Genomic DNA, 1,067,006 nt, shown 5'->3' on the forward strand with positions numbered 1-1,067,006 from the left:
GTCACTATAGGGGCAGAAAGTTTTGAACATTTGATTGTGAAGAAACAAAAATGTACCTGAAAGATGCAATAAGGTCACTAACCAAAAGAGAAGGAAGGAAGATGTTGCAGGAAATTTGGTAAGAAAAGAGAGTAAAAGTGAACCCACTATGAAAGAGGCTAGGATTTCAGACTAGCACCCAAGTACTTATTTTAAATCTGTGATCACAAATTTAATTGAGAATGTATTTTTATGTTTAATGTTCTGCTGCTCTTGTGTAAGCAGATAATTGAGTTTAGCCAGGCTTGGAGTAGACAAACAAGGGGAAAGAAGGGAGATAAGGAAGGGTGTTGAAAATTTTTGCAACCTAGAAAAAAACAAATCCTGGTGGACCTATGGGACATAACAAAGATCTAACATTCACATCATTGGTCGTACTGGAAGGAAAGAAGGAAGAGGGGAGGGTTGATAAAGTCCTCAAAGAAAGTATGACTGGAAACTTCTGAACTTTGGCAGAAGACAGAAAATTACAGATATAAGAAGATATCCTGAACAGTACAAACCCAAATAAATCCATGTCAAGTCGCATCATAATTCAAACTCTGAAAACTAAAAACAAAATTGAAATATTGAAAGCAGCCAGAAAAAAAAAAAAAACACCTTACCTATAGGGGAAAATAATTCAAATAGCAATAGACTGCTCATCAGAAATCATGGAAACCACAAGAAAGTGGCAGAATACTTTTAAGTGTTAAAAAAAGAAACATCAACCTAGAATTTTACACTCAGCAAAACTATCTTTCAGGAATGAAGGGAAAATCAAGATATTCTCAGATTAAGGAAAGCTAAACAAAATTCTCCTAAGAAAAATGATAAATGTGGAAAGTTTGGAAAATCATGAAAGAAAAAAGGACATGATGGGTAAAAATGTGGGCAAGTAAAATGGATTTATTCTCCTCTGGAGTTTTCTAAATTATGATTGATGGTTGAAGGAAAAATTATAGAACTGTATGGTTCTAAATGTACACAGAGGAAATGTTTAAGATAATATATTGTAATGGTAAATGGTAAAAGGAAAAAATATAGGTGTTTTCTGTACTCCACTTAAGTTGGTAAAATAACAATACCAATTGACTGATAAGTTATGTATATATAATGTGATACCTAGAGCACCCACTAAAAAGAAAGCTATAAAAATTTACTCTCAAAAACACTATACAAAAAATCAAAATGGAATTTTAGAGAATCTTCAAGCAACCCAAAGTAAAAAGAAAACAGAGGGAACAAAGAGAAAACACAAAATAAAATGGCAGACATAAGCACAAATACATCAATGATTAGACTAATGAAGTAAGTCAGAAAGACAAATACTGTATATTACCATATACATATGGAATTTAGAAAGACGGTACCAATGATCCTACATTCAGGGCAGCAAATGAGACACAGCTGTAAAGAAGAGACTTTTGGACTCAGTGGGAGAAGGCGAGGGTGGGATGATTTGAGAGAATGTAATTGAAACGCGCCTATTACCATATGTAAAATAGATGACCAGTGCAAGTTCGATGCATGAAGCAGGGCACCCAAAGCCAGTGTTCTGGGGCAACCCAGAGGGATAGGCTAGAGAGGGAGGTGGTTGGGGGGTTCAGGATGGGGGAAACATATATATACCTGTGGCTGAATCAAGTTGATATATGGCAAAAAACCATCACAATATTGTAAATTAATTATCCCCTAATTAAAATAATTAATTTAAAAGAAAAAATATATATCAAATATTAGATTAGATGTAAATTATTTAAATACACCAATTAAAAGACCAAAATTGGTAGAATGGGCTTAAAAATCTGACCCAATTATATGCCTTCTATAAAAAATTGCTTTAAAGGTAATGATAAAGGCATGTTGAAAGTAAAAGAATACAAACCTATACATCATGCAAACATAATCAAGGAAAACAGGAGTAGGCCTCAGAGAAAGAAAACTACCAGAGATGGGGAAGGATATTCTGTAATGATAAAAGGGTCAATCCACCAAGAAGACATAGCAATCTTAAATCTGTATGTAATAAACAACAGAACTGAATGATTTGTGAAGCAAAAACTGAAAGGAGAAATAGACAAATCCACAGTTATTGCTGGAGACTTTGAATACCCTTCACTCAACAATTTATAGCACTAGACATAAAAAAACTATACAGAGAACTCAGCAACACATTCAACCAACGGGATCTAACCAATTTATAGAACTGCTACTACTGCTGTTTAGTCATTAAGTCATGTCTGACTCTGTGACTCCATGGACTGTAGCCCACCAGGTTCCTCTATTCACGGGATTTCCCAGGTAAGAATACTGGAGTGGGTTGCCATTTCCTTCTCCAGGGAATTTTCCCAGTCTAGGGTTCGAACCCACATCTCCTGCACTGGCAGACAGATTCTTTATTGAGCCACCAAAGAAGCCCTTTATAGAACACTCCACCCAATAACAGCAAAATACACAGGCTTTTTAAGTGCTCATGGAACATATAACAAGATAGATTATGTCTTGGGCTATAAAACAAATCTCAACAAACTTAAAAGAACTGATATTTTAAGAGTGTATTCTGCAACCACAATGGAATCAAACTAAAGTTCAGTGACAGAAAGATAAAGGGGAGAACTTTCCTGGTGGTCCAGTGGTTAAGAATCCACCTGCCAATGCAAGGAACACAGGTTCAATTCCTGGTCTGAAAAGATCCCACGTGCCACGGGGCAACTAAGCTCCAGCACCACAACTACTGGGCCTGCTCTCTAGAGCCCACATGCCGCACCTACTGAGCCCATAAACTGCAACTGCTGAAGCTGGCGTGTTCTAGAGCCCAAGCTCGGCAATAAGAGAAGCCGCTGCAGTAAGAAGCCCATGCACCACAACTAGAGAGTAGCCCTTGCTCACCCCAATTAGAGAAAGCCTGTGTGCGGCAACAACGACGCAGAGCAACCAAAAATAAAATAAATAAGATAAATTTTTAAAACTTTTAAAGTAACCACATGAAATCATTTTTAAAAAGAAAGAAAAAGGAAGATAATGGGGAAATCTCCAAACACTTGGAAACTAAACACACTTACAAATATAGTAAAGTGAAAGTCGCTCTGTCATGTCCAACTCTTTGCGACCCCATGGACTGCAGCCCACCAGGCTCCTCTGTGTATGGGATTCTTCAGGAAAGAATACTGAAGGAGTTGCCATTCCCTTCTCCAGGAGATTTTCCTGACACAGGGACCGAACCCAGGTCTCCCACATTGCAGACAGACTCTTTAATATCTGAGCTACCAGGGCATACATACAAATGAGTTCTGTTCTAAGAGTGTGTTTGTAAGTCCAATTTGTTCATAAGACCAACAAAGTCAGCCTAGGTACCCAACTAACACAGTCAGCTATATAACACTGTATTTTAATAGATTTATAATATTTTTCATATAAATAATACATATAAAACAAAAAATAAAGAAAATATTTTTAATCTTCCAATACATTACCTTGAAAAGTACAGTACAATGCTGGCATACAGGGGCTGGCATCGAGTGAACAGATAAGAAGCATTTCTATCTGGAGGAGGCAGAGGAGGTAGAGGATAATAGAGATGAAAGATCATCAGCTATAGGAAGTGGAGGGCAAGCTGCAATTTAATTCACAGTCTGACACTGGTGACACAGGTTCTGGTTCCTTGCTGGGTTCAATTCCATCTACCTTTTTGCAAGAACAATCCAGTGGTGTCTGGTAGTAGTTCCTGTTTTCTCATCATAGATGACACGGTAGCACTGGATTGCATTCTGAGTGGCTGCAGCACCATTCATGTGCCATTCTACATTCGGGTCCTCTGCCCTAAAAACTAACAGTGCCTCCGCAGATCCAGACAATCCCCTATTTCCTGCATCATGAATCTCTTTGGTTTCTTCTTCCTCTTGTCTGTCTTCATCCTTCCTCTGGACCTCCAACTCCATCAGGTCTTCATTAGTAAGCTCCTCATGTTGCACAGCAAGGAGCTCAGGGAAGTTGTCCTCTTGCAGAGCTAGCTTGAAATGAAGACACTGTACTGTTGTACTCCATACAGCACAATACAGGACAGTGCACAAACACGACCACGTGTAGAGGAGGCGTGGGACAATGTGTGCGAGGCATGTGAGCTGACTTAGGTGATTGCACACGCACATGCAAGTTAGCACCTTTGACAGTTTGCAACTTGAAGGTTCTTATGTAGGAGACTTGCTGTAATCCATGGATCAAATTAGGAGTCTCAAGGGAAATCAAAATGAGCACAACCTATCAAAATGTGTGGGACACAGCTAGGGAGGGCTTAGAGGAAATTTTATAGCACTAAATGTACACACTGGAAAAGAACTGTCTAAAATCACTTATCTAAGCTCTCCACTCAAGAACAAAAAAAGAAACCCAAAGCAAGCAGAAGGAAAGACTTAATAAAGAGCAGGAAACAATGACACTGAAAACAGAAGAACAATAGAGAAGTCAATGAAACAAACAACTGGTTCTTGAAAAAATCAATAAAATTGACAAATCTCTAGCAAGACTGAGAAGGAAAAAAGGAGAATACACAAGTTACCAGTATCAGAAGTTAAACAGAGAATATCACCAAAAATCCTTATACATCAAAAGAAAAATAAAGGAATACCATTAACAACTTTATACATGTATAGATAAAATGACCCACTTTCTCAAGAGACAAAAACTAACACAACTCACTCAATCTGAAAAAAGTAATTTAAATGGCCTTGTAGCTATTAAGACAACTTAATTCACAATTCTGAAAGTGAAAGTGTGAAAGTGAAAGTCGCTCAGTCGTGTCCGACTCTGCAACCCCACAGACTATACTGTCCATGGAATTCTCCAGGCCAGAATACTGGAGTGGGCAGCCTTTCCCTTCTCCAGGGGATCATCCCAACCCAGGGATCGAACCCAGGTTCCCCTCATTGCAGGCGGATTGTTTACCAGCTCAACCACAAGGGAAGTCCAAGAGGACTGGAGTGGGTAAACTATCCCTTCTCCAGCGATCTTCCCAACCCAGGAATTGAACCGAGATCTCCTGCACTGCAAGAGGATTCTTTATCAACTGAGCTATCAGGGAACTACCAAAAAGAAACCTCTAGGCCCAAGTATTTTTGTGAGGCTGTCATGGCTAACGCCATGGCAGGCAGTCTAGAGTAGGAGCAGGCCTGGTTTCCCGGGGTAACATAATTATCAGGCCTCCTGGAGCCAGCCAATCAACATATGCCTAGCCAGAAGAAAGGGAACCTATCAGGGGAAAGCTAAAAGCCCCACGTAGGGCCAACAAAAATTACCTTGCAACTGTGTAACCAATCTGCTTACGCCAACTACCCACTGGGTAACCAATCCGCTCGCGCCAACTACCTGCTGCTTGTTTTGACCTAATAAATACCCGAGAGAACTGGGGCTCGGGGCCTTTCATCCTCACACACCTGGTGAGGGCGGGAGGCCCTGGCTCGAGTCAGTAATAAATTCCCCTATTGCGAGTTGCATTGTTTCGAGGAGTCTTCTTTCCCGACCGGGGACTCGGACTACGGGCAGAACAGTTTCACTGGAGATTTTTACCAAATGTTTAAGGAAGAATTAATACCAACTGTACACAATCTCTTCTAGAAAAAAGAAGAGAGGGGAACAGATACCAATTCATTTTATGAAGTTAATATTACCTTGATGCTAAATCCAGACAAAAATAATACAAAAAAGAAAATTATCAACCTATATCCCTCATGAGTACATAAAAGTCCTTAACATAATTTTAGCAAATAGAACTCAGCAGTATATAAAACAGAATTATAAATGAGTTAATTTTGAGTAACTAAGCTTTTTCCCTAGTGATGCAAGGCTAGTCCAATATTCAAAAATCAATCAATGCTATCCACCACATTAGCAGGCTAAAGGATCAGTCAAGGCAGAAAAAGCATTAGATAAAATCCAATATTCATTCATTTTTTTTCATTTTTTTTAACTGTCAGAAAAATAGGAATAGAGAAGAACTTCCTCAACTCAATAAAGATGATATACCAAAATATTTACAGCTAATATCATCATACTAATGGTGAGAAGCTGAATGCTTTTCCTCTGAGATCAGTAACAAGTAAAGGATGTCCACCTTCACCACTTTTATTCAGCATAATGCTATACATTCTATCCAGTACAATAAGGCAAGAAAGGCATACAGATCAAAAAGAAAGAAATAAAACTCCCTATTTGCAGATGACATGATCATCTACATAGAAAGTCCCAAGGATTCTAAAAAATATTAAAAAACCCTCCAAGTACTAATAAGTAAATTCCAAAATGTCATAGGATTCAACATAAACATGAAAATTTCCCTTGTATTTTATATACTAGCAATAAACACATGGGCATCTAATTTAAAAATACAATACCATTCACAATCTCTCAAAAAAATTAAATGCTTAGATATAAATCTTATAAACATGTACAGGACTTGCTTACTGAAAAATACACAATGCTGATGAAAGTAATCAGAGATCTAAATAAATGGAGAGACATACCATATTCATTAATTGAAAGACTCGACGTGGTAAAGATGTCATGGTAAATATTGTCAGTCTCCCCAAACTGATTTTATCATAATTCTTACCAGAATCTCAGCAAAAATTTTTGCAGATATAGACAAGAGTACTCTAAAACTTATATAGAAAGGCAAAGGCACTAAAATAATTAAAACTACTTTGAAATAAGAATAAATATGAAAGAATTAGTCTACCCAACTTCAAGACATTATATAGCTATGACAAAGCTGTGCTTTTATACAGAGGTGGTGTAGTGGCACTGCCTTAGACAGGGTAGACCAAAAACGACAGACACATACGATATTCTACTTGACCCAGACCAAAAGTTTGAAATGCTCTAAATGAAGAATAGTCAAAAATGTTTCAGCTGTGGGTTGTATATTGGGCAAGTCTATATAAATGATACACCTGAATAGAAATCAAGTCTCTCAACTGTCTTCAAAACTGAAAGACAATTATTTGGATTTATCATGTTATTGTTACTAAACTTATTCATTAAGTTTACTTTAAGAAAAAAAAGAAAGCATGAAATTCCCCAGAAAGAGAAAAACTAGTTGTTCTGCAAAACCCAGATGAATGAGTGTACTGATAGAGAAGATAAATATAAGTATATATTATGGGAAATTAGAAATTTTATTAGATTTAGTGGATGTAAATTAAATTTCTACCTCAAATAAGATAGTAAGGCACATATTAAGGAAGAAACTGAGAAGAAATTATCTAGTTATATTTTTTAGGGGCTTTTTCCCTGGCAATACTAACAAAGATTTGAAGTTGAAGGAAATGCAAAGGTGCACTCATGCTAGAACACTGCAAGTCAGCAAATGAAAAAAAACCGATAGAATGTGTCTCTCAAATACAGCCATCGACTTCCTAAAAACAAGTGAAGGTTGAATAGAGCTGTTGACAGCTCTCGTCTCTCTATTCCAGTGTTATACAAAAATCATAGGCATGAGGAGGGGCAAGAAATAGTCTGTATTTGCAAATTGCTGAGGGCAAGAAGACAATGGCAAGCCACTCCAGTACTCTTACCTGGAGAATCCCATGGACGGAGGAGCCTGGTGGGCTGCAGTCCATGGGGTCGCGAAGAGTTGGACACAACTGAGCGACTTCACTTTCACTTTTCACTTTCAAGCATTGGAGAAGGAAATGGCAACCCACTCCAGTGTTCTTGCCTGGAGAATCCCAGGGACCGGGGAGCCTGGTGGGCTGCCATCTATGGGGTCATACAGAGTCGAACGCTACTGAAGCGACTTAGCAGCAGCAGCAGCAGCAGAGGACAAGCTAAACAAGGCAGGCAGGTATCAACGTAGTCAGGAGCCCCTGGCCCCTCTTTTAAACACGCCATTTAAAACAGTGGTTCTTAAATTTTTCTGCATCCATCAGAAACACTTCACGGGCTTGTTAAACCTCAGACTGCTGGGCCTCATCCCTGAGAGTATCTGACTTGTAGGGATGGTATGGAGCCTGAGAATCTACTTACCAAGTTCCATATGATGGCCCAGGATCTGTTGCCAAAATCTTTGATTCTCTGTGCACTAATGCTGAATAAAAATACCGAGACAGAGTTTTGGAGGAGAGAGAAAAAATAGGTTTATTATTTTGCCAGGCAAAGAGGGAACAGAGTAGGCTACCACCTCAAGAACTGTGCCCCCTACTGGAGAGGGTAGTGAGGAGTTTTATAATGCTCAAGGAGCACGGCATCATCAGCTCATGGACAACTTTCAGATTGGCTGGCATCAAGGCGAAGTTTCAAACACCATCAACTCTCTGGTTTCAACCAATCTAGGGTCTATGTTTTTGTGGTCAACAGATCTCATCTGATGGGAGTCTGCTTCCTGAAGAAACAATTTTGGAATGTGTGTCATGTCAGCCTTTATATCTCTCAGGGAACTGGGAGTTCTGTGATTCTGCTGTGTGGCAGATTTATAGTCTAAATTGTTACCAGTTCTCCAGTCCAATAGCTATTCTTTGTTTCTACATCTTCACATTTTCCAACTGTTAATTCATGAGTCAGCATTTTACTTCAAAAGACACAGGGCTTTGTATATTATTTCAGGACCACACTGAGACAGCCACAAATTTAGAGGAACTTACACGCTTGTTTGGTGCTTACCTAGGGAAATTATCACAAGAAAAAATTTTTCTCCAGATGTGCTTATATGCCTCCCTTTACCAGATGCAGTGTGTTTCCCTTTCTTCTAGAAAGCTCAAAACTCTTATTTTTATCATCAATTATATTAAAATATCAACTGAAGTTGGAGGTGCTTCTATAGACCTGTTCCTCGGTGGCTTCTCCTTTAATTGAAAAATGCTTCTGTTTAAGAAGAAGATAGGGTGAAATGAACTAATGAATGAATGAACAACTAAACTCTCACTGCACTTTATTTCTAGCCTAGAAATGTCGGACTTGGAAGCTAGCAGCCCTAACTATAAGCCCTATACTTTAATATTTTAACCTTTATAAAACTCTAGCTGCCTCACCATTCCCCTCTAATAAACCGAAGAAAGGGTCAGTGAAAGATGATGTCCATGTGGGCTTTGACTTAGAACTGGTTCACTGTGTCAATACTTGGAGCTGTTCACTGTGTCAATACCACACCTGGCTTGCAAGGACGAGGCAGGAGGTGCCTGGCTGCTTAGATGGCACAGTACTTAGCTCATGAGCCACAGAGTCAGCTTCCCTCTGTCTCTTATGATGCTGGCTGCTGCAAGGTTCTATTCAAAACCAGCTTTTGGATTCTCCCTTTAGATGTTTTCTCTGGGTCTTCTCTCTACAGCCTCAAGTGGGACCCAAGCACCTCAGCCACTTCCAGGTTCTAGTCACAGGTTTGGCAAGGGTCCTATCACTTGCCAGGAGCCTCATTGGCCTCTATTCCCAAACCGATGGCCCCTTCAGCAATGCCACTATTCCTCTTACTCACACAAAACACACGTGCTCACAAATATATACACACAACTTGCATGAACACCCTTTGGGGGACTGCTTTACCAACTCCTGGGTATAAGGTTTTAGGATACCATTTATAATAGGAATCTTTCCCAAACAAACTAGTTCAGGAAATAAAAAGATTGAATTCTTTTTCACATACGTTTTCTCTACTCATTATCAGGCTATTCTGGAACCAGCTAGTTATTAACTTGCTATCAGCTGCATTCCACCTATAATTTTCAAAATGCTCATTGCCAGTTGATTTCTACCAGAGTTTTACTTTACAGGGGATCAACTGAGTCCTGACCCTAGTGGCTCAGACAATAAAGAATCTGCCTGCAATGTGGGAGACCCAGGTTCAATCCCTGGGTCAGGAAGATCCCCTGGATAAGGGAATGGCAATCCACTCCAGTTATTCTTGCCTAGAGAGTTCCATGAACAGAGCGGCCTGGTGGGCTACAGTTTGTGCGGTTGCAAAGAGTCAGACACGACTGAGCCACTAACACACACACATACACACAGCTGAATGTCGGCTCAGGTAGAGCAGCCCGACAGGAAGTCTAAAATGATGTTTGTTGTGTGTGTTGCCTGAAGATGGAAGGAGCTTGCAGGCTTATCTATGTAGCCATGAAACAAGCTCCCGATAACAACAGCTACCATTGGTCAGCACCCCCTATGTGCCAGACATCTTATCTTGCATTTAACCCTCAACAACAACATAAGATGTCTATCACCATCTCCAATTACAAATTCTGATGCCTAAAGGGTTGAATAACTCAAGCCAGTAGGTGACAGAATCAGATTCCACCCTTTCAACTCCAGGACCTACCTTCCTGCTCCACGTCCTCATTTGCTTCTAGGGTCACAGAGAACCTCATTTTCTGATGATCCTATGACCCTCTAATCATGGTTTGCCACCATCTATATGAAATTCCAAAGTTATTTGGGAATATGAAAAAACAGCAGTAAAAACAGACTAAATGTGTATTGGCTTTTGAATTAATTTTTATTTAAATAATTATGCATTTGTGTCCAGATAATGGCTATACCTTGTTTTTTCCTTCTTGTCTAAGCTCCTCATTTCCTGGAGGCTGGAACTAATGAATACATTTAAAGATACATACACACACACATGAGCACACCCTGGTACATGGCCAATGTATTTGTCTAGCATTTGCCATTAATTTAGTTAATGAAGTTGAGCAGGACTGGTCCCACCAATCCACCAAGTTCTGACAGCCACAGAGATTTGCTCAGGCACAGGTATCTAATTCAAGTTGGTCCAGTCCTCATTCCCAGGATTTTTGCCAGCTCAACCAGGAAGAAGACCCTCCATGTCCATAGGATGTACACCTAGAGAGAGCCTGCCTGAAGAAAAGAATGGAGTAAAAACATATGGAGAGAGTCTTGAGGACAATGTCTGAAGCCCCCAACCTTGCATACTTGAGCTAACTACTGGGCTTTTCAGTTATGTGAGACAATGCAATGCTATTTGGTCTTAAACCATAGCGGGTTGGGTTTTCTATCACATACAGTAGAATAAGCTCTGATGGAGCATCTATAAACTGACACCTGGGTCTATAAGATAGACACCTGGTCTAGTCCCTGCTTCCCTCAACTTCTTTCAGTTGCAAAAAACTCAAATAAGTTGCGGGAGGGAGTGAAGATTTTTAAGGACGTATTTGACGCAACGAGGGAGAGGAAAGAACCTAAATTCCAGGAAAAGGGGACTTCCTGGTCACATTACCCCTACCAGCAGAAAAAGGAGGCCCTTGAGATAAGCAGATTCCCACGCCCTGGCACTGATAGGATTCAGCTGTCCTCAGGTAGATTGTCTCCCTGGGGCTTGTCTGCTTCAGTCCCCTCACTGCTCATCCTTTCGAACTGCAGTTTCTCTGCCTTCCTCATAATTTGGACTCCCCAGCATCCTCTCAGGCCCCACTCTTCCTCAAAACGCCTCTTCACACAACCCTTAAGCTTCAACTCTGGCTCCCCACGGCCTCTTTCTCCTGGCATCTTCTAGTTCATGGCCTTGAAAGAGAGAAAATCTGATTGGCCCACCTCTTCTTCATGTGCACGGCAACTTCTTAGGTTGCAACCCAGCCTGCAGAATGGCCGCCCCTTGGGTCCACTTCTGATCCCATCAGCTGTAGGCAGGGGTGGAATCTCTTGCTTTTATTTAGAAGGGACTCTGAGCAAAGCAAGCACTGTGACTGACTTCTCTTAAGTGCACATCCTCTCTCCCCCAGCTCAGCCAATGAGTGCTTTTCCTTCTGCCTACAGTTCTCTTTTCTCCCCTCTCCCTGTTTTGGTGAAAAAGACATCTCAAAGGTCACTTCTTCCAGGAAGAGGCCATGTTAGGTTTCCCCCTTCAGGGGGCTCCCTCTGTCTTATAATGCCATTGTGCAGATAATGAAATGATGTTTTAACATTGTAATTGATGTCGTTTTCTCCAAGATTTCCTGATGTCTGAAAGTTCTCCTTTCTTTGAGAAGCTAGACTTTGGGAACCTAGGAAAATATAAGTGATATATTCTTGGCTTATAGTGCTTCAAAAACTATTTAGGGAACATAAACCTTGAGTTTATTCTGAGAAAGAATAGAGTCAGTCTGGCCTTGGTTTTGCTAGGAACTGGTCTGGCACATTAAGATAGGCCAGGGCTAAGGCAAAGAGAGGAGAAGACACCCACAGACACTCACACACACACTGGCATTTGCTACTGAAAAATAAGTACATTTTGGGAATAATGGGACATCAAAAAACAGTATTGCAATCACTACATGGGAAGGAAGAAACCTGGATCCAGATGAGTTCCTGAGAGGGGTACCCAAGTCATTTACTCTCCCACCTCTTCCCACCTACCCCCACCCACCCACACTCACCAAGTCAAGCCCTTTGGAGGCAGTGTACTTAACAGAATTCCCAGACAGATTTTGGAATCCAAGAATAAGGAGGACCTGTGCTTCCCAGGTGGAGCTCAGAACTTGCTAAAAGTCATGGAACTTCCCAAAACCCAGCATCAGGACTCTCTGAATCCAGCCATTTAGGAATTTTTATGAAGATTTACCCACATAGGTAAGATTTTTTGAATCATTAGCCTTGGTGATTGAAATCAATCTCCAGCCTGGAGATTGGGATAAAAGGTGGGCCTAAAAATTCTAAGAAAAATCAAGATTTGGTCTTTCTGGTGACCAGTCCCATTCTAAATCTATCCATGAGCCCACCAAGAGTCACTTCATTAGCTTAAACTCAAGGATGGTTGAGATGGTTTGCTATTATTAACAAAAGATGTTCCTATCATCTTTATCACTCAGGAAATTCCAAAGATCTTTGGAGTTCTGTGCCCGGAACCACTTGTTTTCTTATGCCGGCATAGTGCATGAAACAGCCAACTCTCTGGGAACAAGCAGAGGGTTGTGGGAGCAGCTAAGACCCAGACCTGAAAAAGCCTTGTGGTTGGGATAGAGAGACAGCTGTAATCTACATGGACCAGCCCTTATGGACCAGATGGAAATAAGATGTTCGGGAGATGCCAGTGTGGAAGGTGATACTAGCATCCCCCAGGCCCCAATGTCTTGGCATTCTGATTACACTCAGAACTCCTTTCAACCCCATGAAGAGGCAGAAAATCCTGAACTGACCAAGATACTTACATCAATGGAAATTAAGTGTCCTTTTGTTGGAATTCCCCATTGGTCCAGTGGTTAGGACTTTGTGCTTCCGCTGCAGGGGGTCTGGGTTCTATCCCTGGTCAGGAACTTAATTCCCACAAGCATCAAGGTGTGGCCAAAAATAAGTGTCCATTCATTGTCAGAATAAAAGCTTAAAGTGGAAATTAAGTTCTGTTCTGGAAAAAAAAACAGTTTTATATTGGGGGCACTCGAGTTTGTTTAATGAGATCAAGCCACTACTTTTGTTGTCCTGACCCAGGATGCAGGCGTTCTGACTGTGGAAATCATGTTCACAAGGCTTGTTCGTCCATCTCACTAATCTCTAAATTCCTAAAACACTGGGAACTCGTATTATTTGTCACTAACCCACCAGTGCCTAACTTATTGCAGGTTTTGTATTGTCCTAGATTAGCTATTAACCAGCTATATATCCTTAGGGAAATTGCTTAATTGCTTTGAGATTTCATTTTCTCATATTAAAATTAGGTAATCTACCAGCAAAAATAAACCATGTGGTTTCACCGATTGTAGTAAAGACTAGTATTACATTGGTAATAAGTATGAATTGCAAAATATATTAAGAAAATGTGTTCTCCTATTTTATAGCTATATACTAATCAGAACTAGGTTAACTAGATTAAACCACTCCTTTAATCCAGGGCCGGGGGGGGGGGGGGGGGGCCCGCGATTCAGAGTAGTCCTTAGGGAACCTAATTTAATGACTAGATAAGGCAAGTTTGTAATTAGCGTATCAACAGCTTGTATGGAATTAAGTCTTTCCAAAGTGCTTGAAGGTACTTGAAACAGTTTATCTTAAGTAGACCAACTGTTCCCAAACCTGACTCATCATCAGAATCATATAAGGAACTTTTTAATCACAGAGATCCCTGGGCCTGCCATGGAGATTCCAATTCCATGGGTCCTAGTGGGCTCTGAAATCTACATGTTTAAAAAGTTCCCCAGAAAATTTCAGTGATCAGCCAGGTATGAGAATCACTGCTCTAGAAAACTAGACAATGGAAACTCCAACCTTGTATAAATAATTATGGACACCAAAATAATTTCTCGTTTATATTTTATATTAGAACATGCTTTTTAAAGTCAATACATTATAGTAAAAGCTATGCTGTCTGGGATTTGCTTCAAAATAAACTGGGGAGTTAAGGAATGGGCTGTGGGAATGGGATAAAATGAAACAAGATTGGCCATGAGTTGATCATTGTTGAACCTGGGCAGAGTAAAGTATTCTATTTTGTTTTACTATTTTATTCTCTCTACTTTCATATATGTTTGAAACTTCCCATGACAAACAGCTTTTAAAAATAAAACTGAGGTATGTGAATACTGAGTAAAGCCTCCTGCTTCTCCCTTCTCATAATCTCATTCCCCAGAAGTGCTGTTACCTGAAGTTGATTCTATATTCTCTCAGATATTTTCTGTGTATTTTAAATGAATGTCCATTTTTTTTATCCCACTTACGTGCCAACCTTGTGCCAAATCCTGTAATGAAACTGATTTTTCCATAGAGAAAATCTTTGTAATCCCCTCATCAACCTTCTTCCTGCTTCCTCACTCCCAGCATCTCCCATGTCACTCCCATGGCCAACAGGAGGGGGGCACCTTAATTCCTAATTGACCTGCTGTGAGACGTAACTACATTTTCCTCACAGCCCAATATTCCCTTCCTTGGGCGCATCAAAGGCTTTTAAAGCAAACTTGAAAGTTAAGTCTGAGTTCAGATCACAGCTCCATCACTTTATGGCTGGATACTTAATCTCCCTGTGCCTCAATGTTGCCATCGATTCATGATACTAACAGTAAAACTAACTGTTCAGGGTTATTATTAAACTTTACACCTGTAAAGCTCAATTTCTGCTCCCCCCACCCTCAATCCTCTACTTAACATATGTTCTTGCCTCACTGTGAGTTCTTGCCAAACTCATGGCCAATCCTCAACTCAAACCTTACACACACACACATACATTCACCACAAATATGTTAATGTTTCAGGTTTCATTGCATTAAAATATAAGACAGTCAAACAAATCAAAGCATTAGTTGTTTTCTTCAGCCCCTCTCAACAAAAAGATATCTTTCCATTAGAGGAATAACATGGGATGACACGTGTTCATACAGATATATATGTGTCCCAAACATTATATCTAAAATCCCAAGTACCTAGCTGGTCACCTTTCGGGTTTTGTCTTGGTTTGGTTTTAAATCTCATTTCATCTCTTTCCTTTCCAGCTCTTTCATGTATGATGATCCAGTCTCCAACCGTAGATTTCCAAGATGGTATTAACCCATCAAAACTCTTGCAAATAAAGCCTGTTTGGTTTGATGTTTCCTGACACTAAATTCCATTTTATCTGCAGATCTATCTGCACAGAAAGAGAGAGAAGGAGGGAGAGAGAGAGAGAACGCTTCCAAATACCTGGGTCATCTCCTGAATTTCATATTTATAATGTAAGTATATTTAGGTCCATGTATTCACAGGCAGAACATACACTTCTTGTGCACATTCTAGCATGAGTGCACACACGCACAAACACACATATAAATCTCTTTTGACCCTATCATGTACATACTTTGAAAAGTTTGTTAGAAGAACCAGACTGGTAATAATTCACTGCACCTCATGTATAATAAGCAGCAATGCACCGGCCTTATGATGAATTGCCAGGGTAACACAGGGACATCTTGTTTGCATTTCAATGCACCAAGTGTCAGATTCTTATTTCATTACTCGCCGGCACATTAGTGGACGGTTTTTAATTTCTTTTTTTTTCCCTTTAGCAAAGCTCCACGGAGACCTCTCGCTTTTGCCACTTGCATCAAGAGCAAGGTTGCATTATTTTTAAATGCTATAGTGTCTGGGTCTCTCTCTAAATGTTGCTGAATTCACAAAATAAATGATAGCCTACTACCAGCAGTTCTACCGGGCTTTAAAAAATTTCCCTTGCTTTTATTGAACTCATTCTCTAAGAAGTGGTTTGGAGGATTTGTGCTATCTTCTTTATATTTTATATGGTAAGGTATTCTTTGTTTTTGGTTATGTTAGGGGCTTTTTAAAATCCAGATTCATATTTTTCCTTATGCACAATGACATGAGAAGCTACAAGAAGCTGTTCTCAAGGAAAATGTAGTTCTGAATTACCTTGTAATCTGCTGGAAGCTGCGGGATGCTTGGACATACCATGAAGCCCCCTGGCCTGCCCCACACATGAGGGTGGTGGACTAAATGTGTATGCCATGTGGACTGAGGGCAGGTTTTTTTCCCCAAAGTTATCCAGAAATTTGAGATGAACTTGCTCCCTAATGTTTTCCCAGGAATATAATTAGATATAATGGAACATTCTTTAGAGCAGTCATTCTCAAACTTAGCAGATATCAGATCAACTGGGGGGCTTGTTAAAATATGATGTCTAGGTCCCACTCACCCCCAGAGTTTCTGATTTAATAGATCTTGGATAAGGCCTGAAAATTTGCATTTCTAACAAGATCCCAGGTGATGCTGATGCCACTGATTGGGATGCACTTTGAGAACCATTCCAGAGTGGATTATAAGCCTGGCTCTGTCATTTACCTTCCGAGTGACCTTGGGAAAGTTATCTCACCTCTATGAGTTTTAGAGCCCTTATCAAAAAAATGGAGATAATAATAGCACTTTCCCACTAAAGTGATTGTTAGGAAATATGAGCTAATAATATAAAGCATCAACCACAACACAAGATACATAATCAGTGCTCAACAAATATTAGGTTTTTTCCCCTTTCTCATATCCTTCTCACGGAATGGAGATAAGAGGTCCAATACTCCACACAGTGCAGGAGTCACTCCTCCATATCCCTGCTTTGGTCACTCAGCTCCTGTCTGGTCACTTCCAGATGTGGGAAGCTCACGTCCTCTGGGAATCCATTGCTTTGTGGCCAACTCTCACTGGTAGACAGTCATGCTGGGCTGAAACCCATCTCCCTGAAATTACGTGCTACTGCCCTCCTGAGACACAGAGACTAAACTTTGCCCCTAACTTTGAACTTTTGATTCAGGACATCCTATAGGCTTAACAGCATGATAAGTGGGCTTCCTCAGGGGCAGATCTTGAACTGTTTGGTACACCTTGTTTATTAGTGACTTCAATGATGGATTCATTCACTTATTCATCCTTTTACAAAGCAATGAGGTGAGCAGGCACAAGAAAGGCAGACTGACAGGTCTAGGCTTTATTCCTGGATGGTGGGAAGACTTTGATTAGTTTTAAGCCAGAGAGTGAAACGGTTAAACTTGTATTTCATAAAGATCACACTGACAAGAATTTGAAGAATACTTTTTGTATGGTGAGACTGCAGCCAAGGAGACTAATTATAAGATTAGGGAATGAGGAGGAAGTGAACAAGGGAGATGTCAACAGCGTAGAAAGAACAAGACTTGAGCATTAGTTTCATGCCAAGGATGAAGGTGGAGGCATGTCTAGGATGATACCCAAGGCCCTGACTTCTGAATAAAAGGTTACATTTACTGATAAAAGTAATAGGTGAACAATATCAGGTTTTCTAGAAAATAATCAGTCCAATTTGGGGCATGTTAAGTTTGAAATATTTCTAGAATAATCCTGGGGGCAGTTGAATACATAGACCTGAGATCTCAAGAGTAAGAGGGGGGGGCGGTCAATGACCTACATAGTTTAGTTGTTATAGAAGTAAATATAAGAATTACAATTATGGAATAATAATTGCATAGTTATAGGAAGGAAAAAATACACAGTGAGAGAGGAAAGAGAGAGAACAGGACACAACTCTGAAGAACAGCAACCTCTGAGGAGCAAATGAACCAGAAGGAATGAGCCAGGGATAGCCAGAGAGATGGGAGAAGACAATGAAATAATAACAAAGAAATAATAACACAGAAGCCCAAGAAGAACGCCAGTGCTCATAGCAGCACTCTTTACAATAACCAAGATGTGGAAGCAACCTAAGTTCTCATCAACAGATGAATGGATAAAGAAAATGTGGTTTGTAGATAGATAGGTAGAGAATAGAAAACTATTCAGCCATAAACAGAACAAAATTTTCCCATTTGCAAACACATGGATGGACTTGGAGGACATTATGCTAAGGGAAATAAAGAAACAAAGAAAGGCAAATACAGTATGATATGGAATCTAAAAAATGCAACAAACCAGTGAGTATAACAAAAAAGAAGCAGATTCACAGATATAGAGAACAAACTTAGTGGTTACCAGGGGGGATGAGGAAGAGGGGTAGTAAAAGGGTGGATGAGTGGAAGGTGTAAATTAACGGGTGTAAAATAGGCTAAAGGATGTACAACATGAGGAATATAGCCAACATTTTGTAATAATTGTCAATGGAAAGTAACCTTTAAAAATTGTAGAAAAAAATGAGGGGACTTCCCTAGTGGTCCAATGGTTAAGAATCCACCTTGCAACGCAGGGGACGCAAGTTTGATCCCTGGTCAGAGAACTAAGATCCCATATGCTGCCAAGTAACTAAGCCTGGGCACCACACTAGAGAGTCCACGAAAGATCCCACGTGACAGGACAAAGATCCCAAGTGCCAACACTAAGACCCAATGCAGCCAAATAATTAACATAATTAACAATATATTTTAATTTATACAATTAAAAATAAATAAAATTTTAATTGCATAAAAATTTTAAATAAAAGAGACTTAAGAAAAAGAAGCTCATGAAGAAAATCAAGAAGACGGATGTGGTCCAAAGTAGCTGCCACAGAGTGAGGACTTCAGGTAAACACTACAAGAGACCCATTGGCTGTGGCAATCCAGGGGGATCTTAGTAAGAAAGTATCTATGGGGTGAATGTGGTGAAAACTAGGTGATTGGGCTCATGTGAAGAAAAGCAGGACATGAGAAAGTAGAGGTGAAGTGTACTAGCTTCATGGGAATGAAGATATGTGGACAGAATAGGTCAAAGAAGAGTATTTTTAATATCCAGGAAAAATAGACACAACTTATTGTAGGGTGGGGAGCTTTCCTGGTGGCTCAGCAATAAAGAATCCACCTGCAATGCAAGAGACACGGGTTCTATCCCTGGGTTGAGAAGGTCCCTTGGAGAAGGGCATAGCAACCCACTCCAGTATTCTTGCCTGGAGAATCCCGTGGACAGAGGAGCCTGGTGGGCTACAGTCCATGGGGTTGCAGAGAGTCGGACACGACGAGTGACCAAGCATGGATGCACGCATTGTGGGGTGGGGACCAGCAGCCCCGGCCAACATTTCTCCTAAGTGACCTCATATATGTGTTTATTGCTGACACTTTGTGACTGACAGAGCTCAGTGACAGCAAAGTCAAGAATAATAAGATGATTTGTGGCAATGGGGACAGAGACCTAAAGCTCAGATTTAGGGTGACCTGTAAAAAAAATGAAAATACTTTAATTGTCAGGGTACTGTCTCTAAACTCAGGGTTTCTCTCTCTCTCCAGAAAATGTAGTTCTGCCTCATCAAGAACACTCAAGCCTGGAGAAGAAGCAGGAAGATGACTCCCACGTTGGGTGAGAGGCATCTGCCACACTGCTTTGTCAGGAGCCATGCCATGAAGCTAAAACTAGCTCCTGATAACAGCTTCTTTCCCGAGTATCCAACCACAACTCTATCTATTCTCTTCATCCATCTCCAACCCTCATCTACCACAATCTCTCTCCCTGTCTCCAGTATCCACCTCTCACCTTCCTCACTTTCGTTGACCCATTCAGATCCCATTCTTAAGTTCACCTCTCCACTCCTACCTCCACTGAACCTCCAGTTTTGAAAATATCCATAAGTTCAGCAGCCAAACTATCTCCAGGTAAGTGACAAACTCCTTGGCCTGCCACGTGCACAGAACACGCCACCAGCCAGACCAGCCCAGTCCCTATCAGGAGAGGCGGTGAGGGAGAGCTTGTTCCTATTTAGTTGCTACGTCATGCCAGACTCTTTGCCACCCTATGAACTGTAGCCTGCTAGGCTCCTCTGTCCATGGACTTTTCCAGGCAAGAATACTGGATTGGATTGCCATGCCCTCCTCCAGGGGATCTTCCCAAATCAGGGATCAAACCCGTGTCTCCTGTATGACAGGCAGATTCTTTACCACTGAGCCACCAAGTAAGAAAAAATTTGTCTTAAGGTCAGCTGATTAAGAGTGGTAAGTTCTATCCACAACTTAATTCCTTCTTGCCATGTAAAAACATACCCCCAGATTCCTGGGATTCAGGACACAGACATCTTTGGAAGGGCTTCCCAGGTGGCACTAGTGGTAAAGAACCCTGCCAACGCAGGAAACATAAGAGATGCGGGTTCGATCCCTGGGTCGGGAAGATCCCCTGGAGGAGGAAATGGCAACCCACTCCAGTATCCTTGCCTGGAGAATCCCCATGAACAGAGGAACCTGGGGGGCTACAATTCATGGAGTCGCAAAGAGCTGGACACGACTGAAGAGACTTAGCATGCACACACGCTGTATAATTCTGTAATTTCCTCTTGTGAACTACAAGGCCTGCAGGGAAATGTTCCTCTATTTATTCCATTCCCATATAGGTGGAATCAAGGTGGTAAATTCCTTAGAGAAAGCAATATCAAAGATAGACATTTGCTTCATGGCATCACAGAAGCCATGAGGCCAGACGAAAACAAAACTAAATTAATGGAGAGAAACTCTGGGTTCTGGGTTGGGCTCAGAGACAAACTGCTGCCTTGGATAAGCTGTGAAACCTTCTTAGGAAAAGCGTCCTTGCTCAGAGAGTGGGCAGAGCAGGTCAGGCATGTCCTAGATCAGTGTTTTAGGATGGGTGAAACAAATTCTGTAGCCCAAGGCTTCCTGAATTTCTGCAGCCACATTCTAATCAGCAAAACGAGATGAATGATGAATTGTACTGTTTGGAACAGAACCACAACGGGACACACCACAGTAAGAAATTGTTTTGAAGCCCATCTTTATGTTTTCACATTTTAGACTGATTTTTAATTTTTCTCCATAGTAATTCTGTTTCTTTAATGTAATAGTTATATTTTTATCATGTTTTATGTTGTTTGTGCTTTGTTGCAGAATTTCAAGGTGGGAAGAAATATGGAGTTATTACTCTATATAGAAATGGGGAAAGCAAAGTTGAAAGCAGCTAGCACAATCACACAGGCAACCAAACAGAAACTTACATCCATGTCGTTATCTTAAACCTACGCAGTTTCTGAATGATTCTCATCACACTGATACAGTCAGACTAAAGTTTGAGTCGTACCACCTTTCACACATACCCAAGGCCACACATTCCAAGGTCTGAAGTCACTATAAAAACACTTACTAAGCCCTCTTCACCCAGTATCGCACCACCTCACAGAATCCCATTCCCCACCCAAACACAGGCAGGTGTATCCACCCACCTGCCTCTCTCCACCCACAGCCACTGGAACCATCACCAGCCCAACCTTCCCAAGTCACACAGACCCACAGCCTCACCTCTGTCACACACAGGCTGCCCCACACCTCATGTCTGGAGAGCTTAAGGGTGTAAATTACCCTAACTGCACCTCCATCCTGATGTCCCCACCAGCTCAGCACAGTGTCTTATACATACAGGTCCTTGATTATTATGTTAAATTGAAATTCACTTGGTGGTCCTCTCCTTTGCTATATCTTCCTCCAGTTTCCCAAGACAGAAGTGATTCTCACTTTCTTAGGATTCCCAGGGCACCTACCTTCTGAGTAAGGTCCATAAATAGACTTCAGTGAAGCAGATTCCTCTCCCAACAAATTGGCATGCTTTGCCCACCACTCTCCAACAGATGGATTCTCATGTAGGTGTCCAAGCCCATCTGATCCCAAAGCCTGTCCTATTTAAGACTTAGGGACTATCAGAAAGAGTAAGACAACTACCCTATGATATCACTTTTATGTAGAGTCTAAAATATGACACAAATGAACATACCTACAAAACAGAAACAGACTCACACCAAAAGAGAACAGGCTCATTGTTGCCAAAGGGGAGCCAGTGAAGGAGGAAGGGGCTGGGAGTTTGGGGTTAATGGGTACAAACTATTATATATTGAATGGATAAACAAAGCCCTGCCATGTAGCACAGAGAACTACATTCAATATCCTATGAAACCATAAAGGAAAGAATTTTTTTTTAAGTATATATGTGTGTGTGTGTGTGTGTGTGTGTGTATGGGGCTTCTCTGGCAGCTCAGCTGGTAAAGCATCTGCCTGCAATGCAGGAGACCCCGTTTTGATCCCTGGGTCAGGAGCCTAGCAGCCTACAGTCCATGGGGTCACAAAGAATCCAACACGACTGAGCGGCTTTCATTTTCAATTTGTGTGTGTGTGTGTGTGTGTGTGTGTATAACTGAATTGCTTTGCTGTACAACAGAAATTAACACAACATTGTAAATCAACTGTACATCAAATTTTAAAATAAATAAATAAAAAGACTTAAAGACTGTGCTGTCTTCACGTATCCAAAGGTGGTACAAAGAGGGGAATATTCTGCCCCTAAAGGCTTTCCCTATTCAGTAGCCATTATGCCCTGTCCCTAGACAAGCTTTCAGACTTTAGTCATCAAGAGACTCTACTGATTTTCCTAGGCCTGGGACTAGGATAAGGTAAGAGGCTGACCTTGCATGCGCATGACCCTAAGAATGAAGGTCTCCTTAAATTTTGCTCCATAGGAGTCTCAGTCATCTCACCCTAGTCCTAGGCATAGATTCTCTTAGGGATCTTCTTTGATATCCTAAAAATATATATACTATTTGAAGATATATAAAATTATCTCATTTTGGGAGTGATGTCACCAACATGAACAAGACACTCCTCATTCATCCTTACACATGCTTCAGTGACAATTTGGCATCCATCCACATATAAAGGGTCTGTGGGGTCTAGCACTATTCACCAAGTGACCCTGAGGGTCATGGCCACCCATGTGACAGATAATAGGCTAGAGACGTCTGTCCCAGCTCTGTCCCGGCAATGGTGGCCCATGAACCTTCTCCAGCCCATTTCAACCATGGTCTGGGAGTCCCTGGAAAATGCTGTCTTAGACAATTGCCCCTGGACAAAGAGCTTTTTTGGAAGTTCAGGTTTCCAGTGGAGAAGTCCCAGCATGCCACTGAAGGAAAAAAATGCAAATCTGAATGCATTGGAGGGAGGGATAAGAGGAACAATTTGATTTTACCTGCATCACCCCTTCCCAAAGCAGCACACCTCAGGGTCAAGAGACACTGTCTCTTCATGGCCTGTGATTTGTCCCACAGGGGAAAGAGAGTGTTTGGGTGGGCACCTGACTTCCCTACATGCAGGATGCTGCCAAGAAGGCCCATTTCTCTCGTACTCCATCCAGAGTCATTGATTCAAGAACTATGTGACTGGAAGGCAGGAAGAGAGTGGAAGAGCAGCATACAAGAATCTTGGAGAACATTAAAAAGATGCAGACCAATTGCTGTATCAAGAACTCCATCCAGCCCACCCACACCTGCTAGGGACACCTGGCCCACAGATCCCCCTAACTGGTTCACAGGCAGCCGCAATGTTCCGTGCACCTCACCCACACATAACACCACCCTGCAGTCAGCTCTCAAGGTGAACTACCAATAACAGGTCAAGAAGCAACAGTTAGAATCGGATATAGAACAATGGACTGGTTCAAAATTGGGAAAGGAGTACGTTGAGGCTGTATATTGTCACCCTGCTTATTTAACTTGTATGCAGAGTGCATCATGCGAAATGCCAGGCTAGATGAAGCACAAGGTGGAATCAAGACTGCCAGGAGAAATATCAATAACCTCAGATATGCAGATGACACTACCCTTATGGCAGAAAGTGAAGAGGAACTAAAGAACCTCTTGATGAAAGTGAAAGAGGAAAGTGAAAAGCTTGGCTTAAAACTCAATATTCAAAAAGCTAAGATCATAGCATCCAGTCCCGTTCACTTCATGGCAAATAGATGGGGAAACAGTGGAAACACTGAGAGACTATTTTCCTTGGCTCCAAAATCACTGCAGATGGTGACTGCAGCCATGAAATTAAAAGACGCATGCTCCTTGGAAGAAAAGCTATGACAAACCTAAACAGCATATTAAAAAACGGAGATATTACTTTGCTGACAAAGATCCATCTAGTCAAAGCTATGGTTTTTCCAGTAGTCATGTGAGAGTTGGACTATAAAGAAAACTGAGTGCCAAAGAATTGATGCTTTTGAACTGAGGTGTTGGTGAAGACTCTTGAGAGTCCCTTGGATTGCAAGGAGATCCAACCAGTCCATCCTAAAGGAGATCAGTCCTGGGTGTTCATTGGTAGGACTGATGCTGAAGCTGAAACTCCAACACTTTGGCCATCTGATGCAAAGAGCTGACTTATTAGAAAAGACCCTGATGCTAGGAAAGATAAAAGGCAGGAGGCGAGAGAGACAACAGAGGACGAGATGGTTGGATGGTATCAGCAACTTGATGGACATGAGTTTGAGCAACCTCCAGGAGATGGTGAAGGACAGGGAAGCCTGGTGTGCTGCAGTCCATGGAATCACAAAGAGTCAAACACAACTGAGCAACTGAACAACAACAACAACAAATGTATTAATACATTTGTAATACATGAATATTATTTGACCATGAGAAAGTAGGATATCCTGCCATTTATTACAACATGGATGGACCTTGAGGACATTATGCTAAGTGAAATAAGTCAGAGAGACAATGACAAATACCACATGACATCACTTGTATGTAGAATCTGAAAAAGGCAAACTCACGGTGTTATGCCCGATGTCTGAATCCCCGAGCGGGAAGAGAGAAGGCTTCCAAGACAATGCAACTCGCAGGAAGGGAAGTTTATTACTGACTCGAGCCAGGACTCCCTGCCGCAACCAACGCAGTGGTGCGGGTCAGAGAGTCCCGAGCCCAAGCTGTTACACAAATTTATAGGGTGAGAAGCGGATTGGTTACACGTTTGCAAAGCAATTTCATTGGTCAAAACTTTCACGCGGGCGGGACTTTCCTGGGGGTTTCTGCCCCGTTCCTAATTTCCTAATTGGCAAACAGCGGTCAGTATTAAGTGAAAGCTAATTGGTCCTAATTGGCAAACAGCGGTCAGTGTTCTTTCCAAGTAGGAAGGCCTACTCCTAATCTAAGCTGCATTACTTCTGCTCACCTCACAACAGGAACAGAATAGAATGGTGGTTACCAGTGGCTGGAGGATGGGGGAAATAGTGAGGTTAGTCAAAGGGCACAAATTTCCAATAATAAAATAAGTAAGTTCTGAGGATTTAGTGTGCAGGATGGTAACCATGGCCTGTTAATACAGTTAACAGTATTGTACTATATACTTGAAATCTGCTAATAGAGTAAATATTCTCTATTCTCATCACACACACACACACAAAAAAGGTAATTTTGTGAGGCGGTGGAGGTGTTAAATAACCCTACTGTGGTCATCACTTCACAATACACAAGTTCATCAAATCATCGTGTTATACACCTTAAACTTACACAATGTTATATGTCAGCTATACCTCAGTAAAGCTGGAAACCATTATCTTATTTCTATAAACTTGTTTCTAATTTCTTATGTACACAGAGATATTCTAGAATGGACTTGCACTGAGAATGACTAGGCCAGGGTTGAGTGTTTGGAGGTATATCTTAGCCTAAATTCCCAGAGAAAAGAGTGATGAGCAGATGGTTTATTTGGGAAGTGATTTCTAGCGACCAAGGACAGTGAAGCAGGCAAGGAGGAATTGCTAATATAAGGATGCTGTCAAGTTGAGCATCACCATGGGCAATTGATGATCCATCTGGCCAGGTTTTCTTGAGGAAATATACAAAAGGTATCTCAGAATTGTGCCCCTCAAAGATCAACATGGAGAAGTATTTATCCACTGGTTTCCATCCCTGTCAATTGAGGGTTGTCACACTTCAAGGCTCTGCATGGCTGAATGTCCAGCACTGACATCCCCTGCCATGGTGTCAGAGAAACCCCAGAGTAAGTGCAAGAGACACTCATGTGGGAGCCAAGGTGCTATCAAAGGAAGGAAGTTAAGCCCACACAAAACCATTGCCATAGCCGATCCTGCAATAGAGGACTGAGACTAGGAGAAGATGAAGCACAACAACAACAAAAGATGAGGCGATGTTTTCTCATTTTCCTTCATCATAGCTTTTAATGGTAGTTATACCTGTTATCTCCTTGGAAGGAAAGTTATGACCAACCTAGATAGCATATTAAAAAGCAAAGACATTACTTTGCCAACAAAGGTCCATCTGGTCAAGGCTATGGTTTTTCCAGTGGTCATGTATGGATGTGAGAGTTGGACTGTGAAGAAAGCTGAGTGCTGAAAAATTGATGCTTTTGAACTGTGCTGTTGGAGAAGACTGTTGAGAGTCCCTTGGACTGCAAGGAGATCCAGCCAGTCCATCCTAAAGGAGATCAGTCCTGGGTGTTCCTGGGAAGGACTGATGCTGAAGCTGAAACTCCAGTACTTTGACCACCTCCTGCGAAGAGTTGACTCATTGGAAAAGACCCTGATGCTGGGAAAGATTGAGGGCAGGAGGAGAAGAGGATGACAGAGGATGAGATGGCTGGATGGCATCACCAACTTGATGGGCATGAGTTTGAGTAAACTTCGGGAGTTTGTGATGGACAGGGAGGCCTGGCATGCTGCGATTCATGGGGTCTCAAAGAGTCGGACACGACTGAGCGACTGAACTGAACTGACTGAACTGAACTGGTACCTGTTATCTCCATTTTATAAATGAGGAGGATAGGACTTCCCTGTTGGTCCAGTGGCTAAGATTTTGGGCTCCGAATGGAGCACGGGAGGTGGGTTTTATACCTGGTCAGGGAAATAGATCCCACATGCCACAGCTAAAGATCCTGTGTACTGCAACTAAGACCCAATGCAGTCAACATAAATAAATAAATAATTATTTTTTAAAATAGATAAACATGTGTTATGTTTATAGTGATGGTATAATTAGGATTCTTTTTTAAAATTAGTCTCTATTTGCAATGGAAAAGTCCCAGGTACTCCAAAGTACTCCATATTTCTTTCAAGCTAATTTCTACATTGAACTTGGCCTGATGATGGCTGGTAAAGAATCTGTACTCCACATTTCTTTCAAGCTAATTTCTACATTGAACTTAGCCGGATGATGGCTGGTAAAGAATCCATACTCCACATTTCTTTCAAGCTAATTTCTACATTGAACTTGGCCTGATGATGGCTGGTAAAGAATCCGCCTGCAATGTGGGAGACCTGGGTTTGATCCCTGGTTTGGAAAGATCCCCTTGAGAAGGAAATGGCTACCCACTCCAGTATTCTGGCCTGGAGAATTCTATGGACTGTATAGTCCATGGGGTCACAAGAGTCGGACACAACTGAGAGTTTCACTTTCACTCTTCACTTTCTACATTAAACTTGGCCTTGAGAACTGACTTGTGGCAGGCCTGAAGTCATGGGTCATAGCCTTGTAGGAGGGAAGAACTTCTGTGAATCCATGGGATTCAACTCGGACTCTTTGTTCCTTGTATGTCAGAGAACATACAAGTGCCCTTGCTCCCTACACACAGAGCCACTTCCCATTGCTTTCAATAAAATTTAGATTTGCCAACAATTCCTAAATTTGTATCCTCAGCTCAGACCTCACCTCAGAGCCCCAGATCCTATATATACAACTGCTTTCCTGATATTTTCACTTGTATTTATGATAGACCTCTCAAAATTAAAACATTCAATAGTAAATTATTTAAATTCTTCAGAAAAGTATTTCTCCCAATTGTTGGACTGAACTATATCCCCCTCAAAATTCTAAGCCCCTGAACTATGCCCCCCCCAAAAAATCCTAACTCCTTGTACTTCCACAAATGACTATATTTGGAAGTAAGTGGTCTTTAAAGAGATAACTAAGTTAAAGTGAGGTTATTGGAGTGGGCACTAATCCAATGGCACTGGTATCATTTAGACACCAACACATAATAGGAAAAACAACGTAAAGATATAGGAAGAATACCACCATCCATCAATACAAAGCAAAGAAAGGCTTAGAGCAAATTCATCCCTCAGTAGAAAGCAACTAGGCCAACACCTTGATCTTGGACATGCAGACTCTAGACCTGTGAGAAAATAAATTTCTATTGTGTAAGCCATCCAGTCTGTGGTATTTGGTCACAGCAGCCCTAGCAACTGAACGCACCACATAAACAGTTGTTACCACCAACCTCTAGTGGCTAAAAGCCAGAAATCTGGGAGTCGGTCCTGAAAAGCCTTCTTCCTCACTCCTAAATCCAATCTATAAACAAGTCTTGCTGCATCACCCTACAAAATACATCTCAATCAGCCCATTTCTCTCTACCTCCAGGGCCACCACCTGGCCCAAGCCACCACAGCTATTGACAGGCACCATATCAGCAGTCTGATGACTAGGTCTGGTTCTGATCTGTCACCTCCAGCACTGAAATTAACTCTTGGGTGGAAATTTGTGATCACCTAAAGCCAATTCAGCAGGGTAGGGGTGGAGAAGAGGTAGGGATCACAACTCTGACCCGTCCTATGTCAGCAGCTGGGTGGGCCTCCATCTTCTGCAGGAGGCCTAGTGTGATCTGTTCAGGCTTATTCTGACCCTCAGTATTGACCTCACAGTGCAGACTTCAGATCCCGGCCTTCAAGGCCAGTGGACCCATCAATTTTCCCTTGCCTTTCTATGCATCCGGCTGTCTCCAACTGTCTTGGTCCCACTCAGACCCTCAGCACTTGAAGGTGTCCAGCACTGCTGTTGCCAGCCCTTCAGTTCTCCCTCTACCACCAGATTTTCCTCAGAGCTTCTGGGCCTGACCCTTGCCCCTGGGCTGCTCCTCAGACTCAGCCCCCCATCCGTGCAAGACACACCCTTCTTTTGATGGCTCCCCAAGTCCTACAGGAGAAGGCCAGTCCCCTCCCATGCAACAAGGTATACAGGCCCTGCTTACCTTTCCAGCCCTGTTTTATATATTCCCTCTCTTCTCTTGAATACTCTAGCAATCTATTTATCTCCCAAGTGGGCCTCTCGGTTTCATGCTTCCATATTTTGTTCATGCTGTTCCCTCTGCCTCAAATGCTTTTCCCTCACATATACTCCTGACTGCTCCTGTTGGTTCTTTGAGTCCAGATCAGAGGAACACCTCCGTCCACACTCCACCCCTCACCCTTCCACATCTACCAGTTCTCAGTGCCTGCTCCTGAATTTCCTTCCCGTTCTGCCCTCTACCTTCTCTGTGTTAACTGTTTGTTTTCCCACCACCACCACCACTGAACTGCGAGTCCTTCGAAGGCATGTGCTTTCAGCCACTCAGCTGTGCCCAGCGCTCTGCAACCCCATGGACGGACGAGGCTCCTCTGTCCATGGGATTCTTAGGCAAGAATACTGGAGCAGGTTGCCATTTCCTCCTCCAGCAGATCTTTCCGACCCAGGGATTCAACCTGCATCTCTTGAGTCTCCTGCAATGGTAAGCAGACGCTTTACCACTGCACCGCCTCGGAAGCGCCTTCAAAGGCAGAGGCCACCCCTGTCCCCCAGACTTAGCACAGTGCTTACACACAGTAGCTGTCGAATAAGTGCTTGTTGAGCCAACTGGCCTGACTCCGAGACCCCCTGTGCCCTGCGTCCCGGGCGCCAGCCCCCCGCGGGCTGACACGCTTCGCTCTCACCCCAGCGGGGACTCTGCTGCTGCCTTTGCTGAACCAAGTCACGTGACAGCTGCTCTAAATGAAGTGCACAGGTAGTGAGGCCTAGATGGCTTTTTAAAGTTTCTCAAGGAAAAGGAAATTGTGAAATGCCCCACTGGGGCCGCAAAGCAATCTCTCCTAGTCCAGACTTGTGCCCAAAGCCAGCTGCTTGGGCCGGGAGATAAGGGGGCCCCATGCTGAGCCGCCACCAGCGGACTCAGAAAAGTAACAAATTGACAACATTCAGGAAGAAGATTCCTCATTTCCAATAGTATCATCTATACCCTGTGGCATAAAGCACCTCCTGCCTTATTAACGTCTTTTACATTTTTTAGAGCTGAATCCAAGGTGAAAGGGAGGAGGGGGAGAGAATACTTCTGTACCACAGTCCTTTAGGAACCAGGAAAATGCCATGGCAGAGATGAATTGTAGACCCAGAAATAGCATTTTGGGGATGAAATTTATAATGTTCACTCTTTTTCAAAAAAAAAAAAAAAAGTTTAATACAGCCCAAATGACATCATATCAAGTCAGACAGAGCAGAAGAAAGGAAGAAAAACACTGAACATGAGAAGAAATTAATCCAGACAGGCACTTTCTAAACTGAATTCCACACTGCACACACTGAAGACCAGGGAGAAACATCTTCATCAGAAAGGGTGTCTCCCTTTACTCACCACAACTGGATTCATTTAGGTTTGAAACTATCCACTGCACTTCAAAGACTAACACCAAAACTTGAAGGAAAATAATATTTGGCTAGTCTAGTCGGATGCTCTCTGAGGTATGCCTGCGAAGCAGGGAGTTTCTTATCCTATTCACTAAGCCCAGTAAAGTTCACTCACACAGAACCCCTCCTAGTCCCCATCCCTCAATTCCCCACTGCCCAGGATTCACATTCCAGTTCTCCCCGTCCTCAAAAACATAAGCAGTTCTGTATATCAATGAATTACAGAGTTCTTGAAGTTAACATGTCACCACTAGTATTATGGTGGCAGATCACTGAATCTCATACAATCTAATTTCAACAAAGAAAGGGGGGAGAATTTTGTTTAAGACCATTAAGCTGTCTTACAGAATCTGAGAAGAATGCAGGCTTTCTCAGGAAAGAACTAGAGCTAGGAGTCATCCTGATTTCTATTCCACATCTCATTTCTGATTCTCTCTGTGCGTGTGCTTCACTGCCCTGTGTCTGCAGCCTGGCATTTCCTGATCCTCAGCTCATGGGACAAACTGCATAATCCATGGCTCCTGAGAGACCCACAGCTCCTGCCACTCCACAAAGAAACAAAATATCTGGCCGTCTGTACAGTTCAAGGCCAAATTCTTGGAGAAGGGAATCTGATCAGGTAAAGTATCATCTCTGTCCCATTCAGCTCTAAGGGGATATCCTACAGTGCATATGTGACTGATCAGGGTTTTATATCTCCTTCATCCCATCACTTCATGGCAGATAGATGGGGAAACAGTGGAAACAGTGGCTGACTTTATTTTTCTGGGCTCCAAAATCACAGCAGATGGTGATTGCAGCAATGAAATTAAAAGACGCTTACTCCTTGGAAAGAAAGTTATGACCAATCTAGATAGCATATTAAAAAGCAGAGACATTACTTTGCCAACAAAGGTCCATCTAGTCAAGGCTATGGTTTTTCCAGTAGTCATGGATGGATGTGAGAGTTGGACTGTGAAGAAAGCTGAGCGTCGAAGAATTGATGCTTTTGAACTATGGTGTTGGAGAAGACTCTTGAGAGTCCCTTGGACTGCAAGGAGATCCAACCAGTCCATCCTAGAGGAGATCGGTCCTGGGTGTTCATTGGAAGGACTGATGTTGAAGCTGAAATTCCAATACTTCGGCAACCTTATGCGAAGAACTGATTCATTTGAAAAGACCCTGATGCCAGGAAAGATTGAGGGCAGGAGGAGAAGGGGACGACAGAGGATGAGATGATTGGATGGCATCATCGACTGGATGGACATGGGTTTGGGTGGACTCTGGGAGTTGGTGATGGACAGGGAGGCCTGGCGTGCTGCGGTTCTTGGGGTCGCAAAGAGTCGGACATGACAGGGTGACTGAACTGAACTGAACATCAATAGAAATTGATCAGAGACCAGACAAGAAACTCAGGCAAGGACTTACTAGGGCCCCTGCTGCCACAAGAGGGAGCAAAAACAAGTAACAGGTTCCCTTGCTTACTCCCTGAGGAGGTTGGTTCTTTACCTGGGGTGAGGGTAGGGCCTGAGGGATGGCCTAGGTAATCCACCACCTCCAGGTGGTACTGTGTGCAGAAGGCGTACACATTACCCTGCTTTTGGTTCAACCTCTTCAGAACTGGCACTTGGGTTTTTTGGTCTCTTTTGTCCAGAATTTGCCCTAACTGCCCATGTATGTTGTTACTTTTAGCCCCAAATAGTTTCTTTGTATTTTGTAGCTTGAGGAGAGCTGTGTTCAGGTGCAAGCTCTGCAGCAAAGAGTCCCAGGTCCCAGGCCTGTCTCACATACAGAGCTCCTGGGAGCAGTTCCCAGGTAGAGGTGTTGTGTTCTCTCCAGGGTCCAGAACCAGCACTGGACAGTGGGCCACTGTGTCTCTCCTGACCCTAGACAGACTGAGGTCTGTCCAGTCTCTGCCAGGAAATCTGAACCAAGTCAGGAAAGAGAAAGCTTTCGGAGAAAGGGATTAAAGAGAGAGTTACAGATACAGGAAAAGAGATTGGTACTTAGTATAGGCATCAAGAGATGAACAAGAAATGCAAATGTTTTGCCATGGCCTTCAAATAATCATTTATCAAGAAAGAAACCAGGGAGATGTAACATTGTCATGAAAACATAATTCACACACAGACATGAAGAACACTGGAAGGGCAGAGATGATATAACCGAAGTGTTATCTCATCCACTGAGTTATGCCAAAGTGCTCATAATTTGTTTTCCTTTTTCTATCTTGATGAAAAATTATTTTTATAATACTATAGAACTAATACATCTTGATGTGTATAGCACTGTTTTAATGATTCTTTCACACTTATGCCATAATTTAATTTTTATTAAGTAGGACCATGTGAAACTACCATTTTTATAGGTCAAAAATGACAAATATCACCAATTTCAAAATAATATATATGCATCCTTTTAAACAGAACTACAGACTTAAATGAAAGCATTAGTCCTCAGGATAACTCCCACTACCTCCCTGATTCCTGCTACCCAGAGGCAACCATTTTTAGCTTTTTAAACTATTATTCTTGATTGCTTATTTTTAAATAATATTAATATATCTTTATCTCATGATCTTTTTATTTTATATTGTATATGTCACTTCATCTTGTGGAAGATATGGACAATCTCAATGCCATCAAACCCATCAGGTAACCTACCAATTCCAGGGGATTTTTTTTTAATATTTATTTATTTGTCAGATCTTAGTTACATGCGGGCTCTTCATTGCAGTCCATGGGCTTCTTTCCAGTTGTGCATGGGCTCTAGATTGTGGGTTCAGTAGTTGTGGGAGTGTAGGCTTAGTTCCCCACATTGTGTGGGTTCCAGTTACCCAACCAGGGATTAAACCTGTGTTCCCTGCATTGGAAGGCAGATTCCTAATCACTGGACCAGGGAAGTCCCCCAGGGAATTTCTTGAGACCATTCTTTCTGGAGATTTCCATCCTTCTCAAATCTCACTGGGTGCTCTCTGGACCTGGACTAGCTGCAATACTGGAAATTATCCTCCCATCATCCTGAGGATTCCCTTTGCTGCTATCCTGTGTTGGCTCTTCCCGCATTAAGTTGACATTCTCCTCTTTTTTGGTTTGCTATTTCGTTCTGTGGAACACACACCCAGTAGCTTTCTGAACATCTGAACAAAGGAGATGCATTTGTAAAAACTTGTATATCTGCAAATATTCTGCCTTCAATCTTGATTGATGGTTTGGCAGAATATGGAATTCTAGACTGAAATATATCTTTCCTAGAATTTTGAAAGCATGACTCATTGTCTTCCATCTTCCAGAATTTCCATGATAAATCCCATACCATTCCAATTCTTGATATGTAAGGCATAGATTGCTTTTTCTCCTTAGAAGACTTTGGTTTTTTTTTAAGAAGATTTTAGACTTGTCTCTGTATCCCAGGTGTTCTGAAATTACATGAAGTTGTACCTTGTAGTCAAACTCTGGTCATTAATTTTGCTGAGACTTTAAATCCAGAAGTTCTTGTCTTAGAAATTATTTCATTCCTATAAATTTATCTTGCATTATTTCTTGGATAGTTTCTTCTCATCCACTTCCCTCATTCTTTAGGGCTCTTTTTCATCAAATATTGACATCTTAACCTGATTCTCGAGCTTTATCTTTTCTTTTCTAGTTTCTATCTCTTTTATTTTGTCATTCTATTTCTGAGGATTACCTTCCACACTATCTTATTCAATTTATCTTCCAACTCAGTATATATATCACTTTTGTCATTTTAAATTCCCATGAATTCTTCCACATTACCTCACCTCATCTCTCTAAGGATACCTAATATTATATTACCTCTTATCACTCTGAGGATATTCAATTATAGGGAGCTTTTTTAAAGATTTTTCTTTCTTTCTCATCTGGGTTTCTTCAGTTACATTTTCCTGTCTGCCTTTTTGGTCACATACAAGGCTTGTTACAAATGTCTGATGGTCAATGGTTGCCCATCTAAAAGTGAAGTCCTGATAGGTTGACCAGAAGCTCTGTGTACTTTGGCAGAGCTTGTTGACTTCTAGACTTTGCAACAGGAGATCACGTGGTAACCCAGCCATTTGTGTGGGGGTTTCCAAATATCAGTGTCTGGAGATTCATTCTCGGTTGTATTCTTTGTTCTTGTGGGTTTATTCCTTTTTTTTAATTCCTCTGCCTTTTCAGTGAGATCTGAGCAGGGGAAAGAAATCATTAAGCTGAGAGTACTCTATTACATTTGTGACAGTCAATGTTTCTTTCTGGGGAGTTCACATACATCCTATGTGTCTTGAATCCTGTGTTCCTACCAGCAGGTGAACCAGCTCTCAGAAATCAAGTGCATCCCCCTATCTTTTCCTCCTTTGTTTCTTCAGTCATCTCACTGGATAGAACCCACTTGGGGGTTCTCACTGGTTTCTCTGACCTCTTGAATACAGAGAACAGTCTTCATACGTGAGAATTTACTCACCCTCTCATCCTTTTTCCTGCTTTAGCTGAAGCAACAGGGACCTGTTTGCTAGCATCTGTCTATTGTCTGTGCCCTTTGCATGGTTCTTACAACCCCACCTAGCATTGCCATGAGGACTTTAGAACTTAAGGCCAACAACTCCTGCTTTGAAAGGGTTTTCTTTGTACCCACTCAGAAACTGGCAAAGAGCATAGGCTTCCTCTGGAAAGTAGCATGATTGGTGCAAGAGGTGGGTAGGGGGAACATCTTTTTTAAGACAACTCTGGGTTTTGCACCAGCCTGGTCAGATACTCAACCTCTTTGGGACAATTTCCTCATTGTGAAATGGAGACAACATTAGTTATCTAATGCTAAGTCGCTTCAGTCGTGTCCAACTCTTTGCAACACCGTGAACTAGAGCCTACCAGGCTCCTCTGTCCATGGGATCCTCCAGGCAAGAATACTGGAATAAGTTTCCATTTCCTACTCCAGGGGATCTTCTGGACCCAGGGATCAAACCTGTGTCTCTTATGTCTCCTACATTGGCAGGCGGGTTCTTTACCACTAGCACCACCTGGGAAGCCCTTCACTAATATAGTGAAATTGTGTCTCAAAGCATTAGTTATGCTAGTGTATAGTCACTGTCCTACACATACTCTGCAATTAAAGGGAAGGAAGGACATCCATCGAGCTGGCAACAGTCACCGTTGGGAACAAATGGCTGCATGCTTTATCTTTTGAGATCAAAAGAGGTCACTTTTTGGATGAGAAACATGCAGATTTTTAAATGGGGATGCCAAAAGAGAAAGTACATTTGTCTTGTACTCTACAGCAAACGAAAGAGCTCCAAGGTACAAGAGAAGGAAGGAAGTTTTGAGAGAAAGAGAAGGAGACACCTTGTAAGAATCCAGATCCCTGCCTCTCGTCCCGGGGCAGGCTCAGGCTGGGCAGAGGGCATCTGAGAGTGGACGGGGCTGTACTCTGCCCCTCTGAGAGCTCTAAGAGTCAGCCAGCAGCCTTGCAGGGCTGACAGTGAGAGGTGATGGGCTGGCTGCAGGAGCCCGAGGGGTGTCCATGAGCACGAATGGAAAACAGAAACTAATTGAGCATGAACACCAAGAGTCAGTCTAGAAGTAAGCACAGCTCAAGGCAAGTGGACCCCATCGCTGAGGCTGGGGAGGAGGGCCCAGACGGATCAGAGGAAGCTCTTTGCCGCTGAGCTCAGGGTGACGGCAACAGCACAAGGGTAGAAGTGGGGCCAAGGAAACAGAGGAGGACACCCCTGTTCCTGATCTAAGCACAAACTGAGATGGAAAGAGGCAAGGAGGGGCATCTGCAGCAGATACCTTATCAATGAGGCAACACAGACCTGAAGTCCACCAAGAAAATGCCACTGGGCCCCGAAAGCTCCCCTAAACAGGACATATGAAATGTGAGTGGAGTTGGGGGAGGTTGGGCCGCAGACCTTGAAATGGATATCTTTTCAACCAGAAGGGACAAAGAAATTAATATTCTGTGTTGAAAAGGCTTGAAATATTGCTAGGTTACATATCCTCTATCAGTAGGATTTGCCTCTGAGTTCAATGTTAGAGAAATTTTTAAAATTTCATTTCTTCTCATCTGAGTCTTTGAGGCTATTGTGACTCTAACAGCCCTGGTCATTGTACTTGCTTCACAGACTTTTTATTGTGATTAAATAAGGTCCTATCCATAAAGGCCGTAACACTGGGCTCAGCTCATAAGACACAGAACTGTCAGGAACATCCGTCTGCCTTCACCACTCCAGAGTTAACACCACTGGGCCCAAAGAAATAACACAAGGAGTGAACACTCTCCTCCCGGGAGCAGTATCTAACCCTGCTCGCTATATCCTGCAGGCAGGAACTGCCTCCAAGACACTGACTGGTTCCCTGTCCCTGTGTCTTTTTTCTGCAGAGCAGGCTAAGCTAGGCTTCTGGCTCTGACCCCTATGGATTAATGCTTTCCCTTTGCCAACTTCTGAGTTCTCCGCCCAAAACACCACCATTAGGATGATTAACTCACCCTCTCTTTTCTCCATGCCAATGTGAAGCCAGGTATACCAACAGTCACCCTGATAAGAATGTTAGGTAAATAATGCATTTTGCCTATTATGTACTGCATGTTCGATTCAACTGGCTTTATTTTTTTCTCATATTTATTTATTTGTTTACTTTTGACTGCTCTGGGTCTTCGTTGCTGCACTCAGGCTTTCTCTAGTTGTGGCAAGCAGGGGCTACTCTTCATTGTGATGTGCGGGCTTCTTATTGCCGTGGCTTCTCTTGCTACAGAGCATGGGCTGTAGGCACTTAGACTTCAGCAGCTGCAGTACACAGGCTTGGTAGTTGTGATGCACAGGGCTAGTCGCTCCGTGGCATGTAGGATCTTCCCAGACCAGGGATCGAACCTGTGTCCCCTGTGTTGGCAGGCAGATTCTTAACCACTGGAACAGCAAGGAGGTCCCTTTAAAGAGAAATGTTGTCGAAAGCCCCAACCAGAGTAGAGATCTTCAGATCAACTACAGAAAGACAAATGCAAAACATCTGTGGACAGAATGAGACAGTCCCGTGAAGTTCCTTCTGCCATCAGGAGGGCCCTCATTTCATACCCAGGTAACAGGTTGCTTTTCTCATTTTATAGACCTCCAGCTGGGTCTGCAATTTGATGTATCAATTTCTTTCTTCTAGTAAAAGATGAGCTATGAGGCAGCAGAAGATGAGATTTTCGCAAGAAAGTTAAAGGAATTTTATGGCCTGTTTGTGTCGTCCATACCATCCGATGGCAGCCAGCCTCCATAAATACTTATTAAAATTAATATTGTTTGAGCAAGTCCAAAAAAGGAGAAAGCACTTCTGCAAGTCTTTGCATAACATAACTCTGCCCTCACACAGCCTGGGACCATAGCAACCTCGTAACACAAAGGGTCGTAACACCCTGTGATGGAAAGAACGTTGTGCAAGGAATGAATAAACTCTGTCTGAATGGCATTTTAGTTTTTTATTTGTGTGTGTGTGTGTGTTGCATTTGCTTGTTTGGTTGTTTTTTAAAGATTTTTTGATAGGAACCATTTTTTAAGTCTTTATTAAATTTGCTACAATATTGCTTCTGCTTTTTTTTTTTTTAATATAATTTTATTAGTTGGAGGCCAATCACTTCACAACATTTCAGTGGGTTTTGTCATACATTGACACGAATCAGCCATAGAGTTACACGTATTCCCCATCCCGATCCCCCCTCCCACCTCCCTCTCCACCCGACTCCTCAGGGTCCTCCCAGTGCACCAGGCCCGAGCACTTGACTCATGCATCCCACCTGGGCTGGTGGTCTGTTTCACCATAGATAATATACATGCTGTTCTTTCAAAACATCCCACCCTCACGTTCTCCCCCAGAGTTCAAAAGTCTGTTCTGTACTTCTGTGTCTCTTTTTCTGTTTTGCATATAGGGTTATCGCTACCATCTATCTAAATTCCGTATATATGTGTTAGTATACTTCTGCTTTATGTTTTGGTTTTTTGGCCACAAGGCATGTGGGATCTTAGCTCCCCAGCCAAGGATCAAATCCACACCCTCTGCAGTGAAAGGTGAAGTCTTAAGCACTGGACCACCAGGGCAGTCGGTCAAGTGGCATTTCAGAATCACACTTCCAGCTTAGGAATCTGACTGTTGATTCATTCCACATCTGTCATTTACCAGGAACATCCACACACCTAATATTACGCTCTGGTTATTGGACACTGATATGGTAAAACCTCAAGACAAAGCAGACCTTTCCCAAGACACAGCTACAAGCTTGCAGCCAGCATCTGCTCTTACACATCTAATCAAAGGCTGCGATTCTCTCTCCAGAACAACAAAGAAACCATATCACAATTGGGTGTTGCCTACAATCAGAGGAGCCTCTTGTGCACTTGTGTGACTATAATGAGAATGCACACATATATGGTACTTTATAGTTTGCAAAGGAGTTTTTGCCAACTTTATTCCAATTAATCCTAGGGACTAATCCTATGATCTCATAGGGGAGGAAGCTGAGGCTCACAGAAAATAAGTGACTTGCCTAAGGTCACAAATCTATTAGGTGGCAGAGCCAGAGTTTGCAATCAGGGCCCTGACATTGTGTGGTTTTCACTTCTGTAGCTCCCACATGTGGGAGCAGGACAAAGGGACAGGACTCCCTACCATTCACTCTTGTCCATCATTTTTCTGTACTTTTGAGGCAGCAGTTTGGGTAGTTTGGGTTTGTTACATTGAAAAGGAAGGGTATAAAAACCAAAAAAAAAAAAAAGACATGTTTTCAGCTTTTGAGGGGGGTTGGGGGAGTTTTTTTTAATTGTGGTAAAAGTCACATATAAAATGTACTATTTTAACCATATTTAACTGTACAGTTCAGTGGCACTAAATACATTCACATTGTTGTGCAAATCTCACCATCACCCATCTCCTGAATTTTTCACCTTCCTAAATGGAAACTCTGTCCCCATGAAACACTAACTCCTCACTCTACCATGCCCCATCCTCAGCCCCTGGCACCTACCAATGTACTTTCTGACTCTATGAATTCAACTACTTTAGGTATCTCATATAAGTGGAATCAAGCAGTATCTGGCTACACCTAATGTATAAATTAAATTTGGCTTTTTAGTTTAAAAGAGAATTTTGGAATTTCTGACTGCAAACTGCTTGAAATATCAAAATCCAGGCTTCTGAGCACACAAAGGCAGCATGCTGTAAAAGTAGAATTAAGAAGACATGCTTGAGTTGGGTCAGTTCCCCACCCAAGACTCCACAGGCCAGGAGGGGACAGAGAGGTAGAGGAGGAATCAGAGATCCAGGCAGGAGTAGGGGCCCTGCACCCCGAGTTGGATTTCGAGACCCAGGAGCCAGACCCTGCAGGCAGCAGACTCTGAGCTGGCCCTCAGTGATGGATCTCCCTCTACCTCTGGGTACTCACGCTCCCGCTAATCGCCTCCCCTGCCCACGGTGTGGGCAGAACCTGTGACTTGCTTCCAACCAGCAGACGTGGCAAAGGCTAGAGCATGTCCATGACTATAGGTACGTGATCACACTACACAGTGTCTGTGTCTGCCGTATAAGGAGACACCCTCCTTTGCTGACTCTAAGAAGCCAGCTGCCATGCTGGGAGCTTCCCTGCGAGGACCACGTCACAAGGAACTGGGAGCGCCCTCCAACCGACACCAGTGAGAAACCGAGGCCCGAGGCCCACAGCTGAGAAACAGGATGCTGCTGACCGCCATGCAAACCTGGAGCAGATCTTTCCCCAGTTGAGCCTCAGGGAAGAACTCGGCCCTGGCAGCCCCTTGACTGCAAAGTGACCGCTAAGCCAAGGCCAGACTCCCAACCCACAGAAACCATGAGACGACATATGTGTCTTGTTTTAAATCTCAACATTATCAGATCTGGTTTCCTCACTGTGTATGCCAAGGAGTGGGGTTGCTGGGTCATATGGCAGTTCTATTTCCAGCTTTTTAAGGAATCTCCACACTGTTCTCCATAGCGGCTGTACTAGTTTGCATTCCCACCAACAGTGTAAGAGGGCTCCCTTTTCTCCACACTCTCTCCAGCATTTATTGCTTGTAGACTTTTGGATAGCAGCCATCCTGACTGGCGTGTAATGGTACCTCATTGTGGTTTTGGTTTGCATTTCTCTGATAATGAGTGATGTTGAGCATCTTTTCATGTGTTTATTAGCCATCTGTATGTTTTCTTTGGAGAAATGTCTGTTTAGTTCTTTGGCCCATTTTTTGATTGGGTCATTTATTTTTCTAGAAACCAGATCTGAAAGAGACACGTGCACCCCAATGTTCATCGCAGCACTGTTTATAATAGCCAGGACATGGAAGCAACCTAGATGCCCATCAGCAGACAAATGGATAAGGAAGCTATGGTACATATACACCATGGAATATTACTCAGCCATTAAAAAGGATTCATTTGAATCAGTTCTAATGAATGATGAAACTGGAGCCCATTATACAGAGTGAAGTAAGTCAGAAAGATAAAGACCAATACAGTATACTAACGCATATATATGGAATTTTAAAAGATGCTAATGATAACCCTATATGCAAAACAGAAAAAGAGACACAGATGTATAGAACAGACTTTGGGACTCGTGGGAGAAGGCGAGGGTGGGATGTTCTGAGAGAATAGCATTAAAACAAGTATGCTATCAAGGGTGAAACAGATCACCAGCCCAGGTTGGATGCATGAGACAAGTGCTCAGGGCTGGTGCACTGGGAAGACCCAGAGAGATGGGATGGGGAGGGAGGTGGGAGGGGGGATCGGGATGGGGAACACATGTAAATCCATGTCTGATTCATGTCGATGTATAGCAAAGACCACTACAATATTGTAAAGTAATTAGCCTCCAACTAATAAAAATAAATGAAAAAAAAATTAAAAGTTCTAGGTTAAAATAAATAAAAAAATAAATCTCAACATTAGTGGTAATATTGTTTTGCAACAACAGAAAACTAGTCTAAGTTAGTTCAGGGATCTCTGGGAGAAGGGATGCATGTCACTCCCAGGAAAGAGCCAGCCGGGTAAGTGAGGTCCTGCCAGGACCCATGAGAGTTTCACAGCCCCATCTCAGTAAAAATTTGGTGGGGTAATTCGGTGGGGTAAAACGGTGGCAGGCGGGTCACGTCTGAGCAAACAGGACGTGCCTTCCCTGAGGCTCCATTATACTGTAGAAGCTCCAGAGTTTCATTCAAGGGACTCAAGGATATGATTGAGGAGGGACAGCAGACAAGAAGGGGCGCTGTGGGCAAGACCAGGAAGACACAGACCCATGACATAGATACCTCATGAGGTGTCCATGGTTCGGGATGCCACAAACCAAGCCAGAGGGGTAAGTGACACACCCCAGGTGCCAGCATGGAATTTTGCCACAACCAGAGACTGGGAGCCCTCCACGAAGCCGAGGCCTTTCCAGCTCCCTGCACTGGATGTCCCTCCAGAGAGAGGATGGGAGCTGGGGTGGGAATCCTGAGCAATTGCATTCAAAGTAGAATGACCGAGTTTACTTGGAAATGATTAAGGGTTCATGCTCGGCCATCAGTGAAGGAGGGAGGGAGGTAAGCAGCATGATGCTACAGGCTGATGAGTACTGGGGTATCAGGACAAGGCAGGGATCTTGGGGGTATGGGAAAAGGATCAATCTGTAAAGCTTTCCTGGAGGAGATGACAGCTGAGTTGCATTTTAGAGAATGAATTAAAAAGGGATTCTATGAATATAAGATTCCAAACTTTAGGACTTCCCTAGTGGTCCAGTAGCTAAGACTCCACACTCCCAATGCAGGGGCCTGGGTTCAATCCCTAATCAGGGAACTAAGATCCCTCAGGCCACAACTAAGAGTTCTCGTGCCGTAACCATAAGAGCCCACATGCCCTAACGAAGACTGAAGATCCTGCATGCCCCAACTAAGGCCCAGTGCACCCAATAAATAAATAAATAAAATATTAATTTTGAAAAAAGATTACACACTTTCATGGTTCCATGCATTTAAGTTTTCAAGGTTCTAAGATGCGTTTTTTCCCTCAAGTCTACAAATCAAAGGCTCCCCACTAGCACTGCTATACACTGGGCCCCTACTCAGGGGTGGGGAAAACACAAACAATCTGAAATGTATCTGGATCAGAATCCTATTCCTCATCATTTCCCACATCTCTGTCATCTCTGCCTGGAGGCACTTCCTCCTTTTTTAATGTATTCTTTTACTTCTAATAAAAGTTTCTTGTGCACACAGTTTCAAGAGTCAAATTGTTTCATAAGCCTTGTACGAAAAATGGCAATTGCACACACTGCTCCATTCCACCACCACTCAGAGGAAACCACTCTCAGTTTTTAGATGATTATTCTAAATGTTTCCTCCCTATCTCTAAGAAATATGCTGATACTGATACTTCTTGATTTTTCAGTTGCACTATTCACGGGCTTCCCAGTACAGAAGATGAGATTTTTTGTCACTGTCGCCAACCCCACCACATACCTTCTTCTTATCCTCATTCTCCCAATGGAATTTCTTTATAATTTTAGTTAAATTCAATACACTCACTGTTTACATTATTCTGATCATGTAAATGCTATTCACAACTGAGTCATGAAGCTTACGAACTAGTGTTAATTTCTACTACATTTTGTTTTCCCTGGAGTTTATGATTGTAGATGTTAACCATCAAACTATCAATTAAGGTGGTGTGATGGTTAACTTTATCCAGCAACTTGGCTAGGCCATAGTACCCAATTACCTAAACATTAATCTAGATGTTGCTGTGAGAGGATTTTATAGATGTGGTTAACAGCTACAATCAGTTGATTTTAAGTAAAAGGAGTTACCCTCAACAATGTGAGTGGCTCTCAACCAGTCAGTTGAAAGAAATTAAGAGCAAAAACGGAGGCTTCCAGAAAAAGAAAATCAGCCTCAAGACAGCAACATTAATTCCTGCCTGCATCTCCAGCCTGCTCTACAGATTTCAGACTCACTAGTTTCCCCAGTTACAAGAGCCAATTCCTTGAAAAATTCTTTATATATATATATATACACACACACATATATATATATATATTTATATAAATATATTCCATTAAACATTTATATAACCAACAGTATATATGCGACGTATTGTTTCTGTTCCTCTGGGGAATTCTACTGAGCGTCAGAGTTACTCCATCTGATATTTTGATGGTGTTACTTTATCGCCCTAAGCTAGTTCCCAATGTTTAGAAGTCCAAAACTATTTGATTCCTAGTCATCACTATATAGCCTGACTTTTCTTTCTGAAGGATTTCAAAATCTACATCAGCCCCAGTGTTCTGCAATTCTTGATATAACTTAGAGTCAGTTGATTTTTTTCTCATTGTGTTTGACACTCAGGGACACCTGTCAATTTGAATACTCACATTTTTAATTTTTCAAAGTCCTTTTGAGCTGCTTCTTTGATGATGTATTCTTTTTTGTTATCTCTATTCTCTCTTTCAGGGATTTCCATTATTTGGATGTTGGTGAACATCATGGTCCTCTAACTTTCTCACATTGTCCCTCCTATTTTCTTTTTTTAATTAATTTATTTTAATTGTGTCCCTCCTATTTTCTATCACTAGACTTTTTCTTCTACCTTTTGAGAGATGTCATACAATTTTTTTAGCTCTTCTATTGAGTTTATCATTTTGCCCTTTCATAATTTTAATTTCTAATAGTTCTTGGCCCAATAGTAATTTTTCTTACTTTTGTAGTGAAATATCTTCTTTAAGCTGTCTGAGGATATTAACTATAGTTGTTTTTCATTTTTTCCTACGGCAGACTATTTACTTGAAAATGCTTATAACTATTTGTTTTTGTCTGTCTCTTACATGTAAGATTCTTCGTAGTATCCTAACTATTTCTTCCTCATGGCTAGCCTATCTGCTCCTAAGAATATGACTTTTTAAAGGTGACTACAGACTTTCCTGGCAGTCCAGTGGTTAAGACTTCACCTTCCAGTGCAGGATGTATGGGTTCAATCCCTAGTTGGGAAGCTAAGATCCCACATGACTCTCAGCCAAAAATCCAGATCATAAAACAGAAACAATATTGCAACAAATTCAATAAAGACTTTAAAAAATGAAAAGTGACCAGAAGTCCTTAGTGTGTTGTAGAGTTCATGAACCATCATCTTCACAATCAGGTGATCTGACTGAACTGTTTGTCAGGGACTCCCATGTCAGTGTCTTTAAGTCTTTGCTAAGAGAAAGGACCTTACATTGTGAGGTTTGTGTATCCCTAACATGCACTGTACTATAGATCCCCTCTTCCAGACAGCCCTAATTGAAGGAGAGGGCTGGAAATAATGACCTGTGATACTCTCTCCTTCCTATGTCTCTGCATGTGTCATCCAATCAATGAAAAGTGAAAGTGTTAGTCATTCAGTCGTGTCCAACTCTTTGCGACTCAATGGACTGTAGCCCTCCAGGCTCCTCTGTCCATGGAATTCTCCAGGCAAGAATACTGGAGTGGGTTGCCTTTTCCTACTCCAGGGGATCTTCCTGACCTGGGATCAAACCCACATCTCCTGGGTCTCCTGTCTTGCAGGTGACTTCTTTACCGGTAGGCGAGCCTGCTTGACAAAGGTGAAAAGATTGCTAGACCATGGACAGAGTCAGACCTCACCTACCCCTGCTGCTCTCACTCTGGTTAGATCCCTGGGACATAGCATTACTTAGTTCCTCCTCAAGGTTCAGAGGGTGTACTTTTTTCTAATCTATGATTTAATTTATAGAAATATAGAGAAAAGGCAAAGTTTATAAAGACAGAGAGCAGATTAGTGGTTGCCAGGATGAAGAGGAACATGGGTAGGGAAGAAGAACTGGGAGACTTCCCTGGAGGTCCAGTGGCCAAGACTCAGAGGATGTATTAACTTCAGGGACAAGTAAGAAGATGGTATCTGAAACGAGGAGGGAAGAGGGACTCCACCTCCTCCAAGCCACCCCCAGCGTCCTTGTGATGGCTTTCGGCAGGCAGAAGGCTCAGGTGATCACCTAACTACAGTAGGAGTAATAGTACAGAAATAGTGAGGTCAGTCCTCCAAAGGAAACTTAGAAATACCCTACACATTAGAAAATAATTGTCTGCATGGATTACACATCTAATGAAGTTTTAACTACTATCTCATTGTTTTGTCAGATAGTAAATCTTTGACAAATATTTAAATAAATACTTTTATAGGGAAAATACAGAGAAATTGAACACTCCCAGCTATTTACATCTATCTACAGTTTTTTCCCAGACTCATCAGAGCACAAACACCATTTATGTGAAGTTGTAAGAGTGGCTATTCTATTCTGCATTCTGCTTTGCTTGCACTTAGCTTTGTGATGCGTGCACATTTTCACAGTTCACATACTTCTCAGTTTTCATGGTCACGGGGAATTCTGAATCACCATAGTTCTCTTAGTCATTCCCACTCACTGAGCATTTAGGTCACTTTCTATTTTCCCCTATTATGAACATGTTGCCATAAATGTCTTTGTATAAATGACTTTTTTCCATTTGGATTACTACCTTAGGGTATTTTTCCAAAAGTGGGATTACCAAGTCAAAGGATATGAATGCTCCATTGTTCTTATTATAAATTTCCAGCTTGCACTTGAAAAAAATAGGAACAAATTACAGAGTGGCCAACAACAGTGTGGGTTTTCCGTGCAGAACCTAATTTTAACTATTTTCTCAATTTGATTTTTTATTAATTTCATGTTGGCATTCCTTAGTTGTTCAAACTTGTATTTCTTTAATTATTACTCAGGTTGAACATCTTTTCATGTTAGTTTACTATCTGTAAGAAACAAAAACAAGACATTTTTGTTAGAGAAAATCTATTCCCTGCAATGATGTGGCAACATTATAAATGGTAAAGGTGATATGAATGAAAGATGTTACCTGTCATTCTTTACATGTAAAGAATATCTTCAAACCTTTTGATAAATCCTCAAGTAGAATACAGGTCTTCACCATAAATTTGCATAATTCTGTATCTATTTTGGACCTTAAGTCTTATTTGTAATCATTTAAATAATCTTCTAAGTTTTCATTTAGTGTTTTTTTTCTAGACCAAAAGTTGAAATTATTTTGTAATTGATTCGATTAATCTTGTTTCTGATGATATCTTCTATTGCTTTAAATATCACAAATATATTTCTCTTTCATTGTAGAAATAAATATGCTATTTCATTCCATTTTGATTTTTCTATGGCTTGTTTCATGGTTATTTGCAAGGTGCAAACGTGAGGTACATTTCATTATTGCCTGGACTTCTGACATATGTAGCTAAATTCTTCCCTTATAACATTAACAGAGGATAAGAATACACAGTTTTTTAGTTCTGTGTGTGGTAGGTTGGTACAGATCAACTCAGAGCTCAGGCTACCATATGCCTCACTCTCCTGCAGGATTCCTTTGTCACCAGACAGAGCAAGTAGCAGGATGTCCATAAGCATCATGAGATGAAGAAAACGCATGCACATGCACACACACACACACCTTTTAATTTTTTATTGGCGTACAGTTGCTTTCAGTGTTGTGTTAGTTTCTGCTATACAGCAAAGTGAAACAGCTATATGTTTACATACATCCCCTCCTTTTTGGATTTCCTTCCCATTTAGGTCACCACAGAGCGTTGAGTAGCGTTCCCTGTGCTGTATGGTGGGTTCTCATTAGTTACCTATTTTATTCATGCTGCTACTGTTGCTTCTGTGTGCCACCAGGCTCCCCCCATCCCTGGGATTCTCCAGGCAAGAACACTGGAGTGGGTTGCCATTGCCTTCTCTGATTTTATTCATAGTAGTGTGTATATATACATCAATACCAATTTCCCAAATCATCCCACCCCTCTTTTTCCCTTGGTGTCCATACATATGTTCTCTACATCTGTGTCTCTATTTCTGTTTTGCTATTTGCAAAACACATATTTTAATGCCTGCTTCTCTGTACTATTACTTACAACAGCATGCACATCTATAACTATCTCAAAACAAAAAAAATCTATTAATAATTGGAAAAAATACTTTCAAAATGCATGGAAATTTAGTAAGATATTTTCTTTGAAGTATACAAATATCCATATTTACACCCTGACTCTCAATGGAAGTCCAGAAGCTCAGAACGTGGCTATTCTTCAGAATCAGCAGTCTGCTAAGAGATGACATCTTCATCCTCAACCTCCCATTATTTGAAGAATCAGTTTTCAAACACTGCTATATTAAGGCCAAAGGCAGGTTTAGAAATAATGGTTTTACACCAAATTACCAAATATTTATTAAGAGCCATAAGCAATCTTGCTTGAAAGTGGGGTACCAGCTGCCAAGTAAACAACCTGTAGCAGAGAAAATTAATATTTTTAAAATACCAGCATCTTCTTCCCATTGCTACAGGTGAGGCTTAATTTTTGAAGGTGGGAAATTCATTTTGGTACTCGACTAAATTTTACATCCTAGAAATTAAGCTGAAACTTGTCCTCAGAATGGCCTTCCTTCTCCTTTGGAAGGGCCTCTATGGTGACCTTTTTAGTCATGCAGACAAAAATAAAGCAATTTCTTACCCCCTTTTTTTTCATACAGCCCTGAACCAGCCAGGGCTTTGGATGTTAAGTATTCTGTTCACTAATGAAAATTTGGTTTATATTTTAGCAGGACGTGCCTTGCAAATAAATTATTTTAAAATATGAATTTAAACTGTTCAGTCCCTGAAAATCATTGCTTGTTTAGCAGAGATATTTCTATTTTCTCTACCTTTTAGTGCTTATTCCCAGCAAATTGCCAGACCAGCCCATGCCAGAAGCAACATCAGGCCTGGTGGTCTTCTCACACTGAGGAAAGAGGGCTTGCACTGGGCTTGGCAGTTGCTCCCTGGCCTGGCCATTTGGGACCCTGCACTTGGGCTTCTGTCCCTGCTGCCATCACTGCCTCTAGCCCAGTGGCTCAAGTCTAGTTGCTAGGAGCATAGTGTCAGTTTGAACCCAAATTTGACCACTCTATCTCTGTATGACCTTAAGCAACTGACTTTACCTCTTCTGATTCATTTACCTCTTCTGATTCATTTACCTCATTTGTAAAATGGGGAGAGATTTACTTACCAGAGGGATGCCAAGAAAATGTTAGTTTTGTCCCCAGCCCCCACTCTAGGTTGGGGGGGGGGGAACTTTGCCACCCTGTATATAGAAATTGACATCCAGTCGGCCAAAGGAGCTAATAAGCAAGAAAAACAACCCCTTTCCCCCCTCCTTCAGCCCACTGTATAGACCAGCAGAACCAGATCTCTGCAGCAACCCCCTGAGAGCCGCTAAGTATGTGGAGGGAGTAGGAACACCCCCAGGATCTCAGGTTATCTATCTTCTCACAGACAATGTGGGAGATTTTCCCTACGATCTGCCTCTGCCCCACATACACAGAATTGCAACTGGCACCAAGGCTGACCTTGATCTTTTTCACATCCTGGCCAAGAACACACAAAGACCCCTAGAGGGACAAATAGCCTCTGCCCATGGACCGCCTTGCTGAGCTACCTCATCCAGCCTCTGCTCAGGGGGCCTCCCTGGGTCAGGACCAATATCCACAGGCCTCACCCCTCCGCAGGCCCCCGGATCATCCTTCTGTTTCTTGAAAGAGCACCCAGAGCCCCTGGAACTCCCCTCAATATACACAGACACACACACATGCACACACTGTACCCTGCCCAGAGACACTGAGACCCCGTGTACCAGTGCCAGGCGCCCCCAGCTTCCTTGCTCCTGTGCTTTGCTTCCAAGAGCTCTCACTCTGCACTCGTCAGGAGGTGACCCCTGAGTGGCTGGAAACTTTACCCAGACACAGCGACAGACACAAGTGCCTGGGAGTTTACTGCCACTCGGCCCCACTAAGCTGCCTGAAGCCAGTGCATGGCTGACGGGTGCAAGAGGACAGCCAGATTCCGTGCCTTCTGAGAGACACGAGGGATGATTGGTCCTCCAGAGCACCACCGAGGATCAGGGCAACGTCTAAGTTCACAGACAATCGCTCCATCCACCCTATCCTGCCTGCCTGACCCCCTTGTTGAACTCCCCAGAGCACTTCCCTAATCAGTCTCTGGCACACTCCCTCTGATCTCAGGATCTGCTTCTAGGTAACTTGACCTAAGATAAACACTAGCTTGTCACACACTCTGATGATTCGCAGGGCTACTGGTCTGAGTCTGCTTCACCATCTATGTCCTCAGGTGTGTGTGTGTGTGTGTGTGTGTGTGTGTGTGTGTGTGTGTGTGTGTGTGTGTGTGTGTGTGTGTGTGTGCGCGTGCACACACACATGCATGTGGAAGGGAGCATGAGGACAGGCATGTTGGTGCACAGCAGTGTGAGCATACAGGAGAATGAGCACATGTGTATTCTGGGGGACAGGTGTGTTTGCTTGTACATGTGTCCAGATATGTGTCTGTGTGTTTCTATTTGTAAACGTGGATATAAGTGAAACATGTGTGCAAGCTAATATGTGTGTATACAAGAAGTGATGGGTGTGTGTACATGGGCACACATGCCCGTGTCCAGCTCCCCTACTGGGGGGGTCAAGGGCAGAAGTAACTCAAAGCACTTGAGCATCTCTACAGCCAGCAGAGCCCACCTCCTTCTGAAGTCCAGCAAACAGCTATATCCCCGGCTCTTGTGAAGTGTTTGTGAACATAGCCTTATTTCTCTGTTAAGCAAACATCAGATCCACTTTCACACAAAGTCCACTGACTATAAATGAGACTTGGGGAAGAGCAAAGTCCTGTTCAAAATGATGCCCGGGCCACCAAGACCAAAGACACCCACCGCATTTGACCACTGTCAACACATCTAGGTTCCTGCGAAGCTAGAACCACCCCTACTTCCTCTTAAAGCGCTTGGCCTACAACCTTCCACATAATTTTATAACATTTCCCAACATTTCTCTGCCTCAGCTTCCTCTTCTGAAGATGAAGATAAGAGACGATAATGAATGATATTAGAGAACAATAGACAATGAAGATATAAGACAATAATAGAATACTTATTAGAGTGGACTCGCCACATCCACTGGTTCCACATCCAAAATCACTACCCCAGTTTACAAAGGGACATGAGAATCCAGCAGATTTTGGTGTTTTCTGGGGGGGCAGTGCAGATCCTGGACTCAGGACAATGCACCTCAAATTAGGTGGCTTACACAACAGAAACTTATTATCTCAGAGTTCTGAAGACTGAAGTCTGAAATCAAGGTGCTGGGGATTCTAGTTCCCTTTGAGGCTTCTCTCCTTGGCTTGTAGATGGCCATCTTCTCCCTGCGTCTCACATAGTCTTCTCTATGTGATGTATGTCTGTGTGTCCAAATCTTCCTGCTTTATCAGGACACTAGTCAGAGTGGAATAGTGCCCACCCTAATGACCTCAATTGGGCTTCCCAAACAGTGCAGTGGTATAGAATCCGTCTGCAGGAAATGCAAGATGGGTTCAATTCCTGGATTGGGAAGAGCCCCTGGAGAAGGAAATGGCAACCCACTCTACTACCCTCGCCTAGACAGAGGAGGCTGGCAGGCTACAGTCCATGGAGTCACAAAGAGTTGGAAACTACCGAGCCCACACACACAATGACCTCAATTAATTTGATTATCTTCTGTGAAGACACTGTGTCCAAATAAGGGCACATTCTAGGCACTGGGATTGAATTGAGGACACAATATGATCCTGAACGTACCTTATAGAGTTGTGATGAGGATTAAAATGAGTTAGGTTTTGTAAAATGCTTAGATCACTGCCTGACATAAAGGAAGCCCTATGTATTGATACATTATGCTATAACGATGCGTGCATGCTTGCTTAGTCGCTTCAGTCATGTCTAACTCTCTGCTGACCATGGCCAGCCAGGCTTCTCTGTCTACAGGATTCTCCAGGCAAGAATGATGATGATGAATTAAATCAACTTCAGAATTTCTGTACCGTGTAATAGTAAGACATAAAAGTGGTTGCAGAATGGTTGTAACACAAAATAGGAAAGGCTTTATAACTCCCAAAAGATGGAAGGAAAGGCAAATCCGTCCAAACATGTTTACTCTCTGGTTGTTCAGAGATCAATTTCTACCAACGTGTGGAGTAGTTGAGCCTGGCTTGTGTGCCACAAAACTGAGCACACCAGTTGGGCAAAATGAACCCACTGGGAGAGAACTCTTATGACGAATGTTTGCGCTCTCTCAGCTTCAAGGTACACTTTACCACTGCTGCTCCCAATAAACAAGCAAAACTGACCTCAGACTGAAAATCTACAGTAAAGGAACAGAAAAGGAAGCCTTGCCTCAAGGAATTTTTTGTTTTTTTCATTAACTCACTGCCCTGAGATCAGAGTACCCAGGAGAAAGAAGAGGAGATCTTTGCATGCGTTGTTGAGTACCAGGCTCAGGGGAGTTTCCAGGATAAATACTATAGTTGTGTGTTTATATTATGTGGGCCAATCAGGAAGCCCTGAGTCTTTGCTGGCCAGGAGGATAGCAAGCACACAGGTTGCTGGGCGTGTTGAATGAATCCCACAATGGTGGTGTCCGGTGGGAGGCCCTGGAACTGAATCCCAGCATCCTTTCCCCCAGGCTCTGCTTCCATCACTGATCGGCACCCACAATTTGCACTGCAGGGCGTAGAGGGGCACTGCACCCACAGGCCTGGGGTTCACTGTGGCCTCAACCAGCCAACTGTTGCTTCAAAGGCTGATAAAATGTAACACACTTGTTAACATAAGTAGACTATTTCACATTGGAGACTATTACATCAGACATGTTTAGCTATAAGTAACAGAAAATCTAACAGATTCAAACAAATATAGGCCTTTATTATTTGCTGCTGATGAGGAAAATTTAAAAACTTGTACCCAGCTAGGAATAACCTCATGCTCCTTCTGCTTCTGCAACTCAGCTAGCTCCTTGCAAAGTCACATATGTTACATAGTTTTGGGAAAACAGAAACTTGCAACAACTCTAGGAGCTGAAATTTACTTCACTCACCCTTGTCAATTACCAGCCCCTGTAATCCTGCTTAACCTGTGTTAGTTTGTGTAAAGGTCAGGCAGCCCCCTGCTGCATCCTAACCACTGTTCCAGAGTGTGTGAGACCCCTAGTTTGAACTAGCCTATTCAGTCCCCACTGCCCACTAAAGTCTGGTGTCATGCACTGTCTATAAAAACCCTGTAATTCCTTTGTTCGGGGCTCAGAGCTGGAAGTGTTCATTCCTCTGGGCCTGCCGGTGTAATAAACATGAGTTCTCCAACTCTCCCAGTCCGGAGTGCAGTGCTTGGTTTCTCGACAGATTGACTTCTGCAACACTAACAAGAAAATGGAAAAGGGTGATCCTAGGGATGGTTTGGCAGCCTAGTGATGCCACTGAGGAACCAAGAGTGAATGTCCGTGCTCCCGTCTTTAACTTGTGGGCTTTTGAGCCTTATGCTTGCAGCCTCACTTGTAAACTGGCTGCCCCAGTAACACCACCACCTTGCTTTCCTCCTAGGGTGGGAGCAACTCCCTGCTACTGCTAATTTCTCGGTTGTTTTATCCATCCACCGTTTGCCTTCTCAACAACTCTACCACCTGCTTAAACAATTTCCTGCATTAAAATCCTTCTGTTGTAATAACTAAAGTGCCTTTGCTTTCTCAATTACAACCTGAATGGCCACATGGCTTACTGTGTGTTAGCCATGTGAGCAATGCTTCACAATTGGATACTTGCTTAAGGAGAATAGGAAGATAATTTTTGGTAGAAATCAACAAAATTCACAGCTGGCAATAATAAACTGATACTGAATATGAAGAGTGTGGTCACACGACAATGATAGCACCCTTGACAAGTGGAAAGGTAGGAGAGGCCAGACCCCTTGTAGCTTGTTCTATTCAGGGCGCCTGGACAAGGAGGTGAGTAGGGGCTCAAACTCAGCCTGTGATTCAGTCACCACACTCTGCACCCTGCATGAGGCTAGTCTCCCGAGGAAAGGACACTTTTTTTTTATAACGTGCAAAGTTTACGCAAAGGTTTCTCTAATTCTCATTGGCTGGCCTTGGCCCTGTCCAGAGTTGCCGAAACCCGTGGCAGGCGAGAGAATGGGCAAGCAGGAAGAAATATCAACAGAGCATAAAATGAGGCCCACCTGAGTGCTCAAGAGTTTTGTGTAAGGTTTTTGACATTCCGAGAACACAAGGGGAAGGGACTTTTAAGAAGGAGGCTCCCTGTAGAGGCAAGGCTGGGGTGTCAGTACCCCTGCTGGAAGACCTTGTTAGAAGGGGACCCATAATTTGATAAGTGACCTGCTCCCCATAGCATCAGCCTTTTCTTTTCTCATCATTTGGGAAGGTGGCCCAAATTATAAAGTTAGGACTTAGAAAGTCAACTATGACCTCAGATGGGCTTAATAACTTCCCGTACAGAACAATAGGACTTCAGAGCCCCCAGAGAGACCTAGAGCACATGCAGCTATTCTGGAAGTCCTCAAAGGGGAGCCTGCCATGGACTTAGCACTGGCCTATGAGCTGCCGCCAAGCATCAGCCTCCCTTCCCCTGAGCCCCACATTTTTTTTTTCATTTATTTTTATTAGTTGAAGGCTAATTACTTTACAATATTGTAGTAATTTTTGCCATACATTGGCATGAATCAGCCATGGATTTACATGTATTCCCCATCCTGATCCCCCCTCCCACCTCCCTCCCCATCCCTTCCCTCTGGGTCGTCCCAGTGCACCAGCCCTGAGCACTTGTCTCATGCATCCAGCCTGGGCTGGTGATCTGTTTCACTCTTGATAGTCTACTTGTTTCAATGCTGTTCTCTCAGAACATCCCACCCTCGCCTTCTCCCATAGAGTCCAAAAGTCTGTTCTGTACATCTGTGTCTCTTTTTCTGTTTTGCATATAGGGTTATCATTACCATCTTTCTAAATTCCATATATATGCATTAGTATACTGTATTGGTCTTTATCTTTCTGGCTTACTTCACTCTGTATAATGGGCTCCAGTTTCATCCATCTCATTAGAACTGAGTCAAATGAATCCTTTTTAATGGTTGAGTAATATTCCATGGTGTATATGCACCACAGCTTCCTTATCCATTCGTCTGCTGATGGGCATCTAGGTTGCTTCCATGTCCTGGCTATTATAAACAGTGCTGCAGTGAACAATGGGGTGCACGTGTCTCTTTCAGATCTGGATTCCTCAGTGTGTATGCCCAGGAGTGGGATTGCTGGGTCATATGGCAGTTCTATTTCCAGTTTTTTAAGAAATCTCCACACTGTTCTCCATAGTGGCTGTACTAGTTTGCATTCCCACCAACACTGTAAGAGGTGAACCCCACATTTTATTTGTCTGTATCCCCTGGGTCTCAGGTCCACCAGCCCACGGGGAAATGCCTCCAGTTGTGCAGTGGGTGCTGTGACAGACACTCGCAAAGCCACCGTCCTCAGGTGCCCTCACACCGCTGGTCCCCATGCAGAAGGGGGAGATGGTCTCCCCAGTTCTATGCCTCTCCTCATCACCTGGGTCCCAAATTAGCACTGACAGCACCCAAAGTCTCATCAAAGGGCCCTGTCAACTCCTAGAACACCCCAAGCTCACCCCTGGGCCTGGGCAACCTGGTGAAACCTGGGAGGCAGCAGGGACCCCCGTATCCTCCAGGGATTCAGCCCACAGGTCTGGTGCCCCGTCCACCGAGCTGAACCAGGAGCAGTCACCATACCACGCACCTGACTCCCTCCTCTTCTTTTTTACCCTCTCCGGCCACCAAAAAAATCCTCTGTGAAGCAAAAACTCAGAGATACCGATGTGTTTGAGAGAAATAGAGAGTACCACCTACATCAGTAGCCAATAATAGACCCTCTGGCACACTTGGCAAAAGGGAAGGAGGTCTTTCCGCCACAGTAGAGGGCATTAAGTAGGGGCTGCACAGAGTTCAAAGGAACGTTGGCAGAGACCTTGCCTGCCTCTGTCCAACCTCCAGGCCTATAGGTGGCGCAGCAGCACCCTCCCGGAACCATGGAAGCTCCCTGGCAGGACCAAGAGAGGAGGCAGGCAGCCTCTATCCTCAGACTGGCGTTCAGGAGGTGGCCCTCCAACTCACCCTCTGTTTTCACCTCTGGTCTCCCTCTTCTGTCCCTTTCTCCTCATTCTCCTTCTCACTTCCCTCCCTCCTTCTCCTTAGCCGCTTGTCATTGTTCTTCCTCTGTCTCCTTCCTCATTCCACTTTCCCTCCAGCACCACTTTTCTACAGGCCCTTGGCCCCACTCCTAGAGGTTAGTGAGATAAAAAGGTCAAATCATAGTCCTACCCAAAAGTGTAGGACTACAATTGGACCCTTTAAATGTTCTGCATTCACCTGTTAAGGCAGCCTTGGGGAAAGACATGGCCAGAAAAAAATAACCCAGTTATTATTCTGGGTCAGTTCAGAAGACAAAGGGCTTCAGAACCCTTGCTGACATCTGCTCAGTGACACAACTGAATTTCTCTAACGGAAAATAAGAAAGCAAAGAATTTTCTATGAGGGATTCATCTATTTCTTTTTAAAAATATTATAATGTTTTGTTTTAGCATATAGCACAGGAAACTCTACTTAATACACCGTGATGGACTGAATGGGAAGGAAGTCCAAAGGGAGGTGATAAATGTATATGGATGGCTGCTTCATTTTGCCGTACAATTGCAGCTAATGCAACATTGTACAGCACCTATACTCTAGAGGTAACAGGAGATAGTATAACTCCTACCTAACCGAGGCATGGGTGAGGATTCAGGAAACAGCTATCTAATGGCACCAGTGACTTAGACAAAACAAAAGGGAAGTGGACAAGAGTACACACATTCCTGTTGATGCCCAACAGCCCCTTCCACCCACACATTTGGATTAAGCATGATGGACGGGAGAACTACCTTCTGCCAATTAATTCCAGAGTATAATTTGTAGCCTGGGCCCATCCTGGAAGATCCTGGGCTGCTAACAAACCATGACACTGCTTTAATTTCTCCTTTGCCCCCACACTTTATTAAAACCTGGACTGGGTTCTATCAAATATCCCTTCAAGGGAAAAACAGAGAGAGGGAGAGAAATGCAGCAACATTTGTCTCAATGCAATATGAAAGATTAGAGTCTGCTGGATCAAGAAGGAGATGGGGGGTGGAATTCTTGTGAAACACACACACGCATAGAGACACACACACACACACAATTTCTCTTTTGCAATGACCTCCTTATGCCCCATCCATCAGCCTGGGGTTGGCTTATTCTAACTAGCAGATTCCTTTATTCTGTATAACAGGCCCATCAGACACAATCTGCATGCCAATTACTGGCACAGACCCCTTGATACCAAAAAATGGAAATTAGCTGTCAAGGAAAGGCTTCAACCGGCCAGGTCTCTTTCTTGCTCTCCATTTCCAGCTCATATACACACTTACTCTGCTCAGCGTCTGGCTCTCACCAGGGAGTCCCCAGTGGAAAAAGTCATCTAAAAAATACAAACATATTTTATTGTTACTAGTATTAGTTGCTGACTTTCTCAGTACAATGCGAAATTCACCAGTGGGCAAAAGCTGCTTAGGGCAGAAATGGGTGAGAGAGGTTGATTTCTGATAATTGCATTTCTTTGGGAGCAGATCAAGGCGTCCCATGAAAGGACATTCAAAGAAGTGTGAGGATAAGGGCAAAAGAAAACAGACAAGGAATGGGATTCTGTAACCAAGATAACAATCGGAACTTTCACACTTAGGAATGGGCCGAGGCAGAGTTGAGGGGACAGAGGTGAGACACGCTCCAGGAACAACACTGCAAGATTGCTTTGCATCCTAATCAGTTCTCACAAAGCCAGGCTGCATCCAACCTAGAGCGCTTCCTACGGACACAGAAACCCTCCAGTTGTTTTCAACCCAACCTAAGCATGCTACCCACAAGGTTTCTGTCCTGCTGCTCTCAGAATCTTCAAAAGAGCACATTTGATTATACAATTCCCCTTTTCTTTTTTCCAAAATGAGCCACAGAGGTAGGGAGTTTATTTTCTACTGTCAAAGGTCCAGGGTCCACACTGAATTTCCGTTGATGGGGCAAAGGACTCCATATGGATCATTATGACTTCAGAGTAGTAACCTGGCATATTCAGGGTATCCCCTTCATTCGGGGCAAGTCCAATCCAATGTTGGGGAGGCCGTTGTCCTTAAACTTTTTCAGTGAAGATTATCTCTGTATGAACAGTTTTAGTTGCAAGGATCCATCCATGCAAACAACAAATTTCTTTTCATTAAATATTTTCTTTAGCACACAATTCAATACTTGCTCAAAATCTGGATTCCTTCCTTGACAAGTGGAAAATATCTTTAGTTCTAAACAAATTGTCTCTTCTTCCCATGCATTCTGGCAGCTAAAATTGTCGGCCAGGAAAGTCTGGAGTTTTTCAGATGCACAGTGTTCAGAACATAATGTAAAAAGAGCTTAATTTGTCCAACTGAATGCCTACTATGTGCTTGATACCTAAAAATGTGACAGAGATTGTGGCAAGAATGAATGAATGCCAGGAGCTAAGGCAGGTATTGCAAATAGGTGTGTGAATAAGACACAAGCCTTGACCTTGAGGAGCTCAAGGTCAGATCTAGTTGCAATTCTTATCACTCATTTCTCATCCCTGTATGTATTTTTCAGTTGGCATTAATATACAACTTGCCTTGGCTTCCACTGGAGAATGGCTTATGTATTCCCTCACCCAAATGCTCTTCCCCCAGCTCCCAGTTTTAAGATACTGGGTTTCCAAAAAGCTGTTTCCTTTTTCATAACCCATCAAAACAAAAATCAGTTGATTTAGGGTCTGATGACATTCAGTGCTTCTAAGCACTCGCTTCCGTCACTTCAGGGATGCTTCAGGAAGCATTCGTAGTTTTCCTCCCATTTCTCCTTCTCTCCCCCTTTTGAGGATTCTTCTGCTCCTCAAATGTTGGTTCTTCTCAGGGTCTGACCCAGGTTCTCCTCCTTCTCATGTATTCAGGCTCCGGGACAACAGAGAAGACAAGAAGAGTCAAAGGTGACATCCCAGGTTTCTGACGTGAGCAACTGGACAAACACAGATCATTCTAGTCTGAGAATCTTTGATCTTAGGGAACAGAAATCCATCTAAGTCAAAGAGGAGTGTCTCAGAGAAACATGGAAAACTCGCAGGCCTTGGCAAAGGTGAAATCAAAGTTGCTGCAAGACACAGATGCTGTCGCCTCCTCCCCGTTAGCGGTTCCCCAGTATCTCTACAGCTTCACCCCCTTCTCACCCTCCAATTAGACACTTCTGAGTTTCTCCATTCTCTGAATTTCATCTAGTCCTTTATTGCCATACCAGACATAAATCTACCAGTCTTTCCGCTCCAGTACCTATCATGAACCAAAACTTGGTATCAGACAGATTTCCCAGAGTGGGCATCTGATTGGTCCAACTCCCCTTTTCTGCACCAGGCCAACTGACCAATGAGGTCCCCTTAGGTGAGGTGCACACGCCTGAGTCAATCAGCTATGATTGGGGTGGGTCAGGGATCTGAGGTCTACCCATCAAGGGCTGTGGGTGGAGGAAGATTCTCTAAGAAGGGAGGTATCCCCACATGTTCTAAACACAGTGGTATCATTTTAAACAGACTACTTCTGCAAATATTCATTGTGAAAATGCTAAATGTATTTTTTCATTTTGGAAACAGGTTGAAAAAGACCAGAAGGAGAAGTTTCCATCACTTTAGATGGGACAATCTAGAGTAAAGAGAGTTTTGAGAAGTGTATTCGTTTTTTATTGCTGCTGTAACAACTTACCGCAAACTCAGTGTCTTAAAGCAATGCAAATTTATTCTCTTACAGTCGAGAGGGAAGAAATAAGAAATGGGTCTTATGGAGCTAAAATTAAGTATTGGCAGAGCTGTGTTACTTTTGAAGGCTCTATGGGATAATCCATTCCTTGCTTTTTCTAGCTACTAGAGGCTGCCAGCATTCCTTGGCTCCTGGCCCAGTATCAATCTGCTCTCTGCTTGGGTCATCACAGCTCCTCCCCAAAGTAGACTCTCCTATCTCCCTCTTTTCCTTATAAGGACTCCCGTGATTATGTTGGGCCCACCCAGATAATCTAGGATAATCTCCCCAACTCAAGATCCTTAATTTAATCACATCTGCCAAGTCTTTTTTGCCTTATAAGGTAACATAATCACAGATTCCAGGGATTAGAATGTGAATATCCTTGAAGAGTCATTATTTTGTCTACCAAAAGAGGGATATGGCGGTCACACAAGACAAGCCCTGACACTAGCCTAAGGAACAGCCACTGACTCTCACACAGCCTCATCTGTGTCCTTCAAAAATATCATTTTCACAAAATGGAAGGAATGGAAATTAAATATCAAAAGATTTCAAGGGACTTCCCTAGTGGGAAGCGATTAGAGCCATGCAGGTGGTAAAAACAGGAAGCAGAAATGCTGACCACTCCTAGGAAAAGTCCAGCAAAGGATGATGAGGAGAGAACTACAGTCAGAGAGAGAATCAGACAGACTAAAGGAGCAAAGGAGCGACAGAGTCATTGAGGTATGAAAGTCAGAGGGGAAGACCCCACTGCCCTGAGATGGGACGAGGCAGAAGTGGCCCATGCCTTGAGGTCCCAGGCTTGAAGCCCCCTCTGGGGAAATGCCAATGAGGAGTCCCAAGAGGAAGAGAAGTTCAACAGGACTCAGAGTCTCCAGCTGATGTTAGATGTTGACTCCACCTTCATGACTTTCCCAAGAGCCCCGAGGCCTGGGTAAAGAGCAAAAGGCAAAGGATGGAGACGGTTGGGTTGGACGGTTTCATGGAGGCTCTGGGAAATAAGCAATACTGAGCTACTAGAGAGACCAACAGTAGAATAACTGAGAAGGCAGAGAAGCCAGGGAAGGCTGGGAGTGGAGAACTGAAGTTGGAGGGAGACAGACAGCAGTCTGGGGAAAGGCTCCATCCGCACCAGGGAGTGATGGCACGCAGGCCAGAATGAGCAGCCAATCTGCAGCCACATGGGTGTGAGTTAGGACCTGGGGCTGAGGGGTAGAGGTTGCGATTGGATGGGGGAGGGGCTACAGATGAATAGCATCACATCCCTAACCAGGCCACGCCCAAGGCTCACAGAGCTGCACAGATGAGGGTGCCAGCTTTCTTGGATGATCCATTTGGTCGCCACAGTCTAAGGAGCCCCTGGCCACCCAGAAGCAAAGAATCAATGTTATTCCATCAGCTTCCACCAAGAAGTTATTTAGCCCTATATCTCTTGCGGAGCTGCTGCTGCTAAGTCACTTCAGTCGTGTCTGACTCTGTGCGGCCCCATAGAAGGCAGCCCACCAGGCTCCCCCGTCCCTGGGATTCTCCAGGCAAGAACACTGGAGTGGGTGGGGGACAGTTTTATACACAGCCTCCACCTGCCACGCAAATGTTTACCCAGGTTTGTCAGATGGACCCTGGCTGAAAGCACATTTCTCCCCCAGAGAAAAGAAAGATGTCACTGAAATTATCTTGGGTTCCATAGATGACATTAGCACAGCCAGACTGAAAAGCATCAAGTGCCAATTTACATGGCAGCTTCTGTTGCACTAAATAGAAATCTTACCCTTGTTGTGTCAATTCTGTGGCTGAGAAAGCTCCCCAGTCACAGCCCTGGCACTGGGCTGCATGTGGGCCCAGGGGCCACTTATCTGCCATGTAGGTGGATTCTACGCTGCTTGGCTCTAGAGGAAAATGCATCTTACATAAGGTGCCGCTCCACAGATAAGTCTGTTGTTAATATGCCTCAGACTGCCTTGGCCGCGGCTATTATCACGGATACATGCAACGTACATCTTTTTTATCGGTATGCATTGTACTTAAGGTAAAAAATAAAATAAAAATAAAAAAGGAAGAGAGACCACAGGATGTCATTTGTTATTTTTTAAAAAAAGGAAAAAAATGTTTCTTACAGATTCCACCCATACCACATAGTACCCCCAATGAATAAACTGGAACACAATGCTGGCTTTGTACACCCAAATTAGAACAATACAGAGACCATTAGCCTGGCCCCCATGCAAGGATGACATACAAACTCAATACATGTGCCATATTTTTTTAATAAAAATAAAAAAATTAAACTTTTAAAAAAGAGAGGGACCTCCCTGGCAGTCCAGTGGTTAAGATTCTATGTTTCCAATGCAAGGCATGCAGGTTTGATCCCTGGTTGGGGAACTAAGATCTCACATGCAACATGGTGTGGCCGAGAAAACACATAAACAAAATTTTTTTTTTTTAATGGAGCATCAAACATACATTAGTCAAATGTGTGGGTTTTTCAGAATGGACTTTTCCACAGTTCACTGTGATTCAGTGGTCAGTGAGTGAGTGAGAGTCGCACAGTCCTGTCCGACTCTGCAGCCCCATGGACTGAAAGGCTCCTCTGTCCATGGACTTCTCCAGGCAAGAATACCGGAGTGTCCATTTCCTTCTCCAGTGATTCAGTGGTACGTGTAGGCAGCATGCCTGAGCTCAGTGCTCCTGCCATGACTCTGTCCCATCTTTCAGATGTATGGAGTACTTTCTCCAAAAAATGAAAGAAGAGGATTGGTGATGAATTCTTTTAGCTGAAGGAATGGAGGAGAAGTGGAAGTCCAGGATAAATCTGAGCCATGTGTACTTTAATACCTGGAACTGACCAACCCAGGGAATCTGAGGCAGCTCAACCTAACACTTGTTCCAACAGAAGCCGGCGTGCAGCAGACGGAGTCCCAGCTGCACTTCTGGGGGAGCCCCTGTCCCTCCTTGGAAGACCCTCACCTGCATGGGGTCTTCAAACAGGGCAGTTTGGGGGTATTCAGGTGATGACAGGACAATAATCTACTTCCCCATTTCCCGGACTCAGGAAGGCAGAAACTTGAATGATGACCAGTGATGAAACCACCAGCAGAGCCAGGTCCAGGAGCTCAGGGACCAAATAAACCCCAGTGAGCTGATTGTATCCACATCTCTGGCCTACTGTCCCCATGTGTGAGACACCTGGAGGGGACTGAATGACCAGTGACATCCCCCGTGCCGACCATGTGTGTACAGTCCTCTAGTCTGTCCTCTCCACAGATTTCTGGGCTTGCCGTTCGTCAGGGGGCAGCTGGGGGTCTGGCTGGGGGTCCCACCTGAGCTCTGACAGAGCTCCATTCCCAAGTCCAGACCCCAGACTAGAACTGGTACTGAAAGGAAGGGATGCCAACAAAAGTGGATCTGAGCACATGGATGGAGACTGGAGGGTCGGCGCCAACAGGGATCCTCTGACCAGGCTGTCCACGAGCTTTGCGCATCACCCGTCCCAAGAGAGCGTGCTGATGGCTCCAACTCCAATGCGCACAAAGGGCTGGAGGGGACTCCACGCTCCACCCAGACTCCCTGGGGTCCCTTTCACCATTTCTGCACATCTCCCTCTTGGCTCCATTATGCTTTTCCCTAATGGCCAGTGTCCCACTTCAAGGATTCAGACTGTTTGTACACAGAGGTCTGTTCACCAGCCCTGGACAGAACTGAAATCTAGAAAAGAGTCTTAGATGTCTTCCAGAGCTTGATCCAGACCACCAGAATTCTCTTCAGCCCACAACTCACCTATTCGTAGCACTCTCCAGCCCCCCTCACCTCTTGGCTGATCCCATGTCCCAACTGCCTGCCTGCCAACCACTGAACCATTTTTATGGTTGTCAGCTATGTGACACTGGGCACAAAATAGCCAAATTAGGGACCCCAGTACTCTTCTTCCTCACCCTCAGCTGCAAGAGCCTGGAAGCATATTTAACAGTGTCACACAGAAAGCCCCACAGTGCTTGCCTGCCCTTGGTCCCAGATCCAGTGTGTTTAAAATGTCCCTCCCACTCTAGATCGAAGCACTGAAGAGGACAGAAACCCAACATCCAGACCCCAGAAATAGGCTGAGTGCCCAGGTTTAGGGAGGAGAGGCCAAGGAATGAAGGACAGCAAGAGAGTAAGAGGAAAATAACAGTCACGCAGCACACACGGCCCCCACCTCCACTCCATCCAATCAGGCCGGCAAACAGTCACTCCTCACAGGTTTGAAGCCAGAGCCCAGTGTTCACTCATTTGAAAACAGACAGTAATTGCCTGTGTGCCCGTCCACAGATCAGCGAATAGTCAAAATGACAGATTTACCTTGCATATCATATCATATAGTACAAAACTGAGGAGCTTTCTGTCAACAGTAAAAGTAACTCTGTCCAGAGTGAGTCCAGAATTGAACAAATTACACTATCTGCCTATTTGTCCGTTGGGTAAAGATGGTAAGTCACCTTGGGGCCATTGGGGGACCCTTCTTAGTTACGCACATTAAGGCCTTACATATATTTGGGGAGAGGATGCTAAGGCCAAGTGGGGATGCAGGTATATAAGTCCCTACTGCTGATGCCCTGTAGGAGTGTAGCAGGATTATGGGGTGCTGTGAAGCCCCTACCTGACAACCCATCATTTGCAGAGCTCGGGGGAAAGGCAGACAGTCTGCAGCAGGAGCCAGGATCTTCTGAGAAACAAAGAGCCTAAGATCCAGACTTGCAGCTAAGAAAGCTGTTGGGGGACTTCCCTGGGGGTCCAGTGGCTAAGACCCTGAGCTCCCAATGCAGGGAGCCCGGTTCAATCCCTGGTCAGGGAACTAGATCCCACATGCTGCAAATAAAAAGAAGAAAAAAATAAAATACAAAATCCCACATGCCCCAACTAAAGATTCCGTGTGCAGCAATGAAGTCTAAGATTCCACATACCACAACTAGACTCAGTGTAGCCACATAAATAGTAAACAAGAGAGGAGAAAACTAAAAAGAGAAAGAGAGAGAGAAAGACAGCTGTCAGGGTGGACAGGTCCATGGGAAATCTGAGGTGGGGACTCAGGTTCTAACCTGAGCCTGAGGCCTGGGGTCAGGGTTTGTGGGAGAGATGAGACCTGGCTGGGGCCTGCGTTGCACCCTGGGGGTAAGAGCCGAGCAGATGAGCAAAAACTGAGTAAAAACTTGGGTGACAGGGTGAGAATTCACTCTGCAGAGGACTAGCATCCATTCATCTATGGCCAGATGCCCAGTGGCAGTGATCACAGTTTGGGTCCCAAGGGGTAAAACGTCAGTGGTCCTGGAACAGCAGGGGTAGGATATGGAGGCCTTAAGAGGAGGTTCTCATCACCCTTAGTCAGAGCCTGCAGGGACTCCTCCCCAGGGTAGGTAGAAACATCAAAGTAAGAGGATAGGATTCTTGTTTCAAGTTGGTGGTGTAGCTCAAACATAAGACTCTCAAAACAAAACAGAAAACAAGACTCCAGTCTAAATGGGTGGGCCACGGAAAAGGTTTGCACAAGCTGAAAGAAGAGAAGAAAGACTATTTTATTGGCAATCCTATCTAGGGGTCTACCGGCCCAGACACCACTGTCCCTGGAGGTCAGCTGGGGATGAACCTCTACTGAGACCTCATTCCAGAGTGCCAGCCCACTCCTCTTTTACTCCCATCACCTTCATAAAGGCCTGAATTGAAGAACTCCCTGCATTAATTTAATACTGATTCAGTCAACATTTTAGAGTCCAGAGTAGCAACCTCTTGGCAGCCCCTCTGGCCATCTCCCCAAGGAAATACGCCCTGTTCTCCACCACAGTCCCTGGGAGAGACACTCACCAGGTCTGGCCGCCCTCACATCCCACGGAAGAGATCTTGTCCTTTGCTGCTGAGAACAGAGAGTGCGCCAGCCCTCCACGTGGTCCCTGTCGCACCCCTCTCCCTCCGCCCTGTGAAGGGACCATCTTGGCAGCGCCAGGATTCCGTATTCACACAGGAACCCACCTGCACAGCCCACCATATAGCATTGGTCGGCCTGCATTACCTCTCCATAATAATCTCATACATCAAACCTGGGAGAGACCCCGGTTCTGCCTGTAAGCGACTCCGTTAGACATTGAATATCATTATCAGAAGCCCCTCGCTTCCTCAGCTTCGTATGCAAACTCCTGAACTCCCTGGAGTCCCTCCCGAAGAAAGTGCCCTGCGCCACGTACATTTGTTATTTTGCAGGAGAGGACGCAGAGGCTCCAAATCGAATTAACAGCAGCCGGGAGTAGGCGCCAACCAAGACCTACACTGACACCTAGTGGCCTCTCTCGGAACTGAGCTGGCTCTGGAGGGTTCCTTTGAAAGTGAAGTGAAACAAAGCCCCTGAGCCAGGTATTTACAAATACCCGGGAGGAAGACAGAGTGGGAAACAAACAATTCACTTTCCAGAACCTCTTTGGTAATAGACAAACCCACACTTCATGTTAAATATCTTAAATTGGCAGGAGAGGAAGAATTGAAACCATTACTTTTTCATCTCATAGGATAAAGTCTATTGAGAAAGAAATGGAGGAATAGAGTTGAAAGCGTAAGTGGAATTCAACTTCACACTGCACAGTCTTCTGATCTAAGAATCCGACCTACATATAGTCACAAAAGTGTGCAGAGACAGTCACTGCAGCTGTGTTGGGAATTTTTTTTTTAAATGGAAACGGGACTTCCAGTGGTTAAGATTCCACACTCCCAAAGCAGAAGGAGCTTTGAGATCCCTGGTCAGGAAAATAGATCCCACTACTGTAACTCAGACCCCAGTAAAGTCAAATAATTTTTTTAAATGGAAACAATTTAAAAAGGCCAAATATTATATATAGAGAGACTATATATATTTTATATAAATATGGATATATTATATCTATATACTATATATTAAAAATATATAGATACATAATAAAAGCCATATATAGTGACATATATCACCTGGGTGCACGTGTCATGACTTGTGTCGTTACATAATTCAATTTTACCTTTATTTGGAGTCTCCATCCCTCCTGACTAACCATGGTCAGTCCTGGGTAAAGTCAGGTGTTTTATATTTAGACTTAGTCAGTGCAGAAGTTTTCTTTCCTTACCTTAGCCCTTAGGTTTAGGGGCCTACTTAGTACCACATTTTAAGAGGAGAGGTATCTGCTCCCCAAAGCTCCAAATGGAAGCTTTATCACTGACCCCTCAGCCCCTGAGTCTGCACACTCTACCCCTAGTGTTCAATAACACCCTCACTGTTATACCTAACCCCAGTGGGAAGGCACAGGAGACCCTGTTTTTCTGTTACGTCCTCCTCATCTTCCTCATCCTCAGTTCTGAGTTTGGGAAGAGGGAAGAACTGGCAGGGCATCACCGGCTCAGTCTTTCCTATTTCATATCCGGGAACAGAACTTCTCAGAGGAAAACTTAAGAACTGGCATATTTCACCTCTGACTCCACTGTGGCAGCTTCCCCGAGGGGATGCGGATTTACCTTCCCAAAGCAGGAGTGGAGGAGGAATCATCTAGAGAAGAAGCTGAGAAGGGTGGGAGAACCAGAACTGGTGATATTATCCCACCACATATTATCCCACCTCTCAGGGAGAAGGATCTGGAAGGACACACACCCAGAAGTCCTCCTGTGCATATTTGGTGACTCGGTGGTAAAGAATCTGCCTGCCAGTGCAAGAGACTCAGGAATTTCGGGTTCGATCCCTGGATTGGGGAAGCTCCCACAAGCAGCGAAGCAGCTAAGCCCATGCTGAGCCACTGCTCGAGAGCCGGGAACCAGACTGCTGAGCCCACGCGCTGCAAGGACTGGAGCCCCGGCACCCCAGAGCCCGCGCTCTGCACCACGGAAAGTCACTGCAGTGAGAAGCCGGAACACCCTAACTAGAGGGTAGCCCCTGCTTGCCACGACTAGAGAAAGCCCACAGGCTGCAGTGAAGACCCAGTGAAGCCAAAAGTAAATAAATAAAAATTATATATGTATAAAATAATCATAGGGCTTACATCCTGGGTGAAGGAGGAAGGGGAGGAAGGGAGAAGGTTTTTGATTTATGCCCTTCCTTATCACTCAAACTTTCCTTTTGGAGATCGATTTAATTGGCCTAAAGTTTAAAAATCAAAAGACTAGACAAATCTTGTTAGTTCCCTTCCTCTTCTCTTCAGCCTGTGAAACCATTGCTTGCAACAGCCCTGCAATAGGAGAGCAATCAGAATATGTCATAAGAGATGGGTACTGCTGCCTCCTCGCTTACCAACCCAGGCCGCACCACTGAATCAGCCAGGCCCTATTCACGAGCTGAGTGTTAACAACGAGAAAAAGGAGCTTCCTTGGTAGTCCAGTGACTAAGGCTCCGAGTTCCCATTGCAGGGGGTGTGGGTTTGACTCCTGGTAGGAAAACTAAGATTCCAAGTGCCACAACTGGCACAGCCAAATAAATATGTCTCAAACAGTAAAGAATCTGCCTGCAGTGCAGGAGACCTGGGTTCAATCCCTGGGTCGGGAAGATGCCCTGGAGAAGGGTATGGCTACCCACTCCAGTATTCTTGCCTGGAGAATTCCATGGACAGCAGAGCCTGGCAGCAAGTCCATGGGGTCACAAAGAGTTGCGCATGATTGGTCAACTAACACTTTTACTTTTTATCCCCTTAAAAAAAAAAATAAACACTGAGAAAAAAGCACTGGAATAAGCTCCTACTGTGTTCCATGTGTCTGAGCCCTAAATAACAAGCGCCTTGAGCTCATCACAAGAAGCAGAAGAAAAGTCTTTTTATCTTTAACAGATTAAAAAAAAAAAAAAAAAAAAAAAAACCCTGTTTGATCAATTTGTGGAGAGAGAAGGAAGTAGTAGAAAGTTGTGGAAATGCCAGTCACATGCTCCCTATTCTCCCATCCTGGACCAGGAGGCAGGATACACTCCTGACCCAGATGTTTCCTGTGATGGGAAGGTGGTCAGTGTGACGGTGGCTCCCTGTCTGTCCCCAGTGAGGCATGGTGGCCATGATGCTTAGGAGGAAATATTTTTGTTTTTTATTACTTTACTCTCACTACAACCAGTACATTACCTAAGCTGGAATTTTTTCAGTTGTGGAAGTTTTTCATCCATTCCCTCTCCTATGATCTCACCAGTTTTTTCATTCAGAACTCCTCTTGGATTAGAATTTCTGTCTTCCATGACTCCCAGCTTCACATTTTCATTTCTCTATCTGTCGGTGCTTTTTATATGTAATTTCTTCTCTTCTTGGATCAACTCATCTATCAGCTATTCTAGCCTCTTGTTTAGCCTACATATTGGAGTCTTTTTATTACCAAGAGCAATATTTTTCGTAACTGCCTGTTCACATTTAATCATCTCCTGATTTCCTTGCAGAGGTCCTCTTCTATCTTTACCTCTTCAGTACATAACATGACGTTAAACTCGAAAATAATATCCAGGGACTTCCCTGATGGTCCAGTGGTTAAGAATCTGCCTTCCCTTGCAGGGGACGCAGATTCGATCCCTGGTTAGGGAACATCTGGCTGTGCTGGTCTTCATGCAGTGTGTGGGCTTCTAGCTGTGATGTGTGGGCTCAGTAGTTCCAGTGTGGGGGCTCCTCTCATGCTGCACAGGCTTAGTTTCCCTGTGGCATGCAGATCTTATGCAGACAGCTTGGCATGCATGCGTGCTAAGTTGCTTCAGTTGTGTCTGACTCTGTGACCCCATGGACCAAAACCCGCCAGGCTCCTCTGTCCATGGGAATCTCCAGGCAGGAATAACAGAGTGGGTTGCCATGCCCTCCTCTAGGGGATCTTCCCAACCCAGGGATCGAACCCGAATCTCCTGCATTGGCAGGCGGGCTCTTTACCACTAGCACCACCTGGGAAGCCCCAGATCAACATGGCTCACTGATGGGCAGCTTCCAGCCTTCCTGCATGCCACAGGGAAGCAGCCTGTGCACCACCAGAGAAGCCCCCACGCTGGAACGGCTGAGCCTACACATCACAGCTAGAAGCTCACGTGCTGCAAAGAAGACCCAGCACAGCCAAAAGAAAGCAATATCCAAATATCGTACCCAACGCCTACTGAAAGGATATAAAAAGGATTGAGTTGTTGGACATTTCAAGGATGTGTGAAGAGGGTACCTTTGGAGAGAGGGTTGGAGTGCTCTGAGTGTCACTGAACCCCGGCAAAGGGTGGATTGAAGGGCAGTTTATCTTTTAACCCCAACCTTGGGGGTCCCATGCACAGAGCCCAGTATGTATTCCTTGCTGTTGGAGGCAAAAAGAGGCTGGGTGCCTGGCTCACTGGGACGAGGCCAAGGGCCTGTGAACACAGAGGAGGCAGCAGTGTCTGGGGAAACCAGAGGCTAAGGAGGAAAGCTGAGTGGTGGACTAGTCTGGGTTCTCCAGAGAAACCCCAACTCCTGCTTCACCTACATGGGCCACCAAAGGTTTTAAGCAGCATCCTTGTCTGCCAGGACAGTCTAAGCCCCCTTGGACCTCCGGGGTCCTGTGGCCCAAATGGCAGAGCAGCTTGCATGGCAGCCTGGACCAAAGCAGAGCCCTCTCTTGTTCTGAAAGTCACTCTGTTGGGTCAGACTCTTTGCGACCCCATGGACTGTAGCCTGCCAGGCTCCTTCATCCATGGAATTTTCCAGGCAAGGATACTGGAGTGGGTTGCCATTTCCTTCTCCAGGGGATCTTCCCGACCCAGGGATAGAACCCGGGTCTCCTTCACTGCAGACAGACTCTTTACTGTCTGAGCCACCAGTGAAGTCCTCTCTTGTTCTGAGCCACACTCAAAACTAGCACCTTTTCAGATCACTCAGTAAATGGGCAGGAGAAACACATCACATGAGGAATATGTGATCCCCAAAATGCAGATAGACCCACTGGGTGTTGTGCCACAATTTTGGTTGTTAGAGGGGCCCAAGGAACAACTTATCCTTTACTTTACACACGATATTTTGACATGCCCACACCACTTGAGCCCTAGAAGTTTCACTAAGGTAGAAGGTCCCTGCATTTTTGTTATGATTTATTTCCCATCCTTTAACATTCAAATACCAACAATTTGCTACTTCTTGCTCGGTAGGTTTAATCAGCATAATGTCATCAATGTAATGGGGCAGTATGATATCTTATAGAAGGGAAAAGTGATCAAGATCCCTGTAAACTAAATTATAACATAGGGGCTGGAGAGCTGATATACCCCTGAGGCAGGACAGGGAGGGTGTGTTGCTGACTTTGTTAACTGAAAGAAAACTATTTCTGGCGACCTTTACCAATAGATAATGAGCAAAAAGCAATTTCCAGGTCAATAACTGCATACCAGGGGATGTGTTGCGTTGCTTAAGCAATGGAATCATGTCTGGTACCGCAGCTGCAATTAGAAACACCACCTGGGCCCTTCCCTAGTGGCCCAGTGGTTGAGTCCACCTGCCGATGCAGGGGACGCTGGGGACGCAGGTTCGATCCTAGTCCACGAGGATCCCACATGCCACTGGGCAGCTGAGCCCATGCACCACAACTACTAAGCTGACATGCTCTAGAGCCTGTGTTTAGCAACAAGAGAAGCCAACGCAATGAGAAGCCTGTGCACCCCAGCTAGACTGTAGCCCCTACTCGCCACAACTAGAGAAACCCCGGGCACAGCAATGAAGACCCAGTGCAGCCAAAACTCAATCATTTTTTTAATCTTAAAAAGAACACCACCTGGTTAAGCTTATAATGTTCCATGATGCACTGTCATTCTCCAGGATCCACCCTTCTTCAACAGAGGCCAAATAGGTGAGGTTAAGTGGGTGGGGTAGGAATCTACTCCTGTATCTTTCAAGTCCTTGGTAGTGGCGCTAATTTCTGCAGTGCCCCGGGGAATGTAGTACTGCCTTTGAGTTACCAGCTTCCTAGGCAGCGGCAGCTTTAGCAGCTTCCGCTCAGCCTTTCCCACCATGATAGCTCTCACTCCACAGGTCAGACAGCCAGTGTGGGGATTCTGCCACCCAGCGGGTGTACCTCTTCCATTTATGCTCTCCAGAACCAGAGAAATAGCCACAGAATCTGCTCAGGGACCCACTGGTCCTCTCTGACACAGACCTGAATTAAGCCCATTGATCATCTGACCTCCAAAACTCCCTGACTCCACCAAAGTCACTTTTGGAGGACCACAGTGACATGCTAGGTCTACCAACATCACTGTTAGTTCAGAGTCAGTGTCCAGTCATCCCCAGAACGCCTGATTATTTCCTTTCCCCAATGCAGTTACCCTGATAAAAGGCTGTAAGTCAGTCCCTTCAGGAAATATGAAAGAAAGAGCAACAGTACCATGTTTGGTAGTGTTCCAGCATCCTTCCTAAGGGCACCAGCCACCACCCTCCTTCATTCCCGGTCTATAAACTGGCTCAGGTCTGGGGATTGACTGGGAGGCCATAGTCTTCTGGTATTTTCTCCTTCTTCCTCTTCTTCTTTTTAATTTTATTGGGGTATAGTTGATTTACAATGTTGTATGAGTTTCAGGTTTATAACAAAATGATTCAGGTATACATATATTCATTCTTTTTAAGATTCTTTTCCCTTATAGGATATTACAAAATACGGAGTAGAGTCCCCTATGCTATACAGTCGGTCCTTTTTGGTTATCTGTTTTATATATGTGTATATGTTAGTCCCAAGCTCCTAATTTATCCCTCTCACCCACGTTTCCCCTTTGGTAACCATAAGTTCGTTTTCGAAATCTGTGAGTCTGTTTCTGTTTTGTAAATAAGTTCATTTATATCATTTTCAACTAGATTACACACTAGTGATGTATTTGTCTTTCTCTGACTTACTTCACTTGTGTGATAATTTCTAGTTCCATCCATATTGCTGCAAATGGCATATCTCATTCTTTTTTACGGCTAACACTCCACTTATATATAAGTGCCCCATCTTTATCCATTCATCTGCTGAAGGACATTTAGGTTGCTTCCATGTCTTGCCTCAATGGTGCTGCAACACATAGTTCTCTGTTTTCAGTGATTTAGGTTAGACTTTTTTTTTCCCCTTGATCTAGAATGTTTCTGTTTCTACAGATTGAGTAAGGAGGCTTCCTATCTATTTCACTAGGAGCATTGTGATCAGCTGGCCAATGCCCTAGGTCTCTGTAAGTCAGACTATCCTGATCGCTGCCCTGACTCTGCTGACCATTACACTAACCACATCCACCTTGCTTTGCAGGTTGATTGCCCCCATTTGGCTCCTGCCACCCCTGGATGCCATTATTCCCACTGCATTTAGGTCTCAGTTAGTGCAGCTCCCACTGTGAGGTCTGACCTGCAGAGAAGGGTGAGCACATTGCTCTTCAAGGATGCCAGGGCTCCCCTCTCACACTTATTTCTCATAGTGGTGGTGAAAGATCTTTGCAGAGAAAAATACTGTATGTTTTCACGTAAGTGTGAAATCCAAAAACTAAAAAAAAGAATATAACAAAGCAGCAACAGACTCACAGATACAGAGAACAAACTAGCGGTTCCAGTGGAGAGAGGGGGAGGGGGAGGGGCAAGATAGGCGAGGGAGGTTAAGAGATGCAAACTAGTAGGTATAAAATAAATCACACGCAATTTAAAATGGATAACCAACAAGGACCTACTGTGTAGCACACGGAACTCTGCTCAGTGTTATGTGGCAGCCAGGATGGGAGAGGAGTGGGGGAGAATGGATACGTGTATACGTATGGTTGAGCCCCTTTGCTGTCCACCGGAAATGATTATAACATTGTTAACTGGCTATACCCCAATACAAAATTAACAGTTTAAATAATAAATAAGTGATTTACATGAAAACAAACATAAATACATAACATACAAGGATACAATGTGCAGTACAGGGAACATAGCCAATATTTTATAACTTTAAATGGAGAATAATCTATAAAAATACTGAATTGCAAAATATTGTATTGTACACCTGAAACTAATATAGTCAACTATAATTCAATTTTAAAAATAAAATAGAATAAAATAAAATAAAAATTAAGGTATGTCTTCTGGACCCGCCCAGTGGGTGATAGAGATTTATTATGTTGGCTCATGTGATTTGACTGACAAGTCCCAAAATCTGCAGTTGGCCCAGTAGAGACCCAGGGGCGTCAATGGTATAGTTTCTGTCGAGCCTGGAGGCCTGAGAACCACAAAAGCCAATGGTATAAATTCCAGTCCAAGTTTGGGTCTGAAGGACAGAAATCTGACGTCCCCACTTGAAAACAGTTGGACAGAGAAGAGAGAGTTCTTTTTAAGTGGTTTTTATTTATTTATTTGGGGTATAGTTGCTTTACACTGCTGGGTCACTTTCTGCCTTCGGTAAAGGCATGTGCATGCATGCGCAGTTGCTCAGTCGTCTACGACTCTTTGTGAATCCATGGACTGTAGCCTGCCAGACTCCTCTGTCAATGGAATTTTCCAAGTGATAATACTGGAGTGAGTTGCCATTTCCTACCCCAGGGAATCTTCCCAATCCAGGAGTTAAGCCCACATCTCCTGCATTGCAGGAAGAGTCTTTACCACTGAGCCACCTACATACACAAATGTCCCTTCTTTCTGGATTCCCTTCCCATTTAGGTCACCACAGAGCGCCGAGTTGAGTTTTCGTGCTGTATAGTCAGTTCTCACTAGTTGTCTATACATAGTATCAATAGTGTATATGTTAATCTCAGTCTCCCAATTCATCCCACCACCTCCCTTTCCCCCTTGGTATCTATACATTTCTTCTCTGTATCTGTGTCTCTATTTCTGCTATGCAAATAAGATCATCTATAACATTTTTCTAAATTCCACATACATGCATTAATGTACAATATTTGTTTCTCTTTCTGACTTACTTCGCTCACTGTCAGTGTCTAGGTCCTTCCATGTCTCTGCAAATGACACAGTTTTGTTCCTTTCTCACTCTGCCTTTTCATTCTACTCAGGCTGTCACTGGATTGGAGGAGACCCACCCACCATGGGAAGGGCAATGTGCTTTACCCAGTCTATCAACTCAAACATTAATCCCATCCAGAAACACCCCCACAGACACACCCAGAATCATGTTCATCCAAATATCTGGGCACTCCATGGCCCAGCCAAGTTGACACATAAAGTTAACCATCACAAGTTGGAAAAACAAAATTCATTGTCTGTCTGGGGCTCAAGTTTGAGAGTTTCAGCAGAAAAACCTTACAAAGAGCTGACAGAACTACTCACAGGAGAATCAGCTTTAAATCTCAGCCGATCTCAGGGATCCCAAATCCAGATTTTCACTGTTATGATGAAGTAAGACCCTTCCTGATCCCCCTTTTCCATCCCCCCTTCTTGAACTCCAATCTCAGACAGGCACAATGGCAGCAGGTGAAGAAGGAGGTTTAAGAGAGAGAAACTGACCGCACCCTTCCCTGAAGTAAGGAAGCCAGCTGCCAAAGACAAAAGAAGCTTTATATCTCCCGAGAGGGTTCAAAGTTTTTATTACCATCTGGGAAGAGGCAATTTTAATGATGAATGCAAACTCCTAGTTAAAATGACTGTAGAGCTTTCGGTTGTCCAGAATTAAGCAAAATAGTCTCGATTGGCAGGGGGGAGTATGCCACCACTAAATTTAAGGAAGGGTGGGAGAGAGTCCATGAGTTTTAGACTTTCAAGTCATCTATTATTCCATCCCTTCTGTTATGAATTCTTATTTGTTGAGCCTGTAAAGTGTGCCTCCCGATGTTCTTTGTCACTTTTGTTCCTCGGCTCGTTCTGCCAGGTTTCTTCCATGAACAAGTCCTTGCTTGGTACGCACCTTTGCAGCTGACTTAGACCATTCTTCCTGGTTTGCACACTCAGGACTGGGTCTTAAGTTATGGACTTTCAGACGTTTGCTCTCAGCCAACACGATTCCAGGCGCTGCATCCCTTGCTCGACCAGCCCAGTTGCTCAATTTAACAAAGATCCCTCTTTTTCTTCCTGCAGCATGGGCAAGCAGCACATTGCTGAAGTTTTTACAGCCCCCATCCACTGGATAGGCAAGACAACTAGCCCTTCCTCAGCTTCATGCAGTGAGCACAGGTCCACTCTCCTGCCAAGCGTGGGGTGCACTCACATGAGTCTTGAGGCCCACCCTATGGACCCGGTACCTTCTACCCTTGGGCCACATTTCACCAGCCTACGCAGTAGGCTTATTCTTCATTATTAGTCCACAAAGATTGATTGATTCACTGATTCATTGTGTGTGTGTATGCATGTGTGTGTGTGTGAATTTCATCAATCACTCCTCTGTGGAGGTTACAGAGAGGATTTGATGTGTGCTGACTCCACCATTTTGATCAAGGTCTTCCAGGCATGTCTCAGACACTACTGAGCTAGACAAGCAAGAAGCATGCCCCAGGGACTCCCCTGGTGGTCCAGTGGTAAAGAGTCTGCCTTCCACTGCAGAGGACTTGGGTTTAATCCCTGGTCAGGGAACTGGGATCCCACTTGCAATAGGGCAACTGGGCCAGTGGGCAGCAACTGCTGAGCCCGGGCTCTAGAGCCCGTGTGCCACAACTAGAGAACCTGCATACTGCAACTAAGACCTGACACATTCACATAAATAAATAATTTTTAAAAAAAAAAAGAAGACACGCATCCCAGACCCAATCACTGATGCCAAGCAGGGCCTTGTGGGACTCCTGGGCATGGAGGCTTTTTTGTTCCCCATTCCTTGTAGCCAAGACTCCAGACTCCATGCCATTCTGAGTTCCAAAGGGCAGAACAGTTGCTAACCAAAGGAGAAGCAGCAATGAAACCACCTGAGGCAGAAACTCATCAATATTAGGAAAGGACTACCTAGGACCCTGCTGCTGTTGCTGCTGCTGCTAAGTCGCTTCAGTCGTGTCCGACTCTGTTCGACCCCATAGACGGCAGCCCACCAGGCTGCCCCATCCCTGGGATTCTCCAGGCAAGAACAGTGGAGTGGGTTGCCATTTCCTTCTCCCATGCGTGAAAGTGAAAAGTGAAAGTGAAGTCGCTCAGTCATGTCTGACTCTTAGCGACCCCATGGACTGCAGCGTACCAGGCTCCTCCGTCCATGGGATTTTCCAGGCAAGAGGACTGGAGTGAGATGCCGTTGTCTTCTCCTAGGACCCTGCACATATCCAAATCTTGTCAGCAACCCACCCGTTTGAAACTGCCAAAGAAAAAAGATATATGTGCTAAGTCACTTCAGTCGTGCCCAACCCTTGGTGACCCCATGGACTATAGCCTGCTAGGCTCCTCTGTCCATGGGATTTTCCAGGCAAGAATACTGGAGTGGGTTGCCATGCCCTCTCCAGAGGATCTTCCCAACCCGGGGATCAAACCCACATCTCTTAGGTCTCCTGCGTTGGCAGGCGGATTCTTTACCACTAGTGCTGCCTGGTACTATCTTGATCCTTATCACAATCTCCCACCTGACTACATAACCTTCCCTACTCACCAGGACGGGGCGCACAGTTCTTGAAGCACTAGCTTCCTGTTTTTCCCCTTTACCTGGCCAAGAAATAAAGCCACTCTTTCTTGCTCTTCCATAACTCTGTCTCCGTATTCTGTTTGGCATTGGTGTGCAGAGAGCCAAGGTTTTGGCAACAATCTCAGTTTTCACAGAGTGGTCAGGCCCATTTCCAAAGTGGGAACACTTTCCCTCAGTGATAGGAGTTTTCTTATTAGTGACTAAAGCAGAACTTATCCTCTCCTGTCCTGTCCTACCGAGGAGAGTGGTCACTTCCTCTGGGAGCTGACTCAGGGCAGGCCAGAGCAACATCCTGGAGAGCCACAGTTCCAGAGGCCTCCCCAGGCCCTCCTCCTCATGTAAGAAACTTGAGGGGGGCCTCAGGACGTTCAGATAAAATCTCAGGTGCAAACGCCGATAGCACGGAGGTCAGACTCAATGAGCTCTCAGCCTCCAACGTGCTGCTCACTTGGCTCCTGTTCCCTCCAGGGGCTGCACCTTCAGCCCAGCTCGGCCTTGGCTGATCCCACAGGTCTTGAAGCTCTAACAACCAAGTAGGGTAACAGCGGAATGGAGAGGGGTGTGAGCGCTTCCCCCTGGAGCAGGTGGGAAGTCCAGACCCACGCCCTGCATACACGCGGCCCCCTCAACGCCATACCCATCTCGGGGACCTGGGCTTTTGGCTTTTAGGCAACACATTTAGAACCACACCTCAGACCCAAACTTCTTATCAATTCTTCAACCTGAAGGTTGTCTTTGCCAACCCCAAGTTAAAATTCTCCTTCAGAGTTTAAAACTTTGTTAGAAAAGGAAATAAGGAGAAAAAGGAAGGAAAGGGGGAGGGGGAAGGAAAGGAGGGAGAGAGGAAGTAGGTATAAAGGAAGGAAAGGCAGGAGGGGAAAAGAGGAAAGGAGGAGGCAGAAAGGACACAAATCCTTTTCTCAGACAAAGATATTATCTCATAAATTAAAACTGAGCTGCTTACAGTTACCCATATTAAAATTTTGGCATCTTCTTGCTGCCATCTGCTAAATTAAAACTCCTCATTTAAAATACAGTAATTCTTCCACCCCACTGGCCCTCCGTAAACTAGGCTTAATGTGTTAGTCACTCAGTCATGATTGACTCTTTGCAACCTCATGGACTGGAGCCCGCCTGACTCCTCTGTCCATGGAATTTTCCAGGTAAGAATACTGGAATAGGTAGCCATTCCCTTCTCCAGGGATCTTCCCAACCCAGAGAGTGTACGTGGGTCTCCCACATTGGAGACAGATTCTTTACCACCTGAGCTACCAGAGAAGCCCAACCTAGGCTTCACCTGAGGGCTATTTCATTTTGACCTGTTTGTAAGTGCAAGATCCCAAAGTCTTCAATGAAACAGGCATCGCCTGGGAAAGCCCTTCAGTGTGGGTAATGTTGGTGGGATGGCATCAGGGGGTCCTAACTCTGGGGTGTGATCTCCTGAGGCTAGAAACCCGTAGTAACATTAGTAGACAGTTTTGCAGAAGACTTACCGGCACCTCCAGGAAATTTGGAAATATGTGGCCACTTTGTAGATGGGTGATTTGAAAGCACAGGAGCAAATGTAGAAGCTGCTTCGGTTTACGCAGGCACTTATTTTTTTCAACAGTCAGATTTCTTAAGGTTGTTTTTTAAAATTTCCCCAGTGGGGTCCAACGGAGGGACCGGGGACATGAACCTCCTCCCATAGGAGAATTTGTCCTTTTGCTTTGGGGGCTTTTTGCAGGCACATGACAAGGCTTCTCAGTTTTTCCTCCAAGGTCCTTCATGGGCTTTTACAGCTGCTCCTGCGCTGGAGGCCCCCCAGTGAAGGAGGCGGAAGGGGCTGTGTCTTCCCTCCTGCGCCCACCTGTGTGTGCTCCCACCTCCAGGGAAGATAGATTTTCCTGGCTTTTTTGTTTGATCCTTGAGGACCTGACAGCCAGCAAGAGAAAACCGTAATTTGGGGTCACCTCTTGTGTGCCGGTTCCAAATGGCACACAGTCTGGGTGCCAAAATGGTTTCACATGACTCACGTGTCATGGGAACAAACCCTCCCACCACCAAAAAAAGCCAGTTAAACTCTGGGATAGGCTATGGAACACAGGAGAAAATAATAAAAACTGTTTTTTAAAGAGGTAGGGAAGGGCAGCATAGAGGAAAGACTGGTAGACAGAGGCCTGAGGCAGAGGCCAAGGTGCAGCACGGAGGGAGGGCCACAGGGGCAGCGAACAGAGCCCTTCACGGTGGGCTAGGGACAGAGGGAGCACGAGCGAGGACACGGTGTCTGCTAAATTCTAAACCCACTGATGATGGTGGAGGTTCGCCCGGGACCAGGCCCATGCAAATTCTGCAGTCCTCATTCTAGGGAATTTGCCTGAGTTTTCCTTTTCTCTCTCCAGGAAGCCCGGGGCACTTCCAGGCAAATGGGAACAAAAGAAGGAATTTCCAGCACTCAACACAAGGTGGCGCCAGACACCCGTGGACGTGATGAGGTCGCCACTCCAGGTGGGCTCAGAAGCTGGTCCCTAAAGGGACCCAGATTCCAAGGAAACTGAGAACTCTGAGCACCCACAGGATGTTAGCCAAAGGGAAAAACAGGGCACACAGAAAAATAAGAAAAATTATCTAAGAGATGGGGAAGGGTAGCACAGAAGCTAGACGGAGTCTACAGTTTGTAAAAGGAACTTATAAAGAGTTTTGCCGGGGAATCCCTGGAAAGACAGGAGATAGGCAAGTGCAGAGAGACAGGAAGGGGAAGCTGTTGCAGGCATTCAGCAGGTCATGGCCTGGGCCAGGGAGGGGTGGCGGAGAAGAACGCCTTCTGACTGATGTAGCTACATTTACCAGTTTACATTTACAGGTATGCTTCTTAGATACAGTGAGTCAACAAGCCCAACAGGATTCAATAACAAGACTCGGTAGAAATACATTTTATTCATCTTCTTTGAGAATTCATTGTATTAACATTTGCTCTTTTCATGTACAGTTGTGGACCCATGACTTTGCAAATGTGGTGTGCCCATTGATATCACCCAGTAGTCTCCTTTTGATGTTCACATTGTCCCAACTCTGGCTGAGGCAAATTTACCTCTTTTAGATTGATTTCTTGCATAATTTTCAATGAGCCAATTATTTAAAGCTTTTTGCTTCTGGCCCAACAAGGTGTAAGTGTCCTGGCATTATTACCTTGCTCACTTCTACCCCAAACCAGGTATGGAATCAGACATTGCTCCCAGAAACCCTGGCTCCTTTTGAGAGAAAAATAGCAAAAAAAAAAAAAAAAAAAGCAAAATATGGGGTACATTGCAACTAGGCCACTTCGGTGGCAAAAAGCCCAAAAGGAAATCTACTTCTAATGTAATGTTTTATAAAGGCATGACTTCATATTGATATATTCAATTCAGTTCCAGTAGTACACTGCTCGTACTCAAATAATTGAATGTACCATTGACCTTCCCTTTCACTAATCCTGAAATCTAGTTTCCTATCCAAATAAACATAATCATTTACTTGCTGTGACAACTTAAGAGAACAGCTAAAAACAAACAAACAAAAACAAAAAAAACACTGTCAGTACAAACAGTAGAAATATTGAGTGAAGTTTCTGTTTTAGGCTACACACTCCTAAGGACTTGTTGCCAAACCATTTGCTCTAGAGTCACCTGAGCTTCCCCAGTGGCTCAGCAGTAAAGATTCCACCCACAGTGTGGGAAATATGGGATCTAATTCGTGGGTTAGAAAGATCCCTTGGAGGAAGACGTGGCAACCCACTCCAGTATTCTTGCCTGGAGAATCCCATGGACAAAGGAGCCTGGGGGGCTACAGTCCATAGGGTCCTGCACTTCAGGACATGACTGACGTGAATTAGCACACACACACGCTTAGTCCCCCACACTGCGGAAGGACTTAACTAGCATTGTGGTTCTGCTGTTTCCATTTATTTTCATTCAGAAAAAGCTGCAATCTGCCCTCATCCCATCCCTCCATTTTCTGCTCCATCTTGTCATTTTTCCCATAGGACTTACACACTCCCAATATTCTAGATAATTCACTTAATAATGACAAATACTGTTATTATTTTATTATTATTCCTCCCCCTAGCCCCACCATCCAAAGGTAAGCCTCATGGAACCAGGATTTTATTCCTTGGCAGCTTTTGAAGCAGGATTAAGAAAAATGTGCTTGATTTTGGGGTCAGGGGTGTCTGCTCCCTGAGCATCATCAAGGACTGTGAGAGACAGTCAGTATTCCTGTTGTAGTTACTAATCACACCCCTTTCACTCATTGAAGAGTCCAGGTAATAGGGGTAAATCAATCAGAGGAGAGGCCAGGGAGTCAGAATACCAGGACTCAGGACAGATGGAATGGCCAGCTATGGGGGAGGGCACCCCTCTACTCTCAAGGACCAGCTCAATGTCTGGTGCATGGTCAGACTTCCATAAATGATTCTGGGGACATGGAAGAACAACAGGATAATTGAGGGAAATGTCTGGATACCTGTATAAGCCTGTGAGGTGGATGGGCAAGGGAACTAGCTGTGAGAGGGATGCAAGCAGAGGGAAGTCAGGGATCATTTCTGAGTTCTGGGTCTGGACAGGCGATAGGGCAACTGTAGCCTGAGGGTGGAGGGCAGGGGAGAAGAAAGAGCAGGTCATGACTGGTGGAGTAGTAGAGTCTTTATTCCTGCAAACTAAAAATATGATTCCAGTTTGGCCAAAGGTAAAATGAACATATGCTCTTCATAAAAGACTCGAACAATGCAGAAACATACAAAATGGTACAAAAGAGATCTCCAGTGATCTCATCTTAGAAAGAGCCCCTCCTCTGGTCCCTTGAAACCCCTGCCCAGGTGGAGAGAGGGCTGGGGGCCTCTGGCTTATAGGGGAAACACCTGGCTGAAGCAGTTAGACTGTCTCCACCTCAAGGCTGGCTGGAAGGGGCCCAGGAAGTGGGGGTGGAAACAAACCAGCTTAGAGGCTCCAGAGCTGGGAAAGGTGGGGTCTATGAAGGGAGGAGACCCAGGGTTTGCCAAACAATCACTTCAGCCCTCAAGAGACTCCCCTTCCATCCCTTCTCGACCCTGACTCTTCCTCACCTGATGGGCGAGAGGGTCAGGAAGAGACTTCAGTCATGGGTCCAGGATGAACATGCCGGGAGAATTAAGGATGCTCTGAGGGGCTATCTTAAAGAAAAGAGTTCCCCAAGGGATTTCCTGTAGTGTGAGGCCCCCAGGAATACCCAGGAGCAACTTGCCTCAGTCAGAGCCCCCATGCAGCCAGATGCTGTCCCCCACTCTATCCCTGCTCCATCCCCTGCCTGGGTCACCCGCAACATCCTAACCAAAGGTGGCCTTAATGCAGCCTGGACTCAAGGTTGATGATATAACTCGAACCCTAAAGACTACTGTTTTGGAAGAAACCAAAATGATTACCCAAGGTGACCTCTTTTTATTTTTCATGCCGTACTGTAACAACTCCACAGGAAAAAGGAATACAGAAAACACTACACTTGTGATCGACAGCCTTCTGCGGTCTCATCGCATCATGCGCTCATTTCAGCTGCTGTCCTCAGTGTGCACACCCTCTCCACCCCACACAGCATTTCACGGGTGAGCAGCATCCATGCGCAGCCCGTTTTCAGTGGGGCTGTAGTCTCCCTCTAGGCCACAGATCTTATTGCTGGCTGAGCTATTCAGTCACCTCTGCACAGGCGGGCTACAGTCCATAGAGTCTCAGAGTCAGACACAACTGAAGTGACTTAGCCCACATGCATGCACAGGCATTTGGCTTGAAGTGAAATCAACCTCGTGTACCAGCCTTCCTTTCGTCTTCAAAGTTTCCTCCAGGAAAGTGGCCGTTGCTTGTGTAGTCTCTGGTCATCCCTGTTACACATGAACCTGATGCTCTTCAGAAAAGCAAAGCCAATCACAATGTACGATGTTGCCAATTTCCCAACAGCTCTGCAAGTGGCAGAGAGATAATATGGATATATACACACATATGGTTTAATGGTCAAGTAGTTAACCATTGTACAGATGAGAAAACTGAGGGACAGAGAGAGTAAGTCATTTTCCCCCAGGGTCATCCTGCTAGTAGATGGCAGAGATCCAGTGTTGGAGGTCACATCCCCTGACCCCCTCTTAGCACTCCGTCAGCCATACCACCCTGCCTCTGACAGTTGCTTCTAGACGTGGACATAGCAGGCTCTTCTCTTGTCTTTTGTCCTTGAAGGAAAACAAGCGTGGCCTTTCCCCTTATGGCTTTCCCGTCCTGCAGCCCAGATTTCTCGGCTCCATCTGCTAGATCCAGGCCTTGAGGAGCCCCTCAGAAGACAGCCCTGAAGTCACACAGGCTTCTACTTCTTCTTTTCTGCAGCTGATTAACTTCTGGGGTGAATTTGTTATTTTCTGAAAGACAATTTTCATTCATATTCATTAGGTTAACAGTCATAGTCAGAGTTGAAGAGAATATCACCAAAAATCCCAACTATTTCACTCATTAACTTTCTAGCAACAAAAAAGCCCGAAGAGACGTCCCTAGTGGTCCAATAGTTAAGAATCTGCCTTCCAATGCAGGGGACACCGGTTCAGTCCCTGATCAGGAAAGTAAGATTTCATGTGCCTCGGAGCCACTAAACCCATGCTTCACAACTACTGAACCCACACATTCTGGAGTGAGCCACAGTTAGTGGGTCTCTGAGGCACAACAGATTTCCCACGTACTGCAACCAAGACCCAGTGCAGCCATATAAATAAACTTAAAAAAGCCCCAAAGGCAATTCTAACCCCTCGATCATGGGCTTGCCACTTTACTGAGATCACCTCCCACATCACTGACCAGTGGATCTCTTGGGTTCTGCCTCCTCGGGGACCCTGCCCCACAAAAGCCCAGCATGTAGTACTGGTTCCAAAAATCTAGCCGTCTTCCACCAGAGAGCTCTGAGAATAGTGACCTGGTCCAAGGCACTCTACAAAGAGTACTAGCAGGGTGTCCGCTCCAAAAACAGAAGTCCCTTCCTACTCATATTTCACTTTCTTGCCATCTTCTCCCAGTGACCCCGATACATCGTCATAACTGATGATAAAAATGCGGGTATCTTCCTTTCAGGGTAACTCTCTCCACTGCTGCTAACTCAGTCGCTTCCACCAGACTCACTTGACTCCTAAACAGCTTCTCCTGAAGCCCTGCCCATCATTACCATCATTCCTCTGAAGAGTGGCACATGGGCAAAGACAGGTGGGCACCATGGTTTCCTCCACCCCAGCCCCCAGGAGACAGTAGATTTAAGTCAGTTGCTCTGGATCTTGTTTGTAAAGAAGTGGCTTCAGGGCTTACTCCTGCGTCCACAGGCAAATAATGGGCAAGGACAGTGTACAAGCAGGGCTCACCAAACAGGATGTCAGTGTGGAGGCTGCCCTCAATTCACACTGATGGTCCACTCATTCTCAGGACGCGGGCTGCCTACATGTGCGGTGCTTATACCTGATTGTTTCTTAAACTCTAGAGCAGTGCTGTCCAACGGAAATGTGCAATTAAAAATCCTCTAGTAGCACATTTTATAAACTAAAAAGAAATAGGTAAAATTAATTTTAATAATATACTTTTTAAATATTATTTCAATATATAACCAGTATAAAATATTGATATAAATTAAATGAATATTGATATAGAATAAACTATTTTACACTTTCCTTGTATTGCCTTAAAAATCTATTGTATATTTTATAGTTACAGAATATCTCAATTTGGACCAGTCACATTTCAAGTGCTTAATAAATCACATATGCTAGCAGCTACTGTTTTGGATGGTGTAGTTCTAGAATGTTAAAGTGAAACAGCATAATCTCAGAATTTCAGAAGGTACAAAACTGTCATCCCATAGGCTAGAACAAACTTTCAAGCAAGGTTTAGCTAATATATATATATATACTTGAATTAGCCCTTAACATTCAAAAATCAGGAGATTTATTATAAAGTCTGGATTTCTGGTTTCTCATTTCAAACATGGAGCCCAGCGACCACCAGCTCACATCCCCTCTTGGCAGCAACCTGCTCGAGCCGAGAAGCAGCCGCTTTCTTTAGCTGGGGCATGTGAGCCTTGGTCCCCATACCCATCTCCCCCTCTTAAGTCACATTTATTGAACTATACACTCTTCTTTCGTCTGGGCCCTTTTATTCTTCTGTACCTGTCTGGGCCCCCGAGGCATCTGAGTTCACAAACGTCACTTTCTTTTTTTGTTTTTAACTTTTTATTTTGTACTGGGGTATAGTCGATTATTATTCATGCATGGAGAATCCCATGGACACAGGAGCCTGGTGGGCTACAGGGTCACAAAGAGTCAGATGGGACTGAAGTGGATAACACAGCACATAGCCAGTTAACAATGTTGTGACAGCTTCTGGTGGACCGCAAAGGAACTCAGCCATACATATACATTTATCCATTCTCCCCCAGACTCCCCTCCTATTCAGGCTGCTACATAACATTGAGTGGAGCTCCATGTGCTGCACAGTAGGTCCTTGTCAGTTATCAATTTTAAATACAGCAGTGTGTACCTGTCCATCCCAGACTCCCTAAGCATCACGTCCCCCTGGCCACCGCAAGTTCGTTCTCTAAGTCTCTGAGTCTGTTTCTGTTCACAAACTCCACTTTCTATGAAGCACACAAAGTCAGACTTGGGATAGTCCATAGAAGCATATCTCAATTTGGAGATGACTAACTTGGGGCCATCTTGATGTTTGCTACCCACATTACAGTGGAATGTGACAGCAAGAAGAGAAAGAATAAAGTGAGTCACAGAAGGAAAGTAAGACCTTTAGCACCAAAGCTTCCATCTCCTTGAAGCAATTATGGATAAAAGACAAAGAAAACACATTATATTTTAAAATAGGGAACACACACAGAGCAGTCTTAATATAATTCTCCTTGCATATATATATTTTTGCTTTAGACTGTTCCTTAGTGATATAAACTTGAATGGAAAGACATTCTTAATGGTATATTTCAGAGTGCAACCATCACCAACTGTAAAATTACAGATGTAGACATGAAAAATTTAATCCAAACAGATAAAACACTTACAAGCTCAATAGGACTTTTTGAAGCTTGTCAAGGATTTCCACTTGGTAATTTTCCATGGTTTAATTGGAAAGATGCATGGATTTTGCAAGGTTGGCTAAAAGCTGCTTTTTAATAGTTTGGAGGATTATCCATGACTAAGGCCAATGCTGAAGTGCAGCTAGGCTGTGCTAAACGCAAGGCTGAGGATGGGGGTGATGGCAGTGGAGGTGTGCAGCTCCAGAACTTGTTTGGGGTTTGATGGACACTATTTCAATCTATTTCTCACACAGCACTGTAGGAAATGCATATACTCAGAGAAATTGTCCACGTTAAAATCTGGGGGAAAACAGAATAGAAACTAAAATTCTTATGGAAAGGAATGCATGTAGGAAGACATTGGAACAATATAGGAAGGGGAACAGAGAAGCAAAGAGGGTTCAAGGATCATGGCATTTATCTTCCATGGACCAAAGTGGACATTCTCTCACAGAATCTCTTGTCTCTGGTCTCATTCCAGTTGCTTGGATTTTCCCAGAAGCTTGAGAGTCCCTTGGACTGAAAGGAGATCAAATCAGTCAATCCTAAAGGAACTCAACCCTGAATATTCACTGGAAGGACTGATGCTGAAGCTAAAGCTCTAATACTTTGGCCACCTGATGTGAAGAGCTGACTCATTGGAAAAGACCCTGATGCTGGGAAAGGTTAAGGGCAGAAGGCCAAGGGGGTGGCAGAGGATGAGACAGTTAGATAGTATTACTGACTCAATGGACAGGAATTTGAGCAAACTCCGGGAGATAGTGGAAGACAGAGGAGCCTGGTGTGCTGCAGTCCATGGGGTGGCAAAGAGTCAGAAACGACTTAGTGACTGAACAACAAGAAGAACAGAATGCATTAGGATTCCTAGGAGCTCTTGTCATTTGAGGGCTTTCCTTGTGCTCCTGAAGTTCTGTACAGATACAACACGGAGGCCTGCTTTTGCATTTCCCCCCACCCCTGCAAAGTCCACAGGGCCTGCCCTCACTCGGAGACTCAGATTGATGGCCCAGGGTTCTCCTGGCTTGCAAGCTGTGTTGACCCCTCACCTTGGGTAGTCACTGGGCAGGTCCAGATATTTGCCCCAGTCAAAGGAAAAGCTCTGTCCACATGCCCCACACTCACACATGTGTGCCTCACCCCAAGAACCCAGGATGCTCTTGGTGTATGATTGTATGAATTGATTCTGTTGTGTTGGAACATGTTTCTGGATGTAGCTGCTGTTATAATGATTGGAGGAGGCCAAGAAGGCCTGGCAGGCCGGTCCTTAGGGTAAGACTTTGCATTATTCCTGGAACGCCGAGCTCCTGGGCTGGGCTACACACCTGCTGCCTTGGCTGTGCCAGGCCCTAGGGGCAAGCAGCAGAGGCCTGATGGGAGCCTGGGGGAGGCCACCCCCCCCCCCCAGAAGGGCGGTCTCCCAGCCCCTCTGATGAGAAGGGAGGTCCTTCTCCCTTCTTGGTGCAAATGCTTGTAAACCCACGAAGCGGAGGTCCATGCCCCGCTCAGGCCCAGACAACACCTGGACAGCGCATCACACTGAAAGGAAGAACAGCAGTTACCAAGGTGTCGGGGAGCATCACCACGGGGCAGCAGGAGTGCCGGAGCAGCCGGCCCATCTTCCAGACGGAGAGCAGCGCCACCACCAGGATCAGCACGAAGCCCACGAAGGCGAACAGGGCCAGCGCCAGAGGCAGGGCCTCTCCTGGAAACAGAAAGACAGGAACTGGCTGAGGAGACAGCCTTGAAGACCTGCTTGCTCGCCAGTTCTGGGCCTCCCTGGCCTTCTTGGGGTTGGCTCTGCAGATGGATCAAGAGAGCAGACTCCGGCACCCTGAGATCTGACATACGCCCCAGGGAAAGAGTGAGCACCATTCAACTGTGTTTCTAGAGTCCAGATCGGTTTCCAGAAAGCCAAGGATGATGACAGCCTTTTTCTTGGGAAGGAAAAGGGGCGAGCCTCGTGCATTAAGCACTAGCTGTGTTTGAATGCACCTCGGCACCACTGCCAGAAGGCAGGCAGAGAGCCAGGCCCCCAGGCAGGATGAGGGGGTGGTGCCCAAGAGCACAGCCCAGAAGGAAGCTGGGCGGTAACTGAAAACAAAGTGTGTTTCACAATTTTCTTTTGGCATTGATCCGTATTATGGAGGAAAATACTGAATTCAGTACACAGTCACATAACAACTCTGATGTATCAGGTTCTGGCGCTGGTTAAGTGACTTACCCCAGGTCACGCAGGGAGGGCTGTGCTCCAAATGATACTAAGAAAGTGCCAAGTCTGAGCAACTGGAGATGTGGAAGTGGGGGATGGGTTATTTTCCCATCTTTCTGTCCTATTCGCATAGCCCCTCTGAGCTGGGCTGCTCACCCACAGTGTGAAGGGTGGCACAGCTGATGCAGCTGCAGAAAAGCTGGGAGGGTCTCCTCAATGCTTTTGGAAACTATTTTGGCAGTGTACATCAAGCGATGGGCCTTCCCAGGAGGCTCAGTGGTAAAGATTCTGCCTGCCAGTGCGGGAGACCTGGGTTCAATCCCTGGGTCAGGAAGATCCCCTGGAGAAGGACATGGCAGCCCACTCCAGCATTCTTGCCTAGAAAACCCCATGAAAAGAGGAGCCTGGTGGGGTACAATCCACAGGGTTGCAAGAGAGTCAAACACGACTGAGTGAGCACAGAGCATGCATCAGGAGATACACAAATGTTCAGACTCTTTCATCTGCTCCTGTGAGTAGATTCCAAAGAAGACAAAACATACACAATAAAGCAATTCACAGCAACGTCTAGATTAGAGCCACAGCCTCGTAACCAGCTGTCTGCTGAGCCCAAAGCAGCACACCTGCACCTCCCTCCACCCCAGCATGCTCTGGTGTGTTCCCTCATAGCACGAACCACCAAGGGAAACCATCTCATTTGCTGACTTGTCTGTCTACTCAACTAGAAGGTAAGCTCAGTGAGGGCAGGGACTTGTCTGCTATATCCCAGTGACAGTGCTCAGTAATTATTCACTGAATGAATGAATGAATCAGTGAAAATGAACATCATCTTCAAAAGCAGATGGAAATGGGTACTTCCGGGAGTAGTCCAGTGGTTAGGAATCCACCTCCCAATGCAGGGGACACGGGTTTGATCCCTGGTCTGGGAAGATCCTATGACACTGAACCATTAAGCCCATGTGTGACAACCACCGAGCCTGTGCTCTAGAGCCCACAAGCTCCAACTACTGAAGCCCCCGTGCTCTGCAACAAGGGAAGCCCCTGCAGCGTGAAGCCTGAGCACTGCACGTGGAACACAGCCCCCGCTTGGCGGAACTAGAGAAATCCCACACGCAGCAAGGAAGACCCAGCAGACAAAACTAAATAATTTTTTTAAAAAAGCAGATGGAAATGACCTAAATAAATATCCCCAAGTAGAGGATGATTTACTACATCATCAAATCTCAGCATGGCAGGTCAGGAGGTCAGCTATTAAAATGAGAATTAGGATACATAATATACACAAGCTTGCTCACTGCAGCATGGTTGGTAGTCACAAAACACTGGAAAGCACAGAATATACCTGGTTACGGGGTGCTATGACATGTATTTTGACACATCCATACACTGGCTTGTTATGCATCTTTAAAAATGAGGTAGATCCATATGTACTGACATGAACAGGTGTTCACAATAGCAGTACCAAGTGAAGGTGAGTTGGTACAGAGCAGTAAGCATGGTACAGTCCCAACTGTGCTTGTGAGTTCTGGCCTCACACGATGATCGCAAAATTAAACACCACACTTGCCAAAGGAAACCTCCTCAGTGGTGTGGGGAGAATGGAAAACTTGGATCAGGAGGATCCCCTGGAGGAGGAAACGGCAACCCACTCCAGGATTCTTGCCTGGAAAATTCCATGGACAGAGGAGCCTGGCGGGCTATAGCCCATGGGCTCACAAAAGCGTCAGACACAACTGAGCAACTGAGCTCACACACATATGCACACTCCTTCCTCTACATACCTCTCTGTTGTTTGAATTTTTTTTTTAACAAACTTGACCTACATGGTTTTAAAAAATAGTATAAAATGGTAATCAGAAAGTCTTCATGAAAAATGTTTTTGATATGATATTTGTGAAAAAGCAGACACAAAACATATGTATAATACAACTGGAACATATGTCTACATGAAGGATAACACTCTTTTAGAGGATAATTTGGAAACAGCAGTCAAAATTCAAATGTGTATGCCTTCGACCCAGCAACTCTGCTGCCAGGAATTTATCCTTCACATCCACCAGCAAATGATCTATGTACAAGGTAACTAATGAGAGCGTTGGGTGTAATAGCAAAATATCAGGAAAAACCTAAATACCTCTCAATACCGTGCGCCTGTGCTCAGCTGCTTGTCATCTCCAGCTCTTTGTGACTCTATGGACTGTAGTCTGGAAGGCTCCTCTGTTCATGGGATTCTCCAGGCAAGAATACTGGATTGGGTTGCCATGCCCTCCTCCCGAGGATCTTCCCAACCCAGGGATCAAATCCTTGTCTCCTGTGTCTTCTGCCTTGCAGGCAGATTCTTTGCTGCTAAGCCGCCAGGGAAGCCCACCCCTCAATAGAGGGGTAGTTAAATTAGTTATAGGTACACAAGACACAATGGAATACTAGGTAGCTAGTAAAAGAAGGATAAAGAAATTCTTTTTTAGATATGGAAAAATCTAGAATATGTATAAAGTGAAAAAGACTTTATAGATCTGGAAGACATAAAAAGATCCAGAACAGTGCATGGAATATGCTACCATTTGTGCTAAAAAGAAGAAAAATATATAATAATTTATTCCCATTTACTTGTAAATGCATTGGGAAGTTTTCAGAAAGATATACAAAGAGCTAACTCCTATGGGGGAGTGGGTAGGAATGACATGGATGAGGAAGAGGAGGAGGAAGCCAATTCCAAATTCTTATCATATTTTTTGAAATATATATGTACCAAATATCCAAAATTATATTTTGAAAACTAAAAAGCTATACACAAATGTCACTGGTGCTGTCTGTATGACAGAATCATGGGATGTGGGGTTTCATTGTGTTTCTTTTCATTGTAGGTTTTTAGACCATAAAAAATTTAAGGGAAAAAATTAAAGAAGAAGATTCTACAGAGTTTCCATCAGGCCCCTCCCAGCTGCACCGAGGGCACCCCCTCACAAGGTCTGGCCTTCAGAGCCTCCAGCTGCCTCACCTGCACTGGCCCCTGACTCGCAGGCAGCGGCCACCTGGTCAGTCAGCTTTGCAAAATCTCTCCTCAGGCCTCGGAAGCTTTCAGGGGAAAGTGTGCCAGACAGCTGCCAAGGGGCCCCCACCCAGCCTGAGGGGGGACTTTCACCTCTGGGCTGGAGTGGGGATTAGAACACAGCACACTTTCACCACCAGAACCCGTGCAGCCTGGGGGAGCAGGTCAGGGACACCAAGGGGACTCAGCCAGAGAAGCAGCAGGCGCCGTGCACACGCAGGGGGGCAGACAGGCTGCCTTACCTTGCACCTTGACACATTCTGGCGGGCTGAAGGCGCTGTGCCGCCCAATGGCCTTCACGAACGTCCGGGCCTTCACACAGTAGGCCGCCCCGGGCTCCACCGTCTCCAGGTACAGGGGGAGGACCCCGGGCCTCACCACTTTGACGTGTTCCTTTAGGAAACCAAAACACAGTCACACCTTGAACGAAGCGGGACAGGAAAAGGAGAGGAGGAGGGAAGGAACGCTGTCAATATTTCCTTTCTGCATACAGAATGTTCCTCTCATTCTTTCATTTGTTCATTCATTCATTTTTTAAAAATTACTCATTTATGTAGCACCTACTGTGTGCCAGGCACAGTTGCAGGCACTGAACAAAACAAAAAGTTCCTGCCCTCGTGGAGCTTATGTCATACGTGAGGAAGCCGCACCACTGATAACACACATCAGGTGGTGATGAGGGTTACGAGGAATCATGGAGTAGGACAAGCAGGTAGACAGTGATGAGGAGGCACCAGCAGAGCGGCTCAGGGAGGCCTCTCTGATACGCTCATGCTTGGACAGAAAGCTGACTGGGTGCTTGGCCCGGCCACAACTTGCAGAGGGTCAGTGAAGAGGAGCACTGCAGCCAGTGGGCAGAGCCTCCTCATGCATCCACCCATCCACTGTCTGTCCCTCCATCTGCACAGCCCTCCGCCTCTGCCACCCCCTGAGGCCTGCGGAGGCTTGTCTGGGCCAAGCCCAGGTGACTCAGGGCAGGCACTCCCCTCCCAAAACACCTGAGGGACCTGCCTATTCCCTGCAGCTCAGGCCCTGATCTGCTCCCACACGACTGCATCCGCCGGACTCGCAGGGCCAGGCCCTACCACCGGGCCCTGACCCAGCAGGAGTAAATGCTAGAAACCACGGCCACTCCCTTTCCAGGGAAGTATGGTGGGGCACATGTCCTGGCATTAGGTCGGGGTACCCTTGGACGGAGAAGGGTCTATCGAAGGCCAGCCAGCATCTGGCAACCCCTACACTTGGCCTGATAAAATCAGCAGGACCAGTCAGATTTCTTGTCCTGGGAACTGGTATTGAGGAACTGAATACTTGCAGCCAGAAGCAGGGACCAAGGGGAGAGGACATGGTGAGGGGAGTCGGTCACAACCACAGGTACTCACAGGAAGGAGTGATGAGGGGTCAGGGCAAGCTGGGGCGAGGGCCATGGGCAGAGCGCGTAGAGAGGACCCCCCAGGGGGAAGCTAGGGCCCCCAGGCAGACAGGGGCCTCTGGGCGAGTGAGGCTGCTGCCCCAGTCATGGATTCTGTGAGAGCCCCAGACAGCTCCGTGTTAATCCTTGTGACAGGGCTTCTCTGGTGACTCAGTGGTAAAGAATCCAATGCAGGAAACGCAAGTTCGATCCCTGGGTCAGAAAGATCCCTGGGAGAAGGAAATGACAACCCACTCCAGTATTCTTGCCTGGAAAATCCCAGGGACAGAGGAGCCTGACCTGATGGGCTATATTCCATGGGGTCTCAAAGAGTCAGACACAACTGAGTGACTAAACAATAACAATCCTTGTGACAGAGCCTACTGTTCCTTGCACTGATTTGAGTGGGTTTTATCACCATTTCAGCTTGGACAGGGCTCCACAGGTGCACCCACGCTTCATGCCTTCTGCTGCTGCAGCTCAGCCACTCCCTCCAAGAGAGCTGACCTCCCACCCAGCCTGGCCCGCAGCACCCACCCCACAGGGAGGGGCCGCGCCCCAGCTAGGCATTCCGGGTGGCCCATTGGCTCATAATTAGGGTTGTTTATAAGCTAGCTCCTGGCTCTCTGCCCCTAATTCTGCACCCAGCCCAGATGCACACTCTCAAGAAGCTGGGACCGGCCTCATATACTTATGAAATCATCCAATTGATTTGGAACAGCCCCGTCTGCTGCCCCCTAAACAGCGGGAAGAATGGCTGAGAAGACATGCGGATGGGGGAGAAATGCATTGCACAGGTATTGTGGATCCAACTATGACAGAGTTTAAGGCAAGGAGGTGGCCCCCCGACTTCACCAAATGTGTCCTGAGATGGCTCCCAGCCAAAGTCTGGGTTGAACCAAGGCAGTCCTTTGCGTTTGACGCTGCCAGCATTGTCAGCCTACACCCATCTCTGTGTTCCCTCATTTCACCCAGGCCTGCTCATCCTCTGGCCACCCCAGACAGTGGGCACTGCAGGGGCCGGCCTTCCTCATCCAGTTCTCAGAGCTTCTCCAAAGTCTAACTCAAAGGCCCAGGCTGCAAGTCTCACCTTGGCACCGGGCTCCCTTCTCCAGTAGGACACAAAGAACTCAAAATGGGGCCCCAGGTCTTCCAGCTTAATAAGCAGGTGGAAGCCGTCCATGGTGATCTCCATCCTAGGTGGGGTGAGGATAGCTGTTGGCAAGACAAGGGGAGAGTCAAAACCAGTCCCAGACAGGACTGACTTCTGTCCAGGGAGACCATGACCAAACCATCAGTAGAAACACACCAGGCTCACGGCAGGGGAAGGGTTTTGATGTGGCTTCATAGCATGCAGAAGCAAGCACTGTACTCAGCAGGTGCTCAGCAAACTCTTTGTGAATGATGAGCAAATGAAAACAACAAACAACCATTTAGTACAATTCACATAGATATATACCGTCTGCTGCTAACTTTCAAACATCAGCAGATTAGCAGCCTGTATGGATGGGGTTGGCCTTTCTATTCCCAGTCCAAGGAGTCTTCATCTCATAGCTTTATGGGAGATGTTGGAAAGTCAGAGGGTTTTACAAATTCCAAGAATCAGCTCTAGTAATTACAGCCTAAGCACAAACATCATCTTTCATGCTATTGGATCCAAAACAGAGAGACCCACAGACCCCATGGATACTTTCCACTTAGCAGACCAGGAACCAAAGGGCCCACACAGGCAGTCTTCAGTCCCTGCCTACTGATGATGGATCCAGACCTTCCTCTCAGATTCAGACACTGCCAGACCAGAAGGGCACCCCAACTGTGGGCTTGGGAGTGTGTTCTGGCTAAATCTTCCTGCACTGGGGTCAGTGGACACTCAACAGAAAGGCAGTTCCTGCAGGGAGTTTTCAGAGAACAAAGTATTTCCTGACATCTAAAGAGCTGCCTGGAAAGGGGACAGGAGGACTTGGGAAGTCAGGGGCCAACTGTGCAAAACATACCCGCATCAGAGGATTCATATGAGCACACAGCACTGCTAGAACTGCCTCTGAAACACCTCCAGTAAGAAAGGAGATGGTTGACTCCTCCACTTTTAAGTTAAGCATGATTAGAATTGGATCCCCTGATCTCCATCTACGTGGAGAATAGAATTAGACAAAATGACCGCGTGTCATTTCAGTTCAGGTGATTTTTTGACAATGTTGGGGCAGGAACCTCTTTCCTATGTACTCTACATACTCATTTCATTTAATCCAACCAGCAAGTTTCAGAAAGTAAATACTCCTCTTATTTACAGATGACATAGTAGACCCTCAGAGAGGTTAAGTGACATTCCCAGAGTCATCCAGTGAATGACCAGACCTTGAGCTCATGTCTTTCCACGTTTTTAGACTCTGCTGTGTGGGGTGTTTTTTAACTCCCAAGGAACAGGATGCACTTAGATCACTTAAATCAGACTCTAGGGATGGGTCCCAGAGATCAGGGGTTCTAAAGCTCTTCTGTGACTTGAATTTGCATTGAGGTTAAGAACCGCTGCTCTCAACAGGGTTCCCTTTAAGAACTGGGGATCCTTTCCAAGACAGCCTTAAAATCAGATTTTTCATGTCTGAGGAGAAGTCGGGGTGGGGTTTTTCAAAGGCCAAAAAGCAGACGTCATGCCCTGAGGAGTGTCAATTTCCTCCCAGCTCTGCAGCTGGGTCCACCTGCGTGAGGACCCTCATCCTCTGCTTCTGGGGCAGGTACAGAGACACCTTTCCTCAGCTCCTCGGCAGCGAGCCCTTTTCCTGTTTATACTGGCCTTCTCAAGAACAAGTTGCTACCACACACATCCACCCCCAGAGCTGTGTAGACACTTCCTTATCTCTAAACGCCCCGTGCCTGCATTTCCAACAACAGCTGCCAGCCTCCAGCAATGATCTTGGCTGGAGCCCTGTGCTTCCAGGAGCCAGAGGGAGGTGCTGGTGCTGCCTAGGCACTGTGGGTGGGGGTAGAGCTGCAACAACCTCCGGTGCCCCTTCGGCTCCCCCAGGGCCTGGCACTGCTTCCACTGCTTCCACCATGTCCTGCCAGTACTGTGGGAGAGAGGGCAGGCAGAGGAGCCCACATCCTGCACCAAAATTCCTACTGGTATCCATTCCAGAAGGACTTTCCTGCAACTCAAACGGTAAAGAATCTGCCTGTGATGCAGGAGACCAGGGTTTGATCCCTGGGTCGGGAAGATCCTCTGGAGAAGGGAATGGCAATCCTCTCCAGTATTCTTGCCTGGAGAATTCCATGGACAGAGAAGACTGGTGGGCTACAGTTCGTGGGGTCGCAAAGAGTCGGACATGAGTGAGCAACTAACACACACACACACATCCATCCCAATGGTCCCACTCCCGCCCCCTAGCTCTTCCTTTCTTCTTCTGCTCCCTGGCTCTCAACTCTGGGCATATCCCTAGGGTAATAATAATAATACAAAAGCTGAGTGCTATTACAAGGCAACAGCGCTGCCCCCAACATTTGCATTTTTCATCTCACCCCCAACCACCCACTGAAAAAAGCCATTGCCTCTCTCACTCAAGCGGCTGGATTTGAACCCCGTCTGTCTGATTCTGGAGGACCAAGTTCTCTCTCAGATCTACCTTTACTTTCCTCAACCTCCTCTAGCAGGGGCTCCCTCACCTTCTAACCCTCCTGGTTTCTCCCAACCCCCACTCTCCTCAGGAAGCTCTGACTCACTCCATTAATTTAGAGGCTGCCCCGACCTCCCTGTATCCTCACTCCCAGCAGAGAGTCACCTGTCACACAGAGAATACAGGTCCCCGAAGACCTTTCATTTGCCTTTCCTGTGTGTCCCAGGGGGTCACATCATCACCCACAGCTGTCTTTCCACCTCTGCTCAATCCCCCAGTGGGCAGCCTGCCCAACATCCCGCCTCCTCCTGCTCCATGAAACCACTTTCAAGAGGACCAATTTGGGGCCCTCCCTCAGGCCCCGCAGCGGCTCGTCTGTTCTCCCCTCTGACTCTCTCCCTGCCCAGCACCACTGGTGCCCTCCCCTCCATTCTCTTTAAACCCTAGGTTTCCCAGAATCCTGGCCTGGTTCTATTTGTCCTCATACCTTGTCCCTGGACACCCTCACCTGCTCTCAAGCCGTTAGCTATTAATTTCATTTTGTGTGTCTGTGACCTGTCTGAGTTCCAGGGCCTGATTCCCAACTGCCAATCAGACATCCATGGGATGATGTCTGATAGGAATCTCAACCTCAAAGAGCCCAAAGCCAGCAGCATCTCTTATTCCTCAGACCAGCCACTCCTGCTGGGTTCTCTTCCTTGGATGGCATTCCTACTAACCCCATCTGGAAGCTGGGTGCCATCACCATCTCCCCCAACTCTGTCTCACGGGAACTGGCCACCAAGCTCTGCCCTTTCTAACTCAACCATGTCTCTAGAATCTGTTCTCTTCATCCCATCTCTCCCCTTCCTCTAGGATCACGATCCACCTTGGTTCAGCTGGAATGTTACAGCCCTCTCTTCACTCTTCCCATGGCCTGCAGGTCTGTCCTACTCCAGTTCACTTTCCACACCACAGTCAGAGCGATTGTTCTGTAGACAGACCTGGCCCAGATCCCCTCCTCTTCCACGACTCACCTCTACTGATCTGATGAGACTTCATGTTGAAGCCGTTCACCATGTGACCAGCTGCTTCCTCACCCCCAGCCATCCTGAGGGCTGCTCCTGCTCTTTCCCCTCACACCCTTCTACACACTGGGCATTGTTTGCACTCTACCATTTTGGTCACCAATCCAGATTCTTCCCTTACGTCTTTCTCAATACATTTGCCAGGTTCCACTGCTATAGAAAAGTTATTTATTTCCAAAGGGCTGTGTTTGGTCCCTCTGACCATATAGAGACCCTATTGCCAAAGAAAATGCTCACACAGGCAACAAAGATGGGGACAGTGAGGCCTCAGGTGGGAGGCAGTGTTAAGAGTTAATGATGTATGATCACGCTAGGGAGAGGCCGTCCTAGCGCCTCTACCCACTTCCAGAGCACTTTTCCTTCCAGAGACAGTCAGGAATGACTTCCAAAGTCTCATTTCATAATGAGAGAGAGGAAGCAGCTGGCAGTGTTTTCACAGACCAGTTAGGGTTGTTTATGTTTGCAGCATTCTGACTTTGTAAGACTCATTTGATGCTGAAAAGAATCCCAACAGTCTCAGTGAGCACTGCTGCTGAAGCGGAGGCTGCTGGGGGCGGGGGAGTAAGGAGAGAAGAGTCTTACTTGAGTTCTGGTTAAAGCGGTGCTTCAGGGTGCTCCAGGCCGAGGTCAGTGAGCCCAGGGTGGCCCTGACGCGGAGGCTGTAAGACACAGTGGCGGTGATGTCCTCCGTGATGTCACACTCGGGCCTTTGGGTGGGTGAGCACCGGCTGCTGGGGATCCAGATGTGACTCGTGTACAAGCTCTCATACTCCCTGGCCAAGGAGAGGAGGGGGCAGCGTCACACCAGGCCCTTCCACCCAGGCTCAATGACGGTTTCAAGTAAACGTCTCCTCCGCTAACTTTTTATGGGCCAGGAAAACCAGCATTCGCTCCACGTTCCGTTCCTCCCCTCTCCTCCAGCACCAACCAGCCTTTCTTCCTGACTCCTTCTCCAAAGACAAGGGAGAACCAGGCATCAACCCCTCTCTGTCCTGGTCTCTCCATCTGCACGGCCACCACCCTAGTCTCAGCTGCTGTCACCCCTTGCCTTGCTGTGTCTCCGGGCAGATTTTCTTACTTCCCTTCCTGCCAGTCTTCAAAGCATTCATCACTCAGCAGAGCATTTCTCTCCTTAGTGACTTCCAAATAGCCTAGAATGGAATGCACACTCTCCCCCAGCCGACAAGACTCTCTGGCCTTCTGCCTCCGCCCATAAAGGCGATGCTCCCTCCACACAGTCCTCCTCACCATTCCTCCAACTTAGCAAGTGTTTGCTGTGTCTCAGTGCCCTGCCCCCGCTTTCACACTGGTTGCCTGCTCCTGTCCTTCAGATGTGGGCTTAAATATCACATCCTCAGACGGACCTTCCCTAAGCATCAGATAAAAAGCTGCCACAGCGCCAACTCGCTGTTGCATTGGATTTTAGCTCCCTCCTAGAACTGATTTCTATCTGAACTTACCTACAGCAGTGCTGCTTGATAGATAGTGTTCCCTGTGATGGTGAAAACCTTCTGTATTCGTGTTGTTTTATACGGTAGCCCGTAGCCACAGATGGCTATTAAGAACTTGAAAAGTGGCTCATATGACTAGGAAACAGACTTTTGAATTTAATTTTGATTAATTTAAGTATAAATAACTGTCCATGGCTAGTGGCTACCACGTTGGACACTGCAGACCTAGTGTACTTATTTCTTTAAGTTTTTACTGTCTCCTCCTCCAAATGTGATCTTCTGCCTGGAAACTTTGTGGTCTGTACCCCTGAGCCTAGGAGAATGTCTACACATGTAGCTGCTTGGTTTGTATGAATTGTTAATGAGCTTTACTGAGTACCTTCTGTGTCCCTGTCAATCCTTGACAGCTCTGAGGGCCTGGACACCTAGAGAAGGACACGCTGACCCATAGGGTCACAATGTGTTTTGGCTCCTGGAGGCAAGCATACAGTCAGGAAAACTGAGGTCTTCCCGCCCCCTAAGAGATCTGAGTCTCCAAATAATTTCTGTTCCTCAAGTCAGAGGCAAACTCATTTCATCTTAAGATTTTCTTCAGTTTTAGACAACTGACTCACTGTTGAAAAGAAGCCTCATGAAAATGTGGTTATATACGCTTGTGTTCCCAGAGAATTCACTGTCAAATCCATGGGACAACTTCCCTTGTTGCTCCAATTCTCTCAGGGCCCATGAAGACAGAGGAGGCAGATGATAGGAAATCATCCTCCTCTGGGCTCACAAAGCCTTCTTGAGCTCTGGAATGAGGGCTGTGCCTCCAGGAATCAACTACTGTCTAAAGGAGAGAAACTAAAAAACAAAACAATAGCAAGAACAACAATAAAAACTCACCCCTGGTACTCGACAGAGTAGTGTATTATTCCTTCAGGCACAATGACTGGGCTCCAAGTCAAGACATGCTTCATATTGACTGACTGTACAGAGAGGTTCTGAGGGGCAGGTAGAACAGCCACTCCATCTGGGACCAAGGGAGACAGACAAGCTGACAAGGTGAATTCACCTCGGGGAATGCCGCAGCTTCAGGTTAGTTTCTAATGAAAAGTCAAACATGCTTAGGAACTAGTCAATCAGTCAGTTCAGTCGCTCAGTCGTGTCTGACTCTTTGCGGCCCCATGAATGGCAGCACGCCAGGCCTCCCTGTCCATCACCAACTCCCGGAATTTACCCAAACTCATGTCCATTGAGTCGGTGATGCCATCCAACCATCTCATCCTCTGTCGTCCCCTTCTCCTGCCCTCAATCTTTCCTACCATCAGGGTCTTTTCAAATGAGTCAGCTCTTTGCATCAGGTGGCCAAAGTATTGGAGCTTCAGCTTCAACATCAGTCCTTCCGATGAACACCCAGGACTGATCTCCTTTAGAATGGGCTGGTTGGAACTAGAAGCAACTCTAATTTTACCATATTTGTGTTCATGCTAAATATTGCTATCATCATTGTAATTCTCCCTTTGGTGATAGAGTAGCATATTAACATTAAACAATAATATGCATGTGTATGGGTGCTTAGTTGTGACCAACTCTTTGTGACCCTTTGGAATATAACCTGCCAGTCTCCTCTGTCCATGAGATTGTCCAGGCAAGAATACTGGAGTGGGTTACCATGTCCTCCTCCATGGGGATCTTCCTGACCCAAGGATCAAACCCACATCTCCTGCATCTCCTGCATTGCACTTTACAGATGGCTTTACCACTGAGCCATCTGCAAAACCCAGTTTATATTAATAATAATAGCTAATATTATTGACATTAATAATGGTTAGTATTTTTGGTCACCTGATGCAAACAGCCAACTCATTGGAAAAGTCCCTGATGCTGGGAAAGATTGAAGGCAGAAGGAGAAGAGGGCATCAGAAGATGAGATGGCTGGATGGCATCACCGATGCAATGGACATGAACTTGGGCAAACTTTGGGAGATGGTGAGGGACAGGGAGACCTGGCATGCTGCAGTCCATGGGGTCACAAAGAGTCAGACATGACTGGGCAACTGAACAACAATATTTCTGAGCACTTACCAAGCTCTATCTATGCCATGTGCTCGGCTATCACATGATTATCTCATTTAATTCTCATGACCATACTGGGATGTTAGGACCATCAGTTTCTCTGTTGTACAAGTGAGAAAACTGAAGCACATTGTACCAACCCTTGGGTCACACTGGCCGCAATGCAGGCCTGGACTTTGTTTGGACTTTGCCACTGACTCTGTGGCCGTAAACACATTGCGTAAACCTGAGCTCTCCACTTCTACATGGCAAACCCATGTCAGCTCCTGCCAGCTTCTCATCACCACCCTTTCTTGATACTGCCATCCTCAGGTATCAAAGCAATTCCTTTGTGTCCCCAATACGGCCAAATGGGGCACAGCTGCTATTTGGGAAGTGCAGGCTCAGGCTGCCATGGAAGGAGTCCAGTACAGAAGGGCACCAAGCCCTTCAGAGTTCAGAGACTCTGCCCCAGACAGCCTTCAGGCCTCTGAGCCAGACGAGACTCAAGCATCTGTTCACACAGCTGTGTACCCAGAGTGTGCACACAGTGGGTCTACAGCTTGCACACAGAATCAAAGAGGCCTATGAAGCTGATCCCTTATAAGAATTTCGCAGCCCCAGTCCAGATCTTCTACTGTGGTCTTCCTCTCTGACTTTTACACACTCCTCTTTTAATGCCCAACACCTGCCTCCTTTTGCTGTTACAGTTGCAGTGATAACATCAACAGCACAGTGTGTATGAGGCTGGGACCCTCGCCTGGGACTTTTCATCTCTGTGTCTGTCTCCAAATTGGCACCTGCTGTTCGTTATCAATTCCTGTAACCATGAGGGGATGGGGGCTGCCGGGAACATCCCACTTAGTGCCCTTGTGGGCACTAATGTAGGACCCTGGTGATGCAGCCCAGTCTCACACTTGGCATCCAGGGCCTGGCCTGTGAGGAAACACCTGGGGTGCCCTCAAGGGAGGCTTCCTGCCCTCCCCACCCTTATACTTGTCGTCACCCAAGGGAAGCAAGGGAAAAGAGCCAGCTGCAGTAAGACAGCCCAGGAGGGCAGGGCGGAGTCCCCTCTGACATGCTTCCTCTGGTGAAGTAGACAAAACATTTCTCTAGGCAGATATGTGGGGACTTTAAAACTATAAACATAAAGCTTCAATTCATAATTCTAAAACTCTCAAAAATGAAATCTCCTGGCCCAGATAATTATACTGGAGAATATGAATGTGAGATGTGAGAGTTGGACCGTAAAGAAAACTGAGCACTGAAGAATTGATGGTTTCGAACTGTGGTGCTGGAGAAGACTCTTGAGAATCACTTGGACTGCAAGGAGATCCAACCAGTCCATCCTAAAGGAGATCAGTTCTGAATATTCATTGGAAGGACTGAGGCTGAAGTTCTTTGGTCACCTGATGTGAGGAGCTGACTCACTGGAAAAGTGTCTGATGCTGGGAAAGATTGAGGGCATGAGGAGAAAGGGGGAACAGAAGGTAAGATGGTTGGATGGCATCATCAGCTCAATGGACATGAGTTTGAGCAAACTCTGGGAGATAGTGAAGGACAGGGAAGCCTGGCATGCTGCAATCCATGTGGCCACAGAGTCAGATACTACTTATCAACTGAACAACAACAAAAACTATGAAATAGTTAAAGAGAAAGTAGTACCAATTTTATACAATATCTTCCAGAAATGAAAGAGGAAAAAACTTACTTTATGGGGTCAGTATTACCCTGATTCCAAAATCAGACAAAGATTATGTATATTTTTTAAAAAGCAAAAGACTACAGATCAATATATCTCAGGCACTTAGATGCAAAAATCTTCAACAAATACAATCAAAATTGGTGTTGTATAAGACTATACACCCTGATCAAGTGGGATTTATTCCAGGTATGCAAGGCTGCTTCAGTATTTGAAAACCAATTAATGTAATCCACCACATCAATAAGATAAAGAAGAAAAATCATATAATGGCTTCAACTGACACCAAGAAGGCATTTACAAAATTCAACACCCGTTCATAATTTTAAAACAAAACAAGAAGAAAAAAAGAAACTGTTTTTTTGAATTATGAACAACAGGAATTATCTCAATTTGATAATGGATTTTCCTGGTGGTGCAGTGGATAGAAATCTGCCTGCCAATGCAGGAGACACAGGTTTGATCCCTGATCCGGGAAGATCCCACGTGCCGTGGAGCTAAGCCCGTACAGTACAACTACTAAGCCCAAGTTCTAGAGCCTGCCAGCCGCAACTACTGAAATCTGTGCACCTAGAACCTGTGCTCCACAGTAAGAGAAGCCAGGGCAGGGAGAAGCACGGCAATGAAGAGAGCAGCCCCTGCTCACTGCACCTAAAGAAAGCCCATGCAAATCAATGAACACCCAGCATAGCCAAAAATAAAAACGAAAAAAAACAACCTACAGCTAACATCTTGTTCAATGGTGAAAGACTGGCTGCCTTTTCCCTACATCAAGAATGAGGCAAGGATGCCCACACTTATCACTTTTATTCAACCTTATACTAAAAGTTCTAGCAACTGTAATAAGGCAAACAAAGAAAGTAAAAGACATTACAGCTTGAAAAAGAAGTGATAAATCTCCCTCTATTTCCAGGTGGCATGTTAGGGTATGTAGGAAATCCCACAGAATCTACCAAAAAAGCCTCCGAAAACTAATAGTGAGTTTGACAAGTTCATAGGATACAAGATAAACATAAAAAAAATTAGTTGTATCTCTAAATACTAGCAATGAACACTTATATGCAGAAACTTAAAATATTATTTGCAATCATTGCCCCTCTCCAAAAGAAAAACCCAGGTGTAAATCTAACGAAACTTACCTAAGATTTCTATGGGGAAAACACCATAATGCCAGTGAAAAAATTTCAAAGAAAATCTAAATAGATGGAGAGGCATACTGTGCTCATGGATTGGACAGCTCAACAAAGTTAAAATGTCAATTCTCCCCAAATTGATATGTACGTTTAACAGGATTCCTATCAAAAACCCAGCAAGGTTTTTTGGGGGAGATAGGCAAGCTTGTTCTAAAATTTATGAGAAAAGGCAAAGGAACAAGAATAAAACAATTTTGAAAAAGCAAAAGGTAAGAGAACTTAATCTACCCAATTTTAAAACTTACAATAATTAAGACTGTATGGTATTGACAAAGAAATAGACACATAGATTGATGAAACAATATAGACATCCCAGAAATAGACCCACACAAATATGCTCAGCTGATTTTTAGCAAAGGTACAAAAGCAATTCACTGAAGGAAGGAAAGCCTTTTCTACAAACAATATTAGAGCAACTGGATATTTGCAGGCAAACAAAAAACCTCAACCCACATCTCACATGTTTGCAAAAATTAACTCAAAGTAGACCGTGGACTTGATGTAAAATGTGAAAGCATAAAACTTTTAGGAAATACACAGGAGAAAATCTTCAGGGCCAAAGATTCCTTACACTTGACACTCAAAGCATGATTCATAAAAGAAAAAATTTTATAAACAGGCATCATCAAAATTAAAATCTCTTGTACTACAAAGACCCTGTTAAGAGGATGAAAAGACGGGATACAGACTAGGAGAAACCATTTGCAAACAATATATCTCACAAAGGATTTATATCTAGAACATATATATAAAGTATACTCAAAACCCAACAGTAAAAAGCGAGCAATTCAATTAGAAAATGAGCAAAAGACATGAAGAGTCATTTCACCAAAAAAGCACACACAGATGGCAAATAGGCACATGAAAATATGTTCAATGTCATTAGCTATTAGGGAAATGCAAGTTAAAACTTCCATGAGAGAGTGCCACACAGCTATCAGAATAACTAGAAATTCTTGAAGTGACAAAACCAAACCCTGGTGAGGATGCAGAGAAAGTGGATCCCTCATACATCACTGGGTGGGAACACAGAGTGGTACCACCACAATGGAAGATAGTTCAGCAGTTTCTTGCAGAACTAAACTTGTAAATTACTCCAACAACCCAGCAGGTGCACTCTTGGGCATTTACCCCAAGGTAATGAAAATTTATATCACACAAAGTCTGCACAACAAATGTCCATAAACAAAATGAAATCAGCCCAGATGCCCACAGGTGAATGGTTAAACAAATATGGTATATCCAATAAAAAGGAACAAACTACACAAAACAATCTGGATGAATCTCCAGGGAATTACACCAACTGAAAGAAGACAAACCCCCAGTTACATACCGTATAATTCTATTTTTATAACATTTTCAAATGACAAAATTTTACATTTTGACAGATTAATGGTTCTCAGGAGTTAGGAAGAGTGGGGAAAGGCACAGTAGTGAGAGATGGGTGAGGTTATAAAAAGGTAACAAGACATACCATTGTGATATTGGAAATGTTCAGTATCTTGACTGTGGTGATAAATATACAAACCTTCACACACACACACACACACACACACACATTCTCAAACAAATGCAAGTAAAGCTGGGAAAATCTGAATAAGATGTGTGGATTTTGTCAATACCTAGGATTTCAATATCCTAGTTGTAGTATTATACTATTGTTTTGCAATATAACATTGGGGAAACTGGGTTTTCTGTATTATTTCCTTTTTTTTAATTTATTTGGCTACGCCAAGTCTTAGTTGGGCATGAGGGATCTTTTTTAATTGCAGCATGCAGGATTTTTTTTTTTTTAGTTGTGGCATGTGAGATCTAGTGGCATGTGAGATCTAGTTCCCTGACCAGGGATCAAACCCAGGGCCCCCTGCATTGTGGGGGTGGAGTCTTAGCCACTGGACCACCGAGGAAGTCCTTTTGTGTTATATTACGAAAAGTGTGAAAGTGTTAATTGCTCAGTCATGTCCAATTCTTTGCGACCCCATGGCCTGTAGCCCGCAGGCTCCTCTGTCCACGGGATTCTCCAGGCAAGAATACTGGATTGGGTTGTCATTTCCTACTCCAGGGGATCTTCCTGACCCAAGGATTGAACCAGGGTCCCCTGCATTGCAGGCAGATTCTTCACCATCTGAGCCACCAGGAAAACCCAGTTATTTCTTATAACTGCATAAAAATCTAGAATTACAATGAAATTTCAGGTAAAAAATACAGTGTCATCGCACCTAAAAAATTAACATTAATTCTGATTATCTGAATAACAGGAAACATTTTAAAAGACCATGATAGGATAAACTCAAACAGGATGAAGTGCATCTAGGAAAAAAGTTGTAGAATTAAGTGCAGTCAATTAAATCAGCAAGGGAGACCTGTTTAGGAAGGGAGATCTAATGATTAGCTGTCTCAATGATTAGGGCACTCACCAAGGCTTTAAGGAAGACACTCTGAGGTTGAATTTCTGGGTATGTCTTTCTTCATGAAGGACACACAGGCAGGACAACAGCAAGAGACGTCCCAACTTTTAGGTCACTCCATTATGCTATGCAACAGTTTGCACTTGTGTAACTATCTTCACCTAGCTGTGAAGTTCCAAATTTAACTCCACTATGGGCAAAATACTGTCTCATTCCTATATTAAAATGAAAATTTCTGCTTCTTTCTGAGCCCTATAAGCAACGTCTTCAATATCTTTATGCCACTTGTATAGTATATTCCAAATTCTATCTTTGTTTCACTGTAGTTTATGGAGCACACACACACATTGGGAATGAGATGGAAAATCAGTAATGCCAGTGAACTACTGATGCCAGGGTATGTTTAATTGGGTTACATAGAAAGTATGGCAGAGGACTTCCCTGATGGTCCAGTGGTTAAGAATCTGCCTTCCAAGGCATGGGGCATGGGTTCAGTCCCTGGTCTGGGCACTAAGACCCCACATGCTATGCAGCCAAAATTCAAAAAAAAAAAAAAAAAAAAAACTAAGATGGCACTACATGAGGAAGGGTCTGTTTTATGCTAGGACACTAAATAGGGGACTCTAGTTTCAGCTCGACTCCTTTCACCTATGAAAGGTTTTTAAATCACCTCCAATTGTTTGAGAAGGCACACGGTGGTCCTTAGAATGCAATTCAGTGGAGAAAAAGAAAACTCTGTCATCCACCCAGCAATCTCACTAACAAGAAATGTCATCTAACAGCCAGGAGTAATGTGCATTGAAGTCAAGTCTCTGAAGAAACCAGTTAATAGACACTCTCCCTGATGTAAATAAGCAAATACAAAAACAAAGAATACAGTCAAGGGATTTCCCTGGTGGTCCACTGTCCAAGGCAAGGGGTGCAGGTTCCATCCCTGGTCGGGGAGCTAACATCCCACAGCTCTCACAGACAAAAAACACAAAATGTAAGACAAAAGTAATGTTGCAACAAATTCAATAAAGACTTTTTAAAAAGACTTAAAAAAAATACAGTGAAGGGGGAAGGGGAGAGTAAGCCTGTAGTGTGAATGGGAAAGACACATTAGCCACAGGAAGGAGGGTGCAAAATGGGGAAGAGTTTTTTCCTCAGCCACACTGGGTGAGAATTCTCATCAGAGCTGGAGTGAGATGTTGGAATATCTTCTGAATGATCATTTGGTTCCTCTGAATAGTTATGCCCTTATCACTATAGAAAATCACTCTCTTCTAGCCATCTGACTCAGTATCTCAAGAAGGCCCATGGGGTGGAGCCTCTTGGATGGTGTTTCCAACAAAGACTGGAGCTGGGTGACTGTGACCTGACTATTAAGATCTTGGTGCTCAGTGTGACAAAACTAGCTAAGCAGCATTTTTTGCACACAGATGCATTCACAAAGCTGATCCCTTTTTCTTGTGGCCTGTTCATTTTCTATTGCACTGTAATAAATTCCCGCAAAGGCAGTATCTTAAAACAACAGAGATTTATTATTTTCCAGTTCCATAGGTCAGGAATCTGAATCAGGTCGAACTGAGCTAATATCAAGGCATTGGCAGAAGAGCAGGCTCCAGGGAAGACTGTTTTCTTGCTATTTCCAGCTGCTGGGACAAGGCCTCACCTTCTTGCACACGGCCCCTCTTTCCTTCATCTTCAAAGCCAACAATGGCTGGTTAAGTCCCTTTCATGTTTCAAATTTTTCCTGCCTCTTTTTCTGTCCTCCCATCCCTCTCTCCCTGGATCCAGGAAAGCTTCTCAGCTTTGAAGGACTCATTTGATGAGATTAGGCCCATCCAATAATCCAAGATAATCTCCTAATCTCAAAATCCCATAACATCAATCACGTCTTTAACATCCATTTTTCCACAGGAGATAACATATCCACAGTTTCCAGGAATTAGAGTGCTGACATCTTGAATTCCCCTAGTGGTCCAATGGTTAAGACTCTGTGCTCCCAATGCAAGGGGTAGGGGGGTTCAATCCCTGGTCAGGGAACCAAGAACCCACAAGTCACACAGTCAAATAAGTGTTTTTTGAAAAAGAATGTGGACATCATTGGGGGACCATCATTTTGACTACCACCACAAGGGGCTTGCACTTTAGGGGATACTGGTACTACAAACTGACATGACATGTCTCTCAATTACAGTAGATTATTTCAAGAGAATCCCCTTGTATGTGACCTGAACAAAAGAGCAAGGCTGAGCTAGGACATGGCTGCTAAACAAGTTGCTGGCATCACTTGTTGCCTAGTAACTAGTGCCCACATCCCAGTTTCAAAAGGTACGCAAACCAGTTCATGCCTCAGGAAAGTGGTCTTTTGTTTCAGGATCTTGAAGTATGGTCTGGATCAGCAGCAGCACAAAACCCTGCAATCTATGCCCTACTGAACGAGAATCTGCATTTTAACAAGACCGCCCAGGTAATTCATAAACATTAAAGTTTGAGAAGCACTGGTATATAGAGGTTAAACTAACCGTTCTCAATCTTGGCTGCCCATTAGAATCACTGGGGAAGAAGCTTTTTTTTTAAGTTTTATTTTGAAATAATTTCAGACTTACAGAAGAGTTGCAAGATAGTACAGAGAGCTCCCATATACCCTTCAGTCAGCCTCCCACATGTACATAACCAGAGAACAAATATGGAAGGGAAGATCCTAACATTGGCCCAATATCCATAATGAAGCGTCAGTCTTTATCTGAATTTCACCGAATTTCCCCCTAAATCTCTTTCTTTCTCTCTTCCTCCCTTCCTTCCTCTCTCCCCTCCTTTCTTCCATCCTTTTTTCAGGAACCAATCCAGGATCCTACATTTAGTTGTCATATCTACTTAAGTCTTCTTCAGTCTGTCCTCAGTCTTTCCTTGACATTTTTGACAGGTACAGGTCAGTAGTTTTGTACGATATTCCTCAGTTTGGGTTTGTCTGACATTTTTTCATGATTTGATTAAGGTTGTTCATTTTTGCCATGTACTCACAGGGAGTGTATGATGTTAATATATCTTATGACTAGCGGAGTTACCCTTGACCACTTGGTTAAGGCAGTGTCTTCACTATAAAATTACCATTTTCCCCTTTATAATTTAATAAATGATTTAGGGGAAATACTGTGATACTGTACAAATATTCTTTCTCCTCAAACTTTCATCCATTAATTTTTGTATTTATTGGTGTATGTTACTTGCAACAATCATTGCTATGATGTTCTAGTAGTGGTTTTGTATGTGTTAATTGGAATCTTGTAAGGAAGAGTTCTTCCTGCTCTACCATTTGTGGAGATTTGTAATATATCAGTGTGGACTCATAGAAATTTATTTTATTCTATCAATGTTGATTATGTTACTCAAATTGTTCCATCTTCGGATATTGGGAGCTATTTTGGATTTTGTGTGCTTTTGACTTACTTTCATCTCTCATTCTCTTTTTTCATGTTATTTTCATTAATAGACTTTTAATTTTTAGAATAATTTTAGATTTATAGGAAAAAGTACAGACAGTAAGTACAGGGTTCTTGTAAACCCTTCACTCAGCTTCCCCTGATGCTAACATCTAATATAGTCATGATATACTTGTCAAAACTAACAAACTAACATTGATACATTATTTTTTAATTAAACTCCAAACTTTACTTGGATTTTGCCAAATTTTCCACTGATACTCTTTTTCCATCCCAGGTTCCAATCCAGGATACTTGTGGCATCTTGGTCCCCATCCTTTTTTGAGCACTTCCTTCATTACTACAAGATGCTCCAAACTTGTATTTTCTCTTCTCAGTTATGAGATAAACCCCTTCTCTAAGAAGTCTAACCCAGGAAGTTTTTAAAAATCCCAGAGCCAAGGCGGCACCCTAGATTAATTAAGTCAGATTTCTGACTGTGAAATCCTGGTATTTGTATTTTTAAAAGTGCTTCAGGTGATTCTAACGTGCACTTGAGATTGAGAACCACTGACCTAGACCTTACTTCTGGGGCCTGAAAGATAGTTAAAACTATGAATGATATATGATATCACTTTTACATGGAACCTAAAATACAACACAGAGAACCTGTCTATGAAACAGAAACAGAATCACGGACGTAGAACAGAATGGTGGTTGCCAAGGGGGAGGGGATGGAGGAAGGGGTGGAGTAGGAGTCTGGGGTTAGCAGATGTAAGGTTTTATGGATAGAATGGATAAGCAACAAGGCGCTACTGTATAGCACAGTGAACTGTATTTAATATACTGTGATAAACCATAATAGAAAAGAATATTTAAAAAGAATGTACATATATATATGTATAACTGAATCACTGTGCTGCACAGGAGTAATTAACACAAAATTATAAATCAACTATATTTTAATTTAAAAAAAGCTATGAATGATAAATCCCTAAGGACTTGAGTGCATTTCCCAGTAGGCGCCTGTGTTCCCTGAAGACAGGAGACTCTGTTTTGTTCATCTTTAATCAGCACCTAATCCAGAAGCCGGCACATAGTGGGTGTTCAGAAATTTAGAATGAAGGAAAACAAAATATGTGAACCAAATCCTGGCTCAGTGAAACTGGCCTCAGCCTGAATTTTTTCCTCCGACTCCTATCTAATTGAGATAACCATTATATCTACTACTGTGAGCAAGAATCCCTTAGAAGAAATGGAGTAGCCATCATAGTCAACAAAAGAGTCCAAAATGCAGTGCAATCTCAAAAACGACAGAATGATCTCGGTTCATTTCCAAGGCAAACCATTCAATATCACAGTAATCTAAGTCTATGTCCCAACCACTAATGCCGAAGAAGCTGAAGTTGAACGGTACCATGATGACCTACAAGACCTTCTAGAACTAACACCAAAAAAAGATGTCCTTTTCATCATAGGGGACTGGAATGCAAAAGTAGGAAGTCAAGAGATATCTGGAGTAACAGGCAAATTTGGCCTTGGAGTACAAAATGAAGCGGGGCAAGGGCTAACAGTTTTGCTAAGAGGATGCACTGGTCATGGCAAATACCCTCCTCTAAACAACACAAGAGACGACACTACACAGGAACATCACCAGATGGTCAATACTGAAATCAGATTGATTATATTCTTTGCAGCCAAAGATAGAGAAGCTCTGTACAGTCAGTGGAAACAAGACTGGGCAGTAATTGCGGTTCAGATCATGAACTCCTTATTGCAAAATTTAGACTTCAATTGAAGAAAGTAGGGAAAACCACTAGACTATTCAGGTAGGACCTAAATCAAATCCCTTATGATTATACAGTGGCAGTGACAAGTAGATTCAAGGGATTAGATCTGATAGGCAGACTGCCTGAAGAACTATGTACAGAGGTTCGTAACACTGTATAGGAGGCAGTGATCAAAATCATCCCCAAGAAAAAGAAATGCAAAAAGGCAAAATGGTTGTCTGAGGAGGCCTTACAAATAGCTGAGAAAAGAAAAGAAGCGAAAAGCATAGGAGAAAAGGAAAGATATACCCATCTGAATTCAGAGTTCCAAAGAATAGCAAGGAGAGATAAGACTTTTTAAAGCGAACAATGAAAAGAGACAGAGGAAAACAATAGAATGGGAAAGACTAGAGACCTCGTCAAGAAACTTAGAGATAACAAGGGAACATTTCATGCATAGATGGGCACAATAAAAGACAGAAATTGTATGGACATAACAGAAGCAAAAGATATTAAGAAGAGGAGGCAAGAATACTCAGAAGAACTAACCAAAAAGTTCTTAATGACCCAGATAACCACAATGGTGTAATCACTCACTTGGAGCCAGACATCCTGGAGTGTGAAGTCAAGGGGGTCTGGGGAAGCATCACTACGAACAGATCTAGTGGAGGTGATGGAATTCCAGTTGAGCTATTTCAAATCCTAAAAGATGATGCTGTGAAAGTGCTGCACTCAATATGCCAGCAAATTTGTAAAACTCAGCAATGGCCGCAGGACTGGAAAAGGTCAGTTTTCATTGCAATCCCAAAGAAAGGCAATGCCAAACAATGTTCAAACTACCACACAACTGTACTCATTTCACACGCTAGCAAGGTAATGCTTAAATCATTCTAGCTAGACTTCAACAGTATGTGAACCGAGAACTTCCAGATGTACGAGCTGGATTTAGAAAAGGCAGAGGTACCAGAGATCAAGTTGCCAACATCTGTTGGATCATAGAAAAAGCAAGAGAATTCCACAAAAACATCTACTTCTGCTTCATTGACTACGCCAAAGCCTTTGACTGTGTGAATCACAACAAACTGTGGAAAATCCTGAAAGAGAGAGGAATACCAGACCACCTATCTGCCTCCTATGCAACCTGTATGCAGGTCAAGAAGCAGCAGTTAGAACTGGACATGGAACAATGGACTGGTTCCAAATTGGGAAAGGAGTATGTCAAGGTTGTATATTGTCACCCTGCTTATTATTTATTTAACTTATAATTTAACTTATTTGCAGAGTACATCATGCAAAGTACTGGACTGGATGAAGCAGAAGCTGGAATCAAAATTGCTGGGAGAAATATCAATAACCTCAAATATGTAGATGATACCTCCCTAATGGCAGAAAGCAGAGAGGAACCAAAGAGCCTCTTGATGAAGGTGAAAGAGGAGAGTAAAAAAGTTGGCTTAAAACTCAACATTTAAAAAACTAAGATCATGGCATCTGGTTCAATCACTTCATGGCAGATAGATGGGAAACAATGGAAACAGTGACAGACTTTATTTTTGTGGGCTCCAAAATCACTGCAGATGGTGACTGCAGCCATGAAACTAAAAGATGCTTGCTCCTTGGAAGAAAAGCTATGACAAACCTAGAGAGCATATTAAAAAGCAGAGACATTACCTTGTGGATAAAAGTCCATATAGTCAAAGCTATGGTTTTTCCAGTGGTCATGAATGGATGTGAGAGTTGGACCATAAAGAAGGCTGAGTGCTGAAGCATTGATGCTGTTGAATTGTGGTGCTAGAGAAGACTCTTGAGGGTCCCTTGGACAGCAAGGAGATCAAACCAGTCAAATCTAAAGGATTTCAAGTCTGATTTGAATTCAACACTGAATATTCACTGGAAGGACTGATGCTGAAGCAGAAGCTCCAATACTATGGCCATGTGATGCAAAAGGCCAACTCACTGGAAAAGACCCTGATGCTAGGAAAGATTGAAGGCAGGAGGAGAAGGGTACAACAGAGGATGAGATGGTTGAATGGCATCACCAACTCAATGGACATGGGCTTGAGAAAACTCTGGGAAGTAGTGAAGGACACGGAAGCCTGATGTTCTGCAGTCCATGGGGTCATGAAGAGTCAGACATGACTGATCAACTGAATAACAACAGCTTCTATATGACATTAGACCTCTGTGCCCTTCTGAGGTTTATGCCCACCACAAAGTCCTCAGGCAAATTTCCCCAGCAGAAAACCTTGCATCTTCTTCCTTGCATGACTCCATACTGGCTTTCTCCTCATGGGGTCCGCTGTCAATTCCCCTCATTTGGATCCTCTTCTGTCACTTTTACCTCAATAGCCCTTCTGGCAAATGTGTCAGAAAAGGTAGAAACATTTTCTTTATTACTTTCACTTTGTCCTTCCAACCTTTTCCTGTCCTGCTTATGTGCCAGCTTCTTCTGCAGAGAACTAAAAGGGCACAGGCTCTGTAGGCATCCAAACCAGGATCAAATCCCAGTTCTCCAACTTACTAGATGTAGACACTTCTGTGACTAACTGAACCTCTCTGTTACCTAGTGTATAAGTGGGGATTGTATCACTTCCTTTGCAGGACTGATGTGAGATGTCAAGAGAATGTTCTCACTAATCTAGCACACAGTGTGTGCTCATAAATGGCAGTCGTGATGGTCATTCTTGTTGCTATTTTTATTACTATTATTATTGGTAGTGGGAATCAGTTTCTTGAATCACACAAATTACTTGAAAGGGACAGGGCAAGGAAAAATAATTCTATAAAAGCAAGCAAGAACTCTACCCATCTGTTCCAAGGATCTAGAGTAAGTAATAGTTCATTTAGATGTTGCTGAAATCATTTCAGGCTTCTACACAATTCAGAGGAAATGATCAAAATCACATAAAGGTAACCTCAGCTAAAGCAAATATTTGCTGACACCGCCACCAGTTTGCATAACCAACAGATGGTAAGTAACACAGGGTGGGCACCCTGACATCTTCAGAGTGCCTTTGTCTGCATAATCTCGTTTGACACCTCCCAACCACAAGGTAGTTATTTTGACCATTTTACAGACAAGGAAATTGAAGTGATGTGATACATTCACTGAACTAGCAAGTGATAAAAATCAAGACTCACCCATAGGTCCTTCTCACTCTGACATCCTTGTGGCTTCTACCACTGTTTTTGGGGGGGCAGGGCAGGGAGAGACAAGGATAGTGGTGGCTGTTTTTGTTTCTTTGTTTTTCTGTGCAAGTTTACAGGTACCAGAAGAGTACTCACCTCCAGGTCTGTTTAAAATAGGAGTTTTCCTTAAAAGGCTGGACTGCCTCATTGAAGAAAATGTCAAATTAATAAATGGGCCATGGGGATCAAAAAACATAAATTTCCTGTTTAAAAAAAAATTAGGAAAAATATGCTGGCTTTTCCCCTTCTCATTCAGCCTCCCCATCTTCTCCCTTTAGCTTAGTGGAGGAGTATTTTCCTGGCAACTTGTTTGTCCCACCAACTAATCAATCGATCAACTAACTAACCAATCAACCAACACGCTTAGCCTATGCTAGGGGCCATGGGGACACCAGAAAAGATGCCTAGGCCCTGCCTTCAGGCAAGTGTAAGAAAAGAAATAACCCACTGAAATAGAGTACAGGGGGTCAAGGGTCAAAGGAGAGAGGTCTGGTAAGGATCTGCAGGAGCAGGGTCCCACCTGGAATGGGACGACGGGTTTGGGGTGGGGTAAGGAGCTAGAGATCGAGCTTCTGGTGGAGAAGAACAATAATAAAGTCCAGGAGGAGGAAATGAGGGCGTTACATGCCAACTGTGAAGACAACAGCTGCCTGTGGCCTACACTTGTTCACAAGGAGCTGTGAGAAAGAGGATTGGGGACTGAATACAGTGGGTCCCGAAACAAAGAGCAAATTGACATATTACATGCTGAGACAGAGCTGTGAAGGGCTGCGAGCTACACAGGCATAAATCTGATGTTTCAGTCAGCTCCAAACATCTGCTAATCACCTTGGCACTGATGTGTTACCTGATTTAAACTAACTGGATGATTAGTTCTCAATGTTACCCAAAAATAGAAAAGAAAGTATGAAGAAGAAAGTATTCAATACAACCATCAACACTGCAAACTGTCTAGTGCCTTGATGTATTCAAATTAGAAATTTCTCTTAAATGCTGACAGGAAGAAACATCAAAAGCAAAAGAGCTGCAATTTCATAACAATAAAACATGTAGGTGCAAGCAGCCAGAAACGGAGCAGAGAAAATTATGTAATCTTAACCAGCAGGCAAAATGCTCCAAACCAAATACTTAAAAAAATGTTACAGAGTACCTGACCAGGAGAGGGATCCAATTTTCATAAGTCTTGGACCCCAATATTAAGGTTGCAAAGTATGTCTTCTTATTCACCTGTATTTTGTTAGAATCTTCATTTTACTTAAACCTCTCCTTACAGAGAACATCTCTGAGGCACTCAGAGAAAGACTGAGATAATACTGTGTTCTGGCTTTTAAAACTCGATAATGAAATGAATAATAAAATGCATATGGATCTCTGTTCACCTTTAAACTATTTGTTCTGATGCTTTATCTTTCTAGATTGCTCTGTGGAATTTAAGAGAGGTTTCTTAATAGAATGCAGGCCTTTTCTTTGTGGGGATGGAGGAGTGAAAAACCTTTTTAAAAACAGACATAAGGTGACCTATGCATATACTACAACCCCAAACCCTGGGAAAGTATTTTTCAGCTTCTTAACCTATAGTTGAATCCCAGACTATTGGCCATATTCTAATTAATACTTACCCACAAACAAACAAGGAATCAAGGCGTAGGAAAACCACATGATAAGACTTGTCTTGATTTCTTCTAGAGCCATTTTGAGGGTCGGTGTTTGGCAGACTCAGCTTGACCTGGAATGTTGTTTCCTTCCAGAATGAAGCATGCTTTCCATCTCAGACATCCTTGCTTCGGGACACAGATGTTGGAGCTCAGTCTGAGTCGCTGTAAAGCCTGAATTGTTCTGGAAAGAGGAGCCAGCTCACAAGAGGCGGGCTGTGCAGCACCTTCCTTTCTGCCCAAACCTAGATATTGCGTCAAGAGGGAGTGGCCTAGGAGAGTTCCAGAGAAAACTTACCTGGGAAGCTTAAGAATCAGTGTGGTGAGGGGAATGCCCTGGTGTCCAGTGGTTAGGACTCTGTGCTTCCACTGCAGGGGGCACAGATTCAATCCCTAGTCAGGGAACTAAGATCTTGCATGTAAATAAAGTTATTATTATTGTTTTTTCAAAAAATAAAAAATCTGCCTGGATCACAGGTTCTAACCTGGGGGACCCTGAATAGACCTCTAGAGGTCTCCTTGGCAGTAGCAGGCAAGATTATCTGACCCTCTCAGCAAATAACTGTTCTCTTTCACAAGGCTCCCTCTTGTGAGTTCATTGGAGGTGGGTACTTTTGCTACATCTCCAATTCAGAAGAAGTAGAGATGTTTAAAAAAATTTTTTTAATATCTTTTTAAAAGTCAGGAGATGAAGAATATATAGCTTCATATTTGTTTGCAAGCAAAAAGAAAACCTGGAAGGAGATAAGAGAAACTACCAAGGTTGTTTATCTTGGGGCAAAGGGAGTGGGAATTGGGAAGATGGAGAAGAAAAATGGGAACCAGACTCTTTCCAGTAACTTTTGTTTGTTTGGGGAATTTTAAAAACTGTTTTTATTGTGGTAAAATACACATAAAATTTACCATCTTAGCCATTTTTCCATATACAGTCAGTGGTACTAAATACATCCAAATTGTTATACAACCATTACCACCATCCGTCCCCATAATTCATCTTGTAAAACTGAAACTCTATACTCAATTAAACAGTAACTCCCCCTTCCCCCCTCCCCCTGGAAATCACCATTGTATTTCCTGTCTTCAGGATTTTGACTACTCCAAGTACCTCGTGTAAGTGGAATCCTGCAATACTTGTCTTTCTGTGACTTGTTTATTTCAAATAAAGTATAACGTCCTCAAGATTCGCCCATTTTGTAGATTATAGAATCCCTTCCTTTTTAAGGCTGAATAATGTTCCATATACCACATTATGTTTATCCACTCACTGACACTCGAGTTGCTTCCACATCTTAGTTACTGTGAATATAATGCCGCTCTGAACACAGATGTACAAACATCCTGAGATTCTGCTTTCGATTCTTGTGGGTGCTATGTATCTTTTTATATTGTTTGATTACTGAACCATGTGAATGTATTATTGAACATTTTAATTTTTTTTTAATTGGAAGGAAATTTTATGATAAGGTTTGGCCCCCTAAAATGTTAGCTTTTTAAAGTCTCTAAACACTCTACATGTGCAAATGCATTAGTAAAAAGAACATGAATTTTAGAGAGCAACATTTTAGTTAGTGTCAGAAATTATTTGCAATATAACCTTAGGAAAGTTATTTATTTATTCATTCAACTGCCATTCACTAAGGGCTTACTATATGCTAGATACTGGAAATTAATAGTTCCTGCCCTCAACCACAAACTTCCCAACTACTGGAGAAAATGGACATGAGAATAATCACAAATCAATATTGGAAATGAAATGACAGAAATGTTATCAAAGACATATAGGAGCATTAAACAGAAACACCTAACTCAGCCTAGGGGATCAGAGAAGACTTCTTGGAGTAGGTGACTTTAGGGCTGAGTATTAAATGCTAAAAAAAATCAGTCAGCTATAGCGTGTTTAGGAAACCACAAGACGCTTGGTGCAACTAGAGAACAAGGTTGAAGTAGCAAGAAATGGGGCTCAAAGACAGACAAAAACAGAATTCAAGAGAGCTTTGAATGCCTTATTGATGAGCACTGAGTTTATCCGGAGGCAATGAGGGTTAAAGGAGTTCGTCTGATCACAGCACCCTCTGTATTTGAGTTTGAGAAAGTTTATGACTAGGGTGGAGAAAATAGTGGAAGCAGCCAAACTGGAGGCTAGTAGGTGAGGAGGGAGGTATTTTAGTCAGTCAGGTGAGAGATGTTGGCTTCCACAAGGTTTTCCCATGTCTCAAGAGAGAGAAGCGAATAAATTCAAAACAGGGAGGTAGAATTGACAGCTCCTAGACATTGAGTGGATTGGAGGAGGAGGAGGCGGCAAACATGATTTTCAGGTTCTAGGTCTGAGTAACTAGGTGGTGACAGCAGCTTAACCTAAATAATGTTAAGGAGGGTGGGGTGGCAGCAAGGTAGTCAGAGATGGGGATGGTATAGAAAAAGTGTGCATGTGTTCAGTTTGACACACTTGAACTTGAGGTGCTCGTAAGGACTGGGGGGAGTCTTCAAAATGTAAATGATCTTTGTCTCAGTTTATGAGTGTCAGAGTATGGCACTATTTCCCCTATCTTCAGCATTTCAGTGGTAGCTGAGACTAGGAAGTGGTGAGAACATTCAGGGAGGGTATGTAGATTAAGGAGGTGGGTGGATATGCTCTTGGAGAAGACCAGCATTTAAGAATGAACTGACAAAAGAAAAATGGCATAAAAAGATATGGGGGAATAAATAGGTCAGAGAGGTGGTTCTGGAACAAACTATGGGCATGGAAACAATGAGGGAAGGGGTGGTCACCAAGGGGGAGTGCAGAAGAAAGTCACTTGATCATCAAAAAATGTCTCCAAGATTTATGTCACCTAGGTCATTTGTAATCTCAGTAAGAGGAGTCCCAGTGGACAACTTCAATCAGAAGTTAGATCATTGTAGGCTGAGGAGTGGATTGGAAAAAGCAGTGCTCTCTTGATGTGAAGGGGAAGATAGCAACTCCATGAGCCTCATTTTTATAAAACAATGATGTCTTGCATAATAGTTGTGGGAATTAAAGAATGCAGACAAAGCACATTAGCACAGTGCCAGGAACACAATAGGTCTTCACAAATGGCTTATTAACCATTTGTTGTATTAATAATATTAACAATAAATACATTAGGGATTATTTGCTCTTACTGGCTGGACCTTTGTAGGCTGCCCATCTTTCAGTTTGGACCCTGGATCAGCAAAGAAAAGCTTCCAGTTGGTGACACCAATTAAGAGGGTCCTCGAAAGCATGGGTTCTGGAGCCAGACTGTCTGGGTTGGCGTTTGGGCTTTGCCATTTACTAGTTGTGTTTTTTTAGCCAGCTCTTTTAAGAAATCTGTTTTAATGTCCTCCTCTGCAAATTGCAAAAAACTGTAATAGTACCTAACTCACAGGGCTGTTGTGAGGATTATGTGAGACAGTACATTCAGGACAGGATCTGGCAAAGTAAGTACACAATAAGCATTAGCTGTATCTTTTAACTACATAATAGTCAAGAACACTTGCTGCACCGTCTCCTTGATCCTCACATTATACATATAGTATATATAGGACTTAAGTCTTTCAAGGTAAGATTTGATTCCCAACTTTTCAGATGAGGACACACCTGAAAATATACAGTAGACCCCCAAAGCTAGACAGACAGAAATTTTGACAGAGATCTGCCTAACTACAAGTTCTTTTCACTCACCTTACTGCCTCCCAGTTAGCACCAAGAGGGCTCACAATGTGTATGAGGGACATAAAACTGAACGATCTAGATTAGCAAGGGCTTTAGAGAACAGGTAGCCCTTAAAATGGCATTTCAAGGATGTACCTACTTAGTTTGGATAGGAGATACACATTTGCAGTTAAGCATTCCAACTGAGAGGATGGCATGGGCAAGGCTCAGGGATGGAAAAGTTGAAGGAAAACAGACTGAGGATGAGAAGGTAAGTAAACAGAAAATGGGAGAAAGAACAAGACTTAGTTATGCTGTAGAGGAAGGAGAGTTGTTCCCCAGACTTTGAGGTCTTACGATATTTAGCTCAATCTGGACATGAGTCCTTGTCAAGGTCCCCTGCCCACCACTGCTATGTTGACAAGGCAGTACTTATTGCCTGCAACTCCATCACAATCCACTGCAAGGACTCTGATCTCTGCTCAGCAGACTTCTGGGACACTGAAACGTAATGCTACCTGGCTGTCACAAGCTTTTGAATGACAGTTCATCTCAGGACTGGCCCATGAACCAACAAGGAGCTTAGACCATCAACCTCTGCATGGGCCAAGCCACTGGTTGAAAATTTCTGGAGGGCTGTGCCTCACCTGCAAGCCGCTACCCTTGCCTGGACATGCCTCTGACCATACCTTTTTCTTCTGACTTTGAGGAATTTCCCTCTCTATACCTTCTCATCAGTTGGTTGTGATCTATTAGTTGGTTGGTCAGTCTATGCAACCTGCCAAGACTGAACTATCCTCTAAACTGCTGCCAGGACTTCTCAGGTTAATTCCCAACGCATTCCAGTCATCTATATCTGAAGACGAACCATTGGAAGTACAAAGCTATTCCCTTTCATAAGCACAGTCTACAAGTAGGAATTAGTTTTCCTATTACACTATTTGCCATTTGAATGATTATGGAAGGAAAAGCAAGGAGATAGTTTTTTTATGGAAAGGCAAAAGAGTTGGGAGGGAAAAGGATATTGATGCTCAAGAAACTCCTAAGCCCTCTGAGCCCCATAAGGGTTGGGATTAAACTGAAGCAAGGGAGGCGCCAGGGCACAAAATTTGAGGCACTAACTCTTAGGGTTGTGCAAACCCAGGGTAGGTCCTGGTGCTCTGGCACAGACCATGAGGTCAATTAACTGCAATAATGCTCCCTGCTCTACTTAGTACAAAACAGTTCTCTTCCCTTTAATCAAAGGAATATGTCTATGTCCTGAGTTCCATCTGACATTTCACTGTAACTCCGTCTCAATTCTTTTTTCTTCTGCAAGTAACACAGGGTATTTAAACAGTAGAATTTGCCTTGTCTTGGATTTTGTTTACTGCTTCCACTGAGTCTCTTCCAGATATAACTTTGACACACTTTCCAGCTCTCGTTTTCAGGATTCTTGCAGCCCCTTTTCAACCTCCTCTGAACACATTTTACTTTTTCAATTTCCTGCCTAGTTTATTGTTTGGCCACAGTGCAGAACATCAGGAATGTTAACCTCAATTCTTTCCTTCAGGTGTGAATTAAAAGTCTGTTAACAAACTGTCCTCCTTCCTGTAGTTATAACTGATTCTTTTCTATATGATATTCCCCAACAACTCCTCTTAAGATGGAGAATCAGGCCTTATTCAAAATAGAACTTTGCAGTTAAAAGTTCCACGTCTAAATAAAACAAACATCATTTTATTCAATTTTACAATTTGAAAACCAGAAAAAATGCTCCGTAACAGTGAATATCTTAATATAATTTTTCAAATGATTTTGACTGCTCTATTTTCACTCATGCACTGGTCAGAGATTAAGTGAAGCACACAGTACACTCAAGGTCAATTTTATGAGACCTCCTTTGACCATCCTACATAAATTAACACCCACTCTCTCTTCTTGCTCTGTTTTTTCTTCATAGAACTTTTCCATTAGGCTTTACATCATGAGAAATGTACAGCTTTTGGACAAACATATCCCTTTTCTTCACTCTCATATTGCTAGGTTAGAATGGTCTGGCACCTACACAATCAAATTATTTGAGGTGAGGTGGCTGGATGGTTGGTTGATGGATAAATATCTCCAAAACCTAAGCAGACACAAAACTATACACATAGATATAACTGTCCAAAAAGTAATTTTCTCATCTTGACACCAAGTGATTAGCATATGCCCTGATGAAATTGTCTTCTACACGATCCCTCTTATCTATAGTCTAAAACATATCAAAACAAGTAAAAGTGTGTTTGCATTACTTGTTCCGAGAAAAGACATTTATTGAGGGATTACTAATTTCTTCTACAAATGCTCAAAAATCACTTTTGAAACCATTCCAGTATTTAACAGACTCTGTAGTCTCATTCTGGAATACACCTGTCTCCGCAATTTCCCAAAAGCTATCTTCAAATGTTCTACAGAGTTTAATATATTTTCTGAGTCCAGAGATCTATTTAAAGCAATACCTAAACTACTTCAGATGTCTATTCTTGTCTACTTGTAAGTTTGTTTTCCTGTTCAAAAGTCACAGTAATACAGGAAGAGAGGAAATTGAGTACTTTTTGTCTTCTGTAACTACAAATAAATTTTGCAACATTATTTCAAAATACTGAGACCAGCTTTCCCTGGAGCCTTAGGAGCAGCTTAAAAAGTAATTTGAGAGGAAACATTTAAAAAATCTGCTAGGTAAACTAAATGTTTGTGTGAATCCTTTGTAGGCATCAGGCCAATTCCGAAGTATCCAAGATAATGTAAGTGCTCAGACCAACATACATACTCTCAAAAGACATGGTGGTTTATCTCTGTGAACATAGCCAGTGATAATGAAAACTCATGCTCTTCAAAACCTAAGCCCAATTTATGTTCTCATTAAAAAGTCTCAGCAAACTATATTAGTACTTCCAAATCAAAGGAACCCCTCACAATAAACAAGAAAAATTGTATTTCAGTTCTTTGGTCATTGGTTTTAGGTCATTTAACAGCAAGAAACTATGGTGTGGAGTATGCATAGTGTGCTAGTCTGTTAAAGAGTTTAGAAGATGACAGTTAAGTCATATAAACTTGTTAAAAAGTCAACAGAACCAGTTTTTCAGAAGAAAGCTTTCCTACCATGCCTTGCAATAGAATAAAACAGTGCTTTTCCCCAGAAGCAGTAATATGGCATTTTCAAAAAGTCCCTTGGATGCTATTCAAAACATAAAATGAGGATGTCATTTGTGCTATATCAAATTTGCTTTATGTTAGAAGACTTCAGTTGTGAAACCGTTCAAAAACATTTAAAGAATCTAGATAAATAAGACTGCAAAGGATCTTCTTTTCTTCTGGCAAAATACTGAAAAGTTAAAGCATGCTATAATATTATATTCCTTATTAATTTGGACATTGCAACTCAATGCTTCTGCAAAATATAAGTTTCCAGATTCCAAACCAAAAACTCCCGTTACAGGAAAAACAGGGAGTAACACTAACTGCACTTTGAGATTTGAACTAGGAGCATAAAGGTTGGGAACACTGTCTTACTGTTAATCTTTAATGTATTGGTAAAAATAAGGGGAGCATCCATACTATCCAATGCTTTGTGAGAATTCAAATCCAGTGTTACCAGCTTCTCATTTTTCAGGGGAAACCAAAACTCTGTTTATGTAAACCCCTCCAACCCCCATTTAAAAATGCTAACAATTATTTTTTTAAGCATTGTAGCTTGAACTATATTCCTGTTTGATTGTATCCTGAACTGGGTTATCTTGCAAGCTGGGGGAAGGGTGGCGATGGTGAGTTTTGGACTTATCAACAGCAACAAAAGTGGCTGTCTTGCCAGGGGAAGATGTGCCTTTTTGCAATTCTCACAAATGTACCTACACAAACAATAGTGGCCCTGCTTCTTGCAATCTCTAGATTAGATGACAAAATTAAAGCACTAAAGCTGGAGACAACTTATGGGTCATTACTGTATCCACATAGCCATGAAGACATCATTCTACCAACCAAAGCTAGGCGTTTTATTCTTACAGCAATTACAACGGATTGCACTAAAGCCTTCTGATTTTATTAAGTGATGTATCTGTGACACACCATCTTTAAAAGTGCCAGGTGTTACTGTGTATAGTCAAAGGTGTGTAATAGGTGTGAATAAGTATTCAGCTGAACTTAAGGACTTCTGACTAAATAACAGATACAGCAGCAATAGCTTTCAGTCACTGAGCTTACAAGAAGTTCTGAAAATCCTTCTTCCAAGAATTTGAAGTTATTTGTAGAAGTGGGTTGTGGGGCAGTTATGTGTGTTATATTTAAAATGAAAGCTAAGCATCTCCTCACAGATGAAAGAAAATTTCTGTAATATTTCTCTATCCAGGACTTTCCTCCTAGTCTAAAAACAGGCACAATGAAGCCAATGTGTCACAAGACAAGCGTACAGGCTAGGAATGAGGAAACGTGGTTTCTAACGCATGTCCTGCTACTAGCTAGCTATGTAGATGTTTTTGAAAATGGTTCCAGTTCTTAAGAAAATTCATGCTTTAAAAAAAAGTCATTGATGTAAACACTGGTTTTAAGACTTTAAAAAAATTGATAAAACGTTGAAGTACAAAATTAAGTAGTTTCCAGTGAGGTCTCCATCATATAGTAAGAGCACACAATAGCTATTATTGGCACACGTGGATCTCATAGGAATTCTCTAGTTAGTATAAATCTAATTACAGCACAGAAATATGCAGTTTCCAGGGCTACTCCACTCCTAGCTACTTTCTCAAAATGCTTGACATCAGCTCAGCAGGGTTTGCTATAAATAGCTCATGTCTGTGATACAAATTAGTAATTGAACCCATCCCCTCCTTTCTTTTTTTAAACATTCATTTTTTAAGTAAGGAAGACTGGATTGGGGTGGGGGGACCACAAAGAGGTAGAGAATAAAAAGAAAGCATCATCAAATATTTAAAAGTCATTTTACAACTTTAAAACTATTTTCCTCAATTTATATTCATGATTTTACAGCCAAAAAAACAAACATGTGACTTTTGTTTCCATTAAACTTGCCTACTCATAATTATCTTAAATAAATAAAGTAGAGCTGAGAAAAATAATGAAATACAAACTAAAAGGCTTTAAAAGCAGATGAAGATAAAAGAATTGTAAAAAGTTTATATTTGCTAACTCCTGTTGCTTAGAGGGAGAAGTCAGGGCTGCCACCCAGTGGCAATCTAAGTCTTTAAATGATTTGAAGATTTAGAGAATTAAAATACAAAATAAATCTAAAACCACCAAAATCAAGAAATTCATGAATTAGACTTCAATTTTAGAATCAGTAATTTTGTGTCTTAAATGTCTGTTTATAATAAAGAATAGAAACATTCATTTGCCTAAGCAGCACTGGTGAAATGTTTAAAAAAATCTCATGACTTTCTCCTAATTACTAAATTGTTTTAGCAAGTATTTTCTATTAAAATATTGAAGGTACTTTCCTTAAATCTCCAGAATTTATAATGCGGGGGGGGTGGGGGGGGGTAGGGGGGGGGCCGCGGGGAGTTGTGGCCAAAAATGTAACTAACTGGTTTTCTTCTGTGATGTACAGAAATAGATTAAATTCTCTACAGTAGCCTCAGCCTCTTACCCATACACCCAAACTTCTGCAGGATAAAAATATAATAGAAGAATCTGCAAAAATAAGATTCTAAAAATTTTCTCAAAGCATTAGCACATCACATCTTTTCATCAAGTATTTATCAATTTTAGTGTCCTGGTCAATAAAATTCAAAGCTGAATGAAGAAAATAAAACTACTACAACTACTATGCTTGATTATTACTGATTTTTCTGGGGGGAAGGGTGGTAGGCAGAGAACCAAGTATCTATCTCATTGTCACCTACTTCTTCAAAATTTGGCCATAGCTTTTTTTCACAGTGACAGTATATAACTAGGGTAAAAAAATAACACTAGAGCATCCATTTACAGTTAAAAGCGAAATATCTTGAGAATGCTTTTTTCTCTTGAATAACCAGATGAGAGAGAAGTAGGGGGAAAAAATTCATAGGAATTTGGAGATTTTTGCTTCCAACAGATGTAAATTTAAATTGTACAAGATATGTTTTCTAACCTATGTCCCATATGGTTTGCTTTAAACTGAAAACAAATGAATTCTGAAAAATGACAGACACAACATATTTGGTATTTACAATGGTTTGTGACAAATATAATAGGTGAAAATAATTTCTAATTTTCCATTTATTATTGCTATTTAGTCACAGAAAAGATTAACTCTCCAAGAAATTTCTTTTAGCATATGGTATATGTTGATATAATAGATATAATAATTTTATATGAATAAAAACCATTGCAGAAGTAACTAAGGTGGTGCCCTTAAAAGAAAATAAAGGAAAGGCAATAAATTCTTTCATATAAAGACTTTTGATTTGCATCATTTTTTCAAAATATAAAACCTTAATATTAGAAGCAAGAGAAGAGCAAGAAAACAATAAAACAGAAGACCAAGGATAAGGAACTGCTCTATGCAGATGCTTGGTGTATGTAGTATATATATATATATATGGGCTGAGTTATAATAAAAATATTTTATGTATTATAGTCAATTCTCATATAGAGTTAGAAACAGCAATTTCCAATCAAACATGACTGGACTGACATTTTCTCAGTCTTCAATTACATGACGAATTACAACTGTACAGCAGTTCACTTCGGTCAGCAGTATCATGATAAATGCTTGATAAGATATAATTTTTCTCCTTGTTCACTTGTAAAAATTGGTGCCTTTTTGTAATGTTCTACAAGTTCTTCCATGGTGCTGAATTTACGCTGCCCAATGCAGTAGACAGTCTCTTTTAGTTGTACTTTAAAATGCTTGTTTTTCCCTTGTGCTTTTAGTGATACTGAGAAATCATTTGGCTAGAAGAGAGAAAAAACATTTTGAAAGACATCTATTAGCATTTTTATATAAACTAATAACAGCTAAAATGTGAGCACTTTAAACACCAGGCACAATGCTAAATTATTTACATGAATTGCCTCCTTTATGCCTCAAAACAAACCCATTTTACAGATGAAAAAATAAAGGCTGAAGAAAAGCTGAGTTGCCCAAGATCATCTATCTAGTTAAAAAAGCCAGGATTCAATGTTGAACCAGTTAGACACCAAAATCTCCCTAACGCCAAGGCAAATCCTTTAGTTTAATATTTGATGTGTAAGATCTTCTCTTCATTCAAACTACTGGAGAAACACAGCAGAAAATCCAAAACATCCACCCCTTTTCAATTAGTAGCAAACAGTAGGTATCTTACAGAATAGCTTATACATGCTGTGAATTCTCAAAGATGAAGGACACAAAAATGAGAACTAACATAAACTCTAAGAGGTCACAAAATCAAAACGCCTGTAAGGGGAAAGAAAGAAATATAAACAAGGGCCAGGGTGGTTACACAGGGGGAACAACAGTGTATAGCCACTCAGCTGCGACTGTTGCCCTGTAGGAATACAGCTCAACACTGACAGGCCTTCCAATTTTAAAAGGGAAGTCTGATGTCTAAATTTTTATTCGAAACCTCCCAATATTTAAATACTGACAATGAATTCAAATGATTAAAAACACTGTGCAAGTCAAACAAAATATGCTCATTTGCACAGTGTTTTTAATCATTTGAATTCATTGTCAGTTGCAGCTAAGTGGTCATGTACTACTAAAAATAATGGTATATTTTGGCTAATATCTATACTCAATTACCTACAAGGAAATACAAGGTATTCTGCAATCAAGCTACTTTCTTGGGTTTTTTTCTTTTTTTACATCTAACACTCTTTTGAATAGTCTAGATCATCCTCTTATGCAGTTACTGTCAAAGTTTCAAACAGTGGGTTTCTTGGAAACATCTTATGGTTATTTACCACCCACTCCAGGGTCACTCCCTTCCTAGCCCTTCTGCCCACTGCTTGTCCTGGGAACCAGGGCCAGGCCAGGCATCTAACAGAAAACAAAGCCCACTACTCTTCCCTATCATCAACCACCTGCTCTTCCTGCGGGGTTACATACAGACCCCCATTTCCTGAACTTCACAGCAGGCAGTTCAATTAATTTCAGTCTTGCTCTCTCTTCCCCTACTCCTTACACATATGCACATACACACACACACAAACACACCAGACAGGTTTTCTTCTTTCAACCTTTTGTACAATCACATGTAAACTTTTTGTACAAATATATACACACAAAGCCAATACTAATCATGGAAAAGTAGTGATATCCTTTATCAAGGAAAAATAAAGGTCATTTTTAAGGGAAATGAGTATTGTCAAATTCTAAAATCCTATACAGTATGCAAAAGAGTCCACATAACTATTTTCTTATTCAATTTTTATGGTTTTACAATTTTATTGTTTTACTACCATGGGAACAGAATTTATGGTTATTGTAAATGCCCTCCAAATACGGTGCATGTTCAAATACCTAAAAGTGTATTCCAACTTCCAAACAGAAACAAATACAGATTTTTTTCTAAATTCAGGGATTTCCTTTATTGTAAGGGTGACAGTGTACCCATTATGCAATTTAAGAAACGCTTTTCCAGTTTAATCTACTGTATTGTTCTCAGTGAAAAAGTCAACGTTTAATTCTCTCCATTTTTCAGTTTAATGCAAAAGAAATATTTCAGGGAGGCAAAACCAACAGAAATAGACAAGGCCAAATAATCCTGTTTAAGGCTATATTTTACTAAAAATAAATATACTTGGAAAGAATATTGACTTCACTCAGAACCTTCACATGTTAACAAACATTCTACCTGGTTAATTTTACAGAGCCACTGAACCTCTCTGGTCTTCCATCTATTTTTTTAACATCCAGGGCTCTATTTCCATTTACCTTTGAAAACCACTTACCGAAGATTCACTATCGCGAATGAGGAAATCACCTTCATGCCCTCTTTCATTTAATGCCATTTCTGCTTGGTGCCGGGTGACTTTCCCATAATACCACGGATTGCCAGCAAACTTTCCAGTGAGCGAAGGCCTAATGAAATCACACTGTGGAGGCGATGGTTCCAAACCTGATGTTAATGGATTATTCTGCATAACGGTAACATAGTTTTTTGGCACCAGACCAACCATTCCATTGATCTTCCTGCATTTCCACCACTCAGGGTCATTTTCAGGTTTTTCAATAACATCCATTATATCTCCTTTCTCAAAATTAAGTTCTTCATCATTGGACGAGCTGAATGGGTAAAGAGCCTGAACCACATGTAATACTTGCCCCGTATTCAGGTTATTGACGACTGCTGCTAACTTCTCTGACAAAGAACCCACATGGTCACCCAAAGGACTGTCACCTTCCTCAGTCACATAGTTTGAAGGGAACCATCCAACTTGTCCATTGTAGCTACCCCGCCACCACCCGTCACTGCATTTCTCCATAACGATCACCTTTGTCCCTTTTATCAATGATAATTCATCCTCTCTCTCTGCCATATAGTTAAATTTTACATAAGCAGGCATGTTGAGGTCATAGAGACGTTCCCCTGGGTCAACAAAGCTATCATCAGCAGGAGATGCAGAATCTGGCACACTAGGTTTTCTTTTCACTTTTCCAATGCCTGTTTAAATAAAAAAGGGTAATGAGAATATAAAGCAATGAAAAACAAAAAAACACCAATTCATTCATTACAAAAGGATCTCAACTCAGTAACTAAGTTTTTTACCCTCCCTCCTCCTCTCCATGTCACTCTTCTTCTTTCTTTACATCCTCATGAGTTATTTATTTTATATAACTGGAAGTTTGTTACTTTTGACCCCCCCCTCATAAATTCTCTATTCTCATGTTAAAGGCCCTGAAGTAACTGCATTGCATCATTCTAAAGTTGCCCTAAAATTAATAAACTGTCTCTTAAATGTAAATATTAAATTATTTCCCACATATCTACAATCTAAATACATAAAGGCTCCAGCAAACCCAACTTCTTCTTTATTAACTGAGAGTCTATAACTAGCTGTATAGAAATTAAATATTAACTTAAATTACAACTTGATATGTAATATAAAATTCTAATTATGTCTGGGTAATCCTCCCATTTGCTTAGTTTCCAAGACTCGGGTTGCTCTATTTATTTCAGGCTTATTTTACAATAATATACTATTTACTTGCTTATCTGTCTTCACCCAATTCACATATAAATAAGCTCCAAAAGAGCAGAGATTTTTGCTGACTTTGTTCACGAACATAATCCCAAGGATCTCACACAGTGCCTTAGTACACAGGAGATGCTTAATATATATTTGTTAAAGGAATGAAAAAAATAACCAAATGGTACTATCATCGTAAATATATGCTACAGCAACTTTAATCAGGCATTTTCACTACTGCTCACTTCTTAGCATATGAGTTTGTGCTCTCCTTTTACTGAAAAAATTAAGGCATCCTTAGGTAAAATTTCTCAAATACTTTCTATCTCAAAATTCTTTCTCATTACCCTTACTCTTTTTCTTCTGCCAAGTTCCCAACCTCTAATCCTTCTGGACGCTTAATAACATCTTTCCTGCCTCTTTTTGAGACTCTTGACCATCCAGATCTGTTTTCTTCCCACTCACTCCCAAAGTATAGAAAAACACTTAGGTCACTTCTATTCCGAAATAAAGTTACACAACTTTGCTATTGTTTTTTAACTACATCATTCTTAAAAGGTCGTCTTCCCTTTTTCCTTCAACTCTTTCGCCACTCACTCACTCCTAACTCCTTATAATCTGGTCCTCCATCTCCACCAAAACTACTCAATTACAACTGTCATCTTTTCACTGCAAATCAGACCATTTTAGAGTCCTCAGCCTTTTCAAACTCTCTATACAGAACCAAGATCACAGATTACTCTCTACAACATTTTCGCCTTCTTTAATTTCCCCGAGAGTATGTTGTTTTCCCCACTGACCTGCTTAAATATTCTTGTGTTCCTCTGTCTGGGCTCCTGTAAACCTTGTTATAAAAACTGCATTTTTACTTGCTTACTTGTCCATTTTAATAAAACAGTGAGTTTCCTGGGGCAGTAAACTGGATTTTACTACCTTGTCTCTCTAGCGCTTAGCAGTAACTATACTAGTAGCAGCAGCAAAGGGAATGTCTGCTGAAAGAGTAAGTGAATGATTCCTTAGTTCAAAGTATTTCCCAAGATGCCATGCTTGGACTTAGCCTCTACTTCAAGAAAATCACTTTCATTTTCTGTAGCTTCCAAAGAGAAAATTCTAAGGTCTCTTTGTAGCTCCAAGCTGGAATTTACACATTACAATTCTAATTGCCACTAGTCATCCACAGAAGGCACCATGAGCACCTCAAATACAACTGCCATGTCCAAATGAAAATAACCTCTCTTATATCCATAAATCAACTAATTCCCTCCCCTCCTAATTTCCTTCCTTCTGGCTAATGATATATCATGATTATGAAAAATTTGTACATCAGGGATTTCTGGCACTGTAGGGAACTCTAGGGCTCCATCCTTCCAAAAGAGTAATTAATGAGCTCGTGAATACTGTCAAAATCAACTTTTGTGGAACTCTAGAATCTAGTAAGGAATTTACAATAACTAGGGCAAGGCTTAATGAAGAAAGAAGCTGCTGCTGTGTAGTGAGAGAGCATGCTAGCATTTTAAGTTGTCTGCCTAAGTATCTCTTAATTCCAAACCAGCAGTGACTGTGAGGACAGCAACCTAAACTAATAATGTCAGAGAGAGTAATACAGATCTTTCTCACAAAGAATTGTAATTATGGGTTTCAACCTCTCGGGCAGCTACCTGAAGGACTGACACAGTGGCTTGCCTTGCTTTCACCTGACTTGGAGCATTTTCAGGGTTAGAGTGTTTTCTGCTGAAATTATTTAATTGATATAGCAGCCTGAGGAAAAAAATAAAAATCTTAAAAAAAAAGAGAGGAAAAAAATTTTAGAAAGTTCCAAAAAGGAAAACTTGCATGTACTATCAGCAGCAGCTATTTACATAGAATCTACACTGTATTAGGTATTGCAAGTAACCTAGAGATGATTTAACATATGTGGGAGTATATGTAGAGTATATGCAAATACTATGCTGTTTTGTGCAAGGATAATCCTTAAGTTTTTTGCAGGGGATACTGGAACCAAAACCCAGCAGATACCAAGGGAAGACTATACTATCCAAAGTGATGTACAGATTCAAAGCAATCCTTATCAAAGTAGCCCCCCCTTTTTTCAGAAATGGAAAAAGCTGACCCTAAAATTCATATGAAATTGTAAAAGATCCCAAAGAGTCAAAAGAAAATCTTAAAAATGGAAAACAGAGTTGGAAGACTCTTATTTCCCAATTTCAAAATTTACTACAAAGCCACAGTAATCAAAACAGTGTAGTACTGGCACAAAAGGAATGAAAAATAGACCAATAGAACAGAATTGAGAGTAGTGAAATAAAACCATACATCTATGGTCAATTGATTTCTGACTGACCACGAGAAGGGTGCCAAGACTATTTAATACAGGAAAGAATAGTCTCTTTAACAAATGATGCTGGGACAACTAGATATCCACATGCAGAAGAATGACACTGGATTCCTACTTCGTATCACATACAAGTATCAGCTCAAAATAGATAGATGATGCAAATATAAGAGTTAAAACTTAAAAATTCTCAGACGAAAACTTAGGAAAAAGTCTTTCTTACCTTGGATTTAGCAAGAGAGTCTCAAATTTGACACCAAATAATAATAATAGACTTTACTTCATTAAAAAAAAAACCCACTTGTGCAAAGGACACTATCAAGAAAGTGAAAAGACAACCTATAAAATTAGAAAAGAATACTTGCAAAAATAATTCTGATAAGACTCTATATCCAGAACATATAAGGCACCTGCAGAACCCAAAAAGAAAAATTTATCTCAAAAATGGACAACGGACTTGAATAAGTAATTCTCCAAAGAAGGTATACAAATACCTCAAAAGCACTTGAAAAGATGCTCAGTATCATTAGTCATTACAGAAATGCCAATCAAAATAACAATGAAATACCATTTCACATCTTACTAGGATGGTTATAATAAAACCAAATTAAACCAAACCAAAAAAAAGGAAAATAAGTGTTGATGAGGATATGTAGAAACTGGAACCCCTTTTACACCACTGGTCAAAATGTAAAATAAAATGGTACAACTGCCAAGGGAAACAGGTGATGGTTTCTCAAATGTTGAACATAGAACTACCATAATTCCATTCCTAGGTATAAACTCAAAAGAACTGAAAATAGGAATTAAAACAAATACTTGTGTACAAATGTTCACAGCTTCCTAGTCACAATAATCAAAAGATAGAAACAACCCACTGTACATCAACAGATGAATGGATAAACAAAAATGTGGTATACAGCCATATAAGACAATATTATTCAGCCATAAAAGGGATGAAGTAGTGATATATGCTACAACATGGATGAACCTCAGAAACAGTGTGCTAAGTGAAAAACTAGACACAAAAGATTAATATTGTATGGTTCCATATTACCTACTCTGGTTATGTCATAAAATGATTACATATTATACAACATAGCCAGAGCAGGGAACTCTGTATAGACAGAAAGCCAATTAGTGGTTGCCAGGGGCTGAAGGGAAGGAGTAATGGGAGCAACTGTTGAATGGGAATAGGGTTTCCTTTTGGAGTGATGAAAACAGTTTGGAATTAGACAGATGTGATGGTTGCACAACACTGTTAATGGACTAAATAATGCTGAATTATACACTTTAAAATGGTTAATTAACTTCATGAACTTTACATCATAAAAATTACTTTCTTAAAAGATTCCCACGTCAACTTCTTAAAGTCATCATATGTCCTTTCTGCCAAAACTTTCCATTTCTACTATTCATGTTCTAGTTCAGGCCCATGTTGTGCTTGAGCCATCACTACCCTCTAGTTTTCTTTTTCTTTTACTAATCCAGTCTATCTCACTTCAACCCATCACCCATATCATCCAGTCTAACTTTATATTACAGCTACAATTACATGACCTATTGTAGCACAAGCTGGAATCAAGAATGCAGGGAGAAATATCAATAACCTCAGATACGCAGATGACAACATCTTTATGGCAGAAAGTGAAGAGGAACTGAAGAGCCTCTTCAAAGTGAAAGATAAAAGTGAAAAAGCTGGCTTAAAACTCAACATTCAAAAAACAAAGATCATGGCATCCAGTCCCATCACTTCATGGCAAATAGATGGGGAAACAATGGAAACAGTGACAGACTTTATTTTCCTGGCTCCAAAATCACTATGAACGATTACTGCAGCCATGAAATTAAAATATGCTGGCTCCCTGGAAGAAAAGCTATGACAAACCTAGAGAGTAAATTAAAAAGAGACATTACTTTACCAACAAAGGTCCATCTCGTCAAAGCTATGGTTTTTCCAGTAGTCATGTATGGATGTTAGAGTTGGACTATTAAGAAGGCTGAGCATTGAAGAATTGATGCCTTCAAACTGTGGTGCTGGAGAAGACTCTTGAGAGTCCCTTGGACTGCTAGGAGATCAAACCAGTCAATCCTAAAGGAAATCAGTCCTGAATATTCATTGGAAGGACTGATGCTGAAGTTGAAGCTCCAATACTTTGGCCACGTGATGTGAAAAACTGACTCACTGGAAAAGATCCTGATGCTGGGAAAGACTGAAGGCAGGAGAGGAGGGAACAACAGAGGATTAGACGCATGGAGGCTGGATGGCATCGCCGAAATGATGGACACGAGTTTAAACAAGCTCCAGGAGTAGCTGGTGGATAGGGAAGCCTGGCGTGCTACAGTCCATGGAGTTGCAAAGAGCTGGACACAACTGAACGACTGAACTGATTGCTCATAAGCCAATAGTGACTCTTCTGCCTAACAAATTAAAAGAAATACTGTGCCTAGAGTCTACAGTCCTCTACAGAATGTCCTCAAACCTTTTTTTCCAGGCTTATGTTATAGACTATAGAAAACAGTAGAGGCCTTGAAACATTACAGGCCTTTGGGTTCAAATCCCCGGTGTGCATCTTACCATGCCATCTTGAGCAAGCTATTCTCACTTTTCTGAGCTCAGAAATGGAGTAGACAGCACTTACCATGAGTGTTACGAGAACTAAATAAAATAATGTAAAGTAATAGCACAGTACACAGGAGTAAATGTTAAATAAAAGCATCTTTCTGTAACGCCCTGCATTGAAACTACTCTAAATTTTAATAAAAATGTGGAAATATCTAATTCATGACTTAGTTTACCTCGTTTGCTAGTTTTTTCCCAAAACCTTATTAAAAATTCTGTCTTTTAAAGAATCTACCCATTCAAGAAGTGTCATTTCAAATAACAACTATAAAGTTGTTATTTTTATCTTCCTGCTTTGTGTTTTTCAACATCCTTCATTCTCCATCCTCACCGCCCATGATATATAAGCTCTCCTTTTTTTTTTTAGTATTTTTATTTTAGTATTCTGTATTTCTGAGGTACTTGTATGCTAGCATTTCCTGTGTTTATCTTTTAATCCTATCTACTAGAATATAAGCTTTCAGAGAGGATCATTTTCCTATCTCACTGATCTTTTGCATTTTCTATATACTATTTATAAATGTACAGATGGAAGATGATCAATGGGTTTATTAAATTGATTAAATCGAATACTGATATAAGCAAATGCAAAATTTCAACCTGAAAATGAAGACTAGTTCTAAAATATTTTTTTTATTCTGAAAAAGATAATGGTCTAAGACTAATTATACCTTGTCCAAAAAAAGAAATGAAGAATTTCTAGACAGACCCAACAACTAAATCCCAAGTGGGAAATAATCAAAACAACTTATTTTAATCTTAGAGGCCAGAAATAGTTCACAGAAAATATAAACTTAGAATATCTGTTTTCTGTGCAACACAAAGTCCTGTTTATGATGTGGATGATAGACAAATGCATGCAAAATCGATGGTTTGCTTTTTCCCCTGCTTACAAATCTTTAGGAAGGGCTTGTTTATTTCTTTTGTTTCCACTGCTTAAAAACAGTCCTTCTAATCTCATGTTTCATCAATGAGTAGATGCAAATGCACTTTGCAAAATTATACAAATGTAAAGTATTAATATCTCAATTTCTCAAGTATGTTATAATCAACAACAATTACATCATTCCAACAACACAGGGCTTTCTGGATAGCTCAGTTGGTAAACAATCTGCCTGCAATGCAGGAGACCGTGGTTCAATTCCTGGGTCAAGAAGATCCACTGGAGAAGGGATAGGCTACCCACTCCAGTATTCTTGGGCTTCCCTTCTGGCTCAGCTGGTAAATAATCCGCCTGCAATGCGGGAGACCTGGGTTGGGAAGATCCCCTGGAGAAGTGAAAGGCTACCCACTCCAGTATTTTGGCCTGGAGAATTCCATGGACTGTATAGTCCATGGGGTAGCAAAGAGTCAGACACGACTGAGTGCCTTTCACATCACATCACATCACATCAACAAGTAGGCTACCTCAGATTAATGTATAATCTTTTCTAAATTTTTCTCAACTTCAGCTGGTTCACCACAATCCTAATTTTAATCAGACCCTTTTGCAGCAAATCCTGACAATCCATTACTTATCTGACTCTAACACTATAGTCATAAACGTAATGTGTGCACTAGGAAAACTCTTTAACAAGAGACCCTAAGTTTAAATTTCAATGGTGCTGCTGCTGCCGCTAAGTCACTTCAGTCGTGTCCAACTCTGTGCAACCCCACAGACGTCAGCCCACCAGACTCCCCTGTCCCTGGGATTCTCCAGGCAAGAACACTGGAGTGGGTTGCCATTTCCTTCTCCAATGCAGGAAAGTGAAAAGTGAAAGTGAAGTCGCTCAGTCGTGTCCGACTCTTAGCGACCCCATGGACTGCACCCTACCAGGCTCCTCCGTCCATGGGATTTTCCAGGCAAGAGTACTAGAGTGGGGTGCCATTGCCTTCTCCATTCAATGGTGCTACTTACAGATTAATCGAGCTTGGTCAAGTTATTTAACCTTCTTTAAACTCCAGTTTCCTTGTTTCTGAAACGTGTGGTGTATAGTAACTACCTATCTCAGAAAAATTTTGTAACGAATTTTTAAAAGTTTATATGGAAAGCACTCAGCACAGTACATAGCACACAGCAGGCACTCAATCGATGGTGATGATTATCAATATTTTCCTACCTCCTAACCAACCTAGACAGCATATTAAAAAGCAGAGACACTACTTTGCCAACAAAGGTCCATCTAGTCAAGACTGTGGTTTTACCAGTGGTCATGTATGGGTGTGAGAGTTGGACTATAAAGAAAGATGAGCGCCAAAAAATTGATGCTTTTGATCTGTGGGAGAAGACTCTTGAGAGTCCCTTGGACTGCAAGGAGATCCAACCAGTTCATCCTAAAGGAGATCAGTCCTGGGTGTTCATTGCAAGGACTGATGCTGAAGTTGAAACTCTAATACTTTGGCCACCTCATGCAAAGAGTTGACTCATTGGAACAGACCCTGATGCTGGGAGGGATTGGCGGCAAGAGAAGGGGACAATAGAGGATGAGATGGCTAGATGGCATCACCGACTTGATGGACATGAGTCTGAGTAAACTCCGGGAGTTGGTAATGGACAGGGAGGACTGGCGTGCTGTGATTCATGGGGTCGCAAAGAGTCGGACACGACTGAGCGACTGAACTAAACTGAATGCTTCTGGAATTTATTTTTTCAAAAACGAGCATTTTTTTAACTATACTTTTTACTTTTTTTTTTTTTTTTTACTATTTTTACTATTTTGTTACTATACTTTTACTATAGCATGAAATAGTTGGACGTGCCCAGGGTTCGGAGGGAAATACTCAGTCCTATGCACTCAGGATGTGCATAACTCTGAGGTAGTCATTTTTATCATTAGCTTTGTTTAAAAAAACCAAAAGCTTTAGTATAGCTTTCAATCTTCCCCTCACTCACACTCTTCCCCTTCCACTCCAATCCACTAGTCTTACTTCTTTCTTCCTATAGCATGATTTCTTGACCAAAACAATGTACTATTAACTCCTCAAAAGTTTTTAAGAATCTAGTCAAGCACTGTGAATACTCCATCTTTATAAAATAGTTGTCCTCTCCTATAGGATAGTTAAGGCAAATCTTTGTACCCATTAACTATTCATTATGTAACCTGGTTTCCAAATCCTTTGATAAACCTGATGCCAGTATTTGGAAGCACGTGAGTTTCTCAAAACCACTGTTAAAGTGTAGCTCTTCAAAATGAATAGACTATGTCATGTTTTATTTGGCCAGCACACACTGCAGCCCTTTACCTGAGCGCCTCATAAATTTGAATCAATACCATCATATAAAAAGCTGAGATTTTTTTTCAGCACATACATTATCACAGCAGCTCCTGCTAAGTCTTTTACTCATGTAAACTGCTGCCAGGACAGTTTCTCATCGATTTTTCAATCCCTTTTAAAAACTTAATGTAGACTTTTACATTAATGTCTGTCTCTATTAATCTGTTTCTCAGTTTTTAGCTTTCAAATGTGTTTCTGAACTCAGTGTACTAGTTACACTTTCATCATTAGGTCTTTACTTTAAGAATGTCATTTTCCCTCCATCTAAATCACACAGTAAACAAATGTTCAACAGAAATGAGTCTGACGGGGCACTTCTATGGTGGTCCAGTGGTTAAGAATCCCCATTCCAATGCAGGGGAGGCAGGTCAGTGAGCGAAAATCCCATATCCTGTGTGCAGTTAAGCCCACATGCCTCAACTACTGAGCCCTGCGTGCTCTAGAGCCCGTGCTCTGCAACAAGCGAGGCCTGTGTGCCACAATGAAGACCCAGCGCAGCAAAAATAAAAGAATAAAATTATTACTGATCCTTGCTATTTCTTTAGGGAACTATAATTCTGTTCTTATGTTCCTATTTCTTCAAAACCAGTTTCCCCCTTATGGATTTTCCCCTGATTTCTATAACACATGTAAGGCTGATCAGCTGTGTGCCAGGACTATAAGACTTAAGACTTTCAGAGTCAGTAGGGAATTTCCAAGATCATCTGGTCTTGCCCAACTCTCTCCTTTACAAATAAGAAACAGGAAATCAGCAAAGTCATACACCCTTAGCCACATGGCTAATAAGTGGTATATCTGGGAAGAGAATGAAGGAATTCTAAATATTATAAATGATGTTCTTTCCAATAGAGGCTTTTATTTAATTTTTTTTATATTTCTATCAGTTCACCTGATTTACATGAAATAAGATAAATTACTGCTTTTTATTATTCTCTGCTTTATCTGAAACAATGCCCTTTCTGTTCTCAAGGGTTCTAGTTGCCTACCACACAAGGAGCACAAATATTTTTTCCTCTATGTTTCAAGTCCGTTCAGGGAAACAGTGGGTGAACAACCTATTTCTATTCTAACAAGCTATAAAACTAAATTAGTAAAAATCTCGGCTTATTGTAAGCAATGAGGAAACGAATATTTTGGTTATAAATCTCAAATCCTGACTCTAAGTCTGCAAATGTATTTAAGTATAACTATCAACTTTCTAAGAGTCAATAGAATGATAATTTTATATGAGCCTGGATAGCTCAGGCTATTCTTCAGGCTATGACTTTTAATCTGAGGGTTCAGGGTTCAAGTCCCTGTTCAGACGTGCAATTATATTGATGGTATATATTAAATCACTGTATCAGTTATACAGTCTCTTTAAGATCTTACAGATATAAAAAGATATCCTTTTCATATCACTTCTGTTGGTTTACGATCAGTATCACTTAAAATCAAATTTAAGAAATATTAACAATAAATAACAACCATCACCTACCTCTCCATCAGAATCTTAAGTTTTGTGACAATTAGTTTTTATCTGGCTTGCAGTAGGTAGGTTCTCAATAAAAATGTTGATGAATGAATGAATGAATGAATGAATAAACTCTTTAAAAGGAAAACTAACTCCCAAAAATGGATCTAAAATTTTAACAACTCCCTAAAAAGTAAATAAGAGAGACATATTCCAGAAGGATTCATTTGGCCACCAAAGTTACCGAAAAAAATGAATCACAGCTTTTTTGCCAATGAAGTACCTGATGCCTTTCCATTTTGCTCTTTGCCCCAAAATCTCCTGACAGGTTACTCTGTTTCCTTAGACTCCTTACATAAGAGAGTTCTATGACAATTTCTCTGTTCATTTTTCTAGAACCACTGAGCAACTGTTCAAAGAGACCAAATCAAGTTCACTATCATAGGAGTATAAAGAGGCTATCAGCAGATCCACAGGTTAGGTTCTTTATTAGTATCAGAATCACTTTAAAACCTCGACTCAAAACAATCCAAGAGTTCACTATTTTCTGTCAATGTTTTCAAATTCTTTGTATGCAGCTGCTCTCACAACTCATTTCAAACTGTCAAATCTCACATTAACCAAAACAGCAATTTCTAGCAATCTGACACTGATTAAATTAAAATACTCTCTATACCGGTGCTTTCATTAAGCATTATCTTCTACAACAGTCCTCTAAAGTCTAAGTAAAAAGTAATAACAGTATCATGTTACTTCAAATGCTGAGGATGAAGGAACTTGCTGACTTAAATCCTTTTTCTCCTCTTGATTTTAATATGTTTACAATTTATTTAGTTCATTTCAAAAGTCTATGCTAAGTTCAGAGAACTAACTACATCAAAGTCAAATCATTTATACTTTTTCTATTTGTTATTTAAATATTGATATTAAAAATTTTGAAGTTATTTTACTTATCAAGTCAAAGCTATTAATATCAGATATATTGCCAGTTAGCTTATGATTCACAAACATAAAGCACCAGCCTATATAAACCCGCCATGTTCTCTCCTTATAGTTTTCCTTTAAATTCACAAACTGAAAACTCTAATTCAAACACAAGAAAGCTATAGATATAATAAACAGATTAACTTACTGAAAAAATCTTTAAACACCTTTAGCCAATCCATTTTGAAAAAAAATCCCGTGTTCTCTTTCGTCAGTTTGTTAACACAGCTCAGGATAATTTTCAGTGAACTTCCTGGTTCTGCAACACTGAAACTCCCCACACCCCATCCATGTGACCTGGCCCACATCCAGGCAATAGAAAGTTTTCCTAAGGCTTTTCTCTTGCCAAAACATTTTTTCCCTGAATGCTAACAGAACTTATAAAACAAGAATATCATGATGGCCACAAATATGACCTTACTATTCAGATTTACTTTGAAAGAAGTTTTATAGCACATATTTAAAGCATGTATTTTTTCAGTAGTTGAAAATATATTCATGTATTCATTCTTTTTTAATTGGAGTAGAATTACTTGACAATGCTGTGCTAGTTTCTGCTGTACAACGAAGTGAATCATCAATATGTGTATCTACATCCCCTCCCTCTTGGGTCTCCCTTGCATCCTACACCCCAGCCCACCCATCGAGGTCAGCAGAGCACTAAGCTGAGCTCCCCGTGCTGCAGAGCAGGCTCCCAGAGCTATCTGTTTCACACGTGTTAGTGTGCTTCTGTCAAACCTAATCTCCCAGTTCATCCCACCCTCCCCTTTCTAACCCCTTCTTCCAGGTTCTGTATGTCTGAGGACTACATTCATCTGTACTATTTTTCTATTTTTCATCATGTATTCATTCTTTCCTTTGTTTTCTCCTTTTCTTTCTTAACCTTCAAACAGTATCTCCATCAGCACAATCATTGTGAAAGAAATCCATTAGTTATATGGAACATTTAAGTTACCAAAACGGGATTCAGAAACCTTGAGAAAGAGGAGAAGCCTGTCTATCCAAGGCAAAAGCTGGATTTACATCATTATACAGGCTAACTATAGGTCACTACTTTAAAACAGAACATTTCCAAGTACTTTGGAATAGACAGCAATAATTTTAATAATACAATGATAGCCTAGAACCTCACTAGATAACAGTCTCAATAATGCAGTCTCAAGGCAGTTAAAAAGATACAGTCTCAAGACACCTAAAACTGTCTCAATAATATCAGAAAATAGTATGGAAGGTTTCCCAGGAGTATTAATAACAAAAACTATATCTAATAAAGCTTTCAAAATTTATATGAAGTTTTAACTAAAACTGGGATTTTTTTTCTCCTTGCTCTATATTAGTGTTTTCATTGTCTTTTGTCAATTACTGTCACATCTGCTACAGTCTCAGGATACCACTACCCTTTTTAAAGGACATGAAAGTTTATCTCGGTGTGTCCCTAGTCCTGTCTGTGCCTTCATCACTACAAAGCATACTTTGACAGAAGTCACCTTAATTTTCCCAAAGACCCTTAATCAATATACTTTAAATAAATACTCAATTATTTAAAAAATTGTAAGTATTCCTGGTTCTAACTTTGATCTTTTCAACCATTCAAGGACAATCTCTTTCTGACTGTCTTCCATTTAAAAACTAATATTAAATAATTAAATAATATTAACTTATAACTATGACCTCAAAAATCTCACATACACAAAAAAAGGTAAGCCTAATTAAATTAAAGCATTTAAATGTATGGTTAATAACGCCATTTATTAAATTACCTTTAGAATAGAAGAACAATAATGCTGAGTAAGAAATAAAAATATAAAGCAGTCAATAATACTCCATGTTCAATCATGTCACATTATTCTCAAAAGTCACATTATTCTCAAACTACCTTTTTCAAGGAGAAATTATACTTTTTCTTCTACATATACACCAAGAACTATTAAGTAACAGCATGCTTGCCTGAATACCTGAGGGAAACTCTTCCTTCCCAATTCCTTCCTGTCAGCTAAGGAGAATTTTTTAAAAAGAGAGAGACAGACTGGTTCTCATCTGTGCATATTTCCTTCCTATCACAGCGTGGTCAAGCCCAACATGAAGTAGGTTCCCCTATTTATGGTCCTAAGGGAAGGTCAGTAGAAACAAAACTTACAGTTACAGGAAGAGAGAAGAGAAAAAAAGAGAAAATAAGAAAGATAAGCTTTGTAGATGCTAATATATGGTAATGATCCAAAACTTAAAACTCTTTTATCAAATATAAGAACAAAATGAGTTTGTTTTTAAAAGCAAATATCAAAATGTAAGCCATCAGATATAAAATCCATCAATGTATCCTGTAAAATAAGTGACCTTAATGACAAGGAGGATATTCTGCATCTCATTCATTTATCCCCATCTCAATTATATGGAGAAACTGTCTAAACTCCAATAGGTACCTACCGTTCAAGAAGCCCCTGAGAGAAAATCAGAGTCAGTTCCACTAGCTAGATTTACAGAAAATGACCTTCACTGGTCTCTTTGAACACACCTGATTTGAATACACTTGCTAGGAGCCAAACTTACCTTGCCTAGCTGAAATCCCAGCTTGGGATGTTCTAGTCAGTTCTGCCCACTGATGCCAAAATTCTGTACAAAGAACGAATTTCTAGCATTCATTAAAAAAAGTATTGCTGTTTTTGTTTTAAAACAAAAATAACTTACCTAAGGTATCTTTTAGGTTTTTTACAATAGATGCTTTCCGGGCACTGTTTTTCCTTTCCACATAGTTAGAAGGCACAAAACCCGTTTTATTCATGGAATTTCGAACTCGCCACCAGGACTTAGAATCATCCAGAAGCCACAATCTCTCATTCTTCTTGATGTCCAGCTCTTGTTCTTGTTGGGCCACATAATCAAACTTGGCTACTACTACCACTTCCTCTGCCATTTTTCAGCACCTTCTGCACTGTAACCACACAGAAAATATTTCATATAAGATTGAGAAGTCGTCTACATGCTTGTCAAGAGAAACACACCTAAGAATCCAGGAGTAGTGAATGGTTAAAAAATAAAAAAAGGGGAAAAAATTAAAATACCAGGCAAATACTAATCAATACAAAACTGGTATAGATACATTAAACACACAAAAGGACTTTAAGGCAAAGCTATCACTAGTGATAAGGAAAGTCACTATATCCTTATAAAAGGTTTTATTCAATATATATAACAGCTAAGCTTATGTGTACCTATTAATATAGGTCCAAACTAGATTGACAAAACAAGAAAAAACTGACAAATCCATTGTCATAGAGGTTTAACTTTTAACATATTTATCTCAGTAGTAAATTAAGACAAAAAATTAGAAAGGTTAAAGAAGAACTGACATCATAACTATTAATAAGTTTGATGCAATAAACATATACAAATATAACTTCCAAACAGAAGAAAACAAACAAGAGTATATACAAAATTCAAACAAATGCAATAAAAATCTCTACACATTCTTCGTGTACTTGGTATCCTAAATCATATTCTCTGACAATCATAACAAAAAGACAGCTTTTAAAAAATCTTATAGGTTTAGAAACTTCTAAAAACTGATGTGGAGAAGGAAATGGCAACCCACTCCAGTATTCTTGCCTGGAGAATCCCACGGACAGAGGATCCTGGTGGGCTATAGTCCACGGGGTCGCAGAGTCAGACACGACTGAGCAAAACAATAACAACAAACACTGATGAGCCAGAGAAGAAATCTTAACAGAATTTTGAAAATACTTATAAGTAAAATTAAAGACTTTACAAATAACTTTGTGTGATGCAGCAAAAGGAGTATATAAAAGAGATCTGTAGTTATAATTACATCAGAAAAATAAAAAAAGTTAAAAATAAATTAATGAACGGATCATCTGTCTTCAGTTAGAAAAGAACATAAAGAAAAGCAGATAAAAGGAAATAATACAAATAAAAGCATAATTTAATGAAATAGAAAGCGAAGACATAGTTCTGACAAGACTAAAAAATGAAAAAAGGAATAGAGAGTCCAGAGATAAACCCACACCTATGGTTAATCTTCAGCAAAGGAGGGAAGAATATACAATGGAGAAAAGACAGTCTCATCAGCAAGTGGTGCTGGGAAAGCTGGACAGCTACCTGTAAATCAATGAAGTTAGAACACACTCTCATAATATCATACATAAAAATAAACTCAAAATGGCTTAAAGACTTAAATATAAGATATGACACCATAAAACTCTTAAGAGTATAAGCAAGATATTCTCTGACATAAACCGTAACAATATTTTAAGTCAGTCTCCTAAGGCAACGGAAATAAAAGCAAATAGGACCTAATCAAACCTTTTTACAAGATTACAAACCTAATCAAGCTTTTATACAGCAAAGGATACCACAAGCACAACAAAAAGATAACCTATGGACTGGGAGAAAACATCTGCAAACAATGTGACTGACAAGGGCTTAATTTCCAAAATATACAAACAGCTCATACAACTCAGTAAAAAAAAAAAAAAAAAAAAAAAAAAAAAAAAAAAAAAACAATCAAAAAATGGGCAGAAGACACCTACATGATGCATTTCTCCAAAGACAACATATAGATGGCCAACACGCACATGAAAAGATGCTCAACATGCTAAACATCACTAATTATTAGAAAAATGCAAATCAAAACCATAATGAAGCAACATCTCACCTTGGTCAGAATGGCAATCATTGAAAGGCCAATAAATAACAAATGCCAGAGAAGATGTGGAGAAAAGGGAACCATCCTATACTGTTGGTGGGAATGTAAATTGGTGGAGTCACCATGAAAAACAGGGTCAAGTTTCCTCAAAAAAAATAATAATAATAATTTTAAAAAACAGAAAAAACTAAAAACAGAACTGTTATATGAGGCTGCAATCCCACTCCTAAGCATATATCCAGACAAAACTATAAATAAAAAAGATACACACACATTAATGTTCACTGCAGCACTACTTACAATAGCCAAGACATGGAAATAGCCTAAATGTCCCGGAAACAGGAATGGATAAAGAACATGTGGTATATATACACAGTGGAATACTACTCAGCCATAAAAAAATGAAATAATGTCATGTCCAGCCACATGATTAGACCTATAGACTATTATACTAAGTGAAGTAAGTCAGAAAGAGAAAGACAAATACCATATGACATCATTGGTATGACACATTGAGACTTATTAAAATATGACACATTGAGACTTCCCTGGTGATCCAGTGGTTGGGAGTCCACTTGCCAGCACAGGAAACAAGGGTTTGAACCCTGGACTGGAAAATAAGATCCAACACGCTGCAGGGCAACTGAGCCCGTGTGCCAAAACTACTGAAGCCTGTGTACCCATGACACAACAAGAGAAACCACAGTATTGAGAAACCCGCACACCACTAGAGAACAGCCCCCACTCACTGCAACTAGAGAAAGCCCAAGTGCCACAACAAAGAGCTTCATGGAGTGCAATGAAGATCCAGCACAGCCAAAATAAAATTATTTAAAAATACAATGACATAAATGAAATTATCTATAAAAAAGACTGATAGACACAGAGGAAAAACTGTCGAGGCTGTCGAGGGCAGGAGCACATGCGTGAGGGAGTTTGGGATTAGCAAACTATTATGTATTAAAAAGATAAACAAGGACCTACTGTATAACAAAGGGATCTATATTCAATATCCTGCGATAAACCATAATGGAAAAGAATATGAAAAAGAATATATATAAAACTGAACCACTTTGCTGTACAGCAGAAATTAATACAACCTTATAAATCAACTATACTGCAACACATTTTTTAAAAATGAAAAAAAGGGAAAAGTACACCCAAATATAAATTAAAAGGGAGTCATAATTATAGATGTTAGACATTCAAAAGCCACAGCAATATTAAAATCTTTATCAATATATATGAGAAAAAGTAAATGTATAAATTTATAGAAAAATTAAAGTAATAAAAATAGTAAAATTGAATTAGTTATTAAGAAATCTTCCCATAAACGAAAACCCCAGGGTCAGATAGTTTCACAGGCATATTCTATTAAAATTCAAAGAATAACAACAAAAAAAAAAAAAAGAAAGGAAAAAATAATTCCAACTTACACAAACTCTTTTAGAATAAAAAGAGGAAATGTTGCAAACTTAAGTTACTCCTGAACCCTTAGCTCTCTACTTTCTTCACAGAGATTATCATACATAAATAGCTACCCCTGGTTTAGCAAGCAAATAAATTCAGCTTCTGCTTATTGAATAGCATTGTTTTCTCAACAAGGAAGTTAAGTTCTTCAGCATATTCAGAGAAATGCATTTTAATTTAGAATTCAACAACCCCTAGCATTCAACTGTATCTACAAGGAAGATACCTTTGGGGAGTTATTGCAAAGGCCTCAAAACCTACCAGTCTTCTAAAATAATGACTCAAGTATGGTCAATTCAGTTCAGTTCAGTTGCTCAGTTGTGTCTGATTCTTTGCAACAACATGGACTGCAGCATGCCAGGCCTCCCTGTCCATCACCAACTCCCAGAGTTTACTCAAACTCACAGCCACTGAATCGATGATGTCATTCAACCATCTCATCCTCTGTCATCCCCTCATCCTCCTGCTTTCATTCTTTACCAGCATCAGGGTCTTTTCCAATGAGTCATCTCTTCGCATCGGGGGCCAAAGTATTGGAGTTTCAGCTTCAGCATCAGTCCTTCCAATGAACACCCAGAACTGATCTCCTTTAGGATGGACTGGTTGGATCTCCGTGCAGTCCAAGGGACTCTCAAGAGTGCTCTCCAACACCACATTTCAAAAGCATCAATTCTTCGGCGCTCAGCTTCGTTTATAGTCCAACTCTCACATCCATACATGACTACTGGAAAAACCATAGCTTTGACTAGATGGATCTTTGTTGACAAAGTAATGTCTCTGTTTTATAATATGCTGTCTAGGTTGGTCATAGCTTTTCTTCCAAGGAGTAAGCATCTTTTAATTTCATGGCTGCAATCACCATCTGCAGAGGTTTTGGAGCCCAAAAAAATAAAGTCTCTCACCGTTTCCACTGTTTCCCCATCTATTTGCCAGGAAGTGATAGAACCAGATACCATGATCTTAGTTTTCTGAATATTGAGTTTTAAGCCAACTTTTTCTCTCCTCTTTCACTTTCTTCAAGAGGCTCTTCAATTCTTCTTCACTTTCTACCATAATGGTGGTATCATCTGCATATCAGAGGTTATTGATATTTCTCCCGGCAATCTTGATTCCAGCTTGTGCTTCATCCAGCCCCGCATTTCTCATGATGTACTCTGCATATAAGTTAAATAAGCAGGGTGACAATATACAGCGTTGACGTACTCCGTTTCCTATTTGGAACCAGTCGGTTGTTCCACTGGAGAAGGCAATGGCAACCCACTCCAGTACTCTTGCCTGGAAAATCCCATGGACGGAGGAGCCTGGTAGGCTGCAGTCCATGGGGTCACTTAGAGTCAGACATGACTGAGCAACTTCACTTTCACTTTTCACTTTCATGCATTGGAGAAGGAAATGGCAACCCACTCCAGTGTTCTTGCCTGGAGAACCCCAGGGAGAGGGGAGCCTGGTGGGCTGCCATCGATGGGGTCGCACAGAGTGGGACATGACTGAAGCGACTTAGCAGCAGCAGCTGTTGTTCCATGTCCATTTCTAACTGTTGCTTCCTGACCTGCATACAGGTTTCTCAAGAGCCAGGTCAGGCGGTCTGGTATTCCCATCTCTTTCAGAATTTTCCACAGTTTATTGTGATCCACACAGTCAAAGGCTTTGGCATAGTTAATAAAGCAGAAATAGATGTTTTTCTGGAACTCTTGCTTTTTTGATGATCCAGCAGATGTTGGCAATTTGATCTCTGGTTCCTCTTCCTTTTCAAATCCAGCTTGAACATCTGGAAGTTCACAGTTCACATACTGTTGAAGCCTGACTTGGAGAATTTTGAGCAGTACTTTACTTGCATGTGCAATGAGTGCAATTGTGCGGTAGTTTGAACATTCTTTGGCATTGCCTTTCTTTGGGATTAGAATGAAAACTGACGTTTTTCAGTACTGTGGCCACTGCTGAGTTTTCCAAATTTGCTGGCATACTGAGTGCAGCCCTTTCACAACATCATCTTTTAGGATTTGAAACAGTTCAACTGAATTCCATCTCCTCCACTAGCTTTGTTTGTAGTGATGCTTCCTAGGGCCCACTTGACTTCACATTCCAGGATGTCTGGCTCTAGGTGAGTGATCACACCATCAAATTCAAAGCAATATGACTATGATATTTCGAAAAAAATCCTACTGCATTAAAAGTTCAAGGGGGATACACATCAAACCGTACAGTGGTAGCCTCTGTGAGTGGTAAGACTTTCATTTCGCTCTCTACACTCCATATATATGTGTGGTTTGACTATTTTTCATTCATATTACTTGATTTTTTTAATGTACCAAAAAAAGAGAAAACCAACTGAAAGCTTGCTAATCAGAACAGGCATCCAAAACACAAAATATGGATGAGGAACATGGGGCAAGTAAGATAAAAAAAAGAAATATAAGAGTAGTTAAGTTGATATAAAATGCAATCTGCTTTACAAGCAGAATTACATTCAAAATTTAAACAACTACATTCTAAAACAAAAACAAAACCCACTTACAATTTAGCTTTCCTCTGATGACCATCTCTCAGTTAAGAACCAGATAAAACAGCTAACTTTATAGAGTTCAGACAGTGGGGAAAACTCTGCATCTTTGAAAACACGTCACAAAGTGAAATGACATGACACTAAGAGAGGCACAGCAACTGAGGCAAACTGAGAAAACAAAAGTAAATGCTTCCCATCTCATGCTTGCCCTGGAACAGACGCTCAGAGGAGAGTTACAAGTAGCAACATTTGCACTATTTTAACAGCCATTTCTCTCTTGCTCTCTTTTATCCAAGCTTAGTTTAAAAGACCTAAATTAAAAATGTAGTGACTCCACCGCACTCTCTTTGATCCAACCCAGAGCGCTGGTTGTAAAGACTGTCAATTAATATTCCACACTCTCCCACAAAAGCTTCAGCTCCATATTTCCAACTACACTAATAATATTTGCATTGGGATGTTCTCTGCCCCCATTCTTGCTTTCAGGAATGAGATTCCTATCCTTTTGTCTCTGTCCTTGAACCTAGCACCTAAACCAAAGAGCCTCACCAGTGTCCAATTCCTCCCTGACATTGAGTGTTGGATTTCCATTATAAAGCTGTCCACTGATCTTCACTGACTGCCTGCCCTGCTCTCATCATATAAACATCATGGACCTCGCACTTGACATCATTCTCACTTTATAGTACCCACATCCTGCTTGTCTTTTTTTCCTGGACTTATTGCCTCATGTTAGTTTGTTTTTCAAACTCACTTCCAATCTCATTCCCAAACTGGATCTTCACACACTCACTAATCTGGTTACTACAAGAACAGAACCAAGTTGGAATTAAAGAACTTGATCATTTCAATATGGCACTAAAAACAATATGAAATTTACTGTTCTAGGAATCTTCATAAATTATACCATTCACTCTAACTGGAAAGCGATCAACGGACTGAGTTAGAGAACACCTACTGGCTTAAAATGAAAGGTTTTTACACTCACAAAAAGGCTGAGAGTTGTTAAAAATATGTAACTCTACACCAAGGAATATTTACTGAAGGTCTATGATTCAGGCATAACCTAGCATTTCCCTCACAACAATCATTTAAAGTATTATCCTCACTTTATAATACAGATATTAAGAAATTAAATGGTTTTTCAACCTGTGAAAATAAGCAATGGAAACTGGGAGTCAAATACATGTTCTTTTCACTCCCCCCAGAGTACATGTGCTTTTGATTACTGCTGACTCTTAAGGAACAGAAGAGGAATATACAAGTTATAAACACATGGAAACCAATTACCTACTAAATCAACAATTCTCAAACTATTTGGTTTCAAAACCCCTTCACATACTTAAAACCTGAAGACTCAAAGAGCTTTTTTATGTTGGTTCTATCAATATTTACCGTGGAAATTAAAGGTAAGAAAATGTTAGGACATTTTTAGTTCAATTAAATATAATCACATTTAAGCAAATATGTTTTAACATATTTTAAGTGAAAATTATATTTGCTAAAACAAAACATTAACAAAAAGAGTAGGATTATTTTAATTTTTGCATACCTTTTTAAAATGTCTGACTATTTAATAGAAGGTCGGTTCTCATATCTGTTTCTGCATTTACTGTATTACAACATTGTTTTGGGCTTCCCTCATAGCTCAGTCAGTAAAGAATCTGCCTGCAATGAAGGAGACCCGGGTTCGATTCCTGGGTTGGGAAGATCCCCTGGAGAAGGAAATGGCAATCCACTCCAGTATTCTTGCCTGGGAAATCCCATGGACAGAGGAGCCTAGCGGGCTACATACAGTCCATGGGGTCGCAAGAGTCGGGCACGACTTAGCAACTAAACCACCACCAACATTTTGGCTGAAAAGAAAACCTGGTTTCACATAAACGCATAGCTGGAAAAGGGAAAGAGTATTTTTAAAGTGTTTTCAGATAACTGTGGATCCTTTTTTGGTACTACACCAAAACATGACAAGCTGTAGTTTCTTAAAGACTAGTTTCTAATGTGAAATCTAAAACTAGTTTCTAATGTGGAATGAACTTTTCCATACTGTTTTAAATATTAAAAATCATTGGCCCAATATTTTTAATTTCAGGAATGATGAGTGTAAATAAGCCTGCTGCAAATCCTCTCTCCAACCGATCACAACTAAAATACATGAAAAAAATGCAAAGAATCAGCTACCTAAGGACTCTGGGAAGTATACAATAGGTAGTTTGGAGAGGAAAATAAACTTGGAAAAAAGATCAATACATAAATTTCTCTTTGAATACATAAATTTCCTTTGAAATTTGACTGAACAATAAATTTCCTTTTGGTCATCACCCCACCACACACACACTTTATTTCTTAGCTTTGACCTAAAACTAAGCAGAACAGGAAATTGTGTAGCAGGTACAATAAGGAAAAACTTCAGATGGAAGAGAAGCTACCCGGACAAACCACTGGGGGAAAAGGCTCTTGAAAGCCAGAGAGGTTGTTTTCTTCTTTTCCTTCTCTCCCAGCCCTGTCCCAAGGCCAGCAACAGTGGATCTGCATTACTGCCACAATGGTGGAGATAGCGTATACATTAAGACCCTGAGAGGGGACTTTCCTGGCAGCCCAGAGGTTAAGATTCTGCACTCCCAATGCAGGGAATGTGGGTTTGAGTCCAGGTCATTTAACTAGCAACCCACATGCTGTGCGGCACAATCAAAAGAAAAATAATTTTTCTTAAAAAAGAACCCAAAGGGACACCTATGCTTTCTCTAACCACTTCACCCTGAAGGCAGGCATAGTTGTGCCCAAAACTGAGCAACAACACGGGAGACTGAAACTGTACATGTTGTTGCTTCAGTCGCTAAGTCATGTCCAGCTCTTTGAGACCCCATGGACTGCAGCACACCAGGCTCCCCTGTCCCCATCTCTTTCTCCCCCAGTTTGTTCAAACTCATGCCCACTGAGTCAGTGACGTCAACCAACCAACTTATCCTCTGTCATTCCTGTTTCTTCCTGCCTTCAAATCTTTCACAGCATCAGGGTGTTTTCCAATGAGTCAGCTCCTCACATCTGGTGGTCAAAGTATTAGAGCTTCAGCATAAGTCCTTTCAATGAATATTCAGGGTTGATTTCCTTTAGGATTGAATGATTTGATCTCCTTGCAGTCCAAAGGACTCTCAACAGTCTTCTCCAGCACCACAATTCAAAAGCATCAATTCTTCAGTGCTCAGACGTCTAGTAAGAGAACCCAACTTCTCTGGCTACAGGAACTGGAGAATATGGTGGAAACTTCCATGAAAGAAGAGCAGAAGAATGTAATCTATAACAAAGACTTCTTCTTGACCAAATTCTAGTCAGGCTCCTCTGAACTCTCTTCTTGACTAGGCCTCAAACTTGATCTATAAAAACTGCAGACTCTCAGCATAAATGCTTTGTCATAAATGACTTCTCACACTAACAGACTTGAACAAACACTAGGATAGTTTCCAACAACTTATGGCTCCATCCCTAAGATGACTCTTCCAGCCCCCTTAATTTCCTGCCTGAGAAAGTTCAATGTTGCCAGAAGAATTTATTGTTTGTTCCAGCTAAAACTTGATGACAGGCTCCTGAAATCCCTCTTAAAGCAGTTACTTTAGAAAGCTTGCAATTATAAATATTTCCTCTGCCCCCTTGAGATATAAATTGTCTACCACCTAAAACTGCCTTTTAAGGACCGCAGAGCAATCTGCTTAAAATGCAAACATTCAAGAAGATAATTCGAATTTTTGTTCCCAGACCCTGTAGGAAGATAGGGACTTAACTTTGGTGGGTGCCTTGCTCTGACTTGGGCTTCCCTGGTGGCCCACTCCAGTATTCTGGCCTGGAGAATTCCATGCACAGAGGAGCTGGTGGGCTACAGTCCAAAGGGTCGCAAAGAGTCGAACATGACTGAGACTTTTACTTAGCTCTAAAACCTGCACCACTGCCTCTGTTATAAAGAGAAATTTATTTCTCCTCCGGATAAGTAACAATTACAAACTCAGGTTCCCCTAGGCATATGGACCAACTGCACTTCAACACCACTTGATGCCTTTCCCTTAGCACACTCCAGTTTTTAAAAAGTCTCCTGCCTTTTGTTTTGACAAAGTTGAATTCTCTCTTCCCTATTGTAATATTTATTGAATAAAAGCTATCCTTAACACTTCAACTAGTATTGTTGTGAATCTTTAATATCTATAATTCTAGTTATGAACCAACTTAAGTACTAAACCTCCACCAAGTTGGACATTCATGGAATTTCCAAAGAAGTATTACAAAAGCAATGAGAAATGAAATACAAAATAAATGCCGCCCAAGCCCAGTCCATCCCTGACCGGTGCATACAGCAAACAGATGCAATCAGTACAGCAAAGGTTTAGAAACAAACTGATATTGGAACTACTGTCCATAAAAACCCAAGCAAAAACTGCTCTGAACCTAACCAGATTGATGCCTGCTTAAACAACAGCAAATTCTCCAAAGAATTTTAACAGGATCCATATTCTCACAACAGAACACTCAGAATGTCCAGTATATAACCTCAAATTAGCCAACATACCAAAAAGCAGGAAAATTTGGCTGAAAATTGGAAGAAAAGGACAACCAATAGATGCCAACCAATAAATAACCCAGATGTTGGACTTATCAAAAATCTTAAAGTAGCCAATATAACCGTGTTCCATTAGTAAAGGTAAAAACTCAAATGGAAAGATAAATCTGAGAAGCTGCTATTAAACAGAATCAAATGTAAATTTTAGAATTAACAAACCACAATATTTGAAATAAAAACTTCACTGGATAGAACGCAGAATCAAGATGGCAGGTGTACTCATTTTCTATGACTGCTGTAACAAACTGGGTGGTTTAAAAATAACAGAAATTTATTCTGTCACAGATCTGAAGGTCTCAACCAAGGATACAATCAAGAAGTCTGAAATCAAGGTGCTGACAGAGCTGTACTATCTCTGAAGGCTCTAGGGAACAACCTGTACTTTGCCTCTTTCAGCTTTTGGTGGCTGCAAACATTCCTTGTGACTGCATCATTCTGCCCCTGCGGTTATACTGTCTCCTCCTCTTCTGTCTAGCAAACCTCCCTCTGCCTCGCTCTTAAAAGCATACTTGTCATGGGATTTACAGCTTAACAGATAATCCAGGAATTTATCCTCATCTCAAATTCTCAAATTAATTAATCACACCATTTATCACATAAGGTAATATTCACAAATTCCAGAGATTAGGAAATGAACATATCTTTTAAAAGGGTCCCATTCAGTAAAATACCACAAAGGGAAAACTATGTAAACCTGAGACAGATCAATAAAAATTATCCAATCTGAAGAACAGAGAGGGGAAAATATTTTTGAAAAAGAAAAAAAACAGGGCTTCAGGGACCAATGGGACAATATCAAAAAAGCTATTCATGTCTTTGGAAACCCTAAAGAAAAGCTACTGGTGCAGAAAAAAATACTTGGAAGAAACAGTAGTTGAAACTTTCCAAAAGTTAGCAAAAGTCATGAACTTATAGATTCAAGAAAATAAGCAAACCCAAACAGGATAAATTCAAATCATGTCCAAGCCCATTATAATCTAACTGCTAAATACAATAAATAAAAGAAAAATCTTGAAAGCAGCCAGAGAAAAACAACATATTACATACAAGTCAGTGGTTCTCAATTGGGGGTTATTTCACATCCCTGGGGATATGTTACAAAGTCCAGAGTCATTTTTTTATTATCATGCTCGGGGCGGGGGTGGGGGGTGGAGGGGTGGGAGGGGCAGGGGTGCTAAATGGGTATAAGCTAGGGTTACTGCTAAACATCCTATGAAGAACGGGATAGGACTCCACAACAAGAAATTATCCTGTCCAAAGTACTAAAGTTGAAAAATCCTGATATAGGGAACAATTTGAATGAAATGACTTTCATCAGAAACCATGAGCCATATCTAAAAATGCTGGAAGAAAACAAGTGAAAATCCAAAATTCTATATTCAGTGAAAATATCCTTCAGGAATGAAATGAAATAAGATATTCCCAGATGGAGCAAAATCATGTCATTTTGTTGCCAACATTCCAGCTCTAAAAGAAACTTAAAGGAAGTTTCTAGGCTAAATCTGGTTAAAAAAAAACAAAAAGGTATCAGAGGGAAATGAAACTTCAGGACTGATGGAGGAGCAATAAAAATGGGAAATATCTGGGTGAATATAAGAAGATTAATTTTCATCTCTTAAGATCTTCAAAATACACACAGCTCTTGAAAGGGAATATTAATAACATTTACATGGGGGGTGTTTTTAACCTATATATGTACAATTCATATGACAATTATCATGTAAGTGGATTGGGCAATGGAGCTTAAACTGTTGTTAAGGCTTTATGTTCTAGCTTAAGTTGTAAAATATAAACTTAAAAGATATACGGGGAGGTGGGGGAAGAAGGAGTAAAAGTGTTAGCCACTCAGTCGCATTCAACTCTGCAACTCCATGAACTGCATAGCCCACCAGGCTCCTCTGTCCATGGAATTCTCCAGTTAAGAATACTGAAGTGAGCTGCCATTTCCTTCTCCAGAAGGTCTTCCTGACCCACGTGGGTCTCTCACACTGCAGATAGATTCCTTATCAACTGAGTCGCCAGGGAAGTATAAAGTCTAATTTAATATACTATATTTAATAATATGGGGGAAATTAAATATTAAATATATGGTATATTAAATTAGATATAATCTTTAGAGCAACTACTAAAAAGAGGGACAAAGAGATATAGCCAAAAACCAATACATTAAAACAGATATTAAAAAAAAAATACTCAATCGGGAAAATGGGAACAAAAAACACAAGAAACAAACAGTAACAAACATTAAAACTGAAACATATCAACAATTATATAAATGACCTACATGATTAAATTAACAAATAAGACCCAACTGTTACCAAAAATCCATTTTAAATATGATGCTGTATAGATTAAAAGTAAAAGGATCAAGCATATATTATTTCAAAAGAAAGCCGTAGTGGCTATATTAATATCTAACCACATAGATTTCAGAATAAAAATTACCAGGGGCTTCCCAGGTAGCTCAGAGGCAAAGAACCCACCTGCCAATGCAGGAGATGTGGGTTCGATCCCTGGGTCTGGAAGACACCCTGGAGAAAGAAATGGGAACTCACTCTAATATTCTGTAGATCTGGTAGACAGAGTGCCTGAAAAACTATAGACAGAGATTCCTAACACTGTACAGGACTCAGTGACCAAAACCATTCCACAGAAAAAGAAATGTATGAAGGCAAAAAATGGTTGTCTGAGGAGGCTTTACACACAGCTGGGGAAAGAAGAGAAACAAAAAGCAAGGGAGACAGGGAAAGATATACCCAACTGAATGCAGCCTTTCAGGGAATAGCAAAGACAGATAAGAAAGCCTTCTTAAATGAACAGTACAAAGTAGAGGAAACAATAGAATGGGAAAAACAGAGATCTCTTCAAGAAAATTGGAAATATCAAGGGAAGGGAACATTTCATGCAAGGATGGGCATGATAAAGGACAGAAACAGTAAGGACCTAACAGAAGTAGAAGTGATTTAAAAGATGTGGCAAGAATACACAGAAGAACTGTATTAAAAAGTTCTTAATGACCCAGATAACCACAATGATAAGGTCACTCACCTAAAGCCTGACATCCTGGTGTCTGAAGTCAAGTGGGCCTAGGAAGCTGTATGACAAACCAGGCTAGTGGAGGTGATGGAATTCCAGCTGAGCCATTTCAAACCCTAAAAGATGATGATGTTAAAGTGCTACACTCAACACGTCAGCAAATTTGGAAAACCCAACAGTAGCCACAGGACTGGAAAAGGTCAGTTTTCATTCCAATCCCAAAGAAGGGCAGTACCAAAGAATGTACAAACTACCATACAACTTATTTCACATAGCTTATTTCACATGCTAGTAAGATTTTGCTCAAAATCCTTCAAGCTAGGCTTCAACAGTACATGAACTGAGAAATTCCAGATGTACAAGCTAGATTTCAAAGAGACAGAGGAACCAGATATCAAACTGCCAACATTCACTGGCTCAGAGAAAGCAGGAGAATTCCAGAAAAACATCTACTTCTGCTTCACTGACTACTCTAAAGCCTTTGACTGTGTGGATCTCAACAAACTGCAGAAAATTCTTAAAGAGATGGGAATACCAGACTATCTTACCTTTCTCCTGAGAAACCTGTATGCAGGTCAAGAAGCAACAGTTACAACCAGACACGGAACAACAGACTGGTTCAAAATTGGGATAGGAGTTAAGACATGGCTGTATATCGACACCCCACTTATTTCACTTACATGCAGAGTACATCACGTAAAATGCTGGGCTGGATGAATCACAAGCTGGAATCAAGACTGCCAGGAGAAGTATCAATAACCTCAGATATGCAGATAATACCACTCCAATGGCAGACAGCAAAAAGGAACTAAAGAGCCTCTTGATGACAGTGAAAGAAAAGAGTGAAAAAGCTGGCTTAAAACTCAACATTCAAAAAACGAAGATCATGGCATCCAGTCCCATCATGCATGACAAATAGATGGTGAAACAATGGAAACAGTGACAGAGTTTATTTTCTTGGGCTCCAAACAAAATCACTATAAACAGTGACTGCAGCCATGAAATTAAGACGCTTGCTCCTTGGAAAAAAAGCTATGACAAACCTACACAGCATACTAAAAAGCAAAGACATCACTTTGCCAACAAAGGTCTGTAGAGTCAAAGCTATGGTTTTTCCAGTAGTCATGTATGGATGTGAGAGTTGGACCATAAAGAAGGCTGAGTGCCGAAGAACTGATTCGTTCCAACTGCGGTGATGGGGAAGACTCATCTTGAGAGTCCCTTGGACTGACTGCAATTCTACAGGATATCAACTCTGGATATTCATTGGAAGGACTGATGATGAATCTGAAGCTACAATAGTTTAGCCACTTGATGTGAAGAACTGACTCACTGAAAAAGACCCTGATGCTGGGAAAAGATTGAAGGCAAAAGGAGAAGAGGGTGGCAGAGGATGAGTTGGTTAAATAGCATCACTGACTCAATGGACATAAATCTGAGCAAACTTCAGGAGATGGTGAAGGACAGGGAAGCTGGGCGTGCTACAGTCCATGGGGTCGTAAAGAGTTGGACACCACTTAGCAACTGAACAACAACGAAACAAGAGTTCCAAAATACATGAAGCTAAAACTACTAAAACTGAAAGAAGTAAAGAAATTCACCATTTTTCTTGGGGACTGTAACACTATTTTTGATAAAACAGACAACAAGAAGACAGAAAAGCAGCAAAGATACAGAAGATCTAAACATCAGCCCTCTGAATCTAATTGAAAATTATACTCAACAACAGCAACATATGTACACTTCAAGTACACCAAGACAGACCATATTCTGGACCATAAAACAAACTTAATAAATGTAAAATAATTGAAATCACACAGCATATGTTCTCTGACCATGAAGGAATTAAACTGGAAATCAGGAATAGAAAGGTAACTGGAAAACCTCTAAATATTTGGAAATTAAACAACACAATTCTAAATAATTCATGCACCAAAGGGTCTTATCAAAAGAAACTAGAAAATATTTTGAACTGAATGAATATGAAAACACAACAAATGAAAATTTGCTGGATGAAGCTAAAGCACTGCTTGGAAGGAAATTTATAGCATTAAAATGCTATTACAAGATGTATGAAAAGAAGATCTCAAATCAATAATGTAAGCTTCTACCCTAAGAAACTAGAAAAAGAACACACTAAACCCAAAGGAAACAGAACAACTTAATAATGATCAGAAATCAATGAAACTGAAACAAAACAAAAATGAATGTGGGAGACTTGGGTTCAATCCCTGTGTCGGGAAGATCCCCCTGGAGGAGGAAATAGAAACCCACTCTAGTATTCTTACCTGGAGAATCCCATGGACAGAGGAGTCTGGCCGGCTACAGTCCATGAGGTTGCAAAGAGTCAGACACAACTGAGAGACTAACACTTACTTACTTACTCTGAAACCAAAAGGGTGTTCTTTGAAATGATCAAGAAAATTGCTAACTTTCTCGCAAGAATGACCAAGATGACAACTGGTTTGTGTATTATTGTTCAGTGGAAGGTAGAACTTTTGAGGATGAAATTGAACTATTTGGCTGATGCTATTTTTTCCAAACAATGTGCAGAACCAGCAGTATGGCTTCTCTTGAATGCTAATATTAAAATGCCAAGTAGAGAAATAAAGATGGAATTGTTATTCAAGTGGTAAACAGAAATGTAAATGTTAAGTTGAAAAACTCTCTGCCTATATATATTGGAAAAAATGAGAAAGCACTATGTTCAGAACAGAACACTAAGGTTGTGGCCAAGGACCCCTTGAGAAGGAGATTAGTACGGGTGTGAAATCAGACTTAATTAGGCACCCAAGCAGGAAACAGCCAATTTGAACTGAAAGAAGAAGACTGTCAGTTTTCTTAGAAGACTTTTTACAGGATGGGACCATAACCTATTCAGCTGGGAACTTGGGACATTCTTCAAGACATGAGAACAAGGACACCAAAGGCGACTCTGAAATCATGAAGGCTCCCCCCCAGTTTCCAAAGAGGAGGCTATTACCTGGGTTTCAACAGGCCTGACAAAGACTCCCAGTCCAAAGCCATGGGGGCCAGGCCAGTATCTCACTAGTATGTGAGATTTCATACACTAAATGATTATTTAATAATAAATGCTTTGCCACTGATTATCAAATTAATATATTTAATTAAATGCTAAATATTTAATATGTAAATGGGCAATTTTTAAAAATATTCTTTTTTCTTTCTGGCCACATTGTACAGTATGTGGGATCTTAGTTCCCAACCAGGGATTGAATCCGTGCCCCCAGCACTGGAACCATGAAATCTTAACCACTGGACCACCAGGAAGTTCCAGAATAGACAAAATATTTGAACAGATACTTCACCAAAGAAAACATAGACAGCATATAAGCATATGAAAAGATCTTCAATATCATTAGTTATTACAGAAATGCAAATTAAACCCACAAAACGCTATCACCACACAGCTATTAAATGGCTTAAAAAGAGAAGAGAGGTAAAGAAGGAAGGAAGGAAGGAAAGAAAGGGAAAGAGGGAGCAAGGAAAGCAAGTGAAACACAGAAAGAAGGGAACACAAAAACTGTCAAGAATAGGTGTGAATGAGGCTGCAGAGCAGCTGCAGTCCATACACTGCTTGTTGGAATGCAAAACAGCACAGCCACTATGGAAAACAGTCTGGCAGCTTCTTGCAGAATTAAACATAACTTACCATAGGACACAGCTATCTCACTGAGTCAGACTCAAAAGGCTACATGTGACATTCTGGAAAAGGCAAAAAATGTCAACAAAGACTAGATCAGTGGCTGTCACAAGTTAATGGTGAGAAAAGAGTATGACTACAAAGCAAGAAGGAAATTTTTTTTTCTTGAGCAGGTGAAGGAACTGTTCTGTACTAACACTGTGGTGTTACATCACTGTGATTACATCACTCCAAGTATATGCCAAATCTCATTTATACCCCAAAGTGTGAATCCTACTGTATGTAAACTAAAATAAATATACAGCAGAAAACATTAATTGGTTGGTCTTAAATGTAACTATTTTTACTCACATATGGTATTGTATCATCACTCAATATACAGTCACCAAGTTTTGCAGATCTTCCAAATGCTGACATCTTTGTAACATTGCATTTCAAGCAGTCTCTAGTAATTTCAGTGTGGAAATAGAAACTGAACATCTCAGTCTAATGAAAACAGTTTGGGCCTTACGAACTCCCTAAGGTCCACTCTAGGAACGCTGTTGCTGTTGTTACTGTTGTTCAGCCGCTAAGTCATGTCTGACTCTTTGCGACCCCATGACTATAGCCCACCAGGCTCCTCTGGGTTCCTTGCCACTGAACCACCAGGGAAGCCCCTAAAGAGAACTGCTTATCTAAATGTGGGAAAAACATCAAGCCAAACACCTAAAAATAAGCTCTTCCCAATCTACTTTTATAAATTCATTAGGTTTATCTATATATTAATGACACTAAGTCATGCTAACAATCTTCATATTGTACAGGATATGTACACATTGAGAAGGGGTAATGTTTGTTACATATGTTTGAGTGCTCAGTCACTTCAGTCGTATCCAATCTTTGCAACCCCATGGACTGTGGCCCGCCAGGCTCCTCTGTCCATGAGATTCTACAGGCAAGAATACTGGAGTGGGTTGCCGTGCCCTCCTCCAGGGGGTCTTCTGGACCCAGGAACTGAACCTGTATCTCCAGCACGGGCAGGCGGATTCTTTACCACTAGCGCCACCTGGGAAGCTCTTGCTATGTGTATGTGAAGTGTGAAGTGAAGTTGCTAAGTCATGTCCAACTCTTTGCGACCCCATGGACTGCAGCCTACCAGGCTCCTCTGTCCATGGGATTCTCCAGGCAACAGTACTGGAGTGGGTTGCCATTTCCTTCTCCACTATGCTACTGCTAAGTCACTTCAGTCGTGTCCGACTCTGTGCGACCCCATCCTTGGGATTCTCCAGGCAAGAACACTGGAGTGGGTTGCCATTTCCTTCTCCAATGCATAAAAGTGAAAAGTGAAAGTGAAGTCGCTCAGTCATGTCTGACTCTTCGCGATCCCATGAACTGCAGCCTGCCAGGCTCCTCCGTCCATGGGATTTTCCAGGCAAGAGCACTGGAGTGGGGTGCCATTGCCTTCTCCTGCTATGTATATAGATCATGATAAATACAGATCATGATAAATATAGATCATGATAAATATGACCATTTGGGGGAAGCCAGGTATAATTTCCAAGGAAAAAGTAAAGAACCAGCTAGTGATTCTAAAGGGAAATCTGCCATGCTAATACAAATGCAACTTTAGAAATCTACTGTACTTTAGCACATAACTTGACAACTTCCTGTTTCTGATAAAAATCAGCAGAGTGACAATACCCAAGTGACTAGCTCCGGAAGTCAGGCTGGGCTACAGATCTCTCAGTAAACAATGAAGAAGGGGAAATCCCCAAATAACTAACTTCAATATGTTCATCCTGAAAGACTCCCAGTATGTCTAGGGGGGTTACTGGGATGATACCCTTTTCCCTACAGACTAAAACCTGAGAACATGTATACTCAGAGTAACCATCACCACGTGGAACCTGGCAATGAAGCTGAGAGGCAAATAAAGATTAGGTTTCATTTTTTGAGTCTCTAAACCTAATCATTCTTCTATCTAGAATCTCTCTCTGAATTTTTCATTTCACAAGCAAAAAAGTACCTTTCTGTTAAAGACAAACTAAAAGGATCAACATATAAGAATGATAGGCATCTGAACTGACAGGAAAAAAAAGTATTAAATTTAAAGGAGAAAAGAATAGTGTAAGAAAGAAGACTTCAGATGGAAGAAAAATGAACAAAAACAAGAAGATAAAAAGCCAGACGAGGATTAACGCTAACACTAGCAAGCACAGACACTTTCAGATTTACCGACTGTGTGTGTGGGCACTGCCGCAGGCTAGTGACGGCCAGCACCGAGTGCTATGAGGTGCGGACCAAACCGCTGACTCGTGTCGGTGTGCGACAAAACCCACCACAACACGGGAAAGTAGTCAGCCTCCAGCTAATAAAAATAAACGAAAAAATAAAAAATTAAAAAATAAACAACCAGATCACTGATTTTACCAAGCTTTCACTTGTAAACATTTGCCAGGTTTTTGTTTTATTTTGAGGTCCTACTGTGAGACAAGCACAGTGTCAGTGAACCAGCTTATAAAACTAAAGCTGTCCCGGAAGAGCTTACAGACTAGTGGGAAAAGTTTTACTTCTTGTTACTATTATTTTACCTATAACGCTGACTTATCTTAAACACATTTCACTTCCAGTCAGCATCACAAACTATGCCAACTGCATGCATAAATTAGGTCCAGTATGTTGCTACTGTTTATACATTTATCTGGGCTTCCATGGTGACTTAGCCTCTCTTTTCACTTTATAAACTCTTAGCTGCCAGAACATACCTATTTTAAAATGCAATATAAAAACATATGGCCTGTCTTGAATTCCAAAGGCCTAAAAAACAAAAAATATAATGGTCCTAAGAAGGCAAGCTTGGTATCAGGTTAAAACAGGACAGATCCAGAGGAGCAGCGTAACAAGTTAATACTTACTAGTTCTAAGACAGAGGCTGTACATTCTGGCTTCATTCTCCTCACACAGGGTAATGCGAAAAAGGAAACTACTAATAGCTGGAGGAGAGCTTTTCTACTCCATGAGTCATCCATCCTGGAGGTGCTGGTAAATACAAACTATCTTCCTGAGACATGGAAGGAGGCATTTTACTCAGCCTTGTCTGCTCTAACCCCTAACTGCTGGGGGAAAAGACTCTCAAAAAGAAACATGTTCTTTTTCCAAGAAGAATGGAGTTGAACTAGCTGACTCCGCCCTCAAAAACAAAAAAGGAGTCAGAAAGAGACCAGTTTTACTTGACTATGACAGTAAAACACCTGATTTATCTCATGTCTTTTTTACACTTATCTCTCAACTTCCTCCACATTGGTATGTGCGCTGTAACACAGAAGAAATGAGGATTGTCTATAGATTCTCTAACTCTTCAGCCAAGCTTGAGAGAATCCCAGGTGGTTGTGTAGGTGAACACAATTTTAGAAGCACAAAGGAAAATCTACACTCTCTGATTCAAGGGAAAAGAATTGGAAACAGTCCAAGCCTGACAACAGTACACCCTACACTGTTCTCAGAAAGTGAAGCCATGCTCCACAAGTGCTCACAAACTGTGAGATAACTGTATACAGACGGCTAGGTCTTAAGGGACAATTCTCTTCTACCATCCCCCCACCTAGCTTCCTCAGGCTATCCCTCATTGTTGGGCTGGGAGGTACCTCTTAGTCTTATTTCACATTTTAAATCATGTTCATATATTACGCTGATAAATGAGGATCTTGCAAGTGCAAGGTCTGCACCTAAGAATGAGTACTTCCTTCAATTCTGTGTCCTAGGCAACTTAGTTGCTTGTCTCACCATAGTTCCAGTCCTGCTTGACTGCCCTGTGAATAAAACGTGCTTATAATACATTCAATTTCCTTTTTAACCACACACTTGGGTTCTAAACATTGCTCAGTCATTAGCTATGACTCAGGGAATGTCACATCAACCTCCAGGAAACTCCATTTCCTTATCTGTAAAATAAGGGAACTGAATAAGATAAAATCAAAGTCTTTTTCTAAGCATCAAAATTATGACCTAAGTTTCCCCTTAAATTTTATGGCCTAAACAAGACCATATTTATCTTGGGTTTTTAACTTTTTTTCACTGTATTAACCACCTCAGTATTCCACTCCTTACTCTTTAGTATACTCTAATTATTGTACGTCTTAAAGTGTCACTTGAAGTTGTACATATTTCCAAGAGTATGGAACACACAGCACATAGGAATGTACAGTATAAATAAGGTTTAGATTACATCATCACTTTTACCATATTTATGGTAAAATTTACCAACCATATTCTCCTGACATACACCAAACTCGTGGTCACCTGAAATTCCAGCCTATTTAACATGCAATTAATCATAACATTTAGGCATCTTTCACATTAAACTGCTGCACTTAATTCTACTTTCCCCTCAAGGCCTCCATGTGTAATTTTCATTCCAAAATAGATTTAGGACTTCACTCAGAGGTCACCTCACATTTGCCAGAATGGCTATTATCAAAAGGACAAATAATTACTGGTGAAGATGTACAGAAAATGGAAACCTTATGCACTTGTTGGTAGAAATGTAAATTGGTACAGCCTCTACAGAAAACAGTATCAAGGTTCCTCAAAAACCTACAAATAGAACTACTATATGACCCAGCATTTTGACTACTGGGTATTTACCTGAAGTAAATCAAAACACTAACTTAGAAAGATATATACATCTCTGTGTTGACTGCAGCATTATTACTATTATTTTTTGCAGCATTATTTATAAGAGCCAAGATATGGAAACAAACTAAGTGACCAACAGGTGAGTGGATAAAGAAAATGTGGTATATATGTATGTGTACACACACACACACACACAAGAATATTACTCAGCCATATAAAAGATGAAATCTTGCATTTGCAACAACATGGATGGACCTAAGAGGGTACGATGCTAAGGGAAGTCAGTCAGACAGAGAAAGACAAATACTGAATGGTTTCACTTATGTGCAGACTCTAGAAAACAAACAAACCAACAGAACAACAGAAAAATACAGAAAGCAAACAGGTGGTTGCCAAAGGGGAGGGGTGGGGGGAACAGGAGAAGTGAGGGAGATTAAGAGGTATAAACTCTCAGTTACAAAATAAATGAGTCACAGATACGAAATATACAGTGTGGGAAATATGTCAAGAATTAATGTAATACCTTGGTATGGTGGCAGATGACAACGACTTATCACGATCATTTTGAAATATACAGAAATATGAATCACTATGCTGTATATCAGAAACATATAGTGTTGTAGGTCAATTATACTTCAAAACAAACTCATAGAAAAAGAGACCAGTTTTGTGGCTACCAGAGGGGTTGGGGGAGAGGGAATTGGATGAAGGCAGTCAAAAGGTACAAACTTCCAGTTAAAAGATAAATAAATACTAGGACATAATGTAAAACGTGATAAAGATAATTAACACTGCTGCAAGTTAAAGATGAACATTGTTAAGAGAGTAAATCTAAGAGCTCTCATCACAAGGAAAATTTTTTTTCTATTTTTTAATGTTGCATCTATATGAGATGATGGATATTCACTAAATCTACTCTGCTAATCATCTCATGATATATGTATGTCAAATCACTATGTTGTACACCTTAAATTTACATAGCATTCAATTTCAATTATATCTCAATAAAACAGGGAGGAAAGTTTAGGATGGTAAATCTTGTATTATATGCATTTTACTACAATATTAAAAATTTGGGGGCAAAGTTATATATTGGGTTGGCCAGAAAGTTCATTCATGTTTTTCTTGGTCAACACAATAGATTTAAACTTCCTAGGTCTAAATGTTTCCCTTTTTTTTTTTTTTATCATTTTCTGTTTAATTATTAAATTGTAAATGACCTGGTCTCCATGCTACAGCCACAGTAATCCGAGCTTTAAAGTTCCCTACTCAAAATCCTTCAATGCTTCCTCCTAGCCCTCAAAATAATAAAACCACCTTCATACAGACCTATCTTTCCATATTCTCACCTATGCTCCATCATAAAGGTCCATGTTCTGCTCTCCCAATTTGGCATCCTTTAAAGATGTTTGTCTCTGCATTGCTCCTTCTTTGGAACCTAAATTCAAGAGTCATTTCTCTTATCATCAGATAAGGCTGATTTAGGTGCCTCTCCACTGTGGTCCCAGGTGGCACAGTGGGAATCTGCCTGTCAATCAATGCAGGACACAGGTTCAATCCTTGGGTCGGGAAGATTCCCTGGAGCAGGAAATGGCAACCGGCTCCAGTATTCTTTTTTTTTTTTTTTTAATTTTTTATTTTTCAGTGGGTTTTGTCATACATTGATATGAATCAGCCATAGAGTTACATGTATTCCCCATCCCGGTCCCCCATCCCACCTCCCTCTCCACCCGATTCCTCTGGGTCTTCCCAGCCCACCAGGCCCGAGCACTTGACTCATGCATCCCACCTGGGCTGATGGTCTGTTTCACCACAGATAATATACATGCTGTTCTTTCGAAACATCCCACCCTCACCTTCTCCCAGGCTCCAGTATTCTTGTCTGGAAAATTCCTTGGACAGAGAAGCTTAGTGGGCTACAGTCTGATAGCTTATGGTGAACAGTGTCAGATTTGTGATCTCCGAAGATTTAACTTCAGGACCAGGGACCAGGCTTGATCACTCTGCTTTTGAATAGCAGAGTTTTATTAAAGTATAAAAAGGGACAGAGAAAGCTTCTGACGTAAGACATCAGAAGGGGGATGGAAAGTGCCGCCTCTTGCTAGTTTCAGCAAGCTGTTGCATGTCTGTTAGAAAGTCATTAATCAGATATGAGAGACACCTCAAGGCTGACAGAGTTTCAGCAGGCCCCTCTCCCACAATATGCATTTTTGAGATAGGATGGCATGAGGTGTGTCATCCCCCAGCCATAAAACAATTGATATGGGTACTGGTTTGTTGACCTATTATTAGACCAAGGTTTGAGAAAAGAAAAACTTAGTCTTAGGTGGAACCATTTTGAAGAAAGGCAAATTCCAAAGCAAATACACAGTTTCATTAACATAGCTTAAGAAAAACATTTCCATAGAGAAACCTCCTTTTAATTTTGTATGGAGAAGGAAAAAAAAAATCTGACACTTGTAGTTTGTTTCCTCCTGCCGCTTAAGAGAGAGGTAAAAAATGTCTGACACTTGCAGCCTATTTCCTCCGTTTGGAGACCCCTGGGCCTTCCTGCCTGTTACCCTCTCAAGTCCACGGGGGTCGCAAAACGTTGGACACGACTGAGCATGCACACAAGGCAGGCCACTGTGCCCTTACACATTTTTTATTTATTAAGGCACTGAGTGTCCTGTGACTGAAACAGGCTGCTTAAATAGTATCTCCCCACCCAGCAAGTTCTTAGATGAACTTGCCAAAGTCTCATTTCACTTTATATTCTTGGCACCTTAACAGAATACCATGTATGTGATAATTAAATTTACAGAACCAACATCATAAATTTAAGCTTCCTTCATATGGTATTCCATTCCTCAATACAAGTGCCCTTCCTCACTCAGCAAACTCCTGAATATCCTTTATGATCTCATTTATGGTTGTTTTTTTTTTTTCATTATTTCCCCATACATCTCTGAGCAGAGTTAGTCAATCCCTTCACTATGCATCTAACTTCTTCTCTTTATATACTTACGCTACGGAATCTGAAATCCTCTTGTACACAGTTCTTACAATTTCCTCCATATGGCAGGAACCATTAGTTGTCTGCCTTTTTGTTTTCTTCTTCCTAAATAATAGAACTCCCCAACTGAGCTCAGCACATGGCAATCACAATAAAAAATATAATGTCAATTTGGACTTAGCTTTGACCATTTAAGTTTTACTCTCAAGTAGCAGGCAGTTGGAGAAGGCAATGGCAACCCACTCCAGTTCTCTTGTCTGGAAAATCCCAGGGACGGCGGAGCCTGGTGGGCTGCCGTCTAAGGGTCACACACAGTCGGACACGACTGAAGCGACTTAGCAGCAGCAGCAGCAGGCAGTTGTAGTGCACCTCCCCATGACAAGTAAGGCAACCCACCCCTATGTCTGGTTTTACTCAGTATCCTTAGCTCTGGTCTACAGTATCAAGTGTGACTCTCAGTCTCTATGATCTTACAGGACACGAATTCAGGACCACCTCAACTATTTCCGTATCTAAACCCTGGTACAGCCAAGGCTTCGACCCCACTTTGCAAGTCTTACTTCTAATCTACTACTTACTCCCACATATAAATTCATCTCATTTTTTCAAACAAGGTTTTACTTTTTAAAATTCTTTTTATTTTATCTATCATTGGTTTTATAGACCAGGCATATATTACCCATTCTAAAAACTTAATCCAACCAATTATTAAAACTATATGGGTCCCTGCAGATACTGGTGAAGAAATGTTAGTATGGTAAAGCCAAAAGGCTATATAGGATATGCATGTACTTATTTTGTTATTAAAAAGAAACACATGCTAAATACAAAAATCTTACTAACTGTTTTTCGTTCCTCCCTTCCCCATCCCTTCCCTTCTTTTGCAGTTTTGAAGGGCAAAAGCTTCCAAATCTACTTTCAGAAATACCATCACTACTGAGATAAAAACAGTATTTATCACTGTTATCACCCAGTTCCCTAGCATATTAGGTACACAAGGATCTAGTGACTGAGGCTGATGCCACATGAGGATTTGGTATCTGAGGCAATGAGGTCAATACGTAATTCCATATTCCCACTTTGTTATAAACTGAGTTATAAGTAGTATTCAATTATCAACTCATCAAAAGACAGAAAAAGAGAAGTAAAAGTGGTAAACAAATCAATGAAAAATTCAGTCTACTAGATGTAAATGTGTTTAGCTCATTTCTAAGAAGTTATCAAATTTGATATAAAAATAAAATACAAAATTTAACTAAAAGCTGTTTATAGGAGAAACAGGCTGAAAATAAATTTTAGAATATTTTGGCAAACACTAACACAGAAAAAAGATGATGCAGAAATCTTAGTATCAGACAAAACAGTATTATGACAACATTAATAGGTATGGAGAGGTATGGTATGCAGTAAAAGAAGTATAAATAAACAGGAATTCCCTGGCTGTCCAGTGGTTAGGATTCAGCACTTTGAGCACTATCAGGGCCTGGGTTCAATCCCTGGTCAGGGAACTAAGATTCACAAGCTGCATGGGGTGGCAAAAAATAAAAAAGCATAAATAAACTAATAAAATGCATCAAAACTTTATTCATACCTCACTCTTAAGTAAGGCAAAACTAATATAATTATAAGAAAAAATCAATCTTCATCCACTGCATGAACTGCTAATTTACTTGTATTAAAAACTGATAAATCAGAATAAGTATATAGAATAGATCCACAAAACTATCAAGTTTAATCTAACGGTTATATAGAAAACTTTCCATTAAACAAAAATACAATGATATAATTATTTTCAAGTACACATGGAACTAAAAAATTGATTACAGAGTCACAAAAAACACAAAATTTCAAAGAACTTATGTCTAAGACTACCTTCTCCGACCACAATATTGAAATCATCAATAAAACATCTTTTAAATCTTTTAAAACTTAAAAATGGGACTCCAAAGGACTTCCCTGGTGGTCCAGTGGCTAAGACTCTGTGCTCCCAATGCAGGGGGCCCAGGTTCAATACCTGGTCAGGGAACTAGATCCCACATGCCACAACTAAGAGTTCACATGCATAACTGAAGACTCCATATGACACAACAAAGATCGAACATCCTTTGTGTCCCAACTAAGACCAGGTGCAAACAAATAAATAATTATTTTTTAAGAATGGATTCCTACACAAAAAATTTAAAAGAAAATCATAATAGAAATGATACAATAAGACCAGGCAACAATAGAAGTATTATGCTATCCAAAGGTAGATCTCAGCTTATAGTTTTAATGCATTTATTACCCTAGTAAGACAAAATACGCTTAATTAATACATTTTCAATTAAAAACTATAAAACAGAGCATAAATCTAAAGAAAGCAGAAATGCATTAATCATGTTTTAAAATTTTCTGTATCTTTTAATGGGCTTCCCTGGTGGCTCAGTGGTAAAGAATCCCCTTCCAAAGTAGGAGATGCAAGTTTGATCCCTGGGCTGGTAAGATCCCCTGGAGAAGGAAATGGCAACCCAATCCAGTATTCCTGCCTGGGAAAACCCATGGACAAAGGAGTCTGGCAGGCTACAGTCCGTGGGGTCAGGGTCGCAGAAGTCACTGGATACAACTCAGTGACTAAACAACAACATATCTTTTAATGCTCGGGTATGGCAGAGCCTTTAGGACCCAGGGAAGGACTGGCTCTCCAAGGATTACCTACCTAATCCCTAGAGATAGCAAATAAACACAGAAGCACATCTTTGATGTACAACACTGAACCCAGGACCCATATCGCCAACCATTTCCATCAAAAAAACACTCTCATATACCAAGCCAGTATTCTCCCTGCCCTAAACCACTCCAGGGCCACTACGAGAAACAACTGAAGACCACCCCTCTCACCTGGAGTTATAAACTATTCAAACTATCCAGTTCCAAACTTGCTCAAGTTTGCCTACCCTGCTTCAACCATGCTTTCTCTCAGAAATCACAATAAAGGCTCCATACAGCACTACCATCCAATGGCTTAACAATGTTTGCTTTACCAAAATGCGATCCCTCTTAACATCACCTCAAACCAAAAGACCTGCTTAACAGTTAAGGAAAAATAGTATTAATAATAAGCATCCACTGCTCTTAGCACATATCACATCATCAGGAAATCACCAGATTAACAAAACAATGGAATGGCATGTTACTCAGCTGAACAGTCACCCTGCTAGTCTTCCAGGATGCAGTATATGCACTGAACCAGTGACTAAGGTGTTGTATCTCTTATTATCCAGAATATGGATGTGTGCTCAGTCACTCATTCGTGTCCGACTCTTCACAATTCCATAGACTGTAGCCCACCAGGTTCCTTTGCCCATGGAATTTCCTAGGCAGGAATACTGGAGCAGGTTGCCGTTTCCTACCCCAGGGGATCTTCCCAAGCCAGGGATCGAACCCACATCTCTTGCATCTATTGCACTGGCAGGCAGATTTTTAAAGAATGCACAAGTCCAGAAACCAAAAAGTAAAAGCTGGACTCTTTTTCACCATCAATCCCAGTAACTCACTTGTGGAATCTGGATTTCCCATACCCATAATTCAAAAGCTCTCTTGTACTAGAGGTTCTGAGGGTAATACTTGCACCAGAAGATACAATAAGGGTTCCACTGAGCCTAAAAGCTACAACCATGGAAATCAAAGAAAGAGAAGCTTCAAAAGGAGGAAGGCAAGAAGCACCTTCTTGATGCAGGGCCTTTGTATGCGTATTATCGGTTGGAATGTTCTTCTCCACTTTACTTAATTTCAACTTATCCATCCAATTTCCAAGAAAGTGGAATTCCCTTAGAAAGACCATCCCCAACTCCTGAATGTTAGGCCTAGTCGCTCTCTCCTTTTATATGTGCTCATGGTCCTGAAAATTTTCTACATAACTGTTATCACAATTGTGTTGGTTGAAATGTGACTAATGTAAATATAACTCTACTAACTGAAATGTAATTAGATGAACTGGCATTTTAAAAAAGCTACAGCCACTACTTGGGCACTGTGGGCTCCTCATGTTGAAAGAACAGCAGACAAAGAAAGGAATAAAATATACTAGCTGTGACAACGGACTCTGAATATCATTAGGAGTTGCACACAATGGAGGTAGGAAGCAGTCTGTCTGAAACCTTTTTCCATGCTTGAGACTAACAAAGGAAACAGGAAATCGAAGCACCCATGGCCCAAAAAGAGTAAGACCATTAAGGACTCAAGTCCCTCAGGTTTGGAAGGGTAGGGACTTGAGGTCACAAGCCACCTATAGCAGCTGAACTGCTGGCCAGCATAAGGAAAATCTAGAATGGGTGGTGGAAGAGGAAAACGACTGAATAGTAATCCTTGCTTCAAGACCAGCTGCAGCAGCCAGTACCAAGGGCATGCATCAACAACCCTTTGTAAATTTCTGTTGAGAGTTCAGTGACTTGGTGAAGGATTAGAATCAATGCTTGGTCCAAATAGATCTGCAGCCCTTCTTGGTAGCTCAGTGGTGTGAAGAATTCATCTGCCAGGAGACATGGTTTCGATACCTGGGATCAGGAAGATCCCGAAGAAGAAAATGGCAACCCACTCCAGTACTCCTGGCCTGGGAATCCCATGAACAGAGGAGCCTGGCAGGCTGCAGTCTATCAGGTGGCAAAGAGATGGACACGACTTAGCAACTGAACAACAACAATCAGATCTGAGCAGAGTAAGAGGGACATTTATGGTAATTTGTTACACAGTGAGAGCCTAAAACAGCTAGAATTGAAGGCGAGGCTGGAAGCAAGGTGTAGAGTCTATCAGAAAAATTTTCATCTTCATGCGGTCCAATTCTCCTTTGATTCTACCTGTATTAATTTTCCTAATGCCATGTTAACAAACTGCCATATATTTAGTGGCTTAAAACAATACCAATTTATCTTAAAAGTTCTAGAGATAAGTTCAAAATAAGTTTTACAAAGCTGAAATAAAAGTCTGCATTTCTTCAAAAAGTTCAAGGGGAAAATCCATTCCTGTCCATTCCAACTTCTAGAAGCTTCCCATATTCCTTGGCTCCTAGCCAGATCATTGTGATGACCTCTGTCTCCACTGTCATATTTATTTTTTGAAATGAAACAGTCAAGTTTATTGAAATTCTTCAAAATGTATACTTAATATGTTGTTTCTAAAATGTTTCACCTTCATATAATTTTTATTTCACCTTTCTTTTTATTTTACAGTTTTTTCCATTTTTTTCCTCTGTCTAAAACTGACACTCCTACTTCCTCTTATAAGGTTCCTTGTGATTACACTGGGTTCACCCAGATAATCCAGAAAAAAATCAACCTATATCCAGAGTTCCTTCTGCCATGCAACGTAACATACTCATAGGTTTAGAAGATTAGGATCTTTGGGAGACCATTATTCTGCCTACCACACTAGGCATAAGCCAAGGCCAATAGTTACGGGTAGGTTCTGACTTACTTCCCCCACAATATTCACTGTGATTCATTTTGTGACCCGAGGCTTCTTTAAAGCCATGGAGACACCACTAAAATAGGGAGGCAGCCCTAAAATAGGGGAGGGAAGGAGAAAGAATCTACTCCCCACTGAAGCAACTGTCTATTGGTGGAGAACAAAGACAGATGGTGTGATACAGTTCACTCCTGACCATCCCTGAATCGACAAACTGAGAAGCATTAAGATCCTCAGAAGCTCCCGCTGGGATTGAGTCCTAATTGTCACATCGCTTAGCAATTCAATAACACACACTTATATCACCTTTTCTTTTATTTCATTCACCTTAGTCCTTTGCTCTTGTTCCCTAAGATCATCTGCCAAATACATTACCTACATGCAACTCTGCTTTTAGATTGTTCTAGCGGAGAGGATGAGGAAGAGACCTGGTTAAGGCAGTCAGTCATGTACAGAGTTTTAGACACAGAAAAGGGAAACAAAAACTATGCATAAAGGAGGGTGTCAAGTGTTGAGATTACCACTGTATAACGTGGACTCAAATTTCTTAATTTCTCTGTTTTATCACCTGTAAATGAATGATTTGACTTCCCAGATTCTCTATAATTCCTTTCAGTTTGAAACTTTTATGATACAACAAACAACATTATGGATTGGTGAAAGGGGGGCAGTAGATAGGCAGAACTGAGAAATTACACCAAAGAGGCCAAACTAGAAAATATTGAAACAAGCCAGTCAGAAGGAAATACAGTGTGAATTCAAGAAGCCATGGAGAAATTAGAACACTTATACATTGCCACTTTGGAAAATAGTTTTGACAGTTCCTTGAAAAGCTAAATATAGTTAGCATATAACCCAAGAATTCCATTCCTAGTTACAAACACCAATCTATATTCACATAAAATTTATACAATGAAGCTGAAGCCTTACCTTACACCATATACACAAAACAAAAGAACCCAAAATGAATCAAAGACCTAAATGGAAGAACTAAAACCATAAAGCCCTTAGAAGAAAACAGGATGAAAGCTTCACAACATGGCAGCAATTTCTTGAATCTAACACCTAAATCACAGGCAACACAAGAAAAAGTCTACAAACTGGACTTTAACAAAATTAAATTCTTTGAGCATCAAAGGAATCCATCCTGGCATAGGAGATAATATCTGCAAGTCACATATCTGATAAGGAATTGACACCCAGAATATACAAAGAACTCTTACAAGTGAATAACAAAAAAAAACCAAGCCAATTTAAAAACGTGCAAAGAATCTGAATAGACACTTCTCTAAAGAATATATACAAATGCCAACAAGCACAAGAAAAGAAGTTCAACATCACTAATCATTAGGAAAATGCAAATCAAATAAAATCTGCCACTGGTTTAAAACTCAACATTCAAAAAACTAAGATCATAGCATCAGGTCCCATCACTTGATGGCAAATAAATGGGGGAAAAAATATAAACAGTGGCAGATACTATTTTCTTCAGTTCTAAAACCACTGCAGACAGTGACTGCAGCCATGAAATTAAAAGACACTTGCTCCTTGAAAGAAAAGCTATGACAAACCTAGACAGCATATTAAAAAGCAGAGACATCACCTTGCCAACAAAGGTCCATGTAGTCAAAGCTATAGTTTTCCAGCAGTCATGTACAGATGTGAGAATTGTACCATAAAGGTGGCTGAGTGCCGAAGAATTGATGCTTTTGAACTGTGGTGCTGGAGAAGACTCTTGAGAATCACGTGGACAGCAAGGAGATCAAACCAATCAATCCTAAAGGAAATCAACCCTGAATATTCATTGGAAGGTCTGATGCTGAAGCTGAAGCTCCAGTACTTTGGCCACCTGATGCAAAGAGCTGACTCTTTGGAAAAGCCCTTCATGCTGGGAAAGACCAAGGGCAGGAGGAGAAGGGGCAACAGGCTCTGGGACATAGTGAAGGACAGGGAAGCCCAGTGTGCTGCAGTCCACTGGGTCACAAAGAGTCATGTGTAACTTAGTGACCGAACGAGATACCACGACCTCACACTCATTAGGATGCTAATCCTATCAAAAAACTGAAAATAACAAGTACTGGTGAAGACATGGAGAATTCAGAACCCTTGTGCATTACTGGTAAGAAAGTGAAATGGTACAGCCACTGCAGAAAAGTTTGGGGTCCCTTAAAAATTGAAAATATAATCAAACAACTCTACTTCTTGGGATACACTCAAAAGAAATAATAGCACAATCCTGAATAGATATTTGTACACACATATTCACATAGAACTATTCACAATAACCAAAAAGTGGAAGCTACCAGAGTCCATCAACAGATGAATGGGTAAATAAAATACGATATATACAATCAATGGAATATTACCAGCCTTAAAAAATGATGTGCTACAATGTGAAGACATTATGCTAAGTGAAATAAGCCAACCACAAAAGGAAACTGTAAATGAGGTTCCTAGGTCAAATACGTAGAGACACAGTACGGTGGTCACCAGGGCAGGGGGAATGCGAGACTGAGAAGTTAGGTGTGTGATGGGCACCGAGTTCCAACTGAGGAAGATGGAACGCTCTGGAACTAACTGGTAGTGATGGTTGCACAACACTGTGAATATACTTAAAGCCAAAGAACAATACTTAAAAATGGTTAAAATGGTAAATTCTATGTTATGTATATTTTAACCATAATAAAAAAATTCATACATGAATGTTCCTAACAGTATTACCTAATAGACAAAAGGGAGAAACAACCCAAATGTCCATCAACTGATGAAAAAGGCTAAATCTGGTATATCCATACAATGGAATACTATTCAGTAATAAAAATAATAAAGTACTAATGAATTAACAAAGTACTAAATACATGTTATAACATGGATGAACCTTAAAAACATTATGAGAAGAAGCCAGCCACAAAAGACCACATAGTGTATGATTCCATTTATATGAAATGCCCAGAATGAACAAATCTAGAGACAGGAAGTAGATTACTGGAGAACTGGGGGTACGGTTGGTCAGACGGTGACAGCAGGAATGGGGTTTCTTTTCAGGGGTGGTATAAATGTTCTATGTGGTACTGGCGACAAAACTGTGACAGTACTAAAAGCTACTGAATTGGACATTTTATCTCAAGGTATTTTTTTTATTTCATTGGTGATCCACTGGTTTTTTAGTAGCATATTGTTAAGTCTCTATGTAATCATCTTTTTCTCATTTCTCTTTCTGTGACTGATTTCAGACTGGTACACTTTAAATAGGTGAACTGTATGTATAGGAACTGTATCTCAGTAAGCTTTTCTTTAAAATGTCAACAGGGCCCAGGGACTGACTGAGACTGTAAAATGAAGCAAAGGGATGAATAAAAGATGAACTACAAGAAAACAGAGACATCGCAGCTTGAATTCTAGCTCTGACACTTATTAAGTGTGTGACCATGTGCAAGTTACTTAAACTCTCTGTGCTTTGATAACATCTACTTACAGAGCCGTTGTGAAGATTAAACAAACTAATATGTAAAACAGTACAGTGCCTGCTACATAATCATCCTTTCCTGCCCTATCCCACCTAACTTAATGATAGTTATATCTGAATTTTATAAGGAAATTATGTCCATTCCAGGTAGCAAATGACCTAAAAGTCATCAATTACATGCTACTGGCAACACAATTTTCAACTGCTAATTCACTGCAAGTTGAAACTTGAGGCAAAGCAAAAGATAAACCTTTAGAAGCTCCATTCACCAATTATCTCTCAGCTTCCTTTTCTCTTCCCCTCCTTCACTTTATACACATCTTTCCTTGCCTCTCAGACTTTTTTCCTTACCCTTTATTCCAAACTACTACTCTTACTTACAGATTGCTATTGATCATGAAAAGGCAACAATAATTTACTTTTTTTCATAATAACACATGCAAAGATAAGAAAAGAAAAAAAAAGAGAAACTCGTCAGGCAAGCTATGGAACAATCAAACTGTTTGTTGGCAGCTAACCTGCCAAAAAAACCCCTAAACAAAAAGACAATTAAAAAAATGAATGCAGGAAAGCTCCCACACCTTTCCTCGTGGGGTCTCTTACTTGATATCTGGAGACAGAATCTTGTGGCAACTACATAAAAGGAATTGGAATTTCGTCACACTACCTCTAACTAAGTTCCACTACCAAAAGTCAAGTGCTCTTTGAAGTTAATACAATTTGACATATTAAACTACGCTTCCATTTTAAATATACCTTCATTTAATTTCAATGTTAAATAAGAATTTAATCTCAACCCAGTTTAAAGGACAATGCCTTTCAAAGAAGCACCTGCATTATAAATGCATCTGGAGTAAGAGTCAGTAAAAGGATGTGGTTAAGAAGCATGAACAGATGAACTGTCATTGTACTGCTATGATTCTGCATACTTTCAGGTCAGAAAATTCCTACTAAAAACACTTCAAAATAAATTCATAAATGTTATCTACAACATTTAAAAAGAAAGTACATCTAAAGAAAAGATGCTACAGTAAACGGAAAAGTCTTTTCTTCCTCTACAAACTACTTAATGTCTCCTTGATGCTTAACTGTATTGTTATTGAATTTCACTTCAAAACATTTATTGGGCACTTAAGGAAAAGAGCAAGTACACTAAGTGCTTTTAATATAATATGTTAATAATCCCCACCATGAGCTTATGAAGCAGACATTAATATTGCCATCACAAGGAATAGCCACACTAGCTGCAGTCAAGTTAAACTTCCTTCTTTCCTGAAATGCCTTGGCTTCCTTAACCCTGTATTAAGTTGGTTCTCCTCCTCCCTCTCTACCTACTCCTGATTTCCATATCTGGCGTCTCTTTTTTTTTCTTTTTCCCTTGCTCTTATCAGTATATACACTCTCAGTAGATCATCCATTTTCATGGCTTCATCTTACCACCTTAGTCAACTGATTCCCAGATCTAAAATTTCACCGGTGTGCTCTAATCCAAGTTCCTCAATATTTCTACATGAAAGTCTTGCTACCACGTCAAACTCAACACGTACCAATCCCAACCCATCATTAACTCCAAATGCCAGCCCTTCTATCCTCTCTGTGCTGAGTCATGTCCAGCTTTTCGCCACCTCATGGACTGCAGCCCCCCAGGCTCCTCTGTCCTCCTTACTCATCTGTAAATTACAAACCATTATCATTCCCTCTACCGAGACTCCCCACTTTAGACACACAGCAAGTTGCATTCATTTTTCCTTTCTTGTCCATCCTTTTCTGTTCCATTGGCACTGCCACCACTAAAATCCAAGCCCTCAGCAATTCACCTAAACTACCATTAGAAGTGTTTGTTATAATTAATTCACTCCAACCTCTCCATTTCAGTCTGACGGAATGACGAGAGTGCGCTAAGCACTGGCTGGATATTGGAGGGGTACAAAAGTGAAAAAGACATCTCTTGCTTTACTTAAAGCAAACATTTTTTTTTTCCAAATAAAATTAAGGATTGTGGTAAATGCTGTACAGATATAAACATAGTGCTGTCCTAAAAGATAGAGAATAGGAGAGCTATTTTTCTTTGGGATTTTAGTTAGAAATGGATTTTAAGCTGATAACAAAGATGAAAATGAGGAAGTTATCTAAATATTTAGAGTGCTTCAAGCAAAGGAAACTGCAAAACACACAGGTTCCAGCAAGAAAAATGTTTGGCATGTTATGGAGAATGACCTATTCTAATATAACGTGAGAATAATAAGGGGGAAGTGGTACAAAATAAGGTTGGAACAGAAATAGGCTAATTTTATTCTGTGGGTAATAAGTTATTAAAGGGTTTTAATCAGGGGCTGTGCTGTGCTGTACTCAGTTATGTCTGACTCTGCAACCCCATGGACTGCAGCCTGCCAGGCTCCTCTGTCCATGGGATTTTCCAGGCAAGAATACTGGAGTGCATTGCCATTTTCTACTCTAGGGGATCTTCCAGACTCAGGGATTGAACCTGCATTTCCTATACTGGCAGGCGTATCCTTTACCACTGAGCCACCCGGGAAGCCCTTAATCAGGGGAGTTCTAATCTGATACATACTGTGACAGAGACTGAAGAGCTACTGCTCATGAATATCTATGTTTTCTCATTAGTACAACAACTATTCAACATTTCTCAGCGGCCTCTGTAGTTAGGCGGAGTCATGGGACTCAGTTCTGACCAATGAAATGTGGGTGAAAGTGATATATGCCACTTTCTGAGCAGATCCCAGAATCTTCCTCCATACTTGCTCCCCTTTTCAAGACCATCTCAAAAGCTACATTGTGATGTGATGGTGATAACTTAAAAAGATACAGGAGCCTACACCTCTGAATTAACTGCATAGAGGTAGCCCCACTCCTCCTCTATTCACACAGGGGCTGCCCTAGCGGCTCAGTGGTAGAGAATTCACCTGCCAATGCAGGAAATATGGGTTTGCGTCTTTGGTTGGGAAGATCCCTTGGAGAAGGAAATGGCATCCCATTCCAGTATTCTTGCATGGGAAATCCCATGGACAGAGGAGCCTGGCAGGCTACAGTCCGTGGGGTCACAAAAGAGTCAGGCATGATTTAGTAACAGCTCCTCCAAAGTACATATACAGTAGACTGACGTGAGAAAGTAATATAAACTTCCATCATGTTAAGCCACTTAAGATTTGTTGCTTAATAGAGCTGTTAGCATATCACAATTAATACAGAAATCTTAAAAACCATTCTTTGACCACTGGTAAAAAATTAGTTAAAGGAAAAAATAAAACAGTAGAAATATAAACTGGTCCATTAGACTACTTAAGACTCACCAACAAAAATTTTAAATACAATACTTATACAGACATTTCTCTAAAGATAAAAGAAGGGAGAGACAGAGGATGAGATGATTAAACAGCATCACTGACTCAATGGACATGAATTTGAACAAACTCAGGGAGATAGGGAAGGACAGAGGAGCCTAGCGTTCTGCAGAGAATGAGGTAGGGTCGCAAAGAGTCAGACAGGACTTAGTGACTTAACAACAACAACTAAATATATACAAATGACCAACATGCACATGAAAAGGTGCTCAACATCATGAATCATTAGGAAAACAACTATCAAAACCACAATGAGGTGTCACCTCATATCCATTAGGATAGCTACTATCAAGAAAGGAGTGAAGGGAGGGAGGAAAGATAGTTCCTCAAAAGAAAGTGCTGCAGTTCCTCAAAAAACCAGAGAATTATCATGTGGTCCAGCAATTTCTGAAGAGACTTGAACAGGCATTTGTACATTCATGTTCACAGCATTATTTATAATAGCCGAAAGTGGAAGCAAACTAAGTGTCCATCAACAGATGGATAAACAATATGTAGTATATATAGTCAATGGAATATTATCAGCCTTAAAAAGGAAGAAAATTTTGCACATGAAGACCATGCTAAGTGAAATAATGCAGCCATTAAAAAAAAAAAAAGCCAGTGATTCCACTTACATGAGAGCAAACAAACAGAAAAAGAACCAGAAAGGAGAAAGGTGGGTGCCAGACATTGGGGGAATGGGAGAATGGCAAGCTGTTTAGTGAGTGCAGTGTTTTGTTTTTGCAAGGCAGAAAAGTTCTGGAGATTGGTTGCACAACGTGAATTTACTTAACAATACTCAACTATATACACTTAAAACTGGTTAGAAAGGTAAATTTTGTTATGTGCATTTTACCACAATTTTTTTTAAAGATATGAATCATTACATGGCATACCTGAAACTAATAAAATGTTAATCATATCTCAAATAAATACTGACAAGAGTCCAAGTGAAATGATGATGGTGGCTTGGTAGCCTGGACTTTAATGTTATGGTGACTGTGTAGATAAAGAATAGAAGAATTCAAGATGTATCTGGAGTTCGAAGAGACAGGAAGGATTAGAAGTATGGGAGGTAAAGAAAGCAAGCTACTGGGTGAATGGCAATACCATTTAATGAAATGAAAAAGGAATGAACTAATGGAGGAAAGAAGGGAAAGGGTGCAATTTAAGAGTAAGAAATCAAGAATTCATTTTGACTGTTTTAAGTTCAAAATCTCTAAGATATACAAGTGGCAATAGCAAGGAAACAGTTTGATATATGTGGCATACTGTATTTTCCAAAGATGGTTGAAACAGTATTTTTCAATACTGCATGATTCTCTATGATTTAGACACCACCTCTTAATGGGGGGGAGGGAGGAGGAGACAGTCAATTTCCCTAGCCTTGAACACTGGTACACTTATTACTATGCAGAAGTGAAGCTACGTGACTTCCAAGGCTGTCATAATAAAAACTGTCAGAGCTTCTGCTGGACACTCTAAAAATGCCTGTTCTTGGAGTCCAGCCATCATGCTATGATGAAGCCCAAACAGCCCTAGGTAATAGGAGAGGAAACAAGGTCCCCAACCCATAGCCAGCCACAGAACTCCCAATCAACTATTATCAACTTGTCAGCAACATGAATAAGCCACCTTTAGATGATATCTCATGGAACAGAGACAAGTCATCTCTACCCAAATCCTGCCTAAACATGGACCTATGAACAAAATAAAATAATCATTGTTTTAAACCACTCAGTTTTGGAGTGGCATTTACAAAGTAATAGATAATGGATATAATATATGACTCTGGACCTTGGAGCAGAGGTCTTGCATAGACATAAATTTATGAGTCAACCACATACCAATACTATGTATAATCACACGACATGATTAAACTAAGGGTCAGTACAAGAAAAGTAATTTCAGAATGGAGCTCTAAACTCCAGTTCTTAAAATGAAGCTCTTAGGCTTCAACTAAGTAAGCAAAAGACATCACTAAATCAACTTCAAATTCTTTGCCGACTGCCTAAATTAAGAGATACAGACACAAGGTATTCTAACAGTTTCATTGTCATAAAACTACAAGGGCCTTCTCAGCCATTCAAATCCAGACTCACTGCTCTTTCACTTAGCAATCAGTTAGCATTAAGGGAATTCTCTTTATCACCTTAAGGATCCCACGTGTCCCTTTAGAATTTTATTTCCTGCTTCTATATTGCTCACCTTCTTCTCTCATTGACGTTTACTCCTTCCTTTTGGTGGGTGGAGCAAATCACACAATAGCATTAGTGAGGAAGAGAAATGTTTGGAAACCTTGCATGACTCAAAATGTCTACATTCTATACTTGTGCGCAATAATTTGGCTGGATAAAGGATTCTAGCTTGGAAATAATTTTCCTCCAGAATTTGAGGGCATTGCTCACTGTCTTCTGACTTGAGAGGTTGCAGTTGAGAATACTCAATCTCTGAAGTTGATAGACCCATTTCTCCCCCTCTGGAAGTTTACAGATATTCTTTGGCCCATGTATTCCAAACTTTCACAATAACATACTTCAGTGTCTGTTGGTTAGTAAGCTATTGTCCCAGAGTTCAAACCTACTCTTCACCAGTCTGCTCCGTAGGGGCTGGAACCCTGAAAATCACATTTCTTTGCTAGCTGGCTTCCTGTTAAGACTCTGCCCAAGGGGACACTAGCAGGACACTGGAAGACTGAAGGAGGAAATAGGGAGATACTCCTTCAGCTCAGTATCAACTGTCAACCTTAACTCTGGCAATAGCAATTACTCTACTATCAGCAACTGGTTTCGGTTAACAAGTTTTATGTTTCTCCTGCCATTTCCAGATCAACCTCATCAAGTCTCCTAAAATATTTTTACTTCCTGAGCACACAGCGATTTCTTAGAAGTTTGAGTTCCAGTGCCTCAGGGTCACTCTTCAATATTTCTTATAATTCCAATCTCTTTGTTCTCCCAAACCTAAGGGCAGGCTAGAAATTACTTCCTACAGTTAATTATCTTTGTGATATCTGAAAGTTCCCTTTTTGCCTTTTCAGCCCTCTAATTACCTAGTCTATTAGTTTCTGAGGGCGGCTGTAACAAAATAACACAAACTAGGCTGGCTTCCAACAGAAATCCTTCTCACAGCTGTGGAGGCCACAAGTCTAAACTCAAAGTATTGGCCTGCTCTGTCTGAATGTACTAAGAAGCATCTGTTTCAGGACTCTCTCCTAGCTTCTACAAGGCAGGCATTCCTTGGCTTGTAAGCCATCTTCCCTCTATGCATACCTGTGTTCGGATTTATGTCTAAATTTCCCAACTGTTTTTAAAGAACACAAGTTGGGACTTCCTTGGTAGTCCAGCGGTTAAGACTTTGCCTTTCTGTGTAGGGGCGCTGCTTCAATCCATGGTCGGGAACTAAGATTTCACATGCTTTGCAGCCAAAAATCCAAAACATAAAACAGAAGCAATATTGTAATAAATTCAGTAAAAACTTTAAAAATAGTCCACATCCAAGGAAAAAAAAAATCTTAACACCAGTCATACTGGCTTAAAAAACACTCTATGACCTTACCTTCTTACTTGATTACCTCTGAAGCCTCTTTTCAAGGACACATTCTGAGGTACTGTAGGTTGGACTTCAATATCATTTTGCAGGGATACAACTCAACCCATTACGTATGGCTAAACAATTCTTTGTATTATAAAATTCTGTTATAAGTAGTACGGTCTTCATTTTCCTGACTAGACACTGATTCCAAGTACGTTTATCTTTTTTCATTCATTTTCCTTGAGTACTCAGAGGATCTCTCACAATGCAAAATGATGTTCCTGAACTCTCTGGGTGTTTTTTTTTTAAATATTTCATGAATATTTCTTCTCTACACTGTTCTCTTGCCAGCATTTTTGTTACTTGGAAGTTGATCTCCTGGACCGATTTTTGAATTGTATTGCTGTTTTCTTTTAATCTGTTTTCCATCTTTTCCTCTACTTTATCCAAGGTCTACTCTAGGGCTTCCCTGGTGACTCAGACAGTAAAGAATCCGCCTGCAATGCAGGAAAGTTGGCTTCAATCCCTACGTCGGGAAGATCCTCTGGAAGAGGGCACACAACCCACTCCAGTATTCTTGCTGGAGAATCCCCATGGACAGAGGAGGTGGACAGTCCATGGGGTCACAAAGAGTCAGACAGGACTGACTGACTTGCACTTGCTTCTACTTTAACTTCTATTCTTCTAGAGTGTTTTCTTCTTGCTACTACCCTCTAATTTTCAAGAGCTTTTTTTTTTTTTCTTTTTGCTCTCATTGCTCCAAATTCTTTTTTTCTATTTGTTTTGGTCTCCTGTATTAAAAAAGTTTTTCTCATTAACCTGGTAATCCTTGATTTGTTCATATTTAAAAATTGGGCCCTAAAAACTGACTGTGTATAATTTAAAGAGTTTTTCTTCTTGGTTCTAACCAAGAATCATCCTCTAAGTCAGCAGTCCCCAACCTTTTTAGCACCAGGGACTGATTGCATGGAAGACTATTTTTCCATGGATCAGGTATAGTTTCAGGATTATTTAAGTGCATTACATTTATTGTGCACTTTATTCCTATTATTATTACATCAGCTTCACCTCAAATCATCAAGCATTAGATCCTGGAGGCTTGGGACCCCTGCTCTAAGTTCCTACTTGACTGTCAAGATTCTGGGCCCCCAAGAGAAGAGACTTCAATAAGGTTCTAACATTGAGCACATTTACATAATCCAAGTGTGTTCTCTGTAGGATACCTGGTCTTCAATTATATCTAGTATCTATTCCTCTCTGAGACACTGCATTTTATCCACTGTAGAGGATAAACCTTCAGTCTTCTGCTGAGGTAGTAAAGAGGGCAGTCACTTAGCTGTACAAATATATCTAGGCTCATGCTGCCTTTTTTTGTAATTAATAGCTTACTGAGATATAATTCAAATACTATAAAAGTGACCAATTTAAAGAATACAATTCAAAGATTTTAGTATATTCAGCTGTATAACCATCACAGTTTTAGAACATTTTCATTACACCAAAAAGAAATCTGTACCCTTGAGCAGTCATTTCTCATCTCCCTCTTATCTCCCCAATTCCCAGTCTTAGGCTACCACTAATTTACTCTGTATCTCTATAGATTTGTATTTTCAAGACATTTCATACAAAATAGAATCACAAAATATGCGGTCTTTTGTGACTGGCTTCTCTCACATAAGCATATTGTTAAGGTTCATTCATGTTACAACATATATGAGTCTCACTACTTTTATTATAATATGCATTTTATTTACCATTTATCAAGTGATGGACATTTGGGCTATTTCTACTTTTTTGGCTATTAGAATTGACTGAGCTGGCTCCTTAAACAGGTTTTCAAATAATCCTATTTTTAGTACTACTCTTGCCTCCTCTTTCCACAAGAATACCTGATGATACAAATTCCTGAGCCTGAGGATTCTTTTCCATTTTCCCACTTCCAGTTTAGGACTGAACATTTTTAAGTCTACTAAGATGTTTCTTAGCCCAACCTAGACAGTATACTAAAAAGCAGGGACTACTTTGTCAACAAAGGTCTGTCTAGTCAAGGCTATGGTTTTTCCAGTAGTCATGTATGGATGTGAGAGTTGGACTATAAAGAAAGCTGAGCACAGAAGAATTGATGCTTTTGAACTGTGGTGTTGGAGAAGACTCTTGAGAGTCCCTTGGACTGCAAGGAGATCCAACCAGTCCATCCTAAAGGAGATCAGTCCTGGGTGTTCATTGGAAGGATTGATGTTGAAGCTGAAACTCCAATATTTTGGCCACCTGATGCAAAGAGCTGACTCATTGGAAAAACCCTGATGCTGGGAAAGATTGAGGGCAGGAAGAGAAGGGGACGACAGAGGATGAGATGATTGGATGGCATCACCGACTCGATGGGACATAGTTTGGGTGGACTCCAGGAGGTGGTGATGGACAGGGAGGCCTGGCATGCTGTGGTTCATGGAGTCACAAAGAGTTAGATACAACTGAGCGACTGAACTGAAGATGTTTCTATCAGTCTGTTGCTTTCCAGCTTCCAAATTTCATTGCTTCTTCCATTTTCTTTACCCGTACAGTTCAAATCTATAAAAAATAATTCTATATGGTAATCTTGGTAGGCTTTGGAGGGGAGTAAAAGTCAATGCATCTTTCACTCATCCATCTTTACACAGAAATCTTTTGTATAATGATCTAAGAGTATGTAGTTGTTCTACTATTAATAATAATTATTAATAGTATTCTATTAATTAATTACTCAGTTATGCTAAAATATCCCAAATTATATTTGTAGATTTGTCTCCTTTCCAGTTCTGCCAGTTTTTAATCTACCAGGTTGACAAAAATTAGAATAACAATGCAAACACAAGGAACACTTTGTTGGTAAATAGATAAATCGGTATTTTTTTTCTGAATAATAGTTTGGCAACCGTTATCAACACTTAAAACCTCTTTATCTTTGAACCTTGTTATTTTACACCTAGAAACTGACTGTAAAGCTCTTAATGTGCACCAAACATTGCTTAGCAGTTAAGAGGATTCATGAATTATCGTGTAATTTCAGTTCAGTACAGTTGCTCAGTCATGTCCAACTCTTTGCAACCCTAGGAACTGAAGCACGCCAGGGTTCCCTGATCATCACCAACTCCCAGAGTTTACTCAAACTCATGTCCGTTGAGTTGGTGATGCCATGCAACCATCTCATCCCTCTGTCATCCCCTTCTCCTCCTGCCCTCAATCCTTCCCAGCATCAGGGTCTTTTCAGATGAGTCAGCTCTTTGTATCAGGTGGCCAAAGTACTGGAGTTTCAGCTTCAACATCAATCCTTCCAATGAACACCCAAGACTAATCTCCTTTAGGATGGACTGGTTGGATCTCCTTGCAGTCCAAGGGACTCTCAAGAGTCTTCTCCAACACCACAGTTCAAAAGCATCAATTCTTTGGTGCTCGGCTTTCTTTATAGTCCAACTCTCACATCCATACATAACTACCGGAAAACCATAGCTTTGACTAGAAAGACCTTTGTTGGCAAAGTAATGCTTCTGCTTTTTAACATGCTGTCTAGGTTGGTCATAACTGTTCTACCAAGAAGTAAACGTCTTTTAACTTTACAGCTGCAGTCACGATCTGCAGTGATTTTGGAGCCCAAAAAAATGAAGTCTGTCACTGTTTCCAGTTTCCTCATCTATCTGCCATGAAGTGATGGGACTAGATGCCATGATCTTAGTTTTCTGAATGTTGAATTTTAAGCTAACTTTATCATGTAAACTTATAATACTCTTCTGAAGAATAAGTTTAAAAAAGGCTTAAGCCCAAACAGTGATGAAGTCTACCTAGTGATGAAGTATACCCATACTGGAATTTAAGTTGCCTGACTCTAGAATCTTTATAAACTTAGATATACTGACTCAGGGCTTCCCTGATAGCTCAGTTGGTAAAGAATTCGCCTGCAAGGCAGGAGACCCCGGTTCAAATCCTGGGTCGGGAAGATCTGCTAGAGAAGGGATGGGCTACCCACTCCAGTATTCTTCGGCTTCCCTTGTGGCTCAGTTGGTAAAGAATCTGCCTGCGATGCAGGAGACCTGGGTTTGATCCATGGGTTGGGAAGATCCCCTGGAGAAGGGAAAGGCTACCCACTCCAGTAACCTGGTCTGGAGAATTCCATGGACTATATATAGTCCATGGGGTCGCAAAGAGTCAGACACCAATGACCAAGTGACTTTCACTCTCACTTTCCACTTTCATACTGACTTAAAAGGATGTTTATAAAACACAAGTTAGAAAACAAGATGTAGCATGTGATCCTATTTTTAAGTTAGCATGAGTTTATATATTTACAGAAACAACTCTGGAATATACACATCAAAAAGTAACAGAGATAAGGACTTCCCTAGCAGTCCGGTGGTTAAGATTCCATGCTCCCAGAGCCGGGGACATGGGTTTGATCCCTGATCAGGGAACTAATACCCCACATGCCACATGGTGCAGCCAAAAAAAGAAAAACACATCAACACTAAAGACAATTATCATTTAGAAGAAAGAAAAAGATCAATATACAGAAATCTGTGATGAGACTGCTCACACAATTAAGACTAAACTTAGTTTTTCAGCAGCTAGGACTTAAAGGATAAGACATTTATTTCCTATAACAGTAATTCCTGTTTCCCCCATTCTGCCACATGGCTTACATTAATTCTATCATTTCTGAGTGATATCAGGTGGAAAAATACAAGTGCACAGACACACACACACACATATATACATATACTACTGCCTGAAACAGCTTCCTGTCTAGAGTCGATTTATTCTGCCAGTTATGATTTACCAACTACAGAGAGAGCAGTTGAAAATGGCTCATTTAAAATATGACTTGGGCCTGTTCTTAATACAACTGTCCCTCTGCCATTTTTCAAAGTATATGCACTCATGTTCTGCACTTAGGTGACAAGATAAAGAACAATGCACGCGTATACTCATTATGTGTTGTGATTTATTTCTTCAATATTTTGTGTCTACTTTTTGAGATTTTAAATTAAAAATATCTCATATCTCTGAATAGAGTATATCCTACCAATTCTTAGTCATAACTTCCACGTTATGCATTAGACCAAATTAAAACAAAGAGCTTCAGGAAGTTCCAAGATTGTAAACTTAAGCCTGAGTAGGACTAAAAGTAGTTATAGTCTAGCAGTTTTATTAAAGGAAATCAGAACCATTATAGCAAGAACAAGGTACACACTTTTTCTGTAAAGGGCCAGATAGCAAACGTTTCAGTCTTTATGGGCCACATATAGTCTCTATTACATGCTATTCTCTTTTTTACAACCCTTTAAAAATGTAATACCATTCAGACTACTCTCACCAGAAATAATTAAAGACTGGCATACCCTACCAAAAGTAGGGGACTGAGAAATCCAGCCCCTCACACAAAAAGAAACTGGCAGCCAAACTTTCAGCCCTCAAGCAGATTTGCATTTTCCTTCACAAACCTGACCCAAGAGGAAAACATCTCCTGGACATCAATCAGGGTTTTCTTTAAAAATGGCTCACTTAGGCCACCATGAAGTCTTTAAGTCCCCATCAATTCACTCTCTAGATAACATCCAAGGATTACTGACACTTAAGTAAGCCTCCAAGATAAAGAACATTACAGCATACTAACACATATAAATGGAATTTAGAAAGATGGTAACGATAACCCTATATGCAAAACAGAAAAAGAGACACAGAAGTACAGAACAGACTTTTGGACTCTGTGGGAGAAGGGGAGGGTGGGATGTTTCGAAAGAACAGCATGTATATTATCTATGGTGAAACAGATCACCAGCCCAGGTGGGATGCATGAGACGAGTGCTCGGGCCTGGTGCACTGGGAGGACCCTGAGGAGTCGGGTGGAGAGGGAGGTGGGAGGGGGGATCGGGATGGGGAATACGTGTAACTATATGGCTGATTCATGTCAGTGTATGACAAAACCCACTGAAAAATAAAAAATAAATAAATAAAGTAAGCCTCCAACAGAAAAGCTGGAGACCAGTTTAGAAGGAAAGAGGCTGTAAAAAGAAAAAAAAAGGTTTTTGTCTTTTTTTAAAATTATACTCAGAAATTAAAGACAAAGCATCCATGACACAAGCACAAGATGTGCTCTATAAAAGAGAAGTTTTAAGAAAAAAAGAACTCTTGAAAAAGCAAAATCTTCACAACAAAAAAAGGAAAATTCAACACCAGGATGAGGAAATAAAGTTAACAAAGACTCCCAGATAAAAAAGAGTAAAAAGACTAGGAGGTGAAAAGCAAAAGAAAAAGGAAGTATTAGAGGACTAGTCTAAGAGATCCAAACAAATAACAGAAGTTTCATAGCGAGAGGAGATACAAACAGAAGAGGAAACCACTGTTATGAACTGAATTGTGTCCTGTCAAAATTCGTATCTTTAAGCCCTAGCCCCCAACGTGAATGTATTTGGAAATATGACCTTTAGGAGGTAGCTATGGTTAAAAGAGGTCATAAGGGTGGGGCCCTAATCCAACAGGATTGGTATCCTCCTAAGAGGAGGAAAGACACAGTTCTTTCCACAAAAGGCCCTGTAAGGACACAGTGAAAAGGCAGCAGTCTACAAACCAAGAAGCAAACTCATCAGAAACCAATCCCAATGGCACCTTGATCTCCCAGTCTCCAGAACTGTGAGAAAATTAGTACCTGTTATTTAAAACACACAGTCTGTGGTATTTTGTTATGGCAGTCTTAGGTGATTAACCTAACCATCAATTAAGAAATAAAAGAAAAAAAAAGAAATTAAAGAAAAATTACCAGAACTGATGAACATAATTTGGTAGATTTGGAGGGCATAATAAATAACATCTAGGGAAACGCACAAAACAAGATGTATTTCATGAGAGTATGCAGTCACAGTCTCCTGAAATTAAAAAAATTCCAAAATGGCCAAAAGCATTAGGATCAGGAATCAGAATGTCTTCAGAATTCCTAAAACAGTTACAAACTAGAAAGCAATGGAGAGATGCCTTCAGAATTTCTAAGGGAAATTATTTCCAACCTACAATGCATTACTCAACCAACCAAATCAGTGGGAAGACCTACATAAATAAATAAAGGAGGGGTTACTAATGCAGATCTCAAGCTTTCACAGGAATCTACTGTGGGATATAACCTGTCAAAAAAGGGGGGGGGGGGGGTCAAACCAATGGGAAAAAAAATTATGATTCACAGCAAATAAGAAATTTAAGACAAAGGGAATAGTTTTATGGTAATGGGGGAAATCCCAGGAAACTACTGTAGACCAGCTAAAGAACTAGTTTGATCAAGTGCAAAAACGAGTAAACAAAAACAGAGCAATTCTACTCCCACATATATATACTCAAAAGAAATAAGGGTGTATGTCCACTAAAAAGAGTTGTAAGTAAATGTTCACAGCTGTTTTATTCACAACTGCTTTAAAAAAAAAGGAAATAAATATTCATTAATAGTGATTTTTTTCCCCATATCTATTCATCCAACAAAATACAGTCATCAGTGAATAAGACCAACTACTTCTGCACCCAACATCATGGGTGAATCCACAAACATAAAGTTAAGTAAAAGCAGCCACAAAAGAGTATATATAGTATGGTTCCACTTACATTAAGTTCAAGAACAGGTAAAAATAATCTATGGTAATACAGGTGAAAACGGTGATTACTTTGGGAGGCAAGAGGCACAGACTGGGAGGAAGCAGGAGAGAGCCTTCTGGAGCACTGGGAATGTTCTATACTTTGACCTGGGTGATGGGTAAAACGATGCCTACAAATGGAAAAATTTGGCACCGAAATTTGGGCACCTTAAAATTAAAAAATATATAACAATACTGTCTCTAAACAAGTTTTTAAAGAAATTAATGGACTTTTCAATTGGATCCCACAACAGGAACTAAGCAAAAGGAAAATTTCTAAGGCCTTATACACAAAGATCTTTATTTCAAAGTTATTATAATAGGAAAAACAAACTAGGAATACCACTTAAAAAACGAGTGCCATGCAAACTCTGAATTTCTCTGGCATAGGAGAGAAATTATTATTTGATGTGTTTTTATTATTAGCAGCCAAACTTAATACTTATTACCCTAAGGAAGCCATCTGCCAGACGGGTTTACAGGCTACAAGGCAAAAAAGAGCTTGGTTATTCAAGGCCCAAAGAGCAGCCTAAAGGAAAAAAGATAATGACAAGAGATGCAGCTAGAAGCTGGCAAAAGCTAAATCATGGAAAATTTCACAGGGCTTTCTAAGAACAAGTTAAAAAAAAAAAGAAAAAAAAAAAAAATTAACTGACTTCCCAGGCAGCAAATTGAGAGGTGGTATAGGAGTTATTCTAAATGTACCTAAAAATAATGTTACTTAAAAACATACAGTATCTTGAAGTGATCAAGCATTTCCAAAAACTTTTCCAATGCATTGTTTAATTAATAAAATGTTTTCATAATATACCTGGAATAGGCATAAAGTACAAGAAATATTAAATTCTTTGTTCTATTTATTATCTCAACTGATCTAAGTGCAACATGATTTTTGAAGCATGTACTGAGACTTCTGGAAGGCTAGTTCACACACACACACAAAAAAACCTTTTTAGATGCATTCATTTTTTAAAAAGATTTCCCCAAGCCATACTCTCACTGCTTTATTCAACTGGTCTGTTTGAACAGAAATTACTCATAGCACACTTATCCAATTTAGCACTCCTTAAGTACAATTTCAGGAATAAAGAACAAGAGAATCAGTGTTTCAACAGTTTATTTTAGCAGATAATTTATTTAAACAAATAAAAATAAGCCATTTACAAGCAACCAAGAAATAAAACAAAAATAGCTTCTAATTTGTTTCAGGCCAAAAATGCCAAGCATACCCTCGAGATATTTCACCTAATTTTTCTGTGCTACTTGTCTTGTTACATAAATATTAAGAAAAATACCAAGGAAACTCTATGCTGCTGGTTTTAACAGAAACTTTAGAGTTGGGGGGGGGGGGCGGGCAGAGTGTGAAGAATAAACATACAAAAGCTCTCCAACTTTCCAAGTGGAACAAATGATTTTCAGAATGTTCTGCTCAATAAACAGATTGCTCAATAATCTGGTTCTTGACAGAACAAAATGAAAAAATAGCAAAAGTGTTCCTGTTCTATCAAAAAGAGCATTTAGTTAGATCAATAAACTCAAGATGCCTTACAAGTAATACATTCGTTTACATTTACTTTCAAAGCTCCCAAAGAGTTTCTCTTTTTCAAGAGATTCAAATTAAAATCCAACAGTAAAACTTGTAAGAGATTCATTTTTAATGGGTCATAGGACTCAACAGTGGACACGCCAATATTATTTTAGTTAATGCTGTTAATATACCCAACAAGCTAGAGAAAGACTTCGTATAGACTTTAAATCACTGTTTCAATGATTCAAACAATTCAGGTCATAAAGATTCCCCTCCCCTCATACAGAAGTTCTGAATCTAATTAATACACAAAATGCAAAGTAATGTGATGCAAACAATACAAAAGGATACTGCAAGAGATGAAAATAAGTATAGTTTCATAAGAACACACACATAGATTTTTTTTTAATATACGGAACTTGAGTTAGGAAATAGTAGGAAATTAAGGTTTAAGTGAGCTCTGCCAGGGTCACTAGGTGAATTTCAGTGAACTCAGTCTGTATGGATTACATTTTCCCTATGTATAAAATGGAAAGATGGATTCCAACATTCCCACAATACTGTTCCATAGTATTATAATACAAGTACACATATTAAAAACCAAAGAAATTATAAAACAGTAAGGACTGTGGGTTCAAAGGAAAGTAACAACACAGAGAACAGAAGGATTTAGAAGGCTGTGAGGAAGGACCAAATATGAAATGTCAACAAAATCTTACTTTACTTGCCACCTAATTTAAGGAGGAAAATTTCTTTTAAAGAATACTAGCAATAAACAGGCAGTCAAAGTGTCAACAGACATGAAGGCAGAAAAATACACAATCTAGATGAGAACAAGAGATTGGTCTGTGTTAGGGTGGACAGCTCCTATAGAGAATTACTGCTATCATTTAAAAAAAAAACAAAAAAAAACAGGTTTTGAGCAGACTGTTAGAAGGCTGGGAATTCTGAACTGTACTTTAAATAACAGGGAACGAATGCTGGCTTAACAGTGAGGGCAGTGGAAGCATTATTTTAGAACAAGACAGAAGCCAGGACATACTAAGCAGGGAGAAAAGAGGCAGAAAATCAGGTTAAAAGCTACTGGGGGGAAAAAAGAAAACTAGTGGGAAGAAAAGATATCTGAAAGAAATTTCAGAAAATGGCTGACAAAAATTGGGCAATGTTATGTGGTGAGAGGAAGTCTAAGATAAAACCAAGGCTTATGCTTGGGTAGTTGTAGGCCTGATAAATATCACCAAAACAAAGTCAGTATATGGAATCAGTTTTGAAGGAAGACTATAAATTATATCTTTCAAAGAAAGTGAGGAACATCCAGACAGAATTGTTGCCTTATTAAATAATCTTTAAATGTCATTTTTGGTCCTGTCAGTTGTCTTCCTAAAACAGCACAGCAAAGTATTGACAGAGAATTTGTTAAATGCTTAGTGATTTCAAGAGTTTCCTCCAATTCTACTTATTGACTAAATAAGTAAATCATTTAGTCTTCTGGTGTAGGCAGAAAAATATCTGGTATTCTTCCATATTACAAAGGTAAGTAAATTGTAAAAATTGTTAAACTATAAAAGAATAAAATAAACAGGATATGTATTTATTAAGTCTTCTTGACAAGTGATTTATAACATTTTCATCAAATCTACCTTGAGTTTTGACAGGGAAGTTCTCAAAGGTGCAAAAATCCAGTGGCCTAAAACATATTTCAATATCTAAAAAAAGTACCATGTATGTTTCAAGTTTTATTTTCAAGGACCTGAAAGCACTAGAAAACTCTAGACTAAATATTTAGAAAAACAGAGAAAACAAGTTTAAAATTTAATATATGAACAAGCACAGCTGAGAAATCTTGAACATTCTGCAAACTGTTCACAATTTTCGAAAGAAAATGGTAAAGTTTGCAATGAAAATGAAATAAAACTACTATTAATCAACCAATGCATAGTTCTCGAGTTTCTATCAAACTATGAATGGGATACCTATTTAAGAACTGAACATTACTGACAATTACCAGACAAACAGAACCTTCTTCTTGGATAATTTCCCCATTTACTCTGTAAACTCCCTGAAGGTTGAGACACAGCGCTTTCCAGTTGCTTAATAAACTGTATGGCTGGTCTTTCTTACAGCTACCAAAATAAGATTTTAAAAAATGAATACGTCTTGCAACACTTACTCGTCCTGACTGGACAGTGAGCTTTTTTTGCTCACCACCCAAGATGCGGATAGAAATTTCTCCTTCAACTCATCCTTTCCTAATTCCCATGGTTTCTTGCCAAAGTCAACGGGCAGAATTATTTTAAGTGACTAGTTCATTAGTGTGACACTAAACTGGGCGTCTATAAAGGGTTCTCAGTCCCACACAAAATCCAGCTTCCCGAGCTTCTAACGGCAAACTTTTATGGACACACATTAGAAAGGTTACAAAACCAACTATCAAGATACATTTTTTTCCCGGGATATATTACAACTCAAGTCAAAAGCTTACAGCCCAAGTAACTCACGTACGAATCCATAAGGTTAAAATAACCCAGGTTTCCCGACGAGGGAAACGGCTGGGGGCTGAGTGGGGGGAGGGGCGGGAGGCGCATCCCGAGGATGTCCACCCTCCGCACCCGGAGCGGTTCCCTCCCACTCCTAGAGGTGAGCGCCCCCCCCACCACCTCCACCACCACGTCCCTACCTCCGCGGCCCCGGAATGCGCCACAACAGCCGCCAGGACTTTTAGAGAGGACAAGAAAAGGAGAAGGGTGCACGCCACACACTCGACCTCCCAGCCTCCGGGGGCGGCCGGCCGCAACGCTCACCCGGACCCAACGCTCCAGGGATAGACAGGAAGGTCGTAGAGCTGCGCCGCCCAGGGCAGTGGCCGGAGGGTCGCGCGGAGCCGCGAGGCAAAAAGCCCAGGCCCGACCAAGCGGCCTCCCCGCCCCCTCCGGCTTAGCTCCGGGCCGGCAGACGGCGCCCCGGGAGCTAACTTCAGCAGAGAAGAGGAAGCACCGCGGCAAGTAACGGGCTATGTGGGTTCCCCGGACGAGAAAAGACTGTCTGTGCGTCTGCCTGCCGGCAGGACTGTCTCACCTCCCCTCTGCCGAGCCCGGGCGGCGCCAGCTCACTTGAGGAGGACAGGGACGCCGCCACGGCCGCCGCGATGGCCGTTACGGCACGAGGCCTCCGCTCTGCCGCCGCGTAGCTCTGGGGAGAGGGGCGGGGCGCGCGCGGCGGGAGGGCGGGGCTGCAGCGCCGACTGGTCGCGAGGCCCGGGGCGGACCCGCGCGGACAGGAAACCCCCCTCCCTGCCCAATCTGATAGGTTCAGTCTTCCCCTTCCCTCCTATCACTGACGCGAGGGCGGTCTTCGCCACGCTGGGATTGGGCGAGCCTGCCTGTCAATCAATTGCTGTGCTGGGTGCCTCGCTGAGGCTGCTTCGCGGAGAGGGAGTGAGAGAGACCGAAGCGCCCTGCCTGTCTCTGGGTTTTAATGCTTTTGTGTCTCTGGCTGATTATTCTGGGGCCTTCCTCCTCAGCGCCACAGGAGAGTCCAAGCAAAACTGACTGCTTTCCGAGTTAAGCCCCGACTGCTCTGGGAGCTTCCTTCTGGTTTCTGCACCTGAAGAAGGTCTTACCAGGGAAAGTTGTTAGGGACGGGGAGCGAAAATGAAAAGCAAACAAAAAGGCCTGAACGTGGAGTCCTGAGAGAAAAATGTAAGACGTGTCCTTAATTTGAACCACAAATCAAAATAAGCTGAGTCTGAGGGCCTTCGAAGCGCCCTTGTGCGTGGATAGCTTCCATTCTTGGCTGCGGTAGCCTTGCTGTGAAGACAGTGACTTTCGGTGCCAGGTCTGTCCTTAGCGGCCCAGCCCCAGACACCTGCCATCAGTAAGTTGGTTCTCCCCACGCCGGCGCTTCAGACTCCATCACCTGCCTCTTCCTCCCCAGGCTTCTCTGCGGCTCTGCTTAGGCGTTTCCCGCCCAGGAGAGCCTGGTGAGTGCACAGGTGTTTTCCCCATCCAGTTGCTGAAAGAGCTAGACTTTTTGCGACTCCATGAATCTGAAGCCCACCAGGCTCCTCTCTCCATGGAATTTGCCAGGCAAGAATACTGGAGCCGGTTGCCATTTCCTAGGGATCCAACCAGCGTCTCCTGCACTGGCTAGGGGATTCTTTACCACCTGGGAAGACCTCCCTACCCCTACCTGGATTGTAAACTCAAATCAGGAGTCATGTCAGTACTCAGTTTTTCCCCAGTACCTAGCACATGGTAGTGTTAGGCACTTAGTCCTGTCTGACGCTTTGCCACCCCATGGACTGTAACACATGGAATTGTCCAGGCAAGAAAACTGGAGTGGGTTGCCATTTCCTTCTCCAGGGGATCTTCCCAACATAGGGATCGAACCCAGGTCTCCCACTTTTCAGGCAGATTCTAGCACATGGTCGATCATCAGTATTGTTTAAGGCATTAGTACAGCTTCGATTCCCAATTTCATTCGTTTACGCTTTTCTGTATTTAACTTCAGAATTATTCATTTGGATCCTAATAGAGGAATATGGTTCACTTGCCATATATAGATTCAAACGGTCAAGCATAAATCACTTGTGGCCCCTTCCTGGCCTCAAGTTGAGAGGGCAAGTGGACCAAGAAAATCTGGGCAGCAACTCCATCTATATCCTATAATTAGGATCTGAAGTCAATAATGTAAGTGGATTTTGGATTTATTCTAAGGATCTAAGTACCTTTGTATATTTTATCATGGCTGCTATGGACTGAATTGTGTCCCCCTCTCAAAATTCATATGCTGAAGTTCTAACCCCCCAATGTGAGTATATTTGAAGACAAGACCTTTCAGAGGTAATTTAGGTTAACTGAGGTGATAAGAGTGGGGCCCTAATCCTATAGAATTAGTGTCCTTTATAAGAAGTGACTGCAGAGACATAGACACTGTCTTGCTGTCTGTCCTCACAACTAGAAGACACTGAGAAGGCAGCCATGTGCAAACCAGGAAGAGAGCATTCACCAGAAACTAACCATGCTGGCATCCAGATGTGGGACTTCCAATCTCCAAAACTGTGACAAGTTAAATTTTTGTTGTTTAAGCCACCCAGTCTATGGCATTTTGTTATAGCAGCCCACACTATTGTTATAGCTCTGTCTAACACAATAGTTTTATTTGTTGATACATCTTATAAAGTTTATGGATCGAGATATTTCATTCATTTTTTGAAGCTGTATAAACCCATTGTCCAGAGGTTGAAACTATTTCTCCAAAATAGTTTCACACAGCAAACTGTTAGGTACACCTGGCTCATAACAAACTTAGCTATACCTGGCTTGTTTCAACTTTAGTTTTTTAACATGTGATGGGATTAGGGGAATGTTAATACAAATATAACAGGTAAAATAGTCCTTGCTATCAGGTAGCTTAGACCATTTCCATAAATGGGGAAAATAAACCCAGAAAAAAAAAATATGCTGAAGTTGTAACTTTAGATTTTATTCTGTAAGGGATTATGTATTTTGAATGGGTCAATGATCTGAACAGACTGTGAGATTTTGATTCAGATCTCTTAACTACTGTGGGCCATCTGTTTAAGTAATAGAAGAAGTAAGGGAGAGAACTTTTTCACAAAAGGATTTTAGTTTCCTGTAAATACGTGTTTTCCTTTTAACTTTTCTTTAAATGTTCCCCAATCACCCTATTCTTACCAGGAACTCTTAAGAAAGAAAGAAAGAAAAACTCAAAAAATATAAGAGAAAGAGAAGGAATTGAAGAATAAAAATAAGGAAACAGCAATGAGAGGAAAGCATTGGGGTAGATAGGAAGTCATGTATGAAATTGCTCTATAGTGTACTTAGAATTATGGACCCCATGTTTGTAAGGGGTGGGTGTTGTCCCAGAGACCTTTCACACTGTCTCCCCAACTTCCGAATAGAAACATGTGCTTGACTTCTTCTTCCTCTCTTTTAGCGGAACTCAAACCAAAAATGGGAATCAACCCTGCTAATTAGTTCTGAGTGGACTAGCCAGAATCAGGCAACAATATTTAGGTCAAAACTTATGATCTATTGACTAGAAATGGGGTTTCAGATACAGGTAGCTAATCAATCTAGGATAAGAACACATAGGTAGTTCACTTCATTCATCCCAGAGGAAAGAATTTGGGAAGACAAGGAAAGGAAAAATGAGCCTCCGTGTGTCAAGACCTTTCCCAGGAAACTATTGAGGACTTATAGTTAGAAATGATTAGAGAGAATGATCTGGTTTAATATCACTGTAAGGACTATGTAGGACAAAACAAACAGAAGCAAAATCCTACCTACTAAATCAGTAAGAAGTCACTAATCACAGGCTTGACTGTGAAGTGTAGAAATTAGTGAACTCTAATAACTAAATTGGAGAAGGCAATGGCACCCCACTCCATTACTCTTGCCTGGAAAATCCCATGGACGTGGAGAAGGAAATGGCAACCCACTCCAGTATTCTTGCCTGGAGAACCCCAGGGACAGGGGAGCCTGGTGGGCTGCCGTCTATGGGGTCGCAGCAGCAGCAGTTAAAAATCACCAGCCTTGATTCATGTCAATGTATGACAAAACCCACTGCAATGTTGTGAAGTAATTGGCCTCTAATTAGCAACTAATTAAAAAAAAAGCACAAAGAAAAAAAAATCTCATTTTTAGTGGCCAAAGAAATTTTAATTTCTCTGCATAAATTTATTCAAATTAGGAAAGCAATAATTAAAGCAATTCAATATTGGAATACCCACTTTGAATTGGTTTAGTAGTTAATTTTTTAATGGTCAATCATAATTCAAATAAATGCACTTTTAACTTGCCATATATATGTCATATTAAAGGTATGTTATTAATAAAAAAAAAAAAAAAAAAAAGAAAATCCCATGGACGGAGGAGCCTGGTAGGCTGCTGTCCATGGGGTCACGAAGAATCTGACACGACTGAGTGACTTCACTCTCACTTTTCACTTTCCTGCATTGGAGAAGGAAATGGCAACCCACTCCAGTGTTCTTGCCTGGAGAATCCCAGGGATAGGGGAGCCTGGTGGGCTGCTGTCTATGGGGTCACACAGAGTCAGACACGACTGAAGCGACTTGGCAGCAGCAGCAGCAGTAACTAAATTCACTTTCTGGGTTGAGTAGTATTACTCTTTCATGGGAATTAATTAAACAAAAATTTATTGAGTTCACTCTGTGTTAAGCACTACAATACATACCAGAGATCTAAAAATCAGTCTTAAAGGAGCTCCATCCAATGTCAGAGAATGAAATTTCAACTGATGCTTATTATTTGTATAGTAAATACAGCAATAGATGTCTACAGGGGGACATTAGGCCACAATGCGAGGGGAGGTGTGTGTGTGGTCAAGACAGTCAAGGTAAACAAGTAGGCAACGAAGAGAAGGGCTTTTCATATAGAGGGGCCTCCATAAATTTTTTTTTTAATTTTTTAAAAAAGGAAGTACACAACAGTAGAATATTGCTAGAGCAAAAGATGACAAAGTATGAGCAAGAGTGGGTTAAACAAGTTAAGGGCCTTTGTTTTTATACTATAGGCAGTGAGAAGTCATCAAAGAGTTTTCTTAACAGCACTTTAAACTGTCATTCTGTTGCTTTCTGGCCTCCACTGTTTCTGATGAGAAGCTGGCTGTAATTCTTACTGTTTTTCTGTAGGTCAGGCTGCTTTTAAGGTTTGTTTCTTTATCTTAGTTTATCAGCAGTTACAGTATGTTTCTAGGTGTGGTTTTCTTTGTATTTATGCTGCTGGGGTGTTCACTTATTTCCCTGGATGTGTGGCTTGCTGGTTATTGTATCTTTTTATTGAATTTGGAAGACTCTTGGCCAGCATTTCTTCAAGTATTTTTACCTGCCCATTCTGTCTTTCTCTGTGACTATATTTACATTTATGCTAAATTTCTTACTCCTTAGTACAGGTCATTCTAAGACCTATTCATTTTTTTACAAATCTTTTTGTTTCTTTGCTTCAATTTGCATAATTTCTATTGAGAACCAGTAGTTCCTGAAAAATCTGAATGTTAAAATTTTCCCAAGAACACAAACACCCTACAAATGGCTGTGGGTTCCTTTGGGTATATCCAAAGGAATGTTAGGGGTATATCCTTTGGGGTATATCCAAAGGCATGTTAGTCAAGAGAACAGAAATCAAAAGATATTACAACAGAGAACAGAACTTATTACTGAGTGTTGATGGACTGGAAAAGCAAAAACAGAACACTGAAGTAGCCCAGATGTGGTAACTACAGAGAGCAGCTATTACCTCTAACCTAGCGAGACAACCAGCTGGCATAGGAAAAATGTTGTTTGCAGGGTCTGAGCCATAGCATCACATAGGAGAGTTACAGATGAGTGTATCTGAAGTTAAGATAGCTCAATAACAATAACTTAATAACCAGTAGCATATAAATATTTGTTTGTGCTAAATTAGTAAAAACTTCCCAAATTGGATCCAAATTAATGCTACCTTATGCAGTTTTACAGACTTGTAGCTCTTTTGAAAAGAATCCAGTACACAAAGTTTTCAGTTTTCTGCTGTGCTATGATTACTGTTAGTGTCTTTTCCAGGAGTAAGGAGTGCCTTTGCTGCAGCTCACACACATACTTGCTACAATATCAAAAACAAAGGCAGATTTGGAAGAGATCGGCATAACTGAGGATGAGTAAACCCTCCTGCAGCATTCAGTCTCACACCATACAGCCCAAAATGGCATAGACTAGGTAGAGCTGGCAGGAATCCATATTCTCCCTACCTCCATTTCCTATGCGTTGCCTAATATGGCCAGAGCAAGGGGAAGACAGTTTCCTCTCCTAAGGCAGGACGACCACCATTGCCAGTGAAAAACCAACTCCTTTCCTTTGTTTTCCTCTTTCTCGCCTCAACTCCAGCTGCTTTACCCAGCCCAATCATCTGTAGGTCCCTAACACAAACAGATGACAAAAAGAGGGCTTGGTATTCAGCATTTCATCTTATAGAGTTCTGAATATTGAAGGATTTTTGTTGAACACTTATAGAACATTGGACATGAACATTTTTTCTAACTTCTTAATCTCTAGGACTGCTGAATTTCCACTGGAAAGGAGTCATTTCTTCAAGTCTTATGTTCTTTAGTGCTAAAAGTTGACATTCTCTACCACCTTTTATTATTTATAATAAATAATAACTTTATAATAAAAATTACCTTTTATTATTAACAGCAAAGAGACCAGATTCATGATATTCCACATAATTTAATATTTAGAAGACTAGAATAAATTTTTCTACATCTGCATATATTAATTATATATAGCACTCTGTCAGTTATACAACACAAAAAAACATGTATAGGTGAACATTAAAATGGCAGTGTACCTATTAGTAACTGAACATTAACAAGATAATAATTAAGTATTCATTTAATGGGAGAGTCTAGTATTTCCTGATAATCCTGCCTTCTTAAATCCCTCCAGTAAAGTTTATAGCCAGCAAGGACAAAAACACTAATCATAATGATTACCCCTCCAAACACATCATAGACACTAGGAAATATATGTAGCACTAGAAGTTGCAACACCATTGCTACCACAATCTCCAGATGTTGTACTGTGCTGACCAAAGCTGGATGGAATTTGTCTAAGGCATAATAAACTCCCAAGAAGGCTGCAGTAGAACAAATGCATATAGCAATTAGATAACTCCAGGTTTCTCCATCTAATGGGATGATGGGTTCTTGAAGAACAAACATAGTAGATATTCCCCAGACTGTCCCAGTCCAACCAAATGTAAACAGTGCAGTCCACATGCTGATCTTCTCCTTAATGGATCTGTATACTATCATGGAAAGAGCAGTGGTCAGTCCAGCCATCACAGTCATAGTGTACCCAAAGGCTTCTTTCCAGGCATTTAACAAAGAATTATCTTCATCAGCAATGTTGGGGATCATGACAAGACAAACACCTAAGATGCTGCAAACAACTGTAAGCATGTCAACATAAGCCATTTTCTCATCTACAAGTAAAAAAGCCAAAATGGCACTGAAGACAGTGGTTGTGGCTCTCCACATAGTGGTCCCATTGCTGGGAGGAACTATTGAAAATGATGTATAAGCACAGGTGATAGAAATGACATTGCATACACCGTAAAAGAAAAGTCGCAGTCTGTATCCACTTGGTCCAAAGGGGGCTTCCTGGTAGTAACACACAACTAACACAGATAAGACCTGCAAAACAGAACGGATAAAGATCAGTTCTAGAGATGGGACTTTGGAACGATCAGAAACAAGCCTAGTGATGAGAGCTACACATCCGTGAGCCAAAGCAGATCCAAACAGCACTATCCACATTTTTCTGGATTGAAAAATATTTTTTTCTGCAAAGCTTTGGAACTGTCCAATCTCATTGGTCACTGGGTCTTCTGCTGGAGGGCGGTTATCCGTGGTTCCAAAGAAGGTTCTTCCTTTTCTTTTCATTTCACTCAGCAGGCCTTTCTTTGGATTTTCTTCCATAAAACTTCCATAGTCTTCATTGATTTCTTCATATCCACCATCCCCAGGCTGAGGATAATGAGACGTATATTTCACCATGACTGTGTTTGGATGTATTTTCACCCGTTTTTTAACTGGATATTTTTTGGAGGGAGAAGTATCCATTTCTCCAGGCAATCAATTCTATTTAAGAAGGAAAAAAAGACAAATGTACATGTTCATCAGTTGAATTATAGTTTTAAATTCCATTATAATCTCATGCATCAATGCAATAATAGAAAGCAGAGGTTGTAACAAGAGGTTTTTTCCCCTAAAGTAATAGGAAGAGATGATCTAACAATATGCCTTATCAGTATACAAGCCCCAGTGAAATTGTCTACCCTTTTTTCACTCTCATCCTAAGTCAACCCCAATTTCTCATCATGATTATTCTTTGTCTCATTAAACTATATTTCTTTAAATAATAAATAACTGATTTTTTCCATTTTTTTCATTCCTACCTCTCTATCAACCCAATAAGATAAACACAGAAAAATAAACAACAAGGTAGATCAAACCTTTCCATCTGATTGTGTCCCTTTGTCTATAAGTTATTAAGTCCAAATTCTTTTGTATAACCACTTCTGTATGATACCAAAACTAGTAGTATGAATTATCGTGATTTTTTAAACATTCATTCTGGACTCCCATATATCTTCAGATATATGGAATACTGAAATTAGAAAATAAAATGGACTTTGTGATATTGATGCACTGTTGCTATATACAATTTTTCTGATGAGCAACTGGGCAATAGGTTTAAGATTCTAACTGAAACTACCCTTCAGTTCAGCAATATCACATCTAAGATTTTACCCTAAAGAGATGAACACAAGATGCTTTTTACCTTATGTGTTTTTTAAGAAAGGAAAAAATAAGAGTATATATTTATTTATATAATATAAAAAGTATAACATAAAGGAATTATGGAAACATACAAAGGAAACTAATAATCATTGAGGTGGGACAGGAAATAAGAATAGAAAGAAAACATTTTGTATACTTTTTAATACATTATTTGAATCATGATAATTGTTTAATTTTTTTTTTAAGTTCATCTGGTATTGAGAAAAGAGAGCACATAAAAAGGTTGGGAAAATGTATGAACAGGAGACTTCACTGTAGCGCACCAGAATGACCCTCCTACACTATGCATCCGTTTAAAATAATAATGCCGATCTTTACTGATATAGAAAGATGTCCATGTTGTATGAAGGATTTGCCATGGTGCTGGCATATAGTAAAATCTCAAAGAATATTAATAAATCCAGCTTCCTTTCACCTATAATTAACTCTTTTGAAACACTGGGTGTCTTCTACAATGTTATTCTTTCTTTGAGACCAGTATTTGTTCATTCAGTTCTCTTTAGTTCTTTCCCCTCTCCCCAAGAACAATTTGCTATTTCCTTCCCAGTGATTTCTTCCCCCCAAAACAAAAAAAATTTAAAAAGGAAACCTTTTTATTTTTTGTCTTCACAACATATTTCCCTTGTTCATTGCCAAAAACTCATCAGTTCCAGGATCTTAAACCATGGTCCAGAAATCAAATCCCATTTTGTTCTTTAACACCATCTGGGTAAACCAACTGTTCCTATTTATTCGTTTCTCTTTTAAATAACACTACCTTCAGTTGGAAGAGTCATTTTAAAAAATACCACCTATGCCTCCAAGCCCTTCAGTTCCTGGCCTGGATCTCCAACTTGCATGCATAATGGATGCATAATTGGATCTTCCAACTTCATGCATAATGCTGTCAAACTAATCTGGATGTTCTCTTTTTTTCAACTTTTATCAGGATATTTCCACTTTGAATCATTACTTTAGCTTTAGTCACAAACTGAATTAACAGTCTTGGTCTCCCAAATGGACTTTCTGTCCCTAAATTCCTCATTTATGTTTGAAATACCACCATCTTTCTAGTTCCCCAAGCTAGAAACCAAGGAACACTCAATTATTCTTTGTGTCATCACACTTCATTTGGTCATCAATTTTATTGTTTTTGTCTCTGAAATATTTGTCAGACTTTTCCTTTCTCCTCCAATTTTTTTTACCTTTTGAATCTGGATCAGATTTTTGTGAATTCCCATACTAGTCCCCTTGAATCCTAGTCCTTCTCTTCTAAAATCCAACTATATTATACTACTGTCACGTTAATGCGTTTGAAAGACTCAAACAAAAAAAACTTCCCTCAAGCTTTCCCCATTCAAGAACATACAACATTTCCTACCAACTACATCACCGAGTCTCAACTCCACTGCCTAGCTCTCAAGACCCTGCCTAGCCTTGCCCCTATCAATACTTAGCTCCTTGACAGAGACTTCACTCCAGTGTTCTCCCTGTCCTGATGCCCCACGTTATATGTTCCTCTTAAGTCTTTATTCCTACTAGTTTCCCCTCTGCTCCCGCTTTGTAAACACTGCTCATCTTTTAAGAAGGCCCAGTCCAAATCCTGCCTTTTAGAAACAAGCCTTCCCTGACCACTCTAGTCACTTTTTTTTCTTCCTTATTTAACATCTGCAATAGTTCTTCTAATTTTTGTAATCTCATCACTTTGTTATTTACTTGTCTCAACTCAGTGGAATTTTATCTGTAGTCATTGTACCCAAATTTGCTGTTAAATCGCCTTTCCTTGCTAGTCAGCAAGTATCTTTTTTTTTTTTTCAGCAAGTATCTTAATGACATCTCATAACTTCCTATTTGCTTAAAATTGTGGCTTATATCCTTCAAAGCTTTTCCCTTCCCACTGCAGCCAGATTTCTAGCCCCAGGAGCACGAATAGGGGAAGGACACATCTGCTGTTTCACTCCTCCTGAGAGAAAGGAGCTAGGCTCCAGCTTCCCTGGTGCACTGGCACAGGGAGGAAGGGGAGGGACACATATCTCAGACACTGGTTGCTGCGGTGTGATGGCTTCTGGATGTATAAACTTGGCTTGGCTGCACTACATTCCCGAGTTATTTAATCTAACACTAATCTATGTGCTGCCATGAAGGTTTTTGCAGGTGTGACAGACGTTCCTAATCAGCTGACTTTAAGTTAATAAAAGAAAGACCGTCCTCGGTGAAGTGAAGTGAAAGTCACTCAGTTGTGTCTGACTCTTTTCAACCCCATGGACTGTAGCCCATCAGACCTCTCTGTCCATAGCATTTCCCAGGCAAGAATACTGGAGTGGGTTAACCTCTGACCTAAACAAGTAAGCTCTTTCAAAAAGAGATTAGGTTTTCCATGAGCTCAGAAATTCCAAATAGTTCATGCCATTAGGGTTCCAGCCTTCTCATGACCTTCCTTCCTTACTACCTGTGGACAAGAAGCTTTGGCCTGTTATGGTTTCCAACATGCTCCTGATCTTTTCTTTCTGATTGCCTGCCCAACAGACCACAGACTTCGTTATCCAGCCCTGACAATTACATTAGCCAATTCCTTATAATAAATATCCTCCTGGTTCTGTGTCTCAGGTTGAACCCAGACTCTAATACACAGTGAAATTCTGTCTTTGATTGTTGTCTTTGTTTCTGTACTAACCCTAAAAGGTCACTGATAGTCTCTAGGTTGTAGACATTCAAATGCATGCTATCTTGCATCAATTATTTAGTCTCCCCAGTGCACAAATCCTTGATGTAGGCTACTATGAGCCACAGATTTTTGCTGTTTGGGTTCTCTTGCCTGTTGGGAAGTTCTGTTAGTGAGGCACCAACAGTATTCACTTGACCCCAGGAAAGTCATATATCCTTACTACTCCAGTGAGTATTATATCAGCTACTCACCACTGCCCGCTTCTCTCCAATCTTACTTCTCTTTGCTCGAGCAAGTAAAGAGCAAATTAAAATGTGCTGTCTAAGCAGACTTTCAGTTGGAGGAAGAAAGCGCACCCAATCGTTGTAAATAATGATTTGGTTACCTTCACCCTCAGTCGATTTTAAAGGGGAATATCCCGCTCCCCTCCCCATTAGAAAAAGCACAATACTGTTCTTGGACCAAGGACCCATAACAGATATGATCCCTTTGACAGATTGTGTTTTCCAAAGAGAGTCACCAATCTAGTATCTCCCATACTACATGTCTAGTTTTTTTTAAATGTGAATTTGACATTATTAAATAGAGAAGTAGGGTCTATGCTCCTTCCCTTTAAAAGTAGCCCCACTTTTGTGACTTTCACCAGTAGAGTATGGCAAAAGTGACCTGTTGCAACTTCTGAGATTAAGTCATAAATATAACTGTGCCTTCCTAGCTGCAACACTGGTGCTTGGAGCTCTGAGCCAGCAGGTCAGTAGTCTGACTGCTCAGAAGCCACCATGCTGTGAATAAGCTCAAACGAGCCATGGAAGGAAACCACATGGAGAGGTCCTGAGACTGAACAGAGAGAAATTCCTGGTCAGCCCCCAGGTGCTCCAGCCCCCTGCTGTTCCGAGTCCAGCCACTCATCTGACTTTAAGTATATATGAGACCCTGAGTCAGAATTGCCCTTCCAAGGTATTTCCAAATTCCTGATCTTAGAAACCATGACAGATAGTAAAATGAGTGTTGTCATTTTAAGCTACTAAAGCTTTGGAGTGACTTGTTATCTGCAATAGATAACTGGAACACCCTATTTCCTTTCCCAGGATTTTAAGGAATGGGAAGGAGGAATGGTCTTAATGATAGTTTAAAGGCCTCTTATATTTGGACCAAATTGATTGGCTTTTGAAAGTTGGACATTTTGTCCCTTATTGTGAGATCCTGGATTCTAATTCTGCGGTAAGAAGAAAGTTTTTTGTTTTGTTTTGTTTTCATTGAAGTATAGTTGATTTACAATGTGTTAGTTTCTGGTGTACAGCAAAATAATTTTATTATGTATGTGTATATACATATATATGCACATGTGTATAACTGAATCACTTTGAGATATATGTATGTGTACATACATATATATGAATGAAGAAGAAAATTTTATTCAGCATCCTGTTAGGCACAGATTAGTATATTTAATCCTAGTCCAACTGCATATTTTAAAGTATTATTTGAACTGTGTCATCTTTTTCATTTCAACATCTTTAATATTATATTGTATCCCACTAATGCAGAAGTCAGTCTTATACTAAAGGGATACATAAAGATTTTGGGCTTTTTTTTTTTTTTGGCTGCACCATTCAACATGTGAGATCTTCCCTTACCAGGGATCAAACCTGTGTCCCCTGCATTTGGAGCATGGAGCCTTAACAACTGGACCACCAGGGAGGTCTCAAGATCTTATTCATTCTCTCTAGTTTTCATTTAATTTCAGGCTTTGTGAGTATAATTCTTGAAGAGAATCTGGAATGCTGACTAATACTTATATTTGTGCACATTTAAGTCATTCAACCTGTGAACATTTCAGTAAATAATGAGGTACCATGTCCCCAGCACCAGTCCAGGCTCGATAAATGGAAAGATAAATAAAACTAGTGGAAGAGACAGCAAGCAATTCAAATTTAATAATTTTAAAAGTCAATAGTGCAAGTAACTGCTTGAATACAGGAAAGGACACATATAAAAGGCATCTAAACCCAAACACGGAGGATCTTTGCAGATTTCCAGGTAGAAAGGATGCCTGAACTGGGGCTTTAAGTATATGTAACCTATAAACAAAAAAAGAGGAGAAAGAGAAAAACCAAAATTTTTTTCTAGAGATAAAAGATTTAGGAATCAGAAATGTTGATTTTGAGTTCTAGTTCTGCCACCAAATATAGCAATAATTATGTCTATTTTAAAATAAAGAGTTTTAGATGATAATTGTTGGGATCTTTCGACTCAACTCTCTTCAAAATCAGTTTGTCAGTTTAATGATTTAACATATCTAGTGTTTTGATATCCCTCCCATGAGGGATCACCATACAATTCAATGATCACAACTTTCTACTACTTGCTGTAAGTTATTCTGACCAATGTGCCAACTCAACTTCTCCTTCTTTACAGAGATTTCATGGCTCCAGGGCCCCTTGACTTTATATGGGGATGTCCCCCTCCCAGGCAGAAATGTACTTTTCAGCTGTGTAAAGCAACTCCTCTGAGCAGAAGGAATGTGAAACAATAGGACCAGAAGACTAGCCTCCCCAGCTACAAATGTATCAAATTGAAATGCTGGGCATAAATGGATTAAAAGGATACATAGTTGGTGTCTACTTGAACAATGGGCACAATTCAAGCCTGAAAGCAATATTTGTATCCAAAAGAGGTCCTTTCCTAAGCTACATCCCACAGTATAAGGCCCAAGATCACCTCTGTCCTAAAGTTGAAAATATTAACACTGAATCCCTATCATTTTAGTGGGAATCCTTAGACATAACCCTTATGGTGCCTAAGGCAAATGGCACTTGGTAATAAGAACTTCTATCTTTCGTTAACAGACTAACCCCTAAAATAGTAAAAAGTCTTAGATATAAAGCTAGCTAGTGCAACTTGATTATAATATAGTGATTTAAATGTAGGCATTGATGTGATATTTGACACTCATGAGTCAGACTGGCTTTGAACTAAATATTTATCAGAAACTAATAGGTTACTACCTTATACCTGAGAAGCCAAGTCCTGAGAAACCTTATTACCCTGGTATCCTTGGACAGTCTTGCCCCTGAATGAAAATAAAAAGACCATACCTAACTGGTCACCTTTGTTGGCAAAGTAGTGTCTCTGCTTTTTAATATGCTATCCAGGTTGGTTATAACTTTCCTTCCAAGGAGTAAGCGTCTTTTAATTTCATGGCTGCAATCACCATCCGAGCTGTGGTGTTGAAGACTCTTGAGAGTCCCTTGGACTGCAAGGAGATCCAACCAGTCCATCCTAAAGGAGATCAGTCCTGGGTGTTCATTGGAAGGACTGATGCTGAAGCTGAAACTCCAATACTTTGGCCACCTCATGTGAAGAGTTGACTCACTGGAAAAGACCCTGATGCTGGGAGGGATTGGGGGCAGGAGGAGAAGGGGACGACAGAGGATGAGATGTCTGGATGGCATCACCAACTCGATGGACATGAGTTTGAGTAAACTCCGGGAGTTGGTAATGGACATGGAGGCCTGGCGTGCTGTGATTCATGGGGTCGCAAAGAGTCGGACACGACTGAGCGACTGAACTGAACTGGTCACCTGAAAGGAAAGACCTAACAAACCATCTTTCCAGGATACTGTGAGACATCACGCTATGCATAGCATCTGTGCTATTAAACATACCTTCTGAGACCTACTGAGAGAAGCCATTCTCCCTCCAAACTGATGAAAAAGGGGACCATATTCTGATGCTCCAAAGACTGTGAGCATGAGTCTACCCATCCTTGTGCTGAACTCTGCCTAGCATAACGTTTAACACCCCTTTTTGAATTCTCTCTCTTCTCCACTGCAACCCATGAGGATCAGAAGAATTAGAGGCATCATTTAAGTCCACTTGTATTTTATTAATACTCTTTGAGTCTATCTTTTTGTAAAGGCCTACTGTTTTAGTGGGAAAAGAACCTCCTTTTAAGCTCCAACTTCTGGAACTAGAAAATTAGTTCTTAAATAAACTAACAAAGTAGAATTTGAAAGACAAGAATGATAAGTAAGAAATAACAGAGTAGAAAGTAAACAACATGCCCTTTCTTAAATCAGTCACACTTAGGAAGCGAGGGATTCACCATGAAGAAGTAAAGGTCTACCCTTCTTAGAAGGTATAATAATATTCACATTACGTATAAGTAGCAAATGATAAAAATGAAATATCTATAAACAAATCATGAAACTGAACATTTTTATGAAGATGTAAATGGGGGGCTGCAAGAAACATTAATTGTATAAGATTTCAAATACTCAGATTATAAAAGAACCAACATAAGCAAATTCAACTAAAAGAGGGGAAAGAAAGAGACATACAACCTAGGAGTCTCCTATGGCAAACCAACTGAATCTCTTGTTGTTGTGTCTAGTCACTAAGTCCCATTCAACTCTTTCAAACCCCACAGACTGCAGCAGACCAGGCTTTCCTGTCCTTCAGTATCTCCTAGAGTTTGCTCAAACTCAAGTCCCTTGAGTCTGTGATGCCACCCAACCATCTTATCCTCTGTTGCCCCCTTCTCCTCCTTCCCTCAATCTTTCCCAGCATCAGGGTCTTTTCCATTGAGTTGACTCTTCACGTCAAGTGGCCAAAGTATTGGAGTTTCAGCTTCAGCATCAGTATTTCCAATGAATATTCAGGACTGATTTCCTTTAGGATTGACTGGTTAGTTCTCCTTGCTGTCCAAGGGACTCTCAAGAGCCTTCTGTAGCACCACAATTTGAAGGCATCAAATCTTTGGCACTCAGCTTTCTTTCTGGTCCAATTCTCACATCCACATGTGACTACTGGAAAAACCATAACTTTGACTATACAGACCTTTGTTAGCAAAGTAATGTCTCTGCTTTTGAATATGCTCTCTAGGTTTGCATAATTTTTCTTCCAGGGATCAAGATATTTTAATTTCATGGCTTGTAGTCATGTAGAAATTTTCTTGGAGCCCAAGAAAAAAAAAATTCTGCCACTGTTTACACTTTTTCCCCATCTATTTGCCATGAAGCAATAGGTCTGGATGCCATGATCTTTGTTTTTTGAATGTTGAATTTTAAGCCAGCATTTTCACTTTCCTTTTTCAGTTTCATCAAGAGGATCTTTAGTTCCTTTTCACTTTCTGCCATTAGGGAGGTATCATCTGCATATCTGAGGCTATTGATATTTCTCCCAGCAATCTTGATTCGAGCTTGTGATTCATCCAGCCTGGCATTTAGCATGATGTACTCTGCCTATAAGTTAAATAAGCAGAGTGACAATATATGGCCTTGATGTACTCCTTTCCCAATTTTGAACCGGTTCATTATTCCATGTCCGGTTCTAACTGTTGCTACCTGCATATGGGTTTCTCCTCTCAGGAGGCAGGTAAGGTAGTCTGATATTTCCTTCTCTTTAAGAATTTTCCACAGTTTGTTGTGAGCCACATAGTCAAAGGCTTTAGTGTTGTCACTGAAGCAGAAGTAGATGTTTTTCTGGAATTCCCTTGTTCTTTCTATGATCCAACAGATGTTGACAATTTGATCTCTAGTTCCTCTGCCTTCTCTAAATCCAGCTTGTATATCTAGAATTTCTCAGTTCATGTACTGTTAAAGCCTGTCTTGAAGGATTTGAACATTACTTTTCTAGCATGCGAAATGGGCCCACTGAATTTCTATAAAAATATAGAAAGAAATTTCAAAGAACCTGGACAGAATAATTCTAACTCAAATGTATTACTTAGGACAGATCCCTGGGCCAGGAAGATCTCCTGGAAGAGGAAATAACATCCCATTCCAGTGTTCTTTGTTTTTTCTTTCAAACTTTAAACTTTTAACTTTTTATTTTGTATCGGGGTATAGCTGATTGACAGTTGTGGCAGTTTCAGGTGAACAGTGAAGGAACTCAGCCATACATATACATGTATCCATTCTCTCCCAAACCCCCATCCCATCCGAGCTGACACATAACACTGGGTAGAGTTCCATGTGCTGTAAAATATATCCTTGTTGGTTATCCATTTTGAATATAGCAGTGTGTACGTGACCTTCCCAAACTCCCTAACTATCCCTTCCCCACTGGCAACCATAAGTTTGTTTTATAAGTCTGTGAGTCTTTCTGTTTTTAAGTAAGTTCATTTGTATCATTTCTTTTTAGATTCCACATATAAGGGATGTCATACAATATTTCTCCTTCTTTATCTAACTTATTTCACTCAATATGACACTCTCTAGGTCCGTCCATGTTACTGCAAATGACATTATTTCATTCTTTTTAATGGCTGAGGAATATTCCATTGTACATATTACCACATTTTCTTTATCCATTCCTCTGTCGATGGACATTTAGTTTGCTTCCATGTCTTGGCTATTGTAAACAGTGCTGTCATGAATATTGGGGTGCTTGTATCTGTTCAGATCATGCTTTTTTCTGGATATATGCTCAGGATTAGGTTTGCAAGGTCATATGGTAGCTCTATTTTTAGTTTTTTTAAGGAACCTCCATCCTATCCTCCATAATGGCTGTATTAATTTACATTCTCAACAACAGTGTAGGAGGGTTCCCTTCTCTCCACACCCTCTCCAGCATTTTTTTGTGGATTTTTTTATGATAGGCATTCTGACTGATGTGAGGTGTCTCGTTGTAGTTTTGATTTACATTTATCTAATAACTAGCAGTGTTGAACATCTTTTCATATGACTGTTGGTCATCTATATATTCTCTTTGGAGAAATGTCTGTCTGGATCTTCTGCCCATTTTTTGAGTGGATTGCTTGTTTTGATGACGTTAAGCATCATTTAAGTGTTTGTAAATTTTGGAGACTAACCCCTTATCGGTCATATTATTTGCAAATATTTTCTCCCAATCTGTGGGTTGTCTTCTCATCTTGTCTATTGTTTCCTTTGCTGTGCAAAAGTTGCTGAGCTTAAGTAGGTCTCACTTGTTTATTTTTGTTCTTACCTCCATTATTCTGGGAGATGAATCAAAAAAGATGTTGCTGTGATTTGTCAGAGAGAGTTCTGCCTATGTTTTCCTCTAGAAGTTTTATAGTGCTGGTCTCACATTTAGCTATTTAATCCGTTTTAAGCTTATTTTTGTGTCACCCCAATATTCTTGCCTGAAAAGTCCCATAGACAGAGGAGCCTGGCATGCTACAGTCCGTAGGGTCACAAAGAATCAGACACAGCTAAGCAACTGAGCATTGAGTACTGACTACATATAATGGCTGAAACTGCAATTAGAATATTAATAGCACTCATATTGCATCAGATTATTGCCTGACAAACAACAGTGTGTCTATATCAACCTGAGAAAAGCAAAAAATAAGGCGTGTTATCAATTTCTCCTTTGTAGCACTTAGATTAAAGCATACTTGCAATAGCCGTCAGAAAGAGACTAAGAAGACAAGATCTTGATTTAGCCAGAGAACATGACAACTTTTTCGGCTCTAAAGGAAACAATCAGAATCAGCATAAAAGCAAGAATGGGAAAACAGAGAAAAAAGAAAGGCACAACTGATGACTCTAAAATCCAATGAAAAGGAAATATGGAAGAAGTCAATAATAATACTATCAGTAGACAGACATATTGATATTTACACTTGTACAGACAATGTGCTAAACACTAAACACGGGTCAACTTAGCTTTGAGAGAAAGTGAAATCTTAGGAGATTGTGGAGTGGGACAGCATTTGGGAAGGGTGGAAAACAAACTCCCCCCAAAAATGGAGAAAACTAATGGCCTACCTCACTTTGAACAGAAAGAACTTAAAAGAAAGGTACTCACTTTAGGAAACTAAATTGGCACATGCTGTTGAACACCCTCTATGTGAAGTGCACCAGGTGGTCCATGTGGAGCAGGTCAGTAGCTTCTATTGTGGAAGAGAATTTGTCCCAGGATTTTGTCTGGAACTTTGTGACATGTCACCCCAAATTACTCTCTCCTCCCTGCTCTCCTGTCACCCTTTCTTCTTCCCAATCTACTCACTCTCTCCCCATCTTGCCTTCTCAGCTTTACTCCTGTCACCCACAGATACAACCTGGTCTGACGTTCTAGCCCAGAAGTAACTACCACTTGTTCGTGCAAATGGTTTCAGGAAAAAAAATTATATTTATTTTATTGCCTAAAAGGACAAGCTATTATCACTCTCAGAGTCACATTCCGCTTTCATAACAGAATAAACTATTTTCATTTTCCTGAAATCATAAGTCCTCTGACAGGATACAGGAGTGATGATGACAAAATATCTATGCAGAAAGTAGGATAAAAGCCTCAGCCTCAGTGTGAGCACCCCTGACACTAGAGCCCCACCCTAGAATCTAGCCTCTTACCATCCAAACCAAAATGTATACATCACTACTCTGGGTCTTTTTCCTGTTCTATCTGGTACTTAGACCCTGCCTCCTTTTGTCATTTTATTCTCTTTGTGTATGACATTGTTAAATTTTAAAAAGCAGTGGGTCCTCAGTATGTCTTTGCAGAAAGAGGGACAACCTAAGTGCCCCAACAGATGAATGGATAAAGAAAATATGGTACATGCATACAATTGAATACTACTCATCCATAAAAAGGAATGAAGTTCCAATACATGTTACATCATGGATGAACCTTGAAGACAGTAGGCTAACTGAAATAAGCCATACCCAAAAGGACAAATACTGCATAATTCCACTTATATGTGGTATTTAGAATAGGCACATTCATAAAAAGAGAAAATCTATTTGAGATTCCTGGGGGCTGGGAGAAGAGGGAATGGGAGTTATGGCTACAGGGTTTCTGTTTTGGGTAATCAAAAAATTTTGGAAATAGATAGTGGTGGTGATTGTACAATATTGCAAATATAATTAATGTAATTGAATTGAATATTTTAAAAGTGTTAAAATGGTAGATTTTGCTTTATTTCTATTTTAACCCAATTTTTTAAATAGGAGAAAAAAGAAAGGTGTGTGTGTGTGTAGGGGGGGTGTTGTGATTCCTCCAGTTGGGAGATAGAGGAAGGCAATGATAGGCATTGGTATTTTTAAAAACCTCCTCAGTGATCCTAATGTATAATTTTCTTGTGCAGGAACCACTCAACTAAATTATCAAGGGACCCTTCTGGCTTTAAGATTTAATGAATCTATGGCTACTGCATGATTGAGGAAGACAGGGATGGAGACTTTTTTTTAAGTGGTCATTGAAGCCAGACTGTCTAGACTTGAGCTTAAGTTATAGACTAAGTTATAGACATATTAAATATGCGACCTTGGGTACTTACTTAACCTCTTCTGAAGATTTCAATAAGATTCTACTCATAGGGTAGAATAAAAATATTAAATCACTTAATACATACAAAATACCTAGTATATGGCACCTAGCAATTGCTCAATAAATTTTAGTTCTTTTTTTACATGATTCCATCTCCCTGGAATGACATGGTCCTCCCCCTTTCTGCTCTTGTCTACCTGCAGGGCTCACATTTGTGCATCAGTGGTTTGCTCAAGTGTTACTTCTTCCTTTGCAGAGTCTTAACTGGTCTCTCCAATCTTTGTGCTCCATTATCTCTGGCACATACTGGTATGAAGTAAATATCTGATGGATGGAATGGAATGGATTTGAAAACCGAGAAGTGGAAGAAATGGAAAAGAATGAGGAATGATGTTAACTACTGACATCTCTATAGGATCTCATAGACCCACATATCCACTTCTGCTCTCTTACATCACTGTTGAATCAATGGTAGGTAACTGAAAATCTGAAGTTTCCCATGATCATTCAAACTAAAGACTGTTCAGAAGAATTCTCCCTGTCCTCTGCCTTTACCCTCTTTATTAGTCAGAGTTCTTCAGAGAAACAAAATTAATATGATGTGTATATATACAGTTATAAGAAAAGAATAATTTTAAGAAATTGGCTAATCCAGTTATGCAGCCTGGCAAATCTAAAATCTTCAGAATACCCCAGCAGGCTGCAGATCCAAGAAACAGTTGCAGTTTAAGTCCAAAAGAGTCTGCTGGCAGAATTCCCTTCTCCTCAGGAGCTGTCAGGTTTTTTCTATTAAGGCCTTCAGCTGATTGGCTAAGGCCCACCCTTATTATGGAGAGCAATCTGCTTTACTCAAATCCACCGATTTAAATGTAACTCTTATCGAAAAACACCCTCACAGAAACATCAGCATCATCTTTTTTTTTAAATTAATTTATTTCAATTGGAGGCTAATTACTTTACAATATTGTAGTGGTTTTTGCCATACATTGACACGAATCAGCCATGGGTGTACATGTGTTCCCCATCCTGAACCTCCCACCTGCCTCCTTCCCCATCCCATCCCTCAGGGTCATCGCAGTGCACCGGCCCTGAGTGCCCTGTCTCATGCATCAAACCTGGACTGGCAATCTATTTCACATATGGTAATATGTATGTTTCAATGCTATTCTCTCAAATCATCCCACCCTCGTCTTCTCCCACAGAGTCCAAAAGTCCAAATGCATTCTTTTTAATAGCTGAGTACTATTTCATTGTGTATATGTACCACAGCCTTCTTATCCATTCATCTGCCAATGGACATCTAGGTTGCTTCCATGTCCTAGTTATTGTAAACAGTATCAACATCAGCTTTGACAAGCCAAGTTGACACATAAAATTAACTATCACAGTCTCAACCATTGCTTGTCCTTTATATGCACAAAAGTTCTGGCTATTGCAAACTGCAGGAAATTCTCTGAATATGTCATGCTCTCTCATGATTCTGGATTTTTATATATGCTGTTCCTTCTTTATGGATTACTCTTTTCCTGCTTTTTCACCTGGTAAATTCCTGCTTATTTTTTAAGGCCCATCTCTGGAAATCTTCACTAGGCCCACTTCCCACCCCCAGTCTGAGTTAGATGCCCACCAAAGTGCTTCAATCATTGAATATATTGAATACATTGAATTATAACTGTATTTTTGTCTTTCTCTTCTTCTAGACCTGTGAGGGTTTTAACCCTACAGATATTAAAATTAGATATTACTGATTTTTATGCTTGCAGCACCTAGCTCAGTGCTTGGCATGAGATGAGTGTTGATTAAGTGTTTGTTGAATGAATGAATGAGTGAATGAATGGACTATTTTTAATGAAGCAAATTTTGTTAAATAGAAAATATAAGTAACATGCGTGCATGCATGCTAAGTCAATTCAGTTGTATCCATCTCTTTGTGACCCTATGGACTATAACCCACCAGGCTACTCTGTCCATGGGATTCTCCAGGCAAGAATACTGGAGTGGGTTGCCATGCCCTCCTCCAGGAGATCTTCTCAACCCAGGGTCAAACCCATATATCCTATGACTCCTGACTTGCAGGTAGATTATTTACCACTGAGCCACCAAGGAAGCCCACAAGTAACATAAACAAATGGATTTAAATGGCAAGTAACTCAGATAGGGGGCCTTATCATTAAAGTACTTTAAAGTCCCTAATAACATTTTGAGAAGGATGAAACATTAAGGTGAGAAGTTTGGCTATTAAGAGAATGTGTGTATTTAGCTTCTTTGCCTCTGGTTCTATTTCTGCTGCTAGGTCTCCCATATTTTCTTTAGTATTAAATTCTCCAGGCATAACTAGAGCTGTCCCTTAAATAATGTGTATCTACTTTTCTTAATTGAACCATTATTAACCAGTTAGGAAGGGTGTAGAGATATACATCTTTTAGCACTACCAGATTGAACTTCAGTTGCTATTTCCCTGCTTTCCAGAGCATGTCTCACAGTTTGGCCCAGTCAGGTGACTCCTACCAATGAGACCACAGCAGTTCCTTAACAGAGTTCCCTGGACTTGCTCAGGACAAGCTTCACTCAGAAGCTGTTCACCACCATCAAATCTTTAAGGAAAAAAAAACCAAAAAACACATTTTGTTTATTCCTGTTTCAAAAGCAACATATTTATTGTAGAAAATTGAGAAATGTGAGGAAGCAAAGAAAATGAAAACAACTCATAATCCTACCGCCCAGATATAACTACTGACCCTCCCAGGCTTTTTTCTATTTGTGAACATTTTTTCCCCAACATAATGCAATATAAATACTCACTCATACACATCCGACTCTGTGGCCCAATGGACTGTAGCCCGCCAGGCTCCTCTGTCCATGGGCTTTCCCAGGTAAGAATACTGGAGCAAGCTGCCATTTCCTACTCCAGGGGATCTTCCCAACCCAGGGATCAAACTCCAGTCTCCTGCATCTCCTATGTCTCCTACATTCATAGGTGGGTTCTTTACCACTGGGCTTCCCTCATGGCTTAGCTGGTAAAGAATCCGCCTGCAATGTGGGAGACCTGGGTTCGATCCCTGGGTTGGGAAGATCCCCTGGAGAAGGAATTGGCTACCCACTCCAGTATTCTGGCCTGGAGAATTCCATGGACAGTCCATGGGGTCACAAAGAGTTGGACACGACTGAGCAGCTTTCACTCACTTCACTTTCACTTTACCGCTAGTGCCACCTGGGAACAAAAGTGATCAAACACTATATCCTATTTTATAACTTCCTCCTTACTTATCAATACATTGTAAACATTTTTCCATATCATTAAATATCATTTTTAATGGCTAGTTACTATGTACCCAATATTGGGCTCTCAACACAACACGTCAGTCATTAACTTCAGCTTTATTAAAGCTGAAAGGCAAATGAGATGACCAACTGCTGCTGATCTTTTATGCAGGGATAGATCTATAACCATCCCAGGAAAAGGCACAGATAACAATGTTGAAGTTTTCTCACTGAATATAAATGAGGAAACAGTTTTTGATGGCCAGGGGAAGATTGTGAAAGAATAAATACGAGATAAGTCAAGAGGATTCATGTTTCTCTCTTTGTTCCCTGTTCAAATGTCATCTATGAGAGAAACTGGCTGAGACGACTAGTGAAAGTCTTCATTCATTTTTTGTGTTTATTTAGGATCAATACACTGGTTTTGAAAAACTTTGAGGTAACCATCCAATTAGAGTTAAAGGAAAAATGAAACCACAGGAAATATCAAGCACAGATGCTTCCAAGCATCTGGGAAGTACTCTTTTGGATTGCTTGGTCCTGAATATAGTTCTAGATGCTCTAATTATAAGGATATGTTTATTTAGCCTTTGTTCTGTGGCAGGCATATACTAAGAACTTTACCATTTAAAGGTCAAATGAATTCTGTGAAGTAGGTTATAATCTCTATTCTGTACATAAGGAAATAGGTTCTGAGAGATTGGATAATTTGCCAGTTAGTAGGTGACATAACTAGTTAATGCTAGAGACAAGATTCAGATCCAGGTCTGCCTTCCCAAACTCTTTCTTCTATGTTACTCTATTAAGTAACCATTCATGGTAGGCAGAGTAATGCCCTCCACTTCATCCTAACTGCCAGAACCTTATGTGACAAAGGGGAATTAAGGTTGCAGATAGAGTTAAAGTTGTTAATCAATTGACCTTAATATAGGGAGACCATCCTAGTTTATCTAGTTGGGCCCATTGTAATCACGAGTGTCCTTAAAAGTGGAAGACAGAGACAGAGAAGATGTGTGAACAGAGACAAAGTCAGAGTGATGCAATGTGAGGACTCATCCTGCTGTTGCTAACATTGGAGATAGAAGTCCATCATGAACCAAGAGATGTGGGCAGCCTCTAGAAGCTACAAAAGGCAAGGAAGTGAATCCTTCCCTAGAACATCCAGAAAGGGATATACCCTGCCAATACCTGGGTTAAGCCCAGTGATACCTGAACTAGACCTCTGACTCACAGAACTGCCAGATAATAAATTCATGTTGTTTTAAGCCACCAAGTTTGTGGTACTTTGTTACAGCAGCAAACAGAAAACTCATACACCATCATTTTGTGAATATCTAAAGATCAGATTTGTATTCCTAGAGAGAAGACCCACACACTTAGTTGTTATTTGGTTGCTACTTCCTGCATGTAAATCCATGATTTTCCCCAGAAGAGAATTCTTAAGATCTAGAAAACTGTTGGATGAAACTACAAAGTTCTGGGTCAAGTGACATGGACAATATTTTAACCTGAGATAGAAAAATATCTATCTGTTTACTACTACGGCTTGCTTACTCCTGTGATACTGTTTGAGACATCTGCTTTTAAGAACCACATCCTCATGGATCATCTAGAAAAAAAAGTGAATTATAAAACACCTCTAAAGGGCTAAGTAAACTGCCTTGTTGGCTGTAGTCATTAAATACTGGGTCAGAACTTTGGTTGGCTACCAAGCTAGGACTTTGGAGTAATAAACAATGCTGGACAACAGGTCTACCAATTCTCAAGGCAGCATATCTGAACCTGAATTCTACCTCTATCCTTTTCTACCTGTGCATGTATAGTGTCATCTTTCTAAACATCCATTTTTTCAAGAGGGGCTGATATTACCTGCTTGGAAAGGTTTTTAATAAGTACTTAATAAAAAGATACATCTAAAGCATCTAGAAAAAAGAATTACCTGGTGGTGCAGTGGATAGGAATCTGCCTACCAGTGCAGGGACATGAGTTCAATCCCTGGTCCAGGAAGATTCCACATGCCACAGAGCAATTGAGCCTGTGCGCCACAATTACTGAGCCTGTGCGCTAGAGCCAGTAAGCCACAAATACTGAGCCTGCATGCTGCAACTAGTGAAGCCCATTTGCTTAGAGCCTATGCTCTGGTGACAAGAGAAGCCACCACAGTGAGAAGCCCATGCACTGCAACTAAAGAAAGCTGGCACACAGCAACAAAGACCTGTCACAACCAAAAACAAACAAATAATAATAAAAAAATTTTAGAGCATCTAGAACAATACCTGGCACATAGCAGCCAATAATTACTAACTTACTTCCTTCATGTTACTGAAATGCTGTGAAGGTTTCTTTTTTTACCAGCAGAGAGGAAATGCTTATTTTCCTCTATCATCTATTTTTATTGCAAGAAGGCTTACATATAGTTTATAAATTGCTAGATTAGGAACTTTTTTTTTAAAGGATATAAACATTCATTCTAGGAAATACGCCTGAAGGCCCAGATTGAAATCTGCTCCTCCAGCCCTTCCAATGATTTTAGAGGCTTCTGATCCCTTGTGTTATATCTCTTACTGATTCAAAGAGCTAGAGTGATTTTTGTTATCTGTAACTACACCCTGCCAGATACACAGATGCACTGTGTATTACACCATGTGCTATGTAAAATTGAATCACAAGGAACCTCTTCTGCTTATTCTGCTTTTAACAACATAGATGCTAGTAAAGCATTAATATTTTAGAATTTATGGAAGAGTATTTACTCATACATAATGCCAATCTAATGAATGAAAGACTGAAGATAATGCTGGTGATCCCTTCCAATAATCTTAAATTGCCATTAACTCTTTACTTGATGAGATAGGGTGGTGAACAACAACAATTCATGGTAGACAATTGCCTAACATTTTGTTCCTCCTGTAGTTATTTTTTGGGGAAAATGGCCTACAATTTATCAAGAAAGCCAGGACAGAGTTTTAAAGCATCAACTAGGATTGGTGTGGAGTAATAATAACATAAGATTTTCATAAAGATGGGTAGATAGCACTTTGAGCTCCTACTGCAGAAATACATGTTAATTGTGGTAAATAAGAACTTAGGACTACTAATTAGGACAGAATCCAAAAAATTCCTTCAATCCATCTTCTGCTGTTGTTAGAAAACTTTGAAGTTTAGTGTGGACTAGTTAATAATTCTCTGTAAATGCAATTATCAAAGTGAGTTTCTTACAACTTCCTTACACATTCTATCTCCTCTGTCAACCACTTCTCAAATCTTGTAGCCCCAGCTAGCAAATTTCAGGCAAGTATTAAACGTTACTCAATCCTCTGATTTTTTAAAAAGAGCTATTTCTGAGAAGACTCAGAGCCACAGAGAAGTCAGAAGTCATCACAGTATGACTCCATCTCCTCCCACATCCATGCTAGGCAGGACTTGTCAGTACATCTCAAGTTTTCTGGGTTGTTCACAGCCCAGTGTAGCTCCTTTAATCTGCCATGTCCACTTTCTCAACAGATCCAGGCACCATTTAAAGGGAGCTTGCCAAGTCACAATCTCCCTTGTGGCCTGTAAGTTCCATGAAAGCAAGAGAGTTCTCATCCATATTTGTATTCCTAGCATACAAAACACATTGAACAAATGCAGGTTGAACAAAAATACTCAGTTATGAACTACAGTCTATATCTGCTTCTTGAACTCTCTCCCAGTCTGCTCTCAGTTTTCATAGGCTCTGCTGTTTAGTCTCTCATTTCTCTCCTGGTTTCACCTTTGAGATTGTCCTCGTACTGTTATCTTTGCCACTTGGCTACAGTTCTGACTTTCTGTGTTAGAGATATTGGTTCCAGATCCCTGAGGAACCCTTCTCCTGGTGCCCAAAAGGTTGGGGACCACTGGTCTCGGTGATCTAAGAAGTACTGCGCTCTGCTGGGCTATGAGAAAACTCGAGCAAGGCCTGAGGATGTTGCTGGGCTGTGTCAGTCTGGGTTATAGAGAGGAGACAATTATAGCTAAAGGGCTTGGAGATGAGGTGAGGTGGGGAGAGAGATCTAGCAGGGTGGATATGGGGTCAGGAGAGGTAGGAAGGAGAAGTGGAGAAATGCACTAAACAGAGAGTTTAGCACTAGTTTGAGCTGGAGATTTAGCTGACAGTTCTAGGGCAGAAAGTTAGGGAAGAGATAGCCAAGGGTTGTCAGCTGTGCAGGAGCTGCCAGGAGTCAACTCTGGGAGGGGAAAATACTGAGAAAAAAGAAATAATTAAATGTAGAGGTGCAAAATATGGAAAAGGTAAAGGGGTGAAAGAGGGAAGGTAAGAATGAGAGCTATCAGTCTGGTTATGTGTGTGCTAAGTCGCTTCAGTCGTGTCTGACTCTTCGTGACCCCCATGGACTATAGCCCGCCAGGCTCATCTGTGAATGGGATTTCCCAAGTAAGAATACTGGAGTGGGTTGCCATTTCCTCCTCCAGATCAGTCTGGTTAGAGCTGGGCTAAACATTCTATTTTGCCATCAGCTTGGAACTTCTGGGCATTCAGTTGCCATGTAGGCAAAATTGAAGTGAGAAGCCTGTCTCCTCTGTACTCAAATGACTTGGGTAGATTCTAATGAACTGTGTATATCAGGAAAGGAAAAGGTTAACTGAGATTAACCTGAAAAACAGCCTTATGTGGCAGTTTTCAAACAAGCAGGTTGACTTGGCTTGTGTGAAGGTGATGATGCCTGATCTAGAAAAGAGCAATATATGTTGTACCGTTTTCAAATCCATTCTGGCATACTGTGATGAATGTGTCGGCTGGCAGCTAAGAACTTGCTGAAATGCAGTCTCTCACCATTTATAATCGACACTCCCCTTCTAGGGAAGAGCCTGTCTCATCTCTGAAGCAGTGGACTTATCAATTTGCATAAACCCTGCCATTCTCAATGAACACATATTTATCACCTACCACTTACTTTCCTACTGCCTTTAAAAAAAAAAATAACAAAAAACAAAACAGAATTAGTTTGCAGTGAATCAGCACCTTTAAATTCAGCCATGCTGTGTGAATCTGTCAAGAGTGGCAGAAAGCCATTGCTGGAAGGGGGAGGGAAAGGAATAACATGATCCTTTTCTGTTTCCATCATCTTTTTTTGTATGTATCTAAGTGGTTAAATCACCAAGTAGGTTAGATATTAATTAAGTGTAAAATAGATTACTGTGCTGTTCTGATATCTTGTTAAAGTTGTACTTGTTGGTTGTTTATTCTTTACCTAACTGTTATGAAAGATGATCAAATAGCCCAACTGAGTACAAAGAAAACTGCCAACCCCCCAGGTCTTAATACCAGTCCCTGAACAAAAAAGGAACACCCAGGATCAGCAGTCTACTTTCAAATCCCACAAACACTACATACACTACTTGCTCACATTTGCCCTGTTCTTGCTGCTGTTTACCCAGGAGAAAGTCAAGCCCAAATTTTCTCCTGAAGCCAAGACTTATGGAAATGCCAAATGAATCAGTTCAAAATTTTACAGATTTGGTTTCATTTAACTGATTCTTCATGCCATAGGCTCCACTTGATGACATTACAACTCAGTCACATCTCTCCATACATCTTATTAAACTGAAATAACATAAAGCAATAGAAAAAATGGTGACCAGATGCCATCTTGTTTCAGACCAAACTATATCAGATTTTGAATGAAACTTGAAAACATCTGGTTGCTTAAATGGCATACATAGATTTATTAAAGTTATTTCAGGGGATTTCTCCGGTGGTCCAGTGGTTAGGGAATATGCCCTGCAATGCAGGGGACTTGGGTTCTACCTCTAATACAGGAAATGAGATCCTACATGCAGCTAAACCTGCACACTGCAACTACTGGAGCCCACACGCCACAACTGAAGGGTCTGTGTGCCACAATGAAAGATCCCACATGGTGCAATGAAGATCCTGCATGCTACAACTAAGACCCAACACAGCTAAATAATAAATATTTTCATAAATAAAGTTGTTCCACTCCTTTAATGTCATTTAGAGCATGCACACAAAAATATGATGCCACTGCAAAGCTGAAAAGAGACTTTATAAAGTCCCATCATTGGCAGGGACACTGTATATGAAAGAAAAGCATAGTACAATCCATCTCATCAAGAGTTAATTTTAACAGCAGCATGTACGAAAATTTAGAATATGTGAAGTCTTTGACCCAGTGGTCCTATTTCCAGGAATATATCCAAAGGAGATCACTAGTAAAGTACATAAAGATGGCAAGCAAGGACACTCATCATGGCTTTCTTTACACAATGAAAAATAGAAAATAACTTTATTGTCCTTTAATGAGGGACCTGTTAAGCAAAAACATCAATGCAATATTATGCAGTCATCAAAAAAGATAATGTATCTGTACACATATATTAACATAGAAAATCATGTCACCTGCATGCGTGCTAAATTGCTTCAGTCGTGTCCAACTCTTTGCTACCCCATGGACTGTAGCCCTCCAGACTCCTCGGTCCATGGGATTCTCCAGGCAAGAATACTGGAGTGGGTTGCCATGCCCTCCTCCAGGAAATCTTTCCAACCCAGGGATCAAACCTCGAACCCACATCTCCTGTGTTTCCTGCATTGGCAGGCAGGTTCTTTATCACCAGCACCACTTGGGAAGCCCTAGTGCCACCTGGAAAGCCCCTTCATGTCACAATGCTAAGTAAAAAGAAAGGTATAAAAGATAAAAAAGCATTCATCCTATGAATCTATATAAAACAATTTGTATCTAGACTTTGGATGGTGAAATTTCAATTATTCAACACTTTCTTCTATATACTTTTTAGTTTTATTTTCCATATAAGCCGTGCATCTAGTTTAAAACCAGGGGAAAAAAAAAAAAAGCTACTTTCATCAGAGGGAAAATAATCATTATTCCGTGTTTCAGTCAGACCGGAAGTCACCCAGGAAACCAAATGTAGCTCTTACATTTCTGTGCCTTCTGTTACAAGGAAAACTGCATATAAACAGACCATATTACAAAGGGAAACTTGATAAGTGGTGTCTAGAACCCAAACCAAAACAAAGGTGAACTACTACCTAAACTAAAGTGGATGCCTTTATTATACATAGTGTTCAAAAGAATTAATTCATTGTGTGTGTGTACATGTATTACTATATTTTCATGACTAACAAAAAAAAAATAATGTGGGTTCCAAATAGCAGCAAAGAATATAATCATCATTGGTTTTTCTTACATAAGTTACCACTCTATAAATCTCCATGTTAATGTGGAAAAATCTGACCTGAACAGATGGATCGCATGCTGTTTTCTAAAACATGAACAGATTTCTGATCTTCTGAACCAGGAAATGAAGTCAGCACTGCAACAGCAGACACCATAATCCAGCTCCTAGCATTTTAATTGAAGGAACTGCTAATAAAAGCAATATTCCCTCTTTAGAAATAACAGCACAGAGATATGTTTTTCTTAATGGAATGTGCTCTTGATACAGAAACAAAACATAGTGGAGACCTGTTGCAGTGGAGGTGCTGGCTGACTGATCACCGAACTGCACTAGTTTTGGAGAATCCCCTCACTGTGGTTCTTGGCAGGTAGCACCATTCAGCTGCCTCCATCCTTCATTCTCCAAGTTTCCCGTGGAAGGCACAGTCCTGAAAGCTGCCACTCTGTCTGCTTAAATCTTCATCTCATTAGCCCTAGGGCCCCTTTTCCTTGAGTATATCTTCACAGCAGCAGCTTCACAATAGACACTCTTGGGTTGGAGAACTTGGAGTCAAGCAATTAAGCAACTTTGCACATTTTTTCCTGCTTCACCACTTTCTAGCTGTGTAACTTAAGGCTGTGAAGAGGCTGGTAGAGGCAGCAAGACTGAGCATGAGAAAGAATTGTGGCCAAGGAGATCACCCATGAGGTCAGGATATTGGTTATATAAAGGGAGAATAAACATATTATAGTTAAATATATTGAGGATAATGGGAACCAGATTTCTCACCATCAGAGAAGGAAGATATAAATAGAAAAAAGGTGAAGACTAGAATTAACACTGTGGTATTGGAGTGCAGTTTAAAATATTAAACTAATTTTAATATAAATAGATTAATAAATATAGATGTGTATATGTACTTATGAGTTCCCCAGTTCTGTCAGCTAAGATGGCCCTTGTTCTTGTTGTTGTTGTTTAGTCGATAAATCATGTCCAGCTCTGTGACCCCATGGACTGTAGCCCACCAGGCTCCTCTGTCCATGGGATTTCCCAGGCAAGAATTCTGGAGTGCGTAGCCATTCCTTTCATCAGGGGATCTTTCCAACCTAGGGATTGAACCCTCATCTGCTTCATTGGCAGGTGGGATTCTTTACCACTGAGCCACCAGGGAAGCCCAGGATGACCCTAAAGTAACCTAAAGTAATGATACTCCAGTAGCAATGACCACACCTAGCACCCAGAGCTTGCATTCTCTACTAAAAGAAAGCAGGGCTCTTTGGAAAAATATCTTTTGAAATGACTGAAATGACAGGGGCAGGAAAAGTACAAGATGAATCTGAAACATCTTACACTAGAGAAGTACTCTGATAATAACAGAGATTTCAAAGCAACACAAGAAACCACTTGAATGGGATTCAAATGACCAAATCTGTAACAATTTCAGCATCAAAGTCAACAATGAGAGTAATCCACTGAACACAACAGAAATCCACAAGCCGAACTGATGTAAATAAATGAATACATAAATAAAGAGAAAACTCTCTTACAATAGAATACCAACTAGTAAAAGTAAAATAAATGGGGGATTCCCTGGTGATCATGTGGTTAGGACTCCACCTGGGGTTCAATCTCTGGTCTCAAGGAGTTAAGATCCCACAAGCCACATGGCATGGCCAAAGAAAACAAAAAAGGTAAAATGAATATTGTAATTGGAAAAATTGCCATTTGGCAATCATCATAGTAATTATTTAAGCAAGAATCATCATAAGTGACTGAAAGTTTGTTGAAGAATAGGATGACATAGTCTCAAAGTATCTCCCCAGAAAATTCTTATTAATTACAAAGGGAGGGCTTCCTTCATGGTTCAGTGGCAAAGAATTCGCCTGCCAGTATAGAAGACACCGATTTGATCCCTGGTCTGGGAAGATTCCACATGCCGTAGAGCAACTAAGCCTGTGTGCTAACTATTGAGCCTGTGCTCTGGAACCGAGGAGCCACAACTACTGAGCCCATTTGCCACAACTTCTGAAGCCTGTGCATCCTTGAGTCCATGGGTGCCATTGCAATGAGAAACCCAAGCACCACAAATGAAGAGTAGCGCCCACTGTCCACAACTAGGGGAAAGCGCTTGCAGCAATGAAGACCCAGCATAACCAAAAATAAATATATAAAATTATCTTTTAAAAATTGCAAAAGGAAAAATTGACAGTAGAGAAGTCATCACCTTTACCAAGTCATCAAATTTCACATCAGCAGCAAAAAGACCAGTCACTGGGGGAAGAGGCGGCAGGCACCATATTGGGCAGCAAAGGTACAAGAAGAAGCCCCTGAAGCAGTCCAAGAAGCAAGACAAAAAGGTGGATGAGGAAGATAAGGCATTCAAGCAGAAAAAGAAGGAGGAGCAGAGAGGAACTAAAAGTGAAGGCCATGGGGAAAGGCCCTGTGGACACAGATGGAATTAAGAAATCTGGCAAAAAGGAAGCTGTACCTTGTGCCTGAGGCAATGATGATCCTTAATTCCATTCATGTTTAAACATCTGGATTTCCTACTGTAACATCTGTTGCCATCTACAGCTAGAATGAGGTGTTGTCTTAGAACCTAGTACATTTAAGAACAAACGTTTGTATGAATTAACAAGTAATCATAGAGTAGCTCCTCTTTAGTTCTTCTTAGCCATTTCTACCTTAGCTATGAGATCTGCATAAACCCAACTCAGAATCCTGCCGAAATGTGTTCTTAAGTCTTTGTTCTATACTGAATTCTGTACTACTTGGAATTAAATTAATTCATTTGAAACGGCAAAAAAAAAAAAAAAAAAGACAAATCAATATTGTGTCTCTTAATAAGATCCACTGAAACTTTCGCCGCTGCGGCCGCGGCCATGAGTATGCTCAGGCTTCAGAAGAGGCTTGCCTCCACCGTCCTTCGCTGTGACAAAAAGAAGGTCTGGTTGGACCCCAATGAGACTAATGAAATCGCCAATGCCAACTCCCGTCAGCAGATCCGGAACCTGATCAAAGATGGGCTGATCATCCGGAAGCCTGTGACTGTCCATTCCGGGCTCGATGCCGGAAGAACACCTTGGCTCGCCGGAAGGGCAGGCATATGGGTATAGGTAAGCGAAAGGGTACTGCCAATGCTCCAATGCCCGAGAAGGTAACCTGGATGAGGAGGATGAGAATTCTGCGCCGGCTGCTCAGACGATACCGTGAATCTAGGAAGATTGACCGCCACATGTATCACAGCCTGTACCTGAAGGTGAAGGGTAACGTGTTCAAAAACAAGTGGATTCTCATGGAACATATCCACAAGCTGAAGGCAGACAAGGCTCGCAAGAAGCTTCTAGCGGACCAGGCTGAGGCCTGCAGGTCTAAGACCAAGGAAGCCCGAAAGCGCCGGGAAGAGCGGCTCCAGGCCAAGAAGGAGGAAATCATCAAGATTCTGTCCAAGGAGGAAGAGACCAAGAAATAAAGTTCTCCCCCTCTTCTCTGTACATAGTGGCCTCGGCAATTGCATAGATCACTCATTCAATAAAAGACAAGCCTTTATCTGCCTAAAAAAAAAAAAAAGATCCACTGAAAACACACAATATCACGTCTTACCATTTTCCTGCCAAAAATGCATAACTTGTATCAGACAAACCTGCATAAACCTAAATGAGGAACATTCTACCAAATGAATGGTCTTAACTTCCAAAAACATCAAAGTCACTAACAACAAGGAAGAAATGAAGAACTATCACAAAGTAAAGATTAAAGGGACATAACTAAATACAATTACAACCCTGGATTTGATTCTAGACAAGAAATAAAAAATATTTTTCCAAAAAGGAAATTACTTGTACAAATACTGAATGAGATCTGTGGATTCAATGCAGAATTACCTGTTAAGTTCCTCATTTTGGTGATAATTCTGTGGTTATACAGGAGAGTGTCTTATCTTTAAGGAAGACACTTAAATAGGCGTAATTAGGCATCACATTTGCAACTTACTTTCAGTTGATTCAGAAAAAAAAGAAAGTATCTGAGTGAATGACAAAGCAAACTTTGAAAAGTGTTTATCACTGAAGAACCTGGGGTGAAGTATAAATGAGAATTATCTTTCACCCCAAGAGTTCGTTGGACTATGCATAAAACTACTATAAATTTGAAATTATTTCTAAATAAAATATGAAAAAAATATATTGAGGATAATGTAAGAGTTTTTGGAAGAAGTACATGAGTTAACACATATGAGGTGCTTATGACATAGGTAGGTATACAGTACCTGTAAAGAAGACTGAGTGTTGAAGAATTGATGCTTTCCAACTGTGGTGCTGGAGAAGACTCCTGAGAGTCCCATGGACAGCAAGGAAATTAAATCAGTTGACCCTAAAGGAAATCAACTCTGAATATTCATTGCAGAGACTGATGCTGAAGCTGAAGTTCCAATATTTGGCTACCTGATGCAAAGAGCCAACTCTTTGGAAAAGACCCTGATGCTGGGAAAGATTGAGGGCAAGAGAAGAAGGGAAAAACAGAGGAGATTTTTGGATGGCATCGATGACTCAATGGACATGAGTTTGAGCAAACTCCGAGAGATAAAGAAGGACAAGGAAGCCTGGTGTGCTGCAGTTCATGGGTTGCAAAGAGTCAGACACGATTTAGCAACTAAACAACAACAACAAGGTACACAGTAGATGTTAAATAAATGTTAGCGATAAAGGTGGTAGTAGTAAGGAATACCTGAACTTTACACCACAACTCATCTGAATCAGAACAAGTTGACTCTGGCTCACTTATTTGTTTTCTCTTTTCAGAGTTAATTTTGAGATTGAGAGAACATTTATTTGCATTTGAGATGCTAACACCATCATTAAACTTTTTATTTGTTTAAGCACATAGTGTACATGTAGGACAATATTTTATAAACTGTTGTCCTCAAGTAAAAAAAGATGTTAGTAAAATATTTTAAATAATCAAGATCAAACTTTTGAAAAGTCATTTTCATCTTTCACTAATTTAGTGATTATATGATCTGTACATACAGAGATATATATGTCTTTATCCATATATAATATTTACATTAACATGTATATATTTACTATAGGGTAGTCATATACAACATTATAATAATACACATAGAATTAATGACCATGAGAGTTGAAAAAGTCTTTGGGGGTCATCTACTCCAATTCCTTTAATAGTAACTATGACCTCTATAGCATCTGCAACAAATAGTACAGTTTCTGTTTGAACCTACTTATTCCTTTTGAAGGCAGTCACCTGGGAATCATTCTGGTTGTTAGAAAATTGTTTTTTAATATTCAGTCAAAATCTATCTATAATTCCCAGAGTCTGTTCCTACATATTAGCTCTGGGGTCACTAATTATTTCTTTTCCACAGGAAATTTCAATACCAGGAACTTTTCTACCCTCCCCATCTCAGGTCTCCCATCATGAGTTTTCTCTTCTCCAGACTGAAAATCTTCTCTTTTTTCAATTACTCCACATATAATCATGGTTTTCATCTCACCATATTAACCACTCCAGTTTTTATGATCTCTCCTATTCAGGAGATTCTGTTTCTATGAGGGGAGCCTGAGATCACACTAGCTATTCTGGCATCCTCACACACTTATGGTTTTTCCTTCATTCAGTCAATATTTACTAAATGCCTATGGTGTGGAAGGCACTGTGCTAAGATACTGTAAGAGACAAAATTAAGAAAACATATGCTTTCTCTTAAAGAACTTACACATCCATTTGGGAGAAAAGAAATATGCTAATAAGTACCAAAAATAAACAAAAGTGCTGTGTATGTTAAAAGAAGGAAATTATACAATTAAATATGTATTTGTTGTAACACTGAGTACTAGAGAACAAAGAAAAAGTAATGACGGTTTCAGACTAGACCTGTTTTGGTTTGGGATACCATGAGAATTGGTAAAAAGCAGTAAGCATGGGATTTAAAAACATTAAGAGAGGCAACATTAAGAGAAGAATTTCTAGATTGGGAGAATTATGCATTGATTCAGAAGACACAAAAGGTTTATATTTTTATCCTTTTGACCTGTGACAATGTGATCAATAAACACTTGTCCAGATTGATTTACATGCAACTTTATAGACAAGAAATAAATTGACTAGACTACTATGCACCTAGTGCTTTACATGTATTATTTTACTAAATCCCACAACAACCCCAACAAGGTAGGCACTAATATTAGTCCCTCTTTAAAAACAAATCAAGTGAAGATCAAGAAGCTTCAGTGACTTGCCCAAGGTTACAGAGCTGCTATGGGAGCCAGTCTTCAAATTCAGACTGTCATCTTCCAGTTTGACTTGAAGTCATCAACTAGTTACTACCCAATGAAACAATATCTGGCAAACTCCCACCCACATTCCCATAACCTTCCTGGAGAACTACTTGGGAGAAATCTGTCACTGAACAACCTGTTCCTCCTCTGGGTTCAAGAACACTTTCTACAGAACTCTGTTACAATCCTTGGCATAAGGTATCACTGTGAATTGTGTATGTAACACTCACTCCTGATAAAGTGTGACTGCTCCAAGAACAGAGATTATGTCCTTCTCTTCTTCATGGTATCCCCATACCTTAAGGCATTGCCAGACTCAACAAATGCTGGGAGCATGGTATAGCTTGCCTGCTTTGAAGAAAGCCACCAGTTTAACCAGAGACCTCTAATTCTGGGTCTCATTTGTTTTGCAGAGCTTTGGTTGCCACAATTCTGCAATCTAACACTATCTTCTATCTCAGCTCTAAATTAAGGGAATCATCCAAGAAGTAATTGTGAGTATCTGGCTTCAGTTCATCCCACCCTCAGCAGGCTCATTCATCTTTGGGATCCTCACTCACTCCCATTTATTATTTTTTAAATTTTATTTATTTTTGGCTCCACTGGGTCTTTGTTGCAGCCTGTGGGCTTTCTGTAGTTGCAGCAGGCAGGGGCTACTATCCAGTTGTGGTGCGCTGCTTCTCATTGTGGTGGCTTCTCTTGTTGCAGAGCAACAGGGACACAAGGCCTCAATAGTTGTGGCACATGGGATTAATTGCCCCTAGGCATGTGGGACCTTCATGGACCAGGGATGGAACCTGTGTTCCCTGCATTGGCAGGTGAATTCTGAACCACTGGACCACCAGGGAAGTCCCTCACGCCTATTTAGAACAATGGCTCAGCCAGAGTTACACAGAGCCCAGAGGCAAAATAAATGGGAAATCAGATTACCTAATAGCTTTACTTTACTTCAAGTTTTTAAAGTAAAAGTCAGGGCTCAATAAAGTTGCTGATACTCGGGGGGAGGGGGGGGGCTTAAGAAAAGGAAAGAGAAAAGTGATTTTGAGAAGTCAGGAGATGACTAAATGAACCTAAGTAATGATGACACACATGTGGATTGAATTAATATAAAATTCAATACATGAAATAGTGTTAAGTGCACACAAATTATTACATATGCCCACTGATCATATATAATTCAACTACAGCAGTGACTATAAGAGAAATCAGAGTAGTAAGTATTTAACATGTATAATGTTATATAGTGAAAGTGAAAGTCACTCAGTTGTTTCTGACTCTTTGTGTCCCCATGGACTGTAGTCCATGGAATTCTGTAGACCAGAATACTGGAGTGGGTAGCCTTTCCCTTCTCCAGGGGATCTTCCCAACCCAGGGATCGAACCCAGGTCTCCCACATTGCAGGTGGATTCTTTACTAGCTGAGCCACCAGGGAAGCCCAAGAATACTGGAGTGGGTAGCCAATCCTTTCTCCAGCGGATCTTCCCAACCCCGGAATCAAACTGGGGTCTCCTGTATTACAGGTGGAGTCTTTACCAACTGAGCTATCAGGGAAGCTCATAAAGGGCCAAAATGTTTAGGCATATATATATATATATATATATATATATATATATATAAACATTTATAGGGCAAAGTACAATTTTGGCCCACAGAAGGAAAAAACTCAATGATCTCAGCTCAGCTCTGACATTTCCCTAAGTAGACGGGGATTTCCTGTGTCTAGACTAGAAGGTAGATGGATGAAAAGTGAGAAGGGAGAGGCACTGGAGTGGGTGTCATTCTCCTTCCAATACCCAAGCCAGTGATCAGCACACATTGACTTTTAAACAATATTTTGGTTACATAGAGAATCAACTGTTAAGGACAGAAAGGCAAAAGGAAAACAAGTGTGGTGATAAAAAGGTTACTGTGCTTGTTTTTATAATAAAAATAATGCCAGAGAAACATGGAATGAGAAAGAGCAGCGGCACATAACATCCTGGAACTGTGACCTACCAGAGTGTTTAAGAATATCATCCATATTTCCTTGCAGAGGCAAAGTGGCCTCCACAAGGAAAATGAGACAAGTCACTCATCACCAATGAAACATTCGAAAGTGCTCAAAAAAGAGAGTTTGGTTAGAATACGATTAATACCATCATCATTTTCCCTATCAACAAATTCCAACCTCAAACTGGAAAATTATATTGCTACTCAGTTCACCAGGAGGTGAAAGACTCCTCAAGCACCCACTAATTGGGAATGATCTAGTCCTCATGAAGACTAGCACAGACTGTCAGATTGCTATAGCTGCTGCTGCTGCTGCTAAGTCGCTTCAGTCAGATAGGCCAACGATTGCTATGATCACTAAAAGAACTGAAGTGGGGATAGCAGTACTGTCCAACTTAAAAGTCACTAGGGATAAACAAAAAAGTCCTAATGTATATCATGGGGATATACAATATTCAATATCCTGTGATAAACCATGAAGGAAAAGACTATTTTTAAACAGAATGTATGCATGTGTATAACTGAGTCACTTTGCTATACAGCAGAGACTGGCACAACTTGTAAATCAACTATACTTCAGTTTTAAAAAGTTACTGGGGAATTCAGCCATCCATTTGAATTAAAACATTGTGAAAATTAATTTTATAAGCTCCAATTAAGCTTTTATTTGATTATGGCATATTCAGTTCAGTTCAGTCCCTCAGTCATTTCTAACTCTTTGCGACCCCATGGACTGCAGCACTCTAGGCTTCCCTGTCCATCACCAACTCCCAGAGCTTGCTCAAACTCATGTCCATTGAGTCAGTGATACCATCCAATCATCTCATCCTCTGTCACCCCTCCTCTTCCTGCCTTCAATCTTTCCCAGCATCAGGGGCTTTTCCAGTGAGTCAGTTCTTTGCATCAGGTAGCCAAATATTGGAGCTTCAGCTTCAGCATCAGTCCTTCCAATGAATATTCAGGACTGATTTCCTTTAGGATTGACTGGTTTGATCTTCTTGCAGTCCAAGGGACTCCCAAGAGTCTTCTCCATACCACAGTACAATTCTTCAGTGCTCAGCTTTCTTTATAGTCCAACTCTTACATCCATACATGACTACTGGAAAAACCATAGCTTTGACTAGATGGATCTTTGTCAGCAAAGTAATGTCTCTGCTTTTTAATGTGCCATCTACATTGGTCATAACTTTTCTTCCAAGGAGTAAGCATCTTTTAATTTCATGGCTGCAGTCACCATCTGCAGTGATTTGGAGCCCAAAAAAACAATATGTCACTGTTTCCATTGTTTCCCCATCTATTTGCCATGAAGTGATGGAACCAGATGCCATGATTTTAGTTTTCTGAATGTTGAGTTTTAAGCCAGCTTTTTCAGTCTTCTCTTTCACTTTCATCAAGAGGCTGTTTAGTTCCTCTTCACTTTCTGCCATAAGGGTGGTATATAATCTGCATATCTGAGGTTATTGATATTTCTCCTAGCAATCTTGATTCCAGCTTGTGCTTCATCCATATTAATGCATATTAATTAATATGCATATTAATCCATATTAATGCATATTAATTCAGTAAGCAAGGTGACAATATACAGCCTTGATGTACTCCTTTCTCAATATTCCAGGTATATTTGTATTTATACATATTTTCTTCATTATCATATTTTCTTTCATCTACAAAAAATAAAGAATAGCTCCTTTTTTAAAAGATTGGATAGTAACAGTTTAAAAATATGACAGACTAAATGGCATTTAAATAAAAACACTTTCATTAAGTATTTTTTAATTAATTTTTATTGGAGTATAGTTGCTTTACAATGTTGTTAGTTTCTGCTGTTCAGCAAAGTGAATCAGTTATACATATACACATATTTCCTCTCTTTTGGATTTTCTTTCTATTTAGGCCACCACAGAGCACTGAGTATACAGTTCCTTTTGCTATACAGTAGGTTCTCATTAGTTATCTGTTTTACACATAATTGTGTAGATATGTCAATCCCAATCTTCCAATTCATTCCACCTCCTCACCTCCTTGATATCCATACATTTATTCTCTACATTGGTGCCTCTATTTCTGCTTTACAGATAAGTTCATCTGTACCATTATTCTAGATTCCACATATAAGTGACACTATATGATATTTGTTTTTCTCTTTCTAACTTACTTCACTCTGTATGACAGTCTCTAGGTCCATCCTCATCTCTGCAAATGGCACAATTTCGTTCCTTTTTATGGCTGAGTAATATTCCATTGTGTACATATGCCATAACTTTTTTATCCATTCATCTGTTGATGGACATCTAGGTTACTTCCTTGTCCTGGCTATTGTAAATATTGTTGCAAAGAATATGGGGGTGCATGTATCTTTTTGAACATTAAGTATTTAGAAACTGAATAAGTATTAAAAGGTTCAAACTGAGTAATGTGTTACTCCTCATAGAAGACAAGCCTATTTACATGTGGGTTAAAATAAGCAATTACTTCTCACAAAGCCATCTTCAATAGAAGTTTACATCTAGTAATGAAATGAAATTAAAAAGGAAAATGGGAGTATAAACCTAGAATTTAAAATGTAATCTTTTTATAATATCATGAAACATAGTAGATTATCTTTATTATAGAAGGATGAACAACCAAATGTAAATGTCAGATATTATAAAGGGTAAAAAGATAGATTTGACTATATAAAATGTGAAATTTTCTATACAGTAGAAAATATCTTAAAGTTTAAAAATTAAAAAAAAGTCAGGAAAAAAGTTGCGACATATGCAACCAAATCTTTATCATCTGAAGAATTTTCACAAATAAGAAAAAGCCTATAAGCATACCAACCGAAAAATAGAGCTATGAGCTGGAAACTCACGAAACAAAAATAAGTATAACCAGTAAGTATATAAAAAAATGCTCTCTACTGCCTACCCAATTGACAAAAAACCTTATTTTGGTAATAGTGTGGGGATTCTGACATTCTAATTCAGTTTTTATACTGGTATATATTGCTACATCTTTTCTGTAGCACAATCTAGAAATATCATTTTTGCAACAAATATTTCTTGAATACACATAATATATCTGACATTGTGTAGATGCTAAGAACATAGTAAAGAATAAAACAGACAAGGGACGAGATAAGAAATAATTAAAGAAATACATAAATAAATGTAGCAAAAATAAAATGTACATATCCATTGAACCATCCATTTCACTTCTAGGAATTTTTTCCAAGGATATAATCAAGTGCACAAATATTTACTCAAAGATACTATTTGCTGAATGGTATAACAACAGCAAAAATCAGAAATAAGTAAATGTTCTTTATTATGAGATTATTTAAAGAAATTGCTCTGCTTACATAGTACAATATTACACAACACTTAATAATGATGACCTAGTTTTATATGTATTGATTTGAAAGACATTACTGATAAATTATACAGTGAAAATGCAACCAACAGAATACTGGTTCATTTAAAATACATGTGGATTTATTTAAAAGAAAATCTGAGTATAAAGGTGTCATAAAAAACTAAAAATAGAATTACCATAAAGATCCAGGAATCTAACTCCTGGACATGCATCCAAAAAAGATGAAAGCTCTAATTCAAAAAGATACATGTACCCCAATGTTCATAGAGGCACCGTTTACAATACCCAACACACTGAAGCAACCTAAGTGTCTATCAACAGATGAATGCATAAAGAAGATGTGGTACATATATACAATGGAATATTACTCAGTCATAAAAATAATGAAATAATGTCATTTGCAGCAATATGAATGGACTGACAGATTAACATACTAAGTGAAGTCAGAGAAAGACAAATATTACATCACTTATATGTGGAATCTGAAAAATAATACAAATGAACTTATTTACAAAACAGAAACAGATTCACAGACATAGGAAACAAACATCGTTACCAAAGGGAAAGGGTGGCCTAAGTCGGAATATGTGATTAACAGATGCACACTACCAAATATAAAATAGGTAAGTAACAAAGATTTACTGTATAGTACAGGGAACTGCACTCAATATCATATAATAAACTATAATGGAAAAGAATCAGAAAAAAATAATTTAATGCATATATGTATAACTGAATCACTTGCTGCACTCACACAATATTGTAAGTCAACTATAATTCAATTATTTAAAAATCTATTTACAATGTTTTTCTCTGGTTTTATGTATTGTCCTATTATCCAAATTTCTTAACAATGAGCCTACATTTTATTATAGAAAAAACACAGCTATTCAACATTTTGAAGAGCATATATGTAGTCTTTACAGAGTTCACAAAGCGTATCCCACCAGTATAATTGAGATTATCAGCATTATGATACATCTTAGTCATTATTTTCTTCAGGTTATAACTTTCCATAAGATTGTTGGCTAGCTATTGTTTCCTATTAAATTTATCATTAATTCTTTTTGTTTAAACTTCATTTAGGAACATCTTTTTTGTATTAATATCAATTTTACCTATATAGGCTATATTTGTTCTGTAATTAAAATATGTGTATTTTCTTTTTTTTCTTTTTTTTAAATTTTTTTTTAATTTTTCAGTGGGTTTTGTCATACATTGATATGAATCATCCAAAAATATGTGTATTTTCTTATACTTTAAACTTTTTATCTTGTTTTGGGGGTATAATTGATTAACAATGTTGTGATAGTTTCAGGAGAACAGCAAAGGGAGGAAGCCATACATACACATGTATCCATTCTCCCCTAAATTCCTGTCCCATCCAGGCTGCCACATAACATTGAGCAGATTTCCATACGTGCTCAATGTGCTCAATCACTAAGTCATGTCCGACCCTTTGTGACCCCATGGACTGTAGCCTGCCAGGCTCCTCTGTCCATGGGATTCTCCAGGCAAGAATACTGGAGTGGGTTTCCATTTCCATCTCTAGGGCATCTTCCTGACCCAGGGACCAAACCTGCGTCTCCTGCATTGGAAGGTGGATTCTTTACCACTGAGCCACCAGGGAAGCACCATACTATACAGTAGGTCCTTGTAAGAATAAATAAATAACTAATTTTAAAATATGTGTAAATACTTTCTTGCTCAGCCAAATATCAAACACTTTAATTCACAGGTTCTGTGACTTGGGAACAGATAATTATGAAAATTAATGGTTCTGCAGAGTTCAGAAATACTAAAGGTGTCAAAAATAAAGATGGATTATAAAAAAGTTATGGAAAACATGTGTAATTTGTAGTGTGTAATGGCGCTGAAAACCAGTGAGTGTATTTACATGTGTGTAATGTTTGTGTGTATATATTCACACATGCATCCTACATATGCTATGTATTTGCATATGTGAGAGTTCTTGTTTATGCTCACGCTGTGCCCTCCCATGTAGGTAAATCAAGCCTGTTAGGCTTATGCTTTATCTGCACCCCCAGGACGAGCCACATTTGCCTTCAGGTTATCGTCAGGAAAGAAGCATCAACTCATCTGAAAAGGGTTTCACTGTCGAGCGGGCGCCACTCTGGCCACCTGCCTTGGAGGCCGGCTATTTCTGGCAAAGGTTCAGGGTAGAGCCGCGAGGCAGGCCGCCTCCAGGGAACTAAGCCGACGAGGAAGGCGCGGGAGGTACTTCAGCACCACGGACACGGGCAACCCCAATCCGGTCCTTTAGAGCCTCAAGCCAGCCGACACCTCCCCTTCCCCAAGCGCTCCCAGGCTTCTCCCAGTGCGTCACTGTCTCTGGGCCCTCGATTGTCACTCAGTCGCCAGCTTTTCATCCCGCTCCCGCGGCCAAGCCCGGCAAAAGCCTGGACAGAGATGCGAGTCTGCGCAGTCCCCCTACTCGTCCTTCCTGCTGGCCCGCGCGACCCCTGCATCCTCCTCTCTCCGAAGAGGCCACACGGGCGCACGTGGCGCACAAACCCTACGGCCCAAAGGCGGGTCAGGAGCGGGTGGTACTTTCCTCCTCGGAGGTGGGGGAGGCTGCACGGACTTGCCCTGCGCCTCTAGCCACCACACTCGGCCGCGGCCTGGCCCTTCCTCCACTACTCCTTGCCCTTGCCTTTCACTGGGGAAAGATCGCGCTATACCGTTTATTCTCCGCGAAAAATCTCAAACCATGCAGACAGGCGTCCAAGAGTCGGCAACAGAGTAAAGGAAAATACTCATTCTTGGCCTTATTTCTGAAACCACCCAGCATTCTTAAAAAGTTTGAAACTGATGCCACGGCGCCGCAGGGACTCACCCTGGTTTGGGTGGGCTCCTGGGCGTGAGGAAAGCTAGAGCCCCTGGCCTTTATCAGAGAAGCACACATACACGCCACGGTGGCAGGAAGCGGGGGCGCAGAGGCCACAGCTGAGGCTGACCCTACCGAGCCCGTGTCCAGGTTTTCCAAGGGAGCAGTGCTGGGAAGTGGGGCCCCGCGGACCCTCAGGCGTCGAGCAGAGCCCCGCAGAAAGGGTGTGAAGGGGGCGGGGCGCTTCACCCGCGTCCGGCCCAAGCCCCAAGGAGGGAGTCGGCCTCTTTGGTGCCTCGGCTGAAAGTGAGTGTGTGGGCTTCGGGGTGCGCCCTCACTCCTTATGGGTGGGGGCGGCCCGGCAGGCAGGGTCAAGACCCCAGTCTGCTGTGCTGACCGGCGGCCGGGGCCGGGTTACCTGCGTGTCGCGGCGAGGAAGGCGCGAACAGGTGCTCCGGCCGGGGCTGCCCGCTGCCGCGCGCCTAGTCCAGGCTCTGAGCCCGCGGAGGCCGCGAAAACCGCGACCCGGGCGGCGGAGGCCGCGGGACTGGGCGGGGAGAGGGGCGTCGCCCGCGCGGACACTGCGCCTGCGCTCTCTGCGGCTCCCCCTGTCCCCCACCCGCAGGTGCCCCGGTGGAAGACGACTCGGGGCGCCGGGCATTCGTGCCAGCGCTGAGGGACTTCCCCTGCCCGCGCGGTGGGCGGGCCCAGGAGCCGGGAGGCTGCCTTCCCGGGCCGCCAGAGCCTACGCCCTCAGAAACACGCCCTTGGAGAGACCAGATTTGAAGCAATCGCCAGCCAGCCCGAGTGACTTGGTTTTCTGCAAGGGGGCAGGGAGGCAGCCTCAATCCATTTCGACCCTTTTGTTTGTGTTTAAAGCCGCAAGTCGATTCCTTGATATTTAAAATATGTTCTAGTATCAGTAAATCATGGTCCGAAAAGGTCTTCGGGCATCCCGGACTCCACGGGAAGTTTTACCCATAAGGTTTCTGGGGGGAGGGTCTTGACGCTCCAGGGCTGGCTCCTGAACTGAGGTCTATACACCCCAATACTGTGCTGAATGAATACAGCTTCTTGGAAACAGGCCTGATCATCAAAGCAATGGACTAGATGGGTCAAGACGACGGGCAAGAAGGCCAGCATCACAGGCCAGACAAGAAAGGGTGATGCCTGAACCAAGGTGCCAGCTGCGGGAAAAGATAGGAAGTGACTGTAAGTTTTCCCCGTGTCCTTCCAGACCCACTCAGCACCCAGCTCTGTGACTCAGGGCTGACTTTTACGGATGACATCAATTGTCCTCTGGCTTTTTGCCTGGTGTTGACCAATGGAAGGCACCTGCAGGAGATGGATCACAGTGCTTGCACGCTAAGTGGCTTCAGTCGTGTCCCACTCTTTGTGACCCTATGGACTGCAGCCTGCCAGGCTCCTCTGACCATGCGGATTCTCCAGGAGAGAATACTTGAATGGGTTGCCATTTCCTTCTCCAGGGGATCTTCCTGACCCAGGGATTGAACTCGGGTCTCCTATGGCTCCTGTTCTGCAGACAGAGTCTTTACTGCTGAGCCACCAATGGATCACAAGGCAGAATATTATTCAGGACCTCCCCCTTGCAGCATCAGAGGGCCAGTCTGTTAGCTGTGGCTGCATTCTTTATCTGACCACCATTTCTCCAATGCTATGGCATTCTCCTACAGTTCTCTTAGTTCTGTTTACCACCTGCTGCCTCTCCCCCTACAGACCTGGGGCTAGTTATGGTTCCCAGTACGTGCATGCTCAGTGGATCTGTGGTGTCTGACTCTTTGTGACACTATGGACTATACCCACCAGGCTTCTCTATCCATGAGATTCTCCAGGCAAGAATGTTAGAATGGATTGCAGTGCCCTCCTCCAGGGGATCTTCTCAACCCAGGGATGGAACCCAGGTCTTCTGCATTGGCAAGTGGATTCTTTACCATTGAGCCACCTGGGAAGCCTATGGCTCCCGGAGGTTTCCTTTAACCCTGCCCACATCTTTTTAAATAGTCCCTTCGTTAAATTCTCAACTATCCCCTGATGTGCCATGCCATCGTTATCCTCCCACCTTTTTTTTTAACCATTCCAAGATACTATAACAGACTTTGACTTTACTGTGGCTGGGAAGATTCATTTAAAAAAAAAAGGTGTCCATGGAATATTACTCAGCCGTTAAAAAGAATTCATTTGAATCAGTTCTAATGAGATGGATGAAACTGGAGCCCATTATACAGAGTGAAGTAAGCCAGAAAGATAAAGAACATTACAGTATACTAACACATATATACGGAATTTAGATAGATGGTGGCGATAACCCTATATGCAAAACAGAAAAAGTGACACAGAAGTACAGAACAGACTTTTGAACTCTGGGGGAGAACGTGAGGGTGGGATGTTTTGAAAGAACAGCATGTATATTATCTATGGTGAAACGGACCACCAGCCCAGGTGGGATACATGAGTCAGGTGCTCGGGCCTGGTGCACTGGGAGGACCCTGAGGAGTCGGGTGGAGAGGGAGGTGGGAGGGGGGATCGGGATGGGGAATACGTGTAACTGTATGGCTGATTCATGTCAATGTATGACAAAACCCACTGAAATGTTGTAAAGTGATTGGCCTCCAACTAATAAAATAATATTTAAAAAAAAAAAAAATAAAGTCCTAAAGGCCTGAAAAAAAAAAAAAAAAAAAAAAGGTGTCAAAGAAAGATGGGACTTTTACAAGGTGAGATCTCTCCCAGACTCATCCTGACAGTTCTCAGGCTCTGGGCAGCCATCATGGTGGTCTCCCCACTGGGTTCCCCAGCCTGAGGTCATCAAAGACAGTTTGAGTAGACCCAAGAATGTGGTTCAGACTACTCACAATCAGTGTGTTCACAAAAGGGCCGGGGGTCATCTGAGTGTACAGCATAGTGGAACTTTTGGATGCCTCTTAATGTAGAGACAATCTAGACCTTTATGGAGCAAGAGCTCCCTTGCAACTGCAGCTGGGCTGCCTTTGAATGAGTCAAACTCCTTGGAACACTTAAAGAGTCTTGGGCACAGTGTCTGAAAAAATGTGTTTATGAAGGAGCTGCTGAGTGAGGCAATTGTCAATGAGAGTCTCCAGCTGTTTCTGTAGAAACCCCAAAGAATGTTCCCAAAGAGGGAGAAATGAAAGGCAATAGTGAGAAGCAATTGCCCACAGCACTCATGTTAGCTGGGTTTCCTGACCATTTCTCTGACTTGTAAGGACTATCAAACTGGTTTAACTAGCTTAATTTTTCCTCACCCCACCCCACCCTCTTAAACAAATCATACAGACAACACAATGCTGAGGCACTATCTTGACAAAATTTACTGAAAGGTAACCCCAGGAGTAGCTATTGGCAAACAGAATTAATGTACACTATTTGTACTGAATACAAATGAGGCCAGAACAGAAAATTTAACATGTATTTTTGGCCTTTCATCAATTTGAAAAGAAAGGATCCTTCGTTGTTCAGAAAGCAGCCTGGGCAATAACTGTGCTGATCTAGGTAAGGAGTAGAGGTATAGAAGCTAAAGGAGCCTCAGAAGGCTAGACTGATGCACAAAACTCAGCTACAGTTTATGTTTCTCTTGAAGGAAGTGGGGGAAGAAGAGAACCTGAAAATTTTTGAGAATCAGAGTGAGAAAGAGGAAGATAGAGAGTAATCTGAGTTTAAGAGAGGTTTCTGGGAGGTTTGAGACAGTAAAACTAGGAACTTAGTGCAGCTGCCATTCTGAATGATACTGAGAGATACAGAGAAACAGGGGAAAGGATTTTTAGATATTTTGTTATGTGTATTAAGTAGAGTTCTTCTTTTGTGCTATAATATTGAGAACTTTTTCTGGCAAGTGTCAAAAATGCAAACTGATTTAACAGAAAAAAGTTTATAAATAGATAGCTGCAGGTATGGCTGGATCCAGGGTGCAAACAATGTTATCAAATATGGTCCTTCCCTCTCTGTTGCCTTCAAACTGTTTATTCCCACACAGTGATTTTTCCCCACCTCCTCACCTTTCCCCAGTGTGAACCTATATCATCCTTCTAGCTAATCATTCCAGTAGAAACAAAGTACATATTTCCTAGTGGTTCCAATAAAATCTTATTCTCTTTAGTAAACTCTGGATTATATACGCAACCATATGCTTTAGTCCAGGGGACAAAGAATGGGGGATGAATCATTCTCCAAAGGAAAATCAAGGTTATATTATCAGGAAAAAAACTGTAAAGTGATAGGCAGGTGGAACATAGAACATGTCCACTACAAGTTCTTCTCAAAGAAACTTCAGTTAAGATTTACATTTACTTTTCAATTTTTTAATATTAGAATTGTGTTTCTTTTGAAAATGACATAATGTTGACATGAGAAGCATGGCAGCTGAAATATTCTTTCAACTAAAAAAATACAGTGAAATGTCTTGTTGTTCCTACAGAAAGAGGTGCCAGAAAAGATTTTTTAAATATACTTTTGTTCTGAGTTCCCATATACATACAGTCTTTATTTAAAGGCCTCTTTTCTGATCCCAGGAAATTATTCAAATTCCTGAAAGCCTGAAAAAGTTGCTAGAGTTCCTGATTACCATTGTGAAAATACATGTTCCCCCCATCAGTGCCACCACAACTTCACTCTTAGGATTAGACACAAAGCCCAATACTTGTAGCACTCTGGGCTAAACAGCTAAGAATTGGTTTGCATGTCCACACAGGGCGGCACACAGTAACAACCCGTTTCAGGAGCACTCAGATTTTCGTTAACTCAAATGCTCCTCTGTACGGGAATTCTCCAGGTAAGAATACTGGAATGGGTTGCCATTTCCTTCTCCAGGGGATCTTCCTGACCCAGGGATCCAACCCGGGCCTCCTGCATTGCAGGCAGATTCTTTACCAACTGAGCCACCAGGAAAGCCCCAAATACCTGGCACACCACCACAAACCTTGAAATACGTGAGACAACTTGCTATCTCAAAGATCAAGCACTTGCTTTAGCCTTCAAGTTGTGTACAAAACAAAGGGCACCAACAGTATGCAGAGCTGTCTGTTTTTCCCTCAATCAATTCTGTCTTCATTATCATTTAGTGCCCTATTACCACATTTGCTTGTGGCTCACTCTCCATAAGTAAAACATGTGAAGAAAAAAAAAATCTGTGGAGATCATGTCTAAAGAGAATGCTGTATAGGGAGAGTAGATGTTCATTCAGCTTCAGAGACCTTAAGGAAATTCAAATCCAGTGCTGAAAGATCCTCTATTTTTAAAAATATGAGGTAGAAATCTTGATTTATTTTCAGTTTTGCCACAAGGCTTGGTGGATCTTAGTTTCCCCACCAGGGATGGAACCCTGGTCCGTAGCAGTGAAAGCATCAAATCCTAACCACTGGACCACCAGACAATTTCCATAAATCTTGATATTTTAAAAAATTTATTGCTCTTCTTCTCTGCTCATGGATGGTGCAGAATAATCATCGTTGAAGTGTACCCCCTTCCACTGATGTCATGTCTAAATCTGAGTCTCCCAAAGAGCTGTGGACGCTCTTCATCAGAGGACTGAGCTTTGAAACAACCGATGAGAGTCTGAGGAGCCATTTTCAACAACAGGGGATGCTCACAGACTGTGTAGGAATGAGGGATCCAAACCCCAAGTGCTCCAGAAGCTTCCAGTTTGTCAGGTAGGCCGCTGTGAAGGAGGTGGATGCAGCCATGAATGCAAGGCCACACAAGTTGGATGCAAGAGTTTTTGGAACCAAAGTAGGCCATGTCAAGAGAAGATTGTCAAAGATCTGGTGCCCACTTAACTGGGAAAAAGATTTTTGTTGGTGGCATTAAAGAAGGCACTGAAGAACATCACGTAAAAGATTATTTTAAATAGTATGGGAAAATTGAGACTATTGAAATCACAGCTGACCAAGGCAGTGGCAAAAAGAGAGGCTTGGTAACCTTTGATGACCCTGACTCCGTAGACAAGATTGTCATTCAGAAATACCACACTGTGAATGGCCACAACTGTGAAGTAAAAGAAGCCCTATCTTAGCAAGAGATGGCTAGTGTTTCATTCAGCCAGAGGTCAATGTGGTTCTGGAAACTTTGGTGGCGGTCATGGAGGTGGTTTTGTTGGAAATGACGACCTTGGTTGTGGAGGAAGCTTCAGTGGTCGAGGCGGCTTTGGTGGGAGCTGTGGTGGTGGTTGTGGATATGGTGACAATGGGGATGGCTATAATGGGCTTGGTAATGATTTAAGCAATTTTGGAGGTGGTGGAAGCTACAGTGATCTTGGCAATTATGACAATTGATCTTCAGATTTTGGACCCATGAAAGGAGAAAACTTTGGAGACAAAAGTCCTGGCCCCAATGGTGGTGGGAGGCCAATATTTTGTCAAACCACAAGTAACTATGGCAGTGACAGAAAGTTTTAATTACTCCCAGGAAACAAAGCTTAGCAGGAGAGGAAAGCCAGAGAAGTGACAGGGAGGCTACAGGTTACAACTGATTTATGAACTTTTAGGCAAGTACAGTGGTGACAAGACCTAGCTGCTATAAGGAAAACATGTTTTAGACAATACTCATGTGTATGGGCAAAAAACTCAAGGATTGTATTTGTAACTAATTGTATAACAGTTTGTTTTAGTTTCTGTTCTGTGCAAAGTGTAAAGCATTCCAACAAAGGATTTTAAGGTAGATTTCTTTTCTTTTGCACCCATGTTGTCAATTGCTAAATGTAGTAGTCTGGTCATAATGCTGAATAAATGTGTCTTTTTAAAAATGTGCTGTGTAAGGTTAGTCTAATCTGAAGTCATTTTGGTGAACTACCCCAACAGTGTGGAGTTAGAATCCCTTCAGGGTGATACTAGGTTCCATTCAAAATTTATTTACGACCTGCTTTGGTGGAGAAGCTGTTGTCTTCAGAAACCCTGGTGTAGTTTGAACTGAGAGTTACTGTGTTGCGACCTGGAGTTCACTGTTAAGAGGGTCACCCATGCAAAATATTCCATTGTATATATCTACCATATTTTCTTCATCCATCTGTCAATGGACATTTAGGTCTTTTCCATAACTTGGTTATTGTAAATAGTGCTGCTATGAACACAGGCATACCTGTATGTTTAAAAAGAAATTATCGGAGTATAGTTGTTTTACAACGTTGTATTAGTTTCTACCATACAGCAATATGAATCAGCTATACATATGTATTTATGTACATATATACATACATACATATATCTCCTCTTGCTTGGTTTTCCTTCCCATTTAGTCACTGTGGAGCTTTCCCTGTGCTATACAGTAGTTTCTCATTAGTTATCTATTTTATACATAGTATCAATAAATTGTATTTATCAATCCCAATCTCCCAATTCATTTCACCACCACCCCTTTCCCCCTTGGTTCAGTTCAGTAGCTGAGTCGTGTCCAACTCTTTGCAACACCATGAACTGCAGCACGCCAGGCCTCCCTGTCCATCACCAACTCCCAGAGTTTACTCAAACCCCTGTCCACTGAGTTGGTGATGCCATCCAACCATTTCATCCTCTGTTAAAGTCCCCTTCTCCTGCCAGCATCAGGAGCTTTTCAAATGAGTCAGCTCTTCACATCAGGTGGTCAAGGTATTGGAGTTTCAGCTTAAACATCAGTCCCTCCAATGAATATTCAGGACTGATTTCCTTTAGGATGGACTAGTTGGATCTCCTTGCAGTCCAAGGGACTCAAGAGTCTTCTCCAACACCACAGTTCAAAAGCATCAATTTTTCAGTGCTCAGCTTTCTTTATAGTCCAACTCTTACATCTGTACACGACTATTGGAAAAACCATAGCCTTGACTAGTGGACCTTTGTTGACACAGTAATGTCTCTGCTTTTTAATATACTGTCTAGGTTGGTCATAACTTTTCTTCCAAGGAGCAAGCATCTTTTAACTTCATGGCTGCAGTCACCATTGCAGTGATTTTGGAGCCCCCCTAAAATAAAGTCTGTCAGTGTTTCCCTTGTTTCTCCATCTATTTGCCATGAAGCGATGGGACCAGATGCCATGATCTTTGTTTTCTGAATGTTGAACTTTAAGCCAACTTTTTCCACTCTCCTCTTTCACTTTCATCAAGAGGCTCTTTACTTCTTTGCTTTCTGCCATATGGGTGGTGTCATCTGCATATCTGAGGTTATTGATATTTCTCCTAGAAATCTTGATTCCAGCTTGTGCTTCTTCCAGCCCAGCGTTTCTCATGATGTACTCTGCAGATAAGTTAAATAAGCATGGTGACAATATACAGCCTTGACATACTCCTTTTCCTATTTGGAAGCAGTCTGTTGTTCCATGTCCAGTTCTAACTGCTGCTTCCTGACCTGCATACAGATTTCTCAAGAAGCAGGTCAAGTGGTCTGGTATTCCCATCTCCTGAAGAATTTTCCACAGCATCCACACAGTCAAAGGCTTTGGCATAGTCAATAAAGCAGAAATAGATGTTTTTCTGGAACTCTCTTGCTTTTTTGATGATCCAGCGAATGTTGGCAATTTGATCTGTGGTTCCTCTGCCTTTTCTAAAACCAGCTTGAACATCTGGAAGTTCATGGTTCACGTATTGTTGAAGCCTAGCTTAGAGAATTACCCCTTGGTATCCATACATTTATTCTCTATGTCTGTGTCTCTATTTTTGCTTTGTGAATAAGATTGTCTATACCAATTTTTTTCAGATTCCACATGTATACATTAATATACGATATCTGCTTTTCTCTTTCTGACTTACTTCAGTCTGTATGATTGTCTTTAGGTCCATCCGTGAAAGTGAAAGTGAAAGTCACTCAGCCGTGTCCGACTCTTTGCGACCCTGTAAGACTATACAGTCCATGGAATTGTCCAGGCCAGAATACTGGAGTGGCAGCCTTTGCCTTTTCCAGGGGATCTTCCCAACCCAGGGATGGAACCCAGGTCTCCCACATTGCAGGCGGATTCTTTAACAGCTGAGCCACAAGGGAAGCCCTAGGTTCATCCATGTCTCTACAAATGACCCAATTTCACTCTTTTCTATGGCTGAGTAATCGTCCGTGGTATATATGTACCACATTTTCATTATTCATTCATCTGTCTGTGGACATTCAGGTTGTTTTCGTGTCTTGGCCATTGTGACTAGTGCTGCTATGAACATAGGGGTGCATGTATCTTTTGGAATTACAGCTTACCTGGATATATGCCCAAAAGTGGGATTACTGGATCATATGGTAATTCTATTTATAGTTTTCTGAGGAACCTGCATACTGTTTTCCACCGTGGCTGCATCAACTTACATTCCCACCAACAGTGTAGGAGGGTTCCCTTTTCTCCACACCATCTCCAGCATTTGTTATTTGTAGGCTTTTTGGTGACCATTCTGACCGGCATGAGGTGATACTTTCAGGGAAACCACTGACTGGCCCACCTTGGCCAGGCAGGATTGTAAGTTCTTACAGAAGTTATCTTACAACAGGAGGTCCTGGTAAGGAACTCATAACTAGCAAGCTACCACCAACAGGAAGAATTCTGGAAAGGTCAAAAGAAGAGAGGGGCACCAGTTCCTATGTCCTACAAACCTCCCAGAGTTCTCCTTGCTGGAATCCATCTTTGCCGAATGATGCATGTGCCACGAGGAAGAACTCTGAGTCAGAGAGATTGGCCAGAGACAACCTGGAAACTAACCCCATCACCATAAAACCTGAGCCTGCAAGCTTTGTGACAGAGCAGTTTTCTCGGGTTCTCTTAACCTGCTGCTCTCTGCCCAGGCACCCCTTCCCAATAAAGCCTCTTGCTTTGTCAGTGTGTTTCTCCTCACACAAGTCATTTCTGAGCGTTAGAAAAGAGCCTACCCTTGGGCCCTGGAAGGGGTCTCCCTTCCTGTGACAGTACTTCACTGTAGTTTTGATTTGCAATTCTTTAATAATTAACAATGAGTACATTTTCATGTGCCTATTGGCTATCTGCATTCCTTCTTTGGAGAAATTTCTCTTTAGGTCTTCTGCCCATGTTTTGATTGGGTTGTTTCTTTGTTGTTGAGTTGTATGATTGTTTGTATATTTTGGAAATTAAGCCCTTGTCAGTCACATCATTTGCAAATATTTTCTCCCATTCTGTATGCTGTCTTTTTTCATTTTTCTTTCTTATGGCTTCCTTTGCTGTGTAGAAGCTTGTACCTTTGGTTAGGTCCCATTTGTTTATTTTCATTTTTATTTCTAATGCTTTGGGAGACTGACCTAAGAAAACAATGGTGCAATTTATATCAGAGAATGTTTGCCAACGTAGAATCATATAGTTTATTTTTTTAATTTTTAACATTTTATTTTGCTGCAATGAGTCTTAATTGCAGCACGTGGGATCTTTCATTGTGGCACTCAGGCTTTTCACTAGTTGTGGTGTGGGCTCCAAAGGGCATGGGCTCAGGAGTTGTGGTGCACAGACTTAGTTGCTCTGTGGCATGTAGCATCTTAGTTCCCTGACCAGGAATAGATACGTACACTTTAAAATAGTTAAAATGAACATTGGGGTGCACGTGTCTCTTTCAGATCTGGATTCCTCAGTGTTTATAATAGCCAGGACATGGAAGCAACCTAGATGCCCATCAGCAGACAAATGGATAAGGAAGCTGTGGTACATATACACCATGGAATATTACTCAGCTGTTAAAAAGAATTCATCTGAATCAGTTCTAATGAGATGGATGAAACTGGAGCCCATTATACAGAGTGAAGTAAGCCAGAAAGATAAAGAACATTACAGCATACTAACACATATATATGGAATTTAGAAAGATGGTAACGATGGCCCTATATGCAGGGCAGAAGAAGAGACGCAGAAGTACAGAACAGACTTTTGAACTCTGTGGGAGAAGGTGAGGGTGGGATGTTTCGAAAGAACAGCATGTATATTATCTGTGGTGAAACAGACCACCAGCCCAGGTGGGATGCATGAGTCAAGTGCTCGGGCCTGGTGGGCTGGGAAGACCCAGAGGAATCAGGTGGAGAGGGAGGTGGGATGGGGGACCGGGATGGGGAATACGTGTAACTCTATGGCTGATTCATATCAATGTATGACAAAACCCACTGAAAAATAAAAAAAATTAAAAAATAAATAAATAAAAGATGCCTAGGGATTAAAATAAAATAAAATAGTTAAAATGGTAAATGCATGTTATGCATATTTGCCATAATTTTTTAAAAGTTAAGTTACAAAATGCAAATACATAAGTACTCTGTCAAACACATCCAAAATCACAAGTCATAGAACTTGCAGAGGAAAAGATGTTAACAAACAAAAAGTTTAAAATCAAATGAGGAATCATCAATAGGGAGAGTCAAGGAGATGCAGCAGGGAAGTCATCTCTGGTCTTGATTGCTTCCTACTAGCACTACGGATCCCCTTGATGTCTGTCTATGACTTCCAGAGGATTTCTAGCCCGAGAAATCTGCAAACATCTTTTGGCTACAAGGTCACTTTGCTGCCACCATGGTGACCTTCTGGTCAGACGAACTTGCATGATCAGTTATTTTCCATATCCCTCACAGTGCAGACAGGAGCGTCTGGATGCCTTCCACACTCTACAAGAGTAAGAGAAGAGTCAGGAGTGTCACCCCAGCCCGACTTTTCTGCCTTGACTATTCCACATTCACTTTCCCTCTGTTTTGCCATCCTGTGTTGGTGCAAAGCCATCTGTGAGGCTTCCTCCTCCCTCATTCACATCAGGAGTGGAACTGAAGCTCTTTCTACTCTTGACTTCCCCATAGCTTTGGAATTTCTGCTTGGAAGACTAAGGCCACAATATAAGAGTCTATCTGTTTACTTTTACTCTCACTTTCTTCTCCTTTCTGCACTCAAGTAGCGATATGAACTTTGACTATTTTTTTCTCAATAAATTCCTTTTTCAGGAGTCCTAATCATCCCCACCCTCATGGTTAGTAGGTAACTTTGACAGACTAGAGAGAAGGTCATATACATGGAAATGCAAAAGAGAAGAACACATCGTATATTATTTTACTCCTGTCCCTTCAGGCTATGTTTTCACAGCCAACAGCTGTCCCCTCCCTGAGTCTGAGCTCCAGACCCCCACTTTCCAGCACCCAGCCCACCCCTGCAATGAAACACACTGCTCAGGCTGGGGCAGGCAGGGCTGGGGCATGGACCATGAGCACAGCTCTTACCCTGTCCTGCCTTCCACAGACCACCCACTATGTTCTCCTTCAATCCCCCAAATATCCCTTTTTCTCTCAGCTTATTTCCCCACCTTGAGGGGGTTTTTCTGATTGAGAAAATCTCTTCTCACCTTCAGCTTCCTGCCAGAGTAGCTGGTCCATTTTTTGATTTCTGTTTTCCTTTTTTCCTTTTCCTATCTAGTTGTGAAGAGATTTTTCTTGTCCTTTTAGGTGCCTGAAGTCTTCCACTAATGTTCAGCAGGCACTCTGGGAGAACTGTTCCATTTGTAGATGTACTCTTGATATGCGGTGGTCGGAACATTCTCTGACATTGCCTTTCTTTGGGAATGGAATGAAAACTGACCTTTTCCAGCCCTATGGCCACTGCTGGGTTTTCCAAATTTGCTGGCATATTGAGTGCAGCACATTCACAGCGTCATCTTTTCGGATTTGAAATAGCTCAACTGGAAATTCCATCACCTCTATTAGCTTTGTAGTGATGCTTCCTAAGGCCCACTTGACTTTGCATTCCAGGATATCTGGCTCTAGGTGAGTGATCACACCATCGTGTTATCTGGGTCACGAAGAAAGATTTCTTTTTTTAATAGTTCTGTGTATTCTTGCCACCTCTTCTTAATATCTTCTGCTTCTGTTAGGTCCATACCATTTCTGTCCTTTATTGTGCCCAACTTCACATGAAATGTTCCCTTGGTATCTCTAATTTTCTTGAAGAGATCTCTAGTCTTTCCCATTCTATTGTTTTCCTCTATTTCTTTGCATTGATCACTGAGCAAGGCTTTCTTATCTCTCCTTGCTATTTTTTGGAACTCTGCATTCAGATGGGAATAGCTTTCCTTTTCTCCTTTACCTTTAGCTTCTCTTCTTTTCTCATCTATTTGAAAGGCCTCCTCAGACAATCATTTAGCCTTTTTGCATTTCTTTTTCTTGGGGATGGTCTTGATCACTGCCTCCTGTACAATGTCATGAACCTCCACCCGTAGTTCTTCAGGCACTCTGTCTGTCAGATCTAATCCCTTGAATCTATTTGTCACTTCCACTGTATAATCGTAAGGGATTTGATTCAGGTCATACCTGAATGGCCTAGCGGATTTCCCTACTTTCTTCAATTTAGGTCTGAATTTGGCAATAAGGAGTTCATGATCTGAGCCACAGTCCACTCTCATTCTTGTTTTTGCTGACTGTTTAGAGCTTCTCCATCTTTGGCTGCAAATAATATAATCAATCTGATTTCGGTGTTGACCATCTGGTGATGTAATGTGTGGAGTCCTTGGAAGAAAAGCTATGACAAACCTAGACAGCATATTAAAAAGCAGAGACATTATTTTGCTGAAAGCTATGGTTTTTCCAGTAGACAAACATGGATGTGAGAATTGAACCATAAAGAATGGACCACTGAAGAATTGGTGCTTTTAAACAGTGGTGTTGGAGAAGACTCTTGAGATTCCCTTGGACTGCAAGGAGATCAAGCAAGTTAATCCTAAAGGAAATCAATTCAGAATATTCATTGGAGGACTGATGCTGAAGCTGAAGCTCCAATACTTCGGCCACCTGATGTGAAAAACTGACTCACTAGAAAAGACCATGATGCTGGGATAGAATGAAGGCAGGAGGAGAAGGGGACGACAGAGGATGACGTGGTTGGATGGCATCACCGACTTGATGCGCCTGAGTTAAAGCAAGCTCCGGGAGTTGGTGATGACAGGGAAGGCTGACACGCTGCAGCCCATGGGGTCACACAAAGAGTTGGACATGACTGAGTGACTGAACTGAACTCTTGATGTAGTTGTGAGGAGAAAGGAATTCTGGGTCTTCCTATCCCACCATCTTGACTCCTCCTCTGTGTGTTATTTTAAATTAAATGGACTGATTTAGGCAATAAAGAGATATAATTGCTCATATAACTGAACAGTCCAGAGTTTCAGGCCAGGCTTTAACCAAATGCTGAAATGATGGAATTAGTACTCAGTTTCTCTCTGTTTCTCAAATCTACATGTTCATTGTTGGCTCCATTTTTGTCAGTTTCCCCCCCCCTCATGGTTTCAAGAGGCTCCAGGAGACTGTCTGAGTCTCCGGGACCCACATGCTTTCTTGTTCACTTGCAGGAAAGAAGAGCACATTCCATCGTCCACTTTTGAACCAAAATCTTGAGCTTAGCCAGGGTTGGATTTGTCCTTCCCTGATCCAGTCATTGTGGTGATTGAGATGATACCTTTTAGCTTAAGTTAAACACCACATCCCACGTTAAATATTCCATCCCTAAAGCAAAAGATGAGTATCAAGTCCCCTGAAGTCCATGGATCATGGGAATAAGCATTAGATATCATTAACCAGGAAAAAGGGAAACATGTGTTGGGTGACATAGTGATGTAGGCTACCTCCAATGTCTACCAGATTTGATTTGACTTACTGCTCAATGAGCATTTATTAAACTAAACACTAAAAAAAAAAAAAAATTGTGAAACAGAAACAACCTAATCTTAACAACTCTTCCTCATAGTACAGATCCTTTTTGACTCCTGCTTCTTGCTCAGGGAAATTTCTTTTAAAATAATACCCTAGTGTCTGCACTTGATACACCAAAATTCACCTATTTCCTAGGTGTCCTAGACCACTTCTGTCTTCAGTCTCTGTCCTTGCCCTAGGACTTTGTTTGAACCGTTGGGGCTTTATGAGGAACAGGAGTCTGTGCCCAATACCCCGGGCTATGTGGGAGAGCTGCCAGTCTACACGTCCACATCTCCTTAAAGATCATTAAAATGGTTCATAAATCACCTCACGACTGAACAGAGTTTGCTCTAATTTTTATCACATTGCTTATTCTTATGTATAATATTAATAATATCTGTAATACATGGGTCTTTCTGTTTCAATTTGACTGTGAAAATAAAAAGAAAAAGAAGCGGTCTGTTGGGAGGGGGTCACTAGGACCTGAGCCCAACGGCAGTACTGGGGGTGGAGGGACTCACCCTGGGCTTCCTGCCTTTGCCCCCCTGCCATTTCACTTTTTCTCCCCTCTGAGCCCTCTCTAAACACGAGTGAAAAACAATAACCAGCCTGTCACCAAATTTTCTATATGCAAAATAACCTCTCTCTTCTCGCTCCATTAATCCTCAGAGACTTTTTCACCTTAAAACTGGAGATATAACTGCTCACACAGGGTATTTTATATCATGTAATAACAACCAATGTGATAAAAATTAGAGCAAACTTAGCTTCAGTTGTGAGGTAGTTTATGAAACACTTTAATGATCTTTAAGGAGATGTGGACACGCAGGCTGGCGGTCTGCCCACATGGCAGGTGGCATTGGGCATGAGCTCCTGACTGGTGGGGGGAGGATGGCCTGAGCTCTATTGTTAGCTCTGCTGCCCTGCGACTGTGTGACCTTGAGCAAATCAATTAACCCCTCCGGACCTACCAGTTCCTTAGCTCTAAAGAGCACGATTAAACTTGATGTTCTCTAAGCTCTCTTCACCTGCAGCATTCTAAAATGTTCAAAGAAATTGATTTTGTTTTTAACAGGTCACAAATGAGAAGTTACCAATAAAGAGTTCTTATTTTTTCTACAACAGCAAAGATCACGAAGAAACACTCATTCAGGCTGAAGGGATTAAGGAAGAGGTGGGGTGATGAAGACGGTGGAGGAAAAGCTCCCGTGCAGGTCCTGACCCTCCTGAGTCTCTAGTGAGCCTCAGAGAACACGCTCATAGCCTCTGTGTGCATTTAACTCCCCATGCCCTTTGGCCTGGGGAGAGGTTGAGTATTCTAGATTCATAGGATTCCCTTCTTCTGAAGCTCCTCCAGAGACCCAGGGCTCTCTCCCGCCACCTCTATTTCCTAGAGGAGGGCCCTAACTAGGGGGGAACATCCAAGGTATTGTCCAATGACACCTAAATTAGGATGACAATTGGAAAGCTTGAAGTAACCTCCACTCCCTCTCAAAAATCTCCCTAAAACAAGTAGGAAAGAGTTTTTCTGTTTTGTTTGTTTTGTTTTTATTTATTTTTGGCTGTGCAGGGTCGTCATTGCTGCTTACAGGCTTTGTCTAGCTGTAGTGAGTGGGCTACGCTCCAATTGCGGTGTTCAGGCTTCTCATTGTTGTTACTTTTTCTGTTGCTCAGTATGGCCTCTAGGTGCATGGCTCAGCAGCTGTGGGGCTCAAACATGTGTCCCGCAGCATGTGGAATCCTCTTGGACTAGGGCTCGAACCAGGTATTGAACCTGTGTCCTCTGCTTTGGCTGGCAAATCCTTAACCACTGTACCACCAGGGAAGTTCAGGAAAGGTTTTTTGATTTTTTTTTTTTTTAAGATCTGTATCTACAAGGACCAAGATAAAAGATGAGAAGATAACAACTGAATTTTGCCTGAATTCAGGGAGTTAGAAAATGCCTGAACGCGCAATAACTGGCTCCAAAGACTCTAGTAAACTGAATCCTAAGTTAGTCATGGTGGAAAATAAGAAGCAGCCCAATTTACACTGCAAAACCCCAAAGGTCATGAACTGGCAGCACTAGGTGTCAGTAAAGTGGAGCTAAAGTAAGGGAAGGAGATAAAATGGATTGATTGAAGGTTCTTTTAAGATGTTGTCAGTTCCCCAAATTCCCCTCCAAATTCACACAGCAAGGAAACTACCTCTGCCCCACCATAGCAGGAGACTAGAGGCCTTCCCTCTGAGAGCAAAGAGGAATGCTCTCTGGAGAAAGGAAATCTGAGGGTCCTTGAACTGGAGGACAACAAGCCTAACTGAGGGTAGGGGGAGCCACATGGAAAGCAGGAAAGTGTGAATGTTCACATACTGAATGTTAAAACCACTGGCCCTATTCTACATTTTAACTCCAAGAATAATGGCAGCCAGCCCTGTACCATCCAAGAGCCCAGAGGAGCCTTCTCTGAGTATTCTGATGCTCAAGAGAGACTTCAAAATGCTGACATAGGGATTTGCTAGCCATTGTCCATGCTAGACCTCTGTACAGTGAAATAAACAACTGACAGGCCACAGTCTATGCTCTGAGAGCTTCCAGTCAGCTTTTTATGCCCTATCCTTAAATATGAGCAGAGGTCAAAGATCACCACACATCTGAGGAAAGCCTCAGAGAGACCAGAACAAACAAAGATAATTTTGAGGAAACAGAGTCTATCCAGGGAGAAAAAAAATTTTTTTTTACTAACCCAAATTCTCAGAGAGCAGGATATTATATCAATGAAAGAAAGAAAGTATATTTATAAAAAGGAATACTCAGAGAACACAAAGGGAGCCTTTGAAAACTTAAAACATAGTAGTAGAAAGTTTTTAAAAATTATTATTCATTTATTTTTGGTTGTTCTGGGTCTTTATTGCTGTTCTAGGGTTTTCTCTAGTTGTGGTGCTTGGGGGCTACTCTCTAGGTGTGTGGGCTTGTCATTGAGGTGGTTTCTCCTGTTGCAGAGCACAGGATCTAGAACTCAGGATCAGTAATTATGGCACACAGGTTTAGTTACTCCGAGGCTTGTGGGATCTTTTTGGACCAGGGATCAAACCCATGTACCATGCATTGGCAGGTGGATTTTTATCCACTGTGCCACCACAGAAATCCCAAAACCTTTTTTTTTTTCTTAAGTTAGTAAAAAGATGGAAAAGAATAGTGCCCCATGATATGAAACAAAAGGACAAGAGGATGGAATATTGGATAAAAAAAAGTAAGACAATGAAAAGACCTATCCTGAAAGTACAACATCCAAATAAAGAGTCGAGAAAGATAGAACAGAGAAAACAGAGGTGAGTAAATAATCCTTGAAATGATTCAGGATAATATCCTAGAGTTTGCAAGTTGAAAGAGCCTATATAGTACCCAACATGGTTCTCTAAAATAGGCCCATGTGAAGGCATATATTAGTGAAATTTCATAACCCTTGGGGGTTCCCATGTGGCACAGTTAGTAAAGAATCCGCCTGCCAAAGCAGGAGACACAGGAGATGCTGGTTTGATACCTTGGTCAGGAAGATGCCCTGGAGAAGGAAGTGGCAACCCACTCTAGTATTCTTGCCTGGAAGTTCCATGGACAGAAGAGGCAGGCTATAGTCCATGGGGTCACAAACAGTCAGACATGACTGAACACGCACACACACAGGGACAAGCAGAACATCTTCAATCTTCTAGAAAGAAAATAAAAATGAAAAACATTTTGATAGAACATATAAAAACTTGAAAATGACACAAACAGAAAGATACCCCATGTTCTTGGATTGGAAGGATTAATATTGTTAAAATGACCACGGTCCCTAAGGCAATCTACAGATTCAATGTAATCCCTATCAAAATACCAATGACATTTTTTACAAAAGTAGAACAAATAATTTAAAAATGTACATGGAAACACAAAAGACCTCATATAGCCAAAACAATCTTGAAAAAGAAAAGCAGAGCTAGAGGCATCATGCTCCTTGTCTTCAAACTATGCTACAAAGATACAGTTATCAAAATAGTATGATACTGGCACAAAAGCAGAGACAGATCAATAGAACAGAATAGAGATCCCAGAAGCCAATAAATCTCTATGACAAAGGAGGCAAGAATATACAATAGAGAAAAGACAACCTTTTCATAAGTGGTGATGGGAAAACTGGACAGCCACATGTTTAAAAATTCAATTAGAACACTCTCTAACACCACATACAAAAACTCAAAATGGGTTAAAGACCTAAATGTAAGACCAGAAACCATAGAAATCCTGGAGAAAAACATAGGCAGAACACTCTTTGACGTAAATCATAGCAATGTTTTTTTGATTCATCTCCTAAAGCAAAGAAATAAAAGCAAAAATAGACAAATAGGACCTAATTAAACTTAAAAGCTTTTGCACATCAAAGGAAACCACTGACAAATGAAATGATAGCCTACTGAATGGGAGAAAATATTTGTAAATGATACGACCAGTAAAGAGTTAATATCTAACATGTACAAACAGTTCATACACCTCAACATCAAAAAAACAAACAACCTAATTTTAAAAGTGGGTAGAAGAACTAAAAAGACATTTTTTTCAAAGAGGAAATGCAGATGGCCAGCGAGCACATGAAAAGATGTTCAATATCACTAAATGTCAGGAAAATGCAAATCAAAACCACAACTAGATGTCACTTCACACCTGTCACAATGGCTATCATCAAAAAGAACACAAATAACAAATGTTGGCCAGGATATTGAGAAAAGGGAACGCTATTGTACGCTGTTGGTGGGAATGTAAATGGGTGCAGCCACTGTGAAAAACCTCCATGCTGTTTTTCACAGTGACTGCATGAATTTACATTCCCACCAACAGAATTACCATATGAGCCAGCAATTCTACTCCTGGGTGTACATCCAAAAAACAAAAGCACTAATTAAAAAAGACACATGCACCCCAATGTTCAGAGTGACATTATTTTCAATAGTCAAGATATGGAAATGACCTAAATATCCATCAACAGATGAATGGGTAAAGAAGATATGGAATATTACTCAACCATAAAAAAGAATGGGATTTTTCCATTTGCAGCAATATGAATGAACTTGGAGGGAATTATGCTAAGTGAAATAAGTCACGTAGAGAAATATCATATGATATCATTTGTGTGTGGAATCTAAATAATACAGCAAACTAATGAATATAACAGAAAGAAGCAGACTGACAAGTATATAGAACAAACTAACAGTTACCACTGGGGAGAGGGAAGGGGGGAGAGGAAATACAGGGGTAAGGGAATAAGAGATTCAAACTATTTTTTATAAAATAAGCTACAAGGATATATTGTACAACATGGGAAACATAAGCCAATATTTTATAATAACCATAAATGGAGTATAACCTTTAAAAACTGTGAATCACTATTCTGTAACATATAATATTGCACATCAAATATACTTTAATAATTGATTAGTCAATCAAGAATTAGAATTCCCGGAGCTTCTTGAACAAAGCCCCTGCCGTGTGCTCAGCGGTTCCAGCCAAATTTCCAGTGCTTGACTCTTTTCCTTTTTTGGTGATGCCACAGGGCTTGCAGGATCTCAGCTCCCCAACTAGGGATTGAACCCAGGCCACAGCAGTGAAAGTGCAGGGTCTTAAGTATTGGACCACCAGGGGATTCCCTTCAGTGCTCCACTCTTAAAAATAAATCAAAGACTGAGGACAAAAGAAAATTATAAATGATGATAGTAGAAGACTAAGTCCTGTTTAAAAGTCTAGAACTCATCCCCCTCTCCACTACATCCTGAGCAACCAGTGGGATAGATGGAGCCAGAGCTAAGGACCTGCCTGCCAGCCATCCCTTCACTTTCCCTCAGACTTCACCTCTGCCACTCAACTTTTCATTATTCACTGCTACCACCCTTTCTCCCCCTCTCTCTCAACCACACACAGACATACATACACTAGCTTAATTTGAGGACATGTATCATGCTGCTTTTCTTGATAGCAAAAATTGTTAATTGTGGCTCTGCCCAGGAAATAAGCAAAGATCCCAGGAGCACAGGCCTTGACAGTAGGGAGTGTACTTCTCTTTGGACAAAGAGTCAGACTAGATTTAGTGACAAATTCTAAATTGGTATGAGACTTTCCGATTTCCTTGAAGCATAATGCTCCATTGATTGCAAGCTGAGTCATATATTGAATCTGCTTCTCACACTGTCAGTGGGAAGTGTAATTCCTGAATGACTCCCAGCAGACATTTATAGATTTTTCAGTCTGTTAAGTTATAAAAGAAATTCAAAGTCTTTTTTTTTCCTGAAGACCTTTAAATAAATCTTGATCTCAACAGCAAAGCCATTGAAACATAATTACATTCAACACACTGGGAGTAATCTGCATAGAAGCAAGAGTTAAATTAACGAGGATAGAAAAACAATTCAGTAAGTGTGTAAAGGAAGAATAGAGGACTGAAGACTGGAGTTCCACCTTGCAGTGTGCTCTTATTTAAGAGGTAAAAGAAAGAAAACCAGCTATTTAAGGAAGCAGGACAAAGATGGGAATTAGAACTTGCTTAGGGTTCCAGGACAGAAATACAAGGGAAAAAAAATACTTCAACACCACTAGAGAATTACAAACAAAAACTACAATGAGGTATCACCTCACACCGGTCAGAATGGCCATCATCAAAAAAATTTACAAACAAGAGATGCTGGCGAGGGTGTGGAGGAAAGGGAACCCTCTTGCACTGTTGGTGGGACTGTAAACTGATACAACCATTATGGAGAACAGTATGGAGATTCCTTAAAAATCTAGGAATAAAGCTAACACATGACCCAACAATCCTACCACTGTGCATATTCCCTGAGAAAATCATAACTGAAAATGACACATGTATTCCAGTGTTCACTGCAGCACTCTTTACAATAGCTAAGACATGGAAGCAACCTAGATGCCCATTGACAGATAAAGAAGTTGTGGTACATGTATATGATGGAATATTGCTGCTGCTGCTGCTGCTGCTGCTGCTACTAAGTCGCTTCAGTCGCGTCTGACTCTGTGAAACCCCATAGATGGCGGCCTACCAGCCTCCTCCGTCCTTGGGATTCTCCAGGCAAGAACACTGGAGTGGGTTGCCATTTCCTTCTTCAATGCATGAAAGTGAAACGTGAAATTGAAGTTGCTCAGTCGTGTCCGATTCTTCGAGACCCCATGGACTGCAGCCTACCAGGCTCCTCCATCCTTGTGATTTTCCAGGCAAGAGTACTGGAGTGGGTTGTCATTGCCTTCTCCGATGAATAGGAGTATTCAGTTCAGTTCAGTTCAGTCACTCAGTCGTGTCCGACTCTTTGCGATTCCGTGAATTGCAGCAGCCAGGCCTCCCTGTCCATCACCAACTCCCGGAGTTTACTCAAACTCATGCCCATTGAGTTGGTGATGCCATCCAGCCATCTCATCCTCTGTCGTCCCCTTCTCCTCCTGCCCCCAATCCCTCCCAACATCAGGGTCTTTTCCAATGAGTCAACTCTTTGCATGAGGTGGCCAAAGTATTGGAGTTTCAGCTTCAGCATCACTCCTTCCAATGAACACCCAGGACTGATCTCCTTTAGGATGGAATATTACTCGGTCATAAAAAGAATGTATTTGAGTCAGTTCTAATGAAGTGGATGAACCTAGAGCCTGTTATACAGAGTGAAGTAAGTCAGAAGGAGAAAAAAAATAGCATACTAACGCACATATATGGAATCTAGGAAGATGGTACTGATTAACCTGTTTGCAGGGCAGCAATGGAGAAACAGACATAAAGACTTGTGGACCAGCAATCAGAGCAGAAAAAGACATAAAAGGAATCCATATAGGAAAAGAAGAAGTGAAACTCTCGCTGTTTGCAGATGACATGATCCTCTACATAGAAAACCCTAAAGACTCTTCCAGAAAATTATTAGAGCTAATCAATGAATATAGTAAAGTTGCAGGATATAAAATTAACACACAGAAATCCCTTGCATTCCTATACACTAACAATGAAAAAACAGAAAGAGGAATTAAGGAAACAATACCATTCACCATTGCAACAAAAAGAATAAAATACTTAGGAGTATATCTACCTAAAGAAAACTATAAAAGACCTATACATAGAAAACTATAAAACACTGATGAAAGAAATCAAAGAGGACACAAATAGATGGAGAAACATACCGTGCTCATGGATTGGAAGAATCAATATTATCAAAATGGCTATTCTACCCAAAGCAATCTATAGATTCAATGCAATCCCTATCAAGTTACCAACGGTATTTTTCACAGAACTAGAACAAATAATTTCACAATTTGTATGGAAATACAAAAAACCTCGAATAGCCAAAATAATCTTGAGAAAGAAGAATGGAACTGGAGGAATCAACCTGCCTGACTTCAGACTCTACTACAAAGCCACAGTCATCAAGACAGTATGGTACTGGCACAAAGACAGAAATATAGATCAATGGAATAGAATAGAAAGCCCAGAGATAAATCCACAAACCTATGGACACCTCATCTTTGACAAAGGAGGCAAGGATATACAATGGAAAAAAGACAATCTCTTTAACAAGTGGTGCTGGGAAAACTGGTCAACCACTTGTAAAAGAATGAAACTAGAACACTTTCTAACACCATACACAAAAATAAACTCAAAATGGATTAAAGATCTAAATGTAAGACCAGAAACTATAAAACTCCTAGAGGAGAACATAGGCAAAACACTCTCTGACATAAATCACAGCAAGATCTTCTATGACCCACCTCCCAGAATATTGGAAATAAAAGCAAAAATAAACAAATGGGACCTAATGAAAATTAAAAGCTTTTGCACAACAAAGGAAACTGTAAGTAAGGTGAAAAGACAGCCCTCAGATTGGGAGAAAATAATAACAAATGAGGAAACAGACAAAGGATTAATCTCAAAAATATACAAGCAACTCCTGAAGCTCAATTCCAGAAAAATAAACGACCCAATCAAAAAATGGGCCAAAGAACTAAACAGACATTTCTCCAAAGAAGACATACAGATGGCTAACAAACACATGAAAAGATGCTCAACATCACTCATCATCAGAGAAATGCAAATCAAAACCACAATGAGGTACCATTACACGCCAGTCAGGATGGCTGCTATCCAAAAGTCTACAAGCAATAAATGCTGGAGAGGGTGTGGAGAAAAGGGAACCCTCTTACACTGTTGGTGGGAATGCAAACTAGTACAGCCACTATGGAAAACAGTGTGGAGATTTCTTAAAAAACTGGAAATAGAACTGCCATATGACCCAGCAATACCACTTCTAGGCATACACACTGAGGAATCCAGATCTGAAAGAGACACGTGCACCCCAATGTTCATTGCAGCACTGTTTATAATAGCCAGGACATGGAAGCAACCCAGATGCCCATCAGCAGATGAATGGATAAGGAAGCTGTGGTACATATACACCATGGAATATTACTCAGCCGTTAAAAAGAATTCATTTGAATCAGTTCTAATGAGATGGATGAAACTGGAGCCCATTATACAGAGTGAAGTAAGCCAGAAAGATAAAGAACATTACAGTATACTAACACATATATACGGAATTTAGATAGATGGTGGCGATAACCCTATATGCAAAACAGAAAAAGAGACACAGAAGTACAGAACAGACTTTTGAACTCTGGGGGAGAACGTGAGGGTGGGATGTTTTGAAAGAACAGCATGTATATTATCTATGGTGAAACGGACCACCAGCCCAGGTGGGATACATGAGTCAGGTGCTCGGGCCTGGTGCGCTGGGAGGACCCTGAGGAGTCGGGTGGGGAGGGAGGTGGGAAGGGGGATCGGGATGGGGAATACGTGTAACTATATGGCTGATTCATGTCAATGTATGACAAAACCCACTGAAATGTTGTAAAGTGATTGGCCTCCAACTAATAAAATAATATTTAAAAAAAAAAAAAAAAAGACTTGTGGACACAGTGGGGGAAGGAGAGGGTGGGACCAGTTGAGAGAGTAGCATGGAAACATACATTACCATAGGTAAAATAGACAGCCAGTGGGAATTTGCTGTATGATGCAGGGAGCTCAAACCCAGAGCTCTGTGACAACCTAGAGGAGTTGGATGGGGAAGGAGATGAGAGGGAGGTTCAAGAAGGAGAGGACATATGTTTACCTATGGCTGATTCATGTTGATGTACGGCAGAAACCAACACTGTATTGCAAAGCAATTACCCTCCAATTAAAAATAAGTATTTTTTTTTTTAAAGAAAAGAAAGTGCTAGGAAATTAGTGCTTTCCTATCCTTGCTCCAGCGCAATAGCCCTTAATCAGTGACTAACTGGAGGTGGTGTATAAATACCCCAGATTCCACACCCCTTAGGATAATTCTGAGCCCATGTTCTGCACTGACTCCCAGAGTTTCTGTGCAGCATTAAGTTATAGTCACAGTGGTACCTGACTTGATAGGATACCGTTTACTGCCTTTGTTCTTTTTCTTTCTCACTTTCCCTACTGTTGTTTCCTGGCATCATCTACAAAAGACTACGACGAGAAAAGGCCACTGATGGTACTGCATTGCTTTGGTATTTAAATTCTACTGGATTCATTTAAAAGAGTGATATAACAATTTATTTTAAAATGCCAATATTTATAAAGCACCAGAAATCATATCCTTTGCTGTGATTAACCTTATGATAAACACTTTAAAGTTCAACTTAAAAATATGCAAAAAATGCCTAGGATATATATTTTTCAAACTATTTTAGGAAACATAAGAGCAAAAATGTTTGAAGCCCACTGAGTTAAGACTGCTTTATTTTGTTTTAAGTTAACCATCACCATAAAAGGGCTCCCAGTCCTAATAATGCTCCTTATCACTGAGGATAAACTTAGCATTGAGCCAGGCTCATAAAGTTCTATCCATCTACTTCAGATTCCACCAACTTCCTATTTGTCCAACCCCCTCCTTTTGCCTCATTTTCCACTTGGCCCCCCTCTCTTGTCGGATCCTTACAACTCCTCTCCAAACCACCATCTCATTCTATACCTCAGGCCTTTGCTCAAACTTCTCCTTCTGCCTGGGATGCTCCTCAACTCTCCCCTCAGTTCCCCTTCTCCATCCAACAGGGAATTTCTCCCTCAAACTGTCATTCATAACTGGTCGTTCATTAGCATGACGAACCATCCCAGTTTTCCCAGGACTGAAAGATTTCCTCAGAATGAGGGACTTTCAGCAATAAAACCAGAACAGTCCCAGGTCAACCAGGATAGTTGGTCACTTCACTATTCTGTGTTCAAGGAAATCACCATGTGGTTTGGGAAAAGCAACCCCAACTATAGAGTGTCAGGGTCTTTCTTCCTACTGACCACCTCTCACCTGTGGGAGATAATCACTTTTCTGTTTTCTTAGAGCCCTTTCTTAGGATAATACAATTCAAATGGTGTAACCCTTTAAGCTACTATATTCCCAATTATCAACTCAAACTTCAAAGAGCAGTTCCTTTGTGATCTTAAAAGAAATACTTTCTTCTAATTAATTAAACTCATTAAGCTTGCATATTCAACTCCTGCCAGTGCATGCCTTAGATCACTTCAAAATAATTGATCTGCAAAGATTAAAATTTGTAATCTCCTAAATATAATTTTGAGAAGGGCATTATAAATTTCCTGTGACTGTATGAATGTGTGTGGGAGGAGGTGGAAGATGGAAAGTTGAGTCCAAGTCATTGAAGTGTTTCCAGAATTTCTCAAGGTCAGAATGTGATCAGGAATGAAGAAACCATAGAGACATGTTACCTGACTGAGCTTCAGTATCCAAACCAGTAAGCATGATAGCATCTGTTTTATTGAATTATTGAAAGTATTGAAAGAGGCAACATAGCAACTTGGTTAGGAACACAGATCCTGGAGTTAGGCTGTTCTTGGCTTGAAATTTGTCTCTCTAGCTTACGGCAACCCGCACCAGTATTCTTCCCTGGAGAATCCTGTAGACGGAGGAGCCTGGTAACCTACAGTCCACGGGGTTGCAAAGAGTCGGACACGACTGAGCGACTTCACTTCACTAGCTTCACTTCACTATGTGACCTTGGGCAAGTCACTAGAACATCTCTGTGTCTCAACTTCTTCATCTGTAGAATGGGGGTAACAACAGAAGATGCCTCATAGGTTTCCCATGAGGATTAAATGAATTAATATGTGCAAAGTGCTTAGAGCAGTTCCTGGCACACAGTAAGTGATATAAAAGTGTTTACAAAGAAATGCATGGAAAGTGCCAGAAGCATTAACAGAAGCCTGGGATATATACATATATATAGCTATTATTGTTTTTATAGGCATTCTTTCTTAGCTAGAATCTGTAAACTTTCAGAGAATAACTGGATTCAACAGAAGTTCAACAAATTACTGAACCATGAGAATATATTTTCTAACTCTCTACTGAGAGTTCTTTGTTCAAATTATTTAGGGCCCACTGAGAAAAGATTTTGAGAGATTTTTTTTTTTTTTTTGCATTGATAAGAAAATCTGACAATTGACAATAGAATTATTTTAAACAAACTGTTTTATATTAGCAAGGGCATCCCTGAGGTTTTCATTCAAATGTTTCATTTCCATCATTGTTCTGCTTGCAGGGGAAGGGAGGCCAGCATTTGCAGCATGGTTCACAGTTCAGGTCAGCAGGCAGCCTTCCTCAGCAGGGCTCCCCTTGGTACACAGGACTGTGAAACCAATTTTGGGTTACCATGGTAACTAAGGGAGGTTCTGGAAATTTTTCCAAATGAAACATTCATTCATGGCATCAACAGGCATGGCCTGGGGAGAGGAGTCGTTGGGGAGAGGGACAAAAATGCACTGTCCCTGACCCCACCAAGTTCACAAGTCTATTGGATAGAAAGAGTATTTTAAAAAATCATTGTGTTAAAAAGATGTTTTTAAAAAACATTTTAAAGCTTCTGAAATCAGATGTGTCAATGGATGAGTTCATTTAACATATGGGTTCTCCCTATTAGTAATAAATAAAGACCCAGATATCTATTACTAAGTTAATAGATTAAGAGATGTCTTACAGTCTGTAACTTCTTGGAAATGAAGAAATTTGGTATACTACTGTGTCCTGTGCTATTACTGAGGCCTGTACAAAGGACAGAAGGGACAAAGCATTAGAGGGAGGGAGAAGCAGCAGAAATGTAGTTGAGCTCCCCAGGAAGCTTTCTGCAAATTTTTGCTTTGGTTCTGAATTATCTGGATAAAGAAAAAGATACAGGACCATACCAGCAGGATGCAAATCAAATTCCCCCTACTGTCTCTCTCTCTCAACATGCCACACCAGCCTTACCTTATTACACAGAGATGACAGAAAGATGAAAGGAATAGAACTGGGGTGGCAAGGCTTGTGACCAGATGGCCATCTGTGAGCACTGATCCCTGGCTCTTGCAGCCCAGGCAGCAAGAAGCAGACCTGCTGAGGAGGCTCTGTCTGTTGCATCCGCTTTTAGCATGGCTACTCTCAGGGGCACCTTCGGTCAGACTAATAAGAAACCCTACATACACTATTAAGTGCCAGTTCCACACTCTTCCTTGTGAACTGGAGGGAGAGTACTGTCCAAAAACCAAGAATAGCAAACCCTTACATAAACCTTTCTGTGTAAAAACTCTGACACTGTTCTAAGAGGCTTACACAGTGAATTCATATAATACACACAACAACTTTATAGATATGACTACCCCCATTGTGGATTTCCCAGGTAGCTCTGTGGGTAAAAAATCTGCCTGCAATGCAGGAGACTCGGATTCAGTCCCTGGGTTGGGAAGATCCCCTGGAGGAGGGCATGGCAACCCACTCCAGTATTCTGGCCTGGAGAATCTCCATGGACAGAGAAGCCTGGCGGGGTAGAGTCCATAGGGGGCTGCACAGAGTTGGACGTGAAGCAACTAAGCAACAGTATCTCCATTGTACGGATAAGACAACAAAGGCATAGAGGTGAAATAATCTGCTCTCAGCACCACATTCTACAAAGCACTGAGATGTGAACTCAGTCTGAATTTAAAGTCCAAGTTCTCTACCTTCTGCTGCCTCTCAGGCTTGCTGTGAATTAGACAAGCGCACGTGGGGATCCAGGACCATACAGATAGCTCTTAACTTTGCCTTTCATGGTATATTCCCATCCTTAGAGAGTGGGAAGAAGGGAGAAGAAATAAAGGTGAGCAAGGCTTCTATTGAACTTGAATGTCTAGGCACTGCTGCTGGTGTGGGATCGGGTGGGGTGTGGGTTCCTGACACTCAGGCCACCTCATGTGGCCAGCTCCTCATAGATAAAAAAGAAACCTCTTCCTTTTGCATCCTTTTCAGCTCTTCATCCACAGGCCTTTCATTCATTTACCCAGAGGTCTTCAGGGACCAATAATGTAACACAGAGAACTAAAGAGCAAATGCTCACATTCAAAAACATGAAAGCCTATGACTGACAAAGAAGACACTTCTGGAGACAGACTATAGACTGGGAAGTTGCCAGCTTGCGATCACTGGTCTATTTCTTATTTATTTATTTTTTTGACTCTGCTGGGTCTTTGTTGCTTTGTGAGCTTTTCTCCAGTTGCAGTGAGCAGGCTACTCTCTAGCTGGGATTCGCAGGCTTCTTGTTGAAGTGGCTTCTCTTGTTGCAGAGCAGGAACTCTAGGCGTGGGGGCTGTTGTTGTTGCAGCTCCCGGGGCTCTAGAGTACAGGCTAAGTTGTGGCTCAAAGGCTTCGCTGCTCCATGGCGCATGGGATCTTCTCGGACCAGGGATCAAACTGGTGTCTCCTGCATTGGCAATCCGATTCTTTACAAGCGGTCTATTTCTTTGTTCCCCGCTCATAGCCAGAGCCTCACTTGCAATGCAAGAGACCCAGATTTAATTCCTGGGTCGGGAAGATACCCTGGCAAAAGAAATGGCAACCCACTCCAGTATTCATGCCTGGAGAATTCCATGGACAGAGGAGCCTGGTGGGCTACAGTCCATGGAGTCACAAAGAGCTGGCCATGACTGAGCACAAGAGAGCACCCCTTTCGGTGCTCAGCCTCTAAGGAACTGTCACCTTGGCATCCTGTCCCATCTTAATCCCTTGAGGGATAGTCCAGGGGAGGCTTTGTTGATCTGGGTCTTAAAGGGTGGGTATGAGTTTGCCAGGGAGGAGTCTGACAATGAATAAAAATGTAGAAAGAAATAGCAAGAGCAGGGACCTCCCTGGTGGTTCAGTGGTTAGGAATCTGCTTTGCAATGCAGGGTACATGGGTTCCACCCCTGGTCAGGGAACTAAGATCCCACATGCCTCAGAGCAACTAAGCCCACACACCACAACTAGAGAGCCCTTGCCCCACAATGAAGAACAAGAACAGCCAAAATAATAATAATAATAATAGCAAGAGCAAAGACTGAGAGGTAGAATACTTATGAGGCTGCTTGAGGATTTGTGGGTGATTTTATGTGACTGGAGAGTATGGGCTTTGGAGGAGGCTGGAGAGGGAAGCAGGGCCAGGTGTCAGTAGGATTCCAGCATCTACTGAAGAAACTTAGCTTTTACCCTGGAGTTGTGAGAGAAGTCCTCTGAGATTTTAAGCTAGAAAGTAGGATACTTTGATTTCTGTTTAGAATCCTCACCCTGACAGCTGCAAGGAGATGATCAGAGTTAGTAGGGAGCTGCCAGGAGGCCAGGCTGCTTGAACCAAAGCAGAGACTCTCAGGAGAGAGTGCAGAGGTCCCAGGGATAACTAACTTATAGGAACGATGGTGTTCAGTGATGTGGGAGGGAAAGCAAAAGAAAACTGCAGTATGGATAATGTGAGCGCTGGTTCAGGAAAACAGTCTAGAACATGCCACTGAATGTCTTTGTAGAATCTGCATCATTTTGACTTGAATTTATCCTTGAATTGTCTCAAACTAATATGAGTAAATCCCTGTAGAACTGCTTTAAAAGTTCATTCTGTTCTAGTCCAGTTGTAACTGAGATTAAGTTTCCTCTGTAATTGTAGCAGAGGGAAAGAAAAAAGCACAGAACCCATTTGTGAGGAAATGCGGAGGGAACACAGGCGGTAACATGGCAGTGGTAGGTGGGCACGTAGCTGGTGTTAGCCCCGTAACTCTTGGTAGCTCCCATGTTCTCTTGCTTCCTGTCTCTCTAACTCTCTCAAAGCTTCCAGCCAACACTGTCCATCTTCAGCCCTCCAGCCTTTAATTGACTGACTCCTCAGAAGCAGGCACCTCTGGTCTATTTAGTCAATGCCCTGAAAAGGCAAAGCGACACTTAGTCAGATGGATCCCAATATCTCCAGATTCAGGACAATTATCAGGGAGAGAAGGGGTGGGTAGGTAACAGGGAAAACTGCTCTTTGAATCAAGGTCCCCTTGGGGAGATGAGCTGTGGGTGGCTCAGTGCTCAGAGGATTTGTTCAGAATGAACCACAAGGATTGGGAGGCATGAGAGTCAGCTTTGAGCTGACTCACAAGGGATAGTGCCAAGGCACAGGAGACATGAAATTCAGCAAATAAGGCCATGACCTTTACCTTCAGGGGTAAGAAATCCAACTGCCTACAGGGACCATGCAAGAGTGAAGTGGGTTGGGGGAGCCTGTACCCTGGAGCAGGTGTGTCTCATCTCGAAGGGGCAGCTCCTACGCAACTCCAGCCAAGACCATGTGGGCCCAAGAAAGGCAGAGCTGCCAGCTTCTCCAGAGGAGGCATAAGTTCAGAGTTTTTAAGCCATCTCCTGGTCTGGGATGTTGGCAATTAATTCAAAGTTTAAAGACAGTGAGCAGACCAAACAAAGCTCACCTTGTGCAGTGGATTTGACCCAGCAGCTATCAAGTTGCAATCTCTGCTCAGAAACTAGACATTAAGCTCTTAATTTCAACAGTCCAGAGCTAGAACAGGAAAGATGGTAGAGATATCAGGAGGCGGGAAAGAGGCAAATGGTTCATCGGACCTGAGGAGTCATTAGTCCAATTCCTAATGGCATAGATGGGGAAACTGAGGCTTGAGAAGACAAGTACTGAAGGGCGCAGACTTTCAGGGAACCCGTGGCATTTGTATCAAGAATAAGGAGCTCAGAGCAAGCTTGAGGAAAGCAGCTCTGAGCCGGCCTGACTGGCATTTGCTCCTCTCCCCTCAGTCTCCTGTTTGCTTATTTATTTAGTTCCCTAGTTTGCAGCTGTGACTGATACGAATGTCCTTTTCTGAACTCTGAGTTCTCCCCATTGGACTCCTGGAGGCTGTCTTGGGCTTCATCTGGAGCCCAGCCCAGACCTCTCATCCTGAAGCTGGTGCTATATCTGAGTCTGCTGGCACTTTTCCCCACCCCCGGGCTCCTCTCGGGGCCTGTCTGAGCCCCACCTGTGCTGGTGTGACAGGGCAAAAATAGCCCTTGGTCTCAGCCTGCCTGAGCCCTGTGTGCTGTCCACTCAGACACACTGCTTCCCAGGATTAATATCTCCTGCAGAGTGGAAATGCAGGTTTGAATATTGGTTTTGAATGTGAACTGTAAAGTGAGTTTGAGTACATTTCAGTTTTGGTCTTTCTCGCCCTTTTGCCCTCTCATAGCCAGAGCCAACTTATCTGTTAGACAGCAAGACAGCAAGCACAGCATCAAGGATCTGTGACATTTGAAAGAGACACCAAATTATTTTTTTGAAAATCTGAATGTGAATTTCCCTAGTGGTCCAGTGGTTAAGATTTCATCTTCCAATGCAGGGATCGCAGGTTCGATCCCTGGTTGGGGAGCTAAGATCCCATATAACTCAGGGCCAAAAAATTGAAACATTATTGTAACAAGTTCAATAAAGACTTTAAAAATGGCCCACATTAAAACAAATATTTTTAAAAATCAGAATAAAAATAAATACAATGACTATGTAAATATGAATCCAGTATACTTAATGCCAGTGAACTGTACACTTAAAATGGTAAATTTTCTGTGATTCATGCTGCTGCTGCTGCTGCTGCTGCTAAGTCACTTCAGTCGTGTCTGACTCTGTGCGACCCCATAGACAGCAGCGCACCAGGCTCCCCTATCCCTGGGATTCTCCAGGCAAGAGCACTGGAGTGGGTTGCCATTTCCTTCTCCAATGTGTATAACAACACACTAAAAAAAAAGTGAATGCAGCCTGGATTGTATTCATCTTTATACCAACAATCATAAAATACATTTTTTTGAAAAAATGAATGGAAAAAGAGGCCTACAAATTCAAAATGCCAAGGCTCATGAAAGTCATAATTCAGCCCTACTAATAATGAATAGTTGGTTAATTCATATCAATGATAAGGTTTGTACTTATGGGTCAAATCATATGGACTGCCATGTGTCCATGGCTAATCATGTCTATGGCCTAATCATGAAGGCTACACATCAAGATCTGGGCTCCCAGCGCCTGTCACCTGGTGACAGCTGCAAAGATTGTAGATGATTCAGATGAGATTCTGAAGACAGTGGCTGTGAGAACCTTGTTAGTTCCAGTTTCCACAGTACAGGTTCCCCCTTCACACAGTAAGCCCAGACACTTGGAGGTGATCAATTTTATTCCAAAGTGCATTTCTGATATTTTTTTTAAAAATTAACAAGTCTTTCTCTTGGCCTACCAAAACAGCTTTTTGGTGGCTCTCCCTGGCTGGACTTTTGCTCCCGTCCAACCCAGTATGATCTTTGTAAACTTCTATTTCCCTGAAATAAGATTCTTCAGTGACTCCCAATATTTTCATTATTACAAAAACTCGATGGAGATCCCACTTTTACTCAAGCAAGTAAAACAAATTTACTCAAAAATATTTGAGTTTGGGCTAGAATTATACCAGCATGCTTGGTTTAATTAATAAATTTTGGGAAAACAAATGTATTTTTCTTCCAGGCCCATGCTGTGTTTTGCAAAGAGGTCTCACACACAAGGGCCCTTGGGGAAAAGATCATGAATGGGTCCCTGGAAGTGCCTTGGTAGACTGTTACTGTTACTCAGCTGTTACTCCAGCCACAGAGAAATTACTGACTAGCTGACTCTGGGACTCCAGGAGAGGGGGAGGGGACGATGAGGAATCATCACATTAAAATTCAATGCAAAGTGAAAGCTTGTCTTGAGCAAGGGTGAATGACTCAGCAAGAAACCTGTTTCCAGGATTTAGTTGGTGCTCTTCACAATTTCTATATTAAACAAAAAGCACATACTTATTATCTACTTGAAATAATTCCATAACTCACCAGATGGCAAGTAAGCAACAAACTCATTTCCTGGAATGTGTTTTAAGTCCTAAAGTGAAAGGACTGCTTAGGGTCATGGCTACATGGTGTATTTGGTCTCTGTGAGAAAATTGGCCTTTGGCAGCATGAAAGAAGTTTTGGTTTTTTAAGTCTAGTTCTGCTTGTTCGTCTTTATAGTACGTAGTTATCATCTCCCCCTCCCAATTTGGGGGGAAATCAATAAATACATACTCAGTTCACTCTTTTCTTTATTTTATTATTTTTAAATTTATCTTTTTTTTTTTTTAATTTGGCTGCACTGGGTCTTAGTTGCAGCATGCAGGATCTTAGTTATAGCATGAGAACTCTTAGCTGAGGCATATTTGTTCTAGTTTTCTGACCAAGGATGGAACCCCGGAGTCTTAGCCACTGGACCACTAGGGAAGTCCCTTCTTAATTTATTTAAGTAGTACTTATTAGATGCTTTCACTGTGCTATTCTGGACCTAGGAGCCACAGCAGTGAATAATTCAAAGTCCTTAATGAAAGCTATTTGGGAATTCAGGTTTATGTGGTATACGTGGGCATGTGACCTTGGTTATTTCTTAGCATAATCTCTCCCCTTAACTACCTACAATTCAGTAACTGACTCAGAAATGTGCATGTGTCTTAGATGAGGTTCCCTAGATGAGGCAGGGATTCAGAGGCATGAAGACAGGGTGTGCTCTTAGGAGAAACCTGTAACGGGGTGAGGGAAGAAAGATAAAGAAGAGGAAGGAAACACGCAGAGAGCTGGTTTAGAGGAATGTGGGGAAACAGAGTCCTGATGACAGTGACTCACAACCAGCTGTATAAACAGGCAGGTAGCCTTGGACATAGGTGGGCACAGTATAAAAGCTGAGTCCTGGGGGCACAAATATTTAAAGAGGGAACCAAAGAAGAAACACTCATGGAGGATCTAGGAGGTCAGAGAAACAAGAATCTAAACTGAAGAAGAGGTTTTGAGCCTGTGTCCGCAAGGCTTTGCATAAATTCCTTTAGGGAATTAATGTAGTGGAATATCTCTGGGTGGCACCTTCCCCCTTTTATAGATCTCCTGCAACTGTGAAATGGATATGTTCATTTTTGCCTCTAAATCACACCCCCCCCGCCCCCATCCACCCACCCACGGACATGATTCCTTGCATAGTTCCTGCTCACTCTGGAGTCCTGTCTCCTCTGGTCAGTTTATTAGAACCTATGGAAGTCAATCCAAAGGCAACCAAATTCTCTGCTTAAGCTGAAAGGCCAAGTGATTGATGCTGATGGATATTTTAATAAAAAACCATAGAGTGTGAACCTAAATCAGCACAGGAACAAGTCAGCACCACAGTTAGCAGGGAACAAAAATAAAGAAAGGTCACCTTGAGAAGAAAGAATAAACTGGTCCTCACAGAGAAACAGGTTAACAAAGCTAATGCAAAAGAAGCAGAAACCAAGAGCCATACCACTTTGTGAGAACTGCAGGGGTAGCTTTGCTACCGAGTCCAAGCCCACTCTGTTCACTGCACGACAGACCAATGAATCCCAGAGACAAAGTTGAGGCAAGGAAAATGACTTTATTCCAAAAGCTGGCCGACTAAGAAGAAGGCAGACTAGTGTCTCAAAGTAACCATCTTGTCAGGGCCTGGATGCCAGTTTCTTTTGTAGGGTCAGAGAAGGAAGCAATGAGGAACTAAAGTCAAAAGGCAGAATAGAGAGGGAGAACAGGATTGAGAGGGGAAATAAAGTGAAAGGGTCTTCAGTGTTGCATAACGTCTCCAAGGGACTGACCAGCCTTCGGAAGTGGTATGTTCATCTCTTCCTTTCGTTATTGCTTTTCACAGGTGGGCAGGGTCAGATTATCTCTCTATGAGTTAAACAAAGGCATTGTAGTTTACTGTCAGGCAGAGGGACAGGGTCCTCTGAGGCAGGCCATTATATATGATTGTAATAACAAAAGCAATGAAAAGCAAGTCAAAGAAACAGTTTCAACGTGCAGTCAGGTTTGGCTTCCAGTTCCAACTTGCAGTCAGGTTTGGCTTCTTCTTTGCAACAGCTTCTCATCCTGACTTTCTAGTTTGAGTCCCATGTCAACAGTGCAGCCTCATTTCCTGCCCTCAGATGCTTAAGACATTGTTCATTGACCTCTTACAATAATATACCCTTCACATAAGCTAACTCAAATGACCTCCTGTTATATGACCAGTCCTCTCTGAATTGTGAGACAATATGCCTATTACATCTCTGTGGCCCATTAAACAGATGTGTATTACTTATAGACAGTATGGTAGATGGATTTATTGGCACCAGTTCTTCACCTTTGCCTGCAAACACACCTTCTGCCATGTGACTTCATTGTTCCTTTCATTAGAGGCAGAATATATTTCTCCTTATTGTGTAAAGCTTTGTGATTCTCTTTGGCCAAGAGGATATTATTGGACACTATGCATGGGAAAGCTTGAAATCTGTTTGTGCAATTCAGCTTGCCCTCTTGCATCTCGGCTGACACCATGAGAACTGTCCTAAGGAACAATTGCCCTCGCAGCCTGAGCCTTAGAGTGAACACATATGGAGCATATCTGAGCCCTACTTTCAATGAAGAGCCAAACACAGGTGAACCCATAACTTGAAGCAGAGCCAGCCAACCAAATCCAGTGTAGATCAGTCAACTCTCTGATACACAAGCAAAAATAAATGAGTTTGGGATCATTTGCTACACAGAATTATTGTGACTATAGCTCACTAACATGTCCACTAACAATTCCTGGAATATTCCCGTCAAGTAATGCTATTACCACTTTTCTACAGCATTGAAATTTCCTTGGCCTTCCCCTCAGTTCATAGGGGGACCTGTGTGGTGGGCTCAGCTTTGTGCATCAGGCCTCAGAGTATTCCAGCTGTCACCAGGCTCTGCTGGAAACATGAACTTCCATTCTCTTCAGGTCCATGCTAAAATCATCATTCTTCAAGTTCATGGCTCAAGCCTAGCAAGGCTGATGGATCCTACCTAGAGCAGGTGCTGAGTTTTGGAGCCTAACGGCAAAGCAGTGCCAATTACCCTCTTGCTGCCACAACCAGACCATGAGATAGTTAAGTAAGAAGGCCCCCAGACACTGGTAGGTAATTCATTTACATAAATTCTTTTGTTTAGTCCTCATAGTAAGTCTTGACATATTATTATAAAGTGATATATTATCTCCACTTTTCTTTGAAGATTGAGAGAATTTTAGTGTTATGGCCAAGGTCACCAGCTGGTTAATACAATAATGAAGCAGAACTCCAGTCTACTAAATCCTAGCTGGTGTTTTTAACTCTGTATACCAATGTGTCCTCCACCCTGATGTGTCCAGTTCCCTTCAGCACGCATCAGCTTAATCCAGCTGTGAGGGGACTCAGTAGTCATGGAGTCCAATTCTCTTACTTCAGAGGAGAGATTAAGTGAGTTTAAGGTGGTAGAAAATTGGGGATTGGAATCCAAACCTCTTGACTGAAATTGAGGGCATGTTCAGGGCACCAGGCTGTCCTAGCCCTTGGAAGGGACTAAAATTCTTTTGCCAAGGGAAGAGTATTTATTTTACAAGGTTGCACTGTTAAGAGAAACACAAAAAGAAACCCTGCCTGGTGATTGTTCAGTGTATTCCAATTTATGGAACATTTTCACATCTAAGATAATCCTGTGAGCCTTCCACCAGCCCTGGAAGTCACAAAGTTCTGCGCCCTGTGTCATATCTCCCTGGAGACTCAGAGTGATTGAGTGTTCCTCTCAAAAAAGAACTGGGACAGGAGGAGGGCTGGCTTCTGTGCTGACCTATCAGTTCTGCCTCCTAGTTACATGCAAGCTGAGAGAGGCTCTTCCTGGAGACTCCACTGCACACTGCGAAGGCAGGCTGGGCTGAATCACCCTTGGCCTCTGCTGGCTCTGTGTTTCTTGCATTTCAAGGAGCCAGCAGGCTGAGGGCCAGAAGAAGATCTCATTAAGGAATATGAAACATATCCTTCACTGCTCCTTTGTTGCTGTCAGACAAGAAGACTGAAGAATTAAGCATTGACGAATTTCTGGAAGTGAACAAAGATAGTGTCAGAGTCAAGAAGGCAAGAGAAAACACCAACTTTTTAAAAACGACAAAATCCAAACTTAAAAAGACTGTAAGGTTTCAAGCAACTGACTAGTTATTCAACCTCGGAGTGATTCCTCTACCCTTCTCCATGCTCGAAAGCTTGAAAACGTTATTTTGAAAATATATCCCCCAAGGATTAGCAATGCTTTTGTGGGACTGGTCAGTGATGAATCAGAAATTTAAAATGAACTTTTAAAATTTGAAGTTAGGATTCTCCAACTGTATTTTTACTTTTCTGAAATACAATGTCGAGGACTACCCCCTTCCATCTGGGCAGCCGGGCCACTCGGCTGCCCTGAGTGTCGCCTTGGTGAATGTTTTAGATATGGTAACCTGCCATTCAGATCCCCTTCATTGCTGGATTGCTGTCCCAGCTACTGGGAGTCTGTTAGCAGACAGCCATCCTTCAGAGGTTGTCTCGTCTGTAGAGATTTGCTTCATCTAAGGTCGGTCTTTCAAGGAAGGCCATATTCAATGAAGAAAGATGCAGGAAATAAAGACCTAGGCACCTCAATCCAACTTGGGAAAACTTTGAAGGGCCATTCTCACTCTTCTACTCCGTTTGAGGGAGCCAAGGCTACTGTTGGCTTTGCACTGGAGTTTGCTTTCTCACTCTGGCAACTCCTGCTTCTTTCCCCTTTGTTCAGCAAGGGTTGATTCTGAGGGCGCTTCCCCATAAATAGCCAGCACACTAAACTCCATTTTCAATCTGCTTACTGGAGAATATAATTTTAGATAAATTGTTTCAATATGTTTTCAATCTTTAGATGATTTTTAGAGCAGGCTTAGGGTCACAGCAAAACTGAGCAGAAGGTAAAAAGATTTCTCACAGAACTCCCTGTCCATCACACACACAACCTCCCCCAATATCAAAATCCCACATCAGAGTTCTATGTGCTGTGCTGTCCTTAGTCCTTATAACCCAAAGGATTGTAGCCCACCAGTCTCCTCTGTCCAAGGAATTTTCCAGACAAGAATACTGAAGCAAGTTGCTGTTTCCTACTCCAAGGGATCTTCTCCACCTGGCGACCAAACCTGTGTCTCTTTTGTCTGCTACATTGGTTGGAGGATTCTTTACCACTGAGCCACCAGGGAAGCCCCATTGGAGTTCTGTGTGTGTGTGTGTGTGTGTGTGTGTGTTAGTCGCTCAGTTGTGTCTGACTCTTTGCGACCCTATAGACTGTAGCTCACTAGGCTCCTCTGTCCAGGGGATTCTCCAGGCAAGAATACTGGAGTGGACAGCCATTCCCTTCTCCATGGGATCTTCCCAACCCAGGGATCGAACCTGGGTCTCCTGCCTTACAGGCAGATTCTTTACCATCTGGGCCACCAGGGAAACCCATAGGGTTCTATAGGTTTTGACAAGTTCATCGTGGTATATATCAACAATTACGGTGTCATACAGAGTAGTTCCATTGCCCTAAAAACTCTGTGCTCTGCCTATTCATCCCTCCTTTCTTCCTTTTTAAAAAAACATTTTGTTTATTCATTTGGCTTCATCAGGTCTTAGTTATGCAAAACAACTCTTAAAATGCAGGCAGGCAGGATCTTCATCATGTAGGATCTTTGGTTGCCAGGTACAGACTTTCTAGTTGTGGGGCACAGGGGCTCCAGAGCACACAGGCTCAGAATTTGCCACAAAGCAGGCTTAGTTGCTCTGTGGCATGTGGGATCTTAGCTCCCGCAATACCCATGTCTCCTGCATCACAAGGGTTAGGGTTAACATTGCATTACCCTGCATTGCAAGGGACACGTGTATTGGGTCCTTTATGAATCACTCTGATATGGGATTCTGATACCAGAGGAGGCTGTGTGTGTGATGGGCAGGGAGTTATGTGAGAAATCTTTGTAACTTCTGCTCAATTTTGCTGTATTGCAAGGCGAATTCTTAAGCAATGGACCCCCATTGCTTAAGGGAGTCCCCCTCCCACCTTCCTTTATTCCTGGAAACCAGTGATTTTTTTTTTTTTTAATATTATTTTATTAGTTGGAGGCCAATCACTTCACAACATTTCAGTGGGTTTTGTCATACATTGACATGAATCAGCCATATAGTTACACGTATTCCCCATCCCGATCCCCCCTCCCACCTCCCTCTCCACCCGACTCCTCAGGGTCCTCCCAGTGCACCAGGCTCGAGCACTTGACTCATGCATCCCACCTGGGCTGGTGGTCTGTTTTACCATAGATAATATACATGCTGTTCTTTCAAAACATCCCACCCTCACGTTCTCCCCCAGAGTTCAAAAGTCTGTTCTGTACTTCTGTGTCTCTTTTTCTGTTTTGCATATAGGGTTATCGCTACCATCTATCTAATTTTTTTAATGCTTCCTTAGTTTTGCCTTTTCCAAACTGTCATGTAGTTGAAGCCATACAGCAGGTAGCCTTTTCAGATTGGTTTCTCTCACTTAGTAATATACAAGTAAGTTTCTTCCATGTCTTTTCATGGCTTGGTGGCTCATTTCTTTTTAGGGCTGAATAATAATTCACTGTCCAGATGGACCACAGTTTATTTATCCATTCACCTACAGAGGGACATGTTGTTTGCTTCCAAGTTTTGGCAATCGTGAATAAAGCTGCTGTAAACATTCCCGTGCAGATCTTCGTGTGGACATACGTTTTCAACTCCTTTGAGTAAATACCAAGGAGTGTGATTGCTGGATCATATGGTAAGAGTATTTTTAGTTTTGTAAGACACTGCCAAACTGTCTTCCAAACTGGCAGAACTACTTTGCATTCCAACCAGCAATGTAAGAGAGTTCCTGTTGCTCCATATCCTCATCGGCATTTGGTATTGAAAGTGTTCCAGATTCTGGCCATTCTAATCCTTATGTTGTGATATCTCATTGTTGCTTTAATTTGCACTTCTCTGATGGCATGTGCGGTAGAGCGTCTTTTCATATGCATATATTTGCCATTGTGTATCTTCTTTGGTGACAAGTCTGTTAAGGTCTTTGGCCCATTTTTTATTTGTGTTGTTTTCTTAATGGTTGAGTTTTAAGAGTTCTTTTGGATAACGGTCCTTTATCAGATGAGTCTTTTGCGAATATTTTTTCCCAGTCTGTGGCTTGTCTTCTGATTCTCTTCGTATTGTCTTTTGCAGAGAAGAAGTTTTTAATTTTACTGGAGTTCACTTTATCAATTATTTCTTTCATGGATTGTATGTATCTTCGTTGCTGTTTCTAGAAAGGTATCATCTTACCCAAAGTTATCTAGCTTTTCTCTTATATTATCACCTAGGAGTTTCATAATAAGCTTTGTATTTTATGCTTAGGTCTATGCTCCATTTTGAGTTAAATTTTTTTTGAAGAAAATAAGATTTGTGTCTAAATTTTTTTTCTGTGTGTGGATTTCCAATTGTTCCAGCACCATTTGTTGAAGATACTGTATTTTTTCCATTGTATCATCTTTGCTCCTTTGTCAAAGATGAACTGATTAGGACATGGGGAAAGAGGAGGAGAGGGTGAAGTGTATGAAGAGAGTAACATGGAAACTTACATTACCATATGTAAAATAGATTGCCAACAGGAATTTGGGGTATGTCTCAGCTCAAACAGGGGCTCTGTATCAGCCTAGAGGGGTGGGGAGGGGAGGGAGATGGGGAGGAAGGTTCAATGGGAGGGGATATATGTATACCTATGGCTGATTCATGCTGAGGTTTGACAGAAAACAACAAAATTCTGTAAAGCAATTATCTTCCAATTAAAAAATAAATAAATTTTAAATAAATAAATAAATTTTAAAAAATAGAAAAAAAAGATGAGTCGATTATATTTATGGGGGTTTATTTCTGAACTCTCAATTCTATTCCATTGATCTATTTGTCTATTCTTTTGCCACTATTGCACCATCTTGATTACTGTGGCTTTATAGTTAAGTCTTGAATCTGAATAATGTCAATCCTCTACTTTGTTCTCCTTCTTCAATATTATATTGGTCACTCTGGATTTTTTGCCTTTCAGTGTAAACTTTATTTATTATTTAAAATTCTTAATTTTATTTTCCTCTGCTTATTGTGATGTAATTGATATAAAACATCATGTAACTGTAAGGTGTACAAGTAATGATTTGATATATGTATATATTCTGAAATGTTTGTCACAATAAGGTCATCTCACATAATTACCGTTTTTGTTGTTCATCTTATGGTGAGAGCACTTAAGATTTACTCTCATAGCAACTTTCAAGCATACAGTATTGTTAACTGTAGCCACCATGCTGTATATTAGATCCCTGGATCTTATTCACCTTATAACTGAAACTTTGCACCCTTTGGCAGACATTTTCCCTACCCCTTATTCCCTGAAAACCATCAATCTGCTCTTTATTTCTATCAATACTTTTAGATTCCATGTATAAGTGAGATCATACAATATTTGTCTTTCTCTGTCTTGTTTACTTCACTTAGCATAATGCCTTCTCAGAGAAGGCAAGGCAACCTACTCCAGTACTCTTGCCTGGAAAATCCCATGGGTAGAGGAGCCTAGTAGGCTGCAGTCCGTGGAGTCGTGAAGAGTTGGACACGACTGAGCGAGTTCACTGTGACTTTTCATTTTCACTTTTCACTTTCATGCATTGGAGAAGGAAATGGCAGCCCACTCCAGTGTTCTTGCCTGGAGAACCCCAGGGACAGGGGAGCCTGGTGGGCTGCCATCTATGGGGTCACACAGAGTCGGACACGACTGAAGTGATTTAGCAGCAGCAGCAGCAACAATGCCTTCTAGATTCATTCATGTTGTTACAAATGGAAAGATTTTTTTCTGACTGATTAATATTTCATGCAGTTATATATATATGCAACACATGTACATATATGTATGTGTGTGTATATATATATATATATATATATATATACATATATACAGTAACACACATTTTTTTTATCCCTTCATCCATTGATGGACACTTAGTTTGCTTTCTTATCATGGTTACTGTGAATAATGCTGCAATGAACATGAGTATGCAGATATCTCTTCAAGATAATGTTATCAGTTCCTTTGGCTATATACCCAGAAGTGGGAATGCCAGATCATATGCAGTTCTATTTTCAGTTTTTGAGAAACTTCCATACTGTTTTACATAGTGGCTGCACCAATTTACATTCTCACCAACAAATCTCCAAGGTTCCCTTTTCTCTACATTCTCACCAGTCTCTGTTATCTTTTTTTTTTTTATGATAACCATTCTAACAGGTGTGAGGTGGTATCACATTGTGATTTTGATTTTCATTTCACTGATGATTAGTGATGTTGAGCCCCTTTTCATGTATTTGTTGACCATATGTATGGTCATATGGGAAAATGTGTATTCAGACCCTTTACCCATTTTCTAATTGGATTATTTGTTTTTTTCCTATTAAGTAGTATAAGTTCCTTATGTATTTTGGATGTTAACCCCTTAACAGATATATGGTTTATAAATATTTTCTCCCCTTCCTAGGTCACTTTTTCATTTTGTTGATTGATTCTTTTGATGTGCTTTTTAGCTAGTCGTAGTCCTACTAATTTATTTTTGCTTTTGTTGCTTATACTCTTAGAGTCACATTCAAAAAACCATAGCCACGACTGATGCCCGTGTGCTTTTCCTTGTTTTCTTCTAGAAATTTTATATTTTCAAGTCTTATGTTTAAGTCTTTAGTACATTGTAGGTTAGTTTTTGTGAATGGTGTAAGACAGGAATCCAGTTTCATTCTTTTTTGTATGAATATCTTATTTTCCCAATATTATTTATTGAAGAGAATATATTTTCCCCATTGCATATTAGTTGACTACATATGTGTGGGTTTATTTCTGTGATCTAAATTCTCTTCCATTTGTCTATGTGTATGTTTCTATGCCAGTACCATGTTGTTTTGATTACCATAGCTTCATAATATAATGCAGAATCAGGAAGCATGATATCTCAAACTCTGTTACTTCTCAAAATGGCTTTGCCTATTTGGGGTCTTTGTGATTACAAATGAATTCTTGGATCGTTTTTCCTATTTCTGAAAAAAATGATATTGTAAATTTAATAGGGACTGCTTTGAATCTATAGATGGCTTAGAATAGTGTGGACACTAACAGTGTTAACTCTTCTAATCCATGAACATTAGACATCTTTCCATTTACTTATATCTTCAGATTTTCCCCTCAATCAGCTCAGTTCAGTCACTCAGTCATGTCTGACTCTTTGCAACCCCATGGACTACAGCTTGCCAGGCTTCCCTGTCCATCACCAACTCCCGGAGCAAGCAAACTCAAGCTTGCTCCCATTGAGTCGGTGATGCCATCCAACCATGTCATCCTCTGTCATCCCCTTCTCCTCCTGCCTTCAATCTTTTCCAGCATCAGGGTCTTTTCCAATGAGTCAGTTCTTCACATCAGGTGGCCAAAGTATTGGAGCTTCAGATTCAGCATCAGTCCTTCCAATTAATATTTAGGACTGATTTCCTTTAAGATGGACTAATTGGATCTCCTTGCAATCCAAAAAGTCTCAAGAGTTTTCTCCAACACCGCAGTTCAAAAACATCAGTTCTTCAGCACTCAGCTTTCTTTATACTCCAACTCTCACACTACTGGAAAAACCATAGCTTTGACTAGACGGAACTTTGTCAGCAAAGTAATGTCTCTGCTTTTTAACATGCTGTCTAGGTAGGTCATAGCTTTTCTTCCACGGAGCAAGTGTCTTTTAATTTCATGGATGCAGTAACCATCTGCAGTAATTTTGGAGCCCAAGAATATCTAATATATAATAATTTTTGGTGTATAGACCTTTTACTTCCTTGGTTAAATTTATTCCTATGTAGTTTATTGTTTTTGATGCTATTGTAAATAGAATTGTTTTCTTTATTTCTTTTTCATATAGTTCATTTGTCATTTAGTTCATCTATATTCATCCAGGATATTGTCTTGTAGTTTTCTTTTCTTATAGTATCCTTATCTAGCTGTGGTAAAAAGGTAATGCTGGCCTTGTAAAATGCATTTAAGAGTGTTCCTTCCTCTTCAGTTTTTTGTAAGAGTTTAAGAAGGAATGGCATTCATTCTTTTAATATACTGTTGTATTCAGCCATGAAGCCACCTGGATTTTTCTTGGTTGGTAGGATTTGATTACTGATCAAACTCCTTACTTGTTTGTGGTCTTATTTTCTATTTTTTCATAATTCAGTTTTGGTAGGTTGAACATTTCTAGGGATTTATCCTTTTGTTCTAGGATGCCCAGTTTGTTGACATACAATTGTTCTTAATAGTCTTTTATGATCCTTTTTATTTCTGTGATATCAATTGCAGTGCCTCCTCTTTCACTGCACAGAGCAGTGAAAGTGCTAAGTTCTAACCACTGAACTTCCACAGAATTGCCTTGAGTATTGTTTTCTGATGTACTGTATTTTCGTGTTACGAATTAGTATCCTTTTGTTTTAGTTTGATGGATTATTTTCATCATTTCTTTTAAGGGAGGACTAGTGATGATGAATTCTGAACTTTTGTTTGTTTGAAAAAGTCTCTATCTTACTTTCATTTCTGTCAGGTAAAATATTCTTGATGACAGTTTTTGGTTTTTTTTTTCTCTTTTCTTTCAGCACTTTAAATGTATCATGCCCCTCTCTCCTGGCCTGCATGGTTTCTGTTGAGAAATTCATGGATAACCTTATGGAGATTCTTTTGTGCCAACAAGCAGCCATGGGGCCTCTGGCTATTGACCTGGACTTGTGCAACTGCAAAATCTTGCAACAAGTGCATGGCAGTGAAGGCTGGCGACAGTATGCAGGTCAACAGGGTACAGGTGCACAGCTGAAGGGGCTAGCTGCAGCTCACCAGTGCAGGCCAGTGATAGGAGACAGGGCTGGATTGGGATCCAGAAGCAACTCTGGGGGCTCTGGCTGTTGGTGTGCGTTCTTGTGGCTACAGGATCTCACCACAGGGACACGCAATACTATGGAGGTTAACCCTTGGGGCTAAGTTGGCATTTTCACTTATGCAGGTGTAGAGGCAGGGGCTGGCTGCTTTTATGGATCTTGGACTGGAGTGGAAGGAGGGAAAAAGACTAAAGAAGGAGCTGTGAGGGACGTAGACAGCTGGTGTCTTCCAATATGAAAATTGGTGGGGTGAAAACCATTGAAATCTGTAGGGGGTCTTTGGTGGCTGTGTTGGCCTTCGGTTTCATCAGTGGTAAAATCTGCTGGGGTCCCCTACATAGCTGACCACTGGAAAAGTGCAGTGCCTCCTACTGCATGGCTGGTAATGGGAGAACTTCTTCCTGGCTTTCTCTGTGTGTCTATATATCTCTGTATATCTACGTACTTCTGTATATCTCAGCTTTGCTTGTCTCTGGGTGGGGTGAAACTGAACTGGGTCCCTTGAGTATTGCCCCTAAAGTCTGGTTATTCATTCTGCTCTCCCATTACTGATGAGGGGAATTCTTTCTAGCTGGAAAATTTTCTCTTGGAGCTGAGCAGTGGTGGTCTAGGGGATAGGATGATGCAGGCAAAATGGAACTGCTCGTTATTCCTTTTTGTGAGTTATTCTCAGGGTTTTTTTTTTCTACTATGTGGCTGAAATTTCTTAAGTGGAATCCTGAGCTCTCCCAGAGCTGTTTTTATTTTGGATGCCCTTCTAATTGTCAACTGTTGTGGGAGGACAGAGACTGGAGCCTTCTACACTGTCATCTTGGTGACATCACCCCATACACAATTGGGAATCAGCTTATAAATATCCACAAAATAACTTTCTGGAATGTGATTAGGATTGTATTGAAGCTATAGATGAAGGTGGGAAGAACTGGCATCTTGACAATATTCAGTGTTCCTATCCATGAACATAGAGTAGCTCTCCATTATTTAGTTCTCTCTGTATTTCTTTCATCAGAGTGTTATAGTTTTTCTCATATAAATATTGTCCATATTTTATTAGATTTATACTTAATTTGTTGAAAGTTAGTGTAAATAGTATTGTGTTTTTAATTTCAAATTTGGCTTGTTCATCATTAATATGTAGGAAAGTGATTGATTTTTTTATTTAGAAGATACTAATCTAGTACCCTGCAAACTTTCTAAAATTGCTTATTAGTTGATTATTTCAGATTTTCTACATAGAAGACCATTTCCTCTGTGAACAAAGATGAATGTCTCTGTTAAAATGTATGTAGCTTCCTTTCCAAGTTATATACATTCTATTTTCTTTTCTTATTGCACTAACCAGGAATTCCAGTATGATAAAAGACATATCCTTGCTTTGTTTCCAATCATAATAGGAATGTTTTGATTTTCTTACCATTAAGTATGATATCATGTGTAAGTTTTTTTATAGACATTCTTTGTCAGATTAACAACGTTTTCCTCTATTCTTAATTTGCTGAGAGTTTTTGTCATGACTGGCATTGGATTTTGTCAAATGCTCTTCCTCCATGTATGGCCATCTACAAACCAAGTTGAGAGACTTCAGAAGAAAAACTTTGCTGACACCTTGGTCTTGGACTGTTAGCCACCAGAACTGTTAGAAAATAAATTTCTGTCAAACACAAGGACTAATCTTAAACATTTTTTGAACTGATGATGCTCACTCATTGGTACATTGTCAATGTTCCAACTGTAGTGCTACATTTTGAATTTTATATTGTCTTTGTCCACATCAAGGCTGCTGTGCTATATTTTATTGCTCAGTAGTGTCCAACTCTTTGTGACCCCATGGACTGTAGCCCACCAGGCACCTCTGTCCTTGGGGCTTCTCCAGGCGAGAATACTGGGGTGGGTAGCCATTCCCTTCTCCAGAGGAACTTCCCAACCCAGGAATTGAACTGGGGTCTCCTGCATTGCAGGCAGATTCTTTACCGGCTGAGCTACCAGAGAAGTCCATCCATATCAATATGTGGTATCAAATTAGCCATAAAGTTAAACACAGAAATCTTGACAAATTCTAGTTCATAGAAATTCCATCAAAAAATATTTAGGAATGTATTAAGTATTTATAGTTATAAATGTAGTGTTACTAAGTATATTCTCAAAGGCATGAATGAGAATAGAATTACAAGCTTATAATTGTTATGTATAGTGATTGCTAAAATATTCCACAGAGTAACATCTGGATCTATATATTTCAAACTATATTTCCACTCCCCATATACTTCAATTGTCAGGTTCTGTGGACAGCTTCATAAGGCAGTTCATCCTCTAACTCATACTTTAATGTCATGATCCCAGGTAAATCAGTATAACGGGCAATAGGAGTTCTCCAGGAAGAAATTTCTAACCCAGGATAGTAAGCAATGAATTACTACATATAGAAATAACTGATAGCTGTAGCTATCAGTATATCAGCTGATATACTGTAGCTCACCAGGCTCCTCTGTCCATGGAATTCTACATGCAAGAATACTGGAGTGGGTAACCATTCCCTTCTCCAGAGGATCTTCCCAACCCAGGGATCAAACCCAGGTTTCCTGCACTGCAGGTGGATTCTTTACCACTGAGCCACCTGGGAATCTCTGCCCACTTCTAGTGCCTACCTAATTTGCTGGTCTCATACCCTGAAATCAATGTAAAATTCTGCCATAACAGTGTCAAAAACAATAACTACTTCAAGAATTTCTGCCCCATGTTCCTATCCACGGTCCCATCACATTCAGTTTTATCATGGTCTTTTCCTTGAGTCTCTCTGGCTTGCATTCTAATCATCACTCAGTATTGTCACAATATAAAGTGACATCTGTACCTATCACCTCAGACACTTGAGTAGACCCTGAAAGAGATAGGATCAAGGAGCAGGCAGAGTCTGGATGACCAGGAATGGGGAACCATGACCAGACACATAACAGCTTAAGTCAGGAGGAAGAGCTGACTGGGCTTAAAATATAATCTCCTTTTTGTTTATTTTATTTTTATATCAAACGTGCTCCTTCTGAAAAATAAATGTATTATTAACGTGAAAAGTAAGAACCTCCCCACTCTGAAGTCATCATCCCTTACCCCACAGTTAATCAGTTACTGTGGTTAATGATTTCCTCTGTGTGAATCTGAAGGATTAATTTCGAGAGAGAGATTATGACTCTGGCTTGAGACACATTAAATGGAGGATTATGATGTTATATCTTGGTGGCAATGTTCCAAGAACAGCTGGTCGTTTTAAATAGGCAGTTGGAGAAGTGAGAACTAATGAGGTAGATCTGGATTTTTTTTCTGCATTGTTAATGGTGTGAGAGTGAAGGAGTTGTGAGGGAGAGAAATGAGAGGTAACCACAAAAAAAAAAAAAAAGAGAGAGAGAGAGCACAGTTTTTAATCCTAGATAATGTCCACATTTCAGAGGTGGCCAAGGAAAGTGAGCCCTTGAAGCTCAATGGTCAATGAGAAAAACCAAGAAATCATTCTGTATTTTAATGACACATAAACTCGGCTTCCCTGTGAAAAATGCGTTATAAATATGCCTGGCAGCCAATATTTATACTGACAAAAAAACGTATAGCAAATGTAACTACATTTTTAAAGATTTTTTATGTGGGCCCTTTATTGAATTTGTTACAGTATTGTTTTTGTTTTATGTTTTGGTTTTTCTTTGGCTGTGAGGCATATGGGCTCTTAGCTTCCTGACCAGGGATTGAACCCATAGCCCCTGCATTGACAGCTGATGTCTTAACCACTGAACTACCAGAAAAGTCCCAAACATAACTTCATCTTGTGCTGTATTTTACTGTAGAACTTCTGTTGCTCGTTGTTGTTCACCGGTGTTCTACTCTGAGTTTCTATTAATATATGCTGGAGTTGGGCCTCAAGCCCAACATAGACATGTGGGGACCACAGAGTCTCCCCATGCCTCAGCTTTCATTTCAGTTTTGCTCTCTGGCCATTGTAAAATCCTCCCTCCTGTCTCACTGCGGTAGGTAGACTTCTAAGGTGGTTTCTTATGATTCTCCAACTCCTACTATTCACACCCTTGCATAATTCTCTCCCCTTGAGTATGGGCTAGATCTATTGAGTTGATTCTATGGAATAAGTTATGGGATGTCATTTCCATGATTAAGTTATAAAATATTATAACTTCTGCCTTGCTAGCAGATGCTCTCTGTTGTCTCTGGACTTGAACATTTTGAGGAAGTCAGCAATTCATGTAGTAGGGGACTGTGAGGTGAAGAACTGAGGGCAGCTTCTAGCTCAGTGGTCGCCAGGCTTTTTGGCACCAAAGACTGGTTTTGTGGAAGACAATTTTTCCAAGGACCAGGGTAGGGAGGAATGGTTTCAGGGTGATTCCAGTGCACTATGTTTATTGTGCACTTTATTTTTATTATTATTACATTGTGATATATAATGAAATTACTATACAACTCACCATAATTCAGATTAGATCATTAGGCATTAGACTCTCAAGGAGCATGCAAACTAGATCCTTCACACGTGCAGTTCACAATAGGGTTCTCGCTCCTATGAGAATCTAATGCTGCTGCTGATCTGACAAGAGGTGGAGCCCAGGTGGTAATGCAAGTGATGGGGAGCAGCTGTAAACACAGATGAAGCTTTTTTCACTCGCCTACCACTCACCTCCTGCTGTGCCGCCCAGTCCCTGACAGGCCATGGAGCAGTACCTTTCTATGTCCCAGGGTTTGGGGACCTCTGTTTTAGCTAATAGGCAGCAAGGAACTGAAGTTCTCTGTGCAACAGCCAGTGAGTTGTTAGCTTGAAAGTTGATTCTTTCCCAGTTGAACTTTCAGATGAGATCACAGACTCTGGGCTAAAACCATGATCCCAGCCTTGAGAAAGACTGTAAAGCAGAGAATCCGGCTCAGCTCCGCCCAGATTTGTGACCTACAGGAACTGTAATATGATATACGTGTATGGTTTGAAGCCACTAAATTTTGGGGTAATTTGTACATAGCAATAGATAAATAATAAGCACACTAAACTCCTAATGCTGGTTGTCTAAGAAGTGTCCCAAATCTCAAGTGTCAGGCTCCAGAAATGCAAAAGCCTGGACCAGGACCATGACAAGGGAACAGAGAGGAGTAGTATGCAGGAGGCAGGACCAGCTAGACTATCAACTGGACAGTGAAAGATTAAGAGGAGGAGCCGAGCTGCGTTTCTAGCGGGGAGGGTGGGGCTATTCACTAAGGAGTCATATACAAAGAGTGAGGCAATGAGGAGATGGTTTTGCATAGGATGGCCTGTTCTCAAACTAGAAAAAAGCTAGTTCAGCCTCAGACTTCTTTGATCTGCTTAAAAGCAGATCTGTTGGGAAACTATATAGGTGTATATATACTATATTTTTGAAGCTGGGGTCACGGATATACAAAAGTGTACTCTTCATTAAACAATTCTTTAAAAATTTGTACATGTTTGAAATTTTCCATAGTAAAAAAAAAAAACCCTCAGGGGTAAAGAATCCACCTGCAAAGCAGGAGACCCTAGTTCAATTTCAGGGGAAGATCCCCTGGAGAAGGGATAGGCTACCCACTCCAGTATTCCTGGGCTTCCCTGCTGTTTCAGACAGTAAAGAATCCACCCACAATGTAAGAGACCTGGGTTCAATCACTGCGTTGGGAAGATCCCCTGGAGGAGGTCATGACAATCCACTCCAGTATTCTTGCCTGGAGAATCCCCATGGAAAGAGGGGCCTGGAGGGCTATAGTCCATGGGGTCACAAAGAGTTGGACATAACTGAGTGAATAAGCATAGTGCAAAAAAAAAAAAAGGAAAAGATTAATAGCTAGAATAACCTAGGTTGTGCTAAAGGAAAAATGAAGAGAGAGAATGTATATTAAAGGTAACAGGCAGAAGAAGAATTAAATAAAAACAGGACAGTTTAAAGCTGCCTTGTGGGAATTCCCTGGCAATCCAGTCGTTAGGACTCTGCACTTTCACTGCCAAGGACATGGGTTTGTTCCCTGGTCAAGGAACTAAGATTCCTTAGGGCACATGGCATGGGGAAATTTTAAAAATAAAAAACAAAGCAGCCTGAGAAGTTCCCTCAGCTGAAGAAGACAGTGGCTGAAACTTCTAAGGGGATGCTATGACCTTGACCACTGAAGGCCCTGAACCAGCCGGAACCCTGAGCTACAAAAACAATCTCATCCTCTCCTCTGGTAAGATGCTTAGGACATTTCATAGGCGGAGACAGCAGTAGTATCATTCCGAGCAGTGTCATTGTGGAAAGCCATCTAAAAACCAGTCAGGTAAGAAAAGGCCAACAGAGAGCCCCCAGAAAATGGACCTGACTGGGGAAAGTATCCAAGTTGGTACTGGTAGACTGCAGAGATACAGGAGTATCCTTCACGTTTGCATCACTGGTTGAGGAAAGGGGACTGGGAAGAAAGTGGTCAAGTGTACCTAAGTGACCTTCCAGAAGGAGATCTGGGAGGCAGCAGGCTTTCCTTCTGGTGAAAATTACAAGATACCTACAGAAGCTAAGAAGGAGCAGCCCAAGGCTGTTACCAATGCCATTGACTCCTGGGATAAGAGCCATCCAACTGCCTTCCACTGTTAGCCTTTTATAATTCCAAAGAATGGGTAAACAATTTGCAGGGAGCTGAAAGGTTGATCTGAACAACTGGGATGAAAGGGTAAAACAAAGGTTGACAATTACCTACAGACTTGGAGCCATGGTAGAAATGCTACAGGATCAAATCAAATGCAGTAGCAACCAATGTGTACCACGTGGGACAGATTATAGTTCTGAAGATCACTCTGTGAATGTATCCATCATGCATTATCCTGGGACAAAGTCAGTGCTTTCTTCTCAAAAAGCTGATGGACCTTACAAAGGTAAAATGAAAATCTGTTACTAAACTCAAAGTCATCCTCAGTTCCACCACTGCTAAGAAGCAGGTAACATCTGCTGCCATGAAACTGAGTCCTTACCTTGGCAGAATAAATTAGTAGCAGTGACATACTGCTATCTTTTTTTTCATTCAGAGTTTTAAAAAATATTTATTTATTTGGCTGCATCAGGTCTTAATTGTGGCATGTGGGATCTTTAGTTGTGGTATGTTCCCTGCATTGGAAGGTTGGAGTCTTAGCCACTGGGCCACCAGGGAAGTTCAGTAAATATTTAACAACTGGTTCTTAAGGGTTGAAGTCACTGGTTTTAGCATTTGTCAATATCCATGGTATAAATCCCAATTTCAACTTGACATCACAGAACACAGTTGGGAAGACATGTGCACAAATAGCTCTTACAAGCAACCCATCCATGCTCTACAGGTCTCAGCTAAAGCAACATTTCTTTGAAGTTGTCTTTTCAAGAATCCTCACATCAGACAGATGCCCCTGTATGTGGCATCTTAGAATCCTGTACTTTTTCATAGCACTATGACAATTAGAATAGCTACTATTGGGCTTCCAGGGTAGCTCAGCTGATAAAGAATCTGCCTGCAATGCGAGAGACCTGGATTCAACCCCTAGGTTGGGAAGATACCCTGGAGAAGGGAATGGCTACCCACTCCAGCATTCTGGCCAGGGGAATTCCATGGACTATATAGTCCATGGGATCTCAAAGAGTCGGACATAACTGAGCAACTTTCACTTTCGCTATTATAGAAAACACTTGAGAGCTCCTTGGATTGCAAGAAGATCCAAGATTGAAGCCAGGAGGAGAAAGGAACAGAGGGTGAGATGGTTGGATGACATCACCGACTTGATGGACATGAGTTTGAGAAGGCTCTGAGAGTTGGACAGGGAAGCCTAGTGTGCAGCAGTTCATGGGATTGCAGAGTCGGGCATGACTTAGTGACTGAACAATAATAACAACTATATACCTACTTGTTATATAGTAAGTTTCTTAATGCTTTTATCCTCCCCTAGAATGTTAATCTCTAAGAGGGTGAGGACTGTGTCTGTCTTGTTCATCATTGTCTCCCCAACACCTAACATGGGGCTTTACATACTATAATAGGTACTCAAATATATTTTTAAATGAATGAGAACTGCTTCATTCTCAGATTCTCCCAGCCCTCTGTTAGAAGGGAAATCTCTTTACTTTAAGACTCACAATACGTCTTGGTTTCAGCCTCTGAGAGGCACATGCAGATACCTAGGCCTCTCTCTTTCTAATGGAAGGTCACCTGGACTTGGATTTCATGTTTCTTTCCAGTTCTAGATGCTTATGATGCATGTACTCAGAAACCATTCGTCCGGGAGTTATTCAGGGCTTTAGCCCTAAGTTAAAAGAATCTTTTCAGTGGTGAAAATTAGATACAATTATTTTAACGGTTCTTTCATTATTTAAATACTAATATGAGTGTTTAATAAGTCATTTTCCTTTGTGCTATGTTGCATACCGTGTTATTTCATAGCTTCAGAAGTAGCGAACAAAATGTTTGTAACCCCACTTAGTTTCTAGAAATGAATACATAAAAATGTATAATACACTTAACACTGTTTAACTTTAAAGACATCATTTCCCCCTGATTATTACAGTCTATGTTTACTATAGAAAATTTGGAACGTTCACAAAAACAGAGAAGAAAATAAATATCACCTTTAATTCTAATACCTTAGAAATATACCGTCAACATTTTTGTGTAGTTTCTGATAGTGTTTTTGTTATTGATATCATATAGTTCAATTTTTTAGAAAAATGAAATTATATGCATTTTTAGTTTTATGTCCTGCCTGTGTCTTTTGGTAGATTGTGGGTACAAATTGGTACTCTCTCTATGAAGGGAAATTAAAATTAATGATACAAATTTAAAATCCATATACCTTGATTAGTAATTCTATTTATTTTCTAGGTACACTCCATGAGCATGAAAAGATAAAAATGTATAAAAATGTTTCAACAGTAAATAATTCAAAGTAACCTAAATGTCCATATGGTACATTTACACAGTGAAATACTGTTCAGTCATTAGAAAGAAAGTAGATGTTTTGCTTCTCATTCAGTTGTTAGAGAAAATAGATGATATAGGACAATGTTAATAGTATGCACTCATCTGTGTAAAAAATTTAAAAATGTAAAAAGGGCAATATTGGCACAAAAATATTTCTTTTGATTTGTAAAACTGGTTCCTCTAGGGAGGAATATTGCTCTGAAGTGTTAGGAAGGTTTATTCTCCCTTGCATATACTTTTTTGCAAAATATAATTTTCTATTTTAATAGTCATGAGCATATATATTTTATTTTTTAATAAGAAAAATTAAAGATTTTTAAAAGGACTTGAAATTCCAATTTTCAGAAATATTTGTTAACATTTTGATATATTTTCTCTCAGTCTTTTCCTTTGTGAGAGTATATGTATGTGTGTGGATACATATATATCCATGTGTATATGCTGGTAAGAAACAATCCCTAATCCCCAAGATAATGGGGATTATTCATTATTAATCTGTATCTATAACTCTATATATTAATTTCTGCCATTTACTAGTAATATTACTATATTGTAATATTTTTATGTTAATGAATATTCTTTGAAAACAAACAATATTTTGAGAAGCTATAAAATTTATAAACACACACATATATCATGTATGGGCCTCCCTTGTGGTTCAGCTGGTAAAGAATCCACCTGCAATGTGGGAGACCTGGGTTCGATCCCTGGGTTGGGAAGATCCCCTGGAGGAGGGAAAGGCTACCCACTCCAGTACTCTGGTCTAGAGAACATGGACTGTATAGTCCATTGGGTCGCAAAGAGTTGGACACAACTGAGTGACTTTCACTTTCACTTTTCATATATCATGCATATATGTGAATCATTTATGTTGTTTATTTTTTTCTGACTAATTGAAGTAAGGCTGTGATAAATATCTTTGTGTATATTCAATTCCCCATTAATTTATTTAATCCAGTTTAAAATTATACTCAAAGAATAAATTCCTCAAAATAGAATTACTGGGAATTAAGGGTCTTTATATGTACATTTAAGTTAATTTCCAGATTGTTTACACCAGTTTACTGCCTTAGGTATGGAAGAGATTGTCTATTTATGACAAAGTTAATTTTCCAAATTAAAATAACTTTGTTGCACATTTTGATTAAAAATAAACATACAAATTCAGAAAATTCAGGAAAAAAGTAAAAAGGAAAAGAAAAATTACTATCTAGATATTGTCACCATTAACACCAAGGTATACATCCAGATTTTTTTCTTACTATATATTAACCTGATTTTATTTAACTTAGTGTTTCTTCCCAAGCCAACACATCTTATGGAGGTACAGTATCTTTTTAATAAGTACACAGTAATCTATTAAGAGGTAATACTATAAATGGCTGTCTCAGGCTGGGTCCCCTGGGAAGCAGACTCTGGATTGAATTTTAATAGGCAGGATATTTATTCAGGAGTGACTTTGATATCAAAATGTATGAGAGGAAGGAGAAGGAAGCAGAATCAGAGAGAAGTTAAACTGGAATGCAACCCCAATGAGAGCCTCAGTTGACCTCACAAAGAATTCTGGTGCTGAAATGCCACCCCTTGCCCCCAAGAATTATCCCAAATTAGACTGAGATGCCAGGTCTTTTATACCCTGGCAATGCCTGGTCATTGGATATGGGCCATTCTGGGAAGGGACACACCTCTTTGCAGAGAAGACCATCTCTAAAGGAGCTAATAGCATTCCTAGAAGTCAGGGTAACAAATCCTTCACTGAATAGGAATCTGGGCAGCATATCACAGTGTCCACTGCAGCTGAAACCGAGCAGGACCCTGCAGGGCCTTTCTAGAGACAGCTTCCCCAATCCCCCACCTCTCATTCATAGAAATGCTTTAACCTCCTAGGCCTTCCCCAGGTTCCAAAGAGCAAGTTTAATGAGAGAAGTAAGAAAATGGAGGAACAAAGGAAGAGTCAAGCAAGACAAAAATAACAATAGTGTAGCCATAAAGCAAAGTTACGACCTCCCTCATGGCTCAGATGGTAAAGAATCCATCAACAACACAGGAGACCTGGGTTTGATCCCTGGGTTGGGAAGATCCACTGGAGAAGGGAATGATGACCCGCTGCAGTATTCTTGCCTGGAGAATTCCATGGACAGAGGAACCTGGTGGGCTACAGTTTATGGGGTTGCAAAGAGTTGGACACAACTGAGTGACTAACACTTTCAAAGCAAAGTTAAGGACTTTTAGTTCCTCCTCAAGGGCTATAGAAAATGTTCTGAGTCAGATCCTTTGAACCGTTTTTCAGAAAGTGATACTTGCTGGTCCCTGGAGTCAAAGAACCCAAAGAGGTTGGGTTAGCAGCCTAGCTTGTAGCTCAGTGGGAGTCTTGCTGTGTTCGCTGGTAAATTTGGGTTGCCTTTGAAGACCTGTACCTCCAACTCTGCAGAGCTGGGAGACAATTTTCCATGGATCTGTTTCTGCTCATCTTCCCTGAGGACACCAACAGCTTTTGTTCTGAGCTATCTTTTCAAGGATGTTTGTACCTTAGAAGATAGAGATGGTGTCTCTCTTCAGAACAAAAGACAAAGTTTTTTAGAAAGCTGAAATATAGTTGATTTACAATGATGTGTTAATTTCTGGTGTACAGCAAAGTGATTCAGTTATATATATGCTCTGCAGGCTATATGTATGCTATGTATGTGCTAAGTCGCTTCCGTTGTGTCCGACTCTGAGACCCCATGACTGTAGCCCACCAGGCTTCTCTGTCCATTGGATTCTCCAGGCAAGAATACTGGAGTGGGTTGCCATGCCCTCTTCCTCGGGATCATCTCGACCCAGGGATCAAACTTGCATCCTTTATGTCTCCTGCATTGGCAGGCTGGTTCTTTACCACTAGTGCCACCTGGGAAGCCCATATATGTTATATACATATATATAATAGATATTATTTTCAGATTCTTTTCCATTATAGGTTATTACAAGATATTAAACATAGTTCCCTGTGCTATACAGTAGATCCTTATTGTTTATCTATTTTATGCACAGTAGTGTGTATCCACTAATCCCAAACTCCTAACTTATCCCTCCCTCAACTTTCCCTTTTGGTAACCATAAGTATGTTTCCTATGTTTGTGAGTCTATTTCTGTTTTGTAAATAAGTTCATTTGTGTCATTTTTTTTATTCCATGTATAAGTGATATCTTATGACATTTGCAGAAGACAGCTTTGTTTACTGTTCAACATAATAAAGATAATTCATCTATGGAAAAGTTTGAGCAAGTTGTTTGATAAAAGCTTCTCTAAACTCAGAGTATGTCAGTCATGATACTGCAGTATCTGTCTATGTACAGCTCTATCTAGACCACTCCACTTCTTCCTCATGGTTCTTGGGGAACAAGGGAAACCAGCACGAACGTAAGTCTCATGTTGCTTGCTGTGCTGTGAACAATGAAGTCTACGACTCTGACACAGGAGTCTCATGTCTTCTACCAGCATCTACAGTAGTGGGCAGGCCAACTTGTCAGATTGCAAATTGGGTAAAATCTCAAAACCTTCACACTTCTTGACAACTGTGTTATTACTAAGGGTGGGAGAATTACAGCCCTGGGGCAGAAATGTTAATGTATATTGTTTTCTAGTACAGGTAAATGAGAACTGCTTCTGATGCTTGTTTCCGAGAGAGATGGAAAAGAACCTGTGTCTATGTTATTCTACTCTAGCAAAGAATCATATTTTGTATCTTTTTCCATAATCAGTCTGGGGTTTGCAGGGACCAAACTGGTGAATAAAATGGAGGAATGATGGGGATCATCATCCTTACATCCTGCAGCTCTTTAGGTGTGGCACTAATTTTCATTATTTTCCTCAGCAATACTTTTCAAAATGTATGTCTTAGCTAAGGGAGAGGGCAGTTTCAGAGGTTTCCAGTTGGCCTGACCCATTATGATACCTGTTACTTCATAGATCAAGGACTCAATGTGGGAGTTGTGCCCACTGTGAAATATACCTCTTCTGATGACATATGTGAGTACTGAAGACATGACCAACACGTGAATCTATAGGCCATTGGGGCCACTGTGACCTGACCTGGGACTTGGATAGGACTTCACTCATTATATGGCCCCCATATGCACCTACTCTGAAAAGAAGGCCATGATGATTCTCCGGGTCTCCAAGTATCAATGTCAATTCAAACTCTAAAATAAATAGTCCTTGAAAAATTTATATATTCTCATTTTCCCAGTTGCACAGTTATCTGAGTAAATGGCCTTAGGCCCAAGGGCTCTGGACCAAACTTTGGTGAAAAATTGAGGGAATCATTACTGAATACATCTGCAATGAGTTACAGGTTCCTTCCTCCTGGGGACCTGATCCCTTCATAAGTTTTAGGACTCCAGGTCTAAACACAGACTCATGTTTCAAAACTTGGCAAGGAATCATGCTTTCAATTGGGACAATTGCCTTAGTCTCCTGACTATCAATTTTGAACTCAACTGATGATACAAACTGAGTGGCACCTTTATTGACTGCCCATCTATTTTTTCCGTAGGGACATCATATTCTAATAATGTCTCCATAATTCTGTGTAGGTCACTTCCCCCAATTGCTACTCTAAATTTATATGGCAACAATTGTCCAACTTGGGTTCTTACCATTAAACACCACAACCTGACCTCTATCATTTGGGGGTCTTGTTGTCTCTGTCGCTATCAGTAAAATTAGCTCCTTAATGTCTTCTTTTACTATCAGTTCTGGCTGACAAAAAGTCACCGTGGAGCCTCTTAATCATACTGGTGTCCTTACAGTGCTACATTTCTTGTGTCTTTACATATGATGTAGCTTCCTAGCCTTCTGTAATCTGATCATCTGGTGGGCTTTTCATCTGTGCATAGTATATAGTCTGCAGTATAATCAATTGATTCTTTAAATTCTTTCTTCTGCTGTCTGTCATGGCAGTTACGGATTTTAAACCAACTTTGTATGGATCATTGCTTTTTCCATGCTTCTAGAAATCATTCTAGTAGCAAATTCACACTTGTCTCCTGGAGGTTTAATTATGATGTTAAATCCTGACTACTAGGAGAATGCTCTCAAATCTAATTTCATCCTTATCCATCCTTATATTCCCTTGCTGTTCATCAAGCAGCCTCAAAATTCAATTCTACACATACTCTCTGTTTATGCTGACTAGATATTGAAGCCCCTTTGGAATATAATTCTTTTCCTACATTATTAGATCCTGCACATTGAGTCATACCTTCAGTTAAGGCCTCTTGGACAAACTGAGAACAAATGTCGAGAGGAAGGGCGTTTGTCCTGATGGGAAGAAGTCTTCGTACCATCTCTGAATAGTGGGAAAGGAATAGGTCTTAGCAGAGGACAGTGGCCCACTACTGGGAATATCTTCATCTACTCTGTTAAGTCCCATTCTTTTCCAACCAGAGCCCTGACCTTGGCTTAATATATCTGTCTCGACTGAAAATTTAATTTTTGGAGCTTAGCCACTTTGAGTTTATTTTGATCTCCCACTGTAGGAGAGGACAGCTACTTTGTGCACTACCAAAGTACTATAGTCTTCATTTTAGCTTTTGGTTGGTGACTAATCACTTAGCTTATCATTGTCTTTTTATAGTGCATCAATCTGGCTAAGGAATAGCCACCTGTTTTAGTCAGCTCAGACTACTATAACAAAATACCATAGGCTAGGTGACTTAAACACCTGAAATTTACTTCTCAGTGTTTTAGGAAGAGATCAAGGTGCCTACCAGCTGATTCAGTTCTCAATAAAACTTTTCTTCTTGGTATGCAGACAGCAGCCTTATGGCTATATCTTCATATGACCTTTCCTTCCCTGTACGTGGTGGGAAGAGTGGGAAGAGGAGGTAGAAGGGAGGGGAATGTGAAGGAGAGAGGGAGGAAGGAGGGAGAGGAAGAGAAGTCTCTTCCTCTTAATTATAAGACCACCAATTCTATCAGATCAGGATTCTATTCATAAGACTTTGTGAGTGTGTACTCAGCCACTTCAGTCATGTCCAGCTGTTTGTGACCCTACGGACTGTAGCCCACCAGGCTCCTCAGTCCATGGGATCCTCCAGGCAAGAATAATGGAGTGGGTTACCATGTCCTCCTCCAAGGGATCTTCCCTACCCAGAGATCGAACCTGCATCTCTGTCTCCCACATTGCAGGTGGATTCTTTACCACGGAGCCATCAGGGGAGCCCTATAAGATTTCATTTAACCTTAATTACTACCTTCTAAAAGCCCCATTTTCAAAGACAATCACATGGGGGTTAGGACTTCAACCGATGAGTTTGAGAGAGCAGGACACAATTCAGTCCATGTTGTTGTTGTTCAGTCACTAAGTCATCTGACTCCTTGCAACCCTGTGGACTGTAACACACCAGGCTCCTCTGTTCTCTGCTATCTTCCAGAGTTTGTTAAATTAATGTCCATGGAGTGAAAATGCTTTCTAACTATCTCATCCTCTGCTGCCCCCTCCTTCTTTTGCCTTCAATCTTTCTCAGCTTCAGGGTCTTTTCCAATGAGTAGGCTCTTCACATCAAGTGACCAAAGCACTAGCTTCAGCTTCAGCATCAGTCCTTCCAATGAATATTCAGGATTGACTTCCTTTAGGATTGACTGGTTTGATTTCCTTGCAGTCCAAGAGACTCTGAAGAGTCTTCTCCAGCACCACAATTTGAAAGCATCAATTCTTCAGCACTCAGCCTTCTTTATGGTTCAACTCTCACATTCATACATGACTACTGGAAAAATTATAGCTTTGACTATGTGGACATTTGTCAGCAAAGTGATGTCTCTGTTTTTTAATACACTGTCTAGGTTTGGCATAGCTTTTCTTTCAAGGAGCAAGCGTCTTTTAATTTCATGGCTTGCAGTCACTGTCTGAAGTGATTTTGGAACCCAAGAATATAAAATCTGTCACTGCTTCCACTTTTCCCCTTTCTATTTGTCATGAAATGATGGGACTGGATGCCATAATCTTAGTTTTTTGAATGATGAGTTTCAAGCCAGCTTTTTCACCCTCCTGTTTGACCCTCATAAAGAGGCTCTTTAGTTCCTCTTCACTTTCTGCCATTAGAGTGGTATCATCTGCATATCTGAGGTTGTTGATATTTCTCCTGGAAATCTTGATTCCAGCTTGTGCTTCATTCAGCCTGGCATTTGGCATGATATAATCTGCATATAAGTTAAACAAACAGGGTTACAATATACAGCCTTATTGTATTCCTTTTCCAATTTGGAACCAGTCAGTTGTTTCATGTCCAGTTCTAACTGTTGCTTCTTGACCCGCATACAGGCTTCTGAGGGGACAGGTAAGGCAGTCTGGTACACCTATCTCTTAAAGAATCTTCTGCAGTTTGTCGTGATACACACAGTCAAAGGCTTTAGTGTAGTCAATGAAGCAGAAGTAGATAGTTTTCTGGAACTCCCTTGCCTGCTCCATGATCCAACAAATGTTAGCAATTTGATCTCCGGTTCCTTTGCCTTTTCTAAACTCAGCTTGTACATCTGGAAGTTGTCAGTTCACATACTGCTGAAGTGTAACTTGAAGGATTTTGAGCATAACCTTACTTGCATGGGAGGAAGTGGGTGACAGAGGATGATGGTTGGATGGCATCATGAACTCAATGGACATGAGTTTGAGCAAACTCCAGGAGATAGTAAAGGACAGGGAAGCCTGGCATGCTGCAGTCCATGTGGTTGCAAAGAGTCAGACATAACTGAGTGACTGAAAACAAAATGAGCACAATTGTACAGTAGTTTTAATATTCATTGGCATTGCCTTTCTTTGGGATTGGAATGAAAACTGACCATTTCCAATTGTGGCCACCACTCAGTTTAGTTCAGGTGTCCAACTCTTTGCGACCCCATGGACTGCAGCATGCCAGGCTTCCCTGTCCATCATCAACTCAGCTTGCTCAAATTCATGTCCATCGAGTCAGTGATGTCATCCAACCATCTCATCCTCTGTCATCCCCTTCTCCTCCTGTCCTCAATCTTTCTCAGCATTAGGGTCTTTTCCAATGAGTCAGTTCTTTGCATCAGGTGGCCAAAGTCTGGAGTTTCAGTTTCAGCATCAGTCTTTCCAATGAATATTCAGGACTGATTTCCTTTAGGATGGACTGGTTGGATCTCTTTGCAGACTAAAGAACTCCCAAGAGTCTTCTCCAACACCATAGTTCAAAAGCATCAATTCTTTGGTGCCCAGCTTTCTTTATAGTCCAACTCTCACATCCATACATGACTACTGGAAAAACCAAAGCTTTGACTAGATGGACCTTTGTCGGCAAAGAATGTTTCTGCTTTTTAATATGCTGTCTGGGTTTGTCCTAGCTTTTCTTCCAAGGAGCAAGTGTCTTTTAATTTCATGGCTACAGTCACCATCTGCAGAGATTTTGGAGCCCAAGAAAATAAGGTTTGTCACTGTTTCCATTGTTTCCCCATCTGTCTGCCATGAAGCGATGGGCCTGGATGCCACGATCTTAGTTTTTTGAATGTTGAGTTTTAAGCTAACTTTTTCACTCTCCTCTTTCACTTCCATCAAGAGGCTCTTTAGTTCTTCTTCACTTTCTGCCGTAAGGGTGGTGTCATCTGCATATCTGAGATTATTGATATTTGTTCTGATATTCTTGATTCCAGCTTGTGCTTCATCCAGCCTGGTATTTCATATGATGTACTCTGCATTTAAGTTAAATAAGCTGGTGACAATATACAGCCTTGATGTATTCCTTTCCCAATTTGGAACCAGGCTGTTGTTCCATGTCCATTTTAGAACTGTTGCTTCTTGATCAGCACAGAGATTTCTCAGGAGGCAGGTCAGGTGGTCTGGTATTCCCATCCTTTGAAGAATTTCCCACAGTTTGTTGTGATCCACACAAAGGCTTTGGCATAGTCAAAAAAGCAGAAATAGATGTTTTTCTGGAACTCTCTTGAGTTTTTGATGATACAGCAGATGTTGGCAATTTGATCTCTGGTTCCTCTGCCTTTTCTAAATCCAGCTTGAACATCTGGAAGTTCATAGTTCATGTACTGTTGAAGCCTTGCTTTGAGAATTTTGAGCATTACTTTGCTAGTGTGTGAGATGAGCACAATTGTGTAGTAGTCTGAACACTCTTTGGCATTGCCTTTCTTTGATATTGGAATGAAAACTGACCTTTTCCAGTCCTGTAGTCACTGCTGGGCTTTTCAAATTTGCTGGCATACTTTCACAGCATCATCTTTTTGTAGCACTTTCACAGCATCATCTTTTAGGATTTGGAATAGTTCAAATAGTCCATCACCTGTACTAGCTTTGTTCATAGTGATGCTTCCTAAGGCCCACCTGACTTCGCATTCCAGGATGTCTGGCTCTAGGTGAATGATCACACCATCATGGTTATTTGGGTGATGAAGAAAGATCTTTTTTGTATAGCTCTTCTGTGTATTTTTGCCACCTCTTAATATCTTCTGTTTCAGTTAGAGCCATACCATTTCTGTCCTTTATTGTGCCCATTTTTCCATGACATGTTCCCTTGGTATCTCTAATATTCTTGAAGAGATCACTAGTCTTTCTCATTCTATTATTTTCTTCTATTCTTTGCATTGATCACTGAGGAAGGCTCTCTTGTCTCTCCTTGCTATTCTTTGGAACTCTGCATTCAGATTGGTATATCTTTCCTTTTCTCCTTTGCCTTTAGCTTCTCTTCTTTTCTCAGCTATTGGTAAGGTCTCCTCAGACAACCATTTTGCCTTTTTACAATTGTAAAAAGGATGGTTTTGATCACTGCCTCCTCTACAATGTCACAAACCTCCATCCATAGTTCTTCAGTCACTCTGTCTATCAGATCTAATCCCTTGAATCTATTTGTCACTTCCGCTGTATAATCTTAAAGGATTTGATTTAGGTCACACCTGAATGGTCTGGTGGTTTTCCCTACTTTCTGAGTTTTCAGCTCAGGCTACTACTGAGTTCTCCAAATTTGCTGACATATTTAGTGCAGTACTCTAACAGCATCATTTTCTAGGATTTGATATAGCACAGCTAGAGATTTGTCACCTACACTAGTTTTGTTAATCAAAATGCTTCCTAAGGCCCCTTTGACTCCACACTCCAGGATGTCTGGCAACTAAACCACCACAGTTATCCAGGTCATTACAACTTTTCATGTATAGTTCTGTGTATTCCTGCTACCTCTTCTTAATCTCTTCTGCTTCTGTCAGGTTCTCTCCACTTCTGACCTTTATTGTGCTTTTCCTTGCATGAAATATTCCCTTGATATCTCCAATTTTCTTGAAGAGATCTATCTTTCTCATTCTGTTGTTTTACTGTTTATTCTGTTGTTTTCCTCTATTTCTTTGCATTGTCCATTTAAGAAGGCCTTATCTCTCCTTGTCATCCTCTAGAACTATGCATTCACTTGGCTGTATCTTTCCCTTTCTCCCTCGCCTTTTGCTTCTCTTCTTTGCTCAGCTGTGATTCATGATTTGGTCTACCTACTAAATACCAAATCCAGTGAAACATAATCAGTGTCTCAGTGTTCATAACAGCTTTAGTATAAGAAAAAAATTAAGTACAAAATGTATATTGGCAGTTAAATGGACATACTGTAGTCTAATCATATAATGGAACACTACAGCAGTGCTAAAGATGAGTGAATAATTTCTATACACAACAATGTGGATGAATCTCAAAATAATTGTACCAAGTAAAGAAATTTTTTAAAAGTACATATTATTCAGGGCTTCCCTGGTGGCTCAGATGGTAAAGAATCTGCTTGCAATGCAGGAGACTGGGTACAATCCCTGGGTCAGGAAGATCACCCAGAGAAGGGAATGACTACCCACTCCAGCATTCTTGCCTGGAAAAACCCATCGACAGGGTAGCCTGGCAGGCTACAAATCCATAGGCTCGAAAAGAATCACACAAGACTGAGCAACTAACATCTTCCCTTTCAATGTATTATTCAGTTTATATAAAATTTTGGAAAATGCAATTAAATCTATGGTGACAGAAAGTAGACCAGTATTTGCCTGAATGGATGAATAAAGGCAGAGAGAGGAGAGAGGTGAAATCACTCAGTCATGGCCAACTTTTTGTGACCCCATGGACTGTAGCCTGCAAGGCTCCTCTGTCCATGGGATTTACCAGGCAAGAATACTGGAGTGGGTTGCCATTTCCTTCTCCAGAGGATCTTCCCAACCCAGGGATCAAACCTGGGTGTCCTGCATTTCAGGCAGACTTCTTATCGGCTGAGTCAGGAAGGAAGTCCAAAAAAGTGAAAGTGACTCAGTCCTGTTTGACTCTCTGCGACTCCTGGACAGTCCAGGGAGTTCTCCAGGCCAGAATATTTGAGTAGTTAGCTTTTTCCCTTCTCCAGCGGATCTTCCCAACTCAAGAATCAAACTGGGGTGTCCTGCATTGAAGGCGGATTCTTTACCAACTGAGCTATCAGGGAAACCCCAATAAAGCCAGAGAGGGATGGATTACAAAGGGATAGGAGGCAACTTTTAGAGATGATAGATATATTATCTTGATTATGGTGATGGTTTCATGGGTTTATATAGGTTACAGATTAGTAAATCATACACTTTAAATATGTGCAGCTTATTATATATCAATCACGCCTCAATATAACTGTAAAAAATAAAACTAAACCCACAAAACAAACAAAAAATACCAAGTATCTGCCATATACACTAGTAAGTGCTCAATGCACATCTACCCAAACATCATTGAAAGAAGACACTTATATTCATTGATTGTTTCCGTGGTTTCAGAAAAAACTGCAAGGTCCTGGGAACTTTTTATTAAAATTTGATCCCTAGATATGTCATAACACTAAGATTAAAGAAAAAGTTCAAAAGCTTCTGGTACTGGGTAATAGTGGCTGCTTCTTGAAAGAACTAAGAGGCTAGGGGGAAAAGATAGATAACTTTTAAAATTGGTCACATGCATGTAGTATTTTTATTAAGAGGTCCTTCTTCTCAATGTAATAAAGGAGGGCAAATTATAGAGGAGAGAAGAGTGATCTAAGGAAGCAGCCATGAGCCAAGGAATGTGGGCAACCTCTACAAGCTAGAGGCAAGGAAGTAGATTCTCACCTAGAGCCTCCAAAAGAACTCAGTCAAGTGGACACTATTTAGAGCTTCTAACTCTAGAACTGTAAGATAATAAACTTGTATTGCTGTAAAGTCACATGTTTTCAGCAAAGTGTTACAGCAGCAATAGAAAACTAATATTATATCCCAGTTCATCTCACAGTTGAGAAATCACTTATGTAAGTTTGATAAAATTAGTAGGAAACCAGCAAAAAAAGTTATTTTTAAGAAAAAATTTGATATTTAAAAAATGCAGTAAAAAAAAATCAGGATCTTTTCCAATGAGTCAACTCTGCATGAGGTGGCCAAAGTATTGGAGTTTCAGCTTCAGCATCAGTCCTTCCAATGAACACCCAGGACTGATCTCCTTTAGAATGGACTGGTTGGAGCGTGTCCTTAGATACTGTCTAAAACTGATATGAGCATATTTAGAAATACTGAAGTAATCACAAACAAAAACATGTAAAATAGGTTGTCCCTGGTGAATAGGCCTAGAGGTAGAAAGGATTAGCATGAGATTTGTTGCTTTTCTTCATAAATTCTTTTGTGCAGTTTGATTTGTTACAGTATAATTTGTTTCATTTGCTGCCATTTGTACACTTCTTTGATTGAAAAAAATATTAGAGATTGGTTGCTTTGTTCATATGGAAATAATTTTAGACATCTACCTTTATCAAAGTTGACTCCCTGAAATATGTCAGGCCTCCTTCCAGAACTTTAAAAATGAAATTCCAAGGACACCAAGATACTTGGACTAAGCAAATGGCTGTTCTACTGATACTTTACTCCTTACCCTAAATGATGTTTACTTAGCTTCTCAGTCGTGTCTGACTCTTTGTGACCCCATGGATTTGTAGCCTGCCAGGCTACTCTGTCCATGGGATTCTCCAGGCAAGAATACTGGAGTGGATAGCCATTCCCTTCTCCAGGGGGTTGTCTCAATCCAGGGATCAAACCCAGGTCTCCTGCATTACAGGCAGATTCTTTACCATCTGTGATACCACGGAAGCCCAAGTGACATTTAAGAGTCCTTAATTCCACCGTTACTAGCTCCAGCACTCTGCTTACGAGATTTCTTTTTTAAAGTGTCTGAGTAGTTCTTTTCCTCAGTTTTTTTGGGGACAGAGTTTTTCCTGAACCCAGTTTTACTGATTCTGAAATGGGAGGACTTCTGGTCTTGGGACAGAATTGATTTTTCATGTTTAGAAGGAGTTGGGAAAAAAGAGGGGTGGGATGAGGTGGGAGGTGGGAGGGAGGTTCCAGAGGGAAGGGACATAGGTATACCTGAGGCTGATTCAAGCTGATGTATGGCAGAAACCAACACAATACTGTAAGGCAATTGTCCTGCAATTAAAAATAAATAAATTAAAATGTTTTTAAAAATGAAATGGAAAAAGTCACAGTTTAATCTGATAGGTAGGCCACTATGGCACATTACTGCCACCAGTTGGCAGCATACCTTAATTGTAAGAGGAGAAAAGAAGGGAAAACCATTTATGATTTTTGTAAAAGTCTAGCTGATAAGCAATAGGAAATATCCTGTAGCCAAGTGAAAAATGCAAAGGAAGAATACTTGATTTGGGAAGAGTAAATTGAGATAGTGGTCATAATTCCTAAAATACTATGTTATAGATATCCATGTGGTTTGTGGAGGTAGTCAAAGTGAAGTATGATAAAGTATAATCAGAAGACTTTTCTTTAGTCTAAATATCAAGAAGTGTGTCTGGAACTCTGTTATAAGGTATGGGAAAGGGGAGAATCATGAATCAAATGTTACAGTTTTTCTTACAAGATCTATATGAGGAAAACTATAAAATTCTGATGAATGCAATCAGGAAAGAATGAAATAAATGAAGAGATGGCTAGGAAGACTCAGTATCATCAAGACGTCAGTTCTTGCCAAATTGATCTTAGATTCAATGCAATACAAATAAAAATCCCAGCAAGTTATTTTATGGATATCAACAACTTGATTCTGAAGTTTATATAGAGAGGCAAAAGACCCAGAATAGCCAGCATAATATTGAAGGAGAGGAACAAAGGTGGAGGACTAATGTTACCTGACTTACAGGCTTAATATTAAGCTACAGTAATGAAGACAGCTGTGATACTCATGAAAGAATAGACAAATAGATCAATGGAAGAGAACAGAGAGCCCAGAAGTAGACTCCTATAAATATAATCAACTGATCTTTGACACAGGAGCAAAGGTAATAGAGTGGAGTAAAGATAGTTTTTTCAATAAATGTTGCTGGAAGAACTGCATACCTACATCCCCCAAAAAGAAGAATCTAGACACAGGTCTTAGATCCTTCATAAAAATTAACTCAAAATGGATCATAGACCTAAACGTAAAATGCAAGACTATGAAACTCCTAGATGATAACTTAGGAGAAAATCTAAATGACCATAGGTGGGGTGATACCTTTTTATGTATTACCCAATTCTAAAGACACAATCCATGAAAGAAATAATTGATAAGCTGGAGTTTCATAAAATTAAAAACTTCTGCCCTGGAAAAGACAATGACAAGAGAATCAGAAGGCAAGCCACATACTGGGAAAAAATATTTGCAAAAGACATATCTGATAAAAGACTGTTATACAAAAAGCTTTAAAAACTCAGCTATAAAAAATCAAACAACCCAACTTAAAAATGAGCCAAAGACCTTAACAGGTATGTCACCAAAGAAGATACACAATAGCAAATATGCATACAAAAAGGTGTTCTACAGAATGTGTCATCAGAGAAGTGCAAATTAAAGCAACAATGAGATATCACAATATACTGATTAGAATGGCCAGAATTTGGAACACTTTCAACACCAAATGCTGATGAGGATATGGAGCAACAGGAACTCTCTTACATTGCTGGTGGGAATGCAAAATAGTACTGCCATTTTGGAAGACAGTTTGGCAGTGTCTTGCAAAACTAAAGATACTCTTACCATGTGATCCAGCAATCACACTCCTTGGTATTTACTCAAAGGAGCTGAAAACTTATGTCTGCAGAAAGACCTATATAGAATGTTTGTTGTTGTTGTTTAGTGACTCAGTTGTGCCTGATTCTTTGTGACCCATGGACTGTAGCCCACCAGGCTCCTCTGTCCATGGGATTTCTCAGGCAAGAATACTGTAATGAGTTGTCATTTTCTTCTCCAAGGGATCTTTCTGACCCAGGTATTGAACCTGCATCTCCTGCATTGGCAGGTAGATTCTTTACCACTTAGCCACTGGAAGTGACTTCCAGTGACTTCCTGAGGAAGTCCACAGGAACTTTATTCATAATTGCCAAAACATGGGAGCAAACAACAGGTCCCTCAGTACGTGTGTGTGAATGAATGAATAAATAAGACTGTGGTATATCTAGACAATGAATTATTCTCTAAAAAGAAATGGGCCATTAAACCATCCAAAGACATGGAAGAGGCATGGAAGTGGCTAAAATGCATATTACAAAATGAGAGAAGCCACTGAAAAGGCAACCTATCCATTTGACAATAAAAATTAGTGACTGCCAGGGATGAGGGAAGAGGAGGGATGAATACACAGGGCGTGGAGGATTTTTAGGGCAATGAAAAAAAACTATTATAATCATGGACGTATGTCACTACACATTTGTCCAAACTGACAGAAAGTACAATACTAACAGTGAACCCTAGGGAATTGCCTGTGGACTTTGAGTGATTATAATGTGCCAATATAGGTTTATCCTCAGTAACAACTGTATCATTCTGGTGAATGATGTTGATTACAGGGGAGGCTATACATGTGTGCATGCTCAATTTTGTTGTGAACCTAACAGTGCTCTTAAAAAAAAGTCATTAAAAAAAAAAAGGCTTCTGTGAAAGGAATGCAATCATTACTGTCATGAAGCAAGTTGGCTGAATGTCTTTTACTTTAAGCAGGACTCTAAGGTCAATGGAATAACTTTGAAATATTCTTCATACTAAAATTATCCAGAAAGGAAAAAGATGTAAGTTCAGCCAAAATTTAAAAGGAGTTCTGCCATCTGAATAGCCACAAGTTAGCTTTTTATAAGGCAAAGTTCTTCACATTGTTGGTTAATAAATGTTAATGATTTATTCTGTAAAGCATTTATATTACATCTACATGTAATTCTGTAATGCAATTAAAAATTTATAATAATAACTTTCAAATTTAGTATTTTATGTATTATATACTTTTGGACCAGACTGGCTAAGAGATTGAGTTGAAACAAAAGTCTAATAGGCATGAGCTGCTTCTTTAGACAACTAACCTATCAACCTGAATCTTCAAAGTGGGTCAGGTCTCATTTCAGGTCATTTGAAATTAACGATGAGATAGAAATTCCAAAGGGCACCAAGAAACTTGGACTAAGCAAATGTTTGTTCTATTGATACTTTACTGTCTACCCCAAATAATACTGAAGAATCCTTAGCTCTATCCACACTAGTTCCAGGTATTCTTTTTGACATTTTTGTTCATACTTCTAACTTGAAGCTGTTAATGAAAATTGTGGTATTTGAAAACTGTTGCCGAGATCTTTGGACTCTTGGTTAAGAATTTAATGAAAGCAGGGGCTCCTGGGAAACATATGGCTCTGCAACAAAGTCAACTTGTTATAGGACCTATAGACTTCTCTGGTGGCTCAGAGGTAAAACATCTGCCTAAATGTGGGAGACCTGGGTTTGATCCCTGGGTTGGGAAGATCCTCTGGAGAAGGAAATGGCAACCCACTCCAGTACTCTTGCCTGGAAAATCCCATGGACGGAGGAGCCTAGTAGGCTACAGTTCATGGGGTCGCAAAGAGTCGGACATGACTAAGCGACTAAACTTAAACTTTCTACTTTATCTTGGGCTTCTCTGATAGCTCAGTTGGTGAAGAATCCGCCTGCAATGGAGACCCCGGTTCGATTCCTGGGTTGGGAAGATTTGCTGGAGAAGGGATAAGCTACCCACTCCAGTATTCTTGGGCTTCCCTTGTGGCTCAGCTGGTAAACAATCCACCTGCAATGTGGGAGACCTGGGTTCCATCCTTGGGTTGGGAAGATCCCCTGGAAAAGGGAAAGACTACCCACTCCAGTATTCTGGGTTCCATCCTTGGGTAGGGAAGATCCCCTGGAAAAGGGAAAGGTTACCCACTCCAGTATTCTGGCCTGGAGAATTCCATGGACTACAGTCAATAGGGTTAGATGACTGAATGACTTTTACTTTATCTTATCAAATAGATAAAAGTTGAATGTATCTGATATTACAAAGCTACTAAGAGGAATAAAAAACTTGAATAAGAAAGATGCATTATTTTAAATGGTGAATTTTGCACTGGAGCTTCCTGGCAAGAAGGCTGAATATGAGGAATGCTAAGGAAAAATCAGGAACAGATAGTAATTTAAAGAGACTTTTGAAGGGCAATAATGTAGTAGAGAACAGAGAGCTAAGAGCTGACCTATGGGCTGGAAGAAAGAGGAGGCACTAGCAAAGGAATACAAAGACCAGAAAACTAGGTAGGTTGTAGATTCCAGGAATTGTCTTAAAAAGGGGGGCACAGGGTTTCAAGAAGGGGATAAGGATTGGGTGTGCCAAGAAAAAGAGGATGAGAAAATGGTTGGAAGTTAGAACTTGTGTGACTTTAAAGTGTAAATTCAGTTTGCCATTATGGGTTAGATTGATAAAAGGTCAGGAATAAGGTGGAAGTGAAAGCAGGAGACTACTTCTAAGAAATGTGACAGTGAAAAGAAGGTTGATATTATAGTAACTGGAGGTAGTAGTACAAATTTTTAAAAAGCCCTTGGAAACTGTTGAAAAACAGAAAGAAGCCAATGGCTAAGATACTGAAGACATATAAGATCCTAGGAAAGTTGGTGTAAGGAGGAAATAGGAATGGACGACATAGGTCCTGGAAGAAGCACTAATTTTGGAGAGTAGGCGAGGGGCAGAATGGGTTAATTTGGTGAGAATTTGAAAGGTCATGAACATGGCATATCAACAAGTATTTTAAGATGGAAAGACTATCAAACTGGAATTCCATGGCTCTGATCCTTGTTATCCAGATGATTTTATCTATTAGTATGGATTGGGACTGGCACCTTAACAAGGAAAATGAGAAACAGTCTGTAGAGAATACAATAGGAATTCACTCAAAGATGAGTTTATAAGTGGGAGACATATATATATATATATACATATATATATATAAAGTGGGAGTGCAGTCACGACTTCATAGCCAACCAGGTAGAACTGGGGCTTCCTCCAGTGAAAAAACCACACAGTGTGACCTTTGAGAGAGAAATCAGAAATAGGGATAATTTATTGGAGACTGGCCCCTAAGACTATAAAGGAGTAGAGCGATTCTAAAGCAATACAGAAATAGAGCTGGCTGGCTACAGTAACAAGAGAATTCAGTCATAAATGGGGCTGATGACCTGGGAGATTAAGGATTCACTTTTGTAATCAAAGTTTTGAGTGGGTGAAAGGTAGGAGCCACGATCAGGCAGAGGCAGGGAGGTGGGGGTGGGGGGTAGGGGGGGTAAAGAATAGGGAAAAGGCGACATTCAAAGGCATATTTTGGTCATGATCTCACGTTAGTCAATTGTTTCCCTTTTGGCAGCTAAACGGCTAGGATTCTCCTGTCCATTTCAGAGCTACTGAGAGTAGTCCTAGGCTGTGGAAGGAGAAATCTGATTCCAAAGCGGAGGCTACATTTTCTCAATCTACTTACATTCTTTTCTCACTAACTAGCCAATGCTGCCGCCTTATGCAAAGCCGGCACCACGGAAAGGATCTGCTTTTAGAGGCAGTGACGACGCCAATCGGCCTGGGGCGCGGAGTGTTGCGTCTAGATGCTCGGCGAGGGAGGTCCCAAACAGCTCTCAAAACCTTTTCACTCTCGCCCGCGAAAGCACCTCGTCAACATCACACAATAAATCGTTCGTACAATGCTAAGCTCCGAGGCCTTGGTTAACACCAGGAGTGGCGGGAGCGTGGTTTTGCGCTGCCACCCCTCCGCTTTTCTGCAGAGGCGGCAGATGAGGGCAGCAGGGCCGGGCGGGGCTGCGGGGGTGCGCTAGTCCCGCGACCTGGGGAGGGGCCGCGGTGAAGGGGCCAGGGGCGGGTTTCCCTCCCAAGTCTCGGAAAAGCTCCAAAAATGGCGGGCGGCAACTCAGCTAGCGGGGCGCGCACGCGCCACCGCAGCCATCCTTCCGCCCGCCTCAGGCGGCCCACGAACCGTCCACAGCCCCCTCACGGAGAGGGATCCGCCGCTTGCGATTGGCTGAGCTGGGCCAGCGCTCCGTGCGGGGGCCGGGCCGCCACGCAGCGGCCACGTTTCCCGCCCCGCTGGTGCGCGTGCGCGCAATCCCCACAGGGAAGCGTTCGCGCGCGTCCCCGCCGCGGCCCCCAGCTCGCGCCTCTGCTCCCTCCCCTTTCCGGGCAGGCCCGTCCCGTCAGCGAGGCAGTAAGCACCGCGGCCAGCAGAGGGCGGTCCGGACCCAAGTCTGCAGCGGCGCCATTGGCGTGTGGAAAATGCCACCAGATGGCGGGTTAGGATTGCAGCTCCGTTGAAGGCGCGGCCCCCGCTCCCGAACCCCCGGCGACCACCCCGTAACAACCCCCCCACATCGGGAATAACACACCGGAGACTTTTGGGGGGAAACTAGGTCGACGGCCGGCGGTGCCCGGATGGGCAGCTGAGGTGAGCGCGGGCGGCGGCGACGGCGGCGGGGGGCGGGAAAGAGGGGGAATGCGGCGGCAGCGGCGCGGGGGCTGGAAGCGCCGATCCAAGATGGAGGCCGGGCGAGAGCGAGAGAGCGCGAGCGGAGAGCGGGCGGGCCGGGCGCGGGCCCCGCGCGGGGGAGGGAGGCCGCGCAGGCCTGTGCGGGGCGCGGCGGTCGCCGACCGTCCGGGCGCCACCGGGGACGGCTGTGGGCGCGGCGGGCACCCCGGAACCCTAGTCGCTCCGCACCCCTCCCGCGGGCCCCGAAAATTGTGCCCCCGCCCGCTCGGGCACTACGGCGACGGGCGCGGAAGCCTTTGTGGCGCGCTGGGGCCCGCCGCCAAGCCCGCCCTCCGCCCCCCCGCCCGGACTCTCGGGACTCGCCCGCGCCCGGCGGGACCGGGCCGAGGCGGGCTGGTGCGAATGCCATCCGCCGCCCTGCGTTTCTCCGGTCTTTTAGCGGCGGCGGCGGCGTCACATGACAACGAGCTCGCCTCGGCTGAGGGGCCTGGGGGTCGCTCGGCGAGGCGACCGGCCCAGGCCTCTTCTCAGTGGGGAGGAGCGGGGGGCTGGCGCCAGGGGCAGCGGGGACGTCAAAGCCGGGCTTTCCCGCTATCTGCCCTCCCCGCCCCCGACGGAGGCCTCCTTGTGAAACGTGTCCAGGCCGGAGCACTGCCCCGCTAGTTTTCCAGCCCCCCGGGAGACGAGGCCAATAAAAGTTGTTTTCCCTCCTTTCTCGGGGTGGGGGCGGGGTGAAGAGCTGGGAAACGGGAGTGCTTGGAGTTGAACCTGGGCCTCGATTGGAGAGTCTAGACTGGGTGCTTCTTGTGTGTTGTGGGGACTAAGAAATTTTCAGGTTTTAGGACTGTCACGTCACCTCGTCTACCTACATTTGAAATGTTACCGATTCTCTTCATATTGCAGAGAATCGTGCCCCGGGAGTGTAAAGCGGGGGATGGTTTTGGACACTTATAGATTCAAAACAACTCTGTTTGTATGCGACGATAGCGAATTATTTGCTGTTAGTCGATGTTAAGATGATGTGTATAGTTTATTCTCGTGGTTGTGACTAGAAAGGAGTTTTTTTTTTTCCATCTCCGCGAACGTGGTGTTTATGAAAGTATTTGACATGGCATAAAGAAACTTGTGTGATTTGTGACTTACGTGGTATTTGATTCCATCTTTTAGATTTTCATGTGCCTTTTTAAGAAAATTGCAAATTCTGATGGTGAAGCACTTAGGAAAATAAAGATTCAGAACAGTGAAAATAAAAACAACTTGTGTATTGTATTGAGTAGTGTACCTTGTACTCATACTGTACGAAAAATTCAGGCTAAAAAAATTTGCACCAGGGAGGAAATAGCGAAAAGTTCGGGAAGGTTGTGTACTTGCTTTCAGTCTTTGAGAATAGTTGTAACACAAGTAGTTTGCTATCTAAATAAAGTACTGGAAAAACCGACAAAGAGTTTTGCTACAATTTTTTCTTTATATTTCAAAACGTACATTAAATTTACTCCGGTGGTCTATCAATGGTCATTTTAGCAACCAAGCTACTTTGATTGGAAATTCCTCAGTATCCACTTTAGTTTTGATATTCTGGCAAAACTTAGGGGTATTTAAATAGATGTGAAATATGGAAAATTGTTATTTTATTCCATATGGAAAATGTTGCTGGAATTGCTTCCTTTGAACACAGTATACAAGTACTGTTGATTTGAATGACTCTCTTAAAGCCTTAAGGGGGCTGTGGTAGGAAAAGAACCCGGGACTGAAGTTATTTTAAACTTTTCCTATGTTTTTGATCTTTGGGGTGTCGCTCTTGCAGCCTTCCTTTCCTCATCACTAAAATGAAAATTTTTGGGTTGTATTGCTGCTGCTAAGTCGCTTCTGTTGTGTCCGACTCTTGTGCGACCCCATAGACAGCAGCCCACGAGGCTCCCCCATCCCTGGGATTCTCCAGGCAAGAATGTTGGAGTGTTGCCGTTTCCTTCTCCAATGCACGAAAGTGAAACGTGAAGTCGCTCAGTAGTGTCCGACTTATAGCAACCCATGGACCACAGCCTCCCAGGCTCCTCCGTCCATGGGATTTTCCAGGCAAGTGTACTGGAGTGGGTTGCCATTGCCTTCTCCGTTGGATTGTATTACTTTTCTTTTTATGTATAGCGAGGTACCTCAAATTTAGTAGCTTCAGTTCAGTTGCTCAGTCGTGTCCGACTCTTTGCCACCCCATGAGCCGCAGCACACCAGGCCTCCCTGTTCATCACCAACTCCCGGAGTTGACCCAAACCCATGTCCATCCAGTCGGTGATGCCATCCAACCATTTCATCCTCTGTCGTCCCCTTCTCCTCCTGCCCTCAATCTTTCCCAGCATCAAGGTCTTTTCCAATGAGTCAGCTCTTCGCATCAGGTGGCCCAAGTATTGGAGTTTCAGCTTCAACATCAGTCCTTCCAATGAACACCCAGGACTGATCTCCTTTAGGATGGACTGGTTGGATCTCCTTGCAGTCCAAGGGACTCTCAAGAGTCTTCTCCAACACAATTAATGTCAACAAACTTCTTTAAAAATGCACCAAAACTGACATAAGATGAAACAAAATCTATGTCCAATTAAAAACAAAAAAGAATTTGAACTTACTAAAAATCTCCCTACAAAAAAAGAAAAAAATTTTAGTCCAAACAGTGTCACTGATGATTTCTACCAGTCAAGGAACACTGGACAAGTTCTTTCAGTAAGTAGAGGGAACACCTCCCATACTTTTGAGAACATCATAATCCAAATACTGAAACCTGACAAAGACATTACAACAAAAGAAAACTACAAAATAATATTGCTGATGAAAAAATATCCCCAAATTCTAGCAGAACATTAAATATAAAAGAGATAATACACTGTGACCAGGTGAGGTTATCCTACAAATCAAGATTATTTTATCATCTGAAAATCACCACTGTTATTTGAAAAGCAGTGGTAGAATGATGAACACTTTGTTGCTAAATTCTGGCTATTGCAAACATTTTTGTTCACATATCCCAGCATACAAGAATTTCTCTCATTAGGAATAAAAAGACAAAAACATAATTACTAGGTTAAGGTACATGTATACTACAAAAGTCACTTTCTTTTACAAAATGACTGTGTTCCTCCAAAAGTGGTAGGCTAATTTCCCCACGTTCTCACAACACTCACTATTTTCAGAATTTCTAGTATTTACCAATCTGATGGAAGTGAAATGATTTCTTATGGTTTGGTTTTAGTTTGCACTCTTCCAATTACCAATGAGATTATAATTCAGCCAAGTGAAAGGGTTGCTGTAAATCACATAGGTGAGCTGCAACCAGCATTCTTAGTTTCAAATATATATATAATATATCAGCATGTACTATATAAAGGTTAGGTGTTATTTCCAGTGTGTGTGTTTGTACTGGATCACAACATAAAATGTTTTTGTAACTTTGGGCTTCTAGTAACTTAAAAGCCATCTATAGAGCTGTTTAATTGCAGCAAAACTCTATAGAGAAATTTGGAGGACTAACTAGTACATCATTTAGGCTCATAGCACAAAGGAATGTATATTTATAAAGAAGGTAGGACTGACCTTTAGGCCCTAACTGGCAAGAACACAGAAAAGGAAGGGGAAGAAACTTGAAAGAAGCAATAAGGTGTGAATTAGTATACAGAGAAAAGATTCTATAAATCCAACTGGCCTATAACCTACTTAAAGCTCAATTAAAAAGAATCACATTTGTCAACAACAAGGTTTCTCTCAGCACTAAAACTCAGAAAGTTTGGATCCTGTCCTCTTGACTACCAAAATGACAGAAAACTGATCCTTTCTTCTCTATAGACACATCCTTATTCCCACCTCAAGAATCAATCATCTCTTTCCTAGGCTTATGCAAGAGCACCCTCTTAGTTCTCTGCTTCCTTCTTTTCCCTACAATGTCACAGTAGCAAGGATCATATAAATTCTAGAGGCTTATATTTTTTAATTCAGCTAACAAAGATCTACCAAGCCCTGACTTTATCACCTATTAAGAAATTTAGCTATATCTCCTGAACAATTTTAACTCCTGATTATAGTCTCTAAATCTTGTTCTTAACTAAAACTGTCCTAAATGCCTTGTTCTGAAGATATTTTGCTTCTTAGACTGTGAAACCTCCAATATACCATGACCAATTTTTTTCTCCCCTCTTTGTCCACCAGTTGACCTAGGTTCGATCCCTGGGTAGGGAAGATCCCCTGGAGAAGGAAATGGCAACCCACTCCAGTATTCAAGCCTGAAGAATTCCATGGACAGAGGAGCCTGGTGGGCTACAGTCCATGGAGTTGCAAAGAGTAGGTTTGCAACTAACCTACTCAACATGGTTGAGCAACTAACAGTTTTCAATATCTATACTCCATTTAAAATAATTATTCTTTTTCATAATTCTCTCTTCATAAGCAGCTGTACCAATCATACCACAGCAACTGTCTGATGTAATAAGTTTATGAATCTACCTGCCACTTAATAGGAGGGTGATCTTAGTCATTTAAATTTCTTAACTTCCATGAGATTCAATCTCATCTCTAAAATGAGTAAAACAATAGGTATTGAGCAATAATGAGAATTACATAATCTCCACTGCCCTTTTTTTTTGCCTTTCTATTTAACTTTTTTATTTTTAATTTCCTCTATATGCAATAAAATCTTTTTGTAGAGGGAGGCACTTCAACTGAGGTACCAGGAAATATAAAGAGGAAAAAGCATGAAGACAAAACAAGTGTGAGTAAACTTATCAAGTGGGGTTATTGCTTTGCCTCTAAGTGGTCTTCTTGTACATAAAGATTCTAAATTGTAAAGATACTTCTGTCCCCATGGCAAGCAAAATTCTAACACACCACAGTGACTCACCCTCATAAGCAACCCTCCAGTGTGGAAGAGACCTGTGATTATAATGGGATATCACTCCTGTGATTGTTATATGGCAAATAGATTTTTGCATATGTACTTAAGGTCCCTAATCAGTTGAGTTCATCAAAAAGAAGATCATCCTGAGTAGGTCTGATCTAATTAGATCAGCTTTTAAAAGGAGTCTCCTGAGGGAGTCCAGAGGACAAAGACAGAGGAATCCAGAGCAACTTACACTTGCTTGCCTGGATGAAAGCAAAAAACCATGATGTGAAAATGCCTATATGAACATGTGGTAAGGAACTGAGAAAGTCTTGCCAACAGCTAGAAAGAAGATGGTGACTCCAGTCATATAGCCACAAGGAAATTCTGCCGACAAGTAGTGAGCATGGAAGAAGGTCCTAAGTCTCAGATAAGAACTGAGCGAACACAGCCAACATCTTGATTTTTGCCAGGTGAGATGTTGAACAGAAAGCCCCACTACAAAGTACCCAGATTTCTTACCTATATAAAGTGTGAGATAATAAATAAGTGTTGTTGAAGGTACTAAATGAACTCTGCATTTAACTTATATGCAGAGTACATCATGAGAAACACTGGGCTGGATGAAGCACAAACTGGAATCAAGACTGCCAGAAGAAATATCAATAACCTCAGATATGCAGATGACACCACCCTTATGGCAGAAAGTGAAGAACTAAAGAGCCTCTTGATGAAAGTGAAAGAAGAGAGTGAAAAAGTTGGCTTAAAGCTCAACATTCAGAAAACTAAGATCATGGCATTTGGCCCCATCACTTCATGACAAAAAGATGGAGAGACAGTGGAAACAGTGGCTGATTTTATTTTTCTGGGCTTCAAAATCACTGCAAATGGTGACTGTAGCCATGTAATTAAAAGACGAGTACTCCTTGGAAGGAAAGTTATGACCAACCTAGACAGCATATTAAAAAGCAGAGACATTACTTTGCCAACAAAGGTCCGTCTAGTCAAGGCTATGGTTTTTCCAGTGGTTGTGTATGGATGTAAGAGTTGGACTATAAAGAAAACTGAGCGCCAAAGAAGTGATGCTTTTGAACTGTGGTGTTGGAGAAGACTCTTGAGAGTCCCTTGGACTGCAAGGAGATCCAACCAGTCCATCCTAAAGGAGATCAGTCCTGTGTGTTCATTGGAAGGACTGATGTTGAAGCTGAAACTCCAATACTTGGGCCACCTGATGCGAAGAGCTGACTCATTGGAAAAGACCCTGATGCTGGGAAAGATTGAGGGCAGGAGGAGAAGGGGATGACAGAGGATGAAATGGTTGGATGGCATCACTGACTCGATGGTCATGGGTTTGGGTCAACTCCGGGAGTTGGTGATGAACAGGGAGGCCTGGTGTGCTGCGGCTCATGGGGTGGCAAAGAGTCGGACACGACTGAGTGACTGAACTGAACTTGTCATCTTTAGGATGTTTGTAGGATTTGTGTCGCTATCTCTTTAATTTCTGATGTTATTAATGTGTTCTTTTTTTCCTTGACCAGTCTAATTCTTGGTTTATCTGTATATCTTTTCAAAAATAACAGTGCTGGTTTTCTCCATTTATCTTTTCTCTCTCATTTTTTTTCCTGTTTATAATTTTTTTCCCCATGTATTTTGCTTTTTCTTTTCTAGCTTCTTAAAGTGGTCAGAGATTTCAGACATTTCTTGTTTTCTAATTTAAATATGCAAAGCTCTAGATTTTCTTCCAAGCACTGCAGTTGCCTACAAATTTTGATATTCTTATTATCATTTACTTTGGAATAGTTTCTAGCTTGCTTTGTGATTTCTTTGTTGACCCAGGGATTATTTAAAAAGGGTTTTGTTTAATTTTCAAATATTTGGTGTTATTTTAGATATCTTTCTATTGATTCCTAAGAGTTTCATTTTGAGGCTTGAGATATACATTGCATAATTTTAATCTTTTCAAATGTATAGAACCTTGAGTTATGGTTCATTATGTGGTTTATCTTGATAAATATACCTTTCACACTTGAAAAAAAATAGGTGTTCTGCAGTTGTATGGTGTACTATTCTGTAAATATCATTTAGATTCAGGTGTTTTGATAGCATTTTTCAAATCATTTGTGTCTACTGTTTTTTTTTTTTCTTGTTTTTCTTTTTTTTTTGGTCTAGTTATATCATTTGCTGAGAGGGATGTAAATCTAACTGCGACTGTGGAATTACCTATTTCTCCCTTAATTTTGTTGCTTTTTGCTTCTGTATTTTGAAGCTCTGTTACTAGGCACATTCAGTTAACAGCCACTCTAATTTTCTTGAGCTTACTCTTTCTGTAGTGTATTTTCTTCTATCCAGTTACTTTAAATTTTTCTTTGTGTTTAAAATGTCCCTCTTGAAGGCAGCTTATAGTTGAGTTTTGCTTTCTTTAAAATCCATTCTGACAGTATGGAAATGGCATCTCTCAGTTTGATTGAACATTGATTGTGTACTAATGTGTGTCAAAAAATGTGGAAGTTCTAAGATTTTACTGAGATTTTACTTGCTAACAAGTTAACCTACTACAGTTTAATGGAGTCACGAGACTCCTTGGTCAGAGATGAACAGTGCACTGCAGCAGTAACAGTAGCCGCAGCATTAGCATTAGTTTCAGGTCTTGGAGCCCCACTTTGTACACGGTAGAGTGAAGATGTGACACCCACGTGTGTATTGGGTTGTGTCTGAGAAGAGGAATCCCAAGTTTAGAGAAACTTGTATCTTTATAATGGATTATAAGCATACCTTTCCTTTTCTCTCAGGGAGATGGTATTTCTCTTTTCCCAGATAATTCACTCCACAAATATACTTGAAAACATGGGATCAAAGACAGTTGGTGTCTCTGTTTTCAAGATAGGCAGAAAAACAAGAGACCCATGGAAAATTCTTTCAAAACTGCCCAGTGAATTTTCTCAATTTCCCCTGTGTAGCTTATATTTTTCTTTTCTTTTTTAGATGGCCCCAGCCTAGCTTTCCAGTTCTGTCTCTGCATTGTACTTCCTTCTGGGTTTTATGCTCTCACTAGATTGATTTCATACTTTATTCCACGTCCCTCCTGTCTTTGTTCTGGCGTATAATGTATGTGTAAGGAAAGCTCATTGAGTATTTACTGTGTACCAATAAATATTTTGCAATAACCCTGTGAAGAAGTTATATTGCTATTGTCTGTTTTAAAGGTTAGGTTAAATTTATTTAATCTTAAATTAACTAGTTAAGTTTATTGGGTTTGATTAAGTCTCTCATGTTTGTGATGAGGGAGGGACACATTATAGAGAATCCTTTGATTCTTGATGTTAGTGGTAGTTACATGGAGTGCTCACTTTATAATTCTCTAAACTATTATTTAGATTTTATGTGTTATGCTATATAATTGATACATCTCACAAAGAAAGGAAAAACAGAAAAAGGAAATAAACACTGAACTGTAGAATCTTTCAGGTCTTCCTAATATCTTCACCCTCTTTGTATTTTCATTTATTGCAGATATATTATTGGCACAATAATGTTAGGTAAGTGGTGGGGTTCATAAGCCATGGTATTTTGTAGACTACTTGTTGCAAGGCCACACAACTAATAAATGAGAGAGTCAGGATTTAACCCCAGGCTTACTTTCAGAACCCACAATTTAAATCTCTCAAAAGGGCATTTTTATTTCAACCTTATTTATGCTGTTTGAAATCTTTTGCATTTTGAAGTTTATCTTACAGAGATTTGGTTTTCTTTCCTTTTTCATCACATAACAGTCAGTTAGTCTTGAGTAGAACATTTGATTTTTTGATTTCTAGAGGCCTCAGTTGTCTTATCTCTGTGTTGGGAATCCAGTTAAGATTCTTTCAATAAATATTTATGAGTGCCTACTCCATGACTAGTAGTGAGTATACGAAGTTGTTTAATACATAGATTTTGCTTTTAAACAGCTTCTGTTCTATTGAGAGAGATTTAAAAACCAAACCCCCAAAGCAACAAACCAAGCTAATAAGGATAATACGTGGAAGTTGTGAGAGTATTAGGTTCATACTTTGGAAGCATAAAGTACAGAGGTAAGAGGACATGCCCCTCTCCTTGTCACTTCCCCCCCAAAGTACATTTTTAATATATCAGGAAGAGTTAGAAGAGTTTTTCAGGGTAGTTCCTTGACTTTGATAGTTAAGTATTACCTGTACTGTTTTTAGCCTCTGGCAAGATTTCTTTTCATAATTGTTGAGTTGGTCTGAAGGTTCAGGTAGAGGTTTGAGATGCCACTGCTTGTTTCCTCAGTTTTAGAGAAGCAAAAAAAAGTGTTTTATACATAGTCAAGCATGAATATGACCTGATTGCCTCTTTTGAGGTAACTGATTCCTTGAAGCTATCCTGAAGTTATCTTCCCTGAAGTTATCCTGAAGCTCTGTCAGTTCTATTATATTAGGTTATTATTTTTTTCCTATCTCATTTAGAGTACTGAGAGGTAGGGTTTCTCTGTTCTCTAGCAGAGACAGTACAAAGTAGTATATGTGCAGAAATTCTTATGACAAAATGCAAGATATAGAAGCTAAAGAATGTCTTAAGCTATCTTCTGCTTAATTGTTAAAGCCTAAATTAATTTTCAGGAAGAAAATGCCCTAGTGTATGCTTTGTACTGTGGGAATAGTTAAAAAGTTTGTGCGTTCTCAGTTGAAGGAAGCACTGTCACATAATGAAGGGGTAAGAAAGCCATTGTCTGTCGTCCAAGAGATTTCCTGGCCTGAGTTACACTCCTGGTGTCAAATTCTAATTCATCTCTTTCCTGGATATGTACACATGGGCAGATTCTTTAACCTCTCTAAACCTCAATTTTCTCACCTGTGTAGTGTTACTAATGCCTCATGGATTAATGTATCAGTTAAAAAGTTAACTTTTAACTGTTAGACTATGCTGTTTTGTATGTGAATACATTAGTGTTAAATTTAAAAGGTGAATAAAGTTAAAATCCAGATAAATCATGAGATTATTTTCCAGAAGCAAGGACTATTAATTAATTGGTTCTTACCAGCACATACAGCTAACTGATTCTTCTTAGTACGTAAAGCTAGTTCAACAATAAGCTCTGTCAATGAGAGTGGTCAGAGGGTGAGGTTCTCAGGTTAATAGAGAGATGAGGATTATAGCCAGAGTTTTGTGCTTATTGATAAATATGTTTTAAAAAATCAGACTCTTTTTTCTCTAGAAAGTAATACATCTTGGAAATCCATTGTAATGCCTCCTTGGTAATTGAGAAGATTCGATGGCTGTATCAAGATTTTTATTTATAAAAAATAAAAATAGCTTTGCATGTATAATATTTTTTATTTATAAAAAATAAAAATAGTTTTGCATGTATAATTTCACGAACAAAGAGACTAGGAATGAATCTTTACCAAGAGTAAAACATAATTTCGAAAGTTACTTCTTTGTATAAGTACTTAAAGTAAGATGGTCAGATGGCTGCTTTTCCTGTTATAAAAATGGGGTACAGGAAGCAAAACCTGGGTTAATCTGAGCTTTAAAAAAAGTTTTGGATATTTAATAATTTATAAATGTGAAGAGAATGAGATATAAGAGAAAAACGAGTGTAGGGCTAGAGACTTGAGTTTTAATCGCAGCTTTACCACTAAATAGCTGTGTGTCTTTGACTCACTACTTTCTGAACCTCAGTTTCTTCATTGTAAAATTTGTGACTTGGACTTAGTTTCCAAGATTTCTGTAAATTTTTTAGTCTCTATTGAGGAAATCAACTCTGGAAATCAACTCTGAATCAGGTAATGCAAAACTTTTGATTTTAAAGACTTTAGTTAAGTCTGAGTGTGTTATCAGCAGGTTTCTTAGTCTCATCTTCTAACAGGTTATTAGAATAATTCATGCTTTCCTCTAGCTGATTAGTGTACAGACCAAATACGTTAATATTTAGGTAGTACTTAACAGTTTTTGGTTTTAGCTATGGGTGTTTACTTTATTTGGTGTAAAAAAGATTAGCAAGTGTCTTCATATAATTTTAGTCATTTTGAGTTATTCAGACATTTATTGAACATCTGTAGTGTGCCTTACACTCTGGTTATAAAGACATAAAAGCACAGTTCTTGTCTCCCTGATATGCAGAGAATTCAAGACTTAGAATTTAAGTGTGATAACCTCCAAAAATCCTTTTCCAATAGCCTTACTGCTCCTTCCTCCCACTATTTCTCCCTTTCTCAAATCGAGGATTGGTCAAAGTGCTATTCCTTTGTCTTCTAGTGGTGTGCTGTGCCGAGGTGCCGTGATTGGTTATGGAATTGGTGGTGCTCTGCCTAAAGGTGCTCCAGCCAAGGGGCTTGGTCGTGGCTGAAATCCAGATTTCACGCTTCTTGACCAACTATCCATTTGCTTTTTTCATGATTTTCTTATCACCTGCCCAGAGGCCCTTTTCCCCAATTCTTAGAAAAGAACTTGCATATGGTAGCAGATATCTACCCTGTGCATAAGTGTACCATTAAGAACTTTCTGTAGTGTGTTTTTTTGGCAGATAAGTTTTATAATAGGTAATAAATGCCTTGAAGTGGTTTGTTGAAGGAGCACATGCTTCCTGAACACACATTCATATGTAAGTTTTGAAAGAAGAGGAGAAGTTAACCTGGCAAGAGTGGGTGATGGAGATGGAATGGCTTTCCAGGTAAAATAGAGGGATAATGTAGTGATCTGGTCTAGAACTCAGTGGTTCTTAAATTGTGCTCCTTGCACCGGTAGTATTAACATTACCTGAGAACTTGTTCGAGATACAGGTTCTTGGCTCTCACCCCAGTCCAACTCTGTAGAGGTAGAGGCCAGCAGTTTGTGTTTTAACAGGTCTTTCTGGTGATTCTGATGTAGTCTGAAGTTTGAGGGCCACTGCTATAGCCCACTTATTGAGGAAGCATTAGTTTGAGTGTGTGTGAAGAGGCTTGGCGTTATCTACAGAGAGAGATTAAAATATAGAGCTGTAAGCAGTGACCAGAGTGCCTAGTGTGCCAAAGTAGAGGTTGAACTTTGTCCTTTGGCCAGTGACTGCACATTAGAATCACCTGGGAGCTTTAAACTTAAGCTCTCAAGAATGGGACTTCCTAGTGGCTTAGTGGATGGGAGTCTGCCTGCCAATGCAGGGGACACTGATTCAATCCCTGGTCTGGGAAAATTCCACACGCTGTGGGGCAACTATGCCTGTGAACCACAACTTCTGAGCCTGTGCTCAAGAGCTCTCAAGCCGAAACTACTGAGCCCATGTGCTGCAGCTACTGAAGCCTGTGCACCTAGAGCCTGTGCCCGCCGACAAGAGAAGGCCCTGCAATGACAGCCTGTGCACTGCAATGAAGAGTAGCCCTCGGTAGCTGCAGCCAGAGAAAGATTGCCCGCAGTGATGAAGATCCAGTACAACAGAAAAATTAAAAATAAATAAATAGAAGAAGTTTAAAAAAATAGAAAATAAAGTAAAGAATGGTTGGGATCTACCCCAGACCAACTGACATCCAGTCTCTGACTTTCTGATGCACAGAGGGTTCTGAAGTACATACCTGACAGAGCTTGGTTACTGATTATAATAGAATATGTGTTTATTGAGAATGTGTCAAATAGTTTGTCCAGTAGCATGATGATAAGTAACACCACAATATTACATAGGTATTACATTTCACAGATGAGGTAGAGAGCTTAAGTACTTTTCCCTAGCTAGGAAGTGGTAGGTTTGAGTCCCAAGTTTTTATAACTCTATAATAAAGTCTTAAACAATAAACTCTATGATGTCTCAAGCAATTTTTTAACCTGGGATTCATAAACTTAGAGGGGAAAATAATCATATTTTCATTTTCCCTAATCTCTAAGAGAGATTTCGCATTTTCTTTAATTTTGAATGTAGCTAACAAATCATAGTTGTATGAGCAATACCGTAGCTTTCTTACCAGTAGAAATCAAAATATTTTCATATTACAGATGTTGCAGATATCACAAAATATCCTTTATCCTAAGCATTGCTTTAAAATTGGGCTAACTGTTAGATCCACCTCTAGATCTATTTATTGTGTTAAAGAAACATCACAAATTTGTTTTCTTAATATGTTGATAATTATATTTGAATATAATTAATAATTCCTTTTCTAGATAATAGTCTTTGCTGAGAGAGTTTAGTAGGGTAAGGGGGACAGAAAATAAAAGAATCATTTTTTTATCTTATAGAATGGAGATCCTTATAAAAGACAGCCTCTCTTTCCTTCACTACTTCTCTTTTCTTTGACTGTTAAATAGGACCAAAACCCAAATTCTTCTTACTTGTCAAGGTTACTAAAGACTACTTGGGTTTGGAGTGCCTTTTTTAAAGCACTTTCTGAAAAATTAGAAGAGATACGTGCATTATCTCATCAGGCATTCTAACTATCTGGTAATCTGATACAATACTATTTAATAGAACTTTCTGCAGTGATGGAAATGTTTTGTTTATGTGCTATCCAGTATGGCATCTGCTAACCATAATAATGCAAAGAATCAATAACGATAACAGCAGTATAATAACATTAGTAGTTAGCAGTACTACCTAAGCATTTTACATATATTAACTTATGGGATCCATACAACAACCCCACGAGGTGGACACTATTTTTAAGTTTCAGTTTACAGATAAACTGAAACATGGAGAAGTTAAGTGATTTTCCAGAGTTCACACAGCTATTAATTAGCAGAACTGGGGATTCAGACCCTGGCAGTCTGGCTTCCTTTATGTTCCCTTTTTAATATATTCCTTTAATCACTTTCCTCAGATTCCACCCCCCTATCCTCCCCCCGCCCCCCCCCCGGCCGCCCCCCCCCCATACATATACAGGATGCTGTCAGAAGCAATATTTTAAAAAGGAATTTAAGATCACTCATTTTGCTCTAACTATTAGCTCAAAGTTGTGCAGAGCTTACTGGTTTATTTCCTGTAAGTAAATTTGTCTTAGATGTATTAGATATTTTTAGTAACCAACACTGATATTGTTAAACAGTAATTTATACCTTTCCTGAGTTTAACTTAAAGCTGGGTTCAGAAACTGAATATTCATGTGGTTATTTTGTTTATTGAAACTAACTGAAATATAATTATGAAGCCATTTTGTGATGAGTTGGCTTTGGTTAATAGATACTTGGCTTTCCTTAGTCAGTATACACATGTGACTAACTAACCTATGTTACACCTAGTATGGTATGTTGGGTTCCTGGAGGCCCAGAAGGGGAGAGGTCTATCTCTGAGGTACAAAATTCCATTCCTGCTCTATTCCAGGTGAGCTGGTGGTAGAGTGATATTAAAAGGGGCAAGAGAACTGTCATTTTTCAGTTATCTGTATAGGCATTATGCTTGAGGCTTTACATATAAAGCCATCATTTATTAAATATAGGCTGTTTTTCACACCCTTCCAGTGCTTTAGATTCATTACATATGTCATTTAATCTGCACCCAGTGCCTTAGAGAACATGATGATGACAAGGATACTTTATGGATGAGGGCTTTATTAGTCTCTTCCTCTTCTCTTAGCTTTCTCCTCTCCACTTCAAGGGAATGATCATAAATATAGGTAGGGATTGAGAGGGGAATGGTGCTGAGGTTATTGATACCAGCTTATCTAGTACTTAAGGTTCTCAAGCTGTTAAGTTCATTCATTTCATTTTGCCTAGATGTTGGAAATAAGGCAGACAAGGTATTTGTCTTCATGTGAGAGACAGTCAATAATCAGGTAAACAGAATAACCATACACTGTGTTAAAAGCAATGAAGGGAATGATTGGGGTACCGTGATTGGTAATAATGAGATACATACAGTCAGGAAAGGCATCTTTGAGGATGTTAAATTAAAGCTGAGCTTACACAAAACCTGAGGAGAATGGTCCAGGCCCAAGGAAGAGCCGGTGCAAAATCTCTGTAGCAGAAATGGCTGTTGTATTTTAGGAACTGAGAGTTGATAATGGAGGGAGCAAGCATAATACCGGAAGAGTATGGTGGCTTCACCTGAGGCCAGAGGGTTAGGCCAGATTCCGGCTTATGTATGATATGTTTGGGTTAGCAGGGACTATAAGAAGTGTAGATTTTATTATATGTAAAATGAGAAACCATTGAGTTTTAAGCAGGGAAGCATTTAAACAACATCCTTCCCTCTAGTTCAGTGACTCTCAACTATGGGTTATATCTTGCTTTACAGGGGACATTTGGCAATCTGCAGACATTTTTTATTGGCATGACTGGGGAGTGATGATGTATGCTACTGGCATTAGTGGGTAGAGACCAGGGATGCTGCTAAACATTCTTCAGTAAGCCCCCTCTAGCAAAAGATTGTTGGCCCAGAATGTCAGTAGTGCCAAAGTTGAGAACTTCTGCTCTACCTGCTCTGTGAATATTGGATTGTGCTGAGGGTTGGAATGGAAGAAGGAAAAGTTAGGTTGATGCAATGTCCAGGTGATGGTACCTGCACCATGGTTGCAATAGAGGTAATAATGAGAAATGTAATTGTTTTTATGTTTTGGGAATGATGAGTCAAGAATGATCTCCAGGTTTCAGACTTTAGCAACTGAGTGAATAGTGGTGCCGTCCTCTCACCACCTTGGGAAAGACTGAGAATGATGAGTTCTAATTTTTTAAATCTTACTTCATGGAACCTGAGTTGCCTTTAAAAGATGACACAGCACTATTTTATGGGCAGTAAGAAAGAAAATGCTGTATGCTTGTGCAGTCTATATTTGGTCATACCAGCCACTCATTGCTTGGAAACCTTTTATCTATTTCTAGAGATTTGACAACTTCTTCTGCCTTCATTTCTGTTGCTTGGCACATGATAGGCTGTCCTTTAGCATGTATCTCAGTAGCAAAACATAATACAGTTTCCTCTACTTGTGGCTGTTATCATATCCCATAAGTCGCTTTGTTGCTTTGCAAGAAAACATGAAATTGGGATTGTTATTAGCAGTAATGAAATTTTATTTACTAATCTCAATTTTTGTAACTTTGTGCATGGTAAGTTTTCATTTCAGTATTAAATTGCAAAGTAATATTTTAAGACATCTAGCAGGTAGTTAAACTCAACATGCATGAAACTGACAGTGCAGACAATTCAATTGATGACAAGGTCAGTCAACAATTATGCTTGAGCTCATGGATGAACAGTGGCAGCTGTGTTTAATTACTGTCTGTTCAGCACATTTATAAAGTGCCTTTAATTGTGAGATACATCTTTATCTCAGAAATGTTAAAATAGGGGGAAAAGGTGAAATACAGTAGGTGGTCAGGAACATCCCGTACCAGTTCATTTAACATATGATATGTTGAAATGGATTAAGAGCACTACTGATAGTACTTACATTAATAATATAAATGGTTTCTATGTATGGAAACTCACTTTTTAAAGTTCACTGGCAGGTGAAAACTTGGATTTGCAACGAGCTGTTCAGACAGTGGTAGAATTTGTTGAAAGAATGGATACAGAGGGTGACAACTAAGAAATCACTCTAAGACAGTATTGTAGAAGCTAAATTATGAAATTAAAGCAATGAAACTCCTTGTGTATGTGATTTTTTGACGCTGTGTGCCTATACTCGCAGCACAGTTTTACAGAGTGGATGTATAGGCAAATACATCTTAATTTTGGTCAGTTAGAAAACCTAGCTGGTTCCGCCCACACACATTGCATTATAATGTAATAGTTTAACTTACATAGCTTTGGAAAGCAGTTTGCTAATAGTTTTGGTACATTATATTAAAAGGTAAAACAGATACTGAATGTTTATTAACCAAAACAAAGTTCCTTTGTATATAAATGGTGTGTGCATAAGTGTGTATGTTAGTAATGTTTCTTTGACGTACAAAACCCAAATCTCTTACTGCTACCATTCTTCAGTGTGAACGCAGCTGTGGTTCTTTAGTCCAAACCATACCATAGCCAGGCCAGTCAGAAACATCAGATACTCCTGTGAGGTCTGATAGTGATCTTATTCCACCGCCCCTGTAATAACTATATTGGTCAAGTCGCAAATACCCTGCTATGACTTTATCTTACTTGTTTGGCACTTAAAATATGGTTTGTATTGTGATAGACTGTAATAATTTACATATGGTTTTCTTTTCTATACTATAAAGTGTCTTTCAGGGTAGGGACATGTTTTTTGCGTGTGTGGCTTACAGCAGTGGAGCAAGCACATTGCTGGGCAAAATAATAGACAATAAATACTGCTTAATTCAACCATATTCAGTAATTTACATTCATGCTATATAGTAAGCTTAATTGTTATACTTTTAATCTTTTCATTAGAGATTATTGCATTTAGCTTTAGATATGCTGATAACATTATTCTTTGCTGAGATTAATTCCTTTATTATGCTATTTGTTCCTAAATCTTTTCAGCCACATTTTTCCTGTCTACTTATACTTCATTCATTCATTGCATATTGTTACTGACCAGTTTCACTTTTAAGGTCAAGCTGAACAGAGCTTGGAAATGGGAAATAATTCTTTTGTCATATGACTACCTTAGACAGATACCCACACAATTAAAGAATGGTATATTGATGTATGTATGCATTGACCTGTTTGCTTACATTAGATTTTTTGATAAAGATGGTAAAGGTTCATTGATTCACCAAGAAATCTGGATGCTTCTTTAGTTAATTCAAAATATTATTGGAAAAAATTTATCTTTGGATTTACATAGAATGTTGAGAAAAATATAAATTTGTAATTATAATACGTAAGACATTTAACCTTTTCCATTTGTAACCTTTCTTAACTCTCTTAAAAAAGGAAATTTTTTTAATTGTTAGGAGCATTTCACTTTCTAAAATAATGAGAAAAAAATGGCACTTTGTGTAAAAGACCTATTCATGAATTTCTGTATATGTTGAATTTTTGGATTTTTTTTTTTTTTTTTTGAACACAGTCATTGACAGTTTCTTTTCAGTCCAGAGCCTTGGTCCTTTGGCACCTATCTTGTCTCCCTCCTGCTTTAATTTTCTTATGTAGCTTGGAACCTTATTTAACTTTTGAAATATGTTGTGCTGCTTTCCTTTTTTGTCTCTTCATTGTATCTTTTCAATCAGTACTCAGCCACAGATCAGTTACTGATTTCTATGGACCTGGCTCTGACCTGCTGAGCACATCTGGAAAAAACCATAACTGCTGACTGGAGCTACTAAATTATTCGTACTTACCAATCTTAATTGGACCATCACCGTTACCCAGTAATTCTTTTTTGCCTAGTTGGTTCTTTTTCACTTCTCATAGCAGTTATTAAAAAATTTTTGCTCTCTTGTAACCCCCTTACTTAACACTTACCCTCTTTCTCAGTAGATGATCATATCCATTGATAAACTTGGATTTAATTACTATTTTATTTCCGGAATATGTTGAAATGAGGCTAGATAGAGATTACCCTGACATTTGCTATGCCCAACCCTTAGAGGCATACACCAAACTAAGATAGAAATTTTAGAACAAAATTTAAAATATTTATCTTTGTAATAGTTTTGGCTGAATCTACTGTGGGCTGATTTTAGTATAAAATCACTTCTTCAATTATAATTACACTCTTGGAGTAGTTTTATGTTTTGAAATTTAAGATTAAAACCATTCTTCTTCACTGTGTTAAAGGTTCCAAATAAATATCTTGTGTCATCTTTTATAACTGCAGTATAACATGTTAATATATAAAGAACACTTCCCATAAGTTTGATGAATTTTTACCATGTAACCACTTTCCAGATCAAAGATCTAAAACAATTCTAGCACCCCCAAAGCTTCTCTTAGTTATTTCTCCCTCTCTTCCCCCAAATTATTCCAACTTTTGTAGCTATCATTTAACTGTACTTTGACTGAGTTCTTTTGCTTTACATGATGTTTGTGAGATTCATCCATATTGTGGCATGTACCACAGTTCTTTTTTTTATTGCCGTGTAGAATTCTACTGTATGAATATACCAAAATGTATACCGTTTTTTTGTGTGTGTATATGTGGGCATTTGGGTTGTTTTCAGTTTTTGTCTATCACAAGTTGCTGTGAACAGTCTTTTACAAGTTTCTTGGTGAACATATGCTCTTATGTTTTTTTGGATACATATACCTTGAGTGGAGTTGCTGGATTAATATACTTTTCAATGCCTCTTGGGCTTCCCGGGTAGCTCAGTCAATGCCTCTTTTGTAATGGAACCAAATCATTAACTTTCAGTTCAGTTCAGTTGCTCAGTTGTGTCTGACTCTTTGCAACCCCATGGACTGCAGCGCACCAGGCTTCCCTGTAGATCACCAGCTCCCAGAGCTTACTCAGACTCATGTCCATCTAGTCTGTGATGCCATCCAACCATCTCATCCTCTGTCGTCCCCTTCTCCTCCCGCCTTTAATCTTTCCCAGCATCAGGGGCTTTTCACATGAGTCAGTTCTTCTCATCAGGTGATGAAAGTACTGGAGTTTCAGCTTCAGCATCAGTCCTTCCAGTGAATATTCGGGACTGATTTCCTTTAGGATGGACTGGTTGGCTCTCCTTGCAGTCCAAGGGACTCTCAAGAGTCTTCTTCAACACCACAGTTCAAAAGCATCAATTCTTTGGCAGTCAGCTTTCTTTGTAGTCCAACTCTCACATCCATACATGACTACTAGAAAAACCGTAGCTTTCACTAGATGGACCTTTGTTGGCAAAGTAATGTTTCTGCTTTCTAATGTGCTGTCTAGGTTGGTCATAGCTTTTCTTTTAATTCATGGCTGTAGTCACCATCTGCAGTGATTTTGGAGCCCAAGAAAATAAAGTCTGTCAGTGTTTCCCTTGTTTTTCCATCTGTTTGCCATGAAGTGATGGGACCGGATGCCATGATCTTAGTTTTCTGAGGGTTTTTAGCCAACTTTTTCACTCTTGTCTTTCACTTTTAACAAGAGGCTCTTTAGTTTTTCTTCACTTTCTGCCATAAGTGTGGTGTGTCATCTGCATATCTGAGGTTATTGATATTTCTCCCAGCAATCTTGATTCCAGCTTGTGCTTCATCCAGTCCAGCATTTTGCATGATGTACTCTCCATATAAGTTAAATAAGCAGGGTGACAATATACCTGACGTTCTTGACATACTCCTTTCCTGATTTGGAACCAGTGTGTTGTTCCATGTCCAGTTTAACTGTTGCTTCCTGACCTGCATACAAATTTCTCAGCAGACAGGTCAGATGGTCTGGTCTTCTCATCTCTTTAAGAATTTTCCACAGTTGTGATCAAAGGCTTTGGTGTAGTCAGTAAAGCAAAAGTAGATGTTTCTCTGGAACTCTCTTGCTTTTTCGATGATGCTTAGATGTTGGCTATTTGACCTCTAGTTCTTCTGCCTTTTCTAAGTCCAGTTTGAACATCTGGAAGTTCACAGTTCACATCCTGTTGAAGCCTGGCTTGGAGAAATTTGAACATTACTTTGGTAGCATGTGAGATGAGTGCAGTTGTGCGGTAGTTTGAACCTTCTTTGGCATTGCCTTTCTTTGGGGTTGGGATGAAAACTTACCTTTTCAGTCCTGTGGCCACTGCTGAGTTTTCCAGATTTGCTGGTGTATTGAGTGCAGCACTTTCACAGCATCATCTTTAAGGATTTGAAATAACTCAAATGGAATTCCATCTCCTCCACTAACTTTGTTCGTAGTGATGCTTCCTAAGGCCACCTTGACTTCGCATTCCAGGATGTCTGGCTCTAGATGAGTGATTACACTATTGTGGTTATCTGGGTTGTGAAGATCTTTTTTGTATAGTTCCTCTGTGTATTCTTGCCATCTCTTCTGAATATCTTCTGCTTCTGTTAGGTCCATACCATTTCTGTCCTCTGTTGTGCCCATCTTTGTATGAAATGTTCCCTTGGTGTCTCTAATTTTGAAGAGATCTAGTCTTTCCCGTTCTGTTGTTTTCCTCTATTTCTTTGCATTGATTGCTGAGGAAGGCTTTCTTATCTCTCCTTGCTGTTCTTTGGAACTCTGCATTCAGATGGGAATAGCTTTCCTTTTCTCCTTTACCTTCTCTTCTTTTCTCAGCTATTTGTAAGGCCTCCTCAGACAACCATTTTGCCTTTTTGCATTTTTTTGCCTTGGGGGTGGTTTTGATCACTGCCTCCTATAGGATGTCACGAACCCCCACCCATAGTTCTTCAGGCACTCTGTCTATCAGATCTAATCCCTTGAATTTATTTGTCACTTCCACTGTATAATCGTGATTTGATTCAGGTCATACCTGAATTATCTAGTGGTTTTCCCTACTTTCTTCAATTTAAGTCTGAATTTGGCAATAAGGAGTTCATGATCTGAGCCACAGTCAGCTCCTGGTCTTGTTTTTGCTGACTGTATAGAGCTTCTCCATCTGTGGCTGCAAAGAATATAATCAGTCTGAGTTCGGTATTGACCATTTGATGATGTCCATGTGTACCCCTATCTATAATCAATGTCATTCCTTTTGGTAAAGAATAAAAAAAGAGCATTAGACTTTCTAATAAGACTTTAGGAAGGTTCACTTTTTTTTGTTTTTCATTTGCATATAAAATTAAAATTCTTCATTTGGCTCCAAATGGAATTATCTTTGTTTCTGCTAGTACTTCCTTCAATGTTGTTTATAAGTTTTATTTATAGATTTCCTACCTTTATTCAAATTTTATCATTTCTATTATAGTTCATCTTGATCCCTGTAAGATGATCTTATTATTAAAAGATTTCTCTGACTGCTGTTAAGACTGCAGAAAATAATCATTGGTTTTTCTGGTAGAAGCATAGGCTTTCTTGGTCTTACTGGGTTCGATTTTAGACACTTGCATTGTCTAAAGTGGAAGGAACAACTGAATTTGGAGACCAGAGATCTGGGTTCTAATCCAAGCTAGTTTGTTTATTAGTAGCATGTCTTTTTGTGAATAACTTTTAGGGATAAGCCTCACTGACGTTAGGGATAAGAATGTATGTCCTTGGTACCTCAGAGGATGTTAGTAAATGGACTACTGTAATACTGCTTTATAAAATATGAAAAATGAATATGTACAGTTCTTTTGAGGGGACATTTTGTACATTTGGAAATTTCTGAGCAGCATTCATCTAGTTTATAAAACAAAGTACAAGTTGCAGTTGTCAAAGGCATGCAGCAAGGCAGTAGAGTGTCTCCAGGGAAGGCTGTCTGATGAGTCAGTTCTTAAGTGTGGCAGGAGCTGATGAACTATGTACCAGACTCTGGTTCTCAGAATTGATAATGAAACTTAATGATTTAGGTTTCAGGTGAAGTCTGAGGTGTAAGTCAGGGTGTCAGGCTATTGATGTACATTGAGAAATGTAACTTTCAAATGAAATGGACTATCTCTGCTCATTAGTCATTTTATTCTGCTCCTGTCAGAAGACCTTTGTCAGACACAGATTATAATCTGAAGATTGACTAGTAAACCTAGAATGAACCCAAAGTAAGTTCGGTCATCTTAGTTGTCAGTATTATTGAACTGTGATAGCCTGATATATATGTGTGCATTGCAGCAGATCTGGGTCAGAGCACTATCCAGAGACAGTGTTGGAGACAAACTGCCAGATTTAATTTGTTTCAGCACTCTTCAGTATTCAGTTAATTTGGCGTTTGCTTTCATATAGTCATGGACAAGAGCTGGATCCTGCTTCCCATGATGCCTTATTTGTATTTGATGTATTTACTTTTTTTCATTCTACAGATGATTTATCTCTTATGTTTGATTCTCTAATTTAATTCTCATTCTGACTTTACCTCAGTTTTTAAAGGAACACTTTTTCTTTGTGTCCCATATACTTCTTCATTAGTCGATTGAATTTGTCCTTGCAAAGTTGAGTAATACTGGTTTGAGTGTACCCTTACTTCTGGATGTAGGAAGAATAAGGCTTTTGTAGTCAAGTTAGGATCTCAGTATTGGCTCTGACATGTGTTTAGTTGAGATTTTTGGTCAGGTTACTTAGATCAATCTTGTCCACTCATTCATCATCTCAGAGGCACTTTAGTCCCTCTGCTCCGTCTTCCCCTCCTTTCCCTTCTCCTTTACGATTATACTGAGGTATAATTCATGTAACATAAATTCTCTTAAAGAATATGATTCAGTGATTTTTAGTTAACTTACAAAGCTGTACAACAATCACCACAGTCTAATTTTAGAATATTTCTGTCATCCCCAAAGAAATTCCATAACCATTTGCAGTCACTTCACATTTTCACCCCTGAATCTAGGCAACTACTAATTTATTTTCTGTATTTACTCATTTGCCCTTTTTGGATAATTCGTATAAATGAAATTATAAAATATGTGGTCTTCTGTGTTTCCTTCTTTCATTTAAGTGGTTCTGAAAGATGACCTATATTATAGCATGTTTCAGTACTTACTTTTTTATTGTTGAGGAATATTGATTATGTTGATAGTGTGACCAGTTAACGATCATTTGGATTTCCATTTGTTGGCTGTCGTGAACAGTGCTGTTAAAAGTTTGTGTACAAGTCTTGGTGAAGACATGTTTTTATTTCTTTTCCATTGATACCTTGGAGTAGAATTGTTGTTAAATTTATATTTAACATTTTAAAAATTGCCAAACTGTTTTCCAAAATGGCTATACCACTTTAGGTTTCTGCTTCTCAGTGTGTGAGAGGTTTCTGAATGTTTTAGATGTCTCTTTGATTAGATTTTAATATCACATATGATATTAGTTGCTATCAGCAAACAAGAATCATAGCATTACAGGATTTTACTTCTAAAGCTAGAAAAAAATTTTTAATTACAAAATGTAACAATATAGTTCTGCATGTTTAAAAACCTAAATTTCAGTTAGGTGAATAATTATTCAAAAAATTTCAATACAGCAAGACAAAGCATTCTGTAGAACTGTGGGAAAAATTTGTTACTTTAATTAAAATTAGCTCTTAATTACAGAAAAACCTAAAATATGTAGGTGATAACAGGTTAGTTCAGTGAATCCTCACATACTCATCACCCAGTTTCAAAATTGTTACCATGTCCAGTATTGTTTCATCTATAGCCATGTCTGTTCCCTTCTCCCCGATATTATTTTGAAGCAAACTCTAGACATCTTAAAGATAAAGCCGTTATCATACCTGATGCTATTAGTAATAATCTTTTACTAAGAATTTATTGCTTTAGAAGAGTGAGATGCAGAAAGAAAATTTTAAATATGTCTACTATTAAAAATGAAAATATTAATACTTAAAAATAGAGTTCTAACTCAGGAAGTGGCATGTGTGTCTGTGATTTAAGGAAATGTCTCTGTATGCATTTTTTAGTTCTATATTTTCCTCTTCTCCCCACCTAGAAAAATATGACAAAGTTTTGAGGGTGTAGAGAATGGGATTATGCTTTCTGTGGTCTATTTACATGAGGATAAGTATTTACTTCTACTTCATTGACTACGCTAAAGCCTTTGACTATGTGGATCACAACAAACTGTGGAAAATTCTTAAAGAGAGGGGAATACCAGACCACCTTACCTGCCTCCAGAGAAAACTATATGCAGGTCAAGAAGCAACAGTTAGAACCAGACATGAAACGATGAACTGGTTCAAAATTGGGAAAGGAATTTGTCAAGGCTGTCTGTTGTCACTCTGTTTATTTAGCTTCTATGCAGAGACATTACTGACAAAGTTCCATCTAGTCAGAGGTATGGTTTTTCCAGTAGTCTTGTATGGATGTGAGAGTTGGACTATAAAGAAAGCTGAGCGCCGAAGAACTGATGCTTTTGAACTGTGGTGTTGGAGACGACTCTCGAGAGTCCCTTGGATAGTGAGGAGATCAAACCAGTCAATCATAAAGGAAATCAGTCCTGAATATTCATTGGAAGGACTGATGCTGAAGCTCCAGTACTTTGGCCACCTGATGCAAAGAACTGACTTATTAGAAAAGACCCTAATGCTGGGAAAGATTGAAGGCAGGAGGAGAAGGGGATGACAGAGGATGAGATGGTTGGATGGCATCACAGACTCAACGATATGAGTTTGAGCAGGCTCTGAAAGTTGGTGTTGAACAGGGAAGCCTGCCTGGTGTGCTGCAATCCATGGGTCACAAAGAATCGGACACAACTGAGTGACTGAAGTATCTTTGAGACATGAGGTGAGGTTAGAAGGAATTTGCCATTTCTCATTGGAATTTACTTTATTGCAGCATTAGGGAAATTTTTTAAATTTACATTCAAAGTTGGCTTTCTGAGTTTTGGTCTTCCTTGGTAGCTCAGACGGTAAAGAATCCACCTGCAATGCGGAGACCTGGGTTCGATCCCTGGGTTGGGAAGATCCCCTGGAGGAGAGCATGGCAACCCATTCCAATATTTTTGCCTGGAGAATCCCCATGGACAGAGGAAGCTGGTGGGCCACAGTCCACGGGGTTCCAAAGAGTCGGACATGACTGAGCAATTAAGCATAGCAGATAACTTTCTATAACATGATTTCTGATCAGCATTATAGATCCTCTGGATACTCCCAGATTCATGGTCTATTTTTTGTTTTGTTTTCTGAAAAGTGTACAGTTTTTCTTTTCCTGGTACACAGAATTGATTTCTTATTAATACCAAAATGCCTGTAATATTAAAGTCAGTGGTAACTTTATGGTACGTCTGGGCTTTCAGATTTACTAAAGAATAAAATGAGAAGGTTTAGTAGATGCAAGTGGAGTGGAGTTTTTGGGAGTGTGAATGTTGGACAGGGTTAACAATACCGTATGGTGTTATACTTCATGTATTTACAGAGGAGAGCAAGGAGAAATGGAAAAACAGAGGGCAGTTATTAAGTGCCTGTTAGATACAACTCATTGTGGTAATTTATTTACATAAATTCCTGCTTGCTTGTTACAACGATGCTGGAAAGATTATATGTATTGTTATCTTCATTCTAAACCAAAGCTCAGAAATGTTTGTGTTATCCTCACTTTATGAGTGAGGAATCTAAGGCTTGCAAAAGTGTGGTAATTTGCAAAAATGCTTACAACTAGTTAGTGTCAGAATTTCAGTCTAGGGCAGCTTTAATTTGAAAGTTTATGCTTCTTTCTATTGTGGGCAGTTGTACACCAGGGAGATAATGCACATTTTTACTCTTTTTTTTTTTTTTTTGTCTTAAGCATCATAATGCTAAAAATTATTTTGGCCAGTTAATTAAAATAATTGTAATATGACCATACTTGTTAGTAATATATTTAGGCGACTTTACAGAGAAGTAAAACTTGAGTTATTTTCTGTTATCCGCATGGCTGAATTGGGTTTATAGAATAAGCACCCAGAAAGCACATGGTCACAGCAATGGGTTATCAAAAATGTTTTCAGAACTTCAGTTTTTCAGGTACAAATGTCAGCGGTTTTGCCGTTTTCCAGTTTTAGATTAAAAACTTGTTTTTGTTTAGTGCTGCACCGGGAACTCTTCCTTAGCCACTGGTGGTTTGCATAGCACTCATTGGAGAAAACTCAAGATTTGGAAGATTTAACCCTAGGAGTTTTATTTATCTTTTTTCAAGGTAAAATAAGCTGATAGAGAAAAATTGAGCTAAGGAAGGTGCAGGCATTCATACTAAGCAAGAGCAAGACCAGAGCAGAAACCGTTTGTGACCAGTCCCAAAGTGACTTCTTTTTCTCTGATGTGAGCCATTAGAAATGATTTATGTCAGTTTATGTGTACCTTTTATATATTCCTTTTTTAGCTATAGTAATTGACCAAGATGTTTAGCAGACTTTCTCTATTTATCTGCCTTTCAGAAAGAACTTTCAACTGTGAAATAAAGCACATTAAGTGCATCAAACATAAATGTACTGCTTAATTATTATAAAGTAAACATTGTGAAACTGATTTGGTCAAGAACCAGGACATTGTCTGCAATGGAGAATCTTCTCCATTGCATGCCCATTTGCTTTACAGCTCCATCCCTTTACCCTAAATGAAGCATTATCCTGATTTTTTTTTGGTTAGAATTTTTCTTGTTTTTATTTTATTTTTTTTTTAAATGTTCACAACATTCAGACCTTTTATTTTATTTTTTCCAAAATATTTTATTTTTTAATTTTTTTTCCATTTGTGTTTATTAGTTGGAGGCTAATTACTTTACAATATTGTAGTGGTTTTTGCCACATGAATCAGCCATGGATTTACATGTGTTCCCCATCCTGATCCCCCCTCCTGCCTCCCTTTTCTTGTTTTTAAAAAATATTTCTACCTCCTAAGTCTTTATTCCTAAATGCTATAGCTTGGCTTTGTGTATTTTATAGTTTCACAAGGACAGAATCATGCTGTTTTTTTATGTCTTGCTTCTTTCAGTCAGTAGTGTATTTGTGAAATTCATCCAGGTTGTGAAGACATAGTTCCTTTTTAGTAAGTACTCAGTTGTGTGATTATGCCACAGTTTATCCATTCTACTGTTGATGTCCATTAGATTATTTTCATGTCAGGGCCATTATGAATAATGCTTCTATGAACAATCCTGTATATGTTTTTAATGCCATTTCTCTTGAATCTATATCTTGGAGTCAGATCTTCTGGTCCTAATGTATGTCATCCAAAAATGCCAAGTTGTTTCCCGAAGTAGTTTTTGTTGTTCCATATTTTATTTCTACTAGCAGTATATGATAATTCCCTTTCCTTTCTTTATATTTCTCCTCAGCACTTACTCCTAGTCTTTTAAAGTTTTAGCCATTTTTGCTGGTTTAAGTTTGTATTTTCACTGGATACTAATGCTGTTAAGAATCTCACTTTTGGCTCTTTTTATAAGCTGTTTTGTGAAGTGATTGTTATTATCACTTGTCCATTTTTCTGTTGGATTGTCTGTTTTGATTCATGAAGGTTCTTAATATTGAGTCCTTTGTCAGTTTAAATAGATCCCTACTATTTTCCATTCTGTAGTTGCCTAAGGTGCCATTTAAAGTGGTATCTTTTGGTGCAGAGTTGTTTTTATATAGTTATATTTAACAGTTTTTTCCTTTCTGCTTAATGCTTTTTGTGTCCTGTTTAAAAAAAATTCCTTACTTGGGTGTTATGAAGTTGCTATTTTAAATCATTTAGAAGCTTTATTTACTTTTCTTATTTAGGCATGTACTTTACCTGGAGATGACTTTTGTGTATGTATTAATTCATATTTTAATATTTTTTGATGTAGATATCCAGTTGTCCTGGCACCATTTAGAAACAATCAAACAAGACATCAGAAACCTTTCCTATTGCTCTGCAGTGTCATCTTTTTATAATTCGTGTTCATATATGCATGCTTTGTCTCTGTGCCTCCATCTTGTTACATCAATCTGTTTATCTTTGCACTAATATCACTGCCTTATTTATTGCGTTTAATGTTGACTCAGACTATTCTACAAAGCAAGTCTTCTCACCTAATTTTTTCCATCAAGACTTTTTAGTCTAATTTTTGCATTTCATGTCTAATTTAAAACTATCCTGTCAGATCTTCCCTCAACTACACCCCCATTTTTAAAAAAATGTTAGATTTATTATTAGATATTTGGTTTTTCAAAATGCTATTATAAGTACTCTTTAATTTTTTTTTTTTTGGTGGGGGGAAGCTCACAGAAATTGGGATACTTTAATCAGGAGGTTTTTTTTTTTTTTTTTTTTTTTTTAAATCAGGAGTTTTATAGCAAAATTTTTTGTGAACAGAATTTTATTCTAGTTCTAAGCCAGATTGTCCAAAGCATCTTTAGCATTTCTAAAGCCTGACAGGTTCTGGATACTACACGAAATAATTGCTTCTAATAATGGTATTTTCCTTTTGCTTTCAAAGAGGGTAGACAAAGTGATTTTTGTGTGTTGTGATAAAAATACATACACATGACCATTTCACTTTAACCCAGTATGGTTGAATAGACCTTTTTTTTTTTTTTTTTTTTTTGCATTTTATCTTTATTTGCATTTACGTTTTAAGCTAGTTACAGAAAGAGTTGCTTAAATGGTCTATTTACTGTTTTTTTTAGTTTTAGATTTTTCTTCTTGCCAAACTCTACTTTGCCTTAAATAATTTCTTCTGGTCCCTGGTTGTAATGGGGTAGGACTATGACCTAAATAAACATTAAAGTGAAGTACATTATGCAAATTCCAACCTTGTTCCAATGAATATGAAGTATAAAAAGATATTTTGAAATTCTATGAATGTGGAAAGGAAACAAAATACAGTGTAGGCTTAATTCTGCATAGTGGTGTATGTGTGATAGAAAAAATTAGACAGGAACTCTGGAACTTGAGCACTGGAATAGAGTGTAAGAGAGAAAAGTATCAGAGAATAATGGTAAAATAAAATACCCTGGAGAATGGAATGATAAAATAATACTTGAACTGCTTATTTATTTTTGGGAAATTATTATGAATTCAGATTTTAATACTGTGGGAAGACTGATCTTCATTTAATGAAAACTTATGCATTGGAATTTTGTGTGGGTGAACTTTGCTAGACCTTAAGAACAATATCCAGAAAGGAAGGAAAAAGAACAAAACCCACATATTTTTGGGGGTAGATAGGCCAGTTCAGTTCAGTTTAGAAGATGAAGCTCCTGATTCATATCAATGTATGACAAAACCCACTGGAAAAAAAAAAAAAATAGAAGATGAGGCTCCAATACATTGGCCACCTGATGCAAAGAACCAATTCATTGGAAAAGACCCTGGTGCTGGGAAAGACCGAAGGCAGGAGGAGTCATGGACGACAGAGGTTGAGTTGGTTGGATGATATCACCGACTCGATGGACATGAGTTTGAGCAAGCTCTGGGAGTTGGTTGGACAGGGAAGCCTTGCGTGCTGCAGTCCATGGGGTCGCAAAGAGTCAGACATGATTGAGCAACTGAAATGAACCGAACTGAACCTTCCTAGCCCTAAAAGACAATATCCAGAAAGGAAGGAAAAAGAAAAAAATCCCACCTATATCTGGGGGTAAGTAGACTAGAAAATGTATTCTGTTTTATGAGTAAATTCTGTGGAACTTATCTGGTGTTCTCAAATTCTTCCTTAATTAGGGTAAAGTTATTTAAACTGACAAATAACCATAGACCATCTATGTAAATCATACTGTAATCTGACTTTCCTACATCATAAATTCTACATCAGGGTTGGTTATAAAGTAGGTACTAGTAAATGTACACATGCTTAAAATAATTGTAAGAATTTACCACACATTTCAAAGATTCTGTGACTTTTACTACACATTGTATTTGGGGGCTTTGGAGGATTGAACTAGGCACCTAAATGGTATAAATACCACTATTAGTAAGCAATGAAACTGTTTATTTCAAGTTAGTATTTCATAATTCATATTGGTTTTCCATTAACCTTTTTTTCATAAATTGAAAAATTTGTATAGCATCCGGTTAACTATTTTAAAGTGACATTTAGTGCAGTCATAAGTTTTGTGCAACCACACCACTCCAGTTTCAAAACATTTTCGTAACACCAGAACAACACACAGCATATCCATTTAGGAATCACTCCCCACTGCCCCCTACACTTGTTAGAAATCAACCCTCAGCAAATCTTTATGGATTTATTTATTTATGGTATTTCATATAAATGGAATCATTTAATATATGGCTTTCACTTAGCACAATGGTTTCAAAGTTTATCCAAGTTGTAGCTTAATCCTTTTTATGACTGAATGATAATTTCATTGTATGTATGCCTTTTTATATAAGGGACTAAAGCATCTCTGGATTTTGGTATCTATGATGGCGTCTTGAAACCAATCCCTTGGGAATTCCAAGGGACAACTGTACCACAGCTTGTTCATTCATTGAATGCACATTTTGGCTAATTGTCAATAATGCTGCTATTAATATTTGTGTACAAATTTCTGTGTGAACCTGGGTTTTCATTTCTTTTGGGTATATACCTGGGAATGAAATTGCCAGATCACATGGTTATCATATCATGTGCCAGATCTGTGTTTAGCTTTTTGAGGGGCTGCCGAACTTTTTTTCACTGTGGCTGCACTATTGTACATTTTCACCAGCATTGTGGACATCCTGTTCGTCTACATTCTTGTTCAGTTCCGTCACTCAGTCGTGTCCAACTCTGTGACCCCATGGACTGTAGCCTACCAGACTCCTCCATCCATGGAATTTTCCAGGAAAGAGTACTGAAGTGGGGTGCCATTTCGTTCTCCAGGGGATCTTCCTGGCCCAGGGATTGAACCCTGGTCTCCCGCATTGCAGGCAGACACTTCACCGTCTGAGCCACCAAGGCTTTCCTATCAGATGTATGATTCACACATATTTTCTTTAAGTCTGTGAACTGTCTTAGTGAACAGTCACTAAGTTGTATCCGACTTTTTGCAACCCCATGGACTGCAGCACGCCAGGCTTCCCTGTCCTTCACCATCTTCCGAAGTTTGGTCAAACTCATGTCGATTGTCGGTGATACCATCCAACCGTCTCATCCTCTGTCGTCCCCTTCTCCTGCCGTCAATTTTCCCCAGCATTAGGGTCTTTTCTGGTGAGTTGGCTCTTTGGATCAGGTGGTCAAAATATTGGAGCTTCAGCTTCAGCTTCAGCATTATGGATGCCCTTTAATTTTTTCTTGCCTGAATCTTGCCTAATTTAACTTGCCAGTACAATGTTAAATAGCAGTGGGCTTCCTTGTCTTATTTTTGATCTTAGGGGAAAAACTTCAGTGTTAACTATTGATTTTTCATAAAGTTATTTTATCATGTTAGGGAAGCTTCCTTCTATTCCTAGTTTTCTGAGTATTGTTTTTAGCACGAAAGGCTGTTGAACTTTGTCAGATGCTTTTTGTATGTATATCTATTAATACTATCATATGGTCTCCCTCCCGAAGTTCTATTAATATGATTTATTACACTGATGAAATTGTGTGAGCCATTCCAAGGTAATTCTTATATGGTCATGGTATATAATCCTTTTAATGTGCTGTTGTATGTAGTTTGCTGATATTCTGTGTGGGCTTTTGCATGTATATTCATAAAGAATATTGTTGTGTAATGTAGTGTTGTTGTTTTTTTTTCCCTTGTACTTTTGTCTAGCTTTGGTGTCAGGGTAATACTGCCCTCATAGAATGTGTTAGGAAGTATTTCTTGTAATTTTTGGAGGAGTTTGATAGTATTGGCGTTATTTCTTTTAAAATGTTTGGTAGAATTCACCAGTGAAGCTGGCTTTTCTTTGGAGGCTTTTGATGATTGATTCTCTTGTTAGAAATATATTGATTTTCTTCTTGAGTTAGTTTTGGTCTGTTTCATTTACATTATCTAATTTGTTGGTATACAGTTGTTCATAGTGTTCTCTTATAGTCCTTTTATTTTCTGTGTGATTGGTAGTAATAGCCTTACTTTCATTTCTGATTTTAATTATTTGTGTTTTGAGTTTTTGTTCTTAATCTAGGTAAAGATTTGTTAAGTTTGTTGATTTTTGTAAGTTGTTTTTCTGTTCCATTCATCTCTGCTCTAGTCTTTCTTACTTCCTTTTTGCTGGCTTTGGGTTTTGTTTGCTCTTCTTTTCCTATTTCCTTAAGGTATAAAGTTAGGTTATTGATTTGAAATACTGTTTTTTTTTTAATGTAGATGTTTATAGGTGCTATAAATTACTTTCTGAGCACTGCCTTTGCTATATACAGGTTTTGGTAACTTGTAATTTCATGTTCATTCGTCTCAGGTTATTTTCTGATTTTTTTTGTGCTCTATTCTTTGACTTGTTTCTTGTTTAAAAGTGGGTTTATATTGCTAATTTTCCAGTTTTCCTTCTCATATTGATTTCTAGTTTCATTCTATTGTGGTCCAAGAAGATATGTTGTATATTTCAGTCTGTTTAAATTAATCAAGGATTGTTTTGAAACCTCAGCGTGTGGCATATCCCAGAGAATAGTCCATGTGTACTTGAGGAGTATATGTTCTGGTAGGTGGAATGCTCTTTGTATGTCTGTTACATCTAGTTGACTTATAGTATTGTTTGTGTACTTAATTTTCTTATTGATCTTCTGTCTAGCTGTTCTAGCTGTTGTTTAAAGCAGAATTTTAGAGTCTTCACAACTATTATCATCTGTTTCTCCATTCAGTTCTCACTATTTGCATGTGCTTTTCTGGGCTTTTTTGCTTGCTTGTAATCATTATCAATTTTTTTGACCTAAAATCAGTAAATGAACCTGGATAGTTGAAGTGAATTATAAGTTTAATTATAGGTGAATTTATAAAGTTACATTTGTTAATTTAATTTAATAATTTAAATTAATTTAATGTTGGCCATTATTGGTTGGAAATAATTTTAATAAGTTGTGATTTTCATTTAAAAAATGTAAAAGAATAGTCAAATTAGGTTTGAATCAATAATTAAAATCTAATTTGTGTAGTAAAACTGTGGGGGCAAAGAAATAGCTCTTCATATTTTATGATGTTAATTAGCTGACTTCATTTGAAGTTTTCAGTGGATAGAAAGAATTGATTTGTTAAATGAGTTCCACAGAAGTAATAGTCACCTTTTATTGAGTGATTGCTATATTCCTAGGACACTGAAAGTTGCAGTATATGATCCATTTTAATCCTCAGAGCATCTTCACAAGACAGGTATTTATCTTTTCAGTTGGAGACAGTTGATGCTCAGAGAGGTTAGGTATATGTACACAGTGGGGTGGCCGATACCAGCTATTAAGTAGCAGAGGTTGGAGGCACGTTCAGGTCCTTCTGACTCTTTTACTGAGCTGCTTAAAATGGGGATACGGTGACTTCTAGGACTTACCTGAAAAAGTAGAAAGAATACGACTTACTCTGGAGAGATTTCCTATAACGAGGCATGGGGTACTGATGTTTTCATTGAAGAAGAGGGTCTTTTTTTTAGACCTTTTGCTTTGTATGGAGTGTAACCCGTCAACAGTGTTGTGATAGTTTCAGGTGAACAGGAAGGGGACGCAGCCACGCGTGTACTTGCACCCTTTCTCCCCCAACTCCCCTCCTGTCCAGCCTGCCACATAACATTGAGTAGAGTTCCATGTGCTGTACCGTAGGTCCTTGTTAATTATGCATTTTAAATATAGCAGTGTGTACATGTCCATTCCAGACTCCCTAACTCTCTTCCCACATCCTTCTGCCCTGGCAACCATAAATTCATTAAGAGATTCTTTCTTAATAAGGGTTTTATAGCTGTGTACATGTGTAGACATTTCCGGATAGACTAGTGGTGGTGGTGTGTAATCTAGGGGTTAAAATTTAATCAGGAACCAAAATATTCAAGGATAGAGGTCAGGTTTTTATTTTAAAAAAAGCTTTTAATATATTTCAGACAAATTGGATATTTAGAAAATAAATACATTTAAGGGTTTTTGAAGATGCAATAACTCAAGATAGGGAATGTTACATTTACTTAAAATACCTGAGAAAGCATATTTATGTCTTTTTAAATTGTTTTTGTGAGACTTTGTGTTGATTTCTTGCTAGCAATGCCATTATAAGTAACAGAATCATTAAATCATATATCCTGTAACTGGAAGGGATTTTTGAAGTAATCTACTTCTGTATGTCCATTTATCAGGTGAGAAAACTGAGTTTGACAGTTACTAAAGTGAGAAACTCTGTTTGTCTGTATGTGCTTGCTGCTACTGCTAAGTCGCGTCAGTCATGTCTGACTCTCTGCGACCCCATAGACGGCAGCCCAGCAGGCTCTACTCTGTCCCTGGGATTCTCCAGGCAAGAGCACTGGATTGGGTTTCATGCGTTAGGTTCTCCAATGCTTGAAAGTGAAAAGTGAAAGTGAAGTCGCTCAGTCGTGTCCGACTCTTGGCGACCCCATGGACTGCAGCCCACCAGTCTCCTCCGTCCATGGGATTCTCCAGGCAAGAGGACTGGAGTGGGGTGCCATTGCCTTCTCCGTGTATGTGCTTAGTTGTGTCCAACTCTTTCCAACTCTTTGTGATCCCATGGACTGTAGCCCACTAGGCTCCTCTGTCCATGGAATTTTCCAGGCAAGAACGCTGGTATGGGTTGCCATTTCCTACTCCAGAGAGAGACCCAGTTTTGTGATACATTTGCCTTAAGTTCCCTTGGTGCTTAGTTGCTCAAGATTAGGAATGGACGATAGCATGAGCATCTAGAAATCATTTTCTATAATTGCCAATTCTAGGCAAAGCTTTCTAGACAGGGAGGAAGAAAAAGTTTGGGAGGTTGCCAGTAAGGAGAGAAGATGGAAGGACATTGTCACATTTTAATCATGTAGAAGAATATCAAAGAAAGGAAAGAATAAACTATTCTTTTTCAACAGTTAGGCCGTTTTGAATCTTCTAAAGTAAATTTATAGATATTAGCAGACAAGAGGAAGAATTGGAGGCCTGTTGCATGGTAACAAGCATAGAATTTTGAAGGTGGTCATACATAGACAAGATGTGGCTACTTAGTAGGTCCCTCCTTATTTCTTAGTATTGATCAAACCTATTGATTAATCTATTAATTTAACTATTCTTGTTCCTCTGAAAATACTTTTCTTTAAGAGAATCATGGATGTGAATACTTAAAGATTATGAATCACAGCCTTGTCTATTTTAATTCAGTGCTTATCAGTGTAGTGTTTGGGGTTATATAACATTAGAAGTGTCTAGGGAAGATTTTTGGAAAGTATATATCTATTTATAATTCTCCTTGGTAAATCAGAATGTACAAATGTAGGGTCAGAGTAAAGAGGAAGATACTATTTATATTCTGGGAGAAGCTACCCGTGTGATTTTTCTGCATCAGCCTCCTACCTTCTCTCTGAAAAAAGGGTTGAAAAAGTTAAAATCTTCTGTCAAAGACAGGAATTTGGAGAAGTCTGAATTTGGAGTTGATGGAGCTTTAAAATAAGGATGAGTTTTAAAATACGTCTATTTAACTGAATATGTTAATGCTGAAACTGGATTGATGTTTTGACTAGGAGATATGACACCAAATGATGTGTCACAGAGGAAGACTTCTTCAGTTACCTTTAGAAATACAATTAGAAGAGTTCAGTGGCAAATCACAGACAAATGAAATTTGGGTACCAAGTGAACTACATATATTAGCGGAATGAAGAATAGCTTTTTAATTTACATTTTTAAAAGCTTACTTATTGTTAATTGAAGGATAATTGCTCTACAATATTGGTTTGATTTCAGCCATGCATCAACATGAATCAGCCACACATGTATGAATGTCACTTTCTACCTCCCAACTTTCCCCACCCCTGTAGGTTGTTACTGAGCCCCAGTTCAAATTCCCTGAGTCATATAGCAAAGTTTTGATGCTTGTCCAGTATACATATGGTAGCGTATATGCTTCCATATTACTCTCTCATTTATGTTTTTTTTTAGTTAAAAAAATCAGTTTAGCAAATAAATACGTTTATCATGTGACAGGCTCTGTTCTAGATAAATCAGAGAACAAAGATGACAAAGATCCCTATCATAAAGAAAGTTACATTTCAATTTGAGGAGGAGGGCACAGTGTAAACAATAACTGAACATAAATAAATAGATTAAGTGGTAAGTACTCTTCTAAAAGAAAAAAGTAGAGCGGAGTAAGGAGATTGAGAGTGTTAAGAGGTGGAATGTTGAAATTTGTATTAGGATGGTAAGAGTAAAACTATTGAGAACCAGAGACCAGAAGACCTAAATTATCTGGTATAGATACTTAATGGTAGGGAAAGTTAACTTAGCAGATACTTGGTGGTGATGTCAGTGTTCAGTTCAGTTGCTCAGTTGTGTCCAACTCTTTGCCACCCCATGGACTGCAGCAAACAAGGTTTCCTTGTCCGTAACCAACTCCCAGAGCTTGCTCAAACTCAAGTCCATCGAGTTGGTGATGCCATGCAACCATCTCATCTTCTGTCATCCCCTTCTCCTCCTGCCCTCAATCTTTGCCAGCATCAGGGTCCTTTCCAGTGAATCAATTCTTTCCATCAGGGGGACAAAGGATTGGAGTTTCAGCTTCAGCCTTTCAGTGAATATTCAGGGATGATTTCCTTTAGAATGGACTGGTTAGATCTCCTTGCAGTCCAAAGGACTCTCAAGAGTCTTCTCCAGCACCACAGTTCAAAAGCATCCATTCTTTGGCTCTCAGCTTTCTTTATGGTCCAACTCTCACATCCATACATGACTACTGGAAAAATCGTAGCTTTGATTAGATGGACCTTTGTTGGGAAAGTAATGTTTCTGCTTTTTAATATGCTGTCTAAGTTGGTCATAGCTTTTCTTCCAAGGATGACTGTAGTCACCATCTGCAGTGATTTTGAAGCCTGAGAAAATGAAGTCTGTCAGTGTTTTCCATGGTTCCCCATCTCTTTGCCATGAAGTGATGACTGGATGCCATGGTCTTTGGTTTTTGAATGTTGAGTTTTAAGCCAGCTTTTTCACTCTCCTCTTACTTTCATCAAGAGGCTCTTCGTTTCCTCTTGGCTTTCTGCCATAAGAATGTTATCGTCTGCATATCTGAGGTTATTTGTATTTCTCCTGTCAATCTTGATTCCAGCTTGTGCTTCATCGAGTCTGACATTTCCCATGCTGTACTCTGCATAGACGTTAAATAAACTGGATAACAAAATATAACCTTGATGTACTCCTTTCCCAATTTGCAACCAGCCCCTTGTCCCATGTCTGGTTCTAACTGTTGCTTCTTGACCTGCATACAGATTTCTCAGGAGGCAGGTAAGGTGGTCTGGTATTCCCATCTCTTTAAGAATTTTCCACAGTTTGTGGTGATCCACACAGTCAAAGTCTTTGGCATAGTCAGTGAAGCTGAAGTAAATGTTTTTCTGGAACTCTCTTGCTTTTTTCTATGATCCCACAAATGTTGGCAATTTGATCTCTGGTTAGTCTGTCTTTTCTAAATCCAGCTTGAACATCTGGGAGTTCTTGGTTCACATACTGTTGCAAGCCTCACTTGGAGAAATTTGAGCATTACTTTGCTAGTATGTGAGATGAGTGCAGTTGTGCGATCGTTTGAACTTTCCTTGGCATTGCTTTTCTTTGGAATTGGGATGAAAACTGACCTTTTCCAGTCCTATGGCCACTGCTGAGTTTTCCAAGGTTGTTGGCATATTGAGTGCAACACTTTCACAGCATCATCTTTTAGAATTTGAAATAGCTCGACTGGAATTCCATTACCTCCACTAACTTTGTTCTTAGTGATGCTTCTTAAGGCCCACTTGACTTTGCATTCCAGGATGTCTGGCTATAGGTAGTGATCCCACTCTTGTGGTTATCTGGGTCATGAAGATCCTTTTTGTATAGTTCTTCTGTTATTCTTGTCACCTCTTAATATCTTCTGCTTCTGTTAGGTCCATACCATTTCTGTTCTCTGTTGTGCCTATCTTTGCGTGAGATGTTCCCTTGGTATCTCTGATTTTCTTGGAGAGCTCTCTAGTCTTTCCCATTTTATTGTCTTCCTCTATTTCTTTGGATTGACCACTGAGGAAGGCTTTCTTATCTCTCCTTGCTATTTGAACTCTGCATTTATGAACAGTATGAGAAGGCAAAAAGATATGACACTGAAAGATGAACTCCCTAGGTCGATAACCAAAGCGAAAAAAATGCCCCATTTTGGATGTGACTGGTGATGAAAGTAAAGTCTGATGCTGTAAAGAACAATATTGTATAGGAACTTGGAATGTTAGGTCCATGAAACAAGGTAAATTGTAAGTGGTTAAACAAGAGATGGCAAGAGTGAGCATCAACATTTTAGGAAATCAGTGAAATAAAATGGACTGGAATGGGCAACATACAATTCAGATGATCATTATATCTATTACTGTGGGCAAGAAATGGAGTAGCACTCAGAGTCAGCAAGAGCTCAAAATGCAGAACTTAGGTGCAATCTCAAAAATGACAGAATAGCCTCTGTTCGTTTCCAAGGCAAACCATTTGATACCACGGTAATCCCAAGTCTGTGCCCCAACCACTAATGCTGAAGAAGTTGAAGTTGAATAGTTCTGTGATGACCAACAAGACCTTGTAGAACTAACACCAAAAAAGTATTGCACTGGAATGCAAAAGTAGGAAGTCAAGAGATACCTGGAGCAACAGGCAAGTTTGGTCTTGGAGTACAAAATGAAACAGGGCAGAGGCTAACAGAGTTTTGCCAAGAGAATGCACTGGTCATAACAGACACCCTCTTCCAACAACAAAAGAGGAGACTCTGCATCTGGACATCACCGGATTGTCGATACCGAAATTAGATTGATTATATTCTTTGCAGCCGAAGATGAAGAATTTTTATACAGTCAGCAAAAACAAGACCTGGCGCTGACTGTGGCTCAGATCATGAACTCCTTATTGTAAAATTCAGACTTAAATTGAAGAAAGTAGGGAAAACCACTAGACCATTCAGGTATGACCTAAATCAAATCCCTTATGGTTAGAGTGGAAGGGACAAATCGATTCAAGGGATTAGATCTGATAGAGTGCCGGAAGAACTATGGACGGAGGTTTGTGACATTGTACAGGAGGCAGTGATCAAAACCATCCCCAAGAAAAAAAATGCAAAAAGGATGTCTGAGGAGGCCTTACAAATAGCTGAGAAAAGGGAAGCTAAAGGCAAAGGAGAAAAGGAAAGATGTCAGTGTAGGAAGTTGCATAATACAAACCAGGAGTTTGGGAAAGATTTCTATACTAGAAATATAAAATTGAGATAGTTTAGGTCTTGAAATCTGTAAAATTACCTCTGCAGAGATTGGTCACAGGTAGGGAACAGCCTTAGGCTGGTTTTGCGCTGCGGTGTGTACTCAACGGTTGGGGGGAGAGGTGTGTGCCTGCCCAGCAGTGTTTGATTCTTCGCGATTCTGTGGGCTAGCCCTCCAGGTTTCTCTGCCCATGGAATTTCCCAGGCAAAGATACTGAAGTTGGTTGCCCTTTCCTCTTCAAGAGGAGCTTCCAGACCCAGGGATTGAACTGTGTCCTGTGTCTCCTGCATTGTCAGGCAGATTCTTTCACCATTGAGTCACTTGGGAACCTGGGGAAGGAGAGGAGGATCCAGTAAAGTTGTTACCAGCAAAGGAGAACAGCTAGAAAAGTAAGGTAATCCCGAAGTCAACAAACATTTTAAATTAAATTTTTGTGCTGCTGATAGGTCAAGTTAAGATGAAGACTGAATATTGACTGTTAGGTTTAGCAAAAAGGAGTTACTGGTGACTTCGGCTGACTCTTGATGGTGTAGTGGAGGAAAAGTCTTACAGAAAAGTGAGTTTAAAATACAAAAACCACTACAATATTGTAAAGTAATTAGCCTCCAACTAATTAAAAAAAAAAAAAGAATGCACACTTAAAAAAAAAAACTGAATGAGCAATGTTGGAAATAGCAAGTACAGATAATTAAAATGGGCTCCAGAGATTTTTATTATTTAATTAAATTTTTTTTTATGTGGACTCTTTTTAAGTCTTTCTTGAATTTGTTACAAAATTGTTTTTGTTTTATTTGATGTTATTTTTGACCCTGAGGTGTGTAGGATCTTAGCTCCATGACCAGGGAACCAACCCACATTCCCTGGCATTAGAAGGAAAAATCTTAACCACTGGACCACCTGGGAGATCCCTGGTGAAGGTGTTTAAAAGAAAATGCAAATTTGTTTCTGTGCTGAGGTGAATGATCAATTAGTTTGTGAAAAATTGATGTTGGAAAAATTTTGAGAAATTGTGGGAATATATCCTTGACAAGTTCACTGGAGGGAGGCAAGTCTGTGGGCGTAGGTGCCAGTGAGTGGGTAAATGAAGGGTTTTTGGTTTGTGGAAGTTTTCTGATAATTTCAGTTTTTTTCTGTGAAAGGGGAAGCTGAGCAAAGATGGGAAACGGCATATTGTAGGATTGAAGAGAGATTTAGTGTGGATGTGTGTAAAATGGTTGTCTAGGACAGTGGGAAATAAAGTGCTCATTATTTAATTTTTTTCAGAAGTATATAAAGTAGAATATGAAAATTACCATTCACTTTTTTATCTGCCTCCCTTCCTCAGAGGTAACTGCTGTTAATAGTTTTCTCTGTATCCTTTCTTACATTTTTTCTAGCTATTTAAAAATATGTTCACACTCTCTCTCTCTCTCTCTCTCTCTCAACAAAATGTAGCTGAGCTGAGTAATGTTGACTAGTACCAGTTATGTATCCATGTCCTAACCTCTGGAACCTGTTGTGAATGTGACTTTGAAAGAAAGGGTCTTTGCAGATACAATTAAGGATCCTGAGGCAAGATCATCTTGTATCAGGGTGGAACTTAAATCCCAATAGCAAATATCCTTAGACGAGAAGAGAAGACACAGAAGCAGACATGTGACGTCACCAAGTATGGGGAGAAGGTGACAAGAAGATGGAAGCAAAGGGTTAGTCCACAAGCCAAGGAACACTAGGAGCCAGCAGAAACTGGAAGAGGCAGGGAAGAATTTTCCTCTAGAGCCTTTGTGTGAGCATAGTAGATTGAGCATATGAAAATATAATGCAATTGTTATAAAAGAACAAAATCTATCCTTCTTCAGTAGCTGTATGTTTCTGTCAAATTTCTAGAAGATCTGCCAAATAAGCCCTCCTGAAAGATTGTTTTAATATATATTTCCATCTTCAGTTTGAGCATTGCTTACACTAACACTGTATATTAAGAATCTAGTTTCTCTTATCTAATGGGTAAAAATTAGTATATTGTTTTGTTTTGCTTTCCTCTAATTGCTAGTGAATTAAATATTTTGTTATGCTCAGCCATTTGTAAGGCTGCCTAAAAATGATACTTTTCTTTTGTTTAAAAGAAAATAGCTAAGTATAGTAAACTTCAAGTATATTTTTAAGAGACAAATGTATAATATTCTTGTTTGAAGTTGACAATTATCTTCCTTTATTAGTTTAATAAAAGGTAACAATAAGCCTAACATGACATAAAATGCTGAAAAAGAAGGGAGGGCAGAGTTGGGGGAGGCAGCTTTGTAACCTTTGAAGACAAAAGTAGAATCTTGTAGTTTGGTATGTTGAACTTGTATAAAATAAAGGTAAGCCTGCATATAATGAAATTGTTTAACTCACAGAAATCTGGTAGTTTGTAAGTATTAGAAAACCACTTTTGTTATGAACTGTATGTAATTCTCACCACTTAAAATCATGAGTTCTTGGTACAACTTCTCACACCACTCTTCTTTGAGCCCTATTCCTAGATTTCATTTTTCTTTGTTTTTATTTCACGTAAAGCATGACATTGGTCTCTCATAATAAGAATCCTGTATGTTATGAAAATCAAATCATCATGATGATTTTAATTATTGAAATTAAATATATTCATAGCATCTTAGGTTATTTAAATGAAGATAATTAAAGGAGAAAGACTTATTGCTCCTGTTGTCATAAACAGAAAATATGACTAGTGAATTAGATTGCAGTTTGATTCCCATTCTGAAATTAAGAAATGAGTTACTTAATCAAGAAACTCCTATATTAATTACCTCTTCCAGCACTGAAGATTTGATTGATCCCTTTGGTTTTTCTCTTAACTAAGTCTTCTACTGTTAGATAGATTGATGTCTGTTGATTCATAGGTCTGTGAAAGGTGGCCCAGATGTCTTAAGTTACTGTTCTAATATAATTATTTAGTTCAGAATATAAATTTTGTGAATTTTGTTCAATTTTTGAAAAAATTTTAATCGTCAGTTTACCTTTTCTTACACTTGGTCAGAGGAAATAGGATGAAAAATGACAAATTGTCATAAAGTTAAGAAAAGCTCAACAAAACTTTGGAAATGGTGCATGATGAGGCAAGTCAACAACATTTAGGAATGAAAGAGTTTCTGGTGTTTTTTTTTTTTTTTTTTTTTTTTTCTGTGATCATAGTTATGAAGGACCCTGGAAAACTTTGAAGGCAGTGAAGAGCACCAAGCCAGTATAATCAAGTGATGATGAGAAAATGCAGTTGACTGATTTTCTAATTTGGAACAAATTTTGGTTATGTGGATGAAAAGAAAAACACTCTTGTATTTCTTCTCTTCTCTGCTACAATATTGAAGACTCACTGCCCAGATGTGTTGGTTATCCAAACATCAAGCAATTCCCTGTCACCAGCTGGGTATCCCAAAATTTTAGTCAATTCTGAAATTTTACCTGGGGTTAGCATCAGATCACACAAGTAAAAGACTTAATCCCACAGGACCAAAGCCCACCACCTCTCCTCCCACAGACATATGGATACACATGCACATATCTTCAGATACCAGTAACTAACCCAAGTTGTTACTCATGCTTCTGACCAACTGGCTGTCTGGAGGTTCCTACAGCGTCCTCCTCGGGTGTGATTAGTTTGCTCTAATGGCTCATGGAACTCAGGATAGTGGTCTGTTTACTAGAGTATGGGTTTATTATAAAAGAATACAACTCAGGAACACCTGGTGGAAGAGGAGGTATAGAGCCAGGTGTGGAAGAAGAGGCATGGCACCCCCACCTCCATGGGTTCCCAACCCAGAAGCTCTCTGAGCTTCCTTTTGGCTTTCTATGGAGATTTCATTGCACAGGCATAATTGATAACTCATTGATCATTGGTGATTAGTTAATCTCTATCCTTTCTTTTCTCACTTCCTTGGAGGCCAGGGGATAGGGTTTAAAAGTCTGACCTCCTTCTTACAAAGTACAGTAGAACAGTGGATAAACAATCAAACACAGAGTGCCTTAAGTATATGAATAAACAGTTATCTCAGCAGATACATTATCTCCCTATAAAATTAAGTAGGCTAGTGAGACATTAAAAGGAGACATTTTTAATAGGAGCAACGAAGATGGTTTGATCTTGCCAGTAAGACAGCTGGTTAGCAAATAACACTAGTATCAAAGTGTTTTTAGTGTGAGCAAAATAGGAAACTATTTTGATTCTTGACTATGAAGCAAGTATGGTTGAATTGTTAGATACAGAATCCCAGGAATGGAAGATTTTTGCTTAAGAGTCTCCATGGGAACAACATTCTGCCAGCATTTATTCTCATACCTTCTAAAATGAATTTAGGTTATAGAAGGTAAATCACAGAAGATTTTTACAAAGAATAACCCCAGTTTTATAGGAAACTCTACATTCCTTAAGCAATGATTGCTTGTCTTTTTATATAGATTAAAATAACATCAAAACAAAAAAAGTGTGTTCTCCACAAACTTGTTTACTGCTTTATGATATGAAACAGAATTCCAGGAAGACAAAATGACATGTTCAGGAAGTAAGGGATCATCTTAAGGAGAATTACTTTGCAACTATTTGTTTCAGGAATCAGTGGGTCTTAAAAGTGGGGTTCAATCACTGATCTTTAGCAATGAATAAAATAGCATTGAAAAGCAGGAGAATATAGATTTATGTCTTGACTTACTTGATTTTAAATACCTCCTTTAGTCACAGTTTACTGTTCTATAAATTGATAATGCTTCTTATTAATGGGACTGAGAGAATGTATCTGAAAGTGATTAGTAAACTGTTAGATATATCTATCTATATATGTGTGTGTATATATAGTTTTGTTAAAGATTGTAAATGGAAAGCCAGGGGAAAGTGGGGGAAAAAGGAAAAGAAATGTCAAAAAGTTGAGTCTTATGATATTAAAACCCAATAAAATTTTATCTTTGTTTTTAAGTTTTACAAAGAGTATTTAGTGCTAAAATGAGTTTTTAATAGCCAAAAGTTAACAGTTGACTCACCTATCATTTGTGTTTCTTCATTATTTTTCTTCAAGTGTGTAAAATTAATCTGAAACAGACAGAGCCTGTATTAGTGCTAAAGTTTGATAATCATTGGATCTTCTGTAGTTATAATGTGTATTTCATTGAAAAATGTGATTGTGAATATCTCACTTGTGCCAAATGTACCTCACAGTTATTTGCTTAAATATTTTTTGTGTAGTGTAGCTTCTCTAAATATATACTTTAACTCCTCTATTAAACAAGATACAGATCTTGGGGATGCAGTCAGGATGAGGAAATTTTGGTCTCTTCATTTTCTATTTCTCTTTGCTGCATAACTCTAGATTTTAAAATGTCTGGGTTGTGTCTGATTTCAGAATGTTCAAGTAGGTGAGTTTTAGCGGTAATAGAAAAGTACAGTACATTGTGGTAGTGGGTTGTAGTCATTATTTGTGATGAATGATTTTTTTTTAAATTGTGGATCCTTAGGCTACTGACATTAGAAATGACTAGAGTGCTTGTTAAAAATCTGACCTCTGATTCTAACCCAAGACTTACTGAATCAAAATAAACCTTAGTTACACATTGGAATTACCTGGGAAGATTAAAAAAATTACAGATGACTGGACCCCACCCCCAGAAAATCTGATTTAATGCATCTGGAGTCGTGGTTAGGGGTTCTTAATACAGTGTTAGAATTACCTGTAGGGCTCTTCTGAGTTTGTTAGATCCCAAACTGAGAATTTGTGATTCAGCTGGTTATGTTTGAGGTCTGATAATTTGCAGTTCTAAGAAGTTCTCAGGTGGTACTGATGCTAGTCCAGGGACTACACTTTGAGAACTGTACTCTGAGGTTATGAACTACTTGTTTTGGAGGATATGCAATATTAAATGAGGAAGCTTAGTCCATAAGGAGCATAGGAATTATAATAATTTCAAAGTAAAAAGTGTTATGTGGTAAACTCTGTATTTTAATTTGTAAAGGAGAAAGGTTATTTCTGTATTCATTATATTCCTAAATCTAAAACCTTTAAAGTTTTTAGATGAAATGAAAAAATCCCAAATATCATTAATAATCTGTGTCTGCTCAGTTGTTCAGTCATGTCTGACTCTTTGCAACCCCAGACTGTGGCCCACCAGGCTCCTCTGTTCATGAGATTTTCCTGGCAGGAATACTGGAGTGGGTTGCCATTTCCTCCTCAAAAAGAATATCCTCTGATGTTGAAGAAAGCAAATTTTTCTCTCTCATGTCAGGTTTATTGAGGTGGAATTTACATAAAGTAGAAGTTACTCATTCCTGAGTTTTGACAAATGCATTAACTGTGAAACTATCAGAATCAAAATATAGAAGAGTTGTAACTATTTTCTCATGCCACTGTGTAGTTGCCTGTTTTTCCAACCCCATACCTTGGCAACCACTGGTCTCCTTTCTCATCTTATAGTTCTGCTTCTTTAAGAATGTCATGTAAATGAAATCACTTATTCTGGTTTCTTTCATTAAGCAGAATACATTTGAGATTCATCTTTGTTGTTCCATTTATCAGTACTTCCATTTCTTTCTTTCTTTTTGTAAGAGCACTTTAGGTTTACAGCAAAATTAAGCTGAAAGCGTAGAGAATTCTTGTATAGCCACGACCCCCCTATTCTCAGCTGATCTGACTAACAACAGAGTGGTTCACTAGGTACAATCAATGAACCTACATCGACATGTCATTATTACCCAAAGTCCATAGTTTACATTAGGGTTCATTTTACTGTTAATTTTTTGAGTTTGACAAAAATGTAATGACATGTATCGACCATTATAGTATTAAACAAAATAGTTTCATTGCCCTAAAAAAATGTGTTTTGCCTGTTTATCCCTTCTATCCCCTTAATCCCTGGAAGCTACTTTTTACTGTCCTCTATGGTTTAGCCTTTTCCAGAATGCCATTTAGTTGAAATCATAGAGTATGTAGTGTCTTCAGATTGGCTACATCACTTAAAAATATGTATTTAAACTTTCTCCATGTCATTTCATGACCTGATAGCTCATTTTCTTTTTATCATTGAATAACACCACAGTTTATTCATTTACATGCTGAAGGACATCTTGGTTGCTTCTAAGTTTTAGCAGTTAGGAATAAAACTGCTCTAAACATCTGTGTGTATATTTTTATGCGAGCACAAGTTGCTAATTCATTTAGATAACCTTCAAGGAGTGGAGTTGCTGTATCGTATGGTAAAGGTATGTTAGTTTTGTAAGAAACTCCCCTACTGTCTTCCACGTTGTTATACCTGTCAGCAATATAAGAGAGTTCCTGATGCTCTACATCCTCAACAGCATCTGATATTGTCAGTGTTCCAAACTGACTATTTTGATAGATATGTGTTGTTGAGTATATTTTTATATGCCATCTGAGTATCTTCTTTGGTGAGATATTTAGGTGTTTGCCCATTTATAAATTGAATTGTCTATCTTACTGTTAAGTGCTGAGTCCTTTGTATATTTTAGATAATGGTCATTATTAGATATATTGTTTATATATGTTTTTTTCTCAGTCTGTGAATTTGCTGCTTCTCTTGGCAGTGTCTTTGGCAGTGGAAAAGTTTTTAATTTATTAAAGTCCAACCTAATTTTTTCCTTTTATGAATCGTGCCTTTGATGTGGTATCTAAAAAGTTCTCTCCAGATCCAAGATCATCTGAATTTTTCTTCTGTGTTATCTTCTAAGATTTTTATGCATTTTAGATACAGGCCTGTCATCTATTTTGTATTCATTTTTGTGAAGAACGTAAAATCTTTGTCTAGCTTTTTTTTTTTTTGGGGGGGGCATGTGTGTGTCTCTTTGTTCCAGCACCCTTTGTTGAAAATGTTTATTTTCTTCTCCGTTGTATCACCCCTTGCTCCTTTGTCAAAGATAAGTCGACTAAATTGGTGTGGGTCTATTTCTGGGCTCTCTGTAATGTTTTCTTAATCTAGTTGTCTGTTCTTTTGTCACCATCACACTGCTTTGATTACTGTAGATTCAAAGAAAGTTTTAAAGTTGAGTGGTTTCAGTCCCCCTGAATTTTTTTTAATATTGTGTTGGTTCATAATTGGAAAAGACATGTATACCCCAGTGTTCATTGCAGCACTGTTTAACAATAGCTAGGACATGGAAGCAGCCCAAATGTCCATCAGCAGATGAATGGATAAAGAAGTTGTGATGTATAAATACACAATGGAATATTACTCAGCCATAAAAAGCAACAAGTTTGAGTCAGTTCTAGTGAGGTGGATGGACCTAGAGCCTGTTACATAAAGTTAGTCAAAAAGGGAAAAGCTAATATTGTACATTAATGTGTACATGTGGAATCCAGAAAAGTGGTACTGATGAATGTATTTGCAGGGCAGGAATAGAGGCACCGACATAAAAAACACTCTTGTGGACACAGCAGGGGAAGGAGAGGGTGGTTCGAGTTGAGAGAGTAGTGTGGAAGTATATACATGACCATATTTAAACTGGATAGCAAGTGGGAGGTCGCTGTACAGCACAGGGAGCTCACTCCAGTGCTGTGACAGCTCAGTGGGCTGGGGTCAGGGGTGGAGAGAGGTTTAAGAGGGGGTCATAGTATGCTCATGGCTGATTCACGTTATTGTACGGCAGAAACCAACACAACATTGTAAAGCCGTTATCCTCCAATTAAAAGCTAAAAAATACTGTGTTGGTTTTTCTGTCTTTTGCCTACCTGTATAAGCTTTAGAACCAGTTTGTGATGTACATAATGTATCTTGTTAATTTTGATTGGGATTGTGTTGAATCTATAACTCCACTTTGGAGGAACTGACATTTTGACAATGTTTTCTATTCATGAACATGGAATAGCTCTCCATTTACTTAATTCTTGGGTTTCTTTCACTAGTTTCATCATTATTAGTTTTCTTCGTATAGATCTTATATATAACTTTTTAGATTTAGTTGAAGTATTTCATTTTTTGGTGTTGATACAAATGGTGTTATGTTTGCATTTTTTGGTGTTGATACAAATTGCACTTGCTCATTGCTGACATATAGGAAAGCAATTGACTCTTGTATGTTAACCTTATATCCTGCAACTTTGTTATAATTGCTTATTATATAGGAATTTTTTGTCTATTCATTTAGATTTTCTGCATAGACAATCATGTCATCTATGAATAAAGGCAGTTTTATTTCATCTTTTCCAATCCATATATCTTTTATTTATTTATCTATTTTTATTTTTATTTTATTTTATTTTTTTACAGCCAATCCATGTATCTTTTATTTCCTTTCCATGTTTAATTGCATTAGCCACAGTGATGATGGGACATCTTTGACTTGTTCCTGATCTTAGTGGGAAAGCTTCTGTTTTCTCAACATTAAAGAATGAAATTAGCTGTAGGCTTTTTTTTTTCTTTTATTGTGTTCAAGTACACATAAAATGTACGATCTTGATTTTTAAGTGCACATTTCAGTAGTGTTTAGTACTTCATATTGTTCAATCAATTATCAGAATTCTTTCCATCTTGCAAAACGGAAACTCCGTACTGGTTAAACAACTGTATTTCTCACTCTTCTTAGCCCTTGGCAGCCACCATTTTACTTTCTGTGTCTATGAATTTGACCACTCCAGGCACTTCATATAAGTGGAATCACATACTGTTTGTCTTTTTGTGACTAGTCTATTTCACTTGGCACGGTGACCTCAGGGTTCATTCATGTCATGACGTGTGTCAGAATTTTCATCTTTTTTAAGGCTGAATTATGTGTATAATGTATAATTACATGTATATATAGTTTTTTTAATCCATTCATCCATCAGTGTACGCTTGGATTGCTTCCAGGTACTGTTCTGAATAATTCTGTTCTGAATGTGGATATACATGTATCTCTTTGAAGTCCTGTTTTTAATTGTTTTTGGTATACACTCAGAAGTGGAATTACTGGATCATACATTTCTTCTTTAATTTCTTCAAACAACTTTTTGTAGTTTTTAGTATATAAGGCTTTTGCTTTCTTTGTTGTATTTGTTAAGTATTTTATTTTCAGTTTTTCAATTGTATTTTTTATTTTATTGACTTGTGGTTGATTTACAGCATTGTGTTAGTTTCTGGTGTATAGCAAAGTGATTCAGTTAAAATATACACACACACACAAACACACACATAAATATATATATTTATTTTTTACATTCTCTTCCACTATAGGTTATTACAAGATACTGAGTATAGTTCTCTATGTTTAAACAGTAGGTCCTTGTTGATCATCTGTTTTATATATAGAAGTGTGTATATTTTAATCCAAAACTCCTAATTTATCCCTCACTTTGGTAACCATAAGTTTGTTTTCTTTGTGAGTCTAATTCTGTTTTGTAAATTCATTTGTATCATTTTTTTAGATTACACATATAAGCAGTGTTACATGATATTTGTCTGGCTTACTTATAATAACCTCTGTGTTCATCTATGTTGCTGCAGATGGCGTTTCATTCTTTCTTATGGCTGGGTAGTATTCCATTGTGTTTGTATGGGGGGTGGGGACGTACGCACATCCATTCATTTGTCGATGGACACGGAGGTTGTTTCCATGTCTCAATTATTATAAATGGTGCTCTAGTAGATATTGCAGTGTGTGTTTCTTTTCAAATTATGTTTTCCTTTGGATATATGCCCAGAAGTGGGGTTGCAGGATCATATGTTATCTCTGTTTGTAATTTTTTAAGGATTAAGTATTTCATTTTTGATGACATTATAAATGGAATTGTTCATTTTCAGATTGTTCTTGTTTATTATATGGAAGCACAGCGTATATTTGTTTATTTTTTTAATCATACAACTTTGCTAAATTTTTAAAATTAGTGCTAAACTTTTTCTGTGTGTGTGTAATCTTTAGGATTTTCTGCATGTAATATTATATGATCTACACATAGTTTTATTTCTTTTCCTATTTGAATGCTGTTTCTTTCTTTTTCTTGCCTGATTGTTGCGGTTTCTAATACTGTGTTGAAAAGAAGTGGTGAAAGTAGGCATCCTTATTAGCTCCTTCCAGATTTTAGAGAAAAGCTTTCAGCCTTTCACTATTACTTAACTGTGAATTTTTCATATATTGCCTTTATCATTAAAAAGATGATTTCCTTCTATTTCTAGTTTGTTGTTTTTAATCTGAAATGGTGTCACATTTTGTAAAGTGCTTTTTCTGTATTGCTTGAGATGATTATGTAATTTTTTCCCCTTTGTTCATTAACATGCTGTGTAGTACATTGATGGATTTCAATATGTTGATCCATCCTTGCTTTCTAGGAATAAATCCCATTTGATTAAGGGGTATAATTCTTTCAGTATGCTATTGTTTAGCTCAATCTTGAAATATTTTAAAAAATAAAGTTATTTTTGTTTATATAATGATAGTCTTAGTAAATGACAATAGACTATGTTTATTTTATACAGAGTTTGTATAGTGTGGTATATCAGTTCTTATTTTTGACCTTATGTTATATACTGCCTTGCTTGGATTATACCTGATTTAAGGGAGTATATTGTTTTCCCTGAGACTGCAGACAGAATTTCACATATGAAAGCTGCTCATTTAAGTCATACAGTTAAATATTGGTGAGTTTGATAGAGTTTTCAGTTCTAGTATAAAAGAGGCATATTTTGCAATTAGGGTATAGATATGTTGCTATTTTGTAATGTCCTGAACTGTAATTCTCAGATTAATGTATTTTAAGTCAAAGAGATACTATAGTTTTTGTTCTTCAGTCACCAAGTCGTGTCCGACTCTGCAACCCCATAGACTGCAGCATGCCAGGCTTCCCTGTCCTTTGTTATCTTCAGGAGTTTGAATGATTTTATTTTCCTCTGTTATAATTCAGTTGATAGTTAGGCATATTTATATATTTTTACCATGCAAAATATCAAATTTTTTTGTGTGTTACAACAGGCAATGCTTAGTTTAGTTTTCTTTATTATATATAATTCTTTAATCCTTATATTGGACAAAATTTGCATCTTGATTATCTACTTAAAATTAAAAATATTCAATACATATAGATTTTACATAAAGACATGAAAATTTATCCCCCTGTTGGCTATTCTTTTTGGCTTAGCTCTCAACTTTTCCTTCATTCTGTGTAAATACCATAGTATCTATTGCTTCATATTTATCTCTCTTCATATTATCTTATACAGATATTTGTATTCCCAGTTACATATATAGACTTGCTGTGATGTCAGGTTTAAAAAGGTGGGATCATTATATATACTTTCTGCATCCTTTCTGTTTTCATTAATAGTGCCTTAGAGAAATCCCCCATCCAGAGGGTAACTTTGCTATCCATTTGAAGTGTAACTAATTCATTGCTTTTGTGACTTCAAAAGAATGCTTAATTGTGTGTTGTATAAAATTTATTTAATCATTCCCACATTTATGGAAATATTGTCTTTCTAGTTCATTGTCATTTTAAACAGTATTGCATCTTTGAATGTGTCCTTTCTTCCAGATGGTTTTATTTCTTTGGGATAGATTTTCAGAAGTAGAATTGCTGGGTTGAAGGGTTTTTATATTTTTTATTTAAGTAGATGTTGCCAAATTGCTTTTTACCAAAATTTTCTATTAGCATTGTGTGATAATACTCTTTCTCCTACACCTCTGCCAGGAATTGGGGCTATAACTTTTTAAACCTTTGCCAGTCAAGTAGGTGTAATGTTCATTTCATTGTTATTTCTAATTTGAATTTCCCTGAGTACTAATGAGTTTGGACATCTTTTTTTTTAATCTGTGAGCATTTGATTTTCCTCTTTTGTGAATTGTTCTTTTGATATCCTTTTTGCCCAAATTCTGTTTGGGTTGTTTGTCTTTTTCATTTGGTAAGAGCTCACTGTGTCTTAATACATTAATACATTACCTCTGTTGCAGATGTTTTTATTTCTCCCCAGGTACAAAAAGCTTTTTATGCAAATCCCTTTATACTTTTTTAGTTTTGAATTGTGAATAAGATGTTTCCCAGATTTTTTTTGTGGAAGATTTTTACTTTTTTTACATTTCACCTGTCTTGAGTTTATTTTTGTATATCTTAACAACGTTAGAGTACCCACTTTTTCTTGAAGATTACCAACACTTAAGAAAAATTAATTAAACCATTGTGACATTGTACCAGAGGGATGAAGACCATCCCCAAGAAAAAGAAATGCAAAAAGGCAAAATGGTTGTCTGAGGAGACCTTTACAAGTAGCTGTGAAAAGAAGAGAAGCGAAAAGCAAAGGAGAAAGGAAAGATATATTCATTTGAATGCAGAGTTCCAGACAGTAGCAAGGAGAGATAAGAAAGCCTCCCTCAGTGATCATTGCAAAGAAATAGAGGAAAACAATACAGTGGGAAAGATTAGAGATCTCTTAAAGAAAATTAGAGATACCAAGGGAATATTTCATGCAAAGATGGGCTCAATAAAGGACAGAAATGGTATGGACCTAACAGAAGCAGAAGATATTAAAAAGGGGTGGCAAGAATACAGAGAACCATACCAAAAAGATCTTCATGACCCAGATCATGATGATGTGATCTGTCATTCACCTAGAGCCACACATCCTGGAGTGCGAAGTCGAGTGAGCCTAAGGAAGCATCACTACGAACAAAGCTAGTGGAGGTGATGGAATTCCAGTTGACCTATTTCCAATCCTAAAAGATGATGCTGTGAAAGTGCTGCACTCAATGTGCCAGCAACTCTGGAAAACTCAGCAGTGGCCACAGGACTGGAAAAGGTCAGTTTTCCTCCCAATCCCAAAGAAAGGCAATGCCAAAGAATTTTCAAACTACCACACAATTGCACTCGTCTTACATGCTAGTAAAGTAATGCTCAAAATTCTCCAAGCCAGGTTCAACAGTATGTGAATTAAGAACTTTCAGATCTTCAAGGTGGATTTAGAAAAAAACAGAGGAACCAGAGATCAAATTGCCAGCATCTGTTGGATCATCAAAAAAGCAAGAGAGTTCCAGAAAAACATCTACTTCTGTGTTATTGACTATGCCAAAGCCTTTGACTGTGTGAATCACAATAAACTGTGGAAAATTCTGAAAGAGGTGGGAATACCAGACCACCTGACCTGCCTCTTGAGAAACCTATATGCAGGTCAGGAAGCAACAGTTAGAACTGGACATGGAGCAACAGACTGGTTTCAAATTGGGAAAGGAGTACATCAAGGCTGTATATTGTCACCCCGCTTATTTAACTTCTATGCAGAGTACAGCATGGGAAATGTCGGACTGGATGAAGCACAAGCTAGAATCAAGAATACTGGAAGAAATATCAATAACCTCAGATATGCAAATGACACCACCCTTATGGCAGAAAGTAAAGAGGAACTAAAAAGCCTCTCGAAGACAGTGAAAGAAGAGAGTGAAAAAGTTGGCTTAAAGCTTAACATTCAGAAAACTAAGATCATGGCATCCAGTCTATCACTTCATGGCAAATAGATGGGGAAACAGTGGAAACAGTGGCTGATTTTATTTTTTTGGGCTCCAAAATCACTGCAGATTGTGACAGCAGCCGTGAAATTAGAAGATTCTTGGTCCTTGGAAGGAAAGTTATGACCAACCTAGACAGCATATTAAAAAACAGAGACATTATTTTGCCAACAAAGGTCCGTCAAGTCAAGGTTATGGTTTTTCCAGTAGTCATATATGGATGTGAAAACTGGGCTATAAAGATAGCTGAGCACCTAAGAATCGATGCTTTTGAACTGTGGTGTTGGAGGAGACTCTTGAGAGTCCCTTGGACTGCAAGGAAATCCAACCAGTCCATCCTAAAGGAAATCAGTCCCGAATATTCAGTGTAAGGACTGATGCTGAAGCTGAAACTCCAGTACTTTGGCCACCTGATGCGAAGAACTGACTCATTTGAAAAGCCCCTGATGCTGGGAAAGATTGAAGGCAGGAAGAGAAGAGGACGACAGAGGATGAGATGGTTGGATGGCATCATCAACTCAATGGACATGAATTTGGGTAAACTCTGGGAGTTGGTGATTGTCAGGGAGGCCTAGCGTGCTGCAGTCCATGGGGTTGCAAAGAGTCAGACATGATTGAGCGACTGGACTGAACTGAACTGAACTGAAACCATCCATTTTCCTCTAACTTGAGGGAATGCCCTTATTTATTAAAAATTTTCAGTTTTATGGCACTCTTTCTCTCAGTTTGTTATTTTATTGATACTATTCTGCTTCTGTATAAATACTGAGTAGTTTTCTCTAACTGTAATGTGTTTTCATATTAGATGCAGGTTCCAGCTTAACCTTTCTCATCTTTGGTTTGCAGCATTAGTTCTTATATATAAATATGATCGTGTTTTTCCTTAGAAATAGTTTGTAAAAGCCATTTGGATTCTAATTTGAATTACCTGAAATTCATTAGCATAGGGGATAACTGACATGTCTATGCTAGGGCTTCCTGAATATATGATAATTATATTTTTTATTAATAATATATACTTTATATATTTTGCCAAATTATTTATTTAAAAATATTTTATAGATCTTGATGCTTTTGCAATGAGAACATTTTGTTCTTCTGTCTGTAAGGTTATTCTTCCTCCGGCACAAAAACTATTGATTTTTGTACATTGCTCTTTTCTCCAGCCATCAGCTGGTAAATGGATTAAAAACAATGTGGTATACAACAAAGCGTTATTTAGCCATAAAGAGGAACCAAGTGTTAATTTGTGCTTTAGATAAGATAGATGAACCTTGAAAGCATTATGCTAAGTAAAGAGTCAAACAGAAGTTCATATAGTTTATGATTCCATTTATATGAAAATGTTCAAAATAGGGAAATGCAGTGATACAGAAAGTAAATTAGTATTTGTCAGGGGCTATGGGTAGGAGAAATTACTGCCAATGGGTGTAGGGTATCTTTTGGGGATGATGAAAATGTTCTGGAAGTAGATAGTGGTGATGGCCTACAACCTTGTGAATAAACTGAAAACTACTAAATTGTGTGCTTAAAGTATATAAGGTTGAATTTTATGATGTGTGAATTATATCTCAGTGTTTAAAAAGAAACTGTGACTTTTTATTTGCATTACTTAGCTTTGAATTTGGTGTTAGGAAACAGAAAACCAGACAACCTTGGCTTGATAAAATAGAACTTAATTTTTCTTACACAACTGTCTTGTATTGCTTCATTGATAGAGTGATAGCAGAACAAATAATTAATTCTTTCTTGATAATTTATTCTTGACTTCTTTTTCATGTTTGCATGTGGTTGATATGGCTCCAAGCACAGGAAGATAGGGAAGCAACAGTGATTATATCAGTAACTCCAAAGTAGTCTTCAAATCTCAAGGCTGGACCTTGTTAAATGGTCACTCTTGGCTGGAAGTTGGTGGGGGAAAAGATGGTGGGGAGTGAGATTTGTGTTAGAAAGTTGTGGCACATCAGCTTTCCCATCTAGATCCTTATTTAAACTAATGTCATTTAGCGTTTCACAGTTAAAAAAGACACTCATTAATTTTGTAGTCTCAGTTATATTCAAGTTTTTTTCCTAGTTCACTTAGTTTTTTTCTTTTAAAGTTCTCTACATTTTCAGGGGTTGTTCATAGCATTTGTTTATTTACAGAATGGGGAGTAGGGAACTAATTATTCAGGGCTCCCTTTTGCTTTGTTTTTAATAGCTTTATTGAATTAGGATTGACATACAATAAAGTGTACATATTTAAATTGTACACTTTAAATTGTACTATTAAGTTTTGACATAAGTATATACTTGTGAAAACATCCATCACTGCAGTTAAGAAACTTTTTTTTTGTTAATGTCTCTCTTTTTTATTGAGATGTAATTGATGTGTAATATTATAAGTTTCAGGTATACAACATAATGATTTGATATTTGTATGTATTGCACAGTAGTCACCACAATAAGTCTAGTAAATGTCCATCAATACACAGTTACAAATTTTTTTTTCTTGTGATAAGAACTTTTAATACTGTCAGTAACTTTAAAATATATAATACAACATTATTAATTGTAGTCACCATGCTGTACATTACATCCCTTGGCCTTATTTTATAAATGGAAGTTTGTACCTTTTGGTTACTTTCATCCATTTTGCCCATCCTGACCTCCTGCCTCTGAGAACTACCAATGCCCTGTGTATTTATGAGTTGGTGTTCTGTTTTGTTTTAAATTTTTTAGATTCCACATTTAAGAGATCATGTAGTATTTCTCTTTCTCTGTCTCACTTATCATAATGCCCTCATGGTCCATCCATTTTTCACAAATAAGATTTTCTTTTTTATAGGTGAATAATATTTAATTGCATATTTATATATAGTTACATATATAGGTGTGTGTGCATGTGTGTGCAGACACATGCACATGTATATATATGAAATGTTTTCTTTATGTAACATGCAGTCTAAATTGCTTCCTGCCATGTTTTGGCTATTGTGAACAATGCTGCAGTGAACATGAGAATGCGGATCTCTTAGAGATAGGGTTTTCATTTCCTTTGGACAAATGCTGAGAAGTGGAAGTGCTGGATCATGTAGTAGTTCTATTTTTAATATTTGGGGAACTTTCATACTGTTTTTCATGGTAGTTACACCAATTTATACTTTCATTGACTGTATACAAGGGTCCCTTTTCTCCATATTCTCACCAAGACTTATTTTTTTCTCTTTTTGATTATAGCCAAAGAGTTTGGCATGACTTAGCAACTGAACAATAAAATTCTAATACATGTGAAGTGGTAACTCATTTTGGTTTGATTTGCCTTTTCCTGATGGTTAGTTATATTGAGTGTCTTTTCATGTACCTATTGGCCATATATATGCCTTTGAAAACAGTATCTGTTCAGGTTTTCTACTCGTTTTTAAAATGGATTTTTTTTTTTTTTTTTGCTATTGAGTTGTATGAGTTCTTTATGTATTTTTGATATTAACCCCTTATCAGGTATATGGCTTAGAAATATTTTCTCCCATACAGTAGGTTGCTTTTTAACTTTGTTAATGGTTTCCTTTGCTGTATAGAAAATTTTTAGTTTGATATTGTCCCCCTTATTTGTTTTTTCTTTTTTTGCTTTTGCTTGTGGTATCAAATTCAAAAAATCATTAACAAGACTAATGTTAAGGGTCTTAGCACCTATAGTTTATTTTAGGAGTTTTATGGCTTGAGGTCTTACATTCAAATTTTCAATCATTTTGAGTAAATTTTTGTGCATGATGTAAGATGGTGGTCCAATTTATTTCTTTTTCATGTGGCTGTCCAGTTTTCCCAACACTTTATTGAGATTGTTCTTTCCTTGTGTATTTTTGGCTCATTTGTCATAAATTAATTGATTGTATAGTCTTGATTTTATTTCTGGGCTCTGTATTCTGTTTCATTGATCTATGTGCCTGTTTCGTTGCCAATATAATACTGTTTTGAAATTAGGAAGTGTGACGCCTCCAGGTTTGTTATACTTTCTCAAGACTGATTTGGCTATTCATGGTCTCCTATGGCTCCATAAACATTTTTGGATTGTTCTGTTCCTGTGAAAAATGTTTTTGCAATTTTGATAGGGATTTCATTGAATCTGTTGATTGTTTTAAGTAGTATGGGCATATTAGCAGCATTGAATTTTTAAATTCATGAGCATGGTATATCCATTTATTTCTGTCCCTTTCAGTTTTTTCTTCATAGGTGTCTTCTAATTTAAAATGTACTTCTTTCTTCTCCATTAACTTTATTCCTAGGCATTTTATTCTTTTTGATACAATTGTGAATAGGATTTTTTTTGTTCTTAAAATCAACTTTTTTGGGAATAGTGTTTATGTTTGAATTTTAAGTATATGGTTTTAGTTTTGACAGATGTATGGATTTTTGTAACCACTGCTACCATAAACAAGAGGAAATCATTTTCAGCAGTCCAAGAGAGTTTCCTCATGTTTCCTTCAGTCATTATCTCAGGCAACTATAGTTACACTGTATGTGACAGAATTTTTCAGTAGAACAGATAGAATCAATAAATGTATATAGTTTTGCTTTTGGCTTCTTTTGGTGAGGCAGTGTCTTTTAAAACTCATGCATGATGTTGTGTAGGGCTTCCCTCATAGCTCAGTTGGTAAAGAATCCACCTGCAATGCCAGAGAAGGCAATGGCACCCCACTCCGGTACTCTTGCCTGGAAAATCCCATGGACGGAGGAGCCTGGTAGGCTGCAGTCCGTGGGGTCGCTAAGAGTCGGACACGACTGAGCAACTTCACTTTCACTTTTCACTTTCATGCACTGGAGAAGGAAATGGCAACCCACTCCAGTATTCTTGCCTGGAGAATCTGAGGGATAGGGGAGCCTGGTGGGCTGATGTCTGTGGGGTCGCACAGAGTCGAACACGACTGAAGCAACTTAGCAGCAACAGCAGCAGCAGCCACCTGCAATGCAGGAGACCCCGGTTCGATTCCTGAGTCGGGAAGATCCGCTGGAGAAGGGATAGGCTACCCACTGCAGTGCTCTTGGGCTTTCCTTGTGGCTCAGCTGGTAAAGAATCTGCCAGTAATGTGGGAGACCTTGGTTCGATCCCTAGGTTGGGAAGATCTCCTGGAGAAGGGAAAGGTGACCCACTCTAGTATTCTGGCCTGGAGAATTCTAGGGCTGTATAGTCCATGGGGTTGCAAAGAGTCAGATACAACTCAGTGACTTTCACTTTCATGTTGTTGTATATATCAGCATTTTAATCTTTTTTATTGATGCAAAGCATTCTATTGTTTTGATGTATTCAATTTGTCTAGTCCCTTGTTGACGTTTTTGGCTGTTACTGGTGTGGCCAAAAAGTTTGTTCAGTTTTTTCCAATGATGGCTCTATAGCACTTAATTATCTTTAACTTAATTCGAAAGAATTTTGTTAGATTGTTTTGTGACAACTGTGATTAAAAAAAAAGACATCAGAATTGGCAAATTTTTGTGTAGACATTATAATATTGAAGATGGAAGAAAAAAAGCAACATTTTTGACATATTACACTTTAGTATTTCAGAAAGGCAGAAACCCAACTGAAATGCAAAAAAGTGTTTGTACAGTGTATGGAGAAGGTGTGTGCTGTGGCTGATAGAAGGTGTCAGAAGTGATTCGCAGAGTTGCATGCTGGATATTTCTCCCAGGATGATGCTGCACGGTTGGGTAGACCAGTTGAAATTGATAGCAATCAGATTGAGACCTTAATTGAAAACAATCAATGTTATACCACTTGAGAGATTGCCAACATACTCAAAATATCTAAATTGGCCCTTGAGAATCATTGGCACCAGCTTGATTTTGTTAATTACTTTGTTGTTTGGAATCCACCTAAGTTAAGTGGGGAAAAAAACCTTCTTATCCCTATTTCTGCATGTGATTGTCTACTTAAATTTAACAAAAATGTTCTATTTTTAAAACATTGTGAGGAGTGATGAGAACTGGATAGTGTAAGTAATGTGGGACAGAAGAGATCATGGGACAAGTGAAATGAACCACCACCAACCACACCAAAGACCAGTCTTTATCCAAAGAAGGTGATGTTGTGTACATGTTGGGATTGGAAGGGGGTCCTCTCTTATGAGCTCATTCTGGAAAACCACATGATTAATTCCAACAAGTGCAGCTCCCGGTTAGACCAACTGAAAGCAGCGCTTGATAAAAAGTATCTGAATTGATCAACAGAAAATGCATGATCTTATATCAGGATACTCCAAGACTGCCTGTTTCTTTGTTGACCAGTCAAAAACTGTTACAGCTTGGCTGGGAAGTTCTGATTCATCTGCTGTATTCACCAGAGATTATACCTTCAGATTTCCATTTATTTTGATCTTTACAAATTTCTTTTAATGAAAGAAAGTTTTAATTCCCTGGAAGATTGTAAAAGGAACTTGGTACAGTTCTTTGCTCAAAAAGATGAAAAGTTTTGGGAAGATGGAATTATGAAGTTGCCTGAAAAATTGAGAAGATAGTGAAACAAAATGCATGGTGAATACATTGTTCAATAGAGTTCTTGGTGAAAATGACAAGTGTGTCTTTTGTTTTTATTTTAAAACCAAAGGAACATTTTTGGCTAATCCAGTAGAAATAAATTCTCCTCAAACATTTGTGTAGAAATCTTTGTGTGGATGTAAGTTTTCATTTCCATAGACAATGTCAGTCCACATTGTCTAAAAATGTCATTTCTCTTATATGACTACTTTATCATTATCATGTCTAAGAAAAATACCAGTGATTTGTTCTTTATTATAATGTAATGCTTTGTTCAAATTTACCTAGTTGATTTCAAAGGTCTTTCACAGTGTCTTTTCCTTCCCTTGTGTGTATGGGTAACCCACTGCATTAAGGCCTATGGTTATGTCTTTGTTCTCTTGTAATCTAGAGTAACTCATGCCCTTTTCCTTGTAAGATACTGACTTTTTACTAGACAAGACTGCTTATTTTTAAAACGTCTCAACCGTCTTTTTTTCTTTGTTTCAGAAGTATTCTTTAACTTATTCCTTTATCTTCTGTATTCCTTGTGAACTGAAAACACTGAATAACTGTGTTTGCTGAAAGCTTTTTAGTTATAACTAATTTTTACCATAAAGTCTCTTCACTCTCTGATAACGTTAAGTATGTTCTGAGCCCAGGATGAATATACATTTCATTTATTATTTCAGTTTTGGGAGGAAAAATTGTACTAGTTATAATATATTATAATTATATCATTATTCAGAGAAGTCAATGGCACCCCACTCCAGTACTCTTGCCTGGAAAATTCCCTGGATGAAAGAGCCTGGTAGGCTGCAGTCCATGGGATCGCTTAGAGTGGGACACGACTGAGCGACTTCACTTTCACTTTTCACTTTCACTCATTGGAGAAGGAAATGGCAACCCACTCCAGTATTCTTGCCTGGAGAATCCCAGGCATGGGGGAGCCTGGTAGGCTGCCTTCTATGGGGTCGCACAGAGTCAGACACGACTGAATTGACTTAGCAGCAGCAGCATATAATTATTAGATAATATATTATGTAATATATTAGAACACATGAGTTGTTAAATCTAAAAGGAGTAGCAAGTTTAACAAAGATGAATTTAATTAGCCTCCAACTAATAAAAATAAGTGAAAAAAAAAAGAGAAATGACCACTTGATGTAGGGATTGGAAAACTGTAATCTAACAATTCAACAACCCCTACTTCAAATTGTATATAAATGCTACAGTGTTACTACCTCAATATTTTAACCTCTTTTTCATAACTAGTATCTAAAGAGAAAGGGGAAGTTTTTCATTTCAGCGCCTGCCCATTAGATGACATAGTCCTTGGTCTACAATTTTGTTTTCCCTGTGCATGGAAAAAACCTCACTGGCTAAATTTTGAACAATTTTAACATCAAAAAGAATAACTATAATTGATTATAGAAAATGTAACAACTGTGAGTACACAAGCCTACTCAATAAGACACAGTGAGAAACTGACTTGCTACCAGAGAAATGTACATTGGATAAACTTCTTATTCTGAAAATATGGTTAAGTAAAGGTAGAGAATTAAACATTTCTGCTGCATTTTTAGGTAAGCTCTAGTTTACCCTCACTTGTAAGGAGAGGTGGTTTTTTGTTTTTTTTTTTAATAGAAAAAAATGCCAGTGGATAAATGTGAAAGAAAAGAATTAGAAAATTACCATTTTGCAATCACCAGTGAAATAACTGATTCAGATAAAGATCATCAGTGAATTCTAATGCCATTACGTGAAAGATATTCTGGGCAACAATATCACTCCATTAATTGCAAAGGGAAAGATCTGGTAAATCTTACCATTTCATTAACTAAATGATCAGATTCATCATCACTCGCAGTGGGAAAAAATTGAATTTATGTTCCCACTTCAGCAGGAACACAGAAGGTTCACAGTGTTACCTTTAAACTATCTATGCAGAAAAAAGTTTAACCATGAATTAATGAAGGATTTTAGACAATTTTCAGTTCACAGAACCTGAATATCTGTGTTGGTATGCTCTCTGCAGTCTCTTTTCCCTTATATCTGATTTCCTAGTTTAGTCAGCCTCTTAATTGTGCCCTTTGTCTAACAGTATTCTTACATTCAAAATCTTGTATTCAGAGTCTGAAGCTGTACCAATTCTCTTTGTTTCTTCTTTTGACTTAGGTGTGTGTGTGTGTGTGTGTGTGTGTGTTTGGCATGGAGTGGAGTGGTTGGTACATTTACTCAATGATAACTTTATTCCAAGATCTCTGGTTGATTTTTACATCTCGATAAAAATCACTTTGTTAATTTCTGTGTTTTGTGGTAAAATTTTAATGAAAATATGTGGATGTCAAAAATACAAAAGAGCAAAACTTTGTCATAGTTTTTTTCTTTCTCTAAATTGGATTACTTAAAAAATGTACACATATATGCATATATGTTTGTTTAGACATATAATACATCTGAAAAGATACGGACACAATTGTTTACAATGGTGGGTCTAGTTGTCTCTCGGATAAGGAGTTGTAGGAGTCTTACTTTTTCATTATGTATCCTTATTTACTCCCTGTCCCCAGATTTAAGATCTTCTGTTCTAATGAAGCTCACGTATCACTGTGTGTACATACATCCATTAAAAATGCTGTTTCCATATTAACTGACACATTTAGCAGAAGCAGTAATTTTCAGTTTGTGGACTTCATTTTTGTGGGCTAATGTGAATTCTGATGACCGTTCTATATTCTAGTTAGGCTCATATATGTTGGCTAGAATGCTAGCTCCATGTCAAGGAAATCTTTGCTTTGTTAAACAATAACAACAGCAACAAAATAGAGAAGTGTTTCTGCATATTTGTTTGAGTGAAATTGTTGAAATATGCTTTATTGTTGAATGGGTTATTTGACTTAGCTCATGTTTCAGCTGCTCAGCTTCCTACTACCTCATAAATCACTAAAGATAAGAATATTAATTTATTCCTTGTTGGTTCTGCACTTACATTATTTGTATCTGGTCATCATTTCAGTATATTGCATTTTTATTAAAATTCTTCTGCGAGTCATATTTTTCACGTGTTTCTTAAGTTTATATGAGGGTGAAAAACCTGGCTTAAAACTCAGCGTTGAAAAACTAAGATCATGGCAACCCATCTCATCACTTATGGCAAATAGATGGGGAAAAAGTAGAAACAGTGGCAGATTTTATTTTCTTGGGCTTCAAAATCACTGCAGACAGTGACTGCAGCCACAAAATTAAAAGACCCTTGCTCCTTGGAAGGCAAGCTATGACCAACTTAGTGTATTAAAAAGCAGAGACATCACTTTGCCAACAAGGGTCCATCTAGCGAAAGCTGTGGTTTTTCCAGTAGTCATATAAGGATGTGAGAATTGGACCATAAAGAAGGCTGAGTGCCAAAGAATTGATGCTTTCGAACTGTGGTGCTGGAGAAGACTCCTAAGAGTCCCTTGGGCAGCAAGGAGATCAAATCAGTCTATCCTAAAGGAAATCAGCCCTGAATATTCATTGGAAAGACTGATCCCCAAGCTTCAATACTTTGGCCACCTGATACGAAGAGCCAGCTTATTGGCAAAGACTTTGGTGCTGGGAAAGATTGAGGACAGGAAGAGAAGGGGATGACAGAGGATGAGTTGGTTGGATAACATCACTGACTGAATAGACACGAGTTTGAGCAGACTCTAGGAGGTAGTGAAGGACAGGGAAGCCCAGCATGCTGCACTCATGCGGTCACAGAGTTGGACATGACTTAGTGACTGAACACCTACAACAACAGTTTTCTTTGTGCTGTCAAAGGAGTTATCTAGAGATACGTTGAATCCAGACGTTAGCTTTCTCCTTTGCTTCCTGTCAGTCTGTGTTTGTGAAGATAATAGTAAGGCTGTATTGAGAACCAAATAGAGTGTGAGATAGTATCTGTTACAGGTTTATAAAGGATTTGGAAGAGAAAAAACATGAGGTGTAAGGTATATTCACATTTTGGTCAATTTATTTTAAAGAGAATAAAAGCTCATTAAAAAATTGAGCCTCTTTGTTTTTGTGCTGTTTCTGGCATAGTCTTTATAGATGCAAAACAAAAACAGTTCACCATAAGCTGGAAAATTCATCCATTATTGAAACTCTTAGTGGTGTCAGTTAATATTTATCCCAACATGTACTGGGATACATTATTTTTCTTCAGAGTACAAGTTGATTTAAAAAAAATCTAGAGTTCTAGCTCTTTTCTTTAAAGTGAATGTATTTTTATTCTGGTAAATAAGAGTTCTAAAAGAATGGGTGAGTTTTGCAAGAGCCTTACTAGTGTAGTCTAAAAATCAGTTATGGATCAGTGTTTTTCCCTGGCTTTGCCACTTACTTGCTTGGCGACTTTGGCCTCATACATCAAATTCTGTATATAAATGGGAATACTGGAAGCTTTTTTGGCCACAGGGTCGGAAAAATCAAAAGAGTAATGTGAAATTATTTGCTTTTTACTACATACATTGCTGGTAATTTGTTGAAGGAGCCTGTGAAATTGAAATGGTAACTGAGTAATTTGACTGTAAGTTATTCCTGACACACATATTCAAATCATTGAAAATTTCCTGAAAATTATGTAATATGTGTTAGTTCTTTGTCTGCTGCTATAAATAGTAAGTACCATGATTTCATTAGTAGAATGTAAGTATGTTATTTAGAATAATTAAATCCACATCTTGTTCCTTAATGGGTAGAGTGCTCTTTGAAGTGAATGTTATAATTTGTAATGTGACTTTTTTGGGGATGGGGGGTGGATTAGTATGTTGGTTTTTTTCTTTTTTTTTTTTAATAAAAATATAGTTGATTTACAATGTGTGAGTTTTAGATATATAGCAGAGTGATTCAGTTATGTATATATGTATATATCTGTTTTTTTCAGATTCTTTTTCCTTATAGGTTATTACAAAATACTGAATATAGTTCCCTGTGCCATATAGTTAGGTCCTTGTTGGTTATCTGTTTTAAATATGGTAGTGTGTTTATGTTAATTCCAAACTCCTAATTTATCTTCCTTATCTTCCCCTTTGGTAACCATAAGTTTGTTTTCTAAGTCTGTGGGTCTGTGTTTTTTCTGTATGTAAGTTTATTTGTACTTATTTTTTTTTTTCTTTAGATTCCACATATAAAGGATTTTGTCTTTGGCTTTGTAAATGTGATTTTTTTTTTTCTGTTACTAATAAGATGCCAAGTAATGTTTTGAAGTAATACATAGATCTGAAGTTGTGGAAAAAGACAATTTGTCAGTTCGGGGCTTTAAATTTTAATAGAGTTTACTTTCCATGATTGGCAAGATCTTGTTAACGGGAATTGTAAAAAGTACAGAAAATACAAGTAAGCAAAAAAATAAAAAAGTTATAACCTCACCACTGAGTAGGTTACATCATTCTGATGTTTAAAAGACTATAACATTTATCCTTATAGTCTTTTATGTTTCTGTTACAGGCTTACATACAAGCACAAGAATAATTCTAAACACAATTTGTTAATTTTTTCAATTAGAAGTTATTTTTTGTGGCAGAGATGTTTCTGAGTTCTTTTTAGCATTGCAGCCATTGGTTCAAACTAATTTTAGGGAGGAATGTAGTAAAGAGATAACAGTGGACTGCTTTTGTTGAAAATAGGATGGAAATACACAACTTCAGTATTTGGCTTTTTTTCCCTAGCCTGAATAATCTGCCTTGGAGATACCTCTGAAGAACTCTAGGAAGTGTAATTGAAGATTAGGACTAACATACATTTTTAATGGCTGCAGAATGTAATCCTTAATATGGCATCTGTAATAACCCTATAGCTATTCTGCTTAGCTTTCCCTTGGAAGAAACCTATCTTAAGAAGTGTTAGATGACAGCCTCTAGGCAACAGAGCCTTTGGGATTTGCTGCAGCATTGAGGCATGGCCTTGTTCTTCCTGGGCAGCTGTCTGCCAGTAACTGAGTACAGCAGGATGTTAGCGTCTCTCCATTTCTTCCCAACATGCGTTCTTTTTAAGGCAGTTCTTTGGGGATCTGGAATTTCCCCTGGAGAAGGAAATGGCAACCCACTGTAGTATTCTTGCCTGGAGGATCCCATGGACAGAGAAGCCTGGCAGGCTACAGTTCATGGGGTCACAAGAGTCGGACACGACCTAGCACTATCTTTATCTTTTGTACCTAAACTCCCTGTTGTGCTGGCAGACCAGAGCTGCACTGGTCTGAGGCATGTACAGTACTCAGACCTGTGTTGCAGCCTGAACAGTTTCTCTGCCTATCAGCTTCTGCTCCTCCTCCTCTCCTTCATTCTTTTTTTTTTTCTTCTTCTTCTTCATTTTGGCTGCATGGCATGTGTTATCTTATCTTAGTTCTTGGACCAGGGATAGAACCTGTGCCCCCTGCTTTGGAAGCCTGGAGTCTTAACCACTCAACTGTGAGGGAAGTCCCTCCCCTTCATTCTTCATAGACATTTCTCATAATGAATTTCTTTAACTTCTGACTGCATGTTGGGTCTGATTCTCACAGGAACTGACTTGACTTACATCCAGGTGTGTAGTATTTACTAAATCTTTTCAGTGTTATAGAGGTAATACATGCGCTTGGTTCTAAAAAAGCAGAGAAATGCACAAAATGGAAAGTAAAATATCTATCCCTTCCCCAAAACCCTCAGAAAACAATCTTTACAAGTTAATTTTTATGCCAATGTCATACTGTAACTTATTATTTTTGGATTTGTCAACTTTATGTAGTATGTTATCTTACTGTTTTGAAAGACCAGGGAATTAGTGTATCTAACATTCCTTTTATAATTCCTCCTTCTCTTAATTTTTATTAACTTGTGATGTTATTATTTTTACCTCATCAAAGTTTTGTTTATACATAGTTATAAAATCTATAATTTATACTGTGTTTTGACTATCAGTTGACTTTGAAATTTAAACAATATCATCTGCTATTTTATAATTGTATAATTTAGTTGTGAACCAGGTGATTTGTTGAAACTATAAATGAGGAGTGTAATTCTATGTATTTTAGCTTCTGCCAGAGAAAGTCTTCAAGTTTAATTCTAGATGCCCAGCTATCTCTGTTCCTTCTTGCTCATGTTGTCTTCTTCAGTGGTTAAGAACACATTCCACACTACTTATGGTTGAATATGAATATCAGTAGTTACGGTAATGTGATATTGAGCAAGTTACTTCAGCTCTCAGCTTAAAAATTCTGATCTGCAAAGTTCATGTGTTGTTGTTCAGTTGCTAGTCAAATCTGAATCCTTGCAACCCCATGGAAGCAGCACGCCAGGCTTCGCTGTCCTTCACTGTTTCCTGGAGTCTGCATAAACTCATGACCATTGAGTCAATGATGCTATCCAACCATCTCATCCTCTCTTGCTCCCTTCTTTTCCTGCTCTCAATCTTTCCCAGTTTTTTCCAGTGAGTCGGCTCTTCACATTCAGGTGGCCCAAGTATTGTAACATCTCCTTCAGCATCAGTCCTTCCAGTGAATATTCAGGTCTGATTTCCTTTAGGATGGGCTGGTTTGATCTCCTTGCAGCCCAAAGGACTCTCAAGAGTCTTCTCCTGTACCACAGTTCGAAAGCATCAATTCTGTGACACTCAGACTTCTTTATGGTACAACTCTCATATCCGTATATGACTGCTGGAAAACCATAGCTTTGACTAGATGGACCTTGTTGGCAAAGTGATGTCTCTACTTCTTAATACACTTTCTAGGTTTGTCATAGCTTTTCTTCCACGGAGCAAGTGTTTTTTAATTTCATAGCTCCTGTCACCATCTACAGATTTCAGAGCCCAAGAAAATAAAGTCTGTGACTGTTTATATTGTGTCCCCATTTATTTGCCATGAGGTGATGGGACTGGATGTCATAATCTTAGTTTTTTGAATGTTTAGTTTTAAACCAGCTTTTTCACTCTCCTCCTTCACCTTCATCAAGGGGCTCTGTAGTTCCTCTTCGCTTTCTGCCATTAGGCTGGTATCATCTGCATTTCTGAGGTTGTTGATATTTCTCCCGGTAAACTTGATTCCAGCTTGTGGATTCATCCAGCCTGGCATTTTGCATGATGAACTCTGCATATAAGTTAAATAAGCAGGGTGACAATATACAGCCTTGATGTACTCCTTTCCCAGTTTTAAACCAGTTGATTGTTTCATGTCTGTTCTAACTATTGCTCCTTAATGTACATACAGGTTTCTCAGGAGGCAGGTAAGGTAGACTGGTATTCCTTTCTCTTTAAGAAGTTACCACAGTTTGTTGTGATCCACACAATCAAAGGCTTTAAACCTAGGCCAAGAAGCAGAAATAGATGATTTTCTGGAATTCGTTTGCTTTCTATGATCCAGTGTATGTCTGCAATTTGATATCTGGTTCCTCTGCCTTTCTCAATCCAGCTTGTGCATCTGGAAGTTCTCAGGTTATGTACTGTTGAAGCCTAGCTTGAAGGATTTTGAGTATTACCTTGCTAGCATGTGAAATGAGAACATTTGTGTGGTAGTTTGAACATTCTTTGGCATTGCCCTTCTTTGGGATTGGAATGAAAACTGACCTTTTCCAGTCCTGTGGCCATTGCTGAGTTTTCCAAAGTTACTGGCATATAGAGTGCAGTACTTTAATAGCATCATCTTTTAGGATTATAGCTCATCTCAAATTCTGTCACCTCCACTAGTTTTTTTCGTAGTAATGGTTCCTAAGGCCCACTTGACTTCACACTCCCGGATGTCTGGCCTTAAGTCAGTAACCACACCATCATGGTTATCTGAGTCATTAAGACTTTTTTTGTACAGTTCTGTGTAGTCTTGAGACATCTTTTTAATATCTTCTGTTTTTGTTAGGTCTTTGCCTTTTTTGTGCCCATCTTTGCATGAAATGTCTTCGTATCTTTGATTTTCTTGAAGAGATCTCCGGTCTTTCCCATTCTATTGTTTTCCTCTGTTTCTTTGCATTGTTCACTTTAGAAGGCTTTATTATCTCTTTTTGCTGTCATTTGGAACTCTGCATTCAGATGGGGATATCTTTCCCTTTCTCCTTTGCTTTTCACTTCGGTTCTCAGCTGTTTATAAGACCTCAGGCAACCACTTTGCCTTCTTGCATTTCTTTTTCTTCGGCTTGGTTCTGACCACTGTCTCCTGTACAGTGTTATGAACTTGAACTTTGTTCAGAGTTCTAAAGGCACCCTATCACATCTAATCCCTTGAAACTATTTGTCACTTCCACTGTATAATCATAAGGGGTTTGATTTAGGTCATACCTGAATGGCCTAGTGTTTTCTCTCCTTTCTTCAATTTCAGTCTGAATTTTGCAGTAAGGAGCTCATGATCTGAGTCACAGTCAGCTCCAGGTCTTGTGTTTGCTGACTGGATAGAGCTTTCCCATCTTTGACTGCAAAGGATAGAATCCATCTGATATCAGTTATATTGACTTTCGATTAACAATTGAGAACTTACCACGGGCTTCGCATCTTAACAGTTTCCATAGGTTAGATTCAGTGGGCTAGGCTGAACCTCTGTAGTTTCCCAAGGCCAAAATCTATTGGCAGGACTGGTTCCTTTCTGGAAGCTTTAGGAGAGAAACTCTTTCCTTGATCATGCAGATTGTTGGCAGGATTTACAGAAGTTGTTTTAGGACTGAGGTCTCTTTTCCTCCTCGCTGGCTTTGGGGAGAACAGTCATTCTCAGCATTTATAGGCCTGTTGCAGTCTTTTTGTTATGGTCCCCTTCATATCAGACACAGCAATGGAGGGTTGAGTTCCTCTCAAGCTTTAAAACTCTCCTGCCTCTTCTGCTGATCCTTGATCTTCTCCCTTCCTCTTTGCTTGTGATTACATTTGAACCTACCTGTATCAGTTCAGTTTAGTTGCTTAGTTGTGTCCTACTCTCTGTGACCCCATGGACTGCAGCACGCCAGGCCTCCCTGTCCATCACCAACTCCCGGAGCTAACTCAAACTCATGTCCATCGAGTCAGTGATGCCATCCAGCCATCTCATCCCCTTCTCCCACCTTCAACTTTCCCAGCTTCGGGGACTTTTCAGATGAGTCAGCTCTTTGCATCAGGTGGCCAGCGTATTGGAGTTTCAGCTTCAGCATCAATCCTTCCAATGAATATTCAGGACTGATTTCCTTTAGGATGGACTGGTTTGAACTCCTTGGAGTCCAAGGGACTCTCAAGAGTCTTCTCCAATACCACAGTTCGAAGGCATCGATTCTTAGGTGCTCAACTTTCTTTACAGTCAAACTGTCACATCCATATATGACCACTGGAAAAACCATAACCTTGACTTGATGGACCTTTGTTGGCAAAGTAACGTCTCTGCTTTTTAATGTGCTGTCTAGGTTGGTCATAGCTTTTCTTCCACTGAGCAAGTGCCTTTTAATATCATGGCTGCAGTCACCATCTGCAGTGATTTTGGAGCCCAGGAAAATAAAGTCTGCCACTGTTTCCACATCTGTTGCCATGAAGTGGTGAGACCAGATGCCATGATCTTAGTTTTTTGAATGTTGAGTTTTAAGCCAACTTTTTCACTCTCCTCTTTCACTTTCATCAATAGACTCTTTAGTTCCTCTTTGTTTTCTGCCATAAGGGTGGTGTCATCTGCATATCTTAGGTTATTGATATTTCTCCTGGAAATCTTGATTCCAGCTTGCACTTCATCCAGCCTGGTATTTTGCATGTTGTACTCTGCATATAAGTTAAATGAGCAGGGTGACAATATACAGCCTTTATATACCTGTTTCCTAATTTGGAACCAGTCTGTTGTTCAATGTCCAGTTCTAACTGTTGTTTCCTGACCTAATACAGATTTCTCAGGAGACAGGTATGGTAGTCTGGTATTCCCATCTCTTTAAGAATTTTCCACAGTTTGTTGTGATCTACATAGTTAAAGACTTTGGTGTAGTCAGTAAAGCAGGAGTAGAATAGTTTTCTGGAACTCTCTTGCTTTTTTGATGATCCAAAAGATGTTGGCAATTTGCTCTCTGGTTCCTCTGCCTTTTGTAAATCCTGTATGGTCTACCTATATGATGGTGGTAGTGGTAGTGTAGTCCCTAAGTCATGTCTGACTCTTACTCTGTGATAATTTCCTTGTTTAAAAGGTCATAACTAATTTCTCATGTAGTGAGATGTATAAAGGAGTAACTACAGGGAATAGACATCATAGTGGCCAAAATCTTGGCCTAAAACAGTCCTCCCTTTGGCCTCTGTGATCCGTGTCTGTCTCACATGTAAAAATGCGTTAACCCTGTCTCAAGATCCCCAAAGGCCTCATCCTTCTTAGAGTATCAATTCAGATTTCTAAGTATCATCAGCTTAGAAGTCTTAAATTTTGTGTCTAAATTATTTAATTCAAGTATGGGTGAAGCTCTGTGTCTGTGGACCTATGAAACTAACGAGGTAGTTGTCTATCCCCAAAATACAGTGGTGGGACAGCATTAAGATGATAGTTATTAGATTTTTCAGTTCAAAAGGGAGAAAATGGAAAGAAAAATTAGTCACAAGTACCAAGTAACTTTTAAAAACCAGTTGGAATGGGGGGACCCATGTACACCCATGGCTGATTCATGTCAATGTGTGGCAAAATCCACAATACTTTACCATGTTGTAAAGTACTTAGCCTCCAATTAAAATAAATTAATTAATTTTTTAAAAACAAGTTGGGGAATTATCAGTAGATTTTTAAGGCCTGAGAGTGAGTAATCCTTTGCAGTTGGGGCCTTTGCCCTCTGGGCTTGCATCTCTGCCCTCTTTGGGAATTTTTGGTATTTGGTTTTTCATCTTTTATCTTTCCTTACATTTGGTAATTCTTGGTTTTCTTTCTTACTCATGGAAAGACTTAAGTTGGTAAGTGAGTTTCTCTGTTACAGGTTTGTTTTATTAATAGATTCCTGCCTATACTATGGTAGGCTTCTTTATTTACTCTAAAGTATTAATTCTTAGAGGGGTAAAAATTGGTTATGGGGTTAAAAAAAAGTGGCTCTTTTTAAGTATAAACCACAGATACACATATATCAGTAGTACCCAAACAAATTCACAGTATGTCTGTCGTACTACAGTTTCATGGAAATGGTGATTAGGGTGAAGATGTTAAAAAAGCTCCTTAGGTGGTAAATATTGGAAAGAAATGTGGGAAAAGTGATTTAAGGTATTTAATTGAGGAGGAGGCAGACTATTGGGTATCCACAATTGCCAACCTTTCATAGCTTATGTGGAGAGTGTCTCAGCTGCTGCTTTCCTTTTTTTTTTCGTGCTTCACCACCCACCCTAGGAGCCCTCCACAGACCTGCACACTTTATTTCGAGTAAGAGTCTTCTGGTATTTTCATTGCAACTTAATACGTACACACATACATAAATTTATAGATCCATAACTGAACAAAAGTTCCATGAAATAGTGTATACTCTCACTTTGTATTTTCTGTACTATTCATTTTTGACTGTTAAAAATTGCTAGCTGTAACCCATCCAAACTCTTTCAGACCTGTGGTTTGAGTAGGGTCTTCCCATATGGTGCAGTGGTAAAGAGTCTGCATGCCAGTGCAGGAGATGCAGGCGATGTGGGTTCAGTCCCTGGCTCAGGAAGATCCTCTTAAGTACGAAATGGCAACTTGCTCCAGCATTCTTGCCTGGAGAATCCCAGGGACAGAGGAGCCTGGCTGGCTACAGTCTGTGGGGTTGCACGGAGCTGGGCCGAGCACAGAAGCATAGTGTGAAGAGGACTTTAGTGCCTGGGCTTAACTGTAAGACTAAGAACCACTGTTCTCAGCTTTTTATTTAAGCAGAGAGAGTTGACTAATTATTTGGAATGCAGTTCTTTTATTACCGATACACTGATTTATATTCTTGATGACATCCCACCCTCACCTCCTGCTCTTTTTATTGGGATCTTATGGAAAATCCTGAGTGAGCTTTTTGGCCTACCCAGTACTTTAAGCTTGGCACCTCTCTGACTTTGTTGGGAAGACTCAAAGTGCTTATCTTGGTTTCAGTTCCCTTTGTTCACTTCTTCTTAATCTGAATTTTCTTTTTCCAGGTATTATCCAAAATTTCTGATCTGATTATGGAATGCTTTTTCTTCCATATGTTTATGATGTATTTTCTTGAAGGCATCTTTGTGTGTTTAGTCTGCCATATTGAACTGGAAGTTCTTTAGTTTATTTAACATTGGGCTTCCCTGTTGGCTCAGACAGTAAAGAATCTGCCTCTAATACAGGAGACTCAGGTTCAGTCCCTCGGTTGGTAAGATTCCCCTGGAGAAGGAAATGGTAACCCACTCTAGTACTCTTGCCTGGAGAATTCCATGGACAGAGAAGCCTGGTGGGCTACAGTCCGTGTGGTTCCAAGAGTCAGACACACTGTGCAACTAACACATTAACACTCAAATGTTATATTTTGGTGTTTTCCAATTTTTCTGCAAATTTATGATGGTTAAATCTGCATGCATAGCCACGATTATTTTTAGGAATGTTTATGTTGACTGACTGTGTGACATATCTACCTGTAAAATCTTTTGATTCCCCATTTCATCAGAGCTAAGTAGTTGGTTGGGTCATAATTAAGAGTTAAGCTGTCCATGGTGAAGCTGCCAGCGGTTTTTGAATTCCAGTTTTGCCACTTACTAGCTCTGTACCTTTGGGCAGATCACCTCATTTCTCTCTACTCATTTGCTTATTCTAAAGTAAGGGTAGTAATGTGTACTTCTTAAGGTTGTTGTGATAATTAGAATTTAGAACATATTAAAAAAAATAACTTTTAGGACAGTACTAGTGATATATTCAGCTGGTAAAGAATCTACCTGCAGTGCAGGAGACCTGGGTTCGATCCCTGGGTTGGAAAGATTCCCTGAAGAAGGGAAAGGCTACCCACTCCAGTATTCTGGCCTGGAGAATTCCTTGGACTGTATAATCCATGGGGTTGTAAGGAGTTGGCGTGACTTAACTTTGACTTTTAGGGCTTCCCTGATAGCGCAGATGGTAAAGAATCTGCCTGCAATCCAGGAGACCCTGGTTCGATTCCTGAGTCAGGAAGATCTGCTGGAGAAGGGATAGGCTACCCACTCCAGTATTCTTGGGATTCCCTGGTGGCTCAGCTGGTAAAGAATCTGCCTACAATGTGGGAGACCTGGGTTTGATCCCTGCATTGAGAAGATCCCCTGGAGAAGGGAAAGGCTTACCCACTCCAGTATTCTGGCCTGGAGAATTCCATGGACTATATATAGTCCATGGGGTCACAAAGAGATATAACTGAGCGACTTTCACTTCACTTTTGTGACATGTAGTAAGCATTTGATTGTTACTTGTCTATGTCACTATCATAACCATATTCATCTATACATATGTGGTTTTTTTGCGTAAGAGGAAGGAAATGGTATTTTGTTTTATCCTCTTGAACATTGTTTTTATCTAGGCTTCATATTTGAGCAAATTCCTCCTTTTGTGGGGGTTTTCGGCCTACTTGATTTTTATTTTAAAAAATCAAATTCATTTTTGCTTTGATGGAATTATTTAAGCTGGGAGATTGACATAGCTAAGGGTGAGTTAACTAAATTAAGGATATCAAGGGTAAGAGGTAACTGGAGAAACATCAGTTAGGCTGATGGGTTGAAGGTTGTAAACCACATTCACTTCGGCACTGTGGATATAGATAAAGGTAAGGGATATCAAGTCGGATTGTCTAGCTTAGAACATTGATTCCTTGACTTATTTACTGGCTTTGTGACTTGGTGTAAGTTACTTATTTGTACCTCAGTTTCATCATCTGTAAAGTGGAGATAATAAGGATTATTGTGAAGAGTCCATGAATTAACACAAAGAAGTTGCTTGGAAGAGCTTAATTATTGGTAGTTTTGATACGTTGCTAGAGTTTTAAATTGTGTTCGGTGGTGTTCAGAGTTAAAGTGTAAGGAGTTCAGTTCAGTTCAGTCGCTCAGTCATGTCCAACTCTTTGTGACCCCATGAATCGCAGCATACCAGATCTCCCTGTCCATCACCAACTCCTGGAGTTTACCCAAACTCAAGTCTATCGAGTTGGTGATACCATCCAGCCATCTCATCCTCTGTTGTCCCCTTCCCCTCCTGCCCCCAGTCCTTCCCAGCCTCAGGGTCTTTTCCAGTGAGTTGACTCTTCGCATGAGGTGGCCGAAGTATTGTGGAGTTTCAGCTTCAGCATCAGTCCTTCCAATGAACAAACACTCAGGACTGATCTCCTTCAGGATGGACTGGTTGGATCTCCTTGCAGTCCAAAGGACTCTAAAGAGTCTTCTCCAACACCACAGTTCAAAAGAATCAATTCTTCGGCGCTCAGCTTTCTTCACAGTCCAACTCTCATATCCATACATGACCACTGGAAAACCATAGCCTTGACTAGACGAACCTTTGTTGACAAAGTAATGTCTCTGCTTTTTAATATGTTTTCTAGGTTGTATAGAGTTGTAAAAAGGATGAGATTTTTGTAGTGAAAGGAGAAATGTACTGTTTTGTACTCTTTAGAGATGAGATAGCATTTGAAACAAAGAAATTAATCAAATTAATGAATATTTTATTAATACAAATAATACTTCAGTCATTGGGCCTTCTAGGGTTGTTGCTATGTGTTTGGAGCCACACCTAGTCATTGTTGCTAATTGTCTCATTTAATAGCCATTAACACATTTCTATTTCATCTTTGTTATGTCTTATTAAAAAAGTTTCTCCTTTAGTAGTTAATAGTAGTTAGCCCCTATTTATTTATTTATGTTTTTTTGAGGTATAGTTGATTTATGATGTTTTGTTAATTTCTTCTGTGGAGCAGAGTCACTCAGATATATATATGTATTATATATATATTTCTGATCCCCATATTCTTTTCAATTATGGTTGTCATGAGATTTTGGAATATAGTTCCTTGTGAACTATATACAGTAAGACCTTTCTTTATTCATTCTATATGTAATAGTTTGCCTCTCCTAATCTCAAAACTCCTATTCCTCCCTCCCCTAGCTCCTATTAGAAATTTATTTTCCTTTCAAGTTGTACAAAATTTAAAGTTAAAATATGTATGACATACAGTCTTACATGAACTTATTGTTTCCTTTTAGAGGAGTTACTCAAAATATTTTTCTTTAGAGTTTTTGAGTATCACATGCTCAAAAGTATTGGATTTTTAGTAATTTCAGTGTAGTTTACCTAGTTATCCTATTTGTAGCAACTTTTTCCTGTTTAAAAACACTTTGGGTAATAATTGTTATATGTTCTGTTTATATATATGAATTATATGTTTGAGTATAGCTTTAGAAATAGATTTTTTAAGACTTCTAAGTTTTGTTTACTATTTTTTCCTTTAGTCATGTAAATGCATTAAATAGACATTTGAAGTTATTTGCAGATACAGATTTGTTTTTGAAAGTTTTTAATTGCAGAATTGGATACTGTTCAAATGACTTCATTGGTTAACCTTGTCTAGCTGTGTATCTCTTCATGAGAAGGAATTTCATCAGTATAGTCTTTGAAGAAAAGATGTCTTATCTCTGGTGAGTTGCCAGAAGAATAATTTTCTTAAAAATAGTGAAGTGTCTTTTTATTGACTATTTGCCTGCACATCTTTTATTTTTATCTGTGAAGTGTGTGTGATACACACACGTGCACATGCCATATGTGCATTGAGAAACAGTTTAATCTACCACATTTAGGGCCAACTTTTTCATAAGTAAAATTGCATGAAACTTTGGCAGTTTTTATTATAGCATATTATGTTTATTACCTTTGATGGTCTATTGCTAAATGTAGTTCTGATTATTTTTATCTCCTTCCTGTATCAGTTTTGTGCATTTATAAAAAAGCTCTGCATCTATTTTTTACATTCTCTGTTATTAATTACAAGCTCAATTTTGAAATTTATAAAACATGATAACATTTTGATTCAAGGGTATCAAATATCCCTTTTATTACAAAGTAGTTGCCCTGTTAAAGGTAGCTGAGTTTCTCCTTTCATTAGGGTAATATGCTATGTTGAGCTTAGGTTGTTAATTGATAGATGTGGTATGCTCTCTGCGAGAGCTTTTAAAATGCATAACACGTATTTCTGAAAGCAGCTGTTGCTATGGCAACTCTCGGGTCACTTGCAGCTCAGCTTACATGATTGGCTGTTAATGGAGTCTAATATGCTTGAGAAGAGAATTGAGCAAATGAAAGAGGGTTTTGAAGGGATCCTCTTAAACCTCTTGAAGTTTAACAGACTAGCACACAAAATTTTAACATTTATAACACTGTTTAAACAATTTATTAGTTTTATGAATAATGAAAGACAGGAAACATTTTTGGAAAAGTAATTTTTGAACCCTTTTAAGAATGCTGAAAGCTTGTGTTGTCACTTTTCCTCATTTTACTGTTGTTTAAAGAAACACTCAAAACTGTCAGTTACATTCCATATTCTGCTGTCTGTAGCACCTACCTCAGAGGGGTTAATTAGATTGAGACATGGAAAGGTTACTAATTGTGCAGGCTCAGAAAGATTGGTAAAACTAGGAATGAAGTTTAAATCGACCCTAGTTACCTGAGTTAAGAGTCTGCTCTCACTTGGATTCTTACTGTAGTCCCATGAACCTGCCTGTCTTAGGGGCATAGGAATGGTGTGAAAAGGGAGGTGGTGGTGTGTAGTTTGGATTTTGAGGCCTATGAAGTAAAATCAAGTCTAATGAGGAACTACCATAGTAAAAATAAATTGAGCCATGCAGATTGGCACAGTTATAAATATCTTCTTAAATGATGGAATTTTTCTCAGTATCTACCTATACCACCTCTTTTGTAACTATGATGTTAGAATGAGGGCAGTTATACTAATTTAAGTAACTGCTGTCTCTACTTTATGTTAGGGTTGAAAAAAGTTGATTATGGTGGTGGTGCTGAAATTGATACACTAAGGAATAGCTGTGTTGGTATGTATAGTTATATTAGATTTTCTTATTTTGCTAGCAAAACTAACTCATGATAAAACATTAATTAGTACTTGGTAACACCCTAAATTACCTTTGGTATTTCCCTTATTAAGGAAATCCTTTATGATATTAAAGTACTTTTCATAACAGACTGCATAGAAGTGTGGTGTACCCTCATTAATTTTTTGACAAAACAGTTTGAAAGTTCAGTAAATGACTTCTAAACACTAAACCTATATGCCCATCATCAGTATGATCTTTGGAAATATTATAAAATATCATTTGTTTTTAAATGATAATGACATGTGATCTGGGGGATCTGGTGACCCTAGGACCTGCTCTGCCTGGGTCATTCTGGTAGTACTGAATTATTATTCTGTTCCCTAAATGAAAATATTAAATGGCACTCCTGTTTTGTATTTAATACTAGGAAATTAAAAGAAAAGTACTGGAAATCACATACAGATTTGTATGTAGCTCATAGATAATCACCTGTTAACATTTTAGTGCATCTACTTTTCAGTCTTCTGTGTATGTAAACATGCATGCAAGTCACTCTTCATATATTTTCCTTCCATAAAGTTTCATTAACATTTCATGTTTAATATTTCACAGTCATTATTTTAATGGTATATGAAATATACTGCTGTCCATTTATAAGGCATTGTTTCCAGTTTTTTTTTTTTTTTCTGTTATCATTGTTTCAGGACAATGTGTAAAAATTTGTATGTGTAAAATATTTACTTTTTAAAATTTAAGAGAGATTCGGAGAATAACAGTGAGTCAAAGATTACTGATATTACTGAGTCAAAGATTACTAACATTTAATATGTTAGTTGCTGTCTAGAAGAATTTTTTTTTTTTCATTTTTTTTCCTACTTTGAAGTTACTTTAAATTTACTTGTTGGACCCCAAGTGTGGAATGTAGAATTAATACTCTCCTCACTTCATGGCTCATGGTAATTACTGACTCACTTAAGGTCTTGTTCTCATTTTATTTATTTCCTTTTATCTGCATTATCCACTCCTCCATCTCTTCTCACAGGCATTTATATAATACGATTCATACACACACACAGAAATCTATTTGTGTGCATTCTTGCGAAACATATATTGCTGTCTTGTGTGGAGTTTCTTCTTGTCAGATGTAGAGTAGAATTGGCATCATTTTGTCCTTTACTTTGTAGCATTGTGTTTTAAAGATCTATTCATGTTACTCTATGCCTGTCTTGTCCATTGAATCTAACAGCTTCTTAGTATTCCATGGTGTTGCACCTGCTGTGTTTCACTTAACCATTGCCTTAGTGCAGTGATGTACACTATAATTCCTCCAGCTCTCTATTAGCACAAACATTGCTCTAAAAAAGCATCCTTATTCTTATTCCAAAGAATAGCAAGGAGCGATAAGAAAGCCTTCCTCAGTGATCAATGCAAAGAAATAGAGGAAAACAATAGAACAGGAAAGACTAGAGATCTCTTCAAGAAAATTAGAGATACCAGGGAATTTTTCATGAAAGGGTGGACTCAGTAAAGGACAGAAATGGTTTGGATCTAACAGAAGCAGACGATATTAGGAAGAGGTGGCAAGAATACACAGAAGAGCTGTACAAAAAAGATCTTCACGACCCAAATAATCATGATGGTGTGATCACTCACCTAGAGCCAGACATCCTGGAATGTAAAGTCAAGTGAACCTTAGGAAGTATCACTATGAACAAAGAAGGTGGAGGTGATAGAACTCCGGTTGAGTTATTTTCAGTCCTAAAAAATGATGCTGTGAAAGTGTTGCACTCAATATGTCTGCAAATTTGGAAAACTCAGCAGTGGCCACAGGACGGGAAAAGGTCGGTTTTCATTCCAATCTCAAAGAAAGGCAATGCCAAAGGATGCTCAAACTACTGCACAATTGCACTCATCTTACACGCTAGTAAAGTAATGCTCAAAATTCTCCAAGTCAGGCTTCAGCAATATGTGAACCATGAACTTCCAGATGTTCAAGCTGGTTTTAGAAAAGGCAGAGGAACCAGAGATCAAATTGCTAACATCTGCTGGATCATCAGAAAAGCAAGAGAGTTCCAGAAAAACACCTATTTCTGCGTTATTGACCATGCCAAAGCCTTTGACTGTTTGGATCACAATAAACTGTGGAAAATTCTGAAAGAGATGGGCATACCAGACCACCTGACCTGCCTCTTGAGAAACGTGTATGCAGGTCAGGAAGCAACAGTGAGAACTGGACATGGAACAACAACTGGTTCCAAATAGGAAAAGGAGTACATCAAGGTTGTATATTGTCACCCTGTTTATTTAACTTATATGCAGAGTATGTCATGAAAAAGGCTGGGCTGGATGAAGCACAAGCTGGAATCAAGATTGCCAGGAGAAATATCAATAACCTCAGACATGCATTTGATACCACCTTTATGGCAGAAAGTGAAGAAGAACTAAAGAGCCTCTTGATGAAAGTAAAAGAGGAGAGTGGAAAAGTTGGCTTAAAGCTCAGCATTCAAAAAACAAACATCATGGCATCTGGTCCCATCACTTCATGGCAAATGGATGGGGAAACAGTGGCTGACTTTATTTTTCTGGGCTCGAAAATCACTGCAGATGGTGACTGCAGCCATGAAATTAAAAGATGCTTGCTCCTTGGAAGAAAAGTTACAACCAATCTAGACAGCATATTAAAAAGCAGAGGTATTACTTTGCCTACAAACGTTGATCTAGTCAAAGCTATGGGTTTTCCAGTAGTCATGTATGGATGTGAGAGTTGGACTATAAAGAAAACGGAGCGCCGAAGAATTGATGCTTTTGAACTGTGGTGTTGGAGAAGACTCTTGAGAGTCCCTTGGACTGCAGGGAGATCCAACCAGTCCTTTCTAAAGGAGATCAGTCCTGGGTGTTCATTGGAAAGACTGGTGTTGAAGCTGAAACTTCAATATTTTGGCTACCTGATGCGAAGAACTGACTCATTTGAAAAGACCCTGACATTGGGAAAGATTGAAGGCAGGAGGAGAAGGGGACCACCGAGGATGAGATGATTGGATGGCATCATCAACTGAGTGGACATGAGTTTGGGTAAACTCCGGGAGTTGGTGATGGACACGGATACCTGACATGCTGTAGTTCATGGCGTTGCAAAGAGTTGGACATGACTGAGCGACTGAACTGATACTGAACTGATACATGTCCACTTAAGAATATATTTTCAAGATTTGGATTCCTGGGTTATGTGTGTATATACTCAGTCTCACTAAAGCCAGATTACTGTTACTAATAATTGTATTAATCTGTACTCCCACCACGAGTTCATGAGGATTCTGATTTTTCCACTACAGATAAATTACTGAAATGGTCAGTTTTTTAAAATATTAATAGGAAAGAGCCAGTTTCTTCCAGGTTCTAGGAGTATACTTGTTTTCCAGGCATCATTTCAGTCTTTCTAGGGCGGTTTTTGTGTTGTGTTGCCAGGTAGGATAGTGAAGTGGCTAATTGTGTGCGTTTTGGACCCGGTCAGCTTGGGGTGAGTCCTGGCTGTGTCAGGTAGTGATTCTGTGACCCTGGGCTTGCTTAACAACTGACTGCTTCAGTTTTGTAATTTGTGAAATGAAGTTAAGAGAAATTTCCTGTCTTTTGAGGATTAAATTTGTGAATATGTATGTAGTGTTACATTAGTGGCTGGCATAGACTAAATGCTACATGAAGTGGCTTACTGTCACCACAGTAAGAAAATCCGGCTAGAACTTAGAAGGGAATTCCATTGAATTGGTATATTTGATACATCCAAGAGCATGGAGTGGACTCTCCGTTGATCAAAACTTTTCATGTATTTAACTGAAATTAGATTTTATTTTCTTTCTCCTTGGTACTCATTATTTTTGATTACTAATTTTTAATCAAGGTCATTTTGTGTCCCGCAGAAACCATTTGCCTTGTCTGGAGACATTTTTGTTTATCTTGGAGATAATTTGGGAGATGCTACTGCATCTCGTGGATAGAAGACAGGGATGTTGCTAAACATCCTACAATGCACACACTAGCACCCACAAAAATGGTTATCTAACTCTACATGTCAGGAAATGGTGAGTTAAGAAACCCAGGGTAGATATATGTTTTTTTGTTTGTTTTCATTGTAAATTGTATATTTTATTTTTTAATTGGAAGTGTTATGGATTTTCTGTTACCTTGTATCTGGCAATACTGCCCAGTTCAGTTCAGTTGCTCAGTTGTGTCCGACTCTTTGTGACTCCATGGACTGGAGCACACCAGGCTTTCTTGTTCAGATTCATGTCCGTTGAGTCAGTGATGCCATCCAACCATCTCGTCCTCTGTTGTCCCCTTCTCCTCCTGCTTTCAGTCTTTCCCAGCATCAGTGTCTTTTCTAATCAGTTAGTTCTTTGCATCAGGTGGCCAAATATTGGAGCTTCAGCATCAGTCTTTCCAATGAATATTCAGAACTGATTTCCTTTAGGATGGACTGGTTGAATCTCCTTGCAGTCCAAGGGACTCTCAAGAGTCTTCTCCAGCACCACAGTTCAAAAGCATCAATTCTTCAGCGCTCCGTTTTCTTTATAGTCCAACTCTCACATCCATACATGACTACTGGAAAACCCATAGCTTTGACTAGATCAACGTTTGTAGGCAAAGTAATACCTCTGCTTTTTAATATGCTGTCTAGATTGGTTGTAACTTTTCTTCCAAGGAGCAAGCATCTTTTAATTTCATGGCTGCAGTCACCATCTGCAGTGATTTTCAAGCCCCCAAAAATAAAGTCAGCCACTGTTTCCACTGTTTCCCCATCCATTTGCCATGAAGTGATGGACCCGGATGCCATGATGTTTGTTTTTTGAATGTTGAGTTTTAAGCCAGTTTTTTCACTTCTCTCTTTTACTTTCATCAAGAGGCTCTTTATTTCCTCTTGACTTTCTGCATGTCTGAGGTTATTGATATTTCTCCTGGCAATCTTGATTCCAGCTTGTGCTTCATCTAGCCCAGGATTTCTCATGATATACTCTGCATGTAAGTTAAATAAGCAGGGTGATAGTATACAGCCTTGACATACTCCTTTCCCAATTTGGAACCAGTCTGTTGTTCCATGTCTGGTTCTGCTTCTTGACCTGCATACAGATTTCTCAAGAGGCAGGTAAGGTGGTCTGGTATTCCCATCCCTTTCAGAATTTTCCAGTTTGTTGTGATCTGCACAAAGACTCTGGTGTAGTCAGTAAAGCAGAGGTAAATGTTTTTCTGGAATTCTCTGGCAATACTGCTGGACTCTTTAAATTCTGTAGATTCTAGTTATTTGTCTGTTTTGATGATCTGTTCTCTTGCTTTGTATTTTCTCCCTCTTTCTTCATTCCTCGCTCTCTGCTTTTTCTGTTTTCATCTAGCCTTGGTCAGGACCTTTACCATGGTTAAACACTGTTAGTGACAGTGGGGATGTTTGTAGTCCTCTCAACTTTATGGAGTGAGTTTAAAGTTTCTTAATGTTAAGTAACATCAGAAATATAAGAGGTAGTCACAATTTCATTTTACCTTGCCATTGTCGAGTATTAATACTTAAAGTATGTTTTTGAGGGCAGAATATTTAACTTCACTATTAGTCAAAAGAAATATAATAATTTAAAGGAATAATGAAATCTGTTTCACTAGTGATACCAAGAATTTTTTTGCGAGTTCATTAGCCAGATTTCCTCTGTACTTTTATCCTTTACCAGTTTGCTTGCCTGTTACTAGATTCACGGTTTCTGTAAGTTAACAATTTTGTTGTTCGGAACACATTGGTTTTTTATGGTTTGTTTCCTAGCTTGCTTGTTTGTATTGATGTGCAGAGTTTTGATTTGCATGAAGTCAAGTCTACTTATCTTTCCTTGTTAAGATGTTTTACTGTTTTTATGTCTACTGCTGTTTTCTTCTGAGAGCTTCCTGTGATCTTTCTGCTTATATCTGTGATGTTTTCCTGGTTAAAGGGGGGTTGTTCTTATCAATCCCTTCCCTTTTGTTCTGAATCACTCACCTGATTTTGGATGTTACTTCTCTTGAAGTGCCGGAATTGAAGGTGGTCATAAATATTCACTCTCCTCCCTCACAGGCTCTTCTCCTCACTATTAGCTTCCATAGAGGTCTGGATTTTATGGCGGTACCTCAGGGACCATTGCAGATTTGGAACTGAGATGTGAGCTTATATATGTGAGAGAGATATATATACATGTATCTGAATCATTTTGCTATACACCTGAAACTAATATATTGTTTTTTAATTGAAGTATAGTTAATGTTGTAAATTAACTAGATTTCAATAAAAAGTCATAACTCTTTTATCATGTATGTAATAGTTATAGTAAGTACAGAGAAGCAACAGCAGGGAATAAAAGTTGTTCATAACCTCATTAAATAGAGATAATCATTAGTCAAGTCTTTTAAAATGAACTTCATAAGAGTTGAGTGTTTTCATATATATCTTGTGTGTTTTGATCAGTTTATACATACCTTTAAAATTATTGGTTATTTATTTTGTTATGATAGGTCTTTGTTGCTGCACGTGGACTTTCTCTTGTTGTGGTGAGTGATAGCTACTCTTGTGGTACACAGGTTTAGTACAGTAGCTTCTCCTATTGCAGAACACAGGCTCCAGAGCACAGGTTCAGGAGTTGTACTGCACAGACTTAGTTGCTCCAAGGCATGTGGAATCTTCCCAGACCACGGATTAAACCTATATCACCTGCCTTGGTGGCGGATTCTTACCCACTGTGCCATCAGGGAGTCCTATGTTGCTGCTGTTGTTTAGTTGCCAAGTCGTGTCTGACTCTTTTGCGACCCCATAGTGTATATAGCCTGCCAGACTCCTCTGTTCATGGGATTTCCCAGGCAAGAATAGTAGAGCGGGTTGTCATTTCAGGAAATCCTATATATAACTTAGAATTTTTGTGTTCTAATTATGGACTTTGAAATCCTAGTTTTTTATTATCTTTATTCCGCTTTTTTGGTATAAAAACAAGTTATTCATTTTTCCCTGGTTTTTTAGCTTCCTTATTAAAATCTTTATTAACTCACACTGGACTCTTAATTTAACATACAAACGAAATGATAATAGAATGTTTGAGGGAGGAAATAGCATGAACAAAGTCATGAAAGTGTAAAACAGAAAAGTATTTGCATTGAAACTGCAAGTAATTTAGTAGTATCAGAGTAGCATTATAAAATGTCAGGGAAAGATTGGAAGTGAATCTAGGAAGGAACCAGATCATTACAATTTTTGTTTGCTATGCTTAGGAACTTGAGTTTCACCCTAGAAGTGATAGGGATCTATTTGAAAGAGTTTAAACTGATCTGGTTTGATTAATATTTAAACAAACCAGTCTGACTCTAGGATGGTATATTGAAATGAAGGAAACCTGAAGAGTAGGAAACTATTGAGATACTCATGGGGACAATGAGGGCCTTTATTAGGGCAGTGTGAGGAGGATTAGAGAGATTAAAGGTGAGTTTAAGATACATTTTGTTGGTAAAATGGGCAAGGTTTTAAGGAGGAATCAAGGCTGATCTCAGGGATTCTGATTTTCAGCTTGGGTGACAGGATGAACTCTGTGAGATGAGATGAGTAATTGGAGGAAAAACAGAATTTTAAAATTTAATTTTATTAATTTTTTTTTTGAAAAACAAGAAGTACTATTGAGAAGAGATGCTCAATTTATGGACTGTCACAATAACTGAAAGTCACTATTTTTCAGTTAAAGAAATGTATACAGGAAGAAGTAGTTAAATCTGAAATAAGATTTTGGAGTCATCCAAAAATTGATATAAACAACATTTAAACCTTTCCAACACACCTAAAGGATATATCACATCCCATAGGTTAAAGTAGTTTGTTGTCACATGATGACAACGTTTGGGGGATTTGGGGAGGTTGATAATTCAAGGATTCTGTGGTGGTTAAAATTTATGCTCTAGTTGAAAAGAATGCTAAAATATATAGATCTGTGTTCTTTTTTATTATAAACTTTTTATTAAGGAAGATTTCACATACAGAAATAAATAGAATTGTGTAGTGAACCCACATGTAATGAACCCAGCTCCAACTCATAGCTAATAGTGTTTCATCTGTGTATCTCTGATCCTATATTCATTTGAGGCAAATCCGTGACATACCATTTCATCTGTAAATATTTTAGTATGTATTTATAAAAGATAATGATCTTAAGAAACTTTTAAAATATTGGTAATTTTAAAATCTAAAAATATTTCCTAGTGATTGTTTTGAAAGTGTAATTCAGCAGAAAATTAAGGCTAAAATCAGATTTACAAAACCTGCAAGGGGGAATGAGAAGCAAGGAGATGGAAGCAGTGAATATAACTTACTTTTCTAAGAAGAAAAACAGATACTGTGGTACCTACCAAGGATAGCGAACTGCAGTCTTTCTGTTTTAAGTGATAAGGGGACACTTGAGTGGTTTGTAGACTTGGAGAAAGAGAAGTAGAGAATGAAATAATGACATGAGTGGATAGAGCAAAAACAAGGGAAAGAATTATGTTCTGAAATAATATTAAAGACGAGACAGTGAATGAAGGAGAGGCTAAGAGTTGGGCAGATTTAATCACTGATTTTTTTTTTTTTTTCTTTAAAAATAAACTTCAGGGAGGGTGGAGGTTGGCCAAGCGTTGGCCAAAGGGAAAGGTAAACTTTGAAGTAGCTGTTAAAGAGAATAAGAAAGGGCACCTACCAGGGTTAAATAAAAATATTGCTTTAGTGGAATTAAGATTCCATGTAAAATTATAGACCACAGTTTAGAGTGGTATTACTTTTCGTGTCTGATCCTTTTTCCAGCTGCTCAGTAGCTTAGATATTTAAGAGAAGATACCATGTGGGTTTGTCTTAGGCTTGGACTTCTGCATGACAGATTTTATAGAAGGACCAGTGGTAAAAGCATGTTGTTGAGGAAGTGATTTAAGAGATTGTTCACATGTAGGGTTTCCCTCATAGCTCAGTAAAGAATCTACCTGCAATGCAGGAGATTGAACCTGGGTTCAATTCCTGGGTCAGGAAGATCCCCTGGAGAAGGAGATGGCAGCCCACTCCAGTATTCTTGCCTGGGAAATCCCATGGACAGAGGAGGCTGGCAGGCTACAGCCCTTGGGGTTGCAAGAGTCGGACATGACTTAGCGACGAAACCACAACACACAAGGAAAGAAGATGACAAAGGGACTAGGTAGACAGTGGTTAGTGCTAGGCTTTGTGTATAAAGTTGAGGAGCAGAGATAAGGATAGTGTGGGCATGAGGGAGTTGTGAATGTTGGAAGATTGGGTCACATTAGCAAAGTGTTTGATATAAAATTGGCAGATGAAGTCAAAGGCTATGTGTGAAGGTCTTTGGAATTGAAAAGGTTCAGGAATCTTGAGAATTCAATTTTAGATAGCTGTTGCCCATGGTGGGGGAACTTACAAAGGCAAAATTCTGACCAAGATATAAACTTATTCAGTGAATATGAAGAGCAGTGGTAGGTGATCAGGAAATGAGTAGATGAATGACGCTGTTGAGGAAGATTAGAGCCTATACATTCTTGGAGGGCAGGAGTGGTAATGGTTTAGGAGAGGCTGTAGGTAATGAAGAAAGTTCAGTTTATACGAAAATATTTGTCCTACTTTTCATCTGTGTTCTACATAGCTGAGTTGTTTCAATATGAAGATGTCCAAGATCTTGGCCTTACCCATAAAACCTCAAAATAGTCTTTATAAATATAAAATGAGGCAAGTTTTTTAAATAGGTGCCATGAATGGTATGGGCAATAATATTCTGTTGTTGTTCACTCACTCAGTCGTATCTGACTTTCTGCGACCCCATGGACTGCAGCATGCAAGGCTTCCCTGTCCTTCATTGTCTCCTGGAGTTTGCTCAAACTCATGTCCATTGAGTCAGTGATGCCATCCAACCATTTCATCCTCTGTTGTCCCCTTCTCCTCCTACCTTCAGTCTTTCCCAGCATCAAAGTCTTTTCCAATGAGTCAGCTTTTTGCATCTGGTGCCCAAAGTATGGAAGCTTCAGCTTCAGCATCAGTCCTTCCAATGAATATTCAGGGTTGATTTCCTTTAGGATTGACTGGTTTGATCTTCTTGCAGTCCAAGGGACTCCCAAGAGTCTTCTCTGGCACCATAGTTCAAAGGCATCAATTCTTAGACTCTCAACCTCCTTTATGGTCCACCTCTTACATCCATACATGACTACTGGGAAAACTGTAACTTTGACTATACGGACCTTTCTAGGCAAAGTAATGTCTCTGCTTTTTAATATGCTATCTAGGTTTGTCATTGATTTTCTTCCAAAGAGTAAGCGTCCTTTAATTTCATGGCTGTCACCATCTGCAGTGATTTTGGAGTCCAAGAAAATAGTTTGTCACTGTTTCTATTGTTACCCCATCTATTTGCTTTGAAGTGTTGGGCCAGATGCCATGATCTTTGTTTTTTGAATGTTGAGATTTAAAGCAGCTTTTTCACGTTCTTCTTTCACATTCATCAAGAGGCTCTTTAATCCCTCTTTGCTTTCTTCCATAAAGGTGGTGTCATCTGCATATCTGAGGTTATTGCTATTTTCCTGGCACTCTTGATTCCAGCTTGTGCTTCATGTAGCCCTGCATTTCCCATGATATATTCTGCATAGAAGTTAAACAGGATGACAATATACAACCATGACATACTCCTTTCCCAGTTTTGAATCATTCCATTGTTTCATGTCTGGTTCTAACTGTTGCTTCTTGACCTGCATACAGGTTTCTCAGGAGGCAGGTAAGGTGGTCTGGTATTCCCATCTCTTTAAGAATTTTCCACAGTTTGTGGTGATCCATACAGTCAAAGGCTTTAGTGTAGCCAACAAAGCAGAGGTAGATGTTTTTCTGGAACTCTTTTGCTTTATTTATGATCCCACGGATGTTGGTACTGTAATCTCTGGTTCCTCTGCCTTTTCTAAATTCAGCTTGAACATCTGGAAGTTCTTGGTTCATGTACTGTTGAAACCTTGCTTGGAGAATTTTGAGCATTACTTTGCTATCATGTGAAAAGAGTGCAATTATGTGATAGTTTGAACATTCTTCGGCATTGCCCCTTTTGGGGATTGGAATGAAAGCTGACCATTTCCAATCCTATGACCACTGCTGAGTTTTCCCAATTTGCTGACATATTGAGTATAGCCTCTAACAGTGTAATCTTTTAGGATTTGAAATAGTTCAGCTGGAATTCTGTCACCTCCACTGGCCTTGTTTCTAGGAGGCCCTAGCTTCCTAAGGCCTACTAGACTTGACTCTCCAGGATGTCTGGCTCTAGGTGAGTGATCACACCATTGTGGTCATCTGGGTCATTAAGATTTTTTTGTATTAGTCTGTGTATTCTTGCTACCTATTCTTAATATCTTCTGCTTGTATTAGGTTCATACCACTTCTGTCCTTTATTGTGCATATCTTTGCATGAAATGTCCCTTGGTATCTCTAATTTTCTTGCAGAGATTTCTAGTCTTTCCCATTTTATTGTTTTCCTTTATTTCTTTGTATTGTTCATATAAAAAGGCTTTCTCATCTCTCCTTGCTATTTTCTGGAACTCTGCATTCAGATGGATATATCTTTTCTTATCTCCTTTGCCTTTCACTTCTCTTCTTTTCTCAGCTACTTGTAGGGCCTCCTCAGGCAACCATTTTGCTTTTTTGCATTTCTGTTTCATGATGATGGTATTGATCACCGCCTCCTGTACAACGTCATAACCTCCATCCATAGTTCTTCAGGTACTTTGCCTATCAGACCTAATCCTTTGATTACTTTACCTAATACTTTGATTACCTAATCCTTTGTCACTCCCACTGTATTTATTTTAAGGGATTTGATTTAGGTCATAGCTGAATGGCTTTGTGGTTTTCCCCTACGTTCCTCAATTTAAGTCTGAATTTTGCAATAAGGAGTTCATGATCTTAGCCACAGTCAGCTTCCGGTCTTGTTTTTGCAGCTCGTATAAGGCTTGTCCATTTTTGGCTACAAAGAGTATAATGAATCTGATTTTGGTATTGACCGTCTGGTGGTGATGTTCATGTGTTGTTGTCTCTTGTGTTGTTGAGAGTGTTTGCTATGACCATTGCGTTCTCTTGGCAAAACTCTGTTAGCCTTTGTCTTGCTTCATTTTGTACTCCCAGGCCAAACTTGCCTGTTACTCCAGGTGTCTTTTGATTTCCTACTTTTGCATTCCAGTCCCCTATAATAAATAGAACATCTTTTTTTGTGTGTTAGTTCTAGAAGGTCTTGTAGGTTTTCATAGAACTGTTCTACTTCAGCTTCTTTGGCATTAGTGGTTGGGGCCTGGACTTGGACTACTGTGATATTGAATGGTTTGCTGTGGAAATGAACAGAGATCATTCTGTCGTTTTTCAGATTGCATCCATATACTGTGTTTTGCACTCTCTTGTTGATTATGAGGGCTACTCCATTTCTTCTAAGGGATTCTTGCCTACGTAGTAGATATAGTGGTCACCTGAATTAAATTTGTCCATTCTAGTCCATTTTAGTTCCCTGATTCCTAAAATGTCATTGTCCATGCTTGCCATCTCCTGTTTGACCACTTCCAATTTGCCTTGATTCACGGACCTAACACTTGTGTTCCTGTGCAGTATTGTTCTTTACAGCATTGGACTTTGCTTCCATCACCAGTCCCATCCTTAACTGGGCGTTGTTTCTGTTTTGACTCAGTCTCTTCATTCCTTCTGCAGCTATTTGTCCGCTTCTCTTTAGTGGACACCTACAAGTCTTGGGTGTTCATTTTTCAGTGCCATATCTTTGTGCCATTTCATACTGTTCATGGGGTTCTCAAGGATAGAATACTGAAGTGGTTCACTATTCCGTTCTTTAGTGGACCACGTTTTGTCAGAACTCTCCACCATGACCTGTTTATCTTGGGTGGTCCTACACGGCATGGCACATAGTTTCGTTGAGTTAGGCAAGGTTGTAGTCCTTGTTATCAGTTTGGTTACTTTTCTCTGATTGTGGTTTTCAGTCTGTCTGCCCTCTGATGGATGAGGATAAGCGGCTTGTGCAAGCTTCCTGATGGGAGGGACTGGTTCTGGGGAAAACTGGGTCTTGTTCTGGTGGGCAGTAATAATCAGTGGTAAATAATCCGTCTGCCAATACAGGACGCTCAGGTTTAATCCCTGGATTGGGAAGATCCCCTGGAGAAGGAAATTGCAACCCACTCCAGTATTCTTGCCTGGGGAGTCCCATGGACACAGGCCAAGCAGTCTATAGTACATGGAATTGAAAAGCGTTGGACACGACGTAGGGACTAAACAACAACAATATTTAGTAACAGTAAGTTTATAACTGTGTAATCTAATTTTGTACTAAAACAACATGGTGTCTTGACTTAACATACAATTATCAAGTTAAATGTCTTTTGAAACCCAACTTTTGTGATCAGCAAGCTCTTATGGTATGATTGGGGACTATACAGATATAAATGATTCAAAATTGAATAACATAAAAAGTTAAGTGTCTTAACATTTTGATGTATAGGATTTGATAAAAGACTCTCTTAAAGTAAGAATCATAATTTTAAATTAGGTATGCCTAATAAATTGTAAACTGTCTACACCATTGACACATGGCCATAACAGATAACTAAAGAAATGCTTTCCCTTCCTTCGTTGTCAAGAATAGTCATTCTGCTTGGGCTTCCCTGATGTCTCAGCTGGTAAAGAATCTGCCTGCAATGTGGGGGACCTGGGTTTGATCCCTGGGTTGGGACGATCCCCTAGAGAAGGGAACGGCTGCCTAGTCCATATTGTGGCCTGGAGAATTCTATGGACTATTTCATGGGATCACAAACAGTTGGACAAACAGTCGGAAACGACTGGCTTTCACTTTCCATCCTTTTACATTGACCATTACACTTGCACACTCCTCAAGTCTTTACTCAAATGTTAGCCTCTCAGAAAGTTTTAAACCATCCGTTTAAAGTAGTTTATCACCTCCTGTCACTGCACAATCTGAAGTAGTCATGTTTGTCTGTTTATTGTCTGATTCTGTGAACTACAAATGTGCTGTCTGACACTTTTCAGCCCCATGGACTTTAGCCTGCCAGGCTGCTCTGACCATAAGATTCCCCAGGCAAGAATACTGGAGTGGGTTGCCATGTCCTACTCCAGGGGATCTTCTTGACCCTGGGATCAAATCTGCATCTCCTGAATTGTTAGGCAGATTCTTTATCACTACACCACCTGGGAAGTGAGCCATAATACAGTTTGACTGGTGTCCTTGTAACAAAAAAGAATGGAGACAGAGGAAGGAAAATGCTGTATGTAGGCACAAAGACTCATGGATATGGGGAAGATAGCCATGTGACGATGGAGACAGAGATAGGAGTTATACTGTAATACACCCAGGAATGCCTGGGATTCCCAGAAGCTGGAAGGGGCAAGGAAGAATCCTCACCTAGAGGCATTGGAGGGAGCATGGCCCTGTCAACATCTTGATTGTGGACTTCTTGCCTCTAGAACAGTGAGAGAATAAATTTCTGTTGCTTTACAGCCACCCAGTTTATGGCACATTGTTATAGCAGCTCTAGGAACTTTGGAAGTGTAAAATATAAGCATAAAAGGTGAAAGAACTTAATATTGTTGTTCTAGCTTCTGACTTTTACAGTCTTTCATTAGTAATTTTCTTAGTGGGATTGAACATTTATGGCATTTTGAGGCATGTAAAAATATTGTTTTTATCAGAAAAAAAATTTTCCCACTTTAAGGATTTATTGAAATTCCATTTGTTGCACGGTACAGTCCCATGGTCAAAGAATGCTCAAACTACTACACAATTGCACTCATCTCAGACACTAGTAAAGTAATGCTCAAAATTCTTCAAGCCAGGCTTCAATAATACGTGAACCGTGAATTTCCAGATGTTCAAGCTGGTTTTAGAAAAGGCAGAGGAACCAGAGATCAAATTGCCAGCATCCGCTGAATCATCAAAAAATTAAGAGAGTTCCAGAAAAACACCTATTTCTGCGTTATTGACCATGCCAAAGTCTTTGACTGTTTGAATCACAATAAACTGTGGAAAATTCTGAAAGAGATGGGCATACCAGACCACCTGACCTGCCTCTTGAGAAACCTATATGCAGGTCAGGAATCAACAGTGAGAACCGGACATGGAACAACAGACTGGTTCCAAGTAGGAAAAGGAGTACGTCAAGGCTGTATATTGTCACCCTGCTTATTTAACATATATGCAGAGTACATCATGAGAAACGCTGGGCTGGATGAAGCACAAGCTGGAATCAAGAATGCTGGGAGAAATATCAATAACCTCAGATATGCAGATGACATCACTCTTATGGTAGAAAGTGAAGAAGAACTGAAGAGCCTCTTGATGAAAGTGAAAGAGGAGAGTGAAAAAGTTGGCTTAAAGTTCAACATTCTGAAAACTAAGATCATGGCATCCGGTCCCATCACTTCATGGCAAATAGACGGGGAAACAGTGGAAACAGTGCAGACTTTATTGTTTTGGACTCCAGAATCACTGCAGATGGTGATTGCAGCCATGAAATTAAAAGATGCTTTCTCCTTGGACCAACCTAGACAGCATATTAAAAAACAGATATTACTTTGCCAACAAAGGTTCGTCTATTCAAGGCTATTGGTTTTTCCAGTAGTTGTGTATGGATGTGAGAGTTGGACTGTGAAGAAAGCTGAGTGCTGAAGAGTTGATTATTTTGAACTGTGGTGTTGGAGAAGACTCTTGAGAGTCTTCTTGAGGAGATCCAACTAGTCCATCCTAAAGGAAATCAATCCTGAATGTTCACTGTAAGGACTGATGCTGAAGCTGAAACTCCAATACTTTGCCACCTGATGTGAAGAGCTGACTGATTTGAAAAGATGCTGGGAAAGATTGAAGGCGGGAGAAGAAGGTGAAGGCAGAGGATGAGATAGTTGGATGGCATCACTGACTTAATGGGCACGAGTTTGAGAAAACTCTGGGAGTTGGTGATGGACAGGGGGGCCTGGCGTGCTGCAGTTCATGGGGTTGCAAAGAGTCGGACACAATTGAGCGACTGAACTGAAATGAACAGTTCCATGGAACTCCAGTATTCTTGCCTAGGAAATTCCATGGACAGAGGAGCCTAGTGGACTACAGTCCGTGGGGTTACAAAAGAGTTGGACGTGATTTAGTGACAAAATAGTAACAAGAATGAAGCAATGTTTTCATCCTTTGGGGGAAAGTTGGAAGATCAGTTGATAAAATCATCTGTTTCGTTCTTCATGTTCTTGGATCTTATAATAAGGTGTATTTAGTGTACAGTTTGGGAGTTATTTTGGATTTTTCTCTTTACCTCCTAAAATAATTTCAGTTAAGTCCCCAAAGTAATATAGAGATTTATTCTATGCATCCTGCACCTAGCTTCTCCAAATGCCAGTACCTTAATTATCACAGCACAATTATCAAAATCAGAAAATTAATATCATATTATTAACTAATACACAAACCTTATTCATATTTCATCAGTTGTCTCACTAACATCCGTTTTCTGATCTAGGATCCAATCTAGGATCACACATAGCATTTAATTGTTATGCCTCTTCTCGACTGTGGCAGTTTTTCAACCTTCAGTCTTTCATGACTTTGATGTTTCTGAAGAATACCAGATTGTTATTTTCTAGAATGTCCTTCAATTTCGGTTTATATGATTATGATTAAACTCAAGTTTTTCTTTTTTGGCAAAAATAGAATGGAACTGAAATTGTATCCTTTTTTGTTCCTCTTATCAGGAGTCTCCTGTTGGTATGTCCCATTATTTACAGTGTTAACTTTGATTCCCTGGTTAAGGAGGGCTTGCCAGGTTTCTCCATTGTAGTGTCACTGTTTTCCTCTTCCTCATTAGTTAGTATCTTGTACAAAGGAGATACTTTGAGACAATAGTTTTGTTATACTTTTGCCTACCAGTTTTAGTATCCGTTAATGATTCCTGCCTGAAAAAGTAATTATGATGTTTATTAAATGGTGATTTTTCTTCTTTTATCATTTCTTATACATTTATTCTCCTGTGAGAAAAAGCTTTCCCTTCTCTGCCATTTACTTTTTCATTCAATCGTTATTTATATCATTATGTACTGTTAGATGATTGCCTTATTTTGGGGATTGTAAGCCATTATAGTTCAGGTTTTTCTAATTATACTAGTCTTCAAGATTTAAAGAATTTTTCAGAGTTTAAGATAAAATGTTACTTGCTCTTGGAACAGTAGATTTGAGGAGAACTCACAGTAGCTCTCTGGATTTAAAGTGGCAAGACAAAATTAGATACTTTAATTATTGTTCAAATAAACAATGTTCAAATTTTCTAGTTGTAAAGGAACTTTTCCTGAACCTATGCACAAAGCAGTGAATCTGTAAAATTTCATATCTTTTATCTGGTTTGGACCTCCTGTTTTTTTTTTACTTGAAGTATTAAATATTGTGGTAGTTTCAGATGTACAGCATAGTAATTGAGCATTTGTACAGATTATATGCATTGTAGGTTATTATAAGATGATAGATATAATTCACTGTGCTATACTAGTATATCCTTGTTGCTTATTTATTTTATATATATGTAGTAGTTTGTGTCCCTTAATCCTGCACCCCTAATTTGACTCTCTCCCCTTCTGTCTCCCCTGTGGTGTCTCCCCTGTGGTGACCACAAGTTTTCTATATTTGTGAGTTTGTTTTATTTATATATTCATCTGTATTAGTTTTTTAATTCCACATATAAGTTACATATAATATGTTTCTTTTTCTGACTAAATTCACTAAGCGTAGTATTCTCTAAGTCCATTCTCATTGCTGCAAGTGGCAGTAGTTTGTTCTTTTTATGTGACTGAGTAGCAGGCTGTTGTACCTACACAGCATATCTTCTTAGCCCAGTGTCTATTGATAGGCATAGGGATGCTTCCATGTCTTGGCTGTTGTAAATAGTGCTGCTGTGGCCCCTGGGGTACGTGTATCTTTTCAAGCTTAAGTTTACCTTCTTTTTTTCCAGAACATGCCCAGGAGTAGAATTGTTGGATCACATGGTATTTCTATTTTTAGTTTCTTAAAGGGCCCTCCATGTTGTTTCCATGGGCTTTCCTGGTGGCTCAGTGGTAAAGAATCCACCTGCCAATGCAGGTCTGGGTTCAATTCCTGGGTCACGAAGATCCCCTGGAGGAAGAAGGGGCAATCCACTCCAGTATCCTTGTGTGGCAAATCCCATAGATCAAGGAGCTTGGTGGGCTCCGGTCCATGCGTCGCAAAAGAGTAGGACCTGACTTAGCAACTAAGCAGCAACAACTTAATGTTTCCATAGTCCTGTTATTAATTGCATTCCTATCAGTACTGTATGGACTCCTTTCTCTCTACATCCTCTTTAACATTTATTATTTATAGACTTTTTGATGATAGCCATTCTGACAGGTATAAGGTGATACCGAATTGTGACTTTGATTTGCATTTCTCAAATAATTAGCAGATGTGCCTGTTAGCCATCTTTCTGTCATCTTTTGAAAAATTCAACCTCATTCTTTAAAGTTTGTTTAGTCATAAGGATTTATTAAGAAGCCATTTCTTCCTGATCATGGCCCCATGGAATCTGTTTTTTCACTGCTTTTATCAAACTGAATAGGCACATATTCCTCCCTCAACAACTAAGAATCTATCATGGATTCTGTGTGTTTTTTCTGTCTTACTGAATTTTGAGTTCCTTAAGAGCAAGCTGCATAAGGTTTTTAATAATTAAACTTATTTTTAATTGTAGAATAATTGCTTTACAGTTTTGTGTTGGTTTCTGCCGAAGATCACCATGAATCAGCCATAGGTACACCTGTGTCCCCTGCCTCTTGATCCTGCCTCCCTCGTCCCTCCCCGCCCCGCCCCTCTAGGTTGTTATAGAGCCCAGGTTTGAGTTCCCTGAGTCACACAGCAAACTCCCCGTGGCTGTCTGTGTTACACATGGTAATATGTTTCCATGTTAACTTTCTTCATACATCGCTCCCTTTCCTTTTTCCCCCACCCATGTCCATAATGAGACACTCTGTCTCCATTGCTGCCCTGCAAATAGATCATCAGTACCATCTTTCTAGATTCCATATATATGCATTAGTTTACGGTATTTGTTTTTCTATTCCTGACTTACTTTGTTCTGTGTAATAGGCTCTAGGTTCATCCATCTCATTAGAACTGACTCAAATGCATTCCTTTTTATGTCTGAGTAACAGTCCATTGTGGATATGTACCACAGCTTTTTTATCTGTTCATCTGTCAGTGGACATCTAGGTTGCTTCCATATCCTAGCTGTTGTAAACAGTGCTGCAGTGAACATTGGAATATAGGTGTCATTTTCAATTTTGGTTTCCTCAGGTCATATGGCTAGTAGTGCAATTGCTGGGTCATATGGTGGTTTTATTCCTAGTTTTAAAAGAAACCTCCATACTGTCTTCCATAAAGGGTGTATCAATTTACATTTCCACCAACAGTGCAAGAGGGTTTCCTTTTCTCAACACCCTCTCCAGCACTTCCTGTTTGTAGATTTTTTGATGATGGCCATTCTGACTGGTGTGAGGTGATACCTCATTGTAGTTTTGACTTGCATTTCTCTAATAATGAATGATGTTGAACATTTTTTCATGTGTTTATCAGCCATTTCCTGTGTCTTCTTTGGAGAAATGTCTATTTAGGTCTTTTGCCTAGTCGTTGAGTAGGTGATTTGTTTTTCTCATATTGAGTTTTGTGAGCTTCTTAAATGTTTTTGAAATTGATCCTTTGTCAGTTGTTTCAGTTGCTATTGTTTTCTCCCATTCTAAGGGTTGTCTTTTCACCTTGATTACAGTTTCTTTTGCTATGCAAAAGCTTTTACATTTAATTAGGTCCCACTTGTTTACTTTTGTTTTTATTTCCATTATTCTAGGAGGTAAGTCATAGAGAATCTTGCTGTGGTTTATGTTACAGACTGTTATGCCTATGTTTTCCTCTAAGAGTTTTGTAGTTTCTGGTTTTACATTTATGTCTTTAATCCATTTTGAGTTTTTCTTTGTATATGGTGTTAGGAAGCGTTCTAATTTCATTCTTCTACACGTATCTGTCCAGTTTTCCCAGCAGCACTTACTGAAGATACTATCTTTGCCCCATTGTATATTCTTGCCTCCTTTGTCAAAAATAAGGTGTCCATAGTTGTTTGGGCTTATCTCTGGGCTTTCTATCTTGTTCCATTGGTGTGTATTTCTGTTTTTGCACCAGTAACATACTGTCTTGATGACTGTAGCTTTGTAGTATAGTCTGGAGTTAGGAATGTTGATTCCTCCAGCTCCATTCTTCTTTCTCAAGATTGTTTTGATTATTCTGGATCCTTTTTGTTTTCATATGAATTTTGTTTTCATATGAGATTTTTTTGTTCTAGTTCTGTGAAAACTGCCATTGGTAATTTGATAGGGATTGCATTGAATCTGTAGATTGCATTTGGTAGTTTCGTCATTTTCACAATATTGATTCTTCTACGTCAGAAACATGGAGTATCTCTCCATCTGTTTATGTCATCTTTGATTTCTTCTATCAGAGTCTTTTTCTGTATACAGCTCATTTGTCTCCTTACGTAGGTTTATTCCTAGATACTTTATTCTTCTTGTTTCAGTGGTGAATGGGATTGATTCCTTAATTTCTCTTTCTGATTTTTCATTGTTAGTGTATAGAAATGCAGGTGATTTCTGTGTAATGATTTTTTATCCTGCAGTGTTGCTAAATTCACTGATTAGTTCTAATAATTTTCTGATAATATTTTTAGGGCTCCATGTATCATGTTATCTGCAAATAGTGAGAGTTTTACTTCTTTTCTAATCTGGATTCCATTTCCTTTTCCTCTCTGATTGCCATAGGTAGGACTTCCAAAAAGTGATAGTGGTGAGAATGGGCACCTTTGTCTTGTTCCTGATCTTAGAGGTAATGCTTTCAGTTTTTCTGCTGAGAATAATGTTTACTCTGGGTTTATCATATATGGTCTTTATTATGTTGAGGTAGATTTCTTCTATGCCCATTTTTTGAAGTTTTTTTTTTTTTTTAATCATAAATGGGTACTGAATTTTGTCAGAGGCTTTCTCTACATGTATTGAGAATGTCATATGGTTTTTATCTTTTCTTTTGTTAATATTGTGTGTCACATTGATTGATTTGTGTATATTGAAGGATCCTTGCATCTGTGGGATAAACCCTACTTGACTATGGCAAGCACCGTAATTTAAGCATTTCTTGATACCAACATTTTCTAACATTGCCTTGCATTTAGTAGGTCAGATACCATTGGGGGTATTTAAATACACTGGGGATGTGGAATGGAGGGCTCCAGAAGAATATGATCTTGTCTTTTTAAGTTTGTGGGATTATTCCCCTGTGAAACTAAGCATATAGAACACTATTCCAGAATGTCTCCTGGAGACTGTACATTCATCCCTAAACCAGAGAACAGAAGTATGCATTCTGCAGTGAGAAAAGTTTATTATGTTGCTTTTGTTTTGAAAATTAGAATTACTGGTAGAAAGTTAGTTTTGCAAATTAATATTGTACAAGCTGATAAAAGAAATAGTGAATTGGAAATAAAAGAATATTGTGGAAATTTTGGCAGACAGGTATGTCAGTTAAGTGTTTGCAATTGTATTCTCTCTTGTATACTTAGTACAGGATGATTCAATGTAAGGAACTTAATTTCCTTGGTGTTCATTTTTACTTATTAGCTATCTTAAAGGTTGATGGCATTTTTAATGCTGTTTAAATTTAGAGCAGGCCAATTAATAGCATATTTGTAGTTAGTTGTATAATTTAATATTTTTAAAGACAATTTTAGAGGGCTATATATTTAAATTTATTTAAATTTAATTTTTCTTCAAATGATAATGGATACATATTTATAATGCTTTCTTAAAATTTTTATTAAGTTAGATTAATAATAAAGATGAGCAAATGTCTTGACTCTGGCACAAATCCATGTATTATATTCATGCAGTCTTTGAAGTTTTGTTATTTGTTTCCAGTCTGCTCTGATCTTGATATAATAATTTATGTAATGTTCTTTTCTCTTAGTTCCATTTTGCATTTGTAATTTTACTCCTGTTTGTTAGATTTATCATTTTGCACCTGACTTTGGATTCTGATCAAAACTCTAGTTTGGATCTGTTCAATTGATGCTTTTTTATTATTCTACATTTTTCCCATAGTACACCTGCCTGTCGAACTCTTGCAACTTAACTCAGAAGGCCTCGACCTTCTCTAGAGAGGAACCAAGGGTGATGCTTACTGTACTCCGACTTCCTTTTGTAGTTTTGTTGCTATACAGATATCCAGAAATGAGAAATCTCAGTTAAACTAAAAGGCAGTTTTTATGACAGCTATTTAACTGGTTAGAAATTATAGTGAGAAAAAGATCCCATGCACAGTAGTTTTAAAAACTTCCCTTGTGGTCCAGTGGCTAAGACTCCACACTGCCAGTGCAAGGGTTTGATCCTTAGTTAGGGAACTAGATCCAACCTGCTGACACTAAGAGTTCACCTACTACAGTGTTTTTTTTTTTTTTTTTTTTTTAAAGATCTCACATGGTGCAACTAAAGCCACATAAATAAATATTTCTTTTTTTTTTTTTAAATAAATATTTCCAACAAACTTATAAATGAACTAGCAATTTACTTACCACTTCAATGAGCTTCCCTTGTGGCTCAGTGGTAAAGAATCCACTTGCCAATGCAGGAGGTGCAAGAGATGCAGTTTGATCCCTGGGTTGGGGAGATCTTCTGGAGAAGGGAATGACAATCCACTCTAGTGTTCTTGCCTAGAAAAGTCCATGGACAGACCATGGAGTTTCAAAGAGTTGGGGCACGAGTGAGCGACTCACACTTTCATTTACCACTTTATTAATGTTTTACATTTGCTAATAAGCCACCTTTCTGGGTGCCAAGTACTAGAAATTTCCTTAGGAACAAGATGAGAAGACATTTCTCCCTAGAAGATCATAAAATCTCCTACAGAGCTAGAAATGCAAATGAATTACTTAAATCGTGTGGTGAATTGCTGTGAACTTAAAACTGCCCTAGGAAACTCACTCAGGGGATCTGTATCAACCTAGAGGGGTGGGATGGGTAGGGAGATGGGGAGGAGGTTCACGAGGGAGGGGATATATGTACACCTATGGCTGATTCATGTTGAAGTTTGACAGAAAACAAAATGCTGTAAAGCAATTATCCTTTAATTAAAAAATAAAAAGAAAAAGACTAACAGTGGAGTGACAGACGTAAGGAGCTGAAAGAAATTTGTGGAACTATTACTTACAAAATAATACATGATCACACACAGACACACACACATAGTATGCAGCAAAAAGTACTCTCAGTGGTATGTACAGCGTGGTATGAAAGCTTATTATAAGTGTGATTCTTAACCCTGCCTAGATTTCAGAAAGTTTAGAGCTTTCAAATTTGCTTCAGGGTTTTTTGGGGGATGAGGTAGTATTTGCACATGCACAGAAGCAGAAGAGAATTGGTTTTGTCGTGAAATAACAAGCACTTTGGAATTAGGAGTAGAGTATTGGGAGAGGAGCAGTGAAAGTTGAGATTGTAGGAGAGTTTTAAGTTTCTTGCTGTTATCTCTTGGTTTTAGAATTATAAGAATATAAAGTAATGGGAATATAAAATGTAAAGGGAAAATGTGACTAGATGTGAAGAAGATAAGAAGGAAGAATTTGGGAAATAGTTTGAGGCTGTTTAGTGTGGAACTGCATTTTCCAGGGCCAACATGTAAAGCTTTGGCACGGTTTGGCCAAAACAGAAAAAAATTCGAAGCTCACTGGACATGACAGGAGTCTTATTTTGGCTTGTCATTTTCCCTTACTGCGAGGACATTTATCTGTGTGGTAGAGTTGTGTGTATGTATAAGATCACTTGTGGGGAGCTTTTCAAACAACTTTCTTCCATTTCTCATATACTCTGTTCCTCCATCTTATCCCTTAACCCCCTTGCTTGTCCTCCCACCTTCATCTGCCCAACATCTTAATATTACTGCTAAATAAGTCAGGTACTGAGAATACTACTGTCAACTATTTTTGTGTTTGCTTTTAAAGACAATGCTGCTGATTTTGGTTTGTTAACTATCTGAGAATTCTCATGTTCAGTTTTGCAACTACTGCTTTTAAAAATGTATTTATGTAATACACATGCATGGACACATACTTTAATTGAACAAATTTTTACTAGGTTTCATTCATTAAGAGTATGCTTTCATGTGTGCTAATTCGCTTCAGTCGTATCTGACTCTCTGCGACCCTGTGGACTATAGCTGCTCCAGGCTCCTCTTTGTCCATGGGGTTCTCCAGGCAAGAATAGAGTTGGTTGCTATGCCCTCCTGCAGGTGATCTTCCCAACCCAGGAATCGAACCCACGTCTCCTGCATTGACAGGTGTGTTCTTTACCACCAGTGCCACCTGGGAATCCCCATTAAGAGCGTGGCAGTGAGCAAAAAGAATAGATATTTGGGCCTGCAGAACTTTATGTTTTTATAAACATCTTTTTGTAGCTTTATCTTAATATTTTTTAAACAGCTACAGGCATTCTTCCAATTATTTCTCTCAGCAACCATATGAAATTTTTTTTTTTTTTTTAGTTTTATTATTCCTGTTTGAGAGGTGGGAATACTGAGGCATAGTGAGTTACACAGTTAGAAAGCTTAAGGCCCAGATGATCTGGACCCAAATCTTGAAGGGCCCAAATTCTTGAAGCCCTCTACTATATTTCCTTTTGATTTTAAGGCTTTGTTATCTGGAGGTGGTAAAAGAAGGGGATACTTTTTTAGAATATTTGAAGAGAAAAAGAGGACTAATGAATGAGTCAGCTTGCTGTTACCAGTGAAATGTCCCATTGAGCACGTAATTCAGTTTTGGTGTAAGTTGTCTTGTCTCTTTAATATTTGAGATTTTGAGGATTGATGTTTTCTATAAAGTTTATTACTTCTCCATTTCCTATGTCATAATAGTGCCTTTTCCCTATTTGCATCATCTTGTAGTAGGAATTGCTGTGTAACTTGGACGTTTGAATTCTATTTTGGCATTCTTTTTATTCACTAAAAGAGCTAGAAAAATTTTATCATTTGTAGGTTTACTTTTACTTAGAAAAGAGATTGCTACTTTGTTTTCTTGATTGAAATCTACTTAAATTCTTTATAGTATGACATATACATTTATGTATTAGAAAATTTTTTTTCTCTTAATATCTTTAATTTGCTGTCATGAACATGGGTAACAATCATAATTCTAGTTAAAAGAGTAAATGAGTATAACACTTCTATGTCGGTACAGAGTAGTACTTCAGATCCCACCTGCAACATGCAGAATCTTTGTTGCGAAAAACGCATGGGCTCTCTAGTTGTGTGAGGGCTCAGTTGCCCTATAGCATGTGGGATCCTAGTTTTCTCTAAGCAGGGATCGAATCCTTGTCCCCTGCATTGCAGGGTGGATTCTTAATCTCTGGATCACTGGGGAAGTCCACAGTTTCAGAAACACCATTTTAATCATTGTTTTGCTTTGCAAATCATGTGCCACCCACTACCATCTACCCACGTGTGTATGTATATACACATTCACTGCTAAGAGGTTCTCTAAGACAGCTCAGATAAAATTTTAGGAATGATAAAATAGGGGCCTGAATTAATTAGATTGTATGTCTGCCTGGTGAGTGAATTCCTCTGATTAAAGAACTAGAACTTTGTACTCCACAGGTTACAATTACTGCCTGTAATTGGAAATAAGCTGTGTGTTAGATATGGCTTTTTAACCCTTGTTCTTGAATCAGTTAATGAGAATTTATAAAACTGGGTGTTATTTAGGCAAGATACAGGCTGGTCCTTATATTCTGAATTTTATTTTTCTTCCTCTCATCATCCTTGGCACAGTGCATGGCAAACAGATAGGGGCACTGTGTATTTAAGTAGATGGGGCATTATGCCTTTGTATCTGTGTGTGTACATATGATTAAATCCATGTGAGATCAAATAATTGACCAAGGATATAAATTAACTTTGTGGAAAACTTTAATCGGCTAATAAGTTATTTACTGTTTCTAAGAAAAGACTTTATTTTTAAGAGCAATTTTAGGATCACAGCAAAACTGAGTGGAATATACAGAGAATATCCTATATATTCCTTGTCCCCATGTACATACAGTTTTTTCCACTATCAGCATCCTGTACCATAGCGGTATATACATGAGTTTAATTGATGAACCTACACTGACATGTCCTTATCACCCCGAGTTCATAGTGGAACATTACTGTTTACTTTTGGTGTTGTATAAACTATGGCTTTTTATAACTATATCATGACATGTGTCCATCATTATAGTATCATGCAAAAAGTTTTACTGCTGTAACAACCTTCTGTGCTCCACCTATTATCTCTTCTGCCCTGTAATCCCTGGCAACCACTGGTATTTTTAACATCTCATAGTTTTGCCTTGTCAAGAATGCAGTGTAGTTGAAATCATGGAGTATGTAGCAGTTTCAGATTGACTTCTTTCAGTTACTAATATGCATATGACTTTCCTCTGTGTCTTTTCATGACTTGGTGTCTCATTCCTTTTAGTACTGAGTAATATTCCAGATGTTCAAGCTGGTTTTAGAAAAGGCAGAGGAACCAGAGATCAAATTGCCATCATCCGCTGGATCATCGAAAAAGCAAGAGAGTTCCAGAAAAACATCTATTTCTGCTTTATTGACTGTGCCAAAGCTTTTAACTCTGTGGATCACAATAAACTGTGGAAAATTCTGAAAGAGATAGGAATACCAGACCACCTGACCTGCCTCCTGAGAAACCCATGTTGAAGGTCAGGAAGCAACAGTTAGAACTGGACATGGAACAACAGACTGGTTCCAAGTAGGAAAAGGAGTACGTCAAGGCTGTATATTGTCACCCTGCTTATTTAACTTCTATGCAGAGTACATCATGAGAAACGCTGGGCTGGATGAAGCACAAGCTGGAATCAAGATTGCCAGGAGAAATATCAATAACCTCAGATGTGCAGATGACACCACCCTTATGGCAGAAAGTGAAGAAGAACTAAAGAGCCTCTTGACGAAAGTGAAAGAAGAGAGTGAAAAAGTTGGCTTGAAGTTCAACATTCAGAAAACTAAGATCATGGCATCTGGTCCCATCACTTCATGGGAAATAGATGGGGAAACAGTGGAAACAGTGTCAGACTTTATTTTTTTGGGGCTCCAAAATCACTGCAGATGGTGATTGCAGCCATGAAATTAAAACAGGTTTACTGCTTGGATGGCAAGTTATGACCAACCTAGATAACATATTAAAAAGTAGAGATATTACTTTGCCAACAAAGGTCCGTCTAATCAAGGCTATGGTTTTTCCAGTGGCATGTATGGATGTGAGAGTTAGATTGTGACAAAAACTGAGCACCGAAGAATTTATGCTTCTAAACTGTGGTGTTGGAGAAGACTCTTGAGAGTCCCTTGGACTGCAAGGAGATCCAACCAGTCCCTCCTAAAGGAGATCAGTCCTGGGTGTTCATTGGAAGAACTGATGCTGAAGCTGAAACTCCAATACTTCGGCCACCTCATGTGAAGAGTTGACTCATTTGAAAAGACCCTAATGCTGGAAGGGATTGGGGGCAGGAGGAGAAGGGGATGACAGAGGATGAGATGGCTGGATGGCATCACCGACTCGATGGACATGAGTTTGAGTAAACTTTGGGAGTTGGTGATGGACAGGGAGGCCTGGCATGTGCTGCGTTTCATGGGGTTGCAGAGAGTAGGACATGAGTGAGCAACTGAACTGAACTGAATATTCCATTGTCTACATGTACCACTGTTTATTTATCCATTCACCTCCTGAAGAACATCTTGGTTCCTTCCATGTTTTCACAATTTTGAATAAAACTACTGAACATCTTTATGTAGGTTTATGTGTGGAGATGAGTTTTTACTTCCTGTGGATATATACTTTGGAGTGTGATTGCTGGAACATATGGTAAGAATATATAGAGTTTGTTAGAAACTGCCAGACTGTCATCCAAAGTTGCTGTACCATTTTGCTTTCCTGCCAGCAGTGTATTTCTGTTGTTCCATTTACTTGTCAGCATTTGGTTTTGTAAGTCTTTTGGCTTTTCATCATTCTGAGTGTAGAAGTATCTTATGGTTTTTTAATTTGCAGTTCTCTAATGACATAGGATGTTAGGTATCTTTTCTTATGCTTATATACCAGCTGTATGGTTTCTTTTGTGAGGTGTTGTTTGAGTCTTAGGCCCATATTTTAAGCAGGTTATTTGTTTTCTTATAGAGTTTTAAGACTTCTTTGTATATTTTTGATACTTAAGCTCTTAGAAAGGCTAAAAATATATTGAAAATATTAAACAGAAATGTCTAGAGAATTATTATTTCCCTGTCTGTGACTTGTCTTTTCATTTCCTTGACAGTCCTTTGCTCAGCAGAAGTTTTTAATTATAGTAAGTCCAGTTTAACAATCATTTTTCCCTCACAGTTCGTGCCTTTGGTGTTTTATCTAAAAAGTCATCACCATATGACTAAAAAGTCATCACCATGCTCCAGGTCATCTGGATTTTCCTGTATGTTATCTTAAGAGTTTTACTTTTGAGTTTATATTTAGTTCTTTGATCCATTTTGAGTTAATTTTTTGAAGGGTATAAGATCTGTTTAGATTCTTCTTCTTCCCACGTGGATATCCAATTTTAGCATCACATGTTGAAAAGATATTTTCTTCATTGTATCACTTTTGTTCAGTTGTCAAAGATCAATTGACTATATTTGGGTCGACTTCTGGGCTATCTGTATTATTTTATTAATCTGGTTATCTATTTTTTCACCACTATCACAGTCTTGATTACTATAGACATATTAAAACAGATCTTAAATTCAGATATTATAGTCTTCTAATTTTGTTCTTGTTTTTGAATATTGTTTTGGCTATTCTAGATCTTTTGCCCTCCAAATCAACTTTAGCACCAGTTTTCGATATATAGAAATTGACTTGTTACGCAATCAACAGAGAATATGTTGAATCTACGGACCAAGATGGGACTGACATCTTGACAATATTGCATCTTCCTGTCTGAACCAGAAATAGCTATCTGCTTATTTAGTTCTTGGGCTTCTCATGTGGTGCAGTGGTACAGAATCCACTTGCCAGTGCAGGAGATTCAGAGGACACAGGTTCCATCCCTGGGTTGGGAAGATCCCCCTAGAGTAGGTTATGGTAACATGCTCCAGTATTCTTGTCTGAAAAATTTCATGGACAGAGGAACCTGGCAGGCTGTAGTCCATGGGATCACAAAGAATCAAGACGCAACTGAGCACATATTTAGTTCTTAGATTTCTTTCATTGGAATTTTGGAGTTTTCCTTGTCTAGATCTTGTCCATATTTTTTTGGATTTATATCCAAATGTTTCTCTTTTTTCAGTGCTGATGTAAATGGTTAGATGGATAGATAACATTCCCGAATCAATAGACATGAATTTGAGCAAACTCTGGTAGATAGTGGAGGACAGAGGAGCCTGGTGTGCTGCAGTCCTTGGGGTCGCAAAGACTCAGACATGACATAGCAACTGAACAATATAAATGGTGTATTAATTTCAAATTTCTTTTGTTCATTTTACATATGAAAAATGGCTTTTCAGTTTTTTCAGGTTTTCTGTATAGACAGTCATGTGATCTGCATACAAAGGAAGTTTGATTTCTTCCTTCCTGGGCTGTATATCTTTTCTTTTCTTATTGCTTTAGCTTGAATTTCTAGTACAGTGTTCAAAAGGAGTGGTAAAAGATATCTTTGCTTCGTTCTTAAGAGGGCTAGTTCTCCCCATTATGTATGTGTTAGGTGTAAGTTCAGGAAGTTCCCATTTATTTTAGTTTAGTGAAAGTTCTTTTAAAAATTATGAATGTGTGTTGGGTTTTATAAAATGTTTTTCCTAAATTTATTGATATGACTGTGTGGCTTTACTTCTCTGCCTCTTGTTGTAATGGGTTGCATTATTTGATTTTCAAATTTTAACTAAACATGTGTACCTGGGATAAAGGACTTTACTGGTGGCTCAGATGGTAAAGAATCTACCTGCAATGGAGACCAGGGTTCTATTCCTAGGTCAGGAAGATTCCTTAGAGAAAAAATAGCAACCCATTCCATACTCTTGCCTGGAGAATCCCATGGACAGAGGAGCCTGGTAGACTACAGTTCATGGGGTTCGTTTCTAAGACAAACTATTCAGTATCACAGTAATCCAAGTCTATGCCCGAATCACTGATGCTGAAGAAGCTGAAGTTGAACGGTTCTATAATTACCTAAAAGACCTTCTAGAACTAACACCAAAAAAAAAAAAAAAAAAAAAGTCATTTTCATCATAGGAGACTAGAATGCAAAAGTAGGAAGTCAAAAGATACCTGGAGTAATAGGCAAGTTTGGCTTTGGCATAAAATAAAGTAGGGCAAAGGCTAACAGAGTTTTGCCATGAGAATGCACTGGTTATAGAAACACCCTTTGCCAACAACACAAGAGAGGACTCTGCACATGTGCTGCAGCAGATGGTCAGTACCGAAATCAAATTGATTATATTCTTTGCAGCCAAAGACAAAGAAATTCTATACAGTCAGCAAAAGCAAGACTGGGAACCGAATGTGGCTCAGATCATGAACACCTTATTAAAAAATTCAGACTTAAATTGAAGAAAGTAGGGAAAACCACTAGACCGTTAAGGTATGACCTAAGTCAAATCCCTTACAATTATACAGTGGAAGTGACAAAGAGATTCATGGAATTAGCTCTGATAGAGTGCCTGAAGAACTATGAACAGAGTTTTGTGACATTGTTCAGGAGGCAGTGGTCAAAACCATCCCCTAAACACGCAAACAGGCAAAATGGTTGCCTGAGGAGTCCTTAAAAATACTGAGAAAAGAGGAGAAGCTAAAGGCAAAGGAGAAAAGCAAAGATAGACCCATCTGAATGCAGAGTTAAAGACTAGCAAGGAGAGATAAGAAAGCCTTCCTTATTGATCAGTGCAAAAAAATAGAGGAAAACAATAGATTGGGAAAGACTAGAGAACTCTTAAAGAAAATTATAGAGATACCAGAGCATTTCATCCAAATATGGACATAATAAAGGACAGAAATGGTATGGACCCAACAGAAGCAGAAGATACTAAAAAAAAGGTGACAAGAGTACGAAGAACTATACAAAAAAGATCTTAATGACCCAGATAACCATGATGATGTGATCACTCACCTTGAGCCAGACATCCTGGAGTGTGAAGTCAAGTGGGCCTTAGGAAGCATCACTACAAACAAAGGTAGTGGTATTGATGGAATTCCAGATGAGCTATTTCAAATCCTGAAAGATGATGCTGTGAAAGTGCTGCACTCAGTATGCCAGCAAACTTGGAAAACTCAGCAGTGGCCACAGGAGTGGGAAAGATCAGTTTCTATTCTAATCCGACAAAGGGGCAGTGCCAAAGAGTGTTCAAACTACTGAACAGTTGCACTCTTTTCACATGATAGCAAAGCTCAAAATTCTCCAAGTGAGGCTTCAATGGTATGTGAACCGAGAACTTCCAGATGTTCAAGCTGGCTTTAGAAAAGGCAGAGGAACCAGAGATCAAACTGACATTGGTTGGATCACTGAAAAAGAAGAGAGTTCCCGAGAAACATCTGGAACATCTGCTTTGTTGACTACACCAAAGCCTTAGACTTTGTGGATCACAAGAAACTATGGAAAATTCTTAAAGAGATGGGAATACCAGATCACCTTGCCTGCCTCCTCAGAAGCTTGTGTTTGTGTCAAGAATCAATAGTAAGTACTGGACATGGAACAACAGATTGGTTCCAGGTTGGGAAGGGAGTTATTTCAAGGCTGTATGTTGTCACCCTACTTACTTAACTTACATGCAGAGTATCATGTGAAATGCTGGATTGGGTGAAGCACGAACTAGAATCAAGATTGCCAGGATAGATATCAACAATCTCAGATATGAAGATGACACCACCCTTATGGCAGAAAGTGAAGAACTAAAGACCCTTTTGATGAAAGTGAAAGAGGAGAGTGAAAAAGTTGGCTAAAACTCAACATTCAGAAAACTAAAATCATGCCATCCGGTTCCATCACTTCATGGCAAATAGGTGGGGAAACCATCTAAATAGTGGCTGCAGCCATGAAATTAAAAGACATTTGCTCCTTGGAAGAAAAGCTGTGGCCAACTTAGACAGCATATTAAAAAGCAGAGACTTTACCAACAAAGGTCCTTCTAGTCAGAGCTGTGGTTTTTTCCAGTAGTCATGTATAGTTGTGAGAGTTGGACCATAAAGAAAGCCGAGTGCCAAAGAATTAATGCTTTTGAACTGTGGTATTGGAGAAGACTCGTGAGAGTCCCTTGGACTGCAGGGAGGTTAAACCAGTCCATCCTAAAGGAAATCAGTCCTGAATATTCATTGGAAGGACTAATGCTGAAGCTGAAGCTGAAGCTTCAATATTTGCTATCTGATGTGAACAACTGACTTATTGGAAAAGACTGTGATGCTGGGAAAGATTGAAGGCAGGAGGAGGAAGGCTGACGGAGGATGAGATGGTTGGATGGCATTACCGAATCAATGGGCATGAGTTTGAGGAAGCTCTGAGAGTTGACGATGGACAGGGAAGCCTGGATTGCTGTAGTTCGTGACTGAGCAACTGAACTGAACTGTACCTGGGATAAATCTCATTTGCTTGTGGTGCATAATTTTTTATATACATTTAAAAGTTTTGATTTGCTATTATTTTGTTGAGGGTTTTACATCTATGTTGACGAGAGATAGTGGTCTGTAATTTTCTTGCAGTGTGTTTGTCTAATTTTAATGTTTGAAGTATCTCCTCTTCTTTCATCTTCTGGAAGATATGGTAGAGAATTGGTTATAGCTTCTTCCTTAAATGTTTGTTAGAATTTACCAGGGAACCTATCTGGGTTTGGTTCTTTATGTTGTGGCAGGTTTTAAAATATTGATGCAACTTCTTTTATAGATACAGGCCAGTTTATATTGCCTGTTTCTTGTGAGTTTTGGCATATTTTATCTTTCAAAGAATTGGGTCCATTTCATTTCAGTTTCACATCTTGTGAGTATACGCATTGTATTCTGTTGTTACCCTTTTTGTGTTGTCGTTTTCTGTAATGATATTCCGTTTTTTACTTCTGATATTGTGTCCTTTTTTCTTAGTTAACCTAGGTGGATGTTTATTGACCTTTTCAAAGAACCAGTATTTGGTTTTAGTCACTTGCATCATATTGTTGATTTACTCTTTTACAAGTTCTTTGACTTTTGCACTAGTTTTTATTATTTGTTTTCTAATGCTTAGTTTTTATTTACTTTGTCCCCCCCCCATTTCTTAGGTTGGAAGCTTAGACAATTGGTTTTAGATTTTCTTCTTTTCTGCTATATGCAGTCAGTGCTATAAATTCTCTCCAAGCTGCTTTGGCTGCATCCTAAAAATTTTGATGAGTTGTATTTTCATATTCGTTCAGTTGAAATGTTTTTAAATTTCTATTGAGATTTCTCCTTTGACTCGTGCTATTTAGAAGCCTGTTGTTTAATTTCCAGGTGTTTTGTGATTTTTCCAACTATCTATTAATGATTTCTAATTTAATTCCATTTTAGCCTGAGAGCATGGATTATTTGATTTCTGCTTTTTCAGATTTGTTAAAGAATTTTTTATGGTCCAGAATGTTATCTGTTCTGATGAATGTTCCATGGGAGCTTCAGAGGAATGTGAATTCTGCTGTTGTTGAATGGAACAGTTTAAAGATGTCAATTAAATCCAGTTGATTGTGTTACAGAGTTCACTTGTGTCTTTATTGATTTTCTGCCTACTTTTTACTATTTTTTGTTGCCATTCTTTATCCCTCAGAAGTTTGACAAAATAAGAACAACTCTTTTACATTCTGAATGTAAGAGAACTGATGGGAGAAGTGAAAGAGTTAGGAGCCCTGAGAAGAAGTAATCAGCTCAGCTTAGAAGATAACCTTGGGAATGTTGAGAAATGTACCTTTAGAGTGTGAGATATATATATATACATATATATATAAAATATATGGCATAATATATAAGAGCATATTATATATGCTCTTTCAGGTGTAGTATCTTTCCAGGTAGCTCAGTGGTAAAGGCTGCCTGCCAGTGCAGGAGACTCATTTGATCCCTAGGTCAGGAAGATCCTTGGAGGAAGGCAAGGCAGTTCATTCCAGTATTTTTCCCTGGAAAAAACCCCATGCACAGATGAGCCTTGTGGGCTATAGTTGGGTCGCAAAAAGTTAGACACTACTGAGCATGCATGCATCTTTAAAACCAACATAATTCAGAAAGAATGGGGAATTTTCTTTATTGAAAATGAAATTTAGCACAGTGTCTAGCATGTAGCTAGATGCTTTAATGAGTGTTGGGTGTTATCAGTAAAGAGAAAAAACAATAGCAAGTTAGTTACAGAGTGATACCAATTTATGGGTGACTACCTATAAAAACGAAATAGAGGACTATATGACCAATGATGAATTTATAAGATTGCTGGAATGATTGAGAAATGTTTAGAATGGCTTATGAAAAATGTAGTAAGTACAAACAAGTGTTTTTTTTGATTGCTTAACCAATTTTAATAACATGGCGTTAAAGCCCCTACACTTGATATAATTGTTATGCTAAATACATTATGAATGTAGATGAATTCATGAATATAGATTGTCGTCTTTTAAAATATAAAATAAATAACCAAGATGTGAAAATAGGCAAGCTTCCATTAAATAAATGAAACAGTTTTTTAAAGTTTTGCTTTCCATTTCATTTGAAGAAGGGAAATTACCATTTTAAACAATATTCAAGTTTATTAAACAAATTTAAAAAATTTTTATAAAATGTTTAACTTTCATCAGCTTCAAGGCTTATGTTACTCTCAAATTTTGTATGTAACTGACAGAGGATGAGATGGTTGGATGGCATCACTGACTCAATGGACATGGGTTTGGGTAGACTTCGGGAGTGACAGGGAGGCCTGGCGTGCTGCGGTTCATGGAGTCGGCAAAGAGTCCGACGTGACTGAGCGACTGAACAGAACTGAACTTTCAAATCTGCTAACACCCACTGAATTGATTCCTCTCTGGACTCTTAAGGCATCAGTTTCTTCTTGGCAAATTTTTTTTTGGCTTCTGCTAACATTTCTTGTTTCTTCTTTAGAGTGACTAATGAAAACATTGCCAGTCTGATAAGATATCATTGCTGTCATCTGCAAGCATGATGTCCTCACAGGCATCTTCTAAATTTTGGAGTTGTTTCTTTTTTACTTCTGTTTCCTCCTTCAGCTCTGTGATTCTACTTGTATTCTGTGCAATTTGTTTATCTTTTGTTGATCTTCAAAAGTGACATTGACGTCTTCTGCAGCTGCCTTTTTCTTTGGTGGCCACCATCTTGGCAAACGAGTTTTAAAGCTATGATTAGAACAGAAATAAGATGAAGGGATGGTAAAATGGTAAATGAAAGACTGGTATACATCATTTTTATGTACCTTCTCCACCAAGGGAAATTTTTTTAGAGCTGTAGAGAGCCAAATGTATAGGTTTCTAAGACAAAGTTGGTTGTGTTTAATAAAATGAGACTTAATTAAAAATGGGGAATAGAGAATAAGAATGCACCAGATTATTTACTTAAGTAAAGTACTCATAAAATGAGATTTTCAAAATTTTTCAGATGTCCTGAAACCATCACTAGACTTCTTGTTTTTTGATCCCCAAACCTGGTGTTCATATGTGCTAAGTCTCTTCAGTTGTGTCTGACTCTTTGCAGCTGAATGGACCATAGCCTATCAGGCTGCTCTGTCCAGGCAAGAAGACTGGAGTGGGTTGCCTTTGCCCTCCTCCGGGAGATTTTCCTGACTCAAGGATTGAACTCATATCTCTTAGGTCTCCCGCATTGGCATGTGGGTTCTTTACTGCTAGTGCCACCTGGGAAGCCCCTAAGGAAAAAAAAACCTAGCAGTGGACTTTATTTTCTGAGCAAGAATAAGCTGAGTGTTCTGCCTTTTAAAGTTGTATTGCTGTAAAACTAAAACTCTAGTAGGTTTCATGCTTGGCTGCTCAGTCGTGTCTGACTCTTGCAACCTCGTGGACTGTAGCCCTCCAGGCTCCTCTGTCCATAGGGTTTCCCAGAGAAGAACACTGAAATGGGTTGCCATTACGTTCTCCAGGGGATCTTCCCCACCCAGGGATCTAATGCAGGTCTCCTACAATGCACGCGGATTCTTTAATAGCTGAACTACCAGGGAAGCCCCATACTGTGTTTATGTAAGTTTAAAGTATATATTAAAATGTTTGTCTGATTAAGGAAGACTACACGACAGCATTGTTTATGGTAGTCAGAAACTAGAGACAGGCTAAATTTAACCCAAGAAATGGGTTAAATACACTTATGACACATAAGTATTAACAAATGGTGTAGAATTTCCACAGTGCTTTTTCCAAGTAAAAAATGTAAATTGCATATAAACATGTAAAGCATTCCATATTTGTATTTCTTATTAAACTTGTGTAAGTTTGAATACTTATATGAATCAGGCATTTTGTTTCTTCTCACTTTTTTCTTTTTCAAAATATTGTAGTTACTCATTTTAGTTCCTTTCTGTTTTGAGAATTATCTCAGTTATTTGAGATATTATTTGAGAATTAAATGAGTTCCTGCAGAAGATGTTGGTTGGATTTAAAAGTTAAGTTGTAATTTGGATATTACAAAATCCAGCTTGAATATCTGGAATTTCATGGTTCACGTATTGCTGAAGCCTGGCTTGGAGAATTTTGAGCGTCACTTTACTAGTGTGTGAGATGAGTGCAGTTGTGCGGTAGTTTGAGCATTCTTTGGCTTTGCCTTTCTTTGGGATTGGAATGAAAGCTGACCTTTTCCAGTCCTGTGGCCACTGCTGAGTTTTCCAAATTTGCAGGCATATTGAGTGCAGCACTTTCACAACATCATCTTTTAGGATTGGAAAGAGCTCAACTGGAATTCCATCACCTCCACTAGCTTTGTTCATGGTGATGCTTCCTAAGGCCCACTTGACATCACATTCTAGGATGTCTGGCTCTAGGTGAGTGATCACACCATCATGATTATCTGGGTTGTGAAGATCTTTTTTGTACAGTTCTTCTGTGTATTCTTGCCACCTCTTCTTAATATCTTCTGCTTCTGTTAGGTCCCTACCATTTCTGTCCTTTATTGAGCCCATCTTTGCATGAAATGTTTCCTTAGTATCTCTAATTTTCTGTAGAGATCTCTCGTCTTTCCCATTCTATTTCTTTGCATTGATTACTGAGGAGGACTTTCTTATCTCTCCTTGCTATTCTTTGGAACTCTGTGTTCAACTGGGTGTATTTTTTCTTTTCTCCTTTGCTTTTTGCTTCTCTTCTTTTCACAGCTATTTCTCTTCTTTTCACAGTAAGGCCTCCTCAGACAGCCATTTTGCTTTTTTGCATTTCTTTTTCTTGGGGATGGTCTTGCTTCCTGTCTCCTGTACAATGTCACAAACCTCCGTCCATAGTTCATCAGGCACTCTGTCTATCAGATCTAGTCCCTTAAATCTATTTCTCACTTCCTCTGTATAATCATAATGGATTTGATTTAGGTCATACCTGAATGGTCTAGTGATTTTCCCCACTTTCTTCAATTTAAGTCTGAATTTGGCAATAAGGAGTTCATGATCTGAGCCACAGTCAGCTCCCAGTCTTGTTTTTGCTGACTGTATAGAACTTCTCCATCTTTGGCTGCAAAGAATATAATCAGTCTGATTTCAGTGTCGAGCATCTGGTTATGTCCATGTGTAGAGTCTTCTCTTGTGCTGTTGGAAGAGGGTGTTTGCTATGACCAGTGTGTAAAACTCTATTCGTAAAACTTGGCAAAACTCTATTAGCCTTTGTCCTGCTTCATTCTGTACTCCCCAAGGTCAAATTTGCCTGTTACTCCAGGTGTTTCTTGACTTCCTAATTTTGTATACCATTCCCGTATAATGAAATGAACATCTTTTTTGGGTGTTTGTTCTAAAAGGTCTTGTAGGTCTTCATAGAACCATTCAACTTTAGCTGCTTCAGTTCAGTTGCTCAGTCGTGTCTGACTTTTTGCAACCCCATGAATCACAGCACGCCAGGCCTTCCTGTCCATCACCAACTCCCAGAGTTCACTGAAACTCAGGTCCATCGAGTTGGTGATGCCATCCAGCCATTTAGCTGCTTAGTCATATATTAGTAGTGTCTGGATACTGAACTGTTTTCAGAGGGATTGTGCTATTTTTGCATTCCTTTCAGCTATGTGTGAGTTTTCCAGTTGTTCTGACTTCTTAACCAACACTTGAAATAGTCTTTTTAATTTTAGTCATGCTAATATGTATGTAGTAGTATCTCATTTCAATTCTAGTTTCCATTTCCCTAATGGGAAGATCACCTGGAGAAGGAAATGGCAACCCACTCCAGTATTCTTGCCTGGGAAATCCCATGAATAGAGAAGCCGCAGGCTAAAGGCCATGGGATCACAAAAGAATTGATACAACTTAAGAGACTAAAACAACAAAACAATGGTAAAGAGCCTCCCATGGCATATTTGTCACCCTTTTATCTTCTTTGTTGAAGTTTCTGTTCAAATCCTTCACCTGTGGGGGAAAAAAGGAACTGTTTTCTGTCTTACATTTGAGGTTTGAAAATTTTCTTCCTGTAAGTTCTTTTTCAATTACATGATTTGAAAGTTTTTTCTCTTAGTGTATGACTTTTTAAAAATCTCTCAAATCTCTTTTATAGAGAAAAAAGATTAAGTCCAGTTAATCTCTTTTTTGTTTCTTTTTATGAATGATACTTTTGGTGTCACCATGTAAGAACTCATTACCTAACCGGAGATGACAGAGATTTTCTCATATTTGTTATATTCCATTTTGTGATTATAGCCGTCCTCGAAACTGCAAAATGGTATTGCATTGTGGTTTTGATGTGCATTTCTCTAATAAGCTGAGCCTCAACTCTTGATGTGCTTATTGGCCAATAATATATCTTCTTTGGAGAAGTGTCTGTTTGAGTCCTTTGACCATTTAAAAAATATATATATTATTTATTTTTGGTTATGGTGGGTCTTTGTTGCTGCAGGCAGCTTTCTGTAGTTGTGGTGAGCTGAAGCTCCTCTTTGTTGTGGTGCGTGGGCTTCTCATTGTCCTGGCTTGTCTTGTTGTGGAGCGTGGGCTTCAGATTCGCGGGTGTAGTAGTTGCAGCTCACAGGCTCTGGAGCCCAGACTTAGTAATCGCGGTGCAGAGGCCTAGTTGCTCCAAGGCATGTGGGTTCTTCCAGGGCCGGGGTGAACCTAGGCCCCCTGCATTGGCAGGTGGACTGCCAACCACTGAACCTCCAGAGAAGTTCTGACAATTTCTTCTTAATTGGTTTTTTTTTTTGTCTTATTGGATGGTAAGAAATTACAGTGCCTGAACAACATGAATTTGAATTATGTGAATCCACTTAAACATAAACTTTTTTCAATAAATGCATCCTGTAATACTAAACACGGTCTACAGTTGGTTGAATCTGTATCTGCATAACTGTGGATGTAGATGGCCATCTGTGAAGTTATATGTGATTTTTCAACTGTATGGGTGGTTGAACCTTGTAAGCTCTGTGTTGTTCAAGGGTCATCTTTGTATTCTGGATACTGGATTCTTATAGGATAAATGATTTGCAAATTTTTTTTTACTATCCCTTGGTTGCCTTCTGACTCTGTTGATAAAGTCCTTTGATGCAGAAAAGTTTTTTTTGTTTTGATGAAGTCTGTCTTATTTTTTCTTTTGTTGCCTGTGCCTTTGGTGTCACAGCCAAGAAATCATTTCCAAATCTACTGTCATGATGCCTTTGCACTAGTTTTTCTTTAAGGAGTTTTATAATTTTTACACTTAGATGTTTGATCCATTTTCAGTTGATTTTTGTGTATGATGTAAGACCAGGATTCAGTTTCTTTTTTTTTTTTTTTTCTGTATGTGAATATCTATTTTTCCCAGCACCATTTTTTGGAAAAGACAGTGTTTCCCTTATTTGCATGATCTTGGTTTGCTTGCCAGAATCCATTTGACCAAATATGTGAGGATTTATTTCTGGAAGCGCTTTTCTTTTGGTTTGTATGTTTGTCTATATACTTGTATCACAGTGTTTTGATTACTGTCACTTTGTGGTGAGTTTTGAACTCTAGAAGTGTGAGACTTCCAACTTTGGTCTCTCTTTCCAAGATCATTTTGGCTTTTAAAAGTCCTTTCCATGAGATTCCATAAGAATTTTGGATGAGATTTTCTGTATAAAAGGATTAAAATTTTGATAATTACAGTATTGAATCTGTGGATTGTTTTGAATACCCAGTGACATCCTTATAATATTGTCTTCCCATCTGTGAACAAATCTTTTACCTTGGTTAAATTTCTCTTTAAAATGTTTCATTTATTCTAATGCAACTATAAATGTAATTTTCTTCCCTTTCATTTTTTTTAATGGTCACTATACAAAAACAGTGTTTTGTGGTTGATTTCTTTTATCTTCTAACATTGTTAAACTTATTAGTTCTAAGAAAGAAACAATTCATTTTTGTATGTTATCTTCCACCTACAAATTTTTTCCAACTTGTTCTGTCGCTCAGTTGTGTCCAACTCTTTGCAACCCCATGGGCTGCAGCCCACCAGGCTTCCCTGTCATTCACTATCTCCAAGAGGTTGCTCAAACTCATGTTGATTGAGTCACTGATGCCATTTTCAACTAGTATTTGGCTATTGTTGATTCTTTAAGATTTTCTATATATAAAGGATTATGTCATCTCTGAATAAAGATAGTTTCACTTCTTTTCCTATTTGGATGTGATATAGGTCTCTTTCTTGCATAGTTGTTCTCCTTCAACATACACTTATTGAAAACCATGGTAAAACGAACATTGTCGACTTCTTGATTTTAGGGGGGATAGCTTTTATTTTAGTTGTTCAACAGAGTGTGAACTTAGTTACGTGTTTTTCATAAATGCCATTTATTAAGAAAGTTCCATTCAATTTCCTAGTTTTTTTAATGTTTTTATCATGAAGGAATGTTTTGGCTCTTCAGTGTCCCTTGAGATTTTGTCAAATGCTTTTTGTCTTAATTTGAGATGATTTTGTGGTTCTTTTTTACTTTTTAATAATGTATCTTATTACATTGATTTTCTAATGTTGAACAACTTTGGCATTCTTGGGTAAACCTCCCTTGCCCATGGTATATATTATGTTTAATATGTAGTTGTATGTTTGCTATTTGAAAATTTTTGCATTTATATTTATAGGAGAAATTGTTCTGTAGGTTTTATTTTGTGGGGGGGAGTGCTGTCTTTGTCTTTTATATAGAAGAAATGCTGGCTTCATAGATTGAGTTAGGAAATTTTCCTTGTATATTTTTAGGAAGACTTTGAGAATGATCAGTGTTATTTCTTTAAATTGCTTGTAGAATTCACTAGTGTGACCATCTGATTCTGGACACTTTTGTTGGGAGGTTTTGATAGCTGATTCTCTTTGAATGTTACAGGTTTGTTCTAATTTTTCTTTTCCTTGAGCCATTTAATATAGATTATGCAGTTTATTGGCATACAATTTTTTTCTATTGTCTTATAATCTTTTTTATTTCTGTAAGGTTTTTAATTCTAGAAATTTAAGAAAGGTGGAAATTTATAAATAAATAAATATATAAATTTAAAATTCCTTTAATCAGATCCTGTTAGGAAACACTTGCAGGCTCTATAGAAGTAATTCTCAAAGTATAGTTCCCCACCAGCAATGTCAGTATCACCTGGGCACAGTTAGAAATGCGGATTCTTGGAAATTCCCTGGAAGTCCAGTGGTTAAGACTCTGTGTTCTTACTGTCAAGGGCACGGGTTCAATCCCTGGTCAGGGAACAGATGCAGCAAACTACATGGCATGGCTGAAAAAAAAAAAAAGAAATGTAGATTCTTGAGCTATACCACATACCTATTGAATCAGACCCTGGGGATGGGATCCAGCAGTTGTATTCCAACAAGACTTTGAGATAATTCTGATACACACCACAATTTGAAAAACCCCAGTGCAGAGCTTTCCTGAATGTTGCTGGTATTCCCTAAATGGAGACCTGATCCCCTCAGCCCTCAGGAACAGAACCCCTAGGAGTATTCAAAACCTCCAAGCCACAGTCTCCAGCATCAGTGGCCTATCCAGGGTTGGGTTTTACTGGTCCCACCTTGTCCTCAGAGGCAGACAGAGAATGAGCATCATATCAGTGTGTCCCGTCCCTCAGATGTTCTACCATCTGCTTGTTTGCTTCAGTCGTCTGAACAAAGGCCATGTAGCTGTGGCAGGAGCTCGTATCACTTCACCCAGGGCAGCTGCACAGGGCTTAGGAGCCAGGTGGCATGGGGCTCAGACCAGGATAGCAGGGTGGGGCTCCTGTAGGCTCAATGACAGGTAGAGGTCCTGACGTTGAGTCTTCACGTAGGTTGAATTCCTGGCTGAATTCAGTTCAGTTGAACCCTAAGTTCCATTTAGGGTTCTACACGCTGGCTGCATGATGACAACTTTGATAATGCACACACTTTCATGAAGTTAGAACTTCATTAATTTGAAATACTTGATATGACAGTGTTCCATTAGAGGGAATTCTCTGGTGGTCCAGTGGTTAGAGTCCCACATTCCCACTGCCAGGGCCGTGGGTTTGATCCCTGGTGAGGGAACTGCAGGTGTTGGAGAGGTTGGAGGCGTGGATCAGCAGTGGCTTGCTGCGGAAACCTTCTTCTCTTCCTGATTTAATTGACGAGTATGGTTATTTGCATCTTCTCTCTTTTTTACTTACTGAGTCTGAAAGTTTGTCAGTAATGTCAATACGTTAAAAAAAGTCAAATTTTAGCCTTATAAATGCTATTATTTCTCTACTCTTGTTTATTTCTTCTTTTATGTTTATTATTTCATAACTTTTGCTGCCTTTAGGTTTAATTTGGGCTTCCCAGGTGGCGCTAGAACCTGCCAGTCAGTGCAGGTGGCATGAGAGATGCATGTTGGTGCCTGAGTCAGGAAGATCCTCTGGAGCAGGGCATGGCAACCCACTCCAGTATTCTTGCCTGTAAAATCTCATGGACAGAGGAGCCTGGTGGACTACAGTCCATTGGGTCACAAAAGGTCAGACTTCACTGCAGCAACATAGCACGCACATAGGTTTAATTTGCTCCTCATTAAGGTAGACTCATTGGAAAAGACCCTGATTCTGGAAGGGATTGGGGGCAGTAGGAGAAGGGGACAAGAGAGGATGAGATGGCTGGATGGCATCACCGACTCGATGGACATGGGTTTGAATAAACTCCGGGAGTTGGTGATGGACAGGGAGGCTTGGTGTGCTGCTATTCACGGGGTCGCAAAGAGTCGGACATGACTGAGCGACTGAACTGAACTGAACTGAAGGTAGAAAGTTAGGTTATTGAATTGATGCACTTTTTTTTAAACGTGGGCGTTTACAGTTATATTTCCCTCTGAGCACTCCTTTTGGTGTGTCTCATAAATTTTGACATACAGTGTCTTTGTTTTCACTAGCCTCATAGTATTCTAATTTGTCATTTCTTCTTTAACTCAGTAATTTAAGAGTATGCTGTTTAGTTTCCACATATTTGCAGATTTTCCAGTTTCTCTTCTGTTACTGATTTCTACTTCCTTTTCTTTCTTCTCTAAGAATACAATTTGTATGATTTCAAGCTTTTAAAAGTTGCTGGGACTTTTTTGTGGCTTAATCAGCTATGCTGTAGAATGTTGTATGTGAACTTGAGAAAAAGGTGTATTCTCTTTTTGGGTGGAGTGTCCCTTACATGTCTATTAGGTCTGTTTGATTTATGGTATCTGTTGTTCAAGTCCTCTATTTCCTTTTTAATCTTATGTCTGGATCTTGGTTTTTTTATTTTGAAAGTGGTATATTGAAGTCACTAACTATGGCTACAGTCATCCATGGGGTTGCAAAGAGCCCGACACGACTGAATGACTGAGCATACATGCTTGATAAGTAAAGACTTTTGACACTTTGCTTTGTTTTTCTTTCCTGCTTGTCTTATATCTTCATTTTTCTTTAACTTTTTATTGGGCTGTAGCTGATTAACAAACAATAGTATGATATTTTCAGGTGAACAGCAAAGGGACTTAGCCATACATATACGTGTTTCTGTTCTCCCCCAAACCCTCCTCCCATCCAAGCTGGCGCATGACATTAAGTAGAGTTCCATGAGCTATACAGTAGGTCCTTGTTGGTTATGCATTTTAAATATAGCAGTGTGTACATGTCCATCCCAAACTCTGTAATTATCCCTTTCTCCCATCTCCACCCTGGCAATGAGAAATTTGTTCTCTAAGTCTGTGAGTATCTGTTTTGTAAGTTAGTTCATTTGTATCATTTCTTTTTAGATTCCATATATAAGGGATGTTATATAATATTTCTGTGTGACTTCCTTCACTCAGTATGACAGTTTGTAGGTCCATCCATGTTGTTGCAAATGGCGTTATTTCGTTCTTTTTAATGGCTTAGTAATACTACATTGTGTGTATATATATATTTTATATATATATGGTGTGTGTGTGTGTATATATATGTATATGTACACATGTATATGTATGTATGTATATATATATATACACACCACATTTTCTTTATCCATTCCTCAGCCAGTGGACATTTAGGTTGCCTCTATGTCTTGGCTGGTTTGGCTGGTTCAAAATGGGTCAGGGAGTACCTCAAGGCTGTATGTTGTCACCCTGCTTTTTTAACTTACATGCAGAATAATCATGTGAAATTTAGGGCTAGAGGAATCACAAGCCGGAATCAACATTGCCAGGAAAAATACCAACAATCTTAGATATGCAGATGATACTATTCTAATGGCAGAAAGCAGAGAAGAACTAAAGGGCCTTTTGATGAGGGTGAAAAAAGAGTGAAAAACCTGGCTTAAAATTCAGCATGCAAAAGACTAAGATCACAGCATCTGGTCCCATCACTTCATTGCAAATAGGTGGAGAAAAAAGTGCAAACAGTACATTTTCCACTGGGCTCCAAAATCACTGTGGACAGTGACTGCAGCCACGAAATTAAAAAACTCTTACTCCTTATAGAGAAAGCTATGACAAACCTAGACAGTGTATTAAAAAGCAGAGATACCACTTTGCTGACAAAGGTCCGTATAGTCAAAGCTGTGGTTTTTCCAGTTCAGTTCAGTTGCTCAGTCGTGTCCACCTCTTTGCAACCCCATGGACTGCAGCATGCCAGGCCACCCTGTCCATCACCAACTCCCGGAATTTACTCAAACTCATGTCCATCGAGTCAGTGATGCCATCCAACCATCTCATCCTGTGTTGTCCCCTTCTCCTCCTGCCTTCAATCGTTCCCAGCATCAGGGTCTTTTCCAATGAGTCAGTTCTTCACATCAGGTGGCCACAATATTAGACTTTTAGCCTCAGCACCAGTCCTTCCAATGAATATTAAGGACTGATTTCTTTTAGGATGGACTGGTTGGATCTCCTTGCAGTCCAAATGACTCTTAAGAGTCTTCTCAAACACCATAGTTCAAAATCATCAACTCTTCGGCACTCAGCTTTCTTTATAGTCTAACCTCTCGCAAACGTAATGACTATTGGAAAAACCATAGCTTTGACTCGACGGACCTTTGTTGGCAAAGTAATTTCTCTGCTTTTTAATATGCTGTCTAGGTTGGTCATAACTTATTTTCCAAGGAGCAAGCATCTTTTAATTCATGGCTGCATTTACCATCTGCAGTGATTTTGGAGCCCCCCCGCCAAAAAAAAAAAACCTAGACAGCATATTGAAAAGCAGAGACATCACTTTGCTGACAAAGACCTGTATGGTCAAAGCTGTGGTTTTTCCTGTAGTCATGTATTGATGTGAAAGTTGGACCATAAAGAGGGCTGAATGCTGAAGAATTGATGGTTTAGAATTATGGGACTGTAAAAGACTCTTGAGAGTCTTTTGGGCAGCAAGGAGTTCAAACCAATCTATCCTATAGGAAGTCAAACCCAAATATTCATCGAAAGGACTGACGCTGAAGCTGTTGTACCAATACTTTGGCCACGTGATACAAAGAGCCAACTCATGGAAAAGACCCTGATGCTGGGAAATATTGAGGACAGAAGAAGGGGGTGCTACAGAGAATGAGATGTTGCGTGGCATCATCAACTCAGTGGACATGAGTTTGAACAAACTCCTGGAGATAGTGGAGGACAGGAAAGCCAGGCATGCTGCAGTCCTTGGGGTCACAAAGTTGGACACAACTTAGCAACTGAACAACAGTGTTTCGGCTGTTGTAAACACTACTGCAGTGACCTTCTTTGTTGCTTAATTTCTCCATCACTGCCTGCCTTTGTGTTTGATCTTCTAGTGTACCTTTTTCATTTAAAAAAATTTCACTTTCAGTTACACTGGTGATCATGATATGTTATGTTTATATCAATTTAGTTCAAAACGGTAGTAACTTAACTGTTTATTTATACATTTGGGTATACTTCAAATATATTGTGGATTTGGTTCTAGACCACCACAGTAAAGCAAATAGCACAATAAAGTTACGTGAGTCACTTTGAGTTTTTCAGTTTTCCAGTTATGTTTGGTCTAAACTATAGCTTGTTAAATATTCAGTGTTACTATGTCTTAAATGATGTACATACCTTTATTTACATATATAAAAACACTTTATTGAGAAGGCATGCTAGCCATCATCTGAGCCTTCAGCTATTTGTAGTCTTTTTGCTGAAAGAGGGTCATGCCTCAGTGTTGATTGCTGCTGAATGATTAGGGTGGTTATTTCCAAAGGATAGAGTGATGGTGGCAGTTTCTTAAAATAAGGCAACAGTGAAGTTTGCCACATTGGTGGACTCTTCCATTCATGAATAATTTCCCTATAGCATGCAGTGCTGTTTGATAGTATTTTACCCACAATAGAACTTTTAAAAAAAATTGGACTGAGCCCTCCCAAACTTGCCACTGCTTTATCACTTAGGTTTTCATAATATTCTAAACTCTTATTGTCATTTCAGCATCTGCTCAGCATCTTCAGCAGTTACAGGTTTCATCTCAAGAAAGTACTCTGTTTGCTCATACACAAGAAGCATCTCCTTTGTTAGTGTATATCATGAGATTTGTGGCAATGCAGTCACATATTCAGACTCCACTTCTAATTTTAGTTCATTGCTATTTCACTCACTACACCAGCAGTTCTTTCCCACACTAAAGACTTGAATCCCTCAAAGTCATCTGTGAGTGTTGAAAACAGCTGTTTGCAAAGTCTTGTTGATATTTTGACCTTTTCCATGAATCATGAACATCACTAATGGTATCTAGTAAATACCATTTTGAACGAATGAATCTTTTCCTGAATCTTTTCCTGGTTTTCATCTGACCTCATCCAGGTTCATCAGAGAAGGCACTGTCTATGGCAGCTACAGTCTTATAATAGGTATTTCTTAACTAATAAAAATTAAAAAGTGAAATAACTCCTTGTGGGCTGCAGGATGGATTCTGTGTCAGGAGATGTGAAAATGGCATATGTCTCACTGCGTCTTTAGCAGAGCTCTTCAGTGATCAGGTGCATTGTCAACGAGTAGTAAGTAATATTTGAATCTTTTTTTTTTCTCTGAGCAGTAGATCTCAAGAGTAGGCTTAAAGCATTTACTAAACAGTGTTCCAAACTTGATGTACTGTCAACCAGGCTTTGTTTTTCCATTTCTATAGCACAGGCAGAATAGATAACAGTGTAATTATTAAGGGCCCTGTGATTTTTGGAATAGTAAATGAACACTGGCTTCAATTTAAAGTCACTAGTTGCATTAGACCCTGTCAGGAAAGTGTGCTTGTTTTTTTGAAACTTTGAAGCCAGGCACTGACTTCTCCTAATACCTATGAAAATTCTCAATGGCATCTTCTTCTGGTGTAATACTATTTTGTCTACGTTGAGAAACTTTTGTTTAGTTTTCTTGTTCAGTCACTCAGTTATGGCCGAGTCTTTGCAATTCCATGAACTGCAGGACACCAGGGTTCCCTGTCCTTCACCATCTCCCGGAGTTTGCTCAAACTCATGTCCATTGAATTTCAACCATCTCATCCTCTGTCATCCCCTTCTCCTCCTGCCTTCAATATTTCCCAGCATCAGGGTCTTTTTCAGTGAGTCTGCTCTTCCCTTAAGGTGGCCAAAGTACTGGAGCATCAGCTTCAGCATCAGTCCCTCTAATGAATATTCAGGTTTGATTTCCCTTAGGATTGACTGGTTGGATCTCCTTGCTGTTCAAGGGACTCTCAAGAGTCTTCTCCAGCACCACAGTTCAAAAGTATCAATTCTTTGGTGCACAGCCTTCTTTATGGTCTAGCTTTCATATCCATACATGACTACTGGAAAAACTGTAGATTTGGCTAGATGTGCCTTTGTCAACAGAGTGATGTCTCTGCTTTTTAATATATTGTCTAGGTTTGTCTTAGCTTTTCTTCCAAGGAGCAAGCCTCTTTTAATTTCATGGCTGCAGTCACCATCTGCAGTGATTTTGGAGCCCAGGAAAGTAAAGCCTGTCACTGTTTCCATTGTTTCCTCATCTATTTGCAATGAAGTGATGGGACCAGATGCCATGATCTTTGTTTTTTGAATGTTGAGTTTTAAGTCAGTTTTATCACTCTTCCTTTTCACCCTCATCAAGAGGCTCTTTAGTTCCTCTTTGCTCTGTGCTATAAGGGTAGTGTCATCTGCATATCTGAGTTTATTGATATTTCTCCTGGCAATCTTGATTCCAGCTTGTGCATTATCCAGCCTGGCATTTCGCGTAATGTACTTCGCATTAAGTTAAATAAGCAGGGTGACAGTAGACAACCTTGACATACTCCTTTCCCAATTTGGAACCAGTCCATTGTTTTGTCTGGTTCTGACTGTTGCTTATTGACCTGCATACAGATTTTTCAGGAGGCAGGTGGTCTGGTATTCCCATCTCTTTCAGAATTTTCCACAATTTGTTGTGATCCACACAGTCAAAGGCTTTGGTGTAGTCAGTGAAGCACAAGTAGATGTTTTTTCTGGAAATCTCTTGCTTTTTCTATGATGCAATGGATGTTTGCGATTCCATCTCGGGTTCCTCTGCCTTTTCTAAATCCTGCTTGTACATCCGGGAGCTCTTGTTTCGAATACTGTTGAAGCCTAGTTTGAAGGATTTTGAGCATTAATTTGCTAGCATGTGAAAAGAATGCAGTTGTTTGGTAGTTTGAACATTCTTTCGCATTGCCTTCTTTTGGGTTTGGAATGAAAACTGTCCTTTTCAAGTCCTGTGGCCACTGCTGAATTTTCCAGATTTGCTGGGATATTAAGTGCAGCACTTTGACAGCGTAATCTTTTAGGATTTGCAGTAGCTCTTCTTGAATTCTATCACCTTCACTAGCTTTTTTTTTCATAGTTAATGCTTCCTAAGACCCAGTTGACTTCATATTGCAGAATGTTGGGCTGCAGGTGAGTGATCGATCACACCATTGTGGTTATCTGGATCATTAAGAACTTTTTTTTTGTATAGTTCTTCTGTGTATTTTTGCCACCATCTTCTTAATATCTTCTGTGTCTGTTACATCTATACTGTTTTTTTCCTTTATTGTGCCTGTCTTTGCATGAAATATTCCCTTGGTATCTCTAGTTTTCTTGAAGAGATCTTTAGTCTTTCCTATATTGTTTTCCTGTATTTCTTTGCATTGATCACTTAGGAAGGCTTTCTTATGTTTCGTTGCTGTTTTTTGGAACTCTGTATTCTGATGAATATATCTTTCCTTTTCTCCTTTGCCTTTTGTTTCTCTTCTCAGCTATTTGTAAGGCCTCCTCAGACAACTATTTTGCCTTTTTGCATTTCTTCCTCTTGGGAATGGTTTTGATCACTACCTCCTGTAGAACATTCGAGCCTCCATCCATAGTTCTTCAGGCACTCTGTTTATTAGCTGCTGAGCAACCATTGACAGGAGAATGTTGGACCCCCCCCCCCCCCCCCAGAAAAGATACCCCATGTACAAGGGCAAAGGATGCCACAACAAGATGGTAGGAGGGTGCAGTCACATTTAAAATCAAACCTCATACCATCCAGAGACTCTTGGAGGGTGCAAACAAAACCCAGTGTGCCCCAGGGCCAGGGAAAGGAGCCATGATTTCCACAAGAGGCTAAGCCAGACTTGCCTTTCTGTGTTTGAATGTCTTTTGCAGAGGCATGCATCAGAAGTGGCAATCTGCTGGGATAATTCTGGGAGGTGCGGCAAGTGGCATAAGTCCTCTTGGAGGAGATCGCCATTATCCCCACTACAGAGCCACAGAGCAGGTGACCCAGAAACTGCAGAACAATTATACCAAAGAAGTTCTTGCACTGTTGCGAATGTTCTAGGTCCCACAACAGGTTTCTCCACCTGGGGATCTGGCAAAGGGACTGAGAACCCCCAGGGAGTTTGACTTTGAAATCCAGTTGATTGTAAATACCTTAATTGTTTTAACTAGATCTTCTAGTTAATTTGGTGCAACTACTGCATCAGCATTTGCTGCTTTACGTTGCACTTTTATGTTAAGGAGACAGCTTCTTTCCTTAAGTGTCATGTACCAACCTCTGCTAGCTTCAGACTTTTTTATTGCAGCTTCTTCAATTCTCTTAGCCTTTATAGAATTAAGAGAGTTAGGGCCTTTTTTAAATTAGTCTTGGCTTAAGAGAAAGTTGTAACTGATTTGATCTTTTATTGAGATCACTAAGACTTTCTATCACCAGTAGGCTGTTTTGTTTCCTTATCATTCTTGTGTTTTCTAGGATAGCATTTTCAGTTTTCTTCAAGAACCTTTTCTTTGAATTCACAATTTGACTGACTACTTTGTGCAAGAGACCTTGCTTTTGATCACTCTGAGCTTTCAACATTCTTTCTTCGTTAAGCTTAATCACAACTAGGTTTTGATTGAAAGTGAGAGACATACAATTCTTCCTTTGAGTTGAACACATAGTGGCTCTTGTAGGTTTATTAATTGGCCTATTTTCAGTATTACTACATATCAAGGAATAGGTCCACAGAGAAGGGAAGAGAGAGAGGAATGGCTGTTCAGTGGAGCAGTCATAATATAGACAATATTCGTTGACTATGTTCTTTGGCTTATGTGGGTGTCATTCACAGCACCTGAAAACAATTATGAAAGTGACTTTGGTGATCACAGATCGCCATAACATATGATGATAATAATCAAAAGTTTGAAGTATTGATAGAGTTACCAAAATGTGACACAATAAACATAGCAACTGCTATTGGAAGAATAGCAGTGATAGACTCTCAGGGTTTTCACAAAACCTTAAATTAGTAAAAAAAGAAAAAAAAAAAAGCAGTATCTTCAAAGTGCAATAAAATGAGGTATACCTATAATAACTTGTAAAATCTTACTTCTGTCCCCATCCCTCACTTATATTATTGTTATATCTTTTCATTCAAAAAATTAGATCTTCCGTAATCTTGGAAGAATTTATATTGTTAAAATGTCCATACATTTTGGACAAAGCAGTCTACAGATTTAATGTAACTTGTATCAAAATATCCATGGCAGTTTTCATAAAGCTAGAAAAAGTTGTCCTAAAATGTATATGGAACTGCAGAAGACCCAGAATTGCTGAAGCAATCCTGAGGAAAAAGAACAAAGCATAGCTCTTTCAAAATTCAGACTCTACCACAAAGCTGTAATATCTTATACGGAAAATAATCTGGTAAATGGGTATATTTGAGTCACTTTGCTGTATACCTGAAACAAACATGGTATTGTAAGTCAGTTATACTTCAGTTAGAAAGTCAACTGTATCTACATTGTGTATTAACATAGATATATAAATACTATTTTATTATTTTTCTTTTAAATCATGAAACAAATATGGGAATTACAAACCAAAAATAAATGATGTTGGCTTCTGTATTTGCCTTTTAGTTCATTTTTCCAGTGTTTTCTGTTTTCTTGTGTGTGACTTCAAGTTACCGTTTATTGTTCTTTCATTTCTGTGTAAGGGACTTCCTTTATTATTTCTTGTAAGGCATTGCAGGTCTAGCAACAAGCTTCTTCAGTTTTTATTTCTCTAGGAATGTCTTAATTTCTCTGTCATCCTTGAGTGATAGCTTGCTGGGTATAGAATTATTGTTTTGACAGTTTTCTTTTAGCATTTTAGATATGTCATTCTAATGCTTTCTGGCTTCTATACTTAATGAGAAATTGAATGTTAGTCTTATTGGATTTCTGTGGTTTCTGTGGATTACTTGTATGTGGTCAGCTTGTTTGTTTTTGTTCTTTGTGTAAGATTCTTTGATTAATCTGGCTTTTACAGTTTGACTGTACAAGTGACTTCCGAATCAAGTAGGTTTGAACTGCACTTGTTCACGCTTAATTAAACAGATGTTTTTCAATAAATACTAAAGTACGTCACAATCTGATTGGTTGAGCACTAATACAGAATCATGGATATGGCCAGCCAACTGTGAAATTATATATGAAGCTTTTGAATGTGCAGGAAGTCAGTTCCCCTAATCTTGTTGTTGTTCAAGAGCCAACTATGGTTTGTATCTGTGTGACTTTAAAAAGATTGCTTTCTACTTACAGTTATTATAAAATGTTAGCAATATTCCTCGTTTTTTAATACATGTTTAAACGTATCTTACACCCAGTAGTTTGTTTCTCTCACTTCCCCATCCCTATGTTACCACCCTTCACCCTTTCCCACTGGTAACTACTCTTAATAGTTTATTCTCTATATCTCTGTGTGACTCTCTTTTGAATTTCTTCTTCCCGGAGTTCATTTATCTTACTAATTGTGTAGATTTATGTATTTAAAATAGGTTAAGTTTTTGCCATGTATCTTCAGATATTCTTTCTTGTCTGTCTTTGTTTATCTACTTCTGGAAGTCTCAGTTCAATATCTGAGCTTAGATGGAGATGATTTCTGTGAATTTTTTTTTTTCTGGTAATGGGCCATCATTTCATATTTTTTGTATGCCTTTTGAATTTTTGATGTTATGAAAAACTGGACTCTTTCAGTATGTCCAGTGTTGTAACATTGGACACTAGGTTCTTCTCTCCTCCTCATGGTTTACTGTTGTCTTTTCAAGGGCCACAGTCATCTCTTAGAATTTGCTTTGCTAACCTGTTTTTGCAAGGACTGTATTCTTTGTCATGTATGGGTCCTAAAATTTTGTTGTCTTGTTCAGTGGTGATCTTCCAGATTTCTTCTGCTAATGGAAACAAGTAATTTCTGGGGTTTTTTTTTTTTTTTGGCAGATTGTCTGTTAGCTGAGGTACTTCTTCAAAAATTAGGCAGGCTGCCTACAGCTTGGCCTAGTATTCACTTTGTGCTTGCATGGAGAGCAAAGATTACCTAGAATTGAAAGCCTGTACTCCTTAGTTCTTCTCTAAGAATCCATCCAACCCTGAGCATTCATGTAGTACTCTCCATTTCCTTGCATATGTGATACCTCTTTAAAGTACTTACTCCCCAAATAGCTTTCTCCTCCCCCTTTTTTAATTTAAAGCTTTTTAGATTGTTTAATGCTTATGCAATCCACTCTCTTGCCCCAGACAGCTACTTGTATCACTGTGTGTTTAAATGCTTTTGAAAGATAATAGTTTCTCCAAGAAAAGAAAAAGGAAGCTCTTCGAAACACTCTGCTACAGTTTTAGAGAACAGTCCATGGTGTTTTCTTGAGCACTAGCAAGCCACACCAGTAACTTGGTCTGCTGTCCTTGTGGGCTATGGAGTTGGCATATGAGTAAGCAAAAATACTACTGTGGTCTCTTATCAAGTATAATAGATGTCTTTTAGGCACTCCTTTCTTTATCGTAAACTTGTATTAGATTCCAGATGTTCATAAGAGATGAGCTTTGTTGTTTTTTGGCCAAACTAAGAGTTGTTTCTGGCTTCCCTGGTGGTTCAGTGGTAAAGAATCCACCTGCCAATATAGAAGATGTGGGTTTGATCCCTGGGTCAGGAAAATTCCCCTGGAGAAGGAAATGGCAAGCCACTCCAGTATTCTTGCTTGGGAAATCCCATGGACAGAGGAACCGAGTGGTCTATAGTTCATGGGTTTCCCCTAAAAGCTGGACTTCATTTAATAACTAAAAAACAACAAAAGTTCCTTTACTGGAGGGCCTAATTTTTGATTTTTCCTAGTCCTCCATTTTCTATGACATCATTTCTTTCTTTTGTTTTTGATTGATAATTCAATTTTCATGATTTTTTCCACTTCACATTTCAAACAGTGCTTCTCTGTCTTTCAGCTTACATTGTTGGAGTTGGTGATGGACAGGGAAACCTGGCATGCTGCAGTCCATGGGGTCGTAACGAGTCAGATACAACTGAGTGACTGATCCCATGGACCCCAGCACTCCAGGCTTTCCTGTCCTTCACCATCTCCTGGAGTTTGCTCAGAGTCATGTCTGTTGAGTCAGTGATGCCGTCCAACCATCATCCTCTATCATCCCCTTCTCCTGCCTTCTCTCTTTCTCAGCATCAGGGCCTTTTCCAGTGAGTTGACTTTGTATCAGGTGGCCAAAAAATTGGAGCTTCAGCTTCAGCATCAGTCCTTCCAATGAGTATTCAGGATTGATTTCTTTTAGAATGGACCTATTTAACCAACTTACATAGTTTCTACCAAGAAGTCTGATCATAATTTTTTGTTTTTTCTCTGTATGTGAGGAATTATGTTTCTTTTGTTTCCTTTCAAATTTTCTTCATATTTACCAACATTTATATTTTAGAATATTCGTGGGAATTCTCTGATCTTTCTTCTGTGTTTTAAAATCTCAAATTACTTTTGGAAAGCTCTGTGCTACCTCTTCAGATGTTTGTTTTTGCCTTGATGTTTCTCTCTTCTTCTGAATTCTAGTTATGTGTTATTCTGTTAGGTATTGTGTCATGGCCTGTCTTGGATGCCCTGTTTTGTCTCACTCTGCTACTTTTTTTTTTTGTTTAATAAACTTTAGTTTTAAGATAAGTTTTAGGTTCACAGCAGAATTGAATAGAAGTTAGAGAGATCCCCCATAACTCTTGTTCCCACATACATATAACCTCTTCCACTATTAACATCCCACATCACAGTGATTCATCTGTTACAATCAGTGAATCTATGTTGACATGTCATTATCACCCAGTGTTTATAGTTTACATTAGGGTTCCCTCTTTGTGTTATGTATTCTATGGGTTTTGTTTTAAATGTTCAGTTTAGATGTACCCATGATTCTGGTATCATACAAAATAGCTTCTGTGCCCTAAAAATCTTTTGGTCTTACTTGTTCATCTTCCCTATCCAACAATGTTTGGCCATCTCTGATATTATTACTGTCCTCATAGTTTTACCTTTTCCAGAATGCCATGTCATTCAAATCATATAGGGTGTAGCTGTTTCACATTGGCTTCTTTTAGTTAGTAATAGGTATTTGAGCTTCCTCCATGTCCTCTCCTGGTTAGATAGCTCATTACTTTTAAGTGTTAAGTAATATTCAGTGTTTTCTGTCTATCACAGTTTATTTGTTCATTCACCTCTTAAATTACACCTTTCTTCTGTTTTGGCAGTTTTGAATAAAACTGTTGTAAATACCTTTGTGCTGGCCTTTATGTAGACATAAATTTTTAGTTTATTTGGGTAAATACAAAGGATTGTGATTATTGGTAGTACTGGTAGTCGGTAGTACTATTGATTGTAGTCTGTGTATTCTCGCATACTCATTTTTTTCTAAAGTAGTTTTCAGAGGACCTAAATAGACATTTTTCTGAAGAATATATACAGATAACCAAAATCTACATGAACAGGTACTCAACATCACTAATCTTCAGGGAAATGAAAATCAGAGCAATAATGATATATCCCTTCTCATCTATGAGAGGATGTCTTTGCTCAAAAAGCTAAGAGAGATATTCTGGTTGAGGATACAGACAGAACAGAAGCCTTGTTCACTGTTGGTGGAAATGTAATTTGGTACAATCTTTAGAAAACAAATAATTAAAAATAAGACTGTTGGATTATATATTATATGTAATATTATATAACAATCCCACTTCTCAGTATATATCCACGATAAATGAAATCATTATCCCAAACACATAGATGTGTTTATCCCACGCTTACAGCAGCATTTCAATTTGCCTTGATTCATGAACCTAACATTCCAAGTTCCTATGCAATGCTGCTCTTTATAGCATCAAACCTTGCTTCTATCCCCAGTCCCATCCACAGCTGGGTGTTGTTTTTGCTTTGGCTCTATCCCTTTATTCTTTCTGGAGTTATTTCTGCACTTATCTCCAGTATCATATTGGGCACCTACTGACCTGGGGAGTTCATCTTTCAGTGTCCTATCTTTTTGCCTTTTTTGTACTGTTCCTGGGGTTCTGAAGGCAAGAATACTGAAGTGGTTTGCCATTCCCTTCTCCAGTGGACCACATTCTGTCAGACCTCTCCACCATGACCCGTCTGTCTTGGGTGGCCCCATACCGCATGGCTTAGTTTCATTGAGTTAGACAAGGCTGTGGTCTGTGTGATCAGATTGGCTGGTTGTCTGTGATTTTGGTCTCAGTCTGTCTGCCCTCTGATGCCTTCTCTCAGTGCCTACCATCTTACTTGGGTTTCTCTTACATTGGATGTAGGGAATCTCTTCATGACTGCTCCAGCAAAGCGCATCTGCTGCTCCTTACCTTGGACGTGGGGTAGCTCCTCTCAGTCGCCACCCCTGGCATCGAACATGAGCTAGCTCCTCTCGGCTGCGCGTATTAAAAAGCAGAGACATTACTTTGTCCACAAAGGTCCGTCTAGTCAAGGCTATAGTTTTTCCAGTGGTCATGTGTGGATGTGAGAGTTTGACTATAAAGAAAGCTGAGCGCCGAAGAATTGATGCTTTTAAACAGTCCTGGTTGTTCATTGGCAGGACTGTTGTTAAAGCTGATACTCCAATACTTTGGCCACTTGATGCAAAGAGCTGACTCACTGGAAAAGACCCTGATGCTGGGAGGGATTGGGGGCAGGAGGAGAAGGGGACAACAGAGGATGAGATGGCTGGATGGCATCACTGACTCAATGGACATGGGTTTGGGTGGACTCCGGGAGTTTGTGATGAACAGGGAGGCCTGGCCTGCTGTGGTTCATGGGGTTGCAAAGATGTGCACACGACTGAGCAACTGAACTGAACTACAGCAGCATTATTTACCATAACCAAAATATGGAAACAGCTTTGTGTGTCCATGGACTTAACGGATAGAGCAAACCTTGTTGTCTCTGTGTACACACAATGGAATATTACTCAGTCTTCAAAAAAAAATAACAAAACTGATCATTAGACAACTTGGATTAACCTGGAGGGCATTATACTAATGAAATTAGCATTAGAGAAAGGCAAATATCACATGAAATCACTTACATGTGATATCTATAGAGCGGGATGATTCATGGAAAAAGTAGTTGCCAAGGGCAAAGTGGTAGAAATAGGGAGCGATTGGTGAAACGGTACAAACTTTGTTCTAAATGAATAGGGCCTGAAGGTCTAATATATAATAAGGTGACTGTAGTTGATAACACTTTCTCGTATAATTGAAATTTGCTAAGAGAGTAGAATTTATTAAATGTCTGGGGCAAACAAAGAGAAAATATGTGAGATGATGGATATATTAATTAACTCAATGAGGGAAGCCCTTCACTGTGTGTCCATATATCAAATTATCTTGCTGTAACTGTCTTAGAGTTTGTCAACTATACATCAGTAAACTGGAAAAATAATTTCTTTCTTTCTTTTTTAATTAACAGGATTACCTTTGAGGTTATTTTGAAAGTTTTGAGTTGTACAACACTTGATTCTTTTGCTGCATTGTGGACAGATCTTTGCAGCAATGATTACTTCAGAGTTACCAGTGTTACAGTAAGTATTACAGCTTTTTATTTTTTTAAATGCATGTAACACTTTGCTGTATCAAAATACTTTTATTACTGAGACATGAAATGTGTTCTTTGATAGTTGGGGAATATGCTTGAAGTAAAAGAACTATTAGAGTGTATAATTATTATATCCATCTATAGCCCTTGCAATGTAATGTCAGTATGTAATGTTCATGTTACTGAACAAAAAAGTTACTGTCTTATTTTAGTATTCAGCAGAAATGATGACTGTGGGTTGGTTTGACATGCCAACTTCTTTTGTAAAGAAAGTGTTAATGAAAGAAAACCACACTGACTCCTTTGCAGAATTGTTTATGTGCTAGAGAAAAAATTAACCTGCAAACAGAAATATTTCATTTGGGTATTTATAGACAAGAGTTTGTAGACCTCTATCCCATATCATCCTTTCACCCCATGTCAGAACTTCTTTTCCCCGAGATTAAGATTGTAATTGATGAGTCCTTGACATTTCTGGTGACATCTAATTAGATTTTGTTGGAGTTATAGGACACATCTAGAATTTGATTTCGATTTTCTGTGAAATGCGATCATGTAATGGCAAATGCTTTTCCTTTTATAGGTTTCATTAAGCTTCAATGTAGGAATCTGTATACTCTGATCGTGTACGATAATAGCAGTTTAGATATAATGAAAGTGACCAACAGTTTACATAATTATTTTTATATTTTTATAGTTTTAGATCATTTATATATGTTTTTTCTAAGAAACTATAGTCTCCTTCCAGTTGGTCTCCTGTCCTTCCATTTTTCCTCCAGAGTTTTAAGACAGAATGCTATCCAAATTACTTTACATGCTAAAAGCCATCAATACCTACCCTACTTCATTTGTCTAAATATGAAAGTGTTAATTGCTCAGTTCTCTGTAACCCTCCAGACTCCTCTGTCTAGGGGATTCTGCAGGCAAGAATACTGGAGTGGCCAGCCATTCCCTTCTACAGGGGATCTTCCTGACCCAGGGATCAAACCCTAGTCTCTTGCATTGCAGGGAGATTCTTTACTGTCTGAACCACCAGGCAAGCTTTGCTATTAATTAAACATTATTAAATATTGCCATTTTCCACCAAATGTTGTAGTAGAGCTATGCTGGGCTTTGAGGAGAATGAACAAGTGGAAAAGACTCACTCTGTCCTTGCTGCCATGAAGCTTATATAGATATATATTAATCAAATAATCACCATCATATAGATTTAAACTGCCATTGGTGCTTTGAAGGTAAGCTAGAGGATTTATTAGAATTTTAATACATGCCTTGAAGTAGTTTACTTTTCTAAGAAAGAAGTGTAGGGAGATAGGAGGAATTGTGATAGGCAGAATCACATTGTGTTTGAGGGACTGAAATAAAGCTATGATTTTTCTTTTTTCAGGATTAAAGATGGAGAATGGCGTGAGATACATGGCTTGCAAGTAGAGTAGGGCTGTATGGTATAGGACCTGCTAAGTCTTAAATTAAGAATTTTGAGGTTGTTTTCCCTTGGAAGTAGAAGGAAATCATCATAGAGTTTTAATCATGAGAAAGATAGAATAAGACATATACTCTGAATAGCATTCTTAGCACACAGTATAGTGATTTGATTGGAAAAGGCAACAGGAGAAACGAGGAGTCTCATTCGGAGAAAGGTGTTGTGGTGTCAAGGCCAGAGATGATAACAACTTGAGCTAAAATGATTACAGTGGAAACTGGAAAGAGTAAAACAGAATTTAGAGAGTTTTCAGGAAATTAAAAAGAATGACTTTATAAGGTTGAATCTGATTTTTGTATTCTCTTTATTCATGTCCAGTATTCATTTGCAGGCTTTTTTGTACAGCAATTTGTTTGAAGTTTGAATTTGCATAGCCCTTGATCCAGCTTTCTGTGTCTATTCTAGAGAGGTATTTGTTGATGTGTAATAAGAGTTAACGTGCAAGGACAGTTGTTTCACCTCTGTTTGTAGTGGTTAGAAACTGGAGACAGTCTAAGTACTCACAGATAAGGAACATATTATCAAGTAACATTTAGGAATCCTTTGTAGGAAAATTCATATTAATTTAAGTTTAAAAAATTATATAGACATTGCTTTGTATTTATGTATATTTATGCCAGAACATAAGTATTTATGACAGTATTGATAAAACTTAATCATCTTGTTCTGCAGATTGAAATTCAGGGTTAGGGTATAGTGGAGTAAAACTCTTCCTTGTATTCTTATATCTTGCTTGAAATTAAAAAACATTTATATATCATGTATTCTAATAAATAAAATACATACACTGATTGAAGTATGTTAGTTGTTTGTTGGTAATAGCTTTCATCTTTTAAGCTGGCTGAGGTGTTAAGAATTAAAAAACAATTGTACTTTTTTCTGTTGTCAGTGAACTATTGCTAAAGGATAAATTAATTTCACTAATGGGACACATTTTGTATCCTTGGAACAAATTTGCTTTTGTAGTTGCCTGGAGATTTCTATAAGCATCAAAAGTACTAGTGCATTCTGTCCACATAAGAGAACTACTAAACATAATATTTGCATTCTGCTCTCCTGCCTTAGACATAGAGAATTCGCATTTACCTTGAGATCTAAGTGGACCCTACCGCTTAATAGTTGTGTGAATATGAACAGGATTGTCAGCTTTTGAGATCTTCCATTTCCTCATCTGTAAAACTGAGACATCAGTATGTTGTCTTAATAAGGTTTTGTGCATAGGTAATGTCTATAAACCGGCACACAGTATATACTAAATGGTCTGTTTGGATTATAGTGAGAAGAAGCATATGATTTATTATTCTTAATAAATCAATGATTGAAAGACTACTGATACTGTTTCAGAACCTGTTTTTTTTTTTTTAATTTTTTTTTAATTTTTAATTTTTTTAATTTTTAATTTTTTTCCAGTGGGTTTTGTCATACATAGATATGAGTCAGCCATAGAGTTACACGTATTCCCCATCCTGATCCCCCCTCCCACCTCCCTCTCCACCCAATTCCTCTGGGTCTTCCCAGTGCACCAGGCCCGAGCACTTGACTCATGCATCCCACCTGGGCTGGTGATCTCTTTCACCATAGATAATATACATGCTGTTCTTTCTAAACATCCCACCCTCACCTTCTCCCACAGAGTTCAAAAGTCTGTTCTGTACTTCTGTGTCTCTTTTTCTGTTTTGCATATAGGGTTATCATTACCGTCTTTCTAAATTCCATATATATGTGTTAGTATACTGTAATGTTCTTTATCTTTCTGGCTTACTTTACTCTGTATAATGGGCTCCAGTTTCATCCATCTCATTAGAACTGATTCAAATGAATTCTTTTTAACGGCTGAGTAATAGTCCATGGTGTATATATACCACAGCTTCCTTATCCATTCATCTGCTGATGGGCATCTAGGTTGCTTCCATGTCCTGGCTATTATAAACAGTGCTGCGATGAACATTGGGGTGCACATGTCTCTTTCAATTCTGGTTTCCTCAGTGTGTATGCCCAGAAGTGGTATTGCTAGGTCATATGGCAGTTCTATTTCCAATTTTTTAAAGAAATCTCCACACTGTTTTCCATAGTGACTGTACTAGTTTACATTCCCACCAACAGTGTAAGAGGGTTCCCTTTTCTCCACACCCTCTCCAGCATTTATTGCTTGTAGACTTTTGGATAGCAGCCATCCTGACTGGTGTGTAATGGTACCTCATTGTGGTTTTGATTTGCATTTCTCTGATTATGAGTGATGTTGAGCACCTTTTCATGGGTTTGTTAGCCATCTGTATGTCTTCTTTGGAGAAATGTCTGTTTAGTTCTTTGGCCCATTTTTTGATTGGGTCATTTATTTTTCTGGAATTGAGCTTCAGGAGTTGCTTGTATATTTTTGAGATTAATCCTTTGTCTGTTTCCTCATTTGCTATTATTTTCTCCCAATCTGAGGACTGTCTTTTCACCTTACTTATAGTTTCCTTTGTTGTGCAACAGCTTTTAAGTTTCATTAGGTCCCATTTGTTTAGTTTGGCTTTTATTTCCAATATTCTGGGAGGTGGGTCATAGAAGATCTTGCTGTGATTTATGTCGGAGAGTGTTTTGCCTATGTTCTCCTCTAGGAGTTTTATAGTTTCTGGTCTTACATTTAGATCTTTAATCCATTTTGAGTTTATTTTTGTGTATGGTGTTAGAAAGTGTTCTAGTTTCATTCTTTTACAAGTGGTTGACCAGTTTTCCCAGCACCACTTGTTAAAGAGATTGTCTTTTTTCCATTGTATATCCTTGCCTCCTTTGTCAAAGATAAGGTGTCCATAGGTTCGTGGATTTATCTCTGGGCTTTCTATTCTCTTCCATTGATCTATGCAGAAACCTGTTTTTATAAATATTATTGGACCACAGCAATATCCATTCACTTATGTATTATGAATGGCCATATTCATGCAAGTTGAGTATCAGATACAGAGAACTTCATACCATTCAGCCTAAAGTATTTACTGTATAGCCCTTAAAGAAAATGTTTCCTGACACTTGAACTAGATCAGTATTATTTATAGTCTTAAATACCAAGTTGCCTTTGAGGGTTTGCAGACAAAGAAGGAACGTGATAATGAGAATATTAGTGACAGTAGTGTGTAGAGTGACTTGGACAGGGAAATGTTAGAAGCAGAGAGATAAGCTGTGATTAATTCAAGAAGTTGTGATTATGTAGTAATCATAAAAAGAATGAGAGATGGAATTAGTATATAGAGGATAACTCAGGAGGATTTTTAACTGATGGCCTAAGAGGAAGACTGATGTAGTTGTAGGTTTGAATAAGACAGGGTAATGGTGACAATAATAAGTTTATAAAACAGTGCAAATTTGGGTATTAATAAATTAGTTATTTAGTGATATTGCTGTGAGTAGAGAGCTAGAATTAAGTCATAATTGGACTTAATTTTATGTGTGTTATTTGGTGAATTTGCGATGGTATGCAAAGAAGTATGTTACACATGCAGTTGAAAATCTTGAATTACAGATAGGTCTAGTGATAATATACTAAAGTCATTTGCTTAAAAGTTCCGTATCAATTGGATGAGATCTCCAAGAGAGGTTAATTTAAAGGGAGAAGAGCCAGATACTAATGAGATCTTCAAGGGATCAAAACAAAGAGAATGGAACTAAGAGCCTTCAGTGGAGCAGTTTCAGAAATACTAAGTTGTGAGTTGAGTTTACCGTTTGCTTTGTACCCTTCCTCTTATTTGCAGTTTTATACAAATACAGTGAATAATGTAGAATTCAGTGAAGATATTTTTGTTAATATCATCCATGTGTTTTTAATGCCATGCTAGGGCCAGTCTGTATTGGCCTGGAGAGCTGAATATTAAATTTCCAGGATTTTTGTGACCTTGTTAAATATAACGTGCATGCATGTGTGCGTGCTAAGTTGCTTCAGTTGTATCTGACTCTTTGCAACCCTATGGATCGCTGTAGCCTTCCAGACTCCTCAGTCCGTGGGATTCTACAGGCCTGAAGACTGGAGTGGGTTGCCATGCCCTCCTTCAGGGTGTCTTCCCTACCCAGGAATAAAACCCGAGTCTCTTATGTCTCCTGCATTGCAGGCGGATTCTTTACCACTGGCGGCCCTGGGAAGCCCATATATAACATAACTTTTATGGAAGTTAAATTATGCAAGCTTAAAATTAAATAAATCCTATTAAAAATAAAAGTAATTGCTCAAAACTTATCACTTCCCAATTATTTTACATCTTACCAATTTCTATGCTCTCTAGGTTTTATATATATTCCATGTATGATGGAAATAACTTTGTAGTAGTGTACTACTATTGTTAATTACTTCTCAACTCTGTATTTTGTGATGTCACTTTGATAGTTTGAATTTGGTTGTGGTAAGAGTATTCACTTTATGAAAATCAGCAAACACTACAAATGAGGACTCAGTTTATTGTTTTGTTGTTTGTGGACTCAATAAAGTGATGGAGAAATTGTTAATAATGCAGATTAAACTTAAAGATAAATATCAAATCTTTAGTCATTATATTATGATACCACAAAGATTTGAGGACATATCCTTCTAGTGTTCGAGAACTATTACATATGCAATTCAGTAAAGAAGATGCTCACAACGTTGAGCAGTGAGTGACGTTCCAACAGATAGCTTTGTCATTTCTTTTACATTCTGTTCATTAAAGTGCACAAAGGTATCAACTGTCTTTCATGGCAAAAGCCTGTTCGTTCATCAGTTGAAACCATAGGTTAGCCAGGGATACAAGAGTTTCACACAATTATCAAAATCATTTTCTATGAATCTGTTAACTAGATAGATGCTCAAAATTCTCCATACCAGGCTTCAGCAATACGTGAACCGTGAACTTCCAGATGTTCAAGCTGGTTTTAAAAAAGGCAGAGGAGCCAGAGATCAAATTGCCAACATCTGCTGGATCATCGAAAAAGCAAGAGAGTTCCAGAAAAACACCTATTTCTGCTTTATTGACTATGTCAAAGCCTTTGACTGTGTGGATCACAATAAACTGTGGAACATTCTGAAAGAGATAGGAATACCAGACCACCTGACCTGCCTCTTGAGAAATCTGTATGCAGGTCAGGAAGCAACAGTTAGAACTGGACATGGAACAACAGACTAGTTCCAAATAGGAAAAGGGGTACGTCAAGGCTGTATATTGTCACCCTGCTTATTTAACTTATATGCAGAGTACATCATGAGAAATGCTGGGCTGGAAGAAGCACAAGCTGGAATCAAGAACGCTGGGAGAAATATCAATAACCTCAGATATGCAGATGACACCATCCTTATGGCAGAAATTTAAGAAGAACTAAAGAGCCTCTTGCAGAAAGTCAAAGAGGAGAGTGAAAAAGTTGGCTTAAAGCTCAACAGTCAGAGAACTAAGATCATGGCATCTGGTCCCATCACTTCATGGCAAATAGATGGAGAAAAAGTGGGAAAAGTGGCTGATTTTATTTTTCTGGGCTCCAGAATCACTGCAGATGGTGATTGCAGCCATGAAATTAAAAGACGCTTACTCCTTGGAAGGAAAGTTATGACCAGCCTAGACAGCATATTAAAAAGCAGAGACATTACTTTGCCAACAAAGGTCCGTCTAGTCAAGTCTATTATGGTTTTTCCAGTGATCATGTATGGATGTGTGAGTTGGACTATAAAGAAAACTGAGCACTGAAAAATTGATGCTTTTGAACTGTGGTGTTGGAGAAGACTTGAGATTCCCTTGGACTGCAAGGAGACCCAACCAGTCCATCCTAACGGAAATCAGTCCTGGGTGTTCATTGGAAGGACTGCTATTGAAGCTGAAACTCCAACACGTTGGCCACCTGATTCGAAGAGCTGACTCCTTTGAAAAGACCCTGATGCTGGGAAAGATTGAAGGCCAGGGAAGAAGGGGACGACAGAGGATGAGATGGTTGGTGGCATCACTGACTCAATGGACATGAGCTTGAGTGGATTCAGGGAGTTGGTGATGAGCAAGGAGGCCTGGCGTGCTGCGGTTCATGGGGTCGCAAAGAGTCGGACACAGCTGAGTGACTGAACTAGATAGAATTTACAATAAAAAATATTGTGCATTTTATTATTGTTTGTAAGTTGTGTGCTCTACTTTTTATTGGTACTGTTTCTAATGACTTATGTGCATAGATTTTTTCAAGTGCCATTGTTAAATATTTGCTAACACACTTTCATTATTTTATGAAATGAGTAAAGTTCCTCCCAAGCCTTTATTTTTTTTTGTATTGAAGAATTAGTCTTTTGCAGTTGTATTTTGCATTTATATTTTCTATATCAGCTGCCATTTCCACAGTCATTTCTTTTCTGTGTTTCTCTGTTTGGAAAATCATTTTATTCATTGTTATGTGATATTAACCAGGGAGGGTAATATTTTGAATTTGCTAAAGATTTTTTCTGAACATACAGGAAACAGTAAGAAAGCTAGAGGAACAGAGCTTCATTGTATTATTAATAGGTATGTATTTATTAATTTTTTTCACTAAAATAATGTATCATATTTTCTAGAGATTCAACTAATGAGACTACTGCCCATTCTGATGCTGGCAGCGAACTTGAAGAAACAGAGGTCAAAGGAAAAAGAAAAAGAGGTCGACCTGGCCGGCCTCCAGTATGTATATTACTTGTCATCTTTGTTTCTATAATGGTTATTGATAATGAGCTGTTTGTTAATTATAATGCTGTTAATACTTTTAAAAAGCTCACTGACAGATTAGAATGTCTTGGAAACTTTGCTTCATAAATAGGCTTAGCAGTGGTTAGAAAAAGAAAATTATAGTATCTTTTTTGCTTTCCATGTCTCTCTCATAAATTAATGGTAGTCCATGTGAAGGAATTGGGAAGATGATTGACATGGAATGACGTGTAGTTATGATTTCCTTGCTTTTTATTTTTAGATGCAGCTCTCATTTCTTGTGAGCTCTTTAAGTATGCATTTTTGTAGTATTTGAGTTCAGTCTCCGAATATATTCTCATTTACACATTATTGAGAAGTTTAGAAAAGCTCTACGTATTCTTACTGTATGGTATCTTTATGTCATATGAGTACACAGTCATTTAATTTAAAGTAATAGTGTCAGAGACAGTAATATCAATGGTATCAGTGGGTTAAGGCTTGTATTATTTTATACTCACCTTTATGAGTATAAAGGTGAGTTGACTTTGTTATTGCAGTTTTAAAATTTTATTTTATAAGAGTTCTTATTATGGAAAAATTTAGCCATCTCCTATGGAAGTCATAATAGTATAATAAACCTTCCATATAAATCTGAGGTACAGCAGTTATCAAGTCATTGCCAGTCTTTTTCCTGTGTTATTTTTGAAGGTCATTCTGGATAGCATTCTGTTTTTGAATATTTCAGAATGTATCTAAAAGATAAGGGCTTCCCTTCTCTCTTTTTTAAACATCACTCCATGACTTAGCAACTAAAAAACAACAACTAGTATCATTCTCATAATGCAAGATGACAATATTTTAGTAAAATCACCAAATAACACATTTAAAATTTATAATCATCTCATAAATATTATCTTTTAAAAATTAGTTTGTTGGTTTGACTCATGATCTACCTATCGCAATCAGTGGCTATGTTATTTAACCAGTTATTATATATATATGTCCTTTGTAGTGACTTAAAAATGTTTTTTATGTTAATTTTGTTCTATCAGTATCTGTTTGCCACAGTTTCGTATTCGATTCAGTGAAACTCCATAGCTTTTACTTTCCAAGACAGTCTAACAACAACAAAGAAAGGGGTAGAAGGATGACTTCTACAGTTTTCTTTACACTTGATTTTATCTTTTGCCTTTATGTAAAGTAAAAAAAATAGTGGAGGAAAATATTATAGGCACTGTTTATAATCCTTATTATTTTGTAGAAGTATTTGATGCTATGGTATTCCTTTAAAAAACATTTTGGGCAAAGTGAGAGTCTTGTACGTAGAAGCAGTAGACTCTTTTAGTTTTTCTTACTACCATATGGTTTTTCTTTCTTTCTTTTTTTCCTCATTTATTTTTGTTAGTTGGAGGCTAATTACTTTACAATATTGTAGTGATTTTTGCCATACATTGACATGAATCAGCTATGGATTTACATGTGTTCCCCTTCCTGACCCCCCATCCTGCCTCATACGGTTTTTCTAAGACTATTGGCAAGTCACATTGCTTTCTCTAGGATTCATTGTTTATAAGTACACATTTTGAAATAAGACTATAAAGTTTCTTAAAAATAGTAAACTGCAAACATGATTGCTTTCTTGAATTTGTTCCTCTCCAATTAAAATTCTTAATGATTCAGGTTAAGTGCTGTCTTCTTCAAGAACACCTTTATTTATTTATTTATTTTCCTAAACAGAATTTATCACCCCTTCAGCAGTCTGTTGTATTGTTTTTTATAACCTATTTAGTTTTGACTTGTCTACAGCTATATTCATGTAATGTTTTGCTTTCCCGATGAAAAGGAGTCTGTGTATCCAAATACTTAGCTCTTTTGTGGTTAGAAATAAGATTTTATTTTTAGTGAAATTGGCTTTCCTGGTGGCTCAGACTGTAAAGAATCTGTCTGCAATGCAGAAGACCGGGGTTGTGTCTGTGGGTAGGGAGATCCTCTGGATGAGGGAATGACTACCCCCTCCAGTATTCTTGCTGGAGCGTTCCAATGGGCAGAGGAGCCTGGTGGGCTACAGTCCATGAGTTCGCCAAGAGTCTGACACGAGTGAAAGACTAGCACTGACTTTAGTGAAACTGCTACTACATAATCTAGTATGTAAATAGTACATGTTCATCCCACGTTTCTAGAATGGAAAAACTGTCAACCATCATAGGATAGTAGCATTCTAGAGACATGTGTTAGACTCTAGTCCTTATATTCACACTCATTAGTCACATAACTTTTTATATTTTTACCTGACTCAGACCCATTTCTTAACCTTGGAAACAAAAGAGCTGCCTGAGTTTCTACTCTGGGGTTTGTACTGCACTGATGTTTTTTATGTCATTTAATCTTCACACCAGTACTGTTAAATAGGTCTTGTATGCAGTTTACAAAATAGAAAACAAAAAAAGAAAGTGGCTGAGATCACATTGTTGCATAAGGAACAAAGCTAGAATTTAAATTCATAACCTACCTCCCAAACTCTTTCCCTCAAGAATGCCAAAACACCAAGATGTTACTTAAAATTGAGAGGTATAATTGTCAGAATGATCCTATTTGAGTTATGCCACAGTACCTGTTCTGAAGATGGCTTGGGCACTTTCCATCAACTGGCTCCATTTTGAACAGTTCTAAGTTTTGCTTGATAAACTCTTTGTTACTGCTCATTCTTGTTAAAAGGACTTCATGGATCTCTGATTTTACTACTCAGTGAAATGAAAACAAGTTGTATAAGGACTTCTGCTTTGGGAAGCATTATTTTCCTTATTTCTAAATTCTTAGTAGACATCTCATTTTTGGTGTTTCTTTTCAGTATGTTATTTCAGAGACTTTTCTTACTGAACTGTTATTTTGCAGATGTCCTAATTCGTACTTGTTATTATTGTGGCTTTGAAAGGATGATGCTATCCAAGAGTTGCACTCAATATGTCAGATGATCTGGAAGACCCAGCAGTGGCCACAGGACTAGAAAAGGTCAATCCTCATCCCATTTCCCAAGAAGGGTAGTGCTAAAGAATGTTCAAATCATAGGACAGTTTTAGTTATCTCCCTTGCTAGTAAGGTCTTGCTTAAAATCTTGCATGCTAGGCTTCAGCATTATGTGAACCAAGAACTTCCAGACATCCTCGCTGGGTTTAGAAAAGGCAGAGGAACCAGAGATCAAATTGCCAACATCTTTTGGATAGTAGAGACAGCTAGGGAATACCAGAAAAAACATCTGTTTCGTTGACTGTGCTAAAGCCTTTAACTGTGTGGATCATAACAAACTGTGGAAAGCTCTTAAACAGGTGGAAATAACAGACCATCTTACCTGTCTCCTGAGAAACCTGTATGTGAGTCAAGAAGCAACAGTTCACACCCTGTATGGAACAACTGATTGGTTCAGGATCGAGAAAGGAATATGACAGGGCTGTCTGCTGTCACCGTGTTTGTTTATACGCTGAGCACATTATGAGAAATGGGGGATTGAACCATTTACAGTCTGGAATCAAAATAGACAGTAGAAACATCAACAAACTCAGATATGCAGATGATACCACTCTAATGGTAGAAAACTAAGAGGAATCAAAGAACTTCTTGATGAGGGTGAAGGAGGAGAGTAAAAGAACTGGCTTAGAACTAAGTATTAAAAAACTAAGACCATGGCATCCAGCCCCATTACTTCATGGCAAATACAAGGGGAAAGGTGGAAGTAGTGACAGAGTTCCTCTTCTTGGATTCTAAAATCACTGCAGACGGTGACTGTAGCCATGAAATCAGAAGATGTTTGCTTCTTGGCAGGAAAGTTATGACAAACCTAGACAGTGTTTTGAAAAGCAGAGACATTACTCTGCTGATGAAAGAAAGAAAGAAAGAAAGTTATGACAAACCTAGACAGTGTGATGAAAAGCAGAGACATTACTCTGCTGACAAAGGTCCGTATATTCAAGGCTATAGTCTTCCTACTGGTCACATATGGTTGTGAGAGTGGGATATAAAGAAGGCAGAACACCAAAGAATTGATGCCTTCAATCTGTGGTTCTGGAGAAGACTCTTAAGAGTCTCTTGAACTGCAAGGAGATTAAACTAGTCAAGCTTAAGGGAAATCAAGCCTGCATATTCCTTGAAAGGACTGAAGCTGAAGCTTCAGTGTTTGGTCATCTGATGTGAACAGCTGACTCATTGGAAAAGTCCTTGATGCTGGGAAAGATTGAGGGCAGGAGAAGTCGTCATCAGAAAAAGAGATGGCTGGATGGCGTCACCGATGCAATGGACATGAACTTGTGTAAACTTTGGGAGATGGTGAGGGACAGGGAGGCCTGGTGTGCTGCATTCCATGGGGTTGCAAAGTATCGGACATGACTGGGCAGCTGAACAACAACAATTCAAATAATTATTGATCTCCAAACTAACACTGTATAATATCAGGTTTATTCTACCCCTGTGATTGTATTAGGAATTAATGGACATCGTTTTCTCTGTCTACACCATCTCTAAGCTCATGTCACCCAGATTTATGTCTCCAGCTTGGACTTTACTCGAGATTCCAGACCATATCCAATATGCATTGAGAATCATCATTTAGCTATTTAATGATCCCAAGATATTTAAAAAAACCAAACTTTCACAATTCCTGTCCCCTGCTCAGCCCTTTTCCATAATGGCAGCTTTGTGCTTCTAGTTGCTCAGCTGTAAACCATGTAATCATTGAGTCTTTCTTTCCCAGCCTATATCTAAACCATCAACATACGCCGTCTAATTGATTTGCACATTGCATCAGTGATTTTTTACTGTAATGCTGGGTTAAGCCACCATCATGTGCTTTTGTTGAAACCTATCATGTGTGCTCCTTGCCTCAGAGTCCTGTGCCATCTTTTCAGTGGGGTCTCCCTTATGGATGGTATCTAGAATTGCATATCTTCCCTCCTACTGCAAGGAACTTTTTTCCCTCATTGTTTGTGTGTGTTTATATTCTCCCCTTTTTGTCCTCATCTTCTGTGTGTGTGTTCTCCCCTTTTTCTGTAGTACCTATTGCTGTCTAACATAGGATGTCCTTTAGTTATTTATTCATTGTCTGTCTCCCCCTGTTAGAAGGCAAGCTGCTTGAAGTGAGGGATTTTTATCTGGTTTGTTTACTGCTGTATACTAGTATTTGACTAAAGTGACTGTTTATTGAGTTAATGAATGGTGTTTAATTTTGTTAAATCACTTTTTTTTTTCCTTAGTGTGTAAAATGTTTTTAATTTTGAGATAATTTCACTCACAGATGAATTCCAAGAATTCTACAGAGAATTCCTGTGCAGATTCTTCATGCATATTGTCCAAATGTTAACATGTTACAATGTTTGCTTTATCATATTCTCTCTCTCTCTATATATATATACACACACACAGATGCATAAGTGTAAGTATACATTTATATGTACAAATCTGCTATATACCAATTATTATTTTTTAACTCTTTGAGAGTAATTTGTTGACATGATGCCACTTTACTCCTAGTACTTTATTTAGTATACATTTTCTTAAAATCAGATATATTTTTCTCAACCACAGTACATGTTTGAAAAATCAGGGAAGCAGTATTTGTATAATACTGACATTATGTACATAAATTTTATTCAGATTTTGCCTGATATTCGAGTAATGCCCTAAATAAAAGAAAAAAATAGTTTCTTTCCCCTTGGTTCATGATCCAGTCCAGGATTTCATGTTGCTTTTAGTTGTCATGTAAATCAGCATAACTATAACCTCACCTGTCTTTAGTCTCTGGTTTAATGTTTTATTATGATTTTTGTTCTCCATTCTATTTAAGTGAGAACCAGTACTTATATTCTTAACATTGTTTAACTTTCATATTTGCGTAGGCTGAGTAGGAAAAGTAGAAAAAGAGATACAATTTTTACTTTTCTGTCCATAGGTTTATACACATAGAAGATTTAGCATAGCATATGCAACAATGAGTGTCAGAGGTAGAGGTTAACAGGTGAATATATTTTTGAAAATCAGATATTCTAAATTCCTTGGTACTTTTGTTTATAATGTTACAAATTTTATGATCTATATTTTATAAACTTAAATCACTGCATGGTATTCTGCATGTAATTATCTAATTTAATTGATTCCCTATTCTTGAACATATCTGTTAAAATTTGCTTACTAATTTAAACCATGCAGGCATAAACTTATATCTCAAGAATAAATTTTGTTCTAGAGCCATAGATACTTTTTAGTCTAGATTCTTAAAAGTAGAATTTATTACTCAAAAGATATGCGATATATTTTGAAAGTTTTTGATGTATGTTACTGGGTTACTTTTCACACAGCAAAATATATGGCATTCCCTGTCTTACTTTTGAGTATACTGTTTGTTAAATCTTTTCTGATTTTTAAGTACTGTAATGTTTCATCAATATGTTCTGCAATAGTGGTCTTTTGTGTTTCTTTTCTGAATTGCCTATTGGTCCTTTTCCATACCACTTTTTCTATTTTTAATTTTCTAAACAATTGAAATATCTTTTAAAAATAGTTTTTGTAGCTTAAGCCTACATACTTTTATGATCAGTTTTGGAAATGTAATTATCAGTTGGATTTGTATCTATCTCCTCTTTGTCAAATCAGCTTTGTTGTTTTATTTTGAAAATGTTTTCATTGAACATTTCTTCTATAGACTAACATTTAGTTCTGGCTTCCTTAGTTATGCTAAAAAGATACCATAATTTTTCCAGGAATCTAGAATTAAAACAGCAGTCACCATTTAATTTCCTCATCCCAAATCCCTCCCCCTCCATCCTATATGTAATGAGATTCCAAGTCTCATGAATTTTTGTTTCATAATGTCTTATACATCTGTCCCTTTTGTTACATTTCCAGTGTTCCTTTCTTCAGGCTTCACTTTATAGGACTTTGTACTGTTACCTTCTTGTTTTTAAACTTTTCCCTTTTCCATCCTATTTTTTTAATTACTGCCAAGTTGACCCTTTTTTCCTTTTAAACTTGTTCGAATACTAAGAAGCACCTTTTTATTGGGGGTCATGTTCCTCTAACTTATTTTATTGTGTTTGTAAACTCATAACCTTTTTTTTTTTTCCCCCATGGTTCACAACTTTTTTTTTTTTAAACCTTTTATTCAGTCAAACACATTTCTTTTGTCCTTCTGTATATGGCTTGTGGTTTTTCACTTATATACCTTAGCTCATGGTGTTTATTTTCTTTTTGAAATCTTTGTTTCCTAAATTCTGTTCATGCTAATTAGCTAATTTTATTAATCTTATTTAATTGACCAAGTCTCAATTTTATGCTTATCTCTTGTGTGACTTCTTTTATCAGTCAGTGAAAGTTATTTTTCCTTTCATAGAACCCTTCCAGTACTTATCTTAAAGCAAGTTTCCATGAAAAGTCTTTTTTTTTTTTTTTTTTAATATACTGTAGTTTATGGTAGTTATTTGTGTTTCTGTTTCAGTTGTTAGTTTCTGAAGATTTTACATTAAGCTACCCCACATATGTTGATATTCATTATTTGTGAAAGGATGGGGATTACTTTATATTCATACCTCATGAATAAGTTTAGGTTAGGCACAGAGAATGAAAAGAAAAGTCAGTTTATCTCTCTGTTTCTTAAAGTTTGTAGAAAAGTTATTGTACATATAGACTGCAATTTATCCTGTAGAGAACTTTTGGGATAGAGTAGTTTTGAATAATCTTCTTGTCCAACTACGCCAACTTAAAATAGTTTACCAGAAGTGTGGATACACATTTAAATTAAGTAATATAGAGTTGTAGTAAAGCATTTGTTCTAAAGGTTGGTCTGCTGCTGCTACTGCTGCTAAGTTGCTTCAGTCGTGTGTGACTCTGTGTGACCCCATAGACGGCAGCCCACTAGGCTCCCCTGTCCCTGGGATTCTCCAGGCAAGAACACTGGAGTGGGTTGTCATTTCCTTCTCCAGTGTATGAAAGTGAAAAGTGAAAATGAAGTCACTCAGTTGTGTCTGACTCTTAGTGACCCCAGGGACTGCAGCCTACCAGGCTCCTCATCCATGGGATTCTCCAGGCAAGAGTACACTCTGACATTAAATTGCATCATTTTCACAAAGTGAAGGATGTATATAGCTTTTTGAATTCCTGAGTCCGTTTTCCAGAAAATTAATTACTTTATACGTTGAGTCAGGGTTTGTTTTAGGAAGTTGTCCCCCACCTCCCCCCAGATATTCATTCATGTCTTTTTCCCCCCCAGTGTCCCTTGAATTACCTGTAACAGTGAATACCTGAACCCTGTGTACCGTAGATATCTCACTTGAACTATGGTTTATGGGATTTGAAGCTTCAGTGTCCCTCCTCCACCACCAAATGACAGAATTGTATTAGGATATTGAAAAATACATTTTAAACACTGTGAGTTTTTTGAAAGGTATGTGTGCTGCTATATAGAAGGATCAACTATTTAATATTTTTGGCAAATAGTAACTGGACAATGAATATAGAAAGAAGAGTTGTGTTGAATGAGTGAAAGAAATTGTCTAATATCTTATATTCTGTAGATTGAATCAATTTGAGCATGTCTCGGCTCATGATTAAATTCACGTTAGACATATTTGATAATATTACCACTTACTGTCACTTGGGCTCTTAAGCATAAATTCTTAGAGGTAGAATAAATGAGCCTCTGTGAGACAAGGCATTAGAAGCTAGCCATGCATGCTCGGTTGAGGCACATATTTGGAAGGAGGTCCACTTTCCATTAGTGGAAGAAAGATTTACTAGGCAGGTAATAGCTGGGATAAATGGAGTAACCTGACCATCTTCTACCAGGGAAACTGCATCTCTAGAATCATGAGCTACATCTGGGCTAGAGCTTAGCACCTGTATTGCCTGGCAGCCTGTTATGAGGGCCCCATCCAATAGCCTGGGATTCAAGGATAGATTTCAGTCATTGAGACAAAGCGATAATGGATAGGACTCTAGCTCCAGGGAACTGGGTTACTGGCTAGGTTTCTAAGGCATTAGTAACCTCTCAATTAAGGCAAAGACTCAGTTTTGTTTGTTTGTTTGTTTTTCTATTAACTTATTTAAATTGAAGCATAGTTGATCTGTAATATTGTTAGTTTCAGGTATGCAACAAAGTGATTCAGATTATATACTTCAGATTATTTTCCACTATAGGTTCTTAAAAGATTGAATATATTTCTTTGCTTACAATAAATCCTTGTTGCTTATCTGTTTTAGTTGTTTGTATCTGTTAATTCCATATTCCTGATTATCCTTTCCCCTTTAGTAACTATGTTTGTTTTCTATGTCTGTGAGTATGTTTCTGTTTTGTATATAGATACATTTGGGTTTTTTTTTTTTAGATTCCACATATGAGTGATATAATATTTGTTTTTCTCTGTCTTTATTAAATATAATATTCTCTACGTATATCTGTGTTGCTGAAAATGGTAATATTTTTTGTTGTGCCTGAGTAATACTACATTGTATATATGTGCCACATCTTCTTAAACTGTTGACTGTTGAGGGACACTTGGGTTGTTTCCATGTCTTGACTTTTCTATTTAGTGCTGCTGTGAACATTGGGATGGATGTATCTTTTTGAATTGGAGTTTTCATTTTTCTCCTGATTTATACCCAAGAGTGGAATTGCTGGATCATATGGTAGCTTCATTTTTAATTTTTTTTGTTTGTTTGTTTGTTTTTAAGGAACCTCCATACTGTACCATGTAACTGTATCAGTTTGTATTCCCATCAGCAGTGTAGGAGGGTTCCTTTTTCTCCAGACCCTCGTCAGCATTTATATCTTGGCTTGTTGATAATAGCTATTCTGACCAGTGCGAGGTGTTCTGTTGCATTTCTTTATAGTAAAATGAAATATCAGAAAGACAAAGCTAAAGAAAAATCCCATTTAAAGTTGTGTCAAAAATTACCTAAGAATAAACTTAACCGAGTTGAAAGGCCTGTATGCTGAAAACGATAATACATTGATAAAGGAAAGTGAAAATGATTTAAAGAAATTGAAAGATATCCCATGTTCCTAAATTGAAAGAATTAATAGTTAAAATGTCCATAGTACCCAAAGGAGTCCACAGATTTAATGCAATCTATATGAAAATGCACATACTATTTTCACAGAACTAGACCAAATAGCCCTGAAATTTATATGGAACGCAGAATTGTCAAAGCAATACTGAGGGAACAGAACAAAGCTGGAGGGGTAACCCTTCCAGTCTTCAGACTATACTACAAAGGTATAGTAACCAAAACAGTGTGATATTGGCATGAAAAACAGGCATATAGATCAATGGAACAGAATAGAGCGCCCAGAAATAAACACATGTGTACATGGTCAAGTAATCTATGACAATGGAGGCAGGAATATACAATGGAAAAAAGAAAAGAAACACCTTCTTCAATAAGTTGTGTTGGGAAAGCTGGACAGCTGTATGTAAAGTAATGAAATTAGAACATTCCCATGTACTATGTACATGAATAAACTAAAAAATGCTTTAATGACCTAAAGACATGGCACTGTATTATCTCCTTGAAGAGAAAATAGGCTAGACATTCTCAGACAGAAATTGTAGCAATATTTTCTTCAAGTAGTTTCCCATTGCAAAAGAAATAAAAGACAAACAAGTAGGGCTTCATTAAACTTAAAAGCTTTTGTACAGCTTTTGCACAAAGGAAACCATCAACAAAACAAAAGACAACCTGGGAATGGGAGAAAATATTTCTATTTTTATTTTTTATTATTTTTAATTTTTTTTTATTAGTTGGAGGCTAATTACTTCACAACATTTCAGTGGGTTTTGTCATACAGTGACATGAATCAGCCATAGAGTTACACGTATTCCCCATCCCGAACCCCCTTTCCCACCTCCCTCTCCACCCGATTCCTCGGGGTCTTCCCAGTGCACCAGGCCTGAGCACTCGACTCATGCATCCCACCTGGGCTGGTGATCTCTTTCACCATAGATAATATACATGCTGTTCTTTCTAAACATCCCACCCTCACCTTCTCCCACAGAGTTCAAAAGTCTGTTCTGTACTTCTGTGTCTCTTTTTCTGTTTTGCATATAGGGTTATCGTTACCATCTTTCTAAATTCCATATATATGTGTTAGTATGCTGTAATGTTCTTTATCTTTCTGGCTTACTTCACTCTGTATAATGGGCTCCAGTTTCATCCATCTCATTAGAACTGATTCAAATGAATTCTTTTTAACAGCTGAGTAATATTCCATGGTGTATATATACCACAGCTTCCTTATCCATTCATCTGCTGATGGGCATCTAGGTTGCTTCCATGTCCTGGCTATTATAAACAGTGCTGCGATGAACATTGGGGTGCACGTGTCTCTTTCAGATCTGGATTCCTCAGTGTGTATGCCCAGAAGTGGGGTTGCTGGGTCATATGGCAGTTCTATTTCCAGTTTTTTAAGAAATCTCCACACTGTTTTCCATAGTGACTGTACTAGTTTGCTTTCCCACCAACAGTGTAAGAGGGTTCCCTTTTCTCCACACCCTCTCCAGCATTTATTGCTTGTAGACTTTTGGATAGCAGCCATCCTGACTGGTGTGTAATGGTACCTCATTGTGGTTTTGATTTGCATTTCTCTGATGATAAGTGATGTTGAGCATCTTTTCATGTGTTTGTTAGCCATCTGTATGTCTTCTTTGGAGAAATGTCTGTTTAGTTCTTTGGCCCATTTTTTGATAGTCATTTATTTTTCTGGAATTGAGCTGCAGGAGTTGTTTGTATATTTTTGAGATTAATCCTTTGTCTGTTTCTTCATTTGCTATTATTTTCTCCCAATCTGAGGGCTGTCTTTTCACCTTGCTTATAGTTTCCTTTGTAGTGCAAAAGCTTTTAAGTTTCATTAGGTCCCATTTGTTTAGTTTGGCTTTTATTTCCAATATTCTGGGAGGTGGGTCATAGAGGATCTTGCTGTGATTTATGTCGGAGAGTGTTTTGCCTATGTTCTCCTCTAGGACTTATAGTTTCTGGTCTTACATTTAGATCTTTAATCCATTTTGAGTTTATTTTTGTGTATGGTGTTAGAAAGTGTTCTAGTTTCATTCTTTTACAAGTGGTTGACCAGTATTCCCAGCACCACTTGTTAAAGAGGTTGTCTTTTTTCCATTGTATATCCTTGCCTCCTTTGTCAAAGATAAGGTGTCCATAGGTTCATGGATTTATCTCTGGGCTTTCTATTCTTTTCCATTGATCTGTATTTCTGTCTTTGTGCCAGTACCATACTGTCTTGATGACTGTGGCTTTGTAGTAGAGCCTGAAGTCAGGCAGGTTGATTCCTCCAGTTCCATTCTTCTTTCTCAAGATTACTTTGGCTATTCAAGGTTTTTTGTATTTCCATACAAATTGTGAAATTATTTGTTCTAGTTCTGTGAAAAATACCGTTGGTAGCTTGATAGGGATTGCATTGAATCTATAGATTGCTTTGGGTAGAATAGCCATTTTGACAGTATTGATTCTTCCAATCCATGAACACAGTATGTTTCTCCATCTGTTTGTGTCTTCTTTGATTTCTTTCACCAGTGTTTTATAGTTTTCTATGTATAGGTCTTTTGTTTCTTTAGGTAGATATACTCCTCTAAGTATTTTATTCTTTTTGTTGCAATGGTGAATGGTATTGTTTCCTTCATTTCTCTTTCTGTTTTTTCATTGTTAGTATATAGGAATGCAAGGGATTTCTGTGTGTTAATTTTATATCCTGCAACTTTACTATATTCATTGATTAGCTCTAGTAATTTTCTGGAAGAGTCTTTAGGGTTTCCTAAGTAGAGGATCATGTCATCTGCAAACAGCGAGAATTTCACTTCTTCTTTTCCTATCTGGATTCCTTTTACGTCTTTTTCTGCTCTGATTGCTGTGGCCAAAACTTCCAACACTGTGTTGAATAGTAGTGGTGAGAGTGGGCACCCTTGTCTTCTTCCTGATTTCAGGGGAAATGCTTTCAATTTTTCACCATTGAGGGTGATGCTTCCTGTGGGTTTGTCATATATAGCTTTTATTATGTTGAGGTATGTTCCTTCTATTCCTGCTTTCTGGAGAGTTTTAATCACAAATGAGTGTTGAATTTTGTCAGAGGCTTTCTCTGCATCTATTGAGATAATCATATGGTTTTTATCTTTCAATTTGTTAATGTGGTGTATTACATTGATTGATTTGCAGATATTAAAGAATCCTTGCATTCCTGGGATAAAGCCCACTTGGTCATGGTGTGAATTTTTTAATATGTTTTTGGATTCTGTTTGCTAGAATTTTGTTAAGGATTTTTGCATCTATGTTCATCAGTGATATTGGCCTGTAGTTTTCTTTTTTTGTGGCATCTTTGTCTGATTTTGGAATTAGGGTGATGGTGGCCTCATAGAATGAGTTTGGAAGTTTACCTTCATCTGCAATTTTCTGGAAGAGTTCGAGTAAGGTAGGTGTTAGCTTTTCTCTAAATTTTTGGTAGAATTCAGCTGTGAAGCCATCTGGTCCTGGGATTTTGTTTGCTGGAAGATTTTTGATTACAGTTTCGATTTCCTTGCTTGTGATGGGTCTGTTAAGATCTTCTGTTTCTTCCTGGTTCAGTTTTGGAAAGTTATACTTTTCTAAGAATTTGTCCGTTTCATCCATGTTGTCCATTTTATTGGCATAGAGCTGCTGGTAGTAGTCTCTTATGATCCTTTGTATTTCAGTGTTGTCTGTTGTGATCTCTCCATTTTCATTTCTAATTTTGTTAATTTGGTTCTTATCTCTTTGTTTCTTAATGAGTCTTGCTAATGGTTTGTCAATTTTGTTTATTTTTTCAAAAAACCAGCTTTTAGCTTTGTTGATTTTTCCTATGGTCTCTTTAGTTTCTTTTGCATTTATTTCTGCCCTAATTTTTAAGATTTCTTTCCTTCTGCTAACCCATGGGTTCTTCATTTCTTCCTTCTCTAGTTGCTTTAGGTGTAGAGTTAGGTTATTTATTTGGGTTTTTTCTTGTTTCTTGCTGTAAGCCTGTAATGCTATGAACCTTCCCCTTAGCACTGCTTTTACAGTGTCCCATAGGTTTTGGGTTGTTGTCTTTTCATTTTCATTCACTTCTATACATATTTTGATTTCTTTTTTGATTTCTTCTATGATTTGTTGGTTATTCAGAAGCGTGTTATTTAGCCTCCATATGTTTGAATTTTTAACAATTTTTTTCCTGTAATTGAGATCTAATCTTACTGCACTGTGGTCAGAAAAGATTATTGGAATGATTTCAATTTTTCTGAATTTTCCAAGACCAGATTTATGGCCCAGGATGTGATCTATTCTGCAGAAGGTTCCGTGTGCACTTGAGAAAAAGGTGAAGTTGATTGTTTTGGGGTGAAATGTCCTATAGATGTCAATTAGGTCTAGCTGGTCCATTGTGTCATTTAAGGTTTGTGTTTCCTTGTTAATTTTCTGTTTAATTGATCTATCCATAGTTGAGAGTGGGGTATTAAAATCTCCCACTATTATTGTGTTACTATTAATTTCCTCTTTCATACTGATTAGCGTTTGCCGTACATATTGCGGTGCTCCTATGTTGGGCGCATATATATTTATAATTGTTATATCTTCTTCTTGGATTGATCCTTTGATCATTATGTAGTGTCCTTCTTTGTCTCTTTTCACATCCTTTATTTGAAAGTCTATTTTATCTGATATGAGTATTGCGACTCCTGCTTTCTTTTGGTCTCCGTTTGCGTGAAATATTTTTTTCCAGCCCTTCACTTTTAGTCTGTATGTGTGTCTTGTTTTGAGGTGGGTCTCTTGTAGACAGCATATATAGGGGTCTTGCTTTTGTATCCATTCAGCCAATCTTTGTCTTTTGGTTTGGGCATTCAACCCATTTACATTTAAGGTAATTATTGATAGGTGTGGTCCCGTTGCCATTTACTTTGTTGTTTTGGGTTTGCGTTCAGACAACGTTTCTGTGTTTCTTGTCTAGAGAAGATCCTTTAGCATTTGTTGAAGACCTGGTTTGGTCGTGCTAAATTCTCTGAGGTTTTGCTTGTCTGTAAAGCTTTTGAATTCTCCTTCATGTCTGAATGAGATCCTTGCTGGGTACAGTAATCTAGGTTGTAGGTTATTCTGTTTCATTACTTTCAGTGTGTCCTGCCATTCCCTTCTGGCCTGGAGGGTTTCTATTGATAGATCAGCTGTTATCCTTATGGGAATCCCTTTGTGTGTTATTTGTTGTTTCTCCCTTGCTGCTTTTAATATTTGTTCTTTGTGTTTGATCTTTGTTAATTTGGTTAATATGTGTCTTGGGGTGTTTCGCCTTGGGTTTATCCTGTTTGGGACTCTGGGTTTCTTGGACTTGGGTGGCTATTTCCTTACCCATTTTAGGGAAATTTTCAGCTATTATCTCCTCGAGTATTTTCTCATGACGTTTCTTTTCGTCTTCTTCTTCTGGGACTGCTATGATTCGAATGTTGGGGCGTTTCACATTGTCCCAGAGGTCCCTGAGGTTGTCCTCATTTCTTTTGATCCTTTTTTCTTTTTTCCTCTCTGCTTCATTTATTTCCACCATTTTATCTTCTACCTCACTTATCGTATGTTCTGTCTCCATTATTCTACTCTTGGTCCCCTCCAGAGTGTTTTTGATCTCATTCATTGCATTATTCATTTTTAATTGACTCTTTTTTATTTCTTCTAAGTCTTTATTAAGCATTTCTTGCATTTTTTCAATCTTTGTCTCCAGGCTATTTATCTGTAATTCCATTTTGCTTTCAAGATTTTGGATCATTTTTATTATCATTATTCTAAATTCTTTTTCAGGTAGATTCCCTATCTCCTCCTCTTTTGTTTGACTTGGTGGGCTTTTTTCATGTTCCTTTATCTGTTGGGTCTTTCTCTGCCTTTTCATCTTGTTTAGATTGCTGTGTCTGGAGTGGGCATTCTGTATTCTGGAGGTCTGTGGTTCCTTTTTATTGTGGAGTTTTACCCAGTGGGTGGGGTTAGACGATTGGCTTGTCAAGGTTTCCTGGTTAGCGAAGCTTGCTTTGGTGTTCTGGTGCGTGGATCTTGATTTCTTCTCTTTGGAGAGCAATGGAGTGCCCAGAAATGAGTTTTGAGATGGGTCTATGTGTTATGTGTGACCTTGGGCAGTCTGTATGTTGACGTTCAGGGCTATGTTCCTGCGTTGCTGGAGAATTTGCGTGGTATGTCATGCTCTAAAACTTGTTGGCTCTTGGGTGGTGGTTGGTTTCAGTGTAGGTATGGAGGCTTTTGGACGGTCACTTATTACTTAAAGTTCCATGTAGTCAGGAGTTTTCTGGTGTTCTCAGGTTTGGGGCTTAAGTCTCCTGCCTTTGGATTTCAGTTTTATTCTTCCTGTAGTCTCAGGACCTGTAGTCTCAGGACTTCTCCAACTATACAGCACTGATAATAAAACTTCTAGGTTAATGGCGAAAAGATTCTCCCCCATTAGGGACACCCAGAGAGGTTCAGAGAGTTACATGAAGAAGAGGACAGGGAGGAGGGAGATAGAGATGAGCAGGAGGAGAAAAAGGGGGACTCAAGAGGAGAGAAACAGATCTACGCAGTTGTCTGTTTCCAGAGTGTTCTCCGTAGCCCAGACACCCACAAAGATTCACGGAATTGGATTGGGAAGAGAAGGGGAAAGGAGGAAATAGACGTGTTTTGAGGTAGAAAACAGGGAGTCAAGATTGGGGGAGAATAATCAGCACACTCCTGAATAAAAATGGGAACTGAATATTGGATTCTTAAATGTTCACAATTTATATCATATACTGAAAAGGAAAAATTAAAAATCTAGAGTAGAGGTTAGACTCTTAAAAATACTATATTAAAAACAAAAACCAAAACACACACAAAAAAGTTTTAGAAATATATATGAAGTTCGGTTTAAAAATAGGGCTTCTCTCTTTTTTTTTTTTGTAAGGTTATAGTGTATTGAAAATAAAAATTAAGGAATAGTAGAGGAGTACTAGAGGACTTTAAAAGAAATAAGAGAAATAAAAATAGAAAATAGAAGAGAAAAAGGAAAAAAAAAAAGAAAAAAAATTTTTTTCCTAATTAAAAAAAGCGTAAAAGTCTATGAAAATGAATGTTAAGGAGTATTGGGGGAGTAATAGGGAATTTTAAAGGAAAATAAAAGAGAAAAAATAAAAAATAAAAAATTTTTTTTCTTAAAAAAAGAAAAAGTAAAAATATATCTAGGAATTTCTCTGGAGCTGTTGCGGTCAGTGTGGGTTTGGTTCAGTTTCAGATAGTTCCTCGTTCCAGCTTACACTTCTTGATATCTACAGGCCCCTTCCGGTGTAGTTGGTGTTTTCTACAGGGATTTTAATCTGTTGCACCGGTCCCTTCTGAAGCGGTTCCCTTTGTTTATTTGGCTTCTGTTTGCAGGTCTCTTCAGAGCCTCATTTCCGCCCTGACACAGTCGGGCGGACGTGGTCTCTTATTCAGGTAGGTGGTTCCGTCGCGCTGCGGGGAGGGGCTGGCGCTGCTTTCTCCTACGCTGCTCAGGCTCCCGGGTGCTCTATATGGAGCGAGCCCGCGCTGCGCGTGGTTCCAGCCCTCGGGTGTTCCATAAAAGCGCGGAACAAAAAGCTGTGCCTTTGTGCCTTCCCCGTCAGAGCAGCTCAGGCAGCCAGAAGCTTGACGGGCGCACTTTCCCCAAGTGCGGCGCGCTTTCTCCCCTCCGCCCTCCCAGTCTCAGTTTCGCCGGTACTAGTCGGGTGCGTGCGCCTTCTGCCCTCCGCTTCCCCAGCCCCAGTCCCCGCCCGCGCAGGTCGGGTGCCTGCGCCCTGTGTCTCGCCGCGACCCTCCCTTGGGATGTAGACCATCCAGAATCTCAGGAGGTCTTTGATTAGAAACTGGAGGCCTGTTTGCAGTGCGGTAGGGGATGCGGTCTTTGGGGGCATGCCTGCCCCCTTCCCCTCCCCCCTGCCTCCGGCAGGGCTGGGCCGGTCTGCAGCCTGCGAGCTCTTCTCTGGACTTTCTCGGTCCCTTTGTTCTGCGAATGGCCGGCAGTGTGTTCCAGCCGGTTAATTTTCTCTCTCTCTTTGCTCTCCCACAGTTCAAGTTGGCAACTCACAAAAGCTCCCTCCGATTGTCCTCAGGGCACTCAGGCCCGGACCCTAACCCAAGCAATGCCGCCCGCTCCTCTCCGTTCAGCCCCCACTTGCTGGCGGTGGATGCGGGTGTCTGGGGTACTTTTCTGCTGGGAGTTACTTTTAGGCTCGCAATCTGTAGGTTTTATTTATTGTTTCCCTCCCAGTCAGGTTGCCCTCCGAGATTCAAACACTTCCCCCAGGCCCGCCAGTGCGAGGGTTTCCCAGTGTCTGGAAACGTCCTGTATTAAGACTCCCTTCCCAGGACGGATCTCCGTCCTTAACTCTTCTGTCTCACTTTTTATCTTTTATATTTTGTCCTACCTCCTTTCGAAGACAATAGGCTGCTTTTCTGGGCGCCTGATGACCTCAGCTAGCGATCAGAAGTTGTTTTGTGAAGTTTGCTCTGCCTTCAGTTATTCTTTTGATGAATTTGTAGGAGAGAAAGTGGTCTCCCTGTCCTACTCCTCCGCCATCTTGGCTCCTCCTCCCAAATATTTAAATGACCGACAAGGGGTTAATAACCAGAATATACAAACAGCTCATACAACTCAATATTATGAAAACAAACAGCTCAGTCAATAAAAGGGGGGGTGGTGCAGAAGACCAGAATACTTTTTCCAAAGAAGACAGACAGATGGTCAATAGGCACTTGAAAAGATGTTCATCGCTAATTGTTAGAGAAATGCAAATGAAAGCCACAGATGAGATATTATTTCACACTGGTCAGTATGACTCAGTTCTTAAGGTGGCACCACTGGAAACTGGACCAGTCAAGCAAATTTGATACAGAACATCACCCATTTCTTTCCTTTGAGAGCACCATGATTTTTTGTCCAGGAATGAGACTACGTTTACAGGTGTCCTAACCTTTGTATCAAAAATATGTAGCCAAGGGAGTCTGAAAAGTCACAAGAAACTAAAAGGGTAATATATATATTATTATTCTTTGAAATATTAAGCTGTACAAAAGTAATTATGATGTCAGATTATGAATTTTAAGTCATTATAGCTAGGCTCAAATACATCTTTATTAATCAAAATAGGAACCATTGCAATTAGCACATTTTTGCCAATGAGAAATAAGTTTGTTTATTCCTGTAGCATAAAAGTCAGTGCTTTGGGATTCAATGAATTCTTGGAAAACAGTTTCTGTGTCTTGCTGGTCGTGGAAGCAGTTTCCCTGCAAAAAGTTGTGAAGATGCTTGAAGAAGTGGTAACTGGTTGGCAAGAGGTCAGATGAATATGGTGGATAAAACAGAACTTTTGTCACCCAGTTCATTCAACTTTTGAAGCTTTAGTTGTGTTACATGCATTTGGGCATGCTTGTGGAGAAGAATTGGCTCATTCTGTTTACTAATGACGACTGCAGGCATTGCACTTTTCAGTGCATCTCAACGGTTTGCTGAGCATAATTCTCAGATTTGATGGTTTTTCCAAGATTCAGAAAGCTGTGATGGATCAGACTGGTAGCAGATGACCGAACAGTGATTGTTACCTTTTTGGGTGCAAGTTTGGCTTTGGAAAGTGTTTCGGAGCTTCTTCTTGGTCCAGCCACTGAACTGGTCATTACCTGTTATTCCATACCATTTACTTTTTCACGCACATCACAATTCAATCGAGAAATGGTTTGTGGTGGTTGTGTAGAATAAAAGACGACACTTCAAAATGAAGACTTTTTATGATCCGCGGCCAGCTTTTGAGGCACCCACTTCCCAAGCCTTTCCACCTTTCCAATTTGCTTCAAATGCCTAATGACTGTAGAATGGTTGATATTCATTTCTTTGACAACTTCATGAGTAGTTGTAAGAGGATCGGCTTCGATGCTTCCTCTCATTTAGTTGTCTGTTTCTGACGGTTGGCCACTATGCTCCTCATCTTCAAGTCTCTCATATAGTTTGCAAAACTTCTTGAACCACCACTGCACTGTGTGTTCGTTAGCAGTTCCTGGGCCAAATGCATTGTTGATGTTGTGAATTGTCTCTGCTGCTTTATGACCTATTTTGAACTCAAATTAAAAAAAAAAAAATCGCTCGAATTTGGTTTCTGTCTAAAAGAAATATAAAACAAAGAGCAAGTGTTAAGTCATTAGGAAAAAAGTGAGAAATGTACATTCAAATGATGTGTATGAGAATCACATGTATTTAACGGTGTATTCCAATATCAACAGCAAAGTTCAACAATGCAAAACCACATCTACTTTTGCACCAGCCTAATAGCTATGTGAGGATAGAGGTTATGATGTTGGATTGTACAAGGTTGAAGAGTCTAATCAGGAGACAAATCTTCACCAGTAATTCAAACAGAAAAATGTAATGTGAGGAGTTATCATTTGTTAAAAATTCTTTAATCATTTATCATTCGAGGATTGTGAATTAAGACAACTATCTCCCTGTTAGAGTGGCTGAAATCTAAGAACCTGGCAATACCAATTTCCTGGCATGAATGCGAAGCAACAGAAGCTTGGAGCTCATTGCTGGTTAGAATGTGAAATGGTGTTGCCACTTTGGAAAACTGTGGACGTTTTGTACTATGTTTTACTGTATGATTTGGTAATCCTAGGTGTTTGCACAATGGATTTGGAAGTTTTGTTTATACAAAACTTTGCATCTAAATTCTTAAAGGAGTTTTATTCCTAACTGCCAAAAATGGTGGGCAGTATGTTCACTGTTAGGTAAGCAGATGACAAAACATGGTACATGCATACAGTGGAATATTGTTTACAGATAAACAGAAATGAGCTATTCAGCCACTAAAAGACATGGATCAATCTTCAGTTCGTTTTGTTAAAATGAAAAATACCAATATGAAAATGTATGCTGTGTGACTACGATTATATGACTGTTAAAAGACAAAGCAGTAATGATGATTAAAAAATTGTTTTTGGAGTTTGCCAAGGGAAAGTGGGAGGGTTAAATGTGAAGCACAGGCATTGTTTAAGGTAGTGAAACTTTTTTCTGTTATATCATAATTGTGCATACATGACACTGTGCTTATTAAAAATCACTGAACTTTTCATAAAACGTGAATTTTATTAATTCACATGTTTAAAAAATCACTTGTAAGGTTGGGGGAATACCAGGATGAAATGTAGAGTGTATCAATATCATCTAACTCTGTTGCTGACTTTAGTAACTTTGGAAATGAGTTTGTAAGACTAAAGTCAAAGAAAACTGCTGTACAAAGTGTATAAAAGAACTGCAATCTAGTTCATAAAATTGTTTTCCATGGGGTAGGGCTTAAAATACTGCTATATAAGTACATTGATGAGAACCAGATTTCTCACTGTTGGAGTGGGAGTTTGTAGGTGAGTAAGGGGAAGAAGCATCTATATGCTAATGGATTAGAGTTGGAGATACCAGTTACAAAAAAAATTTGCTTAACTTAATATAGATAACAGATGATTGCATACAGAAATATTTGTAGTTATGTGTGTATATATGGAACATACATTTCATTGTTTTGCCCACTTAAGGGCCTAGAAGCAAGGGCAGTCAGTATTAAGGAGCAAAACCTAGTGCCCAGATCTTCATTCCTAATAAAATTCTGTAATAAAAGGAACCAGGACTATTACCTGATTCTAAAACTGGAGAACAGAATATACAATATGAGTATGGAGAATGTTGTGTTGCCAGAAAGTAACCAAATACTAAATAAAAAATACACACAATGGAGTATGTCTGTATTTATCACACAATAATATGTCAAAAGGACACAGGAGACAAAACTGAAAAGATCTCTCAATGGCCAAAGCTGAAACAAGTTGAACAACAAAATAAAATAATTTTGAATTGTAATCCAAAATAAATGTTGACGGGTCTACGTTAGTATAAATGATTGAATGAATGAGAGGGAATAGAGAAATCTCCCATGCTGAAAGAATATCAAATAGTATGTATAAATGCTCAACCTCCAAGGAGGTGGAGCATAGCTCTTCACCCCTTCAATGTGGAATGCACATAGTGACTTTCTTCTAAATGGTGAAATATGGAGAGGAGAGTAAAAGTAACTTTACAGTGGAAAACCTGACAGGTATCACCTCTGCCAATTGATTAACAGGTCAGCATTAAGAGTGATAAGTCATGTGTTAGACTATACCCTTGATGTGAAGTGACAAAAATGACACTTTATCTCTCATATCTTCCTCTCCAAACCCATAATTCCAGTGTGGTCATGAGAAACACATCAGACAAACCCCAGTTGAGGAGTGTTGTATGGAATACCTGTACAATATAAAATACTTGTCCAAAATTCCTTAAAAATTTCAAGGTCACCATAAACCAGGAAAGAATAAAAACTGTTGCAGCCCAGAGGAGCTTAGGGAGACATGATGTGAATATGTCTAAGAGCCCTTGGGTGGACTTCTAGAGCAGATCATTAAACAAAACTAGGAACATCTGAATTAAATATGGACTTTTGTTAATGTGTCTATAGTGGTTCATTAATTGTAACAGAGGTATCATACAAATAATAAGGTGTTAATAATTGATCTAATTATATATGATATATGTGGGGGTTCCTTGTACTATTTCATGACTTTATTTTTGTATAGCTAACACTGTTCTAAAAATACTTTATTTAAAAATAAGCAGTAAATTTATTATGTATTAATCCACACACACAAATAGAGGTCAGGCTATTAACTATAATATCAAGAGGAGTGATAGAGTCCTTTGAAGAATACAAGAATAGAGAAAGACGGGAGTGTGTCCTGTGCGCAGGAAGGGAAGCCTCACCATGCTGTGCTTTGTAGTGTTCCTCCAGGGCATTTTAGTTACCATTGCAGCAGATGACAAGAGAAATGTTTACTGAATCCAGTTCCAGCATCACAAAGTGGGGCAAAATAGAGTACATTTGGAGAACAGTAAATTGATAACCAAAACAGACTGGTATGAGAAATAACTAAACCACTCAAGAAAGTGTATAAAGATTGAGAAAATGCTTAGCAGAGACCTAAGGTAACACTTGACGGGTAAGGAATATAGGGAGGGAAGAGATATCTGAAACACATAGGGATAATGTGGCTTGCTGGGAGTTGCAAAAAAATGTCCGTTTTGCAACATTAATTTTACTGGTGAGTTTGGTCAGGAACTCTAATGAGTTTATATACAAATGAAATTTATGGGAATGATAACAAGAATAGTGACTGCGAGCTACTCTATCTTGACTCTAAAGGTGAGACATAGATAAGGTGATAGCAGGTGTTGACTTTTCTTTGTAAGTTGGGGTCATGTGATGGGTTGTTAATTGAAGAATGTGCCTTGTCTAACTCAGTGAAACTATGAGCCATGCCCTGTAGGGCCACCCAGGTTGGATGGGTCATGGTGGAGAGTTGTGGCAAAATGTGGTCCACTAGAGAGCTGAATGATAAACCACTTCAGTATTCTTGCCTCGAGAATCCCATGAACAGTATGAAAAGGCAAAAAGATAGGACACTGGAAGATGAACTCCACAGGTCAGTAGGTGCCCAATATGCTACTGGAGAAGAGTAGAGCAATACTCCAGAAAGAATGAAGAGACAGAGCCAAAGCAGAAAAAACTCAGTTGTGGACCGACTGGTAATGGAAGTAAAGTATGATGCTGTAAAGAACAGTGTTGCACAGACACCTGGAATGTTAGGGCTGTGAATCAAGGTAAATTGGAAGTGATCAAACAGGAGATGGAAAGAGTGAACATTGACATTTTAGGAATCAGGGAACTTAAAATGGACCAGAATGGGCAAATTTAATTCAGATAACCATTATATCTACTACTGTGGGCAAGAATCCCTTAGAAGAAATGGAGTAGCCATCATATAGTCAGCAGAGGAGTCTGAAATGCAGTACTTAGGTGCAATCTCAAAAACAACAGAATGATCTTTGTTGGTTTCCATGGCAAACCATTCAGTATCACAGTAACCCAAGTCTATAGCCCAACCAGTAATGCTGAAGAAGCTGAGGTTGAATGGTTCTATGAAGTCCTACAAGATCTTCTAGAACTAACACCCAAAAAAGGTGTCCTTTTCATCATAGCAGACTGAATGCAAAAGGAGAAAGTCAGGAGATACCTGGAGTAACAGGCAAGTTTGACCTTGGAGTACAAAATGAAGCAGGGCAAAGACTAACGAGTTTTGCCAAGAGAATGCACTGGTCATAGCAACCACCCTCTTGCAACAAGACAAGAGCTGAATCTACATGTGGACATCACCAAATGGTCAATACCCAAATCAGATTGATTATATTCTTTGCAGCTAAAGCTAGAGAAGCCCTATACAGTCAGCAGAAAGAAGATCAGGAGCTGACTGTGGTTCAAATCATGAACTCCTTATTGCCAAATTCAGACTTAAATTGAAGAAAGTAGGGAAGACCACTAGGCCATTCAGGTATGACCTAAATCAAATCCCTTAAAATTATACAGTGGAAGGGACAAATAAATTCAGGGGATTAGATCTGATAGACAGAGTGCCTGAAGAACTATGGACAGCGGTTTGTGACATTGTTCAGGAGGTGTTGATCAAAACCATCCCCAAGAAAAATAAATATAGAAAGGCAAAATGGTTGTCTGAGGAGGCCTTTGAAATAGCTGAGAAAAGAAGAGAAGCAAAAGGCAAAGGAGAAAAGGATAGATACATACATCTGAATGCAGAGTTCCAAAAACAGCAAGGAGATATAAGAAAGCCTTCCATAGTGATCAATGCAGAGAAATAGAGGAAGACAATAGAATGGGAAAGACTAGAGATCTCTTGAAGATTAGAGATACTGAGGAAACATTTCTTGCAAAGATGGGCACAATAAAGGAGAGAAATGGTATGGACCTAATAGAAGCAGAATATACTAAGATTTGGTGACAAGAATACACAGAAGAACTATACAAAAAGCTGTTAATGACCCAGATAACCACGATGATATGATCACTCACCTCGAGCCAGACATCCTGAAGTGTGAAGCCAAGTGGGCCTTAGGAAGCATCACTAGGAACAATGTTAGTGGAGGTGATGGAATTCCAGTTGAGCTATTTCAAATCCTAAAAGATGATGCTGTTAAAGTGCACTCAATATGCCCGCAAATGTGGAAAACTCAGAATGGCCACAGGAATGGAAAATGTCAGTTTTCATCCCAATCCCAGAGAAAAGTAATGCTAAAAAAGTTCAAACTACTGCACAATTGCACTCATCTCACACTCTAGCGAAGTAATGCTCCAAATTCTCCAGGCTAGGGTTCAACAGTAAATGAAGAGTACAGATGTTCAAGCTGGATTTAGAAAAGGCAGAGGAACCAGAGATCAAATTGCCAACATACATTGGATCATTGAAAAAGCAAGAGAATTCCAACAAAACTTTGCTTTATTGACTATTCCAAATGCTGTGACTGTGTACATCACAGCAAACTGTAGAAAATTCTTAAAGAGATGGGAATACCAGATGGGAATACCGTACCTGCCTCCTGAGAAATCCATATGCAGGTCAAGAAGCAACAGTTAGAACCATATATGAAATCACAGACTGGTTCTAAATTGGGAAAGGAGTACGTCAGAGCTGTCTGTTGTCACCCTGCTTACTTAACTTCTCTGCAGAGTACGTAATGAGAAATCCGGGCTGGATGAAGTAGAAGCTGGAATTAAGTTTCCTGGGAGAAATATTATTAATCTCAGATATGCAGTTGATAACCACCCTTATGGCAGAAAGCGAAGAGGAACTAAAGAGCCTTCTGATGAAAGTGAAAGAGGAGAGTGAAAAAGCTGGCTTAAAACTCAGCATTCAGTAAACTAAGATCATGGCGTCTGGTCCCATCACTTCATGGCAAATACAAGGGGAAACAATGGAAATAGTGAGAGGCTTTATTTTTTGGGCTTCAAAATCACTGCAAATGGTGACTGCACCATGAACTTAAAAGATGCTTGCCCCTTTGAAGGAAAGCTGTGACAAACCTAGATAACATATTAGAAAACAGAGACATTATTTTGCCAACAAAGGTCTGTCTAGTCAAAGCTATGGCTTTTCCTACAGTCATGTATGGATGTGCGAGTTGCACCATAAAGAAAACTGAGTGCCAAAGAACTGATATTTTTGAACTGTGGGGTTGGAGAAGACTCCTGAGAGTCCCTTGGACAGAAGGGATATCAAACCAGTCAATCCTGAAGGAAATCAATGCTAAATATTCATTGGAAGGATTGATGTGAAGCTGAAACTCCAATACTTTGCCCATCTGATGAGAAGAAATGACTCACTGGAAAAGACCCTGATGCTGGGAAAGATTGAAGCGGAGAGAAGAAAGTGACAACAGAGGATGAGATGGTTGGATGGCATCACTGACTCAATGAACGTGTTTGAGCAAGCTCCGGGAGTTGGTGATCGACAGGGAAACCTATCGTGCTGCAGTCCATGTGATGGCAAAGAGTCAGACATGACTGAGCAAATGAACTGAACTGACTGAAAAAAAACTTGAAGGCCAGAATATTTGCCATATTTTTAGTACTTGGGATGGTTCCAAAAATTGTCAATATATATTTGTTGCATGACTGAATAAGAAATATTTTAGTACTTAAGTTGAAGGAGAAGATGAGCATGCCAAGTTGTGCAAGTAGCATTCTGTTGAACATGATTTCTGAGGAAGTCTAGTCTTGAGGTTGGTAATAAGAACATGTCAAGACGGGGTCGTGTTTGGGGACAGGGTTACAGTATTGTCATTATTGTACAAAATAGTAAATCTTATTCTTTTCATACCTTGTATAAATTAACTTGTACTTTGCTGTTTGCACTTTTTAAAAAATCATTACAAACATTGTAAAGCTTCTTTTGAAATTATCTCTTACCTATAATAGTGCTAACTTCCCTTTCACAGGCTCAGACATAATTTGAGATCACTCTCCATAAGGCAGGTATGCCTGCATTTAATTTTGCTTTTCCTCTTTATTTTATTCAGTCTACAAATAAGAAACCTCGAAAATCACCAGGAGAGAAGAGTAGAATTGAAGCTGGGGTTAGAGGAACAGGCCGTGGAAGAGCTAATGGGCACCCTCAACAGAATGGTGAAGGGGAGCCTGTCACATTATTTGAAGTGGTGAAACTGGGGAAAAGTGCAATGCAGGTAAACTTTAAGTGTTTCTATCTTACTAATAAAGCAATATACGGTCAGTTACATGTAAAACCTGTTAAGTGTGCATTTTGACATTTTTATACAATTGTTGATGGTGTAGTCAAGGTTAGTAAAGGTTTTTCTTTGCTTGTTTTGGAAAAGTGTCAGGAAAGGCATATTGTTTAATAGTAAGTTAACATTACAAATTTTAGATTGCATTATGTTTAATAAAATAATTTGCATATAGTAGGAATTGCTTGAGAATTTGTATTGCCTCAATCATGTGTGTATTTTTAGAATTTGACTTAGTGTAAGTAACATGTGTATTGAAGAATATTTGAAAGAAGAAAGGGTGTAAAAAAATGCTTAAGTAGTGAATTAGAAATAACCACAGTTAATATTTTATGGATATTTGTGTTTGTGTGATCTTTTATAACTTCTTACACTGTTTCTTCTGCCCTCATTCACTCAACAGGTGTCATTAAATAGTCTCAAAGAGCACATCTTTATTGGCTTCTGACTAATTCATTTTAAGGATAAACTATAAGTATTATGATTCCTTTACTGTGTGTTTACACTTTTAGAATATTTTAAAATTTGTGCATCATTTGTATTTAGTTCCTTACATCTTCTTTTCATTTTAGACTAGAGGTAAAATTATTTTAAGAATATTTCTTAATTATGTAGTAATAAATACCATTTTATTCTCCAGATTTTGTACTAGTTTATCTTTCACCAGACGTGTAGCTAGCAATTGGATATATTATATTTAAGAATTACTTGCCAATATAGATAAAGCCTGTAATTCATTATTTTAATTTCCATTTTTTAATTACTAATGATTGTATGTTAAATCTTTCAATTTTGTATTTGCTTATTTTTGATACTTCATTTTCAATGTAAGTGTGAAAGTTGGGTAATTTATGAAACCGATTTACTTTTAGAACTAAAAGCAGGCAACTTTTCATTAGTATACCTTTTATTTTTTATATGTATTTCTTTTTGAATTCCTTACAGGGTTTTAGTATATGTTACCAGATTGATTTGTTCAGGAATCTTGGAATTTGTATGGGAAGGGGATGGTGTGGGAGTGGTGAGATGATGCTAAGAAAGAAATATTGAATTCCCAGTTATTCAAAGCAATGGACAACATTAAAGTATATAAGTATAATTTTGAAATATATTAAGTGATTTTTAGCCATTAAGCTTGATAGTTTCCATTGCAGATACAAACTGCAATAGAAAAATTGTTAACAGGCTATAGAAATACTAATCGAAATCTATTTGTTGCCTCTCATCCGTAGGTAGAGACACAAGCAGAAAATCAAGGAAATTAAATTTAAAAATTCCATTTCATTATTTTGCTTTCTTTTTTCATGCAAAAGTTTATTTTTCCAGCTTTTACTTAATATTAATCAAATCTTCAACATTTATTGTGAACAAAATGTAGTTATTTGATTTCGCTATACACTGCTGCTGCTGCTGCTGCTGCTAAGTCGCTTCAGTCGTGTCCAATTCTGTGCAACCCCATAGACGGCAGCCCACCAGACTCCCCCATCCCTGGGATTCTCCAGGCAAGAACACTGGAGTGGGTTGAATTTCCTTCTCCAATGTGTGAAAGTGAAGTTGCTCAGTCCTGTCCGACTCTTAGTGACCCCATGGACTGCAGCCTACTAGGCTTCTCCATCATGGGATTTTCCAGGCAAGAGTACTGGAGTGGGTTGCCATTGCCTTCTCCGTGATATACGCTAGTGATGAGTATAAGATTTTTTTCTTTTTCACCAACTGTGTTCTGTATTCTTCATCTACAATACTCTTACCTATTGTTTTCATACTTTATTCTCTTTAAATTATTTTGGATTCATATTTTATAAAGGGTAAAGATTAGTAATCAGAACCTTGGTACCTTCCAAAATTTGGTTTTAACTCACTTTTTCAACTTTTTCTCACTATTCTATTGAAAGTGACCCTATGCATTTTTTACTTTGCTGTGATTTTTTGTTATTCTTTTTATGTTTTTGTTTCCTAGCTGTATTCAAATTAATCTACAAACTGCTGTAATTTTTTCCATTTTATTCAGCATTCTGTTGTGGGCATTTTTTTCCAGTGGACTAACCTTACAATTTTTTTTTTTCCGTTTATTTTTATTAGTTGGAGGCTAATTACTTTACAATATTGTAGTGGTTTTTGCCATACATTGACATGAATCACCCATGCATTTACATGTATTCCCCATCCCTATCCTCCCTCCCACCTCCGTCTCTACCTGATCCCTCTGGGTCTTCCCAGTGCACCAGGCCCGAGCACTTGTCTCATGCCTCCAACCTGGGCTGGTAATCTGTTTCACCCTACATAATATACATGTTTCGATGATGATCTCTCAAAACATCCCACCCTCGCCTTCCCCCACAGAGTCCAAAAGTCTGTTCTGCACATCTGTGTCTCTTTTTCTGTTTTGCATATAGGGTTATCGTTACCATCTTTCTAAATTCCATATATTTGTGTTAGTATACTGTATTGGTCTTTATCTTTCTGGCTTACTTCACTCTGTATAATGGGCTCCAGTTTCATCCATCTCGTTAGAACTGATTCATGTAAATTCTTTTTAATGGCTGAGTAATATTTCATGGTGTATATGTACCACAGCTTCCTTATCCATTTATCTGCTGATGGGCATCTAGGTTGCTTCCATGTCCTGGCTATTATAAACAGTGAGTGCTGTGATGAATGTTGGGGTGCACGTGTCTCTTTCAGATCTGGTTTCCTCGGTGTGTATGCCCAGGAGTGGGGTTGCTGGGTCATATGGCAGTTCTATTTCCAGTTTTTTAAGAAATCTCCACACTCTTCTCCATAGTGGCTGTACTAGTCTGCATTCCCACCAACAGTGTAAGAGGGCTCCCTTTTCTCCACACCCTCTCCAGCATTTATTGCTTGTAGACTTTTGGATAGCAGCCATCCTGACTGGTGTGTAATGGTACCTCATTGTGGTTTTGATTTGCATTTCTCTGATGATGAGTGATGTTGAGCACCTTTTCATGTGTTTGTTAGCCATCTGTATGTCTTCTTTGGAGATTGTCTGTTTAGTTCTTTGGCCCATTTTTTGATTGGGTCATTTATTTTTCTGGAATTGAGCTTCAGGAGTTGCTAGTATATTTTTGAGGTTAATCCTTTGTCTGTTGCTTCGTTTGCTATTATTTTCTCCCATTCTGAGGACTGTCTTTTCACTTTGCTTATAGTTTCCTTTGTAGTGCAAAAGGTTTTAAGTTTAGTTAGATCCCATTAGTTTATTTTTGCTTTTATTTTCAATATTCTGGGAGGTGGGTCATAGAGGATCCTGCTGTGATTTATGTCGGAGAGTGTTTTGCCTATGTTCTCCTCTAGGAGTTTCTGGTCTTACATTTAGATCTTTAACCTTACAGTTTTTAACGTTTATATACTATAACATATCTGAGCCATGATTTATCTTAATTTTCTTTTGCACTGCTTTATTGTTTAAAAAGGATAAGTATATTATGATAACTATTTAAACATAGTTTTATTCTGTTAAAAATAGTACTTCTTTGAAGATCTTTATATATCCCTATGAAATATTGCCTGTAGGAATCCTTTGTAATGTAAATTCCTGAAAGTGATCACTGAGCGGAAGGAATGCTTAAAAATTCATGTTTAAAAAATGAATGCAGGTCTTTTAATCAAGTTGGCACAGTAATTTCAGTGTTTATTATCCCTTCATTTCAAATATAAAGTAATGAAAGACAAAGTACTAAAAAGAGGGTAGACATTAATGGGTTTAGAAACTAAATGTTTCTGTGGTTTATATAGAAAAAAAACTACCTAGTGGTCAGCATTAGGTTTAAGGTGGCAAAAGTAGATACTTGTAGCCAAGAGTTTGGATCTTGTATGTTTAAAGGATGTAAGGTGCTTCATGAAACATGTGTGAATAAAGTTAGGCTTAAAATACATGAAGCCAGGGCCTAATATGAGACCCCGTACTTGGAAAGGAGATAGAAGAAAGCCACTGATAACTGATGCATAGGCTAAGGCTTGTGTTTAAGGGGATCATATTAATAAATATCTTAGGTTACCTGTGAGACTCTACTTTATGCTTATCATCTATGTAGTTAACTAATACAGATTTCTTTTCTACTTAGGATGGCCCTAGTTTGGATACTGGCTTATGCTAAAACCCCACTTTTTGGATATCGTAATGAAGGAAAGGAGAGGATGGACATAGTTCTTATAATCAGGACCTGAATTAAATTGACTACTTTCTTGGTTGGGGAGGGAGTCTTTAAAAATCTCCTGTATCATCTTAGAGCAGGAAGTTCTTTTTAAGCCCACTGTACGATCTGGTTCTCCATGTAGTGAGTAGATGGAGCAGAGATAATCTCAAAAACATAGGAAGGGATAAATAATAAAAGAAGTATGTTTGAGTTTCCATAGAGATGAAAGAAATTCTACCTAATACTAAAGAGGAAATAAACTTAGTAAATAGATTTTTCTGAGGTTAAAAATCTACATTAGATGCCATCAAAGGAAGAATTCAAGAATTGGCATTCATTAGGCATTCGTTCAGAATGTAGCCCAGAAATAAAAAAGTAGATATGAAAGAGCAATTGAGTGACTTTGCTGTGGATTGAAAGGGTTCCAAAATATGCAGGGGAAGAATTCCAAGGGAATAGAAGAGACATAGGTTTTGAAGAGGTAGTCTTGTAGAAATTTTCAGTTACATTTCCTTGGATCTAGAGTTTGTTGTCAGGAGTAAGTAAGATAAGTGAAAATCTTTACACAGGCATTCCTTTTTGTTGTTGGTTTTTTTTCCTGCGCTTCACAGATACTGCATTTTTCACAAATCGAAGGCTTGTGGCAACCCTTCATCAAACAAGTCTATAAGCACCATTTTTCCAACAGCATTACCTTCTAATTAAGGTACAGTGATCTTTTAGACCTAAATGTTTCTGCACACGTAATATAATATGATGTGAACATAACTTTTATATAAACTGAGAAAACAATTCATGTGACTCACTGTAATATTTGCTGTGATGCAGTGGTCTGAAACCAAATCCTTAATAAGTCTAAGGTGTGCCTGTATAGTATAACTGTAGAGTATTGAGGCTTGAAAGAAAGTCTTGAAATATTTCATTAAGGATGGCCTGAACCTTTTGGCTGACTGCAATGCAAGTAAGATTAAAATACACAAAATAAATTCCTTTTCTACATTACATCATAGTCACAGATCTGGAAAGGAACTTTTAATTATTTCATGTTGTAAAGAGTTAAATAAACAGTTGAAATGTGAATATTAATAAAAGTAATGTCAGCAAAAGCACTAATTAGCAAAAATAGTATCACTTTAGAGAAAGAAAAATAGGAAACCTAAAGTAATTAGGAAGAAAGGAATTTAAAAAAGTAGAAATGGAAATTAAGTAGAAAAAGAAATGATAGAAAGGTCTACTTATTCAAAATATTGGAAATTTGACTCCAGTACACTTAAAGCTTACGGATTTTATCTTAGAAATGCAGGGGTGGCTTAATGTTAGAAAGTCTTTTACTATTGTATAGCAAATAATCATATCAAAGGGAAAAGTGATGTAGAATGTTTATAAAAATCATTTGATAAAATAATAGCTGATACTCCCAGTGAACAGTAACACTTTCTGAGTCAGCCATCAAAAGGTAAGTTCTGTAGCTTGGTAAAGGTTATCACACAAAAACCTTGTAGCTCACGTCACACCATTTTTAGCAGGGAAATTTAGATGTATTCCCAGGAATAAGCGCTAGAGTATAATAGTTGAAAATATAAAATTATCCATATTTGCAGAACATACAATTGTCTATGTAGGAATTTCAACATAACCTAGATTATTGGACTAATGAGTATTCAGTAAAACTCTTAGAAAGAAGATTAACACTATTAAAAAAATCAGCATTCTGTAAAGTAGTAATAAGCAGTTAGAACATGTTAGAGGAAACAGTAGGCCATTTAAGAAAATAGGAAGGAAGAATGAATAAAATTTGTCATGAAATACCATTAACCTAGAAGTTTTATTATCAGTGCTGTATGGATGGAGAAGTCTTGAGGCTACTGGAAGAATAAGACTGAAATCCAGAGGCAAGAGGCTTAAGCCCAAAACCTGAGAACACCAGAGAACTCCTGACTGCAGGGAACATTAATTAATAAGAGATCATCCAAAAGCCTCCACACCTACACTGAAACCAACCACCACCCAAGAGACAATACGTTCCAGAGCAAGACATACCACGCAAACTCTCCAGCAACGCAGGAACATAGCCCTGAGCGTCAATATACAGGCTGCCCCAAATCACACCAAACCCATAGACCCATCTCAAAACTCACTACTGGACACTCCAGTGCAATTCAGAGAGAAGAAATCCAGCTCCACCCACCAGAACACCAACACAAACTTCCCTAACCAGCAAATCTCTACAAGCCAAACGTCCAGCCCCACCCACTGGGAGAAACCTCCACAATAAAAAGGAACCACAGACTACCAGAACACAGAAAGGCCACTCCAAACATAGCAATCTAAATAAGATGAAAAGGTAGAGAAATATCCAGCTGGTAAAAGAACATGAAAAATGCAAACCAAGTCAAACAAAAGAGGAGGAGATAAGGAATCTACCTGAAAAAGAATTTAGAATAATGATAATAAAAATGATCCAAAATCTTGAAAACACAATAGAGTTACATATAAATAGCCTGGGGACAACGATTGAGAAGATGCAAGAAATGTTTAACAAGGACCTAGAAGAAATAAAAAAGAGTCAATAAAAATGAATAATGCAATAAATAAGATCAAAAACACTCTGGAGGTAACCAACAGTAGAATAACGGAGGCAGAAGATAGGAAAAGTGAAGGAGAAGGTAAAATGGTGGAAATAAATGAAGCAGAGAGGAAAAAAAAAAGAAAAGAAATGGGGATAACCTTAGGGACCTCTGGGACAATGTGAAACGTGCCAACATTCAAATCATAGGAGTCCCAGAAGAAGAAGACAAAAAGAAAGGCCATGAGAAAATACTCAAGGAGATAATAGCTGAAAACTTCCCCAAAATGGGGAAGGAAGTAGTGACACAAGTCCAAGAAACCCAGAGAGTCCCAAACAGGATAAACCCAAGGCGAAACACCCCAAGACACATATTAATCAAATTAACAGAGATCAAACACAAAGAACAAATATTAAAAGCAGCAAGAGAGAAACAACAAATAACACACAAGGGAATTCCCATAAGGATAACAGCTGACCTTTCAATAGAAGCTCTCTAGGCCAGAAGGGAATGGCAGGACATACTTAAAGTAGTGAAAGAGAATAACCTACAGCCAGGATTACTGTACCCAGCAAGGATCTCATTCAGATATGAAGGAGAATTCAAAAGCTTTACAGACAAGCAAAACTTGAGAGAATTTAGCACCACCAAACCAGCTCTTCAGCAAATGCTAAAGGATCTTCTCTAGACAGGAAACACAGAAACGTTGTCTGAACGCAAACCCAAAACAAAGCAAATGGCAACGGGACCATTCTTATCAATAATTACCTTAAATGTAAATGGGTTAAATGCCCCAACCAAAAGACAAAGACTGGCTGAATGGATACAAAAGCAAGACCCCTATATATGCTATCTACAAGAGACCCACCTCAAAACAAGGAACACATACAGACTGACAGCAAAGGACTGGAAAAAAATATTTCACGCAAACGGAGACCAAAAGAAAGCAGGAGTCTCAGTACTCTTATCAGATAAAACAGACTTTCAAATAAAGGATGTGAAAAGAGACAAAGAAGGACACTACATAATGATCAAAGGATCAATCGAAGAAGAAAATATAACAATTATATATGTGCCCAACGTAGGAGCACCACAATATGTAAGACAAATGCTAACAAGAATGAAGGCAAATTAAGAATAACGCAATAATAGTGGGAGATTTTAATATCCCACTCACACCTATAGATAGGTCAATTAAACAGAAAATTAACAAGGAAACACAAATTTTAAATGACACAATGGACCAGCTAGACCTAATTGATATCTGTAGGACATTTCACCCCAAAACAATCAGTTTCACCTTTTTCTCAAGTGCACACGGAAGCTTCTCCAGAATAGATCACATCCAGGGCCATAAATCTAGCCTTGGTAAATTCAAAAAAATTGAAATCATTCCAGTCATCTTTTCTGACCACAATTCAGTAAGATTAGATCTCAGTTACAGGGAAAAATCTATTAAAAAATGGTGGGTAAATAACACGCTTCTGAATAACCAACAAATCATAGAAGAAATCAAAAAAGAAATCAAAATATGCATAGAAACGAATGAAAATGAAAACACAACAACCCAAAACCTATGGGACACTGTAAAAGCAGTGCTAAGGGGAAGGTTCATAGCAATACAGGCCTACCTCAAGAAACAAGAAAAAAGTCAAGTAAATAAGCTAACTCTACACCTAAAGCAACTAGAGAAGGAAGAAATGAAGAACCCCAGAGTTAGTTGAAGGAAAGAAATCTTAAAAATTAGGGCAGAAATAAATGCAAAAGAAACTAAAGAGACCATAGGAAAAATCAACAAATCTAAAAGCTGGTTTCTTGAAAAGGTAAACTAAAAGTGACAAACTGTTAGCCAGACTCATCAAGAAACAAAGGGAGAAGAACCAAATCAACAAAATTAGAAATGAAAATGGAGAGATCACAACAGACAACACTGAAATACAAAGGATCATAAGAGACTACTACCAGCAGCTCTATGCCAATAAAATGGACAACTTGGAAGAAATGGACAAATTCTTAGAAAAGTATAACTTTCCAAAACTGAACCAGAAAGAAATAGAAGGGCTTAACAGACCCATCACAAGCATGGAAATCGAAACTGTAATCAGAAATCTTCCAGGAAACAAAATCCCAGGACCAGATGGCTTCACAGCTGAATTCTACCAAATATTTAGAGAAAAGCTAACACCTACCTTACTCGAACTCTTCCAGAAAATTGCAGAAGAAGGCAAACTTCCAAACTTATTCTATGAGGCCACCATCACCCTAATACCAAAACCAGACAAAGATGCCACAAAAAAAGAAAACTACAGGTCAATATCACTGATGAACCTAAATGCAAAAATCCTTAACAAAATTCTAGCAAACAGAGTCCAACAACATATTAAAAAGATCATACATCATGACCAGATGGGCTTTATCCCAGGAATGCATGGATTCTTTAATATTTGCAAATCAATCAATGTAATACACCACATTAATAAATTGAAAGATAAAAACCATATGATTATCTCAATACATGTAGAAAAGGCCTTTGACAAAATTCACCATCCATTTATGATAAAAACTCTCCAGAAAGCAGGAATAGAAGGAACATACCTCAACATAATAAAAGCTATATATGACAAACCCACAGCAAACATTATCCTCAATGGTGAGAAATTGAAAGCATTTCCCTTAAAGTCAGGAACAAGACAAGGGTGCCCACTCTCACCACTAGTATTCAACATAGTTTTGGAAGTGTTGGCCACAGCAATCAGCGCAGAAAAAGAAATAAAAGGAATCCAGATAGGAAAAAGAAGAAGTGAAACTCTCACTGTTTGCAGACGACATGATCCTCTACATAGAAAACCCTAAAGACTCTTCCAGAAAATTACTAGAGCTAATCAATGAATACAGTAATGTTGCAGGATATAAAATTAAGACACAGAAATCCCTTGCATTCCTATACACTAACAATGAGAAAACAGAGAAATTAAGGAAACAATGCCATTCACCATTGCAACAAAAAGAATAAAATACTTAGTATATCTACCTAAAGAAATGAAAGACCTATATATAGAAAACTATAAAACACTGATGAAAGAAATAAAAGAGGACACAAATAGATGGAGAAATGTACTGTGTTCATGGATTGGAAGAATCAGTATTGTGAAAATAGCTATACTACCCAAAGTAATCTATAGATTCTGTGCAATCCCTAGCAAGCTACCAACGGTATTTGTCACAGAACTAGAACAAATAATTTCACGATTTGTATGGAAATACAAAAATCCTCGAATAGCCAAAGAGATCTTGAGAAAGAAGAATGGAACTGGGGAGTCAACCTGCCTGACTTCAGGCTCTACTACAAAGCCACAGTCATCAAGACAGTATGGTACTGGCACAAAGACAGAAATATAGATCAATGGAACAAAATAGAAAGCCCAGAGATCAATCCATGTACCTATGGACACCTTATCTTCGACAAAGGAGGCAAGAATATACAATGGAAAAAGGACAACCTCTTTAACAAGTGGTGCTGGAAAAACTGGTCAGCCACTTGTAAAAGAATGAAACTAGAACACTCTTAACACCATACACAGAAATAAACTCAAAATGGATTAAAGATCTAAATGTAAGACGAAAAACTATAAAACTCCTAGTGGAAAACATAGGCAAAGCACTCTCCGACATAAATCACAGCAGGATCCTCTATGACCCACCTCCCAGAATATTGGAAATAAAAGCAAAACTAAACTAATGGGACCTAATTAAACTTAAAACCTTTTGCACAACAAAGGAAACTATACACAAAGTGAAAAGACAGCCTTTAGAATGGGAGAAAATAATAGCAAACAAAGGAACAGACAAAGGTTTAACCTCAAAAATATACAAACAACTCCTGCAGCTCAATTCCAGAAAAATAAATGACCCAATCAAAAAATGGACCAAAGAACTAAACAGACATTTCTCCAAAGAAGACATACAGATGGCTAACAAACCCATGAAAAGATGCTCAACATCACTCATTGTCAGAGAAATGCAAATCAAAATCACAATGAGGTACCATTACACGCCAGTCAGGATGGCTGCTATCCAAAAGTCTACAAGCAATAAATGCTGGAGAGGGTGTGGAGAAAAGGGAACCCTCTTACACTGTTGGTGGAATGCAGACTAGTGCAGCTGCTATGGAGAACAGTGTGGAGATTTCTTAAAAAATTGGAAATAGAACTGCCATATGACCCAGCAATCCCACTCCTGGGCATACACACCGAGGAAACCAGATCTGAAAGAGACACGTGCACCCCAATGTTCATCACAGCACTGTTTATAATAGCCAGGACATGGAAGCAACCTAGATGCCCATCAGCAGATAAATGGATAAGGAAGCTATCGTCATATACACCATGGAATATTACTCAGCCATTAAAAAGAATTCATTTGAATCAGTTCTAACGAGATGGATGAAACTGGAGCCCGTTATACAGAGTGAAGTAAGCGAGAAAAATAAAGACCAATACAGTATACTAGTGCATATATATGAAATTTAGAAAGATGGTAATGATAACCCTATATGCAAAACAGAAAAAGAAGCATAGATGTACCGAACAGACTTTTGGACTCTTTGGGGGAAGGCGAGGGTGGGATGTTCTGAGAGAATAGCATTGAAACAAGTATACTATCAAGGGTGAAACAGATCACCAGCCCAGGTTGGATGCATGAGACAAGTGCTCAGGGCTGATGCACTGGGAAGACCCAGAGGGATGGGATGGAGAGGGAGGCGGGTGGGGGGATCGGGATGGGGAACACATATAAATGCATGGGTGATTCATGTCAATGTATGGCGAAAACCACTACAATATTATAAAGTAATTAGCCTCCAGCTAATAAAAATAAATTAAAAAAAAGGAAAAAAAATTTTGCATGAAGTAGAATAAAATTGTGTTTCATACTCTTCATTTGAGTAACATAAAAATATCTGGAAAGTACTAAAAGTTAGGAAGGATGCAGAGTACCACCTAGTGAGAGTACAAATCTGTATAACCCCTTTGGAGAACAATTTGACAGTATTAAGAAAAGTTAAATGATCTGTTCATGTTTCCTTCATTTAGCAACTGTTTAATGGATACCTATACTGTGGGCAACACATTTTTCTTTCTTATGTCTTTCTTTTTGTAACTGGGATAGTTTGAAGATAGGGAATTTAATTCCTAGATATAACTTCTAGAGAAATTTTTATGTTATTTTATAGATGAGGCTCATACAGTAATTTTTATTGTTAATTTGTAATGGTGAAAAGAAAGACAAAGGAAGTAAAAGTCTGTGAACAGAACAATTGATAAATAAAATGTGGTATATTCAGACAGTTAAGTTTTCTGTAGCAGTTAAAACCAGTGTGAACTAGAGCTTTAGGTACCATTATGGACAATTTTAGAAATGCATTTTAAGGGACAAAAGTAAGCTGCAAAATGATACATTATATATAGTGCTACTTATATAAACACATGCCTGAAGGGATCAGACAGGTGTATTTGGATTGCTATAGCAATAACTGAATAAAGAAGCAGAAAGAAACAAATATGGCTGTAAAATATTAACTGTTGTTGAAACTGGATGGTTTATACCTTCTTACCTATCTTATTATTTGAAATAAAAGTCACAGTATTTCTGAAATGCTTTCCAAAAGGAGGACTTATATTGGCAATATATCTGAAAAATGATTGTATCCCTTCCCCTTTGGAGAAGTGAGATGTGAAGGTTTTGGTAAGATTGGTTTTAAAAACCCTAGTTTTTTATTTATCCAGCTTTCCACAACCTTTGATTCTTACAACTATTTATGACCATTTTGTATTTTAGTTTTTTCTCCTTATTGGAATTGTGAAAAATCAAATTTACTGGCTTAATAGATATTTGTTACATGCCTCCTGTAATTGGATGATAGTTCCTAAATGTATAGAAATAAAATCACAGTTTTTCTCTCATGGGAAACAGGTATTACAGAATACTTCCCCCCCCCCATTTATTTTTATTAATTGGAAGCTAATTACTTTACAGTATTGTAGTGGTTTTTGCTATACATTGACTGCAAATCAAAACCTCAATGAGGTACCATTACAGAATAATAAAACAGATATATAGCATAGGTTGAAAACACTAATAATTCACTTGAGCCTGTCTAAAGGACAGGGTTATCATGGAAGTCTTGCCTGTATAACTGAAATTTGACCTGAGACTTGAAGGATGAGAAGGAGTTTGCTAGGCAGTAGCAGAGGGAACTGACAGCAGAAATGCAGCACACAAAGATAAAATCTCTACCCCTGCAATGGAAGCCGTAACATGTCCAGTAAAAATAGAGCTAAAAGAGGCTAGATTCTAAACATTGACCTTTTTGTGAAATCGATGGCATTTTAGTACGAAAATGACAGGATCATATTAGCATTTTTAGAAGTACCTTTCTGGAAACAGTTTAGGTGATGATTTGGGGTGTGTGAGGCTGGAAGCAGAGAGACTAGTTCGGAGGCTCTTTTTTTTTTTTTAATTGTTCCTATTCATAAGTAATGAAAGTTTGAATTTATAGTGTCAGTGAAGGGGAAGAGGAAGAGAAAGGGGTTGATTCTATCAATATGAAGGCTGCAAGATGCTTCTGAAAGATGAGAAAGAGGACAGAATCTCAGGTAATTCCTATTTGTTTGACTTGCGGATATTCACTGAAAGGAACTTTGTAAGAATATAGGTGTTAGTGATGGGTGTGGGAATAGTTTGGTTTGGAAGTTTTGCCATTTAGGTGCGTGACACTGACTACATACTGAATTTTGGAACATTCAAACTATTATTCCGTTATTTGTTGCTTTAGTAGTTATGAAGTAGTATTTTAATGAATTTCTATAATCTATTGGCATTTGCATTTTGTACCCCCAGACTTCATCTAAAAAAGTTGGGCTACAGGAGATTCCTTCAACAGAAATTCATTGAGAGCTCTTGTTTAAGGCATTGGATTAGGTACAAGAGATATAGTATAAGCTAAGCTTGTCTAACCCTTCCCTTCATAGACCATAGATGGGAGAGGAAATTCTGCATAAAAGTAAAATGATCTGTTAATATACTATTACAAACTGTTGATTAATGCTGGGAAAACTCCATTTGGTCTTAATGTACTGATATAATAAATTTTGTGAATAAGGAAGTGCATTAAGCCTGTAAATGAAGTATACTCAATGGCACAGATTGGATTCCTGTTTGCTTTTGACAGATGACTGTGAAGATAAAACTGATTTCTTTCTGTTGAAGTTGTGATTGGGAAAGACACAGGTATCTTGGGGTGTTAGTCTGTGATTAGTCATTCTCTTTCTTTTAGGGAGGAAACTGTTCTGATGCTAAATAAAAGTATAAACTTTTACAGGGCATTTGTTTCTTCTAGTACCCAACTTAGAAATGGGTTAGATGCCAAATCTCAAGGTATCAAATGCAGGGGAGTTCTCCCCCAAACTTTGTGTAGGTAAGTTTTACTTACTTTATGACGACATGAAGGATAGTGAAAAAGCACCTATGAGTTTATTAAAATCACACCTGTTAACTTGTGTTTGAACTAACAGTTAGGTAGTGTCTGTCTGAGAATTGAATACTTTTCTGAGCTGTTATTTGAATGGATAAACATGTCTATAATAGTTTTTTAATGTCTGAATGTTCATTCAAAGCTTAAAAGTTTTAAGAAGTATTAAAATAGCTGAAGAATGTCGTAAGAAGTGTAATTATAGAAGAATTGGTAATGAAACAAACCTTAGGAAACAAATACTATTAGGATAATTTAGAACTATTGCGTGAAATGAAGAGGAGAGCTTAGAACTATTGTGTGAAATGTGCTCAGTTCGGCAGCACATATACTAAAATTAGAACTATTGCATGAAATGAAACTTTATAACAAACATGGTCAGGAAATGTTGAGAGAAGGAAATACTACGATGATGATGAGGAGTGAAACATTATAAAACTAAGCAAGTACATAAGTACTTGAATAGGATCAATGTATGAGTGTAATATAAGAAATACCTGCTTATTAGTACAAACACTACAGTGGCAGGATATTGGGTATAGGACTTAAAAATCATGGGGAAAAAAAGATTTATTCTGATTTTTAACAGTATCACAATAAAACATCTAAACTCAACATAAAACATTTAGATTAAGTTTAGGTGATGGTAAATTTGGAAAACTGAAAATAGCCATTGTTTCAACAATAATTTCTCTTATATGTAAAATATCTTAAGTGGTCTTTGCAATGGCAGTAGGTAGACTGACAGGCCATCAAAACTGTTAATATATTTTAATACTTCAATAATCATTAAGAAATATGTAATCATAGCTTTAACAGCTGTACATTTCGATATTTATAAAAAATGGATATTACATAATAGAAAGTTACCACAGCAGCACAATTGTAGTCTTTACCCAAGGTAGCAGACATTGGATCCTATTTTAAATCCAGTGATTACTGAGGAAACCGATCTGAAAGAGACACGTGCACCCCAATGTTCATCACAGCACTGTTTATAATAGCCAGGAGATGGAAGCAACCTAGATGCCCATCAGCAGATGAATGGATAAGGAAGCTGTGGTACATATACACCATGGAATATTACTCAGCCGTTAAAAAGAATTCATTTGAATCAGTTCTAATGAGATGGATGAAACTGGAGCCTATTATACAAAGTGAAGTAAGCCAGAAAGATAAAGAACATTACAGCATACTAACACATATATATGAAATTTAGAAAGATGGTAATGATAACCCTATATGCAAAACAGAAAAAGAGACACAGAAGTACAGAACAGACTTTTGAACTCTGTGGGAGAAGGTGAGGGTGGGATGTTTTGAAAGAACAGCAGGTATATTATCTATGGTGAACCAGACCACCAGCCCAGGTGGGATGCATGAGACAAGTGCTCGGGCCTGGTGCACTGGGAGGACCCAGAGGAGTCAGGTGGAGAGGGAGGTGGGAGGGGGGATTGGGATGGGGAATACGTGTAACTCTATGGCTGATTCATGTCAATGTATGACAAAACCCACTGAAATGTTGTGAAGTAATTAGCCTCCAGCTAATAAAAAAAATTTTTTTTTAATAAATAAATATAAGTTAAATCTAAAAAAAAGAAAAAAAAATTCAGTGATTATCTTTTCAATCCTATTTCTCATTCCTCTGTCTTGACCCTTGTGGACCTAATATTTCTACTAATGATGACAACTAGCCACATTAGACATTATATATTCCATGAGTAAGTTGATGTTTTAGGGGTCTGGTGAGGGAGGAAGTCTTGCTGGTGCCAGGCACTGGAGTCTTGAGATGAACTGCTTCATTTTAAACCTCTTAGTCCCTGTAGATAAACCATGCATGAATGGCCACAAGAATGGTCAAAGCCTGGTAAGTAAGGTCTAGCAAGCATACCTTTGTGGACATTGATTGCCTGCCCCAAATGTGATGGAAATTTTGTTTGAAGGCCTACCAGTGCAACTAGATATAATCCTGTTGCTGAACCTACATGGCATCCATGAGTTGGAAAAAGAAGATCTGAGTCTTCTACAAACACCCTGTTGCAACAACATCACTGCTAGGATGCTTGTGGTTTTTAGACTCAGACTGGGAAGTTGAGCTGCAGTGATTTCTTTTGTGATTGCTGCTGGCTGAATTCCAACTGGCACTACAAGCTGACACTGCAAGCAGTGCACCATCTACATTAAGTAGCAACAGAGCACTTTTTAGAAGACCCTAAATGAGATGGACATTGTATGAGATGAAATTCCTAGCTCTGCCTTTTTTGAGACAAGGATAGGGTTGAATTACTCTTCTAGGTCTAGAAGTCTCACTGTGCACTTTTTTGGAAGTCCCCTGCTGGTGATCTGTACATGGATAAGAAATCCAACCCAACCCCCATGAAACTTTGACAGCTAGTTCCAGTCACTGTGATGTTCCTGCTGGCCATGGTTATTAGCATTGCAGTCCTGCTGATCAGCATCAGGAGGAAGTTGGGAAGTACAAGAAGGCAGGAATCTAGGACTGGGAAACTCAGTATACACCCCAGCATATGTTTATAGTGGGTAGAGTCAGAGAACAGTGTTCAGACCACTTCCGGGGTGACATTTGCATCTTGACTCAAGGCAGATAGTGTACTTTCTTCACCACCATCCCGTTCTTCTCACCTACTTGTCTCCATCCTAACAGTTCTTTTCTTAGGACTGTCTTTCTTTCTGGCTTTGTATCCCAACCTCTTTTGAAGACCCGTTTCTAATATTCCTTCTTATTCTTAGTCCTTGGGTAAGAAATCTGATTCTGTAAAAGCAGACACAATAATGTCATCTTTGATGGTGCTTAAAATAAAAGGTTAAGATTAATTAAGAAGAAATGCAAAAAGGCAAAATGGTTGTCTGAGGAGGCCTTACGGATAGCTGAGAAAAGAAACAAAAGGCAAAGGAGGAAAAGATATATCCATATGAATGCAGAGTTCCAAAGAATAGCTGGAAGAGATAAGAAAGCCTTCATAAGTGAATCAGTGCAAAGAAATAGAGGAAAACAATAGAATGGGAAAGACTGGAGATGTTTTCAAGAAAATTAGAGATACTGAGGGAACATTTCATGCAAAGATAAGGACAATAAAGGTCAGAAACAGTATGGACTTAACAGAAGCAAGATATACTAAGAAAAGGTGGCGAGAATACACAGAAGAACTATTCAAAAAGATCTTAATGACCCAGATAGCCATGATGATGTGATCACTCACCTTGAGCCAGATATCCTGGAGTGTGAAGTCAAGTGGGCCTTAGGAAGCATCACTAGGAACAAAGCTTATGGAGGTGATGGAATTCCAGCTGATTTTTTTCAAATCCTAAAAGATGATGTGGTGAAAGTGCTGCACTCAGTATGCCAGCAAATTTGGAAAACTCAGCATGGCCACAGGAATAGAAAATGTGAGTTTTCATCCCAAGCCCAAAGAAAGGCGATTCCAAAGAATGTTTAAGCTACCGCACAATGCACTTACCTCGCACTCCAGGAAAGTAATGCTCAAAATTCTCCAAGCTAGGCTTCAAAATTATGTGAATTGTGAACTTCCAGATGTTCAAGCTGGATTTAGAAAAGATAGAGGAACCAGATATCAAATTGTCAACATCCGTTAGATCATGGAAAATGCAACAGAATTACAGAAAAACACCTACTTCTACATCATTGACTATGCCAGAGCCTGTGTGGATTAGAACAAAACTGTGGAAAATTCTGAAAGAGATGGGAATACCAGACCACCCAACGTGCCTCTTGAGAAATCTGTATTCAGGTCAAGAAGCAACAGAACTGGACATGAAACAACAGACTGGTTACAAATTGGAAAGGAGTACGTCAAGGCTGTATATTGTCACCTTGCTTATTTAACTTATATGCAGAGTGTACATTATGGGAAATGCTGGGCTGGATGAAGCACAGGCTGAAATCAAGATTGCAGGGAAAAGTATCAGTAATCATAGATATGCAGATGACACCACCCTTATGGCATAAAGCAAAAAGGAACTAAGGAGCCTCTTGTTGAAAGTGAAAGAGGAGAATGAAAATGCTGGCTTAAAACTTAACTCTGAGAAAATGAAGATCATGGCATCTGGTCCTATCACTTCATGACATATAGATGGGATAAGAGTGGAAATGATGACAGACTCTTTTGGGCTCCAAAATCATTGCAGTTGGTGACTACAGCCTTTAAACTTGCTTGCTCCTTGGAAGAAAAGCTATGACAAACCTAGACAGCATATTAAAAAGCAGAGATACTACTTTGCTGACAAAGGTCCATCTAGTCATAGCTATGGTTTTTCTGGTAGTCATGTATGGATGTGAGAGTTGGACCATAAAGAAAGCTGAGCACCAAAGAATTGATGCTTTTGAACTGTGGTGTTGGAGAAGACTGTTGAGAGTCCCTAGGACACCAAGAAGATCAAACCAGTCAATCCTAAAGGAAATCAGTCCTGAATATTCATTGAAAGGACTGATGCTGATGCTTCAATACCATGGCAGCCTGATTGATGTGAAATACTGACTCATTGGAAAAGACCCTTATTCTGGGAAAGATTGAAGGCAGGAGGAGAAGGGATCGGCAGAGGACAAGATGGTCGGATGGCACCACTGACTCGAGGGGCAAGAGTTTGAGCAAGTTCCAGAAGTTGGTAATGGGCAGGGAAGACTGGTGTGCTACAATCCATGGGGTTGCAAAGAGTCTAACATGACTGAGCGACTGAACTGAACTCTTTTTTTTTTTTTTTTTTCTGAACTGAACTCTTAGTCCAAGGATAAGAAATCTGATTCTCTAAAGGCAGACAAATTAATGTCATCTTTGATTATGTCTAAAATAAAAGGTTAGGATGACTTTCTAGAAGCATTTAAACGTGATAGACTACCTTTTGAAGCCTTAGGTGAATTTTGGTCAGAAAGAGCTGTTTCTCAATACATTACAAAGAAAGAAGTATCACCTTCATCCTGAATTATCTGTTAGTACTGCTTATTGATGAGAAGAAAATTTGGGTTCATTTGGGCTTGCATAATGGCCATATCATTGTGGTCAAACTACCAACACATATGCTTCTCACTTAAAAGGGAATATTAATTTAGTTGTCTAAACACATTTTAATTTTTTTTAAAAAAGACTGTCCACAAACTGTCAGGGTTTATTCTTCAGCTTACCTCTATTATAGCTGATAGTGATGTTTTATTATATTAAAATATCTGTATATACTTTGTCACTAGTATTTTTTGTGACTTTCTTAATATTACAAATGTAATGAAATTTAATAAAATGTGAAGAAAACATTTAACAAGAGAGTTTGAACTTGCATCAGAATTATGCCAATAAAAGAAACCTATATATATATTTTTTATACTGTGTTAGGTTTTACATAGAACTTCAAATAGTAATTGAATAAATGTAATAGTTACTTTAGTCATGGTATTAACATACCAGGGTACACACCTTAGAATCAGAGTAGCTTAATTTTAACTTCAGAAATGTTCGATTTTATAACCCAAGGTTTCTCCCATAAATGATTAAATTATTATACAATAATCATCGCTCCATTTTAGATATTTGACTGGGTTATTTTTCAACTCCTTTATTGTTTAAAATTCATGGTCCCATATCATTATTATTTGTGCATATCTTAAACTGACATTTGGAACTGTTCCAGACTATTTCATAATCAGTTTAGTGCCTTAAAATGTTTTGCTTGTTTGACAACAGTTGTAACAAAGTTCCAAACATAAACTCTATACCTTGCAGTTTTTGTGTTGCATAGATTTTGAAATATTAAGCGTTGTCTACTGTTTCTCAAAGATACATCTACATTTACATTTATCTACTGTTTACCAACCATAGTGGAAAAATGAGCAAGTGAAGACAATCTTGTTCTGCTATTTGTCAATATTTTCTTGTTCTGCTTGTCAGTAAATTCAGGAGAAAAGATATTAACATTAAAGTAAGTTTCTGATTTTTCCCTGAGTCAGTCTAATTCTTAGGGCTTCTCTGGCAGCTCAGAAGGTAAAAAATCTGCTTACAATGAAGGAGACCCAGATTTAATCCCTGGGTCAGGAAGATCCTCTGGAGAAGGGAATGTCAATCCGCTCCAATATTCTTGCCTGGAGAATTCCATGGATTCTTTACCACCACAGAATTGTAAAGCAGTCGTCCATCAAATAAAAAATAAATAAAATTTTAAAACAAGAGAATACTTGAGTGGGTTGTCGTTTCCTTCTCCAGGGGATCTTCCCTACCCAGGCATCAAACTGGTGTTTCCTGCATTGGCAGGCAGGTTCTTTAATGCTGTGCCCTTAGGGAAGCATAAATAAAGATGTGTTGAGGTATAAATGAGATTTCTTAGCATTTCTTCTTTTGTCCACCTCAGTAAATTTGGATTATGTACTGTTGTAGTTTCTTACTGTATATACTAACTAATCATGTATAAAGCAGAACCTTTCAGAAAATATTTCCAGGATTTGTTTCTAAACTGTTTAAGAAAATTATGTATATGTTGATAACATTCCTTATTATTTTCTGGGCTTTAGTCCTAAACCTTTGAAAAAGTGAAAGTGAAAGTTGCTTAGTCGTGTCTGACTCTTTGTGACCCCATCACATATATAGTCCATGGAACTCTCCAGTCCAGAATACTGGAGTGGATAACCTTTCCCTTCTCCAGGAGATCTTCCCAACCCAGGGATTTAACCCAGGTTTCGTACATGACAAGTGGATTCTTTACTTGCTGAGCTGCAAGGGACACCTAAGCCTTTGAAAATGGAAGACAAAAACAGTTTTCTCCTGTTCAGGACTTTTGATCTAGTACAGGATTTCTTAACCTGGAGTCAAAGCTAGAATTTTTAATAAGCATGAACAGAGATGAAGAGAGTAGTAACAAATTTGAAATTGGTTTTAAAAAAGTAAGTGCATGGAGAAGAAATAGTGGTGGTCAGATCTTTCTGTGCTGCTCACAGAAGCTTCAGAACATCTGTTTCCTTCCAGTGACTTCTCTTCCAGAAAAATATCAGGGGACATGGGCTCGATCCCTGGTTGGGGAACTAGCATCCTGTTACACAAAGTGGCAAAAAAAAAAAAAAAAAAAAGAGATCAAGCTCTGAGCCTTTGGAGTTGGAGCACTAACTCCAAGACCCTAGACTACCAGAGAACTATAAACCCTAGGGAGTATCAAATAGTGTGAACTGACACAAAGGAAACCACTTGAATAGAAGACTCAGCATCACCCAACCACCAGTAGCACCCTGTGCAGGATGCCTCATCTAAACAAGAAACAAAACAAAAATACAAACCCAACCATCGGCAGACAGGATTACCATCTCACTTGCTCATAACTGGAAAAAGAAACAGCAACAAAAATCTCAGCACAAATCTCACCCTGTATGAAGCTTACACAAACCACTGGTCCAGCCTTAGGAGGGCAAAAACCAAAGCGAAGAAAGAATTCAACCTTCAAGCCTGGGAAAAGGAGACCTCAAACACAATAAGTTAAAAATAATAATCAAAAGCCAGAGAAATGCTAAACAAATGAAGGAACAAATTAGAAACACAAAAGTCCAAATAAATGAAGGAACAGGCAAACTACCTATAAAAGAATTCAGAATAATGACAGTAAAGATGATCAAAAACCTTGAAAGAAAAATGAAGAAAATGCAAGAATCAGTTAACAAAGAGCTAGGAGAATTAAAGAATAAACTTACAAACAACACAATTATTGAAATTAAATATACTCTAGAAGGAATCAGTAGCAGAATATCTGAAGCAGAGGAGAGAATCAGTGAGCTGGAAGATAAAATGGTGGAAATAACTTCTGAAGAGCAGAATAAAGTAAAAAAATGAAAAGATCTGAGGATACTCTCAAGAGTCCTCACGGACAACATCAAACCCAACAACATTCGAATTATAGGGGTCCCAGAAGAAGAGAAAACGAAAGGGTATGAGAAAAATTTTGAAGAGATTATAGTAGAAAATTTCCCCAACATGGAAAAGGAAATAGCCAGTGAAGTTCAAGAGATGCAAAGAGTCCCATATAAGATAAAACCATGGAGAAACATGCCAAGACACATACTAATCAAACCAACAAAGACTAAACACAAAGAAAGAATATTAAAAGCAGCAAGGGAAAAGCAGCAAGTAACATACAAGGGAAACCCCGTATGTTTAACAGCTGATCTTTCAGCAGAAACTCTGCAGGTCAGAAGGGAATGGCAGAATATATTTAAAATACTGAAAGGGAAGAATGTACAGCCAAGATTACTATACCTGGTAAGGATCTCATTCAAAATTGATGGTGAAATCAAAAGCTTTTCTGACAAGTGAAAGTTAAGAAAATTCAGTACCACCAAATCAGCTTTACAACAAATGTTAAAGGGACTTATATAGTCACGAAATACAAGAGAAGAAAAATATCTACAAAAGCAAACCCCAAACAATTAAGAAAATGGCAGTAGGAACATATATATTAATAATTTCTTTACATGTAAATGGATTAAATTCTCCAACCAAAAGATTCAGACTGGCTGAATGGATACACAAACAAGATCCATATTTATGCTATCTACAAGAAACCCACCTCAGACCTAAAGACTCATATAGACTGAAAGTGAGAGGATGGAGAAATATATTCCATTTGGTTTGTGCCAGTGGCTCCTTTTCAATAGTTGTAGTCCTTTGAGGGTTCTGATTACTTGAAACAATGCAAACTAATCTGACATTAACAGTTTTAAAAAGTATGTATATATGTTGTGTTGTTTGCAGCATCTTTGTGCTCAAATATGAATGCTTTGTGACTACAGAAATTTTGTAGTGTATGAATACACATTTTCAAGAAAGTCACATATTTCATGTACTCTAGTAAAATTCCAGCTTTCACTCATCACTCAGAGATGCTTGCATAGATATGTTTCTTGTTAGCTTTTCCTTGCGAACTTTGATGTCTTATGACATTAAACTTGGTTGTGCTTAGGTCTTTTCTTTCTTTCCATTTTAAGTAGGTCTGACAAATGTTAATCTGTATTTTTAATAAGATCCTATATTTTAACTGAGAAGAGTGTGATTAACAGGATTTTTCTGGTAGATATGATAGGAAATCATTTGTGTATAATATCCATAGCCTAACTTTGGTTTTGAAATACCAGTACTTCATAATTTAGTCATTTTGTTTTCAAAAGGTACATTATAGACATATATTCAATACTTGGAAAATGTTATTGCCAACTTTATGACAACATCTCATGCATTAACTGCAAGGCAGGTGTACTTTCACTACAGTCATCAGTTTTAATTATCATGTCATCATATCCACACATATATCTTAGATTTTTCTGCTGTGATATCACTTCCTGGTCATTTGTAGCCAGCCATTTCACACCTTTTCCACATACTGATACAACAGTAGGTTATTCTTCAGGGATAATAAGGACTGGGAAGATTGTTTTAAAAGGTGTTATTTAAAAAATCCTTTTAGAACTGTTTGGTTTATGAAATGATATTTACTCATTTAATAAATTGTAAAAGGACTTGATCGATCCCAGAGTAAAATGGAAGAGAAAAAAATAGTTAGGATGACTTTAACTCCACTTTTCTACTAACTTGAACATTTAATTCCAGAATAACCTTGTGTTACTGGTTGAAGCCAGCCTCAGCAGCATAAAGCAGTTGAGAATCCTGGCAAGAGATTGAAAAGATTTAGGAGAGACTTTTCTAGTATAATTAATAGTACCCCCTTTCACCCTTTAAGTTTTTCTAGTTTGTATGATAAATTGTAATGGCACTCCAATAATTGGTAAAAAAAATTAACTGAAGATAAAGAAGTTACAAGACTGAAGTTTATTGATGAGGCTCAAAAGGTACAGCATGGGTATAAGACGTTATGTGTTTAATGAACAGAGATCATGCCAGGTAATATGGAAATTTAATGATTTCAAAGGGGAAGTAGTTCCTCAATGTCTTAGATGTATTTGGGGAATTTGAATTTAAAATATTGATGGTTTTTCAGATGATCAGAAGTAAAAATTATGTATCTTAAGATATTGGATATATCTTTATTAACATTTTAGAATTGACTTGAGATGCTTTGATTGGGGTGGAAGGGAAGACCTTGACCAAGAAACAAAGGTTCAGTTACGTAGGGGAGAGAGAGAGAGAGATGACCCAGGTGAAGTTGCTTAGTTGTGTCCACCTCTTTGCGACCCCATGGACTGTAGCCCACCAGGCTCCTCTGTCCATCGGATTTTCCAGGCAAGAGTACTGGAGTGGGTTGCCATTTCCTTCTCTAGGGGATCTTCCCAACCCAGGGGTTGAACCTGGGTCTCCCGCATTGTAGGTAGACACTTTTACCGTCTGAGCCACTAGGTAAGTCCTAGGGGGATAATTAGTGTATCATAAAAAGGGTGGGTAGTAGGAAGGTAAGCCACCTGGCAAGGATCTTAAAGGCTGATGAGTTTGGAATGCTGATAGAAACAGGGTGGCTTGGGTATGATATTAAAGCCAGTTATCATAAAGCACAAAAAAGGAAGTTTGTGGTATTCTGAAGCCATTAGGGAGAACAGCCAAGTTTCAGATTGCATTAAGGATATAGAGACATCAAATTATTTAAACGTGTAGAGGAATTTTATAGTGAACTGCTAGTTCTGGATGTTTTCAGAGAAAATAGTTGGAAGGAAAGTCAGTTGGAGAGTGAATTAAGAGAAAGAAACCAAAAACTGTGTAGTATTCTAGAGCAGAAAAAAAGCTAAGTGGTTTTATTTATTTATTTTTTCCATTTATTTTTATTAGTTAGAGGCTAATTAGTTTACAGTATTGTAGTGGTTTTTGCCATACATTGACATGAATCAGCCATGGATTTACATGTATTCCCATCCCAATCCCTCCTCCCACCTCCCTCCCCACCCCATCCCCCTGGGTCTTCCCAGTGCACCAGCCCTGAGCACTTGTCTCATGCATCCAACCTGGGCTGGTGATCTGTTTCACCCTACATAATATACAGGTTTTGATGCTGTTCTCTCAAAACATCCCACCCTCGCCTTCTCCCACAGAGTCCAAAAGTCTGTTCTGTACATCTGTGTCTCTTTTTCTGTTATCGTTACCATCTTTCTAAATTCCAAATATGTGCGTTAGTATACTGTATTGGTCTTTATCTTTCTCGCTTACTTCACTCTGTATAACGGGCTCCAGTTTCATCCATCTCGTTAGAACTGATTCAAATGTATTCTTTTTAATGGCTGAGTAATATTCCGTGGTGTATATGTACCACAGCTTCCTTATCCATTTATCTGCTGATGGGCATCTAGGTTGCTTCCATGTCCTGGCTATTATAAACAGTGCTGTGATGAACATTGGGGTGCACGTGTCTCTTTCAGATCTGGTTTCCTCGGTGTGTATGCCCAGGAGTGGGATTGCTAGGTCATATGGCAGTTCTGTTTCCAGTTTTTTAAGAAACCTCCACACTGTTCTCCATAGCAGCTGCACTAGTCTGCATTCCACCAACAGTGTAGGAGGGTTCCCTTTTCTCCACACCCTCTCCAGCATTTATTGCTTGTAGACTTTTGGATAGCAGCCATCCTGACTGGCGTGTAATGGTACCTCATTGTGGTTTTGATTTGCATTTCTCTGATAATGAGTGATGTTGAGCACCTTTTCATGTGTTTGTTAGCCATCTGTATGTCTTCTTCAGAGAAATGTCTGTTTAGTTCTTTGGTCCATATGTTGATTGGGTCATTTATTTTTCTGGAATTGAGCTGTAGGAGTTGCTTGTATATTTTTGAGGTTAATCCTTTGTTGCTTCGTTTGTTATTATTTTCTCCCATTCTGAGGGCTGTCTTTTCACCTTGCTTATAGTTTCCTTTGTTATGCAAAAGGTTTTAAGTTTAATTAGGTCCCATTAGTTTATTTTTGCTTTTATTTCCAATATTCTGGGAGGTGGGTCATAGAGGATCCTGCTGTGATTTATGTCGGAGAGTGTTTTGCCTATGTTCTCCTCTAGGACTTTTATAGTTTCTGGTCTTACATTTAGATCTTTAATCCATTTTGAGTTTATTTTTGTGTATGGTGTTAGAAAGTGTTCTAGTTTCATTCTTTTACAAGTGGCTGACCAGTTTTTCCAGCACCACTTGTTAAAGAGTTTGTCTTTTTTCCATTGTATATGGCTAAGTAGTTTTAATGTTTATACAGGTTTAATGTTTATACAGGTTACTTAGTCATTTTAAGAGATTTACCGACTTCAGTTTTCAGAGTAAACGTGGCTTAAGATGATTTGACAATTCAGTGCATTCAATTCTCCAGGTATTTTTAGCTTTCATTGACCTAAAAATTAGCCTTATTAGACATTACTGGGGAAAATGCTCCACTATTAGAAGACAAAATTTTCATTATTCAGCTGAGATGGCTTTGAGAGTCACTAAACATCTTTTACCTGTAGTTTCCTTAGCCGTGATTGATATTGTGCACATTAGGCTCCTTGTGAGAATAAATAAGGCTAATTTATGGCAGTGTGTTGTGATACAAAATATTTTAGTCATACTTCGTGTATGATAAAATTCAAAGGTCACCTTTCAGTGAGACTTAATGTCGTTTTGATTCTGTCTTGGGCTTGTATTTGTAGATATTGTAGGAGAATTTTAGAACGCATCATGCTAAAATGTTGGTTAAAGCTGGAGAAAGTTATAAAGAAAAGTATTCTGAGAGGTCATGTTCTAAGCCAAGGCAGACCTTGCCAAGCATGTGTAATGTCAGTTACCACAAATAAATCATGTTCTTTTGAAATGTGCATTAGACAATGTACTCTGATAAAATGCTGCTTGGAATAAAATGGTGAGGTTAATAAAAAAATAACTCATTTGGACATTTTTAGTTGTTTTGATATCAGTATCTCTTCTAGTAAAGGACTGTTGTGAGTATGCAAAGAAACATAGCCGTTCAGAATAGTTCCATTAATTCTTTGATAGTAATTCATGCAGAAGAGAAAAATAAAGGCAAGTATTGACTGTTTTTCTCATATTTTGTTTTTCATTATTTTACTGTTAAGTTGTTGGGACCTCTTTGCTCCTCTCTCAAATCATATATTTAGACTTGCTGGTTCATGAAATAAAAACATCTTGAATCACTAGTTTAACTTAAACTCTGACATCGGTAAGTATTGGGTTGGCCAAATAGTTCATTTGGGTTTTTCCATAAGATGATATAGAAAAACTTGAATGAACTTCTGGCCAACAGAATAGCAGGCTGCATTTTCTCTTCAGTTTTCCATTATCAGCTCCTGATGATGGCTTACTGAAAAACAGGTGGTCACAGTTAACTGTTATTTTAAAAACATCTGTTCAATGTGAGGCAAACTCCCTTAGCTTTCTTTAAAGTGTATACAGCTTCTTCCAGTCGAGTTTAATGCATGTACTTCTCTCATACTAGATACTAGCTATATACTTACGATATGTTTGTGTCCCTCCCTGCCCCCACACCCCTCTCTCAAAAAACCCTCAAGATTAAGTATTTTTGAGTATCAGCAACTATGACAAGCACTTTTTGTATCTACTATACCACATTTGACTATGCCAAAGCCTTCGACTGTGTGGATCACAATAAACTGTGGAAAATTCTGAAACAGATGGGGAATACCATACCACCTGACCTGGCTCTTGAGAAACCTGTATGCAGGTCAGGAAGCAGCAGTTAGAACTGGACATGGAACAACAGACTGGTTCCTAGTAGGAAAAGGAGTACGTTAAGGCTGTATATCGTCACTCTTCTTATTTAACTTACATGCAGAGTACATTATGAGAAATGCTGGGTTGGAAGAAGCACAAGCTGGAATCAAGATTGCCAGGAGAAATATCAATAACCTCAGATATGCAGATAACACCACCCTTATGGCAGAAAGTGAAGAGGAACTAAAAAGCCTCTTGATGAAAGTGAAAGAGGAGAGTGAAAAAGTTGGCTTAAAGCTTAACATTCAGAAAACTAAGATCATGGCATCTGGTCCCATCACCCCATGGGAAATAGATGGGGAGACAGTGGAGACAAGAGTCAGACTTTATTTTTTTGGGCTCCAAAATCACTGCAGATGGTGACTGCAGCCATGAAATTAGAAGACTCTTACTCCTTGGAAGGAAAGTTATGGCCAACCTAGATAGCATATTAAAGAGCAGAGACATTACTTTGCCAACAAAGGTCTGTCTGGTCAAGGCTATGGTTTTTCCAGTGATCATGAATGGATGTGAGAGTTGGACTGTGAAGAAATCTGAGTGCTGAAAAATGGATGCTTTTTTACTGTGGTGTTGGAGAAGACTCCTGAGAGTCCCTTGGACTGCAAGGAGATTCAACCAGTCCATCCTAAAGGAGATCAGTTCTCGGTGTTCATTGGAAGGACTGATACTGAAGGTAAAACTCCAGTACTTTGGCTGCCTCATGCAAAGAGTTGACTCATTGGAAAAGACCCTCAACCTGGGAGGGATTGGGGGCAGGAGGAGAGGGGACGCCAGAGGATGAGATGGCTGGATGGCATCACCGACTCGATGGGCATGAGGTTGAGTAAACTCCGGGAGTTGGTGGTGGACAAGGAGGCCTGGCATGCTGCAATTCATGGGGTCACAAAGAGTTGCACACGACTGAGCAACTGAACTGAACTGATACCACATTCCACAGTAAAATGCATATATTCAACATTTATTAAATAGTTGACAATGTCCTCACACCAGTCAAAATGGCTGTCCTCTGAAAGTCTACAAAGAGCAAGTGTTGGAGAGGATGTGGAGAAAAGGAAACCCTTGTAGCATCATTGTTGAGAATGTAAATTGGTACAGCCACTGTGAGAAATAGTGTGGAATTTCTTAAGAAACGAAAAATAGAACTAGTATATAATCCCAAAAAACCCAGTCTTTGCAATATATCTGAAAGAAATGGAAGCACGTACTTGAAAAGACACATGCATCTCATTGTTCTCAGCAGCACTGTTTACAATAGCCAAGATGTGAAAGCAACCCAAATATCCAACTGTTGAATGGATAAAGAAAATGTCATATATATATATATATATATACACACACACATACATACATACACAAGCCTCAAAAAGAGTGAAATCTTGCCACTTGTAATAATGTGGATGGTCCTAGAGAATATTATGTTCAGTGAAATAGGTCAAAGAAAGATAATACTGTATGATATCACATGTGGAATATAAACAATAATACAAATGAATGTATATGCAAAAAGAAGCAGACTCAGATATAGAAAACTAGTACTTATCCTGTGGGGAAGGGAAAAGTGGGACTATGGGATTCAGTTCATTTCAGTTGCTCAGTGGTGTCCAACTCTTTGCGACTCCATGGACTGGAGCACTCCAGGCCTCCCTGTCCATCACCAACTCCCGAAGTCCACCCAAACCCATGTCCATCAAGTCGATGATGCCATTCAACCACCTCATCCTCTGTCGCCCCCTTCTCCTCCCACCTTCAATCTTTCCCAGCGTCAGGGTCTTTTCAAATGAGTCAGTTCTTTGCATCAGGTGGCAAAGTTTTGGAATTTCAGCTTCAACATTAGTCCTTCCAATGAATATTCAAGACTGATTTCCTTTCGGATGGACTGGTTTGATCTTGCTGTTCAAGGGACTCTCCAGAGTCTTCTCCAACACCACAGTTCAAAAGCATCAATTCTTCGGTGCTCAGCTTTCTTTATATTGTATAATTTTTCTTTATAAAGAAAAATAAAGTATATTTCTTTATACTTTATACTAAATCATACTTTATTTTTCTTTATAAAGAAGTAGTTTATATAAAGAAATAAATTATAAATTAATTATAATTAAATTAAAATTATAATTATAAATTAAATATAAATATAAATTATATTTCTTTATACTAAAGCAAATATACATCAGTCGAAAAAGTGTTTTTAAATGGTGGAACTTTGAATCCCCAGGATTTTGTTTCTTTACTTAGAAGTAGATCGGTTTTTTCCTGAAATAGTATTGTTCATTAATATATCCTTTAAAAGTCTTTTAAAATTAGTTTATTTATATAATGCAACACCATTCAGAATCTTATTCATTGATTTTGAAATTGCTGAAGTGATTGAGAAGAACAAATTACACTTAAGTGGCCAAGAAAATTCTAAAAATAAAGAATAACAAGGGAGTCTGTGTGCCATTTAGTAGACTTTAAAACTACAGAGAATATTAATGTTGGTGATTGGCTCAACAACTGGAAAATGGATCAGTTAAACACAAACAGATCTCAGTATATATAATAATTTGTTAAAAACTGTGCCCTCCCTATTTGTTTCTCTTCATAGTTGTCACTTTATTAACAACTTGAAAAAAACCAGAATTTTATCTCCTGTAATACACCGAAGTCTAAATGAGTAGAGTGTATTTCTGGTGGTTCAGTGGTCAGGAGTCTGTCTGCCAGTACAGGGAACACTGGTTCCATCCTTAATCTGGGAAGATTCTAAATGCTACTGAGCCTGCATGTTCTAGAACTAGAGAACCCACCAGAACCAGAAGCCTGCACAGAGCAAGGAAGACCTGGCACAGCCAAATATAAGTAAATAATTTTTTAAAAATGTAGTTGAGAAATATACACAGTAATGTCATAAAACAATTAGAAAAAGTTTATATGAAAAATAATTGGATTGAGAATTCTAAAAGCAAACTTAAAGCAAATGTTGTACTTATTTAAATGTCTTTAGCCTTTTAGAATTATATAATATCTATTTTCTGTTTAGTGTTTCAAATTTTAAATTTCAGTTTAATATTTCCACTCAGCATATCTGCTTTTGTTTATTCACCTAGTATTTCTCATCCATATCTTTGTTTTCTTCCTTTTGTAAGCCAATTCATTTATATGTATGTACATGATTTTTTAGATCAATCAAAGAGTTCAGGGACTATAATTGGAATTTGTCATGACTTTACCTACTTACTCCCAGTCCTGCTTCTCAAAATAATATTTTCATTTCTTTCAAGATTCTCTTTTGATATTTATTCAATGTAATTACTCACTATTATTTTTGACAGCATTGTGCTGATTGAATATGATGAACAGAAGGTATTAACTAGAAGCAAACCTTAGATATACGCAAAATAGAGGACAGTAACCTAAAATCATTAGGGGCCTCATGGCCATTTCAGTTAAGTATTTGGGCATTCAGTGGTTGGGGCATGTCATCAAAATAGTGAACTAATGTGATGTTTTGTGGAATGCAAAGATGATCAAGATTCCTGTGGACTGCTTTGGCAGTAGACTCAAATGTTGCCCCTGATGGCTTCTTTATATTCATGCTCTTGACTCATCCCATTGACTGTATTGAGACCTGTGACTTGCTTCTAACCATCAATTATAGCAAGGGTGATGGGGGTGCAATTCTTAAATTACCGTTTGTTATACAAGATTCTGTCTTTCTAGGCGATTTGGTCTAAGGATTCTGGTTGTTGGCTTGACAAAGTAATTGATCATGTTGGGGAAGTCCATGTGGCAAGAAACTGTGGGCAACTTCTTGGATTTGGAACTTGTTCCCAGCAAATAGCCAGCAGGCGGTCAAGGTCCTCAGTTCTTTAACGAACCACAAGGAAATAAATGCTCCCACCAACTTAAGTGAGCCTAGTGGTAGATTCTTTCTCATTTGCACCTCCAAGTGATAATGTAGGATAGCAAATACCTTGATTGCAGCCTTGTGAGACCCTATGAGAAAATTCAGCTGAGTTGTATGTAGATTCCTGACTCTCAAAGATTTGGAGATGTAGGTAACCACGAAGCTGTTTATGACAGCAGGGAAATTAGCATAGTGATGAGGCAACACTGTGAAAATTGTACTTTCTTATACATTCCAGATAAAAACAACTTACTTTGAGTGGTCCTTGTAAATAAGGAAAAAATACATTAGCCAGATTCTGTGTGTGCTCAGTCGTGTCCACCTCTTTGCAACCCCATCAACTGTAATCCACCAGACTCCTCTGTTTATGGGATTTCCCAGCAAGAACACTGGAGTGGGTTGCCATTTCCTCCTCCAGAGGATCTTCCTGACCCAGGGATCAAACCCATGTCTCTGGCATCTGCATTGGCAGGCAGATTCTTTACCACTGAGCCCACCTGGGTAAGCCAACCAGGTTGGTAGCTGTGTATCAGTTGACACGGTCTGCAGGTGCCATGAAAGTCACCACTTGATTAAGCTTACAATGATCCATAGTTGTTCTCCAGTTTCCATCTGACTTTGGTGTTGGCCAACCTGCTGAGTTTAGTAGGGATAAGATAGATTTCTCTACCTTTCCCTCTTTGAAGTCTTTGGTTAAATTCTGTAATTCCCCCAGGGATGTTGTATTGCTTCTAGTTTATTATCTTGGTAAGGAAAGGAAGTTCCATAAACTTTCTTCAGACCCTGCTACCATAATGCCTCTTATTCCATAGATCAGAATGCCTCTTATTCCATAATGCCTCAGATCCATAGATTCCAGAAAGTTAATGTGGGTTTCTTCCAGTTGCCAGGTATGTCTGTTCCAAGTATATATTCAGGAACCAAGGAAATAACCCCAGGGTGAATTCCTGGACCATTTGACCTCATTCTTGGTCAGGCTGGAGTTAACAACTCCATGCATGTCACCTGAACCATGTATCATGTATCACGATCATCCTCTTTCTTCACTTCTGAGCCACAGTGCCAGGAATCAAGGGCTATTCAGAGACAATGTTTATTAATAACTATTTCATTTTTACAGTATATAGTACTGCTAATTAGTGACTGCAGGACTCTGGGGAAGGTTAAGAGGAGGGTCTATGGTGTGACTTAACTTCTTCTGCAAGGTCCTTTTGCAAGGGACCTGGTTTCCATTTTATTCAGCCGACCCTGCATCTGTGAGCTAACTCAGATTTGGCAGGTGAGAAGGCTTTAAGTTCATGGTGAGAAGTTAGCTTGATGAGAAGGCTTTAACTCTGCACTATGTGTTGGTGACAGACTTCTGGCTACAAGACCTAGCATTTTTCCTGTTATATTAAACACGGACTGCACACCTATTTTGTTCCTGGGGGCACTGTAACCATTTCGCTGCTGCCAAATTCTGATGATAAGTACATCCCTGATGCCCTGTACAGGTAATGTACCCACTGTTTTTGGTGCTTAAGTGTATCCTCTTGGACTGTGTTACCTTGGCTCTCATCATCTCCATTGAAGCCTGGAAGCTCTTCTTGATGACCACTTTCCCTGCACTCTTACCAGGCTCACAAAGGAGAGTGATCACAGACCTTTGTAAGGATGGTAGATGTCATTCCTCCCTGGGCTCCCTTACGTAACATAGATGAGGAATGGCAGTATGAAATTCTCACATGATAATAAGTCCAGTTCAGCTCCCTAAATCATTACATTCTTTCCTCCTTCCTTCCATAACAATGCAAAGAAAGCTCTGGCATCTCAACCTTTAAATCCAGCTTTTGGTGCACCAATTAGAAAATAATGATCACCACTTTCAGCTATATGAAATAGTGTATTAAATCTGTTCTCTCTGCTGAGTGTACCCATGTGAAATAATTTGTCCTGATGTGGCATTATATTTTACCCTCTGTGGTCAAATACTTCAGGAATCCACTCTACACATGATTCTCTAGTTTATTCTGGGTATGTAAGCTATTTCCTCTTGGGTCTTAGTGTGTACCTGTTCCACCTGGATCATGCTGAGTTTTTTGACTCTAGTTATGAATCTAATGGCCAAAGGAGTTGGCTGTGGCGGGTCTTTAGGAAAATGAGCATAACCCTTCAATAATTTTTCCATATGAGACTATCAGAAGATTTTTAAGCCAAAGAGGGCTAGTGTTCTTAGACACTGGAAAGCAAGCTGTTTCCACCTGTACAGTTCAGTTCAGTCACTCAGTCGTGTCTGACTCTTTGCGATGCCATGAACCGCAGCACACCAGACCTCCCTGTCCATCACCAACTCTTGGAGTCCACCGAAACCTATGTCCATTGAGTGACAAACTCAGTGCCATTCAAACATCCAAACATCTCATCCTCTGTCATCGCCTTCTCCTCCTGCCCACAATCTTTCCCAGCATCAGGGTCTTTTCAAAGGAGTCTGCTCTTCACATCAGGTGGCCAAAGTACTGGAGTTTCAGCTTCAGCATCAGTCTTTCCAGTGAGCACCCAGGACTGATCTCCTTTAGGATGGACTGGTTGCATCTCCTTGCAGTCCAAGGGACTTTCAAGTCTTCTCCAACACCACAGTTCAAAAGCATCAGTTCTTCTGCGCTCGGGTTTCTTCACAATCCAACTCTCAAATCCATACATGACCACTGGAATAACCATAGCCTTGACTAGACGGACCTTTGTTGGCAAAGTAATGTCTCTGCTTTTTAATATGCTGTCTAGGTTGGTCATTACTTTCCTTCCAAGGAGTAAGTGTCTTTTAATTTAATGGCTGCAGTCATCATCTACAGTGATTTTGGAGCCCAGAAACATAAAGTCAGCCACTGTTCCCACTGTTTCCCCATCTGTTTGCCATGAAATGATGGTTCCGGATGCCATGATCTTAGTTTTCTGAATGTTGAGCTTTAAACCAACTTTTTCACTCTCCTCTTTCACTTTCAGCAAGAGGCTCTTTAGTTCTTCTTCACTTTCTGCCATAAGGGTGGTGTCATCTGCATATATGAGGTTATTGGTATATCTCACAGCAATTTTGATTCCAGCTTGTGCTTCTTCCAGCCCAGCGTTTCTCATGATGTACTCTGCATATAAGTTAAATAAGCAGGGTGACAATATACAGCCTTAACGTACTCCTTTTCCTACTAGGAACCAGTCTGTTGTTCCATGTCCAGTTCTAACTGTTGCTTCCTGACCTGCATAGGAAGAGGCAGGTCAGGTGGTCTGGTATTCCCGTCTGTTTCAGAATTTTCCACAGTTTATTATGATCCACACAGTCAAAGGCTTGGCATAGTCAGTAAAGCAGAAATAGATTTTTTTTTCCTGGAACTCTCTTGCTTTTTTGATGATCCAGTGGATGTTGGCAATTTGATCTCTGGTTCCTCTCCCTTTTCTAAAACTAGCTTGAACATCTGCAAGTTCATGGCTCACGTATTGCTGAAGCCTGGGTTGCAGAATTTTAAGGATTACTTTACCAGCATGTGAGATGAGTGCAATTGTGCGATAGTGTGAGCATTCTTTGACATTGCCTTTCTTGGCGATTGGAATGAAAACTGACCTTTTCCAGCCCTGTGGCCACTGCTGAGTTTTCCAAATTTACTGGCATATTGCGTGCAACACTTTCACAGCGTCATCTTTCAGGATTCGAAATAGCTCAACGGGAATTCTATCACCTCCACTAGCATTGTTCATAGTGATGCTTCCTAAGGCCCACTTGACTTCACATTCCGAGATGTCTGGCTCTAGGTGTGTGATCACACCATCGTGATCATCTGGGTCGTGAAAATCTTCTTTGTGTGGTTCTTCTGTGTATCCTTGCCACGCCTTCTTGATACCTTCTGCTTCTGTTAGGTCCCTACCATTTCTGTCCTTTATTGAGCCCATCTTTGCATGAAATGTTTCCTTGGTATCTCTAATTTCCTTGAAGAGATCTCTAATTTTTCCCATTCTATTGTTTTTCTCTATTTCTTTGCATTGATTGCTAAGGAAGGCTTTCTTATCTCTCCTTGCTATTCTTTGGAACCCTGCATTCAAATGGGTATATCTTTCCTTTTCTCCTTTGCATTTTGCTTCACTTCTTTTCACAGCTGTTTGTAACGCCTCCTCAGACAACCATTTTACTTTTTTGCATTTCTTTTCCATGGGGATGGTCTTGCTCCCTGTCTCCTGTACAATGTCACAAACCTCCGTCCAGAGTTCATCAGGCTCTGTCTATCAGATCTAGTCCCTTAAATCTATTTCTCACTTCTACTGAATAGTCATAAGGGATTTGATTTAGGTCATACCTGAATGGTATAGTGGCTTCCTCCACTTTCTTCAATTTAAGTCTGAATTTAGCAATAAGGAGTTCATGATCTGAGCCACAGTCAGCTCCCATTCTTGTTTTTGCTGACTGTGTAGAACTTCTCCATCTCTGGCTGCAAAGAATATAATCAGTCTGATTTCAGTGTTGACCATCCGGTGATGTCCACGTGTAGAGTCTTCTGTTGTATTGTTGGAAGAGGGTGTTTGCCATTACCCATGCATTCTCTTGGCAGAACTCTGTTAGCCTTTGCCCTCCTTCAATCTGTACTCTTAAGACCAAATTTGCCTGTTATTCCAGGTGTTTCTTGACTTCCTACTTTTGCATTCCAGTCCCCTATAATGAAAATGACATCTTTTTTGGGTGTTAGTTTTAGAAGGTTTTGTAGGTCTTCATAGAACTGTTTAACTTCAGCTTCTTCAGTGTTACTGGTCGGGGCATAGACTTGGATTACCGTGATATTGAATGGTTTCCCTTGGAAATGAACAGAGATCATTCTTTTGTTTATGAGATTGCATCCAAGCACTGCATTTCGGACTCTCTTGTTGACTATGATAGCTACTCCATTTTTTCTAAGGAATTTCTGCCCATAGTAGTAGATATAATGGTCATCTGAGTTAAATTCACCCATTCCAGTCCTTCTTAGTTCACTGATTCCTAGAATGTCGATGTTCACTCTTGTCATCTCCTGTTTGACCACTTCCAATTTGCCTTGATTCATGGACCTAACATTCCAGGTTCCTTTGCAATATTGCTCTTTACAGCATCGAACCCTGCTTCCATCACCAGTCCCATTCACAACTGGTTGTTGTTTTTGCTTTCGCTCCATCCCTTCATTCTTTCTGGATTTATTTCTCCATTCATCTCCTGTAGCATATTGGTCACCTACCGACCTGCGGAGCTCATCTTTCAGTGTCCTATCTTTTTGCCTTTTCATACTGTTCATGGGGTTCTGAAGGCAAGAATACTGAAGTGGTTTGCCATTCTCTTCTCCAGTGGACCACATTCTGTCAGACCTCTCCACCCTGACCTGGCATGGCTTAGTTTCATTGAGTTAGGCAAGGCTGTGGTCCATGTGATCAGATTGGCTAGCTCTCTGTGATTTTAGTTTCAGTCTGTCTGCCCTCTGATCCCCTCTCTCCTCCAGCTGTATAGGAGGCTCCTAATTACTAGTGGAGGTTTAGAGAACAGGGAAGGGGTCGAAATTGTTAGTTTCATTTAAGACCAACTAGATGCTCCATTTGAATTTCAGGATCATATTCTTTTCCTGTTAAGGTTTAAATTTTCAAATGAGAAACTTGAGACTGAATTTAGCTGATTTTTGTAATTCAGCAGTGTACACAATTGAATTTTTAGTTTGACTTTCAGCAATGTCAGCTCTCTGGTTCTCCCAGTGTGACTTAAGCTGAGAGTTAATGGACTTGAGCTTTTCATTTTCTAAGTGCTCAGCTGTCATCTTTACTACCATAATGAGAGGTATCCTATGCTGTGCTAAGTCATTCATTCATGTCAGACTCTTTGTGACCCTAGGGACTGTAAGCTGCCAGGCTCTTGTCTATGGGATTCTCCAGGCAAGAATACTGGGGTGGGTTGCCATGCCTTCCTCCAGGGGATCTTCCCGACCCAGATATTGAACTCAGGTCTATTATGTCTCCTGCATTGGCAGGTGGATTCTTTACCATTATTACCACTTGGGAAACCCAGTGGCAATTATAATAGCCACTAAACTTCCAAAGGCATGTGCTTGAGTTGACACTTCATCACGATGAAACACAGCTGAAAGGTTCACTGGTTTCCTAAAACTGCTGTATGCCATATATTACTTGCATCCCATTTGCTTGGCCAGGATCTCAGCTCTGTGCTTAATCCCCAGGACATCACCAAACCAGTCCCCAAATCTCATCTTTACTGGGTTATTATTTGGAACCATTCCCAGGACTATTTCTGTACTTATCTGGAATCAGTTGGGAGTTGGAAACCACAGAGTAATTTGAATTGGTAAAATGTATTATACATAATTACTAAACTATGATAGAACAGGAACTATAAAGATATAAAGATAACACTAAATCTTTTAGGGCTGAAGGAGATTTTTCAAGGAAAGACAGCCTTGGAAGAGAGGGTTCCCTAGACAGGAGTTCAGACCTTATTGGAGCAAGTGGAGTTAGATACTATTAAATAACGGAGAAGTTCACTGGATTGCCTTAACTAACTGGTTAACAGTTACTGGGCAGCAGAAAGCAATACTGAATTATAGCCATGTTAAGCATGGTAGACAGTTGTACATGAAAGATGGGGGCACTGCTGCCAGCATGAGACCTGAAGCATGCCAGTGTCTGTGTCAGTAAGCCTGCATCACAAGGGTGAACACTAATCTCAGGCTGGGGTATAAGGTTGCCAAAGGACTGCACACTCTTGTCATGCTGCTGCTGCTGCTAAGTCGCTTCAGTTGTGCCCGACTCGGTGCAACCCCGTAGACGGCAGCCCACCAGGCTCCCCCATCCCTGGGATTCTCCAGCAAGAACACTGGGGTGGATTGCCATTTCCTTCTCCAATGCATGAAAGTGAAAAGTGAAAGTGAAGTCGCTCAGTCGTGTCTGACTCTTAGCGACCCCATGGACTGCAGCCTACCAGGCTCCTCTGTCCATGGGATTTTCCAGGCAAGAGTACTGGAGTGGGGTGCCATTGCCTTCTCCAACTCTTGTCATGAGTGTGAGATAAACACCACTGGATTTCCTTTTATATAATTGCTGCTATTGGACTGTGGCTTAACAGTAGGAATAACTAGACTGACATTTGAGAAGGAAGAGAGGCCCCTTTCCTCCTGTAGTGTTCTTCCAGAGCTATGTGCGAATACAGCTTAGATAGTGCTTACTCTGAAAGAAAAGTAATAGTGCTTACTGTGAGAGAAGTATCTGCTCATTAGTACAGAGCAGATAGCTGAAGGGTAACTTTGGAGTTGAGGCACAGTAGTCCAGGAGTTGGTGATGGACAGGGAGGCCTGGCGTGCTATGATTCATGGGGTCACAAAGAGTCGAACACGACTGAGCGACTGAACTGAACTGAACTGAAACTGGTAACTGATGATTTCCTTAAATGTCTGGTGTTGGCAGCTCTTTGCTTTCTTAAGAGAGAGGCAGGCTGGATGCTCTGTGTGTAGAGGTAGAGTTTGTATAGGCTTTCTGATACAAGATTTTATCTCGACTTTACCCTTTTCCTCATGAATTCCATTTTTATATTTTTGTGTTGAGATTTGTTTCCCCATTCACCTTACAGGATTTTAAATTTTTTCTTTATAGTGATTATTCTTAAATTGGTCCAATGAATATTTAAGTTTGATAGTCTTTTTTTTTTTTTTAACTTCCGAAAAGTCTTTTTATGCTTTAAATCTTCCATCTGTTTCATATATACACGATTTTCTTTTTTCCTTCTTGATTGCTGAGTCTTTTAGGCATATTATTTTGCTTTGACTTCTTAAGGCTCATTTTAATTTGGGTGGTCAAATCCAACTATTAGGATCCTTCCATTGCCAGAAATTCATGAATAATGGGTGTTGCCATGGCCTCCATTCCTGTGACTATCACACTAACCAATAGTTCTATTAACTGGATAGTGTTTTCCCAGCTTTAGGAGTAGGAGGCGACTCACTTAATAGTAATAGTCCCCTGTAGTTCCTCTGGAGTCAGGAATATAAAAACTTTACATTAAGAGAACTGATATTTAAAATATCATTTTTACGTATTTGTACCATTTTTCTTAGATATCACTATTACAGTACTCAACTTCAGACCTAGTTAGGTTATCATGTTAAACTGAAAAGTGTACGTGTTGAAAGTGCTTTCTATTTCAAAGGCTGAATAATACAAAAGAAAAACAGAACAAGATTAGTGTCAAGTAAAAGTATGAAAGTGGTCTATTTTTCTGAAAAATGACATTGAAATGATACTACAATATTTGATTCCATTCCTAACTCCGGAATGAAATTTGCCCTGTCACATGACGGGTCACAGCATTTATCTTGACTTTAAAAACAAATTTCTCTAAGCAATAATATAGTTGGGTAAAGGGACAATGATAAGGTGATCAGATTGGCCGGAAACTGCAGTTAATACAAAAAATCAACAACAAAGAGCAGCCTTTAGAGAACTCTGAAAAGAAGAATATTTTAGCTTATATCTGAGGTTAAAATAACAGTCTAGTTTCATGGAATAATAAAAGCTCTTCTCCATCTACCTATGTCGTATTTATTTTTTTACTTGCATCTGGAGAAAACATGTATATGGTGTTAGTAAAAGCAATGTTGAAAAAATCATCTAAAATCTTTCTTTTAGGTTTACTTTACGACGCTTAGAGACAAATCTAAAACTCATTTTAAACTATGATGTTGACTGTTCTGTTCCACATTTTTTGTTTACTGTTCTTATCCTTGACATTTATTCTCTCTTTAATTTTTCTTTCTCAGTTTTTAAACTATACTTCTAACTACTATAAATTTATTATACTGTCCTATATTTGTAGAATGATAAAATGTATAGCAAGTGTCATGATTTTTGTCACTTCACTGTTATCTGTGATTCAGGTGCTGGCTTATGGTTTTCTCTTTGAGGATCTATAACTTCTCAGAGAATATCATTTTAGTAAAGTCTTACATGTAAACTTTTTGTAATGAATTGAGGACAAGCCTGTCAGTGTCACAGTTTGAATTTTTGCGTATCTTTTTCTATGCTACTATAAATGCATGTGTGTGATATCATCTAAGAGTAGAATCATACAGTTCTCTTTTCACTTAGCATGTCACAAATAACTTTATATCGTTAGTGCTAACATATTGATATAGCTCATTTGTATAGTTATATTTTATTCTGTATACATATAATGTAATTTTGTGAAATGTTCTTTTATAAATATTTTAGGTTGATATTTTTGCCCCAGTAAGCAGTACTTAAAGTATCCAGGCAAGTGAGTATTTTTTCTATGTAGGAAGAAGAAATATAAATATTTATAGACAAGAGGGCAGATTTTGGCAGACATGACTGGCCACTTAACAAATTTATGTTTTCTTTTTCATAGTGGATAAAGCTCTAGGAGGGTACTGGCCAAAACAGACGTCTTTCTTCCCATTTATCTCAATGTGGCTAGTTTATATGTTCTTGCTAATAAAGTATTAGAAAAAGTGTCATATACTACTTCCAAAGCTGAATTATAAAAATCTGCCATGCTTTTCTATGTTTTTTCTTCCATTAGCTGGCTTTGGACTTCTCATGATCAACCTTGGAAGCCTCTTAGAGAGGATGACCTTATAGGACCTTATAAAGTGATAGAGGATGGTAGAGCCTCTGTCACCTTAGCTCCCAGAATGATTGTGTGACTTGTATCTTACATGTTCTTCTCTGTGAGAGATTTTGGGTGTGTTATTAGAAATGTTTTTTCTTGTAATCTTGGAGTAATATCTTTCTCTGCTCCTTACCTGAGGGCAACCAACATTTAAATGTAATGTGTGTTTCTTAAGGTGGAAGCTTAAATCATTGGTTTAGAATTTTCTTTTATTATAAAGTATGTGAAGCTATAAATTTCTCTCTAAGCACCGTTCTACCTGCATTCTACAAATTTTGATATCTTGTACTTTCATTATCATTCAGTTCAAAATATTTCCTAATTATCAAAACATTTGGGATATTTCCGAAAACGTTTTTGTTGATGATGTCTTAACTTAAATCCATAATTTTCTAAGAATTTTTCCTGTATTTTTTTATCCTTAAAAACTGAGAGAGGCTTGCTGTTCGGTCTGTTGGTGAATGTTCAGTGTGTAGCTAAAAGGAGAGTGTATTCTGTAATTGTTGGAGTTGTGATTGTTTGTTGATTCGATCATGTTTATTAGCAGTGCTGTTCAAATCTTCTAAATGTTTACTATTTTTTATGTTTGCTTCTTCCCTCCGTTACCAATAGAAGGGTAGTAAAAATCTCACCTATGGTTGTCTATTTGCATATTTTTACTTGTAGTTCACGTTTTGTTTTATGTATTTGGGGACTCATTATTTGGTATATAAAAATTTGTAATCATTTTATCTTCCTGATTATTTACCACTTTATTATTATATGTTTTTTTAAATCTTTGTAATATTCCTTGATTTTTTTGTCTAATATAACAATCATAACAGCATTTTATAGTTAGTTTGCATGGTATCCATTTATTCTCCATTTTACTGTAACCTATATGTGCTGTTATATTCAAAGTATGTCTCTTGTAAATATCATGTGATTGATTTTTATTCAGTCTGAGTCTGGATTGTTTGTTTTTCAGGAGTAGTCTTTATTAGTCTATTTGCTTGGTTTTGTTTTAGTTTTCTTTGTGAAATTTTTATGTTGCTTTTATTTGAAGGTATCTTTTTGTCATATTCACAATTCTAGATAGGCAGTTTTTTCTTTATTTTCTCCACCTTTATTGAGATATACTATATGTGTGTGTTGGGGGGAGGGGAATACTAATTCATCCATGAGAGAGTAAGAAATTCTGCCATTTGCAACAACTTAGATAAACCTTGAGGCCTTTGTACTAGGTGAAGTACATCAGAGAAAAACAAACACTATGTAACACTTATATGTGGAATATTAAGAAAAGAAAAGACACTGAAGTTAATTCCATATTTTGACCATTGTGAATGCAATGAACATAAGAGTGCAGATATTTCAATAAAATCTTTATTTTATTTCCTTTATATATACACCCTTAAATGGGATTTCTGGATTATGTGTTGGTTCTAGTTTTTAATTTTATGATGAACATCTGTACTGTTTTATGTAGTGGCTGTACTAGTTGACATTTGCACTAACAGTGCACACTCTCACCAACACTTGTTATGTGTTATCTTTTTGATGATAGCCATTCCAAACTGGTGTGACATTAATATCTCATTGTGGTTTTAATTTCCATTTTCTTGATGATTAAGTGATGCTGAGTGTCTCTTCATGTACTTCTTAGCCATTTCTATGTGTTCTGTGTAAAACTATTCAAATTCCTTGCCAACTTTTAATTGGATTGTTTTCTATTAAAGTTAGTGATTTATTAATTTGATTTAATATAAAATTGCAACTTTACATTGTATAGAAATGCAGCTGTTTTCCATATGTTGGTTTTGTTTCCCGCAACTTGTTGCATCCTGCAACTTGTTGACTTGTTTTTTCATGAAGTCTTGAAGATTTTCTATATGGAAGGTCATTATCTGCAAAAACATTTTTTTTTTTTTTGCTTCCTTTTCTATTTGGATACCTTTTATGTACCTTTTAAAATGCATTTTCTTTTTCTTGACTGATTGCTCTGGCTAGGAGAGTTGAATAGGAGTGATGGTAAGAGTGCACTTTGAATCTTTTATTCTATTCATGTGGTGTATCACATTTATTTTTGTGTCTTGCACCATCCTTGTATCACTGGAACAATCCTGCTTAGTCAAGATATATGATCCTTTTAATATATTGTTGAGTTTGATTTGCTAATATTCGTATAGGATTTTTGCATCTGTGTTCATCAGGAATATTGGCGTTTTCTTGTGGTATTTTTTTGTCTGGCTTTGGTATCAGAGTAATATTGGCCTCATAAAAAGTGTTTGGACTACTTCCACCACCTTCCTAGAATGTTTGTTAGAAGTCATCAGTGAAGCCTTCTGGTCCTGGACTTTGTTGCGAGGTTTTTAATTACTGATTCTGTTTCCTTGCTCGTAACTGGTTAATTCAGATTTTCTATTTCATCATGAGATAGTCTTACTAGGTTGTATTTTTCTAGGAATTACTCTTTTTTTTAAAATCAGGTTTAATTATTTATTTAAATATTTGGTCCCACCCTTGCAGCATGTGGAATCTTAGTTCCCTGACCAGGGATTGAACCCATACCCCCTTTGTTGGAGGGCAGAACCTTAACCACTGTACCTCTGGGGAAGTCCTGAAATTTAGTAATTTTTTCCCCCAGGTTCTCTAATTTGTTGGACTATGATTGTTCACAGTAGTCCTTCATCATCCTTGCATTTTTGTGGAATCAACTGTAATACCTCTTTTATTTCTGAGTTTGTTATTTCAGTCTTTTTCCTTGGTGAGTCTAGGTAAAGGTTTTGTCACTTTTGTTTAGTTTTTCAGAGAACCAGTTCTTAATTTCTGCTTGAATCTTTATTATTATATTTCCATCTCTCCACTAATTTTGAACTTAGTTCCTTCAAGTTTCTTGAAGTATAAACTTAGGTTGTTAATTTGAGATTTTTCTTGTCTCTTGAGATGGGTGTTTATCACAATGAACTTCCTTCTTAGAACTACCTTTGCTGTATCCCATAAATTTTGGTATGTTATATTTCCATTTTCATTTTTCCCAAGAGAAGGAGAAAGCAATAGAGAGGAACTACAAAAGCAGCCTGAAAGCAATTAATAAGGTGGCAGTCACACATACATATCAATAGTTACTTTAAATGTGAATGCAGTAAGGTCTGTAATCAAAAGATACAGTAATAGAAAACAATTTTCTATTTATTTATACCAATAAATGTATATCTCTTTAATATATTCTGTATTGAATTCTTCAGTATAGTCATTGTATTCTTCAGTTTCAAAATTTGTTTGGTTCTTTGTTTTTTGTTTCTTTGTAGAACTCATTTTGTTCTTGTATTTTTTTTTTCCTGATACATTAGTTTTTTATTTGTGTTCTCTTACAGCTCTCTGACTGTCTGCAGAGTAATTATTTTGAATCTCCTTGTCAGGCAAAGATCTCCTGGATCGGCCAGTTATTGTAGGCTTACTATGTTCTTTGGTAGAGATATATTTCCCTAATTCTTCGTAATCCCAGTTGCTTTGTTTTCATGTCTGTTGATTTGAAGAAGCAGTTAACCTCTTCTAGAATTTATAGACTGAATTTGATAAGGATCAGCCTTTCGCCTGTGAGTGAGAGAACGCTGGAACATGCTGTGACCCTGGGTCTAGTGATGCAGGGTGACAGTGTGGGGGGCATGTGGTAGCTTGGATCCCTCTGGTCATGATGTGTATTTAGTTCAGGCCCTTGGCCTCACACCACTGACAACTGTGTGGTTCTTGCTCAGCTCTGAGAGGAACCTTGTAGTAGTTCTAAGCAGTGCCCTCACTAGGGCTTTATCAGCTAGGGACCAAGGCTGGCTATTGTAGAGGCAGTTGCAGGCATACATACAGTGACGAGGACCGCTGCACACAACAAGCATTGGTGCTAACTATGGTCTCATTGGCTAAACTGGAGTCCCTGGCCATCAGTGTCATCTCCTGTGGTTGCACTCGCTCTGCCCACATGTGCACACTGCTTTGAAGACTGGCAGAGGTGATTGGGCTGGGTTGTGCAGTGCACAGCTTGGAGTGGCTAAGTATAGGTGGACTTGACAGGAGGCAGGGCCTTATCTGGGCCCACACAAGTTATGGGGTGCCTCCGTTGTAGGTGCTCTCATGGTGGCTGCATATCCCTCCCATCCCTTCTGTGCATGCTCACTGCAGTGGAAGCCAGTGATGGATGTCAGTCTGGTAGTGCACAGTTGGAGGGACAATCCCTGAGCATGAACACAGTGGTCTGGTTCAGTGTGGGGAGGTGGTGTTAGGCTAGTATTTTACATTTGTGCAGCTGCAGCAGCCCCAGTGGGCTGCAAGTGTGGCTGTCTGGCTCCTTGGTGGTTAGAGATTCAGGGGGCTGGCATCTTAAACTCTCACAGCTGTAGAGAGCTATAACATATTATAATCTTTCCTCCCCTCCCCCATTGTGTGTGTGTTTATTTCTTTATTTTATATATTTATAAAATACGAAATATCCTTATTTATAAAATAGCCACTGTAGTGGATACAGTGTAGGTTCGGTATTGGCGGGGAAAGGGTACAGAGGGGGACTCCGGAGGTTGGCATCAATGAACACAAACGCAAATACCTGTGGGGGAAAAGCTGGCAAGATCTGTAGGGGTCTACAGTGACTATGCTGGCCTTTGGCTTTCTCGTTGGTGAAATTTGCTGAGTTTGTCTGAAGAGCCGTTCCCTCTGAACTGTGATCCCTCTGGCTGCTTTTCTGTTAATAATATTACTTCTGCTTTTATTCCTTGTTCATAGCTGGGTCAATAACATCTCAGGTTGCTGGGCTTGGTGGGATGAAACCAAAGCAGAACCTCTGTACAATGCACTGTGAAGCTGGGGAAGCTGGTCAGTCACCCTGCACTCCTTTTCTTGGCAAGAAGAGTTCTTTTTAGCTGTGAAAAATTTCTTCTTAGCACTGAAGGGTGCCAGTTTGGGGGATGGGATGATGCAGGCAAAATGAAGTTAACCTCCCTTTTCTTCTAATGTGAATGCTTTCAGTTTTGTTGTTCTTAAAACTTCATAAGTGGACTATAGAGATCTCCTGGATGTTTTTTTATTCTTATATAGCTGTTAAGTCATTGGTTTTTTTTTGTTTGTTTTTTTAAAAAAAGATTTAGTTATTTATATATGGCTGCACTAGGTCTTCCTTGCTGCTTGAGGACTTTCTCTAGGTGCAGCAAGCAGGGGCTGCTTTCCAATGGGGTGTGTGTGCTTCTCATCGCGGTAGCTTTTCTTGTTGTAGAGCATGGGCTCTGTAATCTCAGCATATGGGTTTAGTTGCTCCACAGCATATGGAATCTTTTCTCCTCAGCCTGGGATGGAATCCATGTCCCCTGGTTTGGCAGGAGAATTCTTAACCACTAGACCACCAGGGAAGCTCCAGACATTGATTTTTATGGGGTGATGGAGAAGCTGGGTTTTATCCCAACCAACAGGCAATTTTTCTTTCTCTCTCTATCATTCCATTATTCACTGGCTTCTATGAGAAGTGTGCCATATATCTTATTCTTTTATCTCATGTATGTACCATGTGGATTTTTTTCCTCTTTATTAAATGTTCCCAGCTATTTCGTTTCGATGTACCTTATGACGTTTTTTATTTTATCCTCCCCTTCACCTGTCAGCCCAGGCCCTGTAAATTATGGCAAGCTGTTTCCTCCACGAGCTTGTGTCCATACTTGGTGATGTCTCTCACAGTTATCAGTCTGTCAGTCTAAGAAAGGCTTATCTTTTTGGAGTTAACTGTTTAGATTCTTTGGTCCCTACACTCTTAAAACTTTTAAAATATATAACTTTGTTTCCTCCCAGATGAATAATCAGTTATATCAGTATCATTTATTAAATGAACCACTCTTTTCCATCTAAAATTGAAATATCTCCTCTATTATAGCTTAAGTTTTAAATATACCTGTATCTATTTCTGTGCTCTATTGTCTCATATTACTTTTCTAGTCCTATGTTGCTTTCAATCTACATTGTTTTCAGTATTCTTGTATTTTTTTAATATTCTAATTCAAGTCCCTCCTCACTAGTGTTACTTATTCAGAATGTTTTGGGCTCTTCATATATAACTGGTGGGATCATAAATTTATATTTGTATTATACATTGGGAGCTAAAGAAATTTATTCGCAGTATTGAGTGCATTCACAATGCCAGATCCCATGTAGAAGTGGGGCAGTGGTCTCCCTCTGTTCTTGTGCCATACTTTGTTACCTGGGTCACAAAGCTTTTCTGCTTTACTCCTGAACTCAAAGTCACTGTTGACCTGCTTTATCCATTCTTAGGCCTCACCATCATGCTTAGCCAACAGACCCAGACACAATATGCAACAGAGCTGAACCTTGAATAGGTACTAAGGGCTGTTCATTCTTATTCGTTTTCTTTTTACCCTCTACTACCATCCAAGAAAAGGCAAAATGGTTGTCTGAGGAGGCCTTAAAATGAGCTGAGAAAACAAGACCTAAGTGAAAGGCAAAGGAGAAAGGGAAAGATATACCTAACTGAATGCAGAGTTCCAGAGAATAGCAAGGAGAGATAAGAAAGCCTTCTTAAGTGAATGATACAAAGAAATAGAGAAAAACATTAGAATGAGAAAGACTAGAGATCTCTTAAAAAAAAAAATTAAGAGATACCAAGAGAACATTTCATATAAAAATGGGCACAATAAAGGACAGAAGGAGTATGGACCTAACAGAAGCAGAAGATGTTAAGAAGAGGTGGCAAGAATACACAGAAGAACTGTACAAAAAAGACTTCAATGACCCAGATAACCACGATAGTGTGATCACTCACCTAGACCAGACATTCTGCAGTGTGAAGTCCTGTGGGCCTTAGGAGGAATTAGTACAAATAATACTAGTAGAGGTAATGGAATTCTACCTGAACCATTTCAAATCCTAAAAGGTGATGTTGGCAAAGTGCTGCACTCAGTATGCCATGAAATTAGGAAAACTCAGCAGTGGCCATAGGACTAAAAGAGGTCAGTTTTCATTCCAGTCATAAAGAGGGCAATGCCAAAGAATGTTCAAGCTACCACACAGTTGTGCTCATTTCAAATGCTAACAAGGTAATACTCAGAATCAACGTGAACCGATAACTTCCAGATGTACAAACTGGATTTAGAAAAGGCAGAGGAATCAGAGATCAAATTGCCAACATTCGTTGGATCATAGAAAAAGCAAGAGAATTCCAGAAAAACATCTACTTCCACTTCCTTGATTATGCTAAAGCCTTTGACTGTGTGGGTCACAACAAACTGTGGAAAATTCTTAAAGAGATGAGAATACCAGATCACCTTACCTGTCTCCTGAGAAAGCTGTATGCAGGTTGAGAAACAGCCATTAGATCTGGACATGAAACAATGGACTGGTTTAAAATAGGAAAAGGAGTACTTCAAGGCTATCTGTTGTCAACCTGTTTATTTAACTTATATGCAGAATACATCATGCAAAATGCTGTCTGGCTGAAGCACAAGCTGTAATCAAGATTGCTGGGGAAAATATCAATAACCTCAGATATGCAGATGACACCACCCTAATGGCAGAAAGCGAAGAGGAACTAAACAGGCTCTTGATGAAGGTTAAAGAGGAGAGTGAAAAAGCTGGCTTAAAACTCAACTTTGAAAAAACTAACATAGCATCTAGTTTCATCACTTCGTAGCAAATAGATGGGGAAAAATTGGAAACAGATTTTGTTTGTCTTAGTCTCTAAAATCACTGTGGATGGTGACTGCAGGCCATGAAATTAAAAGAGGTTTGTTCCCTGGAAGCAAAGCAGTGACCAACCTAGACAGCATATTAACAAGCAGAGACATCACTTTTCCAGCAAAGGTACGTCTGGTCAAAGCTATGGTTTTTCTAGTAGTCATGTACGAATGAACTTTTGTACTGTGGTATTGGAGAGGACTCTTGAGAGTCTCTTGGACTGCAAGATCAAACCAGTCAGTCCTAAAGAAAATCAACCCTGAATATTCATAGGAAGGACTGATGGTAAAGCTGCAGCTCTAATACTTTGGCTACTTGATGCAAAGTGCTGCCTCATTAGAAAAGACCCTGGTGCTAGGAAAGATTGAAGGCAGATCAGAGGCCAGAAGATTTATATTATTATAATATAAATGAATTCTGAAGAGCCAGGGCAAAGTAGCTGCAGCCTTACTACCTTTTCATGTGATAGGAGATGTGAAATTAGCCTGAAGCATCAAAGAGATGGTCCCTGGATCTGAACAGGAAAAAAATGACCCCAGGATATCATGAAGCCTCTTCACTTCCACTGATGGGATGATAAACAAATACATAAGAACTTCAGCTGTAGTCCTAAATCTTCATCAGTAAATCACTGTATCTCCCATGGGGGGGGGGGGGGAGATTGAAGGCAGAGGAGAAGGGGACCACCGAGGATAAGATGGTTGGATGGCATCATGGACAACTCAATGGACATGAGTTTGAGCAAGCTCCAGGAGACCGTGAAGGACAGGGAAGCCTGGAGTGCTGCAGTCCATGGGGTCACAAAGAGTTGGACATGACTGAGCGACTGAACAGAAATAAATATACGAATGTGAGAGTTGAACCACAGTGAAGGCTGAGCACAGAAGAATTGATGCTTTTGAATTGTGGTGTTGGAGAAGACTGTTGAGAGTCCCTTGAACAGCAAGGAGATCAAACCAGTCAATCCTAAAGAAAATCAGCCCTGAATATTCATTGGAAAGACTGATGCTGAAGCTGAAGCTCAAATACTTTGGCCACCTGGTGGGAAGAGCTGACACACTGCTAAATACCCTGATGCTGGGAAAGATTGAAGGCAGGAGAAGGGGACAAAAGAGGATGAGATGATTGGATGGCATCATCAACTCAATGGACATGAATAAGCTCTTGGAAATAGTGAAGAACAGGGAAGCCTGATGTGCTGCATTCCATGGGGTTGCAAAGATTCAGACACAACTGAGCAACTACCACCACCCTTTATTTTCTTCATACTTTAAAAACAAAATCTACCAGATGCTAATGTGTTGAGAGAGAGTTGTTATATACACCAACTTTTAATAAAGTGTCTTCCCCTTAAACATATAAGGAAATATGATTGCTCCTCAGATCACTAAAGAAGAGAAATGTTCAATCAGAATGGGTTAAGATAAAAGGACTAATGAGATCTAGAATTGGTGATATGTGGAGCACTGAATATCAATATCGTATGTTGCTGGAGGAAGTATAATTTAATATACCTGTTTTGGAAAATAGTATGATATTTTGTACTAAACCTCAATATATATGTACTATTTGTTAATAAGTCTGCTACTAGGTATGCATGCAGCAGAAAAAATGTTTATGTGAGAAGATGTGTATAGTTGTGTTCATAATAATTTTATTTGCAATAGCCCTAAAATGGAAACAACTCTTATGTACATCAATAGTAAATTGGGTTATAAGATAAAGTATGTTAAGTTAGTGAAACACTGTCCAGCAGTACAAGCAAGGAATTACTAATAACACATAGTAACATGACTGAATCTCACTGATAAAACATTGAAAGAAATCAAACACAAAACATAATAGTATTTACATGAATTTCAAAATAATATCTATTGTTAAGTAATAATAGTTATGTTGTTTGCTTGCTGAATGGTTACTGACTGGAAGGGAACATGAGGCAACCTGTTCTAGTTCTGGAAATGTTTTTTATATTTGCATTTTGGTTATGGTTATACAGGTGCATGTATATGTAAACCTTCATCAAGGAATACCTTAAGATTTTTGCATTAATTATACATAGTTGTAACTAAGTACAGAAATAAAAGTTTATTTAAAACTTTTTAAAAAGTAGTTTTTATCTATTTCTTGTGCTTCCCCTTCACCCCCTGCAGAACTCTCAATAGTTATGCCTGGTAGTATGCTAAGTAGAATTACATTAAATTTATCTAACAATTTGGAAAGATTTTCTTGATGCAGCATGAAGCCTTTTTAATATGGAAATTATTTAAGTCATTTTCTGTAACCTAAAAGGTGTTTTTATAATGTTCTTCATTAAAATTTATATAGTCCTTCAATTTGTTTTTGGATGATTTTAGTTGTGAGCAGCCTTCTCAATCCATTTATATTTCATAATATTGCTAATGTTCAAATTTGATTTTGTACTTTTATCTTTTGTCGGTTGTCAAATTTTTTATGCATTAGCAGAGACTCAGTAGAAAAGGAGAATTGTCCTTATTGATATTTTACTAATTTTTGCATAAACTAAAATCTTTAAAATATGTGTTAAATGCTTAGGGATGCATCCTTGCCTCCTTCTTCTTAGAGCTGAAAAGTGTCAAGGTTTCCACAGGAAATATGTTTTGGCCTTTGTTTTTATGTTGTTTACCAACATTATCACATCATCCTAGTTTTCTAGACATGTTTTTATTAAGCATGGCTCCAGGATTTTTATCAGATACCTTTTGAGATCTGGTATTATAATCATTTATTTTTCTTCTTTGCGTTGTTGATTAATTGAATTGAGTTCCTAATATTGAATCATCCTTGTATTTCTGGTAGAAAATGCATTTTATTATATATGGACTTAATTATATATATATAATTTTATATAATATATGTGATTTAATTAAGTAGTTTTCTTGTTTAAATAGCTACACATAGAAAACCAGTAATTTATCGAACATTCATTTGCTATAATATCAATTAAAATTTTTTTCTTCTGTTTTTTTCCCCCACAGTCTGTGGTCGATGACTGGATTGAATCATATAAGCAAGACAGGGACATTGCACTTCTGGACTTAATCAACTTTTTTATCCAGTGTTCAGGATGTCGAGGTACAGAATGGTGAAATATATGATGTACACTGAGACTGTCAGTCCAGCAGTTTCAAATTTACTTTACCTTGTGTTAATCATTCTATAATTCATTCTGGAATTAATTGCTAGTCTTTTGTGGTAAAGTTATTTTATTTAAAAATATTTCTCTTTATCCTAGTTCAATTTTGCTCATAACAGATTTCTGAAATTTTAATGTTTTGAAGGAAATCTGAAATTAAAGGAGTTTGTGAATTGACCTTTTAAATCACAAGATTTTATAATTAATATTTACTGATATTGTTTGTATCTGTGCTCTATATTGTGAACTGTGCCAGTTGCTAACATTCATTACTTTGGATCCTCATCTTGTAGATGAAGTGCTTGAAGCTTAAATGTTTGAAGGTAACATAAATATGAAAATCAGGTTTAAGTTTACAATCATTTGGAATCCATAGACAATTTGTTAAAAAGTGAAGTTACTCTTAAATCATATTAGTAGATAACTGATACAGACCTTTTTTCTCTAGAATAAATATTAACAGGTTAAATTGTACTGTATGGGATAAATCAGTTGGTTAACACCATTCTTTGCTTATCAATGCAGAAAGATGATCTTGCATTGAGGTCACTGATCAAATTGATTTCTTGAAGGCTTTCTTATTTCTGATTAAGTTATCACTCACCATATTAACATAGTAATTTTATCAAATATTTACAAAGTACCTAGGTTATTGTTCCAAAGTGTATATATATATATACAATAGTGTTGTTCCAAATAGTATATATACAACACTATATAGTGTTGTGTGTGTATATATATATATACACACTATCAAGACAGTCTCTGCCCCAGTAACTATTAGAATATGTTTAATTTTTATTTTTTTAATAATTTCTGCTTTAATTTTTTTTAATGTACTTTCTACTTTGAGTTTATTTGCTATTTATTTATTTGGCCATGCCATGCTGCGTGTGACATCTTAATTCTCCAGTTAGGAATCCAGTCTGTAGCCTACTGCAGTGGAAGTGTGAAATCTTGATCACTGGACCACCAAGAAAGTCCCTGTTGAGTTTTTAAAGAAGGATGTTTTGCAAAGAAAAGGAGGGAAATATACCAGTAATTCACTGAACTGCTTATTACCAGGAGAGTAATAAAATTGCATTCAATTTAATGACTGTTTCAGCTTGGCAGTGTATGTGCCATACTGTGTGCTTTACATGTATTAGCTCGTTTGATATTAGTTTGACACTTCTATCAGTCAGATACGATTTTTATTCTGTCATTCAAGAAACTAAGGATTCAGGGCTTAGGTTAATTTTTGGACATCATCCAGTTTTAAAGTGCCGAATTCACGATTTAGATTCAGGCTTGTCGTTATCTGGAGTCTCCATGTCTAACAACAAGGTGTAATGTAGGAATAACAAGGAGGAGCTTCTGATTCAACCTAGGCTGTGTGTTTCTGTGTATGTGTGAATATGGGGATATTTGTAAGAAAGTGCATCTGAAAAGAACAAACTTGATACTGGAACTGAGGTGTTGAGTAAGAGTAAATTAAGGTGGAAGAGAAAGGTCCAAGTTGACAGTTGGTGTAAAAATTCCAGGAAAAGGGAAAATACAGCACACTCTAGTGCATAAAGAGTTTGTGGCAGCAACCTGGAGCATAGAGTTAGGTGAGGATTGGCAAGAGATTAGTTTATTTGAAGGAAAGTGAGTTTGTTAATTTTACAGTCTTAAACTGGGAAAGGCAAGTACTGAGTGAAGTGCTTTATATATGTGGTCTTGTTTAATCTATGTAAGTGTCCCGTTAGATTGAGTTTCGATTTTAAAACAAATGGTAGTCTTAAAATTGTTTGCTTTTGTAAATTGTTCATATGGTTCAAAAAAAAAAAGCAACAAGAGAAATGTAAATCAAAAAACCTTTACTACTTCTTGCCTTCCCATCTATCTCCACAGAGTTACTTCTTCTTAACTCCTTTATTGTGTATCCATCTGTCTGTCTGTATGAGTAGGAAATGTATGATCTTTTCTTCCTCACCCCTTTCACACAAAAGATACTGGTGTATAGAGAACTTTCTTGGTTTCCTGCCTTCCCTTCCCTCTTTATTTCCTTTCCTCCATTCCCTCACATTTCTCCCCTTCCTCCCTTTCCCTTCCTTTTCTTCCCTTTCTTCCCTCCTCTCCATTTCCTCCCTTCCCTCTCCCTATTTTCCAGCATCAAAGCATTCCTTTTTATGTATGTACAACAATTTATTTAACTAGTTGTCTGTTAACAGTGCATTAACTACTATCTGCTGTCTTTTGCTCTTACAATGAGTAATTTCATGTGTATCTCATTTTTTCTTTGTGGCAGAATAAATGTCTGTAGGTTATTATATTTTTAATTATATTAGATATTTCCAAATTTCCTGTTACAGAAATTATGTCCATTTTACTCCTATCAGTAATACATGAAAATATCTGTTTCTGTTTGGTCTTTTCAACAAAGTGTTTTTATCAAATTTTTATATTGGTCTTATGAATGATTTAAAAATACATTATATGATTTTTTTTTAATTGAGGTGAAATACACTTAAACAGCTAACCATTTTAAAGTTGGTGGTCTAGTAGTTTTTAGCACATTAATGGTGTTGTATAACCACCTCTTTCTGGTATTAAAACTTTTGTTATCACCCCAGAAGAATACTTATCATTAACTAGTCACTCCATATTAGCCTCTTCCTGCAGTCCTTGGCTACCTCTAATCTGCTTTCTGCTCCTATGTTCTACTCATTTTATGTAAAAGGAGATTGTGCAGTATGTGATCTTTTGTGTCTGATCTCTTTAATTTAGCATGTCTTTGTGATTTCTCTGAGGAGTAGCATATATCGATAAAATTCATTTCATTGTATGTATATATTACAATATGTTTATCCATTCATCCATTGATGAATGGACTTATACTTTTTGGTTGTTGTGAATATTGCTGCTATGAATATTTATGGCCAGGTATCTATTTGAGTACTTATTTTTTAATTCTTTGGTGTAAATACCTAGGAGTGAAATTGCTGGATCATATGGTAATTCTATTTTAAGTTTTTGAGGAACTGCCAAACTGTTTTCACAGCAGCTGCACCATTTTAAATTCTATAAATATATGAAAACTCTTATTTCTCTACATCCTCTAAAACACTTTCACTTTCCAGTTTTAAAATTTTTATGTCCTAGGCGGTATGAAATGGTTTCTTTTTTTTTTAATGGTTTTGATTTGCATTTTCTTTATTACCAGTGATTTGGGCAACGTTTTGTGTTTTTGGCAATTTGTATGTCTTTTTGAAGTAATGTGTATTTGAGTCCTGTGCTTATTTTGAAATTAGATGGATTTTATTTTTGCTGTGAGTTATTGTATTAGAGTTCTTTGTATATTCTTGATATTAAATCTTTCATCAGATACATAGTACGGAATTGTTTATAACTTGCAACTACTCCCACACTGTAGGTTGTATTTTCCCTTTATTAAAGATGTCCTTGGATGGACAAAAGTTTTAAGTCTTTGTGAAGTCTAACTTTTTTTTCATTTCTTTTTCTCATGCTTATGGTATCAAATCTATGAATCCATTGCCAGTTCTAAGAACATGAAGATTTACCTCCATATTTTCTTCTAATAGTTTTATAGTTTTAGATCTTATATGTAGGTCATTGATCCATGGTTAAGTTCTGTATTTGGATGATTTTAATTTGTATTTCTCTTACATGTGTGACTTGAGAGCCATTTTTATTTCTTTTTTTTCAGTTTTCTGTTCTTATCCCTTGCTACTTTTCCTTTCAGCTATCTTCATAGTTCCTGATAAGGCATTTGACAAAACAGATTTTAAAACATTTTAGTATATCAAACTGAGGTGCATCTTTTCTTAACATGTTTAAAAGAGAATGCTCACTGTCTCTCATATTAGTGCAGTATAATAAAAATCTAAAATAGATTCAAGTACCTGTGAACCTGTAGTAAGCAGATACTACTAGCACATATGAAAGAAGACAGCTGCAAGATACAATTATACAATATACCATTTTTCATCTATCAGATTGATAGAAATTATAAGTTATAATCTCTGTTCTTGAGGAAACAGACACTCTTAAATTACTTGTTGGAATAAAAGTGGATACATATCTCATAGATACAAATTTGACATTATCTACCAAAACTCCCTCATAGCTCAGTTGGTAAAGAATCAGCCTGCAATGCAGGAGACCCTGGTTCGATTCCTGTTTCCGGAAGATCTGCTGGTGAAGGCATAAGCTACCCACTCCAGTATTCTTGGGCTTCCCTTGTGCCTCAGCTGGTAAAGAATCTGCTTGCAATGCGGGATACCTGGGTTTGACCCCTGGGTTGGGAAGATTTCCTGGAGAAGGGAAAGGCTTACCTACTCCAGTATTCTGGCCTGGAGAATTTCATGGACTCTACAGTCCACAGGATTGCAAAAAGTTGAACCCAACTGAGCGACTCTCACTTTCACCAAAACTCCTTATGTTCTTATCTTTTGACCTAGCCATGCTGTTTCTGGATTTTTGCCATAAAGATATATTTCCATCTTACAAAAATAAATGCACAAGGTTATTCAGTAACATACTTGTAGTTGTGAAATATTGGAAACAACCTAAATGCCAGTGTATAGGACAGTGATTGAGTAAACTGTGGCAAAGCTTATTCAGTGGAGCTTTTTGGCATGGCGAAATATTGTGAAGAAAAACTGTGTGGGCTAATGCAGGGAGATTTTCAGGACACATTTATTTTTTTAAGTGCAAAAGAGTGTCTAAAAGTATTCAACTTTAGAGGAAAGAAGAGAAATAATAGAATATACACATGTATCTGGTCACCTGACAATAAAGAAACAAAGGGAAGATAAGACACAGAATAATGACTGCCTACCTGTAGGGTATAGTGACGGAGAAGGCAATGGCACCGCACTCCAGTACTCTTGCCTGGAGAATCCCATGGACAGAGGAGTCTGGTAGGCTGCAGTCCATGGGGTCGCTAAGAGTCAGACACGACTGAGCAACTTCACTTTCATTTTTCACTTTCATGCATTGGAGAAGGAAATGGCAACCCACTCCAGTATTCTTGCCTGGAGAATCCCAGGGAGGGGGGAGCCTGGTGGGCTGCTGTCTATGGGCTCACACAGAGTCGGACACGACTGAAGTGACTTAGCAGTAGCAGTAGCAGCAGGGTATAGTGAAAGTGAGGTTGCTCAGTTGTGTCCAACTCTTTGTGACCCCATGGCCTGTAGCCTACCAGACTCCTCCGTCCATGGGATTTTCTAGGCAAGAATACTGGAGTGGGTTGCCATTCCCTTCTCTAGGAGATCTTCCCTATCCAGGGGTTGTACCCGGGTCTCCTGCATTGTAGGCAGATACTTTAGTGTCTGAGCCACCAGGGAAGTCCCCTGTAGGGTATGTGTGTATGTAAATGGAGTGGGAAACTTACAGGGAATTGGGGTGGAGGCATGATACTTACTGGAATATACTTTTTGAACAGTCTTGACTTTGGGAGTTATCTTCATGTTTCATATACTCAGAAAAAAAGAAAAATCAGTGAACATGGATGAAAAATCCAAGACTTGGATGCACTCAGAATAGATGAATCATGCATAAATAACACATGCTGAAGAGTATAAAAAGTACAAACTAAAACTTGAACTCAGTGCTTATACTCCAAAACTAGTGGGGGAAAGTGAAAAACATAATATTTACCCCCTCAAATTGTCTCCTTACAAGATATGTATTATGAATAAAATGATACTTTACCTGTACAAACTTAATAGACACCACCTTAAACAAATGATGAAAGGAAAACAGTGCAAACAGTTATAGAACCAGTTGATAGCGTGTGCTTCATGGTAGGCACTTATAAGAACTCCACCTCATTTTTGTATTATTCTAGTCTATAGTACAGAGTCTGAAACTACTCATGAGAAAACAGTGGGCAAGCTCAAGTTGAGGTATATTTTTCATAATACTTATCCTGTGTTCTGTTAAGAGTGTCCATGACATGGAAATAGAAATGACTAAGAAAACTGTTCCAGAACTTAATGCAATACACGATCTTAGATTTTTCTTTTGACACAAAGAACATTGTTGAGACAAATACTAAATTCCAAAATCAGTTCTGTGAATTAGAACATATATATTATATTGTTAATTTCAGCATTCTGATCATTGTTCTGTAGTTGTATTAGATTTTTGTTTGCTTTGGGGAAATATATATAGGAGTATTGATGAATAAAGGGATATGTGAAGAGGGAAAGGATAAAAAAGGTAAAATGTTTACATCTGAAAATTTGGTGATGGATATTCAGAATCCCGTGTACTTTTCTTACAACTTTTTTGTAAAGTCTGGAAAGTGAAAAATGGAAGGATGAAAAATCCTTTTAACCCCAAAGCCAACATCATGCTCAAGGGAATCTAGTAGAATAATTTTTATTGAAGTCAAACAAGACAGAGATGCCCATTTTCACAACTGCCAGTTAATATTAGCCATATAAGCCAGCATGTTTGTGGTGAAGCCAGTAAAGTGAAGTATATATGATCCCTATTTGAGAGTAATATTGAAAGTTGAGAAATTTCAAGAGGAACAATTTGCAAAACTAGTAAAATCAATATAATAATTCTGAAAGAGATCAAAATGGCAGAGTATGAGGATGCTGAGCTCCCTTCTCCCTGATGGACATTTAAAAATACAGTACTCTTACTGAAACAATCTGTACACTGATAGAACAGCCTTTCTGTAACCAAGACTGCAAAGAAAGATTCACACCAAGTTGAGTAGGAAGAGAGGAGAAATGATCAGTTCCGGACTTGCACCCCTAGCAAGGCGAGCATATCACAAGCTCGAGGATCCTCCCTAGGTTGTGAGACATTTGAGCTACATATTTGGCAACCCAGATTTGGGGTCTGTTACCAGGAAGATGAGTCCTCTTAGCTGGTTTGAAATCCAGCAAGACTTACCATATGGTTACACAAAACCACAATTCCACTTGTGATGGTTGCATACACACACTTGCTTCCCCTCGGGAAGAAGGTGGAGGAAGCAGATTTAGAATGACCTGAGAGTCTGACTGATTTCCTGAAACTGTCCCATTGCACACTCTAGCTTGCACCGGGTACTTGGTCCGGCCCCCCTTGCTCTAACACCGTACTCTCCTGGTGTGAAGACTGCTATTACCAAGTAGGGTGAGGACTTGGAGATTCGGAGCTAGCTCAGACTCAGTCTTCTGTCGGAACAGAGTGAGGGCAGTCCCAGACTGGATGACTTCACAGGAGAATTCTACCAAACATATTAAGAATGTCTACTACCTGTCCTTGTGAAACTTTTCCAGTAAGTTGAAGAGGAGGAAACATTTCAGTAGACAGAATTCAGCATTCATTCATTCATGATAGAAGCTCTCATCAAACGTGAAAGTCGCTCAGTCGTGTCTGACTGTGAGACCCCATCGACTATGGAATTCTCTAGGCCAGAATACTGGAGTGGGTAGCCTTTCCCTTCTGCAGGGGATCTTCCCAACCCAGGGATTGAACCCAAGTCTCCCACACTGCAGGTGGATTCTTTACCAACTGAGTTATCAGGGAAACATCAAACTTGTTATGGAGGATATATGGCAGTATAATAAGGTGAAGTATGACAGACACACAGCTTTTAGGTTAGTGCAAAAGTAATAGCGGTTTCACAGCCTGAGTTTTAAATCATTATAACTAGGCACAAACACATCTTTATTAAACAAAAGAGGAACCATTACAGTCAACACATTTTTTTGCCAGTGAAAAATAAATTTATTTCTGTAGCATAAATATCCATGCTTTGGGATTCGATGAACTCTTGGAAAGCATTTTCTGTGTCCTGCTGGTTATGGAAACATTTTCCTTGCAAAAAGTTGGCAAGATGCTTGAAGAAGAGGTAGTTGGTACCGGTGAGAGGTCAGGTGAATATGGCTGATGAGGCAAAACTTTGTAGCCCAACTTATTCAACTTTTGAAATGTTGGTTGTGTGACCTGTGGTCAAGCATTATCATGGAGAAGAATTGGGCTCTTTCTGTTGACCAGTGCTGGCTTCAGGCATTCCAGTTTTTGGTGCATCTTATCAATTTTGTGTACATGAGTAAAAAAGTCTTATATTTGTGTTTCCAAAATTTTTTTCTGAACTCTAGGTATTAAAAGAAATCATTATAAGTAGAGTCTTCATTTTTTCTAAAGTAGACTTTATTTTTTATAGGAGTTTGAGGTTTACAAAAAACTTAAGTGAAAATTACACAGTTCCCATATACCCTCTTCTCCCCTCAGTTTCACCTATTAACATTTTGTACATTTGTTAAAATTTATGAAACAGTTTTGATACATTATTAGCTCAAGTCCTTAGTTGACATTAGGGTTTGTCCACTGAAAAAAATGCACAATCAAAAAGTTGGGAATCATGTTTTATTTTGTGGACTTGCTGAGGACCTAAGCCTAAAACATAGCCTATGAGATAGCTCAAAGGGACTACTCCAAAGAGGTAAGGGAGGAACCAGGATATATAGGAGTTTTTGCACCAAAAACCAAATATTAGTATTTTATTTTGTCTTGTTTTTTTAATTGGAGGATAACTGCTTTGCAGTATTGTGTTGGTTTCTGCTGTACAAAAACTCATATCAGCCATAATTACATATAACCCCTCCATCTGGACCGCCCTCCTACCCCACTGCATCCCACCCCTTAGGTCATAACAGAACCCTGACTGGCGTCCATGTGTTATCTAACAGCTTCCCACTAGATATCTATTTTAAACACAGTAGTGTGTATATGTCAGTGCTACTCTGTCAGTTCGTCCCACCCTGTCCTTCTACCACAAGTTCATTCTCTACACCTGTGTTTCTGTTCCTGCTCTGCAAATAGGTTCATCGGTACTGTTTTATCTTGATTCCATATATGTACATTAATATATAGTATTTACTTTTCTCTTTTTGACTTACTTCACTCTGTATAACAGGCTTTAGTTTCATCCACCTCTGTTCATCTGACTCACGTTTGTTTATGGCTGAGTAATACTCCGTTGTATATACATGCCACACCTTCTTTATTGCTGGTATGTCGATGGGCAGCTCGGTGGTTCCCATGTCCTGGCTAGTTAACATAGTCCTGCAGTGAACATTGGGTACATGTGTAAAAGTGATGGTTTTCCCAGGTCTGTGCCCAATAGTGAGATTGCTGAGTCAGAGGGTGGTTTTAGTCCTAGTTTCTGAGGACTCTCCATACTGTTCTCCATAGTCACTGTATCAAATTACATTGCCGCCAGCAGTGCAAGAAGGTTCCCTTTTCTCCCCATCCTCTACAGCATTTATTGTTTGTAGATTTTTTAATGATGGCCCTTCTGACTGGTGTGAGGTGGTACCTCATTGCAGCTTTGATTTGCATCTCTCTAATAATGAACAGTGCTGAGCTTCTTTTCATGTGTTTATTGGCCATCTGTGTGTCTTCTTTGGAGAGATATCTGTTTAGGTCTTCTGCCCCTTATGGGATTGGGTTGTTTGCTTTTCTGTTAATTAGCTGCATGAGTTGCTTATTTCCGAACTTTGTTGCTTCACTTGCAGTTATTTTCTCCCATTCTTAAGGTTGTCTTTTCACCTTGCTTATACTTTCCTTTGCTGTGCAGAGCTTTTAAGTTCAGTTAGATCCCATTTGTCTATTTTTTTTATTCCCTTTACCCTTAAAATGTGGGTCAAACAGAATCTTGCTGTGATTTATGTCAAACAGTGTTCTGCCTATGTTTTATAATTTACGGTTTCTGAACTTATATGTCTGTCTTTAATCCATTTTGAGTTCATTTTTGTGTGTGGTGTTATTAAATGTTATAATTTCATTCTTTTACTCATAGCTGGGCAGTTTTCCCAGCACCACTTACAGAAGAGACTATCTTTTCTCTATTGTATATTCTTCCCTACTTTGTCAAGGATAAGGTGCCCATCAGTGTGTGAGTTAATCTCTGGACTTTCTTGTTCCATTGATCTATATATATTTTTTTGCCAGTAGCACACTGATCTTGATTACTATTCCTTGGTAGTATAGTCTGAAGTCAGGAAGGTTGATTCCTCCAGTTCCATTTTCTCTCTCAAGATTGCTTTGGCTGTTTGGAGTCTTTGGTGTGATATTTTTTCTTCTAGTTTTGTGAAAAATGCCATTGGTAATGTGATAGGGAATGAATTGAAACTGTAGATTGCTTTGGGTAGTATAGCATTCCCATCCAAAAACATGGTATATCTCTCCATCTGTTTGTGTCATCTTTGATTTCTTTCATCAGTGTTTAAAGTTTTCTGTATACCGGCCTTTTGTCTCTATAGGTAGGTTTATTTGTATATATTTTAGTCTTTCTCTTGCAGTGATAAGTGGGATTGTTTTCTTAATTTCTCTTTCTGATTTTTCATTATGAGTTTACAGGATTGCAAGAGATTTCTTTTTAATTTTGTGTCCTGTGACTACTGAATTCACTGATTACCTCTAGTAATTTTCTGGTGGTATCTTTAGGGTTTTCTGTGTATATAGTATTATGTCATCTGCAAAGAAAGACAGCTTTACTTTTTTTCCAATCTGGATTTTTTGTTTGTTTCTTTTTATTATCTGATTGCCTGGACCAGAACTTCCCAAAACTATACTGAATAATAGTGGTGAGAGTGTGTACCCTTGTCTTGTTGCCAATCTTACAGGAATTGCTTTCAGTTTTTCATCATTAAGAATAATGTTTATTGTGGGTTTGTCATATATGGCCTTTACTATGTTGAGGTAGGTTCCCTATATGCTCACTTTCTGGAAAGTTTTTGTCATAAATTGGTATTTTGTTTTGTCAGAAGCTTTTTCTGCATCTATTGAGATGATCATATGGTTTTTATTGTTCAGTGTTTATATGGTATATCACATTGATTCATTTGTGTATATTGAAAAATCCTTTCATTCCTGGGATAAACCAGCTTGATCATAGTATATGACCCTTTCAATGTGTTGTTGGATTCTATTTGTTAGTATTTTGTTGAGAATATTTGCATGTATGTTCATCAGTGATACTGGCCTGTGATCTTCTTTTTTTGTGATGTCATTGTCCGGTTTTGGTATCAGGGTGATGGTGGGCTCGTAAAATGAGTTTGGAAGTGTTCCTCCTGCTCAATTTTTGGAAGAGTTTGAGCAGGATAGGTGGTTAGCTCTTCTCTAACCATTTGATAGACTTCTCCTGTGAAGCCATCTGGCCCTGGGCTTTTCTGTTTTGGAATATTTTTGATCTCAGTTTTCATTTCTGTGTTTGTGATTAATCTGTTCATACTTTCTATTTCTTCCTGGTTCAGTCTTCAGAGTTTATACTTTTCTAACAATTTGCCCATTTCTTGCAGGTTGTCATTTTATTTACAGATGGATGCTTACAGTAGTCTCTATGATCCTTTGTATTTCTGTGTTGTGTATTGTTAGTTCTCTTTTTTCATTGCTAATTTTATAGATTTGATTCTTCACCCATTTTTCCTGATGAGTCTAGCTAATGGTTTATGAATATCACTTATCTTCTCAAAGAACTAGCTTTTAGTTTTACTGATCTTTGTTGTTGTTTTCTTCACTTCTTTCTACTGTAATTTTCATGATTCTGTTCCTTCTACTGACTTTGGGGGTTTTTCACTTCTTTTTTAGTTTCTTTAGTTGTTAACCTTACGGGCATCCCTTTGTATGTTATCTGTTGCTTTTCCCTTGCTGCTTTCAATAATTTTTCTTTGTGTTAATTTTTGTTAGTTTGATTGATATGTGTCTTGCTGTATTCCATTGTAGCTCAGCTGGTAATGAATCCGCCTGCAATGCTGGAGACCTGGGTTCGATCCCTGAGTTGGGAAGATCCCCTGGAGAAAGTAAAGGCTACCCACTCCAGTATTCTGGCCTGGAGAATTCCAGGGACTATTCATTCCATGGGGTCGCAAAGAGTCAGACATGACTGAGCGACTTTCACTTCACTTCACTTGTTGTATTTCTCATTTGGTTTATCCTGTTTGAGACTCTCTGGATATCTTGTACTTGAGTGGCTATTTCCTATGTTAGGTAAGTTTCCAATTATAATCTCCTCAAATATTCTCTCATACCCTTTCTTTTTTTCTTCTTCTTCCGAGGCCCCTGTAATTTATATGCTTGTGTATTAAATGTTGTCCCAGAGGTCTCTGCAACTGTCCTCATTTCTTTTCTTTATTCTGCTGTGCTTCAGTTATTTCCACCATTCTATCTTGCAGCTTAGTTACTTGTTCTTCTGCCTCAGTTATTTTGCTGTTAGTTTCCTCTAGTGTAGTATTTATTTCAGTTTTTGAGTCATTCATCACTGATTGTCTGTTCTTTAGTGCTTCTAAGTTCCTGTTAAACATTTCTTGTATCTTCTCTATCAGATCTCCATTCTATTATCTGTGCCTTCCTTCTGTTTCCCAGATTTTAGATCATCTTTACTATCATTACTCTGAATTCTTTCTCAGATAGACTTCCTATTTCCTCTTCATTTTTTTTGTTCTTGTTGGTTTTTACCTTTCTCCTTCATCTTCCGCATATTTCTCTGTCTTCTCATTTTGTTTAATTTACTGAATTTAGGGTCCCCTTTCCACAAGCTTCAGGTCGTAGTTCATCATAACTTGTAGCGTCTCGGTCCAGTAGGTTGGGTTTGGACCAGTGCCTTGTGTAGTCTTCCTAGTGAGGGGTCTGGTGCCTGTGTTCTGTTGGGTGGATCTTGATCTTCTCTTTCTGATGGGCAGTGCTGCCTCCACAGTGTGTTTTGAGGAGTCTGTGAGTTTAGTATGTGTTTACACAGCTTGTCTGCTAATGGGTGGGGTTCTGTTCCAATTTTGCTAGTTGTTTGGCATGATGCATCCAGCACTGGAGCTTGCTGGCTGTTCAGTGGAACCAGGTTTTATTGTTGTCAACTAAAATGATACACAATGTGAGAGTTCCAGATTAAATTTTATTTAGGGCAAAATGAGTATAGCAGCTTGGGAGATAGCACCTCAGACAGCTCTGATAGACTGCTCCAAAGAGGCTGTGGGGAAAGGTCAATGTGGAAGATTTTGGTGAAGGGAAGTTAAGTGCAATCAAGTGCCTACTTTACAAAACGTTTTCTGCTAGTCACAAGGAGCTGATGTCATCATGAAGGGATTTAGTGATTTTCTAGATGTGAAAAGATGTAAGCATTGGGATCTTGAAGTAGTTCCTATCTGAAGACCTGTTCCACCAGTTTCCCTGAAGCAAAGTGCCTCATTCTTCACCCTGAATTCCTCTCAGGAGGTATTGAAGGTCAGTAGCTGCACCAGCACAGACAGGGTGCAGTCACCATGAAGCAGATGACAAGAGCCCTTGGTGTTGTTCACTTGCTGCCAGATGCTTTTGGGAAGTACCAGTTTGTAGTTGACAGGCAAGTGCTGCTTTGTAGTTGACAGTATTGAGATGGAGGCCTTTTGGAGAGCTCTTGAAGCCATTTATACTGGATTAGGACTTGAACCCATGTGCTGGGACTCAAATGCAGCTGAAACCCATCTTAGAATTTGAGCCCATGTGGTTGGACTGGAACCTGGCCAAAATTCTGTTTGGGACTTGAACCCATAAGATTGGAAATCTAACCCACCCAAAATCCATGGTACCTGATTTCAGGACCTAATGAATCTCAGGTTCTTGATGTCTTATCTTTGAAAGAATTCAGTGAGACAAACTGATGGGTAAAAGGTGGGTTTATTCAGATTCAGAGAGAAACATACTTCACAGATAGAGTGTGGGCCATTCCAGAGGGCGAGTGCGGCTATGAAATGTGGCCTGGTTAGTAATTTAATATGCTAATTACTGGGAGGATTATTCCAACTTTATTGTGGAAGGGGTGGAGATTTCCAGAAATTAGGCCTACTCCTTGGTCTTTTGACAGTGTCTTAGGACTGTCTTTGGTATCTCTAATGTTCCTGAAGAGATCTGTAGTCTTTCCCGTTTCATTGTTTTCCTCTATTTCTGTGCATTGATCACTGAGGAAGGCTTTCTTATTTCTCCTTGCTTTTCCTTGGAACTCTGTATTCAAATGGTATCAGTTCAGTTCAGTCCAGTCATGTCCAGCTCTTTATGACCCCATTGGAGCACGCCTGGCCTTCCATCACCAACTCAGGAAGTTTACTCAAACTCATGTCCATTGAGTCAGTGATGCCATCCAGCCATCTCATTCTCTGTCATCCCCTTCCTCTCCCCCCTTCAGTCTTTCCCAGCATCAGGGTCCTTCCAATGAACTCTCAGGACTCATCTCCTTTAGGATGGACTGGTTGGCTCTCCTTGCAGTCCAAGGGACTCTCAAGAGTATTTTCCAACACCACAGTTCAAAAGCATCAATTATTCAGTGCTCAGCTTTCTTTATAGTCCAACTCTCACATCCATAGATGACTACTGGAAAAACCATAACTTTGACTAGACGGACCATTGTTGGCAAAGTAACATCTCTGCTTTTTAATATGCTGTCTAGACTGGTCATAACATTCCTTCCAAGGAGTAAGCATCTTCTAATTTCATGGCTGCAGTCACCATCTGCAGTGATTTTGGAGCCCCCAAAAATAAAGTCTGCCACTGTAGACTTTACTCTAGTAAAGGCTATTCTTTCTTTACTTCTTTGGCTTTTACTTCTCTTCTTTTCACAGGTATTTGTAAGGCCTCCTCAGTCAACCATTTTGTCTTATGCCTTTCTTTTTCTTGTGGATGGTCTTGATCCCCGCCTCCTGTGTAATGTCACGAATCTCAGTCCATCGTTTTTCAGACACTCCATCTATCAGATCTAATCCCTTGAATCTATTTGTCACTTCTACTATATAATCGTAAGGGATTCGATTTTGGTCGTACCTGAATGGCCTAGTGGTTTTCCCTACTTTCTACAATTTAAGTCTGAATTTTGCAGTAAGAAGTTGATGATCTGAGCCACAGTCAGCTCCTGGTCTTGTTTCTGTTGACTCTGTAGAGCTTCTCCAGCTTTAGCTACAAAGAATATAATCAATCTGATTTTGGAATTGACCATCTAGTGATGTTCATGTGTAGAGTCATCTCTTGTGTTTTGGAAGTGGATGTTTGCTATGAACAGGGCATTCTCTTGGCAAAACTCTACTACCCTTTGCCCTGGTTCATTCTGTATTACAAGGCTAGATTTGCCTGTTACTCCAGGTATTTCTTGACTTCCTAGTTTTGTATTCCAGTCCCCTATAATGAAAAGGATATCTTTTTTGGGTGATAGTTCTAGAAGACCTTGTAGGTCTTCATAGAACTGTTCAACTTCAGCTTTTTCAGCATTACTGCTCGGGGCATAGACTTGGATTGCTGTGATATAAAATGGTTTTCTGTGGAAACCAACACAGACCATTCTGTCATTTTTGAGATTGCATCCAAGTACTGCATTTTGGACTCTTTTGTTGACTATGATGGCTACTCCCTTTCTTCGAAGGTATTCTTGCCCATAGTAGTATATATAATGGTCATCTGAGTTAAATTCACCCATTCCAGTCCATTTTAGTTCACTGATTCCTAACATTTCAATGTTCCCTCTTGCCATCTACTTTTTCACCACTTCCAATTTGCTTTGATTCATGGAACTAACATTCCAGGTTCCTATGCAATATTGCTCTTTATACTATTGGACTACACTTGCATCACCAGTCAAATCCACAGCTGGGTTGTTGCTTTTGCCTTGGCTTGATCTCTTTATTCTATTTGGTGTTATTTCTCCACTGATCTCCAGTAGCCTATTGGGCACTTGCCGACCTCCGAAGTTCATCATTCATTGTCCTATCTTTTTGCCTTTTCATAGCATTCATGGGGTTCTCAAGGCAAGATACTGAAGTGGTTTGCCATTGCCTTCTCCAGTGAACCACGTTTTGTCAGAACTCTCCACCATGACCCGTCCATCTTGGGTGGCCCTACAGGGCATGGCTCATAATTTCATTGAGGCAGACAAGGCTGTGGTCCATGTAATCAGATTGGTTTGTTTTTTATGATTGTTTTCATGAAAACAATAGAGGAAAACAATAGAATGGGAAAGACTAGAGGTCTTTTCATGAAAGTTAGAGATACCAAGTGAACATTTCATGCAGAGATAGGAACAATAAAGGACAGAAATGGTATGTACCTAACAGGAGCAGAAGATATTAAGAAGAGGTGGCAAGAATACACAGAAGAACTCTACAGAAAAGATCTTCATGACCCAGATAACCATGATGGCGTGATCACTCACCTAGAGCCTGACATCCTGAAATGTGAAGTCAAGTGGACCTTAGGAAGCATCACTATGAACAAATCTAGTGGAGGTGATGGATTTCCAGTTGAGCTATTTCAGATCCTAAAAGATGATGCTGTAAAAGTGCTGCACTCAGTATGTCAGCAAATTTGGAAAACTTAGCAGTGGCCACAGGACTAGAAAAGATCAGTTTTCATTCTAATGTCAAAGAAAGGCAATGCCAAAGAATGCACAAACTACCACGCAATTGCACTCATCTCACGTGCCAGGAAAGTAATGCTCAGAATTCTCCAAGCGAGGCTTCAACAGTACGTGAATTGTGAACCTCCAGATTTTCAAGCTTGATTTAGAAAAGGCAGAGATCAAATTGCCAACATCCGTTGGATCATCAAAAAAACAAGAGAGTCCACAAAAACATCTACTACTTTATTGACTATGACAAAGCCTTTGACTGTGTGGATCACCACAAACTGTGGAAAATTCTTCAGTAGATGGGAATACCAGACCAGCTTACAGGCCTGCTGAGAAATTGGTATTCAGGTCAAGAGGCAACACTTAGAACCAGACATGGAACAACAGACTACGTCCAAGTTGGGAAAGGAGTCTGTCAAGGCTGTCACCCTGCTTATTTAACTTATATGCATAGTATATCATGCAAAACGGTGGGCTGGATGAATCACAAGCTGTAATCAAGATTGCTGGGAGAAATATCAGTAACCTCAGATATGCAGATGACACCACCCTTATGGCAAAAAGCAAATAAAAACTAAAGAGTCTCATTATGAAAGTGAAAGAGGAGAGTGAAAAAGTTGGCTTAAAAAATCAATATTCAGAAAACTAAGATCATAGCATCCGGTCCCATCACTTTATGGCAAGTAGATGGGGAATCAATGGAAACAGTGAGAGACTTTATTTTTTGGGCTCCACAGTCACTGCAGATGGTGACTGCAGCCATGAAATTAAAAGATGCTTACTCCTTGGCAGGAAAGTTATGACCAACATAGACAGCATATTAAAAAGTAGATATGTTACTTTGCCAGCAAAGGTCCGTCTAGTTAAGGATATGGTTTTTCCAGTAGTCATCTATGAATGTGAGAGTTGGATTATAAAGAAAGCTGAGCGCTGAAGAATTGATGCTTTTGAACTGTGGTGTTGGAGAAGACTCTTGAGAGTTCCTTGGACTGCAAGGAGATCCAACCAGTCCATCCCAAAGGAGATCAGTCCTGAATATTCGTTGGGAGGACTGATGTTGAAGCTGAAACTCCAATACTTTGGCCACATGGGAAGAGCTGACTCATTTGCAACGAACCTGATGCTGGGATAGATTGAAGGCAGGAGGAGAAGGCCACGACAAAGGATGAAATGGTTGTATGCATCACCAACTCAATAGACAGGAGTTTGTATAGGGTCCCAGAATTGCTGATGGACAGGGAAGCCTGGTGTGCTGCATTCCATGGGATTGCAACAAGTCAGACACGACTGAGTGACTGAACTGAACTGAGGTGAAATAAAAAAAAGAATAATACAAAGAACAACAGTAGAACAAAATGAACATACATATTATATATATATGTGTGTATATATATATATAAAGAGAGAGGGGACTAGTGTGAGGAATATTTTCCTGTGGCCTCAGCTGTTAGGGTCTTTCCCCGAATGTGAACTCCAGCCAGTCACTACCAAGGAGGTGCTCAAGTATTTCCAGGAAGCTCTCTCAACTTGTTATAGGCACTGTGGGCCCCAGCTCAGACTCTGATCTTGCCTTACTCCAGCTTGTACTTGCTTCCAAAGTCTTCAGTTGCCACCTACGTCCACAGCCTCATATGGGAGAACACTTGTTTATTCCAATATTCTGCATTTTCAGGGTTTCCCAAACCATTATTGGAGATTTAATCTGCTGCTTTTTCAACCTCATGAGAAAATTCTCTTCCTCTTTTTTGGCTACACAGGCCCTTGGGATCAGCTTTGGTTTTGGCCCCACTTCTTTTTTTATGCCACCCTCTGGTGTATGTTCCCTTCCCAGACATTGGAGAAAAAAGCATAGCCTGATTAAGGCTCATTAGCTCACTCAGGCCAGGTAGAATGTGTGATTCAGCCAACATAGTTGGGATGCACGGGGAGTTTCTGGGGTGGCAGAGGCCTTTGTGAAGTTGCTCCAGCCTTAGCCATATCGTGAGTTTTCCCTTGTTAGTTGGTTCCAGAGTGTGGCATCCGTGACCGTGTCAGGCTGCACAGGCCCTGGGGAAGGTGTGGACCATTACCTAAGCTTGGTGGCCCCAGTGGCAGCCATCATATTCACTTACAGGGTCAGAGACAGCAGGATATGGCTTACATCACCTCTGCTTGGCACCGGTTTCTCTGCAGAATTCTCTCCGCTTTGCACTCCACACAGCTGTTACTGCACTATCTCCGAGGTTCCAGAGCGCCCCTCTGTCCCTGCTGGTGTTTCCTAGCATGCAGAAACTTTTCTCCTTCACAGCTTGCTACCAGAGGTGTAAGTCCCATCCTAATTCATTTGTCTTCTCTTTCTCTGTCTTATTTCTTTTGCCGTATCCTCTTATGTGAAAATTAACTTGCCTTTTCAGAAATCTTAAATCCTCTGCCATTAGTTGACATTCTGTAGGAGTGGTTCTACATGCAGATATATTTTTGATGTATTTGTGTGGAGGAAGGTGATTTCCATGTCTTACCCTTCTGCTATCTTTAAACACTCAAATATTACTGTTAATTAAAGAAATACCAGACATCTCCTGTTAATTAATTTAGCACTTTTTATGTATGGAAAGAACCAAGAGTCAGGGCTCCTTGAAATCATTTCTTTAACAAGCTACTTAACTGTCTAGGGCGAATATCCGTCCCTCCACCACTTCTTAATTCCCCTCAGAATGCACAGTGTAGAGCCACTGAAGCACCTGGAGGCTTGATGCTCACAGCATCTTTGTTTAATAATATGGCAAACTTTCTTAGTCCACAGGTTCACTTTAAATTTCTATGAATTTTGACAAATGCATGAGGTATCTAACATTATTGAATCAAATAATAATTTCAATATCCACATAATTCCTCCTATGACCTCATCTAGGAGGTAGCCATTAACCCAAACATATAGCCACTAAGCAGATGATCCACAAGCTGCAGAACTATACCAAGTAAATTCTTTCACTTTTAAGAATTTTCTAGAACCTACAGCAGATTTCCCAACTTGGGGAGCTGGCAAAGGGACTGAGAACCCCCAGGGACTTTTACTTTGGAGGACAGTGGGATTTGATTACAGATCTTACCTGCGACTGGGGAAACAGACCCTGTGAGGGCACAAGCAGAACCTTGTGCGTACCAGGACCCAGGAAAAAGAAGCAGTGACCCCACGAGACTGAGCCAGACTTGCCTGTGAGAGTCCATGGGTCTCTGGCAGAGGGTTGGGTGGCGGTGGCCTGCTGCAGGTGGGGGGCACCGAGTGCCGCGGGGCTTGCCCAGGACCTTCTGAAGGAGATAGCCATTATGTCCATGACCCCTTCCTAGTTTGGTCTCAGGTTAAGCAACAGCAAGGGAACACAGCCCTGCCTATCAACGGAAAACGGGATTAAAGATTTACTGAGCATGGCCCCACTTATTCTGGATCAGAATAAGACCCAGTTTCCGTAAACCTTTTATCCACATTCCTCAGAGTGCAGACAGAATAAATACCACAATCCTAGAAAACTAATCAAACTGATCACATGGACCGCAGCCTTGTCTAACTCAATGAAACTATGAGCCATGCCATGTAGGGCCACCTAAGAAAGACAGGTCATGGTGGAGAGTTCTGACAAAACGTGGTCCACTGAAGAAAGCAATGGCAAACCACTTCAGTACTGTTTTCCTTGAGAATCCCATGAACAGTATGAAAAGGCACAAAGATAGGACACTGAAAGGTGAACTCCCCAGACTGGTAGGTGCCCAGTATGCTCCTGGAGAAGAGTAGAGAAATAACTCCAGAAAGAATGAAGAGATGGAGTCACAGCGAAAACAACGTCCAGTTGTGCATGTGACTGGTGATAGAAGTAAAGTCCGATGCATTAAAGTACAATGCTGCATAGGAATCTGGAATGTTAAGGTCATGAATCAAGGTAAATTGGAAGTGGTCAAAAAGGAGATGGCACTAGGCAACATCAACATTTTAGGAATCAACTAAAATGACTGAACTAAAATGGCCTGGAATGTGGGCAAATTTAATTCAGCTGACCATTATATATACTACTGTGGGCAAGAATCCCTTAGAAGAAATAGAGTAGCCATCATAGGCAACAAAAGAGTGTGAAATTCAGTACTTGGATGCAGTCTCAAACGACAGAATGATCTGTGTTGGTTCCCACAGCAAACCATTCAGTATCACAATAATCTTAGTCTGTGCTCCAACCACTAATGCTGAAGAAACTGAAATTGAACGGTTCTATAAAGCCTACAAGATCTTCTAGAACACCCAAATAAGATGTCCTTTTCATCATAGGGGGCTGGAATGCAAAAGTAGGAAGTCAAGAGTTACCTGGAAAAATAGGTAAATTTGACCTTATAGTATATAATGAAACAGGGCAAAGGCTAATAGAGTTTTGCCAAGAGAATCCATGGGTCATAACAACCACCCTCTTCCAACAACACAAGAGACGACTCTACACATGGACATCACTAGATGGTCAATACTGAAATCAGATAATTATATTCTTTGTAACCAAAGATGGAGTGACTCTTTACAGTCAGCAAAAACAAGACTGGGAGCTGACTGTGGCTCAGATCATGAACTCCTTATTGCCAAATTCAGAGTTAAATTGAAGAAAGTAAAGAAAACCATTAGACCATTCAGGTATGACCTAAATCAAATCCCTTGTGATTATACAGTGAGAGTGAGAAACATATTCAAGGGATTAGATCTGATAGAGTGCCTGAAGAACCATAGACAGAGGTTCGTCTTTATATAGGAGGCAGTGATCAAAACCATCCCCAAGAAAAAGACACGCAAAAAGGTAAAGTGGTTGTCTGAGGAGGCCTTGCAAATTTCTGAGAAAAGAAGAAAAGCAAAGGAGAAAAGGAAATATATACCCATTTGAATGCAGAGTTCCAAGGAATAGCAAGGAGAGGTAAGAAAGCATTTTAAGTGAACAATGCAGAGAAATAGAGGAAAATAATAGAATGGGAAAGACTAAGGACCTCTTCAAGAAAATTCAAGATACCCAGGGAACATTTCATCCAAAGATGGGTACAATAAAAGATGAACCTAACAGATGATATTATGAAGAGGTGGCAAGAATACAGAGAAGAACTATGCAAAAAAGATCTTTATGACCCAGATAATCATGATGGTGTGATCGCTCACTTTCTAGCTTGTGCTTCATCCAGCCCGGTATTTCACATGATGTACTTTGCGTTAAGTTAAATAAGCAGGGTGACAATATACAGCCCTGATGCATTCCTTTCCCAATTTGGAAGCAGTCTGTTGTTCCATGTCCAGGTCTAACTGTTGCTTTTTGACCTGCATACAGATTTCTCAGGAGGCAGATAAGGTGGTGTGGTATTCCCATCTCCTTATGAATTTCCACAGTTGTTGTGATCCACAAAGTCAAAGGCATTTTCTATATCCAATAAATTTTGTACCATTGTTCTTTGATTTTCATTAGTGTCTAGGTATTTTTTTAATTTCTTTTTTGATTTCTTCAGTGATCCAGTCAGTGTTTGTTTAGTAGTATATTGTTTAGCCGCCACATGTTTGTGTTTCTTAAGAGTTTTTTCTTGTAGTTTGTTTTCTAATTTCATAGAGTGTTATTAGAAAAGATGGTTGAAATTATTTCAATACCCCATTTTCATCAGTGGACAGATCATCAAGACAGAAAATCAATAAGGAAATGCAGGCCTTAAGTGACACTCTAGATGAGTTGGACTTAATTGATATTTATAGAGAATTCCATCCGAAAGCAGTGGACTACACATTTTTATCAAGTGCACATGGGATATTTTCTACGATGGATCACAATGTAGGCAACAAGGCAAGCCTTGGGTACTTTTAAGAAAATCAAAATAATATCAAGCATTATTATTTTTTTAAAGTAAAATTATTGTTAGTTTCATCCATGTGTATGCCACATCATATATATTTTTTTCTTCATATATGTCTGGGATCTCTTCTGCCTGCTGGTCACCATTTAGAAATTCTATCAAGGTCTCTTGTGATTCTGTAGACTTCATTGAACTTTGTCTGAAATATGTTTAACTTGTCTTTATATTTGTTAAAATATATTTTAATGGGTATATAAATTACTGTTTCCCTTCAGAACATTGAAGATTTCCACTCTCTTCTGGCTTGCATTATTTTTCAGAACTTGGAATAATTGTTTTCCTCATTTTCAATAATTTTTTCCCTGAAGTATAGGATTTCCTTTTGTTTCCCATTTTCTGCATTTTGACTACATTATATTCTAGATATAGAGCTTTTTTCTTCCATTTGGTTGTTTTCAGCTATCGCTTCAGTTCAGTTGCTCACTAGTGTCCAGCTCTCTGTGACCCTATGGAGTGTAGCACTCCAGGCTTTCCTATCCATCAGCCACTCCTGGAGCTTACTCAAACTCATGTCTATTGAGTCAGTGATGTCATTCCAACCATCTCATCATCTTGTCCCCTTCTCCTCCCGCCTTCAGTCTTTCCCAGCATCAGGGTCTTTTCCAGTTCTTCACATCAGATAGCCAAAGTATTGGAGTTTCAGCTTCAGCATCTGTCCTTCCAGTGAATATTCAGGACTGATTTCCTGTAGGATTGACAGGTTGGATCTCCTTGCATTCCAAGGAACTCGCAAGTGTCTTTTCCAACACCACAGTTCAAAAGCATCAATTCTTCGGCACTCAGGTTTCTTCAATCTTTTTCAATATTGCTTCTTCTCCTTTTATTCCACTTCTCCCTTAGTAACCCTCTTTGAATTTCTTTACATACTGTCTTCTGTTTTCATTTCTGTATCTTTAAATTTTTGTTCTGTTCCCTGTGTAATTTGCCCCCTCTCTTACACTTCAAGTTACTTTTTTTCCATGTGTGCCAATCTATTTACTTTTCACCCATTTCTAAACATTATAGCTACTTGGCTTTCATTAAAGAAAAAGAAGTTCATGATTTGTTCTTCATATATATTCAGTATATATATTTACTATCCATTTTAACAAGTAAGTTTACTTCATCTATAATCTGTATCTGATAATTCTACTATTGAAGTATAATTCTAACATATAATCTGTATCTGATAATGTTTCCAAAGTCAGAGTTGACTGCTTGCTGCTCATAAGTTAGTGATTCGCGAGGCAAGTGTCAGTAGAAAGGAAAGATGCTTTAACTGGAAAAGCTAGTGATCTGAGCAGATGGTCAGCTTGTGTCCAAAGACAAACTTCAAAGATTCTGCTCAGTCATGACAGTTTTTAAAGTGAGAAATGGAGAGGAAAAAATCTCAGTGAACCATCGAGTTAGGATCTGCCTGTTGTATACCTTAGGGGGACTGTTGGGAGTAGAGGCCTTATCATTCTTTAACTACTTAATTGTTGATTCTTACTACTTTGTATCTGGGCCGAGAATTATCATGTTAGGAAAGGCATAGTGTGCTTTCAAGAAAGAATATGTCAGGATTTAGTTTCAGTTGCTTAGTGATCTCATTTCTATAATTACATTTTTTTAGGTTAGATGGGGAAGAAATGGTTAAATAGGGAAGAGGCAAAGGAGCTGGTTTTAGTGATTCTAATATTTCCATGTATTTTTTGGTCTTTTTCTTTTGTGCTTCTCCTTTTCCCTGTTACTCTTCTTTTTGATATATGTAGTTACCTTTTATTTCAAGCTCCATATTTTCTCTCAAATTTAAGGCCTAGGATAAAGATACTAGTGAGGATTTATCATTTACATGACAAATGCCCAGGGCTATTACCAATCTAGGAACACTTGCTACTAAGTACACTTTGAAGTTTTCTGGTTTGGGTTATGTGAATTCAGGATACTTGTGAGAATACCAGTTTTTGATTACCACATTGGTAAATGTTCCAGGCACATTTACCTCCTTCTACTTAGTACCAAAAAAAAAAAAAAAAGAAAACCCACCAGAAAAACCTTTTTTTTTTTTGGCACTCCCCAAATTCTTAGATTCACTGTTTCTGTTGTTTTTCAGTCACCCAGTCATATCCGACTCTTTGCAACCCCATGGACTGCAGCATGCCAGGCCTCTCTGACCCTCACTGTCTTCCATAGTTTGCCCAAGTTCATGTCCAGTGCATCGATGATGCCATCCAGCCACCTCATCCTCTCATGCCCTCTTCTTCTGAGATGAGTCTTTCCCAGCATCAGGGTCTTTTTCAGTCAGTCAGTGGTTCGCATCATATAACCAAAACACTAGAGTTTCAGCTTCAGCATCAGTCTTTCGAGTGAGTACTCAGGTTTGATTTAACTTAAGATTAACTGGTTTAATCTTGCTGTCCACGGGACTCCCAGGAGACTTCTCCAGCACCACGGTTCCCAGGCATCAATTCTTCAGCACTCTGCCTTCTTTACAATCCAGCTCTCACTACTGTATGTGGTGAGACTGGTAAGACCATAGCCTTGACTATACAGACTTTTGTTGACAGAATAATATCTCTGCTTCTGAACACACTGTCTAGGTCTGTCATAGCTTTACTTCTAAGATGCAGTCATCTTTTGATTTCATGGCTGCAGTCATCATCCACAGTGATTTTAGAGCCCAAGAAGAGGAAATCTGTTACCACTTACATATTTTCCCTCTCTGTTGCCATGAAGTAATGGGTGAGATTCCACAGTCTTAGTGTTTTAAATATATACTTTTAAGCTGGCTGTTTGACTCTCCTCCTTGCCCTCATCATGAGCCTCTTCAGTTCCTCTTTGCTTTCTGCCATTAGAGAGTGGTATCATCTGCATATCTGAGGTTGTTGGTGTTTCTCCCACTTATCTTCATTCCAGCTTGTAACTCATCCAGCCCAGCATGTTTCATGATGTGCTCAGCATATAGATTAAACAAACAGGGCGACAGCAGACAGCCATGTCATACTCCTTTCTCAATATTGAACCATTCAGTTGTTCCATACAGGCTGGTATGTGTTGCTTCTTCACCCACATACAAGTTTCTCTGGAGACAGGTAAGATGGTCTGGTATTCCCATTTGTTTAAGAGGTTTCCACAGTTTATTATGATCCTCACAGTCATAAGTTCCTTTGGTTCTTCTTCCTTTTCTAAACCTAGCTGTGACATCTAGAAGTTCCATAGGATATGTTAGGGGAGTGTAATTTCCTCAGTTCTTTCTCTCCACAACAAAGATTTGAAACAGTGGTCCAATGTTACCGCTCCCTTATAGCTCAGAGTTACATTTGGCAAACAAAGGTTAGTATACCCTTTGAGGCATGAGGGCAGGCCAACCTGAAAGGAGAGGCCTCAATCTGTCTCAGTTCAGTTGATCAGTCATGTAGGACTCTTTGTGATCCCATGGATCGCAGCACGCCAGGCTTCCCTGTCCATCGCCAGCTCCAGAGTTTACTCAAACTCATGTCCATTGAATCGGTGATGCCATCCATCCATCTCATCCTCTGTTGTCCCCTTTCCCAGCATCAGGGTCTTTTCAGATGAGTCAGTTCTTCACATCAGGTGGCCAGAGTATTGGAGTTTCAATTTCAACATCAGTTCTTCCAGTGAACATTCAGGACTAATTTCCTTTAAGATGGACTGGTTGGATCTCCTTGCAGTCCAATGGACTCTCAAGTGCCTTCTCCAACATCACAGTTCAAAAGCATCAATTTTTCGGCGCTCAGCTTTCTTCATAGTCCAACTTTTACATCCATACATGACTACTGGAAAAAACATAGCCTTGAATAGATGAACCTTTGTTGGCAAAGTAATGTCTCTACTTTTTAATATGCTATCTAGGTTGGTCATAACTTTCCTTCCAAGGAGTAAGCGTCTTTTTAATTTCATGGCTGCGGTCACTATCTGCACTGATTTTGGAGCCCCCCAAAATAAAGTCTGCCACTGTTTACACGGTATCCCCATCTATTTACCATGAAGTGATGGGACTAGATGCCATGATCTTAGTTTTCTGAATGTTGAACTTTAAGCCAACTTTTTCACTCTCCTCCTTCACTTTCAAGAGGCACTTTAGTTCTTCACTTTCTGCCATAAGGGTGGTGTCATCTGCATACCTGAGGTTATTGGTATTTCTTCCAGCAATCTTGATTCCAGCTTGTGCTTCTTCCAGCCCAGCATTTCTCATGATGTACTCTACATGTAAGTTAAATAAGCAGGGTGACAATATACAGCCTTGACGTACTCCTTTTCCTATCTGGAACTAGTCTGTTGTTCCATGTCCAGTTCTAACTGTTGCTTCCTATCCTGCATACAGGTTTCTTAACAGGCAGGTCAGGTGGTGTGATCCACACAGTCAAAGGCTTTGGCATAGTCAATAAAGCAGAAATAGATATTTTTCTGGAACTCGCTTGCTTTTTCAATGCTCCAGCGGATGTTGGCAATTTGATCTCTGGTTCCTCTACCCTTTCTAAAACCAGCTTGAACATCTGGAAGTTTGCAGTTCACGTATTGTTGAAGCCTGGCTTGGAGAATTTTGAGCATTTATTAGCGTGTGATATGAGTGCAATTGTGTGGTATTCTTTTGGCATGGTCTTTCTTAGGGATTGGAATGAAAACTGATCTTTTCCAGTCCTGTGACCACTGCTGAGTTTTCCAAATTTGCTGACATATTGAGTGCAGCACTTCACAGCATCATCTTTTGGATTGAAATAGCTCAACTGGAATTCTGTCACCTCCACTAGCTTTGTTCGTAGTGATGCTTCCTACAGCCCGCTGGACTTCACGTTCCAGGATGTCTGGCTCAAGGTGAGCCATCACACCATCGTGATTATCAGGGTTGTGGAGATCTTTTTTGCACAGTTCTTCTGGGTATTCTTGCGACCTCTTAACATCTTCTGCTTCTGTTCGGTCCATACCATTTCTGTCCTTTAATGAGCCCATCTTTGCATGAAATGTTCCCTTGGTATCTCTAATTTCCTTGAAGAGATCTCTAGTCTTTCCCATTCTATTGTTTTCCTCTATTTCTTTGCACTGATCACTGAGGAAGGTGTTCTTATCTCTCCTTTCTATTCTTTGGAACTCTGCATTCAAATGGAAATATCTTTCCTTTTCTCCTTTGCTTTTTGCTCCTCTTCTTTTCACAGCTATTTATAAGGCCTCCTCAGATAGCAATTTTGCTTTTTTGCATTTCTTTCTCTTGGGGATTGTCTTGCTCCCTTTCTCCCCTGAGCCTGCCCTTTGCAAATTGGGAAGGAGTTGAGTTTGGTTCACCTAAGGTTTCAGTCTTGTCCTTGGATTGTCTTTTGTTCTGTTTTCACAGGCTTTTTCCTTTCTTTGTCTTGTAGCCACCACCATTTTGGACTCCCTTTTCCTATTCTTAGTGCCTAACATTCCCCGCGATCAGAGGCCCAATTCTTTGGCAATAGGAGCATCGAGGTCTCTCTGGCTACTTCCTGCTGAGCCTGTACAACAAGGGGTGTTGGGCCTCCCCCCAACCCCTGCTAGTCTCAAGCGTCAGAGTCCTTATGGGAGTGCCCGTTTAAGGGTGAGTCATACTTTACTCAGCCTCAGGTAGTTCTATATATCCTTGTTGAACTAGCAGTTCACTTTGTAGCTTGTTTACCTGGGAAGAGACAAAATGACTTAAAGAATTTACCTTGATTTGTGGACCTGTTTCCAGGTTCCTATGCATTTCGTTGTTTGTAACATCAAATTTTACTTCTATCACCAGACACATCCACAACTGAGCATCGTTTCTACTTTGGCCCACCTGCTTCATTCTTTTGGGGGCTATTAGTAGTTGTCCTCCATTGTTCCTCAGTAACATATTGGATACCTTCAGACCCATGGAACTCATCTTTTGGGGCCACATATTGTTGTTTTATGCATTTCTTGAAGTTCTCAAGGCAAGTGACCTGTTTGTTTTCGATGGCTGTAAACAGTGTGGCTCATGGCTTAAAGTTTACTGGCAATTCCCTTTGCCATAAAGGAAGTGATCTCTGAAGGGGAGGTATACTGTTAGTTTAACCTTAATCTAGAGGTTAAATTCTTTGAGCCCCCACTTTATGAAAGAACTATTTCTTCTGAACTTTCACATTAGAATTCTGAATTCATGCATTGTAGGTTCAGCAAGTGTTATCAGAGAAAGATGATTTCAGTGTTTCTTCCTTATTTTGGTTTTCTACTTTTAGTTATTTATCATAATAATTTTTTTTACAACTTTATAATGTTTCAGATGCTTTTCGAATATTTTACGTATTTTTGGTAACATTTCAAAGATTTCTATTACTAATATTGTTTAAAATAGCACATAATCAGAATTTGTATATATCAATTAAATGTAACTTCTTTCCTTGAATAATGATAAGTGTGTGTTTATATAAATATAACTGAAATTTTTTAAATTTTCACAGTTTGGACATATTTTACATATTCATCTTTTGTGGTAAATTAATTTCTACTTTTATGTACTTTAGAATCTCTGGGACTAATTATAAATCTAAACTCATTATTATTCTCATGATTTTGAAAGAGCTTTTGACTATAGACTTATACAGATAATATATTGGATAGAGTGCTGTTGAAATCACAGATAATTCTGAGAGGTTTATTGTTGATGAGAAACTGTTGGATGTGAAGAGAAGAGGATAAACATTATTAAAATATGGATAGAATGGAACCTAAAATATTTTGTTATATATTTGCCTCTCTTTCCCATTGACTTCCTGGATATGAGGTATCAAATTTTTATGCCTGTACTTATTCTTTTAAAATATTACAGAAATCACCCAAATGTATTCAACTGAATTTTTTCTATATATATATATATATATATATATATATAAAGATGCAAAGGGAGTTAAATGGAGATATATCTTTTCAGTAAATGGTGCTAGAGCAGCTGAATGTTTATATGTAAAAAGTGAATTTTAAAACAGAGCTTATTCCTTTACACTAAAATTAACTCAAAATCGATCCCATAAAATACAAAACTGTAAACTTGTAAAAGGAAACATAGAAGAAAGTCTCTATGACCTTTGGTTAAGCGATGAGGTTTTTAGATATAACCATGAAGCATGTGATCCCTGGAACGAAAAATTTGGCAAGTTGGATTATATTAAAATTTTTTTCATCCTGTACAAGATAATGGTTAGAAAATCGAAAAGCAAGTCACAGGGCGTCTCTGGTAGTCCCTGGTAGAGAGCCTGCTCACCAGTGCAGGGGACACGGGCCCAGCCCCTGACCCAGGAATACCCCACACGCCATCACAGCTGTGGTGCCAGTGCTCTGGAGCCCGCAAGTCACAGCTGCTGGGCCCATACCCCTGGAGCCTCTGTTCCATAAAAACAGAATCCACCACAATGGGAACCTCATCCATCACAACTAGAGAGAAGCCAGCTCAGCAATGAAGACCCAGCACAGTCAAAAATAAAATAAACAGATTTAAAAAAAATTTTTATTTTAAGAAGTGTCACAGTTAGAGGAAATATTTGCAAAACACATATATGATACATCATTTGTGTCCAAATTATACAAATACCTCTTAAAAATCAATAACAGCAAATTAAACAGTTGTATTAAAAAGTGGGTAAAAGATCTTAACAGACATCTCACCAAATAAAATATACAGATGGTAAATGAGCATGAGAAAAGACACCCAACGTTATTTGTCATTAGGGCAATGCAAATTAAAACATCATTATATAAGCTCTTGCATTGACAGCTCAGTTGGTAAAGAATCCACCTGTAGTACAGGAGAGCCTGGTTTGATATCTGGGTTGGGAAGATCCCTGGAGCCAGGGATAGGCTACCCACTCCAGTATTTGTGGGCTTTCCTTGTGGCTCAGCTGGTAAAGAATCTGCCTGCAATGCAGTAGACCTGAGTTCGATCCCTGGGTTGGGAAGATCCCCTGGAGAAGGAAAAGGCTACCCACTCCAGTATTCTGGCCTGGAGAATTCCATGGATGGTACACTCCTTGGGATCGCAAGGAGTCAGACACGACTGAGTGACTTTCACTATATAAGCCATTAGAAAGCCTAAATTCAAGAAAAGCCTATAAAATCACTTATTGCCAAGAATGTGGAGAAGAAGCATTCAGTACTGGTGGGAATACAAAGTGGCAAAGTCATTTTGGAAGACAGCTAAGCGTTTCTTATAAAACCAAACACAGCCTTACTATAAATCCAGCAATCATGCTCTTAGATATTTACCTAACTGATTTGAAACTTAATGTGCATACAAACACCTGAATGTAGCAAATCTGGGTCTTGTGTCTCCTGCTTTGGCAGCTGTGTTCTTTACCAGCTAAGCCGCTAGGGAAGCCCTTCATAATAATTATAATTGCTAAAACTGGAAACAACCAATATGTCTTTCAGAAGATGAAATGGATAAACTGTGGTGCATCCATACAATGAATCCTTCTTGATGAGAAGGAAATGAGTTCCCATGACACGAAAAAACAGAGAAATCTTAATGGGTATTATTGAGTGAAAGACCAGTTTGAAAAGCCTTCATAATGTGTTAATTAAGTTTATGTGACATTCTGGAAAAGGTGAACTGTAAAGATGGTAAACATATCAGCATTAGGGTTTTGGGGAAGAATTATGGTTGAATAAGGGATGAAACTATTCTGTATGATAATGTAGTAGTAGATATGTGGCTATTATGCATTTTTCAAAACCCCTAGAACTTTATAGCACAAAGAATAAAAATCAGTGCATAACAATTAAAAATAATACGTATCAGGTCATCCCAGGATGAATGCAGACTATGAGAAGAGGATAAAGGATCTAACTGTATTTTTTTAAAAAATACATGAAATAAACTTACTGCTGGGTATTTCATGTATTTTTTTTCTCATGTATTGTTTTAAAAAAAATTTTTTTTGGCTTCCCAGTTAGCTCCGTGGTAAAGAATCTGCCTGTAGTGCCGGAGACCTGGGTTTGATCCTGGGTTGGGAAGATCCCCTGCAGAAGAGAATGGCAACCCACTCCATTATTCTTCCCTGGAGAATTCCTTGGACAGAGGAGCCTGGCAGGCTATAGTCCCTCCGGTTGCAGAGAGTGGGAAATGACTGACTAATACTTTCACTTTCAGCCTTACTGAATGGATGTGGGAAAACAGTGTTCTTAATAACTGAAGAAGTGAGTGAACGCTCATAACTAATGACAAAAGGAAAGTGTATGTGATAAACAACAGGTATCTACTATATAGCACAGGGAACTATATTTAGTATCTTGCAGTAAAATATAACAGAAAAGTATGCAGGCATTTCAGTAGCTGAAATCACTTTGATGGACACCCAGAAGTAACACAATATCATAAATCAGCTATACTTCAATTTTTTAAATAAATGAACTGTATATAAGCACTGTACTTAAAATAGCAAGTTGTTTCCCATGGGAGTGTCAGTTACCAATTCTGAGGTATGCTTTTGTTGGAAAATTAAGTAAATATATGATTAATGGTGGGAACTGGGTTTTTTGCCATTGAAGGAAGAGATTATGGATAAGCCAGGGGAGGACATTAGAATAATACATTTGGTAATTCTGTTGATGGTATCAGTATGACTTATATAGCGTAATATATATATATATATGTTATTACATATGAAAATATTTATTGGTATGTTTGTAAGGTGGTGGTTTAGTCACTAAGCTGTATCTGACTTTTGTGACCCTGTGACTGAGCTTCCCTGATGACTCAGTGGGTAAAGAATCTGCCTGCAATGCTGGAGACACAGGATACGCAGGTTCGATCCCTAGGTCGGGAATATCCCTTGGAGAAGGAAATGGCAGCTCACTCCAATACTCTTGCCTGGAAGACCCCATGGACAGACGAGCCTGACGGGCTAATTCCAAAGGGTCACAAAGAGTCAGATATGACTAAACACGCAGGCAGGGACTTTAGCCCACCAGGCTCCTATGTCCATGGGATTTCCTAGGCAAGAACACTGGAATGGGTTGCCATTTCCTTCTGCAGGGGGTCTTCCAGAACCCAGGTCTCCTGTGCTGCAGGCGGTTTCCTGCATTGCAGGCAGATTCTTTAAGGGCTGAGCCACTAGGGAAGCCCCACGTAAGTGTTTCCTTGTTATTTCAGCTGAGAGGGCTTAGGGGAAATGACATTCTACTAATAGTGAGCCAGTACCAATGGACACACCGAGACCAAATCTTGGTTTTTAATTCTATTCTCCAGTAAGAAAGCTAAGCAGAAATCCTAAGTGTTCTCATCATAAGGAGAAGTTTTTTCTTTTTATTGTAACTATATGAGATGATGGATGTTAACTAAACCTATTGTAATCATTTCATTGTGTATATATGTCAAACCATCATGCTATATGTGATAAAATTACATGCAGTGATGTATATTAATTATTTTCCAGTAAAATAATGTTAGAAAATAGTAATGTTATCAATATTGGCTTGTTAAGTTGTTTCAGATATGCCATACTAATGTCACATTCTAGCAATAGGAGAAACTGGTTGTGGTGTGTATGACAACCTGTGTACTGTGTTCATAACTTTTCTGTCAACCTAAACTATTCTGAAATAAAATGTATATTTTAAGAAAATATTGGGGAGTTCACTTTAAGAAAAACTTTTTGAGACTCTTAGTAAAACCAGTTAGTTTTTTTTCTCTTAGATCATATATGTAAGTTTGATAAAATAGAAAAAAGGCCTTTTAGACAAAGATAAGTTGAGAAAGTTTTAATGGCCCATAAAAATTTTATAAGAGGGATTTCACAAAACTGTGCTTGAGAGTATTTAGGACCTTCTATTGATAAAGCTTTGAAACACAGCTTAAACAAACAGGACTTGGTTATTTACATGAAATTTGATAAGAAACTGCCAGATAATCCTACATAATCTCAAATATTTAAATCTTATATTATATAGCTGGAGTGAAATATGTAGCATTTTCTGTAAATTGGATAGTTGGTAAGTAAAAATTTTCACCATTTATGGATTAATCTAATGTGCAGATTCCCTTGTGTTTTTTCTTTGCCATTTAGAGATGACAGGAGTTATCTTTAAACAATACCATTTCACTCACGGCTTGATTTATTAGGATTAGAAAGAGTTCAGCCTTTTCTTTTCTCAATTTTAAAGTTCAGTCTTTGCTTTTCTGTACCGCATTATGAAGGGTGAATCTTCTCTGGATCTATTCTTTACTGTCACAATTTATTTCTCTGTTTATTTTTCTAAGAAGAAAAATCTTTAGTATTTTTTCTGCAATGGATAATTTTGACTTTTTTGATTTCTCAAATTCCTATAATAACATCCTGAGAAGCTTGGACCTATCTCTACAGAAGTACATAGAGCCAAATTTTCATATAGTTTCAAAAGGTTCATAGATACTTAAGAATTCATGTGCTACGGATTAAGGAAGCCTGTCTATCTTGAATTATGTTAGCAATAGTAATAGAGCCTCAGGTAACAGACAGGCATTTTAAAAATGTTTATTTTCCTCACTTTTCTTTATCCTAATTCTTGTCTGTATGAATAGCACTAACACTGAAGATGAAGTTATTATAATATTGTTGAAGATTTGGTGAAAATAGTTTAAAATATTATAGCTCTGGGACATTGCTTTGCTTTGGCCCTGTGCTATACTAGCATGGCTCAAACAAGCTCAAAAATTTCAAATTCTAATATTTTAGTAAAATTATCTGTTCTCGATATGGATGTAGTATACTATATTCAATTTTGAAAGACTTGGTTCTCATCATATCATATGCCAATATGTGATTTTTCTTTTTGAGCATTTGTTTTTATGTTTCCCTTACCTTCTATATTTACAGAGGAAGAAGTATATTAACTTTTTTTTTTTCTTAACAAAGAATGTTACAAAGTACAGGCTGCCATCTAGAGACAGAGTGTCACTGGAGACATCACAACAAGTTTTATTTTTATGCAATTTAAGAGTTATGTTTCTGAAACTACATATTTATTTATAATAACTTGTGAGTTAATTTTTTGCACGTTTTCATATATTATTTACACCAAATACATTCTAAGATTTTTATAATTAAGTTTGAAATGCTTATTAAAAGGAAGGTAAAGTATCTATTTCTACCTTTTCCCCACTCCCTTCTCTTAAATCTTGAGGAAGACTTTTACATCAGGTCACTGGAATCCTAGGTTTCTGTTACATTCTACATTTTTGGTATGCAGATGTTCCTTTAGTGACTCCTTAGTTTTCATAGCCTCAGCATTATTTCCCCCCTTTGGACTCAGATTTTCTCTACTAAATTTAATCATGTTTATGTTCAGTTTTTCTCATTTAATTAATTTATTTTTGGCTACACTGGTTCTTTGTTGCTGTGAACAGGCTTCCTCTAGTTGTGCGGAGTGGGGGCTACTTTCTATTTGCAGTGTGTGGGCTTTCTTATAGAGGCTTCTCTTGTGGAGCACAGGCCTCAGTACTCCAGCGCTAGAGCGTGAGCTCAGTAGTTGCAGCACACAGGCTTAGTTACCTTGAGACAGTGGAATTGTCCTGGACCAGGGGTGGAACCTGTGTCCCCTGCATTGCCAGGCAGATTCTTAACCACTGGACTACCACAGAAGTTCTTTCTCCATTTTATTTTGATTTATAGTCTGCTGCACATTAGGTAAAATAAAAATGAGACAAAAAATAAAAGACAGCCAAACCATCCTGTTACATACTTGGATTCTGTGGTCCCTCATCAGATTAAATTTTATTTATTTACTCTGTAATCCACTCTGCAAAGAAACAGTCTTAAATTAAAAGTTTTTAAATACATAGACCAGTTACTTAGAAAACTTACGGGTTGGAAGGCTCTCTGTTAAGTGCTCCCAGGCAATGTTAGAGTCCTACACCCATGAAATCCCAACTCCTAGGTTAATTTTGAGTGAACTGTAATGTTACTATGTCATAAATGCTACAAATATTTTGTTATTTTTAGATAGATTGTTTTTCATTCTTCATTTCTACCTGCTTCTGTATCTTGTTGGAATGATACAGAGCACACTAGTGTTCCTGTCTGTCTAGTATCATAAAATAAGTGGAGTGATAGAATTGAAAAGATTGAAGAAGATGAGATGAGATGTTCTTGAAGACATGAGTTCATACATATAAGAATAAGACAGTTTGCTGGTTCCTGCTTGACTTCTCTAAGAATGAATTCTTTATGGCCATAGCTTATCCCTGTGACAGGTTCTAGGCTTTTGGGGCACAGATGTTACCTGCTGTTGTATTTGATCAGCTCCACTCTGGACGTGGAAGCTAAAGGTCTGGGTGATGGGAAAGTTGCTGGGATGACTTTCCACAATTCTGGAATAAAAGAGGTGACTGATCTCATTTTCCAAAGATCATTAATCTGGCAACATGCACAAGTAGGAATCTGGAGTCCAGTAGAAGTCAGGTAAGAAATTAGAGCTCTTAACTTGCCTCCGAAATTGCAGAATAATCTATCCAAAAATGAATGCATAAAGTAAGAGAGTATAATACTAACTGAACATCTTATATCCTGCAGATACTGTGCTAAGTACTTTACGTTTGTTGTCTCTTATAGTTCCCGTCCTTAGTTTAACAATTTTTTTAAGTTTGTTTAATAGTCACAGGTTTTTGTTGGAATCTTTTAGGATTTTCTCTATACATAAGATCATGTCATTTGCAAACAGTGATAATTCTACTTCTCTCTTTTCAGTTCAGATGCCTTTTGTGTGTTTATTTTTGATTAATTGTTCAGACTAGGATTTTCAGTACTATGTTAAATAAAAATGACAATAATGGGCCTTGTTGTCTTGTTCCTGATCTTAGAGAAAAGGCTTCAGCTGTGCACTATGAAGTATAATGGTAGTTGTAGACTTGCCATGCATTCGTGCATGCTAAGTCGCTTCAGTCACGTCTGACTCTGTGCGTAGAGAGTCCGACTCTCTCTACGGACTGTAGCCCGCCAAGCTCCTCTTTCCATGGGGGTTCTCTAGGCAAGGATACTGGAATGGGTTGCCATGCCCTACCCCAGAGGATCTTACCCACCCAGGCATGGAACCTGTCTCTCTTATATCTCCTGTATTGGTAGGCAGATTCTTTACTACTAGTACCACCTGGGAAGCCCACAGGCTTGTCATATATGGCTTATACTGTGTTGCAGTAAGTTTCCTCTATAACTGCTAAGTTGAGAATATTTATCATTTCAGTTCAGTTTCAGTTAAGTCGCTCAGTCGTGTCCGACTCTTTGCCACCCCATGAATTGTAGCACACCAGGCCTCCCTGCCCATCACCAACTCCCGGAGTTTACTCAAACTCATGTCCATCGAGTCAATGATGCCATCCAGCCATCTCATCCTCTGTTGTCCCCTTCTCCTGCCCCCAATCCCTCCCAGCATTAGGGTCTTTTCCAGTGAGTCAGCTTTTTCAGCATCAGTCCTTCCAATGAACACCCAGGACTGATCTCCTTTAGGATGGACTGGTTGAATCTCCTTGCAGTCCAAGGGACTCTCAAGTGTCTTCTCCAACACCACAGTTCAAAAGCATCAATTTTTCAGTGCTCAGCTTTCTTCACAGTCCAACTCTCACATCCATACATGACCACTGGAAAAACCATAGCCTTGACTAGACGGACCTTTGTTGGCAAAGTAATGTCTCTGCTTTTTAATATGCTCTCTAGGTTGGTCGATCATAACTTTCCTTCCAAAGAAATTTATCATTTATGGATATTTAATTTTGTATGTATTTATTTATTCATTTATTTATTTAACTGTGCCAGGTCTTAATTGCAGCATGCAGGGTCTTTGATTTTCCTTGTTGTTTGATGATTTTTACGTCTGTGTTCATCAGGGATACTGGCCTGCAATTTTCTCTTTGTGGCATCTTTGATTTTAGTATGAGGATAATGCTGGTCTTGTAAAATATGTTTGAAAGAGTTCCCTTCCCCCTGCCCCCAGTTCTGGTTTTTGGAAAAGTTTCAGGTTTGTCATTAATACTTTGAATAGTTGATAGAATTCACCAGTGAGGCATTAGGTTTTGAATTTTGTTTTTTGGGAGAGCTTTGAATACTTGTTTCTCTTTAGTAATCTATCTACTCAGATTTTCTATTTTGTCTTGATTGACTATTTAGATAGGTTGTTTCTAGATATTTATCCATTTCTGCTAGGTTGTCCAGTTTGTTGGCATATCTTTGGTTATAGTAGTTTCTTATGATCCTTGGTGTTTCTGTAAAATCAGATAGAACATCTTTTTCATTTCTTTTTTTAAGTTTGAGTCCTCTGTCTTTTTTCCCCTTTTGGTGAGTCTAGCCAAAACACTTCTCAGTTTCATTTTTCAAAGATTCACCTCTTCATTTCATTAATCTTGCTTACTCTCCCTTTAGTTTCTGTTTATTACTGCCCCAATCTTTATTATTTCCTTCCATCTACTAACTTTTGGCTTCATTTCTTTCTACTCTTTCTAATTCATTTAGGTATAAAGTTAGATTGTTTTCTTGTTTCTTGAGATAAGCATTTATCTCAGTAACCTTCCCACCTAAAACTGCTTTTGCTGTATCTCATAAATTTTGACATTTTGCATATCTATTTTCACTTGCCTCAAGGCATTTTTTATTTCTTTAAATTTCTTTGACCCAGTATTTATTTAATATCATATATGGTTTAATCAATGCAAATTGTAAATTTTCCAATTTTCTACATGTAACTAATTTCTACTTTATACCACTGTGGTCACGAAGTATGCTTAAATATGATTTCAATCCTCTTAAGTTTTCTTGTAATTTTTATTTTATATTAGAGCATAGTTGTTAACAATGTTGTATTAGTTTCAGGTATACAGAAAAATGATTAGGTTATATATATTGTTCATGTAGCTGTATTTTCTCAATGAATGTATGTGTTAGCTGCTCAATCATGTCTGACTTTTTGCGATTCCATGTAGCCCACCAGGCTCCTCTGTCCATGGCGTGTGGCGTTTTCCTCCTTCTCCAGGGGATCTTCGTGATCCAGGGATCAAACCTGGGTCTCCTGCATTGCAGGCAGATTTTTTACTATCTGAACCCCCAGGGAAGCCCATACTTTTTCAAGTTCTTTCCCATTTAGATTTTTACAGAATATTGAACATAGCACAGTGTTCCCTGTGCTATGCAGTAGGTCTTCGTTAACTATCTGTTTTAAATATAGCAGTGTGTACGTGTCAGTCCCAAACTCCCATTCTGTCCCTCTCCCACTCTTCCTTGCTGGGAACCAGAAGGTCATTCTCTTAAGTCTGTGAGTCTCTTTCTGTTTTTTAGATAAGTTCATTTGTATCCTGTTTTTTTAGATTCAGCATACAGTATTATTTGATACTTGTCTTTCTCTGACTTCTCTTATCTGATAATCTCCACATCTGTCCATGTTGTGGCAAATGGTATTATTTCATCCTTTTTAATGACTGACTAATTCGTGTTTTGGTACCACATCTTCTTTATCTCTTCATCTGCCAGTGGGCGCTTAGGTTGTTTTATGCTGTGGCTATTGTTAACAGCACTGCTATGAATGTTGGCATGCCAGTGTACTTTCAAACCATATTTTTCTCCAGATACATGCCCAGGATTGGAATTTATGGATCATATGGTAGGTCTAAAGAACCAAGTCTTAAGGTAGGTCGTAAGGATCATCTGGTAGTCTTTAGTTTCTTAAGGAACCTCCATACAGTTCTGCATAGTGGCTGTACAAATTTGCCTTCCCACCAATGCTGTAGGAGGGTTCCCTTTTTTCCATACCCTCTCCAACATTCACTGTAGGTTTTTGAGGATGGCAATTCTCAGTGGTATGAGGTGATTTCTCACTGTAGTTTTCATTTGCATTTTTCTAATAAGTAGAAATGTTGAACATCACTTCGTGTGTCTGTTGGTGAACTGTCTTTTTTGGAGAAAGAAATACCTGGTTGGGTCTTCTGCCCAGTTTTTGATTGGGTTCCTAGGTTTTGTTTTAATACTGAGCCACATGAGCTGTTTTGTGAATTTTGGAGACTAATCCATTGTTAGTTGAATCCTGTGCAAATATTTTCTCCCGTTCTCTTGTTGACTTTCTATTGTGTTTATGGTTTCCTTTGCTCTGCAAAAGCTTTTGAGATTAATTAGGTCCCATTTGGTTTTTTGTTTGTTTATTTTCCATTACTGTAGAAAATGGATTGGAAAAGATACTGCTGTGATTTATGTCAGAGAGTGTTCTGCCTATGTTTCCTCTAGTAGTTTTATACTATTTGGTCTTACATTTAGATCTCTAATCAGTTTTGATATTTTGTATGGTATTAGAGAACGTTCTAATTTTATTCTTTTACATGTAACTGCGATTTTCCCAGCTCCACTTATTGAAGAGACTGTCTTCTCTCCATTGTGCATTCCTCTCTGTTTTGTCATAGATTACGTGACCGTAGGTGCATGAGTTTAGCCTTTCTATCCTGTTCCATTGGTTTCTATTTGTGTTTTTGTGCCCGTACCATACTGTTTTGATACTGACTTTAGCTTTATAGTATAGCCTTGAGGGAGGGTGCCTGATTCCTCCAGGTCCGTTTTTGTTTTTCAAGATTGATTAGGCTTCAGGATCTTTTGTGTCTTCATGCAAATTTAAGATTCTTTGTTGTTGTTGTTATATTAATAGTTCTGTGGAAAATGCCATTGGTAATTTGATAGGAATTGCATTAAATAGATACATTGGCTTTGGTCATTTTGACAATATTGAGTCTTCCAGTCCAAGAATACTGTATATCTTTCCCATGTGTTTCTGTCGTTTTTAATTTCTATCTTCAGTGTCTCATAGTTTCCTGCATATAGGTCTTTTGTTTCCTTAAGGGAGTTTTTTCCTATTTTATTCTTTTTGATGTGATGATAAATGGTATTGTTTATTATTTAAAATTTTTTGAAATCAAATGTTATTCCGTTATTGAAAATCATATTTATTTTTGGCTGTGCTAGGTGTTCATTTCAATTGTGCGGGTTTTCTCTAGTTGCAATGAGCGGGGGCTGTTCTTTGTTGCAGTGTACAGCCTTCCCATTGCAGTGGCTTCTTGTTGCAGAGCATTGGTTCCAGGTGCATAGGCTTCTGTGGTTGCAGTGCAGAGGTTCAGTAGTTGTGACACACAGGCCCTAGAGTGGACGGGCTTCAGTAGTTGCTGTGCTTGGTCATAGTAGTTGTACCTTGCAGAATCAAGAGCCTAGACTCAGTAGCCGTGGTGCATGAACTTAGTTGCCCCTCATTATACAGGGTCTTCCTGGACCAGAGATCGAACCCATGTCCCCTGCATTGGCCCACAGACTCCCAACCACTGAACTACCAGATTAGTCTGGGATTGTTTCTTTAATTTATCTTTTGTTGTTAGCATATGGAAATGCAACAAATTTCTGTGTATTGATTTTGTATGCTACAGCTTTACCAAATTCATTGATGAACTCTAGTAGATTTCTGGTAGCATCTTTAGAATTTTCTATGTATAAGTTCAGTTCAGTCGCTCAGTCATGTCTGACTCTTTGCGACCCCATGAATCGCAGCACACCAGGCCTCCCTGTCCATCACCAACTCCCGGAGTTTACTCAAACTCATGTCCATCAAGTCAGCGATGCCATCCAACCATCTCATCCTCTGTTGTCCCCTTCTCCTCCTGTCCCCAATCTCTCCCAGCATCAGGGTCTTTTCCAATGAGTCAACTCTTCGTATCAGGTGGCCAAGTATTGGAGTTCAGCTTCAACATCAGTCCTTCCAATGAACACCTAGGACTGATCTCCTTTAAGATGTACTGGTTGAATCTCCTTGCAGTCCAAGGGACTCTCAAGTGTCTTCTCCAACACCACAGTTCAAAAGCATCAATTTTTCAGTGCTCAGCTTTCTTCACAGTTCAACTCTCACATCCACATATGACCACTGGAAAAACCATAGCCTTGACTAGACGGACCTTTGTTGGCAAAGTAATGTCTCTGCTTTTAAATATGCTGTCTAAGTTGGTCATAACTTTCCTTCCAAGGAGTAAATGTCTTAAATTTCATGGCTGCAATCACCATCTGCAGTGATTTTAGAGCCCCCCAAAATAAAAGTCTGACACTGTTTCCACTGTTTGCCCATCTGTTTCCATGAAGTGTTGGGACAGGATGCCATGATCTTAGTTTTCTAAATGTTGAGCTTTAAGCCAACTTTTTCACTCTCCTCTTTCACTTTCAGCAAGAGGCTTTTTAGTTCCTCTTCACTTTCTGCCATAAGGGTGGTGTCATCTGCATATCTGAGGTTATTGATATTTCTCCTGGCAATCTTGATTCCAGCTTGTGATTCCTCCAGCCCAGCGTTTCTCATGATGTACTCTGCATGTAAGTTAAATAAGCAGGGTGACAATATACAGCCTTTCCATACTCCTTTTCCTATTTGGAACTAGTCTGTTGTTCCATGTCCAGTTCTAACTATTGCTTCCTGACCTGCATACAGATTTCTCAAGAGGCAGGTCAGGTGGTCTGGTATTCCCATCTCTTTCAAAATTTTCCACAGTTTATTGTGATCCACACAGTCAAAGACTTTGGCATAGTCAATAAAGCAGAAATAGATTTTTTTCTGGAACTCTATTGCTTTTTCTATGTATAGTCAGTATCATTTCATTTGCAAACTTTTTTTAAATTTGTTTACTGATTTATTTATTTTTGGCTGCCTTGGATCTTCACTGCTTCCCACAGGCTTTCTCTAGTTGGGATGAGCAGGTGCTCTTCCAGTTGTGGTGCATGGGCTTTTCATTGTGGTGGCTTCTCTAGTTGTGGAGCACAGGCTCTAGAGCATGCAGGCTTCAGTAGTTGTTCTACTTGGGCCCAGGAATTGTGGTGCATGGGCTTAGTTGTCCCACGGCCTTGGTTGTCCTCAAACTGAAGATCATACCCTTGTTACTTGCCTTGGCAGGTGAATTCTTAACCACTGGACCACCAGGGAAGTTCAGACGATTAGAGTTTTAAGTCTTCTTTTCCAATCTGGATTCTGTTTATTTATTTTTTTCTTCTCTGATTGCCCTGGCTAGGACTGCCAAAACTGTCCTGAATTAAAATGGTGAGAGTGGACAGCCTTTCGCATTTCTGGTCTTACATGCAATGCTCTCAGATTTTCACCATTGAGTATGATGTTATCTGTTGATTTATCATAGAAGGGCTTTTTATATTGATGTATGATCCCTCTTTGCCCATTTTGTGGAGAGGTTTTTTTTAAATTATAAATGGGTATTGAAGTTTGTCAGAAGCTTTTTTGAATCTATTGAGATAATCATGTGCTTTTTATTCAATTTGTTTATGTGTATCCCATTGATTGATTTGTGGAGATACTGAAAATTCTTTGCATTCCTAAGGTAAATTACAGTTGATCGTTAGTGCATGATCCTTTTAATGTGGCATTTGTTGGATTTGGATTGCTAGCGTTTTGTTGATGATTTTTGTGTCTACATTCATCACTGATACTGACCTGTGGTTTTCTTTTTTGTGTGTGTGATATCTTTGTAATGTTTGGTATCAGGGTGATAATGGCTTCATAGAATGGTTTCGGCATATTCCTTCCTCTGCAGTTCTTTTTAAAGAATCATTTCAGAAGGAAAGGTGTTAACTATTCTCTAAGTGATAAACTTTTCTTGTGAAGCTTCATATCTTGGACTTTTGTTTCTTTGGAATTTTTTAAATCATAGCTTCAATTTCAGTGCTTGTGATTGCTCAGTTCATATTTTCTATTTCTTCCTGATTCAGTCTTGGGAGACATACTGCTTTTAGCATTTGCCCATTTCTGCCATTTTGTCCATTTTATTAGCATATAGTTGCTTGTAGTAGTCTCTTATGATCCTTTGTATTTCTGTAGTGTATATTGTAGCTTTTCCTTTTACATTTGCAATTTTATTGACTTGATCCCTCTTTTTTTGATGAGTTTGCTAAAGTTTTATTGATTTTTTTTAAAAAATCTTTTTAGGAAGCAGCCTTTTGCTTTATTGATATTTTCTATTGTTTTCTTCTTTTCTGTTTCATTTATTCTGCTTTGATCTTTATGATTTCTTTCCTTCTACTAACATTTTTTTTCTTTCTCTAGTTGCTTCAGGTGTAACATTAGGATGTTTATTTGTGGTTTTTCTTATTTCTTGTGGTAAGGTTGTTTTCCCTCTTAGAACAGCTTTTATGGTGCCCCATCGGTTTTAGATATTTGTGTTTTCATTATCATTTGTCCTCTAGATATTTTTTGATTTCTTCTTTGATTTTTCAGAGCTTCATGATTGCTATGCTGTGTTCAGTTGCTCAATCATGTCCAACTCTTTTCGACCCCATGAACTGAAACCCAATAGACTACTCTGCCCAGGATATTTTCCAGGCAAGAATACTAGAGTGGTTTGCCATTTCTTACTTCAGGGAATCTTCCTGACCTGGGGATTGAACCCATGTCTCTTGTGTCTCCTTCATTGGCAGGTAGATTCTTTACCACTAGCGCCACCTAGGATCCATGTTTAATAGCATGTTTTGCCTCCATGTGTTTGTGTTTTTTATAGTTTTTCGTTATCCTTGATTTCTAATCTCATGAGCATTGTGGTCAGAAAAGATACTGGATATAATTTCAATTTTCTTAAATTTAGCAAGGCTCATTTTGTGGCCCAGTGTGTGATGAGTCCTAGAAAATATTCCGTGAGCACTTGAGAAGACTGTCTTTCTGTGACTTTTGTATGGTATGCTCCATAAATATCAGTGAAGACAGTCTGGTCTAACATGTCATTTAAGGCCTGTGTTTCCTTATTGATCTTCTGTCTGGATGATCTGTGCATTGATGAAAGTGGGGTCCTAACCCACTGTAATTGAGGTGATGCCAGTTTTTCCTTTTATGGCTCCTAATGGTTGTATTATATGTTGAGGTGTCCCTGTGCTGGATGCGTGTGTATCTGTAGTTGTGATGTGTTCTTGTTGAACTTATCCCTGATCACTGTGTAGTGTTTGTCTCTTGTAATAGTCTTTACTTTATAGTGTACTTTGTCTGATATGAGTGTTGCTATTCCAGCTTTCTTTTGATTTCCATTTGCATGAAATACTTTTTTCTATCCCTCACTTTCAGACTGTATATGTCCCTAGATTTGAAGTGTGTCTTTTGTAGACAGTATATGTCTACACATTTTGATTTTTTATCTATTCATCCAATCTATGTCATTTGGTTGAAGCATTTAATCCATTTACAGTTGAGGTAGTTATCTCAATGTATGTTACTATTGCCATTTTGTTGATTGTTTTGGATTTGTTTTTGTAGATCTTTTTTTCTTCCCTTCCTGTTTTGTTCTCTTCTCTTCTGAATTGATGGTTAACTTTAGTGTTGTGTTTAGATATCAGCATGTGTGTGTGTGTGTGTGTTTATATATTATAGAGTTTCTATTTGTTGTTATTGTGAGGGTTTGTTTTAGGTTTTTCTTATTTGTAGCATTTTTAAACTTTTTATTGAATTTTGCATAGCATTCTGTTTTACGTTTTGATTTTTTTTTTTTTGTCCATGACAAGTGTATGATCTTAGCTCCTTGATCGGAGATCCAACATGCATCCCATGCATTGGAAGACAGAGTCCTAATTACTGGACTTCTTGGGGAAGGCCCAAGGATGGAGTGGGGGGTATTTTTGTTTTGGCCCTGCTGCTCAACATGTGGGTATCCTAGCTAGGGGATCAAATCCATGTCACCTGCTTTGGGTTCATGGAGTCTTAACCATTGGACCATCAGGGAAGTTCCTGTGAGGTTTTGATGAAGCAATCTATAAGAAGAATATTCTAAGTTGCTCCTTTTTAAATTCAATTGCCTTTCTGCATTTGTTGCTCTCCTCTTCCCACAGTTGCTGGTTTTGATATCCTATGTGTATGCAGATGAATTCCTACCTTTGTTTTATATTTGGCTTTACCAGTGAATTTTTCCATTCATAGTAGTGGTCTTGTTTCTAGTAGTGGTCTTTTATTTCTCACTTAGGAAAGTTCCCATCACTTTTGTTGCAGACGTAGTTTCATGATGCTGAATTCTCTTAGTTGTTGCTTGTCTGTAAAGCTTTTTATTTTTATTTTTTGTTGAATCTGAATGAGAGCCTTGCAAGATGGGAAATTCTTGGTTGTAGGTTTTACCCATTCATCACTTCAAATGTATCATTCTACTCCCTTCTTGTCTGCAGAGTTTCTGCTAAGAAATCAGCTGATAGCCTTATGGGAAGGATATCCCTTATATGTTGCTTCTTGCTTTTCTTATGTTTTTTAAAAAACATTTTTTCTGTCTTTAATTTTTGTCTGTTTGATTACTGTGTCTCAGTGTATTCCTTTTTGGGCTTATCCTGCCTGGCACCTGCTGCACTTCCTGAACTCAGATGACTGTTTCTGTTCCCATGTTAAGGAAGTTTTCATGTATCTCTTCAAATATTCTCTTAGGTCCTCACTCACTCTCCTTCTGGGACTCCTGTAATGAAAATTAGTGCATTTAATGTTGTCCCAGAGGTTCCGAGACTGTTTTCATTCTTTTTTTTATTTATTCTGTTCTGCAGATGTGATTTCCACCATCCTTTTCTTGCAGCTTATTTATCTGTTCTTCTGACTCAGTTATTCTGCTGTTGATTTCTTCTGTTGTCTTTTTTATTTCATTTATTGCATTGTTCCTCCCTTTTTGTTCTGTAGTTCTATTAGGTTTTTGTTAAACATTTCTTGCATTTTGTTCATCTTTGCCTCCTTTTTTTTTTTCCCCTGAAATCTTGCATTTTCTTCACTCTCTTTACTCTGTATTCTTTCTACAGTAGATTACCTATTTGGACTTCACTTCATTACTTTTCTGAGATTTTGTCATGTTCTTCATCGGCAGTATATTCCTCTACCATCTCGTTTTGTCTTACGTTATTTGATTACAGTTTCTGTTTCACAGGCTGCAGAATTGTAGTTTCTTTCCCTTTCTGTTTTCTGCCTTTCTGCTGGATGAGGCTGTCTGAGAGGCTTGTGCAGGCTTCTTTGTGGGAGAGCTTATTCCTGCTCTCACTGGTGGATGGAGCTGGGTCTTGTTCTTCTCATGAGCAGCACTGTGCTGCCTAAGCAGCCTGTCTTTTATTGGGTGGGGCTCTGCTGGCCGTGTGGCCTGAGCCCCTCCAGCATTGGAACCTACAGGCTGTTGGGTTAGGCTGGGTCTTGGGGAGGAAATGATGATTTCCAGGAGGGCTCATACGAGTGAATATTCACCAAAAACTGCCAGTGTGTTTATCCCTGCAGTCAGCAACAGCCACCCCCACCATACCACCTCTGCATAAGACCATCCAGTTCTAAAAGGTAGGTCCAGCCCAGACTCTTACGTGGTCACTGCTTTTTTCCCCTATATACTGTTGTGTGTGGGACCTGTGTGCACCCTTCAAGAGTAGAGTTTGTTTTCTGCATTCCTGTGTAATCTCTGTGATCTAACCTCACGGACCTTCAAGGCCAGATTCTGTGGGGGCCCTTTCCCTTGTTGCCAGGCCCCAAACCTTGGAAGCTTGACCTGGGCCCAGGCCTTTCACTACCATGGGAGAACTTCTGTGGGTATCATTATTTACCAGTTTGTGGCTCATCAATCTGGCAAATATAGGATTTTATTTTGTTGTGACTTCACCCCTCCTACTGTGTCATTGTCATTTCTTCTTTTTATTTCAACCTAAGGTATGTTTTTTGGTAGCTTCCAGCATGCCCGCCCCCTCCACCATGGTTATTCGGGATTTAGTTGTGATTATAGTGTTTTTGTCAGAGAGGGTGAGGTCATGTCCATCTACTATGCAAACTTTCCAGACAACATTGTGCTATGTGCTTAGTCGCTCAGTCGTGTACAACTCTCTGTGACCCCATGGACTATAGTCAGCCAGGCCCCTCTGTCCATTGGGATTCTCCAGGCAAGAATACTGGAGAGGGTTGCCATGCCCTACTCCAGGGGATCTTCCCAACCGAGGTCTGCTGCATTTCAGGTGGATTCTTTACCATCTGAGCCAACAGGGAAGCCCATCTACTCTGCCAACTTTCCAGACAACATTAGTCATCTTGAATTCATTAGAACTTGTTTTATGGCCTAACATATGATCTAAGAACATGTTCCCTGTGGACGAGAGAAAAATTGATTTTGGATGGAATGTTGCATGTATATCTGTTAAGTCCATGTGTTCAAATACTTCATTTAAGGCAATTGTTTTCTTCTTAAGTTATGAAAGTCTTCTATTATACATTGCTTTCTCTTTCTCACTTTGTTTCTTTTATTAGTTGCTTTAATTCTTTCATGCATAAATATTTTCAGGTGTTATATTTGTTGTTGGATGACCGCTTTGCCATTATTTTACACATTAAATTATTGTTTTATTATATTGTCTCCTATTTAATTGTCTCCATTAATTGTCTCCTTCTTAAATCTGTTTTGTGTGATGTGTGAATATCTATCCCAGCTTTATTTTAGATTTTATTTACATGGTATAGTGTTTCTGTACCTTTACTTCAGTCTGTGTGTCTTAACATCTAGTGTGTCTTATGTTGGCAGCACATGGAAGGAACTTGGTTTTTCATTTACTCACCTACTCTATGTCTTTTGGTTGGAGAATTTAGTCCACTTACATTGAAAGTAGTTACTGATAGACTTTTGCTGATTGCCTTTTTCTTGTTTCCTAGCTGCTCTTGTAGTTATTCTCTGTTTCCTTCTTCTCTGCCTCTCCTTTGTAGTTTGATAACTTTCTCTAGTGGTAGGTGTATATTTCTTTATTTTCTGTGTATTTATAGTGTAGACTTTTGCTTTGGATTACCATGAGATTTATAACAACATTTTAAGTTGATAATAACTTACATTTCATCCCATTTTAAGGCTCAACATGTCCACTGTGTCCCCACACTGGTTTTATATTTTTGATGTTATATTTAACATTTTGAAAAACTTATGTATTTCTTAACTAATTATTTAAGCAAGTCATTAATCCACTACTTTACTATATATTTGCTTTTCAGTCAGATTTATTATTTCATATGTGCTCTGTTAACTAACTAGTGCTGTTTCCTTTAATCTTTAAGATGTACATTAAACATTTCTTGTAGACTGGTTTAATGGTATAGATTCCTTTAGCTTTAGCTTACCTGGAAAACTCCCTCATCTTCAATTCTGAATGAGAACTCTTCCAGGTGGAGTTTGCTTGGTTAGAAGTTTCTTTTCTTTATTTTTTTTCCTACCAATTTGAATATATCATGCATTCCCTTCTTGCCTGTAGAGTTTTTACTGAAAAGTGTGTTCAAAGTCTCATGGGAGGTCTTTGTGTATAGCCAGTTGCTTTTTTCCTGTTGTTTTTAGCATTATTCTTTTGTCTTTAACTTTTAACATTTTATAATGTGCCTTCCTTTGAGCCATTTTCAATTCATCTTATTTGGTATTCTCTGGACTTTTAGGACTTGAATGTCTGATTTTTTGCTCCTTTCTTGCCCTCTTCTCCTGGGAGACCTAAAATATGAATGTTAGTATATTTGGTACCATCCCATAATCAAGGTTGCCAGGAAAAATATCAATAACCTCAGATACGCAGATGACACCACCCTTATGGCAGAAAGTGAAGAAGAACCAAGAGCCTCTTAATGAAGTGAAAGAAGAGAGTGCAAAAGTTGGCTTAAAGCTCAACATTCAGAAAACTTAAGATCATGGCATCCTGTCCCATCACTTCATGGCAAATAGATGGGGAAACAGTGGAAACAGTGGCTAACTTTATTTTTCTGGGCTCCAAAATCACTGCAGATGGTGACTGCAGCCATGAAATTAAAAGACGCTTACTGCTTGGAAGGAAAGTTATGACCAACCTGGACAGCATATTAAAAAGCAGAGACGTTACTTTGTCAACAAAGGTCCGTTTAATCAAGGCTATAGTTTTTCCAGTGGTTGTGTATGGATGTGAGAGTTGGACTATAAAGAAAGCTGAGCGCTAAAGAACTGATGCTTTTGAACTGTGGTGTTGGAGAAGACCCTTTAGAGTCCCTTGGACTGCAAGGAGATTCAACCAGTCCATCCTAAAGGAGATGAGTCCTGGGTGTTCATTGGAAGGACTGATGCTGAAGCTGAAACTCCAGTAGTTTGGCCACCTGATGCGAAGAGCTGACTCATTTGAAAAGACCTTGATGCTGGGAAAGATTGAGAGTAGGAGGAGAAGGGGACGACAGAGGATGAGATGGTTGGATGGCATCACCGACTCAATGGACATGGGTTGGGTTGCCTCCGGGAGTTGGTGATGGATAGGGAAGCCTGATGTGGTACAGTTCATGGGGTCGCAAAGAGTCGGACACGACTGAGCGACTGAACGGAACTGAACGTAAGTCACTTAAGCTATTTTCATTGATTTTTGTTTTTGCTGCTGTGATTAAGTTCCAGTGCATTGTTTAAGTTTGAGTTGATTGATCTTTTTCAATTTAATTTGTCTTCTCTTAAACCAGTCTAGTGTACATATCAATTCTGTTGCTGTCTTCTTCATCTCTGTGGTTGTATTGGTTACTTTTTTATGTTTTCCATCTCTTGCTGAAGTTCTCACTGTATTTATCCATTATTCTCCCCATTTCAGTGAATACCTTTATGAGTTTTACTTTATAAGGTAAATTGTAGTTCTTTCATTTGGAACATACTCCTCTGCTTCTTCCTTTGGCTCAACTCTGTGTTGGTTGCTATACAGTGGGTGAAACAACCACCCCTTCTAGTCTTGAGGGAGTAGCCTCGTGTAGGAGATGAACCTTTTTGTTCAGACTTGCCCTAACTGTTTGTCATCTGTCAAACCTCTGTTTGTTGTCCAAGCAGCCTAATATATTTTTAATAGCCCTCAGTAGTTGAGGATATGCCAATGCCTGTCACTGGCTCAAAGTGGAAGATTTCACCCCTCGATTCAGTGTGACTAGAAGCCAGGCCATCAGCTAACAGCTTTTAAAAATATGTAGATATAATATATGCAGTCCTAAAAGGCTGCAAGCATAAGACCCACTGGTTACCAGAACCAGGCAATCTGAAAGTATATCTTGGAGAGCAATCACAAAAATCAGGGCTTCAGATAAGTGTATAACTTCTTTGTAGAAGATAATGGCGAATTGGAACAAGGCCAAAGAGAGCATCAAAATGACATTCACAGTCTGTATTCCTTGAGAGCTGCTCTATATATGCTGCTACATGTGTGTCAAACCTGAAGCCTTTTTGTCTATCCAAAGGTCCAAGAGAAGTAAAGTAGCCTCTTTCATAGACTGGAAATGTGTTTCAGGGAGCTGTTTGTGCAGTGGTCTATATGTGTGTTAACCTGCACAGAATCATCCCTCTAATTGCCACAGTCCATCACCTATGTATCCCAGCCCCTTCTATCAGATCAAGGTGATCAGGTAGCCATGAGTTCCATTTGCAAAATCTTAAGTCTATTCATTTTCATTCATTTCTATACATATTTTGATTTCTTTTTTGATTTCTTCTATGATTTGTTGGTTATTCAGAAGCGTGTTATTTAGCCTCCATATGTTTGACATAGGCAAAACACTCTCCGACATAAATCTCAGCAAGATCCTCTATGACCCACCTCCCAGAATATTGGAAATAAAAGCAAAAATAAACAAATGGGACCTAATGAAACTTAAAAGCTTCTGCACTACAAAGGAAACTTTAAGTAAGGTGAAAAGACAGCCATCAGAGTGGGAGAAAATAATAGCAAATGAAGAAACAGACAAAGGATTAATCTCAAAAATATACAAGCAACTCCTTAGCTCAATTCCAGAAAAATAAATGACCCAATCAAAAAATGGGCCAAAGAACTAAACAGACATTTCTCCAAAGAAGACATACAGATGGCTAACAAACACGTGAAAAGATGCTCAACATCACTCATTATTAGAGAAATGCAAATCAAAACCACAATGAGGTACCATTACACGCCAGTCAGGATGGATGCTATCCAAAAGTCTACAAGGAATAAATGCTGGAGAGGGTGTGGAGAAAAGGGAACCCTCTTACACTGTTGGTGGGAATGCAAACTAGTACAGCCACTATGGAAAACAGTGTGGAGATTTCTTAAAAAACTGGAAATAGAACTGCCATATGACCCAGCAATCCCACTTCTGGGCATACACACTGAGGAAACCAGATCTGAAAGAGACACGTGCACCCCATTGTTCATCACAGCACTGTTTATAATAGCCAGGACATGGAAGCAACCTAGATGCCCATCAGCAGATGAATGGATAAGGAAGCTGTGGTACATATACACCATGGACTATTACTCAGCCGTTAAAAAGAATTCATTTGAATCAGTTCTAATGAGATGGATGAAACTGGAGCCCATTATACAGAGTGAAGTAAGCCAGAAAGATAAAGAACATTACAGCATACTAACACATATATATGGAATTTAGAAAGATGGTAATGATAACCCTATATGCAAAACAGAAAAAGAGACACAGATGTACAGAACAGACTTTTGAACTCTGTGGGAGAAGGTAAGGGTGGGATGTTTCGAAAGAACAGCATGTATATTATCTATGGTGAACCAGATCACCAGCCCAGGTGGGATGCATGAGACAAGTGCTCGGGCCTGGTGCACTGGGAAGACCCAGAGGAGTCGGGTGGAGAGGGAGGCGGGAGGGGGGATCAGGATGGGGAATACTTGTAACTCTATGGCTGATTCATGTCAATGTATGACAAAACCCACTGCAGTGTTGTGAAGTAATTACCTTCCAACAAATAAAATAAAATTAAAAACAAAAGAAACTTTATTTCAGGAAAAAAAAAAATCTCAGGTGTAAAACACAAAAATCCAGGGCACCAGATACATGTAAAAGTTCGTACCAGCAGACTCTGGTGCTCTGGAACACTTCAGAGGATGAGGGTGAATATAGTGCCCACTCTCTGAAATCTCTGAAAAAGGAATGCTCAGTCCCTAGATATTTGTTTAAAGAGAGCCCTGCCCCTCCGGTCACAATCGAAATGACTAGGTAATAGGTCTCTCTCACAGAAAGATTGAACTCTTGGATCTGTTGCCTCTTCCTATTCCCTGGAAGTGGTAGCTGATTTAGAACTCTGTCTTCCTTGGTTTAGGTGTTGCAAGGTCTACAATTTTAAGCACTTTTACATGTATCTGGTGCCCTGGTTTTTTGTGTTTAACACCTGAGATTTTACAAATGGAACTGGCCTCCAAAGTCAAGTGAAACAAGGGTGTCCCCCTGGCAGCAGTCACACAAATCAGGGCGCCAGGTGGATAGGAGCTCCATTCTGGTAACACTGATTATTACAGTTCCATGTGATCAGGAATGCAAACTCCCCTGACCTCCAGAGCCAGGTGATCAAGAATTATACTGTCTGCAGCAGCCACAAAAACTAGGATATCAGGCACATGTAGGCCCCCTTACAAGAGATATTGGTGCTCCAGAACATGGCAGAGGGAAAGCATAAAAATGGTGCCCGTTACTCTCTGTCCCCAGAGAGTGTTCCAACAGGCTCGTAGATGTGCATGTGTTAAATTAGGTGCCTGCCTCTTAGGCCATGGTTTTAATGTAAGCATGTGATCCTTATTTGCTTTTAAGTTTTAGTTGCCTTAACCTACCTCTGAGCTGAGCCCTGCATGGAAGAGTTCAAGTTGTTTAGCCTCTTTTGGAACTTTCTACTAGATTGATACTGTTTTATGGGTCTCAAGTTGTGATCCCTGTTGATTTTCAAAAGTAGATTTTTTTTTTGGATGGGGCTCATCTCTCAAGTGCATATCTTAAAATTTGGCATGCCTGTTGTGGGGTTCGAGCCCTTCACTCCTCAGGGAGAAGCTCTGGTTTTGAGTTCCCTACAAGTTGTAGTTCACTGCAGTGTGGATTGGTTTTATCTTGTGCCACATTTGGTGATATTTTGTGCCAGCCTGTCTTGATGCTTTGATGTGATTGTCTTCTCATTTGCCAGATATATAATCATCATTCAGCCAACGTTTAGGTTTTTTTAAAGAGGAAGTCTTTGCATATGTAATTGTTGACTGTCTCCATGGGAGAAGGTGAGTTCAGGATCTTCCTATGTTGCCATCTTGAACTAGAACCTATACCTCCCCTCTTCATGTATGAATATATCCTACACATCTTTTTATATCAGTCATAGATAACTTTGTTTTTTATATCCATGGCTTCCACTGACTTTAAGAGCCATTTAATAATAGTGGTTTCCGTGGATCTGTTGCCAGTCTGCCTACATATAGGCCATGGATCTGCTGCTGGAAAAGTCCTTTACAAGTTGCTAAATCTCTTAAGTGTCTCAAGTTTCTCATCTGTAAATGGGAGAAAAATTGTATTCTGAGTAAGGTTGTTGTGAAATTTAAGCACTTTTTAGTACATTGCCTAGTTGGTACTGAGCAGCCAAATGTTGCCTGCCACCATTGTCATTATCATCACCGTTTTTACTTAGTCAGATTATTATTTATGGGGGAAATGGAGTGTTTACCTTTTTTATTGTTGCAAAGTGTGCTTCAGGGCATAACCTTGTATATTCATTATTTTGCACGCATGTGATTTTATGAATACTTTGCAACAAGTACAATGTCAAGGCAAAAAGGAATATAAATTTGTAATTTTTATAGACATTTGCCAAGTCACATCCCACAGAAATTATATCAATTTTTCCTGTCATCAGAGTTTAACATAGTTTAAATGATCATGAATTTGCAGGTAGATTTCTGATGTTACTTCTGTTTCTTAATTATTCATAGTTTAAAATGACAATTTTTAACGTTCTTCCTTTTTCTTTATTAAAACTACAATCCTGTCTGGAGAGCCTGCTGAAACAACCTTTCATAAAATATGTATATTGGTGGCTGATTCTTTTAGGATTCTCATAGGTAACTTGTTAGTATTTAAGGGCTTGGAAGATGATCTTTACTCTTTTATATTCTATATTTTCGTATAGTTTTGTTTTCATAAATCTGAATTGTTTCAGATTCATTTACCTTTACTCTCCATAATCTTAGTACAGTCTATTAGGAATATTCATATTTAACAACCAAGAATCCAAAAATGAACTGAGGTTAGCTTTTTAATGTATTTTGAAAAAGCCTTTAATTAGGGCAATATTCTTCATTGTTATTATCAAAGAAAACTTAATAGGACTGAGAAACTTAAGATGTCAGAAAGTTTTCAAGGCTCATGGAGAAATAAAAAGATCAGTAAATAGTGGTCCCTGCTATACTTTTTTGTATTGGATGAGCTAGATGTGGGCCGTTTCCAGGCTAGAAAATTTAAAAATGGACAAAGAAGAATGCTTGAATGGAGCTTTAGAAAATACCTGTATTTACTCATGTTAAATGCCTAAAAGTAAGTGAAAGAAATCAACACAAATCAACAGAAAATACAGTACAAATACATAATGCTATAGGAACCAATGAAATAAACAAATGCTTTAAATAGAATAGATAGATTATTACTAAGATTGTTTGATGTAGCAGTTCAGAGATAACTGGTGTGAGGAAGCAGTTTCAGTAGAATTGTGGGACTCAGTTGAAGAAGAATGAATAGGAGGAAAATAAGTAAATAAGGTAATCTTTGGCACAGTCATTATGGCAGCAAAAGGAATTTCTTTCTTAAAAATTATTAGTGCAAAGCTTCTGTTCATTTTAAAAAGTATGACTTTTAAACATCTGATTTTATTTTGTTAGTAATTGTTTTTTGTATATTTTAGTCATCTTTAAAGTTTTTTATATTGCCTTTAATACTGGTTGCAGTTTTGTTGCCTTTCCTTTCACCACATTAAATTGATGCCATGAAATAGTCCTCCCTTTATGAACTAACATAGCTATTTTATTGAAAGTATATTTAAAACTCCACTCTATGTGATAACTGCCTTGTCAATTGTGGAAATTGAGTAGTTGAGCATTATTTACATTGGAAATATTTTAACAGTGTTAGGTGCAACTCATTATTGAAGAAGTAGGGTTATCTTTGTCCTTTTTCTTGAATTTTTAAAGAATCAACTTTACCAAGATCTAATTCCCGTGCATTAAAAGTCACCAGAGTATATAGATAGGTAGCTGTTGACAAATGCATATGGCCTTATGATGACACTCTATTCAAGATCTAAAATATTTCCATCCCCCTAAGAAGAACAGTTCTTCTCATGTTTAATAATTTTGACATCTAGTTTTATTTCTTTTGCTTTGTAAGTACAGATGATTGTAATTTTACTTATCAAATGTTGTTGTTGTTGTTCAGTTGCTAAGTCATATCCCACTCTTTGTGACCCCATGATTTGCAGTATGCCAGACTTCTCTGTTCTTCACTACCTCCCTGAATTTGCTCAGATTCATGTCCATTGAGTTGGTGATGCCATTCAGCCATCTCATCCTCTGTCGTACCCTTCTCCTCCTGCCCCCAATCTTTCCCAGCATCAGGGTCTTTTCCAGTGAGTCAGCTCTTCGCATCAGGTGGCCAAAGTATTCAAGCTTTAGCTTTAGCATAAGTCCTTCCACTTATCAAGAGTACCATGAATTAACTCCTGAAATGACTTGCTTTTTGTCTATGGAAATCTATTTCCGATTGATGCAATATTTCATGACCCATGCAAAGTTAAATATAAACAATTTTATTTAATTGAGTGATTTTTAAGAATATCTAACAAAGTTGTTTTTATTTGATCTCACTTATCAGTTTAGCACATTTCTTGTTTATTTGATTTTAAAATCTTCTGAAAATATAGACTGTTCTATAGTACATAAACAGCCTAATTTTCAACACTGTTGAATACTCTCTGCATTACTGTTTTTCCTCATAAAATTTTAAATCACGGGATAAATTTTCTCATTTTTTTGTGGAAATTGCATATTTCCAAAAACTATTGGAAGTTTTAAAGAACTTTTAAGAGGAAGAACTATTTAAAAACATTTTTCCTTTTCATTCTCCTTCCAACCTGTCATCTCTACAGTTGAATATTTGGAATACCTATTGAAAATTAAGGAGAGCTATGTATCAATAAATAAAATGTGCTGTAAAATGGTTCTGATTTAAAGATAGGGCAACTATAATTTTTCTCATTTTAAGATTAGTAAAAATTAAGTTAAATAAGAGCTAGATATGCCTCTGTAGTTTTTTTAGGACTCTGATTCTAGATCATACTTTGACTTTATGGCTATTCATTGCTCCATGCTGTTTCATACAGTATATCTCAGAGACTCTTCCTGCCTCCATTCCTAATTGTGACTTCAGTTAGAGCTGATATTAATCACTTGCAAGGAGCCTGTCAGAAGTTATGGCTTAATTATTTTCCTACTGTTTATTGAGTATTATTCTTGTGATTTTTAAGTTGAATATTTTACATTTATGCAGTTGAGACTGAACCTCATTTAATTATTGAGCTTCCCAAGTGGCTCAGTAGTAAGAAATCCACTCCTGCCAATGCAGGAGATTCTGTTTGATCCCTGGGTCAGGAAGATCTCCTGGATCAGAAAATGGCAACCGACCCCAGTATTCTTGTCTGAGAAATCCCATGGACAGAGAAGCCTGGTGGGCTACAGTCCATGGGGTAGCAAGAGTCAGATATGGCTTTAGCGGCCAACACATTTATCCAACTAAAACAGAACCTACTTTATTATGTCAGAATTCTTTGTATCTAAGTAGATTTTGAACCTTGTTTCAGTTTTCTTTAAATTGTTATTTTTAACATAGATTTTCAATATAAACCACTCATTCTTATAAGAGTGATAATATTTACATAGCCATATTTGAGATAAAAGTAAAGTAAGGTAGAAGTATGAAGGAATGAGATGAAAAGGGGGTTACAGCTTTTTCATTATGTAGAAGTTCCTGGCATATTCAAAGAAAACAGGTTTGACTGAAAGTATAGTTAAATTAGAGAACAGTTCGTTTTAAATAATAGGAGAATATTCTGATGATTTAAAAAAAAACAGAGGGTACCTTGAAGGGATTAACATTCTCTATACTTGGATGTTTTTTGGACTAAGGCAGCCAGCTGGGAACTTCTTGACCCAGGGATCGAACCCCGGTCTCCTGCTTTGCGGGCCAACTCTCCATCATCTGCCACCAGAGAAGCCTCATATATCTGGTTATCATAAGTCTTCTTTAGGGCTCTCTGTACTATATAAATTCATTGTTTTCTTTGTCTTTTCCTTCTTCAGTACTTCTCTCAACATTTTACCTTAGAATTATCTAATTCATAGGTTATTCAGGTGTTTTTTTTTTAACATTTAAAGAATTTTTAAATTCTTATACAAGGGATTTCTTTGAAACAGAAGTTTGCGGAAGAAAGAAAAACCCAATCACTTTCATATAAAACTTTTCAAATAGTAGTCAAGTTAAATTTAACTTTTAGCATGGATAGGAAAAATTAACTATAGAATCTGTTGTTCCACAGGTACTGTGAGAATAGAGATGTTTCGAAATATGCAGAATGCAGAAATCATCAGAAAAATGACTGAAGAATTTGATGAGGTATAGCATTTCACTGTTTATACAAATTGCCTGCTTGTACTTGTAAATGGTGACTATGTTGATTATTTTAAGTTTTGTTTTGACTTGGTACTTAGTATAAGAGAAGTTATAGTATTTTCTCATTTATGTGATAATCCATGCTGTTAATTCCAAAATGAATCATCTTTGGAAATTTTATTACATTGCATGGAGATAGTAGCACTGAATAATGACTGATGGCTGATAATGATTGGAAAATTAATGGTATGAGGTATGAGTTGACTCTTGACATTCATTCTTGAAGACCATCTAAAATCCTGAATTTATAAATGCACCTCCAACAGCTTCATACTCTGTGGAATGCTAGTCCTCTTAAATATTTTAAAGAAAAAAGGGTTTGGAGGTCAAGGAAATGTCAGAAGGCTGGCTATTATACCTACCTTAGATCTTGTCAAAGCACATTGTCTTATTTAAGGTTATTAGAAATCCTAACAATGAAAAATTTCCTAAATTTAATCTGGAATTCCCCAAATTATTTCATATGGATCCCTGCCACTGACATGTGTCCCTCTGCCCTCCCCCGCCCCATTTCCATTTTCTGTGTGTGTGTATAGTACTTCCATTTGGAACACTCTACTTGAGATAATCTGATTTCTATTCAGAATACACGTTTTCTTTGCTAGTTTTCACGAGTTAATCATGCATGATTTTCCATTTTAAGACTTAAATATTCTCTCAAGTAGTTTTACACAGGTCATAAATGTTTATTTTTGAGACACTTTAACAATTTTATTTCTTTATTTATAGTGAACTAGTGAACTCAATTCATGTCAAGCTTTAGGCCAGCATCAGTTCCTGCTTTAACATTCTGCCTTTGGTATTATTTTCTATTTTCTTATAGGTATTCCTTTGTTTTGACCTTCAACACTAACCACAAAGATTGGTTTTCTTCTAAGTCCACTCTTTTAGTAAGATGGGTTTAGGTTTTTTATTAATAGTAGCAGTAGTATTTATTTTTAATTGAAACTAGTACTACAAATACATACTACTACAAATACATACTAAAGTAAATATTCAAGCATAGGCTGCTCAATGTGTTTTTCTCATCAGGTGTTCACCTTTAGCAGCAGTATCAAAATGTTTTCATGTGCATCTTTCTAGATAAACGTTCTGTCACTGGCTTTCAGACTATGTAGTCACAATTTATGGGACATACGGAAGACCTTGAATTGTATCCTGTGGACATAATATTTCAGAATCACTTGCCTATATTTCTGTAATCTCAAAAAGCTCTGAGTTCATAATCCAAACTCTCAGGTTTGGCTCTAAGGCCACTTGGCCTCAACTAACATGAGGCTGCTGCTGCTGCTAAGTCACTTCAGTTGTGTCTGACTCTGTGCGACCCCATAGACGGCAACCCATCAGGCTCCCCCATCCGTGGAATTCTCCAGGCAAGAACATGAGGCTATTATAGTCAATTTTTATTTCTCACAGTCAGTTTGAATATATATATATATGCATTGCTGCTAAATATTAATGTTCTTAACTGCAAAGTGCTACACCAGATTTTATTGGGGTATGATGAAATATAAGGTTATGCACCAAGTTCACTTTCAAAATTTAAAAACCCTAGATTCTGAAACATTTCTGTGGGGCTACTGTTCAGTAAAATATATTTTTTTGTTGTTGTTAATACATGAGTTTATATGTTAGAAATAGAAGCTAAAGCCAGGTAACATGCAGTTAAGGTGCAAGTAGTAGGTTTACTCACTAGCTACTGTTCTACCATGCGTGGCCTGCAATACAGGTGATTCAGATTGTAGATTTAGAAGTGGTATATGTCTTGGACCTTCCCAGGACTAACACATGATGGAATGATTATTAAGTATTTTAAGACAGTAGTTCCCAAACTACATTTAAGCTGCAAATTAATGTCTCACTGGGATACTGATGCCAGGCTCCCTTACACATGCCCTAGACATTTGATTAATTTGTAAGTCATGTGACCTTGGCATAGGGATTTTTTTAAAAAAAAAGCTCACCAGGTGATTTTAACATAGAACAACTATTGATTGAGAAATATTATTCTAAGGTAAGTAAAAAGAGGAATCCAAGATTTAAGTTAAAAGAACACTTTATATATGAAAACAGGCTGAGAGGAAAACAAAAATGAATACAGTGTAACAAATGAAATTATTCAGAATGCATGTTTCATATTCTTAAACATTTTGTCTGAATATTTGAGATTATTGACCTAATCAAAGACTTTTAAAAATCAGCATTCTGTTTGAACACAATTCTGTTCTAATATTATTTTGATTGTTATTAGAATATATTAACTTAAAGCAGAATTAGATATCTCCTAGGGCTATATAAAAGTAAATAAATATAATTGTGATGATTAGAAATTTTAATAAATATATTGTTTCAATTTTAAATATCTATATAATACTTTTAATTAGGTGGCTTAAAACAGTGTCATTTAAAAAATAGGATGCTTACTAATTTGCTTGAGATTTTCTTGTATAACCAATTTGAAAAATAAAAATTTGAACTCAGAATAATGAATAAATAAATAAACACATAAACAAATATACAAAATTTCCAGAGATGATTTTAGTGAACAAGATGTGCCAGACCTATTTGACAATGATAATTGTCTCCAAGTATGACAAGATTTAATGAAGCAAGAACAAGTGGAAATTCTGTTTAAAGGTGGTATTGTGTTTTGGAGGGACAGACTATGTATTTGCAAAAGCCATTGATGATGCAGAGTGGTAAGACTCATGAGCTCAGTACATAATAAGCATAAGTGGGAGTGAATCACACATTGTTCACTGTAATGAATTCAATGACATTATAATTCAGATGCAGATAACAAAAATTTTTATCTTCAGTTCTTTAGAAAGATATTAATCTTTTGCTACTTTTGTATATACTTGAGAATACATTTAAATGTTTGCACGTTATTAAATAAACAGTTTTTTTTTTCTTAAATACTGAATAGGTCATTTAATTCCTTGGGGGTGGAAGGAGGTTAGTTTTTAAATTATGATTTGTGATAAAATTCTGCAATATCTGATGAAAGGAGTCATTAGATCCCAAGATCCTAGAAAAATGCCTAGTTAGTAGAGAAAAGCCACTAAACTTCTGTTGAATAAATGACTGAATATGTTGCATTACATTGAAGTGAAGTAAATTAAAGGTGAAATGAGGTAGAAGTCATTTTAGTTGAAATTGTTTAAATTGAAAAAAGTTGTCAAAAGTACGTTTTTGCCTGAAAAAAATAGTATGCTGTAGCTTCTATTCCTTATTACAAACTAATCATACCCAGTTATTACATGACCTTTTTTGAAAGCCCTACAAATCTCTACCTGGCCAAAAGTCTTTTATAATTGTAATAACAACCTAATTTAGAAATATGTTAATTCCCAAAGCAGTCTATGACTCTTCAGGGTCAGTAGATATACTTGGTTCCTGGTGGAGTCAGTTGTCATGAGATAAAGCAAAATGTAACTGTATTTCTTCCTGAGATTATTAGATCTCCATATATAAATTCTTAGATATGGTTTCTCAAAGGGCAGTTTGTATAGTTTTCAAATATTTAAGTAAGCCTTCTTTGTTGGGGAATCTTTGCAACAGAACACATTTCATATTCAGCTGACCCTTGGACAACGTGGGTATTGGTTACTGTAATGCTCTGTAGCTGAAAATCGTCAGTATAACTTTTGACACTCCCAAAAGTTAACTACTAATACCTTACTGTTGACTGGAAACTTTACCAAGTAATATTAAGTCAGTTAACATGTATTTTGTGTTTTATGTGTAGTATATGCTATATTCTTATAATAAAGTAATCTAGAGAAAATAAAATGTTATTAAAATCATCAAAAGGGGAAAGTAAATTTATAGTTTTGTGTACCACGTTTATCATTACTGTAAGTTTGTCATCAGTTTACAAGGTTAGTCATCCATTAGTACCTATATCAGTATTGTCTTACATGATACAAAACACCATAGCAGGTCTTACATATATAGGTAACACTAGACGTCAAAAATGAAAAGATAAAGTGTATAATTCATATTGATTTATAATTATGATGATTTATGGGTGATGATGAAGAAGGCAGCAATATAGTTGCTTTTATATTAGCCTAGGCTAATAATATAACTGATAAAATTGTTTCACAGTAGCCTTGCCTTTACACTAATGAATGAATTGTTATAAAATTTTTACAGCATACAGTATTACTGTCATATTTATAATATGCTATTGGAAACATTTTTTAAAATCACGCTGATACATAGTTTCAGCTCATATATAGCTGATGCAAGGTGTGCTGATACATAGTTTCTCCAGCTATATGAGAGATAGTGTGTCATACTATATAGTAATGTAACTCTTTGAAAGCAAAGTTCTAGAACACTGTGTAAAAAGTATCACTCACCTTATGCTTGTCTTGCACACAAAACACAATTGAACACTTAAGGAATGATGATGGCACAAGAACTCATACAGTTCTTGCCATAAAAAGATAAAGATAGTGCTAAGGTGTGTCTTGACTCTTATGATCCTGTGAGCTGTAGCCTGCCAGGCTCCTCTGTCCATGGGACTCTCCAGGCAAGAATACTGGAGTGGGTTATGATTTCCTTCTCCAGGGGAACTTCCTGATCCAGGAATTGAACCCAGGTCTCCTGCATTGCAGGTGGATGCTTTACCTACTGAGCTATGTGGGACATTTTCCGTTGGAGACACACACATATACAACAGATAGATTTATTAAGTGTATGGCATGGTGACTATTTGCTGTTCCTTAAGTGGAAATGAATCATCATAAAAGTCTTTTTCCTCATTATCTTTACATTGAGTACGCTGAGGAAGAGGAGAGTTTGGTCTTGCTGTTTCAGAGATGGCAGATGTGGAAAAGGTGGAACAGTAGGCAGGAAAACAGGCATATTCAGTGTAATTTTATGCAAATACATCATAATTTCTGTCTGAATTTTGCTTTTTCATCTGTATAAAAATGATTCTATATAATACCAAAACTTCTTCCACCGTTCGCTTTAGTTTCAGTGCCCTATAATAAAAGGGTCCTTGTAAAAGAAGTTAAAGATAGTGTTTGAGTAAGATTGTCTAATGTTACTTGCTTTTTGGAATTGTCTCTTCTATGTGTTCTTCCTCATATTGTACAGTACTGTTTTGGAAGCGCTCATCTCTATCAAGTCATCTTCTCATAATTCCTTTGGTGTAGTGTTTGTTAGCTCTTGATTTCTCCAAGATTCGTATCTTAAAATGTTTCACCACACCCCACCTTTTATGCCATATTCATAGTCTCTTTCATGATTCCTTTGATAGGCTCTCTCCTAAGTCCTCTGAAGTCATGGAAAACATCTGGGCACAATTTATCTCCAGTGGAAATTCATTATTTCAGGCCTGATAGCTTTCATGACTTTTTCTGTAGCAACAATGGCAACTTCCGTGGTGAAGTTCTTCCAAACTTTCATGATGTTCTATCTTCCATAGTACAGAGACAATCGTTTCCATCGAATACTGTGTGTCATGAGGCCTTCATGTGAACATTTTATTCAGTGATCAGGCACAGTAAAGGACAGAAACAGTAAGGACCTAACAGAAGCAGAAGACATTAAGAAGAGATGGCAAGAATACACAGAAGAACTATACACAAAATGTCTTAATGATCCAGATAATTGCAATGATGTGGTCACTCTCTTGGAACCAGACATGTTGGAGTGTCAGGTCAAGTGGGCCTTAGGAAATAATTACTATGAACAAAGCTAGTGGAGGTGACGGAATTCCTCCTGAGCTATTTAAAATCCTGAGAGCTACACTCAGTATGTCAGCAGACTTTGAAAACTCAGCTGCAGGACTCGAAAAGGTCAGTTTTCATTCCAGTCCCAAAGAAAGGCAGTGCCAAACAATGTTCAAACTACCATTCATTTGTGCTCATTCCACGTGCTAGCAAGGTAATGCTCAAAATTCTTCAACCTAGGCTTCAGCAGTATGTGAACTTCCAAATGTACCAAGAACTTCCAAATATACAAGCTGGGTTTCGAAGAGGCAGAGGAACCAGAGATCAGATTGCCAACGTCCATTGGATCATAGAGAAAGCAAAGGAATTCCAGAAAAACTTGTGTTTCATTGATTAAGTGAAAGTCTTGGACTGTGTGATCATAACAAATTACCAAAATTTCTTCAAGAGATGGGAGTACTAGACCACTTTACCTGCCTCCTGAGAAACCTGTGTTCAAGTCAAGAAGCAACAGTTAGAACTGGACATGGAACAACTGCCTGGTTCAGAGTTGGGAAAGGAGTACAGCAGCAGCACTGTGTATTGTCAACCTGCTCATTTAACTTATGTGCAGAGTGTGTGCGCGTGCTGAGTCACTTCAGTGCAGCCCTGGCACTTTAATCCACCAGGCTTATCTCTCTGTGGGATTCTCCAGGCAGTACTGGAGTAGGTTGCCATTTTGTACTCCAGGGCATCTTCCCAACCCAGGGATCAAACCTGAGTCTCTTACATCTACCTGCATTGGCAGGCAACTTCTTTACCACTAGTGCCACCTGGGAAGCCCCTATATGCAGAATACATTATGTGAAATGCCAGGCTGGATGAATCACAAGTTAGAACCAGGGTTGCTGGGATAAATATCACTTTCAACCTCAAATATGCAGATAATGCCACTCCAAGGGCAGTAGTTGAAAAGGAACTATAGAATTTGACATGGGTGAAGGAGGAGAGTGAAAAAGCTGGCTTGAAACTCAACATTCAAAGACTAAGAAGACCATGGCATTGAGTCTCATCACTTTATGGCAAATAGAAGGGGAAAAAGTGGAAATAGTGACAGATTTTATTTTCTTGGGATCGAAAATCACTGTGGACAGTGACTGCAACCATGAAATTAAAAGATCCTTCTCTTTGGAAGGAAAGCTTATGAAAAACCTCGACCGCATGTTAAAAAGCTGAGACATCACTTTGCCGACAAAGGTACATACAGTGAAAGCTATGGTTTTTCCAGTAGTCATGTATGGATGTGAGAGCTGGACTGTCAAGAAGGCTGAACACCGAAGAATTGATGCTTTTGAATTGTGCTTTTGGAGAAGATTCTTGAGAGTCCCTTGGACTGCAGAGTCAACCCTAAAGGAAATAAACCCTGAATATTCATTGGAAGTTCTGATGCTGAAGCTCCAATACTTTGGCCATCTGATGTGAAGAACAAACTCACTGGAAAAGACCCTGGTGCTCGGAAAGATTGAAGGCAAAAGGAGAAGAGGGTGGCAGAGGATGAGATAGTTAGATAGCATCATGAACTCAATGGAAATTAATTTCAGCAGACTCCAGGAGATAGTGAAAGACAGGTGAGCTTGGCATGTTGTAGACCATGGGGCCGCAAAGGATCGCACATGACTTAGGAACTGAAGAGCAACAACTGTGACTTCCTCATCTAAAGACTGAATTAGAGATGTTTTATTTGAGAACAGTTTGATTACTTTGACACCTTCAGTGTTGAATTCATAGGGTTCTGGGTAATCAGGGGCATTGTTCATTATGAAAAGAATTTTAAAAGTCAGTCTCTTACTGGCAAGGTACTTCCTAACTTCAGCGACAAAGTATTAATGGAATCAGTTCAGAAAAAGGGTTCTCATTGTCCATGCATTCTTATTGTACAACCAAAAGTCTGGTAGCCAATGTTTATCTTTTCCACTTCAAGGCTGAGGAGTTTGTAGTTTTTTAGTTAAGAGGAGTCTTGATCATAAACCTGACTTCCGTGTGTACAAAAAGTAGAGTTAACCTATGCCTTCTTACCTTATGGCCTGGTGCTAACTTCTCTTTCTTACTAATAATGTTCTTTATGTTAATTTTTTCCCTGAAAAAATTTTTTTTCACAGAAGTGCACTTTTATCTGCATTAAAAACTTGTTCAGGCAGACTTACATACCACTGAGCATGTGCAGTTGTAAATAAACTTTGTCTTTTCTCCACTTAGTCTGTTGGTTGTCAGTTAATCTTCAGGCCCTCTCTACAGGATCCAAGCTGGAAGGGAAAAAAGTTTTTCCTTTCAGAAGTTTTGTTGACTAGGACAGGATGGTTGGAACTTTTTCTGCTCAGTCCAGAGACAGTAGCTGCAGCTGAGATCACTAGTCCAGCAAAGCTGAGCTACTCTCCTGCCACTGAGATGTGTAGGAACACACCCAGCTGTGAACAGCAAGGTGTCTCTCATGCTGGAGAGCAGTTTCTAGCACTGTTGACACTACGCAAGGGTCTGTGGCTCTTGCCAGTTCCTGCAGGTGCCCTGTCCTTGGCTGGCCAGGAGAGAAAACAGTATGGACGAGTAGAAGAACGTAAGCTCACTTCCTCCCATAAGAATATCAAAGTCACAACTAACTTCTGTATAGCCATAAATAAAAAAGACTGAAACCTTCCAAAAAGGTACTCTACATCCAAAGACAGGAAATCACGAGGTGATAGGTGGAGCACATTTGTGATATAATCAAAGCCTGTACATCTTGAGTGACCCAGAAACTGGAAAATAATTCCATCACAGAAATTTTCCCATGGGAGTGAGAGCTCTGAGCCCCACATTAGGCTCCCTAGCCTGTGGGTCTGACATCAGGATGAAGAGCCTCCAGAGCATTTATTTGGCTTCTGATCACAGGAGCTCCATAGGACTGGCGAAAACAGAGACTCCAGTCTTGGATGTTGAACATGAGGTTGTGTGAGTACCAGGACTCAGAGGGAAAGCAGTGACTTCATAGGAGCCTGGGCGGAATTAATCCTGCTCTTGGAGGGCTTCCTGGGAGGGAGAATGTGGCTGTGGCTCTCTATTAGGTCATAAAAGTTGGCAGTGAACATATCCATAAGAAATCATCTGAAAGTTGACATCTTGCTTGGGACATTAGCACGAATACCTGGCACCATCCAACAGCCTGTAGGTTCCAGTCCTGGAATACCTCAGACAAAGTAAGCAACAGGACTGGAAAACGGTCCCACCCGTCAATAAAGAGGCTGCCTAAAGACTTCCTGATCCCACAGCCACCTCTTGGCATACCTTTTGACAAAGCCCTGCCCACCAAACAGCCATAATTCAACTCTACCCACCATGCCCTCCCACCAGGAAAGTTCCACAAGCCTCTAGACCAGCCTCACCCACCAGGGAGAAGACAGCTGAAGCAAAAAACATATAGTCTTACACCCTGTGGAGCTGAGTCCACAAACACGTCAGAACTTACAATGGGACCAGCTGGTACCTGACTGTTGTGTTATGAGAGGGAATTGTACTGCTGTAACACATAGGACGTACTCAACAGAGGGCTTCTTTTTCAAAGTCAAGAATGATAGCTTTACACATACATAAAATAAAAATAGAACTTTATTTTTTTTTATTTTAGAACATTTATTATTATACAATCTTAGAAGTTGAAGATAGACTTCAAAAAAAAAAAAAGCCAATAAAATGCTCATAGTGTTCCATTATTTGTTAAAGCCATCTGGAATTTGAGTACATGAACTTTAGACAAAACGAGATGACAGAAGAACATGTTCCAGATAAAGGAACAAAATTAAGTCCCAAAACAACTAAATGATGTGGAGATAGGTAACTACATGAGAAAGAGTGCAGAGCAATGATTGGAAATGTGATGCATTTAGGGAGAGAATGGATACACAGAGCAGTAAGTTAAAAGAAGTTTTTAACAAGGATTAGAAAAATAAAGAATGCAGTATCTGGGGACTTCCTGGTGGTCCACTGGTGAAGAATCCTCCTGCCAGTGAACGGTACATGGGATTGATCCCTGATCCAGGAAGATCCCACTTGAAGTAGGACAACTTGGCCCATGTGTCAGCTACTGAGCCTGCGTGCTGCAGCTACTGAAGCCCATGCACCCTAGAGACCATGCTCTGCAACAAGAGAAGCTACCACTGCAATGAGAAGCTTACACACTGAAACCAGAAAGCAGCCGTAAGTAGAAAAGCCTGTACATAGCAGTGAAGACCCAGTGCAGCCAAAAATCAAATAAATAAAAAATTTAGAAAGAGAATAGAAAAACTGGTATGAAACATACAGTGGAAGGAAGCATTAAATGAATAAAGCAGAAGACCAAATAAGTGTACTGGTAGGCAGAGTAGTGTATATCACCATTGTGGTTTAGAATAAAGGAAAAAGAATGGAAAGAAACAATAGTATTGTTTTTTCTTTTTTTGTTGAAGGATAATTGCTTTATAGAATTTTCTTGTTTTCTGTCAAACTTCAAAATGAATCAGCCATAGGTGTACACATATACCCTCTTTTCAATCTCCCTCCCCATCCCACCCTTCTAGGTTGATACAGAGCCCCTGTTTGAGTTTCCTGAGCCGTACAGCAAATTCCTGTTGGCTATCTATTTTACATATTGTAATGTAAGTTTCCATGTTACTCTTTCCATACATCTCACCCTCTCCTGCCCTCTCCCCGTGTCCATATGTGAATTCTCTATATCTGTTTCTCCAGTGCTGCCCTGTAAATAAATTCTGCAGTACCAGTTTCCTAGATTCCATCTATGTGCATTAGAATATGATATTTATCTTTCTCTTTCTGACTCACTTCACTCTGTATACTAGGTTCTAGGTTCATCCACCTCATGAGAACTAAGTCAAATGTGTTCCTTTTTATGACTGAGTAATATTCCATTGTTTCTCTGTACCACACTTCTTATCCATTCATCTCTTGATGGACATCTAGGTTGCTTCCATATTCTAGCTATTTTAAATAGTGCTGCAATGAACAGTGGGATACATGTGCCTTTTCAATTTTGGTTTCCTCAGGCTATATGCCTAGGAGTGAGACTGCTGGGTCATATGGTGGTTTTATTCCTAGTTTCTTAAGGAATTTCAATACCGTCTTCCACAGTGGCTGTATCAATTTCATTCCCGTGAACAGTGCAGGAGCATTTCCTTTTCCCCACACCCTTTCCAGCATTTATTGTTTGTACACTTTTTGATGAGGGCCATTCTGACTGCTGTAAGATGATAATCTCATTGTGGTTTTGATTTGCATTTCTCTAACAGTGAGCTGTGTTGAGCATCTTTTCATGTGTTTGTTAGCCGTTGGTATATCTTCCTTGGAGAAATGCCTGTTTAGGTCTTTTTCCCACTTTTTGATTGGGTTCTTTTTCTGGCATTGAGTTGTATGAGCTGCTTGTATATTTTGGAAATTCATCCTTTGTCAGTTGTTTCATTTGCTATTATTTTCTGCCATTCTGAGGGTTGTCTTTTCATCTTCCTTATACTTTCCTTTGCTGTGTAAAAGCTTTTAAGTTTAATCAGGTCCCACTTGTTTACCTTTGTTTTTATTTCCGTTAACCTAAGAGGTGGATCATAGAGGATCTTGCTTTGATTTATGTCATTCAGTGTTCTGCCTATGTTTTCCTCTAAGAATTTTATAGTTTCTGATCTTATATTTAGGTCTTTAATTCATTCTGAGTTTATCTTTCTGTATGGTGTTAGGAAGTGTTCTAATTTCATTCTTTTATATGTAGCTGTCCAGTTTTCCCAACACCATTTATTGAAGAGGCTGTCTTTGCTCCATTGTATATTCATTTGTCAAAAATAAGGTACCCATAGGTGCATGGGTTTATTTCAGGGCTTTCTACCTTGTTCCATTGCTCTGTATTTCTGTTTTTGTGCCAGTAGCATACTATCTTGATGACTGTAGCTTTGTAGTATAATCTGAAGTCAGGAAGGTTGATTCCTCCAGCTACATTCTTTTCTCTCAAGACTGCCTTGGCTATTTGGGGTCTTTGTGTCTCCATATGAATTGTGAAATTCTTTGTTCTAGTTCTGTGCAAAATGCCATTGGGTGGAGAGGGAGGTGGGAGGGGGAATCAGGATGGGGAATACATGTAAATCCATGGCTGATTCATGTCAATGTATGACAAAAACCACTACAATATTTTAAAGTAATTAGCCTCCAACTAATAAAAATAAATGGAAAAAAAATGCCATTGGTAATTTGATAAGGGGTCACATTGCATCTGTAGATTACATTTGGTAGTATAGTCATTTTCACAATATTGACTCTTCCTACCCCGGAACATGGAATCTCTCTCCATCGGTTTATGTCATCTTTGATTTCTTTCATCAGTGTCTTATAATTTTCTGTGTGCAGTTCTTTTGTCTCCTTAAGTAAGTTTATTCCTGGATATTTAATTCTTTTTGTTTCAGTAGGAATGGGATTGATTCCTTAATTTGTCTTTCTTATTTTTTTATTATTAGTATATAGAAATGCAAGTGATTTCTGTGTATTGATTTTGTTTCCTGCAACTTTGCTAAATTCACTGATGAGCTCTAGTAATTTTCTGATACTGTCTTTAGGGTTTTCTATGTACAGTTACATGTCATCTGCATACAGTGAGTTCTTATTCTTTTCTGATCTGGATTCCTTTTATTTCTTTTTCTTCTCTGATTGCTGTAGATAGGACTTCCAGAAATATGTTGAATAATAGTAGTAAAAGTGGACACCCATGTCTTGTTCCTATTCTTAAGAGGAATGCTTCTTTCAGTTTTTCAACATTGAGAATAATGTTGCTGTAGGCTTCTTACATATGGCCTTTACTTTGTTGAGGTGGGTTACTTCTATGCCCATTTTTTGAAAAGTTTTAATCATAAATGGATGCTGAATTTTTTCAAAGATTTTTTCAGCATCTATTGAGATGATCATATTGTTTTTATTTTCAATTTGTTAATATGCTGTATCACATTGATTGATTTGCTTTTATTGAAGAATCCTTATATCCCCAGAATAAACCCGACTTGATCATTGTATATGAGCTTTTTGATGTGTTGCTGAATTCTGTTTGCTAAACTTTTGCTGAAGATTTTTGCATCTATGTTCATCAGTGATATTGGCCAGTAGTTTTCTTTTTTTGTGTTGTCTTTGTCTGATTTTGGTATCAGGGTAATGGTGGCCTCATAGAATGAGATTGGAAGTATTCCTTCCTTTGCAATTTTTTGAAAGAGTTTTAGAAGGATAGGCATTAGCTTTTCTCTAAATGTTTGATAGAATTCTCCTGTGAAACCATCTGGTCCTAGGCTTTTGTTTATTGGGAGATTTTTGATGAAAGCTGAAATTTCAGTGCTTGTAATAGTGTTGTTTATAATTTCTGTTTCTTCCAGGTTCAGTCTTGGAAGATTGAACTTTTCTAAGAATCTGTTCACTTCTTCCATATTATCCATTTTATTGCCATATATTGCTCATAATAGTCTCTTATAATCCTTTGTGTTTCTACATTGTCTTTTGTAACCTCTCCTTTTTCATTTCTAATATTGTTAATTTGATTGTTCTTTTTTTCTTGATGAGTCTGGCTAAAGGTTTGTTAATTCTGTTTACTTTGTCAAAGAATCATCTTTTAGTTTTATTAATCTTTGCTATTGTTTCTTTCATTGCCTTTTCATTTATTTCTGCTAGGATCTTTATGATTTCTTTCCTTCCACTAATTTTGGGGGTTTTTTGTTCTTCTTTCTCCAGTTGTTTTAGGTGTAAAGTTAGCTTGTCTATTCGATGTTTTTATTGTTTCTTGAGGAGCTTACCAGGAGCCTACCAGGCTCCTCCGTCCATGGGATTTTCCAGGAAAGACTACTGGAGTGAATTGCCATTGCCTTCTCTGCCATTGGTGTGAGTGGGGTGTTAAATTCTCCTACTATTATTGTGCTACTGTTCATTTCCCCTTTTATGTCTGTTAGTGTTTGTCTTATGTATTGAGGTGCTCCTATGTTGGGTGCATAGATATTTACCATTGTTATGTCTTCCTCTTAGGTTGATCCCTTGATCACTGTGTAGTGTCCTTGCTTATGTCTTGTAATATTCTTTATTTTACGGTCTAATTTGTCTGATATGAAGATTGCTACTCCAGCTTACTTTTGCTTCCCATTTGCATGGAATATTTTTTTTTCCATCTTCTCACTTTTAGTCTATATGTGTCTTTAGGTCTGAAGTGAGTTTTTGTAGACAGCATATATATGGGTCTTGTTTTTGTATCCATTCACGCTATCTGTGTCTTTTGTTTGGAGCCTTTAATACATTTATATTTAAAGTAATTATTGATATCTCCTATTGCCATTTTTTAAATTGTTTGAGGTTGATTTTGTAGATCTTTTCTCTTTTGTATTTTGTAACTATATAAGTCCCTTTAATATTTGTTATAAAGGTGGCTTAGTGGTACTGAATTCTCTCAACTCTTACTTCTCTGGAAAGCTTTTATTTCTCCAATTTCGAATGAAATCCTTGCCGGGTAGAATAATCTTGGTTACAGATTTTTCCCTTTCAGAACTTTAAATATATCCTGCCATTCCCTTCTGGCCTGCAGAGTTTCTGCTGAAAGATCAGCTGTTAAGCGTGTGGGGTTTCCAGTTGTATGTCACTGGTTGCTTCTCCTTTGCTTCCCTTCATATTGTTTCCTTGTGTTTAGTCTTGGTTAGTTTGTTTAGTATGTGTCTTGTCATGTTTCTCCTTTGGTTTATCCTTTATGGGACTCTTTGTGCCTCCTGGACTTGATTGACTGTTTCCTTTTCCATGCTGGGGAAATTTTGAACTATAATCCCTTCAAAAATCTTCTCATACTATTTATTTTTCTCTCCTTCTTCTGGGACCCCTGCAGTTCGAATGTTGGTGTGTTTGATATAGTCTTAGAGGTCTCTGAGATTGATCCTCAGTTCTTTTCATTTTTTTTTTTTTTTTTTTTTTTACTTTAGGCTGCTCTTCAGAAGTTATTTCCACCATTTTATCTTCCAGCTCACTGATTCGTTCTTCTGCTTCAGGTATTCTGCTGTGACTTCCTTCTAGAGTATTTTTAATTTCAGTAATTGTGTTGTTTCTCTCTGCATGTTTATTCTTTAATTTTTCTAGGTCTTTGTTAATTGATTCTTGCAAGTTTTCCATTTTCTTTTCAAGGTTTTTTTTTTTAAATCTTTCCTATCATTATTCTGAATTCTTTTTCAGATAGCTTGCCTGTTTCCTCATTTATTTTGACTTCTGTGTTTCTAGTTTGTTCCTTCATTTGTATAGTATTTCTCTGCCATTTCATTTTTTTTTTTAACTTACTGTGTTTGAGGTCTTCTTTTTTCATGCTTGAAGGTTGAATTCTTTCTTCCTTTTGGTTTCTGCCCTCCTAAGGCTGATCATTGATTCCTGTAAGCTTTGTATAGAGCAAGATTTGTGCTGAGTTTTTGTTTGTTTCTTTTTCCTCTGATGGACACGGCTGAGTGAGACGGTAATCATCTCTGCTGATTACTCGGTTTGTATTTTTGTTTTCTTTGTTGTTTAGATGAGGCGTACCACACAGGGTGCTACTGGTGGTTGCGTGATGCCTTGTCTTGTATTCAGGTTGTTTCCTTTGTATGTTCAGTTCAGTTCAGTTTAATCGCTCAATCGTGTCCAGCTCTTTACGACCCCATGAACCACGCCAGGCCGCCCTGTCCATCACCAACTCCTGGAGTTCAACCACAGTCATGTCCATTGAGTTGGTGATACCATCCAACCATCTCATCCTCTGTCATCGCCTTCTCATCCTGCCCTCAATCTTTCCCAGCATCAGGGTCTTTTCAAATTAGTCAGTTATTTCCATCAGGTGGCCAGAGTATTGGAGTTTCAGCTTCAACATCAGTCCTTCCAATGAATATCCAAGACTCATCTCCTTTAGGATGGACTGGTTGGATCTCCCTGCAGTCCAAGGGACTCTCAAGAGTCTTCTCCAACACCACAGTTCAAAAGCATCAATTCTTCTGAACTTAGCTTACTTTATAGTCCACCTCTCACATCCATACATGACTACTGAAAAAACCATAGCCTTAACTTGACGGACCTTTGCTGGCAAAGTAATGTCTCTGCTTTTTAATATGCTATCTCAATTGGTCATAACTTTACTTCCAAGGAGTAAGTGTCTTTGAATTTCATGGCTACAGTCACCATCTGCAGTGATTTTGGAGCCCCCCCAACATAAAGTCTGCCACTCTTTCCCCATCTATTTGCCATGAAGTGATGGGACTGAATGCAATGATCTTAGTTTTCTGGATGTTGAGCTTTAAGCCAAGTTTTTCACTCTCCTCTTTCACTTTGATCAGGAGGCTCTTTAGTTCTTCTCCACTTTCTGCCGTAACAGTGGTGTCATCTGCATATCTGAGGTTATTGATATTTCTCCCTGAAGTCTTGATTTCAGCTTGTGCTTCATTCAGCCTGGTATTTTGCATGATGTACTGTGCATATGTTAAGTAAGCCGAGTGACAGTATACAGCCTTGACGTACTCCTTTTCCTATTTGGAAGCATTCTGTTGTTCTGTGTCTAGTTCTAACTGTTGCTTCCTGACCTGCATACAGGTTTCTCAAGAGGCAGGTCAGGTGGTCTGTTATGCCTATCTCTTTCAGAATTTTCCACAGTTTATTGTGATCCACACAGTCAAATGCTTTGGCGTAGTCAATAAAGCAGAAATAGATGTTTTTTCTGGAATTCACTTGCTTTTCCTATGATTCAGCAGATGTTGGCAATTTGATCTCTGGTTCCTCTACCTTTTCTAAAACGAGCTCGAACATCTGGAAGTTCACGGTTCTTGTATTGTTGAAGCCTGGCTTGGAGAATTTTTAGCACTACTTTACTAGCATGAAATGAGTGCAATTGTACCATAGTTTGAGCATTCTTTGGCATGGCCTTTCTTTGGGATTAGAATGAAAACTGGCCTTTTCCAGTCCTGTGGCCACTGCTGAGTTTTCCAAATTTGCTGACATATTGAGTGCATCACTTTCACAGCGTTATCTTTTAGGATTTGAAATAGCTCAACTGGAATTCCATCACCTCCACTAGCTTTGTTTGTAGTGATGCTTCCTAAGGCCCACTTGAGTTCACATTCCTGGATGTCTGGCTCTAGGTGAGTGATCACACCATCATGATTATCTGGGTCGTGAAGATCTTTTTTGTACACTTCCTGTGTTTTCTTGCCACCTCTTCTTAGTATCTTCTGCTTCTGTTTGGTCCATTCTATTTCTGTCCTTTATTGAGCCCATCTGTGCATGAAATGTTCCCTTGGTATCTCTAATTTTCTTGAAGAGGTCTCTGGTCTTTCCCATTGTATTGTTTTCTTCTATTTCTTTGCATTGATTGCTGAGGAAGGCTTTCTTATATCTCCTTGCTGTTCTTTGGAACTCTGCATTCAAATGGGTATATCTTTCCTTTTCTCCTTTGCTTTTCACTACTCTTCTTTTCACAACTATTTGTAAGGCCTCCTCAGACAGCCATTTTGCTTTTTTGCTTTTTCTTGGATATGGTCTTGCTCCCCCAATCCTGTACAATGTCATGAACCTCTGTCCATAGTTCATCAGGCACTCTGTCCATCAGATCTAGTCCCTTAAATCTATTTCTCACTTCCACTGTATAGTCATAAGGGATTTAATTTAGGTCATACCTGAGTAGTCTAGTGGTTTTCCCCGCTTTCTTCAATTTAAGTCTGAACTGGACAAGAAGGAGTTCATAATTTGAGCCACAGTCAGCTCCCGGTCTTGTTTTTCCTGACTGTATCGAGCTTCTCCATCTTTGATACTCCGTATGGTTAGTTTTCTGGTAGTCTGGGATCTTGGAGTCAGTGCTCCGACTCCAAAGCTTCCGGTCTTCATCCCCGCAACCCTCCTGTAAGGGTGAGAGAGACAGTGATCTCAAAGGGTACAGATTGTTGATCATGTTTGTCTCGCTGTCCCATAGACAGTTAGCAGTTTGCTTCAATCTCATTTCCCCATTGTCAGAAACAAAATCTGCAGGTGCTCATACCCATATGCTGCCCTCCCTCGAAACAAGAGTATTTTAGGTGACCTTTTGGACTGTGTCAAATGCATTTGCATTGTAGGAGTCCTAATAAGAGAAGGGAGAGAAAGAGCCTGAGAAGACATTTGATGAGGTCATAGCTTAACATATCTGTAGCATGGAAAAGTAAACAGTAACTAAGTTTACTAAATACAGAAAGTAGCATATGGGATGAAACCAAGGAGGAACATACCAAGACTCACAGTATCAAATTGAGAAAAAGATAAAGAGATAATATTAAAAAAAAAAGGGGGGGGGGAACCACGAATAACATACAAGGAAATCCCCATAGTGTTATCAGCTGAATTATTAGCAGAAACCTTGTGACCAGAAAGGGTTGGCATAGTACATTTAAAATGAGGAATGGGAAAAGCCTACAACCAAGAATTCAGTATCCAACAGGTCTCTTGTTTAGATTCATTGAAGAAATCAAAAGCTTTACAGACAAAGAAAAGCTATGAGAATCCAGCCACCAAAGCAGCTATACAGCAAATGCTAACGGAAATTCTATAGGTAGAGAGGCCCACTTTTAGAAGGAGGAAAATTACAAAGCAGGTAGGTTCACCAGGAAAGGCAAACATTCAATAAAGATAGGAAATCACACATGCACATAAATGGTATCTATACCAATAATTGTGAAAGGAGGAGTGTATAAATGCAGGATATTTCAAATGCATTTAAAATCTAGAGATCAAAAACTGAAAACATTCATGTGTATGTACAGACTGCTAATGTCAAACACTCATGGTGACTGCAGTGGAAAAAGCTATAATAGATATACACACAAATACGACAATAGAATCCAAACACAGCACTAAAGAAAATCATCAGATCATAAGAGAAGTGAACAGAAGATGAACAGAGTAAAAAAGCTATAAAAATAAATCCAAAATTATTAAAAATAACAGTAAGAACATACATATTGAAAATTGCCTTAAATTTAAATGGATTAATTTCTTCAGCCAAAAGACATAGACTGGCTGAATGAATATAAAAAAAGACCTGTATATATGCTGTCAACAAGAGACCCCGTTTAGATCTATAGTTATATACAGAATGAAAGGGAGAAGGTAGAAGAAGGTATTTCATGCAAATGGAAGTCAAAATGAAGCCGGAAGTAACAATACTCATATCTGACAATATAAACTAAAAAAAAAAGAATAAAAGCACCTCAGTGTATAAGGCAAATGTTAATGGACATAAAATGAGAAATCCCCTATAACACAATATTAAGGCTTCCTTTAACATTTCACATACATCAATGAACAGATCATCTGGATAGAAAAGAAGGAAACACAGACTTGAAATGATGCATTAGACCAAATGGACTTAATTGATATTCATAGAGAATTCCATCCTGATGCTACAGAGTGCAGATTCTTTTCAAGTATACATGCAACATTCACCAGGATAGATTACATGCTCGGGTATAATGCAAACTTCAGTAAATTTAAGAGTGTTGAAATTGTCTGAAGCACCCTTTCGAATCACAACACAAGGCTAGAAATTAACTACAGGAAAAAAAAACTGTGCACATGGCACGAACACATGGAGACTTCACGTATTCTAGGAAACAACCAATGGATCATTGAAGAAGTCAAAGAGGAAATCAGTAAAGACCTAGCAACAAGTGAAAATGAAAAGATGAAGACTCAAAATCAATGGGATGCAGCAAAAGCAATTCTGTGAGGAAAGTTTATAGTAATACATTCTTACTTTAGGAAAGAAGAACAGTCTCAAATAAACATCCTACCTATTCACAAGGAAAACCCCAAGTTCGTAGATGGAAAGAATACACAAACATCAAAGTAGAAATGAATGCAACAAAGACTTAAAAAGCAATAGAAAGGATCAGTGTAACTAAAAGTTAATTCCTTGGAAGATTGAAAGATTTAAAGAATGGTAAAACTTTAGCCAGATTCATCAAGAAAAAAAAGGGAAAGGGCCCAAATCAATAAAATTAGAAATTATAAAGAAAAGTTAAAACTGACATCACAGAAATAGAAAGGACCTCAAGAGAGTACTTTGAACAGCTGTATGCCAATAAAATGGACAATCTGTAAGAAGTGGAAAAATTCTTAGAAATTTACAATCTCCTAAGCTGGAACTAGGAAGAAATAGAAAACAAGAATAGGACAGTTGTCAGTACTGAAATTGAATGTGAGACTAAAAAACTTCCACCAAACCAAAGTAACCAGATAATTTCACAGGTGAATTCTATCAGATATTTAGAAGACAATTAAAGCACTTATCCTTTATAAAACTATTTCTAAAAATTGCAGGGGAAAGAGCATGTCCAAAGTCATTCTGTGGGGCCAAATCAGTGTGATATCCATATGATATACAAAAAAAAAAAAATTATGTATATATATATATATATATATATATGTATATATCACAGGCCAATTTCACTGATGCACATAGGTACAAAGTTCTTCAAGAAAATACAAGCAAATCAAATATGGTATAAAGAGCATAAACTGTGATCAGGTGCGATTTATCTCAGAAATGCAAGGACTTTCATATATCTGCAAATCAGTAAATGTGATACATTGCGTTAGCAAATTGGAAAATAAAAACCCTGTGGTCCTCTTAACTGATGCAGAAAAATGCTTTTCATAAAATTCAACATCCATTTATAGTTTAAAAAAAATTTTCAAGAAAGCAGACAGATAGAGAACAGAGCTCAATATAATAGAAGCCATATGTGAACAAATGCATAGCTACCATCATACTCAGTGGTGAAAAGCTGAAAAGATTTCCTCTAAGATCAGTAACAAGATAAGGTTGTCTGCTCTGACACTTTAGGAAGTCCTAGTCAAGGTAGTAAGAGAAATAAAAAGAATCCAAATTGATAAAGAAAACATAATACTTTTATTGTTTGCAGATGACACTGCCTGTAGAAAATCCTAAATATAGGACTAGAATTCTGCTGAAACCCATCAGTGAATTTTGTAAAGTTAAAGTGTGTGAAATTAATACACAGAAATCTGTTCTATTTCTGTACAATAACAATGGTAATTCAGAAAGTTAAGTGAAAGAAAAATCCCATTTAGCATTGTATCAGAGGGAAAAAAATACCTAGGAGTAATCCTAGAAAAGGAGGTAAACGACATATACTCTAAACACTATAAAATGCTGAAAGAAACTGAAGATGATGCAAGTAGATGGGAAGATATACTATATTTTTGGATTGGCAGAATCAACATTGTCAAAAGGACTGTTCTGCTGAAGACAATCTACAGACTCAGTGCAGTTCCTGTCAAATTGCCAGTGGCACTTTTCACAGAACTAGACTTTTCACAGAGTTTGTGTAGCCAAAGCAATGTTAAGAAAGAAAACTGACTATTACTTGGAGCCCCTGGATCAGACATCCTCACTATGAGGATTAGGCGAATATGTTGCCTCACCAATTTAGGGACAATGCCCCTTGTCAGCTCGGAAGCAGTTATGGAATGAGAACGACGTCCCTTTTCCCTAGGCAGCATAATTCTCCTAAAAGAAAAGGGGGGAGTGAGAGAGTCATTTCCTAGGCAGGTTGATAAGAAGTCTAGGGGTCCCCAAGGAGAGAGAGGTCTGGGATATTCAAGGAGGAAGAAAGGACAAATTTTTTTACTTTTTTCCTCTACATTCCTTAGGATTATATAACAATAATGTATCCTGCCTGAGCACAGTCCTTGGATTAAACCCTCTGGCTAATTCTCTTATCTTAAAATGTAAATTATGGGAGTAGGTCTGGTCTTTACAAGGATGTATCCTGCCTGAGGACAGTCTTTGGATTAAACCCTCTGGCTAATTCTGTTATCTTAAAATGCAAATTATGGGAGTAGGTCTGGTCTTTACAAGGATGTATCCTGCCTGAGGACAGTCTCTGGATTAAACCTTCTGGCCAAGTCTGTTATCTTAAAATGTAAATTATGGGAGTGGGTCTGGTGAGGTCTTTACAACCTCCAGACATTCTTTGGATTCATTGGAGAGTATATAACTCCATTGCTAACACTAGCAAAGGGGTACTCTTTTGCCCCCTTCTGATGCCTAAGTCAAAAACTTTCTCTCTCTTCTTTATACTTTAATAAAACTTTATTACACACACACACAAAAGAGAAAGAAAACTGATGATGGAGAAAGCAGGCACCCCGTGTTCAGACTATATCACAAAGCTACAGTCATCAAGATGGTATGGTACTGGCACAAATAGACATACAGAACATGATACAGAACTCAGAAATAAAACCATGTACCTGTGGTCAATTAACCTACAACAAATGATGTAGGAATACACAATGGAGGGTAGAGAAATCTCTTCAGTAAGTGGTGCTGGGAAACCTAAAAACTACATGTAAAAAAATAAGATTAGAACTTTCTTTCACACCATGCACAAAAACAAACTCAAAATGGATTAGACCAAACATAAAGACTAGATAGTATAAAACTCCTGTATGAAAACAGAACATTCTTTAACATAAATCATGGGAATATCTTTTTGGATCCATCTCCTAGAGTCGTGGAAACATAAACAAATTTAAAAATGGGACATAATTAAAAAACAAAAAGATAACCTATAGAATAGAATATATTTGCAAATGATGCAACTGGAATGGGAGTAATCTCTGAAATAATGCAAAGAGGTTATGCAACTCAACATCAAAAAAGCAAGCAAATAAAAAATGGGCAGAAGAGATAGAGAAGCATACAGATTACCAACAGGCACACAAAAAGATGTTCAACATTACTAGCTATTAGAGAAGTGCAAACCAAAACTATAATAAGATACCACCTCATACCAGTCAGAATGACCTACATCAAAAAGTCTATAAATAATAAATGCTAGAGAAGGTATGGAGAAAAGGGAACCCTCCTACATTGTTGATAGTAATATACATTGGGACAGCCACTTTGAAGAACATTATGGAGGTTCTTTAAAATAGTACAAATGGAGCTACCATATGATCCTGCAGTCCCACTCCTGGTCATGTGAATAAAAACATATTCCGAAACAGGGCATAGTTGGAAAAGATACATACACCACAATGTGCACAGCAGCGCTGTTTATAACAGCCACGGAGTGGGAGCTTCGTGAGTGTCCACTGACAGATGAATGGGTAAAGCAGAGTGCTGTGTGTGTGTGTGTTTGCAGTGAAACATTGCTTAGCCCTTAAAAGAAAAAGAAGAAGAGTGAAATCTCACTTACAGCAATGTGGTTGCACCTAGGAGATTATCATACTAAGTGATGTAAGTCAGAGAAAGACAAATATCATATATCATTTATAAGTGAAGTTTAATAAAAGTGATACAAATGAACTTATGTAGAAAACAAATACACTTATAGATATAGAAAGCAAATTTTTGGTTTACTAAAGGGCACAAGGGGTTTGGTTCCAAAATACACACAGTACTATATATAAAATAAATAAGCAGCAAGTACCTAAGAGTTATAGCACAGGAAGCTAGACTCAGTATCTTGTAATAATATATAATGGAAGAGAATGTAAAAAAAGAAATATATATACATACACATACATATGTACACACCTAAATAACTTTGGTGTACACTTGAAACAAATACAACATTGTAAATCAACTGTATTTCAATAAAAGTTGAAAAAAAATTTTAAGGCAGTTGTCCTTTTTCCTTAGTGATTGTCTTAATGAAGACTTGGAATTTGTCTGCTGCCTCTTGGTCAGCAGAATTTTCTTTGCCTGTTATCTTGATGTTTGTTAAAGCAAACACTTTTTCTAAAATTATCAAACAGTCCTTTTCAAGCTTTAAATTCTCCAGCTTTAGATGTTTCACCTTTCTTTCGCTTTGTGTTTTCATATAATTGACTACATTTTCCCCACTTACATTAGAAGTCATAGGTATACCTTTCTGGAAGCAGTCCTATACCAATATAAGAGCTACATTCAATATGAAATAAAAAGATGATATGAAAAGTGCAAGGTTTTCATACCTTCTGATGTAGCTACAGTGATCTTTCATGAATTTCCTTTTCTTTTTAAATGGTCTTCATGCTGGATTTCATTTATTTTGAAATGGTGGGCAGCCACAGCTGCAGACCTCAGTCTTTCGAACATATCAGGCAACTTTTCTGTGTTTTAGAAGAGCACTTCCAGCATCACTAGTAGCACTTCCTGTGGGTCTTATGGTATTATTGAAGGTTTCTCATGGTATTGCACTAAATATGATGTTAAATATGAAAGAACAGCAAGAGATTCCATTTTACTGTAATTATGCAGTTTACTAAGGAAACAAAGTGCTCACATGGAGATGATTAGTGTCACACAGCATATTAAATCAGTACTCACTAAAATAGCAGCAGGAAGTAGCTACAAAATTATGACAGTAATACAGTATGTACTATAGTTAATTTTATGCAGTTATGTTTTAATATTGCATCTTTACATTTGTTTACATTTCTCCCAACTGCAAATGGCGCCATGTGACAGTCTGTAAGTGTTTGTGTGGGTAAGTTTTGATATATTTTAACTTTTTATAGTACGATTTATGTATATTTTTTGGTAGTGATAAAATAATTGATATCACATTATTTTAAGCATTTATGATATTTCTATTTTTCTTAGCTTTTGGTTGACAAGCTATGTGGTTTGCCAGTTAATTTTCAAGTTTTTGCAAATCTATAAAAAAAATTACCAATTTATTTAAATTTGAAAAACTTTGTGTGGATTTGCGTAGTTCAAACCCGTGTTGTTCACGGATCAGTTATATTCACTTAGTGCCTTTCATTCGTATGTGTGTTGTTTTGTATTGCTCTGCTCATAATTCTAAATGTTGTTTATTGTGCTCTTTATAGTGATTATGACTTATCTTCTAGATTTTTTTTCTTCTCATTTCTAATCATATGTGCTTCTGTGAATTTGTTGATTTAAACTTAAGTATAGTACTTTTTGCTTATCCATTTGAGCAGTTATTAAACAAATGATTAAAAATATTATGAAATATAAAAATGTTTAAATAGTACAAACTGAGAAAATGTGAAGAGATGCCAAAACGTGATAGAGGAAACCTGAATTTAAAGTCTCTAAATATTTTTGATTGTATATTCTATTAGTGAAACATTTTTAACCTAAATTTCTAGTAATAAAAGCTTAAGAAAAGACTAATTTTATATATGAAATTATTCTGCCCATGTCTTCCCCACACTTCTTCTCAAAAGACTATAGTTCTTATCTTGTAAGGAAATTGCTTAAAAAGTAGCTGCCTGGTAATTGTTGCAGACTTTCTTAGTTCTGAACTAAGCTTATTTCCTAAACACCTAGTAAATAAAAATAGAAAGTTGTTTCTTTATATCCTTATGTCAGTAGACTGTGTATTTATTGTTTATTATATTTAGTGTTTGTTAAAGCATATATTTATTTATAGAATTAAATGCTTGTACTACTATGTCAGTTTCTTTTTATTATTAATTTATTTTTAACTGAAGGATAGTTGCTGGTGAGTTTCTAATGATGGGTGCCATTAGCTTGTCATCATGGCTTTAAGTTTCATAGTGGTCTAAAGGAGAGCTTGTGCAGGAAGTGTCAGTGCCTCCATGTTTCTTGTTATTCACTTGTGATTATAGATTTTTGTTTTTGTGTCTGTTTTCTCCAGAAATCTTTGCATTTCCATTTTGTGAAGAGTTAAGCATAGTATAAATAATAAATCCATTGCAATGATAATAAGTAACTTATGAACAACCTGTGAAGAGTTCCATTTCTCATGTCAATCCTTTAGAGCACTGAACTATTTTTGTTCTCCTAGGATACCTCAAATAGAATATCTCAAATACTATCTGACACGGAACAATCTGAAATATGGACCTAGTGAGGATATACCAATCTTACTCATTATATTAAATATTTATAGTAAATTATTTATTTTTAGATAAAAATAAAAAGTTGTATTTTGTTGCAGTACATTATTCAGTTTGTGTTGTCTGTATTACTTTGGAGACTACTCTAAGTTGAGAAAGGTAAACAGAATATTAAAGAAAGGAAGCAAAGAAATGCCAAAACAAAGGAATGATTGTGTAGGAAAGTAATACAGACTCAAGAAGTTGTATCCAATTTGTAATGTGGAGAGGTTTCAGACTGGAAATATTACACCTATGAACCTTGAAGTATAATTGTTGAAGACATGATGAAACATGTTGAAAAATAATAGTAGCAGATACAGATACCATACCTATTATGTACCATGCACCATTTTAAGTACTTTTCATAAAAATGTAATTCTTGACATTTTCATGAGGTAGGTTTTCTGTATCTCCTTTTCACAGATGATAATATTGAGGTCAAAAGGGTAGAGAAACTTCTCTGAGGTCGCAAAACTAGTAAATGGCATAGCCATTTAGATAATTTAGCTCCTAAGTTCATATTGGTAGCCACTACTGTATTCTGCCTTACATGTAGCTCTAAGTGTATAATCTGAAATAGCTGGAGATGGGTACAAGTAATAGTTACACTTTCAGTCAGATAATAACTTTCTGATGGGTTTTATTACATGTGTCTTAGGACTAACTGAATAAGTTGTGGAATTTAGCTAGTATTTTAAAGGATCAATTATATTCTATTGATTAATGTTAAATCTTTAATTTGGATTGAGTTTTCTGAGACACTGTCATTATGAGAAATGCTTAAATAAGATAATCATAAACCAAAGTATGACTTAACAATAGTACTTGTATTGCTGGGAACTGGATTAACTCCTTATCTGCATTTATCATAATCAGCTATATATTGAGGTTATTTCTTTGTGGTAATTTCAAGCATTATATCCTTCAGTTTTAAAATATACCTACAAAATCATGATGTAATTGATATGTGACATAAATGATGCATATTTATTTTAGGGGTAACTTTTTATTTTAACAAATGTTAAATGAACTGTTTGATCTTTCAAACATTTCTATGGTATTAATATAATTTTGTAATTGTTCAGTAATAACACTTAATGTATGTCCAAGTTTTGGTTAGGAACTATAGAAATCAACAAGGTTATAGCTCTAGACAGTGAATTTCTGTTCTAAATGATGAAAGAACTTTGTAAACTAATAGCAGTAATACACTGACAACTTCAATAGTTAAAAAATATAAGACCATTGAGAACCCAAAGGGTGAGTTCATTATCTGAGATGTGAATGCTTCATACCTCAGATAATGCTTATTTAACCATTAAAATTAGATTTCCAAAGATAAATAGAAGTTCAGTCGTAAAACCTAGAAGGAGTTTATAGAGAAGATGCTGTTTAGCCTGTAAAGGAGGAAATAGTGAGATACAAAGCTGGAAAGAGTGAATATAGCCTTGTAGATTAGACTAAGGAGATTGCATTTAGTACTAACAAGTAAGTTATGTCCAAAACATTGTTGTCCTCCTAAGCACATGAGACAGTGTTGCATTGACTTGTAAAGTTGTTCTTTCCAAATGTATTTTTATATTGTTTCTTAATTAGTGTACATATATATCAATGGGCATATGAATTTACTGATACTTCAGAAGTCTGAGGGTTTGCCAAAATTGAAAGAGTTAGTTTTGGCTTAATTAGCAGAGACCTGATAGTAAGGAGCAATTTCTCTTTTTGTGCATCATGGCAGACAGCCACAAAATCTCTCCTGTAAAAAGTTTTTATAGTTATTTTTGTTGTTTTTAAATGTACAGTATAATTTAAAAACAAAAGTTCAAAGGATATATTTAATAATAAAATATTAATGATAAAATGTAAAATACTCTAGTTTTGTTTTCTACTGATCTTTCCAAAGAAAAGAAGTATATCCTTTTCTTTGTTGCCATGACTCACAGTTGTTATATATTTTGACATTCTGAGGGAAAATTAAGATGAAGAACTCTACTGGTCACTGTGATATACAAATTCACAGATGTTAAACACAGACTGTGACATTGTGATAATTTAGATAATGATACCCCAGAATTTGGGATTTCTTCTAGTGATTTTAGGAACTCAAAGATGTTGATGTGGATAGTTTCAAACACTTTTTAATGCATCCACCTAAAGAAATTATGTGTCACTCGATACATACCAAAAAATGTACTTAATGTGTAAGATATGTAAATCTCCCACCCTCAGCTTAAGAACTGAACTGTTAATACTACTTAAATGCTTCTCATCAGAGGTAATCAATGTGTTGAAGTTTGTAAGCATTGTTTTTTCTTAAAAACCCATTAATCATTTACCATGCCTCATGAAATGTTTGTGAAGATGCATGGATAGGAGTAGAGGCCAGACGTTTGGTAGCACTTCACTTGAATAACTGCAGATGGCTTCACAGATGAATTCTACCAAAAATTTAGAGAAGAGCTAACACCTATCTTACTCAAACTCTTCCAGAAAATTGCAGAAGAAGGTAAACTTCCAAACTCATTCTATGAGGCCACCATCACCCTAATTCCAAAACCAGACAAAGATGCCACAAAAAAAGAAAACTACAGGCCAATATCACTGATGAACATAGATGCAAAAATCCTTAACAAAATTCTAGCAAACAGAATCCAACAACAAATTAAAAAAATCATACACCATGACCAAGTGGGGTTTATCCCAGGAATGCAAGGATTCTTTAATATCCGCAAATCAATCAACGTAATACACCACATTAACAAATTGAAAGATAAAAACCATATGATTATCTCAATAGATGCAGAGAAAGCCTTTGACAAAATTCAACACTCATTTATGATTAAAACTCTCCAGAAAGCAGGAATAGAAGGAACATACCTCAACATAATAAAAGCTATATATGACAAACCCACAGCAAGCATCACCCTCAATGGTGAAAAATTGAAAGCATTTCCTCTGAAATCAGGAACAAGACAAGGATGCCCACTCTCACCACTACTATTCAACACAGTGTTGGAAGTTTTGGCCACAGCAATCAGAGCAGAAAAAGACATAAAAGGAATCCAGATAGGAAAAGAAGAAGTGAAACTCTCGCTGTTTGCAGATGACATGATCCTCTACATAGAAAACCCTAAAGACTCTTCCAGAAAATTACTAGAGCTAATCAATGAATATAGTAAAGTTGCAGGATATAAAATTAACACACAGAAATCCCTTGCATTCCTATACACTAACAATGAAAAAACAGAAAGAGAAATTAAGGAAACAATACCATTCACCATTGCAACAAAAAGAATAAAATACTTAGGAGTATATCTACCTAAAGAAACTGATGGCAGGACATATTTAAAAGGAGCGATATTGGTAGTCCCATTGCTGCTTTGACTTTATATATTTTCCTCATTTCTGTCTATGCCTAAAGAAACAAAAGTTAATCAAAGATTGTGATTAAGGAAAATATTGATAGGGATCATTTAGATAACGTTTACCATTATTTTAGGCCCATTTTGACAGTATCATTTTTGAGGTAATTCATTCGTTCTACCAAGAAATATTTGACTGTCTATTAACCATGCCAAGCATGAAAGATATAGCACTGAATAAACCAAAATCCCAGTCTTCTTTGGAATTTTCATTTTATTCAGGGGAAAAGCTAATGAATGGCTATATATTAGCCAAAAGAGTATGACAAATGATAATAAATTCTGTGCAGAATAATAAATCAGAAAAAACCAAAGAAATTAGGAAGAGAATGATTATTTTAAATAGGATGGTCAGAAAAACTCTGTAAGTATGTAACCTTAAATAAAGACTTGAAGGAGGTGATGGAACATCCAGGCATTTATCTGGGGGAAGAGAAAGCAATAAGGGCAAATGGCCCCTTGATAGAAGCATAACTAGAATGTTAGACAACAGTGAAGTAAAGCCCACTGATTTAAATACTGCACTTGATTGTTGTGTTCTCAGGACTTTTTAAATATGAAATAGTTCCTCCATTTTTTTGTTATTTGCATTACATTAACTTTTAGATAACAACTTAGTTGTCATCTAAAAAAATACCTCACATTTTTATTTGTTTTCCCACCATGGTATCATTTAATTTATTCCTATAGTATAGCCGCCTAAAATATAGCCTCTATTTTGTAACTGAAAGTTAGGTCTAGTGACTTCATTAAATTATATTTGCATTCTCTGGAAAGATAATTTCATAGGTGATGCTGTATACATTTTGTCACAGTAGGTAGCTCATAATGTCAGGTTGCCCACTTAATATTCTGATTGAGCTCTTGTTTAATTTAAGGTAATAACTGTTGAATCTTTCTGTGAAACTACTTTTCCCTTTTCAAGTCTCAAATTACTTGGCACTTTATTAACATTCTGCTTATGTCAACTTGCCTCTGAATGGTTTTAGCATCCATTGACAGCGTGTTACAGAAATTTTGTATGTATTTTGACTGTAGATACCAGTGTCGTGTGATGTCTAAAAATAGAATATTCTCTATCAATCACTTATGAATTAATGGGTGTTTGTCTCTTCTTATGGGATATACTCATTAGGCATTCTTAAAAGTGTTACGCCTTCTGCAGGAGTCAGGGAGTAAAAGAATTCTTTGTTTCCTGTTGTAAGGAAACAGGTTCCACCCAGAAACAGAAAGTCATTTTTGTCCATTACTCACTTTACTTCAGTAGATTTTATTTCTTTAATTTTCGAATATTCATCACATCCCTCCCATTTTGTCTGTCAATATTGTTACTATATTAAATGGCCTCTCCCCTCACACTTTTGTTTTTTGATTGACTGCAGTGGAGAGTCACCTTTGCTCCATTTCCTTCACCTTTTCCTCTATTTTTCACATTGGAACCAAAAATACATGTTTAAAGCTCATAGCTGTTGATGAATATCCTTCAGTTCAGTTCAGTTCAGTTGCTCAGTCGTGTCTGACTCTTTGTGACCCCATGGACTGCAGCATGCCAGTCCTCCCTGTCCATCACCAACTCCTGGAGTTTACTCACATCCACTGAGTCGGTGATGCCACCCAGCCGTCTCATCCTCTGACGTCCCCATCTCCTCCTGCCTTCAGTCTTTCCCAGCATCAGGGTCTTTTCAAATGAGTCACCTCTTCACATCAGATGGCCAAAGTGTTGGTGTTTCAGCCTCAGCATCAGTCCTTCCAGTAAATATTCAGGACTGCTTTCCTTTAGGATGGACTGGTTGGATCTCCTTGCAGTCCAAGGGACTCTCAAGAGTCTTCTCCAACACCATAGTTCAAAAGCATCAGTTCTTCGGCACTCAGCTTTCTTTATAGTCTAACACTCAGATCCATACATGACCACTGGAAAAACCATAGCCTTGACTAGATGGACCTTTGTTCATAAAGTAATGTCTCTGCTTTTTAATTCAGTGACCACCTGTTTTCTCCAAAGTAAAGTTTGGCTTCCTTACCTTTCTTTGATCCAGCCCCATCTTTCTTCTTGGTTACAGAATCTGGTTTAGATTCCAAATGTAATGCAGTTCTATACTCCCATTGTTGTACTTTCGTTTATAGGCCTTCGCTGTTGTTATTGCCTTGAAAAGGTGTTGACCCTGTTTTCTCTGTCCAGTTGCTTCTGCAGAGAATTGACATTCCTTTCTAAGTACTACATTCCCTTGTCAAGTTCCTTTTATTGTATAAATTCTTTTACAGTTTTTTTAATGTGTTCATTTTATCAGTTTCTTTAGGGAATTGGAGAAATGGGGAGAAGTTGATAAAAGAGTTTAAATTTCCACTTACAAGATGAATAAGTTCTAATGATTTAATGTACAGCAGTAGTACGTGTTGCATACTTAAAACTTGTTAAGAGAGAAGATCTTAAATCTTTTGTCACACATACAAAAAGTAACAGGATGGAGGTGTTAACTAATTCAGTGGTCATAAGCTTTACAATATATGTGTATTAAATCACCATGTTGTATAACTTAAACTTACACAGTGTCATATATCAATTTTATCTTAATAAAGCTGTAAAAAAATATACAGTAGAAATTCTTAGAAGACTATCCTCGTTCTGCTCATCTTTGTATGCCTGAGGACCTGGTATAGTGCCAGAGTTTATTTGTTGCTTAATAAATGGTATAAATGGATAAGTGAGTGGGTGGATGGATAGTTTCTCCAAACAGTTGTTTGCAAATCATTGATTTAAGCAATAGTGGTACATATCCTCGGGCAAAGTCTGTTGAAATTAGGTAACCAAAAGCCATGTTTTACCAAAAATAGGTAACTTTTTTATAACATTGTCCATCAGCTGGGTTAAAAATCAAATCTCTTGGGTTTATTCTTAGAAAATGTTTTGTCTCTTTAAATGTTTGTAATTTGTGACCACATTGAGTTCCCAAATACCAAAGTCTTAGGAATTAGGCAGTTAGCCTTCCACCTCTGCTAGCTGCATGAGTTTAACCTTACAGTGGACCTCTTATCTTTTAAGGTTCTTATTTTAATCCCAGTTAGAACTTCACAATCTTATTAGTTCTTATTGTTGGCTCTTTTGTCTCCGAAGCTTGGCACCCTTACCTACCCATACCCATCAGTGTTCCCGGAACTTCCAAAAGAGATGTTTTCATTAGTTTTTTGTCTCTCCGTTTGGCAGCAAAAACAGAGTTTTTCTCCTTTGGAAGAGTATTCACTAAACAGCCTTTCTGTCCTCCAAGGCTACTGGAGTAAACCAGGTGAAGCTCCATTGTAGAATAGAGAATACATGGATTTTACAAACCCAGAACCAGAGGATAGTTGTAGCTGTGTGATCTGGGATAGGTTCTTTAGAACTTATTTTTCTCATCTTTAATATGTACTATAGGATTCTTTTTTTTTACTCTTCTCCTAGCTATAGTAGGTTTTGCTGTGCCATGATGGTGAATCCATTTACTGACCCTCCCCCACAAGATTAAGGTTTCTGGCTTTTCAGGGAGAAAGGTCTAGAGAAGTGAGCTGTAAGTCTTACCTTTCCCATAGCAATTGAGGATCATCCTCTGTAGGCCTGCATCAAAATAGGTTCTGTCTTTTCTGCTGTCTCAGGCCTTTAATACCTGGTTGAAACCTGTGGTCAATTGATCCAAAGAGATTTGGAGTGAGTGTAAATTCTTTGTCATTCCACACTGACAAGTTGGCCCACACTTGGTCTTTGACATTTGTTAGCATTTTGCCTGATTTCTTCTTACCTCTTTTTATCATGGAACCTTTTCTTCCTGGATTCTGCTACAGGTGGTAGAGTTTGTGTGGCTCATCTTTTCTTGGAAAACTTATTCTTTGAAGTTCAAGTTACTTCAGCTCAAGATGGGATTAAGAAAAACTATAATTTTTTTATGTTGATTAAGCTATTTTCATTGTTTGTAGCATTTTATATTGTAAGTGGAGGCTAAACCCTGTTGTTACTCTTTTGACTTTGCTTTTAGTGTTGTGGTTTTTTTTAATGCAAAAAGTTACTTTTATGTTGATTGAATTTCTTGATTCTTCTTTTTTTTAATTTGTTGGTTCTTTATGATTTCTGACTTTTTAAATATTTTTGAAAAAAAGACCCACTCTGAGAATATTCTCCCATATTTTCTTCTATTTCTCTTTTTGTTGAGTATTTTTATTTCATTGGGAATTTAATTTGGTATAAGGTACAGTGATATCTAATGTTTTTCTAATGAAAAGCCAGTTGTATTGTACCAAAATTATTTATTGAGTTATCTTTCCCCACTGCTCATAATTCTGCTGTAAGAGAAATTAATTTATTTGTAGCACAAAATCTGATTAGTAGTGGCTCAAATTCACAGGAGTTTGTCTCACACAAAATAAATCTGCAAGTAGACAAAGCATGGCTAGTATTACACCTTAACAGAGTAAAACTTATACTTTTTCCATCTTTCTCTCTAGGAATCTTTTTTTTTTCTTTTTTTTTTTCAATATGAATTTTTTTTCTATTTATTTTTATTCGTTGGAGGCTCATTACTTTACGATATTGTAGGGGGTTTTGCCATACATTGACATGAATCAGCCATGGATTTACATGTGTTCCCCATCCCTCTGGGTCTTCCCAGTGCACCAGCCCTGAGCACCTCTCTCATGTCCCCTCATCGTTACAAAATGACTGTTGACTATCAGTACAAAATCCAGTGAAAAAGGAAAGGGCAATGGTTGAAGAGGTCATAGTAACCAACTTTGTCCATTTTAAAAGATTTTTTCCACAAGTCGCATCTAGGGTATTATTTTCTAGGCTACTAGTGTAACTACTGTCATTGACCATACTTTCCTTCAGTTCATCAATTGAGTTCCTAAAGAAATAAAGTATTTTGGATATATGCAACATAGTGTTAGTTGCAGCATTATTTACAGTAGCCAAATATGGATGAATGGGTAAAGGAAGTGTGGTATGTACACACACACACAAGAAATAGTATTCAGTAGTTCAAAAAAGGAAATCTTGGAATTTGTGACAGCATGGGTAGTCCTTGAGGTCATTACACTAAGTGAAATAAGTCAGAGAAGGACAGATACCATATGATCCAACTTATATGTGAAATAAAGACAATTTAACAACACAGAAGAACGGTGAGCTCATAGATACAGAGAACATGTTAGTGTTTGTCAGTGTGGAGCGATGTACAAAATGGGTGAAGGGGGTCAAAAGATATACATTTTCCAGTAATGAAATAAGTCCTGGGGATGTAAAGCATGGTGATGATAGTTATTAATACTTTATTGCATATTGAAAAGTTGCTTAGAGAATAGATCTTAATAGTTCTTACCACAAGAAAAACAAAAAGTTTTGTAACTGTTCATAGTAACAGATATTAACTACACTTATTGTGGTGATTTTTTTAAATATATACAGATACTGATTCATATTTTATACCTGGAACTAATGTTATATATGAATTATACTTCAAAATAAATACAAATATATAGATATATATATAAGTTCGCTAGAATTGTTTGTTTTCTGCTACATTTGAATCTTTGAAGTATACTTATTTTTTATTTAGATTTTCCTAAATGCTCATTTTTTGGTCTTCCTTCTTGCTGTTGGACCTGAACAGAATGATTATTTTCTTTCTGTTTCCTTCGGGCCCAGGTCAGGTTATGAGCTCTAAGTGGTTGACTTTCACAGTTGATACAAAGCAAAAGAAACTCTCCCCTGGTAGGCTTTTGTGAAATAGGAGCACCAGGAAGCCTTCAGAGATACCTTTGAGAAATACCTTACCTTTCCATCCTGCTACCCTCTGCAATCTGTGTTTCCACATCCCCAGTCTAAAGAGCGGGGAAGATTGAGCCAGCCCCTTCAGTTCCTTTTTGTTCTCCTATAGAGCTTAAGAGAGCTTACATGGAGCTTATAGAGCGTATATGGCTGTCTGAGGAGGCCTTATAAATAGCTGTGAAAAGAAGCAGCCAAAGCAAAAGAGAAAAGATACACCCATCTGAATCCAGAGTTCCAGAGAATAGCAAGGAGAGATAAGAAGGCCTTCCTCAAGGATCAATGCAAAGAAATAGAGGAGAACAATAGAATGGGAAAGACTAGAGATCTCTTCAAGAAAATTAGAGATACCAAAGGAACATTTCATGCAAAGATGGACTCAATAAAGGACAGAAATGGTAGGGACCTAACAGAAGCAGAAGATATTAAGAAGAGGTGACAAGAATACACAGAAGAACTATACAAAAAAGATCTTCACGACCCAGATAATCACGATAGTGTGATCATTCACTAGAGTCAGACACCCTGGAATGTAAAGTCAAGTGGGCCTTAGGAAGCATCACTACGAACAAAGCTAGTGGAGGTGCTGGAATTCCAGTTGAGCTATTTCAAATCCTAAAAGATAATGCTGTGAAAGTGCTGCACTCAATATGCCAGCAAATTTGGAAAACTCAGCAATGGCCACAGGACTGGAAAAGGTCAGTTTTCATTCCAATCCCAAAGAAAGGCAATGCCAAAGAATGCTCAAACTACTAAACAATTGCACTCAGCTCATACGCTAGTAAAGTAATGCTCAAAATTCTCCAAGCCAGGCTTCAACAATACGTGAACCGTGAACTTCCAGATGTTCAAACTGGTTTTAGAAAAGGTAGAGGAACCAGAGATCAAATTGCCAGCATCCACTGAATTATTGAAAAATCAAGAGAGTTCCAGAAAAGCATCTACTTCTGCTTTATTGACTATGCCAAAGCCTTTGATTGTGTGGATCACAATAAACTGTGGAAAATTCTGAAAGAGATAGGCATACCAGACCACCTGACCTGCCTCTTGAGAAACCTGTATGCAGGCCAGGAAGCAACAGTTAGAACTAGACAGAGAACAACAGAATGTTTCCAAATAGGAAAAGGAGTATGTCAAGGCTGTATATTGTCAACCTGATTACTTAACATAGTGTTAACACAGTGTACATCATGAGAAACACTGGGATGGAAGAAACACAAGCTGGAATCAAGATTGCTGGGAGAAATATCAATTAACTTCAGGTATGCAGATGACACCACCCTTATGGCAGAAAATGAAGAAGAATTAGTCTCTTGATGCAAGTGAAAGAGGAGAGTGAAAAAGTTGGCTTAAAGCTCAGCATTCACAAAACTAAGATCATGGCTTCTGGTCCCATCCCTTCATGGCAAATAGATGGAGAAACAGTGGCAGACTTTATTTTGGGGGGGCTCCAAAATCACTGCAGATGGTGACTGCAGCCATGAAATTCAAAGATGCTTACTCCTTGGTAGGAAAGTTATGACCAGCCTAGACAGCATATTGAAAAGCAGAGGTGTTTCTTTGTCAACAAAGGTCTGTCTAGTCAAGGCTATGGTTTTTCCAGTTGTCATATATGGAAGTGAGAGTTGGAGTATAAAGAAAACTGAGCGCTGAAGAATTGATGCTTCTGACCTGTGGTGTTGGAGAAGACTCTTGAAAGTCCCTTGGACTGCAAGGAGATCCAACCAGTCCATCCTAAAGGAGATGAGTCCTGGATGTTCACTGGAAGGACTGATGTTGAAGCTGAAACTCCAATACTTTGGCCACCTGATGCAAAGAGCTGACTCATTTGAAAAGACCCTGATGTTGGGCAAGATTGAAGGTGGGAGAAGAAAGCAACGACAGAGGGTGAGATGGTTGGATGGCATCATCAACTCAATGAACGTGAGTTTGAGTAAACTCCGGAAGTTGGTGATGGACAGAGAGGCCTGGCATTCTGCAGTCCGTGGGATTGCAAAGAGTCGGAAACAACTGAGCGACTGAAGTGAACTGAACTGATAGAGCATAGTATTCCATGTAGCAATCATGTAATACCAAAATAACTTTTTTTGTGGGGTATTTAACTAAGTGCCACGCTTTCCCCTTCTTTCTGTTCCAGGCTCTTGAGATTCTTTCAGATTCTTTGCTGTTGTAAGTATCTCAGTACTCTTTTGTGGGACACCAACAGAGCTCAAGACCTCATTTGTATCCAATTTTCCTAGCCACATTTCGGCCTGGAAAAACCAAATTAGCCACAAATTGAGAATAGTCAGATAATGAAGTTCACAGAAATTCTCACTCTTTACCTTGTGAATTTCCATTTCCAAAATGTTTTAGGCTAGAGTGGGAAACCTCTGCTGGATTCAGCTGTCAGTTTTGTATTTTAAATAAGATGACACAATCTGGTGATACCAAGAGCCCATGGTAGGCTTTTTCTTTGAAAAGTTAATAAATTCAGTGCATAAACTATAGAGTTAAATGAAAGTTCATAGTAGAATTGGAAGAAATAGGGTTGAAATTTCAGATGTGGGAAGTTGGTTATACTCTTGAAATTCTTAACTCTTTAAGGTGTCTTATTTAAAATAATTGAAAAGTGCTGTCACACATATCATGATTAGTTTGATCTGAATTCAGTAGCAAGTAATCCTTTCTAGTTAAACTTCTTTCTGTTTTGGTTTTGTTTTTTACTTTAAATTACCTCAACTAGTTCCCAAGTACAACAAAACTTAAACTATTATTTTGAATGAATGGCTTAGAATAATGAATTAAATACTGGTTGTGAATAATAATTTTGAACACATTAATAATTATTTAGTTGGGGCAGATCAAAACAAGCAAAAAAGAGAAAGCCATCATGTACCTCTTGATATCTGTCCACATCTACTTTGAGAGAAAATGTTCTTTTTCCAGTAGGAGGAAAAAGAGATCGAACTGGATGTCATATATCATATTTAATATGTTCTTTTTTCTTTTTATCCCTTTTAGGACAGTGGTGATTATCCCCTCACCATGCCTGGACCTCAGTGGAAAAAATTCCGTTCAAACTTTTGTGAATTTATTGGAGTCCTGATTCGACAGTGTCAATATAGCATAATTTATGATGAGTATATGATGGACACAGTAATCTCACTTTTGACTGGTTTGTCAGACTCCCAGGTCAGAGCTTTTAGGCATACAAGTACTCTTGCTGGTAAGTAACTAGCACTTTATTTCCTTTTCATTTAGTTTTGTTAAATATATTCCATTCTAGTTGAGCTTTATTTAGATTAAATATTAATTTAAAATAATTACTTTGCTCTTGGAAAACAGTTTTCTCCAAAATTCACATGAATGGTTTGTATTCTCTGTTGGGCTAAAACTTGTGCTTATTTTGATAACTGAGATTTGATAGTCTTGAGAATGAAAATTGAAATTTTCTGACGAACGTTACCAAATCTCTTTCTGAATACATGGTTATTTTCTTGCATTTTTATTTTATAACCAAATAAGCTCTAGGAGGGCCATATTCTTTGATAAAACCAAATAATAGTTGAAATTCCAAATTCACAGATTTTTTCCTACTTAATTACATGGTTTCATTGTTACTGTACATAAATGTGTAAATATTTGTTTATATATATATATTTTAAACAGTTCCATTTAATTGTAATAGGTAATTGTGACCTAGCTAGGATTCTTTCTACTCCTAGTGGTATAATCACTTAAATGTAGTGTTTGTAATCAGTTCAAGTAGGTAGACTTAAGTCCTGAAGAACTGATAGATTATCATTTTCCCTTTTGCTTCTGTTTTAGAATTATCTATATAACTTCTGAGTCAAGTATATTCATTTTCCCCTTGTTTTCCTGTAACAAGATAATTTTGTTAATTTAGCTGTTCTAAAATTTTCAACATTAGGTAACTGTGTTTACCTAAAATGACTAAATGACTTCTTTTTCTCTTATATATATGTGTATGTTTACAAAGAAACTGTGTGTTTGCATAAACATATATTTAAATATTCCCAAATTACATTCCTTTTAGTAGCAATAACTGAATATATTCAACTTATACACATTACCATGAAAAAATGAGATTTAATATAATTAATTATATTTTATTTTGAATTTAAATTTCTCATTTATGTAAGTTATTAAATACATTGATTCTTAAATTTTAGCATTCACCAGAATCACCTCCAGGCCTTACTGAAACAGACTGTGTGGCCTAGCCCCCAAGTTTAGCACATTTCTAACTGATGCTGTTACTTTGGGCAGTGTGCATTACAAATCCTAGATTTAAAGTTTTATCATTTTTTTGTTTAACCTGTTGGCTAAAGCCAATGTGATAGTTTTCTATAGCATCATCTGCATTTTTTCCATTTTTTTTTTCAATTCTTTTCCTTCCCTATTCAATGTGATTGATCTATATTATTAGTGTCCCTTATTCCCTTAGTTGCAATTCTATATGGAACAAACATGACACACAGTTATTCGTTTGAGAGTGTCCCTTTCCTATTTATTAGGTAAAGAGGAAGATCTTTTACTTAATTTTATCTTCTTTATAAAAATCACAGTTTATTGTTGAGAAAATTTCCTGTATAGAGCAAACATCAAGCACATTTTATTCTGTGTTTTGAGAGACTTTGTACCAAGTTGTAGCTTTTTTGACAAGGTACTATAAATATACTACTTAAAAGTTACCTGATAATATATATTTTTTCTCATTTCATGACTTTTATTATTTTCTGCCCTTTATAGGTACTTTTTTCTTTTCTTTATATTTTCTATTTACTTTTCGTCTATCATTCTTCTGTCTGTGTACAGCAACTCCCATTTATTTAGCTGTTTTTCAGATGCATTGTAAGAAAAATAGGAGATCAATGTTATGGTTATCCTTATTTTTCAGAAGCTAACCTATTTTTCAAGTTATTCTCAAATTTACTTCAGAATACAATGTAATTTCTCTGTGTACATTAATGATCATGTCTTCCAAAGTTCAGTTTCATAAAAAGTGAGACACCAGACCTACTCTTCAGCAAAATGGAAATCTTGCTGAGAATTTTAATTTCAGGCTGGATAATAATTTCCATCTTTTCAAGGATTATTTTGTTTTCATCTTTGATCTCTTTCTGGTTCTCCCCCCCCCCTTTTTTTCTTTTATGGTATGTGTATGAGGGATAGATTTAAAGATAATCATTTTTATTCACTTTGCAGGACGAGTCTTGGGGACTAGATAAAATGGTCAGGAACATTTAATCCTCTGCTTCAAAGACTATGTGCATGGACAGTTACAAGGCAGTTATGGCCAGATATGATTATCGGCTTTGGAATAAAATGCTCCTTGACATTTGTTATATCTTAGCTGAGAAGAGAGCCAATCAGGTTAGTTGTTTTCTAGGGTACAGACAAGATAAGTTTTAGAGCTTCATAAGTCATCACAGTGGTCTTATCAGTAGTACTTTTAATCTGCTTACCAATATCCCATTTTCTTGTTGTTAATTAATAGTGTGTCCCAATTTGTTAGCGTTTATGCATTGCATTTAATTGTATATTTTTGCCACATTTTTATTAAAATTTTTCACCATTTTGTAGTTTTTCAGGTTTGTCTATTCTTCAGGTAGAAGTACTTTGATTTTCTATTAGTGATAAACTGAACTTTCCCTTTTATTTTTGGAATTCTTTTTACCATTAAAGTGAAACAAACTGTTAACAATTAGATTTTATATTACATTTTCCTTATTTTTTTTCTATTCTTTTAATTGTACTTGTAAAGCATACTCTCCTGTTTGTCTGATTTATCTTCAGTAAAGAAGCTTTACTTTGTAGTAAGCTTTTCATTAACATTCTTCATAGTTAAGTGCCTTTGTTGTGAAGCTACATAGATAGATAAATAGATACCTAAATAGTTAAGACATATTAGAACATAGTTTGTGGAATTAATATATATAAATAATATTTTGGTGGATTTACAATCTGAGATTGGCCATATTTTCTTTCTCCAATTTCATGACATTTTCATGAAAAAAATGTTTTTCTCCTCCAGATCAAAAATAAGTAGGATTCCCTTTGTTTTACCACTTTGTTCTTTGGTATTTTAAAGATAATTCTACTCTCAAAGTATCTATTTTTCAGATTTATAGTTATATTATACTCAGTCATTTGCTGTTTTAATCTATGCCAGTACTTTAGAAATTAACTTTAAAATTTTGTTAGAGAGCAAGATGAATAATGTTGGCTTACCTTTTTTATTTTTTGCTTTTTTCTCACCTACATAATTTTCTACATTAGAAATAGATTAATAATGACTATGTCTCGCTTCTAACGTAAAAATGTCAATTTGCACAAAGAGGGATTAACAGTACAGAATTTTATTAATAACAACATGGCGATTGATTCTGTTCAATTTTTTTCTAACATGAATTATGGAACAATTAGAAAATATGGTTAAAATCATCATATGATAGGTGACTTCATTATGCTGGAAGGTTATCACTATTTAACAATAATGTGTGCCTCTTAGACTCTTGGGGAAGTAAACATTTCTTTTATATCTCATTGTTTAACATCATTATGTTGGTATATGGTTGATTTTTATGTTGACGTATGATTTGTTATTGATTAGCACTTCTTACCAAGTCAGCATCTCTGAACTTTTACTGAGTCAAGACAAGCTATATGAAATTTCTTTGTTCTTCTGTCATAGACCAAAAATAATCTTGTCTCAGTAAATTGATCTTTTCTTTGGATTTCAGTTGCTGAAAACGTATAATATAGGGTTCATAGAATGGGTTCTGAACCAGATTGTCTGAATACATATCCTTTTCTGTGTTTTACTAATCGGGTAATTTTGACAAGTCCATAATTTATTTGGCCTCACTTTCTTCATACGCAAGATGGGAAAGATGTTGATAACTATTTCATTAAAAGAAATTAGGAAAGCCTGAATGGTGCCTGACATTTAGTAAATTAGTGCTATTATTCTGTAATTACAAAAGGAGCCAGTAGTATTTGCAGTGTTTCCCTTCATTCATGTCTTTTTCCTTCAGAATTTATTGAACATCTACTATTTTAGTAATAGAAGACATTAGAGATGGGGAAATCAGAAACAAATGTGTAAATAAACAGATCTTGCCAAAACTATTATTAGGAAAACTAACAGTATGCACTTTCATTTTATTTATCTTGTGACTCTTCAATGCCAAATTCTGTTTATTAAATTCAGAAGCTATTTTATGACTCTTAACCAAATTGGATATGAATTTTTATATGGTAGACTTCTGGTATTCTAGGATTAATGCCCAATAATTGACCAAATCTACAAGTGCCACTATATATCATGTAACTGTATACATAAAATATAGTAAAATTTTAAATGTAATTTGCTCTTTCAAATCTAAATATAGATAATTAGAATAATGAAGAAGTATCATTTTCTTAGAATTATCTCTTATTTTCTGTCACCAGGTTACAAAAGTTAGTTTTCTTTTAGGAGCAAGTTTTTGTAATGAAGTTATGATTTTTAAAATCATTTTATAAGCATGTCCTTTCTATGTCAACTTAGTGACCTTGGACAAGTTACATAACTTCAGTGCCTTACTTTCCTCATCTGTATAATGTTGATATGAATAGTCCCATTTTATTAGGAGTGTTGTGAGGCTTAAATGAAATAATTTGTGTTAAATGTTTCACATATACAAGTCATTAAGTAAGTGTCTGATGTTATAATTATGATAGAATGACAAAGTTTCCTTGGTTTGACTCTAAAGAGGGCAGAGAAACTGAGAAGGTCTTGTAGATTTTCCATTATTACTTTCATATCACATGTGTAAACATTTTCTGTACAAACAAAATTACATATACAACTTAACGAATTCAGAAAAGGAGAAAAGTGCAAAAGTAAGAATCAGCCGTAATCCTGCCATTTCTGCCATAATCATACTGCTTCTTAATGTTGCCGTGACATGTTGATGTTTCCTTTTAGCTTTTTTCTCGGATACACATATATGAGGATTTTTTATCTTTAAACAGATAATACGATATTATAATCAATTTTGTGGAATGCATTTTCTGTGCTTTTAATTTTTTATAATTATGTTTAATAAGCAGCCTCATCTTCTAAAATCTAGATGTCCTTTAACTAATGTAACCTTTTCGCCATTATTTGGATCCTTTGTCTTCTGCTGGATCTCCTATCTTTTTGCCTTGGCTTTTTTTTTTTTTTAATTCTCTTCTTTTTGGGTAGCATGTTTTTTGATAGCTTCTTGAGAAAAAGAACATTGGAAAAGTATATATTTTAGATTTCACATGCCTGAAAAATACATTATATTCTTATGTTTAGTTGGCCCAGTACAGAATTCATCACTGAAGATTTTCTTGAGAATTTTTCATCTTGTTCCAGCATTGCTGTTGAGAATTCCAGTACATTTTCAAACTTTTGATTTTGACCCTGTTTCTTGTCTGTAGCAGCTTTATTTTATGAAATATCATGGTGATATATCCTGATATATATAGATACATAATTTCCCACTCATTATTCTGGGCACTGTCTGCTGAATATATTTTACTTGGATGTTAATCTGTTGAATCAGTCCTAAGTTTCTTGTTATTTCTCTTTTAGTTTTCATTCCTTACTCTTTTTGTTCACTTTGCTTGTATTTCTTCAACTTTAGAGGTAATTTTCATTATCATTTTAAATATTCTAAGAGTTCCCTTCCATTCTCCATGTCGTTTTTTAACATTATCATGGGTGAAACATTTTCTCTTATCTCTTTAACAGCATTATTACTCAGAAGCTTTGCTTTTGTTTTTTTGGTGCCCCCTCTGACCTCTTTTTCAGTTCTCTTTTATCAGTGCCTTTCATGGGAAGCTTTCCTTCAGTATCTGTTGGCTCTCTAGTCATTGCTAGCAACGAGAGACTAAAGAACTGACTGCCTGTGTGTGTGCGTGTTGTGGTTGACAGGCAGTGGCAATGACTAACCTTTTTGGTGACCATCACTGTAGGGTGGTCCTGTGGTCACTTAGCGTTTTCATTGTGAACCATAGAAGGTTGGTGTTGATAATTATTTTCCCTGGGGAAGTTCCGCTCCTTCGCAAAAGGAACTTTCAGTCTCAGGTCTGGTTGCCTCTACCATTTGGGAGTTATACAGGGTGAAGGAGCACCCAGGGCACTCTGCGCTTCACACGTATCCCTCCTCTGTATCTGATGAATCCACATCTCTTGTTTATGTTCTTTAGGGAATAAACTTTTTTAACTTCCAAGATGAGTTTGTGTTGGAGGAACTACATGACTGCCTTGGTTCAAGTGGAGATTTAATTGCTTATTATACAGACTGTGAAATGCTCCTGTTTTTAGACCTTACTTCACTCCATCTTCTGTAAAAGCCAGTACTTCTCCAGTTCCTTAATGCTTCTGGGTTCTACAGAGTAAAATTGCTTTGCTTTTGTCTTTTTTCTTTAAATACAGTTGTCAAGCTTTTTTGACCATTTAGTGTGATTTGCATACTTCATCCATCTGCTTTTTATATACATATATTAACATATTATGGTTTGGCATTCCAAGTGGTTTTCTGGATTTATTGGGGATGAAAATTGTTTTCTCATTATTTTGGTTGGGTTTTTAAGAGACAAAAGATTTATTAAATATTCTTTGTAAAGTGGAAGCTTGTCAACCTTTTTTTTAAATAAATTTTTTAAAACTAAAGAAGAAACATGATTACAATGGAATACTCTTCAGCCTTAAAAAATAATGAAGTAATGCCATTTACAGCAACACGGGTAGACCTAGTGGTCAGAAAGACATATGGTATGTGATACACATGAACTTATTTAGAAAACAGGAACAGACTCGCATACAGAAGAAATGTATGATTGGGAATGGAGGTGGGGGATAAATTAGGATTTGGGATTTGCAGATACAAGCTACTATATATAAAACAGATAAATGACAAGGTTGTACTGTATAGCATAGAGAATTATATTTACTATTCTGTAAACATTATGTAAAATATGTATGTAAAAATACATAGTATATTTTATATGTAAAAATAAAACATTATGGAAAAGAATATGTATATATGTGCATAGCTGAATCACTTTCTTGTACACTAGAAACTAACATGGTAAATCAGTGATACTTCAATTTTTAAAAAAGGAAGATAATCATATCTCTCTTTAAAATTTAGTTTTGTCCCACTATGAAAGTTTTAGAGTTTGCAGTAATATTTTTCAAAAGTATAGTAGGTATCACTAAATATAAGGGCAGATTTTTAGTTTTCATTTTTATGTTTAAGAAAACATAATTGCAAATTGTTGAATAATGATTAAATGGCCAGTGTCCATAATCTTAGTTTCAGCCATCCTATTTGCTGATACCTTTTGTCCCTGTTTTTGTTTTATATGTTCCCAGCTCCAGTATTGTTTTTCCTCTACTAGGCCGTTAAATTCCTGATCCTCTTTGTTTAGTGCTCTTTATGTCCTTACTTCCTCCACTTTCCTAGCTTAGATTCTGTTACCCAGATTAATTATAATCATGTCCTTCTCATGAAGGACCCTTAACATCCTTGCCTGTTTGTCCTCTATTATATCCCTTAGGAAAACCTCATTATCACCTGCGCCATAACTGAACCAGTGGAGTTGAAAGTGAGTGTAGAAAAACACATAATGACTGGGCTTTTTACATTTTTCTCTCATTTCTACCTAGCAATCCTATTATAGTATTTTATGCTATGGATATTCCTTTCTTATAATATTATTTCATACCTTCTCCTCAAACCTGTAATGTCTGCTCACCTCTTTTCTTTACACTTGGCTGATTATCTTGCTAGCTTTATAGGAACAGAATAGAATCCTTCAAGGATTAAATCTACTTATCTTAGCTGCACCTGTACACATATTCTCTGCCTTTTCTCTTATGAGGGTGTTGTCTACCTAAGATCAGTCCTTGCACTTGTGCAGTGGATCCAATCCCTGTTCACTACCTCAAGAAGTTCTCTCTCTCTGTCTCTCCTGCTTCAGTTCCCCAACACCCTTTATCATTATTTTGTATGCTGTAACAGCCCTTATCTTTTAGAAACACTTTGTATCAGTTAGGGCTCTTCAGAAACAGAACCATTGGAAAATAGTTTGTTACTTGCTTACTTATTTGCATAACACAACCATTAAGCTATATTGTGTGTGTGTGTGTGTGTGTGTGTATTTGGAGAGAGGAAGATTTATTTTAGTGAATGACACATACACTTTTGGAGCTGGCTATTTTAAAAATCTGTAGGGCAGACCTGCAGGCCAGAAACTTAGGGAGGAGTTGTACAGTCTTGAAGGAGAAATTGCTTCTACTGAACCACTCTGTTTTTGCTTGTAAGGTATTCAGCTGATTGGATGAGACCACCGCATTATTGGGGGTAGTCTTCTTTACTTATAGCTGTTAATTTTATCTACAAAATAGCTTCACAGTAACACCTGGGTTAGTGTTTGTTTAAATAACTGGATACCACAACCTAGCCAGAAAACAGAGTCTGATTTTATTTTTCTGGGCTCCAAAATCACTGCAGATGGTGACTGCAGCCATGATATTAAAAGACACTTACTCCTTGGAAGGAAAGTTATGAACAACCTAGACAGCATATTAAAAAGCAGAGACATTACTTTGCCAACAAAGGTCCGTCTAGTCAAGCCTATGGTTTTTCCAGTAGTCATGTATGGATGCGAGAGTTGGACTATAAACAAAGCTGAGCGCTGAAGAATTGATGCTTTTGAGCTGTGGTGTTGGAGAAGACTCTTGAGAGTCCCTTGGACTGCAAGGAGATGCAACCAGTCCATCCTAAAGTAGATGAGTCCTGGGTGTTCATTGGAAGGACTGATGTTGAAGCTGAAACTCCAATACTTTGGCCACCTGATACGAAGGGCTGACTAATTTGAAAAGACCTTGATGCTGAGAAAGATTGAGGGCAGGAGGAGAAGGGGACAACAGATAGTGAGATCATTGGATGGCATCACCAACACAATGAACACGGGTTTGGGTGGACTCCGGGAGTTGGTGGTGGACAGGGAGGCCTGATGTGGTGCAGTTCATGGAGTCGCAAAGAGTCTGACACGACTGAGCAACTGAACTGAGCTGTTAGCCTAGCCAAGTTGATGCCTGAGACGGACCATCCTACCATCCCTTGTTCCCACACGCTCCTTAGCTACAGCCCTGCTTTTCTCCTTTTCTTTATAGCGGATCTCAAAGGATTATTTGTTTGCTGTCTTCACTCACTGTCCTCTTACTGTCTTCAGACCCACTCCAGTAGGGTTTTTATCTCTACCTCTTCACTGCCTTTGCTTTTGTTGAGGTTGGCAGTTAGCTTCTTAGTGTCCTAATCACTGGGCAGTTCCATTGTTACCTTTCTCTTTCTTGAAAAACATAGCTACTTCTTCCTTCTTAAATGCTATTTTGATGGACCTTAGAAAGCTAAACTGTAAATACTTAATTATCTCAGGACTCAATCTAAAGATCTTTTCATTTTTTTATATCTTTAGTCACTCCTCAGTGAATAAAGTGAAAACATATTCCATGTTTTTATTATTTCTACTAAAAAATAATTATGGTAGGAGAGTAATGCTGTCACTTGATTTAAAATTCCAGATTTAAAAATGTTATGTGATGAAATGTCACTCTTCTACCTGTGGCTCTCAGATAACAAATTCTCTTCTCTGAATGCATCCTAAGTTTCCTATTTCTAATGTATCTTTCCAATGATATATTATGAATATGATAGCAAGTGCATATTCAGTGAGAAGCAGTATGGTATAGTGGTTAAGAGCTTAGACTGTGGAGAATGATGGCTGTAATCAAGTTATATCTCTGCCAGCTACTGGCTGTATAATTGCCAAATCTCTAATCTGTGCCTCAGATTTCTCTTATATAAAAAATAATTATAGTACTTGATAGAGTTGTGAGGTACAAATGAATAAGTGTGTTAAGAGCTTAGAAGACTGACAGGCACATAATAATAAATAATGCATTCCTTCTTTATGCATAAATGATAATATAATATACACACTGACAATCATATTTTTTTCCCCATTAACAAGTGTACTGGTAGACTTCTTTTCAGCATACAAATCATGCCTCATTCGTTTCCAGTGACTAAAGTGTAGTCCATTGAATCAACATGACATCCAGTTTAATGGCTTTAGAAACCAATATTTTGATGAGGATGTATATCTGTTAACCATCTCCACTTGTTGTTTAGTTGCTAAGTCGTGTTCAACTCCTTTTGCAACCCCATGGACTGAGGCCAACCAGGCTCCTCTGTCCGTGTGATTTCCAGGCAAGGATACTAGAACATGTTGCTATTTCCTTCTCCAGGTGATCTTCCTGACCCAGGGATCAAATCTGCACCTTCTGCATTGGCAGGCAGGTTCTTCACCACTGAGCCCCCTGGAAAGCCCCGTTTCCACTTAAATACCTAATAAGCACAAGACTTTCTAATTTCCCTTGCATTTGCTGTTTCTCTAATTTCCTATATTATCATATTCTTTCAGCTTTACCTTGGAAATATATTTCAGATCTAATTTTCTCTCTACCTCTTACTGCCACTCTAATCAAAGCCAGGATTGCTTTACTGAGTTGCTTAAGGCCCAAAACTTGAGAATCAACTTAATAAGGTTTTGACAAAATATGTGCAGCTCTTTTTTAGTGTTCTTCTATTTGGTCTTCCTTCTTCCACTTTTACTCTTCTATAAATGTTCACACAGCATTTTAAAATATAAATCAGGCTATTTTTCACCCACACCAAAATTTCCAGTGAGTCGTATCTCATTTAGATTTCACTCTTGTGTTCTAACTAGTTCCTAGTCAAACTCTTGTAACCTGGCCTTTTCATTTCCTCCTCAGCCTTGTCTCTTGCCTGTTTCTATGCTTCGGCCACACTAATAAGTTGCTCTTTTTATGAACAGTTTTCCTCATAACCTTTGCACCTTTTATTCCCTCTCCCTGGGACACAATTCTGTTATAGAATCATGTTCATCGCCTCAGTTTGTGCTTAATTGTGAGCTCTTCAGAGAGGCCTAACCAGCCTGTTTGCTGTCTGTCCTTTTTTGTTGTTGTTTTTCAGTTGCTCAGTCATGTCCAACTCTTTGTGACCCCGTGAACTGCAGCACACTAGGCTTCCCTGTCCTTTCCTGTCTCCTGGAATTTGCTCAAACTTATGTTCATTGAATTGATGATGCCATCCAACCATCTCATCCTCTGTTGCCCCTTTCTCCTCCTGCCATCTGTCTTTCCCAGCATCAGGGTCTTTTCCAGTGAATCGGCTCTTCACATCAGGTGGCCGAAGTATTGGAGCTTCAGCATTCGTCCTTCCAGTGAACATTCAGGATTGATTTCCTTTAGGATTGGCTGGTTTGAACTCCTTGCTATCCAAGGGTCTCTCAAGAATCTTCTCTAGCATCACAGTTCAAAAGCATCAATTCTTTGGCACTCAACCTTCTTTATGGTCCAGCTCTCACATCCATACATGACTGCTGGAAAAACCACAGCTTTGACTACACATACCTTAGTTGGAAAAGTGATGTGTCTGCTTTTTAATACACTGTCTAGGTTTGTCATACCTTTTCTTGCAAGGGGCAAGTGTCTTTTAATTTCATGGCTGCAGTCACTGTCCACAGTGATTTTGGAGCCCAAGAAAATAGTCTCTCACTATTTTTCCATTCCATTTTTCCCCCTCTATTTGCCATGAAGTGATGGGACCGGTTGCCATGATCTTCATTTTTTGAATGTTGAGTTTTAAGCCAGCTTTTTCACTCTCCTCCTTCAAATTCATCAAGAGGCTCTTTAGTTCATCTTCATTTTCTGCCATTGGTATGATGTCATCTACATATCTGAGGTTATTGATATTTCTCCTGGAAATCTTGATTCCAGCTTGTGCTTCATCCATTACAATGTTATCCAGCATTTTGCACAATATACTTTGCATAGAAGTTAAATAAGCAGAGTGATAATATATAGCCTTGACGTATTCCTTTACCAGTTTTGAACTAGGCAGTCAAAATTGTTGGTTCTAATCTAATCTAACTAGTCTGGTTCTAACTGTTGCTTCTTGACCTGCATACAGGTTTCTCAGGACACAAGTAAGGAGGTCTGGTATTCCCATTGCTTTAAGAATTTACCACAGTTTGCTGTGATCCACACAGTCAAAGGCTTTAGCATAGTCAGTGAAGTAGAAGATGTTTTTCTGAAATTCCCTTGCTTTTTCTATGATGCAATGGGTGTTGGCAATTTGATCACTGGTTCCTTTACGTTTTCTAAATCCAGCTTTTTTTCTGTAATTTCTTGGTTTACGTACTGTTGAAGCTTCAGTTCAGTTCAGTCGCTCAGTCATGTCCAACTCTTTGTGACCCCATGGACTGCAGCACACCAGGCCTCCCTGTCCATCACCAACTCCCAGAATTTACTCAAATTCAGTTCCATTGAGTCGATGATGCCATCCAACCATCTCATCCTCTGTCATCCCCTTCTCCTCATGCCTTCAATCTTTCCCAGCATCAGAGTCTTTTCAAATGAGTCAGCTCTTTGCATCAGGTGGCCAAAGTATTGGAGTTTCAGCTTCAATATCAATCCTTCCAGTGAACATTCAGGACTGATCTCCTTTAGGATGGACTGGTTGCATCTCCTTGCAGTCCAAGGGACTCTCAAGAGTCTTCTCCAACACCATAGTTGAAAAACATCAATTTATCGGCGCTCAGCTTTCTTTATAGTCCAGCTCACATCCATACATGACTACTGGAGAAACCATAGCTTTGACTAGACAGACCTTTGTCAACAAAGTAATGTCTCTGCTTTTTAATATGCTCTCTAAGTTGGTCAACTTTATTCCCAAGGAGTAAGCGTCTTTTTATTTCATGGCTGCAGTCACCACCTGCAGTGATTTTGGAGCCCAATAAAATAAAAGTCAGCCACTGTTTCCACGGTTTCTCCATCTATTCGCCATGAAGAAATGGGACTGAATTCTACGATCTTTGTTTTCTGACTGTTGAGCTTTAAGCCAACTTTTTCACTCTCCTCTTTCACTTTCATCAAGAGGCTCTTTAATTCTTCACTTTCTGCCATAAGGGTGGTGTCATCTGTATATCTGAGGTTATTGATATTTCTCCCGGCAGTCTTGATTCCAGCTCGTGCTTCATCCACCCAGCGTTTCTCATGATGTACTCTGCATGTAAGTTAAATCAGCACGGTGACAATATACAGCTTGATGTACTCCTTTCTCTATATGGAACTAGTCTGTTGTTCGATGTCCACTTCTAACTGTTGCTTTCTGACCTGCATATAGGTTTCTCAAGAAGCATGTCATGTGGTCTGGTATTCCCATCGCTTTCAGAATTTTCCACAGTTGATTGTGATCCACACAGTCAAAGGCTTTGGCATAGTCAAAGGATTTTGGACATTACCTTGCTAGCATATGAAACAAGTGCAATTATGTTCTGTCCTTTCTACCATACTTTATTTTTCTTAACCATATTTTATTTTTTTAACTGATAGATTTTTTTTATATTGTCTATTGATACTTTGCCTTCTCCTCACTAGACAATAAGTTTATGGAAGCAGATATTGTCCCATTCACTTTTCAGCTTCTGATACTCAGAACAGTGCTTAGTCCAGATTGGCAGATGAATGGGAAGCACTAAATAAGTATTTTTTGTGGTGAAAGACTGGTTTTTACATTACATTCTTAGTGTCATTTTGTTAATAGACTCTATATAAGATTATTCTGTCAGATTGTTATAAAAATTTCTAAAAACTTCCTTTCAAATTTATACTTTCTTTTTTCTTACAGCAAGAAACGTTTATTTTTCTCACTAATAAGTTTATAGTTTTTCTTGGAAGTCTCTATGGACTAAATAGGGATTAGCTGGCTAGACTCTAGGCTGCAAGTGTGTTTTGACTCCAAGCTGCAATTTGGATTAGATGTGCTTAAAATTTCTCTCTTCTGGAATCAGCAGCTCCCCACAGCATGTTTTTGTTATGATTTTAACAGAAGCACAAGAGGCCAAACCAAATCATTTAACAACAGATTTATACTTTACTGAACTGGTAACAAGCCATTTGTATTCTGCACATATTTGCATAGGACACTCTTAGTAGTACAGCAGGAGAACAAGTTTGTCATTCCATAACTAACCTTTAAAATGTGAATGCTAAATGAAGTATTCACTTTGGTAAACAAAGAGAAGACACTTTGAAAGTCCATATCATAGACCAGGCTGAGTTCCTGTAGGATTATTAATTTATAAAATTCTTTTAATAATAACAGTAAATCGTAATTCATGCTCACTTTATGCAGGAATGAATCTTTTTTCAGGGGACTCTCATCCGTATCACAATCCCTATTGTGATACGGATACAATCCCCAATTGTATCTGTGTTGTTAGGAGTCTTCTTCACTAGCTGTATTTGCTTGTATGTTGATATTTAAGGTGAAAGTTTCAGTGAAGTTTAAATTTTACATATTCATAAACATTAAATGCTGCACTATCATATCTAATATATTTCTAAAAATATACTGATCATTTTACATTTCTTCTCTTTTAGTATGTTGATATATTTTGTTGTTGATATATACTAGAGTGTGAGAAGGGTCATTACACAACCAACAGTTGGGGAGTTTGGAATCTGGAGTCACAAGGCGATATAACGAAACAAAAAAATGGCTAAGTTCAAGAGCATTAATGTCTCAGCTTCCACTGATTTATTCCAGACAGAGCTGGTGTAAATTTAAATGCTTTGCAATTCCTTGATCTTCAAGTCATTTTATTTTAGAAGTCTAGAAGTATAAACGGAATTAAACTCCATTTGGGTAGGAGTTTATGACTTTGTATGCTTAGGACAAACTCCTTTAAAATATTATCCCTAAAAGAAAAGTTATTCTTGACTTAGGCAGTTTGAATGCCCCTGATCAGTTGTGTCTTTGAGATATTCTTTATTATACAGGTTAATTTTAAAAGTACTTTTAGCTTTCAGCAGTATTCTACTGACAGTGTGTAAAATGCTGTCAAATCACTAGCCTATATTTTGAAACACAAGATTTCTCAATATATTATATTTAGATGTTGTATCTCAGGAAAAGAGAAACATTTTAATTTAAATACATTTCTAACAGCTCACTAACTTAAATGCATTTTGTTTTTAGGATTTTTGTCTTATATTTTGATTTGAGGGCAGTATCAACTGATAGTATCCAAAACGTAGAGTTTCAGAATAACATGTGTGTATGTGTGTAGATGAATAGATAGATACAGATACAGCATTATGTCTATGTGTTTATGTGTAATTAAAGGAAATTTTGGAAATTTTTTTTTTTTGAAATTTTAAAAGAAATGCAGGCTCATTTAATTATGTGTGTGTTTGTATTGGTTCTTCCAAAACACTCGGTAGTAACTGAGCATTCATATTGCAGATAAGTAAACTAAAGGGAAAAAAGGGAAGATTATTTTTCCATCACAAGTTCTTCTGTTGCTTTAACAGATTTTCCTATACTCTCATCATCTCAATGATGAAACTGAATAGGAATAGTCAAAAGATTAAGTATTGTGTCATACCTGTTCCTCAGAGGATTTGAAACAGAAGTTTGAAAATATTTTAAAAGATTTGCAAATACAGGTGAATGTTTAAAAGTACATGAACACTGTGACTGAGGAAAATAGATCAATAAGAAATTCACAAAATAAGTTTTTGATGAATTTAATGTATTTCATAGGTTCAGTCCATTTTTCAGGAATCAAAAGTTATGCCATTCACTGAGGTGAGGAACACAGGGAAAGATCCATCTATGGGAATAAAAGTCATGAATTGATTGTACACAGCTGAGACACCTCTGAGGCCTCTAAGCACAGGTATTAAGGAAGCAGTTGTATACACAGAACTGGTAGCCAGAAGTGAGGTCTAAAAGGCTTGGTTAGTATTCTTGCCTGAAGAATCCCATGGACAGAGGAGCCTGGTGGGCTACAGTCCATAGGGTTGCAAAGAGCTGGATACGACTGAAGTGACAGAGCACACATGCACACACTTAGATTTGTGTATGTTTGAAGGTGAGGGAAAGGAGTTTTTGAAGATACTATTTAAGTTCTTCATGCTGATAATTAGAATGAGTCAGTTGCGGGGGTGAGGGTGGTGTTTGGGTTTGGGATTTTTTTTTATATTATTGTTACTTATTTGTGTCTGCATCATGCAGCTTTCAGGATCTTAGTTCCTCAACCAGGAATTGAACCCAAGGACCATGGCAGTGAAAGTGCCAATTCCTAGCCACTGCACCACCAGAGAACTCCCAGGATGAGTCTACTTTTCGTAGGAGTATTATTAAGCCAAGCATATAGGGACACTGAGACAGAGAAAATTTTTGCAGACTAAAATGATGACTTTATTTCCATAATATAACTTTTCTTTTTATTTTAACTATGCCTCGATTATAAAACATAGAAGTTGACTAGTTTTCTTCCATCATCCATTTCTGTTACAAAATTGTAAACTTTTGAAGTTCTGATTCACAGATGAATACTATAATCTTCCTTTACTTCATAGCCATGAAGCTCATGACTGCTCTGGTGAATGTTGCCTTAAACCTCAGTATTCATCAGGATAATACACAGAGACAGTATGAAGCTGAGAGAAATAAAATGATTGGGAAGAGAGCCAATGAAAGGTTGGAGTTACTACTTCAAAAACGTAAAGAGGTAAGTTTCACAGTAACTGAGATTCTTCAGTTTGTTTTTTAAAGCTAGATTATTTGATCTCAAAGTTTTCAAATGAATCTGGCATTTGATTCCAGCCAGTGGTGATCTGAGTGCAGTGTGATGACAGAAGAGTATCACAAAACAACCCTGTTTAGAAAGAAGATAGTCTGAAAGTTAGATAGCTCAGAAAGATTATCAAGCTATGAAACCAGAAAGCACAGTAAATACTAACATCAGAACTAGGGGCCAACAAAGTTGCATTCCACAAGATATAGGTATAGTTGTAGATAGAATGAGACATTTCTGTGAATAATACGATTGGCCCCAATTTTATAGTGAAAGTTTCGAATATGGGTTGAAAATGATTTTAAACTGGATTTTTATAGGCAACATTTTTTCATCCAATCAGAAATAAAATTTTAGATGTGCAGTATTAATCTCTATTTTAACTTGAAAAAAGAATAAGATCTCAGTGCTATAAACATATCGCTGTCAACAAATACTGGGTTATAACTGGCAATAAGAAGGAACAAACTTATGATTGATTAAATCATAGTCTGTGATGTATTGGAGGGCTCAGGTATCTGTTATAGCAGATACCACAAACTGATTTTTCTTTAGGACAGAAATTTATTGTCTCACAGTTGTGTAGGCTGGAAAGTAGAAGTTAACTCTAATCTTCACATGGCCTTCTCACTGTGTGTCTAAGTTTCTCCTTATAAAAAGGAGACATCAGTCATATTAGATTTGAGGTCCATTCTACTCCTTTATGACTCCAAGTGACCTAATTATATCTGCTACAACCCTAGGTCTAGGAGTTAAGACTTCTCTATATGAAGTTTTGAGGAACACAATACAACTCATAGCACATTCCATATTAGAAATAATTGTAAATAAGTTTTGGAATTGTTCTTTAGTAAGTCCTGCTAACCAAACTGCATACCTCTTATATAAATTATTAAGTTTTTATATAATAAAGGTAGAAAAAGTAAATTTAAAGTAAGTTTCAATAATTTGAATGATTCTTAAACTTACTTCAGTAAAACTGAAAATAAAGCGTATAGCAAAAGAGGAGGTCTGAAGGTATTTTATTGTCACAGTATTAAATGTACTTTTTATATGGCTGGTTTTATTCCTTTTGAGTAGTAATTGAACTCAGATTTTAACTCCAATGAGTAGTAATGCCTGAAATTTCTTTACCTCTTTTCTATAGTATTTATTTTGTTGTTACATTTCATCACTAATGGCTAAGATGCTTGCTGCCTTGTATTCCTCCTATATTGGGAATTTGACCTACACTTACTTTGAGGCTAATCAGATGTAGACTAATATTTGGATACTTTAGGTGGAATAGGAACTTTCCTGTACAATGGCAAATATAATAATCAAGAATTATCTGTTACTGAGAGAAGTAAAACCAAGCAGGGGACCTGGTTTGCACAGGAGAGCTATAGAAATTGAGGCCTGTTCCCACAGCAGATGTTATTTTGTTATAGTCATCTGGTCACACTTAAACCATACCACTCTTTTTTAGTCATTGTGTAATACATATTGCTGCTGCTAAGTCACTTCACTCATGTCCGACTCTGCGACCCCATAGACAGCAGCGCACCAGGCTCGCCCGTCCCTGGGATTCTCCAGGCAAGAACCCTGGAGTGGGTTGCCCTTTCCTTCTCTAGTAATACATGTTGACAGAGACAGAAAGAGGTTCTAAGCCAACATAGTAAAGCTGTAGAAAAATGAAAGGATCTTGGTAATTTAAGGCATCTGTTGTACAATACCTAAGAAAAAAGATTGAAAATTACACAGAATGAGAATAGTCATGAATTTAAAATAATTGGAACTCTTTATTTCAAATAAAATTATTAGTATTTTAATTTATATTTATTTCTCATTTCAGCTACAAGAAAATCAGGATGAAATCGAAAATATGATGAACTCTATTTTTAAGGGTATATTTGTTCATAGATACCGGTAAGGGATTTTAAAAATCATTTAGATTTTTAACTTAATTTGTTGCTTCTTTGTAGTCCTACTCAATTATAAAAACATAAACTCTTTAATTACTTGTTTCATTAGCTAGAAAGCACCTTTGTATATGAAAGCTAAATAAATGTCATGCTATTAACTGTGGTCAGAATTGTACCACAGCTATCACTGACATGTTCTTCCAGATTCAGAATATATACTGTTAGAGACTTTCTATGTACTTGCATTTGTACTAATTTAATTTAGTTAATAAGATATCAGTAAGTTAATGTGGCCTTAATATGTTTTCATTGTCTTCATTTTTGAAAGAATTAAATTCCATGCTTAATGCCCCATTGTACACATCTTATTATATGATCAAATTAACCAGCGGTGTTTTAAAAATTGTTATGGGAGAAATGTGTACAGGAAAGGGCACCTCTGCAGTTAATGCAGGATCTCTGTAATATCATTCTTCTTTACCTTCAACTATATACATGAAAATAGGAGCAAAATAATCCTGAAGTATTTTTGTCATGCTCTATTGCCAGTGTCTCTCTGTAAAACCTGTGAACTTTTAAAATATAAAGTACATGAGTGTATGTCATAGAGAATTAATGAATCAAATACATATGCTTGTTGCTTTGTTAGGCATGATGTTTACATAGATAAGACACAGATACAGATAATAGGACTGTTTTTTAGACACATTTGAAACTTGTGATGAGCCAGTTAATTTTAAAAGTTAATTAAAACAGAAAGTAGGGGGAATTTTTTTTTTAAGGAAAAATTGTAACTTTGATAATTTACTTTAAATCATTTTGATGTCATTCAAAATATAAAACTCTTGAAATAGAACCAAGACTTTTACTTTGAGTGTGGATTCTCTGAATGGAGAATCACATGTTCTTCCTTGCATATACTGGGCTTTCCTGGTGGCTCAGCTGGTAAGGAATCTGCCTGCAAAAAAAAAAGAATCTACCTGCAATGCAGAATGCCTGGGTTGGGAAGATCCCCTGGAGAAGGGAAAGGCTACCCACTTCAATATTCTGGCCTGGAGAATTTCATGGACTGTATAGTCCATGAGGTCGCAAAGAGTCGGACATGACTGAGCGACCTTCACTTCATAATAAATTATCATCAAATTAATTTCCAAAAATGCAAGAATTTCCATATCCCTGCTGTGCATTCTTTTCCAACTTCCCTGGTGGCTCAGTGGTTAAAGGATCTGTCTGCGATGCAAGAGACACAGGAGACATGGCTTCGATCACTAAGGTAGGAACATCTCCAGGAGAAGGAATCAACAACCCCCTCCAGTATTCTTGCCTGCAAAATCCTATGGACAGAGGAGCTTGGCAGGCTGCAGTTCAAAGGGTTGCAGAGAGTCGCACATGAGTGAGCAACTGAGCATGTACATACATACATAAATATAATTAACATAAAATAAATTGTACATTAAATGCATAATTTAATGTTTTGGCACATATACACACATACCTGTGAAAGTCACAGGCAAGGTATGTCCATATCCTGGAAAGATTTCTCATAACACTTTGTAATTCCTCCCTTCCTACCACTCTTCACTTTCACCATCCTTAAGCAATCATTAATCAGCTAACTGATTTGTTTACATTTTCTAAAATTTTATAGAAATAGAATTTACATATTGTACCCCTGATTCTCTTTCTTGTCTCCTTCTGATTTCTTTCACTAATGAAATTAAAGTCTTCCATTCTTAAGACTGAACTGTAAGTTTTTCATAGATTAACTTTGTTGAGTTCAGGAAGTTTCATGTCTTGTCCTGGTTTTCTGAGATTCATTAGGAATAAATGCTGAATTTTGTCAAGTACTTTCCTCCATCTTTTGAGATCATTTTGTGGTTTTTCTTTTTTAAGACTATTAATGTGGTGAGTTAATTTGGTTGATTTCTCATATGTTAACTCAACTTTAAGTTCTTGGGATAAAACCCACATAATCATGATGTATTATTTTTCTTCATTTGAATGGTTTTATCACTATAAATTCAGATTTATATTTTAAAGTACAAATGATTTACAGTATCATGTTTCTGGTACACAGCAAGTGACTTAGATACACACACACACACACACAAATTCACACACACATGCTTTAAGTTCCCTACACGAGCATGAGTTTTGTCCTGAGAGCAAATTTTTAAGTTCAATGAGTTGATAAGCCCAAGAAAGTTACCCTGAACCCCTAACTGACACAATTGGCTATATGGCTATATGGTACAGTACTGTACTTAGTCACTCAGTCATGTCCAACTCTTTGCAACCCCAGGGACTGTAGCCCACCAGATTCCTCTGTCCATGGAGATTCTCCAGGCAAGAATACTGGAGTGGTTGCCATGCCCTCTTCCAGGGGGTCTTCCCAGCTCAGGGATCGAACCCAGGTCTCCTGCATTGCAGGTGAATTTACCAGCTGAGCTACTGGGGAAGCCCATATAGTACAGTACCATAGTGTAATAGTTTTATAATACTTCTATACACGAGTAATACACAAAAAACAAACAAACATTTTTAATCTTTACAGTATTGTAAAAAGTACAGTATTACAGCAGCTGACATACAGGAGTTGGCATCAAGTGAATAAGCAAGAAGAGGTGCTGACTATAGGAGGGAGGATGGGCGGGAGATGGTAGAGCTGAAGGATTGTCAGCAATAAGAGACAGAGAGCAAGGTGCAATTTCACTCACACCTGACGATGATTGCACAGTTTCTGGTTTCTTGTGGGTTTCAGTTCTATGTACTCTCTTGGGGAAGAAAAAATATCCTGTGATATGTGGGTAGTAGCTCTATTTTTCTTACCACAGATGACACAGTACCACTGGATTGCATTCTGAACCGCTGCTGCAAGCTTCATGTACTGTTCCACATTAAGGTCCTGTGCCTACAAACAAATAACACTTCCTCAAATAAAATTCCCTTGCCATTTCCCACATCATGGATCTCTTCAATCTTTGAGTTACTACTTCTTTCTCTTCTTTGTTTTTTCTCTGAGGTTCCAATTCCTGGCACTTCTTAGCAGTACCACTTATATCACCGCTGCTCTTATGCTTACTTCCAGACATCCTGGACTGACTTAAAAGATCCTATACTACTGTACTGTATACAGTATTGCACAGTAAGGTACAGAAAAGAACAACCAGTTGTAGAGGATGCACACACATGACAATGTATGCCAGACATGTGAACTAACTTACATAAATTGGACATGCAAACACACGTTCTCATCTTTGAAATTTCACAACTTGCATGTTTGTGTGGAGGGCACTCACTGTACATGAATGTAGATCTATATTTTTTTCCTGATTCTTTTGCCATGTTGTTCATTCGCTAAGCATGTCCAGATCTTTGTAGCCCCATGAACTGCAGCATGCCAGGCTTCCCTGTCCTTCACTATCTCCCAGAGTTTACTCAAACTCATATCCATTGAGTCAGTTATGCTGTCCAACAATCTCATCCTCTGTTGCCCCCTTCTCCTCCTGCCCTCAATCTTTCCACACATCAGGATCTTTTCCAATGAGTCAGCTCGTCCCATCAAGTGGCCTAAGTATTGGAGCCTCAGCATCAGAACATCCAATGAATATTTGCTGTTGATTTCCTTTAATACACTGTCTAGGTTTGTCTTAGCTTTTCTTTTAAGGGGCAAGCATCTTTTAATTTTGTAGCAGCAGTCACAATCCTCAGTGATTACGGAGCCCAAGAAAATAAAATCTGTCAGTGTTTTCACTTTCCCCCCAAATATTTGCCATGAGGTGATGGGACCAGATATCATGATTTTCACTTTTTAAATGTTGAGGTTTAAGCCAGCTTTTTCAAATTCTCCTCATTCACCCTCATCAAGAGACTCTCTAGTTCCTCTTCACTTTCTCCCATTAAAGTGGCTGAAGATTTGTGCACTGTGTAGAGAAGGTGCTGTGACTAATCAAAGATGTCAAAAGTGGTTTGCAAAGTTTCATGCTGGAGATTTCTTGCAGGAAATGCTCCAAGGTCAGATAGAGCAGTTGAAGTCGATGGCAGTCAAATCAAGACTTTAATTGAAAACAATCAGTGTTATACCATTCAGGAGATAGCTGAGATACTCAGAATATCTAAATCAAGCATTTAGATATCGAAAATCATTTCCACCATCTTGGTAATGTGGAATGGACGACATCTTAGGGCAAGTGAAATGAACCAACCCAACCACACCAAAGGCCACTCTTCATCCAGAGAAGATTATGCTGTGTATATGGTTGGATTGGAAAGGAATCCTACTAAGAGCTCCTTCCAGAGAACCAAACAGTTCCAACAAATACTGTTCCTAGTTAAACCAACTGAAAGTAGCCCATGATGATATGCATACAGAATTAGTTGACAGAAAACACATAATCTGTTTCATCATGATAACACAAGACCACATGTTTCCTTGATAACAGGTAAAATCTCTTACAGCTTGAATGGGAAATTCTGATTTATCCACTGTATTCAGCAGACATTGTGCCTTCAGATTTCCATTTATTTTGGTGTTTCCACAAGTCTATTAATGAAAAAATTCAATTCCCTGAAAGACTGGACCAGAAAATATACCTGGAACAGTTCTGTCCTCACAATAATAAAAATTTTAGGAAGAAGAAATTATGAAGGTGCCTGAAAAATCATAGAAGATAGAGACTTTTTCTTTTGTCTTTATCAGTGAGCTATTCAATTTTGTCAGTTTTGTTTTGTTTCCAGTTTTGTTTCTCAGCCTGGAGAACTTCTTTCAACATTTGTTGTAAAGCTTGTTTGCTGGTGCTGAATTATTGCATCTTTTGCATGTCTATAAAACTTTTGATTTGTCCATCAGATCTGAGCATAGAACTTTGCTGGTAGAGTATTCTTTGTTATATGCTTTTCTCTTTTGTCACTTTAGGTATATTGTGCCACTCCCTTCTGGCTTGCAGTTTCTGCTGGAAAATCAGCTGATAACCTTATGTGAATTAACTTGTATGTTGTTTGTTGCTTTTCCCTTGTTTTTAATGTTCTCTCTTTAACTTTAACTTTTGTTAATTGGTTACAGTGTGTCTACGTGTGTTCCTCTGTGGATTAATCCTGTGTGGAAATTTGGGTGACTATTTTCTTTCCTTGGTTAGGAAAGTTTCTAGCTCTTCAAGTTCTTCCTCAACCTCTCCCCTCTCTTTATGGGACCCCTATAATGTAAATATTAATCTGCTTGATGATTTCCCAGAATTCTCCTAAACTTCCTCATTTTATATCATTTTTTTTTCTATTCTGTGGCAGTGATTTTCACTACTCTGTCTTCCAGCTGATACGTTCTTCTGCCTCATGTCGTCTACTGTTGATTCCTCCTGTTATATTTTTCATTTCAGTTACTGTATTCTTCTGTTTTGCTTATTCTTTATATTTTCTAATTCTTTGTTAAAAATGCCTCATTTCTCGCTCCATGCATCCATTCTTCTCTCAGTACCTTTCGTCATCTTTACAATTATCACTCTGAACGCTTAGGTAGATTGCCTGTCTCCGCATCACTTGGTTGTTCTTCTGTGGCTTTATCTTGTTCTTTTGTCTGAAACATATTCCTCTGTCATATCATTTTGTCTGAATTGCCATTTGTATGTGTGTGATAGGTTGATTACATTTCTCAACGTTGTGGAAGTGTGGCCCTCTGTAGGATATGTCATATAGTTCCAAGCAGTGCATGCCTCTCTCTTTATCTAAGGACCAGGGTACAGCTGGCCTGCATTTGGAGATTCAGTCTGCAAGTTGCCTGACTGTAGTTTTATTGTTTCTGTTATCTGCCCTCTGGTGGGTGAGGCTGGTCTAGAGGTTTGTGCAGGATTCTTAGTGGGAGGAGTAGAGCTGAGTTTTGGCCCTCTGATGGGCAGAGCTGGGTCTTGACCCTCCAGTGATTAAGGCCATGTTGATGGGCCTGTCTTTAGGTGAATGTGGGCTCAGGAAGTCTTAGGCAGCCTGTCTAGTGACACATCCCCACCCAGTTAGTTGTTTTGCCTGAGGCATTCCATTACTAGAGTCTACAGGCTGTTGGATGGGCCCAGCACTTTGTATTAACGAGCATTTATGCATTTATGCAGATGAATACTCTGATATGTCTGTCTAGTGTCTGTGTCCCCAGGGTGAGCCTTAGCCACCCTCCCCAACTCCCCAGGAGACCCTCTAATACAAGCAAGAAAGTCTGACTCCTATCAGATTACTACTTTTGCTCTTTGTCCCAGTGCACATGTGATTTTGTGTGCACCCTTTAAGAGTGAAATCTGTTTCTCCCAATCGTGTAGAACTCCTGTAGTCAAGCCCTGCTGTCCTTCAAAGCCAGGGGCTCTGGGCACTCCTCTTCCCAAGTGTTGGACCCTCAGCCTAGACAGCCTGATGTAAGACTCATACTTCTCACTCCTACAGAGAACCTCTGTAGTATAATTATTCTCCAGCATGTGGATTGCCCACCCATGGTATGGAATTTGATTATATTGTGAGTCTGTCCCTCGTATCTATCTTACTGTGTTACTTCTTTATGTCTTTTGTTTTACAAAATGTTTCTTGATGGATTATACTCTTCACAGGTAGTTGTTCTGTACATTGTTCTGATACTCATGTGCACATGAGAGGAGGTAAGTTTCAGATCCTTCTACTCCACCATCTTGGCTGCTCCTCTCTCTGTTATTCTTTTTTTTTTTTTTATTGTTGGATGTCATTTGCTGAAATTTTCCTAGGAATTTTTCCATCTGTATTTAAGAGGAATATATATATATATAAATATACACACACACACACACACACACACACACACACACATAACATATATAAGTTTTTAAATTTTATTCGGATACCTCTGACTGCTTTTGGTACCAGGGAGATGCTGGCTTTGTAGAATGAGTTGTGATTATTCTCTCCTTTTTAATTTTCTGGAGCAGTTTAATAATTCAGTATTATTTCTTCTTCTGATAGGAATTAAACCATTGGGTCCTAGAGTTGTCTGTTTAGGAATCTTTTAAACTACAGATTAATTTTTTTAGTAGTTTTAAGCCTGTTCAGTTTGTTTTACTATATATATATATATATATGTATATTCATCTAAGTCGTTGAAGTATATTCAGCAAGTATCAACATGTGTTTGGCGTTCAGTTGCTAAGTTGTGTCCAACTCCTTTGTAACCCAATGGGTTGCAGCCCTCCAGGCTCCTTGGTCCTTGGGATTTCCCAAGGAAGCATACTGGAATGAATTGCTATTTCCTTCTCCAGGGGATCTTCTTGACCCAGGTATCAAACTTGCATCTTCTGCTTAGTAGGTGGGTTCGTTACCACTGAGCCACCTGAGAAGCCCAAAGTATCAATATAAAGTTATTCATAATGTTGGTGGTTGCATATGTCTCTCTCACGTATCTTCTGTCTAGAGCTAATCAGTTATACTTATTTTGTCTTAAGAGAACGAGATTTTTGGTTCTTCACTGTTCTTGTTTTCTGTTTAACTTGAGAACTGCTCTTTTTATTATTATTTTCTTTCTTCTGCTTTCTTTAGGTTTACTTTCTTTGTCCTTAGTTTCTCAAGGTGGAAACGGAGATTGTTGATTTAATCCTTGCTTTTCTTTCTGCTATAATTCTTTTGTTGTTCAGTCAGTTAGTTGTGTTCAGCTGTTTGCGACCCCATGGACTGGAGCACACCAGGCTTGCTTGTCATTCAGTTTCTTAGAGTTTGCTCAAACTCATGTCCATTGGGCTTCCCTGGTAGCTGAGATGGTAAAGAGACCTGAGTTCGATCCCTGGGTTGGGAAGATCCCCTAGAGAAGGAAATAGCAACCCACTCCAATAATCTTGCCTGAAAAATCCCATGGACAGAGGAACCTGGTGGGTTACAGTCCATGGGGTCACAGAGTCAGACAGTGTCCATTGAGTTGATGATGCCATCCAACCATCTCATCCTCTGTCACCCTCTTCTCCTCCTACCTTGAATCGTTCCCAGCATCAAGGTCTTTTCCAGTGACTCTCCTCTTAGCATCAGGTGGCCAAAGTGTTGGAGCTTTTTTACTCCTATAATTTTCTTTCTTAGCAGTGCTATACCTGTTTTCCCTAGATTTGGATGTGCGGTGTTTCCATTTTCATTTAGTTCAGAATACTTTCTGATTTCCCTTTGGGCGTATTTTTTTGAACCATGGATTATTTAGAAGTTTTGTGTATATTTGCAAGTATCTCAAAACTTCCTATTATTTTCTCCTAATTTAATTTCGTTTTAGTCAGAGAATATAGTTTGTATGATTCAAGTGTTTTTAGGTTTAATAAGATTTGTTTTATGTACCACAGTATCTTCTATTGTGATAAACTTTCCTTTTGAGTAGGAAAACAGTATGTATCATGCTTTTGTTTTTATGCCAGTTAGGTCAGAGTTGGTTGATGGTTGGTTAAGTCTTTTCTATCCTTACTCATCTTCTGCTTTTTATTCTAACAATTATCAAGAGGGATATTATAAGAGTAGTTTTTGTATTCTTAATTCTGGTGTGTTATCACATAAATGATTTTCATAATTTTCCCCAGCCTATGACTTTATTTTCTTTCTTCATGGTACCTTTTGAAGAGCAAAAGTTTTCAAGTTCAACACAATAATTTATCCATTTTTCTTCTTTGGTCATGCTTTTGCTGTCATATCTGTGAACAGTTTGCCTAACCCATTCTTATGCGTTATATTCTAGAGGTTTAATCTTTTAAATGAATTTATATAAACTATTTGTAAGTTAATTTTTGTATATGGTGTATATAAGGGTATAAGTACACTTTTTGCCTATAGGTGTTTATTTTCAGAAGCACCGTTGGTGGAAGGCTGTTCTTCAACTGAGTTGCTTTAGTGCTTTTCTTGGGAGTCATATTACTATAAATGCAAAGTTTTATTTTTGGATTTTTTAATCTTTTCTTATACCCATACCACCTGTATTGATCTCAGTATTTTTGAAATTTTTTTTAAAAGCTTTATTGAGATCTAGTTGACATATAAGATATGTACGTTTAAGGTGTACAACAAAGTCCTTTGAAACACATCTATTTTGAAATGATTAACCTCCAGTAAGGTTAGTTAATACCTCCAGCACCTCACCTTTTTTAATTTATAGTTGTGGAATTACTCCCTTAACAGTTTTCAACTGTGTAATACAATATAGTTAACTATAGTCGCCGTACTGTACGTTAGGTCCCTAACCCCTTTTTATCTTAAGCCAGAAGTTTATTCTCTTTGATCAGTACCTCCCCACTTTTCCCCCACCCTTACCATTTGGCAACCATCTTTGTACTCTGTTTTTCTGTAAGTTCACTGTTTTAGATTCTACATAAAAGTGAGAACATAAAATTTTATAATTAGATTGTCTTTACATAAAGGCTTTCTGGAATTTTGATGGAGAATATAATCAATCAGTACTTCAATATGGAGAGAATTGCCTTCCTCATTATATTGCATTTTCCATTCTGTGAGTATAGGTTGTATCTGCATTTACTTAGATATTCTTTAGTTTCTCTTACCAATTTTTCTTATTTTCAGTATATGTCTTTATTGCTTTTATTAAATTTATTTCTATATGTTTTCATTTCTATTTTGTTATAAATGGGAGTTGTTTCCTTAATTTTTGTTCTAGACTCCTTCTTATCAATATGTTAAAAATATAATTCCTTTATTCCTCAAAAATTATAAAATATTTTCATCACTTCTGTAGTTTCAGTATTCTGTTTTTTTGTTTGTTTTTTTTTTGGCCAAAATGTAGCTATTTATTTACGTATACAGATAACTCTCTCTGAAAATAAATTCTTCAAGGCTAAACCAACTATGTTTATTTATTTATTTTTTTCTTTCAATTTTTATTTATTTATTTATTTATTTTTTGTTTTTTTTTTTTTTTTTCCAGTGGGTTTTGTCATACATTGATATGAATCAGCCATAGAGTTACACGTATTCCCCATCCCGGTCCCCCATCCCGGTCCCCCATCCCACCTCCCTCTCCACCCGATTCCTCTGGGTCTTCCCAGCCCACCCGGCCCGAGTTAAGATTTTCTACATACAGGATCATGTCTTTTGTGAGCAAAGACACTTTTAATACCTTGACTCTCCAGTATAATATTCAATAAAAATTGTGAGAGACAGGTTTACTAGATTCCCTCTTCCAAAAATACACTCCTTGTGCATAGAAGAATATATTCTATCTTGTTACATCTTCCCATAGACCTTTTTATTATTATGAAATGTCCTTTTCTAATATGAAATGTCTTTTTCTTAAAGACTTCTTTGCCTGATAATAACCTACCTAAAGCTCTTTCCTGTTCACTTGATGTATGACGTTTTTTTTCATCCTTCTGCTTACGACTTGCTTGTATCTTTGAACATGAGACATGTCTCTTATAGAGAGCCTAGAGATGGATATTGGATTTTAATGATTAAACAGTCTCTTTATTTTCCTTATGGTTGCTACAGAAGTTTCATCCCATTAGCATGACTAACTTCACATAAATACAGTTTCTTTGCTTCATTGTATCTCCATTTTCTTGTTCTTCCTTTGTAGTGTTATTGTCATGTATCTTTTACCTCTGTTTGCTATTGCCTTAACAGTGCCATCTTAACCATAATCCACTGTCAAAATCTTATGCTATTCAATGAAAGTAAACAAGTTAATGTTCACTCTGTCTTCTCTGTTTACCCTGTTGTTAGCATTTCTAACATTCTTCATTTTCTTCTGTGAATGTGAACTATTATATAGAGTTATATTTATTTCCTTTCAGTTTGAAGGACTTTCTTTCCTGTTTCTTGTAAGGCAAATGTGCTAGCAGTCTTTCTTTATCTGGAAATGCATTATTTCACATCATTTTTAAAAGATAGATTTGCTGGGTGTGTAATTCTTGGTGGACAGTTTTATTTTCCTTGCAATAACTTGATGCCTGTCTGCCACTTACTGTACTTCATATTTTCTGAATAAAAACTCAGTTGTTAGTCTTGCTTTCCCCCTGTACATCCTGAGTTACTTTTTTTGTATTGCTCATTTTTCTTTTCTTTCCCATTTTTATTAGCTTTCCACAGTTTGTTTATCTGTTTAGATATGGACCTCTTTGTGTTTATCATGAGATTTTGTTGACCTTCTTGGATCTGTAGATTGATGATTTTTATCAGTTTCAGAAGCTTTTAGCCATGGATTCTTCTAATTTTTTAAATTCATTTATCTTTTGGACACCTTTTTCACATATGTTGCTACACATGATACTGTGGCCAAAGTATTGGAGTTTCAGCTTCATCATCAGTCCTTCCAATGAACACCCAGGACTGAACTCCTTTAGGATGGACTGGTTGGATCTCCTTGCAGTCCAAGGGACTCTCAAGAGTCTTCTCCAACACCACAGTTCAAAAGCATCAATTCTTCAGCATGCATCTTTCTTTATAGCCCAACTCTCACATCCATACATGACCACTGGAAAAACCATAGACTTGACTAGACGAACCTTTGTTGGCAAAGTAATGTCTCTGCTTTTTAATAATGCTGTCTAGGTTGGTCATAACTTTCCTTCCAAGGAGTAAGATGTTTTAAAATTTATAAACTAATTTATGCCATTCTTTCATACTAATCTTTGGGGTCATTTTCTTCATGTTTCTTTTATTCTCTCCAGGCTTTCCTGTAGCCTCTTGAACACATGAATTTAGTTGTAACTTTTTTACTTTTTATTTTACTAGTTTCATCATCTGCATTATTTCCGGTTTTGTTTGTTTTGATTGATTTTTCTCATTCTTATAAATCATTTTCTTGCTTTTTTGAATGCCTCACCATTTTTATTAGATGCCAGCCACTGTGGGTTTTGTTGAGTGCCAAACAAGACATTCTGAAAATTATCATCCACTTTTTTCTGGGACATAATTAATGTTTGGTCTTTTCAAGACTTTTTTATCAAGGTTTGTAAAGTGGACCAATGCAGCATTTAGTCTAAGGTTAACTTTACTCAGGTACTAGGGTAAAACATTTTTTGTACTTTTCTTGATGAATTACAAGGGTTTTCTGTTCTAATTCGTTGGAACACAGAAGTACCCCAGGCTCTATATTTGCCCCAGATATTGTCCTATCTGCTCTTTCCACTCTTTCCTCAGCATTGGGTGGTTTGTTCACATGCACATGCTCTTGAGTACTCAGCTGAAGACTTGCTGGGGTCTTTCTGCAGACTTATGGAGCTCACTGTCATGTGCATCTCAGGTACTGTGCCACGTGATAGTTTAGCTACCCTGCTGTCTATAGTCCCAGCTCTTTTTCCTCAACTCAGGGAGATTCCCAGTCTCTGTCTGGGTTCCTCTGCCTATACTACTGACCTTCTCTGCCTGACATTCCAACATCTAAAAGCTATTATTTTATATATTTTATGCAGCTTTTTTTACTTTTTTTTCTAGTAGAAGTATAAACCCTGTCCATCTTGGCTCAGCCAAGCTCTCTTCAGTGCAGAATCCATTTCATTTTTTATGATTTTGCTTTAGTCTTCAACCCCAAAGTAACATAGCCTTTACTTTCTTTTAGTGACTCACCCTTTTTGAGTCTTGTGAAAGTTTTCAGTCTGTTATTATCATAGAAACAACAATTCTTTAATTTCTTACTGTTACCTTATTGATTTTTAATTTAACAAGACCTTGCATACTAGCATTGAGTCTGCCATAGCTCAGTTTTCGATTTCAGTATCAGTTCAGTCACTCAGTTATGTCCGACTCTTTGCGACCCCATGGACTGCAGCATGCCAGGCCTCCCTGTCCATCACCAGCTCCCAGAGTTTACTCAAACTCATTTCCATCAAGTCAGTGGTGCCATCCAACCATGTTGTCCTCTGTTGTCGCCTTCTCCTTCCACCTTCAATCTTTTCCAGCATTAGGGTCGTTTCAAATGGGTCAGCTCTTCACATCAGGTGGCCAAAGTATTTGAGGTTCAGCTTCAACATCAACCCTTCCAATGAATATTCAGGACTGATTTCCTTTAGGATGGACTGGTTGGATCTCCTTGCAATCCAAGGGACTCTCAAGAATCTTCTCCAATACCATAGTTCAAAAACATCAATTCTTCTGCACTCAGCTTTCTTTATAGTCCAACTCTCATATCCATACATGAATACTGAAAAAACCATAGGCCTGACTAGACGGACCTTTGTTGGCAAAGTAATGTCTCCATTTTTTAATATGCTGTCTAGTTTGGTCATAACTTTGCTTCCAAGGAGTAAGCTTCTTTTGATTTCATGGCTACAGTCACCATCTGCAGTGATTTTAGAGCCCAAGAAAATAAAGTCAGCCACTGTTTCCCTATCTTTTTGCCATGAAGTGATGGGACCGGATGCCATGATCTTAGTTTTCTGGATGTTGAGCTTATGCCAACTTTTTCACTCTCCTCTTTCACTTTCATCAAGAGGCTCTTTAATTCTTCTTCACTTTCTGCCATAAGGGTGGTGTCTTCTGCATATCTGAGGTTATTGATATTTCTCCTGGCAATCTTGATTCCAGCTTGTACTACATCCAGCTCAGCGTTTCTCATGATGTACTCTGCATAGAAGTTAAATAATCATGGTGACTATATGCTGCCTTGAGGTACTTCTTTTCCTATTTCGAACCAGTCTGTTGGTCCATGTCCAGTTCTAACTGTTGCTTCCTGACCTGTGTATAGGTTTCTCAAGAGGCAGGTCAGGTGGTCTGGTATTCACCTCTCTTTCAGAATTTTCCACAGTTTATTGTGATCCATACAGTCAAAGGCTTTGGCATAGTCAATAAAGCAGAAATAGATGTTTTTCTGGAACTCTCTTGCTTTTTCGATTTCTTTTTTCTTAGGGAAGTTCTTGATCCCAGCCTCCTATACAGTGTTACGAACTTCAGTCCATAGTTCATCACGCACTCTGTCTAGGAGCAGCTGTGAGGAGATACCCCATGCCCAAGGGCAAAGGAGAAGTCCCAGTAAGATGGTAGGAGGGGCAAATTTGAGTTTAGAATCAAGTCCCATTCCTGCCAGAGACACTCAGAGGGCTCAAACAAACCTTGTCCACACCAGGACCCAGCAACCCCACAGAGACTAGACTGAACTGTGTTTGAGCATCTCCTGTGACAGTTCAGGTCAGGAGTGGACTGCCACAGGGACAGTAGCTCTGGGTGTAGCAGACTTGCGTATGGCATAAGCCCTCTTGGAGGAGGTCTCCATTAACCTCACCATAGAGCTGCCAGAACTTACACAGGTCTGGGAAATAGACTCTTGGAGGGCACAAACAGAACCTTGTGTGCACCAGGACCCAGGAGAAAGGAGCAGTGATCCCACGAGAAACTGACCCAGACTTTCCTGTGAGTGTCCAGGAATGTCCAGTGGAGGCATGGGTTGATGGTTGCCTGCTCCAGGGTTGAGGGCACTGAGTGTAGCAGTACATGCATGGGATTTTTTAAAGGAGGTCACTGTTACCTTCCTCACCTCCACCATAGTTTAGTGAAGTCGCTTAGTTGTATGTCCAACTCTTTGCAACCCCGTGGACTGTAGCCCACCAGGCTCCTCCATCCATGGGATTCTCCAGGCAAGAATACCGGAGTGGGTTGCCATTTCCTTCTCCAGGGGATCTTCCCGACCCAGGGATCAAACCCAGGTCTCCCTCGTTGCAGGCAGACATTTTAACCTCTGAACCACCAGGGAAGCCCAAATAGCAGGGAGGGAACACAGTGCCACCCATCAACAGTAAATTGGATTAAAGATTTACTGATCATGGCCCTGCTCATCAGAGCAAGACCCAGTTTTCCCCTCAGTCAGTCTCTCCCATCAGGAAGCTTCTGTAAGCCTATTAGCCTTCTCCATCAGAGGTCAGACAGACTGAAAACCACATTCACAGAAAACTAACCAGTCTAATCACATGGATCACAGCCTTGTTTTACACAATGAAACTATGAACCATGACATGTAGGGCCACCCAAGACGGACGGGTCGTGGTAGAGAGTTCTGACAAAATGTGGTCCCCTGGAGAAGGGAATGGCAAACCACTTTTGTGTTCTTGCTTTGAGAACCCCATGAACCATATGAAAAGGCAAAAAGATAAGACCCTGAAAGATGAACTCCCCAGGTCAGTAGGTGCCCAATATGCTACTGGAGATCAGTGACAAAATAACTCCAGAAAGAATGAAGAGATGGAGCCAAAGCAAAAATAACACTCAGTTGTGGATATGACCGGTGATGGACGCAAGGTCCAATGCTGTAAAGAGTAGTATTGCATTGGATCCTGGAATGTTAGTTCCATGAATCAAAGCATATTGGATGTGGTCAAACAGGAGATGGCAAGAGTGAATGTTGACATTTTAGGAATCAGCAAACTGAAATATACTGTAATGGGTGAATTTAACTCAGATGACCATTATATCTACTACTGTGGGCAAGAATCCCTTAGAAGAAATGGAGTAGACATCGTAGTCAACAAAAGAGCCTGAAATGCAGTGCTCGGATGCAGTCTCAAAAACAACAGAGTGATCTCTGTTCATTTCCACGGGAAATCATTCAATATCATGGTAATCCAAGTCTATGCCCTGACCAGTAATGCTGAACAAGCTGAAGTTCAGTGGTTCTGTGAAGACCTACAAGACCTTCTAGAACTAATACCCAGAAAAGATGTCCTTTTCATTATAGGGGACTGGAATGCAAAAGTAGGAAGTTAAGAAACACCTGGAGTAACGGGCAAATTTGACCTTGGAGTACAGAATGAAGCAGGGCAAAGGTTAATAGAGTTTTGCCAAGAGAACCCACTGATGATAGCAACCACCCTCTTCCAACAACACAAGAGAAGACTCTACACATGGACATTGTCAGATGATCAACACCAAAATCAGACTGATTATATTCTTTGCAGCCTAAGATGGAGAGGTCTCTATACAGTCAGCAAAAACAGGATTGGGAGCTGACTGTGGCTCAGATCATGAACTTCTTTGTTGCCAAATTCAGACTTAAATTGAAGAAAGTGGGGAAAACCACTAGACCATTCAGGTATGGCCTAAATCAAATCCCTTATGATTATACAGTGGAAGTGACAAATAGATTTGAGGGACTAGATCTGATAGACAGAGTGCCTGATGAACTAGCTCATTTTTGATACAATGTAAAAATATGATCTTCTTGCCAAAGTGATTAGCATGCCATGAATACCGGTTGTTGATTTTTCCAGGAGTATCTCTTACTCTTATTTTATTTGTTAAAGAAAGATGCTATTGCATGTACATAGAAATAGATGTTCCATGGAGAGATGCCAGTTTCGGTTGATGCTTTGTGTCTCGCCTGCCACCCCAACTTCAAACAAAAACTAAATATTAATGTGTATGTTGCTAGATTTAACTCCTAGTTATAGGAAACACAGAAAATAGAAGATCATTCTGTGTGACTGAATCCTTATAGTATTGTTTTAATCCAGAATGTGGGAAATTCATATGCCAAATGACTCAGTTTATTCAACAATTAAATGGCATATAATACACACAAGTAGACCTAAAAATACAATTTTAAAATACCAGATATAAAAACTCTATTAATGGATATATATTTAGTGAAGAAAATATACTTTAGACTGTTGAAGAGACTGTTTGTGAATTAGAATATAATACTGAGGAATTTACCCAGACATAGAAGGTAATAGAATGGCATTTCTGAAAGAAAGGGAATAATTTGAGAGGCTTTGTAAGTCCTTTACATAATATTTCAAAAGAAGAGAGATATTTTGGAAAGTAGTAATAAAATTTACTGAAATTTCAAAAATTGGTTAGAAAAATTGATTGAAAAAATTAATGAGTGTTAAGTAGGTTAAGAAAAATATTTCACATCTATGCATACCGTAGTCAAAGTACGAAACATCAAAGACCAAGAAAAAGTCTTAAAAGCAATCAGAAAAGAAAGACTGTTATTTTAGTATTAGTAAAAGAATTTAAATGTTATTAGTTTTGAGGCTTCCCTGGTAGCTCAGTGCTAAACCCATTGTGAAAGACCTGTTGAGTCTTCCATTTTTTTATATAATAATGGAACATTTCAAATCATATTTTCAGAACTGTTCTTATACTATATGATGATATGATTTATTATGAGTAAACCTGTCATTCTGTTGCTTTAATCTCTTACTTCCTAACATTTCATCCTTGACGTAAAAATGTGGGTCAAATTCATAGTTTCAATGTAAATATAAATTAAATATACTTTTCTTTGAAAGTTAATGTCAAGTATCCTTGACATTCACTTTTTAATCTTATACATAAACTTCTGTTAATAGTAACATATTAAGGGGTAATACAAGATAGCAGATAACTATGAAGCTGAAACTCCCAATACTTTGGCTACCTCATGCGAAGAGTTGACTCATTGGAAAAAACCCTGATGCTGGGAAGGATTGGGGGCAGGAGGAGAAGGGGACGACAGAGAATGAGATGGCTGGATGGCATCACCGACTCGATGGACATAAGTTTGAGTAAACTCCGGGAGTTGGTGGTGGACAGGGAGGCCTGGCGTGCTGCGATTCATGGGGTCGCAAACGGACACGACTGAGCAACTGAACTGAAGTGATGTCACCGGTTCTGTCGGAGACTTTTAGTGATATAATGCACTGTCATGTATTTTGCCAGTATTTTTTCTAATGGATAATGCAGCAAAAGAAAAGAAATATATTTTTTAATTTCTGTAAGCTTATTATGTTTCTGATGCATTTAAAATCAGTGGTCCCCCACCTTTTTGGAACCAGTGACTGATTTCATCAAAGACAGTTTTTTCATGCACCAGAGTTGAAGGGGAATGGTTTTACAAGGATTCATATATTTTGCCCTTCATTTGTATTATTATTACTTCATCTCCACCTCATTTCATCAGGCATTAGAACCCAGAGGTTAGGGACCCTGGCTTTAAATAGCACTGGTCATACTGAAATAGTTGAGTGGAAGATTTGGATTTAGTAAGCAAACCAGGAGAGTTTCAGCTGTTTGGGTCTCTACAAACATCACTGCCTCTCACAAGCCTTCTTTGACCCTCTGTTTCCCTCTGTCATTTTACATGGTTCAGTGTTCCCTGTACTGCCCTTTATTAACGTTTAACACTGTCTAAGTGAATATTTTAATCATTTTCTGCAAGCTATGTATTCTCTAGTTCTTATTCACAGTCCAGTGAGTGATACAGTATGACTTTTTAGTGACTCCTTCAGCTATTCCTTTCTCCCTTAGGCTTTTGTCCACCTTATAAGAGTTGTGTTGTTTTGAAAAATTAGATTTTTTAACAAAACAGTAGTGACAAAATTGGTTGAGACATCAATTTACTGTGTTGTACAATTTAGATAGCAGACCTCAGCTTTCGTAATTATACTTCCAACTCTAGTACTCTCATGAGATTTCTTGTATAAGAGAGATAACTGTGTCAAAACATGTATATTAACTAAGAATTTATCTCTGAAACTTGTTTATTTGCCAATTTAGCATTCTTTCTTACTGGGAAAACATCTATAAGGGTAGTTTGCAAAACATTTAATTAAATTAATTAACAGAAAACAATTTAAATTTCACCTGGTAGGAAAGGAATTCAAAACAAAAACTTAAGTCCAGATATTAAATTAAAGGTACAGTAACTGTGAGGATCAATAAAGTATGGAAGTTTTCCACAGAAATGAATATAATTATGCTTTTATACTGTGAAAGAAAAAAGAAAGAGATACAGCAAAGGATTAATTGCCACGGAATTATTCTTTTCTAGTTTTTTTCTTTAAGTTTGCAGGTAAAGTGTGTTCTGGTCTTCCCAGTTGGCTCAATGGTAAAGAATCCACCTCTAAGCAGGAGACATTGGTTTGACCCCTGGGTCAGGAAGATCCCTTAGAGAAGGAAATGGCAACCCACTCCAGTATTCTTGTCTGGGAAATCCCATGCACAGAGGAGCCTGGCAGACTGAAGTTCATTGGGTCACAATCAAGAGTCAGGCATGACTTATTGACTAAATATCAACAACAGTGTGTGTTCTAATTTCATTTTTAGTTGTTCATTTCAAGACCCCAGTACTAGAACTAATAGAAATTAGTCCCTCATATTATTGTCTTTATACCTTTCCTCTTGTCTTACTAAGTTTTTTGCTCCCCCAGTTTAATCTTTACTTTGGAAACATCCACAAACACCTGCAGCTAAACGTTATCTTTTGAAATGGAGTGAGGCCTTTGGAAGTAGATCAAGGCGTTAAAAATAAATTTAGTATGAAAATCAAGGACTGAAAGACTCTTACATGAGAAAATATCTGTGTATCAAAAGATATACTGTAATCAAACCAGGAAATATTTAGAAGTATACTGAATTTTCATTTCCTACTTCATATACTTAAATAGAATGTTAGTTCCTGGAAAGCAAGAAAGCATTCTCTGATAATGAGAGAATATGCCATGGATCGTGGAAGAACTGAAACTTTACTGGAACTTGAAAGAATAATCATTGTACATAGTCAGAGTTGAATGAGGACACCACTGTATGTGTAGGAATGATCAGACATGTAGTCTGTATAGTTGAGATATTTGGACTAAAGAACTCATTCACGGACTAAACTAGAAGAAAATTGGTTATGGCTTAATTGGTAAAAAACTAATAGTTGTGGTTGCACAATCACTATTTCCAACTCCTTGAGACCCCATGGACTGCAGCACACCAGGCTTCCCTGCCCTTCTTTATCTCCTGGAGTTTGCTCAGACTCATTTCTATTGTGTCAGTGATGCCATCCAACCATCTCATCCTCTGTCCCCTCCTTGTCCTCCTGTCTTCAATCTTCCCCAGCACCAGGATCTTTTCTAGTGTGTCAGCTCTTTGCATCAGGTGGCCAAAGTATTGGAGCTTCAGCTTCAGCATTAGTCCTTCCAATGAATATTCAGGGTTGATTTCCTTTAGGATGGACTGGTTGGATCTCCTTGCAGTCCAAGGGACTCTCAAGAGTCTTCTCCAGCCCCACAGTTAGAAAGCATCATTTCTTTGGTGCTCAACCTTCTTTATGGTCCAACTCTCACATCCATACATGACTACTGGAAAAACCATACCTTTAACTATGCAGATCTCTTTTTTGCAAAGAGGTGTCTCTTCTTTTTAATATGCTATTTAGGTTTAGTCATAGCTTTTCTTCCAAGGAGCAAACATCTTTTAATTTCCTGGCTACAGTCACTGTCTGCAGTGATTTTGGTGCCCATGAAAATAAAATTTGTCACTTTCCACTTTTCCCCCGTCTGGTTCCCATGAAGTGATAGGACCAGTTACCATGATCTGAGTTTCTGACTTTTGAGTTTTAAGCCAGCTTTTTCACTGTTGTCTTTCACCCTCATCTTGAACAGTATAAAAACTAGTAATATTGGTTATCTTTTTTGCCATGTAACAAGAAGCAATAAAGACACCCATATTCAAGAAAAGAGGCATGTGCCTCCACAATAGGGAATAGTAACAAAATCTATGGAAATTCTAAGACCACCATCAAAAAATTCTACTCTATAATCTATGATTACATAATATTATTGCATGTAGAGAATGGTTAGTAGGGTGCTATCACCAAGCAAAGTAGGTTAGCACTCCAAAACCCAAACTGGAGAAAAATCACCAAGGGACTTTTATTAGTGGTAAAATGAGGTATCTTATCACACACATTTAAATTGAAGTTGAAGGGGTCAGATGAGCATCTGAAGTAGACAGGTACTGGGATTCCAAGAAGAAAGGCTGAATCAAAATGTTGGTAGTGCATACAGAGGAGAACTGTGTTCCAGAATCATGAGCTTTGGGGAGTCTAATAAGTGAGCCAAAATGGTGTTAGAATCTGTATACATATAGCTGATTCAGTTTGCTATACAGCAGGAAATAGCACAACTTTGTAAAACAACTATACTCAAACAAAAAATACTTTTTTAAAAGAAAACATTAAAGATTAGGATTAGACATAGATATGGTTATAAAAAAAGATTTTGAACACTGTTTTCAGTTTTTCCCATTGAAATAAAGCTAAGCCTTTATATTCTCTAGCCTTGGAAATCACCCACCCATAAGCTCAATTCCAGTAGTAAGGATAATACCAATAGTCATGAGTGGAGGAATGATTGAGCTATATATTATGAGTTACCATACTTAATAGTCACTAAAGTTTGTTTGTAATATTTATTTATTTATTCATTTATTTTTGTCTGCCTCAGGTCTTAGTTGCTGCTCATGGGATCTTTCATTGTAGTGCCTGGGCTTCCCTCCAGTTGGGGCTCACAGACTCAATAGTTGGGATGCATGGGTTTACTTGCTCCATGGCACGTGGGATCCAGCTCCCAGATTAGGGATCCAATGCATGTCCCCTGCAATGAAAGGCAGATTCTTAACCGTTGAATCATGAGAGAAGTCCCATAATTACTATAGTTTTGGTCACAATACTCTACCTATTCATTTTCTCCTTTGCCTGCTTCCCTGACATGGTGTAGTTAAAAAAAAAAAGAAAACTCAGCCCAGTTTGGGTTTGTTTTGGTTTTTATTTTTATTTTAGGATTAGTCTTTACAAAAGTAATTCAACAGGGAGTAATTGTAATAGATATCTGGGAATGACTGCTTGGTACGACTGGGAGAGCTAAAATGGGTATTTTGTGTTTATGTTTTGTTTTTGGATGGGGAGCTGTTTTGCTGTTTGTTTGTTTTGTTTTTTACTTACTCCAGTAGAACCAAAGTATATGAACTTGTAGTTCTTAGAGGTGGAAATTTATATGAAATAGTAGAATATGATGTCAGGCAGGGATTTAAAGCACTGTATAGAAAAATCTGTTAATATCTAATTAAGGTGAAGATGTGTATTCATTCTCACCCAGTAAATTCTAAGTATAACAGCACTGTCTCACAGACTTCATTGACCATGGTTTAGTCCCTAACTCGTGTCTGACTCTTGCGACCCCATGGACTGTAGCCCTCCAGGCTCCTCTGTCCATGGGATTTTCTAGGCAGATATACTGGAGTGGGTTGCCATTTCCTTCCCCAGAGGATCTTCCAAACCCAGGAATCGAACCTGTGTCTCCTGCATTGTAGGCAGATTCCTGCATTGACCATGTCCTACATCAAGTACACAGATGTTCCAAGAAAAAATACTTACTTTCCTCACCCCATGTGAAGCACTTTAGTGTTTTCTGTGCTGAACACTTTTGGTTGTCGCTCATGATTTGCTGATAGGTAATAATGCCCTGAAGAACACTGCCCTAGGGAAATCCTTACACGTGTGCATGAGGAGACATGTAAGAAAACGCTTAGGGCATTCATTATTAATAAAACCAAAAACTGGGAAGCAACCGGGGTCTGCTACTGAGATAATGTGTAAGTAATTTGTAATTTATTTGTAGAAAAGATCACTGAACATCAGTTAAAGTTAATATATTGGAGTTGAAGCTATATGAATCAGTATGTATAAATTATAAAACCTGACTTGTGAAAAAACCAAGTTGGAGACAATATCTACAAGATATAATGTATGTAAAGTTTCAAAATATGTAATATGAAGTTAAAGTTTAATAACTTTGTAATCTCTGAAATGTTTCATATTCAGAAAAAAATAAATGTTTCATATTTAGAAAATGCCCTTGATCTATTACATTCAGTATTTTACAGGTCAAGGAACATTCTTTTACAGCTGTTAAGCTGCTTTTTATATTATCTTGTCTAGATGTGAACGTCTAGATTGATGATAATTAAAAGATTATAGTAATGAACATTTATGGAAGGTTTTAGTAGATGCAGAACACAATTCTGGGCTTCTCAGGTGGCGCTAGTGGTAAAGAACCCACCTGCCAATGCATGAGACATAAGAGACATGAGTTCGATCCCTGGGTTGGAAAGATCCTCTGCAGGAGGGCATGGCAAGCCACTCCAGTATTTTTGCCTTGAGAATCCCCGTGGACAGAGGAGCCTGGCAGGCTGTAATCCCCAGGATCACAACAAGTCGTACACAACTGAAGTGACTGAGCACACATGCACACAAACACATTTTTAAATATTTTATTTTACTCTCAGACCTTCTCACAGGTACACCTTCTCACAGTACATATGAGGTCTAGATTCCATTATTATTCTTGTTTTACCAATGAGGAAATTAAGAAAGAGGGAAATAACTTGCAGCTAGTAAATAGCAGAGTTAGGATTTATACTCTAGATGTCTAGCTCCAAAGTCTGTATCATTAGCCTTCATGCTATAGAGAAAAAGGTATTAACAGCAACAACAACAAAAATGTAGGAAGACCTTAACTGTAATTGGTAGTGTACTTTTGAGAAAGAGTGTTTCATATTTTTATTTTTTAAACAATGACATGGACTTAGAAGGAACTAAAATTTATTAGAGCAGAGAATTAAATATTAGAATACTAGCACTCATAGCAAAAGAGAAACCAAGAAAAGCACCTTGATAGATCATTGCCTTGTGTAAATTGGAGAATTAAAAATTACCTAAAGTTTTAACTATGTATTCATGTATGGAAGCTCGGAAACCTTTAAGATTGATCTATAAAAGAAAGTTAGGATTTACCGTATTGTATAATTTGGGAGTGTTTTTAGCCAGAATTATTAACCTGTTGAAAGATAAGGTAAAAAGTTAATGTCGTGTGTTTGTGGTGCACAGATTTTAGAGTAGAAGTAATCCCAAGAGGGTTGTGGTGGATGCTGATGGTGAGGTGAAAAGTTGTCTGGGCACAGAGCCAGAGACCTTGACCTTTGCAGTTTTTTCTCCTACAACTTCATAATGTAATCATCAGGATTGTTGTTTTGTGACTAAACATGAATTAAGATCCTGGGTTTTGTAAGCTGTATTTTCAAGGGCTTCCCGAGTGGCACAGTAATAAAAAATCTGCCTACCAGTGCAGGAGACACAGGTTTGATTTCTGGGTCAGGAAGATAGCCTGTTGAAGGAAATAGCAACCCACTCCTGTATTCTTGCCTGGAAAATTCCATGGACAGAGGAATCTGGTGGGTTATACAGTCCTTAGGATCACAGAGTCAGATGCGACTGAACACAAATGCTCATACATTTTCAAATAATACAGACTTCTAAAATTTTGCCTCATAAATACTAATTTGTTGTACGTGAAAATTATTTTCATTTAATTCTTTAGATGTGCACTAGCTTATAACTCACAGTTATTTAGAGAAACAGTTTTTGAATTCTACTTTATTCTCTATTTGGATATTGATACTCTAGTTCCTTAGAAGTTTTAACGTATTTAATGATCCCATAATTGTGAGGTTTCACAGAAAGCTGCAAATGCCATTTCCAAGTCTGCTGAAAATACAGCACTTGAGTCAAAATAAGATGATTTCCAGAAGCATTTTTTTTTTTTTTCGGTTTGTTACTGGTAGTTTTTATAGAAGTCATATAAAAAATAGAAGATATTCCAGTTGGAGACCTTTGAGAGTGCATGTATAAATAACAGTATTTGGATTGTGCTAAGTTGCTTCAGTCGTGTCCAACTCTTTGTGACCCTATGGATTATACCCAACTCGGCTTCTCTGCCCATGGGATTCTCCAGGCAAAAATACTGAAGTGGTTGCCATTTCCTTCTCCAGTGGATCTTCCCAACCGAGCGATCGAACCTGCATCTCTTATGTCTCCTTCATTGGCAGGCAGGTTCTTTAACACTAGCACCACCTGGGAAGCCCAGTATTTGGATAATACTATTTTTATTGTTTGCTGAAAATAAGTACGAAGTCCATTCTACCTTTGAATGTTAGTCAGAGGTTTTTCTTTCTTTGTTTTTTCTTTTGTTTTCTCCTCCTCTAGTGATGCTATTGCTGAAATTAGAGCCATTTGTATTGAAGAAATTGGAGTATGGATGAAAATGTATAGTGATGCCTTTTTGAATGACAGTTACCTAAAATATGTTGGCTGGACTCTTCATGACAGGGTAAGTTACTCTGTTCTCAGCGTTGGTAGAAGATATGCTTTGTGCAATTATTAATGATAAAAAGCTTGAAATTAAGATGGCATTTGTTGGTTTTTTTTTTTCCGAAAAGTGTAATAATAATGAAATTTGAGACGATATAGCTGAATACTGTTTACTTGTGGCCATGATGAAACTTGAGACATCAGCATGTATCTCAAAACTCTTGTCTTACTTAGTTGTAATGCTGTCTTAAACCACGGTTGACAGCCTGGCACATCTAAATTTAAGAGGATGTAGTATCTTAAGAAGCTAATTACAGTTACGAATACAATCTTTTTCTAGTTAATAATCAAAAGAGATTCCTTGTTTCTCTTAATACATAGAAACTAAATAAGCTTTCTTATTTTGATTCTCAAGGGTCATATCCATAGTAGAACTTTTATCAGAGGTGGATAGATTTGTTGGATTTTAGAATATTTGATCTTAAACTCTCTCTGTACTTCCACTCTTATAAAAAGCTCTGACATAAAAGGAATCCCACAGTATTGAATATTGGATATGTAATCCTTACAATAACAAAGGATAGGAATGAGAAATCACTGGAATTTTTATATTGAATAACCTAGATTCCTATAACTTGAACTGCCAGATTTTCACAGAAAAAACTAAATCTCACAATTTGTTTTAAAAGTTGCTATATTCCATTATTTGAATTGTTTCAAGTATCATAGGTATTAGAAAACATTTTACATTTTAAATTTCTGTTTATTTATTTATTTTTGGCTGTGCTTCGTCTTCATTGCTGTGCCAGCTTTTCTCTAGTTGTGGCAAGCTTGAGCTACATTCTGGTTGTGGTATGTAGGCTTTTCAATGTTGTGGCTTCTCTTTTTGCAGAGCACAAGCTCTGGGGAACGTGGGCTTCAGTAGTTGCACTTTCTGAGCTCTAGAGCACAGGCTCAGGTGTTGTGGCACATGGGCTTAGTTGTTCCATGGCATGTGGGATCTTCCTAGATCAGGGATTTGAACCCTTATCTCCTGCATTGGCAGATGGATTCCTTACCACTGGGCCACAAGAGAAGCCCAACATTTTATCTTTTTAAGTGCAATTTTATTTTTAGACTTTTAGGGTAATTTTGGTGAGATTCTTTGACTTTCTTTTTTATGCTATTTTAAAATTTTTGTTTATTGGAGGATAATGGCTTTACAATGTTGTGTTCGTTTCTGCCATATAACAGTGTGAGTCAGAAATAATTTTATACATTTACCCTCCCACTTGAGCCTCCTTCTCTGCTCACATCCAACCTCTCTAGGTCATCACAGAGAGCCAGGCTGGGCTCCCTGTGTTACATAGCAGCTTTCCACTAGTTATCCATTTTTACATGATAGTATAGGCTTTCACATCAGGAAGCTTCCATAAGCCTCTTATCCTCATTCACCAGAGGGCAGACAGAATGAAATATACAGTAACAGAAAACTAACCAATCTAATCCCATGGGCCACCGCCTTGTCTAACTCAGTGAAACTATGAGCCATTCTATGTTGGGCCACCCAAGACAGATGAGTCATGGTGGAGAGTTACGACAAAACGTGGTCGACTGAAGAAGGGAATGGCAAGCCCCTTCAGTATTCTTGCCTTCAGAACCCCATGAACTGTATGAAAAGGCAAAAAGATAGGAACCTGAAAGATGAATTCCCTAGATCGGTAGGTGCCCAATATGCTACTGGAGATCAGTGGCAAAATAACTCTAGAAAGAATGAAGAGACGGAGTCAAAGCAAAAACAGCACCCAGTTCTGGGTGTGACTAGTGATGGAAGTAAAGTCCAATTCTGTAAAGAACAACGTTGCATAGGAACCTGGAATGTTAGGTCCATGAATCAACATAAATTGGAAGTGGTCAAACAGGAGATGGCAAAAGTGAACATTGACATTTTAAGAATCAGTGAGCTAAAATGGACTGGAATGGGCGAATTTAATTCAGATGACCGTTATCTCTACTACTTTAGGCAAGAATCCCTTAGAAGAAATGGAGTAGCCCTCATAGTCAACAAAAGAGTCCAAACTGCAGTACTTGGGTACAATCTCAAAAATGACAGACGGATGTGTGTTGGTTTCCATGGAAAACCATTCAGTATCACAGTAATCCAAGTCTATGCCTGAACCAGTAATGCTGAAGCTGAAGTTGAATGGTTTCTGTGAAGACCTACACTACCTTCTAAAACTAACACCAAAAGAAGATTCCTTTTCATCATAGGGGACTGGAATGCAGAAATAGAAAGGCACAAGGTACCTGAAGTTTGGCCTTGAAGTACAAAATGAAACAGGGCAAAGACAGAATTTTGCCAAGAGAATGCAAACACCCTCTTCCAACAACACAAGAGACGATTCTACACATGGACATCACCAGATGGTCAACATCAAAATCAGATTGATTATATTCTTTGCAGCCAAAGGTGGAGAAGCTCTATACAGTCAGCAAAAACAAGACCGGGAGCTGACTGTGGCTCAGATCATGAGCTCCTTATTGCACAATTAAATTGAAGAAAGTAGGGAAGACCACTAGACCATTCAGGTATGACCTAAATCAAATCTTTTACAATTATACAGTGGAAAAGACAAACAGATTCAAGAGATCAGACCTGATAGAGTTCCAGAAGAACTATGGACGGAGGTTCATGACATTGTACAAGAGGCAGTGATCAGGACCATCCCCAAAAGAAAGAAATGCAAAAGGGCAGAAAGGTTGTCTGAGGAGGTCTTACAAATAGCTGAGGAGAAAGAGAAGCGAAAGGCAAAGGAGAAAAGGAAAGATATACCCATTTGAATACAGAGTTCCGAGGAATAACATGGAGAGATAAGAAGCCTTCCTCAGTGATCAATGCAAAGAAATACAGGAAAACAGTAGAATGGGAAATACTAGAGGTGTCTTGAGGAAAATTAGAGATACCAAGGGAACATTTCATGCAAAGATGGGCTCAATAGAGGACAGAAACATTATGGACCTAACAGAAGCAGAATCTATTAGGAAAACGTGGCAAGAATACACAGAAGAATTAGACAAAAAAGATCTTCATGACCTAGATAACCACAATGGTGTGATCATTCAACTAAGCCAGACATTCTAGAATGTGAAGTCAAGTGGACCTTAGGAAGTATCATTAAGAAATAAAACTTGAGAAGGTAATAATGGAATTCCAGCTGAGCTATTTCAAATCCTAAAAGATGACGCTGTGAAAGTGCTGCACTCAATATGTCAGCAAATCTGGAAGACTGAGTAGTGGCCACAGAACTGGAAAAGTTCAGTTTTCTTTCCAGTCCCAAAGAAAGGCAGTGCCAAAAAATGTTCAAAGTACTGCACAACTGCACTCATCTCACATGGTAGCAAAATAATGCTCAAAATTCTCCAATCAAGGCTTCAACAGTACCTGAACCAAGAACTTCCAGATATTCAAGCTGAATTTAGAAAAAGCAGAGGAACCAGAGATCAAATTGCCATCATCCACCGGATCATTGAAAAAGCAAGAGAGTTCCAGAAAAACATCTGGAATATCTGCTTTATTGACTACACCAAAGCCTTTTACTGTGTGAATCACAACAAACTGTGGAAAATTCTTAAAGAGATGGGAATACCAGGACACCTTACCTGCCTCATGAAATCTGTATGCAGGTCAAGAAGCAACACTTAGAACCAGACATAGAGCAACAGACTGGTTCCAAACTGGGAAAGGAGTATATCAAGGCTGCCTAATGTCACCCTGCTTATTTAACTAATATGCAGAGTACATCATGCAAAATGCCGGGCTGGATGAAGCACAAGCTGGCATCAAGATTGCTGGGAGAAATATCAGTAACTTCAGCTATGCAGATGACACTACCCTTATGGCAGAAAGCAAGAAGGAACTGAAGAACCTCTTGATGAAAGTGGAAGAAGAGAGTGAAAAAGCTGGTTTAAAACTCAACATTCAAAAAACTGAGATCATGGCATACAATTCCATCACCTTACGGCAAGTAGTTGGGGAAACATTAGAAACAGTAAGGAACTTTATTCTTGGACTCCAAAATCACTGGAAATATTGACTGCAGCCAGGAAATTAAAACTTGCTCTTTGGAAGAAAAGCTGTGACTAACCTAGACAGCATATTAAGCAGAGACATTATTTTGTAAACAGAGGTTCATCTAGTTAAAGCTATGGTTTTTCCAGTAGTCATGTATGGATGTGAGAGTTGAACCATAAAGAAAGTTGAGTACCAAAGAATTGATCCTTTTGAACTGTGGTGTTGGAGAAGACTCTTGAGAGTCCCGTAGACTGCAAGGAGATCAAACCAGTCCATCCTGAAGGAAATCAGTCCTGAATATTCATTGAAAGGACTGAAACTGAAGTTGAAGCTCCAGTTCTTGGGCCACCTGATGCAAAGAACTGACTCATTGGAGAAGACCCTGATGCTGGGCAAGATTGAAGGCAGGAGGAGAAGGGGATGGTAGAGGATGACATGGTTGGGATGGCATCACCAAGTCGATGGACATGATGATTTTGAGCAAACTTAGGGACTTGGTGATGGACAGGGAAGCCTGAGGTGCTGCTGTCCATGGGGTCTCAAAGGATCAGACACAACTGAGCAACTGAACTGAAAAAAAAAAAAAAAAAAAAAAATATATATATATATATATATATATATATATATATGTCAATGCTACTTTCTCCCTTCATCCTATCCTCTCTTTTCTCCATTTTGTCAACAATTAAGACATTTTCTATATGTTACCATTATTAGCCTGTAGGTCATTTTTAGTTTTTTATTTTTAGAGAGCTCAGGGCAATTTATTTTTTTAATAGGTTGGGAAGTTTAAAATTTGTTTTAATTGAAGAATAGTTAATTTATATTATCCAATCTCTGTAGCAAAGTGACTCAGTTATACAGATACATATATTCCTTTTTAAATATTCCTTTCCAATATGATTTATCACTGGATATTTGGTATAGTTTCCTGTGCTATATATTAGGACCTTGTTTTTTATCCATTCTGAATGTAATAGTTTGCATCTACCAACCCCAGCCTCCCAGTCCATCTCTCTCCCTTTCCCTCTTCCCCATGGCAACCAGAAGTCTGTTCTATACGTCACTGAGTCTGTTTCTATTTTGTAGATAGGTTCATTTGTAGCATATTTTAGATTCCACATATAAGTTCTCATGATATTTGCCTTGCTCTTTCTGACTTAACTTCACTTAGTATGATGCATCCATGTTGCTGCAAGTGGCATTATTTCATTTTTTTAATGGCTGAGTACTATTGCATTATTTATATTTACCACATCTTCTTAATCCATTCATCTATCAATGGACATTTATGTCGTTTCTATGTTTTGGCTATTGTGAACAGTGCTGCTCTGACTAAAGGGATACACATACCTTTTTGACTTAGAGTTTTGTCCAGGTGTATTCCCAGCAGTGGGACTACTGGATCCTATAATAATTCTGTTTTTATCATTTTCTAAGAAGCCTTTATTGTTTTCCATAGTGGCTGTACAAACTTTCCTTCCCCCCAACGGTGTAGGAAAGTTCCCTTTTTGCCACATCTGCTCTAGCATTTATTACTTGTGGACTTTTTAATGATGACCACTCTGACCGGTGTGAGGTGGTACCTCATTGTAGTTTTCATTTGCATTTCTCTAATAATTTAGTTATGTTGAGCATCTTTTCATGTACCTAGTGGCCTTTTGTATGTCTTGTTTGGAGAAAGATCTATTAAGGTTGTCTAACCACATTTTGATTGGGTTATTTGGTTTTTTGTTGTTAAATTGTATTGAGTTGTTTGTATATTTTTGAGATTAAGCCCTTGTCTGTCACATCATTTGCAGATGCTTTCTCCCATTCTGTAGGTTTTTTTTTTAATGGTTTCCTTTGCTGTGCAGAAGTATATAAATTTGATTATGTCTCATTGGTTTGTTTTTTATTTCTATTGTCTTGGGAGACTGATCTAAGAAAACATTGGTGCTTTGTCAGAGTGTTTTGCTTATGCTTTATGCTTATGCTTTTTTCTAGGAGTTTTATGGTGTCTTTTCTTATGTTTAATCTTTAAGCTATTTCAAGTTTATTTTTGTGCATTGTGTGAGGATGTGTTCTAGCTTCATTGATTTATTAATACATGCAGGTCTCTAGCTTTCCTAGCACCACTAGCTGCAGAGACTTTCTTTTTCCTATTGTACATTCTTGTCTCATTTGTCGAAGATTAATTGGTCATGGTTGTGTAGGTTTATTACTGGGCCCTCTATTCCTTTGATTCATACGCCTGTTTTTGTACCAATATCACACTGTTTGGATTACTGTAGCTTTGTAGTATTATCTGAAGTCTGGGAGAGTTAAGCCTCCTGCTTGCTTTTTTCTTTTTTTTTTTCTTTCCAGAATGCTGTGGCAATTCTGGGTCTTTTATGGTTCAATGTAAATTTGTTACAGTTCTGTGGAAAATGTCATGAGTATTTTGATGGTGATGGCATTAACTCTGTGGATTACTTTGGCTAGTATTGCCTCTTTAACAGTGTTAATTGTTCAAATTCAAAAGCATGGATTATTTTCCATTTTTTGAATTTTTTTATTCCATTTATTAATGTTTTATAGTTCTTAGCATATAAGTCTTTCACATCCTTGGTCAGGTTTATACCTAGGTATTTTATTTTTGATGTAATTTTTTTAAATAGTATTTTTTTTTTTACATTCTCTTTCTGATATTTCATTGCTTGTGTAAAGGAATGCAACTGATTTCCGAATGTTAATCTTGTATTCTGCTACTTTCCTGAATTCACTTTTTATATCTATTAGTTTTCGTGTGGAGTCCTTGGGATTTTCTGTGTGAAGTATCTAGTCATCTACATAATAGTAAAAATTTTGCCTTCCAGTTTGGATACCTTTTATTTATTTTTCTTGTTTGATTGATGTGGCTAGAACTTCTGAAACTGTATTAAATAGAAGTGGTAACAGTGGGTATCCTTGTCTTATTCCAGCCTTTGCTGCAAAGGTTCTCCATTTTACCACATTGAGTGTTATATTGGCTGTGGGTTTCTCATAAATGACTTTTAGTATGTTGAGCTTTGTTCCCTCTTTTCCGACTTTGGTAAGAATTTTTATCATGAATGGATGTTGAATTTTGTCAAATGCTTTTTCTGCATCTAGTGAGATGATCATGTGGTTTTTACTTTTCTTTTGTTAATATGATGTTATTACATTCATTTATTTGCATATTTTGAGCTATCCTTGTAAATCTGGGATATAATCTCACATAGTCATGGTATCTTGTCTTTTTTATGTGTTTCTAGATTCGGTTTGTTAGTATTTTGTTGAGAATTTTTGCATCTACATTCATCAAAGATATTGACATGTCATTTTCTTTTTTGGTAATGTCTTAGTCTGATTTTGGTATCAGGGTGATGGGACTTCACAGAATGTCTTTGGGAGTGTTCTGCCTCTTGAGTCTTTTTGAAGAATTTGACCTGAATCAGTATACATTCTTGTATGTATGTTTGTAGAATTTGTCTGTGAAATCACCTGGTCCTGGACTGAATTTTTTTTAGTATGTTTTTTAAATACAGGTTGTATTTTACTTTTAGTGATCAGTCTTTTCAAATTATTTATTTCTTCTTCATTCACTTTTGGTTGCTGCAAAGTTGTCCATTTCTTCTAAATTGTCAGATTTTTTGCTGTATAATTGTAATATTCTCTTACCTTCCCCCCCCCCCTTTTTTTCCCCTGCACTATCAATTGGAATTACTCCTTTTTCACTTCTTATTTTGTTTATTTGGGTGCCATCTCTTTTCTTCTTGGTGAGCCTGGCCAGAGGTTTGTCAATTTTGTTTGTCCTTTCAAAGAACCAGCTCTTGGACTTGTTGATTTTTTTTTTTTTTTAAATCTTTATTTTCTTTCCACCCTGATCTTTATTATTTCACTCCACCCTGATCTTTATTATTTCACTCCTTCGACTTTAAATTTTTGTTACTGTTTTTGTTCTTTTTCTAATTCTTTTAGGTGATAGCTTAGGGTGTTTACTTGATATTTTTTAATTTTTGATCAAGGCCTGTATCACTCTGAACATTCCTCTGAGAACTGCTTTTGCTGCATCCAGATTTTTTATTGTTTTCATTGTCATTTGTCTCAAGGTGTTTTTTAAATTCTTTTATTATGATTTCCTCATTGACCCATTTTTCAGTAGCATATTATTTAGTCTCCAGGTCATCATTTTTTTCTCATTTCTTTTTCTGTGGTTGATTTCTAGTTTCATGCCATTGTGGTCAGAGAAGATACTTGAGACAGTTTCTGTATTATTAAATTTGTTAAGGTTAGTTTTGTGCCCCAGGACGTGGTCAGTCCTAGAGAACGTCCCATGTGCACCTGAAAAGAATGTTTATTTGGGGTTTTGTTTTTTGTTTTGTTTTGTTTTCTTTTTTGGATGTAGTATCCTGAAAATACCAATTAAGCTATGCTGTTCTGCAGTATCATTAAGGACTTACGTTGCCTTATTGATTCTCTGTATGGAAGATCTCTCTATTGGTGTGAGTAGGATGTTCGAGTCTCCTGCTGTTAATGTATTCATATTGATTTCTCCCTTTATGTCTGTTAGTATTGGGGTGCTTGTATATTAGGTGCATATATGTTGAAGTAGGTAAAATCCTCTTATTGTATTGACCCTTTTATCATTATTAATGTCCTTTATCTTTCAGCCTTTGCTTTAAAGTCTATGGATTTCTTGTATGTTTTTAATTTATGGTTGCCCTGTTTTTTCAAGTCTGTGAACCCCTTCCTAATCCACTTGATTTAGACTGACACTCATAAGGGCTCAAATACATTCTTAAAAAACAGAGAAGAAAAAGAATCTGCATTTTCTTACTCTCCTTCCTTACATTTTATGATTTTGATGTCCCTTTTTATATCTTCATATTTATCTCTTTGCTGTTCCTTGTGTTTATCATTGCTTTCACAAGTAGGTTTTTTGTTTTTTGTTTTCCTTTTCATCTGTATTCTGGCTAATTTAAGTGCTTTACTTTCCAGTTGTGATTTCCTCCTTCCTATTTCTTCTTTTCTATTTAGCAATGACCTTTCAATATTTATTTTAGGATAGGTTTAGTATTGCTTTGTTGTTTTAATTTCTGCTTCTCTGAAAAATTCTTTATTTCTCCTCCTATTCTAAATGATAATCTTGCTGGCTAGAATATTCTAGGTTGCAGATTTTTCTCTTTTAAGATTTTGAATATATTTCATCACTCCCTTCTGGTCTGCAGTATTTCTGTAGAGAAATCAGCTGACTGCCATGTGGGAATTGCTTGTAAAAAAAATTTTTTTTTCTCTTGCTGCCTTTAGAATCTTCTTTTAACTTATGCCTTTTTTATTATAATATGTGTTTGTGTAGATCTGATTGTGTTCATCTTGTTTGGGACCTTCTGTGCTGTCTGTATCTGGATCTGTTTCCTTCTTTAAGTTTGGGAAATTTTCTGCCATAATTTCATCACATACATTTTTAATCCTCTGTCCTCCTTTTTCCTCTTCTGGAATTCCTATTATGCATAGATTAACCCACTTTACATTATCCCATAGGTCTCTTTATGTTGGGGTTTGTTTTTGGTGTTTTTGGGTTTTTGTTTTTTTTTTTTGTATTCTGTCTGCTGCTTTGATACGGTAGTTTTTATCAGTCTATTTTCCAGGTCACTAATTCTTTCTTCTGCATTCCTTCTTCTATTCATTGCCTTGAGCTCAGGTTTTGTCTCAGGAAAGGAATTTTCTGATTTTTCTTGGCACTTCCTTATAGCTTCTACTTCCTTTTTATAATAACCTGCATTTTCATCAATAGTCTTAATTAATTTCTTCTGTATTTTCAATACCTCGTTTTTGAAGTCCGTATCTGTTAGACTGAAGAGATCTGTTACATTGTTTATTCCTTCAGGGGCATTTTCTTGGTCTTTTAACTGAAAGTGATTCCTCTGCTTTTTCATTTTCTTATATTTGTCTTACTCTGAGTTTAGGAGGAACAGTTATCTATTGTGGTCTTAGAAGGCTGTTTATCAGCAGACGTGAAGAGAAGGAAAAGAAAAGGAGAAAAGGAATGATACACCTATCTGAAATAGCAAGGAGAGATAAGAATGCCTTCTTAAGTGAACAATGCAAAGAAATAGAAGAAAACAATAAAATGGGAAAGGCTAGCAGTCTCTTCAAGAAAATTAGAGATACCAAGGAAACATTTCATGCAAAGATGAACACAATAAAGGACAGAAATAGTATTGACCTAACAGAAGCAGAAATATTAAGAAGAGGTAGCAAGAATACACAGAACTGTGCAAAATAGGTCTTAATGACCCAGATAACCACAATTGTGTGATCACTCACCTAGAGCCAGATAGCCTGGAGTGTGAAGTGAAGAGGGTCTTAGGAAGCATCACTACAAACAATATGCCAGCAAATTTGGAAAACTCAGCAGTGGCCACAGGACTGGAAAAGGTCAGTTTTCATTCCAATCCCAGAGAAAGACAATGTCAAAGAATGTTCAGACTACTGCACAATTGTACTCATTTCACATGCTAACAGGTAATGCTCAAAATCCTTCAAGCTAGGCTTCAGCAGTATATGAACAAAGAACTTCCATATGTACAAGCTGTGTTTAGGAAAGGCAGAGAAACTAGAAATCAAATTGCCAATGTCCATTTTATCATAGAAAAAGCAAGGCAATTTCAGAAAAGCATCTATTTCTGCTTCATTGACTCCACTAAAGCCTTTAGCTGTGTGGATCACAACAAACTGTGGAAAATTCTTCAAGGGATGGGAATACTAGATGAACTTACCTGCTTCCTGAGAAATCTGTATGCAGGTCGAGAAGCAACAGTTCAAGCGTGACATGGAACAACAGTCTAGTTCAAAACTGGGAGAGGAGTATGTCAAGGCTGTATATTGTCACCCTGCTTATGTAACTTGAGTACATCATGAGAAATATCTGGCTGAATGAAGCTCAAGCTGAAATCAAGATTGCCAACATAAATATCAATAATCTCAGTTATGCAGATGACACCTACCCTCATGGCAGAAAGTGAAGAGGAAGTAAAGAGCCTCTTGATGAAAATGAAAGAGGAGAGTGATAAAGCTGGCCTAAAAATCAACATTCAGTAAACTAAAATCATGGCATCTGGTCCCATCACTTCATGACAAATAGATGGGAATAAAATGGAAACAGTGACGAACTTTATTTTCTTGGGCTTCAAAATCACTGCAGATGGTGACTACAGCTATGAGATTAAAAGACGCTTGCTCCTTGGAAGAAAAGCTTTGACAAACCTAAACAATGTATTAAAAAGCAGATATATCACTTTGCCAACAAAAGTCTGTCTAGTCAAAGCTATGGTTTTTCCAGTAGTTATGTGCAGATGTGAGAGTTGTACAATAAAGAAGGCTGAGCATGAAGATGCTTTTTAACTGTGGTGCCTTTTAACTGTGGTGTTGGAGAAGACTCTTGAGAGTCCCTTGGACAGCCAGGAGATCAAACTAGTCCATCCTAAAGGAAATCAACCCTGAATAGTCATTGGAAAGACTAATGGTGAAGCTGAAGCTCCAATACTTTGGCCACCTGATGTGAAGAGCTGACTCATTGAGAAAACCCTGATACTAGGAACGATTGAGAGCAGGAGGAGAAGGTGGTGACAGAGGATTAGATGGTTGGATGACTTCATTGACTCAATTGACATGAGTTTGACCAACTCCTTGAGATAGTGAAGGACAGGGAAGCCTGTCAGGCTGCAATCCATGGGGTTGCAAAGAGTCAAACACCAATTAGTGACTGAACAACGTCCCTGTGTAGCTTGTGTGAATTCAATTTTTGTTTTTGACTTGAGGGCTGTTTTCAGTTTAGATACTTGCTGTTTCCTTCCTCAACCTATGCTGGCTGTTGTCCCTTTGATAGGAGGCGTGTGGGTGCTCACTCCCAGAGAGGTACGTTGGTGATTACCTCCCAATCGTGGATCCCTAGCAGTGGCAGCAGCAAGTCATCAGTCTTTAGGAAGGTTGGCCACTGAGCCTGGGACCCTAGGTGGTGACAGGGTGTCATCACACCTGGGAGGTCGGAGCAGTGATTGGTACCAGGTCACAGGGTCCTCTTCAGCAGCAATGGGCCATCCTCACTTCTGGGGATGTTGGTCCTAGATCACAGGACCCTCAGCAGTGACAGGCCATGCTGACTTCTGGGAAGGTGGGGCCAGTGACACCCACTCACAGATTTCTTGGCAAGGTGGCAGCAACAGCAGCGGTCTGTGCCTGCATCTGGAGTCCAGGATGGCAGCCACGGCTCACACCCTCCCCTGAAGTTCATGTGGGCAGAGCCCTGCTGCCTGCAAGTGCATGGAGAAAGCAGCACTGGCCCAGCCCTCTCCTCACACACCTCCTAACAGTGGTCCCACGGCTCTGTGGCAGGCCCAGGCTTCTTCCCAGACTCCTTCAGTTGTAGTGCACTGTGCTCTAGCCCCTCAGGCTGTCTTCGCGCAGCCAACTCCAGTTCAGTCCCCAGGGTCGCTGAAGCCTGAGCCTTAGTACCCAGCCCCCACCATCTCCACCTGGTGGGCAGACAGGTATCTCAGGCTGGAGAGTGCTGGGTGGTCAGGACCTGACTCTGCTTTGCCCTCTGCACACCTATTGAAGGCTCTCTGAAGCTTCACAGCTCCCTCCCAGAGGCGTAGATCTTGTCTATATTTCTTTCTCTTTTTTTTGGTGGTGGTCTTTTTTTTTTTTTGCCCTACCTACTTTTCATGCCCTTTTGGAAGTCTGAAGTCTTCCTGCCAATGTTCAGTAGATGTTCTGTGAGAGCTGTTCCACACATAAATGTATTTTTGATGTATCTGTGGGAAGATGAGCTCCACATCCTACTCCTCTGCCGTGTTGATCTAGTCCCCCAGACATGTTTTTTTAATAGTAGTGTGCTAAGTATTATAAAAGATATTTAGAAAATGACAAAATTACATAAATTATAATGAAAGTTCCCAATGGAATTTACTAATGCCATTTTTACTGTAAGAGATTTTAGAGCATCACAGATGGGTTGGTCAGTTTCACAATTATTGATTTTTATTTGATGATTAGAAAGTTATATGGAAATAGATGGTTCTTATTTCCTACCTCATGTGAGGGGAAATCCAGTTAGTGTGTACATAGCAAATTTTTTCCTGAATCTTTATTTTCCCTAGCAATTCAGATTCTTTTCACTAATAAATCCCATGCTCAATTTTGTTTTCGTTTTCCAGTCTTCATGTGGTTTTGGGAGCCTCATCTCAGGTGCATCCAGTTAAATTATACTACAGTGGGAGACATTACAGGATTTCACCCTGTGCCATTATGCAGGCATCTCCACACTCTTAAACCTGAAAAGACCAACTTCTTAGTAGGAATAAGTTTAAAGTCTTTCATTTTTATTCCCCACTACTACCATACCAGTTTGCCTCCTTTCCTTATCTCCCTAGCAGAGTATTGTACTCTACTAGGTTATCAGTAACAATAACCTTTACTAGTTTTAGCAGAACTTAGGTATGTCCACAAATTCTGGGGAAAATACCAATTTGATGTTACTTATCAAAAAATAACCACCCTTTTCAAATAAATTGCTAAACTGTGTTTGTAGAAATCTTCTGTCAAGATAAAGGAAGAGGTAGATTTCTCTTTTATATTGTTGATAAAATGATTTAAGGAATTTTCCATAGAACAATTTTAAAAACTTCTTGTGTGATCTCCAGTTGCTTTACTTAGAAAAAGGCATAAGTGTTAAATATTTATTTCATTTTAAACTTTCTTTTTTGTCATTTCCTTTTCATCACCCTGTATTTTTTTTCCCTCTGAGGACTAAATTAATTTCCTTTCTCTCCATTTAATCATTGGTTGAAACTGCTCATTGTATAGGCTATGGCTTCTGTGTTCAGACCCAACCTGTGCCTTTTCTAATCAACTGATAAAATCTCTCTCTTTTTTTAAGATTACATTTTAATTATCAATTGCATTTTTCCATTTTTATTGCAATATAATTGACTTTATCATTGTTTTGGTTTAATGTGTACAGCAGAATAATTTGATATTCTGCTTTTATCTTAGAGTATTATAAATTATAACCCAGTTTACCCTCCTAAAAATAAGACAAACTTTTGTATAATGCTGCTGGTTTGTGTAAGTTTTAAAGTATAAGTTTTGGGCAATAGACAAACAATTTCTAGTTCGGCTAAAGGAGTTGTTAGAAATTCAGTTTGTCTTTCTCTTCGCCAAAACGTATTTCCAAATTCCTACCCATTCGTTTTAATTCTAACATTGAGAATGACAGAGAAGATATCTCGTTTAAATAGACCTTTAGTAATCTTGTGCTCTGGGCTAAATATCTTACTCTCTTTTTGTATTTATGCTCATGACTCTAGGTTGCCTTTCTCTGTCCTTTCCAGTTAGGAAATATGACTCTGTAGTGTTTTTACTTTTAGCTTATGTGTACAGTTCTCCTACTTTCTTGCATTATACTTGTTTTGCTTGAAGCAAAACACAAAGGTTTTAGCTTCAGTTGGCCAGTGTAAGAAGGACTGCACAAACTTCACTTGCATGATAACATCACTCGCCTGGTTGGAATGGTCAGCAGCATTCCAGCACTACTAGAAGGATCCTAGCTAACACCCTGGTACTGCTTGCTTGGCTTCATCTCCCACTTTTGTGGTATCCCATAGGAGGAAAGTGCCCATGGGAAGCATCACATCAAGACTAGAGTCATGGAGCCCCATCTGGGATCCATTGGTACCCAGAACCTCAGACCACCCCAAAGTTGTCCACTCCAAGGGGAAAAAAGAAAAATAATGATTGACATGTTGAGATTGTGATTTTGCAGGCATAGCCTAATTCTGTGACTGCCTAGTTTACTTCTACCATGATCAAACCGAGTATTTCCCAACATATCTTGCAGAGCCTTGTTCCCTTGAACTGGAATGTTTAGTCTCCATAGTGCATAGGAGTGTGCCTATTGTTGTCTTGTTTGGGCAGTGAAAGATTTTCCTTGGACAGAGTCCAGTCACATGGGGTCTCCAAAAATATGATCTATGTTTTATTCAAGGGCAGCTATGATATTTTTGGCATCCACCTGCCAGACTGGAATAGTAGCATAGCCTGACCAGGCCTTATGACAATGAGGCATCATCCTTGCCTATGGCTGTTGATCAGGGGTTCGATGTGAATAATCTGCCAGACCCAGGCAAGACCAAGTCCTTGGTTAATGTATCCCACTTCTCTCTGGATGATTTAAGTATGGCAATGAAAATCACAAGATTGTATTACATCCTTAGACTTCTAGGTCACCTTTTGAGCCCTGGCCCGTTTTTGCATCTGAAGTGGACTCCTTTTCCCATAGATGGACCCAGGCATCTGTTGCAACCTACTGGGCACAAATTTGATTGGCACATGAATTCCTTGTATGTATTTTAAAAGGTCCTTTGCAAACTCAGGCATGTAGTTCTTTGCAAAAAAAAAAGAAAAAAAATGCTACTGTTAAAAAAAAGAAAGTCAATGAAGAAATTAAAGAGGAAATCAGAAAATACCTGATGACAAATGGAAATAAAAATGCAATTTGACAAAATCCATGGGCTATAGAAAAACAGCTCTCAGAAGGAAGTTTGTAGCAGTACAGGTCTACAAGAAAAATCTCAAACAAACAACCTGACCTGCCAATTGAAGGAGTTAGAACAAAGCCCAAAGTCAACAGGAATAAAGAAACAATAAACATCAGAGAGGACATATATGAAATAGAGCCCCCCGTCCACCCCCCCAAAAAAAAGATGTAATAGGAAAGATCAGTGAAGCTGAGCTGATTTTTTTGCAGACATAAGCAAAATGGAAAAGCCTTTAGCCAGGCTTGTTAAAAAGAGAGAGAGAGAACCCAAATAAGCAAAATAAGGAGTGAAAGAGGAGAAACTATAACCGATATCACAGACATACAAAAAACTCAAAAGAGAGTACTATGAGAAGTTATATGCAAACAGATTGGAAACCTAGAAAAAAAATGGGGAAATTTCTAGAAACTTATAATCTTTTAAGACTGATTCTGGAAGAAATAATCTAAGCTGAACAATCCTAGTAGTAAAATTGAATTAGTAGTCAAAAAACTTTCAGCAAATTTAAGTCCAAGATCCAGTGGCTACACAGAGGAATTCTACCAAACACATAAAGAAAAGGTACTGCCTATCCTTCTCAAACTATTCCCAAGAATTGAAAACCACTTTCAAATTCATTCCGTGAGGCCACCATTACCCAATACCAAAACCAGACAACGAGACTTCAGAAAGTGAAAGTCACTCAGTCATGTCCGACTCTTTGCGACCCCATGCACCATATAGTCCATGGAATTCTCCAGGCCAGAATACTGGAGTGGGTAGCCTTTCCCTTCTCCAGGGGATCTTCCCAACCCAGGGATTGAACCCAGGTCTCCCGCATTGCGGGCAGATTCTTTACCAGCTGAGCCACAAGGGAAGCCTAAGAATACTGGAGTGGGTAGCCTATCACATTCTCCAGGGGATCTTCCCAACCCAGGAATCGAACCGGGATCTCCTACATTTCAGGCGGATTCTTTACCAACTGAGCTATCAAAAAAAGAAAACTAGAGACTAATATCTCTGATAAATAAAAATGCAGAAATTCTCAACAAAATATGAATGAAACTAATTCAGCAATATAGGAAAAGGATCATACACCATGATCAACTGGAATTTATTATACAGATGTAAGGATAATTTATTATCTGCAAATGAATCTGTAATACACCACATTGGCACAATGGCAGATAAAACCACATCATTTCAGTAGACACAGAAAAAGCATTTGACGGAATTCAAGGTTGGTATCAAGAAAGCATATGTCAAATAATAAGGCCTATTTATGACAAACCTAAGAGGCCCTAGCAGTAAAGAACTCGCCCACCAGTGCAGGAGACATAAGAGACACGGGTTTGAAACCTGGATTGGGACAATTCCCTGGAGGAGGGCATGGCAACCCACTCCAGTATTCTTGCCTGGGGAATCCCATGGACAAAGGAGCCTGGTGTGCTAGAGTCTATAGGGTCACAAAGAGTCAGACACAACTGAAGTGACTTAGCGTGTGTGCGTGTGCACACACACACACACGACAAACCCACAGCTGACCTCATCCTCAGTGGTGGAAAGCTGCTAAAATCAGGAACAAGACTAGAATGCCCCACTCTTGCCAGTTCCATTTAACATGGTTTGAAAGTCCTTGCCACAAGAATCAGACAAGAAAAAGAAATGAGCAGCATCTAAATTGGAAAGGAAAAAGTAAAACTGTCTATTTGCAGAGAGCATGATACAGTGTTTGGAAAATCTTTAAATGTCCAATAATGTACTATTAGAACTAATAAATGTATTTAGTAAAGTTGCAGGACACAAGATTAATATACCAGAATCTGTTTCTCTTCTATATACTAGTAATGAACTATCAGAAAAAAAAGGCATGAAAGCAATCACATTGAAAACTGCATTAAATGGACAGAATAGAAAGTCCAGAGATGAACCCATGCACCTATAGACACCCAGTCTATGACAGAAGGCAGGAGTATAAACTGGAAGAAGGAATGTCTTCAGTACAGGGAAAACTGGAGAACTATGTGTAAACAAATGGAATTAGAACTCTTAATATCATACACAAAGATAAACTCAAAATGTGTTAAAGACCTGAACGTAAAGCTGGATACTATAAAATTCAGCAAGATATTTTTCAGTCTGTTCCTTGAGAGTAATATAAATAAAAACAAAAATAAACAAATGAATCCTAATTAATCTTAAAAACTTTTGCACAGCAAAGAAAACATAAACAAAAAGACAACTCTCAGTATGGAAGAAAATATTTGTAAACAAAGCAACAGACAAAGGGTAAATCTCCAAAACGTGCAAACAGCTCATAAAGCTCAAAAAGAAAAAAGAAAAAACAGTCAATATATGGCACAATATCTAAATAGACATTTCTCTAAAGAAGACATACAGATGGCTAAAATATACATGAAAAGATGCTCAAAATTAGTAATTATTAGAGAAGAATAACTATTAATATTCTTCTCTAATAAATATTAGAGAAGACTCAAAACTACAGTGAGGTATCATTTCACACCAGTCAGAATGAAAGTGAAAGTCACTCAGTCATGTCCGACTCTTTGGGACCCCATGGACGATACCGTCCATGGAATTCTCCAGGCCAGAATACTGGAGTGCTTTGCCTTTCCCTTCTCCAGGGAATCTTCACAACCCAGGGGTCGAATTCAGGTCTCCCACACTGCAGGTGGATTCTTGACCAGCTGAGCCACAGGGGACGCCCAAGAATACTGGAGTGAGTAACCTATCCCTTGTCCAGCAGATCTTCCCAACCCCGGAATCAAATTGGGGTCTCCTGCATTGCAGGCAGATTCTTTACCAACTGAGCTATCAGGGAAGCCCCACTAAGAATGGCTGTCATCAAAAAATCAACAAACAGTAAATGCGGGAGAAGGTGTGAAATAAAGGGAACCCTCCCATACTGTTGGTGGGAATGTAAACTGGTACATGCACTGTGGAAAACAGTCTGCATATCTATATAGAGAGATATATCTATATATAGAGATACCTTATAATCTCGCAGTCCAACTCCTGGGCATATATCCATTAAAAAACATAATTTGAAAAGATACTTGCACCCCAGTGTTCATTGCAGCAGTGTTTACAATAGGCAGAATATGGGAAGCAAGCTACGTGATCATCAACAGAGGAATGAATAAAGAAGATGTGGTACATGTATACAATACAATATTACTAAGCCGTAAAAAATAATGGAAAAATGTCATTTGCAGCAACATGGATGGACCTAGAGATTGTCATACAGAGTGAAGTAAATCAGAGGAAGACAAATATCCTGTGGTACTGTTTATATGTGGAATCTAAAAGGGGAATATACCCATGTTAATTGCAGCACATTTACATTAGCTAGGACATGGAAGCAACCTAGATGTCCGTCAACAGATGAATGGATAAGGAAGTAGTAGTCCATTACACAATGGAATATTGTTCAGCTGTGAAAAGGGAACATGTTTGAGTCAATGCTAGTGAAGTGGATGAACCTGTAGCCTATTATACAGAGTGAAATAAGTCAGAAAGACCAATACTGTATATTAATGCATACATATGGAGTCTAGAAAAATGGTAATGTTGATCCTAATTGCAGGGCAGTGAAGGAGATGCAGACATAAAGGACAGACTTTTAGACAATGGGGAAAGGAGAGGGTGGGATGATTTGAGAGAGTGGCATTGAAACATATATATTACCATATGTAAAACAGATAACCTGTGGGAATTTACTGTATAATGCAGGGAACCCAAAGTCAGGGCTCTATGACAACCTAGAGGGGTCGAATGGGGAGGGACGTAGGAGGGAGGTTCAAGAGGAAGGAGACATATGTATACATATAACTGATCCATGTTGATGTATGGCAGAAACCATCATAATATTGTAAAGTAATTATCTTTCAATTAATTTTAAAAATAAATTTTTGAAGAGTACAAATAAACTTATCCACAAAACAGAAATAATTGCAGGCATAGAAACCAAACAAGATTACAAGGGGGTAAGGGAGAAGAAGAGTGAATTGGAGCATTGGGATTGATGTATATACACTACTATATATAAAACAGATAACTAATAACGATCTATACAGGAGCACAGAACTCTGTAGTAGAGCATGTAGAATTCTACTCAGTACTTTGTAATGGCCTATAATGAGGAAAAATCTGAAAAAGAGTGGGTGTATGTATATCTGTAACTGATTAACTTTGTTCTACATCTGAAACTAACATAACACTGTAAATCAATTATACCTTGTAATTACATCAAAAAAATAAGTTACCTAGGAATAAACTTAAGCAAGGAGATGAAAAACCTGTTGCTGCTGTTGTTCATTCGCCCAGTCGTGTCCAGCTCTTTGCGACCCCATGGACTGCTGCACACCAGGCCTCTCTGTCTCTCACCACCTCCTGAGGTTTGCCCAAGTTCATATCCATTGCATAGTGATGCCATCCAGCCATCTCCTCCTCTGACGCCTTCTTCTCTTCCTCTCAGTCTCTCTCAGCATCAGGGACTTTTCTAGTGAGTCAGCTGTTCACATCAGATGACCATAATACTGGAGTTTCAGCTTCAGCCTCAGTCCTTCCAACAACTAGTCGGGGTTGATTTCCCTTCAGATTGACTGGTTTGTTCTTGTTCCTGTCCAGGGGACTCTCAGGAGTCCTCTCCAGCACCATGGTTCAAAGGCAGCAATTCTTTGGCTGTCCATCTTCTTTACAGTCCAGCTCTCACAACCATATGTGACCACTGGGAAGATCATAGCCTTGACTGTATGAACCTATGTCAGAGTAATGTCTCTGCTTTTCAACGCACTGTCTAGGTTTGTCATAGTTTTCCTGCCAAGAAACAAGTGTCCTGATTTCATGACTGGAGTCACCATCTGCAGTGATTTTAAAGCCGAAGAAGAGGAAATCTGTCACTACTTCTACCTTTTCCCTATTTGCTATGAAGTAATGGGCCCAAATGCCATGATCTTAGTTTAATATTTAGTTTTAAGCCAGGTCTTTCACTCTCCTCTTTCACCCTCATGAGTCTCTTTAGTTCCTCTTCACTTTCTGCCATTAGAGTGGCATCATCTGCATATCTGAGGTTGTTGATGTTTCTCCCACTTATCTTGATTCCGGCTTATAACTCATCCAGCTTGGCATTTCTCATGATGTTCTCAACGTATAGATTAAGCAAACAGGGTGACAGCAGACAGCCCTGTCATACTTCTTTCTCAGTCTCGAATCAGTCAGTTGTTCCACACGTGCTGCTTACATGTTGCTTCTTCGCCGCATACAGATTTCTCTGGAGACAGGTAAGATGGTCTGGTATTCCCATTTCTTTAGGAGGTTTCCACAGTTTATGATCCTCACAGTCAAAGGCTCTGGCATAGTTGATGAAACAGGTAGATGTTTTTCTGGAATTCTCTAGCTTTCCCTGTGATCCAGCAAGTGTTGGCAATTTGATCTCTGGTTTCTCTTCCTTTTCTAAACCCAGCTTGGACATCTGGAAGTTCTTGGTTCTCATAATGCTGAAGCCTAAATTTTAAGATTTTAAGCATGACCTTACTAGCATGGGAGATGACTTCAATTGTCCAGTGGTCAGTACATTCTTTAGTTACTACCCTTCTTGGGAAATGGGATGAGAGTTGACTTTTTCCAGTCCTGTAGCCACTGCTGGGTCTTTCAGATTTGCTGACATATTGAATACAACATCTCGATGGCATCATCCTTTAAGGTTGTGAATAGTTCTACTGGAATTCCATTACATCCACTAGCTTTATTATCAGCACTGCTTCGTAAGGTCCACTTGACTTCAGTCTTCAGAATGTCTGGCTCTGTGTGGCTGACCACACCATCAGAGTAATCAGGTTCATTTGGATCTTTTTTGTACAGTTCTTCAATGTATTCTTTCCATCTCTTCTTGATCTCTTCAGCATCTACTAGGTATCTACCACTTATGACTTTTACTGTGCCCATCTTTGGGCAAAATGTTCCCTTGATAGCCACAATTTTCCTGAAGAGATGTCTAGTCTTTCCCCTTCTGTTGTTTTATACACTATTCATTGAAGAAAGACTTCTTGTCTCTCCTTGCTGTTCTTTGGAAATCTGCATTTAGTTGGATATTCCTTTCACTTTTTCCCTTGCTTTTCACATCTTTTCTTTTCTTTAGCTATTTGTAAGACCTCCTCAGATAACCACTTTGCCTTCTTGGTTTTCTTTTTCTTTGGGATGGTTTTGTTCACTTCCTCCTGTACAATATTATAGACCTCCATCCATAGTTCTTCAGATACACTGTTTACAATTTCTAATCCCTTGAATCTATTTGTTACCTCCACTGCATAGTCATAGGGGACTTGATTTAAGTCATGGGCTTCCTTCATTGCTCAGTTGGTTAAGAGTCCGCCTGTGATACAGGAGACCCCAGTTCAATTCCTGGGTTGGGAAGATCCCCTGAAGAAGGCACGGGCTACCCACTCCAGTATTCTTGGGGTTCCCTTGTGGCTCAGCTGGTAAAGAATCTGCCCGCAATGTGGGAGACCTGGGTTCAATCCCTGGGTTGGGAAGATCCCCTGAAGAAGGGAAAGGTTACCCACTCCAGAGTATTCTGGCCTGGAGAATTCCATGCACTAAGTCCATGGGTTCACAAAGAGTTGGACACGACTGAGCAACTTTCACTTTCTCTTTAAGTCATACCTGGCTGGCCTAGTGGTTTTCCCCACTTTCTTTAGTTTAAGCCTAAATTTTGCTTTGAGAAGTTGATGATCTAAGCCACAGTCAGCTCCAGGTCTTGTTTTTACTGACTGTAAACAGTTTCTCCATCTTCAGCTACAGAGAATGTAACCAGTTTGATTTCAGTATTGGTCATTTGGTAATGTCCATGTGTAAAGTTGTCTCTTGTGTTGTTGAAAAAGGGTATTTGCTATGACCAGTGCATTCTCTTGGCAGAATTCTGTTAACCTTTGCACTGATTCATTTTGTTCTCCAAGGCCAAGCTTGCCTGTTACTCCAGCTAAGACCTGTACTCTGAAAATTATAAAATACTGTTGAAGATCATAAATGATACAAAAAATGGAAAGATATTCCTTGTTCTCAGACTGAAGGAATACTGTTAAGATGGTTATACTACTGAAAACAATCTACATATTGCAGTCTGTATCAAAATACTCATGTCATTTATCACATAAGTAGAACAAATCATCCTAAGATGTATGTGGAATTACAAAATACCCTGAATAATCAAAGCTGCCGTTACAAAAAAGAACAAAGCTGGAGATATCATGCCCCCTGACTTCAGACTACACTACAGTGCTACCATAATCAAAGTTTGGTACTGGCACTAAAAAAGACACACAGATAAATAGAATAGAGAGCCCAAAAATAAAGTCAACTAATCTACAACAAAGTAGGCAAGACTACAATGGAGAAGATACAGTCTCTAAAATAAGTGATGTGGGGAACGGTGGACAGCTATATGCAAATGAAATTAGAGCATTTTTCCACACCATATACAAAAATAAATTCAAAATAGATTAAAGACCTAAATGTAATCCAAAAGTACAAAACTTCTAGAAGAAAACAGGCAGGATACTCTTTGACATAAATTATAGCAATATTTGTTGGCTCAATCTCCTAAGGCCAAAGAAACAAATGTAAAAAATAATCAAATAGAACCTAACTAACTCAAAAAATTTTGGAAAGCTTTTACCAAAGGAAACCATCTACAAAATGAAAAGACAACCTACTGAAGGGAAACCATCAACAAAATGAAGAGACAGCCTACTGAAAGGGAGAAAGTACTTGCAAATGATATGATGGATAAGGGGTTAAAAACAGCTCGTACAACTCAATATCAAAAAACCAAACAACCTGATGTTTAAATGGGTAGAAGATCAAAGACATACAGATGGCAAACAAGCACATAAAAAGATGCTCAACATTACTAATCACCGTAGGAATGCATATCAAAACCACAATGACATATCACCTCATACCTGTCAAAATGGCTGTCATCAAAAATACCATAAGTAACAAATGTTGTCAAGGATGTTGAGAAAATGAAACTTGCCTACAGTGTTCATGGGAATGGATGCCACTGTGAAAACTAGCATGACAGTTTCTAAAAAAACTGAAAATATATGTGATATAGCAGTTCTACTCCTAGGTTTATGTCCAAAGAAAAAGAAAACATTAATTTGAAAAGATGCGTGCATTCCCATTTTATAATGGCATCATCTACAATAACTAAGATATGGAAGAAACCTGTGTTCATCAACATATGAATGGATAAAGAGAATGTGTTATATATACACACATACAATGGAGTATTACTCAGCTGTATAATAATATGAAATTTTGCCATTTGCAACAGCATGGATGGATCTGGAGAGTACTATACTTAGTGAAAAGTCGGAGAAAGACAAATACTGCATGTTAATACATACCTAAAAATGAAATGAATGAATACTACAAAACAAGCCAACTTACAGATATAGAGAACAAACTAGTGTTTACCTGTGAGGAGAGGGAAGTGAAGAGGGCCAAGAAGGAGTAGGAAATTAAGAGGCACAAACTACAAGGATATACTGTACAAAGCAGGAAATATAGCCAATAGTTTATAACTTAAAATGGAGGATAAATCTATAAAATATTGACTCTGTCTGTTATACACCTGTGACTAATATAATATTGTAAACCCATTATGCTTCAATAAATATAAAGAGAAGATTCTTTGCCATGAGTATCTACATAAGTGACATATGTGTTTTTCTTCTCAGGGAGCAAGCTGCTGCCATAGTTCTTTTTCCCATATAGGGGATCCAGTCTTTTAGTTACCATTTGCCTGACCAGATGGCTAGGTCATTGGCAACAACCCGCTTGTTGCTGAAAAATGTTACAAAGAATGGTAGTAGGGGTGACCTGCACTGCTATTACCATAGTGCAGAGCTTGGCCTACTGAAGTGCTGACACCTGATAGTCAAAAGATAGCCATACACTGGTCCAGATGGTGGCTGCAGCCTAGCAGGACTTATCTGCCTTTGTTTCACAGAACTGTCAGTGAACCATGCCATAATGTTGTTTTTGAACCCTGAGCCTTAGAAATTGTACCTGCTGTGCCTAGGGCCTGGACTTTATCTGGTTTTGTAGTCAAATTGGTACTAATCATTCAGTGTCAGTGGTCCCGTACAGCACTGTAGCCTCCATGTCATTAGGAGCACTGTAGCCATGTCATTAATTAAGGGATGACTAAAATTTCTGTGGGCACTTGGGCTTGTTGAAGATCAAGCCCTGAGCTCTGGTAGCATATTGCAGAATGATTTAGGTATCCCTGCAGGAGTGTGGTAGAAATATACTGTAGGCTGTTCAGTGTGAACGAAAATTGGTCATGACCTGATTCTGCAAAGGGATCAAGTAAAAAACCTTAGCCAGATCAGTCACAACTTGCTTGTTTCACATATGGGTTGCACTGTCTCAGTGATGGTGATAATACCAGAAGCTGCTGGGGCAAAAGCTCAAACTTCCCACGTTTATCCTTTGGTAATCTGTCAGCCTCTAGTCTCTGGAGGCCTTCCTTATGGGCCAGATTGGACTGCTTGTATTATCTTGAATTAACAGAATGATGTCCTTTTCCCCACCATAGATTTAGTATTTTTGTTGAACAGTGTACCATGATTTGGACAGCTCTGGAGTTGGTTAGGAGCGCACCCGTCCCATTGTGCTTGAATTTGTCCTTGTCGTACATACCCTGTGAGGCAGTGGTGGTGGTCAGTACTATACACAGCCAAAATGTTAATGACTGTTATATACTCAGTGATAGGACCCACCCAGTGATAAGATTATCAGCACCTTAAATGGTCTAAAGGGCCTCATCCACAAAAACATGTGGATGGCCTTTTATGAGTAACTTCATTCTTCACAGAGCTACTATGTACATCAAGGATGTATAGTGTCACCCTGCTTACTTAACTTATATGTAGAGTACATCATGTGAAATGCTGAACTGGTTGAAGCTCAAGCTGGAATCAAGTTCCTGGGAGAAATATCAATAACCTCAGATACACAGATGACACCACACTAATGGCAGGAAGCGAAGAACTAAAGAGCCTCTTGATGAAAGTGAAAAGGAAGAGTGAAAAAGCTGAATTAAAACCCAGCATTCAGAAAACTAAGATTATGCCATCCAGTCCCATCACTTCATGGCAAATAGATGGGGAAACAATGAAAACAGTGAGAAACTTTATTTTGGGGAGCTCCAAAATCACTGCAGTTGGTGACTGCAGCCATGAAATTAAAAGACGCTTGCTCTTTGGAAGAAAAACTATGACCAACCTAGACAGCATATTAAAAAGCAGAGACCTTACTTTGCCAACAAAAGTTCATCTAGTCAAGGCTTTGGTTTTTCAAAGTCCATCTAGTCAAGGCTTTGATTTTTCAAGTAGTCGTACAGATGTGAGAGTTGGACTATAAAGAAAGCTGAGCGCTTTTGAACTGTGGCATTGAAGACTCTTGAGAGTCCCTTGGACTGCAAGGAGATCCAACCAGTCCATCCTAAAGGAAATCGGTCCTGAATATTCATTGAAAGGACTGATGCTGAAGCTCCAATATTTGGCTACCTGATGCGAAGAAGTGACTCATTAGAAAAGACCCTGATGGTGGGAAAGATTGAAGGCAGGAGGAGAAGGGGACAACCGAAGATGAGATGGTTGGATGGCATTACTAACTCGATGGACATGAGTTTGAGCAAGCTTTGGGATTTGGTTATGGACAGGGAAGCCTGGCGTGCTGCAGTCCATGGGGTTGCAAAGAGTTGGACACCACTGTGTGTCTGAACTGAACTGAACTCTTTCACAGTATTCCCATTGGGGTGTTATATGTATGCATTTTAATAACAATCAACATTTTCTCCTATAAGTATGAAAACTGTCCCTTTAAATACAACCCATTATGAAATCATGCCGTCTTTTTTTATAGTACTTGTAGCTGTTGACATTTTTTCAAAAATAATTTTGCAAAAACTTTAATATTTTTGTGTCTCTGACCAATAACTCATTACCTCTCCCTTAACAAATTATTTTTCTGTGTTTTTTTTGTTTGTTTTCTCATTTTTATATTGTTAGTCATTCAAAAAATATTTATCGAGCAACACAGTGGGTTAGGCACTGTGTTAAATGGCACTCAGGTATGAATAAGATTTTGTGTAATAGGAAAACAACTAAGCATTTAGGCTCTGTGATAGCAGCAGCTTCAGAGTATAATGGAGTCCCAAAAGAGAAAAATTACCAAACTTGCAGGTGGATTTTTCATTTAAGTTATTGTTAAAGTTATTTAGTTAAGTTCCTGTAATGTAAGCAGGCTATGTTATAGGTAAAGAACAAAGATTTGGTGTGAGAGGTACTTGATTGGGAAGCATTACCAAACAAAGTGTGGATAAAACTTGTTTAATGTCTTTGTTATATGTATAATTTGCTCTGTGAACTTGATTGGGTGAAAGTAATTTCATCTTTTTTGACCTTATTTTGAAATTTAGATGTAAAGAAACTTCTTACATGCTATCTTAAATCTGGAGTTATAATTTTACTTTGGGTCAGCTGTCTTTAATCTTTTGCTTATCTGTTGTTGATCTCTTGTAATCATGGATACTTTTGTTGGCTTTTCATATATCTTGCCTCCAGGAAGACCATACCTTATGAGCCATATCCAGAGACCCCATGGGCTGCTCTTCAACATTGCTCTGCCCATTACAGTTACCATGTCCACCTTGCATCTGCTGGTTTGGTGATGCGACCTTGTTTCTGCTATTCTGTGATCTCATCATCATTTTTGTTATTGGAATGGAAACTGAATTCTGTTTGAGTCTCTTCTGTTGCCAGCTCTAGACTCCAGAACACAGCCATTTTGTAGTTTCTCAATAATGCCTGGGCCCCCAGTCCTCTTTATTGCCTTGATAAACAGTATTGTCCAGGCCCTCCTGAGGAACATACCCAACAAGTAGGTCTTCTGAGTTTATACAGTAGATCCTTTATATAGCTTACTTCACTGTGTTTTAACTGCCTTTCTTCACAGTCTGCCACAATGATTCTTGGGTCTCTTATTTCTTTAATATGTACCACTGCTTTTTCCAGAGGTCATCCAGCAGTGTTAGTCGATTTGCATGGGCCTTAAATCCTGAGGCAAGAAAGAGTGCCCCATATCCAAAAACTCTCATCTTGTTTGATATTCCCATTCCCTAATCCAGTACCCTTAGCAACCACTCTCGGTTCTTATTTGTTCAAATTGGCCCATTCCTGTAGCACTTACAGAAATATAATCTTCCTCTTCCTTTAACAGACCTATTACTTCCCCACTTGGGCCATACTGAAATTTGACCTTAGCTTGTGGCCATAATGGAAGGTTGGTGTAGAACATGCAGAAAGCTACTAGCATTGTACTTAAGGTAGTTGCTTCACTTGAGGTTTCCATATGTTCAAGGGGATAGTTAGGTGGAAGAAGCATGCCCTGTTCTACCAGGGGAACTTGAGACTTATTTGCAGACCCACATGTTCATGGGAAACTTCAAGTTCATGGTTCTATCTACATCTGCCAGCTAGTCTTCAAACTCCTACTTGTTTCCTATATGGCTGTGATTTTGGCATAGACTTGCCTGAGATGCAATGTCTCATAAATTCTGCCACCCTTAAAATTGAGTTCTCAGTCTAGTCTTCACTGTAATGAACTCTTTATCTGCAGGAGATGAAAGTCTCTTAAATGTTGCCATTTGTTGATTTAAACTAGTGATTAGGTAGATATACTCCTAAGTATTTTATTCTTTTTGTTGCAATGGTGAATGGTATTGTTTCCTTAATTTCCCTTTCTGTTTTTTCATTGTTAGTATATAGGAATGCAAGGGATTTCTGTGTGTTAATTTTATATCCTGCAACTTTACTATATTCATTGATTAGCTCTAGTAATTTTCTGGAAGAGTCTTTAGGGTTTTCTATGTAGAGGATCATGTCATCTGCAAACAGCGAGAGTTTCACTTCTTCTTTTCCTATCTGGATTCCTTTTACGTCTTTTTCTGCTCTGATTGCTGTGGCCAAAACTTCCAACACTATGTTGAATAGTAGTGGTGAGAGTGGGCATCCTTGTCTTGTTCCTGATTTCAGAGGAAATGCTTTCGATTTTTCACCATTGAGGGTGATGCTTGCTGTGGGTTTGTCATATATAGCTTTTATTATGTTGAGGTATGTTCCTTCTATTCCTGCTTTCTGGAGAGTTTTAATCATAAATGAGTGTTGAATTTTGTCAAAGGCTTTCTCTGCATCTATTGAGATAATCATATGGTTTTTATCTTCCAATTTGTTAATGTGGTGTATTACGTTGATCGATTTGCGGATATTAAAGAAATGCAAATCAAAACCACAATGAGGTACCATTACACGCCAGTCAGGATGGCTGCTATCCAAAAGTCTACAAGCAATAAATGCTGGAGAGGGTGTGGAGAAAAGGGAACCCTCTTACACTGTTGGTGGGAATGCAAACTAGTACAGCCACTATGGAAAACAGTGTGGAGATTTCTTAAAAAACTGGAAATAGAACTACCATATGACCCAGCAATCCCACTTCTGGGCATACACACTGAGGAATCCAGATCTGAAAGAGACACGTGCACCCCAATGTTCATCGCAGCACTGTTTATAATAGCCAGGACATGGAAACAACCTAGATGCCCATCAGCAGATGAATGGATAAGGAAGCTGTGGTACATATACACCATGGAATATTACTCAGCCATTAAAAAGAATTCATTTGAATCAGTTCTAATGAGATGGATGAAACTGGAGCCCATTATACAGAGTGAGGTGAGCCAGAAAGATAAAGAACATTACAGTATACTAACACATATATACGGAATTTAGAAAGATGGTAACAATGGCCCTATATGCAGGGCAGAAGAAGAGACGCAGAAGTACAGAACAGACTTTTGAACTCTGTGGGAGAAGGTGAAGGTGGGATGTTTCGAAAGAACAGCATGTATATTATCTGTGGTGAAACAGACCACCAGCCCAGGTGGGAGGCATGAGTCAAGTGCTCAGGCCTGTTGGGCTGGGAAGATTCAGAGGAATCGGGTGGAGAGGGAGGTGGGATGGGAGACCAGGATGGGGAATTCGTGTAACTCTATGGCTGATTCACATCAATGTATGACAAAACCCACTGAAAAATAAAAAATAAATAAATAAATAAACAAACTAGTGATTAATTAGCCTGTCATTTTCTCTCTTCAGCACTCTCAGTGACAGCCACCCAATTCCATAGTCCTTATAGTTATTGTTTACAAGGTTATCCGTCAAATGCTTGTCATGTTGTACAAGCTAAGTGCATATCTCCTTTCATATACAAGTGAGTTAGCAAATGGCTGCTCTTCTATGTCAGAGACTATCATTGACTTCACTTACAAACAGTAATTGGGTCCATCCTCATAGAAGCTCTTCCTTCAAGTGATCCATCTTCAGAATCCCATCAGTGAAGTCTGCTTGTAAGGACCACTCTTGCTACCAGCTGTTTAGGTCACATTCCCTAGAATCTCAGCCTTGGTCAGAGATTTTTGTGCTAGAGATACATTGAAGTTTATATTCTCAGGAGAGACCTGTAAGTAAATGAGGAATACAGGATAAAGTAGGAGACACTGACAGAAATGTGGTTTTAGGAGAAGTTTTGTCTGAGCATCACCTCAGAAGGAACTTTGAAGAATAAACTGCACCTCAGAAGTTATCCTGTCCTGAGACAAGGAGATTGGGCTCTTTTAACCTCCTTTATCATTCCCCAATGGCTATGAGCTTCATCCTGAAGGAGGCAAAGGCAAAGTAGAGCATAGGAATCTCTGTACTAGGTGGTTCTTTCCAGCCATGGTCAATTCTCGAGAGAGATGCAGATAAGCTACTTTAGCTGTCAATACAGAAGGAAGTGGGAAGATTAGCCGTGTATATTAGGATTTGGACATCTGGGCAGGTCATCAACAGCAACTACCACAGATACCTTCTCTATGCTAGAGACTTGACCAACAAGCACATCTCACAGTGGTGTGCTTGAGCTACCTTAAATCAGCTTGCAGTGCATATCTGTTCATTTATATCAGTTCAGGATTGGTATCTTGAAATCGGCTGTGGAGGGAGTAATCACATCACAGAAATCTGTAAATGGAACAGTTCAGGGCCCCATTCCCAGAGCTTGTTGTTAAAACTTTTACCAGCATACCTCTGCATTCAAATTTTAAAACAACTGTATGAAGTCAGAAGCATATTTTATAACTGAGAAAACTAGTATCAGAATGATTAGTGTACTTCAGTTCAGTCTCTCACTTGCATCCAGTCCTTTGCAACCCTATGGACTGCAGCACCCCAGGCCTCCCTGTCCATCATCACCAACTCCCAGAGCCTGTTCAAACTCATGTCCATCGAGTTGATGATGCCATCCAACGATGATGTCATCCAACCGTCTCATCCTCTGTTGTCGCCTTCTCCTCCTGCCTTCAGTCTTTCCCAGCATCAGGATCTTTTCCAACGAGTCAGTTCTTCACATCAGGTGGCCCAAGTATTGGAGCTTCAGCCTCAGCTTCAGTCCTTCCAGTGAATATTCAGGACTGATTTCCTTCAGGATTGACTGGTTTGATCTCTTGCAGTCCAAGTGACTAAAGAGTCTACTCCAACACCACAGTTCAAAAGCATCAGTTCTTTGGTGCTCTTTTTTTTTTTTTATGATCCAACTTTCACATCCGTACATGACTACTGGAAAAACAATAGCTTTGACTAGATGGACCTTTGTTGACAAAGTAATGTCTCTGCTTTTTAATATGCTGTCTAGGTTAGTCACAGCTTTTCTCCCAAGGAGAAAGCGTCTTTTAATTTCATGGCTGCAGTCACCATCTGCAGTAATTTTGGAGCCCAAGAAAATAAAGTCTGTCACTGTTTCCATTGTTTCCCCATCTATTTGACATGATGTGATGGGACTGGATGCCATCATCTCAGTTTTCTGAATGTTGAGCTTTAAAGCCAGCTTTTTCACTCTCTTCTTTCACTTTCATCAAAAGACTCTTTAGTTCTTCACTTTCTGCCATAAGGGTGGTGTCATCTGCACATCTGAGGTTATTGATATTTCTCTCAGCAGTCTTGATTCCACCTTGTACTTCATCCAGCCCAGCCTTTCTCATGATGTACTCTGCATATAAGTTAAATAAGCAGGGTGACAGTATACAGCCTTGATGTGCTCTTTTCCCAATTTGGAACTGGTCTGTTGTTCCATGTCCAGTTGTAACTGTTGCTTCTTGACCTGCGTATAGATTTCTGAGCAGGCAGGTAAAGTTGTCTGGTATTCTCATCTCTTTAAGAATTTTCCACAGTTTGTTGTGATTCACACAGTCAAAGGCTTTAGCATAGTCAATGAAGCAGAAGTAGATGTTTTTCTGGATTTCTCTTGCTTTTTCTATGATGAAATGGGTGTTGGCAATTTGATCTCTGGTTCCTCTGCCTTTTATAAAGCTAGCTTGAACATTTGGAAGTTTTTGATTCACATACTGTTGAAACCTGGCTTGAAGAATTTTGAGTATTTCTTTTCTAGCGTGTGAGATGAGTGCAATTGTGTGGTAGTTTGAACATTCTTGATATTGCCTTTCTTTGGGATTGGAATGAAAACAGACCTTTTCCAGTCCTGTGTCCGCTGCTGAATTTCCAAATTTGCTGGCATATTGAGTGCAACACTTTAACAGCATCATTTTTTAGGGTTTGAAATAGCTTAGCTGAAATTCCGTCACCTCCACTTGCTTTGTTCATAGTGACGCTTCCTAAGGCCCACTTGACTTCACACTCCAGGATGTCTGACTCTTAGTTGAATGATCACACCATCGTGGTTATCTGGGTCATGAAGAGCTTTTTTGTATAGTTCTTCTGTGTATTTTTGCCACATCTTAATATCTTCTGCTTCCTATTAGGTCCATACTGTTTCTGTCCTTTACTGTGTCCATCTTTGCATGAAATGTTCCCTTGGTATCTCTAATTTTCTTGGAGACATCTCTAGTCTTTCCCATTCTACTGTTTTCCTCTATTTCTTTGCATTGATCCCTGAGGAAAGCTTTCTTATCTCCCCTTGCTCTTCTTTGGAACTCTGCCCTCAGATAGATAAAGCTTTCCATTTCTCCTTTGCCTTTCCCTTTTCTTTTCTCAGCTGTTTGTAAGGCCTCCTCAGATAACCATTTTGCCTTTTTGCATTTCTTTTTCTTGGGGGTGGTTTTAGTGTACTTATCATCTCTCTAATAACACACAGAATTGTAAGTCTAGCTTTGTCTGATTCCAAAATTTGGACGCCCACCATGGAACATGTTGCTTTTTGAACATAGAAATTTCCTTCTCTTTTGAATCATTTGGATTGGCTAAGTTTCCATGTGATCCTGAATGCATTTTGATTACCAACATCTACTCCAAGTTAATGGTTTTATTATATTTCCCTAGTAAAGAGCAACCCCAGGACACATGACTATCATTTTGCCCTTGTTTTAAACATTCTTCCCTTTATCATGTTTTCCTAACTGCTCTTTCTGGAATATAAAAGACATTTAGTAAATGTTTGCTAAATAAATGACTGATAATACTTTATTATGAAGTTAGATTTTTTTTTTTTTTTTTTTTTTTTTTTGCAGAAAGGAGAAATTAGCATACCCTTCTTTTATTAAAATCATAAGCTAAAAAAAAAAAAAAAAATCATAAGCTAAAAATTACCTCACTGCGTTACAGTATGATTGTAGGAAATATTTCATGTTGAACCAGAATTGATACACATTTGAAAAAGGTATAGGCGTACTCTCACCTAACTAAGGGGTTTTAGTGCATTTTTAGTTAAATGTAAGTACAATATAATTACTCGATTCTGCCTTATGTCAAATTACAGTATGAAATAAATTGAATGGTTAAGCTGAAAATCACTTTAGTCTTCATTTAGACTTGAAAATCTAACTTGTGAAAATCTAACTTTTGTGACATGTAATTGACTGTGTTTTCATTTTATTTGTATTTCTGAAGCAAGGAGAAGTCAGACTGAAGTGTTTGAAAGCTCTACAAAGTCTGTATACCAATAGAGAATTATTCCCCAAATTGGAGCTATTCACTAACCGGTTCAAGGTAAGAATGCTTAACTTCTTTTCTTTTTCTCTTTAAAAATGCTTGTTATAGCTAGCTTAGCAAATGGCATTACCATTGCAAGTGTAGCTCATATTCTTTACTACATATTCTTTAAATAGACCTGTATTAAATAGATGAATCTCTGCTTTATAAAAGATATTACCAACATGAGTTCTTATTACCTTCAAACTTTAAGCTCTCCTGCTTAAAATAAGATTTTTTTGCTGGACATCTTTTTATAGTTATATTGATTTTGCAAGGTAAGGTTTGTCTCTTTGTAGAGAATGCTAGTTGATGAAAATTATAAACATTTACAACACCTCCTGTGTGTGCATAGGACCATGATGATAAATTTAAAAAGGAAAACTTTCCATCTAATCTAATCATTATTAGACTAATCTGTCATTAGTCTTCCGTCATCTTCCCCCAAAACATTACCTCAAATCTGTCTCAGCTTCTTTTCTGTTCGTGGTTGGTTTGACTTATAATTTTTCCTCAGGATCGCATTGTATCAATGACACTTGATAAGGAATATGATGTTGCTGTTGAAGCTATTCGATTGGTTACACTAATACTTCAGTAAGTATAATATTTTGATTTAGTCTGTTAAAATATTAATGTTGTTTCCCAGCATTATTAGTGCCCTTCGCATATATAATCCTAATGTATATTCTTATCACTTTCAGTTTTGCTTTCTTATTTTAAGGTTAGGTTTGAAACAAAATGTTTTCTCTTTGTTTTTTATTTTGAATATTTTCTATTTCCTCTATGTAAAAGTTCTTTTATGCAATCCAGGAGAAGTATCAATGAAGTAACATTGTTATTGTTTAATCTCTAAGTCATGTCCAACTCTTTCGCAACTCCTTAGACTGTAGCCCACCAGGCTCCTCTGTCCCTGGGATTTTCCCGGCAAGAGTACTGGAGTGGTTTGCCATTTCCTTCTCCAAGGGATCTTCCCAGCCCAGGGATTGAACCCAATTTCCTGCATTGGCAAGTGGGTTCTTCTGTTTAAAGAGAGAGACAGATCCAGGAGGAAATGGCAACCCACTCCAGTATTCTTGCCTGGAGAAAATCCCATGGACAGAGGAGCCTGGCGGGCTATAGTCTGTGGGGTCGCAAAGAGTCGGACACAACTTAGCAACTAAATAGGAAACCTTTCTTTACTCCTTCAACTCTATTACATCTTATTTGAAAAATTTATGAAAAATTATGAAAAATTTAATTGAAGAATTATGAGGCTTCATACTAATGCCTCATAGCATGAACTCAAGTGAAGACACGGTGTTAGTATATAGTGTTGAGGGGAATACTGGGGGACCCTTAAACCAGAGATATTTTAATATATCTTTTGCTTGAGGGAACACCCATGTGTATACACATGTATGTATGTGTCTATATACTTCTGGGTAGGTATACAATATATATGGAGAAGGAAATGGCAGTCCACTCCAGTATTCTTGCCTGGAGAATCCCAGGGACAGAGGAGCCTGGTGGGCTGCTGTCTATGGGGTCGCACAGAGTCAGACATGACTGAAGTGACTTAGCAGCAGCAGCAGCATACAATATATACATACATGTAAATACACACACACATACACAGACGCACACATATACACGTGGGTAGCTTGAGTACGAGTCGCTGCAGAAATTGTTTTCCCAAGTCACCTGTGGCGGATGCAACTCTAAAGATCATTGGAATAATCTGTTTTCCCCATCGGTATCGATTGTATGAGAAAACAGCGATTTCTCCAAATTAAACATTTTCATGGAAAAATCAATACATAAATAAAGAGAGAGACAGAGAAATTGAGAAAGAAAAGACTTCAAAGGGTTAGGTTTTTCAAATAGGCTTCTTTGGAATGGTACAGAAGTAAAAGAAAGGAAGCAAGGTGTTTAAATTATGTCATTAATATGATATAGATTTTAAAATAGGAATAGTTTCATATATAAAACTAACTAAAAACGAGGAAGAATCTGTATGAGAGAATGCAAGACCTGAAAAAGTCATTACAAATCCTCCCCTCCCTATTTTGTGATGCTGTATCTGTCATACACCGAATATCGTGTATGCCAGGGTCTGTTGTTGTTTTGGTGTCTTTTTACCCCTTTCAGCTGTACTACCATATTCTTTGTTATTGTGGCTTTATATTCTAGTAGATGCTGTGTGTTTATAAATATGCCCTCTTACTGATCAGTTACCTTCTTTGCCTTTCTTTTCAAAATGCACTTAGCTACTTTTTCTTTATGAATTTTTTAGGTACTTTTGTCTAATTCCTCAGAAACTTTGGTTGGAAGTTTAAATATTAGAACTGCATTTAGAAACTTCCCTGGAAGTCCAGTGGTTAAGACTTTGCTCTTTCACTACAGGGACAGGGTTTTGATCCCTGGCTGGGAAACTAAGATCTTACAGTGGCGTGGCCAAAGAAAAAAAGAACTGCATTTAATTTTATGATAAATTTAGAAGAGAATGGAGTTTTTTATAATTATATATATCATTTGTACATGAAAATGATATATTCCTTTATTCATATCTCATTAAGTCTTGTATAAGGTTTAAATTTGTTTTGTAGCAGTAGTGTACATTGTTTACTGGGTTAATTCTTAAATACTTTATGGTTTTTTTGTTATGTGATTAATATTTAGTTTTAAAATATTTTCTACTGAATTATTGCTAAGAGAGAGAATCTTAATTTTCATGTTTGTCTTTTATGTACAGCATATTAAAACTTTTATCCATGTTGATGGTTTGATTTTCTTGAATTTAGTATGTAGATTATTTTATGATGTGAAGACAGTTTTAGTTCTGTTTTCTCCTCATCTAATTTTAAAACTTTTGTTTCATTTTCTTGTCTAATTCCATTAGCCAGAATATTGAGCACTATAAAAATATCCCTGATAGTGGATTTTTTTTGTTCTTTTTCTAGGAAGGCATCTAAAATTTTTTGTTTTTACAGTTACTGAGATAGGTTTTTGATATGAAAAACGTTCTTTTGTATTCTCAGTTTCCTGGGATTTTCTTTTTTTATATAGATGAGTCTGAATGAAATTGATGGATTTGTCTAATGGTAAACCACATGTGCATTTCTAAACTAAATTCTATTTGAATGTGATATATTTGTTTTCACTGTAATTTTCTTAAATGCAGTTTTATGTTTTATTTAGGATTTTACAGTTGTGTTATGTTTAACTTTGACATTTTTTTCTTTTCTTTATCCAACTTTGAAATCAGGGTTATATATATACTCTTTGTAAATTATCATCAGTAATTTCTCACCCTTTTTCTGTTCTGAAATAACTTTTCTATGACAAAGATTAATTTATTCTTGAAAGTTTGAGAGAATTCTCTTATTAAAGCCATATCAGTTTTAAGTTTCTTTTGAGGAGAGGTCTTTGATCATCATTCCTACTTCTTTAACTGTTATCTAAGTTAATCTTTATTTCCTCTTATATTAATTTTGGCTTTTTATAAGCTTTTGAAAATATATCAGTCTTATCACAGTTTTCAGCTTTATTATTTTATTGTTTATGGTATGTTTATTCATAACACTTTGTTATTTTTCTGTTATTTCTCTTTTTCATCATTTATCTTATTTGTATCCCCTTTTTCTTGATCAGTCATGCCAGAGGTTTGTCCATCCTACTGTTCTTTTCAATGAAGTAGCTTCTTTAAGCTATTTGTTTATTGTTTCTGAATAATCATGTTTAAAGTAATGAATATACCTTTAAGTACTACTTTCAATTTCACTATTTTACTAGTCTCCTAAAAATTTGCACACGGAATATTTTCATAGACAATCAATGATAAATATTTTGATTCTTGTTATGATTTTCAGTTTAAGCATCGATTATTCAGTAGTAATTTCTGTTCTCCCTAGATCAGATTGTTTAAAGCTATTCTTTCTATTTTATTGTATTATTTAAGAATGTGTTCTGCATAGTTTGGTCAATCTTCTGAATTTTCTAAATATGTGTAAAAACAATGCTTATCTGTGTTGCTTATATAGTTATATATTTATATTCATTACTTTGAATTTATGCAGTGTCATTCAAATTATCTATGACTTTACTTTTTTTTGCCTATTTTTTCAGAAAGATGTGTTAGAATCTTCAACTATTATCTTATCTTTTCTTACACACTGTTATTTGATATACTTCAGAATATATAGATCAGTACCTCTCTACTCATGATTCGTACATCTTCTGATAGTATTCACTTTATTGTTATATTTCTTTCTTCTTTGTCATTTATGAAGAATATGACTGCTATGACAAGTAGATTATAATCTACTTGTGAATTTTACAAGCTTGTCAATGTCTTTCTCTTGAACATAAAGTAACCTCATTCCACCCACTCATCTTTTTCATTGAAATTGTCTAGAGTTTAAAATCTGTTGTTAAGGATTACTTTTTTACCCTTTTTTTTTTTGGTTTTAGTTTCAATACTTGCTCATCTAGGCAAGTGTTAACTGCTTTGATATTTTCAATACTTCTTCCCTTACCTTCAAGGAAGAGTAATTCTCTCATTTGTTGTTGCTGTTCAGTCGCCCAGTCATGTCCCTTTCTTTGTGACCCCATGGAGTGCAACAGTCCAGGCCTGCCTGTCCCTCACCATTTCCCAAAGTTTGCCCAGTTCATGTCCATTGGATCGGTGATGCCATCCAGCCATCTCATCCTCTGACGCCCTCTTCTGCTCTCAGTGTTTCCCGGCGTCAGGGACTTTTCCAGTGAGTCGGCTGTTCGCATCAGATGACCAAAATACTGGAGCTTCAACTTCAGCTTCCCTGATAGCTCAGTTGGTAAAGAATCTGCTTGCAATGCAGGAGACCCCAGTTTGATTCCTGGGTTGGCAGGATCCGCTTGGGGCTTCCCTTGTGGCTGGGCTGGGAAGATTCCCAGGAGAAGGGAAAGGCTGCCCACTCCAGTTTTCTGGCCTGGAGAATTCCATGCACTGTATCATCCATGGGGTCCCAAAGAGTCAGACATGACTGAGCGACTTTCACTATGCTGAGCTTCAGCATCAGTCTTTCCAACAAGTATTCAGGGTTGATTTCCCTTAAGATTGACTGGTTTGGTCTCCTTATTGTCCAAGGGACTTTCAGGAGTCTTCTCCAGCACCAGAGTTCGAAGGCATCAATTCTTTGGCGCTCTGCCTTATTTACGGCAGTCTTTCATAGGCTCCTCCAATATTATATTTTCTGGCTAGTTTACTTCCTTAAAGAGTGTTTTTCAAACTGATACCTTGTTTGGCTAAAAAAAAAAAAAAATCATACTTTCATCCTGAATTTAGAAAGTAGTTTGGCTAGTTTCAAAAGTCTATTTTTAAGATTCTTTTCTGTGTTTTTGTTAGAGGAAATAAGGGCAGAACATATCTTATATAAAAAGTACAATTATGTCCCTCCAACTGTGTCAGGTGATCTCATTCATTAGATAACTTTGGTCCTTTTCTGGATTCCTCAGAGAGCTCTCCCTGTTTCAGGATAGGGAGATGTCATCCTGAGACCCACAGAAGTCCTTAGGATGGACCTCCAAGTGAGGGTCGTTGGCAACCCACATGAAGAATTTAGGAAGGAACCATAGTAAAGGGAAAGCAAGTTTATTTAGTGATACAGTTTCCATAGACAGAATGCAGTCTGTCTCAGAAGGCAAGAACCACCCCAGAACACAGGGTCCTCTGGGAAAGTGAAATAGGCCCAGGGGCATGGGGACGTACTTTTTTTGGGTTAAGTGATTTCATAGGCTAATGAGTAGGAGAAATAGTCTTGCTATTTTGGCGAAGGGTGGGGATTTCCCAAGAATTGGGCCACTTCCTACTCTTTTTGGCCTTCTATGGTCCTTTTCAGAACTGACATGGTGTGAAAGGAATGCTTTTCAGTATTTCGGTGAAGGTATTATGAGCTAAAGGTCAATAACTGTACTATTCTCAAAGCCCCCTTGGTTTCAGCTGGCTCCAGCCTGTCCAGCATGCCAGCAGGTGCTCCCCGTCATCATTATCTAGCGTTTGTGTCCTGCCCTTTTCCCTCCTGTCTTATGCCCGCTTTGGGTGTTTATGACAGTGGTTCCCCATAGTGGATGATGCTTCCTGTGGCTATTTACTTTGTGATTCAGCACCTGGCTTTTGGTTTCCTCTCTTTGAGTCACTTGCCCTGTATATAGCCTTGTTGGGCAAGATGTCTTTTAAAACTATCCAGAGTGGTCTATTTTCATGTCTGGCCTAAAGGAAACTTGGAGGAAGTATGAACTTCTACTCATTATGTTGCTCTGTCTCCTGATTTCTACTTATTTGGTGAGGTTTACAAACTAACTCTCCAGTCTCTTATAGCACTGCATGAAATAATCTGACCTTGTTTTTCTTGGCTTGTGAGATGTCTACCAAAACTTCCTCAAAATAACAAGTTAAAGTCACCTTTAACATCCTGTTGTACTATCTTTAAATTCTTTTTCTGTCCATCTGTTTATTCTTCTTTTGGTGTAGATTATTTCCTTTCCCTTATGAACTTGGATTACTGAGAAATCTTGTTAATTTTTTTTCCTATGAGTTTAACTTCATCCTGAGGGTATTAGTTTATTGAACTGATTTATATACATATAATTAAGTGGTTAAAACTTAGGCCTTGTTGAGGGGAAAAGAGTGAACTTTAAAATTAAACTGCTTCTAATCTGTCTCCCATTATTGATATCCAGGTCTTTTTCATTCAGAACTAAAGTTTCTCCCTTATACTATGATGCAACTACATTATTTTGCTGCAAAGGTGATTCTAATTTATATTCATTTGACAGATCCCTCAATCTCCTAGTCTCTGAGGCATCTCCAGAATTGAATTCTGTGGAAAGAGTTTATACTGCTATATTTTGTCAAGAACCTGTACAGCCCAAACACTCTGTACCCCATCTAGTCATTAATCTTTAATCCTTTCGAATGTTTTTAACCATGTTAATAGTCAGGAAATAGATATTCCCTCTTTGGGAAAAAACATACTTAAAGATACATTCCAGCAAACCAATAAAAGGTTGAAACTTTAAGACTACATGAAAAGAAAGACGGCAAATTTGCATTAGTAAAGGAGTGATTATGACTAGTAAATCCGTTTTATATAGAAAGAAGACTAGTGTTGTAAATATTGTGATAAACTATAAAATAGACAATTCTGGCAAGAGTGACATAGCACAGTAACAATTTAACTATGAAACGGGTGAATATATGACTAATGTCTGTTAACAAAAAACTTATGAACATTTAAAGAAACTGAGCTGAATTGGGCTAATATATATCCCAAGGTATTGAGTCGTTGTCTATAAGTGTGTATGGGAAGAAATGTGGACCTTTTATTTTCTTGTTTTCTCTGTATTTTCTGAATTTTATATAACAATTGAAGTGCCCTTCATAGTTAAAGAAAAATATTATTTTCAAACTCAACTAAAAAGAGTGGTAAAATAAAATAAGTATATCTTGAGCTTTTATAAAGAACCATACAAAATTTTGATAAAGGTAGAACTGACAGTAAACATTTGTTTTGGCTCAGTTTTACTTTTCTGAATTTTTCAGTGGAAGTGAAGAAGCTCTTTCCAATGAAGACTGTGAAAATGTTTACCATTTGGTGTACTCAGCACATCGCCCTGTTGCTGTGGCAGCTGGAGAATTCCTTCACAAAAAGTGAGTTAATTCTCTTTGAAACAAGTTCCACTTTTCTGTTTTTGTTTTGTTTTTTTTTAGTTAGTAAAAGAAAGAGTAACTGAAAATAGTGCTAGAAGTGGCCACTGCAAATTCTGTGGGCTGTAACATTCTTACAGCCTACATACACATCATGAATCACATCCCTGAGAAAGGTGTCCCTTGTGACATATTCCTTTGATCTGAAATCTAAAGGGACAGTCCTCAGCTAGTCAGCTCCTTGTAAATGGAGATGGCAAAAGTGCTTGAAGTTTATAAAGACTCACATAAGTAATTGATACTTTATTTCATCAAATTGTTTTCCCTTTAAAAATTCTGTGTTCTCATCTTAACTTCCCAACACTGGTAATCTAAAATTATCTTCAAAATACCTCCCAAATTTTCAGGGTTCTTTCATCTTATTAGGAGGAGGATTATTTTAATCAGTAATCTGTAATGATAATAAAAATATGTATGCAGCTACAGTTTAATTTCAAAGCAAAATCTCATCCAGTTTTTGACAAAGCATAGAGCTAATGAGAGTTTTTTGATGTAATTAAACATCCTTATGAAATATGTTTTTGATCATGGTCTCTACTATATATATTCTATAATTTATTAATTAATTCTTAAAATATAAGCATATTCTTGGGCAGGGAGATGTTTTGCTGTGTTTTTGTTTTTGTTCATAGATTTAACTTAGTGACTTTGACAGGTTAACCCAGAGGTCTTTTACATGTAGTGATTTGTAATTATTTGTGATTATGCTAAGCACAGATATAAATCATGCACTGGGCAATTGTTGTACTGTGATTAACTTTGATAATGAGCAAGCATGGCCCTCCATCTAGCAGCAGCATCTTGGTGCTGCAATCACAAACTGCTCTTTACTCAGTGGTAAAGTGACTCTTGCTTATAACTATTATATATTTGTCTCACTGTCTCTTTTTAAACCTGTGTCTCTGTGGACAGCTGCAAAGTAGGCTAAGATTGAGGGTGCTCAGCTGTCATAGGAGTCAGCAAAGCACAAGGAAGCGCCGCCACACATCCAGTATGCCTAGCCACTCAGTCGTGTCCAGCTCTTTGCTGCAGCCTACCAAGTTCCTCTGTCCATGAAATTTTCCAGACAAGAACACTGGAGTGGTTTTCTGTTTCCTCCTCCAGGGGATCTTTCCGATCCAGGAATCAAACCTGATCTTCTGTGTCTACTGCATTGCAGGTGGATTCTTTACTAGCTGAGCCATTGAGGAAACCCCTCTTTACTCAGTGATACCTCTCAAAACAAGATAGAGCTATTTCTATGTAAAAAAATTTTTATTTAAGAAGGAAACTGGCTAGTAGGCATACTGCTAAGGAAAGTGAAGAAGTCAGAATTTTCAGGCATGGCTTTTACAGTAAGATGTGACTGATTCATTGGCTAATATAGAATGGTGCTATTTCCATACTTATCTTGAGGTGTTGTCTGTTGCGATTATCAAGGGTATATTGTAGTCCTAATTTCCCTTTCTTTTTTTTTTTTATTATATTCTAGTTAGTCTCTATTTAACTTTTCAAAAGGAATTTTAGAAAGAATTTATTGCTTCTGTATTTTTAGAAAGAATGTATTGCTTCTGTAGTTTCAAAGAATAGATAGATTAAAAAGGTTCATTATCTATAGAATGGAGGCCATTAATGGCAGCACTGGAATCAGAAAGAGCCCTTGGATATATGTAATTTTATCTGTATTTGTATTTGTCTAAGTTTGAAACATTTGCTAAAATTTTTTAAATTTAACATTTCATATAAATATCTACCAATGTAACCCTCCATTTTTTTTTTATTTCTTTGAGAAAATAGAGTCAATTCCTATGCAAACAAAAGCTTCGCTTCATAAGCATCTTTTATTCCCCTGCCCTGGAAAGACTCAGTTGGAGAACTTTTGAAAAAGCTAGTGATCTTTTTTTAGCATTTTCCTACCATTTAATATTGTGGTCTTTTAAACTCTGTTAAGTAAACTGTAGAGTAGACTCAGAATTCGATGATCAAGTTTTGTTTGTTTGTTTTTTACAAAATGTACGTGCACATACGCTTAGTCTGTTGTTTAAACACTGAAATCTCTATACTGAAGAAGACTTAAATTCGTATCCATGTAAATTTGTAATATTCTTGTTTTGTTACTTATTTCCAGATTGTTTAGCAGACATGACCCACAAGCAGAAGAAGCATTAGCAAAGAGAAGGGGGAGAAACAGTCCGAATGGGAACCTTATTAGGATGCTTGTCCTTTTCTTTCTTGAAAGTGAGGTAAATTTTTAACATACCTCTTTATTTTGTTGTATTAGATTACATTTTAAGTAAAATTGTCATTTAATCATTGTGATTAGTGATATTTTTTAATAAAATGAAGACAAGACTGTTTCTTACAAAGTTGCCTCCATGGATATTTTGAATCTTTTGGCCGTGCTGTGCAACTTGTGGGATGTTAGTTCCCTGAGTGAAAGCCCATGTCCTAACCATTGGACCATCAGGAAATTCCTTACCTCCATAGATTTGATTCCATGATATTGGGATCAGTACTCTGCCTTTTTTGGGAATATGTATGCAGGTATGGATTAACACTGAATATAGGTTAGCAGTTTTTAAAGTTTTATAGTACTGCATTACAATACAGCATACTTTTTTTGTTGCTTTTTGTTTTTCTTGTAGCTTTTCTTTTTACCTGTAACTTTTAAATTGTATTATTTAGGGAATTCCCTGGTAATCCAGCGGTTCACCAGGGAATTACCTGCAGAAGGCCCAGGTTTGACCCCTAGTCAGGAAACTAAGATCCTACAAGCTGTGTGGTATGGCCAAAATAAAAAGAAAAATTATATTATTGAAACAGTATATGAACATTTTCAAGCTGTCAAAACCACTGGTTCTATCTTGTTTGAAAGTTATTTAAGGATAAGGAAAAATATGAATTTGAATGTAAATTAGTAGTTGTGCAGGCTTATGCAGCATTTCCATGTCAGTTTACCAAACAACTAACATCCATAACATTATCTATCAGAATCTATTTGCACATGTGAACTTTAATTTGCCCATTTAAATGTTCTTTAATGTTAGAACTGTATTTCCTACTGCTGGTATAACATGGGGGGATGGCAAACTTACACCTGAAGCTCTGAGTGAGCAAATTTACTGGCTTAGAAATGAGTGGGAACAGAGTTACAAATAAAGGTAGCAAAAATCTAGAAATCTAGGACCCTGAACTTTACTTGAGGAAAGAGTATTTTTGGTTTGTATGGGAATGTCTAGGAATAAGAGAAACATAAGGGACTGTATGACTGCTCAAGTTTGAAAGTGCTGAAGAAACTGTAGAATGAGGAATTGAGAGACAAACAGGTAGTCTATAAGAAAATTAAGATCAGAGAGAGATATAAGGATTACTGGAAAGAGTGGGGTTAGGGCAAAGCAGAGCCAGAAAAGTGAAGGAATTGCTGATCTTTTTTAAGTGAGTTGGGAGCAGATAGAGAAAGAATACAGTCAAAATGAAACCAAAGTTGCATTTATGTAAAGGATGTGTTTGAGAACAGTGTATTAAATATGTATACAAATTTTGTGGGGATCTTCTTAAAATGCCAGTTTTAATTCAGTTACTCTTGAGTTGGAATCTGAGATGCTACTTTTTGTTTATGCTTCTGGACCAGAAGTCCAGGAACCACTTGGATAGCAAGAGTCCAAAACATTATTTTCTTAACAAAGCAAGTGTGGATATTATTATGGCGTAAAATACAGATGCTTGTGAATGTTTAAGGTAAAACACTAAATACTCAGTAAATATCACTCCTGTGATAGGCTATTCAAATGAAACCCTTAATCCTTTAGGTTTTAAAGAAATGAGATTAAAAGTATTTTGCAACAATCAAGTCCTATTTAACATTTTGACTTTAATAGTAACAGTAGTATCAAAAATTGATAGGGATGAGATACACATATACTATTAAACTGCTGAAAAGTTTGGGGAGTATGATGATCAGGTTAGTTGAACTTGATTATTAATTGAAAGAAAATGTTTTGGATCTTTGAAAGCCCAAGGACTTTACTTTTTTGATATATTAAAAGCCGTAAGTACTTAGTTTTACAGTTTCATCTTCTATTCATAGCAGTAATTTGTGATGTGTATTACTGCTCTATTTTTGAAATGGTATTGCTATTTTATGTGTTTGCTGCTCTTTACTAAAATGTTTCAAGAACATTAAAATATATTTCCCAGTTGTCTTCTGTGACATTCTTGTCAGCTACAAAAACAACTGCAAATTGTATTTAAGGGTTTCTAGTTGATTCATGATCATAATATTGGTGTTTATGGTCTCCTGTTTCACAGGAAGCATTGTTTGTTAAAATCTCTCTTATTTTGTAATACTAGCATACACCTGGAGTTGAATGCTTATTAAACCTATATTCTTGTAATATGGTGGGATTCTAATTATAGCTTACTCTGAATTCCTCTGGTTTTGCTATAATGTGTGTTTTAGTAATATTTTAGTCATAGGCTCATAAAAAGTTGAATTGAAAGAAACCTTAGAAATCATAAAAGTAGAATAAGTCTAGCTTATAGTTGAATTATCAATCAGTTACCTAGAATTGACTGAACTGATTATCTTTCCTATTCCTTTGGGTTTTTTTTGTTTTTTGTTTTTTTTTAATTCTAACCATCAACTTTTATATACAGATGTATAATATACAAATAAGAAAGTTTATAAGTATGTAAATTTCAGTTCAGTTCAGTCCATGTTTTACTAGGGTGATGTTGTCGTTCTTTACTTGCTAAGCCCTGTCCAACTGTTTGTAACCCTATGGACTATAGCCCTCCAGGCTCCTCTGTCCCTGGAATTTCCTGGGATGTTAAGTAGTAACATTTTAATAATAGAATTGTAAAATATTGAATTGAAAGAGATTTGCAGTCCATAGGATCTTCCTCTTTTATATATGAATTATAGGTGAAATAATCAAGATTAAGAGATCTACCTAAATTAGTTTTTCTTTCTTTTTGTACCAAAAAGTGGCATTTTTAAGCCATCACAACTTTTTTAGCAGTCATTGGTTTCAAGTGAAAAAATACCTAGTGTATTTGAGATTGTCATTGTTGTTTGAAGTATATGCCAAATTTTAGGATAAATGGTACATGTGTATGGTAAGTCCAGATTTCCCTGTAGGTAGTGTGACCATGATATTTACTATACAAACTTTTGAAACTGATGCTTTTCAGAGTGACAAAGATGCTGTTAATAATTATTCCAAAGCAGTTAATCATAACCCAGAACATTTCTGGACAATCTAGAAGTATTGTAACTGTACTTCTAGGCAATTAAAATGATAAGGCCGATTATGGCAGTCATTTAAGACAGATGGTTAACAGATATGTTATAAATATAACAACCAGGAACTCCTCCCCCCAGAATAACTTTTTCTTGTGTTTTATTTTTTTTAATGTGTTCTTCACAATTACCAAAAGCTGACTCTGTTTCAGCAGAGAATAAACCCAGTATAAGAGTATTTACAAATTTAGACTTATTTAGAATGGTTATTTGCACTGTAAATGATTTTATATAAAAGGAATAAGTATAAGATTCCATTATACTGTGAGCTCCTTTAGAGTATTAACTGTTTGGCAGAAAAGTTAACTATTTGACATGAGATACAATATTTATGAATAACCTTGAAACCAATTATAGACAAGTGGGAACAGACTGAGAAAATTTTAATTGAAGTCACCAGGAATATGAAATTAGTTTGTTGTATACAAGATTAGAGGAAACTCTATAAAATAAATTATGCTTAGATATAGCAGGGTAAAATTCACCCCACAAAAATATAATTTTAATTTATGTATATAATATAATTCTGATTATTTTGCTGTACAATGACTCTTTATCTATTAATGAACGACCTTTTTTATTCATCAGTTTCAAAGGAATACAAAGAATGATTGCACAACCTGATTTTCATGCTGTTTTTATAAAATTATGATACCAAAACCTGTTTTTAGAAAGTAAATTTTTGTTTCATTGTTAGGGTTCCAGATCCTTTTTAATTCCAGGGCTTCTTTATGGCCATTGAGAATACCTCAAGACCTTCCTTCTTAACAGCTTCATCTTTCACTTATAATAGAAGATCCTTGGTATGAACTGTCTGAAAGACTATTGTAACCTTTTACCCTATTGGCCACATAAAAAATTTTTTTTCTCTCAAACATGGATCTGTCTACCTGGTATTCTTGTAGAGGTTTGAGAGTAGCAAGTTATGTGGCCATCACAGATGCCCCAAGACAGGAAGATGGTATCATGAATATTATGTCAAGCCAGTTCCTGACAGGCTATGTTGTACTGATTCTTGTTGCTAATACTGGTGAACTTAAAATGTTTGGAAAAAAATGCCCTGCTGGTGTACACATTGAGTTTGAAACAAGAGGTTATTGGTGTTAACAGAATGCATTTTACTAAGCTACCACCCTACAGTCAGTAAGAGGAAATGGTCCAAGACATTAGCATCTATATTGAGAATATACACACAAAAAATTTCCAGAACAGTGACAACATTCCTGAGTTAAATTTAAATATGATGTCATTTAAAGCATAGAAAAATCATCTTTAAAAATGCCAATACTAGGAGAATCACAGTATTTAAAGCCTTGAATTGTGCCAAGAACTTATCCAACTGAAAACCTCAGGCTAAAAATGTCAAAATGAATGAGACATTACCAGCTGACAGGACAATGCAAAGTAAATGATTATGAATTCATTCCAATAGAGTTAAGTAACCCATATCCTCACAGAAGACAAAAGTAGGGAAAAAAATTTTGAGACTTTTTTAGTAGAAATCCGAAATACGTTAAAGACAAGAGAAAGCAACAAAGGCTGGTGAAAGGAGTAAGCTATCAATAATAACTAAGTGACTGCCCTTTAGTGGAGCTTATTCCTCACTTTAGAAATGCTGGTCCAGACATTGGGATAGAGACATTAGGCTGAGAAGCAAAGTCATGAATAAATACCCCAATAATTTATGGGTACCTGTAGGAACAGGGAACTTCTGCACTTGAAATACAAAGTGCATACGTACAATTAGCCTGCCTGACTATGTATCCCCCTTTCCACTTTCTTTACAACCAAGGAAGCTAGGACCTTGTGATCAGACTCAAGAAAAACATTCTAGCTACTAGTATTCTTCAGTCTGGGCTCATTAATGTATATATGTATATATGCTGGTACCCAAGAAACATTGAAACCTGAAAATAAAATATGATGAAAAAGAAGCGCAAGACCTGACATAGAAAAATTTTTGACTAATGCTCCCAAATACAATAAGAAGTAATTATGAAAGAAGAAGAGAGTTCTTAGAAATTAACATGATTTTCAAAATGTGGGGAAAAGTTGAATCATTAAATGACCTGAATTGACATAACTAAGGATTGACTACAGATCAAGGGATTTTTTTCCAGGAAGGAAAAATTTTTTTCCAAAGGAGGAAAGAAATTAAAAGTATGAGAGAGAAATTAAGAAATAGGGGATACAAAAAAAAAAAGAAATAGGGGGTACAGATTAAGAAGGTTTATTATGTTATCTAGTAGAAACTCTAAAGAAAACAGAGAATGAAGGGGGGAACTAAGCAAAGGATATATAGTTAAAATATTTACTACCTTTGTATCCTATTAGCAGAGTGAAAAATTGATGCAATAACAGGAAAATAAGGAATATAAGAAATATTGGTGAACAAATAACTCTGTTAATCAAGCTAAACAATATGGCTGTTATGCTTAAGGCAAATAAAATTTTAAAATTCTGGTGATCATGGTGATGGAAAAAACAAGTTAGGAAAAAAACTCTGCAGGAAGCACATATTTAAAAGAAAACAACTGTCATTAGTAGAGCATGGGGAAACAGATGCCAACATCTATAATCTCAATAAATGTAAATGGACTAACATGCTTTATTTATTTATTTATTTATTTTTGAGTGTGAAGGTGATTTTATTTTATTTTTTATTTTTTTAATATATGTATCTTGACCAGAATTTCACAGTAGCAACACTGTTTTTTTTTCTTTTTTTTTTTTTTTTTAATTTATTTTTTTATTTTTCAGTGGGTTTTGTCATACATTGATATGAATCAGCCATAGAGCTACACGAATTCCCCATCCCGGTCTCCCATCCCACCTCCCTCTCCACCCGATTCCTCTGGATCCCCCCAGCCCAACAGGCCCGAGCACTTGACTCATGCCTCCCACCTGGGCTGGTGGTCTGTTTCACCACAGATAATATACATGCTGTTCTTTCGAAACATCCCACCCTCCCCTTCTCCCACAGAGTTCAAAAGTCTGTTCTGTACTTCTGCGTCTCTTCTTCTGCCCTGCATATAGGGCCATCGTTACCATCTTTCTAAATTCCGCATATATGCGTTAGTATACTGTAATAACATGCTTTATTTAAAAGGCAGGTTATCATATAGGCTTGAAATAAAGAGATTAAGTATTTACAAATACACCTTAATCAAAAATTTAACACCGAAAGTGAACTGGATAGATACTGGATGTAGTTAACAAATGCTTATAAAAAGCTGAAGGGGCCATGTCATATGTAAGTCCAGAATTCAGAACTAAAAGGGACAGGGAGGATATGTATAGAAGGTATAATCTGCCAAAAATATAATTGTGAACTTTTTATACCTATTCTATAGATATGGTTAAGTATGTTAAGCATAAACTCAAGTTTACTCAGCATTTTTTTTAATTTTTGTGAAACAGTTTACCATTTTAGCTACTAGTAAGTGTACTTGTTCATCGGCATTAAGTACATTCACGTGGATGTCTAGGTGGCACTACCATCAATCTCTAGAACTTTTTCAAAATCTTCCCTATATTGAAACTCTATACCCACTAAATAGTAACTCCATTTCACCATAGGCTTAGTAGCCTATTAAAAAAAAAAAACTGTTGTTTTTTCTATTTTCTGCTGCTAATTTTCATTTTTGATACCAGATTGTGCACTGTACTTATGCCTGTCACTGTTGGAATGATGTTACTGATGGTCTAGGGATATTTTCCTAGGATATGTGATTTAGAAAGTTTGACTATATCTGGCTGCAAACATTTACCCATCTTCTTTCTGAACAGAGATGCTAATCAGCATTATCTACTCTGGCTTTGACAAAAAACTTGGGAAACTGTAGATGTTGAGTGTGCATGACTGTGTACATAGTTTCCTGAGGCATTTCAGAAAACAGAATGTGAGATTTAAAATGCAATGGAAATGAAGTATAGAATTCAAGAGTTAAAATGAGGCAGAGCTTTAAATAGGTCATCAAAATTTACATATAAGTTAAGAATAATGATAGAATTAGGAATGAGGAAGAAAAGCAACTCACCTGCAAAATGTACCAAAATACCAGTAGATAACCAATAGGTCTACTAAGGTGACTTTCACATTTTCAGACCCCTCCTCATAATGTAAAACTATTTTCTCTCACAAATACAAGAACATATGACTGATATATAAAATAGTACTTAACATTCTATGTGCTATACACTCTTTTTTACTGTTTCCTTTTTTTAAAACTTTGATCTCAACACATTAAGTTATATTAACTGCCAGTGAATGGGTTGCAATCCTAAAGTTTGAGAAATGCAGATCTTGAAAGTGGTTGCCATGAGTCTCAAAGGTAGTAGAACTTTTCATACAAGGATAGAGAAGTTAATTTTAAGTAGCAGAAACTAGAACATAGCCAACACCTCTACTTACCTTTTCTAAAGAACTTTTCTAAAGAGATTAATATTCTTTACAGTTTAGTGACTGACAAGCAGAAAAAAGTTGAGCGTGAAATGTTTGATGAGGAACTTGAGAGCATTTGTCTACTGTGGGAACAAGGATAGTCAAGTAGTAGTCAAGTAATAAGCAGCAAAAAGTGAAGGTGTGGTGAAATGACAGATTCATTGAATTAAGTGGAAATTAAGTAAGACTGGTACCAATGTTTCAAATGAAATTATGGGAGAAAGTAATTGATTTTTTTATTTTTAAAGGTTGTATAGAGAGAGACAAACCAAAAGTAATGAATAGTGTCATAAATCCAAGTGTAACTTCAGGAATTCTGTTAACTAGTTGTCCTCTCAGTTTACTTATTAAAGGTCATGCCGTTGAACTAGGAGATCCTTAACCTTACTATTATTTTAAAAAATTGAGTCTATATATTGTATCCCCATTATCAGTAGTAGAAAGCAAGTGTGTGTGTATGTGTGTGTGTATTCTCTCAAGTGGCTCTTGAAAGCATTGTCAACAGTTTTAATTATAAACAAAATGACTGAATAACTCAATATATTAATAGTAGTTTCTTCATTAAGTGTTCTTCAGTCACATTTGATTTGTTTTTTTTAGTTACATGAACATGCCGCCTACTTGGTGGACAGTTTATGGGAGAGCTCTCAAGAACTGTTGAAAGACTGGGAATGTATGACAGAATTGCTGTTAGAAGAACCTGTTCAAGGAGAGGAAGGTACAGTATTTTGATAAGTTGATTTACATATTGTTTTGGGTTCATACTAATAATCATACCATCCTGTATAAATGACTTCTTAAAAATGAGTATATGCAAGTATACTGTGTATCTTTTTTGCAAAGAGAATAGTTTGTTTCCTGTAACAAGCAAAGGTGTCTTAATAGTATCTAACATCTTTCTATATTAGGACTACAGCCATGCATGTCCCACAAGTTTTTAAAACCCTATTAATGTCATGGAGCATCCAAGAAGGTTTTCTTTATGCTTATTTCAGATACAAAATACTGACGTACTTAATGTAAAAAGAAAAAAAAAATGGTTCATCCAGAGTCTTTTTGTTGTATATAAGTACTTGGCCTTTCACATACAAGGTTTAATTAGACTACAATCATCCCATCTTTTGCTATATATTTTTTTAACATTAAAATCAGGAAACCAACAATAAAGTCACTTACTTAGCTGTTCAAGAAATAGGGAGGGAACTTCCCTGGTGGTCCAGTGGCTAAGACTCCACACTCCCCGTGCAGGAGGCCTGGGTTTGATCCCTCATAGGGGAACAAGACCTCATACGCTGCACCTGAGTTCACATGCTGCAACTGAGACCCAGCACAGCCAAATAAATAAATATTAAGAAAAAGAAGAAATACGGAGAAATAATTCCTATACTGATAATTCCTGAAGTGTGCATCTTAATGTTACACTTTGTATAATAACATGAACAGCAGACTGGATATGTATACTTAATAAAACATTCATAGCAATGACTCTTCTGTATAGCTTTTTTTTCAGTCTAGCCCAGAATATTGTTGTTCAGTCGATAAGTCATATCTGACTCTTCGCAACCCTCTGAACCATAACACACCAGACTTCTCTGTCCTTCATCTTCTGAAGTTTGCTCAAACTCATGTCATTGAGTTGGTGATGTTGTATAACCATCTTATCCTCTGTCACCCTCTTCTCCTCCTGCCCTCAATCTTTCCCAGCATCAGGGTCTTTTCCAGTGAGTCCACTCATTGAATCAGGTGGCCAAAGCGTGGGAGCTTCAGTTTCAGCTTTAGTCCTTCCAGTGAATATTCAGGAATGATTTCCTTTAGGATTGACTGGTTTGATCTCCCTGCTGTCCAAGGGACACTCAAGAGTCTTCTCCAGCACCACAATTCAACAGCATCAATTCTTCAGCACTCAGCCTTTATGGTCCAACTCTCACATCCTTACATGACTACCAGAAAAACCATAGCTTTGACTAGACAGACCTTTGTCAGCAACTGATGTCTCTGCTTTTTAATACACTGTCTAGGTTTGTCATAGCTTTTCTTCCAAGAATCAAACGTCTTATGATTTCATGGCTGCAGCCGCAATCCGCACTGATTTTGGAGCCCAAGAAAATAAAGTCTGTCACTGTTTGCATTGTTTCCCCATCTATTTGTCGTGAAGTGATGGGACTGGTTGCCATGATCTTAGTTTTTGAATGTTGAGTTTTAAGTCAGCTTTTTCACTCTCCTCTTTCACTATCATTAAGAGGCTCTTTAGTTCCTCTTCACTTTCTACCATAAGGTTGGTGACATTTGGATATCTAAGGTTATTGATATTTCTCCTGGCAATCTTGATTCCAGCTTCTGTTTCATCCAGCCCAGCATTTCTCATGATGTACTCTGCATGTAAGTTAAATAAGCAGGGTGACAATAAACAGCCTTGATGTGCTCCTTTCCTAATTAGAAACTAGTCTGTTGTCCATGTCCGATTCTAACTGTTGCTTCTTGGCCTGCAAACAGGTTTACAAGGAGGCAGGTATGGTGGTCTGGTATCCCCATCTCTTTTAGAATTTGCCAGTTTGTTGTGATCCACATAGTCAAAGGGTTTAGCATGGTCAGTGAAGCAGAAGTAAATGTTTTTCTGGTTCCCTTGCTTTTTCTGTGATTCAGCGGATGTTGGATACCTCACCTTCTTGCATTTCTTTTTATTTGGGATGGTTTTGGTCACTACCTCCTGTACAGTGTTATAGACCTCTGTCCATAATTCTTCAGGCACTCTGCCTACCAGATCTAATCATTTGACTCTATTTGTTACCTACGCTATATAATAATAATGGATTTGATTTAAGTCTTACCTGAATGGCCTAGTGGTTTTCCCCACAATAGTAGTTTAAAAAATGACTACTTCATGTAATCTATATGAATTCCTAGAATGGACATAATAACTTGATGTAAGTGAGACTTGTAATGAACTTTAGAATTGAAAGAAACAGATTCAGATATCTAACTATCCTTTGTTACTTATATCGTCTTTTTTCTGTTCCTTAGATTACTTTTCTTTAAAACATAGATTCTTTTTCTTATTTTCTTAAATAACTGTTGTGAGGATTAAATGAAATAGTTTACTATTGATTCTCTATTCTTTTCTTTCCTACTTTTCTGTGTGGTTCAGCTCTGGTATGTAAGAGCAGAATTAACCATTACCTGCAATAGATTACCTGTGCTTAATAGTGACCATCCCTTAGTGTTCTTTCCAAGCAGTAATGCTAATTCTTAACCACCAGACCACCAGGGAAGTCCTTGATATTGTTAACTTTTTACTGTCATTTAAATGTATAAAACGTGTCTTTCAGAAAATAATTACCATGACTGTTAGTCATCAAGGTGTTCTAGATGGATCTGCCTTCTTAAAATAACTATATATTACTATTAGATTTTCTTTGTGGTTTAAATTTAGTTGACATTGGATTTAACTTTCAGCCAGTTTACTTGGTTTGGTTTGATTTGGTTTGATTTTAACTAGAAAAGCAGATTGTAAAATGGGGGGGAGATTTTTAAATCAACCACAATTTTAGGATATGGTTGAATCTGGAAAGGCAAGGCTGACGAATTTATTCATAACAAGTGCAGAACTATTATGAAATCCTGATTCAACTTTTTTTCATACATTTGTCCATATGCATGCTGTACCACATATAAGCTTTGGTATGGAATGACATCCAAATCAATATTCTGAGCTACTGTTTTGCTGTATTTTATATAATAAAATGCCATAGTAACTTATTTCTTTAAGACTAATTAGAAGTTGATTTGTACTTTAGGTAAGTGAAGTTTGATAGATATTCTAGTGGGTGAAAGTCTAGTTAGCAGTTGCAAATATAGGACTAAAATTTTTTCAAAACAGTTATCAAAGACTACCAATAGAAATTTAAATCATAACTGCTATATGTCCAAACAAAATTGTCAGTCAAAAAGATAAATGCACCCCTGAGTACATAGCAACACTGTTTACAGTAGCCAAGATGTGGAAACAACCTTAATGTTCATCAGTAGATGAATGGATGAAAAAGATGTGGTGCATATGTACAATGAAATACTACTCAGCCATAAAAAAGAATGAATGTCATTTACAGCTACATGGATAGACCTAGAGATTATCATACTGTGCGAAGTAAATCAGAAAGAGGAAAATAAATACCACATGATACCACTTATATGTGGAATCTAAAATATGACACACATGAACTTATCTATGAAACAGAAATGGACTCGCAGACAGAGAACAGCCTTGTGGTTGCTGACTGGGCAAGGGGTTGAATTGGGCATTTGGGACTAGCAGATGCAGACTACTGTATAAAGGTGGCGTCACTCAGTCATGTCCAACTCCTTGTGACCCCATGGACTGTAGCCTACCAGGCTCCTCCGTCCATGGGATTTTCCAGGCAAGAATACAGGAGTAGGTTGCCGTTTCCTTCTCCAGGGGATCTTCCCGACCCAGGGATCAAACTCTGGTCTTCTGCATTGCAGGCAGACTCTTTACCGCCTGAGCCACCAGGGAATCCCAACTGTATATAGAATGAATAAACAACAAGGTCGTATTGTATAGCACAGGGAATTGTTAATGTATTCAATAACCTATAATAAACCATAATGGGAAGGAAAAGTAATAAATAAATCACAACTTCTATAAGACTACTTTGCAGTGTTTTTAAGAGATGGTTGTGGGGATATATGTGTATTCTACAGCAAAATCAAATTGCTGATTAAATTTTTAGTGTAATGTGAAGGTCTGGATAACAGGTAATCAAGCAAAAACAGGACCATAGCTAAGTTATTTAACTTCTCTGGGTCTTAGCTTCTTCATTTATTAAGAAAAGTTTTGTTGATTAGATAAACTTCTGTGGTCATTTAAGGTTAGAATTCTGTGATCCAGTTGAGGCTGACATAATGTGGATAAGTGGAATTCTTCAGGTCGGAAGTCATTAATTCAGTTATAATGTGAACATATTTGTTGACCACATTTTATGTACTGTTATACTAAGCATTGCGAGTGCAGTCTTAAGCAGGGACAGCTCACTGCCCATATGGAGCTTACATTTCAAGTGGGGATGGTAGACCAAAACGAAGTGGTCAGAATAATTTCAAAAGTTAGTAAATACCTGTGATAGGTGATAACAATAAGGTGTCCATCCTTAAATTGAATCTCAAAAAGAGATTCTAAGGATGCCATCCATGAGTCAGGAATCTAGAGGATATGGGGGCTAACATTTAGAAAAAAGCAGCTGTCTGGATAGAGGAAATGGTAATTGCAGAGTGTCTGTAGCATGAATGATATTGTTATATTCCAGAAGCCGCAATAGCTGGAGCACTGTGGGTCAGTGACCCTAGATGAGGTAGAGGCAGAGGCCTGATGATGTAGAATATTTAAGTTCATAAGTGGATTTATCATTATTTATTTTAGTTTATTGTAAGTGTAATAGGAAGCCACTGAAAGATTTTAAACAGGGAAGTGATGGGACCGCATTCATATTTTAAGAAAAATGCTTTTTGTCAACCTTTTTGGAATAGGTAGAAGATAAGTTAGATAACTGTTGCAGTGGTCTCTATGGGAAATGACAATAAAAATACAAAAGATGAAGATAAATTATAGAAATAAAAAGCCCATGTGAGTTTTTAAAATTGTGGATAGGAAGGGGACAAAGGCAGGAAGAGCAAGAGTGAGAGCAAGCTATATAAAAAGGATGGTAAGAGATAACTGTACACTATAGAAGGCCCAGTAAAGAGGATGTTCAAGAGAGCTATGGTTAATAATATCAAATACTGCAGAGGAAGATAAAAAGGACTGTGCAAAAGACCATCAGCTTTAAGTGAAGATTTAGGTCATCAGTGACTTTTTAGTGTTTCTTTTCAGTGGTATAAAGGAGAAAAGCCAAAGTTTAAGGTGATAAGACTGAAATCAGTAATGAGGAAATTGAGATGATGTGTAAAGAGGTTTCTGAAAACTTAAAAAGTTGTGTAGTTATTTGATAATTCATAGAGCAAAGAGCACCCATTCCTTTCTTCCATGTGGCTATTTGGCTCTTAACTGTGTCTTAAGGCTTGCTTGTTTTCACTTTTAAATTTCAATTGTTTTGAGTTTGCCATATCAAAATGGATGGTTTCAGATTATACACTAATAAAGCTGATGGCGTTAGACACTGTATAAGGTTGAGTTATTCTTCAATACTAATCTATAGATTTTAATTTATAATAGAAGAGTATTTCTATATTTGATAAGGTTTTCTTTGTCTTCACTTTCCACAGAACTAGATTTTTTTTTCATAAATAATAGAAAATGCATTTATTGGGTTGGCTAGAGGGTTCATTCAGGTTTTTCTGTAACATCTTATAGAGAAACCCAAACGAACTTTTTGGCTGACCCAGTAGTTCATAGTCTAGTCATTCCTTTATCCCCAGCCTAATGTGAAAAAATAAGAAATTCTAGAAGCATAAAGTAGAAACTTTGATTGGTTTATTGCATGGGAAGTTTTTTCATATTATTAAGCATTGAATCAGCGAGTATAAATGGAAAGCTGAAGCTGTTTCTGTGGTTTTACTAAGACAAGCTAAAGTTCATGTGTTTTTCCTATCAACTAAAGTGTTAAAATGATTGAATTAAGATGTACATACATATTCCTGTTCAGGATGTTTTTGGTATAGAATAAGGGATAAGATGTAATGTCTTTGCTTGCCTTTTCATTAGTGTTGCCCCAGTTTATTTTGAAATAATCAATATAGACATCTCTGCTTCCAAAGCTTATTATTTTTTCTTTATGCCTAGTTCTGTTTCTATAATCCCCATATCTGTCGGTATTTTTTTTTAATTTGTCTTTAGCATAAATAAGTATACAGAGAAAAGAACACAAGGGAGGAGACAAAGATAAACTATTCAAATTAGTTTCAAAATGTTTTTAAATATATATATAGGAATGAATTCAATAAGGAAAGTACAGAATCAGTGTGAAGAAAATCATAATGTTACATTAAATAATGTCAAATACGATCTTATAAATGAAGAGTTATATCATGTTCCTGCCTGGAAAGATGATTAAAATATCAGTTCTTCCCAACATATCTATTATTTTCTTAAAAGTACCAGTTCAAATTCCAGTGCATTTGAGAGAAGCCTGAAAGGTGAGGTGAGAAAATAAACTAAGCATAATGATTTTGAAACTTACATAGACTGAATAAAGTAAGTCCAACAAGGAAGACAAATATTATATGATATTAGGTATATGTGGAATATTTTTTTTAAAGGGTACAAATGCACAATCTGCAAAACAGAAATAGAGTTACAGATGCAGAAAACAAACATGGTTACCAGAAAGTTGAGGCAAATAGATTGGAAGACTGGGATTGACATATACACACCGCTATATATAAAATAGATAACTAACAATGGCCTACTGTATAGCACAGGAAACTACTAGTACTCTTTAGTGGCCTATATGAGAGAAGAATCTAAAAAAGAGTGGAGCTATATATATATTTGGCTCACTTTGCTGTATACCTGAATTAACACAACACTGTAAATCAGCTATACTCCAATAAAAATTAAAAATTAAAGTTTATGCAGAATTTCATGCATATGTTATAAAGACAGTATAGCATAGTGCTTAAGAGCATAGACCTTGAAGTCAGGCTGCCTGGGTTCTTATCTTGGGTCTACTACTGATTGAGTGCTTTGAGAAGTTATTTATAACTGTGCCCTGCATATAGAAAATACTTAATAAATTGTTTGCTACTAGCTTTATAGAAATTAGAAATTTTTTAGGAAAAGGATTAGATAAGGGAAATTTGTTCAACTAGATATTCAAATTAGTTGAATTAAATTACACATTAAGGTATATTATAACATTATAAAGTTGCTATAATCACAACAGTATGGCTTTGTAACACTGAAACTAAAGAATCCAGAAATATTAATAGATCAAAGTATATAGGAGCATCTGCTGCTAAGTCCCTTCAGTAGTGTCCAACTCTGTGCGACCCCATAGACAGCAGCCCACCAGGCTCCCCGGTCCCTGGGATTCTCCAGGCAAGAACACTGGAGCGGGTTGCCTTTTCCTTCTCCAATGCGTGAAAGTGAAGTCGCTCAGTCATGTCTGACTCTTCGCAACCCCATGGACTGTAGCCTACCAGGCTCCTCCATCCGTGGGATTTTCCAGGCAAGAGTACTGGAGTGGGGTGCCATTGCCTTCTCCGATAGGAACATCTAAAACATGTTAAAAGGTGACGTTCCAAATAAACCAAGGAAAGCTGGTTTTCTTTATCAATGGTGGGGGCATCATTGAGTGCTCATCTGGTGGGAGTAAACAGACCCTTACCTGATATTAATACTATCAGCAGAATAAATTTCAGATAGATAAGAGAGGTAAAAGCAAGCAACAGAGACAGAGAAGAAAATATACTTCTTTAATCTCTGGGAGAAAGGAGCTCTTTGAAAGCAATGCAAGAAACCCAAGAGACTTTTATTTTAATCTATATAAGATGATAGATAATTAGTTAAACTTACTGTGGTAATCATTTCACAATGTAGGTAAATTAAATCATTGTGTGGTACAACTTAAACCTGTATGGTATTGTATGTCAGTTATCTCTAAAAAAAAATAATAATAAATAAAAATCCTGGAAAGCAAAGAGAGAAATCTGAAAGTCATAAAACAAATCAGTATAGATATGACTCTGCAGAAGTTAACTATTTCTGACAAAAGATACCATGAGGGGTCTAAAACCAAAAGCACAAACTGTGAGAAAATATTTGCATCATTTAAGACAAAGTTAATGCTACTAATATATAAGAATCCAAGAAAGGTGTATAACAATAGAAAAATTAGCAGAGAATAAACAGAAAAGTCTCCAAAAATTTTTTTTAACTAATAAACAAGAAAATGCACTCCACTAATTATGCAGGCGCAAAATAAGAAATACCACTTTCAGTGATTGGATTGGCAAAAATTAAAGGAACTTATAGCATTCAGTGTTGGCAGGGATAAGAGGAATCAAACATTATCATCATTGCAGTTGGAGGTGTGGATTGCAGTAAGTAACGTTATTGATTTGTCAGTACCAAGATTTTAACCTTTGACTCATTACTCCCTCTCTTGACATTTATTCTGCAGAAATAGAAGTGTTAGTTACATAAATTTGTGTATATTTATGATACTTGTTATTGAATTTTTTATAAATGTGACAAGAATTTGGGGAAAATTTGAGTGAATGTTAGTAGAGAAGGTTGAATAAACTGTGGAACACAAATTATGTAATAACTTGTAATTAAGGTAATTGTTCATATGTGTCATGTGACTTGAAAGATACTCAAAATCTACTGTTAATTTTTTTTTTTTACTAAAAAAAGAAAAAGATATGTAAACTTTGAAATGATATAGAAGGAAAATTTTGGCATTGCCCAATTCAGAAGTATGATATTACAAGAGATTAGTTATTAGAAGAAACCAGAGAGGGGAATACGTGTAACTCTATGGCTGATTCATATCAATGTATGACAAAACCCACTGAAAAATAAAAAAGAAAAAGATAAAAAGGGAAAAAAAAGAAGAAACCAGAGGTTACCCTCTTTTTCTTTACTTTGTATACCTCTTTCTTATTTGACTTATGACAGATACATATTATTGAAAAGATAAAAAGGACAAAGAATAGGACTTAACCTTAGTCTTTAAGTAATAGGTTGCAGGGTTTTTTTTTATAATTGTGTGCATTTTTGATATGTGGCTATTATAAAACTATCTACTTATGCTAATGTGTTTTGTTTGACTTTAGCAATGTCCGACCGTCAGGAGAGTGCTCTTATAGAGCTAATGGTTTGTACAATTCGTCAAGCTGCTGAGGCACATCCTCCAGTGGGAAGGGGTACCGGCAAGAGAGTAAGTTATATTAGTGAGAAATCTAAAAAAAAAAAAAAAATTTAACGACTTATCTGTTTCAAATATTTGAATATTTACTGACGTATGTATTCCTAAAAACATGAAAATTTTGTAAATGATACATGCTTGTGGTAGTTCATCTTATATCCTGTCTACTCATTTCCCAAAAGTAGATTCTTTTCATCCGTGCTGCTTGTTGCTATAGCACCTGTGCCTGCTTCTAGTTCAGTATCCTAAGAACTTTCACATTCATATTTGTTTAAAGTACAGAAAGGCTCTGAAGGCAAACTATCTAGTTTTGTAAACTCTTCCATTTAGCATCTATGTAATCTTTGGACAATCGACCATTTTCTTTGTTAATGTGCTTACCCATAGTATGAGGCTAACAATACAGGTGTTATTGCTGATAGCTTACAGTGAACGATGAGGGATTCATGATCTCTGAGGAAGATTTAGCTTCAGGACCAGGGACCAGTCTTGATCACGCGAGCTTTTGTGTAGCAGAGTTTTATTAAAATGGAAAAGGACAGAGAAAGCTTTTGACATAGACATCAGAAGGAGGATAGAGAGTGCCCCCCTCACTAATCTTATCAAGGCCTTATATACTTTTACCAGACCCACTCCCACAACAGACATCTTAAATTAACAGAATTAGAACTAACAACAGAAAGGTCTCATGGTATCCACTCCTACAACATGCATCTTAAGATAACAAGATTAGTCAGAAGGTTCTTGTTAAGGAGAAACATGTCCTTGTTAAGGAGAAGCAAGATACATTGTTATATTGACTAAGACAAAGCAATGTAGAAAAAGTTTGTCCTTTTCTCCTCCTTGAGAGCCCCAGACCCCTTCTTCCTCAAGGGCTCTGGACCCCTTCCTCCTTGAGGACCCCAGATTCCTTATCAACCTACCTAAGGATTAGATCTTTCATTGTTATTCCAGATGAATTGAGATGATCACAGATGGGAAGACTAGCTCTGGTAGTGTGAAGAAGTAGGTAATTTCCCTTCTTCCCGTCCCCCTCCCCCAAAAAGGAATGAAACTGGAAAAATTATGAAAACTCATATCAGGGCTCTGGAAATTCACCACAGATTTTTAAAAAAATAAATAAATTGAAAAGTATTTCTAGGCATATCTTAGAGATATTGTAGGTTGAGTTCCAGACCACTACAGTAAAGCGAATATTGCAGTAAAGCTAGGCACATGAAGTTTTTCTTTTCTCAATGCATACAAAAGTTGTATTTACACTATACAATAGTCTATTAAGTGTACAATGCCTTAGGCCTATAAAAATGATGTACATACCATAATTTAAAAATACTTTATTGCTTAAAGAAAAACACAATCACCTGAGCCTTCAGAAAATTAGAGTCTTTTTGCTAGTGGCAATTTCTTAAAGTTAAGACAATGAAGTTTACCTTATTGATGGACTTTTCCTTTTGAAAGCTGGTTCTCAGTAGCATGTAATGCTGTCTGATAGCATTTGACCCACAATAGAAGTCTTTCAGAATTGGAGTCAGTCCTCTCAAACCCTGCCACTGCTTTATCAACTAAGTATGTGTCATATTCTAAATACTTTATTATCATTTCAACAATCATCACAGCATTTTCACCATGAGTAGATTACACCTCTAGGAACCACTTTCTTTGCTCACCCATAAGAAGTAACTCTTCATCTGTTAAAGTGTTTGTCATGAGGTTTATACATATTCCGACTCCACTTTGAACTCTTTCTCTTGTTATTTCCAGCACATCTGTAGTTCCTTGCTCCACAAAACCCCTTGTACTTCTCAAAGTCATTCATAAGAGTTGAAATCAACTTCTTCAAAAATTCTGTTAATGTTGATATTTTGACCTCTGCTTGAATCATGAATATTTTTAGTGCCATCTAGAATGCTGAATACTTTCCAGAAAGTTTCCAATGGACTTTGCTCAGATTCATCAGCAGAATCACTGTCTATGGCAGCTATAGCCTTACAAAATTTTTCTTAACTAGTAAAACTTGAAAGTCAAAATTACTCCTTGATCCGCAAAATGAATATTGTGTTAGGCGGCATGAAAACAACATTATTCTCTTTGTGCATCTCCGTCAGAGCTCTTCAGCGACCAGATTCGTCATCAGTGAGCAGTCATATTTTGAAAGGGATCTTTTTTTTGAGCTGTAGATCGAAACAGTGGGCTTAGAATACTTGCCAAACCACCAGCTCCGGTAGTTGGTGATGGACAGGGAAGCCTGGCATGCTGCAGCCCATGGAGCAAATAGAGTCAGACACCACTGAACAACAGAACTGAACTGAAACCACGTTGTAAACAGATGTGCTATCACCCACACTTGGTTTGCCGCATTGATAGAGTATAGGCAGGGTAGATTTAGCATAATTCAAGGGGCCCTTGATTCATGGGGCTGCAAAATGAATATTGTGTTAGACAACTCAGTTGGTAAAGAATCTGCCTCCAGTGCAGAAGACCTGGGTTCAGTTCCTGGGTTGGGCAGGTCCCTTGGAGAAGGAAATGGCAACCCACTCCAGTATTCTTGCATAGAGAATCCCATGGACAGAGGATCCTGACAAGCTACAGTCCATGGGGTCGCAAGAGTCAGACATGACTTAGCGACTAAACCACCACCACCAAGGGGCCCTAGGACTCTCAGAAAGGCAAATGAACATTGGCTTCAGCTTAAATTCACCAGCTGTATAACTATGGAAATCCTAGGTGGCATCTTCTTTTAATATCATGCTATTTTATCTACACTGCAAATCTTTTTGTTTAGCATAGCCACCTTCATTACTTGTCTTAGCTAGATCTAGATAACTTGCTGCAGCTTCTACATCAGTACTTGCTGCTTCACCTTGAGGTCTTATGTTATGGAGATGGCTTCTTTTCTTAAATCTCATGAACTAGATTCAAACTTTTCTCTTGGAGCGTCCTTACTTCTTTCAGCGTAGAATTTAAGAGAGGGCCTTGCTTTGAATTAGACTTTGACATAAGGGAATGTTATACCTGGTTTGCTTTTATCAGATCACTAAAGCTGATTCCATATCCTCCATAAGGTTGTTTCACTTTCTTATTATTTATGTTTTCACTGGGGTAGCACTTTTAATTTCTTTCAAGAACGTTTTATTTGCATTCACAGCTTAGCTAACTGTTTGACTCATGAGGCCTAGTTTCCAACCTGTCTTAGCTTTCAACACTCCTTCCCCATTAAGCTTAATCATGTCTAGTTTTTGTTATTTGGTTGCTAAGTCATGTCCAAGTCTTTGAGACCCCATGGACTGTAGCACACCAGGCTTCCCTGTGTGTTTGCTCAAACTCAAGTCCATTGAGTCAGTGATGCCATCCAACCATCTCATCCTCTGTCGTCCCCTTCTCCTCCTGCCTTCAGTCTTTCCTAGCATCAGGGTCCTTTGCAATGAGTCACCTCTTTGCATCAAGTGACCAAAGTATTGGAGCTTCGGCATCAGCCCTCCCAATGAATATTCAGGGTTGATTTCCTTTAGGATTGACTGGTTTGATTCCCTTTGCTATCCACAGGACTTTCAAGAGTCTTCTTCAGCACACAGTTCAAACACATCAGTTCTTTGGTGTTCAGACTTCTTTATGATCCAGCTGTCACATCTGTACATGACTGTTGAAAAAACCAGAACTTTTACTATTTGGACTGTTGTCACCAAACTGATGTCTCTGCTTTTTAATATGATATCTAGGTTTCTCATAGCTTTTCTTCCGAGGAGCAAGCGTGTTTTAAAATCATGGCTGCAGCCACCATCTGCAGTGATTTTGGAGCCCAAGGAAATAAAGTCTATCACTGTTTGCATTGTTTCCCCATATATTTGCCATGAAGTGATGTTACCAGATGCCATGATCTAGTTTTCTGAATGTTGAGTTTTAAGCTAGCTTTTTCACCCTCCTCTTTCACCGGCATCAAGCTTTTGATTTAAAGTGAGAGATGTGTGATGAAGCTTATTTTCACCTGAACACTTAAGAGGCTTATTAGGGGTTAGTAGGGTTATTAATTTCAATATTGTTGAGCCTCAGGGAGTAGGGAAGCCTGAGGAGAGGGAGAAAGATGGGAGAACATCTAGTTGATGGAGCAGCAGTGAGACACAACATTCATCAAGTAAGTTCCCCATTTTATATGGGCATGGTTTCTGGCACCCCAAAACAAATTAAGTGGTAATATCAAAGGTTGTTGTTCACACCAGAACAAATCTAATAATAATGATGAAAAAGCTTGAAATAGTGTTAGAATTACCAAAATGTGACTCAGAAACACAAAGTGAGCAAATCCTACTGGTAAAATGGCACCAATAGACTTGCTCAAACAGGGTTGTCACAGAGTTCCAATTTGGTGGATTTTTTTTTTTTATATAGTATCTGCAAAATATAATGAGGTGTGCTTATATTCTTGAAAAACTGCTGAAGCTTCAGTTTAAAGCTGTAGGCGTCTACAGCCTTTTTGCCTATGGTTACAATGCACACAACCTACAGGCTTGATTTGGTGACATCTCTAATTTTACCTGAGTGGCACTGTATGCAAAAACCAGCATACACAATTGCTGTCAGAGAGAAAAGACTCCATATGGGACAAGAGGGAAAAGTCCACAACTTTGTCAAATAGAAATGGAAGAAACACATAAAAGAAAAACTTTCACCTGTGACATTCAGAGATTGTATCTGCAATTGGTAAGAATAGTGGACCAGCCAAGAATCTAGCCACAAAAATACTGGAAATGAGAAAGCTGTAAAAGGTTTAATAAACTCTTCATATATCCCTGGCTGATTGGGAAACCTGAGAGAACCCAATAGAAGATAAAAATCAAGGAAACTAACAAACTGACTGAACCTTGAATGTGGTCCCTACCCCACAGCAAATCAGGTCTCAGAGAGGAGTCTTATAAATTTGGAGCATTTGAACACAATCTCTGCCAAATCATTGGCTAACCAGTGATATGTTGAAACACAGAGGAAACATCCGGAAAGACAGGTTAAAAAAAAAAAAAGAATAAAATTCCAAACAGAAACCGTCCATCATGTGAGAGACAAGTTACACAGTTTTAACTGAAGATTAATTTGTTAAAAGGAAACTTAGGAAAATAATTTTGAAATACATAGCTGTTACAAGATACCCCAAAATGTCTGCTTTTCTAGAAAAATTGGAGCCATGACAAAAAAATAAACAACAGTAAAGTGTGACCATACTAAGGGGGGAAAGCAGACAATAGAAATGATTTCTCAAGGGCTTCCCTGGTGGTCCAGTGGTTAAGAATCCACTTGCCAGTGCTGGGGATACGAGTTTGATCCCTATTCAAGGAAGATCCCACATGCCACAGAGCAGGTAAGCCCACATGCCACAACTGCTGAAGTCTGGATACAGGAGCCAGTGCTCTGCCGCAAGAGAAGCCACCACAGTGAGAAGCCATGCACCACAACGGAGAGTAGTCCTGACTCACTACAACCAGAGAAAGCCCATGTGCAGCAATAAAGACCCAGAGCAGGTTAAAAAAAATTAAAATTAAAAATGTAAAAAAAAGCTTAGAAACAAGAAATGGCTTCTCAGTAGGCCAAGTTGTTGGGTTTAACAGATACTTCAGAGCCCTGTTTGTAAATGTGTTCAAAGAGTTCTAGGAATATATGTTCGGAGAATTATAGGAAAATATGGTAACAAGAAATAAGAAGTGAGTAATTTCAGCTTTTCAAATGCTAATTTATGAGTTGAAAATTACAATAACAAATTTATAATTTATTAGAGGAACTCAACAGATTTTAGATGACAGAAGAAACATTGAACATGAAAGATTAATAGAAATTATTTATTTTGAAAAAAACAGGGAAAAAGGTGAAGAGAAATGACAGAGCTTAAGAGATGTGTGAAACATCAAGTGCACCAGATTTGTGTAATGGAGTCGTAGAAAGAAAGGAATGAGAGAAGGAGACGAGAAGGAAAAACGTTTAAAGGAATATTAATAATAATTGCCAGAGACTTCCCAAATTTGGTGAGAAATGTTAATCCACAGATCCAAGAAATTTTTAAAAAACCCAAATAGTGTAAACACAGGTCACGTTGTTGAAAAGACAAGGAAGAAAAATCTTGAAAGCAGCAAGTAAAAAAGAACTAATGTGGAGGACAGTAGCAATAGGTTTAATAATTTGACTTATCAGAAACAGTTAAGGCCAGAAGACAGTAAAATGACAGTCACCAAAAGACAACAAAATTGCCAACAAAGAATTCTAAATTCGTAAAATTATTTTACAAGTATGAAGGTGAAATGAAAACAATCCTATATAAACAAAGATTGAGAGACATATTGTTTAAAAAAACTGCCTTTGAAGAAACACTAAAAAAAAAAATCCTTTAAGTTGTTAAGAATGGAAACTATAGTCCACAGGAAGAAATCGAAAGTACTAGAAATTATATATATGTGAGTGGGTATAAAAGGCTGTGTATTTTTTTTAACTTTTAAAGGGGCATGAGATTATTTAAAGCAATAGTACTAGCATTGTAGTGTTAAGATTGTAATATACATAGACGTGTGAAAATAGCACAAAGAAGGGTAAAGGAAATAGAACTCTCTTGGAGTAAAATTGCTGTGATTTGTTGTAATTAATTCATTATTAATTTGAAGTTGTTTGTAATAAGTCGAAGAGCTATTGATATATTGTAACCCCTAGAACAACTTCTCATACCTAAAAAAGGAGAACAAAATGAACAGAGAAGTTACAATTGCATGCTGAAGAAAGTTTAATTGCAAAGAAGACAATAAAGAATGAAAAGAGGGGAGGAAAAAAAGTACATGGATAACAAATAGCCCAGTGACTGATATAAATTTAACCATATTAATAATTTCATTAAATATGAACATAGGGCTTCCCAGGTGGCGCTAGTGGTAAAGAACCCGCATGCCAGTGCAGGAGACTTAAGAGACACAGGTTTGAACCTTGGGTCAAGAAGGTGCCCTGGAGGAGGTCATGGACACCCACTCCAGTATCTTGCCTGGAGAATTCCATGGACAAAGAAATCTGGAGGGCTGCAGTCTATAGAGTTGCAAAGAGTCAGACACGACCTAGCACACCCACATAAATACAGGAAAGATTCCAAAAAGTAAATGATTGAGAAAAGTACTGACTGGGTATGTAATGATAATAAGGGATTATTGTTTAATGTTGGAGATGTAAAGTCTGTTCTTGCATCTTCATCTGTTAAATCCATACTTAAATATTAGGGGTGAAATGATATACCAAGAATTTGCCTCAAAATGCTACAGGTGGGGAAAAAAAAAACTCAGAGAAACTGATGAAGCAAAGACAGAATGTAATTTTGACTGACAGCCCCTTTGGGCTAATTTCTTGTCATTTTGACATACTACCATTTTTTGAGTGCTTTCTCTTAGAGCAAAATGTTCAGGCTCACTTTCTACCTTTACTGCTTATATGAGTAATCTATTGCTACATTAAAAAAAAATTGCAGTAGTTGTCCCTTATCCATCATTTCTCTTCCCAAGTTTTAATTACTAGTCAACTGTGGTCCAGAATATTAAATGGAAAATTCAAGAATAAACAGTTGATAAGTTTGAAGTTGCGTGCTGTACTGAGAAGTATGGTGAAAATTCTCACACATCCAGCTTTGTCTCTCTCCATCCTACCCAGAACATGAATCATACCATTGTCCAATGTACTCCACCAGTTAGACACTTCATAGCTCTTGGAGGTTATCAAATCTGCTATAATAGTATTGCTGTGATTGTGTTCAAGTATCCCTTATTGTACTTAATATTGACCTGAATGCACAAGAGTAGTGATGCTGGCATTTTGGATATATCAAAGAAAAGCCATAACTGCTTCCTATAAGTGAAAAGATGGAAGTTCTAGACTTAACAGGGAGAGAAAAAAATATGTACTGAATTTGCAAAGATGTTCATTAAGAATAAATTTCTGTCTGTGACATTGTGAGGAAGGAAAAGGAAATTTCTGTTTGTTTTGTTGTCATACATCAAACTGCAAAAGTGACGACCACAATACTTGATGAATTCTTAGTTAAGATGGAAAACAGCTTTGTCTAACTCAATGAAACTAAGCCATGTCGTGTGGGGCCATCTAAAACGGATGGGTCATGGTGGAGAGGTCTGACAGATTGTGGTCCTCTGGAGAAGGGAATGGCAAACCAGTTCAGTATTCTTGCTTTGAGAACCCCATGAACAGTATGAAAAGGCAAAAAGATAGGACACTGAAAGATGAATTCCCCAGGTCAGTAGGTGCCCAATATGCCACTGGAGATCAGTGGAGAAATAACTCCAGAAAGAATGAAGGGATGGAGCGAAAGCAAAAACAACACCCAGTTGTGAATGGGACTGGTGATAGAAGCAAGATTCGATGCTATAAAGAGCAATATTGCATAGGAATCTGGAATGTTAGGTCCATGAATCAAGGCAAATTGGAAGTGGTCAAACAGGACATGATAAGAGTGAACATCAACATTCTAGGAATCAGTGAACTAAAATGGATTGGAATGGGTGAATTTAACTCAGATGATCATTGTATCTACTACTGTGGGCAGGAATCCCTTAGAAGAAACAGAGTAGCCATTATGGTCAACAAAAGAGTCCGAAATGCAGTACTTGGATGCAATCTCAAAAACGACAGAATGATCTCTGTTTGTTTCCCTGGCAAACCATTCAATATCACGGTAATTCAAGTCTATGCCCTGACCAGTAACGCCGAAGAAGGTGAAGTTGAACAGTTCTATGAAGACCTACAAGACCTAGAACTAACACCCAAAAAAGATGTCCTTTTCATTATAGGGGACTGGAATGCAAAAGTAGGAAGTCAATAAGGTGGAAAAGGCATTAAATTTATATAAAATATTTGAAAGAGAGGCCACATTCACGTTTTATTGCAGTATATTGTTATAATTGTTCTGTTACTGTTGTTAATCTCTCACTATGCCTAATTTATCAATTTAACTTTATCATAGGCATGTTCGTGTTGGTAAAAAACATACTATATCAAGGGTTCAGGAGAGTTAGCAATTTCAGACATCCACTGGGCATCTTGGAATGTATCCCACACAGTTAAGGGGGACAACTGTACTCCAAACTTTGAGGCTTAAAGGAATAAGTATTCATTGTCTCATATAGTTTCTGTAGGTCAGAAATTTGTTAATGACTTAGCTGTTTTTACTTTAGATTCTCTCATAGGGTTACAGTTAAGATATACCCAGGGCCTTAACCGCTGAAGTTTTGATAGTAAATTTACTACTTCTGTAATGGTTCAGTCACATGATTGACAAGTTAGTGTTTATTGTGGATAGGAAGCCATAGATCCTTACCATGTTGACCTCATAGTAGTACTGTTTCAAGGCTGCAAATCTCCCCCAGAATGAATGATCCAAAAAAGAATAAAGTATACACTTCTATGTATTTTATGACCTCAAAAGTCATATAGCATAATTCCCACAGTATTCTTTAGGTTACACGTGTCAGCCTTATTCATTTTTGGAAGATATTCTATTAAGGGCATGAATACTAGGAGATAATGGAGCCACACTGTAGACTACATTACCCTAGAACAGGAATCTCTCACGAGCACTAGTTCCTTTTGATAGAGAGTAATATGTAAAAATCAAAATCTTGTCACTAAGGATCAGTTCAGTTCAGTCATTCACTCATGTCCGACACTCTGTGACCCCATGAACTGCATCACACCAGGCCTCTCTGTCCATCACCAACTCCCAGAGTTTACTCAAATTCATGTCCATTGAGTCGATGATGCCATCCAACCATCTCATCCTCTGTCATCCCCTTCTCAATCTTTCCCAGCATCAGGGTCTTTTCAAATGAGTCAGTTCTTCGCATCACGTGGCCAAAGTATTGGTTTCATCTTCAACATCAATCCTTCCAATGAATATTCAGGGTTGATTTCCTTTAGGATGGACTGATTGGATCTCTTTGCAGTCCAAAGGACTCTCAAGAGTCTTCAACACCACAGCTCAAAGCATCAATTCTTCGGCACTCAGCCTTCTTTATAGTCCAACTCTCACATCCATACATGGCTACTGGAAAAACCATAGCTTTGACTAGATGGACCTTTTTTGGTACTGTGTCTGCTTTATTAATATGCTGTTTAGGTTGGTCTTAGCTTTTCTTCCAAGGAGCAAGTGTCTTTTAATTTCATGGCTGCAGTCACCATCTGCAATGATTTTGGAGCCCAACAAAATAATGTCTGTCACTGTTTCCATTGTTTCCCCATTTATTTGCCATGAAGGGATGGGACCAGATGCCATGATCTTAGTTTTCTGAATGTTGGGTTTTAAGCCAACTTTTTCACTCTCCTCTTTCACTTTCATCAAGAGGCTCTTTAATTCTTCGCTTTCTGCCATAAGGGTGGTGTCATCTGCATATCTGACGTTATTGATATTTCTCCTGGCAATCTTGATTTCAGCTTGTGCTTCATCCAGTCCAGCATTTCTCATGATGTACTCTGCATATAAATTAAATAAGCAGGGTGACAATAGTACAGCCTTGGTGTATTCCTTTCCCGATTTGGAACCAGTCTGTTGTTTCATGTCTAGTTCAAACTGTTGCTTCTTGACCTGCATACAGATTTCTCAGGAGGCAGGTAAGGTGGTCTGGTATTCCTATCTGTTGTAGAATTTTCCACAGTTTGTTATGATTCACTAAAATTCTCATTGTCAACTGGTTATCATTTCCGCTAGGCACCATTAGTATACAGAGCTAAGAAATACATATATATATATATATATACATTGTGCTTAAATCATGCATTCATATTAATATTTCTGACTTAAATTTAGCATAACAGAGTTTTTACCTCTTTGATTTTGTTTCTCATCTTTATTTTTTGAAATACATAAAAAATTTACTTAGTTAAAAAATCAGAATGTTTAGAGAAGTCTTTCTTAAATCCTTCCCTCTATACCCCTTTTCTACCTGTATCCAATTTTATTTGTTTTTTTATCTCTCCTTCAGTGTTTCATTTTGCAAATATAGATAAATGCATGCACAAATACAGGTACATATATTCTTATTCTCCATCCTCTTCCCTTTCAATATCCTGTCTCCTACAAAAGAGAGCATATTTTATGTGTTGTTCTGTACTTTATATTTTCATTTTACAGTATATCCTGGGTATTACTACATAAGTTTACTTGCAGATTTTTTGTATTTTCTTATGTCTGAATAGGATTCGTTTTGCAGATACACTGTTTAGAGTCTTTTTGATTGTTGCCAGTCTTTTGCTAGAAATAAAGTAAGGTGAATTGTCCTGTGTCATTTAATATTTGTACCAAGTGTGTTGGTGGGGTAGATTGCTAAAGTAAGATAGCTGGAGCAAAGCAAAAAAGTGTGTACAGTTTTGTTGGATATTTTCAAGTTTCCCCTTCATAGTTATTATGCCATTCTTGTTCTCCCATCGAAGATTCCGTGAGGATTAAATGAGTTCATGTACATAGAGTGCCTGACACAATGACCATTTAATTGATGATAGATATTACCCTAAAATCAGTATCCTTAGACCTTTCATACATTGTCTAATGAATTTCAAGACTTCTCAATATTCTAAAAATATTTCTATATACATATGCATTTCATTTTGTATGTAGCCCCTTTAATTATTTTGTGCAAAACTAAGCTTAACACTTGGTGGTAGATCATTCCAAAATGTTTATTTTGTGTCTTAAGAGGTTGAAGAACAATTGTTGTTCAGTTGCTCAGTCGTGTTCAACTCTTTGCGACCCCATGGACTGTAGCACGCCAGGCTTCCCTGTCCTTCACCATCTCCCGGAGCTTGCTCAAACTCATGTTCATCGAGTCAGTGATGCCATCCAACTGCCTCATCCTCTTTTGTCCCCTTCTCCTGCCTTCAATCTTTCCCAGCATCAGTCTTTTCTAATGAGTCTGCTCTTCACATCAGGCGGCCAAAGTATTAGAGCTTCAGCATCAGTCTTCCACTGAATATACAGGGTTGATTTCCTTTAAGATTGACTGGTTTGATCTCCTTGCTGTCTGAGCAAGGGACTCTCAAGAGTTCTCCAGCACCACAGTTCAAAAGCATCAGTTCTTGGATGCTCAGTCTTCTTTTTGGTCTAACTCTCACTTCCATACATGATTACACGATAAACCATACCTTTGACTATACTGACCTTTGTTGGCAAAAAAAATGTCTCTGCTTTTTAATACACTGTTTAGGTTTGTCATAGCTTTTCTTCCAAGGAGCAAGTGTATTTTAATTTCATGGCTGCCATCGCCATCTGCAGTGATTTTGGAGCCCAAGAAAGTAAAGTTTGTCACTATCTACATTGTTTCCCCATCTAATTGCCGTGAAGTGATGGAACTGGATGCCTGGGTTTTATTGAAAAGCAATAAAGCCCCTGAAAGAACAATTAAATAGAACGCCCTGTTCTTTCATATGTTATCAGACATTGAAGTTTACATTTATAAAGTAGCAGTTTATATTGGAATGTTTCTGTCCTGTAAAATCATTGAAAATCATGGTCGTAAATTCCTTCAAACTGCAGAATACTTTGGGGAAATAATTATCCTCACTGAGCCTGCATTTTAATGTTTTGTTTTTGGAACCACCTATGGTTCCCTATGGGGCTTCCCTGGTGGCTCAGAGGTTAAAGCGTCTGCCTGCAATGCGGGAGACCCAGGTTCGATCCCTGGGTCGGGAAGATCCCCTAGAGAAGGAAATGGCAACCCACTCCAGTATTCTTGCCTGGAGAATCCCATGGACGGAGAAGCATGGTAGGCTACTAGTCCACAGGGTCGCAAAGAGTCGGACATGACTGAGCGACTTCACTTTCACGGCTTAACTAGTTGTGTACAGGTTAAGGTGAAGGGCTCGAGTCTGCTCAGTGACCACAGGCTGTACCCCTCTGTCTCAAATATTGTAGGTGGTTTTTTAGAAATGTTTTTGTTCTGATTCAATCTAAACAAGTAATAATTTATCTAAAATAAGTAGCTATTTAATAAAGGACGAGTACATGTTTATTATTAATTTGTGTGAAACTAGATACATTTATTTTAGTAGTTAAGTTTTTCTGAAAATTCTTTTATATTATCTGCCATTGCTTCATCATCTTTGTAACATTCTAGATTTATAAATTAGTACATAACACTTACTCTTTACACATTTAAATTGATTTCTAGGTGCTAACTGCCAAAGAAAGGAAAACTCAAATTGATGATAGAAACAAATTGACTGAGCATTTTATTATCACACTGCCTATGCTGCTGTCAAAGGTACAGTTTCCATTTTCAGTTTTGTGATAGTATGCCACCAAATTTGCTTACTACACTGTACTATTAAAGTAGTTACATCTTTTTCTTTGCTTCTTCTTCTAGTATTCTGCAGACGCAGAGAAGGTAGCAAACTTGCTACAAATCCCACAGTATTTTGATCTAGAAATTTATAGCACAGGTAGAATGGAAAAGGTAAGAAACTTTAAAATTGAAATTCTGCTATTATAGTCTGTTTTATTAACTGGATTATTTTATTTTCATGTAATATGTAGGCTTATTATGTGACAGATGCTGTTTTGTTTTTTGTTATTAATCTAAATATCATAGTTTTTTTTTCCTCTGCAGCATCTAGATGCTTTATTAAAGCAGATTAAATTTGTTGTGGAGAAACATGTAGAATCAGATGTTCTGGAAGCCTGCAGTAAAACCTATAGCATCTTATGCAGTGAAGAGTATACCATCCAGAATAGAGTTGACATAGCTCGAAGCCAACTGATTGATGAGTTTGTAGATCGATTCAATCATTCTGTGGAAGATCTATTGCAAGAGGTTGGTCTTAAAGTTAATGTGTACATATAATAATTTTGGCTAATAATTATTCAAGGTAGCTGAGTTTGTAAATTTTTTCCATTTTAAAATAAAATTTAGTAGAATTCTCTAATGTTTTCACAGCTTGGCAGCTTTATTGCAGTTCATTTTATAAACATCAGCCTTAGTTACACTTTATTTTTATTTTAAAAAACCTGTTTCATAAAGGGCAGATTTTTTTGTTTTTTTCTTTTCAGGAAAATCTTTTTAAGACCAGCTTTTTAAACTCGTGTTTTTTATTTTCTATTCCTGGGATCTAATTTGCATTTTAATATCACTGAACTAATTATGATGTACTAGTGAATATAACATCAAAATAACCTGTGCTAATAAAGAATGGCTGCTCACCAGTGGTGCGACAAGGAAAGCAGCAAGCCCCTCCATCTGGTTACTTTTTTTATTCTTTCTGTGATTCCCGAGTCTTGCTGTCTTCCTTCAATCTATATAAGGCAACCTGGAATTCCCACAGCTTTGTATGTCCTGACAGCCAGGCTCATAGGATTTCTTTTTAATCCCTATAATCGGTTTTCCCCTATTTTTAATTTTAATTTTTAATTGTTTTCAACTATTTTAAAATTTCCATTGTGATTTTGCAGTTACACATGTAAGTGACAGTCAGTAAAATCTTTGAAATAACCTTTAAAATCTTTAAAGTATATATCCTTCCACTCAGCAGTTTCAAGGAATTCATCCTAAGGTATTAATCAGAAAAGGGTACAAAGCCATATTTATGACATTGTTTAAAATGCAGAAGTGATCCTCTCTGGGTGTTGGACTCACAGGTGTTGTTTATTTTCTGGTATCTTGCTTATTTGTACTTTCTCATTTACCAACAGTGAAATTTTTTTTTGTATAATTTAAAAGAATTTTTCTTTATATGGTATGTATTAATAGACTTTCATGTGAATTTGAGAATGAGTAAATTTATGGTAGTGAGGTGCTGTCTGCTTTCTGTTTATAGGGAGAAGAAGCTGATGATGATGATATTTACAATGTTCTTTCTACATTAAAGCGGTTAACCTCTTTTCACAAGTATGTCATTTTATTTAAATTAGATTTAGTGAATATCCTATATTAGTTAACATAAACCAAACTGATTGTAATGTTTAACATCTATGTAACAATGGGAAATTTTAGAGAAATATTAAGATGTAAATTTTTTATTATTCAGATTGTCTCAAGATAAATTGAGTTTTTTGTTATTATTTGATTACTTACAGAGTAAGATTTATCTTTCAGCATAGTGAATGTACACTCTACACTGTAAAAACTTGAAAATAGTTTTATTAACAAATTAGATGGGCTTATTCTGTAAGCTAGAGTTTTGTAGGTATAATTTTCAGTTCATATATCTTAGAAAGCTTGCTAAATAAGAATCACAATTTTGACAAAAGCCATAAAAGTTATTTCCATATGCTTTTTTCCCTGAATTGGTCTTGTTTGTCTGTTTATTCTTGTGTTCTTACTGTGTAGACAGAACAGTTGGATTTGAGTAAGGAAAAAAGGCTCAGAGCAGTTAAATAGGTATCATTTTCAAATTCTACTTTGCATATCCCTTGTAATGAGACATGCTTATCTTCTCCATAAAGGGAGGAAGTAAAGAACTTTGTTGTGAAAAAGAATATTTAGGTATAGCTCTTACTTTAATGAATACTTCAGAGTCATTTCAAAAGCAGTGTCTTAAAATCTAAGCCCTTTTCTATATACACAAGTACATTTTTGGAATTCCATGGAGAAACAGACTCATATCTGAAAAAATATTTTGACATCTGAAAATATAAGTTGACAATCAGTGTCAAAACTCCTTTTTAAGAAAATATTTTGACACTTGAAAATAAAAGTTGACAGCTAGTAATCATACTGTTTTTAGTAGCAGAGCTCATGAGAATTTACAGTGTCACTCTTAACTCATTCAGAAGTCCTCAGCCCATATAGACAGCTACACTAAAGGTTTTGAACTGTGCCGTATTTCCCTTACCCTGACTTTGTCCTTCGTGTCTTTTGTTATCTCCATCTTGTGATGATTACAGATCTGTTTCAAAAATACACATGTATTTATACTTTGAAATTGTAAATGAATTAGTTTAAATATGCTTTAAAATATACTAGAAAGAATAGTAACCTTCACTTAAATATATGAAGTTTTATTATTATTGATTTCTCTTGATGAATTCCTAATCTCAGCTTCTACTCTCTTTCTCTACCCACCTCTGTCCTCTTCTCTCCTCTCAGTCCCCTCTTCCGTCTTTTTTCTTTTCTCTCTTTCTCTGTCTTTGTCTCTCCCCCTCTTTCTCTTTTTCCTTCTAAGTTTGGAGACTTGAGCATTTCCTTATGGAACTTTCACACTTCTACTAGAAAATGAAATTACGTTGTTTTTCCCCCATTGAAACTGAGCTCAACAAATTTAAACTTTCCTCCACTCTAGAATAAAGTTAATGCATCTTTGTTTATTTTAGCGCTCATGATCTCACAAAATGGGATCTATTTGGTAATTGCTACAGATTATTGAAGACTGGAATTGAACATGGAGCTATGCCAGAACAGGTAGGGGTTTATCATTATTCCTTCCATGCCGTTTTATTTATTTAGTTACTTATTTATTTTGGCTGTGCTGGGTCTTAGTTGCAGCTTGCAACTCCATTGCAGGATGCATATGGGATTTAGTTCCCAACCAGGAATCAAACACAGCCCTCCTGCGTTGGGAGCACAAAGTCTTACCCACTGGGCTGCCAGCAAAGTCCTTCTGTGTCATTTTAGAAAGCTAAGATTTTCTGAGATCATGTAGGATTATCAAAAGCCTTTCATGGAAACATAGTTGACAGTTCTTAAATGCAGCTACCTCCATTGAGAATTATCACCATAGTGATTGAGTGTTACAGATAGGTATATTTTACCTTCAGATCTGAACACAAAAAAATAGAAAACATTTGCTATAATGTAGCAGAAGTTTAATATGAACATTTAATTTTGAAGTATGTATTGTTACTCTTTTAGGAAAAACACCATTAATTACTCTAGAAGCAATTTCAAAACTTGATCAATTTAATATAGTGAAAATTTCTGATCATGTGTGTTTCAGGCACTGTTCTAGGTATTGATGAGAGTAAACCTTAGATATGGCTTAGTTTTTATGGAAGAATCATAATTAAATAAGTTTAGAGGCTTTTAGCAGATTTTAAACTTTTTTGTCTTCATATGTAAGTTGAAGTGAAAAAGTTTCTCTAGTCTGAAAGAGATTCTGTCAGCTATCATACAGAGAATTAAGAATATAATATTTCTATATGAGAATTGTGAGTTATTAATTAGCAATTATAATTATTGCTAATTAACAGTAACAATCTGTTGTTAAGAAGTAAGAGTTATTTTGTATATTGCAGACACTCATTCATATAGACCAAAATTTTAATAGTATCCCTGTGGTTAGGTACAGATGATGTTTAAGGGTGAGTTCATCCATTCCTGTTTTGGTAATATGGGATGCTTAGATGATACTTCATTATGCTAAAGCAATAAGAATGTCAGTAGATGTAACAAAATTATTAATTCACATTAAAACTTAATTGCACAAACAATGCTTTATTATTGCTATGATTAACTCTTAAGTTGCCTTAATTCATGTCTTTGATCTCTACTTTGTAGGCACTCTTAATAACAAATGTCCCTGTTTGTATTAAATGTTTTATTACAATTTGTGCAAAAATGTTGAATATTTGATCCCTTGTTTGTTCTTCATTTATTGTTGACTCTTCCAACTTTCATCCTCTTTTTATCTCAAACTTTTCAGTAGCCTAAATGCAATTCACTGTTACTGTAAACTGTGCTGCAGAGTTGAAGTGATAGAGTGAAGATAATCTTTTTTTTGGTCTTATTTTCCTCAAGAAGAGAATAAGAATAGCACTTTGCTGTTTTATCTGGAGATTATAACTATATCTAAATTTATTTTTAATTTTCAATACCATCATTTCTCAGTGGTCTTTTTAAAATTTATTTATTTATAATTGAATGATAATTGCCTTAGAGTTAGTATCATTTTTTGTTTTAGACCTGACTTGTTATAGTCTCACAATATTTTTTGGTGATTATGCCGGTTTTCTGTAGTTTATTTGTACTACCTAGCATTATTTACCCCATCTTATTTTAATTTCTTTGAGTAAAAGAACATGTTTATGGGACATTTGCTTTAGCTTTGTTAACTTCTTAGACACATTCTTTAAACTTTAGTCATGTGTATGCATGATTAAATTGAGTACATCATTACTAGATTATACTCTTATTCATTTTATTTAGCATTTAGCAGCTCTTAGAAACATCTCTTTAGATACCCAGTATTGAAAATCCAAAACGTGAATTCAGTCATTTCTTCATATGACCATGAAAGAAAAAAAAGTAGAATTGTTAGTCGCTCAGTTGTGTCCAACTCTTTGCAACCCCATAACTGTAGCTTGCCAGACTCTTCTGTCCATGAAATTCTGTCCATTCTGTCCATGAAATTCTCCAGGTGAGAATACTGGAGTGTGTAGCCATTGCCATGCAAGCTTACCTTTTTAGATTCCAATTCTGTACCTTTCATTTAGAATCCAAATATATATCAAATATATATATATATATATATATATATATATATATATATAAAACTACCACAATGTATACTATTATTAAACCTCAGTTATGCTTAATATTTTGAAGATAGATTAAAATTTATTTACCAACTGTTTTGTGGACTGTATTGTCCTTTTATGTTTGACTGTTCATTTTCTATGGTAACCATTTCAATGAGAGGTTTTACAGTCCCACTGTTCGGGATTAACTGAATTCTTTTTTTCCTTCCTCTTTCCATGATCTCATTTCAGTGCTATTTTAACTATTATAGTAGAATATGTAAAACCAAATTTTAAAAAATCTAGCTGTTCTTAAAATACACTTTTAAAGTTGAGTTATAAAAAAAAGTTATAATAGAAAAATTAACTTGTTTCCTTTAGTTCATCAGTTGTCTATTTCCCATAGTTACACACTCACATTTGCACTAGCTCTCTCCCTCTTTCTCTCTTCTTCCCCATATAATATGCATGTGTAAAAATAAATATTAATACTCTAGAATTTTTCTCCAGCCCTGGATCCAAGTCATAATAATGCATTACATTTTTATAATATCTTTGGGGATTTTTCTGGTCTCCTTTAAATCTGAGTGGTCATTCAGGCTTGTCTTTTATGACATTTGGAGAGTATGGACCAGTTATTTTATAGAATGTTCTCCATTTAGTTTTGTCTGATCTGCATGTTTAGATTTAGATTATGCATTCTTGGCAGGAACGCTACATAAATGATGCTCTGTTTTCAGTGAATCACATCAGGAAGCACATGATGACAGTTTGTTCAGTATTGGTAATAATTAGTTTTGATCACTTTAGTAAAGTGAGGTCTGCCAAGTAACTCCTGTGTAGAGTTACCATGTTCTTTTTTAATGCATAAGTAATCTGTGGGAAGATTCCTTAAGACTGTGTATATAATCCTATTTCCTGTCAAACTTTGACATCATAATTTGAGCGTTCATTTATGATTTTGCCTGACTCATTTATTACTATGATAGTCACAAAGTGGTAATTTAAGTGGTGATTTTCTGTCTTTTATTTTATATTTATTTGTTGGCCCTCCGCTGTAAGAAAGAGCTTTTCCTTCTTCCCAATAGTTATTTACTTACGTATTTGTTCATTAATTTACCTTTTTAACTATGGATAGATCAACTAAACAGAAAATTAACAAGGAAACACAAACCTTAAATGACACAATGGACCAGCTAGACCTAATTGATATCTATAGGACATTTCACCCCAAAACAATCAACTTCACCTTTTTCTCAAGTGCACACGGAACCTTCTCCAGAATAGATCACATCCTGGACCATAAATCTGGTCTTGGAAAATTCAAAAAAATTGAAATCATTCCAGTCATCTTTTCTGACCACAGTGCAGTAAGATTAGATCTCAATTACAAGAAAAAAATTGTTAAAAATTCAAACATATGGAGGCTAAATAACACGCTTCTGAATAACCAACAAATCATAGAAGAAATCAAAAAAGAAATCAAAATATGTATAGAAATGAATGAAAATGAAAACAAAACAACCCAAAACCTATGGGACACTGTTAAAGCAGTGCTAAAGGGAAGGTTCATAGCATTACAGGCTTACATCAAGAAACAAGAAAAGAGCCAAATAAATAACCTAACTCTGCACCTAAAGCAATTAGAGAAGGAAGAAATGAAGAACCCCAGGGTTAGCAGAAGGAAAGAAATCTTAAAAATTAGGGCAGAAATAAATGCCAAAGAAACTAAAGAGACCATAGCAAAAATCAACAAAGCTAAAAGCTGGTTTTTTGAAAAAATAAACAAAATTGACAAACCATTAGCAAGACTCATTAAGAAACAAAGAGAGAAGAACCAAATTAACAAAATTAGAAATGAAAATGGAGAGATCACAACAGACAACACTGAAATACAAAGGATCATAAGAGACTACTACCAGCAGCTCTATGCCAATAAAGTGGACAACATGGATGAAACGGACAAATTCTTAGAAAAGTATAACTTTCCAAAACTGAACCAGGAAGAAATAGAAGATCTTAACAGAACCATCACAAGCAAGGAAATCGAAACTGTAATCAAAAATCTTCCAGCAAGCAAAAGCCCAGGACCAGATGGCCTCACAGCTGAATTCTACCAAAAATTTAGAGAAGAGATAACACCTTTCTTACTCAAACTCTTCCAGAAAATTGCAGAGGAAGGTAAACTTCCAAACTCATTCTCTGAGGCCACCATCACCCTAATCCCAAAACCAGACAAAGATGCCACAAAAAAGGAAAACTACAGGCCAATATCACTGATGAACATAGATGCAAAAATCCTTAACAAAATTCTAGCAAACAGAATCCAACAACATATTAAAAAAATCATACACCATGACCAAGTGGGCTTTATCCCAGGAATGCAAGGATTCTTTAATATCCGCAAATCAATCAACGTTAATACACCACATTAACAAATTGGAAGATAAAAACCATATGATTATCTCAATAGATGCAGAGAAAGCCTTTAACAAAATTCAACACTCATTTGTGATTAAAACTCTCCAGAAAGCAGGAATAGAAGGAACATACCTCAACATAATAAAAGCTATATATGACAAACCCACAGCAAGCATCACCCTCAATGGTGAAAAATTGAAAGCATTTCCTCTGAAATCAGGAACAAGACAAGGATGCCCACTGTCACCACTACTATTCAACATAGTGTTGGAAGTTTTGGCCACAGCAATCAGAGCAGAAAAAGACCTAAAAGAAATCCAGATAGGAAAAGAAGAAGTGAAACTCTCGCTGTTTGCAGATGACATGATCCTCTACATAGAAAACCCTAAAGACTCTTCCAGAAAATTACTAGAGCTAATCAATGAATATAGTAAAGTTGCAGGATATAAAATTAACACACAGAAATCCCTTGCATTCCTGTATACTAACAATGAAAAAACAGAAAGAGAAATGAAGGAAACAATACCATTCACCATTGCAACAAAAAGAATAAACTTATTTTTAAAAATTTAGTAGCATAATGGACTTATGGTTTCCTGTTTCATTCCTATTCTGTTCATCTTCTAAACTGCACTATGGTTGTTTATTTTCGTGCTCAAGTTGTTGTAGATTTAGCCAGATGGAATTTCTTTCCAGCCTGCTCCTGTGTGCTTTAAATATCTTTTTGAGCATTTCCATAGTTTCTGGCTCAAGAATATGTTCCAAGGTCTGTTTAGGCCCTGCCCTATGCTAATGAATTCTTAACCTATGGAAAATATGAAACTTACTGCAACTCCTTGACACAGTAGTCATTAGCTTGTATAGAATGCACATTTCAGAATTTGTTGTAATAGTCATAACCTTTATTTTTTTTTTTGGTAATAAAATGAAGGCAAAAATTTTAAATATTTAAATTCTTCTTATCCTGTTTTGTATTTCTTGTTAGTATATCTGTAAGTTATCTAAAACTCATCTTAGGCAATATCTAAGAAAAATTAAATATTAAAATTCTGCTTTAATCATAGTTCCAAGAATTATCTTTCCATATTCTAAAAATTGATAGCCAATAAAGAAAAATTCATAAATTATTTTGGTAAATATTTGCTATATAACAATAGTATGATTAAACACATAAAAAAGGAAGTTAATCATGTCAGTAACTTTGGACCTGTCAAGCCATCAGTAATAGAAAATTTTAGTTTTGTGTTTATTATGTACCATGTACTATTTTAAGTCTTTATATACATACATTTGTTGAAGCCTCCTGACAACCCTATGGAATATACATTGTTATTCTCATTTTATTGATTATTAAACTGAAGCAAATAGACATTAACTTGCCCAAAGTCTCATAACTGCTTCATACCTTCTTAAATCAAGCTTTTAAATTCTTTTCATTGTCTTTTCAAATTTTCTACTGCTAGTTTACTACTGCTGTTTATAGTATCCCATGCTTTCTGATGTTTGTCCCATGTCAAACTCTTATTATTTTACATTTTTATATTTTTTCCAAATTTCTTTTTTATTGTTCTAGTGAGAATTATGGGGAGAGATTAGATGCTGGTACCTTATCATTGTGAACTGAAAATCAACACCTTTCTTTCTTTTTTTTTTTAAATGTTGGCTATGCTGAATCTTCATTGCTACACAGGCTTCTGTAGTTGCAGTGAGTGGGAGGGAGCTGCTGTCTAGTTGCCCTGCCTGGGTTTTTCATTGCAGTGGATTCTCTTCTTGCAGAGCACAGGCTCTATGAGTTTCTAGAAGGTTTCAGTAGTTGCAGTTCCTGGACTCTCGAGCACAGACTCAGTGGTTATGTTATGTGCATGGGCTTAGTTGCTCCTGCACAGTGGACTCTTCCTGAAACAGGGATCAAACTTGTCTCCTGCATTGGTAGGTGGATTCTTTACCACTGAGCCACCAGGGAAGCCCTCAACGTATTTCTTTAGACATAACATAGTATATAGGTTAAATTTAATTTTAGTCAAGTTATTGCTTATGATTATAATAAGACTTATTATATAAATAATGGGACCTTGTTTTCTCTAGAAGTATATCAATGTGGTCATGCTTTCCTTGAAAGACTACATGCTTATTTCATTGACTGGACATAGAAATGTTTTCACTTACCGACTTCTGACTATTCTTTGGGCATGCCACATCAGAACCTTTTGGAACATCTTCACGACCCTTCCACACACATCTGCTTAATTCTCTGGTCCTTATTGACCAAAAATGTGTTTGAGTGTCAGGTTCTGGAAGTATAAGGGTATCTTGGAAGCAGTATTTAACCTCAAGAGACTTTTGATCTTTTTAAAAATTCTACCTCCTTAATATCTCTTCCTGTCATCATTCTTCTAGCCCTACTGCCATTTCCTTAGTTTCATCCTTCATGTCTCTTCTTGCAGATCACAGTGGTAGCTGCCTATTTTGTATTAGCAACCTGAGTTTCATCCTCTGTTCAGTCTAGGTTCTATTCCAGTAATTTTCAACTATATGTGTGTGTCAGAAAACGTTACGGCATTGTGTTTTGCCTTTTTTTTTTTTTTCAATACTGACATATTTTCAAATACTGTTCTGAGAAAAAATTAGTGTGATCCTTTTGCAAGGTTATTTGTCAGTCTCTATCAAAATTAAAAATGCACATACCTTTCATTGAGCATTAGTAGTTTGAGGAATTTAGACTGCAGGTATGTACTTGGACATAGGTCCAAAGATATTCATTGCAAAATTACTTATAAAAATTTAAAACTTAAAATAATTTTAAATGTCCAGCAACAGAAAACTGGTTATCTATGGAAGGACTGTTTTGATTCTGTATAATACTGTGTAGTCATAATTAAAAGAGTGGGGTTGATATTATTTTTTCTATAACATTCTCTGTGAGAAGAAATTTTATGAAAAAGGCAAGGGATAGAGCAATGTAAGTTTAAAAGGTGATAATATTTATATATACATGTACCTTTTGCTTGACAGACTATTTCTGGAATGATACATAAGAAATTAACAGTGACTTTAACAGTGGCTTTCTCAGTGGAAAACTAGAGATTTGTAGTGGTCAAAAAACTTAATTTTAAGGGGGTAGGTAATTTAGGAGTTTGAGATTAACATATCACACAGTACAATGTGTAAAACAATAACCAACAAGGACCTTCCGTATAGCACAGGGAACTATACTCAGTATTTCATAATAATCCTATGGGGAAAAGAATCTGAAAAATCTGTGTGTACACACACACACACACACACACACACACACACACACAGGTATGTATTACTGAATCACTTTGCTATATACCTGAAACTAACACAACTTTGTAAATCAACTATACTTCAATAAAAATAAAAACAAAATTATATTGTTGTAAATTTTGCCATTATACTTACTGCTTTTTAAGTTTAAAAACCAGCTGTTCAAGACTAGTAGGGTAAGGTATGGGGAGGGGCAAGATAAGGGTATGGAATTGATACAAACTATAATGTATAAAAGCCAGTTGTTTAATAATAAACACTGGCAAGTGAAACTTTAGAAATATGTGCCATTTACAATAGCACCAAAAGACGTGAAATACTTAGGTATAAACCCAACAAAATATGTGCGGGATATGTATACTGAAAACTATAAAACACTAATGATAGAAATCAAAGAAGATTTTAATGAATTAAGATATATCAAGTTTGTGAATTAGAAAGCTCTGTGTTGTTTAAATGTCAGTTCTCCCCAAACTGATGTTAGATTCCCATTCCAGTTAAAATCTCAGCAAAATTTTTTTGTAGAAAGTGACAACTTGATACTAAAATTTATATGGAAAGGAAATAAAATAACCAAAAGAATGTTTTAAAGATAAATCAAGAAGATTCACTCTACTTGATTTCAAGACTATAAAAAGTTTTAGTGTGACATTGAAGAGAGGATGCTGCTGCTGCTAAGTCACTTCAGTTGTGTCCAACTCTGTGCGACCCCATAGACATAAATAAATCAAGGGAACAGTATAGAGAATCCAGAGATAGACTCACACATATATGGTCAATTGATTTTTGAAAAAGGTGTAAAAGCAGTTCTTTGGAGAATGGATGATCTTTTCAAAAGTGGTGCTGAAATGGCTTGATATCCATATGCCAAAAAAAAAAAGAAGAATCTCAGTTCATTTACTTAATTCAAAATAGACCATAGACCTAGAACGCGCAAGCTTCAGTTGCTGTGGTTCCTGGGCTCTGGAGCTCTGGCTCAGTAGTTAAGTGCAAGGGCTTAGTTACTCCTCCGCATGTGCAATCTTCCCAAAACAGGGGTCAAACTCATGTTTTCTTCATTGGCAGGCGGATTCTTTACTACTGAGCCATTTTATTGTTTGAATATTTTGCTTGAGGTTTTCAATCTTACAATTAAAAAAAAAAATTTATAACATACAATTTGCTTCCATATTTGTGCTTTTCTTGCGTTTACTCAAAAATATTACTGTAAACTCTTTGCCACACTGGTTCTTACTCATTGTTATACAGTAAAACTGACTTGTCTTCCTTCCTATGTGAAGAATTTTAACATATGTATAGATTTATGTGGTTACCACCACAATCAGGATGCAGAGCAGTTTCATCACCCCCAAAACTTCATATTATCCCTTCATAGTCATATGTTTGCACCACCTACATACAACTGCTGGAAATCACTCATCTGTTTTGCATCACTATAGTTTTGTCTTTCTGAGATTTCCAAATAAATGAAATTTTATGATATAAACCCTGAGCATAATGCCTTTGAGATTAATCCAGGGTATTGTGTGAGTCAGTAGTTGGTTTGTTTTTACTGCTCATTGTTAGTCCATTGTGTCTATGTTTATGTTGGTGAAGAAGTAATTATGGTTTCAAGCCATAAATTTTAAATCATTATACCTAGGCTCAAACAAGTCTTTATTATTCAAAATAGAGACCACTACAATCAACACATTTTTGCCAGTGAGAAATAAATTTGTTTATTCCTGTAACATAAAAATCCATGCTTCAGGGTTTCAAGAACTCTTGGAAAGCATTTTCTGCCTCCTGCTGGTTGTGGAAGCATTTTCCTTGGAAAATGTTTTAGAGATGCTTGGAAAAGTGGTAGTCCGTTAGCTAGAGGTCAGGTGAATTATGGAGAATGAGGCAAAACAGCGTAGCCCAATTAGTTCAACTTTTGAAGCATTGATTGTGTGACATGTGGCCAGATATTGTCATGGAAAAGAATTGGGCTCATTCTGTTGACCAATGTCAGTTGCAGTTCTTGCAGTTTTCGGTGCATCTCATTGATTTGCTGAGCATGGTTCTCAGATGTAATGGTATCGCTGGGATTCAGAGAACTGTAGTGGATCAGACTAGTGACAGACCACCAAAGAGTGACCATGACCCCCTTTTGGTGCAAATTTGGCTTTGGGAAGTGCTTTGGGGCTTCTTCTTGGTCCAGCCACTGAGCTGGCTATTGCCAGTTGTCATATAAAATCCACTTTTCGTCACACATCACAATCCAATAAAGAAATGGTTTATTGTTGTTGCATAAAATAAGAGAAGACAACACTTCAAAACAACGATTTTTTAAATTTATAGTCAGCTTATAAGGCACCCATTTATGGAGCTTTTTAACCTTTCCAATTTGCTTCAGATGCCAAACGACCATAGAATGGTTGATGTTGAGTTCTTGGGCAACTTCTCATGTAGTTGTAAGAGGATCAGCTTCAGTGATCCTCTGAATTAGTCGTTGTCAACTTCCAATGGCCGGCCACTGCGCTCCTCATTCTCAAGGCTCTTCTCTCCTTTGCAAAACTTCTTGAACCACCACATGCTGTATGTTCATTAGCAGTTCCTCGGCCACATGTGTTGTAGGCGTTGCAAGTTGTCTTTGCTGCTTTACAACACATTTTGATCTCAAATTAAAAAACTGAATTTGCTTTTTGGGTAACATAATTTCCCTAGTCGAAAATAAACAGCAAGTAATAAGTCTTTAGCAAAAAAACAGAAAGCAATAAATGTGCATTAAAATGGTGTACAACATAACTACGTTTATTTAAGAATATATTCCAGTATCAAATGGCAAAGTTCAGCGGTGCAAAACTGCAGTTACTTTTGCACCAACCTATGCATCACTGTTTTTAGTCGTTCAGTTGAAAATATTTGGGTTGTTTTCAACTTTTGGCTATCATAATAAAAAGCACTGTAAATATTTGTGTAGTCTTTTGTTTGAACATAAATTTTCATTTCTCTAAAGTAAATTCGCAGGAGTGTAATTGCAGGGTCTTGTGGTAAGTATATGTTTAACTTTATTAGAAACTGCCAAACCATTTTCCAGAGTAATTGTACCATTCTACATTTCTGCCAGCAATGTATGAAAGTTCTAGTTGTTCTGAATTCTCATCAGCACTTCATATCGTCAGCAATTTTTACTCTAGCCATCTGAGTTAGATATGTATTGGTGTTTCACGTTGTTTTTTAAAGTATGTTTTCTTAATGCTAATGATGTTGAACGTGTTTACATGTACTTATTTGCCAGCCTTATATCCATTTTGATGAAACCATGTTGGTTATTAACTTTTACCTTAAAGGCTCTTTTTGTTAACCAAGTCTAAATATGATAAATAAAAAAGACCAGTTTGGGATATTAGAAGCAGACTAGTATTAAGTTCAGTTCATTCTTTTGTCATGAACTTGTCCACTAAAAAAATTTGATCATCCTTCCCCTTAAAATGTCTTACAAACAGAAAAAAAGAGTCTTAATTTATCCCAGTCATTATGTGGATTTTCAGAATTTTATTACTTTGCCAGGCAAAGGGGGAACATAAGCTAGCATCTCAAGAAATGTGCCCCCAGGTTTTCAGAATTTTAAATATGTCCCGTATACGTAGATGATATATATCTACACATGCATATATATTACATAAACATTTTTCCCATTCTTAGTGTAATAATCATTTTTCCTATTATTAGTCTCTTGTCAGAGTTTATTTTCCAGGCAAATTCAGTTTTTTCAAAACTTTAAACTTTCTAATTTTTATGTTGGTTAGGGTAATACTAACTGCTGTAATAGAGTAATCTTAGTATCTCAGTGGCTTAACACAATAGAAAGTAATTTCTCACTTACATAACCATAAAGCACAGTTATGGGAAGTAGGTGTCACTGCACAGCCAAGTCATTCAGAGACCCATGGTCTCCAGGATTGTTGGTATCCTGCTGGCAGATAGGGGAGGAAAGGATGAAGAAAGCAGTCCTGCTTCTTAACTAATTTTTGCCCGGAAGCGTGCAGTATACATTACTGTGTCCTTTCGGGAACATCATTACCTTATGCAAAAATAAGGTCAGAAGAGTAGGGTTGGAAGAAATTCTTAGTCATGAGACTAATACTTGGTATTACTCAGTTCAGTTCAGTTCAGTTCAGTTGCTCAGTCATGTCTGACTCTTTGCATCCCCATGGACCGCAGAACGCCAGGCCTCCCTCAGTCACCAACTCCCGGAGTTTACCCAAACTCATGTCCATCGAGTTGGTGATGCCATCCAACCAACTCATCCTCTGTCGTCCCCTTCTCTTCCTGCCTTCAGTTTTTCCCAGCATCAGGGTCTTTTCAAATGAGTCAACTCTTCTCATCAGGTGGCCAAAGTATTAATTAGAGTTTCAACTTCATCATCAGTCCTTTCAATGAACACTCAGGACTGATCTCCTTTAGGATGGTTGGATCTCCTTGCAGTCCAAGGGACTCTCAAGAGTCTTCTCCAATACCACAGTTCAAAAGCATCAATTCTTCAGCGTTCAGCCTTCTTTATAGTCCAGCTCTCACATTCATACATGACTACTGGAAAAACCATAGCCTTGACTAAATGGACCTTTGTTGGGAAAGGTCTCTGCTTTTTAGTATGCTGTCTAGGTTGGTCATAACTTTCCTTCCAAGGAGTAAGCGTCTTTTGATTTCATGGCTGCAGTCACCATATGCAGTGATTTTGGAGCCCAAAAAAATAAAGTCAGCCATTGTTTCCACTGTTTCCCCATTTATTTGGTATTATTAAAAGATCCTTTCCAGAGTCAGAGCAGTGTTAGTCAAGAAAAGGCAGAAGGACTGTCCTGCTCCTAGGTTAGAATTATCTTTCGGCTTTTTCAGTTTTTAATTGCTTGTCTTTCTTGTTTTACCTGTACTACAAAAAGATGAAGTTGCTAAATAAAAATGACTTTCAGATTTAGAGTAACATTGCTAGTATGGGAGATAAAAATCAATATGACTGATGTAAAGCCTGGAAGAAAGTTCTGAATTTTCTTTTGAAGTGTGATCAACTATATTGTTACATAATTATAACTGTGAGAAAGCAAAATATTTCCCAATCAATGAGCTTTTTATTTTAAAATAATACTGTGGAGCTCTTCTGAAGTAAACATATGATGAATACCATTGTATTGAAAATTAAAATGGGGATGCTATATTGGAAATAGGTATTGAAGTGACCTGTTTCTCTCTTCTAAATCTAAGAAACTTGTGCACAACTTTGAAATACATTCCTAGTATATAGGTCATAGCAATGTAGAATGAAAAGAAATGATATTTGTAATGATAGGATAGATATAACCAAAATTAAGCAGATCTTCAACAATACTTTTTTCCATATCTTAATTTCCCATTGATTAATGTTCTTTGTATATCACTTTTCTAGTAATCTAACAATACAGATAGTTTCAAATTCAAGAAAAAGTTTTAAATCACACAAACCACTTCAATACTTTTTTTATAAGGTAGAAATTATCAGAAGGTGTCTCAGGACCAGAAGTATACCATATTGAGTATCTTCTAAGTGTAGTAAGAGGATTTCTTTAGCATTAATGTTCTTAAGTTGATGGTGTTTCAGTAAGTCTTGTTTCTGACATTCTGACATAAATCAGGCATTTAATTATCATGTTTAATAAAACCTTGACATCTCATTAGTATTGTATGAAAAGCAGCACCACTCATCCTTCTAATTCTGATGAGTTATTTTCAGAGCTGAGACGATGCACTGGATCTGAAACCTGAAATTTTTAAAGTAAAACCAATCAAATTTCTACTTCCTGAAGCATTCCACTTACTGATTTCTCTTTTGATTTATCTTATACATATATTCATTATGATTTTTAGTCTATCTAGAGGGGAAAATAATAGAGACACTATAATAATGGAGCATCATATCTGATATGCTTTATTGCAGTATAGATGTATCATGTATTCAAACAAAAATGTTAATAAAAGCCCTATCCAAAATGAAATTTTCTTTTTTATTATGATTCTTCATTCTTATTTTCCTAAATTCTACTGTTTGCCTTGCTGAAATATATGGATAAATATTTTACAGAATAGGGGTTTAGTCCTAATAAAAAATGAAAAGGTGCTCATCTCCATTGATTATTAGAAAAATATAAATTAATATGACATTAAGATACTACTCATACATAAAATAAAGTCACCAGATGTAAAACATGTGGTGATATCAAATGTAGATAAAAACATGGAGCCATAAGAACTGTCAGAGAATATTAGATATAGCCACTTTGTCAAAAATTTGGTACTGCAATCCTTTTCTCAGAGCAGAGATTCTCAAAATGTGGTCCAGGGAGCCTGGGAGATTTCCAAGGCAGTCTCATATGGTCAAACTATTTTCATAAAAGAGAAAGATGTCATTTGCTTTCTCTCACAAGTGCAAATTGAAGTATTTGGTGTTGTATCAAAGAATATCCACATTTATCTACAAACCTATAATCTGTAACAGTATTTTCTTCATATACTTCAGTCATTAAGTTTTATATGTTTATGCACATTTCTGTGTGAGTGTTATATTTCATATTAAAAACTCTTTAAACGCATTAAGTAATCATTAAGTGTAACATTTGGATAAAACAATTTCTTCAATCTCTTAAAAATTTGACTGAGTAAAGTATTCATGACAATGCATTTTTGCTTAAAGCATAGTGTATTCGGGTTCATATTTATTGAGATACATTATATCTGCATTCTCTAGATTTTAACTAAATATTATTTTGTGCATTCTTATTAACTCTACAACTATTTGGACTTGAAACTTTATTGTAAGATTAAAAACTATGATAAATATTGTTCTCTTAATATTGTACAAACGTAAATTATGTCTCATTTGTTTGAATTTTTTATTTGATACAGATAGTCGTACAGGCACTGCAGTGTTCCCATTACTCGATTCTTTGGCAGTTGGTGAAAATTACTGATGGTTCTCCTTCCAAAGTAAGTAAGAGTTTCTGTAGGCAGAAGGATTATTACTAAAGCAAAATAATCTTGCTTAACTCATTATATTATTTTTATTATTATCATTTCAATAAAATATATAATTATTGTTATCAATTCTTGTTTTATCCTAAACATTTATTTATATATATATTTTTACATCTTTGAAAGATAAAACAGTTTTTCAAGCAATAGCTACAGAGTTGTATGTGTACATGAAGTTTAAATTCTTTTAAGAAATAACTGTACTTGAAACCACAAGAGCTTTGATAGGTGATATGCTGTAAGAAAGAGAATAAAATTGAAAGACAATAGTGTGTAGGTTTCAGTTCTGGCATTATGGCACCTTGGGGCCCAAACTAAACAGCACTTTTGTTTCTGAACATTTTAAATCATTGGATAAAAATTTTTTTAATTTTTAATTTACCCATGACCATGCAAAACAAAGGGAAAATACAAACCAGAAGTTACGTGAAACTCAGATCCAAGAAAGTCAAGCAGAGTGCTAACACCTGCTTAGCTTGAGGATATTTTCTAATCTAGACAATTCCCAAAGCCCTCCTGAAGAGGAATGTCTAATAGGTAGCCTGTCTCTTAATAAAGTTGGGATCCTAAAAAGAGCTACTCCCAACATAAGGGTAAATTAGAAATAAACTCATACCAGTTCCATTCGTGAGGCAATAAATAAGATTTGGATTTAAAATGTTCTATAATGGTAGTATCCCCAAGCACCTAAGAGAATCAAATATAAATCCTTTCTGAAGGAAGTTGCCTCAGAGAGTTTTCCAGAGTTTTAAGAAAAATGAGCTCATATTAAAAAACCAACTTTACTAAAAAGAAGACTAGAAATCATGAAGAGATTCAGACTAAAAATATTTTATACATTGAAATTATCTGACATAAATACAAAACGAATATATTTCAATTGTTTTATGAAATCAAAGGAGCTTGAACATATGCACAAAGAGCAAACACTTGATGAAGAACCAAATAAAGAGACTATGATGTTTACATATACTCAGCTTAACAAAACAGAAGCTATTCAACCAGTAACAGTGTTCATAGTACATTTCCATATAGAACCAACTGCTTGATACAGAGTATTCTTTTCTTGGAGAAGGAATTTTTTTCTTTTTGTCTTTTCCATTGAATGATTGGAGGATTTCTTTGCCTTTGGAAGTAATTGGGGATTTTGTTCATTTTTTGTTAGAAGGAGGTTGATATATTTGTAGTCTTCTTGGTTTTTTTCTATTTTATTAAAAGTTTTAGTCTTGAAAAGCAAAAATCAAGGTTAATCTTCTTTTATTGGAAACAAAAACCACTTTAAAACTATATAACATTTTCATGTTTTTTGAAATATTCTTTTATATGAAAAGATTAAAGGAGAGTGTATATATGTAAGTTAAAATTTGAAAGCAAGAGTTTATATGTTATGCATAATTAGTTTATTTGAATTTTTCACTTAGTTTATTTGACTTTTTTTTTTAATGCCTACTAGTTCAGTTTATTTTTTTTTCCATTTATTTTTATCAGTTGGAGGCTAATTACTTTACAGTATTGAGGTGGTTTTTGTCATACATTGACATGAATCAGCCATGGATTTACATGTGTTCCCCATCCCGGCCCCCCCTCCCGCCTCCCTCTCCATCCCATCCCTCTGGGTCTTCCCAGTGCACCAGCCCTGAGCACTTGTCTCATGCATCCAACCTGGACTGGTGATCTGTTTCACATCACCCTAATTCCAAAACCAGACAAAGATGCCACAAAAAAAAAAACTACAGGCCAGTATCACTGATGAACATAGATGTAAAATCCTTAACAAAATTCTAGCAAACAGAATCCAACAACATATTAAAAAGATCATACATCATGACCAAGTGGACTTTATCCCAGGAATGCAAGGATTCTTTAATATCCGCAAATCAATCAATGTAATACACCACATTAACAAATTGAAAGATAAAAACCATATGATTATCTCAATAGATGCAGAAAAAGCCTTTGACAAAATTCAACATCCATTTATGATAAAAACTCTCCAGAAAGCAGGTATAGAAGGAACATACCTCAACATAATAAAAGCTATATATGACAAACCCACAGCAAACATTATCCTTAATGGTGAAAAATTGAAAGCATTTCCCGTAAAATCAGAAACAAGACAAGGATGCCCACTGTCACCACTACTATTCAACATAGTGTTGGAAGTTTTGGCCACAGCAATCAGAACAGGAAAAGAAATAAAAGGAATCCAGATAGGAAAAGAAGAAATGAAACTCTCACTGTTTGCAGATGACATGATCCTCTACATAGAAAACCCTAAAGACTCTACCAGAAAATTACTAGAATTGATCAATGAATATAGTAGAGTTGCAGGATATAAAATTAACACACAGAAATCCCTTGCATTCCTATACACTAACAATGAGAAAACACCCTCTTACACTGTTGGTGGGAATGCAAATTAGTACAGCCACTATGGAAAACAGTGTGGAGATTTCTTAAAAAACTGGAAATAGAACTGCCATATGACCCAGCAATCCCACTCCTGGGCATACACACTGAGGAATCCAGATCTGAAAGAGACACGTGCACCCCAATGTTCATCGCAGCACTGTTTATAATAGCCAGGACATGGAAGCAACCTAGATGCCCATCAGCAGACGAATGGATAAGAAAGCTGTGGTACATATACACCATGGAATATTACTCAGCCGTTAAAAAGAATTCATTTGAATCAGTTCTAATGAGATGGATGAAACTGGAGCCCATTATACAGAGTGAAGTAAGCCAGAAAGATAAAGAACATTACAGCATACTAACACATATATATGAAATTTAGAAAGATGGTAATGATAACCCTATATGCAAAACAGAAAAAGAGACACAGAAGTATAGAACAGACTTTTGAACTCTGTGGGAGAAGGTGAGGGTGAGATGTTTTAAAAGAACAGCATGTATATTATCTATGGTGAAACAGATCACCAGCCCAGGTGAGATGTATGAGACAAGTGCTCGAGCCTGGTGCACTGGGAGGACCCAGAGGAGTCGAGTGGAGAGGGAGGTGGGAGGGGGGATCCGGATGGGGAATACGTGTAACTCTATGGCTGATTCATGTCAATGTATGACAAAACCCACTGAAATGTTGTGAAGTAATTAGCCTCCAACTAATAAAAAAAAAAAAAATTTTTTTAAAAGAAAGAGAAATTAAGGAAACAATACCATTCACCATTGCAACAAAAATAATAAAATACTTAGGAGTATATCTACCTAAAGAAACAAAAGACCTATACATAGAAAACTATAAAACACTGATGAAAGAAATCAAAGAGGACACAAATAGATGGAGAAATATAACGTGTTCCTGGATTATTTGACTTTTATATTCTGTTTTTCCACTGAGATCATTTTGATTGAGTTATTTTTATTTTAACTGAATGTTGATAATTGCATTTTAGTAAATTTGGAATATATGCTAGCCTAAAACTTTAGCATAATTAGTGCTTATTTACTTCATTTAATTTAAATTTTGTCCCTTTACAATTAAATTCCATAATTAGAGTAAGAATCTATTGTTGGACCTCCTTCTTTGAATGTTTTGTTTTTTAACCCCGACCAGAGATCGAACCCATGCCCCTCTGCATTGGAAGCACAGAATTTTAACCACTGGACCACCAGGGAAGTCCAGAATATTTTGTTTTTTTAAATCCTGTTGCAGTAGAGCTATTTTGAGATTCTTTGCTTTTCTGTTTAACTTTCATCTGATATATTCTCCTAATGAAAATAGCTTCCTTTTTGTCTTTAGTCATTATACTGATTTTGTTTTTGTCATTGCCACAATGGCAATGCAGATTTTGAAGCCAACACTGGTTTTCTTTATTCCAGAAACAGTGCCCTAGCATCTTTTAGATGCTTTAGTGTTCATTGATTTCCATTTTGGTTTTGTGTGCATTTATATCACATGTGAAATTCTCCTTGCTTAGCTGTATCTCAGGAAGTTTCTTCTCACTTTGAAGTTGCCAGTAATTTTTGGAAACCAAAGTATATTTAGTAATCATGTATTGGTTGTGTCTGCAGTTTTAAAGTGACAACCTTGTAAAACATGAATCTTTAGGATACACACAGACTTGAAAAGTTAATCTTCCATTGCTAATATTTTTTATTTTAAGATAGTTATTTTAATGATTTTTATTTATAATAATCACAAGATCAGGAATTGTCAAACTTTCTAATTCTCTATATGATATAGGATATCTTTGAAAATATACGAGTCACATACATAAGCTTTGTATACATGAATCTATATTAGTAACATCCCACTTGATAAAATATCAAATTCCTAAGTATAGACTCAGCCTCATCATTAAGTAATGAAAATAACCTTGAGTCAAGTCACTTAAATTTTAAAATAAATAATTAATATCAAAGCATTTTATCAGTTGTAAAGGGCTTTCCATATGCTAGTAACAGCTGAAAAATCACTTATCTGTGTCTCAGGTTACTTTGTTATGAAGTTTATAGTTGTGTGTCGCCAATCTTTTCTAGCTCTAGAATTCTACAACCTACGCTAAAGTTAAAAACTGCTATACTAAAGATGTTTGGATAATATACAAGAATCTTAACAGTGATTACCTCTGGAGAGTAGAAATTCTTTGGGGACAGGCATAAGGAGAGAAATTTACTTTTCCATTTATACCTTTTAATACTTTTTGAGGGATTGTTTTTGTTGTTGATATTTAAAGTGAATATTAATATCTTAAAAATTAATTTTTAAAAACTACTATGGAAAATTTTTTGATTCTCCATCTTCTAATCTTAAGTTTTGGTTTATCACAAATAACTCACTGAGTTGTTGGACTTAGATGAATACTAAAAAAGTACATAGTATGTTCTGTGTCTTACTTGCTGTTACAGCATTCTTCTGTTGTTTATAAATGTAATATTAAAGCTATAAAGGAATTTGAAAATAATTTGATGAAACCTATAAGGGGACATTGTTATTTTTACCTTGTTTATATTTTACATGTTATTAATCATTTTAATATAAATGTTCTAATTTAATTAAATCTGCTTAATAATCTTGTAGAGTGGATATTATAATCCCATTTTTACAGTAAAGGAAACCTAATACTTAACAAAAATTGAGAGTTGTCTAAAATCACACTTACAGCACAAGTCTCTTTGAATTTCAACATACTGTCTTTCTGTTACTACTCCTTAAAATCTTATATTATTAAGCTTTTAATACAACTACTTTTTATGGAGTTTTGTTGTAGTTGGTTTTTTAAAAGCAAATTTTCTAAAGACACATTGGTTGATTCCTCACTAAACAATATCAGTTGTCAGTTGTATATTGAAAAAGTATGACACATGGCAGTTTTCTGTGGTCATTCTGTATCCTTCAAGGTATTTAAATGAGAAGTTACCATGATTTTTAAATGGCTCAGTTTGTAATGTCAGTGACTTAGTTAAAGTATTTGGAAAACTTTGCTAATGATGCACCTGAAATACTCTGTCCATTTTTTCCCCTTTAATTTGTTTCCTGAAATTTAAACATAATACAGCAAACCCTTTGGGTCTGTGTATTTAATATTTGTAATATTGATTTTGTAGAGGTAACATGAAAGTTTTACTACATGAATTAATTTTGTTTTTTTTAATTGTTGAATAACTGTTAATTTCGAATGAGCCATTTATTTAGTGAGGAACTGGCCGCCTGACTGCTGTTTTTCTCTGCTCATTTTTGTTATATTTGTAGAAATTCATTTAAACCTCTGAAAAGGTCACTCATATTTCTAATTAATAAATTATGCATGTTTGGTTTTGGTGTAAAATATAAGGTAGAATGGTTTTCATAAATTTGAGCTTTCTTACTTATGTGTTCATTATAAAAACTATATACATAAAATGAAATTTCCAAATCTTACTACCTGTTAATATTTTGATGTATTTTCTTTCAGTACTTTTTCTTACATACTTTTCAGTCTTATTAAGATTATGATGTATTTATAATTTTGTGTCTCTTCAATTAACATAACATATTCTTCATGTATTGAATGTTTATAGATAATATTTTAATGTTTGCATGATAGTACATAGTGTAGCTTAAAATTTATTTTACTGCTTTCTTGGATATTTAGATTGTTTACATATTTTAAGTAATAAAATTAATTCTGTGATGGACATTCTGGTGCAAAAGCTTGTTCTGTGTTTTGCATTTTTTCATCTTACATTTTGGAAATGGAATTGCTTGGTCAAAGATTGTACATACTTTTAAGGCTTAATTTCACATTGCCAAATTGCTCTTTAGCGAGTACTTTTTAAAATTTACTTTTCTTTCTGTTGTCATGAACACTGTCATTTGAGGGATTATGAATGGTAGTTATATTTGAAATTTAAATTCAAATTATAACTTAACAGTGAACAGTATTCTATAACATGAAGTTATATGAGAAGACTATGTCAAAAACAGGATTAGATCTTTATTTGAAGTGGAAGTCCACTGGGTTTCACCAATGGGTATTTCCTCTGTTCCCCTAATTTCCAGAGTTGAAGCTCTTTGGCAATCTCACAGGTCATGCTCAGTATACTTTGCTCCGGTGCCCCCTAGTGCTGGTCCTGTAGAAGCAGCCTTCAGTTTCTCTTCTCTGTAGCAGAAAACACACTTCTTCCTTCAGCTCCTTCTGGACATACACAGAGACATTTAAAGAGCCAGGTAAATAAGAGTTAGGGCTGAACTAATGCCCCTATTGCCTTTTTTGGCCTGGGGATCTAGAATTTATCCTCAATTTTTTTTTCCTCCCAAGAGGAACTGTCCTACTCTCTGTAGTCTTAAATTTGTAGAACTCTCTGCCTTAACCCTGCATGTTTCTATTCTAGACAGCAGTAGGAATGGTCTAGGGAAAACATCCATGTAGTCTGGACCCAGGCTTTATCCTTAAGTCTTCAAATTAAGGAAAATCTACATCCCTCAGGGAGCTACAAGTCAAATTATTACTAAGAAGTATAGCATGTTTATTACAAAATTTGTTCTTCCACTACACTCTTGACTGAAGGTTCTCCTCTGCAAGTTTCAACTTGTTTACCTCCAAACAGTTAGGGTAAAGATGGGACTGATGGTGGCCAAGCCCCCTGAGGAGAAATGTTTAACCTTGCTGTGTATAAAAATCCACAGCCTGCTTTCTAGACCTCTTCCTCTCCCCTTCCAAGTCCTATAGAGTATTAATGTCTGTGAACAAGAAAGAGATAGCTCACTCAGGTCCTTGCCCCCATACTCTTATAATAACAAAATACAGATAATACACCTTAGTCTGCAGAGCTCACTGCTTTGAAGGGGAAGGGAATGAGGCCAATAGCTGGCAACAGTAGCTATCCTTTTAGGAATAAAGTATACAACCATTTTGCTTCATTCTTTTCTAAATCTCCCCTCCCCTACGTTTTTATTTCTTGAGAAGTCTATCCTCAATAACTGTCTACTTGGTTTTAGCTTTAAGCCTTTCATTTTGACTTGTCCATGACTTCAGAGTGATTTTTTGATAGCTTTGTTTCTATTAATATTGTGTCCAGTCTCAAGTACCTGATTGGCTGGTCTAGGAAAGTTAGGAGGGAAAGATCCAGGACTTGTTTTATATTCACACCTTTTTCAGTTCCTGGAGGGTTATTCTTTTTTTTTAATCTGGAATACATAAGTAGATGGCTGTTTATACTAAACTCTCAACTTGTCCAAAATTTTATCCAGCTCTAACATTCTAAAAATTTCTGGAAATCAGAAGTAAATATGTTCAACTTAGAGGGGAATGTACAATTCATGATTCCAACATCTTATTAAGAATTCCATGCTGTGTTTGCATCCCTGTTCCTGGGCCTCTACTTTTTGGAGCTTGCTTTCTGGTAAGGAATGCCTTCTCACCCCTTGAAGGACAGCATAAGGCTTCTTCAGCTTCACTAGCCTGTCCATTTGGATGCTGTTTTTACTTGCACAGGGACAGTGGTATTTAAAGTACCACTTTATAAATACCCTTAACTTATTTATTACCTCAGTATCTAAGCAGTGAGCCAGGACTGAGAAGATCTATTCTAAATAACCATTATTATAATGTAAAAATGTGTTTTAACTGAATTTATTAGAGGCTGAAAGCAATGTTAACAGTATTTAATGCTGTGTGGTGTGGCCAGATATTTTTTAAAAAGAATATTTAAACAAGGCCATAACACTTCCCACTCTTCAGTACAGAAATTAGAGATCTTTCTCCACCAAAATTAATGATAAAGGAGGTTTACTTTCCTGTCAGGCCATTTATTTGAATAAAAGAATGTAAGTATTTTATATTATTTAATATTCCCGAGTGATAAAATAATCACTTTTCCTTCCTGCAGTAGGTTTTCTATTTTGAAAATGTTTTTTCCAGTGGCCATTCTGTAATTTCTAGGTATTTGTTTAAATGATTTCTTCTTGCTGACCCAATTTATATATATATAAGAAATTTTGAGTTTATAAATAGGATATTTTTCCAGTATTTTTTGTGTTGAAACATGGCCTTTGGAGTTGAATCAAGTTTGAAGTTTGGCTCCATTTCTTACCACCTGTGACAAAGATATACAAATTACTTCGCATTTGAACTTTAGTTTCCTAATAAGTGATATTCATTGCTAGATAGGGTTGTTGGGAAGATTAAATTAAAAGAAATTATTTTCAGCAATAACTGTTGCTTTGATAGCATTAAATTGCAGTCCTAGCCTGTGCTTTCCTAATCTTCTCCCCTGCCAAAACCAAAAATTAATGCTAAATGAACTGTTATATAAAGTTATGGAAGTATGTAAACATGCTCAGTGTCTAGTGTAGGTCTGGAATATAGCATGGTAGACTTTGTCCTCCATCTGTATTTTGAAAAATTTGAGAATTCACATCTCTCACTTTGCTCCTAACAGTCACTGCTTTCCCCCTGTCCCTCTGACTCCTTTAGCTTCCTGCATCTTTGTACACCACAGAAAAGAGAAATCAGAAGATGTTTTGGAACTACAGTAGGCAGCTTAAGGGTTTCTAGATCAAGTGGATTACCCTTGAGGCAATGGCAGGAGTCAGCAGGTGGGGATTCAGATCACCAAGAAAGACAACACTGAAAACTAGGTATTACATTTGGGGTTTTAAAGTCCAGTATTTCACTATATAGTCACAAAAGTAGCACACTCTCCTTATCTCCAGAAGAGAAGCTAGTAGCAGTTACTCGTGCATGAAAGCGGTGTCAAAGATATTCCGTAGGCCTTACCCTTCAGCATCGTGAGGCTTTTGCCTCTTGCCCCCTGATGTGTCCCAAGTGAGTGAATTACCTAGTTAAATATGTTTCTGTCATATTTACTATGGATATGAGTTAGTTGAGCTGAAAAATAATTTAATGAACCTTATGTTAGTAATGATGTTAAGTACATAAAAGTATAATGCAGTTTATGTGTCCAAAGAGCTTTGTAGCCCAATACAAACCAGACAAACTTTAGCCCATGGGGCAAATCTGACTAGACACCTGTTTTTGTAAGGAATGTTTTAATGGAACACAACAATGCTCATTCATTTATGTGCTGCTTTCTTGCTCCAAAGGCAAGTTAAGTAGTTGTAACAGACATTATGACCTACAAACCCTAAAATATTTACTTTCTGACCCTTTACCCTAAAGGTTTGCCAGTACCTGGCCTAGTTGAGTAACCCCTTGGTCTTGTTTTTAGCTAGCTTAGTTTTGTGCCCCATTTTTTAATCACAAAAAATGTTTCACTAAATTCTTAAGAGGCTTTATTCTCATATTCTAAGATCTTTGGCCCTGATCTAGGTCCTTATTTCACAACTTGCCATATTTTACTTCTGCATACTCTGAAAATTTACAATTGTCAGATAATGTTGAACTAGTTTTAGATATTTATTGCTAGTTTTTCCATGGCTTCAGTTTCTGTGATTATCTAAATGGTATTTCATAGTTGTGGATAAAAGGATAGCCAAATGTAGTCTTCCTCTAGATGCATAAAATCATGATGCAAAAATGAAAGGAAATAGCCAATTTAAATCTGCCTGTTTGGGTCTTCCAGGGAGTTCAGTGGATAAGACTTCGCCTCCCAATACAGGGGGTACAGGTTTGATCCATGGTCAGGGAATTAAGATCCCACATCCCCTGTGGTATGACCCAAAAAAAAAAAAAAAACTGTCAATATCTGCATGTTTTGTGTGTTTAGGAATTAAACCCTTATCTTTCCTCACTGACTATAATCATATTGAGATACTTGGCTCTTAAAAAACAATCTGCACTTTTTCTTCCCAAGATGTTAGAGTAAGTCAAGTTTGAGCCTTTGTACCTTTGACAAAATTTCTAATGTAGTTTATATGATAAATTCACCGATTCTGCCAGCCTTATTTGGGGCTCTTTTTTGTTGAGATTTTGCTGAGTAGGGTATATTTTCAAAACATCATGTTAGTTCATTAAGAGAAATTTCTTTTATTTTTGACAATAGATCACTGAAAAACTGAAGCTCTTTTAGCCCTTTCACATTTGAGCATATTGGGTTTCAGTCTTCTAATTCTTGGTTTCACTAAATCTACAGGGAAGGAAAAGCTTCTCTTAGTGAAGCAACTTGCAAAATGCATACAAAAGAACATAGCCAAGATATTATAATTTAAATCTCAGTGTCATCTTCTCACTTGACCCTTCTGAATTCTTTTCCATAACTACTTTAGGAAAAGTACTATAAACCCCAAGCTGCTTTCTGAAAATAAGAGAAAATACTGGTTTCATCTAGGGAAAAGCATTTAAAAGGAAGCATTCTGTTCTCAGTCTACATTCTCTTATATGGACTGAGAGAAGAGATTACTGTTCTAACTCTGCCTTCAGTTTTTATCACTATAAGGCAGGTACTGTGGCTAGGAAGAGTTTAAATAGAATTCCATCAAGTTCAGAGTGTTAGAGGCACTCCCTAAAAATTTTAGTCACTTAAAATTACAGTCTGTTACAGATACGTTAGCTCATGTGTTGTTCTTTTCCAGTGTCTTTTGGGTTGACCTGTGTTTTTGTTTATATATAAGTGTATTGGAGTAATTTGAGTTTCATATTTCTTATCTCCATAATGCTGCCTGTATATTCAGTATATTAATTTTCCTGCATTATAGAAAGTCACTATAGCAAAATGGTTAAGACTATAGACTCTGGAGGCAAACTGTTCTGGTTAATTTACTACCTCACTTACTAGCTTTGCCTTTGGGTCTGCGTTTAATGTTTCTGAGTCTGTTTCTTCATCTGTAGAATCGAAGTGATTATATCTATACCCATCACAGCTGAATTAATATGTGAGAAGCTTAGATTAGTGCCTAGTACACAGTAACTGCCAATAGCTGTTAACTTTATGTAGTGTGAGATGCTAGCATAATGAAGTTTCTAGAAAAATTATAGGATGAATAAAGAAAGCACAGTGTTCTGAAATTCAAAAGAACTAAAATTTTGTTCTCAGCTGTTCAGAGGGATTCACTATTTGAGATTAGTTACCTCTGTTAAATGGCAACCTACTCCAGTACTCTTGCCTGAAAAATCCCATGGACGGAGGAGCCTGGTAGGCTACAGTCCATGGGGTCGCAAAGAGTCGGACACAACTGAGCGACTTCACTTCACTTCACTTCACCTCTGTTAAATATACAGTATCTGTGCCTGTTTACCTAAAATTGTTGGTACTTACACTTCTCTCAGTGGGTTCTAACTGATTACAATTAAGTTAACTTTCTTGAGCACTTAATATTGAAGTTCTATCCAAATCTATGCTAAACTTACTGCTAAACAAACTTCTATTTCCTTAGTTGCTTTCCGTTTCCACATTCTTAAAATGCTACTGCTGATTAGTAAACAATAAGTAGGTTGCTTACCTAGTTGTGATGTTAAATTTAAAACTTCTCAGATGAATTGGCAAGTAATCATTTTATATAAGGCACATCTGCATTATGATTGGCCTTTTAAAGGAATCTTTTGTCTCCAACTCCAGCAATAGCTAATTCCCTAGACTGCTTCAAACTGCATAGTAACCATGAAATTTAAGGGAATAAAGAAGCATTAATGCCTCCTAGCATCATTTTTAACTATATTTATTGTGTAGTAAAGTGAACACATTTATTTGTCCCTCGGATTGTGCTATCATCTGTATTATGTGTACTTGGATATCAATCAGCAAGTATTTACTAAACATCTGCCCATGTGCCAAACACTGTTCTAGGTACCAGCAGGAACAGTGAACATTCATCCTTTGAATATTAGGTTTACCAGTTAGCACCTGTATGTTCTCATTTGAGTGCCTAGATTAATTCAGCAGAATCACAGAATGCCATAGAACCTCAGAGAATATATATTTCAACCCTTTTGTTTATAGATTTTTAAAATCTGTAATCCTGAGATACAGTTTCTGTAAGGTCTAAACTAGTTCATAGCATGGCCTGCATTTTGTTTGTCTTTCAGTTATTTATTCAGCAAACATTCTCAAATCTTTTCTATTGAAAAGGACAACGAAGACCCCCAAAGACCTCTCCAGTAGCTGTCCTATTTCTCTCTCACTCTTTACAGACTTTTTTGAAAGGGTTGCTTTCTTTCTTATCCTTTCTACCATTGCAGTTTTAAGCCCTTTTAATTCCTTTGAATGAGTGTGTGTGCTCAGTCATGTCCAACTCTTTGTGAGTCCATAGACTGTAGCTCGCCAAGCTTCCTTATCCATGGGATTTTCAAAGCAAGATTACTGGAGTGGGTTACCATTTCCTACTCCAGGGGATGTTCCTGACCCAAGGAGAGAATCTGCATCTCTTGTGACTCCTGGAGTGGCAGGCAAATTCTTTACTACTTGTGCCACCTGTGAAGAATTGATGCCTTCGAATAGTAATGCTAGAGAAGACTCTTGACAGTCCCTTGGACTGCAAGGAGATCAAACCAGTCAGTCTTAAAGGAAATAAACTTTGAATATTCATTGGAAGGACTGATGCTGAAGCTGAAGTTCAAGAATTGATGGCTTCAAATTGTAATGCTAGAGAAAACTCTTGACAGTCCCTTGGACTGCAAGGAGATCAAACCAGTCAATCTTAAAGGAAACCAATTTTGGATATTCATTGGAAGAACTGATGCTGAAGCTGAAGCTCCAGTACTTTGGCCACCTGATGCAAAGAGCCTACTCAATGGAAAAGAACCTGATGCTGTGAAAGACTGAGGGCAGGAGGAGAAGGGGATGACAGATGATGGTTAGATAGCATCACCGACTCAATGGACATGAATTTGAGCAAACTCCAGGAGATAGTGAAGGACAGTAAAGCCTCGCGTGATGCAGTCCATGGAGTCGCAAAGAGTCAGACACCACATAGCAACTGAACAACAACAACAAAATTCTTTTGAAGAGCTTTCCTGGTGGCTCAGTGGTAAATGCAGGAGGAACGGAGATCCCCTGGAAAAGGAAGTGGCAACCCACTTCAGTATTCTTGCCTGGAAAATCCCATGGAGAGAGGAGTCTGGTGTGCTGCAGTCCACAGAGTCACAAAAGAGTTGAACACAACTTAGCAACTAAAGAACAATCCCTTTGAAAGTGTTCTCCCCACGGTCACTCAGAATGTTGTCGCTTTATTCTTACAACACTTTCAAGTCCTTTTCTTTTCTCTTGGTGGCATTTGTCATCATTAAGCTATTCCATTCATTATTGTTGTTTAATATTTTTGTTTATTTGTTTATTTTTTAGCTGTGTTGGGTATTAGTTGCAGCAGGTGGGATCTTCACTGCAGTGTGGAGATCTTCAGTCCAGCACACAGGATCTTTTGTTGTGGTGCTCAGGCTTGTCTCTAATTGTGGTACAAGGCGCAGTTTCCCTGCAGCCTGTGGGATCCAAGTTCCCTGGCCAGGGATCAAAGCCACATCCCCTGCAGTGGTTTATTTAAAGTACAGTGCTCAAGGTGCATTCTTAAGTACTGGACCACCAATGAAGTCTCAGTTCTACTCATTTTTAAATGTTTTCTTTTCTTACCTCTGGGATGCCATATTCTGATTTTGTTCCTACTTCTCAGACTATTTCTTAGATTTCTTCATATGCTTTTCTTTCTTATCCATCTATTAAGTTTTGATGTTCCCCAGGTACTTTGTCAGCCCTATTTGCATATTCTCTTTTTAATGGTCTCATCTACTTCCATTGTTTCTAAATGCCAAGGACTCCAAAATCTCTTTTTGCTCAGATTCTTTAGTATGGACTTTGAACTCATCCAGCTGCCTATTAGATAGACATCTTTAGTAGGATATTGTAGGGCTAGTGTGTAATTTCCTAGGTTCTGTCTCACCACAACAAAAATTAGAAGCAGTGGGCGGACCAGTGTTACAGTTCAGTTCAGTTCAGTCGTGTCCGACTCTGCGACCCCGTGAACCACAGCAGACCAGGCCTCCCTGTCCATCACCAACTCCCAGAGCGCACCCAAACCCATGTCCATTGAGTTGGTGATGACATCCAACCATCTCATCCTCTGTTGTCCCCTTCTCCTCCTGCCCTCAATCTTTCCCAGCCTCAGGGTCTTTTCTAGTGAGTCAGCTCTTGGCATCAGGTGGCCAAAGTATTGGAGTTTCAGCTTCAGCATCAGTCTTTCCAATGAATATTCAGAACTGATCTCCTTTAGGATGGACTGATTGGATCTCTTTGTAGTCCAAGGGACTCTCAAGAGTCTTCTCCAACACCACACTTCAAAAGCATCAATTCTTCTGCACTCAGCTTTCTTTATAGTCCAACTCTCACATCCATACGTGACCACTGGAGAAACCACAGCCTTGACTAGACGGACCTTTGTTGGCAAAGTAATGTCTCTGCTTTTTAATATGCTGTCTAGGTTGGTCATAACTTTCCTTCCAAAGAGTAAGTGTCTTTTAATTTCATGCCTGCAATCACCATCTGCAGTGATTTTGGAGACCAGAAAAATAAAGTCAGCCATTGTTTCCTCTATTTCCCCGTCTATTTGCCATGAAGTGATAGGACTGGATTCCATGATCTTAGTTTTCTGAATGTTGAACTTTAAGCCAACTTTTTCACTCTCCTCTTTCACTTTCATCAAGAGGCTCTTTAGTTCTACTTCACTTTCTGCCATAAGGGTGGCATCATCTGCATATCTGAGGTTATTGGTATTTCTCCTGGCAATCTTGATTCCAGCTTTTGCTTCCTTCAGCCCAGCGTTTCTCATGATGTAGTCTGCATATAAGTTAAATAAGCAGGGTGACAACATACAGCCTTGATGTACCCCTTTTCCTATTTGGAAATAGGAAAATAAAATAAAAAGTATGTTGTTCCATGTCCAGTTCTAACTGTTGCTTCCTGACCTGCATACAGGTTTCTCAAAGAGGCAGGTCAGGTGGTCTGGTATCCCCATCTCTTTCAGAATTTTCCACAGTTTATTGTGATCCACACAGTCAAAGGCTTTGGCATAGTCAATACAGCAGAAATAGATATTTTTCTGGAGCTTTCTTGCTTTTTCGATGATCCAGCAGATGTTGGCAATTTGATCTCTGGTTCCTCTGCCTTTTCTAAAAACCAGCGTGAACATCTGGAAGTTCACAGTTCACATATTGCTGAAGCCTGGCTTGGAGAATTTTAAGCATTCCCCGTGTAATTTCCTCAGTCGCAGCAAAAATTTGAAGTGATGGATGGACCGGTGTTATAGCTCAGTTTTATTGGCAAGCAAAGGAAAATACATCCAACCCAAAAGACGAGGAAAGAAAAGCCCGAGGCTCGATTTTGGCTCCTCTCGTTATGTTTTTTCTCCTGTCCCTGAGCCTGCCCTATGTAAACTGGGCTGGCCAGGAGGGCTTTTGTTTTACCTGAGGTCCTCACTCCTTCATTTGTTCTATTTTCACAGTCTTTTCCCTTCCTTGTCTTTTAGCCACCACCATTTGGGGCTCCTTTTTCCTATTCTCACTACCTAATGCTGTCTTTCAGGGTTTGCAGGTCAGCATCCCTAAAGCCAAACTTGTTACCTTAGCATTTGTTCCTGTATTAACTATCTCGGTGACTCATACCATATTCCATCTAGTAGGCAACTACCTAGAAATTAGGTCACATCAACATCCTCTGTTCCTGTTAGCTCCTAAATGCTATCAATTCTGCTGCTTTAATTCCTCTACACTCTGTTGACATCTTTACTGACAACATTTTATTTTTAGGCCCAATATTTTATTTTCAGATTATTCCTAAGACGTCTTTTAATACATGATGAACTGTAGGATGATGATTAGAAGCATAGGCTTTAGAGTCAGATAGCACTAGGTATGGATCCTTACTCTATCTATATCTATATCTATAGAATCTATAGATGCTCTGAACCTCAGTTTCCTCCTCTGTAATATAGGCATATTAATCACTTACTTCATAGGGTGATTGTGAGACTTAAATTTATGCCCATTCATTGTTGTTCATTCAGTTGCTCAGTTCGACTCTTTACAACTCCATGAACTGCAGCATGCCAGTGTCCCTGCTCTTCTCCATGCCCCTTACAACACAGCATTTGGTACATAATAAACCCTCAAGAGAAGACTGTGTTTATTATTAATACTATTAAGATTTTATTTACTATTTTACATCTTTCTCCCTTTTCCTTAGAATATGATTCCTTAGCATAATTTTTTAACAACTTGATGATAAAAATCCTTATTCATTAGCTCCTTATTGCTGACAGGATAATAGCCAAATAATTTAACATGGCATTTTAAATTGTATTCCATTTAAATGGAAATGGGTCCTCTCTCTCTTTGGTTTTCTCTCACCACTCTCCTCCCATTTGCATCCCAACTGCAATAAATTAACAGTAGTCTCTCAAAAGCACCTCCAGGCTTTTGAACATTCTGCTCCCTCTGGAACACCTTTCCTTATAGGTAGATGATTTTTAGTTGTTCAGAACTCTTCTTTGGCAACCATGCTGTGACTGCTCTTGACTCTGGGTTAAGCTTTCCAGTGTAAGAACTCCTTACATTCTTTTGTGACTGCCTATTCTCTTGTCTCTTTCCCCTAATCCTTTATGAATCTGAAATTAAAGAAGATCAAGGAATGTTGAGGTTTGATTTTTGGATGTTAATCTACAGGAACATTAAAGGTTCTGGAGACAGTGTCCTTTTTACTACTCTGCACAAGAGGGTCTTATTCCTTCTAAATACTGCACTCATTTTAGCAAAAGAAAATATATGTAATTTTTGAAGTATCATTATTTGGGATGTGAAGATTATAGAAAAGCTTAAAGAATCTTAGTTTCATAGAATACTTTTTAAAAGTGACTTCTATACCTGCCTATGCTCATTTAAGTACTCTTCATTACTATTTTAAATATCAGTATAATACTGAGTTATCTGCATGCGTCTTACTCATTAGTGAAAAGAATGTGAGCTCTGATACCAGACAGTCCTGCTTTCAATCTTTGTTAGTAATAACTACTTCTTATAATCAATATAAATATTAAATTATACAATAGCCCTCTTACCAGTGCCTGGTGCTTTATAGGGACTTGATAAATTTAAGTTTCCTTTTATAGTTCTCCAGTGTTTCATATTGAATATTGTAGTATGGCCATCTGATTAAATCCTATTCACCTGTCCAATCTTGGATTAAAGCTCATCTTTCTATGAAGCTGCCTCCAACTCAGCCATGTCTGTCTGCCACAGCTAGAGTTGATACCAAAAAATTAAACAATTAATTACTCTATGATTGGTCTAACTCCCTGCAAAAATATTAACTCTTTGAGGACATGGACACTATCTTAAAGTTATGTCTTCGCCTTGACATTTTGCAGAGTGCTGAGAATATGGGAAAAATTCAGTACATGTTTATTGCTTAATTGGTTTTTTTCCAGAATGCTGCTGCACTTCCTCATTTTACTACATCTAGTATTTGTTATAGGAATGACTATCAGTTTTAATACCAGCCCAAGTAAACCATATTTATAAAGGAAATATGTTAGAGGAAATCATACTGAGCATTCCAAAGCAAAATTGAACAGAGTATTTGGGATTATCAGTTTTGCTGCCCCTTCCATTAGGATAACTAGGAAATTATGATTTGGTTCTCAGTGGTAAATTCGATTTTATGAATTTCCTTAACAATAAGCTGGTTTGGCTGTTTTCCATTTATTATTTCTTCAGTTTTCAAGAATACTTTAATTCATGCTTGCAAATTTGTGTCTTACAGGAGGACTTGTTGGTATTGAGGAAAACAGTGAAGTCCTTTCTGGCTGTTTGCCAGCAGTGCCTATCTAATGTTAATACTCCAGTGAAGGAACAGGTAAGAGATTGTCAGTTAAGAGCTCTCAATATAAATAACTCAAATGCATTGAAGAAGCATAAGAGATGTAAATTTTTTTAAGATGTAATTTTTTATGGCAGTTCTTAGCATGTAGTTTATGTTATGGGACCTGGGACAAGAGTATAGATGTCTAAATATTTAAGTTATAAAGTAAGCTAACAAACTTGTTATACATCTTTGTACCTTGGCAAGTGAGGTCAGGTTTAAATTTAGAATTCTTGATTCTTATGAATTCTATACCAGAACCTGAGGATTCTGTACCAGAATGGGAACTGGCTTAGGGTCCACTTTCTTCTCATCTTACCTTCAGTTCTTTCCCACACCAGGTAGAACTTTTCACATATGCATGTGAACAGTTTAGCCCACATATCCAAACTATCAGCATCACTTCCTTAAACAAGTTGTTCCTTCACTATCCTGGGGCCTAGGAGTACACACTGGGGATGCCCTGTGTCTCAGAAGGATGCCTGTGCAGCCGCTTGTAGCAGAATCCAGTCTGTGAGGTCAGGGAGTCCCTGAATCCCTGTCCCTGAACAGAGTTGTAAAGTCGGGGTGCTGATGGGCATATCCCATTGGTCCAGCAGACTCCTCACCCCTTGGCAAGGGGTGTAGACCAAAGACGGTCAAAGTGAAGCCCAAGGCAATACCATTTTCACAAAGTGATTTTGTAAACTGTTCTATTAGAAAGAGCTTCTATTTTTTAAAAAAAGATATATCTTTTCCATGCTGTTTTTTATTATGATGTTCAACTAGAAAGAGTCTGTATCTAGTTAAAGAATACAATATTACTTATCCTGTGCTATCTCATCTTACAAATAGGTTATCACAGGTCTCTTCTTTATTAAATTATCAGCATCTAACTTAAAATGGGAACAGAGATTATCTCTCCTGAACCTTATTCTCTAAATCTTCTGAACTTAACCAGTGCTGTCTAAAAGTACCTAACTCAGGACATTTAGGCCAGAAATTCAGTGTTTCTGCATCATCACTTTGGTGACATGCAGAAGTATGGCCTCAGTTAAAAATACACATTTCCCCAGATTCCTTTCATGCTCCCCTCTTTTCAGGTGACTTGTTTCTAAATTTATGTATTTCATGGTAGTGTACTTAGAGCATGAATTTCTATGATTCTTGCTGGAGGTAAACGATACAACCATCTCCAAATATATAGCAAAATTGTGTTTTCCACAGAAGTCAATTTTTAGAGGGAGGTGAATGGATTGTTTTAGGGTATAAGAACCCTCAGTTATTCCATAACAGTAAATTGATGACACAAGTTTATTTTGTACCATCCATTAAATAGGATAAATTTGGCAATATAACCATAATATATTCTCTATGGGAAAATATATTGAAAGTTCTTTATGTGAATGCATTTGTTGGGAAGCTTTGCATCACTGTTTTTTATGTGAATGATCTTGAATCCAAGTTTAACCTATGGTTCAAAATTTTGTTTTATAGTAGATTATTAAAAGAAGAATCCAAAATGGTAGCTTACAGATTTAGTGTACTACATTGTAATTGATTGAATTATACAGTTTATCTTAACATTTGTGCTTATTTTTTGCTTATGCAGTATACGATTGATTTATAACCTGTCATTAATATAGTAATTCAATTTTGTGTTTCCAGAGTTGAATTCAGTTCATTTTTTATAAGTTCAAGTCAAAAATCTCTTAATTGTTTCGGGTTAGTACAGCCAAATAAGAAAATAGTTTATATTTAGGGGAAGTGAAGAGCCTTAAATATGACTAGTATATAATGAGAAAAAGTAATTTTATTATGTTTGGAAATTAAAATTAAGTAGCTGAAATTTGAATACTTAGCATTTCTATTATGGTACTGTTACTGGACTGCATTTAATTTATTATATTGTCATTTGTAGTTATTATTGTACAATGTTTTACTGATGAATTTCCTTTTCATTCCAGGCTTTCATGCTACTCTGTGATCTTTTGATGATTTTTAGCCACCAATTAATGACAGGTGGCAGGGAGGGCCTTCAGCCTTTGGTGTTTAATCCAGATACTGGACTTCAGTCTGAACTCCTCAGTTTTGTGATGGATCATGTTTTCATTGACCAAGATGAGGAGAACCAGAGCATGGGTATTTGCAGCTATCATCTTGTCAATATTGATCTTGTCTTAACAACCTCAAGAGATTGAAGAAAAACTTTCCAATTCAGTTCTAAAAAATACTACCGTTTCCCTCTTTTAAACAAAAGTTAATACGTTCATATAATTCAGAAATCAAGAATAATATACACAGTGAAGTGTCTCTCCTTTAACATAGTACCTTAGAGATCTTTCCCCATCACTAAGTACAGAGAGTTCCTTATTCTTATTCTAATAACTACACAGTGTTTTATTATTTAAATATAGCATAATTTTTATTGTTCATCTCATACTGATTGATATTTGACTAGTTTCCAGTGTTCTGCTATCCTAAGCTACACTATAATGGATAATTGTGAACATTTGTCATTTCCCACATGCTTGAAATATATGTTTAAGATAGATTTTTTTTTAATAGAACTGCATCCAGGTTCACAATTTTCTAAAGCAAAGCATCTGAATTCCTTTCTGTTCCTGAGTAGTGATCATATATTACTTAAATTAACAAAATGTGACTCTAAGATACTAAATGCTAAAAGAATATTATGAAACCTCACCAGTCAAAATTGTTCTGGGCCTCCAGAATGAAAACTTAGCAAAATAAGACTGAATATAAATAATTATAAATAAATACTATATAAAATAGGTTATTTGTGAAATAGATGATTTAAGCTCTCTTAACTAAGATCTGTGGCATATCAAATCCACATATCTACCTGGTGCTATTGGAATGTTCTTTATTTAACAGAATATTTTAGAAAATACTAGACTGTGAAAAAAGGATCTCTGAGTTCATGTTAATCTCAGGAGGCAGTGTTTTTTACCTGCTATTTGTCCTAAGTAAAAAGATTTCCAACTTCCAAAAGCATTGATGCTTCACAGCAGGACCAGGGAAGAGAGAAGGGGAGAATAGAAAGGGAAGAGAGAAGTTGAGAATAAGTTACTTTATGAATATACATGTGAAGAGGAGAAAAAGAACACTGTCCCTAAGTAAGGGCAGGCCAAGACGTGAGAGGGTCAGTACAGAACCTGAAACAACTGTGTCCACTTTTACCGTCTGGAGACTTGTGGAGATATTTTGGGGGGGATTAGAAATGGATAAACCTGAGAATCTAAAAAGTGAGGAATAAACAGTACTTGTTTGAAAGCATTTGATAATGATTTGTTTTAAAAAAATGTGTATGTACATAACATGGTTCGCAAAATATACTTTATTTCTCAGCTTATAATGTAGCCATGTTTAAGACAAGAACTGAAAACTAACTCCCTCATGTAATTTCCATTACTCCCCATACATGTTTCTAAAGGAAAACTTTTCCTTGTGTCTTAAATTTTTCTGGAAATTTCTTCTCTGTAGAAGTAGATTAGCACATAAGGAATATTCAGATAAAAGGCAGCATTTTAAAGGTAAAAGGACAACAGTATTGTTATGACAAAAGTATGAGAAAAAAATCTATATATGGTTTGCTTCTCTAACTAGTCTTTGCTATGATAATCTCCTAGAACCTTAGTGCCTAGTATTTAATAAATATGTAACTAAGTGTAGCACCACCCTAAGATAATCAGTATAGCTAATAATTTTTATCCTATCTAAAACTAAATTGTACCTATTCGTAAAGTTATAGCCTAGTTATTTTTTCTACAGATTGTCTACAATGTTTTCCCTTGGATAAAGGGCCAAAGTTCATAACTAATTTATTTTCTGTGGTTAGAGGGTGATGAAGAAGATGAAGCTAATAAAATTGAGGCCTTACACAAGAGGAGGAATCTACTTGCTGCCTTCAGCAAACTTATCATCTATGATATTGTTGACATGCATGCAGCTGCAGACATCTTTAAACATTACATGAAGGTATAGTTTCATAGTCTTTTTTAATGGGTCAAGGACATTTATTTATTGATTGATTAAGATAGTAGCTACATATTCTTGTTTTTCTCATTCCACCTAAGTGCCTTAGAAGTTTGCAACTAAAAATGAAAGAGTAGTGAGCAAGCTAAAATTTGATAGCTTTTGCCTAAATATTATTGATGGTTTTCTGACATATTTAAAATTTCTCTTTTTTATGAGCTTTTTATCACTCTATACCATTATATCAGTTCCATGAAGTAGGAGTTCCTTACATTTATGAGAAAGAATGCTGTTTTATTTTCTTAAGGCCATGGACCCTTCTTACGGAAGAAAACTCTCTCTCTTCCCTATGACATCTCTCCAGATAGGTTTATATGTGAGTCTACCATGCTACCTGCCAGGCACTAAAGTTAACAAAGATTTTTAAATTCCTACTTCAAGGTGATCTAAAGCTGGAGACAATCATTAGACAATTGCATTTCTGCAGTGTAGAGAGATATGTTTAGGGGTTCCTGGAAATATATAAAATAGGTACACTCTTAAGAAATATGAGGGTTAATGAAAACCATTAGACATGCCTTTTGAACTAAGTCTGAGATGAGGAGCAATCATTAGTCAAGGAAAGAACTAGTAAAAGGGCTTTCAGGCAGATTGGACTACTTAACAAAGACAATGGAAATTGAGGGAAATGGAAGTAACTTGACATAGCAACAGAGATTGCTTATGAGAATGGAGCTAGAAGTAAGATATGAAGATATTAAATGAGGTTAGACCTTACATGCTGTGTGAGAATTTTGGATTTTTTCCTGCAGGAGGTAAGGAGATGTGAGGGTTTTACACCATTCTGATAAGTATCCGACTTCCTGGCTGTTCTTCTTCCCATAAGCTCCGTTTTGTTTCTGACACTCAAAAAAAGCAGTCCTCAAAAATCTTTATGATAAAACCTAACAGGCATACTTATTGGTGTATGTATTTTTGCCTTGTTTTTATGTCAGAGACAGTATTTTATTTTGCCCATGTTCAGAATATTGTGTATGCCATTGATTCACTTGTGTCTTTGTCCATGTTTGGGTTCCACTCTAGTTATGACACAGTAAGTAAATATTTTACTAGACAACTCCAATGTGATGAGTACTATGTTGGTAGCCAGAGGTTTAAATAAGACATAATTTCTGTACTAAGGCAGTTATAGATTACAGAGAAACTGAAATGTAAACATTATATAACATGCTAATAATGAATAGCTGCCTATGTTCTAGGCCATTTATATTCGAGAGACTGTTCTAAGGCTTTTATATTATCTTTGTTGACTGCAGTAACTGTGATTTAGGAAATCATTATTTATAGAAAAGGAAATCAAGGCTCAGAGAGGCAAAGTAACTTTCAAAGATCTCACAACTGTTAAAGTAGCAAAAACTGACATTTGGTTTCTCTAACTTAAAGCTTAACTCTTTCCAGTAGATGTAAAACCTCAACATGATTATTGTGGTGATAGATGTATAAATTACAAAGCAAGCACAGATATATAGACACTTAAGTGAGCAACCAAGGCAGGCTTCCAAAAGTAATATCTAAACAGGACTTGGTTGGATGAATATGAGCTTACCATGGTTTTCCTTGTCATCCCTCAGCAGTACTGTCTTGGCTTCAAGAAATAGGCCTTATCCAAACTTTTATCATCCTTAGCAGTTTTTAGACACCTGTGTTCATTATAGGCTTTAATCTTTTATGAATATTTTAATCGCTGTTTACTATTCTTTATATATCCTTGTCTATTTGGCTTTTTGCCTCATTTCTCTATGTGTTTATTAAAAATCTTAATTTTTGTTGATCTACCTGTTGAACTACTTTAGTGTTCTCATATATCTTTTTCTTTTTATCTGCACTGAGATAATTTTTAATTGCACTGAAAAGATGATTCTTTTGAGATATTTCCCCTTTTTTTGCTTTTCCTTTTTTTCTTTTTTTTTTCTTTTTGGCACCTTGCATCATGGAAATATACCCATCTTCTTGAAGATAAAATGCAATTGTCAAGCTAATATACTCACTTCTTTACATAGGTTATAGGTTTTAGACTTTAGTTTGGAAATAACATCCAGATTTAATAGTTTTAGAGTTTCTCCTAATTATTTACTCACAAGGAAAACTCCTTAAATCCTGTGTCAAAAAATTGAATTATAAAATTAGTTGAATTTTTCCCAATCACTGTTGAAGAAATCACTGTTTTTATTTTTTATATTATATATAATAGTAAAATACAGACATTGTGGGGGGAAATGGGTACACAAAAGTATTTAATGAAAAGTTAAATCTGTTATTGTAATTTACCCTTCCTTTGTTTAGGCCCTCTCCCCAGAAGTAAGCAATTTTGAATGTTTAGGTTTTAGTTCTTCAAGATGTTTCTATCAGAGTTCTGTTTCTTGATCTGGACAAGTGGTGTCTGTTGAATCCATGTTGTAAAGAATGAGTAATTTTGCTCACATGTATCACTTCTCCTCTTTGAATTTCCCAGGTTTCTAGTTCTATTATTTATTTCATAATTTTAAATGTCCAATGTGTATTTTTTTTTAACATTAGACAATATCTTTTAACTCTCATTAGGTTTTTAACATGAAAAATTAAACATGCCTTTACTCACCTTTCCGTTTTTTTCACCAGCCTAGCGTTTATCTCATGAAATGTCAACGGTTTTAAAGCTGTGTTTCTTTTCCTTACAGTATTACAATGACTATGGTGATATCATTAAGGAAACATTGAGTAAAACGAGGCAGATTGATAAAATTCAGTGTGCCAAGACCCTCATTCTCAGTTTACAGCAGGTAAGAAATTTGAAGGAAAAGAAATGAGTAGAATTAATATTATTGAGCACCTGCATGTGCTTATTATTATATGCTAGTTATCTCACCTCATTTAACTTAGATCATTATATTAATACACTACTATGGATACTTTCTGGTACAAAGATGTGTTATGTGTCTTTTCTTTAGGAAGACAATCCTATAGCTTACATTTCAAATGGGTGAAATCCTAAGGTGATCTACTCTTAGACCAGATGAAATGCCAAATTGGATATTTAAAAAGTGATCATTTTTAAAGAACAAATATAAAAATACATTTTAAAAGTATTTAATAAGGGAAGGGGCAACAGTAGTATCCAAATAAGAAAATATGTCACATGTATTTCCTAAAGAAGATTCCTAGTAAATGCCTAGTATTAAAGTAGAGATGAGGGATAGTAGTGGCTATAGGTTTGTATGTATGTATATTTTTAGCCTTTGATAAAGGCCAGTGGGAAAAGGATCAGTTCCTTTTTAATAGGTGATGGGTCCATTGACTATGTATTTGGAGAAATGGCTATAAATAGCCCTACCTAACATGTAGACAAAATAACTACTAGGTGGATTTTATATATGTGTTAAAAATTAAGTTTAAAAGAATATAAAAGGATATTTTTATATACCGGAGTTAGGGAAGTCCTCCAGGAGAGAAGCGACAATGTAAAAACTTGATTATATATATAAGCCTAAACAGATTTATACATCAACCAGCACTCTGAACAAAATTTAAAAACCAATGACAGATTATGAGAAAATATTTTTAATCATACAGAGTAAATCCTACAAATCTGTAATAAAGGTAAACAAATCCCATACAAAAGTGAGCAAATGAAAAAAGCCACTTTTCAGAATAGGCAACTTTTCCTTAAAAAGCAATAAACATGTGAAAAAACATAACTTCATTAATAATTAGTGTAATACAAATTGAAACAAGGGAGTTATTTATCACTGCCAAGTAGACTGGCATGAATTAAAATGATAGATATACCAATGATTGTTAAAGATATGGCAAGAAAAAGGTCCCTTGTGAAAGCAATTGCTCCTACCTTCTTAGAATATAATTTTGCAGTATATATCAAAGTTTAAGATATACATTCCTTTTGAACCAGTTTTTTCCTACTTAGGTATCTGCATAGATACATTCAGGTATGCACAAAACCGTGTATATGAAAGATAGTTTTATTGCAACAGTCTGTGTAATATTGCACAATTCTAAATAGTCTAAATGTTCATCAACATAGGACTAGTAAAGTGAACTTATTCTGAAATAGCTAAAATAATTGTAAGACAAAATATTAAGTGAAAAACAGCAAGTTTCAGGACAAAATATAGTACAATACCATATAAACAAAAATTAAAACTTTATGTATGTGTAATATATTAATGTGTCTAAATTGGTCTAAAAAACTTTCAAACTTTAACCCTAACATTGATTACCTTTGGAGAGAAGAAGAATATATAATGGGAAAGAGAAAAGATAATTTTACTTTGATATTCTCTGAATTTTATACAGTGAAATATATTCTTTGTATTTATTTTAAATGTAAATTTTAGAATTGAAGGCTATTGTGTACAACTGTCTCTGAAAACAGTTTAAAGTTTAATAATTTATAAACAATTACCCGTGAATAAATTTGAAAATCTCTGGAAGAACTGCTGTTTCTAGTCATGGCAGAGTAAGTAGTTTAAACCAGTCTGTTGCTAAAGAAACCTAAAAAGGTAGACAACTAATAGAAGATAAGAACTATTTCAATGAAATGGTGTGCCTAGAATGAATTGAGAGATTGGGAGGTGACGAAGTAAAGAAAACAAATATAAACAGTATTTCTCAGGATCATTGTGTAAAGAGAATGTGACAGATGCATCCGTAATTGGCAGAGGAGATGGAATTAAGAAGTTAGGATTGTTTATTTTTTAAGATGTATGCATCTAACAGAGAGGGAGTATTAATGATTCAGGAAAAAGCTGTACACAGGACCAAATCATTAAGTAGGTAACGGACGGTGAGATTCAGTACATAAGCAGGGAGTGGCTTTAGATCAGAGCTTGGACTGTTCATTCTCTCATAATAGAAGAGGCGGCAGATACATTTAAGTGTCTCACTTTGGTGGCAGAATGACGATGGCTTTTATATTCTTTAGTATTCCAGAGTTTTGATTCTATTATTTTGATGCAATACATGTAATGTGTATGTAATTATAAAACCCCATCACTCAGTTTTAGAACTTTTTTGTGTATTTTGTCATTGGATGGGAAAAAAACATTTCATATATCTTAATGATCTTCCTTTACATAATGTTTTTGTCTAAGCTGTAATGAGTGAGAAACAAAGTTCTGAACCCTGCACTTTATATATTGCCATTCCTGTGAAAACAACAAAAAGAATACATAGTATATTTTTGTAAACATTTTCCCCAACCCAAAATATGTTCCTTTTGGTAGAAAAATAAATTCTGGTTTGCATGTAATCACACAACTAGCATAAAATGAGCTTGAAATAGTAGATAATAGTAGATGACTTGGAGAAGGGGAAAGTGTGGCTACTGTTAATACAAGAAGGGAAATACGTATTTTACCATATGGCTTTTAAATATTTTTTAAATTGTATTACCTATTCTAACAGTAAATAAATATTTCTTAGCTATGAACTTTTTCCTCTTTTCCTCTTTTTTTCTTTCTACCAGTTGTTTAATGAACTTGTTCAGGAGCAAGGCCCCAACCTCGATAGGACGTCTGCCCACGTCAGTGGTATCAAAGAGTTGGCACGTCGCTTTGCCCTCACATTCGGATTAGACCAGATCAAGACACGAGAAGCAGTTGCCACACTCCACAAGTGAGTGAGCTAAGTAAACACTGTTATACACAATCTGGCTTACTGAAACTTACCAAAAACAACTATTATTTGACCGATTTTTTAAAGTAACAAATGTTAGACTTTTCAAGCAAAGTTTTAACAAAATATTCTTGTCACTCTGTCAGTGAGAAAATGTGGTGGGAGACATATTTAAAAGCACTGGGCACCCTTATTTCACAATTGAAAACCAAATAATAGGAAAGTTCTTAAGTACCCCACAAAAACTCTACGAACCAAATTTTCTGACAAGCTCTATCTTTCCAGGGTATTCTGTTACCTCTAAAAGCTACACAGAAATTTACTTTTGTGGCTGCATAGCTATTTTTTATTTTTTACAATGTAAGTTTGAAATATAACTTCACAACATAAATTGTTTTCCAGTGTAAATACTAAAATGAAATATTATTACGCAACTGTCATGCAAATTATTACTTTACCATTTGAGTTTATTTTTACCTTCAGTGATAATTTCGCTGCCTTCCCAACTATTTTTTTTTTAATTCTAGCCTGTTGAAGAACTACACTAGCTATTTGGAAAAATAAGACAATATTTTCTTTTATTTCAGAGATGGCATAGAATTTGCCTTTAAATACCAAAATCAGAAAGGACAAGAACACCCACCTCCCAATCTCGCTTTCCTGGAAGTGCTAAGTGAATTTTCATCTAAGCTGCTTCGGCAAGACAAAAAGACTGTGTAAGTTGCACGTTGCAGGACAAGTGGTTTTTATCATGACACCATTATAATTCTTGGAGAAGGAAATGGCAACCCACTCCAGTACTCTTGCCTGGAAGATCCCATGGACGGAGGAGCCTGGCAGGCTCCAATCCATGGGGTCGCAAAGAGTCGGACACGGCTGAGCGACTTCACTCACTCACTCACTCAGGTTCATAGCAAATGTGAGGGGAAGGTACAGACAGTTCCCATCCCATAGACCCCTAGTGTCCCTTACTCTCAACATCTACCAGCAAAAAGGTGGTTTTGTTGGGGACAGGGTATGCCACTCTCCACACTCCACCATTTTAGAAATCCTGCCCTGTTTGAACATTTTAAAAGAGAATCAGTATCCTTTTTGAGCCAAACTTCTGATTTGTTTTTTTTTTGGAACACTGGTATTTAAAAACAAACAAAAAAAAAGGAATAAAGGAAGAAACACACATACCCTTTAGTAATACATTGCTTATTCCAGAGATAATGTGAAGCAAAATCTTAAATTCTCAATCCCTGTGTTTCTAAAGGTAACCACTGTGAACAGTTTAATGTGTATCTTTAAGGATTATTCAGAGAGAGAAGAGAGCTTCAAGTTATGAAAAAAATTAAATGAACTGCTTCCATAAAAATGACTGCTTCTGTTCTGTTTCTAGTCACTCATACCTAGAAAAATTCCTTACGGAACAAATGATGGAAAGGAGGGAGGATGTATGGCTTCCACTCATCTCCTATAGAAATTCGTTAGTCACTGGCGGTGAAGATGATAGAATGTCTGTGAACAGTGGAAGTAGCAGCAGCAAAACCTCCTCAGTAAGGAATAAGAAAGGACGACCTCCACTTCACAAAAAACGAGTAGAAGGTAAGTGTGCCTTTATGGTGTGAGGCAAATAATGTGCCTGTCAAGATAAATAAAGCGGTGGATACTCTGTTGAAGCAAGATAATACTGTTAAGCACATTATTTCCTTGTGTGTTTCATACACACAGAGAGGTGTAGGCATGAAGGTTAGAATAGACAAAAGTCGAGCAGAAGAGGGTCAAGGAAAAAGAAGCTGAAAAGGCATTGAACACAGGAAGATGATAAGCACAGAGAAATAAAGGAGACAAGAAGGTTTACAAAATTGATTCCCTTACCATAGACCTCTAATACATTAAAGTTTAAAATAAGACAGTCATAATGTTATTCTATCAACATGCATCCTAATATAGGAGAGATTCTGGTAAGTTGAGGGTAGAACTCTGCAACACATTGAATATACCAAAACAACTTTCCATTTCCACTGCCTGGTTGGAAAGTCTATTTTTGGATATTAAAATAGTGATGGTCAGATCTAGTTTTAGATCTAGACCTCATAGATCTAGATTACTCATAGGCTATGGGGAACGGGGAGTGGAATTGTTGTGAAAATGTGATCAAGAGTAGAAATTCCTAAATCCCAAAAGACTAAAGATTGCTATTAAAACAAAAGTGTTAAGGTCACTCAGTTGTGTCCAATTCTTTGCAGCTCCATGGACTGTAGCCTGCCAGGCTCCTCTGTCCATGGCATTCTCCAGGCCATAATATACTAGAGTGGGTAACCCTTCCTTTCTCCAGGGGATCTTCCCAGCCCAGGGATCAAACCCAGGTCTCCTGCATTGCAGGAGGATTCTTTACCATCTGAGCCGCCAGGGAATCCCAAAGGATTATTCTTTTTTTTTTTTTTTTTTTAACGATTATTCTTAAACTAAGAGAAAACGCAAAGTAAAAATGCTTATTTCCTCAAATAATCTTCTTCCATCTCCATGATTCTCCTAATAAAATTTCTCCAAAGCAAGACTGCAACATGCTTCTTTTTACAAATTTCTATTTACTTCTGCTAACTTAAAAACAATGACTCATCAAAGACTTTGCTGAAATCTGTAGCAGAATTAATTAGAATTTAAGTCTAATGTTTCTTTCATCATTGAGGAGGTGGTATTAACTATTGATGAAGAGCACAAACTCTAAATTCAGAGTTCTAGATAGAATACAGACCTGGCTTTCTCGTTTTTCAGCTGTATAACCTTTGAGCATGTTACTGAATTTCTATAAACCTCAGTCACTGAGCCGATGAAGTACGATCTGAGTATTTGTCCTGTTGGCTGTTGTGAATATTCAATGAAATACTCTTAAGTAAAAAACTTAGTACACAGACAGTGATTACCTAGCACAGTGCATGACACAAAGGCATCGTTTGATAAATGTTTGCTGCCATTGTTCAGATGTGGTCATCATATAGTATTCCCCTTCATCTAGCATTAGTCAGTGGATTGGCTGAAAGTATATTTAAAAGAGAATAAAAAGATTTGAAAATACAAAATTAATGTTAAAGTTTAAGATTTCCTTTCAAGTTTCAACTTTAGGACTTAGCATCTTTTTGGTCCAGAAAATGAAAATAACAGAACCCTATCTTTATAGTATAGGAGCCTCAACTTTTCTCTAAGAATGATTTCCGTCATTTTCTCTTGAAAATGTCTTTATTTGGGCGCCTCACATCTATTCATCTATCTGGACTTTTTTTCTGCTCACAGCTTTTCTTAGGTGTAGTATACATTTATGAGCCAGCATTCATCAGATCCTTGCTATGTACTTACATTCTATCACTTAATCATTTATTTGACAAATGTTTGTAAAGCACTTAGGTCAGTTCCTGGCACAAAATGAATGCTGTATAGATGTTTCATAAATCAGTTCTGAGTTCAGCACTATTACCCAGATTTTACAGAGAAGAAACAAAGGGCTAGAGAATTTAGATACCCATCTATCTACACACTAATGGAGAGTTAGTCATTAGTGTGCTCAGGACAGAGAGATCTATGTGGGCCAGATAACCCAGTTTGGTAACCATTTAATTGCAAAAAAAGAAAATCTCTCTCCATATCAGTTTCATATTTACCAAGTGACTAAGGTAGGTTAGGTGTCCAGAACCCTTAAGCAATAGGGTTCCATCAGTTTGGGATGAAGATGAGAGAGCTTTGCAAGACGTGTTTTCATTGAGGAATCTTGAGGGGTTGGAAGGATCTCTTCAAGAAGAATAAATTCTACCTGAAGTTATGCTTTTATTCAGTAAATTTTTACCAAGCACCATCAAGTGAAGAGGAACTAAAAAGCCTCTTGATAAAAGTGAAAGAGGAGAGTGAAAATGTTGGCTTAAAGCTCAACATTCAGAAAACTAAGATCATGGCATCCGGTCCCATCACTTCATGGCCAATAGATGGGGAAATAGTGGAAACAGTAGCTGACTATATTTTTCTGGGCTCCAAAATCACTGCAGATGGTGATTGCAGCCATGAAATTAAAAGACACTTGCTCCTTGGAAGAAAAGTTATGAACAACCTAGACAGCATATTAAAAAGCAGAGATATTACTTTTCCAACAAAGGTCCATCTAGTCAAGGCTATGGTTATTCCAGTAGCCAAGTATGGATGTGAGAGTTGGACTAAAAAGAAAGCTGAGCACCAAAGAATTGATGCTTTTGAGCTATGGTGTTGGAGAAGATGCTTGAGAGTCCCTTGGACAGCAAGGAGATCCAACCAGTCCATCCTAAAGGAGATCAGTCCTGGGTATTCATTTGAAGGACTGATGCTGAAGCTGAAACTCCAGTACTTTGGCCACCTCATGCAAAGAGTTGACTCATTGGGAAAGACCCTGATGCTGGGAGGGATTGGGGGCAGGTGGAGAAGGGGATGACAGAGGATGAGATGTCTGGATGACATCACCGACTCAATGGACATGGGTTTGAGTAAACTCCGGGAGCTGGTGTTGGACAGGGAGGCCTGGTGTGCTGCGATTCACAGGGTCACAAAGAGTCAGACACGACTGAGTGACTGAACTGAACTGAACTGACTGATCCTAAGAACTGTGCTAGATGCTGGGGAATTGGTATTAAAAAAGAGTTCATACTACAGAAAGGGAGACAGAAGCAGGCAGTTTCAGTTCAGAATGGTGAGTGCTCTGATGGGCCAAAAAGGTTCTCTGGAAACATATAGGGAGTGACCAAACTCTTAATGGATCTGGGAAGATGTTTTTGGAGATGACATGTAGTAGAAAGCTGAAAGATGGTTCAGTTCAGTCACTCAGTCGTGTCCAACTCTGCAACCCCATGAACCACAGCACGCCAGGCCTCCCTGTCCATCACCAACTCCCAGAGTCCACCCAAACCCATGTCCATTGAGTCAGTGGTGCCATCCAACCATCTCATCCTCTGTCGTCCCCTTCTCCTCCTGCCCTCAATCTTTCCCAGCATCAGGGTCTTTCAAATGAGTCAGCTCTTAACATCAGGTGGCCAAAGTATTGGAGTTTCAGCTTCAGTCCTTCCCATGAACACTCAAGACTGATCTCCTTTAGGATGGACTGGTTGGATCTCCTTGCAGTCAAAGCGACTCTCAAGAGTCTTCTCCAGCACCACAGTTCAAAAGCATCAATTCTTTGGCGCTCAGCTTTCTTTATAGTCCAACTCTCACATCCATACATGACCACTGGAAAAACCATAGCCTTGACTAGACGGACCTTTGTGGACCAAGTAATGTCTCTGCTTTTTAATATGCTGTGTAGGTTGGTCATAATTTTTCTTCCAAGGAGTAAGCGTCTTTAAATTTCATGGCTTCAGTCACCATCTGCAGTGATTTTGGAGCCCAGAAAAATATAATCAGCTACTGTTTCCACTGTTTCCCCATCTATTTGCCATGAAGTGATGGGACTGGATTCCATGATCTTAGTTTTCTGAATGTTGAACTTTAAGCCAACTTTTTCACTCCTCTTTCATTTTCATCATGAGGCTTTTTAGTTCTACTTCACTTTCTGCCGTAAGGGTGGTGTCATCTGCATATCTGAGGTTATTGATATTTCTCCCGGCAATCTTGATTCCAGCTTGTGCTTCTTCCAGCCCGCGTTTCTCATGATGTACTCTGCATATAAGTTTAATAAGCAGGGTGACAATATACAGCCTTGACGTACTCCTTTTCCTATTTGGAACCAGTCTGTTGTTCCACGTCCAGTTCTAACTGTTGCTTCCTGACCTGCATACAGGTTTCTCAAGAGGCAGGTCAGGAAAGATGGTTTACCAAGTTAAAAAACCTAAATGAAACCATTCCTATGGTCATCAAATTTTAAATGCAGCAGAGAATAACAGTTTTGAATTAAATGTTGAATGAAAGTGATATGAATAAAAGATGTAATCTTGGCTGACTTAGAAGAGATTTGGTAGTGAGCTTCAGATCAGTGGAATGACCTTAACCAGATAGTAGATAGATATTTCCAGGAACAGAAAAGCTTATCTAGAACATACATGCATCTGAGAAAATTTTAGAAAAGCTGAGGGCAATAGAATGCTTGATGGCTAAAGAGAAGCCTCACATGCACATTGTCTCTCTGACTTAATGGGGTAGGAAAACTTCATAATATATCTTGTGATTAAAATTCTTCTGACACAAGAAAATGCAGTTTACTTTGAACCAATGGGATGAGGGGGAGCAGCCACCTACATAGTTGAAAATCCATATCTAACTTTACAGGCCATGTACATGGTTCTGTATCCATGGATTCAGCCAACTGTGAAGCATATAGCACTGAAATACATATTTATTTTTTGAAATCCATGTTTAAATGGACCCAACAGTTCAAATTATATAGTTCAAGGATCAAATGTAATTTAGAATTTTATAGGTAGAACTTTATAATTACATGGTATTTTATCAGAATTTAGATATGCAAATGATGCTATAAATGGTGATTTAATCTGTTCAAGTCTTTATAAATGATCTTTATTTTTTTTTTCATTTATTTTTATTAGTTGGAGGCTAATTACTTTACAGTATTGTAGTGGGTTTTGTCATACATTGACATGAATCAGCCATGGATTTACATGTATTCCCCATTCTGATCCCATAAATGATCTTTAGAAGAAGGAAAAAATAGTTCCTGGTCTCTTGAAGAAACTTAAATCTGATTACAGAGATAATGAATGCACATTGCAGATCACTGTCAGGACAGTATATAAAATTAAGCCCTAAGGGGGCAAGAATGATTCTGTTTCCTCTAGAAGCTAAAAAAGAATGGTAAGTGGCGGCCAAGCAGGGTGACCAGGGAAGACTTCCCTAAAGAGGTCGAAGTTAAAGGTGTGAAAACAGACCCTCAATCTAGCCCTAGAAGTATAACTTGGCAGAGAGTTACTTGCCAGGTGACCAGAGCATAATTGTGTAGTAGGACTTGCTGATTTCTCAGTGAAGCCAGACTTTCAGTGCTACTGCTTGCGGCGCCTGTAAGACCCAACAAATAGGCCCTTTACTGCTTGAGCAAAGGAAGGTAGAGGGGTCTCTGGCTGGCTACAATCTTCCTCTCTGTGGAGGTGGAGGGACTTGGAAGAGATGATAATGTAGGATAGCTAACATTTATTTGCTGATTATATACATCACCTCATTTAATCCTTACAGTTGGGAGGGCAGTTACTGATATTCCATTTTGTATATGAGGAGGTTGAACTTTGGAAATTTAATAGCTTACAGAAAGTCACACAAGTGAGTGGTATAACTGGAATTCAAGCCTATGCAGTCTACTCCAGAGCCATGCTCTTTGAATGCGTGCTGTAACTTCTACCAGAGTTGATTCCACCCACTGACATTCTGTGACTCCAACTGGAATTTTACAGATGAAAGCCTGGATAATACGTGGCTGAACAGGACTGACACCATGATTCAGACTCCTGGCCCCCTGCCCGCACCACAGCTCACTTCCACTGTCCTGCGGGAGAACAGTCGGCCCATGGGAGAACAGATTCAGGAGCCTGAGTCTGAACATGGCTCTGAGCCTGACTTTTTACACAAGTGAGTAGTAAAAAATGGTTTTCTTGCATAAACTTTTAACTGTTAAAGTAAGAAGAATTATTTCATCCGAGCATACTCTTTTCTCAATTCATGAGAGAACAAAACCACCAAGAGACTAAATAACTTATATTATAAGATATATAATATCTTCTAAAGTGGTGATAAATTCTGAGAATAGTTGCTCTTTCTGTAAAAGAGAATCAAGCTCTTACCTTTTCCCACACCAGAGATTAAAGTGTTTTCTGGTACCATGGCTCTGCAAATCACAGAAAAGTCAGGGTGATGGCATGACTTTTGCTGTGAAAACCTTAACTTTTTCTTTGTTATTTTTCCATTCAAATTTGAGAGTCTCTAAGCTCCACTTGTGTTTCTATTCATTTAGAGTAATTCTTTGTTATTCTGATGGATAAAGGAATTCTCACTCAAACTCGACAAACTTAGCAGGTTGGAAAGAGGAAGGTTAGAAGTGTTAGAAGTATTCAGATCTTGGGTTTTCATAAGGAATCTTTTCTCTGAAGATCTGCCGTCTTCAAAGCTGAAAGGATAATTATTGTCAGCTCCTGCATAACTGAGCAGTCTTAGAGGGGAGTTTGTCTTATGACCAACATTCCTACTTCACTTCTTGGGCAGTGGGGAGTCTTTTATTTGAGCAGCCCGCCTTGCTTTCCTGACTTTATACCATGTCAGGCCCTCCTGGCTATGGCCTGTCTTCTTTTTCCTGCTATAGTTTTATAGGTTGAATCAAGGTGGTAGCCTCACATGATACAAAGACAGCTGCTTTGAGAGAACTTCATGTGGCAGATTTTAGCAACCAAAAAGTCATCCCATCCAAGTTTGCATCCTGTGAAATTCTCAAGAAGCATATGTATGCAAGTGTCCATGTTTCAGGAAGGATAGAGTGCAGGTGAAGATATGGCCCAGCATGTACCTGACTCCAAACTTCCTCAGAAGGAATGAGGAAAAATGTGGTCTACCCTTCCTTGTTTGACTCTGGAGAGCTCTGAGCCACCAAGCCAGCATCATTCCTTTCCCTTAGGGGACTGAGTGTCCAGCTAGGAATACTTGTAAGTAGTGTAGCAGCTGGATACAGGAGTCAGAGAAGCATTCTTGTTTAGTAGGGATTTGGGGAATTAAGCTGATAATTTAAGCACCTAATAGGGGAGAAAAAAGTTTTCCTCAACCCTCGTAGAGCCCCTGTCTCAGTCTAAAAATTAAACTGACAAAGACAGATTAACAGGGGAAAAGTATACAAATGTTATTAAATTTTTACATGTACAGGGGAGCCTTCACAAGAGAAGGAAGACCTGAAGAAGTAACCACAGTAGGAAGCTTTTAAGCCTTTTAGACAAAGAAACAATGCATTTGTAAAGAAATGACAAGACACATGAGTTTGGACTAGGGGTGGTCACATCAGGGCTAGGCAGTCCTCGTCTTAACCAGGAAGAATGAGCATTTGTTTAGCAAGGTTTGTTTGCAGGTTCCTCTGGTTCCATCTCTGGGCTCACCAGAGTCTGTCTCCAGTAAAAGGATAATTTATTTCCTACCCTTTTAGGATGAAAAGGGGAACTTTTTTGTATTTTGCTGCTTCTTAATTGCCTTCAGCTCAAAATAATTTCTGTCTCAAAGAGGCGTATCTAGGGATGACATATTCCGATTGCCTTCACACCTAACAACTAGCTGCCACAGCCAACTGCTCTTGGGGACTTAGGGATCTCCAGCTTACTACCATTTCTGCCAAAACAGGTCCTTTGATGATGATCTCAACCTTGACCCTGGAATATATCCAGCAAACTCCCCTTACATGGGGATTAGACCAACCAACTATGCCTTCTTAGCATGGGACTGATTACCTAAACCCCTCTTTTGCTGCCACAAAATGAATAACACTACCCTGTCTTAGTCCTCAGATGCAGATCTCTTGGTTAGGCCAGCCGAAATTAGAAGACTTAAATCGGAAGGACAGAACAGGAATGAACTACATGAAAGTGAGAACTGGAGTGAGGCATGCCGTGTAAGTGTTCCATCAAGTGCCGTAAGAACATGACGACGGTGTGATGATGGTCATTTTGTGTGATGACTTGGGTTTCTCTGAAGTTTAGTCTTAGGAGTTAAAATCATAATTCAAATATGCTGTGCAGCGTAGAATAGGAATGGAGGGCATGGGCTCTTAATGCGTTCAGCATTTAAATCCTAGTGCTGTCCCTTATCAGCTGTGGGGTCTTGGGTAAGCTCTAAAACCTCTGTACCTCCAGTTCCTCATTTGTAAATTTGGGATAATAATGGTACTAATCACTTAGAGTTCTGTGGGAATTTGTGTACATAGTTAACTAGTAATATGGTTATTGCATTTAACTTCCTTCTGATGAACTGAGATGAGATCTTGAGTGAACCAAATGAATGATCCTTAATTACCTGAGTTCAATAGCATAATTTGTGCAATCTGTTGGTTGTAACTAGAAGGTGCTTTAACTGGTTCGCAAACCCAATATAAGAGTCAGGATTCCAGGTTCTATGAGTCTGAACAGCTTTCTGACTGTATCTTTTCGTATCAGTCGGGGTCTCATGGAGGAAGATGCTGAGCCCATCTTTGAAGATGTGATGATGTCATCCCGAAGCCAGTTAGAAGATATGAACGAAGAATTTGAAGACACCATGGTTATTGACCTGGTAAGGAAGTTCAATACATTTTTTTCTGTTAAAATATGTGAAAGTGTTGGTGTAAGATGATGCTCTTGTTTTAAGAACCCTGTGAGGGACAAGAGGAGGTAACATTGACCAACAGTGGGTGTGGCATTTGGATGAACTTGTGTTTTTCAAACCTGCTTTCAAAGCAAGTCAGATTTTGAATTCCGGCAATAATAGGAACTGGCTCCTTATTACATTCATGAAAAACAGCATTCCTAGATCTGTCTTTCAGTGCAGCATGTGCGTCTGGCCTCTCGTACTTTAAATTGGAGTCTGACTATATAACATAGCAATCAGTTGCAGAATATGGACCTTATCTGTTCAGTACAGAGAGACATGTTTAAAATAAGGAAATCTGAATATGGACTTAGTGTAGGTATACTAAGAAATGATTAACTTTGTCAGAAATACATGGTGGTTATGTTCTTTTAAAAAGAGATCTGTTAAGAGACACATTGAAGTTGTCAGAAGTGAAATGACATGAGGGGGGAAAAAAAACAGGCGATTCAGTGAAACAAGATTTGGCCAAATGTTTGAAAATTGTTGAAGCTGGGTGATAGGTGCACAGGGCTTCATTATACTGCTTCTCTCTGTGTATTAATTTGCTAGACTGCCATACAAATACACCACTGACTGGGTGGTTTGACAGATTTATTTTCTCACAGTTCTGGAAGTTAGAAGTCTGAGAGCAAGGTGTCAGCAACGTTGGTTTCATTCTGAGACCTCTCTCCTTGACTTGTAGATAGCCTCTTCTCCTTTGGCTTCACATGATGTTTCCTCTGTGTGTGTCTCCTCTTATAAGAACATAGATCACATTGAATTAGAACCCACCCATATGATCTCTGGGCTTCACTGGTAGTTCATTTGGTAAAGAATCTGCGTGCAGTGTAGGAGACCAGGGTTCAATCCCCTGGAAAAGGAAATGACAAACCACTCCAGTAGCTTTGCCTGGAAAATCCCATGGACAGAGACACCTGGTGGGCTGCAGACTGTGCCGCAGAGGGTAAAGAGTCTGCCTGCAATGTGGGAGACCCAGGTTCAATCCCTGGGTCAGGAAGATCCCCTGGAGAAGGAAATGGCAATCCACTCCAGTATTCTTGCCTAGAGAATCCCCATGGACAGAGGAGACTGGCAGGCTACAGTCCACGGTGTCCCGAAGAGTCAGATGCGACTGAGCAATTTCATGTTCACGTTCATATGATCTCCTACCTTACCTCTTTTTTTAAACACCCTATCTCCAAATACAGTCAAATTCTGTGGTCTAGGGGTTAGCACTTAAATATATTAATTTGAGGGGCATAATTTAGCTCATAACAGTATGCTTTATGTGTTTTGAATTTTACATAATGAAAAGGTTTGGTAAGAAATGTGAATGAGACATATCCAGTCTATAACCTCCTTCAACCCACGCATCAGTAGCTCTCCATCTACCTACTTCGGGTAGGGAATTTAAAAGTTTTGTCACCTACTGTTTGATCAATCTTATAATTATTCCATGATTGAAAGTTGTGTTCTTTGTTTACAGGCCCCAAAATTACATGCTTTTATACATTCATTATACTTTGAAAGCATTTTTTTAAAAAAATTAAGTGATAAAAGCCAAAGTTAGATTTTTCTTTAATGTATGCTCCTGTAAGTCAGACTCTTTTCCTTTCAAAGTGACACTTAACAGTTATTTATATTAACGATACCATAGAAATATTAGCTGATTATCAGTGTTTGTCTTCATGTATCTCAGGAAAAAATTAAGTATCCATTTCTCTTTCCAGCCCCCGTCAAGAAATCGGCGAGAGAGAGCTGAGTTGAGGCCAGATTTCTTTGATTCTGCAGCTATCATAGAAGACGATTCAGTAAATGTTAAATTATTACCATTTTTTCTTGTGTTTTCTGGGTCTTGTTTATGCATGAAGTTAATAATTGTGTTTCATTTTTCCTAGGGATTTGGAATGCCTATGTTCTGAAGTCTGAAGAAAATTTACAAATCTGGAACTCTATTATTTAGAGCTAGAGGCCTATATACTGTGATAGCTTGTATGGGGAAAAAAACACTTTTGATGTGATCTGATTTGTTTTTTAATCAAATGATTAAGGTCAATCCCTTTTTGCAGTGACAGAAGAGGAGCATGTAAATTACCCAAGGGAATGTTGGTGAATGTCACCTCAGAAAGACTGACCTGAAAAATCATTTGTGTCCTATTATTGGACTTATCCCAGTACAGACGTGTGTGTTTTTCTGGAGGGAGGAAGAAATTTTAAATTTTTAAAACAGCTGTCAAGATAAACACTGTAATACACCTGTTTTATGAAAACTCAGCATTGAGTAAAAAAAAAAATATTTTTAACTTTATTTTCCTGTTGTACAATTTAAAAACCGTTTTAACATTTTGCCTTTTTATGTTTTAAAAGCTAACCATTTTTATTAAACCTATGAGTAAGCAGCTCACCCTAATTGTCGAAGAGTGTTTTTGGAGCTCACTGGATTTGGTTGACCATGTGGAATACAGGAATATGGAGGAACAGACTATTGACAAGCTATGATGAAATTCTGACAGTGCATCTCTGCCAAAAACCACACACCCTCTGTGGACATGGATCTGAATTCCCAGATTTTATATACTCTTGAATAAAAAGGTTTATTTTTATTTATAAGGGGGCATAAAATAAGAAATGTCCATGCAGCCATTTTTCCAACAGATGCTGTACACCGTTCATTTTATATAGAATAGGGAGATTCAAATACAGTGCATTTTCTATTGGTATTTGTTCTGTGCATTTTTAGCAACTTCTACCAGCAAATAAAGTATTCTCAGTAAAACAAAAATGGTTCTCAAGTTATCAGTTTGCTGTTTTTACCACTTATTTCATGCCCTGCCAAATTCAAGTTACATGGACTTCCATTTTCTTAAAAAGATAATCATGAACTCCTTTGCCATTCAAACGTAATTTTAAGTGTAACATAACTGTGTCTACTTCCCATGCACTTAATACCCTTATGCACTAATTTTGTGAATTAAGTTTACCAATTATAGAAGTATGTGCTGCATAGAAGTCTGTGCTTAGAGGGTGAAGTTCTTAAGCTTACCTTGAAATACAGCTACATTTCAGTGTTAAATGTGCATATTAAGGATAATTCTTTGGGGGAAAGAAATTGCAAATCTTCAGGACAGCCTTCGATGGTATAGAGTTACATACTGCTTAGACTTTTATGACTTGCTGCTACTATTATTTTAAAAAGCCCACTTAGTTTCTTCCTTTCTGATTTTAAAAGTAAGCCTCAGAATTTGCAAACCAATCCACCACAGCTGTTTCCCGGCTGGTTTTTAAAGTAGCTGCAACAGAATGATGAGGCTTTGCTTTCCCTTTTTACCAAAAAAAAAAAAGAAAGTTTTTTAAAAAACAAATCTGTGCACCCAGTGACTATGTGGGAAAGCAAAATGGGTTCTTTTATTCATCCTTTTAGTAAACAAACTTCTCAACATTTGTACAGTTCTGAAAAAAAACTTGGTCACCAAAAATGTTTTATCTGCTAATTTAGCAATTCCTGGGCTCCATTTAGGGGGGCTAGGGTATCGCTTTCTTCCAGAAATATGGATTTCACTGGATGTGAAGGGGCAGGGATGACTGGACTGTCCACCACACCAGCCCTGCCCCGCTGTGGCTCTGGCTGGGGAGCAGGCGGGGAAGTACCCTGGCACCTGCACAGATTGGTCCTTTGCTGGACAGTTTCATGTGGAAAAACCAATGCCAACGTAGAATTGTAGACAACCACACGACAGAAAAGGCTTAGTATCTACTCCAATGGGTTTCCAGTTTAGTTTGAAGTCAATCGAATTTTTGTATTTTCAGTGTCTCCTTGATTGGTTTTGCTAGTAATTCTGTAAATTGTACATTTGCAATATGAGGTTTTTTTCCTTTTGTACAATTTGAAACTGATGCTTCACCTTTCCTTTAATAAACTATTCAAAATCAGGCTTGTGGTAGTCATCCTATTGTTCCTATTAGGTAAAGCTTGAAAGAGGTGATTTCTCGTCCTGTTCAACAGAATGATGAAGCTTTCCTTTTTTTTTTTTTTAAACCAAGAACTGAGAATTTGCTCTTTAGGATAATTTGTTACAACAACAGCAAATCACTCTTATCAGTGAGGCGTTACTTTTTTAAGCAAGTAGAATTTTAGGACCAGCTCATCAGTTTTCTTTCATCCACTGAATTTCCTTGGAGAGAGGGAAAGACTGGTTAGACCAAGTGGGCATTCAAGAGGAAGTCGCTTGTGGGCTGAGTGTTGGAGGTGGCATTCATGGATTATCATCAACTGGTCTGAAGCCTGGGATCTTCCTCCACCTGAGATCCAGACCCAGCACTTATGCAGGACCATGCCCTTTAAAGACCACTTGTGTTCTACATGGCTGCCAAAGTGAAGGTTTCTCTTGACACTGCTGCCAGATGTCACTGCACAAAATCCTGTCCTACACTTTACGGGCCCCAACGTGTTCTCCGGGCTGTGTTCATTAGATGGCCTGAGATGTTCATGAGAAGCAGCAGGAATGCAGGGGATAAATGGGCAGCGGGGACTCTGGGGCAGCCCAAAACAGGTGATTAAGCTGGGGCTCTAGCAGCTCATCTTGAAGGTTTGTGCTTACGAGATTAGACCAGGGCTTTACCCAGGTGCAATTCTACCCTGGCTGTGACTGTTGGCCCTGCTCTCAGAAAAGAATCAAACAAGGAGCAGGATCTTCATGGGAAGCAAAGGCTTAGTGCCTGTTCACGTTCTTCATAGTAAACCAAAGTCAGGTAAGGTTCCATCCCTGCCCTCCTAAATGCCTTGCTCTGCAGAGATCAGGATAGCTTTCTACTCCCAAGGACACACAAACTATCACAAAGACAGTAGGGACATGGGAAGTACCTACCTACTAAATAAGACTCAAGTCCTCTTGTGACAAGATTCAGCATTTTCCTCTTAAACAAGACCACAGTTGGGAAAGGCGTGCCTAAACGTCAGCCCATGAGAACTCAATGCCACTCTGTAACCCACAGAGGCTGGTGTACCGGACAAAGCTGCCAAGATCTTACAGCCTCATGTCTCCTTCACCACCAGCTTGGTTTTCAAATGGGCCAAATCCTAGATTGGCAGACCCCAGAAACTGGACTGGCCAGGCAACTTCAAGCTATTGAGCCACACACTAGCCAACCTGTATGATTCTTCCTTAGCCAGGAGGCCTCTAAAAACCCAGGAATCTGCCACCACTCCCTTCCCAGCTCCAATAGCTTAATCTTACTGCTGGTGCCAAAGAGAAGTACAAAGGATCCCTGGCCAGACATCTCTACCCACTAGAAACTTATCACCTAGCTTGGAAGACAAAACTATGTTTCAGGTCTAAAAAGGGAAGGAGGCTGAGGAATGCACTATAAGCTGCTTTAAAAATACATGTTATGAGCAGAATCATCTCAATACAAGTTGAGATGAACTAATGGAAAAGTCAGTCCCTTGAGCATGAGCAGATTGGAGCTACTTGAAGCAAGACAGTATTCTCAAAACTCACTAGAGGCAGGACAGGGACACACCAGAACCTTCTGTGTGGGCTGCAGACTGAAGAGCAGGGTGCTGTCCATTAGAAGTGCTAGAAATGCAACAAGATCTGGACATGGAATGAGTCTTAGCTCAGAACAAGATTTCTGGCTTAGTGGGAGGCCACAGAGATGGGCACGAGGTGGGGGAAGACTATTGTAGAAGAACTCAGAACCCAACTAGAGTGGGAGATTCCCATTCTCCAACAGAGGGAAGATGCTCAAGAAAAATAACTCTAGGGGCATAAACCTATCTATCCAGATAGGATAGATAGGTTTATCAACTTTTCTGGTGGAAAAAGTTGATGATAGTCACATGTAGGTTAAGTCGAGCTTAAAATACCGACCTTTAGAACTAAGAGTCTGGAACAAAGAAAGTCATCAGGGATTGGAGGATTCAGAATTCTTACCTCAGAGAAGCACACCCGTGCTTTAACCTTCATGTTGGAATCACTTAAAATCACCATTTCTGGTATAACTTAAAAGTTTACATACTCGGAAAAATAAGGTCAACAAGGGTGGGGGAAAAAACTATAAAGTGATCTACAAACATAAAGGACTGATTCTTCAAAAATGATAGCCACCCAAGCTACTAATCCAAATAACCATGTACCTTCTGTTTAGAAACAATTACAAAAAAGTCTTGAACTTTACTTTAGAAGATTTGATGTTGATAAAGCTGTAGTAGCTCTGAAATTGGGGTTTATTGTAGGACTAAGCAAGTGAGTAAAATACCCTTAAACAACACAGATTTCAATTGGGCAAGTCCACTTATACAGGTTTTTCAACAGTAACTACTACAGTACTACCTGGTGCACAGTTGATTTAAATCCTGGACGTGGAACCACAGATTGGTTCTGCATATAGGGAGAGCCACCTATGTTTTACATGGCTTCTCGAGGAGGAGGGCAGGCCCCGCTAGCCCCCGCATTGTTCAAGGGTCAAGTATATACTGAGTAAGAGCCCATTTCATCCCTGTAGGAGAAGACCTAATTATGGAATAAAAGGAAGGCATATAACTTATACGTTAGATTAGAATTAAAAGTTTCAATATGAACTCAAAATTCAAAAACACATAATATATATTTTCATGTATATATGTTCCCCATATATATACACACACATACCAGGATAAATATTTCATAGTCCACTGAAAATACTTAGAAGCAATGACAACCCAGTATCAATGTGAAAATCTAGTGTCAATGTTTGCATCTAAATTTCATCTCCTAAAAGAAACCATGGCTCTAAGGAAAACATAATTAACCTAATATATTGAACCTAATATATTATCCTGTGTCAAAAAATAAGCAAGTGCACAAAAAATTACTCTTTAACATATCAAAAGGACTAAGAAACCAGCTTGAAAGAGCACCCCTCTGGTCGTATCAGGAAATTCTGAACATCAAAATAACTAACATTAAATCTTTAAAGAACCCATGATTGAATATATTCATTCACTAAAAATAAGCATTTATGAAATTATGTACCAAGCACAGATTTCAGCTATGAATATATGATTCTCAATCTCTAGAAAACCTAGGGTGGGGCCTCCCTGGTAGCTCAGCGGTAAAGAATCCTCCTGCCAATGCAGGAGACACAGGTTCGATCCCTGGTCCTGTAAGATCCCACATGCTTCAGAGCGACTAAGCCTGTGCACCACAACTACTGAGGCTGTGCTCCTGAGCCTGGGAGCCGCAACTACTGCGAAACCACACGCCCGAGAGCCCGTGCCCCACACGAGAAGCCTGAGCAATGCAACTACGGAGTAGCCCCAACCTGCCTTAGAGACAAGCCCACACAACAAAAAAGACCCAACCCAGCCAAAAATCATAAATAAATTTTAAAAAAGAGAAAAAAGAAACCCTGGGGTGGAGAAGGTATGGGACAGGGAGAAAAATGTAACAAACTAGTATAATGTGTGCCTGGAAAATTTGATAGGGTGATAGACAGCATAGTAAGAAAAGGCTTCCCTAGTGGCTCAGACAATAAAAAGTCTGCCTGCACTTGCAGGACACCCGGGTTTGATCCCTGGACTGGGAGAATAGCAACCCACTCCAGAATTCTTGCCTGGAGAATGCCATGGACAAAGGAGCCTAGCGGGATACAGTCCAGGGATTGCAAAGAGTCAGACACAACTGAACACACACACACATAGTAAGAAAAATAAACTATTTCAGGAAAACTGCTTAAAAATGAAAAAATAATTTACATGTCTAAATTGATACTAAAACATTTTTTTGAAGAGAAGAAAACTCCTTCTTTCCTTATGGATAAAATGATAGGATCAGAAATACAGTATTTTATAACCAACACAGAACAGCTGATTGAGGCAAGAATCATACTACAAGTACTAGACAAAGGTGTGCTGACAGGCTTACAAAATGCCCTCGTTACTAATTACAAAGAGAAAATTACAAAGGCTGTCATCTTTGCAGCTGTCACCTTAACCAAGTGATCAGATTCAATTTCATCAATAATGGGAAAAAACTAACATGTGCTTCCTAATGTAGTATAAGAAAAGAACACTCTTGTGTATTATTCTTACCTGGATCTAAATGTCTGTAAACAATCAGACAGACCCAAACTGAGCAACTGTCTACAAAATATTTGACAAACATGCTTCAAAAATGTCAATCTCATTAAAGACCATGTGAGACAATGAGCCTGTTTCAAAGGAAATAAACACTGAAATCTGGAGAGACAGAGGGTTATGATTCTGCAACTTACTCTCAAATAGGTCAATAAAAACAGTAATTACACATTCATGTAGGAGATGAAGCAAATGTAGAAAGTGTTAAGAACTGAAGAATCTAGGTAAAGAGTATACACCTCTTGCCACATTTCCACAGGTTTGAAATTTTCCAAAAAACTTTTTTAAAATCTGAGAACACATTTCTGGAAAGAAGTTAATATAAGGTAAGCAATTACGATATAGTATATGCTTTCTAAGCATCTATTCTGATAGACACACACATGTATACAACATAATTATAAATACTTTTAATCCTCAACATTTCCTGAAGGAAACAGAGGATAGTATACATCATTTAAATATATCATTTATAAGTAAGAAAACTGAAGCCTAAGCAGATAAGTAGTTCACTCTAAAGGCTTATTATCTCACCTTCAGAGAAAAAATTAAGTCTTAGGGAAAGAAAGGAAAACAATATACAGATAAGGGTCAGCTCAAAGTGATAAAACTATAGTGTTTTCTTTCTAGTTTTCTTCATTTTTCAGATTTCTACCACAAAGAAAAAAAAAAGAAATTTAAGCTCAAAATATATCAGTTAAGATTTTTAATAAAATAATTTTACAGTAAGGCACAAATGAAATTTTTCTAGAATTTAATAAACTTAGCCATTTCAAGCGATTAATGATATTTAGATTCCCAGATTTCATGACTGCAAAGGCAGGGGCGTATAGAAACGGCCAGGCAGTAATTAGCTCCTGGTTTATCTTTCCCTGATTCATTTACAATGGAATATTCGCATGTTTCCTCCAAGGGCGCTGTACCTTCTTGCTGGCCAGGACATCCAGGTCCCCACAGATTCGGGCACGTGTGGAGGAAGGCTGGATGATGTCGTCCACAAACCCTGGGGAAGCACAGGAAAGGAAGCGGATCACCTGCTGCCCACCGAGCCCTCACGTGGGGCTCAGTGTGGGCACCACCTCCTGGGGCCGACAGTGTGCATGGGGCCAGGCCGACACAAGAGCGGCTTGGTCCTGCGGACCTCCCCACGACCCCAGGAGCCCCCTGTTCCTCTGGCGGGTCCCAAACTGGCCCAAGAAACATTCAGCAAGAAAAGGAAAATGTGACCCCTCTTCCATCCTGTCAAGATGGAATTTAGTAGGGAATAAAATGAAGAAAGTGCACTTTTATTTTTGAAAACTCACTACGGTCATTCGCCCCATCCTGTGCATAAGGCCGTCTTGCCACTTCACTTTGCCACTCTTCCCATCAGGAAGTGGACTGTACTTCTTCACCTGGCCTTGTAAATTGCCTTGGCCAACAGAATGTAGCAAGAGTAACACCGCAACTTGCACACCTAGGCCTCAAGGCACCTTCTTTCCCCTCTCGCCCTCTTGCTGCCTGCAGGGCAGCGTGGACGCACCTCCCAAAGAATAGGCAACCCCGTGAAGGCGGGTCCAGCTGACAGCCAGCACCAGCCACGTGAGTGGGGCCACCACGGACTGCCCAGCCCCAGTCAGGCGACTAGATGACATACTTCCATGACTGATCCAGCAGAACCACCACCCGGCTCAGCCCAGACCAAATGCTGACTCTCCAAACTATGAAGGGAAGGTGCAGGGAGGTTATTTTAGACCACTTTGTTTTGAGTAGATTTTTCACAGTACTGGGTAACTGGCACACCACGAAGGGAGATTTAGCCACTTTAGCAATGTTTTCTTGATCACAGTTACAAAGTGGCCCACACAGGCCCCTCTGCTCTTAAGTGATGACGGCTCATGGTCCAGCCAGCCCTCACCAGTCTCCAGACTCAACAGGAAGGGCAAAGGTAGGCCTTTTGAAGCAAAATAAGCAGCAAGCGACCCAACAACTGAGCCAAGCTGGTCTCCCCACCACAGGCCCACCTCTCACGGCTGCAGGAAAAGGGTTGGCAAACTTCTCGATGTACTCTGCCTGAGCAGCCTCCACGTTCTCGTGCCCTTTGAAGATGATCTCCACAGCACCCTGTCACGAGAGGAGTTGGTGATCGTCCTGGAGGCCCCTGGAGACCAGGGCAGGCCCCCCTCCTCTCAACATCACTGGGAGTGATTGCAAATGTCTCGGTAAACAAAGTGCGCTGGAGAGGAGTGGCCACACCAGGCGCCTGGAGCAGCTGGCATAACCCCGCGGCTGCAATGGATGCTCAGCCACGGCTCCAATGACTGGGTGGCCCAGACCAAGGCATCACTTGCCTCCCTAATTCTGTCCTAATCTCTCCAAGTCCTTCTCCAAGGCCAAGATATTTGGCCCAGTTTCCACTGTTAAGAGTCAAGGTTCCCTTATCAAGGGAAGCAGAATGCTGTTACACTTTTTCATTATCCTGAGCCCTGAGCATACAACTTAATGGTCACAGGAAGAGAAACTAAAATGCAAACATAGAAAAATGAGGACTGAGAGAGAAGCCGTCCTGTCAGCACCCCTAAAAGTCGGCTTGGGGAGGTTGGGCCTGGGAGATTTCTAATTCAACCCCGACAGCTATTTCAAAGCAGGAAAGGAGTGGTGGGTAGACGAAGCAACAGGAGGCACCCTGCCCAAAGTCAGCAGGGTCAGGACTACAGCGTGGCCTCCGTGGGCTGCAGGAGTGGCTCCGGGCCCTCTTGGCAGCTGGGGATGGGGTTGGGGAAACATCCAGTCCTCCAAAAACTAGTTCAGCTGACTCAGCCCTTTCCCTTCTACTGAACCCCTGAACCCACTTGAGGCCCCTACTACCTGGGTCCGTGCCGGAAGTGAAAGTGCAGGAGGGGACTGCCAGGTCTAGACCCCAACTCCCCGGAGGCCTGGCGACCCCAGGGGCCCAGGCCTCTTCCCAACACTTGCCAGCGATGCGGGGTGAGTGGAGTCCCTGGAGCCAGGAGAAGAGAAAGCTGGCGGGTCTTACCTTTGCGCCCATGACTGCAATCTCCGCCGTGGGCCAGGCATAGTTGGTGTCACCACAAAGGTGCTTGGAGCTCATGACATCATAGGCACCACCGTAGGCCTAGAACAGTCCCAAATGCTGAATGTTAGAGCCTGAGTCAACCAGATCACATCACTATAAGACCCAGGAAGCCAAGTGAAATGAGGATGAAAAGCAAGAACTGGCCCTCCTGGGCTCCTGAAGGCCCAGGGCTGGGAGGCCCAGGAATACCAGGGCGCAGACACAGGCCTTTCACAGTTCATGGTCATGGTCTTCCGGCCTTTTCCCACTGCTGCTCTCCATTCCCAGATGAGCAGGGACTTCTCTGCCAGGCGTGTCTGCAGGACCATACACGCTTAGCCATCCTTGAGAACTTGTTAAGGGGAGTGAGGCATAGACTCCTTCCAGCACTGCTGACCCTCTCGGCCATACCCCAGCCCCCAGGCCCCGCCACTGGAGGTGAGCGGGCTCCAGCCTCCAGCCTGAGCTCCTCACCTTCCTGGTGATGATCGTCACTTTGGGCACAGTGGCCTCTGCGAACGCGTAGAGCAGCTTGGCGCCGTGGCGGATGATGCCCCCATACTCCTGCGCAGTGCCTGTGTCACGAGCAAGTTATTGGATCCCCACAGAATCTCCCCGGGGTCAACCCCCACTCTCAGCTGTGAGGGCTTCCCCCTCCCCACAGGGTCACCTCCAGCCAGCCCCACCCCACAGACACCCAGAAAATCCTGAGGGAACTGTGCAAGAGGATCTCCAAATAAAGCGGGCATCTCACGGGGCAACACCGCCTCTCCTGACCCGCCTCCGTCAGGGACTCACCAGGCAGGAAGCCAGGGACATCCACAAAAGTGATGAGGGGAATGTTGAACGAGTCACAGAATCGGACGAAACGAGCCCCTTTCACGGATGAATTAATGTCCAAGCATCCTAGGAAGAGAGAGACCACGTGCTGAGTTTCTAGGCCACTCCCAGTCCCACCCACGCTGGGCAACCATTCAGAGCTGGTTTCTACAGGGGCACCAAAGTTTCATCATCAGAGAAACTAAAGGAGGGCTTCATACTCCAAGAAAAACAGGGGAGACAGAATCCACCTGGCCACTGGTCAGAGGACCCAGCAGTGGCTCGGCCCCGAGGGTGGCACCACACCCCAGCACAGACCTCCAGTCTTTGTCTTGTGAACGAAGGGGAGCTGCCACCTGAGGCACAGCCTACCTCACCCCTGGAGCCCACAGTGGGAGGCCTCATCCAAGGGCTGGTCTTATGGAGTCTTTGTAGCTGGAACTGGAATCTGCCTCCATCAACTACAGCCATGTGTCTGGGGAAATTACTTTCTGAGCCTGAGATTCCCCACCTGAAAAGGAGGGATGTTACCACCCTCTACTATGGAGGTGGTGGGTTAGTTGCCAAGTTGTGTCCAACTCTTGCGACCTCATGGACTATAGCTCACCAGGCTCCTCTGTTCATGGAATTCTCCAGGCAAGAACCCTGGAGTGGGTTGCCATTTGCTTTTCCAGGGGATCCTTCCTGACCCGGGATCGAACCGGGGTCTCCCACATTGCAGGCAGATTCTTTACCAACTTAGGCACCAGGGAAGCCCTACCATAGTTGTAAGGATTAAAGGAGATGGTATCAGTAAAATGGCACAGAATAGAATAAGAGTTCAATTACTAGTAAATCCCCTCACCCAGAACAGTCTGCAGAATGTTCTATGAGGCCAGCATTATCCTGATACCAAAACTTCTTGTTTTGGGACAAGAAAATGCAGAGCAAAATCCCTCATGAACACAGATGCAGAAAGTCCTGAGATATATAAAAACACTGTCAAGTGCAGTTTAATGCAAGAATCCAGAGATGATCTACTGTGTGAAAAGCAGTGAAATTATTAAAGGAAAAAAACAATATGGTCGTCACAACAGATATAAACATCTGAGAAAATCCAATATTCATAATTAAAAACTAGCAGTAAACTATGAGTGCAATGGAACTTCTACTATCTGATAAAGAATGTCCATAAAAAACTTAAATACTCATGGATCAGAAGAATATATAAATCCCCAAACTGAACTATGCCAGTGCTGTCCAAAAGAACTTTCTATGATGATGAAAATGTTCTCTGGCTCTGTTATTTGTTGACATAGTAACCACTAGACAATGTGGCTACTGAACACCTGAAATATGACTAGGGAAAGTAAGCGACTAAGCTCCTAATCGCATTGACTCTTAACTACTTATACTATTTTATTATTTTAGACTTAAAGCCTAATAGCTAGGCTAGCATAGCTGGAAAAATTTTCATTTTCAAGCAACTCCTATCAAAATCATAGGTAATTCCTTTGTAGAAACTGATAAGCAGATTCTAAAATTCATATGGTAAATCAAAGGAGATAGACTAGTCAAATGATATTTTTTTTTAAATAGCAGTATCAGAAGACTTCCACTAGCTGACCAGAAGACTCACAAAAGCAGGGTTTCTCCATCGTGGCACTACCAACATCTCAGACGGAATGATTCTTTGCTATGGGAGTCTGACTTCTGTATGTAGAATGTTTAGTCGCCATCTCTGAGTCAGACACACTAGATGTCAGGAGCCCCCCTCCACCCCTCACACCCACTGTGACAGTCAAAATTGTTTCCAACATACCCACATGTTCCCAGTACATTGAAATTGTCCCTAGTTGAGAACCACCAAGAACTATAAAGCTTCAGAAATCAAGACAAGATGGCAGAGGCATAAAGGTGGGCAAAACCAGCAACAGAACAGAACAAACAGGGAAGAGATAGACCCAGAGGACTGATTTCAGACCAGGCACCAAAACACTGCAGAAAGCAAGTCTTCTTAACAAATGGTAATACTGTTTCACTCCATACTCTACACACGAAAACCAACCCAAAATGGATCATAGACCTTAACATAACCCACAACCACAAAGCTCCGAGAAGGTGATTTGGACTATCTTTGAAACCGTGAGGTAGGCAAAGATTTCCTGGACAGGACACAAAAAGCTCTAATCAAAAGTAAAACACTGATAAAAAGGATTTTACCACTTTTTAAAAATAATGTGAGTCAAAAGACACCATTAATTAAATAAATAAACAAGTCACAGACCAGGAAAAAAATATTTAAAATACACATATCTGACAAAGGGTTCACATCAGAATATATAAAGAACCTTAGAAGTCAACAATAAAAAGACAACTCAAAAAATAACAACTGTAGGCAAAACTTCCCTCTTGCTAAATGCATTTTCTGAGATGATAGAAATGTTCTATATCTTAGTTTGGATGTTGATTACAGGTCGGGAGTTTCCCCCTGGGTGGGGAAGATCCCTGGAGGCGGGCATGGCAACCCACTCTAGTTTTCTTGCCTGCAGAATCCCATGGAGCCTACGGTCCATAAGGTCACAAAGAGTCAGACATGACTGAAGTGATTTAGCACACATGAATTGTCAACTTGCCAAAACCCATCCAAACGAGCATGTAAAAGCTGTGCATTTTATGGTCTGTAAATTATAACTCAGTAAAAGAAAAATGTTTTAGATCGCCCCTCCTCCCTCTCTATCCAAACCTATGTTAATAAAGAATGCGAATGATGAGTCCTGGGATGAAGACAACTCTAAGTTAAGAAACCGCAAGATGGAAAGGAGGTTAGAATAAAAATCAAAAAGAAGAAAAATATGAGCAATGACAACCAAAACAAGATAAAATCACTGGGGAACTGAAAATAGTCAGAAATGGAAAACCTGTGACCCTGAGCTGCCAAAAGTGGGCCCTAGGTCCAAGAGCTTGACTTCCTCATCATAGTCCAGGCCTGTCACAGCATCTGGCACCCAGGGAGTCCAAAGAGCCCTGGCGAATTCTACAAGGAAGAAATAAGTGCCAAGGGGGTGGAGAGGAAGGGGAGAGAAGGAGTGCAAGTTTTGGATTAGCAGATGCAAACCAGTATACATAAAGTGGACAAACAACAAGGTCCTACTATATAGCATGGGGAACTATATTCAATACACCATGGTTTATCATGAATATGAAAAAGTATATATGTATTAATATATGTATAACTGAATCACTTTTTTTTGTATAGCAGAAGTTAACACAACATTGTAAATCAACTACATCAATAAAAAAGAAACGGAAATGAGAACCATGACAGAGGCCTCCTCTGTGAGCCTCTGACACTTTATGACATTCCATAAACATCACAAAGAAAACTACAAGGTCAGAAGGAGGGAAGCTGAAGAACCACAATGGAACCAAGTATTCAGACCCCAGTCAGGGCTCAGGAAGGCCCTGGGATAGAAGTCTAGGTATTTGAAGGTAAAGTTTGCACAATAAGCCAAGCAGTTTCTTCAAAAGTGAGCTTGTGAGAATGTGCCTGTACTAGAGGGTCCCAGAACCTGCAGACATGGTCTCGGGACAAGAAATCTCTTTGAGCAGACACAGGAAATCAAGTGAAGTCCACGCCAGGGACAGACACAGTGAGGAGGAGGAACTCAAGAAGACGTGAACAGATGAGAACGTACCACAGGAACAAAATGCACGTTCAGTGTGTGTAAACATGATTTCTAAACAACAAAATGGTGGAATAGACAGCACCGAGCTCCTATCCTCAAAGAAAAACATCAAAAAACAAGCAGAAACAGTGAGAACTAACTTTGTCAAAATTCTGAAACAGGCAAGTTAACTAACCAAAAGCTGAATTGGGAAAAAGGCAATTTAGAAACTGCAGAAAAGCTTTGTGGCATTTTGAATTACACTTGCCCCACATTCTCCCTGGTTCTAGAGGAAGCAAAGACGACCTCAGACGCCAATCACCATGTAGGTCTGTTCTACCTTGTGTGAGGGGGCCCTGAAAGATGATGCAAGCCTTTCATCTCTGTACCTAACTCAGAACTCACCCAGACCACAAAAGGAGCAGCCATTGCTCACTGTGAGAAAAAAGAACCACCGACAGACATCTGGGGCAAAAGATTACAGTTGAGATCACCTAAGGCCAGGGAGGAAAAAAAACCGGCAGAGTGGGGGTTTGGCGGGATGAGGCAGAATTTGGACATTCAAGAACAACTGTATATACAAGGGACTTCAGAAAGAGACAGATAGGCCTAGAGTGAGATGTATGCTCAGAGAAGATCTGAGAAGGGAAATTAGAAAGTACCTTGAATAGATCAGTGAAACAAAACAGAGAGCCCAGAAATAAACCCACAGAGCTAAGGACAATTAATCTTCTACAAAGAAGGCAATAGTATACAATGGGAAAAAACAGTCTTTCAGCAAGTGGTGTTAAGAAAGTTGGGCAGCCACAGGTAAACCACCCTCTGAGCACACTCAAAAAGAAATTCAAAAAGGCCGAAAGACTTAATGTAAGACAAGACACCATAAAACTCCAAGAACAGTACATTGGCAAAACATTCTGACATAAATTGTACCAATGTTTTCGTAAGTCAGTGTCTCATGGCAACAGAAGTAAAAGCAAAAATAAACAAATGAGATCAACCAAGCATATAAGCTTTCGAATAGCAAAGGAATCCATAAACAAAATGAAAAAGACAAACTTCCAACTGAGAGGAGATATTTGCAAATGATGCAACCAGCAAAGGCTTAATTTCCAAAATATATAAACAGCTTCTACAATTCAATAACAAAAAAGCAAATAACCAACCAAAAAATGGTCACAAGGCCTAAAAGAAGATATACTGATGGTCAAGAGACACATAAAAACATGCTCATCACTGCTAATTATTAAATAAATATAAATCAAAACTACAATGAGGTTCCACCTCACACAAGTCAGAACGACCACATTAAAGAGTCTAGAAATGATAATTGCTGGAGAGAGAGTAGAAAAAAGAGAATGTTCTTACACTGTTGGTGGGAATGTAAATTAGTGTAGTTCAATGAAAAACAGTATGGAGGTTCCTCGAAAAACTAAAAATAGAGGTGAAGTATGACACAGCAATCTCACTCCTAGGCATATACCCAGACAAAACTATAATTTGAAAAGATGCATGCATCCCTATTATTCATAACAGCACTATTTACAACAGCCAAGACATGGAAAGAAGGTAAATGTCCAGTGACAGAACGATGTGTGTGGTGTATACACACACACAATGGAGTATTACTTCGCCATTAAAAAGCATAAAATAATGCCATTTGCAGTTACATGGATAGACCAAGAGATTATCACATGAAGTGAAGTGAGTCAGAAACAGAAAGACAAATACCATATATCACTTATATGAGGAATACAGAATATGACACAAATGAACACAGGGACGAAACAGACTCACAGACAGAGAACATACTTATGGTGGCCAAGAGGGAGGGTGTATGGAGGAAGTAAAATTAGGAGCTTGGTTATTAGCAGGTGCAATCTATTATATATAAAGTGGATAAATAACAAGGTCCTACTGTATAGCACAGGGAACAATATTCAACATCCTGTGATAAATCAGAATGCAACAGACTATGCAATACAGCAGAAATTAACACAACACTGTAAATCAACTATCAGTTCAGTCACTCAGTCATGTCCGACTCGTTGCAACCCCATGAACTGCAGCACGCCAGGCCTCCCTGTCCATCACCAACTCCCAGAGTCTACCCAAACTCATGTCCATTGAGTCGGTGATGCCATCTAACTGTACTTGAACAAAATTTTTCTAAATAAGAAAATACCTTGAGATGAAAGAAAATGAAACTATAACATTACAAAACAAAAGACCTGAGAGGATTTTAAGCTTTAATCTTGGGCTGATCCCTAAAGTCTGTTTAAATCTGGCCAGGTGTTGAAAGAAATCCTCAATACAGAGCCAAATTGCAAAGACTAAAAGAGATATTTTCTTATCTATTTTGGCACCTCAGTCAAAAAACAGTAGTTGGACACAAGCTAAGGAAGAGAACAAGGAATATAGCCTCTGCAAAAAACAATGAGGAAAAGTCACTAGACAAATGGACTACTACAGCATTCAACAATCAAAAAAACAAACTCTGGAAAAGGGGGAGAATATGATTTCAGAGTTTAACACATTATAATATTCAAATGTTCAGTTTTCAACAACAATAAAAAAAAGCATACAGAGAAACAGGAAAGTAGAACCATTCAAATGAACAAAATAAATATAAATAATCATCCTTAAGGAAGTCCAGACAATAAATTTACTAAACAAAGATTTTAAAACAACTATTTTAAATATGCTCACGGAGGTAAAGAAAAACATGAAGAACTAAACAGACAACAAAAAAAACCAACAGGAAAAAAATGTATGGACAAAATGAGAACATCAATGGAGAAACAAATTATAAAAAGGAATCAAACAAATTCTATTACTAAAAACTACAATAACTGAAATGAAAACATTGCTACAGGGGTTCAACAGAATTAAGAAGACAGGATAAAGGATGAGGAATCCTGAAAATACAAAAACTTAAATTATCCAATCAAAGGAACAGAAAGAAAAGGAAAACTGAAGTGATTAGAGACTAATGGACTATGAATATCATGAAGTAAACCAATATATACAGCATGTCAGTATCATAAGGAGGAGAGAGGAGAAATGGGTAGAGACACTGTTTGAAGAAATAATATCCAAAAATTTCTCGAATTTGGCACAAGATATGAAGAAACAAAATCAAGAAACTGTAAGCCTAAGTAGAATAAACTCACACATATCCATACTGAGACACATTATAATCAAACTATTTAAAGAAAAAGAATCCTGAAAGTAGCAAAAGCAAGTGATTAATCAAATACAAAGAATCATCAATAAGATTACAAATTGATTTCTCAGTAGAAACTATGGAGGCCAGAAGACAACAGGAATCATATCTAAATTGCTGAAAGTTCTATTTTTTATTTATTTTTTAATTGAAGGATAAATACTTTACAGAATTCTGTTGTTTTCTGTCAAACCTCAACATGAATCAGCCATAGGTATACCTATGTCCCCTCCCTCTTGAACCTTCCTCCCATCCCACCCCTCTAGGTTGATACAGAGCCCCTGTTTGAGTTTCCTGAAACATACAGCAAATTCCCATTGGCTATCTATTTTACATATGCTAATGTAAGTTTCCATGTTACTGTCTCCATACATCTCACCCTCTCTTCCCCTCTCCCCATGTCTGTAAGTCTGTTCTCTATGTCTCTTTCTCCACTGCTGCCCTGTAAATAAGTTCTTCAGTACCATTTTTCTAGATTCCGTATATATGTGTTAGAATACAATATTTCTCTTTCTCTTTCTGACTCACTTCACTCTGTATAATAGGTTCTAGGTTCATCCACCTCATCAGAACTGACTCAAATGCTTTCAATTTTATGGCTGAGTAATTTTCCATTGTGTATACATACCACAACTTCTTTATCCATTCATCTGTTGAAGGATATTTAGGTTGCTTCCATGTTCCAGCTATTGTAAACACTGCTGCAATGAACAATGGGATTACATGTGTCTTTTTCAATTTTGGTTTCCTCGGGGTAGATGCCTAGGAGTGGGATTGCTGGGTCATATGGTGGTTTCATTCCTAGTTTTTTAAGGAATCTCCATACCGTGTTCTATAGTGGCTGAATCAATTTACATTCCCACCAACAGTGCAAGAGCATTCCCTTTTCTCCACACCCTCTCCAGCATTTATTGTTTGTAGACTTTTTGATGATGGCCATTCTGACCGGTGTGAGGCGATATGTCACTGTAGTTTTGATTTGCATTCCTCTAACAATGAGCAATGTTGAGCATCTTCTCATGTGTTTGTTTGCCATTGGTATGTCTTCTTAGGAGAAATGTCTGTTTAGGTCTTTTTCCCACTTTTTGATTGGGTTGTTTGCTTTTCTGGCATTGAGTTGTATGAGCTGCTTGTCTATTTTGGAAATCCATCCTCTGTCATTGTTTCACTTGCTGTTATCTTCTCCCATTCTGAGGGTTGTCTTTTCACCTTCCTTAGAGTTTCTTCTGCTGTGCAAAAGCTTTTAAATTTAATCAGGTCCCACTTGCTTAGTTTTGTTTCTATTTCCATTACTATAGGAGGTGGGTGATAGAGGATCTTGCTTTGATTTATGTCATCATGTGTTCTGCTTATGTTTTCCTCTAAGAATTTTATAGTTTCTGGTCTTACATTTAGGTCTTTAATCCATTTTGAGTTTATCTTTGTGTGTGGTGTTAGGAAGTGTTCTAATTTCATTCTTTCACATGTAGCTGTCCAGTTTTCCCAGCACCATATACTGAAAAGGCTGTCTTTGCCTCGTTGTATATTCTTGCCTTCTTTGTCAAAAATAAGGTACCCATAGGTTCATGGGTTTATTTCTGGGCTTTCTATCTTGTTCCATGGGTCCATGCTTCTATTTTTGTGCCAGTAGCATACTGTCTTCATGACTGTAGCTTTGCAGTATAATCTGAAGTCAGAAAGGTTGATTTCTCCAGCTCCATTCTTCTTTTTCAAGACTGCTTTGGCTATTAGGGGGCTTTTGTGTTTCCATATAAACTGTGAAATTTTTTGCTCTACTTCTGTGAAAAATGCCATTGGTGACTTGATAGGGATCACATTGAATCTGTAGATGGCCTCTGGTAGTATAGTCAGTTTCACAATATTGATTCTTCCTACCCAGGAACATGGAATATCTCCCCAGCTGTTTATGTCATCTTTGATTTCTTCCATGAGTGTCTTACAATTTTCTGTGGACAGTTCTTTTGTGTCATTAGGTAAGTTTATTCCTAGATATTTAATTCTTTTTGCTGCAATAGTGAATAGGACTGATTCCTTAATTTCTCTTTCTGATTTTTCATTGTTAGTATATAGAAATACAAGTGATTTCTGTGTATTGATTTTGTATCCTGCAGTTTGCTAAATTCACTGATTAGCTCTAGTAATTTTCTGATACTACCTTTAGGGTTCTCTATGTACAGTAGCATGTCATCTGCATACTGTGAGCACGTTATATCTTCTTTTCCAATCTGGATTCCTTTTACTTCGTTTTCTTCTCTGATTGCTGTAGCTAGGACTTCCAGAACTATGTTGAATAATAGTAGTGAAAGTCGACACCCTTATCTTGTTCCTATTCTTAAGGGGACTGCTTTCAGTTTTTCAACTCTAAGAATGATGTTTGCTATAGGCTTTGCATATATGGCCTTTACTATGTTGTAGTAGATTCCTTCTATGTCCATTTTTTGAAGAGTTTTAATCATAAATGGGTGCTATTTGACAAAGGTTTTTCTCCATCTATTGAGACTATCATATGGTTTTTATGTCTCAATTTGTTAATATGGTATTTCAAATTGACTGACTGGCATATATTGAAGAATCCTTGCATTCCTGGAATAAACCCAACTTGATCATGGTGTATGAGCTTTTCAATGTGTTGCTGAATTCTGTTTGCTAAGATTTTGTTGAGGATTTTTGCATCTATGTTCTTCAGTGATATTGGCCTGTAGTTTTCTTTTTTGTGTTGTCTTTGTCTGTTTTTGGTATCAGTGATGATGGCCTCATAGAGTGAGTTTGGAAGTGTTCCTTTCTCTGCAATTTTTTGAAAGAGTTTTACAAGGATAGGCATTGGCTCTTCTCTAAATGTTCAATAGAATTCTCCTCCTAACAAAGCCATCTGGTTCTGGGCTTTTGTTTTGGGGGAGATTTTTGATCACACCTTCAATTTCAGTGCTTGTAATTGGGTTGTTCATAATTTCTATTTCTTCCTGGTTCAGTCTTGGAAGATTGAACTTCTCTAAGAATCTGTCCATTGCTTCCAGATTATCCATTTTATTCCCATATAGTTGTTCATAATAGTCTCTCATAATCCTTTTTATTTCTGTATTGTCTGTTGTAACCTCTCCTTTTTCTAATTTTGTTGATTTGATTCTTCTCTTTTTTCTTGATGAGTCTGGCTAAAGGTTTGTCAGTTTTGTTTATCTTTTCAAAGAATGAGCTTTTAGTTTCATTAACCTTTACTGTTGTTTCTTTCATTGCTTTTTCACTTATTTCTGCAAGGATCTTTATGATTTCTTTCCTTCTACTAAATTTGGGGGTTTTTTGTTCTTCTTTTTCCAGTTGTAAAGTTAGGTTGTCTATTCAATGTTTTTCTTGTTTCGTGAAGTAGGATTGTATTGCTATAAACTTCCCTCTTAGGACTGCTTTTGGTACATCCCATAGGTTTTGAGTTGTCATGTTTTCATTGTCATTTGTTTCTATAAATTTTTTTATTTCCCTTTTGATTTCTTCAGTAACCTGTTGATTATTTACAAACGAGTTCTTAATCTCTCCATGTGCTTGTATTTCTTACAGTTTTTCTCTTGTAATTGAAATCTAGTCTCATAGCTTTGTGGTTGGAAAAGATGCTTGATACCATTTCAATTTCCTTAAATTTACTGAGGTTTGATTTGTGACTGAAGATGTGGTCTATCCTGGAGAATGTTCCATGTGCACTTGCGAAGAGGCTGTATTCTTCTGCATTTGGATGGAATATCCTGCAGATATCAATGAGATCCATCTCATCTAATGCATCATTTAAGACTTGTATTTCCATATTAATTTTCGGTTTTGATGATCTGTCCATTGGTGTGAGTAGGATGTTAAAGTCTCCTACTATTATTGTGTTACTGTCCATTTCTCCTTTTATGTCTGTTAGTGTTTGTCTTATGTATTGAGGTGCTCCTGTGTTGGATGCATAAATATTTATAATTGTTATGTCTTCCTCTTGGATTGATCCCTTGGTCATAATGTAGTGTCCTTTCTTATCTCTTGTAATATTCTTTACTTTAAGGTCTATTTTGTTGGATGTGAGGATTGCTACTCCAGCTTTCTTTTCCTTCCTATTTGCATGGAATATATTTTTCCATTCTCTCACTTTCAGTTTATATGTGTCTTTAGGTCTAAAGTGGATTTCTTGTAGACAGCATATATATGGGTCTTGTTTTTGTATCCATTTAGCCAGTCTGTGTCTTTTGGTTGGAGCATTTAATCTATTTACATTTAAAGTAACTACTGATATATATGTTCCTATTGCCACTTTCTGAATTGTTTGGGGTTGATTTTGTAGCTCTTTTTTCTTCTCTTGTATTTCTTGGCTATATAAGTCCCTTTAACATTTGTTGTAGAGCTGGTTTGGTCATACTGAATTCTCTTAACTTTTGCTCGTGTGAAAAGCTTGATTTCTCCATCAATTTTGAATGAGACCCTTGCAGGGTACAGTAATCTTGGTTGTAGATTTTTCCCTTTCAGTACTTTAAATATATGCTGCCATTCCCTTCAGAGAGGGCAATGGCAACCCACTCTAGTACTCTTGCCTGGAAAATCCCATGGACGGAGGAGCCTGGTAGGCTGCAGTCCATGGGGTCGCTAAGAGTTGGACACAACTGAGCGACTTCACTTTCACTTTTCACTTTCATGCATTGGAGAAGGAAATGGCAACCCACTCCAGTGATTTTGCCTGGAGAATCCCAGGGATAGCAGAGCCTGGTGGGCTGCCGTCTATGGAGTCGCACAGACTCGGACACAACTGAAGCGACTTAGCAGCAGCAGGAGCAGCCACTCCCTTCTGGCCGGCAGAGTTTCTGCTGAAAGATCAGCTGTTAAGTGTATGGGGTTTCCCTTTTACATTATTTGCTGCTTCTCCCTTGCTGCTTTTAATATTCTTTCTTTGTGTTTAGTCTTTGTTAGCTTGATTAGTATGTGTCTTGGTGTGTTTTTCCTTGGGTTTATCCTGTATGGGACTCTTTGCACCTCTTGGACTTGATTGACTATTTCCTTTTCCTTGTTGGGGAAATTTCCAATGAAATTTTCCAAAAATTTTCCCATACCCTTTCTTTTTCTCTTCTTCTTCTGGGGCCCCTATAATTTGAATGTTGGTGCATTTGATATTGTCCCAGAGGTCTCTGAGACAATCCTCAGTTCTTTTCATTTTTTTACTTTATTCTGCTTTACAGAAGTTATTTCCACCATTTTATCTTCCAGCTCACTGATTTATTCTTCTATTTCAGATATTCTGCTTTTGATTCTTTCTAGAGTGTTTTTAATTTCAATAATTGTATTGTCTCTCTCTGTATAATTATTCTTTAATTCTTCTAGGTCGTTGTTAATTGATTCTTGCATTTTCTCCATTTTGTTTTCAAGGTTTTTGATCATCTTTACTATTATTATTCTAAATTCTTTTTCAGGTGGTTTGCCTGTATCCTCTTCATTTATTTGGACTTCTGCATTTCTAGTTTGTTCCTTCATTTGTGTAGTATTTCTCTGCCTTTTCATTTTTTTTTTTAACTTATTGTGTTTGAGGTTTCCTTTTCCCAGGCTTCAAGGTTGAATTCTTTCTTTCTTTTGGTTTCTGCCCTCCTAAGGTTGGGCCCGGGGTTTGTGTAAGCTTCATATAGGTGGGATTTGTGCTGAGCTTTTGTTTGGTTGTTTGCTTTTCCTCTGATGGGCAAGGCTGAGTGAGGTGGTAATCCTATCTGCTAATGACTTGGTTTATATTTTTCTTTTGTTTGTTGTTTAGATGAGGTATCCTGCACAGGGTGCTACTGATGGTTGGGTGATGCTGGGTCTTGTATTCAAGTGGTTTCCTTTGTGTGAGTTCTCACTGTTTGATACTCCCTGGGGTTAGTTCTCTGGTAGTCCATGATCTTGGAGTCAGTGTTCCCACTCTAGAGGCTCAGGGCTTGATCTTGTGCTGGAGGCTGAAAGTCTCAGATTGAGGTGTCTGGCGTGGTCAGGTGAAGACGCTCTTACAAGCCACAGACTCATCACTGGATCCTCCCCTCTCTAAAGCGAGGTCCTGGAGGGATACCCCAGCGTGTGCAGCAGACACATTGCTAGGCAGAACGTGGCGGCAGAGGCTTCCCTGGTGGCTCAGACGGTAAAGTGCCTGTCTCCAATGCTGGAGACCCGGGTTCAATCCCTGAGTCGGGAAGATCCCCTGGAGAAGGAAATGGCAACCCACTCCAGTACTCTTGCCTGGAAAATCCCATGGACAGAGGAGCCTGGTAGGCTACAGTCCATGGGGTCGCAAAGAGTCAGACACGACTGAGTGACTTTACTTACTTATTTTTATTTAATGGTAGTTTTATTTTTTAGTTTTTTGAGAATCCTCCATACTATTTTGTATAGTGGCTATACCAATTTACATTCGCACTAATTGTATACAAGGGCTCCTTATTCTCCATATCTTTGCCAACATTTATTTCTGTTCATCTTGATGATAGCTATTCTGACAAATGTGAGGTGATATCTCATTGTGGGTTTGATTTTTCATTTCCCTGATGATTAGCGAGGTTGAGGATCTTTTCATATGCATGTTTTCCATTTGCGTTTCTTCTCTGGAAAAATGTCTATTCAGTGCTTCTGCCATAGTAATTTCCACTCCTGGGTATGTATCAAAAAAAAAAAAAAACCCCACCACTAATTCAAAAAGATATATGCACTCCATTGTTCATAGCAGCATTATTTATAATTGCCAAATCTGCAAGCAACCTAAGTATAAATCAACAGATGAACAGATAGAGGAAAACGGTGTATACGTGTAGTGCACTTCCCTGGAGGCTCAGACAGTAAAGAACCTGCCTGCAACGTGGGAGACCCAGGTTCATCCTTGGGTCGGGAATACCGCCTGGGAATGGGAATGACTACTCCTCCAGTATTCCTGCCTGGAGAATAACAAGGACAGAGGAGCCTGGCCAGCTACAGTCCACTGGGGCGCAAAGAGTCAGACATGACTGAGTGACTAACACTCATACATATAATGGAATACTACTCAGACATACAAAGAATGAAATTTTGCCATTTGTGGATAAATGGCAAACATGGATGGACTTGGAGGGCATTACACTAAGTGAAATAAGCCAGAGAAAGACAAATACTGTATGATACCACTTATATATGGAATCTAAAAAATATAACAAACTAGTGTATACCACCAAAAAGAATCAGACACAGATGCAGACAACAAATTAGTGGTTGGCAATGGGAAGAAACAAGACAGGAGGGGCGATACAGGGGTAAGAGAGTAAGAGGCACATGGGATACACTGTTCAACATGGTTAATACAGTCAATATTTCATAACTATAAGCATATATACAACTATAAATATTTTTAAGCTATAACCTTTAAAAATTGTGAATTACTATATTGTACACTATAACATATAGCAAATATATATACTTCAATTAAAAAATTAAGAAACAAAGTGCAGAAAGAGTAAAATCTCAACCAAGAAGTCTACACTTGGCAAGCTGTCCTTCAAAAATGAGGGACAAATTAAGACGTTTCTAAATAAACAAGCTGAAGAGTTTGTTACCACTATGCCTGCCCTACAAAAAATGGTAAAGCAAGCCCACCAGGTTGAAATAAAAAGTTAGTAGACGGTATCACAAAACCATATAAAGAAATCAACATCTCCAGTAAAGATAACTACATGGGGAAATATGAAAGTCATTATTACTGTATTTCTGGTTATTATTTCTGGCATTATTACTGTAATGCCACTTTTTATTTCTTACATGATTTAAAAAACAAATTCAGGGAATGCCCTGACAGTCCAGTGGTTACGACTCCACACTTTCATTGCCTGGGCCTGTGTTCAACCCCCGGTCAGGGAACCTAAGATTGTGTAAGTCATGTGGTGTAGCCGAAAAACACACTCCAAAAAGGTTCATTGGTGAAGAATTCTACAAAACCTTTAAAAATGAAATTGCACCAGTTCTCTATGATCTCTTCTAGAAGATACAATCAGAGAGAATATTTTCTAACTCATTCTATGAGGCCATCATCACCCTAATACCTAAACATTACAAGAAAACTACAGACCAGTGTCTCTCAAAAACATAAATGTAAGAATCCTCAACAAAATATTTAACAAATCAAACTCAGTAATAGACAAAAATAATTATACACTACTTCCAGGTGAAATTTATCCCAGGTATGCGAGGCCGATTGAACATCTGAAACAGACTTTCCTGATGGCCCAATGGCTAAGACTCCATGCTCCCAATCCAGGGGGACTAGGTTTGATCCCTGGTCAGGGAACTAGATCCCACATGCCACAACTAAGAGTTCACATATTGCAACTAAGAGTTCTTATGCCGCAACTGAAGATCCCTCATGCTGCAACAAAGATCGAAGACTACATGTACCACAACTAAGACCCAGCACAGCCAAATAAATAATTTCTTTTGTCTGAAAAACAATTCACATATTCCACTACATCAACATCTAAAGAAGAAAAACTACATGACTGTATCAACAGATGAAGAAAAGCATTCAGAAAATCCAGCATCTCATGATTAAAAACTAACAACCAACTATAAACAGAAACAAAGGGGAACATTCTTAACTTGATAAACAACATCCACAAAAACCCACAGCTAACATATGTAAAGGTGAAAACTCAGAAACATTTCCACTAAGATCAGGTATAAAGGCAAGAATGTGCCCTCTCACCACTCCTTTTAAAAACTGTACTGGAAGTCCAAGCTAATACAATAAACCAAGAAAAGAAAATGCTTAGAAGCCACACAGACTGGGAAGGAAGACCTAACTTTCTTTGTTTACACGACATGATTGTCTACGTAGAAAATCCTATAGAACAAAAATACTGCTGAAACTAATAATTACAGCAAAGTTGCAAGATCCAAAGTGAGTTTACTAAAGTAAATCACTTTTCTATATACCAGCAATGAATTTGAAACTATTAGTAACAACACAATACCATTTACATTAGCACACTCCCCTCCCCCAGAAAGAAATATATAGGCATATATCTGACAAAACAAATACAATATCTATATGAGGAAGACTGCAAAAATCTTATGAACAAAATGAAAAAGCTAAATAAGTGAAGAGATATTCCATGTTCATGGAATGAAAGACTCGATATCATCAAGAGGGATGGTATTGGTAAAATAAATGAGGTACGATATTGGTGAAATAACTCAATGAAACAAAATAGAGTCCAGAAACAGACCTACATAAATATAACAAACTAATCTTTGAGAGGAGCAACCCCCTGTCCAAGGAGCGGCGGCTGCATGGTTGCAGGAGGGCTAAGAGGAGCTACTCCATGATCAAGGTCAGGAGGGGCGGCCATGAGGAGATATCCCTCATCCAAGGTAACGAGCAGCGGCTGCGCTTTGCTGGAGCAGCCATGAAGAGATACCCCACGTCCAAGGTAAGAGAAACCCAAGTAAGAGGGTAGGTGTTGCGAGAGGGCATCAGAGGGCAGACAGACTGAAATCATAATCACAGACAACTAGCCAGTCTAATCACACGGACCACAGTCTTGTCTAACTCAATAAAACTAAGGCATGCCATGTGGGGCCACCCAAGATGGTCGGGTCATGGTGGAGAGGACTGACAGAATGTGGTCCACTGGAGAAGGGAATGGCAAACCACTTCAGTATTCTTGCCTTGAGAACCCAAGAAACAGTATGAAAAGGCAAAATGACAGGATACTGAAAGAGGAACTCCCCAGGTTGATAGGTGCCCAATACGCTACTGGAGATCAGTGGAGAAACAACGCCAGAAAGAATGGAGGGACGGAGTCAAAGCAAAAGTAATACCCAGTTGTGGATGTCACTGGTGATAGAAGCAAGATCCAATGCTATAAAGAGCAATACTTCATAGGAACCTGGAATATTATGTCCATGAATCAAGGCAAATTGGAAGTGGTCAAACAGGACATGATAAGAGTGAACATCGACATTCGAGGAATCAGCGAACTAAGATGGACTGGAATGGGTGAACTGAACTCAGATGACCATTATATCTACTACTGTGGGCAGGAATCCCTTAGAAGAAATAGAGTAGCCATCATGGTCAACAAAAGAGTCCGAAATGCAGTACTTGGATGCAATCTCAAAAATGACAGAATGACCTCTGTTCGTTTCCAAGGCAAACCATTCAATATCACGGTAATCCAAACCTATGCCCCAACCAGTAATGCTGAAGAAGCTGATGTTGAACGGTTCTATGAAGACCTACAAGACCTTCTAGAACTAACACCCAAAAAGGGTGTCCTTTTCATTATAGGGAACTGGAATGCAAAAGTAGGAAGTCAAGAAACACCTGGTCTAAGAGGCAAATTTGGTCTTTGAGTACGGAATGAAGCAGGGCAAAGGCTAATAGAGTTTTGTCAAGAGAACATATTAGTCATAGCAAACACCCTCTTCCAACAACATAAGAGAAGACTCTACACATGGACATCACCAGATGGTCAACACTGAAATCATTTTGATTATATTCTTTGCAGCCAAAGATGGAGAAACTCTATACAGTCAGCAAAAACAAGAACGGGAGCTGACTGTGGCTCAGATCATGAACTCCTTATTGCCAAATTCAGATTTAAATTGAAGAAAGTAGGGAAAACCACAAGACCATTCAGGTATGACCTAAATCAAATCCCTTAAGATTATACAGTCGAAGTGAGAAATAGATTTAAGGGACTAGATTTGACAGACAGAGTGCTCGATGAACTATAGACGGGAGGTTCGTGACATTGTACAGGAGACAGGGATTAAGATCATCCCCATGAAAAAGAAATGCAAAAAAGCAAAATGGCTGTCTGAGGAGGCCTTACAGATAGCTGAGAAAAGAAGTGAAGTGAAAAGCAAAGGAGAAAAGGAAAGATATTTCCATTTGAATGCAGAGCTCCAAAGATTAGCAAGCAGAGATAAGAATATCTTCCTCAGTGATCAAAGCAAAGAAATAGAAAAAAACAACAGAATGGGAAAGACTAGAAATCTCTTCAAGAAAATTAGAGATAACAAGGGAACATTTCATGCAAAGATGGGCTCAATAAAGGACAGAAATGGTATGGACCTAACAGAAGCAGAAGATATTAAGAAGAGGTGGCAAGAATACACAGAAGAACTATACAAAAAAGATCTTCACAACCCAGATAATCACGATGGTGTGATCACTCACCTAGAGCCAGACATCCTGGAATGCGAAGTCAAGTGGGCCTTAGAAAGCATCACTACGAACAAATCTAGTGGAGGTGATGGAATTCCAGTTGACCTATTTCAAATCCTAAAGATGATGATGTGAAAGTGCTGCACTCAATATGCCAGCAAATTTGGAAAACTCAGCAGTGGCCACAGGACTGGAAAAGGTCAGTTTTCATTCCAATCCCAAAGAAAGGCAATCCCAAAGAATGCTCAAACTACCACAAAATTGCACTCATCTCACATGCCAGTAAAGTAATGCTCAAAATTCTCCAAGCCAGGCTTCAGCAATACGTGAACCATGAACTTCCAGATGTTCAAGCTGGTTTTAGAAAAGGCAGAGGAACCAGAGGTCAAACTGCCAACATCTGATGGATCATCGAAAAAGCAACAGAGTTCCAGATAAACATCTATTTCTGCTTTATTGACTATGCCAAAGCCTTTGACTGTGTGGATCACAACAAACTGTCGAAAATTCTGAAAGAGAAGGGCATACCAGACCACCTGACCTGCCTCTTGAGAAACCTGTATGCAGGTCAGGAAGCAACAGTTAGAACTGGGCATGAAACAACAGACTGGTTCCTAATAGGAAAAGGAGTACATCAAGGCTGTATATTGTCACCCTGCTTATTTGACTTATATGCAGAGTACATCATGAGAAACGTGGGCTGGAAGAAGCACAAGTTGAAATCAAGATTGCTGGGAGAAACATCAATAACCTCAGATATGCAGATGACACCACCATTATGGCAGAAAGTGAAGACGAACTAAAAAGCCTCTTGATGAAAGTGAAAGAGGAGAGTGAAAAAGTTGGCTTAAAGCTTAACATTCAGAAAACTAAGATCATGGCATCCAGTCCCATCACTTCATGGCAAATAGATAGGGAAACAGTGGCTGATCTTATTTTTGGGGGCTCCAAAATCACTGCAGATGGTGACTGCAGCCATGAAATTTAAGACGCTTACTCCTTAGAAGGAAAGTTATGACCAACCTAGATAGCATATTAAAAAGCAGAGATACTACTTTGCATACAACAGTCCATCTGGTCAAGGCTATGGTTTTTCCATTGGTCATGTATGGATTCTGAGAGTTGGACAGTGAAGAAAGCTGAACACCGAAGAACTGATGCTTTTGAACTGTGGTGTTGGAGAAGACTGTTGAGAGTCCCTTGGACTGCAAAGAGATCCAACCAGTCCATCCTAAAGGAGATCAGTCCTGGGTGTTCATCGGAAGGACTGATGCTGAAGCTGAAACTCCAATACTTTGGCCACTTCGTGAGAAGAGTTGACTCATTGGAAAAGACCCTGATGCTGGGGGGGATTGGGGGCAGGAGGAGAAGGGGAGGATGAGATGGCTGGATGGCATCACCAACTCAATGGACATGAGTTTGAGTAGTCTCCGGGAGCTGGTGATGGACAGGGAGGCCCAGCGTGCTGCGATTCATGAGGTCGCAAAGAGTTGGACACGACTGAGTGACTGAACTGAACTGGACTGAATCTTTGACAAAGGATCAAAGGTATGACAATGGAATAAAGACGGTCTTTTTAACAAATGATGCTGGAACAATCAGACATCCCTCTCCAAAAAAACTGATGTAGATCCAAACCTTATGCCTTTCACAAAAAATTACCTCAAAATGGATTCACAGTTAAATATAAAACACAAAACTATAAAACTCCTAGAAGACAACATGGGAGAATACTTATGTGACCCTGGGTATGGCAATTAACTTTTTAGGTACACTATTTTCAAATGCATGATCCATGAAAGAAATAATTGGTATGCAGGACTTAAAATTAAAATTTCTCCTCTCTGAAGGACACTATCCAGAGTATGAGAAGACAATCACAGAGTGGGAGAAAATACCTAAAAAACACACAGTCTGACAAAAGCCTGCTATCTAACATATACAAAGAACTCTTAAAACTTGTGAAAGAATATCAGCCTAAAATAGGATATAAAATGAAGAGGATATAAAATGGAGAACCTCATGTATTTGTCCTCAGGGAGACAAAACTTAAAGACTAAGAAACTGATTTATCTAAAACGCCTGATTTATTGAACACCAATAGTGCCAAAATTTTCTCAGATGACATAGGGTTGATCAGGGGCTGTCTCATATCAAACTTCAGGAAGTTTCAAAAATGGGAGATGACTCAGGTCAGGTTGGACTCAAAGAGGGGGCTGAACTGAGTTTTGTTTTTGTGGCTAAACTGATTTTTTGTGCTCAGGAAGTTTTCAAGGCTGGTCTCCATTTGTTGTTTATTTTAACTGACTCTAAATGAACTCTCCCCTCTTTACATTCCTTGTCCATAAATACAACCTGCCCCAAACCCTCAATGGACTCACCTGTAACTTGCTACAGTTTGCTCGTCCTGAATTATAGTTCCTCTGCTATTCCTGAATAAATTCATTTTCTTGAGCTTGCTTCAGTTTACCTCTATATTCAGGTCAAACAAACTCAACAATAAGGAAACAAACCAATTAAAAAACTGGGCAAAAGACCTGAACAGATCCCTTACCAAAGAAAACACAGACATGGCAAATAAGCATATGAAAATATGTTCTACATCATGTCACCAAGGAAATGCAAATTATAATGAGATACCACTACACACCTATCAGAACAGCCAAAATTCAGAACACAGACTCCAAATGCTGAAAAAAGATGTGGAGCAAGAGAACTCTTCCTCCTGCTGGTAGGGATGCAAATTAGTACAGCCACTCTAGAAGACACTTTGGCAAACTAACACTTACAAATTTACTTACAAGCTAAACACACTCTTACATCTTTGAGCCAGAAATCATGTTCCTCCATATTTACCCAATGAGGTGAAAACTTATGCATGTCCACATAAAAACTTGCATATGTATTTTTTTTAACAGCTTTATTCATAACTGCCAAAACTTAAAAGCAGCAAAGACATTCTTCAGTAGGTGAAGAGAAAAAGGAACTGTAATATAACCACACAATGTAATATTAACACTAAAAAGAAATCAGATATTAAGCAATGACAAGACATGGAGGAAACTTGAATCACAGAGTAAACTGCCTTATCAGGCCAGCTTCTCCCATATAACTAGATGGAAGGGGCTGATCCAAAAAATCTACATATTGTGTGATTCTAACAACAGAGTACTTTGCAAAATTATGGAAAACTATAGAAACAATAGACGCATGAGTGACTGCCAATGGTTATCAGGCTATCAGGGTTATGGCTAAGGGAGTGATGAAAAGGCAGAGGATTTTTAGGGCAAGTGAAACCATTTAGTATGCTGCTGCAAATGGTAGATACATATAATCATACATTTATCAAAACCTACAGAAATGCAAAAGTGGTTCAATATACAAAAAAAATCAATAAGTATGATATACCACATTAATACAACAAAGGACAAAAGCAACATGATCATCTCAATGGACACAGAAAAGGCATTTGGCAAAATCTTTCACCTTTCATGAAAAACACTCAGAAAACTACAAACAGAAGGAAATTTCCCCAACATCATGACCATGTACAAACACCTACAGCTAGCATCCTATTCAATAATGAAACACAAAATTCTCGCCCTAGGATCAGGAACAAGACACTAGTACCACTGCTATTCAACACTATGCTGGAAGTTCCAGGAAGAACAGTTCATGATAAAAAGGCATCCAAGTTGGAGAGAAAGAAGTAAAACTATTTTTATCTGCATAAATATGTTCCTATATAGAGAAAATTCCAGAGCATTTACAAGAAAGCTATTCAAGCTAATAATTTCAGCAAAGTTGCAGGTTACAAGATCAGCAAACCAAAAGCAGGTGCATACTTGACTTTCTATATGCCAATAATGAACAATCTGAAAAGGAAACTGAAAAAGGAATTCTATTTACATAGCATCTAAAAGAATAAAAGACTTAGGAGTAAATTTGACCAAGAGGTTACTTAAAGACTTAAGGAGTAAAAACTACAAAATACTGTTGAAGAAATAAAAGAAGACCAAAATAAATAGAAAGACATCCTGTGTTCATGGTTCAGAAGACTTTACATAGTTAAAATGTCAATACTACATGAAGTGATCAATAGACTCACTGCAATCACCATCAAACTTCCAACAGTCTTTTTTTGCAAAAATAGAAAGGCCAATTAATAGTCGAATTCATAAGGAACTGCAAGGGGGCTACAAAATAATCTTGAAAAAGAACAGCACAAGACGACTCACGCTTCCCAATATTAAAACTTACTACAAACCTACAGTAATCAGAAAAATGTAATACCAGCATATAGACAGACATGTAGACGAAAGGAACAGTATTGAGAAACCAGAAATAAATTTATACATCTCTAGACCATTGATTTCTGACAAAAATGCCAAGTTCATTCAATAGGAAAAGAACAGTCTATTCAGCAAATGATACTGGGATAACTAAGTTTTCATATGCAAAAGAATAAAGTGGGGGGGGCGGTCCTAAGATGGCAGAGGAATAGGATGGAGAGGCCACCTTCTCCCCCACAGAATCATCAAAAGATCATCTGAACACTGAGCAAAGTCCACAAAACAACTTCTGATTGCTGGCGGAGGACACCAGGCACCCAGAAGGGCAGCCCATTGTCTTTGAAATGAGGTAGGACAAAATATAAAAGATAAAATGAGAGACAAAAGAGTTAGGGATGGAGACCCGTCCCAGGGAGGGAGTCGTGAAAGAGAAGTTTCCAAACACCAGGAAACCCTCTCACTGGCAGGTCTGTGGGGAGTTTTGGAATCTCAGAGGGCAACATAACCGGGAGGAAATAAAAATAAATGTTTTTATTTATAAAATAAATATTTTATTTATAAAATAAATTTTAAAAAAAACCCACAGAGTACACACCTAACCACAACTCCCAGCAGAGAAGTAGCCCAGATGCTCGTGTCTGCCACCAGCGAGTGGGGGTTAAACAGGGAGGCACGGGCTGCATTGCTTAGGGTAAGGACTGGGCCTGAATGCCCTGAGGACAATCTGAGGGAGCTAACCTGAGATAGCAATCCAAACTGTGGGAGAGCCAGAGAGGGGAAAAAAAAAGGGAGAGAAAGAGAGAACCTTCCCGCGAAAAGCTCTAACCTAAGGCACCGCTGGCCGCTCACGGAACAAAGGACTGAGCGAATACCAGAGGAGAGCTAGCTGGCTGCAGACTGGCCCATCCCCCACCAGAGGCAGAGGGGCAGGCGGGCAACAGCCAGAGCTGGGGGGAGAGGGGCAATCTCTGCCCCAGAGATGGCATCCTCCACCAAACTGTGAGCAGGCCCCCAGTTGCTAACCAAGTCTTCCTGGGATCATGGACGGTTGACATCCACCAGGAGGGTCACGGCCAGAGATCAGCTCCCCAGAGGAGACACACGGCACGCCTGAGACGACGCTGTTGCTGCGCACCCAGGAAACCAAGTGGCTGGGACCAGGGAGGTGACAAGATGCACTGCCCCACTAGGGAGAGTGCGCGCGCCAAGCACCTGGCTGCCTGAGCTGCTCGGACCTGGGAAGGAAGGACACAAAATGTAGGCCCAACCGAGTCTGCGCCTTTGTGGAGTACCCAAGAACCTGAACAGCTTAGACCTGGGAAGTGCACGCAACCCAGGGTCTGATTCAGAGAGCTCCCCAGCAGAGCAACCTGGAGCCTGAGCAGTGTAGACCGGGAGAGCACACACGCCGTGAGCGGGGGCAAACCCGGTGTGGCCCAGGCACTGCGAGCGCTCCCCACACACGCCAGTGATATTTGCTTGCAGTGTTCCTCCCTCCCCACAGCACGACTGAACAAGTGAGCCTAAAAAAGTGTCCACCAGTGCCCCCTCGTGTCAGGGTGGAAATTAGACACTGAAGAGACTTGCAAACAGAAGAAGCCAAAATAACCAGAGGGAACCACTTTGGAAGTGACAGGTGCAATAGATTAAAACCCTGTAGTTGGGACCAACTACATTGGAAGGGGCCTATAGACCTCGACAAGAAGTACAAGCTGGAACAAGGAACTATCTGAAACTGAACTGACCTCACACTGCCTGTAACAGCTCCAGAGGAATTCCTAGATATATTTTACTGCTATCATTTTTTACATTTTTTAAATTTTAATTCCTCTATTACCCCTTTAATTTTCATTTTTATAACATACTATTACCTTGCAAAAGAAGACCCTATTTTTAAAGCAAATTTCATATATATTTTTTATAATTTGGGGGATTTTGTTTTTTTTTTTTTTCAATATTGTTTTTTTGAGAGTCTAACCCCTACTCCATATTTTTAATCCTTTCTTTTTGATGTCTGTTATCAATTTTGTACTTTTAAGAATCCATTCTTCACTACCCATTTTAACTTAGGAGTGTGATTACTGGCTTGATTGCCCTCTCCCCATTTCGACTCTCCTTTTTCTCCCCCAGGTCACCTCTATCTCCTCCCTACCTTTCTCTTCTCTACCCAACTCTGGGTATTCTGGGCTGTGGAGAACACTTAAGGAACTGATAACTGGCTAGATCTGTCTCTCTCCTTTTGACTCCCCATCTTCTCCTCCTGGTCACCTTTATCTCCTTCTTCCCTCTTCTCTTCTCTACATAGCTCTGTGAACCTCTCTGAGTGTTCCAGGTTGTGGAGAGCACATAGGGAACTGATTACTGGCTAGATTGCTCTCTGCCCTCTTGATTCCCCCTCTTCTCCTGGTCACCTCTATCTCCCTCCTCCCTCTTCTCTCGCCCATGTAATTCTGTGAACCTCTCTGGGTGTCCCTCACTATGGAGAATCTTTTCTCCATTAACCTAGATGTCTCATCACCAGTGCAGCATGGATGGAGAAGTCTTGAGGCTACTATAAGAATAAGACGGAAAACCAGAGGCAGGAGGCTTAAATCCAAAACTTGAGAACACCAGAAAACTCCTAACTCCAGGCACCATGACTTGACAAGAGCTCATCCAAAAGCCTCCATACCTACACTGAAACCAAGCTCCATCCAAGAGCCAACAAGTTCCAGAGCAAGACATATCACACTAATTCTCCAACAATGCAGGAACACAGCCCTGAGCATTAATATCCAGGTGGCCCAAAGTCACACCAAACCCACAGACACCTCAAAGCTCACTACTAGACACTTCATTAGACTCCAGAGAGAAGAGATCCAGCTCCACCCACCAGAACACCGAGGCAAGCTTCCCTAATCAGGAAACCTTGACAAGCCACTCATCCAACCCCACCCACAGAAAGGAACCTCCACAATAAAGAGGAACCATAAACTTCCAGCATAAAGAAAGGCCACCCCAAACACAGCAGTCTAAACAAAATGAAAAGGCAGAGAGATATTCAACAGGTAAAGGAACATGATAGTTCAGTTCCGTTCAGTCGCTCAGTCGTTGTCGGACTCTTTGTGACCCCATGAATCGCAGCACGCCAGGCCTCCCTGTCCATCACCAACTCCCGGAGTCCACCCAAACCCATGTCCATTGAGTCAGTGATGCCATCCAGCCATCTTATCCTCTGATAAATGCCCGCCAAACCAAACAAAAGAGGTGGAGATAGGGAGTTCACCTGAAAAAGAATTTAGAATAATGATAGTAAAAATGATCCAATATCTTGAAAACAAAATGGAGTTGCAAATAAATAATCTGGAGACAAGGATTGAGAAGATGCAAGAAATGTTTAAGAAGGACCTAGAAGAAATAAAAAAGAGTCAATCAATAATGAATAATGCAACCACCAGCCCAGGTGGGATGCATGAGTCAAGTGCTCGGGCCTGGTGCACTGGGAGGACCCTGAGGAGTCGGGTGGAGAGGGAGGTGGGAGGGGGGATCGGGATGGGGAATACGTGTAACTATATGGCTGATTCATGTCAATGTATGACAAAACCCACTGAAATGTTGTGAAGTGATTGGCCTCCAACTAATAAAATAATATTTAAAAAAATAATAATAATAATGAATAATGCAATAACTGAAATCAAAAACACTCTCAAGGGAACCAACAGTAGAATAACAGAGGCAGAAGATATGATATGAGGTGGAAGATAGAATGGTGGAAATAAATGAAGCAGAGAGGAAAAAAGAAAAAAATATTAAAAGAAATGAGGACAACCTCAGAGATCTCTGGGACAATGTCAAACACCCCAACATTCAAATCATAGGAGTCCCAGAAGAAGACAAAAAGAAAGGCCATGAGAAAATACTTGAGGAGCTAATAGTTGAAAACTTCCCTAAAATGGGGAAGGAAATAGCCACCCAAGTCCGAGAAACCCAGAGAGTCCCAAACAGTATAAACCCAAGGCAAAACACCCCAAGACACACATTAGACAAATTAATGAAGATCAAACACAAAGAACAAATATTAAAAGCAGTAAAGGAAAAATAACACACAAGGGGATTCCCACAAGGATAACAGCTGATCTTTCAATAGAAACTCTTTGGGCCAGAAGGGAAAGGCAGGACATATTTAAAGTGCTGAAAGAGAAAAACCTACAACCCAGATTACTGTACCCAGCAAGGATCTCATTCAAATATGAAGGAGAAATCAAAAGCTTTACAGACAAGCAAAAGCTGAGAGAATTTGGCACCAGCAAACCAGCTCTTCAACAAATGCTAAAGGATCTTCTCTACACAGGAAACACAGAAAAGGTTTATAAACTCAAACCCAAAACAACAAAGTAAATGGCAATGGGATCATACTTATCAATAATTACCTTAAATGTAAATGGGTTGAATGCCCCAACAAAAGACAAAGACTGGCTGAATGGAAAAACAAGACCCCTATATATGCTGTCTACAAGAGACCCACCTCAAAACAAGGGACACATACAGACTGAAAGTGAAGGGCTGGAAAAAGATACTTCATGCAAATGGAGACCAAAAGAAAGCAAGAGGAGCAACACTCATATCAGATAAAATAGACTTTGAAATAAAGGCCATGGAATGAGACAAAGAAGGACACTACATAATGATGAATGGGTCAAACCAAGAAGAAAATATAACAATTATAAATATATATGCACCCAATATAGGAGCACCTCAATATGTAAGGCAAATGCTAAGAAGTATGAAAGGGGAAATTAACAGTAACACAAAAATAGTGGGAGACTTTAATACCCCACTCACACCTATGGATGGATCAACTAAACAGAAAATCAGCAAGGAAACACAAACTTTAAATGACAGAATGAACCAGTTAGACATAATTGATATCTATAGGCCATTTCACTCCAAAACAATGAATTTCCCCTTTTTCTCAAGTGTACACGGAACCTTCTCCAGGATAGATCACATCCTGGACCATAAATCTAGCCTTGGTAAATTCAAACAAATTGAAATAATTCCAAGCATCTTTTCTGATCACAATGTGGTAAGACTAGATGTCAACTACAGGAAAAAAACTATTAAAAATACTAACACATGGAGGCTAAACAACGTGCTTCTGAATAACCAGTAAATAACAGAAGAAATCAAAAAAGAAATCAAAATATGCATAGAAATGAATGAAAATGAAAACACAACAACCCAAAACCTATGAGACTCAGTAAAAGCAGTGCTAAGGGGAAAGATCATAGCAATACAAGCTTACCTCAAGAAACAAGAGAAAAGTCAAATAAATAACCTAACTCTACTGGACACAACTGAGTGACTGAACTGAACTGAACTAATCACCTAAAGCAACTAGAAAAGGAAGAAATGAAGAACCCCAGGGTTAGTAGAAGGAAAAAATCATAAAAATTAGGGAAGAAATAAATGAAAAAGAAACAAAGGAAATCATAGCAAAAATCAACAAAGCTAAAAGCTGGTTCTTTGAGAAGATAAATAAAATAGACAAACCATTAGACAGACTCATCAGGGAGAAGAATCAAATCAACAAAATTATAAATGAAAATGGAGAGATCACAACAGACAACACAGGAATACAAAGTCTCATAAGAGACTACTATCAGCAACTATATGCCAATAAAATGGACAACTTGGAAGAAATACACAAATTCTTAGAAAAGTATAACTTTCCAAAACTGAACCAGGAAGAAATAGAAAATCTTAACAGACCCATTACAAACATGGAAATCAAAACTGTAATCAGAAATCTTCCAGCAAACAAAAGCCCAGGACCAGATGGCTTCACAGCTGAATTCTATCAAAAATTTAAAGAAGAGCTAAAACCTATCCTACTCAAACTCTTCCAGAAAATTGCAGAGGAAGGTAAGCTTTCAAACTCATTCTATGAGGCCACCATCAGTGCAACAGCAAAACCAGACAAAGATGTCATAAAAAAAGAAAACTACAGGCCAGTATCATTGATGAACATAGATGCAAAAATCCTTAACAAAACTCTAGCAAACAGAATCTAACAACATATTAAAAAGATCATGCATCATGACCAAGTGGGCTTTATCCCAGGGATGCAAGGATTCTTTAATATCTGCAAAACAATCAATGTGATACACCACATTAACAAACTGAAAGATAAAAACCATATGATTATCTCAACAGATGTAGAGAAAGCCTTTGACAAAATTCACCATCCATTTATGATAAAAACCCTCCAGAAAGCAGGAATAGAAGGAACATACCTCAGCATAATAAAAGCCATATATGATAAACCCACAGCAAACATTATCCTCAATGGTGAAAAATTGAAAGCATTTCCCCTGAAGTTAGCAACAAGACACTCTCACCACTACTATTCAACATAGTTTTGGAAGTTTTAGTCACAGCAATCAGAGAAGAAAAAGAAATAAAAGGAATCCAGATTGGAAAAGAAGAAGTAAAACTCTCACTGTTTGCAAATGACATGATCCTCTACATGGAACACCCTAAAGACTCCACCAGAAAATTACTAGAGCTAATCAATGAATATAGTAAAGTTGCAGGATATAAAATTAACACACAGAAACCCCTTGCATTCCTATACACTAACAATGAGAAAACAGAAAGAGAAATTAAGGAAACAATTCCATTCACCATTGCAACAAAAAGAATAAAATACTTAGGAATATATCTACCTAAAGAAACAAAAGACCTATATATAGAAAACCATAAAACACTGATGAAAGAAATCAAAGAGGACACAAATAGATGGAGAAATATACCATGTTCATGGATTGGAAAAATCAATACAGTGAAAATAAATATACTACCCAAAGCAATCTACAGATTCAATGCAATCCCTATCAAGTTACCAAGGGTATTTCTCAGAGAACTAGAACAAATAATTTCACAATTTGTATGGAAATATAAAATACCTGAAATAGCCAAAGCAATCCTGAGAAAGAAGAATGGAACTGGAGGAATCAACCTGCCTCACTTCAGGTTATACTATGAAGCTACAGTCATCAAAACAGTATGGTGCTGGCACAAAGACAGAAATATAGATCAACGGAATAAAATAAAAAGGCCGGAGATAAATCCACACACCTGTGGACACCTTATCTTTGATAAAGGAGGCAAGAATATACAAAGGAGAAAAGACAAGTGGTGCTGGGAAAACTGATCAACCACTTGTAAAGAATGAAACTAGAACACTGTCTAACACCATACACAAAAATAAACTCAAAATGGATTAAAGATCTAAATGTAAGACCAGAAACTATAAAACTCCTAGAGGAGAACATAGCAAAACACTCTCCGACATAAATCACAGAAGGATCCTCTATGACCCACCTCCCAGAACATTGGAAATAAAAGCAAAAATAAACAAATGGAATCTAATTAAACTTAAAAGCTTTTGCACAACAAAGGAAACTATAAGCAATGTGAAAAGACAGCCTTCACAATGGGAGAAAATAATAGCAAATGAATCAGCTGACAAAGAATCAATCTCAAAAATATACAAGCAGCTCCTGCAGCTCGGTTCCAGAAAAATAAACAACCCAATCAAAAAATGGGCCAAAGAACTAAACAGACATTTCTCTGAAGAAGACATATAGATGGCTAACAAACCCATGAAAAGATGCGCAACATCATTCATTATCAGAGAAATTCAAATCAAAACCACAATGAGGTACCATTTCACGCCGGGCAGAATAGCTGCTGCCGTAAAACCTACAAACAATAAATGCTGGAAAGGGTGTGGAGAAAAAGGAACCCTCTTACACTGTTGGTGGGAATGCAAACTAGTACAGTCATTATGAAGAACAGTGTGGAGATTCCTTAAAAAACTGGAAATAGAACTCCCATACGACCCAGCAATCCCACTGCTGGGAATACACACTGAGGAAACCAGAATTGAAAGAGACACATGGACCCCAATGTTCATCACAGCACTGTTTACAATATCCAGGACATGGAAGCAACCTAGATGTCCATCAGCAGATGAATGGATAAGAAATCTGTGGTACATATACACAATAGAATATTACTCAGCCATTAAAAAGAATGCATTTGAATCAGTTCTAACGAGCTGGATGAAACTGGAGCCTATTACTAATGTATATATATGGAATTTAGAAAGATTGTAACAATGACCCTATATACAAGACAGCAAAAGGGACACAGATGTAAAGACCAGTCTTTTGGACTCTGTGAGAGAAGGCAAGGGTGGGATGACTTGAGAGGGTAGCGCTGAAACATGTATGTTATCATATGTGAAACAGATCACTGGTCCAGGTTCAATGCATGAGATAGGGTGCTCAGGGCTGGTACACTGGGATGACCCTGGGGGATGGGATGGGGAGGGAGGTGGGAGCAGGGTTCTGGATGGGGAACACATGTGCACTCCTGGCTGATTGATATTGATGTTTGGCAAAAACCACTACAATATTGTAAAGTAATTAGCCTCTAATTAAAATCAATAAATTAATTTTTAAAAAAAAGAATAAAGTGACCCCCTAACTCATAGTATATGGAAAAATATAGGTATATATGCAAAGAACTGAAAATGGAGTTTCAAACAAATACTTAAACGCCAGGGTTCACTGTGACAGTATTCACAATACTGGAAAGGTAGAAGCAACCCAAGTGTCCATCAACAGAAGAATGATTAAATAAAATGCAGTATGAAGCTTCCCTGGTGGCTCAGTGGTAAAGAATCTGCCTGCCAATGCACAAGATGCAGGTTCAGTCCCTGGGTTGGGAAGATCCCCTGGAAAAGGAATTGGCAACCCACTCCAGTATTCTTACCTGGGAAATACCATGGACAGAGAAGCCTGGAGGGCTACAGTCTACAGGGTCACAAAAGAGACAGACACAATTTAGTGACTAAAGAACAAGTATACACATGCACTATCATATATAAAATAGATAAACAACAAGGATTTACCGTATAGCACAGAGAACTACATTCAGTATCTTATAATAACCTATAACCATCTGGACATCACTGGATGGTCAATACTGAAATCAGATTGATTATATTCTTTGCAGCCAAAGATGGTGCAGCTCTATACAATCAACAAAAACAAGACTGGGAGCTGACTGTGGCTCAGATCATGAACTCCTTATTGCCAAATTCAGACTTAAATTGAAGAAAGTAGGGAATACCACTAGAGCATTCAGGTATGACCTAAATCAAATCCTTTATGATTATACAGTGGAAGTGACAATAGATTCAAGGGATTAGATCTGATAGACAGAGTGCCTGAAGAACGATGGACAGAGGTTCATTACATGGTACAAGAGGCAGTGATCAAGATCATCCCCAAGAAAAAGAAATGCAAAAGGTAAAATGGTTGTCTGAGGAGGCCTTACAAATAGCTGAGAAAAGAAGAGAAATGAAAGGCAAAGGAGAAAAGGAAAGACAAATCCACTTGAATCCAGAGTTTCAAAGAACAGCAAGGAGAGATAAGAAAGCCTTCCTCAGCGATCAATGCAAAGAAATAGAGAAAAACAATAGAATGGGAAAGACTAGAGATCTCTTCCAAGAAAATCAGAGATAACAAGAGAACATTTCATGCAAAGATGGGTTCAATAAAGGACAGAAATGGTATGGACCTAACAAAAGCAGAAGATATTAAGAAGAGGTGGCAAGAATACACAGAAGAACTATACAAAACAGATCTTCATGACCCAGATAAACACGATGGTGTGACCACTCACCTAGAGCCAGACATCCTGGAATGCAAAGTCAAGAGGGCCTTAGGAAGCATTACTATGAACAAAGCTAGTGGAGGTGATGGAATTCGAACTGAATTATTTCAAATCTTAACAGATGATGCTGTGAAAGTGCTGCACTCAATATACCACCAAATTTGGAAAACTCAGCAGTGGCCACAGGACTGGAAAAGGTCAGTTTTCATTCCAATCCCAAAGAATGTTCAAACTACCACACAATTGCACTCACCTCACACGCTAGCAAAGTAATGCTCAAAATTCTCCAACCCAGTCTTCAACAGTATGTGAACCAGGAACTTCCAAATGTTCAAGCTGGATTTAGAAAAGGTCGAGGAACCAGACATCAAATTGCCAACATCCGTTGCATCATAGAAAAAGCAAGACAATTCCAGAAAAACATCTATTTCTGCTTTACTGACTGCCCCAAAGCCTTAGACTGTGTAGATCACAACAAACTGTGGAAAATTCTTAAAGAGATGGGACTACCAGGCCACCTGATCTGCCTCTTGAGAAAGCTATATGCAGGTCAAGAAGCAACAGAGAGAACTGGACATGGAACAACAGACTGGTTCCAAACAGGGAAAGGAGTATGTCAAGGCTGTATGTCACCCTGCTTATTTAACTTACACGCAGAGGACATCATGTGAAATGCCAGGCTGGATGAGGCACAAGCTGGAATCAAGACTGCCAGAAGAAAAGTCAATAACCTCAGACATGCAGATGACCACCCTGATGGCAGAAAGTGAAGAAGAACTAAAGAGCCTCTTGATAAAAGTGAAAGAGGAGAGTGAAAAAGTTAGCTTAAAGCTCAACACTCAGAAAACTAAGATCATGGCATCCAGTCCTATCACTTCATGGCAAATAGATGGGGAAACAATGGAAACAGTGACAAACTATTTTCTTGGGCTCCAAAATCATTGAAGATGGTGACTGCAGCCACGGAATTAAAAGACGCTCGCTCCTTGGGAAGAAAGCTATGACCAACCTAGAGAGCATGTTAAAAAGCAGAGACATTACTTTGCCAAAAAAGATCTGTCTAGTCAAAACTATGATTTTTCCAGTAGTCATGTATGGATATGAGAGTTGAACTAACAAGAAAGCTGAGGATCAAAGAATTGATGGTTTTGAGCTATGGTGTTGGAGAAGACTCTTGGACTGCAACGAGATTCAACCAGTCCATCCTAAAGGAAATCAGTCCTGAATATTCATTGGAAGGATTGATATTGAAGCTGAAACTCCAATACTTTGGCCACCTGATGCAAAGAACTGACTCACTGGAAAAGACACTGATGCTGAGAAAGATTGAAGGTGGGAGGAGAAGGGGACAACAGAGGATGAGATGGCTGGATGGCATCGCCGACTCAATGGACATGAGTTTGAGTAAGCTCCGGGAACTGGTGATGGAAGGGAAGCTTGGAGTCCATGGGGTCACAAAGAGTCGGACATGACTGAATGACTGAACTGAACTGACATATATCACACACACACATATATACATGTATATAAAAACTGAATCACTTTGGTGTACACCTGAAACTAACACAATATTGTAAATCAACCTTAGTTCACTAACACAAAAAAGGGTTAAAATAGCAAATTTTATGTTAATATACTTTACCACAATAAAAAGCATTTTTACAAACCCTTTTCTAAAGACAAGGAGAAATTGCCATTGCAGAAACAAAAGATGAGACTGGGTCAAAAAGGGAAGGTGTATACATCCCACATAGGGATTCATAGGAAACTTAAGAAGGAAGATAATAAGGAGGGAAGTGGTAAGCAGAGTCCCCAGTCCCACCCTGAGCACGAGCATGGAATAGTCCTCATCACCCGGCTGGGATTCAAGTGTGGCCGTCTCACCAGAAAGCTGTGCAGAGCAGGATGCTGCTAACTTGTCACATATAACTCTGTACCTAGCACCCCTGAAGGCACTAGCAATAAAACTATGAATAAGACACCAGCACCCCTGGCCTCATGGAGCTCACAGTTCAGGAGGTTAGTCAGAGCATAACCAGATGGACAGAAGGCAGACCTCTGAAAAACCAAAGAGCTTAAAAGTTAAAAAGTAATCCATAAACATTTAAAAAACTAGAGAAGCATGAAAGAAGCATTTTCAGATGCGTATGTTAATTTTGAGAAATTAAGAGAGAAAGGAGCTTTTGCAACATCTATTTGAGTTTCTCTGGCCATAGAAGGCCTTGACTGAGGAAAAGGCAGAAGACAGGCACTGTGGGCACAGGCAGCCCTCGCCCCCATCCAGTCCCTTACCCCGATTTAGGTCTGTAAGAGCATTCCCCTCCTACCTGAAGCCACGTTAGGTTGGTTGCCAACAATTCCAACAGTCCTCCCGTTCATTCTTGCAAAACCGACAATGATGTTCTTGGCATAATTGGGCATGATCTCAAAAAATTCTCGCTCATCAACAACCTGTAGGGATAAATTCACTCCTGAGCTCAAAATGATAAACAAGATAAAATCACATTACGGAATGACAGATATTTACAGATTTACAGGCAGGACAGCTGCTCCTCAGCACAGATTCTCCCTACGAACAGGACAATGGGCAGAGATGATACCTCTTCCTTGTGCTTGCCTGGGGGAAAATAAATCAGTGTTCCCTTCTTTTTAAAGGTTCTATTTAACTTGGCATATTTAATACATTTTTAACCTTATTTTGAAATAATTTCAAACTTACATAAAAATTTCCAGAATAGTACAAAAAATTTAAATATTCTTCACCCAGATTCCCCTTTATTAACATTTTACCATATAAGCGATATCATTCCCTATCCCAATCTACCTTACTCCTCTCTCTTAGGCTCTCAAGTATATAAGTGTGTATCTGTGCTTACTATTATGTATGTATATACAGGCAATCTCTTTTTCTGAATTTTGAGAATTACAGACATGCTGCTTCTTTACCTCTAAGTACCTAAGTGTCTAGTGTCTAGTACTAAGTACCTAAGTACCTAAAAATAGACAGTCTTCTATGTAACTTCAATGACATTGTCAAAATAAGGATGCCAATATTAATAGATTATCATCTATTATAAAATCTTATTCACATTTCTTCAATGATTCCAATAACACCTCTTACAGCAACAAAAGTCTGGTCCTAGAACCTAAGCCAAGATCACCTGGTACTTTTAGTGGTAAAGTCTCCTTAGCCTCCCTTAAATTTTTCCCCTCCATCTTTGTCTCTCATGTTCATAACATCTTTGAAGACTACAGGTCGGTTGCTTGGTTATTTGGGTTTCGTGTTTGTTCATGTTTAATTTCAGCCTAAGCATTTTTGGCAGAATATCACAGAAGTGACCCTCTCAAGTACATCACATCAAAAGGCACACAAAGTCAATTTGCCCATTAATAGTGGTGAGATATGCCAGGTTTCTCTCCTGTAAAGTCACTATTTTCCCACTTGTAATTAGTATTTTGTGGGGAAGTATTTTAAACTTATGTAAAAATCCTATTCTTTAAACTTATGTAAAAATCCTTAGTTTTTACTCAGGAGGTTTACTTAGCATTCATGGATGAGTGCTTAGTCACTTCAGTTGTGTCCGACTCTATGCACCCCTTATGGACTGTAGCCCGCCAGGCTCTTCTGCCCATGGGATTTCCCAGGCGAGACTGCTGGAGTGGGTTATCATTCCCTTCTCCAGGGGATCTTCCCAACTGAGGGATTGAACCCACATCTCCAGCACCAGCAAGCAGATTCTTTACCTCTGAGTCACCAGGGAACCCAAATTACTCCCACAGTAACTGCAAATGATTTCTCTAACTCCATTTTCCTTCTCCACTTATTACTTGGCATTCTACTGTTAGAAATGTCTTTGCCTTTCCCATTCACTAATGGAAAATCCACAGTGTGAATTTACAGATTTATATTTTATCTGTGGATTACAATCTTTACCAACATTACTTTATGTTCAAATTTTCCCATATTTGACAGTGAGAGTTCATTCAAGATGGATCCTATGCCCTTTTGATGTTTCTCCATCACTCTTTGGGCACTACCGTACATTCTGGAATTACCTTACTTTCAGGTTCATCTCATATTTTTTTCCTTCCCCAAATGTATAAACAGCCATTTTTCCAAGAAGCCCAGGTTCCTGGGGTGGAAAGGGGGGTAAATGATTACTTCCAAGAAGCTATCCCAGAGCAAAGAGATAGGAAGTCCACAGACACACACATATACACATTTCTGTGAGTAATATGAAAATCAGGAGTTTGCACTGATAACTTCATTCTAGTTCAACTACAGGGTTCATTCTAGTACCTCCCTTTCCATAGCTCTTTCTCCTACAGTGGAATCTAACTCCATTAACCTCAAAACATTTATTCAATCTGCAAATAAAAATGAAATAGTTTCAGAATTCATATGACCACCAAATACACACAAATTGAAGAAAATATAACTTCAATTCAGTATTTCCTTATTTCTGCCATTACACTAAAGGTATAGAGTCAAAATACTGTGTTTAAGTCATTCACTTGAAACACAGTCATGTTCTTTTGTTTTTATTTCAAAGGTTAACCACCCAGTACTGATTTTGTTTTTTAATATGTAAACATTAACATAATTTAATAATGTCATTCCCAATCTCTTCCACTCACCATGTTATGAATGACAACATTTTCTGATTTACGATTTGTGTGTGTATTGCAGAAATGAGTAGATACATTTATAACATTTTGATTCCCCTTCCACCTTAGAGAAATACTCTCTCTTGCACTTTGGGTTTCTTCAATTAATATATGCTGGGAATCACTGCATATGAGTTCAGAGGGCTCTAACTCACTCTTTTTCACTCCTGCATAGCACTGCATTGTGTGGATGTACCATAGTTTATTCAATCAATCTCCTGTGCGTTGTTTACATTACTGTGAAACTGACATTCAAGTTGCTTATTTTGTAATCATAAATAACAATGTAACAGTAGTAACCTTGTTCATCTATAATTTTGTATGGCGGGAAGTGTATCTTCAAGATAAATCCCCAGAGGTGGGACTGCTAGGGCAAAATCTCAGATATTACCATAACCCTTACCAGCAATATATCAGAGTGTCTACTCCCCACACACTTACCACAGAAAGTATTTCCAAGTTTTTAGTTTTTGGCCAATCTGACAGAGGAGAGACAACTCAGTGTAATTTTAAGTTGCATTTCTAGCATTATGAGTAAACTTGAACATCTTTCTAAGATGTTTAAGGTCCATTTCATATCTTTTGTGTGTGTGTGTGTGTGTGTGTGTGAGCTATCTATTCATGATTTTTTCCTGCTTTTTATCAATTTAAGTCTTTGTCCTCTTAATTTTTTAAAAAGTTCTTTACATGTTAGAGTTATCAGTCCCTTATTTGAGACATATGTCAGAAATATTTTCTCCCAGGCTGTTGGTTGTCTTTTTCCTTCTCTTATGCCACGCCTCGGGGCGTGTGGGATCTCAGTTCCCTGACCAGGGATTGAACTCCAGCCCTCTGCAGTGGAAGCAGAGTTCTAACCAATGGACCGCTAAGGGATTCCTGGTTGTCTTTCTTAATATTCATGTTTTTATTAGGCTGCACTGGCTCTTAGCTGCAGCCCGTAGGATCTCTGATCTTTGCTGTGGCATGCAGGATCTTTCAGTTGTAGCACGCAAACTCTTCACTTCCTGCATGTGAGGTCTAGTTTGCTGACCAGGGATTGAACTCTGGTCCCCTGCATTGGGAGTGTGGAGTCTTTGCCACTGGACCACCAGGGAAGTTCCATTCCTGGCTGTCTTTTAATTGTATGTACTTTTTGCTATGCGGAGTAGAATTTTTAAACATTTACACAGTCAAATTTATGAATTTTTTAACTGAAACTGCATTTTAAATCAGTTCAAAATCCTTTATCCTCTCCTAGAGAAATTGGTCCATGATTTCTTTTAGTACTAATTCACTTATTATATTTAGTTCTCTGATCTATTTGTAGTTTATTTTTGTATATGGTATGAACTGAAAGTATAACTTTATATTTTCCTAACCAGTTATCTGGGCTTGCCTGTGGTTCAGCAGTAAAGATTCCGCCTGCCAATGCAGAGATGCAAGTTTGATCCCTGGGTCAGGAAGATCCCCTGGAGAAGGAAATGGCAACACACTCCAGTATTCTTGCCTGGGAAATCCTATGAACAGAGGAGTTTGGTGGGCTACAGTACACAGGGTTGCAAAGAGTCAAATACACCTTAGGGACTGAACACGCAACCAGCTATCCAGTCACCTAGCATCATTATTTTTTGGGGTAGGACCATTTTCTTTTTTTGAATGCAGACCCTCAACAGTGAGAGAGTAGACTCCTAACCACTGAACTGCCAGCAAATTCTTTAGCACCATTAAAAAGCTCATCTTGCCCCGATAATTTGACATAATACCTTTATCATATGTGCCTGAACTCTATATGTACTTAAATCAACTTCTAGTTTTTCTCTTCTATTCCACTATTTATGTGTCAAGACTAGACTGTTTTAACTATAGCATGCTTTAATAAAGGATATGGCCATAGTTTTTCTTTTGACATTTTTATATTAAATCAACATCCAGGAACAAGGGATGTCTGCATTTGTTCGAGCCTATATTCATGTTTTTCAGAAGTTTTAAAATTTGCCCTATGAGTTTATTACTAAATATTTTATCTTTGTTGTTGTTCAGTTGCTAAGTTGTGTCTGACTCTTTGTGACTTCATGAACTGCAGCCTCCAGGCTTCCCTGTCCTTCACTATCTCCCGGAGTTTGCTCAAACTCATGCTCACTGAGACAGTGATGCCATCCAACCATCTCATCCTCTGTGGCCCCCTTCTCCTCCTGCCCTCAATATTTCCCACCATCAGGATCTTTTCCAGTGAGTCTGCTCTTTGCATCATGTAGCCAAAGAACTAGAGCTTCAGCTTTACTATCAGTCCTTCCAGTGAATATTCAGGGTTGATTTCCCTTAGGATTGACTGGATTGATCTCCCTGCTGTCCAAGGGACTCTCAAGAGTCTTCTCCAACACCACAGTCTGAAAGCATTGATTCTTCCATGCTCAGCTTTCTTTGGGTCCAACTCTCACAACCGTATATGACTACTGGAAAGACCACAGCTTTGACTAGATGGACCTTTGTTGGCAAAGTGATATCTCTGCTTTTTTTAATACACTGTCTAGGTTTGTCATTGCTTTTCTTCCAAGAAGCAAGTGTCTTTTAATTTCATAGCTGCAGTCACTGTCCACATTGATTCTGGAGCCCAAGAAAATAAAGTCTCTAACTGTTTCCACTTTTGCACCATCTATTTTGCCAATGAAGTGATGGGACCGGATGCCATGATCTTAGTTTTTAAAATGTTGAGTTTTAAGCCAGTTTTTTCACTCTCCTCTTCACCTTCATCAAGAGCCTCTTTAGTTCTTCTTCTCTTTCTGCCACTAAAGTGGTATCACTACATATCTAGATTGTTGATATTTCTCTCAGCAATCTTGATTCCAGCTTGTGATTCATGCAGCCCAGCATTTTGCATGATGTACCCTGCATAAAAGTTAAATATTCAGGGTCACAATATATAGCCTTGACCTACACCTTTTTCAGTTTTGAAAATTAGTCATTGTTCCATGTCCAGTTCTATCTTTATTGCTATGTAAAAGGAGATTTTACACTATCATACACAATTTGTTATTGTTTGTGTATATGAACACTATTCCTAGGTTAATTTTATATCCTGTTCCCTATTTATTCTATTTACATACATTCTCTAGCATCTTTAGCATATTATGTCCTCTACAAGCATAGGTTAAACTTTCCAAAGCTTTTTGCCTCTAGTTTATTTTCTTACCGAATTGCATTGGTTGATACCTCCAGTACAATGTTAAATAAGAATGAAGATGGACAGCATCCCAGATCTTAGTGTAAGTATTTCTATATCAAGTAAGATGCTTGGTTTTGAAGAAGTGTGTATTAAAGTCTATCATGTTAAATATTCATCAACTCCTAGTCTCTTGAGTGTGTGTATTAGAAATTGGTATTGAATTTTCTTAAAAGCTTTTCTCAGCATCTATGAAAACAACTACAGGATCTTTCTTCCATCTTTTAACAGAGTACATTATAGATTTTCTATATAACCAAGCTTGCATTCCAATAAATCCTTCTTCCTTATGGTATATATTAACATAGTGTTGAAATCGTTAGTTAACATTTATTTGGTATTCTTGCCAAGTGAACGGTAAGTGATGCCAATCTGAAATATTTTTCTACTCTACATCAGGTTCAAGTATCAGTGCCATACTTGCTTCATGAAAAGAATTTGTAAAGGGTGTGTGTATGTGTGTGTTTAATGTCTAGTCTCTGAAACAATTTATGTGGCATTATCACACTTTGGTCTTTGAAAGTTTCATAGAATTCCCACAAGAAACTATCTAGGACTGCTGCTATTTTTGTGAAACTACTACTATGTAATTGGGTCTACTTAGGCTTTCTACCTCTAAGAGGGTCAGTTTTTGGTAAAACGTATTTTCCAAATAAAATGTCCAGTTCATCTAACCTCTTATGATTTTGAAATTTCTTATATTTCCTTTCTTGTCCTTTTTCTTTTTTTTTTAAATTAACTTATTTTAATGGGAGGCTAATTACTTTACAATATTGTAGTGGTTTCTGCCATACATTGACATGAATCAGCCATGGGTATCCATGTGTCCCCCATCCTGAACCCCCCTCTCACCTCCCTCCCTATCGCATCCCCCAGGGTCATCCTAGTGCACTAGCCCTCTGGCCCTGAGCATCCTGTCTCATGCATCGAACCTGGACCAGCGATCTATTTCACATATGGTAATAAACATGTGTCAATGCTGTTCTCTCAAACCATCCCACCCTCGCCTTCTCCCACAGAGTCCAACAGTCTGTTCTTTACACCTGTGTCTCTTTTGCTGTCTCGCATATAGGGTCATCATTACCACCTTTCTAAATTCTATATATATGCGTTAATATACTGTATTGGTGCTTTTCTTTCTGACTTTCTTCACTCCGTATAATAGGCTCCAGTTTCATCCACCTCATTAGAACTGATTCAAATGCATTATTTTTAATAATATTTCATTGTGTATATGTAACGCAGCTTTCTTATCCATTCATCTGCCAATGGACATTTAAGTTGCTTCCATGTCCTGGATATCGTAAACAGTGCTGCGGTGAACACTGGGGTACACGTGTCTCTTTCAGATCTGGTTTCCTCAGTGTGTATGCCCAGCAGTGGGATTGCTGTGTCGTATGGGAGTTCTATTTCCAGTTTTTTAAGGAATCTCCACACTGTTCTCCATAGTGGCTGTACTAGTTTGCATTCCCACCAACAGTGTAAGAGGGTTCCCTTTTCTCCACACCCTCTCCAGCATTTATTGCTTGTAGACTTTTGGATAGCAACCATCCTGAGTGGCGTGTAATGGTACCTCATTGTGATTTTGATTTGCATTTCTCTGATAATGAGTGATGTGGAGCATCTTTTCATGTGTTTGTTAGCCATCTGTATGTCTTCTTTGGAGAAATGTCTGTTTAGTTCTTTGGCCCATTTTTTGATTGGGTAATTTATTTTTCTGGAATTGAGCTGCAGGAGTTGCTTGTATATTTTTGAGATTAATCCTTTGTCTGTTGCTTCGTGTGCTATTATTTTCTCCCAATCTGAGGGCTGTCTTTTCACCTTACTTATAGTTTCCTTTGTTGTGCAAAAGCTTTTAAGTTTAATTAGATTCCATTTGTTTATTTTTGCTTTTATTTCCAATATTCTGGGAGGTGGGTCATAGAGGATCCTGCTGTGATTTATGTCAGAGAGTGTTTTGCCTATGTTCTCCTCTAGGAGTTTCGTGGTTTCTGGTCTTACATTTAGATCTTTAATCCATTTTGAGGTTATTTTTGTGTATGATGTTAGAAAGTGTTCCAGTTTCATTCTATTACAAGAGGTTGACCAGTTTTCCCAGAACCACTTGTTAAAGGATTGTCTTTTCTCCATTGTATATTCTTGCCTCCTTTGTCAAAGACAAAGTGTCCATAGGTGTGTGGATTTATCTCTGGGCTTTCTATTTTGTTCCACTGATCGATATTTCTACCTTTGCACTTTTAACTTATCTTTTTAACTTGCCTAGTAGTTATTCTACTCCGTTAGCTACAGTTGTTTTTCTATATCCTAAATCATAAAATTTCTGCTTTATTATTAAATTCCTTTAGAATATTTTATTTTTCTCCAGCTTTTTGAGTACGAAATTTAGTTTCTTTTCTTTCTTTCATTTTTTACTAAGCATTGAAGGCTATAAATTTTTCCTCCTCTCACAGAGAGCACTCTGTAGATATTGATAAGAAGTGTTTTTATTATCTAATTCTCTTATAATTCTGTCATGTGTGCAAGTTAAGTCACTTCAGTCATGTCCAACTCTTTGAGACCATGTGGACTAGACCCCACCAGGCTCCTCTGTCCATGGGGTTCTCCAGGCAAGAACACTGGAGTGGGTTGCCATGCCCTCTTCCAGGGGATCTTCCTGACCCAGTGCTCAAACCCACATCTTTTACATCTACCTGCACTTGCAGGAGGGTTCTTTATCACTAGCACCACCTTATAATTCTTTCATTTTGGTTTATATTTTCTCCTTTCATCCAAGAATTGTTTAACAGAAAATTTATTTCCAAATGAGTATATTTATTGTTGTAGCTATAAATTTCTAGTTTTGATCAGTGTTATTTATAATATTTTTGCTTTATGGGCTGCTAGGATGCTTTCTTTCTGACCAAATATGTGATCAACTTTTGTAAATATTCCATGTGCACTTGAGAATAAGATTCATTGCCTTTTGCTGCTGCTGCTGCTAAGTCACTTCAGTCGTGTCCGATTCTGTGCGACCCCATAGATGGCAGCTCACCAGGCTCCCCCGTCCTGGGATTCTCCAGGCAAGAACACTGGAGTGGGTTGCCATTTCCTCCTCCAATGTGTGAAAGTGAAGTCGCTCAGTCATGTCCGACTCTTAGCGACCCCATGGACTGCAGCCTACCAGGCTCCTCCGTCCATGGGATTTTCCAGGCAAGAGTACTGGACTGGGTTGCCACTGGGTTAGCTTCTCCTCATTGCCTTTTACCAGGCTGCAAAGTCTGAAATACATTCATAATATCTATCTATGATGTTACTGAGGTCTTCCATATATTACGTTTTTTGTCCATTTCATGTACATTGTACTAATTATGGTGTGTTGTTTCTACCTATGTCTACTTGAATATCCTGTAGCTTTTCTTTTTTAAAGATGGTAGTTGTATTACTCAGGGCAAAGATCTTTTTATCATTATTGTGGATTATAGCTTTTAACATTTGAAAATGTCTTTCCTTGTCACAGTAAATATTTGAATTTTACATCATCCAATATCAGACTCACACAAACTTGCTATTTCTGTTCTCCTGACATACCTTTGCCCATCCCTTATGTTTAACTTTTCAGAATCACTTTGTCTCCTGTATATTGCATATAGCTGACTTTGCTTTATGAGGTATATTGAACATCTTTTTCTTTTAATAAATGAGATGAATTTAATAAGTTAAGCCATTCATATTTATTGGTATTTTAGATTTTTATTCTTATAATTATTCTGTGTATCATGTTGTATTTGCTGTTCTAAATGATATGTTTTATGTCATTATTTTAAAAGATGTATATTTTTGATCTAGTGGTTGGCACTGTAATTATATCTTTTTAGTGCCCTTAGTCTGTTTCCCCACTTAGTGTCTTTATTAACTGAGTTGTCTACCTTTAAAATCTGTTGAGCCACAACTATCAGTGAACTTACTGTTATACTCTTTCCCTCAACCTTCTCTTTCATCTTTCTGTGGCATTTTTTCCTCCAAACACTCATTCCCAACCCAGTTTTAGTCTTCTAATTAAATAAGTACCATCAATCCCTTTGCTAAAATTTCTCCAGTCATCTCTTGGTTGGATGAAACTCATCCTCTGGTAGCTTCAAGAAACACCTGAGAACACAGAATTCCCTCAGTTTTACCTATTTAAAACTAGTTTCTTTAGTCTTCATACATGAACATCAGCTTGGCCAGACATAGAATCCTCAGTCCCATACTCTTTCCTGGAGTCTCCAGGAGTGTTTTGCTATTGTTACCTTGCTCTGCTGTTGCTTTTGAGAAATCTGCTGCTACTCTAGTCCTTCTATCCTTGTAAGTTTTCATCTTTTTGCCTCAAAGTCCTATTTGTATGTGCACTATGTGCTCAGTCATGACCGATCTGAGGATTTTTTTTAATCTAATGGTTATATGTGGATATTAACTAGAGTTTCATCATTCTTGGTTAATTTTCCCATATACTCAGTGGCAGTGTAGCTCTGGGTCTTATTTCTGGAATGCTTTCTTAGATTACAGTTTTACACATCAATTCTATTCCTATTTGTCCTTCATCAGACACTCCAGTTATATGCATGTTCAGTCTTCTTTGCCACTTTAATCACCTGCTTTCTATTTTTTTCTACCTTTTTCTTTATATTCTTGGTTGTCTTTCCCCTTTTTACAACATTCCTTATTAAATTTCATTCAAGCTTTCTCCCTAGAGCACTCTATAATTGTCTTCATTTCTGATATGTGATTTTATTCCCCACATTTTAATTCAGTCACCACTAACTTTTACTTCTTCCTATTTTATATCTATTCTGTTATTTGTTTCTGAATTTTTCACAGTTCAAGTGATTTGAGGCTGCTGAGCACAACTGCAGGGTGATCATCTGCTGAATGAATGCTTACTCTGAAAGGAGTTTTGTCAAGTGAAGTTTTTCATTCTCATTTTTGGTTTTCTAATTTTAGTAGTTTCATATAGATAAACTACTTGTATTTGAATGAACAAGGTTGGCAGTTTGGATGGTGAACAAGATTCCCAGTTCAAGAGCACCCTCTTCTGTCAGTATAACAAAGTGCCATTTAGTTAATGGGTGTCTTGATATTAGAGTGGGAGGGAAAGGGGTATTACGACCTTCAAATTTTTGTTTTTATCTTACAAACACATACATTTATCTCTTTCTTCATTCTTCCCTCATTTCATAATTTCCAAAGGTGCCTCAATAACCTCATATATGCAGATGATACTACCCTTATGGCAGAAAGTGAAGAAGAACTAAAGAGCCTCTTGATGAAAGTGAAAGAAGAGAGTGAAAAAGCTGGCTTTAAAGATCAACATTCAGAAAACTGAGATCATGGCATTCAGTCCCATCACTTCATGGCAAATAGATGGAGAAACAGTGGAAACAGTGGCTGATTTTACTTTTCAGGGCTCCAAAATCACTGTAGATGGTGATTGCAGCCATGAAATTAAAAGACGCTTACTTCTTGGAAGGAAAGTTATGACCAACCTAGACAGCATATTAAAAAGCAGAGATATTACTTTGCCAACAAAGGTCCATCTAGTCAAGGCTATGGTTTTCCCAGTAGTCATGTATGGATGTGAGAGTTGGACTATAAAGAAAGCTGAGTGCCAAAGAACTGATGGTTTTGAACTGTGGTGTTGGAGAAGACTCTTGAGAGTCCCTTGGACTGCAAGGAGATCCAACCAGTCCATCCTAAAGGAGATCAGTCCTGGGTGTTCACTGGAAGGACTGATGTTGAAGCTGAAACTCCAATACTTTGGCCACCTGATGCAAAGAGCTGACTCATTTGAAAAGACCCTAAAAAAAAAAAAAGAAAGAAAAGACCCTGATGCTGGGAGGGATTGGGGGAAGGAGGAGAAGAGGATGAGGATGGCTGGATGGCATCACCGACTCAACGGACATGAGTTTGGGTGAACTCCAGGAGTTGGTGATGGACAGGGAGGCCTGGCGTGCTGCGATTCATGGGGTCACAAAGAGTCGGACGCGACTGAGCGACTGAACTGAACTGAAAGATGCCTCTCTCTTCCTTTAAATCTTTTCTTCCCAAGAAGGAATACCCTTCCATGACTGCCTTCTTGATTCTTGTGCATGTTTAAATCTCCCCTCTGAAGTAACTCTTCTGAACTAACAGGACTCTTTTCCAATATTTTCACTCTTACAGTGAACTTTCTCTCTGAGTAGTTTCTTCTAAATTCCCTTCTCTTTCTTCTGAGCAACATCTCGACACTTCATCTAGCTCTCCACAGAGACTTATAGCCAAAACTCAAGAAACAGTCCAACTACTTATTGTTCCACTCATTTTTATATTAAGTTTATGGTTTCCTGTCTTCTGGTTACAATAAAGGCATGGAATTGGTAGGGTTTTTTTCTTCTTATTGACCTACATACAGTTTTTCAAGGATGTGTAGAGTTTTGGATTTAGAAGACCATAACTATCCAGAAATACCACCTTCCCTACTGCCTTTTAAAAAAAAAAAAAAAAAACAATTTTAAGACTTTTGCTCTCTGGCCAAATTCCATTACTGGCCAAATATCCATTCTGATCCAATGGATATAGTCACAAAAACATGCTGATACACAGAGATGTCTTCTACATCACTACTGTAAAAGCAAAAACTATAAAAGACTGAACTGTCCATCAGTACAGTGATGCTTAAATAGTGTTCCACCCATACAATGGAATAACATACAGCCATCACAAAGAATAAGGTAAATTTGTATGTCATGATTGGGAAAGAAAGTGAAAAAAAGCAAGGTGTGCAAGTGTCTATAATAATTTTTTTCAGTTAAAAGTAAATATATTTGACACATATTTGACATATAATTTGTTTTCTGGAAAGATACACAAGAAACTTAATAGTAGTTACCTCTGAGAAAGACTGATGAGGAGAGAGAAAAGATTTGCATTTCACCTTACATGTTTCTATACTATGTTTTCTCCTTTGTAAATATTATTTACTTTTACTTTAAAAGAATTTTTACTTTTAAAAGAATCAAAATTAAAGAAAATATATTAAACTTCTGGTTCAAAAATCTGAGAAGGGGAAAAAAATGATTAAATGAAAGGAGAAAAGGAGTTAATACAAAAGCAAAAAACACATAGCCTTAAAAAAGAAAAAACTCTAAAAGTTGACTCTTCAAAATACCTCAATAAAATATTCCAACTACTAGGTAACTATCAAGAAAATACAGAATACAAAATGTGAGAGGAGAAAACCACTGAAACAGATTTTGCTGGTCTGAGACTATATAACCCTACATAAGACTATGCAGGTAAAATTAAAAATCTGGATGAAATAGGTGAGTCACAGAGAAAAATTTATATACTTTGCCAAAACTGACCCCAGCAATAGTTTAGATAGTTTAGAGACATTAGCATTAAAGAGCAGAGGAAGTTATCAAAAAGCCACTCCTCCATCAAAAAAAAAATAACAATAAAGCACTAGGCACTGACAATCTTACGTGAGAATTTCTCCAAGATTTTTAAAGAGGAGAAAATCCCAATGCTATTTCAGTTGTTCAGTCCATAGAAAAAGAAAGAAAACCTGCACATTCTTATTATGGCACTTTATGAACTGAACTGTGTACCCCTCCCTCCAAATTCATATGTTGAAACCTAACAGCCAGTGTGATTATACTTGGAGACAGGACCTTTAAGGAGATAAACAAGGTCATAAAGATTCAGGCCCTAGTCTGAAAGGACTGGTGTCCTTTTAAGAGGAAGAACACTTGGGCAGTGTCCACTCAAGCTCCGTGTCTGCACGACTGTGACGTGGTGCTTCCACTCTCAGTATGGACTCAGAGACGTGAAAGTTTTCTTTACTTTTTTGCCAAAATCACATAACAGAATGATCATATCAGGACTATTTGTAATAGCCTCAAACCAGAATTATCCAAATGCCCATCAACAGTAGATAAACTGTGGTCTGTTCATATAAAAGATGAAGAACCATGGGAACAATACACAATGCAGACGAATTTCAACTGTCATGTTGAATCAAAGTAACCAGACAGGCAAGACCACACACTATATGACTCCATTCCTATAATACACAAAACCAAGAAAAACTAAACTATGCTGTTAAAAGTCAGGACGGTGGTTTCCCTTAAAGGTTTAGGGGGAAACAGTGCCTGGAAGAGAACAGCAGGGAGGCTTCTCTGTTTCTCTATGTGATGCATTTGAGCTACCCTACATAATTTTGCTTTGTTTTAGGAAGACTTGTAATTGTTAAAAATAATAATAATGGTTACCTCTGTAACTATATCTATTTAATGCTCTTGGTCCCCTGGAGTTAGCAATTGGAGAAGTCATCAGGAGGGCTGTCATTCAACAGAGGGACAAAACCAGAAGCCAGGTTCCAGAGAGGAATAAAGGAAGAAGAGACATGAGGAGGTGAAGGAAAAAGGGAGAAAAGACTGTGGACAGCAGTTAAGCAGAAATACAGGTAAAGAGGGGCACGTTTTAGCCAACAAGAAGTCCATACATGTTCAAACACACTGATTGCCCAAAGGAAGGAGTTACGAGAGGGAGAAGTTAAACCAGGTAAGAAAGAAAGAGGCCAGATAGACAGGGATGGAGTAAGAAGCCCCTGTGAAGGCACCTCATTCCTTGAGCCTGGGGAGATATGATGTGGGGAGTTGGGAGGGTGATGGTGGGGGGGTAGAAATGGGCAACAATGGGCTCGAGGAACGTGATGCTCTTAATTTTCTCCATAAAGGAAATGCCAATGTCATGTGATCCAAGTGCGGAGTAGACAAGGAAGTTAGGGTTTGGATCAGGAAGAGTGAAGAAGATACGACCAGGGGCTGAGCGGAGGTTCACAACACCTATTCAAGCCAGGGGCCAGAGAGGCACACCAAGGACCCAGCTCAGGCTGGAGCAAGCTCCCCCCAGCAGGCTAGCAACACGGGTGGATGGGCAGATGACTGCAGCCTTGAACCAGGGATAGCGCTCCATAGGATCAAAGGAGAATCGGGGCACTGATGACAAAAGACTTATTTTACCTTATTCACTGTAATTCTGGACCTAAAATTACCCATGCTGGCTATGCTTTCACTCTCTGAATCTCTTACCCAGAGGTGAGGTCGCCAAGGTAGGGTTTTGTCCATCACAGTGTCACTAAGAACAGGGCCTGGCTACTAACATCTGGCACAACGGCAGAGGTGTCAGTGAGAACAGTGCCTGGCTACCAAAATCTAGCACAATGGCAGAGTCCAAGCTGGGTCAGGAAGAAAGTGTCCAGAAGGCGCAGAGGGCTCCAGAAGAACGGGAAGGACAGAGACACTGAGAGATGGACCAGACAACTGCGAGGTGCAGAGTAGAGAAGGCCAAGGTCAGAGGAGGGCATGCTGGAGGAAGGGGGCTCGCATGGTGCTCAGCCAGCAATGATCCCAGCAACAAGGATCAGCTGCTGACTCACGCTGGCTTCCCACAGCACAGGGGAGAAGGAACAGGTCCCTGGGGGAGCCAGGCTTTGGGAGAGGCTGTCCCCACAGAGTTGCCTGGGCTGAATTAAGCGAGAAGAGCTGAGAGCTCAGAACACATAGGGAAGCAGGAGGGAGACAATGGCCATGGAGAGGCGCCTCCAGTTCACTCCAACACTGTCCTCTTCACTTAATGAGCCAGGAACCCCCTACACCAAGAAAGAGGTACAAAGCACTCCTGTGCTCCTCAGACCTACACACATACCCCTCAACTCTATCACAGGATGCCTCGTGAACTCTCCTTTCTCTAGAGAAACAAAACGCCCTCTGAGCATGAGACCCCAGACAGAAGTGTGTGAGGAGTCAACCCACCTCAACTCCAGGCTCTGGACACACGGCCCCTTCTCCACGGGCCAGGGCCAGGAGGGCGGCCACAGCCACTGACTCTTCCCTCAACACGTTCCTCAGCGCCCTGGTTCTGTGCCACCCCACGCCCTGTCTGTGGTGCCTGCTGTGAGGGCACCTGCACTTCCTCACTGAGCCAAGGCACAAGGACATGCACACTGCCGAGCCAGCAGACAGACAGACAGACAGAAGTGGCACTCACAGCGTGTATGATGTCCACCATGTTGTAGGCTTTGGTAGATTCCAAAGGGACAATTGTGTCAAGCTCAGGAACCAGACGGTCACTTTGGGTAGAAAAAGAAGCAGATTTAATCAACATGGAAGAGTCGGTTGCCTTCTGTGGGTGGTGGGGGATAGGAGAGGGAAATAGGGGAGACAAGAGTGTAGGGGCTGGACTGATTCTGTCCCTGCCGGGCTTGCAAAGCAGTCCCCAAAGATACATTCCTATGTTACCACCACATTAAAATGAACCTGAGCTTGATATTAACCTAGAAGATCTTCCCATTTTCATTTAGAGGAAAAAAATGACCTTATTCGCCTGAATGTGGTGATGCCTTCATTTATCCTCTGAACACTTCCCACATTCCAGGGACTGTACAGGGTACTAAAAGGCATGTAGTGAACAAGACAATGCCCATCCAAGTCTGTCTTGTGGGAACAAGACAATTCCCACACTGGGATTTGGGGCATCACCCCACCCAGTAACAAAGGCCTCCCTTACTGTTCATTCACTGTTTACTCAGACACATATTCCCTGGAACTGAATAGACAGCAGCTATGGCTGGGCCAAAGCAGGCTATCAGACATGTGTAGGCCCTTGGTCCATAACACCTTCAAAGATGTCCTAAACTTTTCAAGAACCCCCACACAGTGCAGAGTCTTAGAGAAGGAGGCTGTGCCCACTGCTCTGGGCCTGGTGGCCACCCTCCTTTTCATGACCACACACACTGGGCCACTGGTTGGGTCCCCTGAGGAGTAAGGCAGGCAGACAGGAAGGGGTCCTGGGGACATGATTCTTCAGAGTAACCCTGGCCCAGACACAGCCCAGAAGGTGGAAGCCCAGGTCCACCCACAAGGGAGAGTCTGAAAACGGCTTCTTCCCGAGGGACACAATTTCAAATCCTTCTGCAGAAGTCGTGTAGGCCAAGTGAGTGCTCCAAAATCAGAGAGGAAACAAAGTGGAGGAGAAAGCCGCCAGACGTCTAGAGCAGTGGTTCCCCAGCTGGGCTTCTGGTTTAGTCTGTGGAGCGCCCTCACATCAGACAGTGGCCCACATAAGCAAGAAGGAAAGTGAAGGTCTACACAGGGCGGCCAGCAACATGGCCTTCCCCAGGGCTGCCCTAGCGTCTGGCCACAAGCAAGTGTGCATAAGCAGATTTCCTAAAGGGCACACTGTCTGTATCAGTTCACACTGATTTACTTCAAGTTAATACAAACAAACAAAATCTATCTCATTTCTGAACAAATTAAGACTTCCAAAAATAATATTTTGGGGCCCCATTTTTTTAATTCCCAAGCTACTTGTCAGGTATTACAGAGAGAAAAAAAAAATAAAAATAAGATCTTTTGGGACTTCCCTGGCAGTCCAGTGGTTAAGACGCCACACTTCCACTGGAGGGAGCACGGGTTCGATCCCTGGTTGGGGAACTAACATCTTGCACGCCGCACAGCATGGCCAAAAATAAATATTAAAATTAAAAAAATTTTAATAAACAAATGACATCTTCTTGGCTTCCGTACCCAGACAAGCCACCTTCCACTCCATAATCTACTCCTAGCTGCCCACCAGGGCAGACCCTGGAGGTCCAGCCAGGGCAGGGGGACCAGAGAAGGACTCCAACCTGCAACTCACCTGGGGTCATGGCACTCAAGGACCGGAGCTGGGTCCTGATTGCTGAGAGGTAGGTAGTTGAAGAACTCCCGGAGATTACACAAGGCATCAACGTCATTCTCAAAAGCCCGGTGGGCCACGCCTAAGAAGACAGGGAGGCCGTGATGAGCCAGGGCGCGTGTTAGCCCAGAGACGCAGCTTCATGTCCACCTGCCTCTTCTAGGGCAGGCCGGCTGACAGCCCTGTTGCTGCCCCTCTCCACTGAGAATGGAACCCCTCCACACACCTTCAAGCTGATCCTCTGTCTATGCAGTCTGTTTCTTCTGCTCCAAATCTACACCCCTGCAGGGGTCACTCCTTATATTATACAAGTTTTTGCCCTAATATCACCTAGTCACTGGGGTTTCCCCTGGCCCCTCTCCCAAACACAGCCTGCTATGTGAATTATATCTCAATAAAGCTATTACTAAAATATATGTGTGTGCATGTAGAGCATATTTTGGGTCTTACCCTAAGACTACAGAGCTAAGTACATCAGATACAGCCCAGGAGCCTAAGATTCAGGACACCAAATCATGCTTTTAAAGCTAAAATTATGTTATAAAAGAAAATATAATGTCACAAACAGTCATTCATCACATTAAGCTGTCAAACGAAAAAACAAATGAACATTATACACCTATGTTTGAATATGCAGTTGTATATTCACATCCATCTACACAAAAAGACTGCAGGGTATAACCAAAAAGTGAATAGTGTTTATCTTTGGGTAATAAAATTCCTAGTGATTTTTTTCCTATAGTTTCTAAATTTTCTACCACAAACATGTAATATTATTGCAGTCAGGAAAAAAATTGCATATTTCATCAAATCTGACTCCATCAAGACTCAGCATTATTTAGGGTGGGATGGATTGTGAGACTGGAATTGACATATAGACACTACTATTCATAAACTAGATAACCAATGAGAACCTACTGTATAGCACAGGGAACTCTACTCAGCGCTCTGTGGTGACTTAAATGGGAAGGAAATCCAAAATGGAGAGGATGTTTGTATACATATAGCAGACTCACTTTGTTGTAGAGCAGAAATGAACACATTATAAAACTATACTCTATTTAAATAAATATACACAGTTTTGAAAATACTATGGTTAATTTTCAATGATGGTATTAATTTAAGAACTTCTGCACTGTGATCTATAAAATCAGATCTATAAATCTACAATAAAGTCAAGACTACAAACAAAGGGAAAAAAAAGTTGCAACGTTATTTTATATTCCAGTAAGAAAAAAACTGCTGCCAACTGAGCCCTGAGATAGGAATGTGACAAACTGCGGGTCAGCAGTGAGAAGTGTGCTGGCCAGAGAGCTGAAAGAACCTGAGGGTGAGAGAAAGGGGTGTGTCAAGGTGACCCCACCCAAGATAGGGGAGGAACAACTTCTGTGGGTGGGGGGAATCAAGAGATCTGACTTTTATTTTTTAACCAAATTTCATCAAATGTTAAGACCTCACGGACATTAAGACATACCTCGACTATATGTACACTAAGAAAGAAACACTGACAATCAAATGATGACCCAATGCCTTAACCACAATACAGCGAGGTGCACAGATCATCCACCAGCCTCTCGATGCTCTGAAATCTCTCAAAGAGGCAATTTCTCCTGGCTTCAGCTACACTGCTTCCTGTGTGGTACGCAATCCTTTCACAACTTGAGGTCTTTTGCCAAGGAATTATGGAATTACAATCATTATTCCAACAACTGTCTTCTCTAATATCAGATTCATGCTCTGCTGCCAATTACATGCCTCAGTGTATAAACAGCATATTTCAATGGTGAAAGCAAAGGATAATCTTCCAGCATATGTGACACTTAAACTTAAGGAGGTGAAAAGCTATGACCAAGCTCGTGAGCACGAGTCTTGACCATGTGGTCACTGGCCAGTGATGACTGGTAAGATGCCACCGACTCTCAAAACACACCCCAACTTTGGAGTAAAAAAAAGTCCCACACCAAGGGGCTCCCTTGGTATGGTCCAGTGGCTAGGACTCCCCACTCCCAATGCAGAAGGCCTGGATTCAATCCCTGATCAGGGGACTGGATCCCACAGGCCACAACTAAAGGTCTTGCTTGCCTCAACTAAGACTCAGCGCAGCCAAATAATTATTTTCTTTTTAAAAACTCACATCAAAATGCAATTTTTTAAGTTCAACTATACTCACATGAATCATAATTCTTACAGCCTAGTTAGCTCAACATTTTCAAAGACTACAAAAGCATTAAAAGTACCCTGCTAGTCAATGAGTTTGAGATATAAATCCACATTTATTACTATCTGTAGACAATATGTCACACTACAGTCTATTCGAATAAATTCTGTCAATGAAGTGATATTTGTAACAGACTGTCAGCTCTAGCAATGTCTTCTCTCAATGTCTGACAACAGTGAGATGAGCCTCAAGGCCCCTCACCTGACATGGTGGTGTGGGTCCTGGCACCCCCGAGTTCCTCCTGAGTAACGTCCTCATTGGTGACAGACTTCACAACGTCAGGGCCAGTGATGAATAAGTAGGAGGTGTCCTGAAACCAGAGAATTCCAGAAAGTTCAATCTCAGAGAAGTGGTGACATGGTGGCAGAACCAGGTTAGGATACAGCTCACAGATGCCTAACCAAAGTGAAGACCCATGTTTTCCTTGCCTTGCCATCAAAAAATCTTAATTGCCTGGTTCTCTCTCAGGAGAATGACCTGCAGTGTGGCTAACATTTCAGGGTCATCTGTAGGGCCACACCTAACAGGTGGCCCTGATGCAGACCTTGCTATGCACCAAGGACTTTTCTAAGCACTTCATCAGACTGTGTCATTAAAGCCTAGGAACTATTATCACCTTATTTATAGATGAAGAAAGGCACTTGTCTGCAGTTTGCCGAAAATGAACCAGTCACTTTAACTGAAGTCATCTGGAGACAATGATAATAATCAATGTTTGGTATTCTGAGAGACTGATAGGCTTTGATTTCTAGTTTCTAACTTAAAGATATAAAGACATATTATAAAATATTTAACCAGAATAGGGGATACAGTGGAATGTAAATCTACATGCCAGTCCTTATTTCCAGGCCTCCATTTCCATCCCCAAAGGCAACCGCTGTCAGTTTCTCTGACATCCATGTATATGGGAGCATTTATATATTTATATATATATATATATATGTATATTTATATATTATACATTTATTTAAAGTATAAATTTATATATTTATACTTTGAGCAACAAAGACTCGGTGGAGTCAAATATAAAATAAAATAAAATTTTAGAAAACTGTGAATGAAAAAAAAAGTACATACTTTTTGTATATACTTGGTACATACAAAATGTTATTTTGTAGAATTTTATTTTGTATGATTCTGTTTATATCAACATAATAGTCTAGAAATTGCAAATTAATATAGTGTGATAAAAAGCAGATGAACCTGAGGACAGGGCTGGGAGGTAGGAAAGAATGAATTACAATGATACATGAAGAAACTTTGGGAAGTAATGGCTACGTTCATTATCGTAATTGTGGTCATAGCTTCATGGCTATAAACATGCATCAAAAAATTCTTAACTACACAATTTAAATGTGTGCAGTTCACCATACATCGACTATATCTCAAAGTTGTAAAATATGTGGAAATACAAAGGGTCAAGAATATCCCATATCCATATGACTTAAAGAAAATAAGGGGGAACAACTTGCTGTACCAGATATGAGCATTTGTTATAAAGCCATTGTCATTGATAGTATATGGTACTGACCACCACAGAGATAAGCAAATGGACTGAGAAAGCACAATAAACACTCTTGATATATGGACACTTGATTCGTGACAGAAATGACATTACAGAGCAGGAAACAATGTTCTTTTCAATATAAGGCTCTATGTCAACTAGGTACCTATATTGGAAAAAAAAAATTTAAATAAATCAAACTAGCCTCTATGTGTAAAAGCCACTCCAATTTTAGATGAAAATATAAAACACAAAATAAAAAAGCCTTTAGAAAACAGAAAGTATCTTCATGACTTCAGGATTGGAAAAGGTTCAAGAACCTAAACACACTATCCATAAAGTATTCATTTGACACTGGTTCTCCTATCAAAAGGGCAGAGAAGGCAGCTTACAGAGACTCCCACTGGCTAAGAGAAGGATGATTTGAGCATCAAAATAATGATAGTAATGGATTATAAACCACTCAGTAAAATCTGAAATCCATGAACCTATATTAAGTCAATGAAATGAACAAATGCCCAAGAAATGCAGGGCTCTTCCTTAAAGTAAAATGGCAATTAATATGAAGCAAGTGGTGGGGCTGGAAAATAACCATCTTGTAAAGATTGGTTTGGATAGGAATAATCGATAGCTATTAATCGAGGAGCAAAAGTATAACGTGGAACAGTTATATGGCCTGAAAGCATCTCTCCAGTGAGGATCAGCTACAAAGGAAAAACAGCAACCACACAGTGGAAAAATCAGACAACACCTCAACAATGATCAAATTAACATCATCAAGGAAGGGCAGATGGCCACCACTTGCCTCCAGATGTGATCATCTGTGAGGCAAGGATACAATATCACCAATGTAGTAGACAGACTGGGATATCTAATCTGAATCTGATCGGGAGGAAATGCCAGATAAACCCAAACTGAGCAACAACCTATGAAATAATTCATTCTGCAGCCTTCGATGTCATGACAAGGAATCTGAGGAATCGTCACAGGGTAAAGGAAGTTAATGCAATATAACAACTAAATGGAATATGTGATCCCGAAATGGATCCTGTGCTAAAGAAAATGCTATAAAGGAAATTTTGGGGACAACTGACTGAACTGGAATTTGCTTGGTAAACAAAAGTATTAATTACATCAGATGGACAACATGTTAGTCATATGCAAAACAAGCTTAAGAAATTTTTAAAAATTGAAATCATACAAACTATCTTGTTTGATCACAATGGAATGAAACTAGAAACAGAAAGAAAACTGGAAACTTACAAATAAGTGGAAATTAAACATCACACTTTAAACAACCAATGGACTAAGATGAAATCAAGGGAAATTAAAAAATAGGAAGAAATGAAAGCATACAAAAACTTATGAGCTACAGCAAAAACAGTGCTAAGAGGAGAAATTAAAGCTGTAAACACTTACACTAAGGAAGTTCTGAACCCAACTTTACACCTTAAGGAACTTAACAAGAAAAAAAGAACTAAACCTAAAGAGCAGAAGGAAGGAAATAAATATTAGAACTGAGATAAGTGAAAAATAGAAAAAATAGGGGGAGAAAAAAAATCAGTAAAACCAGAAGTTGGTTTTTCAAGATCAACAAAATCGACAAATATTTAGCAAGATGCACAAATAGTTAGCAATATTTAGCAAAAAGAGACTCAAATTACTAAAATCAGGAATGAAAGTGGGGGGACTTTCCCGGTGGTCCTGTGGTTAAGAATCCACCTCCCAATGCAGGGGACACAGGTTCGATCCCTGCCACAATTACAGAGCCCACACTCCAGAGCCCAGAAGCCACAACTACTGAGGCATGCACACCCTAGATCCTGTGCTCTTCAATAAGCGAAGCCACTGCAATTAGAAGCCTACCCATCACAACGAGAGCAGCCCCCACTCACCTCACTACAACTAGAGAAAGCCCACATGCAGCAATGCACATGCAGAAATGAACATTCAGCACTGCCCAAGACAAAAAATAAATTTTTAAACAGAAATGAAAGTGGAAACATAACTACCAATTCTACAGAAATAAAAAGATTATGAGTCCTATGTACAATTCTATACCAACAAAATGGATAACCTAGATGATATGGACAAAATTCCTAGAAACATACAACCTACTACCAAGATTGAATCATGAAAAAGTAGAAAATCTGAACAGACCTGTAACTAGTAAGGAGACTCAATCAGTAATCAAAAACCTCCCAAATAAAAGCTCAAGACCAAGTGGTTTCACCACTGAATTCTACCAAATATTAAGAAAGATTAAACACCAATTCCCTCAAACTCTTTCCAAAAAATTGAAGAGGAGAAAATATCGCCTAATTCATTCTATGAGACCCAGCATTACCTTAATACCAAAGAAGACAAAGACACTACAAGAAAAGTACAGATCAATATCCCATATAAATATTGACGTAAAAATACTCAACAAAATACCAACAGACCTTATCCAACAATATTTTATAAGGAATTATACACCAAAATGAACAATTATTTCTTCCTGAAATATAAGGATGGTTGGAAATGCCAATATCAATGTAATATATCACATTAACAAAAAACAAAGAAAAAAATCACACTATCATCTCAATGCAAAAAAAGCATGACAGAATTCAACACTCTTTCATGACAAAAATACTCAGAAAACTAGAAAGAACTACTTCAACATGATTAAGGTCATATATGGAAAACCTACAGCTAACATACTCAATGGTAAAAGATTAGAAGCTTTCCTCTAAGAACAGGTACAATGTAAGGATGCCCGTTTTCTCACTTCTATTCAACATAGACCTAATCAAAGCAACCAAAAAAAAAAAAAAAAGAAAGAAAGAAAAGGCATCTAAATCAGAAAGAAAGAATAAAATTATCTGTTTGCAGACGACATGGATTTTATATGCAGAAAACCCTAAAGATTACACACAAAGTTAAAATGAACAAATTAAGGTGCAGGAAACAAAATTAACACAACAAAATCAGTTGCAAAATAGCTGTACACTAACTGGAAAATCTGAAAAGGAAGTTACAAAAACAAGTTCATTTACCATAGCTTCTAAAAGAATAAAGCACTTAGGAATAAGGCAAAAAGGCAAAAGAAAAAAGAAAACTTGTACAATGAAAATTATAAAACATTTCTGAAAGAAATTAAAGAAGATATAACAGAAAAGACAGCTGTTTGTGGATTGAAAGACAAATTCAATATCATCCCTATCAAAATCCCAATGACATTTTTGAAGAAACAGAAAAATCCATCCTAAATTTGATGTGGAGCCTCAAGAGACTCTGCATGCAGTCAAATAATATTTTTTTAATTACAAATATCCTTTATGAATATTGACATTGAAATCCTGGACAAAATACATGCAAACCAAAGGAGAATATTAAAAGGTTTATACACTATGATCAAGTGGGATTTATTCCTAGAATTTGAGAATGGGTCAACAGACAAAAATTAATCAATGTGATATGTCACCTTAATAGAATGAAAGGGAAAAAAAACCCAAATCATCTCAATTGATGCAATAAAAGAATGGCAGTCAAACAATTTTTAAAAAACTAAGTTGGAGATCTCACACTGACTTCAAAACCTACTACAAAGCTATAAAAATCAAAACAATGTGGAACTGGCACTAAAGTAGACATACAAATGAATGGAACAGAATAATTAGCCCAGAAATAAACCCTTCCATATTTGGTCAAGTGGTTTTCAACAATGATCCTTAGACCATTCAATGCAGAAAGAATAGTCTTTCCAACAAATGGTGCTGGAATCCAACATTATGCTGGAATCCTGAGCATATATTCAGAGAAAACTCTAATTCAGAAAAAATACATGCACTCCAGTATTTATAATAGCACTATTAACAACAGCCAAGACATAGGAGCAACCTAAATGTCCATTAAGAGATGACTGGATAAAGAAGATACATTACATATATACAATAAAATACTACTCAGCCATAAAAAAGAATGAAAGACATCCCTGGCGATTCAGTGATTAAGACTCCATGCTTCCACTGCAAAAGGCACAGGTTCAATCCCTGATGGAGAACTAAGATCCCACATGTCACTTAGTATGGAAAAAAAATTTTTTACTAAAAATAAATAAAGAATAAAATAATTGCCATTTGCAGCAACATGGATGGATGTAGACATTATCATACTAAGTGAACTAAAGAAAATGAAAGCTAGTCACTCAGTGTCTGACTCTTCACAACCCCATGAACGGTAGCCTGCAAATCTCTGTCATTAGAAATCTCCAGGCAAGAATACTGGAGTGGGTTGCCATTTCCTTTTCCAGGGGATCTTCCCAACCCAGGAATCAAACCTGGGTCTGCTACACTGCAGGCAGATTCTTTACCATCTGAGTCACCAGGACTTTTAAGAAAGACAAATATCATATGATATTACTTCTATGTGGAATCTAAAATATGATACAAATGAACTTATTTACAAAACAGAAACAGACTCCTAGATGTAAAAAACAAGCCTATGGTTACCAAAGGGGAAGGAGTAGGGAAAGGAAAAAATTTGGAGTTTGGGACTGACAGATACATACTAGTATATATAAAACATGACAGCAATGACATGACATAAAAGAGGACAGCAAGGACCTACTGGAGAGCACAGGAAACTAAATTCAATATCCTATAATAAACCATAATGAAAAAAAATATTGCTGGGAAAACTGGATATCCACATGAAAAACCATGAAGTTGGACCTTATGTTATATGATACACAAAAATTAACTCAAAATAGATCAAAGGACCAAACATAAGAGCTAAAACTATACAACTCAGAAAAGAAAAAGGGGAAACTCTTGTGACACTGGATTTGGCAAGACTTCTCAGGTATGACAACAAAAGCAGAGATAACAAAAGTACATAGACTTCATCAAATTAAAATCTTTTGTGCAAAGAACACCAACAGAATAAAAAAGCAGCCCACAGAATGGAAGGAAATATTTTCAAAGATGTATCTGTTATGCGGTAATATCAGAATATGTAAAGAACTTCTACAACTCAACACAACAAAAACAATCCTAACAAGAAGACTTGCATAGACATTTCCAAAAAGATACATGAAAGTGAAAATGTCAGTTGCTCAGTCATTCCCAACTCTTTGCGACCCCATGAACTGCAGCCCACCAGGCCCCTCTGTCCATGAGACTTTCCAGGCAAGGATACTGGAGTAGCTTGACATTTCCTTCTCCAGGAGATCTTCCCAACACAGGGATCAAACCCAGGTCCCCTGCACTGCAGGCATATTCTACACCAAACGAGCTACCAGGGAAGCCCTTATCAATGGCAAATAATATGAAAAGAGGCTCAATATCACTAATTATATTAGGAAATATAAATGAAAACCACAATGAGATATCACTTCACACAAACTAACATAGCTATCATCAAAACAGAAAACAAGTGCTGGCAAGAATGTGGAGAAGATGGAACTTTTGTGCATTATTGGTGGGAATGTAAAATGGTACAGACACTGTGCAAAAACAGTGTGATGTTCCCTCAAAATATTAAACAGATTACCATTTTGTCAAAAAGTGTGAAAAGGCAAAAAGATAGGGCACTGAAAGATGAACTGCCCAGGGCAGTGGGTGCCCAGTATGCTACTGGAGATCAGTGGAGAAATAACTCCAGAAAGAATGAAGAGACGGAGCCAAAGCAAAAACAACACCCAGTTGTGGATGTGATAGAAGCAAAGTCCAATGCTGTAAAGAGCAATATTGCATAGGAACCTGGAATGTTAGGTCCATGAATCAAGGAAAATTGGAGTGGTCAAAGAGGAGATGGCAAGAGTGAACGTCAACATTTTGGGAATCAGCAAACTAAGATGGACTAGAATGGGTGAATTTAACTCAGATCACCATTATATCTACTACTGTGGGCGGGAATCCCTTAGAAGAAACGGGGTAACCATCACAGTCAACAAAAGAGTCCGAAACGCAGTATTTGCATGCAATTTCAAAAACGACAGAATGATCTCTGTTTGTTTCCAAGGCAAACCATTCAAAATACGATAACCCAAGTCAATGCCCTGACCAAAAATGCTGAAGGAGCTGAAGTTGAACACTTCTATGAAGTGTTCTACAAGACTTTCTAGAACTAACACCCAAAAAAGATGTTCTTTTCATTATAGGGGGCTAGAATGCAAAAGTAGAAAGTCAAGAAACACCTGGAGTAATGGGCAAATTTGGCCTTGGAGTACAGAATGAAGCAGGGCAAAGGCTAACAGAGTTTTGCAAAGAGAACGCACTGGTCATAGCAAACACCCTCTTCCAACAACACAAGAGACGACTCTACACGTGGACATCACCAGATGGCCAACACCGAAATCAGATTGATTATATTCTTTGCAGCCAAAGATGGAGAAGCTCTATACAGTCAGCAAAAACAAGACTGGGGAGATGACTGTGGCTCAGATCATGAACTCCTTATTGCCAAATTCAGACTTAGATTGAAGAAAGTAGGGAAAACCACTAGACCATTCAGGTACGACCTAAATCCAATCCCTTACGATTATACAGTGGAAGTGACAAATAGATTGAAGGGATTAGATCTGATAGACAGACTGTCTGAAGAACTATGGACAGAAGTTCATGACATTGTACAGGATACAGGGAGCAAGACCATCCCCAAGAAAAACAAACACAAAAAAGCAAAATGGTTGTCTGAGGAGGCCTTACAAATAGCTGAGAAAAAAGGTAAAGGCAAAGGAGAAAAGGAAAGATATACCCATTTGAATGCAGAGTTCAAAGAATAGCAAGGAGAGATAAGAAAGCCTTCTTCAGTGATCAAGGCAAAGAAATAGAGGAAAACAACAGAATGAGAAAGACTAGAGATCTCTTTAGGAAAATTAGAGATACCAAGGGAACATTTTATGCAAAGATGGGCTCAGTAAAGGACAGAAATGGTATGGACCTAACAGAAGCAGAAGATATTAAGAAGAGGTGACAAGAATACACATAGGAGCTATACAAAAAAGATCTTCATGACCCAGATAATTACGATGGTATGATCACTCACCTAGAGCCAGACATCCTGGAATGCAAAGTCAAGCAAACCTTAGGAAGCATCACTGTGAACAAAGCTAGTGGAGGTGATGGAATTCTAGTTGAGCTATTTCAAATCCTCAAAGATGCTGCTGTGAAAGTGCTGCACTAATATGCCAGCAAATTTGGAACACTCAGCAGTGGCCACAGGTCTAGAAAAGGTCAGTTTTCATTCCAATCTCAAAGAAAGGCAATGCCAAAGAATGCTCAGACTACCACACAATTGCACTCATCTCACGCTAGTAGAGTAATGCTCAAAATTCTTCAAGCCAGGCTTCAACAGTATGTGAACCGTGAACTTCCAGATGTTCAAGCTGGATTTAGAAAAGGCAGAGGAACCACAGATCAAATTGCCAACATCCACTGGATCATTGAAAAAGCAAGAGGGTTCCAGAAAAAACATCTATTTCTGCTTTGTTGACTATGCCAGAGCCTTTGACTGTGTGGATCACAATAAATTGTGGAAAATTCTTCAAGAGATGGGAATACCAGACCACCTGACCTGCCTCTTGAGAAACCTGTATGCAGGTCAAGAAGCAACAGTTAGAACAAGACATGGAACAACAGACTGGTACCAAACAGGGAAAGGAGTACATCAAGGCTGTATCCTGTCACCCTGCTTATTTAACTTATATGCAGAGTACATCATGAGAAACGCTGGGCTGGAGGAAGCACAAGCTGGAATCAAGATTGCCGGAAAAAATATCAATAACCTCAGATATGAAGATGACATCACCCTGATGGCAGAAAGTGAAGAAGAACTAAAGAGCCTCTTGATGAAAGTGAAAGGGCAGAGTGAAAAGTTGGCTTAAAACTCAACATTCAGAAAACTAAGATCATGGCATCTGGTCCGATCCCTTCATGGCAAATAGATGGGGAAACAGTGGAAACTGACAGACTTTATTTTGGGGGGCTCCAAAATCACTCCAGATGGTGACTGCAGCCATGAAATTAAAAGACGCTTGCTCCTTGGAAGGAAAGTTATGACCAACCTAGATAGCATATTAAAAATCAGAGACATTACTTTGCCAAAAAAGGTCTGTCTAATCAAAGCTACGGTTTTTCCAGCAGTCATGTACAGATCTGAGAGTTGGACTATAAAGAAAGCTGAGCACCCAAGAATTGATGCTTTTGAACTGTGGTGTTGAAGAAGATTCTTGAGAGTCCCTTGAACTGCAAGGAGACCCAACCAGTCCATCCTAAAGGAAATCAGTCCTGAATATTCACTTGAAGGACTGATGCTGAAGCTAAAACTCCAATACTTTGGCCACCTGATGCGAAGAACTGACTCATTTGAAAAGACCCTGATGCTGGGAGGGATTGGGGGCAGGAGGAGAAGGGGGCAACAGAGAATGAGATGGTTGGATGGCAACACCGACTCGATGGACATGAGTTTGAGTAAACTCCATGAGTTGGTGATAGACAGGGAGGCCTGGCATGCTGCAGTTCATGGGGTCACAAAGAGTCGGACACATTTGAGCAACTGAACCTAAGTGAACTCAGGAACTCCATTCCTAAATATACGTCCAAAAGAATTTAAAACAGGGATTCAGACAGATATATATACACTGACGTTTACTACAGAATTACAATAGCCAAAAGGTGGAAACAACTCACATGTTCACTGGCAGATGAATAAACAAAATATAGTAGTAGATACATAGGAATATAATCACTCTTATAACGGAAGGTTGACACATGCTAACATAATCATGAGCCGTGAAGATATGCTAACCGAAATACGTTTGTCAAAAAAAGACAAATATTGCATGAGTTCAAAAATTCTGAGATAGAAAGGGACTGGGAGTGGGAAATGAGGAACTACATTCAATGAGTACAGAGTTTCAACTGTGGTAGATATGAAAAATTTCTGGTGCTAATGGTTGCACAAGTATATAAATGTACCTAAGGCCACTCTGGCAACCCACTCCAGGGTTCTTGCCGGGAGAATCCCAGGGATGGGGGAGCCTGGTGGGCTGCCGTCTATGGGGTCACACAGAGTCGGACACGACTGCAACGACTTAGCAGCAGCAGCAGCAAGGCCACTGAAATGTAACAAATTTTTACCACATTAACCATTTCTTACGTATATTCTATACATTTTTTTTAAAGTATTATATCTGGACTTCCCTGATGGCTCAGTGGTGAAGAACCCACCTGCCAACGCAGGAGACATTAGTTGGATCCTGGGTCAGGAAAGATCCCACGTGCCTCGAAGCAAATAACCCCATGCACCATAACTATTGAGTCTGTGTCCTAGCGCCTGGGAGCGACAACTACTGAGTCATGTGCCGTAACTACTGAAGCCCGCACGCCTAGAGCCCAGGCTTCACAACAAGAGAAGCCGCTGCAATGAAAAGTCCGAGCACCACAACAAGAAAGTAGCCTCTGCTCACCTCAACTCGAGAGAAGCATGAGCAGCAGAGACCCAGCACGGCCAAAAATAAGTAAACAATTTTTAAAAAGTATTACATCAGTGTTAAACTTCTAGAATTTAACAACTGGTTATATAAGTTCTTAAGAATTATATACTGAAACATTAAAAAGGTAAAGGGACATGATATATATAACCCATTCTCAGTTAAGAGTTCTGTATGTTTGAAATTTCAAGATAAAAAGATTTTTTAATTCTGCCCAAAGGACAGCAAAACTTCATGTCACAGAGCTGGAGAAGACAGTTGCAACATACATAATTGATACTTATAGCCAGACCATATAAAGAACTGCTAAAAACCAGTACGAAAAAAATGAAAACCTCAATTTTTAAAAATGGGCAAAAGAGATGAACAGGCATGCCACAAAAGAAACATGCAAATGAATTCCCTGACAGACCAGTGGTTAGACTCCTTGCTTCTACTGCCAAGGGCCTGGGTTCAGTTCTTTGTCAGGGAACTAAGATCCCACAAGTCACATAGCATAGACAAAAATAAATGAAAGAAACATATGAAAAGGGTTCAACCTCATCAGTCATGTAAATGCAAATTAAGACAAGAAGAGATCACACCACATGTAAACTGGCATTAATTAAACTGTGTCAATAAAAGTGCTGGTGAGGACATTAGTTCAGTTCAGTCAAGTTGAGTTCAGCCACTCAGTCGTGTCTGACTCTTTGCGACCCCATGGACTGCAGGACACCAGGCTTCCCTGTCTATCACCAACTCCCAGAGCTTGCTCAAATTCATGTTCAACAAGGCAGTGATGCCATCGATGCAGTCGGCAAGGACATAGAACAAGTGAAATTTTCACACACTACTAGCAGAAGTGTAAATTGCTGCAACTTCTTGGTAACAAGTGTTACCTAGAAAAGCTGAAGATATGTATATCCTACGACTTTGAAAAACTGAAACATGTATGCAGCAAGATACATGTGTAAGAATGCTTACATCAGCATGATTTGTAATGGCTATACCACTATTAAAATGAAATACTTTTACAAAGTACATGGATAAACCTTAAAAGCATGAGTCACAGTCACACACAAAAGAATGTATATTGTATTTATTTTAAAGGTAAAATAGGCAGCATTACCCCACTGTTTAGGGAGACATAAATAAAATTTTAAACTGAAAAGCAAAACAAATTTTTAAATTACCAAAAAAGTTGAAATAAATACTTCTAGGCAGGATAGATGGAGACAATAGTGATTAGGAGGGTAATAAGAGCAGGGCTCCTGGAGGGCCATTTCTTTCTTTCTTTAAATTTTTTGGCTGAGCTAAATGGCATATGGGATCATAGTTCCCTGACCAGGGATCAAAACCACACCCCCTCGCAGTGGCAGCACAGAGTCTTAACCACGGGACCACCAGGGAAGTCTCTGGAGGGCCATTTCTCGATCTGGGTGTTATTTACATGAATCTATACTTAATAATAATTGCTTTACATACTTTATGTACTCCCCTGAGTATGTATTACATTAGAAAATTTAAAGTGTTCAAAATTCTGGGGACTTCCCCAGTGGTTCAGTGGTTAAGAATCTGCCTGTCAATTCTGGGGACATGGATTCCATCCCTGCTCCAGGAAGATCCCACATGCTGAGCGGCAGCTAAGCCCGTTTGCCACAGCTAGTGAGCCTGTGTTCTAAACCCTGTGCTCAATGAGACAAGTGCTCGGGGCTGGTGCACTGGGATGGGGAGACCCAGAGGGATGGGATGGGGAGGGAGGTGGGAGGGGGGATCGGGATGGGGAACACATGTAAATCCATGGCTGATTCATGTCAATGTATGGCAAAAACCACTACAATATTGTAAAGTAACTAGCCTCCAACTAATAAAAATAAATGAAAAAATAAATAAATAAATAAATCCTGTGCTCAAGAGAAGCCACCGCAATAAGTCTGCCTGCCTCAACTAGAGAGTAGTTCCTGCTTGCCCCAATTAGAGAAAGTCTCTGCACAGCAAGATCCAGTGCAGCCAAAAATAAAAATAAATAAACAAGCAAATAAATAAAGTATTAAAATTTTTTTTTAATTAACTGGGAGAGGAGGCTGAGACAGAAACAGGAAAATCAGTTAGAAGGATTCTGCAATAACCCCAGATGAGGTGTTTGACTCAAAGTACTGGCAGTGTAAGTAATAAGACATACATGCCAATTTGATTATGCTTTAGATATCCCAAGGTACAGCAAATATGATTTCTGACTGATTGAACTTCGAATTTGACAGAAAAATATGAATCAAAATTATGTCAGTGTTTTTGACCTGAGCCAATGGAAAGCTGGTCTTGCCATTTATTGAGACGAGGAAGGCTACAGAAGAGCACTTTGGGAAAGGTTCATGAAAGATCTAAACCTATCCATTTTGAGAAACCCATTCAAGTCCAAATGGAAATGTTGATAGGAAACTGAATGTTTAGTCCTGGAGTTCAGGAGACCATTTCATCCTGAAGAAATAGGTCTGAGAGCTGTCAGCACATAGATATTTAAAGTCTTGAGATAGGATAAGATTACCAAGGGAATGAGAGAATCGCTAGAAAAAAACCAAGAGAGTAGAGTGCCCTGATGTTTCAAAGAGGAAGAAGTGACAAGATGGGTCAAGTGCTGCTGGAAGATCAAGAAAGATGAGGACTGAGAAATGTCCACTGGATTCAGTGATACAGAAATCACTGGTGTCTTTGATAAGAGAAACTGATATTATCAATGACCCTGAATAGAATAATATCCTTTTCATCCTAAATTAAATGTCTAAGTATATTTGGGCTTCCCTGTGGCTCAGACGGTAAAGAACATGCCTATAATTCGGCATGTTTGATCCTTGGATTGGGACGATCCCCTGGAGAAGGAAATGACAACCCACTCCAGTATTCTTGCCTAGAGAATTCCATGGACAGAGGAGCCTGGCAAGCTACAGTCCATGGGGTCAAAAAGAATCAGACATAACTGAGCGACTAACACACACAAGTATATTTAGATTTATTTCTCAATTCTGTTCTGTTCCCTGGTCTACTTATTTACTACAGAGAAGGCAATGGCAACCCATTCCAGGACTCTTGCCTGGAAAACCCCATGGACAGAGGAGCTTGGGAGACTGCAGTCCATGGGGTCGCTAAGAGTCAGACACGACTGAGCGACTTCACTTTCACTTTTCACTTTCATACATTGGAGAAGGAAATGGCAACCCACTCCAGTGTTCTTGCCTGGAGAATCCCAGGGACGGGGGAGCCTGGTGGGCTGCCGTCTGTGGGGTCGCACAGAGTCAGACACGACTGAAGCGACTTAGCAGCAGCAGCTACTTATTTACAAACTGACTAAACAGTTTTAGTTATTTTAGCTTTATAATGTATTTTCTCCCCTGGCACCACTAGCCCTTCATTGTACTTCCTTCATGGTATGTCTATTTTTACACTGTAGTTTTCCCCCTATAGTTTTCCTCCTAATAAGAACTTTATAGTTACCTTGTCTAGTCCTTTAAAAGAGAATCTGCTAGCATTTTTACTGTACTCTCATTAAACACATGGGAAATTTAAGATGCAGACTGGTTAAGGCTTAATGATTAGTTGTGGAGGATGAGAAAGAGGAGGTAGTGCCAATACGTAGGTATTAAAGTTCTACCAGTGAAGAATGGAATTACTTAGAATGAAAACACAGGATTAAAAGACAAAGCATACAAAGTCAACATAGAAATCAGCTGTACTTCTACATACTATATACAAAATATCTGAAAAAGAAATAAAACCAGCCTATTCACAATAGCATTGAACATTATAATACCTAGGGATTAATTTAACCAAGGAATTGAAAACTATAGGACTTTGATGAAAAACACCAAAGAAGACACAAATAAATGGGGGGGGGACCCATGTTTATGGATAAAAATATTGTCAAAATGTTCATACTATCCAAAGCCATCTATAAATTCAATGCAACTCCTATCAAAACTGCAAGGGCATTTTTCAACATAAGTTTGTCATGGCATAAAAAGAGAAACACAGACTAATGGACTAGAATCAAGAGCCCAGAAACAAACACTCACATATACAGTCAATGAATACTTGACAAGTGAGTCAAGAATACTCAGTGAGGAAAAGATAGTCTCTTCAATAAATTTACAATGGGAAAACTTGATAACCACATGCAGAAGGTGAAATTGAACTTGGACCCATGTCTTACACCTCTCACAAAAATTAACTTAAAATGAATTAACAACTTAAAAACCTGAAGCTGTGAACTTCTAGAAAAAAAAAAAACACAGGGGAAATACTACCTAACACTGGTCTTGGCAATAATTTTATGTATGACACCAAAAGGGATGCAACGGAAGCAAAATAAGTGTGAGGCTTCCATAGCGGCTCAGTGATAAAGCAACCACCTGCCAATCAGGAGACACAGGTTTGCTCCTTGGTCTGGGAAGATCACACATGCCACCAAGAAACTAAGGCCATGCCCCACATCTACTGAGCCAGCACTCTAGAACCCACATGTTGCAATTACGGAAGCCCTCGCACCTAGAACAGCAATAAAGACCCAGCACAGCCATAAATAAATGAATTTTTAAAAACAAATTAGTAAGTGGGACTATATCAAACTAAAAAGTTTCTACAGAGCAAAAGAAACAATCAACAAAATGAAACGGCAACCTACTGAATGGGAGAAAGTATTTGCAAATCATATATCTAATAAGGAGTTAACATTCAAAACATATACAGAACTCAACCAACAGCAAAATTTTTTTGATTAAAAAATGGGCAAAGGATCTGAACAGGTATTTTTCCAAAGAGACTATAAAAATGAGTACATGAAAAGATGCTCAATATCACTCATCATCAGGGAAATGCAAACCAAAACCACAGTGAGGTTTTAGCTTCACACCTGTTAGAATGGCAATTACCAAAAAGTCAAGAAATGACAAGTGTTACTGAGGATGTGGAAAAAAATGGAACATTTGTGCACACTGGTAGGAATGTAAATTGATACAGCCATTGTAGAAAAAAATATGGAAAGATTCCTCAAAAAAACTAAAAATAGAACTATAAAATGATCCAGCAATCTCACTTCTGGGTATATATCCAAAGGAAATCAAATCAGGACCTCGAAGAGATATCTGCATTTCCATGTTCAATACAGGATTATTCACAATAACCAAGATACCAAAACAACCTAAGCGCCCACCAATGGATGAATGGATAAAAATAAAAAATGTGACACACACCCACATATACACACAGCATCACCCATTGGATATGCACATCAATAAAGAAAATGTACACATACATACACACAACCACACCCAGAGAAATATTCAGCCACGATAAAAAAGGAAATCCTACCATTTGTGAGGTGAATGGACCCTTAGGGCACTTTGCTTAGCATATGCTAAGTAAAGTAAGTCAGAGAAGGAGAAATACTGTATGATCTCATTTATATGTGGACTCTAAAACAGCTGAACTAGGAGAAAAAGAATGGAGGTTACCAAGTGGGGCGGGCGGGGGGGCATGTTAATCAAAAGATACAACCTTCCAATTATAAGATGAATAAGTTCTGGGGATTTACTGTATAACATGGTGATTAGTTATCAGTAAATATCATATCATACACTGGAAAATTGCTGAGAGTAGATCTTAAATGTTATCATCACAAAATAGGAATGGCATTTATGTGAGGACTACAGGGGTAATCATTTTGCAATATGTAACACCTTAAACATTTTGCAATATGTAACACCTTAAACAACATGTACACCCTAAACTAGAACAATGTTATATGTCAATTATATCTCAATAAAACAGGGGGAAATGTTTTAAAATCCCAGCATGTAAGTAGAGAGAGGAGGAAAGAAGGCTTTACCCAGAGGAACTGATCCCACACCTCCATTCCTACCAGGTAGGTAAGGCACACACAGATTTAGTGGGCAAAGTTCAGGAAGTAAGGGATGTGGTCATCTTAATTTTTAAAGCCCAACCCAAACTGAACATTGAACTTTTAGGTTGTTTTTAATTCATCACTAAGAAAAAATAGTTGAGTCAAGGGATAAGGACTCTGCTAAACCTTAATTCCTAATGCCAAAGAGAAAAGTGTTTCCTATGTACACTCCCTGTGTTTACACTGTTTCATCTTGGATGATTCTCTTTCATTTTGCACACTAATTTGTCTTGACATTTATTGCTCATTATGTTTAAAAATATTTTAAGAGAAAAGACTTTTTTAAGTATCAGGGTAAGGGTAATTATACACGTATGATTTCAAATAGGCTTCTTTTAAAAATCTTTTTTTTCAAAGGCTACATATTGTATGATTCCATTTACATGACTTTCTTTTTTTAATGTGGACGGTTTTTAAAGTCTTTCCTGAATTTGTTACAATATTGCTTCTGTTGTTTACATTTTGGTTTTTTGGCCATGAGGACTACCGGATCTTAGCTCCCAGAAAAGTATGTTAGTCACTCAGTCCTGTCTGACTCTTTTTGACCTCATGGACTGCAGCCCACCAGACTCTCCTGTCCATGGGATTCTCCAGGCAAGAATACTGGAGTGGGTTGTCATTCCCTTCTCCAGGGGATCTTCCTGACCCAGGGATCAAACCCAAACTCCCCGCATTGGAAGGCAAAGTCTTAACCACTAAACTGCCAGGGAAGTCCCCCAAAATCGTTTTAAAATATCAAGTCATCTAAATCATGTAATAAAGATATGTACCTTGCACAATGAAGCTAGAAATCATATCTAACATTACCATCATAGACAAAATATAATAAAATGGCAAAGAGCTGAAGAAATAAAGGCAGAACATAAGAAACAACTTCCCAATGGAACAGATTACAGAAAAGGTTTCCATGAGAAACCTTCTAAAAATCCAGCAAATAATCACCTGTCTGGGCAGAGGATAGAAACCTTCGATTACCTAAAATCATCTGCAATTCACATCAGCAAGTAAAATCACCCACCAATGAAGTACACAAGCATATTTTGCCACTGAATCCATACAAGCTGCAGTTTTCATGCCAAAAGTTTCTCCCTACCAAGATTTTATCATCACTACATTGAAAGTCAATACAACTGTACAGATAACAACCCAGATCTGGGTCAGGAATGATTGCTATTGCAGGTGAGGTGCTGCATAACTCTCAAAGGGCAGGAGAACCAGGCACTTCTTTCTTACCTTCACCATGAACGTGAAGTCTGTTAAGGCTGGAGAGTAGACAGCCCCACCAGCACACGGGCCCATGATCAGAGAAATCTGAGGGATGACTCCGGATGCCGTGACATTCCTCTGCCAAAAGAGAAAAGCAAAGGTATCTGGTTACAGAGGTGTTCAAGGCATTATCTGCAGAAAGACAGAGACAACAGTGAAAGTACATTTGGCTTTTATTCACAGAAATTCTATCCAAGAGAGCTAATCTGTACAGTTTCTACCAAAATTGTATATGGGATCTTCTCCCCATAACTGGTGGGAGGGTTGACACATTACTTTCTGGACCAAATAACCTCTTCTTTCCTTGGCGGAGCATTCATTCCCCAAAAGCTCCACCAGGACATGAACTCAGAGAGAACCCCACCACCTCTAAACCCCACCTCTAAACACACCTCAGGTCAGAGCCTCTGTCTGTACAAAACTGGCTGGAAGAATGAATGGAAACCTTAGGCATAATACACAGGGCCAACACTTATCCTGGACCCTTGACCTCTACTTGGAGCCCCTTCCCACTCCACACAGAGGATACCCAATAGTAACAGGATAAGGCTAAGAGGTTAAGTGCTACTTTACCCTGAGTATTCAATGTCTGTCCACCCCTAGACAAGGCAGATGGGCAATAAGGAGGCAGCAGGAGCCAGAAGGGCTCCATAGGGACAGCGGTGCTGTAAAGAGCCAGCCCTCAGGCCATCTTTTGGGAAAAACAAGATTTCCCAGGGGGCTGGAGGACCCTGACAAGATATGAGCCCAATGACTCCTTGCCCAACCACCAGCTTCTATCCTTCCCTGAGCCATGTCAGCTTAAGAGAAGTATGTCCATTTTTAGCCCTCCCCTGGGTCTGAGTCCAATTTCTGTAACTCAGGACATAGCTCAGGACAGCACAAAAGGGATCTATAGAGAGGATTATGGGAAGATAGTAGAGTGGGGAGCGCCAGGAATCTGACACTCCACCTGGACAAAAACTGCACTGGCAGAATCTGCCTCATGTAACTTTTTGTAACTCCAGAGCCTACTGAAGGTTTTTAACTTCCAGAGGAAGATTAGGAAGGCAAATTGTGGTTCATCTCAATTTCAGCTCTTAGCGCAGCAGCACCCACCCCTACCCAGCCCCTAACCTGAGCCATGAGGCACATGCAGCTATGCATGTTTTCCTGGAACAGTTTACCCAGACAAAGGCAAAAAGGACTCCAAATATTGGAATATGCGCTGATGGTCAGTTGCTGATTCTAACCAGAGGTGCAGTTAGGAAGTTAGGCAGCCATTGTTGCTGCACCTCACCTCATTGTTGCGAGCCCCTCCCACTCCAGCTCAGAATCACTTGCATGAGGGCAAATCAAACCTCGAATGAGATGCTACATCACACGCATTAGGATGGCTACTATTAAAAAAATAGAAAACAAATAGTGTCAGTAAGGATGAGGAGAAACTGGGCCCCTTGCGCACTGCTGGTGGGAATGTAAAATGGTACAGCTGCTGCGAAAAATAGCATGGTGGTTCCTCAAAAACTTTTAAATAGAATTATCACACAATCCAGAAAGTCTACTGTGGAACCCTGTACCAAGGTCACAGGTGCAAGGCCTTGTACCAAGGCCACAGATGTGGAGCCACACAACCAAGGTCATCTCCGGAACTGACTGAGCCCCATAACAACGGTTGCCGAGAGCCCCTCTGATCTAAACTGGCCTGTTCTCTGACAGCATATTAGATAAAAATATCCACCTTGTTCACCACCTTATAGCATCCTCATAAATCACCTAATGCCACCATTCCAGCAGGAATTTTCTTTGTTGTGAGGCTACAAATATTGGCTACTAGCCCACAAAAACCGTGGGCTCTCGCTTGAGCCAGCTGCTGTTATAACAGCATCTCCCACTCTAAAAAACTCAATCCTCCTCTCAGTCTGCCTCATGTCAGGAAATTCTTTTCCAACCCACAACATCTACTTTTGGGGATATACCATATAGAATGCAAAACAGCATCTCAAGGAGATAATTTTATACCCACATTCATAGCAGTATTACTCACAATAGCTAAAATGTGGGATCAACCCAAATGCCCATCAACAGATGAATGGATAAACAAAATGTATGTGTATACAGTGGAATATTATTCAGCCAGTCACAAAAAACCAATGTACAATTTTCCTTAAATAAGCTATTTAGTCAAAATAATAGAGACAGAGTAGAATGGTGATTACCAGGGGTTGGGGAAGGAGATAACAGAGAGTAATTGTTTAATGGGTTTAGAGTTTCAGTTTTGCAAGACATAAAGATATGGAGATGAACAACAGTGACAAGTGCATAAAATCATGAATGTATTCAAGACCACTGAACTGTACATTTAAGAATGTTTAAATTTAGTAAGTTTTCTAGTATGCGTATCTTACCACAATTATTTTAAAAAAAAGATGAAGAAAAGCTGTCCATATTCTGCAGAAAATATCAAGCTGGGTGAACAGGCTTCCAGCTATGACAGAGTGAAGAGTTCAGAAGACTGTCTCCACAAAAACCAACTAAAAAATATCACTAAATTGTCAAAAACATTTCAGGGCTCTGAAACTGGACCAAACATTAACAGAAGCATGTTTACTAATAAAACACTCCTCACTGCACGATAAGAACAGTGGGAGTCTAACGCATTCTTAACCAAGGCTTTATCATTGCCCACACAAGCTCAGGACGTCCTTCAAGGTGAAAGAAAACACCAACAGATGGTAATTCAAATCCACAAGAAGTAAGAACACTAAAACGGGTAAATTTGTGGTTAAATATACAATACTGTATAAACATAGTTCTCCCTCTTAATACTTTTAAAACAACAAGGGTGCATAAAGCAAAAATGGTAACATGTTGATGTTAGACATAACAATAACAGCACAAAGAAAGGAGGATAAAAATGGAGCTCTGTTGGAACAAAGTTCTTATATTTTACCAGAACTAAGTCAGGATCAATTTGAAACAGATAAATCTACATATTATTACCCTTAGAGGTGAAACCATGTACAAGCCCCATGTCCTTGTCTTTTGAAGTAAAATGCTGACTCCAGAGTTAAAGAGTGGGAAATGTGAAGATGAGGAAACAAAGAATAGCTATTGGGCTAAGGAAGTGGTAACAATTTAGACTATAATTCTGCCACATAACAGAATCACCAAACTCCCAGTTTCCTGAAAGATATAAACGGCTGACACACATTCCTAAGTTGTTTTTACAGGAAGCAGACCCCTCCAAATGAAAACTGCAGGTCAGATGAAAACTGCTGACCACAGGAACACAGACCCTAGACTGGGTGAAACCAGAAGGTTGACTGTATTGCTGATCCTATTCGTGATGCCAATTGTTTTGCTACCCACACTGTTCACTGAGCCCAGGGTAGGTAAGCTAAGAGGCTGGAAGGAGACACAAGCAGCCTTAGGAACTGCAGACGTGTTTATTCTCTCCTGACTGGCAGCAGCCATAACACATCTCTCTCCTAGCCGACACAGCAATGGTAGCAGCAGCCACAACATAGCCATAACCGAGTCATCGCATTCTCTCTCATAACATAACTATGATGCCGCCCCAGGAGCCAGGGCTTTTCAGGTGAAGCTTATATAATAGAACAAAAGTAGCCAGTAGCCAAGCGAGTACCTTGTGGCGTGCATGCGTATTGCTATAGTTGATCTCAGTTGTTACGTAACCCTGCAAAGTCATTGTTTACAGAACATAGGGTGAGAGGGTGTGAGAGTGTGGAGCGAGAGAGCCTGACTGGAGCCATCTTGTTAATTTCCCACAGTTGATGATGCTAGAAACTTCACCTTGATGCCAACCAATCCATGAGTCGATCACGCCCTGCTCCTTGAACACTATAAAACTCCTCACTACCCCTTCCATGGTGGGCCACACGGTCTTCAGGGCATTAGCCCACTCTACACCCCTTTGCCTGGCAAAGCAATGAAAGCTAGTCTTTTCTACTTCACCCAAAACTCTGTCTCCGTGTTTCTATTTGGCACCTGTGAAGAGAGGCTGAGTCTCAACAAGAGTAACCACTTAAAAAACTTATACAGTACCAAAAGTTCAGAGGAATTGGAAAGATTCATTTAAAAATATGTTTGACATAATATTTGGGTGACATCAAAAAAGATTATAGAAAAGGAATCCATCCCACCACCAAAATAACTACGGAGTTTGCAGGAACTGTCTGAAGCAACTCTTTTGAAATTTGGTATCTAGGGGAACACTTTTGGCTTCCAGGAAAGACTTCCTAGAGTGGTAGGTAAATTTCAGTCAACTTTCACATTTAGCATAGTAGTCTTGCAACAGAGTTCTTGGCCTCCTTAATTAGCATAAATTGACTAGAGACCAGACAAGAAATTCAGGGGAAGCTTGGGGTGGGCAGGGGGAAGGGGAAACCCATGCTCAGCAGGAATGAGCAAGACCAAACAAGTTTCCTTTGGTTGCTGGTTCCCCAAACTGGGAGGCAGGGCAGGGAGTGAGCTTGTTCATTATATTGGGTGAGGGTAGGGTTGTGTCCAGATGTCAGACCAGAGGGGTGGCTTGGAAGGTTTGCCCACCCCCTAGGTTCTGTACAGAGGGCATGTGCAGTACCCTGCTTTTGCTCCAGGCTCCTTAGAAGTAGCAGCTGCGTTTTCTGGTTTCTTTGCATCTTTTGTCCAGGATTTGTCCTGACTGCCCATGCATGAAGTTATTTTTAGTCCTATATAGTTTCTCTGTATTCTGTTGCTCAAGGTGTGTCCAGGTACAAGCACTGCAGCAAAGAGTCCCAGATCTCAGTAGCTACCCTCCCACAGCCTACAACTCTGTGGCAGCCTGGCTTCCTAGGGTGGCTAGCTGGTGTCAGGGTGGGTAACAAGGGCTTTGTCCTCCAAAAATCAGATATATGGGTTTGGTTACTGATCAAGGGTTTTGACCACGAGGAGGCCAACACAGAGGCGAGCCAGTGTTTTACCCCCAACTGGCTAAAGCCACTTCCCAGCTGAGATGGGATTTAAAGGGACTTCCCTGGTGGCTCAGACGGTAAAGTGTCTACCTACAATGCGGGAGACCTGGGTTCAATCCCTGGGTTGGGAAGATCTCCTGGAGAAGGAAATGGCAACCCACTCCAGTATTTTTGCCTGGAAAATGCCATGGACGGAGGAGCCTGGTGGGCTACAGTCCATGTGGTCACAAAGAGTTGGACACAAATGAGCGACTTCACTCACTCTCATCCCCTAGGAGCCAGAAATTTAAAGAAATCTTTGTCAGGTCACCAGGTGACTGTAGAGACAATGGAATTGTTAGGGGAAGCACACTGACTGAAACTGCCCACCCTGGCCAGGCACCATAGTAACCATTTGCATGAGTTATTTTATGAAGGAGGTCCTGGAAAGAACATGAAACTAATAAGCCACCATCAACCAGAAGAGTTCAGGAAAAATCAAAAGGAGGTGCCAGCTGTCCTACCACCTCCCAGAATCCTTCTCGCTGGCATTCATCTTGGCTGAGAAATGTGTGTGCCATCAGGAAACAGAACAATCGGCCAAAGACAACTCGGAAACGAATCCCATCACCATAAAACCTGAGACTGCAAACCACGTGGCAGAGAAGTTCTCCTGGGTTCCCTTGCTCCACTGCTCTCCACTCAGGCACCCCTTTCCCAATAAAACCTCTTATATTGTTAGCATGAGTGTCCCTCAGTGAGTGAGTGACAAGAGCCCACTTTCAGGCCCTGGAAGCGGTTTCCCTTCCTGCAACAAAATTAAAACTTCAGTGGCCACAAAAATGGAAAACATTTTGCAAAAATAAGTTGGAAAAGTCACAAATGGAAGCCCCTGGTGGCTCAGGTGGTAAAAAATCTGACTGCAATGTAAGAGACCCGGGTTCAATCCCTGGGTCAGGAAGATCCCCTGGAGAAGTGAACGGCCACTCACTCTAGTGTTCTTGCCAGGAAAATCCCATGGACAGAGGAGCCTGGTGGGCTACAGTCCATGGGTTCACAAAGAGTCAGACACGACTGAGCAACTATCACTTTCACTTTTCAGCCCCCAATAAGCAAAAATCAGCAATCTAAAAAGTGGGAGAATTAGATTTCCAACATTACCAAACATAATTCAATGTCTAGTACATAAAAAATTACCAAACACACAAATAAACAGCCTAGTATAGTCTATTTACAGGGGAAAAAAAAACCTGACAAAAACTACTGCTGGGAAGCCCAGACAATGGAATTATAAGTCAAAGATGTTATATTAACTGTCTTAAATATGTTCAGTGAGCTATAGGGAATCAGGAAAACAATGTGTGAACAAAATGAGAAGGATAGTAAAGAAACAGAAATTATAGAGAGAAAACGAGCATAAATTCTGGAGTTAAAAAGTGCAATAACTGAAACAAAAAGATAACTAAAGGGGTTTTACAGATTTTAGCAAGCAGAAGACCCTGAGAGAACTTGAAGACAAGACAATTGAAACTATTCACTCTGAGGAACAGTGAAAAAGGCAGAAAAAAAGAATAGAGACTGAGGGGCCCATGGAAAAACATCAAATGAACCAACAAACGCCATACATGAATTCCAGGAGAGAGTGTACTTCTGATGGAAGATAAGCATATAGATCAATGGAAAAGAACTGAGTCCAGAAAGAAACCCTTACATTTACGTCAATTGATTTTCTTTCCACCAAAGTGCCAGGACAATTCAAGAGAGAAAGAATGATCATGTCAGTAAATGGTGGTGAGACAAGGATGAATTTGGACCCTGACCTCACACCTTACTCAAAAATTAACTCAAAAGGGATCACAGACCTAATATGAGAGCCAAGACCTATAAAACTCCTTTTAAAAAAACAAAACACTGGACAAAATCTTCATGACTTCATGACATACTGGGCAGGATTCTTACATATGACAAATAAAGCATGATTCACAAGAGAAAAAACTGATAAACTGGACTTTAAAATTTAAAATTTTGTACTTCAAAAGCACCACTAAGAAACAAAAAGCTACAGACTAGAAAAATATATTTGTAAATTGTATCTGATAGAAGACTTGTATCCAGAATATATAAAGAACTCTCACAACTCAAGATCCAGTTATAAAATGAGCAAAAGATCTGAATAAACACTTCAGCAAATAAAGTATACAAATGACTACTATGTACATTAAAAAATACTCAACAGGATTCGTTAGCAGGAAAATACAGATTAAAACTTTAGATACCACTACTTATCTCTGAAATGGCTATAATGAAAAAGGATGACAATGCTGTGTCAACAAGGATGGTAAGAACCTGAAACCCTCAATTAACAGCCACTTGGAAAAAAATCTGGCAGTTTCTTATAAAGTTACACATAAACATCACAATGAAGTCGAGTAGGATCTTGTAAGACCTTCCCAAGTACAAAAATCTTATTGTGTCCCCCAATTTTTGTTTGTAGGGAAAATGGTTCAGCCTCCCATACCCTCCCTGAGTTCCAAAGGGCAAATTCAAACAGTAACTAGTTAAGGGAGTGAATGGGGCCTGTTCCTCCTCAGGGGATGTGCCTAACAATTTGATACATATCTCTGAGTTCTACAGAAACTAAGGCCCTCTACCACCAAGGTGGGGGATGGTAACGAGGCTAAGCACAAGCACCGGACCCCAGCCTGGCTGGAACCAGAATGCTGATGAGTGAGATTCCTGGAACACCACCATGTTATCTCACCATCAACCAGACAGAGGAAGGTCACACACACTGCTACTCCTCTCCCCTACCTTCCCAAAAACTCCTCCCTGAAACCCATTGAGGAAGTTCAGGTCTTTTCTTGGCCCTACAATAAACCTTTCTCCACTCCGAACTCCAACATTTTAGTTTTGTTTGGCCTCACTGTGCATCTGGCACACAAACTTGGGTTCAACAATTTGATGCAATAATTCTACTCTTAGGAATATACTCAAGGGTTATGAAAACATATGTCCACACAATGAGTAATATCCAAATGTACATTGCAGCATTATTTATAATAGTCAAAGTAGAAATACAAATGTCCATCAGTTAGATAAACAAAATGTGGTATATCTATATAATATTATTCAGCAATAAACACAAACCACTGATAAACAGTACAATATGAATGAACTTCAAAAACATTATGCTAAGTGAAAAGAGTCAGATGAAAAAGGATCTTTTTGGAAGGAAAGATTCTAAACTGTAGATTGTGGTAATGGTTGCATAACTCTTAAGTATATTTTAAAAATTGTTGAATTGTATGCAATGAATGGATTTTATGACTTGTAATTATATCTCAATAAAGCTGTATTTAAAACTATCAGAAGTCATGGAAGACAAAGAAAATCTGAGGAAATGTTCCAGATTAAAGGAGATTAAAGAGAGATGACAACTAAAGTCAGTACCTAATCCTAGATTGGGGGGAGGGGGGGGGGCCAGGGAGTGGGGAGTGACTTGAAAGTCTTTATTAGGATCATTTAATGGAATATGAATAAAAACTATGAATAACATCGATGAGTCAATATTCAGTTTCCTAACTATGCTACTCTGTTTATACAAGAATGTCCTTGTTCTTAGAAAACAATGAAGGATTTAGGAGATAAAGGGTGCACAATCTCCAATCTATTCTCAAATATTTCAGAAAAATATAATATGCAAATATGCATATAGAGAGAGAAAATGACAAGAGCAAACAGGCAAAATGTAAACTGGTGAATGAGGGTAAACGATATACAGGAATTCCTTTACTCCCTAGTGGGCTATCCCTAAGAGCTCAAATTTAAAGATTAAAAAGTAGGTTTAAGATCTACAAAGTGGCTTCTCAATGCACCCAAGTGCTCCCACAGCTAACCAAGTATCATACACAAAGTAAACACACATTTTTCTGTCTGATCACAGAGGGCAGTGGCCAGGAATAAAAACCCTCATAAGCCTGCAGGCCAGAGGACAGTAAGAACAGCTGGCCTGATTAGAAACAATGTCTGCCTGTCTCACTCCTATCTCTCCTCCCTTCCCTGGAAATGCTGACCTGTCCCTCCTCTTAAGTTTCCATTTGGCAGGATCTCTCCCTCACGCCAGCCTCCCTTCCTATACTCTCACAATACACTTCCCACTGCAAATAACACATTTAATTTATTTTTGTGTTTCTTTTTATTTCTTTCTCTTTAATTTCAGTCTGTAAGAAAGCAGAAAGACATCTGAAATGATGTTCACCAACTGTTCCTGAATGGTGAGGTCTGGGGGAGGGGAGATTTCTTTCTTCTTTGCACTACAGCTTGAACTTTGTACTGTGTAATGATCTTGTAATGTCTTAACCAAAAAAAAAAAAAGCACCGCTTTTTTAAAATTTCCAATCCTATAGATACATGTATACATATAACTGAATCACTACACTGTACATCTGAAGCTAACATAGCACTGTTAATCAACTATACGCCAATAAAAAATAAAAAGTTAAAAAAAATTATAAGAAAGTTTCTAATTCCAGCAAGTCAGTTCATTTTTACCTTTTAAATTCTTTCTTCCTTGCTTTTGAAAAAAAAATATTTAAGTGACTTTCGCTTCTGAATGATCTTTAATTTTGTTTTTCCCCAGTAAGTATGAGGACTCTACGAGTAAAAAAGGAAGAAAATCCTCCCCACTGCACATCTCTTGTTTTTCTTCCCCTTGTTGCAGCACTCTGCTTGCGAGATCTCAACCAGGGATTAAACCTGGGCAATGGGAGAGTCCTAACCACTAGGCCTCTAGGGAACTCCCATCTCTCTCACTTTTCATCCACCCCCAGTGACACAGGACACAAGGAGGTGAGATGGGGAAGCTCCAACCAGCATACAGCTTAGAGAACTCAGCCCTGTACTCTTTGATTCTCTTTGAACAGTTTCTCACCAGAAAGATGTCTGCGTAGCCAGCCAAAGACTCCACTCCCTCTTGAATCCGTGCACCCCCAGAGTCATTCAGTCCAATCACTGGAGCCCCCACTGTGAGAGCTTGGTCCATGATCTGAGACAGCAGAGAAATCTTTTGTGAGACAACTGATCTTGCTATGAAAAACCATATTTACAGAGCACCACAGTGGTTTTCTAGAAAATGTATTGAGTGTACTTTTCAAAACAGGAGTTGGTAACACTGGCTTCATTCCCCATGGTGACTGGGTACCTTCATGGAAGACAGAATCAGATATTTAAAGGGCTGATTAAAGACCCCCAAGCAGCCCAGAGTCAAAGAACTTCCCATTAGCAGAGGCTAAGACTATTTATGGCAATTTCTAGAGCCAGAGGCCCAGGCTGTAATATGTTTTTTTCAACAGTCAGTTTTGTTCCCGATTACTCTTTCGAAATAACTGATAGAAGACAGAATGGCTAAGCAATATTTTTCTTTTAGTGTTTATATATTTATTTGGCTGCACTGGGTCTTAGTTGTGGCATATGGGATCTAGTTCCCAAACTAGGGATGAATCCTAGGCCTCCTGCATCAAGAGTGTGGAGTCTTAGCCACTGGACCACCAGGGAAGTCCCCCAAAGCAGTATTTTGTGAAAGCAAATGTGGACCCATCTATTAAGCAGAGCTCAGGCTCAGGCCTTCTACTTCCAACAAAACAGATTTTTCTCACAGGTCAGTAGTTGACAGCCTCACGAGCAGCATTTTCAACAGTGCTAGAGAATTTACAAAGTACTTTCACTTCCATTATCTCATTTAATCATCATAACAGAGGCAGTAAGAAAACAAAAATTAGGAAGGTTTAAAGTGAAGTGGTTGGCCCAAGGTCTCAGGAATAACACAGGACAGGACCACATCGAGAAGCCAGGCGTTCTGTTACACAGGGAAACCCACCCAGCTATTAAGTAATGTCTACCTTTAGATCAGCTGGTTAGAGCGTGGCGCTAGTAACACCAAGGTTGCGGGTTCAATTCCCGTACGGGCCATAGTTCCCTTTGGGCTTCCCTAGTGGCTAAGACAGTAAAGAATTTGCCTACTATGTGGGCGACTTGGGTTTGATACCTGGGTGGGGAAGATCCCCTGGAGGAGGACATGGCCACCCACTCCAATATTCCTGCCTGGAGAATCCCATGGACAGAGGAGGCTGGCGGGCTATAGTCCATGGGGTCACAAAGACTCAGACACAACTGAGCAACTAAGCACAGCACCTTTAATTCCAAAACTCTCCAAATGTGATCTACACTATTACTCACTTCCAGAGCATCTAATCTCTAGCAGAGATTACCATCATGTAATCTCTGCACTGTTCTTTTAGCAACTGAACTCTCCACCTAGACCAAGGGTTCTTTACCTGGGGTCCCAAGAACCCAAAGTGGCTTATGAACCTGGACCCTTAGAGCAAGGAGTCTGTGAACTTGGATGGGAAAATCTTACATCTTTATTAACCACATAAGTATTAGAAATACCTGTGATTTTATCATAAATAGAAGTCACAGATTTTTATGTCCCATTAAAGTTCCTGCAGATAATCTCAAAATACTGTTTTCATTCATACCTACTTTGAAACGAGAGTTTATCCATTGCTAAATCTTGTTATTTACCACATTAAATAAGGAAGCATATATATTACATATGATTTTTAATATTTTTAATCCCTTCTAATCTTACATATTTTATTTTATGCATGTGTAAAAATGTGGGTCCAGGCTTCACAAGACTGCCAAAGAGATCCATGTTACAGACAATGCTAAGAATTTCTGCCCTGGATTGAAGGAACCTTCAGGTCAGCACCACATCCTGCACACCTCTGACCCACCCCATGTAACTGATGAAAGTACTGAGTTTGTTTTGCAAGATTAAATACTTACCTTGCAGATCTTTTGGGCATGTGCTCCAGACAGGCTACCTCCAAAAACTGTAAAATCCTGAAAAGAAAACAACTAAATAAAAAAATACGTAATGTAGGCAGAAATGAAGACCCACTAGGAGGAAGAAATGAAAAATTCACAGATTTTGAAGTTTTTAAAGCATTCTCAAAAGTTTAAAAGACTGGGGGAAAAGTCTGACTTCTAAATTATTCCACAGAATAAGTAGTGAATAAAATATCTTAAAAGGGGTTCATGGAATGTGAAGAGCAAAAGACCTAGCTCTCCTAAAAAACTAGACCTACAAAAAAGATTTGTAGCTCTGTGGAAAGGAAAAGTTTTCATATAGAATTAACCTCCAAAATCAGGTTCTATGGAGGTCAAACAGGCATTTCTATTACTAGGATATATTTGCTGTTTTGACAAAAGAGGTGAAAGAAGTGAATGGCAGTCCTCACTGCTTCTTCTTGCCTCTAGATTTTCATTACCTTCTGATATAAAAAGCTTTCTGTAGGAATGACCTCCTTCCTAAAACCCACTCAAAAAGATAGTGGAGAATTCATAACAGATTCAGCCCATGAGGACAAAAAAGGAAGAGCAAACAACAGCAGACGAGAGAGTGAACAAATGAGTGAACATACAAGAACATCTAACTTGCAGCAAATGGAAGCCTCCACACCTGTGTGGGGAGTAACCTCAGGAGGGGACAGCCCAGGAACCACAGAAAGTGTGGTGGGAAGTGGGCTAACAGGAAGTCTGGGTTGAGAGCAGGTAGACCCCACAGGGCCTCTTCTTTACCTGGAGAGGAGAAAGGACGTTTACTCCCTAAAGAAACCTAACCAGAGGGCTGTTGTCACAACCCCCGCCACTACAGGCAGCAAAGACAAGGCTGAAAACAGGTGAGATTTCCAGTCCATACAGTGAATGATGAGCCAATGTTGACCTCCCTCCCCCAGGAACACATCTACAGCCAATTATCGCACCAAAGACTGCGATTGCTTCTCTGGAAAAATGAACGCTCCTCCTAGAAAAACAGCCTGCAGACACGAACATCTAGGGGCTCACTACAAGAAAAGTTGGCTCGTCATTCTTCCCCTCAGTATCCTTCAGGGCCTATTTCACATGCCCCATTTTCCCTAAAGCTTTCCTGGATTCAAATGTGATCTTTCCATGTCCTGAGAGCTAGCCCAGAACCTCACTGTAGATGTAGCCATTCCTGTTCTGCCCCATTCCATCAACAAAATGATTAGCTTCTTCAGGACAAGAACTGTCTCATCTTCTCCACCTCCACCACACTCCCACCAAACAGGGGCAGAAGAGACGCTCAAAGTATCAATTCAATGAATTTTTGCATCTGCTTAAAGTTCAGAGAACATTGTGCCCAAAAAGCACAATAACCTTCTTTGTTCTAGCTATCTTACTAATGGTTTCTTCTGTACAATTTTTTGCCTAGCTCTCCTAAATGACAAAAAATATATATATGATTCTTATAGCCAGGCATTTGGTAGACTCATTTATAAAAAAGTTTTAAAATATTTCAAAAGTAATCCTATTTGCAAATTAGTATGGTTTAAATTTTAAAATAATCAAGTATAATTATTTTACTACCAAATTCAGAAAACATTCTAGGTTCCTAAACAAGCTCCCTACTTTTAAGATCTGTAAAAGAAACTGAATATTTAGAATTATATATATATATTTCCATCTTTTAGTGGAGGGGGGAAAAAAAAAGTCAAACAAAACAACAGTATACAACATGTTCTTTGCATTAGTTTTCATTGCTGTTGTAACAAATTACCACAAATTCAATGGCTAGAGACAATACATATTCATTACCTTACAGTTCTGTAATTCAGAAGTTCTACATGGTCTCATTGGGCCAAAATCATGGTTAGCAGGCCTATGCTCCTTTCTGGAGGCTCCAGGGGAGAATCTCTTGTCTTATCTTTCCCAACTTCTAGAGACCATCTATTTGCTTTCCTCCCCTCACGACCCCTGTCCCTCTTCTGAGGCAGCAACGGCAGGCAGAGTCCTTCTCACATAGCCTTACTCCGACCTCCCCTTCTGCCTCTCTTCCACTTCTAAGGACCCTTGTGCTTACACTGGGCCCACCTAAATAACCCAAGCTGTTCTATTTTAAAGTCAACTGATTAGTAACATTTATTCTATCTGCAAGCTTAATTCTATTTTGCCAGGTAAAATTACATATTCACGGGTTTCAGGGATTAGGATATTGTGTCACTATTCTGTCTATCACATTCTCCTACGGTCTCCATGTGAAGAAACTGTATCTGTCTTGATACAGCCTAACAAAACTTGCTTGAACACATTCATGGAAGCCAAAAGGACCTGTGGTTCTGAGAGTCAACTCCCCTCTGCCCAAATGCATCCACTGCCCAGACCATGGCAGCCCTCCCAGCACACAACCTATCTGCCAAGGGGAATCTCACTCACTTGGATAAACTCCTGTCTCCCAAGACCGTTTACTTGGTTTACCCAAGTAGTTTACCCAACTACAAAAAGTAGTTTACCCAAGACTACTGCTCTATGATCCTCCCTCAAACAGACTAAGGACTCTTTCTCCCTAAGAAAAAAAAACACATAGTACAATACTCTGGACATATGTACTAAAAAAAATAATAATAATAATTCCCTCACAAGCCCCAACTATAGGTAAGCATTCTTCCCCCAGAATTGTTTTCTTTGCAAAGAAAAGAACATTTTGCTCCTGGCTCTGCCCTCAAGGAAAGCTCAGCCAATTAGAGTAGAAAATACCTGACTGAAGACATAAACCAGTCTTCCATTGATTCGTCCTCGTCCAGTGACCACACTGTCTCCAGGAAACTACCAGAAAAACAGAAAAATAAAGGTTAAAAAATTCAAATACTTCTCTCATGAATCTAGCAATTATGGCCCAATGAAAGATCCCACCCTAAAAAAAGACTCCACCCCAAATCCCTTAAAATTCAGTATAAATACAGAACATGAAGGAATCCCCTCCTCCCTGCCTCAGTTCTACAACAGCAAGCACTGGGCTACTGCTTCATCACCAGAAATGAAAAGCACTGTATCCTTCCTAGAAGTAGAATAATCAGGAGACTCCCCTAGGGCTGTCACTACTGAGGGCTCAGAGGAAACAAGAGGACATACAAAAAAACATGGCAATTTCTGCAAAGCCACATACCAACCCCCAAACCTTAAGAAGGCAAACCTAGCATATTGCTTGGAATTCTGACAGTCACTGTGTGGTTCCTAATGAATCAAATGGAGCTGGCTAGTTTATTGCCAAGGTTACAAATCTTTGATCACAGACCTTTAGAAAATGGACCCAGTGAGTCCAAAGAACTCTGTGCATCTTGGAGAACACCCAGTTGAAAGAATATGTGTCGGTGACTCTGACCTCCAAAACTCCAAAGCATAAACTTAAAGTATGTCAAAGAGGTGACTGGTTAGCCTTTAGGGGTCCCTGGTACCTAGGCAGAACAGAACCCAATCAAAAGACATTCTCAACTTTCCTTCTAAGTTTGTCATTCTACAACTTCGAGAACTGGGAAGTCACACCAGAGCCCTGGGAGCTGGGCCAGTCACCTTGCACAAGGCATGAGCAGTGCACCCACATTCCTTCAATTGCAGACAAAGGTGAGTGGGGAACCTGGAGGCCCCAACAGTGCTTCTCAAGAGGCACTTCTGCAATTCCAGAACCTGATACTTGAAATTTTTCAATGTATCCTGAGTTCCGGCAGGACTTCATTATCTAGTAGTAGACCAGCAGGGCCACAGCTGGTAAGTGCAACTTGGAGGCCTGCACCATTGTGAACAGATACCTTATTCTTATCAGCAGCCATTCCAAAATCTGCACATCGGTGTTCCACAAACATGTCGCTCTCAACAAAACTTCCAGGGTCCAGCAAGAGACTGATCCGCTCTCTGGCCGTCAGCTTTCCCTAAAATGCAACAAAAATCACTCAGCAATGTCATGACACACAAAGTCAGTAGGCAAGGAGTGTTCACAGGAGGGCCAGGAGGACTTGGGTTTGCCTTCACTCCACATGAAAGCCCTCCCTCTATTCCACCAATCTGCCAAAGAGACAGGTGTTATCAGTAGAATTCAGCCAGTAAGGCAATCAGGGAAAACCAGCTGCTCCAGGAGCCACTAACTGTGAAAACAAAGAGTAGGAGGAAAAGATGGAGAGGACAAATGGGGAGTTAAGGAGAGCCTGACCCTGGAAAAAAAAGATAACTAGTTCCATAAACATTTACTGGACACCCAAGGGTCAATAAAAAGAAGAATGGAGAAGTAGGAGGTAGAAAAAAAAAGCAGCCTTTGCAAAGCATCTGCGGCTACACTCCCAGGTTCACAGACTTCCTATAGGGAATCCCACCACCCCTGTTAAAAAAAAGAAAACAAAACAAAAAACACCTCTAACTAGCTATATTTTCCCCTTAAGAAAGAGACCAAAGCTAGCATTGCATATTAACACAAAAAGGCAATCCTCCACACTATTGTGTAAAATAAGTTTTCAGGAAAGCAATTGGGCAATATATATCAGTGTTGAAAAATATTCAGATCTTTTGACCTAGTAATTCCACTTCTGGAAATCTACCCTATGGAAGTAGTCCAAAAATTGTGTAAAAGGGGGTGGAGTGAGAGGTTTAAACTAAGTCAGCCTCCTGACTAAGTCAGCTTTGGCAAAAGAAAAACAGTTTCTGGGGGTCACATCTAAAGCCAGTAGGATCACTTGGAAATGGTTGGGGTGATGATCCAGGGAAGGGCTGAGCCATGGACCCCAACAGAAAGAGTGCACAGAGCACCGACAAGCCTTTGCAGAGGACAGTCTGAAGTTCCCTCACAAACAGCCACCCGGGCTCGGGGGGCACTCCTGGCACCACACACTATCAACCAAATTTACATCTCACAGAAAGGAGCTGTCACCTTCAGGCCCTTATCAAATGGGTATTTACAACATCTAAATCAACATTCAATTTAAACTTAATAAAGGGCTGGTGCAAACCTCCTCACTGAAGACCCCACCTCCCCCTGCTTGTGAGTTTATGCCTCAGTCTCCTTCATCTCTAAGAATTTCACTTTTGTGCCTTCCAGGTTGGTTATTTAACTCTTCCAGCACACCAATCCAGACACACGTGTCCAGGACCCACTGGGCGAGCCTTGTTTCAAGGCCCAAGTCACTGATCTGGGCCTCAATTTTTTTTTTTCCTGCTACGAAAATGATCCACAGAAGCAACCCCGGCAGTGGGTGGCAGTGCTTGAGCTGTTCACTTCAACCAAACACCCAGACTGACCTGAGCAAACCCAGGGGGGAAAAAAAACCAAACACCTGCTTCCTAGGGAGCCTTTCCTACCCAGCAAGCAGGTCGATGTACTCTGAGACCCATAAGAGGGTCAGCTGGCATTGGGGGGAGTTTCCACAAGTTCCCTACACAAACCTCACGCCTACCCAGGTGAAGGAAAGTTTGCCCTGCCAAATGTCTTGATTTTCCTGCTTCCATGATGGGGCAAGAAGCTCCTACCACTTTTAAACCGGGCATGAGAAGAGCAAGACTTTTTTTTTTTTCCCCGTGCCTATCGTTGTTTCATTATCTTATTCCACTAAGAGTATGAGGGAAGAATTATTGCCATTTTCTGTTAAGAATAAACTGACTCCGGGGGAATAAGTAACTTGTCCAAAGTTAACTGGTGAGCCGCTGGAGCCCAGCCAGGCTCGTCTAAAATTCCAAAGAGAAAGTAGACAGTGACAAAGCACGATCGTGCTTGTCCTGGTTTTACCTGCCCAGTGAAAGGCATCAGGTTCACAAGGTGAACATCCTCGGCCCCGCCCCGCCCCTCAAGACATCGCGTCGATTGGGTGGGAGGCCTCTTACGCAGCAAGCCGCGCTCGCTGTGATAGGCTGCGACCGCTGGGGGCGGGCTGGCCGGCCTGGACTCCCTCGAGACTCACTCGCTTATGCTGCGCGTCAATGCGACGCTGCCCTCCTCCCAGCAGTGCAGCTTGCCGCTTGCTGTCGATGCGTTCGTTAACCGATACGGGCTGGGTGCACAAGCTGCGCCCCGCGCCCCGGAGACTTCTCAGTACCACACTGAGCCTGGCTCCGGCCACCGCCACGCGCATTGCTGCAGCCATTTTTGGTCTAGCAGCGAACCGGAGTGCGCATGTGCGTCAAGTGGGCGCTCTGTGGTGTCTGCGCCTGCGCAGCATGGGCGGGACGTAGGGAGCCTGTGGGCTGGAATACCGAACGCTTTTGGGAGAAAGGGCTTGGAGTCCTGAGGCTGCCCTAGGGCGTCACCCTGAGAAGACATGTGGGACGGATCAGTCTGTGTTGTGCTCTCTAGGTTGCAAAGAGGGGCTTAGCCTTTGCTTTTTGTGGCTACCTAGACCGATAGTTGTGTCCTCCACGTAGCAACCAAGAACTTCTAGCTGTCCAAGCTGGATTTAGAAAAGGAAGAGGAACTAGAGATTGAATTGCCAACATTCGCTGGATTATAGAGAAAGCAAGGGAATTTCAGAAAAACATCTATCTGTGTTTCAGTGACTACACTAAAACCTTTGTGTGGATCATGACAAACTGTGGAAAGCTCTTAGAGATAGGGGAATACCAGACCTGAGAAACCTGTATGCGAGCCAAGAAGCAACAGTTAGAACCCTGTATGGAACAACTGATTGGTTCAAGATCGAGAAAAGAGTGTGACAAGGCTGCCTGCTGTCAGCCTGTTTGTTTAACCTATACACTGAGCATCTCATGTGAAATGCTGGACTGGATGAGTTACAAGATGGAATCAAGACAGGTGGGAGAAACATCAATAACCTCGGATATGCAGAAAGTGAAGAGGAACTAAAGGGCTTCTTGACCAGGGTGAAGGAGGAGAGTGAAAGAGCCGGCTTAAGACTAAATGTTAGAAAAACTAAGATCAAAGCATCCAGCCCCATTACTTCATGGCAAATAGAAGGGGGAAAGGTGGAAGTAGTGACAGATTTCCTCCTTTTGGGCTACAAAATCACTGCTGATGGTGACTGCAGCCATGAAATCAGAAGACGATTGCTTCTTGGCAGAAAATCGATGATAAACCTAGACTGTGTTGAAAAGCAGAGACATTACTCTGCCAACAAAGGTCCATATAGTCAAGGCTATGGCCTTGCCAGTGGTCATGTTTTGTGAGAGCTGGACCATAAAGAAGGCAGAAGGCCAAAGAATTGATGCCTTGGAACTGTGGTGCTGGAAAAAAACTCCTGAAAGTGCCTTTAACAGAAAGGAGATCAAATCAGTCAATCTTAAGGGAGATCAACCATGAGTATTAACTGGAAGGACTGATGCTGAAGCTGAAGCTCCATTATTTTGGTCATATGATGCAAACAGATGACTCATTGGAAAGGTCCCTGATGCTGGAAAAAATTGAGGGCAGAAGGAAAAGAGGGTGTCAGAGGATGAGATAGCTGGACAGTATCACCAAGGCAATGAACATGAACTTGGGCAAACTTCAGGAGATGGAGAGGGACACAGAAGGCTGGTGCACTGCAGTCCATACAGTCGCAAAGAGTTGGACACAACTGAGTGGCTGAACAAAACAATAGTTAACTTTATGGAACACTGTACCTAGTGTCACTTTAAGCATTTTCTGTATTAGCTATTATCCTGATTTTACTGGTGAGGCAAATTAAGAGAGGTAAAGTGATTTGATCCAGCAAGGAGTACAGAAATGGGACCAGGATTCAAACACAAAGATGTATTATGTACGACTTATTGAGCACCTGGCATCAGCCTCACCTGAAGGCCAGTAGGGAAATGCAAACTTTCAAATTCTCAGATTTCATCGCAGACCTACTGAGTCAGGAATTCTGGGGGTTTGGCCAGCAATCTGTTTCAACAGATGGCCTCTAGGTGATTTTGGTACTTGTTCTGAGTTTGAGAACCACTGCTCTAGGGCTTTAGAACTGAACTGTTGGGAGTTTGTCTGTTTCCCCAGCTAACAGTCGGCTCTTCAAGGAAAAGAATAAGGTGTACATTTTATATTCTTCACCACAGGAAACTGCTGAAGTTGATCATTAATCTCACTGAGCTCACAGCCAGGGCATTCATAAAGTTCAAACTCTGGCCTGAGACTTAAGTGTTAATACAGCTCAATTCGGCAAATGTTTTTGAGCAGTTGCCATCTGCCAAGAACAAACCACCAGTACTTACTATTTTCCTGGAGCACGAATTGTTCACCTAGATATGCAGGGAAACTGAGGACTTTAGGCCTGAAGCCATATGACTGGACAAAGCCCACCTGCAGCTCTCTGACTCCATAGTATTAACAGGTGCTCTTGGCCCTGCATTTGGGCCCCTCCTGGGTGGCACAGTGGTAAAGAATCCACTTGCCAATGCAGGAGACACAAGAGACACAAATTCAATCCCTGGGTCAGAAAGATCCCCTGGAGTAGGTAATGGTAACCTGCTCCAGGACTGGAAAATTCAATGAAGAGAGGAACCTGGTGGGTTGCAGTCCTTGGGGGTCGAGAAGAACTGGACACCACTGAGCACACAGCTGAGTGTGCATGCACAGCCAACCTAGAGAGGCAGACTAAGGACCGGCCTGGTAACACAGGGAAGAATTTGCGCAAGGCTGAGTGTGTGTCAAGGAGAGTTATCTCTAAGAAGGTAACTGCATTCCAGGAGTAATGGCCTGTCCAGATTCATACGCATGATTGTGTCCCCAGCTTTAGGGAGAATGGTGGTAAATTATAGTGTGAAGAATTTTGCCATATTCTGAAACTGGGGCTTGATTTGGCTTGGGGCATTGGGACACTTTTGTCCTAAAGTGCTTTGCAGATCCCTCTCCTGTGGCTCATTTCACACTGTGTTAACATTTCACTCTGTGTTTAGCCCTCTTCCCAGTGAGATTCCCAAGCCAGAGAGCAAGGACCATGGCAGCTTGCTCACCACTGTAGCCCCTGCAACTAAAACGAAGGAGGCCTTCAGAATGTATTTGTGGAATTGAGCTTTAGGCAATAGCATGTGGTTCAGGTGGTTTTCTCCTAGACCTCTACATCTTTCCAGGCTCTGCTCAGGTATCATCTCCTCAGGCAGTCTACCCTGATCCTCCCTCTACCTGAGTTAGGGAGACTATTGGTCCCTCTGGCAGCAAGGAAGTTTGTTTTTCTTATTTAACTTTGAGTAACCTGTGTTTCACAGAAAGCACGGCACAGGAGGGATCCATAAACAACTCTTAAAAGTTGTTAAGAGTCCTGTCCAGGTAATTCTCTTTCCCTCCCTTTCTTTCTCCTCCCAATCTTCCTCTTCACTGTTCTAGTAACCCACCCTGGCTACTCAATACTGTACAGAATTCTGAAGATCTATCATGTTATTTCTCCTACTTCAGATGTAAGCCTAGGGGGGTGGGAGAAGGAGGAGGAAGATTTAAGTACTCAACAGTTGCCCTTTGAAGTCCTCACATGCTCTGGGCTATGTTTGAGTTATTTCTTCACTTCAAGACAGGAGTCACCTTGATCTGGCCGTTCTATGCTTGTCAGTGACCACTGTCAGGGTGGTGAAATGATGGGTGAAATGGAAGGAGTAAATTTGGAAGAGGTGACATATTTGGGGGAGTGGGTTAGTCAGAATCTTCAGAAAAGCAGCTGCCAAAAGAGGAATTAAACATGTAAGAAATCAATTAGGGTAATCGCCTATAAGAGAAAATGGGATAGCACCTGGGAGAGGCTGGAAGACCCGTCAGTCAGATTGCAGTTCAGTCTGACCCCCAGTCAAAGAGCAAGAGAAGGAAGAAGGGCAACTAGGAGCTTTTTAGAGTAATGTGCCATTTTAAGGGACTGTGAGAGGTGTGACCTCAGGGCAAGTTCAGCAGTCAATTAAGGAATGAAGCCAGGGGCTCTCTGTCAGTTAGACTAAGTGTAATACTGGTATCTTCTCACTTTAGAGAAGGTAGGACGAAAGGGTGTTAGAGGAAATTTTGGAGAGCAGCTGCCATCCATGTGGGGAGAGAGGATTTTTTAAATGTTTCTTGTACATTATGAATGCACTTGTCCCTCAGTGTTCTGTTTTTTTAAGTGAAGGGGTAAAGTACTTTAAATTCACTTTTTGTTTTTTTCTGAACCATGTTTCTTTGACTGCTGAGATTGGGTCACAAGAGCCCTGGTTTAAATTCCAGTTAAAACTGTTATTAAGATGTGGAACCTGGTTTTCCCCAGTCCACACGTTTTTCAAGTCATCTTGGAAAATCTTCATCTTTTCTGACTCCTTAGACTCTGTGGGAAATGAACAGAACTGGCTTATCCTTTTTTCCAGAGGCCCTTCCAGGCCTGTCTTCCATGTTTGATGAGCCGCTCTTCAAAAAGGTTTTGCTATCTGTTGATACCACCTTTCAGCATTCCCTGACCTCCACAACGTACCTCCTCTGCCTTCTCTTACAATGTCTATGTCAGGCTCACATTTTCCCTCTTCCCTACTATGCTAGTCAGGATTAGGGTTTTCCAAAGAAATAGAGCTATTGGGCAATAGATAGAGACAGAGAAAGCCACACAGAGAGGTTTTTATAAGAATTGACTCAAAACAGCGGTGAGCTACTGCCTCACATCAGTCAGAATGGCCATCATTAAAAAGTCTACAAATAACAAATGCTGGAAAAGGTGTAGAGAAAAAGGAACCCTTTCACACTGTTGATGCAAATATAAGTTACTGCATTCACTATGGAGAAGAGTTTGGAGGTTCCTCAAAAAATTAAAAATAGAGTTGCCATGTGACCCCACAATCCCACTCATACTCGTATACCCAGACAAAACTATAAAAATATACATGTACCCCTATGTTCATAGCAGTACTATTTACAACAGCCAAGACATGGAAACAACCAAAAATATTTAGTGACAGATGAATGGAAAAAGAAGATGTGGACAATGGACTTTTTGCTTAGTCATTAAAAAGAATGAAATAATAGTTACAAGGGCAGACCTAGAAATTATTATAGTAAGTAAGTAGGAAAGAGAAAGACAAATACTGTGTGATATCACTTATATGTGGAATCTAAACTATGGCACAAGGACTTCTCTGGTGCTGCAGTGGATAAGAATCCACCTATCAATGCAGGGGACACAAGTTCAGTCCCTGGTTTGGGAAGATTCCACATGCCACGGCACAACTAAGCCCTTGTGCCACAACTCCTGAGCCCATGCTCTGGGACCTGCAAGTCACAGCGACTGAGTCCCAGGCAGCAACTTCTGAAGCCCACATGCGCTAAGCCTATGCTCCCAAACAAGAGAAGCTACCACAATGAGAAGCCTGTGCACCGCAGTGAAAAGTAGCCCCTCCTTGTTCCAACTAGAGAAAGCACATGCCCACCAACAAAGACCCAGCACAGCCAAAAATAAATAAATTAAAATTTTAAAATAAATAAAATAAGCTATGACCCAAATGAACATATCTACTAAACAAACCCACAAATATATAAAACAGACTGTGGTTCCCAAAGGTGGGGGTGGGGTAGGGAAGGATTGAGAGTTTGAAATTAGCAGATGCAAACTGTTATATATAGGATGGATAAACAATAAGATCCTACTGAATAGCACAGGGAATTATATTCACTATCCTGTGACAATTTATAATGGAAAATAATATATATAACTAAGTCACTTTGCTATATAGCACAAATTAAACACATTATAAACTAACTGTACTCAACAATAAAATAATAATAATCTGATTTAAAAATGGACAGAGGAAAAAATAAATAAATAAATAAATAAAAATGGACAGAGGATCTGAATAGACATTTTTTCAAAGAACACATACAAATGGCTAACGGGTACATGAAAAGATGCTTAATATCACTCATCATCAGGGAAATGCAAATCAAAACCATAATGAGGTTTAGTCTCACACCTGTTAAAATGGCTATTACCAAAAGTCAAGCAATAACAAGTGTTAGTGATAATGTGGGGAAAAAGGGAACACTTGTTCACTGTTGGTATGAATGTAAATTGATACAGCCATTATGGAAAATATTATGGAGGTTCCTCAAAAAACTAAAAACAGAACAACCATATGATCTAACAATTCCACTTCTGGGTATTTGTCCAAAGAAAATGAGAACACTAATTTGAAAAGGTATATGTACCACCATGTTCACTGCAGCTTTATTTACAATAGCCAAGACATGGAAACTACCTGTGTTCACCAATGGATCAATGGGTAAATAATATAATATGAATATTATTCAGCCATGAGGAAAAATGACATCTTGCCATGTGTGACATCATGGGTGGAACTTGAGGGTGTTATGCTAAGTGAAATAAGTCAGGCAGAGGAAGACAAATACTGTATGATATCGCTTATATGTGGAATTTTTTAAAAGTGCCCAACTTAGTGGTTGTCAGAGCTGGTACAAACCTCCAGTACTAAATATGTCATGGGGAATGTAATGTACAGGTTAGTTACATTGACTATAGTTAATAATACTGTATTTCATATTTGAAAGTTGCTAAGAGAAAAGATCTTAAAAGTTCTCATCACAAGGAAAAAAATGTGTAACTATGTATAGTGTCAGGTTAACTAGACTTGCTGTGGTGGCCATTCCACAATGTATACAAATAGAGAATCATTACATTGTATACCTAAAACTAATGTTATATGTGAATTACACCTCAATTAAAAAGAAAAAGCATTTTCAGCAACATGAATGGACCTAGAGACTGTCATACTGAGTGAAGTAAAGTCAGACAGAGAAGGAGAATTATCATATGGCATCTATTATATGTGGAATCTAAAAAGAAATGATACAAATGAACTTACAAAACAGAGAGACTTAAGAGAATGAACTAATATGGTTGATGAGGGGAAGGGATAGTTAGGGAATGTACACACCGCTATATTTAGAATGGATAAACAACAAGGATCTACTGTATGCAGCTCTGTTCAATGCTGTGTGGCAGCCTGAATGGGAGGGGAGTTTGGGAGAGAATGGATGCATACATATATGTATGTGGCTGAGTCCCTTTGCTGCTCACCTATAACTATCACAACATTGCTAATCAGCTGTACCCCAATACAAAAAAAAAAGTTTAAAAAAGAAAGGGCTACAGTTAAAATTTTTAATTAAAAAAGAAAGCACACTGTAATATTCATAGTTTATTTCATATTTGCCTATGTTATCAATATTCAGTTCAGTTCAAATCGCTCAGTCATGTCCGACTCTTTGCGATCCCATGAACCACAACACGCCAGGCCTCCCTGTCCATCACCAACTCCCGGAGTCCACCCAAATCCATGTCCGTTGTGACAGTGAGGCCATCCAACCATCTCATCCTCTGTCGACCCTTTCTCCTCCTGCCGTCAATCTTTCCCAGCATCAGGGTCTTTTCAAATGAGTCAGTTCTTCACATCAGGTGGCCAAAGTATTGGAGTTTCAGCTTCAACATCAGGCCCTCCAATGAACACCCAGGACTGATCTCCTAGGATGGACTGGTTGGATCTCCTTGCTGTCCAAGAGACTCTCAAGAGTCTTCTTCAACACCACAGTTCAAAAGCATCAATCCTTCCATGCTCAACTTTCCTTATAGTCCAACTCTCACATCCATACATGACTACTGGAAAAACCATAGCCCTGACTAGATGGACCTCTGTTGGCAAAGTAATGTCTCTGCTTTTAAATATGCTGTCTAGGTTGGTCATAACTTTTCTTCCAAGGAGCAAGCATCTTTTAAATTCATGCCTGCAAATCACCATCCCCAGTGATTTTGGAGCCCCTAAAAATAAAGTCACCCACTGTTATCAGTGTGTCATGAAGTGATGGGACCAGATGCCATGATCTTAGTTTTCTGAATGTTGAGCTTTAAGCCAACTTTTTCACTCCCCTCTTTCACTTTCATCAAGAGGCTCTTTAGTTCTTCATCACTTTCTGCCATCAGGGTGATGTCATCCGCATATCTGAGGTTATTGATATTTCTCCCGGCAATCTTGATTCCAGCTTGTGCTTCCTCCAGCCCAGCATTTCTCATGATATACTCTGCATATAAGTTAAATAAGCAGGGTGACAATAAACAGCCTTGAAGTACTCCTTTTTCTATTTGGAACCAGTCTGTTGTTCCATGTCCAGTTCTAACTGTTGCTTCCTGACCTGCATACAAGTTTCTCAAGAGTCAGGTGAGGTGGTCTGGTATTCCCATCTCTTGAAGAATTTTCCACAATTTATTGTGATCCACACAGTCAAAGGCTCTGGCATAGTCAACAAAGCAGAAATAGACGTTTTTCTGGAACTCTCTTGCTTTTTTGATGATCCAACGGATGTTGGCAATTTGACCTCTGGTTCCTCTGCCTTTTCTAAAACCAGCTTAAACATCTGGAAGTTCGCATTTCACATATTGCTGAAACCTGACTTGGAGAAATTTGAGCATTACTTTACTAGCGTGTGAGATGAGTGCAACTGTGTGGTAGTTTGAGCATTCTTCAGCATAATCTTTCTTTGGGATTGGGATGAAAACTGACCTTTTCCTGTCTTGTGGCCACTGCTGAGTTCTCCCAATTTGCTGACATATTGAGGGCAGCACTTTCACAGCATAATCTCTTAGGATTTAAAATAGCTCAACTGGAATTCCATCACCTCCATCAGCTTTGTTTCTAGAGATGCTTCCTAAGGTCCACTTGACATTCCAGGATGTCTGGCTCTAGGTGAGTGTGAGTGGTCACAACTTCATGATTATCTGGGTCGTGAAGATCTTTCTTGTACAGTTCTTCTGTGTATTCTTGCCACCTCTTCTTAATATCTTCTGCTTTTGTTAGGTCCATATCATTTTTGTCCTTTGTTGAGTCCATCTTTGCATGAAATGTTCCCTTGGTATCTCTAATTTTCCTGAAGAGCTCTCTAGTCTTTCCCATTCTATTGTTTTCCTCCATTTCTTTGCATTGATTACTGAGGAAGGCTTTCTTATCTCTCCTTGCTATTCTTTGGAACTCTGCATTCAAATGGGTATATCTTTCCTTCTCTCCTTTGCTTTTCACTTCTTTTCTTTTCACAGCTATCGGTAAGACCTCCTCAGACAGCCATTTTGCTTTCTTGCACTTCTTTTTTTGGGGGATGGTCTTGCTCCCTGTCTCCTGTATAATGTCTTGAACCTCCATCCATAGTTCATCAGGCACTCTGTCTATCAGATCTAGTTCCTTAAATCTATTTCTCATGTCCACTGTATAATCATAAGGGATTTGATTTAGGTCATACCTGAATGGTCTAGTGGTTTTCCCTGCTTTCTTCAATTTAAGTCTGAATTTGGCAATAAGGAGTTCATGATATGAGCCACAGTCTGCTCCTAGTCTTGTTTTTGCTGACTGTATAGAACTTCTCCATCTTTGGCTGCTCTGTTATATATAATAATATATATATTATTATATATATATAATCAATCTGATATATAGGATATATGTGTGTGTGTGTGTGTGTGTGTGTGTGCAATATTGCTCTTTACAGCTTGGATCTTGCTTCTATCACCAGTCCCATCCGCAACTGGGTGTTAATTTTATTTTGGCTCCATCCCTTCATTCTTTCTGGAGTTATTTCTCCACTGATCTCCAGTAGCATATTGGGCACCTACTGACCTGGGGAGTTCATCTTTCAGTGTCCTATCTTTTTGCCTTTTCAAAATTCTGAAAAAAGAAGGCTGAAGAGTTAATGATGTTAATCTCCAACTGAGTCCAAAAGCCATCAGGAATGCAGGTGTTCAAGTGCAGGAAATAAATGGATGTCTCAGCTCAAGGAGGGACATTTGTTCTTCCTCTGCCTTTTTGTCCTACTCGATTGGATGATGCCCATCCACATTTGTGATGCTGATCCTTTTTACCCAGTATGCTCAAATACAAATTTTTTCTAGAAACACCCTTACAGACACACCCAGAAATAATTTTTACCAGTTATTTGGACATCTCTTAGCCTAAACTTAGTTAAGTTGACACATCAAATTAATCTTCCTTCTACCACCATTGTCAAAGAGTTTGTTCAATCTTTATACTGATATCCTCTGATTATCTGGCCTGAGAGTGCCTCACCTTCCCTAACAAGAAGGGTCTTCAGCTGTCTTCCACTTCAGCCACCCACATGCTGGGCCTTCTAATCACCTAGAATTGCTCCACTTCCAGGACCTAGAACCCTACCACTCTTTGTCCTCCTGCCTTTCCCACACCCTTTCTTCATACTGAATCTGGTCCATGCCCTCAATATAATCCCCCACCTCCCCCCTCCTTTTTTAAATGAAGATGACATAGCAGGAATATTTATTTATTCATTTTTATTTTATTGTTGTCTGTGTTCGATCTTTGTTGTTTTGCTCATGCTTTCTCTAGTTTTGACGAGTAGGGCTACTCTTCACTGAGTGCACAGGCTTCTCCTTGTGGTGGCCTCTTTTGTTGCAGAGCACAGGCTCTAGAGCTCAGTAGTTGTGGTGCAGGGGCTTAGTTGCTCTGAAACATGTGGAATCTTCCTGGACCAGGGATTGAACCCATATCTCCTGCATTGGCAGGCAGATTCCTAGCCACTGCACCACCAGGACAGTCCAGTAGTATTGAGTCAGGTCTTAGTTGCAGAGGGAGGGATCTTTCATTGTGGCACGTGGGCTTAGTTGCCCTGGAGAATCCAATGGACAGAGGAGCCTGGCAGGCTATAGTTTATAGGGTTGCAAAGAGTCAGACACAACTGAAGGGACTTAGCATGCATGCACGCTGTCTAAATCCAGAATGACCTCATCTTGAGATGATGCACAAGATTACATATGCAAGGGTCTATTTCCAAATAAGGTCACATTCACAGGTGCTAGGGGTTAGGGCTTGGATGTATCATTTGAGGGGACATCATTCTCAACACTGCACTAGGTCACTGCAGATTCTTACTGTTCCTTGCTGTTCTCTTCAACCCTATCTCTGCATGTCCAAATCTAATACATCCACTTTCAAACACCAAGCAACCTCTTCTTTTGCTAAATTCCCATCTGCTTTTTGTTCCTAATGTATGGCTTTTATCAATTTCCACCTGTTACTGGTGATATCTCTGGTTCCCTGGGTTGCAGAAAGTATTTCATTAGCAGTCTTTACTTTGGAATCTTAGCTCTGACTGGAGTCATTTTTGTTGTTCCTGTCACAAATGAACATGCTACCCTGGCCCCTCTACCCTAACAGTCCTTGTCTTTCTCAATTAAAAGAGGCTTATGATTCTTAGTGATTCTTCTTCCCTAGTTTTCTGTCTTCCTTCCTCTTGCTTCTGCTTCCCCTCAGTACTCTGCTCAGCAACCTGTCCTTTTTCTACTTCCACTTCTCAATCAGGCCATTGGTTGCTTCCCTTTTCTCTCTTTGACCAGTTCAGTTCTTTGCTTAAGGTTTTCTTCTACCTCCTCAGGGCCCACTAGATAGCCCTTTTAAAAATCAGTTGATCAATTAATTAATTTGGCTGCTCTAGGCCTTGGTTGAGGCACATGGGATCTTCAATCTTGGTTGCAGCATGCAAAGTGTTAGATCTAGCTCCCGAACCAGGGACTGAACCCAGGCCCGCTGCACTGGGAGTGCGGAGTCTTAGCCACTGGACCACAGGGGAAGTCCCCTTGATAACCTTAACTTTCTCCAAGAACACTCCCTTCAACTTCTTGCCTTTTCTGATAGCCTTAGTCCCTTTTTTCTAATATCCAACGTGTATGCATTTGTTTTTCATGTTTCCATTGTTTGTCCCTACTTCTGTGATGGTACCTTCTTGATAAGTTGCATTAAAATTACTTGTTCGGGTTTTGCAAACTTGGCCCTTACCATCCACATTACACTCCAATTCTATCTGTATTTATACCTGGCAATGGATTTGGGATGAATGTGTTCAGGACTGTGGTATATTGGGTACATACACCCAGCTGGAATGACAGAAGATAAGAAAAATGATGTAGATTTGAAGAAAGAGTCCTGAGATTGCAAAAACAGTTAGTGTTACCTTCTGAGTATATTGATTCTACTACCCTTGAAAACAGCCTTTTCCACTTCAACTGAAAGTCTTAATGACTCTCTCCATTTCTGGATACTGGGTTGCATTTAAGTTAAAATCTAACCATTATACTAGAAATATTCTTTCGTTTTCCCTTATCTTCTTCCTTCCTAGCCCTCTTCCAACTGTTTAGAAAATTCCAAGACAAGAGTCATGGTACTGGATTAAGAAATATTCCTTTTATTTAGGGTCTTCTCCTCCTCACTTCTTTTATGATTTCTGGTATAGAATTCCATGGACAGAGGAGCCTGGTGGGCTACAGTCCATGGGGTCTCAAAGAGTCAGACACAAGTCAAGTGAGCAACCTACACTTTACTTTCACACGGATGATCTATGCTACTTTCACAATTATTTCTATTATAATATATGGTTTTAAGCATTTGGTATGAATTATGCTGTTCTAACTCAATTAAAGTTAACATCTAGAAACTGGAAAAATTGAGTATTAATATATGACTCTCTATTGGTTTATAAGGTTGTTTAGGGTAAGGATTCTATAATTTTTATTTCTATGTTTCTAGCAAACAATGGTTCCTAGTCCAGGGGAGGTATTCAATCACTGAATGAACTTCCCATCTTCTTACTCTAATTTCTTTGAGAGAATGGAATTTTCTGACCCTCAGTTCCAGTATTAGAAGCAACTTCAGAGAGAACAAAGTGGCAGAGAAGTATGTGGACGTGGGGTACATCTCTCTCCCCGGATACATCAGGAATACACTTCAAACACAGAAATGCATACAGAACACCAGCTGAGAGTGAACAGGAGTACCTGGCCAGCAGAAAAGAATATATAGACCTACCCAAAACCCGGTAAGATGAATGAACTAGGGGGAAAAACAGGAGTGTTAGTAGGACTGGACCTGCCCTCAACTGGTGGGGGAACTGAAGCAGGGGTCCAATCCCCACATTGGGGCAATTGTCTGAGTCAGAGGAGAAACATTTAAGGCTGAGAGTGAAACAGATGATCTGTGGCAGTCACCCAAGATGGACGGGTCATAGTGGAGAGTTTCTGACAAAACGTGGTCTACTGGAGAAGGAAATGGCAAACCACTTCAGTATTCTTTCCTTGAAACCCCATGAACAGTATGAAAAGACAGAAAGATAGGACCCTGAAAGATAACTCCCCAGGTCAGTAGGTGCCCAGTATGCTAATGGAGATCAGTAGAGAAATAATTCCAGAAAGAATGAATACACGGAGCCAAAGCAAAAACAACACCCAGTTGTAGATGTGACTGGTGATAGAAGCAAAGTCTGATGCTGTAAAGAGCAATATTGCATAGGAACCTAGAATGTAAGGTCCATGAATCAAGGCAAATTGGAAGTGGTCAAACAGGAGATGGCAAGAGTGAACATTGACATTTTAGAAATCAGCGAACTAAAATGGACTGGAATGGTGAATTTAACTCAGATGACCATTACATCTACTACTGTGGGCAGGAATCCCTTAGAAGAAATGGAGTAGCCATCATAGTCAGCAAAATAGTCTGAAATACAGTACTTGGGTGCATCTCAAAAATGACAGAATGATTTCTGTTTGTTTCCAAGGCAAACTATTCAATGTCACAGTAATCCAGGTCTATGCCCTGACCAGTAATGCTGAAGAAACTGAAGTTGAATGGTTCTATGAAGACCTACAAGACCTTCTAGAACTAACACCCAAAAAAGATGTCCTTTTCATTATAGGGGACTGGAATGCAAAAGTAGGAAGTCAAGAAACACCTGGAGTAACAGGCACATTTGGCCTTGGAGTACAGAATGAAGCATGGCCAAGGTTAACAGAGCTCTGCTGAGAGAATGCGCTGGTCACAGTAAACACTCTCTTCCAAAAACACAAGAGACTCTACACATGGACATCACCAGATGGTCAATACCGAAATCAGATTGATTATATCATTTGCAGCCAAAGATGGAAAAGCTCTATACAGTCAGCAAAATCAAGACCAGGAGCAGACTGTGGTTCAGATCATGAACTCCTTATTGCCAAATTCAGACTTAAATTGAAGAAAATAGGGAAAACCACGAGACCATTCATGTATGACCTAAATCAAATCCCTTATGATTATACTTATACAGTGTAAGTGAGAAGTAGATTCAAGGCATTAGATCTGACAGACAGAATGCTTGATGAACTATGGATGAAGGTTCGAGACATTGTGTAGGAGACAGGGATCAAGACCATTTCCAAGAAAAAGAAATACAAAAAAGCAAAATGGCTGTCTGAGGAGGCCTTACCGATAGCTGTGAAAAGAAGAGAAGTGAAAAGCAAAGGAGAAAAGGAAAGATATTCCCATTTGAATGGAGCGTTCCAAAGAATAGCAAGGAGAGATAAGAAAGCCTTCCTCAGTGACCAGTGCAAAGAAATGGAGGAAAACAATAGAATAGGAAAGACTAGAGATCTCTTCAGGAAAATTAGAGATACCAAGGGAACATTTCATGCAAAGATGGGCTCAACAAAGGCCAAAAACGGTACGGACCTAACAGAGGCAGAAGATATTAAGAGGTGGCAAAAATACACAGAAGAACTGTACAGAAAACATCTTCACAACCCAGATAATCATAATGTTATGTTCACTCACCTAGAGTCAGACATCCTGGAATGTGAAGTCAAGTGGGCCTTAGGAAGCATCACTAGGAACAAAGCTACAGAGTAGGACCCCACCCAGGGTGCACCTTTAAGTGCCTAACTTGCTGATCTACAGAGTAGGACCCCAGCGAGGGAGGGGGAGACGGAGGGGGGTCCTCTACCGTGCCTGATAAGCTGAGCAACAGAGAAGGACCCCAGGCAAGAAAGCCCCCTAAGTGCCTGAACGGGTGGGCGGAGCTATGGAGAAGGACTAGCCAAAGAGGCCCTCTGATCACCAGCTACAAAAGGCTTGTAAAAAGACTCTGATAAGGCCAAAACGCCTGAGGCTGAGGCAGTCCGTGTCTCTGCACACTTGGCGCCGCCAGGGTCCCCACAAGCCAAGCAGCTGAGCCACCTTCACACTGAACTGTCACTGGGGCAGAGCCGTCACAGGCAAAAATAAGTCTTGCGTCTATGCGGGCAGGGATGTTTCGGTAGTGTCTGCCTCTTTGCGACCCTATAGACTGTGGCCTGCCAGGCTTCTCTGTCAGGGAGGGGGATTCTCCAGGCAAGAATACAGGAGCATATTGGCCAATACTGGTTGCCATTCGCTTCTAGAGCACTTTATTTCCTGCTGCCTTAGCTGCCAACTCCCCTGAGTACCTGGTGCTGCCAGAACCCTTGTGACCCAAGCAGCTGCACCACTTCCACACCTGACCCTCACAGCGGCAAACCCAAATCCTCCAGAGCAGCTTCAAGAGCAAACCCCAGTGGACCACCCCCATGCAGAGGTGGAACTAAAACCACAATCGAAACCCAGGGGCAGTGTGACTAAGGAAGAAGACCCAAAACCTTCCCACGAGCTGTACAAGCTATAGCTTAAATCCACAAAATCAACTAGGCAGACCCTGTGTCTATGGAGTATATGAAAGGTCATTGAGAGCTCCCACAAAAGAAAACACACTAGTTCTGATAGCTGTGGACACTGGAGGTGAGAACACGGAGGAGTAGGACCAGATCAGAATCTGAGTTGCCCCCACAACAGGTCCAGAGATCAGCACAGTGTTAGAGGGCATCCTAGGGAGGTGAGGTGGACTGTGACTCCCAGCGAGGGAAAGGACTCTGACAGCAGTGACTCAAGTAAAACATTCATTATTCTTATGTTTTGACTTTCACTTAATAGCTGATCTTTCAGCAGAAACTCTGGAGGTCAGAAGGGAATGGCAGATATATTTTAAGTACTGAAAGGGGAAAATCTGCAACCAAGATTATTGTACTTGATAAGGATCTCATTCAAAATTGATGGAGAAAGGAGAAATCAAAAGCGTTTCAGACAATCAAAAGTTAAGAGAATTCAGTACCACCAAACCAGCTTTACAACAAATGTTAAAGGGACTTATATAGCCAAGAAATACAAGAGAAGAAAAAAGATCTACAAAATTAACCCCAAACAAGAAAATGGCAATAGGAATATATATATATATAATTACTTTAAATGTAAATTTACTAAATGCTGCAACCAAAAGACACAGACTGGCTAAGTGGATACAAAAACAAGACCCATATATATGCTATCTACAAGAAACATACTTCAGACCTAAAGACACATATAAACTGAAAGTGAGAGGATAGAAAAATATATTCCATGCAAATGGGAAGCAAAAGAAATCTGGAGTAGCAATCCTCATATCAGACAAAATAGACCATAAAATAAAGAATATTATAAGAGATAAGAAAGGACACTACATAATGATCAAAGGATCAATCCAAGAGGAAGACAACAATTGCAAATATCTATGCAACCCAACATAGGAGCACCTCAATACATAAGAGAAACACTAACAGACATAAAAGGAGAAATGGACAGTAACACAATAATAGTAGGAGACTTTAACACCCCACTCGCACCAATGGACAGATCATCAAAACAGAAAATTAATAAGGAAACAGAAGTCTTAAATGATACATTCAATGAGAGGAATCTCATTGATATCTTCAGAACATTCCATTCAAATGCAGAAGAATACACCTTCTTCTCAAGTGCACATGGAACATTCTCCAAGATAGACCACATCTTGGGTCACAAATCAAACTGCAGTAAATTTAAGAAAATTGAAATGGTATCAAGCATCTTCTCCAACCATAGCACTATGAGACTAGATCAGGAAAAAAAACTGTAAGAAACACAAATACATGGAGATTAAACAACATGTTTGTAAATAACCAACAGATTACTGAAGAAATAAAAAGGGAAATAAAAAAATTTCTAGAAACAAATGACAATGAAAACACAACAACTCAAAACCTATGAGATGCTGCAAAAGCAGTCTTAAGAGGGAAGTTTATAGCAATGCAATCCTACTTCAAGAAACAAGAAAAACATCAAATAGACAACATAACTTTACACCTAAAACAACTGGAAAAAGAACAACAACAACAACAAAAAAAAAAAACCCCAAATTTAGTAGAAAGAAAGAAATCATAAAGATCCTAGCAGAAATAAGTGAAAAAGCAATGAAAGAAACAATATTAAAGCTTAATAAAACCAAAGCTGGTTCTTTGAGAAGATAAACTGACAAACCTTTAGCCAGACTCATGAAGAAAAAAAGAGAGAAGAATCAAATCAACAAAATTAGAAATTAGAAAGGAGAGGTTACAACAGACAATGCAGAAATATAAAGGCTTATAAGAGACTATTATAAACAACTATATGGCAGTAAAATGGATAACATGGAAGGAAAGGACAGGATCTTAGAAAAGTTCAATCTTCCAAGACTGAATCAGGAAGAAATAGAAATTATGAACAACCCAATTACAAGCGCTGAAATTGAAGCTTTCATCAAAAATCTTCTGAAAAACAAAAGCCCAGGACCAGTTGACTTCACAGGAGAATGCTATCAAACATTTAGAGAACGAATGCCTATCCTTCTAAAACTCTTTCTAAAGACTGCAGAGGAAAGAACACTTCCAAACTCATTCTATGAGTATCATCACCCTGATACCAAAACCAGAAAAAGACAACACAAAGAAAGAAAACTACAGGCCAATATCACTGATGAGCATAGATGCAAAAATCCTCAACACAATTTTAGCAAACAGAATTCAGCAACACACCAAAAAGCTCATACACCATGATCAAGTTGGGTTTATTCCAGGGATGCAGGGATTCTTCAATATACACAAATCAATCAATGTGATACACCATATTAACAAATTAAAAGATTTAAAAAATATGATAATCTCAATAGATGGAGAAAAAGACTTCGACAAAATTCAGCACCCATTTATGATTAGAAATCTTCAAAAAATGGGCATAGAAGGAACCTACCTCAACATATTTAAAGGCCATATATGAGAAGCCTAAACAAACTTATTCTCAATGGTGAAAAATTGAAAGCATTCCCTCTAAGAACAGGAACAAGACAAGGGTGTCCACTTTCACTACTGTTATTCAACATAGTTCTGGAAGCCCTAGCTATAGCAATCAGAGGAGAAAAAGAAGTAAAAGGAATCCAGATCAGAAAAGAAGTAAAGCGCTCACTGTTTGCAGATGACATGATACTGTACATAGAAAACCTTAAAGATAGTATCAGAAAATTGCTAGAACTAATCAGTGAATTTAGTAAAATTGCAGGATACAAAATCAATACACAGAAATTACTTGCATTTCTATATACTAACAATGAAAAATCAGAAAGAAAAATTAAGGAATCAATCCCATTCACCATTGCAACAAAAATAGTTAAATATCTAGGAATAAACTTACCTAAGGAGACAAAAGAACTGTACACAGAAAATTATAAAACACTGATGGAAGAAGTCAAAGATGATATAAACAGATGAAGAGATATTCCATGTACCTGGCTAGGAAGAATCAATATTGTGAAAATAACTATACTACCAAGCACAATCTACAGATTCAATGCAATCCCTATCAAATTACCAATGGCATTTTTCACAGATCTACAGATTCAATGCAATCCCTATCAAATTACCAATGGCATTTTTCACAGAACTAGAATAAAAAATTTCACAATTCATATGGAAACACAAACGCCCCCGAATAGCCAAAGAAGTCTTGAGAAAGAAGAACAAAGCTGGAGGAATCAACCTTCCTGACTTCAGATTATACTACAAAGCTACAGTCATCAAGCAGTATGCTACTGGCACAAAACAGACATATAGACCAGTCGAACAAGACAGACAGCCCAGAAATAAACCCATGCACCCGTGGGTACTTTATTTTTGACAAAGAAGGCAAGAATATACAATGGAGAAAAGACAGCTTCTTTAATAAATGGTGCTGGGAAAACTGGACAGCTACATGTGAAAGAATGAAATTAGAACACCTCCTAACACCACACACAAAGATAAACTCAAAATGGATTAAAGACCTAAATGTAAGATCAGAAACTATAAAACTCTTAGAGGAAAACATAGGCAGAACATGAGATGACATAAATCAAAGCAAGATCCTCTATGACCCACCTCCTAGAGTAATGGAAATAGAAACAAAAGTAAACAAGTGGGACCTGATTAAACTTAAAAGCTTTTGCGCAGCAGAGGAAACTATAAGGAAGGTTAAAAGACAACCCTCAGAATGGGAGAAAATAATAGCAAATGAAACAACTGACAAAGGATTAATTTCCAAAATACACAAGCACCTCATACAATTCAAAGTTAGAAAAACAAACAACCCAATCAAAAAGTGGGGAAAAGACCTAAACAGACATTTCTCCTAAGAAGACATACCAATATCTAACAAACACATGAAAAGATGCTCAACATCCCTCCTTATTAGAGAAATGCAAATCAAAATCACAATGAGACATCACCTCACACCGGTCAGAATGGCCCTCATCAAAAAGTCTACAAACAATAAATGCTAGAGATGGTGTGGAGAAAAGGAAACACTCTTGCACTGCTGGTGGGGATGTAAATTTATACAGCCATTATCAAAGACGGTATGGAGATTCCTTAAAAAACTAGGAATAAAACCACCATATGACCGAGTAATCCCACTCCTAGGAATATACCCTGAGGAAACCAAAATTGAAAGAGACACATGTATCCCATTGTTCATCACAGAACTATTTACAATAACTAGAACATGGAAGCAATCTAGATGTCCATCTACAGATGAATGGATAAAGAAGTAGTGGTACATATACATGATGGACTATTACTCAGCCATAAAAAGGAATGCATTTGAGTCCATTTCTGATGATGTGGATGAACCTAGAACCTATTATACAGAGTAAAGTGAGTCAGAGAAAGATCAATATCGTATTCTAACACACATATACGCAATCTAGAAAAATGGTACTGAAGAATTTATTTACAGGGCAGCAATGGAGAAACAGACATAGAGAATGAACTTATGTACATGAGGAGAGGGGAGGAGAGAGTGAGATGTATGGAAAGAGTAACATGGAAACTTACATTAGCATATGTAAAATAGATAGCCAATGGGAATTTGCTGTGTGTCTCAGGAAACTCAAACAGGGGCTCTGTATCAATCTAGAGGGGTGGGATGGGGAGGGAGATGGGAGGGAGTTTCAAAAGGGAGGTGATACATATATACCTAAGGCTGATTCATGTTGAAGTTTGACAGAAAACAGCACAATTCTGTAAAGCAATTATCCTTCAATTAAAAAAATAAATTAAAAAAAAAAAAAGAAGCAACTTCTTTCTCATGGAGCACAGGAAACCTATACAGTTTCCCAATGGTGTTTTTGATATTTAAGACATACTTCCTGGGGAATATCAAAAACAATAAAGATAGTCGCTTTCCTTTGGGGCATGGTTCATCCAATCTTATGACTGATGCAAGTGTGAATGACCCTAAGTGAATGAGAGAAAGAAGGAAGGAGGTTTGGGAAGAAGCAGTGCATTCTAAGGAAAGTCAGCAGGGGAGCTGAATGATGTGATGCCACAGAGTGTTATCTGCTGTCCCACATGATTTGTTATTTTGTTAAGGAAGGAAGGGAGAAGTGAAAGAAGGAACAGAGGGACCAAGGAAGGAGAAAGGAAGAGAAAATAAGGAAAGATGAAAGAGGAAGGAAGAAAAGGAAGAGCGGGGAAAGGCAAGAAAGGAAATGAAAAACACATATTGTTTGAAGGCTTAGAAAGCAGATACAATAGAAGAATTTTCTCTAGAACCTCTTTTATATGTAGGGAAGGAGCAAGTAAATAGTGATGTATTTCATACTTCCAGAATCAGATGATCACGGGCTACAAGAGGCCCTAGAGAGCAGCACTGCAGTAATTAGGAGTTAGTGAAGGGTTTCTGGCACAATGAAAAAACATGCTTTGATGACACAAAAATGGAATTTCAAGTAACACAGCACTGAAAAGAATCAGTTAATCGCTTTGACCTGCAGTTTTTCCATTTATTAACAGCAATATTAATATTGACCCTACAGAAGAGATGGAAGGATTAAGTGTGACAGCATATTTAAAAGTGCCTTTCAGGGCGCTGGGTATGCACTAGGTGCTTAATAAACATTAAGCTCATTGACTCTAGCTTGGGAGGAGAGGCCAATTAGATAGGAAGGATAGTATAGATGAAACCAATTCTGTAGCTCTGAATAAGATAGCTAACTATTGCAAGGAAGGAATTGTCAAGAAGTCTAAAGAAAAGTCAAAAAGTAAGTGAATCTAGAAGTAGGAAAACAGATCCAAGGTCAAGCCACAAGAATAGTCTGCTTAGAACATTGGCCTAAAAAACACTGTTGCCAGGCCATGCTGGCACTGCCCCTGGATTCTCAAGGCCATACCACTACTGTGAGTGGTTTTGATACGGTTATGTATCTTCCTGTTACTTCCACCTTTGGAGTTCTGAGTGGGAATGTGTCAGACTGTCAGAGACCAAGTAAAATGCCCACACTCTAGCATGAGAAGGATCTAACCCATTTGTCAAGAGTCCCATGGAAGGAGACTCCCTCTAAATAAAAGGGAGTTATAATGGTGAGTAGCCAAGAAAAGGACAAATGATTTCTGTATTATTTAGAATAATGCTAGCAACTGTAACGAACCAACCCCCAAATTTCAGTGACCTAACACAATAGAAGCTTATTGTTCACTCACCCAACATTCCAGTGTAGGTGTTCCTCATATGGTGGGCAGCTTGCCTCTGCATGGTGTTTCAAGGGCCGAGGTATCTTCCCTCTTGTGGCCTCACTATCCCTAGAGTCCTCTGTATTCAACTGGAGAATAGGGAAGAGGACAAGTGGAAGAGGAGTCCTGCTTCTTACAGATCCCAGCTATCCCTGGATATAGGAGCAAGCTTAGCCGTGTGATCCCTGACTGGCCAGCCACTTTCTAGCAACTCCACACTACAGAAAGTAAATCGAAAAAGTATGGTTGCCAATATGCTGCCTATGACACATTGTCTACTGAATCAGCGTATGTGGTAAAGTGTGTGGGGTTTGGGATCAGGGAAGTAAAGATGAAAGGAACCTGAAAAGATGGGGAACTCTTTGAGTAGGGGATTGGAGAGTGGGGAAAGAGATAGTACACCAGGAAGTGGAAGTACATGGGGAACATCAATCCAGGGGTGCAGGATAGTCTGAAAAATGAAGCATTCCTGATACCCTCTTTCCTGTGACTGCTGCACTGAATTCCTTCTGTGTATAGGGCAGTTGGTGAAGTGCAGAGGTTGACAAGGGTGACATAATGGTAGCTCTCCATGAGACTTCTAAACTATTGGGAAGATGTGAATGTATATAGAAAGATAAGTTTTGTTTTCTTAGGTAGTACTTGGGAAGTATCAAGTGAGTGGTGCAGGCAAGTGCCATAAAAGTTCAAAATAGGAAGTTGTCACTGACTGCTAAGGGTTTAGAGCAGGTGTTTAGTCCAGGTCCTCCAAAAAACTGACATCCAGACACGACTGAATGTGTAAGAAATGTATTAAGGTAAATGCCTTTGGGGGGCTTCCCTGGTGGCTCAGATGGTAAAGACACGGGCAATGTGGGAGACCTGGGTTTAATCCGTGGTTGGGAAGATCCCCTGGAGGACAGTATGGCAACCTATTCCAGTATTCTTGCCTGGAGAATCCGTATGGACCGAGGACCCTGGTGAGCTATAGGGTCACCACATGGTCACACTACTCACATAGCCTCAAAGGGTTGGACACAACTAGGCGATTAAGCACAGCACAGCAGTGAGAGAAAATGCAGCAGGAGCCAGGGGAGTCTGGGAGAGAGTCTAGACTATGAGGTAAACCTGACCCTGAGTGAAGGAGAGTGTGAGAAGTGATCTGAGTGGAAGCATCTTTTTATTTTTGCCTGTGCTGCACATCATGCGGGAACTTAGTTCCCTGACCAGGCACTGAAACTGCACCGCCTGCAGTGGACGCTCAGAATCTTAACCAGTGGACCTCCAGAGAAGTCCTGCTGCTGCTGCTGCTGCTGCTGCTAAGTCTCTTCAGTCGTGTCCAACTCTGTGCGACCCCATAGACGGCAGCCCACCAGGCTCCCCTTTCCCTGGGATTCTCCAGGCAAGAACACTGGAGTGGGTTGCCATTTCCTTCTCCAATGCATGAAAGTGAAAAGTGAAAGTGAAGTCGCTCAGTCGTGTCCGACTCTTAGTGACCCCATGGACTGCAGCCTACCAGGCTCCTCCATCCATGGGATTTCCCAGGCAAGAGTACTGGAGTGGGGTGCCATTGCCTTCTCCAAGAGAAGTCCTAGGTGGAAGCACCTTAAACTGCAGAGTAGGTTAAGGAAAGTGGAGCCAGACCACCCAGGAGTCCTTGAGCAAAGTCACCCACCTGATGAGCCCCGCACCTCCCAGGACCTTCAGTTTCCCTGCCACACTCAGTCATTGACTGGGAGCAGCCTACAGGATGTACAGCTTCGGAGGAAATCCAGCCGGGGAATTCGGAGAGCAGCACCGAGGCCCTTGGTCAGTTATATTCCTTGAAGTTGGAGATCTGAAATGTATATCTTCAGGGCCACCACAGCATACCCTCCACCCCCACTCAGATCTGCCTCTTCCCATAGGTTTAGGAAGCAGTTCCTCCCTGTTCCTGTGGGCCTTTCTTTCTGAGAGGAAACAAAAAGGGCATTTAGTGGCACAAGCTATAGCCTCTGTGGCTGCAGTCACTCTCAGAGCCACAGCTGGTGTTCATCCTCTCCATCCCTCACCACCCATTCTCAAATCCCCTCACCCTCAGCAATCACCTTGGCAGGTCTTGTTGACTTAACTGGTGATGTGACTCAAACTTTCATCCTAGAAGAGTCTGAACCTTTCTCAGGCCACATTGCATTTATGGCTACAACAGAGGGTACCAGGGGGCACCTAAGTGGATCACTTGGCTTCCACATGTTTCCTCCATGTCCCCACCCCCACCCAGCTAAACAGAGTCAGTTACCCTTGCTGGATAGTGATTCCTCTCACCTGTGGTCCTGGACGCACAGAACGCAGAGAGTCATGGCAGCAGTTGCAGCTTGTAGTTCAAAGGGATCCTCATTATCTCTTCTGGCAAAAGTGTGTCCTGTTTGGGTACTTGGATGTCTAACCTGCAGGGTTAAAGAGTTGTAGGTCTAGGGACTTCCCTGATGATCCAGTGTTACGACTCTGCACTACCAATGCAAGGGGTCTTGGGTTCAATCCCTCGTCAGGGCACTAGATCCCACATGCTACAAATAAGAGCCCACATGCTAAAGATCCCATGTGCCACAACTAAGACCAGGCACAGCCAAGTAAATTAAAAAAAAAAAAAGTGTGGTGGGTCCAGGAAGCACAAAACTCCTTGGTGGGACAATTGGTGTGATAGCAAGCGAGGTCACTTCTGTTTCTATCTCATGGTTCCTAGACCCGTGTATCCTTCCTAATGAGGACATAGCACCTTGTAGAGATCTCTGCTTTAACACATACACTGTGTCTTGTATGTGTTAAATCAGATGGGCACGCCATCCACCAAACTCTATGCTGTAACTTGCTGCCTCTATCAAGTACTTCAGTGCCCTTGGAGGCCACTGCAGACCTGCCTTAGCTGAGCATTCCAACGTCTCTGGAGCTCTGCTACTCTAACAATTGGGTCTTCATCCTGCAATTCAGCTGTGTATTCCCTTCCCCTGATGGACATAAAGGTCTCTTTGTAAGCTATCCCAAAGGCCTATGGCTTCTTGCTTAACCAAAAATTGCTTGTTGTTAATGGCCTTCCATCTCTCATGATTTCTCTGCAGGCATCAATACAACTTGGTAGTAACCACTCAGTTTTACTTTGTAAGCATTATTTCTTCCCATGTTTTTATTTATTATTATTATTATTTTTTTTTGACCATGCCACATGGCATGCAGGATCTACAGTTCCCCAACCAGGGATCAAACTTGTGCACCTTGCATTGCAAGTGTGGTGTCTTAGTCACTGGACTGCCAGGGAAGTGCCCCCCAATCCCACTCCCATGTTTTAAAATGCTTGTATCACCTCCACAGCATTCCCATCCATTGGGCCATTTCCCCGGGTTAACACTGGTAGAATCTTTAGCAGTTGAGCTACTACCTATGTTCCGCCTACAAACCAGTTTGGTGTGCCTTTGAATAGACAGTAGATAAGCCAGTCCAAATTCTTATCTTACTGCCTGTTTTCTTGGGCCACTTCTGGTACCACTTGTGTAAGTTCAGGTGACTGAGAAATGATGCAAGACAAGACTAATCATGCAAGAAATGATTTAGAGGAAATGACTGTAGAGAAAATAGAGAGTCAAAAAAAAGGATGATGGAAGAGCCATCGGGTTACAAAGCAAGTCTGACTCTGAGTGAAAGGATGAGGAAAGGAAGATTGAATGTAAGCATCTTATACCCCAGTGCAGTCCTAAGTACAGCTGGACAAGGATTTTCAGTATTTCTCAAAGTCATCTATCGGAGGAGTCTGGCATCTCCTGAGAACAGGCCTGCCTTAGTGTCTGTGCCGTGTTCAGTCATCGTCTGGGAGCAGCCCATGGGAAGGAGAACCTTGGTGCAAACAGAGATGAATTTCAGAGGTCAGTAGCTAGTGCCCTAAGTCAATTATGCTCACTGCAATCAGAGATCTGAGAAGTATATTCTAATGACTTCCACAGCAATCTTCATAGGAGAGGTAAGATAGGGTCAGGGCCTAGAAAATAGGCAGTAATTAGATAAGTAGTGATGGGCAGAAGATATATGCAATGGTGATTGTTAGGCAGAGTATACTATCTGTTCTAGATTGAAAAGGAAATTTGGCACCTTGTCTGAAGGGCACCTTATCTAAAAGGCTCATTTTAGCACTGTCATAGGAAAAATAATGGAAAGGTAGGTAAAGATATAATTGTTGTGGACCTTCTACCAGAGTAAGAAATTCAGGCTTTATCCCATCAGCATCTGGAAGTGATGGACATATTAAATCTACATTCTACTCTCAGTAGCTTTGAATACTAAGATCACTCTCTTCTTCTTTACTTCCCCCTTCATGAAAAATTCTCTTGGCCTCTTTGACATTGCACACTTCTAATTTTCCTCCTGTATCATTGACCACTTGTTTTCAGTCTCCTTTGTGCAGTTACTCATGACTTGAAAGTGGGTGGTTTGCCCAGAGGAGAATATAAATGGGGAAGAGCAGAAATCTAAAGGGAGAATTAGTTATCGAGTTAATCCATCCTTAAGCAACTATTTCAGGATTATGCCATTCTCAAATCTAAACACTTCAATGGATTCTCAGTGTTCATATGATAAAGACAAGCATTCTTAACACTGTAAGACCTTGCGTGGCATAGATCATACCAACCTCTATGACTCAACTAAGTACATCCTCTAATCTCTCTGCTCCAGCCAAACTGGTCTTCTACCAACTCTTCAAAATCACCATGTTTCTCCTTCTGCAAGGTCTTTGCCTTCACTGGGTTAAGGTGCATCTTTTCTCTTTTCAGGGGTTGAAATCTACTCATCCTTACATTTCAGTTTGACACTTCCTTAGAGAAGTCTTCCATGACTTCTTTAAGTCAAATTCTTCTGTTTTATCTCTTATGCCATTTATTTTTATTTGTAATTATCAAAGTTGTTACTGTATATTTATTTGTGTGAATGTTTGATTAATTTCAGTTTTGTCAGTCTCTCTAACTCTACTGTAGAGGCACATGAGAGTAAGGACTGTATCCATATTTTTATTTTTCTTCTATCACTTAGGACAGTGACTGAAGTATATTTAACATAGTACCTTAATTAATTGGACTTCCCAGGTAACTCAATGGTAAAGAATCCTCTTGCCAATGGAGGAGACACAGGAGATTCCAGTTTAATCCCTGGGTCGGGGAGATCCCCTGGAGGAGGACATGGCAACCCACTCCAGGTTGTGTGTTTATAGCAAGAGGCTTTTTGTTCTCCCATGGAAGCAATGCTTTTCCTCTATTCTCACCACCAAGTGAGTTTGGAGTCATGGTATGTGGGAAAGGGAAGCTGACTCCCTGTTGAATGTATTTTTGAGCAGGAGACTTGATGGAAGCAAAAGGAAAGGAACAGAAGAGAGATGTCAAATGGGCATTGGAGGTAGGCTATTGGGGCTTCCCAGGTGGCGATAGTGGTGAAGAATCCTCCTGCCAATGCAGGAGACATGAGATGTAGGTTCGATCCCTCAGTTGGGAAGCTCCCCTGGAGTAGGAAATGGCAACCCCTTCCACAGTGTCACAAAGAGTCGGACACTACTTTAGTGACTTAGCAGGCTATGGAGTAGTCTGAACTTCCAACATTTTTCATAACAAGGATGAGTGATTCCAAAGAAACAGAGGTAACCATAAGGGCAAGAACTGTGATCCTTCCCAGCTGGGCAGACATTTGTTGAAACCCACCCCGACCATTTGCAGGGCCCAGGACAAGTGTACAAATGGCAGCTTACATACATGGGTCTAAATATTTACACGTTATAAATCAAACTAACAAACTTTTAAATGATACATGTTTTATTCTCCTACTTTGATGAACATATTTTCAAAACAACATGAAAGGCGGGGTTACAATTTAGAATTTTTAAAGTCTTTGGAATTTCACACCAGAATGTGACAGCACAGGCAGAGTTGGTCTTCCAACTATGGCTCCTGGCCCACATCCCTTCTCTTCTTGCTCTGATTCTTCCTCATTCTTCAAAGTTCCTAACCTTGAGGTTTTTCGCCTCAACTCAAACATCCAACCTCTATTACAAACTGCTGTCCCTTGACCACTTCTTAGACTTTCGGGCATATCTCTTTGGCTTTGTTGACCCTTCTACCTGAAAGAAGGAGAGTCTTCCCCAGAGTGGCTCCTTCTAGTCTGGGTCGAAGTGTGCTACTGCCTTAGTTCTTCTTCCTCTCCTATTTGTAACAACACACCAAAAGAGCTACATCTTGAGTGAAGGGGAAAGAAGAGATGAGATTTTAAAATATTTTGAGATTATAGTCTGTGGTTGAAACTACTAGTTGCCATCGAAAGTCTATCGTCTCCTTCTTCCTTGATGTTAGAACTTCCATTTTGCTTGGCAAGTCCATGCACCTACTGAAAGCCTGTTTTTCTAGGCTCTCTTCCCATTGGGCATGGTAAAGTGATTAAGTTATGGCCAAAGAAATGTAAAAGAAGTGTTATGTGGACTGCTTAAAACTGGAAATTTCTTAGAAGGTGCTGACTCAGATGGAAGGTAGGTCCTTTTGTTTTCCCTTTCTCCTTGCTGTTGTCTGAAATGCTGAAACTTCAGAAGCTGTCTTGTACTATAAGACAGTCTTGAAGGTAGATGTTTTTGGATGGTGGAATATAAAGATAAAGCCTGAGTCCCTGATGACAGTGGAACTACCATGCTAACTGTGCAAGTCCTACCTCTGGACTTTTTCTTTAAAAAACATGAAAGAAGTAGATACCTATGTTGTTTAAAAATTATTATTTTAGATTTTCTGTGATTTCATCCAAACCTACCCTTGATTCAAAGTCTTAAACTAGACTAGGTTTTATTAACCAGAAAGTTATGGACTCTACAGAACATGTAATAGAAGGACAAGAAAGGCCAATATAGCATGGTTGAAAGTAGTAATTGGACAATAAATGAGTCAAACAGTAGAGACCCTCTGTGGTTTTGAAGAATATAGCTTCAGTAAATAGTAGAGACAGAAATCTGGTTTCAAGAAATGAAAAAATTAAAATAAGGTTGAATTCTACCAAAAGTTTTACAGATTAAAGGAAGAGAGAGAAGAAGTGGTCTGAAAGATGGTTTTTGAAACATATGCCCCAGTTAGACAGAACTGAGGAACATAGCAATGAGGGATGGAAGGCTGAAGAAGTATTTAGTAAGATTTGGGAAAACCATGGAACAAATTCCTGGAGGAAACCAGAAACAGAAGGCAAGATGGGGAATTATGGACTATTTTGATGCAGACAAGAAAAAGATCTCGAATTTCTCCTGAAAGTAGAGAGGTAAGTTCTGCTAAGAATTGCAAGGTGAGATGGGAGTTCGAAGACATGAGAATGTGGAAAAGATTTGGAACAGACAGCCCCATTCCACAGCAAGAAAGAGCTGACCCTTTCAAATAAGACTTCAGTAGTAAAAGGAGCTACCATTTATGATGCCTACCATATGCTGGTTAGTATGCTAGACACTTACATACACCACTTCACGAAAAATGAAAAAAATTTTCCAGTTTGCTGCTTACCTCCGTAGCTACTCCTTCTCAGTCTTTTTTGTGAGATGCTCTTCTCTGCTCTTTGTTTAAATATTGGTTGTCCTCAGGGTTTCATTCTTAGCCTTTTCCTCTTCTTATTTCCCCTGGGTAATTCCTGTCTCTCCCACGACTGCACTTGCCAGCTGACTGCCAGGATTATGTCTATAATCCAGATCCCTCCCTCCCATACCTAGAGCACCAGACTCATCTAACTGCCTAATGGACATTTCATTTGGATGTTTCATAGCAACTGTGAATGCCCAAAACCTGCATTTATCATTTCCCTCCATACTCATCTTACCTGCTGAATTCCCTATTCTGAATTTATAGAATATTAAGAGTAGAGACTGTGGAACCAGACAACTGGGATTCAATTCTCACATCACACTAATTGTGTGACCTTGAACACATTACTGGATCTCTGTGCCTCAGCTTCCCCATAAGTGAAATGGGGATGTAAAAATAGCAATTACCTCATAAAGATGTTGAACAGGTTAACAAGCTAATATACTTAAATGACTTTGATCAGTGCCTGGCACATGGTAAGGCCATGTAAGTGTTTGCCTTTATTGTTGGCAAAATAAGAGAACTTGGACATCACCCATGACTGTCCCTCATTCTCACATTTCATCTTTCATCAAGTTCTACTGATTTAGTCTGCTAATATCTCTCCTCCCTCATTGACACCTCCTTAGCTTGATGCCCAAGATCAAGGGTCAGCAAACTTGTTAATGTAAGAGGCCAGTTAGTAAATACTTCAGGCTTTGCAGGTCACAACTACTCAAGTCTCCTGAAGTAATAAAAAAAATTATATAAATTCATAAATGATTGAGTGTGGCTGTGTTCCAATAAGATTTATTTATGAACACTGAGATTTGAATTTAATGTGCCATGAAATATTATTATTTAAAAAAGTTTTAAATGTAAAAAAATTCTTATTTGTGTACCATACAAAAATAGGCCTTTGACCTTTGGTCTGATTGCCAACTCCTGGGCAAGATCATTTTTTGATGAGATATTGCAATAAATTCTTAATTGGTCTCTCAGCTTCTGATCTTGTACCCCCTCCTTGCAAAATCTATTTTCTACAATGTCCCATTACTCTTAGGATGACCCTAGTAGTGTCCATAAAGGCCTGCATATTACATCACTTTTTCTCTTGCACTATATATGTTTTAGCCCTACTCAGCTATACGAAGTCTCCCAAATAAGCACGCTTTTTCCTCAGGGCCTTAGTACATGCTGATTCTTCTGTCTAGAGACTCCTCCCACCTTTCCCACTTTCTCTTACTTCTCTTTCAGGTCACATTTTGTATACCACTTCCTTAATGCTTTCCTGAGCTTTGATGTCTGGTTAGGTGTCCCTTCTCATGTTTTTCAGTCAGTTGCAGTTCAGTTGAGTTCCTCAGTCATGTCTGACCTTTTGAGATCCCAAGAACTGCAGCATGCCAGGCTTCCCTGTCCATCACCAATTCCCAGAGCTCACTCAAATTCACGTCCATCGAGTTGGTGATGCCATCCAACCATCTCATCCTCTGTCATCCCCTTCTCCTCCTGCCTTCAATCTTTCCCAGAATCAGGGTCTTTTCAAATGAGTCAGCCCTTCGCATCAGGTGGCCAAAGTATTGAAGTTTCAGCTTCAACATCAGTCCGTCCAATGAATATTCAGGACTGATTTCCTTTAGGATGGACTGGTTGAATCTCCTTGCAGTCCAAGGGACTCTCAAGCATCTTCTCCAACACCACAGTTCAAAAGCATCAATTCTTTGATGCTCAGCTTTCTGTTTAGTCCAACTCTCACATCCATACATGACTACTGGAAAAACCAGAGCTTTCACTATACGAACCTTTGTTGACAAAGTAATTCTGCTTTTTAATACACTGTCTAGGTTTGTCACAGCTTTTCTTCCAAGGAGCAAGTGTTTTTTAATTTCATGGCTGCAGTCATCATCTGCAGTGATTTCGGAACCCAAGAAAATAAATTCTGTCATTGTTTCCATTGTTTCCCCATCTATTTGCCATGAAGTGATGGGACCAGATGCCATGATCTTCATTTTTTGAATGTTGAGTTTTAAGTCAGCTTTCTCACTCTCCTTTTTCATTTCATCAAGAGGCTCTTTAGTTCTTCTTTGCTTTCTGCCATTAGGGTGGTGTTATCTTCATATCTGAGGCTATTGATATTTCTCCCGGTAATCTTGACTCCAGCTTGAGCTTTATCCAGCCCAGGATTTTGCTTGATACACTCCGCATATAAGTTAAATAAGCAGGGTGACAAATACAGCCTTGAAATACTCCTTTCCCAATTTGGAACCAGTCCATTGTTCCATGTCCAATTTTAACTGTTGCTTCTTGACCCGCATACAGATTTCTCAGGAGGCAGTTAAGTTGGTCTGGTATTCCCATCTCTTTAAGAATTTTTCAGTTTGTTATGATTCACACAGTCAAAGGCTTTGGAGTAGTCAACAAAGCAGAAAGTGAAAGTCACTCAGTCATGCCTGACTCTTTGCAACCTCATGGACTATACAGCACATGGAATTCTCCAGGGCAGAATACTGGAGTGGGTAGACTTCCCAGGGGATCTTCCCAGCCCAGGGATCGAACCCAGGTCTCCTGCATTGCAGGTGGATTCTTTACTAGCTGAGCCACAAGGGAAGCCCCAATACAGCAGAAGTAGATGTTTTCCTGGAACTCTCTTGCTTTTTCTATGATCCAAGAGATGTTGGCAATTTGATCTCTGGTTCCTCTTCCCTTTCTAAATCCAGCTTGAACATCTGGAAGTTCTTGGTCACGTACTGTTGAAACTTCACTTGGAGAATTTTGAGTATTACTTTGCTAGCATGTGAGATGAGTTTTAGTTTGAACATTCTTTGGCATTGCCTTTCTTTGGGATGGAATGAAAACTGACCTTTTCCAGTCCTGTGGCCACTGCTGAGTTTTCCAGATTTGGTGGTATATTGAGTGCAGCACTTTCATAGCATCACCTTTTAGAATTTGAAATAGCTCAACTGGAATTCCATCACCTCCACTAGCATTGTTCGTAGTAATGCTTTCTAAGGTCCACTTGACTTCGCATTCCAGGATGTATGGCTCCAGGTGAGTGATCACCCCATCGTGACTATCTGGGTCATGAAGATCTTTCTTGTATAGTTCTTCTGTGTGTTCTTGCCACCTCTTCTTAATATCTTCTGCCTCTGTTAGGTCCATACCGTTTATGTTGTTTTTTTGTGCCCACCTTTACATGAAGTATTCCCTTGGTATCTCTAATTAATCTTCTTGAAGAGATCTCTAGTCTTTCCCATTCTATTGTTTTCCTCTATTTCTTTGCACTGATCACTGAGGAAGGTTTACTTATCTCTCCTTGGTATTCTTTGGAACTCTGCATTCAAATGGATATCTTTCCTTTTCTGCTTTGCCTTTCCCTTCTCTTCTTTTCTCAGCTATTTATAAGGCCTCTTCAGACAACCATTTTGCCTTTTGCATTTATTTTTCTTGGGGATGGTCTTGATCACCACCTCCTGTACAGTGTTAGGAACCTCTGTCCATAGTTCTTCAGGCACTCTGTCTATCAAATCTAATCCCTTGAATCTTTGGCAGAATAGCAGGATATGCACTCATCTTTTCCTGTAAGAACTCCAAAATTGCAACTTACTGCTGAACTACCATCAACAGGAGAATGTTGGATCCCTCCAAAAAAAGATACCCCACATGCAAGGGCAAAGGAGAAGACAGTTGGAGGGTGAAATCACGTTTAAAATCAAACCCCATACCTGCCAGAGATGCTTGGAGGCCTCAAACAAGGCCTTGTGTGCACTAAGACCCAGGAACCCCACAGAGACTGAGTTAAACCTGCCTTTGAGTGCATGTCTCCTGTGGAGGCTCAGGTCAGCACTGGCCTGCTGTGGGGACAGGAGCTCTGACTGCAGCAGACCTGGGACATGTAGTATGTAGCATAAGCCCTCTTGGAGGAGGTTGCCATTAGCCCCACCATAAAGCTGCCAAGCAAACAACCCACAAATTGCAGAAAAATTATACCAAAGAAATTCTCACACCATTAATTAAGAAAGTTCAAGGACCCACAACAGACTTTTCAACCTGGGGATCCGGCAAAGGGACTGAGAATCCCCAGGAGATTTGATTTTGGAGGCCAGTGGGATTTGATGATAGAGCTTCCACAGGACTGGGGAAACAGACTCTTGGAGGGCACAGAGAAAATCTTGTGTGTACCAGGAGCCAGGAGAAAGGTGCAGTGTCCCCACAAGAGACTGAGCCAGACTTGCCCGTGAGTGTCCAGCAGTCTCCTGCAGAGGCCTGCTGAGGGGTCAGGGGCACTGAATACAACAGTGCAAACACAAATCCTTTTGAAGGAGGTCACCCTTACTGTTATTACCCCTACCATGGTTTGGCCTCAGGCCAAACAACAAGGAGGGAACAGAGCCCCACCCATCAATAGAAAATTGGATTAAAGATTTACTGAGCATGGCCCCACCCATCAGAACAAGACCCAGATTTCTCTCCCATCAGGAAGCTTCTACAAGCCTCTTATACTTATCCATCAAAGGGCAGACAGAATGAAAACCATGATCACAGAAAACTAACCAGACTGATCACATGGATCACAGCCTTGTCTAATTCAGTGAAACTATGAGCCATGCCGTGTAGGGCCACCCAAGACACACGGGTCAAAAAAGAGAGTTCTGACAAAACGTGGTCCACTGGAGAAGGGAATGGCAAACCACTTCAGTGTTCTTGCCTTGAGAACCCCATGAACACAATGAAAAAGCAAAAAGATATTACATTGAAAGATGAACTCCCCAGGTTGGGAGGCACCCAATATGTTACCGGAGAAGAGTGGAGAAATAACTCCAGAAAGAAAGAAGAGACAGAGCTAAGGTGAAAACAACACCCAGCTGTGGATGTGACTGGTGATGGAAGTAAAGTCTGATGCTGTGAAGAGCAATATTGCATAGGAATCTGGAATATTAGGTTCATGAATCAAGGTAAATTGGAAGTGGTCAAACAGGAGGTGGCAAGAGTGAACATTGACATTTTAGGAATCAGTGAACTATAATGGACAGGACTGGGCAAATTTAATTCTGATGACCATTACATCTACTATTGTGGGCAAGAATCCCTTAGAAGAAATGGAATAGTCCTCATAGATAACAAAAGAATCCAAAATGCAGTACTTGGGTGCAGTCTCAAAAATAACAGAAAGATCTCTGTTCATCTCCAAGGCAAACCATTCAATATCACAGTAATCCAAGTCTATGCCCCAACCACTAATGCCAAAGAAGCTGAAGTTGAATGGTTCTGTGATGACCTACAAGATCTCCTAGAACTACCCCCCCCCCCCAAAGATAGTCTTTTCATTATAGGGGACTGGAATGCAAAAGTAGGAAGTCAAGAGATACTTGGAGTAATAGGCAAATTTGACCTTGGAATAAAAGATGAAGCAGGGCAAAGACTACAAGAGTTTTGCCAAGAGAATGCACTGGTCATAGCAAACACCCTCTTCCAATACAAGAGAGGACTCTACACATGGACATCACCATATGGTCAATACTGAAATCATATTGATTATATTCTTTGCAGCTGAAGATGGAGAAGCTCTATACAGTCAGCACAAACAGGACCAGGAGTTGACTGTAGCTCAGATCATGAACTCCTTATTGCCAAATTCAGACTTAAACTGAAGAGAGTAGGGAAAACCACTAGACCATTCAGGTATGACCTAAATCTCATGTTTTTATAGCAACATATTGAAGTACTTGTCTCATTGCCTTATAACTGTATATTCATTTCTGTCTTAGCTGGTAGACTGGAACTCCTGAGACTGTCTTTTTCACCTGTGTACTCATTGTACCTATGTTAGAATTACATTTGATGACTATATGACTCTCCATGGTAGCCCTTCAAGGTAAGTATTTTTATCCCCATTTTACAGATGAGATGAGTAAGGCTCAGAGAACTTGGATATTTTCCCCAAATTTACACAGTAAATATTGGAATAAAGATTTGTTGATACTAATCTCACTACCCAATGCCACCCCCGCAAAACTCAGGAATAATAAGAAGGTTTGGCTCAACTTCAGGTTAGAAATCTTCTTTAAACTATTTTTTTTTAAATTGCAGTACAGTTAATTTACAATTTGTGTTAATTTAGTTTCAGATGTACAGCATACATACATACATATATAGAACAGGTTAGAAATCTTCATTCTTAGCCTGTGTTCTGTCTTTAAGTTGCAAATACCATGTTTTTCCAATTTTATTGAGAAATCATTGACACACGTAACTGTGTAAGGTTAAAGTATATAGCAAGATGGTTTGATTTACATACGCTGTGAAATGATTACAACAGGTTCAGTTATCATTCATCTTCTTATATGGATATGATAAGAAAAAATAAATAAGAAAAAAGGAAAACATTTCCCCCCCATGATGAGAAATCTTAGGGTTTACTCTTTACAAATTTCCTATTTATTATATATCAGTGTTAGTTATAGTCATCATATTGTACATTACATCCTTAGAGCTTATTTATCTTGTAACAGAGAGTTTGTACCTTTTAACTACATTTCTCCAATACTCTCTCTGCCCACCCATCACCCCTAGTAACCACAAATCTGAATCTTTTCCTGAGTTTTTATTTTCAGATTCTACATATAAATGAGATCATACAGTATTTGTCTCTCTGTTTGACTTATTTCAGACAGACAGCATAATGCCTTCAGCATAATACTTTCAGGGTCTATCCATGTTGTCACAAATGGTAGGATTTTCTTGTTTGTTTTTTTTAATGGCTGAATAATTTTGCATTGTATATATGCCAGAACTTCTTTATCCATTTATCCATGGATGGACAGTTAGCTTGTTTTCATGTTGGATATTGTAAATAATGCTGCAGTGAACATGGAAGTGCAGTTATCTTTTTGAGTTAGTGTTTTCATTTCCTTTGGATGTATTCCCAGAAGTGGGATTGCTGGATCATATGGTAGTTCTATTTTTTCCGTTTTGAGGATCCTCCATACTGTTTTCCACAGTGTCTGTACAAATTTAGAATCCCACCAACAGTGCACCTGGGTTCCCTTTTTTCCTTACATCCACACCAGCATTTGTTATTTATTGTCATTTTGATGGTGGCCACTCTAAGAGATTTGAGGTGATATATCTTTGGAGTTTCAATTTGCATTTTCTCTAATGACTAATGATATTGAGTATCTTTTCATGTATGTCTTGACCTTCTGTACATCTTATTTGGAGAAATATCTATCAGGTCCTTTGCCCATTTTTATTTATTTATTTATTTTTGCCCATTTTTAGATTGGATTTTTTCTATTGTGTTATATAAGTTCTCTTTATATTTTGGATAGTTAACCCCTTACTAGATAAATGGTTTGCAAATATTTTTTCTCATCCCACAGGCTCTTTTCAGTTTGTCAGTGGTTTCTTCTCCTGTGCAGAGCATTTTAGTTTGATAGAGTCCCTTGTTTATTTTGCTTTTGTTGATTGTGACTTAGATGTCATATCCAAAAGATCATTGCTGAGACCAATATGAAGGAGCTTTATTCCTATGCTTACTTCTAGGAGTTTCACAGTTTCTGGTCTTACATTTAAGTCATTAATCCATTTTTAGTTAAGTATTGTAAGAAATGAATTCAGTTTCATTCTTTCACATGTGAGTATCCAGTTATCTCAGCACCATTTATTATTATTTATTTATTTATGTATTTATTTCTCCAATTATTTTTATTAGTTGGAGGCTAATTTCTTTACAATATTGTAGTGGTTTTTGCCATACATTGACATGAATCAGCCATGGATTTACATGTGTTCCCCATCCTGAACCCCCCTCCCACATCCCTCCCCATCCCATCCCTCTGGGTCATCCCAGTGCACCAGCCCCGAGCACTTGCCTCATGCATCCACCCTGGGCTGGTGAGCTGTTTCACACATGATAATATACATGTTTCAATGCTGTTCTCTCAGATCATCCCACCCTCACCTTCTCCCATAGAGTCCAAAAGTCTGTTCTATATATCTGTGTCTCTTTTTCTGTCTTGCATATAAGGTTATAGTTACCATCTTTCTAAATTCCATATATATGCGTTAGTATACTGTATTGATGTTTTTCTTTCTGGCTTACTTCACTCGGTATAATGGGCTCCAGTTTCATCCATCTCATTAGAACTGATTCAAATGAATTCTTTTTAATGGCTGAGTAATATTCCATTGTGTATATGTACCACAGTGTTCTTATTCATTCATCTGCTGATGGGCATCTAAGTTGCTTCCATGTCCTGGCTATTATAAACAGTGCTGTGATGAACACTGGGGTACACACGTCTCTTTCAGATCTGGTTTCCTTGGTGTGTATGCCCAGGAGTGGGATTGTTGGGTCATATGGCAGTTCTATTTCCAGTTTTTTAAGGAATCTCCACACTGTTCTCCATTAGTGGCTGTACTAGTTTGCATTCCCACCAACAGTTTATTAAAAAGACTTGTCTTTTTTCCAGAGTATTCTTGGCCCCCTTTTCAAATATTATTTGACCATATATGCTTGGGTTTATTTCTTGGTTCTTGATTCTGTTCCACTGGTTTAGTTGTCTGTTTTTATGCCAGTACTACACTGTTTTGATGACAATAGCTTTATAGTATAGCTTGAAATCAAGAAGTGTGATGCCTCCTGCTTTGTTCTTTCTCAGAAGTTCTTTGGCTCCTTAGGATCTTGTGTGGTTCAAAAACCATTCTTTAAGACTTATTGTTCAGGAGTGTCTCCTAAGATATTTTTACAGATCTCATTTTATCCAAGAGATATACCCTTTTAGAAACAATTTCTGCAATCCCTTTTTTCCTGTCCCTAAGCAGTTCCCTCTCTCATTTCACATAGCAGCAATTCCAAACTCTCATCACTCTCTCAATGAAATTTTCTTGCTACCTTCCCTAACACTAAAATTTTGAACAATCAAATTTAGGGCTAAGGCTCTTTTAGTCTTACCCTCTTGACTCAACCTGCTTGACTAGAGAACTGTCTCAATCATGTAATGCTAAACCCTGTACAGTAAGTTGGTGGCCCTGATACTAGCAAACTTCAGGTAGTACCATATGCCATATGGAACAGATGGGAATTGTAAAGAGATATAAATTGTCCTAAGACAAACAGGGATCTTAGATAATGACCACGTGAAAGGCACCAGGGACAAATGGGCTGTGTTCCAAAAATTCAATTTTAAATTGACTGTTTGGAATGCAGAACATGTTTTCCCTTAGAAACAATGCTATGAATAATTGCAACTATTCTCTCAGGGAAGTCTACAGAAGCTTGTTTAACCCATAGTGTAACAGAAATATCTGCTAAGATATTTTAGATTTGCAACAAGTGCATCCCTAAATCCTTACCACTCTGAATTATAAATTAGCTGTTTACATAGCTGCCTCCCCAACAAGACTGTGAACTCTTTGAGGGCTGGAAACTGTTGAATTATTCATTTTTGTATTTTGAATGCCTGGCATATAACTGGCAATAAATGTTGGTTGCATAAATGAATGGACAAATTTAATAGGCATTTGAGTAGTGTTAAAAGTGTCTTAAGGAATAAAAACAGTAACATTTAGTGGCTACCTTAATATGTGTCTGGCACTGTGCTAGTCAGATGACCAATAAAGCAACTGCTTTGCTTAGGCTAGAGTTAGAGATGAAGAAACTGAAAGCAATTTTAATATTTGAGACATAAACAGGTGCTGGACTTGCTAAACAAATGTTTTGGATGAAATGAATGGATATACGTAATGATTTGGAAAAAATTTCACTGAAAAATAACAGAAATTTATATGCAAAGGGATATGTTTCTTTTGAAGGCCTACTTAAAAAAAAAAAAATTTATTTATTTGTTCATGCTGGGTCTTCAGCTGCACCACCCAGGATCTTTAGTTGTGGCATGTGGGATCTAGTTTCCTGACCAGTGACTGAACCCAGACTCCCTGCATTGGGAGCATGCATTCTTAGCCACTGGACCACTAGGGAAGTCTCACCGAGGGGCTACTTTTGAGGAGGAGATAGCTATGACCACAGCTAAAGAACAGCAGATGGAAGATGAAGTTTGGTAACAGTCAGAAAGGAGTGGATGGAAAAAGGAGGATTGGTTTTGATTAAGCCCTGGGCTTAAGTTCATCTGGCTTACTGTTCCTCATAAAGTGATATTTGCTCTGGCCAATCTTCAAAGACTTCTTGTGAGTTATATTAAGCTATTATCACTTTCCATAGATGGAGGTTAATTGGATTGATTTCTTTCCATAACAGTAGATCAAGCACTTGTTAAAATTTGGTAGGGATGATGTCTCAGTGAGCCTAGGCTGCTATCACACAAAACCATAAACTGAAATTTAGTGGCTCAGACAATATTTATTTCTACAGTTCTGGATGCTGAAAATGTGAGAACAAGGTGTCAGCATGATCACCTGGCAAGGGCCCTCTTTTGGGTTGAAGATGGCTTATGTCCTTCTTGTATTCTCACATGACAGAGTGAGAGAGTTCTTTGGGGTTCTTTTCATAAGGGCACTAATCCCATTCATAAGGGCTCTATCCTCATGATCTAATTATCTCCCAAAGCCCCACCTTCTAATACTATCACACTGGATGTTAAGATTTATATATATAAATTTGAGTTGTGAACTTCTCTGGTGGTGCAGTGGATAAGAATCTGCCTGCCAATGGCAGGGGACACAGATTTGATTCCTGGTCCAGGAAAATTCCACATGCTTCAGGGCAAGGAAGCTCTAAGCCACAACTACTATGCTCCAATTATTGAAGCTCATGTGCCTAGAACCCGGGTTTCACCACAAGAGAAGACATTCCAATGAGAAGCTTGTGCATGGAAACAAAGAGTAGCCCCCACTTGCCACAACTAGAGAAGGTCCCACATGCAGCAAAGACCCAGTGCAACCAAAAATAAAAATAAATAAAATTATAAAAAAATAAATAAATTTGGGTCGGGGAGGGGGACATAGACAACCGATGATTACAGGAGAGAAGGTACTGGAGCAGGGATACTAGGCAGTTAGGGAGAATGCATCCTGGGAAGGTGAGAGAGGGAATATCATCTCCAGATAGATGTTGGTTTTGGAAGGAGAAGGCAGAGGGAGGAGGGTGAAATAGGAAGAGGAAAGAAGGCAAAACTTTTTGACAATTTTGTAAAGGCCTTAACCCCTCAGAAAATCCCTTAGACTTATTGCCAGCCTGATCTTTGTTCACTGCAAGTATAACTACAACTACTTCTGCATTAATTTTATTGTCCTCAAGTGCTAGATGACAATCAATAAATACTTGTTTGATTATTCCTAGTGTTTCAAATCAATCCACACTCTGGTTTTACTAAAGATCTTAGAACTGACATTGATTAAGCTGAAGTGAGAACTATCTTTAAATTTATAAGACATTTTAAGTTTTTCTCCAAGGAGAAGCAAACATTTGTCCATGCCTATTATTCACCACACACTGTACTGGGGTGTTTACTTACATTATCACATGTATAGTAATTCATCATTATTTTAACAATTACTGAGTAGCCATTGCATGTCAAACCCTGTGCTTGGCAATGATGATAAAGGCAGAGAGAGAAGAGCAGAAAACTGCTGTTCAAATGACTCTAGCATAACAGGGAGAAGATACGGCTAAACCAACAACTGTCACTTAGTGTGATAAATGCAGTCAAAGAGGTAAGCACTTGGAAATCTTGAAAGACAGAAAAGGGGAGCTTTAATTCAAAATGGATAGGAAAAATGATAATAAGAAGGAAACAAGTATTTGTTGTTTGTCTGAAATGAAAACTTAAGTGCCGAAAGGAGTCTAAGGAGCCATGACTAAATGTGACGTGCTATCCTTGATGGCATCCCAGATCAAGAAAAGAACATTAGGGAAAAACTGAAGAAATATGAATAAAATATGGATTTTAATTAATAATCATGTATTACTATTGGTTCAGTGATTGTGACAAATGTACAATACTAAGCTGTTACTAACAGAACATTGGATGTAGACTATAGGAGAACTGTACTATCTGTGCAATAATTCTGTAAATATAAAACTGTTTTCAAATAGAACGCTAAGTAATTTTTAAAACCGACATTTTGTATTTTTGTCAGATCCGGCAACCTTAACAGTTTTACTTGCAAATAATAATTAAACACAAAATATGAAAAAAATTACCTTAAGTTGATAGTTAAAGATTTAAGTTATATATGAATTCTCCTAAATATTTGATCCAGGCACTTCATTTAATATAAACAGTTCATTTGTTTTCTTTTCAGGCAAACCTCAAACAAGTAAATAGTTATTATACAAACAATGTATTTCAGTGTGGAGATGCTTTGCCTCTGAGTGCCATAGCCTATTAGCATTTGCAACCAATCTCAAAAGCTAAAAAAGAACTGCCTCTTCTTTCTCTTTCACACCACTCACACATGAACTATTAATAGAATTATTCTTAATCTGAAGTGAACATCTCAAGAGATTTTTAAAAATCCGTTTATGCGAAAATCAGCAAGGTTAAGGTCCAGCAAGTAATCACTTGTCTAGGGTGACTGCTAACTTGTACTGTCTGAATGGCAACAGTGCTGATTATTTCACTCTCCGAGTTGGTCCTCTGGGGAAGAGCAGCCTGTGTGTTGTAGAACTTGAGTCTGGAATAAAAATAGAACTGTATATTAAAACAGCTTCATTTGAAGGTGAGCTTAGAAAAGATTTATTTAAGAAAAAAGGAAGACCAGACTTTTAAAAGAGAGTGAATTTTATAAACTATTTGTCATTTTCTAGATAAGATGATCAAATACATTTTGCACAGCTTTGTGTCACAAAATTAGGAAAATAGATTATTTTTTTTAATACTTCGTACTAATAGTATGCTAGTACTTCCAAAGAAAATGTACCTGTCCTCAAATGGTAATACAATTTATCGAAGGTTATATGGGTTCTCTTGATATCTTAACTCTTCATTTCTACATTAAAGTGGCAAGCCTCTAAAACAAAAGTCTTTGTATCAGAAAAGATTTACATACGTCATAAATCTTCGTTTGCAGACATGTTTAGAGCATTTACTAAGCGCAAAAAGTTATGCTGAAGAGCTTTGGTGTATCCAGAGATGATAATTCCTACGCTGTTTCTATTTTTAAAGACGGTTTTGTTCTTTTGGAGGGGAGGGGAATCAGACATTAAATTAGGGTTTTGTTTTTATCTCAGTGACCTTGGTCTCCTGCAAAAACAGGTCGAAACTTACTTTAAAATACAGGTAATACTTTCAAGGATTTGGGTTCTAAAGCAGGACCATGGGTTCTTTATCTGTTCATACAGAGGGTGAGGTCTGTTACAGGACAGAAAAAGAGATTCGTTTTGTTGTTAAATTGGATTTCTGTGGAGAGCTCGGTGCCCTGGAAGCCTGGGCTGCTCACGTCCGTCGTTCTCCACGCACTAGAGAAAGAGCCCGCTCTGAAGGGCAGGGAAGGAGGTGGATGCGGGCACCACCGCTTCAGACAGCCTGCTCCGGCCTTGGAGGCCTCAGGGTGCCGTCGACGCGGGCCGCGGCCCCAAAAGAGCCCACGCCGCCCGAACGCCCGCTGGGCGCGCAGCCACATCGCTCATCACCTCCCTTCTGAGCCGGGCGGGTGCAAGGGAGCGGCGGCAGCGCCCTTTCGGCCGTCTGGAAGCTCGGTTCCAGGAGAAAGGCCGCGAGGGCGGGGCTTGGGGCGGTGCGGAGCTTTCTCCTCACCTCGCGGTCAGCCCAGGCGAGGAGAGGCCGCGTGGGGCCAGGGCGGAGCGTCACATGGCGCGACCCAGCCGGGGCTCCGCGTTGGCGGATACCGAGGAAGCCGTGTAGTGCGGGAAGCCTACAGCCCACACTGGGGAAGGATGGGTCAACTAACGAAAGTTTCACCACAGCCCACACGCCTAAGAGGGAATTTGAGAGCGCATGGGGGAGGGGCGGGGAGAGCAGGCGGTTCACCAGGAGCACGCTCTGTACTGAGAGCAGTAAAGTGGAGAGTCAGGCATGCGCAGTGAGCTCAGGGTGGGTTGGCAGCGGGGAGGGGCTGGTGTGAGCGGGCTGATGTGTTTATCCGGTTTTCTGGGTGGGCGCTCAAAGCGCACGCGTAAGGGCGAAAGGCGGCGGAGCTGGGTAGTGGAATGCGCATGCGCCAAGCAAGCCGGTAGCTCTGGGAGGGTGTGGAGGGGGCTCTTAGAGGAGAAGCAGGGGAAAAGGGAAGCGAAGGGAAAGGAAAGGGCGGGGGGAGGGGTGAGAATGTGGTCTGCGCATGCGTGCGAGCACTAGCGACGACGGCGGCGGGGGAGTCTCGGGGATGACAGTGGCTTTGCCCGTTGGGGTAACGGTCGTCGTCGCCGGCAGGGCCTGAGGCGCCGCACAGCCCGCGGGATCCATTAAGGGCGCAGCAGCCCGGGCCCTACCGAGCTAGAGTGGCGCGTGGAGTCGGGGTGAGGGCGGCGAGGCACGGGGGGAGGGGCCTGCGGCGGGGCCTTGCTGTGTGCGCTGGGCGGCGGCGGGGCCTGTCGGTGTGAGCGCTCGCCTCAGCCGCGGCCGGCCGGGCGTCGTGGGCGGTGGCGGCCGTGGTGCTTGGCGGAGGAGGCGTCCGTGTGTGTGGCGCGGAGAAGATGGCCGGGCAGTGAGGGGGCGGCGCTTGCGCCTGGTGACCTCGGAGTGAGCGACTGAGGAGCGAGGGGCGCCGCCGCGGCCCGGCCGGGCCTGCTCCCCGCCCCCTCCCGCCGCCGCCGGCCCCGCGCACTTCCTCCCCGGCCCTCCCCTCTCGGGCGGGGGCCTCCCCTACCCGCTTCGCCACCTCAGGGAACAGCCGGGCTCTAACCGCCGGGGCGGAGAGCCAGGCTCAGCTCCGGGCCCCGCGTCCGATATGGAGAGAGCGGCGGCGGTCTCCGCCAGCCGCAGCAACAACGTTCGCCGCCGCCGCGGCTCGGTGCACTAGATCCAGGAAGCCGACTCCCGCGCTGCCGTCCTTGCCGTCGCCGCTGCCTCCGCGTCGGGCGCTGTGATGGAGTAAGGGCCCCGCAACCCGTGAGAAGCGTGCCCGCCCCTCGGACCGGGCCGGGGCCTGCTGCCGCGCCCGCCCAGCTCGACCACAGGAGGTGCCTCCGCGTCCAGGGATGCAGCTCGAGCGCAGGCCACCCGCCGAGCCGCGGGGCTAGACTGAGCGCCGCCTCCGCCGCGTTCTGCGCCCCGCGGCCGCCCGGGACGAACTCGAACGCTGGTTTCTCGCTCGCTCTTTTTTTTTTTTTTTTTCCTACTCGGTCTGCAAGTCTCAGGGACGGAGGAGGGGCGCCAGGGCCCCATGTGTGGGAGGATTGCTTCAGCTCCACAAACTTGTACGGATTTTGGTTACTACTTTGGCCATTGGTTCTGCCCCGATTTCCTCCGAATTGTTACAAACTCGCCGTTGTTCCCTGGCTGCTTACAAAGTTGGATCCGGAATTTCTCTTTACCCGGGAGCCAACGGTGTCGAAGCGTCTGCAATGAACCCGGTGAATGCTACTGCTCTCTACATTTCCGCGAGCCGCCTAGTGCTCAACTACGACCCCGGAGACCCCAAGGCGTTTACAGAGATTAACAGGCTCTTGCCTTACTTCCGACAGTCCCTCTCGTGCTGCGTTTGCGGTGAGACGCTTTTTATTGTTCCCTTTTCAATGCTGGTTTAAAAAAAACAAAACAAAACTCTGGGCGATGGTAACAGGAACGGTTTGACGGCCGGGTACTTTGTATTAAGCTTTTGTTATTTGTACGGTAGTGCAAGGTCTTTAGTTTTGAAACTCGCCAGAGGACTTTTGCCCGGCATTTGAGACAGAACCTTCTAAACCGCCCTGTACGGCGGCCTCAATGTTCAAAACTGTTTAATTCGCGTTAAGTCAGTTCTGTACCATTTTTGTTGGTGGGTTTTTGTTGTCTTTTTTTTTTTTTTTTTTGGAAGGAGGGGAAATCATGCATGCTGATGCCTTTAAAAAAAACATTTTTTTTTTGACGCTTTCGATAATAGAATTGACAAAACACCAACCTTGGTTAAACATGGTTTAAACATGTACATGTGGCGTGTTTGCATTTCTCCAAACGTGTTAGGTGTGGGAGATGGTATAGCGGGTGAACTTGGTGCGGAACTTTTCCCCCCAGGTTCTTCTAATGCTTTGACAGCTTGACGGTAAACGATGATCCAGGGCAGACTTGATGGTACTAAGTGCTTTTTAGCTGGTGGGGTTTTTTACTGGATTACGTTTTTTTTGGCTTTACTATATCGTGGCTTGGTAGAAAGTGATTTTAGGTGTTTTTGTTCGAGAAGTATTAGTTCGTTCTGGGAAGGATATTTTCCAAGTCATCTCTGAGAGATGAAGTTGTCTAACATTCGTGTTTCAAAAATGGTAATAACTTGTGATTATTATCGAAGTGATTGAAATTTATTTTTCAAAAGCACACCTAGACTGAAAACTGTAATATAAAGGAAAGGGCAACTGGCAAAACCAAAACAAAATAGTAATACTCCACATTCTTATTTCTCCAAAACTTCTGAGGTTTTGTTGATCCACTTGTTTAGTCAGAATTTGAGAAATTCAGTAGTTTCAGGCTTTCCCTTAAAAGAAATTTTGCGACTGTAGTGTCTGAAGGGAGAAATAATTTTCATCTAGGAGTCAACATTTTCTGTATAACTGTGGGGCAAAGCACTGAGGAGGGTGCAGAAAAGGTGAAGAGTTTTTTTTTGTTTTGCACGTCAGGTACTTAATTTAATCTCAGACATTTAAGTAACAGTGTTCGAATGTGATTAAGTGCTACGCTGACTGGTAACGGAGACTTAACCTTAGAGAAGCAGTTGCCCTCGGTAAATCAGTTAACTGCCTCCGGACCTCAGTTTCTTAACGTGTAAAATGAGAGCTTTGGGCTAGAGTCACAGTTTTCTTTCTGCTCGTATTTTACAAATACAAGAATTTGCTTGATTTCAGCGTTCTATCCCACCTCATTCTCCCTCTCTTTTTTGTATGAAGTGCTTTTTTTTTTTTTTTAATGCCTTCACAGCTTTTGATAGTTCGTGGAATGAGGAGATGGGGCTGCTGTTAACAACTTTTTACACAAACTTTTCTGGGGGTGGGGATTGCTACTGTGGTAATGTAGAAGGCATAAGCCAGCCCATTCTGGCCTGCTAGAACTGCAGTAAAGAGTGATGTCATAATCCAGGTAACGCTTGAATATCTGGTAGGTCTCCTTTTTACAAGATAGAGGGAATTTAGCTCTCTAAGAGGGAAATGGTAGTTTTGAATAATGAAGGTGCTTGCTTCTTATCAGTAGCTTCAGGGCAGTTGTGGTCTAAGTGAACATTTTCTAGAGTCTAACCTGAATTTTAAAAAATGTTATTAAAGCTACAGTAGAACGTTTTTTTTTAAACCAGTTTGACAACTCAAAAAGGAATTTTTCTGACATTGAGGCTTGGTAATTATTCCTTTTTCTTCAAACATCTCTTTACCATCATTCTATGGAAGAGATTTGTGGGTTCTACTTTGCCTTTATAATTAAGTAGCTGGCATAAAATTTCAGCATTATAGGTGTAGATTTTGTTTTTTCCCCTTATCTCTTTGGATATAAGCCTGTGGTTATCAAGAGATGGGGAAAAAAATCTGTTATTTGAATTCAGATCCAACATTTTTCATCTTTGTACCAGATTCTATCCTAGACCCTTTCTTCTTAGCTGAAAAATACTTATTTCAATTAACAGGGCATGTGCAATCTTACTTAATAAGGATAAACAGATATGTAAAAACTAGGTTTAATTCTCTTGGTGCTTTAAATAGGATGTTTGTTTCAATAGGTCCTTCAGTGTCTGACCCAGTCCTACCTTTTCAGCTTTGTATTCAACTGCCCTCTTAGATATAATTTCAGTCAGGTTAATATTTTTGTCTTTTCAAACGTACATACCTTATGACTTTCTCCTCTTTTCCCCACCTTTGCACTCTGAAGTTCCTTCTACCTAAAATACGTTTCTATTCTGTATGGTCTAACTCCCTCCTCAGTGAATTCTTTCTTCTAATCATAGGCACTTTTAACTCTTGTAGTGCAGTTTTTATATAAAATTATTCTATCTTAGGGTAAATACTAAGTTTTTGTACATTTTTGTGTTCCTTCTGCCTCACTGTTTCCTATCCAGTGACTTGCATGTAGGTGTTTATGACAGACTTAGAGGAAGAAAGTGAGAGGAGGTGGGGAGGTAAAAAAGGTCCATGAACTTTGCAGCTAGGATGGTACAAATCCTAACTTTGCTACTTGCTGTCTAGGCAAGTTATTTTAACTTTTCGCCTAAATTTCTTCTATGTACAGAAGGGGATAGTTATGCCTTCTCTAAGTTTTGTTTCTCCAAATCTGTGTTTTATGTGAGTTTATTTTTAAGGGGGAAAAGCCTTTTGAACCCATGAGAACAAGTGTGTGGATTTGCTGTCTGGCTTAGTATCCTACTCTTGCAGAGAGGTAGAGAAAGATACCGAAGTGAGAGATTGAACTGTCAGTTCAAATATTGTGAGTGAGTGAAAGTTGCTCAGTTGTGTCCTACTCTTTGCGACCCCATGGGCTATACAGTCCATGGAATTCTCCAGGCCAAAATACTTGAGTGGGTAGCCTTTCCCTTCTCCAGGGGATCTTCCCAACCCAGGGATCGAACCCAGGTCTCTGGCATTGCAGGTGGATTTTTTTAACCAGATGAGCCACAAGGGAAGCCCTTGTGAATATTGTGAAACCTTGAGTATTCACTGGAACTACAGGTTTTGTTCTTTGAAATGTTAATAAGCTGATTATCACTGCTTGTTTTTTCAGTTGCTTTGTATGTTTAAACTTTCTGAAGCTTCTGGTGAATGATAGCAATGCTCCAGAGAGTTATTGTTGTTTCTAGGCCACAGAAACAATGACCAGACAGTATTACTGCAGGTACCAATTTTGTGTCAGTTTTTCCCCCTTGTTATAAATGTTGAGCCTTATTTTGTCATTTATCTTGAAGTGTGTAGAATTTACTTTTGATAGCATGAGACTTCTTAAGTTCTAAGGATTTTAAGTTTTTTGTTAAGCTTTTAAGTCCTCAAATGGTGTAATAGGTTTGATATGTTAGAATCAAATACTGTTAGAACTGGAAGGACAAGATAAGTGGAAAAATATTACTCTCTGACTTATTTGGTGACCTGTAAATTAATCATGGTCACATCTCTACTCAGGGACATGAATATTTCCCTTATGTTTTAAATTCTAGAATCGAAATGGTTTTGGCTTTTACTGAATAGTTGTGAAACTTTTGGATATCCAGTTTCTCATTTATAAAATAGAAAGGGGCTGGAGAATAGTACCACTGACTTAGGCTGTCCAACTTTTTGTTTTGAATGTTACGGTCTTAAAAACCAATCCCTATCTTTTCTTTCTACTGTTACTCTCACATTGCATCACAAGATAGTTGGTTCCCTGAGGGCGAGAATCTTGCTGGTTTTGGTCACCTCTGTAGCCCTGCACCTTACAGTTACTGGCTCAACGAGTATTGTTGAATGGATGAAATTACCATTAAATAGAACAAGGTTCAAAGTAGGAAGAATGTGCTCTCAGAATAAAGTATATGCCTTAAAATTTAAAATAGATTTAACTTTATGAAAGACAACTTTCATTTTCTTTATTTGTCTCACTTTGGCGTTGCTTGTAGGACCATATTGGAATTAGTGCAGTAGATGATCTCAAGAATCTCTTTCAGTTATGAAATTCTGATTCTTGAAGCAGAAATACTTCGTCTTTTGACTGAGTAAACAATTAATAAATAGCAAGAATCTTCTAAAATGAAGTTTGAACATGTAGCATGGAGTGACTTATTTTAAACTATCTTTTAGACAGTGGCTGAATTAAAAGCCACTTGTATAATGTAAGCATTGCACTAATTTTTAAAATTTTAATTAATTTACTTGGCTGTGCAGAGTCTTAGTTGCAGCCCGTGGGATCTTCCATCTTCGTTGAGACATGCGAGATCTTTAGTTGTGGCCTGTGAGATCTAGTTCCCTGACCAGGGATCGAACCTGGGTCTCCTGCTTTGGGAGCATGATTGACCACTGGACTACCAGGGAAGTCCTATAATAATGTTTTATATTTATATTTGTTTTAACTGTGAGTTCATTTGATAGTATATTTTTTCTTGTACCTAGAATCACTGTAGTAAAATTTTTTTATTGTAAGCACATAATATAAATATAAAACTTAGCCACCTTAACCTTTTTATTAAAAGTTAATTTTTGGTTGTGTTGGATCTTTGTTGCTTCTCGTGACTTTATTTGTGGTGAGTAGGGGCTAGTCTTCATTGTGGTATGCGGGCTTCTCATTGAGGTGTCTTCTCTTGTGGAGAATGGGGTATAGGTGAGTGGACTTCAGTAGTTGTGGCGTGTGGGCTTAGTTGCTCCAAGACACATGGAATCTTCTCAGACTAGGGATCAAACTTGTGTCCTCTGCACTGGCAGGTGGTTTCTTAATCACTGGACCACCAGGGAAGACTGTTAACAGTTTTTAAATATATAGTTCAGTAGTGTTGAATATGTTTATATTGTTGTGGAACAGGTTTCCACAACCTTTTTGGTCTTGCAAATCTGTGCCTAACAAGCAGCCACCATTTTCTTTCTTCCCCCCAACCCCTTGTAACCACCACTGTACTTTCTGTCTTTCTGAATTTGATTGCTGTCACTGATTCCTCATATAATTAGAATTATATAGTCTTATATTTCTCTTTTTTTTGACTGACTTATTTCACTTAGCATAACGTCTTCAAGGTTCAAGCATCAGATTTCTGTCCAGCTTTTGGCTACAGCACATGTGGGATGGTAGTTCTCCCACCAGTGATCAGACCCACACCCCTTGCATTGGAAGCACAGAATCTTTACTATTGGGCAGCCAGGGAAGTTCCAGGATTTCTTTGCTTTTTAAGGCTGAATTGTAATTCTCTTGTATGTATGGCACATGTTTACTTTATTCATTCATCCACTGTTGAATGTTTGAGTTGGTTCTACCTCTTGACTGTTGTGAATAATAATAAGAACATGGGTGTGTAAACAACTCTTTGAGACACTGCTTTCAATTCTTTTTGGTGTATATATACCTAGAAGTAGGATTGCTGAATTGTGTGATATTTCCGTTTTTATTTTCTGAGGAACTCCATACGGTTATCCAAAGTGGTTGTACTGTTTTACAATTCTACTGGCAAAACAGGGTTTCCAGTGAGTTTCTCCATGTCTTTGCCAACACTTGTATTTCCTGTTTTGTTGTTGATTTTTTTTTTTAATGGTAGCCATGCTGATGGGTGTGAGATCTCTTATTGTCATTTGTATTTCTCTGGAGATTGGTGATTTTTGCACATACTTACTGGCAGTTGTATTTCTTTTGAGAATCACTGTTTTTTTAAATCTTGAAAATCTTTTATTTTGCTTATAAAATCTTTATTAATCAGTTGTGATGTTCTCAGTGCTGGAACAAAAGATGAATTAAGACACATAGCCCCAACCATATGTTACTCAGTGATAAGACAGATAAGTAAACCAGCAATTATTGTGTGTTAGAGGCACTTATATCAAGTCTGAAGCATTATACTAGAATACTCACATGTTAACTTTGTAACACATGGAGAAACCTCAGAAATTAATAGAGTGGTCTCCCCCCCCCCCCCCCGCCCCCAACTTGTTTTTGAATAGCTGTTTGGGTCAAAGTTTGGGCAACCCTGATTGGGGTTAAAGCAGAATTTGGTTTACCAGTTTTTTCTTGGAACTTAAGTTTGCCTCTTTGATCTGGGAAGAATTCTTTGCTCAGTTACCCATGTAACTCTTTGCAAGTTTTTCGATTGTAGTCTGCCAGGCTCCTTTCTCCATGGGATTTTTCAGGCAAGAATACTGAAGCAGGTTGCAGTTTCCTCCTCCAAGGGATCTTCCTAACCCAGGGATTGAACCCACGTCTCCTGCACTGCAGGCAGATTCTTTACCACTGAGCCATCGGGGAAGCCAAAGGGAGAAAATTATTTAGTATTATGTTTTGGCAGATACTCTTATTTTAGATATGTTTAACTGTAGGTTTCTTTTCTAAGGAAAAAATCTCCTTTTTACAGTTTACCATTTTAGTATTCTAAAATTATTTCTAAAATGTTAGTTCCTACTTGGTTTTGTTTGAAAAGTCAAAGTCTCTCAGTTGTGTCCAACTCTTTGTGACTCCATGGACTGTAACCTGCCAGGCTCCTCTGTCCATGGAATTCTCCAGGCAAGAATACTGGAGTGGGTTGCCATTCCCTTCTCCAGGGGATCTTCCTGACCCAGGGATCGAACCCAGGTCTCCTGGATTGTGGGCGGATTATGTCTATGTACAGTGAAATTGCCTTAGGGAAAGGATGCAGTATGCATTGTTGTGGATGCTGAGTGAGAATAGCTTTGATCCACAGTCCTTTGTCATATGATAAAACCTACTGAAAATGTAGTAATGGTTCAGGGCAGAAACAGTGTGGTGGTTCAGATAGTAAAGCGTCTGCCTGGAATGCGGGAGACGCGGGTTCAACCCCTGGGTTGGGAAGATCCCCTGAAGAAGGAAATGGCAACCCACTCCAGTACTCTTGCCTGGAAAATCCCATGGATGGAGGAGTCTGGTAGACTGAAGTCCATGGGGTCGCTAAGAGTCGGACACGACTGAGCGACTTGTCTTTCACTTTTCACTTTCATGCATTGGAGAAGGAAATGGTGACCCACTCCAGTGTTCTTGCCTGGAGAATCCCAGGGACGGGGGAGCCTGGTGGGCTTCCGTCTAAGGGGTCGCACAGAGTCGGACACGACTGAAGTGACTTAGCAGCAGCAGCAGCAGCAAGAGTTTCCCAGGTGGCTCAGTGGTAAAGAATCCACCTGCCAAGCAGGAGATGCAGGTTTCATCCCTGGGTCAAGAAGATTCCCTGGAGAGAAGTGAAAGTGTTAGTTGCTCAATTGTGTCCGACTCTTTGCAACTCATGGACTGTAGCCTGCCAGGCTTCTCTGTCCATGGAATTCTCCAGGTAAGTTATACTGGAGTGGGTAGCCATTCCCTTCTTCAGGGAAGATCCCTGGGTCAGGAAGGTAGCTGGAGAAGGAAATGGCAACCGAATTCATTATTCTTGCTTGGGAAATCCCATGGACAGAGGAGCCTGGCGGGCTACAGTCCTTGGGGTCTCAAAAGAGTCGGAGACATGACTTAGTGACTAAACAGCAGCAGTAGCAGCAGTGGGAACCAGGAAGTTTGGGGCTTGAACTGGGCTAAGAGGAATGGTGAAAAGTGAACATTTTCAAGACTTAAGAGAGAGAACATTTGGCTTGTTTAGGATGCAGAAAATCAAGTTTATTTCTGATGAGTCCTTGTAGGAGAGTCCATCTGTGACCCATAGTGGTAACTCAGGGGCCTTTTGTGGGAGGGAACCTTGATGTCAGGCTAAAGAGTTTGACATTTACCATATGACTTGTTCTTTTTCACAGTGTTCTATAGGTCACCAAATCAAACCCACTGAAAGAGATTGTTAAAATACAGATTCCTGGTTATCAAACTGATTGAATTGAAATCTTGTGGGCAGGGCCTTGTAATCTGCATTTTCTCCCCCCCCCCAATATGGGGAGCAGAATTTGGAAATCCCTATTACCTTTGAGAAATATTTTTTAAAGTAGGAGAGTGATGTGATCGAAACTTTATTTTAGAAAAGATTAGTTTGGGGATGGAATTTAGGATTGATTATTGGAGTAAGGTGAAATTCAATTAGAAAGTATAATATGTATCCTTGCTGTAGAGGCTTGAATAGTTGATGGGAGTGAAGAGGCAACACCCTAAGATAATGCAGAGGGAAAATTTTGTCCTCTTTATTGTTCAGTTCAGTTCAGTCACTTAGTTGTGTCCAACTCTTTGCGACCCTGTGAACTGCAGCACGCCAGGCCTCCCTGTCCATCACCAGCTCCCGAAGTCCACCCAAACCCATGTCCATCGAGTCGATGATGCCATCCAACCATCTCATCCTCTGTCATCCCCTTCTCCTCCTGCCCTCAATCTTTCCCAGCATCAGGATCTTTTCCAGTGAGTCAGCTCTTCACATCAGGTGGCCAAAGTATTGGAGTTTCAGCTTCAACATCAGTCCTTCCAATGAATATCCACGACTGATTTCCTTTAGGATGGATTGGTTGGATCTCCTTGCTGTCCAAGGTACTTTCAAGCATCTTCTCTAGTATCATTGTTCAAAAGCATCAATTCTTTGGTGCTCAGCTTTCTGTTTAGTCCAACTCTCACATCCATACATGACTACTGGAAAAACCATAGCTTTGACTAGGTGGACCTTTGTTGGCAAAGTAATGTCTCTGGTTTTTAAGATGCTGTCTAGGTTGGTCATAAATTTTCTTCCAAGGAGCCATTGTCTTTTAATTTCACGGCTGCAGTCAACATCTGCAGTGATTTTGGAGCCCAAGAAAATAAAGTCTGTCACTGTTTCCACTGTTACCCCGTCTGTTTGCCATGAAGGGATGGGACCAGATGCCATGATCTTAGTTTTCTGAATGTTGAGTTTTAAGCCAACTTTTTCACTCTCCTTTTTCACTTTCATCAAGAGGCTCTTTAGTTCTTCACTTTCTGCCATAAGGGTGGTGTCATCTGCATATCTGAGTTTACTTATATTTCTCCTAGCAATCTTGATTCCAGCTTGTGCTTCATCCAGCCCAGTCTTTCTCATGATGTATTTTGCATATAAGTTAAATAAGCAGGATGACAATATACAGCTTTGACACACTCTTTTCCCTATTTGGAACCAGTCTGTTCCATGTCCAGTTCTAACTTTTGTTTCCTGACCTGCATACACAAGAGGCAGGTCAAGTGGTTTGGTATTCCCATCTCTTTAAGAATTTTCCAGTTTATTGTGTTCCACACAATCAAAGGCTTTGGGATAGTCAATAAAGCAGAAGTAGATATTTTTCTGGAACTCTCTTGCTTTTTCGATGATCCAACGGATGTTGGATGTTCCACTACTTAGTCATGTGTTAATGTTTTATTAATTCTTGTAATATTGTTTTAGTTTTTTCAGTTCTTTGTATATCCACTCAATGGACCATTGGTTAGGGACAAGAAACATTAAGAAAATTAAGTTGCTATTGAAATACTAGGTAACAAGGAACACAAAAACACTGACGATTTTAAGTATCTGGCTCATGATTATTATTGCCCCCTCTGTTTATTATGTGTTCTGTTAATATCTTGTATATTAACGGAGTATAGGTAATTATTCAAGAAGAAATATTAGCAAGAAAAAATAGTGATACATATGTATGTATATTCTGTCGCTTCAGTTGTGTCTGACTCTTTGTGACCCTATAGACTGTAGCCCGCCAGGCTTCTTTGTCCATGGGATTCTCCAGGCGAGAATACTGGAGTGGGTTGCCATTTCCTACTCCAGGATATATATATTTGGCCTTTTATTTTTAGAGAATGAAGACTACACTTGCTGTGTTACTTGAAGTGTTTGTATACCAAACACTATCATTCAGTAACAGAACACTAAAAGTTTTTCTAGTGAAAGATAAATTCCAAATACCAAGTCACATTTACAGTTTTGTCCTTGTATAATGTATTAAATTTTAGTCTATGTTTTTAACATTTTGTGAGTCTACAAACAAGTCATTTAAAAATAGATATTGGGGGGATGTCCCTGGCAGTCCAGTGGTTAGGACGCTGTGCTTCTACTGGGCTTCCACTGTAGGGTGCAGGTTGGGGAACTAAGAACCCACATGCTGTGTGGTGTGGGCCCAAAATAAAAAAGATACATTGCCAAAATGCATTTTCTTACATAATTTAAATAAAGCAAGATGTAGTCCTTGTTAGTGGGAAGTCAAAATTTGTATGTTTTATTAAAATGAACTCATAGTATAATCTCTGATAATACTCTGATTTAAAAATTTTCTTTTTTGAAACCATTTAATCACGTTTCTTAACTGATTAGAAAATTGTCCAGGTTCTTGTTCCTGTGAAAGGTGGCATCATAAAAGTATATTTAATCCTGGTTGTGGATCAGAATTTGTTAGGAAGCTCTTTCAAAATACATGTTCCTGGGCAGTATTGAGTCAATCTGGAGAAGGCCATCTACATAATTCTAATACTAATCTCTGAATAAGAGTACTGCTGTCTTTGAATTCTCCTTATGTGTGAGGTTTTATAGGTGTACTTTTAAAAATATGTATGTGCCAATAAATTTAAGTAATGCCATATTAAGCACGGGCTTCCCTGGTGGCTCAGTGGTAAAGAATCCACCTGCCAATGCAGGAGACTCAGAAGATGTGGGTTCGACTCCTAGTTTGGGATGATCTATTTGTTAGAGAAGGAAATGGCAACCCACTCCAGTATTTTTGCCAGGGAAATCCCATGGACAGAGGAGCTTGGCAGGCTACAGTCCATGGGGTCATAAAGAATTGCACACAACTAAGCGACTAAACAACAATATTAAGCGAGCAAGTTTCTTGACAGTTTTCAGTTTTAAGACACTGCTGTAGATTTTGGGATGCCTTTCCAGGAGGGTATTAAAGCAAACCTATTACTGCATTCTGATATAATGAAACACCAGTTTGGGAAATTTGGATCTAGCTTTATATTGATTTATTCATTTATTCAGTTAGTGTTTGGTTGTGCAGCTATGAATCAATTGTGCCTGACTAGTCTGCTTTATCTTACTGCTAATAATTTAATGAGGGATCATCATGGCTTTGCTAAAATATGAAAATAACAGAATATTGCAAAAGTGCTCTGTAACCACAAAACACTCTATAAAAGTCTCCCCTACATAATTATAAGATAAATGATGTCTGGCATTCTTTTAATTTCTTATTAGAATGTGAAATGAGGCATGACTTGAGTTTATGACTATGCTGTGGTTTATATATCATCCATTTAATAATTTATGGTGGGTGTTTGGTCTTTTAGTTTATAATGGTAGTTGACTGGTGAAGCCTGCTTACCTTGTATCAACTACTGACATAACCAAGAGTATCAGGAAATATTTTTCATAGTTTTACATTGACTAAAGACATAAAAGTTAAAGAAGCTCTGAAGTTTAATTATTCAGATGTTCAGTAGACAGGTTGACTTGAGTAACAGTCATACTTTTAAAATTGCAGTATTTAACAGTTGATTTGCATTTTTCATTACTCAGCAGACTAGTTGTAATCCTTTTTCCAAAACTGGAAACGCAGATTTTGTGTCTTTTTTTTACCACCCTCCCGCCACTGCCGCTCCCCTGGTGTACTTGATTATGTCACTGGTCTCTCAGTAAAGCAGTGCTTAGTTATTAAAGTGATGTAATGAACTTTAAAATAATTACTTGATCAAGCAGTCAAAATACATCTCTCTGTGTCACCATTTTTAGTGATCAGTGCATATCTATGTTCATACTCCCTGATTTTAAAATGCACCTTTTTCTGTCATGCTGTGAAATTATGGATATTTGTGCTAGATATTTTACAGAAAAGTTTTCAGCTCTGTGAAATCTAGATGATCAGGGGCTAATGGTGGTTTGGGACATAGCTGCTTGAATGCTTAATTAAAGAACTAATGATTTCCTTAAAATTTTAATTTGTTTGGATTTGTTGACTTTTTGAGGCATGGATTTGCTTTTTTTTTTTTTTTAATTGCTTTTTAGTTTACTACTAAAATAAGTTTATGCAAAACTTTAAAGGAACATATTTTAAGCACTGCTTAATCAAAAATTTAAAGAAGAAAAACAGACCTGGATTAGCAAACTCTGCCAAGAGGAAAATGGAGCTGTCTTTTTTAAGAGGGTTCTCTAATCTCACTCATTTCTCTTTGATTTGTGCTTATGATTCTTCATAGTAGCACTCATACTCATGAGTTTTGCCTAATGAAAAGATTTGTAAGAGGTTTAGACTTCAAAATATGTTTGAAAAAGGTATATTGGGCACAGGTTTTATAAGACTAGTAACAAGTTTTAGAAAGAACAGTTTAAATTGTCTGAAAGTTAATTCATCTATGCCCATTTGCTAAGTGATACATAGGATCTTTTTATGGTATTGTAGTTTTTGTTCTTAACTGAATCCAGATTATTATTCCCATGTGTTTATGTATCTAGGAGATCTCTTAATATTGCTTCAAACATACTTTATGTCTTTAATTTTGGGGTGTAATTTTGGTGCTGTAATTCAGTGATGTAGAAAGGTCCAAGTATTCTTTATTAAATGCACAGTGCTTGGCACAGAGCTGCGTCTTAGAAGTTACTGCTTAAGTGATTAAGGAAAGAGGAATGTTTTCTTAATTGTAAGATAGCCTAAGCAATTAATTCTTCATTTGGAAGAGGTGAAGAATGGGGATACTTAGATCAGTAGGTTGAATTATGCAAAGATTATTGACCTTTGATTGATTATGCAAAGGTTATTGACATCAGTAGGAGAAGTATATTTTCCCAGTCTTTTTTTTTTTCCCCCTCTTTAGCTAAGACAGTAAAAGAGATGATTTATTTTAAAAAAGTTTCATTTAGCCACAACTGAGTACAGAACTAGTCCAGAATGTCACAGGTCCAGGGCAAAGGACCCAAAGGGATTGCTTTGTTACAAGCAAGGTGGGTCTCTGAAAGGTGGTCTAGGTGATCAGAATGGCCATAGTGTTCCAGATACATTGAGACAAGTTTTAGATAGTAGGCATGCAGTCCAACACTTTATACGAGTGTCCTTGGCCCAGGTGTCCCTTGTTTCTGTTTCTGGCTTCTGTGGGTGTACAAGTTCACTTGGCCTCTGCCTCGTCTTTCTTTTGCGCTTTAGCCTACACATTTCTTCTTCCTCCACTTAACTTGCATGGTGTGGAGGTTTCTCAGGATGGTGTTAATAAGGCTGAAAACTCTCCCAGTCTTTATATGTGCCTTGATACTGCTGTTGGAGATTGAATCTAGGCTGAATGGATATAACTCAAAGTCAGCATAGTTATTCTCACACCACAGGAAGAATAGGGTGTATGTATATACTGGGGTCCATTAGCATCAATTTAATGCTACTACTAGCTTCACTCTTATAGATGAATTATAATACTTTCAAAAGTGACATTGCTTACAAAAACCAGATCCTAATGATGAGTTTAATATGTACATATTTACTTATTTTATATACTTAATGTTATGTACATAAAACATTTAATATATATACACAGTCTTTAGTTAAGATTTCTCATGCTGTAAATTCATAGACTGATGTGTAGTCTGTTTTGTTGTTGTTGTTGTTGTTGTTGTTGGGCTGTCTTCACAGAGGAGATAATACAGTGCTCTATTTTATCATGTATGTTCACTTAAAACATTTAATATTAACTTTAAAAATAAAGTTTGGTGTATAAGAGAATTCAGGCAGGACTCTTGTAGCTCCAGTTTCTATGCAGTAAAGATTTCCTCACCCTCACCAAACTATTATTGGTCATTCATTCTCCCCTTTGTTTCACTTTTCCTGCCTCATTCACTGTTCCTTACTGCTAGTACCCTTTCCTGTCTTGTATCTCATTCCCTCAAAAGGTTTTACATCTTGTGGGGGTTGATTCTGTTATGGCCCAATTTCACTAATTACTCTTTTTGATAAGTGAAAACAAAAATGGTCTCAGTGGATGCCATGGACTTAATAGCAGATGTAGGGATGCTGCCTGTTAGGTAGAAAGAATACTAAGATTGGGAATCAATAGACTAAGCTTCTATTTCTCTTTGGTAGTAACTAGCTATGTAATTGTATGGAAGTCCATCTTGGTTAAAATGAGGCCGTGGAACCAGTTGATGATTTCCAAGGTCATTCCCAACTCTAATGTGCTTTTTATGATTCATTCATTGAACATTTATTAGGTGCTGGCTTATGTGCCAACACTGGCTTAAAGATACAGAGATAGATAAGTTTGCTTCTGGCCTTGAGTAAGTGAGACCTAGTGAATGGTGACAGTATAGTGTGATAAGTGCTATAATAGGATGTGCAGACTCCTTTTTGAACAAACTGAGGGGTAGCAGTTAAGGAAAGGTTCCTCTTGGAGGTCATAGTCGAGTCATTTCTTAAAAAGTAAACAGTTTACCATGCAGGGAATGAAGAAGGTCGTTATAGAAAGAGCAAATCACAGAGGAATGAGTAAGCAAGCATTGCTTGCTTTGAAATGGCCAGGTGAGAATAGAGTATGGAGTTGTGGAGAAAGCTTAATGGTACAAAATTTTTTGGAAAAAGATGAGTAGGGGCTAGATTCTGAAAGGCCATATGTCATTCCAAAGACTGGGTTTTAAAGGTTGCTTTAGTTGTTCCTTTGTGTTTTTAGTTGTTTTTAGTTGTTCCTTTGTGAAGTATTTTGTAAAGAAGATCATCAGATTTGTGTTTTAGAAACATCACTCTGTGGCAGTATGGAAAATGGACTGATGGAAGCAGGTGAAGTTAAGTCAGGAAGATACATTATAGAGAACCCTTGCACAATTCAGGATGAGAAATGATGAGGGTCCAACTAAGGCAGTTTGGAGTGGGTGTGGGTAGGATGGGCAGTGGGGAGGGAGGGAGAATATTTAAATATGTAAAGCTGGTAAGTTTGAATCATGAAAAAATTGGGGCAAGTGAAAATATACAAGCTTTCATTGAGTTTTATTTTGAAACTTTTATAGAAAATTTCATTATACAAAATAGCACTCTTATTGTGCTTATTGTTTCAACAGTGGTATTCAAATGTAAGACTTCAGATATACTATAGATCTTGCCGTAATATCTTAGTATCATCAAATTTTGGAGTTAGGTCTTAGATATTTAGTCACCTTAGATATTTAGTCACCTTATAACTTTAAGAAATGGGCTAGTCATTTTTAAAGGCAGAAATCATACTTTTTTTTTAAACTCAAAATCCATCAGATTGGGACAGCTAAAATTACTAATTGTAGTGGTTGTCATGTACACACTACTCAGATCCCCACTTTAGGACTGAAGGATTTCATTTTCTTAGTTACTGAGAGTGTTACTGGGGTTGTCAGACCTCCCTGGGAATTGCTGCTGGCTGAAGAGAGAGACTCACCCATTCCCTTCCTTGGAGTATCTTGCATCCAAAGACTAGTCCATTAAATACTTGGCTCTCTTGCCAGGACAACCTAGAAGAGCCATCTCAGCTTGAGAGCTGTGGGGTTGGTCTGAGGCCTTTGCTGTGATAGATCCCAGCCTAATTTGTTCTTCTGCCCCTTCCTTCCTTGCCCGATAAACTTTCCACACTCTGTGATGTCTCTCCCAAGAGTTTGAGTGTCTAGGAACTTGATTTCCAACACTGATGAACTTTAAAAACTTTGTTTGATTTGTAACAGATTTGTCAGCTTTGAAGGATTTAACATCTATCAGTTTTTCATGTTTATGAGAAATATTCAGGTAAATGTTGAGTCACGTAATAATGTAATGAAAGGATGGAAAAAAATTATTAATTTGTGTGCGTGTGTGTGTTAGTCGCTCAGTTGTGTCCACCTCTTTGTGACCCCATGGACTGTAGCCTGCCAGGCTCCTCTGTTTGTAGAATTCTCCAGGCAAGAATACTGGAGTGGGTTGCCGTTCCCTTTCCAGAGGATCTTCCCGATCCAGGGATTGAACTCGGCATTGCAGGCAGATTCTTTACCCTCTGAACCACCAGAATGGGAAGGAACAAAAAGGACAGTAACTTTTACAGTATGATACACTTTTACTAATGGTATTCCAAAGTGAATGAATTCCCACTGGCTTTGTTCAGACTTGTTATCACTTATGAATTTAGAAGAGTTTGCCATGACTAATCATATCTTTGCATGCTTATACTAAGGAATTGTGCCTATTCCTTGTACAGAGAAATGGGCAAGCTGATTTGAGACCTAGTTATATAGTTTGCTTATTTATTTTGGTGCTGTGGGCCTTTTTCTCAAACTTAGGCTGCTTTGTTATTCTTGATGTTGGCAGTGGTTCTTGGCAGAGGTAGGGCATGGCAACAAATCTTAGCTTTGGTATATTAATACTGCAAAAGTAGTGATTTGAATGATCTATGTTAAATCTGTTTAAAAGAAGGAACATTTTATGACTACCCCAAAAGCCATAAATATGTTTACTGAGAAAATACAACTTCTGAAAATTTTTTTTTTAATGCCAGAATTAAAGCCCTCTTCTAGGTTTTTTAAAATTTTTCCCTTAAGGTAAACCTAAATTTGGTTTACATTTTATTTATTACATTTATTTAAATAGTTAATTTTGTTAGGTGTGGTAATAACATTCTGATTACTTAAGAAAATGTACTTTGTAGTGATTTATGCTGATATATAGAGATGAGACTTGCTGGAATTTGCTTTGAAATACTTAAATATCAAAAAATGTAGATGAACCAAATGTGGCATAATCTAGATAATTATTGAATCTGTGCGATAGGTATTTGAAGGCTAATTTTACTACTCTCTGCTTTTGAAATTACTATAATAAAGAGTTTCACAAGAGCATTAAAAAATTCTGGTATTGAATATCTTAGTAAATTACTTGCCAACAGTTATGTATTTTCAGAAATTCCCAGAATGGCTATTATGATCATCTAAAACTAAATCTTGAGTCTCAAATTATAAGTATCTTACTTGTGGATGGGAAAAGTTAAGGAGAGGGAGAGTTAAAAAGGAACTAGTAACTTTAATTACTGTGAGGAGTAAAAATGAAATTTAATCTTTATTATTTTTAGGGTCAATTTAGCATGATTTAGTATTAGGGCACATGATATCAAATTCATTTAGTTACAAGCCAACTTGCATTATGTAAAGGAAGGTAATTCCTGTGATATATCCCTGATTATGAATTCAAGTCAGTGCAGTGAGAAAACCTTTTGTCAGTTATCAGATTTTAAGGTCTGAAGATGTGTTTTTTTGAGCAAGTCTTTTTGTGCATGAGTATGAAACTGGATGTAAGCTAAGCAAGTTAAACCTCTTCCCAAATATGTCCTAGTTTTTATGGTATGGTCTATCAGTAAGTGACACACTTCCTCTTGATGCAGATTGCCTCTCCATTTTACTTTCTAAGGCAAGATGTATTTTTACCAGGTAAAAAGTGTTATTTGATATTTCTTAATTTTGCAGGGAGGAGTTTCCTTAGGGACATATAGTACGTATATGGTTAACATTTGGTTCTAGGAAAGCCCTTGAACTTTTTCTTCCTTCCTTGTATCATTGGAGCTGCCTTCCTCGTGAAGAGTAAAGAGAACCCTCTGGGAAGCTTTTGACTATTAGGATACTTAACTGAGTGCATGAAACAAGTTTGCTGATAGGCATCTTCAATAGTAGTTAAAATTTCAAATATCTTTGTTGAGGAATGGTTGGGCAATCCAATAGGTAATATGAGTCTACATGGCCGAAGTTCTTAGGAACTCGGTGGTGGTAGAATTATGAATTAATAAGTGATAGTTTTTGTGTTTTCTAGCCCGTTTTCAGTTCTTAGGATTAGGCATAGTCTAAAACCTCATCAAAGAACACAAAAGATGTGTAGGGGGTAAGACCTTTAAAGGTGCTGGGTAGCTCATGATTAACATGACTGCTGAAAAGAAAATCAGTGATGGAATGAGGGCAAGAGGTAATCTTTACTTTTCACTTAGCTTGTACAACTTGCAAATCATTGTTGTTGAGCTGCTAAGTTGCGTATGACTCTTGCGACCTCGTAGACTGTAGCCTGCAGGCTTCTCTGTCCATGGGATTTTTCAGGCAGGAATACTGAAGTGGGTTGCCATTTCCTTCTCCAGGAGATCATTCCAACCAAGGGATTGAACCTTCATCTCCTGCATTAGCAGGTGGATTCTTTACCTCTGACCCACCAGGGGAGCCCTTAAAATGATAATCAAATTATGTCATTCTTCCTTTATTACTTATATTATTCCTATAAAATGAAACTTCTCATCTATGATATGGTTATTTAGTGGTTTAGCTCATATATAGGTAAGTCAGAATAAATACTTGCTTCTTGCTTTTTGTTGTTGCTGTTGTTTAGTCCCCCTCTCCAGGGGATCTTCTCGATGCAGGGATCGAACCTGAGTCTTCTGCAAGTCTCCTGTATTGCAGGTGGATTCTTGTACTGCGGAGCTGCTGGGAAAGCTCTTGCTCTTTATTTACTAGTTTCCAAACTCAGCAGGTTCACTAGCATCCTGAAACTGATTTTCTCCCTTTTTTTTTTTTGGAAACATTTAGTTTTATTGTAACAAAGCAACTTGTACACTTTTAACGTTTAAAACTGAGCATCATCTTTCCTTTCCAGTGAAACAAAAAGAAAATTTTAAAAATAAACAGGAACAAAATTACAATAGAGAATGTCAATTGCAAATAAGATCCTACAGGTTCTGCTGATTCTCCCATCCAGTGGCAGGGCTCAAGTCATCATTAGGAGAGAATTTTATTTTAAAAGTGTCATCTTAAACTGCAAGGATGTCCGTTAAACATCACAATTAAACATGCCAAAGGAGAAGCCATGTTGTCAAAATGCCCACTTAACCCACCCAACATCTCAAACCCACCCTTTGCTGACCTTCTATAACCCCATTTTTTAAAGTTTTTTTTCTTTTTTTAAACAAGAGAAAGTAGACAGATAACATGTTGGTAAATGCTAACTGTCCATATTCACATAGAGACACAGTGTAATCTCTGAGCCCAATATACAGAGAAAGGAGGAAAAAAGCTAGAATTCTATGCACTACTACACAGGGGCCTAGCACCCTCCAGCTTCCAGCAGAGCTAAGGGAGCAGAAGGTTTTTCTTTTTTTCCCACAGAGCATGGTGGTGTGATTCCATAGTTTTTGTTGAGACAGGAAGGGATAAAAATGAATTTGAAACAGAAAGGGGTAGAGATTCTTTTCCCACTGAATTCTGCTCAAGATATTTCCCCCCTCCCCAAATAAGTTGTGAACCATGGTATAAAGGAGAAAAGAGACCTCAAAAACAGGGCGAACTGAGCACAAGAGGAGAAAAAAAAAAAAAAGACTGCAACTTGCTCCCAGGGACTGGAGAAAATTAAAAAAGGTTGGAATCCATCAGTGTTCCATTAGTCATCTTCTCCTTCATCTTCCTCTCCCTCATCATCATCTTCATCTTCTTCACCATCCTCATTCCCTTCTTCATCAACATCTTCCAATCCTTCCTCCTCTTCATCATCGTCGTCATCCTCTTCTCCTTCCCCTTCCTCATCATCCATGTCAGGAACCAAGTAGTACTGTAACGGATTTGGCCAAATAGCATCTTTGATGACCTCTCCTAATTCATCTGCACCTGCATCAGAATGATCAGTAAACCAGGTGAAGAAGCTTTCTGGTTCCTCATGCTGTCTCTTCCTGCTGGCTTTATTCTGTGTTTGACTTGATCGTTTCGTCAAATCCTTTCCAGATTTCCATTTGATTTCAGTGGACTTTGAAGATGGGTCACCACTCTCATTCAGATGAAATTCTTTGGAGAGAATTTTATTTTCGAAGTAAGGGTTTTCATCAAAATAAAAATCTATTCTGTAACCTGATTTAATGTCTTCAAATTCTGTCACTTCAACTCTTGTCAAATAATGCAGCGCCTCTTCATCCTCCTCCCCAAGCAGTGCAGACACTTGTGAATGGTTAACAAATGTTGTTACCCAAACATTGGGGATTTTGGCGATCAGTTCTGACCTCTTCTGAAAAAATGGTTGGCGGAGTTTGTTATATTTCTGTTCTACTTTCAAAATCTCCTCACTGGCTTGTTCATTAAGTCTGCCTATTTCATTTTGTACTTCATCAATATGTTCAATTGCTTCCTGCTGTTCTTTTTCTTCCTTCGGCAAATTTGAAGAAGCAGATGCCTCGTCTGGCCTGGAGGCAGGAGTCGGCCTGGCTTTCTTCAGTTTCTTCGCTTGAGGTGGAAGAGAATACTGGTGTTTGGGGGCCATGCTGGGGAAAAAAGCCAAGAACCCTCCCAGGAGAAGAAAGAGGAACTGCGAGCTCAGAGAATTCGATTTTCTCCCTTTTTAAAAAAATGAACTCTAGAGATTTGAACTTTCTTAGGTGTGCATTTATATTCCATTGCATTTATGCATGCTCAGATTTTCTCATCTTTGGTCTCTGGAAGTCTCTTCAGGTTTTCTCCTGAGTCTCTTTAAACATTATCCTGATCTTTGGTAGTTTACTTGTGAAATTTCTAGCATAAAGTAATCAAAATTTATCTCTTTTAGCTTATGTCACAGATTTAGAATCCACCATTTTCCCTGATCCCTTTGAACAGGAAATTGTTTTTTCAGCATTATTAATTGAGTTCTTTGCTGCTGTGGTTGGTTCCTGTTTCCATGCCTTTTCAGTGTATAGTGCTAGGAAATATGTATGTCTGACATAAAAACTTACGTTCATATTGATAAATCCAATTGAAATTCAGGACTACTGAAATTTTAATTTTAACTTTCATATCTTATAACATTTTCCTCCTTCTTACTTAAAAAATCAGGATTTTCAAGGATTTCAATGTTTACTTTATCCCTCAATTAGACACTATCACTTTATGGTAACTATCAACACTACCAGCAACAAATATAATTTCTGAAAACAAAACAAGGATATAAGGACTAGAGTCAATTTTCTGTTTTAAAGTTTAATATTTGAAATAGTTAAATGGTTATACCATCAATTTGATAAATTATAGTTACTTGTTTTGCTTTTGATTGGTAGGAGTTTCCTTTATATAATTATGTAAAATATTTACATGACTTGCAAGTTTAAAGTTAAAAAACAGTTTAAGCCCAGAATAGACTTGTGCTATCTCAGGTCATTTCACTTTGTTCAGTCTCCCCTTCTCAAAAGAGGGTAACATATTTTATTTTTTAGCTTTATGCTTTATCCTTTTTAAAGTATGTACACATCTCTCTCTCTATTCATATTTTCTGTACCCTTCCTTAGATTAAGTCAAGGGTACCTTAAAGGATTCCTGCACTGGATGGAAAGCAGGTTGGACTCTGTAACTACAGAGGCCTTGCCTTAAGGTGTTTTTATTTTTTTAAGTGCTGTGCAGCCATCACCAGAAATGATGTTAGAACATTTTAATCACCCCAAAAGTTCCATTGAGCCTACTTAAAATTACCCCCTGCTCCTGCCCCTAGACCTGGGCAACCACTATTTCTGCTTTTCTGTCATTTTTAGACATTTTATATAATTGTGCTTAGTCGCTCAGTCATGTCTGACTCTTTGCAACCCTTTGGACTGTAGCCCTCCAGGCTCCTCTGTCTGTGGGGTTTTCCAGGCAAGAATACTGGAGCGGGTTGCCATTTCCTTCTCCAGGGGAGTCTTCCTAACCCAGGGATCGAAGCAGCATCTCTTGTGTCTCCTGCATTGCAGGCAGATTCTTTACCCTCTCAGCCATCAGGGAAGCCCTTTGGGTCATCAGGGAAGCCATTATATAAGTGGGATAATACAACAATGTATGCTTTTGCATCCGCCTTCTTTCACTTAACGTAATGTTTCTGAAATTCATCATGATGTGGCATGTACCAATAGTTCTCATAATTGCTGAACATTATTCTTTTGTATGAATATACCACATTTTGTTTATTCACTAGTTGATGGACATTTGGATTGTTTTTGTCTATTATGAATAATGGCTTTATTGATAGCTCAGTTGGTAAAAAATCTGCCTGCGATGCCAGACACCCCAGTTTGATTGCTGGGTCAGGAATATCCCCAGAGAAGGGATAGGCTACCCACTCCAAGATTCTTGGGCTTTCCTTGTGGCTTAGCTGGTAAAGAATCTGCCTGCAGTGCTGGAGACCTGGGTTCAGTCCTATTCACAAACATCTTTTTATATGGATGTATGTCATTTGTTTTTGAGTAGGCGCCTAGGAGTAGAATTGCTGGTTTGTATGGTGAGTGTATGTTTAACTTTTAAAGAAACTACCATACTGTTTCCTGATGTGATTTATCATTTTATATTCTTACCAGTGATATAGAAGGGTTCTGATTTCTCCACATTTTGGTCAACTCTTGATATTATCTGTCGTTTTGAGTTTATCCATACTCATAGGTGTATAGCAGTATGCCATAGTTTTACTTAATAACTATATTTGGCATATTTTCATATGCTTATTAAATATCCATGTTTTATTTAGTGAGATGTTTATTCAGATTTTGTTTGATTTTTGAATTGTCTTTTTATTGATTTATATGAAGTTTTTAAAATATGTTATAAGCTCTTTATCAGATGTATGGTTTGCAAATATTTTTTTCTCCTCAATCTGTGGATTATCTTCTTGTTTTCTAAATGATGACTTCTGAAGCACAAGTTTTTTTATTTTTTGAATATGTTTTACAGTTTTTTTGTGCATTTGATGACACATCTGACACTACCTAACCCAAAGTCACAGTTTTTTTCCCTGCATTTTCTTCTGCTTCTGACTTTCAGCTTAGGTTTATGTCTGTGATCTACTTTCAAGTGAGTGTTGGTATATGTTGTATACTAAGTGGAGTGAATCCTCTTCCATTTTAGCAGCTTCCTGTTCTCACAGGGTGAACACCGATGGCTCTGGGTGGTTGGGGAGCCCCAGAGCAGAACCCCACAGATCCACTGTCCTCACCTGAGGTTCAGCGGGTTTTCACACATAATGCTTCTCAGATGGCTTTATGTCGTTGGTTGTGAAAATGATTCTTTGTCAAAAATTTTCAGGTTTATAGTTGCTTTTAAGGGAGAGGGTTTGCTGATTTCACCATCTGTAACCAGAAGTACCTTCTATCTCAATCTTAAATTATGTAATGTTTATGAGAAAACAAGTGCTGCTTTGAGTTCATTATTATTTGTTCTGAATTGGAAACCCGTGAACAGTTGTTTCTTTGGGGAGTAAGGGTAGAGATAGGGACTATATCTAGTTGTTTTCCCGTTTCTGATTCATTTTGTATAGGTCATTTATAATTTGGGAGTTATATCAAGTTGGGCAATCACTTTCACTTTTATATTGCTGTACTTGGGATACTTGACCATGGTCATTTTCTATTCTGACAGAAAAATTTGAGCCCAATATTAAATTCTTTTATTTTTTTAAGCTACATTTAAATGTAGTTCTTTTTGTTGTCATTGTATTTTGATTTTCTGTAAAAGGATTTAGTAGTATTTCCTTTTTTTAAATAAATGAATATAGTTCTTTTTCATCATAACTATATTTTGGTCATCTCTTTCCTAGTTTATGATTAGTATATACAGTAAAATGGTTTACAGTTACACTTTTTTCGTGAAGATGCTTTTGTACTGATGATTAATGAATACCCTCAAACAATGTCTGATGAGGCAAGGACTAACTTTTTTTTTCTGGGCCTTGTTTATCTACCCACAAGGCCTCAAAAAATTTCCAGGAAATAGTTGGCCTGACATACCTAACTGAATCTTTTGTATGAAACAAAACATTCAGTTTAAGGAAGAGAAACAAGTAAGAATAGGGATTAACTCTTGCTCTTATCTTTTTCCCAGTGTCTAGACAATTGTTGGATTAGGTTAAGGTCCCAAGGGTTATAAGCCTAGTTTGTACTTTTAGTGACTGATCTCCACCTCTTTATAGCCTTTGGAGAAGAGAGTAAGAAAGTGAACCAGAATATACTGTTTTGGGGGAGAAACAGACAGAGGAAGATTGTTTGATATAAAGAAATGGGGAATATAGCATGGAAATGAAGTGAGCTATTGAGTATTTTTCTGTTTCCTGTAAGATGCATTTTTTGTATCCTGTTTTGTTATCTGGTCTGGTGAGTTTAATCCATCTTAATTTTAATAGATTACTTATAATCTTCAACTTCAGTATATGAAATTATAAATGTATTTTACTAAAATTTTTGCTTTCCTCCTTTTTCCCTCTTAGGACATTTGCTACAAGATCCTATTGCACCCACCAACTCAACCTGCCAACACTATGTCTGCAAAAGTTGTAAAGGCAAGAAAATGATGATGAAACCTTCATGTAGCTGGTGCAAAGACTATGAGCAGTTTGAGGAAAACAAGCAGTTAAGCATCTTAGTGAACTGCTACAAAAAACTATGTGAATATATAACACAGACTGCATTGGCACGGGATATAATAGAAGCAGTCGACTGTTCTTCTGATATTTTGGCTTTGCTTAATGATGGATCCTTGTTTTGTGAGGAGACGGAAAAACCCTCAGATTCATCCTTTACTTTGTGTTTGACACATTCCCCCTTACCTTCAACCTCAGAACCCACAACTGATCCTCAAGCTAGTTTATCTCCAATATCTGAAAGCACCCTCAGCATTGCTATTGGCAGTTCTGTTATCAATGGTTTGCCTACTTACAATGGGCTTTCAATAGATAGATTTGGTATAAATATTCCTTCACCTGAACATTCAAATACGATTGATGTATGTAACACTGTTGACATAAAAACTGAGGATCTGTCTGACAGTTTGCCACCTGTCTGTGACACCGTAGCCTCTGACTTATGTTCCACAGGCATTGATATTTGCAGTTTCAGTGAAGATATAAAACCTGGTGACTCTCTGTTACTGAGTGTTGAGGAAGTACTCCGCAGCTTAGAAACTGTTTCAAACACAGAAGTTTGTTGCCCTAATTTGCAGCCCAACTTGGAAGCCACTGTATCCAATGGACCGTTTCTGCAGCTTTCTTCCCAATCTCTTAGCCATAATGTTTTTATGTCCACCAGTCCTGCACTTCATGGATTATCATGTACAGCTGCAACTCCGAAGGTAGCAAAGCTGAATAGAAAACGATCCAGGTCAGAAAGCGACAGTGAGAAAGTTCAACCACTTCCAATTTCTACCATTATCCGAGGCCCAACATTGGGGGCATCTGCTCCTGTGACAGTGAAACGGGAGAGCAAAATTTCTCTTCAGCCTATAGCAACTGTTCCCAATGGAGGCACAACACCCAAAATCAGCAAAACTGTGCTTTTATCTACTAAAAGCATGAAAAAGAGTCATGAACATGGATCCAAGAAATCTCACTCTAAAACCAAGCCAGGTATTCTTAAAAAAGACAAAACAGTAAAGGAAAAGATTCCCAGTCATCATTTTATGCCAGGAAGTCCTACCAAGACTGTGTATAAAAAGCCCCAGGAAAAGAAAGGGTGTAAATGTGGGCGTGCTACTCAAAATCCAAGTGTTCTTACATGCCGCGGCCAACGCTGCCCTTGCTACTCTAACCGCAAAGCCTGCTTAGATTGTATATGTCGTGGCTGCCAAAACTCCTATATGGCCAATGGGGAGAAGAAGCTGGAGGCATTTGCTGTGCCAGAAAAGGCTTTGGAGCAGACCAGGCTCACTTTGGGCATTAATGTGACTAGCATTGCTGTGCGCAATGCTAGTACCAGCACCAGTGTAATTAATGTCACAGGGTCCCCAGTAACGACGTTTTTAGCTGCCAGTACACATGATGAGAAAAGTTTGGATGAAGCTATAGACATGAGATTCGACTGTTAAATCAGTGGGTCTTTAAACCTACCTCTGGTAGGAAAATAGCTACAGTTTTACGGCAGCTATGGTTTTGTTGGTTTAACTTGCCGGAGCTCCTGCATATAGATCACTTGTATCAAGTGTTTTCATTGCTAAGTTATATGTGTTAGTGTCGGGGAAATAGTTTGCAGATAATGGAGGAGTAACCCTACAACTATATGTCCTTAGTTCTTACAGAACCTCATAGTTTGAGAACAAATGCTGATGCAACTGATTTATACAAAATGAACTTTGGCAAGGAAAATAACATTAACCTCATTGTTTATGGTCATGCTTTGTGCATAATCAAAGTTTATGATTAAATGTAAGGAAGTGGTATCTAGTCAGTCCATAAAGATTGTGCTCATATTTTATGGAAAAGTAGCCATTAGTTTGTTCAGGAGACTCAGTGCTACCTTCAGATGCCATTGATGTTTCTCCTGTTGAAAAGCTGATGTGTCCAGCTCAACCTTTGTACTGACATAATACCATTTCTGATCATGAAAATTGGCTACTGGTGTATGTAGCAGTTTTTAAATCAGCAGTATTATGAAAGAAAATTTGCCCCTCATTAGAATGTTGAAAAAATCTGTCTTTTAAAAGTGAACAAACTGAAATTCTGTCAGACTGTGTGGATGTTTAAGCTGTTCATGCCACAAAACGCTTCTGAGTTGAATCCCATTTTTAGTTAAGTCTGACTCATTTCTAGGGGAAAAACTCTTAAATCTTTCCTTCATTTTGAGCAATGTTCTGATTAGATAAATGAAGTGGAGAAGTAGTTTTATTCTGAAGGTAATTGAATTTAGACTATACTATGTGACAGAATTTTAAAAAATTATACAAATGTTTTATTTAGAAATTGGGATTTACTAAAAATAATTTTGGAATAATGCTCCAAAACTTACTCAGATTTATGCATTATACCTATTGCCATTGGCCACTTCAAAGTGATTTTTTGTTTCCTCTGATAGTTTGCCGCAGACTTTATTTTGAAGATGCTTTTTCCATTTTTTTTTTTTTTAAAATTTTTAAATAGGGTGCTATTTGTTGTGGAAACTTCTTTATAGAGGCCTAATAAAAATGCCTTTTTATGAAGCCTGTGCATTTAGGTAGGTTTGAAGCTAGTTGGATTTTCTTTAGAATACTCTTTTGCATGTAAAGCACAAACTATGTTTCAGTTTAAATACTTGTCTTCCCTGTAATTTTTATGGGGGAGATAAGTGAGTCACAAACATTCTGTTGAAGGGAAACCTAGTCAGTTGCTTGAAAGAGCACACACAGCCCAAATAAAACAAGGACTGACTAGGTTGTAAAGAAATGACCTTATGATTTAAAAGAAGAGTTGCTGCTTTGACAGTGCTTATTTAAAGAAAAATACTGCTGGAAAATTTTCAGTTTCTACTACGTTCACCATCTTTTCTGAGATCTGACATATGCTGAAGTTATGTTTTGATTTGGCACACAGCATGTTCAATGATGGTTACTCACCTAGTACAAGACATGGAGAAGAAACCTTTGGACACAGAGCAGATGACACCTCCTTCTGTTTTGTAGTGTATCCTGGTGTCATTTTCTGTGAATGTGGTCAGGTAGAGTTGTTTTTGTTGTTGTTGGGCTTTTTTTTTTTTTTTTGTCTCTTTTGGTGGGGTGGGGGTGGGCTAAAGCCATAGGAAGAAAAATGTGATGTATGTGTCCAGTATGTACTATTTTGTTTTTGTTTTGCAAGAAGAGTTGAACTATTTTTGATAACAAGAGTAAATGGTGGAAAATGCTTCTTAGTTGTCTTGTCTTTATTTGCTTTCCAAGTTTTGGAATTTTATTTAATTCCTCTGAGTGTTAGCAGTGTCGTATGAAACATGTATTTGCCTAAAGTTTGTAACAGTTTTACGTTGGACGGAGATGCCCTGCTATATAAACTTGTAAATCTGTTCTTTATTCACTAATGATCACTGCAAAAATGATTAGAAATAATGAGATTGTACACATGAATGATTAGAATATATTTTGCAAATCTCCCAAACTTTCTTAATATTATGATCTTAAAATTTCTTGAGTACTTTATTGCTTCCCAAGTTTGATAATCTTAGTTTCGTGTTTTTTGATGCATGGGAGGTTGGCAATATAGACACAGTGAAAATCATTAGTATGTGAGGGCCTTGATTGTTATGTAATATTGCCAATGATGAATTCAGGTTGTTTTTAGCACAAGTTTCTCTTTTTTATGCTGGTATTCTCACTGCCACACTTTTGGAAACCTGTATTACACCTTAAATCTATCAATAAATGTTAGTTTTCTAATTCTATGTTGTAGAATACTGAGGAGTTTGGGATAGCATGCTTTGAATGGCTTGTATTATATACATTTGGGGAAGAGTAATTAATTACTGTGCCTTGATTTTTATGTTGTTTTTCTTTATATGGTGAATTATTTTTAGGAATGCTGACCAGTGACTAACAATGGATAATTGAGAAATTATTACTGAAGTAACTGGATTTACTTCAACAGGATTTAAAACCACCAAAACAATAACAGCATTTGATATGACTCATCTTCATTTGTTTTTTTTTTTGATTCCTTGTAATTACCATAAATGATCCAATGATCTTTCACCTTAGGCAACAGAAGTTTTACAGCTGACAGTTCTAGAACTAATCTTTTTGATTAGTTTCCATAGGTCTACACCTCCAAACAGAGATGCAGTACAGTCCTAGGATACAGAATTTCTTCACTGTGTTCTTAGTTTTCTTAAAACGATTAGATGGTGACTAAAGAAAAGTTTCACAACAGATGAAAAATAAGATTTTCCCTGTATTATAGGCAAAAAATATAAAATGTTTTAGAAAATACTAAGTTCACAGTTTAGAATCGGAATCCAAAGTGTGGATGGTATTTTTTCTCCCTCTTTGCTAAAAAAAATTTAGGTATCCAAATAACAGTTACACATTCTTTAAACAATATATAAAGCTAAATTCTCCTTTGATCTTGTGAACTTCTCATTCCCAAACCCAAATTCCCATCCCCAGAGGAAATGACTTCTTAGTATGAGGTGTTATCTTTCCATATCTTTCTTTATAAAGTTTTCCCAGAGGTTCAAAGAGTTACTTTCTTTGAAACTCAAGCTTGTTTATAATGCTACTCTTTCAAACATAAAAATGAGTTGCAAGTGTCATTAAAACCAAAAGTGTGTATTTGACAACTTTATTTAGTTTTGCAAAAAGGGAAAAACAAAAGTTAAATCATGCAGGCTTCTCCACCCAAACACACCGTAACATTTCCAAAGTTGAGCAAATGACTTCTCTCATTTGATCAGTCTAGAGTTTTAGAAACACTTTGAACAGTACACAATGACATAGATAAGATGCAGGGAAAATACACATAATTTCATTAGTTTGATTACCTTGGCAGTTAATGTTAAGCTCTGAAACTTATATCTCATTGACTAGCTTTAAGGTCATACCTTCAATTTAACTTTTATCAAGGAATCTTGGATATTGTAACAAGTTGAAATTTCCAGTTGGGCAATAATGATTATATTTTGCATGATCTTTACCAGAAAGTCAAATATATCCTATTTTAGTTCCTCAGAATTCACATTTCTTAAATTTAATACTAAGAAGGGAATACAGTGAAACACATTCTTGTTTCTGAAAATGTGTTACTTTGGGTGACCTAAATTAAAAGCACTTAAGTGGAATGATACTGGTAGCTATACTTTTATAATAATTACAGGCTTTTGAAACCAAATATTGACCAAAATGAAAGCAAGATGACTTCAGTACGGAGAAACAAGGTAAAAAGTACAGCCATGTAGTTAAAAAAACAAAATCAAACGTGTATTGGAAAATGAATTTTTGCTGAGCCGTAGAAATAGTTTAGATCACAATGGCTAATAAATCCTATAAACCATATCCGACTTCTAAAAAAATTTACCATTTGAGTATTTTTATCTGAAAAAGATTTGTTTCCTTGTAAAGGCTGGATGGGGTAGATGGTAAATTTTATGTACAAAAAAATACTTTTAATCCTAATTTCCAGTGTGTTTAGATTATTGTATGTAGTATTTCCTAAAAATTTAGTCACTTTTAAGCTTTCATTTCTTTGTGAGCTATTAGGAACTAAGTTTTTTCTGTAATAGTTAAATTGAATGTCAGTTCTGATCATGAAGGTAAAATAACAGGAAACTGGGAGGATACTAACAAAAGGATTGCTAAATCTATTAATAACTGTACTAGTTGATGGTGCATTTCCTAGATTCTCCTTTTCTCCACTTTTTGCCAATGTTTGATTATTTCAAAAGTTTGGCCTTCACACCAGCAAGGGAACAAATGTGGGGTGGAAAGGGAGCTATTCTGACATTTAGGACTTGTGGTTAAAAAATCCAGGGGAAAACTTAATGACTTTATACAGAGGTGGATATTAAAAAGTTTCTTGGAGGTTTCTTTTATACAAGCAGAAATTTCCATCCTTTTTAATAGTTTATTTTCAGTTTGTCTTCAACAGTATTGTGAGATTTGACTGCCTTGTGGTTTGCTGAAAAGTACAGTATTCTGTAATAACCACATCTACTACTATAGTAAACATGAAGTTGCTTTCTTTTATGGGTAGCATCTCTGTTTTTTCCCATTTTTGTGATAAATACTGAAGTGGATGCAGTATTTTGAATAAGTTATTTTTCAACATGAAGGAATAATGTTGAGATTGAGGCCTTTACTGTTAGCCTAGTCTAATATTCGGTGCTGAATATGTCTAGTAAGAATTTTCATATATAGTTATTTAAGCCTTCAAGTAGGCTTTCTGATATGAAGTACAGATGGGACACTAATTTTTAGACTGATTAATCACTCAATAATTTGCTACAAATGTTAGATGAGTTAAAAGGAAACTTTTTTTCCTCCCAATTAGGAGTCATATTCTGTACTTGTCCTCAGTTAAGTTTTTCTTCAGGTTTTATATAAGATCCATGGTCAGGATGGGGGGAGGGTTTAGAGCTTGCTAGCAAGGTTGGAAGGCCCAGTGGTTACAATACCTGAGGATGTAAAGTGACTAGCAGTTTGGCAGGTCATTGTGAAATTACATTAACTAAGTTCAAGATCTTTGAACTCCAGTACACATACAATTAAAAGAAGTCTCTGAGATGTTTTGGCAGTGCGTTTATTACTGGGGCTAATTCAGTTCTGGAGGCCCTGACTGCTTTTTCAAGTTCCAGAATTTCTTGACTCAAGTTTTCTGCAAGTGAAGGTTTCTTCTGGGCTCCATAGGAGCCCTGATGGGCCTCCGGGATACTGGACAACAGAGGCGACTTCTGCTTTTGTGCAGAGTACTGTGCTTGGCACTGTCCCCAAGAGATCCTTGGTACATTCAGGGTGAAGAGTGCTGATTCACAGGAAGCACTGGAAGGTGATACATGTATCATTTGCTTCTGAGGAAAAGCTCTGTAGGAGGTTTGAGGCAAACTGGAGGAGTCTCCCAAATTGGGTATTTGTATCCAGAGCTATTGCTCAAAAACGTTCAAAAGTTCCTAGTGCAGATACACACTTGCAGAAACAAAGCTTTTAAAATGCAATATGCAAACTAGAGCATCTCTTCACAAAAACTTTTTTTTTTAAAATATGTATCTCCCTTTCATGTAGACATTGGCAGCTATTCTTCATCCACTGACTGAAGCTTTCCACATTTCTCTGAAAGGCTTGAGGTCACTATTTTATTGCCTTTGTTTCCAATTTCAGAGGGAGAGGGAGGCTCCTCTGTTTCATAATCTTCAAAGGAGCTGAAAGAATAAAAATGAGTTACTGATTATGTTTGGGTAGCAGTCAATATAGCAAACTAGACTGAAGATCAGCTAGCAAAAGTACCTGGAGTTGCTAAATGGCAGCTATAAATTGAAATACCCCGGAAGAAACCATGCCCTGGAACAGAAAACACATTCTCCCTGTTCCTTCAAGCTCAAGTTCATGTTAGAATATGTTGAAAATGTGCTGAATCAAGCTTTCCCTAGAGGCTTTGATGGGAATGAAAGCATTATGGATTGAGGGTATGAGGTCTGGAAAGTATGAGCTTTTACATGAATGCTTTCACTGAAGTGGCTTTGATGCAGAGTGGGGAACTTTCTCAATTCTAATTGCTTTATAGTTTCCATGGCTTCTAAGAAATCTGTGTACATAGAGCTGATTAAAGGTTACTCTTGGATTTTGTTTCATTCTTTGCAGAATTCCACAGAGTATTCCCTCTGCTCACCCCTCTTTAGAGTTCCATATCCTCCAGACTATCCCTCCTGACTACTCCAGACATGGATGACAAAATATTTTATCTCCTGGGAATGATGGCTGCTTCACCCGTGCAGAAGTTTCTGGATATATAATTGTTTTGTCAAAAAGGTACAATACTGGTTGATGACAATAATACTAGGTTAGGACTACCCAGTAGGTGGCACTTACTCATTGAGGGTAGAGAATGTTACATTTTTATTAAAAAGCATATCTGATGTTTGGAAAACTTTGCTCTGAGTACCAGTTGATCCTGTCAGAAATAATTTACAACTGTCATTCTGCAAAAACTCTTCATCCTTAACTTCTGTTTTCACTCTGCCATCTCCTAGAGGCTGCACTATAACTGGTATATGATGAATAAGGAAGCAATAAGAGTAATTTTGCTTTAATGGAATTGAAGCAGGGTTGATGGAAGATCCTCCATTTCTAGGGGGGAACACTCAAAAGTTAATTCTAGAAATGCAGCTACTTATTTCCCATCAGACTGGAACACATTTTCTTCCTCTTTGCGATCTAATTTGCTGTCTGAGTGCTCTCTCAATGCAGATCTATGAATGAATTAGTTAAGTCTGAGCTGAGACTATTCAATATTCAATAAATATTTGAGCTTCTGTTACTAAGCATGAGCCAAATGCTAGGTATACGATGGTGAAAAACACTGACCAGCCCCTTCCTCACAGAGCTTGCAGCTAATGGAGACCATCTGGAATAGTGGTTAAGTGGTTTAGCTTTAGAGCATTGACTTTGGAGTCAGACTCTAAAGTTGAGTTCTAATCTTAGTTTGGTCACTTAATGCTACTTTGGCCATGTAATAACCCCCCTGCCATCAGCTTCCTCAACTAATAGTTCCTACCCCATTATATATGGGCTTTCCTGATAGCTCAGTTTGTAAAGAATCTGCCTGCAATGCAGGAGACCCTGGTTCAAGTCTTGCACTGGGAAGATCTGCTGCAGAAAGGATAGACTACCCATTCCAGTATTCTTGGGTTTTCCTTGTGGCTTAGCTGGTAAAGAATCAGCCTGCAATGTGGGAGACCTGGGTTTGATCCCTGGATTGGGAAGACCCCCTGGAGAAAGGCATGGCAAGCCACTCCAGTATTCTGGCCTGGAGAATTTCATGGACTGAATAGTCCATGGCGTTGCAAGGAGTTGGACACGACTGAGTGACTTTCACTTCACTTCACCCCATTATAAGGGTTCAGTAGAAATTAGGTGAGAGAGAAGTACTGGGACTTAATGAAGCAGAATGGTGACACCTAACCCTATACTAGGGGACAGGGTTTTGTGTAATTTTTTTTTTTTTTTAAACAGAGTATGTGTGTTTTCCCACTGTAGCCTCATGTAGAAATGGAATTTTTAACAATGGATTTGATTCAAGCTAGTACCTAAACATATTCCAATGCTTTGTGGGTTGGATGTAGTGGAATGTCACCTGCATTTCTTTTGTACTTTCAAGGCACCAAGAACAGTAATATACATAAAGGCTTTGAGGAATCTCGGGTCAAGGGAGTTCGTTCAGAACTTGTCAATGTGTTGATGAATCTTTTTACCCTAACTCAGTAGTTCTCAGCTTGGGGGTCATTTGGCAATGTCTGGAGACATATTTGTCATTAACTGGGCAGGTCCCATTGGCATCTAGTGGATAGAGACCAGGGATGTTGCTATACATCCTACTACAGAATTACCCAGCTTAAAATATCAGTAATGTTGAGAAATCCTGCTCTAACCTGCCCTTGCAGTGTCAGTGCATCCCAGGGTTCTGGACTAAGCTCTTCTCACTCTGTACTTCCCTGAGCAATCAGTCTCTCTCATGGCTTTATCTATACTTGTGGTTTCTAAACATACATGTCCAGCCTTAGCCTCTTTCTAAGCCGAAGACTGCCATGTGTCCACCTGTCTAGTATGTGGCTCTTCCCATGTGGAAGCGTATACAAACCTGGACTCACCCTACCTACAGCCCTGGTTCTCCCTATTGTAGCAAATAGTACCATAATCTACTCACTCAAAGCCATAAATCTCATTACTTCAAGCTCCTCTTCCCTCCCCTCTTCAAATCCAGACTCTCTCCTATGACTTTCAATAATACCACATGGATACAGTCTTGGCTCTTCCTCTCCATTGCTACTAATTGAGTAAAGGATGCTATACTTTCTTGCTTGGATTACTGCAATAGTTTTCTAACGGTCGGTCTTCCTGTTTTTGCTCCTATCACACCCTTTGCTCTTGCCATACCAGACTGTTTACAGTGTCAGAACAGGTCTTGGGACCTAATGCCACAATAGATGTTTTTCAGGGGCCTGTGGTGCCCTTCCTCCTTGGTTAACTTGTGCTCGTGTTTTAATCTGAGATATTTAAAAGGTTCTTGATTTCCAGTGCCTGAGCTTCCACCGTCTCTTATTTAGATGTCTGTAATGGCTTCCTTATTGTCTCCTTGCCTCTGTTCTTGCACCTCTCAAACCGAGCAGAGTACTTACTGCCTTGCTTAACTTTTTTCAATAGCTCCCCCAGGCCTTGCATGATCTGACCCTTGCTAATCTTTCCAGCTATAATTCCCTCTGTTTCTCACTATACTCCAGCTATACTGGCTTTTTAATATGTCCTCAACACCATTTCCTGCCTCAGAGCTGCTGCACACGTTTACCTCTCTGCCTAGAATATTTCTCCTCCCTGCTTTTTGCATAACTTTGCTTCTCACTTTTTAGGTTCTCATCACCTTAGAAAATTCTTCCCTCAGCTCCCTAAGTTGCAAGCCTCTCTCTATTACTGGTTTACCCTGTTTATTTTTCATAATTATATAATTAAATGTGTCATGCCCACTCAAATATGAAGTGTCCTTTTTGTAACGCACTAATTTCCTTGGGTTATAGTATAGTGACTGACACCAGCTGCTTAAAATGTGCCGTTGAATGAAAACTAATGTCTTAGTGCTCTTTCAAAATAATGTGTTGAGTTGTTGAGGAAGGCTGGAGTCAGTAAAATGGTGAGGGTACAGAAGTCATCTTGAAGTCACCAAAGTCTTTATCTTGCTCTCCAGGAATTCCTGAGGGAGAAAGAATGTTTACTGATTGTCTTCTGGAATTCCTCTGAGCTCAAAAGAAATTTTTTTATGATGTATTCCCTGTTCATTTATTTTTTTTTCCGCTGTTCATTTAATTGGCCATTTTAAATTGAGTAGAGGGGTCAGATGATTAAAGAACTCATAGAATTCACAAACAGTTCACAAAGAAACCCTAGGTATCAAATTGAGCACAGATTCTTTAATTGAGTAGTAACAGTGTTGTTAGCATAAGGGAAGATAATGGTTCATGTATTTTTTTTTTTTTTTTGGTTCATGTATTTTTTTTTAAACTTTATTTTGTATTGGGGTATAGCCGATTATTGATGCTTTTGAATTGTGTTGGAGAAGACTTTAGAGACTGCAAGGAGATCAAACCAGTCAATCCTAAAGGAAATCAGTCCTGAATATCCACTGGAAGGACTGATGCTGAAACTGAAACTCCAGTACTTTGGCCACCTGATGCGAAGAACTGACTCATTTGAAAAGACCCTGATGCTGGGAAAGATTGAAGGTGGGAGGAGAAGGGAACGACAGAGGATGAGATGGTTGGATGGCATCAATGACTTGATGGACATGAGTCTGAGTAAGCTCCAGGAGTTGGTGAGGGATGGGGAAGCCAAGCGTGCTGCAGTCCATGGGGTCACAAAAAGTCACATGTGACTGAGCAACTGAACTGATAGCTGATGGATAATGTTGTGACAGTTTCAGGTGAATACAGAAGGAACCCAGCTATACATATATGTGTATCTATTCTCGGCCAAAACCCCCTCATCCATGATGCCACATAACATTGAGCAGAGTTCTGGTTATACAGAACTCTGTATAACAGAGTTATACTGTGTACACCTACTGTGTACAGTAGGTCCTTGTTGGTTATACATTTTAAACATTGTAGTGTTTACAGGTTCATGTATTTTTGCTAGAAATATGGTAGCCTTTAGAAACCCATGTCTCTTAAGTTTCTCCTTTTAGAAACTGTGTCCCTAAGTAAGTTTCCCATTTCAGATGAGCAATTTCTGGGCAAACGTATTAAGGCTAGTTCTGCAGACTCCTGGGTGGAAGTATAATAGCTGGAATGAACAGAAATAATGACTGGCACATATGTGGTCTGACAAAGGATTTGTATGCAGTTTCAGGATGTTGTCTGGGAGTTATGGTTTGATTCCAGCTTGGGGATTCTGACTATTTACAGGTGCAAAGGGATAGAATATTCGATTCAGGCTTGTCTGAGGAAATCTAAGGTATACGGTAGCTACAAGCACAGAATAAAACGGTAACCAGCCCTCTTAGCCTGAAGTCTGTTCTGCTGTAGAAATAGAAGATGACCTTTACCCTTATGCTTTTTTTTTTTTTTTTAAGGACAGATATCCTAAGATAGCCCTGGTGGCTGAGACAGTAAAGCGTCTGCCTGCAGTGCGGGAGACCTGGGTTCGATCCCTTGGTTGAGAAGATCCCCGGAGAAGAAAATGGCAGCCCACTCCAGTTTTCTTGCCTGGAGAATCCCATGGATGGAGGAGCCTGATAGGCTACAGTCCACAGGGTTGCAAAGAGCTGGACATGACTGAGTGACTTCACTCACTCATCCTAAGGCATTTACATAAAATGAATTACCTGAAATACTTTAGAAGCTGAATATTTGGTTCAAAGAATTTCCTTATTGACCCATTCAATCACTAGAAGATCTTTTGCTTCAAATTTGTTGAAATTTCCTAATACGTACCATTTACTTTTCTACCTTAGAAATTGATCCTATTTATTTTTTGATGGCTGAGGATCTCTTGCAGTTCCAGGTCATGAACCATCAGTAATTCTTATTTTGGCTGTAGATATTATAAAAATTTTGGATTAAATATATTCTAATTATGAACTTGAAGGAAGGGACAGAGTTCAATTCATTTTTATTACCAGCCACAGTGCCTGGCATAAATTAGATACCAGTGCATATCTACTGAAATAAATTAAAATTTAATTTTAAAATTCTCTGGCCTTCTGACTAACCTTCTATAGTGTCTTATTTTCCAGTGCTAATTGAAGTAAATGTACATCTCAGATAAATAGTAATTCAATATATGTTTATATTTAACATAAAGGAGAAATACACCTTTAAAAACACCCAGTGGAAAATAATTCTAAATTATCTAAATGTCCGAAGATAGGGAATATGGATGTGTTACTGCTTGAGAGAATACTCTGAAGCATTAAAAGTCATGTTTTTGAACACACTAGTAATAACATTAAGCATCAAAAAGAAATACACGAAAGTATACATAATGGTTATCTCTGGATGACTGAACCGAGGATGATTTTAATCTTTTTATATTTTTGAACTTTTCTTCAGCAAAGCCTGTCTTTCTCTACTAATCAGACAAACACTCAGAATAGAAAACTGTGTTTAATCTAGGTTAATCAAATGTAAAGCTGTTGGTGAAATATCAGAATATCCTGTAAGAAAGTATTTTTAAGATAATGTAAAAGACTCTTAACTAAAAATCTGAAGTAATCAAGTTTTTGTCAGATTGGTAGAGAAGCTTGTTTCTAATTATTACAGGTCCCAGTTTCTCAAGATAGCAACATGGAGGACCCTTTAGCCTACTTTTCACAATTCTTGTGGCATTTTAAACTTTATTGCAAAAACCATAAGAAAGTTAATTATAAATTAATTGGGTGTCATAACTTGTTATCTTCATGTATGTGACATGTTTAGTTGACCAGGGGTATGTAACTGTTAGCCTGTCTATGGCTTCCCCTATGACCTTGGTTGAATTTATACAAATGCTGTTGTATGCTGTTATCATGCTGTGTGCTAGATGGGGTAATTCACAATGTTTGCAAATTCATACCTAAGGAGACCCTTGGCCCTCCTTCACCTCACTAAGCTATGAAGTCATACTGCATTTCTCATTTTCTCATTACTAGGTTGCTTACTGAAGGCATTACCCAAGCAACAGCCTTGAGTCAGGCGGTACAGGCACTTGGCCCAGAGGTGGCCTGTGATGTGAAATGGTATAGATAGAGGATTTCATGTTGTTTCTGGAAGGTCAAGTTGTCCAGGCTTCTGCAGTTATCCTTGTAAGGGTGGCTGCCAGGTTAGTGCTACCTCCTGGGCCACTCAGTAAACATTTGCTGAGGCTCTCCTACCTCCCGGACACTGCCCAGTGCTGGGGCTACAGGATGAGTGAGGCAGGTGCTCTGCCTTAAAGGAGCCTGTGTTCCAGTGGAAACACAGATCCATTTCCCCCAGCATTTATATGCCAGATACTGTTAGATACGGTTAGAAATCTCTAATTCTCATGCAACAGATGTTTACTGTGCATCAACTGTGTGCCATGTTCTGGGAATGTAGGGGAAAGAGGCAGGCAGTGGAACGCTAATGTACTGCTGCTGCTGCTGCTAAGTCGCTTCAGTCGTGTCCGACTCTGTGTGACCCCACAGATGGCAGCCCACCAGGCTCCCCTGTCCCTGGGATTCTCCGGGCAAGAACACTGGAGTGGGTTGCCATATCCTTTTCCGTGCTAATGTACTACCTGACTAAATTCTAGTTCAGAGAGGTTATGTAATGTGGCCACAATCACAGAAATGGTAATAATAATTGTTATTGTTTACTCGCTCAGTCATGTCGGACTCTCTTGAGACCCCATGGACTGTAGCCTGCCAGGCTCCTATGTCCACGGGATTTTCTGGAATACTGGAATTCTGGAATACTGCAGTGGTTGCCATTTCCTTCTCCAGGGGATCTTCCCCGCCCAGGGATTGAACCCATGTCTCCTGCACTGCAGACATTCTTTACTGTGGAGCCACTGGTGAAATCATGGTACTAATAATAGCCACTGTTTATTGATTACACATTTCTCCAGGGGTAAAGAATCTGCCTGCAATGCTGGAGACTTGCAGGAGATGTGGATTTGATCCCTGGGAGTAGAAGATCCCCTGGAGAAGAAAATGGCAATCCAATCCATATTCTTACCTGAGAAATCCCATAGACAGAGGGGCCTGCTGAGCTACTGTCCATGGGGTCGCAAACAAGAGGGACATAACTGAGACTAAACAATAACAACAACAAAATTGATTACATAGGCACTGTGCATAAGAACGTAATATATTATGTATGTTGTCTTATTTAAAACAGTCTGGTGTGGCAGGTGGTATCCTCATCGTATAGGGAATGCTGAGGCTTAGATGACTAGTAAGTGACAGCAAGGATTTGAACTTAACTAAATTTGTCTAACTCCAAATTCTGTGGTTTTAACCATGATGTTATATTGTATAATATCTCTTCCTCTTCAGGGAGTAGTAGTAATAGCTACTATTTGTCAGGTATTTATATCAATACTATGTGGCAGGTGTTTATAGAAATATATTATCTTTGATTCTCACAACCATCTTGGAAGGTAATTGAAACTGAGCCGCAAGGAGTCAGATAACCTGCCCAGCTGGTGAGTAAGGAGGCAGAATCAGATCTGCCTGGCTCTTTCCATCGTACTGCCGTTCTTCCTCCCTTTCTAATTGATTCTGGTAATTTCTGTTTGACAAACTCACCCTGACTTATTTGTAATTCTTTTTGAGATGAAGCCCTAGGTAACAGACCCTTGGAATTCTGGATCTGGCCTTGCTTTTGAACTGTGTCAGTCAGTTATTCACAACTGTAAACAGGCCTTTCTTTTCTTGTGGTGACATTCCAGTGCTCACTCTACAGGCTGCGGCTGTTACGGCTTCTCCTCTTCCCCTGAGACCTCATCACCCCGTGGGCTCTGTGCAGGCCTTATCTTATCTCCCACAACATGAGAAGAGGGATGTCCAGCAGAAGCCTTTCATATGCACTGGTCAAATTTCACTACAAGCTGGTCTCTGCATCTCCTTTTGTGACCCCTCCTCACCTCTATTTCTGTCTGCATCCCTTTTTCTCCTCTGTCTCCCCTCCACACACACACTGGGACCTTCTTTGAGCACTACCACAGCTCGAAAACAATTTTTACTTGACACAATAATTCTCTTTAGCTGCCATCATTTTCCTGTTTCTTTAGACTAATAAACTTCTAAATGTTTAGATCTGTTATCTCTTTTCTCCTTCCTCTAAAGCAGGTTACAAAACAGTATGTTGTATCATATTCCATTTTTATAAAACATGTTACTTATCTATTAATATTTGCAAAGAAGTATCTAGAAGCATACTCCTAAATGATGTCAGGCTATCTATGGTGGTGGATTTTAGGTGAAGATTTTTATCTTCATTTCTACTCTTCTGTAATGAATACATATTACCTACATAAGCAGGTAAAGGAGAAAAGTAACTTTTCCTATTTATTAAAATAGTACATGTTCATTATACAAACATTATAAATTATAGAACAGAATAAAAAGCCAAACTACTTGCAATCCTATAGCCCAGAGTTAATCACTGTTAATATTTTGGAGTCTTAACAATTTAGCTCATGTATATATAGATATACATTTGTAATATTGGGATTTTATCACAATTTTGTAAACTTGATTTCTCCATGTTGTTTTTGTGCAACACATAGTTTAGATGTCTGCATAATATGACACAGATATTAATACCATGACTTACTTAACTATTCTATTATTGTACATTTGTGCTGTTTTTAATTTTTTAATTTTACAATTTAGTTAGAAGATTTCTACTAAACTTCTGATTATTTACAGTGGATATAGATACCCAGAATTGGGAGTTAAAGGGTATGAATTCAGGCTTTTGTAGCATATTGTCAAACTAATTTCCAGGGAGGTTGGGACAATTTGCTTCTACCAGCAATATCTGTTAACTACAGTGTGTTGCTTCTGTGAGAGAGTAAAGACACTTTAATTATATCTGCCTGTTTCTCCTGCTAAGGCAGGGATCCTGTGTTCATCAGTATCCAATGATACTTAGTGTATAGAAAGAATGCAAACATTTACTGAATTAATACTGTCTTTTAAGAAATTCCTACCATTTAATCTCAACTTTTTTGGTACTTGCTTTTTACAAAAATTTTCAATTTACATATCACAGAATTCACTCATCTTAAGTGGAACTCACTGCAGTATTCTTGCCTGGAGAATCCCATGGACAGAGAAGCCTGCAGGCTACAGTCCATGGGGTCACAAAGAGTTGGACATGCGTGAAGTGACTTTGAGGACACACAGTAAAGTTTTACAATTGTGCAATCATCACCACATTCAAATTTAGAATACTTTCATCTCTCCATCTGCCCTCCTCTCCCTGTGCTTGTTTGTGTTCATTTTCTACTTTTTCCTGGAACCTAGGCAATCACTGATCTGTTTCATGGCTCTATAATTTTGCCTTTTCTAGAAATTTCATATAATGGAGTGATGCAATCTTTGGTGTCTGGCTTCTTTCATGTAAGATGGTATTTTTTTGGATTCATCTGTGTTGCTGCATGTATTAAGAGTTCTTTTGTTTATTGAGGTATAACTGACAGAATAAATTGCTTATATTTAAAGTGCACGATTAATAAGTTGACTTTTGTGTACACCTATAAAACATCACATCGAGATCATGAAGATATCCGTCCTTCCCACGAAAGTCTCCCCCTGCCCCTTTCCAATTGCTTCTGTCTCACCAAGGTAACCACTGATTTGCTGTCAGTATAGATTAGAATGCATTTTCTAGAATTTTCCATAAATGAAATCATACAAGATTGGAATATATTTTTGTCTAGCTTCTTCCACTTCACTTGCAATTCATCCATATTATGTTAGTCAACAGTTCATTCTTTCTATTGCTGAAGAGCATTCCATTATATGGATATACTGTATTTTGCTTATTAACTCACCAGTTTAGTAGACATCTGGATTATTTTCAGTTTTGGGCTGCTATAAGCATTCATGTACAAGTCTTTGGGTGAACATTTTTCTTGGGTCGATTCCTAGGAGTGGAATTGCTGATTCATATGACAAATGTTTGTTTATCTTTTTAAGAAATTGCCGAACATTTCCAAAGAGGCTACATAATTTTACATACACAACAGTCCAATATATGCGGGTACCAGCTTCTTCACATCATTGCCAATGGGTGGTTTTAGTTGTTCTAGTGGCTGTGTATGTATCTCACTGTGGTTTTTATTTACATTTCCCTAATGACTAGTGATGCAGAGCATCTTCTCATATATCTATTTGCTGTTGGAACCTCTAAGTTATTGTTTAACCAAATTTTTGTCCTTTTAAAAAATTATGTTGCCTTTTTTATTAGTGAGTTGTAAGTTCTTTATATATTCTGGATGGAGTCCTTTATCAGGATGTTTTGGAAATATTTTCCCCCAGAGTGTCTTTTTCATTTTCTTAATGGTGTCTTTGGAGAGCAATACTTTTTAATTTTGAAAGAAGTCCAATTTATCAATATGTTATTGCTCTTGCATAACTCAGGGTCATAAAGATTTTCTCCTGTGTTTTATTCTAAAAACTTCAGGATTTCAACTCTTACATTTATTGAGATTATTATTATTATTATTTTGGCTGCACTATGCAGCTTTAAGGATCTCAATAGCTCGACCAAGGATTGAACCTAGACCATGGCAGTGAAAGCACCAAATCCTAACCACGAGACAACCAGGGAACTTGAGATAATTATTTTTGTATATGGTGTGAGATATGGATTGAGGTTTTCTTTTCTTTTTTCTTTTTTGCAGAAGGACATCCAATTATTTCAGTATCATTTCTGAAAAGACTACCCTTTCTCCTTTGGTTGAAAATTAATTGGTCGTATATATGAGCATCTATTTCTAGAGTGTTTCACTGATTGTGTATACTTACCAGTTCTGGGACTTCCCTCATGGCTTAGATGGTAAAGAAACTGCCTGCAATGCAGGAGACCCAGCTTTGATCCCTGGGTTGGGAAGATCCCCTGGAGAAGGGAATGGCTACCGACTCCAGTATTCTTGCCTGGAGAATTCCATAGAGGAGCCTGATAGGCTACAGTCTGTGGGAGTCACAAAGAATCAAACGTGACTGAGTGACTAACACACACATACTTAGCAATTCCACGGTGCCTTGATGGTTGTTTGCTCTATAATAAGTTTTGAAATCAGGTAGCCTAAGTCCTTCAACTTTGTTCTTTTAAAAAAGTGTTTGGCTATTCTAGGTATTTTGCATTTCCATATAAATTTTAGGATCAGTTTGCCAGTTTTAACGAAAGCCTGTAGGGATTTTGATAGGGAGTGGGTTAAATCTGTAGATCAATGTGGGGAGAACTGACACTTTAAAAATACTGAGCTTTCTAATTCTATTGTTATAATATTATTTGTATCTTCCTTAATTTTTCTCAATACTATTTTGCAGTTTTCAGCGTGCAGGTATGTTCTTTTGTTATATTTGTGTGTCCTTTTGTTACATTTATTATAAATATATAAAAGTGTTTTTTGTTATATTTATTCCTAAGTATTTTTCTTTTTGATGCTCTTGTGAATAATTATTTTTATTTGAATTTCTCTATTTGATTGTTCATTATTAGTGCATGGAAATACAACTGATTTTTATATATTTAGTTTGTATTCTGAAAAACAGTGAGTGTTAGTTGCTCAGTCGTGTCTGACTCTGTGACCTCATGGACTGTAGCCCACCAGGCTCATCTGTCCATAGAATTCTCCAGGCAAGAATACTGGAATTGGTTGCCATTCCCTTCAAGGGATCTTCCCAACCCAGGGATCAAACCCGTGTCTCCCACATTTCAGGCAAATTCTTTACCATCTGAGCCACCAGGGAAGCTGAGACCTTGCTAACGAATTTATTAGTTCTGGTAGCTTTTATGCAGATTTCTTCATATTTTCTACTTAAAGTATATATAACCTAGGGATAGATTTACTTCTTTCTTTCCAGTCTGAATACTTTTAATATTGTTTTTTTTTTTTTCCCTTGTCTTAATGCACAGGATAGGACCCTCAGTTACAATGTTGATTAGAAATGGGGAGGAACAGAAGTGTATTTGCCTTGCTCCAGATCTTAGTGGGAAGGCATTCAGTTTTTCACCATAAGTATAATGTAAATAATGTAATTATAGATGTCTTCTGTCAGGTTAAGAAAGTTCCTTTCTATCCTTACTTGGGTAGGAGATATTTTGAATGGATGTTGGATTTTGTCAAATGGCTTTTTTTGTGTCTATGGAAATGATCATGTGCTTTTTGTCCCGTGTTGTATTAATATGGTTTATTATATTAGTAGATTTTCAGATGTTAAGACAGCCTCCCATTCCTGGGGTAAACCTACTTATAGTGTATAATCTTTTTTATATGTTTCTGGATTTGATATTTTTAATATTTTGTAAAAAGTTTTATATTGATTTCATAAGGGATATTGGTATCTTTGTCTGGCTTTGGTATCAGGGTAATACCAGCTTTCTAAAATAGTTTCAAAGTGTTCCTTCCTACTATTATTTTCTGAAAATGTTAATGAAAGGTTGATACTATTTTTTTCCCTTATATATATGACAGACATTGCCACTGGAACCATTTGGACCTAGACTTTTCTTTTGGAGAGAACTTAATAACTTATTTAAGTGTCTTGATATGGCCTATCCTGATTTTCCATTTCTTCTTGAGCTGTTTTCTTTTTTAAATAGATATCATTAAATTTATATGAGTTGATTTTGATAATTTGAGTTTTTAGATTATTTTGTCCCATGCCATCTAAGATGTGAAACTTATTGAGATAAAGCTGTTCATAATACTCCTTTATAAGTAAGTTCTATAGTATCTATAATGATGTATCCTCCTTTATCCTGATTTTAATTTATTCCTTTCTCTTTTTTCTAAAGCTTTCAATTTTAAAATCTTTTCAAAGAACCAACTTTTGATTTCCTGAATTCTTTCATATTATTTTCCTATTTTCTGTTTCATGGATTTCTACTCTGATCTTTATTATATCCTTCCTACTTATTTTGGGTCTGATTGGCTCTTACTTTTGCTAGCTTAAGATGGAAGCTTATCTTACTGATGTTAGAACTTTTTGGGTCATAAATATTCCTCTAAGCACTGCTTTAATTGTACCCCATACATGGATTTTCATATCATCTTTTATTTTCATTTGTTTCAAGATAACATCAAATTTCCCTGCAGTGTCTCCTTTGACCCATGTGTCTTCAGAAATGTGTTATTTAATCTCTAAACATTTTGGGGTTCCTAGATTTCCTTCTGTTAATAATCTGTAATTTTATCCTATTATGATCAGACAACATACTTTATTTGAATTTATTGAATCTTTTTTTTTCCACCTAACATATGGTCTTTCCTGAAGAAGTTCCATGGGCATTTGAGAAAAATGTATATTTTGCTACTGTTTTGTAGAGTATATATGCTTGTTAGATCAAATACACTGACTGTGTTGTTCAAGTCTTCTGTGTCCTTAGTGACTGTCTCTACTAGTATCAACTACTGTAAGAGGAGTGTTGAAATCTCCAACTATTAATTGTTGAATTGTTTGACAATTTTTGTTTTATGTATTTTGAGCTGTTGTTAGGTAAAAATAACATTTAAAATAGTTATATCTGGCTGCTACATTTTAACTGTTGGTGAAGTGGGAATTTTCATTGTTATTTTCTGGTGAAATTTCTATCTTTTGATGTTTTAGAATTGGCTAATAGTCATGTTCTTAACTATTGATTTTGAAGACTCCAACAATGAAAGAACATTATTGATCATATGATTCAACCCTATGCCTTTTGATTGTGATATAGAATTTGTCACTTTTAAAATATATTCAAATCTATAAATAATTCCCTTATAAATTTCTCCCATCATTTTTTTACTTTTAAAGTCTTTATTTACATGCAGGTATTAGCTTAATATGTACTTTTTTCAGTCTGCAGAGAGTCAACGTTTTACTGACTAGACTTTTCTTGTCACAGTATCTTATCACTTTTCTTGTCACATATACTATATTGGTTTGGATAAATCTTCAGTTTTGGCATGGAGATAAGGAGTTTAGTTACTATAGCTTTGGATTATGCATCCCCTGTGCCCTACCAAGCCTTTGATTCTTTTCAGAACTCACTTTAGTTCTTTTTTTTTTTTTTAATTTTTTTTCCAATTATTTTTATTAGTTGGAGGCTAATTACTTTACTATATTGTAGTGATTTTTGCCATACATTGACATGAATCAGCCATGGATTTACATGTATTCCCCATCCTGAACCCCCTTCCCACCTCCCTCCCCATCCCATTCCTCTGGGTCGTCCCAGTGCACCAGACCTGAGCACCTGTCTCATGCATCCAGCCTGGACTGGTGATCTGTTTCACACTTGATAATATACATGTTTCGATGCTTTCTCTCAGATCACAGTTCTTTTGTATTTATTGTTCAATATGAGTTTCAGAATTAGGGAGGCAGGAGGGGGGGATTGGGATGGGGAACACATGTAAATCCATGGCTGATTCATGTCAATGCATGGCAAAAACCACTACAATATTGTAAAGTAATCAGCCTCCAACGAATAAAAATAAATGGAAAAAAAAAAGAATTAGTTGATCAAGTTCTATAACATATTTGAGGGGGTTATATAAAATTTTAACATGGAGAATGATCTTTGTAATTTTTAGTGAAATTTTATATTTTTGTCATATATGTTTTCAAGTCACTTTTTTTGTTGCTATCACAAATAGGAATTTTCTCCCTATTATATTTTTAGCTGGTTATTTCTGGGGTATTGGATTAATACCCTTTACCCATTAAGGAGGTGCTCCTTTTAAGTTTGCTTAGTTTCATTTTTTCCAAATTAGAAAATATATTTTATCACATGCCTTCAAAGAATCAGTCTATATTTTCTTTTCTTTCTCCTTTAATCTGTTAATGATAGATTTTGTAAAGCTGAATCACTTGCAATCTTGGGATAAAAGCAACTTACTTATGATGTATTCTTTTATATATGCTGGTAGATTTGACAAGTTAATCTGTATTTCAGTTTTGATATCTGTAAAATAGGGGTAAAGCATCTATAAGATACGAGTTTTGTGATTAAAATGAATTAAAATATTCAGAATAGTGCTTGGCATAGAGTATGCTTTGTGGTTGTGTATGTATAAATTAATAGATTTAATTTTTGTTTGAAATACAGTTGTTTAACTTCTTTTCATGTACTTTATTTGGGTTGTTTATTTTGACAGTTGTTTTGTCATCCTTTTTCATGCAGCTTGAGATGACAGCCTAATTTATTTCTTTCTACAGATTACAACTTTCCCATTGTTTATATCCCACAGATTTTAATAAATATAATGCTTTTATTGCCTGGTTCTAAAAAAAACCTGTAATTGGTTTTTTGATCATCTCTGTAGCTTAATGGTTATTTTAAGATATATTTAATTTTTCAAAATGTTATTTTTAACTTTCCAGATACATACATTTTTGTTGTTGTTGCTAATTTCATAAGTAACAAATATGGCCTATATGTTAGTGATTTTTAAAAATGTAATATCCTTCATGCCTTAATAAACAGGCACTGTATTGTGATGGTTCCATATTTGTTGGGTACCACATCTATTTTTGAGTACCTCTATGAACGTTTAGTAATTCTATATTCTTTATGTATTTTTGGTCCTATTTGATTTGTTGGGTTTTATATGACTATGGGATTGTCAATTTTTCCTTTGTATTTCTATCAGATTTGCTTTTTGTATTGCATAAAGTTGGTGACTTATTTTCATGGCCAACTGCTGAAATACTGATGTTTATTTTAAAGCTTTCAATTCTATCTATCTCACAAACACTGCTATACCTGATTTCCTCTTATTTACTGTTTATTTGGCTGTTGCCTCTGTGTTAGGTATGAATCTAAAGAATAGGGTACAGTTGGATTTCCAATCCATTCTGAGTTTTGTGATTCATACTACGTTTGAACTTACTCTGTCTGTTTTGTATTGTCCTTGGCTTTCTGTCTCCTGTTTTACTGTAGCGAACATCTGCTGTTCCTTCACCAGCACAGCGTTTCCCCTTTTTTGACCGGATGTTCAAATTTCCCAAATTTTCCTTGAGAACACATGTGGTTTGGATGAACCTGAACTTCTGTCCAAGCTAATTTCTAGGTCTGACTCCTTCTAGAGCTGGTTCAGGGACTAGACCCAAAACAAGCCAATTACAGCCAAACAAGTCCTGGGCTTTTGTAGAATGTGGTGGGAAAGGGACTTGCTCTTTTATTTGAATGTAAAGCTATCATTTTGCCACCACATACTAAAAACTTGCTGAAGAGTGAATGAAAGAAAAGCATTACCTAAGAGATTAAAGAGATACAATCTAAGTCTCTGAAGTCAGTACTAGCCCTAGACTTTTCAGTTCTTTAAGCCCACAATTTCCTTTTTGCTAAGGTTTTGCTTTTCCTGTATGCCAATGTGAGTTAAAGTCACTTCTTACCAAAAGAATACTGGTTAAACACACTTGTCTTTTAGTAGACTGAATTTTCTATATACAGATTTCTTTTCCAGTTAATAGTCTTACTGTCTTTTTCTGAAAATGATTGGAAAGTTTTCCATTTAATATTTACTTTTAGTGATTTTCCTTAAAAATTTTAACAGACATTTTAACTCTAGTTATCATTAGAATAATATAAATTTACCAGTGTCTGTATTCTCCGCTCTAATAAAGATTCACCCTGACCTTCTTTTACTATTTGTTAATGGTATCTATAATAAATACTTACCCAATTCAAAGGATAAATTTTGCTAATTTTGTTGTTTCTTATATCCCACTATTCCTCTAGGATATATTTACCTTGTTGCTGAAGAAAACCCTTTAATATTTCTTTCAAAGATTGTCTGTGGGTGGTAAATATTTTGCATCTCCTGATGTCTAAAAATGTCTTCATCTGTCCCTTACATTTAAAAAGGAACAGAATTCAAGGTTCAAAGTTATTTTTTTTTAAATGCTGTTTCTTTTTGTGTTTATATTGTGGGTATTTTTTTTTCCTCTCTAATAGCTTTTCAGTTCTGTCTTTTTATGTTCTGAGATTTCATTCTAATACAGGAGTTGGGAAACTGCAAGCTGTGGTCCAAATCTGTCTCACCACCTGTTTTGGTATAATAGCCCATGAACTAAGAATTGTTTTACCTTTTTAAATTAAAAAAAAAAAATCAGAGATTATGTCATGACGTTAAAATGATCTGAACTTAATATCTGAGTGTCTGTTAAAAAATTTATTGGAACACAGCCACATTCATTTGCTTACATATTATGGCTACTTTCACACCACAGTGGCAGAGCCAAGTAACTGTGACAGAGATTGCAAAGCCTAAAATATTTACTACCTGGCCAGAAAAAATTAGCTGACTTCTGTTTCTGTTTATATTTTTATTTGTTTTAATAGCTAAAATTCTGGGAATTATCTGGCTATTATTTCTATGGCTTCTACAATAATTTCTTACTCCCGTATTACAATCAATATTATAAGTAAAAAAATTTTCAGATGTGTCCATTCTGTTATCACATCACCCAATGATTGTGTTTTCTTTCATTTAAAATTTTATCTTTCTAAAAATAGACAGACTTCTCTGGTGGTCTAGTACTTGAGACTCTGCGCTTCCACTGCAGGGGGCATGAGTTTGATCCCTGGTTGGGGAACTAAGATCCTGCATGCCACACAGTGTAGCCAAAAAAACAAATAGTAAATATACCCATTTTGATGTCTTGCTCTGATTGCTGTAGTGAATCCAGGGTTAAAAGTTCTTTCATTTGCTGAGTATTTTGTTGGTTGACATTTGTCTACTTTACTGTGTACTGTTGCCCCTGTACTGGTTGCTCAGGAGAGAGCAGTGTGGACTTGCTGGTACTTTAAATGAGAATAGAGGGATGGATGGGCCATGCATGTCTGAGGTTATTGATACTTCTGGCAATCTTGATTCCAGCTTGTGCTTCATCCAGCTTGGGATTTTGCATGATGTACTCTGCATATAAGTTATAGTATACAGCGTTGACGTACCTTTCAGATGTGTCCAGGAGAAATATCAACAACCTTAAATATGCAGATGACACCACCCTTATGGCAGAAAGTCAAGAGGAACTAAAGAGCCTCTTGATGAACGTGGAAGAGGAGAGTGAAAAAGTTGGCTTAAAACTAAACATTCAAAAAATGAAGATCATGGCATCCAGTCCCATCACTTCATGGCAAATAGATGGGGAAACAATGGAAACAATGACAGACTTTATTTTCTTGGGCTCCAAAATCACTGCAGATGGTGACTGCGGCCATGAAATTAAAAGATACTTGCTCCTTGGAGGAAAAGCTACGACCTACCTAGACAACATGTTGAAAAGCAGAGACATTACTTTGCCAACAAAGGTCTGCACAGTCAAAGCTATGACTTTTCCAGTAGTCATGTATGGATGTGAGAGTTGGACCATAAAGAAAGCTAAGCACCAAAGAATTGATGCTTTTGAACTGTGGTGTTGGAGAAGACGCTTGAGAGTCCCTTGGACAGCAAGAAGATCAAACCAGTCAATCCTAAAGGAAATCAGTCATGAATATTCATTGGAAGGACTGATACTGAAGCTGAAACTCCAATGCTTTGGCTACCTGATGAGAAGAACTGACTCATTGGAAAAGACTCTGATGCTGGGAAAGATTGAAGGCAGGAGGAGAAGGGGACGATAGAGATGGTTGGATGGCATCACCAACTCAATGGACATGAGTTTGAGCAAGCTCCTGGGGTTGGTGATGGACAGGGAAGCCTTGCATGCTGCAGTCCATGTGGTTGAAAAGAGTCAGACACGACTGAGTGGCTGAACTGAATGGGGCCATGCTGCTCTAAGATTCCATTCTTTCTGCTTTTGTCTTTCCTTTAAGAGTAGGATGGGATGTATGGGGTTCAACCTACCTGGATTGAACCTCCCTTTTGCTTTTGGTTTCAGTCATATTAAGGTATAGATCATCTTTAAGTACTGCTCCCTTATCTGTGCCAATTATCTTTCTCATCTTCCGGCAGAGAACCTAAGCTCTGGCTCCCTCTTCAATCTGATTCCATCTGCTGTCCTGTTAGTCCACTGGAAGTTTCTCTTCTTACTTCAGGTGATGCTCTGTATTTCTTATTTTTATATGGCATGAGAGACTGGAAACTACAGGATGCTTTGTTTACCACCTTGAAACGAGAAGCTACTCTATACTTTTGGGAAGTCTACTGAAGTTTGGTTTGTGGCTTAATATTTATTTTGTAAATAGTCTCTGGACAATTCACCACAAAAATATTTTCAGGGAATAATTTACTACGGATGCAAATAACAGGTTTTAAGTTCTCCTTTTATTTCTTTTGGAGTTTCTGCTTCAAAAATTTGATGTTTTCAGGACAACTTTTTGGGAGTGGTTAGTTGTTTTTTTTAAAGTCTATTTGGCTGCTACGGGTCTTAGTTGCAGCAGGTGGGATCTTAAGTTGCAGGATCTTTTTTATTTTCAGTTGTGGCACAGTGGCTCTTAGTTGCAGCATGCAGGATCTAGTTCCCAGACCAGGACTTGAACCCAGGCCCCTGGCACTGGGATTGTGGAGTGTTAACCACTGGACCACCAGGGAGGTCTCTATTTAGTCTTTTTAAATTCAACTTGTGTTACCATTCTGTAATGGAATTGTTCTCTTTTTATAAATGAGTTTGTTCACTTACATTCACTGATCAAAAAGTATTTATTTTAGTTCTGTCATCTTTATGCTGCATGGTGTGTGTTTTTCTTTTTTGTGCACACATGTTTTCTGATTGAATTAGAATATTTAGAGTCTGGCTTTGGTTTTTCAAGTGTTTATTTTAATTAATAGTCTTAAACTTCAACTTATCAGCTTTAGAGGGTAGCTGTTGAGGACTTGCTAATGAAACTTACACATATGTTTCTTCCTCTTCTCTACATCCCACTTTGAGTTATGTTATTTTTTCCAGAATGCTATGTTCTGACCCTATCCTTTATATTTAAATGGACTGAACACTCACTGTTATTTCTCTTCCACCATGGTTGCTCCATTTCTGGGCTCCTTATTTTGGCTATCTCTTTGTTTTATGATTATGCCCTTTTTAAACAAAAGCTCTTGGGTGCTTTATTCCTTTCAGTTTTTAGAAAATTCCCATTTATGTTCTCATGCTTGAATGTCATCTTGCATTAGTTTAAAACTTTAGGGTACAGAATTTCTTTCTCTGAGAGACTTATAAATATTGCTTCATGATCTTTTCCAGTATTCATTTTTACTGTGGCGATCTCTGAGGCAAGGTTGACATTTTTTCCCTCTTACCTGGTGACTTGGAACTGAAAAAGTCCCCCAAATAATCTTTGAATTCTGTTAAATTCACCACACATCTATTGGGCCAGTCATTATCATATGGTGTGATTTCTGACCTTTCAGACTCAGGTCTTCTTTTATTTCAAAAAAGCTTTTCTATTATCTTTGAATTTTTTTTTTCTACTTCATTTGTTCTGTTGTCTAGTATGTGTAAGTTAGGTCCCTTTTGTTTTCCTCACATATACCTAATTTTCTTTCTGATACTTTATTTTGTTCTTTTCTATTCTGTTTTATTTTAAGGCCTTTTGTCATATTCCTATTTTTTCTTTGATGGTCAGTAATTATACACCCACAAAATGATTTTTTTAATAGTTAAATGGGATTGCACTGTGTATATGTATGATAATTTTATTAATCTTATTACTTAGATTGTCTCTGGTTTTCACTATTATAAACATCTGCACATATTCTTAATGGTAGTGATATTGCTTCATAAAATCAGTAAACTTACCCCAGTTCCTAACTAATGAAGCTCACTGACAAAGAATTAAATCATGCCTGTGAATAGAGCTGCTCCTCTGGGTTCTGATGATGTTGTCATCTCCTGGTTCTTTCAGGCCTAGGGATGATATGGCTCCCCACCATTGCTAATTCTGGGTATCTGTGTCATTTCTTATTGGCTTCTCTAAAATCCTCCTGTGTATTTGTAAGTTTGCTCTGTGTGTGTGTGTGTTCGTGTGTGCTCAGTTGTGTAAGACTCTTTGCAACCCCATGGATTGTAGCCTGCCAGGCTCCTCTGTTCATGGTAAGTTTCCAGGCAAGAATACTGGAGCGGTTTGCCATTTCCTACTCCCGGAGATCTTCCTGACCCAAAAATCGAACCCACATCTCTTGTGTCTCCTGTACTGGCAGGCAGATTCTTTACCACTGTCCCACCTGGGAATCCCTATCTGTTAAATACACCCTAGAAATGTATCCCACATATGCATAAAATAACATGTATTTAAGATTATTCACTGCAACCTTACATCTCTAATATTTCACTATTTTCACTACAATGTCTGTGAACAGAGGAATATGAGATAATGGTGTAACTATACAGTGGAATGTTATGCAGTTATAAAAAACTTAGCACATTCACTGAATGTATTTATGGAATAGTTTCCAATTTATTGATTTGTTTTTCCTCCAATCTTCAGTTATTCTTTTATTAATTGTTTTATACACTCAGGGATCCCCAGATATTTATGCTGCCTCATTTATACCTCAATGATAATAAAATACAAGTATTTTGTTCACCATGCTATTCTCCCAAGCTTTGTTGTTACTGTTTTTAGATTTATTGAAGTTTGATACAAAAAACTGGACATACTTAGTGAATACATCTTGATGATTTTGGAATATGTGGATATCTGTCATATCATCACTACATTCAAGGTACTAAATATATCCATTACTTCCAGACACTTCCTTGTGTTCTTTTTTTTCGTTTGTAGGAACACTTAACATAAGATCTATCTTCTTAATATATTTTAAACTGCGCAGTACCACATGTCAACTATAGATACTATGTTTTACAGCAGGTCTCCAGAACTTATGTAATAGAAACTTTATAAAAAGTGTGGAAAAAGCTGGGAACCAAATAGTGAGTATGCTATCATATATGTAAGAGAAAAAAAGAAAGAAAAAAATGTATATGTGTATTTGCTTTTATACACATATACATATGTATAAAGAGAGAGTGTGAGAACGGGAGGGAACAGGATGGAGCATCCTTGGAAAAGCACATAAAGTGATAATAGTGGTTGCTTCTGGGGAGAACTGAGTAGCAGGAAACTTACTATTTATTCTTTAATTTTGAATATTAAATGACTATACTGCCTATTCAGAAAGTATTACATTAATAATAAGGATTAATGAGAGCCTTACAGAAACAGTGACTATAGGGGAACTGCTAAAGAAATCACTAGAAGATGAAAACAGCCAACAAATTATAGATACTGAAATGTTCTAAGCAGTAAAGTCTTGGACAATTTAATTTCTTACCATGGTCCCTTTGTAGAAGTTAACTTCTTATTCAGAGTTGAACGCACAAAACCATGTCTGATAAAGGTTTGTTTTGATGATCATAATGATCTTTATTATTTAAAAGAGCTTCACTTCTCCTGTGTTTATAGGGTTTACTAACATCCCTAACAAAGTAGTATGACTGCACAGTGATCTCCTTTTTCAGTGGAAGGTACAACTTCATTAAAGGAAATGGCACATGAGAAGACTTTTTATAAAATCAGTGAAGGGAAGAGAAGACTGCTGGGGGAATATTCACTCAACTAAAATTGGGTTAAAATCACTCATTTTTATGATATGGCAAAAATAGGAAAGGACTACTAGCTTGAGTTTTTTACAGGTGATCCTAATGTGGTTACCCTGTTAAAAAAGTTCACAAGACACAGGGAAACTTACTCACCCTTCCTGGAACTGTGCTTGGGCAGACTCCTCTGCTACAAGGGTCTCATACTCTTCAGCAGCAAACCTGTCCCAGTCGGAAGGCTCAGGACTGTCATTCTCAACATCCTGATTGGGAAGGGGATGGCCACAGGAAACAGAATCAAAAACAAAAATTGGAGATAGGTCATCACAAATGTTTTACATCCTGAAAAAACCTATGTGAAAAATGTTTCATTTGACCCCACGGACTATACAGTTCATGGAATTCTCCAGGAAAGAATACTGGAAGGGGTAGCCTTTCTCTTCTCTAGGGGATCTTCCCAACCCAGGGATTGAACCCAGGTCTCCCGCATTGTAGGCGGGTTCTTTACCAGCTAAGCCACCAGGGAAGTCCAAGAATACTGGAGTGGGTAGCCTATCCCTTCTCCAGCGGATCTTCCCAACCTAGGAGTCAAACTGAGGTTTCCTGCATTACTGGCTGATTCTTTACCAACTGAGCCATCAGGGAAGCCCTAAACATGTTAAGAGAGGTACTAAAGTCACACTCCTAAACTGATTTTCTACACCTTGAATCACAAAATTATTAAGCACTGTTCATCAGCTGGACTGTCTGGGTCTAGATTCTTCAGACTTGTAATCAGAGGCTTCTCTAGTCCCTCTCCTCTCACACTTGGCATCGCAGTGATCTGGAGTGACCTCTGGTTTGCATGTGCCCACCTGAAATGCGGTTTCCCTGGAGGCTCAGATGGTAATGAATCTGTCTGCAATGCAGGTGACCTGCGTTCAACCTCTGGGCTGGGAAAATCCTCTGGAGAAGAAAATGGCAACCTACGCCAGTATTTTTTCTTTTTTTTTTTTTTTTAATTGAAGGATAATTGCTTTACAGAATTTTGTTGTTTTCTGTCAAACCTCAACTTGAATCAGCCATATACTGCTCCACTATTCTCGCCTGGAGAATTCCATGGACAGAGGCTACAGTCCATGGGGTCATAAGAGTCAGACAGGACTGAGTGACTTAAACTTAACCTGAAATATACCATCCCTTCCTCTAGCGAATTTTTATTGCTTCCTTCACAGCCAGCTCGGATACCCTGCCATCTGAGTTACCTTCTTAAAAACAGCCCTTCTCCCCCTAGTCATTTCCTTCATTGTACTACGTATGCTTGGTTGCCAACTTTTGTTCTCCTGTCTTTGTCATCTCTATATACCCGTTCTTTTTATATACTGAGTTATCTCTATATAACCTCCAGTGTCTCTTCAACACAGTACCTGGAATTTACTAAGCACTTACTAATAGCATTCTTTGCAGATCAGAATGTTGATAATTACTACCTCTAAGAAAAAAGAGGAAAAATTTAAAGTAAATTTGTAATACAAATAAAAAAATGAAGGGGGAAAAAGGTATATATTTTCTTTTCCTTCTACAATACAGGCTGCATCTTAGATTATATGTTCTAGGTAAAATGATGTTTTTCCATAATGAAATTGGGTTAACATTGCTCTAGGATGTAAGGTTAGTTATGCTAGAACGTAAGTACCTTAATACTGACTACACAATGTGTTAATTACTATAATCCATTTGAAGAACTTCACCCCACCTTTTAAACATGTCTGAAATTGCTATGCATCTTAGATTTATAATTGCTTTTTCTTTAAAGGTATATAAAATAATGGGATATTTTAAACTCAATGAAATATAATACTGACTTTAGGCTAGTGATAATGTACCTTGACAGGCCCCAAGTTCTGGTGCAGAGTATTTGTTTTTAGAAGCTGGTCCTTGTATTCTTGGCTATTAATATTTAGGTCAAACAGTTATGCGACATATGAAAGACAAAGAAAAGACTGAGGAAGTTTCCTGTAGTGTACTCAACCAGTTCTTTTCCATCAATATAGTTTTTACTCTTTAAACAGGGGAATAGAAGGAGAAGTGGTGATATTCTGCTTTTTGTTTTTTTTTTTCTTGGACGGACATGGGTTTTCTGAGAGTCCACAGGTTTCTGCATATGGGGAAGGCAGCTCACAGCTCTTCAGCTGTAGAATGACTTCAAACTGATGTCATGTACAGTCATCATTACCGCTTGAAAAAGTGTTACATCTATCTGAAGGTTGTTTATCTTGGAGAGCATCTAGTTTTCATTACCATGCCATCCCGAAATTGAATGGTACAGTTAAATCAAGCCCAGTGTACTCTGTAACAGAGATGTATCTATTGATATAGGTTTTTTTTTAATGAATAATAAAATGAACACACATTTATTGATTTGAAAGTGAGAAAGACAATTATTTCAAAATTTTCTGTAACCAGTTTCTATGTATATGGAAGTACACAAAATACACAATTCATTCAATGAAAGGGAGATGCAGGTTATTACCTACACTTGAAGATTAGCTATGGGAAGAGATGGGCTCTAAGTCCTTTATTCTTTCTTTTCAGTATGTGATGAAATGTTTTAAATGTAAGCCTTTTTAAATACCAAAATTCCTGCAGACAGAGGCCACTTTTATCTGAAGCATACATCCCCTGATATTGCATCCCTCAAACAGAAGTTAAAACTATACTGGTACCTTCTGGACTGCAAAGGGATCTCTTTGTTCATGGTCTAAGTATTTCTCCAGATTAAAGAAAGTGTCATAAAAGATGTGAGCCATTCTGCATCTCTTCAGATCTCGTAGAGTTATTTTGCCTGTGTAAGAACAAATCTGGTAAATTTCAAAGGCTTTTTTCGAAGTGGAAAAAAAAAACCTTCTACTGAAGTTTAAAAGGATATATGCATATGCTTATTTGATTATAAAAATTTGATTTTTTTTGAGGTAAAGTTCACATAAAATTCACCATTTTAACCATTCTAATGGTTTTTCATACATTCACAATGTTGCATAAGCATCACCACTATCACATGCCCTAACATTTTCTTCACCTCCAAAGGACACTCTGTACCCATCAAACAGTCTCACTCCCCTCCCCTCTGCAATCCTCCCCAACTGGCTACCACTAATCTGCCTTCTGAATTTGCCATCAATTGTTAGTTCTATGCTAACGCTAAAGCAGAAACTTAAATACTTCTGTATTTGGAGAGCCTGTGTGGAAGACTCTGGGAAGTTAAATAATTTGGAACAATCCAGGATTACAACCCCCACTCTGTAATGGAGATGAACAATGCAACTTGGCTCTTTATTCAGTCTTACCATCACTGGCTGGCTTCACCAGGTCAAGCATCTGGCACAACAAATCATGGAATGGCAAGGGCTCAATGCCCATTGCTTCCATCCGTTCACACTGCTCCTCGTAGAAGTATTCCAGCTCGTACATGGAGAGCACTCCATCCCCATCCACATCCATACAGCGGAACCAGTACTCAATGCTAGGAGGTAAGGATACTCATTAGCAATGGCCTGTTAAACCTCTTTTATTCACTCAGATTTATTATTGTTTGTTTCTTTTAAAAGTTATATATGGGTATACTTTGGACTTAGACATAGTTTTACAAAATTTATTAGAAAAAATGGCAGTCATTTTTAAAATTTTCTCTTCCCCAGATCCAAGCATTTTCAACACCTGATTATTTTGGTTTTTTATCTTTACATTTCAGTTAAGATGTCTATATTGTTCCTTTCTTGTATTTCTGATTTAAAGACTGTGGTTTAATTTTGCACTATGAAAGATGAGGTTTCAGGTCTTTTGCTACTCATTCCACCTTACCCATATGCCCTTTATAACCTCTTAGCATAGATAAATTACTCAACATTCACAGTTTATAACTTTACATTTTCCTTTTATTGCTTTTGTTTAGTTTTGGGATACAGTACATGTTACTACCACTAATTCAAAGACTGCTAGTTTTCTACATCCATAATCAGTCCCATTGGGTATTCTATCAATTGCATTTCCTTGAAATCTTTTTCAGTTCCTCTGACCTATTCTAATCTGGACTGGTTGATCTCTAGGCCTGATTTATAGTTTCACCCTAGGGAATCCTTTCACCTTTCTCCTGTTTCTTATATCTCACATTTTCCTCATTCTTGGCTTGCTTCCTTGTTTGGTAAAACACATTCTTCAGTAGCTTCCTAAAAAAGGGAGCATAGCAGGTACATTTTTTGGATGTTAGATCATTGAAAATACCCTTATCTACCCCTTAATGTGGTTGGTATATATAGAATTATGGCATGATGGTTCTTTTCTTCAGGATTTTAAAGGCCCTGATTCACTGTCCTCCATTTATCCACTGTTGTTGAGAAGTCTAAAGCCACTGATCCTTTGCAACCTCTTTTTTTTTCCCCCCTTTGAAGCCTACAGAGGTTTCTGAGTTCCTGGTGTTTTAAAATAAAACTGATGAAGTGCCTTGGTCTGGATCTAATTCACTTTTGCTGGGCTCAGAGCCTCCTCAGTTTGGAAACTGGCATTCTTAAGTTCTTGGACATTTTTTTAAAATTGTTTTATTTCTTCTCTGCTTCTCTTTCCCATTATCCACTCTCTTTCTGGAATTCTTGTTATTCAAATCAGCATGGTCCAATATGGTGACCGCTAGCCATATGTGGATAACTCAATTTGAGATGTCTTTAAAAAAAATTTGTTTTCTGTTAATATTTATTTATTTGACTGTGCCAGATATTAGTTACCGCATGTGGGATCTAGTTCCCTGACCAGGGACTGAACCCGGTCCCCCTGCATTGGGAATGCAGAATCTTAGCCCCTGGACCACCAGAAATCCCTGGGATGTCTTTAAGTGCAAATACAGATTTCGAAGACTTTGTAAGAAAAAAATAGTAAAATATCTTATCAATACTTTTATACTGATTACATGTTGGAAAAATATTTTAGATATATGGTATTAAATAAGAGATGTAAGTAAGATTAATCCCATGTTTCTTTTTACTTTCTTACTGTGGTTAATTTTATTTAAAAAATTTAAACACATTTAAAGTAAAAATTGTATGTATTTAAGATATATAACAAAATAATGTGATATAGACAGTGAAACAATTACTACAGTAAAGCTGCTTAACATAGCATCTCCCCACAATATTACTATTTTGCAGGATAGTAGGGATCTAGAGGACCTGAAATCTACCCTAAGTGAATTTTCAGCATTTAAAACAATATTATACTAAATGTATAGTCATTATATTGTACATTAGATCTCTAGATTTGATTTATTCATCCTGTATAACTGCAACTTTGTACACTGGGTCAGCATCTCCTCTTTTCCCTCATACCCCCAGCCCCTGGTAACCACCATTCTACTTTCTGCTTCTATTAAGTCTGACTTTTTTTGATTCCCATATAAGAGATCATGTATGACTTTCTGTGCCTGACTTATTCCACTTAGTATAATATCCTCCAGGTTAATCCATGTTGCAAATGACAGGATTTCCTCCTTTTTGAAGGGTGAATAATATTCTATTGTGTGTGTATACATATACCACATTTTATTTAATTATTCTGTGAGAGACATTTAGCTTGATTTCATATAATGTTGTAGAACAAGGGAGTTCAGGTATCTCTTCAAGGGACTGATTTCAAAGTTCTGGTTCAAGACGGTCAAATAGGAGCTCACTTTCTCCCACGGATGCATCTATATAGCTACATATGGACCAGTTTCTTCTGAAAAAACCCTAAAAACTAGCTGAGTTACTTCTACATTATTGGGAAAATGAGAAAAACTCATATTTAGTGGATAGGAGATGCTGAGACACAATCTTGCTGTAAACGCCAGCACACTGACCCACAATTAGGAGGAAACTGGAAATCCAGAGCTTTTCCTCAAGGAGCAAAGAGTTTGAATCCCACGTTATGAACCCAACTTTTAAGACCTGCAACTGAGAGAAATACCCTCAAATCTAGCTTTTCCCCTTCCTTTTAAAAAACTGAAGTATAGTTGACATGTAATATTATATTAGCAGACTTCCCTGATGGCTCAGATGGCAAAGCGTCCGCCTACAATGTGCGAGACCCAGGTTCAATTCCTGGGTCAGGAAGATCTCCTGGAGAAGGAAATGGCAACCCACTCCAGTATTCTTGCCTGGAAAATCCCATGGATAGAGGAGCCTGGTAGGCTACAGTCTATGGGGTCGCAAAGAGTCGGACAGTTAGTTTCAAGTGTACAACATAGTGATTTGACATTTGTACACATTATGAATTGGTCACCACAATAAGTCTAGTAACCATCTGTTACCAAAGTTATTACTGTATTATTGACTATATTCTCTATGCTATACACTATATCCCTGTGCCTTATTTATTTTATACCTGGAAGTTTGTACCTCTTAATTCCCTTTGTCTATTTCACCCAACCACCCGCTTACCTCTGGTGACCTCTACTGTGTTCTCTCTATTGATGTTTCTGTTTAGTCTGTTTGATTTTTAAATTCCACATATAAATGAAATCATATAGTATTTGTCTTTCTCTGTCAGACCTATTTCACTTAGCATAATACCCTTAGAGTCCATTCCTGTTGTTTTACATGTCAAGCTTTCATTCTTTTTTTACGGCTAAGTAAAATTCCACTGTGTGTATGTGTGTATCACATCACCTTTATCCACTTATCTATTGATGAATACTTAGGTTACTTCCATATGTTGGGTATTGTGAATAATGCTGCAGTGAATGTTGGAGAGCATGTATCTTTTCAAAATAATATTTTTATTTTCTTGGGTAAATACCCAGAAGTGAAATTACTGGATCATATAGCAGTTCTATTTTTAATTTTTTGAGAAACGTCTACATTGTTCCATAGTGGTTGCACCAATTTACATTCTCATAACAGTGCATAAGGGTCCCCTTTTCTCCATATCCTTGCCAACACTTGTCATTTGTTTGTTTGTTTGATAACAGTCATTCTGAAAGGTGTGAGGATAGCTCACTGTGGTTTATATTTGCACTACACTGATGATTAGTGATGTTGAATACCACTTTATGCATCTGTTGGCCATCTCTATGTCTTTCTTGAAAAAGTGTTTGTTCAGGCTTTTTGCTGATTTTAAAATCAGGTTGGGATTTTTGATGCTGAGCTATGTAAGTTTTAAAAATATATACTTTAGATATTAACCCCTTATCAGCTATATCATCTACAAGTATTTCTTCCTATTCAGTAAACTGCCTTTATGTTTGTTGATGGTTTCCTTCGTTGTGCAAAACCTTTAAAATTGATGTACTCTTATTTTTGTTTTTCTTGCCCTTGCCTGAGGAGACAGATTCCAGAAAAAAAAAAAATACTGCTAAGTCTAATTTTAAAGAGTGTACAGCCTATGTTTTCTTCTAGGAGTTTTTTATGGTTTCAGATTTTGAGTTTATATTTTGCATACGGCATTGTAAGTGATCCAGTTTCATTCTTTTGCGTGAAGCTGTCAAGTTTCCCAATGTCATTTATTAAAGACACTATCTTTTACCTATTGTATATTCTTGGCTCCACTGTTGTACATTCAGTTCAGTTCAGTTGCTCATTGGTGTATGACTCTGCGACCCCATGGACGGCAGCACGCCAGGCTTCCCTGTCCATCACCAACTCCTGGAGCTTGCTTAAACTCATGTGCAGTGAGTCAGTGATGCCATCCAACCATCTCACCCTCTGTCATCCCTTCTCCTCCTGCCTTCAACCTTTCCCAGCATCAGGATCTTTTCCAATGAGTCAGTTCTTTGTATCAGGTGGCCAAAGTACTGGAGTTTCAGCTTCAGCATCAGTTCTTCCAATGAATATTCAGGACTGATTTTCTTTAGGATCGGCTGGCTGGATCTCCTTGCAGTCTGAGGGACTCTCAAGCATCTTCTCCAGTGTCACAGAAGTGTCAATTCTTTGGCACTCAGCATTCTTTACAGTCCAACTCTCACATACATACATGACTACTGAAAAAACCATAGCTTTGACTGTATGGACCTTTGTTGGCAAAGTAATGTCTTTGCTTTTTAATATGCTGTCTAGGTTGGTCATAGCTTTTCTTCCAAGGAGCAAGCATCTGTTAATTTCATGGCTGCAGTCACCATCTGCAGTGATTTTGGAGCCCCCCAAAATAAAGTCTGTCACTGTTTCCATTGTTTCCCCATCTATTTGCAATGAAAGGATGGGACTAGATGTCATGATCTTAGTTTTCTGAATGGTGAGTTTTAAGCCAACTTTTTCACTCTCCTCTTTCACTTTCATCAAGAGGCTCTTTAGTTCTTCTTCACTTACTGCCATAACGGTGGTGTAATTTGCCTATCTGAGGTTATTGATGTTTCTCCCAGCAATCTTGATGCCATCTTGTGCTTCATCCAGCCCACCATTTCGCATGATGTACTCTGCATATAAGTTAAATAAGCAGGGTAACAATATACAGCCATGATGTACTCCTTTCCCGATTTGGAACCAGTCTGTTGTTCCATGTTCAGTTCTAACTATTGCTTCTTAACCTGCATACAGATTTCTCAGGAGGCAGGTAAGGGTGTCTGGTATTCGCATCTCTTGAAGGATTTTCCACAGTCTGTTGTGATACACAATCAAAGGCTTTGGTGTAGTTAATAAAGCAGAAGTAGATGTTTTACTGGAACTCTTGTGCTTTTTCGATGATTCAATGGATGTTGGCAATTTGATCTCTGGTTCCTCTGCCTTTTCTAAATCCTGCTTGAACATCTGGAAGTTCACAGTTCATGTACTGTTGAAGCCTGGCTTGGAAAATTTTGAGCATTCCTTTGCTAGTGTGTGAAATGAGTGCAGTTGGGCTTGAATATTGTGTTTTTGTGCTTGAAAATGTGTTTGAATATTCATTGCCACTGCCTTTCTTTTGGATTGGAATGGAAACTGACCTTTTCCATTCCCGTGGCCACTTCTGAGTTTTCCAAATTTTCTGGCATATTGAATGCAGCACTTTCACATCATCACCTTTAGGATTTGAAATAGCTCAGCTGGAATTCCATTACCTCCACTAGCTTTGTTCATAATGATGCTTTCTAAGAGCTACTTGACTTCACATTCCAGGATGTCTGGCTCTAGGTGAGTGATCACACCATCATGATTATCTGGGTCATGAAGATGTTTTTTGTATAGTTTTTCTGTGTATCCTTGCTACCTCTTCTTAATATCTTCTGCTTCTGTTAGGTCCATACTGTTTCTGTCTTTTATTGTGCCTATCTTTGCATGAAATGTTTCCTTGGTATCTCTAATTTTCTTGAAAAGCTCTTTAGTCTTCCCATTCTATTATTTTCCTCTATATCTTTGCACTGATCACTGAAGAAGGCTTTCTTATCTCTCCTTGCTATTCATGAAACTCTGCATTCAAATGGGTATATCTTTCCTTTTCTCCTTTGCCTTTACCTTCTTTTCTCAGTTATTTGTAAGGCCTCCTCAGACAACCATTTTGCCTTTTTGCATTGCTTTTTCTTGGGGATGGTCTTGATCACTGCCTCCTGTACTGTGTCACAAACCTCCATCCATAGTTCTTCAGGCACTCTGTCTATCAGATTTAATCCCTTGAATCTATTTGTCACTTCCACTGTATAATTGTAAGGATTTGATTTAGCACATACCTGAATGGTCTAGTGGTTTTCCCTATTTTCTTCAATTCACATCTGAATTTGGCAATAAGGAGTTCATGATCTGAGCCACAGTCAGTTCCCAGTCTTTTTTTTGCTGACTGTATAGAGATTTCTCCATCTTTGGCTGCAAAGAATATAATCAAACTGATTTTGGTATTGACCATCTGTGTAGAGTCTCCTCTTGTGTTGCTGGAAGACGGTGTTTGCTATGACCAGTGCATTCTCTTGGCAAAACTCTGTTAGCCTTTGCCCTGCTTCTTTTTGAACTCCAAGGCCAAATTTGCCTGTTACTCCAGGTATGTCTTGAGTTCCTACCTTTGCATTCCAGGCCCCTGTAATGAAAAGGGCATCTTTTTTGGGTGTTAGTTCTAGAAGGTCTTGTAGGTCTTCATAGAACCATTCAACTTCAGCTCCTTAAGCATTACTGGTCGGGGCATAGACTTGAATTACTGTGATGTTGAATGGTTTGCCTTGGAAACAAACAGATCATTTTGTCATTTTTGAGACTGCACCCAAGAACTGCCTTTACGACTCTTCTGTTGACTATGAGGGCTACTCCATTTCTTCTAAGTGATTCTTGCCCACAGTAGTAGATATAATGGTCATCTGAGTTAAATGCGCCCATTCCTGTGAATGGTTGTACATTAATTGACCATATAAGAGGGGCTTTATTTCTGGGCTCTCTATTCTCCATTGCTCTATGTGTCTCTTTTTGTGCCACAACCATACTGTTTTGATTCCTATAGCTTTGTAGCACAGTTTGAAATCAGGGTGTATGACACCTCTGGCTTTGTTCCTCTTTTAAATTGCTTTGGTTTTCACAGTGTTTCATGTTCTAGAATACACTTTAGGGTGCTTTGTTTCAATTCTGCAAAAATGCTGTTGTTACTTTGATAAGAGATTTCATTGAATCTGTAGATTGCTTTGGGTAGTATGGACATTTTAACAACATTAGTTCTTTCATCAATGTTTAATGGTTTTCAAAGTATAGGTCTTTCACTTTCTTGGCAAATTTTATTTATTCTTTTGGCTGCAATTGTAAATAGGATTGTCTTAATTTCTATTTCTCACAGTTCATTATTGGTGTATAGAAATGCAGCTGATTTCTATATATTGATTTTGTATCCTGAAGTTTTACTGAATTCATATATTAGTTTCAATAGTTTTTTATTTTTTTTGGTCGAGTTTTTAGGGTTTTCTATATATATTATCATGTCATCTGCAAATAGGGACAGTTTTACTGCTTCCTTTCCAATGTGGATGCCTTTTATTTCTTTTTCTTGTGTGACTGTTGTTGCTAGGACTTCTATACTATTTTGAATAAAAGTGTCAATAGTGGACACTTTTCCTTCTTCCTGATCTTAAAGGAAAAGCATTTGGCTTTTCATTGTTAAGTATTTTCTGAGCTACTGGTTTGTCATACACAGCTCTTATTATGTGGATACATGTTTCCTCTATACCCACTTTATTGAGAGTTTTTATAAAAAATGGATATTGAATTTTGTCAAACACCTTTTCTGCATTGATTCAAATCATCATGTGGTTTTTATTCTTTACTTTGTTAATGTAATATATCATGTTGATTTATTTGTGTATATAGAACTATCCTTGCATCTGCAGAATACACTTGATAATGGTGTATGGTTCTTTTACTATACTGTTGATATCTGTCTAATATTTTGTTTAGACTTTTTGCATTTATGTTCATCCGGGATGCTGGCCTGTAATTTTTTTTGTAGTGTCTTTATCTGGTTTTGATATCAGTATAATGCTGGCTTCAGAGAATGAATTTAGAATAGCTCCTTCCTCTTCAATTTTTTGGAATAGTTTGAGAAGGATAGGTATTAGCTCTTCCTTAAGTTTGTTGAATTTACCTGTTGTCTGGTCCTGGGCTTGTTTGTTGGGAGGTTTTTTAAAATTTCTAATTCAGTTTCATTACTAGGCATCTGTCTGTTCAAATTTTCTATTTTTCTTGATTCACTTTTGGAAGGTTGCATGTTTCTGGGAACTTACCCATTTCTTCTAGGCTGTTCATTTTGTTGGCAAATAATTGTTTATAGTAATCTTTATATTTCTGTTGTGTCAATTGTAACTTCTTTGCTTTCAGGTCTGTTTTGCCTGATATTAATATTGCTACTACAGGCTTATTTTCATTTGCATTTGCATGAAATATTTTTTTCTATCCCTTCACTTTCATTCTGTGTATGTCTTTAGATCTGAAGCCTGGGTATGCAGCATATAAATGGTTCTTGTTGTTTTAATCCATTCAGCCACCTTTCTCTTTTGATTGGAACATTTAGTCCATTTACATTTAAAGTAGTTATTGATAGATATGTACTTATTGCCATTTTGTTAATTGTTTTGTAGTTCCTCTGTTCATTTCTTCTTTTCTTGTCCTCTTTGTGATTTGATGACTTTCTTTAGTGTGTTGTTTGTATTCCTTTCTCTTTGTTTTTTTGTGTGTATATCATAGGTTTTAGGTTTGTGGTTACCATGAGGTTCATAAACAACAACCTATGTAAACAGCAGTCTATTTAAATGGATGGTCATTTAAGTCGGAGCACGTTCTAAAAGCACTACTTGCCCCCCACCCCGGTATTTTATGTTTTTGACATATTTTGCATCTTTCTGTGTATCATCTATTTGTTTCATATATAGGTGATTTTACTACTTTTGTCTTTTAACCTTCATATTAGCTTTGTAGGTGACTGACCTTTAGTACATGTTTGCCCTTACCAGTGATGTTTTTTCTCTCATGATTTTCATGCTTCTAGTTATGGCCTTGTCTTTTCGGTTTAAAGAAGTCCCTTTACCAGTTCTTATAAGGCTCAGTTAGTGATGATGAACATTATTAGCTTTTATTTCTCTGTGAAACCCATTATCTCTACTTCAATTCTGAATGATAGTCTTGCCAGGTAGAGTATTCTTTGTTGTAATTTTTTTCTTTTAGCACTTTGAATACCATGTTAGTCTCTTCTGGCCTGTAAAGTTTCTGCTGACAAGTCAGCTGATAGTCTTATGTGGGTGTCCTTGTTGCCTTAAAGATTTCTTCTTGGTCTTCAACGTTTGAGGTTTTAATTATAATGTATCTTGGTATGGGTCTCTTGGGTTCATCTTATTTGGGACTCTGTGCATCCTAGACTTGGATGTCTGTTTTGCTAGTCAGGTTAGGGAAGTTTTCAGTCATTTCTCTTCAAATATGTTTTGAAGAAAAATTTCTGTCTGTGACCCCTGTGAATGTTAATACACTTAATGTTGTCTCACAACTTGATGTTGTCTCCCTTACCAGAGATCAAACCTGTGCCCCCTGTAGTGGAAGCATGGAGTTTGAACCACTGGACTGCCATGGAAGTTCCAAGCTATCTTCATTTTAAAAATTATTATTATTTTTTTGCTGTTTTGATTGGGTAATATCCACTACCCTGTTTCAGATTGTTGATCTATTCTTCTGCATCTTCTAGTCTGCTGTTGATTCCCTCTGGTGTATTTTTCATTTCTGTTAATCTATTTTCCAGTTCTGATTGGTTCTTTTCTATATCTTCTATCTCATTGTTGCAGTTCTCACCAAGTTCATCCATTCTCCAGAGTTCAGTGAACAACTTTAAGACTATTAATTTGAACTTTTTATTTGGTTAATTGCTTATCTCCATTTTGTTTATTTTTTCCCTTGGTTTTGTCTTCTTTTCTCATTTCTTGGCTATTCCTGTGTCTCCTCATTTTGCCTCTCTGTATTTGTTTCTACATATTACAGCTACACCTCTCATTCTTGAAGGACTGGCCCTATGTAAGTATCTGTGGACCCAGTGGCACCATCACCCCAGGCACCAGAGTGAGATCCTCCTGTCACCCCTGTATGTGCTGTGTATGCCTTCTTGTTGTGGTTGGGCTGCAAGTGCTGTGCGTGCACTGGTAGATGGGGCTGGTCCCTGACCTGGCTAGCTGAGTGGCTTGGCTACAACTGCTGTTGACACCCTCGCAGGTAGGGTGAGTCCCCAGCCTGGCTGTCCGTGAAGCCTGGCTGTGACTGCTGTGTGTGCATTAGTGTGCAAGGCTTGTCCCCTCTAGCAGGAGCCATTTCTGAGGGGCGCTGGTGCCAGTTGGGACTACTAGTCAGGTAGGGCAGGGTGGGTGCTATTTTGGAGGCCCTGGTTGAGGCTGGTGGGTTGGGCAGTGTGAGTTCTCAGAGGAATGCTGGGGATGGGTCCAAGGTGTTAGGTAGGTTGATGGAGAGCGACAGAAATGGTACCTGGCAGAACAGGAGAGTAAAAACAAAAAGGATGCCCAACAGCACTTCTATCACTGGAGAAAGATCCCCCAGAAACCTGCCTTTTATGGCACATGCCCTAAAATAAGTCTCCCTCTTGTATGATCCAGGTGCTTTTCAAGCTGCTGTCTCTGTGCAGGGACTCAGAGTAAGTGAGCTTGTGTGAGCTTTTCAAGAGCAGAGCTTTATTTTCCCACCGTCCTTAGGCTCTCCTGGACATAAGCCCAGCTGATTTTCAAAGTCAGACATTGTGGGGATTCATCGACTCATCTTCCCTGAGTAGGCCTATGGGCCGTGAAGCCCGACATAGGGCTTGAGCCTCTTGCTCCTCAAGGGGGGACCTCCTCGGTTATCATACGCCTCCTGCTTGTGGCATTGCCTCAGGGGCATGGGTTCTGATGGAATCCATCTCTGCCTCTCCTGTCTGTCTTGATGTGGCCTTTTATTTATATCTAGAGTTGTAGAAAACTTGTTCTGCTAGTTTTCAGGTTGTTCTCAAAGACAGCTGTTCCATATAAAGTAGTTTTAGTGTGTCTGTGGGAGGAGATGAACTTAGTTTTTCTTTTTCTGCCATCTTGACCTGGACTCTCCCTGAAACATTTAGCTTTGAAAACCAACAAGGCTAGAGTCCATGAGTCCTACAAGGCTATACTGAAGTGATAAAAGGCTCTTAAAGGGCTTGTATGCTTGGTCTCACCTGCATTACAGCCCAGTTTAGAAGCAGCCACTATAAGGTGCCAGGTTTTCTGTTAAGGAGGCAAATTTCTTTATCTTTATGCCTTGGCCTAAGGGACAAGCATCTAATTTAATGCACATCTAGGGGCCTCCTGGCTACGTTGAAAGGACAGACACTAGCAGGCACCATCTTTACACTCTCTCTGTGGCTCACTCCAGCCAGAGGGCACCAATTTCCCACTCTCCCACTGCTTTACAGAACACCAGTATCTCACCAGTGTCCTGGCTTTTATGTCAGGTGCTCCAGCTTTTATTGCGCCACCTGGGGGAATGCCACTTGATTGCCTGACTCAGGAAGCCAGCATGGCCTATGGGACCATAACAATTTGAGACAGTTCTTAGCAGGCTACCATATCCAGGGGACAGCACAGACAGCAGACCAGAAAACACTCCTAGTCTTTCAGTTAGAAGCCTATTTGCTTAACCAGGAACTTGGGCCCGAGGGGCAGGCTTCTGATTTGGCACACATCCAGGTCAATAGAAGAGCTCTCAGGGAATGAGGACTGATGGATGCAATCTCTGAGCGCCCCCTCTGCCATACTCTAGTTGGTTGTATCTTTCAGAAAAGAGCTTATAAACTTGTCTGACACCTTGGTTACTGTGGCTGCCTCCAGGGACATCTCTGGATTGTCTGGCTCTGGTGGCCAACAGGGCTTATACTCATGGGTTCCACAGGACTGTAACCAAAGGAGAAAGAATTTTTAAAGAGTTACCACTCCCAGGGCAAAGCAAGAGGCAACACACCCAGGAGCCCAGTCTATTAAAGAAGCCTATTAGCCTACCATCACAGCTGCAGTCAGAGGGATAGAAATTCTTAATTAAACACAGATCTAAGGGTAATCCTTTCCAGAGTCCTCAAAGGGTGGGTGTTTCTTCATACTGTCTTTCTGCTGTACTCCAGAGCCCCAGGATCTCCTGGAGAGGAATTTTTATGTATGTCTGGTGCTCTGGGTTTTATATCTGGAGCCCTGGTTTTACCGGTTGCCACCCAGGAGACACCTGATCACCTGGTTCTGGTGGCAAGGGGGCTTGCATTCCTAGGTACCATGAGACTATAACAGCTGGAGAGACAGTTCATTGTAAGCTACCAAACCAGAGCACTACGCAAACAGCAGAGTGAAATAGAAACCCACCAGTCTTTCTGTGAAAAACGTGTACTTATGTGTGCTGGAGCACTGGCTTTAGCCACAGGCCTTGGGTTTGGCTCACATTTAGGGCCCTATGGAGGTGCTTTTAGGGAACACAAGGTGATGGATGCCATCCTTTCACTTTGTCTTGCTTCAGCCTACCAGTACCTCCCAGAAAGGAGGTTAGATAGTTATTTAGCACCCCTGATTTTTTTGACTGTTGCCCAGGGATATCTCCCAATTACTTAGTTCTGATGGCAAGTGGGACTTATACTTGTGGCACCATAAGACTTTATACATTTGCATAATTTAAGAGCTGCTGATGAGAGTCTCCCACTTCCCTGGTCTCAGACAGTAAAGCGTCTGCCTGCAGTGCGGGAGACCTGGGTTTGATCCCTGGGTTGGGAATATCCCTTGGAGAAGGACATGGCAACCCACTCCAGTACTCTTGTCTGGAAAATTCCATGGCTAGATTTTAACCAGTCTGAATCTAGCTGCTGCCTGAGATCCTTCCTTTGGGACACTGACAAGTCTTCACATACTCTTAACTACTGGGAACCATCAAACTTAAAATATGATGCTTGGATGAGTACAGAGGTTTGAAAGACAATCAAGAGCTAGTTGTTCATCAATCAAGAGCTAATTGTTCAAGACATAATGTTCATGTCCTATGTGAAGCCACTTCAAGATTGGGAGAGGGATTTGTTTTATCTAATGCATAGAAACTGACACAGGGAGTCAAGCACAATGAAGAAAGAGAGAAAGATGTTCCAAACTAAAGAACAGTGGAAAAAAATCTCAGAAAAAAATCCTTAATGAAATTGAGATAACTGATTAACCTGATGAAGAGTTCAAAATAAAGGTCATAAAAATCCTCACCAAACTCAGAAGAAGAAAGAATGAATACAGTGAGAACTTCAACAAAGACAAAAAATATATGAAAAAGTGCTAAACAGAAGTTACAGAGTTGAAGAATACAATAATGGAATGAAATACACTCGGGGAGTCCAACAGTAGACTAGATGAAGCAGAAAGGATCAGTGAACTCAAAGACATGGCAGTGGAATTCATATAGTCAGGAGCAAAAGTCACAAAGAATGAAGGAACATGAAGACTGCTTAATGACTTATGGAACAGTATCAAACAGACCAATATTTGCATTACAGGGGTCTGAAAAGGAGAAGAGAGAGAGAAAGAGGCAGAAACAGAAAACTTAATTGAAACAATGGCTGAAAACATTCCTAACATGGTGAAAGAAACAGACATCTGGATCTAGGGAGTCCAAAGAATCCCAAAACAGAGAGACCCAAAGAGGTCCACAGGAACACATATTAAAGTGTAAAAAGCTAAAGACAAGAAAAGAATCTTAAAAGCAGCAAGAGAAAAAACCCCCACAAAACTAGCTGCATACAAGGAAACCCCTATAAGATGATGAGTTGATTTTTCAGCAGAAATTGTAGACCACAAGGGAGCAGCATGGTATATTTAAAGTGTAGAAAGAAAACTTCTAGCCCAGAGTACTCTACTAGGCATTGTTTTCATCAAGAACTGAAGAAGAGATAAAGAGTTTTCCAGACAAGCAAAGCTAACAGAGTTTGTTACCACTAAACTGGCCTTATAAGAAATAAAAGTACTTTTTTAAAACTGAAAAAATGGGGCTAATTAATAACAAGAAAACACATGAAAGTATATATCTCACAGGTAATGACAAATACACAGTAAAGATGGTGAATTATTTATAAAATATGAAAGTTAAAATATAAAAGTAGTAAAAATCACTATTATTAATACATATATAAGAGATGTAAAATGTGACAATAAAAAATGACAGGAGAGAGCAAGAATGTAGAGCTCTAGAATGCATTCAAACTTAAGTTAAAATAGAGTGTTCTTAATATAATTTTTTATGTAAGCCCCATGGTAACCAAAAACAATAACCTATAAGAGATACACAAAAGATAAAGAAATCTAAGCATACCATGAAAGTCATCACACTATAAAGAGAACATAAGAAGAAAGAAACAGAGAACTACAACAACAATCAGAAAACAGTTAACAAAATGGCAGTAAATACATAACTATCAATAATTACTTTAAATGTAAATGGACTAAATTCTTCAATCAAAGGACACAAACTGGCTAACTGGATAAGAAAACAAGACCTAGCTATATGCTGCATACAAAAATTCACTCACTGTAAAGACATGCGCAGACTGAAAGTGAAGGGATGGAAAATGATTTCACTCAAATAGAAACAAAAAGAAAGCTGGGTTAGCAATACTTGTGTCAGACAAAAGACTTTATAATAAAGACTGTAATAAGAGGGAAAGAACGGCATTACAGAATGATATAGAAATCAACATGAGGACATATCATTTGTAAATATTTATGCACCTCAATATATAAAACAAATATTACCAGACTTAAATGGACAAATAGGCAGCAATACAATAATAGTTGGCAATACAATAATAGTAAGATACTTAACTACCACAATTTCATCAATGAATACATCATTCAGATAGAAAATCAGTGAGGAAACATATCTTAAATGACATGTTAAGTCAGATGAGCTTAATTGATACATACAAAACATTCCATCAAAAGCAGCAAAATACACTCTTCACAAATGACATGAGAGTTTCTTCAAGATAGATCATATATTATGCTATAAAACGTCAATAAATTTAAGAAAGTTCAAATTTTATCAAGCATCTTTTCTGACAGTTGTATAAAACTAGAAATTAATTGCAAGAAGAAAACTGGGAAATTCTCAAATATGTAGCAATTAAACAACATGATACTGAACAACCAACATATCAAAGATATAAAAGAAAGCAAAAAATACCTTGAGATAAATGAAAATCAAAATACAACATACCAAAACTTACAGGATATAGTGAAAGTTGTTCTAAGGGGAAAATTCATAGTGATAAATGCTTATATCAAAACCCAAGAAATATCTCAAATAATAACTGAACTTTAATCCTCCAGCAACTAGAGAGAGTAGAACAAATGAAACCCAAAAGTAATAGAAGGAAGGAAACAACAAAGATCAGAGTGGAAATAAATGAAAAAGAGGTTAAAAAGACAATAAAAAGTCAATGGAACTAAGAGCTGGTCCTTTGAAAAGATGAACAAAATTGATAAACCTGCAGCTGTACTCCCAAAGAGAGAGAAGTCAAATAAAACCAGAAGTGAAAGAGAAAACATTAATAGTGACAGTACTGAAATACAAAGGATTATAGGAGGCTACTATGAACAATTACACACCAACAAACTTGACAAGCTAGAAAAAAATGGAGAAACTCCTAGAAACATACAACCTACCAAGATTTGAATTATGAAAAAAAGAAAATCTGAACAGTCTAATTACTAGTAAGGTGATTGAATCAGTAATGAAAAACCTTCCAACAAAGTAAAGTCTAGGACCAGATTTACTAGTGAATTCTATAAAACATCTAAAAAGAATTAACACTGGTTCTCTCAAACTATTCTAAAAGACAGGAGAGGAAGGAATATCCAAACTAATTTTGAGGCCAGCATTACCCCCAAATAACAAAATCAGACAAGGATGCCACAAGAAAATTACAGGCCAATATTTCTGATAATTAGAGATGAAAAAACCTCAACAAAATATTAGTAAACCAAATGCAACAACAAAGTAAAAGGATCATAAACCAAGATTCAGTTCAGTTCAACATCTGCAAATCAATCAAGGTCATACACCACATTAACAAAAGGAAGGGTAAGAAACATATGATCATCTGAATACATGTGGAAAAAGCATTTGACAAAATTCAACATCCATTAATTATAAAAACTCTCAACAAAGTGGGTATGGTGGGAACATACCTCAACATAATAATGGCCACATTGATAAATGCTTATATCAAAACCCAAGAAATATCTCAAACAAACAGCTGAACTTTAATCCTCCAGGAATTAGAAAGAGTAGAACAAATGAAACCCAAAAGTAACAGAAGGAAGGAAACAACAAAGATCAGAGTGGAAATAAATGAAAAAGAGATTTAAAAGATAATAAAAAGTCAATGAAACTAAGAGCTGGTTCTTTGAAAAGATGAAGCTTTTCAGCTAGCATTATACTCAATGGTGAAAAGCTGGAAGCTTTTCCTCTAAGACTAAGAACAAGAAAAGGGTACTCACTCTTACTACTTTTATTCTATGTAGTACTGGAAGTCCTAGCTGGGACAATTAGGCAAGAGAAAGAAATAAAAGCTAACCAAATTTAAAATGAAGAATTAAACTGTCACTAGGTGCAGATATTATATATAGAAAACCTTAAAGACTTTACCAAGAGACTGTTAAAAACTAATAAACACAATAAAATCGCAAGATACAAAATCAATATACAAAAACCTTTTGCATTTCTCCACAGTAACAATGAACTAGCAGAAAGAGAAATTAATAAATACATTTACCACTGCATCAAGAATGAAGTAAAATATACAGAAATAAATTTAAACAAAGAGGTGAAAGATCTGTGTACTGAAAATCACAGGACACTGATGAATGAAACTGAAGCTACATATAAATTGAGATATTTCATTCAAATGCACGGGAATAATTAATGTCAAAATGTCCCTACTACCCAAAGTCATCTACAGATTAAATGCAATTCCTTTAAAAATTCCAATGACATTTTCCACATAAATAAAACAATCCTAAAATTTGTATGGAATCATACAAGATCCCAACTTGTCAAAGCAAACTTGAGCAAGAAGAACAAAATCAGAGCATCACATTACCTCATTTCAAATTATACTACAACACTATAATAATCAAAACACTATGGCTGTCACAAAAATAGACACGTAGATTAGTGGGACAGAATAGGGCCCTGAAATCAATCTACACATGTATGATCAACTGATTTATAACAAAGGAGTCAAGAATATACAATATATAAGAATATACAATGGGGGAAAGGACGTCTGCTCAGTAATGGGTACTGTGAAGAATGGACAGCTTTATGCAGACAACACAACACAAAACCGTACACTGTCTTACATTACACACAGAAACCAACTCAAAATGGATTAAAAATTTGAATATAAGACCTGAAACCAAGCTTCTAGGCTGTGATCTCCTTGACATTGGTCTTGGCAATGTTTTTTTTGGGTCTGACACCAAAAGCAAACCAATAAAATAAAAAATACATGAGTCAGCTACATCAGACTAAAAAGCTTCTGCACAGCAAAGGTGAGGTGAGATGAAGTCGCTCAGCCGTCTCCGACTCTTTGCGACCCCGTGGACTGTAGCCTATCAGGCGCCTCCGTCCATGGGATTTTCCAGGCAAGAATACTGGGAGTGGGTTGCCATTTCCTTCTCCAGTGAAACAGAGAAGCTCTGAACAGCAAAGGAAACCATCAAAAATAAAAAAATAAAAAGACAACCTACTGAAAAATATTTGCAAATTACATAGCTGATATGGCATTAATATTCAAAATATATAAAGAACTTATAAAACTCAACAGTAACAAAAGCAAAAGACTGAAAAAATGGCAGAGGATCTTAATAGACATTTTCCCAGGAAGAGATAAGAATGGGGGGAAAAAAAAGAGAGATACAAATGGCCAACAGGTACATGAAAAGATGCTGAACATCACTAATTATCAGGGAGATGAAAATCAAAATCACAATGAGACACCTCATACCTGTCAGAATGACTGTTATCAAAAAGACAACTGTTAGCAAGGATGTGAAGAAAAGGGAATCCTCGTGAACTGTGAAACATATATTAGTGCAGCCACTATGGAACACAGTAGGGAGTTCCTTAAAAAATTGCAAATACAACTACCATATGATCTAGCAGTTCCACTTCTGGGTATTTATCAAAAGGAAAAATAACATCCCCCCAAAATATTTACCCCCTTGTTCACTGTATAGCTGAAATATGGAAACAAACTATATGTCCATCAGTGGATGAACAGGTAAAGAAAATATGGTATATACACACAATGGAATATATTTCAGCTATAAAGAATGAAATATTGCCATTTGTGACAACATGGATGGCCATTGAGGGCATTATGTAAGTGAGTTAAGTCAGATCGAGAAAGGTAAACCCTGTATGATCTCACTTACATATAGAATTTAAAGACCACCACCACTACCACCACCAAAACTCAAAATGAAGACTATCACATGTAAAAGAACAGATTGGTGTTTGCCAGAGGTGGAGGGTAGAGAGTGTGTGAAATGACTTGAGGGGGTCAAATACTACAAACTTCTAATTATAAAATAACTCCTAGGGATATAATGTATGGTATGGTACCTAGAGTTTATAACACTGTATCGCATATTTGAAAGGTGCTAAATGAGTAGATCTTAGAAGGTGTCATCACAAGAAAGTTAACCATATATGGTGACAGATTAAACAGACTTATTGAAATGATCTTTTTGAAGATCTTTTGAAGATCATGAACAGTGAATCATGAAGTACATCAGAAATTAAATTAATGTTATAGGTCAATGATACCTAAAAAAGGAAGGAAAAAAGGAGGTAGAAAAGGAAAAAGAAAGAAAAGACACAAATTGCAACTGCAGTAATTTGATATGAGGCCAGTCTTTTTTCCTCGGGGGAGGTAGGCCAAGAGGCTTTATTTATATGGAATCATGAGAAACGCTGGGCTGGAAGAAGCACAAGCTGGAATCAAGATTGCCGGGATAAATATCAACAACCTCAGATATGCAGATGACACCACCCTTATGGCAGAAAGTGAAGAGGAACTAAAAAGCCTCTTGATGAAAGTGAAAGAGGAGAGTGAAAAAGTTGGCTTAAAGCTCAACATTCAGAAAACTAACATCATGGCATCTGGTCCCATCACTTCATGGCAAATAGATGGGGAGACAGTGGAAACAGTGTCAGACTTTATTTTTCTGGGCTCCAAAATCACTGCAGATGGTGACTGCAGCCATGAAATTAAAAGACGCTTACTCCTTGGAAGGGAAGTTATGACCAACCTAGATAGCATATTAAAAAGCAGAGACATTACTTTGCCAACAAAGGTCCATCTGGTCAAGGCTATGGTTTTTCCAGTGGTCATGTATGGATGTGAGCGTTGGACTGTGAAGAAAGTTGAGTGCCGAAAAATTGATGCTTCTGAACTGTGGTGTTGGAGAAGACTCTTGAGAGTCCCTTGGACTGCAAGGAGATCCAACCAGTCCATTCTGAAGGAGATTAGTCCTGGGTGTTCATTGGAAGAACTGATGCTGAAGCTGAAACTCCAGTACTTTGGCCACCTGATGCGAAGAGTTGACTCATTGGAAAAGACCCTGATGCTGGGAGGGATTGGAGGCAGGAGGAGAAGGGGACAACAGAGGATGAGATGGCTGGATGGCATCACCAACTCAATGGGCATGAGTTTGAGTAAACTCCGGGAGTTGGTGATGGACAGGGAGGCCTGGCGTGCTGCAATTCATGGGGTCACAAAGAGTCGGACATGACTGAGCGACTGAACTGAACTGAACTGACAGTTGATTTATAATATTGTATTAGTTTAAGGTGTACAGCAAAGTGATTCAGATGTATGTATTTTTCAGAGTATTTTCCATTACAGGTTATTATATATACAGTATATTCTGACTAGAATGATGTGGATTTATTTCTCGATCTGCCCATATTTTGACTTTTTAAAAAATTTTTTTGAGTTGTATGAACTGTTTATATATTTTGGAAATTGACCCCTTGTTAGTCCCATCATTTGCAAATGTTTTCTCCCATTCTGGTTTTTCATTTTGTCAATGGCTTCTTTTGCTGTGCAAAAGCTTTTAAGTTTGATTAGGTTCCTTTTACTTATTTTTGCTTTTCTTTCTCTTCCTGGGAGACTGATCTAAGAAAATACTGCTACAACTTATATCAGAGGATGTTTTGCCCAAGTTAAGAAGCCAGTCATTGAAGCCTGTACTTTCAAGGGCTTTGAGTCAGAAAAAAATTACCTTAATAATTACTGTGGTTAAAAAGACCATTACATTTGCTTCTAAATCAGTTATTATTTGAGAAAGAGAGTTTCTTTGGAGCCCAGAAAATGTCACTTGCCACAAGCATAATCAGTTTTCTCAATACCCTTTATTATTTATTTTCCAACATCCTTTATTGAAGAGACTATCCTTTCTTCATGTATGTTCTCGGCACCTTTGTTGAAGATCAACTGAACAAAAATGCACGAGTTTATTTCTGGTTTCTCTATTCTATTAGTGTATGTGTGTATGTGTGTTTTTATGCAATATGATGCTGTTTTATTATAGCTTTGTAGTATATTTTGAAATCAAGTAGTATGATGCCTTCAGCTTTGTTTTTGTTCCTTAAGATTGCTTTGTGCTCTTTTCTAGGACCATATGAATTTTAGAATTGTTCTTCTATTTTTGTGGAAAATTTCATAGGAATTTTGATAGGTATTGCATTGAATCTGTAGATAACTTTGAGAAGCATTGTTTTTTTCATTTAAACAATTTATTAAGGTATAATTAATATACAATAAATTGGACATATTTAGAGTATATAATTTTGATGTTTTGTTATAATATATATATATATATATATATATAAAATAAAACTACTATATATATATATATATATATATATATATATAAAATAAAACTACTACTATAATCAAGAAAGCTACCCAGTCCCAGTGGTTAAGACTCTGGGCTTCCACTGCAGGGGCACAGGTTTGATCCCTGGCTGGGGAACTAAGATCCCATATGCTGAGTGGCCAAAAAATAAATTGAAAAAAAAAAAAGAGACAGCAACCATATCATCACCCCCAAATGTTCTTCATGCATTTTGTAAACCTCTCCCATGTCCCCTCCTGCTTACTGGCACCCCACCCCCGGGAAACCACCTGTTTTCTGTTGCACTAGATTAGGTTACAATGTTAGGGTTTTATATCCATGAACCCATACAGTATGCACTCTTTCATCTGGTTTCTTTCACTCACCATAACTACTCTGAGATTCATCTGTGTTTTTTATATGCATCAGTAGTCTATTACTTTTTACTGCTGAGTGGTCTTCAAGTTTGCATAATCAGTCAGTTGCTCAGTCGTGTCCGACTCTTTGCCACCCTATAGACTGCAGCATGCCAGGCTTCCCAGTCCATCACCAACTCCTGGAGTTCACTCAAACTCATGTCCATTGAGTCAGTGATACCATCCAACCATCTCATCCTCTGTTGTTCCCTTCTCCTCTCGCCTTCAATCTTTCCCAGCATCAGGGTCTTTTCCAAAGAGTCTGTTCTTCTCATCAGGTGACCAAAGTCAAAACTGAAGTTTCAGCTTCAGCATCAGTCCTTCCAATGAATATTCAGGATTGATTTCCTTTAGGATGGACTGGTTGGATCTCCTTGCTGTCCAAGGGACTCTCAAGAGTCTTTTCCAACATCACAGTTCAAAAGCATCAATTCTTCTGTGCTTGGCTTTCTTTATAGTCCAACTCTCACATCCATACATGACTACTGGAGAAACCATAGCTTTGACTAGATGGATCTTTGTTGGCAAAGTAATGTCTCTGCTTTTTAATATGCAGCACGCCAGGCCTCCCTGTCCATCACCAACTCCCGGAGTTTACTCAAACTCATGCCCATTGAGTTGGTGATGCCATCCAGCCATCTCATCCTCTGTCGTCCCCTTCTCCTCCTGCCTCCAATCCCTCCCAGCATCAGGGTCTTTTCCAACGAGTCAACTCTTCGCATGAGGTGGCCAAAGTATTGGAGTTTCAGCTTCAGCATCAGTTCTTCCAATGAACACCCAGGACTAATCTCCTTCAGAATGGACTGGTTGGATCTCCTTGCAGTCCAAGGGACTCTCAAGAGTCTTCTCCAACACCACAGTTCAGAAGCATCAATTTTTCGGCACTCAACTTTCTTCACAGTCCAACGCTCACATCCATACATGACCACTGGAAAAACCATAGCCTTGACTAGATGGACCTTTGTTGGCAAAGTAATGTCTCTGCTTTTTAATATGCTATCTAGGTTGGTCATAACTTCCCTTCCAAGGAGTAAGCGTCTTTTAATTTCATGACTGCAGTCACCATCTGCAATGATTTTGGAGCCCCCAAAATTAAAGTCTGTCACTGTTTCCATTGTTTCCCCATCTATTTGCCATGAAGTGATGGGACTGGATGCTGTGATCTTAGTTTTCTGAATGTTGAGTTTTAAGCCAACTTTTTCACTCCCCTCTTTCATTTTTATCAAGAGGCTCTTTAGTTCTTCACTTTCTGCTGTAAGGGTAGTGTCATCTGCATATATGAGGTTATTGATATTTCTCCCAGCAATCTTGATGCCATCTTGTGCTTCATCCAGCCCACCATTTCGCATGATGTACTCTGCATATAAGTTAAATAAGCAGGGTGACAATATACAGTCATGATGTACTCCTTTCCTGATTTGGAACCAGTCTGTTGTTCCATGTCCAGTTCTAACTGTTGCTTCTTGACCTGCATACAGATTTCTCAGGAGGCAGGTCAGGTGGTCTGGTATTCCCATTTCTTTAAGAATTTTCCACAGTAATCAGTTTTCTTTTAATTTTGAGACCTGTCCATCATATCAGTTTCCTAGAGCTGCCTTAAAAATTATACCACAAACTATGCGGCTTTAAAAGTTTTTCTCTTTCAAGTTTTAGAGGGAAGCATGGATATTTTAATAAGATTCTTCCAAAACATTAAGATGGGATATCTTTCCATTTTTTGTATCCTCTTAAAATTCTTTCAAGATTTTATATATTTCAGTGTACAGATCTTTAACTTCCTTGGTCAAATGTATTCCTATGTGTTTCATTTCAATTGATGCTATTTGTACACGGGAAGATTTTCTTAAATCCCTTTTCAAATACTCTGTTGTCAGTGTACAGAAATGCAACTAATTTTTGTAGGTTCATTTAATATACTGCAACTTTCCAATATTCATTTATTTTTTTCTAACAGATTTTGTGGTCTTTAAGAGTTTTCTATATATAACATTATGCAATTTGCAAAGAAAAAAATTTACTCTTTTCCTGGTCTGGGTACTTCTTCTTTACTTTTCTTGACCAATTATTCTGGCTAAGACTTCTACTTCGGTAAGTGGCAAGAGTGGGCTTCCTTGTCTTGAACTTAGAGGAAAAGCTTTCACCTTTTTACCACTGAGTATGATGTTAGTTGTGGACTTATCATGCATATGTGCATGCTAAGTCGCTTCAGTCATTTCCAACTCTTTGTGATCCTATGAACTGTAGCCTGCCAGGGCCCTCTGTCCATGGGATTTTCCAGGCAAGAATACTGGAGTGGGTTGCCATGCCCTTCTCCAGGGGATCTTCCCAACCCAGGGATTGAACCTGCTTCTCTTATGTCTCCTGCATTGGCAGGTGAGTTTGTTATCACTCGTGCCACATGGGAAGCCTGGGACTTGTCATACATAGCCTTTATTATGTTGAAGTACTTTCATTCTACACCTAATTTGATGAGACTTTTTTAATCTCTTTAATTGAAAAGTTGTTCAATTTTGTCAAATGCTTTTCTGTATCTATTGAGTTGATCATATAACTTTTATCCTTTATTCTTTTAATGTGGCATATGACATTTACAGATTTGCATGTCAAACCATCCTTGCATCCTAAGCATAAACCCTACTTAATCATAGTATATGATCATTTTAATGTGTTGAATTCAGTTTGCCAGTATTTTGTTGAGAATGTATCTATGTTTATTAGAAATATTAGCTTATAATTTTCTTATCTCATAGTTTCCTTATCTGACTTTGGGAGAAGGGTAATGCTGGTTTCATAAAATGAATTTGAGAGTATTCCCTCTTCACTTTTTAAGAAGAGTTTTAGAATAATTTGGATTCATTCTTTCATTGGCAGAATTCAACTGTAAAATCATTAGGTCTTGAACTTTTCTTTCCTGGAATGTTTCTGATTTTTGATTCTATCTCCTGACTCACTCATTACTGGCCTGTTCAGATTTCCTATTCAGATTTCCTTATTCAGTCTTGGTAGGTTGAATGTTTTGAGGAATTTATCCATTCTTCTGGGTTATCTAATTTCTTGCTATATAAGTATTTATACAAATCAACCCTGAATACTCACTGGAGGGACTGATGCTGAAGTTGAAGCTCCAATACTTTGGTCACCTGATGGGAAGAGCTGACTCATTGGAAAAGACCCAGATGCTGGGAAATACTGAGGGCAGGAGGAGTAGGGGGTGACACAGGATCAGATGGTTGGATGGCATCACTGACTCAATGGACAGGAATTTGAGCAAACTCCAGGAGATAGTGAAGGACAGGGAAGCCTGGCATACTGCAGTCATGGGTCACAAAGATTTGGACACAGCTGAGCACCTGATTTGGACACAGCTGAACAGCTACTACTGTTTCTCCATTTAAGTCTGATAATATTTGCTTATGTATTTAGGGGCTCCTACATGATAGGTACATAAATACTTATGTGTTATATCCTCTGTTGGAATGATCTCTGTATCATTCTGCATTACCCTTCTTTATCTTTTATTAGTCTTTATTTTAAAGTCTTTTGTCTGGCATAAAGGTAGCTAATTCAGCTTTCTGTTTCCATTTGCATTGAATATATTTTCCTATCCCTTAACTTTTAGGCTATGTGTGTCCTTAAAGCTAAAATGAGTCTCTTGTAGGTAGTATATCATACCATCTTGGTTTTAAAAAAAATTATTTATTTTTTCTTTTTTGGCTGCATCAAGTCTTAGCTGTGGCATGTGAGAGTGCGCGGACTCAGTAGTCGCGGATATGGGCTCTGTAGTTGTGGTGTGTGGGATCCAGGGCATCTGGGCTCTGCAGTTTGTGCAGAGCCCTCAGGCTTTCTAGTAGAGACATGTGGGCTCAGTAGTTGTGGCAGGCAGGCTTAGCTGTCCCATGCCATGTAGGATCTTAGATCTCTGGGTTCTTTGGTGGCTCAGTTGCTAAAGAGTCTGCCTGCAATGGGGAAGACCTGGGTTCAATCACTGGGTCAGGAAGATCCCCTAGAGAAGAAAATGGCCACCCACTCCAGTATTCTTGTCTGGAGAATTCCATGGACAAGAGTTCAATAGCCAACCTCGTGGGCTACAGTTCACGGGGTCACAAAGAGCTGGACATGACTGAGTGACTTTCACCTTCATTTTCCAGGGATTGAACTCATATCTCCTGAATTAGAAGGCTGATTCTTAACCACTTGACCACCAAGGAAATCCTGTACATCTTGTTTTTAATCATTTCACAATCTGTGTTTTTTGGTTGGTGATTTTGATTCATTTACATTTAAAGTAATTATTTATTGGTACATCAAGGCTGTATATTGTCACCCTGCTTATTTAACTTATATGCAGAGTACATCATGCGAAATGGTGAGCTAGAAGCACAAGCTGGAATCAAGATTGCCAGGAGAAATATCAACAACCTCAGATATGCAGATGACACCACCCTTATGGCAGAAAGTGAAGAGGAACTAAAAAGCCTCTTGATGAAAGTGAAAAAGGAGAGTGAAAAAGTTGGCTTAAAGCTCAACATTCAGAAAACTAACATCATGGCATCTGGTCCCATCACTTCATGGCAAATAGATGGGGAGACAGTGGAAGCAGTGTCAGACTTTATTTTTCTGGGCTCCAAAATCACTGCAGATGGTGACTGCAGCCATGAAATTAAAAGACGCTTACTCCTTGGAAGGGAAGTTATGACCAACCTAGATAGCATATTAAAAAGCAGAGACATTACTTTGCCAACAAAGGTCCATCTGGTCAAGGCTATGGTTTTTCCAGTGGTCATGTATGGATGTGAGCGTTGGACTGTGAAGAAAGTTGAGTGCCGAAAAATTGATGCTTCTGAACTGTGGTGTTGGAGAAGACTCTTGAGAGTCCCTTGGACTGCAAGGAGATCCAACCAGCCCATCCTAAAGGACATCAATCCTGAATATTCATTGGAAGAACTGATGCTGAAGCTGAAACTCCAATACTTTGGCCACCTCATGCGAAGAGTTGACTCGTTGGAAAAGACCCTGATGCTGGGAGGGATTGGGGGCAGGAGGAGAAGAGGACAACAGAGGATGAGATGGCTGGATGGCATCACCAACTCAATGGGCATGAGTTTGAGTAAACTCCGGGAGTTGGTGATGGACAGGGAGGCCTGGTATGCTGCGATTCATGGGGTCACAAAGAGTCAGACATGACTGAAAGACTGAACTGAACTGAAGGACTTACTATTGCCATTTTGTTAATTTGTTTGTTTTTTAGTTCTGCTGCCTTTTTCTTCCTGTCTTCCTTCTTCAGTGGATGATTTTTTTGTAGTGATGTACCTGAATTCCTTTATCTTTTGTGTATCTATTATAGATTTCCTATTTGTGGTTATCTTACATGAAAGATCTTATAGTGATGAAAGTTTATTTGAAGTTGACAACAGCTTAAATTTGGCTACACACAAAATCTGTATGTTTTAACTTTTCCTCCCATCACATTTTATGTTATTAATGTCATAATTCACATCTCCTATATTGTATATTCACTACAAAATTACTGTAGTTATACAGTAAAATACTTTTGTCTTAACTTTTAAGGCAGAGTTAAAGTGATTTATGCTTTACCCATATAATATTAAAATATTCTGAACTTAACTATATTCTTATCTTTACAATGAGCTTTATAATTTCTGTTTTTATGTTAGTTGGCATCCTTTAAGGAATGGTTGAATAACTCTCTTTAGCATTTCCTGTAAGGCAGGTCTAGCGATGATGAACTCCCACAGATTTTATCTGGAAAATTCTTTATCCCCCCTTTATTTCTGAAGTATAGTTTTGCCAAGTATAGCATTTTTGGTTGAAATTTTTTTCTTTCAACAGTGTGAATACATCATGCCACTCTTTCTTGTCTGTGAAGTGTACACTAAGAAATATATTGCAAGTGGACTGAAAAAGAGAAAAGAAATACACTGCTAGCCTTATAGGGGTCCCCTTGTATATGATGAGTTGGTTTTCTCTTGGGGATTTCAAAATTATCTTTGAGAATCTGATTATAATGTGTCACGGTGAAGATCTCTTTATATTTTCTATATTTGAGATTCCTTGTGCTACATGGATCTGGATGTCTACTTCCCTTTCCAAATAAGTGAAGTTTTCTGTCATTATTTCTTTAACACATTACTGACGAGACACATATGTCTTTTGTTACCCAAATGTTACTGATCGGAGGTGTATCGGTATCACTTACATAACAAATTGCCCACCACAGGCATTAGTTTCTGCAAAAATCCCCCAGTTAATAATGAGTTAAGTAAACTTTCTGCCTTTGTCTCTTTCTCTGTTCCTTCTGAGACTCTAATAATGTATATATTGTTCATTTTCATGGCCTTCTGTAAGTCCTGGAGACTTTTTATTCCCTTTTCCATTCTTTTTTCTCTGATTGGGTAATTTTAATTGACCTGTTTTATGCTCACTGATTCTTTCATTTGATTGGTCTGTTGTTGAAGCTTTCTACATACTTTTTCAGCACAGTAATTTTGTTCTTTGGTTTAGAATTTCCATTTGGTTCATTTTTATGGTTTCTGTCTCTATGTTGAACAGAGGTATTTTCTTCATGTATTGTTTACCTGATATTTGCTTAGTTGCTTATCTGTGTTCTTTCATAGCTCACTGAGATTCTTTAAGATGATTATTTTGAATTCTTTGTCAGCCAATTCACAGATCTCAATTTCTTTAGGACCAGTAATTGGTGTTTTATTTACTGCCTTTGGCAGGGAAAGCCTTTCACCAGTCTGCCTGTTCAGAGATTCTAGACAAGTTTTCTGGTGGGGTCTGTGGGCAGGTTTGCTGCTGGAGTACTTGGGTAGGCTGCACAAGTGCCTGGGTCTGTAGGTGAGTGGGCCTGTGCCTGGGTTCATATGGGCTGACCCAGTAAGACGGGGTCTTGAGTCTGATTGTGTAGGGACTAGTCTAGTGCTGGGATGTTACTTGATCCCTGTGGTACCTGAAACTTCAATCTGCAAGGCTAGATCCTGGGTCTCCAGTGTTGACGTCTACTGGCATTTGTTGGAACCTGGATTTCCAGGGTTGGTTTGTGACTGGGATGAGTCTAGGACCATAGGAAATGGCTTGGTGCTGGGTGAGTCTGGAGAATGGGTCTGTAATATCCTACTTGGAATCTGGGATTTCAGGGGCTGGTCTGGTGCTGAGGTGAGCCTAGAACTCTAATACAGGGGTGAGTCTGGAGCCTGGGGCCATAGGGGTTGACCTGGTGCTGAAGTGGGCTCAAAGGCTGGGTCTTTTGGTGCTGACCTGGAATCCTCAGCTCTTGTGAATGTATTTTTGTTCATGGATAGTTGTTTAAATGGGTGTTTCTGCTAGGGGATGAGCAATCGAAATGCATATCTCATCATCTTGCTGACATCACTTATGGCTAAATTTTAAAATTACCATGTAAATCTTGTATTATATTTCAGTTTCCAGTTATGTTGGACTTCTTAGATTGGTTCTCTAATTTTCATATTTGTCTCTATATTATTTCAATTTCCAGGGTTTTTTTTTTTTTTCAGTTTTATCTAGCTTTATCTTCTGAAAATTGTTTTGTTTTTCTTCCTGTTATCATAATTTTGATTTTCCAGAGTTCTCTTTTGGTTCCGTGAATGCTCCTTTTATTAAAAAGCACCATTCTGTTCTATGAGTTTAATTTCTTATCTCTGAGGATACTAATAACTGTATTTGTTGTTTTCGCTGAAAGTGTCTTCTCCTTGAATTCTGTTTCATCCAAGTTACTTTCTCCTACTTCTATTTGTTTGGTTTCTATCTTTTAAGTAAGAAGTTTTACTTAGGTATTTAGTGCTTCTTTGTTCTCTGCTCCTATTTAAGAGTAGATGTTAAAAAGCTGACTGAAAGTTCTGGCTTATGGGTTTGTTGACATTGAACTGGACTGTAAAACCATCTGGCTGGTTTCTTTCCTTGGGGATGAGCCAATGTCAAATTTTCAGGTCTTTTATTCTTGGGCTGCCAGATTCTCCAGAAAAGCATCTTCTTGTCTTCTGCCTAGAAGTTCAGGACAGGCTGCCAGGATTAAGGTTCAGAGAGGAATGAAGACTGGACATCTTATTTTCAGTATTCATACACTCATTTCATGTTTTCAGTATCGCAGCCCCACCTTCAGCTGTGCCCAGTGTTCCCTAGTCCAGAGGCTCTCTATACCCTCCAGGGAATAAGGCACCAGTTTCCTGCCTTGGCAGAGGAGATGATCTGGAGGTTAGCTGTTTCTTTAACAAGCTTTCTATAAACTCTTCGGATTTTTGGTTTTATCTTTCAGTTCAGTTCAGTTCAGTTCAGTCACTCAGTCGTGTTCGACTCTCTGTGACCCCATGGACTGCAACACGCCAGGACTCCCTGTCCATCGCCAACTCCTGGAGTTTACTCAAACTCATGTCTGTTGAGTCGGTGATGCCATCAACCATAATCCCTCTCCTATTTCCAGCATTCCTGCTACCCCCTCAAGTCCTCAATGTTTGGAGGTTTTTGCGATATATCTGATTGCCTCTTTGTCTTTTCCTGTAGTGGCGTAGGTTTCAGGTAGTCTGCTAAATTTATTTACTTTCTGGTTTCCAAATCTTCATTATTATTTTCTCTTTTATTCCTTATAAAAATCTTACAAAAATTCCTTATAAAAACCTCTGTATTGTCATTTTGATGGAATATCAAGAGGAATTAAAAGTACTACATGTGGTTATGTTGCTATCTTCATTTGAAAACTTATCCACACTCTACTATGACCATTTTATCATTTAGCAATGTCACTCTGAGTAGCAAGTATAGCTATATTACTGATTTATCATATAATAAGAAAATAATAGCATTAAATGGTAATAGAGAACAATATTTTTCTATGAAGAGCCAGTGATTCATGGTAAAGTAAAGCTTCTCAAGAGAAGGTTCCAAGAGACTCTTGGATAAATTACCATTTGTAGGCTTTAAGCTATATTGAGAAACCATATACTTACTGGTTTTAAAAAGTCTCTTTTGAGAAGAGAAAGGTAAAAATAACTAGGTTGTAACTATTAATAGTTTTCGCGTACATCATACTAAAATTCGTGATGCACCTTTATTCTGAAAGATAAATTTTACATTACTGAAAAAAACTAAACATGTAATATTTGCAAAATTCTTTTCAGAAATCTATTTTAAAAATTGTACCAGCGTCATGTTTAATATTACCATCAAAGAACACAGGAAACATTCATTGGATCCAAAAACATGAGGTAAATGAATTTGGCTGTGGTGAATTCCAGTCATATTACATCTACTTGCAGAGTTTGAATACTGTCCCACCTTGAAACATTTCCTGATTGTGAGAAAAACCTTGAGGAGACAGATCTCCCAAGCAGAAGGCTACAATAAATGTGGTAATATGTGGCTCTTGTACCACTGTATCATTGCTCTTTTAAGTAATAATGTTTTGAACAGTACAAACAGAAGCAGTAGACTGTCCTTTGACTGCTCTCTGAGGCCTCCTGGTGACTTGAAATTCCTTTTTACTTATCTTAGGATAATAAAAATTAGGATTATAGGAAGGAAGGAAGTCGGGATTTTGGCAGTTATCTAATAGGACTTCAGTGAAAGGCAACTCATTTTACTGAGAAATATAAACTAAAGTTAGTTGCATTTTCAATCAAGAACTAAGTTGTTGTTGTTCATTCGTTAAGTTATGTCTGACTCTTTGCCACCCCATGGACTGCAGCACACCAGGCTCCCATGTCCTTCACTATCTCTTGGAGTTTGCTCAAAGTCATGTCCATTGAGTCAGTGATGCCATCCAGCCATCTCATCCTCTGTGGCCCTCTTCTCCTCCTGCCCTCAATCTTTCCCAGCCTCAGGGTCTTTTCCAATGAGTCTGCTCTTTGCATCAAGTGGCCAAAGTACTGGAGCTTCAGCTTCACTATCAGTTCTTCCAGTGAATATCTAGGGTTGACCTCTTTTAGGATTGACTGGTTTGATCTCCCTACAGTCCAAGTGACTCTCAAGAATCTTCTACAAAACCACAGTTCAAAAGCATCAATTCTTTGGCACTCAGCCTCCTTTATAGTCCAACTCTCACATCTGTGCATGACTACTGGAAAAACCACAGATTTGACTATACGGCCCTTTGTAGGCAAAGTGATGTCTCTGTTTTTTAATAAGCCGTCTAGGTTTATCATAGCTTTCCTTCCAAGGAACAAGTGTCTTTTAATTTCATGGTTGCAGTCACCATCCACAGTGATTTTGGAGCCCAAGAAAGTAAAGTCTGTCACTGTTTCCACTTTTCCCCCATCTGTTTGCCATGAAGTGATGGGACCAGATGCCATGATCTTAATTTTTTTAATGTTGAATTTTAAGCTAGCTTTTTCACTCTCCTCTTTCACCCTCACCAAGAGGCTCTTTAGTTTCTCTTTGCTTTCTGCAATAAGAGTGGTATCATTTGCATATCTGAGGTTGTTGATATTTCTCCTGGCAATCTTGATTCCACCTTGTGTGTCAGCTGGCCTGGCATTTTGCATGATGTACTCTGCACAGAAGTTAAATAAGCAGGGTGACAATATATAGCTTTGACCATACTCTTTTCCCAATTTTGAACCAGTCTGTTGTTCGATGTCTGGTTCTAACTGTTGCTTCTTGACCTGCATACAGGTTTCTCAGGAGACAGGTAAGGTGGTCTAGTATTCCCATTTCTTTAGGAATTTTCCACAGTCTGTTGTGATCTACATAGTCAAAGGCTTTAGCATAGTGAGTGAAGCAGAAGTAGATGTTTTTCTGGAAAATTCCTTATTTTTCCTATGATCCACTGGATCATAGGCAATCAGGAAGCGTGCATAAGCCTCATCTTCATTCATCAGAGGGCAGACAGAAGAAGCAAGAACTACAATTCCACAGCCTCCAGAATGAAAACCACAATCACAAGAACTAAGTTAAAGAGTCTATGTAGTAAATAATGTTAAGATCAATTCACTCTCAGATGAATGGATAAAGAAGCTGTGGTACATATATATATAATGAACTATTACTCAGTCATAAAAAGGAACACATTTGAGTCAGTTCTAATGAGGTGGATGAACCTAGAGCCTATTACACAGAGTGAAGTAAAAGTCAGAAAGATAAAATATTGTATATTAACACATATATATGGAATCTAGAAAGATTGTACTGATGAACCTATTTTAAGGCAGCAGTGGAGATGCAGACATAGAAAACAAACTTGTGGACACAAGAGAATGTGTAATGAATGGAGAGAGTATCATGACAACATACACATTACCATATATAAAACAGATAGCCAGTGGAATTTGCTGTGTGATTCAGGGAGCTTAAACCAGTACTCTGTGACAACACAGCGGGGTGGGATGGAGTGGCAAGTGGAAGGGAGGTTCAAGATGGAGGGGACATATGTATACCTATGGCTGATTCATGTTGTATGGCAGAGTCCAACAAAATATTGTAAAGCAATTATCCTTCAATTAAAACTAAATAATTAAAAAAGAACCTGATGACAAATTTCTTTGTTTCTTGCAGGCTAGCAGGCAGTGAAAATAATGGAGTCAGTATTACATGTAATGCCTCTGGTTCACTGAAATTTAGCATCAGGAGGTGTATGACTCAAAGTGCTCTATGTTGCTGTTTTATCATACCTCATTATATCTGACAGTTTTACAAACTCATCTTTAATGTAATGCCAAGGAATAAGTATAAAGTGTGCCAATATTACATGGTGTTAGAAAAAACAAACAAACAAGGAGCAGGGATTAGTCTTTTAAGTTAAAGCAGTTAACTTCAGAGTTTGCTTTATAATCTAGATGATGTCATTTAAACTACTCTATCAATTTGCAAAACCAAAAATACAATGCTTTGTTTTCTAATTTAGATAAATCTTATGTTCAATTAAATGTCTTCCTGGATTAAATAAAAGTTACACAGTTAATTAAAACAAACAAAAATAAAGGTAAAGCATACACTTCAGTTCTTTGTAATAGCTCATAAAAGAGAAACAAAGCGAGAACACAAAACAAGTGGCAAATAAATTGCCTTGGTATCTGCTGCAGTCACATGAGAGCTGCTTTTAAATATTTGAAAGAATATCATGTGATAGATGAATCTGATGTAATTTTGTGAGTATTAGCATAAAAAGGATCAATGCACAAAAAGAGAAAATGTTTTTAAGCTCAGAGCTAGGGAAAAAAAACCTCAGTAGATAGCTATTTGTCCCTGAAAGTTTAGAACAGGGTCTGCTGGAGGGTTTAACACTTACAGGACATGTTCAGAGGAAGTTTTCTTATTGAAAATTATAGATACTCTATAAAGTTCTTTTCCAATATAGATTTAATTCTTTTCTTTCTAACAAAGGCAATATTTTTTTAGGTCTAGAAGGAATTCATTGTAGGAAAATTAGAAAACAGGAAAACAAAAGGAACAACTACCCAGAAAGAATCAGTATTACATTTTTGGTATATTTGCCACCAATTTTTGGTTTTAAAGCATTAATTATATTCATTAAAGACTGTACAATTTTAGACTTAAACAAGGTTACATTTTGGCTTGTCCCCAGGCTGATGAAATTAAGTTCTGAACTATAGATGTCTTATCATTGGTATAAATTTTTATATGCTACTGATGAAGCAAGTTATGGGGAACTTCATGATTACTTAGGGAATAACTAAATGTATATTCCTTTGTATCCTCAATATACATAATTTAGCACCTATAACCTTCAAAGGCACTGGCCTAGTGTCCTCAGACATAAAGGTGAATGACATAGTTGCTGGAAAGGATACCTAATCAGAAGGCCAAGGGAGAAAGCAGAATGTGACAAACAGCCAGATCAGAAGGATGCTTAAAGGCATACCAAAAGAGTATGCCTTTGGTTGCAAGAGCCTGTCCACAAAAAATAATCTAATCCAAAGACACTTTCTATATCCAACCCTGACAGAGCCAGGCATAGGAAAGACTCATGATCACAATTTTCTAAATAGTATTTTACACAGCACTCATTGCACTTTACAGAGTATATTGCTTCTTTCATAAAATACATTTTTTTTCTACCCACGTCATTTGTAAGCCACAAATCTGATTTCTATAAAGTGTTGCCTACTATATTTTAAACAAGAGTTTGATGTATAGATCTCTTCTTCATTACTTTGAAACAGTGAGGTTTAACTGTTTTCTCACCACACTCTGCTTTTGTAAGATAACGTGAAACACTGGGAACAAATACACTGGGTGCAAAGTAAGTGCCAGCAGGAGCCAAGAAAACAAATTAGGCCAATGCCTGATCTTGAATCTGTTAAACAGTAAGGAATTTCACGACACCAAGAGAACACTCTTTCAGGGATTCCACAGCCTAGTTGGAAAGAAGATAGGCAAACGTGCTGTCTCACATGATAGGTCATACCTTACAGTGGTAAATAGTCTAGGATTTGGAGTGATACAGACCTGGACTTTAATCCAAGCTAGGTCACTTACCAGGTCTGCAATCTCTCAGAGTGTTTGTTTTCTCAATTGCAGAATGGGAACACTGACACCTAAAGTCATAGGGATGAAGATTAAATAAGCCATTACATAATGAAACATTTGTTACCTGGCAAAGAATAAAGCTTCAACAATATCTGAACTGTTAGGTAGAAGAAAAGCAACATACAAGGCAGAAAAGAGGAATAAAAGAAAGCTTTTGACTTAAAGACCTCTTTTGGCAATATTTCTATAAATAAAGATCCAGTTATGTATCTCGAGATGTGAAAAGTTGATCTGAAGGGGTCTGCTTCCAGTAATGATGAAGTAACTGTTTGGATTAACCATCTCACTGAGAAAATATGGAGTAAAATTCCTTCTTGAAAGCACGGAACTATTAACTGGGCCGTGAAGAATTATGGTGTCCAGATGTAGAAGGAAATCTAGAAAGGAGGAGCCTAGCATTTGGGACTATCTTTCCTGTAGGGCTTCAGCAATACGTGAACCGAGAACTTCCAGATGTTCAAGCTGGTTTTAGAAAAGGCAGAGGAACCAGAGATCAAATTGCCAATATCCGCTGGATCATCGAAAAAGCAAGAGATTTCCAGAAAAACATCTATTTCTGCTTCATTGACTATGCCAAAGCCTTCGACTGTGTGGATCACAATAAACTGTGGAAAATTCTGAAGGAGATGGGAATACCAGACCACCTGACCTGCCTCTTGAGAAACCTGTATGCAGGTCAGGAGGCAAGTTAGAACTGGACATGGAACAACAGACTGGTTCCGAATAGGAAAAGGAGTACGTCAAGGCTGTATATTGTCACCCTGCTTATTTAACTTCTATGCAGAGTACATCATGAGAAACACTGGGCTGGAAGAAGCACAAGCTGGAATCAAGGTTGTTGGGAGAAACATCAATAACCTCAGATATGCAGATGACACCACCCTTATGGCAGAAAGTGAAGAGGAACTAAAAAGCCTCTTGATGAAAGTGAAAGAGGAGAGTGAAAAAGTTGGCTTAAAGCTCAACATTCAGAAAACTAAGATCATGGCATCTGGTCCCATCACCTCATGGGAAATAGATGGGGAGACAGTGGAAACAGTGTCAGACTTTATTTTTGGGGGCTCCAAAATCACTGTTTATAATAGCCAGGACATGGAAGCAACCTAGATGCCCATCAGCAGACGAATGGATAAGGGAGCTGTGGTACATATACACCATGGAATATTACTCAGCCATTAAAAAGAATTCATTTGAATCAGTTCTAATGAGATGGATGAAACTGTAGCCCATTATACAGAGTGAAGTAAGCCAGAAAGATAAAGACCAATACAGTATACTAACGCATATATGGAATTTAGAAAGATGGTAATGATAACCCTATATGCAAAACAGAAAAGAGACACAGATATACAGAAGAGAATTTTGGACTCTGTGGGAGAAAGCGAGGGTGGGATGTTTCGAGAGAACAGCATCGAAACATGTATATTATTTAGGGTGAAACAGATCACCAGCCCAGGTTGGATGCATGAGGCAAGTGCTCGGGCCTGGTGCACTGGAAAGACCCAGAGGGATCGGGTAGAGAGGGAGGTGGGAGGGGGGATTGGGATGGGGAATACATGTAAATCCATGGCTGATTCATGTCAATGTATGACAAAAACCACTACAATACTGTAAAGTAATTAGACTCCAACTAATAAAAATAAATGAATAAAAAAAAGAGGCTTACTCCTTGGAAGGAAAGTTATGACCAACCTAGATAGTATATTAAAAAGCAGAGACAAAGATAAGCTGTCCATAGGTTCGTGGATTTATCTCTGGGCTTTCTATTCTGTTCCATTGATCTATATTTCTGTCTTTGTGCCAGTACCATACTGTCTTGATGACTGTGGCTTTGTAGTAGAGTCTGAAGTCAGGCAGGTTGATTCCTCCAGTTCCATTCTTCTTTCTCAAGATTACTTTGGCTATTCGAGGTTTTTTGTATTTCCATACAAATTGTGAAATTATTTGTTCTAATTCTGTGAAAAATACCGTTGGTAGCTTGATAGGGATTGCATTGAATCTATAGATTGCTTTGGGTAGAATAGCCATTTTGACAATATTGATTCTTCCAATCCATGAACACGGTATGTTTCTCCAACTGTTTGTGTCCTCTTTGATTTCTTTCATCAGTGTTTTATAGTTTTCTATGTATAGGTCTTTTGTTTCTTTAGGTAGATATACTCCTAAGTATTTTATTCTTTTTGTTGCAATGGTGAATGGTATTATTTCCTTAATTTCACCCCAATGTTAATTGCACCCCAATGTTCATCGCAGCACTGTTTATAATAGCCAGGACATGGAAGCAACCTAGATGCCCATCAGCAGATGAATGGATAAGGAAGCTGTGGTACATATACACCATGGAATATTACTCAGCCGTTAAAAAGAATTCATTTGAATCAGTTCTAATGAGATGGATGAAACTGGAGCCCATTATACAGAGTGAAGTAAGTCAGAAAGATAAAGAACATTACAGTATACTAACACATATATACGGAATTTAGATAGATGGTGGCGATAACCCTATATGCAAAACAGAAAAAGAGACACAGAAATACAGAACAGACTTTTGAACTCTGGGGGAGAACGTGAGGGTGGGATGTTTTGAAAGAACAGCATGTATATTATCTATGGTGAAACGGACCACCAGCCCAGGTGGGATACATGAGTCAGGTGCTCGGGCCTGGTGCACTGGGAGGACCCTGAGGAGTCGGGTGGGGAGGGAGGTGGGAGGGGGGATCGGGATGGGGAATACATGTAACTATATGGCTGATTCATGTCAATGTATGACAAAACCCACTGAAATGTTGTAAAGTGATTGGCCTCCAACTAATAAAATAATATTAAAAAAAAAAAAAAAAAATAAAAAAAAAAAAATAAAAAAAAAAAAAAAAAAAAATAAAAAGCAGAGACATTACTTGGCCAACAAAGGTCCATCTAGTCAAGGCTATAGTTTTTCCAGTGGTCATGTATGGATGTGAGAGTTGGACTAAAAAGAATGCTGAGCGCCGAAAAATTGATGCTTTTGAACTGTGGTGTTGGAGAAGACTCTTGAGAGTCCCTTGGACTGCAACCAGTCCATCCTGAAGGAGATAAGTCCTGGGTGTTCATTGGAAGGACTGATGCTGAAGCTGAAACTCCAGTACTTTGGTCACTTCATGCGAAGAGTTGACTCACTGGAAAAGACCCTGATGCTGGGAGGGATTGGGGGCATGAGAAGGGGACGACAGAGGATGAGATGGCTGGATGGCATCACCAACTCGATGGGCATGAGTTCGAGTAACTCCGGGAGTTGGTGATGGACAGGGAGGCCTTGCGTGCTGTGATTCATGGGGTCGCAAAGAGTCGGACACAACTGAGCGACTGAACTGAACTGAACTTCCTGTAGAGCATCAGCTGATTTTGGAAAAGGGTCTGAGAGGTTGAGAAGTTGAGCTTTGACTTGCTAGTATCCTGTTAATGATTTTTGAGTCTATCTTTATGAGGGATGTTGGCCTGTAGTTTTATTTTCCTGTATGTGTTTGTTGGTTTTCGTATCTAGGTAATGCTGGTTTCATAAAACAAGCTGGGAGTTGTTCCCTCCTTTTCTATTTTCTGAAAGAAGTAGGGCAGAATTTGGTATTTTTTCTTCAGCTGTTTGGAAGAATGCAATAGTAAAATTATCTGGGCTGAGATGTCTTTTTCAGAAAGCTTTAAACTCTGAATTCAGTTGTCTTTAATAGATACAAGACTATTTGCATTATGTATTTCTTCTTGGACAACTTTTGTTAATTTGTGACTTTAATGAAATTGGTCCATTTAAGTCACTACATTTATGTGTGTGTATGTTATTCATAGTATTCTTTTACCTTTTGAATATCTGTTTCTCTTGATACATGCTTTTGGACCCAAGGATTACTTAGCTTTGTGTGTTTAATTTCCAGTCACCTTTCTCTTATTGATTTTTACATTAATTCCATTATGATCAGAGAATATACTTTGTAGTTCTCAACTCTTCTTTTAAAAGAAACAGGTTTACTGAGATAGAGTTCACATATCATACAATTCATCCATATAATATGTATAATCCAATGGTTTTTAGTATATCCACAGAGTTGTGGATATATATATATATATACTATCACTATAGTATATATATATATATATATATACCATCACCAAATTTAACTTTCATCACCTCAAAAATGAAAATCCAAACCTATTGGCACTTATACCTCATCCCTACCTCCCTGCCCTAACCCCTCCAGGTGCCTCATGGTCTAGACAACCATTAGCCTACCTCCTCTATTATAGATTTATCTGTTTGGACAACTCATATAAATGTATTCACACAATATGTAGTATTTTGTGATTGATGTCTTTTAATTTGCATAGTATTTTCAAGATTCAACTATACTGTAGTATTTATCAGTATTTCATGTTTTTTATTGCTGAATGTTAGATTACATGGATATATCACGTGTGTTTATCCATTTATTAAATTGATAGACATTTGGGTTGTTCCACATTTTGGCTACTAAAAATAGTGATGTTATGAAAATGGATGTATAACTCTTTGTGTGAATATATTTTCATTTCTCTTGGGTATTTTCCCAATACCCGACAGTGAAATTCCTGGGTCCATGGTAACACTATAGCCATTTAAGGAACTGCCAGTGTTTTTAATAGTGGCTGCTGCATTTTATACTCCCAATAGCAGTGTATTAGGGTTTTGATTTCTCCATACCCTTGCCAACACTTGTTTATTACCTGACTTTTTATTCATAGCTATCCCAGTACGTGTAAAGTGGTATTTCACTGTGGTTTTGATTTGCATTTCTTTGATGATAGTGATATGAAGAATTTTGTTATGTGCTTATTGGCCATATAGATACCTTCTCTGGAGAAATGTCTATTCATATCCTTTGTTCATTTTAAAATTGAGTAACCAATTTTTTTATTATTGAGTTGTGTTATTCATACATTCTAGATACAAGTCATGTATCAGATATATCATCTGAAATATTTTCTCCCATACTATGGGTTATCTTTTATGTTTTTGCTGTTGTCTTTTGAAGCATGAACTTTTAAAATTTTGATGAAGTCCAATTCATTCATTTTTTTTCTTTTGATGTGTTTTGGTGTCAGCTAATAAACTGCATCTAACCAAGGTCATGAAAATTTATTCCCATACTTTCTCTTGAAAGTTTTATAGTTCTAGCTCTTGCATTTAGGTCTGTAAACCATTTGAGCTAATTTGTTTTGTATAATGTGAGGTAGGGGTCCAAATTAATTCTTTTCCATGTGGATATCCAGTGCCTAGCAACACTTGTTACAAAACATTTCCTCTCCCCCAGTGAATTGGGTCTTAACATCCTTGTTGAAAATCAATTAGCATGAATGTAAGGATTTATTTTTGGACTTCTAATTTAATTCAATTTATGTTTGTTTATCTTTATGCTAGCATTACATGGTCTTTACCTCAGCTTTGTATATTTTGAAATCAGAAAGTATGAATCGTATAATTTTATTCTTTCTCAAGATAGTTTTGTTTACACTGATCCTGATCCTTTTGTATTTTCATATGAATTCAAGATTCAGTTCTTCTCTTATTGCAACAACAACAAAAAGTAGCTGAGATTCTGAATCTACAGATCAGTTTGGGGAATACTGCATGCTAATATTAAGTCTTCTGATCCATGAACATGGAATATCTTTGTTTCATTTAGATATTCCTTAGTTTCTTTCAACAATATAATTCTCACAATATAAGTTTTATACTTCTTTTGCTAAATTTATCCCCAGATACGCTATTCTGTTTGTTGCTATTATATTTATTTATTTTTATTTACTTTTGGCTGCTCTGGGTTTCGTTGCCACGCGTGGACTTTCTCTGGTTGCAGTGAGCAGGGGACACTCTTCATTGCAGTGCAAGAGTTTCTCACTGTGGTGGCTTTTCCAGACTCTAGGTGTGCTGGTTCAGTAGCTGTGGCACACGGGTTTTGTTGCTCCACAGCATATGGGATCTTCCTAGACAAGAGAATGCATCTGTGTCCTCTGCACTGGCAGGCAGATTATAAACTACTGGATCAGCAGCAAACACCTGCTGCTATTGTAAATGGAATTATTCTCTTAATTTCAGTTTTGGGGTTTTCATTGTTCATGCACAGAAACAGATTTTTATAAATTGATATTATATATCAATCTTATAAACTAATTTTGTAAATTGAAATTAACTTTTACTAAGTTCTAATAGTTTCTTGGTTGATTTCTTAGGATTTCCTATATACAATATCATATTTAAACAGTTTTCCTTCTTCCTTTCCAATCTGGATGCTTTTAATTTCATTTTCTTGTCTGATAATTCTGTTTAGGATCCAGTGTTGAACAGAGCATACAGCTTTGTCTTTTTCCTGATCTTAGGAAAATAGCATTCACATTTGCACTATTAACTAGTTGTTAGCTGTGGCTTTTTCATAGATAAGCTTTATCAGGTCAAGGAAATTTCTGTCCATTTTTTAACCATTTTTTCTTTTTTAACCATGAAGTAGTGTTAGACTTTCTCAAGTGCTTTTTCTGAGACTGCTAGGATGAGCATATGGTTTTTATCCTTTGTTGTATTAATATGATACATAGATAGATTTTTACGTGGTAAACTAACCTTGCATTTTTGGGAAAAGTCTCGGTCATGATATATTTTGCTAGATTAATTTTCCTAATTTTGTTATTTTTGTATCTATATTCATAAAGGATAGTCACTTACAGTTTTCTTGTTAATGTGTTGTCTGGTTTTGGTATCTGGGTAATACTGGCCTTATAAAATTAATTTGGAAGTGTTCTTTCTGCTTTTGCTTTTTCAAAGAGATTATAAAAAATTGTTATTAAAAAAGAAGTTTAGTAGCATCTTTTAGTGAAGCCAGATCAGTCTAGGATTATTTTTCCTATTTAGATTTTTAATTTCTTCTTGAAACAGTTAAGTAGTTTATGTCTCTCCAGGAATTTGTTCATTTTGTCTGTTAGTTAATTTGACAGTATAAGTTGTTATATATAATACATATACTATAATCCTTTTCATTCATGTATGGTCAGTAGTCATGTTTCCTCTTAATTCTGACCTTAGTAATTTGTATGGTCTTTTTCTTTTGATCAGTATTTGTTGTTGTTCAGTACCTAAGTTGAGTCCAACTCTTTGCAACCTTATGGACTTAAGCATGCCAGGCTCCCCTGCCCTCCACTATCTCCCAGAGTTTGCTCAAAGTCATGTCCACTGAGTCAGTGATGCTATCTAACCATCTCATCCTCTGCCATCCCTTTCTCCTTTTGCCTTCAATCTTTCCAGCCTCAGGGTCTTTTCCAATGGGTTGGCTCTTTGCATCAGGTGGCCAAAGTATTGGAGCTTCAACTTCAGCATCAGTCCTTCCACTGAATATTCAGGGTTGAATTGTTCCTTTAGGATTGACTGGTTTGATTTCCCTACAGTCCAAGGGACTCTCAAGAGTATTCTCCAACACTACAGTTCAAAAGCATCCATTTTTCGGCACTCAGCCTCCTTTATGGTTCAACTCTCACATCCATACATGACCACTGGAAAAACCATAGCTGTGACTATACAGACATTCGTCAGCAAAGTGATGTTTCTGCTATCTAATATGGTGTCTAGGTTTATTATAGCTTTCCTTCCAAGGAGCAAATGTCTTTTAATTTCATGGTTACAGTCACCATCTGCAGTGATTTTTGCAGCCCAAGAAAGTAAAGCCTGTCACTGTTTCCACTTCCCCTTCTATTTGCCATGAAATGATGGGATTGGATGCCATGATTTGGGTTTTTTTAAAGTTGAGTTTTAAGCAAGCTTTTTCACTCTCCTCTTTCACCCTCACGAAGAGGCTTTTTAGTTCCTCTTTGCTTTCTTCCATTAGAGTGCTATCATCTGCTTATCTGAGGTTGTTGATATTTCTCCTGGCAAAATTGGTTCCAGCTTGTGAGTCATCTGGCCTGGCATTTTGCATGATGTGCTCTGCATAGAAGTTAAATAGGCAGGGTGACAATATACAGCTTTGATGTACTCCTTTCCCAATTATGAACCAGTCTGTTGCTCCATGTCTGGTTCTAACTGTTGCTTCTTGACCTGCATACAGGTTTTCAGGAGACAGGTAAGGTGGTCTGGTATTCCCTTCTATTTAAGAATTTTCCACAGTTTGTTGTGATTCACACAGTCAAAGGCTTTAGTGTAGTCAATGAAGCAGACATTTTTCTGGAATTCCAGTGCTTTCTCTATGATCCAGTGAATGTTGGCAATTTGATCTATATATGGTTCCTCTGCCTTTTCTAAATCCAGCTTGTATGTCTGGAAGTTCTAGATTCATATACTGCTAAAACCTAGCTTGAAGGGTTTTGAGTATAACCTTACTAGCATGTGAAATGAGCACAACTGTATGGTAGCTGGAACATTCTTTGGTGTTTCCCTTCTTTAGGATTGCAATGAAAACTGACCGTTTTCAATCCTGTGGTCATTGCTTAGTTTTCCAAGTTTGCTGACATACTGAGTTCAGCACTTTAACATCACTGTCTTTTATGATTTTAAGTGGTTCAGCTGGAATTTCATTCTCTACTAGCTTTGTTTGTAGTAATGTTTTTAAGGCCCACCTGACTTCAAACTCCTGGATATCTGGCTCTAGGTGAATGACCACACCACTGTGGTTATCTGGGTCATTAAGATCTTTCTTGTATAGTTGTTGTATGTATTCTTGCCACCTCTTCTTAATCTCTTCTGCTTCTATTAGGTCCTTACTGTTTCTGTCCTTTATGTGCCCATCCTTGCATGAAATGTTCCCTTGATATCTCCAGTTTTTTGGAAGAGATCTCTAGTCTTTTTCCATTCTACTGTTTTCCTCTATTTCTTTCCACTGTTCACTTAAGAAGGCTTTCTTCTCTCTCCTTGCTATTTATTCTCTGAAACTCTGCATTCAGTTGGGTACATCTTTTCCTTTCTCCTTTGCCTTTTGCTTCTTTCCTCAGCTATGCCTTCTTGCAGTTCTTTTACTTTGGGATGGTTTTGGTCACTGCCTCCTGTACAATGTTATGACTCTCTGTCCGTAGTTCTTCAGGTTCTCTACCAGATCTAATCCCTTGAATCTATTCCTCACCTCGACTGTATAATCATAAGGGATTTGATTTGGGTCATACCTGAATGGCTTATTGGTTTTCCCTACTTTCTTCAATTTAAGCCTGAATTTTACAGGAAGGAGTTCATAATCTGAGCCACAATCAGCTCCCAGGTCCTGTTTTTGCTGATTGTAGAGAGCTTCTACATTTTCAGCTGCAGAGAATAAAATCAATCTGATTCTGGTATTGATCATTTATTTGGTGATGTTCATGTGTAGAGATGTCTTTTGTGTTGCTGTAAAAGGGTGTTTGTTATGGCCAATGTGTTCTCTTGACAAAATTCTATTAGTCTTTGCACTGCTTCATTTTGTACTCCAAGGCCAAACTTGCCAATTATTCCAGGTATCTCTTAACTTCCTACTTTTGCATTCCAATCTCCTATGATGAAAAGGACATCTTTTTTTGGTGTTAGTTCTAGAAAGTCTTGTAGGTCTTTATTTAACTAGAATACTTCAGCTTATTCAGGATTAGTGGTTGAGGTATAGACTTGGATTACTGTGATGTTGAATAAATTATAAGCTATATAAAAATAAATTATATAATTATTGGAAATAAACCAAGATCATCCTTTAATTTTTAAAAAGTACCCAAGTACTACATTTTGGGCTCTTTTGTTGACTATGAGGGCTACTGCATTTCTTCTAAGGGATTCTTGCCCATAGTAATAGATACAGTGACCATCTGAATTAAATTCTCCCATTACTATCCATTTTAGTTCACTGATTCCTAAGATGTCAGTGTTAAGTCTTGCCATCTCCTATGTGAACACAAACAACTTACCTTGATTCATGTTAATTCCAGGTTTAGGCAATATTATTCTTTACAGCACTGGACTTTACTTTCACTACCAGTCACATCCACAACTGACCACTGTTTCCAGTTTGGTCCAGTCGCTTCATTCTTTCTGAAGCTATTTGTAATTGCCCTCTGGCCTTCCTCAGTAGCATACTGGACAGCTTCTGACCTGGAATCATCTTCCAGTGCCGTATCTTTTTGCTTTTTCATACTACTCATGGGGTTCTCATGGCAAGCACTGGAGTGGTTTGCCATTCCCTCCTCAGGGCACCACGTCGTGTCAGAACTCTTCACTGTGACCCATCCGTCTTGGGTGGCCCTGCAGAGCGTGGCTCATGGCTTCACTGAATTATGCAAGACCGTTTACCACAACAGAACTGTGATCCATTAAGGGGGTCAGTATAGCTAAGCCTTATCAAGATTACGAATATTTTCAAACTAACTGGCTTTTTGGCCCCATTGATTTTCTCTATTGTTTTCCTATTCTCTCATTTATCAGTTCTAATCTTTATTCTTTTCTTCTGTTTGCTGTGCTTCATTTGCTGTTTTTTCCCCAGTGTCTTAAAGTGGAAGGTTAGGTTATTGATTTAAGACATTTCTTTTTCAGTAGATGGAGTTACAGCTTCATCCTACACATTCTGGTATGTTTTGCTTTTTATTCATTTAAAGTTTTAGTATGTTGTTCTTTCATTTCATTCATTTCAAATTAGTTTCTAATTTCCTTTAGGTATTCTTTTTTGATCCACTGGTTACTTAAACTGTGTTATTAAAATTTTTGCATATTTGTGGAACCTCAAATTTCTTTCTATTAATTTTATTCCATTGTGGTCACAGGACATAATTTGTATAATTTCACCTTTTAAATTTTCTGAGGCTCTTTTATGGCCTCCCACATAGTCTATCCTGGAGAATATTCTATGTGTACTTGAGAAGAATATATATTCCACTGTTCCTAGGTGGGACATTCTATAGATATGTTAGGTACAGTTGATTTCTAATTTTGTTTATAGTGTTGTTCATGACTTTTATTTCCCTGTTGATCTTCTTCCTGGTTGTTTTTCCATCACTGAAAGTGGGGTACTGAAGTCTCCAGATACTACTGTTGAATTATTTATTTCTCTTTGTAATTGTTAGTTTTTGTTTCACGTATTTTTAGGGCTCTGTTTTGTTAGGTGAATATATGTTTTTAATGATAATGTCTTTCTGTTGGGTTGACCCCTTTATGAAATAGAATGTCCTGTTGTCTCTAGAAACACTTTTTGTACTGAACTCTTAAGTCCTCTGACATCTATATAGCCACTCCAGGTTTCTTACGGTCGTTGTTTGCATTACATATCTTGATCCTTCCTCCTCCTTTCTTACCCCTCTTGTATCTTTAAACTTAGTATGTGCCTCATATAAACAGTAGAGAATTGTATCCAAAAAATGTTTTTTTGATCCACCCTGAAAATCTCTGCTTTGATGGAATGATTAATCCATTCACATTTAATGTTATTAACGTTATAGTTGGACTTATGTCTGCCATTTTAATTTTTGTTTTTTAAGTGTCTTGGAGTTTTTCCTCTATTCTTCCTTTATTGCTTTCTTTTACATTTAAGTGAGTATTTTCTAAGTGGAATACTTTAACTCTTTTAACAATTTTTTTACTATGTATTTTTGAGTTAATTTCCTTCTGGTTCCTCTAGAGCTTACTATATACATTTCAACTTCTGAGAATCACTTCAGATTGACACTTAATTCCTGTGGGATACTGAAGTGTTACTCTTATATAACTGCTTTCCTCATCCCTCTTTTTTGTGCTATTATCTCTCTATATTACAAATCCAACAATACAGTGTTCTAATTATTATTGTATATAATTTGTTTTTTAAAGAAGCTGATAGAAGGCAAACAAGTATATATTCATGTTTGTTATATAAAGCTTCTTTATTATAATTTCTATCACTTATGTCATTTGTTCCTATGGAATAACAGAAGGAAAAGATGGGAAGTATTTGAGGAAAGCTTTTCTATAACTAAGTAAATATGAAAGGTAAAAGATTAAGAGGGTTAATTAAGAACACCCCAAAGGCAAGAAACAGAAAAATGCACAGCTTTCAAAGCTTTGAGGATTCAGATAATTAAAACCACCTAAGGTTTTTCCAGTAGTCATATATGGATGTGAGAGTTGGACTATAAGGAAAGCTGAATGCTGAAGAACTGATGCTTTCGAACTGTAGTGTTGAAGAAGACTCTTGAAGAGTCCTCTGGATTGCAAGGAGATCCAATCTGTCAATCCTAAATGAAATCAGTCCAAAATATTCATTGGAAGGACTGATGCTGAAGCTGAAACTCCAATACTTTGCCACCTGATGCGAAGAACTGACTCATTGGAAAATACCCTGATGCTGGGAAAGATTGAAGGCGGGAGGAGAAGGGGACGACAGAGGGTGAGATGGTTGGATGGCATCACCGACTCAATGGACACGACTTTGAGTAAACTCTGGGAGCTGGTGATGGACAGGGAAGCCTGGCATGCTGCAGTCCATAGGATCACAAAGAGTCAGACATAACTGAGCAACTGAACTGAACTGAAGCATTCAAAAATTGGATTAATAATATAAACAAGCACACTTACTGGCATAGAAATAAACTGTTATGTGAAGAAATGTGTCACAAAATTGTATAATATGATACCATTTAGTATACTATGTCATTTGGTGCAGAGAGGAGGAGGAGGGTGAAAGGAGGAGGGAAAGGAAGAGAAGGGAGGGGGATGAGGATGAGGTAGGAGGACCCATACCAAAATGTTAGCTATGGGTCAAAGAATTATGGATAAATTTTATATTAAGGTCTCTGAATGTATATATTTAAAGTTTTTAATATTTAATGTGTATTTGTGATAAAACAATAAACTTAAAAAATTAATCCAGCAGAAATGATCAAAAGACACAAAAAGGCAAGTCACCTTTGATGAAATAGAAATGGCCAAAAATGTATGAAAAAACTTCTGTCTCACTAGTAATTAAAGAAATGCAATGTAAGATAATGCTGAATTTATTACTCATCAAATGGGAAAGATTCTTGAAGAGGAAGTACTTAGTGTGAATAAGGGTTATAGGAAATACACTCACTTTGTTGATGAAAGTATAAAATGCAAATACATTCTGAAAATAAATTTAATAGTTTTTATAAAAGCCCTTAAAAATATCTACACTCTTTAATTTAGCAATTCCTTTTCTGGGGAATTTATTTTAGGGAAAAGTATAGCGGATGTTGGGTTTCCCAGGTGGCATTTGTGGTAAAGAATCTGCCTGACAATGCAGGAGATGTGGGTTTGATCCCTGGGTCGGGAAGATCCCCTGGAGGAGGGCATGGCAACCCACTCCAGTATCCTTAGCTGGAGAATCCCATGGATGGAGGAGCCTGGAAGGCTACAGTCCATGGAGTCACACAGAGTCAGACATGACTAAAGTGACTTAGCACGCATGCATGCATAGTGGATTATTATAACTGTTTAGCTAAAACTACTAGGGGATATTTAGGAGAATAAATTAATCTGAATATCCAAAGAGTATATAAAAGTTTATATGAAAAAGACTGTACAACACATTCCAACTTTTAATAGTGTCTTTTTATGAGTGGTAGAAGTATTAGTATTAAAATTATTATTAAAATTTATTTTCTTCTGCTTTATCCATGTTTTTGAAGTTGTCTATAATGAATAATAAATTAATATCTTTGAAATGGACAACAAAGTTATTTAACATACATGCTGCCCATGAAATAAATTAGTTTCATTTCTATTTCAATGATTTCCAAACCATATATCTAACATTTGGATAACTTTTTGAACTAATATGCAGACAGCTGAGTCAGTGACGCTAGCAAGCAGCATCAGGGACTATAGGCTCCCCCTCCCTTGGTCTGAGCATAAGCTACATGCAGGGTACTGTATTACACAAGATAGGTATAAAAAGAAAGGGACATAGATTTTTGCATCCCTCTTTTTTTCTTTTTATTCCTAGCTTGTGTAACACAGTGTTATAGATGTCTAAGAAACAGCTGCATAAACTCAAAGCTACCAATCAAGGTATGCCAAAGAAATGGAGAGAAAAAAAAAAAAAGAAACGGAGAGATGGTTCTAACTGGCAGAGTGAGGGCATATTCTCCAGTTTACTACTGAACCAGGAAGATGATGAAACAACTAAAATTCACAGTTATCTATTCCCATATTCCATATAAACGCTTGCTATCCTTCAGAGACAGCTCACATGTCGCTTCACCTTTGTTTCTGGGGGTAAGAGCACTTCTCTCGATACACTGTGACTGTGGACTCAGTCTGAGGGCAGAGACGAAGTCTAACCCGTCCTGGCACCCCTAGTTAACCTGGCATTCACTAGATATTCATCAGGAATTTTCCAAGTTTTGTTCATGTGTTTAACATCTGGGCAAAGGAAACTTAGAAGTCATACCTGGTGGGGTTCCTTTTGTCTTCCTCAGAGATCAAAAACCAAACAAAATCTGCATAGCTCATTCTTCCCTCTTTTTGTACTGTTTTTCCCCTGAAGAAAACACATGGTTACAAAGTTTCCTAAGCAATTAATTACTCTTCTAAATTTAGCAGGGTGGCAGACTTAAGGAATAAAGTAACATTTCTTTGGAAATTAAGTTAAAAAAAAAACCAAAATGCTGGAAACCTCACAAAGGGCAACCTCTTTCATTGCCTATCTTACTTTCAAATGCCTCGAGGATGAAATTAGAAAGCATTTTGTAGATGTGAAGGAACTCTGGTTTCTAATGAATACAAATCAGGTCAAATGCTGTTACCTGTACTTAGATAAATAGGGCTTCCCTGATAGCTCAGTTGGTAAAGAATCTGCCTGTAATACAGGAGACCCCGGTTTGATTCCTGGGTTGGGAAGATCTGCTGGAGAAGGGATAGGCTACCCACTCCAGTATTCTTGGGCTTCCCTTGTGGCTCAGCTGGTAAAGAATCAGCCTGCAATGTGGGAGACCTGGGTTCGATCCTTGGGTTGGGAAGATCCCCTGGAGAAGGGAAAGGCTAGTCAATCCAGTATTCTGGTCTGGAGAATTCCATGAACTGTATAGTCCATGGGGACTAATATCCATATATTAAAGTACTACTGCCATCTTGTATGAAGCCACACTGCATATTTTGTAGGGTATTATCTAACCTATAGCACTGACAAATTATGCAGGAAGCCTTGCTAAAAGGACATTGCTAAAAGTACTACCTGTAGTTCATTTTAAAACTCAGATGGTTTTTCTTACCTTGTTACTGCCCCAGAGAATATTCTTTCAATAATCCTGTTTGATGAAGCTAAACATAAATAAAAAGCACAAAGCTAGTTAAAACATGCTCCAAAAGGTACCATTTTTGGCAAATTTATTTTCAAGTAGCCACAAGGTAAAACTTAATAATCTTCCATGATAAGAATACAAATAGTTAAATTTTTACTTTTTATGTACAATTGATACTTTTTGTAAGAAAGTAATTTGAGATAGCTTGGTCTATCAATCATTAAAAAAAGAACAGGCAAATGGAATGTGCCTGACAGCTGAAATATATTAATATAGTTGAGCACCAAATTGGTTCTGAATATCCTGACAACTGAGACAAAAATGTATAAAATTTATATTGATCTTGTTATCCAACAAGAAAAGACAACATTTCCTCTAAAACAAGGCAGATTTTATCCTAGCATTAAATTCAAGGGGGAGCTGATTGTTGGGGATTTGAGTCAAACAACGGAGAACTGTTTTTCAGGTAGAATTTTAGAAAAGTACCAAAAACATACCACAAAATACTTTTCTTACATTCTTACCCTATAAAATTCGAGGATATAACATAATATACAATTTTTAATTCCATCAGTAAATTTTATTCAAAGAGAGATGATTATATCTTAAGATAGTATGTTGCATTTGATGATAGATCCTAGTAGTCTGTACACTCACAGTGTACCTCACTGTGAGTTCAAAGTAACCAAAAGCATTAGTCAAAAAATGGAGGTAACAATAAACCTCAGATCTAGGAATGTGGTGAGGATAGTAATCTTTTTTTTTAACAATGCTTCGCCAGTGGTATTCACACTACAATTTCAGAACCAGTGATGAGGTCATTAGAGAGTTAGCAGCTACCAGCATCTAACTCTTCTGCATAGCGTTAGGTACAGTCAACATAAAGGTTCATTATTTTGGTTGAAGAATGTTGAAAAGATGAGTGTCAGCACAGCCATTCCCTGGCCACATACCAAAGGTTGTATAAGGCCCTCTAGAGTCTGTTGAGCACTGGTTTATGGGGTTAATAATTTGAAAATAAGAGGAAACAGAACAAAAGGCAGCTACATAGGAAAGGCAGGGATATTTATTTCTGAAGTCTTTCTTTAGATTTGGAAGGTTTAACTTCCTAACACTGCAGATCATGTTGTCCATTAAGGACAGGTTGGTGGGTAGGCAATTACACAGAGTTTCAGTGGCCCCTTAGTTATGCAGGCCTAGATGCCTGCTTTGCTGGACTTCATTCCTTCAACATGCCTCTAATGAGTTACTATATGTGTATATACAATATTTTAGAGCTTAATGAGAACAACGTTTATGACAGCCAGGGAAGGTGCTTTAGAGCCCGTAGGGTTTTGTGTGATCTCTGGAGGCTAGCTCACGTTAAACAGATTATCTGGCCACTGATGATCAAAAAGTGCATAGATAATGAAGCTGATCCAGTACGCCTATAAATATCTCCATCTTTATACTATGCTTGTAATAGGAAGGTATGACTATAGGCATAACACAGAGACACTGTGGGTTCAGTTCCAGGTCACCTCAATACAGTGAGTATCACAATAAAGTGAGTTTCCCAGTGCATATAAGTTATGTTTGTACTATACGACACCACCCTTATGGCAGAAAGTGAAGAGGAACTAAAAAGCCTCTTGATGAAAGTGAAAGAGGAGAGTGAAAAAGTTGGCTTAAAGCTCAACATTCAGTAAAACTAAGATCATGGCATCTGGTCCCATCACCTCATGGGAAATAGATGGGGAGACAGTGGAAACAGTGTTAGACTTTATTTTTTGGGGCTCCAAAATCACTGCAGATGGTGATTGCAGCCATGAAATTAAAAGACGCTTACTCCTTGGAAGGAAAGTTATGACCAACCTAGATAGCATATTGGGGCTTCCCTGGTGGCTAGTGGGTAAAGCGTCTGCCTGCCAATGCAACAGACCTGGGTTCAATCCCTGAGTCGGGAAGATCCGTGGAGAAGGAAATGGCAACCCAATCCAGTATTCTTGCCTGGAAAATCCATGGATGGAGGAGCCTGGGAGGCTGCAGTCCATGGGGTCGCAAAGAGTTGGACACAACTGAGTGACTTCAGATAGCATATTAAAAAGCAGAGACATTACTTTGCCAACAAAGGTCCATCTAGTCAAGGCTATGGTTTTTCCAGTGGTCATGTATGGATGTGAGAGTTGGATTGTGAAGAAAGCTGAGTAACAAAAAATTGAAGCTTTTGAACTATGGTGTCGGAGAAGATTCTTGAGAGTCCCTTGGACTGCAAGAGATCCAACCAGTCCATCCGAAAGGAGATCAGTCCTGGTGTTCATTGGAAGGACTGACGCTGAAGCTGAAACTCCAATACTCTGGCCACATCATGTGAAGAGTTGACTCATTGGAAAAGACCCTGATGCTGGGAAAGACTGAGGGCAGGAGAAGAAGGGGACAACAGAGGATGACATGGTTGGATGGCATCACCGACTAGATGCACATGAGTTTGAGTAAACTCTGGGAGTTGGCCACGGACAGGGAGGCCTGGCATGCTGCGATTCATGGGGTCGTAAAGAGTTGGACACGACTGAGCGACTGAACTGAACTGAACTGAACTGAACTGATAGTCTATTATGTGTTTAACAGCAGTTATGTCTTAAAAAAAACCCAATGTATATAGCTTAAAAATATTTTATTGCTAAAAAAATGCTAATAATCATCTGAGCCTTCAGCGAACTGTATCTTTTTGTTGGTGGAGGGTCTTGCCACCACCAATGTTGATGGCTGCTGACTGATCAGGGTGGTGGTGTTGAAGGCGAGGGTGGCTTTGGCAATTTCTTAAGACTACAATGAAATTTGCCACACAGATCGACCCTTCCTTTCACAAATGATTTCTCTGTTATGTGCAATGTAGTTTGACAGCATTTTACCCATAGCAGAAATCCTTTCAAAATTGGAGACAATCTTCTCAAACCTTGTTGCTGCTTTACCAATTAAGTTCATGTGATATTCTAAATCCTTTGCGGTCATTTCAACAATCTTCACACTGTCTTTGCCAGGAGTAGATTCCATCTCAAGAAACTGCTCTCTTTGCTCAACTCCTCCTTTGCAGCAACTCCTCATCTGTTAAAATTT

General features: G+C 38.7%; 8 protein-coding genes, 1 non-coding gene and 4 pseudogenes across 17 annotated transcripts in view; 6 read left to right on the forward strand and 7 right to left on the reverse strand.

The window, feature by feature from the left end:
* The first annotated feature begins 61,546 nt into the window (after window positions 1-61,546).
* Window positions 61,547-61,646, forward strand: LOC136173855 (U6 spliceosomal RNA; annotated as a pseudogene).
* Window positions 61,647-81,565: 19,919 nt separating this feature from the next.
* Window positions 81,566-116,114, reverse strand: IL20RB (interleukin 20 receptor subunit beta). Its single transcript, XM_065942955.1, has 7 exons — window positions 116,042-116,114; window positions 99,606-99,732; window positions 97,852-98,042; window positions 93,685-93,809; window positions 91,426-91,576; window positions 87,485-87,627; window positions 81,566-83,235 (listed from the first exon to the last, which is right to left on the reverse strand). The coding sequence occupies exons 1-7, from the start codon at window positions 116,112-116,114 to the stop codon at window positions 83,128-83,130; spliced, it is 918 nt and encodes a 305-aa protein (XP_065799027.1). The 3' UTR covers window positions 81,566-83,127.
* A 5,315-nt stretch (window positions 116,115-121,429) lies between these two features.
* Window positions 121,430-196,206, reverse strand: NCK1 (NCK adaptor protein 1). 3 transcript variants are annotated; one of them, XM_065943646.1, is made up of 4 exons: window positions 196,082-196,206; window positions 143,193-143,436; window positions 128,622-129,334; window positions 121,430-126,638 (listed from the first exon to the last, which is right to left on the reverse strand). In XM_065943646.1, exons 2-4 carry the CDS (start codon window positions 143,416-143,418, stop codon window positions 126,444-126,446), a joined length of 1,134 nt encoding a protein of 377 aa, XP_065799718.1. In that variant the 5' UTR covers window positions 143,419-143,436; window positions 196,082-196,206; the 3' UTR covers window positions 121,430-126,443. The 3 variants fall into 3 exon arrangements, with proteins under 3 accessions (XP_065799718.1, XP_065799719.1, XP_065799720.1); XM_065943647.1 differs by lacking the exon at window positions 196,082-196,206 and adding an exon at window positions 195,808-195,997; XM_065943648.1 differs by lacking the exons at window positions 143,193-143,436; window positions 196,082-196,206 and adding an exon at window positions 140,656-140,796.
* Window positions 170,009-170,081, forward strand: TRNAG-CCC (transfer RNA glycine (anticodon CCC)). Its single transcript has one exon. It is a non-coding gene; the product is annotated as a tRNA-Gly (tRNA).
* A 6,083-nt stretch (window positions 196,207-202,289) lies between the features above and the next one.
* On the reverse strand, window positions 202,290-241,826 carry SLC35G2 (solute carrier family 35 member G2). Of its 2 annotated transcripts, none has more exons than XM_065942990.1 (2): window positions 241,621-241,826; window positions 202,290-203,668 (listed from the first exon to the last, which is right to left on the reverse strand). In XM_065942990.1, exon 2 carries the CDS (start codon window positions 203,648-203,650, stop codon window positions 202,415-202,417), a length of 1,236 nt encoding a protein of 411 aa, XP_065799062.1. In that variant the 5' UTR covers window positions 203,651-203,668; window positions 241,621-241,826; the 3' UTR covers window positions 202,290-202,414. The 2 variants fall into 2 exon arrangements, with proteins under 2 accessions (XP_065799062.1, XP_065799063.1); XM_065942991.1 differs by lacking the exon at window positions 241,621-241,826 and adding an exon at window positions 241,212-241,296.
* Window positions 229,575-230,279, forward strand: LOC136173226 (large ribosomal subunit protein eL19-like; annotated as a pseudogene).
* Window positions 241,827-246,710: 4,884 nt separating the features above from the next.
* LOC136173585 (heterogeneous nuclear ribonucleoprotein A1-like) lies at window positions 246,711-247,676 on the forward strand (annotated as a pseudogene).
* A 67,810-nt stretch (window positions 247,677-315,486) lies between these two features.
* STAG1 (STAG1 cohesin complex component) lies at window positions 315,487-813,039 on the forward strand. The gene is made up of 34 exons (XM_065942227.1): window positions 315,487-315,678; window positions 451,840-451,951; window positions 459,972-460,074; window positions 487,088-487,252; window positions 539,505-539,601; window positions 597,199-597,275; window positions 635,156-635,360; window positions 651,702-651,853; window positions 653,754-653,827; window positions 678,578-678,701; window positions 712,327-712,425; window positions 712,925-713,004; window positions 719,969-720,076; window positions 722,241-722,355; window positions 730,459-730,576; window positions 739,651-739,754; window positions 752,918-753,010; window positions 753,113-753,202; window positions 753,356-753,559; window positions 754,560-754,630; window positions 756,055-756,142; window positions 770,803-770,883; window positions 789,070-789,162; window positions 791,115-791,289; window positions 793,010-793,149; window positions 795,864-795,965; window positions 798,668-798,816; window positions 799,404-799,532; window positions 800,201-800,406; window positions 806,211-806,385; window positions 808,286-808,396; window positions 808,938-809,052; window positions 810,840-810,920; window positions 811,008-813,039. Exons 2-34 carry the CDS (start codon window positions 451,923-451,925, stop codon window positions 811,029-811,031), a joined length of 3,777 nt encoding a protein of 1,258 aa, XP_065798299.1. The 5' UTR covers window positions 315,487-315,678; window positions 451,840-451,922; the 3' UTR covers window positions 811,032-813,039.
* Window positions 428,889-432,878, reverse strand: LOC136173772 (prefoldin subunit 4-like; annotated as a pseudogene).
* A 4,877-nt stretch (window positions 813,040-817,916) lies between the features above and the next one.
* Window positions 817,917-911,092, reverse strand: PCCB (propionyl-CoA carboxylase subunit beta). Its single transcript, XM_065942457.1, has 15 exons — window positions 910,875-911,092; window positions 908,742-908,861; window positions 907,693-907,761; window positions 904,921-904,977; window positions 903,002-903,115; window positions 893,123-893,233; window positions 875,174-875,282; window positions 872,716-872,836; window positions 871,066-871,147; window positions 855,479-855,602; window positions 821,079-821,186; window positions 820,755-820,855; window positions 820,242-820,340; window positions 819,229-819,328; window positions 817,917-818,228 (listed from the first exon to the last, which is right to left on the reverse strand). The coding sequence occupies exons 1-15, from the start codon at window positions 911,055-911,057 to the stop codon at window positions 818,107-818,109; spliced, it is 1,620 nt and encodes a 539-aa protein (XP_065798529.1). The 5' UTR covers window positions 911,058-911,092; the 3' UTR covers window positions 817,917-818,106.
* Window positions 911,093-954,429: 43,337 nt separating this feature from the next.
* Window positions 954,430-983,892, forward strand: MSL2 (MSL complex subunit 2). Its single transcript, XM_065942963.1, has 2 exons — window positions 954,430-955,791; window positions 979,986-983,892. The coding sequence occupies exons 1-2, from the start codon at window positions 955,650-955,652 to the stop codon at window positions 981,575-981,577; spliced, it is 1,734 nt and encodes a 577-aa protein (XP_065799035.1). The 5' UTR covers window positions 954,430-955,649; the 3' UTR covers window positions 981,578-983,892.
* Window positions 974,441-976,070, reverse strand: LOC136173197 (protein SET-like). The gene has a single exon (XM_065942646.1). The coding sequence runs from the start codon at window positions 976,053-976,055 to the stop codon at window positions 975,189-975,191; it is 867 nt and encodes a 288-aa protein (XP_065798718.1). The 5' UTR covers window positions 976,056-976,070; the 3' UTR covers window positions 974,441-975,188.
* Window positions 983,893-984,759: 867 nt separating the features above from the next.
* The window catches only part of PPP2R3A (protein phosphatase 2 regulatory subunit B''alpha), a 216,327-nt gene continuing 134,080 nt past the window's right edge, over window positions 984,760-1,067,006 (reverse strand). For all 6 annotated transcript variants that reach the window (XM_065943234.1, XM_065943229.1, XM_065943232.1 and 3 more), the window contains 6 exons: window positions 1,063,881-1,063,929; window positions 1,063,061-1,063,150; window positions 1,013,732-1,013,907; window positions 1,013,111-1,013,229; window positions 1,010,562-1,010,668; window positions 984,760-987,357 (listed from right to left, as the gene is read on the reverse strand). In XM_065943234.1, coding sequence (XP_065799306.1) covers window positions 987,231-987,357; window positions 1,010,562-1,010,668; window positions 1,013,111-1,013,229; window positions 1,013,732-1,013,907; window positions 1,063,061-1,063,150; window positions 1,063,881-1,063,929 — 668 coding nt within the window. In that variant the 3' untranslated portion in view covers window positions 984,760-987,230. The remainder of the gene's footprint in view (window positions 987,358-1,010,561; window positions 1,010,669-1,013,110; window positions 1,013,230-1,013,731; window positions 1,013,908-1,063,060; window positions 1,063,151-1,063,880; window positions 1,063,930-1,067,006) is intronic.

Source organism: Muntiacus reevesi, chromosome 8 (assembly GCF_963930625.1).
Source record: "Muntiacus reevesi chromosome 8, mMunRee1.1, whole genome shotgun sequence".
NCBI lineage: Eukaryota > Metazoa > Chordata > Mammalia > Artiodactyla > Cervidae > Muntiacus > Muntiacus reevesi.

What these genes read in the sequence shown, in the direction of transcription:
- LOC136173197 (XM_065942646.1), bottom strand. Translation starts at nt 976,055, where the DNA reads ATGGCCCCCAAACACCAGTATTCTCTTCCACCTCAAGCGAAGAAACTG.
- PCCB (XM_065942457.1), bottom strand. Translation starts at nt 911,057, where the DNA reads ATGGCTGCAGCAATGCGCGTGGCGGTGGCCGGAGCCAGGCTCAGTGTG. An exon ending in CCAACCTAACGTGGCTTCAG is followed by an intron (nt 821,187 to 855,478) that starts GTAGGAGGGGAA and finishes CTCTCTTCCTAG; the next exon opens with GATGCTTGGACATTAATTCA. An exon ending in TTTTCCTGCAGCCGTGAGAG is followed by an intron (nt 818,229 to 819,228) that starts GTGGGCCTGTGG and finishes GTGCTTCCCCAG; the next exon opens with GGTTTGTGGACGACATCATC.
- STAG1 (XM_065942227.1), top strand. Translation starts at nt 451,923, where the DNA reads ATGATTACTTCAGAGTTACCAGTGTTACA. An exon ending in GTCGACCTGGCCGGCCTCCA is followed by an intron (nt 460,075 to 487,087) that starts GTATGTATATTA and finishes TATTTTATTCAG; the next exon opens with TCTACAAATAAGAAACCTCG. An exon ending in TTTTCTTTCTTGAAAGTGAG is followed by an intron (nt 722,356 to 730,458) that starts GTAAATTTTTAA and finishes TGTTTTTTTTAG; the next exon opens with TTACATGAACATGCCGCCTA.
- SLC35G2 (XM_065942990.1), bottom strand. Translation starts at nt 203,650, where the DNA reads ATGGATACTTCTCCCTCCAAAAAATATCCAGTTAAAAAACGGGTGAAA.
- NCK1 (XM_065943646.1), bottom strand. Translation starts at nt 143,418, where the DNA reads ATGGCAGAGGAAGTGGTAGTAGTAGCCAAGTTTGATTATGTGGCCCAA. An exon ending in AAACCTAAAAGATACCTTAG is followed by an intron (nt 129,335 to 143,192) that starts GTAAGTTATTTT and finishes TTATTTAAACAG; the next exon opens with GCATTGGAAAAGTGAAAAGA. An exon ending in TTCGCGATAGTGAATCTTCG is followed by an intron (nt 126,639 to 128,621) that starts GTAAGTGGTTTT and finishes TCTCTCTTCTAG; the next exon opens with CCAAATGATTTCTCAGTATC.
- IL20RB (XM_065942955.1), bottom strand. Translation starts at nt 116,114, where the DNA reads ATGGCTCTAGAAGAAATCAAGACAAGTCTTATCATGTGGTTTTCCTAC. An exon ending in TACTCTGTCGAGTACCAGGG is followed by an intron (nt 98,043 to 99,605) that starts GTGAGTTTTTAT and finishes CTCCTTGGCCAG; the next exon opens with GGAGTATGAGAGCTTGTACA. An exon ending in CCGCTTTAACCAGAACTCAA is followed by an intron (nt 93,810 to 97,851) that starts GTAAGACTCTTC and finishes TCTTGCCAACAG; the next exon opens with CTATCCTCACCCCACCTAGG.
- MSL2 (XM_065942963.1), top strand. Translation starts at nt 955,650, where the DNA reads ATGAACCCGGTGAATGCTACTGCTCTCTACATTTCCGCGAGCCGCCTA. An exon ending in CCTCTCGTGCTGCGTTTGCG is followed by an intron (nt 955,792 to 979,985) that starts GTGAGACGCTTT and finishes TTTCCCTCTTAG; the next exon opens with GACATTTGCTACAAGATCCT.